The sequence below is a fragment of the Colletotrichum siamense genome (assembly GCF_013390195.1).
Source record: "Colletotrichum siamense strain Cg363 chromosome Unknown KSG_Cg363_contig08, whole genome shotgun sequence".
Lineage (NCBI taxonomy): Eukaryota > Fungi > Ascomycota > Sordariomycetes > Glomerellales > Glomerellaceae > Colletotrichum > Colletotrichum siamense.
In genome coordinates this window covers 3,852,748-4,734,065 of record NW_023501021.1, presented here as the reverse complement: position 1 = coordinate 4,734,065, position 881,318 = coordinate 3,852,748, and the positions used below count along the sequence as shown (strand labels likewise).

Below are 881,318 nucleotides of genomic sequence, written 5' to 3'. Positions count from 1 at the left end.
ACCCTAACCCTAACCCAACCTAACCTAACCCTAACCCTAACCCTAACCTAACCCTAACCCTAACCCTAACCCTAACCCTAACCTAACCCTAACCCTAACCCTAACCCTAACCTCACCTGTCCTAACCCTATTCTACCCTAACCCTTTCCTTTCATCTAACCCTAACCCTTTCCTTTCATCTATCCCAAACCTTGTTCTTTTATTCTATCCCTAACCCTTTCCTTTTATCTATCCCTAACCCTTTCCTTTTATCTATCCCTAACCTTGTTCTTTTATCTATCCCTAACCTTCTTCCTTTCTCTATCCCTAACCTTTTCTAATTCCCCTGTAACCCTTTCCTGTTGCTCTTCTCTATCCTCTCTTACTCCTAACCCTAAACCCTCTTAAAACGCCTTTACTATCTAAATTCCTGTTTTTGTATTTTCCCTTGTCTCTGCTTCGCTCCTGCTTTGTCTCTATCCCTCTAACTCTTGCTTTGTCACTAACCTCTTTGCTATATACTAACCCTACCTTTTTTTTTTCTCTTCCTTCTTCTTTCTCTCTCTTGCTCATCCTTTATTCCTTCCATCTGTATCTTTCTCCTCCTAATTCTTTCCCTTGGACCTCTGCTTTAATTCTCGTTCGTCCTTTATATTGTAAACTACCCCCTTCTAAACCTTACCTCTTCCTTTCTACTATCTCTTCCCTTTTATATCTTCACGCCTTCTCTTATCCTGAACTTATACTTACGGTTTACCTTACTATATTTTTATCTACCTCTTTTAAACTTGAACTTGTTGATTATTTTTACTCCCTTTCTTCCCTAACCCTTCTGTCCTTATGTACTGAAATATTCTCCTTGCGATGAACTCCTTACTTTGATATCTCCTCTATCTACTTATTATCAACCCCTCCCCTATCCTAAACTGATTCCCCTGTACTCCTGCCTACTGGTAAAATGTGTCCTGCTTCCCCTTCTTACCATGCCCCTGACCTTATGATAAAATGGTTGTCTTTGGAACCTTATTCGGCTTGTTCTGTGTTAATTTATCTGGTGCTTACTATTCCTCTATATCTTGGTGTTATATAATCTGTATATATTATGAACTTGGAATTCTCTATAATGCTGCCCATCCACTTGTATCTGAATGGGAACTTTTGACTCTGGCTTTGGACTGGAATCTCTCTCTCTCTCTTATTTATGCCTGCTTATACTAACTACCTTACTTTATTAATATAAACACCCCTCTTGTTTTTCCTTTACTTTATCCTTAACTTTTATCCCTACTCTATTTTGAACTTTTTCTCTACTCTAACTCTTACTTTTATTTCTGCTCTGTTTCTAACTTTCTATTTCTACCCTATCCTTAACCCTTTTCTTTTAACCTATCTCTAACCCTCTTCCTTATTCTAACCTTTACCTTTACTTCTGCTCTAACCCTAACCTTACTCTTTTAACTTATCCCCTACCTTTTTCTCTACCCTATCCTTGACTTTTATTTTTACTCTATTTCTAACTTTCTATTTTCGCCTTGTCCCTTACCTTTTCCTTCATTCTAACCCTCACTTTTATTTCTGCTTTACTTCTAACCCCTTTCCTTTAACCTATCCTTTATCCTTTTCTCTGCTCTAATTCTGCCCTTTATTTCTGCTCTATCCCTAACTCTTATTCCTGCTCTATCCCTCACCCCCTTTTTCTTTTACTCTATCCTAACTTCTAATCCTGCTCTATCTCGAACCCTTTCCTGTTGACATATCCCTAACCTTAACTTTGTACGATCTCTGACTTGCTTATGCTCTCCATCTGTGGGTTGCTATATGAACCTTCCTCCTTCTTTCTTACCTAACTCTGTTTACTTATTATTCCTCCTTGTTATCCTGTCTGTGTATGTTTCCTTTCTCCCTCTAACTCCTTTCTTCCCTTTCCTACTCTATTATATATATTAACTATCTACCTTATGAATCTGCTATCTTTCGTTTGTTACTTATTAACTTCTCCTCTCTTACTTACTCTTCTAACCTTTTGGTTTATAACCTTTCTCGTGGTACATAACCCTTGTTTTGTGAATAACTTATAACTCTTTTTTTACTATCTTACTCCCTTATCTCTCTCTCTCTATTTACTCTCTAATCTTCTTTATAACGACTCCTATACTCTTACGAACTCGCCTCTACGGACGAACACCTTACTACTCGGCCCTTTTGTTATACTATGCTACTATGCTATCTAATCTAAAACTGGTCCTGTTATCTTCAACTCTGTATCTGTCTATATTATGCTTATATTCCTATGTTCCCTTTTCGCTCCTCTCCTTGCCCTCTTTACTTTTGTCTCTTTCTCTGCTCTTTATATTCCTCCCGTCTTCCCTATCCCTTCTCTCCTCTCTATACTTTACCCTTCTTGCCTCTACTTTCCTCTGCTCCTTGGATCCCCCCTTTCTTGTTGCTTGCTAATTGTATGTCCCCTCTATTATCTGTTTCTTAACTCTATCCCTCCTGAACTTTGCTTTATTGCTGACTTCTATTTCTGCCCTATTCTTGACCCTTCTGTTTGCTGTATTCCTGACTTTGATTCCTACTCTGACCTTAATCCTTCTCTTTAACCTATCTCTGACCTTTACTGTGTACTAACCCTGGCTCCCCTATACTCTACCTCTATGGGCTGCTAAATGAATCTCCCTCCCTCTCTTTTACTGAAATCCGTTTTTTTACTTTTCCCCCCTTGGTCTTCTATCTGTTTGTATTTCTATTTCTCTCTGTCTACTTTCTTTCTACCTCCCTTTATCTTTAACTACTGTCTACTGTATAAATCTGCTATCTTTGGTATGTGATTCTTTAATTCCCCCTCTCTTGCTGACCTTGCTACCCCTTTTTGGCTGTAATTTTTCTCGGTGTACTCTGCTCTCTTTCTATAACAAATCTTTTACTCTTTCCTATTATCTTAATACTATTCTCTTTCCCTCTGCTTGCCCCCGAATCTGCTTTATTATAACTCCTATACTCTTACTAATTCGCCTTTGTTAACGAACCTCTTACTGTTCTGCCCTTTTGTTCTGCTATGCTATCTAACCCTAAAACTGGCCCTGAAATCTTTAACACTACATCTGTATTATATTCACGCTCTTACATCCCCTTTTTACTTCTTTTTTTTCCCTTCTCTCCGGCCCCTTTCTCTGCTCTTTCCATCCTTCCACTGTTGCCTATACCTTTTGCTGCTCCTTGTATTCCCCCCTTCTTGCTCCTTGCTCATGATTCATCCCCTCTGTTACTCTTTGTCATCTTCCACCTCCTGCTCTCTTGTGCTATTAAATCTTTCTGTGTGAAAAAACATCTGATGCTCTGTTTTCTATTATCCTTTACTACTATACTTCCCTACTCCCTACCCTAAACTGTCGTACTCCTATGTACGGCCCCTACTCGCCCCGCCTTGCCCTGCCTGATCACCCCTCTGCTACGCCCTCTACTGCCTTCTGCCACAACTGGCTTGTCAACCGGCACAACTTGCTTGACTGCACCCCTCCCCATTGGATCATCTGCCCTAACCACTTATATACCTCCTTCTCGCTCGACGCCCACTCCTCTAACCCGTCCGCTCTGCGCATCGCCCTCACCGTCTCCTCGTACACCCTCGACCCCACACCGATCGTTGCGACGGCGAACATCGTAACCATCAACCCTTGGTACTGGCATGAACCGCCCTCGACCTCCGTGAACCGCCCGCCGTCCTCGCCCAACGGCTCCCATCGCCGACACCAACCCTGCGGCAATCCGCAATGGAAACAACTGCTGAAATTCTCCATCATCCGTCCGTCGAACATGGCCTCTTCCATCTGCCTCCTGTACTGCGCCGTCCACCCCCACGCCTGCTCCCCGCGGCCTGGGCAATCGTCTAACGTGTGCCCGTCGCTCTCTCTCCGGCGTATCCCGCAATACGTGCACCGTCCCGCCCACCGCGCCAACTGCTGCTTGAACGTCTCCCCCTCCTCCCCTAACCCTGAACGCTCTGCCCTGGCCTGCCACTGGCGGAACTGCCTGGCTTGCTGACTGGTCTCGAACGCGGCCCTGATCTCTTCGTCTTCTCTGGCTCCATGTCCCTCTCTATCCCCGTCCTTGTCCCTATCCATATCTCCATCCCCGTCGTCTACCCACATCACCTCCGACGCCCTCTGCCGGCATATGTCGCATGCCTCTTCGCCCTCCTCGCACCCTGGACGGTCCACCCGCCCGTCCATGACCTCGTCTAACACAATCCGCCGGCATACCTCTCCCCTGATGTATGTCCTTGTTGACACCTCCCATCCCCCTCCGGCTGCCCTCCCATCTTTCTCTGCCTCCCCTGCCTCCTTCTCCTTCTGCTTCTCCTTCTCCTTCTCCTCCACGGCTGCCCTACTGCATATAACAACCGACCGGCTTGGCTGGCCGTCTCGCCCGGCACGCCCGCTCTCCTGGACGAAATCCCGCAACCGCCGCGGCATGCCCGCGTGGACCACCAACCGCACGTCCGGCACGTCGATGCCTAACCCCAACGCGTTCGTCGCCACGATGACGCCCCCATCGGCGCCGTCGCCCATCCTCCACGCCTCCAACCTCGACGCCTTGTCCTCCGTGCTGCCGATGCTGCTGTGGAACGCTGCGCACCCCAACGCCTCGGCCATCCGCTCGACGCCCTCGATCGTGCTGCTGTACACCACCGCCTTGCCGCGTGGCTGCTGCCGCAACCAATCCCTGACCTCCTGGCAACCGCGCTCCTCGACGGCGCTCAACTCGCCGTCCTCACCCTCCCGACCTGACCCTAACCCTAACCCTGACTCTGCCCGGCGCCTGTGGCTTGCCGCACCACGACCACGACCACGACCCCCACCCCCTGACCCTAACGCAACGACAACAACCCCATACTCGATATTCCTCCGCGTCGTCGCCTCGCGGAACACCCGCACCCGCTCCTGCCGGATCCCCGTCACGGCGAAAAACTCCCGCTCCTCCGCCGGCGGCAACGTCGCCGTCAAACACACCAACTGCGCCCCGAACTCCTGCACCGTCCGCCCCAACGCCCGCAACGCCGGCCGGAACCCCCTCGACCCATCCAACACGACGTGGCACTCGTCCAACACCACCCGGTCCAACTGCTGCCGCCGCTGCAACCGCCCGACGAAATCCCGGAATCCCTGCGTGACGGCCGACTCGGGCGTCACGAACACCACCGTTGCTGCGGCCGTGTTGGCCCGCCCGCCGCCGCGCCACGTTGTCGACGCCAACCCCGACCTCGAACACCGCGCGTCCATGTCGGTGCGCAACGCCACCAACGGCGTCACGACGATCGTCACCCCGTCCGGTGCGCAATACGCCGGCAACATGAACGACAAACTCTTGCCGCCGCCCGTGCCCGTCACCTGCACGATCGGGTCGTCCCCGCGCATGATCGACCGGATGACCCGCTCCTGCTGGCCGCGGAACGCCGCCCGCGGGTCCCCCATCATCTGCCGCAACTGCCCGCCGGCGTTGGCTAACTGCAACCGCGTGAACCGCCGCCGCCGCTGCCCTTCGAACTCCTCGTCCGCCGCCGTCGTCGCCGTCCGCCGCCGCTTGGTGGGTGCCCCGCCGCCCCGGTCCTCCGCCCCGAACCCCAACAACCGGTGCCACTGCCGGCTGACGGCCCGGAACCTGTCCCGCAACGCCGCCGTGCCGAACGGTGCCTCCTGGTACAACCGCCCGTATATCATCCCCGCCACGTGCGTGCCGTGCCCGGCCTGCAAATCCAATGCGCTGTCCTCGACGCCTATGTCGTCGTCGTTGTCGTCGTTGTCGTTGTTTTTGTCGTCTGCCCGTCCGAACGCCTCGTTCAAATACCGGTTGGCGATGGCGACGGCCATGTGCCGCCACCCGCTGATGTTGATCTTGCTGCCGACCAACCGCTCGCTGTGCTGCTGCATGATCCGCCTTGCCTTGTCTGACGTCCACAACCGTTCGTCCGTCCACGGCGCCCGGCCGGGGGTGGCGTTGGCGCTCTCGTCTGTGATGGTGTTGTCACGGGCGTCGTCGTCCTCGGTGTTGTCACGGGCGTCGTTGTCCTTGGTGTTATTGCGGCGCTCGTCGCCCCTGGTGTTATCACGGCTCGCCTCGCCCGCCGCCCTGCCCCTTACAACCACGTCGTCCGCCCATAAAAATGCGCTCTTCCGGTCCGTCTGATGGATGATGCCTCCTACCTGCTGCCAAAACGGCAACACTAACCATAAATACCACACCAACAACTCGCCGACCTCGCGCGGCAAATACCGGTGTATCACCTTGGCCGTCCCCGTCTGGCGGTAATTCTTGTGGTACGACGTGACGAAACATATCATGCCGTCGTGTGCGAACACGTTCCTGACCCCGCCGTTGGCCGTGTTGCTGTGTCTGATGCCTGCTAACTCGGGCGCCCGCGCCGGCTGCCCTGCCACCATGTGCATCAACATCCACAACCGCTCCCGGAACGATTCCAACGCCTGTCTGTATGCCTGCACCGTCCTCTCGCGGTATGGGTGGTGGCTATCGCTGCGGTTGGACGTGACCTCCTCCGCCTGTCCTGCTGCTGCTGCTGCTGCTGCTGCCACTGCCGCCGCCGCCGCCCCTCGCGTTGGGTCTAACCACGCCCGCCGCCGTGCCTCCGACTCTGCGATGCGCCGTGCGATCCACCCCTTCCCCTTGCCCACCCACGCCTCGTTGCGGTCGTCGTGTAAAAACGAATACCCCGGCCGGTCCTGGCTGTGGTCGTCGTGCATGCTGTCCCACCTGATGGCGGGCAACGCTGCTGCTAACGCTGATCGGCCTCCGTACCCATCGCCGTGCCCGTCCCTGTCGGGATCATTATCCCTATCCCCATCCCCGTCCACCACCGCCAACTGCGCCAACAACGTCCGCGCCTCCTGCGCTACCCCGTGGAACATCTCGGCCAACTCGCACACCCGCACCCGCACCCGCCGGAACGATATCCGGTCGCCGCTCCAATCCACCATCCCCGGCGCCACCGTGTTAAACCGGATATGCATCCCGTACGTGCGCGCGTCGTAAATCCAATTCATCGCCCTGGGCTCGTCGTCCGGCCGCCCGGGCATCCGCGTCATGAACCGCCGCACCTTGTCGCGCACCAAATGGAACACGCTGCTGGCCTCTTCGTACGCCGCCTCGGCCCCTTTGGTCGCCGTCAACGCCACCACCTCGTCCTTCCGCTCCAACCACGCCTGGTACACGACGAACATCTTGGCCACCTTGATCACGGCTGAATAATTCGTCGTGTACTCCGTCGCCTGGTGCCACCCGCCGTCCTCGCGGATGCCCAACACCGCCAACGCGCCGATCATCGCGCTCTCCTTTTGGCTCTGCTTGTACGGGTCCTCGATGATGGCGATGATGGCGTCCAAACACATCCTCTCGACCTCCTCCGCCTGCGCGGCCTGCCTGCTGCCGACATCCGCCTCGACACGGCTGGTGAACGCATCCCACAACGACCCCTGACGCATGGTGAACCGATACGGCGGCCGCTCGCGCTCCGGCCACTCGTCCATGCGGAACCATATGCTCACCATCTTACGCCAAACCTCCTTGTACCGCTGCCACGTGTCGTCCTCCATGCGGTTGTCGAATGGCCGCACCGGCTTCTGGCCGATCTCCTTCCGCTCCGCCTCGAACAACACGTCGTGCCCGACCTTGTGCGGTGCTGCTGTTGCGCATGCCTTGTCGGCGACGCTGTTGAACACGGCCCATATGGCCTCTAACGTCTCCTCGCCATCCTCAATTGGTCGCGTGGCCTCCTGTAACTGCGTCTTGTTCAACCCTTCCAAATCCCTCGTCCACCCGACGCGGTACAACCACCCGTTCGGCTCCAACTTTTCGTCCACTGTACTGACCTCCTCGCGCGCGTCGGCCTCGAACCGCTTCTCTTGGTTCTCGTGCAACGTGACGAACCACGCCGTGTCGTCCGTCCCCGGCCCCGATGGCTCGCTTTGAACGGCCACCCCTAACCCCCGCCCGACCTCGAACCATCCGCTTGCGGCCCGTGTTAAAAAAAAACGCTGGCATGGCACGCCTGTTGTCCACGGCAAATCTCTGACTGCCGTGGCTTTCTTGCGCACATTGCCCCCCTTCTGCCAATCATTCGCCCACCGGTGTTCTGCCCGGCAATGCTCCTGCATGTTTCGCACGCGGCGGCACACATAACGGCATGCGTGGCAACGCAAACCGTCCGCCCGGGGCGGTGCGATATGGGCAACTGGCTCGACCGTGGGGTCTGGGTATTGAAACGACTGCAAATCGGCCTGGCTGCGGATGATGCCGGGAATATCGCCGACTAATCCGGCGACCTTGCTCCTGGCCTCGGTGGGGATTGACCGATGGTTATTCCGCAAATGCGCCGTGGCTTCGTTGGCTAATACGGCGTACTGACATAATGTGCATATCAAAATGGAATACTGCGTGTTGTGGACGAATGGCTCCATCTTTGGCATGTATTGGTTACTTTCTTCTATCTACTGTTTATGACTGGTTCCTCCTGTCCTCTCTTTATAAACTCACCTTCCTGCCCCTTAATTCCATATACTTTCTCCTTGATCTACTTTCCTCCCTGCCTACGTTCCATCGCTCGGTCGGGCTTTCTGGCCTGGCTGATGGTCCTGTTATATAATTGGCTGGTTAATGCGGGGATTCGGACGACATCACAAAAACATCTACTACCCTATTCACCTATTTCTGGACTCATATCACGGAATAAAACACTGAGAACTGGGTTCCTATAATTATACCGATTGTGGCTTTAATTGCATGCTACTTTTACCTATTTTACTACGGAAAATCTCAACGGCTTCCACCTTGCTGTGAACAACGGTTTCCGCCCTTGTCTCAACGGACCCACCTAATTCCATGGTGGGGCGTTCAATGGCTTCCGACGTCAGCCATCGTGGACGTGATGTTAGCCATCGTGGACGTGATGTTAGAGTGCGCTGGCACTGAGCCCTTTTAAGTGCACCGCCCATCCTACACGGGCCAGCCACGGGCTGGGCTCGAGTCTTTCGTTGGCGACGCGGATCAGCTCATCGTGACTCGTCTTCACACGTTCTGCTTGGACTTTCCGGAGATCTCGAACGCGGTCCACCGCCTGTTGAGCCGGGCTTCTACTCGGAGCGCCTTGCAGAGACTCGTCGGCTATCTGTCCCTGGGCCACCTCGAACCATCCGCTCGCGGCCCGTGTTAAGAAAAACCGCTGGCACGGCACCCCTGTCGTCCACGGCAAATCCCTGACTGCGGTGGCTTTCTTGCGAACATCACCCCCCTTGTGCCAATCATTCTCCCATCTGTGTTCTACCCGACAATGCTCCTGCATATTTCGCACGCGGCGGCAAATATAACGGCACGCGTGGCAACGTAAACCGTCCGCCCGGGGTGGTGCAATATCAGCAATTGGCTCAACCGTGGGGTCTGGGTATTGGAACGACTGCAAATCGGCCTGGCTGCGGATGATGCTGGGAATGTTGCTGACCGATTTAGCCACTTTTCCCCTGGCCTTGGCGGTGATTGACCGATGGTGGTTCCGCAGATGTGCTGTGACTTCGTTCGCTACTACTGCATACTGACATGATGTGCATATCAGAATGGAATACTGCGCGTTGTGGACGAATGGCTCCATGTTTACCTATACGGATGGCTTGCTTTGGTCTACTACTATTAAATGATTCCTCCTGTCCTCTCTTTATAACCTTACCTTCCTGCCCCTTAATTCCGTATACTTTCTCCTTGATCTACTTTCCTCCCTGACTGCGTTCCATCAGTCGGTCGGGCTTTCTGGCCTGGCTGATATCCCTGTTATGTGATTGGCTAGTTAATGTGGGGTTTGGGACCGCATCACGAAAACATCAACTACGCTATTCATCGATTTCTAGACTCACCTTGCTGATTATCGAACTGAGAACTAGATGGTTATAATTGCCTTCATTCAAGCTTTCATTGCATCCTACTTTTGTGTATTTTACTGCGGGAAATCTCAACGGCTTCTTCACTACTGGAAAACAACGGCTTCTACCCCCTGTCTGCACGGACCCACTTATTTTTTGGTGAGGATTTCAACGGCTTCTACTTGAAGCCGTCGTTGCCAGTATGTTAGCTCATCGTGACTCGTCTTCACACGTTCTGCTTGGACTTTCCGGAGATCTCGAACGCGGTCCACCGCCTGTTGAGCCGGGCTTCTACTCGGAGCGCCTTGCAGAGACTCGTCGGCTATCTGTCCCTGGGCCACCTCGAACCATCCGCTCGCGGCCCGTGTTAAGAAAAACCGCTGGCACGGCACCCCTGTCGTCCACGGCAAATCCCTGACTGCGGTGGCTTTCTTGCGAACATCACCCCCCTTGTGCCAATCATTCTCCCATCTGTGTTCTACCCGACAATGCTCCTGCATATTTCGCACGCGGCGGCAAATATAACGGCACGCGTGGCAACGTAAACCGTCCGCCCGGGGTGGTGCAATATCAGCAATTGGCTCAACCGTGGGGTCTGGGTATTGGAACGACTGCAAATCGGCCTGGCTGCGGATGATGCTGGGAATGTTGCTGACCGATTTAGCCACTTTTCCCCTGGCCTTGGCGGTGATTGACCGATGGTGGTTCCGCAGATGTGCTGTGACTTCGTTCGCTACTACTGCATACTGACATGATGTGCATATCAGAATGGAATACTGCGCGTTGTGGACGAATGGCTCCATGTTTACCTATACGGATGGCTTGCTTTGGTCTACTACTATTAAATGATTCCTCCTGTCCTCTCTTTATAACCTTACCTTCCTGCCCCTTAATTCCGTATACTTTCTCCTTGATCTACTTTCCTCCCTGACTGCGTTCCATCAGTCGGTCGGGCTTTCTGGCCTGGCTGATATCCCTGTTATGTGATTGGCTAGTTAATGTGGGGTTTGGGACCGCATCACGAAAACATCAACTACGCTATTCATCGATTTCTAGACTCACCTTGCTGATTATCGAACTGAGAACTAGATGGTTATAATTGCCTTCATTCAAGCTTTCATTGCATCCTACTTTTGTGTATTTTACTGCGGGAAATCTCAACGGCTTCTTCACTACTGGAAAACAACGGCTTCTACCCCCTGTCTGCACGGACCCACTTATTTTTTGGTGAGGATTTCAACGGCTTCTACTTGAAGCCGTCGTTGCCAGTATGTTAGCTTAAGCTATATCTACTTTAGAATTATAAAAGGTTTATATAAAGAAAAGCTACTTCTTAAGATAGCTATATATATATATAACTTCTAAATTAAAATAATTAAAAGTAGTTATTACTTTAATTATAATATAGAGAAAGTCCTTTTTAGAAGTATCTTTAGAAGCTCTATTAAATATTGCTATAATAAAGTATATATATTTAGAGTTAAAATACTTATTAAAGTTAAAAGCTTTATTTAATATATTAAGATTATTTAATATAGTAATATCTTTAGCTATCTTTTTAAAGAAAAGTATACTTAATATAAAGTTAATATTCTTATATTCTTTATATAATATAGATATTATAAAGGATTTATTATAGGTTAATAAGAAAGAAAAAGAAGAAAAAGTAAAAAGCTTTATATATAATAATAAAGCTTTTTATACTTCTAGCTATAAAAGTCTCTTATAATAACCTCTTTAGTTAAAAAGTTATCTCTATTTAATAGTATTTATAACACCTTATTAGAAGATTTAATAAAGCTATTATTAAACTATAAAAGCTTTAATAACTTATTTAGCTTTAATATAATTAGCTTTATGCTATATAGCTAGCGCTTTTACTATTTTATTAGTCTATTTAGCTAGAGTAAATATTTAACTTTATATAGTAATAATTAGGGCCTTTAGCTAGCTACTGTGATTTTTATCTGGAACTTATACTATAATAACCTCTAACTTCCCCCTTTAGCTAACAGCTTACTAGTTATATAATCCTTCAGCCTTATTTCCCCTATGTACGCTAAGGTGCGCTATTATAATCTTATCACTTTTAACGTTACTTTGATAATAACTTCATAACTTTAACTGAACTTAATTACTATAGACTTTCTATAACTTTTTAATCTATCTTCTAACTCTTATATATACCTTTTATTACTTAGCTTTCTTCTCTACTGCCTACCTTAGTTCTATATTTATTAGTAATGTCTATAATTTTAGCTAGGTTAGCTTACTAGCTATACTGCTTTATTAAGGATGTTATTAAAGTAGGCGTAATAGTTAGGATTAGCAGCAAATACAGCTATATCCTTTAGCTGAGGTATATAGGTGCTTCCTACAGCTACGCTACTAATATTAGCTTTTAGGACTATTAGGTATAACTTAGCTATAGTTATCTTGTCCTTAGGGCTCTGTAAGTAGAAGGGTGTTAACTTACTGATTATAGCAAGCCTAGCCCTATAGTTAATATTAATTATTATATTTTAGGGTATACCTTAGGCAAAGCCCTGTAGTATGAGGCCCTATAGATTAGGTAGGATAGAATATATTATGAAGGAATCTAGGTGGTTTGTTTGTGGGATGAGGGATAGGCTTAAGGCTTAGCGAGCGGCGTCTTAAGTATATAGCTAAGACAAGCTTTTCTGTAGCTAAAGACCTTATAAAGCTATCACTGCGTAGTATAAGTTATATAGGTGAAGCTGTTAACCTTGCTAGTAATGAAGCCATTATTAATAAGGCTAACAGCTATAATAGTATAGCGAGTTGAGGTTAGCGCAGGCAGTTATTCTGGACCCTTAGGTATATATACTGCGAAGCTACTGAACTGGGCACTAACTGAGGTGCTTTTACTGCTTTTTCCCCTACTATGAAAACCCCTACTAGGTGGGCTTGAAACTTCCTCAACATAGTAATAATTAGAAGTTTACTTATTAATAAAAATATATAAAGTTTCTATATTATTTTCCTTAATTAGTAAAAAATATAAGTTAAAGTCTTTATATAGTGTTTCTAGAATTATACCTATATATAGGGTGAATTTTACTATAATCTTTTTATAAGGAGGCTATATTATAACTATAAGCTTAATAAACTAGAATTTATTTACTTCTTATTTCTTTCTTCTTAATTTAATAATACTAAAGCATACTAAATATAAGCTAGACTTAATAGTCCCTATTATAGTAATTATTATATAAACCTATAAGCTGATATTTTCTCCCTCTCTATTAATCCTACGCTTCTCCTTTACTTCCCCTACCTTCTCACTAAGCAAAGAACTAACTCTAATACTAATTAATCCACATATTACATCAATCAACATGCCGCTTCGCGAGACAGACCTAGATTTCGAGAGCGACATCTCAGAAAAGGTCACAGCAGACGTCGAGGCCGCCCGCAATCTCGAGTTTGCGGTTTCCGAGTATCACCTGCCGCTGCCGCTCCTCCTCGTCGACGAATCTGCGGAGAAGCCATTGCTGTGCCATGAACCTGCTGACGAGACCCTCGCCATCAGCGCCCACGTGTCGGTGCGCATTCGCGCCTTTTACAACCAGATTGCCGCCGCCTACAACCGGGTGGAGGATCCGCCAGCTAGCATCGGCCTCAAGATCGAAATCCAGCCGCAGAATTTTGACCCAGAGGAGCCGGAATGCCACCATCGCAGATACCATTCACGTCGCCTGCAGCTGCACAATCCAGAGACACTGCCCGATCTGCCCTTCGTGAGCCGCCTGATCATCAAGTCAAGGGCGTACGGCTCTGGCGCCGAAGACGCGACAGACATGCGCCCTTTGTCTCCCCTCGTGCCGCTGCAGTGCCTCGTCCACCTACCGGCTGTTAAAGAATGGACTATCCCCTGGTTTTGGGAGCGGCCCATGCCTGCCTGCATGCCCAGTAGGGTGATGCGCGAGCACTACACATGGCCGTGGGAGGGCCCCTTGCGGGACGCCCGCCACGAGTTCGGCGCCGCCATAATGGACCAGGAGAAGCACCTCTGCGGGAGAAGGATCCCGGCCGGTCTGAACAGAGCCGCGCTGCACTTCTGGCCATTCTTCTCTCGCCCCAACAATGACCAGTCCGTGGCCCGGCCGAACCTGGTCCATCCGGTGGACAAAGACCCGGTGTCTGTCGGCCTGTGCAAGCTCGGTGCTCAGCTCAGCCTATTCGATATCCGTGCTATGATCACTTCGGACCTGTTCCCTAGTCCCGAGGCACCAGTCCACCAGCAGTGGTCACAGATACAGCGGTTCCGGCTCGAGTTCCACTCCCTTCGCCCAGACGGGCGGTGGTACTTTGTCGGCCCTGGTGGCGAGGACCCGCACGACTCTGAAGAAGGAGGGTACACGATCTCAGACAAACATTACCCTCGCGAAATAGACACGGACGAGGATGTTGAACTCGGCGACCAGTACGGCGACAACCCGGACGACGAGTATGACTATCGTCTAGACATGTTCCGCACCGAGCCCTGCAGGGAGCGGCTGGAGCCCCTGCTTGCGGCGTTCGCCAAGTCTCTGACTACTCCTAACATGCCGCGGCTCGAGGACGCCGAGATGTTCACGTACCTGTGGTGGGACCCTTCAAACGACAGAGACATTGAGAAATATGGCTTGCCGATGAAAAAGGGTCACAGATGGGGTGTAAAATTCATTGCCGGCCGCCGCGATGATAAGGACCAGAAGGACAGCGATGCCGCTGCAGCAGCCCCAACATTACCGGTGGTGCAGTGGCAGGTTGGCGACTGGAGGCCCAGCGACGAGGTCATGAGTCTATTCGAAAGCCTGGGACGGCAGGAGTGGCTCAATCTCGAATGGGACAAGTATCGATCTACGGCAGGGCGTGATTTGCTGGGAAATAGCACGTCGAACCCAATTTAGTCCGGCGGCGACAACTGGAATCCTTCACTCGGTATTCCAAACAAGAAGTCTGACGTCTTTTCCAAAATTGCAACATTAAGTTCCTGTATGACAGCAGCTGGTGAGTCAGGTCGAGCAGAGTTGGACCCCAAGCTCCTGCGCGACTTCAAGTCGATCGACAAGGGCGACGAGAACTGGACAGGCACCAAAGAAATTTGCTACGTTTCCAGCTGCGGCGTCGAAGACGGCAAGGCGGGCGAAATCAAGATCACCGACCAGAAATGCGGCGATGAACAGAAGAGCACCCCCTGCTGCCCTTTGTCGGGCGTCCCTGACCCCAAGTCGTGCACCTGGCGCGTCGGCGAGACGAGATGGTGCAACAGCTACTGCAAAGACGACGAGGTTATGACGCACATGAGCAATTACGGCGGCGGCCACGACTGCTGGGGCCGCCAGATGGCGCACTGCTGCGAGAGCTCCCTCGGTGAGAAGACCATCAGCAAGTGGCGCGGCGTCGGCGAGCAGTGCCACAGCGGCGAGCTGCCTCTGACCTTCTCCGGGACCGTCCTCGACGTCCTCGACGACGTCGCTAAGATTATCCTGCGGGTGGTCGGCCGCGCGTACCCACTTGAGGTTCTCGACGAGCTGGACCTCGACACGCGGAAGCTGTTGTGCTGCCCTGAGAAGGAGGTTGAGAATTAGAAGAACTGCGCATGGTACGGCAAGCTGGGCAATTGCTTCGACGGTCACTGTCCAGACATGAAGGCGGTGCAGATCACCGACTCGTACTTTGGTGGCAGCGACAGCTGCGGTATCCACGCGACGCGCGTCCGCACGTTATGCTGCGAGTCGGACGGCGAGCCCCTTGTCATGCCCGTGGACCTCAAGAACCTGTTTGAGCACCCGCCCGAGGGCGGTTCCGATACGGATTATACGCTTGAGACGGACAAGACGTCGGCCGACGGCGACGGCGACCCGAACGAGACCGCGTTCCAGTGCGTGGTGCTCGTCTCGCCCGAGGCGCTCCAGATCTCGCTTGGCAAGCGCGACGGATCCCGCTGGGACGTCTTTGACTGCCACGACTCCATCTCCTCGGGCGAGCGCACCGCCCGCATGGTCTGCAACGACCACACCCCGGGCAGCAACTATCACAAGATGGGCCTCGGCCACGGCGTCCCGGGAACCATCCTCCAGATGCGCAGGAGCTGCGGCCCGGGGAAGTATGCCGTCTCCAAGGGCATGGCGCCGGCCCTTGGCAGAGACCACGCCAAGCTGCTGCCCCGTCACTTGTCCCACCTCGCCGGCCTCGAGCCTGTCGTGTACGACTTGACGTTCGAATACGACCTCAGCCGCGTGCCGCGCGACTTCGGCAACACCCAGATGCGCATCGACCACAGCAATTAGGACGACTACTGGGATAACATCGTCGCCGGTTCCGTCAGCCGGAAGCGTGACGTACGAGAAAAAGAAGGTCTTTCTCAACTTGCCATTCCCCGGTGCCTCGTTCAAGATCCCAGACATCGCCACCATCGGCCCCCAGCTCACCGTCGAGGGTAGCATCGACGCCTCCCTCGGAATGGCTGGCTTGATCAAAACCAAGCTCGAGATTGCCAAGTGGGAGGTTCGCCAAGTTCTAGCCAACGCCAGCGCCTACAAGCGCGATCTCATCAACAACAGCAAGCCAAGCCTCAATCAGACAGGCGACTTCTCAGGGATCCAAAAGCCCAAGTTCTACGCAGGTGTTACTCTGTACAGCCTCTAGAGATATCACCTTAGGTAGGATTCTGTCTCTACAAAATGCAGTGGGTCTGAATTAATCGTCCCCCCTGTTAGCTGGATAAGTACAGGGGACACAGTGGCCTATTGCTTTGCATATATGTACACCGACTGTTTCACAACCATTTGACATCTCTCATGACAGTATGCAGCATCGTGATGTCTTCATCGCAAGCACCACCTCCAGCACGACCGTTTAGTGCAGAATCAACGCGGAATTCGCAATGTCAGGCTTATGAGGCGCTTTGCCATCTTGCTTCATCAGTCACTACGAAGAGCAAGTCAATCCAAGTTCTCTGCGAAGTTCCTCAAACGTGGGCTTGGAAGAAACTTGAGGAAATCCGTACGAATGATGTCCACACATCAGAGACTGGTTGCTGGTTCAACCATCAGGCACCATCTCATAAAGAATACAAGAAGATCAACTTGCGCAACACTCGAAATCCAGTTGCTCCAGAAAGATTTCTCGGAATACAGCCTTTCTTGCACCAACTAGCAATTGTAGCCCGCGGTGAGGCCTGCACACTGACCCTCACCACGTGTGGCCAGTATGATGTAAGAAAACTACTATAATGTATATATGCATGTACTGAACACCCTAGTATAGGTTTCTCACCTCTGTCACCACGGAAGCTGTTTCAACCCAAACCATACAATTGTTGAGGAACGAAGATTGAATTCAGCTCGGAATAGTTGCCGCGGAAGACAGATTATAGTAGGGCCAGATGGCACAACTTTTCATCCATGCACTCATTAGGAGGAGGGTAGGAATATGCACTGTGTTCTTCCTACTATTACACTTTCAAAAGATATGTCTGGAAAATAGGTTGATATAAGCTCAGCTGGGCCAGTAATCCGGTTTAAGGGGTAGTAAGCTATAGGTATAAGTTTATATTTAAGTAGATTATATAAATTTAACAATAGTTATATATTAATAATTAATATATAACTATATAAGGATTATAACTATTAACATTAAAATTATTTACTAGTATTTTGAAATACTTTATACTATAGTATAAACTATACCTTTATATAGATAATATAAATTATTTATAATATATTATTAGTTTATTTACACTTTTTCTATTTAATTGTTAAGTATATAATATAACTTATAAATAAAATTATAAAGAGTATTAAGAATAATAATTTAATTACTTAATATACTTAATTATAACATAAAGATATTTAATTTTAAGTAAAATTTAACTTAAAATAAAATTAAATATTAGTTTTAAGAATTAAAACTTTTATTTACTTTATCATTAGTAAATTAGTTCTAGCTTTAGCTTTAAATATTAATAGCTTTTATACCTACTTTAAGTTAAGATTTATAGGCTGCTAGCCTTATATTATGAAATTTAACTAGTATTAACTGCAAAAGCTAGACTGGTCCCCTCACTCTCTGCTAATAACCTTTAGGTTACGTGACTACTTAGATATTATGACTTCAACTATTATAATAAGCCTCAACTATCTTCCTCTAGCCGCCTCTATCTCTATTAGTCTCCTCTATCTCTCAAGGCTCCTCTAAGCCGCACCTACCCTTCACGCTATATTTAATCTGCGCCTATCTTCCAAGTCTCCTCTGCTATTCAGACGTCTGCGCTATGATAGATAACGTCTTCCACCCTACCGCGTAGTCTCAACAGCCCTACTGCTATTAGCTATACTCTTGCTATATTCACTCTTCCTAACTTACTAAGAAGCCCTTAGGCTACCTTAGCTATCTTAAGGAAGTCTATAAGGTAATTATAAGTATTAGAATTATTATTAGTAACCTTAACTATCTCTATATTAACCTTAAAGCTATATAACTTTAATATCTTATACTTATTAGCTATCTTAAGTAAGTACTTCTAAGTAAATTTAAGTAGAGTCTTCTTATTAGTATAGATAAAGTTATTATATTTAGAGCCCTTAATTTTATTAACTTTAGTCTTATAAATTAAATCGTCTAGTATAGCTTTACTTAGCCTACGTGTAGTTATAATAAGGGGGAAAGATATTATAGTTATTATATATATAGGAGGATATAAGGAATAAGCTTAAGGCTTTATTTAAACAGTTAAGTTCTTATACTATAGCTATAAAAACCTTTTTAGCTATAGTAGTAAAGAGTTATACTATTAAGTTTACACCCTTAAGTATAAGTTTAAGCTATCACTAGGCTCTAGCTATATTATAAATAACACGCTCATAAATAATAGTATTGCAAATAACGCTCTCGCTAGTATGTTTTGCTGCTCTGCTGCCTACCTACCTGCGCTCTTCTACTAAGGATATATTATACTAAGCGTTAATAACTAGTTATATTAAGATTTATTTATTTACTTTATTAAGATCAGGCATAAGTTAAAGTGCTGCTATTAGGTTTTAGTACTATAAAAAAAAGTATAGAGTGAACTATAATACCTACTTATATAGGTTAACCAGACTGCTAATAAGTTAAGATTTATTCATAATATTATTATAGTTTTATTTTAATTATTAAAAGTATTAATTAATTATTTATCTTTATTTCTAAAATTAATAATTACTAGCTTCTTTGAAGATTATATTTCACTTAAATAAAAACTTAGATAAAGCGCTAAGTAGAATTATAGTTCTATAAGTGAAACTAAAAACACTATTTATTTTCTTATTTAGCCAGATGAATTGTCCGCACATGAAAATACACCGCCAATAGAACCATTATCATAACCCTCCTTAATCGTTAGAACAGTCGCATACGTGCCGCCCACAGTGATAAAGACACCAATAATAATCATACTCCATGAACCAACAACTAAAATCATGTCCTTCTTGCTGCTCTTGGCCGCATCATTAGCCTCAAGAAGCCAATGCTTCTCCGGGGAAGAGTGGTGCTCATGTGCGTGCGCTCCATCCAAGCCAACCATAGGAGGCTTCTTTGCTACGTAGAACAAGACCATGAAGCCGGGAATGATGTGTGTGAATACGGGGTTGACGAGGGAGCCAACAAGACTGAGGAAGTCGCTGAAGAAGGGAACAACTCCCACGATAATGAAGCCGAAGACGACAGTGACGAACATCGAGCCTCCCCACACAAGCCAGTGCTTGGCGGTACTGGTTTGGAGATGGCGTGTACCGCGGAGGATTCTGACGAACCAGTACTTGCCAGCAGTGTGGCTGTAGAGGATAGCTGTAACAAGGAGACCAGGCAGTCCTATGCCATAGGCAATCTTCTTGATCAATGGACCGGCAGAACCGAGGGCAGGGCTGGCAAGGTACTGGCCGACCTGCGAATAAACGATGGAGGCGATGGCGATGCAAGTCGCAATAACAATTCCCTGGCCCCATAGCAGCGCGCGGCCAAAGTGTTTGGGTTCCTTCATCTCAGCAGCGATAGAGAAGCAGACCCCAGAAGCACCAACGGCGAAAAGCTGGTTTGAGATGGCCGACATTGCATGCGAGAAAGTGGTGTCCGGGAAAATACGGATATCGAGGTCAATAGTGCCCGTCTGGGGGGCTGCGGCGGGCCTGTTCTGCACGAGACAGGCGATAGCCGTCGTCCAGATAGCGACGAAGATACAGCCGAAACCGGCCCAGCTGACCCAGGCGATCTTGTCTAGACTTCTGAAACCGCCGCCGATGAGAAAAGCAACGGCAGCGGCTACGGCCACGAATACCATAGTGCAGGCGCCGTGGCCTGAGAGCGCGTTAAGGGCGACGGAGGAGGCGAGCATGCCAGCGCCGGCTGTCAAGGCGAGATAGAGGTAGAAGAGGAAACCGACAAGTTCCCTTGTTTTCTTGCCGAACAACATCTCAGCCACGTCGGCGACACTATAGATTTGCGGGTAGTAAAGCCTCGCATTGCCGGAGATGTAACCCGAGGCGGTTGTCATAGTCGAGAGAATTATGAAGCAGAGGATTCCAGGGAAAAAGCCCAGAGTGTGGAAGGTCTTGGGAAGACTCAGCACTCCGAGTCCCAGCTGGAACTTCGCAACAAGAACGGCCGCCGCGGGCCATGAGACGCCGCGGAAGTTAACGTCGCCATCTTCATTGGTGAAAACATCGACAGGCTCGGTGGCAATTTTGTGGTGGTCTTCACCATCGGTGTCGTTCGAGTCGACTCGGTGAGTCTTCTTCTTTTCGGTAGTTACTTCGTAGTCGGCCATGGCTGCCCAGGAATCGGGGCGTCTAGTAAGACGAGCGGATGTCTCTTGGCTCAAGGGAGAGAAGGTCTGCAGAAGAAGTAATGACGAGAGTTGTTCGGTGACTTGGTTAGAGGACACATTCTGCCTCTTTACAATTACGTACGACTTTGCCTGACTTAAATGCGCCTGCTCCACGCCGTGCTCCACGGAGTTCGCGGGGTGACACGACTCGATGATTATAACCCTACGGACGTTCCGGATAAGAAGACTCTTGGCGTACGGCTCCCCAATTCTGTCGTCGATCCGTCAAAAGGGTGGTACTTATGAAGTAATAATTTTTGTTTTCTTCGATCAGTTGCTGCACTTAATGTAACGGGATTACCGAAATGACTTTTACCCCAGTTTGTGTTCTGGGGCAACAGGGAAGTTCGAGAAAAAGTCTATTCCAGTGCATTGCGGAGTGATTTTCGGCCAAATTCAACTTCTCCACCACAGGATTTTGCGGAGGAGACTGATAGACAGTCCACAACTTTGCGGAGAGGACATATCTAGCAGACACAGCTGCCCGCCAAACGCGCCGCAGACGAAGTGACTTCTCCTGAGGGGCCTTTCTCGATTGCTCGCAACACGCGCCCTGAGGCTGTTAGATCATCTTCTCTATAATTGGAAGACGTCGGCTGACAAGAGCAGCGAGGTTAAAAGTTGATATCATAACGTTCGCAAGCAGTCATCGTTCAAACCTTGGTGGCGGCAATTACAGGAAATGCCGCAGTCCTCTTTCAACATGTCTATTTCCAGTTCCCAATTTTCCTATGTAAACCGAAACTCTCCCCAATACGCAAGATTGGCTGTTCTTGATCCAGAAGCACCCGCCACCAAGACCGTAAGGCAAGGCTATGCGGGGTGGAGGCGAACAACAAAGCACTTTGCGACGGACCCGTCACAGATCATCATGGCAATGTGAAAGGCCAACCTTTGGGGCTTGATACAAATGTAATGTGAAGTCAGCACTGGGTTCAATTTTGGGAAGAGTGGTGCATGCCCAGATGCAACTCGTCAGACCAGCATGAACAGCGAAGAACCTGTCAAGACGCCCGTCCACATGATGTACAGCAGAGGCTTTCGTATATGCGGCCATAGTCGCAAGTCCCAAAGTACAACGATCTCCCGCCATACCGCTTTCTCATCTGAGCAAACCCTAGAGGAAAATTATGTGGAGTGAAGCGATGAGAATCTGGGGAAACAAAAGGCACCCCGTGGAGATAGATGGCTTCAGTTCAGATGTTGGCCTCAGCGTCTGTACAAGAGCGCTACACACTCATTCGGACTTTTCTTTCTGCAACTACTACATATCCAACTAGTTTGTCCTGCCATAGCTGAGCCGTTCAGGGATGAGAGGATCAACTACACAGCCTCTGTTTTCGTTCACACACTTACTTCCCAGAAGCCTATGCGAGTAGTAGCAGAGTCATAGACTGTGGACTCATCGTGCGTCACGTAGCTGAAAGTTTCCAAAGCCGTTATTGATGGGCAAAGGTATCAAAAAGTCTGCTATCAAGTCTCCTCGTCAAAGTGTACATGTGTCCCTGCATCCTTTGGATTGGGTATCACGAAGCTGTATTGGTCTGATAAGATGGAAATCTATATGCATTGCAACTTCGATGAAAATGAAACTGTGCCGCTTGGATCAATGGGCTTCAAAGCCGTTGATGCAACGGTGAAATGACATCTCATATAATGAATGTATCATGCGAGTAGCGACGGCAACTTTTTCTGCGCCGCCGGAACGTGTCAATCAATGCACGCGGACACGGGTGATCTTGTTGAAGGGAAAGGCAAGGAATGCAATCGCACGGCCAGGCGTCGCTTATCGCCTATCAGCACACCTGCTGGAGAATATTTCTGCCCCGCAGCCATCAATCAATCATTCCATCAATCGTTGCTCTCCGGGACAAACTCTACCAACACAACAAAACGTGTGCCTGCATTCCCCTGCCGATGCTACTCACTTTTCGGCATCTGCGTCATCGGCCAGCTGTGTCGCCATGGTTGTTCATCCACCCAGACCGAACACTTCCTCGACGATCCGCCTCGAGCGCGACCAAGAAGACCAAGAGAGTGACCGCTAAATCGAAATTATCGGCCTCTATTCTCCAAGAAACATCACCTGCGGCTACTCGTCTGGCGGAAACGGGCGTCTGGGAAACACAGGCGACGCGAAAGGGTCGTCGCGGGGCACGGGGACTGGCAGATCAGTTTCCCGATGCTGACAGGGCACGCGTCAACATTGTCGGCGATGAATTATGCGGTATGGAAATTTGCCGTCACTTCTCTTTTACCTCTAACCCGAGCAACCGCAGACGACATCCTAAAGTACATCGGCCCGACCCTCAATCGCCATGAAGGCTGCGATCTCGTCGACATCAACCCTGGCGCAGGCCTCTGGAGCCGCAAACTCCACGACGTCCTCAAGCCTCGCCAACACATCTTAATGGAACCGGATGCGAGCCTTTACAAGTCTTTTCTCGAACCGCTCCTCGCGCGACCGAACACGAAGTTGATACCGAGCTCTGGGCTACTATGGAACGAGCTGGGCTCTGCTCTGGCACACGTTGATAACCAGATACCGCGACCCAAGGGGCCTGGCATAACGCCGGAGCGAAACGACACGCTCCTGGTCACGGCAAATCTGTCGCTCTTCCCGAAGAAGCGATACGGAAACTTCGAGTCGATTGCGGGACTCGTTCTGTTTCAGTTGCTGAACAGCATACATACCGGCCAGTTGTTCCAAAAGTACGGCCTCGTGCGAATGCTTGTCTGGACCGGATCAGACGACTACCAGTCCATCTTGCCGAAGTTTATACAGGCGAGGAAGAAGGTTGCTATGGAAGCTGAAGCTACATGCGAATGGATCGCCCCAGTGGCCGTCCCCGACGTTACTGAGCAGTCGGGATGGTACGCCAGAGACAGATGGATCGATGTGGACAGCACGACGGCCACGCTCGCGCGGATGAAGGAAAATGGAATGGCGATTCCCAAGGGTCGAAAGATGGAGAGCACCAAGCGGGCGGAACCGTACGTTGCCGGTGGCAAGCGGTACGCAGGGACCATGCCGCCAGACATTTACCGACCATACCTCGATGAGCTGGAAGAGTTGGCAGCAGAGGAGAAGAGCGGCAAGATCACCAAGGAGTTAGACCTGAAGAAATTCAAGCGGCTGGTCACCTTGCGCTCTATGGCGAAGAAGCACTCTGCCGAGCCTGAGGTGTACAAGGCCCTCCTGGATGAGCTGTACGACCTTGGGCATCTGCGCCAGCAGGGCGTCCCCGAAAAAGAGATTTCGGAGCGTGAACGCGCGTGGAACGAGAAAGTCATGGCTCTCAACAAGAACGAAAAGATCGACTTTCGACTCGTCAAGGACAATGCGCACATCTTCCTTCAAGACCCCCCGGTGCTGCTCTGGGACAAGCGTCCATATGAGCCCATAGCAGCCAAGCCAAACGAGTTCTACCCGAATGTGGGCTGCACGCTGCTTGACATTCAACCCAAGGCGATGCACCCGCTGCTGAGGGAGATTGGGCCTGAGTCGTCAAGAGCAGGCGATCTTTTCGAACTCATCCAGCGGTCGATGATGGGTGCAAGCCTCGACCCCGTCAGCAAGGCGCTCGAGCGGATCTGGCCCGGCGCGTCGGACGGCATCTTGCCGCACTGCCCGAGCCTGCGGGATCCGGCGCGGGGCGGCCTGCCCGGGTCGGGACAAGCGGAATTGTGCCCGCGGATGATGAATCAGGAGCAGTGGGCAGAGCTGCTGGAGGCCTTCATGTCATGGCCTTTCCGACCGCGGTATGAGGAGCTGATCGGCCGGCTTACGGAGAGCTCGGAGCCGGAGGATGAGGATGACGACGTCGGAGCTGGGAGTAGTTTCTCGGCTGCGGCTGCTCTGAACTGAGGACTTCGGAGATGCGGCAGTAGGCCGTGATACAACGTAGACTACCATAGACACACTTTCCTCGCATGGGGATGTTGACGCGATCGACTGCACATACCAAAATAAGATCGCCAATCAATAAATTATTTCCACATTCTGCAAAATCTGTCGGTGGCAGCCCAATGCGATCAAGTCACAGGATGGATAAGGATTCGAAGGCTATGACGACATAATCTGCAAACGGAACAGGGGTTGTCTGGTCAAAAACGGACAGGCAATGAACGCGTATGTGCGAAGCAGAGGATTCTCGGTTTGATGAGAGTAATGTTCCATGGTTGGGAGGGTTCGACTTCCGGTGGGTGCGGTGAGGCTCATCTGCATGCGAAAAGCGTTGATTAAATTTGAGCAAGAAGCAGATTGACGAGGGCTTGCGCAATAATTGAGGGACGGATCAAGGATTGGACGAGCACAGCCATGATGGGATCCACGGCGAGTTGCGACGGCAGATGGTTCTCAAACTTGAAGGGACGGCTCTGTCAGGTCTGCGGCGGGGGCAATCTGCCGGTGGAAGGGGAAAAGACTGGGGTAGCGGTGCAAAGGCGTCTGAATCTCGGCTCACTGTTGGATCTCAATTGGAGGTCGCGAAGGAGCGTGGGCAGGCCCCACTGCTTCAGCCAAGGTTGATGACTTGGAATGGACAAGAAGCCATGGATGGGGAAATGGGGACGCGACGGGCGATGTGCATGTTCATCTGTATGAGGTGAGGTGATTTGATGTGATGGCGGTGGAGGAGTGGATGGGATAGGTACAAGTGACAGTACACTATGAGACTGAGCGCATTGCGGGAGGGCAGAGGGTCGTCGGGCATCCATCCATCATCCAATGGTAATGGCCACGTTGCGTGTCCAAGTCGGGTGAGCCGGAGACAGAGGGAGGAGAGGAGAGGTGAGGCTGATGATGTAGGGAGGCAGAGTTGAGATTTGTAGTCTCACAAGATTCAAATGTTGGAGTAGAGATGCACACCACCACCACCACGACGGGCGGTAGAAACAGTGGCATAGGCAGGCAGGTAGAGACAATGTTCTGTTTCGCAGGCCCCTTCGTTCGGGAGCCGACAGAGCAGAGAGAGCCCAGACCATCCGAGACCTGCAGAGAGACAGACGCCTGTGCGGGCTGGGACAGCCGCCACGAGAGCTGCAAGGGCCTAGCGTCAATAGTGCAGGTGCCTCAGTGCTGTGTGAGTGCTACGAAGTATCATGGATACCTGTAGTTAGGCAGGTCAGGTAACCCCTGAGCTCTTCATGTCTCTGACAGCATTGGCATGGTTGTCCGCGTTGCCGTCCGTCTCTGTGGCTGAAGCTTGGCTCCTGTAGTTTTTGATTGTCTGACAGTGTCCTATGAACGTAAGGTCCGGTACGTTGAATTGCCCTGCACCAATCACCCCGTCAAGACTTCATCTCAGGCAGGGAGAGGCGGCATCGACCCAGAACAAAGACACAGACGGACGACTAAGGCTAAGGTACCTATACCTAAGGTAGGTAGCGTAATGTAGCCCCTTTCAAGTCCCTCCTGCCGGGCCTGGGGAATCTCAGATGATTAGATAAGCCGCTAAGCAACTCCTGTGGCTCTCAAGTGCGTGTACTATGCAGTAGTTGGTGTGCATCCAAGATGAAACTGGCGTGGGCGTTTGCGGGTTTCCCGCTATGCAGGATCCACTGCGCAGCAACAAGACGTGGAGGCGGTACTCAGTAAAGAGGCCATGTAAGGTAAGGTAAGGTAAGGTAAGGTATCTCAAGATGTGACAGGACAGTGGTGCCAGTGGTGTATCTGTCTAATTGAAGATACGCTCCCGACGCAGCGCCTCCATCATCAATCACCCCAAGTCATCTGCACCGCCCAGACCACACTAGGCTTGCTCGAGAAAGACCGCGTCTTGCATCTGGCGGCCATCTTTCTTCCTGCATCTTGCTCGTCACGTCCTGGCATGGACGGCTCCCCTTCTTTTTGACAACTCCACCTGCCGTCCGCCGATCGTGTTTTCTCATTCTCTCTCTCTCTCTCTCTCGCGCGCTCTCCGCTTCGACCTCCTCGCTCTTTGATCGCTTTTTTCCTCCTTCACATCTCTGGCACGGCCCAGACCTCCGACTGGACCTGACGACCTCCGCGCCCATTCTCCTCGCGCTCGTCATTGCCGCTCCTGCCGTATCTCTCGTCTAGGCCCTCCACTCCCACGAGCCAAGCTTCCTGCTGTCATCCGTTCACCATACCCGAATCGACGCCCGCCTTCCGACGATCCGACCAAGTAAACGATCCTACAATCCCACAACCTTCCGCCGCGCCCCTTCCCAACATCTCGACTCGAATTCAAGGCCTTCACCTACCTCAAGGCCGGTCAAGCCCCTTTGCTGCGAGGTGCATTCAAAGCTGGCCTGGCTGAGCCAGCCGCCAGGGACAACCCCTCGACCGGGCTCACCTCGTACGTCACCAACCTGACGAACGCTGGCGCCAACCAATTTGCGCTCTCGCTTCACCAAGAACATCGTCGACCGCGAAGCAGCCCACCATGGTCAAGCTCCTATCACCCGCGGCCTTCCCGCCGCGACGCCCTTCGAGCCTCTTACGATACGCCATCGCCGCAGTCTTCGTCTTGGCCCTCTTTTACTACTTCGACCCTCGCTCCCGTGGCATCCCCACGACCCAGCTTCAGCCCGAGAGGCCACAGACACCTCCTCAAAAACCAGATTCCATCCCACCGGTTAATACACAACATGACGCCGAGAAGCCTATCCCCGAGCCCGCGCCGAAGCCTGTTCACCCCATCGACGACGAGCCCACCCAAGCTGAGGGCGCCGTTCCCAAGAAGCCCGCCGAGACGCACCCCGCCGCCACAGGGTCGCACCCTATCGATACGCTCATCAAGGAAGCCGACGAGAGGTTCAATGGTCTACTGAAGAAGGAGTCCAAGACTCTCACAGCAGCCGCCAAGGCCTACCGCGACCGCCGTGGTCGCCACCCCCCGCCCGGCTTCGACGCCTGGTTCCAGTTCGCCCAGGAGCGCAAGGCCGTCATCGTTGAGGACTTTTTCGATCAAATCTACCATGACCTGCGCCCCTTCTGGGGCATGGAGCCTTCGCGCATCCGCAAGGAGGCGGCCGAGTACGAGATGACCATCAAGGTACGCAAGGGTCGCGCCACCCGCATCAGCGAGTGGTTTTGGACTGTCCACTGGACGAACATGATCAAGACAATCGAGCACCTGCTTCCCGACATGGACATTGCTCTCAACCCTATGGACGAGCCCCGCATGGTGGTGCCCTACGAGGACATGGCTCAGTACATGCGTGACGCTGCCCTGACGGAGGGGATGCCCGAGCCGAAAAAGGTCATGAACACATTCCAGGCGCTGCCGAACAATAAGAAGGAGCTTGATCGGAATGTAAAGGTCAAGAGCAAGCACTGGGAAGAGACAAGTACGTGCCACCCCTCGGCAATCGAATCGATGATCTGTCTCAGACTAACTCTTTCCAGAACAGTATTGGCTCATTGCCCGTCGCGGATGTCCTCCAGACAGCCCTGCCCGGCTGGCAGCGACTCAAAAATCATTCGACCATACCCCAGGCATCGGCACCAAATACTCCAAAGCCCACATGCGAGATGGCTTCGTCGCGAACTACACCATGTCGACCGAAATTTGCCACCAACCTGACCTCCAAGGCCTCAATGGCATCTTCATCGAGCCCCTCAGCACCTCCGCCACAACCGTCCTTTTCCCCATGTTCGGGGGGTCCAAGCTGGCCATCAACAACGAGATTCTTCTCCCCGCAGCCATGTATTGGACCGAAGAGGAACGCTTCAGTGGCGGCGGGTACCATGGTGGGCCGTGGAGCAGGAAGAAGGACGCCGTCATGTGGCGCGGCGTTGCAACTGGCGGGCGCAACCGTGTCAGTAACTGGAGGGGATTTCAGCGTCACCGCTTTGTCGCCATGAACAACGCGACCAAGGTCGCCGGCGCGGAGGACGGCACCATGGACCCCGTCAACTTTTCGCTCCCGGACAAGATGTACAACCTCGCGGCCCAGGCCATCAACAGTCTCGGCGAATGGATAGGCTCTTGGGCAGACGTGGGCTTTACGGATCTGATGTGCGAGCCGCAGGGCCCCGCCGGCACCTGCAACTACACGAGCCCGCACTTCAACGTCACGGAAGGCGTCATGCTCACCGAGATGTACGACTCAAAGTACCTCCCCGACATTGACGGCAACAGCTTTTCCGGACGGTACCTGGCATTCCTGGGGAGCACGAGTCTGCCCATCAAAGCGACCCTTTGGCGCGAGTGGCACGATAGCCGGTTGGTTGCGTGGAAGCATTTCGTGCCAATGGACAGCCGCTTTAACGATTACTACGGCATCATGGAGTACTTCTTGGGCTACGGAGGCGACAGGCCCGCGCACGATGCCGAGGCGGAGAAGATTGCGATGGACGGCAAGGCATGGGCCGAGAAGGCGCTGCGCAAGGAGGACATGCAGATCTACACGCTGCGGCTGCTTCTCGAGTACGCGCGCGTGACGGACGAGAGAAGAGAGAGGATGGGCTGGGTCCACGACTTGCTGGCGGAGAGCACGGCGACATGATGCAAGATATGGGCGCAGGTACTTTTCATGAGCTGGGACTTGGAAATGGCGTTTGGGAGTTGACGGAATGGGGATTTGTAACTTCACGCGTTCGGGTGCGGTTTTGTTTACGGATACCAGGGCATTACAAAATGGGGAATCAGAAGAGGGCTATGGGCCACATCATCAGGTACAGTGTACAACAGAGACAGTAACAAACCATGTCTGATGTTCTTTCGCGTTTAGTTCACGTACGTGACACCATTTAGATCAAGAGAGGCGACTCGGAGTTTGATCCGCAGATGCCGGCTGAAGCCGCCGACACGGACGAGGGAAGCCGAGCGAAGCCGGTCGTGAGCGATGGGGTCTGCGTAGGATGCTTTGTTCGTCGACAGTCACTTGATGCAACTTCAAACAGCAGTCGCCGGCGGCGAGGCCACGGGGTTAATAATATCGTGGCGCTTGCGAGGCAGTGAGGCAGCAGCACTAGTTTCGAGAATGCGAAGTTTTACGTAAACGCCAGGGATGCTGCCATGTCATTGTCTGGACGTGCAGAGAAGTGATGGCCAGGCCCTATCCGATGAGAAGAGGGGAACAGGATCCGATCCAAGAGAGACGAAAAGGTGATCACAATGTGGAGGGAAGGGGGAAAAGAAGAACAAGAATTGCAATGGCTTCCGGTTTGTGCCGGGAGATGAGGATGGGCGTCATCGTCATGGGACCTTCGAGAGAGTTGGCCGTGGAGCTGATTGATAACGGCATGCAGGCGTGAATGCCGGAACTGAAAGCTGCGGTGTGGCCGCTTGGATGAATACGGCTTAGCCGACGGCCTGGTGAGATTCAATCTGATGTGAGCCTGTCGTCGCTCGGGGCTGGGGGGTAACGTGGAGTTTGTGATGTGTGATGTACATGGCTGGTGGGGCTGGCCTCGCGATGCGGTTTTGGTGTGGTGGAGGGCCTCAATTTGCTGGGCAGCAAAGATTGCTGAGGTAATCCCACATGAGCGAGAGATCCAGGCGCTTGGGGATCGATAAGATAAGGCTGGCGATAACGAATCCCAGAGCGAACCTCGAGAAATCGACACTTTTGGGGGCATGTCGATGAGCAGCGTCGAACAGCAGCCGTTCGCCGACCGCGACGACAGAGCCGACGAGCAGAGAAAATGAAGGACGAGAAGCCGGGAACACGAAGCAGAGGGAGGGAGGGGGCCGGCTGATTCGTGTGCTCCCAACAATTCCTGGCGGACGGTGTGCGCAAAGTTATCGAGTGTAATACTTCGGGTCGCCCTGCCATTAGGGATATCACCAACTCGCGATGGACGTGGGACGGGGGGCGCCGGGCCTATTTAAATAATGCCTCGCACGCACGCTCGGGGCTCACCTGCCGTTAAGTGGCACAGCTCCGGGCGCGCCAGACCCCTAAGTGCAGGTGCCCCAGCGGTCTCCAGCGGCCCCCAGCGGGGTCGTCGCCCGTCGGCGCCGCTAGCCACGGAGGCAGCTCCACTGATGTTCCCCTAAGTGCAGGTCTACCCGCGGTGGGGTTTCGGCGAGGGTCCCACCTGAGGGACTGCTGGAACGCTGGGCTGGTGTCATCCACCACGCACCGCCGTCGCCGCCGCTCCGAATGCGTTGGATTGGAACTGAAGCGTGTAAGAGGCACACACACTTTGTCTCCAGCACAGCTGCTTCTCTGCCACTTGCGTCCGGGATGGATGCATGGCACGCGCCTTCTGAATCTCCGCAACCGCCACGAGCCGAGTCAAGCCCCAAGTCAGGTCTCATGGCCGTCGTGTCGCTGCCGTCGTCGTGCTGCCGCCGGCGCCGAGGGCACGACGGAAAAGGATTTAGATGCCTCGAGTGCCACCTTCTTTTCTCTTGTCCCTCTTCCTTTTTTCCTCCACGCCCAAAACGCATTGCTCCCCTTCACATCCTTTCCCTCCTCCTTCTTCTTTTTGTCCTTTGCAAGACGTCCCTCTTCCATTGATACCCAGTTGTCGTTTCTTCCCCGTCACAATGCACACCTCCATGATCAAGTCCAAGTTCCTCAGCCACCCTGAGGATCTCGGCATCGTCGCTGTAGGCTTTTCGGGTGGCCAGGTAAGCTTGCTTGTTCCCCGTCTCTGCTCCTCGTTTCTCCGGTAGCTGACAACCCCGCCCCCAGCAAAAACTCGGCGTCGACGCCGGTCCCAAGGCCCTGATCGACTCTGGCCTCATCACCCAGCTGCGCGACGAGCTCGGGTACAAGCTCCACGGCGACGACGAGGTACACTCGTACACCGACGTCATCCCCGAGTCGGACCCGCCGTTCCGCAACATGAAGAACCCCAAGGCCGTCTCCTCGGTGACCCAGCGCATCGCCGACCAGGTCTACCAGCAGTCGCGCCTCGGCCGTCTGACGCTGACGCTCGGCGGCGACCACAGCATCGCCATCGGCACCATTGCCGGCTCGGCCAAGGCCACCCGCGAGCGTCTCGGCCGCGAGATCGCCGTCATCTGGGTCGACGCCCACGCCGACATCAACACCCCCGAGACGAGCGACAGCGGCAACATCCACGGCATGCCCGTCGCCTTCGTGACGGGCCTCGCCAAGGAGGAGAAGCCCGAATACTTTGGCTGGCTCGGCGACGAGCACATGCTCAACATCAAGAAGCTCGTCTACATTGGCTTGAGAGACGTCGACGCCGGCGAGAAGAGGATTCTGAGGGAAAACGGCATCAAGGCGTTTAGCATGTTTGACATTGACCGGTAGGTTCTTCCGGCAGGCTGTGACGCCACACTGGGCGATGATTGACTGACTGGTCATGGTACAGCTACGGCATCGGCCGCGTCATGGAGATGGCGCTCGCGCACATTGGCACCGACACGCCCATCCACCTGTCGTTCGACGTGGACGCGCTGGATCCCCAGTGGGCGCCGTCCACGGGCACGCCCGTCCGCGGCGGCCTCACGTTGCGCGAGGGCGACTACATCTGCGAGTGTGTGCATGAGACGGGCAGCCTCGTGGCGGTGGATCTGGTGGAAGTCAACCCGCAGCTGGCGGCCGACAGTGCAAGCGAGACGATTCGGGCAGGATGCTCGCTCGTAAGGTGTGCTTTGGGAGAGTCGTTGCTGTAGGCGTCGGGTTGTTGTTTTGAGAGCGATAGAATAAGATAGAGGAGGACTTGTTGAACAAGAACAGAGGGCAGCCAAAGTCGGCTGCAGACAGGGTCTATGGCAGATAGAAAACACCTGAGATGAACGGAGAGAGATGTGGAAGTACAGAAAAGTATCAATAATACCACGCGACAGGCGAATTGTATGCCAATTCATCCGTCTCTCCATGCGGCACTTGAGTTCCACAGATGTATGGGAGCCCGACAGGCCGTGTGTACCAAGCTTTTTGATTTGACTTGTCCAGCACGCCCAACCCACTCACGAGGCAGCGGTGACAGCGGTGGCAGCGGTGGCAGCGGCTCGGATGCGCCCCGGCTGCGGGGAGCAGTGGGTCTCGGGCCCGGACATGGCATTGGCCCTGATGGTGTGCGCTGTCGGGGGCCGCTTCCAGGCGGCCGACTGGCTCTATCCGTACAGGCGCCCAGCCATCGCCATTTTTGTATGCGGTCCGTCGCCCAGCCACCTCATTTGCAGCATCCGTGCGATAGGGGAGAAAACCTTCTGAGGGCAGAATCATATGATGTTCGAGTGCAGGTAGAGGAACTTTCTGGATCGTTTGTTGCGGTGACCGTTTTGCAGTTATTTGGGGTTGCAACAGCGCTACCGAACAAATTGGTAAATGCCAAGTTACCTACACTTCATCACCTATTTTCCTGAATTCGCCCCGCCGTTCGAAGCTTGAGGAGACGCGACTCGACGCGACGTCACCCGAGACATTCGCCGCAATCCAGCCAAGCCGAGCAAGAGACCATCACCATCGAAGCCTGCCGCATCTCACCTGCGTTGGGCTGCAGCTACGAGTGCCACTCGCCGAGGTGAGGCGAGACGCGAGCGACCCTGATCGAACGAATTGCCGTCGCAGCCCGACACAACGCAACACTACGGCGACCGGGGGGTTCAGCGGTTCAGCGGTGCAGCCCAGACTGGAATAGAGCCTCGCCGTCGCAGCAGCCCGCGCTCCTGTCGGCCGTTTCTTTTTCTCTTTTTGACGTGGCACGTCCAGGAGCACCACGCTGCGACCGCATCGCATCATTCCATACAGCGTCGCTCTGCCTTATTGTGAGGCTCGCCCATCTTGGGTTGCATCCTCCCGATTTTATCTTAACTTGGCCTGCGCGTTTTATCACTGTGCAAATTGCGGCAGGGACGGGACCATCTTCAGAGTCTGCAACGGATTGGCGAACCGGACCCGATTGACGAAGCAACAAAGCCACCAACGACGTCCAAAATCACGATCAACAGAGCGGAGCACGTACGCGATCCCCGAAAACCGATCTACGACCGCACGAAGAAGCGCAACGATTCAATAGACCACCGCGAGGATGGCCGCATCAACACTCACGAGTAGTTCTTACTACGACCGCCGCTTCGTCGGCCGGGTCCACAGCTACCAATGGCCCGGCATCCAGCTGAACCTCTGGATCCTCATCATGCTCGTCGCGTCGTGCCTCATCATCGGCGTCTTTGCGTCCTTTATCGAGATCCAGAACCAGCTGCTCCTGCCGATACCATGGTCCGTGACGGGAACCTCCCCATGCGCTGCTGCGGGCGCAATGCTGACGGTCGCAGGTACTTCCCCTACTACATCACCGTCGCGTCGCTCGTCATCATCTTCATCGGCCTGCTGCTCTATCTCGTCTACCAGCGCCGCCTGCTACCCGCCATCGTCATGATTGGCGCGTTCATCCTGTTCGTGCTGTGGTTTGTCGGCCTCGTGGTCGTGAGCATCCAGCTCTGGGGGCCGGACGGGTCGGTCTCGAGTACGTGCAACCTTGCCGTGTTCAACCGCAACCCGACGGGCCAGAGCCTGGATACCCTTGCGTGGCTGCAGCAGAGGAGTATATGTAGGTTTTCCAGCGTGCGCAAGTCTCGCCTGGGTGGTTGCTGACTGTGAGTGTAGGTCAAGCCTGGCAGGCGGTGTTTTCTTTTGCGCTGGTCGGGGCGTTGTTTTTGGTCTGGATCATGGTGATGGCGTTCCAGGTCTTTGCCGCATCGTGAGGACGCAGTCACCAGCCGGTTTCTGACAGTTTTTGGATGGACTGAGCTTGCTTGACGGCGGAAGCATTTGCAGCGGCTCCATGTGTGACGGCTTAATGGCGGCGGCGTTTCGTTTGGTTTGATTTCGACTGCATATACGGCGGTGTCTACGAGCACCGGACACCTTTTTCTGATTTCGACGAGGCTATGACAAAGATAGACGGACCACCATCTGTATGACAAGGTACTAGATAATGTTGAAGTTGTGTTACGTGATGATATGCGACTGCGTGGCCTGCCGGCGTCTGCCTGGCAAAGGGCAACGACTGACGCAATCCCGTAGCATCAGACGAAAGACCGTCGGTTGACAGTCCGTCAGCGCATGAACCGTTCCCGTCTGGATCAACGACTAACTTCCATCATCGTCACATGTTGGGGCCCTACGCCCGGCCCGACTGACGTAGATAAGTCTCACATCCCGGCGGCGCTCCCCGGCCTGGGGCGTACCTGAGGGATGCCGAACTGCCGGGCCAAGTAGATGCACAAGGGCACACGGCAATGCTCTTATCTGCCTCCATCCATGATTATCGCAGGAAGGGCCGTGGATGGGTGAGGACCCTTGGTCTTGGCATTTCTTTTCATAGTAGCAGTGACAGACATTCTCCAGGGGCGGGCGGCTTGCTGTGAGGAAGGACTGGCATGCATGCATTGTGAGGCTGATCAAGCTTGTTTTCTCCGACCAAGTGCGTTGGTTGGGAGGATCGACGGTCGGACGGTAGTTTGGCGATGACGTAGTGGTCTGCATGGTCTGGCGGCGCTCCGAAACTGGGAATCTGCGTCTGGAGGGGGCCCGGGATTGCGGCGATTAGCGTCATGGTGGGAACACTGCGAAGGTTCGATGGGGAAGGCGGGGGAGGGGCGATGATGAAAGGTCGTTTTGATGCAGGTTTTTGGGTGCAGATTGGAGGTGGTGGAATCGTACATAAGAAGGGGGGTTTCCTGCGTTATCCAATATTGTTACTAGTTACAGTTAAGCAGTCAACCAACATTACACATACCAAACACTTCACAATCTCAACCACCACACGTACCATCAAAATGAACCCATTCAAGAGCAGCAACAACCAGGCCCAGGCTGCTGGTCAGTCAAAGGAGGACCCCGTCGACAAGGGTATGTCACCCAATGCCGTCCATGTTGTCTACAGCACATACTGACGGAGCTTACCTAGCTTTCGACTTCGTTACCAAGAAGGCCGGCCACGACATGCCCCGCAGCACGGATGAGAAGATCACCGATGCTGGCCGCAACATGTACGAGAAGGTGACTGGGTAAGTGACCTACATAGCACTCTGGAAGGATTTTGTTGACAGCTGTTCTTGTGTAGCAAGAAGGGCAACCCTAAGATTTCCAACTAGACGGTTATGATGTATGATGGACACGACCCGTAATATGAATTGAAACATGGATTAATAGACAACCGGAATTGTCAAGATCAATAATACTATTTCACTGAAACTTTTGGAGCTTGAGTCAATTATGTGATGAGGAATTATGTTTACTTTAGCGAACAACCGTTGATGCAAGTATCAGTGGTCAATATGTATCATAAGCCTAGGTGTTATACTACCATCATACTTAAACCTCAAGCGACCATGTGAATGCTGCTTATGTATCGCCAATACAAGGTTTGTTGCGTTTGATGGTCGGTTCGCTCCTTCCCCTATTGCCTGCATCTGCCACCAGGACCGAAGGAGTGACGCTCCACCAATGACACACAGTAGCTGGTTGCGGCAGGATCACGACAAGATGCGCGACGTGGGATAGCACCGGCGGCTGGGGGGGGGGGGGGGGGGGTCTGTGCGCGTGGCTTCGCGCGGGACAGCAAACTGGGTCTGGTGTCGCTCTTCGGTAGCACTCTTTTCCGAACCGATGAGCTGGCTAATCTTTCAATCGACCAATCCGGCGATCTTGGTCAGGGGGATGGGTCCCCCACCTTTCTCATTTCGGGCTAGTGCGGGTGCCCCAGCAACCAGTCGATTCAGCCAAGAGGAAGGCGGGCAGACAGATGGGCGGGCAGCTAGGCACGGCAGGCAGGGACCACGGCCGATGCAATCGCGATTTGGCATTTTGTTTGACTGGTTCGTGACAGGGACCCTTCATTGGTATTGGCCACGGCGTTTACGAACATAGAAACTCAAGCCATCGAGTGAGGTGGATGCAGAAGTGAAGAAAAAAAAAAACACTGAAAGAAAGAGGTACGTGCGCATGCCTCCCGTTCCATGCAGCCAAATGAGCAGCAGGCAGGTGTGAGTGGCCCGGCCCAGCCCAATCCAGTCAATCCAGGCCAGGCCGCGTCGCTGCAGTCAGTGCTACAAGCACCACACCACAGACACTGGACTGGGTCGTCAGGAGAAGAAGGAAGCAAAGAGAGGAAGAAAAAAAAAAAAAAAGAGATCTGGGTTTTGACACATTCTAGCTTGATCACCGTCGTTGCTTCGCCCATTGACCCTGTCAGCGAATCCGCAACATCGCGCCTAGCCCACACTACTCGATAACTCGACAACCTCGACGGCATTGGACAACCGCCCCCAACCGGCCACCTTTTCTCGACCTCGACCGCCAAACGACCTACCATCGACTGCTCAACACCCAAACAAAGAATTCGGTCCCTCGACCAGCCGAATGCATCTCCAGAGTCGCCCAGCCACACTCCACCATGGACGATGAGGCGAGTCGGCCCCGGAGCCGCCTCGACGACTCCTCACGCCCAACAACCGCCCGCCGTGTCAATCACGACAACGACAACGACGACAGTTTGCGCATCGACATCCATGAGCCCGAGCCCGAGCAACACCATTCAGACTACCGGGAGAACAACAGCACCACACCGACCCCGGACGAGTCGCAGCTCACTCCCACAAAGTCCAATTCCCATCATGAGTCTGCCCCCGACCGCCACTCCTCCTCCAACTTCGTAGACAACCGCAAACCCCCAAACGACTCCATGTTGCCTCCCCCTCGGCCACAGACCAACGCCTCCCTCGACAGCAGCTTCGTCGAGGGTCCTGCCTACGACGATTCCCGCCATGGCGACTCTATCGCTGAATCCGCAGTCCGAGCCCACTTGCAGGACGTCGAGTCCAGCTTCGTCTCCCGCCTCTCTCCCATACCCACGATAACCCACGAGGGCGCCGACGACACATATCTGTTTGACGGCGCTGCCTCCACCAAGTCTGCCGCTCGCAACCAGCCCCCCACGAGTCCTAGTCCCAGCCCCAGATCCGGCGCCCAACCCGCCGACAAGTCAGGAATTGGGGACTTCACCGAGCTAAAGCCACAGGATTCTGCCTCCGTCGACATCTCCAACACGACCTCCTCTCTCGAGCAAATGTCGTCATCTCCAGCCGCAGCAGCCGCCGCACGAACCATTTCGCGGGCGCTGTCCAGCGCAAGCAACCGGACAGACAAGCAACCACAGGAGCCATCCGCCACCGAAGACATGGACGAAGACCGCTCGCATACTCACGCGGGATCAGAGGCCGAGTCCACTTCCACGACGTTACGGAGCAAGCGATCTGACGGTAGCCTGCGCGGCGGCTCCGTAGACGCCGGCAGCACGCCAGGACACGCTCTGCGCTACGGCACACGGCCCAAGTACCTTCGAAGCCGCGGCGCCAGCCAGAGATCTTCCGTTTCTTCCTTCGTCACCAACCCCGACTCGCACGACGATCTCGAAAGCGATCCGCCTACGGCCAATCTCGGGGTTGATTTCGCCCTCCAATCCGGCGGCGCTGCCACAACCACGAGCCTGCCCCGCAGCCTTAGCAGCATCCTGTCACGATCAGTCAGCATCGGCAGCATGGTTTCAGGCATGGACGACCCTGAGTCTCTGCCAAGCCAGCTGGAGACACTCGACGAGGTCGAGACCGGATTCACCCCTCGTCGACCGAACAGGAACGAAGATCTCCTCGCCACCCCGAAACCATCCAAGGAAAATTTGACTGCCCCAACCGACACAGTGATCGCCCGCCATGTTAGGAATGTGCAGGTGCCCGAGTCGCTGGCGCAGGAGTACAGATCTAAGAGTGGCTTCGTCACGCCTCGCAAGCCCTCGGAAGCACCGCTCGGCGCCTCCACGCGGTCGGGTAAGAACCTGACGCTGAAGGAGCAGAGCAGCACCATCGAACGGCTGTCCAAGGAGAACTTTGACCTGAAGCTCAAAGTCATGTTCTTGAGTGACCGACTTGACAAGCTCTCCGAAGAGGGTGTTAAGGAGATGATCTCGGAGAATGTGGAGCTCAAGACAAGCCTGGCCGTCATCCAGCGCGACAACAAGGCGCTGCGGAAGAAGGTCAAGGAGCTGGAAAAGCAGCTCAAGGACGACCACGAGCGACCCGGTACGGCGAGGAGTGGCGGATCATCGAACGACTCGTCCGACCAAGACGCCCAAGAGCGTGAAGAGGAGCTTCTGTACCTGAGAGAGCGCATGGAAGCCTACGAGACCGAGTTCGAGAGGCTCAGGAAAGAGAGCATGTCCAAGGAGGCCGAGAAGCGCAAACTCGCCGAGGTGGTCAAGTCATTGGGTGAGAGGTCAGGTGGTAACCTCGGAAGCCAGGAGGAGGCGGATGTGTGGAAGGATCTTCTCGAACAGGAAACCGCACGTCGGGAACAGTCTGACGAGGACAATCGCAAGCTACGCGATGAGATTTTCCGCCTCAAGCAAGAGATGTCCAGCGCCCACGGTGGCCTGCATCATACGACCAACATTTACAACATTACGAAAAAGCAACGGCAGACATCACCAAGCCGGCCTGTCTCGGGACTGTCGGGCGACATCGAAACGAACGGCGGGTTCAGTGCTGCTAGCACGCTGGTGGACGAGCTTCGTAGGGAGAGCGAGCAGTTGCGACATGAAAACGCCGAGCTGCGGCGCGAGGTGGGAGCGCAGACGTCCATGCTTACATCCCGAAACCGCGAGAAGGAGCGTCTATACCAGGAGATCGAGGACCTGAAGATGGCTCAGAGACGCGGCGGTCCAGCGCCGTCGACAATCGACTCGCTCCTGGAGCGGTCTGCATCGCGAGCTGGCGCACACCACAGGTCGATGTCCCGTGTCAGTGCCGGCAGAACTCAAATGACGGAAATCGACGAGCTCGAGCGCGAGGAGCTGGAGAGCAAGCTTGCTGAAACCCGCGACAAAATCAACGAGCTCAAGCTCCAAAACCAGGAGCTCCAGCGTGAACTCGAGGGATGCATGAACGACTTTGAAACCGCAATCGACGCCAAGCGGCAGGCAGAAGACATAGCTGTGGCCCTCCAAGAAGATCTTGACAACGCCATGAACGACTTGGTGGCATTACAGGCAGAGAGGGACGAGGCGCTGAGAGAGCAAGCCGACATGGAGACGGAGTTTGAGTCGCTACGGAAAGAGGCACAGGAGGAGATTGACGCGCTCGAGGGCGAAGCCGATCAGCATTCGAATGAGATCGAGAGGCTCAAGCTGGAGCTGAACGACAGGACAGAGAACTTTGACGCTCTGCAGGAGGAAATGCGGAAGATGAGCGAGGCACTCGTACGGCTCGAGGACGACCAGGCGGCTAAGATCCGCAGGATTCAGCAGCTGGAGCAAGAACTCGCGGACGCTAATAAGGAATCGGAGGAACTGGAGGCCAAGCTGCTCGAGTCGAACGACAAGGCCCAACGGCTGAGTGTGCAACAAGAGTCCAGCCAGGGCGAGATTGCCTTCCTGCGAGAAGAGCAAGAGGGCGACAAGATTCGCATCGGCGACCTCGAGGCAGCACTCGCCAACACCGAGCAGAGTCTGCGTGATGAGCGTGATCGAATCAAGGAGCTGGAGCAGCGCCTTGCGACGGAGCGTCGGCAACGTGAGATTGTGGCCAACAAGGAGAAGGAAGAGGTGCAGCAGTTTGTCAACGATCTCAATCGCGAGATGTCAGCGGCCAAGGACGAAGCGCGTAGGTTGCGTAAGAATCTTACCTCTCGCGAAGTCGAAGCCACCGAGTGGAAGGAGCGGCTCATGGAGCTGGAGAACAATCTCAGGGAGGCACTGGGCGACCTTAACGGGACGCGCTCCAGTCTCCTCAAGGTGAGCAAGGGATCTGGACATACTGATGCGCACGCTAACAGGAGCAGTCGATTGCAAAGCTTCAGCGAGAGCTGGAGAACACCGTCCGCGAACTGGACACGACCAAGGCATCGTTGGTGGAGAAGGATCGCATCATCAAGCAGCGTGACGCTCTGCTGGAGTCGCACGGCTTGGAATCGCGCAAACTCGCGGTCGAGCTCGAGAAGGAGATTCAGGCACACAGCACTACGAAGAACCAATTCGAGACGTTCAGAAAGACACACCAGCACGTCACTAGGACCGTCAGCACGCAGGACCTCCGGATCTCGGAACTCGAATCCACACGCACACAGGACAAGAAGAGGATTGCCCAGCTGGAGTCGACGTTCAAGGATCAGCTGACGGAACGCAACAACTTGCTGTTGGTTTTGTGGACACGCCTCTCCGCGCTTTGCGGCACAGACTGGGCCCACGACAACAGTCTCATCAACGGCCGAGCGCTGCCGTCACTGGAGGCGGTTGCCACGATGCTTCCAGGCTTCAGCAAGAACCTCTTGTTCGCAGTGAAGACGATCGAGGGCATGATTGGCGGGTTCTCCTCCCGCATCAAGGGTGTGGAGAGAGATCTCTGGCGCGAGTACCAGACCCTGGAGACAAACCTCGAGACGAAAAACAAGAAGCTGGAAAGGCTCGAGACGATTGTCCGCAACGGCATGGCGTCCGGGACTCTTGGCGCTTACGAGCAGGCCAGAATGGCGCGGCTTGAAGACGCATACCGTCAGCTCAAGGTGGAAAATGCGACACTTCGAACAGCGCAAGATGTTAGAAGCCGGGCCGCGTATTCAGCCAACAACGACCCCAACGCCGCTGCCGCGGACCCTGTAAGCGGGAGCCCCTCTCCGTCCATTCCCACCGGACCTCGCGACCGAGAACGGAAGCCGCGCAAGGGCGAGCGTACGTCGACAATGACGCGCAGCGCATCCAGCCACACGGTGACAACGCCAGGCTCGACGAACCATAATCCGTTTGAGACAGCGTTGGCGGAGCGGGATGTCACCACCGACAACCGATGGATCTTCAAGCTGCGCGACTTGGAGAACAAGCTCAAGGCGGAACGCGAGGGACGGTCACAAGATCGCAGCGCCGCGAGACAGAGACTCGGCGGGTTAGAGTCGGAGAACCGCGCGCTGCAAAGCGAGGTGGCGCGGATCCGCCGGGCCAACGGGGCCATGGAGTGAGGCGGCGGAGGCGAATCACGAACCAACCAAGTTTCTTTTGTACTATTTCACCCTTTGTATCACTAGAGCCCGGAGAACTGGAGCGGGATAACCTTTCGTTGCGCCCTTGTTTTGTGCATCTGTCAGACCAGCAACGTATGGTGGAAGCTGGGGATCTGGGGGAGTTTGAGGAGAACGGCCGCCTTTTGGGATACTTTAATATGGATCATTACGCCTGCCAGCATTGTCTCCACGGCATTAGATGCTCGCACTGCTCGTGAAACGTGTGTGGATTGTCTGCGAGAATTTGAGTTAGCAAACCTGACTGACCTCTACTTAGTATGGCAATCCGAAGCTTCAGCCGATGGATTCGCCCCCCCGTCGTCGGACTTCCCTAGACAGCCACCAATGACCAAATGCTCCGCAACTATTCGACGACAGCACCTCGGTCAGGATCCGGCAGAAGGGATGTACGCATGGATGCACGCAGGTAAGGTGTCCTGCGTGTCATATGCGGCCCTGCTGTCGGGCGGGGCCCCGCGTTTTCGAGCCCGGGCGGAGTCTGTCGGGCTTCCGCTTTGGGAAAAGCCGACGGTGCGGAGTGTCGCACTGGATCGGGTGCTGGGTCACGTAGGTATAAGAGAAGCTCGACGACTTTGATGTTGATGGCGGAAATTGACAGCATTGGCTTGTTTGAACAGTCATCGACTGTGTCTTGTTTACTTCTTGTCGTATCATTGTGTGGCCTCGAGTATTGGGTATCTCCTGTGCATGGGCGACTTACACAGCAATAGCCATATTCTTTCACCATTAAAAAAGCCAGCGATTTTTGTTGCCACTTTTCCACCATGTCTCGCCTCCTAAGTCTTTCTCGGAACGCGCGGACTAGGCTTCCTTCAACATGCTTACAACGGCGCACCGTCATGATGGGCGCAGCAGCCGCACACGCACCAAAGAAGGAGGGCGATATCTCGTCCGTCTTTGTCTCTCTCTCCGGAGAGACGCGGGAACCGTTACCAGAGCGGTTCCGTACCCTCAAGCAGAACCTGGTGGCCGGACATGAGGACGCCGTGGTCAAGTCGTGGTCCAGATTGTTGAAATCACTGAGGGAAGAAAACGAGACCGTCGCGGCCAAGGGCCCTGCCATCATCCCAAGCATCGAATTTTCAAACCTGGACAGCGACATCGAGCACCTCAAAGACGAGATGAAGAAGCGCGGCGCGGTGGTTGTCCGCGGTGTCGTGGACGAGAAGGAGGCACGGGGATACAAGGAAGAGGTGGAGGCGTACGTCCGCAAAAACCCGTCGACAAAAGGTATGTGTTCTCTCAGCTGTCTCTGATGGAATCTACATGACGACTAACACGAGCGCAGCCTTCCCTGCCGACAACCCGCAAGTCTACGAGCTGTACTGGTCCCTCCCGCAGCTCAAAGCCCGCGGCCACCCGAACCTGCTCAAGGTCCAGACGGCGCTCATGCGCGATCTCTGGAACAAGTCCCCGTCGGCGGCCATCTCGCTCCAGCCGCTGACATACGCGGACCGCCTGCGCATCCGCCAGCCCGGCGACGCGACGTTCGCCCTCGGCCCGCACATCGACGGCGGGTCGCTGGAGCGCTGGGAGCGCGACGGGTACGGCAAGACGGGGACGTACGACGCCATCTTCCGCGGCGACTGGGAGGGGTACGACCCGTGGGAGGTCAGCGCGCGCGTGCACGCCGTGCAGGACCTGTACAACGGCGCCGGGGCGTGCAGCATGTTCCGCATGTTTCAGGGGTGGCTGAGCATGAGCACCGCCGGGCCGCGGGAGGGGACGTTGTTGGTGAACCCGCTGGTGAAGCACACGACGGCGTACCTCCTGCTCCGGCCGTTCTTCCAGCCCCTGCGGGAGGATGTCACCGGGGCGGAGTTCCTGAGGGAGGAGAACTGGGTGTTTACGGCGGGCGAGGGCATGAGTTCGGAGTTGCACGGGGCGACGGCGGGACACTGCCAGGAGTTGAACTGCAAGCTGCACCCGCATCTGGAGCTGGGGCGGACGATGGTGCATATGCCTAAGATCAAGCCGGGCGACTTTGTGGCGTGGCATGCGGATCAGATCCACGCTGTTGACATGGTGCACGAGGGCAAGGGGGATTCCAGTGTGTTGTACATCCCCGTGTGCCCCCTCACGGACCAGAACGTGTGGTATCTGAAGAGGCAGAGGGAGGCGTTCTTGGAGGGGCTGCCTGGGCCAGACTTCCCGGGCGGCAAGGGGGAGAGAGATCATGTGGGCAGACCTGGCGAGGATGCCATCGTCGCACCAGAGGCGCGGAGGGCGATGGGTCTTGAGGCTCTGCAGGTTGCCGGGGAGGGCGAGGGAGAGAGGGCCTTGCTGAAGCGGGCCAACGAGTACATGGACTTCTGAGGATGAAGATGGTGCTTGAAGGGGTATAATAATTGTACATTTGAAGTCTATGGGAATGACATCGTCCTTGTATATCAATTGTTCATAATGACAGTAGCGTCCCCGTCTCGTGATCTTTCAACACGTCTATCTATCTTAAGCAAACCAAACACCGTCCATGCAGTTTTGTCTATCCGTTCTCTCGTTCTCTAAAAGCAACAACCACATCTCATGCCTGAGCCTTCTTCCTCAGAACGAATCCGTAATAATCAAACGCGCTCTCGCCACCCGACAACACATCCATCTCAAGATCCCACAGCCCCTCGGAGTTCAACAGCGGCTTCATGAAATGCGGCTGGCGGTAGGTGATGTAGAGAAACACGCCGTCGTCCTTGAGTGCGCGGTGGACCTCGCGCAGGTAGCGGCCGGTGTTGTCCCTGACGTCGGCGGGCGGCGACCAGGGCGAGCCGTGGATCATGGCGTCCATGGTGCCCTTGTCGAAGGCGACGTCGACGGAGCGGGTGGGCGCGGCGTCGGGCATGTCGCGGACGTCGGCCCAGCGCCACTCGATGCCGCCGAGGGGCTCGTGGCGGGCCTTCATGAGGTCGACGACGACCTGGGAGAAGTCGAGGCAGAGCTGGTTCTTGTAGCCGCGGGACGAGAGGTCGGCGGGGATTGTCTGTGAATGTGAGCGGGATTACGCGCGGGGTGTGGGGGAAGAGACGTACGCTGTCGCCTGAGCCGAGGTGCATGATGCGCGGCGACGTCTCAGGGCTTCGTTGTGTGAAGAGGTGTTTCTGGAAGTACGGCTCCAGGGCGGCGAAGGTGCGGAACCATTCGTGGGTTGGGTTGGAGCCGTCTGACTTTGTGTAGCGCTCGTTCCAGAACTCGGGGGTTGCGAGGGCCTCGGCCTCGCTGAGATCGGCGGACATTGTGAGTGTGGCCTTAGTTCAGGCTGAGGGTGATGAGAGTGAAAGTGAGTGCGATAGTGATGGTGAATGTGAGTGAGTTTGAGTGCCGATATGAGTTGAGGTTCCGGTGTGTGGCTGGTGATGCCGCCGCGGGGCTTGGAAAATTCCGATAAAAAAAAGAGGGAAGGGTCCGATGGTGGAGGCGGGGTGATGCCGCCCCCAATAACGACTCCACAGCGCCTAACACTCCAGACACACATTGAGGATACAGTGATCTTTGGCCTAGAGTTGAAGCTGGGTTTATTTTTTCCTTTTTTCTTTTTACCGCCTTTAAGCAATTTGGCATTCTGTTACCACTTAGATGTGTTTCATACCCTCTTCACATATTAAATCTACGTATGTATTCTGTTTATAATCTGATAGACTAGTTCAGCACAGCTGCGTTATTTACAGTTGCAACAATCTTCACTTTGACATACACAGGCTAGCCAAGATATATGTTTTTCTCTACTCTACTATCCTGACTAAAATACCATACTCCCTTGGTAGTTACCCACTACGACCTAGTACTTCTTCTTGCAATCATCCTTGGCACCCTTCTTCCCCTTTTCACCCTTCTCGCCCTTCTTATCCTCGCCCTTGTTCCAATCGTGATGGTCCTTGACGCAATACGCACTACAGTCCGCCGAAGGTGGAGCAGAGCATTCCTTCAGTCGCTGTTCAACAGCGGAAAAGAGCTTCCTGAACTCCTCAACATCATTTGCATCCCCACCATTGTTGGGAAACTTGCTGAACACGGCCGTCTTCAGATCAAGAACTCCATCTCCTGTATAGTGTTAGCTATCTCCCTCGCGTACAACAGAAGGAGCCCGCCCTAGTCACGTACCAACTTGGGTGACCCAATTGAGAGTCTCGGGGCAGATGCCACTCTGGGCAAACACCGGAATCTGGGCGTTGAGATCGGCAATGAACTTGTAGCCGGCGATGTCAAGCTGCTGGCCCAATCCGGCGAAACCACCAGCCTCAGCCTCAGACACCGGCTGGATGGGGGCGACGGCGTTGGCGGCAGCGCGGACTCCCGCGATCACATTGTTGGCGACACTGAGTAGCTCCTGACCAGGCCCTCCAGTGTAGGCGTTGAGGGTGACGTCGAAGGACTGAAGACCTTGGAGAACCGGGGTGAGGACTTGCGTCAGCGCGCTGAGCTGTCGCTCGGTCAGCGTGACAGAGGAGGGCGCAGCAACAGCACCAGCCGTGAACAGGACGACGGGAATGGAGAACTTCATATTGAATGTGAGACTCGACGAAAACGAATGATTGACAGGATCTGACTTGAAGCGATGGAATTGAAGTTCCGTTGTATGTAAATGAGCACGGCTGAGGAACGAGAATGAGTGGTAATGGTTGTGGATGTTTGTATCAATCGGAGGAGGACGGCAGTATTTATCAATTCTGGTATATGACTTGAAAATCATCTGCCTTGGAGAATTTCGCTATGACTGAGAACAACCTCAAAAGGTGTACGTCGACGCTCTGATGGGTGGTAGGTATATCCGACCACATTTACTGCTTACTAGAGGCAACGAGCAAAAAGATGCAACTATGCCTCTGCGGCTTACAAGGATTGATTCAGGTGATCGTTTGCTCCTTAAGCCATGCCGTGCTTGCAGAGATGACTAGCGGGCTTCGCAAGTTTTGCTGACCAGAACTGACCAAGACGTGGACTGTAGATGTTCATTTTGCTGTTTACATTTAGCAAAGTTGGAAACCGTCATCATTGCCATAATTCACATTGCCCAAAAACAAAATGCCCAACATTCATGAACCTACCAACAGTCGAAGTGAGCATCGACAAATGGGGAGGAGGAAAACGCATCCGGTTAGTCTGGAGAACTAGCTGAGCTTAATTCCCAGAAACGCCATCGCCTCGTGGCTGCCTGACTGCTGATTTGGGAACGAAACTGTTGGGCTCGGGCCTTCAGGGGCTGTTCGTCGTACGCCTTGACTATTCTAGCCAAGAGGGCACTGTTGGTTTAAGCTGGAATATTTCAGCACTATGCAATTGCCGAATCTCAATCCGTTGAAAGGACCCCTACTTTCTGAAGCAGGAACAAAGTCTATCCACTGGAGTAAAGCCGAAACGTAAAAATGAGTTCGGGTGGGCGCTGTTGCTACGCAACCGCCGCTTCTTCCATTCCACATATCTTGCCTGCTGTTACCCATCGGTTAGAAGAGACCGAATATGAATAAATCTATAACACGCTACGTCAAGGGACATCGGCTCCATGTCGGATGTTTTCTGCTTGCACTGAGCGAGTTGACGCCGTGTGTTACAGCAGCCGGACAGGCACGGGATAATTACACTGCTGCCAGGCCTGCTGACTTCATGTCCAATGCTAGAATAAACGCTTTGTCCGCAGAACGGCATTCTACACTAGGAAGAACTCATGCATCCATTGGAAGTCTGCACTTCGCGTTGACATATGTAGAAAAAAGCTCGATATATGTTTGCTTGGTTACGTTAGCGAGGGGAAATCAATCAGTCGTGCAGGGACCTGTCCTCGCAGCTTATCGCCTATCGGTATCGGCGGCGGCCGTTCGGATTGTTCTCCGATGATGGAGATGGCTTCATCCCATTGGTGAGGAGCGGAGCAGAGTGGAGGCTTGCTGTGGTTAGTCAGCGGTCCCTGAGCCCCTCAGTGAGGGAATGAGGGGTCGTGGAGGGGTCATGGAGGGGAAAAGAAGCATCTGGATCTGGCGACATCGTGTTGTTTCTACTGAGAGCCCATGAGATAATCCCTAAATCAAATCAATAGCTGTTTCACGCGTGGCAGTCAATGTGCAAAGCTGCAATGCTCCATCCACTGTCTCACACAAGAAAAAAACATGGCAAAACGCGTAATTATTGACTTTCAATTGACAACTTTTCCTATCCGATCGTGCTCAATCCCGGCCATTGTCATGATGCCGGGCGTCATCCATCTTGTGACGTTTGAATTCCTCCTCACACCATCACCTTCTCTATACTGCTGAAACGTGTTTACTGCTGCGCCTTCTGGTGCTTCTCAACGAGAGGGCCCATGAAGGGCTGGAGGTAGTCGACCTTGCCGAGGGGGACGCCCTCCTTGCGCAGGATGCTGTAGGCGGCCTGGATGTGGAAGAAGAAGTTGGGCATGCCGTAGGCGACGAGGTAGTCGCGGGCGGGGATCTGCATCTCGCCCTTGCCGAAGCCGAGGCCGAGGGGCACGAGGGCGTCGGTGCGGGCCTCGAACGTCTTGGGGTCGGCGGCCTTGACGAGGGCGAGCGTGTGCTCGACGCGGGCGCGCAGGTCGGCGACGCTGTCGAACTTGTTCTCAAAGGCCTCGGGGTCGGTGCCCTGCACGCGGGCGATGATCTTCATCGCGCTGTCGGTGGCGACGTGGTACTGGAAGGTGAAGGGGAACATGTCCTCGGCCAGCTTGGCCTCGAGCAGCGTCTTGACGTCGATGCCCTTCTCGGCGGCGTAGGCCTCGGCCTTGTTGAGGAGGTTGAGCAGGGTGTTGAGGCCCGCGGTGAGGAGGGGAACGGAGGCGTCGTAGAGCGTGTAGGTCATTTTGGCGGTTTAAGTTGGTTGGTGGAGTGTGGAAGAGAGTTGGTATTGTTGTCGTTGATCGAAAGATGAAGAGGTCTATGCTTGGAGGTGGACTTGTCGAGCGGGAAGTAAATGGAGTCACGGGTCACGGCGAAGGATTTATATGTTTGTCACACAGACGCTGGAAGCAGGCTCTGGAAAGCTGGAGCAGATACGGACACAGGATGCAACCTTCCACCTGTCCTCAAACTAGGGGTGGGAACCAGGAGGTGGTGATCGGGCGTTTCTGTCAAGTTCGACGGGCGGGTCTGGTTGACTAATGCGCCACTGCGGGTTGGACAGAGAGCAGAGAAAGCAGGCAGAGAAAGAGACATTGGATGACCGTGGACAGACAAGGGAGGGAAACACTGGTTTCCGTGCTCACTCACTGGGCAGGTTGTGGCCCGTTGTTGTTGGTGGCTGTTTGCTTCCTGCTGCTGTTGTTGTTCAATGGGACTTGCTTGCTTGCCCCCAGCCTGGTCCCTGCCCAATGACTGAGGTACCTGAGGTACAATCAAGCAGCGGCGCGAGGTACACTGCGACTTCCGACCGTGTCGTATCTCTGTCGTCGCTGCTTGCTGTGGTTCGAAGGGCAGCAAGTTGCTGCCGGGGAACACGAGCTCCCGGTGGGCGCTGACAAATGGAAAATACGCTGCTGTGGTGTTTCCTCCGCCGCACGAGGTCCGAGTCGCTGCTGGCGGGGAATTCAGCAATCAGCATTGCAGGCGGCTCGGGCGGATTTGCATCCGAGCCTTTGCGGACCAGGTCAGATCCATGTACATTGTGTTATGTGGTGCGAATGGGGGAAACAGGGGTGTTTAATGGGGCTGCTAATCGATGAAGTCCACGATGTTGCTCTTCACCAAAGGTTAGACATTCGCGACGAGAACTGAGATGAACCGAGATTAATGCACCAACACGCCATCTCAGGGGTAAATCTGGGGTCGACATTTGACGCGAGATTGAGTTCGCGGGCTGGGAGGGATTGATCTCCTGTCAACGTCACCATGGCCAATCGGCCACTGCCGTCGCCGCTGCCCCAGAAGCTTAAACGGACGAACAGAGAGGGCTTTGGGGGCATATTTTGGAGGAATTGCCCATTCGTCATGCTGTAGGGCGATTGCGTGCTATCTTCCTGGCGTCATGCGGTTGATTACTGAGCGCAAAGAGGCATGGTTGTGGGTGTTCCTGACACTACCTTAAGCATAGATAGTGCAGTGCGGGGGAGGAGATAGGTACCTCAGTCTTGGCGGTACCATTCAATCACCTCTCTGTTTTTCTTTTCCTTTTTTTTTTTTTTACACATTCATATCTGCATCATGTCCGAAACAAGAAAACGACAAGGCGTGAGATAATGCTTTGTAATGATCAAATGCTGACCAATACTCCGAATGAACAGCTGCACGGCTCTGCCTGCGTCGTAATGCACCAGCCCCGAATCCACCTAAGGTGCGGCCAGCCCATCCTCCGGCAAGGTCTCCGGCACGGCCCGGTAGCCTCGGGAGACACTCCCGTGTTCTATGGAGCCGTTTGCACTGGCCGATGAGGTTTGCCTGCATTTGTAAGCTTTGCAGTTCCTCCTCCGAAGGGCAGCGCACCGCATCTGTTGTGCCGTCTCACCGACCATGTCAATGATCCGCAGCATGCATCACCGAGACATGCGTTTGCTGACGAGTCTGTTGTTGGTATTGGTAATCAATCAGTGGACAAGACAGCAGTAACCAATCGTTGCCTTGATATTGGGCAAAGGACGTCGGTTCACCTCATCAACAGACATTGGATTGGCCAGACGGTGTGTAAATTAATGTCTCGTGGCTATGTATCTACAGGTGAAGCTAAAGTAGCCATCTAGCACTGGCTCTCAACAGCAACAACCTCGCTGACACCGGTCTCGATGCCTTCGCCCGCGCTCTCGACTCTGACAAACTGCGCAGACCCGGCAAACGTCGCCTTGGTCTCGAAGCCGGTCTTGTCGACGCCAACCTTCTCGACCAACGAGTCCTCGGCGTCGCCCGCAAACACGATCCACTTCTTGTTTTCCGTCGCGCCGTTCCAGCTCATGTACACCTCCGTCTGGTTGCCGGCGCTGCACGCGAACGCCTTGGGCGCGTAGTACGGCTTGCCCACCCAGGGGAATCTGTAGTTGCGGTAGCTCTGCACGACGCGGTCCTCGCCGAACTGCGCCGTGAAGACGCACTCGCCCTCCGCGTTGAACTCCTTGATCTTGGGCACGCTGCCGTAGCCCATCACCACGTGCCCGCTGCCGTCGTTGAGCACCTGCACGTTGCCCTGCGACACGGCGAAGATGGTGTCGTCCTTGTCGATGAACTCCTGCGTCAGAGTCGCCTCCCACGTCGCCGTGTTGACCGTCAGGAGGATGCCCGTTGTCTCGTTGACGCCCGACTCCACCGCGCTGTTGTCGTTGTTGAAGAGCGAGATGAGCGTCGTGCCGTTGCCCTCGGCGTGGATGCGCGCGTCGTGCTGGTAGCAGAAGGACAGGCCGTTCTTCAGAGCAAAGGAGCCACCCGTGCGACCCTGGGCTTTCTGTTAGTATACTATGCTTTTTTCTGAATCATCGAAGGAAGAGACTCACGTTCAGGGTCCACTCGACCGAGCCGTCCTTGGCAATCTTGAAGATGGAGCAGTAGTGGCGAGAGGAGATGAGGAAGCCACCGTCGGCGAACCTCTCGATCGAGTTGATGTGGAAGGGTCCCCAAGGCTCAGACGAGTTGAAGCCCATGTCTCCGAGCGGGTAGACTTCAGCAGAGTCGGCGAGGGGGATCTCGTCCAGGTGGTCGAGGTGGTTCCACTGGAACAGGATGTCGCTGGTCTTGACGTCGACCTCGAAGAAGAAGGAGTCGGCGATCCATCCGTCGACGGGGCCGCCCACGGAGGTCAGGTCGGTCTGCGTGACGTTGATGGCCGGGATGAACATGGTACCCTCGGGCGTGATGAGGTCCTCGTGCATGTCGATCCAGCTTCCGTTGGCCAGGCCGGACGAGTCCCAGCCACCAAACGTCTGCAGGTTCAGGTCGTCCCGGTTCTGGGGCAGCGTGACGTTGATGATGTTCTTGTACGTCTGGTCGAAGATGAAGATGGCGCCGTAGCCCCAGCCAAAGGGCTCCGGGAAGGTGATGCCCGTCATGTACGTGAGCACCGGCTCGCCGTCGAGGTACTGCGCGCGGTAGGCCGAGATGTCGCCGTACGCGCCCTCCCAGATGAGCTCGTTCTCGTTGCTCATGATGAAGACGGAGTAGTTGTGGGCACCGTTGCCCGACTGGTCGAAGAACAGGTGGCCGTCGGCGATCTCTCCGGTCTGCGTGATCTTGAGCGAGGGAGGCTGGAGAGAGGGCTCGGACCGGTAGGTCTGCCAGGGCCAGGCGGTGCTGTTCTGCGCAGCGACCACGCGGCCGAGGCCGAGGAGAGCGGTAGCTCTGGCGAAGGAGGTGAGACGCGCCATGGTTGTCAACAGGCTGGTGAACGATTGTCAGGTGGAGGGAAGCCTGGAGGGGAGGAGAACAAGATCCCACGAGAGAGCGCGACGGCCCAGCATTTTGTATCGTTCATCCCGACGTTGCAGTCATCGTCATGGTTCCCGACATCGGCAAACTAAACACAGGTTTATCCAGAAAATTTCATCGTCGTTGCCATGGGTTTGGGCCTCCCTCGGCATTTGGCCTTCTGTTTCCAACATTTTCCGTGAATGTTTCCACACCACAAACGAATGAGATCAGGCATTCTTCCAAGGAACCCGTGTGCCTCCCTGGACGATCGGTGTGGCGCGTCTCCATATCTTTACATCTGATAAGATGAGATTGATAACTTTTGACCATCAATTGCCGCAAACTGCCGTGATGTGGAGGATCGACCTGCATACGTCGTTACATCGCCCGAGCCAATGTTGATTAGCCTCCACATCGTGCGCTGAAGAAGCTCCGCAATGCCCCGAGCCGTGCTCGTCCGGCAATCGGTCGTTGACGACGGGCTTCCCGGCCGGCCGAGTGCCGCATGCCGCACGGCATACGATGATGAAGATTGGTCGGAGTTTGCCCGACTGCGGGAAGTGGGAGCAGAGTGGTGGTGGATACTTTTACTTCACCAGTCAATAAAAACGGCTCATCTGTGTGCCGATGTGACAAAGTTTCTGTTTGCAGGCCACCTCGAAGGGTCATTAGTCGCCAGCATCTATTGTGGCAATGATGCTGGTGCTTAGTTGCATTGAGCTTCATCTCTCCTGTTGAAGTGTGGTTCATGTGCTCATTAAAGTCGTCTTTCGCTCGCGAGACTGGAACCTTTGCGTCTTCCCAAAACATGCTACTTCACCTCGCTCAAGTCGTTAGTGTTCTTGATGCTCATACAAACATGACGAGCGTCGAGCCAAGTCGCGAAAGCTTCGAATTGTGTCACTCAGATCCCTCGCCATGGAGGCATGCGTCTTCAGCGTGGACAGAGGATGCTGTCGTAGACTTGCACTTGGCTCGGGAGCGGCGCCATTTGATGTTGCTGCCACTGTGCCAAGCGCTCCGGAGCGTCGACGTCAGTGACGGACCGGCTCCGATCCAATTTGGACTGAATGGAGCATCAACACGGGTTTCTCGGAGCGACACGCAAATGGAAGGGGTTCCGGACAATCTGTCCAACCAGCACACTGGCCCCCAAGACGCCTCCACCTGCGAACCGGGGCAAAACCGAGGTCCTCTATGGAGCCTGAGATCCCAGCCAAGGTCTTATTCATGATCCGTCCGATGCTTTGCTTCGAGAGTCACTCTCCCAGGCAGCTGCAGTGGTGTAATGACACTGCTTATCTTCAGATGTAATGGTGATCTCCGTAGTGACGGTAATCGATTCGGTCGAGGACTCGCTGATGGAGATGGATGGCCGATTCGACGAGCCGCCCAGACTACCCATGATGCTGGCCAACACACGGCTTGCCTCGGATGGCATCGGCTTCGCGAGTCTCTCCGAGTCGCGCTGTGCTTTGCTCGCCCGCCGATCTTTCGGCGGTCCACCTCCGATTGTGGGGGGCCGCTCAGAGTCTGCGTGGGTTCGTCGGAGGCGGCGCATGATTCCCTTTGCGCCGATGTGCTCAACGTCCCGACTCTGAGTATTCCTGATCTCGAGATAGTGTTCGCGGTCTTGCTCGACGTGGCCTCCGAAGGCGAAGATGCGGCCAAAGAGCCCGGGGAACAGACGGTGCATCATCAGTCGGATCGATGGCAGGCTCGTCACCGTGATGCTCGTGGCCACCTCCACCCCTGTCCAGATCATGAGGTCGACGTAATCCCATGTAATGTTGACCGAGTCCCCATACAAAATGTTGAACCGGAGACGCAAACAACTTGCGATAACGATGATCACGCCAAGGCTGAACATGGAGATGATGGCGATCTTGCGCCGGGGCGTGGACTTGACTTTGACGACCAGTGGCATGGGCATGACAAGGATGATTGCATCGAGAGCGATGCTGACGGCGCTTGTGGTCCATGACAGGATGTTTAAGTTGAGGCATTTGACCGGTTCCTTGAAGTCGCCTTTCCAACCTTCCCAGTTGTATGATATCGGTCTGCACTGGACGATCGCGAGTATCACCCATAGCGTCGTGCTCGTGATGACAATGGCTAACATGGCGTAGCATAACCGGCAGAAGCGCTCGTAGGGGAAGAGCCTGAGGTAGAAACACAGAATCGAGATCTTGGTCAGTCCAAGGAGCAAGAGGTATATCGGGGCGTCGATGTAGAATATCTCGACGCAGTGTCAGCGCTTTGAACACCTTGTCATGTGCGACTTCGCGTGGTTACCTTCAGCGCCCAGGTGAGCGTATCCGCATCGGCCCACCAGATGTCCGTCCCGAATGCTTTTTGGAACACTTTGCACGCGTCAGCTAGTTCATCTACCGCACGTTGCTTACTGACTATGGTGGCCGGTAGCAAACCAGCCAATGTACAGAATGTAGGTGATGGTAATGACCCAATCGTCCGAGCCGAATCTGCGAATAACCCATGATTTCGAGTACAGTCGCGCCGCAACGCAGAGCATGGTAAAGAGATGGATTGGGAGAAAGGGCCACACGTCTCCCTTCCGATCGCGACGGGGCTTGTCGCACATTGTGTCCCATTCTCGCAATGATTCTACGACATCGTCAGAAACCGGCCACTTTTCAGGATCCGGCAGGACACACCAAACGTGGATAGTCGAGGGCAGGACTTGGCCATGCATTGCGTCACGGCCAGGTCGAAGTTGGCATCTTGACAGATGCATTGTGCATTGTCCCATGAGCCACACACGGATGGAATCGCCCTACTCCAGCAAGCGACCTAGATGCAGTTGCTCCGTTAGCGACGTTTGGCGGTCGATGGTTTACAGTCATACATACCGCGCAGTCGGGCATCCGACTGTCTCGAGCTGACAGGTCCACTTCTCCGCGACATTCAACAAGAAACATTGCAAGAACGAGACATGCTGTCAATGAGGTGACTAGCTCCATCGTGAGCACCAAGCGAAGGGATTGCTTCGACAGCACAGAGCAAGCGGGTCGCGAAATGTTTCTGTCATCAAGACTTCCAAAAGTTCCCTGTGCTAGTTCTCATCGTCGACGACCTACAAGACTAAGCCAATCACCGAAACTGTGCGAGTACGAGGGAGCAAAGGGCAAAGACACAATGACTCGTAAAGCATGCCATCGCGCGGAGAAGCTGGCGAACTCTACCCAAGATAGAGTGTTCGCTACTGAGGTAATTTTGGATCCGTGGTCTTTGGGTAGGCCGTGCCACCCTTCAAGATGTTTCGCCTGTTTGAGGAACATCTGTGCGGACGCGATGCTAGATGCACGGCCTAGAGTCAATTACCAGCCAGGAAAGACTTGACGGCCACTTTTGGCATGCTCAGGGCTTAAATTCTCCGCACGCACCCCGGCTGCCTCAAGTCAACGGCCGGGACCTGCGGACATGGGAGCCTGTCAAAAGCCTCGCTTTCATTTCCAGACGGGGAGCAGAAAATCTCCGGTGCCTTGGGGTCGGAGGATGTCGTTCCTGGAGGCACACGTGCTGGCCTGCCACTGGCACAATGCATGGATCACATGAAGCTTCAACGGGTTTAAGAACTAATACATACAATTCGGACTTGGCCGTTGCTTTTATTTACATACAAAATAAGTCAAAAATGACAAGCTATAGTAACAGGAAGATATTTGTTTGGGCCACTTAGATGTGGTGGGCGCGACGGAAGCGCTGGAGGCGCTGGAGCTGTCTCTCGGCGCGCTTGGCGGAGCGCTTGCAGCCGGCCTTGCCGGTGTTGCCGCTGCTGCCGGAGCCGGAGCTGCCGGAACCAGTGTTGCTGGAGCCGGATCCAGAGCCGGAGCTAGAGCCGGAGCCGGAGCCGGAGCCAGAACCGGTGGTGGCACCGCCCAGAATCTGAGCGGCGGCGTGCTCGGCGGCAACCATGACAATGGCCTGGGTGTTGCCAGTGGGAAGGTCGGGGTGGATGGAAGCGTCGACGACGTACAGGTTGTCGGTGCCCCAGACCTTGGTGTTGGTGTCGACGACGGAGCTGCCGTCGTTCTCGGCACCCATGACGGCGGTACCGACGTAGTGGCTGCCAGTGGTGTGCTCGGAGATCAGGCTCTCAGCGGTGACGTTGCCGGACATGGTCAGAGTGCTGTTGGACTTGGCGGCGTAGTCGATGAGCTGTTGCATGAAGGAGGTGATGGCCTCCTTGTCGCCATCGGTGGTGAGGTAGGGCTCGGTGGTGAACTTGGTGGAGCCATCAGCGGAGATGCCAAGCTCACCGACAGAAGTCAGACCGTGAGTGAGGTAGACCTTGGCCTTGATGGTGTTGTTGCTGGGAGAGTTGACAGTGCCCTGGACGTAGCGCTTCTTGCCGTCAGAACCCTCGACGCTGGTCCAGAAGTTGAGACGCTGGCCGGCCTGGGCGAGAAGGCCGGAGCCCTTGGCGAACAGGTCAACGTCAGTCTCGTCGGGAGCAGTGAAGGCGGTGCTGGCGAGAGAGTTCAGGGTGGACTTGGTCTTAAAGGTGACAGTGAAGATGGGGTGGTCCTTGACGTTCTTGCCGACGGGGAGGTCGATCCAGAGGGCCTCGGCGGGGAGGGTAACCTGGGCAGAGCCGCTCTTGACGGTCTGGATCTGCTCCTTGGGGCCGATACCGCTGTTGAACAGAATGCGAGGGGTGGACAGAGCACCGGCAGAGAGGATGGCGGCACCACCAGCGTTCAGGTTGATGATCTGGCGGGAGTTGGTGCCGGTCTCGATCTCGACACCGGAGATGTGAGTGCCGTTGCGGACAGCGCGGACGACCTTGGCGTTGAGCTGGAGCTTGAAGTTGGGGAGAGCCTGGGCCAGGGGAAGGTAGTCCCTGACAGGGCCGCCACGCAAGCCGTCCTCGATCAACCAGGGAGGGTGGGTGAAGACGGCCTCCTTCTTATCGGGCTCGGCGAGAGCATCAACCTCGGAGAATCCGTTGCCAGCGAGCCACTGGGACATGACGTCGTAGGCGCCCTGGTCGTAGCGCTTGCCGTCCTTGCTGGGGAGGATGGTGCCGGGGGTGCGCTCGTAAAGCTTGTTGGCAGAAGACTCGACATCAGACCACTTCCAGCCGGTAGGCCACTTGTCGTCGAAGTCGTGGGCAGGGGGCTTAACCCACATCATGGCGTTGACCATGGTAGAGCCGCCGAGGATGCAGCCAGCCATGCTGGCGGTGTCGGTGCAGTACTCGCTGGTCTCCTTGGCGGACGAGAGATAGTAGCCCATGGCGGGGACATCGTACTGGGTGACGGTGCTGTTCCAGTCGACAGTGGCCTTGCCTCCGGTGGAAGCAAGAGAGACGCCACCACGCTCAAGGAGGAGGACGCTCTTTCCAGACTCAGCGAGACGCTCGGCAACAATCAGACCAGCAGCACCACCGCCGGCGACGATGTAGTCGTAGGTAGCGTTGGAGATGGTGGTGGTGATGTTGGCCGGGGTGGCAGGGGTGGTTCCGTTGCCGCCGGTGCCGGGGGAGGTGACGGCGTCGGAGGCCTTGGCGGCCCAGGTGGCGTAGTCGGCAGACTTGGCGTCCGCGAGGTTGGCACCGAAGAGACCGAAGCCGGCGCCGTGGTAGTTCAGGGCAACGGAGGAGCTGGTGGTGTCGGTGAGAGCGGTGGTGCTGTAAGCCCAGCCGAAGGTGGTGGTGTCGGCAGTGCCGGTGAAAGAGGTGGTGTCGCCAGTGATGCAGCCCTCGCACAGGAAGGTGTAAGTGAAGGCGGTCTCGTTGACGGAGATACCAGACTCGATGGGCTTCAGGGTGATGCTGGAGTCGGTGACAACCTCGGGGTTGGTGTATCCGGAGGCCTTGCGGAGCGAGGTCTGGACGGACTTTCCGTTGGGCCAGGCGACGACCAGGAGCTTGTTGGTCATGGGACCGCCGAGCGAGACAGCAGCATATCCGGCGGTGATGGGGGCGGTGATCTGACCGATAAAGTCCTTGCCGACGGTTGAGGGAAGGGCGACGCCAAAGGAGAAGCCGGTCGTTTCGGTGTAGCGCTGGAACTTGATCTCGGTGGCAGTGTCAGTGTAGGCAGTGGTCTGCTGGGCCGTGGCGGCAGCAGCCAACAGTCCCGTGGCGAGGAGGGACTTGAACATGGTGAAGGATTGTATTGGTGTCGTTGGTTGAAAGAGAGTGTGAGTGTTGATGTGTAAGTCGTCGTTGAAAGTTGTGATGGAGAAATGAATGGCACACGAGAGTGTCAAAGAGAGAGTACACCCGTCACAGAGGGCAGAAGAAAGACAGCAGCAACCAGCGCAAAAAAGAGAGAGAAACGAAGTTTGTAGCAACGATGAGGAGAGAGAGCAAACTCAGTTGGTGTTGGGGCCGGATTAGGTCGCAGTATTATATCTATCGTGATCCATGGTGCCCCCCTGGCTGCGAAAGACCCAAATTGGGACGCACTGCGACGGCCATGCACCCGCGTCCCTGGTTGGCAGCCCCATCGAGGGGCCAACAATCTGAGATCCATGATGATCCATCCAAGGACGTTGGCACTGTCGGGTTCCGGCAACGTGGATAGTGGCGCATCGTGGGACGATGATGGCGGTTGTAATTCGGGCATTGCACGAATAGGGGAACGCACAATAGTAAGTCGAGTCAGTTAGATGAAAGGTGAGGGTCTGTCGGGTGACGTCCGTTCGGAGGGGACCCCGGGTCAGAGTCCAGAGCCCGGCCGAGCTAGGCAAGCAGTGCCGACATTGGGCCCGGTACTCAGAGGCCAGTCGAGGATGTGAGCGTGGTGATGGCTTGCGAAGGGATGGAATGGCATGCGGCGGCAGGGAAGTTTCCCTCGGAAACGCATGGGTTCATCGGTCAGCCAACAGCATCGTGGGCAGGAAGCGCGCTTCGGTGGATTTTTCACACAATTTTGCGCCCCCGTTCTTGATGATGGTCTAGGCGCTTGACGGCGGATATATTAATGGGACAGGGTTGTGTCGACATGCGAAACGCCAGGAAACGAACGGTCGTCCGAAGTTAATAAACTCAGCCCAACGTCACTGGCTGCCGCAGGGACCAGTGTGGAGAGCTTGTTCATCCGAGGACCAAAAACAGACTGCCTGTCCAATTGGGCTGAGCCTGTTACAAAGATATGGCCGACGAAAGGGGGGGGCATGAGAGCCACGGCTTGGAAGAAGACTTATCCACATAGAACCCACACAGCGTGTCGGACCCGGACATGGGACTCTCTCACTCTCATGGGATGGATCAATAGGAGCTGCTCCGACCCGACAGAACAGCGTGGAAGCCCTCCCGAAGCGCTCGCGTGCGCCGGCCGGTGGCCCAGAACCGGAGGTGAGTGAGTTCCAGAATCTGTATTCTTGGGGCTCTTGACCCATCCGCCGCCAGGCACAACGGGGCTACCGTCATTTATCCTCCTTAATCTCCGTTGTTAAGTCTTCGCCCCCTCATGCCGTCTCCTCTTGGCGGAACCAGAATAGCCCTCTCTGCAACTGGCAATCACATTGAAACAATATCGGCGGCACGCTCAGCCGTCTGCTTTGTATCTGAAAGAATATTCTCAAAATTGTCGCCGGCTGCCTTGCCGCTCTTTTCAATCCAACACCAGCCACATCAGCCACATGCAAGCCACAAACTGTTATCTGCAAATGCCGTATCACGGAATCAACATGATGATGATGATGATGAATAAATGACCGTTCAGACTCACATATACATCATATAAATGCTTTCTATTGATGTCTGTGTGAGAATATGGCCTGGGATGCAGCATGCGAATGGGACATCCCACGCGCACGCGGCTCCGCGTTGCACTCGACAACTCGGCTCGAAGCCGAACAGTGTTGTTGATCGATCACTACCACTGCACATCCTCTGGTGCAGCGAGGGCGGATCCGCGGGGCACAGACTATGCGAATCCAATTCTTCTCTTGTTCTTCTTATCTCTTCTCCTTCAAAGACCCCTCATTCCCGCCATCACCGTCAGCTCTGTCTCGGTCGCAATATCTAGGCCAAGACCTGTCAGAGTCGGTCGAAGCCAATCCCATCCCTTGCAAAGAAATTCATGGGCCACGGTAATCGGCGCACCCCTCCCACTAGCCGGCGCACCCTATCTGTGGCGTATGAGGCGTATACCTCTAATGACTAGTAAAACTAGCGAAACGCTAACTTAAGCGGTTAAAATAGAGGTTTCTAATTAGCTTAAATTAGCTAGAGGATTAGCTAAAGTTTTACTAAGTTATTAAATAGTTTAAAAACTCCTTAGATTTAAATAATTTAAAGCTTTATAATTAGTTTTTTTAATTTTAATTAAAAAGCTATTATATTATATAATTTAATAGCTATAAATAAATATAGTATTTAAATTAATAGTTTAGTTAGCTTTAATATTATTTAATTATTTATAGTTTAGTTTCTTTTTCTTATTTTTAAGCCTAAATAGCTTTTATTTTATTAATAAGTTAATTTAACTTATTTTTAAATTTAAAGTTAATATTAATATTAAACCTAAATAGTAATAAGTTATATATATCTTATTATATATTTAACTATATAAATTTATTTTTAATTTATAAAATAAGCTTAATTAGTATAAATAAACGTTATAATAAGCTTAATAGTATATTAGTAGTTAAATTAATTACTTTAATATTAATAAACTTAATAAAGTTATACTTAAGCGTAATAATAGTATAGCTTAAGTAGTAGTAATACTAAGTATTAGATTTATATATATTATTATATTTAATAGCTTTAAAGCCTTCTTAAGTAGCTATAGCTTTATTAAAAGTAAGTAGTATAGTTAATAGTAGTATAAGTAAAGCTTCTATTATTTTAGTAGTAGTTTTAAATTTAAAATAGCTAGTATTATGCTTAGTAAATATATTAATTAGTATATTAATAACCTTTTTAATAATATAGTGCTAACCTTTAGTTTTAATTTTAAGGGGGTTAAATAAGATAAGCTTATTAGTAGCTTTATAAAGGCTTTATAGCTAGAATTAGTATAAGTAAATCTTCTTAAGTAGGACTTTATAGCTTTCTACTTTATAGAGCTAGAGGATATAATAGTAGGATAATCTAAAGGTCTTATTAATTAAGTAAAGCTTATAGTTACTTTTAAGCTTAAGCTATAAGCTATTTTAGCCTTTAGCTAGTATTTTAGCTAGCTTATTATATAAGTATTAAAATACCTTATAATAGAGATAGTATTAAATCTTATTAAATAAGTTATTATATAAGTTACTAAGTGTTTTACCTTTTTAGGTAAGTATATAGTTACTAATCTCTTAATCTTATACTTACTAGAAAAGTATAAATTTCTAGAATATATTTTTAAAGTTATTAGTATAGTAATAGATATATAGCTTAAAAGTAGTATAAGATAACTTAATAATTAATATAGTGATATAGTTAAAGTAAGTAATCTAATTAGTTTAATATACTATAAGCTTTTTATATTAAGGTATAACCTAAGTAGAGAAGATATAGTTAACTATAGTATTAAGGTAGTTATTATTTTTAAATACTACTTTTTATTAATTATATATATTAATAGTATTAATATATAAAAACTAGTTCTAGTTATTAATAAACTACTAAAATTAAAAATACTAAGTGATATTATTATTATTATTCTTTATAGTAAGAGGGAAGTAATACTTAGTTTTAGTGAGAATATTTATATTAATATATTAGTAATAGAGAAGGTATAATATATTATAGAAAGTAGGGCTAATATTAAGTATTTTAATAAAAATAAATTTATAATTTATATAAATAATATATAAGTATTTAATATTAAACTTATTAAATAGGCTAATAATATGAGGGGCTAGCCTTTAGTTTATTTAACTTAAGGGTGCCTTAATTATAAGAATTTAAGCTAAAGAGGAGAGGGTTCTAAGAAGCCCCTTATATAGAAGAAAAATAGGTATAGGGTAGTAGTTAAGTAAATATAGTTACTAAGAGCAGAATTCTCCTAGGTCTATAGCACTACCTAGATATTAATAATAGGTATAGCTTATAATATATGCTCCCCCCTCTAGCCCTTATATAAGTATAGTTATAATATAAGCTAAAGGTAGTTAATATAGGCTATAAGTAAGGCTAGCGCTATATTAATCTAAGCTACTAACTACTTTACGCTCTATAAGTAAATAATATAATAATAGGATTTTTTTACGCTTAGTTTACTTCTTATTTTTCCTTCTCTTATTAACCTATATAATAGTAAGTTAATTAATTAATTATAATATTATTTTAGCTAACTTTTTGTTATTTTAGTAGTATTTCTAATATATTTTTAGCTTATTATTTATATAAGTTAATTAGCCTCTAATCCTTATTAATTACTAACTTATTTAGATCTAATTAATTTATTCTCTCTACTTCTATAATAATACTACTTATATAAAAATACCTACTTTTTCCCTATTATTTTACTATAATTAACTTAGTATAGCTTATTTTATTAAACTCTAATATAGAGATAAAGTCTCTTTTTACTATTATTAGTAACGCTTTACCCTCTAAGCGTTTTAAATTTACTAACTTTTCTAACTATAAAAAGCTTATTCTTAAGGAGTTTAATTTCCTTAATAACTCCCTCTACGTTCTAAAAAGTTAAGGTCTATATATTTACTTTAACTAATCCTTCTCCCCCTACTTTATTATTAAGATATTTATTTTTATATATTTCTATTTTATTCTTCTATTACTTTTTTAATATTCTACTAAAGCTTTTACTTATATTAGCTTATTTTTAATAATATCCTCTTAAATAATACCTAGAGACCTCTTTATAAAGTCCTTTATTTAAAGTATATATCTATTATAGTTAAAGCTAAGAGACTTAGTAATATTATAGCTTATTATAATATCTTTAAGTAAGGTGTATTATTTTTATACTTTAAGCTTATTTTAGAACTAACTATTTCTTTAAGTAATATTACTTAATATATCTACTATTTTAATAAGTTTATTAAGTTAGCTTATATTAATATAAATACTTATTCTCTATTATTTTAATACTATAAAGCTAATAATTTATTAAAGTAATAAAGGTATAATTTACTACTAAGAGGAGTTTATTTCTCTTAGTTATAACTATTTTACTTATTATAGTATTAATAAAAAAACCTTAATAAATCCTTATTATTTTACTATTCTAATAAGGTTATTAACTTTTTTATTAGCTTTTTATATAAGTTAAAGTTTATATAAAGCTCTTCTATACTACTTTTATTTAAAACTATAAGATTTATACTAAAGCTAAAAAGAAGTATACTACTAAAGTTACTACTAAAGCTATTATTAGTATTAATACTTCCCTTATACTTTCTATTAGTTCCCTAGTTACTCCTATTTTTAGTATTTTTATTACTACCTCTACTTTAATATCTCTTTTAGTTAAGCTTAATAAAGCTTAGCTATATTATTTTACTTAAACTTACCTAGATATAGCTAAGATCCTCTATAAAATTTATTATACCTCTATTCTACTTCTATTTTTAGTATTCTAACTCTTTTTAGTTTATTAATACTACTACTACTACTTATACTAAGTAAGAGGAGTAAAAAGTTTATTTCTAAAGTTTTTATTTTACTTATTTATTTATTTATTTTAAACTTATCTTAGCTTTATTATACCTTTTTATAGCTTTATATTATAATAAAGTCTTTTTACTACTCTTTATCTTTTTATTTATAAACTATTTTATTATTTTTCTTTTTATTCTATTTATACTTACTTATTATTATTTAATTATAATACTATATACTAAAAGTTATTATTATTTTTATTTATAAAGCTATACTTTTCTTTAAATTTATCTATTACTTAGTTATTTTATAGGGATTATAAGAGTTCCTAAGTAAGCTAGCTATATCTTAACTACTTAACTAGTAACTTATAGTATTTACTTCTACTTATATATTTCTATTATACTACTAAAATAAACTTAACCTCTTATTTATTTTTTTTATCTTTAAAGATAAGTAGTAGTTAGGGATTATTAACTTTTTAACTTAAGAGTAAGTTATTTATAATATATTATAATAAACTAATATAAAAATAGTTATAGATTTTACTTAGAATATTTAATTTAACTATAATTAATAAGATTATTTTAGTTATTTTATATTTTAAGTATAATTAATCTAACTTCTTATAAAGTTATTCTATATAGAAGTTTATTAATAATAACTAAACCTTATTACCTATTTTATAGCGCTCTACTAATATCTTTTTAGTATTTACTAATTACTCTATTATCTATTAAGCTACTATAATAGTAGCTTAAGTTAACTCTATAGTTAACTTTAATTTACTAATAAATTTATTAGTAGCTAACTTATATAAGTTTATTAGCTCTAATATAAGCTAAATTATTAATACTAAGTTAATATAATACTTATAAGTAAAAAAGAATAAACTTATTCTTATTATAACTATATTATAACTATTAATTACTAATTAAATAGATAATAAGTAAACTTCTTAGTTATTTTAAGTGAAGTTAACTATTATCTATAAGATTATTTAGATCTTTTAATTAAAATATTTAATTACCTTATCTATTTATAAATAAAAAGTAGTACTTAAACGTTATTTAATCTTAATAAGTATATAAAATTATTACTAGAACTAGCTTATTTAGTTACTACCTCTATTACTAATAATTAACTTTAATATATTATAGAACTAATAATAATAGTTTATAAAGTATTCTATATATACTTCTATATTTATTAATATTATCCTTTTTAGTATTATTATTTTTAAGAGTTTATTAATTATTACTTAGAAATATCTAAATTCTGTTTTTACTATATATAAGAGATCTATTATAAAGTTTATAATAAGGTTATAATATAGCTATTCTATTATTAGTAATAGCTAAAGGAGTCTACGTTTTACTTATTATTATATTATTCCTTAGCTATAGCTATTATAGTTTTTTATAAAATAATAGATAGCTATAGATTACTTTAGCTAGAAGTACTACTAAGCTAAAATAGCTAATATATTATTTTAGCTAAAATAGCTTATTATTATTAAGTTATAATACTTTTAGATTAACTACGTTTAGAGGGTATTTTATAAGTAGTTTTTATCTATTAATCCTAATACTTAAATTTAATCTTTAAATATTAATTAGTTAAAAGTATCTATATTATACTTAGTAATTTATAGTTTTAAGCTTAATTAAGAGGGGAAACTTTAATCCCCCTTTTTTACTATAGAGTAAGCTTCTTAGTATTAATTATTACTTATTTATACTTTATTTTAAGTATACTAAAAAGCTAGATCCTTAAATATTAATATTTTAGGGGCTTTTATAAGTATTAATCTATATACTTTTCTTAAAATAAAGTTAAGGATTATTTATATTACCCTTCCTTTTTCTTATTTATCCTCTTAACCTTTTAAAGTATCTTATTTATAGTATAAAAGTATATTAAGTATAGCTATAAAGTAACTTAGTTAATATTTTAAGAAGAAGTTATATCTTAAAAGCTATTCTACTTAATAACTTTAGTGTTCTATTAAATATTACTTTTATATAAAATATTTAAGGTTTTTATAGTTAGTTAAGACTTTAAATCTAAAATAGCTTCTTAACTTTATATTTTATACGTTTAAGTATATAATTACTACTAATAGCTCTTTATTATAAATTAAGTAGTTATATTAAGCTAGAGTTAGCTTCTATAAGTAGAAAGTAATAAGATGCTATTACTTTTATAAGTTTTCTTAAGTTAATATTCCTCTTAATATAAACTTTAAGTAGTTTATTTTAATAGTTATTAGGGCTTATAGGTTAAAGTAATATAATACTAATATAGTTTAAAAGTAGTATTTAAGTATTTAGAATATATTTTCTTATTCCTTACCCTAGATAAATAGAACTTCTTTCTTTATAAAGAGAATAAGAAGCTTAATAACCCCTAAATACTCTAATATAAAGATTTAGTAATAATTAGTAAACTTAAGGAAATTTTATAGCTTTTTTATAGAAATAAGTACTTCTTATTTAATAATTATTTATATTTTTTCTATATTATAAATAATATTTTCTCTTACTTTAAGGATAAATCTTATATATTTTATTATTTTTATAGAGAACTTATATTTTATTAGGTTAAAGTTAAAGCTAGCTTCTTTAAGCGTTTAAAAAACCTTATAAACCTTTTATTTATAGTTTACTTAAGAGCTACTACTATAGATTAATATATTATTAATATATATTATTATAAAGTTATTAAGGAACTCCTAAAGTATATTATTAATATACTATTAGAATATTACTAAGGCTCTACTTAGCTTAAATAAGTAGACTAGCTACTTAAAAAGCTTATATTATATATAAAAAGTAGTTTTCTCTTAGTACCTTTCTATTATATAAATTTTATAGAAAGCTACTATAATATTTAGTTTAGTATATTACTTTACTATACTAACTTTTTAGAAGGTCTTTTAGATTAAAAGTAGAAAGTAATAGTTTTATTTTATAATTATATTTAATGTTTTATAATTATAATAAAACTATAATCTCTTACTTAGTTTTTAGATAAAGAGGACTAATATATTTATAAGTAACTTATTAGCTTAAATAAACCTCTTATTAAGTAGGTTAGTAAGTATCTTTTTAAGTATTAATAACTCTTCTCTTAATATATTATAGAGGGGGCTTTAAAGTAAGAGCGCTTCTTAACTAGAAGTATTATAATTAAAGTAGATTTTATAATCTATATTAAAGTAACTTAAAAGTAAGAGATATAATTTAGTAGCCTTAAAAAGCTCTATAAATTCTTTATAAATATATTATAGTAATCTCTTAGAATAATCTTCTAGTTTCTTTATTTTAAGCGCTTTCTTAATATCTTTTAGATTTATAGCTTATATCTTTACTACTACTTTAAATAGCTTATTCCTACTAACTTTTTAGTAGATTACTATAAATAAAATAGTATTTAACTAGTAAGTTTCTTAGATTTCCCTTATTTTTTAAAGCTCTTCTTATCCTTATAAAGTAACTATAACCTCTACTTTCTTATAGAATATATACTTCTCTATTATATTATAAATAATATTATTTTATTCTATTTATAATAGCCTCTAGCTGTTCACTATAATTATTACTTACTTAAAGCGACAGACCTCCTAACTCTACACCTCCTAATAATATATATAGCCTTCAGTCACATAATTATAATCTCTAACCACCTCTCCTAACCTTAGCTGCACTTATATATATACGTCAGTTAATAACTTCACTATCTTTAACTTCACTTCAGTAATAATATAGTTTATAATTACTTAATTACTTAATTACTAACTACTAAACTATTAACCTATCCTCTCTTTTGCGCATCACTTATGCTACTAACACTATCCCTATCACTACTTTGCTATCTGCTATTAGTCTTCTTATTCAATTAGGCTGGCTGACGCTTTTATAGTAGCTATGTTATTATTAGTAATATTCTCTCTATTTAGCGTAAGATATACTTACTATCTCTATATAAGCTTTATATCCTCTTTAGTACCCTTAAGTGCTTTAGAGAAGAAGTCTTATTTATTAGGGTAGCTAAGGATATAATTAAACTCTATATTAATATTATCTAAGGCTTTTTTAGTGAGAGGGATAATATTACTACCTATAGGGGCTTCTAAGAAGCTTATTAATAAAGCTATTAGGATAATATACTTTTAGTTTTCTTTAGATTATTCTTTAAATAGGAGCTTCTTATTAAATATACTAAAGTTAAACTTATTCTAGATATATTATATATTATTTATAGAGATAAGCATACTACTTAGCTTATACTTAGCAAACTTAAGTACTTTATGTAGTACAGATATTATAAAGATACTTTAGGATTTATTATAGGTTATAGGGTGAGGAAGAGGAAGAGGGAAGGGTATAAGGCCCTGCGCGCAGTAGCAGAGCTTTTTATACTTCTAGCTGTGAGAACCTCTTATAATAACCTCTTTAGTTAAGGAGTTATCTCCGTTTAGTAGCATTACTATAAGAGCCTTAGTAACCCCTTTAGCCCTAATATAATTAGCCCTGCTACGTGCGGCGCCGCCAGCCCCACGCTGCGCGGCTGGCGCTATTGCTGTTCCGCTGGTCTATTTAGCTAGGGCGCGTATTCGACTTTATGCAAGGGTTTGCCTACTAGCAGGAATATATAGGGTTTCTGTACTGTTTTCCTTAATTAGTAGAGGGTATAGGTTAAAGTGCCTATATAGTGTTTCTAGAATTATGCCTGCATATAGGGTGAATTTTGCTGTAGTCTTTTTGCAGGGGGGCTGCGTCATAACTATAAACTTAATTCTATTTATAATTTCCTTAAAAAGAGGTTAATATCTAACCCTCTTATTATATAAGTAAAAAGTTATTATATATAACTCCTAATTTTAAAGTATAATATAGCTACTCTTTTTATAATAGTTTAAGCTAAATTATTAGTAAAGCTTTATAATTATTATACTTAGTAGTTAATATATAGTAAATAGAGGTAATAAGTATATTAATAGTTTATTATTATATAGATATTATAATTATAGTCTATTAAAGTATTAATAAGAGTGCTTTTATTAACTCTAATTACTAATATTATAGAAAGCCTATTTATATTATATTCTAATTAAAACTATTTCTAATTAGCCTATTTTTCCTCTATTATCCCTAATATTTAATTTTATACTAAAGTTATTTATTTCTTAAATTAGAAGTATCTTCTTTTTTCTTAATCTTTTCTAAATTTAAGTATATTATTTCCTTAATAGCTTTTACTACTTTAAAGCTATCTTTTAACCTCTTAGTTTTTTAATAATCCTTCTATAAGTAGCTAACTTAATTATACTTAAAATAATAATATATTTCTTTATTAGAGTTTTTACTTATTTTTTTACGTAAGGTATATATTAAACCTATTATCCTAATATCCCTATTTATATCTACTTTTAGAGGTGATAACTTTATTCTAAAGGTCTTAGGCTAGCGTGAAATATTATAAATATAGCGTAATCCCTTTAATTTCTATATAATATCCTATATAAAGCTTATATATTTAGTATATTTATAAGAGGTTAAGTAGTTAATTAGATAATTAAGGAGCTTATATAATAATACCTTATATAAGTAATTAATCTAAATACTATTTAGCTAAGTTATACTACTTACCTCTATAATAGTATATTTAAAATAGGGAAGGAATAAAGTAAAAGCTTTATTATATTTTATCTTAAGCTTTAATAGTTTTTTAAAAGCTTTATTTTCTATATTTAGGTTACTATAAATATAATCTAAATATACTAAAAAAGTATCTAGCTTAAATAAATTATTACTACTTCTTAAGCTATAAAAAGCTATAACTACTAGCTATACTCTAAGTTTTAAGTAGAAGTTAATAAGATATTATACCTCTTAGTTACTTAAGTAGAAGGCTTAATTTATCTTAATCTTATTATATATCTATTACGCCTATATAGTATACTTATTATAACTTCTCCTAAACTTAGAGAGGTTAAGAAAAGGCTTTAAGTACTAAATACTACTTATTTCCTAAGTAATATCTAGTTTAAAGAGTAGTAGTAATACTAGTAGTAATACTAATAAAGTTACTATAAAGTTTAATATTACTAATACTAATATATTATTAGCTACTATTATTTATATTAGATCTATAGCTAGCTTATTATTAATCTACTATAGAATTATTAGGTTATTAAGCTAGTTATTAAGCTTATTAATAGCTATATAGATTACTTTAAACACCTCTTTATTTATTAATATTAGTTTTAAGCTAACTACTTTTAGCTTAGTTAGCTTTATTTTCTACTTACTATCTATTACTCTATATAATTAATAAAGTAGGTATTTAAATTAAGTTTAGATATATAAGGAACTAGCCCTTAATTTATTTAACTTAGGGGTATTTTAATTATAGAAATCTAAGCTAAAGAGGGGAGGGTTCTAGGAAGCCCCTTATATAGAGGAAAAATAGGTATAAGGTGGTAGTTAAGCAAACGTAGTTACTGAGGGCAAAATTCTCCTAGGTCTATAGCACCGCTTAGACGTTAATAATAAGCGTAGCCTATAATAAATAAAAGTACTTACTACTTATTTATAGTTATACTCCTTCTTATTAAATAAAAAATAAGAAGTAACTTAGAAGGTTTTATTATTATTAGTAGCGCTATATATATTTAAAAGTAGTATATTAAAATAGTTAGTCTTATAAATTAAATCTATTAATAAAATATCTAAGTAACACTTAAAGTAGCTAACTACTATATAAGGGGCTATAAAGAGGGTAGTAATATAGTCCTCCTTATCTTTCTTAAACTTAAATTAATACTTATTAGTATCTTATAATTAATTAAAAAGCTACTTAATTAATATATATTTAGTAAGCTCTTAGTAGTAATAGTATATAAGTAGGTTAATAAGGTTTTAATAAGTAATAGAAGTAAAATTAAAGCTTTTAAAGTATATAATATTAAGTATTTAGATAGATTAGTTATTATAGTTCTAGAGATTAATAATTTAAGTAGATTTTTTTTAGAAAAGAGGTTAATATATATAAGTATAATATATAGTATTAAAAAACTTATAGTTATAATAGTTATAGCTTTTATATAATATTTTATATATAAAGTAGTTATTAAAGTGTTAATTATATTAAATAATAACTTATTATAGGTAAGTAGTTATATAAGAAGAACTTTTTTATTACTTTAATATATAGATATACTTTTATACTTATTATATTTTAACCTTATTATAGTAAAGTATATAAGTATACTAATAAAAGATCTTAAAACTACTATAATAAGTAATATATATTTAGAAGTTAGTAGTAAAGTAAATAATAAGTAAAGTTTCTTTTATAGTAGCTTTTTAAAAAAATCTTTTATTTAATATAAAGTACTATTAAGAAGTAAAAAAATAGTTATTATAATTAATAGTATAGCTATAAATAAGCTTTAAGTTAATATTAATAAAAATAAGTATATTATTAATATTACTCTTAATAGAAAAGTTATTAAGAATAATAAAGTTAATAATAATACTATTATTACTACTACTACTACTAATAGTTTCTATAGAGCTCTCTTTCTTAAATTTAATCTCTTCTTATAAAAATATTATAATAGTTTTAAAAAGTAGTTAGTAGTAGTAAGATTAATAAGTAATAGATAATAATACTAAAAATTTAGTAGTAAGTAAAGTAGAAAGCTAGTATTAGAGTCTAGGTAAAATTAAGCTATAGATAGGGTGCGCCGGCTAGTGGGAGGGGTGCGCTGATTACTACGCCCTAAATTCATCCCTTTGCAATTAGCCTTGGACGCGTGGCAATCAATGTCTCTGCGACTTGGCACTCAGGGCAAGCCCGCAGCCCCGCCCATGTCTTAGGCGGAGAAATGATCGTCATCACAGGGCATCTCAGCAATTCAGTCGTCCCACATCGGAACCCCTGGTCGGGCCCCTCCGACCAAGGCGGAGAATGACCCATGTTCGGATTCCCTGTGCCGTCGACGGTCATGGTCGGGCCACTTGTAGCGCAAGCGAATGCAACCAACGAGCACCGATTGATTGAATTTTTATCATCGTGCCCCCAATGATTCAAGGTCTGAGGTCCTATTTTTACTGGGTTCAAATCGGGGTGCGTCTCAGGCGACGAAATGAATTCACGACGGTCTAAAAGTGTGGTCATTTCTTCACGCATTGTTCAGTGATCAAGACCGACCAGCCAGTCACTAGCCAGTCTCATCACAATCATCACACTCGGGGGACTGCAAGCTCTTGAGCAACACACTTAAAACCAATTGATTCTACTACGCAATGATACTATCTCATCCGGGGTATTCATCAACCTCAAGCCAACCTCATGTAGGTCTCCATCTGACCTTCATGCTCACAGGGAACGGTCGCAGTGTTCCCCAATCCTCCGTCAGGTATTGCGAGACGCCATCTGTTCTCGTAACACCCTCCCGGCTGCCCGGACGCTGCAACACGTGGGCCGAGGCCACAGATGTCACCTTTTGGATAATTCCCTGAGGCTCCTCGTGGCTGTCCGAACGCTGCAATACGTGACCTGAGGTCACAGATCTTGTCACCTTCTTGATGATTCCCTGGGGCTGCTCAATGTGACGCTCAGGCTCTGTTTTGGTCTGATCACGCAGCCGCTCCAGTCTCTCGCACTGGAATACGGCTCTGAACATGCCAATGAGCGCTGCATGAGTAGTGCTCGTGCCCAGGTATCCATGTGCCGCCAAACTGTAGTGAACGTACGACTCCAACGGTCTCCTCGGGTTGACCCTCTGCGGGTCGGGGAAGTGCGTCGGGTCCAAGCCAGCCATGCCGGTCTGCGCTGCATATTAGTCTTTGGCCATGAGGTCAATTGAAGGGCAACTCACAAAGGTGAGAGAGACTCTGTCGCCTGGCTGAATCCTCACATGTTCCTGCACAACCTTGCCATCGACGATTCTCTCGTCCACAATCGTCTCATTGACGGTTGCCTCACGACAAGAAATGAAGCCGCCTGCTAGGCGGATACCTTCCAATGCGTAGCCTAGCAGCTCCGCGTCGGTTTCCCTACTCTGCTGCTGTACCGCAACATGATGAATCTTCATGACAAGATCCGCATGGTCCAGGTAGTAGTTGACTGCTTGGGCAAACTACGCGGGGTTAGCAATCGAGCGAGTCGTGACGGGAATGTAACTTACCATCTGCGCCTGTGCCGGCACCATTGCCACGGCCGTTGGCAGGATGTAGTTCCAAGTGATGTCGTGGGTGCTTACGCCGTCTTTCGACAAATTCTTGACCAAGTTCGATCCATACGATGCAAGATGCGAGCCGGGAGCTCTGTCAACGGGCAGCTTGGATCGCGTTTTGACGTTCTTCTCCAGCCAGGCTCCGAGCTCCGACAGGCCCCTCTGCGCCTCCTGCTGAAGAGGGAAGGCCTTGACCGGGTCGCTGTTAAGGAAAACGGAATCAAAGACAGCTGACATAACCCGATACATCTCCTGTTCGGTGAATACACCCTTGGGGTTCTCCTTGGTCTTCAGGGGCAAGTTGAGAACGTGAGAAGCGAAGTGCACATGCGCCATATTGCCCACGTCACGAATGATATCAACGTGCGTCTGTAACTCACAGGGGATGTCCGGATTGTGGTAGCCCAAGGTGTACGACTTTTCGTTTATCAACTTCTTGGTGATCTGGAAGTAGAAGTTCTTGATGTTGTCTTGGCCGTTGTCTTTGCGGAGTTCGTGGTCCATCCAAGCCTGTGCTTTGCGGTAGTCGTTGTCGCTCGACGACAAATACTTGTTCCAAGTACCCATGATACGATTGAAGCCGTTGCTCCAGGTAACTTTGTACTTGTTCTCGCTCTTGGAGATGTGCTCGGCTGCCCTATTTGACAGAACGTTGACGTTTCGCCGGAAGGGTTCTCCGTGGTCAACGTAATCCTGCTGAGTGGTGTAATCTTTGGGAGTCTTGTAACGTTGCGGCTTCTGGTAGTCAAATTGGTCATGCCGTCCGAGGTCCGTCAAAATCTTCTTCGTCTCCGCTGAGGTGACCATGGGGTAGTGAGCGTAGACTGAGTTCCCCTTGAAGTGGTTGGGGAAAGCCCTGAGGAAAAGCTTGTAGAATACACAGCCGTGGTTGACGTCGAGATCGTACTCAACCTCCTTGAAGCCCCAGCTCGTGAGGTTGCGCGGGTTGTAATCGATGGTATAGTATCTGTCGCCACGGACAAGACACACTGCATCTGACAAAACCACTCGCGAGATTGTGTAAGTCGGCGCGATTCCAACGCCAGGCGACATTGGCTTCTTTGAGTCTTCCGCAACGAGACCCGGGTAGAGTTCAACGTTGTCTGGATGCTGGTAAAGATGCCTGAGAGCCTCCGCCACGTCCGTGTCGGGGTTGATTTCTTCGAAAGTGTCGTACGGCTTGAGACCAAAGTGCTTGCGGAACTCGTTCAGACCGGCGACATTCCATTCGCGCGCTTGCTTGATGCCTCCAACCTCCACGTTCTTCATTGAGAGAGGAACGTTGCGCGCGCCAAAAGAGCCGGCCACAGAGTCCACGGCGCTGGTAATGATATGAACCAACTCATCGTCGTTGTACTTCCCGGTGTTTTCGTCACGCTTAAGTCCTCCAAAAGTCCGTTCTCTGGTGGAAGTTTTGCCCATTTCCGCGAACTCTTGGAAGGCCATCTTATCTGTTTCCTTTTTCGGGAGGACATGCTGGAGTTGCTTCTTTGTGAAAGCCTTGTCAATCCACTCCGTGTCCTCTTTTGAGATGCAGGAGTGCCAGCGGTAGCAGAGGTTGAATTCGGCCGAGTTGACATTTCCGGTACCGATCTCGGCACCCTTCGGAGTGCCAGCACCCGCGCCGGCCTCTTGGCGTGGATCCAGCGTCCAAGTCGTGTTGGTGCGGTTGAGATTGACAATGTTGCGGACGTAGTCGACAAGAGTGATGTTGATGTACAACCCACAAGTAACCAGTCGTGCGGTCTGAAAGAGGTCTTCATCGTACTTTTTGGCTGCCTCCGTATCGCCATCGGCCGGACGCGGAAAGCGATTGTTCTCGTTGATAGCGGCTAGGTTCTCCGCAACGTGGTTGTGGAAACGATTGAACATGACGAGGAGGACACAGACACCGGGGGGCATGATGTTCAGTCGCGCGTCGGCGAACGCGTCGGGGTGGAGCTTCCCATCCACGTGCGACCTCACCTCGTTTTGCATTATCTGATCACTTCCATACAGCGGGGAAAGATCGAGGTAAGCCGACGTGTTTGATATGTTGGAGTTCTGGCGGTCTGTCCAGAACAAATCTAGGAGTTGTCAGAATAAGCCAGCTAGACGTTTGACAGAGGCGAAATACCGTGAATGATGATCGTGGCCCAGTGCCATAGAACACTTGAGACATTGTTGGGGTGTGGCTTGAATTCGCGCCGGCCCATGACTGAATCGAAGACCAAGCTTGGGTCGGGTAGGGCGCCCAAGGCGACATGACGAGGCTTGACAGACCGAGCATACGGCTGTTTCGCAGCACCGCGTAGAGGAAACAACGGGTTCTTCGAGCTGGTCAGTATGCCCACCCACTTCCGCAATAGACAATACTCACGTTGTAAGATCCATCAGCTGTGCGGTACATGTACTTCACAGGCTTAAGGTTGCCGAGTTTGTCGCGTCTTCCAGCGTCCAACTTGGAATCTTCTGGGGGGCCGTCCAAGTACAACAGTGGCGGGTGCTCAAGAGAGTCCCAAAGCTGCTCGATGAAGACATTGGTAAGGATGTCTCGAAGTCTGGATCTATGCGGCAGCTTCGCGACGATTTGAATGGTGCGTTCCATGATCATGGTCTTGTCATCCTGGATTCCGTGGTCCTTGACTTTTCCTTTAAGAATGTCGTACAGAGTCTTGAAGTCTGGGGTAAACTATCAGCCAATGAACCTCCTTGAGCTGGAAATAGAATTTCATACCTCGAGCCTGCAAAGCCTTGAATTCTTGCCGCTTTCCTGGGCGAGATTGGTCCACGGGGTATGACCCGTCACCAAACATGACTGGCAGCGGTCGCTTCGATTCGGCAACAGCCTTGCGGAGACCACTCAACTTGACATCATGCTTGCCATAAGTTGGATCGCCTTTGCTAGGACTGTCCACGCTTCTCGCGTGAGGGCGAACGTCATGGTCGTGTCTAGCGGAATGCAGCTCGACATGCTCATGCTCTGCCACGCCGCTCGAATGGCTCCCTCGCTTCATGACGGGCAAGTTATTGGTGTATGTGTTGTTGATCCTTTACCTTCGTCCGTTGGAAAGAGTCGCGAGGCGAGCAAGCCCTCACTACGTCTGGGTATTCTCGCACTCTTATCAGGGACACAGCATCTCGGCCGCAAATGAGGTGACTTCCATTGCCATTGGGTTTCAGGCCGTCTCTCTCAGTTGGTACCACTTCATGCTGAGGCACGTGAAAACACTCACGAATACCAACGGGTGAGACCGCGACGATAGCGCTCGACTGTCTTAGATGTTGTCTGGGACTAGACCCCACCGCGGATGGCATGTCGGCCGGATGTGCCCCTGCAACCATCGGTGGTGATCCCTCTCGGGAGCACTAGAGAAAGATCATCGCTCAACCCATCTGCTGATCCATGCTTCCTTTCGAGGTTGCTCAAAATTTGCGGTTTCTGCCCGCGATGCAACCGCCGGGATGCCGTTGACGAATCATTTCTGACCGTTGGATGCGGCCGTACTGCCGAACTTACTTTCACGGCAGAGACACACGCAATGCGAGCTGCCGTCGGCCCTCTTGGGAAAAAATCATCTGCAACACGGCTGAGCGCCGGCATTCCTGATCAACAGCATCGCTCCAAGACATGCATTTCACGGCTCGTGTATGTTGTGCGATGGGAATCAGTCTTGATTGCGCTGCCCAATGGGTTGGATCCGCTTACACGCTTGAGGCCAAGCCCCCCCCCCCCTTCATGTGAAGATGTTTTCGCAATCCCAGAAAGACAGATAAGAATCTGGTGTAACCGTCGAGCCAGCCAACCGGCTTGCAGATCCCCGCGCCCTAGCCTTGATGAGATCGACCCGTTCCGACAGGACTTGGCACATTGCGGGTCATATCTCTCGACGGTGAAAACGCTCCCGAATGGGCATCAAGAGTTGCAAGACAAGCCTCCAGCCATCGATGATGTCACTCCGTGGCAGTTGGTGATTGGTGGCATTGTTAGCTCTGTCGCATGTCTCACAGTGATCTACTATTGTATTACATTCCGAATGCCAGTAGTCTCTCGCACATCTACGATGTATTTCTCGGCTTCTCAGGAGCTAGTGGTCGAGCGGATTTGGGCGACTGCCCAAACGAGCGGTTTGCGCCAAGTCCATTCCTTAATAAGGGGCATCTTTCGAGATTGGGCATGAGACATGTCTCTTTCCCTAGTCTCTAGGCTCAAAGCTGAGGATGCTCTTGTCCGAAAACATTCATACCACAGATGACTTAGTTTGCTAGAAAGAGGGGTTTGCAGTTCCAGTGCTCCTACTAGTGACTGTTAGGTGTAGATCTGTTTCACAAAGATGTTTTACTCATGGACGGTGTGAGTCGCGGTGGCTCCGCCGGTGCAGTGAAGCTCACGGTCTTGACCGAGGCCGACGATCTTGCTGATTCAATTCTGGCATTATTTCACGACATTGGGTTAGAAATGCATTGCAGATGGTGTGAGACACGAGCGGAAAGTCGGCGCCGCTGATGATCAACGACTGGCCCATGCAAAAGACGAGCGTCTATAGGAATGCCGTTTGGTGACGCACATCAGTCCGAATCTGACCGGTTGCATATCACCTGTCACCGACTACCAGGACTTGCCAGACCGCCGTGCCCCCTTGAGAAACATATGGAATGCGACGGGGTGCCGAAAGATCGCGAAACGTAACCACCCGTATAAGGGAAAAGTGCCCACGCCCGCGCACGAAGAAGTAGCTACTTGGCACTCTATGAGTGTTAAGAGCTGAGAAAAGAAGACGACCTTCACGTACGAACATCAGTGTCAACGATGCATCCTCATATTCTCAAGCATCCTCACGCCCAGAACGGCCAGTCGGCTATCAGAGAGTCAAGGGATGTCAGCCCGTTCGACAACGGCGCATTCCGGACCGGGCAGGTGTGCGGTCCCCGACGGAAGCTGATTCTTTGCTTTGACGGAACCGGAAACAAGTTCCGGGGGGACGATAGCGACAGCAATATCCTGAAAATCTTTCGCATGCTAGACAGCAATGCAAACGATCAATGTGAGTCTCCGTCCTCTGCACTTAGCCGGCCTTTCTTTTCTGCTAGCTAGCTAACCCGAGCGATAGTTCACTATTACCAACGTAAGTCGTCCCGAGTAAACGTCGACGTGCGACTGTTGACGTTGTCACAGCTGGCATCGGAACGTATGTTGTCTCCGACAACTTGACGCGCAACGGCCTGCGGGCCAAGTGCAAGTCATACTACCAGATGGCCAAAGATTCCGCGGTGGGATCATCCTTCGACCAGCATGTCGTGGGCGGCTATCGCTTTCTGATGCGATATTACTCACCAGGTGATGATATCTACATGTTCGGCTTCTCACGAGGCGCCTACGTGGCTAGGTTCCTCGCAGAGATGCTGGACTTTGTCGGCCTGCTTGCCCACGGAAATGAGGAGATGGTGTCGTTTGCGTGGAACTCTTTCTCCCAGTGGCAGGCCCGCAGGTCAAACTCCACGCCCCAGGGCAAGGAAGATCGCGAGAAGATGTACCAGTTCCTCAAGGGGTTCCGCGAGACGTTTTCGAGACCAATCCGGAGGATCCGGTTTCTCGGACTCTTCGACACAGTGAACAGCGTGCCCCGATTCGAGACGGCATGGATGCAGCGGAGTAAGTTCCCTTACACCGCTCGTAGCTCGGCAAAGGTCATCAGGCACGCCGTGAGCATCGACGAGCGGCGTGCCAAGTTCCGGCAGGACCTCATCTACCAGGAGCCCAACAGGTGCCGGAAGAAGAGTGCTGCTAAACGGATGATGGAACACCATCCCATGAATGAAAAGATGCAGGAGTTGCAGGAGAAGTACAGGCCTGGCAGAAGATCAACCCTCGCGCCAGACGACATTGTCGCTGCGGAAGACCGAGGTCGACGCCAGTCCCGCGCACAGGGGGAAGACGCAGACCATCCTGCACCTTTCCGTTCCCGTTCCAGGTCCAAGTCGAGGACTACGAACCGGTCATACCCGGGCGGTACAGAACATGATGCTTCATCAATCCACTCCAAACCTCCGATGGAGGATCTGGGTTTCGACTCGGACGACGAAAAGGAGCAGAGCGTCGACGAGGTGTGGTTTGCTGGGGGCCACGGCGACATTGGCGGAGGATGGGATGTAAAGGCCGGCAGCAAGAATGCCAGCCACATCCCGTTGGTCTGGATGGTGCGCGAAGCCATCCGTGCAGGATTGACCTTTGATATCGACCAGCTCGAGAACCTGGGATGTGTTGAATCAGTCGCTGGACCTGGCTTCAATCCCGTCCCCTGGGGAGACGAGACCCCTGAAAGGTCACGTGCTCCGTCAACAGTCCCCGAGATCCATGTGGACGCTCCATCTCCGGTCGGGTCTCCGAGCGCGTCTCCGAGCGGATCAGCCACAGTGCAGGCCGACGAAGAGGCCGACGGGATGACCCATGCCGAGACAACAAGTCTGTTCGGCAAGATGATTAATACGGCTCACGAGGCGGATATCCACGACTCTCTGGACTTCAACTGCGGGATGCACCCTGCGACCGTCTTCATGTGGCGTGTGATGGAACATCTCCCTTTCCGTCGGCTGGACCTGAGACCTGATGGGAGTTGGAAGCCCATCCGCTGGCCTCTACCCAGGGGTGAGGTGCGTGATGTGCCGGATAAGGTGAGGGTCCACGGAAGTGTCATTCGCAGGATGGAGAGGGATCCCAAATACCGTCCCGGAAACCTAATAGTGGGAGGCGGTGGCAGAGGGTGCCGAGTTGCGCCCAAGGAGTACGGCATGGGCAAATGGAAGTGTGTTCGGGGCAGAGGAGACCCCATTGACGAGATTTGGGTTCGTGAGCCCAAGGCCGAATGAGAGAAAAGCTGCGAGAAAGAACAAAGTCAAAGTCCATGCAACTCTGACATTGTGTTTGGTTGATGGCTCGAATAGGTATAGTAAGAAGCATAGTTGAAGTAAGGTACATAAGCATAAATGCCCCAGGCTGTGAGTCCAGTGTAGTGCTCTTCAGGGGCATCTTACATTATTAAGCTCCAGGCCTTCGGCTTTAGCGGCCCCCAAGACCCCGGACGCGGCGATCGACGCCCTGCGAGGAGAAACCGCAACGTGGCCATCGAGCCGTGCATTTTGTACCTTAATTAGTTTGTTTCCATTGCTTCAACTCTGTCCGTAAGAACATGAACCTTGCCTTGCGCGACGGCCCGACTGGAAACTAATTGGCCCGCCCTCACCGTCTCATCTGCTCGCCGTTGCTCTCACTTTCTCTCCCCGTCAAGCCAAACGGCATCCCCTCTCAACGCAAGAACTCCCCAAGCAAGGTAAGGACCCAAGCCGTTATCTCGGCTTCGACGTCCCGCCCCAAAGCATAAAGCGCATGTCAACCTGGTCATGGTTCGCGTCACTGACCTTTGACACGTCTCGGCAGGCGATCCACCCCCTCGGCAACCGCTGTCGCTGCTTGTCGTTCACTGCGTCTTCCCTGTCAACGGCTACTCGTCTTTCAGATCCCCCCTCTAGCCTCATCAGGTAGCCATACGGCGGTCTTCTGCCCTCGTCGATTGGCTTTCGCGCAATTATCACAAGGGAGCCATGACTAGCGTCTCATCAGTCCTAGCCACCCCTTCATCGGGCGCGGCTTCCTATATGCCCAGCGAGTTCCCCCAACAGGTCCAGTATGCGCAGATGGTGGGTTTTCCCCAGCGTCGATTCCTTCATCCAGACACGTCGTGCCCTGTGCTGTTTGTTCAGCGTCCCCGTCGTCGTTCGCGGGCTTTGATGCCGCATGTAATCGCTGCTGTAACATCGTCGCTCACTGATCCAGGACGACCCGCCCAAGATGGCTGTCCAGACGTATACACTGCCTCCCCTCCCCTACGATTACAATGTAAGTCACCCAATGACAACGCAACATTACAGTCTGACATTACACAAAGGCTCTCGAACCGCACATTTCGGCGGAAATCATGACACTGCACCATGATAAGCACCACCAGGCCTACGTCACGAACCTCAATGCTGCCTTGGGCAACTACTCCAAAGCCGTGGCTGAGGCCAACATACCCGATCAAATTGCCCTGCAAAACATGATCAAGTTCAACGGCGGAGGCCACATCAACCACTCGCTCTTCTGGAAGACCCTCGCCCCTGCAGACAGCAAAGACGCCTCGGACCCCAAGGGCTCCGCTCCATCGCTCATGGAACAGATCAAGTCCACGTTTGGCAGCCTGGCTGGCCTGAGAACTGTGTTCTCCTCGACCTTGATGGGTATTCAGGGCTCTGGATGGGGATGGCTGGTTAAGGCTCCTGGAAGGGACGGTGGACTTCGCATCGTCACGACCAAAGACCAAGACCCTGTCGTTGGCGGGGAGGTGCCCATTATTGGTATCGACATGTGGGAACACGCATACTATCTACAAGTACGTCTGGCTACCTTAATATGTTCGACGAGGTTTGGCTGACGATTTCTAAAGTACCAGAACGGCAAAGCATCGTACGTCGATAACGTGTGGAAGATCATCAACTGGACGGCTGCCGAGGAGCGGTTTAGGGGCAATCGCGAGGATGCCTTCGAGATCTTGAAGGCTGGCATGTAGCTGGCCCACGCTTAGGCTTCGCGGTGTAGGCATTCTATTCTCACGACTTCTTATGACGGGGCGCACTTGCTATAACCGTTTGTGAACCGAAACGTTTTCACTATTGATTGGCGCTCATAGCACGCGAGAAACTTTGCTTTAGTTTCATCAGCTCTCGACCAACATGAACCAATTTTCGCAACAGATCCCGGCCTACTTATTGCGTGTTTATACCATGCTGTTGATGAGCAACCCCCCTCACTGAACACACCTTGCCTCGCTACCCACGACCAACGATATTAGCCAAGACATCGCCAACGGGCTCTCCCGCTTCATCCGTGATGGCCGCCTGCTGAGGAAACGCGATGAACAGCGCCTCCCAGTGGTCGTAGTACCTGACTATGACACCGCCGTCTTGGCCTCGTCCATTCTCTTCGGCGAGTGTTCCCGAATGCCCTTGATTCATTTGGACATGATGCATAACAAATCCTTTTCCATTTTCTCCTCGTTGGCCCCAGACCCAAATATCTGCCTGCGCCTCGATAGCCGGGTCAAAAAAGGACTTCATCACGTCTTTAACATCTGTAAAATGTCCTGGAGCGTTGTGTATTCCGAATACGCCCTTTCTCATGTCAATATGCCCATCTGCCACCATGTCAAGTCCTGGGACACTGTGAGGGTCCTCCTCAGTTGATGGAATATTGTGGTATCCGGGCTTCAGATTCGCCAAGAGGAAGCTGTCTGACACGAGAGAAGCCGTGAAGTTGCGATCTATCCAATACACGATACGAGTATCGTAAATCTCTGGTGCTTCCATGCTGAGAGTTGCGAGTATATTGATGTTTGGTGGGGGTGTAGGAACGGGACTAGTGTGGTAGGTCTTGCCATCTCGAATGGTCAAAAGTGCCGTTCGTCCTGAAGGGCTCCGAGGCGCAGAGAAAAACGTCGCTGTCCCTTTCCAAACGCCATAGTTGGGCAGTCTCGCAGCTGATGCAACCAAGATCACGGAGAGACAGATGCAAAATAGCAGGTTGACACGATGACCCATGATTGTTGTGGGCAGGAATCTCGTGTATGTGTCTTAAATGACATTAACAGCTGAGTTGGAGACTTCTACTTGCTATTATTGACAAAAGATCGTGATGATGCACCGACTTTTGACGCGGCCAATCCTCACGTCATGCTCTTTCCAAGCCTGATGTGGGAGGCGATGTTCTTCAACCGGTGTGCGAGCAAGTGGTTAGTTAGGCCTTCTTTTTCTCGCAGAGAACAATACTGCACCGCTTTTCTTCAGGACCAGCGTACACCGAGTGATCTGCCGACGGATGACACGTTGGGCAGCCTCGGTCAAATAGCATGGCGAAGACTCCGGCGGTAACCGGCATCGGATCGGTGATCATGGCCCCGCTTCGGCTCTCCCGCCACTCGGGAGGCGCATCGGCTTGGAGCCAGTGCACGAATGTAAGTCGGCCGAAATTCTACCTCGCATGGATTTAGAGTACAGAATTCGAAATACGACAATCTTCATTACAGAATGTGCAGATATTCGAGGAAATGGATCATATTGATAATTGTTTTACTCTTATCCTCCCCGCCACCATTCTGAATTCGAGCTCATCGAATCTCTTTCTCCTGCAGATGCCGAAGCCACAGAGCTGCCAGCAACATCTTTCTTTCTCTCAATTCGCGCCCCGCCATAGGTCTGATGACGCGGGCTCCTTTACATTGCGCCAAAGTCAATTCATCTCCTCGTTGCCTCTTGCGAACCACGACGCCCAATTCATGTCAGCATCCGGGCCACTCAAGGAGGGCGTCCCGTTCCCCGCACTTCGCTGAAGAGGGTGTCATCCTCCAGCGCTGCCATTGGTACCAAGCGAGCCGAGCCTACTTCGAGGCGCTGCCCGGGACTTATTGACTGGCCGTTTGCTTGTCCAGGTATCAATGCATTGCTGCCGTTGACCATGCCGTGCGACGCGGTCCCGACACCACCGGGGCGGACGGTGTGGCCGTTTGGGCTCCAATGACGAAGCCGTCCGCATCAACCCGCGCTGAAGAATCCAATGGCACCAGGCTCCCAGGCGTTAAGGGGGCATATCACGACGAGGCTGCGTCGCGCGGTCGCATGCTGCCTGCAGAAGTGTGTGCGCCATCTTACTTTCTGAGCGTAAACTAGGTCGTCTGCACACCCTCAATTGGTTCGGGGGAGGTAATCAAACCGCCTCATCGCGGCCCAGGCTTGCCTGAATTTTGATCAAATGCGTGATGGTGGGCAAGATGAGGCATGCGCTGGACACTCTCCGACGAGGACGAAGCTGCGCTGGAGCTGTCATGCCACTGCTGTGTCGTAGAGGGCTGACGAGGCTATGGCTGAAGCACAAATAGCTGCCCTTGTGCCCCGATGTCAAAGTTTGGTTGATCCAGAACCCTCACGGTCTCGTTCTTGAGTTGGAGGATAGCTCTCGACACCTATCATCATGAGCACCGACGCTGTCGAGGAGCTGAGAAGCTCTCTGAAGCAGTAAGTCCATCGGCGAATCGGAAAAGCCGCAAGCGCAATTGACTCACACAAGACAGTCTTTACAACAATCCCGAGTTCTCAGATCTCACTATTGCCAGTCGCGAGAATGAGTATCACGTTCACAAGGCGGTCGTGTGCCCAAGATCCAGCTATTTCGCCGAGAAATGTCGTGAAGCCAAGTCCCAGGTCGGTATCCGTGTCCCGGTACAGAGATTCCATCTCGATGCTAATGTAGCACTGTTTCCGCAGGCGGCCGCTGATGGATGCCTGAATCTTCCCGACGATGATCCTCAGGCGGTCGGGATGGTCATTCGCTACTTCTACCAGCTGGACTATCCCTCGGAGCCCTCAACATACGTGCCTCAGACCAACGGCCATGCCCACGCGAATGGACACACCACTGACGACGACGGTCCCAACGGATCCATCAAGTCAGACGACGTGCCTCTGGACAAGGACATCAAGGCGGAGGACCCAGGAGAAACTCTGGATGATTTCCTGCCACCCCAGCCACAGCGAACCACCAAAAAGCAGAAGAAGCGCGCCAAAGCCCAGGCGAAGGCTGGCTTGGGTTCGCCCGAGCCCCAGGGCGACTCCCTCGCGTCTCCAGTTGCCCTCGAGGCGTCTCTCAGTCATGACAACCACAGCGAGGGAGGTGGCGCGATACTCGAGTCGAAGCCGCCCGCCACTCGCAACGGTAACATCGCCGTCGATGCTAAGCCAGCAGCCGCATCCGTGACGAACACCAAGACCAACGGCATAGAACCGGTCGCATCCAGTGGCACCAAGAGTCTCGTCCTGCACGCCAACGTGTATGCGCTGTCCAGGAAATACGGAATCGCCGGCCTGCGGTCCCTATCATTCGACAAATTCCAGGCAGAGGCCGACAGCCAGTGGCACACGGAGGAATTCTTGCGCGCGGCGGAGAAGGTGTACACCTCGTGCTCCGACGGCGACGACGACCGCAAGATGAAGGACGTGGTCGTCGGCATGATCTGCCGTCATGGCGAGATGATGGATAAGGCCGAGACGCAGAAGGTCATGCGGACCCTGCCCAAGGACCTCATGTACGACATCTTGATGCAGGTGCGACAGCAGGGCGGGTTTGCCATTTGAGAAAACGGGTGGTCGGTCACAGCCGCGAACACAGGTGGGACCATGCCAGCTTGTACTCCTTTCATACGAGAAGTAGCTCTTCGCCTGTATCATACACGTACTCAATCCATGTTTTGGGGTTTGGAAGTTCCGATTGGCGCCATATTCTCTCGAGCATGATTATGGCCTGTTCCACGTTCCGCGTCCTGACTAGTTTGTGCATGTCGAGAAGGATCTGTTTGACCGCCATCCGGTCTGAAGGGTCCCTTGCCTCGGCACCTGCGACAAATGCCGGCCACTGGCATCCTTTGAAGTGGCAATCCCTTGGGCTAATGCATCGCAGAGACTCAACTGCGGCATGGGCAACATGGGAAAGCTCGCTGGAATGTTGCCCGGCTAGAGCCCTGCGGCCGTAGATCTCAATTGCACACTTGTAGGCATGCGCCAAAGATTCTCTCTGAGACACATAATGTGGTTCGGGATAGTCCACTGCCCACTGCCGACAAGAGAACTGTTCGAGCCGCTGGAACAGTTGCGATGCGCGCATGGCAAAGTTTTCTTGGTGATTCTCAGCCCTCGAGGGGCACAGAAGGGAGTTAAAGCCACAGAGAATGTGCGACAGCTCCGCGGGACATCCCGTCCAACCCCGGAATTCCCCACGTCTCAAGATCGTGTAAAGTCCGGGGTCGGTGAAGGTCTCAGACAAGTCTGGCTTATCGCGACACAATGTTGAGCCAAATGTTTGAAGCCTGTCGGGGTTAGTTTGTTGTCTGCGCAATCTGTGCCCTTGACTTACGAGACATAAATTTCCTCAAAATAAGCACCGAAATTCCAAAACGTGGCATCATGAAGCGTGGAACCCGCTCCCCTAGCTTCGACGTCACTTCTTAGGGCAGCGCTTGTTCGTGAAACCAGCAAGGCCCGCATGCCACCAAGATGATACTTCCAGGACCGATACCCAGATTCGAGAAGCTCTACCCAAATCAGGAGCAGTGTGGACACGATAACTGCGTCCGAAGGGGTTGAGCCCGTTAATGCCAATCTCATGTGCGTTATGGCTTGCTGCTTGTGCATGAGAGCGTCTGCAAAGTCCCTGGAGCGGAGTTGCAATGATGTCGCAGTATCACTGGGCTCGACGCTGTCTAGAATTGCCTTGTGAAACAGCAAGCCATGTTTCTCTGGAGATTGCAACGTAATCTCAGAACGTGCTCGATGATGTGCCGCGAGGGATACGATGGTATGATGAACGAGTGGGTTAGACAGTGCCATTGGCATGAACCGTCTGAACGGATTTACAGATTTTTCGTCGTAGATGCTACACTCCATACAACAACGTTGTTCGTCTGAAAATGAATGAGTAATCAGTGTTAAGCCATATCGTAATTTTAGACTCACAATACGATATGTACTCGACGGACTTGATGCCATACTGGTGGAGCATGGGATCAGCTGGGCTTTTGAGAAGCGTGCCAACCTCCAATCTGTCGAGTTGCCGACCATCGTCCTCTGGCGCCCGCTGTACGTCTTCGTGTGTTGAATCTTGCTTTTTTTGGGTCTTTTGATAATGAGAACGTCATATTCATACAATAAAATCTGTAGAAGCGGCTTACCTTGGGCCATTCTTGGTCACTAATTTTGACGGAAGGGGCTGGGGTTGGTGATGCTGGATGTGGCGTCTGTTTGTGAGCCATCTTGCGGCGGCGGCCATGTTCGACCCAGACAAGAGGTTTTTTGGGACCATACCCCAGACACTGCAACCCCGCCCGGGTGCATTTGACGCATGACGGCTTGAGGTTGTCGCATCTCAGGCGCCTACGTCTGCACGTCCAGCAGGGCACATCCGCAATCAGCCCGTTGAGATGAGACCATGTGCCATCCACCACATCCACCGAGCTTTTGTTAGATTCCATGGTTGTGCGACAGTTCGTGCCCAAGAGACGGACTCAGAACGAGGAGTTGTAGGGCTGAAAAGTTTGTTGAAGAGTCGATCAGATGAGTGTCAGGGGCTGGAAAACGAATTGCGGGAGCCGGGAAGGGAGATGTTTCATCAGTAGTCGGCCAATCAAAACAGTCGCATCATCCGCTTTTTCGCACAGACATCTCGGCTTCATCTTGGCCAGCCATGCCAAGGAATCAAGACAATCGAAGTGCCGAATAAGCCACCGAGAAGCTCGTGTAAGATGGACAGCTTGCGATGTCGAAGCCCTCAATAAGATACACTTATAGAAGAATTTTGACATTGTGTGTGATGTCCAGGCCGTTTTTGACGCCTCATCATGAGTTGTTTACCTGAAGAACTCTCAGCTGCTACACAACCTGGCTCTTACACAATCGTCTCTTGATCGCCCTATCATCATGGCGGGAGTGAACGTGGTCCCAGCAAGACCGCCGCCCGTTTTCAACAAGCCTCTGGTGTTTCGAGACCGGAAAATACAGTCGTTCTTCGCAAAAGTCGGCGCTGTTGTTCACAGCGACATTCTCGGTTGCGATCACCCCGAATGGATCCCGTTAATCGGATACAATCACCGATATATCGATTATCTTCAGACTTTTTACAGAGTCACTGGCCTCAGCTGTAGTGGTGCGTATCTCGCTACCCGTTTCACTTACATGGAATCTACTAGAACTTGGCGCAGAAGGACAGTATTGGCTCACCGCACAGGTGGAGCAACGTTTGAAGTCAAAGCCAGACTGCTTACCGCACTTGCTGTGTGCAGACATCTCAAATGCTTTTGTCGCCTTTTCGGTGAGTTGCTCCCCGACAATTCGCAAAGATCTCCAAATATTTCATTTTCGACACTAAATCTTTTAGCATCGTCCCGTGGAGCCAATGCCAGACCAGGATGCCAAACCTGAAGATTCCAAGTACGAAGCATCAAGCCTCAAATCCGAACCTGAACCATTCCAATCTTTCGCAGCGGACTGCACCAAACAATATGATCCCAAGCCAATCAATATCCAGCCCAATGAAATTAGCGGAAATACCGACGCCTTTGAGTTAACACAGGGCGCCAGTCCGGCTCAGCCACGGTCATCGTATGATGAGTCTTCTGACTCGTCAACTGATTCATCTTCTTGCCCATCGACAACTTCGTCATCGTCCTCGATTTCATCTTCTCGAAGCAAGAACAAACCACTAGCATCAGATAAGACAAAGGCTATATTCAATAACGCACACGATCCGTTCCGTCCATCACAGCCCTCGGTACTGCCATTACTGCAAAGTCGTGGTATCAAGAAAGGTCCACGCTCCAACCCTAAATCCGTATCAAAGATTCAAGAGAGTACCGTCAAGTCAGCCTCTAGGAAAAGGACCGCCCCTCAGCGGCCCAGGCCAAGTATTTATGATGATCCCGTGGAACCTCCGGCCAAGAGAACTTCGCGTCCTCTCACCATGAATGGATGCTCCATGGCCTCCCAGGGAGCTTCCATCATACCAGACAGGCCGCTGAAGTGGACCAAGATACACAACACTCGGTCGCATGCTCGCGAGCCTCAGCCATCCGACTCGACTCCGATGTCCACCCAGCCACCAACGCAGTCGGTCGAAGTGGTTTCTCACGATATTTCCTCTGGTAAGGACAGCGAATCCCAGGGCAGTGTACCGAACCTCGTCATACCAGGAGAATCTACACCGGAACCCGTCGTCTCAGAGATGGTCTCTCCCCAGCTCGGGCCGTGCAAAGCATGCGACGAACAGCCCTGTGGGCACCTGCGACACTTTTCAGTCCAGCTGGACGAAGAAGATGTCGAGATGCTCGACGCAACAGATGAAGTCAACATCGCCATGAACAACTGCATTCAGGCCAACAGGCTCTACGACACCATTCTCATGGCCGAGAAACCGGAGCTAGCTAAGAAGATGGCGAAGAAGGCAGTCGATATCGCGCGAGATGGGGCAGCATTCGTATCTGATTTTCGGAACCTTGTCGAACTCAACATGAATTGGATGAAGAATTTCCCGACACTTGAGAACGTAGGAGACTTTGACCCGGTTATTGTCACCATTCCCGCGGAGGACAGAGAGGAGATGGAGATGCGCGCTCTGGTCAAGCCTCTCAGCAGCTACTTTTGGAACATAACGGCGTTGATCGAGTCTTTGAACCTCCAGACCTTACTTGTGGCAGGTGTCACCGAGGAGAAGGCGGCAAAATGGATGGGCGACGCACGGTGTGACGCGCTGAAGAATGCCCAAGATGCAGAGCGGGAGTTCAACACCGTGATCGAGAGGTCCTTCCAGTAAAACGCTTGGCGGCTTAGCTGTCTTGAATTTTAACGTATGAATTTGTCTTCATCGCCACCATTAGGCTTGTGTGGTATTGATTGTTCCATCGTGGTCCCGTATACGAACATTCTATGCCATTTATGCCTGTTCACTTCGAAGACTGTGTCTATCACGGGTGGGTGTCCTGCAAAATATTAAAAAGGAATCTTCCACCAGTCAACTTTGGAATTTGACAAGCCGTTACATTTGCGCTGCTTCCGCGCTGCTTACATCTCGGCAGTTGTTGGCATGCGATCTTGATTGGGCGGTCGATTAGAGCGGCTGTCTGAGCTCATGTTCAACCACGCGGGGTATGTGAGACATGAACTGCGGGGATATCAGGGGAGCAACAACGGTTCCAACAAAATTCATTGACAACCGAAGCCTCAGCAAAGGTGAAGAATCACTCCTGTAGATGACCCAAGGCTCTAACGGCGAGTGTATTTGTGTGCTGGCTTGAAAGTGGTCGGTTGCATCGTTCGAACGAGTAGACTGTTGAGCGCCGGACTGACTACCATAGACTATTATCGGCCCAGACCATGGCAACTTCAAGCCATGTTTCATGGCCGCAAGGTCGTTATACTGCGTGGGGGCCAACAAAGAATTCCCAGGCCGTTCCAAGAAATGTGGCATACATCGACAACCTCAAGTTGGACCCAAAGCTACAACCAAGGGACTATCATATCCAAGGAAGTAACAAAGGCTCGAAGATCCTTTTCACGGAGGTCCAGATATTGGAATCGACTGGTCGTCAACCATACCCAGGCGATGTTCTAATCGAAGGTGAGCAAATTAGCCTGGGAAAGATACATTCTTGCTTGCTAATGGTATTGCAAGACGAGAGAATAACACATGTCGGAACCGTTCCCGGAAAGGAAGAGCTCAAATCAGACCCTTGCGTGACGGTGTTCCACGGGCAAGGAAGGACGCTGATGTCAGGGTTGGGTGACGCTCATGCACATTTGACCTGGAACGGGGGCGACTTGGCCCGCCTAGGAGACTTGCCAGTAGAGGAGCATGTACTTTTGACAATCAAAAGTGCCAAATGCTTTCTTGACTCGGGATACACGATGTACGCATTCCCTTGGTGCTTGATTCAGATGGGTCTCATCCTGAGTTATAGGTGTTTTGGAGCTGCCGCAGCAAAGGACCGACTTGATGTTGTTATCCGAGATGCCATAAACTCTGGAGACATTCCAGGTCCCCGATACCTAGCCAATGCAAGAGAAATCGCGAAACCAGAAGGCGATCTGGTAGCCTCCATTACCAGATTTGCCGAGGGCCCCGAGGGTATGTCGTCGTCAATTTTCACGCCAAAAGAATTAGGCTGATAAAACGCAGAGATGCAACAGGTTGTTCGCTCAAATATCCAGTGCATTGGGGTTGATAACGTCAAAATCAGCATGTCAGGCGAAGAGATAACAGGCAACCGCGCGGCAGAAGATTGCTACTTCACCGCTGCAGAAACGGCTGCGTGCGTCGAGGAAGCTCATCGCCATGGCAAGAGAGTATGCGCACATGCCCAAGCTCGCAACTCAGTAAAGATGTGCGTCAGTCATAGAGTAGACGTCATATTCCATGCATCCTATGTTAACGACAAAAGTAGAACTTCAGAACTTTTGCTTAGCTGTCTGCCACAAGCCTAACAATACTGAATACATATAGGTATAGAAATGCTAGAGGAGAAGAGACATACGAGTATCATTACACCAGCGATCAACTAGCTCGTGGCCACTGCATATAAAGCCGAAGCGTTTAGATATACGCAGGAAGCTTCTGAAAAGGCGGGATATGTGAGAGAGCTTGACACTGCGGTTGCTGGGCTTCGAGAGATGCATCGACGCGGCATCGTCATATTGCCTGGAGGGTAAGTACAGCCTCATTTGTATACCTAACACGATGCCTATGCTCATGCACGTGTAGGGACTATGGCTTTGCGTGGACACCACATAGCACGTATGCTCGAGATCTAGAGCACTTCACGATCGAACTTCTTTAGTAGTTGTTCCATAATATCACAGTCGAACCACATCATAAGCTCAACAGCAAGATCGTAAGTCTCAAATATATAGGTATAGACGTTAGGGCTAAACTTCAACCCAGAGCTAGGAGGAAACGTAACCTTAAGTCGAATAGGAATCTCAAACTAGTAAATCTTAAGTAATAAGATAGGTTCTTTAAAATTAAAGAGTTTATTAGTAGTATTAAAAGTAAGCCTCTCTTAGTATAGTTTAATTTCTTCTTCCTCTATAGATCTAATATCTTTAAAGTTTTCTAAGTTTATTATATTAATTATTTTATACTAAATAAATACTTCTTTTTCTTTAGTTTTATTATTAACCTCTTCTTCTTAATCTATATTATCTTCTATATTAATATTATCTATATTATTTAATATCTTAATTAGGGGGGTATTTAAAGCTTAATTTATAAAAACTATATATAGTCTACCTAAAAATATATAAACTTAAGTTCTAATTAGCTTATAAATACTATTACCTCTTTAAGTATAGCTATATAAGTTTATATTTACTTTTACTAATAATAAGTTTATAGAACTCTTATTATATAAAGATATACTTTTATATCTATTTCTAATAGTTATTAACTTTATAGATAACTTTATAGGTATTAATAACTAAAACTAACCTAATTCCTTAAAAGTAATATATTTTAGGTTTAATTAAATATATTAAAGTATTATAGACTTTAGCTTAATCCCTCTAAGGGCTAATAAAAGAGGGAATAACTTCTTTATAGCTATTATATAGTTAATTATATATTATATTAGTATATATATATATTATACCTTTATACTACATTAGATTTTATAATATATATAATAAATCTTAAGTTTATAAGGACCTATAAACTAACGCTATTATATATAATAAGATCTTACCCCTAAATATATATATTACGCTTTATATAGTTCCTAGAGCTATAAATAACATTAAGATATAAATAAATTAATATGAATAGCATTAATTACTAGTAAACTAATCAAAAACAACAAAAATAACGATATTAATTAACGTTTAGGGTGGTAGTATGGCTGAAACCTAAAAATCCCGCATTTATAGGGGTTTCGGTAAGAGCTAATAAATTGACTTAGATATGTATTAACTATATATCCCTAGGTATAGGCAAAAACTCTGCGCGTGGTTTTCATAAGGCCTATCGCTCTTATTAAGCGGATTATCTATTTATCTAAGCTACTTCCTAGTAACTAAGAAGTACTATTTTAACCTCTATAATTTAACACGCCCTTTTAGGGATAATTAGTATAATTATATAGTTATCCCTATAGCTTAATTAAGCGTTTCTAAATAGCTTTAATTACTTCCTATTATTATAGTTTTAATAGTTTTATAAATTATAAAATAATAGCTTTTCTTACTATAAATAGTTAAAGTAGTAGAATAAAGTATCTTCTACTTTACTTAACTAGCTTAAAGCTTCTAATTAGTTATAGTTTTACTAACTACTTTAGCTCTCTTTAATAGTAAGAAGGTAAGTAAATAATTTTTTACTACTTATACTTCTTATTATTTTTTTTCTCTTTTTTCTTTAGCTTTTAAGATTTTATAAATTATATATTATCTTTATATTACCTTTTTACTACTATACTAATATTTATTTTAAATAGATTAAATACTTTATAATATCTTCTTATAATACTTTTAATATTAAATATAAAACTTATTTTACTACTTCTTATACTAGCTATATATATATACTTAAGACCTCTAAGTATTATTATTTAGCTTACCTCTTTTTTAGCTTTTCTAATAACTCTAAAGAGGATAAGCTAGCTTCTCTTATTAGTTTTAGTTATTAGTTTACACTCTTTTTATAAATATTTTTTATTATTAATCCTCTTTTTATAGCTCCTATTTTTACTTTACTTATTTACCTTTTTAGTTATATTAAGTGCTTTATTACTTAGCTTATTAAAGAAGAGGACTTTAATAATAGCTAGGTTAAGGAGACCTCTATTAAGAAGAAGTATAGCTACCCCTCTAATATTTAGTATTAAGCTAAGAAAGAGGCTAAGGAGAAAAAGGAGATTAAAGAAGCTAAAGTTTTTACTTTTTCTCTTACTAAGTAGAAGAAGAAGGATTATATTACTAAATATCTCACTAAATATATTACTATTAAAAAAAAGAAATAAAAAAAAGAAAAAGCTACTTTTTAAGCTATTTATACTAATATAGAGATTATTACTACTATTATTACTAATAAAGAAGAAGAAAAAGAAGAGAGTGAGGTTATTATAAGTACTAATAACTTCTTTAATTCTATAAACTTCTCCTTTAAGTTAGAGGATAAGCTTTATTTTAACTACTCTTTTTCTTTTAATAGAGGCTATTTATACTTTAGCTACTACTTCTTTAGTAAGAATATTTATTACTATTACTATATAAAGAGTAGTAACTACTTTATAAGTATTAAAGAGATTATTACTTTCTATTATAAGCTTTATAAGATAAAGAAGTATACTAAGAGTAATAAGTTTATCTTAGCTAAAGTATAAATTATCCTTCATTAAGTGTTTCTATATAGTTATTAATTTTTTATAGAGAATTAGTATTACCTAAGAGGACTTTTAGGATACTACTTATAAAGTTATTATAGTTTATAAAACTACTAAGAAGTAAGGTATTACTTCTCTTAAGTATACTTTATATATTTACTACTCTATTCTAGCTTTTATACTTCCTATTATTATACTTCTTTCTAGCTTATTTCCTCTTTATTTAGAGATTTTAGTTTATACTTCTCTTACTTTTTTAAGCGTTTTCTCTAGTTTTTACTTTACTTTAAGTTATACTTAGAGTACTATTATAGCTACTTATTATAACTTTAATTATACTCTCTTTTATACTTCTAAGTCTAGTTATATTAACTTTAAGGAGTTTTATAACTAGCTTAACACTTTTAAGTTAGTTATCTTCTTAGTTATTTCTTATAAAGCTATTTTTTTTATTCCTATTTTTAAAAGTATTTAAATATTTTTATTTTATAGTTTCTTAGTATCTTAGGGGCTTTAGTTTAAAATAGTTCTACTTTTAAGCTATAAATTTATAGATATTTAGTCTCTTTAGTAGTTTTCTACTTTAAATAAAAGTTCTTTTATATTCTCTACTCTTTATCTTTATAACTTTCTATATTTATTATATAAAGTTATCCTAAATATTTTCTTTTTTTATTTTTTTCTTCTAGCTCTTTTTATCTCTTTTAAGCTTAGAAATATAATTTCTTTTAAAGGTTTCTTCTTAATTAGCTATTCCTAGTTATACCTAGAAGTTTTTAAAGGCTTACTATAAGAGGGACTTTATAAGACTATCTACTATTAGTTATATAGAAGGAGTATATACTACTAATATATACTTCTTATAAATCTCTTAATAAAGCTAGTAGTTATAGATATTAATATAGTATAACCTTATTTAAAGATAGATAAGCTCTTTAGTAATTAGCCTAACTATCTATTAGTTATTATATTAGATTTATATTATTATAAGAGTACTTTTTATAAGTTAAAATGATACTTCCTATTTTATCTCTCTAAAGAGTTATACTTAGAGAAATATTATAAAGTAGTTTATAAATATTACTTCTTAAGCTATAAATAAAAGTAAGAGAAGCTTTACTTCTATAGTTAAAGTTATTATAGTTATTTATTTACTTACTTTCTATATAATAATATTTCTAAAGAGCTTTATTATAAATCCCTAAGAGCTTTTTTAATCTAAGGTATTATTACTAAAACTTATATTAGAGGCTACTTTAAGAGTATTATATAAGCTTTTAGCCTTAACTTTATACTTAATATATAAGTAATATATCTTATAGAGATACTATAAAGCTTAATCTATAGCTTACTAATATTTTAGTTTAGGATTCTAATTAAAATAAGCTAAATAACTTATTATAAATATAAGATTTAGTCTTATTATTATTACTATATATAGGATAGTTTCTATTTTTCTCTAATAGAGATTAACTTTACTATTTAAAGCTTTTTCTTTATATAGAAGTAGTTTAATATACTCTATAAGGGTTCTATCTTATATCTTTAGAGAGTATTCTAGTAAAAGGAGTCTTTTTACCTTTTCTATATAAACTAATTATAAAAGCTAAAGTTTCTTTATTTTTTAATTATAGAGAACTTTAATACTAAGAAACTATTATAAGCTTTTACTACTTTTAAAGTAGTATCTCTTCTAAAGTTCTTTAACTACTTTTTTAGCTTCTTTTTAAGAAGCTATTAAGTAAGTAAATATATAGTTATCTATATAGAAAAAAAAGTATATTTAACTTTTTTTTTAGTAGTAATCCTCTCTTATTACTTATAAGAAGTTTAACTCTTTTAATCTTTTTTTAAAATAATACTACTATAAGAGAGGAGATTAATAAAGTCTATATAAAGCTTTTTTAAGCTTAAGTACTTTTTTAAGCTTCTTATAGCTAAGTAGGAACTTTATATATACTATCTTATTAAGCTTAATATATATAAATATATTTATTATATTATACTAAAGAAACTTTAAGTTAAAGTAGTTTATTATAGCTATTAAAGTTTAAAATAATATTCTTATAAAAGTTATAATATAAGTATCTTAAGTATCTTTTATTTATTAATCTCTTTAAATTACTAAATAAGCTTTTAGCTTTATAAGTCTACTATACTTATTAAGCTTATAGGTATATACTTAGTAATATCTAAGGACTTATTAATCTCTTAAAGTATTTCTTATAATTTCTTTTTATAATTTAGACTTCTTATAACTTTATAAGTAAGATTTCTCTATTTATAGGAAACCTTCTACTAAAAAGTAATAGTTAAACTTTAAGAGATTATATTTCTTCTTATAGTTTAGTTATTCTTCTTAACTTAAGAGTTACTAATATAATATTAAGAGGGGAAGTAACTTTTATTAATAAGTACCTATAAAGTATAAGTATATAGACTAAGTTACTCTTAATAAAAGGGAGCTTCTAGAAGGTATTTTATACTTCTTTAAGCTCTTTTTAGAAACTTTTAAGCTTTTAATTTTTACTTTCTTATTTTATAACTTTTTTATTATATCTATAAATTAATCTTCTCTTATAGCTATATAAAGCTAGCTAAGCTATATATATAAACTACTTAAGCTATTTAGTCTTTAGAGAGTATAAGGATTTTTATATAGATTACTTCTTACTAAGAATATAGCTTTAAATAAGGTTCTAAAGGTTATTTTTATTACTAATAAGCTTATTTCTTACCTCTTTATATTAGAAACTTCTTAAAAAGTTTTACTAAGTATTATAAATAGGCTTATTAGTTTTAGAGAGAGAAGTAGTATTAGCTAAAGCTTAAACTATATATTTATATATAGCGCTATTTTCTCTAGCTATTCTTAGTTAATCTCTTCTCTTATAGTAGTTTTAATATAATTAAAGATCTTATCTACTTCTTTATTAGCTTCCTATTTTATAGGAGTACTATAAGATACCTTAATAAGCTAAATAATATATTTTTAGATTACTTTAAGGTTTATATAATAGAACTCTTCTATTATATATATTAGATTTCTATTATAAAACTTTATTTTATTAAATACTATATTTTATATAGTAAATATTTTGCTTTTTAGTAAGTTCTATATATAGAAAGAATTACTTAATATATAGCTTAAAAGAAAACTAATAAATACTTTTAGTATAAGTTTTTAATATTTATTTCTTTTAAGTTAAATATCTTTAGTTATTATATATATATAGTATCTATATACTTAAAGATATAAGAAGTCTAGCTATACTAAGTATAAGTTTTCCTATAACTAGAAGTAGCTATAGAAGAGCTTATATAGAGTTTTCTATTCTTAACTTACTACTAATATATAGTTATATATATATATAGCTACTTTACTAATTTCTAACTAAAGTATATCTAGTAACTTTATATTTATTACTATTACTTTTATATACTACTTAATAGCTATAGCTACTCTTTCTACCTTTCTATTTTATACTTATATATATAGAGAAGATAGCTTAATCTTAATACTTCTTACGTATAGTTCTTCTTTAACCTATTTATACTTTAATATTTTATTATTTATTTTAATTTCCTTAACTTAGATACTAAATATAGTTTAAAGGTAGTTTAAGAACTTATTTAAAGTATTAAGGAGTAAGTTTATTTTTTTACTTTTTAAATAGAAGTCTTAAGCTAAGCTTAAAGCTTTATTAATAATAATTATACTTAAAGTATAACCTTTATATCTTTCTTTATAGTTATAGAAGTTTAAAGTAATTCTCTTACTTAAAAAAGCTTATATAACTACTTCTCTTAGTATATATTATACTTAGTAATATAACTTCTTTTATCTATATATATTATAGTTAGTAGTTAAGATTCTTAAGTATTTATTTAATATTTAAACCTTTTTTATAAGGTTAGATAGATACTAGAGAGCTTTTAGCTTTAGGTATCTAAGCTTCTAGTACTAAAGCTCTACTAATCCTTTAATAAGCTTATAATATATTAAGGTTATATAGTTATATCTTCTTCTTAATTTTAGAGCTTTATTTTATATAAGAGCTAGTAAAGGTATAATTATAGTAAAAGCTACTTTACTAAGTAATTTATAATTAAAAATATATTAGTTATTAATATTCTTAAGTAAGTATAAGAATATATAGTCTAACTTCTATAGATAGTTATTATTAAAACTTATATTTTATTATATCCCTCTCTAGTATAACTTTTATAGAGATATTAAGTTACTAATAAGTTTAGGATATAAAGCTATATTAAATAGTTATAGTTTTATTATACTATTTATACTTCTTATTAAGATTTTAGCTATACTATATACCTTAATAAGGACTTTATACATTTTAGCCTATAAGAAGTTTCCTACTAAAACGCTTTATAAAGTAATAAACTATCTTATATAATTAAATATATATATTATAAAGCTTAAGTCTAATATTATAGATTTTATAAGAGAGTATTCTCCTAATATTATAAATACTACCCTAATATACTTTCTAGCTTTCCTATAGAGTTATACTAACTCTAAGGTATACTTTATTACTTTATAGATATACTTTATAAAAGCTTTATTATTCTCTATTTTTTTATTAAAGATATATTAGATAACTATTTAAAGTACTTATACTTTTAGTTAAATTATAGCGTTAATATAAAAGTACTTAGAGAGAGTATATATATTATAATATAACTTATAGTATAGTTTCTCTATACTTTAAGTATCTAAAAGAGATTCTTCTTACTTTTAGTAAGTTTTTATTACTACTAAGAGTTACTTTAAGTCTTATCCTCTTTAGGGACCTCTTTTATAGTTTATTCTATAGTTAGTTATTTTATTAAGTTATTTAGATTTACTTAGTTAAGGTTTCTTATTTTAAACTATAAAGCTAAATATACCTCTACTTATTTTAAACTTCTATAGAGCAGTTTTAAGGTATATAAGATATATTTAAGTATTAGAGATAACTTTACTAACTATAAAGCTCTATTAAGTTACTAAAGAGAGCTTAGTTATATAGTAAATAGATATCTATATATTAAAGCAGCTCTAAGTAAGTATATTAATATATTTAAGAAACTAAATTAAGAAGTCTAAGTTATTTAGAACTTTATAGCTCTACTCTTTATAGATTATATTTTCCTATTAAGAGATCTATACCTTTATATCCTTTTTTATTAAGAAGAACTTTTAATTAAAAGCTATAATTATTATTATATATTTAGAGATTACCTAAGTTTTTTATTCTCTCTTACTATAATTAATATAGGTTTTTAGCTTATAAAGCTACTTATTAATACTTATATTAATAGTATAATAATACTATAGAAACTTTATAAATACTATCTCTTTTATAAATTACTAAACCTCTTATATACTTTTTATTATACTATCTTACTCCTTTTTAAAGAAGCTATAATTTACTCTAAGCTTATTATAGAAAGTATAATTTACTTAAGAGAGATCTATAAATCTTATTATTTAGGAAATCTTTATATTATTCTTATAGAGAACTATTATAGTTATATTTCTTTATACTAAGTAGTTAGAGATATAGGGGAGTTTTAGAGATACTATAAACCTCTAGAAAGTAAACTTATAAGCTTAAGTAGTACTCTTAGAAAACCTCTTAAAGTTTATAGTATACTATAACTAATAAGAATAATAGAGGGCTTAAACTTAGTTAATCTAAAGGACCTAATCTTTTATACTTTTTAGAGGGATCTTTTTATTATTTAGAAGTATTATTATATATTTATAAACTATTCTTTAGTATTATAAATAGCTTATTAGTATATTAGTTAATATAAATTAGACTATTAATTAATAAATTAACTTAGATATATATTAACTATATATCCCTAGGTATAAATAAAAACTCTGCGCGCGGTTTTTATAAGGCTTATTACTCTCGTTAGGCGGATTATCTATTTATCTAGGCTGCCCCCTAGCGGCTAAGAAGCGCTATTTTAACCCCTGCAATCTAACAAAGGCAAACGCAAATAAGTGTTGCAACGTTAGCTTCAAACGATAGCGTGCTGCAGGATGAACCCCAATGTGTCAGGTGCTTAAATCCTTCTTAAATATCCACTAAGAGGACGGCAGTCAGCGTTTCTGAGGCGTGTCGCATAGTTGCTGATATTCCTTCAATATCTTTATCTTGTGGTGCTTGAGTCGAAGAGAAGTTTGGCCACCTATACAAGCTCTAAGTGGTGATATTTAACTGTTCAATGTCAGTTACAGGCCGATCACATCAAATACGTTGAAGCGTTGCGCCCTGTCATCTATCGTGGTCATCCTAAGGGCGCGCGCTAGCCTGAAATAGGCACTGAGAAGAACAAATGGAACGCCTGATGAGCGTGCGTCTCAACATAGTCAGTTTGGCCTTCTGCAGTGCTCAATGCGCAACTCTTTGCGCCGAAAATCAACTTTCTTAGGCGCAAACTTTTCATATTACTGCCTTGATTGGTTGACGGGAAAGAGTTCGCCGGAAAAGCCGCGTTCCTGTTAAAAGGAGTTGCCGGTGTTTGTTTTGACGTCGCAAGAGCTCTGTCCTCTACGAGATAAAGTAGCAGGTGAGTAATCAAAATACGAGTAATTTTGCTATCCGGACGGTAGTTTCTGGCTAACCGGGCAGTATCCCACTGCTTAACTAGTGATATGGTTAGCTGAAAAGGACTTTGTAAGTCGATTCAGTAGCTGCGCGCGGGTAATCGATAACTTCGCGGTATTGATTGTGTAGAACGTTATGCTGTATGTGATTGGCTATGCGACTGAAGCTGGAAGTCGGATTGGTTGAGATAAGTGGGATTACCGCCTGGTCAGCCAGAAACTACCGCGCGGATAGTAAACTCAATACAAATAAATTACTTCGTCTGAGTCTGTCCAGTGAGCGTGGACGCAGACGTTCTCAGCGGACATTGCTAACTCTGATCCTACTGTTGGCCTATGGTTTGACCGTTAAATAAAGGAAAGAATATAAGAGAGAATCTTTCTTCCCTTCTAACTTTTCTTCTGTAGTTTGCTGCCTAGAGGTGCACTTTATTAACTACTATATAACTCTTATAGGGAAATATTTGAGAGCTAGGATAGCTTATAGAGAAACCTCTATAGTTATTTATAGAAGTATATAAAGAGAGCGTAAATTACTTTAATAATAAGGGGTAAGTATCTCCCTCTTTATATTACTATAACTTATTACTCTTTTAATATTAAAATATTATTATTATACTATATTAATACTATTTATTACTACTTTAAAAGTAGTAATAGCTTCTTTATAATTACTTAAAAGAATTAAAATAAAGTATATAGATTTTTATATATATAACTTAATCCCTTAGTATAAAGCTTAATAGTATATTAAATATACTACTACTTTCTACTAATATACCTTAATAAGATAATATATTATTAAGTTAAAATATAGAGATATTTTAAACGTATTAAAATAAACTTTAAAATAAATAAACTATACGACGTTAATTAAATTAAGCGTCTTATATTATTAAAGTATAGCGCCCTATTAAAGGAACTTAAGGATATATATACGATCGCTATAGCGTAGTAGTAGTTAATAGGGGCGGTTAGATATATAGGGGGTAGTTAGAGTAAGGGGGACCTCTTATATATCCCTAGTTATACAAAAATTCACAAAAGAATTCTTCACAAAATGAACACGAGAGAGAACGTCTACGGATATCATCTATATTTCGTGGGAATAGAAACATGCCTTTGCGGCCTTCGGTGTTCGGACAATAACGCGCGGGCCGTTGTGGTGCTGGGTCTCCCAGTGGAACTATCCCACATCGGGCTCAGCAGATACCCCGCGTCCGACTAGAATCTCAACCGTCCGTTAGACTGACCGCTGTGAAACGCGGGGGAGACAGCGACAAGCCTCAATTCATGGTCGGTAGTCGGTGTCGGTGTGGGCGATCCCCCACCGGTTCCGGGCGGGTTTTCCGGCCCCTCCCTTGGCCGTCAGCGATATTCAAAGGCGAGGCATTGGCCGCTGAACGCCAGGTTTGAAAGTCTGTTCTGACTTCAGTAATTGCCTCTTCAAGCTCATCGACATGCTTCTTTTGAATTTCGCAGCCGTTGGCTACGGCCTGGCGGCCATTTTCGCCGTTTTCGTTGCTCGAGTCAGTAACAAGATTCCCTTTGGACGAACTCACCTCGACGGCCAGTACTAATGATGATTTGACAGATCCTGTTCACCGGCTTGACATGTTCGCTGAGCCATGTTCCTGGCCCATGGTACACGAGGTTCTCACACTATGGTTTGAAGTTCCAAACTCTCACCGGCCGGCGCATGCACTATGTGCATTCTCTCCACCACCGATACGGGCCCATCGTTCGGATTTCGCCCACCGAGGTTGCCGTCGCCGATCCGGAAGGCTTCAACACGATTCACAAGATCGGCTCGGGCTTTTTGAAGGGGCCATGGTATTCGACGGTCACCGCTGGCGTCGAGCCGGGAATCTTCGCTATAGTCGATCCGAAGAAACATGCTGCGCGCCGAAAGCTGTTTGCTCGTGCATTCACCAGTGCCTCGCTGCGCCAAAACTGGGAGCGTATCGTCCGGCAGAAGGTCGAGCGGGCTGTTGAGCGGATCAAAGCCGACGCCCTGAACGGAAAAGCCGACGTTCTGAAATGGTGGACATTGATGACAACCGATGTCATTGCCCATCTTTCCTTTGGAGAGTCGTTTGAGATGCTGGAACTGGGAGAGGTAAGGCTGCTTGTTCATGAGAACTCCTTCGCATCACTTACACCGAGTAGAAAAACAGTTATATCAAAGCCCTGGAATCCGTCTTCATCTTCACCACCCTCCGCAAGGAACTGCCGCTGCTGTATTTCTTGGCACGTCTTCTCCCAATCCAGTCGGTGCAGAACATCGTGCAAGCCCAAAACATTGTGGACGCGCATGCTGTCAGAGCCGCTGCAAACTTGCGCCAGAACGGCCACTCCGCAAACCTGTTTGGCAACATGCTCGCCGAGTGCGAGGCCGGGGAGAAGTCGGACCTGACTCCCGAGAAGGTCCAAGCCGAAGCCGGTAATCTAATTGTCGCTGGATCCGATACGACGTCCGTGACATTGACGTACTTGGTATGGGTTGTACTAAGGAGACCTGATCTACAGGCGAGATTGGAGGAGGAGCTTGCCGGACTGAGTGACGGATTTGACGACGCCGCCTTGGAGAAGTTGCCGCTTCTCAACGCGGTGATTGACGAGACTCTTCGTCTCTATGGTGCTGCTCCAGGCAATCTTCCTCGATCAGTGCCGCCCAGCGGCGCGACGTTTGCAGGCTTCTTCGTTCCTGGGGGCACTGTAGTTGAGACACAAGCATACACACTCCACCGGCACCCAAACGTGTACAACGATCCGTTAAGGTAAGTTGGTTTCGTGTTACGACTTTGAAGCATGCTTTCTGACTTCAACCCAGGTTCGACGAGAGGCGGTTCCTCGATCAGGAGAGGCTTTCGAAGCAGCAGAAGCAGCTGTTCTCGCCCTTTGGAGCCGGCACCCGCGTCTGCATCGGGCTGCACCTGGCTCGCATGGAACTGCGACTTGCCACTGCCGTCTTCTTCCGGAACTGTCGTGGCGTCCGACTTACCCACAACATGACGGACGATATGATGGAGATGCAGAACTTTTTCTTGATTAGCCCGGTCGGACATCACTGCGACGTTACTCTCAGGTGATTTTGAGGGAACATGTTATATGAGAATTAATCAAGAGGGAAGAAGCTGGCAGGTAGTCATCTGCGATCGAAAGAAAACATCTGTCTGAAGTGTGCGCTTCCGTTGGTAGCCTTTTTAGGTTGACTGAGCATCTGATAACCAGACCGAACTTATCTGGCTCTCGAAAGGATTAATATTGCCCCTGAACATGAAAAGTCGATCGCTCGTCTGTGAAGGGACATATGAATCAATTTGGCCGAGGGTCCATCTTGCTACGGGATTCTTGTATGATTGAGCAGTAAAAAAAGACGAGTAGACAACTTCATCTGAACAAATAGGTCCCAGACCAACAAAGGCAGCACAGATTATCATGCTGCAGGCACATGATTTCTCTGTGTCTCCCAATGAGATGGCGCCTGAGCTCGGCCATGACGTATGCAGCTTTTGTGGGCCCATGATGCAAGCAAGACGGAGGCTGGGTATTTCTCCAACTCGTCCGTCTCACATGCAACTCTTCTTGCTTCCTGCCTCTCACTAGTACCAGACTCTCAGAGAAAAATCAAGCAATTTCAACTCAATAACCAAATCGAACTGCGAAACATACCCAAAATGCCCATCTGGAGCTCCTCGTTCGTCTCCTTCTCCTCCTCCATCTCCGTCAACGGCAAGGAGAACAGCCAGCGGTACGCAAAGCAGACACAGCGATCGCCCGACGGCACAACGATCAAGACCGCGTCTCAGAAGGGCGGAGGCCCGATGTACACCGAGACCCTGCAGTACGATTCCCATGGACGCCCGATCGTAGATGGCCGCGCTCTGCGGAGCGGTCCAAGAGAAGCCGGCCGTATCGAAGACGTGTCGGACCAGAAGTCGTAGAGCGGACGCCGCATATATAAGGGAGGAATCTAGCGAGGACTGTACAGGTTGATGAATATTTAGAACGGAGTCATGGCAATGGGAATGATGTATACTACAGCGCGACAATAGCGCAGGTTCAACGAATACAACACGATACGATCACACACACATTTGTCACAGGAAGTGCTTGCAACCTGCACAATTTTGGCAGTGCTCATCGGATGAGCTACATGGTGGTCATAACTGCATTAATTAAGCTGGCATCGCCGTCTGGCTGCCACTCCCAAAGCTACACACGCTGCCTAGATCTTGACAACAACCTTGCCAAAGTGCTTCTGGTCCCACTGGTACTGGTACGCCTCCTTCACCTCTTCGAACCCAAAGATCTTCTGGTCGACGACGGGCTTGATCTTGTTCGCGTCAATCGCCTGGTTCATCTCGTCAAACTGCTGCTTCGAGCCGACAAACAGGCCGCGGATGGTGCAGATGTTGGCCAGCGCGTCGAGCAGCGTCGGCTGGTCCTTGGGGGCGTCGCCGTGCGAGAGGAACCCGATGATGGAGATGACGCCCTCGAGCTTGACGGCCTTGAGCGACTGCGCGACGGTGCCCGGCCCGCCGACCTCGATGATGTGGTCCGCGCCCGCGCCGCCGGGCGTCAGGCCCTTGGCGACCTCGCCCCAGTTCGGCGTCTCCTTGTAGTTGATGACGTGGTGCGCGCCGAGCTTCTTGAGCTGCTCGCCCTTGGCGGCGGACGACGTCGTCGCGATGACGGTCGCGCCCGCGGCGACGGCGAACTGGATCGCGGACAGGCTGACGCCGCCGGTGCCCTGGGTGAGGACGACGTCGCCGGGCTTGAGGGCCTTGGACTGGATGCCGTAGAGGGCGTTCCAGGCGGTCAGCGGCGCGCAGGGAAGGGTGCTGGCCTCGATGGCGTTGAGGGTGGACGGGGCCTTGACGAGGCCGTGTTCCGGGAAGACGGCGTACTGGCGGAGGGTGCCGTCGAGGGCGCCGCCGAGGCCGCTGCGGACGGCGAGCGGGGTGATGGGGTTGGACTGGTGGTGCTGGTTGAAGAGGGTGCAGATGTCGTCGCCCTCAGCGAGCTGGGTGACCTTGGGGCCGACGGCGAGGACGCGGCCGGCGCCGTCGGAGGCGGGGACGCGGGGGAAGCTGACGGGGAAGGGGTAGAGGCCCTGCGTGCGAGGGTGATGTTAGTGTTGGTGTTTTGAAGCAGCGGCTTAAGACGGGACGTGACTGACCTTGGGGATTGCGAGATCGCGGAAGTTGAGCGAGACGGCCTCGATCTGGACGAGGACGTCGTAGTCGCCCAGTTGCGGGAGGGGAACGTCCTTCTTGAACTCGAGGGAGTCCCAGTTCTCCTTGCTGGTGCCCGTGATGGACCAGGAGTTTGTTGTCGTCGGGGCCATGGTGAAAGTGTTGATGATTGTGTTACGCCGCTGGATCTTATTCAGAGACGATGTTTCCGAGGCTCAATCGGCTCACAAACCACTCCATGAATGAGGCGACGCCGACTTTTGAAGGCCATTTTGCGAATCGTGGGGTTCGCAGCTCCGAGCTTCCAGCAGAGTCGACATGACGCAATGTTCAATTCATGCTGTCATAATGGACCCCGCGATGCGACACTGCTCGAACCGTTTCGACTGACTCGACAGCGGTCGCCCCCCTGTCGCGGCCCCGTTCCGCCCATCACTCCCGCCTTTTGCCCGGGCTGTTCGGAATTGAAGCTCGGGGATCGTGGTTGGAGAGGGGCGGCAGTTGGCGATATCGCTTCGTCTGATTAATCCAAACTGACAGCCAGCACAGGCTCGGGGTGGGATGGACCTGTCAGGGCCTGCTTTGTGGCAGGAGGTGCCGTCAGGGCGGTGACGATCGGCTCATTTCTGCGGAGAAGATGGGCTGGTTTTGGGTGGAGGATGTGTAAAAATTCTTCGACGGCCGGCCGATCGTCTCTGGAATGGTCGTGGGGCCGGTGCTGCAGGTCCATGTGTGTGGGTTGGCGAGTTGCCGGATTATCAAGCATTGCCGATCGGTCGAAGGGGGGTTTGGCATGCGGCTGCTGACAAACTGTGAATAGCTTCAGAATATCGGTGGGTTGACTCTTTTGCATGCTTCGAAATCATGTGTGGTGCTGGTTGGGTATAACAATATGGTATTTTCCCACACACCTGCGCGTCTTGGGATGGTTCGCAGCAAGTTCCATTGCATTAACCCGAGGGTGTAATCAGAAGATGAAGAACGATGGTCGAATGTCCACTAAGAGTGTCTATCTACGACGGAATGGACAATTTCAACGGCAGAAGATGACAGCCTTGGGCTTCATCAGTCAATCCGACTATAATCTCAAGGTTTTGTCCAGCAGCAGACGACCGAGAGGCGAGGCTGGATTCATTCTCACGATGTAATCAATTCCAGAGATTGAGATGCAGGGGTTGATACAATAGCCGTCTTTCCTCTCTCTCTCTCTCTATCATGTAGAGTGCTTTTGCACCCCCCACGAAGTCCGTCCACCAGAGTTGGCCACATCACCAGAGTGTGTGCGCTCATTTCCGGGCGCTCTGGAAGATGCTTTCGATCCGTGTGATACGCATACCGAGAGCTGTGCGTTAAGGATGGTTTCCGCGTTGCACCCGAGTTGCTCGGAAAAAGCCACAGCATCACGATCACACTCCTGTGGAGTTGCAAATCAAAACACTTAAGATAGGCGAAAACAAAGGACGACATGACCATGGCACTCCCCCGAAATCGCTTGAATGTTTCCCATGCACATTTATCACCCCCGAGTCTAGACCCCGCTGCCACGCGCTCCACAATCAAAAGTCAATCAAGCTGCCGAGCGCTAGGAACCCGTGGTCCCGGCAGGAGAGATTGCCTTACGGGAGCGGGTGGTCAGATTGCCAGGGTCATTCACTTTCGAGGTGAAAGATGATTGCTCCGGGGGTTTTATTCCCAGCGTTCCAGCGCGCAGCAGCTCTCCCGCTGCCGCTGCCGTCCTCCTGGACTGCGCTGATCAGCGGGCGGGTTTCAGATTGACGAGCAAAGATGGTCCGGTGTTTACGACGACAACATGGTCTGCATATTACTCGCCCCCTACCCGTCTCCACGAGACATGAGAACCGTATCCGAATGGCTCGGATTAGCTGGCGAGGATATGTTTAAAATAAGATGAGCAGCAGGTACTCTTGATGTGAAGGCAGCGTTTGCCCAACACTCCTTCACACCACCCACAGTCTTTACAGCTTACCGACAATGCAAATCACCCGGTATCTTGCCCCCGCCGTACTGGCCACGGCCGCCGCCGCGGAGACGCAGTTCTGCGGCGCGCCGAACGACTACGAGGTGCTCATGGGCACGCCGTGGATCGTGTACTCGATGAACTACAACTACAAGTCCATCAGCGGCTCGTGCTGCACGGGGTACGCGGGCACGTCGGGCTCGGGCGACGCGCAGCGCATCGAGTGGAGCAGCGTGTGGAAGATCGACCCGACGGTGAACAAGGACGTCGTGAAGGGGTACTCGTTCATCGGGCTCACGCAGAACCTGGAGACGCGGCTGAGCGATATCGCGAGCATCCCGAGCACGTACGACTGGACCGTGTCCAACACGTCCGCTTACAAGGGTGGGTGGTGCTACCACCAGCAATGGAAAGACAAACAAGAGGGATGATGACTGACAGATCCACATAGGCAACGTGGTGTACGACTTCATGACTTCCGACACCAAGGGCGACAGCACGTCGTCTGCGGCGCAGGAGCTGATGCTCTGGCTACGGTACGAGGGCGGGCAGGTGCCGATCGGGTGGGCGGAGGGCCCGACGGCGACGATTGACGGGCTGTACGGCAAGGACGGGTGGAAGCTGTACCAGGGCAAGAACACGGACACGGGCATCACGGTGTCGTCGCTGCTGGTGCCGGAGGACAGCCAGTTCGGCGACCTGGAGAGCGGCGCGTTCGAGGGAGACATCAAGGACTGGCTTGTGGCGCTGGCGAAGCAGGGCGTCTTCTCGGAGAGCACGTATGTCAACGTCGGCAACGCGGGCATGGAGCCGTACTGGGGCACTGTCACGTTCAACAACACGCTCGGCTTGAGAATCAACCTCTAGTAGGTTGGAGAGTGTATGAGGACAGGTGGAAGGTGTGAGACGACTCCTGGAGAGTGAGTGTGGTATATATTCTTTCACTTCTTTGTATCCTGTTTCTGTTACATCGCTGTAGATGAAGATAAAGACTCGTCAGCAGTTATTGCCTGAGTGTGATGACGCCGCTCATGACCTTGGTCGCCTTGCCGCCGAGATGCAGAGTCTCCAGTTTGCGGGTGCCGTCGGCGGTGGTGGTGACGGTGGAATCAACATAGATGGTACTCCGGCGACCCATCTCTACGCCCTGGGTGATTTCGAAGTTGAGCGACTCCCCTTTCAAAACATGGATGCTGAGGTAGCTGGACAGGGCGCAGGCGGCGCTGCCCGTGGCGGGGTCCTCGAGGGTAGGCGTGATGAGGCGGGTGCGGATCTTGTGCACCTCGCGACCGTCGACGGTCTCCGTGCCGAGACGCACAAAGTAGTAGGGCGAGATGAAGGTGTCGCGCCAGCCCTCGTCCAGCAGCTCGTTCTGGCGGAAGTCGATGGGGCCGTGCTTGGCAGACCCCAAGGCCTCGAGGGAGGGCAGCTCGGTGAGGGCAAAGGTCATGCCATTCACAATACTGAAGACGGGGGCGTTCTCCTCGGCGGCAGCGATCTCGCCAGTGGCATCGCTGAAGGGGCCCGGGCCTAGGCTCTTCAGGCGGTGCTGGTGCAGGCGGACGTTGTGGGGGATGGCGGCGCGGACGGAGTCGGGGCCGGTGGTCTCGAGGGCGATGGGGCCGGCTTTGGCGCGGAGCTCGGTGACGCCGCGGGGCTGCAGGAAGACGGCGGTGCCAACGGTGGGGTGGCCGGCGAACGGCAGCTCCTCCTCGGGGGTGAAGATGTCGAAGCGACGAGTGGTGGAAGAGGCGTCGTCGGTCTCGTGGACGAAGGTGGTCTCGGAGTAGTTGAACTCGCGGGCGATGGCCTGCTTCTGCGTTTGCGTCAGGGTCACCGCGGCCGGGATCGTGACGATGGCCAGTGGGTTGCCCTCGAAGGGCGTGTCGGTGAAGACGTCGACGGTCGTGTAGGGGAGCTCCATGTTTTAGTGTTTACTTAACGCGTGCGTTAGGTAATTAAGGCTCAGATGACAGATTGTGTATGAGATGATGCTTGAGATGGTGATGGAAGGCCTCCACTGGCTTAAATGCACGTCGGCCACGCCCTTTACGCCTTTGCATGTCATGTCATTTCAACTCGGGCAGACCCCGCTGGAGATTGACTCACAGTGAGTGACTCACTGAGCCGTCTCTCATCGTTCTGAAGATAGCTTCTTAGTGGGGGCCATCGTATAGATTACCTCATTTTACAGCATATGTTTTTACTACTCTTCCTCTGTGTCCCCGGGCTGTGTCTTGTGATAGAGACGCCCTGTAATGCGTCCATTTCATTAGGGACCATAGGGGATAGACATGTCCAGTGGGCAGCCAAGATAGGTACAATGACTGCCAAATGAAGTCAGATGCCTGTCTGTACCTTAAGATAGGTAGGTAGCCTGGCCCATTCCCATTCATGTCCGGGCGCTGTAACGGCGGGCAACGTGTGCGCTATGACTGCCAAATACACAAAAGCCATGACCTGTGTGGTCGCTGAATACGCCTCCTTTGCAACATCTCAGTGAGTGGAGAGTTACAAGCCCTTATTTACTTACTAACCTTCACTAACTTCACTGGAAAGCCCCTATTCACTAGAAACATCTCACTCACTAAAAAAAGATCTCACTCCTTGAAAAAGCTCCCACTACCGGAAAAGATTACTACTTGGGTACTGAAAACATACCTACTCACTGCCTAGGAAGAGACGAAGAGGAAACTATGAAAAGTCCATCCATCCGTAGATTGTAGACATACGACATGGGCTTGGACATGTACTTGGACATGGACTTGTCATGGGTTGGCCCCCGTCTTAAGCACCAAAGACCGGCTCCGGTCTCTGCCCGGTGTCACGAAAGGGCGGAACCGTCTGCCGTCCTCCGCCCCGGGAAACTGTCGAAAACGCCTTTTCGATCGGTGTTGCTTTCTTGCGCTCCTCAAATCCCACGCTGGTCATTTTGACCTTCAACACACAAAATGCACATAAATAACACATGCCACCAGCGTCTTCGCACGCATCGTCAATGAATCACCTTCAGAACCGCAGCTGAGCACCTTCATTATGGCCTCCGGACGAAGAAGTGTCTACATCAACCCCCGCGCCGGGGCCCTCGGCCGCGACATCGACACATCCGCAACCCAGGCCTTCCACCGCCAACTCCCCTCCTTCAACCGCACCCCTCTCGTCTCCCTCGACGCCCTCGCCCGCGACCTTGGCGTCAAAGCCGTCTTCCTCAAAGACGAGAGCAACAGGCTCGGCCTCCCCGCCTTCAAGATCCTCGGCGCATCATGGGGCACTTACCGAGCCATAACAGCCCACCTCGCCCTGCCCGCCGACACGCCCCTCAACGATGTCGCCCAGGCGGCCCAGCAGAACGGCATCTCTCTTTACGCCGCGACCGAGGGCAACCACGGCAGAGCCGTCGCCTTCATGGCCCGCATCCTCGGCATCTCAGCGCACATCTACGTCCCGCGCAGCGTCAACGGCGACGCGGCGACTCTCATCGCCTCCGAGGGCGCCCACGTCATCGTCAGCGACTCCCACTACGACGACGCCGTCCTCGAGGCCTGGCACGCCTCCAAGTCCGTCTCGGGCGGCCTGCTCATCCAGGACAACGCCTTTGAAGGCTACGAGCAGATCCCCGCCTGGATCGTCGAGGGCTACTCCACCCTCGTCGTCGAGGCCGAGCAGCAGGTCTCCGAGCAGGGCCTCGCCCCGACACTGATGGTCTCCCCAGTCGGCGTCGGCTCCCTCGCCCACGCCGTCGTCTCCCACTGCAAATCCGCCGGCCGCGAACACGCTGTGCTGACTGTTGAGCCCGACACCGCGCCGTGCCTGTGGAAGAGCCTGCGCGCCGGCGAGCCCGTCTCGGTGCACACGTCGAGCACCATTATGGACGGCCTTAACTGCGGCACCGTCTCCCTCACAGCGTGGGCGGATTTGCAGGCTGGTGTCGACGCGAGTGCTACAGTTTCGGACTTTGAAGCGCAACGGGGGGTTGAGTATCTCGAGACCGAGGGCGTGCAGAGCGGGCCCTGCGGCGGCGCCACTGTTGCTGCGCTCCGGCGTCTTGCGGAGGTGAGCCCGCGGCCGGCATGTCTATCGGAGGATTCTGTCGTTGTGCTGCTCAACACTGAAGGTCGGAGGAAGTACACAGCGCCTCGGGATGTGTCTGTTGACGACCCTGTCCAGCTGACACAGATCCTGACAGCCATCGACTCATCTAACCCTGACCTTTCTAAGGCGTCTGGCGCAGGCGAGGCGGAGATTGCAAGCTACATCTCGGCCTGGTTGCAGCACCGTGATATCGAGGTACACTGGCTGGAAAGCACAAAGCCCGGCCGCCCGTCTGTCGTCGGCGTCCTGCGCGGCAAGGGCGGGGGCAAGTCAATCATGCTCAACGGGCACATTGACACCGTCAGCCTGGGCAGCTACTCGCCTGACCTCGATCCTCTCAGCGGCGAGTTAAAGGCAGAGGATGGCGGCAGGATCTACGGCCGCGGGTGTCTGGACATGAAGGCTGGCGTTGCCGCCGCCATGTCCGCGATGGCGCAGTTCAACGCAGGGGGAGGCTCGTCTCTCCGCGGAGACGTCATCTTGGCTGCTGTGGCCGACGAAGAGAACTTTTCCTTTGGCACCGAAGAGGTCCTCGCGGCGGCGTGGAGAGCCGATGCGGCCATCATCCCTGAGCCGACGCAGCAGGAGGTCATCTTTGCGCATAAGGGGTTTCTATGGGTTGAGATTGACGTGCTCGGCGTTGCGGCTCACGGGTCCATGCCGGATAAGGGAGTTGATGCCATCTTGCTTGCTGGGGCGGTGCAGACTTCCCTCTTGGGGTATGCAAAGGGGCTGCCGACGGACGACCGTCTTGGCAAGGCGTCATTGCATGGCGGGCTCATCCAAGGCGGCGAGGAGTCCTCGAGTTATCCGGACAAGTGCACACTGACTGTTGAGTTTCGCACCGTTCCGTCGCAGTCGAGCGAGTCCATCCTGCGCGATGTGGAAGGAATTCTCGCGGGGATAGCATCGAGCACGCCAGAGTTCAAGTACGCCCCGCCACGTGTGACATTTGAGCGCCCCTGTTTCGCGCTGGCTGCGGACGATGAATTTCTCACAGACTTTGTCTCCCACGTGTCGAGAGTCACCGGCAGTGTTCCTGAGCCGAATGGCATGCCGTTCTGGTGCGATGCCGCGCTATTGCATCAAGTCGGTATCCCGTCGATTGTGTACGGACCAAAGGGTTTTGGACTTCATGGGAAGGAGGAGTGGGTTAGCGTAGAGAGTCTTCGCGAGGTTACTGCCGTGATGACCAGCGTTGTGGAGGACTTTTGCGCATAGATCACGAAAGACTTGACATCAAAAGAAATAGACTTGCATTAGAGTTCGTCACAAGATAGATTCTGATGGGGAAATTTGCGACTTATACCTTCATTTGAGGTGAAAGCTCCTTGAACTTGAAATTCAAATCTGTTCGTTGCAAGCCTTCACTATGCTCCACGAAGTTACTCTTTCGAGTTGTGGTCAAAGAAACCTAGTTCGTCTTCAAAACATTAGTAGAAGAATGCTTCGTTGTTTTAGTATAAGTAGCTTAAGAAATCTAGAATACACTTGTTGTAATATGTATAAATGAAGATGCCATCACCGTAATCTTACAAAATCTTACACCCCCTATTCAGCAACATCACCCCTCAATCTCATCAACCTGCTCCATCCTCTTGCCGCGCCTCATCTTCACACCACCACGGGCAGCCCAATACTGGTCCAGCCTCTGCAGCACCTCCGCCTCATTATTATACGGCTGCAGTGCCGCCATCGATTGCACCTTCTGCACAACCGCATCCGTCTGGAACGCCGCCGCTGAGACCGGCACCGCCCTCCATCTAGCCTCCATCGGGTCCGCAAAAGACGTCTCGGTATACCCCAAGTCCGCTAGCGCCGTCACATTAAACGCCGCCATCATCTCGTGGTCCTCGTGGATAAGATTATGACAGTGGAACATGTACACCCCATCCCACGGCGCATAGTGCGCCTCCACGCGGACGACCTCCCCGGCATCTAGCCACACCACGTCCTTCAGACCCGCGGCCTCGTACGCGAGCACAGGGCGCTTCGCCTTCGTGCGGCTGAGGATGCGGAAGTCGACGAGGTGCACGTGGACCGGGTGCGTCCAACCGCCGCCGCCGTTCTCGAACTCCCAGATCTCGACGGTGCCGCGCGGGACGCGGGCCAGCACGCGATTCGCCACGTCGCTGAAGCCGACGCCGTTGATCTGCCACTCGCCGTTGGACCTGTGGAACTTGAAGCGCCGGTCGACGCCGTCGCCCTGCCGCGGCGGGAAGGGCACGTCGCGGAGTCTGGCGGGGACGAGGGAGGTGTCTGCGGCGGCGGCGGACTTGCCCACGACGAAGCGCATCACTTGGTCCGTGAAGCCGTACACTCCGTTGCGTTGACAGCGTCCGCCCCCCCTTTTTGCCGAAATTACGCACGCATAATCCCTGTATATACATGAAAATTTGCCCAACGCCACGTAGATATTCGTAGTACGGCAATTGACCTATTCTGATGGCTTCAATTGATCTATTTCTATTGAATCTCATTATCTGAGGGCATCGTGATGCCTCCTAAACGCCGCCGCGCGGCTCGGCAGGCGGATGATGACCCTTCTGGGCATCGTCCGTCACCCATCGCCAACGGTACGCGGAAACAACGACGTATACAACAACTGGCACAGGACGCCGCCAGAGATCCTCCTCAACGCTCTGCCTCGCCGTCGATCAGGATCGTTACGCCCGCCGAGAGGGCTCGCCGGGCTGCCGCCGCCGAAGAGGCCGCCGAGGAGGCCGCCGAGGAGGTTATCGTCGCCGAGGCTGGACCCGAGACTAATGATTTGGTGGCGGCTGAGTCTACATCGCGAAGAAAGCGTGTACTTATAGCCCCTCCGTCATCACGAAGAGCTCCAAAAGCGTCCTCTCGCCAAAAAGCAACGACAACGCAGAGGAAGCGAAAGAAGGATCCGCCGCATACGATCCGGCTCCGAAGTACTCTGCCTTCGTCGATGCCACCGTTTCGACCAGACTCGACCCCAGTTAACCCAACCCCTCGTCAAACCACTCGATTTGCGGACGATACGCCTACGGCCCCTCGCCATAGCGCTGATGATACGTTTATGTCGTTCCACGATGTATTTGAAGAGGAGGACGATATGGGTAACGAGGAACCAACTCTGCTACAAATCCAGGTTACCCGTGGCCCAGCGCTCAAGGGTAACGGTTTACCTGTTCTCGATCTAACCATCGAGAGCATCGCGTATAACAGATTCAGTATTGCTCCTGTATTAGATGCGAATAGTAGAGACTGGGAGGCAGACAGCGGCGCCCAACTTGAGGCAGAAGTGGCTCACTCGTATATTGTGAAGAAGGCCAATATCGCTGTTGTCGTTGCTTGGAGGAAGCCCACCAACGCATCTAAACCAACACCAATCTTCACTCGGGTCTATCCGTCTACTGGAGGGGTCACTTGGCCAAGTATTCCATGGGTTGATATTGTCCCCTCTCTTGAACAAGCTGAAGAGAGGGGTGAAGTCCACCTCACCGTCAAGTGGCAATACAGCGCCGTACCAATCTCTGGTGGTATAGTGACTGGCGTACGAACGCCTCGAAAAGGTGGCCGAGCAGGCGTTTCAGCCGGCATGCAAGAGGCGATCGATCGTGAGGCTAACGATCCTGCAAACGTCGAGCGTCGGAAGGAGGGTATGCACAGACAACTTCTCCGTACGCACATCTGCCCAGAGTACCAGAGATGTAAGAATAGTTCGGGCGACGAGAAGTTCAACTGGTGCTATATACTAGGCCAGAAGCACTACAAGATCAAATCTCACCATATAGAGAAGTGGGCGAAGGCTATTATGACTGGACAGGCTGGCGTTGACAATATGGAACCACCTAAAGAACTGCTTGGTGAGATTCTTCACGACCAGTTTATAGAGGATCAGAAACGCCAGGGCAAGAGAAGTAAGAATATCGTGGAGGTTGATGATAACCAGGAGACGACAGTGATGACGGAAGAGAAGGCTGAAAATGCCGCACTTCCATCATCAGGGTCAAGATCTGGCCTAACCAACGCCAACAGCAACGCCATCGTCAATATATACGGCAACGCGGGGGCGCCAGATCGTCATCTTCAATATCCTAACCCATACGTACAGCTGCCGCCGCCGGCGCCGCCGCCGCCGGCATATTGGCCATATGCGAACATCTCACAGTATTCGTTGCCAACTCTTCCGCCATTGAACCTTCCAAGCACTCGTCAACCAAGTATCGCACTCCCGATTCGTTCGTCCTCGCCAGTGGTACCGGATTCGCCTCGAAAAGCTCTAGATCAAGTGGCCAGCTTCATCAAGTGGTTTATATCCGTCCGCGGCAAGCGATATAACGTCGACGAAGGGTTCAGAAAGAAGCTACAGAAACTGCGATCAGTAGACAGTAGCTTGCGGGCAATTCGCAAGTTACCAGATATTTGGTTTACTGAACAGGGTTTTACTCAAGATCTTACCGAAGATGTCAGGAACTCGATCAAATCCTTCATAGACAACAGCGCCTACTACGGAGGGCAGTCTGACGCCCTCTCCGACGTGGTATCTCACTCTGAACTTCATTCAAACCATCGAGAGTCAGAAGGAGATGTTTATACAAGAATATACGCTGGATTGCCAGGAGGGACGGCGGCGGCGCCAGTTGAAAACTCTGCGGCGCTAGTTTCAGGCGAGTTGGGGTCATCCCGACATATCGACGCCCTAGTGCCACGTCAATCCATCGAGCAAGAGATCCGTGGTACGCCAGTTGAAGTTGGTCGACGTGGTGAGTGTATATAGAGCTGTTTACTGTCGAATATGGCTAACTTTGTAGGCGTTTCGGAACTCTTTGGTTTCGTTTCGTCACCACTGCTGTCAGCGTCGCAGATGCTGCCCACGCAGTTACAGATCGAACAAGACGAAATCGAGCAAGGCGATGAGGACAATCAGATTGAAATCTCGAGTGATACGTCGTCAACAGAGACGTATTACTCGGAGGAGGATAACGAAGAAGAGTGATACAGCAAGAGTGGTGTGAAGTTTGACTGTATGCGCGATTTTTTTGCATGACGTGTTCAACCACGGAAAAGTCTACCCATAGCCGTAGATTCAACACTGCCGCTCTATACGTATAAAAGCAATAGAATTACTGTTATTTTGGATCTGCAAACAATACACTTCGGTCCATCCCGATACTGGTTAGGGGCAGTTGAAGTCTCTGACTATGGTTGAAGTCTCTGATCGTGATGACGTGTCATCATCACAAATCATCGTCACAAGCATCAACAACGCGTTTCAGCCGTTATACAGGCAAAATTGATATGTATACGTAGCTACCGACGAAAACAATGGACGACGGTATATTTTTTGTGTTCTGGTGCGCTTGTGGCTAACCTTTTGGCAATCTTGTTGGCTACAATCATGGATTTGATGATTGACCATCATATGACGACACGATTAAGATCTATTGCGCGCGAACGCACGATGAAAATTTGGATTGCTTGCTGATGTTCAATATTGGCAGCAAATCCTCCCTTTTATAGTTCGATATCGTCAAATATATGCTCTGTCCCATCAAAGTTGACGAACGAATGGCGGAAATGGCCCTCGATCTGGGGTAGACGATACCCAATCTCCATAGCGCAGTCACGTAGATATTCCATGAAATCCCGAGTGTCATTCTCATCGTTGTTCCACTTCGAATACGTCTTCCTGATGTATCGCTTTAGATCGCCGAAGTACTCTTCGATGGGGTTGAAGTCTGGTGAATACGGAGGCAGAAACTCGAGATGGACACCTGATACCCGGCATAAACCCTCGATTTCAGGTATACGATGGCAGGAGAGGTTATCCATAACGATGACAGAGTTTGGCTCTGGAAAACGCCCACATTTCGGGATAAGGCACTCCTGTAGCCAACGAAAGAACCCATCGCCGTCAGTCGTACCATAATACGTAGTCAAGTGTAGGATACCGCTCAACGTGAGGGCTGGCAGGATCTGTACGCGAGAGTTCTGAAACCGATCAATCTCTGCAGTTCGAAACGCAGCAAGCCCTTTCGGCGCCCATCCAGTCCTCCGTATCCCAGTATCCTTATTGACGCCGGATTCGTCGACGAATACCAGCTGGTCGGGGCGATATCGTCGTATACGGTACAAGTACTCGTATCGTAGTTCGTCACTTCGCTGAGCAGCAATAATCTTGGACTTCTTGTTCGTCCAGCCAGCTGAGTTTAACTGTCGACTGATTGCAGAACGACTGATCTGGATCTCGAAGGCTTCAAATAGGAAATCTTGCATCTCTTCAAGAGATAGATCGCTGCGGTACTGCAGTAGTTCAAGAAGCTCTGTACGATGCCATATTTCCATCTTTTGTCGACTCTGGCGGCACCTCTTATATCTCTGCACTTCGCCAGTGATATTACGTCGTGATCTATGTCGTCGAATCGTTCGTTCGGTACAGCCAACGATACTTGCCAGCTCGTGGGTCTTTTGGTCTTCGAATGGCAGTATCATCGCGATCGTCGATAGCTGTAGATTCGATATTCTGGGCGCCATTGTATCGTCGTCGTCGCCCGGCGTCTTTCTCGATGTATCTGATATAATAAACCACGGACATGTACTGACCAGCGGCAAACTGTAAGTAACAGGGCACAATCTATACAGCAGTAGACTCTTGCTCAATATCGTGAACAAGCTGAGCTATCAGGAGAGTCATTAATCCTGTTGACTGCCAAAGCATTTGCTCTGAAGAACCGTATCAAGCCCCTTGGTATGCTTATATATTACTCAGAGCCATACAAACCGTATGCTGAGTAGATATATAAAGTCATACAGCAGGTCTCTTCTTCTGTTCCTCAGCAAATGTCATCTTGATCTCTCATGACGAAAATAGACCTTTTGTTGGTCGAATGGTATGGGGATGAGGTGACTAGCTGGGTTGGCAATGCCTCGATGGGTAGATTGACTGCTACGGAAGCATGAAATACACACCTTATGTCTCTATCGTGTAGTTATACGTTTGAATACTACTGGGACTATAGTGATTGACGGCAATTGAGGTGTTGGTGATGACTTTGACGCGTTTTGCGTGCGATGCAGAGAAATGCGCGTCACAGCGTAAAATTGGCTTTTTTTCATGTTTTTGCATAAGCGGGGAAAAAAAAGGGGGGCGGACGCTGTCAACGCAACGGAGTGTAGTCTGTGTCCTTGCCGACGTCTTTCTGGTTTAGAAGTGAGATGTTCTGCCCCGCGTATCCGGAAAAGTCGACCACGACCTCCCATCGCTCCGCCATAGACATGGTGAGTGTGCTCGTGGTGATCGGGCCAGTGAGCAGTCCGGCGTCAGATGCAATGACTTGAAACGGGATGTTGGCACCGCCGGTCTGGCGCCTGAAGTAGAGGATGAAGGAGCGCGAGACGGCGGCGTTGAGGAAGCGCAGACGGTACTTGCGCGGCTCGACCTTGAAGAAGGGCCACGGCTGGCCGTTGACGTGGATTACGTCGCCCCAGAGACTGTCGGTCTCGCCGGCTGGCGAGAAGAGGGAGCCGTCGGCGTTGTACTGCTTCGAGGACAGGACGAGGGGGATGTCGTTGACGCCGTAGCCTGTCGGAAGGCCGAGCGCATCCTCGGCGGGGTCTTGGACGATGTACGCGCCGGCCTGGCCAAAGTAGGCGTTGACTGCGGTCTGTGGTGATGAGTTAGCTTGGCTCAAAGGTGGTGTGGGGGAGTCTTACAATGTCCATGGCGTGGTCGTGATACCACAGAAAGCGCGCACTCTGGCTGTTGGGGTAATAGTAGTCCTTGTATTGTCCCGGCTGGATCTTGTCCTCAGCCCATCCGTCCCAAGGGGCCCTCTTCAGTAGTGTTAGTCTCAATGTTGGAGCTCAGTTAGGAATTGAGTCTTAGTACTTACCGAAGGGGATCCATGCAAATGGACGGCGCTTGGCAGTGTGGCTTTGTTGGTGAATCTCACGACCGTCTCGCGACCTCTGGGGACAAGGAACGTGGGGCCGGGTGAAAGTCCATCATAGCCAACGAGCGAAGCCGGTCCCTTGTTCGGGTAGACCTGCTGCTTGAAGGGCACGATGTCGACCTCGTAGTAGTCAATCTGCTTGTTGGTGACCGGGTTGGTGATTGACCTATGAGATGTCAGAATTCGTCCACAGCACTAGCCACTTCATCGAGAGACTTACATTTTGGGCTGCTTCACCGGCGGGATGGGCAACGGAAACTGGTAGAAGAACCTGTACTCGGGGCTCAACCAGTCCTTCGCTGACGACCCTTCGAAAAGGGCCATCGCGGCCGCGAGGTGAGAAGCCCGGAAGAGCATTTTGGACGGGGTTGGTAAAGATCGAAGAGACGAGAGAAGCAGGACCTTGTTTGTCACGAAACAAGACTTCACTGGAGAACAACCAGAACATGTAATACGAGAGATGGCAATTGCGGATCTATATACGTCTGACGAGAGCCCCCTTCCCCCGCGCGGAGCCTCATCCAGATCCTCAGCAAGTTCGTATAACACCAATAATCACCCGAGTGGCGCTGCGTGTCTGTCTAGACTATTGCTGTTGTGCTCCCGGCCTTAGCAGTCCGAACGTGCATGCAAACGAAGAACATTCTGCGTGGTGGCTCAGACTGCAGCTTTTCGACAAGATGAGAGAATCTGGGCTTTTGTCGCTGGCTTTCGTTGGCGGTCGTCAGTGATCGGATGATCCCTTGGCAGTCAGCGCATCCTAAACCCAGCCGTTCCTGCAGAAACTGTGCATCCCCGCGAGGTTTAGGGGCAGTCTTGACCTCTCTGCGAGTCAAGCAATTGCCAAGTTTGGCACGCATCGATGCACGGCGAACAAGCAACCCGATGAGTCGGTTCAGCTGGCGTTGCGCAGAAGCCGTGCATGCAGCTTTATGCTGGGCAGTGAATCATGATAATCGGCGCTAGAAGCAGATCACTCGGAAGACTTCTGAGAATGTGAAGCCACTATCACCCTTAGCATTTTGTCAGGCGGCATGGGATGGACAGGAGAATTGTTCAGTGCGCAGTCGCGCAAGGACTCTACGTCGATGCGGAGGAAGAATCTAGGTGCGGCTCGAGGGCTTCTTCGCTGGCCATCTTTTCGAAGCACCATCCAACCGGCTGCTGCCGCGGCAACATTGGCTGCCAAGACACGCCGCCGGGGGCACGTTTATTCCTGCGTGAAGTGGCTTGGTTAATCTAGCTATGAGCGCTGGGCGCGGCTGGCTATAAAGTGGTGTGGCTAATCCCTTACGTAAAGGTGGGATTTAGGCTAGGATTTAGGCCTTAGGCCTAAGCTTAGCTAACTACTATTTTATACCTCCTTTTTAGCTAATACCTCTAGTACTTTAAGTAAAGCTATTTCTATCCTAAAGTAGTAATCTAATTAATTATATAGTAGTTTTATATTATTCCTACTTCTATATATTATTCTTACTTTTCTATATTACTATTATTATTCTATTTTAACTCTAAAATACTTTTTAACCCTTTTTAGTTTTTATATAGCTAATTAATATTATAACTACTATTTAAGTTATCTCTATAAGGATAATTAGATAGCTACTTAGTATAATTAGTATTACTTTCTACTTTTAACTTAAATTAAGTTTCTAAGCTAATAACTTAGAGATTTACTATTTAAAACCCCTTTATAGAGTTAACTTTTAACTTAAATAAGTTTAAAAACTATTCTCTTTAGTTTAATCTTAAATCTTATATTTTAAGTAGTTCTCTCTCTCTAAAAGTAGTAATCCTTAAATTATTAATTAGCTTTATAATACCTCTCCTCTAATCTACTAATTATATTAAGTTAAGTATTAAATATAATAATTCTTAATTAATATTACTTTAAAGATTAATCTTCTTATAATACTTTTAAAGCTTAGTTAATTAATCTTTTGCTTTTTTAAACTTTAAACTTATATTAGTTTTATTTAAGTTTAAAGTTAATTAATTTTTACTAATTAAACTTAATATAGTTATAACTTAGAGAAATATTAACTAAGATATCTAACTTAGTAATAAACTTATAACTTAGTAAAGTTATAATTTTTAATTACCTTCTAAGCCTTTATTATTAAATAACTTCTTATATAAAAGACTTTTATAGTTAGTAATTTAACTATTAAATAAAGCAAATTAAGGCGATTAAAATAATATAAAGTCTAACTATAAAAGTTAATTAGTTAGTAAAATATAAGGGAATAAAGTTATTATATATAAAAGAAATAAATAAATAGAAGGGACTTAATTAAGATTAAGTCTTAAGATATTATCCTTAGATTAAGACTTATTATTAATTATAAGTAGTTTAGATAAACTTAGTATTCTAATAAAATTATAATATTTCTCTACTACTAATAGTTTAATAAAGCTATTAGTAACTATCTTATAAATTAAGATATAATTAATCTTAAAATTCCTATTACTAATATTATTAATAATTTAGTAATACTTAATCTTAATATAGTATAATTTAGATAACTATTTACTTAATAGATAATTATTAAGGGTATTTATAGAATCTATATATACTTAGAGGAGTAATTAAATAGAGATATTTATCTCTTTAAAGAGATCTATAATATATAGTAAAGCTTTCTCTCTAAGTATTAGATTTATTTATTTAGCTTTATAAGTTAATATAGCTATAAATAATTATAGTACTAATTTCTAAATAATTAGTGCTCCTCTATATATAACTATATAACTAGCTATTAATTTACTTATTCTTTTATAATTAGACTAGCTAGTATTATAGAATACTAATAATTTAAGGTTATTAATAAAGTATCTTAGACTACTAAAGTAGAGTACTAATTATTATAAGCTATAGAGATATCTCTATATTAATCTTAGTAGTTTATTATGCTTTTTAGAAGTATATTATTAATCTCTAGTAGCCCTACCTATAAGCGTTATAATATCTAGTTATATATTATTTATAATCTATTATAACTTATTTAGATTACTTTAATATTTATATATCTTTATAGGTATTTTATATTATTCTATAATCTCTAGTAACTAAGTATTACTAAAGTAGTAAAATATTTAGTTATATCTAGTAATACTCTTCTCTATTAATATATTATTAATATATTTAGCTTATAAGATCTAAAGTTATCTTATTTTATAATAGTAAATAATCTTAAACCTAAGGAATTATTATACCTTACCTAAATCCTTAATTTAGAAGAAGTTATATAAATTATCTTTAAAGTTATTAACTTATTTAATATTAAATATTATAATAAATATATTATTAATATAAAGTAATATTATAATATTATCCTTATTAATAAGAATATAAGGTTCTTTTAGTAGTAGATAGAACCTTAATTATTTAAAGATAGTAATAATTTATTTATATTAGAGAAAAAGAGATTCTCTTAATCTATAGAGAGCTTTTTTTAATCTATAGAACTAATTAGATCTATTATTAAACCTATAAAGTTAAGTAATAAAGATATCTTAATCTCCTATAAAGGTATTTAAGAAAGCTATAACTATATTAACTTAATAAAGTTTTAGATCTTTAAGTACTATAATTAGTAAAAAGACTTATAGAGTAATAAGATTAGTAATAATAATATAAACTATCTTATTATCCTTATTTTAAAAGTTATTATAGATAACCTATCTTACTCTAACTTTATTAAGTTTTCTATTTATAATAACCTTCTTATTATATACCTATTTATTTAGGAGATATTTAAAGCTATCTAGGAGCTCTTTAAGCTATTAGTAATTTATCCCCTATAAGCTATTAACTTAAGTCTTTATAATATTAAAAATAGCTAACTTTAGAGGTCTCTCTTTTATTACTTCCTATTTCTTAAAAGTTATAAGTAAGTAAATCTCTAAGCTAAAGGCTTATAATAAGTTAGATACTAAGAAAGTAAAAATAACTAGTTCTTAGTTTATTTTATTATTAATTAGGTTAATCTTTATAACTCCTATTTTACTAAATTCCCTATTAAACTTCTTTATATTATATAGCACTTAGGTTCTAAGTATTTAGGTTATTTAACTAAAAGAAAAAGTAATTATTCTTAGTAATCTTATAAAAGTAGAACCTCTATTACTACTTCTTAGTTTTCTTCTTAGTTTTTTTTATATTAGGAGAGGAGTTTAGAGTGAAATATTAAAAGAGCTTTACTATTATAAAGTATTAGCTAGTAATTATTATCTCTAAGGAGTAGCTAGAGATCTCTACTTTAAAAGAGTAATAAAAGAATATTACTTTAGAGGAGTAATAAGAGAATATTACTATAAAGAAGAAACTTCTTTTAGTATTAATTATACCTATATATTTATAATACTAGTATTTAGTATTAGTAAGTATAGTTTTAAATCTAAAGTTAATAAACTACCCCCCTTATTACTAACTTCTTTTTATTCTTAAGGAGGCTTATCTTCTTATTCTTATTTATTATTACTCTCTAAATCTTAAGCTTCTTTTAGGTATAAATTACTTAGTTCCTCTTATTATTAATCTTATTTAGTAGAATAATAATAATAATAAAACCTAATATTTATAGTATAAAACTGAAATTTAGCTTTATATATTATTATTAGTAATTTATTACTATACTTATAGGTCTTTAGTTTAACCTCTTCTCTTAGCTATAAGTTATTAAATTTAACTAAAAGAAGCTCTCTTTTATCTTTTTTAAATATTATATCTCTTACCTACTAAATACTATTAGTCTTTTTAATAAGAATATAGAAAATATTACTATAAAAGCTATTATATCTTATAAATCTTCTAAGTTTAGCTTTAAACTTTATCTTCTACTTCTTTATATATAAATAGTTATCTAAGTGAATATAGATATAAGTTTAGTAGCTTTAATAATAAAGGTAGTATATATATAGTTTTCTTATAGTAAGAGATATATTAAAGGTATTTATTAATTTCTTATAAGGATTAATATTACTCTTACTATTAAATAATAGATTTCTAACTTCTATAGAAGTCTTTATTAATTAAAACTAAAAAGACTTAAGAAAGCTAGTTTCTATATATATTACTTATACTTTTTACTATAGCTTTATTAAAGCTTTCTACTTCTTTATTTTATTAATAAGAGTAAAAAGCTACTATTTCTAGATAGAAACCTTATTCTTAAATAAAAGGTTCTATTACCTTAAGAAGAACTATATTATTATTTATAATAACTTTAGAAAAATAAATAATATTATTTATTATTATAATCTTCTTTAGGAATTAGCTTTATAGCTAAATAGCTACTTCTTTTTTTAATTTAAATACTTAGAACTATCTATAAGTTAAAAAGGGTTTTATAATATAGAAATTATAAGTAATACCTCTAAAGCTTTATAGTATTAGTTCTAAGAAGTTAATCTAAAACTTTTAAAAAGCTTAAGTTAGTAATTCTTATTATCTATTTCTAGGTTACTATATTAACTTTACTATAAAGTAAATATAATACTTATATTTTATAAGAGATACTCTAAAGAGGTTTATATTAATATCTCTTATAGTAGTAATAATTACTTCTTTAGATAGATACTCTAGATAAGTATAAAAAGTTTAGTAATTTAGCTTAAGAGAGCTAAATTTATTATTTTAGTTAAAGGGATAGATTTAAAGCTAAAGAACTTATATATCCTATTTAAAATTAATAATAGCTTTAGATATATCTTTATAAATTAAAGTATTATCTAAACTATTAAAATAGATACCTATTTTCTAAAGAAGATTAATACTAATAATTTATATTATATTATAAAGTTTATAAAGGGTACTATATAGTTAGAAAGTAGTCTTTTTACTACTTAGTTTAATAGTAATTACTTTAGCTATACTAATAGTTTAGCTAATTTAGTCCTTTCTACTTATATAGTTTATAGTTAATCCTTAAAAGAGATCTTAAAAGTTTTTAAAGATAGAGAGATTATTAAGGATATACCTATTAGCGCTAATATTTAGTATAAAGGAGTTTATCCTCTTAATAGAGGCTATAGATATAATATATTAGCTTAGTTATACTTCTTAGCTATTATTTTCTTCTTTATTAGCTTCTTTAATAATATTATATATAAAGAGACTATTAGTCTTTATTTCTATAGTCTAGCTAGTAGAATTATAGATAGAGTATTTAAATATCTTTATTAGTTACTTTTTAACTTTCTATATATAGTTAACTTTATATAGATCTCTAGTGAGAGATTAAGGGTTAAAGTATAGATTAAATACTCTAAAGTTATTTATTAGGAATAGTAGAAGGGTCTTCTTCTAAGCTTAAGCTAATAAAGTATCTATAAAAGCTTTAGATAGTTAGTTAATATCCTATTTAATATTAGAGTTTTTAAAGATATTATTTTAAGTTTAGCTTTCTAAGGTAAATACTAAAGTAGATACTTATATTATTAATTATTAAGTTATTAGTAGTTTGTTTAAGTATTTAAACTTATTATATACTAAGGTGTAATGTTTAAAATATTTAAGGGAATATTTACTATATTTCTTAAGGTATTAAGTTATTTTTCTATAATAGGAGTTATATATCTTATACTTATAGAAGTTCTTAAGATACTTAATATTATAAGAGGTATAAAGGTCCTATAGTTTACTAAGTTTAGTTACTTAAAGTTACTTCTTAGAGGGAAACCTCTTTTTATTTAAAGGGGTATTAATACCTTAAAAGGCTTATTTATATTATTCCTTTTTATTAAAGCCTCTAAGTTTTTATAAGAGGTTATTATAAGTTTAAAGTTTTATAATAAAGTTATTCTCTATAGTATTTATTTTTACTTAATTAAAACGTTTAAAACTTTAGATAAGTCTATAAATAAGAGCTATAGTTAATAAGCTTATACTAGAGCTATTTAGTTTATTAAAAGTTAAGTAAAGATCTTATATAAAATCCTTAGTATTACTATAGTTAACTTTAGTTATTTTGTTTTAATTATTATAAACTTTATTTATAGCTAGCTTATTAAACTTTTAAGTATATTCTTTAGTTTTAATAAAGATATAGAAAGCTAAAGCTATAATAAAAAGATAATTATTAATTATTTCTTTTAAGAGATTATATTAGATTTTTTCTATAAGTAACTATTTAGTAAGTATAAAACTTATAAGTATTAGATCACCTAAAGAACTTAGATCTTTAATTATTATTACTTTATCTTCTTTAAAAACTATATCTCTATTATATCTATTTAGTATCTTTTTAGTTATTAAGTAAAAAAGTAATTTTATTACTTTAAAGGTATTCTTAAGATTAATCTCTTATAGTTTAAAATTTATAGCTTTAATTAGCTTAAGGATAGTATTATATACTAAACTTCTTAAATCTAATCCTTTATTAGTTATTTTCTATATAACTACTTTAGCTATAAAGTTTATAATAGAAAAAAGGGGAGGGTTAGTTTAAAATAATCCCCTTCTAATAGAGCTAAAAGAAAATAGAGTTAGATTACTAGTTAAAGATATATTATTTTATTTAATTAATTTAGTAGTTTAAAAGAGATTTAAATAGTAATTAAGAGTAATTATTAGATAGTTATTAAGTAGTTATTACTATATAACTATAGTAATTATTAAATAATTATTAACTTTAGTAGCTTAAAAGCTAAAGAGATTTTATAAGTAGGGGATATATATTATAATAGCTATAACCTCTACTTAGAAGTATTACTTTTAATAGCTTAATAATCTATTAATTACTTTATAATAATTACTAAACTATAAAGTTAGAGTCTTAATAGCTATTTAGGAATAACCTTACTATCTAGTAGATAGATTTAGGTATTTAGAAAGCTTATAACCTATATAAAGTAGCTTAGTTAATCTAGCTATAAGCGCTAGGCGCAGCTAGCTATAAAGTGGTGTAGCTAATCCCTTATGTAAAGGTGGGATTTAGGCTGGGATTTAGGCCTCAGGCCTGGGCCCAGCTGACTACTGTCTCGCAGTTCCCCTATGGAGCTGGACTTCGGACTGCAGGTCTGAGCGCAAGGGTCGAGGGGCCCCTATTCCTATTGTGTTCTTATTTCCCCTTCTATTGGTATCTGGAGAAAATGACGCTTGTCTGTGTTGTTTGTTAAATGGGCCGTTCATAACATTACTCGAGAATGGATAATCATGGCCGACCACCGCGACATGAGCAGAGCCGCCTATGTTGCTATATTGTCTCAAGCGCTCTTCTCCTACCGCAAGGATGATGAACTAAGAACATTACAATTAAGTGAGATACGCAAAATCAAAGCTACCGCCTCGATACACTGATAGTTCATGTTTGTTTTAGTAAATTCTAGCAGCCTGGCTCATATGACATCTTTAGTGATAAAACCCTCTTGGCATAGTTACGTGAGTTAGTTAACCGGATAATCTCTCATCTGACAATTCATTTGGTTACTTTAATTGTCCATAAAACTGCACAAAATCATGTTGCTTCTCATCAAGTCGACCTGGAGTAAGTGTAGCGCTACTCAGCTGCGTAACATGATACTGTTGGCATAGGCTGTATTTTACAGCTTTTTGTACCCACCCCTGTTCCTTGTGATGGGGGCAGACGGGAATGCTTGTGGTTTGTTTGCCGTCGAACCAAAATGATACCTTCAGTGTCAGGAATCGTCATTGGCGGGCGCTGGGGAGGGAAGATCCCACCATCTACCTTCGGCAGTACCCGAGGCGTATGATAGTCCGTCAGCTTACTGTCAGTGCCTCGGTGTTCGTTATAGACTCCGAGTGAAATCATCAGACAGAAAGTTTCAAGCCAGGATGCCAGGAAATCCCTGTGTGGAGACTTTTGGGAGTTCTCCTGAAAACCTTCTCTGCGGTCGACGGCGTGGCAGCCAGCGCGTCACGGAGAATGTTCGCCGGATGTCTCGCGAATCACACAGAATCTCCCAATAAAATTGTAACCAGCTTCGGTGGGTCTGTAACATAGTTCCTTTTACCATTCTGGCTGGACTCCCCAGCGCCGGTGCGATTATTGACAGGGCTGGCGACCGTTGAACCTTTGCTGATATTTGGGGTAAAACTTGGGCGTCAGGACATTGTACAAGGTCATGATTGCAGACGCCCAGGTGTGGGCAACCGACTGAAGAATCATTTTCAAATGCTGAGTCATGGTGATTGCGTGCTCAGTTGCTGAAATGTTGTGCTTGTAGATTTGAGGAGTAGAAGCCAATGAGGTGCAACCAAAGGTTTTGTGATATAGTCACATCTCTATGCAACCGGAAGCAAGGGGTAAATCTTAAAGGTAAATTTCATTTCATGAATCATTATAAAACCAACCGCAATACTAGAATAATTACAAACGAGACCTAATTGCTACCTTTGATCCATCATTAACGCCCGCAGCCAGCTGATACAGAGGCTCTGCCGTCACAGTTGCCTTGATCCGGCGGCCAAAGTACTCAATCTCAACTCCGTCTCCTTCCTTAAGCGTACTCGGTAGATAGCTGTAGGCAATCGGCTTGCCGATTGTGTACCCAAATGCTGCGTTGGTCACATAACCGACAGCCTTGCCGTCCAAGAACACCGGTTCCTTTCCAAGCACAACAGACTGACCGTCATCAACTGTGAGACAGCGTAGTCTCCTTGCCGGCGCAGACTGAGATAGCTTCTTGACAGCAGCATGGCCAGCATAGCCCTGCTTGTTCGTGTCGATGGCAAGAGCGAGTCCTGCCTCGAACGGGTTGTTCTCCGTCGTGACATCGGAGCCGTAACTCCGGAACCCTGCCTCAAGCCGCAGGGCATTGAATGCACTGCGACCAGCCGCGATAACACCATGCGGTCGGCCAGCTTGCCAAAGTGCATCCCATAGACGCTGGCCATTCTCAGCGCTCGTGTAAATCTCCCAACCTGACTCTCCAACGAAGGACAATCTAATTGCCAGCACCGGGATGCCGGCAATGATGGCTGCCTTGACGTGGGAATCCGGCAGCGCCTTGTTAGTGAAGTCGTCCGAGCTGATGGCTGCCACAATATCCGCGGAGCGAGGACCCCAAAGTCCGATGCCGCATGTTCCTCCGGTGGCATCTCGCACTTGAGCCCACTTACTCGGGTTCTTCTTGGCCTGGAGACGGGCTTCCCTCGCCAGGTACGCTTGGTCAATGGGCCCGTTTACAGCAAGTTGGAAAACGTCCTCGAGCAGACGTGCTACGAAAATATCGCTCTTGACGCCACCCTGCTCGTCTAGAAGCAGGGTAAAAGTGACGCTGCCCGGCTTTTTAGAGACGTCGCTTGTTGTCACGCGCTGAAGCAGATCGACAGCTCCAGGGCCAGAGACTTCCACCCGACGGATGGGCGTCAAGTCGTACATCGCAGCCGCTGTACGCGTCTTCCACGCTTCAGCAGCTGCGATCGGGGAGTAGTACCGCGCAGACCATGCATCGCGCTGCCTTGGCTTCCACTTGTCCGGCAACTGCTTAACAAGATCGGCGTTTGACTCGAACCACTGCGGTCGCTCCCAGCCGCCGGCTTCGAGGAAATAGGCACCAAGCTCGCGCTGGCGGGCGTGGAAAGGACTGACGCGCAGGTTGCGCGGAGATTCTTTGGGTTGAAGGGGATGCAAGACGTCGTAGACTTCGACAAAGTTTTGTTGGCAAGTCTCGTTGACGTAGGCGGGTGTAAGTTGAACCTGCTCAAAGCGGGAGATGTCGCACTCGGACAGGTCGATTTCTGCCCTGCCCGTGGTGAGAAGCTGGGCGACTGCGCGTGCGACACCGGCCGAATGTGTTACCCAGACTGCCTCTGCTACCCAGAAGCCCTCAAGATTGGGTGCTCTTCCGACGAGAGGTCCGCCGTCGGGAGTGAAGGACATGATGCCGTTGAAACCGTAAGCGATCTCCGTCTCGCCCAGAGCAGGAAGGATCTTCTTAGTCAAGTCCCACGCCGGCTTGAAGTCCTCGGGCGTGAAGTCCATCCGCGAGGGCATGTTGTCCTCGTTGACATGCTCCGGGGTCTCGCCCAGTGAAGCGGCGACCACGGGCAGAGGACGGTGGCCGTAAAAGCCGATGCCGTACGAGTCGCCATGTTCACGATAGTAAAGATCGCGGTCCTGGTGTCGCAAGATTGGTAGTCTGGCTCCGTTGGGCTCTGAGTTCTTCCCCTTCTGCGCGGGGACAGGGGTCGTCTTTGCGTATTGATGACCGACGGGCAGCAGAGGGATGGGAAGGCCAATCATGGCTCCCACTTCGACTCCCCAGAAGCCAGCACACGACAAAACGATATCGGCGGGGATTTTGCCGTTCTTGGTGGTGACACCGGTGACATGGCCGTCCTTCTGCTCAATACCGGTGACTGGGGTCCGGTCGAGGTACCGAACGCCGGCCTTCCGGGTGCGCTCAATCAGCAGCTGGACTGCGCGGGCGGCCAGGGCTAAGCCGTCGGTTGGAATGTGCAGGCCGCCGAGGACGATGTCTTTGTTCAAAAGTGGGTAGATCTGCTGGCACTCATCGGCGCTAAGAAGGTGTGCCTCAATGCCCCATGACGAGGCGTAGCCGTGTTTCCGCTTGAGATCCTCGAGTCTCTCTGGGGTTTCTGCGACCTCCAGGCCGCCCACCTGGTTGAAGCACTCGATTGATAGCAGCTTTTCCACCGTGTACTTGGCGAAATAACTCAAGGTTTTGGAGCCGTTGGTCTGAAATACGAGGCCGGGGGCGTGGGATGTTGAGCCCCCTGGCATGTCCAGCGGCCCCTGCTCGACCACGGTGATATTGCTCCATCCGCGCGAGACCAGCTCGTCGGCGATATTGGTGCCAACGATGCCGGCTCCGATAATAACGACGCGCTGTGATGAAGCCATGGTCGGCACGTATAAGTGAAGTATCACGAGGCCGAAAGAGGATTGTGTGAAGAATGATGGAAGTCTTCCCTTCTTCAATGCACTACATGCTCTACAAGTTGCACGATGACTTATAACAACCAGGTAGAGCTCACCACAGCACTGTCTCCAAACCCCGCATCAGACTAGTTTGCATCATGTTCCGATAAGGTACTAGAAACTAACCCGGCTATTGATAGTAACTTCAAGACGTATCCCGGTCAACTCGACCTGGAGCGGTCACATGATCGGCTTAAGGAAACCGATGCCGACCGGTCTCGACGCGCGTGGCCAAGACTGCGCACCTTCAATACCACCACCTCATCGCCACGTAAACTTCATACACACCCGATTCGGCCGTGATACGGTCATTTTTCGCAAACAAAGATAGCCCGGATAGCCCCGGTACCGCGACATCTGTTTACCATACCCCCGGGTTCGGCGAACGGAGAGCGGGCAGTGGCTGGCGGGACAAGCAGGACGATCCCCTCTCAGATCACCCGGTTCCAAGCATTCGTTGGGCACTTATCAAGCATTCTTCTTCGGGTTGATGCAGTACATACTATGCAGTAGCGGCGCCTCGATGTGGAGTGATGATAACGTGGGGCTCAGCAGCCCCCTCCCAATTCCCGGCTTATGCTTCTTCCACATACCCACACATCGAGATCACATTCTCGTCAACCAACCTCCGTTGTCGGATTTGGGAAACATCATGATGCCGCTGACACGCTGGACGAGTCCGATTGATCCGCGATCCAACCAGACCACCATGATTACTGATGTGATGAACCAGGATGCCGTACCGACCGTCTCACACCCCAGCCAACCACCTCCTTCATGATGTTTATCATACGGTGGGAACGCCATGACACGAGGACACCAAGAAGAGACGATCAGATAAGGGAAAGTGTTGGCGGTGAGCGCAAACAAGTGCGGACCCTGAATTGTCAAGAGGAGGCTAAGGTAGGAGGGAGCGAAGCTAGCCGGCGCAGAAGAGGAACAAGTGGTTAGAGAGGATGGATGGCCGGTCATGGGGGAACGAGATGAACACCCGTTCTCACTAATTCCCAACTGCCGTTAAGCCGCTCGAGCAGCCCAGACGCCTCACTCCTGACCCTATCACTCAGAGTCCATTTCTCAGCCACGTCCGACCCCGGCTTAGCCCCAATGGGCCAAGAGTCCGACAGTGACACCTCAGTTGCAGATACCAGGCTGTGCGGGATGATCCCTGTTCACTCCGCATGATCCACCCTTGAGTCTGGACTCACAAGAGGCGCGCCGTTCCGTAACGGGCATTCTGTGCAGTAGGTGGGTTCCCCTCGGTGAGGGAATCATCATTATATTGCCTAATGGATACTCCGCCCTGACGATCCAATAGCGACATGATGCAACACAGTCTTCAAGACGTTTCGCAGCGGATCCTGATGCCGTCAACCTTTTCCTAAACCATGTCTCTATCACATGCGGAGCAGTCCACCGTCGCCAAGATATGATCGGAAAACTGCAGTGGAACTTGAGCATCTTGTTCGTGTCGGCCGTCACGTAACCCCGAACACCGGCATGCAAAACAGGCAAGCATGTAAGCAATCCCCAATTTACCCTCTTGTCCTCTACCAAGACACCGTTGTGTCCACGAAACGCCCCCCAAGCAGAAAATAAATGCAACGCTAGAACTGATTAAACATGATATTGTTGAAATTGTCACCTTCCCACCACGCATTCCCGGGCTCCGACTGGAGGTCAGGTAGTTCTCCGATATTGATGAGTTGGGAAGAGTCCGCATACAGCCATGGTGTGGTGTTGAAGGTAAGGCTGTCAATTTGCTCGACGGATGGTGTGTCAAAGACATTTTGCCGAGAGGATGAATTGGCCGAAGACACGTTGTGCTTATTGTTATTGAACTTATTGTTGTTATGGCTCGGTTTGTAAGACAAGGTGGGCGCCTCTTGGCCTCCATCTGCAGTGTTGATTGTGATTTCGGGTGATGTTGCCACAATGATCTCGAGCGTCGAGTTCTCACTGGTGTCAACTGGTGGAAGTGCCGGTGTGAGAGAGGCGTCCAGGAGCCCTGCGGTGGGAATTTCTTGCGAGTCTGTTGTCGAGTTGAATTGCAGAATCTCCCACATGAGAGGGACGCTGAGGTAGATCTTGGAGGGCATCCAGTCTTCAACGTCCATGCCCTCTGAGCCGGCGGCAATGCGCGTCATTCTGTCGAGGTTGCGATCCTGCAACATGTTAGTATTTGCATCTGCAGCTTTCATTGAGTGGGGAAACTTACCAAGGCATCGCAAGCAGCGGAACAAGGTATGAAACTCTTCAAAAACCTCCTGCACTTGGCGAAGTCGGTGTTGGACTTATGCTTCAACCTCGCAGCTGCAGCACAACAGTAATACAGATGTACTGTGGCTGCAATCGCCGCAACATGTCCAAAGAACGGATCTACCAGCGGCACCTGCTTGTCCACAACCATGTCTATCATGCGAACGATCCAAGTGGCATGAAGCAGGGCTTGCTCAGATGATCTCCTCCAAAACGTATTAGGGATTCCCAGATTGGGATTGTGCTGTGCTCCGACAATGTAGAGAAACGGATGATTCAAGACGGTAGGGATTGCATGGTATGTAAACTGCTCCTTCAACCAGCAGGCCCAGTAGTCCCGGTTTACCTTCAGCTCATCGATCTTGCGTTCGTAGAACTTGACCGAATCGTAACGGTGGCACATGGGGATGCGGTTCTCTGTCTCCATAAAGTCAGAGAGAACCTTGGCATACATGGAGTCATGACGCCATGGCTCCTTCAGGATGTTATGGGAGCAGTCGGACACGTATTTCCTGACCTGGCTCCAAACCCATCCCAGACGGACACTCGTGTTCCAGATTCCAGGCTCACTTGGTGTTGACGTTCCGAGGTTGTCTCGGGGTAACGGTGGCGCTTTGGTTTCTCCGTCCGTGTGGTTGACGCCTCCCGTAGAGTACGCCGGTCGCCATATGTCCGTTGGCACACTCAGGAGACCGTCTTGCCGGCCGTACGACTGCTCCAGCAACTGAAGACTCCAGAAAAGTCGTTTCTTGCGATCTGTCGTCGGATCATCTAAAAGATACACCGACTCTATGTCAAGCATAGCAGATCGACAAAGCTGAAGAGATAGGCCGAGGTGAAATTGGCCAAGGTGGACGTTTCCGTCTGTACCAGTTAGGAACGAGCACATATCACGTCAGCCAAGCATGAACATACCTATGAATGATGAATAAGAAAGAAGACAAAGGCTCTCGATGGTCGTGAGGTCTACTGTGCCGTTTGCTATCCTCAGCATGATCAAAGTCTTTGCATTATTACTGTACAGTTGCAAATGGTCGCGCTTATCGGAGAATCGTGAGGTCAGGGCGAGGATGCTGCTGGCTAGGTCTTCCGGGAGAGTCCTGTAGTCGCCAACCTCCTCACGCTCAAAGCACCAGATCGGTTGTCTGTGACAATACTTGAAGTACAGGTCAAGACCCGTCTCCATGTCATCGGGGTCGAACACGACCGCCGTTGACGAATTGTCAGACGGATAGCTGACGCTCTGCTTGCGCCCTGGAGGGGTTGCCGAGTAAGACTTCTCTGACGTGTCGGTGACCGCCTCGAGCGATTGCTGTCGTTGTCGCGGGCGCTGGTTCATCCTAGGAACCCGGTCAGATCGTCTGAACGTTTCATTTCGCGTGCGGTGTCGCAATACAAGCCGCCTCCACTGAGAAGGAGATCCAGTTTCTCTTCCAGGTGTTGCAGTCTCTCATCCTAACAACGGTTAAGATGAGCGAACTTAAGCAGTGTGTGAGCGGCATCTCATCGACGTACCGATCGCCCGCTCTGGGACGGCCTCATCGCGGGATAAGAGCATGACTGCTGAAGCCGAACGCAGCTTGAGCACGCCGGCTTCTCCCCGGGACATCGCGTCTTCTTCCGTCTGCATCAGCCGTATCAGCGCCGGTCCGCCCGTGCGATAAGCCCAAAAGGGCACACAATCATGATAACAGACCTGCAAGTGAGGCAAGCATGGTGTGAGCGTCGTCTCCCCCGAGAACTGATGGAACTGGTGCCCTCCTCTGGCGGCGGCATATCGGCACTGGGAGGGTTCTCAGCCGGAAAAGACGACGTGAAGTCACTGAGCAACCCTGGAAGGTATGTGCTTCCAACTAAATAGTTAATCCCTTGCCACAAACCCCGCATGCATGGCGCTCCAATGGGTGGAGGAACCCCCCTCCTCACCCCTCACACCCCTTCCCATACACCTTTCCCTATACATCTGGGTACAAGGCTGGCCATGCGATAAGAAACGGCAAGTGCCACACTAAGCATGACGGAGATAGGACCAATCCGGGTCACGTGTCCGTTACGTAATGGAACACTAGCTGATCCGTGAACATGCGTCTGTGAGTTAGGTTTCTTGTTCTCAATTCATGACTCTATCATCATTCATACCTAGATTAGACTACGGTGGTGCGCATCCTTTCTATATCTTACCAACGCCGCGGCAAAACTCTTTTGTTCGCGATGCTCTACAACTTTGACACTGTGTCCAAGAGGTCGTTCATCTCTGAATTGGGATACTCGCAGTTGTCCGAAGAGTCCGGACGTTCCCTGTCCCACGCCCACCGTCCCTCGAGCTCCGGTTCCAGAGTGCCCTCAAGCATCTGGGTCACATACTTGCCAAGCACAGGGAAGAACTTGTAGCCGTGGAATGAGCCACAAGTTGCCACATACAGACCCTTGGCACCCGAGTGAGGCGAGATGATAAAGTCCGAGCTGGTTGTGAAAGCATCCCTTCTCGTGTGTCAGCCAGTGGCGCGTCAGTCGGAAGTGTCTTACTTACCAGCAGATGCGGTGCTTGGTCATATTCCAGCCCTCGCTCTTCTTGCCATACCACAAGTTCCGTTGGTCAATGATGTCTTGCTTGAGTTGTCGAGAAACCTTCCATTGGGCATAGTCCTTTGCGGGTGGCGGCGCTGAGACCTTGCGCCCAGGCAACACTTCCCGTGTGTTCGAGAAGATCTTAGCTCCCCACCACTTGAGCTCCCTGTCCGCCGTGGGCGGGATGCTGCCAATGAAAGGCTTACCTGTGGCAGCGGTTAAGTGGTCGGTTCAGTCGCAAGGGATTTTGAGAGAGCGGTTAAGCTTACCGTGGACCGCCGTGTACCCCTGGAATCCAACAGGCATGTCTTTGTACTTTTTGTATTCTTCCTCCTCCAGCTGCGCCATACCCGTTGTGATGCCTGCTGCCAGAATCCTGTCTCCTGATGACAAGGCAGCGTTGCCACTTTTGGCTGCGCTCAACTCTAGCAACTTTGCGGTGTACGCTCCAGTGCAGAGAATCACGTGCGAGGCCGACAATGACTGGCCGTCTGCTGTTGTAAGTCCTGTGCAAGTTCCCTTGCTGTCGAAGTTCAGGGATGCAGTTTCAGCAACCACGTATTTGACGCCCAACTCAATGGACTTGCGGGTGACAGCCCTAAGAGCGTCTCCGGCCGCAGCCCAGCCACTTGCGCGATTCACCAGCACCTCTTTGGCACCTGTGTAGTCGGCATCCTCAAAGAGGCCACCATACAGCTTCTTGGCCTCAGCAATGGGAAGCGCAATAATGTCATCTTTGCGACCAAGCTTGTGGTGGTGGCTGATGACATTTTCAGCGTAATCGCTACGGCAGATCCAGTAGACGCCCGTCTGGTGGAAATAGGGCTTCCAGAGGGGGTCATTTTTGAAAATGTCTTGTGCCTCCAAAGCTAGTTTGCAATAAACAAAATCGTCGTAGTCGGCGCGGACCACCTTGTTCCAGTCCCAGGAAGCGGCCACACGCTCATCGGCGTCAAACGCATCCCTGTCGACCAGGGTGACCGATGCATCTGGGTACTTCTGGATAAGGTGATAGGCGGTTGATACGCCAAACACTCCCGCGCCAACAATGAGATATGATGGCTTGTCTGAGGACATGATGTGTGAATGGGGAGGTGATTGGTGGAAGGAGGGAAAGGATTTAGAGGAGGGTTTCTTCGCAACTGAGCAGAGACGGTCTCGGCGGCAGCAAGTCAACGAGACGGTAATGGGAGACGGCAGAAGATAAGTTCAAATGATGCACCGATGATCTCGTATCTTCTCGTGGACGGAACGGACACGATGGCCTGCTCATCGGTGCATCGTGGGTGGTTCCCCGCGTACACGTATGGCCAACGCCCCGGGAAGGGTCCCGATGTCGGCTGCTCTTCCGCACGTTGCCGATCACGTGACGCCCGAAGCCGTCTAGATGGGTGTTCTTCCTCTTTCCAAGGGCACGCGACAGTGAATCGGGCGAGCGAGTTGCTCGGAGACTCTAAAAACAAACTGGCGCTTCGATAACGATATCAGACAAAGGCTGAACTGTTTCGTCCTGAATCTTGGTGCCCAAACATCGGAGCCCTGCACAGGGAACCCCACCCCGAGAGCTGAATCGTGATAAGAATGGACCCATGCCACGTATCAGATAGTCTCTAATTCCTCCCCTGTACCCAATGCCATTAACCTTTTTGCCATGCAGCACAAGACGGGACCACGCCTGGCCGCGTGTTCTAGAACAGATAGGACCCCTAATGTGCCTCGTGTGCCGTGTGCCGGTGTGACAGCTTCTTCCATGGACATGGATGCAACCTCGACGCAAGAGATCGCCGTTATCGTTCAATAGGTTTTGGGTGGTGACTGACGGTTGACGAATGGCGACAACCGTCTAGCCCAGCTAGGTCGATAAGACGCTGGTCAGCAAGTGTGGCGCCAACCAGTGCAACCAATGGGCGGAACATAGTTATCTAGCTATCCAATAATAGCAATCCCTCGCAACATGTTTGGTTCGGTGGCAGTTGATAGGAGAGTTTCCCAACTGCTGCCAAGTGCAAGGGGTCCTTTGGATAAGCGTTGTCGAGTGGGAGCCGTCCAAACACCAAAACCCAGAAAGGTCACCGTCCGTGATGTCGCGAACCAGACCGTGAGCACCGACGGCAATTCTAGTGCTGGCCCGTACAACGGCCAACCCATGGCTCCAGGAACCGACCTTGAGCAGGAGCTTGACTCATCGTCGACGAGCAACCTCCACCCGTGCATGAAGTCCTGGTCCAACGCTGCGCGGTCTGGAGTTTCTTTACCGATAACGCGACAACCTTTCGAAACTTCATCTTGAAATTGAGTGGACAAGATAATGTCACGATGATCTCAAGAAACCATTGGCGTTGTCACACGTCACAGCAAGGTGTATGCGCCGGTGAACGGAAGAGTCGAGAATCATCACCAAATTAGGTAATATTTGACGCTAGTTCAGGCTCAAGGTATGTGCGCCACATGCATTGGACAGCTTCAGACAGTGATGACTAGATCAAGTGATGATCGTGTAGGATTTTCTGGGGTAAACAGAACGCCATCCAAGCGCTCCAGCATCGCCCGGACCGGACTGGTGTCTCCGCACGCTCCGCGCCCAGGGCGTCCGATAAGCAAAAGCGGCCAAGACGAACAGGGTGGCCGGTCATGTGATCGGCTTCAGCACCGCGGAGTCAGCCACTCGATAGCATTCAGCCTCCAAATCGTGATAGCCCCCTTCGGTGTAGCGAAACTGAATACCGCGCCCAAGTGATCGGTGGTGGCCCGGGGGCGGCGGCGACGGTGCGAGAGTCAGAGTTTGGATGGATAAGGGGTGAGACAATGACTCTCGACGGGCGTGCTTATCTTGAGTATATAGGAGGACCGTCGTCTCCGAGATGGATGAGATTGATAACCAGCAATACAATACAAAGCAGAGTTTACAACACTAGCAGCTTCATCATCTGAAGTTCGCAACTCCTAATTCCTTCTATCCTGCTTATCAGAGTCACCTGATTTACTCTTTCACACAAATCGACACTTACAATGTCATTCCTGAAGAACTACATCGGCTTCGGTGGGGCTGCTGCACCTGCCCAGGATGAGAAGAACGCTGTCAGGGCCCTTCCCGCTTCCTGGTACACATCCCAGGAGATGTACGAGCTTGAGCGTCGCGCCATCTTCTCCAGGAAATGGCTCCTCATTACCCACAAGGCCAGAGTCCCTAAGCCGGGAGACTGGATCAAGTACAACGTTGCCGGCTACTCTTTCATCGTTGTTCAGGACCGCAAGGGCAAGATCAATGCGTTCCACAACATTTGCAGGCACCGCGCCTTCCCTGTTGTGACCGAGGATGGCGGCAACAGCTTCATGTTCTCTTGCAAGTACCATGGCTGGTCATACGGCCTCAGCGGCAACCTAGCCAAGGCCCCTGGCTACCAAGACCTTGATGGCTTCGACAAGTCCAAGAACGGTCTCTTCCCTATTCATGTTCACATTGACCGCAATGGCTTCGTCTGGGTGAACCTCGACGCCAACGAGCAGCCCGAGGTTGCTTGGAACGACGACTTCTATGGCATCGACGAGCAGGAGAGATTCCAGCACTACAACTTTGACGACTACGTCTTTGACCACCAATGGGAGATGGAGGGCGACTACAACTGGAAGATCCTTGCCGACAACTACAACGAGTGCTACCACTGCAAGGTGGCCCACCCCGACATTCCTTCTATTGCCGACCTCAACTCTTACTATGTCAACACCAAGGACGCCTACATCCAGCACTTCGGCCAGCCCACACCAGAGCAGATCGAGAAGGGCTTCCGTGTAGCTGCCACCTACTTCTGGCCCAATGCTTCCATGAACGTCTCGTAAGTAGACTCGGGCATTGAGCAGCAGCAGCAGATGCTAACAGACCCACAGCCCTCACTTCTTCTTCATCCAGCGCTTCGTCCCAAGCGGACCTGGCAAGTCAGCCATGAGATACGAAGTCTTCCGCAACAAGAACTCCAGCGATGAAGACTTCACCGTCATCAGTGACATGTACAAGCGCATCATGTCCGAGGACAAGTACCTTTGCGACAATGCCCAGAAGAACATCAACGCTGGCGTGTTTGTCAATGGCGAGATGCACCCGACCATGGAGAAGGGCCCTCTATTCTTCCAGTCAAAGGTCCGCGAGAACCTCACAGCCCACTTCAAGAAGGAGCAGGCACTCGGCGCCCAGATCTGGCCAGCCCAGCAACAAGTTCCCAAGACCGCCACAGCAAGCCAAGAAGACACCAACTTCTGCTCGGCCGTCGACTGCTGCAGGAACAAGAACAAAATGGAGGAGAAGAAACCACTATGCTTGGACGAGGCGATTGCTTTCTAATAGGGGATGAATGGGATGTTTAGAATGACTAGAGATGTGGGCATTTTATGAGGCATAGGATAGCATGGCATGTTATGATTGATTACATAGGCGATATTGTTGTTTTGGAACTTTATGAGGGGACCATCAATTGGTCGAATACAACCGTTTTTGATGAGAACTTGGCTCTAGCAGTTCATGAATATCGATGACCGTTTTATAAATGCTCGTAAATAATGTTGAGAAATTGGAAATTCCACGAACCATGAATAAGAACAGAACGGGTCTTTCCGAGGACGAGCTCGAAGAGCACATGCCGTCCTAGGCCAATGAAAAGTGTATTATGCTCGGCGTTCAGTCATTTCGCCGAAAAATACAACAAACGCTTTCGTCAACTTGTGGCCTGTGACCTCAGAATCTCGGGATATCGCAACCTCACCGAAGTAGATAAATCATCATTCCCAGGGCGACGCTGTCTTTCGTCGCTAAAACTCACATACCGATTCTGAAGAAGGGCCAGCCGAGGTCAAACATCTTCAATCAGCGACAACTCAATCCATGTCGTCGTAAGAGCACACGCCTCCATTTTGTTTATGGTGGCTCGTGCCTTTCAATTGAGTTCGCCAGCTTGAAACATCAAGCTTCTTCACTACCACCACCCCGTGGCCACGAATCACGGACTTTTGCTGGGAGCCGACGACGAAAGTTTTACGCTTCAGCCACCTTAGTTCTAGACCTTTCTCCATACTCGGTGCTGCGATGATGACGACTCAACAACCTACTGCCTTCCGAGGTCCAGCATCTCTCCAGGCTGCAAGCCGAATATTTGCATGGAGCATACGGCGTTATGGCACAGGTGAGCGATTCGCACGACATACAGACTTGTGCGCTGGGACTGAGTGATGATTTTCTGACGCAAAGAACCTCAGAAGCTTCCCGACACGTTCCACGCGAAACCAAATTGCGGCTGATGCCTTTGGGCGGCTCCGTAACCTTCGGCCAAGGATCAACGGACGGAAATGGATACCGGTGCAAACTCCGAGAACTGCTGATGGCTGACGGATTCAAGGTTGACATGGTTGGCTCCCGGAAAGTGGGGGCGCTGGGCAGTGCTCACGAGGGATGGCGTGGGTTCCGCGCCGACCAGATCGGTCAGAAAGCCAGGAAATCCGTGCCGGTGCACATGCCAAATGTCTTCACGGTCAATGCCGGATCAAACGACTGCCTTCAAGACTTTGAGATTGATCGAATCGGAGATCGAATGGGCCGCCTAATGGACTATTTATGGGCGGCAGCTCCGCGAGCAACGATCATCCTGTCAACTCTGCTTGTCAACGCGGATGAAAGAACAGAGAGGCGAATCCTCAAAGCGAACGATCGACTCCAGATTCTAGCCCAGCAGAAAATTTCGGAGCACCGGAGGCTAGTCTTAGCGGATATGCACGGTTCAGACGGACCTAGGCTCGATGAGTTGGTCGATGGAACGCACCCAACCGATGAGGGATACGGGAAGATGGCAACCATTTGGCACAGAGCCATCAGAGAGGCCGTGCAGAGGGGGTTCATCTGAAGACAGCATGAGAATGATTGCGGGAAGAGTCCGACTTTATTTCATTGATCCTCCGCCTTGAATGCCTCTCCCGGTCATTGTCTACATGATCTTGTTCATCACTGGGCAATGTCGACACCGGGCGCCCACAGAAACCCCAGCGCCCCCTTTTTAGCGCTACTGCAACATTGATGAAATGCCGTTGCGGCCGTCAGGGGGGCTTCCAAGGACCAATTGTCGAGTCGTGGGATCCCTGACGTCTCCACGCGGTGTTACGCAACACCAATAGTAGCTTGAAAGCGACATTTCCATATTTCGCTTAGACCAACGGCCTCTTGCCGAGCACTGGCTCAACGGCAAACAAATGTCTCACAAAAAGCAATTTCTTTCGTGTTTTTCTCGAGGTGAAGGAAGCTGAACTCGAAGTTTGACCTTGAAGCAAACGGCCGCGAGTGGCCAGAAGCCTCTATGGCTGTGTGGTGGGCCCATCCCCGCAGCTTTGCATGCAACTGCGGACGGGAATATCACGAATTCCAAGTTCGCGGGTGCATTCCGGCGACAGCAGCGGGCCTCCGGACCACTTATGTGGCGATCTAAATGAAACGGAGTAGTAGCCAAAGCGGGCAGAGAGGCCTGCTGTTTCCAAGCAAGATTTTCGATTATTAAAACTCCTGAGTGTTTACCATGCCATCCATGTCTCCCGTTTCTTGACTCTTTCTTGTCGCCGCCTTGGTCTTTTCTGCGTTTCTGCAAGTCATTCCTTTGATCAACTGCCTTCCACTCTTTTAAGTTTAAACCAGCGACGATCAGCTCGACCATCGATATCATCACTCGACTTCCGCTCGTTTAACCCGCAAAACCTAATAACCTAAAAAACCAAAAACCTCATTCACAATGGAAGCCGCCGTCCTCGCAACCCCGACCGTGCCCGTGTCGCCCATGACGATCACTCCGATCCCGACCGCGGCCGGTCTCGAGCTCCGCGACAAGCAGGTCGCGACGACCGTAGCTCTCACGACGACCTTCACCCCGCCCGCTCACTGCACCGAGAACCACCTGACGATGCTTGTCGGCGCGCTGGAGAAGATCTGGATCAACGAGCCTGTGCCCCTTCCCAACTCGACCATCACGTCATGCTACCCTACCGAATGGGTCAACGGATACTCCTCCGTCATGTCCAAGTCCAGCTCCATGGCACCCGTCATGAGCCCTCTGGTCTGCCCCAGCGGATGGAACACTGTTAGCAGCACCTGGTCAAGCGGCTACATCGCCTGCTGCGCTGAGTACGTCTGATTTCGTTCCTGGGTATCGATTTGAACACGCATGCTAATAATCTGAAATCAGTGGCTTCACCTTTGCTGCTCCCACTAAGACCGCCGACCGCGACCGTCCTGCCTACGGTGGAACCTGCTACAGCAACTTCGACCTCAGCCAGACCGCCACCGTCACCGTCTACAACCCCGTCGAGCTCTCCACCACCATCGCATGGGTCGCGACCACGACCCCAGCCCAGGCCTACAACCATCCCATCGAAGGTTTCGCTATGGACTACACACCGACAACATCGGCTGCCACGGCTCAAGAGTCAAGCGCCGGCACCCAGAACTCCGACGAGAACTCCGCGCCGAGGTCAGGCGGCAACTCCAAGGCGGCCATCGTTATTGGAGTCCTGCTCGCGAGCCTGATGGCGTGGTAATTGCCCGACCTTGATGAGCGGCCAGCCAAGATGTTACGACTTAATCTTTAATCTTCTACCAAGCACATCTTTACACATATACTTTACGACTTCGCTTCAAAACAGCTAGGGCTCATTCATGTTGCGACCGGCAGCCTGCCGCATGACACGAGTATGGATGTTCGTCTGTCGGGACAGGCCTCTTTGGGAATGACGGGTGCCAGGCTGTTACTGCACTGGGGATATTAACAGCGGACCAAGGTTTTAAGTGCTTTGGCAATTGTCATGAAAATTTTCATAAGGGATAGGGCGTCATCGAGCTTTTTGACCACTACGCATCCGACATGCCTTTACGCGTGATTAGCATGAAATTAGTGAAGCCTCATACGTGAACTAGAACGCCAACTTTGACCTAAGGTTGTAGAACCTAGCTAAGAAGCAGGCTCGTATTTGGTAATCACCATCGTTTCGATCGATTCGAGTAGCCAAGATCTGTGGATGGGGTACGTTGTCTTGGCAGGCCGTCACGATAGCTTCATGGACGTCTCGGTTGCCAGTGTCCACCACATACGACCATACCCATTGGAAAACTCGGGATCCCGTCCGCTCTCCCTTAGATAAACCAACGAGGGCTGGAGTAGTAGTCGGGTCGGTGACGACCGGCGAATGCCCGGTGTTGTATGTTTTTTGCTTGTGTTTTGCTTGAAATAACCGGAAGGCTGTCACAAGCCTGGGCTACGCCCATCCATGACGCATTATGAGTGTGCGTAAATGCAACTCACAAACCTAATGGATCCGTTTCTAAGCCTCTGTGTTTTCATACATGTCGGTCTACAAGTGTTGACGGCCAACTATTGTGAGATCACAGTGGTGGCGGACGTGAGATCGTATTCCCAGAATCGCGCTAATACACCGCGGCATCATTAGGTCCCCAAGTCCTTCAGCGATGTTTGGAGTGTGAGAATGCAAGTCTCAGATCAATTGAGATATAACTTCTTTTCAGCTCGTTGATTCAAAAGAGCAAGCGTCCATGCGGCTTATGCATGCCCTTGCCCAGATCAACTAACAGTGCTCTCTTCTTGGTTAGCTCAACGAATCCTACGGGACGGGCCGTGAGAATTGCGAATTTCCCGAGCTGTGGCTTTTATCGCCCCTCGTTCCCACTCACCCAGCGGACTTCCGCTATCAATGGATCTTGATACGAGGTTATCGGCCTATTATGAATACAGGGGCGGATCTGGTGATTGCTGCTATGTAACGAATCATCAGCAATCTTCAGCCCCAGATTTGGCCGCCACACGCGATCCTTTGCGTTGCTACCAGAGTCGGCCCAAGGACTACCAAGTTACCTGCAGCATCATGGAAAGACACCGTTCCAGCCTACCACGTGATTGTCGATGTAACATGCTGAATATGGAACGATGAGCTCCATGTTTTGATCAGCCTTTAGGATGCTGCAAATGCTCCGTCATTCTTCACAGACGCGTGGTGCGTTGAGTCAAAATAAATAGAAATTGGGGTTAACTTTGAATTATTATTGCCTAGGTATACATCGATAGGTCCCAGACCTCTTACGAATTACAAGTTTCCCAGCGCCCATTGAACTACCAAACAGACTGACCCGCCTCCTCGATTTTCAAATCTTGCAGCCTCAGAAATCGAGTCGAATCCGATGGGTACCTCTCACTCAGTGCCCATGGTAGCTGCCGCCATGTGCGATCCTCGACTGTCTTGATCGCTTGGAGTCCGCAGAGGCTACCGAGTGAAAGGAGGCATCGGACTTGTGACAATTAACTCCGCATTGGTGATTGTCTTCCTTTATGTGATTCAATTCGTGGTTGATATAATCTTGCTTCGTGTTGTGCACTCCCCTCTCAGCTCTCGACAGTCCATGGTTGTTACCGCCATTATGACGATCGTAAGTGACGGGACCAGTGTGGTGATCATACGTAGTGGGGTGGTAGCCGTTGCCGACGCTGTGGTGATCATACGTGTTAGGATGGTAGCCGCCATTGTTGTGATGGTCATAGTAGCCATTGCGTTCCCGAGCTTCTCGAGAGAGCCGCGAGTCCTTGGACGCCACCGACTGATATGAGTTGATAGACCTGTGGCAGTTCACACCGCAGTCATGGGTCTGTTGCTTGACGAGGTTGTCGCGATACTTCCAGTCATCGGCGGGTGTATTGTGTTCACCTCTTGAAGCGCGAGAGGACCTCGTGTAGCCGTTGTAGTCGTGGTGGTCATACGTTGTTGGATGGTGGTCGTATGTGTTTGGGCTGTGTCCAGCCACGTTCCTCTGGACGGTTGTGAGGTCATACTTTGGATACTTAGGAACGTCCTTCTTGTTGCGGTAGTCGTATTGGAAGTCATGGCCGTCGTAGATTCCCTTGTTGGCGCGGTTGGCACGCGAGACGCGTGATTGGTATGAGTTGATGGATCGGTGGCAGTCTACCCCACAATCGTTGGCATGAAGCTTTCTGAGGTTGTCTTGGTACTTCCACTCGTCTGCTGGTCCCAGAGGGGGTCGATAATCAGGGTCGACCCAGTCAGCAGAGGTGTCGCCTCTTGCTTGGATGCGGGGTTCTTCGTTTTCCTGTGCCACGGCTTCTGCTGAGTCGACGGCTTCAACCATGGTCTCACTCCTGGCCTTGATCTTGGTCTCTAGCCCGACAGCGTCGAAGACTAACTCAGACCTGGGCTTGATGTTTGTTTCCGGCTCAGCGACATCCATGACTGGTTCAGGGCGGGCCTCAATACTTGGCTCCTGCTCAATCATATCGTACATGGCTTCACTTCGGCGCTGGATGTATGGCTCCGGTGCGGGCTCCACAAAGTCGACAACCTCCTCGCTTCTGGGCTGGACGTATGGCTCTGGGGCCGGGTTCACAAAGTCGACAACCTCCTCGCTCCTGGCTTCAATCTGCGGCTCTGAATTCGTGAGGTCCATGTTGCTTTCGCTCCGGGCTTGGATGCGTGGCTCTGTATCAATGAAGTCATCGACAGACTCCTCATTCCTGGCGTTGATGATTGGCTCTGAGTCCATGAAGTCCATGGCGTCCTCACTTCTGGCATTGAGGGTAGACTCCACGTCGACCTTGTCAACGGTGATGCCGCTCCTGGCTTCGATGGGTTCAGCGTCCATGGATTCGACTGAAGTCTCGTCCTTGAAAGCATGAACAGGGGGGTGAAAGAAGCCCGGAGGCAGCGCGACGGGTATTGCAGAGACGCTGGCTGTGAGGCCAACTAGAATGAAGGTGCTTAAGTAACGCATATTGAGAGTGTGCTTGTGTGTGGTATTCAAGAAGATGTGAGTTGAAGTGAGCTGGGTGAAGTTTGACTGAGGTGGCGATGAGAGAATCAGGCCGTGGTGTGGTGCTAGTCATTGACCAGTCAAATTGGCTCGAGGGATGGGATTATGAGAGACGAATGTGGGCAGAAACACTTCAAGCTTTATACCCGTGCGAAGCGAACAACAACGAACCATTTCCACATGCTTTTCTGATCCATTTGAACGAGAACCTGAGGGGAACGCACGAAATAACTCTGCAGTCGGGAAGAGAATCTCATGATCACTCCCGCTCTCACTCACCGGCCTCCTCGGGATGTGAGACGAGGAATACGCTGCTTGGAAAATCTATCGTAATCGTGAGTCAACCTTTGAGAATCTTAGCAGGAACTTTGAGTTGAGCTAGATGAAGAAAATTCAGGTTTTGACTTCTGGGAACTGTTGAAAATCCTTATGCGAAAAATGCGGCAACTGAGAAGATCGACGATGACTACATGCTGGGTATAGGGACCAAACCGAGTTGACCTCGGTCTGGATGCGGTCTAGGGTAAGGGGCATCCAGGAACCAACTTGGTCATTGTGAGTTGGCAAGCTTCGGGTATACGCAAGCGTCTTTTGTATTTCGACCTGCTGTGCATGCTGCGCATAATACCAACAAGCTTACTTAACATTAAAGCGCAGGGCGAAAATAGTCCGCCCCTCACCGTGGTGGTGAAGCTAAGTAAAGTCAAATAATGCGGTTTGCGAAAAACACGATATAGTCGGCGACCTGGGCTAGGGAGGTCTTGGATAGGAATGCGTGGTGCAAAGCTTAGAACATGTTATCCGGTTCACGCCGTGAAGGAGAACTCATCCTTGCTCACTAGGGCGCAAATCCCATCGACTGATTGCTGCAGAATATCGCATTTTCTAACCTCGGAGAATACTTGAGAACCTTCCCAATGTGCCGAGCAGAATTCAAGGAGATCAACTCTCAGCTTCCCGATTTAGTTCGGGTGTGGAAAGAAGTCGGACATGCAGCAATGAGCTCAAAGACTGGACGACTCTCGACTGATGGGAGCAGCATCGTTTAGCTGCATTCTCTTTGCTCCTCTAAAGGCTCAGCTATCTGATCCGAAGTGCGATGTTTCAGGTCAGATGTCGTTCGTTAATGACATTCCGTCGTTGTTGAGTTGACGTGCTGACGGGGATCCGGGATAATGGAACCTCTGCAGATCATATAGGCGAAGCGAAAGCTTCCTACACGTGGGTTGCATCCTCGTTCAACCGCAGAGCCTCGGTGACCGAGACGGCCTCCATGTTCCATCCCGACCCAAGGGAGGTTTGCCTGCCGGGTGTCATATGTCGTGCAGCCGTTTGAGAAATGTGTTGTTAGGAAGTCTTTCGAGCAGTTGAGTCGATCGATTGTGATGGCTCAGGGTTGGTAAGGTGCCGTGACTCTGGCGAACGATAATATCGAATCAGTAATTTAGGGACAGCTCCCTTGGTAAGTTTCTGAAGCTAGGATATGAACTCTAGAGAGAACATGCAGCATCCCGGACAATAATAGGAATGGTGTCGATCATACTGGACCTTCCCGAGCACACTGACTTCCGAAAGGAGCCTTGGCACATAAGACCAGGCCCGTCGGAAGAGGGGCATTGGGCGGGCTCGACTTGAGAAGCTCGAGAGCACCTGATTCTTCGGACGGTCTCAACAGCGAGGAACCCGGGGAGCCCCTCACCCAGCATAAAATGGGAAAGATTTCACGAAGGAGAGAACCGCTCGGGGGAGATGCCGAAGGCGGAGCTGTTGAGGATGCGCGTTCGACCAGGCTGTTGAGCATGGGGTATGCTTGGGAAGCAGAGCCAGAGCTGGAGCTTAAGAGGATGATAGTCGTCATAGGTTCCTGAAGGAACCCGACGAGTTGGGCAGATTCCCAATCGCGGTCGCTCGGAGATTTAATGGTGCCCAGGTGCTGGGTAGTAGATGGGTAGCAAACTCTAACCTTGTTGTTCCGTGGGATAGAGGAGCTGGAGACGCGTGTACAGCCAAGGATTACTCGCGTTGGGAGAGCGGATATTTACGAACATGACTTGGCTCAAGTCCGCGGATAGACGAGGTGGCGGCAGACCCGGGACGCCTTCCTGCAGACGATACTGCCGAGAACGAGATTGAGCTTGATGCCCCTGACGATCCGCTTGAGTTCACGTAATAGCCAAGACGTTCTTCTTTCCGCGTGGTCAAGCGCGCCGTCAAGCATCATTTCCACGCGGCCAAGCGACGTCTCTAAGCTGCCAAGTTTGCTTGGCTCAATGCTTTCGAGATGATGCAGAATCATTACAAAAGGGACGCCTGACCTCCTGTTACGGAATCGAGGAAACACCATCCTCTACACATCTTCTCGACGGAACGAGACATCGCAAACAAAATACGCTCTCGTTGATGTTACTCAGCGTAGGACAACACTCACTGCTCAACAGAGGCCGCCCTTGCAGGACACGTCGACCATTCGAACTTTGTACGATCCCGATCGAAGCTTCCTCGCCGTCGGTCGAACTCTGCTTGGTTCTGTAGTCAAATCACCCCACGTAGTTACCACAACTTCGTGGCCGCTAAGACCCCACCCCACATAACCGATCACCCCCCGTTCCCGATCAGCCGAATCCGGAAACAAGGACTTAAATAGAAAGTATAGTTTTAATAGTAAATAAATAGAAATAAATATTTTTAAAAATATCTACTATATTATTAGTATATATAATAGAACTTATATTTTTAGCTTATTTTTAATATTTATTTCTAAATAGTTATAGTTAGTTTAAAAAGTACTTTAGATTTAAGTATTTATTTCTTAGTAAATTTTAATACTTAATATTTCTATAAATAATAACTATTTAATTATATTATAAATTATAATAATTCTTAGAAAAATATAATTATTTATAATAAGCTTAAAATATTAATTTCTATAAAATAGTTATATAGATATTAAAAGTACTTAAATATTTATAAAGAAATATTTTAATATATTAATATTAAAATAAAAGATAAATCTAAAAAATAAAATAACTATATAAATACTAACTCTATATTTTAGTTAGAATTATACTAATTTTTATTTAGTTTATTAATATATATATACTAAGTTATTTAAATATTTTAAGTATTAAGGTTTATATATAAATTCTTAGAAAGAACTAACATTTTTACTATAGTTTACTATATACTAAATAAATCTATACTTACTTAATAACGAATTTTAGAAATATTTTATTTAAATTTTCTATATAATAAAATATAAGTATAGAAATTTATATAATTTTATACTTAGTACTTATAAGTGCAGAGAGCTAAGAATAAACTAGGATTTTGGTGTAGTACTACCTAATTCAGCTGATCGGTTATGGGGGCTGATCGGTTATATGGGGTTAGGTCTTAGCAAGCGGGCGCACTACGGAGTGAATTCTTGCTTTCCGGCCGCCGGCAAGACGATGTCCAAACCGAGAGCGGAACAAATTGCGATGTCGACGATTGCGATAGCGAGTAATTTTCCGACTCTATTTCTGCATCATCCTCGTGTTGGTTAGCCATGGCGGAAGAACCGGGAGAATTGTCCCTCTTCGTCCCATGTATTGGAGGCCCAATATGGCCGTGCCAGCTGTCATGGGGTTCAGGAGCTTACGCACTGACTTGAACAACCCCTCAGGATCAATCATGCCTCGGTCAGCCTGGCAAGGATGGAGCTTCTCGTTTTCTCGTCGTCGGAACCCGCTCCGGTGTGCCTTGGTTTGAGCTCCTGCTCAGCGTGCATGATGTGCATTGCTTAGGCCCGGCAATACCTTCCAGTCTCGACCGACCACATTACTTATTTGCTGGGGAGAAGCAGTGACCCTCGTCGAAACCCCTTATTGGGCGGGCTTGAAACTTCTTTAGAATTTGCTAGAGAGAAGAGTTGGCATCTCTATCAGCGTGGCCTGGCTGGATTGCCACGGCCGTATGCCCTGCAACTCAGTTGCATGCGATGCAATACGCCGTATCCATACCACCTGTGATCTAGCGTACGCTGATGGCTAGCGAAATCACTGGAACTTTCCGAAGCTCGTAATTCGCCAGAGGCCGTCTGATTCTTTTCCCTTTCAAACTTTCTGGTAAGAAAGGCACGGATTGCAGCTTTTGCTTTTGTGTTGCTCCCTATTCCCTGTGACCTTCTGTATGGGTAGGAATTTTCCAACCATGTGCCGGATTGTAGCACTTTCCACCTGCAAGAGATCACGGATCGACATCGTGAAGAAAAACTTGTTCCTTCCCTTTTGGGCCATGCTGCCGCTCTTTTGTTTTCTTCCCTATTCCACGTTGCCGCTCCTACTTCATCAGAGTTGATTCTAGGGGCGGTTTAGCTTACATCGAGTCAGTTTTCCGTCGGGAAGTTTTAATATTCTCCTAGAGCATATCTGTACGATAAAATGCAATTTTGACTATCGTTAGCTTCAACTATGGCATTGGGAAGCACATGTGATTTCTCACAAATTGATATATCAGCAGTCGAGAATCTCGATCAGTTTTGCAATGACGGCAAAGATCTACGATCAATTCCACCGAATATGCGAGGCGGAATAAGTCTGTCGAAACTTGATACCCGACGAACTGGAAAACAGTACGTTCTGTCGACAATGGCAGAGTATGTGCCTTTTCCTCGGTCCAGCTTAGACCACACGTTCATGTGTAAGTAGCTGGAGGTGTAGAGGAAGCTGCGGTATCATCCTCGCCAGGTTCCGTGCGCAGTTGAGTCGCCCTGGACCGCCACTTTTGTTTTCACCTCCAGCTTTTGATGAACAGGTACGTGCTAGACGGCGACCGATTTTCTCATTCACTGCTCTTCCATTTACACATTGTCGCGGTCAAAGGGATGAAAATGTAGTCGCTGTCAGTCGCCAGCTGGTCAAGTCTGCCTAATGGGTATTGCTTAGATCTTCTTACTGCCAGTCGCCACTTGCCAATCTCTAGGTGGGTACATTGTGCGTGGCTGGATGTGTCCCTGACGGCGCGCCTTCAGCGACTGGTGTTAGCGGTAAAAGTGACCATTTAGCAATGCCAAGAGGGTAGCAGGTTTTGGTCTATATAGCTAGTACCGTACTGTGTCCGGCCCATCTCAGCTATGTGCTGAATGTGACTTCATACCAAATCATGACTAGAAAAACACCAATTCGAAGGGGTAAAGTGCCTGCCTCTGGCGACTGGCAATTGGTGATGCCAACGAGAAGATCTGGGCAACATTGCATGGAGGTCTCGCTGCTTTTTTCCAGAAGCTTAAATCCCGGGCGAGGATCGGGATTGGGAAGGAGATGGGGGAAACGGAAAAAGAAAAAGAAAAAGCACGAGAACGTCCGGGCGTCATCTCTGTACGATTTCCCTCGCAGTGTACCTGGTTAAACACATGATCTATCACGTTCCTCAACAGAGAAGCTGTTTCGTCTCAATTCTTCCGCTTCCCTCTTTAACATACATACTTACATGAAGTATATCTTGATACCCTATTGATGAATAAGTCTTGTCTGTTGACCGTTGTTTGCGGTAGACCGCAATTCTGCTGATTGCGGCGGCACTTGAGAGGGGAGGGAAACAGGTCACGCGACCAGGCCCTTCTGTGGAAAAGCTTAATTGACTGATTCCAAAGCCGTGGCCGTGTCTGTCCGCTTGCAATGGAACGGGACCCAACGTACGTATGATGTTCTTTCTTGGCGGCGGTCTCCGGCCGCGGAGAACTTGCTCGAGGCAGGCTGCAGGCACAGTGAAAATCCCACTCAACGTCTGCTAGCGTCGTCATCCATGGCTGGCCAAGACGTTATTGGGAATCATTGTGGCACCTCTGGGGAAGAAACCGGGGGTGTTACGGCTAGACTGAGCCAGTCATCATCAGCGGTCGGGGCACATGTTTGGGCGGCCAAGAACTTCTGCAGGGCTGGATGCTTCCCCGGAGTCCACCTCAGCGTCCATCGTCCATCGTCCACCGCTGCAGCAGCACCGCGCGCAGTGGCAGTGCACCCGACGAACCCCCACCGGCGGCGAGGTTCCAGTGTTCCCGCCAAGGCTTCGGCGGGCTCGCCGCCTGCAGTCTGGATGCCGTCGCTGCCAGTCACACCGAAACTACCCGTGAGCCTTGAGGTGCTGTGCTGTGCTATGTATGTATCAGTATCTACCTCAGGTACCTTATGGTATGTTATGGCAAGGTAAGCTAGCTACTGACTGCCCGGGCAGCGTGCGCCCGCTGAACGTCACTCCTCCCACCCCGACGGCACCCTTCCCCCGCCTGTCGGGCTCCTCTCCTCTCCTCTCCTCCCCCGACGACGACGACGGCAACCGGCAGTAAGTACATAGTATCCGTACACCTTCTCAAGCTATTTGCTGTGTCACTCACTCTGGGGCTGTGACATTCCGCCTGCCTCAATTCAAAGACAACCGAGGGTGCTAGCTTCCGCTGCCGTCTCTTCCAAATCCGCGTCTTGGCAATTGACATCATCCGTCTTACCTCTCTCACATTCGCAGTCTCTCACCCATGAACGAATAGCTACGAATAGAACACAAACACCCTAGGGTATCACCGCTCCAACTGCCGTTCTGCGGGCTTCTGCAAAACATGGAGAACTGATAAGCTACACAATACTATTACCACCCAAAGAAACAGCCAAGACGTTCCTCAGCGCGAATCACAATCCGCCCGCCTCCGTCATCGACACTCGGCACCGTCCTCCGTGCCTCCGCCAAGCCGAGCCAAGAGGGCCAAGAGGGCCAAGATGCCTCTAATGCTTGCTCGATGGATCCTCTTTCGTCGCCGCAGCCAGTTAGAACATCACCGCCGTCAGAATTTGCCCCAATGCCTCCAGCTTGCAGCCTGCACTCGACAAGACAAGCAGTCGCAACCATGCTCCCACCGGTTCTTGGGTTGTCGTCGTGGTGGAGGACCATCTTGCCTTGCGTCTCGCATCTGCATCTGCTTCTTCTCTTATCGGCGTCCTGTCGGTGAATTCGTCGGTGGCTTGTTTGTCTTGGCCAGCCGTTGCGGTCCCCACGCACGACAACTCAAAAGCAGCCTTCGTCCTGCTTTCCTTCCAAAGTTCTCTTCCCTACGAACTATCTCCAATTCAATGACCACGAAGCTGGCCACTTGCCTTTGCGTTGCTACACTGACAAGTCCCTGCTGAGTCTCTCCTCTGACGTCTTATCGTCACCGTGTCATACATCGGTCACCCGTTCCCCTCATTGACAACTGACCTGCCACGTCGCAGTTGCCCGTCGTCTTTTTAAAGCCCTTCTTCGTCGTCTTTGCCGTCTTCGAATCCTCTTGCTCAGGTCAAACGACCACATCCATTTTGTCACCGCTTCAAGACCTGCCTTTCGCTCACCATGGGCAACTCAAAGGCAGCCAAGCCCGATGAGAGTCATGTCTCTGGGCAGTCAAACAAACCCCTCTCCCACCCCGCCCACGCCTTGTCCTTCCAACAGGTCGCCGAGGAACTTCGCGCCAACGCTCAGGACGGTCTTTCTGCCGCCGATGCCAAGGCACGCCTCGAGGAATTCGGCGGCAATGATCTCGGTGAAGCCGAGGGCGTCCAGCCAATCAAGATCATCATTGCCCAGATTGCCAATGCCATGACCATGGTAAGTCATCGCAGATACATGACTGCCAGCCCGTCTAACGCTCGCCAAAGGTCCTCATTCTCGCCATGGCCGTCAGTTTCGGCATCAAGTCTTGGATTGAGGGCGGTGTCATCACCTTCGTCATCCTCCTCAACGTCATTGTCGGCTTCTTCCAGGAGTATTCTGCTGAAAAGACCATGGACTCCCTGCGTTCTCTGAGCTCGCCAACTGCCAACATCGTTCGCGATGGCGAGTCCATGGTCGTGCCCTCTGGTGAAATTGTGCCCGGCGATCTCGTCGAGATCAAGACCGGCGACACCATCCCCGCCGATGTCAGGTTAGATGTTCCATCTCCCCTCGTTTTCTGGAAGCGACTAAGTAGGCTGTTAGGCTCATCGAAGCCGTCAACTTTGAGACCGACGAGGCTTTGTTGACTGGCGAATCCCTCCCTGTTCGCAAGAATGAGGATGCCACCTTCCCCGACAATACCGGTCCTGGCGATCGCCTCAACGTCGCGTACAGCTCGTCGAATGTCACCAAGGGCCGCGCCAAGGGAATCGTCTTCGCTACCGGCGTCTACACCGAGATCGGCGCCATCGCGTCTGCGTTGCGCAAGAAGGATTCCAAGGTTCGCGAGGTCAAGCGAAAGCCCGATGGCCGCGCCGGCCCCCACCGATACCTCGAAGCGTATACCCTCACCTTGACTGATGCCATTGGCCGATTCTTGGGCGTCAACGTAGGCACACCTCTCCAGCAGAAGCTGTCCAAGCTGGCCATGCTTCTCTTCGGTATCGCGATCGTCTGTGCCATTATTGTCTTGGGCGCGAACAAGTTCGAGGCCAAGCAGGAGGTCATTATCTACGCCGTCGCTACGGGTCTGTCCATGATTCCTGCCAGTCTGGTGGTCGTGCTCACGATTACAATGGCCGCCGGCACGAAGCGCATGGTTAAGCGCAACGTCATCGTGCGCAATCTCAAGTCTCTCGAAGCCCTCGGCGCCGTGACGGACATTTGCTCTGACAAGACCGGTACCCTTACACAAGGCAAGATGTTGGCTCGTGGTGCATGGCTCCCTGGGATGGGAACATACACCGTCGAGAACTCGTCGACGCCTACAGACCCCACCGTTGGTGACATTCGCTTCGACGAACGTTCCCCCAGACACTTGGACTTCAAGAAGGGAGGCGATGCATGCGGCACCGTTCTTGGAACACAACAGCTGTTGCAGAACAGCAAGTCAGGTCTGGCTGCCTTCCTCCACGTTGCCTCTCTCGCCAACTTGGCCACAATCAGCAAGAAGGATGATCAGTGGCATGCGCGCGGTGATCCTACCGAGATTGCTATCCAGGTGTTTGCCTCCCGTTTCGATTGGAACCGTTTGCGCCTCATGACTGGCGATAGCCCCGAGTGGAGTGAGATTGCGGAGCTGCCCTTCGACTCGGATGTAAAGCGCATGTCCGTCATCATGAAGCACAACACCTCTGGCGAATACTTTGCCTACACCAAGGGCGCTGTCGAGCGAGTTATCCAGGCTTGCACCAAGTATACCCCTCAGGACTCGGGCGAGCTCGTGGACATCAATGCCGAATTCCGTGAGGAGATCCTCCGCAATATGGAAGCCCTCGCTAGTCTCGGTCTTCGTGTGCTCGCCCTTGCCAGTAAGCCTTACGACGGAAAGCCGAACAAGGGAGACGAGGTTGAGCGCTCTTCCGTGGAATGCGATTTGGTCTTCCGTGGGTTAATCGGCCTGTACGACCCTCCCCGTCCCGAGTCCGCCCCGGCCGTTCGCCAGTGTCACGAGGCTGGTATCTCGGTGCATATGCTCACCGGTGACCACCCCGAGACTGCTAAGGCCATTGCCATCGAAGTTGGAATCCTTCCTTCCCGTATGGAGCGTGTAGCAAGGAACGTTGCCGACGCGATGGTCATGACCGCCTCTGAATTCGATGCTCTCAGTGACGACGACGTCGACAAGCTTCCTGTGCTTCCTCTCGTCATCGCACGTTGCGCTCCCAGCACCAAGGTTCGCATGATCGAGGCTCTTCATCGTCGCAAGAAGTTTTGCGCCATGGTAAGTCCCTGCTTCCGTGTGCAGGTATTTTCCAGCTAGCTAACGAACCACAGACCGGTGATGGTGTCAACGACTCCCCTTCCCTGCGTCGCGCCGACGTCGGTATCGCCATGGGACAATCCGGGTCAGACGTAGCCAAGGACGCTTCTGATATCGTCCTCACCGATGACAACTTTGCCTCCATCGTCTCTGCCATCGAAGAGGGTCGCCGCATCTTCGATAACATTCAAAAGTTCGTCCTCCACGTCCTGGCTGAGAACATCGCCCAGGCCGGTACGCTTTTGGTCGGTCTTGCATTCAAGGATGCCCGAGGCCTCTCCGTCTTCCCCCTCGCACCCGTCGAAATTGTCTGGATCATTATGGCTACCTCGGGCATGCCCGACATGGGACTTGGCTTCGAGCGCGCTGTACCCGACATCATGCGCCGCCCCCCTCAGTCACTCAAGACAGGTATTTTCACAATGGAATTCCTTGTCGACATGGTGGTTTATGGCTTGTGGATTGCTGCTCTCTGCCTGTGCAGTTTCGTCTTGGTTGTCCACGGATTTGGTGGGGGCGAGCTGGGTGAAGGGTGCAACGAGACGTACAGCGAGTCTTGTGACGTGGTGTTCCGCGCCAGAGCAACGACCTTTGCTTGCCTGACCTGGTTCGCCCTGTTCCTCGCCTGGGAGATGATTGATATGCGCCGCTCCTTCTTCCGCATGCAGCCCGGGTCGAAGAAGTACTTCACCCAGTGGATGTACGACGTCTGGCGCAACCGCTTCCTCTTCTGGGCAATCATGCTCGGCTTCGTCACCCTCTTCCCCCTGTTGTACATCCCTGTCATCAACACCGTCGTCTTCAAGCACAAGGGGATTTCGTGGGAGTGGGCCATCGTCTTTATTGCGGCAGGACTCTTCTTCGCCGGCGTTGAGGCCTGGAAGTGGGGCAAGAGAGTTTACTTCCGCCAGAAGAACAAGAAGGCTCATGGTACCGCCTGGAAGGACATGGACATTGAGCAGAGAGTGTTTGGGGAGTACCTCGGTAGCTCTTCCGACGACAACAGGACCGAGATTGGTGATGATGACCACTATGCGGAGAAGGAAGGCTTGGAGAAGGTTTAGGGGGCTGAGAGAGCCTTGACGGAGGTTTAGAGTTGGCTCGAGATGTTGATTGGCCAATGGTTGTAGCACGCAATATAATATCAGAGATTATTTCCTCCGCACACTGTTTTCCTAGCGATGGAACCCGCTTCATTGATGCCGAGACAATGTTTAGAGACTCATGCAAGAGGGGGAAGTTGGGTTGTGGGTCATTTAATGTGGCTGATGCTTCGCTGTTGAAACCTTCATTCCGAATTGAGTGTATTAGGCAAGATAAACTTCGCAGCTACTTCAATATATTGGGAGCCATTTATGATAAGCAAAGCGTCATCAACATGAATCCTTTCAGCCTATATTGGTTCTTTTTGGCCGTTGAGAACTCAGACGAGCTCTGATAATTGGAACTTAGAAAGGCGATATGCTTGAAAGATAAACGATGGCGCCACGCCGTTGGTTTTGGTTCGCCGTTAAGATGCCACATTTGCAGCACAAGTATTGCTCGTTCTTCTGTCTCAAGTTGCAATAAAGTCGTGGGGCCTGGATCGTATTCAATATGAAAGAAGATCTACGATCAATCAAGCCTACCTAACCTCCAGATACTGCTTGCATCTCCCTCCTTCCTCGACTTTAAGGCTCTCGAGATCCCATTGAGAAAAATGATGAACCACCGCATGGTTTCGGCCTTCTTGGTCGCTCTAGCCTCTCTCGGTCCCGCTAATGCCATGTTTGGGTTCGACACGGCCGGGGTCGATGAGCCGATCGACGTCAAGGACCGGTATATCGTCACTTTCTCGCCCAACATCTCGGAAGCGGGTATCAAATCCCACTTGGGCTGGGTGGACACGATGCACGCGCGCAGTCTCAATCGTCGGGACACCACCGGCTTCGAGGACAGGCTGGACGCGGGCGACGACTTCCACGCCTACATCGGCCACTACGACGAAGCGACCGTCGAAGAGCTGAGGAACAACCCCGACGTTGGAAACCCTGCATTCCACATAAGCAAAGCTCCATTGAACTAACAAGTCGTGCTAGGTGGCATACGTCGAAGAGGACAGGGTCGTCTCCATTGCGACAGTCAAGACGCAGGCGAGGGCCGGATGGGCTCTGCACAGCATGGCGAACCGCGGACAGAGCAGAAAAACGCAATACTTATACCACGAGTCTGCCGGAGAGGGCACGTACGCGTACGTCATTGACAACGGCATCGACATCAATAACCCCGAGTTCGAAGGCCGGGCGGAGCACGGATATAGCGTGCACGGCAACAAAGTGAGCCACTTCCACGGCACCACAGTAGCCGGCATCATCGGCAGCAAGACGTACGGCGTTGCCAAGAAAGGCAACCTTGTTTCCGTACAGCCTTTCGGCGGTACGGGAGGCAAGATGAGTCAGGTGTTAAAAGCCTTCGAATGGGCGGTCAAGAACGCAACGGAAACTCCAGAGCGAAAGGGGCGCTCGGTGATCAACATGTCTATGTGTAAGACTTTCTCGCCCTGCCACAGCGCGGCTTTTTATGTGCAGATTCAGAATCTAACAGGAGCTCTCAGCGGCTGAGGTGAAAGATAATAATCAGCATGCCATGGCTATGAGCCGCCTCGTGAAGACCGCCGTTGAGCAAGGCGTCCACGTGGTCGTCTGCGCCGGCAACGACAACCAGGACGCCAGAAAGGAAGTGCCCGCCGGCCTCCCTTATGCAATCACCGTCGGCGGCATTACTAAGAACTGGAGTTGGTGGCGTCATTCAAACTATGGCCCGGAAGTCGACGTCAGCGCTCCCGCAGAAAACGTGATGAGCACTGGGCTTAATGGCACAACAGTCCGACAGACCGGAACATCGTTCGCCTCTCCTCATGTCGCCGGCCTCGCCATGTATCTCCTCGGGAAGGAGAGTGCCAACAATATCACATTGAGCTCACCTGAGGATCTGAAACGTCGCATCGTGGCCATGTCTACCAAGAACAAGATCAAGGGCATGGAGCGTACTACACCGAACAGGATTGCATTCAACGGAGCCGGGCAGTGATTGACCAGTGGGCTGTTGGGGTATTGTGCGCTTCACACGCAGCTGGCAAAGACGATGCAACTTAGTGCTTATTAGTTAGAATGCTCTGGACAGTCAATTTGATTCTATTGTTACCGCGAGGTCTACAACCGTCTGCTTCTGGATGTGAGACTCGCCACTATTCGCCCACCTGAACAGCTCATACCTTCACCCATGCAATTGCGCCCACGCCCATCTTCCTCGTCTTGCATACCCTAGCTTCGAGGACGCATGTCATGCCGAGAAGGAGGCATGTTCCCGCAAACCCTTGGGCGCCAGAGTACTTCCCCCCTTGCGCGTCGATGATCGCACCGGCGATTGGGGATCCTGTCAAGCTTGCGAAACTAACGATGGTGAAGACCATGCCCATCCGCGTGCCTTGCTTTTGAGGGTCCGCGGTCAAGCTGCTCAGCACCGCCGGAAACAGCGCCTGCACGCCGCCGACTGCGAAGCCGTAAAACACTGCCCACACGTACAACCCTGTGAGGCTAGCAACGCCCATCCAGCAGTACATGATAGTTCCAGTCATGAAGGCCATCGGGGCGAATATGTTGATTGTGCCAATCATGTCGCCGATCTGGCTCGGTATGATTCTGCCAAAGGCGCCGACGCCGTTGAGGACTAGCAGCAGGTCCAGGGAGTCGGTGAAGGAGAGGCCCATGATGTCGCGGGAAAAGGCGGCGAGGTAGTGGAAGGCGAAGTAGATTCCCCAGAAGCACTGTCGCGTTATCAGCTTTAGTTGATGGGAAGGAAGCCGTACCTCTTACCATGAAAGCCCCAACGGCGTAAAAGCTGTACTCGGACTCCTTGAAGGCTGCCCACTCGACCAGAGGAGCGGCCTGGCGGGGAGGTATCCTGGTCTTGATGAGAAGCCCGGCGATGGCCAGAGTGACCAGCTGGATCAAGGCTATTGTTCGCATTGTCCACCCAAGTCCAATCTGGGGCAAGAGCTGCCTGACCATGCTCGGGAATGCCAGGCCGCCTACCGTTGCCCCTGCGGCGGTGATACCGAATGCAAGTGAGCGGCGCTTGGCGAAATACGTCGACGTGACCGCCATGGTCGGGCAGAAGAGACATCCGTTACCGAGGCCGAGACAGATTCCTTGCGCGAGAAAGAACTGCCAGTATGTGGTACAGAACGAGGCGGCAACCATACCGAGCACAACCAGAAAGAAGCCGACGATGAAGAGGGGCCGGAAGAAACCCATGTCAGTCCAGCGGCCGGTGAAGGTGCCGACAAAGAACAGCAGAAAAACTTCGAAGGAACCAATCCATGATACGTCGGATGGCGAACGATCGAATAGAGTTGTGAAGTATGGTTGGAAGACGCCGAAAGAGTTGGCCACGCCCCTAGTATTATCAGTGAGTCTGAGTTCGTGACAAAATTTCAGATAAATCTTACCATGTGTTCATCACAACAAGATGAGTACTCAATACTGTTACTTTGTTAGCTTGACTGCAGCCGGAAAATAATAGCCGGTGATGGCTGTGACTTACCAACCATCCACGCTCTGAGCCCTCCATCTGGCGGTACATCAACAATAGCACTCGGTCGGGACGCAACCCGGCTGAGAGTTCTATGTGAGGGAGCTATGGTAGCATCTGGCCCGATTTCAACAGGAACTTCATCCGAGACCGCGGACGCGGCACTGGGTGAGCTGTCTGAATGCGACTTTTCCTGCATGATGCGCGAATGGACAGGCCCAGGTGCAGCAGTTGGTGTGCGTGAGGCTCAACTCAAATGGTTTCTCAACACCAAACTTTATTTCCCACGATCACAGTCCGCAGTAACGCTAAAAGTTTGCAACTGCAACCTGACCGGGGTCCAGACTGCGGGCAACCCTCGTTGTTGAAGGGGTTCCCCGCATCAAGGTCTTATATTCATTTTCCGATTTCCCGACTTCGGCCCAATTTGGGGCGGGAAGAAACAGGTTCGCCGGAAGCTGCTGTTTTTGGGTCGGAAAAGGCACAGCGGCCCAATTATTTAAGAGTCATGACTCCTGACCGATTGTTTCAATTATTAATGGGATTCCTTAGAAATGTCATTTACAGTGGCGGTCTAGCTCAGCGTGTTCGTGGAAGCTCTACTGGCACGAATGCAGCGGGCATCGGGAGGTAATCGGCCGACCAGGTCTCACCGGAAGTCGGGCCGGAGCCGGATCCGGGGCAAGTCGATCCACCAATTACAGGGGCATCCGTCTGTCATGCCGTCAAAAGAAGCGGAAATGCAATTTAAGAATATCATTTCTTTGCTATGTTATAATAAACAGGCGGTCTATCGATCAGTAAGGCTTGACACCAGCAAGCTTGAGCAACTTATCCGTGACCTCAGGCTTCTCAAATGGCTCCGATCGGTACTTGGGGCAAACCTCGCCATTCCTCTTTGGCTTGTCCTGTGAAGGGCGGATATTGCTACCGGCGGTCAGCTAATGCACGATCGGGAGCTCAACCGAGAAATGAAGGTGAAAACTCACCAATGAGGCCAATGCGTGGTCCCATACCAATTCTCGAAACAAAACTTCTTCGCCTCAAGAGCCTCGTCCGTCGCGAACTTGCGTGGGGTCATGCAGATGTACTGTACGTGTCTGATCTGGTCGCCCTCCGGGAAGCGGGCGTAGTGCATCGTGCGCGAGTCCCAGAGGACGAAGTCGCCAGGTTCCATGTTGACCTTGAACAGCTCGCAACCCTTGCTCTCGAACCACTTAACGTCCTTCTCGCTAAAAAGGAAGAGGTCCATGAACTTGATCTCAGGGGGCGGGGCGTCTTCGTGGTCGGCGGACTCGCGCTTGTGAGCGAAGAACTCGTCAAAAAGCTTGGCGGAGCCCCTCATGAGCATGAGCCCACCGTCTTTGGGACCGTTAGGGGCGAAGTTGAGGAGACCCTGAACAGCTTGCATTCTGATATGTGTGAGAGACGTCATTAGGATAAACCATTGGCTCAACTCACCCTTTCCTCTCGGGGTTCTGATCGCAATGTGGCCAAGGGCTCCAGGTAATGTCTTTGCGGTTCGGCATGGAGATGTTCATGCCGTCGAATGAAGTGATGAGCTCCTTGGTTTCCCAGAGCTTCTCAAACACCTCGATAATCTTGGGCTCCATTCGGGCTTCCCAGGCCATCTTCTCGTGGGACGCGCCATATGCGGAGTACATACTGTTCATGAGGTCAGCATTGCGAGTTAGACTTTTGTGATGTAAACACTCACCCTCCCTTGAAGCTCACAGGGAGATGATCAGCAGTCCATGTCGAAGGGTCCTTGTCGTCAAAACCAAGATCAAACTTCTTCAACCACTCAATCTGCTTATCGCAATAGTACTGAGCTCGTTCCGGCCTGATGACGTTCTTGATGACCACACAGCCGTTCTTGTGAAACTCGTCGCGCCAGTCTCCATAGTGCTTGTCTGTGTCAAATGTGACAAGATCTTTGGTCTCGAATTGTGTGGCGAATGTCCTCTTGACCTCAGTGTCGGTCACTGTCTGCGTCTCCGTGGCCATGTTTGTGAAGTGAAAGTAATTTGTCCTACGATTGGGCTAAGATGCAGGAACTTGATGATGGGGTTGCGATGACAACGTCGGACAGGTGTGAGGATCAGCAGTTTGAGTCTTTCACTTCGCAGCGAGGAAGGCGTCTGTTATAAGCCACCAGCTTCATTTCATTGTCGCTATGAAGGCCTCATGTCGGCCCTCGTGACCATTCGTAAGCCCCCGAAAGTAAGTGTCCGTGGTGCCGAGCCCCGTTCGGGGAAGGTCTGGGCCGGGCCGGGTAGTCGGTTCGGTTCGGTTCGGGAGTTGTGGGTATGCAAGAAGCGCGTTGTCGATCCCCCATCCGGGCCAAAGAGGCCGGCATGAAGTCTTTGGAGACTGATGTGATCTCACGCGGGGTAAATAACGGGGACTAGCATAGGAGAACAACGTCGTGTGGTAGCGGAGACTGCCTCCATCGTGCATAGATCTTGCCACATTCCCGGGACGGAAGCGCTTGACGCCACAGCTGGAAAGTAGAACCCTGGTAGCCGAATAAATGGAGTCCCGCCCTTGCAAGATGAACCCTATCGTCTGTCAACTAAGCGCATCTGGAAGATGTTCTACGACCACTCAAGCACAGTAGGAAGCGGCTTAAGGTGGCCATCATGTCCAATCATGGCATAAATCATGTTCTATTTAATTCCAGGTGGTCTTGCACCATCTAGAGTCTTCTCCAGGAACAGATCTCCACAAGTCAACAGTCTGGAAACAAAGGAGAATACAATTAGAACAGCCAAGAGCCGTGCAAAGGTTTCACCCGTGATCGTTGACAGAATTTTCCTCAGATGTGGTTTATGTTCGATCTTCCCAAACACGCCCCTCATCTTCTTCTTCCTGGTAATGCAGTCTTGACAACCCGTATGCGTCGTTGGAAGCCAAAGTGTAGAAAAGCATCAGAGCCGCGAACGTAGTCCAGATAGCGAGGATAGTGTCGATGATTCCAACGTAAGCCGAGCCCCACCAAACCATCGCCAACGACATCACGGTGGTGATAAAGCCCCAAATTCTTGCAACGAGCCAAAGGGATACTGCGATGAGCAAAAGGGTGGCAGCCTAATGAAAAATGAACAAGTTAGTAAAGAGAGTTCATCTGCGAACTATCCCGTCGTTCGTTTCAAAAGGAAGTCTCTCACCTTCTGAACAGGGCTACCCCTGGCCTTTCTCTGAGCCTGAAAAGCATAGATCGTCATGCCGACGGCAGAAATCAGAAACATGCAGTTAACGCTAGCTGACATATACTCATAAGCCAATGACAACCTGATCGCGTTGTCCCAATCTCCTCGCACGTAGCGATCCCTCCCTGGTAGAACCTTGAACATGATCTGAGAGGCGATATAGCAGCAGAAGACTGCTACCTCTACGAGAGCAATCAGAGCTGACCCGCCAAATACTACCTTTCTGCGAACGGAAAAGGTCCTGGAGTCATCAGTCGTAGCACTGCCACGGAGCTGATCCAGGGCGTGGGCGAGGAAGAAGAAGGCAAGAAGAAGGGCGAGTTGCCCCAGTGTGCTAAGCAGCGAGCCGACAATATAAATGTAGGGAGTAGTATAATCTGGGCCAAAATAACCCTTGCCGTTTTGCCGCTGGGAGTATTCGACCGCGTAGATAATCCAGCAGACGAGAATAAGAAGTTGGGATCTTTTGAAAATCGACAAAGTCAGCATCTTATCGACCGAGGAGGTTACGCCACGCATGTTCGAGCAGATGCCCTGTGAGCTTGTATGACATGTAGCCCGCAGTGTCGAACACTGCGCACTGAAAAATGAAGAGAAGACACTCACATGCTCCAGAGTCCTAAGGCTGCTTTGGTAAAGTCGACCCATCGGCGCGTGGGGTCATGCTTGGCTCCGAGTTTACGAAGAGCAAGAGCAGAGACCCCCAAGGCCGGGAGGATGACTAGTCCCGACAGGACACTTCGGACTATGTATCCTGTTATGTACGGTTGCCAGTCCATGTTGAATTTTCTCGCTCGATTCGAATTATGTCGTGGTATGTTAAGAATTAAGGGATTATGGTGTTGCTAGTCGAACTTTGGGTTGTTGCCGAGACGATCTTGAATTCATGGAGCAATAAAGTCACAGAGGATCGGGTCGACAACAAGCTTAAGTATTACCCCAAATCAAAACCAGACATGTGAGCCCACGATCTTGGCGATTCACCATCCAGCTATGGACCAATGTGCTGTCGATTCGAGCCGGTCTCTCACCCTGGCCGGGCGACTGCTGTGCCGCATTAGCCCCTGTCCTCGTAGGCTTTAGCCCCGTAGAGATGGGCCAGGCTAGACTGAGTTGGGTAGCATACACGGCTTCAGGGCACACGGCCAAGGAAAATTCGATGACATAGAGCCTGTAATCGCCAACGAAAATGTGCAAAAGAAATGTCATCGCCCTATGCGGTTGGTCACCCGCACACGGCCCGCTTCACTCGTGGGGCGGGCGCAAAGCTGCGCCCCTCAAACGACCAGTTGAATCGGTAGCGACTTAAAAAATGCAGGCAGCAGTCAATTATTACTCGGAAAACATCAGTTGTGAAAGTGACTGCCTGACAGGATCCCGTGATGTTGAAATAACGTTGTGGTTCTAAGGAGTCGGGTCCTGAGCCACGTGCGCATGATTCGCCTTCGATTGTAACTTGGGCTGCCACGCTGCCAGGGTTAGATCGTAAGACATCCTTTGCGTTCGGTGGCCAGCAGGCCCCATATTTCAAGCGTATCAGTCGTATCTGCATCTAGGTGGCTGAGGCTCACTGCATTGCTATCGAGTCCAACTCACCCAACCTTCTCAAAACACTGTCTTCAGGCTTCCTCAACTGGCGGATCGCCCAGAGAAGGCTTCAAACATCTCCAAATAATCGGCTGAAATCTATCTTAGTCTAAATTTGAAACTCAAACGCCCTGTGAACTGGAAAGCCAGGGGCTGTGGGCCGATTCCTCGTTGCAATAGATCCTTCGCCTCGTTGGATAGTCATCTTTGATGCATTTCACACATGTCGTTGACATCAGCGAGGCCCTTTTTCTAGAAGCCACTCGCGTATATTCCAGAACTCATAATGGATAGGCGCGGAACTTCCAAGACACCACAGCGGAACTCTTTCATTCGCAGACACAGAGGCATTTCAGTTCGAGGACACTCCAGGGCTTACCAACGCCACAGGCAAGGTACTGAATCGAATCCAGGACACTCTTAAAAGACATTTGCTCTCCAGTTGAATACTTCTAGCTAACCTAGCAGAGACCTACAGAGTGCCTATATTTAGTCTAATACTCACTCTTTGATTTTCATCAGTTTATATACTTCTTTACTAATTTTTCTACTTTTATTCCACATCATCTGTTATTACTATTGTGGTTATTCCCGTCGTCGTCGTCGTCTTTGCCCACCAACCGCCTAATAGATGCAAGTTTTCGCCCGCATAGCAAAACTCAGGAGCGCTCGCGCTCTAACTCTACAAGTGGACACAGCGTAGAGACCTTGGGTAACAATTAGAATTCAGTCTCTAGCGTACTTGAAAATCGAACATCGTTAAGTATGTGTACTGCGTGCCGGAGTTCGAAAGCAATAATAGCCTGTGGTGGACTTGCCAATGGTGCTTGATACGATCCACGAATGAGAACCTTTGTCAATTTGACCAACATACGCACATTGAGACAAGTTGAGTAAACTCATTTCAAGGTTGTCTAATTGCATTTGGGAGGTCTCGGGACAAAAGGACCGAAAGCTGCAGAAATGACAAACATGTATCGCCATTGATAGCAACTCTCCCAACAGGCTATTCTGATAAATTCTTCCCGTCACGATAACAAGTCGAAGCGTGCGAGTTAGATGTTTACGCTTGCAACTTTGAAGTTGGTGTCCCTGAAGGGCTGCATTGCTTGCTCACTTGGTCTGTGTTAAATCAGCAACACTGTCTAAACACAGCAACCGCCGTGCCGAAAGTGCCGAATGGTAGTCATACATGTAGTTAGTCAAGACGCAGAATACTAATGTTACTTATCGCAACTTAGCGGCGAGATTTGACTGGACATGATTTCTATGCTTTCAGCTCTTGATCTACGCGATGCAACCTTCTCGTCATGTCTTGCAGCTCTCTGCATTCAAGCCCACGATGGAAATAGTACTTCCGCAACCGACCTTCTATCGCTGCAAGTTTCCTTGGCTTAGCGTCAACAGTTACATCCAATGTGACCATCATCGGCACACAATTCCAGGCAGATCCTCAAAAGCGGGCAAAAGCTTGCTGAGTGCCGCGCCAATTGAGTCGTGGCCCGCGTCTACCCCGACATGCGGGGGACACCAGTCAGGGGTTAGCCTGCATAAGCCCTGGATTAACATGCCATCAGTAATTGACTGCAACCTCCCCTCCGCTACCGAGGATGCGCACCAGTAGTGGACGAGTCTGAACGGTGGCAGTGGACCGCTGAGCATCACGAGATCCGCTCTATTGAACCAAGCTAAGTTCGCCTTCGTATTCCCCACGGGGAACGATAAAGACCGCTAAGATTACCCGTCATGCCCATCTAGTATAATAAGCAGGGATGTCCACGTTATTTCGACGGGCTTTCCGTGATGTTATTAGGCTCGACAAATCTTCAAGACAACTCCCTTGGTTTCTGATCATCGTTGGCTTCAGCGTCTACCGCTAGCAAGATGTGGTTAAACGCGCAAACCTGCCAGGGTCTGGCAGCCCTCGCGCTCTCCCTGCTGTCTGCAGGGGCAAATGCTCAGGCAGTGCCTCCTGTGAACCAGGAGAAGGGAGTCTCGGCTTGGGCCTTTGACATGAGCGAAGTCACTCTCAGCAGCGGGCGCCTCTTCGACAACCAAGCCCGTACCCTCACCTACCTGAAATGGGTCGATGTCGAGCGGCTGCTTTACAACTTCCGCAAGAACCACGGTCTGTCTACGAACAACGCGCAGACCAACGGCGGTTGGGATGCCCCCGACTTTCCTTTCCGGACGCACTTCCAGGGCCACTTCCTCAACGCCTGGGCTTTCTGCTATGCTCAGCTGCGCGACACCGAGTGCAAGGACCGGGCGACGTACTTTGCGGCCGAACTCAAGAAGTGCCAGGAAAACAATGCAAACGTCGGCTTCAACACTGGTTACCTCTCCGGATTCCCCGAATCTGAGATTACTGCTGTCGAGGACCGCAGCTTGTCCAACGGCAACGTCCCATACTATGCCATCCACAAGACCATGGCCGGCCTTCTCGATGTCTGGCGCCACATTGGTGACACCAATGCTCGCGACGTGCTTCTGGAAATGGCTGCCTGGGTCGACCTCCGCACGGGGAAGCTCACGTACGCTCAGATGCAGAACATGATGAGCACCGAGTTTGGTGGCATGAACGAAGTTATGGCGGACATCTTCCATCAGACCGGTGATCAACGCTGGCTCACAGTTGCTCAGCGTTTTGATCACGCGGCGATCTTCGACCCTCTTGCGTCCAACCAAGATTCTCTTAACGGATTGCACGCGAACACGCAGGTCCCCAAGTGGATTGGTGCTTCTCGTGAGTACAAGGCCACTGGAACAAGCCGCTACCAAGACATCGCCCGCAACGCATGGAACATCACCGTCAGCGCCCATTCGTACGCCATTGGAGGAAACAGTCAGGCAGAGCACTTCAGACTTCCCAATGCCATTGCTGGATTCCTGAACTCGGATACCTGCGAGGCTTGCAACACTTACAACATGCTCAAACTGACGAGAGAGTTGTGGTTGACCAACCCGAGCGCTACTCACTACTTTGACTTCTACGAGAGAGCTCTCCTGAACCACCTTCTTGGCCAGCAGGACCCCTCAGATAGTCACGGCCACATCACGTACTTCACTCCATTGAATCCTGGCGGCCGTCGTGGTGTCGGCCCTGCTTGGGGCGGCGGTACTTGGAGTACCGACTATGACTCGTTCTGGTGTTGCCAGGGAACCGGTCTTGAGACCAACACGAAGCTGATGGACTCCATCTACTTCTACGACAACTCCGCTCTCTACGTCAACCTGTTCGTCCCGTCGGTGCTTCGCTGGACTCAACGAGGTGTTACCGTCACCCAGACAACTGACTTCCCCCGTGGTGACACCACTACTCTCAAGGTCTCTGGTTCTGGACAGTGGACCCTTAGAGTTCGCATTCCGTCGTGGACTTCAGGCGCCCAGGTCACCGTCAACGGACAAGCTGTCACTGCAACGTCTGGCGCATATGCTGCGATTGATCGCACTTGGGCTGACGGCGACACCGTTGTCGTCACGTTGCCGATGAAGCTGCAGACGATCGCCGCCAATGACAACCCCAGCATTGCGGCACTGGCGTTCGGCCCGGTCATCTTGAGCGGTAACTACGGCAGCGACACGCTTTCTGCTGTGCCGAATTTGAATTTGGCCTCGGTCAAGAGAAGCGATACGACTGGTCTTACTTTCACTGCAACTGCAGATGGAAAGACAGTGGACCTTGGCCCGTTCTACGATGCCCAGGGATTTAACTACAATGTCTACTGGTCTGTCAGTGGCAATCTGCCGGCCTAGAGCAATGTTCAATGCAATCTTAGCGAGGGCACGCATGTAAAAAAGAGCGTTTCGATGGATTTCATGTAAATACTTCTTTGGACAGTGTGCACGTACGTATCGACAGTCAACCGAGACTAAATACATATTAAGTGGTTGATACCAAGCTTGGGCTACCTGCTTCCACCCTCAGATATGCAAATCTTGACCATCCCTAGCGGCCTTAACACGCACACACTGCGCCATAACCCGCAGATAGCGGTCGTACGCGTCGGTCCCGATGACAAAAGGATGCTCGCCTCCTGCAGGTCTGTGATCAAGGAGATCGAAGCTGTACAGAGACCGATCCTGTGTCTGATGATTTGCCACAAGCGTGTCCACGCCCGCCTTCGTAGCCAAGTCTGCGAAGCGATTGAACGAGTTGATCTGATTTTCCTTGTCCGTGGCAGTGCTTGGGATACCGCCTCCACCGTAGAGACCAGCTGTGTGCTCGACGCCATTGTCGTATAGCTTGAAGATGGAGGAAAGGGTGCCAGGGGTATGGCCCGGTGTGACGTAGAATTTGATTGACACGTTGCCGAAGGTGAGCTCGTCTCCTTCAGCAATAATTTTATCCTCGACAGGCCCGTTATCCAGTTTGCTCAAGGTCTCCCAAGCCGGGGCTGACGCATATGTGGACGGACTGTATGTGTCTTGCAGATACCGTGCCCCACCGTAGTGATCGAAATGCTCATGGGTAATGATAAGATGCTTGATGTCGCTGCCAGAGAAGCCGAGCGCCTCCAGGCCAGGGACAAGAATCTTCTCAGCCTCTTCCGCGTTGTCCAAAGCGTCAAAGACCACCAGCCCATCTCCCGTGTCATAAGCCCATGCCGAGACGGCGCTCTGCCCAACGAAGTAGAAACGATCAAAGACCTCGCGAGGTTGGATGAAACCAGGAGTCTGAGCTGCGTTGGAAAGGACGGGGTAGACTTGACCGAGGATACATCGATGGCCGTAGTGAGCAGACAGATCTGGACCGGCAAGAGTACGGGCTTCGGCTAGCCATTTTGTAACGTTCTCCTTCTGTTCGTTGGGGAAAGTCGTGACATTGAATAGATCTGAGAGGTCAGCCTGCACGTGGCTGGCGGAGAGAACCAAGGCGCCAAACTGGAACAGAAAGCTTGACTTCATATTTGCGGTGGACAACGATATTGCGAGCTCACATGCAACGTCTGAATATTCCCAAAAACAAGTCTAGAAACCTGTATTTATACTAAAGTACCTCCTAAGCCATTTTGGTGCGTGATCCTCCGGCAAGATGAGCAAGTCTTGGCTGCGGGGTGACTTGTCGACCCGTCGGAGCCGACATTTCTCTTAATGGATTGTGAGGTTACATGCAATCCGAAATGCCCCAACTTAAGTGGAAGGTCACAACCAAATTGGGATCCTTCACGATGATCCGAGTGACTGTTTGCGGGCAGGATAAAAATCCGGGGAACGGAAAAGTGGATTTTGCGGAGAGAATGAGGGGAAGAAGTGGCCGGCATTACCAAGCGGGAAGGGTTCCAGTCGACCATGTTCAATTGCAAGTTCGGTTGAAGATGCCCGATGATTGTAAGTGATGAATTTGCGGAGTTGAATTTGCCCGCATGCATCGTTGACCGCCGTTCGGTTTATGCATGTCCGTTAGTTTACCGAGGATCTGGATGAAAGGCGCCTCTTTGCGACCTCCTAGCCTTTTTCATCTCCAGCGTACGGATACCTCCCGGTAAGAGGCTAGACAAATCACTGGAACCAGCGAATCAAAGGCTAAAGCATCATGTCAATTCCAGAAACCCACAAAGTCCTGGCATGGTTTATGACTAAGTCGCAAAGAATCTCTCTATCCACGTGGTATCACACTCTACTTCTTCTCTAACTCCAACTCTTGGGTCTATCGCTCGCTCACCCTATCTACAGCTTCAGTCCCATCTTGCGAATCTCACCTCCATACCAAGCCTACAAAGATGTGTTAGCTCGTTGCAACTTTCCAGTCTGATGCGTGACGACATGGAGAACTTACCGACTCAGCGCCAGCGCCGATGGCCTTAATTCCGAGCTTAGTAGCAATCCAAGGTGCCTCAATCTTTCTCGCGTACAGCTTGGCATCTTCATCTTTCACATCAGCAGCCAAGATGGTGTTCTTGGGCAACAGAGGGTTGAGGACTGCCGGTCTTCCAACGCCAATGATGTCACAGGCTTTGCTGGAGAGAGCAGCATCCATACCCTGACGAGTTCGGAAGCCACCAGTGACCATCAGAGGAACATCTGGGAAGTCGTTGCGGATGGCCTTGGCGAACTCGAGGAAGAAGGCCTCGCGAGCCTTCGTGCGCTCGGACTTCTTCTCATCGGCGACACCAGTAGACATCTGATTCCAACGTAAGTGATGATGCCTCTCGGTTCTAGTCAGTGTCAGTAACTTACCAAAGGATCTTCATAGGTGCCACCGCTAATCTCGAGGAAGTCAACGCCAGCGTCCGTGATCAGCTTTAACTGCTCAATGCACCCAGCAAGCTCGGCTTGGGACTGGTGGTCAACCGAGTTGAACTTGATGCCGACACAGAACTCCTTCGGGACTGCGGCGCGAATAGCGCGGATGACCTCCACAACAATCTTGGCGCGTCCAGCGTATGAGCCGCCATACTCATCAGTGCGCTGGTTGATCTTCTCTGACATGAACTGAGCCAGGAGGTAGCCATGGGCGGCGTGAATCTCAACACCCGCGAAACCTGCGTCGGAAGCGAGCTTGGCCGTAAGCGCGAAGCGGCGGACCACGTCCTTGATGTCATCAATGGTCATCTCACGCGGTGTGCCGAAGAGGAGCGAGTTGATCAGACGCGGGATGAAACCATCTCCAAGGTTCAGCGGCACCGGGCTGGGGCACAATGCCTTCTCGCGGAATCCACGCTTGCCAGCACCCAGAGGCGATTGACGGCCAGGGTGGTTGATCTGTACAATGGTCGGGGTACCGTTGCGGTTGCAGGCGGCGGCCCAGGACTTCCAGGCCGAGAGCATGCGCTCATATGGAATCGTTTCGTTGTAAGCGACATCAGAAGGTGAGCCCAGGTACTTGATATCGACCTGCACGTTGCCTGTTGTTGGTGAGCAAGTTAAGAGCTTCATTGATGACTAAAGAATTTACATACCAGTCATCACGAGACCCCATTCACCCTCTGCCCATGTTGAATATGCGGTTTGCATCGCTTCGACTGGCAAACCGTCCTTGTCGGCCCAATTCTCAGCCATGGCGGCCTTCGAGAGGCGGTTCGGCAGAGTGAGGCCGCATTTTAGCGTCAGAGGCTTCGCGATAGCAGTGTTTGACATATTGGTGTCTAAGGTTGTGTTTCTCTGAGATCTTTTGCGTAACGTCGCAATGGAAACTCGTGAAGGAATCTTTGTCCCCTTTATCGAAAGCGAGACGCTGTTATTTGATGCTGAATGAAGTGCTAGCTGTTTTAATCTGCTCAACTGAAAAAATTCTCTTTATCTATCTTCACTTGATTGTCACCATCGCACGGCCTCGGCCCACAAAAGGGGACTCGATCCCAGAAGAAACGGGGTGGAAAGTCGGATTACAAAGACAGAACATTATCGCATCATGGCACGGCGAAACGGGAGGCTCCACAACCCGACGGAGAAGACTGCCCGTGAACTGTGCTTTGTGAAACTTGTGCCGAGGTATCGCTAATCACGAATGACGCCAGCTTCAAGTCAGTTAGACTGAGTGGTGCGGAGGAATAATCCCGCCGATTCAACCCAGCGGAGCAGCAACGCAGCGGACTTGAAAAAGACGGGGGAGCTTGGGGCAAGTAAAAACTCCGCACTGCTCGGACTTACGTTGGATGGACCGACTCATGAAAGTGGACTATGAAATTTCGATGGATTAAATTGAACGAGACTCCCGCGAATTCCAGAATGCACCGTCCGCTCTCTGCCGAAGAAGCGGATCATCGGAGCCAAGTCAACCGGTGGATTACGCCCCGGATGTCTTGCCGCAGGATCCCGTTTCCGTGCCGCTCGAATGCCGGGTGACTGTCAGCACTCTGAAAAGACAACGGCGGGCCGTTTCTCGGAGACAGCCTATTATTCCTGCGTTAGGCTGATTACTTTTCCTGTGACTATTCTACCTTATAGTTGTGCTTCTATCGTCCTCGTCGCTTCTATTGTCGTTATCGCTTCAATTATTGTCTTGCTTCAATTGTGGTCTCGGACAGGAGTCTACACAGGAATAGCCACGTAGACACAGCGAAAACAGGCGGTCTCGTTTCTCGGTGGAGCTTGAAGGGGGTAGTACAGAGTAGTCTGTGGAACTTTCTCCAAGCTTTCTAACTGGATCAATCATTTTATTCTCTATGGACATGTCCAGCGCTCCCATGCATTTCAGAGGCTTCTAGCCCTTTCTTCAACACACGCCACGACGATCGGATCCTCGACACTGTTGCCATTTCAAGCAGCGAGCCACATCCTAATGCACACCATCCACGGAACGACCCGAAGCCATTGCACACATAGCAATAACGTCATTGCCATCTGATTTATTTGTTGACGACCGAATTCGAAACTACTTTTCCAACCAGTCGCTAATACGCACATGCCACAAACATTGCTCCCGTCTTCCGTGCACATAGAAGAAAGAACCCTTTTAAGACGTATTACTTAGGCGACGAGTTGAGGAAGTGGCATACGGCAAATGCCAGTCATCAATCGTAAACCTACCTACGCCGAATGTCGACCCTGAGGTTCAAACCTGCTTTTCCTTCGGCTTCATTACGGACGTGAGCAGAATGGTGATCAGCCGACATCCTGCTGATGCAGAAATCCTGCCAGACTAGATGGACGTTCTCCTTGGCCCTCACGTCTGACCCACGTTGTGTACTACATCGCTTGGCCGTCATAGGAGCGCGTGGAGGATGGAATGCAGCCCCAGTTTCCCCAGATCACCGTTCTTCGGCTCTTACCTCCTGCCCCACGCAGAACTTCGTCAGCTTCCCCGGACTCCGTCCTTGTCCCCAAGCCCGATAATCGGGCCGTTGCGGGGCTCCTTAAGGTCGCCCTCTGTAAGGCCCGGCCATCGCTTCTGCGGGGATGCCGCGCTGGCCCCTGCTCATTTCCCAGTCGTTCACCATCGTGTGCCGCCCGCGTGATTTTGGCAGCGTGAGTCAGGGAAGGTCAGCATCGGTAAAAGTCGCAAGGGTGCCAGACATTACCATGGCCTAAAATCGCTATACATCAAGCCGGCGAAGCACCGAAAAAGAACGGCCAAGACACCTGATCCGGAAGATGAACCGGTTTGCTGTCAACATGAAGCATCGTCCGACACTTGAAAGGAGGGGAATGAGGGGCCGATGATTGACCGATCGTCAGGTACACCAAACAAGCTTAAAATGTGTTCCTCAGTATGGTCCGTTGGCATCCTCCCCGCAAGTTCTGTAGCCATCGCGTGCCTAGCGTCGACCAAGAGGCTGTTGCCGGAAGCATGTGCTAGCATGTCTCCTCCGGTAAAAGCAAACGATTGGAGGTGTTGCTTGACGGCCGAGAGTCCGGCCGCCTCGCTGCCGACTTCCCCGAGAGAAAAGGGGCAGACTCGGCTTGGGGTTACATTTCCAACCCAACCACATGTTACCCTTTTTCTCAGTTAAAAGCCCCCTCACTCTAAATATCAAATCCTTCGCATGCGAACATTTGGTGATGCATTGATTCAATTCGAAAGCTCAAGCGTCATGAGTCTTTTTGGACAGTAAATGATTGAAATATGGTGAAGGGTGTCATCGGCCTCTCCGCTTTTTGACTCGAGGGCCTAGAACAATTCACTGCTCAGCCCTAAAAGGGAGTGGTTTTTTTGAACGCCCCTGTGAGGTCGACAGGGGAATCTTGCCGAAACGCTGTCAAGATTTATCATGGCCGCTCACAGTACCACCACACTACCTGTCAAGATCAGACGAACGCCCGTCTGATGACTAGCGCGTCCATATTTGAGAAATGATATGGTCCATAATCCTCCAATGGCCAAAAGAGAGGCAGTTCTTAATGCCTCTTCTGCTCGATTGGGTGTCGGGTACATCGAGAAGGGCCGGTTCCTGGCCCGTGTCATATGCCATCGTCGGCTTTTGAGTGTGGGGTAGTAGCAAGGAGACAACACCATGACAGGGGTTGCGGCGGGCAGGCTTCTCGGCCGCCCATGATGAAAGGCCGCCCGCGGTGCGCCCAGCGTGGCATCGCGGCGGGAACACCGATGAGTATGGCTAGGTTGTTCAGGGGTTGTTCACCAACTCAGTCCCAAATTGCAAGAGTGAGCTCCAAGACGACAACACGTGCTCACGAACCACCCTGATAGCACCCCATGAGCTCATTTTTTTGAAGTATATAAGACATGAAAGCCTCCAGGTAATGTTCCTGAGAAAGAGCACACCAGCAAGCAATTCCAACTTCATTCACTCTTTACTATTCACTCACTTGACTTCATTCACTCATTCAGTAAGTCTATCAGGTTAAAATACCTCCACGCCCAGACCTTTTCTTACACATCACAGTCATGGTCTCCAACAAGTTTCTCACGGTCCTTGCCGTCGGTCTCCCAGCCATCCAGGCTGCTGTCCCAGAGATTGCCGGCTTCACCCTCACCTGGTCTGACGACTTCGTCGGAACCGCCAACTCCCTGCCGAACACTGCCAACTGGATCATCGACAATGGCACCAGCTACCCCGGTGGCCCCGCCAACTGGGGCACAGGTGAGATCCAGACCTACACCAGCAACGTCAACAACCTCAAGCTTGACGGAAACGGCGCTCTTGCGATCACCGCCATCAAGGATACCGCCGGTGCCTGGACATCGGCTCGTATCGAGACCCAGCGCGCAAACTTCGTTGCCGCTGCAGGCGGCAAGATGAGAATTCAGGCTAGTCTGAACTTGCCCGTTGTCGGCACCAACGGCATTGGATACTGGCCGGCCTTCTGGACCCTGGGCGCCGCTTACCGCGGAAACTACCAGTAAGTACTCGTTCATTCATCGAGTTCAAGACAACGTGATTAACAAAAATTCTAGGAACTGGCCCTCCATCGGCGAGTTTGACATCCTCGAGAACGTCAACGGCATCAACAAAGTCTGGGGTGTCATGCACTGCGGCACCAGCCCCGGCGGCCCCTGCAAGGAGAAGGATGGTCTTGGTGGAAACCGGGAGTGCCCCGGCACCACCTGCCAGGGCAACTTTCACAAGTACACCCTCGAGGTCGACCGCAGTGCTACTCCCGAGGCTGTTAGGTGGTTCGTCGACGACACTTTGTTCTGGCAGGTCACTTCGGATGACCTCCCTGCCGACGTCTGGACCCAAGCTGTTCACGAGCCCCATTTCATTCTTATGAACCTCGCCATCGGCGGCGAGTTCCCCAACAACAACTACGGCAGCACCACTCCCCTGGCTACCACTGTCTCTGGCGCCAGCTTCCAAGCCGAGTACATCGCGGTTTACAATTCCTGAGCTGGGATAGGATGTTCATGGGCGACCACGGCGACATTTCCTTTCTTCATGGGTGATGATTTCTTCTACGTAGAGCTTGCGATTTCCTTACATGTTCTCACTTTTCAACTTGCTTGTACATATGATTTCTTACGATGTGGCACGACGGCCGGGGTCTTGTTTCAAGTTTTACGGCAACGACGGGATCAATAAAAGCGTAGGAATACCACGGATGCTTTCGGCGATCTTCAGTTGAGTGTGATGACAAAGAGGTTGCTGGAATTGCTAAACAGTTTCATCTCAGTGGCCTCTCATTATCTGGAGTTTGCGATCACGAAGCCCATCAGTCCGTTCCTGGCGCCATGCAACCCCGGCTGCATGGTGCTGGCTTGGTGAGTAGCATCAATACCCACAAACCACCCCGAATAGGAAGGTAAATCGACATTTTGCCAATCATCAACGAATCGATCGCAGCAACGGCGCTGGGCATTTCAAGGAAGTCCTCGTCAAGCTGGTCGATACGAGCTTGGCAACATTCCTCGTATCATTCAACATGCATCCTGCTGACCGACAACATGGCCATCTAGTATAGGATTCGCATACCTACCTAGTATTATATAAACCTCCCTGAATATCTCGTTCTTTCAAATGGTTGAACAATTGGAAATTGCTCCAATGGTACTGTCGCCATGAGATTCAAGATCTTTTCGTTGCCGGCCGCGGTTGGTGGTCTCTCGCTCCTGTCGACAATCGCCGCCGCTGACCCCGCTACCACCGTCGCCAATCAACGCTCCAGTTCTTCCGAATCTTCCGAAGACTCCGCGAATGTGATACCGGGAGCTTATGTTGTGGAATGGGAAACTGATGTGGCGGATGCACCCGGCTTCTATCAAAGTCTTGGGTTGGAGATCGAGCATCGACTGGATCTCAAATACCAGCTATTCAAAGGTGCATCATTCCGCATCATTAACGGATCAAATGGTGTATCCAATGGAATCTATGGGATGATAGCAGCACGTCCCGAAGTGAAGTCAATTTGGCCTATCAGAACGATCACAATACCGACAACGAAGCCACTTTATGTTGGGAAAAACAGAACGACTACCTCAGGGCAGTTTGTTGGAGTACACAAGCGGCAAGCCGAGGAGCCCGATACGTACACGCCACACGTCATGACGCAGGTTGACAAGCTGAGAACCGAAGGATATACTGGCAAGGGGATTCGTATCGGAATCGTTGACAGCGGTGTCGATTACACGCATCCAGCTCTTGGGGGCTGCTTCGGAGAAGGATGCATCGTCAGCTACGGTTGGGACCTCACTGGCGACAACTACTTTCCTCCGAATAGCCCTGAACCCGATGCGGATCCTTATGACGGGTGCGTCGGTCACGGAACTCATGTGGCTGGTATCATCGCAGCTCAGGCCAATGAGTTGGGCTTCACTGGAGCAGCTCCCGACGTCACCATTGGAGCTTACCGAGCTTGGGGAGGTAACAGTCTGACAACAAATGATATCCTGCTCGATGCTTTTAATGCTGCTTTCGAGGACGGGAGCGATATCATATCCTGCTCGGCGGGGCAGTATACTGGGTGGGCAAACGATCCTTGGGGCATAGCTGCATCGCGAATTGCAGCACAAGGTGTGTCCGTGATTGTGGCCCCGGGCAACTCTGGCAGATCTGGCATGTTTCTATCGGCGTCACCAGCAACCGGCGTCAATGTAACAGCTGCAGGGTCTGTTGACAATACCATAACGCCTCTCTTGCTCACTGCTGGTTCCTATACGGTGGATAACGCAGCAGGAATCAGAGAGCCGTTTGGTTTCATCAGCGGTGGGCCGGAGTTCGCGGAAAACATCACCTTGCCGCTTTGGTCTGTGAGCAACAGATCTGAATCTGCGAACGATGCTTGCAGTCCTTTGCCGGATAGCACACCTGATCTCGCGTCCAAGATTGTCCTTCTTCGGGTGGCGGACACCTCGGAATGTTAATCATCTACACAAGCCACCAACGTCGCTGCCAAAGGAGGTAGGTATCTATTGTTCTATAGTCAAAGCAACTCGTAAGTCGACCCAACATCCTTTTCTACACATCACTGACTTGAGAAGCTCTATTGCAACAATCTACGCCTATTCAGATGGCATCACCGGCGTTGGGACCGTCACTCCGGCTCAGGGCGCCACTTGGATTAACCTATTGAACCAAGGTTCGAACATCAACATTCACATCGTTGACCCCGCTGCAGCAGACATCCGGTATGAGGCTGTTACCAATGACGTATCTGGTGATCTCACCAGTCTGACCACAGCTTGGGGGCCTACATGGGAGGTGGTATCCAAACCCCAGTTCACTGCTCCAGGTGGAAACATCCTTTCAACTTGGCCCATGGTTATGGGAGAATATTCCGTGCTTTCCGGGACTTCCATGTCAACACCTTTGATTGCTGCAATATTTGCACTTGTCGGTCAAGCGAGAGGAACAACAGATCCTGTCGAATTGCGGAATGTCATCTCATCGACCTCTAGGGCTCGGCCTTGGTTTGATGGAACGAATGTCCACGATATACTAGCGCCTGCACCCCAGCAAGGTTCTGGCGTTGTCCAAGCATACGATGCCGCTCATGCAAAGACGATTCTAAGTGTTAGCGAAATCTCGTTCAACGACACAGAAAACTTCGTCGCGCAGCATACATTCAGCATCCGGAATACAGGCGGGGACGCAGTGATTTACAAACTTGGACACACCAAAGCTGCTACAGCCTACACCTTCGCCTCGGGCTCAAAATCTGCGTCTCAGTTTCCGAATCCGACCGTTGATGACTGGGCCGAACTCTCTTTTTCATCAGAGTAAGTTGAGGTCAGCTGCGAAGAACTATCCCACAAATTTGACATGAGACATAGTGCAATAGGTATATCGGCAGGCTCGTCCGCAGAAGTGACCGTCACAGTGGTTCCGCCACGAAATGTGAATGCGACGCAATTGCCCGTATATAGCGGCCTAGTTACGATCGAAGCCGATAACGGAGAGACGCACAACATCCCATACGTTGGTGTTGCCGGTAGCATGAAAGAAACCCCGGTGTTCCTGGAAGGCCCTGAGTATGGAACCTTTCTCGGCTACTTCAACAATCCCACCGCTCCGAACACCACGTTCACAATACCCCGCCCTGGCACGACGCCGCCGGGAAATGTGGAATATCCGAGCATCCAAGCAAGTTTGCTTTTTGGAACGCAGATGGCTCGAGCCGATGTGGTGGCTCTATCGGAGACGGGGCTTCCCACAACGGCATTTTTCGACATCGAGAGCGTTGGTTTTCTTTCAGGCTTTCCGGAACCTTGGGTTGTGAGGAGAAACTACAGGCTCGGGTTTACGGGAGAGCTCGCGGATGGGACGGTTGTGCCTGAGGGAACCTATAAGATCGTTTTCAGTGGCCTCCGGGTTTTTGGCGACCGCGGAAAGCGTGAAGACTGGGATTTTGCGGAAACATTACCTTTCGTCATCCGATATATCGAATAGAGAAAATTGTCCCACAGTCTGATGGTGCTGCTGGAGAAGTTAAGCAAGATCGGCAGATGTGCAGCAATACAACTATTGATTACACACAAACATCTGGTCTAGGAATTTGGCTCTAGACTGAACGTGTAGAACTTATAATTACATTAGTCCGAGATTAGTATGCTTGGAGTCTGATTACATGCTCTCCGTTGCATACTCGGGTGGGGCATTCGACCGCTGTTTCCCGCAGTCCGACCGACGCCATCTTTCGTCTCATGCATGCCTCATCCACAGGCCCAATCAAATGCTCATGATCGGAGTAGTTTGAACTATGTGATAAACTTTGGAGACGGAATGCCGGGCAAGACCGTGACCGTCTGAACTATTTGAAGCAGATGCCCTGCCTCGGGGGACTCGGTCAAGATGCAGGGACTCAAATGAGAATTTCTCAGATCGGCTTCGCAACCATGGAAGGTATTTCATATCAACTTCTTACCTACAAAACAACCAAAGGCCACAGAGGCGCCGTTCACGTGAATGGCATGGTGTACGATCTCTGCGACGTCGTCTCTGCTACGTGTGTCAGCACCCTTGATGCCCTCCGAAATTGGCATCAGATTAGTTCAAGATTGGAGGCCTTTGCTCTTGATCCAAATAGAGCAAATGTCTCATCTAAAGCCCTCAAAAACGTCAATGTATTGGCACCAATTCCAAATCCGACGACAATTTTCTGTGCGGGAGGCAACTTTACAGATCATCTCGACGAAATGAGCCGCGTTTTGGACGTCAAGCCAGGTCCAAATTTGAAGGAAAGAGGAGAGCCACTTTTTTTCTTTCTCAAGAACACCACAGGAGTTTGCGGGCCAGGATCTGTGACGAAAATAGATTCCCCAGACCTCATGGTAGACTGGGAACTTGAACTGGTCGCGATCATTGGGCGTGTCGCACGCCACGTCTCCCGGGATGAAGCTATGAGATATGTAGCAGGTTTCACCGTCGGAAACGATCTTTCTTTTCGACAAAACATTCAGCGAAAAGAACTTCGATCTGGAGATGCCTTCAAATTTGACTGGTTTCGTCAAAAGTCCTTCGATGGCTCTTGTCCGGTCGGTCCGTGGATGATGCCGACCAACCAGGTCCCGAACATAGAAGACCTGGGGATGAGGCTTTGGGTTGACGATGAACTCATGCAAGACACTAATACCGGGAATATGATTTTCTCTGTCGCCGAGCAAGTTGCAGAGCTCTCTCATCAACTGACCTTGCACCCTGGCGACATGATCATGACTGGAACTGGAGCTGGCGTCGGGCTTGGCCGCGGGAGATTTCTGAAAACTGGAAACACTGTGCGATGCATGATCGAAGACATAGGAGAATTTAGCCACTATATTGGGTAAGACAACCTCGATTGGTTCTCTTCGAGTACGTCGACTTGAACTAGAGCCTTCTTTCTGAGTTGATAAGCTACTACAGATAAGCAAGATCAAATTGAACAAAATCTTGGCTTAACCGCGCGCGAGACCCTCAAAGCACCACGGTTCCAGTTCGAGTCCCCATCTGCTACAACTTCCTGCTCTCCACCTTGCTCGGCACCAACTCCTGAGAACCGTGCAAGTCTTACGCCACAGCCTTGGCTGCTTTTCTGTGGACGCATGCCATAAGTGAGTATTCCATTTTGGGTCACTTACGCTCTCGCCTCTACCCAGGATTTTGTAAGATGCCAGAGAAACTACCCGACCACTGCCATCGGGTAGGTCGTCTAACTGATAGACATAGCTTGTAAAGCAGCGGTGGCATTTCCTAGCCCTGGTGAGAATGCGTATTCTGTCCGGTCCGTCCTTCTCCTCGTTCCAAGGATCGATCCGGTGCGCAGTGGGCTCCAAGTGTTGTGGTTTTTGTTCCGGCCAAATCTGAGGGAATTCTTCGGTCCAGCGAACGTGGCCACAGCAATTATTCATAGACCGCAAAATAGGTTTCAAATTTGGTGCGGCCACACGTTGCTGTTGCTCATCACCGTGACATGGAAGCATGGCAATGACTGTTCGAAGAATGAGCTCGCCGTCCCAGATGAGGCACCTCGTAGTGTACCGGATTTGCGCATGGCCGACTCGGTAATCCTTGCTTGAGGCGAGCATATCCAGCGAATATCTGTATGTCCTCTGACGATACGATCGCATAATCGCATATACCATATTCCAGTGCATGTTTTCTGGGAGATATATCGATTGAAACTTCCCTACACGCTCTGCCATTGTCCAAATGACACAGGGGTTTCCTGAAGGTGGGAGGGAAGCTTGAGGTATATGGTATATGCGGCAAGTATGGCAGGGGACCTTCTTCACTGGAAAGCCATCGCGCTCCAATAGCAGTAGGAGTTCGAACAATGAGCGCTCGTCTGTAATGTCGAGGGATTTTGATCCTAGCTTGTCGTATAACACTGTGCTCGTCAACGCAAGTGATGCTCGTGCAGCTGCGGTGAGATGATTCGTTATGCAGAGGAGAAGCTCCATTGGTAAAATCTCAACAGTACTGTACCCAATGACTAAGTAGCCGTTGAAGGTTCGCGGGCGTTCCTTTTGCTGCCTGGAGCCAAAGAATCGATGAATGGCTTTAGTTATGGGAGCTGTCTTTTGATGCAGTAGTCCAGCTCGATTGAGCAATCTCTGGGCTGCAGCAACTTCATCCAGTTGAATCAACTCCTTTGCATTGCTAAAATCCATCTGCAATAAGGAGACGTCGGCTTAGCTGAATGAATAGTGGAGAGGTAGATAATGAGCTAAGATGTTTTGGCTGTTTTGACAGATTGTTTTCTCGATTTGATGATTGTGTATTACTTTAATATCAGTCGCACTGTGGCAGTGCATGAAGTTGGGGTACCGGAGACACACGTCGAGCGGCAAGTCTAACACTGCACGTCAAGGTAACAAGCCATAGCTAAGGGTGTTCAATAGAGGGCGGTGTGATTGTCCTGCAGAACCTGTCTGGAAACTTAATCACGACTGCCTTTGACGTGCAGAAATTCTTCTTCATTTGAATGATGATCTGGCGAGACATTAGGGGCTTGATTTTGAATTCGCAAAAACGCACTATTCAACGTTCACAGCATCTAAACAGTGATGAAGGTTCTGTCGCGTCTGGCACGGGCAAAGATTCCCAACAAGAGGAAGAGGCAAATTGAAACCATCGTCTAGGCTTGCAAAGAGATTTTCTGGTAATAAAAATTGTCGAGAACTTGTCTATACGCCATTAGGCTAGGTTTCCGAGATAGTACGAGTCGCTCGTACTACTCGGTTGCCGCATAGTCCACCTCATACAGTTGCGCTTTGACGATTTCCACCATCCAAGTGAAAAGTTTAAAGCCTGCTAGTCTCTACATGAAGCCATACTTATGCGCCGAAGCATGTGACTGAGCTAACCTTCCGTCTTCATCAACTACGTCTGACAGCATCATCAGATCCTCATCAACATGGAGAAGTCAAACGTGAATATCTCACGACTGAGGCTTGGCCAAAGTGATTCCGGCCCGGCGTGTAACTCATGTAGAAAGTAAGTATTATTCCTTGGAATATCTCGCTCGCATGTGAATAACTAACCGACGAAGACGGAAATCAAAATGTTGGTTCCTATGTTCCTGATTACTTAGGCCGTTCTAGTAGCTAAAGAATCAAATTTAAGGTGACAAGTTAAGACCATCTTGTACCTTCTGCATAGTACAGGGGCAATCATGCGTCTACTCTCCACTCCGCAGGAAGCCAGGTCCCGCTAAAGGATCAAGACACATTCAAGGCACGAAGGAGTTGGAACAACGCCTAAGTAGTGTATCCTATGGTCACAGCCATTTTACGTCTCGAGGCTGACGCCGATATTCTGTTCCCCAGCTCGAGTAGAAGAATTTCTCAAGCTTCCTCAACCTCCGAGTGCATCTGGCCTACCCACGGATGTCTCGGAACAATCTCAGCCAGTGAGCACGGAGTGTGAGTTGACGGCAAGTCTTGCTCCTTTAACTGATGCGCCATCATGTATCCCACCCGCCATTACGTACTATGAACCGGTGTCTCCCAGCAGTATTCGATCAGTCCTCCGAGCTATCAAGTGGATCAATTGGACAGACGACAGAAAGACTTTGAGTCCGAACAAGAACGGACTTCAATCTACCTGTAGTCGTCATTTCAAATTGCCTTGCTACATTGGTGATGGGACTCTCTGGACGGATAATGAGCACTGTTTGTGAGACGAGACCCTTGGTACTTTCACCACTGCGCCACTGACTACTATTGCCAGGATCTCTGCATATTTCGAACATGTTACTCTGCCTCTCTCTATTTTCTCACCGACCCGATTCTATTCTCAATATGCGGAAGGCCATATTCCGCCCTACTTGTTACACGCCATGTTTTCGCTTTCGAGTCGGTTCACAGAGGCGCCAGGAGTTTTGCGTCTTGCGCAAAATGACCTGCCCGGTCTCGCAGAAAGATTCTACCGAACAGCCTCTGGTGAATTGGATCATTTCGAAGGCAGCTACAGAGGAGTCGGCATGGCCGAGGTTCAGACTGCTTTCCTCTTGGCACATTACCAGTACACTTATCTGCCTGTTGGATCAGCCTCTTATCAGTATTCCAGGGCAGTCAGGTGGGCATACACTTGTAACCTACATCAAGTCGACAATCCTCGCCCAGAGCCTCGAAGAGATGAATCGGATTACACCGTAGACGATGAGGAGAAGAGATGTCTATGGTGGGCTCTGTGGGCCATGGATAGTTTCACCAGTCAGATGTCTTCAGTGCCTCCGAATATTGAAGATGGAAGTTCGAGCACCCTGTTGCCCTCTTGCCGGCTGTCGGAACTCGCTATTGGTAACTTCCCGCCCTCTGCGAGGAGATCGTTAGACGGCGATCGAGAAAAGAACTGGTACAACCCACTACCTGGCGAGACACCAGGAGTTAAGGCGCAATTAGTCAGGCTATCAGCGACTGCACTGGCGCGGGAAATGAGTTCTTTGATAAGACTGGGGCAAGCTAGGCCCACAATCGCCGTCAAAGATCGTCTTGACCGTCTCGAGAGGCAATGGTACTGCATGATATCAGGCCTCTCTCCTGAGTTTCTGTCTCCGGAATATAGCGCAGCTGATCAGAGTGTGGAGGGTCATCGTCTGAGACTTGAAGCTTTACATCTGGTACACGTGTAAGTATGATCATAGGGCCTTTTAGGTTCAACATTAAGATTTTGCGTCATACTAAAAGATGATGCTAGAACAGGCTTACTATCTGGAATACCGCCGCTGCGCCCACTAACGATGGAGCGCGATAGGTGGCTAGATAGAAACGAAGCACCATACAACTATGAAACCCGATGGAGCAATAGCATATCCCACGCTCTTCGCATTGTCGCACTTTACCAACATGGAAATTGGCCTTCTCAAGCATTTCTCGAAGGTGATGCAATCACTCTGTACCCCATCCTGTGGACAGCAGCGTCGTTCTTGTCTCTTGCACTCATGAGATCTGGACCGGTTGATGCCACGGAGAAAATAGCCTTGCTGGATGCATTAGACTCAGTCATGATACAGCTGACCCAGGCATCGCAACATTGGGGCATTGCTAGACTTTTCCTTTGTGAGTGGAGGTTTTCAAGTTCTTCATTTTCCATTGCTGACTAGCCACTTCTTTCAAGCCTCTCTGAAAGAGCTTCGAGGCTTAAGTTATTTCAGACTTGACATGAGTACCATTTTCCAGCTTGTTTTAGGGATCTACAGTCCCCTCAAACAGGATGCCGTGGAGCGCGAGGAACCGAAGGGCTCTTTGGACTCAACTGTCGAAGAGGATGGTGTCTTCAGGGACGACCAGAACTCCGACGGCAATCCAAGTCAGGTGACATCTTCGTGGACCGGAGAAGATATGTCCTCGTTTATCGACTGGTCTGGCGGGAACCCGAGTGATCAAGGCAGTGAATGGTGCGGTCCAGAGACCTCATACGGGCTGTAGTGACTGTGAGCAGAAACTGTCGAGAGTTAGGAAATGCATCCAGGAGAAAGTAGTTCCGATTCGAGTGACTTTCAAACTCAATCTGTGCGACGTTGTCCGTCCAAACCCAACAATTTACGTGAACTTATCTCCGATCACCGCTCTAGACCCCGCGATGGCGTGAGAAATCCTTGAGATGGCGACATTCTACCCCTCAAAACCCCACGATACACCTTTGCCCCAACTGGGGAAGATGGGGCACTCCAAAGAAGACATTTAGAACACGTAACCCACTGTGCTCATCAACCAAGATTGACGAGATACCGTGTTATTTACCTTGTGCTTGGCGGTAACCTGTTCATAATGACGCAAGAACGATAGCGATTGATGTGATGAATGCCAAGAGGACAGGGCCTTGACTTTTCGCAGTCACCAACACCACCCTTTATCATTGTCCAGACCAACCGCCGACATCCGAAGCGATTACTGCCCTATGAACTTTTCTTAGCCAAGAACGAGGTATTTGCCTGAATGGCTGGCTTTACATTGCGTGATCATGCACAGTATTTGTGTCACTGGGAGTCGTGGGGTATGTGGATGATTGCTTATCCAAATGGAAATATGCGATGATTAGTCGATCATTGTTGGATATTTCCTTCTTACCTCAGAGATTTGGAAGCTGATGACAACACGGCCCAAGGTCATGTGTTTCCGTATACCCAAGACTTCAGGAATCACAACCCGTAATAAGCTAATCGAGTTTTAACCTTCCATCTGCTTGACTGCTGTATAACTATAATGGGTAAACATATGAGCCCTGGATGGCCTAGGCTAGAGAAACCTCCATGGCTAATCTATAGAGTATATGAAGGGGGCGCGAGTCCGGGGCAGCTTCTCCTCCACACCACCACAACCAATTGCTCCCTTCAACATCAAGATACCGCCACCATTTCCCGGGCTCTTTCACAGACTTTTGCATCCTCATGCATGCGCATGCAACTTCAGCAAATAAGATCTCACCGATAATGAACAGAGGATCTCCGCATGGTGAAATTGCTGGAAAGCTGCCCGGTAAATGCCAACCTTTAGTATGGTGTTCGGCCTCAGGATTGGGCATCTTAGTCGGACATCAGCCGGTCTGCGTCGGGTCTCGCCCGATCTCTGGGTTTCATCGGGTGCCCATTCCGGCCAGAATATGCTTCCAAGACTTTTGACGACTTACAAACCCTCCATTACGACAGAATCCTGCAGCCTTTTGTTGTAATCTACGTGGAGTACCAACTCTTGGCAAATAGAATGCTTTTGATATAACATCGTGGAGAATATGGTTGCGGCCATGAGAAAACCCGCTAATTGTCCTTGCGAAGACAATCAGAAAGCTGACATCCAATTCAGCTATTCTACGGGGTTTCTTAAGGGCATTAAATACTTCTAGGTATGCCTGGTTCTATCGCAGAAGTCCGGCCAGCCGATGCCGATGCCAAAACTTCAGCTTCTTTTCAAAGCAACGACAAGGGAATCGTCGAGCCGGCTATCACTGAGGTCCTCCAAGAAGCACCGAAACGAACATGGAAATCTTATTTGTGGGACACCTTCGACAAGTCTCCGGAGGAACGTCGATTTCTCTTCAAGCTTGATGCGGTGTTAATGACATTGGCATCACTTGGTTACTTCATTAAGTATTTGGATCAGGTACTTGCTGAAAGCCCGACGAAAATGAGCAGTGACTGAAACATCCAGGTCAACATCAACAATGCATTTGTGTCTGGCATGAAAGAGGATCTCAGCCTGTATGGGAATGAGCTCAACTATATGCAAGTTTGTTGGACGGTTGGATACGTGATTGGAGAGATTCCCAGGTGAGTCTGCCCCTTGTTGTGCCACTCAACATCCGTAATGACAACCTCCCTAGCAACATGCTTCTCACCCGGATTCGCCCTCGAATCTGGATTCCAATTTGCGAGGTAGGAAACTAGGAGCCAATTACACATTCAAACAGCAGCTGATTGGTATATCAGGTTACCTGGTCGGTTCTCACTATCTTACTTGCAAAATGCCAGACTTCAACTCAGATCTACGTCCTTCGCTTCTTCATTGGCCTTGCAGAATCCACCTTCTACCCAGGGATGCAATACATCATTGGCTCCTGGTACCGGAAAGACGAACTGGCCAAGCGTAGTTGCTTGTTCCATGCAATGGGAAACGTTGGGTCAATGGTTTCCGGCTATCTCATGGCTGGTGCCCATAATCTTGACGGCGTGCATGGTTATCACGGCTGGCAGTGGCTGTTCATCACCAACACTATCGTGTCCCTCCCGATTGCCATTTCTGGATTCTTCTTCCTGCCTGACTTACCAGAGATCACAAAAGCCTGGTACTTTACTCCCGATGAAATCGTCCTGGCTCAAAAGCGTATGCAGCTGGAAGGACGCGCCCATAGAGCCCCTTATATAAAGGCAAAGTTCGTCAAGATCTTTTCTAGTTGGCATATCTGGACTCTGGTCATTCTTTACATTGTCTTCAATAACGGCAACGGAGGAAACTCTCAACCCGCGTTTCCCCTTTGGCTGAAGTCTGAGGGCTACAGTCTTCGCGAAGTCAACATCTATCCCACGATTACCGAGGTAGTCAGCATTATCACCACATTGATCTACGCATGGACCTCAGACAGTCTCTTTCGGGGAGCTCGCTGGCCAGCTATCGTCTTTTCAGGGCTAGTCAAAATTATGGCTTACGTTCCCTTAACAATTTGGAACGTGCCTAACAGCCTCAAATGGGCATGCTTCATCTTGTGTGGATTTGGAGGAGGAATCAGCGGCCTCACATTCGCCTGGGCCCACGAAATCTGCAGCGATGATAACGAGGAAAGGGCTTTGGTCACCGGAGCCATGAATCAAATGGCGTACGTCTTTCAGGCATGGCTGCCATTGGTGATTTGGCAACAGGTCGAGGCCCCTGCATACCCCAAAGGCTACCCGAGCATGGTTGCCCTTTCAATCGTTCTGATCGGCATTGCCTTTGTCATTCGTTTCCTACACAAGCGGGAGATACGTCTCAAAGGTGCACTTGGGTCGAATCCTGCCTGAAAACCGGATGCCGGGGGTTAGCTGTCCTGTTCCAGCTGGGGTTCACATGAATAAGGGCAAGTTTCTCCAATGAGTTATGGGTAGCAACCATTCAAGGCGCAGAGAATGTCGGAAATTAGCCTGAATAATATAACATCTACACATGAGTTTGTCAAGCGGCGCAAATTAGGCCTTTCTCTCTTCTTTCTCTAGCCCGCATTTACTTGCGGACGCCCAAGTCAACCCGACTGGACATTGAAAGAAGACTAATGCACCCAGCTGACAGGTCTCCACTAGGCCGTCCGCCGCTTCGGACGAATGCCCCACACAATGCGAACCGCGACGCGAATCGGACGACGAGAAGTTGGATAAGAGTGTTTTTGGAGCTGTAAATTTGCGTGTCAGCGGCTTGCATATTGCGATTTGACTAAAGTTGCACTTATGAGTGTCAAGGATGAGGGAGGTAAACGTCTCGGCCTTTCAATGAGTGTGCCAACTTGATAGAAGATGAGTTCAGTCTCACATCCAGCCGGTGTCCTGATGCCAACAACGGCTAATAAGCGAATAATGTGAAGACTTTCTCGTCTTCGCCTATGTTATTTACCAGCGCTCAGACGTCAATTGATGCGCATGACATCCAAGGCGCCAGTCTCTACGTCGTTTGTAGGGCTAGTGAGACAGAGATCGCTCCATCATTGTCAGAGTTGCGCGAACAGCCAAGACTTGGGGATAATACTGTGTGGCAACTCAAATGCGAAAGCGCGCCCAAACCTCATCTTCTCGGGTTCCGGAGCACAAACGCGAAGAGCGAAAGGATACCGAAGACGCGAACATGATGTCGTCGTAAAGGCGCAACGTATGATAAATACAATAGACTCAACGCGAGTCCTCATCTTAGCTAGATTCTTGTTATCTGCAGTCACAAGACAGATATCACACTCACTACTACTTTTTTCCTTCCCCGGCCACCAGCTTTCAAGCTCAGATCAACATGGTCTCTCCTACACCGACTAACTTTGCCATGAGGCTCACTGCGTTCGGCGCACCTCTGACGAAGGTCGAACTCCCCGTGCCCGAGGCTTCTGCGGGTACCGTCGTCGTGCGAAATCTCGCGACATCCCTCACGTCCTACATGCACCTCATCCTAGATGGCAAGCTGCCACAGCACAACTTGCAGCTCCCAGTCATTCCGAATCCGCCATGCGTGGGACGTATTCACGCCGTGGGCCCGGACGCGGTACGCCTCAAGTCTGGCGATCTTGTGTACATCCAACCAATGGTACAGGCTCGCGACGATCCCTACACCAAGATTGTGCAGGGTCACATCTGCGGCACGAGTGACGGGGCCTATAGGCTCTGGGAAGAGTGGAAGGAAGGTGCATTCCAGCAATACACCAAAGTCCCCCTGGAGAACTGTATTCTGCTCAACGAAGACCGCCTATGTGGAGAGCTTGGCTACAGCCCAGCGGTGCTACAGTCCATCGCAAACTACGCTGTCTCCGCTGGAGCTATCATTGAAGCCGCAAAGCTGAAGCCCGCCGAGACCATCATCATTGGCCCATCGTCTGGTATGTTCAGCGGTCTAGCCGTTGAAATTGCCTTGGCCGTGGGTGGAAACGTCATTGCCCTCGGACGGAGCGAGAGCAAGCTCGCGGCAATGAAGCAGAGAATTGGTGGAGATCCAGGCCGTCTGAAGTACGTTGTGATGACGGGCGACGACGAGACAGACTACGGAGCAATTATGCAAGCAACACCAGGTGCAACCGGAGCTGAGGTCTACAATGACTGGACCCCTGAGGGCAACACCGGGGCGTTCTACCTCTCAGCTGCGTCCCGCACGCTAAAGTTCAATGGTCGCATTGTCCTAAGCGGCGGAACGACAGCAGGGCTTGGAGGTTTGAGCTACATCTCGGCAGTTACCAGAGACCTGCAAATCCTTGGAAAGTGGGTTTGCAACCGTCAAACCGTGGAGCAGTTGCTCGGCATGGTGACTTGTGGATTGCTGAGGATTGGCGTCGAAAGCGGTACTATAGTGAAGGAGTTTACTTTAGATCAGGTGATGGAAGCTATGGAATACGCTCGGGAGAATGTCGCATGGAGACATTACGCTGTTGTTTGCCCATAGTGTCATGAGCTTTACAATGCAGGTGAAGCCCTGTTTGTAAGCTGAGTAGATATGCTATGGCAAGGATTTAACTGCATTTTATATCACATGAAAGTGTGAAACTGTTGCTTCGATTTTGTTAAGAAACAATTGTGTGATGGGCTTTATTCTTACGCATCAGATACAACCTATTTAATCGGCCTGTGACGCAGCCCTCATGTTACCGCTGTCGTTAGATAAATCTATTCCCTTGAAAGACGTTAGTGGAAGTAATAATAACGAAGACGACGACGATGATCACGACGACAATGGCGATGGCAGCGACGACGACAGTGAGTCAGAGTGTGTCACTACAGAAAAGATACTTGCTCTAGAACAGGAAAATTAAGCGGTCTCTTGAATACTTTTAACTATACTAAGAGAGATATGAAACCCCTATGTAGATTTAGGAAGAGAAACATGACATGCTTCGTTTTTTAGCAGTCGTGGATCCCTGTCACTATTGGTATCTGTGATATTCGATCACGCAGGGCCGATACCGTCCAAGAAGACCTCGTCTAACAGCGGAAACAAGGCACTCTGACCGACCCACTGCTCCTCAGCAGCGCCTCTGATACGCTCAGGTGGCAGAATAAAGCCATAGTCCCCCGTATCAGGAAGCTCAATAGTGTACGAGAAGTCAGCACCACCAATAGCGTAGACGTGATCCGGAGCAGCTCCGGTGGTTGTGTACAGTGTAGCACCACTCGGTCCAAAGGTGAACGTCGTGCGCCGCTCGGAGCTGTCCCGGATGACCTCGCTCAGAATTGACGCTGCCTTGGTCCACTTTCCAAGCTCGGGAGCATACCACTCCTCCTTCGATCCGAAGGGTGAAAGGATGTACTGGCCGTAGCTGTGCCAGTCGATAAATAGCTTGATTCCAGCCGCGTCACGGAGCTTGCGGACGTAGGCATCGAGACCTTGATTCTCAATAGTGTCGGAATGTCTCTGACCACGATAGGCCTGGGCGCAGGCGTTTGTCGAAGCACCGAGTGAGTTGACGTCCCATCCGTACTCCCAGTTCCTGTTGATGTCTGTGCCATAGCAGGACTGGTTCTGCGGCGGTGGGGGAGGCGGGGTACGGGTCTTTCGCCAGAGACGGTCAACTTCCTGCGAGTACGCAAAACCGTCGGGGTTGACGATGGGGAAGATGTGAAAGTCGTAAGTGTTCAACCAAGAGCCCGTGGCATTGGTGGCGTTCTTGTGGGTGTTGATGAGTTGGAGAGTTAGGTACTCAACCACCTTGACCACGTTAACTGCATGGTCCGTAACTTCCAATGATTTACTCACCTTGGACGTAATCCATTCTCGGGCATGCACATTGCCGCTGAGATGACATCAGATTATGTTTTATCAAATTCTGATAGCACGCAACTTACTGGTAAAGAACAGCCGGTTTTCCCGGGCCGTCGTCGCCCCAAAGGTGGATCCCCTGGATGGTCCGATTCTCATAAGAGTGACCGGCGGTAATCAATTCCGAGTTGTCGGGAAAAGACTCGTGGAGGTCCTTGATGTACTGGATATGGTCGGCGTACGGATGGTAGGAATCATACCACGACAGGTCGTCGACATCACGCTTGTATGTACTCTTGAGTTGAGATTCCGCCGTGATGGACTCTCCGAGGTCTTTGTGGAGAACGCGGTAATCTAGACCCTGGGCCTCAACGTTGGCGACTTGGTCAGGAGAGACCACAATATCGATGTGAGTGTCGATGTCGTGGTTCCATTGCTCGTGAGGGATTGTCGAGAGCTTTTGTTGGACGGAGGCCAGTCTGCTAAGAGTCTTCACGCGGAGAACTTGGTACCCTTCATACGAGATGGCGCCTCGTTTGTGGACGGAGAGTCCCGCGGCGAGGGAGGCTACGAGTGAGGCGACGAGGATGGGCTTCATCGTCGCAACTGAAGGTCTGTAACGGTCTACAGCGGTGCACGCGAAAAAGGAATCTTAGGGCGAGGGACACTGCGGATGCCTTTAAGTATCTCACCACCAAGCTGGCAAGGATTCGTGAGTTTTCTGCTGATATTGCGCATCTTCTAGGAAGTAAGCGCCAAGCCTGTCCCGCACTGCAGTACGATGGTGTGCTGTTACGAACCTGGATGAAATAGCAGACTTTGCACTCTGAGCTGCACTCTGAGCATGCAAGTTCCAGGTCCCAGTGCAAGCTAGGAAAGACCCCAAGAATCGTTCTTCTGCCATAGATTCGCAATGACGTAAACCATCAGGGTCACCTTCCTTATGGAGCTAGCAAATGCATGGCGTTTCTCATCGTACTGAGACTTTTTAGAATTCGCGATTTTTATTGATCATGGCGTTTTCAATTCTTAACTTCAATTGATCTCCCCCATGGTAAGTCTCACGGGAAAAATCTGTTGGGATGTATGCTTGGATAATCTCGGGAATCATTCGAGGTCGTGTCTGCCTGGTATTGCCAAGACGCTATCTGCAGGGAGCTTTTGATCACGTTCGATCCAACTTCCTCTCATCGTCTGATGTTGCCCGAAGTTTCCGAGAAGTCGGTTGGTGGTGTGGAAAAGTGTGGTCATTATCTCCTACCTTTTGAGCCCCGCCACATCCAATTTGTGGAGGTTTGCGCCACAATATGAAAAAATATGTTTACACTTTGATAGATGCCTACTGAGCATCGTGGTGCTGTTTATGATAACCAGGAAAGCTTCGATCCAGGTTCGCAAGAGTATTGTCAAAGAAAACCGTTATCACATCTTTTCCAAGTTGCAGTGGCTTACTTATTTCGCGAATGACACTCACATTGAGCTGGGCGAGGCGGGCTTTCAGGTCCACGATTGACGCATGGGTGAAGTTCCATGTCCCATAACTTGGAGAAATACGTGGCTCTCCTATCTCTTCAATGGAATGGCAATGTACGCTGTGAGGTATATACAAGACCACCGGCCCAACTGATCAGATCGACTCTGGCAAGGCCACTCTTAGAGTTCATCGTGAGTATCAGTCTTCTCCTTCGCGCCTTCGGCATTGGACTTGGAGGCTCCCTCTTGGTTCTCCTTCTGTTCTTCGGCCTGGATCAGAGCCGCCTCATCGTCTGCGTCAACCTCAACGACTTCGAGGATCGTCTCTCCATCCCATGGTTCGATGTTACCTTCAGAAATATCGGTGATGAATGCTTCCACGGCATCGATTGTGATCTCTCCAGTGAACGGGAACACTTGGCCAGTGGCTGGATTCTGCAAAGCAACAGCGTCTTCGATGTTTGTGGGAAGGCCGAACATTGCAGGCATCTCGGGGTACTCGGTCAGGTCGACAGTGACAAAAGTGATGTACTGGTGATACTTCTTGGCCAAGGGAATGACGGCGGAGCTCCATGCGTCCAGAAACTGATCGATCCTGGCGAAGAAGTAGACCAACGATTTGCCCACCTGCATCTGGGTCAGCAATCACGATACATTTGGAGGGTAGCAGAAGGGAACAGACATTGAGGTACTCCGCCTCGTTGCGTCTTGTCAATCGCGGTACCAATGGTGCCGCGCACTTCTTCACGAGCTTCTCCATGGCATCCACCTCCTCCAGCTCTGACGACATTTGCATCGCGCCAATGGCATTATTCCAGCATGTAATTCGGCCCGGGGATTCGGGAACGTCGGTCAAGCCGAAAGCATAGCGATCGTGGAAGCGCTCGGCAAGATCATTGTACCGGTCGCGTAGGGAGGATTCTTCGGTGGTGAATTGGCCCAGCACGACGACGTCGTCGCTGCTTCGGAAGGAGGACAGAGTCTGCTTCTCGACGGGGGTTATAACGGGTCGGTTCATGCGATTGACGAAGGCGCCGATTCTGCGCAGGCTCATTAGCTGGGAGTGACAAAAGTCAAGCTTAGGATTCGACGTACTCAGACCCCTTCCGGGAGCCACGATAGTGATGTTTCGTACCATCGGGGCGGTAGTAGCGGATCGCGGGGAAGGAAGCAACGTCGAGGTCGGCGCAAAGGTCGGGGGAGGCTTCGCAATCGACGGAGAGGGCAGTCGGGATCGCATCCTCGACGGCAGCCCAGTGCGGCTCAAGAGCTTTAGATGCATCGCTGGTATGGTTAGAGACGGTGACGAAAGGCGAGGCGCACGACGTACGTTGAAGGCTTGTTGGGTCAGTATGTTGCGTGCTAGAGTGACATCGTTGAGCTGCTTGGAGCTGCTGGGACATTTATGGCGAGCTTACCGCGACAACTGTCCAAGAGATCAGCGTAGCTCCAAAGCTCCAAGGAAGTCAACTTACAGGCAATCAGGCTGTATTCATTGGTGGCAATCGCATCACGAACTTGAGCTTCCGCTTTGTGTTGCCAGCCCACGCCGGTACCAGCGAGCGCCAGCAGCGGCAAGACAACCTTCAGAGACATTCTAACGAGTGCGACGGTGACGTATGAACACAGTGGCCGGATGCCGAAGAAAAAGAGAGGAAGAAAAAGGCCACTTCAAAGCTCGAGCTTGGGGAATTGACTCGCTGCGGCGGGGAACCCTAGCTGCCCCTTGCACCCCTGAATTTAGATGAACCGCCGTTTGATCGCCTTCAGGGGGTGGGGAATCAGCGCCGAAGCATGAACGGTGTCCTGAACTCCAGAATCTGGACCACAGGTGTGCAATAAGTTAACCACCACCGGCTTCGAAGTGATGTAAAACGGTGAGAACGAGAGCGGAAGCGTGCTAAGCCGAGCCGAATCTTCAACGGAGGTGTTCAACGCCGCTGTGGGGCTACCCGTCTCGGGGCCGATCGCATGCCCTGGCCGTTCAATCGCTAGCAACTCCGGAGGTTCGGCCGTAGTCTCTGGATCGAGCGTACATGTTCCCCGGTCCTTGCCCGCAGCATTAGTCCAGTCCTTCGAACATTGTCCTTCGACTCATCATTCGCTCCATCTTCCTGCGCATTCAGCTATCAAATGCATGCACGCCTCTCCTTCAGTATAGTGGAAGTTCCTCGACTAGACGCTCACCGGTATGGATCCCACCTCAGCCTATTCCTTAAGAGGAAACCTGTTCGTCGAAGTGTTGTTGCCGTCGAAGGAGAATTGGCTTCGAGAATGACGCGCATCAGTCTACTGCGACGATGCCTTCATCCCCGCACAGCATACCTTCCCTCAATTATGAGGTAAACGCCATTGTACGATAGTATCCTCCTGGCTTTGATTGATGAGTTAAAGATCGGTTAGGATTAAGGTTTTCTAGGAGCCGTTTGCCGGCTGATCTCAACCTTATTCAACCCCATGACCTCGCCCCCACGAACCGGCAAAAACGTGCCGACTTGACAGAGTCTAGACCAACGCGAAGAGAGCCCACTATGGATTGTAACACGAATCGAGCAACTGAGCTTGCAACGGAGATGTCAGCGGAAGCTTGAATCATGTTCAACGTCTACTTCGACTAGCAGACACATACTCAATGCAGGAAGAACTCGGTGTGAGCTGGCCGGCATGTAGCCCCGCTTTCCATCACCGGCAGGCAGCGAGATCGTGTTTGGGTAACACGAGAGGCTGAGCAAACGCTAAGGGTGTGATGACAACCCGGCAGCCGGAAGAGTGATGACATGCAGGCTGCAACACCAGCTCGCCTCGATTGCGCAGTGAATCGACCTGCGAGCTGCATTCTTTGACAAATAGGTATGTCTTAGTTCCCACAGGCTCCTATCTTGCAAAAGTCGGAAATCCAATCGTTCTTCGATGTCGAGACAGCATTACGGTGTCTCCTCCTTGAGGGTCCTGTCTTGGGCCGTGTCAAGAGCAAACGAGCGAACCTCTTCCCCTCATTACGCCCGTATTCGCCCGCACTAACGGACATAACGATGCCTTCGGCACGGGAATGCAGGTCTATCCGTTGGTGCATGCTCGCTCCCGTCAGCCCCTCACCCACGAGGGCCACCCGCTCGACTCCACCCGCAGACGCGATCCGACATGGGCGCTCTCGATGCCATCATCTTGACAACCTCCATTACCAATCGCTGCTTCCCGAGGACCGGGTAGGCCTAACCGGCGCATCTCGTTTGCCCAGCCAAGCAAGCCCATGGGCGTGCAAGCACCGAGTTTTCAGCTGGCATTGATCGGAGCCATCGGGGGAGTAACCGAGTCCGAAAGAAAGTGCAGAAACGCCTCGGTTGCATGCCTGACACGCAGCGAATGACGATGCGTGGAAGCCCGACCCCGACATACGCGTTCAATCGAGAGCCAACGTTGTTTGCTGCCGTTTGACACCTTTTTATTTTCTTTGCTTTTTCCTCCACATTGGCTGAGGGGACGCCCAATGAACCTAATCTCGCTCCAACCGTTGGCAGCGCCTCAACTGTCGGCTGCAGACTGAGACAGAGCGCACGCCGCCCTTTGCGCTCCTCAACGGGGTGCATGGCGGAACGGCGTGTCTCTGTGCCCGCTGCGTCATTGAAAGGCACGTCACTGGCCGGTCGCCTCTAGCCTAAGCGAGAGATGAGAATTCATTTGTGAGGAATCGACCAGCGAAACGGGATGGACCGCGAGGTTTCACCGCATGGCGGTCCTTTTCGTACGATGACACCCCTCCCCTCTTAAAGACCGTTTGTCTTGGTCAGACAGAAACCTGGTGCCTGCTCGTCTGCTTCTCTGAAAATCTCTGTGGCTACCTCTGCGTCCCCACGTTTCGTCCTGCCAACCTTCTTCAGCGTTCATCCGTGCGAGAGCTTGACGGCGATATCTGTGGAACGACATGGCGTCCGCGTTCATCGAGCTGGCCACGGGCCCTGCCAGGACGGACGCATCTGTCCCAAGCCCTCCAACTTCTATCCCAAGCCCTCCCGCTGATCCACAGCTGTCGAGAACGGAGCCGTCTGTCCGGGATCCTGCTGCCGATCCACAGCCTGGAGTGGCTGCAGATGCGCGGATTGAACCGAACCCGGACCTCGATGGTGGAGATGACAACGACGATGCAGACTCTGCGATCGACGCCCAGAGTATCGTGTCGTCTACGGCGTCGCTGTCCGAGAGCATCTTCGACTATCGCAAGCTCCATGGCCGGACGTACCAGAATAGCAAGACGACGGAGTATTGGGCGCCGAACGATGAGCAGCAGAATGACGGGCTGGACATGATCCACAATGCATTGCTCATGCTTCTTGACGACGAGCTCTTTCTAGCGCCAATCGGAGATAATCCACAAAGAGTCCTGGACGTCGGCACGGGGACAGGGATTTGGGCAATCGACTTCGCAGACCAGTACCCCGATGCCGAGGTTCTTGGCACCGATATCAGTCCCATCCAGCCGACGTGGGTGCCCACCAACCTCCGGTTCGTCATGGATGACTGCCTCCTCGACTGGATGTGGCCGGAGAATCACTTTGACTTCGTCCACCTGCGATGTCTTTACGGCAGCATACCCGACTGGGTGAGCTTGTACCGGTCAGCTTTCCGGCACCTCAAGCCTGGTGGTTGGGTTCAGAACCTAGAATTCGACGTCAACATCCAGTCCGACCACGTACAGCTCCCGCCCGATCACATCTTCCACGAATGGAGGCAAATTTTCGACCAAGGTGGAGAGAAGATGGGACGGTCCTTCTCAATCTCCCGGGGGCACACAATGAAGCACAACATGGAGGCAGCTGGGTTCGTCGACGTGGTGGAGAGGAAGATCAAGACGCCCATGCACGGATGGCCGAAGGATGAGAAGCTTCAACACGCGGGGCTTCTCATCAATATGGCCTTTGATCAGAGTCTGGAGGGATTTGCCACGTTCCTGATGACGGAGATTCTGGGATGGGATCCGATACAGGCGACGGTACTTGGGGCGCAGATGAGGAGGGAAATGAAGAAGAAGTCTAACTATGCTTGGTGCGAGACGTACGTGTCCCTCCTGACGTGGTGGATATGATGGATATGGCTGACTGATTTTCCAGGACTATTGTTTATGGGCGCAAGCCAGCGATCTTCTGAAAGGAGCTGGGGAGACGACCAAGAAGAAACCAATGCAGATCAGGGAAACAGACCCTTCCAAGTTTGCCCGGCTTGCATCAGTCCGGTAGCTCTACTGGGGCAAAGACTGGGGTTTTCTTTTCTGGACGAGAATCGTGTCGACAACAGCCATTATCATCAGGAAGAACGCCTAGTTCCATACGCGTCATACCCCAATAATCAACAGCCTTAATTAAGAAAAAGGAAAAAAAGCCAAATCCTGCTCAATTTCTTGATCTTTTCTTCCCTTCTAAGTTTTCTTCTTCGCAGTCTGCCGCCTGGAGGCGCCTTCAGCCGACTACCTAGCCATCTCGCCAACGTCGATAGCGATGTATTGCCACGCGGATCCATCCGCCCGATCAATCACACGAAACTGATCATGTACATGTTGTTTAATTCAGTCGCCATGACCTACTTATTTCAATATGCTATTCAATCGCCGCCGATGCGAACTCTTTGATGTTTTGAGCGCGCCTTCGGTCAACGTCCGGTCATCGGCACGTCGTACCCGGCGGATGTGTCCGAAGTGCAGTGACTTGTTGCCCCTCCCCCGCTCCCCCGCATGAGGGGCGACTCCCCGTTCCCGCGGGAGTGACGACGGACTCACTCCCGTCTCGGGATTATTTCATGTTATTTTTGACGAATTTCCCATTGCTTAAGAATATTCCTCATCGTTGACGGCAAATTAGCGTCATCTAACGATTCGGTTCCAAATCATCGTCTTCGCCCGACTCGTCGATTTCCCACCGCTGTCATGCCTCTGCCCAGCACCGAATGTGACGTTCTCGTCGTCGGCAGCGGCAACGCAGGATTCTCCGCCGCGCTTTCCGCTGCTGAAACGCAGTCGCCATCCGGCCAGAAGCCAACTGTCCTGCTCATCGACAAATGTCCCGAAGAATGGGTGGGAGGAAACTCTTACTTCACCGCCGGCGCCTACCGTACAGTCCACGACGGCCTCGACGATGTCCTCCCGCTCGTCAACAACGTCGACAGCGAAAAGGCGACCAAGATTGACTTGGCGCCTTACACGGTTGAGAACTTTGCAAAGGACATGGAAAACGTCTGCGCTGGGCGTTCGGATAAGGAGCTCTCTCGAGTACTGATCACAGACTCACGGTCTACCGTGAAGTGGTTGGCAGACCATGGCATTCGGTTCCAGCTGTCTTTCAACCGCCAAGCATATGAAGTTGACGGGAGGTTCAAATTTTGGGGCGGGCTGTGTCTCAAGACCGAGGACGGAGGCAAGGGTCTCATCGCGGATCATCTAGCTGCGGCCAAAGCCAGTGGTGTGCTACTCTCTTGGGGTACTGGGCTGAAAGGGGTCAGACGACAGACCGAGTGTGGGAAGCATCGCTATCTGGCTACGGTTCTTCACGAAGGAGTGGAGCAGGTCATTTCAACAAATGCGATTGTATTCGCAGCAGGCGGCTTTGAGTCGAACCCACGGATGCGCAGTCAGTATCTTGGACCTGGGTGGGATATGGCCATGGTCCGAGGAACTCCTTATAACATGGGAGATTGCATCGAGCTGGCTATCCGGGATCTCGATGCTTTGCCCGTAGGCAACTGGTCCGGGTGCCATGCCACATGTTGGGATGCAAATGCGGATCCGTCGGTCGGTGACCGCGAGGCATCCAACGAGTACACCAAGTCCGGATACCCCCTAGGCCTCATGATCAACGTGGAAGGAAATCGGTTCGTCGACGAAGGTGTTGCGATGAGAAACTACACGTACGCCAAGTTCGGCCGCGCCATCCTCCAACAGCCGGACCACGTCGTATTCCAGATTTGGGACGCCCGAACGACACCATGGCTACGATCGGAGGAGTATCGCCCCGAGAGACTCAAAGAGAATCGTTTCGAGGCGGAAACGATTGAGGAACTCGCAGAAGTCTTGTCTTCTAATGGACTCAAGGATCGTGAAAAGTTCCTCGGCACTTGTCACGAGTACAACTCTGCGGTGTATGCGTTTCAGAAAGAAAACCCATCGGCTAAATGGGATCCTTCTGTTCTAGACGGCGTTTCGACACAATCTTCGACGAAACAACTGCCATTGGCCAAGACGAACTGGGCACTTCCTGTTGATAAGGGTCCGTTTCTTGCTGTCAAAGTAACTTGCGGGGTGACGTTCACCTTTGGTGGGCTCAAAGTGGACGCTGAGAATGCGCAGCTAATCAGTGCCACGACAAGGAAACCCATCCCGGGATTATTCTGCGTTGGTGAGATGATGGGAGGCCTGTTCTATCAGAACTATCCAGGAGGTAGTGGGCTGACTTCGGGTGCTGTCTTTGGTCGGAGGGCAGGCAAAGCTGCCGCGGTGAGCGGCGGGGAGGCTTGATCGGCATTCATGAGCTTTGTTTCGTCATTCCATATATTGCCTGGAAAATATATGAATACCTGCCCATGAGAGATAAAGCTTCTAATTTCTAGAAGCTCCCGTTGACATTTGGGTTTTGTCCATGGGAATATGGCATGATGAAGAAGGGTCTTGTTCGTTTACGTGGATGAGTACCTCCTAGTCTGTTCCTGTCTTCGAGGCCTCTGGATTCTTCTTCTTTATGCAAGATTCGACCGGAAAGCTTTCATTAGTTATAATTACGCCGTCTTTTCTCCGGATTGGAGCCAAGGCGACATCATTAAGCCAAATATAGAAGGGGTGTCTGTCGTTACGCCAGTTCTTGCCTTTCGAGTGAGTGGGAGGCAGGCGCCTGACCTGATCCTTCCCCCATCAGATCGCACCTTCCTTCTTTTGCAGTTTTCTTTCCATACTTTGGCAGAAGCACCGCAAAATCTGGAAGGTGGCAGAACTTTCCCGCCTTCCGGTCCAGATCTTGGGCCTCTTCTGTCCAACTTCAACCTCTTCAACCCATCTCCATCATCCCACACATGGCGTACTGATCTTCTTCGACTTCACGTCTCCCAGTGCATCCGATACAAGGCAAAGGCATTTTGAACATGGCCAAAGGAGAGGAGCGCCGTCTCACAGACGTGTCGATCTCGTGGACCGACGCTTCTGGCCAGCGCCTCCGACTTGAGCCGTCCAAGGACGTCAAGACTACACTCCTCCTACGAGAGGACCCCAAGACATGGGGTTGGATCCAGGTTACATTCCCAAGCACCGACAGCGCCCATGCCAGACGGAAATCCAAGGGCATCAAACCCCAACTCCTCCCCACGCCTGGCCGCAATACCTTCATTGACTTGCTTCCTCCGAACATTGAAGGTACTGCCCTGTGTTCCCCTCCTCGAAAAGAGCCATATCTAACGTCGGAAATCCAGTGTTCGCCACCACCTTCAAGCCCCGCGACGAGCCCGATTCTGTTCTCGTAGTTGATGTAACCCTGGAAGACCCAGATGTGGTCTGGATCAGAGCTCGAGATGCCGGCTCGGTTGCCCTCAACGATGCGCAGATGGAAGCTGTTCACCTCTTGAAGTTATTCCCCGAGACTTCCCGATTCAGGATTTCCGTTCCTTCCGACAAGAAGGTCAAAAAGCAAGACTGGGACTGGGACAAATACTTTGCCAATGACACAGCCAGAACGGCGTATAACTACGGCTTCGTTGTCGACAAGCGCCGCCGCGGTGGACTGAGAAAGCCTCGTCGAGAGGCCGATTGGAGAAATTATCACACGAGAGGACAGTCTCCGCGGCAGCCTATTCAATCCAAGCTGCCATTCAACGTCAAGAAAAGTAGCAAAGACGTCGAAATGCCTGGTCTCGCTGCCCCGAAGAAGAATAATCTCGAAGACAAAACTATCCGTCTGAGTGTCCCCGACGTCATGGAGGATGAAGGGGAGAATGAAGTCAACAACGAACATGACGTCTAGATTGAGAGAGAGGAATATGGCCAACGAGTCTATATTTCTATGGTATTTTCATCGCTAGTTGCGTGGCGTTTTGACTGCCGAAGATTGTGGCGGCGAAATGTTTCTCAAGCAAAAGGTCTGGCGAATATTTCACAAGGCGTTGCTGGTAGAAATCGTGTTGCAAATCACGACTTTCGACATTTTCAGTCACTCCCATCTTGATAGTTAGGTAGAACACCACGTACCCAATTCAAGACATTCAAGACTAATCTTAGTCAAAAGGATGCATCTTTTTTTCCTCTCTCTGCCGCATTTTACAATCTTTGACAGCTGTGCAGAAGCACAACTGATATGTGCAGCATTGAACAGAACCTACACTTGCACATTCTTCACCTTGCTTGGACCTTGATAATTTGGCTGGTGGGAACGTATCAACCACCGCTCATGCACGCTGGGATCATTTGCTGTCGGCATCCTCCTTGTCGTGCGTCTTTATCGTCGTACGTCCTCATAGTCTTCGCCCTTGCCCGGGATCCGGCCCTCCATTTTCCGCGAGGGCAAGGAATTACATTACGAGCTAGAGTCGCCCACTGTACAGCGTTGAAAGAAAGCGTTGTGTCTAAAAGATGGACGTCGCTCACCGTAAATGGAAGATCGCATTGATTGAAACCCAAATCCCTGCGAACTTGAGGACAGGGCGGTAAACTGCCCGCGCAGCGACATGGATGAATTGGTGTTATGTCTAAAAAGACAATAGTGCTAGTGGATCGCCCTTTTGGCCTGCCTACCTATGCAAACTTGTTTGACTGAAGAAGCGGGATCGCTCTGGTGCCTAGGATTGGCGGGAGCTAGATTTGTGGCGTTTGAATCGTCTGGGATTCACTTCCAACCGAAGAAGGATGATTGCTTTGTCATCTCCATCAAGCGTCAAGTTTACTTTTTCGAGAAGCAAAAGTCCATGGTCACCAGACAACCCCGTCGGTTGGATCCGAGTTCGGGAGACCCCCTCCATGAGCATGTAGGCATTTGCCTTTTTCATCGGGACTTTTTGCCCGACGCCCATGATCCTGGCAACCTAGACATCCCCTTCCACCCATCTATCATAGCTGTCTTCAGTTGCATCAACGATCGTTCGTCAGACCTGTTCCTTGTACACGACTGCTCAGCTTCATTCATGACTCGCCGTGTCCCGGGAATGGGATCTGTCGATCAGGTACGCCCGCCCGCCACCCGAGGGTCCCGCGGCCAGTTTAAGTGGACTGAGCAAGGAGCAAAGAGCCAGAGATCAACTGAGGGCATGGTTCCTAGCGGGTAACCTGCATGAAACAGTCTAGAACAGATCTGGAAAGAGAAGGAGCAAACAATTGATTCGCAGGCGTTAGTTTGACGGGTCATAATCAATCTAGATGATGAGCTCATGAACTGCTTCACACATCTCGGGACTGCACGGGAACAGCTGGTCACCGGATGATCGACTGGTGTTTTGAGGGGTTTTGTGTAACACTGACAAGCTTGACAGCGGTCCTCTTGACGCGCCTGTTTAGACGACAAACCCGAGGAGAGTACATTCAGACGACACTCAGTCTGCTACGCTCGCGACATCTCGTGTCCACTTACTCAAATCTCGACATTCATCTACTCCTGCTGTTCAACTTACCCCGCCATCAGGATGTTGCAAACGAGAGCTCGGAAACCTTAATCCTTCAACATGCCCAAAGTAGTTTGACTCCAAAGCATGCGTGAACGACAAGCTTCAAAATATCGGCACCATTGATTGGGTTTCGCGCGAATTGGCAAGTAAGCTTAAACTTTCACACTCCGCTCACCGGCCGCTAGCGGCGACACGGACGAAGATGGAGGCCGGCCCCATGCCTGATAGGGTATTCGAAGCCGCGAGTGGTGTGCTTTCGGATTCGTTTGCGTTAAATCTAGATGATCTCAGCCAATCCTAACACCAGGTTTGCTTGTTTTCCCGGCTGGATTTGGTTGGATATCGCCCTGAGAATACCGCGCTGTTCCACTCCCGACTCCTCGAACCCCGCCGATCACGATCTGCTGCACCTCGAAAGAATATGGATTCAGTTACGTCATAACTACCCGGTAGATACTGTCAAATGGTTCTCCTGGAGGTCGAGACTTCAGCTTCTTTTTGGACTTCGGGGATTCTGCTATTCTAATCAGTCGTGTTTACCAAAGTTGTCACTAGTGTTTTACCAAGCCATTTTTGCCTTGCCGCGTTCGAAAAGAATATTTTTGAATCGACGATCGACTAGCCCCTTCCACGGCCACGATATGTTCGAGTTGACTCACGAGAAAACGTGCTATGCAATTGCGGGTGAATCTCAGTGGTTCATCACCATGATAATTAAAACCTGTCTCTGACGCCAGTGCCTGCAGTAATACAGCAATTCATTTCTTGGGCGACTTGGCCTTAAAGTGACCCTAATTCAACGAATCTGTAGTCAATGATGTTACGTACTTCATTTAGTGGGATATGAACGAGACTACCTACTCGCACCTGCGGAGAGACGAGACAGCTGAAAGAGTCCGAGTTTTCACTTCGAGCCTGTGGCCTAGACCAGGAGAACACGCAACGTGATTCGAATACAAGGGATCGCTACCGGGTGCACATGTGGGATCATCTACAATCGAGATTCTTCAACCAGAGTGACTTTCTGATTATGTCGGTTCCGGAGGGAAGGCATCGAGATTTAGCGACACGACATCCTTTTCCGGCCAGTACGGTGCCCAAAGTCGACCGACAACGAGGCGTTGAAGGCAGATTTAACTTAACGAACTGATGCGCCTAGTCCTTCCTCGTCTTGAATTTCTCCGAAAGCTTTCCAAAAGGCTGGGTTGTCGAAAAGCTAGTCAGAAAGCTAGACAGGTCCCGACTTCAGATGAGGTCCGGCATCGTGCGATGGCCTCCATGTGGGAACATGAAAAGCTTCTTCACAAAGGAGCAAGATAACCAACAGAAGCATCGCGGCTTCTCACACCAGGGCATTTTTTCTTCATATGGGGATCATTACGAGCGTCCCTCGGGAAAGGCCCACATGCTGCCCACTAGTATCAAGAATATTAGTGAGCGTCCATCTTGAAGGTCAATCGCAAGATCTATATATTTCAGCTGGGGACGCCAGCTTCTCACACATCTTCAAGCAAGTCGATCTTGACATTGTATCATCAAAGTACACTTACAATACCTACTTGCCTATCTCGCTTCGTATTCAGGCGCAGCACCTTGTCACAAGCCCCTCAATATGCATTACTCTCGGCTCTTTCTCTCTCTCTTCCTCCTCGTCGCCTTGGTTGTTGCTGTGCCTCTACCAATGCCTTTAGATGGCTTGTTTGAGAGGTCCACCAACAGGAAGGGAGACGGTCTAAAGAATTCCAAGACTACGGCCAAGGGAATCCAGAAGAACATCCACATACAAAAGGACGAGCTGCACGAAGTCAAGGATGTCAGGAAGGCTGAAGGGACGAAGAATTTCCGCAAGGAACAGGGTGAGCTCAAAGCCGATATCAGGGCAGGACAGAGACAGCGCGAAAGGAACCAGCATACCGCCGATCCATCCAACAGGAAGCTGGTCAAGGGCCTCAATAAGGTAATGCAACACCAGGAATCTGACGCTAGTGGGCAAATGTCGAGCTTTGAATACTTACTGTGTGCTCACAGGTCGAGAAAGCCCAAGCCTTGGAGTACAAACAAGCCTCGTCTCTAAACGGGGGAAGGAATGACAAGAAAACATTGAACAAGCTCAACCATGAGATTCACGACGGTATCAACGTGAACAAAGAGAACAAAAAGGCCGTAAGTGGTTCAAGCAGGTTTGTCAAGCAAGCAGACACTGACAGGCGCCTACAGGCGCTGAGGGGCAATAATCGTCACGGCCACTAAACGCGCCAGGGGAGGTCGCGAACTGATGCGATGAAGTCTCGCCTGGGATGGCTGAAGCTGGGATGGGTAAGGCGGACACAAAAACGTGTAGTTTAAAATTATCAGTTGAGTTCAGTACAGACGTGGCGTCAATACATCATTAATGAATTTTGGGTTATCAATCTTGAGAAGGTCCGTGATGGGGATTCGGCATGACGAAATATTTCGAGAAAACAATTGCAGCGAGAGAACGGGGTTTCAGAATCTCAATGGTGCCTGTGCATCCGTACCGAAGCATACGCTGTCAAAAGCATCAACAGCTCGTCATTTACCATTCTCCCGAAATATGCTTTGTATTTGGAGAAGGGATCCGTCTTCCAACGCATATCCCCATCGGCAGTGGTATCATGAAGGACTGTGCCCTTCGTCCTGGAGGAGGTTCATGTTCCCGACGAAATCCAAGAAGCTGGGCTCGGGATACCAAGCAGAAAATAGACTCACGCCCAGCTTCATGTCAGTGGGGAGAATCAAGAGAGTTTATTCAAGAGGCAAGATGATAGATAGGCAGCTGAGATTGGCTTTCACGGGAAGCTTTGTGTCTGCAGAGCGCCTCAGGTCACCACTCCTTATCCGGACCTGTTGAGGAGGGAATAACCCACTTCGACAGCATGCCCCTGAGATTCCAGCATATTTGGAACCGCTTGTTAGACAACTCGTCTCCAAACCAACTTCTGCCATCGTGATAGGGATTCGCATGATATTCAGCATCGAGATCTAGACCACATGACTCCACCACTAGCCGACGCAATGCAAGAGTAAACTGCCAGCGTCGTCAGCCACTCGAGCCAATAGAGCAACGGGGAACTGGCTCGGCCAAGGTCACAGCTTCAAGCGTTGTCAACATGGATGCGAAGACAAATTCTAGAACCATGAGCTGGGGCCCAGAGCTGAACCAGTCAGTGCAGAAGTACCTGAGTACGGTTGCCGAGATTGTACTTCAGACGACTGCGCGAGATTTATGTTCCGAACAGCCACGATGTTTGACTGCAACTAGGTACACACCATGAACCTTGTCTTATTAGACTAGGCGGTAGTCACTCTGGGCATCCAGGATGCGAGAATGCATGAAGATGAGGCTCTGAAAACGTACTCAGATATTTTGGATCACGAACCCTCGTTCCACACTGTGTGCGGCTAAATGGCACCATGGAAACCGTAGAACCCAACGCTAACGTACGGCACATTCACATTCTTGGTCAATTGTTGAACCGCAACAATCACCCGTTGCGCGGGAAAGTGACACGACGTATATCATTGAGCCTAAAGTTTCTGCCCTTGCCCTCTCCCCTCCTTCAGCCTCTGTACCCGTTTGAAGGCATTGGACAATGCCTTGTGCGTATTCTCGAAATAAATATGGCTGAACTCGCTGCTGGCCTGGCCTTTCATCGTGCGTGCTTGTATACCGTGACTGATGGTACCAGAGCGAGCATAATGGAAGATTGCTGCGATCTCCCAATCCTTTCCGCCGCCGTCTTTGCGCGGATCGAAGCCAACGATTTCTGCGTAACGATCCAGGAGCTCCGTTGGCTCTGGGATGCCTCTAGACCGTCGATGCTCTGGCCTAAGCGATTCAGGAGGGCCAGTTATCGACCGGCCAGGTGTGATATGGTCATCAAAGAATGGACTCAAGAAGTAGACGAGGTCCATGAGCGGGTGCCCAATCGTCGATAGCTCCCAGTCAAGGATCGCAATTACTTTTGGCTCGGAAGGGTGAAGTATCTACAACAAGTCAGAACCGTAAGCGCTACTTCGTATGCAGAGAGAAATGAGATCTTACTAAGTTGTCAAATTTAAAATCCCCGTGAACGATGGAAAATCGTTCGCCGGGAAGGTTTTCTCTCACGTAGGACATGATATCGTCATAATTCTCGTGAGCCCGCCCAAGAAGCTCACCCGTCTTCTTGTCCCTGACCGCAGCTTGCTGAGACTCTATACGGCTCCAAGTGTTACAATGACGAGCGTAGAATCCAATCTTCTTGCCGTAGCCTTCCAGACCGATCGCATCTGGATCGAGCGAGTGAAGCCAGGCTAGGGTCTCTATTGCGGAAATCCAGCTTTTTCATCTCGTTAACCTGTGATGGCAATCTCCACCTACGAGACACACATGGTTAGTCTCAAATATCTAAACTGATGGGTTTCTGATGTACGTAGAACGAGGTTCCTATAATCGATTCCTCAGTGCACAGAATGAACACCCGCGGCACGGGGAAGTTGGGAACAGAACCAAGAGCTTGAAGAACTCTGAACTCGCGGTCAACTTGATGTGCTACTGGGCTAATTGTCTGGCCCTGAGGTTTCTTTCTCAAGATGAACCTGTCGCCGCTGTTCCGCCGTGAAGGAAATGCGTTCCCTGTTAGCGTGCTATGCCCATGAAAAGTATTTGCAGAAAGCCTTTCAGATCTCATACTAACACTGCATCATCAAGAAAGTAGGTTGGATTGCTCTGGCCATATCCAATCTTGGTTGTGGTGATCGGTAGCTGAAGACCTGGTATCGTTCCTGACTTGCGAAGGTATTCTCCTAGGGCCTCGTTGTCGACATCATGATGTGAACCGGAAGAAGACATGGCGTTGATGAGAGTCAGCTGCTTTAATCAAAGAACAGATGATAGATGCAAGTATATCCTAAGGTTTTGCTCGAATACCTGACCCTCCCGGGTTGTTGAGAAGGCGAAATGCCGGGATACGGAGATGCGGGGATGTGGGGATGCCGTAATGCGGGGTTTTGAACAAGCCGAGGGCCCTCGGGTGCCGACGTCAGCGATCTTCATCTGCTGAGTCGAGAATCACAGACGTCCACGCTCCGAATTCCAAAGGTTTGTAATACTAATCCCCAAAAGAGACCAATCCTCAACACGATCACGGTGTTTCGAAAACGGTTCCAACACAAGTTTTGCAATAATCAACTAGGATCTCGCAGTGCAACCTAGTCAACTACTCGTCATGAACTTCGAACTTCCACAGGATGTGCGAGATTTCCTAAAACGACTTGACGCTTTCATCAACGACGCTATTCTTCCGTTGCAACACGAAAATGACAACAATCGCTTCTTCGACCATCGTCGTGAGGCCTCACGTACTCAATGGAACAACCAAGGCTTGCCGACTGAAGACTGGGAGGCGTTACTTGACAAGGCCAAAAGGATCGCCGACAAGACAGGATTTTATCGCTTTGCATGTCCGAAGGAGTATGGCGGCTCAGGTGTCGAAACGCTGAATTTGTACATGTGCGCCGTGCGATATCATCTCGCATCTCATCCTGTATATGGAGGAGGCGTGAGCCTGGCAAACGATCTTCAAAGCGAGCATAGCATCGTTGGCAACATGCCATTCATTATCATGTTACATCATTATGGTACTGCGCAACAGAAGAAGGAACTGATTCCCGCGAGCATCAGAGGCGAGATGAGGGCGACTTTCGGACTCACCGAGATTCATCACGGCTCTGATGCTACGCATATGGACACGACAGCCCATGCTACCAAACTGCCAAGTGGCGAACCAGGATTCATGATCAATGGCAACAAGAAGTGGCAAACAGGGATGCACACCGCAAACCACTGTCTAGTCTTCGCGCGAACCTCCGGCAAGGCTGGGGATGCGCGGGGCATCACAGCTTTTCTAGTACCTCGCGCAACACCCGGAGTTACCGTCGCCTCCTTCGAGTGGACGTTAAATATGCCCACCGACCATGCCACGGTGATTTTCGAGAACGTTCTAGTACCGGCAACATGCATTCTTGGGCCACTTGACAACGGCCTGGCGATCGCGCAGACCTTCACCCACGAGAACAGGATCCGGCAGGCAGCGTCAAGTTGCGGGGCTGCGCGATACTGCATTGACCGGAGTGTTGAACACGCAAACCGCCGAAAGGTTTTCGGGAAGCCTTTATCGGCAAACCAAGCTATTCAGTGGCCCCTCGTGGAACTCTCGACCCAAGCGGAGATGCTCAGACTTCTCATCCTACGGACGGCAGTGGAGATGGACCAAGTCAGCGCCGGGGCCACGGCGGCAGGGAAGGCGCCTTGGGTTGCCATCGAAACACAGCTCGGTCACAAGATTGCAATGTGCAACTACATTGCGAATCGTTTGGCGTGCGACTCAGCCGATCGAGCCATTCAGATTCACGGCGGGGATGGATACTCGCGACATTTACCCTTCGAACACATCTGGAGGCACTTCAGACGATACAGAATCACCGAAGGAAGCGAAGAAGTTCAAATGCGGAAGGTGGCAGCTTATTTGTTCGGATACAAGACGGCAGGTCCAGATGATGCGAGTAAGGGGGGACCAAAGTTGTGAAATATGGACGAAGATTAGGGCCGCTATTCAGAATACACGCAAAGTTCGTCAAGTATCTGGCTATCTCATGTCAATCTTTGATTTTTTTCTTGCATGTCATGTCTGCCTCAACAATTTCCAGCACAAGAAATAACAATTTTGAAGCAAGCCAGCTGCTCGTTTTATCACCCATCATCCTGAGATTGTCATACTGTCGATGCGAAGACATCGTCAGCGCGCCGGCAGACTCCGTACGTGAAGACCGCATTTTCTCGATATTAAGTCATTCTAGTAATTCCCGCTGGCAATCTCATACTGGGTATTCCAGCTAGAGAGCCAGGTCTGGGCTTGCTCAGGTGTCACCCCTTGCGAGGGCCCAGCCAGCCCCTGTTCGCCGCAGCCATCGCAGTCGCGTTATTCACCATACCTTAAGTACAACGTCGACTTTCTGTTAAGCCCAAAGCTCTACTCTGGCCAAGCCGAACACCGAGAAGCCCTGCATCTTCATCAGGTGTAGCCAACTATGTCTGACCGCTGCTAGGGTCCGCTGGAGATCCTTCGCTACCCTCACTAGTCCGCTTGCCAGTCTATTGCCGACAATCGTGGTACTTGCTGCGGCAAATTGCAGAATGTTCGACTTAACTACCAGGCCGGCGAGTCCACATGCCAGGTCTGCTTGTAGGACTCGATCAGCAGCCGGTGTGTCCTCGTCTGCGGTGAGCCGCGTTGGTTTCCTACCATTTACTGAGGGTTCTCTCGGTCACAGAACGTGTAGAGATTGCTTCGCCAGCATCTCCCACTGCCATATTCGTGAGTTTTTGACGTGGAAAAGCGATCGCATTGTGATACCAAAGCAAATTTGATTTGTTTCATAGACTCTCTGAGCCAAAAGGACATTCAACCCGTGATCAGATGCCAGCGAGACGTAGCTTTCCGGATCATCTTCATTGAGCACATTGGGGGCCGTATGCCAATGCGATGCGGTTGAGACGGTCTCTCTTGCACCAGTTGAGCTTCGCCCCGACAGCAGGTGCCTTTACTATTTGCGAGCCACCTTCCTCCTTTCATCTCCAGCTTGGCCCTTCTTCGCTCGGCTCATCTTACTTGGGAGCTCTTTCTCGGCATCGCCTGTGGCTGGTGCCTATGCCTGCTTTCTAAGTGCGCCTGCCCTCCTACCTCAAGTCTCACTGAGCAAGTGCGATAGATATAGCTACCCTTACTTTATTGAGCACTTTGCTCAAGCTAAAGGTGAAAGTAGCTGTTTGAACGTAGAGGGCAGTTACAACGTAGAGAGCGTAGGAAGGTGACAATTGCGTATGGCAGGCGCCTACCTTGCCGTACGCAAGCCACACGAGGGTGCCGAGGAGGGGGGAGAAACAAGGGGCCCCTCTTCCCTCACCAGCATTTGTCCTTCCTTCATCTCCCGCCAATTCAAAACCAACGACTTCATGATCACAAACATTGCTTCATCCGACCGCGCATTCTATAATTCTTTGACGAGTCGCACAACTGAAAGAAATAAGGTACCAACATCCATCTACCATAGTCCAGCCTCTTCCAAGCGAGACACCATGTGCGGTAGGACCAGGCACATCTGGGTGTGTCCCTGCGCAAACTTCATCACCGCCGCAAATTCTTGCCCTCGCGGAAGAGCGGAAGACATGATCAGCGGCCATCTCGTTTCTATAACAGTCAATGCAGTCTTTCAATACTGCAACGCCTGGTTCACCTTTCAACCCTGGGAAATCGTCTTCTCGTCTCACATCACACCCAACATGGTTTGCCCTTGGTTTTACTGGCAACACGAAACGCATACTCGCAAGATCTGCACCGACTGCTTCCGCGCACAATGCCGGAACTTGGACACTGGGGACATAGCCGATTCGACAGGGGGGAACTAATCAGGCTACGGAAAGACTACACGGTTTGGTATTCATCCCATACCAAGTTCGAAGCAGAGGTTGGAGATACGGATGCAGACAGACGAACACTGCGTGGCCTAGTGTTCGTTCCACATATTTTCCCGGGGCATCGATTGGAGCTTTGAAAGATGCAATGGGATTCACTGTTTTGATAGCGGAGTATTATTGCGGCAAAGAAGCGTATATGGTGTGAATGACCAGCAACGAAATTAGAAGATACATCCACGCGGTGACGGCGTGGCACCAGCATTTCTCTGTCAGATCAAATCGGTGACACCTTCTTCGCCTTGAATTCTTTGCCTCCGTTTTCTCCCCCTTCGTCGACTTTCCTTACTTCAAAGTACCAGCGTGAAATAAAAGCCTGTTCATCTTGTATTGCAATCTCTACAGCAAGTGTTCGACTAGAAAATTATCTTAAGATTCAAAGCACAAAATCTTAGGATTTTATCCCCACAGTTCAGCCTTTGGGCTTCGATAGTCTCTTATCCTTTGAATTCCTTTCGGCAACGCAATTGATCTCTCGCCAGGCCTGCAAGCAACATCGGGTGCCTTCATGTTGACGGGCGCCGCTCAGTTGTTGTCTTAACCAGTTCATATCTTCCGCAAGAAGGTAAGAGCCTTGAAAATCTGATCTGTTGCAGCCTTTGTCTCAAATATCAAATGTGATGGTGTGGGAGTCTGATAGAAACCAAATGGGAATTGATTCGCACATTTCGTTTTGGGATACGCGAGCTTGCAGAACAAAGAGTCGCTACCGTAAACATCTGTAGTCCTCACGCCAAGCCTCGGATACAGGGCACAATGAAGAAATCCCGTAACTTATCGCATATTCACTGATTGTTATGGAAGGTCAGGTGTTGGCATCGCATCTCCGTACCAGGCTGCGTTTTCCAGTCTCAGAGTGAACGGCACTCGCCACGAACAGTCCGTGGAGCTTTCTGACCCTAAAAGTGGGGTCGCGGGGCCCATTGAAGACTCACTGGATGCATCACTGGTCTGTCGATACATGCGGAAGGTGATGCGTTGCGCATCCAGGGGCCTGCAGAATCGCTCGGTGTCCAGCCAGGTTCGACACCCCACTCCAGGCCGCGTTTTCCAGTCCCGGTGTAAAATGTGACCATCAACAAAATGGTTGCTGCCCATATTGGGTGTGATAAACATGCAGGCATTGTAATTGCCCCCGGTTGGCTGTCTTTCTATTCGCGCGCGGAATCTCGCGTGCCCACCGGACAACACAAGAACATGGGTGTTTTATGCACGTTGGTGCACGAAGGCGACGCCGCATCCGCCAAAAAGAGGGACCCCGGAGGCAGAGACCGCCCCCGCAACACCGAAGATATATCAGTCCACCCACGTTGTCTTTCTGTCACTTTTTGGTGTCATTTCTCTTTTTCCCTTTATTCTCGAAGCTTTGTTTCCGCATTGAAACCCCGCCAATAAGATCATCATGGCTAATCCCCCGCAAGATTTCGAGGTTCAGGTCGCTGCTGACGAGGAGGTTTGTTCACACGCTGTGCACTCATGTCATGCTTGTCTAAGTAATTATGTACAGCCGCAAGATGACACCCGTTCTGAGATGGGATCCGTAAGCCCGGCCTTCTCAACAACTGTTCATTGCTATAGAAGCTCACATCTTCCGTGACAGAGCATCGCGTCCTCTAGCACCAGCTTGCGCAGTTCTCTGTTGGACTATCGGCGCGAGAACGGCCGAACTTATCATCGGTACAAAGATGGCAGTAGGTTGATGCGATAGGGGTGAGAAAGATTGACGGCTTAAATCATGCTGCAGAATACAACTTCCCGAACGACGAACGAGAGCTTGATAGACTTGGTACTCTCCGACGCTACTCCCAATTTGCTTTCAAGCTAACCAGCGCCGTAGACTTGGTGCATCACTTGTGCCTGCTCACTCTAGATGACCGTCTCGGTATTGCCCCACCCTGCCGCGAAGATGCCAAGGTTGGTCGGGTCCTCGACGTCGGCACAGGCACGGGCATTTGGGCAATTCATTTCGGAGACGACCATCCGGAGGCTGATATCTTGGGAGTTGACCTTTCTGCAACTCAGCCGGGCCAGTAAGTAGTTAGCGGGCTTGACCTCTGGCGAACGGTTGCTGATGACATTTTCCAAGTGTACCTCCCAACGTCAGGTTTGAGGTTGACGATATCGAGGACGAATGGACATTCTCGCAGCCATTCCAGTATATCCATAGTCGATTTATGACCTCCAGCATCGGCGACTGGAGACTTTTCCTCCAAAGATGCTACGAGTAAGGGCCCTTCAATGCATTGCCAACCAAAAGGGTGAGAAAGCTATAACTGCAGCTAACCCGTCGAAACATTTAGCAACCTTGAGCCTGGTGGCTACGTTGAGCTTCAAGAGACCGCCATCTTCGCTAAGTCTGATGACGACACATTGAAGCCCGAGCATGCCCTGTCCAAGTGGGCGGAGTATCTCATGGAGGCGTCGATCAAGCTCGGCGCCGCGTGGGTCGATACTCCCGAGCTGAGGCAGCTTATGGTTGATATTGGCTTTGAAGACGTGACGCTGAGCACGTATAAGTGGCCGACTAACCCTTGGCCTAAGGACCCGCACTTTAAGGAGCTTGGTATGTGGAACAATGAGAACTTCATGACGGGTATGGAGGCGATCACGATGGCCCCAATGACGCGTGCGTTGGAGTGGCTTCCTGAGGAGGTCAGAGTGTTCCTCATTGATGTCCGTAGGGAAGGAAATGATCGTAATATTCACGCATATTGGCCGCAGTAAGTTCTCTTGAATTTTGAGCCTGCAGATCGTATGTTAACATACCCAGACACATTCTCGTTGGCAAAAAGCCTATGAGGGAAATCCCGGCTCCAGCTCCAGAGGCGTCCCCAGCACCGGCATCACCCCCAGCACCAGCCCCAGCATCAGCTCCTGCGCCGGCTGCGGCTTAAACGATAAGTTGGGTTAATCAACGAGTTGGGTTAATCAAACCTTGGGATCAACTGTCCTAGCAAGGTACATGTTGAGTCACACTATGGGCTAGAAACAAGTTCCGCGTGCAAATTCGACGTCGAAGCGTAACTGATGTGCGCATTGAAAAAGCATTGAGTATATTGACGATGAACCTGTGTTGAAACCTTCCCCTATCTGATCTCCATCGCTGCGACGTCGCTCCTCAGTAGCTTCCCTTCTCAAGCACCGATCGCGTGTCCCGTCCTGTCGTTTCGCTACGCAGCCTTATGTCCTGCGCACCAAATACTTAGCACATTTGTAATCTACTATCTGTGCCTTCTCATGATCCAAGTACCTTGGGCTCAATCTGCGTCGCAGTTGAATGTGGTTCCACCGTTGGCGCAACCCGTGTTGCGCGACTTGCAGTGCATTCCGTCCGGTTTGACATTGGCAGCGCAGCAGAAGTCACATGCCGTGCCTTGAACCAAAGCGCCGCAATTCTTTGGCTGGTCGCAGTGTCGTTTGACAAGCGGAGAGGATTCTAATTGTGATGGCATCGCAACCGCCAGCGGTAGCAGAGCGAGGAGGTATCGGAACGCAACCATTGTGAGTTGTGCAAGTTGATTTGGCTTCCCGTAAATGGTTATGGGCAAAGACTGGTTCAACGAAGGCTGATTTTGAAAGCTACTTGTACCCAGAGGCTATGCCCAAGCCTTTATGTATGCACAGGAACAACCGGGTCACATTTAACATCGTAGGGCGCGATGCTGCTTGTCATCCCCAGAAAACGTTTCACTCAGTGTAGGTTAAGCTTCTGCGCTCAATTGTCACAAGGGTAAATCTTCCGCCTATTTTGTGATCTAGTGGTGAAGGGGGACAAAAGCCGGGAGGATCACTCGCGATCAACGCCAGGGATGCGGGCTCTAGATGAGCAGAAAAGAGATGATTATGCTTTCCATCACCTGCATTCCACGAGACGGTAGCAGAAACGTGCTCGCGGCTAATGTAGGTACGCTGCCTTCTCGCCGTGAGGAGAGGCCGGTAGTCTCCACGATGTGCATAGACAGAGTTTCCGTCCGATGATAGACTGTGGAGGGACTTTGAGAAGGTTCGTGAGGAGTTGCTGTCTTGAGCTGGTTTGGGGTCACCGAGGGCATTTTCGTCCGATAAGATGACGCGGTGGTCGCATCGGCTCTGAGTGCCTTCCGTGAGCTTGGAAAGGTTGATCTTCGCTTGGGGGGGGGTCAGCTAGTGAACTGCGACCTTGGCTGCCGCACGTTGAGATGGCGTCTGGAGTTGGGGGTTCCTTGTCATTGTTTGAAGAGCTAGGTGAGATGAGGATAAGTGCCTGTGTCATGTCCGCGTTCCCCAAGGTGAGAGTGTTTCGGTGGACCAAGCTTCGATCTAGAACGAGACTCCCGTTTTCGCATCGGAGTGGCCCTCAGGTTTGCCTCCGGGAACTTTGATGGGTGGATTGAGTGGGATAGCGGGCGTATCGCGACTGGACGATGCTGCGAGTCGGTTTCGGTTCACGAGTTGGCACCGCTATCCGGCCGATTGGGTACCGGGGCCGAGAGTGGTCGTATGCTAGACGAGGCATTCATGATTACCGGTCGGATGATGCCGTTGTGGGTGTAGTTGCCGACGGTACGATACCATCGGGTGGTCGTACTACTGCATTATGCTGCCCTCGATCACAAGCTGAATAACAGACCTACATACGTCTCATATACCGCAGTATAGCACGGAACTTTCCCCGCGGAGAGTGTTTCCTCAGCAAGTCGCTCTTGCGATGCTGCAGAATGCGAAGTCAGCCCTTTCTTATGGTTGACGTTGACTACCGCGCGTCACCGGACAGGTTCGGATGCCGACTCGGACGGACTTTTCAAGATTCCTTGTGATGCAAATATCTTTTAACATGGGTTGATAAACACTCCGTAGTTAAATTATCAAATGTATTTAACAGTACTAAGGTTTATACCTGCAAAGTAATGCTCTAAAGTCCAGCGCTCCCTGCAAGGTAAGTAAACTTATTAAGTTTAATTAATTAATTAATTAATTATAAAGCTATCGCTAGTTAATTAAGTTAAGTTTAAGCCTTAAACTTAATTAATTACTTTAACTCTTTTAATAGGAATTATAATATAGATTAAATAAATATTCTATTACTAAATATCTTTATTATCCCCTATTTTTCTTTATTTTCCTTCTACTTTTAATAAAACTTTTTTAATAAAGTATAAATTACCCCTTTTTACTTATTTAGTTACCTCTTTTTTTTCTCTAAACTAATATTATAATAAACTTAATATAATTATAATATTCTCTAACTTCTTATTTTAGCTTAAGTATTAAGTAATTTTTTTAAAAAAACTTAAAATCTACTCTTTAAGATCTTTTAGAAATCTATATTAAATCTATTATTTTATTATTATTATTCTCTATCTTTATTATCTATTAATATTCCTTAAATATATTATAAAAATAAGAGTATTATTAGTATTACCCTCTCTTCTACTTTACTTATTTTATATTAAATATTTACTATATTAGTAGTCCTCTATTTAACCTCTATTCTTTCTCTAAATACTTTTAATTAACTTTTAAAATATAAATTTATTATATTATAGCTTAAGTAAGGTTAAAACTACTTCTTATTTAATTACTTTTTATTTAAAAATTTCTTTAAAGTTATAATAAATAATAAAGTATATATATAATAGTTAGATCTTTAGAGAAAAAATATAAAAGAGAGAATAAACTAAATAAAAAGCTATAAATAGTATTTTATTCTCTATTAGCTAGATAGCTAATTAAAAGTAAGTTATTAAGCTTATTATTACTATAATTTTAAAAGTAAATATATTATTCTTAATATTAAAGCTATTTCTTTTATTTCTAAGTATTTTAAGAAGAACTATTTTAAAAAGATATAAATAGAATTTATTAACTTAAAAAGTTTTAAGTAACTTAATAATATTCTATATAAAAGATATTACTTTAACTTTACTAATTTAATTAAGTTTGTAGTTATAACGCAGCCCCCTGCAAAAAGACTATAGCAAAATTCACCTTATATATAGGCATAATTCTAGAAACACTATATAGGCATTTTAACCTATACCCTCTACTAATTAAAGAAAACAGTATAGAAACCCTATATATTCCTACTAGTAGGTAAACCTCATATAAAGTTAAACGCACACTATAGCTAAATAGACTAGTGGAATAGTAATAGCGCTAGCTACATAGTATAGAGCTAGTAGCGCTATATATAGTAGGGCTAATTATATTAAGGCTAAAGGGGTTACTAAGGCTCTTATAGCTTAGTAATAGCTTTATTAAACCTTCTAATAAAGTAAATACTACTAAATAGAGATAACTCCTTAACTAAAGAGGTTATTATAAGAGGTTCTTATAGCTAGAAGTATAAAAAACTTTACTACTATGCGTAAAGCTTTATACTTTTCCCTCTTTTTTTTTTTTACTTTATAACTTATAATAAATCCTTTATAATATTTATATTATATAAAAAATATAAGAATACTAACTTTATATAAAGTATACTCTTCTTTAAGAATATAGCTAAAAATATTACTATATAGAATAATATCTATATACTAAATAAAACCCTTAAATTTAGTATATATTTTATCCCTAATTAGAAGTACTTTATTAAGGTTATATTAAATAAAATTTTTAATAATACTTCTTTAAGGGATTTTATCTACTAAGTAATTATAGTAATAAAAAGACTTAATAGTTTTAGTATAGAAGCTATATATATTTCTAGTTATCCTAAGGAGTAGCCCTTCTTTATATAAACCCTCTATAATATTAAGGTAGATATAGCTTAAGCCCTAGTATAAGCCTAATAAGGATTAATAAGTGCGTTTTACGCTAACTAATAGAGAGAGCATTATTAATAATAGTATAGCTATAAAGGCGTTAGCTAGCCTAATTAAATAAAAAGAATAGTAGATAGCAAAGTAGTAATAGAGATAGTATTAGCAGTATAGGTGATATATAAGAGAGAGAATAGGTTAATAGTTAAGTAGTTAGTAATTAAGTAATTAAGTAATTATAAACTATATTGTTACTAAAGTGAAGTTAAAGATAGTGAAGTTATTTAATATAATGTGTATATATAAGTGTAGCTAAGGTTAGGAGAGTTACGATTATGTGACTAAAAGCTATATATATTATTAGGAGGCGTAGAGTTAGGAGGTCTATTGCTCTAAGCAGGTAAAAATCATAGTGAACAGCTAAAGGCCTTACTAATTTAATAAAGAACTATATAAAAAATATTTAAAAAACTACTATATATTTAATTATAGATACTAATTTTCCCTTTATTATTTATAAAAGTTTTACTTTTTAGTATATAATCTCTAAAGTTAATATTAAGCTATAAATATTATTATAATTTAGTATTTTAATAGTTATTACTTTTAAAAGTATATAAAAATAATAGAAAATAGTTATTTAGTAAAAACTTCTATATACTAATTTTAAGATATATCTTAGCTTTAATCTATAAACCTCTCTAAGTTATTAAGCTATTATAAATATTACTATATATTTTATTATTAAAAAAAAGCTTATAAGTATATCTAATTACTATAAAGAAGTAAATTAGTATTTATAATAATATTAACTTTATAAATACTTTTAAAGAGATTATTAGAAACTAAAATATTATAAATTAAATAAAGATTTTAATCTCTAATAATATAAACTTAAATAATACTTATATAGTAAGTCTAATCTTTTAACTTAACTTCTCTACTAAAAAAAAATAAGATATTTAAACTAAAAAGATTTATTACTTTAGATATATCTTTAACTTTATATTAAAAGTTTTTTTATTTAGTAAGGACTTTAAGAGTTTTAAGAGATAGTTAGATATATATATTCTTTTATAATAAGATAAAGCTAATTTTAAATATTAATATAAAGCTAGCTTTATTAATAAGCTTTATAATATTATAAAATTTATTAAAGCTTTACTATAATATTTATAGAGGTTTAAGATTTTATTTTATAAGATATTAGAAGCTTCTAATTAGTTTAATAGCTTTTTTCTCTCTTAATAAATATCTAAAGAAATTAAATTAATCTAAGATAATACTATAAAGTAAAACTTTATATATTTTATAATTAAATATACTATATAGTTTAAAAATAAAATAAAAAACTTTTATTTTTTTTAAAATACTAAAGATCTTATATTAGTTTAAGATATTTTAACTTCTAATAACTAGCTATAATTAATAGAAATTATAATAATCTTAAAACTTATTTAGAAAATAATATTTTAAATATAAAGTTTTAGAGAAAATAGTTTTTATAGTAAACTTTAAGAAGTAATTATTATAATAAAATATCTTTTAAATTACTTTAAGAAATAGAAACTTTTCTATAATAATATTAGTAATAAGGATATTTAAAATCTTAATTTAGATAAATTTTAAACTTTTTTATAAGAAATATCTTAGAGATTTACTTATTTAGTAAACTAATAAGTCTTATTATATACTTAAGTATTATAAGTATCTTAGAAATAGTTTAATAAGAACTTTTTATTTATTTATACTTATTAAGAATATATTAATAATATTTTAAACTTAAAAGAGATAGATAGTAGTAACTAGTAGTATTTAAGAATTTTAATTAATAATAAATAAAAGAAGCTAGATAAATATTATATATTAATAAAAAAGTTACTTCTATATACTACTATATTACTCCTCTACTTTAGTTTTAACTTAAAGTATTTAAAAAGAAATTAGTAATCTTTTTACTAATAAAAATAAATATTTAGTATTAAATTAGTTCTAAAGAAGTATTTTAATTAATAATATCTTCTTAAAAAAAGAGAAAATATTAAGAATATAAATTATTACTTAGAACTTCTTAATTTAAATAACTTTAAGTAATAAGTTTAAGCTAAAATTATAATATTTAATAAAAAAGAGGATAATAAAGAAATAGATAAATTAGAGAAGTATTTTACTTTTATAAAGTAAACTAACTATAATCTTATTAATTAGTAGTTTACTTATAAAGAGGAATATCTTTAGCTAAATAAGTTAGTATTATTAATCTTAATAATATCTTTATAATTATCTAACTATAAGAGGGTATTTAGTACTATATCTCTTACTTAAACCTTATAGAAACTAATAATAAAAGTAGAAATATTAGAAATACTTTAATATATAAAGTAATAGTATAAAAAGGGTATAATTTTATTACTAGGGGGTTCTAAATAGCTTTACTTAGTAATTACTTATAATTAATTATAAGTAATTAAGTATAGTATTACGATATAGTAATTAAGTTAAGTTTAACCCTTATAATTAACTTGATTGCTTTGCGGGGAGCGCTGCTAAAGTCCTACGACGCTGTCTAGTGTGCTGTAATAGTAAGGAAATAATCTATCTATGGTACAAGTAATAATACAACTGCTTATGCTCTTCCGTTGGGGTGCACAAACTCAAACTCTTTGTATGGAGTCTTGACTAATTCTTTCTCTACCCACGCCGCTATGCTGTTGACAGCATCTTGGGGGCTGTCCAAGTGTGATTGAAAGAAACCCTGCAGCAGCGAGGGCGTAAATGTGTTGTCTGGTATGTGGCTGGCGAACTTTCCGGCCAACCCGCGAATTTCGCCCATGTCCAGGAGCGACGTGCTGCCCAGGTCGGGCGAGAACATGCGCACAAACATCTCTTCGGCAGACTTCTGGCTGATGTTGCCGAGGAGAACTTTCATGTCCACTCGTCCCGGGCGGACTAGCGCGCTGTCAAGTTGTTCGGGTCGATTGGTGGTCATGATGACGATGCGACCTTCCTGTGAACCGACGCCATCTAAGACGTTCAGGAGGCCTGAAAGCGTGCAGTTCTGCGAGTGGTTGCTATCAGGAGAATGAGATCGGCCGCTTCCGCTTGTGCTTTGTTGGTTGGCGCGGTCGACCCAGACGGCGTCAATGTCTTCGAGAAGAACGACGCACCGCGGTGGGATCTCTTGGAACATCTGCTCAAGATCTGCGTCCGTTGCAACGCTGGGTACCTTGACTTCATAGAGATCCAGACCAAACTCGCCAGCGATGGCCACTGATAGTGAAGACTTTCCAGTCCCGGGGGGTCCGTAGAAGAGATATCCTCTGCGGTAAGGCATGCTGCGGCTCTGATATCTCATCTGCGTCTTGGGATCGAGGTAATTCCGTATGTCGGCCAGAAGGTCTTGCTTGACTTCGTTGTCGAAGTGCACGGTATCCAGATGGCGCAAGGGTTTCCGGGCTTTGGGTTTCCACGCCAGACCATAGCGATCCCGGGAGTAGATGATGACGAAGTACTGAGTCTGTCTGTCCGCATACTCCCGGCACGTCTCGATGAAGTTTTGCACCGGTTCCGCAGACCACCCGAAGCAGCTGATGGTCAGTTCCTCCCCGCCAATGCCGTCGTAACTCGGGTCGGATAACGAAGAACTAAAGTCTCCAGCCGCGCGCGTGACAACGAGCAGATTTCTTTCAAACCAGAGCCAGCGCGTGTCCCAATGCGGAGAATACTGCACGGCATGCTTCGTCTTCTTCAGCGCAGCAGCTCGATCAGCGCCTCCACGACCGACCTCGGTACGGCCGGTAAAGGATCGGTAATGTTGAGGCCGGTTCGCAAAGACCCATTTCACGACACTGCGGTTGACGGGATCACCTCCGGGAATTGTAACGGAAGCCAAGAAGAAACGACGGATGCAGCCGTAGACCTCGCGCCAGGCGTGCTGCAGGAACCGCCAGGCCGTCGGGATGGTCCCCGCGATGGCGATGAGGGATCCGATTTGCGTGATGTCGAGCTCGGACCATCGGGAGAAGACATCTCTCATCACGCCGACGCCGTGAACCCATGGATCCAGGAGGGCGTGGCTTGCGCCGCCGACGTGGAACTGATGGGACATGGCGCCGTCTGACTCGGCCTAGGGAGGGTTGGAACGTCCAATGGGCCGGCGAAGGGCCGGCTGCCGCCCCGGGCAGGGGTGCCGAGGTTCGGAGGCTCGGGTGCTAGAGCGCGTTGTTTATGCCTTGATGTGGCGGCCCCGGCGGAGATGAATGCAAGGAAATTGGGTGCAAGAGACGAAACAGGGCGAACATTAATGCATTGTGGATGAAAGGAATGACAGGAAAGGGAAGTAAAGGGGTGTACAGGGCGTCAGGGCGTCAGCAATGAGCTCAACGTGTAAACATTTCTCAGGGAGTCAAAAGGTTTTTCGGTAATCTCTGGGCGAGCCACAAAACATGAGCCACACAATCATCAGCCACATTGGCTCTGAGAATTATGGATACTGTTGATAAGATAAGATGAAGCTCTCAGGGTATGGGCGGCCCGACATAGTCCGAGAAAGACCAGCTCCCAAGGTCCCTTGATCCTTGTGATTTTCTCGGAACTTCGGGGAGTTTGGGGGTGAATTTTCCCCTTCCCGTTCCCACTCGTGGACCAACCCCTTTCTCACCCTCTGCCTTGATATTTGCTGGCGACTGAGTGAGAATCCGGCCAGGTATGAAGACGCCATTTCTTTTTTCGGCAATTGGCAACTACGACGTCTTTCTGCCAGTTGCGCCAACTTTACAAGATATCGCCCTCCCCAAGTTGAATGTTTTCTATCTACATGACTTTAAAAATGATCTATGTGATGGCCTTCTGACGCACGCACTATTTTGAGCCGCCCGCGCCTATCTCTGCTACCCCGGCACCATCCTGGCACATTTCATGTAAGCGTAACCGCAGGCCGTCTCAGCTAAACATTTGCAGATCATAGCTCGGCAAGTCAACTCTAAACTCAATCCACAGTCACGGATCACGCGAATCTTTGAACGTGGAACGAAATGTTTGGTGATGCTGAAAAAGTGCATGTACTATTTTGGTTGCTCGGCCGGCCTCTCAGAGCCGCCTCGCGGCACCCTGGCGCCAAAGGCCAGAGGTGCACAGCTCCGAACTATGATACAAAGAAGTTTATGTTTGACATGGTATATGTACGCTGTTTTTTTTCTGTCTTTCGTGGACGGGTTCCGAAGACTCCAATTTACTGGACGAAGCGGGACTTGGAAGCCCAGCCGAAGGCCTCAACCTCACGCTTGGACATGGCCTTGACGCTCTCGGCGTAGTCGCTGGTGCCGTGGGAGGGGTCGGCGTCGGTGGCCTTGCAGGTGGCACCGGCGTTGTAGTTGCCAAGCTTGCCGTTGACGGCGGAGAACTTCTGCTTCTCGTTGGTGGTGGCGATCATGTTGGTAGCGGCCTCCTCAGTCCAGCCGTTGATGAAGTCACCGTGGGAGCACCAGGCGGGACCGCAGGCAAGCTTGAAGGGAGCAGTACCGGACCAGCCGTCGGGGAGGACCTTGCGGAGATCGTAGCGGATGGAGAAGCGCAGCTGGGGCATGGACTTCATGCCGCTGGGGCAGGAGCCTCCGCGCTTGGTCTTGTAGCCGGTCTCGAGGGTGTCGACGTTGACGCACTGGGGGAAGTAGAGGAGCTGCTGCAGGTGGGTGCCGCAGGTCGAGCTGGGGAAGCCGTTGGCGTCGAGGGAGCCGCCGCCGCCGTTCTCGCAGGCCCATGAGACCTGGGCATCGGCGGGCATGGCAGACTCGGTCATGGCGGTAGCATCGCCGGCGACCATCTGCAGGTTCTGGGGAATGGCGACCTCAGCAGGGGTCTCGCCGAGGTTGTAGTAGGCGCTGAAGCGCGAGACGGGCATGGGCTCGTAGGTCTTGCCGCCGTCGGTGGTGTAGAGCGGCGTGGGGATCCAGTAGACGGAGAGATCGTTGGGGTTCTCGGCGTTGGTGCAGCCCTTCTGAAGCTCGGCGCTGGTCTTGGTGTTGATGGTGACGGCGTCGGAGCCGAAGAAAGAGTGCAAGTGAGACTTGTCGTACTGGCCCGGGAAGACGATGGGATCAATGTTCTTGGTCATGAAAGGAGTGGCGACGTTGACCTGGGTGTAGGCCTGAGCCACACCGGCGAGCAGGCCGGTGGCGAAAAGAATGGAAGAGGACATCCTGTGTCTTGTGAAGTGAATGAACGAACGTTGGATTAGACGAAAACGAGAGAACGGAGGCCGACGGTCAACCTAAATGAATGAAATGGAAGCTGGAGAACAAGAGAACTGGAGTCATGATGAGAGTTGGATGGGATTTCACCTTAAGTACTCAATCAACGATGTTATGCTATTGCCTACCTACAAGCACAGAGGAGAATATGTGATCCAACCCCTTCTCCTCATTAATTTCCGTCCACGTTTCGCGCCTTCGTGGAGAACAGGGATGATTCCGAGTGGGAACGGCGGGAAGCAGCGGAGAATTCGGACAAGGGCAGCACCACAATTGATGCGATGGCAGGTTCACGTTGATTGGACAAACTCAGTAGAGCAGCAGTAAAGACACTAGTGTCCGGGCTACTCCGCCATATCCGCTTTAGGAGTTGCGAAACAAGAAACTGTCGAACGGCCTATGGATCTGGCCCCTTAATCAATCTGACAAGAAGCGTAACTGTGTTTGTCTTTTCGGAACCGCCAAGATCGGTTGACATGCTCTCGGTAGCGGACATTTTGCTTTGTTTGACCTGCCAAGAGTGGGCACACTTCCGTATTCACTCGCCCTGGTTGGAATTGTTTGCAGATGCCCCCTGTTTCCCATATGGCCCCAGTTCCTATTAGAGGGCAGTGATTCAAGGCGGCTGAGACGGATCGAGCAGCGCTTAGATATCCGTCTGGTCCATTTCGCCTTGGTCGGCGCCCTAGTCATGGGGTTCCAATGGCCTGAGAGGTTGCGGTAGGCGCCGGGGTTGCATCTCGTCTGATCCTGATTGCGCCGTTGGCTGCACTCACCACCTGCAGCCCCGTGCACCGCCGTCGAGACGAACATCGGCTCCGAAGGTGCATGACTGCAAATCTCGCCAGGGGTCGTGATAAGCCATGCAAAATGCTGCCCATACGTCATAGACACAATGTTTCGAGTAGATGCAAGCGCAGCCGAGACGGGGAGATTCCGAGCATATGCTTGAATGGGCGGTAAGAATGATCTTCATCTAGGTAGGGAAGGGTAACGGCACAACGACCGGCCTCGGAAGAGCCCTTGACCTTTGATACGGCTACAATTTTTTGAGGCTTAGTCGGCTAAAACATGCGAAAGCGAAATTCCATCTGGTCGGGTCCAAACGATCGGTCCAGCCTGTAGCGTAATGAGAAGGACCAGCGCACTCGTCAAAAAGCGTCTAGCGTGCTAGGAGCGGGATGTGGTGCCGTGCCATCCCGTTGGTCTTCTGCGCGCGTAGTGAACTCAATGGAACACAGAGCGCGCAGAGGGCTTTTCCTTCTAGAACTTTGTTAGTAGCGCATTCAATGCAGTGAGCAACTTCAACACAGGTCCCCCATGCGCAAGAAAAATATCGAAAGCAAAGTGTCCTTCCAAATGATGGTTTTCAAAGCAAGTTCCCAGCGCTTCTGTATGTGGCTTAGGGAGTCTCTCTCCCACCGGCGGCGTGTTCTCAATTTTTGTTGAAGCGAAGCATCAGATAGATTGTTGACAGGGGCCCCTGGTCAATGCGGCTTTGACTTTGACGTTCTGGACTGATAGGGATGAACTCCTCGAACCCATCGAACCTATTCGTGCACGATCGAATTTTCTGTGATCGTACGTGTACAGTCTTGGCTTTTGGCCGATCAACTAGGGTAGGGATGGCTAATGTTCGGCTCTAGTTGACTCTACATGGTGGGCAATCATCTCGTGTAAGCTTATCGGATGTTGTCCGCTTAGGTTTCTATTGTTCAGATCTCGGGAAGAGGCTGCTATGCTTGGAAAACTAACGCCGAGGCAATCTCCTGTAGTGTTTTACAGATACAATATTGTAAAGATGGCGACATCTTGAGATGGAGTCCGTAGTTGACTTGCGGTTCCAGGTGGGCAATGAGGAAAACATAGTCGTCACCCACTTACCGAAAGTCCAAGGCATGCTTTTCAAGGCGGAATGAAGGCCAAAAAGGGAGAATGGCCTTGGTGTTTTGATACTTCAATGGCAGATCGCCTCCCTCTTGCGAAGCCGCATCTAATTGATTCCAATACCTAGCTCATTATTCGAATGACTTAGTGTGTCGTTGGTTATCTACGGAGTGTCAAGTTGGCTTGAGATTTCCGCACCATCGGTCATGCTTAACATCGACTGACGCGTCACCACTTAAGCTTATCCCCGCGTTCGGCCTCAGAGTCCGAAAATTTCTGTTACCAATAGGTGAGAAATACTAAGGTGGTATATTTGTCTGAATGATCCCCAATCAAGCAACATACGTATTCTATGCTCAAATGCCATCAGTCTACAAAACCAAATATGATGCGCCGTTGATGATTGCCCAGCCACATTTGGGTATTGCGCTCCTCTTGTTCTCCAAAAGCAACCCGAACCATTTGGTCGATAGTCTAAATCACTGCCCAAATGTTGCGGTTCAACCTCAACCGAGCGACCACGAGAATTACGGCGCCAAGAACGAGAGTTGCGCCTGTCCACATAGATAATGCCAGATATCCTGAATGACTGAGAATTTGGCCGCTGATTGGTGGTCCAACAAGTGCACTGGTTATCCAAAAGTCAGCATTTACGAGGGATCTGAGGCGTTGGAGAATAACTCACGTCACCGAAATGGATCCCATCATGAACCCGACCGCGAGACCTTGGCTTCGGTGGTCGGCAATCTTGCCGACACACGCTCCTTGCAAACTCATGACAGCCTGGCGAGAAACGAGTCAGTGAACATGCCGCAAACTTCGAATTGGGAATGCCATACGCCGGAGAAAAAGCCATACGCCAAACTCCACACGGCCAGGCCACCGAGAGTCGTGGCGGCTGTCCAGCAAAACCCGACAATTCCGGCAGAAAGAGTAGCGACTGCGCACATATTGAAGTGTCCGTATCGATCTGCAATGAGGCCGGGAATGACTCTGCCAAAGAAAGAGGCGGCATTGAGCCCGGATAGCAGATAAAAGGCAGTGGAGGAAGTCAATCCCTGGGCGATGCCGAAGGCCGATACGTAAAAGAGAGGTGTGAAAAGACCAAAGTACCCAATTGCAAGTCCGCCGCACAAGAGCATGAAAGACCTGTTCTTGAGAACGGAAAAATCCGTTTGCTTTTCAGATTGTGTGTCGTTGGCCATAGCCTGGTCAGCTTTTTCGTTGCTATCCGATGCGGGCTCAGATGGAGAGATCGGGGACCTGATAGCGGGTGCATCGACGACTGTTAGACATGCGATGCCGAGTAATGGAATCATGGTGAACGCGATGGCTCGCATCGTCCAACCGAAGCTAATTTTTCGATAATTGAGAAGTTGTTCGAGCATTATCGGCCAGATGATGCCCCCAATAGAGGAGCCTCCGATGGTGAGGCCGAGAGCTAGACCACGGCGGTGGGGCATGCGGCGAGAGACGACGGCGACTGGCGGGCAGAAGATGAGAGACATGCTCACGCCGAGGAGAACGCCTTGGGCCAGAAAGGCCTGGTAGTATCCCGTGCATAGAGATGTCATGAACAAGGCGAGGAGCTGCCCGATACTACCGATGCACAAGAGGATCTTCGAGGATATCAGTACCCTATTCAGAGGTATTCAATGATGCTAACGAAGTCCGTACCGTGGGGCCGACCTTGTCGCAAAGCATCCCGGACACGGGTGCGCAGAGGTACAGGATGAAAATAGAGACCGAGCCAATCCATGATATGTCGGATTCGGACTTATCAAAGTACGGTTGGTAGTATTCTTGGAAGACGCCGAAGGCATTTAGGAAGCCAACTGTGCAGAAGAGTGAGAGAGCTGCGCCAAAGACAGCGAGCCATGACCGGAAACTGACTCTGTGTTAGTGGGCAAGGATGTCGGGAACGATCCGGGAATAAGGCACACACCTGTCGTAACCTGGCGGAGGCCGAAGTGCGTTCATGATGATTTGGTAACGAATTTGGTAACGAAGGCACTGAATAACTCTTGAGCCGATTGTAAATTTCTAGCGATTAATCCCAAAATCCTCATGATGGTAATATCACTTATATAAATCAAGCATCGCGTGAATGCTCAATGTGCTGGTCCGGCGCAGTAGTGAAGTAGCGTTAGCTCAGCCGCGGATAATCCGCGGAGGGCGCTCCGTGGAGCATCCACGGACGTCCTTGTCTCAACTTCCCATCAGCATTTCCGTCGTCCTTGGCTGACTTCTTTCACTACCCGGCCACAGCCCATTGGAATGATGAAGCGAAGCACAGCGTCACAACAGGAAGAGCCACAGAAACGGCGGCGGCAGCCGCAGGTCTCGTGCGACTCGTGCCGAAAGAAGAAGTTGAAGTGCGACCGTGGGGACCCTTGCTCAAGCTGCCTCATGCGCGGGTTGCCCTGCACCGGACAGCCAAGCCCGCCAAAGACAGCCGCAAATTCAAGGTGAGATCCGCCTTTCCACATAATTGTTCATTATTAACGTATAGAAAGCCTCGCCGTTGGAATGCCAAGCCCGCAGAACGATGACTCCATTCTCGGCCGGCTCCGGAGGCTGGAGCAGGCTGTATTCGGCTCCGGGCCCACTGCGGCCAACGGACCTTCCGCGGAGCAAGCCTTGACAATGTTTGACTCTCACGTTGACGATATGGAAAACCAAAACGTTAGCTCTGTCGTAATGGGCTCTCGGAAGCCTTCGCCGCCCCGTTCATCGACAAGACCGGCGACGATCAATGAGAGGCAGCAGACAGCGAAGTTTCTCGACTCCACGTTCACACGGCAGGGCCTGAACGTGAGCGAAATGACCGAATGATACTCTACGATCCTTGCTAACGAATTCAGATCTCACTACCTCACGATAAGCTGGATTACCGCATCACCAACATCTCACAATTCCCACGAACACCGTCCACGACGACACCAGGCCATACACCGACAGACGATGTAGATGGACGAGCATCGACCTGGCTCATGACCCGTGAAGAAGCGATGTCGCTTCTCGAAGACTTCACTAACAACCCTTTCCACATGCTCCCCATCATTCACGCGCCAACGACTCGGGCCATGATCGATACTTTCTACAACACTTTGTCTGAAGGTCAAGACCCCAGTGCGGCCCAGGCAGCCTTGATCCTCAGCATCGCCGCCACCAGTGCCTTCTTCTTCAACGAGAACTCCAAGGCTTTCAGCACTTTTGCCTCGTCCGAGGATGCGACGCAAACCGCTCTGGCCTGGTTCCGATCTGCGCTCAACATTCTTGATCAGTCACAGCAGATCACGTACGGATGTCTGGCAGAAGTTCAGGCAAGAACGATACTAGCCTATCTGATTTACAACTTTGAGGGGTGTTCGGGGCGGTTCAGATTTCTTCATTCTTGTTCTCTGGCTTCTGCACGGGAAGGGTTGGTCCACCTTGTTGACTCTCCCAATTCGGAGCAACAGGACGATGCTACCACCAGGGAAATCAAAAGGCGCGTGTGGTGGCACATTGCTGCTACAGATTGGTCAGTATTCGCAGCGTAAGATTGGAGGATTTAGCCTCTAATTATTCTCAGGATGCTTGGTCTCATGGGAGGGCCAACGGATGGAACTTACAGCGTTCAGCCGAGACAGATGAACGTCAAGTACCCACGCAACATCAATGACGACGCCAACAGTCTAGCCGACGAAAACATCGACCACCCATCGGATACGGCGACTGGTATCTCGTGCTTTCTTCGACGAATCCAGCTCGCCGAAATCACCCGTTCCATCATCGATGCCAGAACACCCGGCGCTCCTGATGCAGAGATTACAAACTACGATCAAGTCACCCAACTTGATCGCCTGTTCGCAGATGCCCTCGCAGAGCTCCCGGAGTTCCTACGTCCCGACGGTCCGATTTCACCTAGTGCGCCTCCTCATCTCCACCTGCAGAGAGACGTCGTGCTGCTCGGCTTCCACTCCAGACGTGCCAGGTTGCATAGACCTTTCCTGCTTCATGATGCCCAAGATGCAACTTATGAACGCTCCCGCGACATCTGCCTCAAGTCAGCCCGAACAGTCTTGTCAATTGCCATCCGCTTGTTGAAGGGGTCACAGAAGAGAGAGCCCATTCGTGCATACAATGCAAGAGCCATGGGCCGCCGGCTGGGATGTGTCATAGGACACATGTTCATGGCATGCACCATTCTTGCTCTGAACGCAGGCTTCAACACCAGTCGCGATCAGCAGAGAGGAGATGCGCCAAGCGATGGAGCGATCACGGATGCCACAGCAGAGACGCATGCTGAAGTTGCCCAAGCTTGTCGTGCTCTAGCATCAGCAGGAGAAGAGTCTGCTGTTGCGGCGAGGCTAGTTCGCAATCTGGCCTGCGTGCTCCGTCGCTATCGGATCCAAGGTGTTGACGACGTCGAAGGGTCGGATTCGGAGCATGCTCCCGAGCCAGGTCTTCCTGATATTCAGGACGGGCCTGCGGCACCCAGTAAATACTTAAATGTGGGAGACATGGCCTTTGGCGTTGATTACGTAGGTATGTTAAATGACGATCTTGGCTTGGATGGGCTTTGGAATGGGATTACAGGGGACACATCAACACCACATGGTTGGGATCAACTGTTTGCAGGTCTGGACACGTACTGCGGCCAGACATCAGCGTTTTAATACAAGATCACTTGTTTCACTTATGCTAGATCGACTAATTTTCCTGGGGCTTTACTATTATTACTGTAATCATCGTCGCTTCTATCGTCGCCGTCATTATCGTCATTATCGTTGTTATGATTGTCGTGGTGGTCGCCGTTGTCGTCGTTGTTACCATCTTTGTTGTTGTTATTGTAATACTTATTGTTATTCTCGTTTATCGTTGCTATACTTACTTGAATGGTCATCGCTCGCCGTGGTTACGCTATCGCTACCTTCGTCTTCAGTAGGGGTAAGTAAGAACGTAGGAAACATAGCCATGTGGGTAAAGGGAGTTAGGCGGGCTCTTTAACACGGGTTCACCTTTGCAAGAGATTCGACATGTAACAAGTTCTAAAGTCTTTCTCTTGAATCATTCCATGTACTGGTATAATATAATACAAATTCTCTTGCTATCAATTAGACGACGTCTTTCCCATCCCGTCCCATCTCTCAAATGCCCTCGAATCCAAATCGAACAAATCTAGTAGCCTCCCTACCATCTGATTGAGAATATCATCAATCCCCGATGGCTTCGTATAGAACCCCACAACAGGCGGCGCGATAATCGCCCCAGCCCTCGTCACTTCCAACATGTTCCTCAGATGAATCTCACTAAACGGCGTCTCTCGCACCGAAAGCACCAGCCGCTTCCGCTCCTTGAGACACACGTCGGCCGCCCGTGTGATCAGGTCGTCGCAGATGCCTGCATTGATTGCGGCCAGCGTCTTGACGGAGCATGGGGCGACAATCATGCCGTCTACCCGGTAGGACCCGCTTGCTATCGGCGCGGCGAGGTCATGAGCGCTGTAGGCGTGGTCCGCGAGAGCTTTCACCGCGGACGGGTTGTAGTCTGTCTCGTACTTTATTGTCTCGGCGGCCCACTTGCTGATGATGAGATGTGTTTCCACGTTGAGGCGACGGAGGGTCTGAAGGATGTGAATGCCGATCTGAGCGCCAGTTGCGCCGGTGATGGCGACTATGATCTTTTTGCGGGGGTAAGTGTCTCTCATTTTTTTTTGTGTGAAAGTTGTCGAAAGGTTGATAAGAATGCAGGTATAAAATTGTACTTCAAGATTGAGTAATCGCAGCTGATGAGGAGGCTTGTTTTGTCGTTCGAGGGTATCTGTTGACTTCTGCTGGATATGTCCGATGAAGGGATGGGGCCCTGGATATTTATCAGGATTCACCGGCGCTCGTTCGGAGAGCCGGTAGTGACCTCGTCGAACGACGAAATGTCCGAGACCCGCAAGATCGGCATCATCGAACATAATGCGCGAAAGCCAAGGCCAATCAAGCTTTCTGGACTTGCTCGTAATGGGGAATCTCATGATCTCGGGGAAATCGGAGTGGACCTTGCCTCGCACTTCGTCTCTCGGCGAATTCGGCCCCACATCTTCCCTCCTTGCCGGCATCCGCAATCAAGATGGCCACGAGATATAAATGATGGATGCTTGGCTGCGTCAGTGGTATTGTTGCAAGTCAGCATCATCATAAAGTAAACTCACTACATCTTCATCATTTCAAAGAACATTTATAGATCAAAACTTCATACAATCTCAGAACATGTCTTCGACAAACCCGCAAGTCCTCCCACACATGAACTTCCGCTCCTTCGTGGAAGCCCTCAAAGCCGACGGCGACCTTGTCGAGATCAACGAAGAATGCGACCCCAATCTCGAAGTCGGCGCCATCATCCGCAAGGTCGTGGAAAGCGACGAGCGCGCCCCTCTCTTCAATAAGCTCAAGGGCCAGGATGACAACGGCCTCTGGCGCATCCTCGGCGCGCCCAACTCCCTCCGTGCCGACCCCTCGCAGCGATACGGCCGTCTGGCGCGTCACCTCGGTCTTCCACCTACATCGAGCATGAAGGAGATCCTCGACAAGATGGTAGCCGCCAAGACGGCGACGCCCATCCCTCCCGTCGTCGTCGAGTCAGGCTCCTGCAAGGAGTTCCGCCTCACCCCCGATCAATTCGACCTGACGAAGCTTCCTGCCCCGATGCTGCACCAGTCCGATGGTGGAAAGTATATCCAGACGTACGGAATGCACATCGTGCAGTCGCCGGATGGGAAGTGGACGAACTGGTCCATTGCCCGTGCTATGGTGCATGATAAGAACCACCTGGCGGGTTTGATCATCGAGCCGCAGCATATCTGGCAGATCCACCAGATGTGGAAGAAGGAGGGCAAGGATATGCCATGGGCGCTGGTGTTTGGCGTGCCCCCGGCGGCAATCATGGCTGCAAGCATGCCATTGCCTGGAGGTCTGTCAGAAGCGGAGTACATTGGCTCGCTCGGCGGCGCGGCGTTGGAAGTTGTGAAGTGTGATACCAATGACCTGTACGTGCCAGCGAACTCTGAGATTGTGTTTGAGGGTGTCTGCTCTGCAACGGAGACGGCGCCCGAGGGACCATTTGGCGAAATGCACGGGTAAGTGACCGATGGTCAAGGGCTGGCATGTGAACTTCGCTAATGACGACAGATACGTTTTCCCTGGCGAAGCCAGACCCCAGCCAAAGTACAGAGTCGATCGCATCACACACCGAAAGGACGCTATACTGCCCGTTTCCAACTGCGGTAGACTCACCGACGAGACAGTAAGCCTTGCTCCCTCTATGTATCCAATCAGACACTAACACGATAAGCACACAATGATCGGACCCCTCGCCGCCGCCGAGATTGGATTCCTCCTCAAGTCCAAGGGCGTCCCCATCAAGGAAGCCTTCTCACCCTTCGAGTCTCAGGTGACATGGGTCGCTCTCCAGGTCGACACCGAGAAGCTGCGAGCGATGGAGACCAACGCCAAGGACTTTTGCAAGACGATCGGTGATATCGTCTTCAACGACAAGGTCGGCTACACGATCCACCGCCTCGTCATTGTTGGAGAGGACATTGACGTATACAACTTCAAGGACGTCATCTGGGCGTTCTGCACGAGGTGCCGTCCCGGCTTGGATGAGTATCACTTTGAGGAGGTCCGCGGGTTCCCGCTGATTCCGTATATGTCTCACGGAAACGGGGACAAGCACACTGGAGGAAAGGTCGTTTCGGACTGCTTAATGCCTACGGAGTACACCACCGGAAGGGACTGGGAGGCAGCGGACTTCAAGGAATCTTTCCCCACTGAGGTGCAAGAGAAGGTTTTGCAAAAGTGGGGGGCGATGGGTTTCACGGAGAGGAAGTGAAGTGTCAAAGATGGATACATTACATATTTTCTAGAAATTTATAGACACTACTAGAAAATAGAAGATAAACAATAGACCTTTCGCGCGCTAGGCAAGTCAAAGATTACCACAGGGAACGAGCTGGGACCTTAATACTCATGTCATGCTTTGTTGAAGGCCATATCCAGTGTGTTCAGGCATGTGCGCCTTTATCGTGCATGGTACTAGGCCCTTTAACAAAACCGCCAATGACTATAACAACATCTGGCTCATGTTGAGGAGGTTTCGTGGTCCCCCGTATGATGGTGCACAGCAGGCAAATACAGCAAGCACTTGCCTGATGCAAGATAAATACGTTTCTCATTCAGTCTGGAGCCAAAGAGCTTTTGATAGGGATCTTTCAATTATACTTAGATGATTGGCAGAAATGAGTCTCCAGAGAAATTCTGGTCTGACATGATGTAGTCAAAGGCACCAAGAGGTGACATGTCGAAGTTGAAAGGTAAGGACCAGTCGTCCGCACCCATATTCCAGAAGCTACACAGTCAGTTTCTATATTCAACGTCAGCTCAGATGAGAACTCACCTATCTTGATCTCCTTGTTGAGCTGGGTTTTGACCAGAGTTGTTCTCCAGTGGTGCATCGTTTGTGTTAACCGCATCTTCATTGCGACCTCGGGAGGTCAAGTCGCGATCCGCTAAACGCTGAAGAGTCTGAAGAGCTTTAAGTGCCTTTTTCAGAGTGTCGGATAGATGCCCCGAACTATCAGACATCGAATCTGGGTCAGAATCCGAGAGACTTGTGATCATCTCGTCTTGTAGGGTCCGCGTCTCCGGTAGGTACCTCGTTTCACGCATCAGACTGAGCAATAAGACTGAAGTGAGCCCATTATGAATGAAAGCCCAAGAACGTCTCGCGTGGCCCGTAATTGTTCTCAATCGGACGTATGCTCGAACACTGCGCCGGAGTGAGTCTCGAAACTGTTCCAGAATGACAGATCGGTCAGCATCATCGAGCTGCCTAGCGCTAGAGCTAGAAATGAACGGTCGACAAAGAGTAGATACGACGAAGTTCTTGTGCAGTTCGAAAGCGTAAAACTCCTGCAGTTCGCGAATTGATTTCCCTTTTTGTGGATCAGTGAGGTGTGGTGACAGGGATATCTCGACTGAACGCATGTCATCAAGCATGGTCAGCGGTTGGCTTGGAAGGCTCTCTCGTGAAGATACATGACGTAATGTGACGTGACATAGCCAGTTCATTGCTTCCAGATACGATATCCTGCCATTGGTGGGGGGATTTGTGAGAGGTGGTAGGTCTTCTTCGAAATCCATCTCATGAGACGCTGGCGGCCGGCCGAACGCAAGTGCCAGAAGAGCATCTTGCCAGACGATGGCCAATCTGTAGCTGGTGAGGCTGGTTTCGTCAGAGATTCGTGGATAATTGCACCTACCTCAGATACTTGGCTTGTTCTGGGGGGATCAGTGCAGGCATCGAGCGGTCGGGTTTCTTGTGGATGCCGAGGCACTGGGCGAGACGGATTGTGGTTCCTCCTAGAACCCATGCTGCTTGTGGTTTCATGTCGTTTTGCAACACATTTCCAAGAAGAAGCAAGGTTTGAATTGCTTCTTTAGTTGGCTTCGCGAGATAGTCGGTGCATCTGAGAAGATCGAAGGCGTGTTTTGCTGTAGGTTGTCAGGTCGAGAGCGAAGTGGGACGCATTCAGACACCAAAGAAAATGTACGACTCACTGTGCTGCTGCGACAGTGCCAGCCTTTTATGAAATGAGAGTTCCGAAAACTGAGCACCAGTCGCCAGAATCGCATGGAGCAGGCAGAGCCACCGGGGGTCTTCTGGACATTCCGAGGCCGTAACACGCCCAGACGTGACAAGAGCGCAAGCTCTCGCCTCAATATGATCCAGATCGTACGTTATGACGTGAAACGGATGGGCTCTTTGCCGGAATACCTCAAATAGCCGGACAATCTCTTGGTCACTTGGCAAGGAGCTAAATGACATCGCAGACGATGCTGTGTCGTCGCTGATCCCTAGGAGTGGCATAATGCCGGTTTCGAAAGCTGACTGGCGGGCCGGATCATCTCGTGAGCGGGGAGACCGCTGCCGGGCCATGTTCACCACTGAATTATCGGCTAGAAAAGTGGCATCCCTATTGGTTGTCACCGCAGTCCTGTGGCTCGAAGATTCGCCTGTATTTGGAGAAGCAGCGGGATTGAAACCCGGGCTGGCGTTTGTATGGTCTTGATATGTATCTGACGTTGAAAATGATGTTACATCGTGCCGATTGCGGTCAGGTTCCGGACTGCGAGTCGGCGGGTGCGGCGTCCTGGACCTAATGGGGGATCTGGCCCCAAGGGATGTGCGTGGTTCGTAGCTGCACAGATCCGCATGACCCCGTTTTGAACAGGTCAAACAGGGACGTCCCTTATCGCACTTGACCTTGCGTTCACGGCATGGTAGGCATGACTTGGGGTTGCCCCGAACACCGTTTTGCATGCGTTGGCGAGATCGCAGGATATCCTTCAAAGTGGTCTCCGAGGCACTCGGAGTGCTCGGAAACTGTTGGACCGAGTCTGCCATACCACCTTCGTCTCAAAACAACTCAATCAGCTCAACGGTCAGTGAAGCAGATGTCGGCAAAACCATAGAGGGTTGAGTTCGGTGAGTTGAACAGGCCTACAGCGGCGAAACGGGTGGGGAGAGGCTGCAGAACAGGCCTGATGCTGGGGTTGTTGCGTGAGCAGAGGTAATATCGAGGGTTGGAGAATGTAGGTGCGCTTGCCCAGAACAATGTGCCAAGCTTGGTTTGAGGTTGTCGGCATGGTCGCGATATTTGGGATGACGTTGATTGAGGTCAAGCTGGGGGCCCACTTAGCGCCGGTTTCGGATTTCGGCTCGGAGAAACATCGTGATGGAGATCGAATTGAAGGGACTTAGATGATGCTCTCACTTATCAAGCAAGGCAAGGGCACCTAGGTGACCAAGAAAATCGAGTTTCCGATAATTTGGGAAGAACTGGCATGCGGCACGAAGGCCGATATTCCGGTGTCTGATGACGAGTTGCCAGGGGCCCGCTTGCATTAAGACCACATCACTAAACCTACATTAAATGCGTTCGACGACACATATCTGCAATGTCCGCTCGCCTTGCGATATCATGCGATCTAGGTTATAGTTCATCTGATGAGCCTCTATAGATTTAATTTGAGGTCTGATATCGAAGAATTTATCGATACACAAAGAGCGTCCCATCGTCTTGGACTTCAGAAACACAGAGAAGCCCAGGGTTTACTACGCCTGCTGCAAAAAGGAACCAAGGGCAAAAATAGTTTCTCATTTCTCAGACTTAGCGCTTGTTCTTTGTATCTCCTCAAAGCTGTAACGTGGAGCTCCGTTCCATTCTCAGGTGCGCACAGGAACTTGGGAAGGTGCTCTCCTTCCTCGTCAGTTGAGACGCAATACTTGGAATCTCTCCAGGTCACCGTTCGTGAAGACGAGGTTGCCTACCTGAACCCCGACCCGACCCAGATGTTTGCAAAATTTTCTGAGGCAGGAGGTTGTCTTGTCTGAATCCTTCTTCACCTGCACCTCCAGGCTGCCTTCTTTTATTTCATCCCCACCCAACCGCCCTCGCCTCGAATTTCCTGAGACCTGAAAGCTTTTCGCTCCTGACATCGCAACAAATTGTATTGAGAAATACGAGGTCATCGCCGATCATGGGGGACAACATCAAGAAGGAGGCCAGCGATGCCCATCTGCCGACGGACCAGGAATTCATCACCATCTCCCACGGTTCCAGAACCCGCGTGATCCCGAAGCCAGCCAAATACGCCATGCTGGACAGAGCCATTCGCGACCATTTCTACATCCCCGATGACAAGAGAATCAGAATCTATTTCATTCCTAACTGGATGCAGAAGGAAGTCGAGCTTGACTTGAACTGCTTCTGCCTAGTCGCCAGTCATGACTCTCTTCGTGTCGATGTCGCGCAGACCGTTCTAGTCCGGGTTAAGGATGGTATGTCTTCCGAATTCCACCCGCTGTCATTGATCGTATCTAACAGCCAATCGCTCTAGTCGGAATGGAGCACACCTATCTCATCGACAACTGGTGCCCGCTGGGGAAGGTGCTTGAGAAGTTTCGCCCCCGAAACGTTGCGCTCTTGTACAACGGTGTACTAGTTGAGGATTTTGACACTCCTGAGGCCCTGAAGGCAACTGGTGGAAGCATGCTCATGGAGCTCCTCTTTGTCCCTATGTGGCCTACGATCAAGTGTGATTGAGGATTTTTCGAGCAGCCGCAAGAAGCTGCCATCGCAGCTTGTCTCTAGATATTTTCAAGGTTGCCGACAAGGGAGGAAACTTTACTCGACCAGAAGTCTTTTGGGATTGAATTTGTCGTGGATACCGCCGCATGGAAGCATCCAGCAATGGCTCTGGGGAATTGATGAAGGAGACATGCGTCAAGAATCTTGTATTTTACTCATAATCCTGACCAAAGAAAGCTTCACGTCAAGATACCCTCAGTTACCAATTGAAAGCCGGTGTCAGGCAGAACCATTTCTCATTGTCCACTTGGTCACTTTTGAATTCCAACCTGAAAATTCCATATCAGTAGAGCAGCCTAGATAATCAACGGTGGAATCTGGTAAGAAATAACCAGGAACAAGCCGAATCCAATTGTACGTTTTCATGGACGATCGAAGTCGACGATGGCTAATTATTCTCAGCTGCTGAACGACGACAGCTTGTTGCGGCCCGTCAAATCATGCAGACGGCCCGGCAGCCAGCCCGTTTGATGAATCTCCACCTGCCCCTGCACCCAATTCGATCCCTGTCAGCATGGCCCGCTGATTCCTTTCCTTTCACACATTCTATGAATCGACAATAACGTTGAGCGCGAGACTGGGCTGAGCTCTTCAATATGGCATCCGCGGCGCCCCAAGCGGAAATTCCACTACCGACTAAGGACGCCAAGGCCAAGCAAGACCCTGTGGATGAGGATAAATACGAGCGCGAGCCCTGCGAAGCCGTTGACGATCTGCGCACAACGTGCATATTCACCGCGCTTTCTGGGCTCTTTCTATCCGAGAAGTATGCCGACATGACCATCACCTGCAACGGCAGCACTTTCAAGGCTCATCGGGCTATTGTATGCCCCCAGTCGTCCTTCTTCGACAAGGCCTTCTCCGCCTCATTCAAGGTACCCATCCAACTCACTTTTCCAGGAATAGTAGCTGACAAAAACGAATAGGAAGCCGCCTCAGGAACCATCGATCTACCAGACGATGAGCCCTCTATCTTCCGGCGCTTGCTTCAGTTCCTCTACACGGGAAACTACGACGATGGAGTCACGCCGACGCTCGGGAAGCCGGCTGCGATTTCGCTGTTGCAGCCTGACGAGGTTGCCGGTGAACTCAACGCACCGATTGGCGTAGAAGATCCCCGTAGGGGGAGAAAGGTCCCAAGAAGGACATCCACCACCTCCAGACACCATAGCCACTCGGCTGAGAACCTGGATGGCAGCGGGGACGATATGACTAGCGTCACCGACGATGAGAGCTTCTCCGGCTCCTCGGGGTTCGACCCGGGCTACATAAGGAGACAGCCATCGGGCCTCGAGCCGGAAGAGGAATACAATGAATTCTCCGGCGAGAACGTGGCCGATGAGCTCGCGGACGACGCAGACGACACCATCAACAAAAAGCTATCGCAATTCGAAGGAGCGGGCGGCGACGTAGTGACCCTAGTAAAGAAGGAGCTTTATGGCGCTCGAGATGACTTGTTCTTGCACCTGCGTCTATACGTCATGGCCGACAAGTACGACGTGCCAGCCCTCAAGCTCTTGGCTCGAGAACGCTTCTATCGATCGGCGGAACTGAGTTGGGAGGTCGCAGACGAGTTTCCTGCTGTCGTTGATGAGTTGTACAGCGACACCATTGAGACGCATTCTGCGATGCGAGATATTGTATGCCGGTTAGTTGGAAACCAAGTGGGGAACGTGCGAACGAGGGAGAGGATGGAGTGGGTTATGAAGAAGCATGGCGAGTTCGCCGTGGGAGTCATGAATTATTACATCTTGTCAAAGGATGGAGAGTTTGCCTGGTCATGATGGGGCCTTGTCGATGGCACAAAAGAATTGTTCCCCAGGCACCTTTTCAAGGATAATGTCCAAGATTTATTCAGCCAGGAAGAATCCCTTGCGACGTCGATTACTAACCTTTGAAAGCAGAAGTATTAGGATGGATATCTGAAGAAATATAGCTCGCAGAATCATATCAAAGGATCAATGTTGATTGCAAAATGTGACAATATCAGTTACCCTATCCGCATCTATTGATAAACCCTTCCAATTGAAGAGGTTCAAATAAGACAACTAAAGAAGAGAGAAACATCAGAAGATGACGGAGATTATATCCATTCACTTGGAACAAGTTGTGAGATGCTCTCTAACTAAGTTAATGTCGCTGGTGCTGTCTTTATTGGAAACACATTTTCCTTATTTTCCTTTTGAGAGCTACGAAATAATTGTATTAGGACTTCTCATGAAGCAAAGAGTCTCAACATACAGCACTTGAATCGCATGCGAACAGAATATCTTAGTGGCAAGTTTGTGACTGCTGATTGAAGCTATGAGCCCCTTACATTGTGAGGTTGTAATTTATGTCTTTCCTCTTAAGCTCAATCATGCCACAAGGCAACCCCAACGACTCGACCGTATCAGAACTCCGGATTGTTTTGTCGTCATGCGTGAGAATGAACGTACCAGGCTTGCAATTTCGCATATTTCCATACCGATAAAGAAGCTCACCAAATGGTTCCCAACTGTCAATCACAAACTTGTCACCTACAAATCAGAAGTGAGAAATATTGTCATCGGATAGCAGAAGCCACTTACCTCGGGCGTCCAATATGTGAATGAGAACTTTTTCTGGGAATCGAACCCAAATCACATGGCCTTCACTCAACACTTCAAAGGAGTTCTTCACAAGCTCCACCTCCGTATCTTTCCATCTGATGTACAGACGGAATATGTGTGAATCTTCTATGTCAAGCAGTCTGCAAACGGTTTGCTGAAGGTCGTGCCAGGTGTCCGGCCTCTGAATGAGGACCTTTCGCTGACCAAAGCAGATGGCCACGAAGCAGTGAGACACGTTTGTAGACGGAGTGAACGGCTGGACACTGAGCGTCGGTGAGCTGGAACGGGAAGTCGTGGGTGCTCCCATCATGCCAGAATTCTGCCGTTTTATTGTACAAGAGTAACCAATTTCAGCGCAAGTTAGCACTGAGGGAGAGAGTGTTGCTGCCCAGGGGTCGAGGGAGCATTATATAACCATACTCATCTCTTAGAGCTAGGCACTGGAACAAGTCGGCGGAGCAGGAAATGCCGTTCTTTTAGGTTCTCCTCTCGAGTTTGGCTATGAACTTTCACAGGGTGTTACTAAGCGACTAAGTCTCGGGTATGAGGTGAGGGGAATCTTATTACCAACTTCAAATGTAATTGGGTCACATGGTGATAAGGGACCTCAGATGAAGGTCAAGTTCCGCACATGCTCATTTACATACATTGGTACAAAGTCGGCAGTCATGTACCAACCGGGCTTCTTCATGCTATCACTGACTCTCAATCCGTTGATGACAAGGTTCTCGAACCTTACGAACTCAATGCTACGACTCTCATTAAAACCAGTCATTATAGCCGTATTTGCGTTTTCTCCAGTGTACACCAGATCCCTGATAGTCACATTGGAGATGCCGCGGCCAGGTGATGTATTGTACTTCTGGTTGTACATCACCATCATGGTGATGACCTGGCCCATTCTGAAATTCTCAACACGAACATTCTCAATCAGAATGTTTTTAACGAGGTTGCTGTCCCCTGGGTTGATTGCGATGGCGCCCTGGTAACCCATCTGAAATTCGCGGTGGTCCATGATGTCGATGTTACGGATTGTGATGTCTGACATGGTCTCGGGGTTGATAGAGTTACCGTGGGTGCCAATGTTGATAGGATGTGCCACATCTGCCCACAAAGCTGCGTTCTGGATGGTGATATTGGTGCTGTCACCGTACCAGTCATTGCGATGATTGTACAGCGCGATACAGTCGTCCGAATTTCTCATAAAGACTCCGTCGATAAGGACGTTCTTGCTACTGTATAGATCAATGCCATCGCCCCACTGAGTTGCACTGAAGGAGCGAAGTTTGCGAATGGTCACGTCTTCTGCTTCAGCAGCGTTGAAAGTGTAGTGAGTCGGATTGAGGACGGTGATGGACTCGATGGTAATGTTCTTCGACCGCTGTGCCGATATGGCTCCCACGGGTGTGCGGTAGAGGATTCCGTGGCCGCGGATGGATGCTGACGTGGCGTTATCGAGAGAAACAGCGGCATCCAGAACTGCCCCTGCAGCTAGGTAAAGGGTTTGGCCGGAGGTGATATTGAGAGTCGAGTTCAACGTGTGATAGCCAGGGCCGTAGTAGATGATGCTTGGATCATCTTTGGACGGGAGGCCTTTGGGAATGCGGTTGGTGATTATGTGCAGAACATCAAAGACTGAGTTGGTGGTTTGAATTAGGATATCCGTAGGCTTGGTCAGGTTGAAGCTGAGGGAGTTTCCCTGACGGTTCGGAATGATACCATAGGAGTCTGGCCGAATGCGAGGAATCGTGATGTCTCCAGAATTGTAAGTGACTGAGATTTCCACGTCGTTACCAAAATCGAACATGGCCAGAGAGCTGGGGTGGACCATCGCAGATCCGGTCGTGATGTTGATCTCATGGAGGTTCACGAGATATGTAGATACCGGTTGCCACTCTCCATCTGGCTTGCGTACGTTGATTGTGTACGAAGTTGACTGTTTGACCTCATCGGGTATGGGGTAAGTCTGCAAGCTGGGTGCACCACTTATGACACCGGCCAAAGCCAGTATCGCGAGACCAAACCGATGAGGCAGCATCGTGGCTGTGGAGTCTGACTAGCCAAGTTGTCGATTTCAGTCAGGATTGCCAGTTCTTTTGTACTTTGCTTTCAGCCCTACAATAACCGCCCCAGCACAATCGCGTACACGGACTTGAGCAATGCGGCGACCGGTCAACGGTGCCCCAAGATTTACCCCGCATATTTCGGGCGTTACCCGCGACCTGGCCCGGTGTCCTCGGAAACGGCCCGGGACTCTGGCCGCTGGTAAATCACTGCCTCTTTCTGGGATAATATCGCGGAACGTCAAGAATGCGACTGCTTTAAAAACTGATAAGATAGGTCATCACAGATGACTCAAGTCGTAGCTATGCAATGCAATGTAGCTGAGCATCTCAAGCCAGAATACTCTGCCCCTATTAGAGCCTGCCTACAGCGCGTTCCAATATTATGCCTCTATTACTCGCCACATAACAGCATCAGAGGTGGTTGGAGCCATACTCAGTAGACGTAGATGAAGTTGGGGTTCTCCTTGTCCGTCAAATCCGTGAAAGCGGTAGCGTTGAGCTCGTCCGCAACGTAATTGCCGCTGGCGCGTAACTCTTCGCGCTGCTTCTCCTTGCGCTTGTTCTCCCAGATGAAGGCATACCGGAAGACGAAGAAAAGTGCAAGCTCAATGCAGTTGGCTACCAGCAAAGAGCCGATGCCTAGGTGATATGAGGGAGCCTGGTCGGTTTTGTAGAAGAAGGGGCTGGCGATGTTTCCAATGCAAGCGCCGAACCAAATCATACCAGAAACGATCATCTTTTTAGATTGACCACCGGTGTTTGAGGTGATGAGGGAGAGGGAGATGACAAAAGAGGCTTGGTACGAGCCAGTGAGGTAGCTAGAGATAATGTCAGAGAAATGTTGTAACCCCGACCGAAAGCGAGACTCACAAGCAAATCAAGCGTCCGACGTAAGCGTTCGCCGGGGCCAAGAGGAAGCCCAGCGCACCACCAATTGTCGGCAGCATGAACATTGCGCAAACAAGTGTGCGGCTGTTGGCAGGCATATACTTGTTCGCCAAGGCACCAAGCCCGATCCAGATCACCACCAGAGCGCCCTGCGGGATGCCAAGCAGCGCCGTCTCAAGCGTCCCGAAGCCAAGACCCTTGATGACCAGGGTCGAAAAGTTGGAGATGCCACCGTTGGGGACGTTCGAGACGAATCCGAGCAGGGTGAAGAGCCATGTCTTGTAGTCGAGGTATGCCTCCTTAATCTGGCCCCAGTTAATCTTACGCTGCTCGATACCGGTCTGGTTGCGGCGCATGCGGGCGATCATGATCAGCTTCTCTTCATGGGTGAAGCCCCAGATTGTACGAGGCGAGTTCGGAAGGCAGAGGGCAAGGATTATGGCCCAGAAAGCGCAGAAAGCCCCAACGACAAGGAATTCGTAGCGCCACGACTCGAGGGCACCTTTGATGTGACCGATTCCGTAGCCTGTGTTAATAGACATTAGCCAGCGGTCAACACTTGAAGAGGAGAGGCAACAACGCACCAATAAGACCACCTCCAGCGACGCCGATGCCATTCCAGGCATACCAGGCCGAAATACGCGAGGGCTGCTCAGCACGAGTGTAGTACATGCTGGTGATAAGCATGAAAGCGGGGTCGGCGATGGCTTCGAAAGCTATTCTCATAATTAGCATCACACTACAATATCCGAATAATTTGAAGCAGTTGCTATGGACCTACCTCCAGACAGCACTCGAAGAGAGAGAAGACCAGCAAAGTTTTTCGCAGCAGCTTGCGCCATGAGCAGAGCGCCCCACATGAAGATGTTGAAGGACAAGTACCATGCGGGCGGGCTGCGCTGCATGATGAGGTTGGAGGGGATGGCCCAGATGAGCCAGCCGAAGTAGAAGCTGCTCGAGAGCCATGAGTACTCCTCGCCCTTGAGGTTGAGGCCGTCCTTCAGACCAAAAATAGCAGCATATGATCTGAAAGATGACAAGTAAGCAACGATTTTCCAGGAAATTATAGGATATCCATCAGGTCAACAAACAATGTGGTCTTATCGACATAGTAGAAGAAGTAGCAAATGCCGAGCAAGGGAAGAATCCGCATGTCGAGCTTCCGGAGAAGTCTCTTCTCGTCGGCTTGGTCGATCGATTCATCGTTGGGGTACCGTGCAAGAGCTTCGAGGTAGATCTCGGGATGCTGTTGGTGAATATCCTCGCCTTCGATATGAGGCTTGTGAAGGTCCTGCTCGACGTGTTCGACGTCGCTCTGGCGGGACTTGGCGTCGGCCACGGTCGGAATGTTGTCGGCCATGTTGGAATCGACGAGATCGAGAAGTCGCTATGTCGAGACAGGCGGTTGCCGTTTCAACGTGGGATATCCCTCTTCAAATACTTGACATGTCGGCAGTGAGCGCTTGGAATATCCCTAGCAACATTACTGATACCGACAGCTCGGTTTTCGGTCAACTCCCGCCGGCGATCGTTGTGGCGCGCTCAAAGGCCACTAAGCCTGCTAGGCAAGCCTTCGCGCCAACCTCCCTCACTCTCTACATGGGCCAGTCAAAAGCTGGTGTGGGTGACGGTTTCCTGAGTCGTGTGCGGGATGCGGGGTATGTACGGAGTTGGTAGGCTGCAGTTATTGGTGCTATCAGGGGGCATCAACAGCCTAACAGAGCTTTGCAGCGGGTATCATCCGCCGAGACCAAATATCAAGTTTTCGAGGGGTTCCCCAATCAGTGATCACTTCTTGATGCTACTGAAATATTTTACATCGTGTATACTGTTCTTGCATCCAAAGGATATCATCTACATGAACGTAAGTTCATCTCAAAGTTAGCTTTGCTTCTTGTCCCGATAGCCAGAGCTCGGATGACGCCCACTCTAGTATCGCGGGGTTCCGACCGCAAAGTCACTTCTCCGGGTTATTGCCCGTGGGGAACGCTCGTGGAGCGAGCTGGGGATGTGGGCAAGAACCCACACTATTGCGGGGAGGCCACGAGTTGAAGGAGCATAACGATACCAGAACATGAACTCTGACTGGTGGATTTTGATTCTCCGTTGTCCTTCCTTTGACGGGTCCATGAACTGAGGCTCAAGACCGGCGCCGAGCTTGGCATTTGGCGTTTGCGCCCTGCCAGGTTTGTTGAATCCACTGACCCGGGTCCGCGATCGCACGGATGCCAATTGAAGCTATTTTCGCCTAGGGAGCGAAGTGCCGATGCCGCATGCCAGGCCCCGTGAGCATGGTTCGGGCTCAGCTTCGGCTACCGGGCGCTATTGAGTGTGTTCGTCATGCTGTGAACCCATAATCAAGTAGAAAGCCAAGTTGGTGGTAGAGAACAGGAGCTAAACTCCCACACGCTGTGCCATTGCAATGTGTGCGTGCATATTTTGTATCTCATAGCTTCGCCACGTCCTTCCGTAAAGTCTCTCCGATGGGGTCAGATGACGGCAAACAGTCGATTTCGGCCTTCTTCTATGTTCATCCCTCGTGCTGGGGCTCGTACATGACCAGGATGTAGAAAGCTCCCTCATTTTGGACGAGTGTCTGTGCAATGCGCTGGAGCTTCCTCGGCTCCGCAGGCCAAATCCCGTTTTTCAAGTTTTGTACCCGTTGTCGATACTGGCCACCGTCGACTTCAACAGCACAATCACGAAGTTTTCTCGGTCATGTGCACCGCTTCCATCAGCCGGTTCCGGCAGTAGGGTCCTTTGGCATCCACCCTGAATGCCTTGACTCTCTATATTTGTCCTTTGTGTTGAGAATACGTTCCCAGGCACGCGAAAAAGGGGCCCAATTTGTCTAACGACTGTGTCAAATGGTGTAGGAATATGGACGAACGACTGAGAGTTTCCGTTCTAGGAGATCAGGATTGGTGTTGAACAACGAGACTGTCGCAATATGGAGTTTACACAACACAAAACGGTATACAAACTGTGTATTTATTCCCAGAACTCAAAAGTGTCTTATGCGATTTCGAAATCTTTGGCAACCTATATGACCTAAACTCGCTGGCAATTGACGTCCTAAAGTACAAATAGCCATCCCGTACCATACCGTGAGCTCTAGACGATAAGAAGGTAATTAATTGCTATATACCCTGCTCGACCGATTTATGGGCACGTGAACGTCTGAGTACAACTGTCGTTATTCTTCTTTCCCTTGCAAGCCGCTTCGTTCGCAGTGTTTGCTGCCGCATTGAAAGTCGCCGCTTTGGCATCACGGCACCTGGGAGCAGGGCTGCTCGTGCAGAAAGGCTTGTTGCCAATGTTGCAGAACCCAGGTGCTTGTTCGTTAGCAGCCGATGCTGCCGTGATGAAACCGGTAAGGACAGCAAAAGTGAAGAAGCGCATGTTGATTCGGTAGCTGTCGAACCGGGGAGGTCAAGTGTGAAATAAGCGATTGGTTGTTGATATTGCAGTATTCAATTGTTATTGTTGATTGAGAATTTGATGGTAGTTCGTGTCATGACGAAATCAATCGAAGAGACAGCGAGTTCAGGTTGTTTATATACCTTTTGGTATTGTAGTGTCTCTTATGGACCTTTTGTTAAATCTTCCGTCCTGACTCGATTGTTGATCCTGGCGTTCTCGGACACCGGAAGAGGCCGGTGAGGCGAAACTGTAGCCCCAAGGAGAATATACGCGATTCACCTATTGCTTATGCGTACAAGATAAATTACTAGCTTAATTTCCCTATGAAGCTCCATTCAGATCTTTCACCTTGGGTGAAAACGGTTCGTCTATTTTTATTCAAAAGCGCTCCATCATCTGCTGCACTACGCGCGCCGATATCCGCTGGAACTATGGGGACTCTTCGCACCCCGGCAGCTGTCATGCAGTGCAGTTCGCAACTCAGGGGAATCCTAAAGTATGGAGTGATGCTTGTTTTCACCCAATAAGTGGAGGCAACCAGACAGTTGCAGATAAACACTTCTGTAGCCCAGATCATTGTGAATCCAAATGTTCTAGGTTCCACAAGATGTCTACAAGGAGGCAAGACAAATAAAAACAAAGTTGACGACGCTGCGGGTGGACAGAATTATTCTGATGTCTCATCTCTTGAAGCGACAAGCACAGACATCACACAACAAGTTGACACAGCAATGGACAAAAATTGAAAGAACGTATAAAGGCTAAAAAGGGTATGAAGCGACGTAGAGCTTCGATCATATTACGGACCAGACTGACCATGAATCTTTCTTCCCTTCTAACTTTTCTTCTTCGCAGTTTGCCGCCAGCATCTTCGGTTTCCCAGCCTCGCAGGATGATTCTTGCAGCATCACAGCTGCTGCAAGAAGAGTTGTGTCGACATGTACATTACCAGAGTCGTAGAGAGTGTATTATTGGGCCTTCCAAAGATCCTTTCCCGTCTTAATTTTGCACTTGGTATCTCTTCAATTCTGTCACCCAAATCACTTGTCCCATTTAGATCTTGGGGTGTGGCAACTGCAGCCAGTACTGCACCAGATGAAAGATTCAGGTAACGTGTGGATACGAAGCCCTTTGCTTCATGCTCCTTTTCAAGTTCGTTTCAAATTGCAGCGCCATATTGGAGTCCCTGAAGGGTGCGCCGACAACAACTCCTTTTGTGCTGGGTCTTTGAGCTCGTTCTTCGCCTGCTGAACGCGGCCACCAATGTCCAGCCTGCATCCGAATCTCAGGTTCGGATACAGTGGCGCTGTAGCCAAGAAGTAAGGATCTATATTCTCTGGTGGGATACGGCTTCATACTAGCCGGTGGGATGTCAGCAAGTTGCATATCAGCGGGTGGCATTAAGACTAATTCCGGAATACGTCAAGTGCCAAGATTTGACCGTTATCTTGTTGTCCTGTATAGGTGCGAAGCGGAGAAATAATTCCTCTCAATGACTCATTTCCTTGCAGAGGCACCGCTTTCATACTACCAAAATACTATCTGTCTGGACAGCTGTAGCAAATCTGCCGAGGCTCAGCCGCTGCTGAAGTCTTGTCCCGGACGCCATGGGCCGGCGAACTCCCATCTGCGTGTCCCCCGTGGGAAGTTTAGGTGGTAGAACCATTCATCTTATGGGGCAGCCGACGGGATATCAATCTCGTGTAATCCACCGACACAGGTCATCGCCTTCTCCGGGCTGTCACCCGGAACTTGACAATCGCGGAATGTCTTCATCCTATCTTCTATCACTTATCAAGGTCTCCAAGGGTGACAGTCTACAGAGCTATATAAAAGGAAAGAAAGACTCATCTAGGGGCTACTCCCTTCCGTCCTCATCCCATTACGTTCATTCAGCGACGATACACCAGTCTCTCATTTCAACCATTCGTTTACCGAATTCAAAGATGAAGCTTCAATCACAAATTCTACATGCAGCAATGACCTTTTCGGTCGCTCTCTGCCACCCATTCTCAACACCGTCTCCTTCGACTGCGATGTCTACATCCGTCGTCTTCCAACTCAACCAGACTGGCACCTGGTTTGAAAACCTTGCCGTTCGACCCAACGGCCAGATTGTGGCGACTCGAATGGATCTGGGCCAGCTTTGGCTTATCGACCCCTTTGCTAAGACAGGCAAGAAGTTGGTCGACGTTCCCGGAGTCATCAGCACCATCGGAATTGCTGAGTACAAGCCCGATGTCTTCGCTTTTGGCGGTGGGAACTTCAGTCTCAACCCCGTCAGCCTTGCTGCAGGCTCGATGAAGGTGTTCTCTCTCGACCTTACTAAGGAGCTTCCTGTTGTAACCCTCATCACTCCTCTGCCGGATGCAGGTTTTGCTAATGGGCTGACGGCTTGGAGTGAGACGGAGGTTCTGGTTGCCGACACCAACGGAGGAACTGTGTATAAGGTTGACATCACCACTGGGAACGCAGCTATTATTTTCTCTGGTGAGGACTTCGTCGGAGTCAATGGACTTCGCGTCCAGAACGGGTACTTGTACTATTCCAGCATGGACACGCAGCGATTTTTCCGCGTGCCAGTTGGAGCGGACGCAATGGCTGCGGGCCCAGTCGAGGTTTTGACATCTGGCTTCCCACAGGATGATTTCGCGCTTGCTGCGGATGACACCGCGTACATCGCTGGCATGGAGCAGAACCAGGTAATCCGGGTGTTGGCTGACGGGCAGACGACCACCATTGCCGGTGAGCCGGACAGTCTAGAGGTCGCTGCCTCTACGTCTGTCCGGTTTGGTCGGACTCCTGTGGACTCGAACGTTTTGTATGTTACTACCTCTGGTGGTGCCCTTCAGAGAATCTTTGGAAACTACACGGAGCCGGCGAAGATTGTGGCTGTCAAGTTGAACAATGTCTAGAAGGCTGCAGTCTCGCTAGCATAGGCATATCGTGAACAAAGTCTTCAAGCTATCTAGTGCGACTTCCAGTACAATAATTATGCAGACTTTCATTTGTTCACTTCATATTACACACAAAGTCCCGAGAATGAAAGAAATTGTTTCGTTCCGGATCGCACGAAACGATCAACGCGCACAATAAGTTATACAGCATTTGTCTTGCTCTGAAACATATTTTACCTATGCCGTTCGACAGACGACTTTACGAGTATTTCAAGCTGGATGGTCAGCCGTGCATAATTCTGGTCTACTGACCAAATTACCCCGCACAGATACTGACTAACTTAAGACCTCCATTAAGAATCTTGGTGTTTCTCATACTGAGAACGTGTGTCTAGTTCTCGTACAACCTGCCTCACGCGATGCTTATAACAGGGGGTTCAACCTACTTCCATGGAAATCATGGTTGCGTGAGTTTTGGTGTGTCATCGTATAGCATGGGAAGACCGCAAGGGCATTGAACCGCTGTAGTTGAGTGGTTGAAGCTTCTGTCAGCAAGTTGCAAGTGATATGGATGATGGCGAAGCTCGAGTCAAGTGATAGGTCTCCGGGACTAGAGGAGGCGGTGCATGAACATGAGAATTTTACCGCGTCTGAATAGATACATATAAACTCTGGAATCTGCCCAAACAAATGCCGCCGAAATCCAATCAAGATCAATTATCCTCTCCTTCAGAGCTGCCGTCATGGTCCATATCATCATCGCTCCAGTCGAGACTAACTTTGTAGGACCTAAGGATTTCGCGGGTCTTTCTCTGTAAGTCCGACCTTTCCAGCAGCAACTCATCTCTAATGCGTCTAGCTTCCTGTTTTGGAATCGGAAAGTCTGAAACTTTTTCGACCACCATGTCGACTACCTCCTTCGGAAGCCCCTTCAGCTGTCCTTCGCTCGTTGAGAACTCTGCCGCCCACCAATCAGCCTGTTGCGGAGGCACATTGGCTGTTGACAGGATTTGGACTTGTGGGTCGACCAAATACAGAGTCAAAACCTTTCTATGCCCAGGCCGAGTCGAATCCTTCAACTGAAAGGCGGACTCCTTCTGCTGTACAACGTTGGGGTATACCAGCATCAAACCCTCTCGCATGGTCGCGAATCCGACTTTTTGCAGAGACGGAGTCTTGTTCCTGAGGCCGAAGATTTCGTCAAGGGGTCTCAGATCCCCCGTTTCAAAGCTGCAATCTTCCTCGAAGTTCAAACCTTGAAATCGTGTCTGGAAGGATACTCTCGAGTCTGTAACATTTTCATCATCGAAAAAGTAGACTGCAGTGGCCACGATGCGTTCGTTCAGCGCACCATCCAGACAGAACTCATTCCGCAGATCACAGATTGGGCTTTCTGGGGTCAGGTGCATTGCTGCCATCTTGACAATGACCTGAATGCCGTCCGCCTTGCCTAGCATGCTTGTATAGTTCGCTAACGCTTCAGGTGTAACAGAACTATCATGTGTATGGTACGCTCGTTCTTCCTCGGACCGTGGTTCAGGTTTGTCAATAACCCTGAAGTTACGCAGCCATGCGTTGGTCCTTCGTTGCCACTCATCATCATCGATGAGTCCGCTCATTAGGTCATCTTTGATGTTGAGTGGGTCGTAGGGAGGTGTAATAGGATATTTCCAACCTGCCTGATCACAGTCGATGCGCTTCTCGCAATGCATGGCTTCCTTGTAGACAGTAGAGTACACCAGATTCCACATAGGCATTACTTTCGTGATGATGTTTTCCAAGACAGGATAGAAGTTCCGGTGGTCCTTGGGATGCAGGTTGTTGACGTAGCTCGTGATCTTCGCATTGATGCCGTCTGGGAATGCAACGTTGCAGGGAAGCCACTGGGATTTACCGGAGAACAATGTATAATAGGTGCCGTCAACATATTTCTGCCTTTCGTCATTGTCCGGTATTTGAACCGTGATTCCTTGGGTGATGTAGTCAAGGCAGGCTTGAAGATCGATCTCCTTGCCGGGAAGAACTCGAGAGCGACCATAAACGAGCGGGTACATCGCTGGGTCAATTAGGTTGACCACCACATTCTTTTCGCTCGATGTCGACTCCGTGTCCTGGGTGAGCGTGGCTTCCTTGCCTGAGCTCCAATCGATTTTGCGAAGTGAGGTTCGTTCTATGTCGCGAGCAGCCATCTGGAGAGAGCTCCGCATGTCTGACGATATGATTCTGTCTGATCGAGTGAGGCGCACTTCAATGTCAAGAATAGAAACAATTCCCGTCTCTTGATATAGCCTCGCTTTTGCCTGAAGTTCTTCTATGCACTGCGGAAAAAGTTAATTATCATGTCTATCATGACCGTGGCTACTCTTACGCATTCAAACATTGCATCGGTGAAGTCGCCATGTCGAATTCCGCCAGCTCTGCGCCAGTCCTTTTTGACTACATCATGCTTCCAAGTTGCAATGGCCGCCTCTTGGAACACCCTCTGATCCCAATTCTCCTCGAGTGTGACGTCCTGCATGAACGCTACCATGCATCGCTCACGATTTGTGTGCGGCCAGTGTTGTTGCCAATCATTCACAGCATCCGGAAAATGGTCTTCAGGTGTATGATTTAAGGAAAGACCGAAGCCGGGCAGCTACAATTGAGATGGTGAGCTCTGCTCCCGATTTTCCTACATGGTTCACCAAGGGAATTTATGACACTAACCATGATCCGACCCGCTTCGATGACTGCTTCCGGTTCCATGTTGATGTTTCGGCTTCGAGGACGAGACTAAGCTTGGCAGCAATCGAGGCGACTTTTGGGATAATTCTGAGTGACTCGCAACTTACGCGGCTCGGTCAACTTGGAGTGGCTGCCTTGGGAGATGGAGGTGGAAAGAGGGGACATTTGCCCAGGCAACAGATGCAAAGACATGCGACGGGGTGCGGGGGTTGCAGATTTAGCGTGATCCTTCAGCAAGGAGCGAAATCCGTCAACAGCCACATTGTGAAAACCACAGCATGGGAGGAACTTTTCAATGACAGAACCCGGCATTGTATCAAAAACCAGCCATCTACGTCATAGGAATAGTGCTCATCTCTTACGGAGTGTCGGTCACTGGTTCAGCAGTCGAAAGAATAAGCGAAGGCTGAAATTTTATGACAATACTTATATATCTGGACGTTTTCGAGAAAACAAATCTTCAATGTGGGTGGAACATGTGGTATCATAACTACTCCTCTAACGACTATACGATGCTACTCTCCTTCCAAATGAGTTCAATCCCTCTGCCTCCTTAGCATTTCGCAACAACATCCTGGCCAGCCTTGACTGATTTGTCGAGCCCTGCTTGCGCATCAACGACAGCTTGGTCGCTCCTGCATAGAATATCAGCCATCGTCATCTCGAGCTTCGAGGATTCTGACGCTTACTTATCGGCACTGGCGAGGGCGTCGCCTGCTGCAGCGAGTCCAGCTGCTACTTCGTCACGGCTAGCTGCGGGAGGTGCACTACCGCTCAGAAGGGATTGCGCAATTTGCGAAATACCTCCTCGCGCCTGTTGAAGGCCTGTGTTGGCAGCATCCTTGACTGTTGCATCGGTGATTTTAGAAACGGCGTCGTCGGTGTTACCAAGGGCGCCGAGGATCTGGAGTCGTGCCACATTGCATGAGAGACTGCCCAGGTTGCCAAGCAATTGGCGTCTGTCGATGCTTCCTAGAACAGCCAGCCAGTTAGAGAAATGGAATGGGGTCTGGTTGACATTTTGTGAATTACTGACTCGCGGTAGCAAGAGTGGCGCTGGTAGCCATCAAAAAAGTGACGATAAGTTGCTGAGGGTACATCTTGGATTGATTTTAGTGGGTATCGAAAGACAGTGTTAGAATAGAAGAGGACGCCAGGTCGTTATTCAAAATTAAGCTTAAAAAGATATTTGAAGATGACGCCAGGTCAGAAAAGGAAGAGATTGATCAAAAGATGATTGAGAAGACAATCTATCGGATGGCAGTTTCACTGGTGATGAGTTGAAACAATGTTCAAATGTTGACAGCGGCGTGACAGGTGCCATTTTATATATGGGATGGATTGACAGAAGCACTGCGCTAAGATGATGTGAAAATTGGTGCGCGGAGCCCGAAAGAAGGCTCAGCGCCTGGCATGGCGTTTCGAAGATCGAATGGAGTTTCAAAACATGGGAATGGGGTGACGCTGAGGTTCTCGGATGAACCCCCTGTTCCCTATGACCAGCGTCTTTACTGGGGGGCCATGCATGGGTAACGCCAAATCCCACCTTCAGCAACCTCGCTTATTCCAATTCGCTGCGCATCTTTCGAACCTCCTTGAAGATCAAACTGCCCGGCGGGGAACATTTGAATCCGCAGCGAGATTTGTTTTTGCGATTGGCTGCTCATCTTCTTAATCAGGGGTTTTGATCTACGGATCCGACACTTTTCCATGAATGGCGAAACTGAATCGAATATCATAAATACATATGTTAAGGCCTCTGAAGCAGGTTCAATATTTCATGTCCATTAATAGCCTCATCTCCTGGTCACCTTTTGGCCAGATGTGCTGCCACCCGCGTGAGGACTATCGCGTGACAACACCCTTATGCAGAGTGATCCCCTTAGGATCGGCCGAATTATCACCCCAGACGCCTAGGTTGCTGTGCACGAAATATCGCCGCAAGACGAAAAAGAGATCTCACCAGTGAAAACGGAGAACGTAAAGTGCTGCATTATTCCCCATAACCAAAATTTTATCGGCACTCACAAGGCACCATCAAATGCATGAGCTATTGTCGCTGAACATCTGTCTGAAATGGCGTGTCCATAGCCGCAGCCTTTTGGTCTGACGTCTGGCTCCGTCCAACCCAGTAGCCTTCATCAGGCTTCAACCGTGAACTTTTGAACATCTGATGTCCGAGCAGGCTGGACGGTAAGGCTTCGATTCCTCCGAGGAAATGTACCGGATTTTCATCTGGGACTCCATCCTGGACATCGACATGGAGGCAGATTTGCCCACTTTCTCGCCGGCCACATTGCCAATGTTCTTCATTTGCCCATGCGCATAGTACAACTTGCCAGATATCTAGATGGCTACCCGCTACCGTGATCAAAGAAGGGTCTAGAGCATCGGTCAAGTCAAGTCTAAGGCAGCTCTAATGGCGGGAGACCCCATGACAAGCGTGGCTTAGCTGAGGCCATAGCCGAACTCCTGGAAGAAAACGACGTGAAAAAGCAAATCATAAATCCAGATGAAGAAGAAAACACACAATCAAGTCTGCTAAAAGTGCGGTTCTATTCGACTAATTTTCGTGGCATTGATGCAGACTCTTTCTCCTGTCACAGCAGGCTGCACGACGCAGCATAGTCTGTCTAATGAATGATTCTCAGGCCGATGGATCGCGACGGGTCTTTTTGCGGCCGCATAGTTGCAAGGTATGGTTCTGGCTTGTTCGTGTCTCATCGCCTCTTGTTACTCATTCTAGATGCGCAAAACGCGCAGTATTTTGTATTAGAATAACGTTGATTCCGCAATTTCGACCCGAGGTGCCACTCTCGGTGCTCAATTCGGTTTCCGATGCTCGAGATGCATGTTGTGGGTCGCTCTTGAGGGTATTCGAACCGCTTGTCGGATTCTGAGATCATAACATGAAGATTCCATTAGACTAAGACTTCAGAAGATGGACTGGCTCCGTCAGCTCTTTTCTTCTAGTTGAACATAGTTCCAGGTCAAGTAAAATGCTCACGCGCTCGACCTCTCTAAGCTACTCCCCGCAAACCGGGTTTTAATTGGGGGGGGGCACCGTGCTTCTAGATACGGGGCATTGATTGTTAAGGTTTCGGATACGCCGCAAATGTGAAATGGACTAGATGAGCCTGAGGCCGGTTCACGCTAGACTGACTCAGAGATGGAATCTGCAAGTACACTGTAACTCGATGTTAGCAAAGCAACGGAAAAGCGGACTTTGAAAGGATGCATGGGAACGTGGAAAGGAATAGAGAGTCTGCCACTGGATACTAACGAATGTCCGGCCTGAATTGATCTCGCCAAGGGAGCATCAGCAGTTGAATCGTTACAGTTCGTGCCCAAAAGTCTGAGCCCACTAGCCGTTTTACACCAAAACTCACTTACTTTAGTACTTAGTATATAGAAAACTTAGGTAATAAAAATATATAAAATTTTAGTATTATATAGAACTTTATAAGATTTATATAATATATTTTTCCTAGATTTATAGGATTTTTCTATAGAGAGTTATAAATTTTCAAAGAATTATAAAGTAAGAAATTCTAAGATTAGTATGTAAAATTGCTTAATTTTAGTTAAAATTTTACTTCTTTAACTTTAAAAACGTCCTATACTTAATATTTAAATAATACTATAATAAAGTAACTTTTAAAAAATTCTTTAAGTATTAAAGTATTTAAATAGATTTTTTTATATATACTTTTATACCTAATTTATTAATATATTTAAGTATAGAAATATAGTATCTTTTTTACTATATTTTTAATAATTTAATAATATTTTATTATATATTATATATAATAATATAAAAAAAGTTAATATAGCTTTTTTAAGTATTTATCTATATATTAGAGTACTTTTTATATAGTTATATAGTATAATTATAGAGATATACGCGTTTAAAAACAGGGTATTAAGTGCGAAAAATCAGGTGGGCTCAGACTTTTGGGTACACACTGTAGACACAAGGTATTCTGCATGCAATAGAGACTCTCGTGACGAAACAAGCTCAATTTAATTACGGCCGCCTAGACCAGCAGCAAGCGAGTCAAGAATCTCCGTCCGAGCATCTGTGGCTTAGCAGATCGCACCTTTCGATAGCGAAGAAAGGGGGTAGATCATAAAAATAAAAGCATGGTGTCTTCCCCTGCAAGAGTTGTCGGTTCATACTAAATGACTATCCCCGACTTACGTTCTTTACCCTCGAGTTTCAATTCTCCCGGCGTTTTCACGAAGCCCTCCTTTTCAACTTTCTGCAGCTTTCGCTATAGAAAACTCATCCTCAATCACCTAGCGCAGATACCGACTACACAATGAAGTTCACCAGGGCGATCCTTTTCCTCTTCGCTGCGGCGGCGTCTGCCCAGTCTTGTACTGGCAACGAGATTCAAGTCTGCCAGGGCAACAGCATCAAGTTCTGCAACCTTGCCAAGAACAACGTCTTCGATGTAAGCGGCGAACGGTTCTAGCCACGTCACGCGACGATAGCGACGGAATTGCTGACTCGTGCTACAGTTCATAGACTGCGGTCGCCAAAAGTGCGTAAATGTTGCTGGCGGCGCTAACTGTCAGTAAATTCAAGTGGGGGGATTTAGGGTGTGATCTTCTCCCTAGTACTAGCACTAGTACTAGAGATTTAATAGCAAAAGTAACCTCTAACGATACCCTATATCCCTTATATAATTTCAGATTTATAATAGAAGTACTTATTTTATTACTAAGTTAGTATTTTAACTAAATTTAGTAAGGGATATACTTACTACTTTTATAGTTAGGGTTTTTAACTAGCTAGTTAGTATATCTTATTAGTTTATATAAACTTTATTTATATTATAGTTTTTTATATATTATAATAAAAATACTAAATTTATATTTTTTATAATAACTTTAAGTATTTTTATATATAGCTAATAAGCTAATAAAAGCTTAGATATCTAAGAAAGTATTATTATTACTATATTTATTATAGAAGAAAGTTTTAACTCTAATAATAATAAAGTTAAATAGATTAAACTATTACTTATTAAGTTAATAAATCTAAAATTAAAGAAATAAAAGAGAATATTTTAGCTAAATAATAATACTTCTCTATTTATAATTAAAGTTAATAAAGTTAAAAATAAAAGCTTATAGATATATTAGTTAGTTTATTAAATAGTAGTATTTATATAAGATCTTTTATATATTTTTTAAGAAAAGAAGTTAAATATTAATAAACTATAAGTTTTAAAACTAATATAAATAGAGATTATAAAGAGTTTTAATAATATAAAGGTTTTTAACTATATTATAATACTAAATTATATATATAATAAGTTTTATATTAAGAAAAAAAAGTTCTCTCTATAAGTATAAATAGTATTAAAATCTAATAATATTTTTAATAAAATTACTAATATAATATATATTAATAAAAATAAAAAAATAGTATTTTTAGTTAATAACCTAAAAGTATTATAGATTTAAAATAGAAAGTTAGGTTAGCTTTAACTTTATTTAGAGATATAAAATAGAAGCTTAAATATTAGTAATAATATATATATTATAGAAGATTTTATATAAGTGAGGAACTTTAATATAGAAAATAATATTAAGAGTAATAAAAGTAGTTATAAAGAAGAAGTTAATAATTTCACTAAAGAAGAGGATAATATTATTAATAGTATACTTAGTTTATTTATTTTATTAACTTTATAAAGTAACTACTTTATATTAAGTATACTATTATATATATTTTTATTTTAATATTTAATATTATAAATATTACTCCTCTTTTATAATATATTAAGATTATAAAAATATAATAAGATAATTATAAATATTAAGAGCTAAGTATATATAGGCTAAAGTATTTAACTAATATATTTAAAGAAAAAGCTAAAGTTAGAGGAAATAGTAAAAAATAAATTAGTAATTAATATAGCTTTTACTAATTTTAAAGCTAATTTTTAAAATAAGTTAATAATAGTATAATATATTATAATTATAAGAGAGCTATTATTAAAACTTTAAAACTCTATAATATTACTAGTAGTTTTTTAGAATAAAATAGAAAGTAATAATAAGTTTAAGAGATTATATATTAACTAGATATTAGAGAAATAGAAAGAAAGCTTTTTTTTAGTATTTTTTTTATATAGATACTTTATAGTATTAATATTAAAAAAAAAAGTGTTTTTACTATATATAACTATACTTATTTACTTCTATTAATATTAATATTAACTTATTTATTACTTTATTTACTACTTTTATTTAAAACTATTTTAACTATATCTCTATTACTATAATATTATAAATTTTACTTATTAACTTACTTATATAGTAATTATCTGCTTATTACTATAATATATTAATATTAATATTATTTTAACTCTCTCTTTCTATTTATTTTATTTTTATTAGTAAGTAGATTATTAGAAAGTTATAGAGCGCTATTACTATATATATTATAATAATCTATTACTTTAAATTATACTTTAATATTAAACTTTAAATAATATAGAACCTTTTTTTAAAGTAACTAAAAGTTTACTTTATAATAACTTAAAAATAGCTATACTTTAGATTATATAGTTTTTAAGTAGTTACTAATAATAAGTTTATATCTTTTTAATCTTATAAATAATAATAAGTTTTATAATATAGAATATTAAAACTACTTCTACTTCTAAATTTAGTATTAATAAAGAAATATTTACTTTTTAGTATAATAAATCCTTAGTTATATATAAATATTATTAGTTTTAAGTTATAAATTAACTTCTCTATATTAATAAATATATATAAGAAGCTATTATTAAACTTTATTACTATAAAGATATTCTAACTAATAAAACTTTTATAGTATTACTATATCTTCTACTTTTTTTTTAATATAAAAGTATAAATTAAAATATTATTAATAGTACTTATATAACTTAAGAAAACCTCTCTCTTAAAGTTTTCTTTAATTTCTAAAGAGATCTCTCTTTCTATTATAAGTTAAATATATACTTTATATAGTTTAATATAAATAGTAAGTAAGAAGTTAATATATTATAAAACTATATTTTAGTTAATTTTAAAAATATAAATAGTAATATACTAAGAGTAGCTTTAACTTAAGATATATAAAAATATTATTAATTTCTATTTAGTATTTATATATTAAGAATTTATTAAACTAATATATTTATTAAGCTATTTAATAAATATATTAAACTATTTTTTAGTTATTTAGAATATTTTAAAGAAGTAATAAAGTAATTTTATTAGTAGTTCTTTAGTATATATATATACTATTATAAAGCTACTTTTATTAATAATTATATAGTAATTACTTAATAATTACTCTTATTAAATTAAAATAATATAAATACTCTATATTACTAACTTTATAGCTTTATTTATAGCTTTATTATTAGAAGAGTTTATTATAAAAAGGTTAATTCTACTATTTAAGAGGTTTAACTACTCTTAATACTAACTTTAATATATAGAGAAAGTTAAAAACTACTCTCTCTATATATTAAGCTTTTTATATAATAAGAAGGGGTTAAATAGTAGAAAACTCTAGTACTAATACTAAAAAGAGGGGATATATAGTTATTTTTTATATAACTATATTATTAAAATATTATAATAAGGTCCCTTTACTAGTAGTAATTTATTAGTACCTAGAAAAGTTAAGTATATTAAAAAGAGGTTTTTCTAAGCTTCTATTACGTTAGAGAATATGCTAGTACTAGAAATCTCTAGTACTAGTGCTAGTACTAGGGAGAAGATCACACCCTTATTAGGCGGTCTCTTTTAGGCAAGATAGACATGCGGATTAAGGCGAACCCGTATTTTGACAATTGACTGCCTTCGAGGCTTAAAAACTGCGTGCGAGTTCTACAGTGAGCGTTCCACTTTGGTTTTCTTCATCGTGGTCGACTGTCAGATAGATCACCACGCGTGAAGCCCATTTCGATGTGACAGCGTCAGCACGATCTCCCTAGCGCAAAACATGGGAAGCTGAAAACAAGGGTCACTCAATGTTGCAGTGAGACCACCTCTTACCAACTTAATGGGCCAATCAAATGCCATCTTTCGCTAGTACGCCGTCATCTCCCAACCACCTCAGCTTACTTTATGGAGACCTTTGTGGAAGACAACTTCAGCTTCCCATCCAACACTCCCTTGTCAGAATTGCGACCAAGCTTGCAAGATGGAGAACAGCAATAGGAACGGAACTTTTTCTGATATCCTTGAGCCCAAAGAAGCCGTAGATGTGGTCGCGAAGTATGCACCGCCTCAGGACCACAGCAACGGGCGACGTGGCGCACACAACGAGGTAAGAGGGTCTTCGAGCTCAGACTACATGCTTCACCTCTTTTCCGACCGTACCTAACTTGAGCACAGGGTCTTTGCGAAGATTGCGCTGTCTTGGACTTGGGTGTACACTGCTTCAAAGTTCAACCTGGCTCCACAAAGCCTGCAGGCAAGCCGGTACAAGATCAGCCAGCGCCAATTCGCTCATACACAACACCACATCATCTTGGAAGCTTGAGTGATATTCGTAATCGATCATCGGAATGCGAGATGTGCGCTTTGATCATAGACTCGGTGGAGGAAGCTGGGACTCAAAACCCGACCGGTGACGTCTTGGACGCAGCTGCCGAGCATGCGCTTGAGAGCGCCAAATGCTCCATCAGCTGGGAGATCGACGGCCGTGAGGCGTCCAGGTCCAAAACCCGCGGCCATAACCCAGCGAATACAGTCCGGGGGATAACTAGACGCATGCACATTCGATGGGACCACCCTCGGCTTTCAGACGCTTATCTGGTTTACGTTGCACCAGAGAGATTCGCAAGGACGGCGTCCGATGCTGACCGTGTCTGGGCCAAGGACTCGCTCTTCTTGGGGCGCAAGATTACCGAAGACATCGAGAACCAAGCGCTCATCCGATCATGGCTAGATCTTTGTCAAAAGTCTCATCGAGGCCCTTGTCGTCAAAACAAGGAGGAAGGCGTCGGGCGCTTTGTCGAGATGGTGTCTCACTCTTATTTCGGTGTCATCGACGTACAAAACATGCAACTCACCCAGCTGCCTTGCAAGTCTCGAGAGAGATCTCGCGATGGCAGAGAACGAAGGCATGCATGGGGAACAGATATGCATGAGCCGTATGTTGCACTCAGCTACGTGTGGGGAACCGACGAGACGGCATACACAACTTTGACGGACAATGTTATGCTTCACCGTATGCATGGTGGGCTTGAGGATGTTCTTCTTCGACTGCCGAAAGCTATCCAGGACGCAATCGACCTCGTCCGCAGACTTGGCTTCAAATACATGTGGATAGACCGACTTTGCATTGTCCAGAATAGCTCGCGATCCTGGAAGCTCAATGCATTCAACATGGACCTTATTTACGGCAACGCAGCACTTACTATATGTGCAGCGGATGGAGATGCATCGATCGGGTTGAGGGCTATGCGACCAAGTACTCGCAACACCAAACAGTACAAGCGCATGATCAACCCTCATCTTGAATTGATGGTCACACGCCCACCCGAGATCTACATTCGCTCCTCGGAGTGGAACGAGCGGGCCTGGACATTTCAAGAGCGGCTCCTCTCGCGTCGCTGCCTGATCTTCACCAACGGAAGGGTGTACTTCCAATGTCGATCGACTGGCATGTCGGAGGACATCTTTGGAGACCAAAAGGGAGCGGGTTGGTCGTTGGACCTGGTCGATGCGCCTATGCAAATGTTCCGACAACTTGATGACCGTGCATTCTGGGTGTACATGAAGTGCGTCGAGCTCTACACCGAGAGAAAGCTGACTCAAGCCAAAGATATCCAGGCAGCGTTCAGCGGTATGGCTAACATGATGGAGGAACGCATGAATGCGCCTTTCATACATGGGCTCCCAAGCTCCCACTTTGACCTGGCTCTTCTATGGGAACCCGTTAGGTCCGTTAAACGGAGAACGTCTTCGACAAATAAAAACGACCATACAATCCCAGACTTTCCCAGTTGGTCTTGGACGGGATGGATTGGAGAGACCAAGTATCATGATGACTTGATTGGAGGGGCCCTTGACAATGTTTCCCAGTGGCTGAACACGCACACTTGGATTCAGTGGTGGGTGCGGGATGGACACGGCGATCTACGTCCACTGTGGGATTATCATCAGTCACTGGAAGACGCTAGTGAAGATCACAGCTGGAGAGGGTATACGAAAAAGAGAGCAGAGAGAAGTAAATATCGCTCGGGAACCACTAAGTCAATGGCAATAGCTAATCGTAAAATAGGTATCCCATCCGACTTTCCACGCCGCCGGGGATCTCCAAGCCCAGTGCAACGGGACGGTTCACCAGGTGGTTCTTCGTAAGGAAGTTTGCACAACATATTGGATCTTATTGCTAAACTTAACTTTAGGTACAGCGATGATTCAGCGTCTTATTCTGACGTAGATGTGCGACTGCGTGAAAGAGCTGGATCCAGATCCCGGTCTAGACAAGGGGCGCCGAGGTCCAGGAACGCCAAACCACTCTATCAGGAGTACACGGAGGCCACTTCGTACAGGCAGCCTGCCGCTTTTCGGGCGTCTAATCCTGTCGGTCGAACATACAGTGTGGAAGGGTAAGTCTATTGAGCACCACCTTGGCATCTTCAAAGATGTCATCTTTCTGACATAAAAATTGTAGGCGATCCAGAATGCCAGTTGTCGCAGACGACAGAGATAGGGACCGACGGTCTAGGCATGAATATGAAGACCGTTTGAAGTTGCCTCCCCATTCTCCGTCTTCTCCGAAGTAGTGCGTAAAGAGAGCTTCACTTTCTCAGTTGTATGTACAGGCAAGCTGATAGATGAGCTAGTGATCAACGCAGGAAGATCACTCGGGAAGGCGCGCTGTTCGGCGCTGGACCAGTAGCTTCCGGAGGCCTCGTCTCAGCCCCGGCGCCGGTTCACACCGCGGACTTCTTCGACATGTTCTTCGAGGACAACGAAAAAGAATTCAGCATCACGCTGCGAGATTATCCGTATCGCGTCGTGAAGGCTCCCTTCGAACCGAAGCCCGAGACCTCCGAATTCCCTCTGCTTCCGATACTGCAGTTCCGCACATGGCACACATGGCTGTACATCAAACATAACGGCCCATCGGAGCGGCAGTTTCATGACCGCAAGCTTCTTAGCATGGGCACGGAAAGTGGTCTGGCGCGGTATCATATTGCGGATGAGATGGGCGATTGGTGTGGCTCAGTGGTTTTAGAAGCTGAATGGGCAGCCAAAGCGAGCGACAAGCAAGAGTTCATCGCCATCTCTGAAGCGAAGAATTTTACGCGTGACGAGTGTCCAGAGTGGACGTACTATATCCCCAAAGAGAGAGAGCAGAGCGAGTGGGATCTGTTCTATGTCCTACTTATTGAGAGAAAGGATGAGAAATGGGAGAGAGTTGGTGTCGGAAAGGTTTTCAAGGAGGCCTTTCACAATTCGAAGCAAAAGGAGATCATGCTTAGTTGAATTGGTGGTGTACGATATTGCCAAATGTAATCTAAGTAGAAATTCTGCGTATGATCTACGATCTTTGACTGGCTCTTTAGCTAATTCCTGATTTCTGCCCGGTGAAAAGTGATTAACTTCTTTCCCACTGGTCCCTGCAAACTTGCATCACCCTCATTTATGTAGCCGGGAGGAGGTAAAAGCTCCGCAGAAACGCCAGGCGGCAGTGACAGAGTAACACCAATCTTACCAGCTCCCTCGTCAACATTCAGATCAACCTCTACTTTGCCACTTGAAGTCTCCTTCTGATAGTGTGCCGAGCTGATACCGGACAGCACCGGTGCAACCTGGATTTTCGTCCATCCAGGTTCCAGAGGTCTCACACCAGCAACGTATTGAGGCAGCAAGAACACAGGCCACGATGACCAGGCATGCATCAAAGACGTGTCGTGGTAGAAAGGCTTTCCTTCGGCTGTCATTGCTTCCCAGTGACCGCCGGAATAGTTGGGGCTTGAAGTATCAGCCATCGGGCCCCAGACGCTCTCAATCAGCTTGATAGCTTCTTGCCCCTTCTGTTGTGAGAAGAGCGCCTCAACCGCAAAGCCTGTAGCATATGGGCTGACAACTCCCGTCCTGTCCCAGTGGTTCAAGCCCTTGAAGGCTACAGGCTTTGTGCCTGAGGGACACGCCAAGTGACTTGCAGTCTTCTCTGGTTCAGACGTGATTCCAAGCGATAGTGCGTAGCCGTTTGTATCTTGGCAAATGCCGTCACTGGGAAGAGCCATTCCCATGCGGATGCTACAAGTCTCTGGATTCCACAGATGATGAAGTATGTTTCTCTTGAGACTCTCAGCTCGTTCAGCAAGTTGTGACTTGCGACTTGAATCAGATGTCATCGCAATTACAGCATTCAATGCGTCGTAGTATGCAAGGTTCGTCGTTCCTGCTGCGCCAAAGACTGGGCCGCCCAGAGGGTACCAATGCACTTACAGTTGTTAGCAAATATTCAGGAAATGGCATAGAGATTAGAAATATCTTACTTGAAAGTTCAGGGTGTACTTCGATGAGGCCCGACGGATTCAAATGTGATTCTGCGAACTTCAAGAGATTTTCAGCAGCGGGGAGGAACCGCTGAACAACCTTGTCGTCTCCGGAATGCAACCAGTAATCCTTCACAGCAACCACCAGGAGGCATGCGTATGTCATGGAGTAGAACGCATATGTCGGTGGTGGGGCGTCGCCTGTGTGGATGGGTGCTTGGATGGGACACAAGTTACCGAGATACCCATCCTCGGTCTGGTGACTGGAAAGAAGCTCAATGCTGCCGGCAACTGCGGCCATGTCCAGCCCAGCGTAAGCGACTCCACGACCAGAGACAAACAGATCTCCGCCAAACGTGGCTCTGTCTCTCTTTGCTCCATCGATCATGCAAGCCACGGCATTGGTTCCAACCTGGAAATCAGCCAGTGTCCTGTCCTTGTCCTCGAGGCGCAAGCTGTTTTCATACAGGACCTCACCGGCAGCTTTCACGGCAAGGTCTCGATAGATTGCCAGCCATCCATTGGGTCCTCCAAATGCTACAGACCCGGTGTTGATGCCTGATCCTCCAAGAATTGGTCGAAGCTGGACGTCTGCGATTGTCGCAACCTCCCGGTCATTGATTGTGACGGCAATGACATTCCCCTTGGTAATCGTTGAAACACGGATCCAGTCTCCTTTCTTCGCAATGCCGTGAGTCGACCAACTTCCAAAGCTCTTCACGGGGAACACCGCAGATTGGTCAGCCAGGCCTTCGTACGCTCGGAGCTCCTCGGCGTCGATGTCGAGGCAAAAGATAACTCCGTTGGCGACCATATGAACGCCCCAGCTGGCACCAAGATGTTCAATTCGGACTTCAAATGTGACTTCTTTGTCTCCCCACCGAGTACCCTGTCGACAGGGCGCCCAGTGCTGACCAAGAACTCTAGTGCCGTAATTCGTTACTTCCCATGATGGAGCTGTCTCGCCCTTGAGGACGGTGCACATGTCCACAGTGCGTACACCGTCTGTCCAGATTCGGTTGAGAGTTTCGTCGGAGCAGTGAAAAGAAGCCTTTGGCTCAATGAATGGCCTGACAAGCTCAACCCCAACTCGACTGATAACAACGGACGCATCTTCGGAGATAAGCACAAGCTTAAGGTATCTCTGCGATCTTTGCGCAAGGTTTGCCTTGATTGTTTGCTGTGATTCAGATGGATCAATCTTGATGGCAACATTGCGGTAGCAATCCATTGCATTAGAAAAGAAAAAGAATGGTCCATCTCCTAACATTCCGTTTATTAGCTCTGTGTCTCAGGGTAGGTCAATGAAGACACTTACCAGTCTCGCAATCAATTCCCCCGATTGTCTCGCTGTAAACAGCTTGAAGCTGTATCGGCCCATTGCCATGTGCGCGTTCTATGACGATGAATGGAATTCCACCTATGCATATTTCATAGTCGAACACAATGCTAGCTCTTGCGGTGGGCTCTGAAACCTTGCCATTGGACAGCGTATATGTGCCCGAGTCAGCGTCTCGATCAGCGCCCTTAGACGCCGACAGGACCTTCTTGGGCACAATCACTTCGGGAGCGCTGACAGTCATTTTCGGAAAGCAGAACGAAGAAAATGACAATTTGAAGTCACCGTTCTCACTTGCGAGCTCTTGGTGTCGTGGAACTTGTAGGTAAGAGCAAGCGGCTCATCCGGGGTAAATTAACACAGTCCCGGTCTTCATCCGTTTCGGGAAATCCGACTTCGCTGATAACGCTAGTCCCGATGTGGGCGGACGTCCACCCGGCTTTGTGGGGTAAAGGTGGACGTAAAACATAAGAGGACGCCGACGTCCACCCAGATCTACTGCTGGCGTCTCACGTGTGAAAAAGACGTCCACCGTAGACATATCGTGTGCATCTAGACGACCGGCAACTACTCAGATTGGCCCCGCAAGATGGCTCCGAAGCGGAAGACCGGAACATACCCCTGCTCAAAATGTCCTCGAATATTCAACCGACTTGAGAATTTGAAACGACATCAAAAATCACGTAGGTCTCCACCACAGAGGTTGATCCATTACCTTAACCACGAAGAGGAATTGAATCGCTCACAATGTTTTAGATCAAGGCAGCCTTCCACATTGCTGCGACATCTGCCAGAGGGAATTCTCCAGAAGCGACTTGTTAAAGAAACATCAACGCACCCACCAACGCCAAGACGAGCAGCAACCAACAGACGAGCCTCCTCTAGGCAAGAGGAGATACCCTTTTGTGCTCGAAAACAAGTATGGCTCATCAAGTAGTGACACCTCTTTCACGCCAGGCGACAACGAACCTGAGCCACGCCCAGCGGTAGGTTCGAACCTGTTGGGTCAGCCTAGTCAGGCGGACCTCTTCATGAACCAAGCTGTACACGGTGCACCAGTCCTTGTGGATGGGGACGTGGATTTCACAGGCTTCTTCCGTCCCTGGGATACTGGAAAACATCTTGATACAAATGACTGGTTTACCCAAGATTTCTATGACGCTTCCCAAGAAATGGTGACAATTTTTGGTCCCAATGACTTCATCGCGCCCGGGAACCAATCGGCGTATGGAGCCGCTCATGAGCTATGGAGCTGCCTGGAGCCACCTGAGGCCATGCAATTCAATGTTTTCGGAATGCAAAGCATTGATAGCAATGCACAGGTCACTCCAGTAACATCCGGAGACGTCACCGAAAACTCATCGCGGGCAGCCTCACCACCAAACATGCCTTCAAAGGAGGATGCCATCGCATTTGCGTGGGATCCTGCATCCGAGGGTATACGTCAAACAAGACCTATCATAATCAGCGAAACTCATCCATTGCGGCGAAACCACAATCCGCGATTCGATTTCAGCGACGCAACCTGGGCCAATGTCCACAATTTCTTAGAGAATCAGTCGCCAACAGCAGACAGCTTCATCTTACCCCCGCTAGGAATTGCGAATATTTTCTTTGGGCTATTTTTTCAAAGATTCTACGCTCAAAGTCCCGTGCTTCATCTCCCGACTCTCAACAGCAATGAGCTTCATCCTTCTTTGCTTTCCATTATGGTGGCAATAGGCGCGATGTACAGCCACGTACGGCAGACTCGTCGCTTTTCAATTTTGTTGCTCAACCGCTCGCGTCAAAACCTTCAAGCTCTCATCGAAAGAGATAGAAGATTTACCCGAGACCCATACATCATATATGCGTACTCGTTGATGTGCTATACTGGGCTGTGGTGCGGGAACAAAGAAGCTTTCGAAGTCGCCGAAGCCTGTCGAGGTGCCCTAGTCACTTACGTCAGGCGCCTTCCCGAGTTTTTGTACAGTATGACTGATGACAATCTACACGACAGCCTGGACAGAATAAAAGCCTGGGCGCGTTCGGAGTTCGTTCGGCGAGTGAGATGGTTTGTGTTCATGGTGGATTCCCAGTTTCCTGCACTCCTGAATATGAGGAGCATGATGTCCGTATCGGAGGTATATGATTGGCAACTTCCGTGCAACGAGACGTTGTGGCAAGGCATGTTGGGTGCAAGCGATCGAGACCTCGAGCCCATGTTACTGGGGTCAGCTACCGAGAGCCAAAATAGTCTGCGAGGACTTATGCGAAATGGTCCAATGGAACGACCACCACAGAACAAAACATCGGCAACGGGTTTCGTTAAAGGCTTGACAAACAAGACAAATCCATGGGCTACGTTTCTGGTCATCAGCACATTGGCAAGCCAGGCTTTAGACTGTGCCCATGATCATTCAATGAACGCAGGCATCACGTGCTCGGACAACTTTGAACACCACGAGAGAGACATTGACCTCTCTACAATTGGGGGTTTGAAAACCGGACCTGGAGTCTTTAGATATAACGTAAAAGGTATGCGACACCCTTATCAAATCAATCCCGTACTAACTCGCGCCATTAGGCGCCCTTGAGTATTGGGAACAGCTCATTTCCCGTGCGGAAAAGCACGACCCAGATGCGTGGGGGGTCAATGAATACTTTCATGGTGCATCTCGAGTTCTGCTATCGCTGGCAAATCTCAATCTTGCCATCTCTGTATCCAATCTGCAAGACGCCATCGGAAAAAGCGGACCACAGGGGATCGCTCGGGGATTGGACCTTTTCAAGCGTCAATTAGGGAACCTCCCCTATCTATATGGCCATGAAAACTCGAATATTGGCCAGGTGATGTCTAGATGGACGCTTTCGGCTTCAGTGGAGAACAAATACATCGGACTTTTGACGGTTTTCGACCAGGCTATCAGAAGTATTCACGACATCATATCTGTCCCAACGTTGCAACAAGCAGCTCCGTACAGCATCATTAGCACTTTTCTCCACTACGTGCTGCTGTGGATGTTGATTGGGACCAGCACGAAAGAAGAGCTATGTTTTCTCCGCTGCCTTCTCGACAAACAGGATGAACTATTATTCACCACAGCAGTACAGATAAAGCTGCGCAACATCCTTGAAATGGCTTTGGGCGATGGGACTGGTGGTTCGCCTAGAGCTGAAGTAATATTCCGGCACGCTTCTCAGGAGCTTACTCGCCTAGGGACTTGGGGAGCATCACTGAATCTTGCTTTGCTACTACGGCTTAGAGCAAGTCAGTAGTGATTGGAAACGAATAATAATCTTCATCTTCCTTGGTGGTGCAGACAAGTTTCATTTCCGATTTCCTTTCCTTTCAATTGCAGAGTCGGTGCAAAACTGGCCTCAACCCCGTCTAGCGTCTCGCCTCACATCAGACAGCTCGCAACGTTAACCGCGGCTTGATAAAGCCAAAGTCACAGGCGAACGACGGTGCGCGAACCGGGCATTCTTCAGATCCTACCTATCATGTAATGTCAGGAAGACAAGGTGGAGTGACGGCCAATCAAGTTGCAATGAGTCCTTAAAGGATGTCGCAGCCGGTCGGGAACTTTCCTAGTCAAAGATCCAGCTTGAGCTTCGTGAGCGTCTCGTCCTGCTTGTGGATTTGTCAGCTATCGACTTGAACCACTTGCTGGCGCCACAAACCAGCATTTTAGATGCAACATTGACGCAATGATCATAAACAAGTTAGCTTTCCCGGATGTCCATGCAGCGCTCAAATCTCGCATCTGATGTGTGGTCTTGGAGCTTGAACTTTTGCATCATCACAAAGCTCCACAAATCATCCATCAGTCCTTTGGCCTTTTGAATGATAACCAACTACGAAAAAGCCATTATGCAAAGTAGGTCTGCTTCTCGGCCGCTTTGATTGACACGTAGGGTCATATATCAATCGCTGTTGAGTGATCATCCCCCTTTTGGGAAGGTATCCGGCTATCGGCCATGCACTGCTCAAGAAGCACAGTTACAGCGCAGAGTCTCAGTCGGTGCTTCTTCCAGCTGCCGGTCGTAGCCGCACTAATGAACTGGCAATGAAGCTGCACATATCAACAAAGGGTTCAGAAGGAACGTCCTATGATTAAGGTTGTACTTTTCCACCGACCCGCAATCTCCGAACCAGATCTCGCATTCGTAAGTAAAGAAGAGACCTTCATGTGTTTATCCGTGTTGTGGGTTCGCATCAGGCCCATGGCAGTAGCCTCCCGAGTCTTCGCAAGGGACCACGCACACACCCTTGTGTTTTCCTATCGGCTCCATGCGACGCTACGCAGAGCGACTGTTGAGACACGCGCAGAAGTCGCCGCATTTAGGTCCACAATTACACGTGGTAGCTGGACAAGTGCGTCTCCTGGTTGCATTTGTGCACACTGACTGAACCGCATGCAGATGCATTGCTTTTCCTCGGCAAGATCGGCTTTGCGAGAGCCCAGGAAACAGGAATCACAGCGCAATTATAAATCAAACGCGTTGGGAAAAGAATGACTTGTCTGACCCGATCCCCCACCGCCTCTGAAGGAGCGTGTGTGCTTTTCCGTGCGGTGAGCCTCGTCATCGCTCCCGTTCGTGTCGGCCCCCCATGAAACGGAAAAGCAAACCACCTGCCATTCCAGACTCAGGTCGCAAGGCTCCTTGTTGAATGGCTCTTTTCCGATACGACACTTCCCTGTCAACTGCCTGCGAGGGCCTTTACCATGTCCATACTAGCGCAGGGTCTAAATCGGCCAGCTAGCTGCTCTTTCCCCAAACCCCGCACGAGCGGAAAAGCTCGGCGCCCCATCTACCCCATTTCCCCCATGGGGGGCTCCACGCAGATGTGGCTCCTTATCACGACTTCAGCGGAGCTAACGCGGAGCCTACGGAGACGTGGGGAGAGGTGTTCGTATTAAGCTTGCTCCGGTATATATGGCGGTTCTGCACAGACGGAGTGGTCTCCTGGCGACGTTCTGGGCTCTCAGGTTCTCGTTCATCCAGCGCAAGACCTCGACTCGGCCGCTGTTCGACCACGTTAGACGACCACGGACGCCCTGAATCTCGTTTCGGAGACACACAAACACCAAGATGGCTGCGCCAAGGAAATCAGAGGAGGGCAAGGCGGACGTCAGCCAAATGGAGCGCGTTTTGACCGCCGGCTCTCTTGGCGACGTCGACAAGCCCAACCAGGACTCGAAGGTCGACGAGTTTGGAGCACACACCAAGACCGACCCCAAGGAGATCGCCTTGGTCAAAAAGATTGATTGGTACATCTTGGTATGTCTTGGCAGATACTTTGCGCGTGGTTCTGAGACTGACTGAAATCTCCGCGAAGCCCATTCTCTGGGTGATGTACTTGTAAGTTGCAACAGCCTTTCAGAGACGTTACTCGTACTAACAGTAAACTCCCCAGTTTGAACTTCCTCGATCGCAATGCCATGATCAATGGCAAGCTCAACTCCCTTTCGAAAGACCTGAATCTCAAGGGCACCCAGTACAACACCTGCGTTTCCATCCTATTCGTCGGGTAAGTTGGAGATCCTCGGCGTTGCAGACACACTAGACTAAATGTCGGTAGATACCTGTGTGGCCAAGTTCCCTCCAACATGATTCTCAACCGAGTGCGACCATCTTGGTACATGGCTGGTATGTATGCCAAGCTTCTGATGAGATACGCGAGGTCCTAACGGAGGTGTATAGGGTTCATGCTGGCGTGGTCGATCATCTCCCTGCTCACGTACATGGCGCATGACTACTCGACGATGCTTGCCTGCAGGTTCTTGCTTGGAATTACTGAGGCTCCCGTAAGTCCACACATCCCGAGGCTGGCTACATGAGGACAACATTAACTGACAGCATGAAGTTCTACCCTGGCGCGCTGTATATGCTCAGTATGTTCTACACGAGGAAGGAAATTGCCACGCGTATGGCAATTTTCTACACCGGCAACATGTTGGCCAGCGCCTTCTCGGGCTTGATTGCCGCTGGTGTCTTTGCTGGGCTGGATGGAAAGCACAATCTCGCTGGGTGGCAATGGTGAGATTCGCAACCTCCTTTATGTCATCTCCCGTGCTAACATTCGCTAGGCTCTTCATCATCCAAGGTGCCGTCTCTATCGTCGTTGCCATCGCGGCATTCTACCTCCTCCCCGACGCTCCTCTCAAGACCCGATGGCTCACCGAGGAGCAACGTCAAATGGCCCACAAGCGCATCTTTGACGATACGACCGACCGTCGCGAGGGTGGAACCAGTGTCTGGAAGGGACTGCGCGAGGCCTGCTCCGATTGGCGTACCTGGGTGTTCTGTCTCATGGACAATATGCATCTCTCGGCGAACGGCTTCAAGAACTTCCTTCCCAGTGTCGTCAAGACTCTGAACTACAACACTACAATTACGCTGGTGCTGACGTGCCCGCCGTATATTCTTGCCGGTATTCTCAGCATTCTCGTCTCGCACTCTTCCGGGCGCTTCAACGAACGTACGTGGCACACAACCGTGAGCAAGCTAATTGCTTGCGCTGGGTTCGCGATGAGCGTAGCCACCCTTAACACCACTGTCCGCTACGTCGGAATCATGATCTTTGTTGGTGCGACGTACGGCGTGAACAACATTATCTTGGGATGGACGGCGTCAGTATTGGGACAGACCGACGAAAAGAAGGCAGTCGCTATCGCCATGTGCAACACCTTTGGCAACCTTGCCAGTGTTTATACGCCTTACTTGTGGCCCGACTCCGATGAGCCTAGGTACTTGAAGGCTATGCTGGCCAGTATCGGCTTCTCGCTTGGTGTTGTGGTGTGTGCTTGGGTAATGCGCTTCGCACTTCAAAGGCAGAACCGCAAGATGCTCGCTTCTTCCAACGGAGGGGTCACGAACTTGTATGTGTACTAAGTATTGGGAATTACGATCATGATTATGCGAAAGGCTGTGCGAGCATCATTGACCCCGGATTGGGTCAAGCAGATGTGAAGAACTGGTATGATCTAAGATTAGAACTAGACATAAACTCTTATACCAAGTCCAATACGATAAACGTCAGACAATTACTGTTTCTTCTCGTCCAGCACCATCTGGAAGGCTTCTTCGAAAGATTCCTGCCAGTCTTTCTCCGTCTTCTGCGGCTTCCATCCAAGCTCAGTAGCGAGGACTGGCTTGGTCGCCGAACTGCAAGGACAAGTTAGTCATTACCCTCTTCCCACATTTAATGAGATTCATCGTTGACTCACTTGGCTGCATAGTTCATCTCAACAACCTGCGGCGGCGCTGGCAAAACGGTGGTATAGGCCTCCTCCAATGACACAGATTTGGGCTCCGCAGACTTCAGGGCACCAAGCTTGACTCCGGCCTTTCCAACGCCTCTAGCAATATCAAGCCAGTTGTGACTACCGGTATTGGAGAAGTAGATTCCTTTCCGTCCAGAAGGGATGTGGTCTCCAGCCAAAATCTTGCTTAGGACAAGCTCATAGAGCAGAGCAAGGTCGGTGACGTGGACATGTCCGAGACGGCAAGTCCCGTCGCCCACGTGAAGCGGAACGCCAGCTTTGATCGAGCCACGAATGATGCTGGGGATCTGCATAGAACCTTGGTTGAAGTATCCCTTGCCGCGGCCGTAGATGGTTGGAGGCATCATGATGTATGTCGTGACGCCCGTGCGCTCACCTGTTTTGACGACTGCAATGTCGGTGGTTCGCTGACCGTAAGCCTCTTCGGCTTCCTTCTGCTCCTCGAAGGAGAACACGTCTTCTTTGTCCGACCATTCATGTACGTTGGTGGGGGTCTTGGTGATAGTGCGCTGCGCCAAGTTGGAAGTACCCGATGTCTGCGCAATGAGTCTGTTTGTCCGGGCAATCGCGGTCGTTGGCCCAACGGCTTACCTGGATGAAGTAGACTTTCTTGCTTGTTTGTTTCTTTCTATCTCCGAGACCTTCAATCAACGCGACGGCGGAGCCGGTATGAAATCCGCTCGGAGTGTGGATGACATAGTCGTGCTCGCTGGCCGCTTTTCTGAGCTGCTCAGAGTCGTCCAGGCCATTGAAGAGGACTGCGTTGATTCCCTTCTGTTTGAGAAGATCAACCTGTTCCTGTTTCCGAACAAGAACGGTAATTGACAAGCTCTTGATTTCGGGGTAAGTAGAGTTGAGAAGCTGATGTAGCACCGTGCCACCACTGATCTATGCATCAGTCTCCATCTTGCCAGAGAGTGCATCAAAGTCAGAAGCAAATTAACTCACACGAAGCCCGTGGCACCAGTGAAGAGTAGTCGGCCAGTCATGATGGTAGGAAGGGATAATTGTCACAAAAGCTATCTTGAAAAGTGTCGTGTCGTGGCATGAACTGGCGGGGTATCCGGCTGAAAGTTATATCGTGACATCAGTCCGGCGTTGTGGAGACGCGCCATTACCAATGGCGGCCGGGATATGTATTCCGCGGAACGCCGGCCGAGTCCCCGTGGAGTGGCGCCACGGCCGCTTGCACCATTAAGCTTAACTGAACTCTCTCGACGCTGCGCACTAAAACACGACGTCATCACACAGCTGAGGGAGGATCCCGCAGTTGAAACCCATCCACAGCTATCAAAACACACCATTTCAATTGGATCCCGCCCAAAGAGACGGGTACGCATGATGAGAAGCAAGTCTACACCGACGCACGGGCCGTTGCCGGTCGGGGTGGGGCCGAACTTTTTACAACAGCTACTACTGCTACTGATCACCATATTATTTCCGAGGCTTTGAGCGGTTCAACATAGTGTCGTCCGGCAAGAAGACTCCTAACACATTTATTCTTCCAAGCTCTGAAGCCTTCTATCGATAGCCGTACTGCGTCTCATCAACTCACAGGCTCTTCTTGCGGCAATACATTGACATCAACAACGCTGACCCAAATGTTCTCCTTGTTCTCGCTGTATGCAATGATCAGCTTATCCCCGACTTGCACTGCTGTGGGATAGCTGAACCCGAATGCCCGATTCTTAATCCCGTCCCGCGTATCTGGCACAATCTCCCTCGTCGCATTGGTTCGCAGCACTCCGATTGCCTTGTACCTTTGATCGTTTCCTCGAGACACCGCAAGCGTTAGCGGTTGGCGCTGAGGGTCGGCAGCGTTGTACCTTGGGTTCGACAGAAGGAATCTGTCCCCGGTGTCTATCTGCCCGAGAAATTGTTTGGTCTTCGCGTCCGGGATGTTAGTCTGGTAAATCTTGTTTCCCGTCTTGTTCTTCACTTTTGGATACCAGCCGTCGCCTTCGGGGTCGTCGTTGTACTCAACCCAGACGGAGTGGGTATTGTTCGCTTCCGTGGTAATGTCTCGCCAGTGGCGCTGCCAGTAACCTCCTGTTGGCGAGTCTGCATCGTCATGCCACACTGCAAAAGTCTGCTCCTCCATCTGATGAATGCCGTCAGCGGCGAAGAGGCCGTTGTTGTACAACCACGGTGACCACGCAGGAGCCTCATCTGGCCTGCGAAGTATCGAGTTGATCTCACAAGCGCGGGCGCAGTGTTTCATGCCGTATTCCGTGCCGTAAACGGTTTCCGCGTACAGTTCCGAGTCAGTCCACTCGTTCTTCTCAATCCAGCAAGGGTCCTGAAGAGGCTCTCCATCAAGCGAGATCTCAACCGCAATGCGGCCAGCCGACGTCCACCGGCCGGGACACCAGCGACTGCCGGACTGCCCTATCGCGTAAAGCGATCCATCGGAGAGATGCACAAACGTAAGAGCCTGCCACGCTCGCTGCGCAATCCCGCGATCGCACCAGTACTTCCAATTGTACGCTTCTGTCTGGTTAGGAAGCAAGGCGGCCGGCATCAAGCTCTTGCCTGTGCTCCACGAGAGACCGCTGTCGTTGGATGTTGATATCCAGACATCTTGCCCCATGCTATCCTCGTCAACCGGAGCTGAAGAGTAGATGAGAAAAACGCTTGAGCCAACAGAGAAGAGTTCCGGGTGATGAGCGTAGGTTCGGTTTTCGACAACTCCATTGTAAATCTGGATCTCCTTCTGGACGGGTATTTGTTCCCATCCTGCGTAGAGAACGTCGCTGTAGTTCAGAGGCGGGGAGATCTGCCAAAGGCTATCAGGTGGCGGCGGTGCCCCAGCGATTAGGCGGAGCCATGTCGAAACCAGGAAAAGAAGGAGCATTGATAATGAGTTCGCCAAAGGACTTTAACGCATCTCAAATCGAATTCTCTTCAAACACAACAATTGGTGATTAACATAGGCAACTGAAAGAAATAGTCTGATGGGGTTTGCTTAACCGCAGTGAATTTTAGACGGAAACACGCTTCTTCGGGGTCGGGTCAATTGAGAACAACTTGCTGAAGGCCAAGATAGTTGTTGGCATAGGAATGAAGCTAATTGGGGGAATATTTTGGAGAGGGGACTCCGGCACGCGGGGTTCTGCTGATCGGGAATGACTCCGAATGAGGGGTTCGCGGGTTGTGCACATCAATTACACCATGTACTTGTTGTGAAAACATTGATGTCATCCGATCTTTCAAAGAAAGAAACCTCATCTTGAATGGAACTCATTCCAACCCCCCAGAGGCAACATGTGTTCTGTGATTGTCGCAGGTGCATGCAGTACTTTGGCTAATTGGAGCTGCGTCTTGACACGGGCGCGAGTAAATCTGGCAAGACGGCGAATATTTTCTAGAAGTTCTTGAATGCAGTAGGGTCGCATTTGATCGGCAGACGTATCGAGAGAAACCAGATGAGGTATCTTGGTCGAGATACTGTATCTGGCACGAAGACTTGTGAACGCCTGCAATGAAATCTCAGCACCTGTGGATAATACCTCACCATCTTAAGAATAGATTTTGTATCAAGGCGAAGCTGAATTCGGTAGTCTCAATGACATAAGTAGTCTCATATTGTTACACGTCAAAATCGGAGATTGCGACGGGCCGAGCTAATAGATGAAGTTAACACATAGTTGCATTTTGGCACAAGGGAGTTCGACACTTCCGTGTCTGCATGTAACGGAAAAGGCCTTCGATGAATAGAAATATTGCTGAACCTTTGAAAACCCACATATGACTTCGACTTCGTTGATCAGTCTGTCAAAGTCAAGGTTATTGCGAAGCGCTGGTGGAACCATCCCTCTGCTCTCCACCCTGAAAGATCGCAATAGCCCCGGCAACCTCGAGTCAGGCATTTCCAAAAATGTCGGCCCTTCAATTTCCAACTTCAATAGTCTCAGTCTCCCAATCTCCCTGCAATGATTCTGGCCCAGCTCCAATAGACTGCAGCTTTTCAGGCTTCTGCAACAGCTCCTCCGTAGTCAAGCCAGGCCATACCGCCATCCATCTCCCCTTCAAAGACACCTTTGCCTTACCAGCCTTCCACACATCCTCTGGCACCCTGGGCTCGCGCAATTCGACCACGTTCTCGGCGCTTTCGCCCGGCTTCAGGGTCACCAACGACTCAGGCCCGGGTGGCATCTTGCGCCCGACCTTGATCGCAGCGATGTGCATCGGCTCAGAGGCACCAGCCGGAGTGACGGATACCTGGCCCAGGCCGAGGACGATTGGGTCAAGAGGGGAGTTCCATTTTATGATCGTCACGGGAGTGTCAGGATGTGTGTTTTTGACGGATACCTTCACGCTGGGAGGAGACGAGGCAGATTGAGACACACTCAACTCCAGATTGCTGAGGAAGGACGACGAGTCGGCCATTGTCAGAGTCTCAATCGGGGAATGGAAATAGAGCGTGAGAAGAATGACGGCGCCGAGTATCAGGGCGACCGGGAACGTGAGGGGTCTGTGGTTGCGGCGCTGAGGGATCATGTATGATGACTTGAGTCTCGATGAACTGGATTGCTGGACTGATTGCTGAACAAACAAGCAACTAAAGGTTCCTCTTCAGTGATTGAGTTTGCAATAGCGACTGTGTGTGCCTTGGGACTGGTGTTTGCCGGCAGAACAACGGCAGATGGCGATGCTCGTATTGAAGGGGAGTACGAGGCTTTTTCAGGCGCACGTGTGTATGGCTACGGAGTACTGAACAAGCCGCAACTCCTGAATTGATCGACGCCAGCCCTGATGCTGGTTTAGGCAGGTGGCAAGCTTGGTTAGGCACCGGAGGTTTGCTGAATATTAAAGCGGACGGAACATGGTGCGGGGGGCCGGAGGAGGTTACGTATACGGAGTGCGCTGCCGAGATTAGCTAATGCTGGAAATGGGACTGTCCAGAACCCGTCCTTAATCAAAACGTCGCGCTGCCAAGCCTGCCAAGGCTGAAGCGCGGCTTTCTGGTTGGTGGTCAGCGATCGTGAAAATAAACAGCGAACCAGGCGCCGAAACGGCCCACTACTCTATTTATTCTAAACTCCGAGCCTGGCACCTGCGACCCCATATCTCGTGCTGATCACCACACTCAGGGGGCAACTATTCACGACAACCGTTCCATCTTGCAAGCAAGCGAGGGAGGAATAGCCTCAGCTAGAGTGCCGTGGTCTCCGTAACTGGGCCCGCCATGGGGCCAGTCCGGCTTCTGTTTGGCCCACGGCTGCCGGTGTCCTGTCTTCTCTGGAGTTTGAGGCTATCGGAACGTCTTGGCTGCACACCCGCATTCCGACCAACGCGTTAATTCTCCGTGGCGGAAATGGGCTTGGCCTCGATCTGGGTCCTTGATTTTTCTTCTCCGTTACGCAAAATATTGCTCGTATTATAGGCGAAGATTGCCATCGTAACATGAGTCTCCCCGTGCAAGATGCAGCCATAAAGCTGTCCTGTCCCGCTGGTCCGCAAGCATAGCTCGTGTTGTGAACCTATCAACAATTTCCATTCTTTCTCTCCAACTCCGTTCGTTCTTTTTCCTCGTTCCTTATTCACAATGAAGGCCGCCACCGTCATCTCCTGCCTTGCGGCCCTCGCCAACGGCGCCGCCATCAACCTTGGCAAGCGGGCTGGGCCCCTCGACGTCAAGATCGAGCAGGTCGGCAACAGCGAATTGAAGGCCAGCATTACCAACACTGGCACCACGCCCCTGAGGGTGCTCAAGGCTGGTTCGATCCTTGACGGATCTCCCGTTGAGAAGGCCCAGTTCTCCACGGCCTCGGCAGATGGCGGTACGTGAACCCAATACTAGTAGAGAACACTGAACGAACATGATCTAACAACCTCCACAGTCAACAAGGTTGCCTTCACCGGCGTCCGCGTCTACGTCCACGATGCTGACCTCCCCGACACCGCCTTCCGCACCATCGCTGCCGGCGAGGTCGTCCAGGTCCAGTGGGACGCCGCCCAGGTCCACGACCTGAGTAGCGGTGGCGACTACAACATCTCCAGCACCGGCTCCCTTCGCTACGCCGAGGAGGGCAGCAACAAGATCGTCGGCCAGGTCGTTTTCGACTCCGGCGTTCTGCAGGCCAAGGTCGACGGTGTCCAGGCCGCCTCCGTCCACGCCGCCTTCCACCAGAGTCTCGCTGAGAAGCGCGTGACCATTCAGAGCGACTGCACTGGCTCCAAGAAGACCGCCGTCACGGCCGCCCTCTCCAAGGCCAAGAGCTACGCCACCGCGGCCCAGACCGCCGCGACTGCCGGCACCCGCGTCGAGCAGTACTTCGGCTCCTCCTCTTCGAGCACCAAGAGCACCGTCGCCAGCGTCTTCGGCAAAGCCGCCACCCTCCTCGGCAGCACGTCGAGCGGAGCCGGTCTGCACTGCACTGACGTCGGCAACTTCTGCAGCGACGGCGTCGTTGCCTACGCCCAGCCCGGCACCGACGGGTACATCGTCGTCTGCGACTACTGGTTCCAGTTCCCCGCCTCCACCAGCACCTGCCACGGAGCCGACCAGCCCTACGTCCTGGTCCACGAGTCCACCCACTTGTCTGAGGTCGCCGGTACTGACGACGTGTGCTACGGCTATGATGGATGCGTTGACGGCCTCAGCACCTCGCAGGCGCTGAACAACGCTGACTCCTTCGCCATGTACGCCCATGGCATCCAGACCAACTGCTAAGTTGGGCATCGGCCGATGCAACATTGTGTAAACTTCTTTGTATATTATAGGTACATCTGGAAATGTATAAATCCATCTGTGACTTCAAAAAAGGATTCTGTGACGTTGACCCGATAAACCGAGTTGAGGTTGAACTGAAGGAGGACGCGCACAACGTTTTGAATATGTCATGTATTTGAACACGCTATACTGCTGCCACCACCATAGTCAGTCTAAATTTTTGCAACCCTAAGATTCTTGCCTCGAGTACACCAGCATTTGCAGTAAATAGAGCATCATTTTCCCAGAAGGCACGTTGCGCTAGTTATTCCTGTGCTCTCCGAAGCCCGCTGTATTATCAGTCTCATCGCGAGCGGCCCTCCCAGGGACGTTTTGATATGTGCTCGACGAAATTTGTCTATAATCATGTTTACCACCAGTGGTACAGCCGTCATCAACCCAAGATAACAGGATGCGCAGAGATGAGTTCCAAAACATGTCCATGAAGCCTGGACCATGAGAGAAAGTAGTTCTCCGGCTGTGTTTAATTTCATGTGGTATCTTTGTTGCCGTCCACAGGAGATGTTCCCAAACAGCACACCAGGGCTGTTATTCTCTTTGTTTTGGAACCGAAAATTGAAGTTGAGAGTCAATTGTGACTTTCGCTCATAAATTGGCTATCTTATTCTTTTCTGGGAACAATCTGTTCCATGTCGGCTACCTGGTGTCACTCTAGGTAGCTTTCAGGCAATACAGGCGGGCTAGCGAACTTCGACCTGGAGCTTGAATGACTTGGGGGAAAGACTCCAACTAAATAAGACACCTCCAGTAATGTTGATATAGCGAACCAAACGGTTGCAGAAGGACAGTCTGCTATGAGATCTTGGTGTTAAGGAATTCCATAAGAAATCGGCGTTGGGGCAACGAGAATTGGATGGCATTGATAGTTGGACTGCTCTAGGTACATTAAAGCCACTGTAGGAAGTTGTCAATATTCTCAGCAGCCGTCTGACATGATATCGCTCTAGGACATTGCATTCTGGTCTTCCTACTTCTGCAAATCAAACGTCTGGGCCTGGCATTGCAGCAATACAAGCATACAGGTGGTATAACAGTGTTCTCAGAAAGACTATAGTCCGCATCCTTGGGGAAGTACAATTGCATCAAATGCCAATGCTTGCTTTACCACGGTTGAATATTTGAGAGAAGAAGTACAAGTATCCTAAAGCGTTGTTGTATGTAGGAAAAAGGTCTTCCTCAATTGCGCACCAAACATAGAGAGCTGAAATAGACCAGGTTACCCCAATCTTGACGCTGATGCTCCGAACGTAGAAAGCAAACACATCAAAAAGTCAATCACTTCCACATTTACATAACCAGCTGTATTTTCTTCTTGATTTCGTGCTTGCTGTCGACACAGCGTTTACAGCAACAAGGTCCTATCTCTCATTCAGTGCTAGGCAACCCTGTCTCAAACGTGTCATCGCACAGCAGCTGTACCCAGCCAGGAGAGGGCGGATCAGGCTCAAAGTGTCTCGTTGTGAGCTGATCATACCAAGCCGTTTTCCATTGCTGCATGCTCCACTGCTTGTTCTCCTCTGCCAGTCGTTCGACATCCCATACATCACCCACCCAGAAGTTGCACTTGACGATGGACTTCCCAGCTACGATATCGTTTATCGCCTGTGGAAACCCCTCGCGTACGTACCAGGCATTGTCTGATTCTCTAAAAACTTCGGTCCGATCCTCCCGCCTGCCACGTTTCTCATGCCTTGCGTCTCTTCGCCTTACGTCCCAGCGCAGCGGCGGAAGAATGCTTCGGTCCAAGCATATGTCGATTGCTTGCTGCCAGGCCGCGTCTCGCTGAACTATGTCTTTGAAGATCTCCGAACACGACGAGTCACCATCGAAGACAAGAGTAAACGAACCTTGTGGCATTCCAGCATGTTCAAGTTCCAAGGCTTCCTGGACCCAAATCGCTACTTGGGAGGAAACGTACATCGGTTGAAGGAATGTTCTGTCTGTGGGCTTGTACAATAAGCGTCTTTCATGTAGATCCATAAGTGTAGTTGGAAAGACAGCTCTCCACATGTTGACGCGTCGCTCCACACGAAGCTGCGGGTTCTCCAGGCAAAATGGAATGAGTCCAAGACCATGGCATTCAGGAAAAGCGACTGCTAAACGTTCTTCCTTGAGGAGAACATTTCTGATCCCGAGCCGGGTATCCTTTGATACAGACCTGAAGAATCGTATGGCTGTAGCTGCAGCTGAATAGTGATACTTGATCAGGCTCGTATCGAGCATACGCGGACCAAATAGAACTTGATCCAAGTCCCTCAGCCGTTTCCTTTTCAATTCTCGGTCATCATTTTTGATGCGACCTGCCATTTCTTCAACTCTTTTTGAAGTCGGAACTTCCCAGGGATCGGGGTTCACTTCGACAAGAGCTTCAAGATTTACTGGGGGCGGTCCACCATACTTTTTGACATTCTCTCCTACGACGAACATTCCGGTCTGAAAATCCTCGAATTGCTCGCGGCTGAACCGGTCTTTGTGTGCCACAATGGTACACAGTGCGGCACGAGAGAACTGGCGGAAAGTAGACGGTGTTTCTCCACAGGAGCCAGCAGGACTGACATTTCGGTAGGCGTCTCGTAGCCTCAGCTTGCCCTCATCATTTGGGACCCATAAGGTTGTCCTGCCTTTTATCCTTTCGATATATGGTGCAAACTTTGGATGGTCTTGCACCAGCTCCCTCCAAACATCGTCCGGGACGCTGAGATTGTCGGGATAAATACTGAAGAACTTCTCTCCAAGCTGATCATGTAGTTGCGCGACCAGATCATCGAAACGGCCTGCGGTGATGCGGCACTCTTCTGAGCATATCGTGGAGAAGTTGAGAGTATTTGTAGAGAACGGCACGGTTCTCAGTTCATTTGCCACAGCTTTGCAAGTGAGCATGAAGGCAAGGTCGATGTTGTCGCCATTGGCACATTTGAGGGTGTTACTTTCGAAGTCCAATACATAACCGCCGTCGGAAATGACGTATTGGCCGTAGATCAGATCCCGCACCTCGCGGGGCAGGTCGAAGAAATGGGGCATGACGTTGATTCGAAGTGATGGGTAGTCGGGAAGATGTCGCTGCCAGTGCAATTCAGGGCTGCACTAGTGACCTAGGAAAGGTCGAGCGTTGACGAAGGACGAAAAGGAATTGAAGACAGGGGTGGCAGGCCAAGGCCATGTTTTAAATAACCCCGGGGCGGCGCGTCTGACTCATCTCCGGGGCTTGCAAGGTGGATGACGAGACCCCCAGAAGAAGTTTGGCCAGAACCTACACAACGTACATCACCGAGGAGAGACAAACAAAGTTTTGGGGGGCCAAAAACCCCATTTTTATGTTGGCAGTCTGGTCAACCCGTATAAGTAGGTATCGCAGTTCACTCTATACTTTTTTTCACAGTACTGAAACCCAATAGCAGCACTTTGACCTGTGCCCGATCTCGATAAAGCAAACAAACAAATCTCGGTATAACTGGTCGTTGACGCTCGGCTTAACTTATCCCCGGCCTACGACGTTATCGTTAGAATGGTTTAGAGGGGGTTGGAGATAGGCCTACTGTACAGAAGAGGGCAGGCGGGCAGGCGGCGGAGCGGCAAAACGTACTGGCGAGAGCGTCGTTCGCGACGCTGTCGTCTGAATACATTAGTCACGCAAGCACGGTGAAGGCTGATGCGCAGAGGAAAAATCCAGATAAGCAGGGGGAAAATGTACGTACTCGCGAGCGCGTCGTTCGCGACGCTGTGGATGGTGGATCAGCCATGACAACTGTGGAAGAAAAGGAAAGCGAGAGAACCAAAGTACAGAAGAAGGAAGTTAGACAGGCAATTGAAAGGCTAGACATACTCGCGAAGGCGTCGTTCCGCAACGCTGGCCGGTAGGTTAGTCACGAAGACTGGGGAATGAAAAGAAAGGGAAAAGGCAACGGAACGGAGGAAGCAAAGCAGGCAGAGACGTACCGGAACGCTGACAGTACTCGCTTGCCAAGTCAGGACCAGGAAATCAAGTGAAACAAATGGGGCGCAGAGGGATGCGAATGAGATGAGGATTGACATACCGGCTGGAGCCTGGCGATGGCTTGAACCTACACTCGAGGGCGCAAACTCAACGGTGTGACTCTTCGCTAATGTTGCGAGTCAGCCTGATTCTGGAAACTCAAACTCATGGGAGTGAGTAGCGCACCTACCGTGGCCAAAAGGGTTCTCGTGGCCATGGCATAAGAACTCGACCGCTGCAAAACCTGATTAGACAGGAATGAACGGAGTGGGAACCAGAGGGCTACCTGCTTCGAACGAGGCCTCAAGCCTGTTCCTCACATCCTCCCATACGCGCGACGACCCTAGGGACAGACAAGTTAGTAAAATACCAGACAAGTGGGATTGAAAACTTACCTACACGATGTCTTTCCCCCTCATCATGCCTGCGCGCAGGCTGAACAAGGCCGCCCTGGACGACTTAATCCGCAAGACCAAAGCGAACGAAATCAAGGGCTCCGAGTACAGCAACCTTCTGTACACCAATAAGAAGACTAAAGTAAAGCTTCAGTATATAGTATATAAAAGAGTGACTAATATGAATCACCTCTGCTCGAATTCACCCGGAAGTACCTGCTCGAGACGGCCGATAAGTGCGATATGTCGGAGTTACACAGCCTCGAGATCGATATGGACATGGTCGAGGCTACCGATAACAATCCCAACGCCTGTGAATACCTCACAAGCTTCCTCGAGATAGCCAAGGCGGCCTAAGCGCTTCTGAGAGCATTAGTTGAAGTGTCCCAGCTCCAAGGCGACATCAGCTTACGAACGTCGGTAAGTCGGGAAGGGCGAATCTGCTCCAACACCAGTTAGCTGAGCGCAACGGTCTCGTCTTGGGGCGTTGCTCACATACATGGCGAGAGTATGGCTGACGGCGGCAGGGCTCTTCCTGGGTGAGTCAGTCAACATACAAAACCCCATCGACGAGTCGAAGAGGGAGGCTGACCCACGTCGAGACTGCGCGGCAGGGCGGAAGACGTTGTCTGCTTGGATGAGTTAGTCCAAAGCCATCATGCCAACACGAAAAGCATCTTCACTGACAACGGCGCGACGGCACGGAGGCCTCGGGGCCGCCGTGCCTGGCGGAGCCTGTCGGCCAGTCAGAACAGTTGGACGTGTTGAAAAGAGGGGGGTCCTTACTCACGGCGCAGACGTCCGAACGGCGGAGGAGACTTCTGGGCGGAAGCCAGTCAGCCTTGGCAAGAGATGACAAAAGGAAAGACGAAGAACAGAAGCGATGATGCATGGAAGCGATGATGCATGGAAGAGATGATGCATGGAAGCGATGATGCATGGATGAGGTACGACAGGCGGGGAGGATGAGACCGGAGGAAGGACTGACTGACGGAAGACGGGCGCGGATCGAATATGGCGTCTCTTTGAAAACCCAGTCAGCGACTGCAAGAGAGAACAACGGAACATATGAGGTACGAAAAGCACAGATGATGGATCGGGGGAATTCCCGGGCTGGGTTGGGCTGACTGACGAAGGGCGGTTGCGGCTCGGAGGAGCCTTCTGGTGGAAACACCAGTCAGTCCCGAAAGCAGACGGCAACAAAAGGAAATGGAGCCCGCGTTGCGAGGATGACGGGGGAAGATGGTTGTTGATCGACGACAGATGGAGGAGACTGACGAGAGATGGAGGAGACTGACGGAGATGGAGGCGGCTGGAGGAAGACGGTTGACTTCTGCGTTGGTCAGTGGAGATGCAAAGGGACGCAGCCAAAGGGTAGCACTTACGGCTCGTTGTAATGGTCGAAGTCCTGAAGGACATGAACGGAAGTCAGCAGGGCTCGTTGACGAGGGGGCTGGGCAAACGTGCTGACTGACGGAGGAGCGTGGAGGCGAAGCTTCAGGAAGATCTGGTGGTTAGATGCCCGGGCAATCGGACCCTGCGTTCTCCGGAGAATGGGACATGAACTCACAAGATGTCTAAGTCTGAACTACCTTGCCATTCGCATGGCACAGTCAGTAAAGCAATGTGACGAGGGCGAGGTCGAGAAAAAGAACGGGGAAGAGTACCTACAGTCACGTGACCCGAAGGTCGTTAGCAGAGGGCGAGGGGACCAGTCTAGCTTTCGCAGTCAATACCAGTCAAATTTCACAATACAAGGCCAGCGGCCCTACAGGTAAACAGAGTTTGTATTGAAGCTAATCTAGATGTACCCGCGAGGTCCAGTTACGCAGTAGCGCCGGGCGATGGTCTGCGGCCGTCCCTCAAGGCCAGGCGGTTGTCTGCGTGCAGGTCGGGAAATTGTGGGTTGGGCATGTGCTTCGCAGTCCATTTGAATTGTTCCAGACCAAAGTAACGGATGGCAAAGTTGGCAGCGAGTTCCGGGTAACATTCGACCAGCGCTTGAAAGTGCAGACGGCCACCCACGGCCCTGCGAAGATGTTCGCGGGGTCTGTCGAGTAGTTTGCAGTGGATGAACAGGTGCTCTGCGGTGTGGGCATGCTCCCCACAAGGACACATGAAAGTTTCTTTCCGCTAGGTGGTGGCAGCAGTCAGCATCGAAGATGATACCTGGTGACTGAGTGTGTGCAATGGGACAGGTTGGAGGTGAAAAAGAAGACAGGTGGAAAAGGTCCTCTCCCGGGAGGGTTGGGGGTCCGGGTGCGGGGCACAACAGAGAGACTCCCAAGGGAAGGTAGGATTTGGCGAGTGAATATGACCCCTGGAAAGGGCGAGAGGGGATGGGGCAGGTAGAGAGATCATTCGAGCGTCCGATGAAGCCATTGCGTGACAAGGACGGGCAGCTGAGCCAACTTGGACAGCCGAGCCCGTCTCAAGCAAGTGGGCATTGGAGATAATGCTGACCTGCTAGGTGTCTTCACACAACAGGCATGGGATTTCGGGCACCCCAGAGATGGAAAGAAGACAAAAACGACGATGTTTGGATTCCAGAGAGTTGGGTGAAAGAGTGGCAGACAAAGGAACGCAGAAAGACTTACGTGCATGTCGAACAATGGTTTGTTCAGGCCGTTGATGCCGGTTTTGATGCCCAGTAAAATGGTACCCTGTGCCTTGCGAAGAGGTTTGTAGGCCTCGAGGTTGTGTTTCCCATACGTGCCTTTCCAGGTTGGAGCGTCGTAGGCAAGCTTGCCGAGTAAGCAGCGACGTTTGTTGGATTCCTCGATCCACGACTCCTTCATTCTCTGTTCTGCCAGGTCCTTGGCCAAAGACTTGATGATTTGCTTCAACCTCGCGGCCCGCTTGGCCGTGCCTCTGACGGAATCCGGCGGCTCGGTCCAAGTCTGTATCTCGACGGCGAGCTGTATCTGCGCGTTCACCCTGAGAAGCGTGTTGGCTTCGTGGTAGGCGACGCAGTACGGGTGTCTTTGCAGAACCTCGCTGTTGACACAAATGCGCTTGTGATTTCGCTCCCAGAGATTGCAGAGCGCCATGCCTTCCGGAGTGCCCTTGTTCGAGGCCCGGTACGCGCGGGCGCACCTGTGGAGGAACACCGACATCCGCTCAATGTACAATTCCTTGCATAGAGCGTGACCAGAGGCGCGAGGGAAAGCGCCAGAAATCTGTCTCAAGCAATTGTTCTGCTGTGTTTCCAAAAGGTTGACGACAGACTTGGCCAGAGTCCAGTTGCAGGGAGGCCCACCCGGGGTCTTCAACACAAACCAAACGGGACATGCGTAAGCAACGATGGGACGAACAGCGGTGATGTACCTCGTGCGGAGTTCCGAGATCGATGCGCCCCAAGTAGTTGCGCTGATTCGGCGGAGAAGAAACATCTTCCTCCGGACCTTGGACAAAACCTGTGTAAACATCTATCGTCAGCGGCTGAACACAATCGTGTAGTGAAAGAGTGACTTACATTGTTGACATGCTCCACCCAATTGAGACGATAGTCCAGGGTGACCCCAAGAATTTCCATACTTTCTACTGCCTTGGGTGGAAACCCGTCAACCTTGGGCATGTCTGTGATCGCGGGACCCCTCTGCAACATATGCATGACTTTAGTCTTGTGGGGGCCGAACTCGGTGCCATTCAGAGCCGCAAATTCGGTCAGGAGCTCGTACAATATTGCCAGAGCCTCGTTGTTCTGCTTGATCGAGGGAGATGCAACCAACAGAGTGATGTCGTCCACGAATGTTGTAATGAGAAGTTCCTTTAACTGGAGGAGCCTCGCGTTCCTGTTAGTTTCCATGCTGGGTATTGCCTTGAGCTTCTCGAGGAGCGGCAGAGTGAAGAAAATGAACAGGATTGGCGACAGCGGGCTTCCTTGAGGAATCCCAATGTTGATCGAGAATTTCTTGGAATGGCGCCCCTGGACCCTGACCGTGGTGCTGCGACTGGAAAGAAAGGATGCCACAAACTTGACCATCCAGCCGGGAACTCCGTATCTGACCAGGATATTCAGCAAGTGTTGTCGCCGGACGCGGTCATAGGCTCCCGTGATGTCGAGGGCGCAGATGGTGACGAAGATCTTTTCTTTTTTGGCGAACCAGTTCCTATACACGGCTTCGACAAGGAACTCGAGCGCCTGGGTGGCGCTCTTCCCTCGGCCACCAAACTGCTCAAGAAGAAGCCTAGTGGACTCGATCAGAAAGTCGGTCAGTCTGTCAGCAAATAGCCTCTCGAAGATTTTGGCGATAGCAGAAAGTAAAGCTATGGGACGGTATCCTTCGGCAGAAGATGAGAGTTTCGATTTCTTGCGGATCATCACCGTCACCGCCTCCTTGAATGCTTCTGGGTGGTAGGAAAGGTTGAGGCAAGCTTGCATGGGCCGCTGAAGGACGCTAGTGAGGATGTCTTCGGAATCGAGGATGTCTTCGGAATTATTTTCGGCGTCGCCAGCAAACACTCGCTCAGGATTCTTCTCGAGCGGCAAAAGCATCTTGAGAACATCGATGGAAACTCCGTCCTTCCCTTCCGCCTTGTGCGCAGGCATGTTCTGGACAATGCAAGCGATCTCATCAGGCTTGATCTGTCGCCTGGCTCTTTCAGTTTCATCGAGGTTGCCCGGGAGATATAGGATGTCAAACACCCACGGGGGCACTGTGCCGCAAGTACATATTGGGAAAAGCGTCCTAACCATGAACTCGGCCTTGTCATCAAAGTCTATGTATTTGCGGATCGAATTGTCCGGAAGGCGCTCTTCCAAGACCGGAATGTGACCAAACGATCGAGGCATGGACCTTTGGGCACTGACCTTGGACGCCTTGTGAATGTTCTGGCACTGGATGTCCATGTATCGACGGTACGCTTCCTTGTCCTTGTCCTTGAGGTAATTCTCGTAGGTCCGGCCTGCTTTGGGGTCATTATCCGTTGAGCTGCTTGGCTGTGTTTCCTGGGTGTCAGTTGAGCTGCTTGGCTGTGTATCCTGGGTATCTGTTGAGCTGCCTGGCTGTGTTTCCTGGGTATCCGTTGAGCTGCTTGGCTGTGTATCCTGGGTATCTGTTGAGCTGCTTGGCTGTGTTTCCTGGGGTCGGGGTTTGGACTGGGCGGGCTTGCGCTTGGACTTAGTGGTGATCTGGGGCGGTTTCCTCTTGAAAGCCAACTTCTCCCGGGCACAAATAATGATCTCTACCACCCGCTTGATATAGTTGTCGATGTCAAGCCTGGTCTCTAGCGGAAGTGATGCAAGCGCCTTCAAAGCCGGGCCAATTTCTTGGCGCAAGACCTTGCGCGGAACATTGTTCCACTGGTAGCAGACATCTTCCCGTAAGTTGGGGGTTGTGTCGATGGTAGTCTCCAGGATTCGATGGTCCGATTTGAAGCCGGTCACGTCGAGGCACTTGTAATCCTGAACGTGTGGGGAGAAAGCTGGCGATGCAAAACCAACGTCAAGGGTCGAGGCGCATTCGTCTATGACCTGGCCGGGCGTACAGGTGAAGGGGATTCTTGTCGGATCCAGGAGGCATTCCATGTGGGCTGCTTGAAGCTCGTTGACAAATTTCACAGCATCCAATTTGGGTATAACATGAGGTCCTCCATACCATGGATGCGGGAAGTTGAGATCTCCGACGATGAGGCAGAATCCAGTTTGTGTTATGGTGGAAATGAAAGCCTCCACGTTCAGTTTCGTGCGACCCTCATAGTAAGCATTGTAGACGTTGTGGAGGGCCATACGAGTTGGCAATTGCGTTTCAAGATACAACGTTGCTAAAAGACGCTCGTTCTCCTCGCCAGGGTACCAGTCGACAGCCCAATCAGCGAGAGGAATCGACTTGGAAACTAAAAATGCGACCTTGTAGAGAGGCACAAGTTTCAGCTTGTTGGAAATGCCCTTGTCGCGTTTGAGGCGTGCGCTTTTCTCATGAGCCGCAATAGCCCAAGGGTTGTTGAAGGCGTCCAGTTCGCCAGGGGAGGTACCGCGACAACAAATGTGGTGATTCTTGAACAAATTATGGGCAAAGGCCAACTGAGGTGGAGGATCTTGAATAGCGATAATGTCCCATTGCTCGGTCATTGTAAGCATGTGGGTGTCAAGAGCCTTCATACGCACTTCTGCCATCTTCAAATTGGCTTGCGCAATCCTCAAGTTGCATCGAGTTTCCGAACCAGGGTCGAGGGCCGTGGAAGGGCTTTGTTCCACTGCCAAATTGGTTGCAGCGGTTCTCGAGTGCTTGCGCGCGACGAGGCAGGCGCCGTGCAGCCACGCAAACGCCCGCCCACATGCCCTCCTGCCACCGCGCCTTTCCCGTCTGAACATCTTGAGACGCGGATTTAAGATGTAGAATTCTCTTTCTCGGGCATGCTGGGCTTTGGATCATCTGTTGAGGGCTGCCTGGGAATCCTGCCGCCGTCAGAGTGGTTCGCGCGATCCCTGAGCCGCACCTGCCTCCCACCTGCCTCCTACCTGCCTCCTACCTGCCTCCTACCTGCCTCCTACCTGCCTCGTCGAGTTTGGAACAAGGCCTAACAGCTCACCTCAGCGTGTGCAGCACCTGTAAGAGCGCTAGCAAACTTCTGAGGCCACTACGGCGGGACGCTGAAGCCAGTATCTTCAGCAGAACTACGGAAGAAGTGCCCGCCACACCTGCTGCCGCTTGCCTCGCGGTACCTTATGACCCGTAGACCTCGCCGGCACCTCCCTTCGCGTCCCTTTCCCTCCAGCGTTCCCCCGATCCACCGCCAAAGGGACCCCGTCTCACAATCACACACGTCCATGGGCTTAAGCAGAGCATCCCGCAAAGAAACCGAGCTCGCCCCTTTTCGACCCGGGTCAAGGCTCCTGAAAATACATGCCACCAGCGATCACCGGACACCGCGGGACCAGCAGCAAACAAGAACAACCGTCATCGGCTTTGCACCAGTGCCAGCGTATGACTTCCCAGATATTCCTTTTCGATTCTGAACTCTCAAACTCGGAGCATCGGTGGACCACGGAGGACCCTAAGGCATGGGCAAACCCTCTGCTGATTCAACAGGCTCCCTGGCAGGCGATGGAGGTATGCACATAATGTCCTATGCCTTGCCATTCATCTTAGCAATAAACGTCAAGGTCGTCGTTCGGCTCGGATGAATGTCGCTTCAATCTTGGTTCAAAAGGGGCAAATTGATACAACAACGTCCAATGGTAATGCGCAGAAGGTTTTGGCAGACGAGATAAGTATCCTTTGGGGAAAATTGAGACCAAGAGCCCCGCCGGCGGCACGTCATTTGAAATCTGCTTACGAGCCTCACTTCCACAGACTGGTCCCACGGGGATAGCGAGAACAGCCGACGAAATAGCAACGCTGATCACAACGTGGCCTCAAACCAACAGAGCAGGTGCATAACTCAACTGATGCTAGCCGAACTTTCAGTCATTCGCTCATAGTGTATTTGCTTGAGGCACGTATGCAGCCCATCCCTATAGGGTCCATGCGAGAAGGCCTCGTAAAGGTTGCAGTTGTGGCTCCCCAAGGGTTACGAAGAGTCGTTCGTGGAGACTAAGATGCCTCCGCCCCTGACAGTCCCCTGATTCCATCAAGCGGCTATTTTCTTCCACGCTCGTGTACAAGTGCTGGAGGCCGATTTCAAAGTTGAAGGATTCGCTCATTGACGAGAAGGACGGCCAGTTCAGAGCGGGCGCAGAGGTTGTGTTGACATCGCGCACCCTTCGCGGAGAGAGTTGCAACTCGATGTGGTTCTGCTTCAGCTCCGTGTCCAACCTGCTGCAACCAGAGACCATTCCTAGGACTGAAAACTTCCTCTGAGAACCTCGAAGACGTGGATTGCAGGATACCACCTACGAATCAGAGCTCGATGCCAACAGTCTCATCACTCGTCATATCGGCACACACAGCTGGATTAAGTTGAAGGTATTCTCCGCTCAGACAGAGTATCGTAGTAGTGCGTTTAAGTAGTTGGTCAGGTGTGTTTAGCCGGCTTAAAGCGACATCAGTGCCCGCAAATGGAACTCCAACTGCTCGACCAAAATATCCCGATAGATTTCCGGAAGAATCGTCCATCTCCATCTCGAAAAGGCCAATTCCAAGATTCCAAACCTGCCGGAACGAACTTCGAGCATCCCCATCTTCCTCACCAGATCTTTCAGCTCCTTAGGCGCCTCACAGTGCCCGCGGATCACCAGAGCTGTCACCTGCGGTGCAGTTGCATTCAATGGGAAGATTGAGGAGCTGGATTACTGACGCTCTTACAACGTAACCCTCAAGACCTGGCATGGGAGGGGTGCCTACTTTCAAAGCAAGCAAGGGATCTGGTTGTCAGATTTCATAATGCTTCCATGGCGAGAAGCGATGTTTGAGACGTTAACCCCGGATTTGGAATCAAGAATGAAGGCAACAAATATTCAGACATTAGACATGACAGCAGCAGGAGTGATAAGAGGTTGAGGCAACAATGGCAAGGATGAAGGTGGCAGAGTCATGGCTAGCAGAAGCAATAAGCACACTGAGCCCTTGTTTGAGAGGGCTTCATCTCATCAGCTGCATTGGAGGGTCGGAGGATTTACTCACCCTCTTTGTTGGGCAATTGAGAAGGCTCCTCCATTTCAAAGGACAAACAGAAATGCACGTGTGAATATTCACTTCAGGCACAGACTCCACACGAGGCAGCCTCACACTTGCGTAGATGAAATAAAGGAATTCTCTTAAGCACTTTGGACTCAGATGTTTTCTCAGGTCTAGTAATGTGTATTCTGGTATCAATCGCCATTGGTGGCAACCATCTACCCTAGCCGTCATCCTCAATGGCTCGCTCTAATAACTCAAACGTTTTTATGTATTCTATCCATGCACACTGTAGCTCGACGAGAGATCTGGCGGCAAGTGGAACATCTCAGTCCCTCCTGCGCGTAACCCCCGACATCGGCTTAGTTGGTCTGAGCCAAACGACGACGGGTGATCTGGGCATACGACTGCGTCTCCTGTCCGGTACCATCAGTGACGGAGGCCAGGAACTTTCCCATCTGCTGATGAGCCGCCGCTGGGGTCTCAGAGATGGAGTTGTTGCTCAAGTGCGAGCAGCCGTCGAATTGCGAGCCCGAAGAGACTCGGCTGCTTGGGAGAGAATAGATATCACTGGCATCGCTGCGTGACACCACGCTGGAGGCCGTGCTCTTCTAGTCCACGGTGCGCTCTGCGTTGGTGGCACCGCCACGCCAAAGGCCGTAGAAGCCGTCGCAGTTCTTCCACAGCTTGATCGTACCGTCCTCGGAGCTGGTCGCGTACAGCTTGTTGTCAGGGGCAAATGCGATAGACCAGATGGGACCGTGGTGGCCCTTCAGGGTTTCTGCGGCTTGTTAGTGACGAGTTAATGTGCCTTCTCGGCAAGACTCACCAATCTCGGTGCCATCGTCCCAGCGGCAGACACGGGCCCAGGTGCCAGGCTCCTCTCCAACAACAAACTTGCGTCCCTTGATATCCAGGCCAACACTAGCAACACCGTGCTTCAGCTCCATGCGCTTGAGCTCATCCATGGCCTGGATGCCGCCCCAGAAGTAGACGGACTTGCCGGCGGCAACCGCCAGGACTGGAAGACCGCCGCCAATATCGCCAGGGGAGGTGATTTCGGGAGCAAGAGAGACCAGCTCGCAAGACTTGATCTCGCCGTCGAGAACCTCCTGACGAATGACTTGGCGCGTGGGAAGGTCGAACCAGCGGAGGGTGTTATCGGAAGCGGTGACGATCGTGTTAGGGTCCTTAGTCCAGGCGATGAACTTGATTGAGCCGGTGTGGGTGCCCTCGCCAATCTCGAAGCCGGCCGAGGCCTGGACAGTCACAGGACCGGCGGCATCGTTCGGGTTGGGAGCAAAGTCGCTCAGGTCAAAGACGCGCAGCTTCTTCTCCATACCTCCGGTCGCGATCAGATCAGAGTTGTCGGGAGGGTAGGCAACGGCGCGGACGATGTGGTTGTGCTGAAGAGTGTAGAGGACCTCGCCGCTGTGGGTGTCCCAGACCTTGCTACAACTCGTTAGCCACCACTCGCAAGTCGAAAGTCACACAGAGCTTACGCAGTGAAGTCAGCAGAGGCGGTGGCAGCGTTGGAGGCATCAGGACTAAGTCTGGCCTGCCAGACGGCACCCTTGTGACCGATGAAGGTTCCGATCCTATCAGTCAGTTAGCAGTGCCATTGCGCTGTCGATGTGCTTCGTCTTACCAATCGCCAGTGAGGCCATCGCGCAGCATAGGGTTTCCGTCTGCGACAAGGTTAGCATTGCGCCGATCGCAAAGCCGGGTCGCGTGTCGCAAGCTTACCCTTGCAGGCGGAGATCATGTAGTACTGCTCTTCCTTTTCCAGAGAAGAGAAGCAGACGTGGGGAACAGGTCGCGAGTGGCCGTGGCAAGTGAGGGGGACATATTGACGCGAGGTCTCGGCCGCAGCAGAAGGTGTGGTCGCCATGGTGCTGGTGGTTGGTAGTTTGAAGGGATTTCGAAGGTGTTCGCTGTCGCAACGTGTGCGTCGGGGGAGGAGAGGGGGGGTATCAAACGGAAGTCGTTGACGCGGGACAAATGCCGAGGTGTACGATGGGTAGAGAGTCAATGTCCGCGAGGAAAGAAAAAGGAGAGTCAGTCAATACAGCCGTAACGTCGTAAATGTTCGTGGAGGATGCAATGGGGTCGTGAGAGAACGCCTCGGGCAGCGCAGGGGAGGAAGAAGCAGAAGCAAAAAAACGGAAATCGAGAAGACAGCTGCGAAACAAAGTGGATGGAAGCAAATGCTTCAAATGGGAGAGCAGCGCGAAGGAAATAATTGTGGGGTTCTGTCCCGAGTCGGAGCAGAGCCGATGGAGGTTCTGGAAGGAAGGAGGACGCTGATGCACCGAGATTCGATGGACCCCTGAAACTGAAAGCGAGGTGCTGCTGCTGCAAGAGGACAGAGTTGACCCCGCGCTGCTTCCTTCAGCTGCTGTGGCTTGAAAAGAGCGGGGAGCTGCCTCAGGCGGAGCTGATTGGACGCAACGAGATGGCACCACGTGCTTTGATAAGCAGCTCTCCAACTGTGGCTGGTGAGCTGCCGCTTGACCTGTTCTGGCAGGGAAGTCAATGGAAGCAGGAAGGCGGCAGGGATGGAGCTGTTGATTGCCCGGGGGACACCTGCACCGACCCCCAAATGGCCCCTCCCCGCCTGCCCCCCTTGTGGCGCAGTGGAGCTTCGCCGTTCCCGCTTCCATCGTCATCGTCTGGTACCTAGTGTAGCTGCCACCATTACCAAACCACCCACACGTTGCAGCACCACGACAACAGCCACCTCCTCTGGAACATCAACCGAGGTGTGAGCTATCTACACCTGGTCCTCTTCAGCGATTTCTTCGTACCATTCATTCTACCAGGCCTAAGTCGACAGCCATGGCCGATTACAAACTCTCCGCCCAGCTGTCTGGCCACGACTCCGACGTAAGTACCCGCAACGAAGCTTTGCTGTTTGTTTCACGGCTAACGCACTTTGTAATCAACAGGTCAAGGCCGTCAGCTTCCCAGCTTCCCATACGATCCTGTCCGCCTCTCGCGATGGCAGCGTAAGAGTCTGGCGCCTGGTCTCCGACTCTCCCCCCTCCTTCGAACCTTCCGTCTCGAGCCAGACCTCCGAATTCGTCAACTCCGTCACGTACCTCCCACCTTCCGAGCAATACCCTGATGGCCTCATCGCGTCCGGCGGCAAGGACACCATCGTCGAAGTCAGACAACCACAATCCAGCCAAGGTGACAATGCCGAGCGTCTTTTGATCGGCCACTCCCAGAATGTATGCAGTCTAGACGTCTCGCCCAAAGGAACATACATCGTGTCGGGAGGCTGGGATTCTCAGGCCATTGTGTGGAGCACCAGTACGTGGGAGCCCGAGATTCGCCTCAGCGGCCACGAGAAGAGTGTCTGGGCCGTGCTCGCGCTTGACGAGGAGACTGTCGTGACTGGCTGCGCCGACACGAGCATTCGCATATACAACCTCAAGGCTGCCGTCGCCGGCGACGCCGAGCCCCGATCCACCATCTATACCCCCGAAGTCGTGCGCGCCCTTTGCAAAGTTCCGAAGGGCCACCCAAGCGGTGCTGAGATTGCCAGTGCCAGCAATGATGGCATTATTCGTCTGTGGAAACTGAACGGCCAGCAGGTCGGCGAGCTCCATGGCCACGAGAGCTTCATCTATGCCCTGGCAAGCTTGCCTTCAGGCGAGCTAGTCAGCTCCGGCGAGGACCGCACTGTTCGCGTATGGAAAGGCAATGACTGCGTGCAGACCATTACTCACCCTGCAATTTCGGTGTGGGCTGTTGCGGTCAACGCTGAGACCGGCGATATTGTGTCGGGAGCAAGCGATGGTGTTGCGCGAGTCTTCACCCGCAGCAGCGAGCGGGCAGCCGGTGCCCAGGCCATTTCCGACTTTGAGGAGTCTGTCAAGGCTTCATCCATTCCTCAGCAGCAGCTGCCATCTATCAACAAGGAACAGCTTCCTGGTCCAGAGTTCCTCGAGTCGAGGTCCGGTACCAAGGAGGGTCAGGTGCAGATGATCAATCAGGGCAACGGCAACATTACCGCCCACCAGTGGTCAGCCAGTAAGTGATTGCAGTAGACAAGAGGCGAGACTTGACAGTACTGACCTTTTGTAGGCCAACAACAATGGATCAACATCGGAACTGTCGTCGACTCAGCGGGCAGCAGCGGCAAGAAGACCGAGTACAATGGCAAGTCCTACGACTACGTTTTCGATGTCGATATTGAGGATGGTAAGCCGCCGTTGAAGCTGCCTTACAACCTCTCTCAAAACCCCTACGATGCTGCCACGAAGTTCCTGAACGACAACGAACTTCCAATTAGCTATCTCGACAATGTCGCCAACTTCATCACACAAAACACCCAAGGTGCGACTCTCGGCCAGTCGGCGCCAGCCACCTCTGATCCTTATGGCACGGAGTCAAGATATCGGCCCGGCGAGTCTGAGTTGAGGCCCAAGGTTTTGCCGCAAGCCGAATATCTGAATATCACGGCTGGCAAATACGATGCCATGATCAAGAAGATTCTTACCATAAACGCAAACATGATTTCATCTGGTCGGAAGGATGCGGCTTTGAACCCAACCGAGCAGAACACACTTAACGCGGTAAAGGAAGCCATCGAGAACTCTAAGCCTGTTGACCAGGCTGGCATTGACCTTGCTGTCAAGATTGTGACCCTGTGGCCCTACTCGGATCGTCTGGCGGGGCTGGACCTTCTCAGATGCGTTGCGACGTCGCCCCTTGCTGCGGACGCGTCGTCATCTGAAGGTTCATTCCTTCGCATTGCCGTGTCTAGTGCCTTGAACGCGCCCGACGGCGCGGCTCCTAACGAGAACTCGGTGATGATGGCCCTGCGCACGTTTGCCAACATCTTCACCTCACCAAAGGGCGAAGCGCTCGCAGCAAAGGAGGCAGACACTGGAGCGACTCTGCTCGAGAAGGTACTTGGTCTGTCTGGTGGTGCAGCCATCGGCCAGTTCAACCGAAACATCCTCATTGCGGCGACTACCACTTTGATCAACTACGCCGTCTATGCCCACAAGGAAAGGACTTCATTCCAATCCAAGCGTTTCATTACGGCCGTCGGCAAAATTCTGTCCGAGCAGAGCGACTCGGAGGTCGTCTATCGCGCTCTCGTCGCACTAGGCACGTTCGCTTCGACCAGTAAGGCAGAGATCAAGTCTCTCGGAGGCGAAGGTTGGATCAAGTCTGCCGTCGATAAGGTGTCGGAAGTCCGGGTGAAGGAGCTGGGCAGGGAGGCTCTGCAACAATTGTGAAGAGCTAAGGTGTGATGGGGTTCTAGTAATAAGCATCAGCACGGGGGGCCGGAGAGTGACGGCCGCGTGATGTCAGGGTGCCCGCGCTTGCTGAGGCCACGGCGAAACACCGGCGGGGACGCAATAGGGATGCGGTGAACTGCAGCATGAGCAATTGAGAGACAGCTAGCTTAGAGCGCGATTTGGAGCGTAATGAAACCGCTCCCATGATTCATGTTTACAATCCTTGAGATATTCTTTTACACTCGCAGAGGTCTTGGGTGTTGAAGTAGGTCCAGTCCGGGTACGCGGCCGGGACAAGTGCCGGAAGCGCCGTCGCTTTCCACCATCACACGCCGTCTTTTCCGGCCACAAATCATGGACTAGAGGCGATAACCGCACAAGTGTTGGGTTCAATGCCCGTCCATCTCCAAGCACGTAATGAAGAGATTCAGATCCCGCCCATTAGTTAGTCACAGCGCTCAATGTTCAACTGAAGGATTTCATTCATTGAAAAAAATAAGAAACGGTTAGATAATAAGACGAGTGTAGTAGTAAGGCTTTTCTCGCCCAGACTTGATCCCTCCCAACGCCATCTTTGATGCCAATATACAATAATATCCCGAGGTATAATCCCATCCCTACCAAAGTTTCATCATCATCGCACTCCAGCTGCTCCCCATCAAATCACGCACGCGCCTCCTTCCCTTACAGCAACACCCACAGCCCGCCGACGACGATCGGCACCCAGCTGAAGACGGCCCAGGCGCTCTGCGGCCGCTTGCCCATGTACCAGAACGTGACGGAGCTGCCGGGCTCCGCGCCGGAGGTGGCGGCCTCGGCGGCGGCCTGGCCGGATTCCTTGGTGGTGATGGTGTAGACGTCCGCGAAGCCGATGTCCTGCGAGTTGAAGCAGTTTGAGTCGTTGACCTTGCCGATTTTCGGGTCGCCTGGCTCGGCGAATTCGATGTCGACGCACTTTTTGGGCATGGTCAGCAAACGCACTTTGCTGTATGATGGGAGGAGGGCAGGACTTACGGAAAAGAGCGAGGCGCCGTGCACGGCGAGCTCGACGATCTGGATGGTGGCGTGGTCGCCGGCCTTGACGGTCGTGTTGGCGGGCAGAGGCACCTGCGGGAGGCAGACGGTGCCTGGGTAGGGGTTCTTGCTGGGGCCGAGGATCTGGAAGACGGGGATCATGGGGAAGGACATGTTGATGGGACCGCCGTCAGGGCCGTCGGTGCCGAAGCCCATGTTGACGTACATGAAGGCTGTCGCGTGGCCCTGGAACCAGCCCGGTTGCCAGGAGAGGGCGCCGCCTGTTGTCGGCCAGTAGGTTCTGTTCTTGGTCACGTCCATGCCGCCGCCTGTGAGGGTTTGTGTTAGTTATGGCGAAAGAGCTGGGGCGAGGAATGGGTGAGAGACGTACATGGGTAGGTCCATTGCATGCCGTAGGGGAAGCTGTCGTTGGTGATGAGGTTGTTGCCGCGCCATCCTGGGTATGAGATGACGATATGGGCAGAGGCCGTCGCGGCGAGGAGGAGTGCTGAGATTGTTGAGGCGAGCATGTTGGCGGTTGTTTTTGGGTGTGAAGTGTAGGTGTGTTTCGTAGAACAGTCAACGACGAAGCCTCTTCTTCAACGAGAATCTCAACCGTCGGGAGCTGTGTCTTTGTCGCACAGCCGTTCGCTTCGATTCAACCCCGCCTTGGGTTTTGTTCGCCGGGGTGGTTGGTCCGTATGATGTTTGCTTTTGCCCACGCAAGATGCCAAGAGAAAGAACACCGTCTCTTCCCAGTCGCAAATGGTCCTGATCACAGCTTTCGTAGCTTTTTGAAGACTCTTGAGATTTCAACACCGCACTAGCAGAGGAGGAGAGAAGGAAGGACGCTGCGCACACCGAGGGCGGCCCGTCAGGCTATTATCTGGCCCGCAGGCTGCGAGCCGCCGCCGTCGCTGCAGGCCCCATTATCCCATCCCATTTCCCGCAGCGCACCATGCAGTTTGCACATTGCAGGTCCGTCCAATCGAGAAGGCGAGCCTCCTCTCGGGCTCGACGGTCTGGACGGGGGTTTGGTGGCACGCTGGAGTGCACCGGTAAAGATTGGGGCCCGGCGGGAGCCAGTAACGATGTGCGCTGGGCCTGCAGGACGGCCATCCGCCCCCTCCCCTGCTGGCTCGCTCACGGCATCGGGTGGAGGTGGACGGGGGGACCAATGGGCGGCTGGAGACGGGGGAGAGAGGCCGCGGGCGAGGCGCTGGGCATTTGGGGCCACGGAGCGAATGGGAGGGCGCATCACATCTCTCTCGAGGTTGTCGGGGGTCGTGAGTGGTTGGGGGCGACAGGGGTCGAGGGGCGTGTAAGCGCCCGAGGTGCGGGCTGCAGGCGGCGATGTCACCACACTCTTTTCTCTATGGCTTGTCATTTGGCTATTGTGCTTGATCTGACTGCTGACTGCGGGAGCTGTGCTGCAGGTGAAAGCTGCGAGCTGTTGGCTGGAAGAATATTGCAACGCATGGTGGACGGTGAGAGTTGGGAAAATCCAAGGCGATGGGGGCCGCTAGTTTTGGGGGCCGGACAGGCAGGATTTTCGGGGTGGGAGAGCGTTCGATCTCGGGGAGATGCAAGACTGATTTGTGCTCTGGGTCGTGCGATTCGAAAAGGTGATGAGTTGATGGTGTTGGTGACGGGTTTGTCCAACGGCGCTTGGAGATGTCGTTGGGTAGAATGCCGAATGGTGGTAAGCTGACGGCGCAGAGCTCCGGACCTGCGAGTTCCAGCCTGCCGATCGAGGCCCGCCGCGTGGACATTCGGGGTCCTTCGTTGCCACTTGAGAGAACACCGAAAACGAGTCCCAATTGGATGGTTTTCTTTGTCTTGTGAAATTGGCCTGGCGGTCGAGGTGACGGCCGGATGTCGTGCCACGTTTTGTCTCACTTGTGCTGGACGTCGATTGTCAAATGTCTAGAGCCGGAGGAAGGCGGAAAGACGGCATGGAATTGTGAAAAATCAAGGAGGATTTGGTATTTCTAGGAAAGGATGGTGAGAATGATCGTCGCCTGCATTCGATGCTTCTATTCCGGGCTCTCGACCGCGTTGGTGGGAGCCGTGAGATTTTAGGCGTGCGACCTTCTGGAGTGACAGCGACGGTGGCAGGAGCAGCTGCAGCTGGAGCGGGAGCTTGGGCCATCGGCGATAAGCAACCAGGCCGTTGCCATCTTCACCGCCTGCCGATTGAAAGATTCTGGCGAGGAAAGCGGTAACTATTCTGCTGGTCAAAAAGTTCATCCCACCAAAGCGTCTTCCCCCGCCAAACCCCGACAATCCCCAGCATGCACAAAATGACATCAGCAGCAACGACAGAAACCAGGAGCGAGCCAGCGCAGGAGGAATGGACCTTCGTCAAGTCCAAGTCGAGGTTCCGGCGAAAACCGCCCAAGGTCCCTGCGAAAGCCCTGGAGGCAGCCAGGAACAATGAACCCCGCATATTCAAGTCTGTCGACGAGATTACGACCGAATACGAGGGATTCAAGGCCCGCTGGCGAGACACGACATGCCATAAGCGAATCAAGGATCTTGTGCAGAACAACGCAGGCGACGGGAGGAGGGTAAAGAAGGCAGTCTGTCTGGGAGTCGGCACGTTTGACCCCGAGGACGGCGGTTGGGACGCGAAGAGGAGGAGTTACATACAGCTGGATGGGTTTCTGACTGTCGTGGAAGCTCTGTGTATGTATAGTTGCCGTTTCTCAAACGCCAATCAAAACTTACCAAGTAACAGCTGCCATCTACAACGAGACAATTCCATGCTCTTTCCAAGAACCGCGATTCACACCCAATGATACCAAGTTCCTGGAGAAGCTCGGCCACGAAGTAGTCGAGTCCCCCGCTGCCTTCGAGGCTGTCGACGAGGACACCCTCGTGTTTGCCATTCACATGTACCGACCGATATACGAGGCTACGCTGGAAAAGGCGTTGCCAGCCATGTTCGTCGGCACCGGATGGGATGTTTGGGATGGGTACGTTTGTCCACTGGGTGCAAGTGATCTACACTGACACGCACAGAGCTGGAACGTTGAAGGACGGCGAGTTCAAGTGCATGAGCGATATGCATAACTCCCACAAGCAATTCGCCTTTCCTCAGGATGGGACGTACACCTCCTTCTCGAGTACCTGTCTGTACTGGCGGCCGAAGCCCGAGTCATCAGTGGAAGAAGATAGGGCTTCGGAGGCGCCCGAGAAACCCGAAGAGACGAGTGCGGATAAGAAGGACACAGTTATTGGCAGCGAGGAGACGGAGCCATCGAGCTGAGACGTGGGCTGATGTAGTTGACGGAGCGAAATGATACCCGGATGACGGCGGTTTAGGTTCAGGGTGCCGGACAGGCATGTGCGTCAGACAGCAAGGTGTGGAAAGTACAGCACCAGGCAGAACGTAAAGCCATGCTTCTCGAGACCGTATGTGGAGCACATGACTCTTTCTCCGGTTGCTTGCGGCCAGCTTATAATATTCATTGCTACCACAAGTGTCCTCTGCCATTCCCCCAATCTGACATACGTTCGTCCCTACTCACCTATCAAAGGCTCCAAACATCCTTTGCAGGAAGTACAAGTTCCTGCTCAATTTTACACGAAGCATCTTGGGAACAAACCTTGCCTCAATATCTAATTATCAGCATTAATACCGTTGACCCGCACAATGAGAGAGCATGTAGGGTCAGCGGTCCCGCACTTGGCAACCGGCGTCACCTCTTACCAAGATAGGCCTCCCCCGAATCACAACTCATTATCCCATCCGCATCGCGTGCAACTCTACGACTCGCCGCCCTGGAAGAATATCGAACCACAGGCTATCTTCGCGTGGAACTCACCGCACCCCTTAGCGCCCCAAACAGGTACCGAGCCGAGAATGAAAGTTAGGCTCTGCGTCAAAACCACAGACCTCAAAAGACTCATGCGCGAAGGGTTCTTCTGGACCACTGAGAACTTCAACTTCAAAGCCACTTACACCCATACCCTGGATCACCGCAAGGAGCCCAAAGAGTTGGCGCAGGTGGGATGGACATGCGCTCGCAACTTCTTCTTGTCGGACCTGGGAGACGACCCTTTTTGGACGGCAAAGATGTCTGTCTATGCTCGCGACCGTGTTACTTTGGACAGCTTTGCCGTCACTGGCCTTAGCAGGAAGAACATGAGTTGGGCTCGCGCATGGGCAAAGGATGGAACGAGCGGGTATGTAGAGGATCTCTACAAGTGGGTAGGCGACAGTCCCGAGTCTTCCTATAACAAAATATACGGCAACTTGCCGCTGGATGGCTGGTGGCCATGGCCAAAAGCCGATGATGATGAGATGCTGCATCTTGAAGCAATGTCATACGAGTTGGGACCATCGCCATGATTTACGTTCGGTCAATTTTTCATTGGGCACGGATTTCAAAATCAACGGATAAATGAAGGCCTTGACATTAGTTCAGGAATGGTTGAGGACGACGGCAAGGACGACGAGCACAATGAATACTACAACGATGGCGAGAATGGCGAGGAAGATATGATACATAATGATCTAATCTAGACCACTAAGATTGTTGATTTTGAACCTCCATCGCAACATGCCAGTCCAGATGTTCGAGAACATCACATGGTTGCACAGCTTCGCCACAGTTCGGACACAAATAGTGATGTTCCTCTGTTCCATCCGCCGCATTTGGCGACTTGTATGCATCGGATGATGCGGCCTGACGCTTAGTTGGACTCTCAGGAGCGTCGCATACATCCTGTTCTCTTCCCCGTTTCCGAGGACTGCGAGAGTTGTCGGTAACAAAGAAAGAGGTAATGCGTCCGGTTTGAGGCGCAGGCAATCCAGAATCCAGGTTGGACATGCTGACCGATACGCCAAGGCACGGCCAAGACTCCCCATGCTCAGTGAGATCTCTCAGAAGGTCATGCAGCATATTGAAAATGGTTTCCTTGTTGATCTCGATTTGAGGAGGAATGGGTGCCTGTTTTGATCGTGTTGGGCCGAAGCGGCCATTGATGTGATGGTGTACTGCAATTGTTCGTGGTCGTCGGGGCACTTCAGAGTCAAGATCGAGGTCATGCAATCGAGATTCGAGGTCGGCTGCGAATATTCGGAGCCATTTGTCTGCTTGTTGTAGATTTTCCGCTTTTGGCATGAAGGTCTTCGCGGCTAGTAATGATTGGACCTCGCTCCGTGGCCTGACGGGACCCTTCTCGTCGCCCCTGATTGCGTTATACACCCACTGTCCGTCTTCGGCTCCCAGTTGCGATCTCATTTCTGTGAGCGAGACCTGGAGTAGATCACGGATGTTGTCTGACCCAAAGGTCTTGACAACCTTCTGACCTAGTTGCCTTCCCAAGCCCGAGAGTGAAGTGGCTTTGAGGGTTGGCATGATGATGGGAATGGACTTGCGCCTCATTATTGTTTGGCCTGCTGGCTTGTTCATCCTAGACGCCGCCTTGGCGAGCATCTTGTTACAGCTGATGCCAGCAGAGGTGGTGAGCTGCAGCTGCTTTTTGATCTCCTCACGTACGTGTCGAACAATGCTACCCCCAATACTGAGTACTACGTCGTCCCAGTCGAGGACATCGTCAAGATCATGTAAGTCTGCTGGCATCATGACTTTGTCTTTGCCCCATTGTAGTGATGTGTCTGCCGCAGGCAAGGGTAGGTAATTGTCAAGACTCTTATTGGTTGGTGTCAGTGTAGGGAATCGTTCCACCAACGTTCGGTGGACTTGAGCTGATAGATCGAGGTAAAACTCGTCCACGCCAGCCCTCTCAATCGTCGGAGCAGGCTTAGCTGGTAAGAGCTTCCTGACGAGATGCATGGTCTTGCGCGACACACCCCGGTAGGGATCAAGGGAGGCTTTATCCGTCTTCAGATGATCCAGCACATCATCCCTGTACCTCCAGCGATCGTCGCCCTCTCTCCAAGTAGGAACGTGCTGCAGCACTATGTCTGGGCAGATGCGTCGTGCCTCATCGGCAGACATGATCCTCTTGACACCCCGCTCCTTCGCCGCGTAGTTCAGCGCGATGATGGCGTTCCACTGGCGGACTGCGAGGGGCTTGGAGGGGGGCAGACCAAGCCTGAGCGACTCATATTGGGCGTAGAAAGAGTCGTAGTCGACGAGTGCGACTACTCGTAAGGGAGATTCTGGCGAAGATTGTGATAGAAGCTGCAAGTCGCGATAGGTGAACTGTGAAGACGGTGCAGTCGGATGAGCCGGGGATGCGCCGGTATCGTCGGACATGGGCGGACTCGGAAATTGAGAGAAATGTGACCAGTGCTGTCGCAGCGTCTTTTTGGCGTAAAACTGGTTGCTTCAGCCGGAGACATATGCAAGATTAAGGTAATTGCAGGCAGATATCATGTTCGAGGGAAGTACCCGGGGGTCCAAGCGGCGCAGGCTAACGCTAGCCCCCCTACTCACGTAGGGGGCGAAAAAACAGGGTTTCTACGCAAAAAAGGGGGTTTCTACCTAGATCACTAAAAGTAGTATTTTTTAGTATTAACCTACTAAATTAATAACTTTTTATAATATAATTTTTAACCTTAACTATATTATATAGTGATAAAAGTAGTATTATTATATTACTCTTAAGTAGGGCTATCTAGCTATATATATAATATCTATATATCTTATATAAGTGTTAATATACTATAGAAGATAACTATATTATTACTTTCTATATTATTAATAATATATTTCTATTTCTTTACTATTTATATTAATAGAAGTGTTATTAGAGGGTTATTTTTAGTAGTACTATAAGTATAGAAGTATATTAAGCTTTTTTATATAGTAAAGATAGGTGTTTAGTATAGTATTAGTATAGCTAGTAGGGTTAGTGCTAGTAATAGTAGTAACTTAGGCTTATTAGTGTTAACGCTATTATTATTAACGCTTAAGTTGCTAACTAAATTAACGCTTAAAGTAGTATTATTACTATTTTTTTTAATAAAGTTATTAATATTATTAAAGACTTCTAGGTTACTATTATTAATATAGTGCCCTCTTAAGGTTAGTAGATCTTTAATATTAAGGTAGCTAAGAGGTTTTATATAATACTTAATAATATTTTAACTCTCTTTTAGTAGTAGTATAAAGTTAAGATTAATCTATTATTTAGGTTTAAATACTTTATATTATTATAAGTTTTTTAAATTAAATATAATATAGTTATTAAATCTCTTAGTATATTTTAATTATAATATAAAGTTTAACTTCTTTATATACTTATTAATTAGTTAGTATTTATTAGTATTATACTCTATTTATAATACTTTCTCTTATTACTAAGCTTTTTTTTTATAGTAATATATTACTATTTAAGCTCTTTCTTAGAGGCTTTAATTACCTACTTTTTATAATATTTTTTAATCTCTATAAATAATATACTAGTGATAAATAAGTAAGCTAGTTTAATATCTTACTAAGTTTACTACTTATATTATTATATCTCTATATATATATTATAGTTAATAATATACTTTTAACCTCTCTTATAGTATAGATTACTTTTACTAATTATAGCTTTAATTATTTTATATCTTTTTTAAATAGGAGAGCTCTACTTAGTAGTATAATATTACTTAATTATATTTACTTATAATATAGCTCTCTTAAACTTATTATTATTTAGTAAGTAGTAAAGTAAATAGCTAGAAATATTAACTTAAGCTAACTATATATATTTAACTAATTAAGAGAGGATTATATTATTTCTAATTAGCTAGATACTTAACTTTTTAAACCCTATTATAATATTAGCTAGGGTAAATATAGTATTTATTATCTACTAAAGCTTACTAATAAAGTTTCTCTAAGTAAAAATAAGGTTACTACTTTATATAGATTTTTATAGTATTATTTAATGAACCTTTTTAAATAACTAGAAAACCTCTATATTTATAAGTTAAAATAGATATATAGTATAAAAGGGAAAAAAACTAATAATAATATTAAAATTAATATAGTATTCTATAAGATCTAAGCTAATATAACTAGAGAAACTATTAAGAAGGAGTAAATAATATAGCTTTATATTAGATTCTTCTTAGAGAATATCTTTATATAACTTAGCGTAGATATTTAGTATTATACTATATATCTTAAACTAATTAAAGTAGTTTCTATATATATTAACGCTAAACTATAACTTTATTATATACTTAAACTATTAGAACTTTACTAACTACTTAAATAAATATATATTAAAATACTTAATATAATCTATTATAATCTTTTAATTAGAGAAAGTAGTAAGAGATTATATAAAATAAATACCTTTATTAATATTATAATTAGCCTAAGTAGTAATTAGCTATATCTTAAAAATAAAGTAAGCTAAGATAGTATTTCTAATAGTATTATTAATACTAATAAGAGTATATAACTCTCTATTAGCTAAATTAATAACTTTTTATAGTTTACTCTACTTTTATTATCCTTAGAGTAAAATAATATATATATAACTACTAAAGTAGCTAATATAGTAGCTAGACTTATTAATATTCTATATTTTAAAAAGCTTAAGTTTATAGTTTTAAATTATAGTTTTATATTAATTAAAAAAGTTTTAAATTAGTATTAAATTAAACTTAGTACTTTTCTAGTAAACTTTAATAAGTTTAATTTTTAATCCCTTTTAGAACTCTAAGTAATTAAACTTCTAAGATCTTATAAAATACTTTAAAATAAAGCTTTTACTCTAACTAACTTAGAAAGTATTAGCTATCTCTTTAATAATAATTAGAGTTATTAAGAAGCTAATAGTATTAAACTATATTATAAATACTATTAAAGCTAAGTTTTTAATTTTTATTACTACTTTTAGCTAGCTACTTTCTTTAAGTAGTATAGAGAGGTTATAACTAGCTTAGAAAGTTTTTAGATATTTCTTAACTATTATATAAGATACTTTATAGTTTTTAGTAATAGCTTAGATTAATAGTATTATAGATAGAAACTTACTAAAGTAGCTAAAGTAGAAAGCTTAATATTATATAGTATATAACGCTTATATAGCTTATTTAATAAGTATTAAGTTAGTATTACTTTAGTAAAGTATCTTAGTAGCTAAGATTAAACGAAATAATTAAAAAAAATATAGTTTTAGGTTATAGGATAGTCTTAAAAAAGATGTTTTTTAGTAATAAAATGAGAAAAATGCGACTTTTATACGACTAGCTGGAAACCCCCTTTTTTGCGTAGAAACCTTGTTTTTTTGCCTCCTATGTGAGTAGGGGGAGTTTTGCGCTTGATGTGGCTGACTAACGCCCCTGGGTAGTTAAAGTAAGCTACTTTCTGCTGTGAAGCCTGTGGAGTTCCGTTTCAATAGCGTCATAGCTCGCGTGAGATCTTGTTAGGGGGCAAACTTAGATCGCACGGAGCCTCTAATAAAATCGACAATTCACTAACAACAATATCCGAAGCAACTTGTAATGCGGCTGCACTCCAGAGACTTCCTGCCTACATGTTACATATCCGGATTCCGTAGAAAACCCCAATGAGAAAGGCAACGTGAGTTAATAGGTCTTTCCCCCCCATAGAAGCTTTTCATTTCAAACAATCTCACATTGAACTTTTCCACAGGGAAATGCACCATACTCTAAAAGATTGATATCATTTGTAACCAAAACCAGTGCGTGGAAACGTCGCGGGAAGCGTGGCCGTATTCATCGTCGCGCGTGACTTCTACCGCATCTTGCATGTCCCCACTGCTCAGCACTCTCCGGGTCTTTTGCATCTTCATCTTCTCCGCTAAGAGTCATGTGCTGGCCAATTTGTTGCTGCGCCTGATACATGCGCCTTAAGCGAGTTGGGCTTCTTTGCGTCTAACTGGGGCTTTCATCTGTTGGTGGTGGTGCTTGTCTTGGTACGGGAAACTCCTGACTCCTAGGATTCTAACCAAGGTACTCAAAACTCTTTCCGCTGTGAATATTTCTAGTGCCGTGTTTTTTGAGAAGTCGAGTAGAAACTATGCTATGATATCTTTCCATTATGATTGCGGTTGCTTCCTTCGTCGTTGAACTACTCTGATGCTGGGTGACACGTCGGGCTTGGTCGGCACCACGCCAAGCACCGAAAGGCGACCGCCAAGTCGGGCGGTGGCGGTGCACTCTGCATGGCAGTTTTCCATCAGGCAACCTAACACCTTCCATTCTTACACGGGTCGTCGGTTGCAGCTAAAAAGATGGAAGTCAGCCTTAGCAGTACTCTTTCCCAATCGTGCTTAACTGCGTCATCCCCCGTCCTGCGTCATTCTTCATTCCGCACATCATCTCACCACCAACTTCACTCGGGCACATATTACCCCTGTTTCCTGTCCGCAATATTTTCGGAAGCCGACCCGAACCTCACAAACTATTAAGTATCCTACAGCCAAGACAAACGTCAAAAGAATCATGGCAGAAACAAACGAATCCATCAGTATCGACCCTCCAACGTATGAGGTCGCGTCTCAGCCAGGCCAGGAACTATGTCAACCCACCACCCTCATCCTCGCGGCGCAATCTATCCATGTAATGACACCAGACTCACCACCTCTCTACCGCCTCAGCCTTGGAATTGCAGACCTTACGGATATTACCACAGAAGTGGAATTGTCGCGGATCGAGTCCAGGAAAGACGGCACAGAACGCGAACGTCATATTTACGACCTGCTGCACATGCGCTTGGGGCCAGGTGGCTACACAAGGCTGCCGTCTGACTCCCCAAAGTACCACATCAAACGCCAAACCCGATCCATCCCGGGGCTGCAAGACCTCGGCATGAAGAAAAGCCACTCGCTCATCCCAGGAAAGAAGCGCTTCGCCGCGGTGCCAGTCGATGTCTACGGTAAGACCAGCAAAGTCGGCATCACCAATTTTGTCAAAGGCGCAGAAGCCGTCTTCACCACGGACGGGCATGAATGGGCAGACTCTCAGGGGAACTCTGTGGCAATCATGCACGACAATGAAGACAAGCAGCATAGCTTAGTCGTGACTGCAACCCTGACCCGCGCCCAATTCCACATGCTTGTGGCTTTGTGGTGCTGCCATGTCTGGGAGTATGGATTGGCTCATGCTGAGAAGGTGCATGAGGGGATTGACGGAGGTAAGTTCTGGAATTAAGTGCTTATCAATCGCAGACGAATCGAGCCGGGACAAAGAATGTCGCTGACTTGTAATCTAATGTTTAGTAAGACGAAAGATGGCGCTGGCCAAAGACTTTGGCTTCCGCGGAGGTTCATCAAGTAAGTGGCCTTCTCTGTACCCAAATCATTCCCAAGGCATGTAAGCTAATAATTTAAACTTCAGTCCTATCGGCGGGAGCAGGGTCTGTTTGAGTTTGAGTCTCCTTGGAGACTTGGCCTTTTCTGCGGAACGAATCACGGGCATGGCATTCAAGCAGCACTTCAACCTCCTGAGTTTCTACTGCATTAATAATTAGACATACGTTGATACCCTATTTCTTAAGTTGTTCAATTTCAAATCCGCCTTCACGAAGCGTGCATTTCCCTTGTGCTTCCGCCCTACCCTGTCAAGCCAACGACCACTACTGCCATTGAGACACCTCACCAACTATCCCTTCTAATCAAGGCTGATGCGCGATCTGATTTTTTTCAATTGTCCCAGAGCCTTGCGCCACAAGACGGTAATTGGACCCTTGTTCCCATCGATCACTGATTATGTTCAATAGACGACGATCTTGTTCTCCTTAAGCCTTCAATATGTCTTTTCTCTCCATGAAACTGGCACCGAGTAGGATCTCATAGTTATTTAGCTGTGATGTGGTGCTAGATAATGATATTCTTTGGCAGAAACGACTGCCGTGGTCGAAGTTCCACCGTTCATCATATCAATGGTACAGCGCGGCAGGGCTGCAGGGGGGTTGCAGGCTCAGTCAGCACTTCGGAAATATGATAGCTTACAACCTCGGTCTTACATGGTGTGAAAGATGCAGAGTTATTATTAGTGGCGCAGTCAGTAATCTTGTGCATCACATTCGGAAGGATCTTGTGCCAAGGGTGTCAATACCTCAGCCTGCTTGATGGCTCAGCCTGATCTTCATGATAGTCCTAGTGAACAGCAAAATCTCCGACAAGCCATCGTTGGCCTTTGAAGAGGTGTGAAAGCTTCCCACATCCTTCCCTCGAGGTAACAAGTTTGCTTGTCAAAGTTTGAGTTCCGCACAGAGAGCAAGTAACAGAGAATACTGGCGGTGGAGAGTCTTTTTGCATTCATGATTATTGCACAACGGCTCCATCAGCCGCAACGGTGGGCGGCAGTGGTATGCATCAAGTGATACATTTGAGGTAGCACAGAAGTAAGATGGTTACCGGAAAGGGGAGTCCATACCGCCTTATCTTCTGCAAGTTCACTTGCACTGCCGATAGTAAAGCACTATTGGTAGCCTGATTGGAACACCCATGCGCTGCTGCCTTTTTCTGTCAATTCATGCTGAAAGCACATATCACTATTTTCGTCCTGTCTCATTGTTGCCCAGATGCTTTCTTGACTCGACTGACGGCATTCGGGTTCTCGTTTACTTTTACACTCGCTCAAACAGCATCACTCTCATTCAACTGATTGACAATGCCTCCGGATAACTATTTCTCGAACGCGGGCGTGCCTCTTACCCCGTTGTCGCCCGACTGGGATGACGTGCGAAAGACCGAGCAACGCGTCCTGATTGCTTCGCATCCATCCCCGCCCTCGACACCAGCCGCGAAAGATCCCACCGCCGAGGAGCCCAACCCCCGAATTCTTCTTGCTCGAAGACTTTGGGACAAAACATGGCTGATTCACTTTGCTGCGGTTGCCTTCACAGGAGCTGTGGTTCAATTTACTTTCCGGGAGTTCTACTGGTTCGACGAAGACAGTTGGGACAGCGCGTGGCTCTCGCACATCGCTAGGCAGGACGTCACCATCAACGTCCTGCAATTCGTCGCCAAAGTCCACGAGATCCTTATTGTCGCCTCTGTGTCTGCGATGGTGATGCACGCTTGTCGCCGGATGCTAGTGGGAGATGGGATACCGTTCGGCTTCCTCACTGGAGCCTACCAGGTCAGCTCGGCCGAATGGCTCTTTTCTAAGAACTACATATGGGCTGCGAAGAAGCGACACCCGGATACGAGCTCAAGACACTACATCTCGACCCGAAAGCACGTTGCTATGGGCCTTGCTGCGTTATGCATCTGCGTCTACTGCAACACCGTCGGTCCCTCCTCTGCGATTGTTGTTATACCAGAGTTGGGTTGGTGGGAAGTCAAGAGTTCCATCCACGACAGCATCGGGGCTTCATATGTGAGAACTTCGCCTGATGAGTTCTTCCCCGCGGCTCTGTCACATGTGCTCTATCCAACCAGTTGCACCTACGGGGTTTCAGACGTCAAAACCTGGTGTCCTCAATCTGGTTACGACGAGCTACAGATGTGGGCCGAAACCATCGCCGGTGGAGGCCCATCCTCGCCCATGGATATCACCCAGGCAGACAGCGGAGTGCGACGTCAAGTCTCTTCTTCAACCATGGGGCGAGATAAAAAAGACAAGACTGCGAAGGACAATGTTTACCTTCTGGCTGTCGCCGCCACCCCTCACTCTTCATTGACGGAGCTATCCGGTGCCTTCTGGACCTACGTTAACGCACATGAGATCTCTGGCGTTAACAAAATCGGACGCCCACAGCTTTACCCCGAAGAAGACGTCTTTTCGCCGTTATTTCAGGTTCAATGCAAAATCTCTGCATACACGGACATCCAAAAAGCTATTCGTGGCGATGACACCCTCAGGCCTTATTTTGACACCAGCGAGATGCGTAACTTCACAGCTCTGGCTAAACGGGAGTCTGGCTGGTATCAAGACAATACTTGGCCCGTTCCTGAGGAGTTCTGGAACTATGACCGAGACCAGGAGAGCCTAACCAGAACCAACTTCACATGGGTCGATGCGGCAGCCATATTCCCTGATAAGAGCCCTTCTCTCGCTTCAGTACTTGAAGTACCGATGGATATTTGCAGGGATGATAACTGCGCTCAGGACAGTCTTATTATCCCATGCATGATAGACGTCCGCTGGGCCGGGGTAGACGTATCTCTCGATCCCAACAAGGACCGCCTTCTCCAACACAACATATCAGATCTCTCCAAGCATTGCAGGAGAAATGGGACGATCCCGAAGTACACAAATGGAAGGGCTTGCATTCGCTCACACGCAGGAATGTGCCAATCTCAGCGGCCTGGGCTAACCTGTTGAATGAGCCCATGAACGATACGCGTTCTGGAAGCGGAGAAGTGATTGAAGCTACAACAGCCATGGCTTCGCTCTTTGAGAAGTTTGTCTACTCCTCAGGATCTTTCAACAGGAGCTTTAAGGCGCCACTCTTCAAAGAAGACACGCCATTTCCAGAGATGGTCGACTCCGTTGGACGAACGGTAGCCAGAGTCATTTCTCACACTTTGGTGGATGGGATGAGTCGTGTGACGTACTGGAAAGACTTGGGTTTAGTACGAGAGGACTACAATAATGGCACATTCTCGGCGGTTGACCTCACCAATATCGCAGGGGGGTTGATTGCTGAACCCGAAAACACAAACATAACGAAGCTAGCAGATTGGACTACATTCCATTGGAAGCTCAGGAGATATGGCTATGGTTTCGGATTCGCTAGTCGGACTATCCAATTCGGTGTGGTGATTCTTCTTGCCCATGTTGCCATGGTTCTTGTTTACACCCTGTACATCCTCTTATTTCGATTCTCGAAGAGGGGTTGGTCGAGCGGCGCGTGGGGGGGTTTGGACGAAATGTTGTTATTGGCGCTAACGTCTCAGCCAACAGAAACCACACGGTATGCCGGTACCAGAATTTCGAGCAACAGGATGTTCGAAGCACGCGCGAGAGTGAGAGAAAGGGGCGCCGATGAGGTTGAGCTGATTGTAGGTGAAAAGATGGAAGATGAGCATAAACTACAGAGGGGCAAGAAATATCTTTGACCAGTGTGTTATTTTACTAGTCACAACTGTTTCGTATGGTTTAAGTACGTTCATGGCCTGTGATCTGGGCAAGCTCATTTGTTTGTGCTGTACTTGTTTCCCATCGCCAGAGTTCACTATGGTTGATGATACGGGCTTCCGGTAGTTTGAGTCTCGTCTCATCTCTATTAAGGTTAAGGATTTGATAACAGGCAAGGATGAAGTCCCTATCTAAGGGGGCCACAGGATGAGTCTTGGCCGATCTTTCCCTCAACATGTCTAAGGTACAAGGAAATCGTAATCATATCATAAGGCAGTCGTGTTCCAATTGCGGGCAGATTATAGTTTCCATCTCATGTGATGCTATCCCGCAACAGCGATATTCCAATCAGTTTATACCAAGAGAATCTGGTTACAAGGCAACTTCGGGGGATATAGATTGGAGACGCTTCAAAGATTGTTATTTAGGATAGCACAATAGCTTGTCACAGGTTAATGTTATGCTAAATTTCATTCCCTTGATCGTATCATGTTTTGGAATGAGCGGCCATATATGTATATGTCTTCGATTTCGAGGGATATAGATTGAAGCGGATGAGACTGTTACATCTGGTATAACGTTGAAGAAGGTGTTCTGCTTGTCGTCTTTCATCTCCCAATCATCTACATATATTGTATAAGTAGTCATTTGGCCGCGGTTGGTGACCCCTAGCACATTGGCAGGCCAGGTTTCGGCCGATCGCTCCTGCAGCTGCTGGCTGCTATTATTGACTGTCTGAACTTATTCAGTAGTATGATTCTCACTTGTTTGCATTCATTTTAATTCGCTTGGATACGGTATATATGACGTCTCTGTTTCATGGGTGGCGCTGTCTGACTTCTGCATTCGCTGGTGATGCAGTAAGACGAATCCTTCTCCTTATGCATATCGCACTTTCAGCTGACGGTCTTGCTCTCCGCTGATTGGTGATTGGAAGCACCCATTCCCCTACCCTGTTCTTGAGCCACTCCGCTGCAGTGGTACAAAAGCATGGGCAGAGCACTCAATCGTGCCAATGCGACCATAAATATTTGAATCAAAACGGAAGGTGTCTGAAGGCCCGTATATGCAAAATCTCATCAGCAGAGCGTTTCATTATCAGAAATGTCGGAAGGTTCCCGGAAAGCCCACCGCGATGATTCTGATTACGCTTCAGAATCAGAATCCGTTCCCTTGACCCGAATTCCAGAAAGCAGCGGCCAAGCGACTGGGGACTTCGACGAGGACGAGCCCTTACCAAAGGAGAATGTACATGTATTACGGCGTTCATGGATAAATCTAGTGTTTGACATTTTCTTGGCACTTTTGCCTTCACTGTTTCTCGGTAAGGCTTAGCAGCAGATTCGAAAGAGAGTACTTACGATATTGATAACCCAACTTAGTTCTCCTAATTGCTGCAGCTTCGCAGCACAAGAAGCCAGAATCGATCACCGGCGACCGAATACAGGATGCCTTGCTCCTATCACCCACAATATTTCCCATTATATTTGCTGCCATATGTGGCAAAGCTATGAAGTCCTTTGCTTTGTACCAGAGCCAGGGGGGCTCACCTCTACGTGTAAGTCTTTTAGCACATGGTACTCTGGGATCTACAAGAACAGGTTTTGCTCACATAAGAGGGACTAAATAGCTCCTTGAACATCTGACGGGGGCAAGTTCTCTCTTCTCTGCCTTGGAACGCATTGTTCTACTTCGGAATTTCGGCGTCTTTGGAATTGTCACGGCTGTTGTATGGCTTCTCTCACCCTTGGGTGGTCAGGCACTCAGTCCGCGTCTATTACCTAAGCAACACTTCCATGATAGGTTCATGCAAAATGCGACATTTCTGGGCCCGGACTTTCTCAACAACAGTCCCCTGGATTCAACGTCCGGTGCCGCATCATTATATTCGCGTATGACGGCAATGTACCTTTCGTCCCTCTTGTCTTCTGCCGAAGTCCGTGGATCACCCAGAGATGTTTGGGGAAACACCAAGACGTCGGTTTCACTGTCAACAACTGAAGTTTCAAACAATTCCACCTCCGAGTGGAAGACCCTCACAACTCAAAATGGCAGTGTAAACTACACCAACCTGATTGGGCTCCCCGTCGTGGCCTTCGCGGATGGAACCACCTCGGAATTCACTATCCCATCAATCAATCTAGAAGTGAAATGCTCATCCTTAGAGCTAACGGATACCATCACTTTCACGAAAAGTTTGAAGGAGCCACTTGCACAGGACTTCAACCAGGGCGGCACCTATCCAAACGGCACCACATTTATCCCATTCCGCCAGGCCTTTCCCTTGAGTGGTTATGTATCTTCATTTTTATACATGACCAAAGCATCAATGTATCGCTTTGTAGATGATCTCAATCATCCCCTCACGATTTATTACGGATCGAGGACCTTCGAGGACCAGGCCCACTCCATGTCCATATCAGCCCCAAATGGCGGTGCTCGTATCTCGCTGGCCACATGCACCATGGTACCTCGTGCCCTTGAAGCAAAGTTGGAGTGTACTGGAAGGGTCTGTCATGTTTTTGCAGCTCGGAAGGTGCCACTCATGCTTCAACAATTTTACTCTACCTTAGCCATCATCAGGCGAGGCCACTTCTGTGGTATGGGCAGCTCGGACCATGCAAATGAGGCAAGCCAGACTGAAGACTTCCTCACCGATGGCTTCGTGAACGACAAGAGCAACTTCTACCGCAAACTCTATCAAGTTCCGCTTGCGGTCTTTGAGGAGCGATTTCAGCAAGTCATCAACACCTTCTGGTACGCCACGGCAACTCTAATGTTCTCGACGGGTAACTTCTCATCAACCTCCGTCCAGGGCTATGTAATGACAACACCGGCATTCGTAACGAAGGATCTAGGTCCGCATTATGTTTTCCATTGGTTGTGGTTCGGTATCGCTCTATTTGTTGTGGTTCTGCTCCAGAGTCTGGCTATCGCGAGCGCAGTGTTGCGCTTTTTTACACGCACTCCGGATGTGTTTGGCTACGTGAGCTCCTTGACCATAGGCAACAGATACTGTGAGGGGCCAAGCTTACACCAGAGCTCTGCTTTAAGCGGTCTTGGGAGGGCCAAAGCACTGGGCCACGTGAGGTTCCAGCTGGCTGACGTGAATGGTGGCGAAGACATTGGCAGGATTGCGTTTGTACCTTGCGAAGCTCAGGACGAAGTTGACACAACCAGAGTTCGTTTGAATCGCCTTATGTATGACGGCATGGATGAAGCTACAGCTAGCAAAACAAGGAATGATACTACCGTCAAGGATCGGATCGGCCTGGACCCGCCTTATGAGAAACACTACGTATTTTAGCGCAAAATTACCTACTGAAATGGCAGCTGCCTCCTTCCAGTAAATGATTTTTCTCTTAAGGTACCCTCAATTCGTAACTTCTACTTGGTCTCTAATTGCAGTAACTAAGATCTGTGTGAATTGTGTGAATGGGATGAGTCATGGCGGAGTTGAGTTGCTGCGGCTCTCGCACAACGGCCATTTTAGGAAAGTGGGCTTCATCTGCAATAGCGTCAATTTGTGACGGGCTCACGAATCAAGTAGTCAACTACAACGACTTATGAAAAATCGGCTAGACTTAACGTCTGCTCGTGCACAACCCGAACCTTAAGTCCGTACCTCAACACGGGTATTAAATGTTTCCCCTCCAAGCCGCGCATCCCGAAAACGCGAGTTAGTCGGGAGACGCTTACGCCCGGCCCCAACTTAACTTTGAACCCCGGACTTTCGCCAGGGGCACCCCTGGGCCGTCCGTTCAAAGCCCGGCTGGCCCAACTTTCAACTGAGTTGTCACCGAGAATTGCTCTTCGCACTCGAGTATAAAATATTCGGCATTCTTGCCGGCATTTGGAGAAGCCACGCAACGAACCACGTTTTGAACAATATCTCCACCTTGACTTGGCAGTCTCCAGTCGCGGAGCCACAGGGCTGTGTCATTCACCCCACCTCAGTTCCGGAGATAAATGAGTGTCGCGGCTTCGGATGTGAACTGATTCCGCGAGTTTGAGACTGGCTTCAACTACATAAGCAGACTTGCAGTTGAACTTCAAGATCCAACATCAACTCCAAGTTTCGAGAACACAAACAACCTTTGCCAACAATAGTCACCCAATATGAGCATCAAGCTGGACCCCGATGACACATCCAGGTTCGACAACCTGAAGGTCCTCACAACTACATACAAGACCGTCTCAGGCCATGAAATCACAACCAACGTCCTCATCCCCAAGCAGCTCCTCTCAAACCCCTCTACAATTCCAGCTCCGATCATCCTCCGCTACCATGGCGGTGGCTTTATCGCTGCCTCCAGCATGTTTCCAGCCTTTTTCCAACCATGGCACTTCCAACTCGCCGAGCGCCACTCCGCAGTAATCGTCAGTCCGAACTACCGCCTCTGCCCGGAAGCCACCATGGAGGAGCTCATGTCTGATATCGAGGACCACTTCACTTGGGTACAAACCAAGCTCGCATCCTTCGTGCAAGAACAGACCGGAGGCAAGGTGGCCGTCAATACTAGCCGTATCCTCACGGCTGGCGACAGCGCCGGCGGATACATCAGTCTGATGATCGGCCTGCTCCACCCGGACAAGATCCGCGCCTGCACGGCCGCCTACCCCGGCATCGACCTCAAGGACCCGCACTTCTTGGAGGGGTCGAAGGGACCTACCCTCGGCGTTGGGCCGTTGCCGTACAGCATTGTGGAGGATCATATGAAGAAGATTCGCGAGGGCACGATTCCCGCCATCATCTCCGATGACTCGAGATTTGAGAGGGGCGGGTTGATGTTCGGACTGACGCACCACGGTTTGACGAAGCACTTGTTGGACATCGAGAAGAGACAACTCTTTCCGTTTGACAAGATTGATGATGGAGCGAGATTTCCCCGCGGTGGAGTCTTCGTATGGCACGGTCAGGACGATACGGTCGTGCCAGCGACGGGAAGCATTAGGCTGGAAGAGAAGGTTGAGAAGTTGGACCCTGAGTTGGAGTTTCACTTGACTTTGAGGCCTGGTGAACATGGTTTCGATCACGAGTCGAAGATTGAGGAGCCGTGGATGGCAGAAGGCCTGAGCAGAGTTGTCAAGTCCTGGTTGCAGTAAAGATATGATGACAAGGGCTTCAAAGTCCTTTCGCATACATCCTGAATCAATAACTGCACACCTTCGCCAACAAGACAACTGACAAATGATTACAACTCTTCAAGAGTCTATTCGAACTGTATTTTCTTTTTGATATCTTGAGCTTTGACTCCGTTGAACGCTATGAACCACACAAAAACACCCGAATTAAGTATTAATCATCTATCGGCAAAACAACACGAACGCCCTCGGCAATTTGCTCTGCAAGCCAAGTTAGCGAGCGAAATTCAAGTCTGTCTTTCAGGTTCAAACTTACTGTCGAGATACTTCATGACCTGGCTGTAGTCTTTACACACATGCTGTCCGTTCCAGCTGCCATCTTGTGGGCCGTTGTCGTCCGAATCGGTGATCTCATGCGGCTCAAGCGCCACGTCGCCAGAGCACATGACAGCCTGTCTCAGGTAATCGACGCAGTGGAAATAGTGCGAGACATAGTCCGTAGGAACCTTGTCCATGTTGTTTGTCGTCAGGCCCGAGAAGATATTGCCCATCATGAACTACATGTTGTTAGCTGATGCGTGGGTGTAGGAATCATTGGGCAAAACTCACGATGCAGTGCAGCTGATGGGTCATTGATGTGGTGAAGAATGGGTCATTGCCAACCCACTTCCATCCCGAGCCAACTATCATGAAATCAGTATTGAACATCGATGAAGGACAGCGAGCATCTTACCAGGCAACAGCGACCTCCATTGGCTCAATGTAGCATCGCTCATGAATTCCGTCGCGTTAGGCGGGACATACGCGTAGTCTGCTGCGAATGATACAACCTTCGTGGGAACTGTCTGAAATTAGCATTCCTGTCGCCCAGAACTTGCTTCAGATGACCTACACATTGGTCCAGCACCAGTGTAATCTCCGCCAACCTGCCTGACAGTGACAGGGAACTTGGCATCCTCAAATTGATAGTACATCAACAGACTCAGTCCCAAACTCAACCCAATGTTTGTCAGGAGGAGTAGGGTGTCAATGAGCCAGCGATATCGCCTCAAGAGAGCCTTGGTTTGCTTCCACCATGTCTTCTTCGGTGACGGGCCGGCGTCAAGATCGATCGAGTGCCAATGCTTCTCCTCATGCATCAAACCCTCCTCGACTTCCGTGCTGGAGCGGTTGTCGTGGTCGTCAACATCGGGCAGGTTCTCGTAGTGCTTCGTTCTGGGAGCCATCGTGTCGCTGTGTCAGATCCCGAGGATACTTCAAAGTTCAAAAGAAAGATAGATTTTCGCCTGTCCAATCACCAAATCCAAAAATGCAAGTCTTCACCACCACACAGAAGAGAAAGAAATATGACAAGACAAACTAAAACGCGGGGGACAAGACCAGTTTTCTTCTCCCCTCTGAAAGCTTGCCGACCCCCTTCTGGAGTCCACCAACGGCCCCCCTCGGCTGCACCATCCGTTTGAGAAGACCTCCAACACCCCGAGAATCTCGCGATGCAACGCTTGTACCTGGGCGCCTACCCGATGCGGAAGGAATACATCGGCCAATATTGCCCCCTGCCATCTCGTCAGCAGCCAAGCAGAGGTGCTGATACGTCTGTAGTTGTGTCTTGACGTGTTTCATGTTCGAACCGTTTGATCCGTGCAGGGGCAGATGTGAAACGAGGCACGGCACGCAGGGACCTGAAAGACTGAGGCTCTTTTGACTTGCGCTAATCGCTACAGCTGCTTTACTCGTGCTCTACAGCGACGAGAAAACTCAATTGTACTGGCATAAGAAAGTATGTGCATATGCAGGATCAATTAAAATCACAATTCATCTTTACTGGTGTATTCGTAATTCCTCGTGACGAAGTCTCTGGAAACACCAAACGAGTCCCTAATCCCTGAGACCTCTCGTGCGAGTTGCGGAGCCGTTGCGCTCGGAGGCTGGTTTGAGCTAGGGGCCTCTGGAACGCTGGGGGGCGATGGGGGCTTGAATGCTCGCGTCTCAGGGAGCTGCCGCTCAACCGGCCGGCCCACCGTCGTGTTCATCTCCGGTCTTCTTCCGCGGAGGATCGTCCGAATGCATTTGGATCTAGGCTGGAGTTTACGCTTGGGATGATTTTCTGCATGTGTTGCATTGCCGTTGATGACTGGTGCTTGGCATCTTGATTGATGCGTCGAGATCTCCAACGCCGCCGCAACCCCTGTAAGCGAGTCCTGCAAGCAAGTCCTGTCAGATTTAGCACCAACATTGCATCTCGAAAACACACCGTAGTTTGTAGGCAAGGAAACCGACTCGCGATTATCTTGTGACTTTAAATTAGAATGGAAAGTCAATTGCATGCGCGGCCCGTCGTCGGAAGCATTACGTTCCTCCCGTCTGCACGGCCGTGCCCTTTGTAAAGTCGCAGGGCCAACCCCGCGATACAGCATAGCGTCAAGAACTCAGTGGAAACACATCCGTTGCCGACGTCTTCAATCGTGAAAGCCTACGCGACCTGCGCGAGTCAATGAATTCGAGAAGAGGTTATACCAATAGCCTCATATCATTGATGTAAGGATACATGATAAGTAAAGAGTTCTGCGATCCCGTTGATCATCTCCATTAGGCACAGCCAGCCGATGTTCATCGACGATCTTCAACCGAAGCTCGAACACTTGCCCGCGACCGCGGAAGTCATATCGATTATTTATTTGTGTCTGCCCTTAGCAACAAGGACGGCGTCACTTAGGTGCGTGTGTATTTCACTTTGACCTTTGCTTCCATGTCTAGATAAGGGATTTCGAGAGATGGGATTTGGGATCTTTCCAACGAGAAGATGCTTATTCCATTCGAAGACAGATCTTAGAAGTGTGTTACTTCAACACTACAGGTATTAGGAGACATGGGTCTTGAAAGTTAGACTAGAACAATCTGCTGAAGATTATGACGATACCGCTCCGCGATACGACTCAGCTCATTGTCCTTCCAGCCGCATACAATGCAAGCGCCGATGATCTTGTAAGCCGAGTCGCTAACATGGCGGATGACGAAAGGAGAGTAACCTCCAACTAGAATCGCAATCTTGTCCCCGGGTTTGGTCACGTCTGGAACCAAACACTCGAGCCCATCGTTCGTGTGGCACATTAATCTCCGTGACCTGTATCCGAACTTTGACCAGCCGCCCTTTGGTACGATTTTCTGTGCGGTCTCTTGTACCAGGGCGTCCGTCCATTCTCGACGCTGAGTCGTCGTCGCGATAACCACACCATCAACAAGCAGCTCTCGGTGTCCAATCCTCACTGGTTCTGTGTTCTGCAAACTAACCCGGTCTTTCCACTGACTGACCCATGCGCCAATGGGTATGAACCATGGACTTGACTTGTCCCAAAGAGGTACCCAGCTTGGCATGCCAGATGCTAGCGACTCCTCTGTGTGACAGACTGCGCCAAGAGGGCGTAGATCTTTATGTTGCCAGAACAATTTCCGGGCCACTTCCAAGTATACTTCTTCGGTGGTCTTTGAGTAATCTGGGATGATTATGGGGGCATGGGCCGCGTTTCCGCCGCAAGTGACCATGTAGTCTTCGCTCTCGACGTCACTGTACGCATCTGGCTTTCGTGCACTTGGGTGTCCGAGGAAGGCGTAAATACGATCTCTCGGGTCTGTTGCTTCGCAGTAGAATGTTTTCGAAAGCAGGTTGAGAAAATTGGTCGACTTGATAAACTTGTGAAATTCGTCCCCTTTCTTCCATCCTGGTTGTGTTGCCTGCCCGTACTCGAGCCAAATATTTCGCGTACTCTTAACAGCAGTAGCGTCTCTGATGTAGATCTGCTTGGCCTTTTTGCCGCCTTCCTGAGAGTCCGCACAGATGTCAAAGCCAAACAAGTCGTGGATGCCGTATGCTTCAGCTTCACCCCAGTAGAACGCGGCGCTCCGAGAAAGCCCAATCTCTTGTTGAACCCAGGCACGGCGAAACCAAGGGTTATCGTATAATCTTCCCACGCCTGCCCAAACTACGGGGTCGAATTTGTCGACATCCTCATTCGTCAACTTGAGGGTCTTCCCCCACGTGGCTTGTGAAATTGGTTTTAAAGCCTCAAACGCCGCAGTTGCCTGTTTGTCTGGGTCAGGCCCGAGCCAGATGGCCAACTTATGTGAGTTCCAGTATACAAGAGCCATGATAGACACTTGGCTGCTTCGTTCATCCGTATCTTGCTGGTTGATACACAGGGCATCTGCCCAGATGGTGCGTGGTTTCGTATTAATGCGCAGTCTTGCGAGTGCTCCGTGAAGACTCTCTCGAACTTTGATGGATCCGACCTGCTCATCGTTGTCGTTTTCAGAAACTATGTTGACTTCATGGGTCTGAGCCATATCGCCCCAGCAATATGAGAGACATTCATACTGCGGCTTGTCTTCAAGACGCACATGCCGTAAACGAACATTGATGGGTTCATCCTTCGCGGAACATGGGAGGATGTCTAGGAGACGGAACGCGTGGTCTCTGCGCGTCGGCTTGGTAAGCGGTTTGTAAACGTAAGGTGCCATTATTGACGCTATGAAGTCTTGATAAAACCCGGGTTAAGGAAGAGCTTGAAATGTTTCGTTGTGAAGAGAGGAAGCCTTTAAAGATGAATGTGCCTCTGTGCAAGGGTGTGAAGATGCTTAAATCGATTGAAGAGCACTTGTCGCTGCCAGAGCATACACGAAAAATGCTGAACCCCTGCAGGGAGGCAACCAGCATTGCCAACAATGCCCTGTTCAGTGGGTGGGGGCCATGCAGCGGCTGTCAGCTGCCAAGCATGTACCGCGCGATTAAGATGAAATTAGGAAGTACATGTCAGGCAAAGCCACTGAAGATGGCATTTTGTAAAAGCTGAGAAAGATACAACTCACCAACACTGGCTATGGAAGCTATGAAGCAGAATGCTAAGGCCGGGAAGCGATTGGAGCTTTTTTTCATCGGATGGAGGTTTGTACGAAGAAAGAGGATTTCATAGTTACTCGAAAGGGCTTCCTGCACTTATGAAATCAAAAGTAGCAGAACACCATCTCCACCGATAAATAAGAGTAGATATATCCTGGCAATCTCCTACATCGTATCGACGTCGGCTTTCGGCCATGGCCACCAGCCATCCAGTGCCAAGTCGCCATAAATATTGTTCCAAGTGTTTGAAGGGTTGTCATGGACCCATGAATAGACTTGTTGAGTCTCTCCATTGGCCTTAGGCGTCTCCCATGCAGACGTTTGCGTGGCGTCAACAAACGCACACGCCCAACTCATGTTCTCCGGCGTGATATCCGTGACTTCGAAATCTTTCAAGACGCTGATCTCCCGAGCAAAAACAGTCAACTTCGCTGTCCAGTAAGGCTTGTCTCCCAGGTCGGATAAGAAAAAGTTTCGCCTGCATGTCCATCCCCTCTTGAACAGAGACGGCTTCTCGCCACGAAGATGTGTCTGAGTGTATGTGGCCTCGAAATCGAAGTTGCTCATGTCCCAGTGGAAGCCTTCTCGCATGAGCCGCCGCAGATCGCGCGGTTTCACGCGTAACCTGACTTCCCAGTGAGGTTTGCCGGCTACTGCATGGGCTTTGCCGAAGTACGGCGATTCCCATGCGAAAGAAGCGGTCGGCTCAAGACCCTGCCATTGTTCTGAGTCATAATGCTGCACACGGTGTGCATGGGAAATCGACTGATATGGGGGAGGCTCTGCCCGGCAAGGGTTGGTTGTCGGGTTCAATTGTGTAAGGGAGGCTTTGTCCATGTCGGTAGTTTTCTCTCGAATTGTCGAAATTCCGAAACAGAAAATATGAGGGATGTCTTGGATTAATCTTGGAACATGCTCGGGGGATTGTCAATGAGGGCAAAAGATGCGGGATATGCTTGAGAGTGAGGAGCGTCGCGTGCACTTTCATTTAAAGGTGTAGCTTATTCGTCGGAGATAGATAGTAGGCAGGTAGCTTGAGGTATTGTCGTCCATGGTGCAAAAATGTTTGAACTTTGCCGCCACTGGGCATCAGCATGGAAAACCCAAAGAGGTTGGACTCCCATGTGGGAATCGCACGACGCATTGTGTGCGAACCTGTTGGGTAGCGCTCAGCCACGACCATGGTCAATAGCACGTCGCCCATTCCATATAGGTTGAAAAGCGCCCGATATCAGGGAGTTGGCAGGAGTCACGACATTGGAGCAAGCGGCTCCAGCGCTTGCCCGTGGCTGAAGTTGGCCTGGAAAGCACACGTTGGCTTCTTGACGTGATAAAATGCAGGTTTCGCGGTCAAATATTTTGCAGGATATCTTTCAGGGCGAGTAAATCCAATTTCAAAGCTACAGTATTCCAAAAACAAGCTTACTTAGTAACTTGGGCAAGTTGTCAGTCTGGGGGCGAGAGCCACACGAATCTAGATCAGCACGGAATAGTTGGCCACGGACGTATCTTGAGAATGGGGAGAACATGGTTGGATGTGCGTTCCGATGAGCCAAATATGGCATCATAATATCTATCATCATGTCCTCTCTGCTGTGAAGGAGACTCTCCCACGCTCAATTTCCATCTCTATCCCCTTCATAGACGATTCCAAGGACACATTTGCCTGTCCATAGAAGCCCGAAGCCTGTGTTTGTCTTGGAGTAGCAGCCAGAGCACTCCGTTTGCCTGACACCAAGGATGTCCTACCGAATATTACTGCTCCCCCGACCTTGAGGTTTCCAGGTGGAACTATTTTCCCCACCGCTGCACTAGCCGTTATCTCCTGGACTCTGTCACATTGACATTGAAACGTTCCAGGACTTTCACATGGCTCAAAGAGTGTGCTAGCCCCTCGATGCCATTTAAGGTGGCTTGGGGTCAGATACTCCTGGCTTAGCCGACATCCTGCTTTCTTGTAAAGGTCGAGCAAGGTTTCAACCTTTATTCCAAGGTAGTCCTTTTCTTTTGGCATGGTGCGCCATCGGTGACACAATCCTTCAGCTCCCGATGGCGGCTGAATCAAGTCCTCGAACCCGCTGCCGAAAAGCGTCAAGGCATCACTGTCCTGAACCAGCTGGGACCAACCCCCGCTAGTCTTAGCCAGTATTCGTTTCTTGACATGGCTTATTGACATTCTGTCAACAAGTGCCATATATTCATGGCCAACCAGCTGGTTCTGAAACGGAACACCAGCAGCTGTCTCTGGACGTGCCTTTCTCCCCAGGTCTAAGGCCAATAGGTCTTCAAGAACCCCAAAATACCTGATCACCAATGTCTCTAACGTCTCTGGCCGCCGTCTGTCGCTGACAAGCTCCAGATCCTTATGTTGGAGAAGTGTATCAGCGGCAGATTCCTCGCTTGGTATGTCTACTCGTCTGCCTTTGATGATGAAAGGGCGCTGCGTACTGCGTGTCCGGATCATGTGCAAAATGACTTCGGCGCCATTCGCGAACCAAGCTCGAGAATCTGCGGTATCGTAGAGTACAACTCTCATCTGATTGGCGTCAAATATTGTGTCTTCGTACGCACCACTTCCCCACTTCATCTGGTATCCAGAGTCCTTGGGCCCAAGAGTAGCCTCAAACTGGGCTGTGGCAAACTGTTGAACACCAAGAGCCAACTTAGAGAACCGCACAGTGGGCTCATATTCTTCTGCAGTCGAGTAGTCGATATTTTCATAGTTGACATCCGGGTCTCCGAGCCTCGTACGTGCTTCGGACCACCATCCCACTATCGCCCGAGTGTCTTTCAATGCTTCAAGGTCAACCTCGTCGATTAAGGCTCGGTTTTTGCATTGTCTAAGGCCCTCCAAATACGAAAGTCGTCGACGACCATGTTCGGGGACCACAAGATGCCATTGAATAATATCCCCCTGTCTGCTGATGGGCAGAAGCATGGCGGTTGGGCCTTTCATAACGACCCCGCCTTCGAACACGATGGCGTTTTGAATACCACAAATCTTGGTGAGAAGGTCGATACTCATCTCTAAACCTTTTTCCTCGCCTCGAGGCGGTATCGGAAAGTGGCGGGCGAGGACGGCGTCGGAGCTGATGAGATTCGTCCAGCAGCTCTGTTCTTGGAGGGTAATGTCTTCGAATTGACAACTAATTTGGAACTCTGGACCACTACTAGTGTGATTTCCAGGAAGTCCCGTATTTATTGTCTCAATCCCAACATCACAATACTGGTGTGGCAGCTGGTCGCCTCTTTCTCTGCGTCGTGAAGGCAGGCGAAGAGACGACGAAATCCATGCAACTTGTTGGGCGACAGCAACCAGCGTAGGCGGGTTGCCCGTCACTTTGAAAATGGCTTCTCCAGTCTCGGACAAATCAACGCTGATCCTAGTGCCTTCTGTCGTCTCTACATGTATTGATAGACCGTTAGCATGAGCTATTAGTTCAACAAGCCCACAAACTAACCATGAGTTCTGAAATTCAGTCCGGCATCAGCTTGCTTGGAAAGGTTTTGGAGGTAATCTTCAACCGCCTCCAAAACAATTAGACCGCCGATATGCCAGGTAGATGTCAAGTATTCTATACATGGGGCTGCGAATGCTGCGGAAGCGATGCCAGTGTAGGACAGCACCTGTCGTAACTGTGGCAGGTCTTTCCCAAATTGGTCCTCAAGAAACTCAAGTGGTTTCCAGTCTGTTTTCAAAAGAATAGAGGACAGACATTTTGAGTCCCGACAAACCATGTTGCTACAGAAAGGTTTCAGCCGATTTTTTCCCAGGGCTTCCAAAACGATAGCCTCGATGTGGGCAAACATTGGCGACTCTTGGTTCCCACAACCTTGGTGAAGACGCATGAAGGATGACGGTTGCGGAACGGCGAAGCCATCTGATTGCAGTGACGTGCTTCGTACCACCACCTCTAAATCTTGATCTCCTTCAGTTCCGAGTTCCGCTGGCTTCTGGTGATCATGCGCGGCTAGTCTCCATTGCCGACCCCCACGAATGGCAGGCCGCAGCCAGTCCAGTAACGACGCCTGACTCTGTCTGTTTGCCCGCTGCTTCTTTCGGCGTTTAAACACGACGAAGGTCAAGATAGCCACGGCCGAGAGCAAACCAAGAGCAATGAAACCCTTGAAGCCGTCCATCGTATTCATAAGGTGGATTGTGTTTTTATTAACGGAGTAGGCGGGATATCAGCGGTCGGCGCGATGGTTCGTAGAGAAGGCTGGGCAATGAGCTTTTCGCAGTACTTAAGGGGTTGACCGTGTCGGCACTGGTCATATATGCAAACGCAGGGTTGGGAGATGATTAGCTGCCTCGTCAATCGATTTAGAAACTGATCAACAAGCCAAGACCACCAACGGCTTGCTGACGGCCGGCGGAGCACCGCAGTTCTAGGCTGTGCCAGTGGGCTACATGATTGGATGACAAGATATTTCTTTTTCTTTTTTGCTCAGCCAACATTCGCCCAAGAACAAAATTTGATTGGTCTTCTGCATTTACTCTAAGGCTACACGTTGAAATCGAGGACTCCAGGCTTTGCGCAAGGCATAATACTGTTAGAATTTGAAAATCAGTACGACTGTCAGTATCTCTATGTGACACGAACTAAAATCTCCTGTAGACGTTTGGTAGCCTTCTTTCGGACGACTTGTTTACTTATAGAGAAGAATCTAAGTTTGTAATTAGATAGAAATTTGCTCTCCGACTAATACCTCTGGCTATACCTTTTGGTTTTAACAGGTATTTCGCAGTCTGGTAGTTTTCTAATACTGTTAAATCCTTCTCTGATATCCTTTTTCTAGGCTTTTGGCTTATTACTATCCCTATCGTTGTTGTCGTCCCCGTCGTCGTTGTTGTTGCTATCCTTGTCGTCACTGTTATTATGCTAGTTAACCTTAGTATCTGTTATTATCTCCGTCGTCGTCTGTGCTTATTTCTCACCTGTGTAGCAAAACTATTGTATTTCATCGTCCTTGGCCTGATGCTCCATTAGCATCTGCCCTTCAATCTTTTGTTCTCCTGCGGTGGATGAAAATTCAGGCTCAAATCAGATGTTGAAGCACCATCACTCCGAAATTCGATCACACCACTCGAACAAAGCCATGTTTCGGAATCTGCCCGAACGGAGTTGTCAACCTACATCGAGCACTAGACACGCCATCTGAGGCCTGGCGCTGATGACCTGCTTTCTCACTCAACGTTGAACCCCTGCTCGCCGTCACCGACACCACGTCGCAAAGAGAACGCCGAACAAAGACCTACGCAGTCTCTGGGAATCGGGCGATAAGACCACGAGCCTCTATGTGACAAAGTTACTCTACTATAGCCTATATCCGATATCTAAGACGTGAGGTTACCTAGCCCCAGCCTTCCCAGCATCGAGGACAACGAACTGCAAATACTACTACTAGACGGCTGTTGTCCTATAAACGCCACAGGGAGCCCCTAGTATCTCGAGAACGATAGCGATGAAGCCGACCCTGACTTCAGCTTCAGCTTCTCGTCAAGACCTGGGATCCCTCAACCACTTGTTGTAGCCTAGATAAATGACCACCTCGCTCATCGCGTTGCATAAGCTTCATCATTTCTGTGAGAGTCTGAGTTTGTGGTTTGATTCACGAGGGGATTGGACTGGATGGGTCACGAGCTCTGCACCCATCTGATGAAGTTGTAGAGCCAAGCGACAACTTGTCTAGTTGCATACAACGGCGCCACGTAAAGCTTCTGCGACTGTTCATTGCGCCAAATTTGGAGGGAGAGCGTCATGTGCGATGAGAGGTTAGATGTCTTGAGTGACAATTGTCCAGTTTGACTTATCGTTGACGAGGCACGGGTCGGGTCACAACGGTAATTACGCAGAGAAACATGACCCTTCACTCCTTTGCTAAGATAATTGTCGAGGTTGCAAACAAGCCCCAGCGTTGTAGCATTCATGCTGAAAGCAGTTGCGCATCTCTTTGTTGTCACGAAAACAATGTCAATGTAAGCATTTACGGTTATCTTGTGGCCGTTGAGTCCACAAAGATAGTGGCAGAGCCTCTTTTGAAGCTTGTTTGCCTCCCTTGTCTGCCGTACCTTAAAAATGGGTAGCGCATTTTCCGCTTCCGCATTCCCGAGTTGGTGGCCGTGGGGTGGTGGGTGGGCTCGGATCTATTTAGGCTCCCTGTGTTTTTTTTTCCGGAGCCGGTGCCCTGGTGCGCTGAGCTGTGCTGCTATTTCTGGGCGCTGAGCTGGCGTCCTCCGGCAGCCTTCACTGCGATTTTTGGGGACACCGAAGTCTGACTCGCCGATACGAGCTGTGGGAAGACGGCGGCGAATGCCACGGACATACGCGGAGAGGGGATGGAGCGCATGCTTACGCTTGCTGGCAGAACGATGCTGTTGCGTGACTGTCGTGAGTGAGATCAGGCTGGGGTGCATGCGTTCTGAACTTCTGATGGCTGGGCCTGTGATGATGGCAGCAGTTGCCAGCCGGGTAGCCGATGTGTGGCGCCGCAGCTGAGAAATGGTGGCGCTAGATGGGAGATGTGGCTTGTAGCTATTTGTTTTTCGCGCAGGAATTTGGGGGTGCAATTGTCCCAAATTGCTGCGTCGCATTGAAGCCACATCGTCTGAAAAAAAATAAGGCCAATGATTCGTGAAGGTGGTAATCGGACCAAAAGTCGAGACCTCGAGACGGGACGGCGGCCTCGAAGGGGAAGAGGAGAGGGAATATCCTGTTTGGAGCAATTTGGTGATGTCATGCGTCGACATGGATCAGCGTCGCAAATCGCAAGGGGACGGGTTCCTAGCGGAGGAGAGGGTTGCTTCAGTGTGCTTCATGTTTGGTGGTTTTGGTTAGGGGTGTTCGCCAGACGTTGGCGGTTGCAGAGGCCCTGAGGAAGGGGAGATCCCGGGCTTCTGGTTTCTTATTCGCGGGTGCGGTTGCGGAACGGAGTTTGATGTTTATGGGAATTTGATGATGATATGGATTGAGGGATTTCCATTGTGCATGTTGTGTTGGGATGGCGGTTGATCATTGACCGTTGCGGTGCGGATAGGTCGACGGGTGGAATGCCGATGGTGGTGTTTGTTTGTGACGTCCATCGCATTGTTTGGTGCTCCAGTGCTGCGGTGCTGTTCGCACAGGCAGACGTCCCAAGCCCTGCCCGGCCAACGCCAGCACCAACGAGCCGAGCAGCCGGGCCACGATTCCCGTGTCTGTTCGCCATGACTGGGCAGCGACAGCCTGACCGTGACGCTTGGAGGGGCAGATGGGCGGCGCAGAGTCGAGGTCCGCGGGGGGCGAGCGATGGGCGGCGGCGGTGGTGGGATGTGATGGCAGGCGTGGTTGGTGGTGGATTCGATGGTGTTGATCTTCAGGGGATGGGTTGAACGGACCGTTACCAGGTGCCTAGGCTGGTTCCTGGCTGGCTTAGGTAAGACAGCGGCAGCAAATAGAAAGAGGGCATCGTCGACCAGTTTCGAGAGAACTGGGGCGCAGTTACGGGTTAAGGAGCAAGGGAAGCGCCGACGGTCGCTTGGCCAACCACGGGCGCTCCAAACGATCCACATCACCCACAAGGCACAGGGCCTCAACCCACTAAAGAAAGAATCCCGGCTCGCACTCACACTCGTCTGGTGCTCGCCTCCTCCTCAGTGCTGAGACTCGGGGGGCATATTGACCTGGGTGAGGTGCTAATAGGGGAGGGAGCTGCGACATGGCGGCTGCTCTTCGGGGAGTCTGCTTGTGCTGCATTGCTGGAGGGAGGTGGTGGAAACTGGGAACAGGACAGTGGACAGAGAGCTGAATGTCTGCACAGCCGCTGCGCAAAAGGCACATGACGCCAACAAACTCAGCAAGTATTCAGCTCATGGGGGCGCTGAGCCTGAAGTTGGCATCATCGCCTTCGTTATCGCACTTTTTGTCGCTGCTTGGGAACGGGGACCGCAGTGACGTCTTTTGCGATACGATGCCTGCCCTGGCCTGGCCTGCCCTGGCCTGGTCTGCCCGGTCTGGTCTGTCGCTTCTGCTGTTGGTTGTCGCTGCCTTGCTTTTTCTCTCCGGTCCCTTTCTTGCTCTGTGTGTGCTCCGTGCCTCCTCAATCGGACCCATTGCTTTGCCTCTCGTCTACCGGGCGGGGCCCTGCTCTTTTTAAGGTACAGTAACAACCCTAGTAAATGCATGCAATCCGGGCACGCCTCCGATATGCACTTTAGGCAGCATATGCAATATATAGGCCCCGATATGTATTTTTTGCCCTCATAGTAACCACACCAAAAGTATCAATAATAACTAGTTTTAGGCTTCCTCTAAGGCTCTAGTTATATAAAAAACTCTATGATCTCAGCCTACTAACCCTCCTGCTACTTCTGCGTTAACTACTGCTTCAGCACCCACAATGCTGCCATATCAGCTAGCATCACATACTCCTTCTCCTCAGCAAACGTTAAGAGTTATATAACATTAACAACTGCTCCAGATATAGTTATTTTCAATAGAGGATCCTCAATTTCAATATTCTCTCCTTCATCTTCTAAATCTCCAGAACTAACGTTAATTATTAGCAGTAACTTATCATAATTACTTAGCACATAATCCATAATCTCATCAGGCATGTGAGGCTCTCTAAGGGTAAAGTTCTCTTCTACTAGGTTCAGAAACTCTACAAGTAACTCCTCTGACTCTAAGAATGTTACTACACACCAAAAAAGCCCTAATAGATCATCTAGATAATCTAGAGGAGCATAAGATTTATAAGTAACTAGATCACAAAGTGAAGAGTAGTTCTAGCAGTTCTATATAGTGGAGGTCTTAAGGGACCCAAAAAAGGCCTCCACAACCCACCACAATATAAGCTATAAGTTCACAACTTTAAGAGGCTCAGCATTAAGCATCTTATTAAATAGATTAATTAACTAAGAGAGGTAGGTATATCTATAATAGCTCTTAAAAGTGTTAATAATACCCTAGTCCATTAGCTAATACTTCAAAGTAGTGTTTAGCAGCAGAAACTTAATATATATCTCTAGAGGCAGCAGGTTAAGCTCAATAGCAGCCATATAAGCAGAGAAGTTATCCATAAAAAGGAGGACCTTCTAGCCAGGCTTATAGACATAAATATAGTAGTAAAACCCCTCTAGCTAATCTATCATAACAGTCATAATAAACCAAGCAGTCTTATTATGTTTCCAGACGATATTTAACACATTAGTATTAAACCCACAAAAGGCGTGCAAGGTCTTACTTCTACCAACAGCCCATATCTTAAAGTAGTTATCTCCCATTACATTAGTAGTAAAGCCTAATAAGATCCAAAATTTATCCCTCTTAACGCTAAGTTAAGAGGCAGTAGCCTAGCCAGAAGAGGGCAGTTAACACCAGTATAAGCCAGTCTCATCCATATTATACATATTACGTAGGTTATACTTACAGATAACTCTACATATATCTTCAATCCACTAAGTAGAAGTAATCCCAAGATCAGCAGAGCTACCCTCACTATAAAAAGGTTAATATTTAATATAGTAATACTTCTTAAAGAGGGCTACCTAACTACAGCTAAAAGTTAGAGGCTTAAAGAGGTTAGACTTATAGTTCCTCATAGCAGGCACCATCTACCAGAGATATAATGCTTTTTACTAGATAAATTAAACTATAATCCCAATACCCTAAAGTTCAAGCTCAATCTACTACTAATAAAGGAGACTCTTAAGCTCTAGCCACTACGCTATCAACATACGCTATACTTCGCTACCAAATAGCTGATCTAAGCTAGGCTCCTTCCACATCTTTAAGAAGTAACAAGAGATATTCAACTAAAAGAGTTAAATACCATACGCCTTAAGTATATACTTAATTATAGCCTTCTATATAAAGTAGACGCATTAATTAGACGCCCACTTATAGAAGGTAAGCTTCTGCTAAACGCTCAACTTAGCCATACGCATAGCAGCAAAAGAGGTAGTGAGGAGGGTAGGTAGTAGAGTTAACAGTAGTAGCTAGCAGAGGGCAAAAATAGCCACTTTAGCGTAAAAAATCAGGTTAGATTACCCCTACCCACCCCCTGTGAGGGCTCTGATTTTCGACAAAAAACCCCTGCTGTGGCCCCTTATATAGGATAAATCGAGGAGGCGTATACAGTATACAGATATACAAAAAATCGTGTTCAGACCATAGTAAAAAAAGCGGGCGGCTCATCAGTATGCATTTTGACCCGATTATCCAGTTGGAGGGTGATGCATTTGCAGGGGTAATTACTGTAAGCTGCGAGTTTCCGGTCCACAGAGGCGGCGGCACTCGGCAGCCACTTGGACCATCACAGGGCAAAAAGCAGCGGCAGGGCAGGGAAGCACCAGGCAGGGCAGCCGGGGAGGGACGAGGAGACAGGGCCAGGTACCTGCTCCCCCAGATTCTGCAGTGGAGGTACCTGTCGTGGGGATCCAATGGATGTTGTCATCGTTGTCTGGTCGTCACTGCGGTATCCGTTTTGGTGCATTTTCGCAGAGGTTGGAGGGGGAAAGCGAGAAGGTTGGCGGCGTCCTGCCTTCCTACTTTTCTGTGTTTTCTGTGGAAGGAGGCACCTCAGCAGCAAAACCCTCGCTCGTGATTGGCCGTGTTCCCCCAAAATCCGAATGGCAGGAGACTCTGGCGGGAGGCAGGCAGGAGGTCGAACCTAAGTGAGGTAACGTGGGTAGGTACCTACCTTCCTGGTTCCTTGGCCGTCCCTTCCTCCGTCCCTTCTCCTTGCAGAATTTATCTATGCAGCACACCGGGAAGGGATCAGAATAATCAGGAAACAACGGCCTCCCTTCCTGCTTCTGCTCCTTCAATCTGTCACCGTCTCACAGTCACACAGACACGCGGTGTGCGCATTTGGCATCTGCAATCGACAATCCCAATCTGCATCCATCTTTCCCTCCTCTGCCTCTGCCGTCTGCCATCTGCCGCCGCTCGACATCTCCAACACCCGCCTCACACTGCAGCTCCTCCTGTCTCTCCATGCCACTCTGTTAGCCTGCGACCATCCGACGCAGCACAGCAGTAGCAGTAGCAGATCTTTCCCCACGGCCAAGGATCCGTCTGGCAAACCAGGCCCCAAGACTCCAAGACCCAAGCCACTCTCGAACGTGCATCTCGCTGCGACCAAGACCAAGGTACGTCCACCTCACCCATCCCACCACACCACACCAACACACCACCACCATACCCGATACCTCTTCCCAATTTCCCGTACCGATTCCCTCTCGTTCTTCCACCAGAACCGTTTCTGTTTGCAATTTCCCTCTCTTCTTGTTTCCCGTTCTCCATCTGCCTGCTCCAGATCCGCCAGCAACAGGCGGACGGTCCCTCACCAGCCGCGCCCACGTTTCTCCAATCCCGCGCAGCCGAAACTGACCTCGTTGGGGTCTAGACAAGAGCAGGAACAGGAACAGCAACAACCGCAGGAATACGAGCGAGCGCAACGCCAACCAGGGAGCCGCACAGAAGACGCAAAAATACGAACTGCTGACCCGGCGCCGCCTCGGGCGAAACACCGAAATACGTAGTCCGGTCCATTAGTCTCACCCATACCGAGTACCTGCGCCTTAACTCAGTCCGTGGCTGCCATTCGTCTTCCACACCCACAGCGCAGCCCAGCAGCAGCGCAACGCAGCACACTGCACTCGTTCCAACCTCGACAAGCTCCTCTCCCACCTGCGCCTCCTCGAATCGATTGCCATACGTCTGGCTCATCGCAATAGGGGCTCCAAGACAAGACATCACTGCCCCAAATTGTCTCTTCTGGTGTGGCCTGCAAATCCATCTGTCGCCCTTCGTCGACCGCCCGGCTTGCTCGTCGCCTACCCTTACCTACACGACCACGCAAACAACTACTGTCTGGTACGACCGCCCGCTGTCAAGCTCCACGAGCATTGCACTTGGCGGACGCGACTAGCTTGCCTCGTCCGCCTCCCTCTTGCCTCAAGTCACCGGGCGACCTGCGGTGCACGGAGGTTAGTGATCTTGTTTTTGCTCCTGCCGCTTCCTTTCCTCTGGCATCCCTCTCCATCTGGTCTTGTCTCGGTCGCATGCACGGCTGCGTGCACTGGAATGATCAGACGAATTGTCAACATACGCCGCCCGCAGCCAGAACCGCGCTCACAATTAAATCAGTCCTCAATCCAAGACCTCTGAAATTGCATCCGCATTCCGTCTCGTCGCACGCTGCCGTTTTCTCCCCTCCAACCCATCTTTTCAACGTCGAATCCGCTCCGCTTCCGTCCACCAACTCCATCCGGAGACGACGCTTGGCTTCCAACCCACGAGGGTTGCGGGACGTTTGCCATCTTTCCTTTACTCACTGAAACATGCCTCGATACGACTACGACGACGGCAGCGCCGAGCGCGAGCCTCTCGATAATTCCTACCGGCCTCATCCGCGCTCTCCTTACCCCCCGGAACAGTACCACGACCAGCAGCAACACTACTATAACGGCCCGCCCCCGAACTACCAGTCGCAACAGGACCTGAGGGCACAACAGTACCCAGGCGGCCACCCAGACTCCAACTTTGGTCGAATGAGAGAGGGACGTAGGAACGATCGCCAAGGCGTCCCCCAGGCCGCTGTAGGAGCTGTAGGAGGTGCAGCTGCTGGTGCCCACATGGCTTCACCACAGGTTCCAAACCACCGCGACTGGGCACCCGCCCAACAGAGTAATCTTAACCCAAATGTCACTCCTGGCGCCGACAACTTCAGCGAGAACGCGTCAGGGGGTATGTCGGGTATTGCTTACAGCGTCGCCGAGCGTAATGCGAGGGAAAGCGGCGCGGATGCTATACGAAATGTCGGGCAAGCACAGCCTCCACGAGGCCAGTACCCCAACGCTCCTCCGTCAGCTTATAACCAACCACGCGGCGACGCCTATGAAATGAGCAACGCTCCTCGCCCGTACGCCCACAGCGACCGCACATCTCACTCCAGCCTGACTGCCCTTGGCGCTTCCGCAGCATCACCCTCAAGATTATCGCCGTCATCAACACCCTACGGCTACGACTACTACAACGACCATCCTTACTACCAGAGGAACGCAGACCACCTCGGCGTTGTTGACCCCAACTCAATAGCAGACGACGGTGACGACGGCTTGGAATACGGCCGTAGTCGCAGCGGACGCAACTCAATGCTCAGCCTTTCGAACAACAGCGAACGCACAGGCAACAGCCGGGCGGGAGCGGCAGCAGCGGCAGGCGCCGGTGCAGGTGCTGCAACCGCTCTCATGGCTGGTGCCGGCAGGACAGGAAATGCCAACGGGTACTATGACCCCGTCAAGGGCTCTCCGATGGGCAGTAACAATAACCTTGGCGGCGAGAAGTCGCAATCGGAGTGGGTCAAGTCAAACAACAGTCACAGGAAGAGGTGGAAGTGGTGCATCATCATTGTGGTCATTCTTGTCATTGCTGGTGCCATCGCCGGTGGCACGGCTGGTTGGCTACTGTCCAGGAACAATCGGAACAGCGACAGCAGCAGTAACGGACAGTCGGCATCCGACGACACCAACTCCAACGGCGACCTGAGCATCAGCAGCAAAGAGATCCAGGCTCTTATGAACAACAAGAACTTGCACAAGGTCTTCCCCGGCATGGACTACACCCCGATTAACACCCAGTACCCGGATTGCCTCCACAACCCCCCTTCGCAGAACAATGTCACACGCGACGTCGCAGTCCTCAGCCAGTTGACCAACACGATTCGCCTGTACGGAACCGATTGCAACCAGACCCAGATGCTCATCCACTCGATCAAGCAGTTGAAGATGGAGGACACGATCAAGATCTGGATGGGTGTATGGCAGGATGGAAACGACACGACCAACGCCCGCCAACTGTCGCAAATGTGGGACATTCTCGACGAGTATGGCGACAAGCATTTCGAGGGCGTCATTGTCGCCAACGAGATCCTGTTCAGAAAGGAAATGACGGAATCGGCCTTGGGAACTCTGCTTAGCGAAGTGCGGACCAACCTGACCGCCAAGAGCTTGAGCCTGCCGGTTGCCACATCTGACCTGGGTGACGATTGGACATCGTCATTGGCATCCAAGAGCGACTACATTATGGCCAATATTCACCCCTTCTTCGCCGGAGTGAATGCCAAGGACGCCGCCATGTGGACATATGCCTTCTGGGAGAACCAGGCTAGCGGCTTCTTCAAGTCGGACACGAAGAAGAACGTCATCGCCGAGGTAGGCTGGCCTAGCAAGGGCGGCACGAACTGCGGCAATGGCCAAGCTACAGGCTGCCCTGACGCGTCAGTCGCCGGCGTTGATGAGATGAACGAGTTGCTTGACAAGTGGGTGTGCCCTGCCTTGACCAACGGCACCAACTACTTCTGGTTCTCCGCCTTTGACGAGCCATGGAAGATCAAGTTCAACGAGAAGAACAAGGAGTGGGAGGACCAGTGGGGTCTCATGGATGTCGACCGCAACCTCAAGCCGGGTGTCATCATCCCCGACTGCGGCGGCAAGACCGTTTAGACGAAAAGTCAGTCACGAAGTTTTGATTTATGGGTTGGACGAGACAAGCGGGCCTGCCTCTCGTTCGCTGCTTGGCAATACGCAGCGATGTACATGACGGAGTAATCATGGAGTTAGGGTTAAAGCATGCCTGGCTTGAACGCCAGGGCAGCATGTATGATGTGTGATACCGTAAATAGTCACCTTCCGGTAATGGTTCGGATGGCTTCCAGTGTGTCGTTAGTATTTGACCGACCAAATAGATTAGTTTCATCATTAAGATTTTGTCTCATGTCCATTGTACATCCCCACGTGCCGTAATCATCTCACTGCAGCTCATACACGTACAGCACACTCTCTCCCTCCTCCGGCGCAAAGTACAACCTCACCCGCCCGTCGACAAGAGCCACGTCCATCGGGTTCTTGGTCATCAAAACCCCCTGCGCCTCCGTCCTCTCTATGAACGGCACCTCCCACAGAGGCACCATGGTCTCCGTGTCCACGATGGCCAGCCCGCCGACCTCGACGCCGCCCGCCAGCGTCGCAATACCCGAGCAGAGCATCACCTCATGTTTCCCGTCGTCGCCCAGGTACCTGCAGTCCTGGTAATCGATCCAGTGCGACGGGTTGACAATCTCCTTGGAGGGATGGACAGCAGCGGCGGCGGTCGGGGTGACGAGGGGATGTTGCTTGCCCTCCTGCTGCTGGTACACCACGCTCTCCGCGGAGACTGATACGTCCCATGTCGAAGCCTTGCGTCCGCCCCAGTTTAGGGTCGTGAGGGTGCCGATGCCGTTGTGCACGATGCCGCCCTGGTGGTCGCCCACGCCGAACATCCTTTCCAGCTCCAACTTGGCGGGGTCGATGCGGACGACGGTGCCGGTGGAGTTGGGCCGGTACTGCGAGAGGGTTGCCCAGATGTGGGTGCCGTCGTAGTCTATTCCGCCGTTGTGATACTATACGCGTCAGTGCCCCTTCAGCGTGATCTGGCGGGGGAGGGTGTACCTCGATGTCGCCCTCTTTGGTCACGACCCAATCGCCCAGCCTCTTCCCCCGCCCGTCGAAGACCACGAAATGCGCGAAGCCTGCGCCGGGGGTGCGGTCCGTGCCGTCGCGCCACTCGCCGTTGGGGTATTTGGAGGTCGGGGCGGTGTATTTCCCCGCGGAGACCCAGAAGCGCTCTTCGTCGGAGGAGGATGTGGGGGACGCGAGGCGGACGATGCCTTCTGGTTCCCAGAGGGGGCCTTCCAGGGGTATCTTTTTGATGAGCTTGAGGCGGGATAGGTTGGAGCGTGAGAGGGTTTTGAGAGCGGCGATGATGTGGCTGTCGTCTTCGGGGTTGCGGTCGGGGAGCGGGGAGGGGGCGAGGGGGGTGGCTGGAGAGGGACGGGTGATGTTGGGCATGGTGAGGGCGTGGGATGTGGATTGTACGGGGAGGAGGAGGGTGAGGGCTAGGAGGGGGGTGAGGTTCATGACAGATGGGTGAGTTGGTGGGGGCTGACTTCTTTCAGAGTTTTCTGGGTTGTGGGCAGTCTGGCGAAGAGTTCAGATTCGTTGCTGGGATTGGGATGTGAGAAGGGGATATTAGGTGTCGTTGAATGGTCGCGGGCGGTTGAGCGTGAGTGTTCCGGACGGGCCGGGCAGGTGGTGTTCGGACGACGTTTGGGCCGCGTTCCCCGCGCCGTAGCGCGGCCTGGTTCGTCTGTGGACCCCACCAATGACAGATGCCGAGAACCAAGTGCGTCAATCTCATGAATATAGAGCAACGTCTTACTTGCAACGCTGGTGAGATGTCCTTCATATACCACCGACTGCTCTAGACTACAGTACAAAGTATATTCGCTTGAGCTTTGCTGGTGAGTGTCAATGATGTCAAGCAGACGGCTATATATGCTCCAGGCAGCAAGAGAACCAGCTTTGCAGCGCATAACTTGCGATTGGGTCCGTTCTAGATCAGCTGGATACGATCGAAAGCCCCCCCGTCAAGGTTTGTGAGCCCATCTTCACACTTACTCACTGGCCCAATCACTTCAAACTGATCGCTAGCATTTATCCTGCGAATAATGAACGGTTCCCTCACCGACGTGACACATATGACGTCCCCAGATTGGCATGGTACGTCGTTACTACATCTCCCAATATAGCCCTCTTTGGTGGAAATGGAAAGAAATTGTTCGAGCACTGCGTGCAACTTCGTTAGTCGCTCATTGCCTAGCCACTCTGCGCCATCAAACTCAGCCTCGCGGACCTTGACAAGGGTTTTGAAATCGTCAATCGACAACACGGCTGACCAAAGGTATTTAGAATCCACAGATCGACGAGACGACAATGGTCTAATGATCATGTCTTCGATTTCTTTGATGCGTTCGATGACTGCCATTTTCCTGTCCTCAAATGTAGCCATGTGTGTAAATGACTTGTCAGGAGCAACAATCTCACAGGAGTCGATTATATTTGTAGTGACGGTGAGCACCTTACCATCGTCTGAAAGCTCCGGCGGTTGATCCGAGAACTGGCCGAGTCGGGATGAAGATGAGCTCAAATAGAATTTTGACACCCAGGTAGGGGCTTCGGGCACTCGGTGCCCATAGGACGCGCCTCGTATGAACTTATAGTCGCCGGTGTATTGAATAATGAGCTTGGTGATATCGGAGAAAACCTGTCCAGAGGGGCGGCTGTAATCCACAAGAGGGAGCCGCAATTCAGGAAACCGAGTATTCAAAACTTGCAGTAGACCGTAGAGCCCGTAGATACGGTCTTGAAGAATGGAAGACCTTTTCCGGCTGGTAAGGTTCAAAAGTATTATAAGCATTGAACCGGCATTTTCATCCTTCAGATCCCGGGACAAATGCGATTTCTGCGCCCATGATCTCATTTTCACTAAGTTATCCCATGCAAGCCCTGGGCCAAAGTACTTCATTCCTGTCGCGAGTCCATCGATCCAGTCAAGTGTCGCAGTGCAGACGAATCCATCAAAGGCGTGGGCAAAGATGGGGGATCTCTTTGTGAGCACAGCCTCCTGCACAGTCCAGATTCGAGAAAACCAAGGATGCCATTCAAACATTCTGAATAAATAATCGAATTCCGCTTTTGCATCTTCGGCGGTGGTGACTTCACTTTTGCCCAAGTCAGGCCACGATGGCCTTGTGTTTGCTTGATGGTGAAAGAATCCCTTATGTAAATCGGTTTGATTAAACCGCCACATGATGCAGGAAGACAACCAGATAATGACCCGTTCCGCTGCAGCATAGATGTGTCCTATGCGTGGGATCTGTCGGTTCTTCTCCTTCTCGTCGTGCTGATTGATACAAATGGCATCAACCCAGATAAGAAACGGTGGCGAGAGGATATTGTCGGAGGGCATATCTCGGAATGCGATTAATGCGTCATACAGACTGACTGTGACCGGAAATAACGTTCCGTTGACTTTTATCAATCGCATATCTTTTGAGTCACCCCACACGTAGGACAGTGCATGGTATCGTGGGTCTTCGCTGAGGTAGACGGTGCGAAGCTGGCATTTTACCCTGCCCACGCCAGGCGTGATGCGCAAAAGACGGATCTGAGTCCCCCAAAGAGAATTATAAGAAATCTTGGCAACGGGCTTTATAGCACCCTGTCGTGGACTGCGACGTCTGTGCCGATAGGCGATGTTCCGCGCCGCGGCTCCATGCTTCCTGCGCATATTGTCGATGAAAGAGAAATCGTGGAGGCGAAGGAATGAAATGATGACTTGTCAGAACACGCGCAGCGGGGTTGCTCAGAAGGGGGGTTTCCCACTTATATATGTGCGCAGTCAGCCAAGATCAGGCTGCGCTGCACACCAGGGCTGACTTCATTGGCTTGACTGCGCCGTACGAAGCCATGTTTGCATAGCCACATGTGACTCGCTGCGGTCGTAGGCCAGTATGCACACACAATCACGGAACATCTCAACTGATTAGGGTTTAAATAGGATAGAAATCATTAGACCGAAAGGCACATTTTGACCACATCTTCCACTTCGTGAGCAAGCAGCGGCAAATGTGAACGACAACGTTGACAATTATGACGCACCTTTTTTCAAAATCAAAAAAGAAAACAAAAAAGGCAAAAACTTTCCTGAGCCTCGAGGAAAACAGCCTGAAAAGTGAAATTCAACCCAAAACTGAATTTCAAAACATATAAAATAGTGACAAAGAAAGAGCCTACCACGTAAAACCAGGCCAGTTGGTCTTTTGGCGGGAGCTCTTCATTGAACGCCGGCAGCCTTCACACCACCTGTTTTTAGCAGGAAGATATTTCAGTGCATTATGGTTGTGGGTGTAGTCATTGGAAATGTAGCCTGAATTATCTCAGGTTGTAACTGTCGCGGGTTCCGTGGATTCCAGTGTCGCTGAAGCTGCACAACCAGATCTGCTTCAATCAGTATGTCAATCCAAATCCCACCCCTGCATCCAAGACTTCCCGTTCGCGTCGAATCCAACCCTTAGTACGTAGTCTGTGTAATACCTTGGCCAGTGTCCAGCTGATCCACGATGGCTTGAAGCCCTTCGCTGTAACCCTCGGCAGTCTGGGCCAGACCAGTCCCACTGCTAATTTGCTGAACTGGGGCCACTCTCGAGGATCCTTGTCTGCCAGATCGCTTGGCAAAGCTTGATTGCATCTCCTCTCGTTCGTACCCCATCTTGGAGACGTTCCCAGATCCCACTATCTGGCCTTGTCCATTTTCGATCGCGTAGATAGAGCTCCAAACCAGTGGCCCGAGTCAGACCTGACTAGCGGTGGACATTGACCCCAGACGGCACGAGTCTTCAGCGTGGGGAAGATGCCGAATCGAACAATATTGCTCCAAGAGACGTGATAGCCCTGACTCGGAAGCACATCTCGAAAATTCGTTCTTCCTTTTTGAGCATTGGGTCCACGAAAGTCGGTGCAAGGGAGCGCCCTATTGGAGGACTGAGAGGCCGAAACCACGGAGCAATCCGGATGGGACTTTCGCAGAGAGTCATATCTTCTGCCATTAATACAGAGAAGAGTCGTCTAATAGATTGGTCCTGAATTAGGCTTCATTTTTAAGTTTATTGGTACTGCATTCACCCTCGCAACTTGACCTTCTGCCAAGGATCTCATGGCATCGGACTTTGGGAAGACGTCCCTGCCTGGTGACGTTATTAACAACGTTCTCAGCTTTTGCGCCAGGCAAAACGTCAGCGAAGAAACATTCTTCATCGCCGCATGGTCTTACACTATCGCCGTCTACAATGCCTCTTCACTTGCCACAACAAGTGTAATCAGAGGTGGCAAGAAGAACGAGGTTGCAATAGAGTTTGACTCAAGAATGACAATCTTGGAAACGTGCTCAGCTTTGCACTACACAAAGATATGCTCGGGCACAGATTCCGAGCACTCTCCTCGCAGTTCCACGCCAGGAGCCGAACTTCACGACGACCCAACAACGATTCTGTTTGCTCAAAATGGTACTTTCGACCTCGGTTCAGACATTGGCGAACAAGGAATTTTACCCAATATTGTGATTGATGGTCAATACCGCATCGATCTACACTGTATGTCAACCTGCTCGCAGTTCCTTGGCGACGCGCACTCGGGGATGCCCAACCAAATATCAGGTTGAACAGCTATTAACGATCCCAAGGCATCCCTCATTCTGTATCTGCTCTGTCAGCCCATGCGTTCCTGGAAACTTTCACTACCATCATTGGACAGTTCGCAACCCTGCCTCACGACAGATTACTCGGCGAAGTCAACGTACTCGGCCCCTTGAACCGCGAAAGACTTCAAAGCTGGAGCCCTCGCTACATCCCAGCTGTCGAGCGTTGTGTTCATGACTATGTCGACGAGCATGCCAGCGACACTCCTTGGAAGGAGGCTGTGGTTGCTACTGAGGGCCCCAACTTCACATATTCCCAGCTCTCGAGACTCTCCAGCAGGTTGGCGAAAAACCTCATAAACAATGGTATCACGAAAGGGGACATTGTTCCGATTCTGTTCGAGAAGTCTTCCTTTGCAGTTTTGGCCATCGTCGCTATCCTTAAAGCGGGAGGTGCCTATGTTGGGTTCAGCGCCGAGACACCCATCAACTTTCTGCGAGAATGTTCATCCATTGCGAACGCGCCGCTAATTATCACGAGTAATCATCATGAGGACCTCGTTCGGAAGGTCAGCTCCCGGGCGTTAGTACTGGACCAAGCATTCGTTGAGGGCCTGGAGAACTCAGCAGATGAAGAGGGCTTCTCATCTCCCGCTCGTCCCTCAGACCTGGCCTATCTGGTGTTTACATCAGGATCTACCGGTACTCCCAAGGTATGATACATCATCATTCCGTGCGAGAGTTTCTGCTAATGCCTCAGCCAAAAGGCCGTTATGACGGAACACAGAGCCTACGTCACAGACGCCCTCGCACAACAAAAAGCTGCTCTACTCACTCCTTCCTCCCGTGTGCTTCACTTCGCCTCATACAATTTCGACGCCACCAACTTCGATGTGCTCACCACTCTCATTGCTGGCGGCACAATTTGCGTTCCTGCCGAGTTCGATCGCATCAACCGCCTCGCCGGGGCCATCAACGACCTTGGCGCCAACTTTCTCGGCGTCACAGCCACCCTCGCACAGATTCTCGACCCAGAAGATGTGCCCGGGTTGAAAACCGTGATTCTATGCGGCGAAGCCAACAGTCCCGAAATCGTCGACAAGTGGACTCGGTCTGGAGCCGATGTCATCAATGGCTACGGACCTTCAGAGGCGTCATGCGCATTCTCGTACAACATCTATACTCGTCAATCGCCTAGGGCGAACAATATTGGACGGGCACTCGAGGGAGCTTGTTGGGGGTGGGTTGTGAACCCAGAGAACCACAATCAGCTACTGCCTATTGGGGCAAAGGGCGAGCTACTGATTCAAGGACCAACGCTGAGCAGGGGATATCTGAATGAGCCAGAGAAGACCGCAAAGGTGTTCATTGAAAGCCCTGAGTGGCTACCAGGGAAAGTCGCCATCGGCATGCAAAGGATTTACAAGACAGGAGACCTTGTGCGACAACTCCCAGATCAGTCTTTCGAGGTGTATGGGCGTATCGACACGCAAGTCAAGCTAAACGGCCAACGCATTGAGCTTGGCGAGATAGAGCACAAGGTGAGGTGAGTAGTAGGCGTCAGAAATGCTGCTTCCACGTTCTCAACCTTAGGGGGAAAAATGATGTCAAAGGGTTAACCGGCGTCTTAGTCTACTGCTTGGGGGAGAATTTACAGTCGCGGTGGAGGCAGTACATTTGACCCGCGGAGAAGAGCCTGCCTCAAAAGTTCTGATCGCATTCTACGCAACGAACGTAGGAGGTAACGGAAAGGATGCTGCGCCGCTGGACATTGTCAACGATAGTAAGTCTGAGCTCATTGACGTCCAAAGCATCAAGAAGAAGCTTGCAAACGGCCTCAAAGCCATTGCTATTCCCCAAGCTTTCATCCCACTTCTAAGGATGCCGGTCACTAGTCAAGGCAAACTAGACCGACAGCGTCTGCAGAAGATTGGCAGTCAACTCGATAAGCTTAGGTTGGCTGCGTTCTCTGGAGTCACCGTATCTGTCAAGGATGAGCCTGCGATGAACGAGTTTGAGGCAATCGTCTGCGAGCTGTTCGCACGGTCACTCAACTTGAGCAAAGGTGAAATTGGTCGTCAGTCAGATTTCTTTTCCATGGGTGGCGATTCCCTTAAAGCCATAAAATTGGTATCTCTGGCCAGGAAGCTGGGTTTCAGTCTCTCTGTACCGGTCAGTGACAATACTCTTCCGCGCACATTGAAGGCAGGATGGTAACTAATATACCATACCTAACTCACAGGACATCCTTCAAAAATCAAGGCTGTTCCAACTCGCCGAGTTCCTGCGCAAGTCCGCTCAGACTAATGAGTCAAGGAGCTCGTATCAGCCATTCATCAATATTGCAAACCACATCACACTCGACGAAATCCAAGAGAGCGCTAGAAACGCGTCTGCCTCACACGAAATTGAAGACATGGTCCAGGCCACGGATCTTCAAGCGAGCTGCGTCGCGTTCTCTACTTTTAGTGAAGAGCGCCGCGGAATCAACTGGCTCATATGCGACTTTGACGAGCCTCATGACGAGACAGCAGTTCATCGGATGTGTCAAACATTGACAGAAAGACGTGAGTGCATCTGCGAAGAAACCCACCATCTCAACTGTGTGAAAGCGAGCTAATAGAGTCAGACTCCACTCTAAGAACCTTCTTTGTGCCACACAAGCGAGCGCTGTATCAAGCTGTATCGAAGTGTTTTCGTCCTCCAACGAGAACTCATCTGAACCTTGACAGCATTGAGTATGCCACCAATGCACTCATTGAGACCGATTTCAAGGACAGACACGTGGATATGACTTGTCCTCAGACAGCCTTTGAACTACTCTCCAGCCACGACGCCACCAAGATCCAGCGTCTGCTCATCCGCATTTCTGCAGCTCAATACGATGGCCACTCTGTGTCAATCTTGAGTCGCGAAATAAGGGATCTCCTCAACGGATGCCAGCTTCCTGAGCTCAAAGGAAGCTATCAAGCATACCTTCATTATGCTCGGACAAACGAGTTGGACGAAGGCATTGAATACTGGACATCACTTCTTCATGGCGCGAAAATGACCCAACTTGTCAATCAGAAGGGTTCCACTCATGACGTCCCATCAGGTCTGAACTTTGTGGATGGTGTGCTCGTGAGCATGATTGACAGTCAGTTGCTTGAGTCTTGTTGCACTGGCGACAGAAGCAGCAACACCTTCGGCGGCAACACCAAAGGTGCAATTGTCAAAACGGCCTGGGCGCTCACTCTTTCTGAGCTGACTGGTAAAGACGATGTTGTTTTCGGCTCCACAGGCTGGGGCCGCAATCACTCCGTTGAGTTCGCAGAGGATGTGATGGGTTCATGCACTTCGCACATCCCCACACGCCTACGAATCACCACTTCAGCCACTGGCAATAGTCCCAGAGTCACATACGGAGATCTGGTCGAGCAACTACAGACGCAGCACATAGCTTCCATGCGATACGAGAACATCGGGGCGAATACGATAGTTGAGAAGTGCACGGCCTGGAAGCGGTGGACGCGGTTTTCGTCGCTGCTGGTTTTCCAGGGGTTAGACATCGGAACTCCGCAGAATTGCAGTGAAGATGGTGGAGTTGCTCCGACAATGAGGTTCACGGAGATCATGGACCCGGGCGATCGAGCGGACGTGATCGTTCACGTAGAGCCTTTCGGAGACCAGACGCGAGTCATGATGGCTTTTGCAAAGGCGCGTCTGCCCGAAGACATTGCTGGCGTGATGATGCCGACATTCAAACGGTACTTGAAGCTGATTACTCAGTTTCCCGATCAGCCTGTTCCCTTGGGGGAGGGCGACCTATTTCCGTTGTTGCCAGTTGTCTGTGAGAGCGCCACGATCACGCGCATTAAGGATGTTTTAGTCAACTCGCGGGCTGAAAATACTGTCAAACAGGTTTGGATGAAGGTTCTTGATGTGAATGATGGCGAGTTCGGCATGTTGAGGGAGGGTAGCAGGTCGTTCCTTGAGATCTGGGGCAATTCAGTGTCAGCGGCGGCCCTTGCTTATGAGTACAGGTCACGGGGCTTCACAGTTTCCACGGAGGACATGTTGCGGCATCAGATGGCATTTGAGCAAATGCAGATGATTTCAATGATGATTGACGGAAAGCAACAGTAATCAATAAACCGCAGTTTCGCGCGCAAGAGGCTATTCTTAGCACAATAGATATGATTGGCTGCTCTACAGTTCTTGGATTGCGTTTGAAGTTGACCAGTTGCTAATTTTCACCAAAGTCAGTTTGAATGCCCAGGCGAAAAAAGTTCTCAACGCTGAACTTTATTGCGGCCGTGTAAAGGGCTGACTGACGTATCGATCAAGGATCCACCCGGTACGGGTCGCGAACTCCGAAGTGCGGCCCCACTTCAGGCCGTTCGCGGTAATTTGAACAGAGAAAAGAGCGATTCTTGCCTCGCCCCAAAATGCCCCGTCTGAACGGGATGCAGGGTCTTTGCAACTCAGATAAGGTTCTCTTGAGAACGCTCAACTCCGTGCCGGGGTGGACCACTCAAGATGTTGCAAAGTGCCGATTTTATGGTACCGTTCCTTTTTTCAGCTCACAGCAAATGGGCTCGTATTGGACCTCACTAGCCCATGCAGGGACAAGAGCACAAGAAGTTTTTGGCACTAATGCTGGGCGCAGCCGAAAAGAAAAATCGCCAAGCGACTGGTTCAGATGTCAGAGTAAGAAAAGTTACCCCCTTCAACGGATCATCTTCGTCCGGGTGCCAAGCAGTGTTGCGATGTGTGGCGTAGGCACATGGTCTCTGCTTACCCTTTTATTTTCTTTTGATCAACTGCATGAGGGAGGGCAGGCTCAGAAAGAGCAGTTTGATTGGCCTCGAGGTGTATTTAATTGAACAGAAAGAGAAGGACGCGAGGGATGGGATGCCCTGCGGTTGATATTACTGTGGTGTTATCCAGAAACATGCATGTCTCGTTCGGCTGCAGTAGATTGGCTGCCGATCTGGGTGTCGTTGAGACCAGGATGATCAGTGACAAGCATTATTAGAGTAAAACCAAGTTCAAGGATTGTAACGTGCGTACAGGCATAGATGCCGACTGACAGCCTTAGCAGAACCAGGAACACGGTGTCATCCGTCCATCGAATGAACCCATCCGTGCCATCCCCAGCCTAGCGTCCACTCTACCACCAGCCAGTACGAAGGTTCGTCGAATAACCCACGCACATGGGGTGATTGAGACTAGCCTGCCCTATCCGTCATGTCCCAGAATAATGTCTCCGGTGCCCAGGGAGGGAGAACTTCCCGTGCAAGGCAATCCCGCCCTGCCAGCCGCTCCATGTTGTGCCTGATGGGCGTCCGTGTTCTGGCCCCAAATTGGCTTACGGAGCTGACGGATGTCTTAAGTGCCCACACTGATCTTCCAATCGAGGGATGACCCGCCCTGTACGGGCGTGAGAAGCCTCTCATCCCTCCCTTTGCGGCTAGTCTTGCCAATTCGCCGCTTGCGAAATGTTCTCTGCCAGCGCTGTCTCGAGTCGTGTATTGTCTTGCGTGATACAATATGTACTGAGTCTGCCCCTCGGCAGCGCCCCCAAGGCTTCTCTCCTGTCCTGCTCGTCGTCCTGCTTGCTCTTTCTCCCAAGTCAGCCGCCTCGAAGATGACGATGTACATGAGCGAGAAGCCTGAGCTGGCGGTCCGCAGGCCGCTGCGGGAGCGGTTCCTCCACCAGATCTCCCGACTCCGATACCGAACATGCGCACTCACGGGCCTCATCCTCATCCTCATCTCGACGTTTTGGTTGTACGGCAACAGCGGACCGAACGGCCTCAGATTTCCATTCAGCACCGATATGTTCTCCGGGGAGCACACAACATGGATTGACAACTCAACGCGATCTGACTGGGTCAAGCCGCGCCCTGGCCATATCATCCCGCCCAAGATCTGGCAGATTATGCTTCCGAAGAACTGGAAAGACAAATACCCTGTCAACAACCCCGACAAGCTGAAGGAAACAGCGTCATGGTTGGCCATGAACACCGACTACGCCTAGTAAGTAACCTCCAGCCTTTTCTCTCTGCAGCTTTCGGAATGGATTGTTCCTTGCAGACCTTTCCGTGGTCCTTGGTACCTTCCAGGATAGCGGGACGGAATGTCGTTTCTTTGTCCAAACATCACCGACGTCATCAACTCTATTATTAGAGGACAACAAATCTTTTCTATGCCGCAATGAGACATAGAGCTAACCTCGCATTGTGTAGTACCCTAGTTGGCGGAAAGGGCGGCAGAGAATTCGTCGAGCGCCGCTTCGGAAATCACTCGAAGATCCTGCAAACGTACATCAACATGCCTAACGTCGGGATGAAGTCCGATATGCTTCGATACCTGCTCCTCGACGTCGAGGGCGGGGTCTACACCGATACCGATACCCTCGCCCTCAAGCCTGTCGACACATGGGTTCCGCGGAACATGAGAAATGCAACCCGGCTGATTGTCGGTATCGAGTTTGACCAGCGCGATGGCCCTGCCTGGGCTGATATTCCACATGCGCTTCAGTTCTGTCAATGGACGATTGCGGCAGCTCCTGGGCATCCCGTTTTTAAGAAGATGACGAACAGGGTGGTTGCTTCTGTTGAGGATCTGGTTCGGCAGCATGGTGTCAAGGAAAGCCAGCTGAAGCCGACCAGCTTCGAAGTCATGAACTCGACTGGACCTGCGGCTTGGACGGACGTGGTGTTTGAGCACTTGCAGACCATCGAACCTAGCCTGACCGACATTCGAAACCTATCATACATGACAAAGCCGACGTTATACGGCGATGTCTTGGTCCTTCCTATCGACGGATTCGGGATGGGACAACTGCATTCTGACAGTACACACGACGGAACCATTCCTGATGATGCCTTCGTTCAACACTTGTTCGGTGGTTCTTGGAGAGATCAGTGACAACTGATCCGCACGTTAATGGAAAGGCGGCGTTTATTTTGGGAAAGGCGATCGGCGCTGGTTTTCTTCACGAACTTCTCATTGTTAATGGTCTTCTAAGATCGACTTTATGGATACCCACGATGATAGCTATAACATAATTCCTTCACCTGCATACGATTCATGGCTCGAAAGCTTACTTTGGAGCCAAGTGCTCGCCACGCTGTCGGTGGAACATGAAGCAAAGGCCAAGTGCATCAAAACGGTAGCGACACCCTGACTGTACCGGAAGGATTGATTGCCACCTCCACACTATATCAGCATGCTGTAGATCCTGTACGGCCCCTTTGACTCGCAGGTGCTGCCTTGGTAAGGGGTCCTCCGAAAACCTGTGGCACGAGCCGGACACGTACTTGTTGTAGCACGAAATGACACAGCCGAACAGGACTAGAGCGCTGCCATCTTGATCGGGCGAAACAATGCCACTCATCATTTGCCATTGTGTCACGGGTAGATGATACGGCCAATGGTCAACCTCCTCATGTCTTGAAGTTGTTTTCCGAGCCAGATTCAGCTGTCTCCATGCTGGGAAAACATCCACCCTGGCTGGCTGCGGGAAATCCTGCATCAGGAGCTTCGCCGTAGTGCACAGAGGACCGCAATATGTTGAGTATCGGGATTGACTTTTGACTACCAGGCAAGGTCGCTCTCAATTGCAGCTTCGCAGTCGCATTCGCTTCTACAACACGGTTACACTGGAACGTACATTGACTGTAGCAAGTGTATAGTGCTTCTTACATCAGGAGCTAGCGCTCAAGCAGTGTCCGCAGATTGCATCAATCTGATCTAGCATATGTACTGGGCCAACCATGAATATGAGATTATGAACCCGTAGTCTGATAATCTGATAATGAATTCTGTGGAAGTACATTGAGTACCTTGAGAACCTCGAAATTGCTTCCGAACCAGTCAATCATGCACAGAATGACATTCTGCATAGACCTCCAAACCCCTTTCAATTTTGATCTTGGGCCTGCTCGCAAGAAGAACCAGATGCAGAAAAATCTCACACAGGCTCGTGACCCGTCGTTCTCAATCGCTTGTGGTTGTGGTTAGATAGTTGAGTTACAGGTATGCGGGGAAGAAACACCCAAGAAAGTCAACGAGTGCGTATGGGCATTCAGTCTCGCTGACATCCAGGTCAAGCAGGCTCCAACCCCAAGACGCTGTCAACATCCACATTCTGTAACACAAGAGGAATCCTTGCCCAACAATGACGGGAAGATCTTTAGTCGTGGCATCCTGCTTTAGACCGACTGCTCACATCACGATAGTAGATTGAACTCCCGGGCAACTACGGTGCCCGAAAGGATTGAAGGATTTCCACTGTAGCATGACTACTGGTTAGAATAGGGTGGTAATGCATTACAATAGTGACACTACGTTATCTAGACGAGAGCTATCTAAACGGACAGAACATCTTGTAAGTTGGCCTGACAATACAGACTTCAACTTCCACGCGAGAGGTAGTATATATATGTCACTTCAGTCGTCCTTACTGCGCCCTCTCCCTCTAGTCGTCGCCTCAGTAGTCTTGAGCCTTTACCATAATTGAATCCATAAGAGAAAAGACCTAATTAAATCCTTGGACCATCATCTTTCGACCCCTACGGCAACTTTTCATCATGAAGTTCTCCAACACCCTTCAAGCTTTCACCCTTGCCATTGCTGGCCTTGCCCAGGCACTTCCCTATGGCTGGTACGAAGGAACCACGCTTTCGAATGGCACCATGGAAGCCAAGCCTCTCGGTGCCAGCGACACCAAGCTCTTCACCATCGAGCCATCCGCGGACTGGGAGAACTCCGTCAGCGAGCGAAGCGTCGATGGTGGTGAACCTGTCTCTCGTCTTGGTAGACGGTCCACCTCCTGCTGGGGCTCAGCTCTGGACCGAGCCGGCACCGATGCCGCCGTCTCGGCTTGGAAGAACAAGGTCGGACCAACTGGAGCCTTTGCTCTCCGTTCCGGCAGCAATCTAAAGGCTATCTGGTTCATTCGAAGCAGCATCTCTGCAAGTACAATCAGATTAATAAACTATTTAACCTAAGTAGTTAAAGTAAGGCTATCTCTATCCCTTAAGTAGTTAATTTAACCCCCTCTAATTAAATTAACTAACTTAATATCTTATAATCTAGCTAATAAGAGGCTATAGATTAGTTAGAGCTCTATTTATTTAAGTATACTTAGTTATTAAAATATACTATTATTACTAACCCTTTAATTACTATATATTCTAATAAAACTTTTTAGAATACTTTTATAATATTAATTAGTAATTAATTTTTTTTAAAATCTCTAGAGGGATAGAAGTAATTATAGTAAATTAAATAGTATAAGTATTATTAAGATTAAACGCTATTTATAAAAGATATTTAGTATTTTATTTTATTCTTATTATTTATATATATTATTACTTTTATTATCCTTAAACTAAAGATATTTATTACTATTACTATTTTATTATTAACTATTAATATATATATTATTTTAAGTATTTTATATTTCTAAATCTCTATATAGATTATAAACGCTCTTATTATTACTATCCCTCTAAATCTTATAATTAATAACTTTATATAGATTATTATAAGTAATAAGAAGTATATATTTAAAATATAGCTATTATAAAAATAAAAATAAGGTTAATTTAGCTAAATTTAAGATTATAATACCTTTTTTATTAAGGTTATTTAGAACTATACTAAGAAGTCTTTCTAAAGTTATAATTAATATAACTTAAAAAATAGCTTAAAAGTTTTTAATATTACTATTATATTTACTTCTATAGAGTACTTACTTTAATATAATTATTTTAGCTTTTTCTCTATATTAATTATACTTTAATAATATTAAAGTATTTATAATATATATAAAATCTCTCTTTACTTAAATAAAAACTCTAATAATATTACTCTTTTATTATTAATATATATATTAACCCCTCTATTACTAAAAAAGCTTTAGTTTAGTAATTTAAATATCTTAAAAGCTAAAATAATAACTCTATATAATCTCTATATAGCTATTATTATCTCTATTAATCTCTTTTTCTCTTACTTTAAGAATACTTACCTCTAATAAGTATTATAATACTATAGTATAGAGATTACTAATAAAGTATTATAGAAGTATATATTTATTTATAACTATTTAGATAATATCTATTAATATAGAGAAAAGCTATTAATAGTAGAACTTCACTTAGTAACTTTAAAAATCTATTTATTATTTAATTTATAGTTATCTTTAAATATTTATACTTTTATAGCTATTACTTATTATTTTATTAATAAATATAAAGCTTTATAATCTTATTTTCTAGTTTTCTATTAATATTATAGTAATTATAGTAGTATTACTTTCTTAGAGACCCTTATTAACGTTATTAATTAGTATTAGATTTAAGATTAAATTAAAGTAGTAATTTCTAATAATATTATAATTAATAATAGCTATCTCTAAGCTTTCTATTAAAACTTTAACTTAGAGATAATAGAGATAGATATAAAAGCTTAATATATATAATACTATAGCTATATCCTTAATCTTATAGTTTAAGTATTCTTCTTTAGTGCTAATAAGGGGACTTTTAAAGCTAAGTTAGATTACTACTAGTTAATAGACTAATATAAAGAGGATCTTAAGCTTTAATAGAAGATTAGCTTTATTAGTTAGTTTTATAATATTATTAAGTTTATCTAATTATTACTATAATACTATAAATAATACTAAAAAGTTTTAGTAGATATTAATAAAAACTCTAAAAACTTCTAAATTTTCTTAAAATTATACTAAGAAGCTTTTTTTATTTTAAATAATAATACTTAATAAAATAGTATATATCTTATAATTTAGAAAGCTATAGAGAAAAAAATAGAGATCTAAAACTTTATATTATTAAATAATAATAATATAAATATTAAATAATATATTTTAAAAGTAGACCTTCTCTTTTTAGATAACTAAAAAGTACTAACTAAAATAAATATAATTTTAAAGCTTTTCTACTATTAAATAAAGAGATATAAAGGATAAAGTATTAATAATAGTTATAATTAACTTTAAGAAGTTATAATAAGTACTAAATATTTTCTTTTTTATCTACTAAACTAAAAGATATATTATAAAGCTATAATCTCTCTATTTACTAATAATAATCTTAAAAATTATTTATAATAATTATAGTTATATTTAAGCTAAAGTTATTACTACTAATTTTATATATAAACCCTTCCTACCTATATTTATAAAAATTAAGTATTATTAGCCTTATAATTAGCTTTATAATTTAATTTACTTAATAAGAAATAGTAAATTTTCTTTTATAGTAATATTAAATAAACTTAATAGAAGTTATAAGAATATTATAAGTTAATAAGAAACTTACTACTCTTTTTTATAATAATTATTCTATATCTATTATTTAGTATATTATACTTATATAATATTTAGTAAAAAGATTACTAAAAAAAGTAAATTAATAATACTCTAAGTAGTTTTATAAACTACTTTAATAAGTAGTATTATAAAGAATAGCTAAAGGATATATTAGCTAAATTAGAAGTAATACTAATATAATATCTTATTAATCTTAAAGTTTAAAGTAATAATAATATTTACTTCTAATAATAAGTTAATAGCTAATACTACTAAACGCTACTTTAGATTAATAAGTTTAATATCTTCTTTTAAAAGCTTCTAAAAGTTATTAATAACTTTATTATATAATAACTATAGTAGTTAGAGATATTCTTAGTACTTTATTAGCTTATTATTAATATTTTTACTATACTAGTAATATCTACTAACTATAAGAAAGCTTTTAGCTAAGCTAAATTAACCCTCACTTTATAGAAGTTTATAATAAGCCTTAATACTATAAAAAGTCTCTAACTAATAAAAAACTAACTAAAGAGGGGGGTTATACTACTTAGTAATAACTTTAAGTTATTAAGATTATTATGAATTTTTTTATATAGCTATAACGTATTTTTATATAGCAATTAATTTATTTTAATTACAATTAGTCTAATTAATCAAAAATACTAAAAAAAGTAGCTAATTCAGTAAGTCGGGGGGTCAAAATTGACTTAATTGCACTTGCGGAGACGCTGATTCGAAGAGGTGTTAAAGTCTACTACTGCATCAACGCACCCAACAGCAGCGGAAGTCTTGATCTTGTTGACATCAATCACGCCCTCAAGCAGATGGACACTGCGTGCCCTCCGTACACTGCTGGTTACTTCCGGTGGGACGGATCCGTGGAGATCTTTGGCAAGGCAGCAGAGAATGTTCCCATTTGCCGAGGTTAAGACTCAAAAGGCGATTCAGGAGGCTTAGTTTTGTTTGAGTTGTTGAACATTGCGACGAAAATGGCGAAGGGGTTTCAGTTCTTGTCTGTCGCTCCTGATGTTATGAATCTGGTCGGATTGGCCGTGGTTAGAGGAGATTGTTGAAGCAGCTGCTTCTTTACGTAAACGCAGTCGCTACCTACATACATATAAAACTAAGATTTGACGTCAAATCATCTATATCTTCTAATCTTGCGTCTTCCTTATGATCAATACAAAAGCGAGGGAGACAACTTATGCTCGCTTAAGTGGGAGCAATTCACGGGGCGCATTATCTTGGCTGGTCAAGATAACGTTCTGTGCTAAACTCCAACATGCCGGGGACCACGATGGACACCTACTATCTAATAGAACCCCCGTTTAATCTATATCGAGAGAAGCCAAGTTCTAGCCTCAACACTTGGACTTTGGCTTGCATCGTGCATTTACTTTTGCTGTCCGGGCGGAATATCCAGACCTGTCACAACGGGGACTGATCCCGGTCGTATCCATTGTTCTTTTGGTCATGGTGTCCAATAATCCTTCTGAATTGCTGAATTGCTGAGTTTTAGAGGATTCAGGTCCGACTCAACGTCTATAAGTAATACCCAGGAAAGAAACTTGTATCACGCACTATGGGACACAACTAAGGAACAATTGCCATGACACATCGTGAGCTACATCTATCAAGAGTTCGCAGAAAATAGGTTGCAAATTAATCTTAACCCAGAAAACGGTCGCATGCTAGCTTCCAGGCACTGCGTTACAGCATGAACTAGGAGACCGACTCGACTTGCCTTAGAAAGAAAGGTTTGAAGCTAGGTAATTGTCCGCCATTCTGACTCCTCTAAGTCGATTCATGTGTTGCTAGCATCGAAAAACAATCTTTTCAATGATAAAAGTCAGGCCTCTCGGCATGCTGGGCAGAATATTGCGCTTCCTTTTCGGACCGAGGCTCCCATTCTTTGTGACGGGTAAGCATATGCGGCCATATGGCTGACATACAGGCTGTCTCCGGTGTCGTGTTTCAAAGCCAATTAATCTCAGAGCAGCAGTGTCATTGATACGTGTCCACGTCGGATTACATAAGGATTTGAAGGGCAGTGTCGAATTTGAGGTGTCTGATTGTGTGGTGATGATGGACAAGTATTGAGTCTTTCGACATGAGTGGCTCAATTTGTGTACAAAACCAACCGGCCGAGCCAACTGCCGATTGACGTTATGCAGAGGTTGTGCACGGGACAGCTGCTTGCATCGAGTCGTCTAAGCGAACTCGCCAAGGGGCTGACGATGCATCTAAGCAGGATAACAAGCCTCGGGGTCCTGATTCCCGTCCGTTTGCCTGGGATCGCCCCATTTTTGTCGGGTTGTCGGTGGGCGAACTCTCCGTCCCGTCTGGAACTGTTCGCTTCAGTGGCTTCAGTGGGTGACACCGTGGTCGGACCAGGCTGCAGCGCCAAGCATGGCTCACGATGAATCATCCGCGCTAGCAAGGGCTAATGCATGTTTTGGTTGAGAATGACTAGGATCATCCCAGCCATGGCGTTGTGCAAGAGCCTGTCATCCTCCACTCGAAGAAGGGTCCGGAATGGGCTGCCGACTGGGAGAATGAGGGGTGACATGTCGCTGACAGACGCTTCTTTTTGTATGTTGCTGTGATGGAATGACGATGGATGAGCCATTGAGCATCACATTGAGCCATTATGTTGACGTTGGACATCACCACCCAAAAGTGGTGGTTTCGTATATCGTGCCGCATATCGGTGTCCGCGGGAAAGGTTTCGTGAGCGATTGTCGCTTACCGGCGTAATTCAGCATGCTGAATGAGCCATCTTGGGTCATGTTGAACCACCAAGGAAAGAAGATCGCGAAATCATAGAGAGGTAGATTTAAATAGCCTCCATCATCGTAGAGTCTGTTTGCAATGAAGAAATGAGTTCAAGTTAACTCCAGCACTAACGACAAGAAGCCATGAGAAGTGCATGGTACATCACAATGATCAAGAGATAGGCAAGTTGACAATTAACCAAACATTCCATTCATTAGCTGCTACATGATGACAACACCGGAAGATGACTGAACACAAAACTCTCTCGCACCTTGTGGTGCGAGTCCATGGGTCCATTTCCAGCCGACATCGTCTGACAAACACCAGCGCTTCCCTCATATAACTCATTCCCACGGAGGCGAAAAGACAAAAAGGCTGACCATCCAGCTACGGCTTAGTTTCCTTGCGCATGACGCTCCTAAGAGCCTCGGTCTCTGCCTCCTGACGCGCGAGACGAAGACGGAGTTCGTCGCGTTCGCGCGTCATGTCCTCCAACATCTTCTCGAGGTCCGAGATGCGATCAACCTTTTTCTGGCGGTACTTGCGGGCGGCGATGGTGTTTCGCTGCCGACGCAGGATCTTGTCGGTGTGGGGGGTCGATATCTCTTGACCTTGGCCGTCAGAGTTGGGCGAGGAACGGTGAGATGATGGGGCCCCCGGCGCAGCAGTGTATACTGACATGTCCAGGGGTGGAGGCTGATTCGGACTGTTGTTGTTCGAGCTGTCACTGGAGCCGAAGAGAGGATCCAGGTGAGGAGGAAGGAGGCTATCCGGGAAGGTGTCGAAGAGGGTTGGTGGTGTAGTGTCAATGTAGGGGAATGCTACATATATGTTTAGCTTGAGGCCAATCGAAGGAGTCACAGAATGAGTCAACTCACATTGGTCAATTGAGCTGTCGAGGGGACTGGCACTGACGTGAGGCGTCGCAGTAGCGGAAGACGTCCACGGCAGAGTGTCCCAAGGTGTCGGATCAAGAAAACAGGTAAGGCTCGGATCGGTGTGGACGGATTCAGGTCCGAAGAGCCCAAAATCCGCACCCGGGAGACCAGCGGTCGACAACGGTTGTTGTGGTTGATACTGAAGATCGTGAATGAAGCCGGTCTCGCCGGGGAGATTGCAATTATCCGCTGCCCATGGCAGACTGTTGGTGAGGTTGCCACCAGAATCTGGCGATCTGGCGGCAGGCGGCCGATGCTGATGCTGCGGCGGCCGGCATTGTTGCAGAGTGTAGGGGCCCCGTTAACTAGGGGCCAGAAGTTGGCGTTTGAAAAACGGAGGGAGTTGAGGGTCTCGACTTGCGAGATAGGTTGATTGTCCTGAGGAAGGAAGAGGAAATCGAGGAAAGACGAGCGCGGGGATGGGAATTATTAATGGAACTTTGGCTTCAGCGGTAAACCAGTGATCGGCGGGGAACTGTTATCATCCTTGCGGGTTTACGGCGGCCGCATTTCTGCTGACTGCAGCATACAACGCTAAACTCTTGTTGGCTAATGAGAGTACGGAAGTACATGGCGCAGTTTGTCTGACCTGTGGCAGTACTTTGTTAGAGGCGGACGGACTTTTTCGAGTCATGTGGAGTTCATCTTGCAGTTAAGAGAGTTGAATTCTCATTCTAACCCAGTTCAGCCACATCTGGCATAAAGTATGCATCAAGACCCTTTGATCGTTCAAGCCGAGATTGATCCCTGCGCCCAATGATCACTGCTCGAAATACTGCCTACGCGACCTCCAGGTCAGGAAAAAGAGCTGACAGGTTCACTCTTGCCTTGATGACAAACGTGTTTGCTTCATCCATCGACTCTGTGCCTCATTGAGAGCATCCCCTTTTGCCAGAAACAAGCAGCTGAGCATACTACGAATTTGATAGCGCCCTACACATCAACGGCGGATCTCGACCAAATCAGCCCACTTCCAGGAGACGCTGCAGAGCCCGTAAATCTACCTAAACCGGCACGCCCTCTGACGTTGCTCCTTCAGAGACCCCTTGCCAAGTGCTCATCTGCGGCTCACCTTTTGCATGGGTCGGGCCCAACGCGGAGACATAGCGACCGACCGACCGGAAATCTTTCCCATCCCTCTCATTTGAGTTACCCTCGGACAATCCCACCATCAGATGGATCCAGCACATCTTGCAGATACGGCGTCGACATCGCCGAGAAGCGCTGCCAGCCAGGCCGGCTCACTCGAAAGCGATAACAACAGCAACGGTAGACTATCTGTCGCTCACCGCCCCAGACACACCCGCACCAGCACGCCTAAAGTGAGGACAGGCTGTGTGACCTGTGAGTACCAAAAGCCCCGCTCGCGTATGCTGCACTCCGCTCACCCTCAGCAGGCAAGTGAGTTTTACAAGACGCCTAAGTGGCCGATCCTAGGCTGTTATCTAACATTAACCCTTCTAGAAAACGGCACATCAAATGCGATGAGGCAAAGCCACATTGCATGAACTGCCTGAAAACCCGTGGCGTATGCGATGGGTATGTCGTCAAGCCACGGAAGGCGAGGGGCAGGGCCGCCGCTCAACCGCAACGACTCAACCCTCCGTCACCATGTCGCGCCAACCAGCGTGTGCTACCAAGAGAACCGGACATGAACTCTCTGGACTTTGAGAACGACAGAGACAGCGTTTACTTTGAAGACTGGAACGACCTTGTTCAGGTTTCCCTCGGCGGTGCGCCGTTCTCCCGTACCAAGCTCTGGAATGAGATGATGCCGCAACTCAGCAGGCAGAACCCGGCGCTACGACATGCGGCCATCAGTATCGGCGCCATGAGCAGGGCGCTGTCACAGAAAGGGAACTACGTCGTCGCGAGGAACTTCAACAACATCGCCGACCTTCTTCAGAGCCAGCACTACCAGAGCGCCATCGTTCATTACTGCCAAGCTCTTCGACTGCAAGCCCACGCCGACTTTCAGACAGCAAGCATTCAGGAGGCAGTCCTACTATCCATATTGTTCGTTTCGTTCGAGGCCCTCCGCGGAAACCGGCACTCGGCGCTGCAGCACGTGAGATATGGTTTCGTGCTATTACAGGAACTGCTCATGAGCGAGGATGCGGACGCGCGTATCTGGAATCTCGCCCCAGACCCGCGACAACTCATCACTGAGGTCTTGGACCTGTACAACCACCTCGACGTACAGAGTCGCACCGTGCTAGCCGGCAACGTAAAGACCAGTCGCTCACCAGCCTATGAGCTCATTAGAGGCCTCAAGGCCCGCGGTCACACTATTGAGACGTACAACATGCAGATCCAACGCTACACAGACCCAGGGGAAGGCAGGAAAAATATGCCAGAGATCTTCTACGATGCCGAACAGGCGTACACCTGGTGGCAGGTGTGTCAGCGGCGAATCGCGAAACTCGGTCCGTTATTGCTCAGCGTCATCGACGATCTCAAGTTAGATGAGATAACAGACGAGAAGGGAATTGACGAACTCCTTGTGATCATGCAAGACCGCCCGGAGCTGCTTGCATATTGCGAGAAGTCCATGGGGCACTTGCAACAATGGCGAGCATCTTTCGAGCCTCTTTACAACAGGACTCTATCAGACAGTTCCATCAGTCGGAGAGAGTATCTCAAGATCTTGCATCTGCGGATGCACTACTTGATCATGTTTATCTACAGCTTCTTCCCCAAGTATGCAGATGAGGCGACCATCTCCAGCATGACACCGTACTGTCGGGAGATCAACGAAGTTATCGAGATATTGCTGCGCGAACAAGAGAAGGATATCAAGTCGCCGGCGAACCTCTTCTCTATGGAGTTTGGTATCGCATGGCAACTCACCATTGTCGCCATGACCTGCCGCGATCCACTGGTAAGAGAGAGCGCGACACGGATTCTCGAAAAGTACCCCAGGCGGGAAGGATTATGGGATAGCCAAGCTTTCCTTGCCGTTCTTCTCAAGAATCGTGACCTTGAAAGAGACAATGCCAAGGAAGGCACGGCAGCGGAGCAATGGAGACGCCTATGCAGACGCGAGTTCATATTTGAGGATGCAGGGGAAACCATCATTTTCCGTTCGTTGAAGAAGAACCACACCACTGGCGAATGGGACCTGGTGGAAGAGACGGCCGATTTCAGAGGTGAGGTGGAGGGTTTGGTATGGAAAGAGAGGCCTTTAAGCGGGCAGGGTTTTATCATGACCGGTATGAATTGATCGGCGCAGTAGCCATGTTGGGCTTTGGAAGTGAGACATACTAATGTTCTCACAATAGTGGCAGGAGATCCGGTGAAGGAACCAACCTCGCTCTGCCATTTGTAGGCAATGTTCTGTTTTCAATCGATACCCAAATTTCTTTGGTCAACGGGACTGTGGGACTTGGTACAGTTGTGCTGAGCTGTCTTCTAACATGATGCGAGCGATGAGACTGGCTCCGGCCAGAGTCAAGTGCCTTTTAACACATCTCATTCGCGTCTTGGCATCGGGAATATCCACAGTCGACAGAGACTAACGTAACATGGTCTGTGATATGTTCCTTTCCATGCCTTCCTAATCACCTCCTTGAGAACCAAGACGGATTGGTGGGACGGTTGACCTGGAGATGTTCGCCTTCCATCTTCAGTCTTGTAGAGGCAGACATGGTTTGATCTCCATTATCGAAGTTTGCCAACGATCCGGAGGTGACCAGCGGCGCATATCCATCGAATCCATGGCGAAAGCTTCCGTGAGGAACAGCGGCCGCTTTGCTTTCTTGCCTGTCATGCTGCTCGCAGGGCGTGCCTTGATTGACATGAAAGTTGGTATCGTGTTGAAAGTCCTTCTCATTATGGAAGAGGACGGTGATTGCAATAGACATTCCGATGACTTAGCGGGGCTCGTGAACGATACGGCGCGGATTCGTTTGCCTTGAAGTTGCAGAAACTTGGGCAGGATTTAGTATGATGAAGGGGAGTGCCAAGAAAAAGAAGTCGGCAAGGGAGGGGAGCGATACGTGCCCAATATGGATTGCTGTTCAGGAGCAACCATCCCCATCCTCAGACGTAATCACTGAAATATGTACGTTCTGAAAACTATGACGCAGAAGACTGACGAAATCGCATCCCAGGTTCAGCTTCCAAGGTTCTCGGCCTTGATTGCCGTAGTTCTGCATGTCGCGAGTAAGTCTGCTGTCGCGTGTTGGAGCCGACTCCATCGCTCTTTATTTGCGAAAGCGAGCGCTGGTACCAGTTCTCAGTCTAAAACTGCTGGTTCCTGGCCGTGGGATCCCACCGCGCGCTTCTTCACCGACTTACTCAAGACTTAAAATTGAGCAGGACTAAAGACATGGCGATTCTTTCAAGAAGAATCACTCAAGTTGTATTCAGTGAATAAACAGGCGCGGGAGTTGACAAACAGGCAGCGAAGATCCCACGTTCATTTACAACTGCATCTCAAGATTCGTCGCACTGGCCGCTGCTCTCAAATGGAAATCCACATAATAGAGTTTGAACAACGGAACGCTAACCCAATGCGGCAATCTCATGCCCAATGAGGTTGCTTCACACTCGAAGTCAAGTTCGTGTTGGCCTGACTCAAAATGCCTCTGCTTGTTGCGCGGAGTTTTTCCCTTCATTTGGAATTAGGAGACGGAAGTAATCGAAGTTCCGGAGACATCAGAGGAAGACTCATTCCTAATAGTTGTCGAAATTCCCGTGGCTCTTCGGCATTCAGTCTCCTCGAGGAAAATCACGCTTAGCTAGTCGAGATGGTGTTCCACGGTCGACCGTCGCCGGCCTGCTTCCCCTGCAGGTCCAGAAAGCTAAGGGTACGCTCCCCATACCACCGTAAAGAAACATTGAAAAAGATGACAATCAATCTGGAAGTTTGAGCTCATACTGACATTGGCGATTTTTCAGTGCGATCTTCGACTAGAAGCTTGCGGCCAATGCCGTAGAGCTAAGATAACCTGTCACGGCTATCGGGATCCCAACGCTTTGCAGTTTCGGGACGAGTCTCGGTCGGTGGAGCGGAAAGTAGTCACCCAAAGAGACTACGCAGTTATTCCAGGGGTACAAGGCCAGCCGACTGGTCTCGAACTGGGCTGGGACACCCGAGCTCGCTACGCTTTCTTCTCGACCTACATTGGCGGGTTCACGCGCAGCATGGGGGAAGTAACCCACCATTACAGGACGGCCACAGCATGCGATCACCTCTCTGCGAGCGTCGAAGCTGCCAGCTTGGCATATATGGGCACGCAGCTAGGCAGTGCGCATCTGATCGCGCTCGCCAATTCCAGTTACGTCAAAGCAATCCAGAGGCTTAGCCGGTCTTTGAATGATCTTAGCTCCGAAGGAGCTGAGGAAGCTCTTCAATCGGTTCTTCTACTAGACATGTACGAAAAAATGGTCCATCGCGATCCCCAAAACTCCCAGGCCTGGAAGAGTCACTCTCAGGGGGGTCTGACCCTCCTACACTCCCGCGCAACAACCATCCTATCCAGCCCGACTGGACGTCAGGTTGCCGCCCGACTAGTGACTGCTGTCATAGTTACCTGCGCAACAGTCGGTATCAACACGCCTAAAGAGCTGGCTACAGTGCGCCGCAACATTGGCTATCATGTTAACAGTCCCAAGTGGAGCTTTCTAGGCATTCTGAATCGCGTCTCAAACTTACACTTCGATTTCAAAGCGGGAAGAATATCAGAACGCAACTTCGTCATCCGAGCTAAGAGTCTGGACGATCAACTGGCTACATTGGAAGCGACAGTGCCATCGACATGGCGGCCCCTCTTGATACCAGTCACCGGGGGTAATCCTCATGTTCTCGGCACATATTATCATCTCTACCCGGACCACTACACCACGCAAGTCACCAATGCGCTTCGAACAATGAGGCTTATTCTATACATCATAGTAAAGCGTTACACTGCGGATGGCAGCTATACTCAAGACAGTGCCTTCAAGAAGACGATTCGAGACATTGTACATCACATTTGCGCGTCCGTACCACAATTCACGTTGCCAAGGGTGTGCGAGACGAACACCCTTCCCTTCTCGCCCGTGCAACAGCTTCAGTGTCGCACATTCCTCGCCCCGTTATATCTTGTCCACCAAGTGTCGGAAGATGATTCGGTGAAGCAGTGGGTGAAGAACTGCCTCGCAAACATGTGGCAGTCCGGAGGTTTGAAGACGGCGAAAGACATTGCCGAGGTCATGGACACGGAACCAAATTTGGACTATTGGTCAGTCTTTGCAACGACAGGAAGCTACGCATTTGCAGCATAACAAAAGAGACTTGTTCTAATCTAAATGGAGCTCTACATTGAGCTACCGATGTTGCTTCAACCCTCCAAGTCCATCAGAGACTTCACGGAATCCACCACAGTCTTCTCATATACTGTCCACTTCATTCCCAGAATTTCCTCGGCTCTGGAAGTGTTGTAGCCAAACGACTTGAGGTTCGGGTTTGGTGCTCCTCCCATCGCATCCAGCCCAGGCAACTTCTCCCGCAAGTCTGGGAACTTGTCCCACACAATCTTGCCCATTTCAGCGTTACTGTAGAAGCCGCTGGTAACAAAGAAACGCTTTCCAGCTGCTTGGTTGGTCTCCATGGCCTTGACATGAGCCAATGCCACATCGCGAACATCGACCCAGAGAGGCAGTGCCGTAGGCGGGATTCCGCCCTTGTGCTTGCCAGTAATCACCTCTGCCAGGAGCTGGTTTGAAGTGTTGACCTCAGCAAGAGTCGTCGGCGGTAGTCTGACTGGGCCGTAAATCATTGGCGGGTTGATCGTGGAGAGTGTGAAATTGGGTTTCTCGTTGGCGACGAAATCCCAGGCGGCCTTCTCTGCAGACTTTTTGGATACGACGTAGGCACTAACGGGGCTGATGTACGCGTCTTCAATGGTCAAAGGGCTCCAATCCTCTTCTGAGTATGTCTTCTCCGCCCCCGAGGCGGCAAGGCCTGGGTTGAGAATAGCCGCAAAGGAGGACGTAACCACAACGCGCTTCACGTCTGGGCAGGATTCTTTGATCGCATGCAGAACTCCAGTCGTGCCCAATACCGCAGGGTCAATCAGATCCTTCTTCGGGTCGGTGACGTTGTAATGGAACTGAATCTGATGAGCAACGAGGGGAATTGAGGCTGTCTAGGTTTCGTCAAGCTTACCGGACTAGCCACATGAAGCACAGCTTCCAGACTGTGGGTGCTGAGAGCGGAAAAGGCTCCTTTGGCTGCAATGTCGGGGACGACGATGGTTTCGAGCTTGCTTTTGGGGACGTCTTTGAAAGATCCATGAATAGCCATAGCCTTCTCTTGCGATCGAGCTGTCGTCAGGACGGAGTGTCCGCGTTGAAGGAGGACATTGATCACATGGCCGGCGACGAAACCCGTTCCGCCTGATCGGTAGAATCAACCTGTTAGCTTTTTCTCGCTGGAGTGTATCCTGACGTTCACGGTACCTGTAACAAGGACTTTGGTCATCTTTAGATTGACGGAAAGACCGTGCCGACTGGTTAAGAAGTTGGGACGATCTGTAAAAAATAGCGGGCAGATGAGACGATCACAAATAGACAGGATTTTATGTCTGTCTTGCGGGCTTACGGATGATTTACTAATTCTTTTACATCCTTTAAGGTTGGAAGACACCATCAAAGCTGTGACCATCTTGCCGGCTGTTCATGCGGCTGGGGCGGTATCCGCACCCAAGATTGGCAGAAGATTGACCGCTCTGTACGTGTCATGAAATCAGACGATCTGACCCTGAGGAAAGCGTAAATTAACCATACAATGAAGAGAGCCATATACCAAGATCAATTACGTCGATGGGACCCGTGGAGATGGATGTGACCAAAAGGTTGTCGCCCGGCTCCGAACTGAGCAGAAGAAGTATGGAGAACGTAACGCTAGCCATATGGAGTTTGATAACCAAGATAGTCGGATGCGAGGCAAGGATCTGTGTTCCCACAACGCAGATGAGGTGCCCACCGGCGGCTCCGAATCATCGGTGACAGAAAGCTTAACTCCTGTAAGGCCGATCGGAACCTACTGTCAGCCTTACTTCTACAATACAAACGATACCGAGTTTCACTTTCAGGTCCAATAGCTCCAGAGTTTGACCGAGCCTACTGACTAACGGTTGTTGGGCGACGATGGGGGCTGCCTCACATATAAGGGCGCCATCCATTCGACGGAGCTTGCCACAGCGTACAAACTTTCGACAACTCCGATTACACATAATTCGCCGCTTCTGTTGGTTACGCGTTGCATCTGCTCTAATTCATCCTTATCAAAATTGTTTTCGCAATGGCAAAGTACGCGAGAGATGCACCCGAAGGGTTCCGTAATTCGATTGAAAATGTTGCGGTTGTTGGTGTAAGTTCGTGGTTGACTCTAGCGACCATTGGGCTTTGGATACTAACATCTTTCGAGGCAGGGGGGCAAATAGGCAGAGCTATTGCAGTGCAACTTCTGAAAACAGGAAAGCACCGAGTCACAGCTATCACGCGCAGCGGGAGCAGCAACTCGCTGCCCGAAGGTTTAGAGAAGACATTTGTTGACTACAACAACGAGGAATCTCTAATCGGCGCTCTGAAAGGCCAGGATTTCTTGGTCATTACCCTTTCCCTCAGCGCGGCGCCGGGAACCCACAGCGCCTTGGTTAGGGCAGCGGCAAAGGCAGGAGTGAGGTACGTGATGCCGAACGCCTACAGCATCAATTTCGCAACCAGCGAGAATCTCCGACGAGACATCCCTGTTGGGAACACGGTCCTCGCAAACATCGCCGAGATCCACCAGGCCGGCATGACATCGATCACGTTGATGAACGGATTCTGGTACGAGTACAGCCTCATTGCCGGTCCTGCAACCTTTGGATTCGATCTCGACAACCGCATCATCACGTTTTACGACGACGGCAAGAAGGCCATCAATACGTCAACTTGGGTTCAGTGCGGACGCGCAGTTGCTTCACTTCTCAGTTTGAAAGTACTCCCTGAAGACGAAGATGACAAGTCGACGACGATTTCCGAGTTCCACAACAGTACTCTCTTCGTTTCAAGCTTTAAAATCAGCCAGAGAGAGATGTTCGACAGTGTGAAGCGAGTTACGGGCACGGCGGACGACGACTGGAGGATCTACTTCGAACCAACCGAGGCGCGCTACAAGGCTGGCATGGAAGACATGGAGAGGGGGAAGCCGGAGGGCTTCTACAGATCGATGTATGCTCGGGTCTTCTTTCCCAGCGGAGACGCAGACTTCGAGTCTGACGGCGATCGCCTGGGGCTCCCGGCTGAAGACTTGGACGAGAGCACGCGCTACGCCCTGTCGCTGAGAAGTTCGTCTTAGAGCAGCCTACAAACAAACAACAACAGCCAGAAGCACTGATCAAAAGAGGAAAAATGCGTATAGCATCATAAAGCAAGTTTCAGCCTGCCAATTGACAATTCTCGTGCTACTCTATTCCCGCAACATCCTCTGGTGTATGCATCTCCTTCATCTGCTTGACTCCATCCACCGGACGAAGCCAACTCGCCCGAGTGTCAATGAACTGCTCCACCTGCGGCTTCAACTTCTTTTCAACCAAGCTGAAGTCATCGACAGTGCCGAGACGAAGGATACTCATTCCCGGCAAACCCGAAGAGACACGGTACAAGAGGGTTCCACAGTTTCCGCAGAAGTGGTTGGCCATATCGTTACCCGTGGCAATGGTCTTGGACTGGGTAAAAGACTTCAGGGTTTCCTTGCCTCGAAGGTGGCGTAGGTGGGTGTCGGCAACTGTAAAGTTGGAGCAGAACATCGATGAACTTATTTTGCGACAGTCGGCGCAGTGGCAGAGGAATCTACTGATGAGGCCTGGCCCATGTGTTGGCTGTGGCAGTAGGTCAGTCAGGATTTCAAGCTAAATTGCAAGCCGCTGTTAGGACTTACGAAGGCGAGCTGGACGGCACCACAAAGACATGTGGCTGTTGCCTCATCCTCGGTGGACCAACCATCAGTAGCGACACCGGCCAATGGGAAGAAACCTTTGTTGTAATCTTGAGTGGTCGCCATGTCTGGTGATTGTGTTGTAAGTGGGGCGGGGTTTGGATGTTGTGTTGCTGTTGCTAGAGCTGTTGCTGGCTGAGCTTTTCGACAATAGCACGCGAGAAAGGCAGGTTCAAATACTTTTCAAGTCTCTTCATGGGCAAATACGAGCGGCAAGAAGACGATCGCCAAGGCCCGGATACTGGTAATCATGCCATGATATGCCGCTGACATAACCTCTTTTGGTGTTGGCCGACCCGATGTTGCAACATCCAGATTGGGGCTTTATTCCAATTTGGTGGAGATAGCAGCGGTTTGCACATGGCGGATTGAGAGATAGAATCGACCAGCTAAACTTCAGTGCTGATTCGTAAGCTGGCCGATTTGTGATTGGTCAATTATGGGATGCCTCCTCTTGAGACGACCTTAACTTTGAAGCATTGACTGCATCTGCGTCTTAAACCCGACAGAGGTCAAGGGCAGATGCTTGCCAGAAATGCGGATGACGTGAGTGACTCACGGCGAGTCGACTTGCAGTGCTGACAAACAACAGCTGAGACCCCTGGGCGACTGCGGAGAGAAAACCAGCCGACGTGCACAAGCTTAGAAGTACGATGAGATGACAAACACCAGACGGTTAGGAGGCTCTATTCTCTGCAAGCACCTTGCATTACAAGATTATCCAAGCATGTTATTTGCAATCTTCGAATCCACTACACTCGGTTGAGGTGCAGCTCCATTCTGCACCGATGCTTGTTCGCGCTTCTTCGGCAACAAATGCTCAGGACACGGTCGATGACCCTTGGAGGGCATGTTCCCAGGGGGAATGTCGCCAACGACAATTCCCTGGTTCTGCGGGGCGTTTGTAGCTATTTCATCAATCAGAAATTGTCGGGAACAGAAATGAGTTCGACAACACTGCAAGGAGAAGGTGCTACACATACCAACGCTGTTTACTGTATACATCGCGAACTTGTCAAGTCCTCGTCCCACGGAACTGAACTAATGGCCGTCAGCACAACGTTCGCTATGCTGTTTTCAAGGGCATCAAGTCATACAAAACCCATGATGGTCTTCTGTCGATCTTTCCCTTGATTAGAAACTATGGTCTGCTTGGAATTCAGGTGGAAGATCGTTGAAGTGGTTTTAAGCTTAATTCAGCTCTTTTATCCACTGTCGGAACATCGCCTCCAGGGTCCGCCTTGCAAGCAAGAAAGAGGCGTCAGGCATATATGGGCTGTGCTTATGGGCAGGCGCTTCGAAAAGAAGGCCATGTGATGTCATGTACGCCAATGCCTTGCGCCCGGCTTGTGAGAAGTGAGGTTTCCCCACCAATCCGAGCAGGTCTCTTTGGCGGCCATTGTGGGAGTTAGGCGTCTTTGAGACTGCTGCGCCGCTGCGAGGCCTGGTCATCCACCACATTAGGGGTCTAGTCTGTCTTGGCAAGAGGACATAAGGTGTTTATTGATTCAGAGATCCTGAGACGAGTGGAGGGGACACTTTCATCCACGATATGTTGCTCTCTTGGATTGAAGACGAGATCATTCTATTCTTCTTGCCTTGGAGACTTGAGACCAGCACTTCCATTCCAAAGAAGTTCATGGAGATGCGAAAACCTGCACACCAATGGATTGGGGCGTATTGGGTAACCTGAGTACCGCTCTACTTAAGTCGTAAAGCTATTTACATTGCATGCGTCAGTCAACGACTGCGGGTATCTACGTTCCTATCCAACTTGATTTCTCTGGCCATAAGTGGCGCCCAAGCGAGATCATTTTAAACATCCTTGTTCTGGCTTTCTCCGCAGTACCTCGATCACCGCGTGACCCCTTATTTGAAGTCGCCGTCACCATTGCAACGCGACAGAGGAATGGCCTTCTGCTGCTTGGCACAAACGGTGATGGCTCCAGCGACCCACTTCACACCCTCATAGGACCCTTCCTCGTACGAATCAGCGATCCACGTGCCCGTTTGCTTCAGAGAGCCCGGGCATCCCTGAAAGGTACGTCCGGACCGGCGGTTCACCCAGGGACGGGTAATGACAGTACCGGTCCAACCATCCTCAATGGTGCCGCGCACCGTCGTGGTAGCCGTTGTCGTCCACGTGCGGGTGTAGTCAACGCCAAAGCTTGCACCCAGACGGTCCTTGATAGCCTTGATGTCAATACCAGCGCTGCCAGATACACTGTTTGCGACTGAGTACGAAGAGGCGACGGAAACATCAATGCCCTTGCCGAAGCCAATAACGACGGGAGCCATTTGCACATCCCAGTTGACGAAACGCTCCGTCTTGTCGGTTGTGATGGAAAAGGTGTTTGAGCAGTCACGAGTGTGAAGGTTGGAGTCGGAGGTCTCGTTGAATGGAGTCGGTGCAAGATGGTTGGCGCTGTCAAGCCATTCTTGGGGGAACTTGGGGGTCTCCGGGTTGATGCCCTCGCTCTCGAGGAGGGCGAGCCATTGCTTCTCGTTGACGACCTCCACTGCAGGGCATTAGTTTGATAAGCCTTCCATAGAATGCAAAGTGTATGAGAGAAACTAAACAAGAGAATGACATACCATTCCCGTTCTTGTAAACAAGCATTTCATCGCCAGCCAGGTTATGGTCTACAGACCGTCTAGTGCTATTCTCATATTGGCTTCGAAGGGCGAGGTGAGGAGCAGCACTTGCGGCCGTAGCCATGAGAACGGTTATAAGCTTGGCAGAAACCATTTTGCCGACAAAGACAAGTAATCTCCGGGTGCTGAGAAGGGATATCTGAGGGAGAGAAGGAAGGGATACTGAGATCACATCAAGTCGCAAATCGAGTGGCAGCCATCATGGCTTTATAGCTTTTCAGCTCGTGCAGAATGTCGGTAGTATGTCTTCGCCGCCAGTCAATTGTAAATGTCACTTAACACAGACTATCGCATGAGACTCGGAGTCGGCTCAATCATCAAGGGCAGTGGAGTTCATCCGACGATGAAGTCGCTTGCAGCGCCAACCCAGCGAGTCATGGCGCAGGCTCCAGATAATTGGGTTGAGAAGCAGCCAACCACCAACCCAACCATACCATCGGAGGCAGGCCTTCTCCCCAAGCTGACGTCTATAACTGAACGAGTTATGATCACCTTCCGACCCGTCGGCAACACTTCACCGACGTGGTGGACCGACCCAGATATGCTCCATCTTTGGCACAGACGATTACCCGAACAGGCAAGCGATCGTTTGAAGTTCTCCATACCACACGACTCAGAGTGCATCATGAGATGAACTATGGACATCAATCAAGCTGAACTGGTGGGTATCTGCAAGAAAAGCGAGACCTTTTGCGCGAGAACATCGTATTAATGTTGGATGAGTGCTTCACGGTTTGAGTAATGCACTTCGATAGTTGGTTGCAAATAGATTGTTTACACTCAAGAAGGAAAGATGAGCGTCCGCGACCGCAACTTTAAGTCTTCGATGAGAAGGACTCTTGTGGACTTTGTTGGAAGAGTTGGATATCATGTTATTCCAATCCAGCGCGTAGATCATTCTTGTATTTGAGTACCCGTACCAGCCCTCTTCTAGCTACCTCAACCATTGACCAGCCTCTATCGTCAATCTTCCTTTAGTCCCTACTATCGTCTTTCAGCCATCCCCTTACGATCAGTTTCCAAGATGCAGACCTCCCATCTCCTCGCCGTGGTTCTCTTTGCAGCTGGGTTCGTTCCTCAACTTCCTTCGTCGTTGGCCACGTGTATTGACCCCCAATAGCGTCTTTGCCGACCTCCATAAAACTGCCGTGTGCGTCAAGGACAGAACGAACAACCCTATTGGCGGCACTCCGTACAGTCCCAGCTACAATTGGGTCAAGAACTACGAGATCTTGCCCGACGAGACCAAGTGTGCTTGCGACATGTACAAGGCGCGCAATACTGGAAGCAACCAATGGGACACGTGCCCTGATTGCACCTTTGTAAGTCGTCTTCCCGTTCGTCTAGCTTCCCACTCAACTAATATGTTTACCAGGATGGCCTCGGTTGCAATTCTGAGGCTTGGCACATTGGCGGCGACGAGTTCACGTACTATTGCGAAAAGAAGTGCGGTGCGCAAGGCGCTGAGGCTAACTGAAATAATCCCGATATACTCAGGAAAGAGGGAATGGGGCGTCAATAAACGTGTAAATACTATGGTATCACTTATCAGAGCAGGCTTGCACTTTTCTTCAAAGTAGTAATTCAAAAGTTAACGAGCCAACATCAAACGCCGAGCACGTGAGGCCTCCTTATCATCTTCGCCAACGATGTGATAATCGTGAGACCCTCTTTGCTGGCTAATTTACAACCCCTGTGTGAGAGACTTGGAAATGTAGAATGATGAGTCCTCATTTAGGGAACCTAAATTAAACGCAGTGGGCTACCCGTCTCGCAGATGGCGACACACGCTGTTGAACGTCTTCAACATCCACACCCTCATCACTTGTTCCCTCTCATTTTCACAACATGGGCCCTAGGGGGATGATACCTTGAGGTTGAACGCCGAGTCATTGCAACTCCGACCCTCTCCACAGTATCCCAGAAACACGACATTCCGCACGTGGGGTAACAACCGGGGCAAATGGCTTCAGCCCTGAAGACATGAAGCCACTTAATATTGAGGGCTTGGGGCAACTCCTAATCTGATGCCCCCAGAACATTCTCATGACCCATGAGACGCTCAGATCTTCACTCACGTGTTACAGAGATCCCAATTCAAAGAACAGCTTGATATATCTACACGGCGCTTGATTGCCGCGCGTCAGCCTGATGACAAGGATACTGCAGTGAAGTCGATTCTCTACCGCGGGACTTTTCTACCTTTTGGTCCTTAGAACAAGGGGAGGCGGTTTAAGTTTATCTGAAAACGAGATCGTCTTGTCTAACTCGCTGACAAGGTCACAATCATGTTCCTGATCTTCACGTCAACGGAGAAAACTGCAACGTCGGCTGCGGCTATTCAACCACAACCTTCCAACGTGCCACTTATGCCGCCAAGATACGATCGACGACGTACAGTTCGATAGCGTGCGGGTGCTCGCGCCACCGCCCAGCCTCTGGTGAGCATGGCTCTCAACGTCGTTACATGAGTCAGCTATGGCGATGATCTTTGGATGTCTGATTGCGCTCAACGACCGTTTCTGATGAAAACATAGCCAGAGGGTAAGTAATGAGGTAAGCTCAAGGTGTCAAGCTGTTGTTTGTGATCGTACGGTGTGGTTCAGGCAATATGCATGGTATTGAGCTTGAACGGCTCAGTAGCCATAGTACACAATAGGTACCTATGTCGGCAAGACTTTTTGATTGTGAACAATGTGAAGCCATTGAAATCGTGAGCTCCCACAAGCCTCTCGCACTTCCGGCCCTTTGCTGATTTTGTCGACGTCCGGAGGTGGTTGACTTGGCCTGGCAGGTTTTGCCGATCGCAACTTGACAGTTCCCCACCCAGTAACATTTGGCTCACACGACAAGGTGGGTGACGTCAACGCAGCGGCAACGATAATGTTATTTTGGAGCTATTTATGGGTCGAGTATGGAGAAGCTTACTCTCCGAGCTTGCCGTGATCGCCCGGCGCCGTCACCTGCCGTCTTTGGTATGGGAGACAGGGAGGTGGCTGGGGTCGCGTGCAACCTTTGACTGATGAACGTCTTGGGCGGGGATACAACCTCTTGGAAAATCCGAGTAGTGAACGGGGCGGACATTTGTGATAATTGAAGTTGATTTTGTAGTTCGCGACGTGTGCTGATTGGTGTGGACTTATCCGTGTCGGGTGCTTTTGTTTGAAATCATCACATGCTGTGTCGGTGCGAGGCTTTCAGTGTTCGACCAGAACATCCCTAAAAAGTTTGAGATCCCCGGAAACATTCCATTTGATATGTGTCTATGTCGAATCGATTGTGAAGAGGTATTACGGTCCCGGGGGTGCTGCCGAGAAGGCACTGGGCGCTTATTCGGAGTACATCAAGGGCGCTGCAACCACGGAACTGAATGTCTACTTTTGTTCTATTCGATTGGGCGCCTTTGAAAAAGTGGTGTACTTTGAATTTTGTTCGCAGAAGAACAGTCGCGCAGGTACATTTACTGGTGGAGTGAGAGGGTATCCGGGCCGGCGACGGCGCGGGTGCGGATGGGAATTGTGGGTCCACCCCCGTCCGCACCCCGAAATTGGCGCCGACCAGACCGGAACCTAGCACGGCGGGCGAAAACACCGAGACTTACACCAAGGCTTACATCAACACCACCTTCAATGCTTCACTCCTAATATGGACATAAAAATCCCGAAATGGCATCTTCTCATCCGATCCAAGCCGGAGCAAAACCCCCAGACAGTCCCCAAATCCAAGTCATGACGTCACCCACCATCATCACCACGCCTCGCAAGCCAGTGACGCGACCAAGACATGCTCGACACACCTCGATGGTCAAAGTCCTTACCGCAGCAAAACTTGCATAACCCGAGTTACCTTTCGTTCCCTTTGACCGCTTCAATTCTTCTTTCCCCATCACACCGCCGCCTCCATGCCCTCAACAGCCCGCCTCGCGAAACAAATCCTCTCGACCCCTCAAGCCAAATCCCTCGCCAAAAGCGCCCAAGCAAACATGTCCACCGGAACCCCCTCCGACACCGCAAAGGCACAAGCCTCCGCGTCCGCCAACGCGCCCTCCTTCGAGTCGATCGGGATCAAGAACAAAGACATTGTCCAAAAGTCAGGCGTCTCGCTGTCCGAGCAGCAGAAGGTCCTCGTCGGCAGCGTTCTCGATGTAACCCCCTTCCTCCCCAAACCAAATCGCCAAATCACTAACCACCACGGCAGCTCTTTGAGGGAAACCCCACCCTCAAACACCTCTCCCTCTGGTCCAAAACCGCCACCTTCCAGGACAACATTACCATCGCCGAGGGCTACGACAAGTTCGCCGCGCAGTGGTACGGCCTGCCCGCGCTCTTCGACCCGATCCGGATCCAGTCGCACACCGTCACGTCCGCGGGCAACCCCATCGAGTTCAAGCTCAAGAACACGTACACCGTCAAGGGCGTCAAGAGCGAGCAGACGATGGAGAGCACCGTGCAGATCGAGGTCGGCGCCGACGGCAAGATCGCCAAGGTCAGCGACAAGTGGGACAACGAGTTGCCCGAGGGGGCATTTTCGCAGGTACGTGACGCTTTTCGGGAGTCGTATTCAAAGGCGTTGTGGACGGCGTTGTGGTTGTGGAAGGAGGGCGTCGTGGCTTTGTTTTGTCGGGTGATGTTGTTGCCGCCCTTCTGGGTAAGGGGGTTTTTCGATGCCGGGCGTGGATGTGTGCTAACGGGTTCGTAGGCACTGCGGAAGCTGAATGCTGTTACGGTGCCGACGTTGGTCAAGGTTCCCAAGACGGAGGAGGAGGACCAGAAGATGAAGGCCGAGAGGGAGAAGAGGTCCCAGTAAAATGTATGATGTGTCATTGCTAGCCCAGTATTATGATGGCTCGCTATCTCGCATTGTAAAATAGCGTAATTGCAGAAAAACACGCATGTCTAATGATGAAGCTGGTCCTTATCGCGGCACTTGTGACAGGCGACCAGTTATCCGGGAAATTGCCAGTAACGGATCTGCTGATGGCTGGTTCATGTTTCTGAACATTGATGGGTAGAGGCCTCCTCATCAACGCAACGATTGTCATGCGGCTCAGCAAATTGATCCACTATGCATCATCAATTCATTGGCCGAAAGTAGCAGCCTGCTAATGGGTATCTATCGTCGTCACAAATTCGCATTCCTTTCGCCTGGAATCAACGCCAATAAGCCTTCTGCGACCCAAGAGAATCGAAGCTCCTGGGTGAAGGTCCGTAAACAGCCGAACGCAAATAGCAGAGTGAATCGGCTTTAATAATATCTCGAGCCTCTCCACCATCTCGAGTAGGTGCTGTGATCTGAAGTCCGGCATTAGCTTCGGTCTGGATTTGGTATATTCGGGCGATGACAAACCTCTTTGAGTGCTGATGCCCAGTTGATCCGCTACGTTCACATAGCCTTCATACGTCGCCTGGCCTTTCTTCTTGACGGTCTTCACCATGTCGCCAGTGTCGTTCTCCCACACGCTGCGACAGTATGGGCACGTCACGTTCGAACCGCTCCTACGCTTCGTCGCAGCCCAGGTATCAAAGCACTCCTTGTGGATGTTCTGACCGCAAGCAGCGCGGCAATAGACGACTGCCTCGCCACCCTCAGCCTCGAGTTCGCAGAAGCAAATGGGGCAGTCGCCTTCGACGGGCTTGCGGTTCTTATCCTGTGTAGCATCGTAGGGCTTATCGATGGGCGGGGCGTTGGCGAAGATCTCCTCGAGTTCTGTGGTGAGCAGGGCAAGTTGGTAGGTGTGCTCGAATTTCGCGCGGAGGACTCGGGACATGACCTGCAACTGTTAGGGCTGCTTGCGACATAGGGGTGGAGAACTGTGTACATAAAGCCAGTGCTTGCATTGGTTGCCGGCAAGGAAGTGAGGACAGGTGCACGTGGGACGCTGGGCGATCTTGACGGTGTAGATGTTGCCCGTGGACCCCGTCAACTCGACCTCCTCCTCTGGAACTTCATCGGTGCCGCATCTTCGTCGCTCGAGTACATAGAATCTGCGATCACAAGTCAGCAGGATCGTACGGAGTCGTGTCCGACGGAAATCACCTCTGCGTTAGAGCTCTGTTGTAGACGTCGCTGAAGTTTGAGGGCGGCCTGGGGCGGAAGCGGCGCAATCGCTTTTCGGCGTTGGGATCCTTCTTCGGTTTCTTCTTCTCAGGGGACCCATCGTTGGCAGCGGCAGCTTTCCGCTTTCCCAACGGTGAAGGTGTCGGAGTGGACACTGGGAAGGTGTTCCTGGAGGCGCTTTGGGGAGTCCGATAAGGCGGTGTGTATGTCGGCGTGTATCCGTAGCTGTTGCTTGCCGATGGCGGGGTCGCAGTGGGGGCACCCATGGTGACCGATCGCGATGACGATGTCTTCAGTAGGGACGAGAGGAATGTAAGCGAAGAGGAGGAATGTTCTGGGAACGCAGCAGTGAGGCAGATAGCTCGAATTGGAAGTTATTCTGAAGGAGGGGAAGCTGGGAAGTGGCTTTTTGGAAAGATCATTCGCCGCAAGCAGAGAAAGATAAGAACTGCAGGAGCTCCGATTAAACTTTGGATCGCAAGCGGCAGTTGCCCCCCTTTTCCACGCCTTCCGGGTTCTCCACGCCTCCCAAGCTCAATGACGAGCTCCAACGCACGGGCCTTGCTTGTCTCATGCACGGGCCTTCGAATGCGACCTTGACGCGGGATCACGAGCTACTCCACGTGACCCGGATGCTGTTCGCCCGAATCCTAGAGAGAAGTGGGTCGTAGAAGCCGGTGCTGGTCCTCCTGAGGTCGCGACGGAAAACCCGCTCCTTTCCGCTGCACATCCTCCACCTAGGTACAGACGCGAACATTGATGCGCGGGTCGCTGACCGCTCAGACCGCCAACGACAATGGTCACTCATCAACGATAGCCAGGCGGCTTACTTCCGCCTCACATGGCGTCTCTGGGGCATGCTACGGCGGAGTCTGTCCCGTCAAGCTCACCTTGAACCCCAGATGCAGTACCCGTCAACGCGAGAGGAGTCTTTTTCGCTGACCGCAGGAATATCTGTATATAGAACTTGACTGTTCGATCTTGAATTCAAAATGTTATTACACGTCAGAGCCGAGCTGGGTGTCATTGAAGACAACCACTGTCCCTTTTCGTGCGACCCATTCTCCTCAAGGTGGCCAGCGACGCAGCTATGGAGGCACCAAGGCCTAACATGAACGACAGCATCTCCAAGATCCTCCAGTCCCTTACTTTGGACGAGAAATGCACCTTCCTATCCGGCAAGAACATGTGGGAAACCGCAGATATCCCTCGCCTAGGCATCCACAGCCTCAAGACAAGCGACGGTCCGGCTGGCGTCCGCGGCTCACGATGGACTGACGGGACTCACACCACATACATCCCCTGCGGCATCTCTCTTGCAGCCACCTTCGACCCAGATCTCATCCAACGAGTCGGAAAGATCCTCGGTGCCGAGGCCAAGACCAAAGGAGCCCATGTCTTGCTTGCACCGACCATGAACATCAGCCGCTCGCCCTTTGGTGGCCGCAACTTTGAAAACTTTGGCGAAGACCCGTATCTCACAGGCGTCATGGCTAGCAGTTACATCGAGGGGGTGCAGAGTGAGGGCGTGGGAGCTTGTATGAAACACTATGTCGCCAACGACATGGAGACGAGACGCTTCAACATGGACGAGCAGATTGACGAGCGGACGCTGAGAGAGATCTACCTCAAACCGTTCGACATGGCGTTGAAAGCGGATCCCTGGACTGCCATGACAGCATATCCCAAGATCAACGGCGAACATGCTGACACCAGCCGCTTTCTGGTTCATGATATCTTGCGACGGGAGTGGGGATACGATGGGCTGGTGATGAGCGACTGGGGAGGATTGAACTCGACCATCGACAGCATCCGCGCCACCACAGACCTTGAAATGCCAGGGCCTCCGCTTCGTTACGGGAAAGCTTTGCTGAAAGCCGTCGAGTCTGGTGCTGTCTCCGAAGAAGAACACATCAACCCCTCTGTCGAAAGACTCCTTCGTCTCCTCGCACGAGCTCAGCTACTCGACAGCCCACAACATAACGGCACAAACGGCATCCATGCGGGTACAGAAGGCAACGAAGGCGAGTCGGACACTCCCGAATCCCGCCAAACGGCCAGAGAAGCAGCCTCCCAAGGCATAGTCCTCCTCAAGAACATCGGCATCCTCCCTCTCAAGCCCTCTAAGCTCCGCTCCCTTGCCATTATCGGTCCCAACGCCAAAACCCCGACAACAGGCGGCACCGGCAGCGCCATCGTGAACCCTTACTACATCACCACACCCTTTGATTCTATTAGCGACGCCGCCAAGTCTGCCAATCCAGATATCCAAATCACCCACCACCGCGGCGTTTTCACGCACCTCCAACCACCCCTAATCGGTGACTGCCTTACAAACCCAACCACAGGCTCCCCCGGCCTCCGCGTCGACTTCTTCGCAGGCAACACCTTCTCCGGCGACATCATCTCCTCTTCAGACTGGCACAACTCCCTCGTCTACTTCATGTCTGACGGCGACGTGCCCCCCTCCCTGCGCGGAACAACCTACAGCTACAAAGCAACCGGCCTCCTCCGCCCCAGCGTCACAGGGACCTACGACTTCAGCCTCTCCAACACCGGTAAAGCGAAGCTCTTCATCGACGACGAGCTGCTCATCGATAACTCGGACTGGACGCAGATCAGCGGCAACTTCATGAACTGCGGCAGCGTCGAGGTGTTTGCGAGCAGGGAGCTGGAGGCGGGCAAGACGTACCGCCTCCGCGTCGACAATGTCGTCGTGCCGCCACCGACAAGACCCCATGACAACACCCTCTTTCACAAGATCTCGGGCGTTCGCGTGGGAATGCTCTTCCGGCATGACGAGGAGCAGATGTTTCGCGACGCGGTCGCTGCGGCGGAGGGCGCTGATGCGGTTGTGCTTGTTGTGGGGCATAACAACGACACGGAGCGCGAAGGATCGGATCGCACTTCGCTGTCGCTGCCGCGGAGGACGGACGAGCTGGTTGCTGCGGTCGCGGCTGTTAACCCGAACGTGGTCGTGTTGACGCAGTCTGCGTGTGCTGTAGCCATGCCGTGGGTTGATGGACCCGCTGCGATTGTGCATGCGTGGTATCAAGGGCAGGAGTGTGGAAACGCCATTGCGGACGTGATCTTCGGCAAGGTCAATCCTTCCGGGAAGCTGCCGCTGACGTTTCCTAAGAGGATCGAGGACCATGGATCGCACAAGTGGTTTCCTGGTGATGCGGAGAATGATTATGCTGAGTACGGGGAGGGCGTGCTAGTTGGCTACCGCTGGGTCGACGAGCAAGGGACAGAGCCTTTGTGGCCTTTTGGGTATGGATTGTCCTATACCAAGTTCCAAATCATCGATGTTGCGGTCAAGGGCACCATCTCCGCCGACGGTGACCGCTCCGCTACAATCACTGCCACGGTGAAGAACATTGGCGACATCTCGGGCAGCGAGGTTCTACAAGTCTATGTCTCGTCTTCGCCCGCGATCAAAGAGCTAGGCCGTCCTTCTGCCCCGAAATCCCTTGCTGGATTCCAGAAAGTCGCGCTCCGCCCTGGAGAGTCAAAGTCTTTGGCCATACATCTTGACGCGAAGGCGGTTGCTTGGTTCGATGTCGTGGGGAAAGGGGGCCCGGGGTCTGGTGGGAAATGGAGGGTTGACCGCGGCACTTACAAATGCTACGTTGGAGTGAGTTCCCGAGACATCGTTGCTGAGGTCGAAGTCACCGTAGAATAGACAGAACCATGGGTGGCTTCCAGATCATTCTCAATTTCAGTAGAGTATCTGATACTTGGACCTCATCGTTCGCAGAATTGACAACATGCTCTCTATACTCGACCCCGGGAACGCCCACTTCTCAACCAAGGATATCGCCTTGATCTGTAGTTCATCAATATCCGGCACGGTCTCCGCTAAGACCGGCGACAACGAAGCCAACGTTAACAGCAAAATCACCGCGAGCGTCCTGCCCACACCGAATTAGCCAACCTTCAACGGCCAAAACGCAGGAACCTCCAGACTTACGAATGCAACACAATCTCCAACGACCCGCAAGACCCCTTCAACCTATACTCCACCACGTCCAAATACCCCCGACAATGCCCCAAACACCTCTTCGCATTCTCAACAACCACCTCCCCCGCCCCCGCCCCGCCCTCCAACCCACACACCTGGTGCAAAAACGGGCGGAAAATGATATCTCCCGCGGCATGGTACCTCAGCACCATAATCGCCTCGTCAACACTCAGCGTGGTGCCGCTCGCGGTATGCAGGTCGGGCTTGATCGCGGACGGGAGGAGATCGTACCACGCGCCGAGCTGGTGGCTCAGCTCCGCGGAGACGGAGGCGAAAGCGTCCGCGGTGGCGGAGTTTGTGGTTGGGGAGGCGGTGTCGTACATCACGTGGTGGATGCGGTTGAGCAGGCGGCGGGCGGAGAGGTCTGCGAGCCAGGAGAGCATGGCGGGGTCGGGCGGGTTGCCGCAGCGGGGGAAGGGGAGGTTTTCGATGACTTGGTCGATGCCGCTTCGGGGGAGGTGGTGTTCTGCTATGATGTCGCTGAGAATTCAGAGTCAGCATGTATAACTACGATGGGGCGCGGGATTGTTTGGACTTGGGACGTACCATTCGAGGACGAAGATGGCCCAGCATAGACGGGTTACGGGCTGGTGGGTGTGCGTTTCTTCCAAGGGTTGACGCATACTCCTGTGTCTAAGGACCATGTTAATAGCCTTTGATCAGGCGGTGGCAACCAGGACGACGCCTCACCGGATGGGATAGTGCTGGATGCTGGTCGACGCCATGTGAACCAACCTCCATGCCTGAAGCGGTCTCGAGAGGTAGCTGTAGTACAGCGCTGCAAGATACAATCCCTGTGGGAGCAGGATGGTATCCCCAAACGAGTTGAACCACGTCCCTAGAAGCACCTGCAACGCGGGCGTGAACATCTCCACGCCAGGTAGCCAACCATCTCGCGTCAGATCAGGCGTGTCGACAGCCCCCCGCCCCAGAGCCAACACGACCAGGACCAAAGCAGCGCGCAGGTCAGCTTGCAAGGGGTTCCCCACGACATCTCGATAGATGTGCTCAAAGTCGCCCTTGTCGAGGATGGGATGCTGCGGGTTCACGAGGTCGAAGAAGTTATCCACCAGTGACGATGCTTCCTCCGCATCGATCTCGGGGAAGACGATCTGGCTCAGGGGTATCGGGGTCAGGGACAGAGGCTCGGGGAGGGTCCTCTTGCTCTCCACGCGGAAGAACACGTCGGAGGGATACTCGCCGAGCAGAGCCTTGGCGGAACGCGATTGTAGGAGGCTCCCTGTGGTGGTGGAGTGGGACATGGGAATCGCCATGGGCGCGGTGATGCATGATTCCGTGGAGGGCGCCACCGGGGTCGTGGCGGCGGAGGGGATGTGGAGCGATGGGTCAACTGAGAGAGGTCCGTAGCCTGGGGACGGGAAGGCGGATTCTGGGGATGCATTCTGGGATGGCGGTGGGTATGTGTGTGAGGTCGGGGTGTAGTGGTCATCTGGCTGAGGGTGAGATATTGGCGGGAGGGACGCGAAGTGTGTGAAGGACTGTTCGAGGCGTTGCAAGCGGGAGAGGATCTCGGCTGTCTGGTCTACGGAGATTGGTCTTCTGGGCCATGTAGCACGTCAGCCTCACAGCGGGAAAGGTCCCCTTTCTTCCGTGGGTGACTTGCTTGCGTAGGGGTTCTTACTTGTGTTCTTCCGTGGCGGGATACTCGCACTCCGAGTTATTGGCTTCTTCGCAGAGGGTGCAGACGGGTTGCCTGCCGTCGCATTTGCGTTTCCTGAATGCCGCGGATATTAGTTCTCAGTTCCGCCGAATCACCCAAAGAGTTTACTGATTAGCAGCGGAAGGATATGTGTGTATAGGGCGGTATCGAGCATCCGCCCGCGCATGGTGTTGCAGCGGGTGGCAGCGGGATCAGGTTCCGCCAGTGTAAACTCACCTTCGACGGCAGTAGTGGCAGGCAACGGCGGTTCTCTTCCGCTTCTGAGTCTCCATGATAATATTCCTATTCGATATGGGGCACCTGGGAGTGATGTATTGTCTGAGAAGAGATGACTCCCGGGGTTTGATGGGAGGATGGCAGTTCTTGTGCGGCGGAAGGGCGGCGCTTCTCGGGCGGGATCGGCGGGATCACTTCCGCCTTTTTCGCAGCTTAATGTGGAGCATTTCCCGGTCTAGTCCCGGTAAATGGTTGACTTTGTGGCGCCCGGATGATTGCAAAGATCACCTAGTGAACATGACTTGGGACGAAGGCCGTCAGTCAGAAGGGCGTGACTCATTTAGGTAATTGCCTTTTTGGGACGTTTGAAAGACAATATCAAGATCCAAAAAAGGTCTACCTATTCCGTAAACGGGCTCTGAAAGATCTTTCTAACTTGACATAATATTGAGCTAGTGACAAACGCGCCTTGTGTCCAAGTCGGACTGCCAATTGCCCCCGAACGCCGGTATCCACACAGATGAGTCTAAACACGCACCATCGACATCTCGATATGAGATATCAAATTAACAAACCTGAACATTTCGCTCAGGGTGGGAAAAGAATACCGCATTCCCCAACGAGTCAAATTTCACGAGATGGTCCTTGCAGCTGGCTTCATCACACCCTCCTCGATCGTTTGAACAGCCTTCTGCCCATCAAACAAAACGTCAATCTCCTCCAATGTCAGGCCCTTGGTCTCCACCCACTGAAAGTAGATGTACACCCAAATTAAGATGTTCCACGACGCATTGACGATGTAAGTCTTCCACCCAATACTCTCCATCAGATACGGAAACGCCATCGAGACCAAAACACCACACGACTTGATAAGAATTCCCTGCATGGCGATGCCGTTCGCGCGCATGTTATATGAGAGAACTTCGGGTGCGTACATAGCTGTGAGAGGCGTGATACCGAAGGCATATGCACCCAGGAAGAGAAAGATGCATGCGATAGTCCCGTAGGTGCCAGCTTTGTCGCCCGAGGTACCGTACTTGGCTGTGAGACCGGCGAGAAGGTAGAAGAAGATTGAGCAGGTACCCAAACTTCCGAGAGCGAGTACTCTTCGGCCCAATTTCTCCGCTAGTGTTGATCCGGTGATTGCAACAACAAGTTGCCAGGAGGACAGGATGACATTGATCTGGAGTTGCGTGGTTGGATCGGTGACGCCAGCCTGGCTCAGCATTCGGCCAAAGTAGTACCTAAGGTCTCCAGTCAGGTCATATCTCAGGCAATTATTGAATGAATATGGCGAAGTGTAAACTTACGTGATGACATTCGACCCCGTCAACATCGCCAAAGGCGCGACTGATAAGGCCAACAATAACCGCTTACGGTTGGGCTTGCGGACCATTCCACGGATTCCCAAAGCGTTCCCCTCTCGCTTCTCGTATTCCAATGTCTCGATGATTTCTCTGAATTGCATTTGGACGTTTTCGTCGCCGGTTTCGGCCCCGTTGACCTTTGCCAGCACTTGAAGGGCTTCGTCTCTCCGGTCGCGAAAGGCAAGCCAACGGGGAGACTCTGGGGCCAGATAGATAAGAATCATGACGAATAGAGGAGGTGCAGCTTGGAGGATCGAGGGGACTCTCCAAGCCCAATCCGATGGCTCAAGCGCGGAGGACTAGAAGGAAAGTCAGTCAACTCGACAGAGAGATGTGCGACCTGAGTATACTCACACCATAAGAAATCCCGGCTGCAAGCAGGGCTCCAACAGCCCAGCAAGAGAAGTAGAGACCCAATGCCAGAGATCGAATGGACGGCGCAGTCGTTTCCGCCACATACGTTCCTGCGGCAGTCTGGCCCAGACCGACTCCAATGCCAATAATGAGACGTCCAGCAATGAACATGGCGATGTTTACTGCTGCACCTGCGATAATAGCGCCAATAATGTTGACGATACCGGATGCATAGAGGCCCATCTTTCGGCCTTTCCAGTCGATGAGCATCCCGGTGAATGGGCCGATGAGGATTGCCCCTAGGAAGGTGGCGCATGTGTTGACGGCTGTCGTTGCCGTTGTGAGCTCAAAGTACTTTTGGTACGAGGCCATGACGTTGAGGGAACCCATGAGAGAGCCGTCGTAGGCTATGGTGACGGAGTCGACGACGCATACCGACACCACCAGCGCTGTGCTCAGGCTCATGCGGAGGGAGGCTAACTTGGATGGGGACATGGTGAAGGAGAGAGTGAGTCAAGATAAGGAGTATTGAGAATGGACAGGCTTCCGAGGATGCAGAATGCCAGCCTGCCTTATATGGAGTGTTCTTCCGCTGTGAAAACACCCGTTCCTCCGACCTTCAGAGGGTCTGAAGCCAGTACGACGCCTTCTATCGGTCGCCAAGATAAGAGAACTCCCTCAGCGAATGCGTATAAGCTGATTGGCGATGATTCTCCGGGGTATCGGGTGTCCACACGAGGTGATCTGGGGAAGTGTTATCTGTGGGGAGAGTTTTGGGAACGGTGAAAAGTCTGCTGCTACTGGTTGGCTTCGAGGGCGGATATCCCGCCACAAACTCCGCTGTAATTTTGGGCTAGCTCGTAAAGTTACCAAAAGAGATAACTTGAATCGTACTATCACGATCATATCGCTATACTCCTTTACCTCATTCCTTTCTCTGCTCGCGTCGGCTTCCTCCCTTGATCCGGCTGTGCTCTGGCCCTTTCGCCAGTCTTGTCCCTCTCCTTAAATCATCTACCTTATCTCTTGATACTCATGATTCCTTGAAGACAATCTTCAGTATGCATATGATCTTCCAAATACAATGTTGGCTGCCTTTGGAATGTACCTAAACAGTAGCATTAGACATACTGCCTAGTGTTGCGCGGCAGGCACTTCTTGATCTCTACGTACACGTTCTTTCAAATGCTACCATTATCTCACGCTAAATATTCCGATTCTAATCTTGTTCTCGTGTCTCTACACCTCCAGCCCACTGAGTAACCCTTGACCGCGTCTCGCAGTTCGGATGCTGTCGAGGGTTCCGAGACTCAAAGTAAGCCAATATTCAATTAGAAACTTGAGCTATTGAGACACGGGCTTGTCTGTTGGTGCTTCTGCATCAACTGTCAAGACATCACCGACAAAGTTCGCCGGCTCTCTTCGTCTCCGGTCAACCTTCAACTCAAACACGTCGAGGCGTTGATACCCGCCAACCACATCGTGATACTGCTTGCCCTCGATACAATCTTGTACATCCATATCTGCATACAAAATCCCCTCTGTAGCCTGCAGATATTCGGTCGGCTTCTGCTCCTGAGTCTCCGCGTCCACAGTAAACCCCTGCAACAACGACCCTGCAGGATCCAAGAACATCGTCGCACCGCGCTGCGAGTTCTCAAGAGCCGACGTGACAACTTCAGTCTGACTGGCCCCTGATGATATGATCTCGATGGCGTCTTTCCCAAGAACGCCAGAGCACAGAACTCCGAAACACTTGGCTTCAAAGCAGTGCGCCGCCGCTCTCGTTCTGTTGGCGGCGACATTGTCGTAGTTCGCCCCCTTGGCCACGCTCGACCCCCCGTCACTCCCGCCAGCCTCCGGTGTCGGTATCCTCGTAGGCCAGATTGCAGGCCACGTCGAGATGTGAATCTGCTCACCCTGAGACATCAACGCATACCTCGCAAGCGGGTTCGTGTTTTCCCCGCAGATCAGGTTCCCAATCTTTCCGTACTTCGTCTCTGCCAGCCGGAGCCCGTGACCATCTCCGGGCGCCCACGTCAACTTCTCGAAAAAGGTTGGCATCAACTTCCTATGGTGTACCAGAACTTCTCCGTCGGCGTCAATGATGACGTTGGAGTTGTAAAGAGTCGCGCTGCTCGATCGCACCTTCTCTGAAATGCCGACGCTGACCATAATGTCGAGCTTCTTTGCTGCAGACCGGATAGCTGAGACCTCCTCCCCGTCGACGTAGACGGACTCTAGCGCCATGCATTTGAAGAGGTCATGATTCTCGGTTGGCGGCCGCAGAGCTGACCAGATTGGGAATGCTGGGATGTAGGTCTCGGGAAAGACGACGAGGTTGGCCTTGTTCCTGGCAGCTTCATGAATGAGTGAGATGGCCTTATCGGTTGTGCGGCGGGCGGAGAGGAAGATGGGTGATACGTGACATGCTGCGATGCGGATTGGAGTGGCCATTGCGATGCAAAGATGATGTCGAAATCGCTGGCTGCGAAAGATTCTGGGTTCTCTTCCAATCGCGCAAGTGGTTGACAATTGTCTATGATTACATGGAATGAGTTGACTAGATTTTGGGGTTTGATAAGGCGCTGTTGACAGATTCGGAGCTTCTTCTGACTCCGAATTCGGGGCGGCATCTGATCCGCCGCTTCCACTGCCCACGTCATTCGCGTCCCGCCGTTTCAAACACCGAAAACCCCAACGCAAGATAGTCAAGTTCACCAAACCAATTGAGCCGTACAATCTCGTTCATATCTCAAAGACTTTGCCCGATTTGTTTGGTGATTACGACTTCTTCCCACCAACCTCTCCTCTGAAAAGATAAGGAGGCTTAGACCGCAAGCATGCTGCGGGGCCTCGCCAGGCGATGCAAGAGTTGGACCAAAGGCATACGGTTTGGAGAGCAGCTGAACTACCACTTTCAAGATGCTTCTACATGAGCAAGTTGCCAACATGGAACTTTCCATTGCTCCAACGGACGGACGAGAACGCAATGCATGCCGGTCAATCGATCCCGCCGGCTTCTTCATTCGACATCCACCTGTCCCTCATCTCCTCGATAACTTCATCACAGGCGAGGAACATCTCTTCCAAACCATACACATGGGTGCTGCGGTGATCGACAAGGATGAGTGGCTTCTGGTCATAGACGGGCTAGTTGAGCGGCCTTTCGCGTTGACCCTCGACCAACTGCGTCAACTCCCGCGACGTTCCGTGACAGCTTTCCATGAATGCTACGGCAGCCCTCTGAAGCCACCGACAGAAGCCGTTTGGCGCATTGGGAATGTCGTCTGGACCGGGGTTCCGCTGTCATTCCTCTTGGACCTGGCGCGGCCATTACCTGCAGCCACATTCGTCTGGTCTGAAGGACTCGATTACGGCACGTTTCACGGCATCACGGCGGATCGATACCAAAAGGACCTTCCAATGACTAAAGCTCTCAATCACGAAGTTCTTGTGGCATACGAGATGAATGGTGAGCCACTAGGCAAGGAGCGAGGCGGGCCTGTGAGACTTGTGGTTCCCGGCTGGTTCGGGACGAACATGACCAAGTGGCTATGCCGCTTATCTCTTCAGAACAGGCGAGCGGAAGGACCTTATACGACGACGTTCTACAACGAGATTGATCCGACGGACCCAGGAGGCAAGAAGAGAAGACCTGTATGGAAGGTGGAAGTGAACTCAATCATCACGAAACCGGAACCTGGTGCTATCTTCCGGGGACCGGACGTGCAGGTCGAGGGCTGGGCATGGTGTTGTGAAGAAGTAGTGGAAGTTTTGGTCAGCGCAGATGCAGGAAAGTCATGGATCCTGGCTAGCATCACTCCAAGGACGGAATTTGAATGGCAGAGATGGGAAGTGTGCTTGAAGCTCCAGGCCGGGGAACACAAAGTGATGGCAAGAGCGAGGTCTGTATCAGGACATCAGCCTCTGGGCGGACGAAGGAACCATGTCCATACTGTGGCAATGCAAGTCATACCTTCATAACCCACAGCGTGGGCTTCGAGGATGAGGGTTTACAGACCTTTGAGGTTGACACATGGTCAAAGATTCATTCGACGGAGTGATGCACATGACCAGTGAGGGCTCACAAACCTTGCGCTTGATCTGTCTGCAATGATAGACAGGCATATGTCTCCGAAGTCCAAAAATTAAAGGGTTCCGCAAGTGATTCAGTGAGCTCCGAAAATAGTCCCTCTAGCTGAAAACTGAGAGTTGCGATGGATCCAGAGAAATAAAGAGCGGCGCCCCTGAAGCTTTGACCGCAAATGTCGAGAATCTATTGATTTCTCGCCCCTGGTGGTTGACAAAGATCTGATGGCGCAAAGATAGACGGCCGGCCGAACTCGAGGTATGCGAAATAGTCCGACATTGTCGCAAGTACTCCAGCCCTCAAGGCGATGGATAAAGGCGGCAAAATGCGAGTCTGTCGTACTCTCGAGTTTCTGGGGCAGATCGTTATTGTTGAGATTGCAACGTCCGCGAGCAATCTTGGTGTGATTGCTGGACACTGTCAGTCGAGATGATCAATCTGGTTGAGATGAGTGAACACGATCAACCAGAGTTGCCGATCATATACCGATTAAGGAAACTCCGCCAGGGGGTTCGAAAAGAACTTTGGAATAGTTTCCCCATCAGCACGATCCAGCCAGATTCCACTGCAACTCGCATGAGAAGCAACGCTGTCGCCCACCCATCCGAACGATGCAGCTCAGCTTCACGCCAGAGACAGAATGCTTGCGCAAACATCGACTCCAGGAATAGCTTCAATCGTGATCCGCAACGATCAACTGCTGACCGGCAGACAGCACGGCGCTAAGTCAGACAGCGACTATTGAAAAGACGCGTACGCTACGGGTCTAGTCCGGGCCTGGCTCGGTCTCGCTCATCGTGAAGTCGCATTGAAGACTTCGGCACTTCTTGGCGGGTCTTTTCTTCGAGGATCGTCCAAAAAATGGGTAGACTCGCAAAGGAGGGTGGTTGTATCGTGGCAGAGGAATACGAAGAGGAGAACAGGAAAAGATGGTGTTCTGGATTGACAAGAAAATCGCGTCATGACGCTCAGCAGGACGTCGTGCATAGATATTCATCGTCAGCCGCAACGCGCGGCCAGGGCCAAACCGGCCGCACGCAGGAACAGCGACACGCACTCGCTGCGCTCACGCGCACCTAGAGTGATGTGGGCGACCGTCCAGTTTTTACCTTCGGGCGCGGCGCCCACCCGCCCGGGCCGGTACATCGGGATCGGGCCCCCGCCTCCCGCATTGCACCAGACCCCCGGCCTCGGTCCCGCTCCAGGGACTCGTCGTCTATGCCGAACACGCGAAGCCCACACCACCGCTTTCGGCCATGTCCACGTATCCGCACCTGAAGGTCAGTTCAGGGGTAAAATGTGTATCAGTCCAAGCGTCTTAGATGGGTGGTACCCACGCACAGCTGAGCCTGAAGCCGCGTATGTCCGATTGCCCGCAGCCTGCAGGTCCGCCCTGCCTGAAGACGCAGGGGAAACTATTGACTTAGTCAGTTACTCTGGGAATAGCGGGTGATGGATCAGCCGGTGGTTGATGATGTTTCATCGAGACTATCTGGGTCGTTCGGATTCCGCACAACTCGGATTTGGCCGCTGACATGGAGGATGTCGAGCATGAGAGTCAGGTCTGCCGAGCCTGCCGGAATAGTGATGAGTTCAGTGGGCCATGATACCTTCCCGTTGAAGGCATGCAGGGCTCAATGGCAAGGTCATTTTTGTGTGTCCGAAAGGGTATCGCAGGGTGAGGCTTTTCGGGGTCATTGGGTTCCCCCAACTCTGAGCTTCAACTTTTCCTCTCTCTTGATGTCTTGGGTTTTACCAGCGGTTGAGCGACTGTCTACACGTGCAAGTACGTGAGGAATTTGTGGTTTTCCAACTCTCAAAGCATTTGGATCGAAAGACAAGTGCAAAATATGCATGAACTCTACTTTTATTACCTTTCGTTATTGGGTCACCACCAGTCTTCACAGCTGCCTGGCGGACAACGGCGCGAACTTCGGAACAGTCCATTCAAAAGATTTCATTTGAGCACAGTACCTCTGACGGCTATACCTTTCTGTTGGCCTGTAGTCTGAATAAGGTCAAAGCCTATTCGATGGTCTTGACTAAGTGTTGGTGCGGTTTAGAGAAACTTGCTCAGCTAAGTGGAACCATTTTTAGTATTGCAGAGTTTCTCTGGAACACAGCTAACGACTCGCCGTCTAGTGTTAGTAGGACTATCGGAACTTATCATTGTACGATCGTTACCCGATGCGAATTGAACCAAGACGATCCGAGGATAAGAACTAGATACAAGCCCCGTCCCTGTGGCATGATTCGCCTTCGTCCGGATCAAATGCCGATCGCATGCAGGATAGGGAGGCAATGGTAAAAAAGCTCCTTGAGCATTCGTCGGAGAACTTGAGGTTTCTGTGCCACATGGAAAAATGTTTTTTGCGGTCTTGTAACTTCTACTTCGACGGTGACTCTTCTGTTTCGATTGGCACAAAGTGTGGTGGTGATTTGAGTAAGAGTTTACATAAATCACACATAAATCAACCATTACCTGCCGTTGCGTAACTGCACTCTGGCCTAAATGCTTCAGATTGTCAGCGCCAAATGACGCAGAGTTTTTGCATGTTCCGGGACGTCATTCACATTGCCATTTCGAAACGAGGCGCTTTGTGGACGCCACAGGGCCTCATTGGTGTTCGATGGTTTGGGGCGTTGGATGAGGCTTGCGATTGACCACCATTCAGCATAAACGCACTACCGAAAACCCCGTTGAACGCTGGAATCGCAATGGAGAATTGCTTATCGTGGTTATCGGATCGGATACGGAGCGGATTGGCCAAGTGCTGACATCGGCCCCGATTCGCCAGCCAACACACGTGTCAATCGCCGGACGTTCCGCAGAGCCTCTTCTTGTGTTCCGTCAACAGCCCATTAGACTGTATGATATAAAATCCTGTTTTGTCATATGATTCGTTACGCAAACGAGTTTTGCAAAAAATTGAGAGGCCGATCTGCATTTGTTTATAAATCTGTTCATCGTGGAGGGGCACATTGGGTACTGCCTGCGACCAGATGGCCTTAGAGATGCGGGACTAAGCAGTCGCCAGCTCATCGACGCATAAAATTGACGAATTGTAATTGAGAAACTAAACAATGCAACAATCACAATGTGCAAAAATTCGCCCCATTGTCACAGCATAACATGAGCACATCCGCCCCAAGACTTTGCCTTGTCCTAGAGTATGAGGTTGCCTTCACACCAACACGATGGTTCGCCATCACGAGTTTTTTCAACGGGCGAACCCAAAATCACCCTTGTTCCTGCACAGTACTTAATTCTTGAGCCTAATTGGCGAATGTGGGATGGATTTTATGGCTCTCTGGACAAGCGACTTGTCGTGATTGGACCGCTCGCGAATCTGACATGCAGCTAAGTCGTGGCAGCTCCATCCAGACCTTAACCAATCCGGAAATGCACATATTCTGTGCCACAAGCTTCATAAACCCCCCATGTCGACATCCGTAGTTCGCGCGCCGCCGCCGTTGCTTGCCCACATTCACCGCTCCATGTCCCAACGCCTCCCGAGTCTGGACGCACTGTTCGCGTCGTATTGTGTTCCGTCGCCGGTGACCGAGATTGTTTGCTGAACACGGAGCTGCTCGCCCGTCCATCATGGTGACGCCGCCGACTGCCCAGCAATGGGAGCAACACCGCTCCGTCATTGTTGACATGTACTCGCGCCGGCCGTTGAAGGCGGTCCGGGCGCATATGAGGGAGACGTACGGGTTCTTGGCCACGTGAGAGATATTTCTACCACCGGTTCAATGCAAAGTACTTATTAGTTCTTCAGGGATCGTATGTTTAAGGGTCGCTTCAAGACGTGGGGAGTCGAAAAGAACAGACGGCATAGACGAGATGCGGGGGACGGTGGGCCAGACAGCCGAGAACAATCACCCGCAGGACCATCACAACCACCTCCCTTGCCAAACGACCTCGACATCCCTTCTCACGATAGCATCATCCCTCGCCGACTACCACCAGACCCCGCCCGTGCGATAACACCACCGGAAGAGTCCCCAATAACCAACGATGCCGCCTCCGAATACTCGGAAACGCTTTCTCCCCGTCCACAACCTTGGCCATTGACGCCGGCAACTACGGTAGGGGACCTCTCTCCTACCGGCTCTCAAGATGGCGAAAACCTCACAACCCCACAGACATGCCAAGAGATCGTGAGACTAGCTAGCGAAATACTCGCGACACTAGTTGCGGAACGTCGAGACAGGCCAGCGCCCGATGATCACGTCGATATATATCAAAGCCTCCACTCCAAACTTCGATTCGAAAGTCAACTACGCAGCTCTCTGGTAAATCGTCAACTAAAGGTGGGGGAATGCAAAACTGTTGCCGGTAAGACAGTCGAAGAGATGATCACATCATTCCACGCGACGGTACCAATCGGGGTCTTAAGCACGTTGAACCAGATAACGAATTGGACTACGATCCAAGAGCTGGTTACACTTTTATTTGAGACTTCCCAAACAAATCCTGGGACCCACCATGATTTTGCCCAGCTTATACGAAAGCTTCGCCATCTTGTTTTTATCACAAACCACGAAGAATTTCAGTCGTCAATGGAACAGATTTGCTACCGTCTTGAAGATAGAGTAGAAGAGACCCTGGGCTCGATCAGTCTCGTCGGCTTTTATCTCATCCTTCTACTCAACGCAAGAAAGGCTAAATCAATCCACAAGACGGACAATAAAATCCGGAGAAAATCTCTTGAGATCACCCGACACGTTACACTACACCACGAAGACCAACCAAAGGTTGTGCTGGATTTCCACCGATACGTTATTGCGTATCTCTCAATAGTGGCACCTGGGGAGAAGGACGTCTTGGATATGGCGGAGGTGTTCTACAAACGCGCGCAGGAATACTTTGATTTGAACGAGCACGTGGAGGGGTCACACGCGAAGCTCTACTACGGGTCCAGCTGCGCCTACTTGGCGGATTGCCGCTACGTTCGTAATAACACGGAGGACCGCCACCAAGCTCGCAGTCTTCTTTTCCAATCCATATGGTGTTATGCGAACGCTCCGTGGGCCAACAGAGCAAACGCTGAACGTCAAATGAAGAAGTTGAGGGAATGGTGCGAGGAGGCGAACGATACGGAGAGACTGGATATGTTGCGGGGTATTGAAGATATGATGGAAGAGGAGGCTCGCCAGAGAGGTGGTCCTTTGATCCCTAGGGCAGCACCAACTTGAACAGACGCACCGACTTCAAGCCGCATGAGCATGGCCTGAAGATCCAGCAGTGTGATATCGAAAACTTCATGCTAACGCCTCTCAATCGATGTTATCATTGTGGACAACCCACGACATGATGCAGAGCATGCCTTGATGAGGCTGAAGCCAAGGAAGATGCAGATCTGGAAGATTCCCGAACGAGGTTGGTCCCACATCTTGAAACAAGCTGTCAGCCGCAAGAAGTGGGTTGGGACTTGCGTCATGTCGCCTTCGCCCCGCCCCTATCTTCTCCAGTTCGGTGAAGTTGTGGGTCTCGGTCTATTCACCGACACAGACCGACACAGACCGAAACAGATCGAGCCCGACCGGACTAAAACGTCCGCATCAGTAATGGGAAGTGCTTCTGCGCTTATCGGATCTCCCAACCACACACCCACCCAAAAAACATTGGACCCTGCATCAGATTTCGATTTCGATTTGCCATCAGTTGCCTATTCATCTCTTGTCTTTGTCGACAAGCGGCCTTTCTGACATCATGAGGGTCTTTGCCGCGATTTGACTTCATCGCTCCACAGGAAAAGTGGTGCTCTTATCTCATCCTCCGCGACCGTGATGTAATTGTGATGTTGCGTCACGACCGCCCACAAGATATCTCATCGAGGCGATTTTGCGGCTGTCAACAAGCTACTTAAGAGAATGCCTTCAGTTGGACAAGCTAGTCTTCCTCCTATTCTACACAATCAAACCATCCGCGATCACAGAAATATCCAATCCCATCATCAACAAACAACATCTCTCGAATCCATAACGTTACTTTCACATCATAAAAATGTCGGCCACCAGAAACATCGACTCCGTCAACCCTAAGCAGGGCGAATTCCACCCCAGCGTCCCTCGCTCCGAGCCTCTTACCACCAAGGGCGTAAGTTCACAATCAACCACTCTCACCTGAAGCGCACATCATTCTAACCCCAACATAGCATGCCCCCGGCACCAAGGTCGGAAACGACGCATACCCTGAGTTCCACGCCCAGGCCTACCCTGCAGGCACCGCACCCCGGGAAAATACCTTCCAGCCCAACGCAGTTTCCGAGACCCCCGGCCAGGCCCTGAACCCCAACGTGGACCCTTCAGGTCGGACGGCGGCTCACGACTTCCCCGGCGCTACGTCGGCTGACGTACACACTGGTCTGGGCAAGCCTGTCCAGGGCCAGACCAGCAACGAGATGCGCGGCTATAATGTCCGTCACCGCGCCAAGGAGAGCGCTGGTCTTGAGGGCGTCGGGGCCTCTGGCAAGGACAACTTCCGCGACCGTCGCCTCGACGTTGGTGTTGCTCCCGGTGCTCGCGGTGATAGCGGCAACCCCGAGAACATCACGCCTGCGGAGAACCTGCCGCCTGTTTCTGCAGAGGCGATTGCGAGCGAACGTCGCTGAAGGATTTAAATGAGGCAAAAAGGCATACTTTGTACTACTAGTTTATAACGTCACGAGCGATGATGACTCTGTTTGGCACATGAACCGGCAAATGGTTTAGATCAGAAATGAAAAAGAATTTCAAGCCATGTTTTATTTCGCACTCCCAAATTCTATCCCGCTACGTGTTCCCATTGAATGATCCCTAGATTCCGCCACTACACATTACAAAACGCCTGCAACGTTTGGAAATGCGCAAAGGCCCATCTCTTCTCAAAATATTGGATCATTACGGCCGTATCGGCGGAGGATGACATATGCCAGTAGGCGACAGAAGAACAATGCTTCTTCGAATTTGTTGCGGTTCTGAGGGAAAGGGCGTTTGCTTCAAAACTTGCAGACATCATGCTCTTTTTCTCTGATGAGCTGGGTGAGGCTGTCACCGCTCTTGAGGCGGTCACAGAGGTAGTGAATGTAGTATTGCTTCGGCATTTTGGTGTAATGGGTTGTGGCAGCGTGAAGAGGGAGATACCTGCCCCCTGTAATCGAGGCGATTCGCGCTCTCTTCATATACCCCCATAGGTGGCCATAGAGGTTTCTCTAGCCCAGGCCATCCTGGCCCTCGAATATTTCCCCGTGAGAGTCATACGGCAGTCAACAAGGTGCGCCTCCAGGCGGCAAACTGCGAAGAAAAAAGTTAGAAGGGAAGAAAGATGCGCAAAGGCCCAAGAAGCAAGTATACACAGGCCTGAGTCCTCCACCTTGATGGTGAGAGATCTCAAGCGTCCAAGAGAGGGCACTCCGCTTAGGCGGAAGTCTCAGCCTCGGCGGTGGTGATCTGGGCGTTGGAGGGAGGGGTCTTCTTGAGGGTGAGGGTGATCTTGTTGGCGGAGTCGTCGCCGGTCTGGTTCCACTTGAGGTTGTAGATGCCGTCGACGCTGCTGGGCGTAGCATACCACAGGGACTCCATGCCGCCACCGGAGGTGCTGTCGACGAAGATGAAGGAGCCGTAGAAGGTGAAACCGGAGGTCTGGCGGTCAGTGGAGCTGGAGTTGGAGAAACCGACGTCGTGGGAGCCAGAGGTCTCGCTGGGGATGGAGAAGGGCAGGTTGGACCAGGTGGGAGGGGTGGTGCTGTTGCCAATGGCGGTGGTGTTGGGAGCGCCGGTCCAGGTGTTGTTGTCATTGGGGGTGACTTTGCAACGGTCAGTCAGCATGTTCATGCCAGGGTATGGGCGCGGTGACTTACAGATGACAGGGGCGGCCTGGGTGTCGTTCAACTTGGTGTGGTCGCCGAAGTAAGCATCGCCTATTGATTCTCCGTTAATATCAAAGTAGGACAAGGATTTCAAAAGAAGAGCTTCAAAGCCGGACAAACGAGAACAGGGGGGCGTGCACTCTGAGCCTAAAAGCTCCTATTTACATGCGTTGAGGTATTGTAAAACCCTCGAAAAGAAGCTCGAAATGATACAGTACCGGACCCACCTCCAGAGGAGAACATGGCAAGTCCTCCAATTCCGGTGCCATAGGCGTAAACCTGGAAAGGACTGGAGTTGTCAGCCGCGACGGCGCGACGCTCCGAGGAGGGAGCAGCGGCCGCGAGGGCGGCGAGGGACAGAAGAACGGATGCGACGGGCTGCATGGTTGCGATTGTCTTTTTCAAAAAAGTGAAAATGAGAGTGGAAGGTCGGCTAAACGATTGGATGAGGCTGTAAAAGAGACTCGAGGAGAAGAGCGAGAGAAAAGGATGGACTAGGTGAGTGTGGGTGAAGAGGTGGGGTTCCTAAAAGGGAGTTGGCTGAGGGGAGGTCGTGTTGATTAAATAAAAACCGCAGAGCATTGTCGAGTCATCCGTGCAAGCCGCGTCTCCATGCCGGAGTTCCCTATACAAGGTTGCAAATTTTATTCGGGGTTTCTTCCCGGCACGAGCTACCCAGCCAGATGCGACACAACCTTCACAGCTTCTGTTCCTGGCAAAGACGCAACTTGGACTTCGACAAACTTGGGCACGCACATACGCTTTGGTACTGGGCCGATTTCCGCATGTTCAGGGAAGTATGTTGATGAGGCTTAGACTCCACTGTGATATCAGGTGGAGAGGTGATCTAGCATCAATTCTCCTGTATCTCCTGCATGTCCTTGACGCGTCGGTCATTGCCGTGACGGCAACTGGCCAAGCTTTTTCGAAGCTGATGGGACGGAAACGGCCCTGGGCCAACCAGAAAGCGTGGAAGCGCCGTTGTCGTTTATCGGGAGCTAGGCACATCCCGGAAGCGGGGGACATGTCAAGCCGGGAGTGGTGTTTCGGAATGTGGGATGAACGGGGGCCATGCTGGGGTCCAAGATCTATGGGGCTTTTGCGGGTTCTTGATATATAGCAGGGATATTATAGGTCGAGACCATCGCAAAAGGGGGATGGCTTCGAGCGAAACCACGTAAGATCAAGGAGGCTGCGCAACGTGTTCCTGGCGAGGACGAACACCCCCTTCAAGCACAGACAACCTCGCCCGTTCAGCGGAGTCGGAAGTTTCTAAAATCAGCGTCTCGAAGTGGAGACTTCATCGGCCGGGCATGGAGCTCCGATCGCTCCCACACTTCCGGATGGTCGGTCAACCCGGTCATTCACGGCTCAAAGCGTCGACCGAACGGCACAACCGGCCCTTCCTGGATTCCTGGATGTCGGCCCTGTGAGGCTGCAGCGGGTCGAGCCCCAAGCGACTCCTTGACACCCCCCTCTTTGCCCAGCTTCTCCTTGACGCTGGCCCTAGCATTGCGAATTAGTCTATAGCTGCTACGAGTCAGCCCAACTGCGGTTCATTTACACGTCTCCAACACGTACCATCTTACGACCCCGTACAGCCACGCATGGGTCACATAGGGGCATGTCTCAGAAACATCCTTCTTTCGACATGGGAATCATCGTGAGATATTGCCGTGATCCATAGACGCTTTCTCTCGCTGAATCTATGCATGACGATCATAACCTACTGGGGCAAGTCCGAGGAGCTATGGTCCTATGGATACCGGCAAGAGCGGCTCTACGGGAGACTGGAGACGTGAAGCCATTCACTGGGGTAATAGAGTTTTTAGACTCTGTGAACTATCGCTCTTGCCGTGAGCCGGTTGACGTGCGGAATACATAAGCTCTGCGGCCCGTCGGTTGTTTGACTCCATTCCCACTCTCTCACCACCCAGCACAGTTCGCTCTGCGCTTCCATTCGCTCTTTGCTTCCTTCACTCTTTTCCTACTTGTGTCATCCAGTCTTTCTTTTACCTTCTCTTGGCACTTCACACTCCCTCACAATGCTCAAGTCTCTCTTCGTGGCCGGAGCCCTCGCCGGCTTGGCCTCTGCCTTCCCTTCCGCTGTGGACTCTCCCTTCCCGTCCAAGCTCTACCCTCGTGCGGCCTGCAGTGGCAACACTGCCAGCACTCGTTCTGAGTGGTGCGACTACGACACCAGCACCGACTACATGAACACCGTCCCCGACACGGGCGTCACCCGCGAGTACTGGCTCGAGCTCACCGACGTCACCGTCTCTCCCGATGGTGTCTCCCGCTCCGCCATGGCCGTCAACGGCTCTATCCCCGGTCCCACCCTGTTCGCTGACTGGGGTGACACTGTCACCGTTCACGTCACCAACTCCCTGACTACCTCCAACAACGGTACCAGCATTCACTTCCACGGCATTCGCCAGAACTACACCAACGAGGCCGATGGTGTCAGCTCCATCACCCAGTGCCCTCTGGCGCCCAACAACACCATGACCTACACCTGGAGAGCTACCCAGTACGGATCTACCTGGTACCACTCCCACTTCGCCCTCCAGGCCTGGCAGGGTATCTTCGGTGGTATCATCATCAACGGTCCCGCCACTGCCAACTACGATGAGGATCTCGGCATGGTCTTCCTGAACGACTGGGACCACCAGACTGTCGATGAGCTCTACTCTACCGCCGAGACCTCCGGTCCCCCGACTCTGGACAACGGTCTCATCAACGGCACCAACGTCTACGGCGATGACGGCGACTCCACCCAGACCGGTACCCGCTTCAACATGACCTGGACCTCCGGTACCTCCTACCGCATGAGACTCGTCAACGCTGCCGTCGACACCCACTGGAAGTTCATGATTGACAACCACACCATGACCGTCATCGCTGCCGACCTTGTCCCCATCACGCCCTACACCACCACCGTCCTCGACATGGGCATGGGCCAGCGCTACGACATCATCGTCACTGCCGACCAGGCCGACACCGCCGACAACTTCTGGATGCGCGCCATCCCCCAGGCTGCCTGCTCTGACAACGACAGCACCGACAACATCAAGGGTATCATCGCCTACACCAGCACCATCGGCACCCCCACCACCTCTGCCTACGACTACACCGACTCTTGCGACGATGAGACCGACAACCTCGTCCCCTACCTCTCCAAGTCTGTTGATGACGCCAACTGGAACGACCTCGAGTCCGCCACCGTCGGCAAGAACACCGCTGGCCTCTTCAAGTGGTACCTCAACAGCACCTCCATGCTCGTCGACTGGGCCGACCCGACCCTCCTCCAGATCGTCAACGGCACCACCAGCTGGGAGACCGACGACGCCGTCATCGAGCTCTCCGAGGCCAACAAGTGGATCTACTTCGTCATTGAGACCACTCTGGCCGTCCCCCACCCCATCCACCTTCACGGTCACGACTTCTTCATCCTGGCTCAGGGCTCCGGTACCTACTCCAGCTCCGTCTCCCTCAACACCACCAACCCTCCCAGAAGAGATACTGCCATGCTTCCTTCTTCCGGCTACCTCGTCATGGCCTTCGAGACCGACAACCCGGGTGCCTGGCTCATGCACTGCCACATCGGCTGGCACACTTCTGAGGGTTTCTCCATGCAGTTCGTCGAGCGCTACGACGAGATCACCGCCCTCACCGACTCCACCTCTCTCGAGAACGTCTGCACCAACTGGTCCACCTTCCAGGAGGAGTACTCCATCGAGCAGGAGGACTCTGGTGTCTAAATCTCACGTATCTAACATCATCACGAACACATTCATTGGGTTGAGAACGGTTTTCCTTGAGTCTGCATAAAGGGATGGGTTGCGGGCGAACTGGGTGTTTCATTTTGTGCCTTCCACATATAGACCAACTTTTTCCTCACATACACGAAAGGGCTTAATTCTTCAAACTCTTAAGTCTTCAAGCTAGCGGTATGAACTGGTTGCATGGGAAACGCCGCGGGGAGGACGATGAGAGCGAAGCAAATCCATAACTAGACGTGGACAATTCCTGTGTACATAGTTCCGCGCCGGAAACGGCTCGAATCTGCATGTTTGCTGCTAGCACATCTAAATCGAGTTCTTTTGAAAACATTCTGCATATGACGGTGAACATGACTTGCAACTGAAATCGACTTTTACTTCCAACTTGCAGACTTTCAACTTGCGCTAAGCTTTCTGGTTCTGTTTGATTGACATGCATGCCGTTTAACCTTAGAGAAACGTTCAGGTCTTGACACAATGTCTGTGAGAGACAGCAAACTTAAGATGAACCTCTCCAAGTCCAATAGTTCGGACGATTTACAAGCCAACCTCACTGGTCTTACTGGAGATTTATGTTTATTGTTACCAAATTCATACGTTTACTTTGCCTCGTCAAATTTGAATGCTCAAGTGTTTTCACTTAGTAATTAGCATAAATTTTGTATTTTGAGAAATAGCGTAAACATTTTGCACTTGGAAATGTCATTTTGAAGGTTTCCTTCAGTCATATTATTGTTGAACAAAAACATTGAAAATAATTCTTTTTGACACGCAACATGGCATATTCGAGATGAGCAGCGGAAAATTGCAATCAGAAATGTGTAACAAAACTCAGACTACTCTGCAGGCGCATCTGCAGCAGCAAAAATTGTTTACTCGACACTTTTTCACTATCACATACTGATCACTTGAAGCCGGGATGACTCGCTGAGTCTCTCGCCACCTTACCACTTGGTACCTTGGTAGCAAGTGGCGTAAGCCAAACTTTACACAATTCTACATACACGATACGTCCGGTCTCAACACATGAAGACGGCCACATCGCCGACTCTTTGAGAGTTCCGCCTAAAATTGACTGGCGCTACGTTCAGGTGAAGATCGACAATGTCGAGGCACGGCAGACGAAGACCACATATTGCAAGGAAGTTGAGGTGGACGAGATCATTCTTCCCGACGACTCATGACTTCACCGGCGGAGACATCTGAGAACCCACTGATGCAATGGAACAACTGCTGATCACTCCGATTCATTCACCTTGACATGATCACATTACCAAGTACTCAACAACTCGGTCACGGCCCGATTACCCCTCAATGAGGTCAAAGTCAATCTATTGTCACGAGAATTAACAAAGTCTCCAGCTCGGGGACCCAATTCCTCTTCAGGAAGGCAATCTAATCTTCCCGATTACCGATGCCCACATCCCGAAACACTTAAGCTCCCGCGATGAACCTAAAACTACCTTCCAACTCGGTCTTAGCCCCGACCAACGCATCTACGAACCCCAAAAGAGACAGCAATATGGATGCATCCGACCGCAATATACACCTCCGAGAGTCAAAATCATTGTTTTTGGTCGTGAAGACAAGGAAGCGCGTTGTTGTTCATCAATTCTCCAAAGTCAGCAAACAAAAATCGGAAAGGGCAATGTGTTTGAGTCAGTTCCCCTTGAAGCAGTTTAGAAACTCGCTTTGCTTGAAACACAAATTTCCGGGCACTTTGGCAACTCCGAAAGAAGCACCTACGGAACTGGGTCCATCCACGTCCCGGATATGCTTGTTTTTTTCCGAACTTCCGGCCACCACAACAATCAAGAATCAGCCACCGCTCGAACCATCGCCAATGTTGATCACCCACGTGAACCGTCTTGGCAGATTAAAACTTTTGTCGCCACCGGAAAAGTCGATTCAGGAGGGTTTGAGGTTGGTCATGAGCTCTATATCGACGGAAGTTCGGGTTCAATCGTATATTAATTGTACTGACTCTTCTGTTTCCACTGGATGTAACGTAAACAGCCCATATTTGCCTTTCCGCTTTGATACCTCTGGCTGCTTATCAGTTCCCTGATCACTCTTTACCCGCAGAATTAATGGTCAATATGGCAGATTCCGTTTTCGCGGGTGTATCCTACGGTTCGTCTACTGAGTCGTTCCTTGAGTTGTGTCAGTGAATCATTTACAACATGATCAACAATTATGGAAGCCAAGTGGCGAACAATACAACGTAGTAATAAACAAAACATATTATTTCGACAAAGCGTGTTTGGGCAATATCCACAAAGACGACATTCATTCAATATTCACATGTGGTGACATCTTGTCATCATCCCCAGTCAGTGTGCAGAACGGAATGGGCAAATCTAGGCGTTGTGACATATTGATGATCTTGGAAGAATGGGGCATGTGGGAAGTGTGATCGTTGGGGCTGGATGACACCTCCTCCTACTGAGACCTCCACGGGTTGTGGTAGGTAGGCATCCTGGAGGTCCAAGTAGGTGTGTGGCGTCGTTCAGCCCTCTCAATTGAAGTGTACTGTGTGTTTCCTCGTTTCTACGGGAATATCTGTATGCATACGAGGACGACACTGGTAAGATCGCGAGTTCCGTCGTCGTCTGTATCGGATTTGATGAGAAGTTGGCCAGAATGAAAGAAAAAATAATCAAAGAGAGTCACCGTTGAGCTATTTAATGGAACTGAACTGATTTTCTTTTCGCTAGCTTAAGTCTTTACTGAACGGAGGAAAGCCATGTCTTTTTGTCATATCATTTGTTATTGTTTTGCATAGACATTTTCGTTCCGTGACACTGGTTTTGAATTATTTGCCACTTTTCCTAAGCAAGAGGAGCACAGCAGAAGAAATTTAAAACAGGAAATACTCAACAAGTGGCGTCGGCTTGTTGTCATATGGGAAGCAATATATCATTCTCACGCACTTGCTCATTACACTCGCATTGGCCGTTGATCTTGCTGTCCATATAAAACTCCCGTGTCTCGTTCATAAGCTTGATTGAACTACCTTGCTTGAAATACGACACCACGTAGTCAAGATGCAAATCGTGATAATCAGCTGCGTTTCTATTCTTGACTGCGTCTAGTCATAAGAGACGAAGCAAAGAATGGCGGTCATTCGTCACATACTACGGAGATGACTATCGGGTGGTCTGGGAACAGCGACAGCTCTCTGAAGCCAAAATCATCATCAATCGTAGAATCTCCACATTTGACCGCCTTGTTCCATAGGATGTCGAGGAGGCCCGGAACTGACGACTGGCTGCTGGCGAAAAAGACTCATAGTAGTTGTCCAGGTAGTAAGCGATGTTGTCATTCTGACCGCCATTGTTGTCACTAGTTCGCCTATAACATGCTCTTATATGGTCAAAATACGGTATCATTGGTTTAGGTCGACGCGGCTTCCACGTAACTGACGATCTAGCGGTCTGTAGCTCAAACATCCCGTGATATCCGTGGTGCCGGAACAGAACCCGAGGGCTCATCATTGTCAAAATACGCAAACCATTGATCATCAGTCAACAACAAGTCGACAATTGCAAATGCGGTGTTGTTCTCTCCATCGAAGGTTTGTTGTTGCGCGACTCGCATCATCCGAATTCGTAAGCCCCGCGGATCCCAATGTGGAAATCGGCGATGATCCTCATCTGCCTTTACAACCCTTTACAACAATGAACCCTCACGATGAGAGACCACAGTCACCACACGGCCCAACAATTGTGTTTAACCGAGGGCCTATTTTTACTTTGGTGACGACGCACAAAGTCAACCCCTCACGATGCTAATTTCCTAACTTAACTCTACTCACCATTTTCCACGTGTGCGTGCATGCCGCTCACCCGCTCGGCTTGAAGAACAATTCAGCCCCCAATGACCACCCATGGTGGACTCGTCACCTCTGCATTTGCGCCAATGACGTCCGGTCACGAGTCGCCGAAATAGGAGATGGTCAGACTTTGGAAGCTCAGCCTCACGACTGCGGCCCACGTCTTAATAACAGACAGAGTTGTTTCTCCGCTATAGGCAGGGCTGCACTGCTGAAGGTTCCCCGCCTTAATGGCTATGCCCTAACTTCAAAAGAGTTAGGGGAGATTGCAAGCATATTTTCGGAATGTTTGTGCGCTGCTGCGGCTTGCTACTGTTTGGCTCGTTATGGCTTCTCCCCCGCGGCCAACATGTCTCAGCAGGCTCGGTTAGGGCAGAGGTCCGCGAATGGCTGAGAACGTAAGCCCACATCACTTGAAGGATACCCACGTCGCAGAGGCTGTTCAGGGGAAAAGAGATGTCAAGAAAATAAAAAAACGCAACCCCTGACCGTTACCCCTGAACGTTGGGATTGGCTGGGCGATGGAATCGTTCTGGAATGTGGGGGAACAGGCGTCGGGAGCCGCAAAGCTTGGGCGGAAACAGAACAAGGGTATCCCAGTCCATTGCACGTCCCCAGACATGTTTGCCAATGAAAGCCAAGCGGCGCCCCGTAGCCGGCAGCCCGGCAGGGCCAGTTTAGCCGTGAGCCTCATGCTTGGCTTTCTTACTACGCAGTAAGCTTCAAATTCCCCGTGCCACAGAAGCGGGTAACGTAAGATGTCTGACTATCGATTGGAATGTCACTCGCTTGTTACGTACCGAAACCCCCTCACGGAAACTGCGCTGCAAGTCAGTTCATTGGTAGACAACTACCAATAATAGCAGAAAAACGTGGGGAAGCACGAGAGAATATCGGAAAAAACCTGGAAGCATCATGCCAGTGCCGAAGTCGGTCTTGCCCCAGAGTATCAATCTCAGCTTCTCGAATCGAAGCTTGAATGTTACAGATTGATCGGGTGTTTTTCCAGCCACAGACGGAAACGCATAGGAAAATTGTTGCTTCGTCGCATGAATATGCCGGATGAACCCTTGAAACTTTCCAGGACTTTCTCCCACTTCGCGGGAGTATCCCAACTGTCCCGCTGAGGCTGTAGACGTCAAGCGAATGGTGAAAGGTCAAACATCAGATGGAAAGTGCCATCTGAGTGGTTGGGGGCGGCCTCAGCGGCATCGTACGGCGCCCAACTCCCTGCAAACCGTGAGGCCCGTGACGAGGACCTCAACTTCACCGCTTGACATCCGTGATGTCGATCATGTTCTCCGCCCACTTGTGCCGAAGGCTGGCGGTGTTGAGACGCGCGTCGTAAGATTCCATTTCCATCGAAACGTCCATTCTGCGTAGATCGTCAGTCGATAGGCTGCGGAAGTGGTGGGAATAGGAGCCGAAATACTTGCTCACGAAGAATATAAAAGATTGCCTTCGTCGCCCCGAAATCACAACCTTTTCTTTCCTCACCACCAACAACCAATCCAATCAACAGTCTTTCACAAGCATCTTTCCTACTCTCTCTCTTTCTCTCTCTCTTAACTCGCTCTTTCAGCAAGCATCACTCTTTCGCTCATCTTTCAGTCAACTTTCCAGTTTTCTTTAAACACCCACCCAACAGTCAAAATGCAGTTCACCATCGCCACCATTGTTGCCTTCGCCGCCGCTGCCCAGGCCGGCCCCCTCGCCATCCGCGCCAACACCTGCAACAGCGCGCCTGCTGGCCCCGTCAACGCTGACGTCCAGCCTCGCTCCCAGCCTGCCGCGGCCAACGCCGACGCCTGCCAGAAGCTTTGCGAGGCTGACTCCGGCTGCCAGTCTTTCGTCTTCGGCCTTCCCCCTACCGGCACTACTCCCCTCTGCTACCTCTACGCCGTCCCGGCTGCTCAGGTTCCTCCCCAGAGCAACTCTAACCTGATGGTCTTCGACAAGGCTTGCACTGGCGTCCCTACCGCCGCTCCCACCCAGAACAACAACAACGGCGCCGGCAACAACAACAACAACGGCCAGGCCAACAACAACAACGGTCAGGCTGCCAACAACGGCCAGACCGGCAACAACGGCCAGACTGAGCAGCCCAAGAAGCGCAACGTCTGCGGCGCCGCCCCCACCGGCCCTGCTACCAGCGCCCCCAACCCTCTGGTCACCCGCTCCGACATCGCCACCCAGGACGCCTGCCTTGCTCTCTGCAAGCAGACCTCTGGCTGCCAGGCTGTTGAGTTCGGCAAGCCTTCCGCCAACGAGCCCGTCCAGTGCCGCCTCTTCAACGTTCCCGCTGCTCAGCTCCCTGCCCCTACCAACGGCCAGACCTTCGTCGCTTTCGACACCGCCTGCTAAATGCATCGCCAACTCCGAGAGACCACTACTCTCTCCCACAGGTCTCTGATCTGATCGGGGGATACGAAGCGGTTTCCTTGGCCATGGCCTTGCCTACGACTGCTGCTCAACTTTGAGCGAAGCCAAACTCATCGAGGGTGCGAGTTTGAGCTTGGGGGATTGTACACCAGACGCTTGTGATGACTGAATGGTTTCCTTGGTTGGTCTTGGTTCAAACACTCGCTTAGCCTGTTATCTTTCACTATTTGCATAGAAGGTCGTTCATTTGCTTTTATTTCTTAAAGGGTTTCCGAAAAGGACAAAAAAAGGATAGTTAGTGTATAGTAGGAAATATTATAAAATCGTTCGGGGATGGAAAATTTGTTTTCTCTTTTGCCTTTTGCCTTTGTGAATGTTCTTCGCCAATGATTTGCGAGCCTCCCGCTACTTTCGGATTCATTTCACTTGAAATGGGTTTTGGTTATCGGACTTAAACGCTCGTGGGCCTGCAGATGAATCTTTTCCTAATTGAGATGCATCTGGGCGATCCCGATTGCATTAGCAGTTAGTGAACGTGACATACTGATTGAGTTCGATGAAGAACTAAAGACTGAGACTTTTGTGCATTGAGTGTGTCCGTATGAATGACGGTCTTTGGGCCGATCGTCCGTGTTGCTCCGATGCGCAACTGTGGGTATATCGGACATATGTGGAGACAGGTGCGGCATCGAAGTTTCGGAGTGGGGCCGCATCACGGCCGGTCGGCTTTCTTCTCGGTTAGTGTTAAATTGACGGGGTCGTTTTGTTAATTTGCCCGCGCTAAGCCCTTTTTAGAAGGATCTCGCGGAAGAACCCTTCCGCCGCCGCCGGAAAAAAAGCACAAGTACCCAAAGTACCACCTCCGACGCGTGCATCTGTTATAACAACACAAAATCAGGCCTTCTTTTTACCTATCTTTAGCTATTCTAGAAAGCCTCGAAAACGTGCATATAATATCAAAAACGCGTTTTTTCGGGCGCGAGAATAGGTTTTCTAATATTTCTAACATTTAAAGTCTAGTACGCTAAAAAGTTAAGGGCTTTTTAGAAGACTATTTGCTGAAGTGTGATATAAAGGGGAGAAAAAATAATTTGTTAAGTGTAGGATATAGGCGTAGTACTTCTAACGTTAGTAGCGGTACTTCTAACCCAGACCTAGCGATACTTTATTCCGACCGCTAACCTAAAAGTGGTTAGCGCGGGCAAATTAACAAAACGACCCCGTCAATTTAACAGCTACCTTCTTCTCGGCCTCATGTTCGCCCGCACGAACGGTTCGCCGGCACTTGCAGGTGTCAGATCCAGCCGCGCGGAGAAACAAGATTTTGTTAGCTCATTCAACGACACGTGGGGGTTCACCTCGATGTTTGCCAAGCGAACTGTGTTATTTATCACAGAGCGACAATTGGGGGGTTGTTGGAGAAAATTGGGGGAAAAGCCCCAGTTCGACGATGTCGCCATCGGCTTCAACATGTCGTGATCCGACATTGAAGGGCCAACAGCCAATCACAACCAACAGAATTTGTGTTTCATCACCCACTACCGATCGCGCAATCCACTCGACGCTGACAATCTGCAACGGTAGCTAAGATGAAATTGGAATGAGGAGCCGTAAATGTCATCATGGACCGATGATGCCATGCGCACCCAGGAAAACGGCAGTGAGAAACGCTCACAGATACGCGTAGGTTCGACACAATGACACCCACCAAGGAGGGGCGAGGGCCCCCAATTCAAGCTGGTTCTCCCTCGCCAATCTTGTGTCTTAATTGCCTGCAGAGATTTGAACCCGGCCGTCTGGTCTCTTCGCATCCGTCTGGGGCCGCATTGAAAAGCCGTGCGCGTGGCCATAGAGTTTTCACCCAACACACAACCCGCGTCAAAATCGACTTCAGGTGGATGCACGGCTGAGATCGCGACCGAGAGAAGGCTTTTACGTACGGAATTTTCGCAGAAAGCATCACGAAAGATCAATCATCAAATCGAACGAGGCTCTTCCAACATTCAGGATGAGCGCGGTGAAGTCGGACCTCGCGCCCGAGAAGGCGTCGGAGGCGCCGCTGAACGAGTCCAGCGGAGCGGAGAGTCCTTCAGAGATCGAGATTGGAGAGGAGGCTGTGAACGAAAAGGCATTGCTACGGAAGCTTGACGCAAAGCTTCTGCCCGCGGTCGGAATCCTATACCTGCTTTCTTTCCTCGACCGATCCAATGGTGAGCCATGGTGAGAGTAATTCGAGAGACGTAAATGCTGATACAAGAGCAGTTGGCAACGCAAGAATCGAGGGTCTCACCGACGACCTGCACATGAGTGAGTTCGGACCTCGCAAGACATGGTACCTTTTGAAGTGTGATGACCAGCTGACCTTCACCAGCTGGAAATGAGTATCTCACTGGTCTCACCCTGTACTTCATCGGATATGTTCTTTTCGAGGTAGGTCAGCGGTCGTTTTCAAGGCTTGAAAAACTACCGACGCATGTCTCTGACCTCCAATTAGATCCCATGCAACATCATCCTGAAGAGAACGACCCCTCGTTTCTGGCTTCCTACTCTGACCATTGCCTGGGGTGTTGTTGCTACTCTGATGGGTATCTGCACCAACATGGCCGGTTTCTTTGTTGCTAGATTCTTCCTTGGCGTCACGGAAAGTGGTCTTTTCCCTGGAGTTGTCTTCTACTTCTCTATGTGGTATCGGCGTCGAGAGCGGCAATATCGCATTTCCCTCTTCTTCAGTGCTGCTTCTCTTGCAGGTGCTTTCGGTGGTATCCTCGCATGGGTAAGTATTTTGACATCATCACCAATCAATCAGCTTGCTAACAAGAGTCAGGGCATCGGACACATGAAGGGAATCGTGTGGGCCAATGGTTGGCGATGGATTTTCATATTGGTTCGTACTCAACTTCACCTGACACCTCCATGACACTAATCCTGTGACCAGGAGGGCATTGCTACCGTCGTCATTGCCGTCGCCGCGTACTGGTTCATCCAGAACTACCCCGACACTGCTCAATTCGTATCTGACAAGGAGCGTCGTTTCATCCGCGCCCGACTGGCTGCCGACAGCGACGCCACTCACGATGAGCGCTTTACGTGGGCCTACGTGTTGGACGCTCTGAAGGACCCGAAGTGTTGGTTGTACGGTCTGGGCTTTCACACCATGAGCCTGCCCCTCTACACCTTTTCTCTGTTTTTGGTAAGTGCTAAGTGATCAATGTTCCCACAACGAGCAACAAAAGCTGACCTGGCTAGCCTACCATTATCAAGAACCTTGGATACACCGCTGCAAAGGCTCAATTGCTCACGATTCCACCTTACGCTCTTGCCTTTGCCACGACCTTGACCGTCGCAATCTACTCCGAACGAACCGGTCGCAGAGCGTTCTTCATCATGGGATCCTCCGCTTTCGCAGCCATCGGCTACATCATCCTCCTCGCCAACACCGACCCCGCGGGGAAGCCTGGTGTCTCATATCTCGGAACCTTCTTCGCAGCCGGTGGCATTTACCCTGCTACTGCCCTGGTCCTCTCCTGGCCTGCCATCAACGTCTCTGGCCAGACCAAGCGCGCCGTGGGCAATGCCATGCAGATCACCATTGGCAACCTCGGCGCGGTGATGGGCACCCAGCTGTATCGCTCGAATGACGGGCCGCGGTACATTGTCGGTCACTCTCTGGCTTTGGCATACCTGATCGCCAACATTGCGGTCTGTGCTGTCTTGTACTTCGTTCTCAAGGGAGAGAACAAGAGGCGTGAAGCAATTGCCGAGGAAGTCAACGCTATTGGAGACTTGAACGACTGGCCCGGTGACAAAGACCCTAGATGGCGCTTCCAATACTAATAACTCCTGAGAGGGTGGGATGGATGAGAAGATCATTTAACGATCCGAGAGCGCAAGCGGAATTCGGTTGCAAAGGTTGCAGAATACCCTTTCCAGGTCCATACCAGATGATTTCCCCAAAGAATTAATTTCTTACGATGCAAAAGTGGCAGGCATGAGCAGTGTGCGTGACAATTCTCAAGACGAAGAGTGAGCTCGAACTCAAATGCAATGCCTTCCACGAGTGATCGTTACCGAGATCAACTACTCGAGTCCAACTCTCAAGAACGGAATGTAAATCAGGTTGTCAACACCTGACATGGCAAATTTCCCTCTAAATCAGCGCGACAAGCATTAAGAGCACCCTTCCAGGCGACAGGGCTCCGGGTGCTCCATGAGGCCCCACAAGACGTGGCTGACAAGCACTTGCAAGGGACATTTTCCTCTTCCTTAACCTCGATCATTTAGGTGTAGTTTTTCTTGAAATTTACAGACTTAGACCCAAGTTGACCTTCCTCCATGACAGAGTTTGCCCAGCTTTTGTCTGTGTCATGAGTATGCGAAGCAACATGGCTGCGTTTTTCCCCCATTCTCAAGTAGTCAAATTGCGTCGCTGGGCCCGGGCGTCTGGCTAGTTGATGAAGGAGGCTATTTGCATAGCTAGTATGCTGCTCAGAATGATTGACTTCAATGTCGACCGCTGATCGTTTCTTGGGCATCCTGTAATCGAACAAAGGCAATGTCTAGAATTTATTCGTCAGAAGCTTGGGTGCTGGCATGTTATTTCCAGCTTCTTGTTACATGAAGGGGATGAAGAGGTATGAATGTACTGTCATGAAACTCCAGCGAGTAGCTTGTCTTATCGCACATGCAGACGTACACGTCGAACTTGGCATGCTCCTGTAGTGGTCTTACACTGTGTCCGAAGTCGTCATGAACGACATGCATGCCGCAAATTCGTATGCGGACGGCTTGTTGTGCCACGTCCCTATGCTTCTCGGTGTTCTCCAACAGCAGTTGTGATCTCCAAGCGGCTAGACTGGCGGTCTCTTGCATCGTTCATGTCACATCTAGCCGGCTATGTGGAGTTCTTTGGGTTTGTCGAGTGAACCCAGTATTGGTTCATGAGGACGTGCAGCGTTTGAATTGCCGTGGGCAGCTCGGATATAAGCAGTGGAGTTCACTGACGATAATCAAACACCACATGTGTTGCGTGAGGGGTTTCTTCTGATGGCCAAGTCAGAGAATGTTCGCCCTGCTCAAGCAAAGAGTAGAATGTCAACCTATCAACAGTAGACAATCTGTTCATATATCCTGTATCCACAGGCTGACCAGCACTTCCCAGGATCAGAGTCATGGTCCAACCGACGGGAGATGGTTCTAGCCCGCTACTATGACTTCTTAGCCGGCGGGATAACTCTAAAATACGAATTACTCCTGAATTCCGACACAATCATACTATAGAACAATCCACTATCATTTGAGATAGATTGGAAGTTCTACACACAAATTGTTCTCGCCTTGGCCGGCATAACTGACCGAACTATAAAGGGTGCGCCAGAACCTTAAGTCAAATGATCTTCCTACAACCACCATCATCCTTTGCCAAATCAACAAAATTGCGAACCATATTAATAATACATAGTCTATATCGCAATTATCACTGTAGGTGCAATGACAAGTTCTTGTGCAAACAAGCTTTGACTAAGTTGGTGACTAGACCAAAACCTAGCCTACCATGCAGATCACAGGCTTCGCCGCGGCCATCGCTGCTGCCTTCTTCGCCGCTAGCGCTAGTGCCACGTGCACCACCTCCTGGCCGGGCTACACCTGCAATGGAGCGCAGCTGGCATGTTGCATGGATATCAGCTATGGCGTGATGGATCAGAGCAAGAAGGACGAGAACTGGAGATACAATTGGACTCGGGCTAACTGCAACACCTGCAAGGCTTGAATTTAATACTGGGAGAGATCGGAGAGTGCGTCTGGGACGTTGAGTTGGCAACTAGATACTACATCAATACTGCAAACCAAGAATCTAATCATGACCTAATAGAAGTTTCGTCGCAGACCCTCTACTAAAGGATCACGACAAAATTGTGGTGATAGTAACGGCACCTGCGGCAACCAAGACACCTACCAAGGTTGGATCATGACGTCTTATTTGGCTGCCTCATTCTTATTTCCTCCGTGGTTTAGATTAATAGATCATAGGAAACATAACTGTTGATGGATGGGTGGCTAAATGCTGACGGACATGAACAACTATCTATCTCCCGCCACCATAGCCGATTGCTGATTATTGCTCCTGAATCCTTCAAACCTCACACAGCTACTGGCTTCTTTTCTTCCTCGGATCCTGGAACACTTGGAACTTGTTGCAGCGGCCGTCCAACGTGATCGTGCGTGGCATCCCATTCAGCTAAGTCGGCAACCGGGACTTTGACAAGCTTGTGACTCTGAGCGCCGTCGGCCAGCTCCAAGACCTGCTGCCTGATACGGTAGCCCCTCGCTTTCGGGACCACGTAGATCCAAAGCCAGTAGTACACACCACAGCCAAGAAGACTAATAATTGTTGTCAGTTCGAGTTCTTCATCAATGCCGGTTTTCCTGGGGCCAACTCACATGCCGATGCCGGCAACGACGTATGTGGCATACCAGAAGCTCACATCGCCGGCAAACACGCCACCCTCAGGGGGGTACCAAGGCATGATGAGGAGATACAAGTCCTTTGCGATGTTGAAGATGATAATGACCTCCCATGCTTTGAACTCAGGCGGAGGAAGATTGAGGCGACTGCGACGCCAGCGCACGACGTAGAGCCCCACTGACATGACGAAACCGAAGAATGCGGAAGGGTAGACCTGGAGATCGGCGACTTGATTTAAGTTAGTTCTCAAGCTCTCAAAAGAATGAGTAGCGATGGATAAAGCATACTAAAATTGAAAGCGTCGCCGGCGGGAGGAGCGACAATCATGATAATAGTCAAGATGTATTTGACGAGATAAGGACCCAGGGTCGTGCCGAAAGGTCTTGTGGACGCCCAGAACCGAGGATAGGGCAGAACACCCTGTCTGAGAAAGAAGCTCCATTAGTATGATCTTCTATAAGATGATTAGTTTCATCATACCTTCCACATTCTCGTAACATGCGGGAAGATCCAATCAGCACCGTCAAGAGATTGCCGAAGGAGCTCAAGGCAATGAGGAAATTGAGCCCCCTGACCGCACCGCTGGAACCGAAAACGTTGGTGAAGAACAGACTTGCTGCAATCTGTTCGGCTGCTGCCAAGTCCGCTTTCGGTACTGTTCAAAGTGAGTCAATATCGCCTGAAGACGGCACAAGCGTATTGACCAAGACGTACCGGCGGCGAAATAGGCAATGTTGGCTAAGATGTAGAGGATAGTCACAATGCCAAGAGAAATCCACCCGTACTTCCTGATTTGTTTCACTGGGTTCTGAATGTCACCGTGTCAGCGTTCTGAACTGACGTACAGACCATTGTCAAAGAGTCGAACTGTCCAATCATCATTGAACATACCTTAACCTCATTTACGACATTGAAGGCGTTCTCGAAACCGGCATACGAGAAAATGATTCGGTAAAGAGCATTTGTCAAGCCGTAAGCCGTCGCTTGACCATCAAATGAGTTCTCGAAGTTTGCATGCGGCTCAGGGACTTTGGTGTGGCCTCCTAGTACAACCAATCCAGTGATGGCAATGAAGACAAGCGTCAGAAGCTTGACGGCGCCGACTCCGTTGGAGAACTGGTAAGCGAAGTTATTGTGCAAAGCAGCAACTGAGAAGGCCAAAGTCAGTAAGTTGGGACAAATCATGCCTCAAAGTTGCGAGGTCAGCTCACCTAATGTGGCGACAGTGTATCCAGCCACCGCCACACCCTTCAACTGCCAAGGCCCTGGAGTCGACCCAGCTACTTTGAACAAATACTGAGAAAGGACTGAATTTAATTAGCAACGAGATACAAGAGAAAAGGATATGGCTGGCTACCGATAGCATTGCCACTGCTGAAAGACAGTGCCACAGACTGGAAGGCGAATGCCGTGGGAAACAACCACTTCGGTCGCGGATATGCCTGTTCCAGATAGACCACCTCGGAGCCGGACCTGTTTGGAAAGTACGAAGCGAATTCGAGGTATACTGAAAAGGAGGCGATCGAGGTCAGGAATCCCAGGGCCCAGTAGATCATACTCAGCCCTACTGAACCAGTGCCCTTCAGGATGGCGGAAGCTGCGGCCTGTCAGTGTAAATGTCAACACGGGAATAGCTGCGACGTACGAGTGGAGTAGACACCAGTTCCAATCATCTTGCTCACGTTGAGAAAGACGATGGTGACGGGCCCGACAGCATAACCTAACGGCGAACTCGTCTCAACTGGGGCACCCGTTGCCTCCTGGTACGACGGGCCCGAGTCGTTTCCGCCTTTCTCGACCACATAGTGAAGGCTCCCATCGGTAACGTCCGACTCATGGCCCGAATTTGCGTCGACGCTTTCTTCATTCTCGCGACTTTTGAAAGGTCGCCGTGGGAAAGACATCGTGTGAACAGTCTGTAGTCAAAAGCAGAAAGACAGCAGCGATGAAGTAAACTGAGGAGGCGACCTAACTGAACGCACTGAACTCAGGAGTTTCATACATTGGACGATCGGATGGCAGTATATGTATGTAAACACCAACATCATGGTATCCCGCGGGGTACCATCTCGGCCTCGGCCGTTTTCCCAACCCACAGACCCATGCGCCTACGCCAGCTTGCATTATCTCCCGGGGTCGAGGGTGCCTGCATCCCCGTAAAGCCAGAACGAAATCACCAATGCAGCGCCTAGATGCGATGCTGATTGATACCGATACTTGAAGCCGGCACCAGGTCGCTATCTTCGCGTCGGACTGTGGGGGGGTTGCGACGGTGCGTTCCAGGGTCCCGATAACGCAATTGTAGGGTCAGTTGTAGCAATCCAACGACAGGCGGGATGATAAGGTTTGGAGTTGTCTTAGCTCAGGTGTTGATGGTGTGTTGGTTGGCCCGATGTATTCCCAGACGTCTTGCAGATACCCTTAGTCGCAGTCGGCTTAAGTAGACGGAGTTGGTTCAGGCCGCGGAGGCCAAGCCCGATTGGTGCCATGCCGTGACGACGTCATCCGGTCCTGGGAAGATGCGATCGTGCTGCGCAATCTTACAACTCGAAACTGACATTCAATCAGCCATGAATGGGCAATACTGAATGGAGCGAGTCATGAGATAGGAGATTACTTCTTGATTGTCAATTCGATTACATTTGACGTGGGATGATACTTTGTCTCTGAACCTCTTTCATTCATTGGCTCGCTGGAGATGCACCTGGCGCGAAGGCAGCCGAACGAACAAGAGGCAATTGGCCAGGCCTACTATTAGACGTTTCCTTTATCTACGCCTTTGCGTCCTCTTTCTCTGGCTTAAATTCACCTCGACTAGCACTGCGAATCTGCGGCTCCAAAGGGAACACTGATTTCTCCGCAGTTACTCCAGCATACACTCTGTCCCATCTCTCCCTCAGCGCATCCGGCGTCTTCCATGCGTGCTCGGGGTCTCGAAGCCACAGGCGTGTGAGGTGACGCCTGGCCAAAGTGTAAGCATTAATTCAGCTGACGGGTCGTCCAATGGTCTTCGACTTACTGCTTTTCTTCGGAGTCAACGAACCCTCCACGTGCATGGAAGATGCTCAGATTGTTCGCATATTGAATGTCTCCTTGGTGAAAGTCGAGGGATACTCGGTACTTCTCAGCGGTAAAGTGCAAGGCATCGAGGGCTTCAGCCTGAGCTTCCGTGATGGGAGGAATGTCAGACGATCGGGGAAGTCCCCAGTACCCGGTGAAGCTTCTTCGTGCATATTGGATGATCAAGCGCTCTGGCTTGTCGCCTTCTGATGGTTGGAAGTGTAGCAGAGGTCGGGTACTGTACGACCTGCCGTCCTTGCCGAACCTGTATATAATGTGAGTGTTGAGGCTGGTTATGTAACAAAATGATCGCATACTCATCAGCATTCCAAGGCTCCGCCAAAGTACGGATCAGATCAGGCCGCGTTCTAGCGAGCTCGTTGTAGACAAACCAGCTGCTTGAAAGGTAACTCTGGCCGCCCTCAGCAGCCTCGCCAAGGGCGAAAAGTGCAATAACGTCACCTGAGTCGGTGTGGAATACCTGCTTGTCGGTGGTGTATGCGGGTGCCCCGATTCTTTGAGCGTCAACGACCTTGGTGAGATCCTTGATATGAGCGAGGACAACGTCCGCCGGCTCGCCGCTGAATTGAGTGTCTTGTCTCCCGCGGATGGGTGCGACATGAGATGAGATTCCGGCGTAGATGATCACATTCTCTTCGCGGTTGTACTTGGTGACTGGTACTCCGCGCACGACTTTGAAGCCATGGCCGTTGTGAACCTCATCGGAGATGGCGCGAAGAGTGTTGTGCAAATTGGGCAGCGGAAATGTCTCCTGGTTAATCTCACCAAGGGGCTTCTTCAGTGCTGCAAGGAGAGTTACTCAAACGGTCCAGGTTGACGAACATGCGTTATTCACATACACTTGAAGTGCTGGAGAGCTTCGTCGACCTCTTTCTTGTCGGCATCCGTTAACACATAGTTCCAGTCGTATGTCTCAGCCAAAGTGTTGCCATCCCAGACGAGCTTTGACTCCAACTTTTGAGGAAACCCGTCGGGGAGAGAATTGTTCAGCTTTTCTTGCTCGTGACGGCGCTGAATCCTTGCCAGGTAGTTGTCGTGGTTAGGCGCGTAGCCAATGTCAGGTTGACCAGGAGGTCCTGTGAGGAGAGGAGCTTGAACTGCAGCGGCGGCCATTTTGATGATGGTCTGAGAGGTTTGCTTGATGAGATCGTAGTAAAATCGAAGGCCGGCTTTTACACGTTTATATCATCGCCCTCACGAGGTCAAACACGCCCTAATGTTGACTCAAACATCCGTTAGTTAGTGGGGACGATCGAATCATGATTCGAGACGGCATGCGCATCCGAGGTCAAGTGTACATAGAATTCCCCAACAACATCTCCGCGGGCCAATCACCGCGCCATTATTCAATATTGCATTTGTCAGAAAGGATGCTTTCACACATAGTTGACGACCAACACCATGCCTCTCAGTGGTTGTGGTGCGCTTCCAGCTGTTTGCCATCCCGAGCTGGAAAGGCGTCATCTTCGTTGTGTTCCGGCTTTGCGGGGAACCCTGAAACGCGATTCGGCGGCGTCATTCCCCCAGGTATGTCGCAATCACAGGCCAATCTGGTCCCGGATCTCGACAACATTATCGGCAAAAGTGAGGCAGACGCCGAGACCTCCGCACGTAGGACCTTGCGTATGAGTAAGCCTCAAGCTTTGCGTGCCGATCCACCTCCCATGCCGGCCCCCGACCCGAATACCGAGCGGGGGGTTCCCACCTACCGGTCCCGGTCGAAATCCACTCTGGCTCGGGCCGTTCGGAGCTGAGTCCGGATGATAACGGAAACGCAAGGACTCCAACCTCAGTGCCAGCTATTCTTTCAAAGTGATGATCTGGGCTTCATGAGATCTTGGCTTTTCATGCGAATCATCATTGAACGCGAGTGCGGCTGTCTTGTCTGAAGTTAGGAAGTGCTATCCGAACGGATGCTTCCACTTAGCCGGACGGAGTACTCCTTACTCATCTTATCTGTTATTTCAGACTGTTGTTCTTGGTGTCTTGGTCATCGGCCGTCCCATCATCCTGAATATTGTCGTCGCGATGATTGAAGCTTCTGTTTCGTTGTTATCGCTAGGATGATCGTTGTCGCAGCTGCCGTCGTCGTCGTTGTTGTCCTGTATTCAATTTTCGGCTGTACACAACGTTCACCATGATGCACCATGAGGATCACCAGCACCCGGATGAGCAGGATGTTTGATAAGGACTTTTTGTCCCAGCGGTGCATTCAAAGCGGGAATTAAAGCTTCGATCAATCACTCCCATTGGCCAATTCATCCGCCAACTCAACGCATCCCGCAGCCGAGTCTTGGCCTCCTCCGGGTCTCCTAGCGACCCCGCACCCACCCCCTGCCCCTCTCACCAGAGAACCGAATCGGCTTCCGGGCAAGCTTGATACGACCTCCTTGGCGGTGCAACCTCCGTACATAAGCGCACGATGATGGTGAATCATTGAGCACCAAGCGCCGAAGTAGGAAGGTCAGAAATCAACATGAGCGGGGAAAATCAGAGTTAATGACATATAGCGATTGCTCGTCCTCCCCCAGATGCCGCGCCAGAAAGATCTTGCAATCTCTTTTTCTTGGATCTGAAGCCGGCCATAGCTTGAGCATCGTTGACAGGATGCGGAAGTCTTTCTCGGTTGTCGCCGTCGCGACAGCTTTGATCCAGTCTTCGCTGGCCCAATTCCCGCCAACGCCTGAAGGAGTCACAGTCCTCAAGTCCAAGTTTGACGAAAACATCACGATATCCTACAAAGAGGTACTCGCTCTGATCCCGTCTTTACGGACAACACCTAACGGCCGTAGCCCAATCTCTGTGAGGAAACCGAGGGTGTCAAGTCATACGCCGGCTACATCCACCTCCCGCCCGGCACTCTCGAGGGAGTGGGTCAAGAGCAAGACTACGAGATCAACACATTTTTCTGGTTCTTCGAGGCCAAAGAAGATCCTGAAAATGCGCCACTTTCAATCTGGATGAACGGTGGACCGGGCAGCTCGTCAATGCCGGGGCTGTTCAACGAGAACGGGCCGTGCTACATCAACAATGACTCCAACTCCACGCGACCCAGCGAATGGTCATGGAATAACCACGGTATGCGTACTCTGAATATCTTTGATTCGTATGCGTGGCTAATCTGAGAAGTCAACATGCTCTACATCGACCAACCTGTCCAAGTCGGCTTCTCCTACAATACTCTCCGCAACGTGACCCGCAACCTCTTCGGAAGCACTCAAACCCTGAACGCATCTTCCCCGATCCCAGCCCAAAACGTGACATTCCAAACGGGCACTCTCCCAGTAGATAACCGCAACACCACATCCTGGGGCAGCCGCAACGCCGCCATTGCACTTTGGCACTTCTCGCAGGTCTGGTTCCAGGAGTTTCCAGGCTACCACCCGAACAACGACCGCATCAGCATCGCCACCCAATCGTATGGCGGACGCTACGGACCTGCTTTTGCTGCATACTTCCAGGAACAAAATGAGAAGATTCAGAATGGAACATGGGACGGTACCGAAGGGGAACAGTACATCCTCAATCTTGACACCTTGCTCATCGTGAACGGCTGCATCGATCGTCAGGTCCAGTGGCCTTCGTACCCTGAGATGGCCTTCAACAACACCTATGGAATCGAAACAGTCAACGAGACAGTATATGCTGGCATGGTGGACGCATACTACCGTGAAGGCGGCTGCCGCGACCGCATCGACGCCTGTCGTGAAGTCTCTTCCCTTTACGACCCCGAGAATATTGGCACGAATGCCAGCGTAAATGCCATCTGCCAAGACGCAGAAACGTTCTGCACAAACAATGTCCGCGACCCTTACCTCGACGTCTCTGGTCGTGATTACTACGACGTGACCCAGATCGACCCCACACTCTTCCCGGCACCTTTCACCGCCGGATATCTCAACCAGCCGCACATCCAAACCGCTCTCGGTGTGCCTCTGAATTGGACCGGTAGTTCTAGCGCTTCGTCGTCTGCTTTCCGTGGCATCGGAGACTACCCGCGTCCGGGCTGGATTGAAGACATTGCATACTTGCTACACAGCGGCATCAAGGTGTCTTTGATGTTCGGCGATCGCGACTTTGCTTGTAACTGGATCGGTGGAGAGCAAGTGTCTCTCGCCATCCCATGGGCCGACCAGGAGAACTTCGCCAAGGCGGGGTATCAGCCTCTTCTCACAAATGAGATCTACGAAGGCGGGCAAGTCCGTCAGTATGGCAATCTCTCATTCATCAGGGTCTACCAAGCCGGCCACGCGGTACCTGCGTACCAGCCCGAGTCCGCGTATCAAATTTTCAACCGTGCCTTGTTCAACCTTGATATCGCGACTGGCAAGGTCGACACCGCGGCGAACTCGAGCTACAGCACTCAAGGCCCGTCGGACACCTTTGCGATCAGGAATGAGGTCCCGCCGCAGTATGAGGATTTCTGCTACGTGCTGGACCCGAGCACGTGTACCGAGGAGCAAGTGGCTGCTCTACGGAATGGTACGGGTGTCATCAAGGACTACATCATGACTGAGCCGGCGTACGACGCTGCCGCCACTCGTTCCATGAAGCGAGACATGTTAGTCAGTCCCCTTTCCTTATTCCTTGACTGGCATTGCTAACTATGTTTTCTCTAGTCTGGATGACGAGTGACGAGTGATTAGTGGATGATAGGTAATCTACAGGATTGTGACGTACTTCACGCATTTTCTTAATAGATAGCACTGAGAACATTACAGTCAACAATCAAGCATAGCCTCTGATGAACCTTTCTGCAGTGTGATTGCCAAGCTATTTAGAGGATATTTTCTGTCAACCTCGCGGTCCATCAATTTCTGTTTTGAATTATCCATCTCAGACATTTCAGCGTATACGGCGTAAGAATTTGCTTTGGATCACTCAAGCCTGATATCTGAGATCTGGGACCGGAGAGCGTAGGCGGAAGAAATCGGCTCGCGCACGCACTAACTACACTATGAAGCACATTAATTACGAGGGAGGGGCAGAATACGAAGAAGAGGAGCTGTCCAGTGCGAGTAATCACCGGCTCGAACTGTGTAGCTATTGGCTAATTACGCATAAGCTGACAACCCACTCTGAACGAGACCTATCATATTCATGCAAGGTGGCACCCCGCAAGCGAAAGCCCACCCGGTGGGACAAATCAACTTGATCCATCAGATCAGATTAGATTAGATCATACCCAGTAAAAGCCAGAGCCTGCGCTTGCATTGACGCCTTTCCATCCTAAATACTATGTCAATCCGGACTTTTACACTTCTCCGGTTCGGACCGAGCAGCTCACCGTTGTACTACGTACACGGGCGATACCAGATTGGGACAACCGCCCAATCGCAATATACGCTACAGTCCAAAAAGAGGATATGCCCGGCCTCCTGGTTCTTCCAGGCTACAGTATACAAGTCCACTTTTGCCCTTTTCTGGCAAACGCCGGTAGGAGAACACAACATCGACTGATTGCACGTGCTATACATCCACACCTACGTACACACTAGGTATGCTCGGTATGCTTGGTTGTCTTGATATTTAGACGGATTGTCTCTGGCGTAGGGACTGTTGAGATATATTACACTGGATTTTGTAGTTCTACTAGTCTACTAGAGGTTTTGGGCTGTCCGCGGGCAGTCGATGAGCAGAATGCCCTGTCTGCATGGTTCATTCAGTGCCTATGTAAGGTCATCAATGGTAAGAGATTCAACCCCGGCCTCGTCTAAAAAGTCGAAGATGACCGGTGAAGTCCAAGATAACTCTCCAGCGGTCCAGCAGAACGAAGTGGACGCGAGGAACGCTGGAGTTCAAGGAGAAAATGAAAAGAAAGATGATGTATTAGCTGTTCCGGCAGGCTCCAGTAATCCAACCTTCCAACAGCAGCGAGAGAGGGAAATCATGCTGAGCGAGGAGCGCCTTATCGACACCGTTGGTGGGAAGACGTACCTGAGATATGTCCAGTTTGGCAACGCCTGGATGACGGTACCTCTCTTCTTCGCATCCGTGTTTCAGGAACAAGTGTCGTCTTGCCTGGGTGGCTCAGCTGGCGGCAGCAGAACCATTACATAGCGATATAAGAGAGCGGATACATGGGAGATTACGCCGCGTGGGGCCTCGGGCAGTCTCTTAGACTATTCTTGACGAGCACTTTCTTCGCCCTGTTCTGCTTCTGGTGCTCCTACCATCTTCACACTGCAGCGCTCTCAGACGTGCTGATGGCCCCCATCGCATTCTTCGAGAGCAGCATCTTGTCAATCTTTGTAGCCGTTGCTGCTAGTGTGTTGCTCCTCTACGTTTGGACCGGCATGCACCAGCGCCCTTCTGCACGAGAACTGCGCCGTCTCAACAGCCTTCATGGGAGTCGTATCTATGAGCTCTTTGACAAATCGTTGTCAGGACTAACGACCTTGAAAGCGGTCGGTGCAATAGAGCATCGTCATGCATACTTGCTGCCCAATCTGCATTTGGCAACATAATTCGCTTCAGCGCCGGGATTGAGAACAACTTGAACTCGGTGAAGAGGATGCTCTACTACGCGTACAATATCGAACAAGAGCCTGCACACGACGTCAAATGCGTAGACAAGCGTCTCAAAAGCCAAAGATAGCCAAGCAAAGGGCGTATCCTGTTTCAATCGTTTAGGCTCAGCTATCGACCCGGCTTGAGTCCGGCGCTCAAGACATTAAATCTTCGAATCCGTTCTGGTGAGCAAATCGGCATTGTCGGCCGGATTGCCGCGGGCAAGAGTACTTGTAAGTCTTGGGGGAAATTGACCGGAGTCCACCGAGCACAAGCTAACGATCGCCCATGGATATTGCTCTTCTTAGACTCGCGAAGTCCACAGAGGGCCGAATTCTGATCGAGGACGTCTATATTCTCAAAGACACAGGGTAATCCGTAGACATAACAATCATGATCAAGATTACTCCGCTCATCCGTATCCGCCTGAGCCGCTTGGTGGACTAGACACGCAAACCGTCGGCTTGGTACGAGCTACTGGTTTTGGCCACCACGCCCATCCCGTTTTCCGGGCACCAGCCCTTGAGCAACCTTGTCATGCCAAGGCCACCATGGAACTAGGGGGATGAAAACGTGAAGTCAGTACCAAGGTGCTAGCCGCCTGGCCCGCTCCGATTGATGCCCGCCTTAATGTGTCGAAAAACATCTCTCGGAGAAGCGACTGCCTTCAGGGCACTCCGAGAGAATTCTCTTTTCCTAAGATTTCGGCCTAGACTCAGAGACTTCGAGTCGCCCGAATGAAATAGCAATGGTAAATACCAAGATGCACAGTCCCATCACACTGGGTACTTTGCCAAGGAAATGGGTAGTCTCCGCAGTTGCCCATCCGCCAGTGGGATGATCCCCTCACTCTAAAATCTAGCCACCTGATTAGATGGCATGGTGCGTTTTCAGTGGATAATATATGCAAGGATGTTAAAAGAATTCGGAAAAAAGAAAACCGAGCTTGTCTTTCTTCCCATGGGTCTAGGTGTGCTGCTGGTTCTGCCTCAACTGGCGAAGGAGCCTGCCGGGAGAATCTTTCCATTAGGCATGTCGCCCGTGAGATGTACCCACTCAGTCGAGTCGTCAAACGATTACACATTCTTAACCCCGACGACGGACCACTGTTCGCTGTCTAAGGGAATCCTTCGCTTCGGTTCGCAGTGGGGGGCGACTCGATCAGCGGCCTACTGCGCCATTCCAGATTTCACTGCCAAAAAGTCAGGCAAGGCGACACTAGATCAAGTATCGCTGTGGCTGCAGAGTTTTCCGTCTTCTCTGTCTTTGCGTTCCCATCTGTTTCTTCTTTCCACCGTACTCTTGCTGCTCCGGTATTTATCGTCCTTTCTACCTCTGCGTAGTCTCGACCTTATCTCGGAACATCCAGTTGCTCGACACGTTGCCAGACATGTCGACGCCCGCTGTCGACGACAAACGGCCTAAGGGCCCCGAGTCCCAGCACGCTCCCGTGCAAAACGCCGCAACCGACGACATGTTTGAGCCGACTGAGAAGCCCAACTACGTCGCGTCCGACGACGAGAGCCCCAAGGCCATTGGCGTTGGCAGGGTCGAGGCATTCAACAAGGTTCTCTACCATTCCGGCAAAAAGGGCAAAATTTTGCTCTGGCTGCTTGGTGCTTCCGTCGGCCTCACCATGTTCGCCTACGCCCTGGACATGGGCATCACTACCACGATCTTCGGCACGTTAGCCGCGTCAACATTCAAAGTCCACAGCCAACTCGGCACCGTCAACACCGCTAGCCAGATTATTCGTGCCATCAGCAAACCTTTTATCGGAAAGTTAGCAGATATCACGTCGCGACCTACAACGTATGTCGTGATCCTTGCTTTCTACGCCGTGGGTTTTGCTGTTGCGGCAAGCGCTCATACCTTCACATCCTATACTATCGGTATTTGCTTCACATCCGTCGGTAAATCAGGCCTGGATCTTCTTAGTGACATTATTGTCGCCGATTTGACCCCTCTAGAGTGGCGCGGCTTCTTCAGCGCTTGCCTATCTCTACCCTTTATTGTGACGGTTCCCGTTAATGGGTTTATCGCCGAGGGATTTTACGATGACTGGAGATGGGGTCTGGGGATGTTTGCGATTCTCGTACCAGTTCTTCTGGTCCCCGCTATCATGACCCTCTACGCCATGCAACGCCGCGGGGAGAAGGCAGGTATGGTCACTATGGCCGACTCCAAGAATGTTCGCACCGGCGCTTCCGAAGCGACGCCCAAGAACTTGGTGTACTGGGCCAAGCTTGCGTATCGAGGCCTGGTTGATATCGATATCATCGGCCTTATTCTCCTCGGCTTTGCCTTCTCCCTCATTCTCTTGCCTATTACCCTGGCTAAGAGCGCCGATGACGGATGGAAGAACCCTAGTATGATCGCCATGATCGTCATAGGTTTTGTTATCCTCGCCGGATTCGTCTTCTTCGAAGTATTCGTGGCTCCTAAGCCCTTGATGACAAAGCGTATCCTAAAGAATCGCGCCTTTATTGCGGGTGTGATTATTCATACCTTCAACCAGATGGCTTCATCCGTTCGGAACACCTACTTCTCGTCATACATCCTCATTATCAAAGATTGGACTACGTATCAGTGGACTATCTTCCTTGGTATAACTACCATGGGCCTGTGTCTGGTTGGACCTGTCGTCGGTCTGGTCCACCGTATCTCTCATCGCTACAAAAGTCTCATGATTTTCGGAGCTGCTGCCAAAATCCTTGGCTATGGTCTCCTGATCCAACCGAGCGGGAGAATGACTCAAGATACAGCTCGCCTCGTGGCTGCACAACTCATCTTTTGTCTTTCCTCCCTCAATGTGGTCGGTGCCCGCGTCGGTGTCCAGGCCTCCGTCCCCCACGACGATGTGGCCTCACTTATTTCCATCATAACCCTGTGGTCTACCTTGGGATCCAGCATTGGTAGCGCCGTTGCGACGAGCATCTGGACGGAGCAGATGGTTGACCAGATGCACAAGGAGATGCCGGGTGTTTCGAGCAGCGTGATTACCAAGATATACGGCAACATCAAGACGCTCAAAAAATACAGCTTCAGCGACCCCATTCGCCAGGGCGGCGTGCGCGCCTACGCAATTGTGAATGGGCACATCACCATCGCCTCCATCTGCCTGTCTTGTATCCCTCTCATTGCGTCTTTCTTTATGCCCAACTACTATCTCGGCAAGCAGCAGAATGCCGTCAACAATAAGGGCCTCGATGGCGAGGTTGTAGACGTCCCGAACCAGCGCACAGCAAGCGAAACAGTTAGTACTCAGCCAGAGCGCGCAACATTCTGGCAGAAGGTGCTTGCTTTGTATCGTAAGTAATTTGTGCTTGAAAGGGGCTTTTCCACGCATATCAGGATATGGTGGATGATGGGCAAATCGTTCGACGGACAGGAAGGCTGGCGCAATTACACGATCTAGCTTATTGTAGGGGGGGTGGACTTGTTAAGAAGACTGAGATCTATTCGATAATGCCTATCGCCGCCATGCGAATATCCTCACATCAGGCCAGTTCTTCATTCAAACCAGTCAGCAGATGATGTTCTTATGTTGGTGGTTCTTGCGCCGTCTGATGAAACTGCAGTGCTAGGAGCATGATGCATGAGCGTTCCAGTTACGCCAGCTTCAGTGGTCTAGCACTGCTCAGCAGGTTTCTAGCGGCATTCGCCCGGTATTTGCCGCCTGTGGTCACCGAAAGCCTGTTTACAGCGAGTATTTCTTGCCATCGTTTCGTGTTCTAGCATCATACGGGCTATTATAGGGTTTCCAGCCTCACTTGAGATGAAAAGTAACACCGTAAACATGCGCCGCGCCTCAAAGAATGTCAGCAAAATAAATTGCGCGATACTACTTACCCATCGAGTCCTACGAGTAGCTATAAGGGGTGTCGTTAGCTGAGCGATGCACACGTGATGTGTTGGGCCCACAATCCTTCGTTATCTGATCATCTGATAAATACCCGCTCATCCGCCCCGAGTCTAAATACTTCACCCGCCAAATTTCTGGATCCCGACCACTTACACCACGACTTGTAAAGCATTCTGTGTCATTGAGCAAGAAATGCTATACCGGCAGTTGAATAGTGCAGTATGCTACTCCGTCATAATCTTCTTTATCTTTACCCAAGCAGCTGCCTCCGAAGCGTACGGCAGGTTGTGCGGGACAGCCTGTCGAAAGACCTTCCGGACGCTGCGATTTTCAGATGCCCCGACTGGGGCATTTTTTGCCGTGCAGGAGTGCACTAGCCATTTGTACCAGCGATCACTGTATCTATGCTGGGATTTGTATTGTTCGAAAGATGTTTGGCTCGCAGAGTCTAAGAGCCTAAACCGTTCATGTCAAGACATGAACGGTTCACATTTTCCCCCACGCGACATCATCAATGACATTACAGATGAAGACATCGCTGAAATCACGAGGTTCAACGAGACGAGTCCAGACCGTGCCCAACGCGTTGACATGTTAATGCTGCCATCACAATCCTATTACGGACTTTGGGCATGGACGCTGGTTAGTTACTTCCTCACTGCAAACACTCATCCTAGAAATTTAGAAGGTGACAGCTCACTCGCTACAATTCAGGACGCACACGATTACATTTGGGATCAGCATTTCAACTACGGTTGGGCGATGGGAATGTTCTGGGCGGCGGTCATCACGGTGGGCATGGCAAACCGAGCACTCATGCACTGGGGCCCCTCGTTCGCGCAATCGCACGCCCGCCGACATCCCAGCAGCTTATGGCTACAACGCACGGTTTTGACGCCAGCGACGTTTGGCCGGCGCTGTGTGCAGGACTTCGGAGGTTGGGGTACCTTGCCTCCACGTGTGCAGACATTGACACTGATGTTGTTTTTGTTCCTCAACGTAATGTGCACCGTCTATGGGTACAGAATTTTCGAAGGTTACGGCTTGTGAGTTCTCCCGAGCACCGTTATCCTGTCATCTGAGTTGATACTGACGACAAGGACTCGAAGCTATCCTTCCATCACGATGCAAGTCCTCCGTCATGTTTCCGATAGAACTGGTATTTTGTCGTTCGCAAACTTTCCCCTAATTTGGCTGTTCGGGATGAGGAACAATCTCGTCATCTGGCTCACAGGCTGGGACTTCAAAACATACAATAATTTCCATCGCTGGGTAGCCCGGATAGCCACATTGGAAGCCGTAATCCACTCTATCGGCTATACTCTGCTCATTCTCCGCAGTAAGATTATACGTGAAGCCATGGAACGCATCGTTGCTGATCTTTCTCAGGAGGCGGTTGGGATTACTTTTGGCGAATGTGTAACTTGACCTATTGGTGGACTGGTGAATTGGTGAGTTATTTCGCCAAATACTGGTTTCCGCGCAGCTGACTCTCTGATAGGCCACAATACTTATGTGCTTGCTTGTTGGTTCATCCGTCTTCTGGTTTCGGCGTCGACAATACGAGCTCTTTCTTGTACTTCACATTGCCCTGTCAGCCTTGATACTCATGACAATGCTAGGGTGAGTTCGGTGCTGCAATCAGAAGAGAGACGGCAAATTGACGATATTTGAAGGCATGTTTCGATTTTCAAAGGCGATTATGATCCTCTTGTATGGGTCCCGGCCATGATATGGCTGGTAGACCGTGTCATTCGCGGGGCTCGGATCGTGGCCTTCAGCCCATCGTTCTGGAACGCATGTGCTCTGGTCACCTACAACGAGGATGCTCACATGATTCGAGTCGTCGTCCCAATTCCCTCGAGTCTTTATACCATTGAACCCGGCACGTTTTACTATCTCATGGTACTGAATAAGTGGAATTTTTGGGAGAGCCATCCGTTCACCGTGGCGTCAGTATCTGAGTCAGCTCAATGCGGCGAGTCGTTGGGGGAGAGGTCACCTCTTTTAGACCACAGGGCAGATTCTTCCGAGGGCACCAGAACCAGAACAATTAGGTCCGGGCGGGAAATGACTTTTTTGATTCGACCATACGACAGCTTCACCTCGCGGCTTAAGGACTACGCCGAGACCGAGAAATCAAAGTCAGCCACAGTACTTGTGGCGATTGACGGCCCGTACGGAAAGTCCCTCCCTCTGGAGCGGTTCAGCAAGGTGCTGTTTGTGGTTGGAGGCAGTGGGATTGCGGTACCACTCTCATACCTCAAGAAACTCACAACGTCTTGTTCCCGACCAAAGCTGATCGAAATTCACTGGGCAGTTCGCCAGTTGGGATTGGCAGTCGACATACTCACTCACGAGTTGAAGAACGTCTCAGAATATGGGCAGGTGAAGATTCACGTCTATATGACTACCATGGACAGTAGAAGGATCGGGGATCAGGCCACACATCGCCTCGCGGAGTGGAAATTTTACAGGTTAAACGTTGAAAAAGTCATCCACGCCATATTAAATACCGGAGAGAAGGGTAGTTTGGCAGTAGTCGCAAGTGGTCCAGGGAGGATGGCCGATGAAAGTAGACGCGCGGTCGCAGCCAGGATGGTAGCTTCTGAGCCCCGCATAGAATACTTCGAGGAGAGCTTTCAGTGGTGAGCGTAGGTGAAATATCAATACATACAGCGCCGAATTCAAGACCTACCACTCTAATTTCAGGTGTGATGAGGGGGACTGCATCGAAAGTGTGGCGTGTAATTCCAACGCCAGTGCATACAGAATTCAGAGTCAGCTAGAAATTTACCACTACCTGCGAACTCAGAAATAGCATGTTTGGAGTCTTATGGTTTCTCCGTGGATAGGCACACAGGGGAAGCTGCTCCGCGATTGCTGTTCTCATCACTGTTCTCGGCGGTGTGTACAAAGGTGGCTGAGCGACTCCGTCGCGAGGTGCTTTCAGAAGAGAGATCACGAGAGTCTCATGCGTTTCCAAGCGAAGGGACACGCTGCTCAGTAAATGCTGTTCTTCCTCATTATTCCCAGAAGGTGCCGCCGTGACTTGCCAGGAAGGACTGGGCCCAACTTCCTTCAGTGGCAGAGCACGGCTCTTGGCTTCCCGCGGGCAGGATCGATCGCCCGTTCTTCCCTCGACCACAGCCGGCAGCATCACCTGCCTTCCCTGCAGAAGCGAGTATGCCTACATCAATCCAAAATGTGTCGAAAATCATCACCCAATGATGAATATACAAGAGGTTGTGTACAGACCTGAGCAAGCAGCGTAGTTGCTAAGCGCTAAAAACACTTGCAGTATAGAAACTGAGGGCTCTACTCACCCCGAGCAGGGGAGTTGCTTTTTTATGTATTTCCTTTTTGGTAAAGTTTTCCGCCTTTGGGGCTGTCAAGGTGCAACCGGTGCCAAAATATTCGCTGCATTTGCGTCTCCACCCTTATGGACTTTTGAGCGAGACTTACATAGATGTCGGCGGACAGAATGGAGACATCGCCATTCTCCCTGAAAAAATCGAACGAAATCCTTCAAAATAAACGGGTTTAATCTGGGGGAACCACTCGACCATGGGGCCTTGCGCAACGGCAATTGTTGGCCTGCGGTGGCAGGCAGGAAGCGGTGGCCGGGGGAATGAGAGGCAGCTGGTCCTGCTGCTCCTGACATCGTGGCTGCCATGGGCGGTGTTGGTGCAGGAGCAAGGCATGAGCTACAGCAGTCACCTCTCCTGTTCCTACCAACAACGCAAAAAAGTTGGTTGGGCCGGGGCGTAGCCGTGCTTACCGACCATGGCTGGGCAGCATGCTGATTCTTAGACCACGTGCCAACGATCGACCACCGGCAAGGTGTCAAACGGCCGGTAATGGTTTCTCTCCACAAAAGGTGGGAGAATAACAGGCAGCGGGTTTGATAATCTAATCTATTTTCATGCGTAGCGATCGGGTTGAACTGCACGCTTATTATTTCTCGAAAATCAAAGTTGGTTTCTGGATTTGTTGGTTGCTCACGTAGGGTAAGATTCAGGATTGTAAGACCATAAAAAGAGGCAGGGTGGGCATGGAATCGCAGCGTCTCGCTGAAGCACAGCCCAAGACCCTGCCACATTGACATGCATTGTATGATAACGGTTGGTTGAGGTGCGGCACGAAAACACCCTGGGCCGTCATGGAGCCAATCAACCCCCTGAATACTCATGCGGCCCATCAGCAACATAGACAACCCCTATCAGCGCAGCAGACGAATCAATTTGAGGCTTGGCCAAGTCGAAGAGAGGGGGACGGGTAGTGAAAGTAGAAATACTTGAGGGGCGCTGGCCTACAATCGTCCACTCGATCTTCCATTCCTAGACGTCCTAGATCATTTACATCAATTTCTCACCGCTGTCTACACCTGAAGCTGGGCATGTTGCCAAGTGAGTGTAGACATCATGGCGGACTTAAACAGACTTCCCACGTACAAAATGTACACAATCGGCTGGATCGCTGCTCTGAACAAGGAGCTGACAGCCGCGCTCGCCATGCTCGATGAGACACACGGGCAGCCAGATGATTTCGAGCAGAACGACAAAGACAGCAACAACTACTCATGGGGCCGGGTCGGGGACCACAACATCGTCATTGCATCACTCGGTGGGGGAAGTTATGGCCTGGTGTCGGCGGCGACGACTACAACGTGCATGGCCAATTCTCTCCCGCACCTACGATTCGGCCTCTTAGTTGGGATCGGCGCTGGAGTCCCCGACTTGGAGGAAAATGATGTTCGTCTCGGTGACGTGGTCGTGAGCCTTCCAAAAAACGGTCATCCAGGCGTCGTACAATACGGCCTAGGCAAGATAAGAGAGAATGACCAGTTTCAGCGTGTCGGCGCTCTTGCCCCTCCTCCGACTGTTCTTCTCAAAGCTGTGGATAAGCTGAGAGCCGTACAGCGGTTGAAGGGCTCTAAATTGCCGGAGATCCTGTCTCAGGCCGTTCAGAATTATCCGATGTTGGCAAACCCGAAAGGCAGAGACCCTGCATTCATCTACCAAGGAGCAGAAAACGATCGATTATTCGAACCAACGTCGGTCCATGTATCTGGTGGTATCTCTTATCGGAATCTCTCCGGGGGCATAAAACGCCGAAGGATTGACGACACACAATCTTGCGATAGCTGCGACGCGGAGAGGGAGATCAAGAGAGAAGAAAGGCCGACGAGCGATCCCGAAGTACATTATGGGACAATTGCTTCTGGAGATTTAGTCATCCAAGACGGCGGTTTTCGAGAAAAAGTTCTGAAACGAATTGGAACGGATGTTCTCTGCTACGAAATGTGGGCCGCCGGGCTTATCAGCAACTTCCCCTGTCTTGTAGTCAGGGGGATCTGTGACTACGCCGACAGCCACAAAAACGATCGATGGCAGAACTATGCAGCGCTTGCCGCTGCTGCGTACGCAAAAGAGCTCTTAGGCACCATTGACGCTAGGAAGGTGGAGCTAGCTGACAAGATGGAGAAGATCGTGACAGAAGGTTAGTGGCCAAACGCCCCAGAACGTTGATAGGATTCTCATGTATTAGCAGTGTCAGACACGAAGCAATCAGTTCAAGGCTTCATTGATAAACACCTACTAGACAGAAAGTGCGCCTGGCTTTCCGCGGCAGACCCATCAGTCAATGGTCAGACCGCACTGAGTCACCTCCACACTGGCACTTGCGATTGGTTTCTTCGCAGCGAACATTTCGAATGTTGGAAGATGAAATCTGCATAGTCCCTGTGTATAAATGGAAAGTCAGACTGTAGAAAGACCATTATGAGCTCAGTAATTATGAGCAACCTCAAAGCTCTCGAGGATGACACTCAGCACCTACTTTCCCTTCATCTTTACCGATTTCACAAAGCAGTCGTTGGGAAAAGTAGTACGATCCCTCACAGTCTTCTTGACAGCGCTTTGCAACTCGCTATTGTGAGAGTGGACAAAAGCTTACACAACTACTTCTCAGCGCAGAAGCAAATCCTAGCAGTGAAGGGGGCGCTTTTGGTAACCCACCTAAAACAGCTATTGGAATGAACCACCACGAAGCCTTGCGGATGCTTCTAGACGCTGAGACAAACGTCAACGCCGCGGGGGGAGCTTCTTCCGATATTGCTCTGTATGCAGAAGCTGATAGCGGTATTCAAGAGGCTATACAGATGCTACTTGACACTGGGGCAGATATCAACGCCACCTTGGGAGCCTTTTCCTGTAATCCGCTGTACATAGCGGCTGATAGCGGCAATCAAGAGGCTAAGTGATTGCTTCTCGGCGCGGGGGCAGACCCTAACGCAGCAGGTGGTTTTCATGGGAATAGTCGGTGCTACAGTTGTTGCAAGAGCCTTGTGGAAGGCCCTTAAGAGAGGCTTTGATAAAGAGGTCATCGAAAAACTGCTTGAAAACATTACGTTGACTGACGCTATTAGGCGCTGTATTAGTACCGCTATCTCAAGATCATGCATAAATGGTTGTCTTGACCTTGTACAGGTGCTCCTAGATGCCAGCGCAAATATTAACATGTCCATGTACTCCGGTGAAACTGCGCTCTATGTTGCGGCTTCCAGGGGTTTGAATAAAATCTTTGAACTCTTCCTAGAAATTGCTGATCCAGGCAGGGGGATTGCATCCCGGACGCTTTTACTCCCGGCACACCGCTCACTGGGCTCACTGGGCTCACTGGCTGCGAAAATGTCATATATCTGCTGTTGATGAAAGATGCCGACGCCATAAGGCTTCTAAACAAAGGTCTCTCTTTCTCATCGTCGCCAGGTAGTCGCGACCCAGCCAAGCTTCTTTTTGAGACTTGCGAAGCTTATCATAAGGCCTTTCTTATATAGAGGTCTTGATTTAAACAAGGATCTTGAAAAGAAGATATCAGAAGTCAAAAGGGGTTCTGAAGTCGAAGTGGAGTTGGTACTTGATCAAGGCGCAGACGCAAAGATGCTGGTCTAAGGCTACCGTACCCTCTGCTGTCTGATCAATTCAAGGGTATTTCAAGAGCATGAAGTGTATAGAAAGATTATCGAATTACTTCTTGATCATGGTGCTGATGTCACAAGACGTTGTGGCCAGGAGTGCGCTCTTGACGTAGCCCTGCGGGAAAGACGCTGGGATCTTGTTAGCATGTTCCGGGATAGGGATGTAGAAAAGACGCAGATGTACCGTTTCATGGAGGCAAAGCTCGATCGCAAATTGAGTCGGCTCCAGGAAGAACATGTACAAAAATAAGGTTTGATGTACTGGAGGTCTAAAGTTGTAGGCTGGTTGGCCTTGATGTTATTCACCCACTCACGCTCTAATCGTGTTCATAAAAATAGAATTGTCTCTTCCAAAGTTTATTGAGTCAAACGGTGAGTTGTTGGAGTGAGTCAGCGCAGCAGTTGCGTTTGATTTCAATACGACTGGCGTAGGTTCCTGCGGTGACCTAAGATGCACTTCGGTGTCTACAGGCGTAAGTGTGCAAACGCCCTGAATACCAAAAATTGAAAAGCAGCGGGACGTTGTCGCGTTCCGATATTGCACGAGATGATGTCTTGTATCTTGAACATTATTTTGGGTAGCGTCGAGTCTAACTGTTGTCCGAGATCATCCATGTGGACGAGTTCATTAGCGTGTAGGCGTGACTAAGACAACTTTTACAGGATGGGAACATTATCAAGCTGCCCATGGAGTCACTAAGTTGAAGTCTTCTCCCCTGTCTTGTTGGAGTGGACGCTTCAGCGGGTCTGACATCCATATAAGATTATCCAACGATACCGGCTAAGCAAGGTAAACTCGTTTTGGTACTTGAAGCTCGGCAAACTGTCCACAAAGGTGCGCAAGGGCACGGTGATCAGCTTCCTACCCTTGAGCTCTCTCCAAATCATTTTCACAGTTACAGGATCTCTCTAGTAACAGAATCTCTCCAGTATTCATCCTGTTGAAACAATCCCGATCACACGATGTCCTGGCCCTCAGATTCCTTCCTCGATCAGGTCATTACCTACAGCACCTATATCGAACGCACCCCCCACCTCACACCCCAATTCCGCTTTTTCACCAACGACGCACCCCAGTTTCTGCTCCTGGAAGTCATCCATCCCACCTTCAACTGCCTCACCAGCGCGTTCCTGCTGCCGTTGTGGCCATTTTCAGACCCCTGTCCGTGGTCACGACGGAGAGACACATGTTCCAAATTGTTTGTTTGGACGATGTTCGCCTTGGTGAGTTGGCGTCACCAGTTTGTCACAAAACGGTGGAGTACTAACGTTGGTATAGGTTCACCGCTCACTGGCTATACTCCTGCGCGGAATGCAGGACTTAGCGGCCCGATGTTCGGCTCAGTGAAAGAGATCGGCCCCGCTTTCGGTCTCGGAAGACACTGCTTGGGTCCAGAGCCGTCCGTTTCGAAGGATGGGAGACTTACCCGAATGAAGAACTCCCTCTCATACACTAGCTCCTTATTGGCCACCATCTCATACTTCGAAGGACAATCATCATGAACAGTAAAAGTGTCTTCTTCATTATCGCATTGCTGCGCAAAGAAAAGGGGAGAGTTTGGCTGCACTCGTCACAAACCAAAAACCAAAAGCCTATTCCAGCTCATTCCCAAGTTTCCTTCCTCATCATGAAAAACGCCGTGTCAGATGATGACATGCTCATCGTGGTATACAGCCCTTTTGCCCCAAACACAAAGCCTTCCCAATATCAAAGCCGCAAAACGCCCAATCGTCACCTTTCTCCCTTCCGCTCAGCGCCGTTTTCTCTAATCGTAGATACAGCCCGGTATATACACTCCTCAACGTCTTTGTTGCTATGTCGTCTGTTTTGTTTTTGTAATCATCCCAAATAAGGTAGAAAAAACCGAAGAGAAAACAAGGGAACTAGGACCAGTAAGCCCCAGCGGCAGCAGCCTCGCTCTGCCCCCTCCAGCGCTGGCACTCCGCCAGCCTCTTCTCGAGCTCCTGGTTCTCCTTCCAGAGCATGCCGTTCTTCTTCTCGAGGTGCGTGATGTACTCGGTCGCCTTGCTCAGGATCGTGGCCTTGTTGAGCTTGCGCGCGGGCATCAGGCCGCCGAGCTCCTCGACGACGTCGAACGCCTCGTCGGAATCCCCGTGCGCGGCGGCGGCCTGCGGGTTCTCGGTCTGCTGGACGACGCAGCGCAGCGAGGGGACCGCGTCGCGGAGGGCAATGATCTTCTCGTTGATGTTGACGCGGTAGCGCTTCTCGATCATGTTGTGCGGGTTCTTGCTGGGCTCGTGCTTTGTGCGGCGGGCGGGGGGCTCCGGGGAGGCGGAGCGGGAGGAGGAGGCGGTGGAGGCGGAGGATTTGCGCTTGAGGTCGTTGCGGGGGGATGTGCGCTGCTGTTGTTGTTGGGGGGCGGGTTGTCTGGGTGCTTGTTGTTGTTGGGTGGCAGGGCGGGCGGTGATGGTTGACCTCTCGGTCTTGACTTGTGGTTGCGGGCGGGCGGTTTGGGCCGGGGCATCGAGGGACTGGAAGAGGGGTTGTGTGTCGTTGATACCCTCGCGGCCGAAGGCTACCGTGTCGCAGGTCAGGTCTGCGGGGTTGGCGGTGGGGCTGAGGGCGATGTTCTGGGAGGAGAGGAAGGACATCGGGCTGCCGAATTCGCCGTAGAAGACGTCGAGGTCTGGGGAGAGGGTGGGCTTCTCAAAGTAGGCGGGCCAGTCGGTGCCGGAGGGGAGGGTGAAGGAGGAGGCGGGGAAGACGGGAGACACGGGGGAGCCGCGGGATGGTGCGGAGTCGGCGCTGAAGTCGGCTTGGGTGTCGTAGAATGAGAGGGGAGAGAGCTCTGGGGGTGACTGGTGGGAGAGATGTTAGTCTTGGGCTTGTTGGAGCGAAGAGAAGAAAAAGTGAGGTTATTCGGAGATTGGGGCGGTTAAATGGGCTTACCATTGAGACACCCGATTGAGGCATCTGGGGTACTTGATAGTAATCGAAGGACTGTTGTTGGGCCATGGTTCGATTCATGGAGGGGTAGATGTGTCCAGGGGTTGTTGTTGTGGTGAGTTGATTGAAGATGTGTGTGAAGTGGTGGCGTTACTCGGGGGAGTGAAGACCAGATATGTGTGTAGGTGTGTGTGTGCAAGTGCCGGATGGCGAGATGTGTAGTTGTATGATGATGTTACTTTGGCGATTGAGGCTGATGGTTCGAGCATAGGACAGGTGGGGAGACTACTCGACGGAGGGACAAAGCTATATACCTACAACTCGATGAAAATGCAGAAACCAAAAAAAAGAGGTGCGTTTCCCAATTGCTTGGCAGAGGGCGGCCGGGGTAGAGCTCCGCGGCGTAGCATAGGGTGGGCCACCTGGCGAGAATTGGGGGTGATGAGGGCCATGGTAAGGCGGGCGCGGGTTGGAACGGCGAGCAAAACTGGCGATGGACGGGCTCGTCATACGACCGGCCCATGGACAAGGGACAAGTGACAGAAAAAGGTACGACTGCGGGTGTGCGCTACGGCAGCTCGTGTGGCGGGCACACATTGTACACCCCGGGGGAGCAGAGAGGGCCTGGCTGACGGTCACTTGCCCAGCAGCACAGCAGTAAACGACGAGAACGCCGGGGGGTGGATGCTTGGGATGGTGCGGGCGGACGGATCCGACGGTGGAAAGACTGATGATTGACATAAGATGTGCTGTGGAGTTTACTTTGACACATGCACGAGGGAGGATCCCGAGTCGGCAAGCGGTCCATTAGGACGGCGTACCTGGTAGGGATGTTGGGAGAGGCTAGGGGGCCGCCGGAGAGAGGTGACCGCCCGGTGGCCCTATGTCATCCCTGATCCATGGCACCCAACCATGGAAACTGCTGTGCTCTGCGTTTACTTGTGGATTTCTGGTGCTATGGGAAAGCACATCTGGTGCTTGGGAGATGTGATTCCGATACAAGGCGTTTGCGGGCGATCTGGAACGGAGAGAAACGGTGCATGCTGCGCAGTGCAGTTTCCAATGAGATAATGTCTTTGCCCACCGAGCAGACTCGAGTCCCGCGCCCTGACTAAGAACAGAGACATCAGAGGGCGAGCTCGGAACGGTGACAGGGTCCGGGGTGGATGGGCAAATCCCGGACCGGGCCACGACGAGATGGAAAGAGAATAGAACGATAGAGGGGCGGATTGGTAGCTTGGCGGGGAGAGGAAAGCCGTTGCCAACTTCGAGCGTTGGCTAGCTACCGGGCAATAAGCCTCAAGCTAAATTGCGAGTACGGGCACATGAGGCCATGGGGCGTCGGAAGCGAGCGGTTTCTTTGCGATATTCTGCCCCGGCCGTCATCATCTTGCATAAGATCTGACCATCAGCAATTCTGTCGCTAGTCATTCTCTCGATGCCTTCAGATTGCGAGCCGCTTCAGTTGTTGCAAAACCTTGGACACGGCGTCAAGACCTTGGTTCGGATGCTTCAATCTCGTGCGATGCCATGCAATGGGATGAATCTGGATCGCAGGGACCCCGAAAAGGGACCACTCCAGGACGTCAGTTGGCAATGTCCCGAGACCCCTCAGAACCAAGATCCCGTCCTCATCGGCCGAGATGGAGCGCATATAATTCCTGACGGCGTCAAAAAAGTGAGGTGTCAAACATTACATAATTGGCGAACGGGGCCGGTGAAGGGGAAATTGGTGTTGATGGGCGGGCAGTGATGGGAATCCGAGGGCTGGGCATGTTCCTGACGTGCATGCGGTCGCTGTGATGGCGTGGGCTGGCTGTGGGTATCGCGTGCAAGGTGCATGTGTCGATGTCGTCGTGCCTTGCTTGATGAAGATGTTTTGGCGGCAGCGTGTTTCCAGTTGACTGTCGAGAGTCGTTGACATGCGTGCTGGTGCATGTACTTTCGGGAGTGCAAACGGTCCAAAACGGTTTGACAGGTGACCCACGGCAGGCAGCGTGCGCCGCGGGATCGAGATCTCCAGGGTCCCCTCCCTCCCACGCCCGCCCACGTCTCCCACGCACTTCCCACTTGGGATTCCACTTCCCTGGCACGGACGACGAGTGTGCCAGGTCCCAACCAAGTTCTGGAAGACGGGTGCTTCGAGGATGAGAGTCAGGACGTCGGTCTCTGGGGTACGCCATACCAAACACGGCATGAGTGACATGTTCTGGGCGGTGATGTGCGTGGTGATGTGCTGCGCTGGCAGACCCGAGCGGCTGGTTGGTACGGATTGCAGCTCTCAAGCTAAACGTCAAGTTGCCCTGGTGGAGAGGATGGGCTGGAGGATGTGCAAGCTGGCGTCTGGTCGTGGAGACCCGAAGATGCCGGGAGACGGAGCCGAAGGAGCTGGGCTGTGGAAGAGGCCTCGGCCTCGGCGGCGAGGAGCGACGAGCCACAGCTGAGCTGAGGTGCAGTATACGTAACAGCCACAGCAATATCCGTAGTAGTAGCATCAATAGCAGCAGTAGCAATGGTAGCATCCATCGGCGACGTCAGATAGACAAGCGGTATCCGTAACGGAGATGCATCGACGATGCCGGTGACGGATCGTAGTTGCTTTGTGACTCCGTTGTCCGGCCGCGGCAGGGCGTCCGGTGCCTAGCGAGGACATCCATCGGACAATGAAGGGACATGGCCACAGCAGAGTTTTCCAATTCAGCCTCAGAGATTGGACATGCAGGCCGGAGGGCGACTGAATGATGCCGGCGACAATGAGCGAGATGAGGGTCAGGTCGTTGGGGAGCAAGGTTGTGGTTGTGGGAAGGAGGGTTTGGGTCGAGAAGCGGCCAAAGTGGTCTGATTTCGCTGCAGCGTCGAACGTCGCGACCAACAGCCCATTCCTTCCCCCAATCGAACGAGCAGCACGGGCCACCCGGCCCCACCCGTGGCCAATTGGCGGGCAGGACATCATATCAGGTACCTCCCGCCTGTTTTGGGAAGGAAGTGACTTTGCGACTGGTAGCAGCTGCCATCCCCGAGTGTTCCCGTGCGCCCTCACAATTTTCGCAGTGGCCGTGTTCTCGATCCATTTTCGATCCATTTTCCAACATCCCCATTCTTTTTTTCTCTTGGGACTCCCCGTGCTCATTTTCGTTGTCTCTTTTACGTTTTTCCCCGAGCGGAAAGAGATGCTGTTTTTGGCAGCAGGCGTCACATGCATCGTCTGCGAACCCGAGTCGACAACCCGCGCAGTGACATCGCCAGCAGTCCGGCGGCAATCTTTGCTCATACAACAACACCACAGTCATCGCGATTGACCAGACGAACCGCGCTGCGGATTGGCTCTGTTTGACCTCAGACCTGCCGTGCAGAGTGCTGATCGACATGGCGGATTGCTGTGCCCCGTCCCCTGTTCCCTGTCCGAAGACCGCTGCTGCTTCTCCTCATCTTCCTCCAGCCGAGACTCCAACGCGGGCGCCGTCTGCAAATCTGCAAATCCAACTGCAACCCTCTTAACTAACAAGACCCAGCATGGTCTAGGCACTGACGACAAACGACCTCGGGAAATACGGTCAAAAATCACAACTCACCTCAGCGACAACTTTCATCACCGACCATTCAACCTGTCGCAGACTGAGACGCAGTGTCTGGACTGTCGCCTCGAGATTGGACCGGCCCGGTCTGGCTGCCACATATGCCTGCGACTTTCCTGTCGCTTCAAGGAGGAGATTATGTTGATCTGGATACCCTAGATGGCATCAGTTCCGAGGGATTGAGAGGGCAATACAGAGTACACTGGAATTCGCAATGCAGTCGCACTCCCAGACCGCAAATTTTCAAACCCCGACATGCCCCTCCTCGCTGCTCAGCTGCCGAGCTCAGAGGTACTGCGCTGTTTACATCTAAACGGCGAATCCCAAGTCCAGAACCCGGCGCTCCCGGCCCCAGCCTGCCTCAATGATCGCCGACACAGCAGCTGGGCATGAACGCCGCTGCTCGCTGCTGCTCGTGTTCGGAAGAGGAGGGGCAGAATGCGAGCGGATTGCCCAAAATTGCAGCAACCGACTGCACCATGTGTCGCAGACGTACATTCGCAGATGAGCTGTGCAGCCCAGCGCCAACAACCACGGGCGCAAGCCAGCACACCATCAACACGCGGAGGCCCTTCCGCCCGTCTGCCTGCAGGATCTCATCCGCCCGCATCTGTGCACTGACAGGACCCTGCAGCAGTCCGCGCCAGTCTAGCCTATTCCCGCCGTCCGGTCTTTACCTGCCCTACGAACACACACCTGCCAAACGCTGTCGGCCGGTTCAGTTCGGCCGGTCGGGTGGGGGGACAAGTTCATCCCTTTTTTATACCTCGGAAGTCGGCGAGGGGAGTCAGGAGACTCACATAATTTCACGGATATGCGCGTGGCAAACGGCTGTTTGCTTAGCCGAAGCTGTCATCAAATGCAGCTTTTTCTCTTTTGTCCCTCGTCAACCCCTGGGTGGAACTTCTGCGAAGCGAGTGGGGGACTGGAGGTTGGCATTGTGGCACTGTGGTTCCCAGTCAGCCGCTGGCTGGACGCGCCCAAACAACGACGCCGATTTTCTGACGAGTCAGCAATTTGCATGTCACTGATCTACCCTATGGATTGAGAATGACGTGGCCACGCTGCCCAACGGCTGGCCAGGCTTGTTTCTCATAGAACCTCCGGATGAAGTTCGGAAGGATCGAGTGATCCACGCAGGTGCTTGGGTCAAGCCGTCCTGTCTCCGATATGAGATCACCCAATGTATTGCCAAGGTCCTCTGGTTTGCTCTTTGATCTGAGTGACTGACATTTTGAAGTGAATCTCACGATGAGGGTTTCACGATGCGTGACTGTTTTCAACTCAACACCGTAACGTCCAAGGCGTGAAAAAGATCTATATAGCATCCCGAAGATGCCAGACCAAGAACATTGCTATCATAACCATCACGAACTTTACACTGTTCAAATACAGATTCTGCTAATCAGCAAACCAGCACGATGCCTCCCACGAAATCAACCCCCAAACCCACCTCCCGCCTTCTTGAAGACCCCTTCACTAACATCACACAAACCCTCCCTCCTTTCAACTTCCTGAACCTCCCTCTCCTGCCCTGCCGCACCTCCTTCGAAATCATCGCCGAACCTGACTCTCAGCCCTCCCCTCCGAGAACACCACCCTCACAACGAACCTCTCAAACTCCCCCTCGTTCAACTCCAGACTACAAAACCCCAAACCCTTCCTCCCCCAAGACCCCTTCGCCCTCCGCCCGCCGCGACGCCCATTCAAACGCCTCCAGGCGCACCCCCTCCTCAACAGCCTCCAAACGCTCCCTCGACACCGAAGGCGACGTCAAAATGCGAAACGGGGCGTACACCTCCCCAGACCGCCGGTACCTCCAGTCCCTCCAAGCCGCCAACACCCTGCAGTCCCAGATCCAGGCCGCCGTCCACGACAACTTTGACTTCGAGCGCGCGCGCTTCGTCGAGGATGTGCGGGGCGCGGTGCTGGATAGTCTGGCGGACGAGGTCGCGGAGCGGGTTGACGTGGCGATCGTCGCTGCTGCGGGTGAGCCTGAGGGCAGCGAGCTCGATGCAGTGGTCGCAGTGAGGGAGAGGTTGAGGAGGATGAGCGTCGAGGGGCTTGTGCGGGTGTTTTGTACCCAGGAGATGTTGGGTGTTTTGAGGAAGGTGGTGGGGGTTGTGGAGGGGGAGCTGGGGGTGGGTGTTGCGGGGTGGACTTTGGTTGGGAGTGATTCTTCGGAGTGAGGTTGTGGAAAGGAGGCTGAGTTCTATCGATGCGGTCCAGTTTTTGGCCATTCAATGAAGTAGATCTAAGACGTATTCATTTGCGGTGATGTCGTAATTGAAGTAGGCAGTGAGCACTGCAAACAGAGCAAAAGTCATCACAAGAACAAAGACAAAGTCAACTCCACGGTCAATATTGCGGCGCGACGGGCCTTATCCATGAACAACAGTTAATATAAAATAAGCCTGGTAGCCTTCATGTAGACACTGACGTTGACCTAAGCCGAGAGACCATGATGGATACCATTAGATTCGGTGAGACTTTTGACTCTTTACTAATTCTTACCTGGGTGGTTTAGCATGAGAGAGACATGCGATCCGAGCGGAGGGCTAATTACTGAGTTGGTTGTTTGTTCGGTTATAACTCTTGCTCTTCCACTACGCGAATTGCTCTCTTCAATATGATTTCCACTGCAGTTATTGTTACTATTATCATCGTTCCTACTATTAGTACAACTACGGCTCTGCCGCGTCTGCTGTTCTCTGTCAGTACCTTATCCTTTCGAACTGCAAAACTCATATGGAATTCATGTCCCCTTAGTAAGACATATTACTTTGTTTTATCTCATCATTCGGGACCGTTTCGTCGGGAATTACCCCGCGCAGTGTGTTCGAATCCACTGGCAGTGGATGGGGCGATCAGCGACGACAACACCCCGGACTTAGGATGACGTTGAGCGCGACTCAACACAACTTGGTTCGGAATTTACAACGCTTAACTCCAGTTCGGCACTCCGACATGGACTTTACATTTCATAGAAAAGAAATGTTCACAATTGCAATAGATCATATCCGAAAAGGCCCGGCAATTCATCACCAACTCCCATCAAAAAGCACCATGACGGCAGAGCAAGCCCTCCACGAAGTAGGCACCGCCTTCATCCGCGCCTTCGACACCCTCGACGAAACCGCGCACATCTCCCTACGCGCCCCCTCCTGCACGCACACCTTCGCGCCCGCCTCCATGGGCCCGCCGCCGCCGATGACGAACGCGGAGCTGGCGGCGCACCTAGCCAAGCTACGGCTCATCATGACCGGCTTCCCCGTCACGGCCAAAGAGATCCACGTCAACGTTCCCAAACGGCAGGTCCTGATCTGGGCGACTGCCGTGGCGGAGTTTAAGGCCGAGGTGAAGGGGCTGAAGGAGGGTGAGGATGGGACGGAATGGGACTACGTGGGGGAGTACATGTTCTTCTTGACGGTGGACGAGGAGGGGGAGATCAGTCGCGTGGTGGAGTTTGTGGATAGTTTGGGGACGAAGAGGGTTTGGGGGTTGATGAGCAGGGCGTGGGAGAATGCTGGCGTGGTGCAGAAGCTGTTTGAGGGCGGGGAGGCTTGAGAGACATACAGCTTGTTGATATATCCAAACTTGGTTAGCTGAAGTTTTGGTCGCATGTGCGATGGATATGATAACATCACTTTTCTAACAGACTTTCGACGGAGGACCTGCGAGCTCGTCTGGTCTCTTGACCAAGCTAGCCTATGTCACTTGGCTGGCGGCAACATGCATAAACGTGGTTTCAGCCCATTAGTAGCGGAATCTTTGAGCCTCGGCCAACATCATTCCTCCCAGAATATGGGACCTATATCACTGCCCAAAAAGGCGTCATCACAAAATTTCCTACTAACACTCGTTATCTCCACCTCAACAATTCCATTCTCGAAGCAAGCGGGCAGGTGCGCTTCAAGATACCGCATTGCATCGTTTGCGCCCTCTCTTGCCCGTTCTTCGCCATATTCCAATGCGGTGAAGAACATGGACCGTTCTCCATGACGGACGCTGGACCCCAGAGTGACAACGAAGGCGACTCGACTCAGGCGCGGCATCGCCACCATAGCGGTATCCAGCGCTTCCCAATCCGCCGACTCTAATTCCTCTTCTTCTGACTCGAACACGTCCTGGTTGACGTGGAAGAAGATGCGTTTGAGCGTCGTCGGGGCTGAGAAAATTGTGACAAGAGGCAGGACCAGATTGTTTGGGTCGTCCTGGCTCCACTCAAGGCCGAGACTTAGGGTTGTAAGGGATGGCATGTCGGGAAGGATCAATGCGGCTCCTAGGAGATGTCAGCATTCTATTGACTTGAGTGACGAGGAACACTATTTACCACTATGCTGGAATATGACAGCCAGAGAGACCAGCGACGAAGCCGTGCTCTTGATCAACTTCAAAAGGGGCCCCCTGTCTTGATCAACATTATCGGCGACTAGGGTCTCCAGCTTCGGGAGTCGAGCTTGTGCCAGCGCGGAGACAATATCCGACCATACTCCATCACGTCTTGGTGTACAAACAGAAAGACATAGATGCCGAAGGTTTCCCAGTCGCACAACTGGTTCCGGAGAAGCAGGCGAGATCGCGATAGCGACCCTTTTGTGATCGGCCGTGCCGTTTGCATCCTGTCCCATTGTTGTGATACATTCATGACCACGGTATTTGGTCATCAACTCCACGTAGCCGAGCGCCAGAGTACTGATACTGGGCTGGTCTAACATAATGTCCAAAGCGTCGCGAATATGAGCAATCCTGGGTACATGACGCTGAGTGATGTCTGCGGCCGCGCTGCCCTGAGCAACTCCTTCCGAAGGCTCCCGGAATGGCAGCAAAGGTCCAAGTGCTGGATAAACAAGTTAGAGGTTCGCAGAAAGTGACGCATGACCATAACCAGATTGGCGTGCCAGGTTAGTTGTCTCTCGGGGTCTGGATGCTTAGGCTTTGGTTCGTCGTCGACGCAAAGGGTCTTCACTTTACGAGGGATCGCCGTACCGGGATCCAGGACGGAGACTAGCATCTCTGCGAATGGAATACATAAGTAGACTCTTTGGCGTTCCCAATAAAATTCTCGAGACGGAGGGAGCCAGGAGCGGCTGACGAGGCTCGCGGCGGGCAGAGAGGAGGTGGGCAAGTGGGATAAGCATTAGTAGAGCAGCTCTGGGGGAAAGGCTTGAATAAGCATCGTTGAGATTATCGGAAAAGATTCGTTCACCAGTATTGAAAACGAAATGAAGGAAGGGAGAGTTTGTGAAGTGTGGTTGCCCCTGAGGACGAGCTGGACTATTTAAGTTGAACTAGTGAAGCCGGGCTAGGTTGATTTGGGATGGACTATAGCTGGCGTTGGAGAGAGCTAGCTAGCACACTTGCGAGGTGACCATGGCCTTTGTTGTTTTATGCACCTACTAGGAAGCTATCTAAGGCTAAAGTTGTCGTGCTCAATTACATTTTGACATTCTCTCTCTCATGCATGGATGGGTGTACTAGCGAAACAGGATAGTTGTTTAGGGTGCTGAGTAGTGGCGCGTCTTCGAAATAATAAGACAACCTATGATTATGTTCGAGTAGTCTACCCAAAATTGTATTTTAGCAGAACAGTATCATAAATCTTCATGAGTGAGACTCTATGAACCTTTCTTCCGTTCTAACTTTTTTTCCTTCGCAGTTTCCTTAACTAATGTGTCGCGTTATCGCACACATGCACCCAAGATCGAGGAATGGTGAAAGCCACAGTCGATATACATGCTGGGCTATTTCTACGTAGATTTCCAATGGCTAGATATGAGCAACAAGGTTCGGATGTGCATGACAAGCCACTCAATCATACAAGCCACCCACCAACCGCGCTGATTAACACTCGGCACTAGAGCGGTCAGTAGCTCAACCAAAACAAATCAATTCCGACAAAGAAGAATTTGGACGGGAATCCATACAACTCTCCACGGCATTTTTTCCCCGAACAAGTTTTACAATGTCCATCCCAGCCTTCCCTCCAGAGCTTCTCGAGCACTGCTTCTCTTATCTTCCTACCTCCTCCCTCTCTGCCGCCGGCCATGTATGCCGCTCTTGGTGGTCTCCAGTCCGAGAAGTTCAGTGGCGCCGGCGGAGGATCCATTTAACGGCCCAGACTGCCGAGAAGCTCGCCGTCCTTCTAGGCCCCGGCACAACGATCCCGCAAATAGTCGAGGCTATTTGTGTTGATGAACCAATCAACGATGAGGCAATACAAGCCTTCAGAGAGAATGTCATTACCATCATGAACCACTTTCACGCACGTTCTGATTTGGTTCTCGACAATTTTGGCCTCTGTAACCTTTCCGAGGGCCAGCAGCAAGAGTTCCTCAGACAGGCGCGACCCCGTAGATCGCTCATTGTGAAGTGGCTGATGGCAAGTGATTTGAGTCGGGCGATGAGAATTGTTTTAGACCAGCCTGATATCAGTTTTCTGGGGGTCGGTCTGGTATCAGTGGAGGGGCCAGTTATTACCGATGGGGCGGAAATCCTGCGCCGATGGAAGGAGCACAAGGTCGAAAACACTGAGAACGAAATCGCTTCCATTGCTGTACGGCTGGGAAATCTTCGAGCCCTGTGTCTTTACTCGGCCGAGGGGCCGCCCCTCGACGGCACACATTGGGTTGTACGAAAAGTCTGGTCACACATTGTTCCGGCGCTATCGAGAGCCAAACTCCCAATGCTTGAGACTCTCGTTGCCGAATCTCCACAGGAAACAAGAGTAAAGCTGGAGCGATTAATTCGCGCCACGGCTGCCACACTTCAATCTCTGGCTGCATCTTTCGACGATCCTGGTAACAATCCCTCCCACTACACACGTTTCCCAGGACGCTGACATCCATTAGGCAACTTGGTCCTTCCGAAGATGCCCTGTCTTAGAAACCTAAGCATCAACCTCCGCACCCCGGGTCGAGGAAACCTAGGCAAAACAGGCATTGCTTCTGCTCTGGCCACGATCTCTTCAGCCGCGGCTACTCTGGAGCACATCTTCCTACATCTCACGACCAGCCCGCAGTACAGGGATATAGATCAATGGCAGGAACTGGATGCGACCATGGCAGGGATGCCATGTCTGCGTCGGATCACCATCATTGATTACACACCTGGGTTCTTCGGTGACGTGCTGCGAGGTCAATTGGATGTTTGCCGTAGCAAAGGTCTTATTGAGGTGAAGACGGCGGAGGGTCGGTCTTGGAGCAAGAATGCTTTTGCGGATTATGACGTGGGAGAGACGGAAAATAGAAAGCAGATATTCAGGTACAACGGTGAAGTCTGTTGAACCTATTACTGCTGACTAGATAAGTAAAGGTCAACGTCAGCCAATGTAAACGGCGCTGGCTGTCGGAAATTTACCGAGACATGATGTTTTGCATCCGTCACAGAACATCAGAATCCGTGTAGATTGGAATGAAATATGAGCATGGAGATTGTTCTGCGCGGGCTATTGACGCCTCCTGAAATACCGTCGTACTCGAATCATGAGATCCTTTACGACATTGAATGTAACGCTGGAAGCGTCGGTTAAATGAGATTCATGAGCGGAAAAGGTAAGTAGCTAAACCCGTCAAGGGCCACGCCTAGTATAAAAACCAGGCTATCCTACAGCATATAATTCAAGCTACAGGACGTTGTTTCCGCATGGATGAATTTGAGAAACCGACATTGATGTCCAGTACAGAAATATCACAGCCTCAAAACTTTGCGCAATTTGTGTCCTTCAAAAAACGTGCACAAAGGCCATGGCATGGTTTGGTGACTTGACACCCACGACGTCCCCAGCCTCATGGCTTTTTACGGAAATATTTTGCACTCGGTTGAATAAAACTAGGATACTACTCGGTTTAAGTTTTACGTTGGAAGTTGAGCTGTTCCATTCGGAGCAGACCTATCATAGCATCAAGCCGCTCAGCACGTTCATTATTTAATCAACCGGTTGCAATACTTCAATTTGCGATGCTTCAACTGTGACCTTGTCGCAACCCAACGACCACCTGGCTGCGCACCTCTCATCACAGACACAGCGCGCTGGTGACAAGAAGTGCCCACACCGCCATCCCTCCAAGACTGCATGTCTTCAAGCTAGCGGCACCGCTCTCGTGCGTTCCAATGATTCCCCTTTCAATTCCATTGCGATTCAAACACGACCCAAAGCTGTCGAGAGTTTCTGTCGACATCTCGCACCAGTAATAACAGTCGCTTGCTATGCTGACAGTACTAGGTGAACAGCACGCCGACATCGCCTCGTATGACCCATTCCGACCTATAGGTACGAAGCCGGTACTGATGTTGCTTGGAATGCCGTGTATGTTGGCGAAGTCTGGTAGGGTGGAAGCATCTGGGCAATTCGCAGTGGAGTTCATGTTGAGGCTGCTTGTCGGATCTGAACGCGAGAAGACGCAGGTAGCGGTTCTGGAGTAGACTTGAGAACGAGACGTATGCTCTTGCGGAGGAAGAGAGGAAGTGCGAATGATTCCAGGGACAAAATGGTTTAGTGGACAGACGAGTGCTTGGCCATCGGCTTCATATGTTTAGGGCGCAGCTAGCCTTAATGCCTAATGGCGCGTATTCCGCCTCGAAAATCTCCTTGTCGCTGTAGACCGGTTATCGGCTACTCTTTTCAAGGGTCTTCTCTTGGCGTTGGTGTTGGTAGTGAAAATTTACTACGCTTGGCATGTCGTCCAGGGTGTCCGCCTATGGGGCAGGCAGGTGGGCCGCAGGCATCTGGGACGGGGAAGACTCTCCGCCGAGTAGCCGCTTGCCTACTTTGGATAGCATTTTGTCAGGGGCTATGGTACGGGCCGTACGGCTCTAAACCAGGCGTGCTTGCCAAAAGTGACTACGCGATGTTGCTGAAGCTAAGCCGTTGCAGGTTTAATGTTGTATACGATAAAAGGACGATAAAAGGCTAACTTGGAAGGAAACATTCCCAGGAAGCTACCTTGATCCTCCGCGGTGGCTATCTCCCCGAGATACTCGACTTTGGCTGTGTCACATATCAATCAGAGTCGATATAAGTGGTTAAACCTTGTGTTGGTGTTGGTGCTGGTATCAATGTTGGTGTCCGTGTTGGCTTTGGCGTGAGGCCTTGGTATTGGTCTTGGCACTGATTTCGGCATGGTCAGACGAGCGTTTCCTGGCTCTCATGGGGCAATGTGGATCATGGTCTTATGAGGCCGAGAGATGCCCGCAGCCCTCCGCTAAAGACACCGCGACGCTGCCTGATTTGAGGGCCACTTTACCGGGGCTTCGATGCGGCTCGAAGCTTAGTGGGACCTCATCCATAAATGTGCAATGCAGCTAACATGTCCATTTCACATTTCTTTCTTCTGTAGATGTTGAGATGCTGGTACGAACTGGGGAATCTTTCGTTCGAAGTGAGAGATCGAGTCACATATTACTCAGATTTATTATGTCAACCTTAATCATGATTTAAAATGACTTTCCAGTGGCCATCGGCATTGTTATTGCAATGTTCTACAAGTCAATTTAAACACAATTGATACTTCAATTAGATAGCTTGCAACCGCTGATTGTTCGTGTTGTTGTGAACATGGTTAACCTTGCGGGTCCTCTGAGATGCAGAGGACTTCTGCTATACGAGCGTAACAGTACGGCACAGTCCTAGACAGGGGAACTCCATCATGCAGTCGCCAGGCTGTTCAGGTGAGTGTTGCTGTGCCTTGTATCTCCCAGATTCGAAGACAGGCAGAAGATTACTCACATAGCCATTTGAAGAGGGGCCTTTCAACGGGGACATGACTGGGACATACGACACGCTGCTCTCTATAAGTAAGGCAGACGCAACCGGCTTCTTATATCTGAGCTTCAGAGACGAGTACCTCTCAACTTCCGCAGCTTCTACTACACCTCTTTCTTAAACCACCATGAGCTATTACGCTCTTCTAGCCGCCTGGGCATTCGCCGGGGCTTTTTCTGCTCCTCTTGACAGCGGTCTTGCATCACGAGATATACAAGTCACGCTGCACTTTCTCAAGCCCGACCAGACACATCCCTCGATCGTAGCTTACAACAATGATCGTACCGAAGTCATTGGTCACTCCTGCTCGACCAGCCTGACCTTGGGCGCCGCCTCGATCGCATTTGACGTTGACCAGAGAGGATCTGGGAACATCACTGTGAACGAGAGGGAGTTTTTGATCATAGACAATCCTGAACTCTCGGGGGGTGTCGTCTGCGGCCGTATGTACAACGACATAGAGACTGTAGTCAACTGCGAGGTGACTGCTCTGGTTTCCTCCGACTTGCCTGCGATAGATCGGGGCAGCTTCCCAGGGTGCATGTCGAAGAGATCTACAGTCTCTGCCGACGCGCTGGACCTTGAGGCGACCCTTGAGGGATTTTACAGAAGACCAACCTTTCTCCCGCAAGAGCAGCCTCTAGCACCTCCGGACAACTCAACTCTCGCGGAACGCCAAGTTTGCGGCGTTTACAGCAAGACGACCTACCGTATTGGTGACGGTAACCCTCATCAAAACCCTCTGAACATTCAGCTTAGTGTATGGTTCCTTCCCCTTCCGCTTTTCTCCTCGTCCAACTTTCAATCAGTCCCACATCGGAGCTAACACGGCATATCACAGGAGCCGATGCAATGCGGCGCTCAGAATACTTGCTCCACTGCACGATCCGTCACTCGGTCTTTCAGTATTGGTTGGTCTGCCTCGGCGACGGCTTGGTCTTGGCTCAACGCCGGATTTGCGGTCGAGGCATCGATAGACACCGGCAACAATTACCAGTGCGACGGAAACCCGAACGATTACTTCGCGGTGTGGAAGAAACAAGCTCAAACGGCCTACACGGTTCGTAACAGGCAGATCACCTGTGCCGGAGCACAAGACAATGGAGGAAACTACGTCATGTGGTCTCCTAATAGGGATAACCGAGGTGGCTACTACTACTGCGTCTACGGTCGCCAGTACGTTCGCTGGATTGGAGACCGCTGGCTGGACACTACCCCTATCCCTGGTGGCCCCCCTTAGATCGGATAAGGAACCGAGATGCCTGTGAAGTCGTGTCACGCGATTTCCACACTGATCTGGGTTGCCGTGCCTGCTTTTGTTTGCGTACTAAAACCAGCATTTTGGTGAATACTAGCAGGCTTATTTTCAACAGCTATCGTACCATGTTTACAAAAGCTTTCTGTCGTGGGATGACAATGGAAAGATACTTTCAGACTGGCGGGCTTCGAAGCCTGTTCTCGAATTTCTTGCTACGTTATAGTTTTCATACTTTGTATAGAAGGACAATATATAGCAACAGATCCGCTGGGGCGATCATATTGTTGATCCTCGAATGGCATCTTTGTTCTCTCTATGATCTCCGCCCAAATTAACTCAGCATAACTAAGAGTCTTGACGAGTATGGTTGAATGAGTTGTACACAGCTACATATTCAGCCTCATATGTTCCACCTGAAACTGTAGCGTTGGTTGGGGTCTCGGAGCCGTAAACACCGTTGGGAAAGCCTCCACCGATAGCCATGTTCATGAGAATGAAGTGGGGGTTGTGAACGGTCTTTTCCCACACGGCATCCGGGATGGCTGTCTCGTTCACTTGGTGAAACTGAACCCCATCGACAAACCATGTCAGGGTCTCAGGAGTGTTCTGTCTGTCGACCTCAATAGAATACGTATGGAAGTTGCCGGGACAGGCACTGTCCGGACAAGTGCTGCTGTTGCCAATGCCGTTGGACTCATCGCATGGTCCGCCAGGGTTTGTCCCGCAGTGGTAAACACCCCAGTGACGGTCGACGAGATTAACATTCTCCATAATGTCGAATTCTCCAATTGAGGGCCAGTTCCTAGGGATCGAGTGAGTAAAGCTCATTTCCGACACAGAAGAAACGCATACCAGTAGTTGCCACGATATTCAGCGCCCAGAGTCCAGAAAGCCGGCCAGTAACCGACTCCATGGCCGTTGAGGTCTGGGATCTTGAGGCTTCCCTGGATGATCATCTTTCCGCCCGGCTGAGCCATGAAATCGGTACGCTGAGTCTCAATTCGTGAAGACGTCCAGGTTCCAGTGGCATTCCGGATAGCGGTGATTTGGAGGTTGCCTTTGCCATTCATGCGCACGTTCTTGATATCGTTGGTGTACGTCTGAATTTCTCCGGTACCCCACTGAGCAGGCCCTCCGTTGTAAGAAGTTCCGGTGTCGATAATCCAATTGTCCGGGTCTGGCAGGGTGTTGCGCCGACCATTGAAGTCGTCGGCCCAAGTCAAGGCATAGCCCCGAATCTTGGGAACGTGGGCCTGGGCGGCGGGCAAGACATACAGCAAAGCTGCGAGAGCGTTCAAGATGAACATGACTGGTTATATTCTGCGAAAATAAAACAATAAACAAGTGTCTAACGAGTGACTGAACGAGTTTGTCTTCAAATGAATGACTGAATGGCGTTGAGCCAAAGGAGTGTGGAAATCAAGAAACTTGACTGATCGAAAAGTCGGCGACGTTGGACATGGTGATATTCGCTCGCATTTGTAGTGTAGTTCACGGTCTGAAATTAGGGACCAAGGTTAATCGTTTACAGCCACGGCTCTCGGAATTGACCCAGAGGCCGCTGCAATTTCGCGAGTTGCCTATTTTGCAAGGATGTAGTAATTCGTTAGGATCTGAGCAGGCTTACAAAGTTTGTTATGTTACAATGGCCCAGACGACTCATTTCCGGTGTGCCCGCTGTCAGGCCTGATTACTATTCGTAACTGACACTTCTTGCGGCAATAGTTCACTATCCCACCGGCTATAATATGATGCCAGAGCCCCCAAGTGCGAAATAAAGTTACGAGCAATTCCCGCGGCCATGGATCAAGCGATTTTAGATTGATTTTATTCAGGGGAAAAGAGATCTTGTTGCTGATAAGCCTGCAGATTTATCCACCACACACCACCTTCTTATGGTCATGTCGCCAATCGGGTTAACGCCGGTGGTGCACAAATTGACCGCCGTTGCCATCGTCAACTGCATGCACCAAGCCTGGGACGTTACCAAAGGTTCGGTCAGCCCTTGCCAATGCATAGATAGGCCAAACCCATAACACTGGAACGATCTCTTTAAGACTAATTCTACGGATGTTACCGATACCAACGACACAGATCGGCATGCATGGGTTACTCAGCTTAAGAGCTTCACCGTTAGGAGGGATGCGTATAACTAAGCGGGCCGAGACTCGGTATGCTATTGAGTATTTTTTTCTGTTTAGTCATCCGGTTTACTGTTTTCTTCATTTTCGTCTTTTCAATCATCACTGTGGTCGTCCGTATGCTCCTTTCATCTTTTTGGTCCATCCCGCGATCGCAACAAAGATCTACCACACAGCCTGAAATTCTATTCGTAGATGTAACAGTAGGGCCCGTCTAAAGTATCCAACAGACCCCCAAGAGTCGCAGGCTCTACCTCCAGAAAGGGCAGCTCAATAATATCCTCCAGCGTAGCGTTCCGACTGGGCGGGCTGTTCCCGAACGTAATGGTGCCGGAGATTGTCTTGGCCTGAGAGTAGTGCAGCGCTTGCCAGAGCCAGTACATACGGTCAACCATAGTATGATGCAGGTAGAAAGCAGGATCGACAACACCCGAGTAGAGGTCCGAGTTGGAACCGGAGATGGTCTGGTGGCCGCCAGCGTGTATGCCCGGGAGTCCCGCGCTCTGGCTGTCAATCTCGGATTGGAAGCTGGCGATGTTACTTGCCGTGTCGTGGACAGTGGCGTTGAGGAAGGCGTCTTCGGTGTAGATGCGCGTCGCGAGCCAACTGCTGAGGTCTCGTTTCACGCAGTGGGGATTGTAGCGGAGCTTGTCGGCGGTGCCGACGCCGACAATGCCATCTTGTTGAGGCTGGACCGGGGCCAAGGTTGGCAGACAAACTGAGAGGTGTTAATCTTTAACCAAAGATACATGAGGCGTGTTATCAGCAACGTACTTGGCGAAAGGTCCAGTGGCGATGCAGCCGCCTCCCAGACCGGAAGGGATGTGCAGACCGGCGGAACCGATGGACCCGTTATGCGGCACGAAGAGTCCGTCGGAGCCCATGCTGGTCTCTGAACCATCAAACACTGGAGACTTTCTCAAGTCGTCTTGGTGTGAGAACCAGTTCCAATACTGCACGTTGTTAGTCTAGGGTACCTATTACGGGAGATGACTTGCCGGAAGGTAGCCAGAGTAACCGCACTCGTTACGGAGAGCTTGCTCGTAGGACCAGATATAATGTCTATGCCAAGTGAAAAAGTTTCCAGTTACGTGAACGCTCATGGTTTGGTTGATATGCTGCGCAGCGAAGTCATCATAGCGCACACGGGCACCGGTGTTGAGCGCTGGGTCTGTTTAAGACGGCGAAGAGAGCAGACACTTGACGGCACGGATGTACTCTTTCCTTTGGTCTGCATCCAAATCATCCCTGTTATAGAATTTGACGTCAGGAAAGCCGTCACGGTTCAATCTTTCGGGTAGCACGACTTACCAGTTTCTCCGCACTCCTGCGGTCTCCAGTGTACAAGTACTATTCCTATTCAGTACTGCATTAGGTTCTGCTTTTTTAAGGGCACCAAGAGCTTCGCCCTGCATTGGTTGGACGAAGTCTGTCTGGTTGCCTGCAGCCTGTGTCAAAGTCGATGCTCCCAAGAGCACGAAGGCCGCCGCATTGACTTTCGTTACATGCATGTTGATGAAGAGCTTGACGAAGGCCTCAGGAAGCCAGGAGGATTATTCATATACAAACAAAAGACTGCTAACATGGTTCTAAGTAATCGTTACTTCAACTGTCTTTTCTTTTGGTTTTATAGCGCGACTTACAACATCCATCTGGCTGGCACGGAGCAACCCGCTGGACTATTCCGACGTTCGGCGGTCGAAGCTTGCCGTTCCGGGACAAACAACCGATCTTGAGCCCTTCAAGCGGGACCTCTGTCGGGCCAAGACGCAACATCCATCGGCAATGGTTGTAAGCGGAAGCTGAGAAACGGGTTCGGAAGCGATTTGCACCCAGCCGGTATGTTATGGGATGCTGGAGCCAACCGATGACGGCAATGTCGTAGGTACTCATTAGTTCGTATTACACAAGAATTCCTGCTACCACCCTTTTAAATTATTGGAGAGTGTAAGGACACCCATCTGATTTGATTTACGTGGTCTCATATCACTTTGAAGAGGTTACTTTGTTGTAAATCGAGGCGGGAAGAGCATTTTCATCTGCCTTCCATCGAAACCATGACCAGGTTTCTTGGCTGGCGAAATGCGAGACTTGAACGTACATGTACACACCAACGTCTGCAGTATACGTTGTTTATGATCGATTCCTGTTGACCCAATCGATTTATAACGAAGCATGCATTCATATCCTGCTTGTGGCTCCGGCGATGCTTGGCTTTGTGGGCCGTAGGAGTTCCGTCATTCTTGGCATCGGGGACGTTCCGAGCCTGTAAAAGCAACGCGCTGCCGCTGGCTCTATGTTTTGAGAAACAAAAGTATCATTTCTATCACAAACAGGGAAGAAAAACAATAGAGGTTCTCGACCATCATCCCGTTATCGGAGCGCCCTTCGTCTCAATCGGAATCAGTGTACCACTCGTCACTGTCAGAATCAAACTCATCAAACTCATTGTCCAAACCCCCCTCAAACAAATCGTCCGGAATCTTGGCAATCCGTCTTCCGTCTGCCAAAAGGTTATAGACCTTCTCACCCACGCACCGCAATTGCATAGCCAAAGCCATGTCGTCGTAGTGGATGTGAATGTCCCATTTCTTGACCTTCTTCGCCAAACTGGTCCACTGCGTCGTGTCGGCCCCAAGAGCCTCGCACTCTTTGCGCTTCTCCGCGTTCCACCATGTCGGCAACATGGGTTTGCCTTCGTCGGACTTTGTCTTTTCTGCTTTGTCCAGGAAGATGCGGAATCCTTCCTTGCCATCGGTGGCCCCGGGGGCGTAGAGAGAGCCGGGCTCCTTGACCTTGGCGACGTCCCACCTGTCGTCCATCCGAAGCCGGTAAGCGTCGATTAGCAGTTTGTAGACGTCTGTCTCTGGTCGCCCGTGGAACCAGGTTCCTTTCCCCAGACGATTCCATCCTTTTTCAGGGTGAACGGGGCTCTTGAGACCACTCGGTAGCTTGGGGACCTCGTGGGAGGACGGAGCCGTTTCAGCCATGTTTGTGGAGGGTTGTAAGAAGATGGGCAGTGTACCAGCAGAGGGATGAACTGAAGAGAGTGGAAATAACCGTCGAAGCGAAGGGCAAACTTGTCAGTGTATGAGATAGCGAGGAGCTCTCGGTGGCGTCGAGCACTGGAGCGAGACGAAGCAACTCCAGCAATAGGTCAACTTCGAGACTGAGGTGTTTACCTTTCAAGGACTCATTCCCCCGCAGCTGCAATGAACAAATGCGGATGTGATGATGTATGATTGCAACGTCGTGCCATTACCTAAGATGAGCTGGGGTTAGCTACGCCCACTTGCCTGCATGCTGCTTATCTGCCCCCAAACTTATGAGCTCGCCTTTATCGCCATTCACTGATCAAAGATTGTCGCCTCAGTTGAGCATAGCGGGCTTTCCTGTCCCAGGACGATGCCATCCAAACTTATAAGAACAACTAATTGATCACCAGGCCAAATTGAGGCCCGTTGCTGGATTCATTGCTACCGTATCAATATCTAGCTATGGTATTCGTCATCGTATCTGCATTTTTTGATCGAGACCAGCTCAGATCGTTCGGACTCGACGACATGCCAGAACAAGGCCCTTCCAGAACCCTAGTACAAAAAGGAACCGAAAACTCCAAACCAATACCATGCCATGTCATACCAATTCACGCTCCATGCGTCTGATTACCATGCTTTTCTCACCAACGCCTTGCTGTCACGCCGCGCGCTCATTACCATGTCGAAACCAAAAGCACACCCGAATCCTCTCTCGCATCTCAGCTCTTCAGCGGCTGTACTCCCTGCCGTCGCTGTCGTAGCGACCCTCGCCCACGTAGGTGAAGCCGCCGTCAGCGCTGTATTCCCTCTGGGTGGCGTAGATCCAACCACCACCCTGGAACTCGCCACTGCCAGCGTAGATGAACCGGGAGTCGAGGACTTCGATCGAATCGCTGCGTTGACGGCGGCGGGAGTGGAGGCGTTCTTCGCGCTCGTCGCGATCGTTGCGGTTGTCTTCGTAATCGGAGTAAGGGGAAGGAGATCTTGCGCGGCTGTATTCGCGACGACTGCGCTCGCGAAGGCTGGTGCGAGGACGCTCTTGAGGCTCGCCATGGTTGTCATCGTAGTCGTAGTAAGTGGAATGAGTTCTTCCGCAACTGTGCTCGCGACGTCTGGAGCGGGAGCGATCGTCGTGCTCGTCGCGGTCGTCCTCGCAGTCGTGGTACACGGTTGACAATCTTCCGCGGCTGTCCTCGCGACGTCTGGAGCGGGAACGCTCTTGCCGGTTCACACGGTCGTCGCGATTGTCTTCGTAGTCATAGCAAGGCGAAGGCGATCTGTCCCGCCCGTACTCCTCCTCTTGAAGCTTTCGCCACTGGCGTTCCTCCCAGGCAGCTTGCTCGGCGGCGGAGAAATCGGAGCGCTCACGGGGAGGAGAGTAGCCTCTTGTGCGCAGTTCGACGTCTGGGCTGGGACGACGATTCTGGCTCGCGGAGTGGGTGTTGTACCGGCGATTCTCATGGTAAGAGGAAGTGGCATTGCCCGAATAGTTGAGGTGGGTGCGGTTGTTGTGGAAGTTGATTGTGTTACCATTGCCGTTTAGAATGAAGCCATTGTTGGACAAGCGGCTTGAGTGGCGCTCTGTGTGTCGGTTGTTTCCTGCGTTCGAAATGCGCGTCGAGTTATTGGTGACGGGGTTTCCTGGTCGCAAGACGGGTGCTGTGGACCGGGAATGGTGAGATCGTCTCGATTCGTGATTGCGATCCCGAGAACTGCTGGAGCTGTTGGACGACTGCGAGGAACGTGCAGGCTGCTGAGCGGGGCGCGAGTAGAGTTGTCCATCCATGGTGTAGTACTCGCGCTTGGAGGTAGCAAAGACAGGAGTCGGGTCCAGGCCGTAAATCTCTTGGCAGTCCTCAACTGGGAGGCATTCGATGCACTCGTCCCTGATTTGGTCAGTGGTGATGGACAACGAAGCGAGCTTTTGGGTCATGGACATACCGGCTGGCGTTTGCCTTGGTAGGCCGCTCGCAGTACAGCTCGACGCTGCCGTCTGAGCGGACGCGCTTCATCACGCAGACCTTTGTGCTGAACGGGAGGATGTCGCGCAAGGACACCATCGTGACGAATGGAATTGAAGTCAAGCGAAATGGAGACACTGAGAATGAAGTTTGTTTTGGGGATGGTCCCGACGAGAAGAGGAGGGATGCGAATGAGACGGGTCCAGCCCGAAGGAAAGTCGATTGGTGGTGATAGAACAAGACTGAAGACTTGAGTCTGTGAGGTTGTTTTCGTTGTAGAGAGAAAAGGGGAAAGTCTAAGATGGGATCGGGGAGCTGGATTAAATAGGAGGAAAGAGGAAGGAGGGCGGTCTGAAGCCGTTGCGTGGTGAAGTGAAGGTCGTCCAAGGTGAGGTTTGTGCCTGAGATGTCGGGCAGGAGGTGGCTTTGGTGATGGTGAATTTAGTCGTGGGTAGGCACCTGGTGGCTACATTACGCGAACCTGACGCGTCCTGGATCTTGAGGCACCTGAAGTCGACTTTCAATTCACTTGAGACGAGAAGCCCGCCGTTGAAGCCGGGGCCGGGAGCGGTGATACTTGTCTTGAGATGCGGCAGGCACAGTCACACTGAAATCAAAACGCGACTTTAAAGGAAGTTGGCATGCAATTGATCAAATCTATCAAGAAATAATGTCCGTTAATGATTGGAAAATCCATGCCTCAAAAACACGTTATCTTCAGGGAACTCGTCCAAAGCGTAGGGCTCCCTCAGTCTAGTTGTGTTCACATCGTGCCTCCATCCAAACTCGTCAACCTCTGGCGCAGGTTCAGGCCTGAAACATCGGTAAACTGCCCATAAAACGACGAACGGCAACACAAGACCTATGGCAGAAACTAGAGCGACTAAGAGGAATGGGAAAAGAAAGAGGGCCCACATTAGTATCGCGAAGTTGAAGAAGTACGCCCGTGCAAGAATGAGATACTCGGTTGGATCCTCCGGACGAGCGTCCGGGGCGAAGATGTGCCAGAGGAGGTGGCCGATCAGAACCGATAGTGGTGGAAGGATGTAATTTGGGCTTGAGACGCCGAGGAAGGACGTTAAGGGGATGATATTGGTGTAATGTCCGAAAGTGAGGATGGCTGCGGAGATGATGAGTTCTCTGAGGAACTCGAGGTGGGCATTTCTATCCATTGTTGTAGTGCAATTCGTCAGGTTATTTGTCTAATGTCGTGAATGATTTTATGAAGAATTCATATGAGCATTTAGAGAGAGTTTGAGTTGGTATATATCAAGACTTCTTGGAAGCTTGGAGTTGTCTAACTGGGAAACCTCCAAGCTCTTCAATGCCGCTGTACTCGGAGAGCATATTGTCATAGGGAACAAGCCATTATCCAAACAACACGGGTAAAGTTCATCACCACCTGAATAAGATATAGCAAGTTCCATGCATCTAATCTTGGGGCTCTGGAAAGAAATATTGACAATTTAGCAACAAAGACCTGAAATCAAAAAAGATGAGGCTTCAGCGAACAATTCAAAAGTTGACCCAAAGCCTTTGTTGCTGAACAATGTCTTTGACAGCCGCCAAGTAAGCTGATGGATTGCTCCAATGCCATATCATGGAACAGGAAAAACCCAAGTGCGCTGCTCGTTATCGTGTTCCCCCAGCAATTCATAAGTTTCTGCTTTAAAATCACCGGATCCTTTTCAATCAAGCACCAGAACCCACCACTCACAATGACCTCTGAAAACGCCCCAAAGTCCCCCAAACCGCTGGAAGAAATTGACTCCAAACCATTGATTACACAAGATACCCAATGTTCCTCTGCTGAAGCGACTGATCTTCCTGTGGTCACATACTCCGCCTTACTATCGTTGTCACTGCTATTTCTGTTAGTATTACCATTACTTCTATTGCCGTCTTTCTGAATACATAGGAAATACAGCCACGCAGACACAGAAGAGTTGGGCGGTCTTTGAAAAAATCTGGAAAATCCAGGGTGACTACAACAAACCTCGTCCCGGCGTGAAGCAGCTGAAAGAAAAGGCTGACGCGCTCAAGGCTGTCTATGCCAAGATTGAGCTTGAAGATAAGAGGTTTGCTGATAAAATGCGGACTTGGAGCTAAGATGGAGCAGGAATCACCACACATTTTCAAGCCCGTTAAGGAATCTTACGAGGTCCAGCCCCTGGTGGAATCCAATTTAGAGACCAAGGAATGGGTGCTGGATGGGGTGAATAGCCAAGAGGCGTTTAAGATGTCATGTGAGCGTATATTCTAGACAATTGCCATGTTCAGAATGAAACCACCATCTATTGTCGCTGCCCAAGTTGCTCAGTTCATGACATCTGCCTTTTCAATGTCATCTGCTCGGTGAGCTAAGCTCCGTTTTCAAGGTGAAGTCGGTGAGGTCGCCAAAGTGGCACCCCGCAGCTGGCAGATCGAGCCAACAGCTCACCGATGCGCTAACGCAGCTCTTGGTTAGCGCCTTTCAGAAGCTTTGACCCACCTTCTCCCACCGAACAGAGCAGGTTCAGCTGCTGCGCCTAGGTCGGCAGGTGCGTCATAACAGCTGGCAGGTGCGCCTTGTTCGCCAGGCATTTTTCGTTCCAGAACCACAAGCGAAGGCTACGAAGCTCCCTCCACCTGTCCCGTTCAGGCCGTGACCTGCGCCTGCCGTCACCACCACCACCGCCGCCAGCACCACCATCTCTACCAACCCCCGGCTTCCCTTCAGCCTCCCGCTCCTTTTACAACATCGCTGCTGCTGCCACGGGCCTCCTCCCACGGCTCTGCTCGTCTGATCTCTACACCCGCGCATTGCATCGCATCAATCTCCTTGACATTTCCCTCCTTCTTATTTGTTTCTTTTCGTTTCAATTTCTGGTTGTTGCTGGCTTGACAGCTGGGGAAATGCCTCTTTGACATCGGCACGTGGTCGCATCTCTTCTTCTTCACCATGGTGTCCTTTTGGCCTTGGAGGGTACGTCCACGGCTCCCCCAAAGCATACGCTGGCCCGCATCGCGACCAACGGCTTTTGCGACAGACTGACTGACCTCGACTCCAGGGCGAAGACTCCTCCCCCGCCTCCTTCGAAAAGACCCTTTCCGCCCTCTCGGCGAAGATCACCGACACCCAGGGCCGACTTGACGGCGCGCGCAACACCTCTCGCCGCATCAGAGTCCTGTGGTCTCTATACCTCGCCTTCGCATACCTCGTCTACTCGATCGTCATCTTCCTCGTGGTGGGATGGAACGGCATGGGCATGTGGGAGTGGGTTGGCGTTTGTGGAGGTCCGGTCGTGTATGTGCCCCCCCGCGGACTCCGTTTGCGCATCGCGGAAAGCTGACTACGAATGAACAGAATCTACCTCACCCGAACCACCGTCACGGCCTTCTTCAACTACCGAATCGACACCCTGTCCAACCGCCTCAAGGAACAGCAAGCCGATCGAGCCAAGACGATCCAGAAGCTCAAAGACGCCACAAAGTACGACACCACCCTCGAACTCCTCGAGAAATATGGCGGCGGCGAGAACAAGAAGCAAAAGCAGAAGCAGGGCGGAGACGCCGAGGAGAAGAAGCAGCGTCAGCAAGCTCCTAGGCAGCATGAAGGAGGTCGTACCAACATGCCGCCTCCGCCGACTGCCAACATCCAGCGTCCCAGCGCTGGCTCGCCTCCTCCGGGTATGCCTCAGGGTTTCCAGCAGCAACGCCTCTCCCCATCTCCGCAACCCAATGGACTCGAGCCCAGCGAAGAATTCGCCCCCAATGCCTACAGCGGCGGCCACGTTCCGCCCCCGCCGCCTCAGTCGCAACAATTCGTCCAGGTTGATGGCGTCAATTCGTCCCACTGGTACGATCGCATCATGGATCTTCTCCTCGGAGAGGACGAAACGGCGTCCAAGAACAGAATCGTACTCATCTGCGCGCATTGCCGCTTGGTCAACGGCCAGGCGCCTCCCGGCACGAAGTCACTCTCCGAGCTGGGAACCTGGAGATGCATGGGCTGCGGTGCGAAGAACGGCGAGATGGACGAGGGCAAGCGGATTATGAGGGAGGTTCTCGGCTCGCGGGCCCCGGCAAGTGACGTGTCGGTCGGCGAAGAGTTCAAATCATCTGATGACGAAGTGTCGAGCGTGGAGATTAAGGAGGAAGACGCTGATGACGATGTTCATGGAGCTGGCGCAAAGACCACGGGTAGACAGGGAGCATCGGGGTCCAAGAAGCGCAAGGGCAAGGGTGGAAAGTAAGTGGATGCGGGATATTTTATGGCGAATGCGCCGTCAGCTAGCTACAGCAACATTTCATACATAATTGCAGAATCACGAAGACACATACTTCAACAGCCGGTTCGCCAACTGGTCTCCGGGTTGCTGCTGTGGTCGCATCTTGATTTCTATTTTGGTCGCTGTGCAGACGCATCTGCTGGCAGCTGGAGAGTTGCTGCACGAAATGTGGCTAGTGCCGAGGCTGAACGCTAACGCGGCCTCTTGTGAGAGGTCCCCACCGTCCGTGCTGACCCTGCCTCAAACTTTGGGGGAGCACCTGGAACAGCGCAGTTGGCAGAGGACACCTGTGAAATGAAATGTATGTAGGGACCTCTGCTGTCCCTTGAATACCCTTCGCAAGCCACGGCACGCCGACAACTTGGCCCAGAACATTATCACCAAGCTACTCCCTCCTGCTGGCCCTTGGCTATTGCGCTTCGAGATCCCTCTATTTGCCGCCACCACCGATAATGCAGCTCCCTTCCATCGTCGACAGACCATAGCTCTCTTTCGAACGACCCTCCCGTCAGAATAAACGAATCCATGGTCACAGGGTAATCCCATCCATCCCTTTGATCGGCAAACATGTTCCAGGTGCGTCTCCAGCGGAAACTTTTTTTTTGATTTCGATCTACTTGTCCAAATCACGTCCCAGCCGTTGTTCTTTCATTGTGCCCTCGCGACTGCAGGCAGCTAACAGGATGGGACTGCAGAGGATCAAGGGCGCCATCGATCGGACAATCGCGGAGGAACAGGCCCGCCAGGAACAGGCACGCAAGGCACTCGGCCCGGACTCTGGGACGCCGCGCAGGTCGGACTCAACGTCGCGAGGCAACCAGTCTCCCGCGCGACGGCCCCGGCCCAAGAAGAACGTCAGCCAGGACAACACCAAGGACGGCGACAGCCCGTCCAACCCCGACCCGGCCGTCTTCGAGGCGGCATTCGTGCTGGACGACAGCGAAGAGCCCAGCAGGGCAGGAACACCGAAACCTCCGGCAATGGAGGACAAGACCGATGAGAAGAAGGAGAAGGTCGAGGAGGCAGGACAGAATGGAGATGAGAAGAAGGAGGGCGACGCTGGCGCGGCCACTGCGGCGCCCGCTGCTGCGCCGGAGCTGTCTCCCGAGGTGCGGACTAAGCTGCGCAAGCTCGAGAAGCTCGAGAAGACATATCCTGGTGGGTACAATGTTTCATGCTGCAAGGTCAGCGCTGACGCTCCCCAGAACTCCTCCGGTCGTACCGGATTGCCCACGGCCGCGCAACTTCCATCGAACCGTTCGAGCGGGTGCTTAAGGAGCATACCAGTGTCGGCTCGATCAGAGAACCCGATGCGCTCGTCGAGTATCTCGACTCCTTGAAGCAGAAGGAGCAGATGATCATGGACGAGTACAAGCGCGTTTCAGTCGAGAAAGACGAGTTCAAGAAGAAGTTCGAGGCAGCCGAGAAGGAGGTCGAGACGCTGAAGAAGGAGGTCGAGGAGCTCAAGGCTGCTAAGCCTGAGCCCGCGGCGGACAAGGCGGAAACCAAGGAACAGGTCGACGCTGCGACGGACACCAAGGACGATGGCTCTGTGAAATCCCCCGACCCGAACGCCGCCAAGTCGCCCCTGCAGCAGGCGTTGGGCATCTTCTCGCCGAAGCAGAAGCCGCAGGAGCCAGAGGCGGACAAGGACAAGCCCGACGATGCCGGCGACTTCTTCTCATACGACGAGGAAGCTCCCAAGTACGAGGCCGACGTGGCTGCTAAGGAGGAGGAAATTGAGAAGCTCAAGACCGAAGTCACCTCTCTGAAGACTGAGCTCGCGTCTGCCAAGAAGTCCAGCGATGATCTTACCGAGAGCCTCGAGAAGATCACCAAGGAGGCCAGCGAGCTGCGCGATGAGGCTGCTGTCAAGAACTCCCTTCAGACCCAACTCGACGCTCGGAACACTGAGATCAAGACGCTAACCGAACGCCTGGAGACCTCGCAGAAGCAACTTAAGGATGTCGAGAGTAAGCTCAAGGGCGAGCTCGAGACTGCTACCAAGGATGCCAAGGCCGCTCAATCGAAGTTGTCCGAGGCAAACACGCGGGCTGAAAAGGGCGAGGCGCGAGTCAAGGAGGTCCTGGCTTCTAAGGCTGAAGTGGAGAAGAAGATTGCAACTCTGAATACCCAGATTGAAACCGTCAGGAAGGAGAAGGCCGAAAACGAGAAGAAGATCGACGAGCTTACTAAGAAGCTGGAGAAGCAGAGTGAGCCTGTGCCTGCTACACCAACAACCCCTGCGCCAACCGAGACTACTGCCGCTGGCGCGGGTGGTGCTTCGAAGAACAACAAGAAGAACAAAAAGAAGAAGAAGGGCGGCGCTGCCGCTGCTGCAGCACCTGCGGCAGGCACCGCCGAACAGCCTTCGCCTGCGGAGGAGTCAAAGGAGTCTGACACAGAGGCTTTGGAGGCTGAGATTACCCGCTTGAAGGAGGAGGTATCCACAAAGGATTCCCAGATTGAGCGGTTGACGAAGCAGCGCAAGACGGAGGAGGATCTGCGCGAGGAGATTGACACCCTGCGAGACGAGCTGACCGATATTGGCCAGGAACACGTGGTAGCCAAGGAGAAGATCAAGAACCTCGAGATCGAGAAGAAGGAGCTGCAGACCAGGATCGAGGAGCTGGAGAAGGAGCTGGGATCGTCTGCAAACGATGCCAAGGCCACCGAGAAGCTGCAGAGCGAGTTCGACAACCTCCAGCGCGAGTACGACGACCTCAAGACCAAGTCCTCAACTCTGCAATCCGACCTGGGCGCCGCCCAGCAGCTGGCTCAAAGCCGCTTCAAGGACCTCACCGAGCTGCGTGAAGTCCTCCAGAAGGCTCAGCCTGAGATGAAGAGCCTGCGTCAAGACTCTGCGGCTCTCAAGACCGCCAAGGATGAGCTCTCGGCCAAGAACACTGAGCTCCGCAACCTCGAGAAGAAGGAGAAGGACCTCAAGGCCGACGTCGCCCGCACGCAGCGCCTTGCCGCAGACCGCGAGACGGAGATCAAGTCCCTCCGCGAGAAGCTCACCAACGAGACCAACAACCGCCTCCGCCTCGAGGACGCCCAGAGGGTATCGGGCCGCGACCTCCGCCGCTCCGAGGCCGAGAAGGTTGAGCTCAGCGCCAAGCAGGAGAAGGCGGCGCAGGAGCTGCAAAAGGTGCAGGAAGAAGCCAACAAGCTCCGCCCACGGGTCAAGGAGCTCGAAGACGAGGTGGAGAAGTTGCAGAAGGAGAAGAAGAGCCTGCAGGACGAGGCGGACCTCAAGACGCAGCAGTACACCAACGCGCAGGGCCTGCTCGGCAGCATGCGCGACCAGACGGCGGAGCTCACTATCCAGCTCAAGGAGGCCCGATCGCAGTCCGAGTCGCTCGAGGAGGAACTCGCCGAGATCCAGAAGCACCTTACCGAGCGGACCCGCGAGGCGGAGCGCATGCGCGGCTTGCTCGCCGATGTGGACGAGCGCGCCGACAGCAAGGTGCGCGAGATGCGCGCGCGCATGGAGGCTGCGATTGAGGAGCGCGACCGCATCGAGGACGAGTCGAGCACGCTCGCCAGACGGAAAACGCGCGAGACGGAGGAGCTCAAGCAGAAGATCCGCGACCTGGAGCGCGACATCAAGACGCTGTCCGGCGAGAAGGAGGAGCTGGAGCGCAAGGAGCGCGAGTGGCGCAAGCGGCGCGAGGAGCTCGAGGCCGTAGAGGAGAAGGCCGAGGCCGAGGTCAACGAGATGCGCGCGGCGGTGTCGGATATCCAGTCCACGCTCGACGCGTCGGAGCAGCAGGTCCGCGACGCCGAGAAGCAGAAGTCGGATCTCAGGCGGCTGCTGGAGGAGTCGAAGCAGCGGTTCGACAAGGTCAACAAGGAGCTCAAGACGGTGCAGGCGAAGCTGGGCGCGAGCGTCACGTCGGGCCGGAGCTCGGTCGAATCGAGTCGATCTGGAGGCCTCAACGGAACCGGATCGCCTGCGCCTGGGGGTGCGTCGGCGTCGACGGCGGATAGCTTGTATCTGAAGACGATTCTGCTGCAGTTCTTGGAGCAGAAGGATAATAAGCTGAGGGAGCAGTTGGTTCCTGTTCTCGGGCGGATTTTGAAGTTTGACAAGTAAGTTTCATCGCTTTGATCTGAGTCTGCAGATGAGGAGTGCTAACGATGAGTGCAGGACGGACGAGCAGAAGTGGAAGGCTGCGATTCAGCACATCACTGTGAGGTGATGAGTAGTGCGTATGTGATAGTTGTATGAATAAATACCCCCCACGACGAGTTGGGTTTCTCTTGCGCCCTTTTCTGTTGGTTTTTGGTGATGGTTTGGTTCGCATCGGGTCTACAGAATCAAGCGATTTAAGCATGAAGCGAGTGCTAAGGTTAAGGGCGAATGGGCCCATTCGAGGTCATGGGTGTCCATGTCACCACCTTTGAGGCCTAAGGGGGGGGGGGGGGGGGGGGGGGGGCTCTAATTTCACACACCTTCTGGACATCCCTTATGGCTGGTGCCCGCGCCTGCCCTCCAAGTGCGCCTGCCGTCCAAGTGTGCCTGTGGCTTCAGGCATTCAGGGAAACAAAAGGAAACACAGAGCAACTCTCATTGCCCATAGAGGTCACGGTACGAATCTCGCAACTAAATCCAACATTTCTGTCTCTTACTGCTATTCCTATCATTCTTGTCCTCGGTCCTTGTCCTCGGTCCTTGTCCTCGTCGTCCTTGTCCTCGTCGTCCTTGTCCTCATCGTCCTTGTCCTCATCGTCCCTGTTCTTTTCTCGCTCTTTCTCTTAAGCTTCGGAATCAGTGACAGCCACTTTATTGCCATAAAGGTCGTGTACACACCGAGATGGAAGTTGTTGAAAAGATGCTGGATCAGTTACGCCAACTCCCCCCCACCATATCTGTAGCGTGAGACTGCATATGGTTATCCAACGTGGCGGCATCTTGCATTTCGATGTCGCTGTCGTCCTCTTCCTCGCCGTCAACCTCTCCCTCGCTTTCCTCCTTTGTTGAGTCACGCACCATCTCGTCAAAGGCCCTCTTCAACACGCCGCTTGCAGCAGGCACCAAGTCGTCAGTGTCTATGGACAGAGACAGGGTGAAAGAATGCATTGTTTGCCTCCACAAATCGCTCAAGAGCATATCTGGGCGGAGATCCAGCTCATGGAAATCGAAATGGACCATGGATATATAATCGAAAAGAAGTACATGACGTACTCTGAAGGCCATGGCGTAGGTCAACGGCTGTTGGATCAGCGAGCGGCAGTACTTGTCGTAATACTTCTTCTCTGATGTGGAACGTCTGCGTGAGGCTCGTGCTGCACTCCTGAAGTACTCGACGTGGGCGAACAAGACTCCGATCTTCTTCATTTCCACGCCCGCGAAAGCTTGGCTCGGCTTATTTGGTTGAACTTAGGTGCGACAATCATACCGTGACCGCTACCTCTATGGGCATTGAGGTCTTATTTTGCTCTGCCTTTCCTTTTGTTTCCGTGGCTGCCTGGAGCCACCCATACAGGCCCAAACCAGAGGACCGCCCCTCCTTTCGTTCTCACCTTGGGCTTTGTCCGAAGACAGGTGCACTGCTCTTTTCTCGGTCCTCTCTCTCCATCTTTCCTCCACTCGTCATCTCTGGTCAACAAGCACGCACCGAAGAAAAGAAGAGGACTCTCAAGGGCAAGCCCCTGCTTCCTACACCCGCAGCAACTCAATCGTTGTCATTTCTTCCTTCAATACCAGATTTCGCTCCACGCCACGGTTTGCCTTTCTAGGCACAAGCTCGGGTCTCTTCGCAAAGATACTCATCCCATCCTCGCAAAGCTTGGCAATTTTCTTGCGACTATCTTCTCCTACTCTTCGTCTCATCAGCCCCCCGCCTTCCTCTTCGCGACTTGCTACGAACCATCATGTCCTCCCTTCAGGGCATCCAGCTTGGAGTACCGTCTTACGCGGCGGGCAAGGAGTTGACGCTCTCACTCCATATCAAGATCACACCTCAGTATGGACCCAGTCACTTCCCATGGCCCTGGAAAAGTCCATCACGCATCAAAACCCCATTCCCTTATTCGGTTCGGACACATCCTACCGGCTTTGATCCCGAAAGAGCAGTCCCCGCCAGCGAACGGCTGCGTCTTTGCGTCCTCGAGACACTTTCAGGGGGTTATGAGAAAGGTCCTCAAGTTGTTCTGTGCAGGGTCATAGAGGCCCCGTCTGAGATTACGCCACACCATGCTCCTCTCGCCGCAGGAATGAAGATTGTCATCAAGATCTTCGACCACGACTACTACCCACACACAGTCACATTTCCCCGACCCTTCACCCATTACCAGCTAGCCGACCAAGATCTGAGCCGACAGGCGTCTGCTTTGCGCTACATGCACCGAGTTGGGAGGGATGAGAATGGGATTGAGATCCCGGGGAAGCTCCGACTCACTGGCGGGCACAATCTCACACCTGAGTACTACGGTACCTGGGTAATCGACCTGAATCGGATTTCCACGGATGGAAAGCGATACGCCGGTGCTGTGGCTATGGAGTACATCGATGGAGTTTCCATGGAAGACCTCTGTACACGCGAAGACGAGGACTCCATGCGCGTCTACCCTATGGCCGAACCACAGCCCTTGTACGATGCTGATGACGAGAACGATACACATGGCTACCTCGACATGGGTGAGCATACTCGCTTGAAAGTCCTCGCCGACATCATCGGTGGGTTCGTGGAGGGCTACAGCCTCGGGGTCAATCACGGAGAATACGAGCTTGGCGATTTCATGATTACCTATCTATCTCATGGAAAGGAGCTAAAGAAGTTACGATTCCCCAGAGTGGTCAAGCTGAATTACAAGTTCTGCCAAGTGTGGTGTATGACCCGCATGGCAAAAGTTCAGCGCTGGAGCGACAATCAACAGCTTCCATACCCCGTCCATCCAGCCGACCACTTCACTCTTCGCGAACTCATCGACTTTTGTGGCTGGTGGCCGTATCAGTGGTGGCACGATGAGTCACAATTTTACGCGTGGCTTGTGAAGGAATTTGGACCGATGGAAGAAAACGTCGCGCCCTGGCATCTCTCCCTGTACGCCACTTTGGAGACACAGAGAAGAAAGACTGCGGCGGAAGCATTGCCGTTCGCGAATGAAGAGGATCCGTCCTAGCGAGACATCCCAATCACGGACGAGGAGATCGAAATCGTTCTCTCCGATAGCAAAGCCATCTTGCTTCAGAAAGCAGGCGACCACCTCCTCAAAACCAACCCAGTCCAGCTCCCGAGCCATGCAAAAGAGATGCCATACTTGGTCAACGCTAGATATGAAGCCACGATCGCTGCCGAAGATGTCGTGAAGAAGAGACTATCTCCGGAAGAGCGGCCAATCAGTGCGCGGCGCCTTAAGCTGTCGATGACTGCGGCAGAGGAACGCCTCAATAGGCCTGAGTTGGAAGCAGACATCAAGAGCGAGCTCGACGAACTGGTTCGCAAAGCTTACTTCAGGAAGCTCCCGGATCCTAAGGACAAAGTCGTGTCGGGTGCCCTTCGCAAGGCCTTTGAAGACATGCATCTGCAGGAACCAGAGATGCGAGAACGAGAGGAGGATGACGACGATGACGACGACGACAATGATCACGACGACAGTGACCATGAAGATGGTGACCATAACGATGGTAATCACGGCGACGATGACCACGACGACGGTGACCACGGCGACGATGACGATGACCACGGCGACGATGACGATGACCACGGCGACGATGACGATGACCACGGCGACGAGACTAACGACCACGATGCTAATGACGACGAGGTCAAGGACGAAGAGGTCAAGGATGACAAGGCTGAGTATGACGAGGCCAAGGATGACAAGGCCAAGGATGACAAGGCCGGGGACAACGCTGAAGCTAAGGACGACAAGACTAAGGACGATGAGGCTAAGGATGACGAGGCTAAGCCAGCCAGCAAGTCAAAGGCTTCACCCTACGCGCCTAATTACCTCAAGTCTACCACATCATCCAGAGCCAGGTCTAAGTCAGATGTTAAGTGAGAATTGGGGCATGGCTTTTTTGGGCTTTTATAAGTAGCCGCATTGTGCCAAACTCATTCTCTTCTTACATGTATTCAGAAGGAGAATAAGAAAGAGTTGTTCTTGTAGGATATCCACCATACGAATAGTTAGATCAAACCAGAATAACATTGCCTGCGCCAACATCCAAGATTAATTTTAGGCAAGTAATACAGTCAGTCACACAACGACGGGTGGCTTCAAGTTGGACTTGCGCAGCAATATGACCGGACCTGTTGAGCTAGCCAAGAACAAGATATAGGTAATGGTTCTCTTTGAAGTCCGACATGAGATGTGTGCCGTGGAAGACAAGGCGATCTTCGATTCGACCAGAGCTGCTCTGCATCCCTTATCTTCCCTCTGCAACTTCCGTGACAAAGCACCAATCGGACAGATTCGGAATGCAAATTGCAACTTTTTAGTTGATAGAATTCTTCTTTGGTCTATCTAATTTATCACTATTCTTCTTACAAGTAAACAACCGATTAGAAGTTTCTGATTCCGTCACCTCTGTAGATGAAAACGCTCTCAAACAAGGCATGAACCTCGTCGAACTAATTGCCATTTCCTTATTCAGCCCTCTCGCGGACCCAGACCATGCAGTCTCAGTAGTCATTTTTCGTCATTATAGCTCTCATGCGCCGTTTACACCTTCCCTAACTGGCGTCTTAGTTTGAACACACTCTTTTATTAGTACACGATATCTCCTAGTGGTGTCTTCGCTCTACTTGCCCTAAGACCAGATAAGCCAGGACCAAACTCTTCTACATGGATAGTTCGACCGTGGGCTTCTGTCTGGAGGAATTTCGCGGCCTTCTCAAGGCGGCTGTTCAATGTGTTGACAAACGTGATAACGAGGTTCAGCCCTGTCTTTGGATCGTGTTCCGCGAATTTCCACTTCCGTTGCAATTTAGCGTAACCAACACGCCTCTCGGCAGTAAATGGTTTGTCAAGGAGCAGAGCCTCTAGCTACAACAGATGTCGTTGATCACCAAGTTAGCAGGTCAATGCTGTCATTTTCAAGTGCGGGGCCGACTTTCTCCTGCATACCCCTGGAACAGTTTCTATCCCCCGATTTGGAGAGATGCCTTTTCGGTTCCCATCTTTCAATCTGTACTCTCAATACGCTCGGCATCGATTCTGATGTGGAGCTCGGTAGCCGAGGCGGCCATAGTCACCATTTCGTTACGAAGCTTTCAGTCTATGCGGACATGTATGGAATTGTCGAGACTGGACTTCGAATATTGGGAAAGCTAGTTTATGCATCTCAGCTACAGCCAGGGGTACAATTTCGATCATCAAGAGCTGCCATCTGATGGACTTTATTTCGGCGTCGAGGACTGGCCATATATTCTCGTGGCAATCCATGCTAACCATGGATCCTCGAACGAGAAGCAAGCAGTGTTTCAATACCTCCCTCCTGAGGGTTACGTCGACCTGCGAGATCATTCGGAGAAGTCGAAATAGCGTTTCCCGTCTCCTCGAGAAGTCCGTTTTGAATTCCGGGCCGGGGTAGAGGATGTAATCCGACGACGATCTGATCTCCTCCGCCGCAAGGCGAGCGCCATGCCCCGCCATACGGATTTGCTTCCCATTTATGCGAAGTATCTCGCATATTGCAAGTCGAGATGCCTAAACCTCGCGTGCAATTTGGAGAGATGGACTTCTTGGCCCTCTAGAACAAAGTCTTAAGGCCAAAGCGTCGATAGCGTCGTACGCCAGCTCTTCTGCCAGCTCGCCGTCCCAACCTCGAGGTGCGACCTTCTGGATCACCCCCTGGATTGAGTCTTCGTTCGCAAAGGTCGTCAACGACTAAGCCGCATTCATTCTTGTGATCACTTCCAAATCAGCGTACAGGGAGTAGTCCTGACTTTTGCGGCCATCGTACGCAATCTTGGGCCCGAATGCTTCCAGAAGCCACGCCTCAGACTTGGCTTCCTCGCGCCACCATTCGTAAGGAAACCAACCTGCAAAACAAAATTTTCAAACGGGATTCATCACTCATATCGAGGATGCTGTGCTCTAAAGACTCGTCGTCGGTGTCATAAAGAGGCTGCGGGTCGGGATCAGAGTAGAGGCCCTCGCGGTCGCAGAGGTCTTCTATAAACGCCGTCAACAAATTCCATAACAACGGCGCCGACGAATCTGCTTCCGCCACCCAGCTCGATTGCCCAGGCGCCGTGATATTCATGGGCGAGCAGCTTGCCGCCGGTGAGTTGTCGGTATAAGGGCTCTTCCTTGCTCGTCTCGTCTTTTCCGATGCGGTGTATGTATAACAAGACCAATGCCTGACGGCTGAGATCTTGGTCGGCGACGGCTTCCGGCGGATAGGGGGGTTGTATGTTGAGGGTAACATTCGTGATCAAACACCTTGATCACAATTCGATCGCCGAGTTTCAGAGGGATGTAGCGCGACGATTCTACGGAAGGAGCTTCCAGAACCTCGCAAAGAAGAACTTGAGTGTCCTTATCGAAGCCGCCAGAGAGAGTTTTGAGTACCGAATGGCGAAGCTGTTTGTCAGGTTCGGCTTCTGGGTCAAACAATCCGCTAGGACGGGTGTCGAGATTTCGGGGAAGGGGCTTTTTTCGCCGGCCTGATTTAGTAAAGAAAGGCCACGGAAAGTGGTTGATACCGTAGGGACGTGTGATCTGATTCATAGGGAAGAGTGTGAGCTCGGCGCCCGCATCGTATGAGCCGACTCCTCTCTCAACGCCGTGAAGGGGGCTCATGGTGGCTTGGATTCCGACGATCGACAAGTGGGCGTTATGTTGACGCGGTCGTATCGCGGTAGAGAGAAACGGCTTTGCGGTGCTGTTGACTTTTCTGGAGAGCGACGTCTTTGCTAGGGCCCGGGGTTGTTGATCGATCTAAGAACGGTGTGGAGGAATTTGGTGGTGTCTTGAAGGTGCTTGCGTGCGACAAAGTTCGAGCCTGCGTCATGCAATAGAGGGTAGGCGCTTGAATATTAATAAGTAGGTGAAAGAGTCGGAAACGGGAAAAACATACTGCATCCTGATGTTTACGTTCTTCATTCTCCGGAGAAAGAGTGCACCGTGCCGAAGAGGTATGGGCGAAGTCAAGTCCGAAAGGCACTACCTTGGGTAAGGTAGGTAGGTGGGTAAGGTAAACTTCAGTCTGTCATCTAAGTGAGCAGGGCCCAGGGACCATACGGGCTATAGGGATAATGGAGGGCGCACGAATAGGACGATGATATCAAGGTCGATAAGAATAATCCGGCTCAGATAATCAAGACGAGATCCCGTTTGTGTATTTGTGTGTTCAGTGTTAACATCCATCCCTGATTTTCGCTATTCGGGCGGATACTTGCTCAGTCAGAAGTACTCATCGCCACAACAGTACTCAACTTCGATATAAACAACCCAAGTGCAGGTAAAGGCCAAAATTGACCAAAGCAATATGTTTCCATCAAGATCAGAGAAAAAGAAAATGGATTGGTCATAACTCATTCTAAGCTGATTGCTCATGCACATCTAGGTATAGAGAAACCAGAAGCCTTCCCCAAATATCGTACACCTCACACCTCCCGCCGCTCCTCTAAGCAGAGCAAAGCCAGGCCTCGTTGTCAACCAGGTCCACCGACTTGGTCTTCTGCACGGGGCAGATCTTACGGTCCAGACCGCAGTTGGTCGTGCCGCACCAGTCGTTCTCGTTGCAGAGCCAGACCTGGTACTTCCAGACGTGGCGGTCGTAGTCCTTCTTGCAGCGGTTGACCTTGATCTTGTACTTCTGGTCGGGGCCGAACTTGTCCAAGGGCGCGTAGGCCCAGTTCTCCGTGTTCTTCGGTTGGCCTGGTTCGCTGTTAGTTCATGCCGTATCATTGTTTAAAGCTTGGAGCCGAAACTTACTGCCGAAGATGCCGCCGTTGGAGTCGCACTTCTGCAGGACACCGATCTTGGTGAGGCCCGCGGCCTTGGCGCGCTGCTGGACGTTGGCGTCGATGTGGAAGGTGTAGTACGAGAAGTCGTATTCGCCGCTGACCGGGGCGGCGTTGCAGCTATCCTGGCGGGCGACGAGGCCGGAGGCTTCGCCCTCGGCCATGGCGATGGGGCTCGCGCTGCCGAAGGCGGCAAGGGAAGCCAGAGTGATGGCGGAGAACAACTGAGAGGCATGCATCGTTGCGATGTTATTGTTGTTTAAAATCAAAAGAATGTGTGGAGTAGTTGGTTGTAAGGAGTGTAGTTGGTTGTTGAGTAAAGAATGTGTTGGTTTGGAGATGTGAACTGCATGGTATCGATGGCGCGATGGCAAGCAGCCCTTTATACTACAAAATCCCAACCATCACGATGTTCGATATTCTGCACGGGAGCGCCGAGACCACGCATTCGCCGATAGAAGGCGCTGACTTGGCGCCAAGACCGATCAAATCGCGGCGGCATGGACGGCAGCGCTCATATGAAAGCGTCGATCATTAATGTCAAAACTTTTTTTTGTCCGCCCTTTTCCCCCCGGGGAACGCCGTCTGGGCGCGAAAACGAGCACAAGCGTCACGCGTGGGAAGATTAAGGAGGTACGGGACCGTACATTAAACCACCGCATTGAAGATCGACCGCAGGGCTGGGGGGGCGCGCCGGCAATCTATTACACTTTGGCGGTTCATCCCAAACCCAGCAAGGCCTCTCGGGCCGTGCGAAGGGATCTCGACTTGATCGGCCAATGAGGCTCTCGGATCTTGCAAGTTATCCCTGCCAGCGGGGCTGCTTCAGCCACACTTGGAGAGCCACTGTTCTTTTTTTGTTCGCTGTAATTGAGTTGTCATGCCAAGAAACGTGACTCGAGCAAGGAGCTTCATCTGAAGTGGTTTTTTTTTCCTTTTCTCTTAATCGACCCGGCGACTTTTTTAGACTTGAATGATCGGAAACAAGGGCTTTGTTCAGACGGTGCCACGGCTCGACAGGTTGGGGGCCTCTCTTATTGCGGTAGGGCTTGGTTGATCACGATGATTAACTCGCTCAATTTGTGTGAGGCAGATCCGCCTCACTTTCAATGGGAGCGGGTACTGCTTCCTGTCCTGCCTCAACGCAATGGACCGCCCACAAAGGTGCTCACTTTGCTCTTTTCGTTGAATGCGTCTTGACTCTGTTGTTTTCTTGGCCAGCTTGGCAGCTGAACGAGACGGATCAGGCGGTATAGCTCTCCTATGGTTATTCTCAACTGATAAATGCACTGAAGGCTATGTTCAACTAGGTAAAGCTTGTGCGGCATGCGGGATGCCGCCGTTTCTTGGGTACTGCGCTGTTGAATTCAACGGTAACATTGGACTTGGCGTCCTGTCAACCGGCCCGAGTAAAGTTGTTGCCCATGCCCCCAAACGGGGGCGCTGGTATTTGGGAGGGGGACCCTTGTTGAAAAGAAGTCTTATTCGTGGGTGAGTAGATGAAATCCGTCTTAATGTTATTGCTTTTTGGGGGCCTTGGGTATGGATCGGGCTGTTGATGAGACCTACTTCGCTTGTTACACAGCCTTTGGGCGGCGTGCTCACATTTCCTTCGTGGCTCCGAAAAGGGCCGTGAGCTCCTACTGAATCGAAATTAGTCGAGTGGTAGCAGACGATGACCAACAAGGTAAGCTGCTTCGTAATAATCAAGACTGGTTTGTGGCATTTTGCAGTTGAGCGACGTAAAGAAGGAGCGACGATTCGTCCGGTTACTGTCAAATAACAGTCAAAAAGGTATGGCCACAGGCACAGTTAGAAGCAAAGAAGGACAAGTGTGATGAAGCCAAACCACACAACCCTTTCCAAATTAAAATGTCAATGAAAATTGATAATGATTTCGCCCAGCCTTTGCCCATCCTGTGCCGTTCATAACTCAGGGTATTTGGGGGGTTGTTGCATATGCGTTCCTAATCAGAGAGGTGATTTGAAGCCAGAGATGGAGACGGCCTCAGCTGTCAAAATTCAGAATGCTCCAATGAAGAGAAGGAAAGACGCGAAGGGGCCAAGGCTAGATGTCCTCTCTGTAATGTTCAAACCATGTCCAGACCGTCAATAATAGCAATGGATGTTGACCATTCCAACAGCCAGGCTTGCAAGATAACGACCAGCCTATACAAACGGCTTCCACTGCTCCTCACACCAGTCCCAAAACCTCGCAGCATACCCCAACCCGCCCTCAGCCTCAGGCTTCATAGCGTTGAGAAGGTCCTTCCTCGGACAATCCTCATCCGCCCGAATCCGGCCAAAGGGAATGACATAACACCCCGACGTCTCCAACGACACCTCCGGCGACAACCCAGCATACAGCTCCGTGCACCCGCCCAGCTTGGTCTCGTACATCAGCGGCCCGATCAGCATCATGACCCACCCCGGCGTCCCCGCGTACGATCCCGCCCTGATGTTCCCCGGATTCTGCGCCACGCTGACGATGCCGTCAGCCCTGTACCTCACTGCCATCTCGCGCCCGAGCATCCAGTTCCCGAGCTTCGAGACGGCGTAGTTCTGCACGAGGTCCGGGGTGCCTGTTGCCAGGGTGTCGAAGTCGATGCCGTTGGTGGGGGTGCCGCCTTCGCCGAGGAAGCTGGATGTCCAGACTACGCGCACCGAGCCCGTGGGAGCGGCTGTGGCGGCTGCGCGGAGGTGGGGGATGAGGAGGTGCGTGAAGAGCTGTGCGGCGATGCAGTGCATTCCGACCATGGCCTGGAAGCCCTGTACTGTTGTCGCGCCGGGTTTGACGCCGTAGCCGCCGGTGCCGGCGTTGTTCCAGAGGACGTCGAGCTTTGATTCCTGCTGCGCGAAGGATGCAGCGGCTGACTTTACGCTTTCGAGGTCATTGAGGTCGAAGAGGAGTATCTTGATACGCCCCGGGGTTTTGGGGGCTGGGGATGCGGTGGTGATTGTCTCGATGGCCTTCTCGGCTCGTTCCTGTCGTAGGTGGTTAGTGTCAAGAAACAATGGAGCGGGAGTTGATGATGCGACGGGCAGATGCCGACGAGCCCCCTGGTTTGGGTGTCGAAACCAACCTTGGATCTTGACGCCATGTAGATGGTGGCGCCCGTGGTGTAAAGCATCTTCACAAGCTCGAAGCCGACACCCGCGTTGCCCCCGGTGACGATGAAGACGCGGCCATCTTGCGGTGGGATGTTGTCCTCGGTGAACGTGGGCGCTGGCGGAAACCACTGTGATCGCAAGTTGCGCAGAGAAGCGAGCACCATGTTGCTGGGGGCTCGTTTATGTTGACGGTCGCTATGGATTGGAAAGTGTAGACAGTGAGAGACGACTCATTTGTTCAGAAATCTGTGAGAAAGAGGGAGGGGGCGGCGGAAGATAAAGGACCATTTCCGTGTGTGCATCGCGCAGCATTTCCTTTGATGGCAATCTCCACCAGATTGCGGGCAACGTCGATTCCCATCCTTCAGATCAGATTGTTGGTCGAGAGAGGGACGCGCCAGCCAACCCCGCCAATCTAGACAAAAGTGCCAGGTTAGATCCAACAAGCGTGCTTACCTTGCATGACTTCCTGCATCTATCCCCTGTCAGTTTGCTATCTAGCCATCTGCTAGACAACCAAAGTCCCATATATTAGATGACTCAAGTCCGCGCGGAGTTTGGGCGGATTTGTCTGGAAAAACAGATGCAGGTTGTGAGAATCATGTTTCTTTCAATCGTAAAAGCCGCTTTTGATTCCGCCTTCTACATCAATCTCATCAAGCTGAGCCGATTCCAAACCACGCCGCACTCCAAATAAATTGTTCTCATCACAAGCCAGCAGCCAGGGTATATCCTCCATCCACAGCAAGCGTTTGTCCGTTCAGGTACTGATTGCACGCAAAGTACAGCACTGTAGCCGCCATATCCTCATCCTTGCCCGGGCGTTGCGCCGGCACCTTCTCCGCGTACTTCTCCTTGGGGATCTCGCTCTTCTGCTGGTCGTCGGATGGCTTCTTGGTGGTCATCTCCGAGGGAAAGACACCCGGTGCGATGCTGTTGATGCGGATCTTGAGGCCGTTGGAGGCCACCTCCTCGGCGAGCATGCGGTTGACGTGGATGGTGGCGGCCTTGGATGCGTTGTAGGAGAAGTGATGCTGCGACTTCTTAATCATGCCGCTGATGCTGCTGATGTTGATGATGGTGGACGACCAGCCCTGCTGCACCTCGGTGGCCTTCTGCAACAGGGGCAGGAAAGAGGCAGCGACGTAGTAGACCGCGGCGACGTTCGTCTTGTAGACCTCGGTCCAGTCCTCAAAGTCGGCCTTGTCACTCTCGAAGAGGGACTTCTTCATATCGTGAGCATCTTCGCTCTCGACCTCGAAGGGCGCGCTGGAGACGCCGGCGTTGTTGACGAGGATGTCGAGGACCTTTTCGCGGGATGTGATTTCCTGGACGAGCATCTCAATGTCATCCTTCTTGGTGACATCAGCCTGGATGGGGATGATCTGGCCGGCGATGTTCTTGCCGTAGGTCTCGACGGTGTTGGTGAGCTTCTCGCGGTTGCGGGAGGTGATGTAAACTTTTGCGCCGTTGGCGGCGAGGGCCTGCGTTGCCATCAGACCGATGCCGGTGCCACCGCCGGTGACGAGGGCGACTTTGCCGGTGAGGTCGAAGAGGTGGCTGCGGGTGAAAAGGTCGTTACCCTCTGGGCCGGCGGTCTTTTGAGACGACATTCTGGTTTGGTTGTGCTGGAGTGGGTTTGGGCGAAGTGCTGCGTTGCGCGGTGCTTTTCTCGAATATTCCAAGGTAGTACAAGTGGTGATGGATCTGGAAAAGGACAGCGAAGAAGATGGGGTGAGGTTGTTGATGTTGCTGTTATATCTCGCGGCGAGGCGGAGGCGGCACGAAAGAGATGATCTCATCGCTGTCTAAGGGCGCCAATTGAGGCAGGCGAGCGTGCAGCAGGTCGCATGTTGGACGCATTGGCGAAGGCAGGAGCTCATGGCACTTCTTGTAGCTTCCCCCCGCCATCGGCGTTCGCCCTGGGTCATCGAAGGCGTGCGCGGGCTACGTATCCGTGAGGTGAGAGCTGAGGTCGGATGAGGTCAGTCGATGTTCCATGACGACACGGCTTCGCAATGGATCCCTGTGCCATTGGCGTCCCGTCGTTAGTGCCTGTCGCGGAGAGAAACATCCGCTGAACGTTCGGACGCGGGGGCTAGACCAGCGCTGGTGGGGGCGCTGTAGCTTCTTCCATTGGCTGATGGTGAGTAGAGCTGCTGCACGTAACCGCAACGGCGCTATCACTGAGGTACCCCGCGGGTTTGCCCTGGAGCTGTCGCCGGAACTCTAAGTCAGCCGCCAGGTACGTATCTTTGATCACAACACCATTGTGAGCATCACCATTTATTTTATGAAATCGTAAAACTCATTGAATCTCAGTAAGATTGGCTTTCTAGTAGAGATATCGATTGAAAACGACAACGACGAGGGCGATGACATTAGAGAAATGAAAAACACCGCATCAGATGCAGTTGCCATACCGCATTCAAAGCAGGTGGTCACAGAGATTACGCGTATTTGAGCTCCTCAAGGCGTTGATCGCACCACTTCTCTAGCTTCTTCACCTCCTCGTCGTCGCTATCATAGCCGTCCCGTTCTTCCCTCATCATGATATCAACACAAACATTCATAGCGTCCTCGCCACAACAAAGCGGGCAGAGAAAATAGCTTCCACCATTGTCAGGCCAACAAGCCCCGAACCTGTGGCTGTCCTGAATCTTCCAGCCGTATCTGCTTGCTGTGTACATCCAGCGGCAGCCGTTGCAAGTCCAGCAATCCCCCTGTTCCATAAATGCAATAATGTGTCTGACCTCGACGTCGCACCAGATTCCAGAAAGCTGGTCCTCTTCTTCAGGAATAGAGCTAAGTTCGATCAAAATTTCGTTCTCTGGGGTGACTTCAGGTATTCTCCATGGACGGGGCTCTTCCTCGCCTTCCTCCATCTTCTCATAGCCGTCTTTTTGGTAGGGATTGTAAAGATGATGATCGTAGGCCCAGGTGCATTTGAGTTCTCCACATGTATCCCAATCGGTTATCTCGACGCAAACGAGGAGAGATCGGCCGTCGGTCTCGCGAACCGAGACTGGCTGCAGAAGAGCACAGTAGTCATCAGGTGCAAATTCAACAATCTCGATGATTTCGAGCCACAGCTCCAGGGGCAACTGTGTGCCTTTGCAGGATGTGATGCAGGCGGGCGACTTTTTCACGAGCGACCTGACGTAGCTCGCGGACCACTGGTTACGTTCGAGCAGCAAAAGTGGGAGCCGATCCGAGATGTCCGCGACCCTAGATTGGGTGACTGGCTTCAGAGTGACTGGCGGCATCGTTGAAGAGAATGTGTGGTATGGTTCGCGCGCTCTGGTGTGGATGGCGAGCGTTTGTGTCGTGACAAAAGAGTCAAAATTCCATTTTCGAGAGTTTTTAAAATCACCGTAATCAGGACTATCCAGGTTCAAACGACCCTGCCGAAGCGCCTCGCTCGAAAAGTATGGATGCAGTATGCCGGCGTCGAAAACAGCTCCGGTTCATGGAAATTTTATTTCGCTGAAGATCCGGCTACAATGTCAGGCGCGGCTGTAAGTCATACTGTGCTTGTTCCCGATGCCAATCCTATTGAGACCGCCTAATTCTCCTGTGTTTAGACGACTAAAGTTCCCTGTGTGCCGGGTCACTCTGACAGGGACGACGATAACAGACAACGACAGCAGACGACGACGACAATAGAAATAATAGCAGTAACGACAGCAGTAACGATAATGGCGACTTTACCACAAACGACGGTAGCAAGGACAGGAAACGTAGTCGCTGTAGCACAGGAAACATAGGGAACTAAACTTCCTATCTTTCATTGCTTCTGAAATCCTGCCTGAAGACTTTCTCTTAGTGTACAATCTGTTGTTGTGGCATGATCACCCATTGCCACCCTTATAGCGCGCCTTGCGGCACCAGAATCCGATGCTAATACACTGGGCGCTTCTTGCCGCGGATTGATAGGAGCAGCAGAACAACTCAAATTTGTCAGGTCCTTCCCTGGGTTTTCTCCGACACCAAAAGCGCTACCCAACCCTTTCGGCGTTAGATACGAACGTCTGTCGACTATTTAACACCATACTTCATCATTTCGACCGACCTCGATTCTTGCTCCATCATAGGTGCTGTCCCAACTTTCAGACTGTCAATTCTGTTCCATCAGCTCTTTAGCTTTGCAGGCACCCATCAGCGAATCACGAGATTTTCATGTCCACGACTAGGCCCCTCGCCTGTGTGTTTCGGTGCTATTTCGTACGTTTCTGACGTCGCAACTGTTCCAGACGACTTTTTCCTTTTTGCTCCTTTGTTGACCGTATATTTCAGCCACGAACCCTCTAGCCAGTGGCAAGCATGGCTTCCACCGAAGATGAATACATTCCTGGCGATCGCGACGCACTCTACTCCCCGGGCCGTTCTTTGGTCCTTACTCCCCATCAGGCGCCCCCGCCGTACGGCCATATGTACCCAAAGCCACACGATCTACGACCTGCTGACATCAGCGCTCCCCGCAAGGTAAGTAAACTTATTAAGTTTAATTAATTAATTAATTAAGTATAAAGTTATTACTAGTTAATTAAGTTAAGTTTAAGCTTTAAACTTAATTAATTACTTTAACTCTTTTAATAAAGATTATAATATAAATTAAATGAATATTCTACTACTAAATATCTTTATTTTTTTTTATTTTTTTTTATTTACTTTCTATTTCTAATAGAACTCTTCTTAATAAAAAATAAATTACTCCTTTTTACTTATTTAGTTTTTTTTTTTTTTTTTAAATTAATATTATTATAATAAACTTAGTATAATATTCTCTAATTTCTTATTTTAGTTTAAATATTAAGTAATCCCCTTAGAAAGTTTAAAATCTACTTTTTAAGATCTTTTAGAGATCTATATTAAATTTATTATTTTATTACTATTATCCTCTATTTTTATTATTTATTAATATCTTTTAAATATATTATAAAAATAAAAATATTATTAATATTACTCTTTTTTCTATTTTATTTATCTTATACTAAATATTTATTATATTAGTAGTTCTCTATTTAATTTTTATATCTCTTTTAAATATTTTTAATTAACTTTTAAAATTTAGATTTATTATATTATAGTTTAAATAAAATAAAAACTATTTCTTATTTAATTATTTTTTATTTAAAAACCTTTTTAAAATTATAATAAATAATAAAATATATATATAAAAGTTAAAACTTTAGAGAAAAAGTATAAAAAAGAAAATAAGTTAGATAGAAAGCTATAGTTAGTATTTTATTCTCTATTAACTAAATAGTTAACTAAAAACTAATTATTAAACTTATTATTATTATAATTTTAAAAATAAATAGATTATTTTTAATATTAAAATAATTTTATTTATTTTAAAATATTTTAAAAAGAATTATATTAAAAAGATTAAAATATTATTTATTAGTTTAAAAAGCTTTAAAAAACTTAATAATATTTTATATAAGAGATAGTATTTAAATTTTATTAGTTTAATAAAGAATTATATAAAAAATATCTAAAAAGCTACTATTTACTTTATTATAGATATTAACTTTTTTTTTTTTTATAAAAACTTTATTTTTTAAAATATAATCTTTAGTATTAATATAAAGCTAGAAATATTATTATAATCTATTATATTAATAGTTTTTAAACTTAATAATATTTAGAAGTATTAAAAAGAAGTTATATAATAAGAACTTCTATATATTAGTTTTAAAATCTATTTAGCTTTTAATTTATAAATTTCTCTAAACTAATAAACTATTATAAATATTACTATATATTTTATTACTAAAAAGAAAAATCTCTAAATATATTTAATTACTATAAAAAAGTAATTTAAAATTTATAATAATATTAACTTTATAAATATTTTTAAAAAGGTTATTTAAAATTAAAATATTATAAACTAAATAAAAACTTTAATCTCTAATAATATAAACTTAAATAATATTTATATAATAAGTTTAATTCTTTAATTTAATTTCTCTATAAAAAAGAAGTAAAATACTTAAATTAAAAAGATTTATTATTTTAAATATATTTTTAACTTTATATTAAAAGCTTTTTTATTTAGTAAAAACTTTAAAAACTTTAAAAGATAGTTAGATATATATATTCTTTTATAATAAAATAAAGCTAATCTTAAATATTAAAAAAAAACTAACTTTATTAATAAATTTTATAATATTATAAAGTTTATAAAAACTTTACTATAATATATATAAAAGTTTAAAAATCTATTTTATAAAATATTAGAAAAATTTAAGTAATCTAATAATATTTTTCTCTTTTAATAGATATTTAGAGAAATTAAACTAATCTAAAATAATATTATAAAATAAAACTTTATATACTTTATAATTAAATATATAATTTACTTTAAAAATAAAATAAATAGCTTCTATTTTTTTTTAAAATATTAAAGATTTTATATTAGTTTAAAATATCTTAACTTCTAATAACTAATTATAATTAATAGAGATTATAATAGTTTTAAAACTTATTTAGAAAATTATATTTTAAATATAAAGGTTTAAATAAAATAGCTTATATAATAGATTTTAAAAAGTAATTACTATTATAGAGTATTTTTTAAGTTATTTTAAAAAGTAGAAAACTTTCTATAATAATATTAATAATAAGAATTCTTAAGATTTTAAATTAAAAAAATTATAAATTTTTTTACAAAAAATATTTTAAAAATTTATTTAATTAGTATATTAGTAAATTTTATTATATATTTAAATATTATAACTATCTTAAAAATAGTTTAATAAGAGCTTTTTATTTATTTATATTTATTAAAAGTATATTAATAATATCTCTAACTTAGAAAAAATAAATAGTAGTAATTAGTAATATTTAAAAATTTCTATTAATAATAAATAGAAAAAGCTAAATAAATATTATACTTTAATAGAAGAATTACTTCTATATACTATTATTTTATTTTTCTATTTTAGTTTTAATATAAAATATATAAAAAAAACTAATAATTTTCTTATTAATAGGAATAAATATTTAATATTAAGTTAGCTTTAAAGAGATATTTTAATTAATAATATCCTTCTAAAGAAAAGAAAAATATAAGAAATATAAGTTAATATTTAAAACTTTATAATCTAAATAACTTTAAATAATAAGTTTAAATAAAAACTATTATATTTAAAGAAAATAAGAATAATAAAGAGCTAAATAAGTTAGAGAAGTATTTAGGTTTATAGAAATAAACTAACTATAATTTTATTAATTAGTAATTTATTTATAAAGAAGAATATCTTTATTTAAATAAGTTAGTATTAAGTATATTAGTAATACTTTTATAGTTATTTAATTATAAAAAAGTATTTAGTATTATATTTCTTATTTAGATTTTATAGAAGTTAGTAATAAAAATAGAAAAGCTAGAAATATTATAATATATAAAATAATAATATAAGAGGAGTATAATCTTATTATTTAGTAAATCTAAATAGCTTTACTTAGTAATTACTTATAATTAATTAGTAATTAATTAAGTATAGTATTACGATATAGTAATTAAGTTAAGTTTAAGCCTTAAACTTAATTAATTGCCTTAGGGTGGGTGCTGGCTGATATGGCGCTGAGCGACGACGAGAGCGTCCTCTCGAGAATCCGCCAGGTGTTCAAAGAAACCAATCGACCACACGGCTTCCGAGAGACAGCTCAGCTCGATCAATTCGCCCAGCTTCATGTCATCATCCTCAAGGCCATTCCAGGCAACCGCGGCCAAGGCGACTTTTCGGGCCCGGTGAATCTCTTGTGCAGGGTCACCAAAGCTTCTTCGGGACAAAGCTTGAGTGTTGGCGATTTGGCCTTCATCAAGGTCTTTGACCCTTTATTGTGGTGGAAGGATGTGAAGCTTCTGGACCGGTGTCTCAAGGTCACAACTCGGGCGGACATGGCCTTCTGCGACGAAGTCGGCGCATATTCCTTCTTGCAACAAAAGGGTCTTGCCGGGTTTCCGCATCTAGCTCCAGAGTTCTTCGGAAGCTGGACAGCAGCGGTGACGAGTATCAATCCCAAGTACGAAGGGCAAACTCGGCATGTGGGAGTACTTACTTTGGAGTACATTGATGGCATCCAACTAGACAAGCTTTTTACCCCCATGGAGAGACCTCGCGCATCTTCTGTCCAGCTTTACGAGGATACCGATACCCCTGCGTCCTTCAGGACCGATGAGGCAACCCGAATGGATGTGATGGCAAAGCTCCTTGGGGGAAACATGCAACAAGAGTTCGCGGGCATCACCCATGGGGACATTCACCCGAGGAGTGTCATAGTCTCCATGCGCAACGGCAACACCATTCTCGACTCGCCGCGGGTTGCCCTTGTCGGATGGCGGACATCAGTCGTCGACTCTATCGCCAGAGAACCGCAGGCAGCCTTTGCTTACTACTCCAAGCCGCCGCATCCTTGGAGAAGATACAATATCGTCAGACTTCGCCCCTTTCTTGGTTGGATTTCTCGGGACTGGCAAGCTTCCGCGCAGTACCCACGCCACTCCCCAAAGCTGAACAGATGGATGTTCGATGCCTTTGGCTCCTTGCACAACCCAGACAACCCGGACTTCCAGACTTGGGCAGAACAATGCATATTGGACAAAGCTTTCGGGGGCCTGATTGTCACCACCGACGCTGCCACTCCGTCGATCTAGCAGTTCGACAGAATCGACAAGACGTCGCGTGAGATATTACCCCGTCTCGTTAAAGACTATGGCCTGGAACGCACCTTGCGTGTCATGATGCGTGTCACGATTGCCGACTTCGAGAAAATAGCCATTCCCCCACTCACAGACAAACTCGAGAAGTCTTTGTCCCGTTTCGAACTCGTGGACAGCAAAGCCCTTCGCAAGCGAGCCATCACCCGCGGTCGAATTGATCATCCGCAAGCATGTGGAGAGAGGAGCACACCGTCTTTTAGACAATGCACCACGGACGGGTTTACCCTCGCCTGAACAGGTCCGTTTCAGCCTTGACGACGAGATCCTCCGAAGTGAAGTCAGGGACCAACTGGAAGCTCTCGTGTTGGTGTTCCGTGAGGACCCGAGAGCGGCCTTCCCGCCTGTCTTCGCCGACGAGGCAGCCCCAAAGCCTCCTTGCAAGAAGGAAATGGAAGAAGCTGCAGTCAGCCAGGCACCGGTTCAACGACATGGTCGTGGGACATATGCACAAGACGCTAGCCAAGGCCAAGAGATTCTCGGATCCCGGAGCGATCGTGGATGCTTCAAAGCTCGAAGAAGCCAGACTGAATGGCACATCTGTCATCGAGGGTGCCGTTGAGGACGTCGTCAAGAACCGCTCGGAACAAGTCTTGCAATCAGGAGACCCATCTTTGGAGCATTTTCAGAAGAGACTCTCGGCAAGGTCCACGAAAATGCGGATACTTCGTCCCATTGAGATGGCCGTCCGCAGCACATTTCAAGCTGACACTTCTGAGAAGGAGCGCCATCAAACTTCGGTGGGATCTGCATCAGAGTCGCACACTCTGTCCAGGGCCTTCGAGATCCTGGCCATCTAACCCGCTCAGGAGACTTCAGTGGCTTCAGAGAACATTGATTAAGGTGTTTCTCGTCGGTAAGTTACTCGCCTTCGCATGAAGCTTATGTTGTGCAACAAGCTGACATCTAAACTAGGTCCACTCAGGGATGAACCAATGCGGAATCGGTTGATCCACACAAGGCATCAGCAAGCAGCCGGGAATTCTTTGCTGCAACATGCGTGAAGAGATACGCGACCATGTCCTGCATCGGATGGATTTCAGTTGTTGTGAAGGTTTTGGTGGTTGGGTAAGGGGGCGGAGAGATTTCACGAGGGCTGCATCATGTCAGAATAGTTGTTTCGTAGATTGGGTCTGTATGCTTGCCAATTGGAATTCCTTGGTATTTCCTCAAGGCCTCTACTGTTTCTAAGCTGTAAGTGACTACAATTTCTGACAATTCGTTTACCTACCATACCTCCGTTGACGAGGTCAGTCTCTCCACAAGCCAAGTTGGCCTTTCTGACATAGCGCTGCGTAGGTTTCGAAGGGTTTTACTTCCAAATCTCACGCGTTGCGCAAGGCCTTCGAGACTCTGGCCATCGGTCCTGCTGTTTTGCACACTGGCAGCACTTTGCAGAGTCAACCAAAGACCTTGCCCCATAAGTTGATTGTCCCAGAAATTCGAGCTCATAAGTAAAGTAAGATCCGTTTCTACGACATGATCGTTGTGCGCTCGATTCTTCGAGACTATGTTGCGAGTAGTTTAAATGCTCAGGAAGCCCGAAGTATTCTCGACGAGACTGGGAAATCGCAAGGCCCTTTCCGCCATTTCCACGCCCAGGTTGTCAATGGTGCCATAGAGTACCGAGATCTCAACGGAAAAAGCCACGGAGACTTCGGAGTTGAAGGTTACGCAGAGATCGGATGCAATTGAGATGGAGACTTCGGAGGCTAAGGTGACAGAGGCTTCGAAGCAAAAGCGATTTTCCTTGCAGCTCAAAATCCCAAGACTCCGCATTCACTTAAACCCCAGTGGTGACCTTGGGTCCTCGGAACAGACATTTCCCCAAGGGCGAGTGACTCGTCTTCGTGTGAAGGTCATGGGGTACAATAAGGCTACGTTCACATCAGGGCCCGACCCCCGTCTCAGAAACATAAAATAACGCGGAGTCCGTTGGTTCACACAAGACCTTGGCGAGCAGACGAGAAGGAATTGCTGCAACATCCGCAGAGAAATCCGCAGACCATGTCTTGCATCGCACCAATCTCGGATGTTATGCAGTTTGAGAAGCTTTTAATGCTGGTTGGATCATGCCACAACATCGATCTTGTAGTTTGGATCTGTGTACCCCTGCTACGCTTGGCAGTCGGATTTATTTCAGACTTTGGAACTGTGAGATGGCTTCACATTTAAATGTGCCTTCGAATAGGTGTAACGATCATTGGGTTGTATCTATGACCTCCTCCTGCCCAACTACGCCGTATGTTATCCACCGTGTAAATCATCCAAGAAATATGCACGCAACTACGGATGGATTCGTTTTGACATATTGATAAATCCCGTATCGGGGTTTGGATAGTACTTCTCCACCATCTCAAACCCAAGAGATTGATACAGCGCAATAGCTGCCGTCATCGAATCCAACGTATCCAAGAGTGCCTCATTGTAGCCCTGGCAGTGGGCGATTCGAAGGGCTTCAGTGACCAGTGCCCTTGCAACATTTCGCCCTCTGGCCGCAGGGTACACGTACAGCCTCTTTAACTCGCAATATCGCGTATCAGCCCGTCGGTTGACTCTGAATTCGGGCTGTAGTTCGATTGGTCGCATGGCAATGCAACCAAGAACTTGTCCCGTGCATAAGTCATGGGCTAGCAATAAGGCACCCTTTGGCGAGGCATATTTTCCGGGTAGGGTGCTGAGTTCGGTTGAGAAATCCTGAAAAGTCAGGTCCATGTTCAGCCACTCTGTATAAGCGCAGAAACACCGGGCTACCAATTCCATGTCCGCCGGAGAAGTAGCATGTCGAATTGAGAAATTGGGTGTTGAAGAAGACGCCATTCTGGTCGTCAAAAAGTGATTTGGCTTTGAAACGAATGATAATTCAAGGAGAGTGCTCGGCTTCAGGGCTTGGGCCGGCATCAAACTCGATGGTACGTCCAAGAGATTTAAAATGTTACTTCCCACTGGCTACTGACGAGCACCTTCGGCGATAGGTCCTAGTCGCCGAGAATGACTCAGGGTTGGCCACACGAGAATTGTCACCGGTGTAGGCGGTCAGTCGGGGCAGAACTGGGTTGCCGGGCGGCGTTTACAATCGTCCCGGCACACCATTGATGCCTCTTTCTACGTGCAGATAGAGCACAATCCGAGCATCAAGGGGTAAATCAAGGGATTTCAACGCCCTGAAAGTCCCGGGTTTAGTTGCCACCATTGACATCTCGGCGAGCCCCTGACTGGCTTGGTAAGATGTCGACCAAAAGGGACCTCACGTCAAACATCGGGCTTGCGCATTTCCAGGGAAAGCTGAAACCCATAGCGTATGTCCTGTTCAACTTTTTATTTTCTTATGGGTAACGAGTAACATGTAATAAAGCTGCCGTAAATGTCATTCCCGGAAGGTCAAATGTCCAGGCGGCCAGCCATGCAAGGCCTGTGTACAACTAAACTGCGAAGACGAATGCACCTATCCCAAGCGTGATAGACAGATCAGGGTGAGTGAAAGGTACGACTTTCTTCCTGGCTCACTTTAAATTGCCATTTTGACGGCTATCAGCTATTTGAACTCGATATTGCACCAGAATTACACATTGCGAGCGCAAATCCAACCAGCCCAGCTTGAGGAAGGTGTCGCGCAGACGCCCTTGGCACCAGGCAATGATGATCATACATCTACGCCGCAAAGCGAGCCTAGCCAAAACCCAGTTCTTGATGATTTCCCGTGGTTCCAACACCAAAGTTCGTTCAATGTTCCTCTTCGTGTTGGAGAGGGTGCCGACACCGCATTCGCGACGAGGTTCCGCCAGTCCATCTCGCGAGTCTCTGTCAAACACCCACCTCGTTTCCAATACCCAAGCGAGACACAAATTGCCAGCTTATCTGCATCAGAAGTTTCGACCCCGACACCTACCAGAGCACGTTTCCTGGTTCAAGCAGCATTGGCCAATATCGACAAAATCTACCACATTGTGCAAAGAAGCTCGGTCTCGACACTCTTGGGTCGACTTTTCGACGCAAAAACACCGCTAGACATCCTGGGTCGATGCAAAGTCTTTGCTCTGCTCGCTTTAGGCGAACTATATACCAGCCACTGCAGGGCTTCTGATGGCGACTTTCCTGGCCTTCAACACTTCAGTCTTGCCTCCAAAGCCTATGGATGTCTCCTCGAACGTCCCTCAGTGGACAGCATTGAGACTGCTTTGCTTCTGGTCAGCAAGAATCCATCGACATTCTACGTTGCTGCTGACCGAAGTGTTTAGTGCTTGTACTCTTTATGCGTCAACAGGTGGCACTCGGCGTACTTTCTGGCCAGCTCCGCAATTCGCCATTGTGCGGTGATGGGCTTGCAGTTCAACCTTCCGGAGGCGCATGTCACGGACAGGACAACAAGAGAGCATCTGCGCAGACTATGGTGGACATCATACACTCTCGAACACATTTGCGCAGTCAACTGCGGCCAAATGATCTTGATTGAGGACGCTGAAATCGCAGTAGATTTCCCATCGAGCGAGGGCCTTTCAAAGGCAGACCACGAAGACTTCGAAGACCCGAGCTGTATGTGTGCCACAATTGAGCTTGTCAGATTGATGCGCAAGATAACCAGTTCGCTCTATGGCCGGAGAAACCATAGCGAACCTTTTTTGCAACGTGTTCAGGCCGGGTTGAGGGGCCTGAAGCACTGGTTTCAGAGCTTGCCTGGCCAATTACACATGCAACCAGAACCAAACAAGTCCGCCGAGCACGTCAAATCTTTACACTTGCTCTTTAACCAGGTACAGCTCCTATGAATGTAGCATGATCAGAGGTTCTGATAGTATTAGTGCGTGATCCTTGCCACCCGACCACTTCTACTCTACATGGCCCGACTACAACAACTGGTAGATCAGGTCGGCGTGGCGAGTGCGCCCCCAGATTCACCTGACATCGCTATTGCCCTAGTACAGGTATGTGTCAATTCGGCAAGACACTCCCACTCCATCCTAACCCAATCGTGGATCGATGGATCGTTCAAAACCTTCGACTATACTCGGACCTCGTGCCTGTTTTCCGTGGCCACCATTCATGCCGTTTCTAGCTTTTTGAAGGGTCCAGAAACCTCGAAAGCCCTAGATGACTTCGAATTAGCTCGCGAGTTGATGCGGGAGCTGGTCAAGTCTGGGAGTGTGGTTGCTGCGGAATTCTCCCAACACATTGAGGCAATTAAGGCAGACATTTACCATTTCTCATCAAAATACATGAGCACGGGCGGGACAGTGGTCGGACAAGCCAGCGGTAGCGATAGCTCTGCAGTCCAACCAGACACTCCACATGCTGGATTTGTCCCTCCCCCCAGCACGTTGGCAACACAACTGGTTTTGGTTGATCCCTCTCTGGAGGCATTCCTTTTGCAGAACGAGCCCGGCTTAGAGGGAGAGAGTTGCTTGCATCCGTCGTTCCTGGAGGATCTTTATTGGCCTGTCATGGATGTTGAATGATGCCAGATTCAGACACATTCCTCAGGTCATGCTATGTGCATCGCTACCATGTGATGTTGCGATCGTTGAGGGACGGCGGCTCCTGAATGAGTTTTAGCATCTGGGCGGATACCCCCATATTAACGGGAAGACCACGATGCATGAGATGAATTAAAGCCATCCCCTTTATAACTGCCCCTATTGTTTGTCGTCGTCTTTGTCGCCATCGTTGTCGTCGTCGTCACCGTTGGTATTACTACAACACTCAGTACTCCTATTATCGTATGATAACTATCCGTCCGAATAGCAAAGGCTTTCTGGATGAGTGAAGTGGTAAATGTCTAGTGCGATCTCTGGTAGTGAAATCTGTTCGTCATAATATTGCACATGCGTATCGGAATATTAAAGTCCACGCATAATTCTTTGGAAATGAAATGATACGAGATGAAAGACTGATAGCATCCCCTGTTTTTTGTTCCCCTCGGCCGATCGATCTGCGTATAACCAGGGTAGACTTTGTACTTCTACCACCCTGTCGGAAGTGCTATTTCAGTCGTTGTTTTCCGGCTTTCTTGGCGTACTCCGCCACCATGGAATATATTGGTCCGGCGCCATCTGATGGTAGCCGAGCCACGAACAGCAGATTTCGGCAATGTTCTAAATGTCCGAAACTGACCACCTAGGCCTTTTGGCTTTACAAATCTTGATGACGAACAATTTGGGCCACCAAGTCCAAGGCAATGGCGTTGCCTACTTGATACAGTAATATCCCGGAAGGCAGGATTAGACAAGCAGATCGTTCCCTGTTTCCTTGTTGTTGTCGCCTCAAAGCCATCCACTGTTCTTATCGCCTTGATGGCCGCCGGCGGCCTGCCTGTGAGAGGCCCTCTGCTCCAAACTAGTTCTCCGAGGAACCGTAATAATCCGCGGAAAGTTCCCGGCTCGATTTTATCACGCCGAAGGCCCTAATGTATCGGGTATGGTCGAACACAGGGACAGGACCATAACAGACTGTTCATCACACTGCGGCCCATAGATCTGAGCTCCGTTATCTAACTCACTACTTGAAGTCTCATTAGCAATCTCCAATTCACATCATCTCGAAGTACAAAACGCTCCGCTATGGCGTTACAGGTATTGGGGGGATGACACAATGCAAACACGCCCCTTCTGAGACTTCGGCCTGCTATACAAGGTAGTCTCACTCCAAACAGCACAATGCATACAGGACGGGTTGAAGAACAGGAAATCGGTGCCTCGCCACCACACACCGATCCTACACACTTTCCACCTGTTCGTTTTGTCTCGCCGGGAACTTTGCTAGGCTCGTTCCATTCCTGATATTTCCTTGATAGTTGAAGAAAGCTTTCATCGTCATTGTTGGACTTGTCTCCATCTTCAACAGCAACCTGGGGTCTTCCCTTCCCTCCAATGCAGCTGCCGAGATCGAGTCATACTTTGCCATCACCCAACATCAACACATGGTCTTGCTTAACTCTTTGTATCTTGTCGGCTACACACTCGGTCCGCTCGTCTTTGGCCCGTTGAGCGAGCACATTGGACGGCGACCAGTCCTCTCGGCGACGTACACCCTCTATCTGCTTTTCACAGTAGGCTGCGCTCTGTCTCCCACGTATGGTGTTCTCCTGCTGTTTCGTACCTTGAGCGGCATTGTTGCAGCGGCACCAAATGCCGTGTAGGGGCCCTCTTCGCCGACATATTCGACGATCCTACTCATCGAGGAAGGGCTATAGCGACTTTCATCGTCATCGCGACCATGGGACCAGCCATGGGCCCGGTAGTTTCCGGATGCACAGCTGACATCTCGTGGAGATTGTGCTTCTGGGTCGGCCTAGCCTTGGCGGGCATAACATGGCCGCTCGTGTTGTTCCTTCCGAAGACGTGCCAAAAAGTGCTGCAAAAGCGCCATCGAGACCACCGAAGAGAGTCAGGCCCAGTTCTTTCTCATATTTCTTTGACGAAGGAACTTTCTATGGTTTTTTCGAGACCTTTCTCTATGATGTTCAAGGAGCCAATTGTTCTGTTCACGTCTGTTTACCTTGGACTGGTCTACTCAATTCTGTATCTCTTTTTCCAAGCGTACCCGATCATCTTCGGAGGTAGGTTGAATGGCGAAAATCCACCGAACAGCTTGGTAACATTACCTGAAGACACATACAATCTCCCTCCCCGAGATGTCGGCTTGGCCTTCCTCCCAGGTAAGCAAACTTACCACCCAGTCAGCTCCTTGTCTCTCAAATCTTCAGTCTCATTAGGCGCAGTCGTGGCCTTCGTCATCTTCCTCCTTTTCGATGCGATCTTACTCCGGCAGAGAAAGAGGAAAACTGCATGGTCCCTGCAGGAACGATATGCCCGACTCCCTCTCGCTTGTGTGGGCGGCCCCTGGTATTTTCGCGTCTTGATTTCGTTCGCTGCGTTGAATTTGTACTGACACATGTATTCAGTGTCGTCGTTGCGCTATTCCGGCTCGGTTCTACCTCATCTCCCCCAACAAATCCCATCTTTTCTTCAATGGCAGACATTTTCTTCGGGGCGGGATACTTCTTCACCTTTTTCGCAATGCTTGGATACCTCACGGACGCATACAAACAGTTCTCTGCCTTAGCGCACGCAGCAGCGAGTACGACTCGCTCAATGGCTGGTGTCTGCCTACCATTCGCCGCAGTCTCAATGTACACGAACCTTGGAACGCGATGGGCCTGCTTCGTGCTGGGATTCGCTGCCCTTGCTGTATCTGTGATACCATTCCTTTTCATTTCTTACGACAAGGAGATCCGAAAGCGAAGCCCTTACTGTCAGAAAATCAGGAACGAGTCGGATGCTATGTGAATGATGGCTGCAAAGCTTTCTGTCTGACATCCTGATATCCGAAAGTTGGTTGACAGAGATAAATACTTCGGCGAACGGAGAAATGAACTAGAGAAGATGCAAATCGTCAAAGAGGGTAATGGTGAAGTAAGGTTTTGCAGGCGTTATCCTCTAGACGAGCTGAGAATTTTGCACGTGGTCAGCCGCCAGGACACTTTTCCTAAGGGCTCGTCTATAGTCTATATTGTTCGTCTTCTTGTTCATCGTCGTAGTCTTGATTTTCGTCTTCGTCGTCCCAAAAGTGGAAGTAGAGACAATAACAGGGAAAGAGGTAGAGATTGTGAGAGGAGGCCTCGTCATCAGGGTTCACACTTCGAAACTTGATTAAAACTACAACCTCGACTTGAAAGATCCAACCTTGAGTGTCTCTCCACCCCTTCACAACCGAAATAAAACTTTGTGTTCCAGATATTTCCCCTCCGCCTGTCCTGCATCTACGATTGCAACCCATCTGCTGTTCTAGCCTTCCGATTCTCATCCTAACATCTCGTCTGTAATCAACGACTCTCGTTCTTTTCAAACCCATGTTGCAATTGCACCTCACGCCTTGATCTCATCTCATTAACGCACTTTTCGGAACTTGCTATTACGACGTAATTCTGGGAGGGTGCGCCCTGCTACTTATCGGCTGTATCACGTTCATTCTTCCCATAAAACAGTCATCAAGAACCCCGACAGCTATCATCATCTTTCAAGCGGCTCTTTCAACCGAACAAAATATCGAGGAATAGCGACTTCAGAGCACCCTAAACGATGGCTTTCGACAATGATTCGGATGTCTACGAGGATCATGCAGACCTGTATCACTCTGGGAAGCGCCTCATTCTTACGCCGCATAAGTCACCTGCACCCTTCGGCTCGTCTTTTTACCCGGATCCGCCAAATTTGACGTCGAAACAAATGACTCCTACTGATGAGGAGAAAAGCTTTTCACGTACGCAACTAGTCTTCTCTGAGTCCAACGGTCCCCTCGACTTCGACGAGACAAAGCAAAATGACAAAAGCAGCCAGGTGCATTTGGAGATCCTCGACATGGTTGATGGTGGATATGGTGCTCAATACACCCCCGGGCCCCAGAAAGTCGTGTGCAAGGTGGTCAAGACGGCCTCAGCCTCTTCTGACGACAACGAGAACAAAGCCCTGGTGCTTGGACAGCTTGTCTTCTTGAAGGTTTACGATCCTTTGTTCTGGCCCCTGAAGGTTGATCTTTCCGAGTTCTGCTTCAAGGTCACCGTCCGAGCGGGTTTTGCTCAGAGCAACGAAGTCGGTGCCTACTCTCATCTCTTCAAAGCAGGTTTGACAGGCTTCCCACACCTGGCTCCTCAATACCACGGATGCTGGACCGTTTCTGCCACCAGCGCCGATCCTAAGCACGCGGGAAAAGTTCGGCATGTGGTTGCGCTGGCCTTATAGTATGTTGAGGGACGGTGTCTGAGTGATCTTTTCCAGCCAAGCGGGCCCTTTCGGGATCGCTTCCGATCCAGTTGGTCCAACCCACAGGAGCCGCCGACCTACATCTCAGCTGACGAAGGCACTCGTCTCAGCGTCATGGAAAAGCTCATGGATGGACTCATGTCGGAGGAATTCGCCGACGTGAACCACGGCAATTTTCACCCATCAAACATGATTATTTCATTGAAAAACGGCCTGACCACACTTGAACAGCCACGGATCGTCCAAGTCTCATACCGAAGATCCAAGGTGACAACTTTAGGACGGAATCCCTACAAGGCCTATCTCTACTTCGCGAAGAAGCCTCATCCGTTCATACGATTCAGCATGGACAGGCTTGCGCCTTTCTTTGGATGGATTCCCCCGTCATGGGAAGGCCAAAACCTCGGCCATGACACGCCTCTTTTCCTGTATCGGTGGTTGGCTGTCACGTTCGGCCCATTCGTCGATAATCCCACGTACACGTATCGTGGAAGTCCACCTGCTGATATGATAGTGGATGCCAAGGGTACTGTCAGTCAATACTCCATGTACTTGGAGAACAAGCGCCTTGAGGAGAAGAGGCACCTTGAGGAGAGCAAGCCCGGCGAATCGAACAAGCCTGACGAGAATTCGGAGGAGAAGAAGCCTCGAGAGGAGACCGGCTTGGCTGAGGAAGTGCTCTAGGCCGACTACGCACGTCAGATAAATTCAACTCTCCGCTCATCAGACTGTTAATCCGAGTTTGGTTCTTTGTCGCGATCTTTCACTGTGTCATCAAATTTCCCGTATTGTACCGATTTCTACACAATCTTGATTAATCACAATAAAAGTCCCCGGAAAATATTCGTCCAAAGTCCAGGTGATGTCTGTTGTCTTGCACACAAAACATGGGATACGTCGGAGGTCGGTATTCTTTAGCGCCGACCCCCGATCTTCCACGTGCCATGCGCCACACCAGCCACCGACGCCGACCACCGCGCCTCCGTCTCCAAATCCCCCAACCCAGCCCCAATCTTCAGCAACCAACATGCATTAACTTGCCAACGAACAAGGCCCGGAACGCTTCTTCATCCCCAAAAGTAACATTTCTGCCGCCGGAACCATGCAGAGCTCTTCAGCCGCACCTTCGCTCACGCCCAAGTTGGCCCCGGCGCCCTTCCTTCAGCGCTCGCTGGCAGCCCGACAACTCACTGAGGCGTTCCTCGCGTGAGCGTGGCAGCCCTACCATGCTCTGGTCGTCGGCCCATCCCTGTCCGCGCCGTCTTACACTCCCGCCCGCTGAAAGCTACTCCGACCGCCGGGAGCAGCGTGGCAGCCCAGCGCTACCCGTCCATCTTCGTCAATCCCTGCCCGCCCGCGAAGTAAGCACGGAGCTTGTGATGGCGAGGCCCCGATGGGCTTGTTCAGCTGATGTCGGGCATGGAAACTCTGAAGCGTATCGAGTCTCTTCGTTACGACAGCATGGAGCGCTGGTCCGAGGAGACTGGATTTAAAGTCCAGCGCTGCCTCTCGTTCCCCAACGTTTTTGGGAGAATGGCCCATCACCAATTCACTAGCACAGTGACAAGGCAAAACACCAATCAACAGAATCAGCCATCACGATAGACATGTCGACAACAGACGTACTCATCGTCGGCGCAGGTCCAACGGGCCTGACCCTCGCCCTCGAGCTCTCCGTCCAAAAAATCCCCTTCCGCATCATCGACAAACTCGAAGCTCCCTCGGACAAATCCCGTGCCCTGGCCGTGCAATGCCGCACGCAAGAGCTCCTCAACCGCCATCCCACCGTCGCCAAGGAAATGCTGGCAAACGGCGTCCAGGGCCCCGGCGTCAACATTCACTGCAACCAGAAGCACCTCATCACCGGCACGTTTGACGACCTCGGCTTCGACGACACTCAGTTCCCGCTGCCGATATGGATCCCGCAAGGCGACACCGAGGCGGCGCTGACGCGGCAGCTCGAAGATTACGGCGGCAAGGTTGAGCGGGGCATCACGGCGGAAGACATCGAGCAGGACGCCGACTCCACCACGGTCACGCTCGTCAAGGGCAGCGAGAAGGAGGTCCTCAAGGCCAAGTACATCGTCGGCTGCGACGGCGCGCACAGCGCCGTACGCAAGAGCACCGACCTTACATTTGAGGGTGCCCAGTACCCGCAGACGTTCATCCTCGCCGACATCAAGCTTGGAGGCCCGTATGACACCGAGAGAGTGTCGATGTACCTCGGCGGACGCATCATGGTCATCTTCCCTCTGAAGGACGGCGTCGTCCGCATTGTCGGCGAGCGGTCTACGTACAGCAAATACACTGGCGACCCGACTGTGCAGGAGATCAAGGAGTTCATTGAGGAGCTGGCCGGGGGCACGTGGGAGGTCACCGATCCGATCTGGCTGACGCATTTCCGCTGGAACTGCCGAGGCGTCAACAACTACCGCGACGGACGCATCTTCGTGGCCGGGGACGCAGCGCATATTCACTCTCCTGCCGGAGGGCAGGGTATGAACACCGGTATTCAAGACGCCATCAACCTTGGCTGGAAGATGAGCGCCGTCCTGCGCGGAGAGAAGGACGACTCGTTCCTGGACACGTACCAGGAGGAGAGACACCCGATCGGCAGCCGCCTGTTGCATAGCACCGACCGGATGTTCAACGCTGTCGCATCGCAGAACTTCATCTACACATACATCCGCAACAAGCTGATGCCCTGGATCGTGCCGTACATCTGGGGCGACAAGGCGCGCCGTCTCCGTGCGTTCACCTTCATCTCCCAGATGGGCATCAAGTACCGCAATAGCTCCATCGTCCACACCGCGACCGGTTTCGAGGGCCCAGTCAAGGGCGGCTGGAGAGCCCCGGATGGCGAGCTCCTAGATGAGAGGGGCGAGAAGGGCAAGTGGCTGCTCGAGTTGACCAGCAACAAGGAGCACACCATCATGCTCTTCTCTGGCATGCTTGGGGACGAGGAGGAGGTGAAGCAGGCGGAGGAGAAGATCCTCGCCGATAAGCGATACAAGGAGCGCGGGGTTGTCAAGGTGTTTGGCGGCCAGACGATCGGCACGGGAGTATTTAGAGACAGGGACGGCGTGCTTCACGGGCGCTACGGCTTCGAAAAGGGGGCGGGCCTGGTGGTCGTCAGACCGGACGGGTACGTGAGCTTCGCCGGACCTGCGGAGTCGGTGGAGGAGTTTCTGTCAATCTGAGAGGCGCCGGTTACGGCCCATTTGAAGACTTTGTTTCGGGGACAAGGAGTTCGGCGCGGGCTGCGGGTTCGGATAATTGCTCTCCTCTGCTCACAATCTTAGACGCTTTCCCTTTTGAATGAAACATGTCCATGTTCACAGTCAGCCGCCGGACTCCTCGACGTCCATCGTGTTGTTGTTGAATCCCTCATCCGAATCAAAGTGACGAGCTGCGGGCTGACGAGCTCAACAAAGGTCCGAGGCCCCGGGGACTCTCCGAGCCAACGACCGAGGCAGCAGCCATGTCCCCTACACGACAGAGCCGCACTGCAGCAAACCAATGACAACATCTGTGGTCCTCCTCCCTTTTCCAAAACGTCGTCCAAAACCGAACGACATCAGACTGACAGCAGCGTGGAGTCCCCGCATCAACTTCGAGATGCCCATTCGGACCGACCTGGTGGTTTTTCTGTCCCTTCCCCGTTTACCCACCGACAGACGCAGTTGTCTCCCCCCACGGGAACAATGCAAAGATGTGGGCGACCTACGTATCTGACAGCCTGACTAAGTGCTCCCCAACGCCACGCCAGAATGTGACAAAGGACAAAGAGCCAGTCGCCATCGCGGGGATTAAGCTTCGACGACAACGATGGCCCCGGCACCCGTTTCAGAGCCGCGGCGGGGCCAGCACGACGTCATCGCGCGCTAGTTCCGCCATTCACGACCAAGGAAGCCGGCACCAGAGTGGATTCCCACGACGGAATTGACGACGTTTGTCGCTGTGTTTTCTCGTCGCTGCTGACTCTTTTCCTTGTCGCCTTGCCTTGGTTTCCCGCTCGGGTCGCGGCGATCATCTCTGCGGGGAGCAGACCGAACACCACAACGCTCCAAGTGACAGCAACACCTCCATCCCCCCTGGCTCTCGACTGCCCCCTTCGGCCTCCCACCCCTGGACCCATCCAATCGCTGCCATCATCGCCCTCCACCCCCCCCTGAACCTGGCAACCTGCACCCCAGATCCAGCATGGCCAACACCATTCGGCCCGTCCTAATGAGCGCCAAAACCAGCGGGCAGGCCTGGAGCGAGGTAAGGTACCAGGCGCACGTACGCCGGCTACGTACCCCCATCACCGCCGCCGCACCATGACGATGACATCGTCTGTTATCCACACTTGTACCCCCATCATGGGCGAGAATGTGCGACAGATTGAGCGGCGTGTCCGGGGCTGACGCCGGCCGGTGCAAGTGCGGCTGCGGATACGGAATGGCTCCGAGCGGGTAGATAGATTGATGCGCGAAGATCTCTTGGCTATATAGATCTGTGTAACGCCGCCCTCCCTTCTCGTAATGGAGGCATCGGTCTGTTCAGGGCCTGCGATACTCGGCACCTTGCGATCACCATCGACTCACATCCCCGTTCCGAAAATCGTGTCGACTTACATCCTCTCCATCATACTTCTCGACACTCATACTCACCACCGAACCCATCAACCACCATGGGTTACTTCGGCCTCAAGGGCGGCTGGCTCACCTTCTGGGTGACGGTCGCCTGCGCAACAGACATGACACTCTTCGGGTACGCATTGAAACCCCCATCCCTCCTCCTCCTCCTCCCCGCCACTCACCCCCCAAACACCGTCCAATCACACCCAAGAATAAAGGCTAACATCCCACCCCCTCAAAAGCTACGACCAAGGCGTCTTCGGCGGCGTGATCGTGACCGATGACTTCCTGCAGACGATGGGCATTGTCGGCAACGACAAGCTCCAGAGCACGGTGACGGCCATCTACGACATTGGCTGCTTCCTCGGCGCCATCTCCACCATCTGGATCGGCGAGCGGCTCGGGCGCAAGAACACCGTGCTCGTCGGCACCACCATCATGTCCATCGGCGCCATCCTCCAGATCGCGGCCTTCAACTACGCCACCATGATGACTGGCCGCGTGATCGCGGGCATCGGAAACGGTATCAACACCTCGACGGCGCCCGTGTGGCAGGGCGAGACGAGTAAGGCCAGCTGGCGCGGGAAGTTGATTGTCATTGAGATGATTATGAACATCTTCGGTTTCTCTTTGAGTAAGTTGATGTGTGTTTGGTTTAGGTGTGATTGATACTGACAGAACAGGCAACTGGGTCACCTTTGGCTTCTCGTACCTCACCGGCTCTGTGACATGGAGGTTCCCCCTGGCCTTCCAATTCATCTTCATCTTCATCCTCTTCGGCACCGTCCCATGGCTTCCTGAATCTCCTCGGTAAGTTCACACTGACACATTAAGAATGACTTCAGACTGACAATCCCCAGCTGGCTGCTCGCAAAGGGTCGCGTTGCTGAGGCAGAGCAAATCCTTGCAGACCTGGAAGACCGCCCTGTCGACGACGCCTACATCCAGACACAGTCCAAGGACATCCAGTGGGCTGTCGAGTACGAGCGCGAGAACACCGTCCCCTGGTCCGATCTCCTCCGCGGTAAGACTGGCGAGACTGCCGGCACCGGAACGCTCCGTCGCATCATCCTTGGCATGGGCACGCAAGCCATGCAACAGGTAAGATCAACTCTTCACAATGCGAGTATCAAGACTGACCGTCTCCAAGCTCGGCGGCATCAACGTCACGAGCTACTACCTCCCGACCGTCCTCATCCAGTCCGTCGGTCTCGACAACAAGACTGCCCGACTTCTCGCTGCATGCAACTCCGTCAGCTACTTCCTCTTCAGCTTGATCGGCATCCCGAACGTCGAGAGATGGGGTCGTAGGAAGATGATGATGTGTACGTCCCTCCTCCTGCTGCAACAAGACAACCGCTGACCAAAACAGACGCCGCTGCCGGCCAATTCGTCTGCTACCTCGTCATCACAATCTGCATCCGCCACACCGAACTCGGAAGCCTCTCGGCCGAGACGCAAGGCCAATGGGCCAAGGCCTCCATCGCCTTCTTCTTCCTCTACTACGTCTTCTTCGGCATCGGCTGGCAAGGTCCGTCCTCTCCCCCACCCCCCATCCCCCGTCACCATACTAACTCCGTCCCAAGGTGTCCCCTGGCTCTACCCCACCGAGATCAACTCCCTCTCGATGCGCACAAAGGGCGCCGCCCTCGGCACCGCGACCAACTGGATCGTCAACTTCATGGTCGTCGAGATCACGCCCCCGGGCATCTCCACCCTCGGCTGGAAGTTCTACATCATCTGGACCGTCTTCAACTTCTCCTTCGTCCCCATCGTCTACCTCTTCTACCCGGAGACCGCCGACCGCACCCTCGAGGACGTCGACCGCTTCTTCGCCGAGAACCACGAGGTCCTCGTCTTCCGCAACCCGGACGCCACCTCGTCGAAGCGCCCGCTCAAGTACGTCGCGCAGGAGGAGGACCAGATCGCCAAGAGGAACAGCGGCGTCGTCCCCGGCGAGGTGGAGGACATGTTGCGCCGGCGGGGCGCCGCGGGCGTGGAGAAGAAGGGCGAGGCGGACGAGGAGATGGCGTTTGGGGAGCACCAGGAGAGAAGGTGAGATGGGAGAGTGGATGGGTTGATGATTATGAGCCATGTTTTAGCATTATGATACCTCAAGAATCTGCATTTGATCGCTTACTTCATGTTTGGTCTTTGGTATGAGTGATCCATAGTTTGAAGCTGTGAGGGAGAACCAAGCCAAGCCACCGATTCCCACATGGCTGGAACGCTTTCGCAGGCATGGTTTTCTTCCTGGCGTCAGGTTTACTTCGCAAGAAGACCCACCCACCATGCCAAATGAATGAAAGTCTCCAGTTTCGACAACACACTCCGCGAAGGCGCGAAGGCTCCCAGGTAAGACATGACAGACAGAGCAATCAAACTCTCACTTGAACATGTATCCAATCAGTCAACACGCTCGCGAAAACCCTGCCTCCATCTTCGCCCTCCCTCACCCCAAAAAGCAAACATCCGGCCATCCCACACGGAAAACCCAAAAAGTTGCGCCGAGGGGGAATCGAACCCCCGGCTCCCCGACGCTGCTTGATGGCAACGGAGAATTTTACCACTAAACCATCGGCGCTGATGGAACATCCAATGAGATGCTTGCTACTCTTCGTCGGTAGGCGGTATGTGTCCGGTGGGAATGAGGGAATTTTCGTCTTGTCATTTTGGTGTGTTGCGGAAATTTAGTGGGTGGGAAACGGTTGCGTGAGAAAAAAAACCCAGCAGCTGTGGGCGCATGTGGCTGGCTGGCTGGTGGTGGTGCTGAGGAATGTGGGGGAGCGTTGCAACGACCCCTGCGCCATGGACTTGGCGGGCTGGCTTTATTCTGACATCCTTCATTGTTTTGCTGGGGATTGACTTTTCGTTGTGTTGATTGTGTAAGGTAGGGCAATGGCCTGTCTACTCATTTTTTGATATGAGGACGGGCTCTAACAAAGACACACTGACTTCACACTCAAAGGTGACAGGCACAAGGGCCTCAATGGGTGAGAGAACCTTAGCATTCGTAGCAATCCGAGCCCAAAGTCTACGATAGAAGCGTCCAACCATCTCAAACGTATCGTTGCCAGATACCAAAAACACCTCGTTCCGTTCCCTTCCAGATCCAATCTAGACCCAAGCCAAATCCCATCTACCAAGATAAGAAAACCTGAACCCAAGTCGCATGTTCAAAAGCATCCATCACCATCATGCCCCTCAACCAACCGTGTCAGCAAGCACCTGCAGGACGGCGCGCAGAGCATCGCGGTCACGCTGGGACTGGCCCTCCATGTCATTCATCCGGGCCTGCTGCTGGACGGCCACCTCGGTGAGGTGCATCACCTGGCCGCTGATGGTGTTGAGCTGCGTCGTCATGGCGGCCTGGCTGCGGACGAGCTGCGCGACGGTCTGCTGCTGCTCGGCGAGGTCGCGCTGGAGCTGCGCGGTGGGGGCGGGGAAGCCGTTGGCGGAGGCGGAGGAGCCGTCGTCGTCGCTGTCCGAGTCGGCGGTGCCGGCGGCCTTGGCCTTCTGGCGCTTGAGCCAGCGGGAGTCGTGGAACCGCTTGACGTACTCGTCGACGTCGGTGCCGCACATGACCTTGTTGGCCGCGGCGCTGTTCCAGGTCAGTGACTTTTTCTCGTGAAAATTAAAAGGAGGGAAGGAGGCGGGGGAGGACGAACCGGTTGGCCATGAGCTGCTCGCACGACTTGCGGAGGATGTCGACGCGGGCGTCGCGGGTGACGGCAGCCTTGAAGTCGTCGGACTTGTAGACGCGCAGGCAGTTGTCGCGGAGGGAGCGGTATTCGGCGAACTTCTCTCTACGGGCGGCGGCCTGCTCCGGGGTCTGCGAGGCCTGGTAGGCCCGGGTGCGGACGGTGTTGGGGTTGGTGGAGTAGGAGCCTCCCTTCTTGCGGGCGTCGCCGGGCATCGTGGTGGTTTTAGGGTGGATGCGCTTTGGATTATTCGTGTAGTTCTTGGTTGCTTTGTTTGTGAAGGGTTCGTGGGTGTTTGTGAGGAATACCCAGTGGTGATTGTTGTGCTGGAGGGAAGGTGGGTGGGGTGTGAGGGTGGTTGTTTACTTTTTTGAATACTGCGGTTGAGGTCTGTAGAGCTGGAGGGCAGGCGCACTTGATCACTCAGTTGAGGAAGGAGCAGCTGTGATTCAGCACTTGCCGGTTGTGCCTGCTGTGAGGTGAGGTGAAGCACAGCAGCCGCATGCCCCCCTTTGTGATCGCACCATATGGGACCTAACTAGAGCTGCTTTGAAGATGACTACTAGCAAAGAACGGAAGTTCTCTGATCCTTATGGCTACGATTGTCAATTCATGAGTGCTATCTTCCTCGTCTCATAGCACAAGGTTGGTCCCGCTTAGAAGGACATATGGGAACTGATCCCACTGCAGGCGAAATGGGATGCCATGAAATCATGAGCAATTCGAATGGTATATAGCTGAATATCACCTATTTCTATTCGCTTGAATCCTCGCTTCTGTCAAGTTATGCTTTCTCGCCGATGCTGTTCACCTTGTGGAAAATCGAGACGGCTAGACTTGCTTCACTGCACTCGATTCCTGGTCCATCTTAGCCCCCTCGCCAATTTTGGCAATGAGGCACGACTCAAGAGAAGTGATCGGAATGCCGTGAGCCATCTCCAAAGAAGTCGAGCCTTCGCAGGAGCCACTCGTCGACCTTGGGCTCCCCCCTTTTCATGGCCGTTCCCGTTGACCCACGCTGAAGAATACCTGTGGGCAAAGTCCGTCAGTTATCAGGTCGCGAACTCTACAAGCAATGGAAATGAAGCTCGTAGCACTATTCCTGACGTCTTTGTAGCCCGGCAGGCTTCATGACTTTGAGTATCAGTATACCACCCACAATGAGCTTACAGCTGATCATCACGATCTGAGACTGGCTCACCCAAGACAGGCTCCATCGCAGAACCTATCACTAAATCCGAGGTACAGTCTCTGGCTACAGAGCAGTATAATCTTTGCGGGAAATGGGATCATGAAAGATCTGGCGCAACAGCAGAGGTGTGCGTTCACGCCGAGTCTCAAAGACGACTTGGTTTCGACCGCCCTGCGGCTTTTGGCAGAGGTGGCGTATCGCGCCACCTCGTACTTGACGGGTATCACAATGTCGCAGCGCCTTGGTAGGGTTTCGTGCGCGATTCCCGCGAGCTCTCAATGCTGTTCTTCTCAGCGAAGCGATTCGTACGCATGGCCTTGCAGCCTTCGGTCTCGAACCGATTTGCAGGCAACAATTGGACGAAGCAGATGTTTCAATGGTAGCTTCATCTACGTCGACCGCAGGCATCATTGGCAAGTTGCACGGATCTTTCAAAGCACTTGCCATGGGATCGCACTGACCTAGGCCTGGAGAGTACCTGCAAGGGGGACACTCTTGGCAGCAATCACTTCTGCCATGAAACAACTATCAGGGTCTCTTTTGCGTTATATAATAAAGGGCCATCGGGAAAAGCCAGGGTGGGCGGCTTGCTCGGCATGAGTTCGACGCCAGCATCTACGTAAGGCGGGGTTCGTCGTTCCCTCCCTCATTTCCATCAACTAGAAACTAGAGACATTTAAATTTCAACGAAATCGATGAAAAAGAAGCTTAGTGGCGAGAGCGGTGCGGCGTGGAGCCAGTCTGCTATCTAGCTGGCTAACATCTGTATTGCTTGTCCGTCTGGTGGCGTTAACAACGCTGCGACAACAACATAAATCTAGATGACTCTGTACTCAGGGTCAAGGAGAGAAGCATGTGATAAAAGACACTTCTGTAAATGTTTAGAAGTGTTGCGGCGTTGAACATGGAATGGAGTGCTGTTGCATTTCCATAATATTCTGAATTGAACAACATTAAAAAGGCACTTGAAAAATCACCCACCACCGCACAGTCACTTAATTACTCTGAAAACTCCCAAATTGTATTCCAAAGCAGTCAGAACTGTAACCTTCTAATTATTTATGGCATATCTACAGGTTATGGTCGTCGATTCACGTTGACGATCCCGGGCGACATCGATCTGAGTGGCTCCACACCGCGTTCAGAGTCAACAACCACGACTCAGACACATACCGCACATCACACATGAGCGATTACAACAACACGGAAGAAACTTTTCAACGAACCATCAATTGATATGTTCAAGATACCATAAACTTCTCATCACCCCCCCAGAACCCACTTCAATCCCTCCACCATCCCCTCCTCCGCCCTCCTCGCCCCCTCCAGCCCAGGCGCCTTCACCCAAAACGTATGCGGCCACCCCTCCACCACCTCAACCTCAACCTCGACCCCCGCCTCCCTCATCAACATCGCATAGCAAACCCCATCCCCATACAGCGTATCATTACTACAAACCTGCACCCAAACCCTTGGCATTCCCATCCCGCGCACCTCCTCCACCCCAACCTCCAACGGCAACCTCTCCAGCCCGTCCCGCGGCACAGCCCTCTTAAACACCGGCAACGACGTCGTCTCGAACGCGGGCGTGGCCGTGGTATACGCTCCCCTCAACCCCTCCGGCACAAACTCAACCGACGTGCCCCCGTCCGAGGTGACAGGGCACCGCAGCACCACGCCTTGCAGACTCCCCCGCGGCACAATCTGCGAGACCGCGGCGGCAAGCTGTCCGCCGCTACTGCTCCCGACCACAATAACCGTCGCCTCGGGGACTAGGCCCCTGACGTACGTGAACGCATCCACCGCGTCGCGGACGCAGGTCGCGGCAGGGACGCCGGGCATGAGGCGGTACCCGACGGAATACACCGTGGCGGGCACGCCGTCAACGATCCAGCGGCACGAGAGCTCCTCGCTGTCCGCCTCGCCGACGCAGAGCCCGCCGCCGTGGAAGTAGACCACCGCCACGTCCGAGGTCTCATTCTGCGGGTCCGAGAAGCGGAGGATGGGAATCGGGAAGGCATCTAGCGTGGATGGGGCGGTGAGGTGGGCTTTGGAGATGCGGGCGAGGTGGTGAAGCGGTCCCGAGGGCGCGAGCATGTCTCCGGTGGTGCGGCGGCGTTCTTCTGCGTAGATGGGCTGGCGGTCGAGAGGAGAGGCGTAGGTCTGCTTGGGCGCTCTGAGGTTGGCTGCCTCTTCGTGCTGGAGCCATTCCGGGTCGAAGGGAGGCGGCTGTTTGAGGATCAGATAAGAGAGGGAGTCCATGCTGGAGATGAGGTAGCAATTAGTTTCAATAATGCTGGATAAGGTCAATCACAGAGGAAGGTTGAGCAGGGACACGATGAGGGACCATGCACTTTATGAGCTGGATGAGGCCGGCGGAGTGGGGTCGGTGTCCGGGTTGTTGATGGCGCGGTGTCCCGCTTAGCCGGGAGTAGTGCCGGAAGGGGACGGGACGTCCAGCCTTGTCCGGTGCATTGTGGCGAGGTTTTGCACCTCATGAAAAGGACCTGGCCATCTCCGGAGCCGTTTCCGAGATTGCCGCCGTGATCTGAGATCGAATAATCTAACCCGACGCGGCAGCGAAGCTCAACGTCAGTTACCGCCGAGCAAGCTTGAAAACTCCGAAGGCAAAAATCAACCGTGTCAACCGAGCCGTTTGCTGGAAAAATATGCACTGCATGGCAAAAAAGACATCAGGCAGCGTGGAGTACAACATGGTACACAAGGTCGATATTAGTGTCCTCTGGGTTGATTCCGTCCCCTTGGACCGATCGCCTATCTACAATGCTAGAGTACACAAAGGGAATCGGTGGGCGAATGCGTCTATAGCACAGAGAGATCGCCGAACTTCTCCTGCAGAGGGTGTTAGCTCCGTCACTCGCGACAACACGGATTGACCGTACCTTGTATCCCGGCACGGACCAGCGGCCCTTGGAAACGAGCTGGGAGGTCTTCTCGTCGATCGAGGGCTCGGCGGCGGAGACTTCGTCCTGTAATCCTCATCAGCATCCCTCTCTCGTCCCGCATCTCCCGCGGGTGCACATACGACAGTGAGGTCCTCGAAGGGACGGGCGGTCTCGATGTTGGCGAGGGTCTTCTCGAGGTCCTTGAGCTCGAGGTCGACCTTGTCCTTGGTGGCCTCGGCGTTCTTCACGGCCTCAACCTCGAAGGCCTCGATGGCCTTGACCTGGCGGGCGACGTCGTAGCTGGCGGGCTTGAAGGCGGTGAAGCGCTTCTCGATCTCGTCGATGACGGCCTGGTTCTTGAGGACGGAGCGGTAGTGGGCGAAGTCGACGGTCGTGGGGAGCTCGGAGAGGGTCTGGACCTTGCGGCGGGCGTCCTCGTTGCGCTTCTTGAAGGCCTGGAGGGAGGCGACGGTCTGGCCGCGGAGGCCGAGGGAGGTCGTGACCTTGGCCCAGTCGAGCTTCAGAGCTGCGCTTCGCTGGAGGGAGAAATTAGCTCAGGGTTTCCCTTGGGCGGCTCGGAGATGCGGGTGCGGTGCGCGGGGTTTCAATTGGAGGGCGAGGGCAGGAATTGCATCAATCGGCGACTTGAGATCGGTCGGGTTCGATGGGGGATACGTACTGCGGCCATTTTGGAGGATGTGTTGAGGGTTCGGGGGAGTGGAGAGGGAGTTGCGTCGTCGTGAGAATGCTTGATTGACTTTGCCGAACGGAGAGGCAGAGAAAGAGCCGGGATGAACTGGGTCACACTTTAGATCACGTGATCCGCGCACGGCTGCGAAAGCTGGTTGGGCGGGAGCGAACCGGTCGTGGTGGGGCAAAGCTTCCGCTGCGAATTCGGTTTGCAGGATGCGATCGAGGGGTAAGGCAAGGAAGGCAGAGCTGGAGGTCGCAGTGATAAAATTCTCCATTATTCGCAACGACCTCAATTGAGCAAGGATATGCAGCACAGACAGCTTCACGCATCACGTCACAAGGATTGACATTATTTAGGCAACGGACAGTTCGTCAATTATCATGACCTCTCATTGCGCACGAGACTTTTCGGAGTCAACTCCCTGGGAATTGTACATGCCAACCCATATCCGTCCTTTTTGTGTGTTTGTCGCGTCGAGAATTCGAGAAAGAGATGTTGTTTTCACCCGCAGTGGATGTCGCTAGATGCTCAATGCCATAATCGAGTTGACAATGTCGTTGTCGTTCTCCTTCAGGGCCTTGATTGCCTTCTTCCGGCTGACGTTGGCCTGGGTCATGACGAGCTCGATGTCCTTGTCCTCAATGCCCTCAGCATCAACCTCCTCGCCGTCATCCTCCTCCTCCTCCTCCTTCTTGGCATCAGCCTCGGCGGCCTTGCTGGGCTCAGCGTGGCTGTGGCCGGCGTGGTCGTGCTCACCACCGGCAGCGGCGAGCTGCTGGGCGGCAGCCTGCTGGGCGGTGGCGTTGAGGTCCTCGATCTTGGCCTCACCGAAGACGATGTAGGTGTTGCTGTTGGGGGACTTGTAGACCTCGGGGTTGTTGATGACGAAGAGGATCTGTGTCGGACGTGGGTCAGCCTTGTCTACCCCTCCAACGATCGCACCACCCCTCATTCCCTCTCTGGACAAGGTCTCAACTCACGTTCTTCGGGCGGCGCAGGGTGACGCGGGTGATGCCCTGCACTCTCGTCAGGTGCAGCTTCTCGAGGGCCTTGCGGGCCTTCTTCTCGTTGCGGGAGTGGATGACGGCGGTGGAGCCGGAGGGAAGGCCCTCAGCATCCTCGCCCTCAACCTCGGAGTCGGAGCTCTCGTCCTCGTGCTCCTCGACGGAGACCTTCTTGGTCTCGTCATCGGGAAGCTCTTCAACGCGGGGGTTGGCCATTTTGTCGACTGCAAACGATGGTGTTCTGGTCAGCTGCGGGGAGTTCTTGCAATTTTTCTGAGTTGGGTAGCGTGGGTGGTGGTGGTGGTGGGAGCTAGGATCGCGCAAACGGGGAAGCTTGATTTGGCGAGCGAGCTGCTACGTTGTGTGGGAAAAAGGGAAATTGGGCCGTTTCTCTTCGCACAAAATTGTGCGCAACGTTCGCGGGTCGCTCCAACATGATTTTGACGCAAAATTCGAGACGCAGACGGGCAGCACTCACCAAAGTTTAGAACGAGGGATCCTCAACTCGACGTGGGGTGAATTGTTCGGTGGCTTTGTGGTTTGCAGGAAAGATCGTAGAGAAATTCTAGGGTTAGCCGAACACCCTCTGGATCGCAGTGACTAAAGTGGGGTTACGTAAGCAGACCACTCCCCTTATGGCGTCCAGATTCCCCAGATGCAGATGCGTGGAACTACGATGCAAGGCCGCAGCACATGAATGACATTCTGGTACTTCCGGGCATTCATTTTCACAAGGCTGAAAGTCGCAAGAAATGCAGACAAATGAATCTGGACGTGTGCACGCGTGTCTGGGGGTTGATGTCTTGGCCGCGGAAGAGGGACGTCAAAATAGTGTCAAGATGATGATTTACAGTCGTCTCCGAACGAATAAAACAACTTTTTACTCCGTGTCCCCGTCACATGCCAACCAGTCTATTTGTATGATCTTGATTGTGCCATGAATTCATTTTTGTGTCTCTGAATTTCCGTATTTGACGCCGGTCATCACGATTGATGATGATGAATGTGACATACAGCCCTTCCAGTTACGGAGCAAAAGAGAAGTGCAGCAACCCAATGCTGCAATGGAGATGCAGACCAAACCGGATTTCCCATGCTGTCACGCTCTAAACCAGCCCCGTAATCTTCAAAGTCAACCCTCCCTTTTCGACAGAATTCCCCAATCGCAAGGTGTGTGTCGTGTGTGAATTATCCATCTTACGCGGCGGCCTTGACCTTGACGAGCTCCTTGCGCTGCTCGAAGCGGCGCTGCTTCTTGAGGCGCAGGACCTTGAAGCGGTCGAAGTCGGACAGGTTCTTTCTTCGCTCAATCTGGGTGCTGCGCTTGAACCAGTTGGTCTCCTTCCACTTCTGGTCGATCTCGGACTTCTCCCAGAACTTCTTGACGGTGCCGGTGCGGGCGCCGCGGGGCAGGTTCTCAACCTTGAGGGAAGACAGGAGGGCGTTGGAGAGGGAGATGGGTTGGCGGGGGACGGCGAGCTTGGCGTCTGAGGAGGGACCGTCGACCAGAGCCTGTATGCACACAGAGTCAATTTCCATTTCATTCCTGGTTCCCGGCGTCTTCCACCACCAAATCCCAAGACTGCTAACTCGAGGCCTGATCGATCGTCGCCGAGGGGGAAGGGATTCAACGTACGCGCTTGTGGTCGATGATCTCGACGATGGTCGCGAGGCGGCCGGCGTAGGGGCCGTTGCCCTGGAGAAGGACGACGCGGCCGACCTCGACCAGTCGCCACTTGGAACCCTCGATGGTAGCGTCACCCATTTTGCTGGTCGGTCTAGATGTCGGGAAGATGCGGTGTCAGAAGAGGTTTCCTTTTCCTTTCGGGGAGTGCGATCGAGAAATTGGGATGTTGTTGGAGGTTGTCTTTTGTCTGGGGGGAAAAGGAGGGGCGCGCGTCGACTTACCAGACGTCAAAGATGTGCTGCTATGGTTAGTGGTGTAGTCCTGATGAGGTTCCGCTCGCGGTCGCAATTTTTCTGTTTTGGCGTGTGCGAAGCAAATTTGAGCCCTAACCTATCTATGGTGGTTTTTTGCCGGGTGGCCCGAGCTCGGCGGTGGCTTGGTTTTGCCGAGCCGACAATCAGCCGGCCCAATATGGTCTAGGCGGGCGGTCAGCAAGGTCGGTGATTTCCTGCCGTGCCCCACCGACGACAGTGATTTTTATTGCTTCGACGCGCGCGCGCAGCAGCCTTTTTCCTCTCTCCCATCCATCACTGCAACAGCTTCGAGCTGGGAAAGAGCACAGTTCGGAGAGTTTGCAAGACAGAAGCAACGTAGCAAGCGTGTCATCAAAGGTATGTTTATATTTCTCCCCTTGCAAAACCGCACTTCCCTGGAATGATGAGAAAAATTTGCGATTGATTTCTCTCGGTGGCCCTCTTTCGCCGGAGCGGCTATACCGTTTGAATACATGATATTCAATTCTTACATATTCTGACCTCCTACCCATTGCTCACTCTTGATTATCTGGCTTTCTTGAGAAGCAAGTTGCTAATTCAGCATCAGGTACCAGTAGTGTATCTCAATGCAAGCAAAATACATCACATTTTTGAACAATACTCATCGCGCCTCACTCCTGCGCAGTGTGTGTCACATGTATCTCCAGTGAAAGTTGTGTTTATGTTTCGCTCAATACAGCTATCAAGTCGTAATGCTCATGTTCCTAATGCCCTGCCAACGCCTTGAGAATTCGGTTCTGATCTATGCCTTGCCCTTGCGCCTCAGCTCCTCTTCCTCCTCGGCCTGGATCTGAGCGTCGATCTTGGCACCTCGGGATGGCTCGTTGCCATGGTCCTTGGCCTGGTTGCGGTCAGTGGTGATCGGCGACGTTAGGGGCCAATAAACATACGGGAAGCGTGGGGTCGATCTTGCCCAAACGAACCTCCCGGGTATCATCGTTGTCATCCTCCTTATCCTTCTTCTAAAACATTGTTAGTGGCCGCCGGGTAATATGCATGCACTCCACGTACCTCCTCTGCCGCAAGTCTGTTGGCAATGGATCTCTCATCCTCTGCGATGGTGTTAGAAGTGTCAGAAATTTTGACCGGAGTAAGAACATACTGGAGTCGGTAGCCTGGTGAGAGTTCTCCTTGCCCTCCTCGAAGCGCTCAGCGGTGTCAAGCTCCTCGTTCTTGTGGTTTCTCTGGTCACCAGCCTCGTAGACGCCACTGGTGCCAACCTTGGAGTCGCCGGCCATTTTGATGGTTTGGTAAGGTGTGCGGTGGAGGTGCGGGTGTTTTTTCTTGATGGATAGTCTGCGAGTAACAGAGTGCGGATGATGTACAGAATGCAGATTGGAGTTGTGCGAAATAAATCTTTGGTTGTTGCAGGCTTGCTCTTTCTATATACGGACACTTTGGTGAGGCGTTCTGGCCTGACTAGACACCCCACCAGTTACTTCATCTGCATCTACGTCATGACGTCTTCAGCGCCGATTCTCAGCTCAGACAGGCGCAAAGCTCCCTCCTACGTCATGCAGCAGTCATTTGCTCCGCTGAACGCCTTGACAAAATCCGTTCCTGCCCAAACCACATGGGAAAATCGGCGATGCAACCGGAAGGGACGAAAGAGTTGGGATTGTGGTCGCGGCCCAGGACTTTAGCGCTACCGTTGCTTTGTTGAGCGTACCTGGGCGGTCTCTATCAGATTTGCCTGGTTCGTCGCGTGCCTCAAATGACTACCCCTGCAAATAAAATCTTCAGATCTTAGATACGAAAGCTTGTGAAGGGGCGGTTCCTCCCGATTACTTACATCTGATCCCAACCTCGAGGTTGCGATTTGAGATGCTCTTTGCTGCCCCTAAATCATCCTGCACAAGATCGTAATGGTCACATACTGCTTTAGTGAAAAATGTGCGTGAGATAGGCAAGTACTCCGTGCACCTGACAAGCCTGCCGTCGCAATTCCAGCATTGATGACGAGATCCAGCATGAGGGGAATTTGAGGCTCTGATTTTGACATCGTCCCCCGCCAGGCCCTGGACCCCGATGCATGAGCCACCAGCGGGTGCAGCTCCCAGCGCCGTCGCCAGGGGTAAGCGCGACAGAAACCCCGCCGTGCGTCAATTCGGCGTTGGCGTCCAGACCTGAGCGGGCGACCGGGATGACGTAACTTCGTGGGAGCTCTGGGAGCTCCACTGCCGACTTCATCGCATCGAGCTGCACGCTGCACCGCGCAAACAGCAACAGCTGATTCCGAAAAAAACATCATCACCCCCAAACTCTCCATCAGCCCCGCCAAAATGTTCCGCTTCGTGAGTAGAAACCACCCCCGATTGATTGGCTCCGTGGCAAGCAGCTAATACCCCGCGCAGCACAAGACCCTCGACATCGTCACCCTCTTCCACAAGGCGAGCTCCCCCGCCTCCGTGAGGGCCGCCAACATCCTCAAGCAGGTCTCCGCCAACGCCGCCGCTGGCGCGACCGAGGACCAGGCCAGCGACCACAGCGTCCAGACGAACCCCAAGAAGTCCCGCGCCGAGTTCGAGCTCAACATCACCGAGGAGAACCCCACCGCCGACCAGGTCAAGACCATCCTGGAGTACGTCGGAAAGAGCAAGCTGTCGTCCATCATCCAGGGCGCCTCGACCGAACAAGAGGCCCTGAAGAAATTCCAACAAAATGCCGAGACCTTCCAGAGACCTGTGGTATGCGCTTCCCTTTGACCTGAGTGCCTGTCGTGGATCTCCGAAAGGGCGCCTTGCCTGCTATTGAACATACGTAGCTGATTGAGACATGCAGATTGTGGACTGGAACAACGGCAAGGCCGTCGCTGGCGACAATGAATCTGAGATTCTCAAGATGCTCAATGCCTTGAACAGCAGCAAGAGCTGAGAGACAAGTGCTCTTTAGAAGCTAGGCAGCGCCTTTGTCACCCCTGTATAATGAAATACCACAACCCAATGCAACTCTAGTAGTAGTTGAATGATGAACACAGCTCTTCGGCAAGAAATCTATCTAGGTTTACCTGTCTCAATTTCTTTTCCAGTTGCAACGTCGATCTCCATGTCCGAATGCCTTCATCCCAGTGTAGTTGAGATGGAGGGTGGGCGCTTGGGATTGGATCTGATCTGCCACTCTTGATGTTGAACCTGTTGTATCGAAATTGCTGGCTTGGAAATGGGATGGACAGAATCAAGTCCAAATGAGTTGGTACACTTCAGCAAAGGCGTCAGCGAGAAGGGATGCTGACCTACATGCTGTCTTTGACTTGCTGCAGCTTCCTTGCCAATTCGCAAGCATTGGTTGGTTCACTTGTGAGGCAGGTGGTGAGGAAGGAGAGTCGCATCATCACCACCTGCTTGATGCTGTCCTTGCCGTTGTTGCTGTTGTCCCTGTTGTTGCCACTGTTGCCCCTATCGCCCTTGTCGCCCTCGCTGCCCTTCATGTTGTCCTGCGTCTCCTCGATGATCCGAATCTTTAGGCAGAAATTTATTCACGCTCGCTTGTATTGCAACTCCAGACTGGAAGGCTCTTTCCACCAGCTCCTTCCTGTACTTGCTCCTGCCGCCTTCCCACCACCCTGCCTCCTACCTCCTACCTCCTACCTGGTGCCTCCTGCTGCTCACCTCCTGCCTCGCGACGCGCTCGCTAGCTCCCACAGTACCACAATACCAGGCAATTTCTTCCTCCTCGTCATAACAACCCTCTCTCCATCCCATCCACACACTCCTCTTCCCCCCTCCTCCATCTCACGACTTTGGCGCCATCGCAACCTTCCCTCGCGATCGCCATCATCCCATCTGCCCCCATTGATATCGTCTCTTCTTTCCATTCCATCCGCAAATCCACCTCCTTTGCAGGGTTCACCTTGAATAGGTCTCTGCCAACCGCACCTTCACTTTGAGGCTGCGTCTCTGCATCATGGCTCATCCGCCTTTCCACAGAAACGGTGGCCATCACCCGAACCGACGATACCAGTCGGCGGGCGGCTACGATCGCTATGGGCGTGGTTCACTCAATCGTCAACGCGACCTCCAAAACCCTGTCGGCGGAAGTCAGATCACTTTACCCTATCACCCTGGTCCCCCGCCCCAGCCCCAGGGGCGACTCTTTTACCCGGTTGGCGACTTTTGGGGCTTCGAGTATCCTTATGGCGTCCGATCCTCTTATTCCATGGTCACTAGCCACGATGGCTTGCCTCCGAAGCTGTACACGGAGAATCACCTTCCCGAGTCTTTCTACACTGCCAACAAGCCCGGCAGGGCGATCTTCAGCACCAACGATGGCAATATCCAACCTCGCTACATAGCACCTTCCGACTTCTACTCCGATCGCAAACTACCACTGTGGAGTGCTGAGGAGATTCAGAAGAATGCCAATTCAATTCGCAAGAAGTTCTGGGAGCACATGAAGAACATGGCTGAGCCAGTATACTGGGAAGACATGTGCGACTACTTTGATTGCTTCGACATTTACCATCATGGCGCTCTCAACATCTTCAATCTCCTTTATCATCTGTGGCATGAGAATCAAGACTTGAAGAAGGAGGCTTACCGCGTGATCGCCCTGGAAATCGGTATTTGGTGCGATCGCTGGCTCGACAGAGGTAACAACAAGCAGAGGCTCCTGGACTTCCAAAACTGGGGCAACATCAACATCCTCTTCAGTGCAGACGACCAAGTCGGAAATCTGGACGCCTCACAGACCGAGATCATGAAGAACGCCTTGCACCATCGACATGATCAGCTTCGCCACAACTTTGTACCCTCTCCCACAAATTACCCTTGCAATCAGTTGGGTGTCCATGGAGCCAGGATTCAAGACTGGTTATGTAAGTATTTCAACTCATTTCTCTCCCTATTCTTTTCATCAGAACCCCCCCGCCCAATTCCACCTTGTTTGTTGTTTTACGATGAACTAACATGATTGTAGACGACCAGCCCATCGCCGACAGCCACAACGGCCTTCACACCCCTTTGACTAGGTCATACCCTACACCCATCGGCCAGAGCAGCCTCGACAGTATCCCAGAGCACTCGCAACCTCCCCGAGGATACCAAACGCCCGTGGTCGCCATCGGAACAAGCTCGAACCATGGGGTCTCTCAGCCCCCCTCTCAGCCCCAATCTCGGCTCCAACCTACTCCGGCATCTACGCAGGAGGAAGCGCCCACGGGCTGGGAAAGAGTTCCAGGTAGGGATGAGAAAATTCATGGTCCAGTCCACCGTCGATCTCCCACCAGACGGGACTCTCGCAAGGACAGCACTAGGATTGCGTCTCCTGACCAACTCTCCGAAAGCAAGTCGATGGAGCCTTCACCGGAAGCAGAGACACAGTCCAAGCCGCCATCTGAGGAAGTGCTTCCGGACGAAGCTTCGGGCGACGTTGAGACTACTCAGAGCACGAGGTCGCGTGGCAAAACCATCACGGTCAACCTGCCGACCACGCCGAAGAAAAAGGACCCTCAGGGTTCTGAACCATCCACTCCCCAGGCAAAGGCTACGTCTTCCTCTGCGGTGCAGTCAGCGAAGAAAACTTCTTCTCCCGCAAGCAACTCTTCCGAAGCCAAGACAGCACCGCCTTCAAGCACGCCGAAGCAACTTGAGAAAATATCTCCCTCCCCAACCACAACGAAGAGCTCCTCGAAAACTTCTACTCCGTACAGTCAAGTTTACAACGACGACAACGCCAACAACGTCGAGTTAGTTGAGTACCCCGAGCGCTCTCACCCTACTGCGATGAAGACGCAGGAGGACATGCAGAAGGAGATCGCTGGTCGTAAGTTGGATTCCATCTTCGACACAATGGCTTCAAGTAACCAGAAAGCCTCCTCAACAGCTGAGCAGCCTCTGACTGCTGTCGAGGACACTGACCCAAAGCCCAAGCCTAAGAGCAAGAGCAAGAAGAAGAAGAACAAGAAGAAGAAAGCTGCTGTTGTGCCTACTACGCCGCCTCCCACCACCTTCACGATCAATGAGGATGAGGATGTCATCACTCTTACGCAGAACTACAGAAAGGAGGACACACCTAGTACTCTAACAGAGTACCTTGCCCGGGGCCTGCGATCTATCGAAAACTACCATCCTTCTCAGGTCACCCCCGTTCCTACTGTCGAAGATCATCATCCGAAGCTAGATGCTCCGCCTACTGACCCGCCTGCCACCACCTCGCCTCCCACCACCTTCACGATCGATGAAGATGAGGATGTCATCACTCTCACGCAGAACTACAAAAAAGAGGATGCACCTAAGACTCTGACGGAGTACCTTGGTCGGGGCCTGCGATCTATCGACGACTGCGAGCCTGCCGTGCAAGCTGGACACGTCCCCACTGTCGAAGATCATCATCCGAAGCAAGATACTCCGCCTACTGACCGGCCTGCTACCCCGCCTGCCACCACCCTCATGATTAATGAAGACGAGGATATCATCACGCTCACGCAGAACTACAAGAAGGAGGACGCCCCTAAGACTCTGACGGAGTACCTTGCCCGGGGCCTGCGATCTATTGAAAACTATGAGCCTGCTGAGGTCAAACGCGTTTCCACTATCGACCACCATCCGAAGCAAGATACAACCCAGACCTCGATGGAAAACCTTGCGGAGGATTTGGCTTCGATCAAAATCACGCAGCCTGCTCAAAATGACGAGCCAGATGCTTCAGACACACAGACAGAGCCAACCGGGGACTCTGCCAAGCCCGTCCGCAAAGGCTTCCGCGCTGGCGCTGGCGGCTCCCTTCGCTTGTCGAAGACTCGGAGCAAAAACGTCAAGAACTTGAGCTTTGTTGGCCAGATGGAAGCCGCCCATGGCTCGAACCAGCCTCTCGACCCGGCGCCACTGACTAACGCAAGCTGTAGCACCGCCAATGATGGCAACTCGAGCAATGCGTCTCAAGGCAATGTCTTGACACCTGCGACGCCTCTATCCGCAAGGGAGACCATGCTCAAAGAAAAGACTGCCATGGGGACATCGCTCAAGGAATCCCCATCCAAGGAGACTCTGTCCAAGGAGAACTCGTCCAAGGGGACTTCGCCCAAGGAGACTTCGGCTTAGGAGGCCGCGTCCGAGGAGCGCACAACCAAGGAACATGGAGCACGCGTCGATTCTACCCCGAAATCTGGTCTCAATCCTCGTGCCAATGAGTTTGTGTCTCCTCGTGGCACTGCGGTGCGCAATCCGTCAGCAGCCCCGCTTAAGAAAGCACCGATCCCTCTGGTCCCTCCTTTCAAGGTGTCTGGTCGGCATAAGCGCAGCCCGAACCCCTCGTCAGGTGCCACATCACGCACGGTTACACCTGGTGGCACACCCCCAAAGGCCTCAGGGAACGCTACCGAGGCTCTCAAGGACGTTTCAAAACATGGTGGGGATGTTGCTAAGAGCAGCGCGGACGAGCCGAAGAATGATATCGCTCCCGTCACCAGCAGTTCAATTGCTAATAAGAACAGCGAAGACCATGGTGGTGAGCAGAAGAAGCGGACCTTCGGTAATAAGGTGACCCGGGCTAAAAGCCATCCGCAGCAGACTGACAACAAGCCAGGGCCCGGCAAGAACTTCTCCTCGTCTAAAAAGCCAAAGGTTCAAGGCGAGAACTCTTCTCAAGCCCCATCTGGGCCTACCTCCGCGCTGCCCCCCACCGCGACCTGGGCCAGTAAGCATCGGTCTGGAATCTCGGGCTCTAAGGAGAATGGCGAACAGAAGTGAAGGAACAGAATGCTTTGGAGGAAAATATGCAACGTTGTCGCCTTCATTTGCCGAAAAGATTCGGTGTATGTCTAGAGTAGCACGGTAGATTTGCTGTCATTTGGACGGGCAATCAAGATTGATGTCATGAAATGCAGTGGTAGTGCTATGCCTGTTTCGGTGACTAGTCTTCCAAGTAATGAGCAGTGCGCCAAGAGTGATGAAGCGTACCGGATCTCTCTTCTGCAACTTAAAAGCTGCAGAGGGAAGTGCTTGCCCTGCGGTTAAATTCCCCATCAATCACCTTATGACTAGCCAAACAACCATCCATCTCAAATTGCCAGAAGCTGAGAGTCTCGGCGGAGTTGTGAATGGGTTCGGAGCGCTGAGGCAGCATAGCTGCATGAAGAGATGGTCTTGTACCAAAGCCCGCGGAACACTTCCCGCCGCGTTTGTTAATGACCCTCTGCAAGGTACTCACAACCACAGCGAAGTGTTCCCGGATTGTCCGCCGCGGGGAAGACATGCGACGAAGGACGTTGCGACCTCATGAGTCTGAGGAACACCCGCCAACGAATCCGCCGAAGTTGCCGGCACATTCAAAGTGCAGTCTGGATCTGGGCAGCACACCAATCGCTTCGTAAAAGGTCCCTTTCGACGTCGAGATAGATCGTATTCTCTCAACACGGTGATGGTACATAAACTTCTTTTTTTCCTCATTGACCGTCTTTCCCCTTACCAGGCGAGTCCCCCCGTCTGGGTTCCCTTATGCGCTGCCCTTGACTAGGCCGGAAACCGTCTCCTCGATCTGCTTGTCCGACAAACCTGCGCCCTGTTAGCTCCCGGCTCTCTAGATTGGACATCCAGAGACTCGTTACTCACCCTCCAAGGATTGGCTCTTCTCAACACCAAACTCTGTATCGCGCAGCAATATTTCGTCAGCAATTCCGTCTTCCTTCGGCGATCTGGGGGAAAGGGCAGTCCTAACCGTATCTCGCGTAGATCTTGGGTAGCGTTCCGGCGGCCTCGCGGATGAGGATCGGGGTCTGGGGGTTGTGCTTCTTCATCGTGGGGTACGTCCTCGTCAGGAAGGAGCTGTCGCGCGGTGCCTCGTTAGCAATTGATGCCGCAATGGCCGGCCAGGCCAGGCCGGGCGTGCCCGCCTCGACGGGCGACGGGGAGGAGGAAAACTTACCGGGTCGCGGCGCTGTGCTCGCCGGTCTGGCAGAAGAGGAAGCGCACCTCCTTGAGGGCCTTGCCGAAGGCGTACTTGGTCGACATCGTGGTAGGCGTTTGGCGCTGACGGTGGTGAGGTTCGTCGGTGGAGGGTGCGGCCGTCGGGTGGTAAGGACAATTGGGGTCGATTTGATTGGGGAGCTCGAGGATTGAAGTTGACGAGATGCCGCCGTTAAAGTGGATACCATGCACAACTATTCCGGGTCCCGACTTTGTGCTGATAGCTGTCTTATGCAGATGCACAAGTCAGCCCCCGCCGATGTAGGCGCCCCCCACCAAATGAGCGCTCGCCAATTTGCTCGTCGCACTCGAAGCCTGGGTGGTCAGTGCTCCCCTTCCCCAATGTCAACTTTTTTTTCTGGACGTTGTCCCCGCTTAAGTCCGGTTGACGGGCTTCCCTTTGCGCCCGGGCGCGCGTGGGCTCTAGGTGTGCCACAGGTACGGATACCGTCCCCTAACAGCTGGCCCTGCGCGAACGCACCGCTATTAGCTGCCAAAAAAAGCTGCAGTGTCTGTCTGTCCCGCTCTGCGCCTTGGCCGGACCTCCTCCCAATCAATCGCCATCCCTCAACGAACTTTCCGGGTTTATCTCAACCTTGACTCAACCTCGCATCCCAATTCCCTCCGCCGCCGAGCCCGAAATCTCCCCTCCCTTCCGAACGAACCCAGCTCCCGTCCTCGACAGGGAACGCAAAGAACCGCCGGCAGCTAGCTTCGTCTCGATCGAATTTCACCCGCAATCAAGATGGCCCCGGCAAACAACTTCTTCAAGGCGGCGCGCCCCGTCCTCCGCCAGCAGCCCTTCGCCGGCGCCCCGATCCGCAACGCCTTCCGCACCTCCCAGTTCCGCGCCCAGTTCCGCGAGAGCTCCAAGAGGTGGCAGAGCTCGACCGCCTCCGCCGAGGGCGCCCAGCAGAGCTGGGTCAAGCGCATGTGGGACAGCCCCGTCGGCCTCAAGACGGTGCACTTCTGGTGAGTTTCCCCGCCGCCGCTGGAGAGAGCAGCACGTCGTGGCCGGACAGAGATGCTGATATGAGATGCTGCAGGGCTCCTGTTATGAAGGTACGATATTCCCCCACCGCGCTGCGTCGAGGACCCCGCGAATGCCGTGTTACATCCCTTGCGATGCCTCCCGCGCGCGATGTCGGAGCTTGAGCCTGCGCGCATGATGGACGGATGCTACGGACACATGATGATGGTGCTGGATGCTGACTGCGATTGGTACAGTGGGCTCTCGTCCTCGCCGGTATCGCCGACCTTGCCCGTCCCGCTGAGAAGCTCTCCCTCACCCAGAACGCCGCCCTGACGGCCACCGGTATCATCTGGACCCGCTGGTGCTTGATCATCAAGCCCAAGAACTACCTGTACGTGCCCAATTCTGTCTCGAGCTCGTCCGGAGCTGGTACTAACTGTTTTGTGTAGCCTCGCCGCTGTCAACTTCTTCCTCGGTGTCGTCGGTGTCGTGCAGGTCTCCCGCATCCTGCTCTGGCAATCTTCCCAGAAGAGCGTCGGCGACGTCGCTCAGGAGGTCAAGGAGGAGGCCAAGGAGGCTGTCAAGGCATAGATGGGCTACATGGCAAGGTGAAGTGGGGTTGGAGGGGAAGTAGGAGGAGGGATACGGCGACCTGTGCAGCTTGGCTTGGCTGAGGTCTGGCTAGCTTCTGTAGAGTTCCGGTAATACCACAATGAGCGTGGGGGCGAAGCATTAGGGGCTCATCTGCTGCGGCAGCTGCCCCTGTGTGTTTTGAGTACATCGACAAGGTCTTCGGGCTTGGGTTGTAAACTAAACCTTTCTTCTATTCATTCATCGGGATCTTACACGGCCCAGGATTTGCATCATCGTAGCCCGACGGAAAGATATGACTGTCTCGCAAATGAGAGAATTCCTGCGGTACGTTGATCCATGACAGACCATTGCGGAGGATGATGGGCGGCGACTCGATCCCATCTGTGTTCGCTGCGAGCAAGTCATGAAGCCGGAATGTCAACCATCGCAGCACCTGGCCACTACCATCCGTCTAGCAAAAGGAAAGTTTGGTCACAGAAGGCATTGTCGTCACGGCGCCAAACTTGTTCACGCTGATCGAGGTGATTTGTAAGAGAGCATGCCATGCACGAATTGTGGCAGGTTGTTCATCTGAGGCAGTGGGGGGGAGCACAATTGAAATCAATTCCAAGAAACTAAAGGAGTGTTCCCACAAAGTCCGAACTGCGTTGCAGGTCAGATTATCTTCATCGTTCTTCCGAGGCCCTACGCAAATGCATGCGTGTTGACATCTCCGAATACCACTCTGGCGTGTCGCCTCACTGCCCACCATCCTCGCACGCATTGCCCGAGTCTTCAGTCCCAAGGTCCTGAGTGTTGCTGAGAGTGGCAGGTTGCTCGTCTTGAAGCCCCTCCTCCTGTTGTAGAGTGGCGAAGAGTGAGTAGTTGGGCCCTTCCTGCTTCGGTCCGAACACGTCAGGCCGCAGAAACCACTTGTGCATCAAGCTCGTCCCTTTTCGGAACCATTGACCAGATGTCCAGTGCCAAGGTGTCCAGCCTGCGAAGTCGGTCAGGTAATCGAAGTCGTATAACTCGATGGGATGAATGGGATGAGGCAGTTTCGGGATGTTGAGATGGGTCTGGTGATGTTGGTGCTTGGACTTTGCCCATATGGTCAGGTCCCACAGGTAGGTGTACCCGAAGTTGACTTGAACGGCTTGCGGCTTCTCGAGGATCTCGCCGTTGCGGCGGAGGGTGATGACATAGTTCTTTGCCTCGGGGCCCTCGTGCTCGATGTGGTATTTCTTGTGAACGACGAGGCCGTGGATGATCTGTTTCATGATGTCGAGACGGACATCCCTGTCTTCAAGTGATATCTCCCTGTCCAGGTCTTTATGAGGGCGTATCTTGCGCAGCGGAAAGAGGCCATCGCGCTCATGGCGATAGCAGACGGACTCGATGGAAGGTCCCTCTACATGCTCCCTGAGGACGGCGCCGACATACCTCGTAGTGATGCTACCGTCATTTTTCTCTGGTAAGTGCTGGATAACCCAGGATCCGTGGTATTCCGGGGCCATTTGAGACGGTCCGGTGAGCTTGACATTTTCTTCGCCTGCCGAGTGGAGGCGCTTGTAGACTCCAGCAGTCTGATAGAACTCAGAATTGGCCAGATAGGTCGACCTCAAGACCGGAGCAAACGGAAGCACGAGAGTGGCGTAAAGCATATGGTCGAAGACTTCGGCGACAACGATATTCTCCTCGCGAAGGCGTTCGCCGTTGTCGAGTTCTGTGCTGGGGGCCTTCAAAACTTTGCAAACCAGGCGCAGAGATTCATGGGAAAATTCACCGCCAATGACGTGTATGACCTTCAAGACTTGAACACTGAGCTGCTCTGACTTGTTCTCTGCGGCGGGAGGCGTGTAGTTGCTTGGATGGTATTCCACGTTTTTGGCACTTTCGGGCTTTTCCTTGTCTTCCCGCCATCCGTACCATCTAGCATAAGGCGTGGCTAGATTCATGTGGGGGAGCAGCGTCAGCGTCGTTCCGACGGCGTACGCTGTGATGGGATCGCTGGAAGCCGAGTCTTCAAGAGACATGGTGATTGAGGGGTTGCTAGTAGTCGGAGTGTGAGTTTCGTGTTGACAAGATTGCGGATGGGATGCGCGTGAGAAACAGGAATGGCAATGATTGAGACTGAAGTAGAGGATTAGTGGAACATTGTGGGAGTTGAAAGATTCTTTTATGTTCTGGGTTCTTAACATCCCCGAAGGGTCCGTCAAGGTAGGTTGCGCCTTGTGAGCACTCACCAAGAGTCTAAGAAAGCGATTAATTCTCGGAAAAAGAACAACGGAACATCAAGGTGAAACGCCTCCAATGTGATCAAATTCTGGCTAGCAAAAACTTCGTAGAATCATATGACGGCGCATCCACATCTGCTTTTATTGTTTTGCGATGTCTACGTCTGATCCTCCACCCTGGCCACTATCCCCACGTCTTGATGATTCAGCGACTCTGACTTCCTGGCCGTGAGGAGTGCGATCCAAAATCCATCGTCATCTTCCCTAGTTTACTTCGTTCCCTTCCTCAAGTACCGGAGGTAGAGCGCAACTAACGGGCTCGTCTATCATGGTCTTTCTGTTGTGAGTATACCGACAAGGTCTTCGGACTTTTGTACTGAACCTTTCTTTCCACTTCATCTCTGGAACTCTAACAGTTAATCATTTAATATTGCACGGCCAGGTTGGTTTTCGTATCGTAGTAGAGTCTATGATTGAAGGCCTCAGCCATGATTTCGAGACCCTTTTGCAGGCGTACGGCGTCCTGGGTAACATTGCCAAGAGGCTGCGAAACCTTGCAAACTACCTTAAACGGAGATGCCACTGACGGGCATGTGCCTCGACCATGGATCTGGTCTGGCAGAACCTCGACCTACGATGCCTCATCGATGTTCGCATTGGTCTCGAGCAGGTAGCTGCCCGAAGTGTCACGACAAGATTACTGCTAAGGCCTCCGCCGCATCAAGAGGAAGCCCAAGATAAATAAGGAAACCAAAATTGATGTACAACGGGCATTCTTCCACGATAATTGCGAAGCAATAAAACCACATACACTCAACCTAGGTGTTGCTTCTCAGTCCTGGTCGAGGTATGCAATATTTATGGCGGCTGGTTTGCTCTATTACTTAGACCAGCTCATTCGGAAGGGAGACCTTGCATGATTTGTCTACGATCATTCCAAGAGACGTCCGACGTAGTCAATAACGTTTAGAGTATCAGAAGAAAGAACTTCAACCGACTCCAGAGCTCTCCTAGCTCTGAAAACGAGCGTCCACTTTCACCACTATGGAGCAATATCAACAGAGCCAGGCGACGTACAGGTCAGAACGATTGACTTGCTGGGCGATGCCAGACTTGACCTGAGCCTGGCTTGCGGCCTCCACTCAGGAGTTGCCTGATCCGCCAATGTGATAAGCGGCAGGACACATGTTATGAAGAGGGGAGGTACATGTTGCGCGGGACCTCTTGGCTACGCCCAACAGGCCTATGAGGCAGTGAGGTAAGTCTAGTGACGGAAGTGGCAGATAAAAACCAGCTTCTTCCACGATTCAAACATTTGGGAAACCTTCAGACAAAGCTGAGGAAAGCATGTTTCATCAAGAACTAGATAGAATCATGCGCCGAGGGTTGGAAGACGGAACAGGCTGCGTACCGCATGCTACTATCTGACTCTGTATGCACCACAATCCAACACAATCGTGCGGAATGCGTGAATGATCACGAAAATCACAGCATCGAAAAGGGTTAACCGGCCGCTGCGGAAAATGAATGCCAAAATGATTGCCCTTCTCCGTGATACCGCGTCCCAATTCACCTTGTTTTACACGTTGTGTCAGAGTGCGTCTTTCCTCATCACTAGATTCGGCCTTCGGCCTCCTCAATTTGCTTCCTTGCCTGCAGATGCGACGTGATAAACGGTACGCTGCTTGCGCCCGACAGTCAATACGAGGTCAGCCAAGGTGGCAAGCCGGGACGAGTCCACCACGGCGACTAAGCCCTTCGCCACGTACTGTTGGAGCCCCTGAGATTGACCCAAGCCGGGGCCATTTTCATCTCAAGCGTGCTATTTCTAGTGAGTTTGACCAAAACGAAAGCATTTGCATGATTGGGGTTACGGATACATGTCGGTGCTGCTGCTGGCGCTGCTGCCGACGGGGCCGGGTCCAAAATGCGACGTTGGGGAGCCCCGGTCCCCCAGGCATTGGTAGGAAGGAGGACCGGGGCAAACATACCCCGTTTGTATGAAAATCTGATGAGATATCGCATTTTTCTGATTATTCATGCAGTTTCCATGGTGGACAAGTCACCTCTTACCGCCTGTTTGCGCTGTTCCTTGCCATGTTGCGCCCCGGCTGCATGATGCAGGCGTTGATATGCAGGTAGCCATCGCGGCGTGACAGAATCGGACGCCAGATGAGGTGACACGATACATTGTTTTCATGCCTGACATGTTGTACATCGCCAAGTACGTATCCTGCAGCTTGCCTCGATGCGATTTATCCGAGTCCTCGATGCGATGTATCCGAGTCCTCATACACACTTCCTCATACACACTATGTGTAGCCACAAACGAATTTGCCGCCATTTATCTCATTAGGGCAAGTCCGTGAAGATCAGAAACGAATTCTGTGCTTAAGAATTGTCATCTTTTGTCGTAATACACTTGGATGACCCCCATCTCGACATCATCTGTCGCACCACCATCAGGCTTTCCTCTTGTCTTCACCATATCCCCTCTTTCTCCATTCCAACTTGACTGATCAACCATTCGTACCACCCTGTTCACCAGAATTCATCTCAACATGTCTGCCTCTGCTTCTCAATCCCACGTTGTCTCGAAGGAAGCTAGCAGCGTTGTTGAAAGTTTCGAGAAGGCCGCACAGTTCGACATGTCCTCCATCACCACCGAAGCCCAGGTCGACAAGAGCTCGCCATCTTTGCTGCAACAGGTACTTGCGTACAGTCTCAGGACTGGAAACCAGTATGTCTGCGTGGGAAATCAGTCCGAATGGCAACTCATATCCTTTGACCGACCCGAGGTTCCAGCTGAGGCCTCTCACCACAACACTTCCGATCATATGCAGATAAGCCTCATCAAGAACATGGAGAATCTGCTTCCTGCCCTTATCGGATTCCTTGGAGATGCTCAGCAGATGGAGGCAACTCAGGTCACTCCTGCCTCTTCGAAGCTCTGAGAACCCCTACATACCGGCTTGAATGTGCCTGTCATTCTTTCTCTTCGTGAGTTGCTTGTTCTCATTCTCCGGTGACTTGGTTCTGAGGTTGACGGTTTCTTCTGAAGGGCTCATGAGCCACAGCACTGGGTCTAATCTGTCTCATAACATGTGGTTGCGTTATGAATGGCATGTGGATTATGTTAGATGAAACACAAGAGTTCATTCTAATCGCTCGCATGATAGACTTCTTCATCGCGCGCGCGTGCGTGTGTGTGTTTCGTGACATGTTCTGAGGCCATTGTGGCAATTCCAAGCGATAGAACATGGCTCTTTGTTTGTGATTCCCATGTTTGACGTTTGGTTAGATTGACTCATGATGTCGTATGGAACTGAAAGACTTGAACATCACGAAGGCTTTCTTTTGACCCATCATCCTCCACCTTGACCCATTCGCCAGCAACCCGGCCCAAGACATTGCTATCATGAATTCGTGTTTCCAAACATATGAAAAAGACTGCCTGTCAATTTGGAAAAGCCATCAAGCGACGAGTTCTCTTGGTGTCACGAAACCCTACTCTAGTCCTTTTTGAACATGTCCGGAACATGCACGTCCTCCAGTGCCCAACCATTAAACCCCTCGCGCTTTAACTTGGCTAAAGCCTCCTTGTCCTTCCACGACGGGCTCAACCAAGCGTATGACATTTGTCATAGACAGCCGAAGAGACGTTCTAATAGATCTCCTCAATGTAAACCCGAATCAAAGAGGCCTTGGGAACATGTCTGCCCGGGCTGACCTGATGAGAAGGAATCAGATGCTGGAGTTAGGGGCTTAGAGACAAGATTTGTGCGGTCCTTCGACCTGTTCCCCTTGGCACTGGGCTATATAAACACTGCAGGCAATGACCTTCTTTTCTTCCAGCATTGCTTACCTTAAAGAAAGTGAAAATATTAGTGAAGATCCGGACCCGTCTAGGTTGCGGGACCTCCACGCGTTGTATTGAGTGGTGCCCGGTTCGATGTCGTTGCAGCGATTGTGCCTGAACCGGGCAAGGTCAGGGTAGGTAACGAGGGCGGTGTTGCTGCAGCCGACGGTGGTGTTACCATCGATGGTTTCACCGAACATGGCATTTGAATGTAATGACGCTGAAACGATGTTCGGCATGTTTTGTGGCTGACGTTGTGCATGAAGGGTCTCACAATATCCGTAAGGTTGCGCAAGTGGTTGTAGTCTATGCAGGTGCGGGTTGTAGCACAGATGACGAATGATTGTCTACTTGAGTGCCTATGACACTGAAAGATGCGCTGGTCTGCAAGATTTCTTTGGAGCTGACGGGGAAGGCCGGCTGCCAATGCCTTCCTGAGAAGAAGGAAGACTGAGGCGTGATGGGTGAGACTTGGCAAATAGACAAACACATGTACATATGACGGATGAATCAACTAGGAAGTCAGGGGAAGAAAGTGTGGTGGTAGGGGAGACGACCATGTATTGGCTACACAGAAAGTCGACTTGGGTCCCAGGAACTTACACAGACACTGGCGTGTTGAAAACCCATCGTCTTCAAATCGTCTTCGCTCGCCAAAATTCCAGCTGAGCCGATTCATGGTCCTGGCACTGTTCGAAAGGTATGCGTTGGTGACCACTAAGGAGAACCGCAGGGTGCATTCTTGGCGCGGTGTGAACGTCGAGCATACGAACAAGTCATCGGACGTTTTTTCTTCTTACAGCAACTCAACATCAGGTGGTGACGGCTACTTGCATGTAGATGACTGCAGCCGGTCAAAGATTTGCTGTTGCTAAGAAAAGCGTAATCAAGGGGCCGAGGACTCATTGATCCACCACTGAGATTTCTTGGAAACATTGAGTCTTGATATTTTATTGCACCCGAGCCAAGCAGCTCATGGCCTCCTGCGACGTAGGTACGTCTTGAGAGAGTATTAGGACTTGCCAATGTCGCGTTCCGGATAACAGACCCACCGGCGGCAGCACCGACATGCGTCCGCAATTCCAACCATGCAATGCAATAAGTCCGAATTAGGAAAATGCGCAAGGTAGTATCCCCCCTCCCAAATCGTTTCAATTGAGGGGCCTCAACTCAATGGCAGGGATAGATGCTTTCATGCTAGCTCTCCTCTTGGCACGACTTGTATCAAGACCGCGCGCACAAGCTGCATTATGGAAAGTGAAATCTACGCAATCCCGACCTCCTGAGTCCGAGAATGAGCTCGAAAACGGGGTCTGTAACCTGCTTCGAGATGAAAATTGATGTGGGAAAGACTACCATCCCGGAAGCGCTTTTTCTTGTCATTCCGAGAGTAATGCAGCCCTGAAAACCTAGCCTGATGAGTGAACCATGGCGGAGATGCTGCACGTGACACCTGGATCTGAGAGATATTGCTTCTGGAACTTGTGCTTGCGTGAAAAACGTAGTCAATAGTTGGATTCTGATAAATGTTCAGGTGACTGTTGCTTCCCTGCCTTAGCCCCAGGAAGTTGAGGCGTTGGTGATGCAGCGTCCGAAATGTCATGCGTCAAGGACAGCGGGGAAGGTCGAGTGATTTGATTGAGGAGGCTATACGAAGTTTGGACCCAAATCATTTCCGGTCAAAATTTCCATTGATTTAATTGCAGAAATCAGGCCGCCATTTCTGCAATCCCGTTGTGTTACGGCCGGGTTAATCCCCGGGTACAACCACATGCAAGCAAATGTAGGCGCTTCTCTTTGAGGTGTCATGTGTTATCGAGAGCCCTGAACACGTTGCACTCAAACATGAATGCATTACAGCGCCTCAGAGCCCCTTGTATCACATTGAGAAGCTTTCACATCTACTTTAGTACCAAGCGGAAAACGAGAAGTCGAGGTATTCGGTTTCAAGCCAGACGCTGACGCCAGCCCCCAGGCCCAGCCGCTTCCCTTATCGTGCCCGAATAGCTACTACCGGATCGCCGCTCTCCTCCAACCACCTGCCTGAGTCTTCGTACCTGCCTTGGCCAAGCAAGGAAGTTGAAACGCTCGGAGGCGCCTAGGTTACTTAACCTGATACCTAAATTGAACTGCGGGATTTTCATCGCTCCTCAGTGTCTCCATATCACGACTTCACTTTTTCACAACCGCACACCCGGTCAACAGCCCAGGAGATTATTTTCGCATCAACAACCATGTCCGCTTCTGAGTCTTCGCCAAATGCCGGGCCTAATCCCCCACCGGCGCGGGGCGGCGCACTCTCCGACCAGCATTTGGACATGCCCCAGGGAGGAGAAGTACCTCTTCCTAAGTCATTGTATGACCCATCTATGGAGGCGCCGAAGTCGCTGTCTGTGATTTCCGAATACATTGCTGAGCTCAGCCTGCCGTGTAAGGCCGTGTAAGGCCACGCATGTGCTCATCGCCCAATGCCTCAACGTTGCTGGTCAGGAAGCTCGAATCGTCTCCCCTGAGATCTTGAGCCGTCCCAACGAAGTGCGTTACATCAGAAACAAAAGTCGTGCAGTTGGATACGGCGATCAATACGTCTGGTCAGTGTGTGAGTACTGTATCCAGATGTATTGGACCATCAACCAAGATAATACCAAGACGAAGCTAGTAAAGGAACAAATCATGTAGGCTGGGACCCAGCATAAGTTTGATATCAAGCCAGACGGGGGAGGGTTCCATCGAGAGGAGGGATAGGTACAAGCTGGACTTCATCAGTGACCATCGCCAATACACAATTAAGAGTATTATCATCACCCTCGTTGCATACAAAGACCTCGAGAAGGAATTGCTCGTAAAACGTCCACCTTTGCAATGATTCTCCTACACTCCAAAATTGATGAACAGCGCAGCGGAATGGAATTGGTGATACTTAAATATCATTGTAGAAAATCATCCGAGGCTGGTCCTTTTCGCATACAGCCCATAGCCAGGCAGCTCCAGGATCGTATGAAGATCCCACGGAACCGTAAGAAGTTGGATCACATTCCGGGTCGTTTGGGTGAATAGACCCGTTGGCTGCTCTAGAAAAGCCAAGGTAGGCCGTTCTTTCAGCCCCTTTAGGCAAAACTCTGGGAAGAATTAGCTGGTATGGACTCAGCTTTTGGTTGACGACGGCTGCGGAAATGGCAATGCTGGTCGTATGTCTTTTCTTTTGACCACAGGATAGTGCAATGACGAATGTCGAATGACTCACAATGATGTGGCAAGGTTGCCATACCAAAGCCCCCCTTGATGCGACATCTCCTTCTTCTGATCCCACAGCGCGAATTGCCTGCCTTTCGCTAAGGCTTCGTCGATTCGCTCATGAAGATCAGGGAAGAAGGGACGGATTGAGTGAAGAGAAAGAATGAATCCAATGGTTCCATGAGCGAATGATGCCTCTCTAGTTTTCTTTGATTCTGATCTTGTATTGAGCTGTCCTTTGTCATGATCCCCAGCAATTTCTTCTGCCGAAGGCCAACTCCCATCCTGATCCTGCATCCTCAGCAACTGTGCAAGTTTTTCAACTAATCGGGGCGCTAGTGGGGGAGTCGTCAGAACGAGCTGAGTAAGAATGCCCAACTCCCCGTCCAACACACCACCTCCGGACTTCGGACAAGACCATGGGCTAGTGAGAAGGCATTCGGATATCAAGACTATCGGGGGAGAAACCAGCGGCGCGGACGAGGGAACCCAGTGACGAATAAGACGGAGGAGGTAGAGTGTTCCAGACAGTCCATGAAGCAGGCAAGCCGGAGAAAGATTTGAACGTTGAATCGGGGGGAGGACTGAGAGGAACCTATGAACTTGGTCTAAGTCTTGGAACACGCAAGCGCGAACAGCCATGCTTGCGAGCGTGTCTGAAAGACCTAGATAGTCTGTTGAAGATGCATTTGGGTGGCGGGTGATGGGTATATTTGAGATGTAGGCTCGTGCCCAATGAATGGCGGGATACGAGTGAACCGTAAGCCGTGGAAAGGATGATGATATCGAGAGAAAAAGGTAGGCCGTCCCAGTATGTGACGTCAGAGGGCCGGCAAGACTCGAGTCCGCATAGGTTGATTGTGGAGGAGAAAGCGTGAGTATCTTTGACAGGTGGCTAAGTAAGGGAGATTCCATTTCCAACAGCAGGATGTTGTGACCAGTTTCCATGAAAAGAGCGATTTTTTTCTCAGGCCTGGGGCGGTGTCGTGGTAAGATCCAAGTTACATTAGCACGGGTCAACACCCGCTGAAATCGCGGTCCTCTATCTGTACTACCTTAGTCAGCAATCAGCTAGCAAGCCAAGTTTTGATAAGCTGATTGGTCAAATTCACGCCTGATTCAAAGACAGGAGACTGGTTTGGAGACTTTGGCCGATGGATCAAAGCGATAGACAATGAATTTTGCCTCTAAGACATTGGATTCCAAGCTTCTTGACAAGTTAGTCATTACACTTCAGCTAGAAGTCACCACACAAAAAACAGTGTCGAGCGCGCCATCCAGGAAGCAATGGACAACCCTTGTCACACAGCTTCCATGGTGCATGCCTCGGAGTGGTCTGAGCGTCTTTCACCCCGCATCTACGATGAAAGAGCAGGAACACTAGCAGATGATATTTTCTTCGCAAACTCTAACGACAGTGCGGCTGAATCTTCTTCTTTCCTACCTACAAAGAAGTCAAGTTGCGCAAGCAATGTATCAAGACAGCATCAATGGTAGCTACTACATAGAAAGTTCTCGCAATTCTATGCGCATGTGTTTTGGCTGCCAGTTCAAGCCACAAGAGGGGCTTACCTGCCTGATGGCAAGCGTCACACAAACCTTGCTTATCCAATGAAAGAGAATATTCTGTGCATTTGCTTGAACTTTCTGGCTGATTTTTAAGGCTGCAATCTCCGTTTCTTTGCTTGAAAACCATAAGTATCGAACTCCCCTCAACCTGTCGCTACTCTGGTCCTTCGCTTGTTCATTCTTTAGTTCCTCGCTCTTAGCCAGCGGCCTTCCCCCAGCGAACGTCCTTCATCTCATCTTCACCCTACATTCTTTTAACCAAAAATGAGCGGAACTTCAGCACGCATACTTGACTCTACGGCTCTGGAAAGGTTCGATCCGGGTGAGGAGCTGGTGTTGACGCCATATCCACTGTCCGACCCCTGCGGCATCGGATTTGAAGATTGTGGCAGGGTGCCTTCCGACTTCGAACCCTCTCAAGCCGACGGCAAACTCATCGAGACAGCCAACCCCGCCACGAGAGCTCGCCTCGTGATCAAGAAGCGCCTTAGCGGCAAGTCGGCGAACGGCCAGAAGGTCCTCCTGTGCCGCGTGGAGCAGGCGCCGACGGCCTTCGAGATTGATAACGGACACGCGCAACACCTGTCGGAGGTCAATCTCGTCATAGTCAGGACTTTCACTCCGAAACCGCTCTATCGATGGGTGCGCGATGGATACCGATCTCACGACAATGCATTTGGCGAGCTGCATTCAGAGGCCGCAGTGTACCAGCATCTGTACGATAACAATCTGACCGGCTATCCTCACTTGGCGCCGCAGTACTATGGCACCTGGGTGTTTGAGAAGGAACAAAAGGGCCAGAATGCTTGCGCACGCGACAGGTATACTGGTCTCATCCTTATGGAATACATTGACGGAGTGTCCATCGAGCAACTTGGCACCCGGGACTGGGACCGTGATAACTATGGCCCCCTTCAACTCAGCACATCCCCCATCGCACTGCACAGAAACTCCGACAAGACACTCTTAATGGACACCGAAAGCCGACTCCGCATATTCAAGACCTTGCTCGACGGCGTAGTCCGAAAATTGCACGTTGGTATCTATGTCAATAGGTTGAACCTCACCCCTAGCCACGTTTTACTTTCTTTCCGCAACAATGGAAAAGATCTTGAAGAACCGAGGGTAGTCTCCATCGATTACCACATGGATACGGTATGGTCTCGGACCAAGGAAGGACGTGATTCGGGCAAACCCATGATCGCGCAACAGCTCGACAGGCCACCTCATCCTGCTCTGTACTTTCCACGTCGGAGCTGCATTGACGACTTTGATGGTTGGCTTCCTCGTGAATGGGGCCATAGCGACTCCGATCAGCTCTGGGAATGGCTTTTGAGTGAAAGCGGATTCGGGCCCTTGGATGGTAACGAGAAATACAGCAATCTTCCTTCTGAGAATGCTGAACATTTGGGTCTCTCTATGTTTCCAGTCTTTTGATCTACAGACTAAGAAACAAGATACATCACATTTGTCAGCATAGTTCGTCGAATGAAAATTTAAATCCATTCTTGATGTCTTGTTAATTTCCGTCACTCTTGATCGTGTTTGCTGGGTTCTCTAGACTTGGAACAGTGAGACTCTGATTGAAAGGCCTCAAACTGCTCACAATGAAAAGCACTCCAGCCGTGAGGAGCTGGTTTCCTTGTGAATGATAGAAAGACGACTGGACCGAGTTCTTCAACTGGTTTGTGAGTAAAAGCGGAAATCGGCCCTAAGACAAGAATGAGGAGTGTAGCAAGCTGGGCGCTCCTGAATGATACATCTGGTCCTGCAACGTTCTTTCTAATCCCAACTCAATCCAATGATAGGTTGTCGTCATTGAGCCGGTGGCTCCACAGTCGATACGGGCGAATGTCATCTACCCAGTCAGCTAGGGTGAAGAAATTTGCTAGCCGGACAATGTCTTTCCCCCCCATAGCTTTGACTAAAACATGGCGAATCCTTTAGTAAGGATAATTGTGGTGCTTGGGCTGATTCTACGAAATTGTTGAGCAGTCAAACAAGAACAATTGACAAGGAAAACTCTGGAGTTTCTTGTATAAGTCTAAGAGAAGCAGACTTTACGTGTTGCCTCTGTTTAGTGGTAGTGATCTTAAGCTAGCCAGAAGTACTGTTGGTGAGATTTCCGCTGAGGGCGGTCACGGCTGATCTATTGAAGCAGATCAATCTTGAGGATAAATTCGGCCTGGCGATACATGTGGACAGGTATCGTCTAGAAAATAGACTGTATTCAGTTGTCTGTTTCTGCACAGATGGTGAATTGTGGTCAGCTTGAGAGGGTGTGGCACTAGAATATGCGCCGTTCTGAAACTGGCGCTGATGGGCATTGGAGTGTCAGACGAGAATCAAGTTCCTGGCGTTTTAGATGAGTCTTTGAGATATCGCTAAGTATGTACATGTGCGTAAATTGAGAGGACGATTTGATTGCACGGATAGTCAGTCTTCAAGGCTTGCGTCCCATAGGCTAAACCCAGCAGCGGTGATTGCCTGTCTTTCTGTCACAATACACTGAGCTTGGAGGCCTTAGGCATCGACGGATATGCAGGAGAAGTCATGATGGACAGCCACAGGATGTGTGTTTGGCGCCGTGTGATGTGTTGGACATGGATATAAGTCATCGGGCCATTGTCTTATTCAAGTATCCATATCGCCGCGCCTGCAACTTGCATGGAAACTCCTCTAACTCGCAGAAAGTGCCATCGCTGACAACGCAGAACTCATATGGTGAGGCCTAGTTGATCCGCCGTTTGAAGGCATTGAAATTTCGTCTCGAAATGACTACATGCAGCCAAGCCGAGGGGGTCGCAGCCTGCTTCTCACGTATGTCTTCGAGGGTGGACTCGTACGTTGCATTTCGGCCCCACCGGCAGCAGCAGCACCGGCATGCATCCGCAAGTCTCCAATCATGCAAGGGAATCCATATTAGGAAAACGCTTTTCCATTCAGCTTGTTGGGGCAGGTTTGGAAACCCAAGGCCGAGATCCGCTCGGGGGCTCCAGCTCAAACTTAGCGATGTATTGTCACGTCCGCTCGCCATCTCGGGTCGTACTGTGACTGGGTGCATAATCATGCAGAAGTCAGGACAGCATGCGGGGGGCAAGAGGGGGTAAAGAGGAGAGAGGCAAGGACGTAGGCCTCCAAGGAATGATTGTCATTGATAGTGTAACCAAGAATGGCATTGATGTCGATCGCAGCCGAAATGAGGCTTTGTATTGTGTGTGGATGAGATTGATGGCCGGGTGCATTGGAGGTAAGGCGGTGTGGCCTGAGCCGAGCGGTTAGTCTTGGCAGTTAAGTATGGTTTGACCCAGACACAACTTCATTCACCCATCCCCGAACTTCGCACGGCTGCAAGATCTATGACACTTCTGGGGCGTTCTAATGAAACTGTTGTGACCTGGGTTCATGAATGAACTTGTTATATGGCTCTTGAATGGCGACAGTAGCCCGCCGATCAGCGTCTTGTCCAACATTCATTGTGTTCGCACTGACAAACTTGATACGATCCATATTCCGACCCATTTCTGGAGCCGGTTCGGAGCGTGGCTCCCAGGTTTAAGCCAATAAGGCGTCCGCTATTAACACCCTCAATTCTTCCGCTTACAGTAGTTGGTGTGCACTGTGTCCCTCTACTATGAGGTGGTAATTGTTTGCGAGTACCAAGTTTGACTAAGAAACATTGCTGTTTCTAACGTGAGACTTGGTAAGATGCCCCGGCAAAAGCAGACAAACGAGCGCAAGGGAAAACGGAAACACATTCAACTTTGTGCACGTTCGATACACCGTCACACCAACCACAAGAGCCAGTGCATGGACCCGGGGACAGCGAGTTACGGAAAGGGCGAGAACATGTGACTTTCCAAGCCATTGATATTGGCTGTTGGTGATACGCCATACGCAAGTCCATGCATGAATGGATGGGTGGGGACCTGGTTTGGGACTGGTTGAGGTAACAACGACCCAAATCATTTCCGGCCAAAACTTCAACCAATCTAACAGAAAGGCAGGTTCTCTTATTTCACGGTTGGGCTCAACTTCAGGTTGCATAAACGACTATGCAGATAGCCGTCGGCGCTTACATGCAGCGAGTTTGTGCATGTCACACAGCTTGAAGATGGGCATGACGCAGCACTCCAACCCTCCAAACATCGCAAGGAAGCTTGTCAAATGTTTTACTTGCCCACAAGGAATAATGGTGGGTGATCCTAAGGCACAGCAAGGGAGTTGCCAGAGGGCGTTCACCCCTCAGCGCATCCACCGGAGGGTGGCTCTAGTAAGTCCTCCTCCTGCCTTCCTGCCCCTCTGTCGTCCTGCTCCTCTGTCGTCCTTCCCTCTGTCGTCCTGCCCCTCTGTCGTCCTTCCCCTCTGTCCTCCCACACCTCTACCCTCCTGGTCTTAGGCGGCAAGGTCTGGCAACCCTCATACTAGACAGCATTAGTACTTAAGCCTGGAGGTCCCAAGCAATCCGTCGACTTTTTTCTATTGTCAATCAGCCTTCTTGACCATCATTGCCTCAGTTCAAAGAACCAACATGTCCGGCACTGGCTCGCCTCAAGCGGAGTTGCAGGTCGCTGCCTCCTTCCGAGAAATCAGACAGTCAAACGCCCAGGTGAAAGGCAGGCACCACTCGGGTTCCTTTCGCCTCGTATGGAGAAGGAGAGAAAGACGGGCAGGCGCCAATGAGAACTGATGCCCAATCCCCTTACCAAATAATGCAAGCGGCCTTGATGGTCTCGGTTGCCTTGATAATGATGGTTTCCCGCAGAAAGAGACTTCTCAAACGACGCCAGCACCGAAGCCAAAATAAGAAGTTGCTCGAATCGACCCGTTTGCCTTTTACGCCACCCAGACACCACCACCGGCTCGTACCAGAAACCTCTCCATACTACCTACCCGTTTCTTCCTTCGCAGGCGTGGTTTTCCAACCCCAATACACGACGACCCAACCCGTCGGAGGGTCTGATATCGAGTATCCTTCGTGCGTCTACCAGATAGCTGGTATCACCTTCCGTCGCGGCAGGCAATCAGTCCCCTTCTCTCCCGTTCGCGAGTCGGCCACGGCTCAGAGGCTCACCGACGCCCGCCTACATGACTACCGGCCGATTGAACGAAATCCCCATCTCCCACCAACCTGCGCCTGTTCATGCGCTCCTGAGGCCATCAACTTGCGTGAAAGAGGAGGGAAAACGGGGGTTGTTGGCGGCTGTTACCCGTCAAACGTCAAAATCCGCACACTTGATTGGTGGGACGGAGTTCTCCGGGGCGTGGTCAAGAGGAAACAAAAAAAGGTGACTGGCGCGTCTGCGAACGAAGGCTCCAATCTCCTCCCGTTCCCTAGATGCGCTTTTCTTGGAACCGCGGGAACTTCCCGTTGCTGGTGCTGGCCGTTCGCACCCCAAGGTCGTTGCGCCAAGCAAACGAGACTGTGAGCCCTTCACGATAGGCTTCCCATCCCCTCCCCTCACGGAGATGGACTGCTCCCGCGAAGCAAACCAACCATCCAGGCCGTGCTTCAACCTCGCGGAATCCAGATCATGTCTTCGCCATCCCGCAGCGGGACCAAAGCTTTGACCGCAGAAGTACCAAGGACTGAGGGCGCCGATGGACCTCGAGTCCTCCAAACCCCCACATGACTGAACACCACCCGGAGAAGAACCCTTCACGCGTCCCATTCAAGACATATTGCGTGATGTCAACCCCTCCGGCGCCCAAGTTCTTCACCCAGATCACGCCGCCATCCGACCAACTCCATCCATCTCCATCGTCAAGCCTCCCATCCCCCAAAGCCCGTCTCCCGAGTCCCAGCCCACCACGCAGCCGCGCCCACCCCCACCCGCGCCAACTTCCCCAGAACCCAGCCAACGAAATGATTTGTATCGTGCCGTGTAACACTAGAATGGGGACCTAGCAGCATGTTGATGGACCTTGGTGCCAATTCCAATCCCTAACTCTCTCGAATGTGGGCGAACAGCCTTAGCCGTGGAACCTTTGTCGTACTCGACATAGACATCGTCGGACAAGGACAAGCAGGTCCTCACCTGACACCGCACAAAGGCCTCACGCCACACATCACCGAGGATTACCCGTGTGTCAATGAATAATTATATATGCTAAACGCCGCATAACACATCTGTATAGAATACGCCATGCCGTGGCCCGGCACAATGCAAAATCGGGTACAAATCCCATCAACATCAACATCCACATACACGCAACTGCCTACCCATCCTTTCATCCAACTTGATCCAAACATGAAAAACAGGCATACCCAAAAATAGAGGAACGCCAGGTGTCAACCACCGCCAGACGAAAAAGAAGTTCAAACTTTTTGTATCTTTTATTCCCTAGCGGAGCATCTGATTTCTCTCCAAAGGTAGCATCGTACATCTGGTCGTTGGTGTGGGTTGCCGTACAAGTACACGGTTTACATCGTGCCCTTTCCTTTTTCTTTTCGTGGTCGTCATCGCGGTTTTTCGTTTTCAACACAGGGAAGTCCAGCCCGGCGACCGCTCGTATTACGTGTTTGGTCGTAAGTCCATTTGCCGTCAGCTCTACATGACGACACACTCGCCTTCCTGTTGCTTGCCGATCTTGCTACGGGAGATGCGCTCGCGCTGCCGGGGTCCGTTCTTGCCGGCGCGCTTGAGGTCCTCGAGGCGCTCGCGGGCCTTGGGGAAGTCTTGGGCTGTTGATACAATTAGCATGCGCTTGTAGCGAGAAGTCAAAAGGAAACTTACCAGCCGCTCTCCAGTACCACCGCTTCGCATCCTCCATGTTGGCCGGCACACCAATGCCTACTTCCGTAAAGTATCCCATCGCGTACTCAGCCTTTGCCAAACCAGCCATCGCCGCCTTACGGGCCCACAAGTAGGCCTCCGTGTCGCTTTGCTGCAGGACATTATCACTGCCAGTAAGGTACCATCCACTCAGCGACAGCTCGGACTGGTGCTCGCCCTGCTGAGCGGCGCGAGAGTACCACATGATTGACTGTCGAGGATCGATAGGACAGCCCATGAGACCATATTCAAAGGCGCATCCGAGTCGATACTGCGAGAATTTGTATCCAAGATCCGCCGCCTGTCTGAAGAGGGTAAAGGCGTAGGCCTCATCCTTAATGATGGCGTCGTTGGGAGCTGCGGACTCGTACAGCAGGCCGAGCTCGTGAAGGGCGTGGGGGTTCTCGGCGTCGGCGCGTTCGGCAGCCCGCTTCAACCAACCCACAGCTTCACGAGGATTCTTGGGCTGGCCAAGAAGTCCCTTCAGCAGGATCATGCCCACCTTGTACATGGCTGGCGTGTCCCCAAGCGTTGCAGCTCTCTTATACCACTGAATCGCCTTTAAGGGATCTTTCCTCGTGCCGCCGCCCTCTTCGTGACCAATTTCGCAGCACACCGCCGTCCTGTACGCGGCCGCCGCGTGTCCTAGCTTGGCAGACGACTGGTATAGCGTGAAGGCTTCCTTATTGTCGGGCTCCTGTCCAAACAGTCCGCGCCCAAGACAATCTGCGTAGAAAAACATGGATTCTGGGTTTTGGGCATTCGATAGCTTCTTGAGAATCTTGTTCGCATCCATGAGGTACTTCTCACGAGCGCGAACCTTCATCTTCGGGTCAGCCAAGTTAGGCGCGAGTACGTCGACCGCTTCCACGAGTCTCTTTGCCAGCCTCAGGGCAGACTCTTGGTCATTAGGATTCGTCTTGATGATCTGGCGCAGGCGCTCGAGCTCCTCCTGTGTGACTGGCGTCGAAGCTTCCGTGAAAGACGGCGTGCTGGCTTGCTGGGGAGCCATCTGCTGCGGGGGCATCGCACCAGGACCGGCGGGAGGCATTGGTCCGCCCATTCCGCCGTTGTAGTTGCGGACAGGTGCAGGCTTGTCGCTCATGCTGACCATCGAATTGGGCATATGACCAGGGCGAACTGGAGTGGGGTGAGATGGCAGGGAATCACCGCTGCGACTTGGAGACGGTCCATGAGGGAGACCTGGACGTCCCATTTGCGGCGGGTTAGGTTGTTGTGGTTGATCCCAGCCGTTTGGACCGTTGTAAGCGTCTTGTTGGTAGCCGCCATTCATGGGTGGCATTGGCGGCGCGTCACCGGCCATCTCGAAAACGGCTTGCTGCGATTGTCTCAAATCAGGTTGCGACTTTGTGCGGCTCATTTCCGGCATGCGCTTAGCACCCGGCTGAGTATGTTCCGCAATGCCGGGTCTCATGTGCTGATCGAATGAGCCGCGCGGGCGGTGTGAAGGCTGCGCATCGAAGTCGGGAGCACCACCTGGGCCCCCTGGGCCTCCTGGGCCTCGGTAATCGTTACTCGTGCGCGGAGGCTGATAGTATGCATCGTAGACATCGCCAAAGGATGCTCTGGTGTCCCTATAACCATCCTGGCCTCCATCATATCCGTCATACCCGTTCTGAGGGGGCAGCGGGGGGTTCGGAGGGTGCATGCGCTGCGGCGGCGGTCTGTTGCCCTGGGCTGTAGATGGCCGGGGAGGAACACCGTTACGAGGTCCTCCTTGGCTGCCCGGCCCTGCGTACGTGTCTTGCCGATGCGGCGGCGCACGTCTTTGCATGGGGTCATTGACCGGCATCGTCATGCTCCGAGGCGGGGGGCCGAAGTTGTCCTGCGGGCCATAACCATCGTCTCTGAAGTCAGGCCCTCCGTAGCCGGGGTCGGGGCCACGTCGCGGCTCCGGATATCCTCGCGGCGGGGGCGGCCCTCTGCCATTCGGCTGTCTAGGAGGTGGTCCCTGGGATGCGATTTCCATGCCGGCCATCTTGTTCAGTATCGCCTGCTCTTCGTCGAGGTCTGTCTTGCGACCCTGTCCAGGGAACGCGGGGAAGGCGCCGCCAAAGCCCTGGGGGCCAGGTGGGCTTATTGGGCCGCCATCTTGCGGTCGGGGGCGGTTCGCTAGCGATTGATCAGCATACGAGAGCAGTGACTCCATTGCGCAACTTACCCGCAGGGTCTGAGTTCGCCGATCGCTCGTACGGAGCAGGTCGTCCTCCGCGTCCCATGGGGAATCCTCCGCGGCCACCAGGGCCACCACGACCCGGGGGACCGGGGGGATAGCCGCCGCGAACACCGTCGGCTGTTGGGGGACGTGCTATCGGGCCTCCTCTTCCCATCTGTGGCGGCGGACGTCCTCCTCTTCCTGGGCCATTGGGTCCTGGGCCGCCGCCGTAGTAGTCCTGTTGCGGGTAGCCCTGATTCGGCGGTGGCGGGCCTCTTCCGTAGTTCTGGTCCTGGTACCCTCCGCCGTAGTCCTGGCCGTAGCCGCCGTCGTCGTAGTAGTCATAGCCGTAGCCGTCTTGCTGGTAGTTGTCGTACTGCTGGGGAGGAGGAGGGCCCCGTTGCGCAGGGCCGGGTCCAGGACCAGGACGAGGCGCGGGCGGGCCACCGCCGTATGGGCGCTGTCCCGGGTATCCTGCCATCGTCTGATCTGTTTTCCCGCCGCTAGTCTGGTCGAAACCGTGCCGTCGTCGACTGGGTGGTTTCGCAGGCGCAAATTGAAGCGATCGGGAGTCGTCTCGTGTGGTTTTGGGCCAATTGGTGTGTAGGTTTTGAGTGTGTGTTGTTGGTGTGGTCAACGAGGTCGGGAAAGTGCCGGGTTCAGGACAGCTCCTGCGCGGCTCGGGGTCGCATAAAGGTTGCTCTGGGAAAGGAGAGAAATTAGGTAGGTGTAGCTCCACAGCTTTCCGGAATTGGATCGGGCTGCTACAACAACAAGCGCATCGCTGAGCGGTTCGAGAAAAGAAGAAGAATCAGAATCGCAACACCAAGTAGCGGCGGCGGCGGGGGTTTCTCGTCCTTCTCTGCTGTAGGTGCTGGGATTCAGCGCGTTTCGGCTCAATGTTGATCGACAGTTTCGGCGGGCCAGGCAATGCGGGAAAGCGCGGGCTCTCAGTCGACCTGACGTTGTTTTTTTCCTGAAGCTGTCCACAGCAATTTGGGGAACTGTATTCGGGGCGCACAACAACGGTCGAGCAAAAGGAGGGACGGATACAAAAAAAAAAAGGAGAAAAGAAGAAAGAATGATTTGAGCCGCGCGTTGGCAGTGCCGGGAAGCAAGGTCAGGTCGGGTTGCTTCAGTTCAATAGAGTCGGCCGTTAAGGGGAGATCGCAGGTGTTTCCAGAACACGGCGTCGATTGGTGGCAGAGACGGTGGAGATGGACCGAGTTAATGTTCAAGGACCAAGACCAAGACCAAGCAAGCACAGGCAGGCAGGCAGGCAGACTGGGCAGCAGTCGAATGAGGTGCGTGGTACTCTGCGAAAAGGCGGACACTGGAGGGGCTGGCTGGGCCGGTGCAGCGCGAGTCTTGGGTTGTCGAGTAAGGTCGTTGGATCCTCAGTCGTCTGGATCCCTGAGTGTCGTTCCAGTGTTTCCCGTAAGCAGCCCTATTAAGGTGAGGTGAGGCAAGGTAGGGAATGGTGTGGTGCCGGGCTTGAAGGAGAGTAAAAGGAGAGGTAAGAGATAGAGGGCGAGGAAGAGGTCGGCCTCATGCACGCGTCGATGGAGAGCGACAGAGAGACACACACCAAGCAAATAAGCAGCAGTAGCAGTGTGTGGTGTATGGTGTGCGTGTTGTCGGGTCTGTTGCCGGTCTCCCCTCTCTGTATGCGCGTGTCTCTCCGGCCTGTCTGCAAACTGCAGGTGAATAAAGACAGACTGGGGTGGTGGTGGAGGAGGAGAAGGAGGACAGACTCAGAGTGGGCGGTGGACTGTGGACTGCGGACAGTCGACTGGGTTGGGCGGATATCGATGGATGGATAATGGACGAGGGGTTGTCTTGTGTCTCGTCTCCCAGGGCCCCCGGGCGGTCGCTGATGCTGCGGCGGGTTCGTTGGTTGGCTGGCTGCCAGCGGTACGTACCCCGGGAGTTGTCTTGGTAAAGTGGTTATTGTCTAGGTACTGCGTAGGTGCAAGGCCCCCAGATGACGAGAGCACCACGGGATGCACGCAAGTACCTCACTAAAGCAAGGCACGCGATGCAGCGCTCGCACTGCCGCAGTTAGCTCAGCCCATGAGCGTGGAGGAACACTGCTGAGGTCTGCTATTCGCAGGAAGAGAGGCCTGGCAGTCGACTCCCATGAACAGCAATAAAGCCAATGGGGGCCGTTGAGGCGCATTAAACAGATCCAACAGGCGACAGCCCCAGATCCCAGCAGGCCAGCCCGCGTTACAGTTAAACCTTTCGACAACAGCAGACGTCGTCCCTGTGTTGCCTCTGGGGCCTCCCGCCCTCCCGCCCCTCCGCGTCGACGCAGATGGGATACTCTGTTATGCTAAAATTACGTCTCGCAAATGCTGGACGAATATGTGCGTTGATGTGATGGAGTCCTTCCTTCGTCCATCCCGGCTCTCTCGCGGGCGGTGCTCTCATTCTCGCAAACTGACAATGGAAGTACCAGGTCGACCTTGGGTACTTTGCCCTTCCGCTGGCCCCCCTAAGAATGTTTCCCTCAGGGACACTGAAAAAGTTCATCCGAGCGCTGTAACGAGGGTCTTCCCGGCGTCTTGACTTGGAACTGAGGTCATGGCTCATGGCCGGCCGATACATTGACTCCACGCATTCCACAGGCGCTTGTCTCTGTCTCCGCCCGAAGAGTCAGTCAGTCACTCGAACAACCTGAATTTGCTGCTCTGGCATGGAGCACTTGTCTACGGATACCGTTTGGGCAGTGTCATTGCTACGTCCGGCTATTGTCTTCAGCATGTAGCGCCAGCTATGCCCCTTCCGGCCGCCCGTCTCTGCTGCTCACGAGGCAAGATCAAAGACATATCTCTGTTCTCGACCTCCACACGCTGCAAAGCTTCATCCGACAACGTGTCATGAAAGTGCACTCCAGCCTCCGTGAGCGATGCAAACCTCAGAGGATGGGCAAAAAAACGACCAGGCATCCCGCCTGCTGCCAGGCCGTGGTACCTGGCCTCAAGTCGCACAATGTGCCCTATTAAGGCGCAAGGATCAGTCCCTAATGGAACGGAAGCAATGCGCGCTCTGGGTTCCCTTAAACCTCCCGTCAGGCACCGTCATACCTCACCACACAAGAGAGCCCAGCGCTGCTGTATCAGAAACCCCCGAGTGGCGAACCTGATTGGGGCCCTTCCCTTCAGCCCCCTCAATCCCTTTCCGCTCCCTCGTCGACCTTGCCGGGCTTTCTTGCCCTTGGCTTCTCCAGTATTATCACACAGTAAGCAGCAAATCAGGGGGTCCGGCTTCACCTCAGCTCTCCAGCCGCAGGTCTGAAGTCAAGCCCGTCGAGGCAGGCAGGCGAGGAAGCGAAGGCGAGGAAACACTTCTTCGAGTTCGAGAGCGAACCCTACCCTCCCCTTCGCCTTCGGACCCTCAGCCAATGCTTCATCAGTGCCGATACCAGGGGCAATTAAGTTTCCAGATAGCCTCTGTGCGCCGAACGGAGCCTTGCCCTGTCCGCGACATTTCGTCTCATGTCGTTGCCTGCCCATCCATCCATCCCCTTCCGTCATTCCACTTCCCGTCCTGCTCCCGTCCTGTTGCTCGGTGCTCTCGCAGTGCGAGCGTCCAAGTTCGAAGCAGGTCGTCGACGGGTTTGCGGGATTCCTTACATTTGACAGCCGGTTCATGCAGTCAGCCCGAGGCAGCGCCGCTAGCCTCCTTCTGATCGCGGAGGGCGAACCCTTGTGATTTTGGCATGTTGCCTCTCATCGGTGTGGATGGGGGGGAAGTATAACTAACTAGCAAGGGCACATGTCCTCGCGGCAGCGGCCACGAAGCTCTGCCATTCGTCGACTGCTCCGGTCATGCTGAGGAGGCCTCTGTCCTATCGTATCCGTTACGGAGTTTCCGCATTCCTGTCTGTCGCCGCCGGCCGTCTCCGGTGTGGGAACTCTCCAAGCAAAGAGGCGAAGCCGTTCGGCCCGGCCAACGTACGGCCAAGGAAGTGGGTGTGGATTCATGTCCGCCGCCCCTCATCCAGCCAGTTGCCTCTTCATGCCGTTCTCACTCAAGCAGTCAGGTCGTCTTCAGGCCGACCGTTTTGCATTCGCGATGCACTAATAGACTAAATGACCTTGGAGGGCTGAGCGGTCACAAGCCGGCGTTTCCTTGTGGGGGCCCAAGACGTCCTTCAACGGCCGCCCGTCGAATGAGCGCGCGACTGAACGACCATCCACATGGGAGATGCAACAACAACCACGCCGCCCAAGACGGGAATGACGGCAGGTTCAACAACACATGAGCAACCTTTCTTTTCCCTTTTCCCTTTTTCGCCACGACGGCATCGACATCTGCCTCGAAAGGCTAAGCCGAACTCTTTGCATCTTCAGAAGGGTGTCTTGCGGGCAGGCAAGTTCCCGCGCAGATTGTGTTTCCGGGGAACTCTTGCCGCGCCATCACGGAGGGGTCGGTGCTCGCTCTCCCTCCTTTCATCCCATCATCAAGCCAGACAATATTGTTCCGTCAGAGCACGACGGCGGGAGAACGGAGGAAAGATGCGATGCGTTGAAATGTGGCTGCTAGCAGTGCGCGTCGGTTCATTTCCAGCTCGCTGCTCTGCCTCTTTCCGCAGCAGCAACAACATGCCGCATCCAAACCAACATCCCCATTGTGCTGCTTGTGTCGTTTTATGTCTACTCTGCCGCGCATTGTTTTGGACCAAGGACGAACACATACACAGCCCCGCCTCATCCCACGGCGTTGCGCCTTTCCGCCCGCCCGCGCCACGAACCTGCAGTCTGCATCAACACCCGACCATCGATGATCCCGCCTGGGCATGAGGTCGAATCGCGGAGAGGATGTGCTGCGAACTGATCTGTGGGTGCGAATGGTTCAACGGAACAGTGTACCACACCAGCCGAACGGACAACGATTCAGTCCTCGTGGCCGTGTTCAATCAATTTCGAACGGACCCTACCACTTCATGATTGGAGGCCGTGGAGGAGCTGCGGCGTGCTCTAATTCCTCGGAGGAACGAATGGGGTGTACACCTCGCAGGGGGGTGTAAAAAGCAGGCAGGGGGCTGTGGCAGTGCTGGAAGAATAGATCTTCTGGGCTATGTAAGCATAACTTTCCCCTTATAGTCTACTCTACTATATCTAAACTATTCCTAAGCTATACCTATATCTAAATAAAATAAAAGCTATATTATAGTGGAATATAATTATAATAGATATTAATAATAAAGTTATATTATCCTTAGTATATATTATATATATATTATAACTAATAGTTTATAAAAAAATACTTATTACCCCTTCTCTTTTATATAATAGAGATATACTATATATATATAGAACTTATTCTTAAAGTATATTATTCTTAAGCTAAATATTACTAATATCTTAATTTTATTCTTTTAAAGAATCTATATATAATAGACTCTCCCTTAACTTTAATTAACTTTATTAGCTTTTTAGCTATATTTATAGATAATAATCTATTTTTTAACCTTAATATTTTTTCTACTTTAGATAATGCTAAGTAATAAGAAGAAAAATAGAGATAACTTAAGGAGAATAATCTTATTATAAGCTTAACTTATTATATTACTTACTAGCTTAATACTTAAACTTATTAGTATAACGATTTATCTAAAAATAATATATAGGATAAAGGGGGTATACTCTATAAAATAGGCTTAACTAAGGTAAGCTTTTTTTTAATCTATACTACTTATATACTCTATATATATTAAGTATATATATAGAATATAGTTAGGGCTTAAAGTATTCTTATTACTTAAGGTAAAGGCTACTAAGTTACTATATATACTATATATAACTATTTTATTACTTTAATATATCCTAAGATTTATCTTAATAAAGTTTTTTACTATATTTCTTATAAGGTTTAAGATAGAAACTTTTTATATTCTTATATATAGAAGTTTATTCTAGATATTACTTAAACTATTTAGTATTTAAACTATAGGAACTTTAAGATTATAAAGAGTTTATACTTAATTTTAAGGTAAGTTTAGCCTCTATATATATTAGGTATATATTAATATTATTTTAGACCTAAGAAAGATATAAATTAAGTTTAATATTAGTCTTACTAGTATAGTAGTATTAAGTATTATAAGTTTATATACTTTTTAGTTATAACTTTAAGTATAGTATAAAATAAAAGGGACTTTATTAAAGTGTTATAAGAACTATATACTATAAAAGATATTTATAAGGCTTCTAAATTAATTATAAATAAGTTAATTAAATATATATAAGAGTTAATATTTAGCTTCTATATATACTATATATACTTATAATATAGCTAGCTTCTATGTAGCTTTTTAGTATAAATAGTAGAAGTATCTTAATAGCTTTTATATTTAGAAGCTATAGTTTTTATTTTAGAAACCTAAAAGGATTTATTAATACTAAATATTTTAGATATTTAAATAATATAGTATAAGTATTATCTTTATACTTTTCTAGTATAAGCTAAGTATATATATATTATAGGTCTTTTATATTAGTTACTTAAAGCTAAGCTTTTTAAAGCTATAATATTTTACTTATAGTATACTTATTAAGTAAAGTAGAGTTAATATTAAGTACTTTTATAGTATAATTAAAATAAGTAGCTAGTATAAGGTTAAAATAGATTATATATATATTAGAAATATAGAAGTAAGCTATTAAAGCTATAGTAAGTAATAGATATAAGGTATTATTTATATATACTCACTATATATTAAGCTTCTCTTACTCTTAAAGTAATAATAAAATAAATATATTACTATATAGAGTTAAGCTTAACTTCTATATACTTCTTAACTTTATTAAGTTTCTATTTATCTTTCTCTTTATATATAGCTTATATATATATATTCTACCTCCTCCTTTATAGCTACTTTTATACTTTATAAATAAAGTAGTTCTTAGTTTCTTAAATAAGCTTAATATTACTATTCTTTCTATATATATACCTCCTATATCTTTAGTATATATTTAGTATAAGCTAACTTTATTTATAAGTAGGCTCTTTCTCTATTTAAGTATATATTAGATCTATAATTAATTTAAAGTTAACTTATTTTAAGTAATAAGTATAGTATTTAATAATAAGGATAAAGTAACTATCCTCTTATAGAAAGCTTATTTTCTATAGTTTCTAGCTAGAAACTTATATATAGGTTAGTTTATCCTTTATATATATTATATATAAGCTAACTATATATAGGGGTTCTATATAAGTTTGCTTTTAATAAAGTGAAGCCTATATAAGAGTAATAGATTTGCGAAGTTTAATAGCTTCTAAGTAGGGATTTCTATATTATCTATATAGTATAAGTATATATATATATATTTTAGAAAGTATAATATTTTAAGGTTAATATATTATTTAAGATAGTATGAGGAGATATAAACCTATTTAAAGTTTATAAGTAGTAAGAAGGGTTATAGCATATATACTATATATATACTATATATATAATATACTTACTAACTTTATGCTCTATAGAACTTAAGTTATATACTTATATCTAGATAAATATAGACTTATAAGAAGGCTATGCTATTCTCTTTAAGTATATCTTTACTTAAATTAAGGTAGTTTCTAGCTTTTTAGTTTAATAAGCGTATATATATTTTATAACTTATAATATAATATATATTATTATAACTAATATAGATATAAAGCAGGCTTATAGTAGGTATATACTTTATAGATATACTATATATATTAATATTATACTAGTATTAAGCTTTAGTGATTACTTATATAAATAAGACTTATTATAAACTGCTAAAGAGTATTTATAGTATTTACTTATATTTTATAAAGTATATATTCTTTAAAACTAATAAAAGAGGTATTTAGACTATTTTACTATTTTAAAGCTCTCTAAGTTTTAGGAAATAAAGGATAAATAAGAATATCTTTAGTATATATAGAGTATATATAAAACTTAGCTTAATATTAAGTCTTAGTTTACTAAGAAGAAGAAGAGATAGATTATAGCTACTCTTATTTAATCCTTTAGTAAAATACTAGCTTAATAGTAAACCTTTATATAGAAGTATACTAACTTTATAGAGTTAAGCTATACTTAAGATAACTTTACTATTAGTTAAAGTTAGTTTCTATTTTAAGCTATATTAGAGTAAGTATATTTTTTACTAATATACTATATATACTAAGGTAAGCTTAAAACTAAATATGCTATATTCTAAGCTATCTCTTAATAGTAGCTATACTTAGGTTAAAGTCTATATATATAGAGGGATAACTTAAAGTTAGTATATATTATAAAGAGCTTTTAGTAAATATATTAATATTAGTAATAATATATATAGCGCTGCAAAAAACACCTATATATCCTTTATAACCTATTTAACCTTCTAGACTTATTAACGCTAAGTTTAGTACCTAAGTTAAGTATATAGAATATAATCTTAGTTTAAGAATTACTTAAGTAGAATATATAGTTAGTATATACTCTACTTAGGTATAATATACCTTTTTTATTATTACTACTTACTCTCTACTTATATTAATATTAAGTTAGAGATATATAAGATTTAAATATAGAATAAGTAGACTAGAAGCTTCTTTAACTTAAGTAAAAAGCTTATAAACTTTAAGCTTAGAAGTATAAATAGGAACTTTAAAAAGAGATTACTTAACTTAAGTAAGAACTAAGTAATAGAGAGGATAAGCTAACTATAAATATAGCTTAATATAAGTATATATACTACTTATATAAGCCTTTAGCTAGAAATTAATATTTATACTATTTATATCTTTATCTATATATATAGTATATATATTATATTCTATTTATTATATAAGAAAACCTTCTAATTAGGTGTTATTATATATATACTATATATATAATACTTACTATTAATACTATCTAAGAGTACTATATTAATTTAGCACCTTTATAGCTATATATACTGTATATATACTGAGGTAGAGGTCTATTTATAGCTATAAGATCTATTTATAGATAATATATATAAGAGATATATACTATATATACTTAGTCCTAAAGCTTATCCTCTTAAAGCTCTTCTTTAAGCTCCTCTTCTTTAAGCTCCTCTTACTACTACTACTACTAAGTAGTAATAGCACTTAGTATATTATTAGTATATATATAATATAGATATAAACCTTATAAAATATATATTATAATAAGAGTGAGAAGTAGTAGTAGTCTATAAGATAGCTAAGATATAGTTAGTATATATTAAGTATTAATAATATAAGAAATATATTAGTTAAAGACTTCTTAGTAGGAGTAATATATAGTTTTAAAATTAAGTTAGTATATAATAAATATAGCCTAAGTATATATAGAGTATACTCTTTAAAAGAGCTTACTTAGAAGGTAAAAAAGGTATAATAGCTTAAGCAAAAAGCATATTACGCTATATATATTATTAGTATATATAGGGTTACTACTTAATTTAGATTAAGTATATACCTTCTGCTTACTACTAGAGGGGGTGCTAATAGTAGTATCCTCTTATTTAATAGATTATAAAATTATTAGTATATCCTCTATATATATTAGCCTTAATCCTATTCTAATTAGAGTTATATTATAATTATAGTTTATATTACGTATTAAATTAGGTGAAGGTAAGTATAATCTATACTAAATATATACCCCCTCTATGCTCTAAACTACCTTAAAACCTATAGAGTTAGTATATAAGTTAGCGCGTAAGTTTAAGGATACTTTTAATAAGATAAAGAGTAATATACTAACTTAAATAGTTCTCCCCTTTAGCTTATAAGATAGATTAATTACTATAAGCTGAGAAATAGTAGTTAGTTTATATAATATATATAGTAAATAAATAGTAAGTATATAGTATCTTCTAGCTATATATATATATAACTTATATAGTAGAAAATTAAGCTGAACTACTAGTAGAAGATAGGATTAATTAGTCTATATTTAATATCAGCTATATATATATAGAAGGTATATAAGAATAAACTTATATTAAGGCTTCTATCTTTAAGGCGATCTTATTAATAAGGCTATTATAAAGGCTAATATTAAAATAGGTATTAGCAGAGTATATACTAAAGCTATATAAACTATATACTTAAGCTTAAAGGCAAAATATATATTCTTCTAGTTATTACTATAGACTTAGGTATAGAGAGTATTATATATAGTTAGTATATATACTAAGTATATACTAAAGATATAATATATACTTATAGCTAATAATACTCTTAATAAGATTTAGGTTCTACTTATTAAGGTTATAAACTACATACTATTAGTATATATATAGTAGGTATAAAAGATAGGTAAATAAAATATATAAGTATTAAGGTGCTATTAGTAATTATAGTAATAAAGCTATATAATTTATATTAATATTGCTTAGGTATATATAAGGAATATATAAGTTATATTATAAGCTAGAACTTATAGATAACCTTATATATAACGCTAAAGCTAACTTTAACTATATAGTTAGTATACTATTAGTATATACTTAATCTAAATAGAAGATAGATTAAACTTATATTAAAGAGTTAACTTTAGATATTTTCTTAGCTATATTAGGAGCTTCTATTAACTATAATAAGTATATACTTAGCTTATATAAAGTAACTTAAATATATTAGCGTTAATCTTAAGGTTAATATTCTTAGGATTAACTAAAAATATATTAGTAACTATCTATATATATACTTAAGGTATATTAGAACTTATTACTAAGTTTATAGTTTAAGTTATAATTTAAGATAAGACTTAGAATATATTAGTTTTATAATAGTTTTAATATATACTATATATATATTAGGTATACTATAAAAATATCCTAAAGTAAAGTGAGGGTTAACTATATTATTAACCTCTTTATTAATAAACTTCTAGAAAGATATAGTCTATATATAGTTAGTATATACTAAATTACTACTTAATTAATACTAGAATAAGTAGTTATATATATATTATGTAATCATTAAATTATATAGGTAAGGAAAAAAGAAGAAAAGTTTTCAACTAGGCTAGAGTAAAAAGATATAAGGTATATACTAAGTATAGCTTATACGTTAGAAAGGTAGGGATTAAAGCTATATATCCCTAGGGTAACCTATTAGCTAGGTAGGTGCTTCACTTAAGCGCACGTATAAGCATTAAAAAAATTTTACTATATAGGTAAGCATAAAAGGTATATAACGCGGAGAATCTATTAATCTAGCACTGCCACACCCCCTTAGGTGGATTTTAGACCCCCTAGCGAGCAGCACTCTGGAACGAATGAACGGCCTTTGGGTGACCTTCTTGGGGAAGCACAAGCTACACACAGCTTCTACTGGGATAGAATCACCTGCATGGACCTCCGCCGGATCCGTGAGCCAACCAGCTTCTGCTGACATAACTTTGCAGCGAAAGCTTCCCACCGCCTTCCCTTTTGAGCGGCAAAGGCAAATCTCCAATCAAGCGCGTCAGGTTCGTCATCGATTGGGCGGTAGTCGCTTTCCCGCAGCAGAAGTCTAGTCCGAGGACCTCCGCGCCGGCCTTTTGTGCTTTTGTGCATCTTCTAGCCAGATATCAAGAGAAACGGTCAAAATGTCGAAGAAGGCTACCAATTGGAAGTTGTGGGGAAAGATGATGCTGGGGTACGTGCAGCGCTCGAATGGGAAGAATGCTGAAGAAACGAATGACTGACAATGTGTTTGCAGAGGAGCGGCCATCTGCGTCGGCGGACCGGCCTTCACCATCTGGGTGACCCCGACCGAGGAGGAGCTCTTCAAGCGATACAACCCCGAGCTGCAGAAGAGGAGTCTGGAGAACCGCGAGAAGACGCAGGCCGAGTTTGACCATTTCGTCAACAAGTTGAAGGAGTACTCCAAGTCGGACAAGCCGAGTACGTTTACGGATGTTCCATGTGTCAAGGGTGGTTTTGCTAACATGTGCGCAGTCTGGACGGTGCGAGACGAGGACATCGAGAGGCAACGGATAGCGCAGCTTGCGGCGAAGAAGCAAAGGGACAACGACATTAAGGCGCAGCAGGAGGCCATGAGGAAAGAGTCGGGGCTGTAGAGTGGTGAAGCTTCCCATCACTGTTCAATGTCCATCGCGAGCGAGGACTGTATTATACATGACGGGCCAGACACCAGGGAGGTGCATATCATAATGGCTGTAAAACAACAGAAGATACCACGAAACCTATGAGGGCTGGTCAATGGCGTTCACGGAGAGAGCTTTGTAATTGGTTAGTCAGAGAAAACAGCGAAGCTACGAATCAAATGGAAACGACATCTTGGCTGTTCCAATTGTTGCATCGAAATAGCGATGTTGACGCTGCAAAATTTCGCGGACATGACCCCTCCACCGCCCCTCACCTCTCCGGGTGTGCTTCGGTCAGTCTCGGTGAGATCACACCACGCAAGCCTCGGCACATACTATTTCCGCAAGCGAAGAATCTTGGCACGCACAAAACATCCATCTTGACATTGACCATCACCACAGCTCAAGCGGCTCAGCCTTACGACATAAGACGGGACATACGAACGAGTTACGGGTAAGTGAAAAATTCCCCGGCATCGCCAGTGCACCTGTGCAGCTTTTCCCCCCGGCCGCGAAAAAAATTTCTTGGTTGGGCGGCTGGTTCTGCCCGCCGTCGCCTGCGAAAACGAGAGACCATTTTGCTAATTGCCCTGAGGTACCCGCGCACAGCTTCCCTAAACCCGCCCGATTTCCTTCCACCTTACCACCCCCCACTCCCGCCTCAAACCACCACCACCTCCCCCCTCCGCCAAAAACACCACCGTCGATATCGCAACCATGTCGGACGTCCAGGAACGCCTCAAGAAGCTCGGTGCCTCCGCGCGTATCGGTATGTTTACTCTTTGAGCTCTGGAATTGATTCCCCCCGAGCAGGAATCGCTGTTTGACTCGCAGAGCAAGGCTGACAAGGTTGTGTGCGCAGGGTATGTTGTGACCAATCCGCGAAAATGACCCCTCACCACACCTGCCCCCAGCTCTACCTCCGAACCACGAGAGAAAATTGTCACCACCAGACAGAGCACGATTCACCGAAATGCGGTTTTGCTTTTGATATGGGAACATCAGATGGCTAACGTACCGATCCCGACAACAGCGGCAAGGGCACCCCCCGCAGAAAGGTCAAGCGCGCGCCTGCCCGCTCCGCCGCTGACGACAAGAAGCTCCAGGCCGCCCTCAAGAAGCTCAACGTCCAGCCCATCCAGGCCATTGAGGAGGTCAACATGTTCAAGTCCGACGGCAACGTCATCCACTTCGCTGCCCCCAAGGGTATGTCACCATCCCGTCCCCGTGCATGAAGCTGTCGCTGCTGCGGTGCTGTGCTGCTGCCGCACGCGCTGTTTGTCACTTGAGAGAAACATCCCGCTGAGACCTGAACCAACAGTCCACGCCGCCGTCCCCGCCAACACCTTCGCCATCTACGGCCACGGCGAGGACAAGGAGCTCACCGAGCTCGTCCCCGGCATCCTCAACCAGCTCGGCCCCGACTCCCTCGCCTCCCTCCGCAAGCTCGCCGAGAGCTACCAGAACATGCAGAAGGAGGGCAAGGACGGTGAGGAGGACGACATCCCCGACCTGGTCGAGGGTGAGAACTTCGAGAGCAAGGTCGAGTAAACAGTTCCCGGGCCGAATTGAGGAGAAACATTTCTGGACCTGATGACACCAACGACAAAAAAAAAAACGTAAAACATTTTCAAAATACAAAGCGTTTTTGTTGATGATCATCCCGTCTGTCCCTCTCTCTTTCTTTTGCCCCTAGGGGAGTTGTCGTCGAGATACCGGGTCCCCGTGGAAAGAAAAAATGTTTTCAGCGTGTGGATTTTTTTACAAAGGAATTTAAAAAAGGGCAAAATTTCCGCGCAACATACTCAAGGAGCGACTGACACGACTGTGCCCACCGTCTTTTTTGCTCTGGGCGAAGCTGGAGGATCTCATGAGGGATTGGTTCAAAGACGAAGGTCTAGGGAAGAAGCGTGATGCCCTTCCGCATGCGATACCGAGTCTCTGCATAATGAAACATTGCAAAGCCTGGACATATGGCATGTTGTCTAACGTGATTGTGTATTCATGCGTATTTCTCCCCTGTCATTGGTATCATAAGCCCACCACTTCGAGGTCACCTCTTGGGCAGCTCAAACTTGTCATCCCCGACATTGGCAACCCAGCCAGCCAGAGCCTCCCTCCTCGCCTCCATCTTGACTTCCCGTCTCGCCGCAAGCATCTCGCTTCCTTTGACATCCGCATACGTCACCCCAGCCAGCGCCCTCCTCAACCCGTCCCCATCATCTCCAAGTTCTTCCGCAACAGCAGCAACCTCCTCCCACATCCTCCGCCTAGACATCGCGCTCGCGCCCCTGGCATCAAACGCCTTGCGGCCCTGCAACACGCCCCCCATCGTGCCCTCGTCAAGCCCGCCGGCAGTCCACGCCGCGGCCAGATTACTCGCCGCGATCTTCTCCGCGCGTGCCTTCACCTCCCTCTTCGAGAACGCAAACTCCCTCTGCGTGGTGCGCACCTCGAACGGCGCGAATCTGTACCCGCCCCGCCACGCCCGGCCGTTGAGGCTTGCCATGCGACCACGCGCGGAGAAGGCCCTCTCGCACCCGGCGGCGGAGTACTGCGTCTCTGGCAGGATCAGAGATGAAAGGTAGGCGTTGCCCGGGTAAATGAGCAGCGAGGTTAGAGAAGAGAGGAGGGAGGTGCACTGCTTCAGGGCGATTTTGTCCGAGCAGGATTTGGACATTGTGGGCGGGGCGTCACCGCGCGCGGGCTTGCGGCGGACGACGCCGAGGCGGGAGAAGTACGCGCGCCCGGGGAGTGTCGTCGTCTCTGCGCCGGGTGCTTCTTGTTCAGGGGCAGTGGCAGAGGAAGGTGAAGGTTCATCCCACGGCGAAGCGTCCTCCTGCGCGGCCATGGTGAGTTCCATGCTTGCGTCGCCGCAGGGCGCTTCGGAGCAGTACATATGCAGCGCGACTCCGTCCTGTATCGCGAACGGCTGGGGCGCGTCTGGGGATATCTCGTGATGTTCACGGCGTCTGACGAGGGATGGCTCCCCTGACAGGAGTTGGCGGCATTCATCCAGCAGGTGCCGGTTGAAGGCGCGGATGGCGAGAACCTCGGCATGCCAGTCGTGGAGTGCGTTCCCCTTTGCCTGGGGGAGTTTGGCGGCCGGGAGACACTTCATGCCTGTCCTGCTGGGTGTTAGTCCGGCTCACTCAAGATTGGAGGCGAGTGAGGGATGATTTGAGTATTGCCATTTCATGCTAGATACATCGTACGCCTTGTGAATCTCGCCAAATTTCATCAAAGAAGTCCCAATGCAAAACACCATGCAACGCCCAACTTACGCAAGAGACAGACACGTCAGGACACCATCCCGCTCAGCAACGATGCCGCTCAGGGGAACCCACTCGTGCAAGCCATTGTCTCTGACCGCAGGCTTCCTCTTGGCCGGCAGCTCACCGAACCGGCGCAGGACCAAGTCAGCAACGGCATCCGGGTCCGCGGCAGCCATGCGTTGCAAAAGCGGTCGTGAGACTCTCACCCAGCAACTCATCCCGTTCGATGTAAGTGACCAGCAACCTCACAGAACCACTGAGCGGGCGCGGGCGGAACTCGTGCACCGCCACAGGGCATCAGGGCAAGCACCAGCGCGCCACACGGCAGGCACACAAGTCGGAGCGCACCTTCCTTCCTTCCTTCCCAGTCCGCGCACGTGATTGGCGCTCTTAAGCGAACGACGGCCGTCGCAGAGTGGGGCACCCAGGGCTTTACAACCACCGCACTGAGGGAAGGAGCGAATTCCCCACAACACCGGCCCAAACCGCACCGCCCGCGCGACGTTGCGAAAATTGAATCTCAGCAAAAGAGCGTGACGCCTTGGACTTCCTCCTTCGACCTCCCCCCCATCACCGACAAGTCAGCCAACGTTCGCATTCAATACCGCCAATGTATGTTCTTTGAATCCTTGCTGCGGTTCCCTACGTCCGTCCCCTTTTTCGAAGACACTTTTCGCTGTTTTTCCCACGATCGCCGCGCCGCACCGCGCCCTTGCCACCGAGCCATGAGTCGACGTCACTTTGGTGTATCGTGAAGGATTTTTGCGACTGGACGACGGCTCTTGGGCACTGGGTTACGGTCGGCATCGTGGGAAGGAAAGAAGTGTTTGCGAAGGGACCTGGACGGATGGGAAAGATGGTTTCAATGTGAGGAGGCTAGCTGACAATCGAGAAGATGCGCACGTACGACGATTCGTTCTCGGGCCAGAGAATCTACCCTGGAAAGGTACGATAGAACCACCATCAGCCAGCTCAGTGCAATCCCCCGTCTCCGCCCACGCCAAACCCAACGTCTTCCCGTCGATCAGTTGTGCAGGATTTGGAGGGGCAACGCAGAAGGAAATCAAATGGGACACGAATGGACGAGAGCAAGGACAACGACGACGATCGACGGGACCGATGTTGGGATAGCAGAGGCAGACTGGGACCACTGGGCAGGCATATCACGCATGGTTGAACAAGGCGCTGACGAGAACTCTGAATACAGGGTAAGCTCTACGTCCGTGGTGACAGCAAGATCTTCCGTTTCCAGAACGGCAAGTCCGAGTCCCTCTTCCTCCAGCGCAAGAACCCCCGCCGCATCTCGTGGACCGTTCTGTACCGCCGCCAACACCGCAAGGGTATCTCTGAGGTATGTCACCCTTCGTCCTTCACCCCGAGGCAGATTGCTGATTCCCCCCGCAGGAGGTCGCCAAGAAGCGCACCCGCCGCACCGTCAAGGCCCAGCGTGCCATCGTTGGTGCCTCCCTCGATGTGATCAAGGAGAAGCGCTCCATGCGCCCCGAGGCCCGCTCCGCCGCCCGCGCCGCCGCCATCAAGGAGTCCAAGGACAAGAAGGCCGAGGCCAACGCCGCCAAGAAGGCCGAGAAGGCCAAGAACGCCGCCGCCGGCAAGGGCCAGACCGGCCGCATCGTCGGCAAGCAGGGCGCCAAGGGCTCCGCCCCCAAGGTCAAGGCCACCACCCGCTAAGATGTCAATCTCTCTGTCTTGATGGAGTAACTCAGTGAGGGGGTTTATGGTCTTTTTTTGGCAAGGGAAGCGTGTGGGCACACCAAAAAGCGAAGGGGAAATGCATTGCGGTTTCCACCGCCGCCGTAGCCCGGCGGCGCGGCCTCGAGACGGGGTTTGGCGAGGAATGTAAATGGATCAAAATACGAAACGCGTTAAAGCCAGGTCCAACCACCACACACACAATCTGGAGTCGAGGGTTCTTTGTGCTTTTGACGGCTGGTTCTATAACTACACAAATCACGGTAGCACGGAATGCATGGATTGTCCCACGGGATTACCAAGTTAAGACTTGTCGTCATGGAGCGGTGGGGTGATGTTCGTGATGCTGCCCTTGGTGGGATGCTGTATCTGTGAGATGATGAACGTGATGCCTTCGTGCCTCCAAGCATCGATGACCTCGTCCCACGATGGGCTTACATGTAATCTCGCCCAAAATGTTGCTGCCGTCCGAACAGCGCCGCCTCAGCCGGACTGTCCTACCGCCAGACGATGGATGGCCCGACTAGATGGGAGCCATAAAATGCTTTCCCAAGGGAGGCCAGACAGTGCCATCCTCATCCAGCGCGAGTCCTCCGTCAAATAACCCGTGATTATCCATACATCGTCAACGTGACCGAGACGCTTCACCACGCGACGCAAGCAGAGACAAACTGCGAGATCAAAATCGAAGAGGCGAATGAGGACTGATACCGCGATCAACCAACCATCCATCCATCCCACCTGTGCCGCGAAATCAGCATGGTACAAAGTCCGTCGAGTTGCCCGTCATACTAGGTACGCTTCGTCCCTCTGTGCTGTTGGACACTGCATCTTCCGTCCCAGTCAGACATCATCGCCCCTCACGTTGCAAATCAAGACATGCACATATCAATCGGACGAGAACCAGATTCCCGCTGCGAGCAATCTCTCACACATACCCCACAAGCTGGAAATAAAATGAACCCCTTCCGCCGTTCGTAGCATCTACCCATTTCCTACCTACCCGCAACAATTGATGCAACATCCGTCCAGCTAAACATGCAGAAAGCCAGTGGCATTGCAGCGCTCATACAACGACACAATATGACTCGGCATGAGATGAACCACACCACGCCCAAGCAATCGGATCACCCAACCTTGATGTCCCCCGCGCACGAATCGGAGGACCAACCCCGGCCCCGCGTCGGATTTCCGAGCTCCCATCCCCCGCCGGAGCACTTGGACAACTCAACGCACATCGACCCCTCACCTCACCTAGCTCTTATTCCTTCAGCAAAGGCGGCATCTCACACCAACGAGGGAAAAGATGATGATTTTACTCAAATTTCATTGCTCTAAATTCTAAAGAACGAAAGAGGGGGAATGTCTAAAGAACTTTTTGTCTCCTTTCGTCTAGGCGTCTTTGTCTAATTTCCTCCCTTTTCTCTCTAATTGGGGGTTGTGTGTCATCTCGTCATAAGCATTTTATCAAGACCTGCGGCAGGACCTTAGATGGCCTTGAGGACGGGCTCGACGGCAGAGACCTCCTGGCCCTGCAGATCGGGCTCCTTCTCGGCGTAGATGATCTTGCCGTGGTCGACGACGATGGCGTAGCGGGCGGTGCGCTCGCCGTGGTTCCAGCCGATGGAGGTGGAGAACTCGGCGTTGTTGTCGGTGCAGAAGATCTGTGGGAGGCCGTCATGTTAGTCTCTACTGTCCTGAAAGTGTGTATTGTGAAAGCTAAAAGAGGACACAGTTGCCCGATGATGTGATTTTTCTGCAACGATCAAGCTTCCTCCTTCTCCTGTGGTATCATAATCGATCACTGGCGGAGGGGCTGACGAAAGTGGGCTGGCGGGGTGGGGGCAATCATTTTTATCGGAGTCGGTGAGGGCCCCACGGAAGGAGGGGGAGGGGTAGACAACAGCAACAACCATGGAAGTGTTTGATGATGTGGCAGGAAAGAACAGCAACCGAGAAAAGAACTCACGATGAAGTCGTCGGTGACGTTGTTGGCCTTGCCCCAGCCGGACATGACGTAGGGGTCGTTGTAGGCGAGGAAGATGACCTGGTCAACGCCCTTGGCCTTGAGCTCGTCCTTCTTCGCGATGTAGCCGGGAAGGTGGGCGGCGGAGCAGGTGGGAGTGAAGGCGCCGGGGAGGGCGACGATGATGACCTTCTTGTCCTTGAACTCTGCACGGGGAGGCAATCAGCATCGTGGCCCAAAGGACGGCAGAAGCAGAGGAGAGGAGGCGCGGCGTGACTTACCCTTGGCGGTGTCGTACTTGATGGGGATACCGCAGACCTTGAAGTCAGAGGTCTCGGCCTGGTAGGGGATGTACTGGAAGTTGACACCCTCGGGGAACTGCTCGCCAGCCTTGATAGGAGCCATTGTGAATGTGGTTGGGTTGGTGGTGATGGGGAAAAGGTTGAGTGTGTGTGGTTGTGAGTGAGTTGGTTGAAGGAGAGAGGGAGCAAGTCCGGGGGAGGAAGAGAGAAAGGAGCTTCAATTAGTAGTCTGAGGCTGGCACCAGGTTTCGTAGCAACGGCGGCAAAGAAGATCGTCGAGTCAGGGTCCCGCGCTGAATTCTGCGAGATTCCACGTCGAGGGAAGTGGAGCTGCGCCGATGATTTGTATTTCTGTAGATAGGCGCGGGGCGGCCACTCTTTCCTGGGACGGTAGGCCCGGTTATGTTCGACGTGGAAGTGGCCTCCCCTCCAGTTGCCCCTCCACTCCCCCCGAAGACCCCCCGCGGCAGCTTCCCTCGGGTCGCCGCTCCTCTCCTGCCTGCTTCTGCAGTTTCTGTGACAAAAAGAAGTGGGCGCAGCTGCTGTGTGAGGTGCTGCTTTCCGCGCCTTTACAAGTAGGCTGGTCAGGTACCTTGCATTCGACGCGGCGGAATACGACGGGGATCCAACCTGGCCCGGCCCCAGCCATCACGATGAGATATTTCCAGTAAAAACTTCCGGCGCCGATAAGACGGCGACGGGTACCTCAACTAGGGTGGGATACACCAAAAAAACCTAATTAAACATTTGCTATCTTCCTGCACGTTAGACACACCAAGGACCAGTTTGCGCACCTCTTTGGTCCACAGGCCTAGACATGACGCAAGACCGGCCGTTTATGCCGCGTCCGTTTGGATGTGGCACGTCGCCCAAACCTCCGATCCCCGGCGCGCCCCTCGTGGTCGACCTCCCCGGTGGGGGCCGCGCGAAGGCCTCTGAGGTCTCGGCCGTCCGAGCTCACACTGCCTGTCTTTCGGCCCATCCCTGGGGGCCCTCTTCGGAGTTAATTCGCCAAGCCCTGGCAAACCACAAATTGATTTGAGTTAGGGAGAAGTTTGGTTTGTCATCACGGGCAAGGATCGGGACGGGTCGTCGAGATCCGGCGCGCCTGATTTAAACATGTGTTGATGATGTGCAGAAGCTACAGAAGCGTTCGTTGCGCAGTCGTCCAAAATCGCCGGGCGAGGTACCGAAATGCAGCGTTCCTGGCTGGTACCTGATTCACGGTGATGCGCCGTGCGCCTGATGTCGCCTCTGTCTGGGCGCGGCCGGCGTCGGACCCTGACTAACGCCTGGCTGCCACGATGTCAGATGATGCAAAAGAAATGAGAAAAGTTTTGAATGCCTTCAGCCTTATGACTCTGCAGCTGCAATTTTTAGAACTCGCCGCCGTCCTTCGTTCACCGAGACCAGACCCCGCGGCATCTGCCCAAATCCCCCAAGGGCGTCGGTGACAGCTGACAGACACCGATATCCCTGTCGGATCGTGCCGTGATTGGTCGCTTCGTCCGTTTGTTGCGTGCATCTCCCGAACTCACTTTTGCGTCATATTCGTATATCACTTGCGTTCGACGCAGTCCAGCCCGCCAAAGCATCGTGCAAAAAGACGTTGTTAATAAGGAATCAAAACAAAAAGCTGTGATTATGGCCACGCAAGACGAATCACGACCTCCCTTCCCGCCCTTCACTGAGGAAACGGCGAGGATCAAGGTCAAGGCGGCCCAGGATGGTTGGAATACCAAGTCCGTGCTCTTCATCTCGGTGAACGCAGAAGTCTGACAAGCGCAGAAACCCGTCCAAAGTCAAGATGGCGTACACGCCAGACACCATCTGGAGGAATAGGGACACCTTCCTGCAGGGCCGAGACGAGGTCGAGCAGTGGCTGACCAAGAAGTGGGAAAAGGAAAATGGCTACCGCCTCCGAAAAGAGTTATTTGCCTTCACCGACAATAAAGTGAGTGACGTGCCGAAAGATTCCGATTTCCAATTTTTAAAAAGGCATGGCTGACGACGTCCAGATTGCTGTTCAGTTCTGGTATGAGTGGCATGACGAATCGGGCCAGTGGTGGCGGACCTACGGCCTGGAGGATTGGACCTTTGCAGAAAACGGCCTCATGCGCAAAAGGCAAATGAGCGGGAACGACGTGAAGATTGAAGATGCGCAGAGGTGGTTCAAGGACGACGTGGATGTGAATAGCGTTGACATCTCCGAAAAGCACTGGTGATGCCCGAAGATGTCTACTGATGGGCGCCCCTGAGCTAAGGTGCTGTATTGAACAATGTCTCATCTTTCCCGTCGACTAAGGTGTTACGGCGGCGGATGAAAGGTATCAGAGACTTGTCGTCCCGAAACTATCGAATCGGGAGAGCATTTTCGTACCACAAACTTCATTAGGAGTAATCCATGAGCGCCCATGAAAATTTATGTTGTTGTTTAAACATGTTTCGTTTGCTGCAAAACATGCCTGCCGCTTTGACGATCCAAAGCCACCCACGTTCAATGTCCAGATGCGAGACACATCTTTAAGTCTTCAGAGACATTCGCATTCTTTCCGGGCTTCCATTGTAAACCGCTCACAAGTGATTCACGAGGAGGAAACGTGCTTGCCTGGACAGCCACAGGCTGCAGACGTAACCCAGGCCGTCGGCGAGAACCTGTGTCCATACAGATGGAGAGGACGGCGCCAGCTATGGTGGACGTTAGCGCAGGAACATGCCGGATATGAACCCTGCTGATGTGAGGAGTTGAGATCGTGACAGAAGCTTGGCGCCACGACCCAAAGACACGGACTGGGGCAGAGGCGCGAGCTCAGCAAGAAGAGCGGCCCCTGCGGGAGAGCAGAGCCAACGGTCCAGACTGTGGAATGAACCAAGCCCAATGCTAGCTCCAGATACTGCTTATTCGTCGCCGCACCAACCGAAACGTTCGTCTAACTCGACTCTTTTTGGCTCGAGGATGGCCGCAAGCTGGCTTGGCAGTGAAAACGGTGAGGTCAAAGGCTCACTCACCGAGAAGACGCGGTCGGCGCAATGCGGACAATATGGACACCCAGCTGCCCCGATAGGCGAGCCAATGCCAGTCGTAGCTGGCATCTGTCCGGGAGATCCCCCTCCTCGGACCGGGAACAGCGTCGCAATCGGGAAAGTGACGTGTAGCCCGGCACAGGGATACTGTGCAAGCTGTCGCCGCCTGCCCCGATGTAGAGGGTCGCTTCGGCGCAGAAGCAATGATTTGCACCGGGATGCCATCAGCTCTCCGAGCAGCATATCGGTACCAAACTTGATCATTGACTGGAAGAATGTGAACGACACCATTGTCTCTTGAACCGTCCAGGCCGGTGACTACAGCACCTTCTGTACTGCGTATCCTTGCGTCTTTTGTCGCCTCTGTAGTCCACCCTCCCATCCCGTAACTTTGAGGGCCAACTGCATACTCAGAATGTGGGTGTCGTTGGATACGCTCCATTGGGTCTCCTGGCGCGACGTTGAAGCACGACTGGGTCATCGTTTCTCCCCAAAAATACTGGTCAATAAGGAAGAACCATTGAAGTCCGGTCCATTCGGATGACTAGTCAATCGAGTTGCACGGACAGGGCGTGATCGGGAGCGCAATCGAATCGGTTGTCGCACCGCAAGACAAAGGCGGAGGTCGGCGAAGGTAGTCGGCGAGGCTAGCAAGATAGCCAGGGTCGAGGCGCTGGTGCCAGTTTTCTTTGACGATGGAGTCTCCCGGCCTAGACCGCATTTAGTTGGTGTTTGGACGCAACGAGCTGGAGATTTTGCCGGTCAGGGTCTTGATTGGCTGTTTCCTTCCAGCAGGGGGTTGATGGAGCGATTCGCGAGAAGACATGATCGAGGTGCCCTTGGTCAGGGAGCAGGAGACAGCGGTTGGTGCAGACGTTGCCATTTTTCTCGTATCAAGACCGACAACCAACAAGGTTGCATTCGGACATGTATGGGCATCAAAGGGCCGCCATACACGGCGACGAGAAACGACTTCGACGGACATGAGCAATGCCAAGCGTCGATTATCCCCCTGAGAGGCAGCTGGTGAATCAGGTGCGTCGATCTGGCCCTGGAGTTCGGCTCGTTGCGATCAAGGACCATTGTTTCTGTTAAACCTCATGATAGAAACGTGGGTGCGGGCACGCGATCTGCAGGTCGTTTGTTCTCGGGGACAATTGTATGACAGGGCTGAGCAGGACAAAGTCAAGGACTGGCGCAGAGCAACGGCGAAGGTTTGGGGTCGATATCGACACTAGAGAATGCGACACGATCGATGGTCGGAGAGTCCTTGTCGGGCTGACAGGCGCTCCCACGACGATGATGAATGGTTGGGTGTTGATGCCACTGGTGTTGCAGTTGGAAGACGGCTTCACACTTGGACGGGAGCTTTCCTCGGTCGTGCCTGGTTTGACGACGGACTGGCAGGCACAGATCGAGGCTGGATCCAGCAGGGGCAAGGACAGGGGCAGGGGCAGCTCTTGGCCCCAGCTCTGCACCTTCTGCGGGAAGCAGATGTCTGGATCTTGATGCAGAGCAGCTGAGGGAAGGTTCTCACCGGACAAGCGCCCACCCCTGTTTCCTGTTTGGATGGGTGGCAGGAGGCAGTCACTGGTCCGTGCACCTGCCTCGGTCAGCAGAAGCAGCACAGACCATGTCAGCCCGAACTTCTTGCCCCTTGCTCCTGCTGCTTGCTTTTTGGCGGCTGGCTTCCTCTTGCCCCTCTGAGGTGACTGACTGACTTGCTGAATGAAGCCTGAGTGAGTGAGGTAACTGCTTGTGTTTCTCCCTTTACGCAAAGTGAAAACAAGCAAGCCTCCAAACGCCTCACTCGACACCACAACCACACAGTCCCAACTTGACCAGTTGTCTCCTCCCTCTCCACTGCCTGTTCCCAGCTTGTCCTGCCCGCCTCGCCTGGGACTAGTGGTGGACGAGGCGGTTGTGCTCGTTGAGCGACCCTCTCCAGTGGCTCTCCCTGGTCCAAAGTTAGATTGGACGAAATGCGGACTGCCAAATGCATGACCTTCACCTTTCTTTTGTCGCGAGATATCGATTTCGGTTGGTTACCAGCGCGCCGTCTTTCTTTTCTTTTCCAGAAGATTTTCGTAATGGATGATCTGACCGACCCGCTGAGACTGATGAATTCAGCATCATGCCTTGCTACCTGACCTCGGCAACAAAGACGCGCCTGTACCGTACCTGATGATACGTCTCAGACCCTGACTCTCTGGGTGGCGCTCTTTCGCCCGCAACAGACGACGCCTTTGGTGATGCAGCCTTGGGATGGGAGGCGGCGCCCAGCTCGTCATAGTGCTGAGAGCTACCGGTAGCTCCCTCCCGTTCGGGTCCAGCCCGCTGGAGTCATGAGGAAAACGGACGGCCCAGCTTCCGGACATGGCCTCGATTGCCTTGGGGTCCCTCAGCTCGTTGAACATGAAGATATTCGTGTCAACCACGGCCTTTGCCGAGTCGACATCCACCAAGCAAACAAAAACCACCAAAAAAACATCAGGCTGTGGGTTTCTCCAGCCCGAAGCCGATCTTCTGCAGTGCCATGGAGACTGCCGGGATTGACTGCATGTTTCTCATTTCCATCCATCTATCCCAAGCATGGCAGCCAGATTCGAGGGTACGGAGTGGTCACCAAGAAAAGCAAGCCCAGCTCGACTGTCTCAGCTGTCGAAGCCCTCCTAACTCGTTCGGGGAAGCCCGCGATGCTAGTGCCAGTCCGGCTCTACCAATCACCAACTGCTGCGGATGATCAGCTGGGATTCTGCCGCATTGGGTCTTTCGTCACTTCTTCGTTGGAGATGCGCCTGAACAGGACGCAGCGGCGTTGACGAGGCGTCGCTCGTTGCGCGCACTTGCTTTTCATCGATCGCACTTGCGGATGGCTGCGTCTCCCGAGTCGTCAACGACCGTCGCTCCCTAACGTAGCACCTTCACCTTCGACTTCAACCTCACAGACGCTTGCCTTTGCAAGACGAGAAAGATGCAACGGCCACCGTGTCGGCCATGAACCTTGAATTCTCTGCTTCAACAAACACTCGATGCAAGCGGCTAGCGCTATTCTTCCTTCTCTCCTCGGCCGACGGTCAACACACCCACTCGCAGCCATGTCTCTCACTCTAATACATTGCGTCCACTCCAGTCCGTCCACGCTAGTACATCTGCGTCCATCTCCATGCCTGCCAAGTTCCTCTTGATATCAGCATCACTCTTTCTCAAGGCCGAGAAGAAACCACGCCCCACCTCCCATGTTGTCCTCGCCCACTCTCGTCCGCCAAAGACACCAAACGTGTGGCCGCCTCCTCCATCCGGTTCCACCGCGACCCCGGCGCAGGCCAAACTTCACTTTGTGGATTGGTCCAGCTTCAGCCCTCTCCGTCAACGGAAGCCGGCCAAAGCTTGACAACCTGGTCTAGCCGTGATGGCTGTATGGGGTCTGGCCGTCTCGCCCGTCACATCAGCTCCGGCCCAATATCTGGGGATACGCGGAATGCAGGCTCAGGGCTGCGCATATATCACACCTGCCCTCCCGCCGTTCATTCCTTCCCAGACACCCGGTTATTCCATCGCTACTCCAGTCTCACCAACCACGAGGCGAACACCAGTTCTGATCTTGCAGTAGCTTACAGTTCGCTTCATCAACAACTACCTAACATAGCTCTCTCGTTCCAGTGCGGTCCTGCTAAACGTCACCGTCAACACTCACTCAATCTTGCTTTCACCTTATACCGATACTCACAACCATCCATCTTCCCTCAACCAACTCTCGTCGCGACACCTAGACCCTACGATACTCTCGCCAACGCGAATCATCTACCTCAACGCCATCCCCGACGAATCCCTAGTTCATCATGGGCCTTCTTCCCCTCAGCTACCGCCGCCCTGTCTACGTCACGGGCACTTCCGTCCATGGAAGCTCCTCTGACGTGTCTGACAGTGGCGACGAGAAGGGCAGCAGCACCACCTCCTCTTTGAAGTCTGGCAAGTCTAGTACTCCTGCCGGAATCCCCGAATCTTTGGCCTTTGACAAGATCATCAACGGCGGCACATGCCCTGTAGGTACCATCTTCAGCATCCCAGTGATCGTAACTGACTCGTCAGCCCTGCACTGTTCGCGACTTTATGAATTATCTCGTCTACATTGAGCTCGCCGCCGAAAACCTCCAATTCTTCCTCTGGCACAGAGATTACACAAAGCGTTTCCAGGAGGCAAAGACTTCGGATCTCGCCCTCGCACCCGAATGGACCACAGCTCAGGAGAACGAGGTCCTCCAGCGCCTGTTCAAGGACAAGTCATCGCGTATGCGCAAGAGGCCCGGTCAGGAGATCTTCAAAGGTACCGACTTTGAGAAGACCGGTGTTGCTGCCGCGGTCGTCGAGGACCCCAACCCGTTTGGCACCCCGCCGCACACCCCCCCTCAAGATCAAGAGTCGGTTTATACGGGCTCCAACGGTGTTTCAAACGCCGACTCCTACCGCTCGCAGGCAAGCGAGGCTTTCGCCGCCATTGGCGCCAAGCAGCCATGTAAGTGACCACACCTCGCCATCATATCATCTGCTAACCGCCCCAGTCACGATTCAGCCTTTCCGCGAGGAGATTGACCGCGTTATTGCCACTTACATTATGGATGGTGCTCCGCGACAGTTGAACCTTTCAGCCAAGGACCGTGATGCCACCCTTCACGCCCTCGCCACGACTACCCATCCCTCGGCTTGCCGCATCGCGCTCAAGGTCGTCGAGGACTCGCTCCGCAAGCAGAACCACCCCAACTTCATCCGCTGGTCGATTTGCAACGGCAACCCCGCCCGCGTCACCTTTGCTCGGGCCCTTGGTGTCGGTCTGATTGCCGTTGCCTTTGTCGTCGCCATCTTGATCACTCTCAGCCGCGCTCGCCGAGGCTGGCGCGCTCTGGCTGCTATAGGCTGGGTCCTGGGCATTTCCACCCTCGTGGCTGCATACAAGGGTATGTGTGTCGTCTTGCACGGCATGCACCACCGCCACGTCCGGCCTTGGGAGCTCTTCGTGGACGAGGAGACCGATGATGAGAAGCGTAGAGCCTCTCTTGACTCATTCGGATCCTCCAATAGTTTCGAGTCGGAACCGTGGATCGTCAAGTACGAGAAGCGCAACATCATCCGCAAGATCTTCGATCGCGAGGTCTGGATCGAGGAACCTGCTCTCCGTACCATTCAGGACACCATCTTCATCCAGGCCATGCTCTGCGCCCTGTTGCTCGCTGGTGTCCTCACCGGCATCTTTGTCGCCATCCCCCACCACGGCTACTTCTAAGCGAGATCGATCTCAATGGATGGCTGGGACCCTCCATCTAGCGAGTGTTGTTTACGCTTTTACAGAGAAGACTGCGTGGAATGGAAGTTTGAATTAGAATACCAATTTGCTTGCACGGCGTCTATGGATGGGGAATATGGCTAGTAGGGTGTTTTATTTGTAACATTTAGTTCAACATGATGAGTAATCATCAAGTCACTCATTACAAACATAATCTTGCGCATTCCCATGGTGATTTTTGTTTCCCTCTGAATGAACATTCCTTTCTGCTGAAACAACGCCCCAAGCCCAGGATCTCACCCACGCCTGTGTCTCACAGGTCCCTGAGTACACCACGAGCCAAATGACGATGGTCTAGACTGAAGTTAACAGAAAAACAAGACATGACGGACAGAAGGAATGCATGTGCCAAAGAAGGTGGGGAAAGGAGGGTGACAGTCAATGTCTGAGTTGGGGAATGTTGGCTTCACTTGGCCATGAGCAGGCCACGTTTTCCGGAATCGGAAGGCCGGATCGGCGGTGATGTGGGGCTGTTATCTCTTTCCCGGACGGACTTAGTTGGTGCGTGGCGGGAGGGAAAGTGGGGACTGCTGCCCGGGCCGCGTGCGCGGGATGCGCGGCGGCGGATCTGTGATTGCTCGCCTGGATTTACTCCCATGCACGACTACATTTTTCTATTCTTGACCTTTTGTACCGGTATTTCATTTGGATCTTCAATCTTTGAACACAGCCCGCCTCTTGGCCGGTGCCGTTTGCCGTTTGCCGTGGCTGTGGTTGAAGAGATGGGAAGTTGCGGGTCTTGGCGTTCATTAAACCTTGGCGTCACGGGGTTTCGTTGATGTGGGGGGGTTGATTTTCAGCCTGCCTGCCGGGCCGCCGGTGAGTTTTTTTTTTAGTGTGAAGATTCGTAGTGTTTGGTCGGGGCGGGACCGGAGGGTGGGTCCACCTTCTTGGGGCCGGATGTGCCGAGGGATGGTATTTAAAGGGGGCTTTTCGCCATTTCTTGGCTTTGAGATTGGAGTATGCGTCCCGGGAACGAACGCTGCACACCACACGGAAACAGAAGGACAGAAGACGTCTGAGGTTGAACGACGACGCGACTGCACGCTTTTGGATCCGGGGAGTTCGAGATGGAGGGATGAAGGGGGGATATTTATCGTGTTGTCGATCCGATCGGAAAGAGACCATCCCTTTTTGAGAATCGGAAGCTTTGGGCGAGGAAGATTAGGAAAGGAGACGGGATTGAAGCGTACGGGACGACACGGCGACTGTCGGCCATGACGGAGGCTTGTGGGGGCTGGTTTGCCGGCGGGACGGGGGGGATTGACTCGATTGGGCAGGGGACGTCGGGGTCCGTTCCGAGGAGTGGGCCGAGGCCTGTGAGAGTCTTCGGGGTTGGGCTGTGAGCCCTTCGTTTGGTTGGGTGAAGCCAGAGGAGAGATGGGCATGGTGATGGTGACGGTGACCTCGGGGAAGAGATTGGGGCTGCGGGATGTGGGTTGACGGGATTTTGTAGGATTGGGCTTTTGGGTGTTTTTGGTGCGTGTTGATGGATTGGACTTTGATGCTACAGGGAATGTTTGGTTGTGTTTCCTGGGGTTTCGAGCTGTGCTTTTCTTTTTTTGCTTGATGCGATGATACCTTGGCGACGGGGATGATTTGGCTCTGCGGAAGGGCATATGATGGCTGATGGCGTCCGTTTTTGTTTGAGGGCATATGTTGTTACCTATTTGTCAATATCACCTGGTTTCTCATTCATGCTCGCGAAGCAGCCTTCCGGATGGCAAGGTTGATGAGAGCTCACTAGATTCCGGTTCAGTGGGCGAGGGCGTCGCCCGATTCCGGTGTTTGTGGTTCGGCATGTGCTGCACAAGATGCGTTCGAGCTATGCGCTTGCAGAAACTGTCTGTCTTGTGATCGAGTTGGAATTTGATGATGGATAGGTTTTGGAGATGCATGGCCCTAGGTACCTTGGATATTTCTTCGGCTGGCGGTTCCGCGAACATGCGGCGACGACCTGTGCGAATAGCATTAGATCCGACTGTTCTGACTTATGATCCCTTACCGACCTCCTCGCATCCGGGTTCCGTAGTAGCTGAAGACGATGAGCTTCGGAGCTGCGAAGCGATGAGAACTTTCAGAATTTCTGCCAACCGGATCGTTTCCGATCGGACGAGATAGACTAGAAAAACTCTCCCCCAACGTGTACCGAAACTTACTTGCACCACCACCATCAGCAGGCGCACATCGGGAGTTTAGCGGGAGGTTTAACGTTGCTCAAAACTGGGACGAGTCCCGACAAAACTCTATTCTTTGTCTAATTTGAGCATCTATCGAACTTCACAAAACCCGTTCTATCGCCTCCAAAAATGAAAAGAAATGTTGTTGAGATTCGTCCGCGAGGCCCTGGGAGTTTCATCCATACAGGGGCGTCATCGTGCGCTCGCCAAGCTGGCTCAAACCGCCGTAGACGGGGAACCATCCCATATCCCATGTGGTAAGACTAAGCTTAGTTGCAGCAGCAGACCTGCGGAACAACACGTTAGTAACCATATTCAAGGCCGAGCAGGCGCTGCGAGAACGTACCTTGTTACCGCGGCCAGACTTGGAGTTGCTCTGGCACTTGAGCGCAGCGCAGGCGGAACCATCCTTGTCAGGCTTGTTGCAGGTTCCGGCGGGCGCGCCCTGGCGCGCGACGAGAAGAGAGGCCTCGTCGACGGCGGAGAGCTCGTTCTTGGGGCCCGGGGCGGGGATGGCGACGGCCAGGGTGGCGAAGAGGGCGGCGAAGACGGTTGCGGCGCGCATTTTGATTATTGAGGGAGTGCTTGGGTTTTTTTTTTCTACCAGAGAAAAATAAAGAGAGTGGTATTATTTGTGATTGTTGAGTGAGTGAAGACTGTCTGTTGCTGCTGCTGATGTGGAAACGAGAGGTAGACGGAGAGGAGGCATCGCCGTGGTTTATATACAGCAAATTGATCGACTCGTGTCGTTTGATCTCATGAGACGGATCATGGGGCTTCAGACGGGGTGGAACTCCCTCGCAGCGACGGAGAGGACCGATCCAAACTGCTGGGTAGCCTTCCCATCCTTTCGTCTCGCCTTGCCCCCCGTGAGCGGTAGGTGCCCATGTCGCAGCATGATGCGAGGCCTGCCGAGTTACGCGAGTCGCGAACTTTAGTTGCGTATTATGTGGGCTCCCTTCTCTTCTCTACGTCTTTACAGAAAAGTGTCCGGCTGAGGTGGTAAGAGCGGCCCAATCAGGTAACACGTCGCCTGTCTTTGGTATGTTCTGGACGGCGGCGCTCGAACCAAGCATGAAGACGCCGTACCAAGTTTCAAAAGATGGGTGGGTGAGGGTTGGGATTGGGCAACCCCACGAGTCAAGACTTGGCGCTGCGGGCCTGGGGGCGACCCTGATGTTTATTTTTGGGGGCTGAGTTGAGTTGATCGCCGCCTGCCTATGTTACACGATCTAGAGCAACTTCGTCCGATGATGGGATACACACTGCACACGTTGTCTGAACCAGCGCGCAGGTGCCTCTCATTCTTTGAATTTTAGAGTTTTCTCACAGCGATTGGATCGTGCGCGCTGCGGTGCCAGTTTGCGTCAGCTTGTTCCAGACGTTTTCCTCTTTTCTCTTCTGGAAAAGATGAAACTACACGCGACAAGCGCACATTCCACGTTTTGTCGGAGGATTTCTCTCTTGGTGAGGGCGCACTGGGTGGCGCACGCGCGCGTTTCGCAGTACATCCCAAGACCACGTTTGCTCCCACGTAACAGTAGAGGAATTTTACATTTAGAGTTTAGGGCGTTGTTTGCCGCCTAACCGACTGGTGAATGCTACGACCGCGGAATCTTCGTTAAAGTCGGCTTAGAACACATACACGCAGCTGTGTTCTCGTAGTCTTGCCGAGTTCCCGTCGGCGGTATTGAACTGGCCGGTTGGGTGATGGAGACGGATGGACCAGTTAGATGTGCTGCTGCAGCTAAGCGACTGCCTGATGCGGAAGGAGTTGAACAGGGGCTGACTGCATGGCTGCGAACTCTCTTTGAGTATGGCGAGATGCGATGCATGCGAATGGCTCGTTGAAGAATATTTTGATGGCTGTAATGGCGATGTTTACTGATCGTGATAGTTGTTGCATTCTCATAGCTGTGATACAGACTTCCCCCTATCAGCACGTCACAGACCAAGTCGTATCGTACGGCGCGCATATTAGTGGGTCGAAGGGGACCCAAACTCTATTCGAGGATTCGCAGCAATGATACCCATTCTGACAGGCGCAGAAGAGAAATGTCTCGTAGGATATTTCCGTACGGGGGACGGTCCATTCCGTGCGCTGGGCCCCTGAACGCGGAAAAGGGGGTCCCACGCGTCGCTCTTCTCCGGGTCCGCGCGGGAATACTCGAAGGCGGGCTGCGGATATGATGATGTGGACAGCAGTATCTCAACGACAGCCAGGGGCTTGGCGATTTGGCTGAAGGTGTGATGAGGTTCACTCTCGCTGTTTTGAGTTCTGAGAATGATTCCGCTTGTTGATCTGGAGGGTGTAGTTTGGGGTTGTTTGTCTGGACGAATAATCAAAGACCATCAATCTGCATCTGGCTGATTCGCAACGTCACGTTATTGCAGTTGACTCTTGGGATCGACAGGAGTCTCTGCTCAAGTTGATCTGTGCCCTGTTGTCAGCAACTCGGATTTAATCCGGTGGCAAGCAAAGAGCTGATGCCTGCAAGACTGGGGCTTTGCAACACACCCTTACTCAAGTTCAAGTGTGTTCATCCCTGTCAATGGTCAGTAACCCAAACACGTTGAAAAGTTAGAAGATTGTGCCTCTCCTTAAACAAGTTTAACGGAATACCAGCAATTAAGAACTCCCAGGTAATCTCTTTAATACATCTAGACTGCGTTTCACTCAGAACTTGCTCTTTCTTGTAGGGCCCTATTCAGCGGCGCACCCCTCTAGTTAGCCGGCGTACCCCCTCTATAGCTGATTTTACCTAGACTCTAATACTAGCCCTCTACCCTACTTATTACTAAATTTTTAGTATTTTCGTCTATACTTTATTAGTACTACTATTACTAACTATTTTTTAAGGCTATTATAATATTATTATAAAAAGAGATTAAATTTAAAAAAGAGGAAGCTATTACTATATTTAGTACTATATTAGTAGCTTCTACTAATTTTACTACTACTAACTTTATCTTTTTTAATAACTCCTCTATTATTAGTAAGGGTAATAATATTACTACTATTAACTTTAGTTTTACTTATATTTATATTATTAAATATAATAACTATAGCTTTATTAAGTATACTTATCTTATTTTAAATAAGAGATTTCTCTCTAAAAAAGCTACTTATAAAACCCTACTTACTACTTACTTTACTAATAGCTTCTAAGTGTATATTATATAAGTTATATATAGCTTTTAAAAGAAGACTTTTTATTAGTATACCTATTTATTATACTATAATAATACCTAAATAAGGTAATATAAAACTTAAGTTTATACTTTAAAGTATTATAAAAGTTTCTTTTATATAACTTCTTACTTATAGTAAGTTATTATTTAACTTAACCTTATTTATAGTAATTACTTTATTTATAGTATATTTAATATACTAAAGTAGCCTAAATATTATAACTATTATAACTATAAATTTTTTAATATTAACTCTTATTATAAGATATATTAACCTCTCTTTATTAAAATAGTGCTAAAAATTATATGCTTCTAAAACTATAGTATTTAACTTATCTACCTCTTTATAGCTTTATATATAGAAAGTACTTAATATAATATTATTAGCTACTATAATATTATTAATATCTTTATTTACTACTATTATAAAAAGCTTATTAACTATATACTAATTAAGTAGCTATTTAACTAATTAGATAACTTAGAGAAATATTAATATTACTTTAAGTAGGATTCTAAGAGCTATATTATAGCTTTTTTTATAGTACTATAAATAGTAGTTATTTACTTTAAAAGCTACTTTAATATCCTACTAATAGATTTAATATATAAGACTAATTGCTTTAATATACTACTTTTTAATATATATAGTGCTATTAGTAATAAATAAGCTTTCTAAGTTACTTCTTACTTCTTATTTAGTAAGAAAGAATATAATTATAAATAAGTAGTTAATACTTTTATTAAACTACTTAAAGACTATAATATTAATTACCTATAAATTATTTATACTAATTAAGAACTTACTTTTATTAAAGTTTTTAATACTAGCTTTACTTTCTATAATATACCTTATTTTCTTTACTACTAATATATTAATATAAATATTCTTATTAAAACTAAATATTACTTCTTTTATATTATAAAAAACGTTAATAGTAGTATTACTTACTACTTATAGTTTATTTAGTTTTTTAAAGATTAAAATAATTTCTTCTATATTAATATGTAAAATATATATAACTAATAAAAAGCTATTTTTAAGAGTACTAACTATTTTAACTTTATAGTTAACTATACCCTCTTTATATAGATTATATTTTAATATAAGAAGCTAATAGCTTTTTAAACTAATTAGATTACTTATTTTAGCTATATTATAATGTTAATTATTAAGTCTTTTTATACCTCTATTAAGTACTAAGTTTATTACTATATTAGTAATTTTAAGAGTATTTTTTAGAAATTAGTAGTTTTTTAAGATTAATAGAATAATAACTTAATATAGTATATTAAAATATATAAAAGTAAAGCGCTAAATTAGCTTAATAAAATCTTTAGTAAAATTAAACGCTATATCTATAATAAAATACTTAATAACTTCACTAATAAGCTAGCTAAACTAATAAAACTAAGTAAGAGTAGCTTAATATAAACGTTAAAGTATACTTATAAACCTTACTTAGTTAATAAGATATATAGCTTACTTTATTACTATATTTTCTAGCTTTATAAGTAGTAAAGTTAGCTACTACTACTTAAAAAGATTTACTTTTATTAATTTTAGATTTAAAAGCTATTTTAATTTATAATTAGTACTACTAGCTTACTTCTCTTTAATCCTCTATAAGTTAAGGCTAAAAGCTACCTTTATATTATTAAAAAAGCTAGTAATATAACTTCTAAATATAATACTTCTTACTTTAAGTTTAAGATTACTAATAAAACTATTAAGGTATTATTAATACTACTATTAATTATACTACTTATTTTTAGTAAAGCTATAACTACTTAAAAAAGCTTTAAAGTTATTAAACGTAATAATATATATAAAGCTAATATTAAATATTATTACTAATTTTATAGAGCTATTATTACCTTTAAGTATATTAATAATATTAAAATAATTAATTTAACTATTAATATACTACTAAGCTTATTTTAATACTTATTTATACTAACTAAGCTTATTTTATAAGTTAAAAGTAAATCTATATAATTATATACTATATAGGATATATATAATTTATTACTATTTAAGTATAATATTAATATTAACTTTAAATTTAAAAATATATTAGATTATTTTATTAATAAAGTAGAGACTAATTAAATATAAAAAGTAGAAGAAGTAGCTAAATTATAGGAAATTAAATATTAAAACTAGCTAAGCTATTAATTTAAATATTATACTTATTTATAGTTACTAGAGATTATATAATATAATAACTTTTTAATTAAAATTTAAAAAACTAACTACTAAGCTTTAAATTATTTAAATCTAAGGAGTTTTTAAACTATTTAATAACTTAGTAAAACTTTAGCTAATCTTCTAGCTAATCTAAGCTAATTAGAGGCCTCTATTTTAACCGCTTAAGTTAGCGTTTTGTTAGTTTTGCTAGTTATTAGAGGTATACGCCTTATACGCTACAGAGGGGGTGCGCCGGCTAACCAGAGGGGTGCGCCGCCGAACGGGGCCCTTCTTGTATCCGGACTTCATCTCGGTATACCACGCTGCAAGCCGCCCTCAATCTCGAGAAACTCCAGACACCCAATATCATCCCACTGCAACAGTCGTTACAATGGGTCTAGAAGTTCCAAAAAGTGGCCGCGGTATTTCGTAAAGTCGGACATAGAGTTTGAGCCCCCCTTGGCCAGGGATCTACCCTTTGAAGAGCGGTTGCGACCTACCCGCTCGACAGGCCCTGGAGAAGTCCGTAATGAGACATGACTAGAACTCAAAGACGATCAAATCCAGACCGACGGAGAACGCATGACCCACCCCGTTCGTCATGGAGTTGGGAATAGAGGCAGTGATTATGCTATCTTGTCCGGTTCGGCGTGAATGCAAATCCGAGATGAGCGGGCTACGGGGCAAATTCGACACAAATTTTGTTTTTCTCTGCAGATGATGAGAAATCACAATGAACTTTGATAATCTGAGTTGAAATTTTGAACGAAAATGACATTTTAGTACGAAAATACACGACGTAATCTAAGGATACAGCACAGCCGAAGAGGCAAAGTTTGAGACAAATTAAAAAAGCAATTCCACCAATGAGGCCAAGTCAGCAGCCCGGATCGATGACTCGTGAGCGGTTTTACTCCTCATCGTCAAAGTCAACATCCTCCTCAAAGTCGACATCAAAGTCCTCCTCGTCCCCATCCTCCTGGCGACGGGCGTGACCCTTCTTGTTGTTCGTGGCATCATCCGCAGCGGCGTCGCCACCCTTAGGGCTGCGCTTGTTGCCAGACTTGTTCTTGTCGTTGTCGTCGACCTTAGTGCTGCTCTTGTCGTCCACGATGACGGTGGTCTTGCTGCTGTCGTCGGAGCCGCTGGTAGAGGAGGAGGAGGAGCTGTTGTCCTTGCCGTTGTTCTTGTTGTTGTCGTCGACCTTGGTGGTGCTCTTGTCGTCGGAGCCAGAAGTGGAGGTGGTGGTCTTGCCGTTGGTCTTGGTGCCAGACTTACCGCCCTTGCGGCCCGAGGCGCCCTTGTTGTTGTTCTTGTCGTCCTGGGTGGTTGACTTGGAAGCGCTGTTGTCGTCGGCTCCTACGGTCCTGGGAGCCTTGCCGTTTGCCTTGTTGTTGCCGGCATCGTCCACAGCAGCATTGCCGCCCTTCGGGGTTCTCTTGGGAGTCTTTCCATTGGCTTTGTTATTGCCGGCATCGTCCACTGCAGCATCGCCGCCCTTAGGGCTCCTCTTCGGGTTCTTGCCATTGGCCTTGTTGTTGCCGGCGTCATCAGCTGCGGCATCACCGCCTTTCGGGCTTCTCTTGGGGTTCTTTCCGTTGGCCTTGTTGTTGTTGGCATCGTCCACCGCCGCGTCGCCTCCCTTCGGGCTTCTCGCTACAACGGGAATAACGTCGGGGTTGGTGCCGGTGGTGGTTCCGGGGGTGGGCTCCACGCAGACGCCGTTCTTGCGCTTGCACGTCTTGGGGGCACGTTGCTCCAGAGCCATACCGGTGCCGGAGATGTCGGTGGATCGCTGCAGACAGAGTGTTAGATTGTGAAGTGTGAAGAGACGCATCATGGACTTGCCTCGATGAGACCAGCATCGGAAGATCCAGCGATTGGCATGGCCACGGAAGTTGCGGCGAAGAAAGCCATGCCAAGAGTGGCGACCTGGGCGATAGTAGGAGCGTGCATCTTGGCGAGTTGGTGGTGGTGGATATGAAATGAAAGTTGAATGAATGGGATGATATCGAAGTGAAGGAAAGTGGTATTAGATTGTGATCTGATGAGTGAGTGTGATGATGAGAGAGAAGACACTGAGGAGACCGGGAGATTCTTGGCACTTATATACAGAGTCGATCTTGAGTTGCGTTCTTCAGGGAACCTTGATTCCCATTGCCGAAACTATTTTCAATCAGATCTAGACTCTCTCTTCAGCCATAGCAAGCGAATGTGGGAATTGGAGACCCTGGTCTAGGCATCGTGAGGCCAAGCTTATGGCGCTTGTCTAGAATAAGCTGGAAGCTAAGTGAGGAGTTCGCGCGCGGTCCAGAACCCCTGCCTGCATAGCCCTCAGCTGTCCAGACCCCACACTCTGGCACAGACAGATGTTGCCAAGTCTAAACATTCACGGTATGAGGCGTGCCCTTCCGGTGGGATCTAGCGTGCTCGTCGCTACGCTATTCACAGCCCACGTGCGAAAGGGTGTCAACAACAGACGAGCGAAGACATGGACGGGCAGAACGCTTCTCTTTTGGGGTTTTGACTCGCGTCTCTCTTCCGTTTATTCTTTCCTGGGGTCGCACTTCGAGTAGTATATCTTTTGCTCTTTGGTCTTCCGGAGGCCGTAATCTCCCTCTCTTTGGCCCTGTCCTTTTCCTTTTGTGTCGGTATAACCTATCTCCAACAATTTCGACATACTTAGAGGGACTCGAGGAAGGCACCTGGCTGGCGAGACACCTGCCACTCATGATGGGTCCATTCAGCCGGCTGCCTCACCGTCCAAGCACCGTGAGGATCATTAAACGACCACTTACACCGGAGGCGCCTCGCGAAACTGTAGGCTAAACCTGCTGTTCCAGACCCCCTCGGCTACAGAGGCCTCAGACGACGCTGAGCCTCAGCTGAAAGCCACTCGAGCCGAGGGGAAATGGGAGAAAACAACCGATTGGGAAGTTTAGCTCAGGGGAGCCCGGAGTGTGGCGCGCGGGGGCGGCAAATTTTAGGTGTTAGCTCCCGTTAAGCGGCTCGCGGGGTGGCTAGTGCCAAGACGGCGCGGCACCGTTGCCAAGTTTGTTCTCACGCTGTTTCACTACTGACAATCGACTGCACGCTGTGCTTTGGTCGTGTCCAAGTTGAGGCGAAAACCGAATGCCAAGAGTTATAGGCAGTTTACTGTAACGACCGGGTGAATTCTTCAGCTTCTTCGGGCCTCGTTGTTCATGATGCATGACACCTACGGGGCAGTCGGCTTAATGTGGGCTATGATAGAAAATGTGAAGGGAGTCAAGATACTTTGGGTCGCTGTCTTGGAGACTGCATTCTGAATTACAGAATAAGCATTTCCGTCCTCGCAGTACCTTCGCTGTTGAGGGCCATAAGGTGACCTCCAGATGGCGTTTACTTTAATAGGTTATCCCAAGTAAGGTTGCGCCACGAAGAGCTATTTTGGTGGCTGAGTTCTGGACCACAGCATCAGAGGGCTTGCTCAGCAAGCCACACGAACGCCATGCCGGCAAATCATCTGAGGTTCCAACTATACCTTCGGCTGGACTTGCTGAGAGCTCGGCAACTTGGTGTCATATTCAGACGTGGTCATAATTAGTAACGGATTATTCAGAAGTGACTGCTGAGGAGGTAGCATCACTAGCAGCGACATATGGCGTTTCTGAGGGAACAGAGCGCACGCGAGCTGAGGCTGAATTGTGTCTCCTGTGGCGTCTGAAATGCCAGACGCCTGAAATATAGCATGACAGGAAAGTGTAAACGATTGAGGAAAGGGATGGCGGGAGCGTCGCAGGTTGATGATCGAGAAACACTTTGGTCGAACCATGAGAGCCACGTGCAAGCTTTGAGTGCCCTGCCGCCCCATCAAGGACAACTGATTTTCTGAATATGGAAAGTGGCATGAGCTTTCTCTGACTCTCGCAACGGCTTCACGCCACGAGTGAGCCGCAGATGCTCTATCCTCAACACGAGAGCTTCAAAGCAAGGCTACTCATTCCAAATGATGCCAAATGCTTCATGGAACCTTCGACATGAATGCATATACGAAAATGTCGGATACCCGGGTCAAATGGTTGCTTTCTCAGTTATTTTTGGACACCTTGGAAGTGAAGAGTGCTTTGACAACGCTTCAAATGCCCCAATTTGCCTCTGAGCCTTACCGTGGCAATCACGTCGTGGCGCTGGCAAATGGAAACCAGACGCCGCCAATAATTGCGCCCTCAACGCTCGGTGCAGCATTTAGGAGAGGTTTCTGACGCCTGACAATAGTAGGGTGATGAGGGCTTTTGAAATGTATGCCTCCTGTGTGGCAAGTTTACCCGAAGTATGTCTCTCGAGAAGACATCTTAGGAAGGGTCTTGCTATCCGGGCGCTTGGTAGGCATAAACAATGATAGGGGCAATAAAGACGACGATGGCGATAATAATAGGGAAAGGGACCACAGGGATGACACTGAGAATAGACATAAAAGGTTATTAATATTAAACAAAATATTGGACCTAAGATAGCAGTTTTCCGCCCAGATAGCTAGAAATGCCTGCCTGGATATGAAGACTTCTTGGGAATAATTATGTCATTGTCTCTCAGGACCGAGGCTTTGCTATTATCCAAGTAATCAAAGACAGAAAGGGCGATAGCAGGCAGTTAGAGAATAGCGACGATGAGAATGAAAACACAGACAGACATACATCTGCTTCAATAGAAACAAGTGCGTGAGCCAAGAGATATTCGCGAGGAACGAAGAAAAGAGAGGTAGAGTAGGGAATCAACTACGGGTAGGTATGTGTTCTAATATACCTAGCATACGGCGCAAAGAATGCCGTCGCCTCCACTACCCTCTTGCCCTTTTCGGAATCATAGTAGCCTTATGTGATAGAGGATTGCAGGGAGATTTCTCGCTCATTTGATGCGCCTCTGAGATCATCAACTCACAGCTGCCGCTGGGCTGTCTGTAAATAGACCCATCCTCGCTTGGGCTTTTCTGCCCAAGCATGATCAAAACATACTTTGAACTTTGAGATACCTAAACTTGTCATCAGACTAGAGGGGGAAAGTTTGAAGCGATTTATAAAAACAGCTGGTCAAGACATGAATGCTGAGTCAATGCAAGCTTGCTCACGTCCGAAGCTGCCGAAGAAGTAAGGTGACACCAATTAGTTCGAATTTCTTAAGGCTGGTGAAAGAACTTGTTAGTGCAATCGTACCGGACTCTTTGGAACTTCAGGATGATCTTAGGACTACTGTTGCTCTCAGCATTCACAATGGCAGCTAGCAGGTACATATTATTTTGGCAGATAGGAGAATAACCAACACGGGTGATGTACATGAGTCGAATGAGTTTGCACATCACTCCCCGTTGGAACAGGGATCACAGAGGCCAGAACTCAGGCCAGAGAGGTCTGGACCCTGGAAGCTTGGCTCAAAGCTTGGTTAAAGCTTGAACAAAACGTTGCAAGGTAGCTGATTCCTGGCAGATGAGCGAATGACAACAGCCGAACATTTTCCCGTCCCGAGCCAGCCAGCATTGATTGAGACAACTACTCGATGAAATTTACTGATGCTGCTCTCATTAAGATTTCGATAGCCTCACTTTTCGTTTTGGCTTCTCATATCTTCGGCGAGGATTTCAGTTTTTCTGTTGGCAATATCGTACTATACGAGTCAAGCTGTCACCCTAGGTTGAAAAAGGGCTCGCATATGACATTTACTCAATCAAGGTTCACATGTGAGGGATAAATTCTGCTCGCAGTATGATGAGGGCTCCGCAATCTTCTAGCTTGCTCGATTGACCTTGAGACCTCATAAATGTCACAAAGCAAGTTACCATCACGGCGTAAAACGACCCAAACGACTAGACAACAATCAGCCATACATGACGTAGAGAAAGGATTGAATAAGTGTCCGAAAAATGACAGGAGTCGTGATACTCCAAAAAAACAGTTATCACTATTTTGAACACAGCATTTGGACTGCGCTTGTTGTGTTCGCCTCACTAGAGTGGACGGGCCACCAATGGGAGGACGCTCGTCAAAGGTCCCATTAGCTTCAAAGGTGGACACATGGGCGAAGAGCCATGGAAACTCTCTTAAAGTCACAAAATGACACTATTCTCAACTCCGGATCCTCGGCAGCAGGTCGGAAGTCTCGGTCTGCTTCTGAGTCCATGTCCTGAGCTAGGCGAAATACGCCTTCTGGAAGCTTTGCATCATGGGGAATGAAGTCGCTTTCGGGTTGGATCATGCACGCAGTGGCTATCTCTAAGTTGGCGGCTTTTGTATAAAGAGTCGCTAACTTCGTCTTCAGATCTCATACTTATCATTCAGAACACACCGGTCTTCAGTCTAGTCATTCGTTCATCATACACAGGCTCACAACTGCCTCTTATTCGTTCCATTGACAACCTGTCTATCCTTCATTCCACAATGTACAACCAAATCATCCACTCTGCGGCTCTCGTCGCTGCTGTTCTGCCCGCAGTTCTCGGAGCCGTCGCCGCTCCTCTTGAGCGCAAGGCCGTCGAATGGGTTACCACCACTGAGGCCATTGACCTCTCTCAGCTGGGCACTATCTCGCTCGACTCCCAAAACCCGAACCCTGCCGATGTCGTGGTGAGAGACCTCGAAAAGCGCAGCTCTTACTCTGCTCTCGTCTGCAGAAGCCGCCGACCCCTTCCCCGCAGCGGCGCAAAGTGGCTGTACGAAGAGGCCACCTGCGACCGCACCGGAACGGACGTCAACACCTTCAAGGTCACTTGCATTGCCGAGAACTCGCACGCTGACGCCATTTACCGCCAACCAGGAGCCTGCGGCAGGAACCAGTGGTGTGTCGAGTTCCACGGCTACAACGAGCGCGGTGCAGGTGCTTGGGACGTCACCTGCGTCGACAAGTCGCAAATCCACACCTGGGTCGCCAACACCAACTCCAACCCTGGCAAGCTCACCACCTGCAGTGCTGGATGGAACAACAACGGCAACCGCAACCTCAAGGGAACTTTCGAGGTCGACGTCATGGACGCCGGTGGCATCAACCGCATCGCTCCTTCGAACATCTTCTACCAGCTTAATGGCAAGCGCATCGGCGTTTCTCGTTCAGGCGACTCCGAGGTTGGATCCGGCAGCGTCATCATCCCTCCTGGTGGTTCCATCCAGGCTTGCGTCACCGCTTTCCAAGGACAGATTATCAACATGCTGGGAGCTGTTACTTCTCTCGTTTCGATCTAAATGGCTTGAAAAGGTGTTTGCGAAAGTCTTGTACTGGCCTGGTAGGAGACACTTGGGCTACTCGATTCATTCAGAAGATGATGGCAGTCTATGTAGAGCGAAAGTAAGGTGCAGAAGTTGCAGGTGGGGTTAAGGGGTTCTCGTTCAAGTCTTAGCAATAATTAGTCGCGCAGTTCATGTTCCTTTATCCGTGTTGCTCGCATCGGTGATCTCAAATTCCATGTTCTTCCTTGCAGAAATCTCCCAGACAGTCTAACTGCCCTTATCATGTCTATGCGCAAAACGACTAGTATACATTAGACTAAACATGAATCTCGGGGCATTGATGATTAATCTTAGACCGGAAAAGCAGCCAACTCTGCGCGATCTTGTACTTCAAAAGCAAAAGGGGATGTGGTGGTTTTGCTAGCTTTCGTAAATTGGAAACGATTTACGGTGGTGATTCTATGCGGGCTCGAGGGGCATCAAGGAGACCACATGACCCTAACAGGTGGTGCACGCTAACAAAAAAGTCCGTTTCCGAGGGCAACTCATATGAATGCCTCTACTGACGCTTGGTGACCTTTTCAGACGTCCTAATGCGGAGCTTCTTCCCAAAGAAGAAGAGCAACGGGATACCGGTGGACACGGCAAGGAGCACAATGGACAAGTAGACCGTGAACATCATGGGCCCTGTTCAGCAGAAGACATGATTAGCTGACACGCGTTTGATGAAAGTGGGAATGGGAAGACCTACCGAGCTGTTGAAGCCAAGTCGTGACTTGGGTATTGAGAGGGAAAGAAATGAAGACACGCAGCGTCGAGACGTTGACAAGAACTGGACCGGCCCACTGAGGATAACTCTCGATGACGTAGTTCTGCACAATAGGAGCAGAGATCAAGGTCGAGGTCATGAGCAGGAAGGTACCAAGCAGCAAAACGGCATAGTGGAGGTGGTTCTGGTCGGCATAACCGAAGACAAGGGCCCCAGTAATGGCCATGACGATGGGAAGGATGAGGTTGGGAAGTTGATGCTCAGCCTCACGGCCACCCTTTTTCTTCGAGATCCAGAGTGAGACGGCGTCCGCGACAGGACCACCGACGATAAAGACGACCACGGTTGAAAGGATCTGAGGAATTTGGGAGAGACCGGTAAGTTCGAAAGGGATGCTTGAGAACAACTTGGTAAGCATTTCGACATTCGAGAAAGAATAGGTTGTCACTCACCCAGCAGCGAGAAGGGCAAAAGACGTTGCCTGCCCAGTCGCACCCATTACCATTCCAAAAGCAACCTGCAGCAGGGTGCACCACATGACAGCAGGGAACATCGTGGTCTTGATGGTGTCAACGATTTGCTTTCCGGCATCCTTCCAGTGCGTCCCAGTTTGGAAAAAACCGATATCATCCCATCTGGTGCGTTCGCCGTAGGTAGCATAGTCCAACTGAGTGCGGCTTTCTCCGGGCGCCACGGGCCAGAGCTGATGTCCGGCCAGTTCCGCCTTGGATCTCTGCCTGAGTGTCTCGGGAACAAAAAGAATGAGCATAATCCAGGTGAGTACACCGACAGCGGAAGTGATCCAGTAGATCCAGCGCCAGTCCCAGTTGACAGCAATGTAGGGGCCGAGGATACCGAAGAGGACGATCATGGGTCCCTGGATGAGAAACACGTTAGTACTGCATCACATAACGACACCATCATGTCTACAGAGGCATAGCGTTCCGTTGACGTACCTGACTGGCAATGATCGACGCAACAGCCTTGTTTCTCTTATGCAAGAACATCATGTCCTGGACAATGAGCGGAAGCAAGGCTTCAACGGCACCAGAGCCGAGACCATGGAAGACTCTTGCGGCAATATGACTGGTGAGAGACTTGCTGTATCCAGCCCAGAAGCCTCCAGCCCATGAGAAAACTGAGGTCAGAACGAGAACCGGACGTCTTCCGATGGCCGCAGTGAGAGGAACCAACAGGTACGTGGCGATGCCGTTGCTCAGCATGGGAATGGTGGCCAGAAGCGATACCGAAGCTAGAGATACGGGAGTCACACCTGGTGGCACAACGCCAAGAGGGTCCGGGTTGCCTTTGAGGTCGGCGTGCTTGAGCGTCGAAGCAGGGTCCACGCCAGAGTATTCCAGGATGAAGACGGGCAGCAGTCCAGCAACGGCGATTTCAGCGGCGAGCGAGACGGAGCCGACTTTGTATTGTTAGGCAACGGAAGCTCGGTATTTTCTTTTTGAGAGGCTTACAGAAGCAGAGTGAAGCAACAGCAAGCCACTTGCGCCATTCGGGGAGATTGAGGGGATCCTTGGGGTCAGGAGTTGGAGTCTGCCACTGAAGTAAGTCTCCGTTGTTCAAGTCGCTGAACTTTTTCCTTGTTACTCACGGGGACAAATCGAATATTGCCGTCTTTATCGTAGATCTCGGTACTTCCCAGCACCTCTTCCTCATGGACGGCAGCAGCAGCCTCCTGCTTCTCGGCGGTAATTGTATCGATGGAGTCGATCCTCGTCAGCCCCCGCTCGTCGTCTTGCAAAGTTCGCGATGGGTACGCAGGAGACCTCGGGGCCGGCGCCTGTGAATGGCGGAAGTCGACAACACTGTACGGGATGAACATCTGCGAGCTTCGCTTGGCGTACTTGTCGATTCTTGATTCGCGCTTGCCGGCATTGGCGTTGTTGAAGTTGGCCGGGCCAAGACGCCCATCATCGCCGTCGCCCTCCATAATCGATAAAGATTAAGAGAAAGGTGAAAGTAATAGAGACTGAAGGAAAGCACCGCAAAACTGTCGTCGTAAAGATCGGAGGGAGAGCGGATCGAGCAAACGGCTCCCTGGTTCTTGGGGTTCTCCCAAGCGTCTAAAATGGCAAAGAAACAAAGAAATTGAAAGAAACAACAACAGAAGAATGCTCAAAAATGTCCGGACCGGCCGGGATGGAACTAGATTACTTTGCGGTCAGTCTGCAGTCTTGAAAAGCGTGATATTGGACAATCTCTCATGTCTATATAGACACGAATGAATGGGAATGCGTCAAGCTGGAAAGGGGGAATCAGATGATCTGGACATGGACATCGAGACCCAGGGCGGATCATCATGCAAGTTGAAATACATACTTTTTTTGTTATTTTATTTTTGATCTCGTAGTTTGCTCTCCCATGTTCATCTAGGCCGAGAGAATAGGATGCCTCATTATAATCTAGCAGATCAACAACAGACATGCAATTACTAATGATCTGAAGATCGCCAAGACATGAAATTTACCCTAGCAAAACATCAGTCTCACCAGGATACGCTGTATCATGTGAGATGGGATGACAGCAAAGGCTGCCAACAGGTCAAAAAATACACACGCATCCGGGGAGCTTCATTGCACAGGAATTATGCCCAAGAAACCCACACATCAGAAGCATCCGGCAAATGGGCGCTGGATTGTTTGCACTTGCGGAATTTCCAGCGACATCGAACGTCATGAGGAGGCTCCAAGAGGGGCCGGATGAGCTTCCCCATGCTTCAAGGATGATGGACCACAAGCTATCCTGTTCGAGTACTTGCGTGGCCAGTGGGCAGGTGGGATGCGCGGTGAAACAGCAGACTTCAGCGCGATCCGTCCCGTATTCCTAAAAATTGTATGTGCCGTGCAATGGCATAAGGGGGATGGCAGCAGTTGCGGGCTCGATGCTTGCTTTGACAGGCCCAGTTGAGGCTGAACAGTGTGTTGGGCGAGGGACCACATTTATGCATCACGACGTGCAACAGACGTGGGTTGGTGAACCTGCCACCTCGACCGTAGGATCTTCGGCTCGATCAATCGACGAACACGCAAGCAGCTCCCACCGGGATGAGAAGGGACGAAAGTGCGCAAGCGTATCAAAAATCGTCGTCTTGCTCGTCATGCAAGGCGAGAAATCGTCGATACCCGGGGCCATGGGCCGAGAATATTTCTAGAACAGATTCAGAGTAGTACAGGACGCATGTAGATCTCTTGAAATGGTTAGAAGAGCATGGTCAACAACAGAAATCGTCCGATTGGCCGCCCCCGCAAAGTTGCACCGGAATTCCCGGAAACCACTCGAGTCTTAAGAGTATGAGAGACTGGGACAGGGCCGCCTGACAAACGCAAGGGCCTACGGGAGCCAGGGATTTAGAGATTGATGTCTGGTACCCACGAAACTGAGAGTCGCCCATGTAACGATGTTTTTGTTTCTGCGGCGGACGCTGACCCCACTTCCCGTCTCAGAGACGACGATGTTTCACTGTTCTGCTTCAGACGACCCCCCACTTCCCGTTCAACAACCAAAAACGACTGCCACGGTGGACAACGCTGGTGGACAACATTGGTTGGCTGGACGAGAGGAATCGTGATTTCTGCCTTTGGGTATAACATTGATGTTTCTGGTGTTCGTGGAAACGATTGTAGCTTGCGTAACGGTTCCTGGTCTAGACCAAATGAACTTGACGGAGGTTGATGTAAAAAGAGTGGCACTGACGACTGCCGACGGTCAATTTGATACCACGGCCGAATGATGCAGATTCAGATCTCAACTCAATACATTTCAGTCGTCAGTAGCGCAACAAAATGGGGGGCCTTTATAAATAGTAAGCTTTCAGAACATGGTTTTGTTGCTGTATGGACTTCCATAGAGCCACATATTCCGCCACAGTAGACTCAGGGGTCACTCTGCGTTCACCCAGCCTAGTCGCTTAAGGCAGGTATTTACACAAACACCGCCACGTCATTCATCAATCCTCATCATGCTTTTGAGTACTCCCAGCTGTGTCTTTTCTCGCAAACACCACGTGCAGTCTCATTTCTCGACCTGGCTTCGTTGTTCCAAGACCTGGTCCATCATCTGATGGCTCTAACAATATGGAGGGGCTTATGGTATGGGAGCTGGAGTTACAGTTGCAGTCGATGTGACCTTGCAGACCCCGCTTACTAACTGGAAAAATCGCCGTAAGTTCACGGTCATACCGTACGACGCGTGTCATTTTCCAGGCCACCTTCCGTTTGAAGCTATCAATAGCTACGATACACAGAGCGCCCAAGCTCTTGTGGTCGCCGATGAAAGCTGGATTGCTGACGAACCCACCGGAGCCTTGACCTCAGATCACGACCAGACGATGATTCAGATTCTTCCAGTGATGATGAATCGGGCAGTGTTCGTTGGCTATCCGGGCAGCGTCCCCTATGATACGTGATTATAGAGAGAACGATAGAAGTAGTAATAAGGATAACGGCGACGACGACGACGACGACAACGACGACGAAGGCGATAATTGATAACAACGACGACGAAAGCGAGAATAGGAAATGTAATATTTGCTTTGAGAACAGGCTACGAATTACATACGTGTGTATAGACACTGCCCGACCAGCAAATCTCCTAGAAGTCCGACTCGCCCTGGTTGTTCACAAAGTGAGAAGTGGAGAAACGACTCCCCAAGTTGGGAGTGGAAGTGTTTAACAAAAAACCATGAAATTTATTCCATCATTAGCAAACGCTACCTAGGTAGTCTATCTACTTGGATGTCATCTTCTCCAAGATATCCTCTCTCTTGATGCTTCCTTTCTCACACATGCTCGTGAACATGCCTCCCTTGTCGAACAATTCCAATGGTGTTCCAAGCTCCGCGACTTCACCCTTATCTAGTACACAAATGCGGTCATAGCCAATGATAGTCTCCAGTCTATGAGCAATGCACAGGAGTGTCTTGCCTCTGAAACTCTCCATGGTCTGCTGGACCTTTTGATCTGTAGCCAGATCCACCGAACTCGTGGCTTCGTCACAGACAATGATCTTGGCATCCCGAACCAAGGCGCGGGCCAGGGCCATCAGCTGTCGCTGACCTAGCGAGAAATTAAGACCCTCTTCCTCAACCACGCTCTGCAAGCCCAGAGCTCCCGGTGAGGACGTGTCAGTGACAAGATTTGCCTGTCGAAGTGCCGCCCACAACTCAATGTCAGAGTGCTCGTCAAAAGGATCCAGGTTTGACCGGATGGTGCCCTTAAACAACGTTGGATCTTGTGGGATAATAGCCAGACGAGACCGCAAATCCTGCAGTCCAATGGTGCTGATGTTGACTCCGTCAATGGTAATAGAACCACTGCTGATTTCCACAAGGCGAAATAGCATACTCATGATGCTGGACTTGCCGGCACCTGTGCGGCCGACAACCCCCAAACGCTCGCCTCCCTTGATGTGCATGTGGATGTCTTTCAGCACGAGCGGCAATCCCGCCCGGTATCGCATCTGCACATGGTCAAACACGATCTCGCCTTGGCTGGGCCAGCTCTTCGGCATACCCTCTCCAATGTGCAGCGGTGCTTCCTCCTCCAAGCCCGTGCCATAGTAGTGGATGCGCTCGGTGTTGTTCATGTCATTCTCAACTTCAGCCATTTGGCGTACTGCAAACTGGAACTGACCCATGATGCCTAGCATATATGACAAGACTAGACCTCCGATGCTGGGGTTGACGGTGAACCGTGACGTGACCACCAGCATACCGAGAACGAAAATAGTGACCAGGCCAATGGCGTCGAGACGCAGAGACAACCACCGCTGATTTCCGAACGTCAAGAAATACGCTCCGTCAAAGTCATCAATCTGCTTCCTCAAGACTGCCGTGAACTGGTCACGAAGTCCATAAGCGCGGATCGTCGAGGTGCCATACACTGCCTCACTGAACTTTGCAAAGACGTGCGAACGCAAGATGGCTTCATGGCGCTTGATCTCACGCGCCGAGCTGCGGTAGTAGTTGGCGGAAAAGAGAAAGATGATCAAAAGCGGCACCAAGGCCGCAACGAAGTAGTAGTAATACGCGAGAATCAGGGCCATAGTTGAGAGCAGCATGCTGATGGTCAGCAAGTACATGCGCAGGGAATCAGTGAGGGTGTTGTCCATGACATCGATGTCCTTGCTGAAGCGATTCGTAATGCGGCCCAGCGGTGTTGTGTCGAAGAAGGACATGGGGGCGCGAAGGACTTTGGTCATGGCACGATTGAGCATGACCTTTGAAGCGCGTGTTCCAAAGATCGAGATGGACACAGCAAAGCAAAACATCAATATCGCTTGCGCTGCGCCCAGTCCTGCATAGACGGCGATGTAGGTGTCCTCGTCAACGTTGGAGAACTGATCTGCCGTCCACCATGATAGCCATAAACTTGTCATGATGTTGCATCCCTGAGCGAGAACAAGAAAACCGATGACCAAGGGCGCGACAAGGATGGAGCCGCTGGCCCGGATGTAGGCGCCGTAGACGCTCCAGCTGACGGCGTCCAACGCGCGTTCTTCGGCTTGCATCAACGCTGCTGTACTCTTGTGCGTTTCGATCTTGACCAGCTTTTCCTCCTCGTTGATCGGTTCCTCGGTGGTAGAGGTGACAGGCTTGTTGGGGTTTTGTTGTGAGCCCTCTTGCTCATCGACATGGGTGAGTGCCATAAGCTTCTCGAATTCCTCGTTTTCGGACATGAGCTCTTCGTAGCTACCCTCAGCCTTGATATGACCCTCGTCCAACCAGATGATCCTGTCGGCACGGTTGAGGACATGAAGCTGATGTGTAGCCAGGATGCGACACTTGTTTGACAGCAAGCCACAGATGGCCTTGTCCATGATCTGTTTTCCCACGTGGATATCCACCGCAGAGAGGGGGTCATCCATCAACACAATATCGGCATTGAAGTAGATGGCACGGGCAATGTTGATGCGTTGTTTTTGCCCACCGGAGACAGTGATGCCGCGCTCGCCAATTTCAGTGCGATCGCCGTCGGGAAGCATCTCGAAGTCGGGACGAAGAGCACACGCCTCCGTTACCTTGTCGTACCATTCGCGGTCGAAGTCGCGTCCGAAGATGATGTTATCCCGAACACTGGCATTCTGAATCCAGGCGTACTGCGGGCAGAAAGCCCGCGTGGCACCTAGTGTCAAGCAACCGCCCGTTTGGCGCATCTCACCAGCCAGAGCGGCCAATAGCGACGTCTTCCCTGATCCAACACTTCCAATCACAGCCACCAGCTCTGATCTGCCGATAGCCAGGTTAAGGTTGGGAATGTGGAATGGCTCCAACATGGTGATTGTGCTGGGGGTTCTGGCACCGGGACCGTTCTCCCTATCGCTGAGACCTTCGCGTGCTTGGGCCAATGTCTGCTCCCAAGTGAATGTCGCGTCTTCAACCGTGATGGCGTTCTGACCGTTGTAATCGTATTGGACGTCGTCCGTCGACTCCTCGGCAAGTAGGAATTCCTCGATGCGCTTGACAGACGCTAGAGCATCGACCGCTTGCCCAATGACCATAGGGAGCATGTTCAAAGGCATCCGCAGATTGTTGAACAAAGCCAGTGAACTGAAGATAGGGGCAGGGTTCAAGGAATGGCTCGTAAGCGAGTAAGTGATGAAAGAAAGCATTGAGGCAAAGACGGGCATGCTCATGGAAACAGCCTGAATACCGTCGCGGATGGACATCAGAATCTGGATTGACCTGATCTCCTTCTTGCGAATCTCGTCGATGCGACCCAAGAAACTCGTTTCCCAGCCGAAAAGCTTGACGAAGCGCATGGCTTGCATGACCTCCTGCGTGAGACTAACTCGAGCGTCCGTGATCTGGTTGATGGCGAAGCGACGCTTGAAAAGAGCCTTGAAGGCCAGTCCCAGAGCGGGAGAACAGATGAACAATAGACCGAGACCCGGCAAGGCGCTGTAGGTCAAGTTGATGAGAAGCAGGACCATTGTAATGACAATGTTAAGTGGTGAGCCCCAGAGAAGGTGGAAGAAGCCGCTAGCCGTATCGATGCGGTAGGTGTCTGTTGACATGAGGTTGACAATGCGACCATTACTCCATCCGCTCTCTCCTTCGGACTTGGTCTCAGGTTGTTTCGGCTTGTCTTGCTTCTTCTTAGTTCCCAGTAGCTTCTTGTACCACTTCTTCTCCTCGTCGCTGCCAGGAGCTACATCGCTAGGTGGGAGTGCGACATCGGATGAACCCCCGGCCTTGGCGCGTCCCGAGATCTTCATGGCCTTGTCGAAGATGACAGACATCAAGACGGCTCTTGCCTCGCCGCCTACCGTCATGCCAAAGTACAGGAAATGGTTGATGCTGAGCGTCATGACGATCTGCAAGAACGTGATGATGATGACGAGGCCGACACCGTATCCGATGTTCGGTGCTGCCGAGCCGTTCTTGGCTGCATTGTAGGCCTCAGTCGCGAACGCAATCAGATACTTCAGTAGGAAGGGCGAGATGGTCGATGCCACGGTGCTGCCAAGCTGGCATAGCGCGCCGACGACAAACTCCTTCTTGAAGGTGCTAAGAAGGGCGCGCAAGAGAGGGCGAGAGCTGCCACTCGCCGTGTGCCTCTGAAATGCGGCGCGGAACTTGACTTCGAGAACCTCGGCGCTTCGCTCGGGGTTAACCTCCCAGATGTCGTTTTGTTCCAACGGCCGCTGATAGCCAACCTGCAACTTTTTGTCAGAATGATTGCAAGTGTTACTTCAAACCATCTCAACCTACATGCATGAGAGGAGTAACCCAAGTGAACAACAGTCTGCTGAAGAATCCAGCTCCTGCCTCCAACGATGGCTGACGCCTGTCAGGAACTAGGGGCACATATTTCGTCTTGAGTGGGTTGAGACGCTGTGACCAGTTGCGTTGCTTTCTTCCCGATGTCGAAGCAGACTCCGAGGATGGTTCTGTTGACGATGCGTCGATGGGTTGCGCTTCGACCTGGCCGGCAGGTTGCTGCTCGGAGCTGTAGATAACGCCGGCGCTCTTCTCGCCTTTGGTGGGCTTGCCGAACACCATGGTGAGGTTGGTCCACCGATCGGTGTGTGTGCCAAGAAATGGTATTAGGTATTATTGATGGACCAGCCTATTCTTCGCCCGATCAACAGCAACAACCTCGAGCAACAGAATCAGAGGAATAACAAGCAACATGGAGCGAGACGACTTGGCGAAATGAACCCAGAGATAAACCGACTGTTTCTCGGCGCCCCAGCCTGTCAAGGCGATCGCAACTGCTCCACACTTGGCGCCGGCCATTGCGACAGGGTTACATGACGATCATTCGATGCGAAGCACTAACCCTTGCAAAGTTGCATTCCGGCGGTCGCGCTTACGCGTTGAGACCCGTCCATTTGGAGCCGGGATGACGCCGTGGGGCCGATCGATAGCGGCATCAGACCCTGGTCGGCTTCGCCGTTTCAATACGGTTTGGCAGTCTTTCACCACTGTCAGTACCACTGCTTTGGAATCGATGGAACACCCCTTGATGCGTCGTTGCGTAAATGTTGTCAGTGATGGCTCATCAAAATGAACTTGAGGCAAGGCAATTCAACTTTCTCAGTCTTATGGCTACGCGGGACTTACGCGGATGACAGACTGGATACATTTTGTCGCAAGACGGTGTTCCTCGAGCTCCATGTTGTTTCAAAGCGCTAATGTTACGCTGCGATGGCGATGGACTAGAATCTCAGATAAGGCTTTCTAATCAAAGAAAGCCGCTTAGTAAAGACAATGGCGATTGTCAAGTTGTCAATAAGCACTATTCAGGAAAAAAAATCTCGGAGGGCCAACCAGTCGCGTTTGCGGACCCATGTAGCGAGCTCATCGTAACCCCACTCTACAAATCATCCGAACCACGAAATCGATACCATCACAGACCTCCAACCCAGGCTGAAAGTTGATCCTGTGGTAGATGAGTGTCCGGGGATGCTGTCTTCGAAAGCGATGCAGGCTCAATATGGAGAAAGATGAAAGGTTCACATCTATTGGAGTCACCTGAGTTGTCAGAGGTGCCAAGGTCCGCTTGGGCTGCAAAAAATCTACTTTCATTATTATCCCCATTGCTATTATTACTATCGTCGTCTTCGTCGTCACCATTTATGGTATCTCCGTCATTATTCCTGCTACTGGCTCCCCATAACTATTCGCTTAGATACCAGTGGTATTGACCAAAGTCTTTTTAATCTTTATTGATAATCCGAACTTTAGTGCGAATTTCTTGGTTCAAGTGATGTGTAGGTATGTATGTAGCGGTATATTTATTCTACTGTACATCATGTGTGACTGGCCTCTGGTCGATGTGGCCATTGAATGATTGGGATAAGTGAGTTTCTACCCGAAGACTGAGGACAGGCTCCACAGATGCCAGTAAATCTTTGTATTCTTCCGAGACAAGAAGGGACTTCAGGTCCTTTTGGGTCCTGGTGCTGATATATCGCACTCCATTCAGTCATGTTTCTTGTGAGGCAAACGATAATAAGGAGAGAAGGCAAAGAACGAATGAGCTCTTGGAATTGACATACCGAAGCCACAAGGTGGTGAGGTTTGGTTGCATGACCTCTTTCAGAACGCCGCAGCTCTGTAGCGAACCTTGATTGAACTTGATCGCCCTTCGCGATGCGGCAAAATCAGTCAAACGATCGATCACCAAAGACCTCTCTCTCTCCGATGTCCAGAAGTGGACGACGGCAACAGCGCTGTCTTTCGAATCTTTATAGTCGTCGTCTTCGCGCTTCAGCCAACCCCCGGCAAAGTCATAATGATGCAAATCGTAGTCCGGACTACCAATACCCTGCACTGTTTTCAAGAGCTTATCTTCATCTGCGAGACGCATCTCGTGCTTGAAAGTGTCCGTTGACGTATGTCCAAGGAAGAAACCGGCGGGATGCGTGTAGCCTTCAAGGCCCCACAAGGTATCCGGCTCGCCATCCAAGTCATGCCCCCAGTAGTAACTATTGCCCAGTGGCTCGGTGGCTGATACACCGCAAAGACCAACTAGTCGCTCTTTCCACCACGGATGGTCACCGAATCCGTCAGCAACATACGGAGGGAAATAGGTTTGTCTTAAAAGGGAGGGCTGCAGGCTGACACTTTACCTTCTCAAGCGATCCATCTGAACCAACCACACGAGCAACAACGAAGAACAAAGGGCAGCTCATGATCGTAAAATCGTTCGAAGACAGAGTGCCGATGAAGCTCGGGCTGAGTGACGACTGTACAGGAGTGTAGGGCTTGATAAACTTGACGTTTTTGACATGCCCAGTGCTCACAGCGGCATAGCGTATTACAATGAAAGTCCAACAAGTGTCCGCTGATAGGGCAGGTGGTCTCTGGTCAAAAGTTACTGCTGAAACTGCCGAAGTAGTTGCCGTACTTTCGGCGTAATTTTGTCGGAGCGATTTGGAGTAGCACTAGACATGATCTGTCCGACCGGCGGGCATGATCAAATTGGTGCCGCATTATGTGGTTGCGGTGCGGGGAAGCCCGATGGAATATCTTCAATTAGTCAGGGTTTGGAAATGTGAGAGAAAGTCGAAATACTCCATCTGCAGCCGCCGCCACATACCACCCTACAAGACGGATGTGATAGATACTGGGAGGTGTTTGAGGCTTGTTAGCGGAAGGCTTACGGGGAAACATTGAGATGACAGCGGAACAATCAAGCATGTGTATACCGGTTTTTTTTTTTCTTTTCTTCTTTTTTGCATGTTCACTGATATTTTAGGGAATGATTTGCAGCTCATGCTCTCTGGCCTTCCAGTCGGATTGTACTACGAGATTGCTAGTCCAAATTCGTGAACATCACATAAGCCAATTGAGAAGACGTGGTGGTGCTAATTCCATAATCTTTCTTCGTCCAATTAATTCGTCAGCAAGCTGAGTCAATTGAGGCACGGAAGTGCTAAGACGTTCAATTGCTGCGTTTTGCTGCACGAGGATGGGGGTGACTTGTCTCAATGCCATGCATAAATAAAATATATCTTTCATTGAGGGCACAAGAGTCTACTTGAACGGCAGGTATGCCAAGGAACAACGCAGCGTACTGTGCTTTCTGAAGGTTATCAAGCCAATCACCATAGCCTTCCTCATAGGCTTAACTCATACCAGAAAGTCGGGCGGGAGATCAGGGCCTAGAATTAATACAATTAGACAAAGATATCATCGGTCTATCGGTCTATTGTTTCAAGAAAGATCGCACATACCCCAAATGTGAAGACCGTTGGGAGAGGCTTCTGAAACACTTGTAGGATGAGAGCTGTTCATCTGGTCGCCGTCGACGTAGTGTTCGAAGATGAATTTGCTGGGATCGTACCTAGCAGGGAACAGCATGAGCAGGTTACGATAACATTTTCGTTTCAACTCCATCAGTACTGACCAGTAGTCAAATATCTGACTGCCCATGATATGGCGTCCGACTCCCCAGCAATTCTCGTATCCTCGGTGACGTAGCCAGTCGTGGCCGAGAAACTGCATATCAGAATCGTGAGTTTCGTAGGATGAATGGTGTACGTGGAATCTTGGGCCCTCGAAGAAGAAGAAGGAATGATGATCCACGAGTTTCTCTCCACGGTCCAAGCGAAGGAACGCTGTCACATCGCGTCCTGTGTGATCGTGTACAAGCTATAGTGTTATGATGCCCTCAAGCATCTAAGGCAGCCTTACGCCTAGAGGAAAGTATAAGGTAACCTACTTCTAACTTACTTATTTAGACTAATAATATTCTAGTGTATTAAGATCTATTCTTTAAAAAACCTTTTATATTAAACTCTAATTTAAAAAGAATTAAGTTATTTTATTTATATAGATATTATATATATATTATAATTAGTTTATAATAGTTATAAACTTAATTTATATTATACTTTTAAACTATTATTTATAAAGTAAATTATAACTTTATTTAATTTATTTTATATCTATTATATTCTATTTTAATTTTAAAACTTTATTTTTATAATTATTTTTAATTTATAATATACTTTTAATATAATAATAATTATTAATTTAAGTATTTTTTATAAACTTATTTATTATTATAACTTTTTAGTTTAATATATTACTTTTTAAGTAGAAGTAAAAATTAAAAATATTTAGAAATATATTAATTTAGATAATATCTCTAATATTTCTTCTAATTTAAATAAAGTTAAAAGTATATTTTTACTTAATAATTAGATTTAAAAAGAAAATAAGAAGTAATATAAATATTATAAAATAAAATAAGAAATTTATAATAAGATTATTACTTTATATACTTTTATTACTTTAAATATTTAAAAAGTTATTATAAAAAGTAATATTATTAAAAATAAAAACTTTAGAGAAAAAGAGTTTAAAGAAATTATTAATAACTTATTACTATTAGTATTAATTATACTTACTCTTTTTATTAAGAGATTTATAGAAGTTTTTAAATTTTATACTTTATACTTCACTATATATATAGCTTATAAAGTAAAATATATATAGAAAGAGTAAATATATAAAGCTTTAAATAAATAGATTAAAGATACTATTTTAGAAGAGATCTTTATATTTACTTAAATAAAGCTTTTTAAAAAAAGAGATTATATTTTTTATATTTTAATATATATTCTAAAGTAATATTATACTCTAAGTAATTTAAATAATTTTATTATAATCTATAAAGAATATACTATAGTTTTAAATTAAATAGCTTCTACTATTAATTTTAATATTTAGATTAAAAACTTCTAAAATATATTTTTTAAAGTTTCTTAATATAAACTACTAAAAATATAAAGAACTCTTATATTAAAAACCTTTTTTTAAGTAATTTAATATTATTTTACTCTATTTTAAGCTAATTTAAAGTTTATTAATATTATTAAGTAAGAGTACTTTAATATTAAGATCTAAAGTATAAGTTAGTATATTAATATATTTAAAAACCTTCTCTATAAAAATATAATAAATATCTATTTAAAAAGTTATACTAATAGAGTTTTTATAATATTAGCTAAATAATCTAATAATATAATTTTTAGTAACTTTATTTTAGAAAAGCTTTTATAAAATAAGTTAGCTTTATACTATATATATAAAAGAGACTATAAGTAAACCCTATCTATTTATAATTACTTTAAGTTTATTTTTATAAATAAAGAAGTTTATATAAGCTCTAAAAAAATAACTTAAATTTACTTTAGAATTAATAAGCTAAAATATTTTAAACTTTATACTAAAATAACTTATAAGAGGTAATTTACTATAAAAAACCTTAATACTCTTAAGCTTAAGAATAATAAGAATTAAAATAAAAAAAAGTTACTTAAGAATAATTTTAGTAAATTAAAAGGGTTAACTACTATTTTTACTTTTAAAATAAACCTTTTATTTTATATAGTAGTTTATATTATTACTAAGGATATTATTATAAAGATTATAGTAGAAGAAGTAGAAGTTTTTATATTAGAACCTAAACTTAATAAGATCTATATAATTTATATTTAAAACTTAAGAGTCCTCTCTAATAGTATAATATTAGATAATTATAATACTTTCTACTTAGTTAATAATATCTCTCTTTTTAAAAAAAGCTTTATTATCTATAAAGTAAAGAGGTAAATTAAAATAAATATAATTTTATACTTTATTATAATAAGAAGTATAAAGGTTTTTTATAATATTCTAAATAGAGTAAATAGACTTTAAAACTTAATATTTTAGAATATTATTCTTATAAATAACTTCTATATTAATATTATCTTAGAATACTTATTATAAAAAATAAATATTTAATATTTAGGATTTAATAATATTTTTTATATTAAAAACTATAAAAATAATATAAAAATAAAGAAGTTTTTAAAAAAGAGTAATATTACTTTTATAAATTACTAACTTTATTTCTTATACTTTAGTTTTAAATATATCTTTTCTAGTAATACTTTAATTATAAGTTTATTAGCTTTTATAATAACTTATATAAAGTAATATTCTTAAGAACTTATTTAAATTTATACTAATATTATAGAAATATAATACTTTTACTTTAGTTATCTTAGTTAAAAAGTACTTAAGAAACTTATTCTTAATACTTAGAAAGTAAAGATCTAAGGTATATTATACTTTAAATATTAATATTATATAATAATATATATAAAGTAAGTTATATTATAATATACTTTAAAATAAAAAGTAATATAACTTTTCTATAAAGTATTATAAAACTTATTTAACTACTTAATAAGCTTTAATATAAATAAATAGCTTTTAGTTATTAAAAATAAATATATAGGTTAACTCTTTATATTCTTATATATAAATAAAACTTAATACTTAATTTTTATTATTATTTAAACTTTTAAGTACTAAGTATAGAGATAATATAGCTTTACGTTATATAAGATTAAATAAGATAATAAGTATACTATAATTATAATTAATAAACTATTAGAATTTTAAATCTAAGTATTAGAAATAAGGATTAAAGTTAAATAAGCTCCTTTATATATTAAAGAACTAAATAGAAGTATAAAATAAATAAGTTAAAAATTAGTTATAAAAGCTATTATAATACTTTAAGTAATAAACCTTCTATCTAATTTATAAATTAAAGTAGTATAAACTATAGTATTTCTTTATAATATAAACTTTTACTAATATTATAGCTAGCTCTTATTAATTTAAGTTAAAGAAGATTAATTAAGAGATTATATTAAATACTATAAACTTACTTATAAAGTAAACCTCTTAGTTAATTCTTATTTTTAATAAAGAGGGGTTTATATATATAACTATAAAATATACCCCTTTAAAAAAAATATAAAATAAATAAAAATAAATATAACTTTAAAGTTATAATATAAAAATATATTAAATACTTAATAAGTTATATAGTAAATTTATATAACTTCTATAAAGTCTAAATATTTTTACTTTAAGAAGTTATTATTATATAAAATATAACCTTTAATAAGAGGATATTCTACTTAAAAAATAATATAAAAATAGTAATCTAAAATAAAGAAACTTACTTAGTTACTAATAAAATATAAAAATTAATATCCCTTATACTTTTAAAACTCTAAATTCTAAAAGTATAAAGTAAAGCTAATCTTATATTAATAATAAATAATAAAACGTTATTATTATACCTTTCTTTATTAAGAGAACTTAAAATAGTTAATAATAAGTAAAAGAGATAAATACTAACTTCTAAATTAAACTTAGACTTTACTAAAATATATAAAGTATTAAATCTAATATTATTATTAAACTTTATTTAAGATAGTAATATAGTAGAAAAGACTTAAAATATTAATAAGAATATAACTTTTATTAAAAATATAATCCTAAATAAGATATATATTTAGATAGATATACTTCTTCTATAAAATCTAAATATAGAAGATATTAATATATAACTATTTTTATAAAGTAACTTTTTTATTTAATTAATATAGCTATACTTAAGAACTAAAAAAGAGAGTACTACTAAAAAAGAATTAAAGTAAATATATAACTATATTAACTTAAGCTAACTTAAAATTATAAAACTAAAGTGATCTCTTTACTTTAGAATATATTTTATATTCCTCTAAATAAAATAAAACTAAGATATTTTCTTTAAAATATATATATTAAAGTAATAAAAAGTATTTAAAGAAGTAAACTAAAGATACTACTTATTTTATTATTTTATTTTTATTTTAGTTTACTAAATAAAACTAAAGTATATATCTATAATATTAAATAGAAAAATCTATATTAACTAACTTATAAAGCTACTTAAGACTTAAAAAGATATCTAATATATATTAAAGCTACTCTACTTCTACTTTATTAAAATATATAATATTAAAATTAATAAACTTAAGGAAATAAGTATTTAAGATATTATAGATAAATTAAAAATAAAGAATAAACTAATACCTTTTAAGTAAGTATTTATATATAAGTTAGATTAATATAGATATTTTAATTACTATAAAGCTAGAATTTATATTTAAAATAACCTCTAAAAAAGCACTTTTTAGAATAAACTTATATTATAACTCTTATTATAAAAATATTTAAAATTATAATAGCTTTTATAGTATAATTTAATTTTAAAATTTATTAGTTTAATATTATTAATATATTTCTAAATACTATATATAAGCTAAATAACCTCTTTATTACTTATTACTTATTAGATAGCTTTAAGAAAGATAGAAAAGTTATTAAACTTTAATATACTTTATATAACTTTTATAATACTTTTTTACTTTAATATAAAGAGTTCTTAAATATCTTTCTTTATTTTAAATTATATTTAATAAGTAAAAACTTATATCTTTTTTAGTTTTATAATAATAAAGTTTTTATATTTTTTTATATTAATAATATTTTTATTTTATATTATAAGAACTATATAAAAGAAGTAAAAAAAGTTATAAAAGAGATTAAAGAGAAATATAAACTAAAAAACTAAAAGCTAGCTAAATAATACCTAGGAATTAGGATTACTTATAATTAAATAATATAAAAAATCTATTTTTTATATAATTAATATATTAAGTAAATTATAAAAAAGTTTAACTTTATTAATTTTAGAGTACTAATTATATTTCTTCTCTTTATTTTACTTAAGAAGTTTAATAGAGAAGTAAACCTATAATAAGTCCTCTTATATTAAGAGAAGATTAAGTTAATCCTCTATACTTTAATTATAATATAGCTAAATATTATATTTACTTATATTTTATTATTATAATTCTTAATAAACCTATCTTTAAAATATTATTAAGTTATAAACTAAGTAATTTAATATTTATATTATACTTAATATTTTATAATTCACTTTAATATCTTAAAGAGTAAAGTAGTTTAAATATTATTAATTATAAGTAATATATTATTTACTAATAATAAAGAGATATAAAAGTTATTTTAAAGTTTTATAATATCTCTTTTTAAAAGCTTAATCTAATAAAAAGCTATATATTAAAGTATAGTAACTATATTAATAATAGAGGTAAAGTTTTTAAACTTAAAGTATATTATAAAAGAAACTATAGCTTTTAAATAACTTTTTAGAGATCTTAAACTTAGTTTTAGAGATATATAGAAGATCTATTATAATAATTAGTAAATAATATAATTTATAGTAAGTAAAAAGGAATATATCTTAACTTATTTCTACTATATAGATATCTAAAATATATAGCTCTATTAAGAATATACTAAATAATTATTCTAAGTTATATATCTTTTTATTAATAAGATACTAGCTAATAGCTTTATAAAAATACTTTCTTATATAAAGTTTAAATAGTTTAAAGTATTTCTAAACCTTTAAGATATATTATAAATAATAAAGTAAAATAAAAAAGAAAAAATAAATAGGAAGTAAAGCTTATAAGCTAAGTATTTAATTAAAAATAGCTTAATAACTAAGAAGTATATAGCTTTTTTAAAAGCTTAAAATATTTATACTTTATAGAATACTTAATAATATAACTACTATACTTTATTTATATCCCTAAAGAGTAAATATATAGTTATTTATAAGGATATTATATATAAGCTTTATCTTCTTAAGAAGATATCTACTAATAAAGCTATTAATAGTATTATAAATATTAACTACTTTAAAGATAGAGGGGATTACTTTAAAAAATAGACTAATATATAAAATATTAAAGATTAATATATCCTTTATAATAAGCTTAATTAATAAAGTAATAGCTAGTATTAAAAAAGAAGCTATAGTTTTAATAGCTACTTTATTATTATTTCTACTTTCTATTTTAGCTTTAGCTTTTATTTTAATTTTTACTTTAACTTTATTATAAACTTTAAAAGCTTCTTAGAGTATAATTCTCTTAAGAATAAAGATAGTTTAATAAATAGTTAGCTAAATAATTAATAATATAAACGTTATAATATAGAATATATAATCTTATTTATATCTTTATATATAGCTTTAAGGAATTAAAACTTTAGTATAAAAATAAGTAGTAATATAAAGATATATAGCTTCTTTTTTTCTTTATAAAGAGTATATTTACTCCTTTATTCTATACTAAATATATATATACTAAATAATATACTTTATTAAGTGTTTTATAAATAAAATAAGTAAATCTTATTATTTAGTAGTAATAGCTACTCTTTTTCTTAACTTTTAGCTTTTAAAACTTCTATTTCTATTTAGAAGTTAGTAAATAATATAATAACTTAATTAAAACTATAGATTAAAGATATACTCTATTTATACTTTTAGTATAATTTATAAATAAATAAAAGAATAAAAGTTATAAATTATAAATTATATACTTTTTTAGTTTTTTTACTCTTTATAAACTTTTTACTTTTTTTAAATTTATTAGTTTTAGTTTCTATAAAGTAACCTAAATTAGTAATTAATTTATAAAAATAATAAAATAAAGTAAAAAGTTTATAATAATAAGAGAACTTTAAGATAATAGAATAGAGATAAAGTAACTTACTTTTAAGTATAAAGCTTTTAAGTTCTAAAAAAACTAAAAAAGTATTATTACTCTCTTCTTTTTCTCTCTTTCTCTCTTTTTACTTCTTATTAATAAAAGTAGTTTTTATTTTAGCTATTATAGCTATATATTTAGCTTTAGTCTTTTTAAGAAATATCTAAATAATATAATTAATATTAAAAATAAAATTATAATTAAATAATAAATATTATAATTACTATATAACTATATATTTATATATAAATATAAAGTAAGTAATATATATATTAGTTATAATATAGATAAAAAAAGAAAATTAAAAAGTAAAAGTAATATAAAAGATATTATTATTATTACTACTTTACTACTTTAATAATTATTTTAATTTTCTTATTTAAGTTAATAAAAAACCTCTATCTCTATATAATAAAGTAGTAATATTAATTATTACTTTAATATTTATAATTTTAATTATAATAAAAAGTATATAAAGAGAAAGATTTTTTTCTTTTTTATAATTTAATAATAAAGCTATAAAGTTATTTTTTTTATTAGTTTTTTTTATTAATTACTTCTTTTTATATCTACTTATAATATTTTATATATATATTTAGATTTTATAATATTAATTATATAAAATTAAGATTTTTAAGCTTTTTTAAACTTAAAAAAATATATTATAATACTTTTAAGTATTTAAAGTAGCTTTATACTTAAAAGAAAGTATAAAGTAATCTATTTCTAACTTACTTATTTAGATTAATAATATTCTAGCGTATTAGGATCTACTCCTTAAAAGACCCTTTATATTAGACTCTAATTTAGAAGGAATTAAGCTATTTTATTTACATAGATACTATACGTACGTTATAGTTAGTTTATAATATATAGGAGCTAACTAAAGCTAGTGTTAGTGCTGCTCTCCTCGCGGAGTTTCTGGTAAACTCACGTCGCTAGGGATGAAATTAAAACGACTTATGAAAAAGTCGTATGTTTTCTGGAAATCAGTTACGCAAACGCCGAAGTGCCTAAGCTTGTGGACTAGTGCAGGCCCTAGAAGGAAGTGAGCCTTCTGCAGTCACTCTCGCCATAGAGATTGATCTTTCTGATTGGAGTTACCTTTCTCAAAACGCTGGAAAGTGCCTGCATTCCTGTGTTTCTTGGTTGGCTGGGCGAATATTAGGCCTCTGTTAAGTTATCGAAACTTTTTGAGCACCGAGAACGTACAAAGTTGAAGTCCAGTTCAGGAAATGAAGCATTCGTGCTCAACATCTTCTGTCCAAACACAAGATGAAAGGAAAAGCCATCAACCGAACTTCGAAAGGAAACGCAACTTCCTCCCCCGGGAGCATCGGTCAAGTCGTAAGGCTTCGTAGCGCTAGGAAGTGTTTCGGACGCGTAAATCAGATCACCTTCGGACTCAACAGCAAAGGCTGCCCCACCGAATCCATCCTCGGAGCCCACTGAAACACAGGCGATGAAAGGTTCTGCCCCGTAGCCGCGATAATAGACGCGGCCATTACTTCTTTGAGCCTCGACAAATCCGAAATCCTCGAAGAAAGCCTTCGCCCTCTGTAAGTCTTTGTATGTGTAATAGATATGCGATATGCGGACGAGGTTGATTTTGCGTACAGAAGCGGAAGTCGCCTCTGTAGAGCCGCTGGCGATGGTTCCAGACATCTTCGTACCGAGAATTCGAGTCAAATTGAGGCTCAAGCAATGAATATGGAACCGTCGGAGATGTGAGATTGTGCGGGATAGGTTGGAGGCTGGCTCTGGATTTCAATGCAGCATGTCAAAGTCTACTACTCTCATCCCCATTCCGGTCTTGCGCATTTATCCAGATCAACATCGTCATATTAGTTAGATTGATAAGCTATGCTATTGAGTGCTGACGAAAGATTTCAAGCAGTGTTGCAACTACACAGGCGTGAATGTGCCGGCGGAAAATTGAACCGATTGAGAAGAAATCACTCCGATGCAGCGACCCCAAGTTGGACTGTTACCACCAGGATGTGGCCTGTGGCCCCGATCATCTCATCGACATGCACAAAGCCAGTGTTTCGAATCCAGGACCAATACTAGAACTTCATTGATTTGGCCTTTTTTTTCTGATCGCGTTGTCAGCCGACGTGTAGCTTTGCCGGTGCGCTGTTCATTTCGCTTCTTTCGATTGGTCCAACCATCTCATTCCGCCCAAAACCGAGTCCATCCGTTGCAGCAGCATCCCCTCTTCCTCATTCGACGCATCACGTCTCCCCTCACATGGACATCAACGGCGACTTCAACATGCTCGAAAATTCATGCGAAACGGATATCCTCGTGGTCGGAGCAGGCCCAGCAGGCGCGTCGCTGGCCTGCTTCCTGGCGTCGCATGGCTTGAGAGGTATCATGATAAGCGCAAGTCATGGGACAGCAGACACACCGCGCGCCCATATCACTAATATGGCCGCACTAGGTACGTTACTTGGGGGTGTTCTCGCTTCGATGTGATGGAATATTTGGCTCATATCTCAGAGTGTCTGCGTGACATTGGACTGGATCAGGAAATACGCTCCATGGCAACGAAAGGCCACTGCATGCAGCACACGCGCTGGTGTTATAGCATGGCGGGGGAAGAGCTGGCGCGCATCCCATCTTGGGGAAACGATCCCCGAAGAAAGGTACAGTCCCCGCTCTTCTCGTCACATTATGTGCACGCTATTGCCGAGACATGAACTGGCATTAACTCGGATCAAAGGGCGACTATGAACTTGCAAGTCCTTGCGATCCTGTGGACATCCCGCAAACTCTGCTCGAGCCGGTGCTGACTCGGTTTGCGTCGCATCATGGCTTCGTCGTCAGGTTCAACACCAAACTTGTGTCCTGGAAACATGACCCCTCGGACGGAAAGTATTTGGTCAACGTCTGGGATGACCTTTCCAAGATCCACTTCTCGATACGAACGAAGTATATCTTCGGGGCTGACGGCGCCCGCAGCCTCACAATCAAGACGCTTCAGATTCCACTCATTGCCAAGTCCGGGGGCGGTCTCGCAATCAACGTACTGGTCAAAGCCGACCTTTCCCATTTGATGGAACACCGGAGCGGGAATCTGCACTGGTTGATGCAGCCTGACGTTGATCATCCGGAGTTTGGCTGGATGGGCATTGCACGAATGGTGAAGCCATGGTTCGAATGGATCTTCATCCTCTTTCCCAGTCCCGGCTTCGATGCATCCGTCCCAATTTCAAACGAGGCATACAAAGGCCGCATTCAAACGTTGATCGGAGACGACACCAATGTCGACATCCTCTCGGTTTCTAGATGGTATGTTAATGATATCGTCGCTGAGAGATACTCAGAGGGTAATATGTAAGTGAAAGAACATCGCATTTGTCATATTGAAGTCACTATATGCTGACCACACGGGATCCAGATTCTGCCTAGGTGACGCAGTTCACCGCCACCCTCCAATGAATGGACTTGGTTCCAACACCTGCATTCAGGACGCTTTCAACCTGGCATGGAAAGTTGCATATGTGGAAAAGGGCTTAGCGGGCCGCTCGCTTCTCGATACCTACAACACCGAGAGACAACCAGTAGGAGTCAGCATTGTGTCTCAAGCCAACGACTCCTTTCGAAAGCACTCCGCAGTTTGGAAGTCCTTCGGAATGATGGAACAAACAGTCGAAGAGCGCAGTGACGTCTTCAAGCTACTTTTGAGCCCTACAGGGGAGGGTCGAAAGGCACGCGAGAGCTTCCGTCAAGCCATCACCGCTACGGCGCATGAGTTTCACGGCCTCGGTATCGAAATGAACCAGCTCTACTCCAGCTCATGTATCTATGTCAAGGATGAGCCTCTTCCTTACTGCCCTTCCGAAAGAGCAGCCGAGGACGATGTCGCGTACTACGACCCAAGCACGTATCCGGGCCGCCGCTTGCCGCACGCCTGGCTCAACAGAGCGATCCCAAGCAAAATGGTGTCGACGATTGACCTTGCCGGTCACGGAGCCTTCACTATACTTACTGGGCCAGGAGGTATGCTATGGAAGGAGGCGGCAAAGGCTGTGGCCGCGGCAAGGGGCTGTGAGATCAAGGTTTGGTCGGTAGGTTTTCGACAGGACTGGGAAGATGTGTATTTCGATTGGGATCGACTGAGGGGTGTTGAGGAGTCCGGTGCGGTGTTGGTCCGTCCTGACCGCTTTGTAGCCTGGAGAGCGCGCAAGGTATCGAATGACTTGGACAGCTGTGTTGAGAAGTTGTCGGAGGTAATGAGGGTCATTCTGGATCCCGGCGACACATAACAGTAGTATCAGTTCCCTTTGTGAGGAAACATGGGAATTTCGTTCCGCCGAAGTAGTTCTTCAATGCTCAGCCAAACGATCTTGTTGTTAAATCATGCCCGAATCTACAGAATGGTAGTCGCATCTGGAAAGCTGCGATAGAACGCCGTCTGTAGTTATTGGTATCATTTGATCGTTCGAAAAATGTAAGTATCACGCGTAACAGACCCAGATAATGCAAAAGAAACCGTCTTAACTGCGCACCGCGTCAATAAGTATCTTTTGCTCATTTGCATACCATCTAGCTCTCATAATACTATTAGAACTATTCATATTTAACAACGTTGACGAGAGTCCCTATCTCCGAAATTTCAATTCTCATATCGTCTCCGTCCTTTAGAAATATCGGAGGATCCCTAGCAATGCCAATGCCGGGCCCGGTGCCGGTCATGATTATCGTGCTCTTCTCTAGCGTCGTGCCTTGCGAAAGAAATGCAATGATCTTGGGGATGTCGAAAATCATCTCTCTTTGCGGAATGATGCGGTGATTAGTTGCAGTTGCATACTGGAAACTTTACAAAGGAGAAGTACATACCTCGTGTTTGAGTCTTGAACAGTTTGGCCATTGTGAATAGCTCTTATTCTCAGAGAATGTGGGTTTTTCAGAGCTGACTTTGCGACGAGAATTGGTCCTATCGGACAGGATCCGTCAAGCCCTACGAAACAAGTATCAGCCAACTGATTGTATGGCTATCTTCGCTGACTGGTCTCTATGTTGACCTGCCGAGGAATCTGTATACCTTTCGAAAAGCACCACTGGCTGTTCATAAATTGTTGCTTCCTTGCGCTCACGTCATTACTACATGTATACCCAAGGACGTAGTCCATGGCGTCGCTCTCCGGTATGTCTCGGCCAGACTTGGAAAGCACTACGGAGAGCTCTGCTTCGTAGTCACTCGTAGAGTCCTGGGAAAACCGGGGAACGTTGATAGGTGCAGGATATGGTCCCGCTAGGGCTGTCCTCGGCTTGACGAAGAGGACTGGAACCTCGGGGATCTCCATGTTGGCCTCGAGGGCATGATCGCGATAGTTCAGCCCCATGCACCTGATTATGGGGACTTCTTCCATTGTAAGAGGCGAAAGAAGCTGGAGATCCGATACTGAAAGTCAGCCATTCGCAAGGGTAATGGTATTTCACGGCGCGCTGGCGTTGATTTACCTCTTTCACATGCATTACCTCCTCAGTCACGCATCCATCAAACACATTCCCTTTCACTAGCTTGACGGGAATACGCTGGCTTTTCAGAGTGGCGAGACCGACATCTTGCCATTCGCCGGCGTCGACCTGGCCGAGGTGTACTTGGCCATCTTCCTGAGCGACGAAGCGTACTAGGTACGACCAGGATGACTTCATCATGGTACCAGGGCCAAAGCTTGGGAGAGAACACAGCTAAACCGACGAGTATCTAGAGGCTGAAAAGTATTGAAGGAGAGTGAAAAAGTTTCGCGAACGTCGTCGGGAGATCCGAGATGCCCAGATTTCAATTGTACAGACCTCATTGGAATGACTGCGAACCTTCAATTTTAACTTATCCTTTGTATCCATCTTCTACGTGATCAACTATAGCGGATCCAACAGAAACAGCCAAATTCTGCTTATCGTATGGAATAGTCCGATTGTTGAGCCGAAAGCGGGCGCAAAAGAAACAAGAGGCAGAGAAATCAGTCCGCCCGAAGCCTGACTGAGAACTCAGAGCGGGAACCCGCTACCCTAAGTCTTAAAGTCCTACGTACATATTCCTTCCATTTTATCGCCTGAAATTTTGCTTGGTTTTTGTCATCCGGGAGAAGGCTTTGAGTGACGCGAGCCGAGTACGATCTGGAATGATAAACACTGCAGTACGTCATCCCCATTTCCAGTGAGGTCTTTACTGCCGTTACTTATTTTAAGTCCATCCTCGTAGTTATCGCCGCCATCGTCGTCGTCGTCCATGCCGTCCTGTTCTACCCGGGTCGTCAGGAGTATTCCATTGAAACGTCCAATCCTGAGACCAAAGCTCGAGCTCTAGGGTAGAACATGACATTAATCCGGGGTATAACAAATCGGTTTCAAACGCAACACCACGTTATGAGCTTCTATATCAACGTGAAACGGTGTGCACTAGCCTACCAACGTAGATATGAACAGACTTAGCTCCTGATCAGACTCGGGAAACCCAGCGAATCCCTCCGAAGGACTAAAGTATGGCATCTCCAAGTTTCCAGTGGGGTAGTTTGCTGCTTCCATATTATCCAAGATATCCCTCCGGCTATCGATCCAATCTTCGCGGCTCATCGAGGTATACGGTGAAAGTGACAGGCCTCCGCCGTGACCCCGGTCCACGGGCTGCGGCTCCACCGGACTCTGGGCAAGCGGGTTGTTGCTTTCAGGCCCCGTTCCTCTTGCAAATTGGAAGTTTTCCACATGATTTCGTCCGCTGACATCCGCCGCTGCAGGAAAGCTCCGTTGTCCCGTGTTTCGCGATTCAAAGCACGATACACTTTGTGCTTCCATGGCAGCCATTTCCGTCTTTTTCTTTAAAAGTCGGTCCTCTAACGTATCCAGGTTCTGCAGGAGGCTACGCGGCGTGTCCCAAAAGTCCGTGTATCTTTGGCACACACCACGGAGTACGTCAATCTTAGACTCCTGTTCAGAGAGGTCACCGCACGTCGCCGGGGCGAAGACCTTGCGGAGTATCTGCAGAGATGCCGCGAGCCACACCGTACTAGCGAGGAATGGGTTGGTCCACTCTACATGCGTTTCTGAAGATCTGCTGATGACCGCGTATATGTTGTCGGAGGCTTCGAGGCAGTTTCTGAGCCCCTCGGAGTTCGATAGCCTCTCCCGCTCGCTCCTTGGTGTAGCAGACCATCCAAAAGACGGGGAGCCGCCGGATTCGGAGAAAATAGTACCCAAAAGTATCTCAACAAAAGCAAGATGGTGATATATCATGAATCTTGCTAACTGCGACATTAGGAAGACAGCGTGCTGCGCTGAATCCTCCCGCGGTTCGGATCTGGGCTGCGCGGGGTTGTCTGCGTACGGCACATCTCCGAAGGTAAGGTAGCCTCCCTGATAGCTCAGTCGTCCTGGCAGCGCCGCAACTGTCTGTTGGAGAGCTCTTATCAGTACAGAGAGTTGCCGACCATCTTCAGAGGACTGAGCCTTTCTGAAGTGGCCATGAAAGTAGTATTTGAGGGAATGAAAGCCCGCATCATCCCCGGGCATCAAATCTGAGAGGGCGCCATTTATGTTTCCTCGAGCCAGCACCTGAGCATCTCGCATAATGGAGTTAACGACAACGAACCAAGCCATATCGCTGTTGTTACCAGACTTCAACAACTTTTTCGATCGTTCAGTTGGTATAGGATCGAGAAAGCAGCTTGATTGGTATTTGATTTGGAACCAAGCGTCGTCGGACACCGGGAGGTAAGTCTCGTTGATTGCCTGATCGATGGCGGCAGGCGACTTGCGCACTGTTGAGGCGAAGGCATCCATTTGCCAAATGACCCACCAAACGCGTCGTCTCTCCTCCATTTCAGACCAACTGAGTAGCTCTGACAGCGTTGATGGCGGCTTTGTAGGACCAGGTGCCATGCTGTCAATCAGATGAAGCCGCTGCTCATAAGCCACCCTTACACAGGTGCCGAGCAGCCGCCACGCATGGCCCCTGACGCCCCTTGCCAGCTCATAGAAAGTGCACAGCACCAAGGCCTGCGTGACACATATTGGAGGAGGCTCATCATCATATTCATCGAGGGCCTGATCTACAAAGCCCTTTGCTAGGTGATGAAAATGAGCAGGCGATGGCCAATTTGACATCGCCGAGGTCAGCGAAGACTCGCCATCGGGGCCGATATTGAAGCGTGCTGAGATGGAAAACATCGATGCCATCAATGCCTTGAGATGAAGACTATTCTTTATAGTCTGAATCTTGTCGCCAAAGGAAGGCTCATGAAACAGAGAGAAGGCCACCATCCTGTTGAAATAGGCATCGGTACTGAAATACACGTCAGTCATGGGGATGCCCACCCATGGAAGAGCAGAGGGTTGAGACTAGTTAACGCACAGCTTTTGTAGCGAGTCTATTGTTAGATCTAATGACTCGCATACCTGCATAAGGGTGTTCTGCGATCCAACTAATTTGACAAAGAAACCGTGGTCGGTAGAAGAGGGGGTCCGCGACGGAGAAGTCACGTTAGGTTGATGGAAGGATGGACCATTGAAGATAAGCTGATGGCTCGCACGAATCTGGTGCCAGATATGTGTGAGGACTCGGAGACATCGGTCTCCTCATCGTTATCCACAAGTTCCGGAATAGTGATATCACTGTGGTGTTCCCACAAACTTCTCGCATCTTTCTGCGACTGCAGGACGCTGGTGGGTGACTCTGTTGTGTTGATCCCAGATTCGACTGCAAGACCATCGGTTCCGGTCTTGGCATGACTGTCAGGAGAGGCATTATCGGGAGGAATATTGCTTGTGCGTCGCCGCTTTTTATTACGGGATCCTTCATTTCATCAGCTTGAATGGACACCGGCCACAGCGGCCGCCTAGATTCACCAACTTACCCGTCTTAGGCCCCGGCTTCAGTCGCGTTGAAGGATAGACGCATGTTTGCGAGTTCCTATCGCAAAGTGTGCAGTGCGGCAGGAGGCGGTCGCTGGCGAGCGTCAGATAGTCGAGTCAACTGCAACGACTCTCATGAAGGAGTGGCTCACCATTTCGCCTTTCTCCTAGAAGCAGACGCAACAAAGGTTAGCAAATGACGTCCATCTTGTAGGTTTCACCCAGTGGTTTTGGGGGGACGCAACCTCTTGCAAGATTTACAGCTCAGCTCCGATATCTCGCCCTCGTACGGGTTGCAAGACGGGGTCCTGAGATTTCTTGAGCTGCTTATATCAGATGCCATGATGGATTCGTGCGATGCCAGATATAACGATACGAGAATCTGACAAGGTCGACATTCAGCAGTCCAAGTTGAATGCAGAAAAGTGAGAAGTAACAGCTAGACTTCACCAGTGAGTTTCCCTCGCGCATTTCTCGGAAGCATGGGCTGCTACTCCCGTCCCCGCAGTACCATATGAGCAGGGATGTTCAAGGGGTGCGGCTTGGCTGCGTCCTCAATGGCAGATGCAAGACCGACGTAATTCTGTCCGGGGTAGCCGCTAGCTAGTGACCTATTCCTGCGGAAGTCACCAGATGACTGTTTCAATTCGATGGGATTCTGGATCTTCGCATCGACTGGAACATTGTCCTAAATCCGGGCACGATGCCGGTGCCACACTCAGCTGCAGTCATAATTGGTTCAACAACGCGGGGCATCTGGCACCCCGCCTTACCCCAGTTTCGGACTGATTTCTCTCAATGATCCATGCCCCTGTCCGGACGAATTCTGCTTCATGCACCATGCCTGATAGAGACATCAAGCCAGCTGCTGGGCTCGAGTTGAAAGGCATCGTTGCGGCGTAGACCTAGCCCATCGCCGCAAAGAGGCTTGACCACATGTTGGAACGGATCGAATTGAAGTGACGCGCGAGCAGGTGAAAGATGAATCCAGATACACATAACATGGGAAAAGACCAGTCCGCCATCGCTAGTAAATAGTATACTTAAATGCACACGTCACTGTGGCTGTCTATTTCCATTAACTCAAACACCAAGATTGATATCAATCATTTCTCAAAGGAAAAGTTTCGCAATATGTTGGCTCTTGCACTTTTCACATTGTTGCTAGGCTTAGCGATTCAGAAGATATTGCAGATAGGGAAGCGGAATCCACGCATGCCACCTGGCCCTCCGACCATGCCGATCCTCGGAAATGCTCATCAAATACCAGTTACTGGGTTCTTTAAGCAGTCAGCATATGTCCATCTTCCTACGTCTATCTCGTGATTTGGCGGATATTCGGAGAACTCTGGCTAATGACGTCTAAGCAGAATGCGTGAGTGGGCTGATCGATATGGATCCGTTTTCTCCTTGAAAGTCGGTACATCGTCCATCATCGTGCTTTGCGACCGCGAGGCTATTCACAAGCTTTTAGTTGAGAAGGGCAGCGTCTACTCCGACAGACCTCCTAGCTATGTCGGCCGATTGCTGACGAGGGGCGACCATCTCGCCCTCGAGCAAATGGATAGCACATGGCGGGACAAGCGCAAGGTCATCTCCCACAATTTCTCTCCTAAGAGACTTGACGAGCAGCACTTTAGAGTTCAGGAGGCAGAGTAAGCTGAAGCCCCTGCTCTGGATTGTATGGCTAGCATCAGCTGACAATTGAGTCTTGAAGAGCTACCGTCTTAATGACAAATCTCCTGGATAGTCCAGATGGTTTCTACAACCATATTCGCAGGTACACGGCGTCCGTAGTTACGTCCATCACCTACGGCTTCAGGGCGGCCAGCTTCGAGTCATTCTGGGGACATGTAAGCACATTTAACACGATCCTAACAGCTTTCGTGATTTGTTGGAGGCACTTTGGGTTGACACACTTCACAGGGGGTTTACGATGTCATGACCAAGGTATGGCGCTCTTCTTTGTACACGGTGATAGTTCGGCCTAATGAGGAGATAATATGCTAAGAAGCCGGTTGGCAATGCAGTGGACAGCTTCCATGGAGCCGGGAGCTAATCCCCCAGTGGACGTCTTCACCTTCCTTCGACACGTTCCCGCATCGTTCGCGTACTGGAAGCGCCGCGCGATTGACGCTGGAAAAACAATGGACGAAACTTGGTCAACGGCACGCCGGCTGGTCGAAGAGCGGCGAGCTCATGGAGAAAAACGTAACTGCATTATCGACGGCCTGCTCGACGAGTACGAGCAGAAGGGTTGGCCAGCCTCTATAAGCCAGCATGCTTTTACCAATCTCATGGGTGAGATCATCGAGGGCGGTGCTGACACCACTGCGGCGCAGCTCCTCACGCTGATTCTCGCCTTTGCCCTCCATCCCGAGATTCAGCGGAAGGCACAAGCCGAGATCGATGAGGTTTGCGGAAGTGAGCGATCCCCACGATGGGACGACTTTGAGAAGATGCCCTATATCAATTGCATTGTCAAAGAAGGGATGCGATGGCGCCCAGTGTAGGTCCTTCTTGTCAGCAGCGATCCCTGGCAAGGAAGCTTACTCGCAGCCAACAGTGCCGTGACGGCTTTGCCGCACAAAACTCGCCAGAGTAAGTAGATTTCCACCATTATGAGCATTTTCGTTCCCTATGGTAGTCCCTGTGTTGATGACAAATCCATCACAGATGACGAGTACAACGGCATGTTCATACCGAAAGACTCTACAGTCTTCATCGCAACGTGGGCTCTACACCATACCGACGCAAATTACCCCAGTCATGATACGTTCAACTCAGATCGCTACTTGAAGCACCCCAAGCTGGCCAACGACTATGCCGGTAGCCCTGAGTGGAGCAACCGAGACCATTACAACTACGGCGCCGGTCGTCGGATTTGTCCCGGCATTCATCTTGCTGAGCGCAACATGTGGCGCATCGCGGCTAAATTACTGTGGGCATTCGACTTCGCGGAACCCCTTGATCCAGAGACGGGTAAAGTTACGCCCTTGGACGCAAATGCGTATAACCCTGGGATTCTACAAGCGCCTTTGGAGTTTAAGGCCCGTATTACGCCGAGGAGTGAAGCACACGTCGCTACAATTAGGAGAGAGTACACAGACGCCGAAGGGTTCTTGGCTCAGTACGCTTGAGGCTTTTGATCAGATCAGATCAATTATTTGTGAAGAAATGGATGGCCCAATCAAAATTCCCTATCGATTGCCCCATTGATGTATTGGTATTTGAGATGACGTGTCTTATGGAACCAGGCTTTCCCTTAAGACGGTATCCCTCTATGTGTCCTTTCCGTTTCAGCCAAAGAGGGTTTTCCGAAAGAAGGCTATGAGATTCAGAAACATTCAGCCACCGGACGGACCTTTTATTCCAAATAGCTTGAATGTCATGTAGTTTAAACTGCAATCATCCCTCCTCTATGCCTTCACCCGGACTAATTCCATGTACCTAGCCGAGCTATTATCGCTTATTCTCCGAGTAGGACACATATTTGAAGTCCATACCCAACCGACAGTTGTTGTGGACAGGCTTTGTTGAGTCTCCTCATCAATCACATTCCTCACACAATGCTTGCAGCTCCAATTGACAAGCGCGTCTCGGCCCCAATGCAGGTGATTGTCGTTGTCACCAGCTACACCATCTGGGTCTCCTTACTCCTTCACGGGCTATATCTACGAAAGAAGGAGAAGACGTGGTTTTATGTGATCATTGCTTTTGCTGCGGGGTTTGGTGGGATATTTGGGCCGATTTACGACAATGCGCTGATGCTCTACTTCTACGGCCCCGGCCAGTGGACAGCCTTCACCTCGATGGGCGTGCCGCAACCCGTGTGGGTGTACAGTGGCTACGCCACTCTATACGGCACCGTCTCCGTCTTTTTAAACCGACAAATTGCCAGCGGCATCAAACGTCGGCTCTTCTTCCGATACGCCATCATAGAGCTCGCTAGCTCGTGTCTCTTCGAGATTGTCGTCATCAACGGCGGCGTATACGAGTACTGGGGACCCCACGTGCTCCGGATCTTCAAGTACCCTATTGTCATTGGCATCCTGGAAACAGTCCAAGTCATGTTCTATAGCGTTGCTGTCGCCAACTTGCGCGCCAGAACCGATCGTGCGGTTTACCACTTCTTTGGAGCGTTGCTCATATTTCCCATCACCTTCATGGCTGCGAACATCGGGGTCGGAGCGCCACTGATCATCAGCCTTCATTCATCTATCCAAACTGAGGCTTTAATCACATTGGGCACAATGGCATCCATCTTGGGCTCTATTATCGCTATCCTGGCTCTCCCAGCTATGCTCTCTGGAATTGAGGAGGGAGTAAAACTACCAACACACCTGTCGGTATCCAATACCCATATCGAGGCTTAGGCAATGACAGGAAAGGATGCGATGTGAACATTCGGATGACAGGGATGGCTGAATGAAGACAAACTTTGGTTCATGGAAGTGGATTGCGGGAAGCGGAGAGTGAAGGCAAAAGAGGGAATTCATAAGAGTGGTATTGGAAGAATATGGCGTGAGAAGAGATCAAAAGTTCAACGGCGGACGGTGTCCAGCATTCTATGATATTTATGCGTTGAGCATTGCCGCTTTTAAGTTAGTATATACACGAGCTACCAACTATCGCCACACAAACCCCTCTCCTGGCCTCAAAATTTCAGTCACAAGTTACGTCATATACTCCCACATGCTTGTCATACACTCATGTCTCTTGAACGTTGAGAGGACTTTTCGTTTGCTTCAGGAAAATTTCAGCCTATTTGGGAATCTGTGCATGTATGGACGACCTATCTGGCTGGCACCCTTGATAAGTATTGTATGATCAATTTGTTCAGTCAAGTAATAGCACTCAGCCCGTGCCTTTTACACCTTTGTTCATTGAATGGTCCACGGAAAGATAGTTGCATCTTGCTAGACTGTGTCCTACCTTTTGATGTCCTATGGTCTATTACGTAGCCGGAGCCACTCCAATGGTCAGGCCTCCATCAACGGCGAGCACTTGTCCTGTCATCCACTGAGACTCAGGCTTACACAAGAACACCACGACTTCGGCGATGTCCTCGGCTGTCCCCAGCCTCGGCCACGGTGTAGCCTTGCGCATCAATTCGTGTATCTCAGTGTCTTCTAGATTTCCCCTCGCCAAACCTGTAGCAACGACTCCGGGGGCCACGCAGTTAACATTGATGAAGTCTCTAGCGTGGTCCAGCGCCGCTGCTCGTGTCATGTGGTTGACAGACGCCTTGGTCGCCGAGTAGGCGACTTCCCCTGGGAAGCCTACCACACCGGCACACGACGAGATGTTGACGATGCGCCCTCGGCTCCCCCATTTCGAGTCGTAGTTCTGTTGGAGAAACTCGCGAATGGCGTGCCGGCTCATCTTGGCCGTGCCGAGGGTATTGACAGCCGTCATCCTGGCCCAGAGCTCGTCGGTTTCCTCCATGAATAGATGGAATGGAGCCCAGTACCCCGCACAGTTGACCAGAATGTCAAGATGGCCGTATTCCTAAGAATTCTATTAGCCAATTTCTCTCATGGAGGGTTTACTCCCCCTTTTGGTGGTTCCTGGGACAAGAACGTTCACTAACCTGTCGTATTCTCTTAAACAACGCTTCAATGGCTTCGCCGTCGGTGATATCAGCCTTGAAGAAGAAGGCTTTGCCGCCTGACTCCGATATGACCTGTGTCGTTGTTTTCTCCAAGTCTGTCTCGTAGCCCTTTGCGTTAGGTTGCTCCTGGAGGTCGACGGAGACTATTTTGACGCCCAAGCAAGCCAGCTTAATGGCAATGGCTCGCCCGACTTTGTGCGGGGTGTGGTTAGCTCGCCTCACCATTACTTGCACGGAATACTATTTGATAGCTTACTGCCTGATGAAGACCCAGTCACTAGAGCTACTTTAGCCGCTAGTGGTCCTGACATGGTTGTATTTTAAATTGTAGATGATTTGAATATAATAAATTCGAGTTTATTTTGCAGACATGCAAAGTGCAAGGCTGTGGTGAGGGAACGGGTGTGAATTGATACAGCGGTCAGCTCGTCATTCGTTCTCGCCTCTTTTGCTCTGTCTGGTAAACCGGCAGGCAAATGCCCTCGCAGTTCGTAGGATCTGATCAAACCGTGAAGAGGCACGTCATTTTCAGTATTCCCGATTTTATTCCACCTAGCGACGCACCTTCGGACTCATTTCTCCCACTGTTCATGCCAAGTTTGGGATAGATAGCCCGGTAATTCGCCCGGGGTGGTCACGGCACAATTAAGCGACCTCGGGACTTGTACGCCACTCCCACCTAGGTGCCAACCTGACGATCACCGAGTTCGCCTTATAGGTTTGATGCGCGGTTCAATTGTCGCGGGTGCAGTGCAACAGACGCTGCTTCACTTATCAAATCGGTGTACAAGCATTACGTGCGTTGGATATCATGTTTGCCAGAAGGGCTTATTGTGTTACGGGGGCTGCATCAGTAAGTTCTGTTTGGCCGTTGGTGTTCCGCCGTCTGCGTTTCGGCTGCAGATGCCGTCGTCAAGAGTGAGTGTTGACTTGGATGAGCCATTAGGGCATTGGTAGAGCAACCGCGATGCTTCTCGCCGAAAGAGGCGCTGCCGCTCTAGCAATCAGTGATATGGATGAGACAGGGTTGGCTAGGACAGCCGCGGAATGTTAGTTGCGGGCCAGCTCCGACGCGCTGCTTCCGCATTCGTACATGTCTGCAGTGGCTAACTAAGACGACGGGTGGCACAGGCGAGAAGCTCGGCACGAAAACCATGGCCGCGAGGGTCAATGTACGGAACGACGATGAGGTCAGGTCCTCTATAAAGAAAGCCTACAACATGTTTGGCAGGCTCGATGGAGCAGCAAACGTTGCCGGCGTGGCTGGCGGAACCGGTGATACCGTCATTGAGACAATTGTATGAATTCTCTGATTCCATGTATCTCTTTGATCAACTTGTAGTCTGAGGACTTTGGCAATATGTATTGACGATAGAGCGGTATTCATAGTCACAAGAGGACTGGGACCACACCATCGGAGTCAATCTCAACGGGGTCCTCAATTTTATGCGGGCTCAGTTACCGGTCTTGTCCAAACCTGGCGGGTCCATAGTCAACGTTTCGAGCACGTCGGGACGCCGAGGTCTACCACATAGCGCGGCATACGCCAGCAGCAAATTCGGAGTCATCGGATTGACGGAGTCGGCCGCCGGAGAGTACGCCAAGGCCGGCATCCGAATCAACAGCATACTGCCGTAAGTACGGCACACCTGTGCCCAGGTTCCTCACAGCTGTGAAAGGACTTGACTAAGCTTTGAGAACTTCAGAGGGCCGATCGACACCAAGATCTTTCGCGACGGCGAAGCCAAGGGACTTTTCGACGCGGATGCTCTCTCTAAGGACACGCTGATGCGCCGCATGGGTCGCGCTGACGAGGTGGCAAAGGTCATTTGCTTTCTTCTCAGTGATGAGGCTTCCTTTGTGACTGGAGGTGAGCCTGATGCCAAAGTTTCGTAAGATGCCAATTGCTGACATGCTTCAACCTTGTTCGCAGCACACTGGAATGTTGATGGAGGTTACCTTGCCTGTTGAAAATGAAAAGTGGTTGCATACGTCACCTTAAGACGCGATGTGCTGCTTAAGAGTTGATATTTCGTCTCCACTTGAACTAGCAATTTTGCCTCAACTCACCGTACGTTTGCTGTTGAACATACATGATGCTACTTGCTTTAGTCTCTATCGCAGCCTCGTGCTACAATCTAAGTAATTGCATTGTCTCAGGAGACTATATAACTATCAACATATGTAGTGATAACCATCCTCGCTCTGCAAATTTCGGATCCTCTAATTCAACTTGGTTGCCTTCAAGGGATCCAGTGAGCTGGTAAAGTCAGCCTGTTTGGTGGCCATGTCTGTCGGGAAGCTGAGATGCTCGTGAATCCACTTCCATTGCCCTTCGCTGTTCTTCCTCGCGATGCCCGTCCGCCTGAAGGCTGTGTCGAATGGGACGCCGCCGGCAGTGCCCCAGGTGTGCTGAATCATCGTAGAATACGCGTATTCTTCAGACAGAGCCGTGATTTCGATGTCCTTGTATTCCATCTGACCATCGTTCCAGTAGGGGAAGACGGAGTCGTAGTGCTCCTTGAAGCTCCCGCGAACCGTGTTCCCAAACATGTCGTAGCTCACCATGTCGTCAAAGTCGTAGAAGCGCCGGGCGCCGGGCATGCCGCGATGGTAGTCCTCCCGGGATTCATGATTCCAGTAGTGCAGCCAGCCTCGGTATAGCTGGTCCATGACCTCTTGCTCCTCCTTCGCCAGGTGTGGTTTATGGTACTATGTAGTGATCTTGAGTCAAGACTACAAGGTTATTATGCCAAAAGGGGGATTTACCTTGCTGGCAGGCATGTGGAGAAAGGTAAACTGCTGTTTAGCGTCGGAGTATTCGCCCTGTGATATATGGATATTTTAGGCTCTGTTGTCCCGAGGCTGGCATTGGATGGGGTGTTTCAGCTCACATCATCCTTCACGAAGCCGTTGCTGTTCATGATCAATGCTATTATGCTGTTGAGTATAGGGACGGATAGAAGTTGAAGGTCTGAAGTGGCCCGTACTCTCAAAGCCATGAATATTATATAGTTGCTTGGCAGCAAACCGCGGCGGATAGTTCATCTTGTTTCGCGTGTGAAAGATGCTGAATTAGTCCGTCCGCGCGGGCTTAGTACTGCCACCACATGTGGAGCCATGCGCAATACAGGCGCGTTTCTGACAGCAAATTTTCAATAAATTTTGCCTTACAAGCGTTGTTTAAAGCAGAATGTTGATTTGTGTTTTCTTTTCTATGAGCCTTCAGTTTGACGCGTTGCTTCCAAGGCTTCCTAATATCCGGGTGAATAAGGTCAAGGGATAACACTAGCAACTACAAGAATAGTCACGACGCCTACAGGGACGACGACGACGACGACGACAAGAAGAACGACGGCGATAGGAGAGACTCCGATAATCAATTAAAGTAAATTAAAACAGAATGCAGTATGATGGCGGCTTCGTAGGCCCAGGTGCCATGCTGCTAGGTGCCAATAATGAAGCCGCTGCACATAAGCCACCCTCACACAAATACTACTGTACTGGCACTGCATGCAACCTGGTGTTTCTTTATGAATATTTGTTGTTCGGGCTTGCTCTCAAGTCTTACTATCTGAGTGGTAAAGGACGACAGGGACAACCGACAACAGGGACAACCGACGACATATTCCTCAAACAATTGCCTTGTCCTTGACAGCCTCAACCAAAAACCGAGCAATGAACCGAATCCAAAGGTTTCGGTCTTCGACCACTTGCATCCTCATGACGTTGCCGAGACCAAATATTAAGTCGGGCCTGCCGGTCCACTTCTTCAGGTTATCGAACCGTATCAAGACCACCACGTCATCGTCGTACAGAACAACGTATCGAAGTCGATAGACTATGGCATAAGCCGAGACTTGTTGCAGTAGACGTCGCGTCCGCTTAGACCATGTCTGGCCTTTGGCACCAGTCTTCAACTTGTAGTTGATCTCCTCCGTGCATCGAGCAACTATTTTCGGTCCCTTTGCCTCCAGAATGGCAACGCCGTTCGTAGTGGCGCGAACGGTGAAGGGCTCATCCTTGGTACAGTTGAGAGTGTGGTCGGGGATAAAAGTTTCGATACCTTTGCCCTTTGGGCGAGTTGCAACCTTCATCTGAGACTGCTCGTCCCAGGAGAGGTAGCCGGCCTCTCCCCAAATCGCTTCAAAGTCCATGCCGTTCTCTTCCAGAACATGAAGGAGTGCGGGAAGATAATGAGCTTTGAAGGTTGTGTCGGAGGAAGCCTCACCGCGGTGGCCTCTGATCCGTGAACTTGCAACTAGATAGTCCATGGCCGACTGGGAGAGCTGTTCGGCCTCTAAAAGAGTCTTAAAATTGCCGAAGAACCCCCTGGGAAACTGCGTGGGTGTTTCCACTATTTTGACCTCGGTCTTAACGAATTCTGATGTTGATGAGACCGGTGCGTTGCTTAGCTTGACGTGTGTTTTCAGCGCAGGGAGGTAGCGGCTCAGTTTCGTCTTCTTAGGCTTTCCGTCCAGGAGATCGCTCCAAGTCACCCCTTCCATTGTAGTTGTCTGTCAGGGCGTTAGCAATATTTCTGGACTCAACGGATGATAGTCGCATACTTAGGGGCTGGTTGCTCTACTGCGGTATTGCTTGCCTGTCGGCGTGGATGGAAGTAAATGGGGAAGTTTGAAGGCAAGTTCACCTATGTCAAGTGGTGAGTGAGAGAGGAATTTGTGGGTCCTGTTGTGTTGAAAGAGGAAGGAAAGGGAAGGGGGGGACGGGAAGGAAAGAACCAGAAGGAACGAACGGGGGAAATGGTGGCATGGGCATTGAGGCTTCCACGTCATGGAAGACATTTCTTAGGCACTTGAATCCCGTTTGTTCCTAATTCTTCTCCAGACCGTCAACTTCGGTGAGTGGTGAATGAAAAGTGTGCCGTCTTTTCTGGGACTAAGGTAGTCTACCCGGCTTGTCTCATCACCCTGCTTCCCTGCATCAAAGTGCATCAAACCTCACTAACCGCAGGATCCAAGGGTCCATGGAAACAACTAGAGAAGATAGATTTCTGCCGAGTGTGTGCTGAGATGAAGCCTCCCTAGGATGGCAGGATCTATCTTAAGCTGCTTAATCTGAGTATGATTTGGAGATTTTCTGGAAATACGTACCAATGGTGCTGAGCCTTTCATTCTTGCAAACAAACCTCATTTGTTTGTGACCGTTTTGGCAGAGCGAACCTTGAAAGCACACTTGCACCACGCCCCGCTTCAGCCTGGCACACGTTTCTCGCCTGTTCTTTTTTTCCATGTCTCCTTGTCCTCTTTTTTCGCCAACTTTCCCGCCAACCTTTCACTCGCTTCCTTTTCCTCCTGCGTCCATCAGGTTCCGGTATCAACTTTTTCCTTCGAACCCATCATCTCAACAGAAAAGGATCCGATTGTTACCTGCAATATTTAATTCTCTGCCATCGATCATCATCACGAGACTGCCCCTCTCTTGAACCACCCATTAAGCAACTCACTACCTTACAGCCATATTCTGGCATCAGCATCTCATGGACGCGGAAGAGCAAAAGGCGCTCGCAGCGCTCGCAAAGTATGCCAAGGGTCAGCAGATGATCCTTCGACCGTTCCTGAATCCAGGCGCACCCCATACTACCGGCCAGTTCCCCGACCCGCCAGGAACCGATTCACGAGGCCATACCTTTGAGGAGTTCGTTCCTGAGCCCCCCACGAATTTCGATGCGAGCACGTTCAAGGATTTCGGTGATAGCGAACTTGCTGTCATTGAAGTTGTCGACACCATTTCTGGCGGATTAGCCCATGGTCGACAAATGCTCCTTTGCAAAGCCATCACGACGCCGGTTTCCAATGAGGGTCGTTCGCCCATGCCGACCTTCGATGATAAGCACCAGCACATCGTGGCTGTGGCTGAAGACGCAGCCTTGTACGATGAACCAATCTGGGCTGACAACCATCTGTGCCGCAAGGTCGCCGTGCTCCAAGAACTTCACAAGCGCACCAAAACCGGTCTTGGAACCGTGAACCCGGACTACTACGGTACTTGGATTTTGGAGACTGATGACAACGCGCAACAATACCAGGGAGGCAAGAGATACATAGGCATCATCCTTATGGAACATCTTGAGGGCCGCACCATCGAGGAGCTTTGCACCCGCGAACCAGCACCTGCTGAAGAACTCGGCAATCTGATCGTTCCTCTCAACCCGATCACCATCCCAATCCCTGGAGCTGACGGCGCGGAGCTCATACTCGACGTCACCAGCACCGAAGTCCGCCATCATATCGTAAAGCAAATCATGCACGGTGTTGTCGACAGTCAACATGTTGGTATACGACGTCATGCTCTGGATGCTTGTGACGTTATGATTGTTGTCCGACGCGGAGGAGAGATCTTGAATAAGCCTCAAGCTGTGCTGCTTGAGTCTTTGGTCTGCGAGGTCTGGTCCACGCTTTGGGATGGCGAAAAGTACTTCAACGATTCGGATGACCCTTACCAAAAGCTCCCTCGGCCCCTTCATCCCTTTGACGAGTTCACCCACAATGACTTCGAGGACCTGGACGGCTGGTACGATACGAATTGGCGAGCCGAGAACAGAGTCAGACTTGATGCATGGATGTTGAAACAGTTTGGACTTCTGAACGAGTCTCGCCGCTATTCTCCTTGGAACGAAATCGAAGCCCGGTCGAAGTACGAGCAATGGCGTTTGTATAGAGCTTTGGACCTCATCGAGAATCAACAAACCCGAGACTTTCCTATGCATTCTCTCCCTCCTATTCCTCAACCAGACAACCGTGGTTCTTTGTCCTTGAGACAGCAACCTAGAGTCAACTACGCCATGAATCAGAGACAACCTGGCATCGACAATTCACCCGCCATGGAACCTACGCGGTCAGCCAGAATCGAGGCTGAAGATGAGGACACGAGATATTTGAGATCTTTTGACCAGAAGGAGTTCGAAGACAACGCCAAAACGACTATTCGTGACATGCTTCAAGACCACCCGCAACTGGCCGATGCAACCTCGGAGTATGCCAGCTCCGCCCATGGATCCGTACCGGATGATGAATAGCATTCTGAACCGAGCGAGATTTGTGAGACGGAAGGAGATGGTGAGAAGGTCAATGAAGACGAGGAAAAGAAAGAGAGTGAAGATGAGGAGGAGAGTGAAGATGAGGGGGCCCATGAGAGTGGAGGTCAGAGGAGGCTGGTGGCGAGAACGTTGGATCCGATTGTGGACGGTATACGGGCACAGATTGATTCGATGCGGGCACGTGCAAGAGATTTGCAAGCATCTATAGCTACACAGCGACAGGAAGGTCGATGGGTAGATGTGCGAAGCGAACGGCGACTACAGGACCTATTACAGGCAGTGGACCGGGAAGAACGGGGTTTACGGGCACTGTCACGGGCACGACGGAGAGAAGACGCAGAAGCAGAGGCGAGGCAAACTTGATCGTGTGACGACATCTCGTTTTGGCTTATGAGAAGACCATAAGTGGACAATTCGCACAACGGAAATGTCGAGGATGCAGGCGAGAGGCTATTGCGATGATTCGCAGGAGCAGAGCCAGTGTATGTGGGCGGATCTTCGGACCATGCCAGGGTTTTGAAACGGGAGTTGGTTTGTCTCACGTCTTGTTAGTTTACTCAGATTGCATTCAATATTGCCGTTGCATTTTCACGCAGTTTCTCTCATTCTTTGAATAATGCACATAGAAGTTGAAAGTATGCACTCCTGACTAACTGGGGGCCCAACACACTCATGCACACTGTTGTTTGACATCATGCCCCCCAACCCCCGAACCGCAGCTTTTTCGTTCAGACGTTTGCGCCAGATGTTTGATGTTGTACACTTTACAAGGCTATGAGAAGGCTTGAGCTGAAATTCAGCTGAAATTGCGCTTCATGCAGCGTACCTTTCAGCGCCTAGAAATCGTGTAGGGCCACACTAGTACCCGAAGCAAACGTTATTGTCGAAGAGCAGCCAATATCGGCGTGATACCGGAGATGTTATGCTTCATAGAGCAAGAAATGAGTGGTGGGTATGAGCTAGCTTGACGCATTTCGTGGATCATATATCGTAGCATGTGGTATTTGCCAATCAACTCTGAGCCATGTGCCCGTTGATGGTTCTCAATCACAGACATCCGCCTGAACCTTTGAACACAAATTCGTGAGAGGGCCCATCGGTCGGTCTGCGATTGGTCGCTTCACCATGGCTGCGCGGCTCATTGGGCCCGTCCCGATGCGCGCAAAGTCCTCGCAGTACTTGATCTCCGTCTACCTCGGGGGATGCAACACCAACAGCGTGACGGCTTTCTAGGTTGTATAAATGGGTCGCAGAGACTCTGGTATGAAAGGTAGAATATTATAAATGGTTGCAAGCTTCATTGCTGTGAGCCCAGGGTCACATCTGATGGAACACATTATCCAACGCAGTCTTTTTTTCATGCTGACACCTTGCTCAAACTCCTTTGACCAGCCTTGAACTCGTCTTTCGCTATATTAGCCAGCATGTCTATTGCAAAGGAAGGCACCTATGTCGAACACGACGATCACCATATTGTCGTCAAACGCAAAAATTATGAGGCAGAGGCGGAATCTCTGCAACATAGTAACCGGCTCCGCATGTCCACGAGTCTTGTTCGGAAGCTAGACGTCTGTGCCTCTGGTGCCCATCATATGGGTGATGGATCTCTTCAATTACCTGGACCGCACGGCAATTGCGTAAGAAAAGAACCCAATTTTTCAAGAGTTAGCTCAATAACTAGGTCGAAATTCGTAGACAGGCTAGACTCAATACGATCATGGAAGATCTGGATCTGACCGGGGGAGAGTCAGCTCGTGCCCAGGTATATGATCATGCAAATCTCGAGTAACAGGCTTCTCACAAGTGCCCAACCGTCTCTCTACGTTCCATTTCGGGGCCTGCTGCTTCTGCTGTAACAGCAGGGGTGCAGAACTTTCGCCAACCCTTACCTGTGCGATGCGTCTTCTCGGAGGCCCCCTTCTTCTCTGGCGTTTACTAATGGCCTGCTATCTTAATAGTACACCAAGTGGGAGCTGGGCCTACAAATGGCCATCCTGTACTCTGGCCTCGTCATTGTTATTGCGTTCTCTGGGCTGATTGCGGCGTATTTTCTGGACGTGGCCAAGTCCGAGGTCGTGCTGGATGCAGGGTGAGAGATGCCATGTAGAGCTACTCGTTGTTCCTGTTCTTACTAGCATCAAAATATTCAAATGGCTATATATCCTGTGGGTCGTCTTGCTGATATCCTTTGTTGGAGTCGGAACAAGGAGATGCTGGGCATTCCTAGATCTTTTGCGGGGTCGGCTTTCCACGACAGTTTATCCAAATTGGTCGCGCTGATCCGACGCGCGATCTCAACTAAATGAACTCGTTTGACCCGCCGCCCAGTGAGCTGAAAACTGAAGGGCATCGCACCGCGCCATACCACATATCAAGACCGCTCGCTTGACCTCCTTTCCTTGCACTCTCTAGCAGATAGCAATTTTTATTTTTCGACGAAATTCCGACATAAAGCTATTGACCGAAATCACATTATCATGACTCAATACACATTGCATACCTCGTCTTTGTTTGACCCTCTAGTCAAGCGAGTTCGCAAAAATGTTTCCATTACCATTGATTCGTCAACTGGCCTCATTGTCCGCGTATTTGTGCGAAACGACGAGGAGCGGCCATTCACACACATTCTGCAAGAGCAAGACATCGATCTACGAGGGAAGTATGTGATGCCAGGCCTCGTGGATGCACACACACACGTGTTTTTGCATTCGTACGAGTGAGTCGACCATCTGTATTCGGACTATTCTTGAGTGTACTGATATCTGTTAGTGAAGCGGGTGCTCTTCAACAAAAGAGAGACGAGAGCATGACAGAAAGAGTTGTCCGCGGAGTCAACCACTGTCGAGCGGCTTTGCTTGCAGGATATAACCTACAGGTACGCAACTTCTTCCAACCGGTTGCCGCCAATAATGCCCGGGTATACTTATTGACTTCTTCCTTTCCTACAACAGGGACCTTGGATCGGAGGGAATGCAAGAATGCGATGCAAACCTCCGAGACGCCATCGCTCGCGGACTTGCCCCGGGGCCGCGCTTGTTCGTGGCAACCAAGGTGATTGCCAGCACCGGGTCTTTCGAGCCACGTACTGAGAATAGCGCCGGCGGCCACTGCCTACCAGCCGGAGCGGATGCCGTTGATGGGGTCGATCAATGCCGGCAGGCAGTGCGGCGACGAATTGCAGCAGGAGCAGATGTTATTAAATTCTTTGCTGATTACCGTCGGAGAATCATGAGATCGCCCCCTGCCCAGCAACATCCCTACATTCCAAGTGTTTTGCATCCCCCCAAAGAACCTAACCCTGATTACTTAGTGTTCTCTCATGAAGAGATGAACATGATCGTCAAGGAAGCTGAACTAGCGGGCGCCCCAGTGTCAGCGCACTGCTGCACGTTGAAGGGCGCATTGGCAGCCATCGAGGCCGGGGTCAACACCATTGAGCATGTTTACTTTGGCACCGATGACATGTTTATGCGAATGATTGAGAAAGGAGTCATAATGGTACCTACTCTTGCGATTGCAGAAAAGCTGCATGCCCACCGGTTTGACCAGATACTAAAGCAAGTCAAACGGGCGCACGACCTTAGAGTTCGCCTACATTTTGTGAAGAATTCTTTTGTGAATTTTTATATGACTAAGGATATATAAGAGGTCCCCCTTACTCTAACTACCCCCTATATATTTAACTACTTTTATTAACTACTACTACGCTATAGTGATCGTATATATATCCTTAAGTTCTTTTAATAAAGTACTATACTTTAATAATATAAAATACTTAATTTAATTAACGTTATATAGTTTATTCGTTTTAAAATTTATTTTAATATATTTAAAATATCTCTATACTTTAGTTTAATAATATATTATTTTATTAAAGTATATTAATAAAAAGTAATAATATATTTAATATACTATTAAGTTTTATACTAAAGGATTAAGTTATATATATAAAAATCTATATACTTTATTTTAGTTTTTTTAAATAATTATAAAGAAATTATTACTACTTTTAAAGTAGTAATAAATAGTATTAATATAGTATAATAATAATATCTTAATATTAAAGGAGTAATAGGTTATAATAGTATAAAAAGGGAGATACTTACTTCTTAGTAATTTACGCTCTCTTTATATACCTCTATAAGTAGCTATAAAGGTTTCTCTATAACTTAAGCTATCCTAGCCCTTAATTATTTCCCTATAAGAGTTATATAGCAGTTAATAAAGTATGCCTCTAGGCGGCAAACTGTAAAGAAGAAAACTTAGAAGGGAAGAAAGATTCGCCTAGCTTGTGGTGGTGACACGGGAACCTATCCGCACGGCGACAACGTTCGGGAGCTGGAGTTGATGATTGAGGCTGGTATACTATTAGTTGATGTGTTGGAGTCCTGTACTGTTGGGGGCTGGGAGGCATGTGGAGGAGACTTATGCGGGCGGCGATTTGGATGGTTCGCAGAGGGCCTGCAAGCTGACATTGTGGCATTTGATGAGGATCCTGAGAAGAACACAAAGGCTCTCAGATCTGTCAGCTTTGTCATGAAGGATGCAAAAGTGTGGAAGGAAGGGGGGATAGCACGAGACATGCACTAGGGGAAATGAACTTCAATCTGAATCTTGATATTATGCTCTCAGATACATTCGACCTACCCTACTCTAACTCTATCTTTACACTTACCTATTTCGAAGTCATATTGGAATTTTCATAACGGGCTCCCAAAGGGTCCTAAACGACGATGATGATAAGGACGATGATGGCAATGATGACGAGAAATAGAACTGGGCGATGCTTTGTTATTGGATTGTTCTATCAAGTTTTGCATCCCGCGACTACGTGGTTTTGCTTGCTTTGCTACTTTTCCCTCGACAGCGGACATCCCCGAGACCAACATTCCTAGATGTAACTTTCTCATAAGAAGAGGGGTTCTGCGTTGTCTCCGGTAACAAAATCTGTTAGGTTCTCGTGCGCATTCTTGAGGCACTCCTCGAGCATCCCCGGGTCTCTGGGGGTGAATCTAAGTTTGAATAATGAGGAGATGGCATTGGATGCCGTTGAGTCCTCCTTGTAGTCGATATAATGGACGTTCGGGGGCATTTCCTTACTCTCTGTGATCTTGAAGGAGAGAATCAAGCGAACTAATACTCCGTACAGCATCCGGTTCGCCAAGTTGACGGCCGTACACATTCGGGCTCCAGCACCATAGGCAAAATGATATGGGGGAGGTATATCGCATCCTGTTTCTATCCATCGCTCCGGGCGGAACTCGTAAGCGTCAGGACCATACGTCTCTTTGTCTACGTCACTAGTCAGCTGGAGACAACCCATCGCATTTTCAAGCAGAAATCGTACCAAAATTGACAGCCTGGTTATTGATGTAGATAAGCATCCCTTGAGGAATGGTGGCTCCCGCATAAGTGAAGTCTTTATAGACCTGTCGTGCTGGAAGAATCTTATGGGGCGGGTAAAACCGCAAGGCTTCCCTCACCAAACCGGAGACGTAGTGGCTCTTCTCTCCGAGAAGGCATTGCTCAAATGCATTCTCATATGAGCCGTAGGCACCAATCATGTCTGCGTATGCCTTATTCTGTATCTCCTGTCCCCGGGGCGTTGATAGAGCCCCAAGGGTGACGATGACGGTCGAGTAGATTGTTTCGAAACCGCCAGACATCAGACCGCCGAGGATTGTTTTGATATCAACTATTGACGTTAGCGTGAGTCGTTCGCCAGAACCTTACTCGTTGAATAGTACATACGCTTTGTAAGGCCCTCAAGGTTGTCTTCAAGAAGCATTTCAGCCACGCATTTCTTATCACCAGGTCGTAGTCTGTTGGGGCTTTTCTGAACATTACTGAACATAGTGCCAAGCCAATTGTCTCGTCTGTTTCGAACTTCCGTCGCAATGACCGTGCGCCGGTTGGTGCCCAGGTACCTCAAGTGAGGAATAAAGTCCTGAGGGTTGGAGTTTGTGGATCGGAAGCTGTACTGGATTAACTCTCATGTTCTTCCGGAGCTCTATTTCAACCGAGGTCTTACCTTGCAATCGTTTTAGCGTCTTCGAGAATCTGGAGGAGCATTGGATCTTGAACCGAATTGAATCGAGTACCGTAGCAAAGCATCATCATAAGGTTGAGAGAGAGACGCTTCTGATACACATGAGGCATGATATCAACTGCCCCCTTCAGGCTGTCATAGTAGATCCTGGAGATTACGGCGCAGGTCTCCATATGTAGCATCCCGTGCATCTTCTTCATTGCTGGCCCAGTCGTGAACGAGCCAACAACCCGCCTCTGCTTCTTGGTCCTCTCATTCCACGGAGATGTGCCAATGGTTGCCGCTTTGACGACCGAAAGTCAGCATCTTTTCTGAGCGTGCTGCGCTCATACGTTCAAGATCTTTACTAACCGGATGTTTTTGAAATAACTCCGTGAAATGTGTAGAACCATGGCCGGTCGATGGTGGCTGACTGATTCTTAACTAGCCATTCTCGGGCTGACTCAAATGAATTGATCATAATAGCCCGTCGACGTCCCATTCTAAACTGGAAAACAGGCCATCCATACTTGGCAGACCATGATGCTGCCGTGGTAGCATGGTCGTTGCCCAGCTGAGGTAGGTGGCCAGCCAGTAAACTCCCGCCAGGGATCTCAGGAATGCCCTTGACTTCGGGGAAGTCCACATAAAAGAACTTGAGACACAACAACACAACTGCCGACAAGGTAACGATTAATAGGCCGCAGAAGGCCACGGTCGTGTGCATGCCAGTCGTAAAAGGAAGATACATTGCACAAGCGTATCATTCAGGCCTCATGGTGTCCGAATCCCAGTGAAGAAAGATGACGATGAGTGTTATATGCGTCCAGTTACGTCAAGTCCCAGCGATCAAACCTAAGATCATCTGTGGAACAGCCTGTCAACTGCGCGCACGTATCGACAAGGGTGGGTGATTCGGGTCTTGGGCAAGACCTTCTGGATCGGCGGATCGCGTCGCTTATCCCAGCTTTGTCGGCTATCTCCGAGTCACATTGTCGCACTCGTCCGCCACGAATCACGCAGACGCCTCGTGATCCTAGAAGGTGACATCTGCTTTTACTTTGGGAAAATTAAGCGGCGAGCCGTTATAAAGAGGAGAAATCGTGGATTGATAGACGCATTCAAATTCTCTTCGGCCGGGCTGAACGGCATTGCACGGCGTCCGCACTCCATTTCTCCAACATGGCGAATCTACGCATTAGTGAATTATTTGACGTCGCCGGCCGATGGGTTGCAATCACTGGTGGAGGTGAGAACCCTCTTATGCTTTTCTCACCTGTAGACAGAGTCGTAACTCAGACTGACATCGTCAGCCTCTGGCATTGGACATATGCTGGCGCGAGGATGCGTTGTGAATGGGGCCAACGTCATTCTCATAGACATAAATGAGAAGGCGCTCGCGGATACCAAAACTGAAGTTGAGAATTTAGCGACGTCTTCAAACTCAGGTGCTGAAGTGGTGATGTTCGTCTCGCTCCCTAGTGCCCCAACATAAGCACTCGTTGACCCTCCTGGCAGAATCTGTGGTGATCTTTCCAGCGAAAACATGGTCAAAGATGTGGTTGAGAGGATCAGATCTAATCGAACATCGTTAGATGCATTGATTCACTGCGCCGCTGTTCGATACATGAACGACATTACGTACACTCCAGGCGACAGTCTGGGCCAACTCGAAGCCGCGACATTATCAGCGCCGTACAAAGGCTGGGAACATACCTTTCGCTTGAATGTCCTTGCACCATATTATTTAACGGCCGGATTAATCAGTCTCTTGGGCTCGGCAGCCACACAAGGAGACGGACGGGGCTGCGTCATCTTGTTCAGCAGTCCGGCCAGCGTGCATAACCACCAGTTTGTTCCCTGCTATCAAACCTCCAAGGCCGCAGTGGACCATCTTGTCAGAATCATGGCGGCCGAGTTCGCAAACTTCTATAGTAAGACATTGAGCACCGCTGCCTGACCATGCATCAAAGGCCTCGCTGACTCTGTAGTTCGCATCAACGCCATATCTCCTGGGATTGTTCCCTCAGGAATGACTCCCGACGACGGCACTTCCAATCTGCGCTTGGCAGGCGAGACTCCGGCCAAGCGGGCAGGAAACGAAGAGGACATGGTCGGGTGCGCGCTTTGGATAATGAGCAAGGCAGGTGCTTTCATGGATGGAAAGGTGGTTCGAGTTGAAGGTGGAAGGTTGCTTATCCTAAAAGGCGTCACTTCCAACTCGGATTAAACATTCAATTGATAACTGAGCATCAGGTAGCACGTTATCAAGTGGCAGCCTTCAACCAGGTCATCTTCGTGCGCGAATAGGTGGTTTAAGATTTGAGCATGAATACAATAAAGCAGGCGATTTGCTGCTTGCCCCGTAAGGATGAAAAAAGAAAAGGAAAAAGAACAACAGCATTGTCCTGAACTAGATTTCGCATTGTACTGGAACGACAACTCCTTCTTTTCTTCCCATCACATGGCGTACCTGAAGTAAGGATTCTTCAAATCTGTCGTATCCCGCTTTCCCAACTCACTGCCGAGCCGCTTTTGTTCTTCCTCAGAGATGTCACTCTCAGCCAGAGCCCGGTCTCGGCGCCTATTTTCTCTCATGTACCAAAGCCTCCAGCAGATGATGACCAAGATTTGAAGACCGAAGCAGGCAGAGCACGCGATTGTGCCACCGACATAGCGAGGGGCATCTTTGGTTTGGAAAACCTGAGCACCGACCATATTCCCACCACAGTATGCAATCAGTGTCATGGACGAAACTACTGTTCTTTTCGTCGTCCCTGCAATGTTGGAGGTAACTAAATAGAACTGACGTCAGATAAGTCGACCATTTAGGAGACGAGACCTACTTAAACTCCATCCGAGGAACAGCGATAGAGAGAAGACCACAGTAACGTCGAACATGCCCCATTTGAGCCATTTGTGCTCCGGTGTGTTTGGCATCAGAGACATCACTAGCATACCAACAAAAGGTAAGATGCATGAGATGATCATGATGAACATGCGCTGATTCTGGAATTTCCGAAGGTACCAGGCGACAAGGATGAAGACAATAACGTAAATAGCTGGTTTCGAGTCAACTTCGTGTTTTTCTCCTACCCAAGTAACCAAGCCTCGGAACAAGAGCGGGGCGAACAGGAATAGGGAGGACGATACCATTACGGGGTAAACCCCAAAGCATAGATTGCCATGTGTCGAAACCGAAGGTGACGTAGAGTAGAGAGCTGAAGGTGGTAATGCCCCTACGACACTCACTTGTTAGCTTCATCAAATGCAGCTAAGCTTTTCAACTTACCCATTAGGGATGCATGCTAGAAACGTATTGAAAAAGCCAAAATACACCTGCGGGTCCTTGAAGCATTCCCAGACGTGATCCCAATTCCATGCCTTGTTGGCGGTCTCCTCTCCAATTTGATTCTGGCTGACTCGCGCGATTCTGCCGCTCATTAGTGTTGCACAAGGCATCATGATACCAAAGGCACCTACGCCATTCTTTTCTCCGCTTCGGTCAACCACGGGACATTTTGGGGCATCCCAAGGACAAAATAGCAAAAGATGGAACCGATGAGTGTGAGCCCGCCGAGGAAGAGAGAAATCGTGCGCCAGGCTGCAATGTCGCCCTTTGCCACAGCGTGTCGGGCGATTCCGTACAAGATCAGGTTACAAGTTATTGTGAAGAAGCCTTGCGAAGATTGCCAGAACAGGGAGCGCTGGGCGTGTTCAGACGTGCGATACCATGCGCCAGTAATTAGGAGAAAGCCAGGAGAGATGTTGCATTCGAAGAAGCCCTGAAGGGCGCGGAGCGCCATCAACTGGGCCCAATTGTTGCATGCGCTGATGCAGAGGAGACAAATGGCTTGCAGCTTGTCAGCAACTTTCTCTTCGGAGGCATGAATCTTTCTTACACCAACCAGCCATGTACGCGGTCAGAACACGGCCGAGGTTGTACCGCTGCAGCAACCAGGTGGACGGAAACTCGCCGACGAGGTACGTGATGTAAAAGCTAATGACTTGTGTGAGAAGCCAGCTCGGATGCAGAGGTGGTGTTCTTACATGGTTGTCAACCACTGGTACTGCTGTCCATGCAGTCCCAGCTCGGTGTTCATGCCAAAAAGCTTCCTTGCGTTAGTAAGGCCGAGATGATTAAGCCATTGGAGTCAAGAGTTGAAGACATACCGCCTGAATACTGATGGACGTCTTGTCGGTTTGTTGGATGCCATACATGAAGAACCTGGTGTTGGCGTTAGCATGAATACGGGTGATACATCAAGCAGAACAAACTTACATGGTTGGAATGAGATATCGGTCAATCTTCCGCGTCAACTTCTTGTAATCCTCCTCCGTATACTCTTGAGTTCAAGTTAGCGTCGATCTACACTTCCAAACGATGTCAAAACGTCTTACCTTCCGAATTGCCCATTTCAGTGGTGGTCACTGGCTCGATTCCGAGGTCCTTCTCGTCATCTTTGGAGCCATCCTTCGATTCAGGTCGAGTCATCGACGGCGGGCCAGCACCTGGAGAAGCCATTGGGGTCCACTTGTATAAGAACAACGGCGATGGATTGCTGACTGTTGTGGTGGTTTGGAACCGAGCTGGTAGTTCTGCAGTTGTCATTCCACAGAGCATGCACGGATGAAGTGTTAAATGCGGAGAGGCCTTGGGTCAAAGCATGTCGGGATGTTGGCTCCCACCGGTGACCCGTTATCTCGGGAATATTGGCACTGGCCAAGCGCTAGAGATAAAGATGAGGCCGCGTTGCCAGGATTCTTGTCAAGCCAGAAATCAGTGTATCTTACTCAATGAACCGAAGGCCTGAGCCGGGAGCCAGACCGCGCCCAATGGACTGATGCATACGTCCCCTTCCTGAGAGACTATCCGTATCGCCCAGTCAATCGAGCACTTCGGTGTTTCCCGTGGATAACTTCAAAAGTTGCGGGTATCACCGAGGGCCCCGGCCCCCAAGGCGGGGGTGGAGCAGTTGTGGGTATTTATTCTGCGGAGATGTGCTTGGGTGATATTTCCATGCAGTATTGACGATAACGGAGCATGCGTTTCCTGGCTATCGAGATAACGCGAATATGCTTTCGGCGGAAGTATTCTGATCATAAGTAGTAGAGTATAATAAAGGGGTTTGTTGCTCTATCATCGCTGCCCTCTTATCGCCCATTTGATACAAGGATGCACAGTGTCAGAGCCGATATGGAGGACCAAAGCCCTATTCCCGTCGGTAACTCGACCGAGCCTTTCTGGAGAACAGAGCTCCGCGAGTTGGACAGTCATCGCAGCACCGAGCATCTTCCTGCCGAGTGCGATGTTTTGATCATCGGCGCTGGGTTTGCTGGCACTGCTCTTGCCCACTACATTCACGAAGACAACCCTTCCCCTCCATCTGTAGTGATTCTGGAAGCTCGAGAGGCGTGCTCAGGTGCCACAGGGCGTAACGGCAAGTTTATCCCCACTTCCTTTGCTCCCTGAAATTCACTCAGGAAACCATTTCAACAGCCGATAACAAGAGATCTAACACCACTGCTTAGGCGGTCAACTGAAGCCTGATGTTTACTTCAACATACCCAAGTACATCGAGAAATATGGCGTGGACGCCGCGGTTGAGGTCGCCAACTTCGAGTCTTCACAGGTCTTTGCAGTGAAAGAACTCGTAGAGAAGGAGAAGATAGACTGTGACTTCACTCTGACCAGGACCTGCGACGCCACTTTGGATGAGGGTCTCGCTGCCGCAACTGAGGAGGCGTTCGCGAAGCTGGTCGAGTCCGGAGTGGCTAATCTCAAGGATGTGCATTACACACCTCGGGCACAGGCTGAAATGGTAAACAATCCCTACCCGCACATTATTGAGCTTGGCACATGGAGAATTGCTGATCAGAAGTCTCAGGTTTCAGGCGTAAAAGGTGCCCTATCGTGTTTCACGTTCACAGCGGGCCATCTTTGGCCGTATAAGATGGTAATGCACTTGCTGAAAGGCGTTGTGCAGAAAGGAGCAAACCTCCAGACTCATACCCCTGTCACTCATATCTCAGAAAATCCCCTCCCTGACGGCCGCTGGGAGGTTTCCACGGCGCGAGGAAGTATCAAGGCTAAGAAGGTTTTACTGGCTACTAACGGATACACTTCACACTTGGCCCCAGAGTTCAAGAACCATATTGTGCCCGTACGAGGCATCTGCAGTCGCATTGTGGTGCCTCAAGGGGAAACAGCACCGTACATGTCGCAGACCTACAGCATCCGACACGGACCGTCAATGTACGACTACCTTATACCCAGGAACGATGGTAGTATTGTTGTCGGCGGCGCGAAGCCGACCTTCTGGGCCGACCGGTCTCAGTGGTACAATGTGTTCGACGACAGCAAGCTCATTGAGCCAGCAAGGACTTATTTTGACGGGTTGATGCAGAGGACATTTCGTGGGTGGGAGAACAGCGGTGCTTATACTGACAAAGTCTGGGCTGGTAGTAAGTCAAACTTCAGGGACGATGAACACTACCGATTTGCACAGTCAAGCTAATACGAGTCGCTCCAGTCATGGGTTTCAGCTCTGATTTCATGCCGTATGTGGGTGAGGTACCTGCAAAACCGGGCCAATTCATCCTTGGGGGGTTTTCAGGCCACGGCATGCCACTGATTTTGCTGTCAGCCAAGGGAGTGGTGCAGATGTTGCGCCACGGAAAGTCCTTTGCAGAGACAGGTATACCCTCCTTATTCCAGGCCACTAAGGAGCGTCTGGAAAACACGAAGAACTCTATCATAGACGAACACGGTGTCCAGCATGTGAGGGGCAAGTTGTAGTCGAAACTAAACCTCGCTTTCTTAATGTGCATAAATTACGTAGTCCATCATATTGAAATCATTAATCTTCTCTGAAACGCTTGAACGCTTCCACCCGATCTATTGGGGACATCTCCACCATGGCAGCTAGGTAGTTAACATCTGTGGCAAAGTCGATACCAAACTAAATCGAGCGCTTGTCACTCAGCTGGGAGTTGATAACGAGAATCTTGCATCTTCAATTTTTAAACAGTCTCTCTTTCTACGTCAAAACATACACCAACGCAGGTTTTAACAGGGCGGCTGTTTGACGTACTTGCGTTTTCTAGCTAGAAAATGAGCTCAATAGATCGATATTCTTTAACAGAACCACTATTTCTCTTGTGCTAGAGCGGCTATCTTTCCTGTGTACTCTCTATTTTTGTTAGCGTTGTAGTCGCTGTTTTCGTTGCTGTTGTCGTCGTCGTCCCTCATTAAAGTCAACGAGTACACATAAAATGTAGCCGCCCATGTACAGGAGTTTTAGGCTGTCTCTTCTTTAATCCTACTTGGAATAATAATCAATGATGCCCTCTGCTAACCCAGGGAGGTCATCTGCGACTACCTCCATTTCTCCATATAAATCGGAGCAAGACTCCTTCTCCCACACAGATACCCACGCACCCTTGAAACTAGTAGTGAATGGGGCGTTAGCCTGTTACGTTCTACCAAGTGCTGGAAGTGATCGTGAGCTTACCCACATTGCCGCGCACCGGCTGTATCCCAGATATGTGCGGCGCCGAACCAGACCTCACGTTCTTCCTTGGGTAACTTGTCGAGAATGTACTCGTAGGTCTCCGGCACTGGCTTGCCCACGCCAATGGTATCGCAAGAGACGAAGTTTTCGGAGGGGAAATCCTCTCCGCCCTTGGCAAGATATCCGCCCACGCGCTCGGTGTCACCGGCTGTTAGACACCAGACGGTAAATCCTGCCTTTCGGAGCTTTGAGAAGCATTCACTTAAGCCTTCTCGGGTCCTGAGTGCTCGGTACGAAGCCAGCAAGAACTCGCGGTCCTCGTCCGTCGCGAATTTACGCGGCTCCTGTATACCCGCCTGCCAAAGGGTTCTGTAGAAGATGGACCGGAAGATGTCAAAGAACTTCGCGTACTTTGCTCCGGAGATCGTCATGTAAGTGTACTCCTTCTCGCCCGCCTCCATCCATGCGTATCCAAAGAGGCGGGGTCCCACATGTTTGGCTCTCAGACCATCACCAAGCCGAGCCTCGATAGCTTCGAAAAATGCCTCGTAGGAGATCAGTGTTCCTACAGAACATTAGTAATAGCAGCCATTTATATCGATGTAGTAGTCATCGTGACCAGGTATGTCACGTACCAACAACATCGAACACGACGTGCTTGTTTGCTGGTGCCATTATAAACAGTGGAAGGCGAGGACTCTGGACAATTTTCCGGCGGTGGTATAAACGACAAGAGGACCAGCCCTTTGCACCTGGTGGTTAAGACGACGTGCCTTTCTGGGGCCGTGTTAGTGAGAAACTGGGACAGCGGCAGGGATTTGATTTAGGGACCGCGGCAAGCTTACAGAGCATAAGATGATACGAATCAAAGTCAGATGTAGCGGCAAATCACTCTGATTTACTTAATTTAAATGATGTGACGTACTTAGAACATCAACTCAGTTAATCACAGGCGTTGGCCCCGGCCAGTTACCGCAGCCACAGATCGGATAGGTGGCTTATCGCGTCGCATCAGACTTTCCGGCCGCCGACCGCCGAGGTCTGCCCCGCAACTGCCCCCCTGAGGATTCGGCATCCAGGGGTAACCGGAGAATAACGAGGAAAGCGACAAGACACACGGGGAACACCGAGGAGATCTCGGCTATGGGGAAGATGCCAACTGGGGAAAGGGAAACGGCTTCATGCATTCTCCGCGAGTTCATTACGTTTGCAAATGGGATCGCAGTGCGACAATTCATGACTGGGCCGATTATTTCCCAGGCAAATCGTTATTTAACGGCAAATTACTACTAGATTGTTACACCATCAATCAGCAAGATAGGTGCGTAATTGCATTGCCTGCCTTCCGTTGAGCACAAGACGGAAAATCGCGAATCCCCAGAATGAGTAGAGTTCTTTTGACAGGTGAGTTTTCAAACAAGATACCACCAAACTACTCATTCTGACCCTTTGACTATTTAAAGGAGGGAGTGGCTTCATTGCTGCACATGTTCTAAAAACACTGCTGGATCGCGGGTATTTCGTGACTACCAGATACGGAGTGAAATAGAGGCTGATCTCTGTGTTCATGGTAGACACACGGTTACCACCACCGTCAGATCTACGAAAAAGGGAGAGCAAATTCTTGCAGCGTACAAGAACATCCCGAAAGAGAAACTGTCATATGTTATTGTCAGCAACATCGCCCGCGAAGGCGCCTTTGACCATGTGAGGCCTGTGATGAACAGATGTGTAACGGAACGGATCAGAACAGAAAGCTAACTATCGCCTGAACCGGTGCAGGCTGTTCAATCCGATCCCCAATTCGACTGTGTCATCCACACTGCGTCGCCGTTCCATGAGAACTTTGACGATCCCGTGACAGACCTCCTCGATCCTGCTATCAAGGGGACCATCGGGCTGCTTCGGGCAGTCAAGAATCACGCACTCCAGGTAAAGCGCGTCATAATAACCTCGTCGTTTGCAGCCATCGTCAACAGTGCGTCACCACCTTCAGTATACGACGAAAATTCATGGAATCCGATAACTTGGGATGAGGCCGTGGCTGAACGCTCCCTGGCGTATCGAGGCAGCAAGGTGCGGACAGAAACTACCGTAAACATATGATGGTGGTAGTTGACAGATTGTAACCACAGAAACTCGCAGAAGAAGCGGCATGGAAGTTTGTCGAAGAAGAGAATCCCAACTTTGACTTGGTGACAATGAACCCGCCAATGGTGTATGGCCCAGTCATTCATCATCTTGAGAACTCCGATAGCCTCAATACGTCTAACCAAAGGATTCGCGATTTCATCCAAGGAAAGATCGAAAACGACAAGCTGCCCCCAACCGGCACGTTCTTATTTACTGACGTCCGAGATCTTGGGCTGGCACATGTGAGGGCCATGGAGGTTCCGGAGGCGGCAGGCAAACGCTTTTTTATCACCGCAGGGCATTATTCAAACAAACGAATTGTCGACGCTATCCTGGACACGCATCCGGGACTTGCACCCAAGTTACCTAAGAATCCGATTGATGACTTCCCCGAAGATGTATACGGCTATGATAACTCAAGGGCCCGCCAACTGCTGGGAATCGAGTTTCGGTCACTCCGGGAATGCATTGGCGATACAACCGATTCTTTTCTCAAGTTAGGGATTGCGTAATTGCGGATAAGGAAAGAAATCAGGGCATTAACTCTTTGACTTCCTCCACCAAGCTGCAAAAGTGACTTGACGAGTCTTAGGCGTGGGGCTAAAGGGTTCACGTTTCGAATAGTTGTGTTTGCCTTACTTGTCTCATTGTAATTGCTACTCCAATTCAAGCACGTTGATAATAGTTCTCCAAACGCTTAGATAGTCATCGCCACCTTTCCAGTGTGGCGCAAAGAGAGCAAGAATCTCGGTGCATTTTATCAAATCTTTTGCGTGCGACTGTGCGGGCGTCCACTTCTTCGAGATGCCCGTCGCAATAGAGCATCCTGCGATGAAGGCTCTAGAGCTAGCTATGATTGGCGGGATGAAATCATGCGGCGACGAAGCACAGGCGTGAACGGTGGAAATTAGTTCGGATGATTGGGTCACAACTTTGCGCCTCAGAGTCTTCATGCCTTTGGCGTTGTCCTCATCAGCTTCTTGAAAACAGAACAGGCACTGCTTATGAGCAAAGCAGATCGGGAGGAAAGAAATCCAGGTCTCTTTGGCGGCTGGGTGTTGTGTATGAAAGGCGTCGAGAAGATGCATCAGTGTTTCCACCTCGCCAACGAATGGACATCCTTGCGCTTCGTACACACCACCTCGGCCGTAAAGCTGGTCAGAGATTCGGGCATACAGATTGTACAGAGTCTCGCTCTCGGACGTGGTAGGTAACTTGGAACCACTCAGCATACTGGGTCTCTGAAAATGGTCTGTAATGCCCTGAGACTATTAGCCAGCAGCACAACCACTTGCGGAACACCTCATTCTTCTCACCCTTCGATCTTCCGTAGAACTGACATTAGACGGATCTCATCGGGGCCGCAATTGTGGGCTCTGCTCATGTTGTCTTGGCCACCATCCTGTCCAGCTCGCCCCGCAATTGGAGCTAGAGGAGCTTGGTGCCAGCCGAGCTGCAGGCATGTGCGCGCAGCGAGGTCGAGTAGTTCCCAGGTGACGCCCCTGCTCGGCTCGGCCAACTCATAGATGAGAAGAAGTAGAACAGCTGTCAGAGTATCACTATCTCCGGCTGAGATTATTGGCGTGACCAACTCATTTGCCCAACCACGACAGATTTGCGCGAGAGGCTTCCAGCTGGGATTTCGATGAGATTCTCGAGCAGCAGCGATGCCACATGCCATGAGGGCTTTGAACTTCAAAGACTCAGGCAGCTTCTTGAAACTTGCTCCATCGTGAGTCAGAAGCTGAGGCACGAATACAGCATATTGAGGCGTGATGCAGCGTTCGTAGCGTCCAAGAAGGTACCTCAATATGCTGGGTGTGATCTGAGATCTGTCATTGTAGTAAATATTTGGCGACAAGGAGCTATCGCTCTCAGTAAAGATATCATCGATGTTAGGCGAGGCCTCGGCCAGTGGCAACGCTTCGAAGACGACGCGGGCGAAGCGAGAAGGAACTGAGTTGTCAAGGTGAATGTCGGACCCTGGCCTTGCGGGTATCAAAATGTGAAATGATTGTGAGCCATTATTTGATGAGTTCCTAGTGCAGAACTCGTTACTGGCTATTCGAAGCACTGAGGAGTTGATTCTCTCCAAATTGAAGGATATAGGTTTTGGAGAGGCAACCTACTGAGGTAAGCTTTCAGGCCGGTTCAAAGCCAGTTGGGATTGCAAATTCTCGATCTTCTCATTCAAACTTTGGATATAACTACGAGATCAATCAGCCCTCAGCGTAGCTCGTCTGCTGAGGCAGATGGATCTGCAGACCTTCTGGGGACATCTTGCTGAAGAGCATCATCTCGAAACGTGCAATCCAGGTCGCTTCTTGAGCAATTAGCACATGCTGGTAGGCGAGAGTCACACTAAACTGACAGTTATTAACCACCCTGGACCGTTTGTGTTCACGAGGCTTAGCGACGCGCTGTGGGGTGAGAGGACAGACCTTGATTCTTCGATTTCGACACCGATTGCACGTCTGGAGCATGGTGGCAATCGCTGTCAATTATTACGACATGAACTAATGTCAGAGAAAACTATGTGTCCAGTGAATAGCCTGACTATGGTCACTGATGGGATTCATGGGCACTGTGTCGAATGTAGGCGATATCGAGGGCCTACTCCGCATCGCTATAACCGAAGCCTTTATCTAACAGCCGGTCATCCTTGCTATCTTTATGGAGTCAGTCCCTTATCTGTCCTTGCTTCGGACAGCACAGCCCCAACCAGCAAACTCTCGATAACTCAATTTCTCTGCCTCGATTGCTGCCAGTTGCTGGTTTGCTATATAGCTTGCCACCTGCAACAAGAGGTCGACTCGGATTTTGGTACCTTGATCTTGCTCCCACTTGTGACCCGTATTGCTCCGCATATCTATGAGCAAGGGCCTAGATTATCTACATAATTGCGCCCCCAAATCCCAAAAGAACTTTGCCTATATCCAGCTGAATTTGCATCCTCTAAAGATGCAGAAGTCGCACCGTCGTTCCACAAAGGTTTGCACTCGGTGCAGGCAACGCAAGACCAAGGTCAGCGTTCACAACAACTATGCTCTACAAGCAGCAAGAATGATGGGTTTTGGATAGCACTTCTGACTTTGTTCTTGCATTTAGTGTGATTTCAAGTTTCCAGAATGCACCTCGTGCAAGTTAGCAGGCGCACCATGTCTGGGCTTCGATCCCGCAACACGGAAACCTGTCCCGAGAAGGTAAATAGCAGCTCGCGGCTTTGAACAACAGTACTTCTCGACAATCAATTGGCGCTTGTTGACCTCTGCTGTAGCCTAGTCAAGTCCCTTGAGGCTCGTGTGGCCGAGCTCGAGGCACAAGTGCTTGCTTCTCGCGCAGGGCATCAACAATACCCCTCATTGATGGCTTCGAAAATCGCTCAAGCAACCATATCCTTCGGCACACCCATCACTGGCTCATATCCTCTGTCCAAGATTTCGCCAAATTTATTTATGCGCCCCTCATGCCCTCCGTTAGCCATCTCGGCCAACGCCCGTGGCCCCGATCCAGAGCTAGGATCAGATCAAAGGACCGAGACCCATGAGTCTTCGGCCAGCAGGGAGGGTACAATCCATCCCGCAAACCCTCACACGAGCAATTTGATCAACCTCAAAAACATTCCGAACTGGGCCCTCGACCGTATGGTGCGTAACTATGCCGACACTCACCTTCCACAATACCCTTGTATTCCGGAGGCACTGCTAGAAAACATTGTCGAGCGCGCAAAAGATGAAGCAGGCCAGGCCACAGGCTCTCCCTTGACTCATGAAACCCCTAGTCTCTCCGAGACCTTGGATGCCTTTGAGAGTTTCGTCCTGTCCATTGTTCTGGCAATCTCGGCACTCACCATGACCTCAAAGGACGAGCAACAAGCTCGCTCCGCCTGAGTCTTTCTATAAATCGGCCTTGAAACATCTGCAAGCTATTGGAGAATGCCGCCAAATCCAAGCTCTTCAGATCTCACTACTCTTGTCTCACTATTCTAGTATGTGTCCCGAGAGACTTGACAATTGGACATGCATCGCAAATGCAGTCAGGATCGTCTTGGGTTTAGGTCTTCATCGGGAGTTTTCTGAAGAAATCGACGCTGGGCAAGCGCGTTTACGATCCGAACTGTTCTGGGTCACTTATGGAATGGAAAGATCTCTGTGCACTAATCTCAGGCTTCCACCGTCCTTCCCTGAAGAAATCATTACCACCAAAGTAGGCCTCCCTATTCAGAGACTCTTATCCGTGCAATGCCATGAGCCTAACCGATTATAGTTAAGAGCGCCATCATCTGATGAAGCGAGTGCTTATTTCAAAGTGGACGACATGATTAAGAAGTCCTCTGCGAACCATTTATACCGGTACCGTGCATTGGAAACCGAGGTGCATCGAGTCCTCTATCTTCAAGAAGACATCCCCGCGCTTAACGGAACGACCATAGGGGACTGGATGTTGGATATTAGCAGCCGGCTAGAGACCTGGTATGCCAACGCCCAAACATACACGCAGTACAATATGCTTGAATTCAAGCATGTGCAGTTCAACCATCTGAGGGCCCGAATTCACCGGCCGACACCTAGGCTAAGAACGAGACTCCCTGAAGATTGGGGGATAGTACTAGAGTCCTGTGAGGTAAGATCTCTCTTCATCGCAATTTATACCACTGCTGATTATATGACTACAATATGCAGAGACTCATCGAGGACTATGTGGGTCAAGAGCGCCGCGGGCGGCTGTTCTACCCCTGGCACGGCGTACACATATTGTTTGAAACCGCCATGATAGCGCTGCACGCATCATGGTCTTCGCGAGAGTACCAACCGTTCAGAAATCAGGCAGAACACATGGTGCAAACGCTGCTTCCTCAGTGTCTGCAAGTCCTATCCAACATCGGGCAACGGTGGGGCGAAGCGACGAGATGTGCTGACAAGCTGAGACCACTTGTACAAAAGGTTTCATCTGCCTTCACGTGGGCAAATCAACTGTCTGTTCATGAAGCTGCGTTGATAGAGGACGAGATTGAGGGTTTGATCTTTTCGGACAAGAATCTGTCATGGAACGCCGTTACACTAGAGAACAGCGGCCTTGGTGTTGAAGATGGCGCATTGCTTATTGACAACATGCTTGTCGACGACCTCAACGCTCTCCAATGGGCTCCAGACTGGGATCTTGTTTTTGGTGAAATCTCCTAGGTAGAGGTCTCGCAGGTCAGAAAAGGAACTGGATATGAAAGCTGCTCTTGGCCGAAAATATCGTATGTACTTGGCCAAACTTGGTCTTTGAACAAGTGTTATGTGTATTCTCATCCGTGTCGTCGTCGTCCCTGTCGTCGTCGTCCCCGTCGTCCCCGTCGTCCCCGTCGTCCCCGTCGTCCCCGTCGTCCCCGTCGTCCCCGTCGTCCCTTCGTCTTATATTGATACTACTCAATTGAATAGTTAAAGACATCCGCCGGACCATCAGAATCCATTATCATTCATTTTCGAACCATCTAAGGGGTCAAATTACTTTGCGCTGTCGAGTACTAAAAACACGCAACGCCTCTTTGATCGCTTTCAGACTTCAAAATCAACTGTACACGACTCTACTTCTCGTTGCACTGCACTCTTCCGTCACTATTTACCTGAAGATCCGAGCAGCCAAAACATGTGCTGTCTCCCGCTCCCGCCTCGCGACAGCGGTTGTAGAAGTCGTCTCCATCAATCCTCCACCTCTTGATCATATTTTGTAGCTAATGATGCTGTTAGACCGGCTGAAATCAGGTGTTCAAGAGCTGAGCTTACATATCGGCCCTCAAATCGAGGTCCTGGGCTGTTGGCGTTCCAGGTTGTCTGCGAATCGGCCAGGTGCTCATATGGAGCTTATCATGTTGTCAGTTATCAAGTTGCAACGAAAGGCTCGCGAAACGGCTCACCCCAAACGTAGCCAAAGCAGGCTCTCGCGGCGACCTTGGCTGTTGCTACATGGTCAACTGGACCATTGGACCACTGCTGGCAGGCACAGTAGTCATGTGAGTCTGCCAGAACGCCAGAACTGTTTGTTGTCAGCAAAGTTACTGAATCGCAATGCGGAGAGCTTACAGTAGCGTTATTAACGCGGCAAAAAATTGTAAACGCATGTTGAAACGAACGTGGGCAGTTGTTGTAGCTTGAAGCGAAAGTGAATAGTCGAACAAAATCCGGAGCAAGTTGGATTCGTCAAGCATGGCCTTATGATATGAATGCGGTTATCTTTGACTTATATCTTCGGTCCATGCGAACTGCACGATTGCAGATGCAGCGGTGATCCCGGCAACGCCGATAGGTCAAGTCCGAGTGCATGAACGATTAACATTTGACTGTACCCAGAATAGCAAACCTTATTAAATACCTCCACGAGAGCAATGCCCCCCTTTTCTTGTCATCATTTATCTTTAATGTTGTTTCTCTATCACGTTACACTTCTCATTCTCATTGAATAAACTATTAATTTGTCTAGTCATAAGGCTGTCCGGATTCCGCGGGGTATCAGGGCGACGATCAGCGGGCAAATAAAGTTTTTCGCGTTCGTTCCCGTTAAGAAAAAGAAATCTCCTGAATTCATTAATCGTGCGCACGTGCGTAATTTCCCGTCTTTACGACAACAGTCTTCTTGCTCGTTGATACATGTACATATAGCGCGGGAGGTTCGCCTCTGGTCATTCACTAAGAGGGTTGTCGGTTGATGCTTCTCCCCACGGTCTTTTCTGTTTCAGCTGTGTAGTTGACTTCACCAATATGAAAGTCTTCAACTTCTTCCTCATCCCGATCTTCTGCGTTGCGCTTGCTGCGCCCGCACCTTCGCAGAACCAGTGCATCGCAAATACGCCAAACGTGCTACAGTACTCTGCGCCCGATGGATCGTATGTAGTATCCTCCAAACCATTGGCCCAGGTCCATCGCCTTGCTAACGAAACTCTCGACAGGATTGTCCAAGAAAAGGGCTGCGGCCTCGCTATCCCACGAGACACCCCCGAGGCTACTGCAGCGATCGCGAAGCGCGGCTGGTTCGACACACTCCAGGTGGTGTGGATTATCACGCTTTCGGATTCGAGGGACCTCATCATCCGAACACTTCTCAGCATGTTTAACACCGACATCAAACTGTTCACGGAAGTGGAGGGCATGGGCGTTACCATCGACGACGTCACTCAGCAAGCCAGCCAAGTCTCGTTCAAGTTGAATGCGAGAGGAACATGGGGCAACGCGTCTGCAAGCTTCGTCTACAATTATGTCAACGGAGGCATTACCACTTTCGTGCCTGGGGGTGCCCAGGATGCCAATGGGAATAATTTGACGGTCAACACTAATTACTGTCACGCGAGACAGTAGGTTCTGCAACCTGACTTTCTAGCGTGGCATGGGTGCATGTATGCAGCCCTTTGGAGTTTTAGACGGCCTTATCTCAATTTAATTCAAGTCAGATCTCTTCAGGCTCAGTTGTGACTGTGGTTGAATTGTTTCTCAAATATGAAGGCAAAGAGACGAGCTTTCCCATTGTTGACATGGCATGAGTCAAGTAGTCTCACCGGAGCATTGTCTTGTCAAAACTTTCAGATACTGGACTGCAAGCTCCAGCAACTGTAGGAACTACTGCGATACGATTCTGTAATGCGCGATTGATCACGCACGAGAATGTGTGGTGTGAGCACCAAGTCCACAGGAAGTGCCTAACATGACTGCCAGCGTCAAGCCCCAGCCTGCACCTGACTTGTGTCTTAGCACCAGGCGCACTGACTTGGGTTAATTGAAGTCGGCAGCACTATATCAACAGATGCCTCTAGACCCTCTCCATTGTCTGGACAAACAATGCCGAGAAACTCAAGCGTGATAAGCCCACCTTCGTGCCGCACGCCGAGCTCACGAGTCACGCCACGACTCAGTCAATGCAACCTCGGCTACGCGCGAGATAAGAGTACGGCCTACAGCACATATTGACGTACGAGCCAAGATGATCCCACCGGTCTACTCGTCACTCATGTAACTTCCTCGGCTAAAGGTTCCTGTAGCTCGTCTTCGTCTAAGGTGTGAGTCTCCGATCTGGAGACAGAGCACACACGACTTGTTAGCTCCCAAGCAGGATATAGGACGGTTTTCATGATTGTATGTGTATTTCCACGTTCGTCTTATTACGTGATAGAGTGATAGAGCTGCCGGTTGAAAACATCATTATTAAATCGCGAAAGAGGTGGCCGTCACAAGATCCAGTTCGTCTTGCCGCTTTGTATCTGAGGCTGACAGCTTTCTTTTAGAGATCGCCTAATTTTCCTATGTCTTAGTGGCTACATTTCCGGTGTACTTAGTAACTTTGATAAGGATAATTTGGACGATGAAGTTAGACGACAACAACAGACGATGATAACAGTAACAATAGAAACAAAAATAGTCACGATAGTAGCGACGATAGCAGTAACGGCGACGACAGTAAGATGAGGTAGCCACAGGAAAGGTAGTCACTCTAGCACAGGAAAATCAGGCCGTCCCTTCTTTTACTGTCACTTGCTCAAATATACTCAAACGCCAACCACTCATACCAGGCTCGCCACTTCTAAGAAGACGCCGGCTGATTCTCCAACACCCACTTCACCCCATCAACAACAACATCCGGCTGCGTCATCTGCACAAAATGCCCACTCTCCCTCGCAAACACAATCTCGCTCCTCCGCGAAACCTTCAGAAACTCCCTCATCAGCCCCTCGCACTTCTCATCCACCGTCTCAATCAACCCCCTCACATAACCCCTCTCCTCCTCCGTCCCGTTCCCCCTCGCCACCCCCGCCGCATACAACCCGCGCCAGTCCCGGCTCCGCGTCCCCACAACCACATACACCGGCCGGTCCCCAAGAATCGGCTGCCTGCCCGCCAGCCCCTTCTTCCGCAGCGCCTCAAAGCTCGCCGCGTACTCCGACTCCTCCCGCTGCGCAATCAGCTTATGCTTCTCCGTCGCCCCCGCCGCGCGGAACGCGTCCCACTCCTGCGGCGTCAACTTATGCGTCGCCTCTAACCCCCAGGCGGCGTACACATCCACCTCGGCAGCGACCTTCCACAGCACAGGGTCGTTGACGTCCAGCACCAGCGGCGCCGTTTCGTGGTTCGCGTCCACGAGGACCAGCCCCGCGACCTGGCTCACGCCCTTGAGGGCGAAGTACTCGTGCGTGAGCACGCCCGCCCAGGAGTGTCCCACGAGGATGAGCGGGTTGGTTATGGGTGCGCGCTCGATTAGCAGGGCGAGCTCGAGCGCGATGTTCTCGGCGGTGGGGGGGAGCGGGGAGGGGTCTGAGTTGCGGTGGCCGGAGCGGTCGTATGTGTAGCTCCGCAGCGAGGCGGGGAGGAGGCGGACGACGGCTTGCCAGTTGAGGGCGTCGCTGGCTACGCCGGAGACGAAGAGCACGACAGGGGAGGTGGGGCTGCTGGGTTCGGGGCCGTGGGTGTAGAGGGCTAGGGAGTGGGTGCCGATGTTGACGAGGCGGGCGTTTGGAGGGAGGGGGGAGATCATTGTTGTTGATGTTTTGTGTTCTGCGAGGGGCTTGGGATGTTCAACAGGGTCGGCCGGTCAAGTCACCTGGCTTTGGAATTGGCAAGCTGATGAAGTTCCAAAGTATAGAGATTCCGATATGGTGGCTTATAAACCACCGCTTGGCGCCCTTCTGAAGACATCTTTAGCGGTGCTGTGCCGCATGCATGGTCCACAACCCCTGTCCCGGCTTACATTCGTGATTTCGTGCTTACTTGACGTCGTCTTGCCGACCTTCAACATTACGTCAGCGAATATACTGCGTCTTGATCAAGATATCTCCGAATACAACGGAGATTCCGGTTTGTCATTGTCGGTCTTGTGGTTTGGGGCTTCTCAGATTTTATGAGTTTCCCTTAAGAGGTGAAACAATGTATTGTCGCGACAGGATCGTTCGATGTTTCCTTCTTCGTGTTCCTCGCGCATAGAAGTTGTCATGTCATTCTGCGACTACCATAGCTCTTTTAGAATGACCTTTCATTTGCTCTGCACTACACCTACTTAATTAAATCATATCTCGAGGAATGAGTTGTTCTCCAAGGCATACAATGTTAAAGAAAAGGGTCTGATGGTATCTACCTTCTAGATAACAAAGTCGAAATCATAGCCATTTGGGAAAGTAACATGGATGTCGTTGTGTATCTTGTCATCGCTAAGAAGTTTACGGGTTGCCGCTTAGGTGGCGGGTAACGAGAGTTGCTTTCTGGGGCCGTTGTCAACGTTGTACGGATTAGATCAAACTGTTTCCCTCCTCTAAGGTTCTCCTTCCTGTGGAAAACTGATATAAGTCTATAAACCGTTCTTTGTTGTGTGCCAGCACCTCCTGTGAAAGCCTCTCTAAGCTTGCACAGCCCCATCCCAACCCGCCGCCAACTTCACCTCATCTCACCTGCGTATTCACCCCTCAACTCTCAACCTCCTTAGCCCCCATTCCTGCCCTCAGTCCTCAACAGCGGATGGAGGATTTGGTGGCTCAGTTGGTCAGGTCTGGTCAATGTGCTTGCGCCCTGAAGTCCTTGGCACTTCCGTCCGCTGGGGTTATAATACGGTTATGGGTTCAACCCTGCCTTTTGTCATTTAGCAGAACTTTTCTTTTTCTACTTTTTTCTCCTTCTTTCATCTGTCTCCGTTCAGCTTTTCTCTTCCCTCGCACACTTCCTTTATTTTTACTGACTGACGCCTTTGTCAGCAAAAGCCTCGGAACCTAACCTTCCACGAAGTCGTACGTAGGACTTGCCCATTACCCCTCTCGGCGCACCTCGCCCTTCGCAACAACCATCACTGCACGTCTGACATAGAGCAGAGTCGGCGACGGGAAAAGTGATCGGCATATCCAGCCTGTCTTTTATATTCCTCGCGACATACTACGCTCGAGACTACTGCATGACATTCAAAGGCTCGCATGGTTTGGGCGACGCCTCCCGAGACTGGCGCTAGCTACCTTCGACGCCTCGCCTATGAAGGTGCGATAGAGGCAGAGGCGAGATACAAGTGGCTTGAGACTTCTGTAGTGGGCAAGCTGAGGCCGCGTGCTTGCATCATTAAGTTGCTGGCCGGTGACGGGGGTAGTAGGAGGGCGGATGGGACCGCCATTGCAGCACTCAGATAAATACTCAGAGGTCGACAAGGACGAGAACCGGCAGAGCAGACAGGCATCCGCCTGCGTGGCAACTCACTTAAAGGCAATCTCTAGAATGATCATGGAAAAGATCGTAAATGTCATGTTTGCAATATGCCTGTCCTGTAGTCTACATGATCTACCGATATGCAAACGAAATACTCCAAAAAGAAAAGAGGTATCATGACGACATAACCGGAAGTGCCCAGGCGACAGCCGGCTCCGAACCCATTTGACTCCTTAAATGACGGACGAGAAAATATGTACCCAGTGACGTGGATCCTCCAAATGTAAACGCTCCAAATGCCCAGATAAATGTAAATCCCTAGATGATGGAACCAAATATGCTAATGTGTATCATGCAAAGTATCTCTAAAACTTCTCCATGAAGTTCTTGCGCACGGTCCACATGCGCGCGCGTTTGCCGTACAAGAACATGGGAATCGTAGCCAGCAAGAAGATAAGCTGGATGACGCCGAGCCAGATGAAGACGCTCTTGGTGCCTTCGGCGGTGATCCAGTGCGTGACAAACAGGCTGAAGACCAGCCCGTGGAAGATGTTCTTACTAAAGTTGAGCGTGACGAGGGCTTCGCCGGCGTACTGGCGGTAGCTGTCGACGCAAAAGGTGATGCTAGTCGTCGAGCCGAGGGTGCACCCAAAGGAAATGAGGCCGAAGAAGACAGTGGGTACGATCCAGTGGTCGCGCTCCTCCGCAGACCAGCCGAAGCCCATCAGACCGATGACGGTGGTGAAGAGGACGGGGATGGCCATGACGAGACGGAACTCGGGCTCGTAGAGGCCACCGTTGCGGCGGGCCATCGTCTTGACGATAATGTCGGAAACTTTGCCCGCGACGGCGGTGCCGAGGACGCCGCCGACGAAGGGGGAGAGGTAGACCAGACCAGTTTGCAGGGCGTCGAAGTTGTAGGAGGCGCGGTTACGATAGATGAGAGCGACCGACTCGGAGACGACAATGAGCCAGCCGACAGAGAGGGAGTAGACGGCAGCCGACCAGAGGACAGCGGGGTAGGCAAAGAGGACGAAGGGGCGGAGCATAACCTTGAACCACTTGTCGTGGTTGAGCCGGCCGTTCCAGGGTTTGAGCTGCTCGCCGAAGGAGCGGGCGGGTTGGTGGCGGAGGGTGTGAGTGTAGGCAAGAGCTTTCGGGGGCGAATTGAGGTTTGAGGAGGGAAGTTTCTCGGCTTCCAGGGCTGGAGCTTTGGCAAAGAAATCGGAGTTTGCGGGGGAGGTTGAGGTGCCGGAAGTGCGTGGCTCGGGGGCCGGAGAGTTGGTGGACTCAGGCTGCTTTTCGGGGTCGGCCTTGCGCTCCGCGTTCGGGTCGGGGGCGAAGCCGACGTGGAGGTCCTTGTGGGGGTGGGACGGAGATAGAGGCGCGGGGCTGGTCGGTCCTGCGGCGGTCGGCGTCTTGGCAACTTGAGGAACATCGTTGCGGGAGGAGAGACGGTGTCGGAAGCTTGGTCTCCTCGACGGCTTCCTCGACTTGGGAATAGGAGTTCTGTCCCAGAAGGTCTCAGGGACGAACAGGAAGAGGAGGACACCGCAAAGGGCGACGACCATGGCGACGATCCTGGGTTTGGTGAGCGAATGGTACGGGAAGTGGGAGCTTGAAACTTACCAGAATACCCATCGCCAGCTCAGGCCCTGGATAATGACGGCACTGACGAGAGGAATCAAGTTCTTGCCACCCAGTAGCAGCAGGGTGTAGATGCCGATGCGGAAGGCACGCTCATGTAGAAAGAAGATCTCGGCGATTGTCGCCGAGGGAAGACACTCGACGGGGCTGACTGCGACTCCTTGGAAGATTCTTGCAAGGATGAGAGAGGCGAAGTTGGGAGACAAAGCAGCCCATACGGAGCTAGCGATGAAGATGATGGAGCTGAAGAGGTAGACAGGCCTCTTTCCATAAAGGATGGCTGTCGGCGAGAAGATGACCGAGCCGAGGCCCATGCCCATCATGTACAGACCTGTGGTCAAAGACACCGTTTCGGTCTCGATGTGGTAGTCTTCAGCAACGTTGGTGAAGCCAGCAGCAAGAATGGGCGTCATGCCTCCGCCGACCATGCAGTAGAAGCCGAGGGACAGCAAGGCACAGTCACGTCGCCACGCGGGCCAGTTCAGAGGGTCGTTGGCTGATTCCTCGGGCTGGGGGTTGAGGATGATGCCGTCCTTGGTCGTCTTTTCCGGTGCTGGTGCAGGTGGGGCCGAGTACGCGGATGATCGACGCCCGGTGGGCGTCTCGGGCGGCTCCGGAAATCCCGTGGGAATGGACGAGTGAGATGTCCTTGCGGGGGCGTTGCGCAAGCCCAAGGGCTCATTTCGGTGAGCAGCCAGTAGAAGTACCGAGCCTGGGAAGGTCAGCCGCAGTCCATGCCAAGGAAGAAGTTGACTCACCAGGAACTTCAATGGTTTTGGGGTCATTGAGAACTCCCATGCTCCATTTGGGGATGTTGGCCTGCTGCTCGTCATCAGAGCCCTCAGAGCCCTCTGTTTGGCCAGGCTTGTTTCCGAAGACCCCGCCGAAGCGGCTCTTCCATGTGAGAATGCCGGCCATGTTGGCGCGGTGTAAAGGGATTGCGACTGGATGTGTAAGGTTGCCAAGGCGCGATGAATGTCAGGTCTGCAGGTGCCAAGCTAGTGTGAGTCTGTGGTGGCAGAGATGTGTTTGAGAAGAGGATGGAAGGCTGCAGGACAGGAAGATGGCGAGCTGGATATACGGGAAGTAATAGGGCTGTGATCTCAAGTTCGGTCGAGCATGGCTTCCGGCCCAGACGTGCACGGGAAGATGAGATAAGGTTGCAGGAACACACGGACGCGGAAGATGGCGATTTTCAAAGCCGCACCAAACAGGAGATGGGATTCTGGATGCCTCCGCGGAGATGACAGGAGGCTGAACGGTCGGACTCGAGAAGTGTTGAGGTTTGCGAAAAGAGCAGACGCACAAGCGCGGCGAGGTGAAGATAAATTGGTGTTGAGGTAAGGTTGCAGCGAGGCAGGCCGTGGATGAAAATAGCGGTGGACGCCGACAAGGTGAAGGAATATCGACCAGGGCCTGGAGTAGAAGAACCGCAAGCAATGGGACCTGGATGGCGGGGGTAACAGATTGCAGCAACACCCGACTGAACGAGGGTGTTGTTCTTGGGCCGTGCAGAGCGATGGCGTCAGATGGCCAGCGCGCCGTTTGATTGTGATTAAGTGATGGCTGGAATTAGCGTCTCAAGTAGGAGCAGGCGACCATCAGATCAAGGATGGACCTTTGGCTTTATGGCAAAACCAAGCGGGTGCGGCGAGCTGAGTGTTATGCCTGGCTCGGGGCTGGGAGATGGGGGAACGACGGCGGAAACAACATGGGACGAAATGAAGAAAGGAGGCCGATACAGCCAGGATTGGCCGGCCAGCGAGTCAAGCGCGAGTCCCGTCTGTCGAAGACAAGGCAAGGGCTCTTCAATCTGACCAGGCTCGAGATGGCAGATGCTGGGCAAGAGAGCGAGCGATACGGGATTGATGCCCAGAGTGGCAGCACAAGCAGTAGAGACTGTCGGCTGGTGGGGATTTCTGCCGTGTTCTGTGCTTGTGTCTGTGCTCGCAGCGTTGGATGCGTCGTTGGCGCTGCGCCTCGGGCGGGTTCCGTGGGGTATTATGACCAGGTTTGGGAGGGAATATCGCAAAGACGCTTGTCCAGTGGATAGATGCGACTGACTGGCAGACGGGCAGGTGACTCGATGGCGGCTCCGAAATGGATGTCCAAGACTCCAAGAGGGAGTGCAGTCTGGGGTGGTGCAGTCTAGCTGCGGTAGCGTAGCGTATTCCAAGGTACAGATACTGCAGTCGTAAAGGCGTGGGATGATGGTTGGGCACATGCCAGCGAAAGAAGAGGTTGACTGGCAGCAGTTGATGTTGCATTTGTGATGCCGGCGCCAGATCCAGGAAGGACCCCTAAAAGCGAGGCTAAACCCCGTGGCCCACCGTCCAGTCCAGAGTGCAGGTGCAGGCAGGGCAGGTGCACCGCGCACTCGCTCCTTCTCCACGTTTCTCTTCCTGGACCTTGCCTCCCATGTCTGCGGTGCATCGATTGTTCTGCACTGCAGGCTGCCCTCATTTCCCCACCTGTTTGGCGAGTCTTCTTCACATTGTGGACTGGAATGCAGAAAACAGCATGTGGCGAGGCGAGGCGGTGACCGGCGACACCACGGTCTATTCGTGCCCGGGCTGGCCATCACCGGGCTGCTCTGTCGCTGGCCTCGACTCACCTCCCTGCTTTGAATAATCCCAAGTCAACCACAATCAGAGCACAAAAGAAAGCGCCGACGTCGCCGCAACGAGGTGGTGTGATGGCCATTTCACGGCGACACCGCGTCTCTCAACGCGATGCGGCGCATGTCGCTGGGAATAAGACAAAGCAATCTACCTCACGTAGCTGGAGGCAGATAGAGTGAAGATGAAGCTGAAGCGCCGCAAAGCGACCCCAAGCAGCCTCCAAGCAGCCCCCCGGCTGGGCGCCAAGGATTGCGAGGCCTCGAGACAGCTCTGACCGCCCGCTTGCCGCAGTTGCCGTCGCTCGAAAAGAGGCAGCATCCCTGCACGATGTGCTTATGTCATACAGCAGCGCAACACCACAACGTCATCGTGCACGAAAGGGGTTCACTCCCCACATTTCAACCACGCCTTCCCCAATGGGGACTGCCGGGATTTAAGCGTGACCGCATCGAAGGAATGCGAAGCAAATACTGGTGCTGCTACCTGGAGTTGTAGGAGAACTGACTGGGCAAGTGGACGAGGACCAAAAAGCAAGACGACGTACTCCGGCTCCAGTAATAGCTGAACCACTGCTCTGGAATCCTCCACACGCTAGTGTACAGACATCTCAGAGCTCCGTTGTCACTGGAACATCTGCCTTGTTTTTCCCCTCCAAAATCACACCAACACACCCGCACACCACGACTCGTATCCCGCTTCCTCTTCCCGAGAAACCTGTCGCATATCACCACCATTTTCCTGCTTGCACCGCATCACGAGACACCACAACACCGTCTTCGACGACGTCAGTCAGCAGCAGACTGCATGCATTGGAGCAGACCAGGCACCCTCGCCCACGATACGCGATGCAACTCTTGAGACACCCAGCCCGCTCCGCCCTCCGGGGCTGCCACCGCCCTCTCACCAATGGCGTCCGCTTCCCGCCCCCCAAACACTCCGTCGCCGCTGCCGCCGCCGCCGCCGCTCCTTTTTCAACGACGTCCATCAAGCCGGCCAAGAACCAGATCTACGCCTCGTAAGTGGGCCCCTTGCATGCTGCCTCTCATGCTGCCTCCCTCACCGCGGATTTGTCAAAATGCTAACGGCCGCCCTTAGCGTCCGCCGACCTGACGACTTCCACACCTACCAGCTTCTTTCCTCGTCCGCACGGACACCGCTGATAACCTTGTGGACCACGTCGTGGTGCGGGACATGTCGAGTCGTCGCACCGTTGATCCGATCCATTGTCGAATCGGGCGTCGGCGAGGCGGAGGGCGGCGTCGCATACTGCACCGTTGAGTTCGACGCGCCCGACGTCATGAGCGGCGGCCTCGGCATGACCTACATGATCTCCTCCATCCCCACGCTCCTCAGCTTCGACAACCAGGAGGCACAGATCCAGACCAAGGTCCACGACGCGAAGAAGCTCGCAGACCGCGCTTTCCTCGAGGAGTGGATCAGGACAGAGGCACGGCGGCACGGCCAGCGCGGTGGCGGAGGGTCCGGCGGCGTCTTCGGAGGGCTGTTCGGAGGTTTCAAGTGATCCGAGCCGGCATCATCACGCACATCAACCCGAATGATTGTCACAATACCGCAAACAGAGCAGACCAGGAGTCATCGAAGCGGAAACGCTATTAATTCGTCGCTGACTAAAAATGCAATACAACTCGATACACAATCCAATCTCAAGGCGTGTAGAACACCTCCTCAACAGGCTTCCACCATGAAGGCGCGTCGACATCCTCGCTGCTCACGGCACCGGGGACAACCGACTCCTGCCAGCCGTCGGTCATGGCCCACCACTCGCGGACCTTGGGGTTCTCGCGCATCTTCTCCATGTCTCCGGCGTAGTCGTAGCCGACGTACTTGAACGACGCGAACAGGATGCGGGACTCGGGGTCGTGGAAGATGCTGTCTGTGGGATGTGTCAGTCTGGGCTTGCTTGCCGCCGACAGCGGGGACATCAGAGAAACGGCCAAACGTACAGTCGACAATGTTGCACTCCTTGATCTGCTTGAGCACCTCGGGCCAGACGGCGGCGTGGACCTCCTTGTACTTGTCAATGAACTCGGGCTTGAGCTTCACGATCTGGGCGAAGCGGCGGCCGGGGTTCTTCTGCCTCGTAGAGACCGGCGACGGTGTAGCCTCCGCCTCGGAAGAGCTGCCGCCCGCGGAGGGAGAGGCGCGCTTGTGGGACCACATCTTGCAGGTAATCGAGAGGGTGAAGTTTTTCGAGATACTGGTGAAATGCGTTCGTCAATGGGAGAAGGCACACACACTTTTTTGTCAGGATCGTGAGAAAATGTGCTCGGCGGAGGGCTGGCTGGTGTCTCGTGGACTTCGGCGTTCGGGCCTGTCGAATCTGGGAGCGGGCGTGTCCTGCTTAGAGCCGATCAGCGGGGTGTGTTCGTGGCCGCGCCCAGGCCAGCGCAGCAAAAAGCTCCAGCTGCTGCGTGACAGGTGGGGGAGGCGGAAGCAGGCAGGCAGAGAGACGGACGTAAAGCGCACTCGGGGGAAGAATGTCGCGAGGCGGGGACGGCGAGGGGTAAACGGTGCGGGCTGCGGGGATCGGATTGGGGGGATTTGTTTCGTCCAGCGAGGGCAGGTCTACACGATTGTGATCCCCGATGGGATTCTTGCAAGTCGAATCCAAACACACAATGCAAAAACAATTATTCGTCTCTCTTCACACTGGATTTCTAGTAGCCCACCTTTTTTCGTTGTGGATGAGCCCGTCAAGGCAAGTGAAAGTGGATGACGATGAATATGGCAGGGCACGCGCGGCGCAGAAAGCTGCTCTTAAATGCACGTCGGGAATATGCTCTCTTTTCCCCACGCGGTACCGCCGAGCTCTCTGATCCTCGCCAATGGCAGGCGCGCGATGTGATGCGGTCGTACGGTCGGTCTGCTGCAGAATTTGGAGCTGCAGAGGGGGAAGTATGCTGGCTGGTTCGTGGGCACACGAGAAGCTCGGGATGATGATCGGGAGTAGATTTGCCAGCGACCGGTGACGGCCTTCTTATACCTCAACCGCGCGGCCAATTCATCCTTTCCTCGAATCCCGTTCATGTAGGGTTTCCTGCGAGAGCAAAGCTCCGGTGGCCGGTGGTCCGCGGAGTCTGTTTGCTGAGGTGACGCCGCACCGTCTGAACTTGGGGTCACTGCGCTGCGACTGCCGCTGACCGACCGAGGTATCTCAGGTAGGACATTTCATTTCACGGCGGCCTCGCGATAAGGCCATGCCTGGATTAGGTCATGCTTGCACGCCGGGAAGCGTGGGATTTAAAACCTCTGCGATGCGTGGGTGAGCTTCTGCGTGGAAGGCGGCCGTCGGTGTGTACCTGTCTGTTCCTCTCTCTCTCGCTTGTTGTTGCGCAGCTAGGTAAGGTAGGTAAGGTACCCAGTCCGATCGGTGTTCCGGCGGTCGGGTTGCGAGCGAGGACACTGGACGCTGGAAAAGGTCGAGACCCCCGCGACCCCTGGCGAACACCCCCACCCCTCCGCCCGAAATTCCCGCTTTTAGCCTGATGGGTGGCTTGCTTTTTTTTTTTTTCCCCTTTCCTTCAGCGATTGTGGCGGTTTACGAGAGTTTGCAAAGATGGGATTGGGTAATTGGGGAAGTTGCCGAGTATGATGTGATTGATTCACTTGTTGGGCGGGAAGGCGTTTTTTTGGGGGGGAGGGGTTCTGGTTTGGGATCCCTGGATGCCGGTGTGGTTGTTCGTACCGAATGACTGGGCCGCGGCGGCGGGGAGAGAGTGGAGGGTGGGGGTTTGATGGTCGGTGTGTGGCGAATCGGGAGGGGTGCCGGTCGGTGAGGGATCGTGGGTGGTAGACGAGGTGAGTTGAGGAGGTAATAGGCAGAGCGATTCCGACTGATGATTCGAGGAGATGAGTTGCGTTTCCCTCATGAAGCCCTCTGGCTCAGGGAGTCGTATCGGTTGTTGAGTCTTTCGTTGCGCCTGCTAGCGCTATATTGTGATGTGTTTTGTGGTGAACAAGTCCTTGTCCTCTTATGTCTGTGACCGGCTGAAGGAGTCTAGACCGTGAGATGAGTTACGTCGCCAACCGTAAGCTCTGAAGCCTCATTGATAGGAGTTCGGTGATCTAGGCGTATTGGTCCTCACGATCTCCGTCGTCCTTGTCGGCCGGCCTTCGCTAACCCTCATCATCACGTATCTTCCTTCATCCGTGAACCCAGTTTGATGAACATTGACGGTAATGAGCCGACTTACTGATATGATGAAGCTCAAGCCTTTTTACATGTCCTCTCATGTAATCTGTCTTATTGTCTCTGGAAGATGGTATCGGGTGGATGGCGGGGCCAAAGGTGTCTTGGTCAGCCCATCAGGTTGACGCTGCCTTACCAGGTTATAGGCTATCTGTGATGCCATCCAGCAGCGCACTCAAGATATATTGAGACGAACGTTGGAAAGAAATCTCGGTTGCGGTGCAAAGGCTGTGGTATAACTGGGGCGTGTTGAGGGTATTGGCGTGAAGGGTGTCTCCTGAAGATGAAGACGTGAGCTTTGTGGGCAGAAGAAGGGAGGAAAATAAAGCCTGAATCATTGGCTATCCAATGTGGCACGAATCCTACTTTTACTTCTAGTCGCGAACTGTGTCGAGAATGGACTTGCCGTCCTGCTCTGATGTGGGATGCTGCACAAGTGTGTGTTGTATGGCCCAGGCAGATCGATGCGAGACACCCTTGTATTGAGCCAGAGGGTAGGAAAGGATATAATTCAAGTTGTGGCATTGGGATAAGATTTCATAAAGCATAGTTTTGAAAGGGTTTAATATAAAACTGATTGTAGTGAGTGACATTGTGGTTGAAAGTCCGACATTTCATGCGTTCCTTGACCGAATTACAACAAAACAAAAAATGAAAGAAAAAAATCACAAACATACACCAAGACCTCGAACGTTAATTAATTTCGTCCAAAACTCATACTTAGACAGTAAAATTTCATATCCACCGCGGTTTCACCAACAAACTGCTTCATGTCGCTGGCTTTTCCAGGCCAACCGTCAGGTCTCATCCCTTCAACACCCCTCATCCACGCCATCCACACCATACCGCGACCATCTAACTTCCCACCACAGCACATCCCTTCAAGAGAAACACACGTAAAGACAACTTCAATGAAAATTCAAACAATCCATTCAGTCCAGCTCCTAGTCATTCCCCCTTCTGCAGCCTCACCTATCCGCCGCGCAGACGTCGGGCATCGGACTGACTAGCCCCACACCGGCCCCGTCCCCCCGCAGCTCCAGCATCTCGCCTCCATAATCGCCTCCCCGGCCAAAGCATCCATCGCTCATCACGAGTCATCGCGCCGATGGTTTAGTGGTAAAATTCTCCGTTGCCATCCAGCAGCGTCGGGGAGCCGGGGGTTCGATTCCCCCTCGGCGCATCTTTTTGCATTGTGCGGCTGTGGGTGGTTGTGGTTTGATTCGGGAGCTGGATTTTTGCTGTTTTCTGTGTGTGGAGAGACCCTCTGCCTCCGCATATCTTCAGGTGAGTGAAGTGGGTGTGAATAAATGAGAGCCTTTTTGTACATAGGAGTGAAGATGCAAGCTGCGGCCCTAGGTAGGAGTGATATTTTTGCATCGAATGATGACCAATATCGTCACAGGATGACATTTACTGCTTAGTTGTCTGACAGCGTGGATGGAGATGGGCTGAAGAGCAGCTCACCTCTTGACATTATGCTGGTCCCTCATTGTAGTTCCGACCTGTTCTAAAACGCAATAAGCACCCACGCACCTCAGTCAGTGTCTTTCCAGCTCCGTGGGACTTTCACAGGATGTAAACAGCCCCGAACCCCCGATTACTTCCTAGACTTCGTGGATAACAAAGCTTTCGTCAGACCTCATCTCTTGGGAAATCAAATGACGGGAGACAACCATACACGCATCACTGACCCTCCCTTCTCATTAGTATCCTCACACTTTCACTCTAGCAATGCCGAACTCATCCAGCATCACCCATCGAATGAGAGCAAACGCAGACGTCTCACATACCAACCAGACGACTCCCGCTATTCAAAGTGCAAACCTATCCAAGCTGGAAGATACCCCACAGCCCCGTTGTTCATCGGCCCCGTCGTCCGCACGATGTGCCCTCGCTTCTTGACCTCATCCACCGCCTCGCCGATCACAACAAGCCGTCTTCGTGGCTCAGTCGGTAGAGCGTTGGTCTCATATTATTCAATATGACTCTGTGATCAGACAGAGATATCCAAAGGTCGAGAGTTCGAGCCTCTCCGAGGACAATCTTTTGCCGGTGGCGGCGAACCGTCAAATTCTTTTTTTCTGAGTGGTGCGTGGGCTTGGAGGGGCCCTGTCATGGCGGGGTACGTTGCGGACGGCGCGGTCAGATTGGCACCGGGACATGCAGAAACTGCGTAGCAAAGATGTGTCTGTCTGGATGCTGTCTTGATTTTTGAATGTCTTCATATAATACCTAAAAGCTCTCACCTTATTTTACCTACACCAACAAGTCCAGTCCGAGTTTTCAACCTCTTTGACAGTGCCCCGCACCCCGCGCACTGAGTGCAGCGTGCTTTCCAGCGACCCCACCATCAACCACAGCAGCGCAAAACACCACCACTCACTCATCACTCACTTACAGCCTGGTATTCACATCTCAAATCTTAGACGAACACCCCTTCATCCATTCTCGTAACTCACCTCACACACACTCCCTCACAATGGCAACGAGGATACCGCACCTCCTGGAGCCCTACCTCGCCCTCCCGCCGGAGTGCGCGCAGATCCTGCTCACCAGCGTCCTCGGCGCCAGCACAAATTGGCTCGTCCTGCGGTACCTCTACTCCTACCTCCGCCGCCCGACAGAGGAAGCGCCCGCGGACGACACGCGCGTGGTCCTGGTGAGCTTCATGCGGGACTTTGTCTTTTGGAAAGAGGGCGCGGGCAGATTGGTGCGTCTCCTATCCTCTGAGATTCTCCAGGGTTCTTGACATGTCACCGCGAAAGGACAGGGAACAAGTCTAACTGTACAAAACCACAACAGGGCCTCGACCTCGAAACTCTCGGACGCAGCGGGAAGTTCGTCTTCGTCGACGGGCTGAGCGGGCTCTTCTCCAACGCCGCGCCGCCTCCGACCAAGGGCCGGAGGACGCTCCGCGGCGCGAAGATACCTGACGTCCAGCGCGAGCTCGAGGCGGCGGTCGCGGACGTGAGTGGCGGCGGCGGCAAGGTGGTTTTGGTGGTTGACCAGCCTGATTTCCTCCTCGCCGCGACCGGGGAGGAGGTCGGCGGGCTGGTGGTGAAGAACATGCTGCTCGATTTACAAGAGGTAAGGGCGCAACCACTGTCTTCTGGATGAGTCACGCTGACGCGGCGAGCAGAAGGTGCACGCCTCGATTGTGACCGTTGCAGCGGACGAGCCGCTCATCGGCGCGCAGGCGACGACGTTGGAGAAGGAGCATGCGAGTTTTGTGCTGGGGCTGGCGCACGCTGCGGAGATGGTGGTTGGGCTGAGGCTGTTGGACACCGGGACGGCGAGGGATGTGAGTGGTGTTTTGAGGGTCACAGCGGGAGGCGATGGGGAGAGGACGGTTGAGGAGGCGGAGCTGTTGTACTTTGTGGGTGGCGACGGCAGCGTCAAGGTGTTTGGACGGGGGCAGTAAGGTTGGGTGGCTGGGTTTGAACGATGGTATCCAACGATCTTACGAGATTCAGACATACGCGAAGGGAACACAAATAGATGGTGGGAAGAGCATAAGCGACAATGGTTCAGCATCACATTTAAGGCAACCTGGAGCATGCACATGAGAATGCCATTGGGATTAGCATCACGCAAGACCGTAGTCGCGTGGGATCACGCCAACAAGCAGCCAGAGGCTGACTCTTCATGATCCATATTCCATGCAAGACCTGTTTCCCCATGCTCCCACACGAGAGGTATCAAACGCATCAAACACCCGTTGCCAAAATTGCTCGTTTGGTTCATGATTTGTCTTTTTTGTCTTGAACTTGTCTGGCCTTCGCTTGGGCAACCAAGCAGCGGAGCGCGAGGGGGAGAACGCATGAGGGTGAAAAAAGACAAAAATATTGTTGATGCTTTCTCTTCTCGTTGGTAAAAGAATTCGTTTCCCAGAAGCCCATATCCCGTTGCGAACTGTGCCGTGCGTGGGAATTGATCCGTTTTTATCAGCTCACGCCTTTTTGCTCCCCCCCTTGATTGCCCGAATGCACAGATACCCCCATGTCGACACCCTTTACATTCCCATCGTCGAAGAAGTTAACGCATCGAATAAACCGCTCGGAGGAAAAAAGGTTTTTGGTTCTTCGTTTAAGCCGAGGCGGGGACGGTAGAGCCCTTGGGGACGCCGGACTGGAAGCCGTTCTTGAAGCGGCGGGAGACGTCCTTCATGTAGCGCATGCGGCCGGTACCGTTGGTCTTTCTGCGCTTGGCCTTCTCGGACCAGTTGTCTGCATTGGTTCCTACGTCAGCATATCCGTCCTCGGTAGTTGAGAGTTCTTTGTTGATGATTGAATGAGGGAATCTCGAATGTTGGTGTTTCGGAGAGGCGTCGTCGGGAATTGTGTGGGAAAAAAACGTACACTTGCGGGTCTTGGCCGAGGGGTAACCGCAGGAAGCGCAGGTGTGCTTCTGGACGTGGAGAGAGCGGCGACCTAATCATCTCGTCAGCTTGGACGTCGCCAGAATTTCATGGGAGGATTCGCGCTCCTCCCCCAATCCGTTGGTTTCGACTTACCGCAGCGACGGCACAGAACGTGCGTCTTGTTGTGTCTCTTACCAAACGAGGAGGTACCCTTCGCTGCAGGCGACTGTTAGCATTTCCGTCCCATCGCGAAATAAACACGAAAAGTCGTCTGGCTCGTTCGATGCCGATTGCAACGACGACGACGGCAATCGCAGGGCGTCACGTACTCATCTTGGCGGTATTCGGTGGTCGACGATGGTGGTGCTGTGGTTGCTGGTGCGGTTAGTTGGTTTGCAGAGGAATCTTGAGAAGCGTCTCGCGGTGTCAAAATTTCGAGACCCTAGCCGAGCGCACACAATTTGGTCGACTGGGGCTTTTTTGCGGTCCTCGGGCGGCAGAACCTCGGGTGGACACCAGAGTCACATGACCCGGGCTTCGCGATAGGTGCTGAAGGTTGTGGCCAATCAGCAAGGTTTTGGGCGGCGCATGGGCCACTGCATGATTTTGAGGGGGCCTGGCTCGCCTGGACGGGCCGCAATGCAGGTGCAAGCAACGCGCATTGTGTTGTCACTGTGAAATTGATGGAAGCCATAAACATTGTGAGCCTTGAATCAATTCAATTGTCTTTCATCCAGCCAACGCCGTCCATTCCGAGCATTCCAGGTTGCCTCGCGGGTATACGAAAAATCATGACATCGTCCACCAATTAACCAAACATGCATAACACTGCTCCTCACCCCTGAATATCCAGCATCTGCTTGAGTGCTGCTTCGCTGGCTCTCAACCACCGACCCCGCTCCTCGAGGTCATCTTCATCACCGCCCGCGCCCTCTTTTCTCCTCCGCGCCTCTTTCGCCGCGGCCTTGCTATTCTGCCTCTTGACCTCTAGTGGTTGCAACTCCGCCTGCAATCTCTCCATCTCCTTTCTCTTTCTCGGCACCCTGGCCTGCAACTGTTCCAGCTCGCGGTCCAGCTGCTGCTGCTGCCTCTTCTTCTCGTCCACCAGCTCGAGCGTCTTGGCCAATGGCAGGTTCATCTGCGGACTCTGCCCCGGCGCCTGTGACTCCTTCAACTCCGCGACCTTTTCCTCCAAGTCGAGAATCTTGTCTGGTAGCTCCTTGAGCTTCGCCGTGTCCAGTTGCACGCTCTCGTATCGCTTCGCGAGCTCCTTGCCCTTCTTCTCCAGCTCCGTCACCATGTCCGCCACCTCCACTTTGAGTGTCTTGAGCTGCGCCTTGGCCTCGAGGTTCGCCTTCTCCAGCTCGAGGTTCTCCTGCGGCGTGACAATCACAGGTGGGTCGCCCACGATGGCGCGGATGAACTTTTCTTTGGTCACCTGCTCGACGTAGGAGAAACGCAGCTTGGCGAAGAGCTCCTTGTAGTGCGCCAGGTCGGCGTCGAGGCTGTCTGGCGTCGTCGCATCCTGCGAGGCGTTGGATGCGTCCGAGGTTCGTTGTCGTGATTCTTGTGTGCCCGCGCTGGATATGGGTTCGCTGAGCTTGATGATTGAGATTTCGTGGTTTTCGTTGAGGTCTTCGATCTTGCGCAGGACCTGCGCCGCTTTTGTCGCGTCCATTGTGAAAGTTCTCAGATTGATTGCGATTCTTTTGCAATTCGTATGTCGCGTATGAAGGGACGAACTCCTAAGGTTGCTGGCGCTGTCCGACAAGATGCAGGGTCCAGTGTGTGGTGACGTTTGTTTACTTGCGTCCGAAATGGGATACGCACAGGCCAGGTCTCTTATCGTTATCGCTATCGGATAAGGCACTTGTCCTGCACGGCCACCCCCATCGGAAACTCATCCCACTGGTCTTTCTCCATTGACTCTTGCTCTGTCGATCAATCTCCGGTCCGCCACAGTTTGCGACAACGTCTTGCTCCATCTCAACGCAACCCCGCAGCCATTCCGAATCACTTCAAGCAGTTGCCTCATTGAACACACCGTTTGCCCATACACCTTGCCGACTTCGGAAGCACGCAGCTGGTGGCTCAAGCTCACGTCATCCGTCTACTTAAACGCTTGCAACCTCACCATACGCTCGATGCTACCACCACCTTCCTGAATCGCGCCATAGTCGGAAGGGTCGCGATAAGACCACGCTCTCTGGACTGGCTTTGGATAGGACGTCCGACACGATGACGAACGATACCGTACTCACCGACGACTACGTCGCCGAGCTCCTCGCAAAGGAAGCAAACGACTGCTCGCTGAAATACTCGAGCATGGGCATGGAGGCGTTCCGCTCCGACAAGAAGTACGTCCAACCAGCCCTCGACTGAACATACGCATGGTCCTAACCCCCGACAGACCGGCAAACATGCCCAAGCCAAACACCCGCTTCCTGCGGCACATCATCAAGGACACCAACACGCACAACAAGAACCTCCTCGCCAAAGAGGCCGCCGAGTCGCAAGCGCGGCTGAAGAACCTCGAGCACGCCGAGGAGAAGGAGCGACGGAAGCGCGCCGGCCCACAGGACATCCGCAAGCGACAGATGGGCGACATCAAGGCGATTCTCGGCGGACACAAGGAGAAACCTGCACGGGCGGACGAGCGGTCGCATAAGAAGGACGGCTCGCCGCCGCGTAGACGGCACAGGGACAGGAGGAGCGAGTCGCCCGAGCGTGGGGGCAGGAGACATTACCGCAGCAGGGATGAGTCGGACTCCGAACGCGAGGAACGCCGGAGGCATAAGAGCAGCCGGCGGAGGTCGCGCTCGCCTGACGACAAGTCTAGGAGACATCGTCACAGGTCGCCTCTCGGCAGCGGCAAGGGCAAAGACGGAGACGGCCAGGATCTGATGTCGGCGAACCATAGGACGAGGAGAGAACGAAGCAAGGAGCGGACGGGGTTCTCGATCAAAGGCAGCAGCCGGCGCGCGGCGCAGAGGCAGGATTCCGCCGCTGCGTCGGACTCGGATCCGCTCGACGAGTTCATCGGTCCCGCACCGCCGGAGCCTGTACGATCACGCGGCCGCGGCGCAGCGTCAGCGTTGTCCGGCATCGACAAGCGCTTCGAAGCAGACTACGACCCGAAGATGGACGTGGAGATGGAGGATACAGCCGGCGCCGGCGCGGAGAACTGGGACGACGCCGTGGAGGCCTTTAGGGATAGGCAGAAGTGGCGGCAGAACCAGGAGCAGCGGATGCGGGCGGCCGGGTACGGCGAGGACATGATCAAGAAGTGGCGGACGGGCGAGCAGAAGGACGAAAGGGACGTGCGATGGGCCAAGGCCGGGGAGAAGAGGGAGTGGGATCGTGGCAAGGAGGGTGGGATGAGCGGGCTGTTTTCCGAGTTTAACTGACGGGAGCACCGTTTGGTTGGCCGCCTTGCGACGTGGGATAGGATTGTACTTCTGCTATGGCATGGTGTTGGCGGGGCGCATGTTTGGTTACATCATGACAGGACGGCATTTCTTGCATATCGGATCGGCCTCATGTTGCAATGATCTTTTTGTTTGTGATTAATGATTTTTTGTAGTCGAAAAAGGCATCTAGCGACGATATGGGAGTTTTGGGTGGTGTTCTCACTGCGGGCGAAGGTGTGCCTGAGATAGACTTGGTTCGAGGACTAATTGAACCTGTGAGACGAGGGCATTTCTCACGATATCAAAGAATTGCTGGAGTTTATGTAGTTTTGGTGTTGTGTATGAGCAGCCGTGGGCAACATCATTGAAAATACCACATTTCCACGAAGATAATCTTCCTTCCGGGTCTTTCAAGATTATTGCAGCCCAATTTCAACTCGAATCATAGTGCCATAACGAACAGTAACAACCACTCAACGCGATCCCGCTCGAGCGCGTGAAAACATCAGAATACTCCCATCTTTGGCGCCGACCCAATCTGAAAAGTCAGTCACACTTCGGACCCCTGAAAGACGGAAAGCCGAGTCCAATTATGGCGAGACTGGCGTATTCCTGGATTAAGGAGATACGCAAGACTGAGCAGCACCAGTTCTCATGGCTTTGATGAACTTTGTTGCGGGACAAGATCCAGCCTGCATTGGACGTGAGGAGGCCAGCCGCGTTGGAGACAGTGAGTGAGTAGCCAAGGCCTGACTGTGACCATATACGATGAGGACATATGCGACGGAAGAAGACGACGGGGGTTGACAGACATCAACAGCAGAGATACACCACTTGCACGATCGTCCAATGAGAAGGCCTGAAACCAGATAGATGCTCTCCACAAGTGTATCGCGCAACTTCAACGAGGCTTCGTCCGAAGATGCGGTAGATCGACGGATGCTTGAAAGAAAGACTTGAGATGAGGCTGAAGGTCAGAGTCTACCTGCGTCGTCCGCGGCTGCTTGAAGTTTGGCACGTGTAGTCGCGAGAGCCGCCTCTCCAGGCCAATTGAATTGAAATGGATGATACGTCCAGAGGAGATGTCACTGGTCACAAGCCGCAGACGGCAGGCTGGGAGGGTAAATGAATGCCTGCAAACGGGCAGCATGCTTGTCTCTTGTTTCATGAACAAACGCCAAAGGAGGGGGTGGTCGCAGATCATACGCGCTTTCTTCGCTCCTTGGGACTGGGAGGGGGTTTGATGTGAAACAAAAGAGGGTAGCTCTCTTGAGGTGCGGGCAGGGGTTCTTGGGACCCGCTAGGCTGGTGTTGGATGCGACGATGACGGGGGTGGCTGCTTTATGGGCTGTTCAGGTACGGAGGCTGGTTGCGGACTTCAGGAATGCTTGTAGGTTAGATGTTGGGCAAGCCACAGGTTGTAGACGGGCTTGGGAATGGGAGGCTCTTCTTGATTTTTCTATTCTTTGAGAGATCGGATTGGAGCAGGGCGGAGGGGGTCGTGATCGTCGGCGTCGATGGGTTCTGAGTGGTTCCTTGTTTCATGACTTGCAGAGAGAACGTCGTCGAGAGGAGGCTGAGCGTGCGAGGCTTTGTGTGGCTCGCGATCGTTCATGCCAAATCTGTTGTGGAGCTAATAGAATGGCACGGAATTGACGAGGCTGTAGATGTGAGGTGGAAGGGGACTGCGCCGGGGGTGAATTGAGTTTTCGGTGGTGTCGGAGCGCGAGTAGTGAGGGGGACCATCACAACGTTGGGGTATTGGTGGTGAGACGCTATGATAGTCGACGTGTCGCGTGCGGTGGGATTGTTGGAGGGTTTTGGGGATCTAGTGGACACGTGAGACGGGGGAACGATTGTTGTCGTTGAAGCTTATCCTCGGAGTAGCATTGCGACTCATGCATGCACTTTACACACGGCTGTTGCGGGCGGGAGGTTGCAGATGTGCATCTAGTAGATGGCTTCAATGTTGGTTGTTTGGGGATGCAAGTGATGGCGGTTGAGTTGGGTATTCAGCCAGAGGAAGATGTTTCTTTGCATGGATCTAGACCATGTCAAGCCATCAGCAGAGGCGAGGTGACTGACTGACTGACTGACTGACTGACTGACTGGGTAGCACACACACACAGTGGCCGAGTGAAACTTTTTGGTCACGAGGGGTTGTCCATGCGCCGGCGTCGTTGTGAGGTCATTGATAGCGCGGTTGGTGTTTTTCCCCCCTGGAGGCAGAGAAGGAAAGGTTGGAGAAGGGTCGCTCAGCCTCAACGTACTGTACTGCCTTGGGATGGAGTATGGGGACACAGATTCGTCACCTTCATTTCCCGTCTGTTCGACAGTGAGATGCATGTATTCGTACAAACTGTATTTAATACACGCAAAGGCTGGAGAATGTCATGAATGGATACGAGTACAAGATGGACATCAAATATGGTGAAACAAAGAGCAGAAGCCGTCGGCACTGGCGCTTGTAAACAGCCCTCTCGTCCAGTCACCCGCCCGGTTCATTTCGATTGTGGCGGCCGGCGTCAAGTCTGACAGGACCGGCACCCACACACCTCCGGCCGCGACTGAATCTCTCACCGCGCCCTGAATGGTGAAGCATTCGAGGTGGGGAATCGGGGGGGTTGTTTGGCGGAAGCGTGGGCATCGCATCTCATCCCGCGGAGACCTCTTGCCAACTACTCACTCCTGGACAGTGGACTCGACCTTTTTATACACGCGCCGGCCCACCAAAGACCAGAAAGCAAGACCTCCCAAGACTTGGATACAATCTGAACAATACCAAGACGGCACTGGCACCGGTGGCCCAGCCGAGCCAACATTGGGGGCGACGGTGCTGTTGCCTTACGGCCAAGTGCGACTTGAGCGTGCCGCCAAAGCCGGCCGAGGGACGGCGTGCCCCTGCTATCCTGACACTGGCCATTGGGTGCGTCTGTTGGCCGGTGCTTGCTCCCATTGAATCTGTGTCTGCCGTACCTTGCCTGCATTCGTCGGTAGGGACATCTTTTTCGGGGTTGCGACCAGGATGGCAGGAAACGAGAAAAGTCAAAAAGTGCCCCTGTGTCGGGAGAGAAAAATCTGTCAGTCAGTGACGGTGACGGTTGCGGGCCCTTATTCATGGCCTCTGTTCATGAGTCCTGCTTGGGTTGATGCATGGTGAGCTGGTGAGCTCATTGCCCACCCGCCGAGCAAGTCAGAATGCCGGTCGAAACCGAGAATGGCTTTATTGCTTTGGACTGGAATGCTGGATCGAATTGGATGGTGCCATCCGCAGACGGAGAGGAGGAAACAGCGCACGAGGGACGGGCCAGTGACAGCCAGAAGAACAATGGAGGGCCCGCGTCCTCCAGCCACAGTCTACCTTATCCCTTTGACCCCAAGAAGCCACTTTTAGCGTGCTTTTACCGGCGAGTGGAGCAGGCTTCCTCGTTAAGTAAGCAGATCAGCTTGATAGAAGAGCTGTTTGGCTGATGTGCCAGCTGCCAATTCAACCTCATAGGCCGTTGCCGGCTGCAGCCAAGTCGCGCTAAAAGTGGCTTCTCGGGGTCAAAGGGATGTACCATCACCCCCGAGACCTCACCTCTCCCGATGCGCCCACCGACGCCGACCTCAGCCAGACAGGGCCCCTAAACCCCCGAGGCGACTCCACCCATGCCTAAAGCACAGCGTGAGGTACCTGACCTGCCGTGAGGTACCTGACCTGCCGTGAGGTGCCCCCCCGCCCGGCCGTCATTGTGTGGTCCAGGTGGTGTGTGTGTGTGTCACTGTGCTGGGCCAACTGTAGGAAAAGTGACTTCCTTGACCTCCACCACGTCCTCCACGGCTGCCCTCGGGCAGTCACAGCACCAAAAAGACAGAAGGCCCCGGCACCTAAACAACAACACTGCCCCGCCACCCGCTGCTGCTGCAACCTCACACTCGCCCTCCCGTCTCCACTCGTCACCCGAGTTCTTGTCCCTGCTTCCTTCACCTTGCTGCGAGCCGTCCATCTGCTGCTGCTGCGTCTGCCTCCGGTTCCTGTCTCTGCATGGCGCCGCTGCACCGCTCCGCGCTGCGTGCATCTTGCGAACACACCTTCTGACTTCTTTCTGCCTTTGCAAAATATCCTGATCGACATCTCCGTCATCACCATTTTTTCCCGCCCCCAACTTCTACGCCCAGTCTCCTTTTCGTCTCCTTTACCCTCTCTCCTTCCTTGACCCGACCCTTCCCGGCGACCACAGAGGGCCGCATCCGCCTTTGTCATCCAACCTCGAGCGAGACACTCTCTCCCCTCCTTCCATCGCCTTCAGCCTCGTCATCGTCACCACAACCTGCGGCTTCCCATCGCACATGATTCCGCGCATGATCGGCACCTGTGCAGTCCGCCGCTGAGCCACTGCCAGCAGCTGCTCGACCGTCGACAACTTCAACCATCGTTCCTGCCTACAGTCACCACATTCGACTGCACGATTTACCGGACGGCCCTCGCGCCGTGCTCCGAACTCTCCGTTGCCTCATCTCCTCGACACACGATCAGGAGCTTCGACCTCTCCTTTCCTTATTTTACACACTATAACGACCCGTTACGATACCAATCATGCGTACTCCGAGAATCGCCATCCTCGTCCTTTTCTTCGCCGCCTCCCTCTTCCTCTTCTGCCGCTCCGTCACATCGCTGGCGCGATCCAACACCGTAATCGCCCCGGCCGCTGTCCCGCAATCACGATTTACGACATTCTTCTCCTTCACAGCGCCCTTCTCAATCTTTACACCGAATGCTGCCATCAGCCTGACCGATGACAACAGCACCTCCTTTGTCGCCCGCCCTGCCGCCTTCGGTCCGAACCTTCCCTCCAAGGGCCTGAGTGGCCAGCTATGGATTGGCAGCGGCTTCGCCGACGATAACCTCCAGGAAGGCGAGGGCGAAGGCGAGCTCGGCTGTAGCGATATCCCCGGCTGGGAGGACGGCAAGTCCAATGCTATCCTCAAGTCTGCCGCCAAGGGCATCTCGAAGGCCGACGCGAAGGCTGCCACTGCTGCTGGCAAGCCGAGCCACCACAAGCGGGATACAGCCGCCAAGGATGTCGTCCCTGATGATACCGTGCCCCCACCCGGAGCGCGGTTGAAGTCCAAGATCCGCCCCCTCGACGACGGCACCGATGACTACCTCCACCAGGGCCTCGCCAGAAAGCCTCCGCCGAACCACGATAGCGCTCTGTCCACCGAGTCGACCCACGCCGATATCCAGTCGATACAAGAGGCGGCGGAGATCGCCGGGAAGATTGTGCTGCTCAGCCGTGGCGGCTGCGGCTTCCTGGAGAAGGTCAAGTGGGCGCAGCGCCGCGGCGCTATCGCGCTCATCGTCGGCGACAACCAAAAAGGTGGTCCGCTGATCCAGATGTTCGCCAGAGGCGACACCTCCAACGTCTCCATTCCCTCCGTTTTCACTGCACGGACTACAGCCCACCTGTTGTCCTCTCTCACCCAGCCGGGCAGCTTCATCGAGGACACCATCGACGAGCACGGCCGCCCTGCCTTGAAGGTCCTCAAATCCGATGGCACGAACCGGAAGAACAGGAAGACCAAGCAAAAGGCCGCTGCAGCGACCCCCACGCCCACACCCAAGTCGACAGCCCCTCCCAAGGTCAAGGCTCCGAAGAAGCAGGCCTCCACCAAAGCCGAGGAAGCCAAGCCCCGCGTTGGATGGTTTAGGTGGTTCTTCAGCTGGGGCCGCAGCTCTGCAACCGGGGACGGCAGCATTCAACCTCCGAGCAGCGGCCGCCACAACTGGGTTCTCGTTGACGACTGGAACGAGGAGAAGGATAGAGCCATTCGTGATGGTCTTGGAAAGGCTGCCAAGCGAGGCAAGGGCAAGGTCGCTGAGTCCCGTAAGAACGAAGACAGCTTCCAGATCGGCGTTCAAGACTGGCGCGACCCGGATTTGGTGGACGTTCCAGCGACCAAGGACAAGGAGGACGCTTCCAAGGAGCAGGCCGGCAAGAAGCCAAACGCGAAGAATGGAAAGGATGTCAGCGGTCCCAAGGGTGGAAGCATCACACCAGGCAGCGGCGAGTACAACCCTGACATGCCCCCTGTTGAAGCCAAGGGCTCTTCATCCAGCAAGGACTCTTCCTCCCACGGAGGCCTGATGTCCAAGATCTTCGGAGACGACGATGGCGCCGATTTCTCCAAGGAGGAGAAGGCCAAGGATCCTCCCAAGGTCGAGGACCCCATCCCCGATGACGACGAACCAGTTGGTCATGATGGCCTCTGGGTCACGATTACTCCGTCAAGCAGCTCAAGCCCCTTCTTCGATACCCTGCTGGTGCTTGTCATCAGCCCTCTGATTACTCTCAGCGTCGTCTATGCACTTCTTATCCTTCGCGCTCGTATCCGTAGAAGACGCTGGAGGGCACCCAAGTCTGTCGTCGAGCGTCTGCCCGTGCGAACCTACCACACTGTCGCTGCGTCGCCGGTCCCCTCGCCTAGGATGCCTTCGCCCACCAGCGCCACACCCACCACGCCTCTGCTTCAGCAGACTCCGACCAGGCCCCGGCCCCGTTCTAGAACGACGACAGGCATTCCTGAGTCGGAGAGTCTGCTATCTGTCAACTCAGCCCTGCAAATGCCTAGATCTCCCGCGAGGCCAGAGCATGAAAAGGCCAACGGCAGCTACTCGAGCGAATGGAAGAAGTACATGGGTCGCCAGGTCGAGTGTGTGGTCTGCTTGGAGGAGTACGTTGATGGTGTCAGCCGCGTGATGAGCCTCCCCTGTGGCCACGAGTTCCACGCGGAGTGCATGTGAGTATTTCTCATCTCCTGTATTTGATCCATACTAACATCTGCCAGTACACCTTGGTTGACGACACGCCGCCGCACATGTCCGATCTGCAAGGGCGACGTCGTCCGCTCGCTTGCCCGCGGCTCCCCCTCGAGTCCCCGTTACGAAGCCTACCATGACGACTCCGATGACGAAGTAGAAGCCGAAGGCTCCGGCTCGCGGGACAGAGACGAGGATGTCGAGCAGGGAATCCTTTCACCCGCACCCAGAGGACGCCAGAATAGACCGGAGGGGTGGCTAAACATGCTCTCGAACTCGTTCGGCTCGTCATCTCGCTCCAGCCAACCACCCCAAGAGGACCGCAACAGGTAGCCCTCTCACCACAAACTCTACTCATGAACATTTGCGATTTGGTATTTGACTCTTTTGCTGCACACGTTGCGGGTCTCGAAAGCATGGCCGCGACTCATGGAGAAATGGGGGTACACGGCGTAATCAGGGTTGACGGCATTTCTGGGACACAGGTGTCACGTTTGGGCTGGGTTGCATTTGAAGAAGGAGCCGGGCGAAGCGGCCCTCCCCTCTGGCTCTGTGTTTCTCGTTTGGGTGTTCTGGGATGGGGGAAAACACACTACACTCGCTTGAATGCGCTGTTTTCTGTTCTTTTGGTTTTTGATTCACCTTGGTGTGTTGCTGCTGGCATGGGCAGAAGTGCCGGGAGGTAGTGTCTTATTATACCCGTTGTCTGTAGGAGAAGACGCACACATTTGTTGGAAACCGAAGTTGACCCGTCCGTGACTATGTTCTTGCAATGTTGTATTGGGCCTAGCTGCCTTGCCCAGCACGCCATGAGGCGTTCTTTATTAACCCTATTTGAAAGGCAAGAATTTGACCATCATCCAACAGGAAATCTGAAGAGTTGATTTCGAGAATAAGCTGACATGCGACTCTAGCCTCTCAACAGTCTTGAGCCGCGACGTCCGTCGACAGAATCCAGAATCACCCCCGGCCTGCATCATCTTTGCCCGCGCCCTCCTCTCCCGTTCTTCGCTTCTTCCCCCCGTTCAAAGACTCCTTCTCCGGTTCTTCGTCATCGCTGTCCAGGGCCGCGTAAGAGCCCAGCCATTTCCGAAGGATGCAGAACCCGAGGATCCCAGTGCTGCTTTTCTTCCGCTTCTTCGTCGGCAGCGCCGCGTTGGCGGGGGGATGAAGCGGTTCTGGTGCTGCGTCTGCCGCCGGATTAGTAGTTGAAACGACTCGACCAGGCGTGCTCGGTCTGATTTTCCGCGGGTGGTACGGTCCGCACGAGTCGTCGTCAAAGGTCTCGATCAGCCAGTCTTCGTACTCGGTGTTGTCCTCGTCCATCCACTGCGGCGGGAACCATCCCGCGAGACGACGCAGGTAGTGCCTGTTCTTGAAGACGTCGTACGGATGCGGCGGGTGGTCGGGGCTTCCCCAGGTTCTCAGCGGCTCCTTCCGCTTCGAGTTGACGATCGAGTCGCGGTAGTGCAGCAGCGCGACGCGTGGCGAGGGACCCCTTGACGGGGCGACGATGATGTTCTCCGGGGCGATGGAGTCGTGCGTGACGCCCGCGTGCAGCTGGTGGACGTAGCCGTCGATGAAGATCTTGAGGATGTCCAGGCGGGCCTGCTTGCTTGTGTCGAGCGTCCCGTGGGCGTTGCGGAACGGCTGGAGGGGGGTCTGCGGCAGGAGGGTGGCGCCGGGGTGGGTGGTGCACAGGTCGAGGACGGAGCGGCCGTCGATGTGCTCCAGGAGGATGACGCCGACGCTGCGGGTGAGGAAGGCGGCTTCGCCCCGCAGGGCCGGGTTGTAGCATTTGATCTCGGCGATGAAGGCGCCGTAGTACTCGGGGGCGATGTGGGCGCGGACGCGGCCGTCCTTCGGGGGCTTGGCGGTGACGCCGTGGTAGCCTCTTTCTCGCAGATGCTCGTACGCTGCGGTCTCGCGGCTGAAGTTGATGTTGGCGCGGCCGAACTCGTTGAAGGGGCCTTGTTCCTCCGGGTGCTCGACCTCGAAGAGGAGCGGGTCCTGGAACTTTGCGACGACGTGTTTGGGGAGGTTGCAGGGACGCGAGAACGGGAGGTAGAAAGGTTCGCTGCGGACTTCGCAGAGGAATGTGGCTGGGCCCAACCAGGGCCCGCCTTTGAGGAGTTTCATGAGGTTGAGGGTGACGGGCTTTCCGTTTTCCGGAGAGGCTAGTTCGGCCTTTGTCGGCCAGCAAGGCGGCAGGTCGGCTGCGATCCTCTGTTCCCTGGTCATGGGCGTGTACGGCGGCGGCAGGTGATGGAGGGCGTGTTCGGACCGCGACATTTCGTAGAGGCGATCGTTGAATTCCATGTCGGCGATGTTGACGTTGGCGGGGATCGGGAACGCGGGGGCTCCGAACGGGTTGCTCGGCTTGTGAGGGGTGAGCGTGATGGAGGTTCCGAGCTTGTACGCCTGCTCCCAGTCCTCTTCGATGTAGTCGTCAATGAACTCCACGTTGGTCTCGATCTTGGGCGGCAGCGGGGTCGGCTGGTCGACGTCTTCGGGGCGTGCTACGTTTACGCTGATGTCGGTTTCGGGGTCCCAGGGCGCTTGAAGCTTGCGCAGCGTGGCGTCTGCAGAGCCCTCTGTCATCTCCTCGTTGCCATCAAGGGGGTGGATTTTCGGGTCGATGATGTCTGTTTCGGGGTCCCATGGCGAGATAAGCTTTTTGGTGAAAGAGTCGATCGAGTATACAGAATCATCATCATCCGCATCATCGTCAGACGGCGGACCGAAGTACTTGTCCATACGTTCTTGATGGCGTCGATCATACTCTTCCATGCGCTTCTGATAGTCTGCGTCTTCATCCGACTGTTTGGAGGGTCGGTTTTCGCGACTTGATTCAGCTGGGTTCTCGGGCATCTCTTCTAGGGTCGTGGGCGGCAGGGGCGGCTCAGCTTCATCGCCGCCAGACGCAGATGCGGCGCGCATGATGGTCTCGCTGCTCACGCTGCCCACGTCAGCACTCGTCTCGGTCTCACCGCTCATCACGGCTCCGACGCTCATCATGTTGTCGCCGCACTGGGCATGACCGGACGTGGGTCCGGGCGGCGGGTTGTGACGAGGATCCATGCTCGAAAAGTACAGTGGTGGTTGGGAGAATGTAGAAGTGTCGGTGATGTGTAGTGTGTTAGGTGGTTGGAGAGAAAGTGCGATGCCGTCCAGGAGGGAAGAACGGGAAGAAATGGAGTTTGTAGGTGGCGAGGTGGATGAAGGAGAAAAGTCTTGGGCTCCCAAGGTGGTTCGTAAAGGTTTACTCGTGAGCTGGAAACCTAATCTGCGCGTTTGGTTATGAAAGAACGGGACGGCAAGAAAGAAGAGACCCTGGTGGTGAAAGCGGAAGCGGCTTGATTTGTGTTAGAATTGAAATCTAGTCCAGTTGCTGCAGACGTACTGTTCTTTCCGGGTTATGCTGCTAGCTTGAACCAACGCCCACAACATTTCCAATACAATGTGAGGCATTGAGGAAAGTAAAGAAGAATGATAGAACGGCATCCAGATACGAAAAAGCGATGGCCTCCGTTTCGCAAACCCCTGCCTCCTGACATCAAGATGTCAACCATTAGCTCCAAGCGAAGGCCCTGCGAGCGCCATTCTCTCGTACGGCATTTCCCTTAGCCGAGCATGCCACGCCATCATTTCCGCTCCTTATCAAGGGAAAGAGACCGCCTGTTTTGACTATGTTACTGTACATTAATTTCTCGCAGACTGTGTGCCCATGCCCACTGCCGTCTTCCTCTGTCATCGTCTGTCATCGCCTCTGTCGTCTCCGTTTTCGCCGTCGTTCCTCTGTTATTCGTCTGGACCAGGGGCTATGCTTGTGGCTAGATTAGGTACCTATGCAAAAATCCTTGAACCACGTGAAATTGGGGGATGCAGGCCACTACTCATTAGCCCGTCGAACGTCGAGGTATGCGTCATGCTGAGCAACGACTATCTTGATCATGCCGGTGTCAAAGAACCCATCACACAGTCACACTCGTTACAATAATATCAAGTCGACGACCTTTGCGGGTAAGGTGGCTGGCTCCGAGTAGGCTCTGAAAATACCTGGGCCCCTGCGTGTCGTTGATTACTGTAAAACCTACAAAAAGGTTGGATAGATGTGAAGATTCCTCAGTAAGAGGTCCTCACTTAGATGAACGGCCGCAGCATGGGTATTGGGGAAGAAAACGGAGGCAAACGAGAGCGACACCCCTCAGGCGGGCTAACCCTACAAGTTGGCAATACCTGTTCATCACTTTGACTCTTCTTCACCCGGCCTTTCTGACTTCACCTTCACGATCTTCCCCCTCTTCTCCATCTCCTCGAGAATGGCACCATCAGGTATGATCTTGCTAGGCTGATACGGGCCCCATTTGTCATCATTGAAGGATTCGATGAGCCATATGTCCATATAAATTTCCTTCCATTTCATGGGGAACCAGCCTGCCAAAGCGCGCAGCTTCTGACAGCTGAACTTGGTGAAAGGATGGGGCGGGTGTTCATAGTCTTCGTACATCTTGAGCGGCTTCTTGTGCTTCGAGTCGATCAGAGAGTCCCGGTAATGGATGAGTGCGACTCGAGGCTCTGTCTTCTTCTTGGTTGGCGCAATGAGAATGTGTTCAGGTTCAATGCGGCGTTGCTCAACGCCTGCAAACAGCTGGCGGACATATCCATCAAGAAAGATCTTAAGAACCTCCAAACGCGACTCTTCATCCATGTGCAGCGTGTGCGTGCCATTGCTGTACCATCTGGCTGGGGATGTGGGCGGCCGTAAGACCCCGGCATCATCGACGGCACACATTGCTGACATACTTATGCCCTGGATGTGTTCCATGACGAGAGCGGGAACCCCACGCGTACCGCTCTCGCCGACAGTCGGGTTGATCTTGGGCACCTTCAGGATGTAGGCACCGTAGAACTTTGGGGCGAGGCGCCTGTCGCCAAGCAGAGGGCTTTTCTCGAGAAATTCAAGTGTGGCGGCTTCGCAACAGACATGTATGTCGGCCCTTGAAGTCTCTCTCCATGGTGTTCCGTCATTGTTGGTGTCGACGTTGTAGCCCAGGGGATCGCAGATCTTCACAACAACGCACTCTGGAAAGCCATCTGAGGGTTCCTCTACCTTGCAAACGAGCACCTGGGGACCGGGTGTCTCACCACCCGCGAGCATATCTTGGATTTTGACAACGAGCTTCGGGAGCTCGATGCGTGGGGTCGTTGCGATCTTCCTGGTCGGTTTCCAATCGTAGACCTCTCGAGTCAATGAGCCTTCTTCCTGGGCGTAACACATGTTTTTGGTAACGATGGCGGGCTCAATGTCGTTGTTGTTAGGCCACGGATAGGCCTCGACACCATAGGGTTCGCATGGATCATAGGGTTCCAGATGGAGAGTGTTTCCCGGGTCGTAATACTCGAACTCAGCGTCAATGTCGTCGTCAGTGCCAGAACCCAAGTCGTCGTCGTCGTCGTCCGGATTTGGCTCCATGATTTCGAGCGCTGCTGGAAGACGTCCCGCCTTCCTGAGGAAATCGCGTGCCTCCATGAGTCCTCCTCCTCCTCTTCTTCCGCCCCACGCGAGCTCTGGGTAGTAGTCGTGGTCCATGGGGAGGCCCGTCACAGGGCGTGATGTGTCGTGGGGTTCGGGTTCGAGTACGTTTGCTAATAGGCGTGACTTGATGAAATCTTTCGACTCGTCTGTTTTCAATTGATTGTCTCGTGGAGGTGACTGTGGGCTTCGGCCCTGCGACGAGTTGCCCAGGTTCATTTGGGCGCAGTTCTTGGGACCTATTGACGTGGAAAGATATGAGGATGTAATTGGGACTTGGGGCCCAGGCCAGTGAGGGATGAAACAAAGTACTATCAACGAGAATTGACGATGCGAATTTGTTCAGGATCGCTCGAAGTGTGTGGCTGCAATCCCAGAATCAAACATGTCACTAGTACTCGAGGTCCAAGAGGTGTCGTTGGCGAGGTGTCGTGTCACTGGTCAGGTTGGGCACTGTGGGGACGACTTTGCGAGCAGAGATTTCCCAGCATTGGCTAGTAGCAGCTCAGCTGACAGCGCAATCCTTCTGCGAGAAGCTACGAAGATTTGTCCAAATATTGTTGCCCACGACCTGGTCTAATCTCAAACTTTACTACCGAAAACATGAAGGTTCTAAGAGAAACGATTGAATCAACAGTAGCCCCACTTTGGGCCTTCTACGAGGCATCTTCCGTAGCTCGCCTACACGAAGCTTACCCGACGTTCATCTGCAATCTACTGCGTTGGTTTATCGCTGGGAGGATTCCTCTCGTACAAAACACGTTGTCGTAGGACTCTCCAACCTTAAGGTATTCGAAAGCTTGCGCAACGTCCTCGTAAAAGCCCTCTCTGACAAGCCGGTATCAGCCGGGCTTGGTCTGATCATAAGCTGCAGTCCGACAAATATGATAATGTTGATGCCTCCAAATATGAAAACTACCTTACAGAGAGTGCAAAGACAAAGGACATTGCGGCGAGCAGTACAACGCCTCGAGCACCGCATCATCTCTGCGAACTACCGGCCGCGACCTCTCCCTGCGGCTGCAAGAGGTCTCAGGCCCTACTTGTCCTATGTTTATTAGGAAGAGGAGACGATAAGAGCCTGCAGAAGAGAGTTTACGGTAGTGTAGTCTCAGGACTTTGAAGATTCCAATTCTGAAAGATTGCGCATTATGTGTCAGCCATCCTGTGTGCTCACGTTTGAGCGCTGCACTGTTGTGAAATGCTTGGCTAGATGCAATACATGCATAAAAAGGCACCGATTTTGTGAAAACGCAAGGTACCACTCTGGATAGGCACCTACCACAGCAGACAAACATACTTTGTAGAGCTTCGGGGGTCAAACCTCATTCAGCGAAATCAAACACCCGACAGAAGCTGGTGCAAAAACGCTCCGAAAAGCTCCAGAATCTTCTCATCAAATGTGATTCTCATGTGCGAGGCAAAATCTGGTCGCTTTAGCGCAGAAACCCCAACGGAACGTCGGTTCTGCTGGCGCTCAGCTCCAACCTGATGCGAATGACTGTTTTGTGTGTGTGTGTGTGTATGTGTGTGTTGGGGGGGGGGGGGGGGGGGGGGGGTGCCTGGTCTGGAGCCAAATCAACGCGGCCAGCGCAGCCTGCCTGCCTACACAATTTTCAAGGCGCAGCAACAGGGCTTGCTGCATCTGCTGCGCCTGGCTTGCTTGACCCTATCACAGTGGTGGGCATGCGGCTCCTAACATCAGCAGCCGGTGCATACGCGTTCAGGTACCTGAATTGCACACCGCAGGCAAATCGACCATGTCCACTTCGAGCGGTACACTCTGTTATTTCCTGCCACCCTACCTAGATTGATGAGACGGCTGGCGCAGCTTCCCTTCCGATACGAGCTGATATGAGCCGATACAAAACATGGAATCCGGTGCCAAATCATCCCAAGGCAGCATTCCGTGACAAGCTGCAAGTGTCCGCCAGATAGATTTGCGGTGTTGCGGTGAGGTATGGGTAGGGTCTTATTCAGCAGCAATGACGAGCAGTAGTGCAAGTTGAGTCCGTAATCGCGCAGTTGCAGTTGCAAAAAGTGGAAGTGACCCCTCGTCAATGTGGACGCCCGATGGGCACTTGAGTTAAACCTGATCCCAAATAGCTGCTTCTGGATAGCCGCTGCGTAGAAGAGGAGTTGTATCGGTGGGAGTTGTGACACTCCGGGCGGTGATGTAAGGGCCTGGACTTCACTCTGCTCAATCGCAATACAATAAAGCAGTCATGAGATTGGGTCGTCTTAACAAAGAAACATACAGCAAGAGCCTGATTCTATCAGTGATTGTGGTTTCCCGAAGAACAAAGGGGTGGCTGCGTGAAAACTTTTAACTGTTAAACCTTGAGGAGTCTTCGGTTGCCTACATAAGATCGCGCGTATGTCCCTGTTGTGGAACTTGCTGACTACACATGTCAAAGCTGCTATTCATCCGACATCCTACGTAGCCAGTACTGAAAGACCACATTCTTCCGTTCTGCTCCACCATATTCCATCTCATAAGAGCTTTGTTCTGCCGCCAGCCCAAACAAAGCTTTGTATCGCTCTGTATCTGCGATTGAGCAGCGCAAGTAATCGTTAAATACTTGGCTCTCCTTCCCTGTCGACACTGAACTCGCCAACCGCGTTGCATGCGAACTCTGGCCGCTCGGACTCTGCGCGCCTTTATTTTGCGAGCCTGACTCTCGACCACACCACAAGTAATCCAATCCTTCTTACTACTCTGTCGTGCAAGCTATTCTAATCTCGAGCACAGGTTTCCATACATACCTGGCAGCTTCAATCGACAAGATGTCAGACAACCCCGAAGCTCGCAAGGCGGCTCTTCTGCGACGCCGCCGTTCGGACCTCACAGCGCAAGAGATAGAAGAACTCTACGACTTGAAGCACCCCCGAAAGCCTCGTGTTGGGCGCGATGCCGACCCAGCGGTGTGGTACTGGGGCGAAATGTCACCCGAGCGTTTGGAAGAAGCATTGGAGTCCCGCAGAAGAGCAATGGAGGCAAGTGAGAGGACTCTTGAAAGAGATAAGGAGAATGAAGCAGCCGGGAGGAAGAGAGAACAAGAGAAAAGGGCTGCCAACGCTGGCAAGGACAGCAACCGGGAATCTTCCGAGCCGCTCCCCACCACCGACGACAGCATCGAGGCCGACTTCTTCGACCTTTTCGAGCCGGGAAATTCTCTCACAATCTCCACGCACTACCCCGGCAATCCTTACGGAACATCCTTCTATGAGTACCCTTCGGACAAGGAAGATGAAGATCTTTTCTGGGACGAGAGTGATACCCGTTCTCGAACCGAAGCCGTCTTCGACCGCAAGTCCCAGCCTTCCAAGGGTATCCCAGGCAACATCCATGAGAAGGCGGTTCTTTTGATTGAGGAAATTCTGTCAGGCTCGCCTGTTGATGGCCCCGTCGTACTTCTCTGCAAAGTAAAGTCCGGCAAAGATCTGCCGAACCTCGTTGTCGCCAAGATATTCGATCCCTTGTTCTATCCTTGGGACTACCCCGCTGGAGCCGGCCCCTGGAAGGAGACTGCGAGAGCCGACATGGAACTCTGCCGAGAAGCTGGGGCGTACGACATGCTCAGATCCAAAGGGTGCCATGGGGATGCGCACCTTGCTCCCAAATACTACGGCGCTTACACCACTAAAGTATCTTCGACACAACCAGCATTGAGACATCGCACCCGACGCATTGGACTGATCCTCATGGAAGCTATCGACCACGCCAAGACCTTGGAAGAGCTATGCGATGAGAACGAAGACGGGTCTCTGGTTCCAATTACTTGGAAGACGATCAAGTTCGGCAAGCGCAGCGTAAGGCTTAACGAAACCTTGCGTCTATCGGTTCTTGAGAAGCTTCTAGGAGGTGTGGCCACCCAGATGAAAGCTGGAGTCGAGGTGCAAGCCATCCGGCCCGAACATATCCTCATCTCTTTTTCGGAAAGCACGTCCAGGAGCCAGCCGGTTCTCCGAGTCAACCTTATCGACTATCGCGACTCTGTTGTCGACGCGAAGCGCGAGTACCCTTTGAACCATTACCGACGCTTTACACTGCCGCCTCACCCAAAGACTCGATTCAGCCCTGACAAGCTGTTCCGCCTGGCTGGCTGGTTCCCTTTCGAGTGGATGGAAGAGAAAAGTGGCTGGCTTGACTGGGTCACGAGAGCCTTCAACGATAAGGAATTTCTTGAGGAGCCTGACCTTACTGAAATGGGAGCGCTGCATTTCGAGAATTTGGAAGACACGGAACTGAGATCTGACGGTAAAAGCATGATGAGCGGACGTCTTAAGGGCATGCAAAACACACTCAGGAGTACCGTGTCTGTTCTCATGCGTAAGGATCGCAATGAGGGGTCTTCTTCCTCTTCTGCTTCCTAGTTGCACTTCAAATTGGAACTCCACTTGAGTCTGACTCTGCTTGGGACTCTGAACATCATTTGTGGAGGTTCGTTTTTGTATGTATGAATTGATCACTGTTTCTTCGCTTTGTCTGGGAGAATCTGCTGTCGCGCTCCAGTTGGCTGCAAACCTACCTGTGCTGTACGTGGTAACTTTGCCATTTCTTTTATTCCGAATTGTTGAACTTGTCAGTAGCTCCCACTGTCGACCTAGTGAGCATAGATGACCAGAAGACAACTGGGCACAAAATGAATGATGAGAGACATTGTAATGTGAAGAACAAGCTAAATTGAAGTTTCTGTAATATTCAATGTTGTATTTGGTACTGTTGTTGTGAGGAACCACCACTTGCTAGAGAACTTTGCAAAAGTATGTCATGATCCAAGAATGATACATCAACAACAAGATCCATGGATGTGGTTAACCTTTGAGTAAAGACTTAATGCACGAGCAATGTCAATCTCCGATCTGAAGCCCACAAGCCGCCCTTGTGTGGCAGTACTCCGATGGCCAAGAAACTACATCTGGCGCTGATGAGGAAATTGATGCTACCTCAAGTTTCTTATAGGTAACTGACGGAGGTTTGGGATGCGGTGTTCTATGCTCACACGAAGACCTATGCTGCTCTCATGATCTACCTGAGAAGAATACCCTATTGAGTGCAGACGCGCACAAAAAGGTTCTAAGTTACCATCAATCTAGGTGGAAAGCTTATGTTTTCACCTCTTAAAGATAAATTTGAGCTTTTCCACTAATTTCCACGAATCGAATGTCTACGGCTGCCTTGATGGCTGCTGTCTGGATGGCTGCTGTCTCTTCCCCTGAAGAGCCACCATAAATCTCGCAAACCTACACAAACAGTTTCGAACTATTTTTTACCAATGCCCAAGACTGGGCAATAACCCTCACGTCCGTCTTTCGAAATTGTGTCAGCTGTTGCTTCCCGTATTTGTTACCCCTTCCGCGCACTCGGCTCAACCGTAGTACCTGAAACGGCCCTGACTTCCCCCCTCCTGTCTCTCCAGTTCTTTCAGAAATTCTCCTTGACCTTTGGAACCGGCCCCGAATCTCCGATATTTATATCTATCAATGAAGCAGTGCCCTTTTCCCCTGTGGCTTTTCTTGTCGCGTTCACATCGGTCGCCAGGGAAAATCTGAATTTTGCAGGCCCAGGCCCCCAAGGTTGAGCAAGCGATCGTACAGGTACTCTATTCCACGTCGTTATAATTAGCGCAGCTTTTACTTCCATCTCATACTGACTATCAGCGAATTCCACCTCGTTGACGACACCATACGCCGCCGTTGCCCAATATGAGTGACAGCATCTCAAACAGCGAAAGAGGATATACGGAGAAGATGAACTCACAACAGCCTGGTGACGTTATGTCTATCCCAACCGAGGAGCCTTCACTGGTCACTCAGAATATGACAGGTCCAGTGCGAGACAAAACACCACTAGCCCTCCACATCTCAGAGAAAGAGATAGTCGCACATGAGGCCCAAGACACCAAGCTTGCGGATGAAGCTGCAAATGAGAAATCGGAAGCCGTCACGGAGGGACGTGGACAAAGAGAAGATCAAACCTCAGCCAAAGTCGCGCCGGATGTCATCATTCCGACCGGCATGGCTATCCCGCCCGATGTCATCATCGGAGCTGGCGTCAACATTGAAACTGGAGTCACCATCGGGACTGGCGTCAGCATCGGGACTGGAGTCACCATCGGGACTGGCGTCAGCATCGGGACTGGCGTCAGCATCGGGACTGGCGTCAGCATTGGGACTGGCGTAAGCATGGGATCTAACGTCAATATTCTGGATCATGCAACTATCGGGAAAGACGCCATCATCGAAGCCGGAGTCACCGTCGGGGCCGCAACCAGCATTCCGCCCCACAGCAAACTCGTTTCTGGTCTGAATATCCCGGCTGGCATCAACTTCCCTTCCGACATACCCATTGGAAGATCCGATGAGTTACTCAATAATTGGTGTCGTCTTTACAGGCCGGAATTGGAAAACAAAGTCTCCTTCAACTGCCCTGTGAAGGAGCTCACCCACCCACGTGACAGTAATATCGAACAGCCTTCTCATACGTCTGCTCGGCTACTCTTTGAGAGTGTCTTTGAGGGCCAGAGAGAGACTGTTCACGATCTCAATGAAGACGCGGCCACCATCAAGCAGGATTTCTCACAATACGATCCCGGCGAGATGTTGTACCTCAGCCCACATTGGCCACCCGAGCCCTACGGAATCTCTCATTACCCGAATCCTGATAACATGTCTAGCAATGACAAGATGCTATCGGAAGAAGAGGAGTGCATGAGTCGGACAGAACTGGCATTTCGCTACACTCCCTACGTACCCTTGGCGAAAAGGAATAACGACGATAGCGTCCTCTTGCCGACTGATTCAGCCTACAGCGACAGCAAGAAGGGCAAGAAGAAGAGCACCTCGAAGTCCGAAAAGAAAGCAGAAGATTTCCAAGTAATGGTGGAAGTTATCAGACTCATTTGCGGCGGTTCGGAAGGGGGTTGTCAGGTTCTTCTTTGCAAGGTGAAGAAGGTTCCCCAGCGGGAAATATGGACAATGAGACCCGAAAACATTGACGAATCATCGTTGTACGGAGAGCCCTTGATTGTTGAAGACCTAGTCGTCGTCAAGGTCTTCGACCCATTGTTCTACGGCGACATTTCGGGCACAGACAAGGGACCATGGAAAGTCACAATCATTGCAGATGGCGATCTCAGTCGCGAGAATGCCTCGTATCAACACCTCTGGAAAGCAGGAAGAACTGGGTCTCCGCACCTCGCACCGCAGTATCATGGCTCTTGGACTTTTCCACTCACAACCGCTTATCCAAAGTTCAAGGGTCAGACTCGCCGAGTTGGAGCAATCATGATCGAGTACATTCACGGCAAAAGCATTGAAGACTTGTGTTATCGCAACAAGCACTATCACTTGGTGCCACCAACTGGTCCCACATATCTTGACTTCGAGAAGACCAAACAGCTTGACCTGACCCGGGAGGTTCGCCTTAAAATCCTAAAAAGTTTCATGAAGCACACTGTTCATCAACTTCACGCAGGGGTCGAGCACTGGTGGCCGGAGCCGGAGAACATCCTCATCTCGACAGATGAACAAGGCAAACCGCGAGTCGTCTTGGTTGATTATGTCAGTTCAATGATCGATACAAAGCGGAAGGAGCCTTATGAACTGTTCAAGGATTACACCAGGCCTCCTCATCCGTATGGGCAGTTCTCCATTGAGAAACTCGCTGACTTTGCCGGCTGGTTTCCTCCCGGCTGGCGGAGTGAGCATCTCGACACCTGGGTTCTCCGAAGGTTTCATTCGCTAGAGAACCGCGATTACACAAACCCGTGGACCCACGAGAGAGGAACTATGCACGAGCCGGATTCAGACAGTGAAACAGATTCTGCTGGAATGTCAAAGCAGAGGTCGGATACTCTGCTCGATGTTCCCTTTGGAAAAGCGAAGAAGTAGATGGGTAGCGTCCGCAGAGTGTCAAGTTCGTTCAAGCTTGATCAGGACAAAGACACTGATGGTGGTTCTGGGGTTACTGGCGGGGCAATAGACTGAGGCATAGTCATGACGATTGGTGTATCATAGAGACTATGTATCCGTAGATTACCTCATGAATTGCTCCTTTTCGGACTGATTTCAGACTGTTCTCAAATTGAAATTCATCTCCACTCATGCTACGAGTACAAATGAACTGCTGAGACTTTGAAATCTAAATAGGCAGGATGCCATCGGAGTGATCCGCTCGAACCAGAGAACCTTCTTTCCCGCTTCCACTATTCTACCAGAAAGATGGTAGAAAGCCCGATGACCACAAGAGCATTGGAAACGGCAAACGACAGCGCGGTCACCAGCGGAAGTACATCAATGCCGTCGGCGCATGTTTGGGAGCAGACTAAGGAAACTCACTGGGTACTTAGGCGAGCAGCGAGATATTGGTTGGCGTTCTTTCCGAATCTGGTAGCACCGATCATGGGATAATGGACCGCGCGAAGAATGGATGATCTAACGGAAAGCAAAGAAAGGAGCAGAACTGCGACGTGACAAGACAAAAGGAAGGCAGCAATGACAATAGGAGTCTTGAGGAAGGTGCCAGGCAGGCCGTATCGAATCAGGACGGCTCTTGCTAATAGTCAAACTCCGGTGGCTTGCCGTTGTAAACAATGGGATCTGAAAGCCTTTGGTGGGCTAGAGGTGAAATATACAAGCCTAGGAATCATCGGTCTCATCTAGACTTACAACTTCTTTCACTACCGAAATATCCTAAGCCGAATTAAGCTTTGAGGTAGTATGTTACATTGAAAGGAAGATTTCATAATACATCACGGGCAAAATTGCTGTCATTGTTGAGGACGGCTCAACGTTCAGCATCCTCAGTGGAGCATTGGACAACGAGACCGAGGATATCCAAAGGTAGCTAACCTTACGTAACATTGAAGTGGCATATGCAAGGTGTCTTTCGAATAGGAGGGACTCAGCTAATTTGGAATGGGAAGCGGCAGCAGTCCGGCATGCATCATCTGAAAGGGTCTTCCTAGCTTCACAACCTCAAAGTGCCGCTGGGGCGAAAGGCGTCCACACAAGAGAAGGTGCCTAAAGAAGATACCCACAAGACAAGGAGTAATAACGGGTGCATCACGTTGTCAGGCATTAGCTCCCGGTGGGCCCAGTAATCGCTGCCATCTTCGTTTGTTGCGGCTAAAGCGTTTGCAAGTGGGCTTTCATGATGACAGGGGAACGAGCTTTCTCGTAGTTGCGCCGAGAAAAGATCAGTGTCGAAGATCTGATCTGGGATTGCCTATATTAGCGGCAGCTTGCCCGTCTTTCCAAACTTTACTGGTAGCCATACAGAACTCTTAGCTTTTAGTTCCGTCCACATCACACATTGTCGCTTCGACTTCGTACCTCGCAGTCTGCTTCAGCCTTAGTCCCAACGCCCGACTTTTTGACCGTAGAAACAACCCGCAACCTCGGAGAATTCCTCAACATGATCATTCTTCTCATTCTTGTCATGGCGGGGTTGGCCATCGCTCTTTGCAACCCTCGTCGCCGTCGTTTTCGGCGCTACTTCACTGTTGGTTGAATGTACCCGACTCATCAATGTCATATACTAATATCGTGAATTAGGCTACGGCGGAACTTCCAAGAAGACGGTTGGCCGATGCCATTCTCGCCCGCGAAAGACCTAATTTGTACAACACACAACCGCGATACGGGTCCGGAAAGCTCAAGGTCTTACACGCTTGCAGCGAATCGGCCGGAGACGCTCCGCTCCCCCCCTACTTTGTAATCAGGCCACTAGAGGATTGGGTGAACAATGTGGACCAGTTCATCCATCGAAACCGAGCGCATACCCAAGACGTGTTCGACGATGTTCTTATACCCCGCGCGGAACCTACCGTTCTGCTCGAGAATGAGAGTGCTGCAGCGTACACAGCTCGAAGGGACGTCATCTAACCTATCTTGCGACTTCTCAGCAAAGCTCTGTTCTTCAACAATGACGAAGATGACGATGGCATCGATACCACGCCCATGCTGCTGAGGTCATCGTCCGAAAGGACGTATAGATTTAAATACCGGAGACTGAAGGCTGTGATCCTGTCCCTTGTGGAGAAAAGGTGGGCTCTGCGCATCATAGACAAGCGCAAAGAGCTTCGACCCGACATGACATTCCATCGATGTCTGAACTCTTCACTCTCTGCATACAACGAGATTACCACAGATGACCCCATCTACAAGGAGTTCTTCCGCCTTTTTGCCTTTCTCGAGTTTAAAGATCCGCACGCCTTTAAATCAGAGTATTTCGTTCAGCTCATGGATCGACAACCCCCGACGGCGCAGCATGCGACTGTTGGCCTCACCGATGCCAATCGCTCACGTTTGCACCTTCTCTTGCCAGTTGGAGCTCGGGAATTTCCGGATGACGCCCTTTTCAAAGCCATCAACCTCCAGCTGGTGGCCTATGCGCTGCTGAGTAGGATTCCCTTCGCAGCAATGTGGAACCAGAATGTCTTGTATTTAGCCTTTTTCCCCATGATGAAGATCAAGAAAAACGAGAGTGCCCAGTGGAAAGAGGGCCCTGGACCAATCATGTACGTCACCATGATCGTGGACCCCTCGGACTTGATCGTCGGGTTGGTGGGTTACATGCTCCGGCTTTTCAAAAGCTCGATTGAGAGATACGACATGTGAGGTGTCGGGTACTTGCGTGATGAGTGATCGGGAAACTGGAGATGCGGGTTCTGGAAGGGTTACTGCCGTTATTTTTGCTGTTCTCGTTGGTCTTGTTGTTGTTGTTGCTCTCATGGATACTACTGTTTTGTAACTGTTGCCATTGGCCCTTCTTTTTTCTTTGACGCCAGAGCTCGGCGCAGAGAGTTGTCATGGCCATAAGCCGTGTAGAGAGTGTGTTAAATTGTACTTTCAATATTCATGAATTTTGCCGGAGCCCTAAAGAAGATAATAGTTTGCTCGGCTCGAAGTGTTTGTGGCTTGACTCCAGCCTTCATCTGAACCACGCCTCCTAGAAATTTATCAATAATTTGATAGACGCACATTTTCGACAAGCCCTACGCTTGGGTCTTTGAGATTTTTGACCGTTCGCAATACAGCAGAGATCCGCCAGTGGCAGTAGCGCGATATGAAAAGTTTTATGAGAGAAACGTAAAATTTCACACGACGTTGAACAGATCGAAGATGACCTTATACCTCATACCTCAATATCGCGTGGATGGAATAGCTCTGTATACCTCCTGCCATTAAGCCCATACTTATAAGTAGACGCGGACTCATCAGGGTGGATGAGATACGTTTCGTTCGTCATTTATGCTTGCCTTGCTGTCATCTGTTATTCCTCTTTCCGAACATAATTCTCAACGGGATTGCCTCGTTTCAATAGTCGCACCAACACATCGGGCCAGCCGTTAGCCGTTTCAACGGCGCTATCCTTTTGAACGTTGAAAGTGGCTCAGAAGTATGTTTTGGGGGTAGGTGATTTTCCCCTGGAATTGAGCCTCGCTCTCCTTTGTCTTGGCTAGGTAGCTACTGCATTCATTGGCAGGCCGCCCAGGACAATAGACAATGCTCTCCTGAACCTGCTGTGTCACGTCTAGATGGAGCCCACACAGCTGGCCCTGCCGCAGTCCGCGGCCAAGAAGACCCGGAGGAGCTGCGGACAGTGGGAGGGAACAATGATCCCAATGCCCCACCGAAAACTTTGAGTCTACCTCCAGGGGATTCCCTTCGGCATCCATTCATCTAGATTAACTGCCAGCTGATAAGCTTAATGGTGGCCCAGATTTTGGGGTGGTTGAATACCAATGCTGCGCCTCCACCGTCTGTTGCATGACGAGGCAGCCAGAGCACAGCGGTAAAATGTTCTGTGAGCCCCGGGAGTATGAGGCCAGGCCGTACAGTCCCAATGACCACCGCTCCTCAAGCCAAGTTCATTGATAGCATCGGTAGATCCGCGTGAATCGGGATGTTCGGGTTCCAGTTTGGTCTTGACGACTTCCATGCCATCAAACTCCGGGTTTTGGGACTCCCCACAGACGCCACGCCCCGAATGTCCGTTTCCCCGATCGCCCATATGACTCGGATTATAAACCAACATCAGGACCTTGCTGTTGACTCTGGTGCATTTCGGCGTATGAAGAAGCGCCTCGTCCACTCATGATGCTGTCTCCAAATCGTCGATCTCTCCGTACATTTGAGCGAGGAGGGTGCCACTGGGCTGCACCGTCCCAACGAACCGTTTATGGCTCATTGGCCAAGTCCAGCATGAATGGTACATCCGGATGGCCGTCATCGAGCATGGCCTGTAGCAATTTGTCCACCACAGGATAGCTGAACCGGTAATGATGGAATACAAGTCCATGAATTCTGCGGAGACGAAGGTTTAGTCGACTGAAAGGTAGAAACATCAGAGGGCATTTGATTCGCGCTGGCTCTTGATGGCATCTGTCCATCCTTTCCGAGTGTCCGAATCTGGGAGGTTATAAACCCCGATTCCCTCCACTGGGCGAATTACATCAACGCCGTAATAATTCGCGGTGAGTTTCTTGACATTGACCCACTAGTTGAAGCTTTTACTCCAGAACTTTTCGTTTTCTGGAATCTCATGAAATTGATGGAAAACGTAGTCAATGTTTTTGATAGAACATTTAGGAGGAGGTTCGGAAACGGCGGCGTGGTGGTGGTTCTGTTTACCAGGCATGTTGGTTGACAATCTATTCTTAAAGACTACCAATGGAATCGAGAATCTCTATCCTCGTCATTCTTTCCAAAAGGGGTTGATCCATAGGTTTGGGAGTCGGGTCGGATATTCTGTCTGTTGCTAGGGGCAGAACTGTGGGAAAGGACCTTGGCCCACCGTAAAAGTAGCAGGACGGAGAGAAATGCGACCCATTGACGACGCAGACTAGTATTGCTTTGGAGGATTGCAGTGGCTATCGCTTGCTTCGTGTCGGCGACCACCTTGGATGAGTTCAATTCGTCAGGATAATGTGGGGGAGAACGGGAGTAGTGCGACTGCAAGAGCGGGCCACGTAACCTCCTAACTACATATGATCAGTCGCGTCAAAAAGGGAGGGATGTCGATGAAAGCTCAGGGTCGCAAAAAGGGGAGCAAAGGGCAACAGAGAGAGAAGAACGGGGAAAAAAAAGGCTGACGCAGGATCGAAAGGATATCCTCAAGCATTACTCTGATTCCGGCGTTGTCTTGCGGCTGAGAGACGAGGTTCCAGTCTACATGCCATCCCGATAACCCCGAGAAAGCCGCTTTGAGCGCCTATTGCTCGCTTACTTCCTGAGGAAGTAAGTGTGTATCTTTAAAATCAGTGTCTGAATGATTGAAGACTCTGGTTTCCTATGACATGAAGAGACAGTAATTGCACGCGAAAAGTGGCTCTCTCGAGGTCAAAGGGATGGATACCACAAGAGCGCTTCACAGCAGCATCCGGTCGCTTTGGGGCGTCAGACATGGGCTAGCCCTGTACCGCCATGTGATATTCCTTCACGCCACCAGCAAAGTCTGGAAGTTTACTATCCTTCAGAGTATCTGAAGCTCCTTGACTCCTGAACTTTTCTCTCGTTCTCCGCGTTCTCGCATGTTGAATGCTTCAAGATCTCTTGCAAGCTAGGCCACTTGTAACTTGCGTCAGACTTCACGTGACGGAGAAAGGGCGTCTGTAACACTTTTGTGTATTCCCTTAGTACTCCATCCAGAAGAAGATATGAATGAGGAAGTAGAAAGACCCAGATTTTCGTGTGTTGTCTGATGAATTGAGGGTATTGACTAGGAACTTCAATGCTGCTCTCCATATATGGGATAAGATTCTCAAACTACCTTAAGGGGGCAATGAACACATGCTTCTCCGTCTTGGGACATAGTACGCACATCGGAGAAGAGGTGCGGCTAATCAGAAGTCCAGACCCTCCGAAGGGCTGTACATCACAACTGCCACCAATGCTACTATGACTAACACCACAGAACAGCCTAGGCTCCAAACGAATGTAACATTTAAGCTGCCGCAACCTTGAAGCCACCAGACATGAGGTCAGTGAAGACCCTACCAGGGTCGTACTTGGCCCTGATCTCCTTCAGACGATCAAGGTTGCCATCTGGGTAGCTTTCAAACACGGGCTGGCCGATGTCTGCTTCGTTCAAGTAGTAAAACGGATACAACACACCCATTGGCTCCAAGCGCTCCCTGACCTTGGTGTTGAACTCGCTGATGAAGTTGTCGACTACTTTGTCATCAGCTTCGTTTGTCCAGCTATAGGTTTGCTCGATCCAGAATGAAGGCGACTCATCAATTCCTTGGATTGCACCTGGCTGGGCATTGGTCGCCGCGAGAAGTGCCGAAGTGATGGGGTTGAAAGCAAAGCCGATGATTCCTCCTTCGGTGTTGCTGAACGTCGACTTTGCAAGCTCAAAATACATGTCTTGGGCAATCAGCATGGCTTCTTTGTTGGCGTAGATTGGGAGCAAGTGGAATCGTTGTCTCGACCCGTAGGAGCGACCGCCTTTCTGAAAGGCTGGCAACACTGCCTGGTTATACTTCCCAATAGGAAATGATGAGAGCGACTTCGAGCTATTGTACGGAGTCAGGATATCACCGAGAAAGTCTCCCAGAATCGTCGGTGAGGTGGAGTTTCCGTTGTAGAACAATGTTGCCGAATACGTTGGCCCATCAGTGCCGCTGACATAAGTGATGACAGGCAGGACGGCAGCCTTGGGATCCTCGTGCCCATTGGCAGTAAAGTTGTAAACACCCTCGATAAACTGCTGCTTAACTTCCTCTCCACCATAAGATGGGGAAGCGAGCATGACGGATGGAGAATGATGGGTTTGGAGATCGAAGCGAGTGACGAGACAAAATGAGTTACCGCCACCTTGAAGCGCCCAGAACAGATCGGCATATTCATTCGTGGGAGTGGCTTCCACGACGGCTCCATCAGCCAAGACGCACTGTTCTCATGTTAGTCACTTGGCTAATATGCGTCTTTCAAGAGAGTGACATCGCGTTTGACGTACCTCATACGCCTTGACGTTGCCATTTGTCGATGCGAGACCGTATTCGTAGCTGAAGAAAGAAACACCTCCACCCAGCAAAAGACCAGAGACACCAATGGGGCTGCCACGCCCACCGAGAACAGTGACTCCAGTCCCGTCAAGTGCGGTGTAGACATCAGTCCACCGCAGGCCTGGGCCGACGGACACCGTATTCTTGTCCTCTGAAATGGCGAGGGTTTTCATGTTCACGCTCGATATCAGAATACCGTTGGTGTCAATGCTGCTAACATTCGAAATGGGCATGTGGCCACCTCCGCGCATGGCGAACTGCACTTCCTGTTCAACAATGCATCTCAGGCCAGAAGACAGTTGATTTGCGTCCGTGGGAGCAAAGATACACGCTGGACCGAGCCAAGACCTCGCGGACCATGGCACTACGAGCGACAGCCGTAAGCAGGATGAAGAGATGGTATCTGAGTAGAGCGACTAACCTTGGGTTTCCTCCATATAACCTTCATCATCCGCGAGAATAGTTGAGTTGGCAAAGGCGCTCTTCAGGTTTTGGCACGCCCTGCCCGCCTTGTCGGTTTGCGGACCTTCTGAGACGGCAGCCGCCATCGCGGCGCTGGCCACCAAGAAGCAAAGAAGCTGCATCGCGTGAGAAATATGATCAATTATGATGTTTCAGACAGACTTTTGAAATGTGAGATCTGGAAAGGAAGATTGACAGTCCAAGCAAAGAGGTCTTCAGTTTAATTAATAGTTCAATAGTTTTGTCGGGAGCCCGATTGTCCCGCCGGGACACCATTAGTCCGCCCAGGTAGGATCTTTGCCACCCCAGAATTCGAAATTTCAAGTAGCTTGCAATACCAAGAAATTCAATTTACTGGACCTCGATCTTTGTGGATCATCTGATGCGGTCAACAGGCGGCGATATCAACCGTCGAGGGTTGTGTCAGTCCACCAAGAGATACCCGCAGGCGTCAATGACCGCTTATGCAAGAGTCTTACTATCCGGGCAGATACTTCAAACTAACCAGGCGGACAACTGTCATATTAGGTCTAAAAGTTCATTTCATAACAGTAATTTTGTTATTCGTATTATTCCTATCGTCCCTTTTGTTCCTGTCTATGCCTAATACCCAACCGGACAGCAAAATGTTCTGAAGACCATTCTCTGATTGCCTTGTAATTGCGCCTGAATTATCCACTGCGCCCTATTGATGCGGGCGTTGTTGGATGTGAAGTGAATGACGAAAGCGAATACGATGGGATGGATCCAATGGATCAATGCCGAAAAAGCGCTAGTGTACGAGGAACGACAGAACAGTAGCACCCGTGAGAACCCACCGCACATCACGGTGGCATGGATCAGCCTTGGCACGGGGCCGCGCTGTCGTAAACGACAACACGCGCTTTCAGTTGGGGGTTGAAAGTTCATCACCGGAACTCCAAATGTACCGAGCCCGACTAGGCATTTTTAATTGCCCTTGTTAATGATGACTCTGAAATCTTGTGCTGCGATTTGTTCTTGTGTCTATTGGCGTGTGATTTAAACTTGAAGTTTTACAAGCTGTCATGAAAAACAGACAGTCTTGCTCTCGTTTCTCAGGTACTTAGGGAATTTCAAAACCGCCCTTTCCGTTCTTCTACGATGAAAGAAGCACAATTAACAGCCGACATACCGAACTGGCCAGTCACGAGACTTGTACTGAAAGGTTTCGTCCTCGTCGTCCTCGTCGTTCTCACCATGACTGTCTCTACTAATTAATTGTGGCATTTTGAGGACATAAATGAGCTGTGTGGACAAATCATATTTAGATGGACTTCTCAATGGATTCTAGTGTCGGGCGCGTGCTCCTTTTGGTGAGTGACTTTGATCGTCTTGCACTCCCGCGATGGGCTGCAATACGCTTCTCGGTCCCGAATAACTTCGTTCAACCCGAGACAGAGTGTCACTGACAACTTTGATCCTTCGCATGGGCATTCTGGGGCAGATATGTGGTCACCATCTGAATCCTTTGATCTGGCGACCCCTGTAAGTGATGTCGCCGTGACGCTGTGCCACAGTGGCAAGGCACATTTGCAAGGAAGGACTACCGGCCCCCCTAAGGCAGTATTGGCGGGGTAGATGATGGTGATCCATACATGTAAACGAGGTGGGGGCCGTGAAACCAGTGCAGTACGCTTGTCAAGTTTGGTGCAGCCAGTCTCTCCCGTGTTCCTGTTGAGAGCAGGTCTTAGAATAGGTTACATTGCACGCAAATGCCCTAGCGCTAGTCGTCCATACCATGCCACCATGATCGGGACCGAAAATGTAGGATTGATCCATGAGAAGGAATGTTCCATTTGACACCAGCTGTGATGTTGATCGCCAGTAAAAAGTAAGTGCTCGAGAGGGATGCAGAGACTAGCTAATTGCCCCAGCCACTGTGGATGAGACTGTGCCACTAAGCAGCAGGAGATTGTTACTTGCTCCCACAAATCAGGTCTCAAGCTACCGCAACTACCAGTTGTTGATTCTATCTCAAGTTTGATCGTTCCTAGTGAGTTACTGGATGTTGGTAGGCATGAGATTCGGGCGATCAAGGGAAGCAAGCAGCTGAAATGTCCACGAAGAAAACTATATAAAGGCCTCCATTCGCACGTCTTCAAAACATTTACCTACACTTCGATCATCAAGTCACAGTCTCATACTATTCACATAAAGAGCCAACATCTTCTCCATACCTTCACGTTCAACCCATTCAACCCAAAATGCAGTTCAACTCCATCATCACTACTGTCGCCACTGCCGCAGCCTTTTGGGCTTCCATGGCCGAGACCAAATGCATCCAGGGACCCAAGCGTGCCGGAAATTCCTGCATCCCTGACAACAAAGGCTTGCTTACTTGCGGCCCAGGAAATGATGGCAACGTCGTAAGTCATGCCTTTAACCCGCCCATCAATAATATCTCACAGAATTGTTTCCCGGTGAAACGAAGGATTGGCTAATTATGAACTGTGCTAGCTTATTTGCAACGACCAGCTGAAGTGGAAGGTCCACAAGAACTGCCCCTCTGGAGGTTGCTTTGGCTGCGAATGCAGGAACTAAAGATGATGAGTAGAGATGACTACTCGTCCTGATCATAGCTATAACAGGAAACAAGACTGAGAAATATACATTCGTTCCCAACTTTCTCCTAATTGAGCCTGTCATGGCCCTTCTCTGTCGGTAACATACTACTAGTGCAGGTGATAGCCGGCAATGCAATGACTGCACGTCAAGTTGACTGAGACGCGCGAAGACTGAACGGCCACGACAAGGATAGCATGAACATGGACTGTAAAATGCATGGCCTCTTATTACAGGCTATCATGTTTCGTACAGCTTGGGCACCGTTGATCGGCGCAGCTAATATTGGATGCTGATGATGTTTTCGCCTCAGCAGTGAAACAGCAACGTCACTTATTACAAAAGTCGCGTCATGCCCCACTGGCTCCGAGCTTTGTACTCAGACGATCGAAGCCGACTACCAGTATGCAGTAGCGAAGATCGTCTTCTATGGATTCGACAAGAGTTTTATTAGCCGAGCAGTGTCTACATATACGCGTGTAATCCGTATCCCGTGCTAAAGCGGCCATGTTTCCCATGTGCTCGCTTTTGTCGTCGTTTTTGTCGTCGTTCTTATCATCGACATTGCCATTTACTATCGTATTCTATAATCGTAATATATTCTTGTCCTTATTGTCCTTAAAGAAATACTAGGTACCTATACTTGGACGGAAGTATGAAGTGTACCGCGATTAAAGTAAAAGCATGTTCTGCCTGGATAGCTAACTACACTACCCGGCTAGCAAAAGCCTTCTACAAATCTAACCAAATGAAATTTCATGATCCTGTTGATTGGTGACTCAGCCGTTGAGGAAGCAGCAGGTCGGAATTTTCACAGATGGAGGAGTACCATGTCCTATTCTCCATGATGAAAACTTTGGGATGCAGAATCAGCTAAGTGAAGCATGGTAGTATGATTCAACCTCTGATCAGTTTTTCATGTATATTGAGCCGGTCTTCGCTCTACCGCCCTCCTCATTTCTGATACATGAGTGCATCTCTGTGAGCTTGGCCAAACCACATTGAATCCCACTGAGTGCGGCTCTCATGCTCCTCTACCACCTTGCCACTCTCATACTTTTTGAACCTCAGAGTGCCAGCAAAGCGCAAATACCACCCATCACCCATCTTCTGCCGCGACGTAAATTTGTCCTTGACATATTCAAGCGTGTAGACCAGTTCGTTATCGTGGTACTCGAAATGAAGCCTATCAGCAACGGAGCGGCCCGTTTGCTCGTCAACCCCGACGTCTGTCGCTGTGAACACCACTTTTCCCGCGTCTTCGGCCACGATAGTATCGTTCTTTTGGATCATGAAGGAAATCCCCATCGCATACGCAAGTTTGTCGGAACTGATCGTCGCGGAAGAGATGACGGTATACGGTCCCACAGTGCCCCGTCCCCAGTACCAATGGTTAATGACCTTTGCCAGCGACACATTACCCCAGTTCCTGTCATGGTACCCGTCGCCCTCCGCAGTCACCGGCTCTTCGCCGCCGATTCGGTATGTTGCAGTGACCTTGCCTTGGGGCACCGCGACTAGCCAGGCAAAGTACTCGTCTTCGTCGTAATACACGTGCCCGGTCCCGGGCCGCCAGGGTGATGTCGTGCTGATCAGCTGTACGTCAATGGTCAAGTCATCGACGACGACGTGAATTTGAAATGCGTTCAAATCGTTGCCGCGAAAGAAGTTAATCTGACCGTCTTCCTCCCCGTTTACTGTGACGTTACATTCTTCCATGCTCGCGTTGAAACTGCTCGCGGGGTAGGTCTTGGTGATGGCCCACGAGCGTCCGTCGGGTGTGTCGAGCTGCACTTGGATCTTGGGTTCCAAGCCGGTGTTGGGGCTCGCAAAGAGTTTGGTGTGGAAGACGACCATCAGCTTTGCGCCGTTGGCCAAGTGGGAGTCAAAATACCACCATTCGAACACGCCTGACTTTGACGGGTCAGTTCGAAGACCATCTTCCCACTTTTCTATTTTTGTCGGCGAAAGACGCAGCTTTTGGTACTGCTCTTGGAGGTTCTTCGGGATTTGGGTCATTCTTTTGATGTTTGCGTGTTCAAAGAACAGCTATGATGACTCGGTAATTGACGTCTTGAAGTGAATGGCCATCATCGTTCTGTTCCCAATCAGCATGGGCAACAATTTTATAAACAAAGTCAAGAAAACGCAGTGCGGGCTTTCGGGAGACAAAGTGTCCGTTTAATCCTGGCTTGTAGCCAAGGAGTTAGGAACGAGTTGAACCTTAATACCGTCGATTGTGCTGTTCAGTCTGCTGGGATGTGGACTGGCTACTGCGGGCTGAATAATAATCACAATATTTTCACGGAGTCGGCACGCTGCCGAAACATACGCACCATTGACATCAACACCATCAATTTATATCGTTGGGAACAGTTCTTCGCGAGTATCTTTGGTCAAGCAGTCGCATACGGTGAGCGCGGGAGCCCACCGAACCCATCGGAACCCACCGGAACCCACCCGGACCTCCTCTGTCGGAGTTCGTCCGATCTCCCTTCCACTCCCGCCCCGTCCCAATCAAGGCACAACCAGATCGTACGCCAGAGTTTCCGTGCAAACGGCTTCCCGAATCTTATGGAGCCTAAACCGTCCCATCAGACCATGCACATCATCGATCTCGTCGGGGGTATTCCTTACTTGAGGTGCGCGGGATGGCCCGCGTATGCCAGTACCTGTTCCTCGGTGTCCATCACCGTCATCAGCGCCATATCGAAGCCCTGCGCACGGTGCGCCGTGCTTGCAAGCGGCGGGCCCAGGGTGAAGGACCTGAGGCCCGGGACGACACCGACCATTGCGTCGCCCGCGGCGCGCATCTCCGAGATTTGGGATGAGTCGGTGTTGGGGTTGAGCTTGAACAGGACTGTGACAGGGTAAGTCAGCAGTATTCAGGGACAAGTGGCGTGCGGTAGATACCAATGTGATAGATTGGCATTTTGGCGATTTCTGAATTGTTTTGGCTCGCGCTGCAATGTTGGAAGAGTCCTGAAAAGGGTCTAAATAGCGGCGCACCGGGTGGTGCATTACCGGTCTAAGTAAGGCCGGGGCCGGCCCCGCCCCGAGGCGTCGGACATTTCTTTGCCCGCCGGCACTTCACTGGCAGCCAAGCTCAACTCAATTTTGATGCTTTTGTTGATGGATATTAGTCAAATGGCTATTTTGGTTACAAGTCCCATCAAAGGGCTTGCATACGTAAACATGTTCGTGGATAGTCTCCAACTTTTAGAAATGTCCAAGTGACTGACGCAACCACGCCACCCGATCTCCCGTTCCATCCGATGACGTGAGTGAGTTGAACTTCGGCCGAAGGATCTTTATAGAAAAGACACCAACAAACACCTCAGGTACTTGCTTGTTTTCAAAGCCGTCCAGACGCCCAAATACCAAACTGAATCCCGCGGTCGTTTTTCTGCGCGTAGAAATGCTCTCATACCATCCATCGTCGAAACAGCATGGGCCAAGAGGAGATATACTGTGATGTAATGTTAGCCCCCCACAATCAGAATAAAGAACTGTGAACTACACACGATGCATTGTTTCCGATCTTGGTAAGAAGACCATGAGATGCAGTTCGAAGCGCCCGCAGCATTGCAGTACAACTTTTCTCTGCCGAGGGTGACGCCGTAGGCGGCACCGTTGCAGACCTCGTCACAAGTCTTGCCATTGCTGTGCGCTACGCAGCAGTGGCTGCCATCAGAGTACTGGCACTGGCAGTAGCCGCATGCATGCGCCGTGGCGACAGCGACGGCGAGGAAAGAAACGACGGAAGTGATCTTCATCTTCGTATGAACTAAAAGGGTTGAGATTGAGTTGCGCAGTTGTAAAAGTGTGTTCTATTATTCGAGCTCAACTTCTGAAAGGTGATACGATCGTTTATAATAACCAGCGTGATGCGTAGCGTGAAGGCATTTGCTTATGGGAACGAGCTGCTCGGGTTGGCCATGAGTGACTGACTCAGCGCAACACGAGAACATAACAGGATCCCTCCCCATTCTTCTTCCTCGAACTGCGAAGATTTGAAATGCTGTCGATTAGGGATAAGCTCCAGCGTGCAGCGACAAGCCTCGCCGCCTAAGTCAACGACTGTGGTCTAAGAGAGTTCAGCTAATCCAGTGAAGACTTCTTTCCTCATTCGCCATCTATTCCATCAAATGGCTACCAGTGGCATAACCCGACGCCCTCGTATGTTCTTTTTGCCAGACCAATTGAGCAACTTGTTCAGTATGGGTCGATCTTCATTGGTCAGGCAGTTCCTTTTTGGCGACAAAGGGAGCTGACGGGATAATTAGCACTGCAGGGCCCAAAGCTGCCAACGAGTCAATCAATGTCGTCTCCCCTGCGACAGCATCGCATTCGGGTCGATGCGCACGATAGCCAGGCGATGCCGTCAGTGACAGGTACCCCGTGGCCCACAGGTTCAGCAACTGTCAATTGAAATCCTGGGGGTTCCATACACTCCGTTACGTTAACAGCGTCCGCCCCCCCTTTTTGCCGAAATTACATACATATAATCCCTATATATATATAAAAATTTACCCAACGCTATATAGATATTTATAGTATAGTAATTAACCTATTCTAATAGCTTTAATTAATCTATTTCTATTAAATCTTATTATTTAAAAGTATTATAATACCTCTTAAATGCTACTATATAGCTTAATAAGTAAATAATAACCTTTTTAGGTATTATCTATTACTTATTACTAATAGTATATAGAAATAATAATATATATAATAACTAATATAGGATACTATTAGAAATCCTTTTTAATACTTTACTTTATTATTAATTAGGATTATTATATTTACTAAGAAAACTTATTAAGTTATTACTATTAAAGAGGTTATTAAAAAAGTTATTATTACTAAAGCTAAACTTAAAACTAATAATTTAGTAATAGCTAAGTTTATATTATAAAGAAAATATATATTTATAGTTTCTCTATTATTATAAAGAGCTCTAAAAGTATCTTCTTACTAAAAAGTAATAATAATATAGAGGAAGTAAAAAAAAGATCTACTATATATAATTTAGCTTTAAAATACTTTACTTTTATTAATACTATTATTTTAACTAAACTTAACTTTAGTTAACCTAACTTCTTATTAAACTACTTAATTTATAGATAATATATTTATAGCTTCTTATTATAGTACTAATAATATATTTATATTATTCTATAATATATTTAAAGAAGAGGATAATATAAATAATAAAGAACTAACTCTATTATAAATCTAAGTTATTTATAGCTTAATACTTAAAAGTAATAGTTTATTTATTTTTAATCTAACTATTAAGAGTATTATATATAATAGATTTAGTATTACTTTTATATTAAATATAAATAGTAGAGACTAAGAAGTAAATAGTAATACTTAATTTAAAGTAGAAGTAGTTTATTTATATATTATAAAAAAAGCTAATATTATTATTATTATTATTTAGAAGAAACTTATTAATATATCTAAACTAATATTAATTTTTACTTAGGTTTATCTATTTACTAGAGGGGTTATTTAGCTAAGTATTCTATAAGTTAATATTATCCCCTCTTTTAAATAAGCTAAAAAGAGAAGTAAAGTTTATTTTACTATTAAGTAGTAATATAGTATTATATTAATCTCTAGTAATATAGTAATTAATATATAAATACTTTAAAAATGTAGCTAAATAGGTATTTTAGCTAATATATAAGAAGTAATTAATTATAAAGCTAATAATCTTATAAATATTAAGCGTTAGAAAGAGGGAATATATAGATAACTTCTCTATATATATATCTACTTAAAGTACTAAAAATATAAGAATAGTTTAAGTAATAAGAAGTTTAATTAATATTATATATTAAACTAAAAGTACTATAAAATTAAATCTTATTATATAGAGAAATAAGTAAAGGTTATTATAACTAAATAAGCTAACGTTAATAATATAAAACTACTTAAAGAACTACTTAGTAAGATTCTTTATAATTAGTTTATAGAGGATTAGAAATATTAGAATAAGAGAAGTAAGAATATTATTAAGGTTAATAATAATTAATAGATAATAATAATAATAGAAGAGAAAACTAAAAATGCTATACTTCTATTATTAAAGTTAAGATCTAGCTTAACTAATACTAATAGTAATATTATTATTAATATATATAGTAATATAAGGGCACTAAATTATTATCTTTAATATTCTAACCTATATATATAGCTACTACTACTAATAGCATTACTACTACTATATTAGCTATATATAAATATTTCATAATATTTATTACTAACTCTTCTACTATTAAATATTTTAAGTACTTATTAACTAAGTATTATACTTTTAATTTATTTATCCTTATTAGTAATACTAAATTTACCTTAAAAAGCTTTAGATTAAGTAATTAACTTTATTAAGTAGTTTATATCTATTTATAATAAGTAATATAATATTAATAAAGAGTTTAAAAAGAAGTTATAAAAACTATAATTAGTAAATAGTAGCTTATAAGTAATTTATAAGTTATTAGATATTTAGTTTACTAAATAAGGTTTTATTTAATATCTTATTAAAGATATTAGGAACTTAATTAAATCTTTTATAGATAATAGTACTTATTATAAAAAGTAATCTAATACCTTCTCTAATATAATATCTCACTCTAAACTTTATTTAAACTATTAAAAGTTAGAAGGAGATATTTATATAAAAAAATATATTAAATTACTAAGAGGGATAATAATAGTACTAATTAAAAACTCTATAGTATTAGTTTTAAATAAGTTAGAGTTATCTTAATATATTAATACCTTAATATTATATTAATTTATTAAGTAAGAGATTTATAGTATATTAGTTAAAATTAATTAATATAGTAAGTATATATAAAGCTATTTATTATTAAATATAGCTAACTTTATAAGTATTTTAAAACTCTTTAGTTTTATTTTATTATTATTATTATTAGTATTATAAATATTACTTATATAGTTATAAATTAAATAAAATAAAGTTAAGTAAAGCGATAAGAATAATTAGATTAAAATCTTAAGTAATATATTATTAATAGAGATATATTACTTAGAGGAGGATAATAAAGAAAAGTAATATAATAAGAGTAGTATAAAGTTTAACTATATATATAATTTTTTATATAATATATTTAACTATAGAAAAGTCTACTTATAGCTATAGATTTAATACTATTACTCTATATATATAAAAGTAATAGAATTACTATTATTTTAGATCTATAAATAATATACTTTAGTCTATCTTAATACTAATTAGAGGTAATTAAAATCTCTAACTATAGTTAAAATCTCTAATTATAATAATATATTATTATTATAAATTATTATTATAAGTATTAATAATATATTTTAGCTATTATATAGGTAAAATTAATATATATATATAGCTATTAATAAAAATAATAGATAATAATATATTTTTTATATTTTAATATACTTATAGCTAACTTTTTAGTAATCTTATTAGCTATAATTATAAATTTAATAATTAACTATTATATAATAATATAATTAAGATTTATTATATATAAATATATAATAAAAATTTAGATTACTTATTAATATTTAATACCTATAGCTTATTCTCCTTTTTATAGTTTAATATTATAATATATATTCTATCTTATTAAAGTTAATAAATAAATAGTAGAAATAGCTTTTAATCTAAAGTAAATAATACTTAATCTCTATAGTATAATTATATAGATATTTTATAAAATCCTAAATATTATTCTTATTATTATTCTATTTTAAATATATCTTCTTAATATATTACTTTAAATTACTAAAATACTCTTTAATAAGGTTAAAATTTAATAAATATAGAAGTAGAAACTTAAAATAGATACTTAATACTTAGTATAATATCTTAATTTAAGGTATATAATAGTAAAAGAGGTTATTTATAATAATAATAAAGTTTAGCTTTAGAAAACACTTATACTTTAAGATAAAATACTTTTATAGCTAATAAAAGAACTTATTACTATTAGTTATATTATAATATATAATTAAATATAAGATATTACTTAATATAAAAGCTAATAGGATTTATATATAAGAGTTTTAAAACTAATTAATCTCTATAGTTTGAAATATAATAAGCTTTTTTAGTACCTATTTAATCCTCTATATCTTAATATCTTTATTAACGCTAAATTTATTAATAAATACTAGCTAATTAAAGTAATATTATTATATATAGTATAAGTACTTATATTATAAGTTATTACTTTATTAAGTAGTAATAATCTTAAACTTCTTATTTATCTAGCTAGCTAAGTTTAATTATTAACTAATTATAGAATAATTAATTTAAATCTTAAAAGTTTTATATAGAAAATCTTATATCTCTTTAAAAGATAGATTACTATAATACTATAGTAGTTTAAGAAGCTCTATATAATATTATATTTCTATTTTTTATTAACTTTAGTAGTATTTCTTATATCTTTATATTTTACTAATAATATTATATTATAATCTATATTATTAAATTATTTATTTAGTATAGCTAATAATACTTATTAGTTTATAAGTCTTTTAGTTTTTAAATAGTAGTATTATTATAATTATTAATAGCTATAAATTTAATATTTTAGGTGCTATTATATTATTATTATTACTTAATATCTTTCTTAATATATTTAATATAATAAATTATAGATATATATTAACTAGTAGTAAACTATAAATAATAAAGTATAATCTATATAATAGTAAACTTTTACTTAATATTATAAATAAGCTAAGCTATTAAGAGATTTATTAATCTTATTAATTACTAAAGTATTTACTTTAAAAAACTATATTAAGCTTTTTAATATATTTATATATTATTTAAAGCTATATAAACTATATATTAAGTAGATATATAAAGTTATATAATAAGTCTTTTCTTTTATTCCTTAGTAAATATTATTTTAATCTCTTATAATAAAAATAGACTTTTTATTAGTTAAATAGTATAAAAATAAAGTAACTAGTTAAATTAGTAATACTTTAATAAGTAAATTAACTACTATAAAAGTATAAAATATATACCTTATATCTCTATTATATAGTTATACGTTTAAATACTATTAAGATTATAGTAATTAATAGTAATTAAGGTGTTAGTAATAACTTTAATACGTTTTATATGTAATATAGAGAAATACGCGTTATAGCGTAAAATTAGCTTTTTTTCATGTTTTTATATAAGCGGGGAAAAAAAAGGGGGGCGGACGCTGTCAACGCAACGGAGTGTAAGACAAGCTTTTCGCTTATGGTGGCTGCGATGAACTTGCGGGGTTTGGCCTGGATGCTTCATCAAACTAGAACCGAACCCTTGGTGCTTGCTGTTCCTCACAAGGCTTGCCGCTTGCGCGAGCTCAAATGTCTTGAAAGTCCGAGCACACACCGTATGTTGAAAATTCTGCAAGATGCTCTATGGCCTTCTTGCTGCGGTTGTCGGCAATATAACCGTTCAATTGCCCGCGCATAGAACACGTCCATCACCATCTCATCATGGAGGCAATTGACGCACAACGACTCGGGCGTACCACCAGGCAACGCGAGGGGTTCGGGAGCACGGGCTTGCCGATAGAAAGGAGACATGGGGACTTGAATATCCCACCGGGACTTAATATACTGGTCGTGGTCAAACGACCAGTGACTGAATCAGTCTTTGTCCATGGTTCATAATGCTCCAATGAGCACCCACTGGACGATCTAGAAGGTAAAGTGTCATTGACATTAGCAAGTTAGACTAGATTCTAGATCCACGCAATATATCATATATGAAGCTCTGCAAATTGCGATCAGAGCGAACTGCAGGAACACCCGCGTGCTCAACGTTGTATATATACTTGGACCAGCGGTCTTGCCTGACCATCGTCCCATCTTTAATCTGCATCTTCAACCCCAGATCCCCTCTCCCGCCCGACACAAGCCACAAAATCACACCTTCAATAACCCACCACACCCAGCCACAATGAAGCTCCAGTCCCTCCTCTTCCTCGCCCTTGGCGCAACCGCCGCCCCAGCCCCAGCCGACGCCGGCCCCACAGTCCCGGCCCGACGCCTCCTCTGCTCCGGCCTCTGGACCGGCAACGACCTCGGCTGGGGCGACATCAAGTGGGCGATGCAGAACCGCCACGACGAGCTGCAGCTCAAGGCGGGCTGGTGGAACGAGGCGAACGCCGACTGCCGCAGCACCGACGGCAGGGACATTGCGCAGAAGGGCATCTGGATCACGTACAACCACCAGCGCGACGACAAGGCCGAGACGGCGCTCAAGTACAACGAGAAGATTGTCTGCACGCCGCAAAGCTCGTGGCACCTTAAGTGCAACCCTTCCGGTTGAGACTGAGAGTCTCGGTGGGCGGGCTGGAAGCAGTCAAGATGGAGGCCGGAAGTTTTGCCGGAACTTTGAGAAGCGGTGTCTGGTGTCAGTGGAGGCGAGATGTTGGAGGAACGGATCGGTTGGCAGGATTGTTTTCTTTGTTAGAACACTTCCGTTCTAAAACCTCTTTATACCCAGAAATTCTTCAAACATGTTCTCGTTATACGAATTGCCATTGCCCTAGTAAAGAGACCATCACAAATTTTAAAACAGCCACGCCCATCATAGCCCCTCCCCAGTCGGCGCACCACCCTTCCCCCACCCAAACCTGAACTCGCCTTTCACCGAACAGCCGCATGGTGAACCAATACCGTAAGACACAAAGATCCCCCTCGGCTCCGCGCGTTCCTCCGGCTCGTCTTCCGGGTTCCTAGGAACGATCACCCAGTCCCGCTCGTCATCTTCCACCTTCTCAGCACCCTTTTCCGTTGTCATAGCAGCGGCATTCTTCTCGTCAGCGGCGTCGGTCTCTGCTGACTTCTCGTCGATAGAGCCATTATCTTCGGTCAAGGGCTCGGTAAAAGACTGGGTCCGGCCGAAGGAGAAGGTAAACCCTGTTGACGACCGTCAGCAATCCCGTTACAATAACTTCAAGGTGATAGTTTGGACTTACTCGGCGGGGCTTTATACGTGCCGCCCTGCTGCGCCATCTCCGTTCGGCAAAGGCAATTCGATGCAAGATTGTTGCGTGGGATGAAAAATCTCCGAGCTATCGGGCGGATGCTCGGGGGGCCTGACACTTCTTCAATACTCTGGATGCAGCGGGCGTCGGAGGCAGGCGTGCGGCACGGAGTGGCGAATGCTGGTTGGCAAGCAGTGGCAGCCAATCACGGAGATAAACATGTCAACAGCTTGCGTACCAAGCCCGTCAGATCATCTGCGGGTTTGGATCTTTTATCCGCGTTCACATGACCAGAGTGTGACGCAGGCTTTGCAATTAAGCACTGCGTCTGAGGTAATCAGTGCCATGCCTGAATGCCTTTTGAAGTCATACCGAATGGGGCAACCTGCTGCATTTCCTCAATGGAAATGACACTGTTTGAAGATTTGGTGGTTAAGGATGTTTGGAATTGATATGGTCGTCGACTTTCATTCCATTACTCTAGCAAAAGATAAACTCCAACACGCCCTTTGACTATTACAGAGAAGATCATGGTGTAGGTATATGTCCTATCCGTCCATTGAGAAAAGAAAGACGAAAAGCGGTTCTCCCATGTCCAAAGCTAATCGTTCCTCAAGCAAAATAAGAAGACGTTGAAAGGAGAATCAGTGTTTCAGTACTTCTCAGGTCTCCTGAGTCACGTCTGCCCCCCTGTCCTTCGCGCTCGATCGCGATCGGTCAAAATGCCGCTTCCACCGCAACCACCACCCACCAGGCAGGCGGACTGACACCTCCTCACTGTCGATGGCGGTTGTGTTGGGACGCCGGAAGAGGGGCCCGTTGCCACCCCAAGGGTAGGCCTTGTTAGATGGCAGAGTGAAGTCGCTGACTGTGGTAGTCGGCACCACCGGGCCATCGGGCTCGAACATGGAGGTACTGTCTCCCTCGGCTGAGACCGAAGCCTTGGTTGTTGATGTGATGAAAGTCGTGGCGGTGTTGCTGGAAGTTCCTGGAACATATGTTAGTTTACTGGCCTTTGTGGAGAAACAGGCTGATACTTACTGTTTGTGACTCCGGTTGAGGGCTTTGTAGAGGTTGTGTTCTGCCACCTGGACGTGCAGGTTGGCATGGATGAGACCAGAACACTTCTGGTAATTACTTGAGTCACTGTCCCACTGGTTACGGTGACCGTATGGCATGGTGTGGAAGATCCCGCCGGGCCCGTTGCGTTGGTTACGGTGGCAGGAGTAGTCGAAGACACGGTAGGAGGGTACACTGACGAAGACGACGACGACGAAGATGGCAGCGACGAGAATGTTGAGTTCGGCAACTGGCTAAAGGGCACGCTTGGTATCACAGTGCCGGGAGGAGGACCAGTCCCTGTGGCAGTAGGCACAACGGTTCCGTTTGAAGTTGGGAACGGCGGCGTCAATATTGCAGACCACAGCACTGTAAGAGTTTGCGTGGTGCGGCGGTCGGCTCTTGTGATTGTCAATGTCGAAGCGACCACGCCTGACGGTGCACTGGAGATCAACGTGACAGTGACGTTGCCAGTCGATACTGGGATTACGGTGACATTGCCAGCAGGGAATGGCGGCGTCGTTGCCGTGGCGTTGAGACCGCTCGATGTCTCTGGGGGCTCAGTTGTGAGGAAGACAGTTCCAGATCCTTCTGGAGGTGCGGTTCCTGTAGGTCCTACCGTCGACGTTCCATTCCGAGTTGGGAACGGTGGCTCTGTGGTCGGAGTTGGTAGACCTGTGATGGTACCACTACCAACCGAAGTCCCTCCAGTCAACGTGGGTATCGGTGTGCCGCCTGTGCCTGCGATCGTACTCGTTATGCTGCCCAAGGTAGACGGAGATAAAGTAGAGTTCGTGACCGGGAATGGAGGCAGCGACGAGGAGATGGTAGAGTTGGTACTGGAAGTACCTGCCGTCAATGTCGATATTACCGTGGTGCCTGTTCCAGAGATAGTAATGATTGTGTTCGCTGGACGAGAGGAGTTCACCGACGGGAAGGGTGGTAAGGAAGGCGATGGTCTCGTAGAACTGGCAGTAGAAGAGATTCCGGTCAGAGTGGGATCGGCGGTGACCCCGGTTACTGAAATTGTTGAAGTTGCATTGCCCGTGGTAACAGCAGATGTTGCGTTCACACTTGGGAATGGTGGCCTAGGCACCGTTGAAACTGCGATCGTAGCGATAGGTGAAGAACCTGTTCCTACGGGTATAACAAGGGTCGACATGACTGTGGAAAGCCAGATGCTCGATGTATTGAACCCAGTCGGGAAGGGAACGACAGAAGAGTTGCCGGTTGGAAACGGAGGAGCGTCGGTTGTAGAAAACCCTCCCGATGTGGTGCTGAGAGTCGCATTCGACGTTGAGGTATTCAAAACTGTCCCGTTGCCCTGAGAGGCAGTCGCGCTCTGTTGAGAGCTCAGGGTAGTGTTCGCACTTGGCCAAAGAGTGGTGGCGGTTACTGACCCCGTCGCCGTGATTGCACCAGTACCCGTAATGTTGCCAGTTGGAACACCCGAGGTGTGATTTGTCCAAGTGAATACCCTGGAGGGACTTGAGAACCCCGTGCCGACGATTATCGACGATGTAATCACCGGGATGGAAACTGTTCCTGTGAGGGATACTGTGGTTGAGTTGAACGCAGGCCATGGTGCTGTGGGAGTTGGGCGTGAAGACGCCGCAGTCCCAGTTGTCGTGAGAATCGTTCCCATTCCCGTTCCTGTTCCTCTAGGTATGGTTGTAGAATTGGAAACAGGCCAAGGGGGCACGAAAACCCCAGATGTAGACGTCGCTGGATCCGCAGATCGACTCGTCCCCGTCCAAGTAGCATTAGTGCTGGCCGAGAGCGTTGAGTTGGGGGACAGCGAAAGATTTGGGTCGGTTCCTGATCTGACTGGCGAGGAGGTCAAAGTACTGTTCCAAGGTGAAGTTGACGAGGGCTCAGGCTCTTCAGTGATGGAGGCAATGGTGCCACTCGGCCAGATTATGGAGCTGGAGTTGGCGGGGAAAGGAGGCACGGCTGTAAGGCTTGTTGGAAAGACGGATGCCGTGTTCGGCACTGTGGAGATGAGGATTGTGCCTTCAGTAGAGATAGTGATCGTCGAATTGGGAAACGGGAAGGGAACGTTCGTTTCTGTGGGATATGCAGAACCTGACGGTAAACCGGAGACACCAGACGGCACTACCGTGACTGGTCCCGTGGTTGAGCCCTGGATGGTTGATGTTGCAGATAAGCTCGTCGAGTTTGAAGCCCGGGTTGTAGTACCAGACGTCCATGCTGGAGGAATCGGGATGTCAGATATGGACGTGAAGTTCCCTGAGGTGGTAGATTGGGACACTCCGGAAGACGTTGGCGAGGCAATGGCAGACGAGTTCCAAGTCGACCATGGGGACTCAACAGGCTGCGTCAAGGTCGGGCCAGCTGGGAACGATGTGTTGAAAAGCGAACTTGGCAAGATTGATGTCCCAGGCGCGGTACCAGTTGCAGTCACTGACGAGTTGGACGCAGTGAACGGCGGTACCAGAGTGGCAGATTTTGAACCAGATAGTGTCGAGGAAGTAGTTGCTGTGCTATTACTATTGGCAAAGGAACCCACTGATGTTGCAGACGAGATTGAAGAGCTCACGGCCGGAGACGGCGCAAGAGTCGTGGTGTTCCACGTCCCCCTTGAGCCTGAGCTTGAGCTCGTGGATGTCTCTGAGACTGTTACGAGGGTACCCGACTCAGTGTCTGTTGTGGTTGGTGATAAGATAGCGCCGGATGACCTAGTTGACGATGCAGAATCGCCTGAGGAGGCAGTCGTAGGTGGGTAGGTAGTGGCGGTATCCGAAGAGGCGGAAGATGATCCAGAGGTAGCAGTGGCACTGGCAGAAGCAGGGTAAGAGTCACTAGATGTCCCGCTCGCGCTTGTCGCCATGCTGGCTTCTGTTGAGTATTCTTCTAGTTGAGAGTTAGTCAACCGCGCACATATTCTGAATGGAGGAACGAACCATCGGTGGTAGCGGCATCATACTGTTCTGTCGACGACTCCTCGCCATAGGTGGTCGGAGGAGGCGGAGGAGGGCCCGAGTATCCATAGTCGTAGCTGAGAAAATCATCAGAGTCCTGAGGGTCTCGAGCATGGTGTTCCAGGTTGTGGAGGACTGCGGACTGGACCTCGTCCTGTTGGCGATAGACCTCAAGAGGGGACGCCGCGGTGCCGCCCACCAAAGACGGAAGCAGCGCAGCAACCGACGCGATGCCGGCGATGAGATTCGAGATTCTCATATCGATGAGCTGAAGGAAGGTCGGATCCTTGCGCTGTTGGCCGGATGGGGAGGAGGGCTAACCTGGCAGTCGGGTTCAAGGGCTTGCCGCCTGCTCTTGCTTGTAGATGCGGATAGAGTGAGTGAAAGCCTCCGGTAATAGAAACGAACGTTGACAACCTTGGCACTCGGGTTCGAGTGGAAAGAAAGAGGTTGTTAAGGGGGAGAAGGAAAGAGAGGCGAGGTCGAGGGGGAGTAGGAAGTAAGGCCTATGGGTACGAACCGCGGGGGTAGAGCACATATAGGCAGAGGTCGTGACATCTTCGATGGAGAGACGCCCTCGTGCGAAGGATACACTGCTTCTTCTGCACATTCTCTAACGAAAGTCACTCTTTTCTCTTCTCAAGAGAGTCATCGGTCACACATTGCGTCCCAGGAGGGCACGTCTTCCGCACTTGATCGTGCCTGCCCCGACCTTACATCATGCTCCTGCTTCCGACTCATCCCAGAAACAGTTAAGTCGGTTTAAACAAGTCCCACTCTGAGATGGAAGATACACTGTGGTCGTATACTAGCGATCCAGGGAAGCTATACATGGTTGGATCGGATGGATCAGGGTGGATTCCGGCTTGCTCGGTCACGATAGCACAGCGTTCCTTTCAACTGAGCTGCTGGCATCGGTGAGCTTGCCGGTAGCAGCACTAGCCATAGCGGGCAACGGCCTCGGTCGATCCCCATCGCCACCCGTCCCAGCAAGCAAAGATCCGATGATGAAGCTAGAGGTGCTTCGCGATGAGGGCTCACTTGCGATCCTCCACCACTATCGATACATCAACTGATTGTCTTCGCCAGAGCGCACAATCGAATCTCCGACGTGAGACACTCTGCTCCGAGAAGCCCATCTGGTCGCCGTCTGTTGCGCTGACCGTGATGAAAGAAGCGACCATGATCCGAGTCTCGTTTTCTTCTCATGTTCAACGCATCGTCACATCCACTATCAGTCACCACGCACAGCGTGACATGACGCTCAACACCAAAGAGTGTCGTATCTCCCACAGTCGCACTTGCGGTAGCATGTTGATAACGGATGCCCGCCCAACGGAGTTGAGGCATGGCCCCAACGGGCTCTCCGGACCTGAATTCAGGGGCCTTCCTCATCCTGTCTTCTTGGGGGATAGACGGGAAGGTATGTGGACGGTGTTCAGTTCAAGATCGCGCAGCCTGTGGGTAGCCGTGTACTGCCAAACGAGATTGCTTGTGCCTGAACAGTGTGTGACAAGACCGATGTCCTCAGTGCGGGGGCTCGCGGTGTCTCGTCTCAGAGCGATTAGTGTCCGTGCCAGCAACTAGAGTCATTTCTCTTTTGGTGTCGCTCCGTCTTGCTTCTGCTCAAGACAGCTGCTTGTGTAAGAATCGTTATTGAGTGGCAGCCGCGCAGGTGAAGCCTTTGGGACACGTGAAGGGACCATCTAAGACTGCGAGACAAGACGCGGCAGCCCAGATTGGTGCGCGGGAGTCATCTGTCAATCTTTGCTGTCATTCGTAAAGTTCCAAATCGTCATTAACAATTATTTCATGCGCTGCTCTCAAAATTTCCATGTACTTTCCCAAAGACCTACCTTAGGACTCCAAACCGAATTCCATCATGATAATGCACGCAAAGGACGTCTCTCTCATTGCCCCCCACCTGTCCGTGAGATCTCGCCGCGAAAGACCCGCGAGCCGAGTTCGATAAAGGAACACAAGATTCAAGACTGCTGTCAAGATGCCGTGGTACCATTACCCGAAGAAACGAGGGGGTTCCGCATCGTTTGGGTGCCAAGTTGAAGCACGTCCTCGACCGGTGCAGTTGAGATCGACTCCACAATGCTGTGCGTCGTCGCCTACTCGGCATTCTTGGCCGTCTCGCGAAGAGTGGGAGCCGTGCCATCGGTCATGGACGTGTTCTTGGCCTCGATATCGGCAGCCCACAGAGCAGCACCAACTAGCGACAGTTGTCAGTGACATTCGGCAGGAGCTTCGAGCACACCTACCCGTGTTTGTGAATGTGAAGAAGATGCTGACGAAGGGGATCATCTCAAGCGCAGTTGCCATGAGGCCGAAACTGCACCATGCTAGTCAGTACGCAGTATAGAGGACGCTCATATACACCAAACTCACGCCGTGTAAGGCCCAGTGTGTCTCTTGAGCCAGTCGGCCCTCCTGGAAGCGGACCAGTTCTTCAGTTGGAAGTACTAGACAAGGGAAGTCAGACAGGGGTGTGTGGATGAAGTCGGCCAGAAGATACGTACGCGTCCATGGACACTGTGGCCCCGGCTGCGGGCTGTGATGTGTTAGCTTGGCTATGCCACGAGTGGTTCCGTCGACATACCCTGGAGGAGAATAAAGATTCCCGTTCCCACGATGGGGATGAAGTTTAGGGGCAGGTAGACCAGGTAGCGGATGAGAGCCTTCGGGCTGAACCTGTCGAACGGGCTCTTGAGAATCTTTCCCAGCTTCTGCATCGGGTCAGAGCCCGGGCGGACCTGTCTTCCCTCCTTCACAATGCCATCCTCGTCCCTCGAAAGCAAGGTGCCGTCAAAGGTATCCAAAAGCGCCTCTTGCAAAAGGTACGATCGTGAGACGAAGTTGATGATTGTCGAGCTCTCGTTCAGGATCAACAGCACGGTGGTGAAGACCGCCAGAGGACCGTTGACGAAGACGAGGATAGCAAGCTGGGGCACGTAGGTGAAGACGAACATGCCGGTCACAACACCAGCGGACAGGAGGATGTAGGCCCCGATGCGCGACATCAGAGGCTTCCATAGCGCTCGGTGCGTGGCGAAGTAGATGATGCCTTTGATGGGATACAGGTACGACTTGCTCTTGGCAGCGTCGGCGACAAGACCTCTCGCCTTGTCGTAGTCCTCCTGCCTGTTAAACGTTGGTCAGCGTTCGTCGGACGTTCATGGAAGTTCAGGGGTGGTACATACAGGACCTCCTGGGCCTTGGCTTGCACCGAGTTGGCCACTCGTCGGTTACGGCTGTTGGAACCGGAAGCTTGCCCTTCGGCGACAGTCTGTTGGTCGGCCATGGTGATGAGCGATGTGCGGGGTCGATGTCGGGTTGCGGTTCTCGGGATGGCGTTGATGTCGTAAACAAAAGATCGCGAGAGCAGCTGGGGAAAGTGACTGCTAGGTAAAAGTGACATAGGCCGGCGGCCAGCTTTTATTTGGTCGTGGCAATCGCGATCTGGCTGTCGCGCAGCTACCTCAGCTGAGCTACCGGAGCTAGAGCTCCCTGGCGTGCCAGCCAGTGATGGCTCTATGACGTCGTAGTGTGGCTCAAGCTAGGCCTAGAACCTGCTACGTGCGAAGTGTGGCGTTCAAGGCTTGGCGTGCGCCAGACCAGAATATGCAGCTTCCAGGCGTGAAGGAGGAGTCAATTGCAGTAAACTCTTCATGCATCCAAAGACGAAGGAAATCATTTCCCCCCCAATTCTGTTCCTATTTGAAGATTTCGGCAGCGAATTCGCACCCAGCATTGCCGGCTTGCTGTGCTGCTGCGCCACCACAGCCACATATTACGCCACATGGGGTGGTGACACGGTGATGGCATAGGGGTTTAAGGGATTTAGTCAAAGCCATCGTGAGTTTGTGACACGCCACCAAACATGCCCACGATCCAACTCCCTTGCGCTCCATCACGACCATTACTCTTGACCACTGTCCGTGGTCTCTGCTGTCGTCGCCGTCGTCGTCCACCCCTGCCATTGTCATCCTTCTGCTTCTGTTCTCCGTGAGAGGGGTCTTGCCTCCTCTACGAAGTCCATTCGTGGAGCTCACTCATTCCCAACGTTCCCACCGGCGTGGCCCAGCATTCTCAGGACATCTTGCACCTGATCGTCCAATAGACGTGCGACAGGTGCGGGCTCTCCTGGCACAACCGCGTCGAAGAATGCCTCTCCCAAGCGGTTGATGGCCTCATTCCGAGCGGCCGTCAGACGGGACACCTCGCCGATGGCCTCTATGACTCGCGCGAATCGGTCTGGGGAAACCATGGCAGCAGCGGGTGCCGGTGTTGCATGCCGAGAGACGGCGAGGGCGCCGGCAATACTGCCGGGGTCCAGGACTGCTGAGCCAGCCGGGACGGGCTCAGCCGGACCTGCGCTAGGTAGAATGGGAGTCTGGCGACTGACGGGGCGAGAGATGGGGGCGGCTGCGGGGTTCGATGCGGAGGTTTTCGAAGAGACCCTGTCTTTGCCTGCCGAGCGAAAGGCCTTGAGTGTCTCGGCGGGGTACAAGGCGGACCGAGAGTAGTTCACGGTAGGCACGGAGCGTCGAGGGCGAGTATCAGCATCGGTGGGTAAGGAGCCGGCGCGGACGTCTTGTTCGTGGGTATCATCGCTGTCGCTATCATCGTCCTTATCATCGTTCTTCTCGAGACGGCTGTAGTAATTCTCGGTGCCAGACTGGACAGCTGCAAGGGCGCGCACTACAGCGCTAGTATCCTTCTCGAGAGTCAGCAAACGCGTTCACTTGGGTTGAGAAGAGACTTACGTCGGGGCTAATCTCCGCGTCGGGATGAAGCTGGCGCAACTCCAAGATTGCGCGACGACGAGCGATGACATTTTGGGCGCGAAGCCACTGCGACGGAGGGATCTAGCACTTGGTCAGTACGTGTGCTGTATGGCAATGTTGCAGGTGCTACTGACGATAAGGCACTTTCCCAACTTCGCGCACCGCTCACATCTGTCTGAGCAGGGAGTCAGCAACAAGTGGCAAGAGCGGAAAGAGGTACCTACCTTCCCCCGAAGCTCCGCTGCACGTGAAATCAAGCTCCTGGCACTCTTGCCCGCGTTTGTTCTTGGACTTGCCGGCGTACCACTTCAAGCACCGGAGACACCAGCGAGTCTCCTTGTCGGTGGCAAATTCAGACTCAAAGTGGGATGAGACCATCACGGCGGGAGGCACAGGCTGTCTGGAAAGATGCTGCTATGTGGTGAACAGAAGCGGAGCGGCAAAAGAGGAGGGCAAGGAGGGAGAAGGGGATGGACGAAGCAGAAGAGGAGGGCAAGGAAGGTGAATAGGATGGATGAAGGAGAAGAAGATAGACGAGGGCACTGGAGAGACCAAGCGAGGGTGGCTGCCTCGAGGCCGCAGGGTCGAATTGTTTTTGTTTTTTCGATATGATGCCTTGGAGGTGGGTCAAAGGAGGAAAACACACGCTCGGAACAAGCTGAGACCGGCAGCGTCGAAAGACTCCTGAGAATACATACACTCTGTTCGCGATTTGGTTCTCGGCGAGTACATCCAATTCATATAGCGCATATGCCTAGCTAGGTACCGATCCTGACATTGGCGACAGGGAGCCAACGACGAAGCTGTTTCTCTGCTAGTTCCACGGCTCAATACCATGCTGCTTGGTTCACCCTTAGGTTCTCTCCGACAGTTCCGCTCCACTACCAGATCCGCAAGCCAGCGATTATTGACCACCTCTCTGTCCCAGCATCCGAAGCACCCCCAAAATCTGTTCGTCCCCTGATCTCTCAGGCGGGACACCTCCAGATGCCACGATAGCGAACACGGCCTCGCCCAGGCGAGTGTGCGCATCCTTCAGCTCCCCCGAAATCCTCGAAACCTCCCCGGCAGCCTCGCGAGCGGCGCCATCTGCGTGATGACCAGTCTGTCTCAGCAGTTGGGAGACGCCCGGCGCCTGGTTGTTCGGCACGTTGGGGCCTAGTCCGAAGTACTGCAGAGCCGCGGTTGCAAAGCGCTTGTCGGCTTCGGGCTTGAGGGCAGTGAGCCTGGCCACTTTCTTGACAGCATTGCTAGCAGCCTGGAGAAGTTGCTCGGTACCGTCAGGTACCGCAGGCGACCTCCCTTGAACTCGAGGGCCGATGCTGGCTCGGGGACGATTCTGCAGGTCATCGTCAGCGTGCGTGTTCGCGCTGGCTCGCTCTTGCTGGCCGTGTTGGTTGCGTACCGTCTCAGGCTCAGAAGCGTGGAAGTCGTCGTACAGAATGCTGGAGGCGTAACGGCGAGGGCGCTTTCGGCGTGGGGGCGCATCGTCTTCGTCTTCAGAGTCTTCAACGTGCTCCGAATCGCGCCTCTCGCTGTCTTTATAGTATTCTCGGGTACGGTCTCTGACGATCTTGAAATCGGCCTTCAGAGCCCGACGGTCCTGCGAGGCAATCGTTAGTTTTGGCGACGTGCTAAACAGCTCATAATAAGGGTACGTACTGCAGCACTAACGTCTCTCATCGGGTTCTTCTTTTCAAAATCGACCATGGCTCGACGGCGAGCAATGATTTCTCGGGCGAGCTTCCACACAGAATCCGGAATCTGGGAATGTTATCAGGAGTTGTACCAGTAGGAGCCGAAGGTTCCTCACTGTCAGACACGTGTGCGTTGCTGTTGGGGGACATCGCGCACACTTTTCGTCGGGGCCTGCGAGGATGTGAGCTTGTGGCTGCTTCACGGAAACCCAGCGAGACCAGCGGCGCGCCTACCTCCGACAGCTCCTGAGCATGCGAAGTCGACGTCCTGACAAAACTGCCCACGGTTGCCCTTGAACTCGCCTGCATACCATCCCAAGCACCGGAGACACCAGCGAACTTCATCAGGCACGGCGGCAAGCGCCGCTTCGGAGACGGAAGTTTCGGGCATCGTGGACGTTGTGTGGTTGTCGGGGGAAATGGGTTTGCGAGACCCTCGGTGGCAGCCCAAGGAGTATGGGATCGCGGGTAGGTAGCCGGCAAGCACTCGTTATGTGGGGCTCTCTGTGAAGTCTCAATGAGAAAGAACCGAAAAGAACGAACTCCCAATTGGAAGGAGCGATTGTTGACGGCAGCCTCCAGTCGACGAAGCTTCGAGAAGTCGGGTGCAGCGAAAGACTGGTAGCATCTCTCGTGCCAGCGACCAGACATTTTAGATAGAAAGCAAGAGATAAGCGTCAACGCGTTTTCTGGACCTTGGACATGCCTTTTTTGTTTGCCCATTCAGCACAGGCCAAACATGCTTGTGCAGCAGCTACCCGACCAACAAACAAACCCTGCACAAGGCGGTTGTCTTGCCGCTCTTCCTCAGACCTCTGGCCTGCATTTGGGCAGAGAAAGAGATTCAGAATGCAAAGATATCGAGAAATTTGCCTTGGTCTGTGGAACCTCTTCATTGAAATGATAAGGTATTCGCATCCAACTAGGCCCTGTCAAGTCTACAGCAAACAACATCTGCCTGCTTCGACACCATCATGCGCACTCCCATCGACAGTTGGGCTCGTCCGGTCTCGTACATAGCATCATAATATATTCATAGCCAACCAGATTAACTCCAAAAGATCGCCGTAGCTGCTCGACAGAGGCAGCCCGGTGATGCCCCGGCGATAAGTGGGCCCATCGGATCGGAGCCGGCGCCGACACGGAGATTTTGCCGGAAGGGACTCAAATGCACACGGTATGTGCTACGGTCTTTCAAGACCATATCGTGCCCTATAACTCGATGACTCTGGTTTTGACAGAGGTTCAGCAGGCTGAAGACATCACAGGAGCACTGAATTGTGCGGATGGTCAGCTTAAAAGGGGACAACAGAGATGACAGCCATGCTAGTTATATTGTATTTCTCTCGTCAGCCAGAGTTGTTCGCCTGCACGGTATGAACCTTTCTACCACTTTTTACCCAGTCTCCTAACCTACCCAGCCCGTTGTCTTGAAGAGTCCGTCTACTGCGACATACGAGTATCAACGCGAACCGCCCCGTAATGCTTCAAGAACCGGCCCCACATCGGCGCATAGCCCTTTCTCACATGCATCGTCTCCGGGTCCTTCTGCTCTCTGACGCTCCTCGCAATGGGCCACAGTACTCGACTCGCGCCGTCCTCCCATCCAATGGGTCTCTCGCCACCTCGCGCGTCCTCGTACTCGGGCGCAGCGCTCATGTATCCGGGGTCCACGGTGTTCATAGCCACCTTGTGCTTCTTCCAGGCCGTGGCCGCCTCGGTCTCGGTGATCATGTTGAGCCCGGCTTTGGACATGTTGGTGTGCACGTGGTGGCCCCTCTTGGCTGAACTGTTGCGGTCCGCCTCGAAGATGCCCTCTCTCGACGACACGTTGACGATGTGCCCGTCTTGCATGCCGGGCAGCAGCTCGCGGATCAGGATGAGGGGCACGAAGGTGTTGACGCTGTGCGCTGTGATGACGTCCTCGTATGGGATGTCGGAGAGAGACTGGACCCACGAAGACGGCCCTGGAGGCGAGGAGATTTGCATGTTCGACATTGGCGTCTCTATGACAGCGGAGTCCGTTTGCGACGCTGCCTCAAGAAGGTTCATATCTTGGCCAGAAATCCCCGGGAGAGTAGCGCCGCCACGAACCCGCGCGGTATATCCGCTGCGCACAACAACCTGGTTGACAGCATCTGACGCCCCCGATTGCTCGAGTAGCTCCTGCTCACAGGTAGTAGCGATCTGCTCCTTTTTGATAGGATCAGTAAGAGTCTGCGCGGCGTTGTTGATCAAGATGTCGAGCCTCCGGTCTTCCTTGCGCAGTATCACCTTCGTCGCCTCGACCAGTGCGAAGGCGTCTTTTGCCGCTCTGAAGTCTGCCCCGACGATCCTTAGCCGGTCTTTCCAGTCCTCAAAGTCGAGCTCCTTCTGGTAGCGCGAGAAGGCGTCTTCCGGGTACCGCGACGAGGCGATGACGAATGCGCCGCAGCGGAGCAGGCGAAGAGCTGTATGGAAGCCCAAGTTGATGCGCGCGCCGGTCACGAGCGCCGTCTTTTGCAACAGCCAAAGATGTCCCGGCATCGAATATGCTCTCTCGACTAGATTGAAATCGCCGCATGCAACGCACATCGATCCCAGTGTCTTGTGCCGCTGCTCCTGGCTTAGAGACCTGCTGCAGACATAACACAGTTGCCGCTGGGTAATCTGATTTCGGTATCCCTGAACGTCTTCGCTTTTCAGCCCATCTGCGGCCTCCTTCTGCTGAGGCTTCTTGAGGCGATCCTTGATGGACTTGTTCATGTTATTGTATCGCCACCCAGCCATTTGGCGGTCCCATGTTTGACTCCATCCCTCAGGCCAGATGCATCTGGCCACCTCTACAGCCCTCGCCGAGGGCCACTTGGGCATATAAAGGGCGGTGAGACTCGGGAGCCCCGCCGTCTCTGTTCCCTTTGACAGGTCGTGGTCGGCTTGCAGTTGTCTAGCCACCTCCTCCACAGGCGCGTTGTCGATGAAATCTCGAAAGTCGGACAGCTCAAGTAACATCTCTGTTTTCGGTGGTGTCGTCTTCCCGTAGGTATTCATATCAATACCCCTCCGGGAACGGTTGTAGTATCTCGAAGGATACTTTTGAAAGTCTTCTGCCCAGGCGATGTTGTGGGATTCGATCCATTTGACGCAGCGCAGGAAAGAATCCAGCCATGCCATCTCCTTTGGGGTTGCGGGGAAGAAGTTCCCGTACTTCCTGGAGTCCACGCTGACCGTCCACCGATCACTCATAACTTCCCTCCGGAAGTCAATGTAGTCCTGTTCGAATACCACAGACCTTATTCGAGGGAAGGTGCCCTCGTAGGTGTGTATGGAGTCGATGCCCTCCGCGGCTGTCTGAAAATCCTTTCGAAGATCCGCATTAATCCCGGTTATGTTGGCTATCTTCCTTTCTACTCTTTGGTCCTCGGACTCGTTGTCGTCCTCGTCCTCTCCCCTCGAGGGCAAACGTATATTCTCTAAGAATACGGAGAATATCCGAAAGCAGATGTCTTGAGGCACCAATACCGGATGACGATACATCATGTATGACTTGGACTTCCTCCACGTCCGAGCCCGGCCGCGGAGCTCTCTCGTGATATGTCGCGGGTTCTTTACGCCGTAGTATCCAGACTTCGAAGACATCAGATAACCTGGATACATCTCGAATAAGTCGGCAAGACGCCGAAGCTCAGATGACCTGGCTTCTTTCAATCGCCGATGCCCGCTGAGAAGATGTGGCAGCAGCTCGATACACTCCGCCACGGTCTTCATACGTGACCCTTCAGGTCGCTCCATGGGGACGCCATCCGAGGGATAGTAGTCCGACAGGTCTACATGGTCGGGAGCGAACTGGCACACGGCCTTGAGGCTGACGTTCCTTGAGTTGCGCTGATTCCCGAAGAAGTTCTCGTCCCAGAGGATTTCGTCATTGAAAATGGTCCCGAGATCCTTCTCGAGCTTCTCCATGAACTCCAACCCTGTAGTTTTTCTCTTCTTGAAGTCGTAGCACATATAGTCCATCTCTGGTAACCGAAAGCGGCTGCTCACGACCCTTCGATCAGTGATCAGTAACGATAGCTGGTTGAAGGCCTCCCAAAGCTTGGACAAGCGGCCGAGGTCCACATCTCGCAGGCTCGACCAAGCGGCGCTTGTACTGATCGCGGCCTTCAAAGCCGAGCCACCATCGTCAATACTGTTCTCGGCGGCAAGGAGATCAAGGACTCTGTCAAGAGGTAGGACGTCGATGATTTCCAGGACGACCTCAACGGCAGTCACCGAGAGGCGGCGGGCAGTGCGCGTTAAGCTGGGTGGGATGGGTTGGTTCATGTGGGACTGCATTTTGGACTGACTGTATCGTGAGCGAATCTGCATGTGCACTGATGTTCTAGTAGAGTGATAACTTGAATAAAATGGATTGAGCGCTGGTATTATAGACCATAGCCAGGCTTCGGAGATCCGCCTGTGACTCAGCGGCCGGGCGTAAGGGTCGTCACCTGGTACATGGCCGTAAGGGTATGTTCAGAGACAGACCATAGAGGTAACGACGACGACAACAACGATAACAACGGACGACGACAGTGGCAGCAACGGACGACGACGACGACGATAATAATACCGAAAGTAAGTACATGGCATCCCCTAAAATGAATCGCTCTAGTCCAGAAAACCAAGGCGGTCCCTTTCCTTCGGCGTGATCAAAGATGCAAAGTTGCGCCAGCAAGACATGCAGACAATCAGAAGGATAACTCTAAACAATTCCTCCCCTTCTTTGCTTCTGCCTTTAGTCGCATCCATGCTTCATCGATCTCAGCTGCATCCATAACCTTCGTGGCGACTTGTCTAATACTGTCCTCCTTAGCCTTTGAGGTACATAACATCCAGTTCACTTGTTGGATAGATGGTGCACCTTTAATGGCCTACGCTCATGCCATTCCTACTGTCAAACTCTAGTCTGCGACTACCTTGCTGTCCGTCTTGACACAACTTAGCACAGCGAAACCTCATGCCAAGGTCAATAGAGGCCAGCCTGAGAATGGAGCCTCGCCGACGCCTTGCCCTTCCATCAACCCATGCACGATGCTGTCGCCGATCAGTTGGTACAGCCCTTCCCCCGCTCCCTTCCTCAATACCACTGGCATACTGCAACCCTGTATCAAAAAGAGCTCATCGCCGGGCTTGCAGGAGCTGGTCGCCCAACCCAGATTGTTTTGGTCAGTAGTGAAGAGCCGCATTCCCATGTTGACTGAGGTATAGCATCGCATTGCCTTTTTCTCCGTATCCTCGCGCATCTTTTTCGAGGAAGCGCATAACCAGTTTGCCAGGGGAACGCCGTCAATCTTGAACTCCAAATTCTGCCGACAAAAGAGCCAGTGGTAAAACCGTGGAATAGACTCTCGAACAGATTCCCGCACAGAACGAGTTAGCAGATAGTGGACGTCTCCGATCTTGATCTTCGCCGCTTTCTTGTACTTGTTGTTCGGAAGCAGGTCGTACAACAGCCAGCAAAGCGAGATGAGGCGTTCAACTTTGCGAGCACCGTATTTGCGCACTCGGACCAACTTTCCCAGCGCGCCGCCGTCATTGGCCTCTGACTCCGTAGCTGAGCACTGTGTGATGCGGCCGATTCTCTTCGATCGCACCTGCAACCGGGCGTTACTAAGAAGGGTCCAATATGTTCGAGAATCCTTCGTGGCCGTCCACTTCTTGATTATCGTGCGCGATCCGAATCTGCGGTCGGATCTCTCTGCCACGAAGCGACTTTCTCCAGTTAAATAGTCGTTGATTCTCTTGTCACCCCAGGTTGCGGGATCGTGCCATTGAGGCCACCAAGTATTCTTGAAGTGCCGTGGAAGGACGATCATGTCGCCGTCGGCGTAGTGCCTGACGAGCCGCCAAGCGGTTTTTCGATTCACGATATCGATGTCCTCCCCGTAGTTGGGGAAAGGAACAATGTCCCTGCCATCAACTGCTAAGTGCTTTAAAGCATAAAGGCGATCTCTGGGGTTGGTGCACTGTGCGTCTTGGGACAGGATGAGGGCGTTGATGAGACGGATGGGCGTTTCCCGAAACTGGCGGAACCTCAAGAGACGGTCGACGTGCTGGAACTGTGTAGAAATTGTCAAGGACTCCGCCTCTTTTGCTGTGGATGCCAAGACTTTGCACGTGGAGATGGCCTTTTGCAGCTCCCACATAGGGAAGAATTGGCCGTTCCAAAAGAACTGAACGCTGTGTGACACAGCAACTTCTTGTATTATCCACGCACGACTCCAATAATCTCGCTCCAGAACGCTCGATAGCGCTATCCGGTCTGATTTGGATGCCAGTGGAGGCGGAGGGGCCGCCTTCTGTTTCTTATTGGATTTCTTGCTTTTGGGTTACGGTGTGTCGCGTTTCCCCTCTCGCCAACTATGCAACGACCGGACAAGCGATCTTGCCCTTTCAAACACCGCGCGCTCTTCTGGCAGGCAATACCCCAGCCATGCCATAGTGTGATATGCATATCTGTAAATGTCGCCCATGCGGTCCACTTGATAAGCCACCTCTTCAAGATTGTCTTGGTTGATACAGAGTTGGTCAGCCCACACAGTGTGGTGCTCCCGATGGCGCAACTCTTGAAGGGCATGAGCAAGAGCGATTGGAACCTTATTATGCTTCCCTGATATAGTCATGGCAACCTTGGCACTATCGGAACCCCCCCAAAAGTATGAGAGTGCCACGTATTTATATCTTTCGGCCTCTTCTAGTGGAAGCTGCTTCAAGCGGCACTCTATCGGACTTCTTGGATTTTTGTCAGGCGTGATGATGATGAGTCGAATTTCTCCATCCTTAAAACTGAGGGGGTCGTATGCAATGTTCCGGGCGTAAGTTGTTGCTGGGCGATACGAATCTGCTGCGAGATCATGATGAGACCAGGCAGGATAAGATGGGCGATAGTTGTTTGCCATGCTGCATCAGACTGCTGCTGGGCTTGTCGATTTGTTTGAGGATGCCTGGACTTGAGAAGCTACGGTGCCAACCAGTCAGCGTCGAAACAAAATGTATTATGGATGATAGACATTAAAGTGGCCAGATGCGTTATTAAACAAAACAACCAGTACCCATGCATATTAACCAAGTCTGCCTTCGAATCCACATTGATCCAAAAGCATTGGTGATTGATGCATAGAAAAGACATTAGAACCAGGGTCAGCTGCAGAGTGTAAGCAGGCTGGCTAAGTGGATCGCAGACGCTTAGCCTAGCCCCAATGACCTGTTTCCCTGTAGGCCCAAAACGGACAAACGTCCTGTTGCTGCATGCATTGAGGAGTTCTTTTCTGCACTGGTTTTGCGCTAACTACAGTCCAAGTGGGAGCATTTCCAAACAAAATGATGAGACCTCATGCCAAATGGACGCCTTACGACGCCTTCCCGTTTGGGACGCGAACCACCTTCTCCGGAAGCTAGCCTCGGACGGGAACTAGCTTCGGAGATGGATACCCCACTTTCCCGGCCATCCTCCCGAATCAACAGTGGATCCTCGGGAACGTGGTCCGGCAAGCACGGAGTCCTCTGCAAACGCAGCGCCCAAAAATAACCCGGTCCCTCAAATGACCTCATTTCGGAGGCGAGACATCTCCCACGAAGGTTCATATTCCCGTGGAAATTTCACAAAACCATTCAGCACCACGCATGCCTCCCAAAATAACCTCGAGTCATGCCGTCGTAGCCAGACCGCGGATCGGACATTGACCCTCAAACCCCGACGCCCTTCCCTCCCCTACATTTCGTACCTACACGGTCAATCAAACGCCTCCCATCCAAATACTCACGAAAGTCCTGCCCAAATCTCCCCGGAACCAAACAAACCCATTCTCGCGGGAGGACCCTGCACACACCCATAACGTCGAAGAGAAAAGGCCCAAGCTCCTTATGCCTGTATCCTACTAGACTTTCAACGCCGGCAGTCGGCGGTCTCGCCGCTCGGTGGATCTACGACGTCCCATGCCAGGGGTATCCCCGGCTCCGCGGCCATCGCGGGAGACAGGTCGATCTGATGTTTGCTTCCCCCAAGGGGAAAATGCGAAAGCGGGTGCTTCCCTAAGTTTAAGCTCCGCTTCCGCTCCCACACCTCTGCTTCTCCAAACGTTGTCCTTATCCACTTTAAGCTACCTTGCCTTTCTTCAAGCTGGCCGCACGTCGCCACACTTGCAACCTCATCCTACGACGACATATCTACGATGGCGTCGCCGGAGCCGGGACAGCAGCCTCTGGTGAGCTCCATTCGCTTCTGCAAGACGCTTTTGGGTTGATGCTGATGAGCGTCGGTGAACAGGCTCCTGATGACTTTGATTCCGACTCTGTCATTTCCCAGGTGAGTTGCGCGATCCCCACATTTCTGTCTTTCCTTCCCCCCTTTTGATAGACCACGCGTCTGGGTTTCATGTCGGAAGTTGGTAATGTTGTTAACTGACTGCGAATGCGAATCAAGCCGCCAGAGAGCTTAGAGTCGATCCGGAGCAGCGTGTTGAGATTCCATGTCGAGAATGGGCGGACGTACCATGCGATGAGCTCGGGGAGTAAGTTGCGGTGAAGCTATCGAGGGGATGTGACAGAGCGACTGATGCGGTTGGGCTGGCAGAGTACTCGTTTCCCAACGACGAGAGGGAAGCCGAGCGGTTGGGTATGAGAACCCGCTGAGAGTGAGGCGTTAGTTCGTCGGCTGATGAGAGACAGATTTGCAACATCATATGTGGATATTGACACTCCGCGGAAAGCTGTGTCTGTGTCCCAAGGGCGAGGAAGAGAACAAGCGCGTCCTGGACTGCGGCACCGGCACGGGAATCTGGGCGATGGAATACGGTACATCTCCTTCCCTCGCCAGCATGGAATGACACTGACGTTCTTTTAGCCGACGCACACCCCGAAGCTCAAGTCAAACACTCACCTTCCCGTCTTCACTCTCACTAACACCCACCAAGGTCATCGGCGTCGACCTCAGTCCCATGCAACCATCATGGGTCCCCCCAAACCTCTCCTTCGAGCTCGACGACCTCGAAAAGGACTGGACCTGGTCCAAGCCCTTCGACTTCATCTTCGGCCGCGTCCTCGCGGGCTCCATCTCCTCGTACCCAGACTTCTTCGCCAAAGCCTACGCGCACCTCGAGCCCGGCGGCTACCTCGAGATGCAGGACTTCGCCCTCCCCTACCGCTGCGACGACGGCACGCTCCCGCCGTCCTCCCCGCTGCACCGGCTGTCGACGCTCTTCCGCGAGGGCACCGCCAAGGCCGGGCGGCGGATGGACCTCGCGCCGGCGTACGCGCGCATGATGGAGGCGGCGGGGTTTGAATGCGTGACGGAGTGGACGAGCAAGTGGCCGATGAACAGGTGGCCGCGGGACCCGCATTACAAGGAGATCGGGATGTGGACGCACGCGAATCTGGATACCGGGCTGGAGGGGCTGACGCTGGCGCTGTTTACGCGGTTTCTGGGCTGGAGTCGGGACGAGACGTTGGCGTTCTGCGCGGAGGTGAGGATGGCGTTGCGGGATTGTCGGACGCATGCGTATTTGCCGATGTGAGTTTTCCCCGTGTGAGGTTGGGGTAGGTTGCTGATTGTGGGCAGATATGTTGTGTATGGACGGAAGCCGGTGGGGAAGACGGCGGCGAGGGCGGGGGAGGGGACCGGGACGGAGGGTGAAGGGTCGGTGCCGGCGGGGATCCAGTAGGCTTGGGGGTTCTGTGTTGGATAAGGATGGTTTGTGAGGACGGCGTGGTGCTGTCGGAGTTGGCGGGTGGATCATTGTGGTTTTTGCAAGTGCTGGGTCGGTTGCATGTGTGGTTTCGGGAAGAGAGGTCGTTGCATACCCGTTGATCAGAAGAAAACACGGAAGCATTTCATTTTGAATTACTCCGTAATCCCGGATGATGGTGCAAGTGCTGTGCTGGTATATGCCGTTGCAAAAGCCGTTTCCCATTCCTGTGTGGTGGCAGCAGATGAAAACAGGAAGAAGTTACATGAAGGCAAACCACAAACGGGAAATCACGGCGAAGTAAACACCCGGAGATACACCCCCGGCCCCGTTAATCCGTAAATCCACCCGCCGCGGCGCCGGAATGCTCTTCCAGCTTCGCCGCTTACACATCCCCCCTTCCCTTTCCTTCCCCGAGCCCTCCGACTCTCAAGTCCCGAATCAAGACCCGGGGGGAGTCGGGAATTCCCCAGGGCCCGTGCTCGCCTCCACCTTTCCGCGACTGACGTGGGGGCGGGGCAAGAGCGACGCTAAAACCCCGCAGAGCATTCCACTGTTTCCCCCCTCCCAGTGCTCTGCTGTGCTGTAGAAGGAGGGGTAAGGGAACTGCCGCCAGCGACGGGACGGCGTTGACTTTTCGCATTCTTGGGGGTATTTTGAAACGTACCTGACGTAGGGCTCTTTTGTATTCAGCCGCTTTGAAGTAATTATTAAATATCGACTGATGGCCCGCGCAAAGTGGTTCGAAAGAGAGGCCACAAACATCGGCTAAGAAATCACCCGCGATCTCAACGACTCGGTAAAGTATCATTGTTAGAGGATCACCGAGCACCCAAAGTAAGGTGACGCGGGGCACATCAGGTACGGGACACGCTGCCGGGAAGTGAAAAAGTCCACTCGGAGCTTGGTGATTACCGAGCATTACATAAAGAGGGTCCCCCTAGCATTGGAGCTTCGACGACGCAATTTACACAGACGGGCGGGAGACATACTTAACCGTTCAATTCCGGACGACCTTTAAGGATTCGGATTGCAGTCGCGGGAACTTTGCAATTGAGCCAGAAAAGAAACAGCAAACATGGCGGACAAGACACCGGAGCTGCTGGATCTGACGATCGACAACATCACGCCCAACACGATCCGCATCAACTCGCAGAGCCAGAATGCGCGCCTCAAGTACCTCATGGAGCGGCTCGTCACGCACCTGCACGACTTTGCGCGCGAGACGAGGCTGAGCACCGACGAGTGGATGGCGGCGCTCAACTTCCTCGTCGGGTGCGGGCAGATTAGCAGCGACGTGCGGCATGTAAGTCATCCCCTCATGGCACTCTTACAAAAGAGACAGACGGGCTGACTAGGCTAGGAATTCATTCTCCTCTCCGACATTCTCGGCCTCTCCCTGCTCGTCGACAGCATCAACCACCCCAAGCCGTCCGACTCGACCGAGGGCTCCGTCCTGGGCCCGTTCCACACGCACGATGCGCCGACGCTGGAGAACGGGGCGAACATGTCGGGAGACCCCGAGGGCGAGCCGTTGCTGGTGGTTTGCACAGTCAAGGACCGCCAGGGAAACCCGGTGTCTGGGGTCAAGATCGACATCTGGGAGACGGACAGCAGCGGGCACTATGACGTGCAGCACGAGGGACGGACGGAGGCGAGCGAGCGGTGCGTCATGGTGTCTGACGACAATGGGCGATTCTGGTTCCAGGGAATCAAGCCCGTCAGCTATCCCATTCCGCACGACGGACCTGTGGGAAAGCTGCTGGACCATTTGGGCCGACACTGCTGGCGTCCTGCGCATTTGCATTTCATGTTTGAGAAGAAGGGCTGGGATCACCTGATCACGTAAGTTCTCCCGGTGGCCTACGGAGAGAGAGATAAGCTGACGACAAGCAAGTGCGCTGTACATCCGGGGAGACCCATACGAGAAGTCGGATGCGGTGTTTGGTGTCAAGAAGAGCCTCGTGGTGGACCTCGACAAGGTTGACAAGGCAACGGCGGAGAAGTACGGGGTCAAGGAGGGAAGCTGGCTGTTGGAGCAGGACTTTGTGCTGGTGACGCAGAAGGAGACGGAGGAGCTGAGGGATCGCAACGCGGTTGAGGCTCTGAAGAAGCTTGGGCTGACGCATCTGAAGCTCGTGGACCATCTCCCCGTGCCGGAGCTGGACTGAGGGCGCCCGCCTGTATGGAATTTGCCGTATATTATGTCATAATTGGAAGGCCGGTTTGACCACCAAATTGCTGCACGGCCCAGATCGAGGCTTTATCGGCGCAAAGCCCGGATGCGGATGATCCGTAGGGCTGGGCGCAGCGCTGGATGCGGCAGGACGGAAACGCCGGGCTGGCCACTTTATTGTCTGAACCGGCTGGCGGCAGGTGGGGACGGGACGGTGGGATGGGTCACTCGTCCGGCGGGATGGATGCAAGGGGGATCCGGACTCTTCTTTGGTGCGACTGCAACGCAGTAAAGAAGTCGAGTTGAGTCGCATGGCATCGCCGACCGCGCGCCTTCCCTGCTAGATCAAGGTACAATGCGAGGTTTGGTTGAAGGTCGTGTTTGTTTTCCCGTCAGATGATGGCCATTGTCTCAGCCCGAGCTGGGCGGGAGGTAGCGGGATGTGATGGGATACCTGGGAGGAGGGTACGTAAGGGCCGCGGTTGCGCAAGGGCCCGGCCGGTGGTCGCGGGTGGCTGTACGTGGGCGATGGGTATCTCTAGTTGCCGAGATACGAAGTACGCAGCAGGAACAGTTCGTGCTACTGCGTACGGCCCACGGTGCATGTATTGCTGCTTTCCCCAGCACTAGGCCGCAACTAGCCATGGTTTGCAGACGACCTCGAGAAGGGCCGGCCTTAGCTGGGTGCTGGGTGCTGGGTGGGGGCCGTGCTGGCGTGACTGCACCGACTGTGACTCTAGCTATCTTATCTGGTCCTGCTTGACTGGGTGAGCTCGTCCAGAGGATGTATTGTGAGTTGTGAGCGAGAGTCACTGCGAAAAGCAACCTTGAGATGATGGCTGCTGTCTGTGACTGATGTCGGTGATGAAGCGAGTGTGTGTGTGTGTTCAGCTTGCAGTGCAGCGAGGTGCGGTGAGTGGTGGTGGGCTTGGTGGATCCTCCGTGGGCTGCCTCAGGGCGGTGCTCATTGGCCAGAACCATCGGAGCCTGCCTTATCTGCCAATCACCACCAGGCACAGGGTGAGCGCTCTCGCAGGCGGTGGTTCTGGGCAGGCATCGGCCACGGCGGTCAGCACTCAGTCCAGTGCCTTCCCACACCTCTCAGGCGCTGAGGAGGTGCTGGATGGGCGACGGGGGCCCGTGCACCTTGCCCCTCGTCACCCGTGCCTCCCACCTGCGCCCCTCTCTGGCCTTTCCGAAGCCCACACTGGTGCAGCTGGCAGTGAGCCACCCCCCCTTTCATTGAGCAAGCCCCCCCGTACCCGACCGAGTCCGTCATTTCTCCCAACTTCCACAAACATCAGTCATCGATCTGCAGACCACCCACCCCCCATAAATCTTCCGACGTACAAAACCCAACAGGCCTCGCCAACTCTCGACTCCGACTGACTTCGCCACCTTCTCGTCACGTATATCACCGCCAGCCTTCCCGCCAGCTTTAGCCACCAGACATCCATCCGCGCTACTCAGCTACAAACCAACTACCACTCATCTAAACGCCCGCTGCAGCGAGACCGCTTACCGCAAGCCGTCTGTCGCTGACCTTTCATCCCTTCAACCAAACCCATTTCCCACAGTCACCCCCGAACAGACGAGTTTATGTCAATTGAAAATCTCAAGACCTACGGTACGTCTGCCTCTCCGACGTCTGCTCCACGTGCTACCCTATCGTCGTCGCGTCTCCGCGATGTCGTCGGCCACGTCACGCCCGGACACGTCGCCTCTCCTTGACCGCCATGTTCAAAGACAGATCCGCTGACATCCACCTCCGTAGACCCCTTCGCCGAAGCCGACGAAGACACCGGAGAGACCAAACAGGCTCAAAATTATATTCATATACGAATCCAACGTACGTCTTGTCCCCGACACCCCCGACCGTCGCTGCCGACGACAAATCCCGCACGTGCCACGTTCAGCCGTGCGCAAACTCGGATGAGGACAACCGCTGACATTTCGACGCAGAACGCAATGGACGAAAGACTCTGACCACTGTTCAGGGTCTTCCAAAGAAATTCGACCAGAAGAAGATTCTGAAGGTCATCAAGAAGCAATTCGGTAGGCTAGCTACCCCGCCCTGTCACTCCAACCCAAACTAACCCAATTCAGCTTGCAATGGCACCATCGTAGCGGACAGCGAGATGGGCGAGGTCATCCAGCTCCAGGGTGACCAGCGCAAGGTCGTCCAGGAATTCCTCATCAACAAGAAGGAGGGTCTCGGACTTGATGCCAAGACCATTAAGGTCCACGGCTTCTAAGCCCGCCGCAGGTCGCCGCCGCTCCTGCACAGCACCACAGCATGTGTCTGCGGAGCTGACGTCCGGGTTCGAGGAGTGTCAGGCATGAATAACCTGGCAGTCTCCCGCCGCGCAGTGTGGCGCCCGATATCGACGTAGTAGGACGGTATACCATCCCTCCGACGGAAGAGGTTATCGGCGTGATGGTTTAGGGCGACTTGCGTCTTCTCCGACGCGATGATGATAAGTCAGATATCGAGATATCTTTTGGTGCTTGCTGTACTTTCATTGATAGTCGGGCAGCCCAGAGATTACAGTCTTAGAAATTGACACATTCGTCACACATTCTGCTGATTTTGCATTTTCGTGACCTACGGCTAACCCGGATGACCCAACGCGCTGCATCGTTCCAGAAGCCTGCAAGGTTTAGATAACGTTGCGTATGACTGCACCCAACGCAAACTCAATTTGCCCAACCGTGACTCGCGCATACTTTTTTGAGATCATCAGAAAAGACGTCAGTCACCACCGGAATCGCGCTAAACGCTCACACACGAGAACGTAGATACTGCCAAGCTCATGCGCCCACCACACTTTTAACATTTCCCATCATTAACCAGCGCAATTATTCCTTGATCGTGGGTATCTATGTTTCTCAAACCAAAAAGGGCATCCCTTACATCCATACAAAAAGACGAAAACATTCAAAAACATCGCTGTTCCCATGCCCCCGTATCTTTGACCATTGCCCAGCATCCGAATGTGATGATTGTATGATTCTGTATTCTTATGTGCCTTCACCTCGTGCCTTTTTCGCCAGTATGTCCTTTGCGTCACAGCTCCGTCCGCGCGGTGGTGAAGGATGAGTCAAAGGACGCGGGTATGATGCCGTCGCCCACGACGTTCCGCGCGAGCTCGAGCAGCAGGCGAGCGAGCGACTCGAAGGGCTTCTCGGGGTAGTCTGAGCCGTTGTAGTGGAGGTGCGCGAGCAGGGAGACCATGCTGATGAAGCTTGCGATGGAGAAGATGTTTATCGAGGTGGAGGTTTCCTTTTTGATGTTTATGCTGCGCTGGGTGATGTGGTAGGCTATCGTGAGGGTCTGGTCGTGGGGATACGTGTGTTAGTGAGTGATGGGTAGACAGAAGGAGGGGAGGGTGGTACTGACTGTTGCGATTGTGACCCATCCCGGGAGTAAGAGCCTCGGGTCCTCGAAGCCGCCTGAGAAGGTGAGGATTCGCTCCGTGAGGAAGGCGTTTGTGGCGTTCATTGTGAGGATGCGGATTATGGTCGCGGAGGGGGTATAGTTGATCAACCTGTTGAGCGCGCGTTTAGCTACTATAGCTTCCGCAAGCTGGGAGAGTGTACGAACCAGCGGGACATGAGGCAATCGATGAAGAAGAAGGAGAGATAGGCCGATGCGCCGCACTACCAAGCTGTCAGCTAGCTTTTCCCAAACTGCATGTTTGATCTGGTGTACTACGCACCCACATCAGACCCAGGGACATCTCCGTCCAGGGGAATGGTATCGCGGGGTGCGCCGGGGGCCAATTGCTCGGCGGACAAGCTCCCGCCACCCCACCCACTCCTCCTCCGGCATAGCTCAGCCCTCCCGTGGCCGCGGCCCCGGCGGCAGCAGCAGCTGCGGCGGCATTCCCGAGTCCCGCGGCGGCAAGGTTCGCAGCGGCCTTCTTCCCGCCGGGGACGGCGACGGGGATGATCTGGACGAGGAGTGTGACGGCGGGGGAGAGGGCCCAGAAGATGTGCGGGCCGATGGAGAGTAGGCGGCAGGCGAAGAGCCAGGGGCGCCAGGCCTTGGGGACGTTGAGGACGACGGCGATGCGGGGCTCGAGGAGGGAGGAGGAGATGTGGTCTGCGTTGTGGGTGTTCGCGTAGGGCGGCGGGAGGTCGATGTCGTCGGTGCCGCTGGGGTAGGAGGGGGCGTCGCGGTGGTGGTGAGGAGGATGGCCGTTTTGGGAGGAGGTCGTGGAGGGGCGTCGGGGGCCGGGAGGGGCCATTTAGGTTTGTCGTCGGGGGCTGGTGGCCATATGGGAGGAAGTTTCTCAGGAGTGTGGCATGTGGCGATTTTGGGGGATTGGTGGTTTGTTTTGTATGGATAAGGATACAGATGGAGGTGAGGAGAGGAGGAGGAAGAAAGAGGTTATCGTGGCTGGGGGGCTTGAGCTTGGAAGAAGGAAGGAGGGGACGGCGGACTTGGCCGCGGTGCGTTTGTCTGACGGATGGTTGTTCGGGTGCCGGCTTGGCGGTGGTGGTGGTGGTGGTACCGTTAGGGTAGGTGATAGAGCTCCCGGGAGCTTTGACTTTCTTCGAAATTGGGTAGCTGTCCTTTTCTTTTTTCTCGGACCTGACGACGACGGCGCCCGGGGGGTTTTTGGGCAGCGGACGGATTGACGTTTTGGAGATTTGGGGCAGCGAGCGGGCGGGCACTTTTTTTCCTGCGGGAAAGCGAAGTGATGACAGGAACCCTGGATGGGGATGGGGGTCGCGTGCCCGCAATTGCGTCTGTGGTTTCAGTTGCGGAAATACCCAGGCACCGTCGACACGATACGGCGGGATACTGCTGCAGAACCTTGAAAGATTATTTGTGTGTGCGTATGGGATTATTGCTATTTTGCCAGCGGGCGTTCTTTGCAAATTGTGTCATTGGCTGCGGATGGAACCTTGGGATGCCTGCACCACCTTCTGCATTGGGCCCGTCGTTTGTTATCAATTGACTGGATACGGTGTGTCTGGATAGTCTTTTGGGGATGGTGTCAGAGGAGAGAGAGTAAGGGTACGGTGGTTGATGGCAATTGGATGGTTTAAGCTGTGGACGGACAGGTTCGTGGAGTTCTGGAAGCGCCGCATCCGCATGAGTGCCCAATCTCTCAAACACGTAAACGGTCAGCCCAAACGCAGCTTCACTGGCAGTGCGAGGGGGCAGATAGTTCCCGTGATGCAAGCGAGAATGTCGGTTGCCGTCTTGCGAGTAACACGAGCTTGGCCGAGCTATCCGCAGAACTGTAGCTTTCGTGTATGGAAGCAACGAAGCTTCTTATCAATGTCTCACGAGATTGCGGATATGTCAATATAGCAGCCTTCCTGAAGGCTTTCACCAGTCAGTCAATGTTTACATTCGGGCCTCGTGTAGGTAGTCAAGATACCCCAGCTGTCGCGTATCACACCTGAAGGCGCAAAGCACGAAAAGCATCAACTTGACACAGCATCCCAATCAACCCCAAGTCCCTGAGCTGAAGCAATTAATGTCGACCACAGCCCAGCAGGGTCCCCTACAGCCGGTCCCGCCTTGGATGCCCCGTCCCTTACGTTGGCGGCGGATCCCCTAACCCACCGTCCACGTCTTCCGTCGTCATTTCCAAGTCAATCCCTCCATGAGAAACAGAAATAACGATAAAACGGCCCACCCACGCGAGCACGTCCATTGAAGCTGTGCTCATTGGCCGGCATACGCCACACCTGTGGCGTTCATTCACGCCGCAAGCTGCCTGCGCCACACCGATAGGCCGTCCGAGAAAAAACGACGTCCCGAAAGCTTGGACCAATCTTTTTTTCGTCAATTGGAGATTTTTGGTGATCGCCAGCCGCAGTGTTCTGCCCCGGGAACGTCAGGCCATCGCTTTCGCCCGCACGACAACGATGAGCAGCAGCACAGTTTACCGCGCCGCGAGGCCATTACTCGGCCTGGGTCGACCAGCTGCCATGCGTCCCCAGACCTTGTTCCGCGCTTCGTTCCCGACCACAGCGAGGAGGATACCTGCGACGACGAGGGGCTACGCCGGCGCCAAACCCCCCTCCGCCGACATGCGAATGATGAGCAAGGCCATGTCCGCCCAGGACAAAAAGGCCTCTGCTCAGTTCTCCGCCAGGAACATGGAGAAGCAGCAGCAACAGCAGAACATGGCGAACATGCTGCTCCCTGGTATGTCACCGTACGCTCCGGTATAACACTACATTCCCCAGCTAACCACCACGGGTCGACAGGCACCTTCGTCCCCCTCCCCCTCGCCAGCACCCCGAAGCCCTACTACCCATACCTCGTCGCCCGCTTCAAGCAACAAGCCAAGGACCTCATGGTCTTCGCCGGCCTCAAGCTCCAATCGATGCCCAAGTTCTGGAAACGGCCCCGCGCGCAGTTCCAGGCCTCCTCCATCGTGCCGACCGCCAAGGCCCTGCACCAGCAGCTCGCTGAGGCCATCGCCGCCGGCGACAAGAACACCCTCCGCCAGATCTGCGTGCCGCACCTCTACGAGACGCTCTCGGCCACCATCTCGCGCCGCAAGACCACGCACAAGCTCACCTGGGAGCTGCTCGCCTACGACGGCCGCCCGAAGCTGCTCAGCCACCGCCTCGCGATGCTGCCGCCCGTGGGCAAATCGCCGCTGCTGCAGCAGGCCGTCGTCGGCATCGTCAGCAGCCAGAGGCTCGGCCGCGTCGACAAGCAGACGGGCGAGCCCGTGCCGAGCAGCACGCGCGTGGAGAAGCTGAACGAGTACCTCGTGCTGTCGCGCAACCTGGACCCCCAGACGTACAAGCCCGGCAAGTGGATTGTGTGGGGCAACACGAAGGTCACGACGATGGAGCGCTGGAAGGCTGAGGAGACGCAGGTCGCGGCGATGGAGGCGGCGGAGTTTGAGAGGAGGCGCGGCTTCAAGGCGTAAGATGGGTGTCACGGCGGGAGGGAATGTGTGGATGAGGAGCAAAAAACATGTAATGAGTGTATTATATGTGTCTGATTATCTTGGCTGGAAAATGGCCGCGGTTGCATTGGAGCGGAATGAACTCCTCCAACCACGAAATACAGAATCAAAATCTCCCCCTACTTCGTCCCCCTATGTATGTTTGTGTCTTGTGAGGACATGTTTGGCGACTTTGGTCACACGTTTAGAAGAACTTGCCGGCGGGCTTGACAATCTCAACATCGGACGTGACGTCGGTGTACTCCTCACGCGAGACGGTATGCGGCACGCCATCCGCGTCAGGGGTGAAGCCAGGACCGACAGGACGATCAAGCGCGTCGAAGCGGCGGCCGCTCTTCTTGGCCATCACGTACTGGAACCCAAGCCGGACGCCAAGCGCGCCGAAGCCCCAGAGGAAACTGCCCACGGGGGCGGCGACGAAGGCGCCAAACACGCTCCAGTCGTCAGCATACAAACCCTCTGAAATAATCAGCAAATTCGCCGCCCTCTGCGCGTCGCCCTCGTAAAAGACCAAACCGAACAGGAAGACGGTGAGAATGCCGCCCAGCCCGCCGACGACAACCTCGAAGCCGCGCCACCAGTAGAAGCGGTCGACGAGCCCGAAGACGAGGACGGGGATGACGGAGGCGGAGACGAGGTCGGAGATGAGGTAGATCTGCAGCACCGAGGGCGCCTTGAGGGCGATGACGACGGTGGGCACGATGATGAGAACGACGCCGGCGCGGATCCACCAGATGTTGAGGCGGTTGCGGAAGAGGTCGTTGGAGGCGGAGGAGACCATGGCGGACTGCAGCGAGTCGAAGGCCGCGGTGGAGAGGGTGCAGACCATAACAAGAACAATGCCCACGACCCAGGCGGGGAGCTGCTGGAGCAGCAAAAAGAAGGCGACGGAGCCCGAGTCGGCGATCTGGTCGAGGGGCAGGGCGCCGGACCAGGCGGCGACGAGGCCGGTGACGCCGACCATTGTGAGGACGCAGAGGATGACGGCGACGGCAATGGAGACGCCGATGCGCAGGTCGCGGTCGGTCTTGGAGGCGAAGGTGCGCAGCCAGAAGCCGGAGAGGAAGAAGTCGTTTGTGAGGATGCAGATGGGGAGGATGTAGAGGAGCTGCCAGCCGAGGAGGGTGGGCTTGAGCAGGCCGGAGGTGTCGATGAGGGAGGTGTCGATCTCGGTCTTGACGCCCATTGTGATTGCGACGATGATGATGAGGCAGACGACCATGGCGCCCTGGAGGTTGTCTGTGATGAAGGAGATTTTGAAGCCGCCGAGTGCTGAGGGATGTTAGTGAAAGGATAGGAGATTGAGAGGATAGGGGGTAAGTACAGGTGTAGATGGTGGTGATGACGCATTGGACAATCATGACGGGGAGGCCGTCGAGGCTCGTGAGGGCGTTGACGACCTGGCCGATGGCGGAGAGCTCAGCGACCATGTAGAGGAACAACGTGACGAGGGTCATGAAGCTGAGGTACAGCATGGCAATGGTGCCGTAGCGCTGGCGGGTCCAGGCGGTCAGGACGAAGCCCTCGGGCGTCTTGCGGCGGATGATGGGGCCGAGGACGGCGAAGATGAGCAGCGGGAGGGAGGAGGAGAGGGCGTAGACAACGACGCCCTGGACGCCGGTGATGGTGGCGAGCTCCGGGTAGGAGAAGAGGATGCCGGAACCGAGGGCTAGGGTGGTTAGTTTACCAACACACACAAGAAGGGGGGGAGAGGGGGGAGAGATATTGGAGCGGCAGCACGTTTCCCACGCAAGCATTAACTTGATCGAGTAATTACGGTACAATCTCAGCTTCATTTCCCCGGGGGCGGGCATCTCCTCTCGGGGGGTGAAAGGGTGGATGCCGGCGCCGCCTGGTTCAAATCCGCGCCCGTAGTGAGCCGCATCCTCGGGGTACCGCCCGCTTTTCGGCCGGTCTGTGAACTTGGTTCCTCGACTGCGGTGTTCCAGGCCAAGGTGGATGGTGGACGGAGTAGAGGGGGACAAGTCCGCCAGGCCAAACCGAAGAGAGGGAAGTGCCCGCGAGGACTGTTGTTGATCTTTGGGTTACGAACCTGCCTGTCAGTTTCGTCGGATGTGGCACCCTGGATCTTGCTCGTCTCATTTATACTCTGGGGGCATGAGGAGCGATGTCGCGCCCTCTCATGTCAAGTCTGTCGTTTCCGTGCGCATGGCTTCCGCAGGTTTGGATCCGTGGTTCTTGCTGCTGCTGCTGCTGCCGTTCTGCCGCTCTCTTGTTCTCAAGAGAATGATTCGGGCCGGAGAAGCGCTCTCGCGTCTTCCTCACTCACCAGAGGCGATGAAGTTGAGGGCCAGGGGGAAGGCTGTGGGGAGGAAGAGGTTAGTCGGGTGGTGTCCAGTGAGGCGAGACATGCTAGGAAGGTGAAGAAATGGCGGCGCAAATGAAGCTTCGTGAATGCCGTCGCGAGAACATGAGGGGATTTCTGACCCGTCTGAGTCCTGTTACCAGAGAGGAACTCTCCCTTGGACTGGTTGCGGAACTTCCACGCAATGGCAGTTCCCGTGATCCTGCGCGCATGGTCAGCGAACGGTTCTTTTCCCGATGACAGCGTTGGCAAGGGGTCATGAAAGGTTGCCCAATGTGTGGGACTTTGATTCGTACAGGAAGAGTCCATAAGTGACGTAGATGATGGCATTCGATGCCGCGAAGGATGGCTGTCCCATGATTGCTGTCTGTCGCAAAGAACGCTCGTCGTTGTCTGTTTTGCTAAACTAGGTGCAGGTTGCAGAAATGACGCAAATGATGCGATTCGTCCGTGACGGAGAGTAAGAAAAAGCAATGCGACGAGAGCGAAATTTTAAAGACGGCTCGGTTCGTGGCGTGAGCGAGGACAGAGGCGAGATTTGCGCGCGAAAAAAAAATCCTTGCGCCGGGCGACTTTCAACCGCGACGGCGACAGCAAAATGAACCTGGGAACCTTGGCCTCGGCCCTCAGCTAATCAGATTCGGGCAGCGTGATTTGACAGGACAAGAGCATGCTCATCCTTGATTAGTTAATGGTCTGCTAAAAGAGTGGATACGGCTAGGTAACTTTTCCGCGTGGGGGAGAAAGAGGTTTGGTCACTTTGGTGGTGTCGCGATTGAGTGGCCGAGTGCGGCGATGGGCCATTCAGAAGGGCAGGTGGTGCCGTCGAAGTGGAGGACTCAGCGGGTGGTGGGGAGTTGCGCCGTTTTTGGGCCGCCGGTGTCACTCCGGAGCCTTGGTCTGGTTTTGCCAAACTGATTGATGAAAGAAGGTCTGCTCGAGACGTCAGTTTCGTCTTTGGAAATCTGGTTCTGCGACTAATGAACGACATTAATACCATAGAGCACTGGCGACTGTTTGACGGCAGTTGTAGCATGTGCCTGTCGCTGTTCATATGCGGATTTATGTATGCATGTGGTCGATATTAGCTCCAACTCAAATCATCCTTCAGAAAACATGCCAAGGTCTATCCTCGCATTCTGATCGCACTTGAGAGCGGTAACCTTCGATGTATTTGGACGGTGCTGTCCGTCTTTCGACCTGAGTTCAAGTAGACGTCGAACAAGATTGACCTCGAGGGAGCCGAGTATTGCCAAGAAACGGCTTCTTTATAGCGAAAAGTCTTCCATTCGACAAGTCAACCATGTGGACTTGAGACCAACAGACTCGTCCCTCGAATGCCGTTGTAATCTGCGGAGGCCACGTAGGGCACCCGAAACCTTCTCCCTTCCGGAAGAGGGCCCGGGGGCTGCCGCCATGTGTCCGGAGTCCGGAGCTTACCTCCGGCATCGTCCGTGCACCCCCGACGTCAAGCCAACATCCCGTCCCGCCTCGACCAGACGTCAACATCTCTGGAGCGGCCAGTCCAGCCGCAGCTACCTCAACTCCAACGCACCCTAACGTAACCTGAGATTCTATTCCAGCCCGCGGCCCCGCCAGGAACCAAACGGGTCCCTCGACGGCCCAGCAACGCCAGCCACTGATACTCCCATCCCGAAGAACGTGAAGCCCGATCACAACAAACGCCCCTCGCCTTCAGCTATCAAGCCTTCCGCCATGCGTGTCTCAGCTAGACTTGTCTCTGCTCGCGCGGGCACCATCGTGCATCGCGGCTCACGTCAATCTTGTCTCACCTCCTAGCCGCTCCCACAAACGGCCTAGCATCGTGCCTGTGCCGTGTCCTTCCCGCCCACGCACATGCACATGATGCAGCTGGACCGTCGCGCGTGAGATCCACGCATCTCGACCCCGCCCCAGGTGGAACGGAAAGCTCGTCATGGGATGTCATCTGACCTTCCCCGGCTCGGTATGGGATGCGAGTGGCTGAGTGTCGAGCTCCGGCAGGCTCGTGTCTGAGATCCCACACCGGCGCATTCCTCGCTGGCTCACGGCGTTGATCGACCCTAGAAACGCGAGGGGGCAGGCACAACACACCACCGACGTCGGAAACACACACACGAGAGCCTCGGCGAGACCACCAAAGGTTCAAGACAGCATGTTGACAAGGCAGTAGAACACTGGCTTCCATTGAGGGTGTGGTCGGTTCAACCGGTCCGAGTGGCAATCATCAACAGACTGGTAAAGTACACTTTTTTTTGGTGCGAAGACCCCGCTTCCTAGACTCCAAAATCCCCAACGGGAAAGAAACCGAAAGAAAAACAAGAAATAACAGACCGTTGTGAAAATTGAAAGCAAAAAAAACCAGAAACGCAGACTGACTCCTCAACAGAAACCGAAAAATCAAATGGGTATAAGGTGCGCCGAACCCTGATGCTCTAGTAAGCCATGTCCGCGGCTACCTACACGATACCGATGCGTTTTGCCCAACGCCGCTGCGGGGAGAAGATCCGTCTCGCCCATGATGAGAAAAAAAGAGAACCCACGCCGTTTGGAGGCGATTCATTAAGGAGGGGGTATTGTTTTGCCATGCCTGATTCCTGTCCGTGTCAGAGCTTTCTTGCCGCTTGGTACCGTCATTACGGCGGTTGCTGGGTATTCCGTCGTCGTTCAAAATGTTGTCGTTGTTGCGTATACCACCTATCCCCAAGAGGTCGTCAATGAAGAGAAAGCTGAGGGGCCTTCATCTTCACTCGTCCCGGCTGGGATCGTACTTGGTCCGGTCAATCATGTGCTCCCAGGGCACCTCCGTCTTGTGGCCCTTCTTCATGCAGCTCTTGCAGACCGAAGCGTCGTAGTCGACCTGCGTCACGACGACCTTGCAACGCTTCTGCGTCTGGCTGTACCGGTAGCACCACTCGGAGGCGCCGGTGAAGTGGTGCCCGCAGGCGTAGTTGCGGCGGTACCACTCGCACATATTGGGTTGGAGCTGGTTTGGAGGGCGGGTTGGCGCGGGCTTGCAAGAAGACCTGGGTATCCGTTCTGTTTGGATACCGCACGAGGGAGGGGCCGCTAGACGAAATAATGGAGACGGCGGATGGCGGGATAAACGAGTTTGTTTGCTATGGGGTTTCCTGTCAGCAACAGACTCCCAACTCAACGTCGGGCTTGTCAGACGTACAGCAACAGGTGTGTCGTTGTGTGTGATTTTGTGTGTGAAGTCGATTTAGACTGGGAAAAGATGGGGACTTGGCATGACAACTCGGTCAAGGCAAGTGCAAGGGGGGACAGATACCGGTGAGAGGAGTAGCCTGTCAGAAGACGTCCGACGTCCCGAGGTGCTGGTTCGACGAGCGGGTATATGTAAGATCTTAAGCCCAAGTGGCTGCAGCACCGACCTTCTTTTTACAATGGGGACACTTGCGAGCGAGGGCCGACGACATGGGGGGTTGATGGGGATGGGTAGTGTAGTGCCGTGTGAGAGATGATCCCCACGCACGTTTCTATCCCTTCCCTCTCTCATCCCACCCCCGACTGAGTCTCGATGCGCCCGCCAAGGTGTTACCCAGATAGAAAGACTGGGGTGGGTGTAGGGGAAGGGGGGGTTGGAGGGTAGGATGTGGACTTTGGGCATATCCGGAATGGTTTCTTTTGGAAAAGGTAAGATGTTGTGTTGTTTTTCCTTGTAATTGAGTGTATGAATAACCGAACGGAACAGATTATCAAGGGAACAGAGGGTGGGCTCTTCGTGTGGAAGCCAGCCCTGTTTCAAGCCAAAAGAAAATGGGAATAATATTACCTATGTCATTTGGCGGTGGGCGGGAGAGAAAAGACGAAGAAAAAACGAAGGTCTGCCAAAAGAAATCAGCGTTGCCCTGGCCCAGGCACACCAGGCTCGTCTTCGAGCGCGGTCTCGCTCATTCGTGGCCGCCGTCTATCGTTTGGTCACCGAGAGACGACGGGGGCTGGAATGGAGAATGGAACAGCAGAAAGCAGAGGCCGAGTCAGAAGTACCCTCTTCTTTCTCGACACCCCCGACTCTAGGCGGCCCCTTTGCTAAGTGGCTTTCGGGAAAAAAAGAAAGAATTTTTGCTGCTCACGAGTGACGCTTGGAGGGGAGGGGGATACGATGAGCATTTTGAACCCCAAGCCGGGACCAGCCTTGTTGGCCGAGGCCGTCATCCACCCCTGCACGCAACTCGGCGCTATGCTTCCTCGGAAGACGGACATCCCAGCGAATATCAGACCAGCGATGACAGTGCGGTGCGGTGTCTGGTCGCGCGACGGGTTACCAATCAATCATTCAGTCCAGTCTGAGGAAATCAGCCGGTTGTTGTTCTGCCTGCATGGTAATATTCCCGAAAATAGGATGCTGCTCCTCGAAGGTCTAGACAGATCGGACTGCGAGATGAAGGGATGAGGGGCAGTTTCGCTTCGACTAGCCAGACGGAGGTTGCCATTTGATGGCCCTCCATCTCACTGAGTCGAGACACACACACAGTGAGAGAGACAGAGAAAGAGGTGCAGCAAGAGACTGGCGAGCAGCAGCAGCAGAACGCGCTGCGGGAAATCCTGGCGTGGCGCTGTCATGCGTCGTGCGTTCTGAGATGTGATAGCGCCATTGCGTCCGCAGATGGGGTTCCGCGCGATTGGGGCGGGCGATCGCCCGGGTATGCCACCCCGGTCTCTTCTCTGACTTCGAACCCGGGATGGCAGCTCGAGCAGAGTGACTAAGAAGAGGCCTGGGAGAGTGACATTGGCACACATTGTCGCTTTCTCTCTACTTTTTTTTTATTCTCGCAAATGGGTGTCCACAGAGACGGGGCGGAAAAAGAAAGCATTCCGTGGCAACGATAGCATGAAGCGAGGGGACGACACCACCACCACCACCACCACCCGGCCTCCTTGCTCTCTCCGATTTTTCTTTTTTTCTGGCTCTGTCTCTCTCTGTCTGGTTCCTCGGCTCTTGCTACAAAGTCTTCAAGACACGCATGCCACCCTCCTTCATCACTATGACGGCTCAGAAAAATAAAGAATAAAGCCACCCAGATGAGGGACTGCATCATTGCGGGCCCCGCCAGAGGAACCAGGGCCTCGCTGCCAAGGCGAGTGAGACATCATGGGGAAGCAAGGCATGCAGAGCCAGAGCTGGGGTAACGAGAATAGCCATAGGGAGAAGCAAAAAGAGGCCCCTATAAATGAACAATTGACTTGGGCTTCCCGATCCTTGCATGGGAAAGCATGGGTCCCGTCCCTCCGACCTTAGCCTCGCCCATCCGCCGCCGTCCGTCCTCTCCCTTTGGATCAAAGACAACAAACCACATCCAGCTTCTCCCCTCGTGTCAAGGATTCGCTCCTCCCGTCGCGGTTCCGCTGCAAGGCCAGCCCTAGCACCGCAGCCCAGCCCAGAGCGAAACAGCAATCAGGATCCTCGCGTGGTCGAGATTTGGGATTGGGATCGGAGCCCGTCAGGCCTGAAGGGGGAAAGGGAAAGCAAAGAGAGGGACGGGAGAAAGGAAAAAGAACAAACCGGTCTTGGACACTTTGAGATACATTCGCTCGCTCGCGTGTTCTGTACCGCAGTGCACAGTATCCGTACCCCTTTGCCAAGTTCACGGACGAATCTGGATACGGTCGTGTTGATGACGCCAGACCATCGACAACACCCTCGTGAGCCTTGCCTTTTCCTACACCGCATACTCTGATACCCCACAATCATCCCACTGTCGTCGACGCAGGCAGCCGGCCAGACTAACGATGCCGCCTCCCGCAGCTCCTCCAAGCCATCGTCCACGGCGGCAACGCCAACAGTAGCATCGCATCGCATCGTATCGCATCACCAACAGCACCGCCAACGGCGCAGCAAGCACCATGCAGCTCCACCCTCGGACCAGCACCCCTAAAGCCTCGACCGTGCTCCGCGACTTCCTCGCGCAGGCCAAGTGCATCTGCTGCACGGTACGCGTGGTCTCGCTGACGGGCTCCCGCGCCGTGGTGGAGTGGGGCTCGGTGCCCTACTTCACCGCGCGCGGGCGCCGGGCCGAGTTCGTCTACCACACAGCCGAGCGCGCCGCCGACCTCCGCCCGGAGGTGCTCCGCACGTACGCCGGCCGCGAGGAGAAGTCGGCCGAGTGGGTCCGCGACCGCCTGCGCGACAGCTGGCTGGTTGAGCGGCTCGTCTACTGGGCCGAGTTCCTCGAGGAGTGGAAGTTTTATCGCGAGTGGTACGTCTACCGCGCCGACCTGTTCGAGAGGCTGCCCGACGTGTTCAGTCCTGGGTGCGAGGGGTGCGTCAAGACGCATCGGCCTGACGGCATGCGGCGACGGGCTTCGTCTGTGTCTTGAGGGGAGGCAATCGGGACTGTGTGGGGAAAGGGGGGAGACAACCGGGAATGGTGCACGGGATCGGAGAACATCTGGTTTAGGAAAATGCATCAAGAGGAGGATGTAATGTTTTGGGCTGGGACCAGCGCGGGTACCCGTTGCGGTATCTTGGGAGGATCTGGCTTGCTTTCTCTTCTTTACCCGGTGGAAAGGTTTTAATCGCTCGGCTAGTGCGCGAGGCTCTCACTTACAAGGTTTAATCATCGTATCTGATATCGTTTTTTCGGCAAAGGGGTTGGTTTGGGGAAGGTGGTGTTGTGGAGGAGGGGCTGGTTGGTTGGAGTCTGCGGGTGGTTGCATAGGAGATGTCCCGGTTAACAGGTCTTGGTGTAAGCCGTCCGTAGGTAGCCCATAGCCATAGCTTAGGTAGGTAGTTAGATAGAATAATCAGAAAACGGTGGCGGCCTCTTGGCCGCATGGATGTGAGGTGCTCACCGGTTTCCTCTTGACCTCATGGTGGGTGTCACCGACCGAAGCCGGGCATGAAGCATCACCACCTCTCAATCTACACGTTCTCCGGCTCATCCCACACTCCGTCACCATCAAGCGATGATTCCTCCCAGGCTCCCTCATCTCTCGATATCTCTCATCCTTCGTCTCAAACAGGCAAGCGATTCGGCAATGGGAAACGCGATGGCGAACACCGCCAAGAGCAGCAAGGGTCCTCGGGAGCAAGGATTGCCATTCCGCGGGCATCCCATGATCCCTCCCCCGGCGATAAGTCAAAGATTCGTCTCTGCCAAAACGACTTCCAAGACGCAAGGAAGGCCGTCAATAGCGGCCCATTGCGACATAGTGCTGGATTCCTCGTCAGAAAACGAAGCCTGCGCTGCCCTACCGCCAAACACGTGTACCACTGCCGACCACGACCCCATGCTCCGCGGCCTTCCCCGTGAACCCCGGCCCCTGAGCAGAGAGCAAGCGAACCCTTCAACACTTCCAAACACAGCAAATCTCGATTCCTCTCGTTCTTCCACAGAAAGAAACTCTGGAAGCGGTACTCTATTCATCCTTCGCACCCTCGCCTCGGTTTCACCGCTTCTCGATTCGCCCTTCCGTGTCATCCCGTGTGGTCCATGTGGATCGTTCCCGGGACAGGTGGGCGTGCCGTTGCGTTACGTACGACTCGAACATGTCAGTCAAGAAATGCCACGCCTTCAACGTCTTTTGAGTTCCTGCCATCAGTCAAAGTCTTTGTTTCTTTCTCCCCCTTCCCCTTCCCTCACTTCAACCCCCCGGCCGTTTGCTTATTCCACCTCTCGTAAGCCGGACGGGATCAACCGCATGCAACCTCGAACCCGCGGGTTTCGCCCACAGACATCAAGTCCTCGTCATAGATGATCCCGTCGACAAAAAAACACGCAATAAACACGCGCCATCTACGGACGTACCCGCTCCCGGAATACCCGGTTTTCCTATCCATGACTCCTGGCTGCTGTCACCGCCAGATGTCATCTCAACCATCGAACGGGCGGGCGGCGCGGCCCCTAACGCAATCTACCCGGCTGCAACTACCCGTCCACGGGCTGCGATCCCAAACTTCGATCTGCCTCTCTCCATCGTTTCTTATCACAAACTCTAACCACCTCGCCTGGCCTCCCCGATCCTTGTGGTATATCCCCCCGTCTATCCCTACATGCCTCTAGCAGTGACGCCGTCGACGGGAGTCGCCGGCCGCGAGAAAGGGCCCGCAGCGGCTTCTCAGCCCTCTTTGCCCTGAGTCCTGCTCGAGTCGTGATCTCCGCGTGGCTGGGACACTTTCGGGCACCATCAAACGCCCCGCCCCTCGACGCCATTCTCATAGAGCCTCATCATCCCTTGCCTGCCTCAAGCCCAGACATGGCGCCTACGAACGCGCTCGAGAAGCGAAATTTCTCAAAGGTTAAAAGTCTCGGATGGCGCTATTTGCCGCCCCCCTTCTCTACGATGGAGCAGGATGATCGTCCCGGGCTCAGGTCACGGGATAGCAGACATGTGTGAGCCCAGACATCTCGTTCAGCCCCAGGCCCTCCAAGATCCGAGACGGGGACCCTCTTTGGGCAGGAGAGAAACCCCTTCCTCTGAAGGAGTCTGTGAGTTGCCCATGCGGTGCCAAAAGGGAAAATCCTCCAAGCCAAAGAAAAGAAGAGAAGATTTGTGTTCGCAAAAGCGAAGTAAAAGCGAAAGGAAAAAGCAATGTATGCGTGCTGCGGTTGGGTACATTCAAGGATCGGAGTCCACCTCTCGATCTGCTCCCCTCCCTTTCGCCGGGATACCATCCCTGTCGTTTGACAAGGGTCTGCCGATTACTTTCCCGCCCAAAGAACAGGAACCCCATCCCCGAGGGAGAGACAGATCACTTTTCCTGCATCTGTGCGTTCGTGTGTGTGGCTCTCTCGTCTCGCTGACGCACTGGGTGCTGGGTGGGCGTCCCACCACCAAACTCCTCCTCTTCGCATCTTGCGATCTCGCGATCTTCACGCGGCCGGCAAAACCCACCGCGGGCACGATGCTCCGTCCATCCATCACATCCATCCCAACCGTGTGCCGGGGGGTGGTCCTCGACCTCGTCACTTCTCACGGAGGAATTCGCTACCGCCGATGGGAAAACTTCTTCCCACGTCGGAGGTTTTTCTCGATCGGAAACCCCGGGCGCGTGCCGCATTGTTTGTCGACGATGAGCCGGGAATATGACTAGATGAGAGGCGATGTGAGATTTCATCACTCCCAACCCAGCAAATCTACAACCGGAGATTTACAGCACGCGTGGTAGCCTGCCCGCAAACGTGGGTTTCGGCGGCTTGCATTGGGCGACTGCACTGTGTAAGATCGTGTGGTTGGTTGGAAGCCTCGTCCCTCTGCAGCCCGTCAGCAAGCCGCATGAAAGTCCGCGCGGCGCCCACATAGAGAGAAAGACCCCCATGTCGATCTGGACCAGGAGATCAACCACACCAGCTGCGCATGAAATACCGCCGGTTACCTGCATTCGCAATATTTCAGAAGACTCAGCTAGCAAAACGACACCCAAGACGAAAGGATGAGAATGCTGCTTGGGGTAGAATGCTACCGTAGCCGCGTAAGTAGACGAAGAGAGGAAAAGACGAGACCGGGCAGCGCGTATTCTTCGGAACGGCGCTCCCAACCAACATCGGATGAACTGAAGATCAAACCAAGACAGCCATCCAGGCCCGCTGTAACATCAGACGGCGCGCCGAGAAAACGTATGTGTGCCCTGGCCGTAAGTAGGTATTGCTCGTTCGCCTCCAGACGCCCAGTCTGTATCGATCCTCCGCTGCATCTACCCGTCTGACGACATCGCATGCGTCAGAAACCTGTCTGCATTCAATTCCATCGGCCGTTGTCCCCTTCTCACAGTGCTTCGGTCCTCAAGCCATGACGGAATCTACAGCATCCAGTCCTGACTCTCTCTTTCTCTCTGGTTCCCTCTTCAGAAGAGGAACGGGAAAAAGCAATGGTTAAGGCAGACATCAATTCAGGCCCCAATCCCGATGTAACCCCGTCCCATCGAGAAGGTTTCCAGAAAAGCAACGAGCACGTGGTCCCCTCTCCGTTGGGGGGCGTGTCATCTGCGCTGCCAGCTCATACCTGTATCTGTCCCTCAATCTCTCGTCTGCCTTGGCCCGCTTGCCGCGCGCGCGCAAGGCCGAAGTCCGTAATCTTCACGGCGACAACGGCTGCTGGCGGCACTACCGGGCGGCAAGTCGCAACAAACGACGACACCCTTCACCCCCCTTTTCAATGAGGAAAACACACATAAAGTCAAAATGGGAAAGAAAAGATTAGATTTGATGGGCTCGTTCTCGCAGGGCCGAGACTGACTTGACGGGTTGATGGTCTAGGGTGTGTTCCGCATGCTCAAAGATTCCACCGAAGAAGAGACCGACGTGAGCATGAACGAAGACGAAAATATCCCTTTTTTTTTTTTTTTTTTTTTCTGTCCTTGTCGGCTGTGCCTGAATTGTATGACCACACACATCACAATCGGCTCACCTTCACAGAGGTAATAGTCCAGCCTCGTCAATAGTTTCCTTTTCGCCACTGTCTTTCGGCCGTCGAATCTCTCGCTGTTGAAACTTTCCGGCCGAAGCCGCCCCGGCGGCGTTTGGCCAGGCGAGGCGAGCGAGAGACGATTGCACCTGTTCCCAGCCTGCTCGAAAAGAAACGATAGCCCCTGGACGTTACACAGAAGCATTCCTCCCCTTTGGTTCGTCCAACACGGATTAGTCTTATCCATTTCAGCCTGATTCTGCCCAAAGACACCCCACAGCCTTGTTCCAGACCCAAACGAAAGCCGTCATGAACCCCTAGAGAACTTCTGTCGTTAAAGCCGTTGGCTCCTTGCTTCTTGATGGCTGCCCTGTCTCGGTGGATGTGTCTTGCGGAAACATCAGATGACATTGCCGGCCGTACCGGAAGGTAAGGAAGGTCGCAATGGCGCTTAGACTTCTTCGGAGGGCGAAAGGCGCGCATGCATTGCGACGCACCCGAAACGCGATCGGCGGGCTTGAAGATATTGCTTGTGGTTGTCGTAGACATCATGACACGACGATTATGTGTCATGTCTTGGCATTTCTGCTGTGGATTCTGCGGATGAGGCTTTCCGTCAGCGGCGGATGTCGGGTCTAGTATTGAACGTGCAATCGGTCAGGTGATGGTTGAATTCTTACGACGCGGCCGCTGCTATACTCTCAGCAGGCACCTAGGGAGATGGCAACTCTGATGAGCTTGAAATGTTGCCTAAGGATTTAACTATTGCGCGAGGGAAGTCAAGTCTGATTCAACCAAGGTCATGGAGTCAGCAATTCGGCATCGTTTTAGTCCCGCAAATTTGTGCTGTAGACTGCCATAGTGTGTCCAAACATGGCCTTCATTTGGAGTACTCGGGCCGTAGCAGCGTCGCTCGGGCGGCATCCTAAGAAATTGACGAAACCGCAAGTGAGTAAAGCTTGTTTGGGAGACGAGTAATGTTGTTGAATCGTGCGTATTGCCCCAAGGAGCCCAACGATAATACAAATATCAAGTACAATACAAGGCACAAACTGAGGTAAGGTTGTACAATGCGGATGACAGAGACAAGCAGTCCTCCTCACGAGTCTCACGTCCGCCCATAGAGCACAAGCAAGCAAGAATGGCAAGACAATTCTTAGTTCATAGAAACATAGTTTGAGAAAGAACTCAATGGAAGAGGCTTTGAAACAGTGCAGTAGAGAAGATAGACTTCAGAACTGCAGTGGTTCACAGCCACTCCGGGTGACACGATCGGCCTTGATGGCCGCCAGCTTGCCTCTATTGATGAAAAGTACCTCTGAAGACAACGTTGCAAAAAATTCTCACAGAATCAAATATTGAATCTCATCAGTCTGTCGTTCAGTCTAATCCTGACTCACGACACGCAACTACATCAAGGCATCAGTACATCATGGATGCGCAAGACGACTCCAGCCCGGAGGTCTTCTCAGAAGCGGAGACGATGAATGACCTCGTTAAGATAAGATGCGACCACCCACGGCTCAGCAAAGACTTCTTCGACCACGAAGATTCCAGAATGGTCCCGGCTTCTTGCCCCAAGTGCCACGACCGAATGGTGACGATGGCAACACTTTTTCTGCAAACCTGCCCCGGCAGCTGGGACAGAGGATTCGGACCGCTTATGCGCGGAATGCTACGGCGTGCGATACAGACGAATGAATCCTTAGACACAATGGATATCGCAGACGCAATCACGTTCCGGTGGAAGGCCGCTCAGCTGGTTGATCACATCGTCAGGGAACTTAACTTGCCTGCACCAAGCAACAAAACCTGCATCATTTGGAGCAAGTATGATTGGACACTCTCGGACCGTGAAGAAGACCAGCGGCCATGTTTTGGACGTCAATACGGACGAATCTGGGCTGCATTTCGGGATAGAGATCTGCCGGAGCCATCGCCTCAGCAGGGCCCGCCGTTCGTCCTTCTTCAGGAGTACCTGGCGGCTGCTATCACTGAGGCGCGTCTTTCAGAGCAGAAGTCTTTGGCGCTCGTCAAGTTAGTTTCTGAGCATGTTCATCATGCGCGGCAGTGTGACCCAGACTTGAATTATCAATACGAATCAGACGAAGCTTAAGCAGAGAGACGCAAGGATATGCTCTCTGTACGGAGGCTGAAGCCATGCATCATCTCACTTCTGCCACTATCACTAAACCTACCGTTAATACCGTATCGCCTAGTTCAAAACATTGGAAGCACTCTATTTATGTGATAAACGACATACTTACGGATACTATAGACTCGAAAATTATGTTGTGATTGCAGGAACTGGCACGCTCAATTCACTCAAGCAGCTCAGATTTAAGATGAACAAGGAGTCGACCGTCCACAGTGATGCACGTTCATCCATGAAATGAACAGGTTGGATACTTAAAGGGAGTTGCTGAAGCTGCAGAGCTTAAGCTCAACTTGTTTTCGGGCTTACAGCCAGGCCCCCCCACTCAAAGGGACATTGACTATTATACGGATACTTTACTACATACCACCCTCTCTAGATGGAAAGAAGTATGAATCCAACTCTATTCGTTCGTGTCTAACAGAGCTTTTCTAGTTGTCATCGTAGCCGCATATATCTCTCCACGAGTCCACGTGAGTCGCGCCATAAGTAAACAAGGCGTACCTCACAGGTGCCTTGATTGTTACGATGCCTGATCACAAGAAAACAGCCTGGCTTGGTGAAGTTTCGTTTCCAGAGAACCCAGGTCCTCGTTATATTACATTGCAGAGACTTGCCAAGGATCTTCCCCAAGGAGATAAACAAAGAAAGAACATTGAGTGGTTGACCGAGTATGGTTGCATTTTGGAACGCCGAGTTCGTCAACAGTCTCTCTCAACATCACAGATGGTTCAGATTAAGATTACCATGATGAAACGCAATTGAATGCTTCAATCAAAGAAGCCTTTGGGTCGAATGAGCGGTAGGTACAGGCTTGAGTCAGTCGCAACTACAGAGACTGCGGTGAACTTCCTCTTCTACCCCGTAACTGTCGCGTTGCAAGTCTCTGGAACCCGCGCTAATCTCTCTGAGGACACTAAAACCAACTTCCCCAGAGAATAAAGTTGTCTTTTATGAGACCTGCGCCACTTGTAATAAGGGAATATTCCGGCCGCCCGCTCGTTTCGAGGCCGGGTGGCGCGTGACCCCACACGGACTTCTCACCATTTTCCGCTGCCGGTTGACCGCAAGGCAGGAACGGCGGTAGGCCTACCAGCGATGTGAGCAGGTTCGGACAATTATCAGATCTCACCTCTCTACTTGAAACTAGGGTAGTCAGTGTTGGTGATGGATCATGGGGTAGGATGTCGGAGTTCAGCCTTGGTGTTACGCGTTCTAGAATGCTTTAAACTCTATTTCCGCTGAAACCGCCAGTACGGCGGTAGGTACGCACCTTTTTAAAGAGTTGCAGGAGCCCTACCGGACACGCCGGACGCAGATATTTCAGATGGCGAGTAATGAATGTATCGGATGAGTTCCACTTCGGCATGGTGCTCCCACGTTCGGTCACTTATGCCGAGCCAAAATAGGTTGCATCAGATGAACCGGCGCCCGTCCACAGCCCCTGGTCCCTGAATCCGATACCGAGTGTGTGGAATGCTGGTACGAAGAGCAAATTTACGTGGAACAGACAATCGTAGAATACAAACGAAAGCAAATAATATATAAAGCGCAGACAGTTCAGTAATCCGAAATGTGTTGCTGCCCATCTTCATTACCTTCCTATAGCTTAACTCACTACAAGCACCTGACCCAATTCCTTCATTTTAATTCTCCGAAGAAACAACTCACGACTGAGATACCCCCACTTCAGAAATCAAAATGTTGTTCAAGTCCGCAATCGCCGTCGCCACTCTCTTGCAATTCGCTCTCCCCGCATCAGCAGCATTCATTTTCTGCGCGGGAGCTCCCGCCGACGGTAGCTGCCCAGCTGATAAGGGAACTAAGTCTAAGGTTGGTTAATCGATAGATCTCTCCATACGAAACACATCAGGCCTGTGCTAACTCGTATATTCACAGTGCCAGGATGTCTGCGGCAACTGCCAGCCCAGGTGCTTCGGGGGCGGTGTGAAAGATCTGGGCGCAACATGCTGCACACAGGCTGACGGAACTATCAACATTTTCTGCTTCAGGACAGGAAAGAACAACTGCTAGGTGAAAATACGATTAGAGACGGTAGATGGAGGATACGAGTTAAAGCATAAATCAATGACGCCGTAAGCAGCGCTTGCGGCTTTTCTTCAGCGCATTATCGACAAGTCTCACTTGCATCTGAAGCCTGCTGCCCACCATGCGAAAGACCCTGATCAGCCAGACGATTTGGGATCATATCTCATGGGATGCAAATAGTCTTGCAATTCTGTATGTCATTGTTTGTGACAAGCGACTTTACACAGATGTTGAGAAACGTTGGTGTTCCAGCCCTCAGTTGGGGAAAGCGGGGTGCAGGAGCAAAGACGGGAAAATCGGCACGATCCAGAGGGCCACTACCCCAAGTCAGTTAAATCCATTGCCAGGGTTTGGTTGAGCATTTCCTTTTCTGGCCTGAACTGAGGCCTTTCGGTTGCTTCCCCGCGATTTACTCCACCGAAGCCATGATCACCGCGGGCTGCTGCTCGCTTGCAAATAGCACGACAACCGAAATCTCACGGACAAATCACTCGCGATGTTGCATCAACAAACCAGCAGTGCTTCTATGTAGTCATAGTATATGAGTCCACCCTTACTATGCAGTTTACCCGTGGTCGCATCTAGATCACCAAAAGACGGGGGGATCTCAACCGCCCCAGGCTCCTCTCAATTCTTATACCAGGATGCTGTTGTCTCATAGGACATGGCAATTCTTTGCCACCATTGCCTTCTTTGCATCTAGCTCATCAGCAAAATGCTGGAGGACGACTACCTGCGATGGACCAGAATCGGCAGCATTCCCGGGAGATTGGGACGAGTACAACTATGCCCCCAGCTCTCGCAATGTAACGCCCATGTTCATTCTTTCCCTTCCCTCCGGCGAAAAGATATCGAATTTCAACTCCTCAGTTGTGCTTTCACCGGACAGTGAAGCATTGGTGTTCGACTTTGGCATTGAAGTCGGCGGCATAGTCACTGTCGACTACGAGCTCTCTGGTTATAGCAACGCTACTCTTGGACTCGCCTTCACAGAGGCCAAGGACTATATCGGTCAAAAATCAGACAACTCTAACGGCGGAACTGGCCAGGACGGTGCCCTCACTTACAACATCACATCCGAAGGTCCTGGGACCTACCTCATGCCCGACGCCAAACTACGCGGCGGCTTTCGCTATCTCACGTTATTCCTCACAAATATTCGGTCGAACGCAACGTTGGAGATCCGTAACATAAGTCTTGAGATCAGCTTTCAGCCAACCTGGTCGGATCTTCGGGCATACCAGGGGTATTTTCACTCCAGTGAGGAGCTTCTGAACAAAATTTGGTACAGCGGCGCGTACACACTGCAGACAAATTCTGTCCCCGGTAAGACTGGACGTGTCGGCACAAGTACCTTGAAGTCCGGGTGGCAGAATGACGCATATATCGGCCCAGGAAACACCGTTCTTCTCGATGGAGCAAAGAGGGATCGCTGGGTTTGGATTGGAGACATGGGTACAGCAGTGCCGAGTGCGTTTGTGAGCACTGGCGACATGGAGAGTACCAAGAACGCATTGCAGGCAATCTACGACAATCAAGTCAGTACTTTGCGTCTCGTTCAAAGCCATTATCTGACTTTCGACAGGGATCAGATGGTACATTACCAAAAGCCGGACCTCCTTATCCCTCAAAAGACAGCGATAGTAAGTCAGCCGTATCTGAATGCAAGCATTAAGAGCGGAGAGTTAAGGAAACATTGCCAGCTTATCATCTGTGGGCGCTCGTTGGCACGTACAACTACTTTTTGTATACCGGAGACGAAGAGTACATGACGTCCATTTGGGCCAAGTATTTGAAAGCTATTGCCAACAGCAGGGCAAAAATCAACTCCAAAGGTATCATGGCTGTTACCGGAGAGAAGGACTGGGGACGCTGGACATATTCGAACGAGCGAAGCTCAGCAAGCATGCTGTGAGTGAACCTCTCATTCGAAAAGTGTTGGCTCTGCTAATCGACTTAGCCTGTACCGTGCACTAAAGGCCGGAGCTGATATCGCGTCATGGGCACCCGAGCTCACCAATGCGTCCACTTACAAACAAGAATGGCTGAATGCTGCAGCTACGCTCCAGGGTGCCATCATGGCAAATCTTTGGGATAGTGGCAAAGGTGCTTTCAAGGAAAGCCCCAACGACACATCTCTATACCCTCAAGATGCTAACAGCATGGCTGTTGCCTTCGGCGTTGTGTCAGCTAACAGCGCTGAGGCACAACAAATATCGGACTATCTCGAGTCGAATTGGGCGCCTATTGGGCCTCGCTGCCCTGAACTCACAAACAACATTTCTCCATTTATCTCCAGCATTGAGCTTTCAACTCATTTCCGCGCTGGACGAGCTGATCGGGCTCTGAGTCTGATCAGGGATGCATGGGGTTGGTACTTGAACCATCCCAACGGCACTCAATCTACCGTCCCAGAGGGCTATCTGGTGAACGGTACATGGGGCTACCGAGGAGACCGAGGCTATAGGAATGATCCTACATACATGTCTCACGCCCATGGATGGAGCAGCGGGCCGACCTCGACCATGACTGAGTACCTTGTTGGCTTGAGAGTTATCAAGCCAGGGGGCAGCGAATGGCAACTGAAGCCCGTGCTGAGTGAGATTTCCGAGGCAGAGGCTGGATTCACTACTAGTTTGGGGAAGTTTTCTGCAAAATTCACGGTGGGCGACAATAATACAGCAGTCGTAGAATGGAGCACGCCGGCGAACACGAAGGGCAATTTGGTGTTACCAGGGAAAGAGTTACTTAGGGTCAAAGGTGGAACGGGTTCCACTACCATCAGTATTTGAGGTAGAATACTTTTCGACGCATAGTATGCCGCTCGTGAGTTCATAGCCAAGAAGCTGATGGCGCTGAGTGGGCGTCGTTGACTGCCTATCTGAACAAGAGTATCTGCCCTGTTCATACATGACCATACCTCTGCCATCATTAAAACATTCTTGACTAAAGATCAAATCCGAACCGATCAGGCCTCCTTATTTCGTACTAACACACTCCTCCACCAGGTTTTCATGGCTTCCGTGCACTCCCCGCCGTCTTTGAAATTCCCTTCCATGACGAGGAAGTCGTGAGCATACTTCGGCTGTAGGTCCAACTGCACAGGCAGCCCAGGATTACCACGGCGCACCTTGTCCACGAACTCAACGTCCTGGTCTAGGAAGACTTCTTGCTCGCCGGCGGTGATATACAAACCTTTGACAACCTTGCTGAGCCCACCATCCCAGATGTCATGCTTGTGCAGTGAAAAGACGCGGCTTCTGGGGTTCGTAGGATTTTCTGACGGCCCAGTCTCTTCCAGGATATCTCCCGCAGCTTTTTGAATAGGCCACGACGATAGCAAGTCGACATTGGAGTTTTTAGCGAATGAATTATCGCTTGTGCGATCGCTTAGCCATGGAGACACAAGGCATGCGCCACCTAAAGGCTCGGCGAGCTGAACCTGCGCAACCATAGGGTGAGGATGAACCAGATGCCCTAAGACCTGTGCCACCAGATTCCCACCCGCCGAGTCCCCAGCGAGAGCAATATCGCCGGGCTGGAAGCCGGCCTTGATGAGATGGGACAGGGCGCTCGCAGCTTGGGTGAGCTGACTGGGATACTTCACTTCAGGGCAAAGTGTGTACTCGAGCACGGCTACGGCAGTTTCGACGTCTTCTTCAATGCCGGCGGTAACGTAGGCTCGCCAGCTCCAATCCAGATGCCCATCTAGCAAAGGGATGACGTACCCGCCGCCATGGAGGAAAAGCACAACCTTTTTAGCCTTGCGTTTGTCTCCCACCCAAAGCAGAAAAGACTTGCCGTCTTCGAGGGTGTCAACATCGTGGCTCAGTCTGTCGAGGACGACACGGTCGTTGACATTGTTGGCATTTTGTGTCTTGCGGCGCACCCAGCCGTCGTACGTCTTTCTCGTCGCAGGCGTGACGAACTGGATTTGACGGGCGCGGAGACTGTAGAGATAGGTTTTCGCAAAAGCGGCAAGAACATAGAACCGCAGGGGTAGCCCTCTGAACCAAGCGACGGAGACAACAGTCACTAGGTTCACAAGCAGCTGCAGGGGAACTAACGAGCACGGTTAGTGATATCTCACATTAGAGCCGCTGAACCTACAGATGAAGATCAGGCGCAAGGCCAGGCGCAGCTTTTCCTGCAGAGAAAATTCTGGATTCATGATTGCAATGGCCGAACTTCTCTTGAATGACAAAAGAGAAACTTTCGAGCAAAATTTAAGAAGACGCGTCGTGAGGGGGGCTGGGTGGATTGATTTATCAGCCACCAATGAAATATGCAGCTATTTCCAGCCGAGGCTCCCCACTTCAGCTGTTCAGATGAACCGCCGACATGTCACAGCTTGGCATATGTACCTAGCCGTAGACTCAAAATAGTCGAGCAGAAGATGATTGCTCAAAAGACTGCGCTAAGCTCCTTACGTAAATCGAGAAGAAATCACGAAAAAGCAAATTTGGCGCCTTCACACAGCTTCCGAGGCATAAATGTTCAACCGGTAGTAGTGTTGGGTGTGGTTTCATTTACGACGGACGAAGTAAGTAGACTGAAGCGGCTGGCATAACTGATGGAGTATAATTGTATAACACTAGCCTGGTTACTCGTTATCGATCATGGCACTTTGTGCACCTCTCATTGAGTCATGCGTAACATTTCCAATTCATCAATGACTTTAGTCCTCTAAGCTGAGAGCCGACCAAGTCCTCTGACAGCTCTGCTCCAGGAGGAAGCGGTTCCACCTCTGAGGGTAGCGACGAATCATGGCCTCCTCAAGCTTCTCAGAATTTTCAGCCTTCTCCAGCTCTTCTTCGAATGCCAGTATATAAGCCCTTGTGGCCTCAATCAGATATGATCCATCGATCTGGGAGGCTCGTTTGTGGCCAGGCACGACAACATGAGGATCCAAGGCTGCAATCTGGTCCAAAGACTGAAGCCACATCTGTCTCTTCTCGGGAGTATTGGCTTCGCCAAGGAATTGATAACAATCCCCGTACACTATGTCTCCGCACACGACGAGTTTGAGGTCGGGAACGTGAAGAAATGACGAAGCATCTGTGTCCGAGTGCGATACATCGATGCCTTGGAGCAGGTGGCCGTCGATATGAAACTTTCCATCCGCAGGCAAAGCGTTGGGGATATGCTGGTCGCCAGCGATCTGCCCCTCGGGAAAGAGCTTGTCCCAGAACGCCAGACTGCCAGGCCATTGCTTCCGGATGCCATCAACAACGGAGGCAGTGGCAACGCATTTTGCCTCTGGGAAATGACGGAGAATAACGGGGTTCCCGAGGAAGTGGTCTCCGTGTAGATGTGTGGTGTAGATGTACAGCAGCTTCTTTTCAGGGGCTGTCTTCTTGATCCAGGTAGCGAGGCCTTCGGAAAGCTCAATGGTGGCCGGCGTATCTACCAAAACAGCTGAAGTTGGCCCGTGGATGAGGGTACAAGATATGGGCGAGAACCATCTTTTAGACGGATCGGGGTGGCCGGTGGCTATGGGCGCAGCCGGTGCAACATACACGTCGACCTGAAGATTGCTGACCATGATTGAGTATGTGAGGAATTAAGAGGAAGTTGCTCAAGACTTGAAAGGCGATACTGCGACCACCTCAATGTTCCTCAGCAGCTTCTTATATATAGTTATGTAGATTTCTCGTTGATTACTACCAATAATGGCAAGGATATCTCGGTAATCATCAAGCCCAGCAAGAACAACTCGCCAGCAGTTATCTCCAGCTACGGAATACGAGTACGAGACGACGGACATGCATCCCGTCTTGGGTCCGAGAGAGTATTGCTAATCAGAACCGGATCAGGACGAAAAATCGTGCCATAGATCAATACACTTTGCCAAGCCGTTCTCTATCCCATCGGCAGCAACTAATTTGACAAGATCAAGATCACATATTGGCCAGTGGCCCGGTTTGCAGTATCGTAGTTATCGCCGATGTGGGGTTGATGCGAATAATTGGTCCACTAAGAGCAAGCCAAATTGATTACTGAACAGAACCGCGGTCGTCAACTCCCGGTGCGCGGTTAGTCTGACAGGGATTAGTAAGGTGTTGCAGGTCAGGAATGTTGTAGATGGTCAAAACTTGCTTGAAAAAGCCTACTGAGGCTTTTACAAGTTGGTATCATCACTATCTAAAGCATGGTATTTGTAAGCCGTTGGACAAGTTGAGTACGAGAACTCTGCCTATGGCGCCATCACCGCCATCAGCTTCAATCATTCTGACTCGTGGTGACTTGTTGACGTGCAAAGTAAAATTCATGTGGATCAGTCGAGCTGGAAAGTCTCGAGGCCGAGTTCAGAGATATAAATTGGGCCAGAAAGGTCGTGTTTAGATCAATCTTCAAACCGAGAGCATCATCATCCTATTCCCAAAATCTTTGACTGTGTACCTTTGCTTCAACTTACGTCAACATGAACTCAACTTCTATCCGAAAAGTGCTCGTCATTGGCGCAAGTGGCAATGTTGGAACTTCCGCCATCAAGGCACTCTTGGAGGACGGGTTCCAGGTCACTGGACTTACTCGAGAAACTTCGGTAGCATCGCTGCCGGAGGGCGTCACACATGTGAAGAGCGACTTTTCTGAGGCCTCGCTGTCGAATTTTTTCAAGGGCCAAGACGCAGTTGTCAGCACCCTGTCAAGCATCTCCCCAGCCGGTGCTCTGGCCTCTCAGAACTCCCTCATAGATGCGGCCATAGTTGCAGGAGTCAAGGTCTTCATCCCCTCGGAGTATGGGGTCGACACATCTGATCCATCGGCCCCGGAGATCATTCCTTTTCTTACCGACAAGATTGCCACTCTTGACTATCTCAAAAAGAACCAGGACAAGATCTCATGGACTGCCATCGTCTCCGGGGCCATGTTCGATTGGGGCCTTGCGATCCCTGGTTTCGGGGGCTGGAACGTGGCAGCCCGAACTGTCACAATTTACGACGGCGGAGACATTCCCTTCGACGCCACCAACCTCAACCAAGTTGGCAGAGCCATCTCTAAATCCCTGAAGAACCCGGAGCTCACGAGAGAAGTTTGATATTTCTCATGGCTCTGTCGAAGAACTTTGGCAAAATGGTGCTGCTCAAGTTCAAGAGGGGCAGCCGCTGGGTGCTCTGGGCCTGATTGCAGGTGCTGTGTATGGGAAAGGGGGGCTGGCGCAATACTCCGCCAAAAGGGGCCTTTGGAATGAGAAGCTGGGATTACCAGAGGAGAATCTTGAAGAGTTCTTGAAGCGCTATGTTACAGGAAAATAGTGACACTGAGTTAGTGCCATCGCCAAGGATGGCATACAGGACCTCATAGTCAAGATAGCACTGGATGCACATTCACAGGTCCAGATTCAAGCAAGCAAGCCATATCAATCTAATAGATGGACTCGAAGTGGCAAGTGATAATACCGCAGCCAGAATTCCAATGTCGTTCAGTGGCAATGCCCGTCGAAGCCGTTGTCGCAATGACGATTAGGTGCCCAGCTCCAGAGCCGAGTCAAAGATTGGCCTCCTGAAGTGCGGGGGTTCCCCACCGACAATCAGCGGAAATAGAAGGGGACTGTGAGCCACGGCACGGGACGTCCGTCAGTGGAGAGAGTACTAAGTAACTAACTGGAAGTCACTGGGACTCTAGGTAGTGCTGGCGTATCAAGGCAAAATGGTGCAAGGGCCGAGTCAACTGTGCCTTCAACCCGTGTAAGCCAAGCCAGTGTCAGAACGAACTCTGTTGACAAGTCGCATAAATAAGCCTCAATTCCAGACGAAAATGAACATAGCCGTCGTTTCTTGCTGCATTTTCTTGTCTATCTCCGGAAGAATTAAAGCATTCAAAATGAGCTCCAAAGACTTCCTCCTTATCCTGATGCCATGGACACCGGACCCGGCCTGGGTTGCCAGTCTCGGAATGCCGGTTGAGTCCCGCAAGATCGGTATGTACCAAACAGAACTACCGAGCGACATCAGCCCGGAGACATGGGCCAAGGTGACCATCCTTTTCACGTGGAAGTCATTCCCAACCAAAGAGATGGTGCCGAATTTGAAGTACTGCCAGCTTCTCAGCGCTGGGTGCAACCAGATCCTGGGACTGCCGCTCTTTGAAGAGACAGCCATCGACTTTTGCACGTCCAATGGAACGCACCCGTAAGCAACCAACGCACAGCCACGACGCTGTTACTACTTGCACCGTGACTTACATGAAACAGACCTCAGATTGCGGAATGGGTCTTCTCGACTTTCCTGGCTTTCCAACATCACAGTAGGCCTACTAAGAAGCTATTCATGCCGACAGCTGCTAATTCATTCAAAGTTCCGGAATACCTTGACAACCAAAAAGAGTCTAAATGGATCGACCCTCCGTCAGATGAAGACACCGAGGATTCGGTGGGTCTGCGAGTGTATGCCAAACCCCGATACCACCACCCAGAGTTTCAACTAACAGGACCTAGGGGAATCCTCGGCTACGGCTGCGTCGGTCGCCAAGTCGCCCATGTAGCCAAAGCTTTCGGGATGAGCGTCCACGCGTACACCCTGCACCCACGCCTCACACCCGAGTCCCGCAAAGACGACTCTTTCACGGAGCCGGGTCTAGGAGACCCCAACGGCGAGTATCCATCAAAGTGGTTCTACGGCAAAGATCAGCTAGACGATTTTCTCGCCTCGGATCTTGATCTGCTGGTCATCACGCTGCCCTTGACGGACCAGACCAAGGGGATGATCTCCCGCGAGCAGTTCCAACTGCTGAGCAAGAAGAAGACTTACGTTTCTAATGCCGGAAGAGGTGCCGTGATCAACACCGAAGATCTTGTCGATGCGCTTGATGGGGGCCTCATCAGAGGTGCAGCGCTGGACGTCACAGATCCGGAGCCGCTTCCTGCTGAGCATAAGTTGTGGAAGTACAAGAATGTCATCATCGCTCCCCACTGTGCTGGAAACTCGAATCATTACTATGAGAGAGTGCGTAAGATACTTGTTTACAACCTGGAGAGATGCGCCAAGGGCCAGAAGCTTGTCAACATTGTGCGCCGGTCAGAGAGATACTAGACTAGAAGATTTTGGCGTCGGTAGTGAATACATGGCGTCTGTCTACCAAACTTTGAGAGTGATATCAACGAGGTAATATTTGGCGGTTACGTGGTATTCTATTCTTCATAGGAAGCTTTTTATTATTTGAGAGGTCGCAACGGAGAGCTTTCTGGTAGGGTTGGGGTTATATATGACGGGGTGGCAAACTTTAGTGAGTTCACGAAAGCTCAGGTGTGAAACTGATTGCTTCGACCTTGTTCCTACACTCACATCACGATGCTGTCATAGGTTAAGGTGTCATCCCAGCCAGCTTTCCTTCTTGGCCATCAGGGACAACTCTGAGTACTTTGTGAACTCTTCAGCCAACATGTTTCTTGAACTAATGAGTACCGTCCCTGTTGTAGCACTTCTACTATCGCCGCCTCTCCTATCGCCGTGTCTAGCTTCGCCTACACTATTCCTAAGTGCTCAGACAACACGACTTTCTGCGTTTCTTGTGAGCACTCAACGACCACATAAAGGGAATTGAATCATCGAGAGTGGAAGATTCTATTTGTTTACTACATATAAACCGTTCAAGTGAATGCAGCTCTATGATTAGCATACATGTTATTCGAGGTTTCAGCGAAACGCTGCCGCGCGAAATGCTCGACTAGCAGCCTCGCTGTGAGTCAATTACTCCAGGTCACAACTTTGCTAAGACTCCATTGGCTTGAAGGAGTGATAGATGTCCCTTGTTGATGTCTTTGACAGTCTTGCATCTGAAAATGGTCAGTGTTGCTTCTCATCAACTTCGTCTGGGACACCTACCCAGCAAGACACATAGCTAGTTTCAACTCATCATGAAGCAGATTGACTGCCAACTGCACACCTTCAGATCCGTTGTACTAATCCCGGATGCATCAGCTTTTTTGAGAACAGTCACCGTGACATTTTCTTTTTGCACTTACTGCCAATCCCCAGATGGGAACTCGTCCTGCGAAGCAGAAGTCCGCACCGAGGGCAAGAGCTTTGAAGATGTCAGTGCCTCGTCGGATACCACCGTCAACTGCAATTTTGATCTTCCCCTTTGCGATAGGGGCACATTCTCTCAGGGCATCGAGAGTAGCTGGAACGCCATCAAGTTGCCGGCCGCCATGGTTCGAGATGAGCACACCGTCCACGCCGTGCTTGATGGCCAGTGCAACGTCGTCGGCGGTGTATACTAAGAAACTAGGTCAGACGGTGTCTTTGTAGTCTTTACAAACGGCCTTGTTACCTCCTTTGAGCCATACATCCAGCTTGGTGTTCTCCCTTATCCAGCTGAGGGCCTGCTCCCAATTCATACCGTCCTCTGACGATAGTAAGCATCTCCATAGAATTGGGGTACTGAATGTTCTATTACCATATGTCAAGTCAAGACCTTGATCGACGAGATTTCTCATGTCCATTCCTGGGGCAATATTGGGATACCCCATTCCTTCTGGCAGGCCAAAGGCGTTCCTGTACTCATTCAAGCGACGTCCAAGCATCGGCGCGTCCACCGTCATCATGACGGCCTTGTATCCTGCCTCTGTTCACGGTCCGAGTCAGTAAGCACCATCGCAGCAATTTCATCCGTAGGACTTACGCTTCGCCCGCTGGAGGATCTGTCTAGTGATTTCTCGATTCTTCAGGATACTAAACTGCATGATATATGGGTTCCCCTGGCCTTGCGCGATGACATCTTCAAGAGAAGTGGCGTACGCAGAGAGTGCCATGGGAATGCCAGCCGCCGCAGCAGCTCGGGATGTGGCTACCTCGCCCTCCGGATGCGCCAACTTGTGAGTTGCTGCAGGCGAGAATCCGAAAGGCAGCGCCACCTTCACGCCAAAGATGGTGGTGGATGTGTCAATGTTGGACACATCTCTGAGGACCCGAGGTCTGATTTTGTAGCGATTGTAGGCCTCCTCATTGTCCCGCACTCTACAACTTCGTGTTAGACATTTGTAAAACAGCTAAGCGATAGCAAAACTTACGTTATCATGTCCATAGCTCCTTCATTAAAGAATTCTGTTTCACGAATGAGCCTAGATATCCACGGCTTAACGAAAGATTTTCACCTTTGTACGCCCGAGGAAGCTTCTTGGAAGCTTCCTCCTTCAGGTCTTTAATACTAAAGACCTTCTCATCAAGAGTCTTTCCGCGATTGGCCATGTTGAAGACCGTGTTCAAAGTCAACCCAGGAGTAGTGAAATGAGGCAATGTGCGTATACAAGACTTGGGACCTTGACGAGCGTAAACAGGTCATCGCGATTGATGATACAACAGTGCTGCGCATATGAAAGCCATTGCGAACGCGGAAGCGGACTGGCTTGACCTGTTCCGCATCCCCGGCCGAGTTGGTTCCTCGGGCGGTGCGGGGGCGGAGCGGCGGTTGAGCCGAGTCATATCTGACTCGGCCCGCAGCTCAACCCCGCGTTCCTCCCCCGTTCACTGCAATCGCAACCAACTTCGTTCCGTGTGATGAATTTCCCTATTGAGCTTTTCTAGGCAGTAAAGGTACAATACATGGTATGGCGGGGCAACGATGCCGTTGACTTCATCCTCGGACTGCTACAGCTGCGTGGGGTTGCACGCGCACTATGTACATTCAATGCTGACGGAAGAGGAGCTCCAACGTATTGCCTATCTCTAACTATTCTCATCACTCTCCTTACTTCATTATATCGATCGTCGGCGCATCCCTTATCTGATTTCCGTTGACAAGGGGGGTGACAATCACGCACACGATGCACTCTCTTCTTGCATTCCAAGCCAGGAAGCCTGCTAGTTGGTTGGGACATGAACCCCTTTGGGCATTAGAACGCGCAGCTTTTAATCATTTTACTCGTTGTATCCTAAATCTTGTATCTGATAAGCAATGGTTGCAGTTGACTTGACTCGGCTCAACATTGACTTCATATGCGTATCGGAACGTCGAGTATCGCAGGAGTCGCGATGTCACCCGTCCGAGAACGTATGGTGTTGACATGTATCACGAAAAGATAGGAGGCAGAGAAAATGTACATTTCACGAAATATTTAAGTTAGATACAGATCCAATAGATGCAAAGAGTCCGACTCCTGACTTCATAGGTGAAACTTCCCCCGTCGCACCTCTTAGCTGCTGTGTATGTTCATCAACAATTAACCATTGTTCGTCATGGCGCTCGCTATAACGTTGCAAGGCCCTACAAAGAGCTTTTTCCACAACTATCGAGTCTACCTGCTAGCAACCGTGTCTTACATGGGCTCCCTCCTCTTCGGTTCGATCCCATCACCCGCAAGCATCCCAAACACCCCATCCTAACTCTACCAGGCTACGACGTCGGCGTCATGGGCGGCCTCCTCCCCTGCGAAAGCTTCAAACGCGACTTCGGCCTCCCATACGGTTCGTCAGGTTTCGCCGACGAAAAAGTCGCCGAAGTCTCCTCCAACGTCGTCTCGCTCCTGACAGCCGGCTGCTTCTTCGGCGCCCTCTCCGCAGCCCTCGCCAACGAACGGTACGGACGGCGCTACTCCCTTATGGCATACTCTGTCGTCTTTCTCCTGGGTGCCTCGCTCCAGGTGGGCTCGCCGAAGAGTCTGCAGTACGTCTACGCGGGCAGGGTCATCGCCGGCCTGGGCGTTGGAGGCATGAGCTCCATCACGCCCGTGTTCGTCGCTGAGACGGCGCCGCCTGAGGTCCGCGGCCGTATCACCGGTCTGTTCCAGGAGTTTTTGGTGCTGGGGAGCAGTATTGCGTACTGGCTTAATTACGGCGTGGAGAGGAACATGCCATCTACAACAAAACAGTGGAGGATCCCCTTGGGCGTCCAGCTGATTCCCGCAGGCCTGCTACTGATCGGGTTGATTCCCCTGAAAGAGTCTCCGCGTTGGCTGGCGAAGCACGGCCGGAACGAGGAGGCGTTGGCTTCTCTGGCTTACATGCGCAACCAGCCGATCGATGACCCCGGTGTTGTAAGTGAATTCAACGAGATCACCGTGTCGTGTGGCGTCGACGCTGAGGCAGCGCGCCAGTCGACTTGGAAAGAGTGCCTCAAGCCGGGCGTGCGGAACAGGTTTCTGCTCATCTTCGCACTCATGGTGTGGCAGCAACTCACCGGCACGAACTCCATCGGCTACTACGCCCCTCAGATCTTCCAGACGGTTGGTGTCTCGAGCGCCGATGCGTCGTTGTTCGCGACGGGTATATACGGCATCGTGAAGTTGATCTTCACTGCAGTCTCTCTCCTCTTCGTCATTGACAAGATTGGCAGGCGTTGGGCCCATACACTTGGTGGGTTGTGGATGTGAGTTGCGTATTCAAGAATGGCTGGGTAATCGTGATGACGTGCTCCAGGTCCGCCATGATGTTCATCCTCGCTGCCGTCCTAGCCACTCATCCCCCTGAAGATAGCAAGGTGGTGTCCTCGGCATCGATCGCCATGTGCGTCTTGATCTATCTCTACGTGATCGCCTACACGGGTTCCTGGGGTCCAGGATGAGTTGCCTCAATGAGTTAAGAGTTGCGAGTTGCGGCGACTGACAATCGCAGACCATGGATCTACGCAGGAGAGATCTTCCCGACGCATCTGAGGTCATACGGAGTTGCATTCGCCGGTAAGCCTCTCGGGAAGACACAATTATAAACCGCAGCCAAGCTAACAGATAGTCAGCCGCCACTCAGTGGCTGTTCAACTTCATAGTCACCCGCGTCACGCCGCAGATCATCTACGGAATCGGCTGGAAGACGTTCATCATCTTCGCCGTCTTCTGTCTTGTCATGAGTATCTTCACATTCTTCTTCATGAAGGAGACCAAGGGGATGAGTCTTGAACAAGTCGATGTCCTGTTTGGGGTTGCGGGGCAGCGCGGCGGTCATCTCGAAGCTGGAGAGACCGAGGTAGTGCACGGCGTGGAGATAGAAGATCAAGTGAAAGGTAAATCGCACCCGAAGGGCGAAGATGATTGAGAGGGTGACTTGGCTGTCTTGGATAGAAAGCACGCCACTGTGGAATTTGGGGGTTCCTAACGTTGGCAAATATGTGAAGATGGAGGGGGTTCGGGGCCGTGAGGGAATGAATGGCTGCCCGAGTGAATGCAAGTGTAGTTCACTGAGATCTATTTCGTTTCCGCGGGTAGTAATTATCTCGAGATTGAAAATAGAGATCTTTCACAAAGGTTTTAAGGACCATCAGGAGAGTCGTCTTTTGCCCCTTCCCAGCTTCGGAAGCGCAACTTGCATTTTCGACCCCGAACTCTCGGGTTTTGAACAATAGTATAACAAAAAGGCGCGTCCCGAGCCATTGTCAGAGGCCTAAATGAGGGATAATTCTGCCAGACTCGACAAGATCTAGGGAGCCGGGTTTCCAGAGAACTGGTACCAGCGCCATAAGTCACTGAATGATAACGTGCCAACGACATATGGCGATCATGTCGAGACCTTGGAAAAGAGGCCGGTCTTCGTGTTGATAGAAGATACTCAGAATGATATGGAAGCTTTAGCTGCAAAGTGCTCGGTCGCCCACAATAGCAAGGCCATTCAGCAATCTCGCCAGCCGATCTCCATCAACGCCAAGAACCGCCGGAGCTCCAACAACGGTGTGCCGCTGACAACCAAACTTCCAGATCGAACCGGCGAGAAACCTCAAGCATTCAAACAAGCCCGACACGGTCCATCAAGCGACATGTCCACCGCCGCAGGATCAAACAACTCGGCACAGCGCCATCGCAGCATCCAAGCATCGCCATCAGACAAGCCTTCCAACATGCCACATCACAGGCGCAGTCGCATTTGCAACGAACGCGTCAGACCCGTCGACGCAGACTCGCTTCGTCATCTTCAACACCGTCGCCAGCTTCAACCCTCCAGTCCTCATCTTGGCAAACCCGCCAAGACCGCTCTCGAGAATGCAGCCCCAAACCATCGCCGACCGAACACCCATCTCAGCCCTCCAAGACTCCCGTTCATCGCCAAGACGACCGGAGACTTTTCCCATCGACGCAACTCAAAACACACGCCGCCGAAAAGGAAAACGCTGGTTTTCCCGCCTCTGGAGCGCGCGCTTCGGCGAGCGGCGAAGCAGCGGCCGAGAAAGGAAGAAGAACGGATGAAAAACGCGGAAATGCGACCCGGAGAAGAGTCCCTAAACTCAAAATTCGTTTGCGCGTCGGGGTCCCGCGATAACGGCCGGAAATGCCCTCACTCGAAGGTTTTTTCCACCATGGAACTTGAGGGGGGAAAAGCCCACTCACACCATCGCGACACAGCCCAAAATAAAACTCTGAGAGAAAAGACGGAGAAGAGGCCGAGTAGCGAGGGTTCTCTTATCGTGCACTTACCACATACTCGAAGCATAGCATAACAATCGTTGCATGGCAAGCGAAGCAAGAAGAGACAGACGCAGAAAGAGAGAGTCATGAAAATAAACCTTTCCCACGCCTCAAAACAACCTCCCACTTTCCACCCATCCAGCGACGCGACCCAAGAAAGATGAGATAAGGCCATATTTAAACATCAATCAATCTGAAGAAAAAGGGGAATGGGGACCCGAGAACGCTAAGCATGCCCTCTAAAGAAAATTCTCCTAATTAAATCTAGACCCCCGGCCCAGCGTGACATCACACCCAAACGGCAAACCACCTAAACCCCCTGTCAACAGCTGCCCCCTAAGCCCCAACGTCACAGACCACCGCTTCTCCGTCCCAACTCCGGACCACAGCAAAATCACATGAAACGCCGTCTCGACAACGCACAAACCACCTCGTGTTTCGGACCAAGGTCCGCGACCTGCACCCCCTCGTCCCCCGACACCTGCCAAGATCTCAGATTGCTGGCACGGATTCTTCAATTGCGCGGGATGGCAAGCTGACATAATCGGATTGCGTGAAAGTGCCAGCCAGAAAAGAGAGGGAGACGAGACGAGAGGGCGATGATCAGACGCCGCAGCTTGGACTGGGGCATCCCACACCACCACCACACTTTCTGTCGTTGCTTTCGGTATACCTCCTGCCACCCCAAGATTCGCTGGCCTGAAGGTGAGTGTTCAACCCAAGTGGGATTAAGGTTGTCAGGCTGTTGGCGGAAGTTAGCCCACCACCCATTCGGAGTTGTCACGTCAAAGTTAGTAGACATCACCAAGTGCGCATCTGAAGAAAACATGACCGAAGAAAAAAGTGAACAAAAAATTATGTGCACTCTACTGGAATTGTGTCTTCCATTTCTTTCCAAGCCATGCTGCGTATCCTGTCAACGGAAAAGAAAACAACTCCCTCTAAATGTACAGAAAGGTTTCGATCATGAAAACGGTTTGGGTGGTCGTCGAGGAGGTAGGAGGGGGGACATTAGAACAATAATACGGGGAGGTGTTGAGGGTTGCTCTGCCAATGTTGTGTGGTATCGGGGGGTAAACGGTTTTTCATGATCCAGGAGTAAACAACAAAAATAAAGAAAAACCACCAACACGGTGCCCACGACCCATTGGCAACCAAGATTCGTCTAGTAATAAAACCATCATTGTGTGTAGACCCATTCGTCGTCGAAAAAGGTTGGACGACTCTCACAAAGAGAAAAAACAAAAGAACACCAGAACATTTTTGTCGTAAACCCATCATCGGGGGGTAAAAGTAATTGTCGGTAGGGTAGCCCCGTTGGGTGAGCGGTGCCGTCAAATATTCCAATCCTCGGGGTCATCGTCGTCGTCGTTCGTCGCAGAAGAAATGGGGGGAAACACTCAAGAGGGGATTCGATTACGAGAGCTCCTGGATGCAGGCCTGGACCTGGGCATCGCATTCGGATGTGGAAGCCCCGTTACCCTGTCCACCGTTGATAGCATTGAAGCAGGAATTCCGTTGAATGTCGCAGGCACGCTGCACGGCGTTGGCCTTGGAGATGAAAGAGTTGCCGTTGACGGAGAAGGGTCGGCTGCTATCGCCCGAGTCCGTGACCGCCGGGGCCGCGAGCCCGAGGATTGCGTTCGACGTTGCGCCTCCCTTGCCACCAGCGGATCCGGAAGAGTTACCGTTGGCGTTGTTGTTGGAGTTGCCGGAGGCGCCTCCGGTCTGGGTCGGCACCGCTGCCGACGAGGCTACCGAGGAAGTTGCCGACGAGGCGGGTTTACTGGCGGCGTCCCCGTCCTGAGCGGACGTGTTAGCATCTGCGGAACCTTGTGCATTCTGTCCGGACTGGGTTTGTGAAGTGGCCGCACCAGGGTTACCGAATCCAGGGAATTGGCCTTGCCCGAACGGGTTTCCACCGTTCTGGCCGCCAGGGAAGCCTCCTCCATTCTGAGCACCAGGGAATCCTCCAGGAAAGGCTTGGGTATGGGTATTAGCGCGAGGGCGAGGGAGAGAGGGGGGAGAGAGAGGGGGAAAAGAAAATGAAAATGCCTTGGGTTCAGTGTGCGAAATGCAAAGGGGGGTTCTAAGGTGTTATGCGTTGTTGGCATTACCTCCTTGACCGGCGCCTCGTTGTCCCGCACCAGCAGCGCGGTTGCCGCCTTGAGCCCTCTTTCCGGCGTTCTGCTTACCTCCGCGGTTGCCGCCGTCTGTCACAGTGGTTAGCTTCAGAATCATGAAGTCTGAGGGGTTACTCACTCTGGCCGTTGTTGGCGTTCTGGCCGTTGTTGCCTCCAGCGTTGGCGTTGTTGTTGCCACCGTTGTTGCCGCCGTTTCCTCCGTTGTTTCCGCCATTGTTGCCGCCGTTTCCGCCAACGGTGAACTTGTTGCAGTCGTCCTGGGCACCACGCTGAGCGACGGGCATCAGAACAGGCTGGTGGTTGGAAGCGGAAGACATAGTGCAGACGCGGTAGTTTCCGGCGGGGAGACCACCAGTGACGGTGGCCTTCAGGTTGCCGTTGCCGTCACCGGCATCGTTGATACCCTTGAAGAACACGAACTTGGACGCATCCAGAGGCTGGTTGGGAGTGAGGGAGTTGCCCATGTCCTGGATGGTGACGTGAACGTGACCTACAACCTGGCCCTGGCCGTTGACGTTCTGAGGAGCGGAGTAGTAGGTGGCCTGGGCATCAGTGAAGGAACCGGCAGCCAGGTTGTTGACCTTGAGTTGAACGTCAAAGTCCTGGTTGGCCGCAATGTTGCCGTTGTGAGGGGGGTTCTGCAGGACGGTGGAAACCATCTTGGTGTTGGAGGGAATCTTGCCCATGACGATACCGTTGCAAGATCCAGCGGTGATCTGCTTGCCGTCGGTGAGAGTGGAGCCGGAGCAGAAGTTGATGAAGTTGGCGTTGTCACTGGCCAGAGTGGTTAGTACTTTCCCGGGCTTTGATGGGCTCGGTATACTCACGTAGCGGACTGGGCCTGCTGGGCAGCGGGCGTTCCGGCAGACTGAGAACCCTTCTGGACGGCGTTCTGCTGCAAGCAGAGCTGGCCGTTGTTGGCGTTGTTGTTGCCTCCGTTGTTGTTGTTCTGGCCGTTGTTGCCCTGGTTTCCACCACGGTTTCCACCACGCTGCTGACGCTTAGCCAAGGCGGCGCTCAGAGGAGAGTCGATGTCCATGAAGGTGACGCCGGCTTCGGCGACGACGGCCATGCCCGCGAGGGCTGCGACGAGGTTCTTGATCTGCATCTTGATCTCGGATACAAAAGTTGTCGAATCGAGGGAGTTCGAAGGGTGCTGTCGACCGAGTCGCTCTCAATAAAATACTATAGTTGTCGTTCGAAGGGGTGGTTCCAGACCGAGGAGCGAACAGAGTAGAGTACGAAAGGAACGGTCACAGACACCGGATACGCAGCTGAAATTGAAATGAATGAATGAATGTGAAGACACACTCCCAGCGTGAGGCAACAGGAAGAATGAAAAATAAAGGTTGGAGGGTCGAAAGGAATGATCGAAGCTGAGTGACTGCGGATTAAGAAGGGGAGGGCGGGAACAAAATAGTCTGAAATGCCAAGATATGGAGTCTTATATGCGCAGGGCTGTGGTTGCAGGCTGCTGCCGGTATGAGCAGGGGACCGGGGGGTCGTGGGGACGGAGACAGGCACCCATGGCTTGCTTGGGAGGAGGAATCGTCTCCACGAGTCCAAAACGCGGCGCAGGGGAGGTTTGGGAGGAGAGGGCAGCGGGCGAGGAGAGGAGACTAGGGCTCGCTGACAGGAGGAGGAGCGGTAGCAGCAGCAGCAGCAGGAGTAGGAGGCAGAGGGAGCAACAGAGTGTGCGCCTCAAACGAAGGACTGGGGGGTGAACACATGAATGCTGCTTAGCATCCGATCCCCGTGCAGACCCATGGGCTGCGGTATGCGAACCCGCAGCGGATGACGAGCAAGGGGCGTGGGAGACGGATTGGGGGGCTTTGGATAGCAGACTGCTGTACCCAGCAAGACGAGAACGAGGGCGGCAGAGTGGAAGAACGGCAGCGGGATGGAGTCGAAAGCGAGGCAGAGACGGAGAGGCAGAGACTAGCACGGGGGTGGCATCTGTCTGATGAGATGCGATGCGACAGCTAGCTGACAGGGGAGGACGCCTCCGGGGAGAACTAAGAACTAGAGGATTCGGGATCGAGGCGACGAGGGAAGAGAGAGATCTGAGCTTCGCCTGTGGCAGGGGTTGATGGGAGTGGCATGGGATGGGAACGGCGACAAAGTTGTTAGTAAGACAGCGGTTGTGTGTAGAAAGTGTGTAGAAAGTAGGCCCGTTGGTAGGACAAGCTACGTCGGAGCAGGGGTGACCGCTGCCAATGACGGTGGCCGTCCAGGACGGACAGTTCCCGACTCAACAGGATGGCAGGTAGCAGGTAACGGGACAGGAACTTGAGTCGAACCTGGCGGGCAGGGCAAGTTCAGGCCGTTCCGTATAGTTTGGGGGAGAAGATGGGTTGGCAGCAGCCTGGCGGCCTGGTGAGTAGCAGCGAAGTGGGAATTGGTGTTGGAGAGAGACGGCACAGAGGTGGAAATGGAAAAGTCGTCATGTCTGATGCGGCTCCTTTCGTCGCAGAATGGGGTCATGGAGGCTCCACATGGCCCCGGCGCGGCTTAGCGAGCCAATAAGGAGGTGGGGCGGCCAGGACATCAGGCAAATGGCGTTTCGCCCGAGGCGTCGATGAAGCGAAACGAGACACTGGACGACATTTTCGACCTCCTTAAGCGCGGTTGACAAGACCTTGGATAGGTCTCTACAGTAGATGCCTTACCTTAGTAAAGAGTAAGGTAAGGTTTGAGCGTCTGAGCGGCGCCTCCTCCGTTGCAATCTCCCTCCTTCACAGCATTAGGAATAGCAATAGCAGCAGCCAACGAGACACCCTTCAGCGCTCATGACAGCCTGTCAGCCCCCCCTGCTTAGGGCGTTGAGACGGATGGCACGCTGTAGTTTTTGGCTCCGTCGACAGCTAACCTTAACCTCAGTGCCCACCCCAACGGTGCGGATGACCTTAATTCCTGAGTCGCGAATTATGGTTAGCACCTCATGCTAAGCCTTGAGGGATCGCCCATGATTTGCTTCCGGACACCGGCTGCCCTTCAGTCTGGATTGACGCCCAGACGAGTGACGCGCACGCTACAAACGTTGGCTGCCGTACGTCCAGCGCCTGCACGGTACCACGGCATCACGGCGCCAGTAATCCGTTCTGAGGAACACGCACGCACACCAGGCATCGTGATGAACGCGATGGGTTTTTCTGATTGCTGTCGCCAGTTCGGCGATCTTCCATCCAGCCGCGCTGTTTCTCGTTTTCGAGTTCGTCCGACTCCCCCTTTCTTTTCCGTGGCTCGGTTTTCTGTGGTGCTTTGCGGGCACCCGCGACACGCAGCGGTCTCAGTCTTGGCCGGAGAGGAGCGGCAAATGGATGATTGGCAGCGGAACGGTCTGAACGGTTCGGGGGTCCTCGACGGGGCGAGACACACATAATGTGGTACAATGTTAGTGCGACGGCCCGTCAGTCGCACCAAGACGATAACAGCCGCTGTCTGTCCTGCCCTGCCCTGCCCAATTGCATTACCATCGAAGCGCCGGCCTAAATCCGGGACGGCGGCTTCAGCAAGCTGGACTGGACGGGATCGCTGTAACCAGGCGCATCGCATCGCATCGTACCGCATATCAGCATGGCATCATAGGTGCCTGCCAAATCCATTTCAAATCTCCACCGCATTTTGTTCCACCCAAAAGCTTGCTCCTAAGGGCTCCTCCGCACCGTGGCACTCGAGGTATCGTGTGCCTCGCTTGCATCGTGAGCAAGTGCCTCGTATTGCTTGGCGAGGAGGGCACGGGTGGGCGGCTCCTCGGCGCCGGTCGTGGGGGGCCGCGGAGTTGACTCGCCGGTTGACGGCAGCAGCAACGACGCCGCGGTGTTCTTCTTGCTGTGTTAGGTCGGAATGTGGAGTTTCGAGGAGGAGGCGGCACAGAAGCAAACAGCAAAAGTGCCCGCAAGGAGGCCAGTATGGGGACGCGAGAGAAGCGAGGACGAGGGCTGCGATGCGATGCCCTGCGCGCGCAACGGTGATGGCATCAAACATCCAATAAACCTAATCTTCCACTCGGCAACTTCGGATGACGGCCAGGCCCCTGGGACGAGTGGCTGCGGCGCCCCTCTGTCTGACGGTTAGAGAAAAGAGGGCGAGCCACACTCACCAGAAGACGAGGCACGCAAATGCAGGGAATGCGCTTTTGGTGTGGTTGGTGTTGGTGTCAGGAAGGAGACGTGCCTCCTCCTGCTTCTCTGGGCTTCTCCTCTGCCCAAACGGTGAGAAGGAGCTGTGCACAGTGAGTTGCGTCGAGAAGATGGGAAGGAGGCCGGTACGTACCGCTGTGCCTTATCTCCCATCTCGCTCAGTCCCTACCACCAGCACTCGGTACCTGCAGCGGCCCCGTCGCGGAGATCCCAAGAACCCACAACGGCCGTCCAAATGAGGAATGGTCAGGTTCACCCCTTCCCTTAACACACTTTTAAGGTTGCCTCTAGCATCCCGTCCGCTAAGACCCGCCCCGCCTTTTCAACCCTGGGAAGCTCACACTCGACGTGGGACCGGCAGGGGCAAGACGTGGAGTCCCTGGCCATCGGCGCTGCTTCACCCCGTGTCTCCCATCTCCCCTCCCGCCGCTCTTCCATGGCTGCCCATGCCGCCTTTGCCATTCTTCCTCTGTTCGTCTCTCTCAACCGGCCTGCCTGTCAATCCGTCGCTGACTGGACGACGCCTCCTCAGTCGGGCTGCGATTGGACCGTCGGCGTCGCCCTGCATGAGCCATCCGAGAAAAGTCAATCTGATCTTCCTCATGGCCAACCCCTGGACGACAAGATGCTTATCCATGGGATGACGGTTTCGATTTGCATTTCGTCTGTTATTTTGCAGTGTCAACACGTCGTATACGACTCGACAAGTTGCCCATTTTGGCTCACAAGAGGTCTATTCTGGATTCTGGGCTGTCGGGCAATTTTTAAACGTTCCTGAGTTTAATGCTATTGATCGCCCACACCCAATTTACGAGCAATCTAAACTGACAGATAGCCTTGCCACAGCGCCAACGCTTTTTTTCCGTTTCGGCGGATGACATGGAAGTCCGCCAACACCCATACTAGCACGTTTGGCTCGCCTGCCGTCGTCGGCGTGGGCTGCTGGAGAACCGACATGGGGGACGGGCAGTCTTTCTGACCGATGGCAATTCTGTGCCGCTCACGATATCAATACGAGCCGTGTTTTCCTCTTCCTTCCCAAACAAACGGGTCATCGGCTCGCTTGAGGTCATTCGTCCCCAAAAGATCTCCTCGCGAAACCATAAAATTTGCACCAACACGTCCAGTACACCAAGCCCTCGGCACACGGCAAGCTGGTGCCCCCCATCTTGGTCTCATCATCAGCCCCTCGAGATGCAGGAACAATCAATTAAAGGGCTGGTCTATCAAGTGAATCCTTCCTTCGCCAGTGGCCCACAGATCCGGTTTGCCTGCTCGATGCGACTCCGGACGGCAACCCCTGCACAGACAAGCGAGAAAAAGTCGAGAGAGAGAGGCCCACCGCACCTCCGCCAAGGGGGCGCACCATTCTGCGACACGAGGCTGAGTTTGAAGCCTGTGCCAAAAAACCAATGGTGAAACAGGTTCACCTCAACTTTCTTGCCCGTCTTGTCAATCGTGTCAACCGGCCCAACCTCGCTTCCGCCACACTTCCCGTCGAACCTCGCTGCAGGCATTCTCCTCGAACCCGGGCCGCATGCCTGCCTTTCATCCCAGCTCGGGACGACCATGTTGAAACTCGACGACCGTCGGAAGAGGCAAACACCACCCTCGCCAAAGGAAGGAACAAAGCATGGACCGCCCGTCGTCGCAATATTGCGCTGAGAGATGCGCAGAAGCCGTGCCAATCCCGTCCAGCAATCCTGCCATGCGCCTCCAACGGCATCCAATCCCCTTTGCGCCTCTTGCTGGGACTCGGACCCTCGGCAAGGGCATCGAGAACGATGGCAGCCCTCCACCTTGCCAGACGTCACCTATCATCCCAAATGCCACGCCCCGCCGCTGTCACGGCTGGACTTGAAAGGTGACGCTCCAAGGACAGATGGCCGATTCCAAATCCCCCCACCCAGGACGTTGACATCACGCCACTTTCCCTGAGCCAGGAAACGTTTGCCGAGTGTCGCTCTGGGAAACATTCTTCCCATGCTAATCAAACCTGCGCCGTCATCAGAGAGACATTCTGCCGCTGTTGGGCCGTTGAACGCCCGGCCAAGACTACAACGTCCCCGGCGTGATCACCTGCTTCCGCAACGCCGGTCCGTCAAGCACTCTCCGGGTCCGTGAGCTGCCGATCCAGAGGCTTCGGTACCGATCAGACTTGTCAAAGGTCACGTTGGGAAAGCTGTCAAAAGTCCTTGGCAAGCCACCCATCGGGCATTGTTAGATGGCCCGCATTGTGGTCGGCCTCAGCCCGATGCTGCACCTGAGCGGAAATACCATCGCGCGGAGATAAGCAGAATTCAAATTACGCAGTATGAGCCCCCAATCACAGTCGGCGAGGCAAGCCAAGCTTTCGCTGCCTCAAAACACGTTTTGCCCTGCGGGAGAAACGAGGGGATCTACTTGTAAGGAAACTGGAACGGGGGTCATAATCGACGGAACATGCTTGGCGTCTCATCTCCATCACAATTCCTCCGAGCCCATGTCGGCGCCGCCCACATCGGTGTTGCCGTCCTTGTTACCCTCGGCGCTGTCCATCTTCGTCGTCCCCGTCGTCGCCTGCGTATACGCTGCTGCAATAAGGTCGAGCCAAGCCGCCATTCGCACGCCTGCCTTGGCAACCTGGAGCTCGATGACTGGCGCCGCCTTCTGGAAGTATTCACCGCCGAGCTCCTGTCCGGCGATCGCACGCGGGCCTTCGGGGAACACTTTTCAAGCTTAAGTCAGTTTAAACGTCACCACGCGGGTTGTGGGGAGCCGTCCTCGGGGGATCGACATACCGTGGGTGCAGACGAATGCGTTTCCCTCTCCTGCCCACGCGAGGGCAGTCGCCTTGACATCGTTGAAGTCGAGCGTCTTCAGCCAATCCGCCTTTTGCGCGGCGAACTTGCCCGTCTTGATCTCATCCGCGAGCTCGTCCGCCCAGCGCTTCGCGTTGTCGTACGGACGACGACGAGCACCACCGATCAGTTTCTCGGCGATGGAGCTGTCCCATACGTGGTGCAGGTTGAAATCGGTGCCGTACCACTTCACGTGGATTCCGTTGCCCCCTCGAGCAACGTCCTCGTTGTGAAGTGGCTGGTGGATATCGCCGATGAAGTGGACGACGAATCGAGCCGCTTGGTTGCGCTCCCAACCGCTGAGCTTCGTATCTAGCGACCTGGTGGTGTAGTTTGCTAACGCAGTGACAACGCAGCCCTCCGCCTTGCAGTCCCTTTCAAAGTCGATGCCGCAGTAGTCAGGCGGGCTGTCGTGGGCATCGATGAAGTGGAAGGGACCCGTGAAATGACCCCATCTCGTGTAGCGAATGGTATCGGCCCACGTTGCGACGCCTGCCAGGTAATGCTCGGTGTCGTTCCGCAAAAGGTCCTGGAAGAAGGCCTCTGTGGTGTTGGCAACGAAGTGGCTCGCGATGTATGCGGTTGTGATGTGGCCCAAGCCTGCAGCGGTGAGGGTCAGCGGCAGCGACAACACTGGCGATACCGGAGACCAGCGCCTCCACCGGAGACGACTCCGGGAATGGCAGACGGGGCTCGGCGAAAGAGACACTTACTTCCCCACGCCACAGCACCGGGCAAGGACGCGCCAAGCAGCGCGACGGTGCTAGACAGCTTCATGGCTGCGTACAACGAGATCACGGGTGGTATCGAGGCTGGATTTGGTGGCACAATGCAAGCGACGAGTCCAAACTATCGCGAAATTGAGTACGCGAGATACGCTAGAAAACAAGACAGCAAGCGACGGAGACCTTTCAACCAAATACACCGTCCAAAGACAAGGCCGGACGACGCGAGCTTAAATGGCGACGCGTGGTCGGGTCACCAGCGCATCTGCATCCCCCACGTCAACAGGCCGCAGTGCAGGCCGGCAAGTTGGCCGAGGAACGGACCTCATCCAAGCATCTGCAGCACGCCCACCCACCATCAAGACTGCATCAGCCACAGCGAATCATGGCGGTGCAGGTGAGGGGCAGCCACGTGCCCCAGATCCGTCATCGGAAAAAGATGACGCCCGACGGATGTCCGGTGACCAACGAGTGGTGCCATTGAATGCAAGATTCCTCTGACAGTCTTCGATTGGTCACCGCCATCAGCAGGATCAACGGGCTTTTAGACTTCGGATGATGGGCGCCCATCGCATATGCATCAAGACAGCCAATCTGTGCAAATCTGGGCTGAGCTAGCCGGTTCATCTCGATGCTGATGCAAGGCAACAAGTAAGCTTGCCTACGCAGTAATGCTCTTTTCAGTGAGGCTTCTTCATCTCAGCTCTGGCTTGCAGCTCTCAGCTGCGATGACCAAATAACCTCGTCTCATTGGCGTGCTGAGCTCAGCTTCTTCCCACAGCACCCACATCAGAGAAAAAGTGGCGGTAAGCCCGCCTTTCCATCAGGTTTTGCGGGAGACTGGAGTCATGCCACACCGCCGTGACCCCCACTAATTTCCCTCTTGAGCGTGTCGCCAAGGTTTTTTCAACCCATTGGCTATGTCATGCAGGGTCCCGTCTCTTATCGCCGCGCTTGACCGCAACCGATAGCAAGATAACGGCGAGCAAGGTGGATGGTTGGACGACGGGTGGCTATCCGTAGCCGGCCTATCAATTCCTGCTGCGTGACTCTGCTTCCAGCCATCCCACTTGATCTTCCCCCAACCCACCTGACCACGGCCAGACACACGACAAAAGGCGGCTCTGCTCTTCCTCTCCCCTTGCTTCAGCAGACGTTACGCCAGTCCTGCACTGTTCAATCGCGTCTTCGGAGGAAATCAGACACCATGGCTTCATTCGCCGTTACGGCCTACGCCGCCTTATCGCAGACACCCAAAGTTGAAGATGCGTTATCCGGCATCTTTGGCAGCATCAGCTTGACCGCCTGGATCTGCCTTCTCGTGCGTCTTCCTAGAGAGTCTGCGAAGCACGTGAGCTTCCTTTTCGAGCTCTCAGATTGCTAACATTTGAACAGCTTCCCCAGCTTATCGCCAACTACAAGGCGCAAAGCGCAGATGGCCTCTCCATGGCCTTCCTCATTGTCTGGCTCCTCGGTGACGTGACGAACCTGCTAGGTAAGAAGAACACGACCCCGCGATACGTTTGACGCCTTCGAAACACCACGCGCCCCAATTCTCTGTCTGCCAAACTTGTCGTTACGACCCCCAACAACACCGAAAATTTCTCCCACTAAGAGAAGCACGCACTGACTCGAAAAACCTCCGAACAGGCGCCCTCTTCACCCACCTCGCGCCCACAGCAGTCGCCCTCGCCTCCTACTTCTGCGTCGCCGACCTCGTCCTTATCTCGCAATGCGTCTACTACAACACCAAGAACGCCCGCCGCGCCTCCCGCCGCCGCTCCTCCGCCCACGTCACCGCGACCGGCGCGGAGCCCACCGAAGACGAGCCCCTCCTCGCGCGCCGACGCTCCTCCTCTGCGGGCCTGCCCGGCTCCCACCGCCGCCACGCCGTGCACAACGAGAGCTCCCTCGACCCCCTCCGTAAGATGGTCACCGGCGAGGACGAGACCCCCGACAGCAACCCGTGGCTGCACAACACGCTGAGCATCTTCGCCGTGTACCTCGTCGGCGCGTTGGGCTGGTTCGTCAGCTACAAGGCCGGCGCGTGGAACTCGCCCGACATTGACGTCGGCGCGCCCGAGGAGGTCAAGGGCACCATGGAGAAGGTCGGCTTGTTTCTGGGATACGTCTCCGCCGTGTGCTACCTCTGCGCGCGCATCCCGCAGATCATCAAGAACTGGCAGGAGAAGTCTTGCGAAGGTACGTCTCTTTGGATATCTGCTATTTGAGGCTGTGCAACGCGTGCTAACGCAGTATTGAACAGGTCTCGCGCTGCTCTTCTTCCTCCTCTCCCTCACCGGAAACTTCACCTACGGCGCCAGCCTGCTCGCCTTCAAGCAGGACAAGGACTACCTCCTCAACGCGCTCCCCTGGCTCCTGGGGTCCTTCGGCACCATCGCCGAGGACTGCATCATCTTTGTGCAGTTCCACCTCTACTCTGGGCGCCGCGAGGCCAAGGACGGTGATCAGGCGTGATTGTGGAATGCATACGCACGTTGTCACGGAAACCTGCATGTGCGCGCTTGCGAGGCCACGCAAATATGCATCGTGTCTCGGTCGGATCTAGAGACATGATTCATCTTGCATCGGCCGGCACCAGCTGAAGAATATCGTGGATTTTTAATTTTTGCATGTTTGGACGGGCTTGGGGTGGGGGTGCTTGTACCAATTACGACTTTGCTGCATTTACGGCGTTATGGGTTTGATAGGTCACCACAGGTGCCTGCATATTCGGTCACGATGTTTTCTGTCTGACCATGAAGCATAGCTGCATATATAATGAATGCCGAATTTACGCTCTGATTTTTCTCAAAATCCAAAATTAGTGCACTAGGTATCGAGTGAGAACTTATTGCGATTATTACCGACTTTTGGACAGAATCTGATTTACTCAATCCGATGACCTACCATCTGAGTTGTGCTGGCTGAGAGACTTTGGGAGGAAGGTGGGGCGTGTCGCGTGCCGCGCATCATGGGTCACGTGAGCATGTTGAAGCAACAAGACCAACCTTTGGACATCGTTAGGCGAGTAAGAATGTGAATTTGAGTCTTCAGCTGCTAAATTACGCTTCATGTAACTATTACAAGTGGTTTTGAGACGATTTGAGGTCGTTGGGGGGGGGTTCTAGGCAAATTGTCACAAGAGTCATCTTTGTGAGCCTTTCTTGTCTATTACATGTATGTAAAATTGCACTTGAAAAATCACACATGCCACCACAACTGACAATTTGTCTCTAAAAGTCTATGAAATGGTAACTGAATGACACGTGATTCGTCACATAACTTTATTTTGTCACAAAGAGTTGGTTATGCAGCTGGAACCGAGTCATCTATCGCGTCGTCGCGGATGACGAACACCTTCGTCTCCTCGCAGCGAGCCATGCGTTGTGCCGCGCTCCCGACGGGCCTTTAGAACAGATAGAATGACATATGTAGATGCATGATGGAGGGAAATTAAGCTTGTGAGCACGTTTTCGTTTCTCCGTAGATGCTCTCGTCGCGAGCTGCGAGCTGCGCCCCCAAGGTCTATGGCCGGAGACGCGATGAGATGGAGATAGAGAGTCAGGCGCGGAAAGTTAAGCGGGATCTTATCTCTGGACATGAATCGGTTGGATCTTTGCGTGGATGATGCTGGGGAGGAGAAGAAGGCGCCGGTGAAGTTTACCTCGTGCTCGGGTCCCGAGGGAGGGTGGTGACGGCGGTTATCCCTGTTGCGGGGGGAGAGGGGTATGGGAGGGAAGGATGTGGTTTGGTAAGTGCATTGAGAATGCCATGTCGCGTGAGGTTCGAAATACCCAAAGAGGGAGATTCTGATGTAATAGTATTGGATGCGACAAGTGCCATCACGCGTGAAAGGGTACAAGGTCGAGATTATCTGCGTGGATGCTCCCGGGCTGCTTCGTTCGGAAAGCGATACTGACAAAGAAGAAAAAGTAAAACGCCAGTTCCGGTAAACTGAGAACTAATTCGAGAGGATTCTGGTCGGACTGGAAGAGAACTTGGTAGAAGAGGTGGTGGTGAGTCGTGACGGTGGTGTTCTATTCTATCAGGTGCAAGTGGACTGCACATCATACCCCTAGTTTTAAATCAGCTTCTCTGAATTCAATTGAATATTACACTCGCTATTAGTTGGAAAGAAAATGTTGATATTTACCAATTAACTCTTTCTACACACGCCTCATACTGTAATCCACTCGCACCTGACGGGATATCATTTTTTCCAATGAAGCGCGATATTGGAATAGATCTTGTTGTAGAACAAATGATGGAACACATTTTCATGAGTTTACCCAAAATATCAATAGTAAAGGGCGCGCAGGATGAGTTCGTGATTGGTCGCTGATGAATAGCCAGCCAGCATCCAAGGTCACTACAGCCCGATCAGGCTGCAAGATACACGTGAGCTGTACCCCTCGCAGCGACATTTTGCAATCTTACATCTGTCATCTTTCTTCAACCTCCATGACACGTTCATCTCAAGTCCATGGTGCATTGTCGCGGTGACGCTGTGTAACGATGAGTGGACTTTTCGACCGGTTTCGACGCCGTCGCTCGGGCCGAGAATCTCCACAACCGGAGGTACCCGCAACGGACCCGGCCCCACATCCGGAAATATTTCCATCGGGTATCAAGCTGCTCCACACCCCGGATGGAAGTGCCGCGGTCGAGTAAGTGTCATGCACTTGGCCGTCTATGCGAACAGTATCTGACGCCCTTTAACCTTAGCATCGTCTTTGTACATGGTCTGAAAGGCCATCGTGAAAGGACCTGGACTGCTCGCGACGCGTCGGAATCTTGGCCGAAGGCCCTTCTCCCCACTAAGATCCCCTACGCCCGCGTTCTCACGTTTGGATACGATGCGTCTGTCGTGGAATGGAAAAGAGCGGTATCAGAAGGTCGCATAGGGAACCATTCGTTCAATCTGTTGACTTCTTTGGCGAACTTTCGCGATAATGACGAGACTGTAAGCGACGGTCGCCGGGGTGATGTATGCGAGTACTGACTGCAAAAGAACAAACGACCAGTAATATTCGTTTGCCATAGTATGGGAGGCCTCGTTTGCGAAGACGTAAGTTGTCACTTGTCTACCCCAACCAGCCCCAGCTAACAACATCGTGGCAGGCACTTGTATCCTCCCGGCACCATTCAGAAGCACACCTTCGAGCCATCCTCGAGTCAACGAAAGGAATAGTTTTCCTTGGTACCCCGCACCATGGCTCAGAACTAGCGAATTGGGCCGAGAAGCTATCCTTATCAATCGGGTTAGTCAAGCAGACGAACACGAACCTAATCCGAGTCCTTCGAAGAAACTCGGAAGTTCTTGCTCGGATCCAAGACAGCTTCCACAACATGATAAAGGCAATGAGTAAGGAGGGTAAAGAAGCTATTGAAATCACCTGCTTCTATGAAGAGCTTCCTCTACCATCCGTAGGACTGGTAGGTACTAAGACACGCTTTCTGACCTACGTGACAGGTCGCTAACGCCAGTGTCAAATAGGTTGTCCCTCAGGATTCGGCAATACTCCCCGGATACATAGCAATCGGAATTCGAAATGACCATCATGGAATGACCAAGTTTGTCAGCGCAGAGGACCCTGGATTTATCGCTGTCTGCGCCGAACTTCGTCGTTGGACAAAGGGAATCACGACTCCTCAGTCTACTTTGAGCGGGGTTCCGAGGACCAAAAACCACGAAGTGGAAGCTGCTGTGGTGCCGAAAGAAATACTCGGAGACGTTAAAGGGCATTGTTAGTAGCTTCTTCAAGATTGATGAATGCTTTGGTCATTTCCGCTAAACAAGAGGATCAGTCGTAGTCCCTTTCACCCAAAACCTTGACTTCATTGGTCGTTCTGAAATATTGAAGAGAATGAAACGTGATTTTGCACACGACGAGAAAAATCAAAAAGGAAAGGGGAGATCGCGTGTCTCTCTTCATGGACTGGGAGGCGTTGGGTATGTCGTGACCTCTGATACGGTTGCTTGAAGAGTTCGTTTGTTAATGAAACCTCAGAAAGACACAAGTTGCACTAGCATATGCCTACTGGCTTCGGGAAATTCGCCCAGACATCTCCATATTCTGGGTATACGCTAGTAGTAGGGAACGCTTCCAACAAGCCTTCGCTGGCATCGCGGAAGAATGCGATATTCCTGGACACAAAAACCCCTCGGTCGACATTCTGTCCCTTGTCAAGACCTGGCTCCAGAAAGAAAAAAACGGTTTGTGGTTTCTGGTGATTGATAACGCCGACGATCCATACCTCTTCTTTCCTCAAGATCGAGCCGTACCAGCAACAGATTTCGGCTCCACACAATATGAAGCCGACATAGGTCTAGCGCATTTCATCCCGGAATGCAGCCATGGCTCAATCTTGATTACCACCAGGAACAAACAAGCAGGCATGAAGCTGTCTCCGGGGCGACCTCCGATCGAAGTGGGCAGAATGACCAATACCGAATCCGCACAGATGATCCGAAAGATGACAGGACATGAAGACCTGTCCCTCGAAACGGCTTCGACCTTGTCAAATCGTCTCGAAAGTCTGCCGTTGGCTCTAGCACAGGCATCGGCGTTCATATCGGAGAACAGTATTACAGTCGATCAGTATCTTCTTCATTTACACAGAGGAGATGAATCCATTGTTCCCCTGTTGAGTGAAACATTTCAGACAACAGGTCAAGATGCGATGGTTCCTCAAGCTGTGATGTTGACTTGGATGCCTTCTTTTGAACAAATCCGAAAACAAAACCAACTTGCAGGTGACTTGCTCTCTACCATTGCATTTTTTGACAATCAGGGAATCACCAGGAGAATGCTGGATATACCATTCCCGGACCCGTTCTGGAGCACCTTTGCACCAATTGCTCAAAGCCCAATTGATGAGAACAGCTGTTCGGATAATGAACTAGCCACGAGCAAAGGAGAGACGAACTGGGACGAAGGAGACCATAAAGGAGATGAGTCTGAGGGGGACGCAAGCGGAACATGGGACGAGTCTGACTCAGACGAAAGTGGCCCAGGCGGAGAAGAATCGAAAGAAAAGCAGCTGGAAGAGGAAGATCCATTTCAGCCGTGGAAACCAACACTTCCCCGTCGTTACAGCATTCCTTATTACCAATCACCCCCGCTTTACGACGTACCTCTTGAAGCCGATTTATCCATTCGAGGCTTCGATTTGCCTCGTGACACATCTCCGACGCTGGACAATGCCAATGGTGACCCTCCTCATTTGATTGAGTTTGAGAAGGCTCTTGGTATGCTGAAGGCCTTCTCCTTTATAACCGAGGGAAATGATAGAACCATCTCTGTACACCGACTCGTGCAGTTGGCGACCAAAGAATGGCTTAAGAGGGACGGCTCAGTCGAGAGGTTTGCAGCCCAGGCGTTATGCACATTTGTTAAAACGTTTCCGATTGCCGTATATGAACAGATGGGGACGTGCAAACGATTGCTCCCACACGCGCACACTGTCTTGAAGAACCGCAACATCAAAACACGACAAAACATGCGAGAAGAGGCTATCCTGTACGAGAATCTGGCTCGCTTCTACTTCAACACCGGCCAATCGAGTATTGTGATGCCTCTTTTACAGCACGCCCTAAAAAGAGTTACCAAGACTTTGACTGATTACGATGAGCGTCAGCTTATTTCGCAGATGATGCGCATGTTGGCAATTTCATACAGCGATTTGGGACATTCGACAAAAGCGAAGAAGCTGCTGTCAAAGCTGATGCCCCCCAACCACAGAAAGCATCTGAGCAAGACAAGATTTCCTCAAACGCTGCGTCTCGCAAGCGCATTGGCTGGGCAGTTTTACATCGACAAGGAATACAATAAAGCGAAGAAATTATTAAGAAAAGCAATTGAGGCTTGCAATGAAGACATTCGAGGACTGCTCTGTATAAAGGTAGAGCTTATGGTGCAATTGGCTGGTGTTCTGGTTTCTTCCGGCGAGTTGGAAGAAGCAGAAACCAAAGCTAATGAGGTGTTTGTTATCCTTCAGAAGACGTCATGTTACGGACTCGATCATCCGGTGTGTCTGAAAATCTTTAGGACTCAAGCGATTCTGTTCAGAAAACAAGGCAGGTGGAAGGATGCAGAAGCAAAGTGTCGTGCCGTTCTCAAGGGGCGGGACATTTTCTCAGATCATGCTCAGCCTTATTTGTTGCCAATCATGAATGAGCTGCAACTTGCTTTGCATCAGCGAAGTCGATTTCCTGAAGCCGAGGAGATGAGAGCTCAAATTGTGGAAATCAGAAACCAGATTGGGGGTCATACATACGAGAAGGAAGTAACTTACGTGATGCACACATCTTATCCTCAGGGAGGGGACCGCAAAGAAGCAGTTGAAGTCCCCACAGCGCAAGTATTCGACACAGCTGCAAGATATTTTGATTCTAGCCAACAGGAAGCGATCTTGGAGTTTATGAGGGATGAAGACTTTGGCTTATTCTACGGTTAAATCCCTATCGTGATGTGGAATTATTGTAAAGTGTTCACAGCAGTGAATCATGTGCCGTGCTTTTGCCTTTTGAACAATTTTAACTAGCTTCTGAGCTTCAATTGCACGACCTGGAATTAAACCTTTTGAAATCATGCACCTCTAATGCTTCTTATTCGTGTCCTCCGGAGAAGGCACCGCCGATGCTGTTGAGCTTTTGATCAACAAAGGCGCAGACGTGAATGTTGCAGACCAATGGGGGCAGACTGCACTCACGATGGCTCGTAGATACGGGCATGAGAAGGCTGCACGAATGTTAGTTAAAATGAGAGCTGTGAATAATTATGTTCAAACAGATGAAAGTATCGGGCCGAAGGCGAGGGAGCCTTTCGCAGATACCAGGCGCAGATACCAGTCGTAAGATCAATGAGCCGTCTAATGCAAAAGGAGTGACATTCCAAATTGCCTCGTCATTTCACTGCTGAGAATAGCATTGCAGACTCGGACGCTGCTCAAGGGCGGAAAGTCTTTTACCGCTTCTGATATCTCGATTATTTTGGCATCAATTTTACAGCTTACACACATATGATCATCGTTCGCGGGGACTCGTCTACTTGCAACGAGATCATTTGGATCATGCTGAGCCTCTTTACTTCTGACTTAGTGTCATTTTGTTTTGGAGTCCGACTCAACCCATAGAAAATGACAACATTGCCTGGCAGTGCTATCTGACTCCAGTAACTCGTTCACAGCCCGCGCACGATGCATTCTAGGGCAAAGTCTGCAGACCAAAATTTGTACTGCTTCCAGAGATCGCTGTCAACTAATGGCTCCTCAGGACAATTCTCCAGGGATGGAAGAGGCTGAACACGGCGGTCACCAGAAACATAAGTGCGGCATCGAAAATATAGATGTAGACTTTGCTAGCCATCAGCGATCGGTTGCTGCTTGTGACATACTCGGCAACTCTGCAGACTGATCGGACCACAATCAACATGCTTGCTTCATACAAAATCCAGCTAAAGGGTCTCCATCGCAGTGTAACCGAGCCGCAGGGGCCAATTGGCGATGTATTGATTCGGTGATGGATAAGGCAGATGAAGATAATGAAGGCACCGAAAATGGCAGTCTGTACGGCAAGGCCGGCGATAATGATGCTCTCTACGAGATCAACATCACTCAGCACCTTGGCGCGAGAAAGTATTGCGCCACTTGTAGAAGTCAGCCGAGATCATGCGTGGTTTCAAAGTACCAGGCCCGGAACTTGATCATCTGATGGACATGTAGGGTAAACGAGATGCCGATTGAATAGAGCGATGAAAATGCGTGCTGCTGGAAGAGACGGATCGTAGTGGTAGAAAAAGAATCCTCCAGGATCCTGCGTAGACAAAGCCATGGTTCGAAGTTGTTACGAGAAATAGATTTACAAATGTAACGAATAGAGTAGGTATGATTAATTCCTGTTGACGAGTTGAAGTTGCGATAAACAAGTTCACGAAGAAGAATAAGTGATGTGTCAGAATTCTTATTCCTTTTGACGTTGCTCAAAGTCTCTCCATAACTCATTCAGCAATTTCACCCCGCATAAAAGGTCTGTGAACAATTTTCATCCGCGGATGCTTTGTATCTAGAATTGCGGCTATGGTCGTGCCTTTGGTGATATTGATTGATGTCTTGGTGTTTGCATCCCGCCCAAAATATGGTTGAATTCTTATGCGGGCGTCTTTCTGGGGTACCCCTGTTCCTCCCGGCAGCGCCAGACTACCTATGCGTTTATCTAGGCGGGTCGACTTGCGAGTGGCTGGCAAAGTCCGCTCATCTCAACTAATCTCCGCAACTCTATCTGATATAAGAACGACCGGTCGGATTCGGATTCACAAGCCTACTTTTTGCGGACCTCTTTCAAAATTGAACCTCAATCATCTTCTTTGGATCTGCATTCTCGCTCACCTTGCTCGGCTAAGTTTCTCAATATGGTAAGACTTGGACACAAGAAGTCGCGAAACGGTTGCTCTACCTGCAAGCAGAGGAAAGTCAAGGTACGTCAAACGAACTTTGAACCACTCAAACTCGAGGCTTCGGGAGCTAATGCTGCTCCAGTGCGATGAGAGGAAACCATGTGGCGCCTGCGTTAGACAGCAAATCACCTGCAGCCTGGCCCCATCTCCCTTCGATGGGGCCTTGCCGACGACACAAGGCCATTCGGGTTCGGACCTGGAAAGTCGGGGATTCTCGCCAACCCTGGTGTCCAGCGGCGCATTCGGAGCCTCTTTGACAACGCCGTGCTCCTTGGCGGCCGAGTCCGCCGCCGAAGCCGCATCCGAGCGGTGGTCTAGCTGGACAGCGGACCTCAGACTGATGAATCATTTTACGTCTGTGACCTCCACTACCTTGCCCGGCGCCAATCTACATACATGGAGAGATAAGGTGACAGAGGTGGCAGTGGACTATCCGTTTCTCATGCATCAGATCCTCGCAGTCTCCGCATTCCATCTTGCAACCCTCGAGCCACAGAAGCGACAGGAAAATCTTTCCCTGGGTTTACAACACCAACAACACGCGATTCGCGGAGTTTACGCCGAGATTTCCAATGTCACTCCGCAAAATTGTCACGCACTATTTGCCGCATCATCAATGTTATTCATCGGTTCATTCGCCGCGTCCAGCCCAGCATTACACAGCCCTGTCCAGTTGGAGATGGGCCACATCCTGGAGATTTTCACCCTTATCCGAGGAGTCAGCGGTGTCCTGACTTCAGCCAAGGAAAACGTGCGGTATGGCATATTAAGGGACTTCATGCAATGCGACCGGTATTCTGGAGATAGTAAGCTATTGGAATCTTTACTGCTGAGCGTTACGGGTGCTGTTGATAAAATGGATCCAGACGATGTGAGTCCCGAGGTCAAAAGTCTTGTTGAGGGCGCAGTTTCTGGATTCCGAGATAGCGTCGGAATAGCATCAGCGACAACTCCGGCGTTGAACGTTGCTGTGTCTTGGCCAATGGTCCTCAGCAGTGGATTCATGGCCCTTTTGGAAGCCCAGCACCCAGCAGCATTGGTTGTGCTCGCACACTACTGCACTATTCTTCACGAGGGGGGCCTTCATTTCTGGTTCATGAAAGACTGGGGAGGTCATCTCATGAACACCATCTTGAGACCGCTTACTTCGAAGTGGCAAGAGTTGGTTGATTGGCCTATGAACTACATCAGTCAAGGCGCTCCTGGCTCTAACAAGAAAGTTACACAGGATGATTTCGGGTGGGTAAAGCCGTGCTAGAGAGTATGATGGTCAGAATCTAGTCTTTCATGCTAACGCCTTGGATGTCACTGGTGTGCTGAACGTCACCAGAGAAACCTAGCTCCACTGGCAATTGCAATACATGCCTGACTTGCTTCCAAATGTTATACTAGGTTGTATGTACATACCTGTCTGCCAAGAAACAACCAAATTACGATTGACTGACTGAAGCGGACCATCAAGCACCTACGAATGGGTGCGCCACCATGAGTAGAGGCGGACCGAACCCGAAATGCTACGTAATCCATACTCGCCGCAGGAGGCAGTGCTTCATTACTTTTGGTCTCTCTTTCATTGACTTGGCGATATGGAGCATCCCGAAGTTGAGAAGTTGTCGTCGAGGGGCTGTCACATTCGCACTGCAAGCGTAAGCCCGGGTAATTAACTAACACGGTTTACAGATCATGCAATTCCTTGGCGTTCGTATTGACAATGTCGACATCCGGAGAAGCTGTACTTTCGAACAACTTGTGATTTATATTTAAGAGGCAAAGTGTCACCGTCAAATGCGGTTTGTTCACGTGCACACAACACTGAAACAAGTATTTCAATAACCTTCAACGACACCACACCCCCTCTTCTTACATCAATATGCTCAGATTACTTGCGCTTTCTCTCACATTGCTGCCGCTGTTCGGCGGACACGCAGCAGCTGCCCCATCGCCTTCACGTTGCACCCCAACCGCCAGCGAAACCTGGGAAGTCCTCAGTCCTCTGGCCGGGGGCCTTCGTCAAGAGCACGCCGCCGTGGCTCTCGGTGAAGACATCTACGTCATCGCGGGAATCGAGCCTGACGCAAGTCAGCCTACCGGGGTCTCAACCATTGACTCAGTGGAGAGATACAACGTCCCGAAAGACGAGTGGTCCTTCGTTGCTCCCCTGCCCATTCCCATGAACCACGCCAACGCCATCTCTACCAACGGAAAGATCTACGTTCTCGGCGGGCTCTCCGGCGGCGCCGCCTTCCGGGCGCTTCCGAACTGCTACGAGTACGATCCTATGGCCAACCAATGGACTGAGCTCCCGTCCATGCCTCAGGGCACAGAGAGAGGCAGCTCTATCCTTGGCGTGTATGGTGACAAGATCATCGTCGCCGGCGGCATCAGTTTGCTCGAGCTGGGAGCCGACGGGCTCCAGGAGACCGTCGACATCGTATCATCCTACAACATCAAGACGCAGGCATGGGAAACTCTGCCCAATCTCCCCGAAGGCCGCGAGCATGCCGGTGGCGGCGTCGTCGGCAACAGCTTCTACGTAGTCGGAGGCCGCTTCCGAAGCCAAACCGCAGTCCGCGATACAGTCTACGTCCTCGACCTCAAGACGCTGCAGTGGAACGAGCGCGCGCGCATGCCCACGCCCAGGGGAGGAGTTTCCGTGGCTATTCTCGGGCAGCGCATCTACACCTTTGGAGGCGAAGGAAATCTGGATCCGGAGGCTGGCTTTGTGTTCAATGAGACGGAGGTGTACGACACCCGCGGCGACTGCTGGGAGAAGCTCCGGCCGATGAACACGCCCCGCCACGGCATGGCGGCGGTTGCGTTCAACGGGAGCATTTACACGCCTGGCGGTGGCATTCGCGACTTTGGAATCGTTGATAACATGGAGGTCTTGCATCCTGGCTCGTTCAAGTGGTAATCGGATCAAACGCCGCCGCCCCTTTTCGCTCGTTGGGATCAGCGGGCGTGCATGAGCTACGGAGGAAACTAGCCGCACACCATCCAATCCAGCTAGCCATCAATTTATTTGTTCCCCAAATTTGACTGTCCTTAGACGAAGAAAATTCAACATTCGCTATCTCCAAAGATTTGAAGCAAGTTGAGGGTGCAAACTCCGCAACATGGACCAGGATCAATCCGAACCCGAGATAACCTTAAGCTACCCCTGCAACTCGACAACTAGGATGCGGACTTTGACTTGAGAGTAATTATAGATGAATTGAAGCGATGTTGTTGAGCGTATGCTGCGAGCCTCGTTTGCCTTATATTTGTAGCTTATCCGCCCGCTTCCATCGTAGTCCTTCTCGCTGAAAGGGTTCAAACCACCGCCAGAACCCTGACGCGACTAATCGCGTCTCAGCCAGCAAAATGCAAGCCTGGCAATACACCAACATCACCAAAACCCTCGAGAACTCCCTATCACTCAACAAAATCGCCACTCCACCAGACGCATCCTCTCTCCCCAAGGACCATGTCCTCATCGAAGTCATCACAGCGGGCATCAACCCCGTCGAGTACAAGCTCCCAGAGATCCCCGTATTCGGAAAGCTCATGATACAGCCCCGATCAAGTCCAGGCCTGGACTTCTGCGGCCGTATCAAGGCCAAAAATGGCGCCGACGACTTGTCCGAGGGCCAGCTTGTCTTTGGGGCCCTGAGCATCGGAACCAAGCTGCCCAGGTTTGGCAGCCTGGGCCAGCTGATGATCGCTCCGTGCTCCCACATCGCGCCTCTTCCAACTGATGTCGACCCCGATGATGCGGCTGCTTTGGGCACGGCTGGGTTGACGGCGTTTCAGTCACTTCCCAAAGAGAATTTGGAGCCTGGCTCGAAGGTATTCATCAACGGCGGGAGCGGCGGCGTTGGCTCCTTCACGATCCAGTTCGCCAAAGCCGTTGGTGCATACGTCGTTGCGACCTGTTCCACGGCAAATGTCGACCTCTGCAAGAGTCTCGGAGCAGACGAGGTGATCGACTACCGAACATCTGATGTCCTGGCCGAACTGAAGGCAAAAGGGCCCATCTTCGACGTAGCAATCGACAATGTCGGCAGCCCGGAGTGTCTGTATGAGAGGAGTCCGCATTTCCTCAAGGCCGACGGCGTTTTTGTCCAAGTTGCCATGCAGAACTCCGTGATCAGCATGCTGCGCAGGAGCATGCTACCAGGTTTCCTGGGCGGTGGAAAGAGACGGTTCCAGACGGTGAGGGTCAGCCCCAGTCGAGAGGACTTGGAACAGATCGGTCGCTGGGTAGTCGAGGGGAAGGTGAAGGTGTTGATTGATGAGAAGTTTGAGTGGATCAACGCGCCGAAAGCCTACGCGAAGCTAAGGCTGGGAAGAACGACGGGGAAGATAATCGTCCGTGTTGGCTCAGCATGAGATAAAAGGCCTGTAATGATTTTGATTTGAATAATGGTTGTTTGTTGCCTAAGCCATGCTTTTTCAAATCAGGGTGGCTAAGATGATTGAAAAGAAAAAATACTTCACTTGACGTCTCACGTCTGAATAGTCGATGATTGGGCAAAATGCTAAGCATTTCCAATTTTGTTACATTGTCTTAAACTGAATGTATTGTTATTACTAGCGTCCTCTCTCGTTGTCTGCCTATTGTTATTTGAGATATAACCGCCATCCCCTGAATAGTAAAACTTTCCACTCTAGCATCTTTAACAGCATGTTAGCTAACTTTAACCCTCGCCATGCTGGTTTCCGCTTTCTATGGCGCTCTATCTTCCGTATATAGAATCATTTGATGATCTTGAAATAAGGCGAACTTTCACACCGGGCTCCAGCAAGGTATTACTCAGATCTCGCGTAGAATTTTCTAGATGTCTATCACCGATCGATGAGGTACGATTTGACGTAGTGACAACTCGAAGCCTCTGTAAACACGGCTACTGGGACCTCGAATGGGAGCAACGAACTTCATTACAAGACATCCAATCGCCTGGAAAAGAATCGCTTGGCAGCCTGTATCAGAGGCTTTCCAATAACCTTCTCGATACCTGAATAAGCTATGCCATTCCGTATGAAACATGAGGAGGAAATAGCATGACGGGAACGTGGTGACGGGGACATGATTCTAGGTTCACGTTACACAACGAGCACACCTCGCCTTTGAGTTCAGGAGCTTCTTTCGACGTAACTAAAGTGACAGAATGTTCCTCTAATGGCTGCGAAATTCGACTGCAGCCTTAAGCGTCATGGCTGACAGCCTCATCCAGCAGCCACGATCAGTGGGCCAATGACGCGAGAGTGATCGCGGGTGCTCGTCGCATGCAACGTGCTCCCAAACTCTCGTACCCAGATCGAAGGTGGCGAAAGCGGTTCGTCTGGTCCATCCTAGCGAGATCTGCATCTAACACCGACGAGATCTCATGAATCGCCGATAACTTAGTCAATAACCTACTTAGTCATTCACAGACAAAACATGCGCCTTCCACGGACGGAGAGACGGCTTCTGGAAGCTTACGAAAATGCAGGTGGGTCCCCCTCATCAGCGAGTATCACATTGCCAGTCTGAAATCGGGGGCACGGGCGATGACGTCGACGCGGATTTGATGTCTGAGAGAGACTTGAAGCACGGCCCAGGAATGACGAATGACGAATGACGAAGACTTTTCAACGGTCCTCGTGCCGCTTGCCCGTTGGGCGCGTGAGCGTCCAATGACTCGGACGCATTCCTCCGATGCCAACGGCCCGTTTTGCATGTTCAACATTTTTTGGTGGTCGTGAGACCCTCCTGTGTCACTCCGGGCCAACAACAGTCGAGTAGCACCGAGACAGTGTCTCGATCGAGCCCGGTAGCACCAGGCAGGACAGACGTGCCTCACAGATGGAATCGTTCAATGTTTTGCAAAACCGGAAGATGGCAAACACGCTGTTTCCACAACCCACGGACGCGATCCAGAACATCGCTTGGTGAGTGCAGCATGAAAATCCGGGCGGGAAGGGTAGCATCACGTTTCTCCCGAGGCGTATCAAAAGATCAGCGAACACCCGCGGGATGTGCGTCAGCGCATCCCGAGTGCCCCCGGGAACGGAACGGCAGAGCCGCAAGAACGAATAACTCAGCGGAGAACGCGCCGTGCCTGGCTCGTGCTCCCTTCTGCATCGCGGCCCCCCCCTCCCACTGCTACATGGCTGTTTCTGACCCCCTTTCATGGGCGGCCTTCGTCCCTACGGGCTCGACGGCATTGCAGAGGTTGGCACCCGCGGAGGAGGCTCAGGGTGGGACCCGGCAAAGTTTCTGCCGGTGATTGAGGGAGAGTTGGGCTCGTCAGCGATACCGATTGGGACATGGAAGCGACAGCCTCTGCGCGTGCAGGTTTCCGACCACACGTCGCTGGAGTACTGTAGCAGGTTCTAGCTGTGTGGGTTGTTGGTGATTTGTGGAGGGAGGGACGGGAGGGAGGAAAAAGTAGAGACGTGCCATCCCACGAGTGTGCGCGTGTGGGCGAGAAACGAGGTTTCGATAGCCGTGGTGATGTGTCGCGAGAGCATGATCGCGAACGACACATTACCCCCTTGGATCACGAAGATCCTCCTCGTCGAGACAAGCCACAGCCCACGCCCACGCGTCCATCATCCTCCTAAGCCCGCCGAGCCCCCCGTCAAGTTTTGGAAGATCATATGCCCAGCCGTCACGCCCGCGGCCTCCCTCAGTGAAGGTGTCGCCCAAAGATCCACGAACGACAGCATTGGCCCCGAAAAGGAAGACAGGAGGGAAATCTCCCAGATCAGCGCCAGGGATCCCGCCGATTAAACACTGACGGGGTGTGATTGTGGACTGATGACTGTCAATGCAGTGGATATCGAACACAAGCCACCAATGACAAAGGGGGAAAGGGAGGGATTTAGGATTTTGGGTCGTCGTCGAGGTTGTTCTGAATCCGAAATCTGTCAACCCAGGATGTGGCCCGCATTCCTCACAGTCCTGCGTATCCGCAGAGGCACCAAGGTTTTGTCGAGTGACAGGCTGACAGCGGAGCCCCTGTCTCAGCCAGGCACGCCTTTGCTGCGCCATGTGCGTGAGAGACTCGCCAGCCAGGTTTCGCCCTGTCGTGAGCCCTTCCCCCAGGCCACGGTAATCAGCGCACCCCTCCCACTAGCCGGCGCACCCCATCTGTGGCGTATGAGGCGTGTGCCTCTGATAACCAGCAAAACCAGCGAAATACTAACTTAAGCGGTTAAAATAGAGGCCTCTAATTAACCTAGATTAGCTAGAGGATTAGCTAAGGTTTCACTAAGTTATTAAATAGTTTAAAAACTCCTTAGATTTAAATAATTTAAAACTTTATAGCTAGTTTTTTTAATTTTAATTAAAAAGCTATTATATTATATAATTTAATAGCTATAAATAAGTATAGTATTTAAATTAATAGCTTAGCTAGTTTTAATACTACTTAATTATTTATAGTTTAACTTCTTCTTTTTACTCTTAAGTTTAAATAGCTTCTACTTTATTAATAAGTTAATCTAACTTACTTTTAAATTTAAGGTTAATATTAATATTAAACCTAAATAGTAATAAGTTATATATATCTTACTATATATCTAACTATATAAATTCACCTTTAACCTATAAAATAGACTTAGTTAGTATAAATAAGCATTATAATAAGCTTAGTAGTATATTAGTAATTAGATTAATTACTTTAATATTAGTAAGCTTAATAAAGTTATACTTAAATATAGTAATAATATAACCTAAATAATAGTAATACTAAGTATTAAATTTATATATATTATTACGTTTAATAACTTTAAGGCCTTCTTAAGTAGCTATAACTTTACTAAGAGTAAGTAGTATAATTAATAGTAGTATAAATAAGGTTTCTACTATCTTAGTAGTAGCCTTAAATTTAAAGTAGCTAATATTACGCTTAGTAGATATATTAATTAGTATATTAATAACCTTTTTAATAATATAGTGTTAACCTTTAGCTTTAACTTTAAGAGGGTTAAATAGGATAAGCTTATTAGTAGCCTTATAAAGGCTTTATAGTTAGAATTAATATAAGTAAATCTTCTTAGGTAGGACTTTATAGCTTTCTACTTTATAAAGCTAGAGGATATAGTAGTAAAGTAGTCTAAAAGTCTTATTAATTAGGTAAAGCTTATAGTTACTTTTAGGCTTAAACTATAAGCTATTTTAGCTTTTAGCTAGTACTTTAGCTAGCTTATTATATAAGTATTAAAATACCTTATAATAGAGATAGCGCTAAATCTTATTAAATAAGTTATTATATAAGTTATTAAGTATTTTACTTTTTTAGGTAAGTATATAGTTATTAATCTCTTAATCTTATACTTACTAGAAAAGCATAAGTTTCTAGAATATATTCTTAAGGTTGAGTTTATAGTTATGACGCAGCCCCCCCACAAAAAGACTACGGCAAAATTCACCTTATATGCGGGCATAATTCTGGAAACACTATATGGGCACCTTGACTTATGCCCTCTACTAATTAAGGAAAACAGTATAATATTCTTAAGGTTATTAGTATAATAATAGATATATAGCTTAAGGGTAGTATAAAATAACTTAATAATTAATATAGTAATATAGCTAAAATAAGTAATCTAATTAGTTTAATATACTATAAGCTTTTTATACTAAAATATAACCTAAGTAGAGAGGATATAATTAACTATAGCGTTAAGGTAGTTACTATTCTTAAATACTACTTTTTATTAGTTATATATATTAATAGTATTAATATATAAAAGCTAATTCTAATTATTAATAAACTACTAAAATTAAAAGTACTAAGTAATATTACTATTATTATTCTTTATAATAAGAGGGAAGTAATACTTAGTTTTAGTAAGAATATTTATATTAATATACTAGTAGTAGAGAAGGTGTAGTATATTATAGAAAGTAAAGCTAGCGTTAAGTGCTTTAATAAAGGTAAGTTTATAATCTATATAAGTAATATATAGGTATTTAATATTAAACTTATTAAATAAGCTAATAAAAGTATTTACTACCTATTTATAGTTATGCTCCTTCTTACTAAATAAAAAATAAGAAGTAACTTAGAAAGCCTTACTATTATTAGTAGCACTATATATATTAAAAAGTAGTATATTAAAGTAGTTAGTTTTATAAGTTAAATCTATTAATAGAACGTCTAAATAGCGCTTAAGGTAGCTAACTACTATATAAGGGGCTATAAAGAGGGTAGTAATATAGCCTTCTTTATCCTTTTTAAACTTAAATTAATACTTATTAATATTTTATAGTTAATTAAAAAGCTACTTAATTAGTATATGCTTAGTAAGTTTTTAATAGTAGTAATATATAAATAGGTTAATAAGGTCTTAATAAGTAATAGAGATAAAATTAGGGCTTTTAGAGTGTATAGTATTAAGTATTTAGATAGGTTAATTACTATAGTTCTAGAGATTAATAATTTAGGTAGATTTTTCTTAGAAGAGGGATTAGCACGTATAAGCATAATACGTAGCACTAAAAAACTTATAGTTATAATAGTTATAGCCCTTATATAGTATTTTATATATAAAGTAGTTATTAAAATGTTAATTATATTAAATAATAACCTACTATAAGTAGGTAGTTATATAAGAGGAACCCTTTTACTATTTTAATATATAGATATACTCTTATACTTATTATACTTTAACCTTATTATAATAAAATATATAAATATACTAATAGAAGATCTTAAAGCTACTATAATAAGTAATATATACTTAGAAGTTAGTAGTAAAGTAAGTAGTAAGTAAAGCTTTTTCTATAATAGCTTTTTAAGAGAATCTTTTATTTAGTATAAAATACTACTAAGGGGTAAGAAAGTAGTTATTATAGTTAATAGTATAGCTATAAATAAGCTTTAAGTTAATATTAATAGAAGTAAGTATATTATTAATATCACTCTTAGTAAAAAAGTTATTAAAAATAATAAAGTTAATAGTAGTATTACTACTACTACTACTACTACTAATAGTCTCTATAGAACCCTCTTTCTTAAACTTAATCTTTTCTTATAAAAATATTATAATAGCTTTAAAAAGTAGTTAGTAGTAGTAGGATTAATAAGTAATAAATAATAATACTAAAAATTTAGTAGTAGGTAAGGTAGAGGGCTAGTGTTAGAGTCTAGGCAAAATCAAGCCACAGATAGGGTGCGCTGGCTAGTGGGAGGGGTGCGCTGATTACTACGCCCCCTTCCCCCTCACCCCCCTTGGAGTCGTAGAGTTTGCGCCGTAGTCTCTGTCCATGCTATAAGCATCAACTAACAAAACTTCGTTCTGGCACTCTTCTGCAGAGTGCAGCCTTTTTTGTATGGTCTATTTGGCTTTTGCCCCTTGAATTCCCGCCCTCCCGCAGTCCCTGCGTCCGCGCCCTCCTGCGCGTGTTCTCTCAGCTTCTCCAGCTTCTGGCCCTCGTTGGAGTAAGAAAGGGCTTCCATCCCTGTCCCGATTAACGCAGACGACCAACCACAATCCCAAATCTGCCCGCGTACCTGAACCGTCAAAAAAGGCAAAAGACTCTTGCAGTCTAGTGTGACTACTTACTAGAGGCAGTAGTAGTGTAAAAGCACCACCATCGACCCACCAGCCCGGGAAATCCGCAGGTTGTGGCGCGGGCTTGAAATCGCTGGAATCCCAGGCGTGTCGCATGTCCCGTGGTGTCCCTGGCGCATCCAACCAGGCGCCCCACCCGTCGTCCCAGGGGTTCAGGCACCGAATTGCCGCCCATCCAACCGTCTGCTGGCTGCCGTTCCAGAACATCTGGAGCCCCCTGGCCAGCACGGTGCTCATTGGCCACCGCCAATCTGCCATAAACCGTCCTTTGCCCAATCGCTGCAAGATACGTACCGTCCGTACAACCTTAATCCCTTGAGGCGCTGGAAGAAGAGGAGAGGAGCCTCCAACGATCGTCGCGGGAGTCCTCTTGACGCCCTCTTTTTCTCCGAGGACGCTGCACCCGCCGTCGCCACAAGCGCCTCGCTCTCGATCTTGGAGTCAACCAGCTTCTGCGTCTGGTGATGGCCTCTCGTGATCCATCGTACGGGCCAAGATTCGGCTTCATTTTCCAACCTGCACTTGCAATAATGGTAAATGATCCCAAGACTCCCACCAACTCTCACCGTAATCGCGCACCGCGCAGCGCTGGGTTTCAACCCTGAAACTCCACCCGCTCATCTCGGTCCTCCTCCCCTTCAGGAAACCCATGCCCTGCTGCCCACGATGGCCTCCCCCTGGTCGCCAAATGCTTAGCATCGATAGCGGCATAGTCAAAATTTCTTAACCCGCAGGGCAGGGCACTGGACTCGTACCTGAACGAGTCCGCTCACCGCTGACGAGCGACCAGTGACCACTCACGTCCGCCCCTCTCCTCGCTTCGTCCCTCCGAGGTCCAGTCCAACAGTCGTACCTACCTTGTTACCGTGTTGTGTGCCCCCTCTACCCCTGTCGAGACGAGTTTCGTCACAGCCCATCATCGTCCCATTCCCTCTTCCCACTTCCCTTCTCTCTTCTTCCTTATGTGCTCTGCTAAACCACCACGCAAAACCATCCCATCATCCATCCCTCCACTCGCTTTGCCTCACCTCGTCTCACCACACTACCACCACCAACCCCCAAACCACCAAAACGCCTCTCGACGCAACGCACGGCACCGCACGCACGCCAAGAGATCTGCACGCTGCACACCACCTTCCGCCGCCTCTTAACCACACCCACCACCCCGTCCTCTCGTCCATTTTGCCTTCCTCCCTCAAAAGTCTAATACTTCCACCTTCGTATCTCAGACCCGCGAAGGAAGCGAAAGTCACCTGCATCACGCAACGCAGTCTCTACCCAAACACACTCTCTTTCAATACCCGTGCATACCAGCTGGTCTGAACAAATCTTATTCTGCATACATATTCCCAAATTACCCAGCTCCCACGCCCGCCGCTGCCATTTTCCTTACGCTCCACGCTCCCTCACCCACACCTCCAACCAACCCGACCCGTTCGACTCGTCGCTAGTCCGACGACGACAACTCCACGATCACTCTTTGAAGGAAAACCCAGGGAAAAGGACATCTCGACCAGAAAGAGAGAGGAATCAGAAGGGGACAAATATTGAGAGCAGCGCTCCAGTCCGACCCGCAACGCCAAGGCAGCTATCCTGAGCAGCCTATTCTTTCCCACGACCTGCACCACAAAAAACCAGCAAAGATGAAGGTCTCACTCGCTCTCCTGACGACGCTGTGCGCGTCCATGGTCTCCGCTGGCGTCGTCATCACGCCCGTCAAGCAGAACCAGGTGGTACCAGCCAATTCTGGCGACTGCTTCTTCGGCGTCACGACACCGCAGGGTTGCGCGTAAGTCTGCATCCCACACATCAGAAACTGTTCAATTCACTAACACATCCGCAGTCCTCTGAGAAGATCATGAAATTCACTCTCAACACCGTAATCGCATCGCGATTGGGAAAAGCGTGACAGGCCGGCACGTCAGCCCCCAGAAGCCATTCTCACAGGAGACACCTTCTGCAGCCAAGCACCACGGGGCAATGACAAACACCACCGATGATCCGTCCACCTTTCCCAGCATCGCCACCCAATATCAAGCAAGCGATCCACGACCAAATGTTTCCCAACATTCCATCCCGTGACGGGCTCACGACACACAACCAAGCATCAGCATCAGCGGCTCCTTTCAAACGGCATTTTCATCCAGTCCACGGGGGGAGGACTACTTTTTTTTCAAGCGGTTTACGGCGACCATTTGGGTATGGTCTGCTTTGAGAATCTAATGAGCATCCGAGGCTTTCTTCCCTCTGCCTTCCCTCACCTCGCTGTAGTGATGGTCACTTTGCCGGACGTCCGACCCGGACCTCCCGCAAATGACCATATTACCCAGCGCCACTGAGCGGATAGACGGGAACGAAGAAAACCTCGGCACTTCCATTTCTCTTCTCCACCCCCCAATTTTTACCATATACTAGACATATCACCCCAAAAACCACAAATATCAATAGGTACAAAAATTGAAAATATTGAACAAGCCCCCCCCGCTCGCTAAGGACGGTGACACTCACATCCGACTGCAAATCATACACAGCAAAAACACCACACCCGGAAAAAGAGCAGGGTTAGGTCCCATGTCTGCGCCGTGGCGGTGGTCGCGCCCCGTCAGGAACGTGTTTTGAATGTGATGCCCGACGTGCCTCAGATTCTCAGCCTGCATCCGCGCGGCGCGGGGTTAGGGGTCCGTGAGTTTGTGTGCTGCAGCAGCGCAGGCAAGGCGCTCCCTCCCGCATTCCCAGTCTTCCCACCACTCAGCGCAGCGTGCCTGGCCAAGTGACTTCCAGCCCAGCCGTGAAAGGGGGGGCGGGATTTCCCCACCTCGCGGCTACGGGACTTTTATCCTCTGTAAACTGTAACACCGCGAGCCGCACGAAACTCTAATCCCATAACCTTAACACTGACCCTAGGTGCAGACTGGAGTGCGAAAGGCGAAGGCCCAGCCAGTAAGGTAGTGAGCCACCGCGCCCACCTCGCACGCTCGCGCTCACTGACGGACACGGAGAATGGGCCACTGAGGACGTCCCGGCGCACACACACTCTTCGCTGCAGCAAGCTTGGCAGACGCGTCAGATGCTCAGAAAATAGAACATGTCGGCTGGATCGTGGGTCTTTTGGGCCGCCAGTCTTCACGCCTCTTCATCGATTTCCCAAAAAGGCATCAGAGTGTAAAAGACTAATCTCTTCTGTCTAGCTTCTCATAGGGTATCTACCATCTCGACGTCATAACTCGTAGCAACGGCCAAAACACCGCCCATGCCATCTGATTGCCGCCCCAAAACACGAGGTGCTCACGCGAGCTTCCTCACATCAGGCTGCGATGTCAGCATCGGAGGGAATACTTGGGAGTGCGGTCGGCCTTCATTCCGCCCCAGTGCACTTCGGGGGCTGCGTTGCCGTCCTCGCCAATGGCATGTGGCTTCCAGGGCTCGTCAAAGGCCTCGAAGAAGAACACGTTGAAGCCCCAGTAGACCATCCCGCAGACGCCCTCTCTGTAGAAGGCTGCGGCATTGTCGTTGCCAGGCTCGGCCTTCTGGTACTTCGCACCCTCGCTGGGCCAGCCTAAGCTCGGACGGATTGGTTAGCCACCGTTGACCGAAGATCAGATCAAGGCGCAGATCACGAGAAGTGAATAGGGGAACGGAACAGTCAGCGTACCTGTCTCGCCAACCTATAGCTCAGGCTTGTTGAGTGACCCACTGACGTGCTGGATATGACCAAACGCCTGCATGATGGAGTCGAAGAACGACGCGGTGGCGTTGTCGCGAGTCTGGCCCTGCCAATACGAGAAGGCATTGGTGAGTAGGATGTCGGCTGTCTTGATGACAGCATCGGCGGTACCGTCTTGGAACTTGTTCCAGCTGTCCGCAGTGCCGATACGGACAGTGGGAAGCGACTTTTGCATGTCCTTGATCTTGTCGGCCAGCTCGGGGCCGGTGAAGTTGCCGCGATAGAGGGACTCGGAGCCGACCGTCACGGCGTACACTTGGTCCTCAAAGCCGGAGATGTGCTCCAGAATTGCGGCCTTGTCGGCGGCGTAGGACTCCTCCGTGTCGGGCCTACATCCGAGTCAGTCGGCATCTGAGTTTACAGTTTGCGGCAAAGTTTGGCTGACAGGGTGGCCGTGATTGGTGCACTGGGAAACTCGGGAAACTTACCAAACGCCTAAAATGACTTGGAAATCTTCCTTCTTCGCAGCGGGAAGGATCTCCTTGGCAGTGTTGCACTGGTCAGCGGCGTAGATTCTTACGATAGTACTTCCGGAGGCGTCTCGAATCGCTCTGAAGTCTGCTTCGTAGTCGGCTTGGTACTTGCATTGCCCGTTCGGCTGCTTCGCTCCCAGAGCGAAGCCCAGGGCTCCGGTGGCTGCGGCGAGACCGGGTGCCATGACCAATACGGCTGGAAAGGCTGCCGCGAGACGCATGGCGGTGGCCGGTTTTCTTTTTAAAGTCCTTTGTGAGCAACAGTTTGATAGGTTCTAGGGTTTGAGCAAAAGGAAAGATTATCAAATGATCTATCGTAGATGATGCGGTCTTAGGGATCGAGGTTGAGATGAGGTGGATGTGGTGGAGATGCAAAGGGACGACGTTGAGAAGTCGAGCAACATCAGAAACAAAGGTAGGGAAAAGGTTCTCTCCATACCTAGGTAGGTGCGTCGGCAACTTCAAGAAGCAAGAGCAAAGCTGGGGAAAGAGGCTTTCTGCCATGTCCCAATATGGAAGGTGTAGATGCAGCAGGGATCCATGCTGCACTTCCCGCACCTCCCTCACAACTCTGGATGAACCAGTGGGAAGGCGCGATTGACTACCTTGTTTAATCACAATGTAAGTGCCGACAGCTTGACATCCACAAAGCCAACCTTTTACCAAAGACCCATCAGCTGGAGTGTCAATCACAGAGCAGCTCAAATTCACACATGTGACGTCATGAGCAGAAAATGCAAGATAACCATCTTGTGTGTTCACTAAGCAAATACTATGTAGCCCCAGGCCAGGGGAGTAGGGTATAAGCAATCCGCCATGTACAGGAGGCCCAAATCGTCGTCTCTATTCCTGATGCAAACCCTGTTTGTTTGTCCAACCCCAACTCCAAACTCATGCATGAAAAGCCAGCCGTTGAATTACATTATGCTTAAAGGAAAGACATGAAGACCTGCACAGCCATCAGCGCGCCAGCCACAGGCCAGAGACTGCTGACCGAGGCACGGCCGGCTGCGTTCTTGCTGTTGCCGCTGCCACTGCTGCTGTTGCTAGCCGAGCACTCTCCACTGAACTTGGCCGCGGCGTTGGCGCCAAGGGGAATCTTCTGCAGGTTGGTGCCGCAGTTGACGTAGGGAGCAAAGTGCAGGGCAGGCGTCTCCTGGTCGAAGACGACGTATGCTGAGCGCAGGAATGAGTCACCCAGGAGGTAAGAGCCATCGCTGGCCTTGTCGGCTCCGAGGACACAGGCGTTGTCAGAAACCTCCCAGATGAACTCGGAAATAGGCACCTGGAGGGTGAAGCCGCCGAAGGTGAAGTCGATCGTACCCGAGGTGCTACACGGAACGACATACATATTGACAGAGGAGTCGAGGCGACCACCGAGATCCGAACCAAGGGAGTCGACGACAGCTGAGGGGAAGTAGCTGAGCGTAGCACCGGTGTCGAAGAAGACGGGGAACTGCGAGTTGGAGTAGGTCGTCTTGCTGCTGCCAGACTTGCTCAGCGCAATACTGTCGAGCTGGACCCAGTATCTCCACAAGCTCTCGCCGTTCTGGGGGCCCAGGATGGGGGCGGAGTGCAAGTTGCCGCTGAACTTCTTGGTGTCGACACCGCCGAAGGAGATGAGACCGCTGCCGGTGGGCTCATCCTTGGTTCCGAGCGCAATACCCATAGTCAAAGACTCGATAACGTTCTGAGCCTTCATCTCCTCCACAACGGTAGGGTAGCCGGTGTTGTTCTTGTTCTCTCCGAAGCTGAGACCGAGAATACCCCTGTTAAGGTCGACACTGTCGGTAGCATAGCCGAAGATGACCTGAGAGAGGTCGATGTCTACGATTTGTTAGTCATTGGTAAGGCCCATGAGTATTTTGAGACATACCACTGCCAGGCAGAGTGATGTTGTCGGCGACATATTGCAGCGCGACTTCTCCCTTGCCGTACTTGATGCGGCCGGTGTTCTGATAGACAACCGAGGTTCTGGAGTTGTCGGGGTCGTATTGACCGTTGGCGCGGCACGACTGAGCCTGCTGGGTGCTGCCGGCCTTCTGGCAGTTGGGGTTCACCCACAGCTCCGAGGAGCCAGTGTCGAGGGCGACCTTGGTATCCTGTCCGGGAGTTCCAATGTCCACTGTTGCGCATGTTAGTTGGATGCGACAATTCGGACGATGGTCCGGTTCCACCTACGCTCAATCAAGTACGTCGTCGAGGTAACGTTAATAACTGGAACATCCGTGTCCGAAACGGCTCTCCTCCGAAGCTTCTCGAGCGGGTGCAGTCTGATATCCTGGTACACGGGCAACGAGAGGACGCCGGGAGTCGAACCGGAGCTGGACTCGTCGCGGGGAACCGAGAGGGCGGTTGCGCCTGCCGCGAGGGCAGCGGCGATCGAGGCGTAACGGGCAACCATAGTGATGCGGGTGTGGGAGGTTCTCGAGATCGGGCCGGTTCGAAGATGCGCGCTGGAGATGTGTAACCACAGAGATCAGGGACGCGATGCTATACTGCTCTTGAGAAATAGATGCAAAATCTAGAAATCAAAAGCGAAGCTCGATAGGGGATCCCAAAATTGAGATCGGGGGACGGAGGAGGCAAGCGACTGGGGGTGTCCAAGGAAAAAGAGTGGGATAGTAATGCTTTTAAGCAGCCGGCCTGAGTGTTGCCTTGGCGAAGTGGACGCCCAGGCTCGTAGCGTCAATCCGAAGCGAACGGCGAGGTGGATTTGGTGGTCGAGAGTGACCAGGCCAAGAAAAATGCGTGGAGCAAATGTCTAGGCGCCCTGCAGCTCCAAATGCTCACCTGCAGCACCAAAGGGGAAAAGACGAGTGACCTCACTCGCTGATTTAGCATATGGGGAATCCATGGAAATCTGGGTATCCGTAGTGTAATGGCACCTCAGGAAGGCAGCCCGCAGGCAGGTACCTTCCTTCCCTCCTCCTTCCTTCGCTAACGTACCGGGGCAGGGTGGGCAGAGCAAGCAGGCAGGCAGTGGGGAGGCGGGCATTCACCGAATCACTTCAGCATCAGCATCAGTATCAGCATCTCTAGCGTGGCTGCGCTCGCTGTGCATGCTGTGCTCAGCAGGCAAGCAGGAGAAGGAAGGCACGAAGGTCCCGCGCATTGGAGGGAAGGAACCTCCCTGAGGCTGAGCTCATCGAACTTTCCCTCTGTCTCAGCAAGCATGGACCATGCAAACACAGCAGCCACCTGGCGCGGGTGCAATTCGATTGGCCCGTCCCTGGGAACTGCGGGGACCTGCTTCTCCTGCCAGCAACGCGGTGCGTGGCCTGCAGCCACTCCCGGGCCTTTTCTCTGCCTCTGGGCCCTCAGCTCCAGTCGATCAACATCACCAAGCCCAATGCTGACACTCGTTTGTGTCGTCGCAGCGCAGCAGACGGGAGCTGACGGCCTTGGTTGAGCAGCCAGCCCGTGATTGGAGGCTGGGGAATTGCGCCTCCCGACTGAGACACACGCAAGCTATTTTCCGCTCTGCCCAAAGGAATGTCTTTTGTCAGCATCTTCTTCCCGTCAAGCTTTCCGCGAAGCTACCCGTTTCTTTGACTCGAATTCCTCCATCAACCAACGCCGAGTCTACCCTTCGCGCCACTGCCGCTTTTCTTTCATAGCACAGTACAGGCTATTTCACAAATGGAATCCTTCAATCAACCAGCGGCCAAAACGACCGACGGACGAGAAGGATCGAAGCGGCGCCCGAGATGAGGAACTACCATCGCCAACACAGAGGCCAAACGTGGCGTCGGAAGCGACGGCCGTGCACAGCCTCCCAAGTCATAGGCAGCGGCCATTCGGCACAGTTGGTGCTGGCACCCGGGGCCCCCTCTCAGCCTGGGGTGATGCACTGCACAACCTTGAATCGCTGAGCTGTTGTCACTCCCGTTCTCATCAGACGGTCGAGTCGGTCAGAGCCAGAGTCACCAAACACCATTGGCTGTCGGCGGGATTGAATGCACCTGTGGTCGCCAAACAGTCCACCTCCTCTCGCCCAGCCGCATCCTGACTGGACCACACGGCAAGTGCATTACGACGACTATCGCCCTCCATCTCAGACCTGACCAGACGTGGTGGCCTTTCGCAACGGCCAAGAGGCTTCGCTGTCTCGCTGCCCTTTTGTGGCGACCATGTTTGCTGCCCGTTCTAACGAGGGCCAGGAAGGAGCCCGTTCGCGCCCATCAACTCATCTCTCGCCGCTGGGCCCATGCTGGTGAGAATTTGGAGGGGTCTTGGCATCCTGTCTCGAACGGGACGCAACGGCAGCCATGGCAACTGGGCACTTGGCCTTAGTCTCCGACTTTCCGCCTCGGCCGGTTGGAAGTCTTGACGTATGAATCTGTCGACCGCTCTGCTCTAGCTGCCATGGCGAACCATCGTCCGACGGCATTCCCGGATTGTGTGCGGCTAGAAAGCAACCATTCTGTCATTGTCAGACCGGATTCCATTGGAGTTGCCGCCGCGAGTCGGGGAGGCTTCGTTCGTCCCAAGACCAGGCATGTCTCTGACTAGCGCTGCCGCCCAGCCCCCAACGACCAAAAGAATCGATGACGCTGAAAAAGAAGGAAAATCTCTCCGGGTCTGCCTACGCTATTGATCTTTGCCATCCCCGACAACGTCCCGGACCCTTGGCATCGGCTCGCGGATTGGAACTTTCGCAGGCTCCCATTCCACTTGATTTCGGCCGTCGAGCGTGTTCACTACCACGAACCGCGTGATAACCGGCTCCCAGTGACAAACAGCAGCCATTGGAATCCCCTGTGGATGCGCAAGATTGCAGATCTGGGTCCAGCAGTGGGGACATAGTTGCCGAATTTCCCAGCTCGAGCCACCGTTACCGCCCCGTCTCGCTGATCTGGCACCGTGACGTCCAAACAGGGAATCTTTCCAGCCTTCTGGAGTTTTCGGGGTCCGCAGCTGACGAAATTATGCATCTTTTCCCGTGTGGATACCTGCTGAGTGGATTAATGACTGAGCCGTCAGCCTGCTGCCTGCCATTTAACCCAAAATCCGCCCTGTTCCAACGCTTAGCTTCCGCGCTCACCTGCTTCGGGCGCAATCTGCGAGACTTCTGTTCTCAGCCCTGAACTACACATGTGCCCGGATGGATACCTGCAAGCTCAGCTCCGACGCAAATGTTAACGGAGCCGCATTGTTGCAGCCAGCTGAGATTTTAGTCAGTCAAGGAGGCGGTTTTCGAATCATGGCCACGCTGCTCCTCATGCAAGGTTTGAGTCGCGTCGCGGGGACGAGCTACGAGGTTGTCACCTCTCAGCATTGGGCTCACCGCTGTCCTTGCCTTGACTTTGCTCTCGCATCCTGACATAATCGCGGTCAATGGAACACCACTCGACTCCAGTATCTGTTCCAATGGTTGGCTGCTTGCCGCTCAGTAACGCTGCCACATGCTTCACGTCATCGGAAAACAAGTCATGGAATCCTGTTCCTGCGGATAGCAGGCAACTCTATCTGAGGAAACGCAGTTGCCGACGCAGAGTTCAAGATCTGCCTTGATATCCCTGCCAACCTGCCAGAGATAGATTTGGCCATCCCCAACTGCCCGCTGCGTCTATTCGTGCCAAAGCGTCTTCAATCTCTCTGCAATTGATTGGTCATGCTACCGCATCCTTCCCGCCAACCCGCCTCGGCTGCCTGGGCCAAAAGGAATGCCATGCGCCCAAGCAGTAAGCGCCAAGGTAATCCATAGGCCAAGTCGGATGATTCCTTTCAGGCTTTGTATCCGTTGCAGCATTCTTCCTAGAATCCATCGGTGTCCAGCCCTACGGAGCTGTCATATCTGTCGATACTCGTGTGCGAAAGCGAAAAGTCCGCAATAAAGCGTACCCCGCCACTGAAGACACGGTTGAATCAGCCACCAGCCATCGGCTGGTGTAGCGTAACGGTCGAATTGTATCATGATACAAATCAGGCTCCAGACTAACTAGATCAAATACTTCTGAGCCCTGAACAAGCCTCATTGACGGCATTATTCCAGCTGGTTTGGCAATGCCTCAATGTCAATTTCTAAGACTGCCTCATTCGTCACCAAACGACGGGACGCCAACAGTAGAGGCATCCAAAACAACTCCCTGCTTCAATAACCTCTCTCTCAGGGGCCCATACGGCACATCCTGCACCGAGGCGTCCTGCTCCAAAGCGATGTCACACGCGTTGGCACAAGCCTGGCCAAGCGCGTAAAACTGATGTTCCAGCCTCACAGCCCCTAACCACCCGTCAGCCAAGTTTCACCACGAATTCACAAATCACCAAGGATGCAACACTCACCATATCCGACGTGCGACGAGCTGGGACAAGTAACACTGACGAAATTGCCCGCCTCCTCCCTCCGCGGCACCATCGCACGGTAAGCGATACCGAAGGGCCGCCAACGGTGTCCGTCCTTGAAGATGAAGCCTTCGTTGTGGACCCGCCCGTCCCGGAGTATGCGCCGCACGCTATGCGTATCTGTCGGCCAGTACGCTACGGCGACCGGGTCTGGAACCTCCGGCGCGCCGTTCTGAGAAGCCGTCGCTTCCGTGACGATGTAGTCTGATATCATTCGCCTGGCGTCTCGCACATAGAGCTCGTGTGGGAAGTGCCCATTGTCATGGAACTCATCGCGGCAGTATCCAAAGCGCGACCACTCTTTGCGAATCGGTTCCTGCTGCCGTTAGCACCGTTACTTCAGGAGGACAGCCAAACCTACCGGGACTGACTCGTCCGTCGCCAAGAACCAAAAGAATCCCTTCGTGAAGTCCGCTGTGTCCTTCAGTATCCTCTTTCGCCCTTCATACCCTGCCACAGGCCACTCGTCGTTCATACCAAGCAAGTCCGTCGATAATGCCCCCTCGCTTCCGATCAAGTCCGTCTTTTCTCCTGGCAACCTCTTCTTTGGCACATACATCTCCCCTCCAGCCTTCAGGAACCGTCTGTGCAATTCATACCATGCAGGATCATACCCCTCCGGCTCGGTGAAGGGCACGCGGTTTTCTGGGTCGTCGGTCAGCGGCATGCGGTACGAGTACGATTGAAGATGCAAGTCTCCGTCGCCGGGGTTGCCAAAGGCTTCCGGGGAGATGCCAAAGAGCAGGCCGCTGGAGGGGTCACCGGGTGCGATGTACGGGTCGATGTCGACGTCGATTTGGCGGTAGAGCGTCTCCGCGCGGACGCCGGCCAGGGATTCTTCGTACGTCGCCGAGGACTCGCGGCCGTGGGTCCAGGATATCGAGGCGGCGGCGAGAAGGTCGCCCTCATAGCTTGCCTCGACGAAGATCTGCGTCTGTGAGAAGGGCGACATTCAGCATCTGAGGGTGACCCTACCTTTCCAGTTATCGTCTGGCCATTCTCGAGACGGATCGCCCGAATGGTCGTTCCATCCTTCTCAACCGCATCTTTCTCGACGAGCCTCGCCTGGTGCCTATCAGCAAGCACTCTTGACGGAAGCGCTTCGCCAACAGCTCACCTTGACTATGGTAATCGACGGGTTCTCAGCCAGCCAGTCCTTGATCACCCGCTCCGCAACCCTGGCCTCGAACCTCCAGACATCAGGGTCCTTGAGCTTCTTCTCGACGACCTCGTTCAGCCTGTCCAGGCGGCCATAGTGACGACTGATCCTCTGGTGAAGCTCGAGATTCAGCCCGCCCAGCGTAGTGCTATTCTGGAACTCGGCCTGGTTGTCGATGTCTGTGGCTCCGAGGCCGTTGACCTGGATGCCGCCTGGCGACGTCGTCAGTACAATGCGTGAAGTCTCGTGTGAAGAAGGTTGTCGGTACCGATGTGTTCCTGCGGTGAGACCAACGCGACTGACCTCCCGAGCCGTGAGGCTTGGATAGCCGTCGCGACGGCACCGGACGTCGAGCCGTAGACAACAGTGTCGTATGTCTCAGGCTGCGACATGGTTGGGCGTGGCGCACGAAAGAGGTTCAGAAATGAGGCAATCATCGAGTGATGAGAGCAACGAGGACGCTCGACAGCAATTGCACTGTCGGCTTTTGCTGGCACTTAATTCGTCGCAAATTGCGTATATAATCTACTGGTAAAAATGTACCTCAAGGTTGACTCAGAAGCGATGGCATCGCCGCGGAGAGGTGGCCGAGGTCGGGCGCGTGCGATTCCCTATTAGAGTTCCCTGTTCCCCTCGCATCTGACGCAGCGGGAGGACTGGCGTCATACGCTGCGATGATGAATGTTTATCCACCAACGTTTGACTCACATCAACAATGCAGCCAATCCTATAACAACATGCCGGCCATGATTTCTACGAATCCTGCCTCTTGCCTGCTTCCAATTACCATTTCCACAAAACCCCGATCCCTCGCTTGGCCCACGAGTGTTCTTGAGCATCCGCCGGAGGAGGGGCACAAGCGGGCCCGACCCCGCATCCCGGATTTTGAACACGGAGAACCGGGACAGCACCGGATTTTGAGGTTACGCTTGAGGTTCACCATAAGTGACAGGCTTCACAAGTAATTAGGATGTGAGGCTAGGTAACCAAATACCTGGGTTGATAAAATATCAATCAAATAGGGAAGCGCCTATTAAGGCAAACAGAAGCGCCGTCAAGCGACACGTTCAACGGCTGCTGGGTGAAACAGCGGAAGCGGGGAGACTCCGACGAAGGATTTCATTATGGGTCTTGACTAACTCGCGCTCCACCGTAGACAGTGTTGCGATCCATGATGTTGCCGTTCTTGAATGAATATGGCAATTCAGATTCTGCTGCGTAGTGGGATTTACACTTTCTATCGGTCTTTCGGGGGATTGAGATGCGAAACCTCTAATGTACATGAAGCCATAGCCGCGTGCTGATCAAAAGCAAAGCTGATGATACACGGCGGCTCTGGATGATGATTTTGGCTGAACAGAGCCGAGGTCGATCCCCCACAAGCTACCGGCCCCTTACCTGGCTCCGGAGGCATGTCATACACAGAAGTTGACCGCGCAAATGTCCAGGTCCGCGGTAGTATTCCTGGAGTCGGACAACCCCCGACATGCCATTACCCCCGTCTAAAACCCCCGGGTTTGGGAAGTGGGCAGGAATGTCGGTCAGATAATCCTCGCTTCCATGCTCTCGCTCCCCCACAGAACCCACCCCCAAACCCCAAGTTCTCTACTGCGGGGGTAGATGAAGGGCGGAAAAAGGGCTGTTGTTGGGGTTCCGGTCATCGGCCCGTTCTTGAGAGCTCGGCTGCGTGGGTTGGTAGCCGGTTGTTTTGATGGCTCAAAAGACGTTGCCTCCCAAAAATCACAGTGAAATTTGAAAAAGTTTCAATCTCCAATCCTGGGCCCTAAGAATCGTCCAACCCGCGTTGACTCGATCGCCAAAGATGGGTCGCGGCATCTTCGCAGGCAAGGCGGCCTTCGCCAACGCCACGCCACGGCTGATGCTCTACTGCCTCATCTACGCCATGGGAAGCGTCTTCTTCGGCTAGTGAGTCTCTCTCGATGCTCGTGTTCCTCAGATATCAATGTCTGATGCGTGTCACACAACCAGCGACGGTGCCTCCTTCGGCGGTGTTCAGGCCATGACGCCCTTCATGAATAAGTTCGGCTCTTACAGCGCGACCAAGAAGGCGTACTATCTCCCCAGCCGGACCGCGAGCTTGATGAATAGTCTGCCGCTGCTAGGGAAGTTCACGGGGACGGTGGTCGTGGGGCCTATTATTGAGAGGATCGGACACCGGAGAGCGATGGGAGTGACATGTTTGGTGCAGATTGTGGGAGCCATCAGTGAGTACATACGCTTGAGAGTAGTGAGAGAGAGACGCTGAAGAGGGGGTGAAGTCCAGGTTACGAGTAACCACGCCGCGCAGTTCGTCACGGGCCGGTTTCTGGTGTACACAGCCGTTGGCCTGGTCGAGAATGTGAGCTGAACCTCACGGAATGCCTTGGTGTATTCTCGATACTAACGAACATTGATGTCAGGTCGTTCCAACATACCAATCTGAAATCGCCCCCGCCCCTCTGCGCGGCTTCTTCGTCGGCTCAATCCAGCTCTGCCTCACCTTCGGCTCTCTCATCGCCGGCATCGTCAACGAGTCCATGTCCCGCCGGACAGACAGCTCAGGCTGGCAGATCGCGACGGCGATCCAGGCTCTTCCTGCCGTGCTCATCATGTGCGGGCTCTGGTTCACGCCCAACTCGCCCCGTTGGCTCGTCTTCAACGATCGATCGGACGAGGCCATCGCCGTTCTGAGGAAGGTCAGGAGGCAGGAGGATGTGGATAACGGCAGGCCTGAGATGGAGATTGCGGCCATGCGGGACGAGGGCCGGATCGGCAAGCGGGAGAAGGGGCCTTGGAGGGATCTGTTTAGTGAGAAGAACAGGAGGAGGACTGGGTGAGTTGCATGATCCGTGTCCTCTACTCTGGAAGATCCGGCCTAATCGCTGAGGGAAACAGGATCGCGTGCTCCATCATGGCTCTTCAGCAGCTAACTGGAGTGACGTTCTCGAGCTCCTACGGCCCGACGTTTTACAGATCTGTTGGCTTAGCAGACAAGGCCTTCGTCTATGCCGTAAGCCCTCCTCACCCACGTCAAGTCCGTCTTATCACTAATCTTCAATCATAGGTCGTCAACAACGCAACCTCCGTAGTCACAGCCATGATGGCCATGGTCTTCCTCGACATGTTCGGCCGCCGCACCCTCGTCTTCCACGGCGGCTGGTCCCAGGGCGCGTTCCTGATCGCCATCGGCGCGCTCGGTCGCAAGGCCAGCCCCAATGTCCACGAGAGCAACGGCATCGTCGCGGGCATGCAGCTGTATACGTGTATCCTCCACATGACACTGGGTCCGGGTGCGTACATCACCGCCGCGGAGGTGGGGACGCAAACTCTGCGAGAGAAGACGATGGCTTTGTCGGTAAGTTCTCCATTTTAATTGACTACTCGTGACTTCTAGGGAGATGGAAATTGACTTGATCCTTAGACAGCGCTCAATGTTGTCGTCGGGTTCATCGTGGTCTTCGTGACTCCGTACCTGCTCGCCGAGATTGGTGCCGGGTTAGGCTACATCTGGGGTGGCTTCGCCTTCTTGACGTCGATTTGGGCATGGTTCTGTATGCCTGAGCTTAAGGTTAGTTCAGTGTCCGGGCAGACTTGGATCTCATGAGGTTAACAGCTGACCATGTAACAGGGCCGGAATCTGGAAGAAATTGACCAGCTTTTCGAAGCCAATATCCCTGCTTGGCAGTTCCACAAGTTCCAGACGGACGGTCTCAGCCATGATCTTGCTGTGCTGGAGGGAGGAAAAGCTGACGCCAAGGTTGTTGAGCAATTGGAGGATACTGAGCGAGGAGACGCCGTCAATCGGTAAGGAATATGGCTCAAATGGACCATGCATTGGAGAACAGCGAATACCTTTCACCAGCGCTACTCGAAACCAGCACGGAAGAGATAATGGTCAATCAACATGATATGAGGAGATTTCTCTTGGAGATCCCAAGACTAAAAGATAGCTAGCGGCTTCCACCCTACTCGCATAATCTTCACCGCTGCAAAGGCCACAACTGAAGCGGCATACATGACGCCAGTGAATACGATCAAGGCCTGGTAGCTTCCTCCCTGCGCCGCAATAATCTCTCCTGCTATGGGCACCCCGAACAAACAAGAGAAAGAGGCGGCCGTGTACGACGTCGCGTAGTAGCGGCCATAGTTCTCCGTCTTACACAGCCGTCCGATGCAGACGGGGCTGATGCTGATGTTGTTACCGCTAGCAAACCCAAATAGAATCACGAAGACCAGGATGCCCGCCATGGAAGAGCCAGCAGGTAGCCAGATTGCCAGGCATGCAACGCAGCTCAGAAACAGCGCTGCAATATGCGAGTTGAAGGGCCCGGCGTAATCTCCCCACCAGCCGGCTAGGACGCGACCTACCACACTGCCTGCGTTGAGGATCGTCGGGATCTGGTATGCGAAGTCGGTGTCGAAGCCTTTGCTGATTGCATAGCTTGAGATGTAGGTGAGGGGGATAAAGAGGGACCACTCGAAGAGGAAGAGACCGATGGTCGTCACCGCGACGGCAGGCTCGCGCAAGATGCGCAGGTCTGGATGGGGCGAAGCATTAGGGGCGGGAGGCAGACGGGTGTCGATGAGGAGGGTCGCCGTGCCGCAACAAACGAGCACGATGAACCCGATGGTCCGAATAGCCCAGCCCCATCCTCCACGTTCAAAGAGATAACGCAGGATGATGGGATAAACGATCCCGCCGAAGCAACCGCCTGTCGACGCGATACCCGTTGCCAGTCCCCTGCGGTGGTAGAACCAGTGGCCGATGGCAGCGAACGAAGGCGTGAAGAGGAGAGACGCGCTGCAGCCGTTGAGAACGCCGAAGACGAGCATGAATTGCCAGTATTCTAGTATCCAAGGTTAGCGGATGCGTTGAATACATGGACTTAGGGGCCAAAAACGGACTTGTCGAGAAACTCAACAGCATCTGCGCCGTTACCACGCCGATGGTGCCAGCCAGGATGAGCCACTTGGGTCCGTACTTGTCGAAGAGGGGCCCGACGTAGATGCCGCAGAAAAAGACGAGAAACATGTACGTCGAGAAGATCCATCCGATGGTGCCCTCGCTGTAGCCGGCGAGTTGATGCGTGCCGACGTACGCGTGGAGCGTTGCGATGGTGTTGGATATGCCGAGGGCTGAGAAGGAGGCAAACCAGGAACCTAGGACGACAGACCAAGCTCGAAGTCCTCCTTCTGGATAGTCATGCTCTGAAGGTGCCAGTACCGCGTCGGTTGTCACACTAGGTGGTTGTTCAGACTTCTCGTGCTGTTCTCGTTCTTGGGTAACATGGCCATTTTGAGTTGCAAGCTCTGGGTCAGGCGTGGGCCTTGAAGTTGAAGATCGCGATGCCATAGCTGGAAGTGGGATGTAGTCAAGATACAAAACATCACACAGCACAATGCTGAGCAGCCAAGAACCCAAGGGTCATTATATCAAACCCGAAAGTCAATCGCTTTTATTTCAATCAAAGGGTCATCAAATAATTCACCACCTCTCCAATTAATGTCTCTCAGTCAGCCCCCAACCTGTCGGCTCAAACTCTTCGCTCGCTCATGTTTTTATTTGGTAACACGCCCTACAATGACATGTCCCGCTGAAGTTGGAAATGAACTAGAGTGGGACAATTGGCCAGACCCGCTAATGGCCCAAAACTACAACAAAGAGATCCATCCTACCTACCAATCGTTGAGTGTGTCCTTCCTTTGACCAACATCTTCGAGTCGGATTGGGAAAGTTTCGCCTTAAAATTGGCCCCCGGCCTCGGCTTCGGCTCAACGCGCATCGGCAACGTCAATCGCGCCTTGAATTGACCTTTGGTGGGGACGTGTGCTGCGGGATGCCGAATGATTGGCGGGAGTCTTTCCGCGATATGACGACATCCGAGAATCGGCAACTCTATCAACTTCCGACCGGATGCGAATCACAGAGGCGGTCTCTTGCAGAGTAGCATCTCTCATTGGGTCTTTATCAACATTCGAGTTGAAGACCGACCAAAAGATGCTTGCCAGTCTGCTCAGTGGCCTAGTTGGCCAATTGGGAGCTTTGCCGATTCTGAAGCTGGTTCTTGGTCTCGTCTTCCTATTGGCCTCAACAGCAACTGTTGTTCTTCAAAATGGCAACATCAACAGGGTACGGAGAGAGCTCCGCCATCTCCGGAAACTCGGCGTATCAACAAGCAACATGACGGATCAGTTCGACGCCAAATACGCCGCTCCGGAGGACACCGAAACCAACGGGCCGATCCGCATCAAGTCTCTCTACATCCACCCTGTGAAGTCATGCGGCTTCATCGAGGTCAACCGCGCATTGCTCACCAAGACCGGCTTTCTGTACGACAGATGCTTCGCCATTTCCACCGAAGTCGTCGACCCAGACAATGGCTCGATAACATGGAAGTTCATCAGCCAACGTACCAAACCCAGCATGTGCCACATTAACACGGAGATATGGCTTCCTCACAAGGATAGTGATCCCAGCGACCCTCTCGTGCAGGCCGGCGGCTGCGTTGTGCTGTCATTTAGAGACCCAGATTCTCCATCTTGGACTCAAAAATTGGAGACACTTCTTCATACCTGGGATCCTTCCGCCGTGCCGGAGGTCTTCTTGGTTGCACCTCTTCAACCTACATCGACAGAAGTGGAAAAGCTGAATATCAGGATTAAAAAGTTCGGCATCCACGCTCGTGAGGCTAGCGGACTGGATCTGGGCGACATCCCATCCGTCGCAGCCGCGCTACCCAAGCTCAAGAAATACCTCCAGATCCCGGAGAAGCGCGGCTTGACACTGATGCGATGCACTCCGGATACCTTGACCCGTTGCGACAGAAACCTCGCACCGCTAAAGTCCATCGGAACACCTTCAATTCACGGCTACACGGACCAACAACCCGTCAACCTCAACTCCCTCTCCTCAGTACACGCCGTCTCTGCGCTGTTACCACCAGAAAATCAGCCCCTGGATGCACTACGCTTCCGCGCAAACATCTGGATCACGGGTGCCCCAGCCTTTGCCGAAGAGTCCTGGAAACGCTATCGAATCTTACCAAAGGCTGTTTCGGAGGAGAAAAGGGCAGAGGTTGCGCCAAAGTTATCGGTTGTTTGCCGTACATCACGGTGTACGATGCCGAATGTTAATCTTGAGACGGGGACCTTTGAAGCAGATAAACCAGTTGAGGGGAAGAAGAAGGGCAAGCCACAGCCGAGCGCGACTTTGATAGAATACCGGACGGTAGAGACAGGGAACCCATCCGCGCTGGGATACATCGGTATGCATTGCGTACCGGAGGATCAGGATCTGGAGGAAGCCAAGGAGCAGAGGGCGGGGCTGTATGTTGAAGTCGGCGATGAGATTGAGGTGCTAGAAACTGGGATGCATCTTTTTGGTTCAACGGCAAAAGACTATTAGAACCACATTGATAACGGAACACCTTATCAGAAGCGATGCCTGTCTTCTCCAAGAAGTTAAACCTTTTTACGGTACCAGAAGCTCGGCAAACATAAAATCTACCTATCTTGTGCTTCGACTTGTTTACATCTATCAAATGCCAGTGATAACAGCCCTTCCATACATCTCCTGATTCATCAACTGCCCTACAATTTCCTCCGTGTCATTAATATGGAAGTATTCGACAGATGCTCGAATGCGACCTTTGGCAGCCTCCCGTAACAGCTCAGCCATTTCCTTCTCCGTGCCAACCATGGCGCCTTTGACATTGAGAGCTATGTAAGAGCAGCCATGTCAGTCTGAGTGCGAGTAAGAATGTGATGGAGATTTACCCTTGAGAGCACACAAGGTGACCGGTATGGGAATATCGAAATCGTTACGAGGCAACCCGACACACACAATTGTTCCCATGGACCTGACCAATTTGGGTGCCGTGATGTAAGCGTCTTCCGACTCAGGCACCACGAGAACGGCGTGAGCTCCCTCCCCTGTCAACTCCATGACCTTTTTGTCGACCTCCTCTCTCGTGTAGTCGATGAACACTTCGGCTCCGTTGTCTCGGCAAAACTGATCGTGACCACTTGAGTCAACTGCAATGACCCGGTAACCTCTCATTCGCGAGGCAATTTGCACACCCAGATGCCCCAGACCGCCCGCTGCCCCTTGGATAACGACCCAATCGCCAGGAGAAAGTTCGCCTTCCAATTTCGAAACGGCGCCCATCATGGTCAAACCGGCACACAGCAGAGGCGCAACTTCAGCATCGGGCAGCCCGTCGGGGATTTTCGTGACATATCTTGAATCAGCCACGACATATTGCTGGAGCGTTCCCGGGCGATGTTTGCCGGTGTTGAGCTGCTTCGGGCAGTTGTTCTGGTGTCCGCGAACGCAGACCGAGCAGGTCCCACAGGCACTGTAAAGCCATTTTACCCCGACTTTCTGGCCAAGAAGCTCTTCGGAAACACCGGGGCCCAGTTTGACGATTCTCCCAACGCCCTCATGGCCTACGATGGGGTCGTAAACACCCCAACCCCGGAAAGCTCGAGTCTCCGATCCGCTATGCAGGGTTTCAGTCAGTCGTGGACAATCACACATGATGATCATGAGAAGATATACCAAACACCAGTGGCGCTGATGCGCACAAGAACCTCATGAGGTCCAGGAGTCCCGACGGGCACGTTGTGCTGCACCACGATACTGGCGTTCGGCCCTGGGTGTCGAATGACAGCGGCCTTCTGCACCGTAGGCAGCTCGTCGTCCTCGTCCATGTTGAGAAATTGCGATGAAGATAAAGTGAAAGATCAAACAAAAAGATCTGAGGCTGAAAAAGACAACAAAATTGGGACATGGTGGTCGCTGACGGAGTAGTCTAGCACGGTGGAGCATACCCCGTGCGAGACGGTAGTCGGCCGGGCCCAGGCCTGAGGCCCAAAACCCAGCCCAAATCCCACCTTTACGTAAGGGATCAGCTACACTACTTTATAGCTAGTCGCGCCTAGCACTCATAACTAGATTAATTAAGCTACTTCATATAAGTTATAAGCCCTCTAAATACCTAAATCTATCTATTAAATAGTAAGGTTATTCCTAAGTAGCTATTAGGACTTTAACTTTATAGTTTAGTAATTACTAAAAAGTAATTAATAGATTACTAAGCTATTAGAAGTAATACTTCTAAGTAGAGATTATAGCTATTATAATATATATCTCCTATTTATAAAATCTCCTTAGCTTTTAAATTACTAAAATTAATAATTATTTAATAATTACTATAGTTATATAGTAATAACTATTTAATAACTATCTAATAATTATATATAACTACTACTTAAACCCCTCTTAAACTACTAAATTAATTAAATAAATTAATATATTTTTAATTAGTAATTTAATTTTATCTTCTTCTAGCTCTACTAGAAAGAGATTATCCTAAACTAGCTCTCCTCCTTCTTCTACTATAGACTTTATAGCTAAAGTAGCTATATAAAAAGTAGCTAATAAAAGATTAGATCTAAGAAGTCTAATATATAATACTATCCTTAAGCTAACTAAAGCTATAAGCTTTAAACTATAAGAGATTAATCTTAAGAACGCCTTTAAAGTAATAAGATTACTTTTTTATTTAATAGCTAAAAGGATATTAAATAAATATAATAGAGATATAGTTTTTAAAGAAAATAAGGTAGTAATAGTTAAAGATTTAAGTTCTTTAAGTAATCTAATACTTATAGGTTTTATACTTATTAGATAGTTATTTATAGAAAAGATCTAATATAATCTCTTAGAAGAAATAATTAATAATAATCTTTCTATTATAGCTTTAGCTTTTTATACTTTTATTAAAACTAAAAAATATACTTAGAAGTTTAATAAGCTAGCTATAAGTAAAGTCTATAATAACTAAAACAAAATAACTAAAGTTAACTATAGTAATACTAAAGATTTTATATAAGATTTTTACTTAACTTTTAATAAACTAAATGGTTTTAATATAGGCTTATTAATTATAGTTTTTACTTATAGACTTATTTAAGGTTTTAGATATTTTAATTAAGTAAAGGTAGATATTATAGAGAATAATTTTATTATAGAACTTTAAACTTATAATAACTTCTTATAAGAATTTAGAGGTTTTAGTGAAAAGGAATAATATAAGTAAGCTTCTTAGAGTATTAATACTTTTTTAAATAAAAAGAGGTTTCTTTCTAAGAAATAACCTTAAGTAATTAAACCTAATAAACTATAGGACCTTTATACTTCTTATAATACTAAGTATCCTAAGAACCTCTATAAGTATAAGATATATAACTTCTATTATAGAAAGATAACTTAATACTTTAAGAAGTATAATAAGTATTTCCTTAAATACTTTAGATATTATATCTTAATATATAATAAGTTTAAATATTTAAATAAACTACTAATAACTTAATAATTAATAATATAGGTATCTATTTTAGTATTTACCTTAAAAGGCTAAACTTAAGATAGTATTTTTAGAAACTTTAGTATTAAATAAGATATTAACTAACTATTTAAGGCTTTTATAGATATTTTATTAGCTTAAGCTTAAAAGAGGATTTTTTTATTATTCTTAGTAGATAACTTTAGAGTATTTAGTTTATATTTTAACCTTTAATCTCTTACTAGAGATTTATATAAAGTTAACTATATATAGAAAGTTAAGAAGTAACTAATAAAGATACCTAAATACTCTATCTATAGTTCTACTAGCTAGATTATAGAAATAGAGATTACTAATCTCTTTATATATAGTGTTATTAAGGAAGCTAATAAAGAAGAAAATAATAGCTAGGAAGTATAACTATACTAATATATTATATCTATAGCCTCTATTAGGAAAATAGACTCCTTTATACTAAATATTAGTGCTAATAGGTATATCCTTAATAATCTCTTTATTTTTAAGGATTTTTAAGATCTCCCTTAAGGATTAACTATAAATTATATAAATAGAAAGGACTAAATTAGCTAAGCTATTAGTATAGCTAAAGTGATTACTATTAAGCTAAGTAGTAAAAAAACTACTTTTTAACTATATAATACTTTTTATAAATCTTATAATATAGTATAAATTATTAGTATTAGTCTTTTTTAGAAGATAGGTATCTATTTTAATAGTTTAAATAATATTTTAGTTTATAAAAATATATCTAAAGCTATTACTAACTTTAAATAAGATATATAAGTCCTTTAGTTTTAGATTTATTCCTTTAACTAGAGTAATAAATTTAGCTCTCTTAAGCTAGATTATTAAACTTTTTATATTTATCTAAGGTATCTATTTAGAGAAGTAATTATTATTATTATAAAAGATATTAATATAAACCTCTTTAGAGTACTTCTTATAGGATATAAGTATTATATCTGCTTTATAGTAAAGTTAATATAGTAACTTAGTAATAAATAATAAGAACTACTAACTTAAGCTTTCTAAAAGCTTTAGATTAACTTTTTAGAATTAATACTATAAGGCTTTAGAGGTATTACTTATAGCCTTTATATTATAGAAGCTTTTTTAACTTATAAATAGTTTTAGGTATTTAAATTAAAGAAAGAAGTAGCTATTTAGCTATAAAGTTAGTTCTTAAAAAAGATTATAGTAATAAATAATATTATTTACTTCTCTAAGGTTATTATAGATAATAATATAGCTTTTCTTAAAATAATAAAACTTTTTACTTAAGAATAGGGTTTCTATCTAGAAATAATAATACTTTACTTTTATTAGTAAAATAAAGGGGTAGAAAGTTCTAAAAAAGCTATATAGTAAAAAGTATAAGTAATATATATAGAAACTAGCTTTCTTAAGTCTTTTTAGCTTTAATTAATAAAGACTTCTATAGAAGTTAGAAATCTACTATCTAATAATAAGAGTAATATTAATCTTTATAAGAAACTAATAAATACTTTTAATATATCTCTTACTATAAGAAAACTATATATATACTACTTCTACTACTAGGACTACTAAGCTTATATCTATATTTATTTAGATAGCTATCTATATATAAAAGGGTAGAAGATAAAGCTTAAAGCTAAATTTAGAAGATTTATAGGATATAATAACCTCTATAGTAATATCTTTTATATTCTTATTAAAAAAACTAATAGTATTTAGTAAGTAAGAGATATAGTATTTAAGGAAGATAAGAGAGAGCTCCCCTTAGTTAAATTTAATAACTTATAGCTAAGAGAAGAGGTTAAGCTAAAATCTTATAAATATAGTAATAAATTATTAATAGTAATATATAAAGCTAAGTTTTAGCCTTATACTATAGATATTAAGTCTTATTATTATTATTATTCTGCTAAATAAGATTAATAATAAGAGGAACTAAGTAATTTATATTTAGAAGAAGCTTAGGAGCTAGAAAGTAATAATAAATAAGAATAAGAAAATAAGCTTCTTTAAAAATAAGAAGAAGTTAATAGAAAGAGGAGTAGTTTATTAATATTAGAACTAAAACTATACTTATTAATATTAGATATTAATATTATAAATATATAGGTATAATTAATACTAAAAGAAGTTTCTTCTTTATAGTAATATTTTCTTATTACTCTTTTAAGGTAATATTCTTTTACTATTCCTTTAAGGTAGAGATCTCTAGCTACTCCTTAGAGATAATAATTACTAGCTAATATTTTATAATAGTAAAGCTCTCTTAATATTTTACTTTAAACTTCTCTCTTAATATAAGGAAAACTAAGGAGAAAACTAAGAGGTAGTAATAGAGGTTCTGCTTTTATAAGATCACTAAGAGTAACTACTTCTTCTTTTAGTTAAATAACTTAGATATTTAGAACTTAAGTACTATATAATATAAAGAAGTTTAATAGGGAATTTAGTAAAATAGAGGCTATAGAGATTAACCTAATTAATAATAAAATAGACTAAGAACTAGTTATTTTTACTTTCTTAGCGTCTAACTTATTATAAGCCCTTAGCTTAAAGATTTATTTACTTATAACTTTTAGAAAATAAGAGGTAATAGAAGAGGGACTTTTAAAGTTAGCTATCTTTAATACTATAAAGACTTAAGTTAATAGTTTATAGGGGATAGATTACTAATAGCTTAAAAAGTTTTTAGATAGCTTTAAATATCTTTTAAGTAAATAGGTATATAATAAGAAAGTTATTATAGATAAAAGACTTAATAGAGTTAAAATAAGATAGGTTATTTATAATAACTTTTAAGATAAGGATAATAAAATAGTTTATACTATTATTACTAATTTTATTACTCTATAAGTCTTTTTACTAATTATAGTATTTAAAGATTTAGAACTTCACTAAGTTAATATAGTTATAGCTTTCCTAAATACTTTTATAGGAGATTAAGATATCTTTATTACTTAACTTTATAGGTTTAATAATAGATCTAGCTAGTTCTATAAATTAAAAAGAGCTCTCTATAGACTAAGAGAATCTCCTCTTCTCTAGTATAAATAAATTATTACTATCCTTAAATAATTAAAGTTCTATTTACTACTAAAAAAACCCTATATTCTTATTAATAAGGATAGTATTATAATATTACTTTATATTAATAATATATTTATTATAATATTTAATATTAAGTAAGTTAATAATTTTAAAGATAATTTATATAACTTCTTTTAGATTAAGGATTTAGGTGAGGTATAATAATTCTTTAGGTTTAAGATTATTTACTACTATAAGATAAAATAACTTTAGATCTTATAGGCTAAATATATTAATAATATACTAATAGAGAAAGGTATTATTAGATATAACTAAGTACCTTACTACTTTAGTAATATTTAGCTACTAAAGATTATAGAATAATATAAAACGCTTATTAAGATATATAAATATTAAAGCGATTTAGGTAAGTTATAGTAGATTATAAATAGTATATAACTAGATATTATAACGCTTATAAATAGGGCTACTAGAGATTAATAATATACCTCTAAAAAGTATAATAAACTACTAAGATTAATATAGAGATATCTCTATAGCTTATAATAATTAGTACTTTATTTTAGTAGTCTAAAATACTCTATTAATAACCTTAAATTATTAATATTCTATAATACTAGTTAATCTAATTATAAAAGAATAAGTAAGTTAATAGCTAGTTATATAGTTATATATAGAGGAGCACTAATTACTTAGAAATTAGTATTATAATTATTTATAGCTATATTAACCTATAAAGCTAAGTAGATAAATCTAATACTTAGAGGGAAAGCTCTACTATATATTATAGATCTCTTTAAAAGGATAAATATCTCTATTTAATTACCCCTCTAGGTATATATAGATTTTATAAATACCTTTAATAATTATCTATTAAGAAAATAGTTACTTAAACTATACTATATTAAGATTAAGTATTACTAGATTATTAATAATATTAGTAATAGGGATTTTAAGATTAAATATATCTTAATTTATAAAATAGTTACTAATAGTTTTACTAAACTACTAATAATAGAAAAGTATTATAACTTTATTAGAATACTAGGTTTATTTAAACTACTTATAACTAATAATAAGTCCTAATCTAAGGATAATATCTTAAAACTTAATCTTAATTAAGTTCCTTTTATTTATTTATTTTTTTTATATATAATAACTTTATTCTTTTATATCTTACTAACTAATTAACTTTTATAGTTAGACTTTATATTATTTTAATTACTTTAATTTGCTCTATTTAATAATTAAATTACTAACTATAAAAGTCTTTTATATAAGAAGTTATTTAATAATAAAAGCTTAAAAAGTAATTAAAGATTTTAACTTTATTAAGTTATAAGTTTATTACTAAATTAGATATTTTAATTAGTATTTCTTTAAGTTATAATTATACTAAGTTTAACTAATAAAAGTTAATTAACTTTAGATTTAGATAAAATTAATATAAGTTTAAAGTTTAAAAAAGTAAAAGATTAATTAATTAAGCTTTAAAAATATTATAAAAAGATTAATCTTTAAAGTAATATTAATTAAGAACTATTATATTTAATATTTAACTTAATATAATTAGTAAATTAGAGGAGAAGTATTATAAAGTTAATTAATAACTTAAGAATTATTACTTTTAGAGAGAGAGAACTACTTAGAATATAAGATCTAAGATTAAATTAGAGAGGATAGTTTTTAGATTTATTTAAGTTAAAAGCTAACTCTATAAGGGGGAATTAAATAGTAAACCTCTAAGTTATTAATTTAGAAGTCTAACTAAGTATTAAAAATAGAAAATAATACTAATTATATTAAGTAACTATTTAATTATTTTTATAGAGATAACTTAAGTAGTAATACTAATATTAATTAGCTATATAAAAGCTAAAAAGAGTTAAGAAGTATTTTAAAGTTAAGATAAGATAATAATAGTAATATAGAAAAATAGGAATAATATATAGAAGTAAGAATAATATAAAACTAATATATAATTAATTAGATTATTACTTTAGGATAAGAATAGCTTTAATTATAGCGCTAGAGGTATTAGTTAAAAGGGGGGTATAAGATAGTAGTCGGCTAGGCCTAGGCCTAAGGCCCGAAACCTAGCCTGAATCCCGCCTTTATATAAGGGATCGGCCACACTACTTTATAGCCAGTCGCGCCCGGCGCTTGTAGCTAGATTAATCAAGCCACTTCACGCACCCCGCGCCGGGTCCTGCGGCCGGCATTGTCGCAGCCGTCGATGTGGGGAACTTTCGGAGTAGAGCCGATGGGCTGCAAGATCCGATGTTTTTTCCTTTTTCTTTTTTTAGTGAGTTGAAGTCCGTGATAAGGTTTTAGGAGTTACACGTGATGCAGATCTGTCTTGTTGGGCCTCGTCTTGAACGAGGCGTCTTCATAGTTGATGCTCAGGCTTGTCAGGATTAGCACGAGTTGGAGGCACAGCATATCTCACTTGGGTCAACGTCATAAAATCGGGAATGTGGATGAGTTTGGATGATAGAATCGACCATATGTCTCCGTGTGCATCGTCATGAGATTTGAATCAAAGTTAGGCACATTGCTGATTCGGGCGGTCAGCATGGAATCACTATGTTATGATGCGGTTCCATTTTCCTCTTTCTTTGGACGAACACGTTAGCCTGCGGTCGTTCGCAAACCATCACGTCAATAACTGGTGGGCGTACGTAACTTCATACTATGCATACTATCGAATCAACAAGTTGGTGCTAACTGATTATTTTGTGTCTGCGCGACTACGTTTCCTGAGTACCGAAGTTACTCCCATCGAGGACAACAGTAGTAACAGCAATAGCAAAGGTAGAGGCGACGAAGACCATCGTCACAGTAATACAGAGTGTATGTCAATTCGCAAGAACACAATCTCTGTACCCGGCACGGAAGAAGTAAGGGATCCATTCTCTTAGCAATTCAAATCATAATCAACTCGGCCGGATGCAAGAGTTGAAAAGAATCATGACAGCACCAACGCGGACGGCATGTCGACGCGTTTATAAATTTGAGCATCAAGCTTTCTTGGAATATGGAAATCCACAGACCATATCGTGTTATCGACCCGACTGTTCCGACTTCCTCGGGTTTGGCGAAGGCGGTAAACGTTGAATGCCTCAATTAGTCCAAACCTTTTTCTGATACGGGTAGGGTTTAAATTGCACATTGAGTCAGTATCTCGCTCTTCTCGCATTCTCTGCGAGGTAAGATAGGTGAAGAAGAAATATAAAAGAGTCGTAATGTCGCAGCTCCAACTGGTGTCACATCCTCATACATATCCGCAACCTGAACCATTCAAACCTTATCTCAATCCGCCAGGAGTTCATCCGATCAACCGTCGTTATTGGCACGTCTTAAAAATGCTTTCCCAACACATCTTTGTCATTATCGCGTAAGTATTCAGACACCATTCGTCTGCCTCCTTGGGCCGCGCTTACCTCTCGATCACAGCGCATTCGCAGCCGGCTCGCTTGCGTCTATTGCCGACTGCAAGGGAAGCTTCTACGCTGGCGTTTGCCAGGACGTCCACGCCCCGGGAGCTCGTCATGATGCACTCACCCAGAGCTGCTGTCGGTCTCCCCATGGAACGACCTATCACGATGGCCCTGGAACATTTGTTCGTTCTCCGCTGGTTTCATTATCTGAACAGGAACATAGCTAACTAGAAGTTTAGTGCTGCACCACTTCTGACTCTGCGGCTATTTCCTACATGTCTTCATGCTGTTCCAACAGCGGCAAGAACGCCATCAACTTCAACCCCGCTTAGATTTGATGTCCTGAGTGCTTCTTAGCGAGATCATTGGCAAGACGTCGGAATACAGGGAAACAGACCCGGGATCATGCACATAACCTGTCAAGATGAACTTTTCCATGGTTAGACTACATGCGTCAGCTACATTGTAACTTCATCTTAGACGAATGATTGAAAGGCTTAGAGCAATACTTAACGTGCATCGGGACACGGCAGACTGGATGCTCTGTGCGCGTGCTCGCTTGATCTTCTTACCAGGTCCAGTAGTTCCATTTTCTTCTTTGCTCTCCGTCCAACATCAGCCGAATGTGGGAGGAACCTAAAAGTCGGCTCAAAGCTTATTGCGTACCTAGTCTCAAAACTTCAATAACTACAAGTGCATTCCTACATTTGGGTATTGTGTTATTGCTTGGGTAACAAGCCATCCTTGTGTGTCCCTGATGGCTCGTCTCAGATCCTTCCCCAATCGGGGTGATATTCCCGCCTGGGGCCCCATCGCTTGTATGGCTGGTCCTTGGCCCCCCGCGAATTCTGTCACACGGCGCCGTGGGACGTTCCGCCTTCTAAATCAGGCACTGGAGTCCTCCGTGCAGATGTGAACACGGTTGAATTGTTGCCCCGACTGTCACAAGTAATGGGCATTCATTTTCAGATATTCAAGATATGAAGTTGCAATCGAGTTTAGCTATGATGCAATCAGACTGGGCATCTCACAAAGCCGCCTTGGCGGCCTTCACTGTTTCTCTTTCAAGCAATCGCAGAGTTACAGCGTTCCGTCGCATTCTTCGACCCCAATCGGAGGCTCTGTATCTTGCTGTGAGTTGCAATTGCACGAAAATGTCAGGCTTGAATGGACAGAGTAAAATCTTGGAACTCATATTACTCTACGTGCGGATTGGAACTCTGGCCAAGAGTGTCACCTAGACGCTGATCGTTAGTTGTCCTGTCAGGCTGTGCAAGGATCAACACTTCGCTTAGCCACATTGATAACATCTTGGCTAATTTCCAGGCAATTAAAGTGAAAAGCAAACCGGAAAGTTGGTCAACTTAAAAAGTAACAACCGAGCCGACCGAGGTGATCGCGTCAAATCATTCGACACAGCGCGCGGGCGAGTGGGCTATCCCCCGCCTTTACCGCCTTACAGTGTTCATCCGTAATGATGACAACCCCTGAGCCAAGACAACTCAGGCCATGTGCTAATGCTTTTATAAGACGAACATGCGTCCAGTCTTTGAAGCAGCTTTCGTCACCTCCAAATCATTCGTCTCAAACTCCTTCATTCTGCTCAGTCATCTCAAATTTACAGGAACCAAAATGAAGTTCTCCATCATCGCCGTTGCTCTTCCCCTCATTGCGGGCACGAGCGCTGCCGCGGTCGTTGAGCGCCAATCCCCCAATTGCGAACCTTACAACAACGGCACTTCTGCCCCCTTCCCCCACGAACTTGTCTGGGGAGAATGGTTCCTTTGCTGCAGCTACAATGGTCCTGACCCTGGTGTACGTCAAAACTGAAACGCAAACCCTGGTGGAGACCTTTCAAGGCCCCTTGCGCCAGAAAATGAAACCACATTTACTAACGAGGCAATAGACCTACCAGAACTGCTGCGACAGACAGGGTGCGGGAACTGGAAGTGGTTTCCCTGGATGCGTGGAGATTTAAAGCTTCAAAGGTTGCGACTTCAATTCATGTTAATAAGATGCTCGCAATGTCTGCGGGCTTTGACAACAGTCAAGTTCAAATTTTCGAATTTTTCATCGAGTATGCCTTGAAACTCCCTGCATATATCATTGCGGTGCCATCCTTCTCATCAAGTCCTTAGAAGGTCAGCTAGGAGGGCTGCTCCACCCCAAACATCGGAAAACTACCAGACAGGACGATATTCCTGTAAGGCTAGTCGCATGATATGGTTCCTACAATACTCCCAAGAGGTCTTGTGAAGAGTAGGAAGCAACCCGGACAAGCTTGCTTCAATTACAATAACTAGAGCGGTTAGGGAAAACCCATTACCAAACGAGTCGTAGGTTTCACAACACCTCTGTTTGGAATTTACATATTTAGTATCTCGCAGATATGTTACTGATGTGCCCAATTCACTATCTCATTACCATAACTTCAATATATACAATTACTATATACAAAACTCCATAATTCATGCGCACCAGCACTTGCGAATCGTAGTATTAAAGGCTGGGCCTCATGTGCGTTCTCATTTGCTGTCTCCAGCTTACTCGCGGCTAGCGAAGCGCATCATACCGGCTCCGACGTCAAATACGGTCACCAAGCTGTTCATCATGGTGTCACCCAAGATGTAAGGTCCCTCGCCGCCGTCACTGACACCAAGCAGACAGACAAAAGTGCCATCGCCATTGTCGACGGGGTCGCTGGTCTGGATAAGATCGGCACTGTTGGCGTAGAAGGTGTGCCCGTTGATCACAACACCGAAGTCCGGCACCGTAGCGTTGCAAGGAGCGTAATACGCGCCCGAGAAGAAGTTGTACAAAGAACCAGGGATCGCAGCTGCGAAGGCATCGGAGATGTCTGGACATATGGGTAAGCCAGCCGTCGTTTACTAGTGCTAGGACATGAAAAGTTGCTCGATTACTTACCAGAAGGCACGTACATCAGAGTAGTGCCACTGTCAACGATGGTAGGAGTAGTGCTGTTGTGGAAACCAGCAGGCTTGGAGACCGCGGTGTTCCACTTGCTTGAAGCCAGGGTCTCGTTGATAGAAGGGGCCATAGTCACGTTCTTGATGACATAGCCGTCCGGAAGAATGGTGTAGAAAGAGTACTCCGTCTTCGCCTTGGGCATGCGGGAGGAGAGGGCGATCTGGTTTCAATTTAGCTTCACCTTTCAGCTCGTCAACTACTAGGATTACTCACCATTCGGATGGGCGTGCTAATGAACTCGCCCTTGGTCTTGACAGGAGGCAAACCACCGAAAGCCAATTGACCAGTCTGAGACTTGCTGTCCATGGCCATGCTGAAGAGGTCGGGCTTGACGATGCCCTTCTTGGACATGGTGGTGAAGATAGAGTCGTAAGGCTTAGACGCACCAGTGGCGTCGTCATATTCGCTGGTGAGCAGATCATAGGCGAGGCCTAGTAAACCGCTGGCGACGTTGTCGCCGTTCCAGTAAGACTTGTTCACCAAGGTGACCTCTTGATGTGGCACCTCGAGACCAGCCAGGGTGATGTCCTGGTAGCCCATCAGCCCTGTGGCGAATTCGCCGTCACCGTAGGTGATGTTGAAGTGCACGCCGGGAATGGAGCCATGCTGGAAGGTACCGTTGTACGTGGGCCCGAAGTCGCACAATGATGTCTGCTCACCACGGTTCCAAGTCAGATCGTCTCAATGCAAATTCGCCCCTGCGTCGGGTGCTCTACCAAAATGCATTACTCACATCGTTCAATCTCGTGCCGTCGGAGTCTTGGCAAATAAAGTCCTTCTGCACAGCCCACGTATCGCTGGATCCAGAGTCAACGATTACTTGCAGCGTCTCATCGCCAAAGCCAATGCTGGCGATGTACTCGAAGCCGTTCAAGTCGGTCATGTTGGTGACATGACCTGTCTTGTACAGACCGTTCGCACTAGGTCCGTTTCGAATGGACTGAATCCATGTCTGAGCAGGGGAGGTACCAGCAACTCTGTTCAGCTGGAGGACGTGAGGAGACACTTCCAACGGCTCGCTGTTGATGCTGCGCTTCTGCAGAGACGACAAGTCGACCTCGGCGATGTCGAACTGGAGAGGCACGCGGGATGCGGCCGCAGCGGAGCCAATTAGGCTTGCCGCCGATGCGATAGCGGCAACGGACTTCATAATGAGCGTAATAGGCCGGTGATGATGAAAAAGTCTTGAGTCTTTACACCTTGCACAGTCATCTACAAGAGATAGTCTACGATTTGGCGACCGGTCGCCATGATTTTATACCCGTTCCTTCCACGCGCATTCAGCTACAGAAATTCGCGATCACAGTTCGACTACATGGACCCATTTGATGTTGGCCGAATAGCCGAATTCTCAATTTCTCCGTTGCTCGTGTTATTGATAAGAGCTGGGGTTAAAGAATAGTCTCCTGCCCGAAAAGGAAGGAGAGGTCTCTGGAGCATGGACAGTGCCTGGGATACGATTCAAGCTTTGGCTAAGCTTTTGTTGCCGATCTACCGAGTCAGTCAGCTAGTCTGAACGGCCCGCAGAGACGACGATAAACATCTGCGGCAGTTCAATATCGACGATAAGATCTCATGACCCTTTGTTAAACTTAAGTCGGACCAACAGCTATTTATCGTCTGACGACAAGTCTCCCAGATGTGCTTTCTCGCTGGTAGTCTGTGGAGTCGCCTGATCACGGCAGTCGGTCCAAGTATACCGAGCTATGCCGACTTTGTGTTCTCCTTGTCTTCCAGGTGGTCCTCACAGAGGCGAAAGTTTCCTTTCCCAGATGTTTAGTAATGAAGTCTTTAGAGATTAGGTTGCACGTTGACACCAGTGCAAAGCGTCGACTCCGAGTTGCGTCTGCAGTCGTCTCAGAGCTAAATGATAGGCCGTCAACACCTTTCTTGAACTTTGACGTGCCAGGCTTCGCTGAGTCGCTGACCCGCATTGCCTGTAATAATTACGCCCAGCCTTGTGAGCAATCAGACCTGCGCCATATCTTGTCGACATTCCTTTCGAACGACATTTGGTATTTGATTAGCAAGTCTAATGTTTCCTCACTAGTCAGTCCATGATCCCATTTGGGAGGCCTCTCCTTTTCTCCCTTTTGATGTGTTCACGACTGACCATGTACTTCTTCATAAGAATGTGCGACAGATAGTCAGCTTCTATTCGCCCGGAATCTGGCAGCCCCGTCTTTCGCTGCTGCACGTCGATCTGTACCGTGTTACATAAGACGTCACGCTGCTGCCTGATCAATATGCTCACGTTCGAGAAGGGCTTCACGAAAGCACTCTGCTGTTTGAAATGCCAATCAGTTTTGGGGCCAAACTGACTTGTCTCGACATATTTTCAGTTACAGTAATTCACGAAGATGGACCTACCGGCGTTAGATATTCCACCGGCTGAACCCACGCAAGAAGACGCCCTGCGGATCAGAAAGTGCCGTTGGTGCCTAGATCATTGGAAGCATGATTGGACATGTTCTTTCTGCGAGGCCACACCTTTCGAGCGACCCGATAACCCACTTCTCTGCGAAGTTTGTCAGCCATGGGATGATTTCATACACGTGGTATTCTGTCAAGATGACGTGTACGCGCGGGTTAACCCGCAATCTTTCGATGTTGGGGCCGATGTTTCGCAGGACCACCCGCAGACAGATGATCATTTTGACCAGGGCATTTCGGACCTCAAATTCTATCCATTCCAGTTCTATTCCCAACAGAAAAGATGTGTTCTCTGCTCTCACGTAGGCAAGGAACTCGCCCACCTGGATGTCTTCGGCGAGGGGAATGCTGAACTTGCTATTTGGAGACCTTTCCCGGTGCACCACCGTCAACCCACTGAAGGGATTTCTGCCGACGAACAAGCTCGAGCTATGGTTGAGCAGTGCATTCTTCCCATATGCTTGCGAATAGAGTCCAATGGCATAGTTCAATTTGAGCCTCTAGTATTGGAGCTCGAACTTCAATATGAGTTATGGGGCCAAAGATTACAGGCTATTAATCGCTGGGATCGATCATACAGCAACATAGCAAAGCTCAAGCAGTACCTCGAAAACTGCGCCAACTATCATGGCCACAAATGCAATGTTCCGATATCTCAAACGCCGGTCCCGGCTGGCTTCCGACTCATCGATGCCGCTCTTCGATGTATCATCCGGGCTCAGCAGGGGATGGATTACATGGCTCTGAGTTATCAATGGCGAACCGCGACGGCCTTCCCAGAGGCAGATCTTCAATTGACAAAGAACAACATGGATGAGCTTGAAATACCTCATTCTTTGAAGGAGTCACTGATACCCGAGGTGATCAGTGACGCGATGCTGCTGTGTAGGAACATGGGTCGCCGGTACCTGTGGGTAGATCGACTGTGCATTGTTCAAGATGATGACCATCTCAAACTCTCACAAATACAGGCCATGGACACGATATATCAGCAGGCTTTTGCTACCATCGTAGCCTGCGCTGATGGTGTTGGCACTGGGTTGCCTGGTCTTGTTGACAGACCACGACAACGAAACCTTGACAATCGATGCTGGCATTTAAGTATTGACGGACACTGCGTTGGAGCCAGCATGATCATCACATCTGAGGCTGTTGAGAAGTCTGAGTGGGATACAAGGGCGTGGACTTACCAAGAAAGGTTGCTTAGCCGTCGGCATATCTTTTTTGGTGCTTCGGACGTTTTCTTCAGTTGCTTCCACGACAACTTAAGACTCGGCGAGAAAGAGGCCACCCCAAGCGACCTCCAGCAGATAGGTCGCCAGTCGCATGGCCAAGGATTCGAGACCGGTCTTCGCCGGAGCGTATCGCACCATGGAGGTTTTGCCGAAATGTATGGGCGGCTGACTGAAAGCTATACTCGCCGAACAATGACTTACAGGAGCGATATCCTGAACGCTTTTGAAGGAGTGCTGAAGGTTTTCGGTTTCTTGAGCAACACTCCCATTCTCTTCGGGATCCCTGAATGTTTCATGTTGCAGGCCATTCTCTGGGGCTACGAAGGCACGCAAGGCTTAGCGGCCGAGCCCCCCGGATTGCCCACCTGGACATGGGCGGCGTGGGCAGGCCAAGTCCTATTCAATGATCACCCATTGAGGTTTTTGCGTCCCCTCAGTCGGTTCCATTTCGGCAGTCTGGTTTCGCTGTTCTATTGCGACCAAGTCAACGGGGTTGCGCGCTTGCGGCCGCTGGAAGAAGACCGAATCTGGTTCAACTCAAAGCCACTTGAGATGGGGAAGCAGGCCAATGTCTCACGGCAAATACTTGGCAACACCATCAGCAAAAGCAGACCTGGAAAGGATCCGATCGGTGTCTGGAACAATTGCGTACATGGCCCTTTGAATGCTCTCGAACACATTGATATTGATGACAACACCCGGAGAATGGCTGAAGAGCATCCTCATTGTCTGGTCTTCAACACTACTGTGGCTCTACTGAGACTCAGGGTCCTGCCCGAGGACGATGTAGAGAGTCAAGAGACTTCAGCCATTCGAATGGGTCTATACACCGAAGAGGGCTTACTCGTCGGAGAAACTGCATTGATGGACAGAGAATTGGCTCAGAGGCAGTTCGTTGAGGAAACATACCCTGTTTTCGCTCTTGCTGCTGGCCACATGTTCAAAAGTGCTGACAGAGAAAATGTATTTTTCTTAGGGAAGTATCCATACTTTCAACCTTTCGAGCCCTGGGCGATCATTGTCATGGTGGGATCCCGACAGGGTCCATTGTACTCAAGGCTGGCTCTTGGGAGAGTTAGCCCCGAGACTTGGACGAGTGCGAATCCACAATGGAGCCCGGTCATCTTGGTTTGACGACTGATCGATGGCACAAGATGGCTTTTGATGGTAATTTGGGATGGCGGAAACTTCTAACGGTAGATACTCTTGATTTATATATAAAATGGCTGCGCTTGAAAAGTTCTCTCGGCCGATGTAGTACGCGGTTAGGGGTTCGGGTACTCGGCCCCTCAAACCTCTCAACGAATTGCCGACTTACTGCCATCTGAAATGACGTTCGGTGTTCCGCGGCGAGGTAGTACAATCCTCCCACAGTCCTCGAGAAAGCAGATGTGTGTCTCAATGCTGGAGACAACCGCATCATTCAGTGAGACGCGACGACTGATGCGATGACACGCACAAGTAAAAACGCAACGTGACAATGTCAGTTCTATTTGTAATCGCGGCGTCAACCCGCGGATCTTACAGAGCAACCCGAGCATATCGTATTATGCGAAAGAGGCGATCAGTTCCACCAAAGAATGCCTCCCTGTGATGGCAACGCCCTGGGATCCGCTATCCGCGGGCGCCGAGGAATTAGTGGTTCTCAACCAGAACAAAGACACTTCGCTCGTCCGACAAACAAAAGACAAGGCTATTCTGTGCAAAAAGGGATGATGTGAGAATTCATCCAAAGTTTACCATTACGCAAAGGCCAGCCACCAAGAAATAAAGTGCTATTTTGTTGTTTTCTTTGATACAGCATGGAAGTTGCCGAAACGCACCTTGTCACCGGCGGCAGCGGCTTCATCGCACAACATCTCGTCAACGAACTTTTATCGCAGGGTATCCGCGTAAATGCGACAGTACGAAGCCTCCGAAATGCCAAAAAGGTAGCCTCTCTCAAGGGTCTTCAAGAAAAGCATGCAGGGCGATTGCAGCTTTTCGAGGCCGACCTCCTCAGGCCTGGATCTTTCAAGGAGGCGATGCAGGGGTGCTCGGTGGTTCATCATGTTGCATCACCATTTATGATGGCGGAGATGATCAAGGACGGGCAGAAGGAATGTGTCGAACCGGCGTTGGAAGGTACCCGAAATGTACTCGCAAGCGTCAAAGAGACAACGTCAGTAAAACGTGTTGTTCTAACATCTACAAGTATGTCCGCGCATTCCACTTTTTTACGACGAAAGCAACGTCGTTTCGGTAAGAACAGGCTGCTGACTTCGAAATTGTGCTTGCAGTCGGGGCCATATTTGGGGACTACGAGGACGTCAACGACAAGATGGGAGGCACGTTATCCGAAAAGTACTTCAACGAGACCAGCACCGTAACGCACAACCCATACCACTACTCTAAAGTACTCGCAGAAAAGGAAGCCTGGGAAATTGCCAAAGAAGAAAGCCGATGGGATCTTGTCGTGGTTTGCCCAGGACTAGTCCTTGGGCCACCATTGTCTGCCGGATCGGACTCAGGCAGCTTGTTTCTGATCGACGAGCTTCTCAGTGGTAAGCTGTTCTTCGGCGTACCTAACCTCAATTTTGCGACAGTGGACGTGCGTGAGGTTGTCACGGCACATATCAAGGTTGCCTCAATACCCACAGCAAGTGGTCGATACATCGTGGCGTCGCGAGACATGGTCAATTTCTTGGAGATGTCAAAGCTGTTCCGGAGGCTGAGTGGATCAATGCTCATTCCAGACCACCTTCTGCCTGACTTTCTAGTCCGGGTCATAGGACCTTTGTTTGGGTTAACGAGGAAGTGGATATCAAGAAACCTGGGTACCAAGTTCGCCGTGGATAACAGCCGGAGTAACAAGGAACTCGGAATTGAGTATCGACCTCTGGAGACTACTCTCAGGGAGCATTATCAAGCATGGAAAGGGTGACAAGTGATTGGAGTATTGAGTCAAGCGTTCATGAATAGCGGTTCTACCATCGACTACACGACGATTCGTTGCATACACATACCTTACATAGCATGCTTTCCTAAATACCAACATGAATGAAAGGACCCCACTTAAGCACGCAGTTCTGCCCCGGAGATGCCAATCTATACTCCTTAACAGCTTCGTGCAGCGCAGTCGCAGCATTTAGCTGTCCATCGCCCATGCTATTTTCAGTGGGGGACATGAGTTTCTTGTAGAACCTCCTCGCTACCTCCCCGGCTGCAGCGTCGTCTGCTCCCCACATGGTGCCTGTGACGTGCTGGAAGCCCAACACCTGGAAAGAGTAAGCCAGAAGTATGGCTTCACCGGCAAGCTTGCTGTCTGTCTGCTGGGCTGTCGAGCATGTTGAAAGATAAGCTACGGAGCCCTCTTTATGCTCAATCTCCTCAAGATTGTCAATCGTCAGATCTGCAGGCTTTCCGTCCTTAACGAGGGAAAGCCCGCTCCTGTTCGGGTCGTTGTTGATCGAGGCGCCATGACAGGCGAAGTGCACAAACGAGAACTCCGGTATATTGTTGAGAACACTTTACGGGTCAGGTTCGGCTAGATGAAGCAACTTGTCTGCTCCAAAGACTGCTCCAATAGCCTCTTCCTCGTAGGCGGTGTTCAGATGGCGGTGCGGCGGCACATTGGTGGATATCGTGACCTGGAACATGTTCTGACCAGGAACGGCTGCGGCACCCTTATCTCGGCCATATTTGAGTGCCTTAAACGATGCAATATAGGACGAAGTTATTCGGCTGGGCGCACTTTCTTCGGGGCGGCCGGCATGATTGCCTGCCGCACGGAACGGCATCCTTCCCGCCAAACCACTAGTGATCCACCACAAACGACCCGACGATGTGAGCTTAGTGACATCCATAATTGGACGCACCGCCACTTCCCATAGCCAACGGATGCCGGTCTCTGTGAAAACATTTGGAGAGGCCCGAGGTTTTCGTATATCCCTCCTATCTGGGTTCCCACGGCTGTTAAAAACAGAGGCATGGCTCTGAAGAGCGGCAAGTGTCAAGCCTGGCAGGTGCAGAGATTTAATGCCTTCTTTTGTAGCAATTATATCGTCGCTGCGGAGTTCAGACACGTTGATCGTTTCAACGGGACCATCTGTTGCAAGTTGCGTCATCTGAATAGCGCCGAGGGGCAACTGGAACTGCTCAAACCCTTCCAAATGTCTGATATCCTCTTCCATGGAGGCCATTTCGCGAATCAGAGATTGCTGAGGAGCCGTGTCTTTCTGATAGTTGGCAGCGCTTTGGGACTGCCTACTTGCATGTGCAACTCGGGTCCTGAGGCCAATGTAGCCATTGGCGTACTCGGGGTATCTTCGCTCGAGTTCTTAAACATCGCCCCTTGAATCCATCGCAAGCCCCGCCAGAATGCAGTTCGCAGCTTCTAAAGACTTGATTGCTTCAACGGGAGGGCGTCCCACGGCCAATGAAGCAGATACTGCAAGGCTACCGAGGTTCGGTATCTCACGTAGCGTCTGCTGTAAGTCTTCTGCAGATGCCGCTTGGATGTTGCTTTCAGTCAACAGCCCAATAGCAGTTTGGAAGATAGCGTTCGCCTGTGTCAGCTCTCCATATTCCCAGTGAATGCGACCGGCCTGGTGTTCGATGCCCTCTTCTGTCCATTTGATATATTGTACCCATTTGGCCATGGTTCCTATCCACGAAGAAACGGTGCTAAGCAGCATCGGTCCGTTTTCTGCGTGAGGAGGCATGATTGACAGGGCTTTCCGACCAAACTCCAAAGCCTCTTCTAGAGCTTCCATCGACAGTTACGGATTCGGGTCTCGCTATCTCCTGCGGTTCAGTTCTAGAATTGAGCCATGAGAACAAAGACAAAAAGCACGCATCGCGTCGGTGTATCGCCCATCATCCATCTCAACCAAAAGTAGCCTCGAAAGTTGGCATGGCTCTGTCCCCGAGGTTTTGAATCGATTTGCAGCCTACTTCTATACCTCGCTCAAGGTCTTTGACAGATCCTGTTGTTTCGAATCGGTATACCAAGACGGCCGATAGGAATGCAAGCCGTGACGATTCACAGGATTTCTTAGCCAACCGGGTGTACCTGCTTGTTCCAGAAACTCGCATGCTTCGTCAAGGGCCTCTTTCGTACGATAGAAGCAGCCCTTCTCGCAAATCATATCGCAAAGATTTGCGTTTGCTGTCTTCCATTGGTGGCTACCTTGAGCGAAGCAAGTCAATACAAGTCTGCCGTACTTGATCGCATCATCGAGGTCCTCAACATGGTATGTGTATCGAAAATGGCCCTTGAGTGAGACGGCCAGGTTTCTGAAGACCGATATTTTGCTGGCATCGTTCGGCAAGAGAGCTGCGGCAGTTGCGCGACCTGCTTGCACGGCCTTATCCACGTCTTGCGGTTCTCTGGACTTCTTCCACTTTACATAGTAAACCATGCACTTTCCATATAATATGGCTGCACGATCTGGATAGCCAGGTTCTATGGTAGCCAGGTAGTTGTCTATGCGGTCGGCGCCATCTTGCAGTTCTTCGATGAAAGCATTGCGGATATCAACAGGCATGAGATGATGTTGAGGCGAGCTGGAGATGTCGGGCAGACATAATCCGTCACCGGAATGGAATTCATCACACGAGACTCGGGAAGCAAGATGATTCTGGGCTTTTAGTACTGTTGTGGCAGCCGCCTCGTGCTCTGGCGACCCATCCCGCCATTGGATCGCCCACCTCTGGCTGCATCTGCCAGTTGCCAGCCTACCCACAGGGATCAGCAGTTGCCTGAGCTGGTGGATGTCCTCCCCATTCTGAGACCGAGCGTATTTTGTCTGCTTTTACAGACGATATGCTTTCTTTGTACTCACATGCCCCAAAAGCTCATGCCCACTCGCGCTTGACGGCAATTGTATCACTGTGCCAAACACCTTAACTTCGATTCTTATCACGATTGGGCCTCATCGAACTGTGACAAGGATGCCGATTGTCAGGCTCCAGGTAGTGATGCATGCGCTTGGCGACGAAAACTATTGGCCGTCAGTAAATCGCCAGCGAGCAAGGGAGTGCTGCGCCGCAGGGGATTATCGCGGTCTAGCAGTGGATCTCGGAATACGAGTACAGCTCTGTGTAACATACACACGTGATATGCGGGGTTTACTGCGTGTCCATCGACGTGTTTTGCCAGCCTGATCTCGATCTCACGTTTCTCACATCAGTTCTGCAGAAGAGCGTTCCCCAAGACAATACGACACTCTCAAAGGAAGACCTGCGTTGTAAAAGGATGTCAATACCGTTATGGCGCGAGAGCGCAAAAGAGACGTCTGGCGCCGACGCCTTCTCGGGTCCAAAGACAGTGACACGGCAGTCTCCTCGCAAGCAGACGATAGCAAGTCGGTCTCCTCTACCTCTGAGCTCGCACCCACAGTGCTTTCGCCACCTCGAGCGAACACACCCGACCCAACACCAACGAAGCAGCTTGAGGCACTGGAAATACAGAACAAAGAGCCTGAAACGCCTGAAGATGTGTGGGCTGCAGCTTTTCGGAAGTTCCAGGAGAGCGATGGTGATTTAGCCAAAGCTTACGCCAAGGTTATCAACCCTGCACATGAGGAGGATACTGCTGAATTCGATGTTAACTTTGTCGAGTCGACCGTTAAGAATCTCGAAAGAAAGCGAGACGAGAAGCAGTGGAAAGTTGCGTTTGCCGGGAAGAGTTTTCACGTCCGCTCGCAAGTCGAAAAAATGGTGAAATTCCTGCTCTGGACAGACACCGTGGTGAGGCCTGCACTCAGCGCCCAGCCGTACGCCGCGTTAGCTTGGTCAGCAGTTTCCATCCTTCTACCTGTAAGATATACACTGCCTGAGTCTGCTATCCAAGTACACATGCTAATATGGTCAGCTTGTGAATGCGGGAACCGAGCTGCACGAGGTAATGATAACTGGCCTCGAAGAGATCAACCGCATGTTGGTGTTCTGGAAAATTCCAGAGAGCTCTGTCTATCCATTTAGGAGCCACAAAAGAAGAAGCTTTTACGACGTCTTCATCGACTTGCACCGTCATATTGTCAGATACTACGCTCATGCAGTTTGCCATTTGTCATCCACCCAGACTTCCCGAGCGCGGGAAAATCTTTTTGGGTGGAACGGTTGGAAGGCCGAGACCAAAAGCATTAACGAGTTAAACCAGAATTGTCAGACCTATCTCGAAGCCGCTCAGCGTAAAGTATCCCAAGACGGTATGGAGATGCAGCTTGTCGAAATTCACAACTCTCGGCTAGCTCTCAAAGACATCTCCAAGAGCTTGGAGGAAATCCAATTCCAGTATGAAGATCAGCTTGAGGGAAGGCTGTTAGCAAGTCTTCATGCGAATTTCAAAGGTCACAAGAACGCCAATCCTGAGCGAGTACAAGGAACTTGCGAGTGGGTCTTACAAGGCCCGAAATTCCGTCGATGGCGAGACAGCAGATCCTCGAGTCTCCTTTGGATATCGGCCGGGCCAGGTTACGGAAAGTCAGTCTTATCGAGGGCTCTTATCGATGAAAGACTTCTCCAGTCTCCAGAGAGGGCTGCAACTTCGTCTGTTTGCTATTTCTTCTTCAAAAGTGGCGATGATAAGCGAGAGAGGGCATGTGATGCTGTTGCTGCCATTCTGCATCAGCTATTCGCCCAAGATTTGACCGGTAATCTCATCAAAAAGGCAAAGACTCCCTACCACCGTGCAGGTGCTGGTCTGAGAGACTCTTTTGACGAGCTCTGCGACATCCTCACAAGCTGCATTCATGCGCCGGACGTGGGTGAGATAATCTGTGTTCTGGACGCCCTTGACGAATGTGAAACGAAGGAAAGAAAGCGACTCGTGGACTATCTGAAGAACTTTTACGACACATATGAACAAGAATCGTCAACAAACTCTAGCCTGAAGGTTATCATCACAAGTCGTTCTTGGAAAGCCATACAGCTTTCTCTACAGGGTCTTTTCAAACCTGAACACCCCTCGCAGAGCTCACATATCAACGGAGATGAAAACTTGCTTGAAATTAGTGAGGAAATCGAACTGGTTATCAAGGAGAATCTTCCAACTATCACAGGACATCTCTCCAAGAGCGACCAGGAAGACATCGGGCAACATTTGAAAGCCATGAAAAACCGCACCTATCTCTGGCTTCGCCTCGTCTTTCAGATGATCAAAGAAGAGCCCACAGAATACATGAGGAAATCAGACATTCTTCACCTTTTTGAAAGTCTACCTGCCGAAGTTTCAGAGGTCTATGAACAAGTTCTTCGACGCTTGAATAATGACACGGGGTTTAAGACGGAATATCTCTTCCAACTTATGCTGGCCGCTCCTCGGCCACTCGAAGTGAGAGTGGCAGACCCAGCGCTGACTATTCTCTGCTCGAGGACAAATCAATGGAAGTCATTACGAGATCTTGATGACGAATGTTGGGGCATAGGCTTTCCAAGTGTCGCGCAGAACTGGACGGGGTTTCTGGTGACTGTGACAACAAATTGGCGTGGCCAAGACGAACTATCGTTCTTACACCAAACGGTCAGGGAGTTTTTACTCAGCCCGAACCATACCCCTGGCTCTTGGAAAGGGAGATTCAGCTACCCTGAGACGCAGACCGCAATGCTCTCTACTTGCCTTAAGTTACTACAGATGTCGCTTCTTTCACTTGAGCAGGGTGATGAAGGCGATGCAGAATATGTTGGCCTTCATTTTGGACGCTTCTCTCATTCTTGGCATTTAGGAAAATACGCTGCCAAATACTGGCCTGATTATTATGCAAGGCTAGATCCCGGTCAACGAGAGGAGTATGATGACCAAGTCCGGTCACTCTGCGATATCGCACAACCCGGCACTGCCAGGTGGCTAAATCACAACAAATCTTTAAACAAATTTAGGCGCCGTTACGAATTGAAACTAGAGAGCTTTGACCAGCTGGGCCTCGCCGCATTCTTTGGAATTACGCACGTATTTGAGAAGATCGCATCGACAAACCTGTTTGATTCACGCCAAGCAATGAGCAACAAGGTCAGCCCTCTCCAAGCTGCATCATGGAACGGACAATTGGAATTGGTCAAAATCCTTGTCCAGAAAAATGCTGACGTCAATTACAATCCCTTGAACATCGGTTCACCGATCGAGTGTGCGATTGATAATGGAAAAATGAAGACCATTGAATTTCTCCTCACACGTCCGCCCACGCCAATTATCACAGAAAGGGCTTTGGAACCTGCCGCACGGAATTACAAGGGTAGCCGCATAATGAACCTGATTTTCCAGACGCTTCCAGATACGCAAATTCCACCAACGCTGCTTGAGTCCGCAGCCCAAAACGTATCCTGTGGTGGTCACATGCTCAAGCTACTGTTGGACAAGCGGCCTGCTCTGATACCATCGGAACAAACAATCTATTCAGCTATCAGAAACGAAGATTGCGGTCCAGATGTTTTGGATGCTCTTCTCTCCAGACGTTCTGATCGTCATGTAACAGAAAAAATGGTGGAAGAAGCGTGTACCAGGCCGGATGGTGCCCTGGAAATTCTGACATTCCTCTATGAGCGGAGCCCAGACGCCAAAGCGAGTGACCTTGCGTTGGCTACGGCGGCTGAAAACGAAAAACTTGGGGTGAATATCGTGAAGTTCCTCTCCGAGAAGCATCCTGACCTCAAGATCCGTGCAGAGGCTTTTTGCGCGGCTGCTAGTAACCGCGAAATCAGCGTAGAGATGCTCCGTCTGCTTTTCGGAATGGAGGACGGGAAACAAGTCACAACTGACTTGATTTTGAGTGCTATGAACAACCCTATGAGGGGGTCGGCCGCCTTGGATTTCTTGGCATGCCAGGATGGATTTGGCTTCACACAAGGCTACTTGGAGACTTGGTTTCAAAACTACAAGGACCTGGGCTTGGACTTCTTCCCCTTCAATGCAGGCCATCTCATGAGGATGGGCGGAGATGACATCACGATCACGGAGACCATGATGAAAGGAGTGGCTTCTTGGAGTTCACCCCAAGTCGAATCATTTCTGTTAGATATTGGGTCTGACTTTTCTATTTTTATCACCGACGATATTTACAACGGGTCACACCAGGCTTGTCAAGCATCAAGAGGTACTGGTATGGAAGAATATCTTAAGTACGGCCGATTTGAGACCATGGAATTCCTTATGGGAGCTCATGGAGTCGACATGCAGATGAAAGGAAAAGATGGTCATCGACTTAGTAAGGATGAGGCGATGGACAAACTGAAGTCATGGAAAAAGGAACTCGACGATTTCTACGCAACTAAGTAATGACAGCGTTGATGAAAAGGTCGGCTGAAGTTCTCTCGCATTTCACAGCATGCAGTAGAATGCGGTCTCGTGGAAAAGAGAACGAATGAAGTTGTATTGTGGGTCGAGGCAGAAACCCTTGCGCAGACGTCTGAGATTAAATCGTGTAGTAATTATGCAGCTCTAATCTCAATCTTATCTGGACTCATCTCCCAGGAAGTGGATGTCAGATTTTAGTGTGTTTTGATGTGTCTTGCTTACAGATACGCCCTTTCATCCCCTTGCATCCCGGAGGAGCAACCACGAAGCAGATGCAATCAAGCACGCGGTGTCTACTACTTTGCCCGGCAAAATCTTGCAATCCATATCAAGTACCTTACCACAATATCACTGCCACTCTCACTTGGCCAGCACTTCTTCCAAACCTCCGGCATCCGCCTCAGCTACCTCATCCGCGGCGCCGGCCCCCTAGCAGTCATCCAATCCGTCGGCTGGGGTCTCTCCGCATCCTACCTCTGGAACGGCCTCGGCCCGCGCCTCGAAGCCAACCGCACAGTGTTGTACTTCGAACCCCGCGGCAATGGCGACTCAAGCAAAGCAGGCCCATCCACCATGAACGCGAGGACCATGGTCGAGGACCTGGAACACCTCCGCTCTCACCTCGGTCTCAAAACGTTCCCGCTTCTCATCGGCCACTCGCACGGCGGCGCCATCGCCTTGCGCTACGCCCAGCGGTACCCGGACAACGTCTCCAAACTACTTCTCATCGCGCCGCAGGTCATGGACTGCGCTCCGGGACATGTGAGGGCGTGGATGGAGAAGCGCAAGGATGATGAGGCGTATGCTCCTTCCGTGAAGAAGCTGATTGAAATCGCCAAGGCCGGCGGGCCGAAGGATGATGAGTACTTTAGGGAGTCTCTGGCCACGATGCTAGTCTGGTGGTTCGCCGATGTGAAGAACGCTGACATCCTGAGACGGGACATGGCTGGGCCTGTGGCGAGCAAGAACACCGCGACTGCGTCAGCGTGGCAGACGAACCGGAATGATATGTCTGAGGAGAATACGCTGTCTCATATCAAGGATGCTGGGTTGGTCAAGGCAAAGACGCTGATTCTTCAAGGGGAGGAGGATTCGGTTTGTAGCGGAGAGGGAGCACAGGCTGTTGCTGATGGTATCAAAGACTCTGAGATCAAGGTTCTTGCGGGAGCTGGGCATTTTCCTTGGATCGAGACGCCAGAGGAGTTTTGGAAAGAGGCAGATGCTTTCTTGAAGCTTTGAAGCTTATGATCTGTCCACGGGTAACATTCGAGTTATAGTTACGGAAGTATTGAGAGCGGTGGCGGCATATGATGCCTGCTGTTGAAGATAGCCTCGTTCAGTTCCCATATACATGTGTGTACTTCTGGCTATTCGTTTCGATAGGGAAAATGACAACAAGAGCCGTAGCTACTGCCGGGATAGTAACGAAAGGGGTGGCAGAGAAAGATAGGACAGGGACTTCTAGGACGATAAAGACGACAACATAGGATAAAGGAGACAACGAGGAGAACAAAGACGACGAGGACCAAGAACAAAAATCATCCCTAAGGCCATAATCACAGAAATAATCTGCATACTCGTAGTACACTATTCTGCCACATGGACTGGAAAGCTCGGCATAGGTAGCAAATGCCATTTCGTGGAGCAAAACCTGTTCATGTCGGTAGTTATTGATATTGGTATTGGCGCCAAGATGTTTTTCCAGGTCTTTCATCATCCTTGAGTTGTCGAATTCGCATCTCAAGACATGCCATCCTAACTTCTACAACCCAAAGCACAAGAAGATTACTGAACACCCCCGAACATGATATATCAAAGTTCTCGCCAAGAATAAACTCTGATATCGCGATACTCCACGTCATGCAATTCTTCAATTGCCGTGGTCCACCGATAGGGCTTTTGCCGTACTCCGGAAACCCGACGGCCAACTGCCGGGTCGCCGGGCTACCTCCGCCGTGGATACTTGAGCACGGCAGACCCGGAAGGATGTCTCTCGCCAAGTCGACCGTTTCTTTACTAGATAACTCATCTCTAATTCCACACAAAACATAAGACGAACTCAGTCTCCCCTCTCCAGAACCACCCACAGCATCACCCACAAACCCCCAAACACCAACATGTCCGACCCAGCCTACGCCGACCAAATCGCCTACTTCACCACCATCCCCTGGGTCTCCGCCACCCTCCGCGAGCCAGGCCTGATCTCCATGCCGCCCATCACCCGGCACTTCGACCCCTCCCTCCGCGCCTCCGAGTTCTGGGGCGTCACCCTGCACAGCAAAGCCACCATCCCCTACTTCATCGGCTGCTTCCACCCCCCTCCCTCTTCCACGCCCTCCGATTCCGCGCCCCTTGAGGAGCGGTACATCGCCCACGTCCGCTTCTTCCTCAAGCTCTCCCACGGGCTGAGCACCCTCGAGCGCGAGCGCGTGCACGGCGGCGTTGTGGCCTCCATCTTCGACGAGTGCGCTGGCGCGGTGGGGTTCGTGAATAAGATGTATGGGAGGACGGAGATGCTGCCCCATGTGACGAGGACGTTGGAGCTGGAGTATCGGAGGGCGGTGCCGGTTGGGGCCGTGGTTGGTGTTGTTGCTAGGCTGGTGAAGGTTGAGGGGAGGACGTTTGTGGTTGAGATGGAGATGGTGGATGAGGAGGGGGCGGTGCTTGCGAGGGCGGAGGCGGGGTATGTTGTGCTGGAGAAGAAGAGGAAGGGGAAGTTGTAGAGGGTGAGGGTTGGGGTTTTGTCTTTGAGAGGTGAGAGTGGCATCTTGCTGTCGATGAGGGCGGCAGTTTGTAAAGCTGGGTTTTGAGATACACCGAGAAGTATGAGAGCTGATAGAAGCAATTCTATATAACACACGTATCGTTAATGCTAAGAAACTAATCTAAACCGTTCTATCGTCTACTTGCTCTGATCGCTTACATCCTGTACATCATCCCTTCTCGTACGAGTTCTACCCTCTATCATCATTCCACACTCTACCTCTTCCTCACACCAACCTCCGCCAACACCTCACGCGGCCCCATCCCCATCCACCGCTCATACGTCTCCTCCCCCGAAGCCCACACCATCCCCAACATCCCCGCCGCATTCACCCCGCCCCCGTCCACATCCATCTTCGTCCGCGGCACAACCACCATCCACCGCTCGCTCAGGACCACATTATGCGGCACCGCAACCCCGTCCTCCTCCACAACCTCCTCCCGCCCGGGCACAAGCGCCGTCGCCGCGCGGAGCATCTCGCCATACATCCCAGCTACCTCCTCCCCCCCGGGAAACCCGTTCTCGAACCTCTTGAGGAGGTACTCATACGGCACCGCGGCCTCTAACGCCTCCTCATCAGGCCACAGCCGGAAATCCGACGGGGTGGGTATGACCTGCATATGCTTATGCAGCCTTGAACACCCGCCGTCCCTCCCGCAATTGAAAATCACAAGATACTCACTTCCCCCCTTCGAATTCAGCCCGCGGAGCACATCCCTCGCGGCCTCTAAATCCTCCCTCCCCAACGGCTCGAACTGTCGCCGGTAGCCGTTTGCCGTGAGGAGGATCAGGTGCGGCCTGTAGGCGCAGAATTTGTTGAACATGAGCACGTGCGTGTTGTTGACGGGGGAGATGACGAAGCCCGCGACGGAGATGTCGCCGCCGGGGATCTGCCCCTCTGCGTCGAGCTCCATGGCGTTGGCGGGTGAGGGCGAGGGTGACTTTGGCGGTGTGGTAGCGGTGTCGAGCTCCGAGTTGTCGAAGACGGCGGCGGGTTTGGTTTTCAAGGCTGATGTGAGGCGGAATTCGAACTGTGTTGATTAGTTGGGTGTGCGGGAGATGTGATGAGATGGGTGGTTTACCTCGAAGCCGCCATCTTGGTGGTGAATCTTTTTCAGGTCGTCGCTGTAGAGGACCGTCCCCTTACGCACGAGGGCGTCGAACTGCGCGAGGACGGAGGCCTCGTCGATGAGCTGGGATCCCATCCTTCCCAGATCTGTTTCGCAAAATTTGAAGTTTTGTTGTTGTGCTGGGCAGATCTGGTGGTTGAACCTGTAACGTCGCAGCTGAGGCAAGGCTGCGTGCGACTCCCGGGTTGTTATCTGACGGCGAAGGGTATGACGACATACGACACATCCTCCCTTCAAACCACCCAAAAATGTACCAAAGCAGGCGCCTCCACATGCACAATCGGGAAAGTCAATCAACAGAAATGTATGGCTTGAATGCTTGCTTGCTGCTATTAAGATATTCTGTACCAAAAGAACGGCGCCACGCGGTGCGCGGGCCCGGTGAGGTATTATGCTACAAATCGTCCGCCGGACTCCCTCCCTCTCGCGTGACGGCATCTCGTCACCCGCGCTTGCTATATGCTTTTTTCGTGACAAAAAGCCCTCCCATGATATCGTACCGCCGTATCACCGTATAAAGCCTCATCCGTCTGCATCTCGTACTACCCGTCCGGAGTGATAATCATACACAACCCGTCGTCTACGCGGGGGGCACGGGGGCAGCGGGCCCAGTACCGGTGGCGGCGCCGCGCTGGACGGGCGGAGGGAGGAACATGGGGAGGTATGTGACGGCCAGGGCCATGACTGTCGCGCGCCGTTAGCTATCTGCCATCCGGAGGCCTCAGCTTCAGGAGGGGAACGTACCTGACATGCCGACGGAGAAGTACCCCGGCGTCGCGGAGCTCTTCTTCGTCTCCTCGCTCTCGCCGAGCCAGGTCTGCACGGAAAAGACGACGGAGGCCCTGCATTTTGTATCGTGTCAGCTACTTTTCTTGACATCCCAACGTGCCACGTATCGAATAGGGGCCGGCGAGGGAATCAAAGGTGTCGCGTACCATCCGATGAACTTGTTGCGCGTGAGCATCGCGGCCATGGGCAGCGTGGACGACAGCGTCGAGGAGAACTCGGCGTTCTCGCCCTTGGCTCGCGGCTCCTGGTAGGGGACGACTGTTGCACGCATCATGGTCAGCCATGGCGACATCTCCCAATTGAGGCGTGCGGAAAGTGCTTACTCAGGTCCGGCCGGCGCATATCCCTCTTGCTCGCCATTGTTGCGAATTCGGTGCGGAAAGTTGGCGTTACGAGACGAGCAAATTGGCTGAGAAAGATTGCTGCACGTCGTCGCGATGTTCACGTGCTGCTACCTTGCGAGGTGAAGCTTTCCCCAGCTCCCCAGGCGCAATCACACAAACCTCGCGCCTGGAAAGTTAGGCATCCATCCTCCCAAGCTGGGGAAGCAAATCCGGCGGCCGGCTGGCACCCCCGCTCAGCCGACCACGTTCTCAGATACAGCCACACCCCCGGCGTGGTCGCCGCAGCTGCAATTGGCCGCGCGAGCCGTCGGGCGGGGCCTCCGAACGCAACCCGATCTTGACAAGTTTACGCATACTTCACGGCCATGATTACGATACTTTGCGCGGGTGAGGTTCCGATAACGAAGGGACACACTCTGAGATTCTGGCGTCGTCGTGGCCTGAGACCGGACGGGGAGCACCGTCTGAGCTGTGCTACGGGCCGGGCTTATCCCGGTTGGCTTTGCGAGGGGGTTTTTCACGAGGATGCGGTTGTTCTCGTTCGTTGCTTTTTGCCGCGGTGCGAGAGTTGGATAAATTGCGGCTGTGAAGATGGAGCGGTGCGAGATACGACGAGGTGCGAGTCCGGCTTCGCGAACTCCAACAGCGCCAGGAATCTTGGGGGCCGGTTTTGCGGGGCCTTTTGCTTCGGGAGATGCGGCCTGCGGAGGGGCGCGGACTATGGACATTACGGAACTTGCATTTTCGGAAACCTGGGTTTCGAGAGCGTTGATTACATATCGCAGGCCAAAAAAACACAAAATCAGCAAAAACATGTACTTGTTGGTCAGCGGCCACTCCTCCGCATTCTCCGAGATTGCCCACCGGGGGTTTTCTCTCGGGGGGTTGGTGTCGTTTGAGCGGCCTGCATGCCCAGCTCTTACGATGGTCTTGTTATCTTGGGCGGAAAGTCTCGTCATCTGCGGGCCACTCTTCTGCAGGCTGGCGAAGGCAGGCAGGCAGACTTGCATGCCCAGGGAAAGATAGGTACGTAGGCCGCCTTGCTGCTGCTGCTGCTGCTGCTGCAGGCACGCCGCGGCCGACCTACAGGAGCATTTGCTTTGCTTGAGGTGCTTGCTTCCAGTCCGCCCCCACACGGGCCCTGCAGGTCCCTTCAGCCGGATGGAAGGTGTTCCCGTCGAGGTGCGTCGGCCAGAGATGCGGTGTGTTTGCGTTGTATGGTGCGCGTACCGGGACAAGTCCTGGTTGCAGCGACACGACGAGTGGGCCAGCTGGACTGCCGAGCTGTCTGTCACTGTCTTGGGCATCATCATCGTCAACGTCGACCACTTGTTGTGGTTTTGGACGGGTATGCCGCCACTTCACTCATGTGTTTTTGGGCCAAATACCCGCTGGCTAAATCAGGTAGCGAGCGAGACATTGTCCCAGTCGGGCAGCGCGGCATGCCACATGGACATGGCCGTGGTGGGACGAAGAGCATCCAGCTGGCACCGTCTCGCCTTTAGTGAACCTTACACCGGCTTCCACGATGTTGGACAGTGAGTCCAGGCACGCTGCCAAGTGCGATGTGGTGATGGGGTCACACGGCGGGTGTCAGCTGAAGGGATGCCCGATGCGCAATCGTTGTGTGAATCAGTGGTTTGTTTGGCACTGGACCGGCTCGGCAGGCGTCGTGGGATAGACACTTCATTAGCGGCGGATCGCATGCAGTACGATAGCAGATTGCGTGACACCTGGCGACGATTCGGCTATATCGAGACAGGGCCCCAAGCACCAACTTAGCACGATACACGCAGAGACAGACGGCGGCGCACCACCCCATCCCATGGCGGCCCGGTGCCTGGTCTGGTCTGGTCTTGTCCGATTTTGCGTTTACAGGCCCCCCCGACGGGCGGGCTGTCAATGGCTGGTTCGTTCGCGCCAGCAGTTTAGAGGATTCCGTACGTACCTGGGGAAAAGAAACCGAACTTGCTATTCGTGGTAGGCACTCGTAGAGGGGGGCAAGCAGACTTGGGACAACAACTAGGATAGGGATCGTATAAGCCGAGGGTAATATAGCGACGTCCGCATTGGCTGAGGACCGGTGGGATTTTGGATTCTCTGGACGAAACGCGGGAAAAGGAAGGCCGGGTGTTTGTGTGTGGTTGTTGGCTGTGCCGTTAACGTTTCCCTGACGGCGGTGCGCCGCTCAGATGTTTTCGTCTTTGGGGGGGCCTTGCTATGTTAGGTGCTGCTCGTCGTATGTTGCCCACCCAGGAGGAGGCAAAGACAAAACGACAGCGGAGGTTTGCAGGGCAAATCGGAAGCAGATGAACAGAGACAGCCAGCGATGGGTGGTGACTGGTGACTGGTGATCGATGCGGTGTTGGGAGCGAGTGGTTGGTTGGCTGTGGGCTTTGGTGGCGTCTGCTGGGGACAAAAAGGCGAGGGATGGCGTCCCGAAAGGGGAAGCTTGAAGTCATGGGCGCGGGCCAGGCCTTGAGGCGTTTTGGTAGGTGCAGTGTTTACAGAGTACCTAGGTAAGGTAGGTAGGTAGGTTTTCTCTCGTTGGCGGCTTTCCCTCTCCGGGTTCCGTGAGCGTGCTCTCTGTGGTTTCTGGTTTCCCAGTCCCATTCCAGCGGTACGGTTTGCCGAGAGAGAAGGTTTGAAGGGGGGCCCGGGGGCTTGGGGGGTGTTCCTGGGTTCCCGGCCGGCGGCAGCAGCAGTTGACCTGGATAGGTAGGTAGGTACCTATGGTTTGACTAAGGCTGGGGTCCGCTCTGTCAGCTTCCAATTTTAACGTTGGGAAGAGTTTGGATCTAAGCAGGAACTAAGGTTGGTTGTGTCTGGTGAGGATGACAGATTGCTTGGAGAACAATGAGGATGACGATGAAGATGTGTTTGATTCTCGATTCGACTGTGACTTGCATGCTCCGAGACCTGGTGTCTTGGTCCGGGCAATGTTCGGAGCAGCGAGACTTGGTAAGTTGGCCGGCGTGGAGAGACAGTGGATTCGCGACAGCCAGCCAGGGCCCGGCAAAAGTCAGGGACTGGCAGACTGCGGTGCGGCGGGCGAATCAGCTGTACGACATTGGGCGGAGGAGCCAATGGGATCTGTGGTAAAGGCATGGCGGCCCAGGAGGAGGAACCCTGCCCACACGGGCTTGGCGCGACCACGGCCTGCTAGCGGATGCTGAGTCTGAGGTGACTGAGGCGTGGAGTTCGTTCCTGCCACCGAGTTGTTTTTTGCAGGTAGGTTGCGTGTCGGTATTCGGTAATACACTCTGCGGTATCAGTAGCCGAACGACAGAGAGACCATTATGCAGTAAACACGAGTTGCTGACTGAAGGTGATGAGGTGGAGGGAGGTACATGATGCAAAGAATGCCCAGGAGACTAAGTAACGCCTCGCAACTCAACCCCGTCAACCAAAGACTCAAAGCTACGGATGCTCCGTAATGTGAGGAATCGTCCGTGAGCTCGGAATCTTTTCCCCCCAGGCCATGTCCCAAACAGCGACGTCGTCCCGCTGGAACTGCAGATCGCACCGGTGGCGCCCCACGGCTAGCGATTTTTACTTTGGTACCCCGACACACCACCAACACGGGTTAACGCCGATGGAGACTGCTGCCGCTGTCTGCTGCTGCTGCTGCTGCTGCCACTGTGCCCCCTTTGCCATACATTTTCCAACCCCAATCACAATCCCAATCGCATTCCCATCCACCACCCAAACCCTGGGTTCGGACTTTATTGCGCTGGGCTGACTGAAGGCTGAAGCTACCTTCCCTCACGGTTGATGATTCAACTTGTCTCTTTCTGTTAGTTGCCCAACTTGGTATTCAGCCGGCCGCCATCATCACTCGGCAACTTGCCCGTAACATTCACACACCCTCGCCCATGATATCCTCTCCCTCTCTCTTGCATCAAGACATCTCCTCTTCCCCTCACATCACCACCTCCGCCATCGCCACGCGACGCTGAGCGCAACAAGATTTCGAGCGGGCCGTCGCGAGTCATCTGACAAGCCGAACCTGGCACGCGCGGGAACCTTCGGAGATACTGCGCCTGAACTTCCCTCGCCCACTGAGCTGGGGCATTTACCAAGTTAAGGTACCTCCTACCTAGGTTAACACCAGAGGCCCACTGTAACGCCGCACTGCTCCCCGAACCGAACCCCCGTATCCGTACCGTACTCAACTCACAGCGTGCCAGGCGTGGAATATCCGCGCGCACCTCGGGCTCTGGCCGCACCGCACGCACGCACCTACCTGCTTACCACTGGACGGTACGGTACCTGTGCCTTCCCTACCAGACCCAAGGCCCTGCACAGATAGCGCGGCTGACGCCGTCAGATCCCCGACATCACCCAAACCCATCGACCGATATCCCCCCTTCCCTTTTCCTATCACGACGACTACCCTTCATCGCCGCACACAATCCCATCCCAGCCCGCCGCCCATCCATCCCGCCTTGAGCCCCCCCAAATCCACCAAAAGAATTCTTCCGAATCATCAGCAATGTCGCTCAAGTCCATCCGCCTGCGATGACCTCCCGGACCCCAATGGGCGTCCAGCCGCGACCGCCCCAGCAGCGAACCCTCAGCAGCTCCGGCCTGTCGGTCCAACGGCCAACCCACCAGCGCACCCTATCCCAACAGTATCTGCCTCAGTCGCCCGTTCGTAAGGAGAACCTGATCGACCTGACCGGCGCCGACAACGATGCCGCCGTCGCCCAGAACAGATATGGCACCCTGCCGCGGAGGGGAGGCTCCCGCCTCAAGCTCGAGTTGTCCAACGACGCCATGCTCCCTCAGCACCACCCCAGCGACTCGCCAAACATCCTCACCCCCAACCGCCTCATGCCCAAGAACGAGCCCTCAAACCTCACCGACATGAGCTCGCCGGCCTCCGCAAAAGGCCAACCCATCGACGTCGATAACCCGCCGATGCCCATGCCGAAACGCCGACCGCGATTCGTCGTCCCCACACCCATCAAAGACTCCCCTGCGCCCGTCGTCGCAGTCAAGAAAGACGGCCGCCCGAAGCCCTACCACCTCGAGACTCCCGCCGCCGCCCCCCGATACGCGCCCTTTGGCAAGCCTCGATCCGACGCGACGGCGAAACAAGGTTTTGGCGGCAGCGGCGGTGCGCGCGACTCCCAAGACCTGGGCCATGCCGACTTCTTCCCGTGGACCGGCAACCATCCGGAGGACCAGTGGTCCGAGACCATCATCAAGAACGGCTACTTCGATAAGCCTCCCGCGACCACGGCCGAGACCACTTCCGCCAAGGCCGCCCTGTTCCCTGCCCTGAAGCACAAGACGGGGCTCAACTTGCTCTCCAACATCTTCACCGGCATTTTGAACCAGCGGAAACTGAATGGCCAGATTTCGTCGCCCTCGACCTTCAAGCCGCCACCGCGTGTCACCCTTACCGATACGAAGCGAGAAATGTGGCTGAGAGACTTGGCGAACCCCTCCATATCGTTGCGCCGCCTCAGCCGAACCATCCCCCACGGCATCAGGGGCAAGGTCCTGCTGGACCACTGTCTCAACAAGAATGTGCCGACGGAGAGGGCTGTGTGGCTGGTCAAGTGCGTTGGCGCGAACGAGATTCGATCAGTCAAGAGGAAAGGAACCGGCCCCAACGGCCCTTTCGTCGTTACTGGCGAGGCAAAGTGGCTGAGAGATTGGACGGTTTTTGTCGAGCAGTTTGTCGAGGGGGTATCTACAGCCTTTGGCGATAACGACTGGAAGGCCAAGGTTCAATATGCGTAAGTTTATTCTCAGTGGCCCGGGTTGGCGAAGCTAACGAAGCTGCAGCATTCGACTCGCGACACATTTATATGCCGAGCAATTACTCGAGCGCGACCACTACATGGACTGGCTCGTGTCTGGTTTGGAAAACTCTACGCAGGCGAAGCTGCCGATGTGGATTTTGATCACACAGATTTACTGGAAAGATTTGCTTCGTTTGAGAAGATACGGCCGGAGACTAGTCAATGCGCTCCTCGGCCATCTCAACACGGTAAGTTGCTCGTTCATGGACCCGCGCGCATATCTAACGGACACAGATTCATAACGACCCTGACCGAGACATTCTTATCCAATTGTCCATGAGGTTAACATCATTACTTATCCCCCTTGTATCATCTCATCCAGACAACTTTGTTGCGCCTGCGACTTGGTTCAAGTACAGGGACGCACTCCTCGCCTCTATCCCGATAGAAAACGACTTTGCGCAGACCGCATTCAAATCGATCAACTCGAGAAACGAACAGCTGGTTGCGTCGGCGAACAACTCCCAGCCGGCAAACCGCCAAATACTTGTCAAACAACTTGACACAACTTTTCAAACGATATACACACCCGACTTGGCTACGCAGTGCTGGATAGTCAGTGAGGATAAGAGCATGATTGTGCGCACGCTTTTGGAATGGTGCACCTCGCCTCACCGACCCGGCGCTGCCAAGGTTTACATAACTGCCAGCCTCTTGCGAGCCTGGATCCCGACCGGACTAGACGTGACGACGGCAATCCTAGAATTTCTGAGCAAATGCCCGCCAAACGAGCCGAACGCGAAGAAGACGTTCCACATGTTGGTATCAGAAATCGCGCGCAGCGGGGACTTTCAGTTTCAAGGTTATGTCTTCTGGCTGATTGCGCGAGGTGGTCTTCGGGAACCTTCCGACACGGAACGAGAGGGCTCATGCGCAACGAGGCTGCTGGTGGACCTGCCGCTTCACGCCTTGGACCCAGCGTCTCTGGCAACGCGAGCAAGCTTACTCCGACGAGCGACGTACGATGTCAACGACGAAGCAGAAGATATTAACACGGCCCTGAAATGCATTCAACATGCCATGGGCCTTCCCCTTCCGCCTGGGGACCCGATCCTCCAGCGAAAGCCCGTCTCTCTGGGCAAGCTTTGCCGTCTAATTTCTAACAGTAACCGTGCCCTTCAAACCGAGGTTGGAGCTCGACTTTTGCAGATCTTCACGACCGAGACGGTCATGACCAAGAACGGCCCCCAGGTTTCTGTGCCCATGTTTAACTTTGCCCGCGCGATCCTGGAGGCTGCTTCGGACTTTTCCGTGCTGGCTGAAATTGTCAAGGTTGTTATCCGTGTGTCAAACCCCGAGATTCTCGCTTCCTGCGCCGATACTGTCAACGTACACCTGCCGATCTTCGCTGCTTTGGGCGTGGGCAAGGAGCTTTTTGATGTGTTGTTGGAAAGACTCAAGGTGGTTGGAGAAGAGCAGGGTGTCGCCGCTCGGCCTCTCTTGGCGTCTTTGGCGAACCTCGCGGCTCGTCTGCCAGGCCTGACGAACACGGCTACGCATCTGCGCAAGGAACTCCACCAGTGTGACCGCAACACTGCTATCGACGCTTGTTCGCCCGTGTCCGATAATATGGCTGGCAGGCTTCAGGACGCCGAAGGGGAACTGCACGAGGAAATCGAGAAGTTGTTGACCAGCGGGACGAGCGTGGACCGACCGACTATGGACCGTCTTTTCCAGACTGTTGTCAGCCGACTGGAATCTTCATGGTCTAACTCGCCAGAACGGCAGCGTGCGTACAGCGCGCTACTCGGCCGATTGCGCATCTTCGACACCCAGCACTTCGACTTGCGAATGACCGACTGGGTCCATCACGTCAGCGCGCTCAAGAGCCGGCCTGGCCTTGCGGACATCTACCCGCTGCTTATCAGCATAGGTTGCTTGACGCTGCCGATCCTCCTCACCACGACGACCGTCGATTCGAGCAGCGTCGCCCGCAACCCTGCAGCGCCCGTCAACAGCACGACGACGTACATGCAGGAGGTACTCAGCCTGTGCGTCATGCCGCTTACACTCAAGACGGCCTTGACGCCGGAAGAGACGTATCGGTTTTATATTCAACAGAAGGTCGCGCCTCGTCAGAACCACAAGGACATGGTGATCCTCGTTCGAAACGCCCTTGTCGAATACGCACGCCTGCAAAGTCAACCCGGGATCTCGTTGCCCTTGTCGAACTCGGCGTGTGGAGACAACATGCTAGAGCTTCTGAAGCTCCTAGTCTTGCTGGATGCGCCGTCCGTGGTTCAATCTCTGGGAACGAAGACAACCGACCCTGCCTTGAGCGGTTTGTTCGCGCAGATCACAACCAAGCTGCTGATGCCGGGAGCTCAAGACGGAACGCCACTCAGTTTCGAGACTGTGCTTGAACTCGCCAATGAATTCACTCTCCCGTTCTGCCAGCTGAAGTTGTCCATCGGTCTGCCCGCAGACACCACTACAAGCCCGGGAGGTGGAGAGCAGGCCATGTCGCAGTTCGACATGTTTTCCCGCGCTATGGACCGGGCTGTGTCTGCGAACAACGTCATGTGGACGAGCATGTTGCCTTATCTCAACGAGGAGGTTACGGAGCACCTCAAGAGGCAGGCTCATCTGCGGTTCCTAGGTCTCTTCCCGTCTCAGAAGAACCCTTCGGCTTCCGACCCTCTCTCGCAGGACAGCATCCAGCTTGCTGGCAGTCTGTTGTCTGTGGTCGAGGCGATTGTCCGCGGCCGCCCGGCACCGAGGACTTCTCAACTTACCTCCGGCATGGTCGAGAAGCTATCGGAACTTTGGGAGATCCTGGCAGCTGGCGGTGACGACAAGCGGGAGCTACGCGCTTCCATCCTGAGGCATTGGCTTCCGGCGCTGCTCAAGTTCATCACTCTTCACACAAACGCCAACGAAGCAGCACCTGTCCCGGCCCAGGGGGCGAACATGAAGCCTCCAACCAGCACCACAGCCTTTGAAATTCGCGGACGAATTCTGATCGTCCTGGCTGGCCTTACTCTCGAGCTGGACGGACTTGCCCTCGAAGAGCCCCAAACCGGCCGGCCCCTGAGCCAGCAAGTCTTCGACCTGGCCCTGCTGCTTGTCGATTGCCTGCCCGATGACACACGCCTGCAGTGCGTACGTGTCCTGCTGACGAACGGCACGCCACAAAACCCAGCGTCCTCCGACGCCCGCCTGCGATACCTCTTCAGCCAGATGGCTCCGCCGACGGACCAGTTTGTGCTCGCCCATCGTCAGCAACCCACCACACAGCAAGCCGGTCCACCGCGACTCAAGGTTCCCATCTCCATGCAGGGAACCGACAAGCTCACGCCGTTCACCTACCGCAGATGGGAGATGCTTAGCGAGCCGACCCCCAACATTGGAGAAAACGACACGGCATTGAGCCTCACCTTATTCGAGGCCATCAAGATTCAGTAAACGAGAATGGAGGAAGAAACACACGCATACAACATTACATTATCATTGCATCATCATCTTTTATGTTATTAGGAAGGACGAGGAGGAAATTTCATTCATCATAGATACCATCCATTACCGGGGTTCCGCTGTTTCGCGGTTTTAGAAACCCATACCACGACTAGGGTGGTTGCGAAACATTGACGAGAGAAAGGCTGCTTTTGATACCAGGATGGGCAAAATGGCCGGCGTCGACTGGGGCTGGCTTGAGATGCGTGGTCGAGCGAGCAAGGGGTGGTTGGGAATTCATTTGTATCAGTGACGCACAGGCGGGCGAGCATGAGTTGGTTCCTTTGTTTTTTCCCTCATTTTTAACGACTCAATTCCAGCAAATTTCATGACTACATGCTTTCGTCTTCCGTGTGCCATCTTTCGTATGTTTGTGTTTGTGAATGTTCAGACGGATGTGGCAATGGAAGGTCAGGTCGGCATATAAAAGCCCTCGAGTCTGGATACAGCAATGTGCAAATCAGAGACATATTGATTGTCTGATGTTCACGTACTGCACATTGCAGGTTGGTGGCCGGGAGCGGTTCGCCAGACGTCATCCTGCCTACAGGTACGGTCCTTTGGGAGGTGGATGATGAGATGGGTTCCTGTGGACTCTGCTTCGCTGTTCAAGTATTCATCGCCAGATACGAGGGCATGGATGATGGAAGGTGAAGATGTGATTTCATATTGTGTTATGATGCTCTTGCGGAGGCGGGCGAGCATAAGTTGGTCCCTCTGTTTTTTTGTTCCTCTTTTTAGAATAAAAACTCAATTCTAGCATGTTTTATGATCGTAATAATAAATTATTTGATCATGACTGTGAATGTTTCCTAGAGGTCATTGATCGAGAGAGATAAGTCAGTGGCGGGGACGAGGCGGTTGTTATAAGAGCCCTCAGGTCTTTGTGAAGCAGTGGGCATGACGATTAGTCGGTTCTACTGTCTCCTTTGGAAGATGCTGGTCGAAAGTGTCGTGGACCAGACATCATCATCCGGGATACGGTCACTTGGATAGGAGGCGATAGTTGGTGTTTCTTGTGGACGTTGCTTCGATCTCTTGGGCGTATTCTTTGCCGGATACGAGGGTGTGGATGGATGATGGATGGGGAAAGAGAACTGTAGATTTGGGAAGGGAAAATTGGTTTTTGGTGTGGTCTGCGTGTTTGAGGTCTGTGGTCTTTGGCGAAACACGAGGGATTGCGGTGTCCAAACGAGAGCACAATCTGATCTGCCTGGGACTGTCGCGAGCTCATTGTTTGGCTGCCTGGATATGAAGAGCGGGCTTCAAGTCCTTTTATACGCGGTGGGTTGGGCTGATGGTTCTGGTGGGCTGCGTTTCGGGGTGAGGTGCTTCTTCTCTGGTTTATTTGACGATTCGATTTGAGCATTTTGGCCATGATCCTGGGTAGAAGTAGCGCTTTGAGACTTGATTGGGATGTGGTGTATGTGAAGAAGTTAAGAGTTATATAAAAGCCCTCGAGTTTACGCACAGTCATGGGGAAGACAGCCAAAATGAGTTTTGTCAATCCACCCTAGCTCGGGTTCCAGGTGTCGTATTAGAAGACATGCAGACATTATCCAACGTACGGCTACGGTCCTCGAGGAGGGTCGGTGGATAGTGTCTTTTGGATAGCCCTGATGCTGGGTTTGGGGTATTCGTTGGGGAATAAGAGGATATGGATGACGAATAGCGGACGGGGAAGTAGATGGTAATTCTGCGGGAGTGAGGGATGCGTGATCCTTTTTACGTGTAGAAAGGTTCGTGAGAGCCCGTTGGAACCGGGCAAGTTCTTGCGCTACAAAGGCTACGATTTCGGCTCGTTGCTTGTTGTTGGGAGACAAAGATGGACGTTGATTGGTCTTTTATACTTGGCGAGTCAGTCTGTCCCGTAATTGCGTTGCGGAATAGTTGAGCTTTGTGAGGCGTTGCGTTCGTATAAATGAGGAAGTGTTGTATGTTTCTTTTGGGGACTGACGCAATCATGGGTCTCCTGTACCATATCGTGATCTCAGAGAGCGGGAAAGTTCCTTGAGCACAATAGTATGTGGCGGCTAAGAACTGGCATGAGGGCCTCACGGTTATCTTCGCGAGTGGACGGGTGTCAGCGTCGTAGCAGGTTACGGATGGAATACGTGACCGAGAACGGGGATGGCTACGGGTTAGAAGGCGCGATTCAAGGAGGACTGTCAGCCCTCTGCGCCCTGAATCAGATACCAAGGGGCTTGGAGAGCTTATGTACTTTGTTAGGTTCCAATGGAGCTCGGTTCCCAAGAATCCCTCCGAACACCAAGGAATGATTCCTGGCTAGCTCAAATCAAGCATGGGGTCTAGCTGGTATTAATACTCGGCGGGAGAATCTGATGCTCCCTGTGGTTGTGTTAAGAGAAAGCTGAGCTTGGGGGCGTGGTTTTGTATAAATTGGGAGGTGTTTGACTTGTGGCGTTGAGGGTCAATTTGCCTTGAGTCTTGCTCGGGTGGTAATTGAGGACTTACGCGTTGAGCTCGACAAGCTGTCGCCTGGCAAATGAGGCTGCGTGGGATGTTGTGGCTTGGATGTATGGATTTGAAGAGCAAGCAATAGCTGGCGTGGTTTCTCTTGGGGCTACGAGTGGAATACACAGCCGAGGACGGCGATGAGTGGCAGAAGCAGGACAACATGTGGTTGTAGGGAGCGTTGGTTCATTTGGATTGGGGTTCGTTGCTTCGAAAGAGGAGCCTGGCACCATTGAGCGCAAGGTTTTGTTTTCTGCAATTGAAAAGCACGTCAAGAAGGCACATTTTCGTAAAAGGAAGCCACAACGTCGCAACAGAAGTCGCGTTACATACCTGCAGTTTGCTGGTGTTGATGCTTTGGAATTTGAGGTTGTGAAGGGGAGCGTGTTGCGAGAAGACAGCCAGAGGTCAGTAGGCCTGACGCCGTGAGACATAAAATAAGTTTGCTCTTATGAATTCTCTTCTCTTCTCCCATGATTATAAAGCGTCGCGAAGTCTGCTCAAGAATTCACCATAGCCTCGTGGGTACAGCGAGGATCTCCTCATGAAAGGACTCAAGCTCAAGCAACAGGCGGTGGGATATCGTGGATGTCCGGTTGCTAGCTGGCGTCGTCAACTTTGTCGTATTATGGATGGGATACGCACCGGAGGATGGGCATGACCATGGAACAGAGAGGGGTGTGGTTGTTTGGCGTTCTGCCTATTTAAACTTATGTGATCGTCTCTAAGGTTCAACCAGCTGATACCTGTGTTCCTGGCCACCAGCTTCCCATTGTAGAACAAGAGCGAATTAGGTTATCTGGGAGCATGGAAGATAAGAGTGTGGTGGGCTTATAAAGCCACAGGAGGTGAATGGATGAGACCCGGGCTCTGCGCTGGAGAGCACTTGGTTTTGATAATCTTGGGTATAAATCACGGTGTCATCGTCTCGGTCTGGCCTTTTTCCCATCCCAATCGTTCTGCCGCTGGCGGCTGCTCAAGAATTATACACAGCCCATTGCTTTCAGTGAATTCTCCAGAGTACGCAGATCAAGGCTCAATTAAATAGGCGATACTGGCAGTGTGGAATTATTCCTCAGGTGGATATGCAAGAGAACATGAAGGATGGAGATGTGTCTCTGCTGTGATTGAGGGCGTCGTGATCCCTCCAACTCATCTCATTTCTGGAGTGGATTGGTATGGCTGACTCTTTAAATACCGCTATTGAGGACGCTATCAGAAAACGAGGTCAATCTCCATTGTTTTTGCTGTAAAAGTATTTTTAGGAATATAGATGTGGACATTTATAGATGCCCTTGAAGATACCAGGGGTTGAACGCTAATTGTCCGGTGACACGCATGTTGAAAACAGAACATGCGTTACGCTGTCCAATATAAACCATGAGTTGCTCGTCTGTATTTGTTCCTCTTCTCATCCCCAATCAACTGTGATAAAGAAATCTGTGATTGGTGATTGGTACACTAGGGGCTGCTAGTGAAATTTCAGCAGCCCGTGGTATACAGCAAGGGTTTCCCGAGGTCGTGAAGCTAGAGTGGAATATATGACAGGATTCTGTGGTAGTGTGACGTTATTCCAGAGGTGAATGCATAAGGAGAAACGACAGAGAACGGCGATGTGTCCTTGTCCCATGGGATCAGTAGTGGGAGCTGCTCTTTCGCTAAGGGGTGGCATTTGGCGATTGCAGCCGCTGCAAACATCCCCGTTACCATGGTGAAGAAATGCGATCCACGACTTTGAACGAGCTCATCTTGTTCGTAAACCGTCTCCGAAGGGAGATGGGTACCTGGATATATACTGCGCGGGACGAAAAGCAGCCAGGTGCCAGTCTTGCTAGCCGTGCTGCCGTGCAGTAAGTGGTTATAAGGTCCACTTGTGGGTGCTAATCAGAGGACATCGAATTGGGCCTTGGGATTGTCGGACCTTCTCTTGTGGAAGGATAGTCTTTCTGAGAATGGTGAAAGCGTGGGGTCTGTCCGGTTGATTTGATAGATGCAACGATACTGTCTTCCTATATTGGTTCTTCTGGCTTATTCACCTTGAAGTCCAGATGAACGGCGCTCTGGAAGCCCCGTAGTATAGAGCAAGCCTTTCCCTTCCTCACCTACCCTCGCTGACTTTTGGCTCTAATTCGACTTCAATTGAGAAAGCTAAACAGCGATCTTCCTAGCACACCGCGGCCAGAGCATTGTGCATTTCAGTGAGATTTAACGTTGACGTGTCCTGTCTTATATTTTCTCAGATGAGCTTGGCTTGTTCGTGGGTGCCAATTACGTTAAGACAGCTTGGCTGGAATATAAAACCAGGCGTCGCCTTCTGCTATCGAGTTGGTAACAGCAATCATATCTCTGGGGAACGCTTGTTAATCGCGATCTTCTCGGTACTTATTCAGTGAGCAGTGGCTACTAGCTGGCGAGTCTCTCCCCTGGGTACATGATACTTTGCTCTGAGGGTGCCGTTCGGACTCGCCGGTTGATATCCGTATTTTCTACGATGTGTTCACTCAAGTATAACCCAGTGACTCTTGTGACAGATTCTCGTATGTGATGGGACATGATTTAATTTACATTCGTCTCAAATCAGCCCTAGAAATATTGTTTTGCTAAACAGAAGAGCCCTATGCAACGCCTGAGAAATCTGTTTCCTTCGTTCTTAGAGATAAAACCTCAGCATGGATCGCAGCTCTTTTATGCATTGAAAACATTATGGGACCACGCTAAAGTGGTGGTAGTATATCTTGTAGATCTCCCTTTTTCCATTTGACTTCGACAAAGACTAAATATGAGTCGTTTCAGACACGGTCTCTCAACTTTGCTTCGGCAGTACAACCTTTCTCAGCCTCCCACACAGACCCTTCTCATGAACAATCTGCCGCACACCGCTTCATCAGCATCCTTGTGCTTCTGTTGTAGATCATTGCCATCGTCTGGAGCGTATTCTTTCCCAAACCTTAGAAGGCGTGGTAGTCGAATCTGATGGATGAGATCGGATCTTGATCTCGACTGGCACGTTGCGTACACGTAATTTATATACGGCTCCCTTGTCGAATGCAGCGAATGCAGAGAGAAAAACGACAACAATCACAACAATTTTGGTTTGCTTTCAGATCTGATGCAGCTCATATGCGCTTTAATGGCTGAAACTGCATTCCCAACTCTCCACAGTGGTGAGGTTCAGTCACTGATTCAACAACGCAACCTGGGCATCTATACGATCTCTTCTAGGAGACTTATATATTGGCTAGCTATTTGCGAGGGTTTTAACACAGCCAATTGGTTGTTCTCTTCAGCTGTTTACGGCATTTGTAGCCTGCTACACGACTGTCATTGTTGCTGGTGAAGTACGTGTCTTCAGGAGGCCGGTCACCACCATTGTCTCAGACCTGAAGTGTGCTGTTCGTTTATCCTAATGAATGCTTTGAGAAAAAGAATGATGGTTTGGGAACTATATAGTAAAGGTTGTGTTATAAACTAACTATAACATATATATAGTATCTATATGAATAAAACAGCTTAATTCCTTCTAAATCAGAGTCTAACGTAAAAGGTCTTTTAAAGAACAGATCCTAATATACTAGAATATTATTAATCTAAATAAATAAGTTAGAAGTAAGTTACCTCATACTTTCTTCTAAGTATAAAGCTATTTTAGATACTTAAGAGTATTATAATATACCTCTTTAAGCTTAAAAAAGCCTAAAAACTTTAATCTTATATAACTAACGTTATAAAATCTAAATATATATATAAAACGCTATAAATAAATATAAAAAGAAGTAATTAATAAAAAAAACTAATAAAAGAGATAACTTTATAGCTTTATTATTAAATTATAAAAAAGAGGAAGGTTTTTTCTCTTATATACTTTTTATTATAGTTAAGATTATAAGTATTAAAGTAGTAATTAATATTACTACTTTACTTAGTAAAAATAGAAGTTTTTTATTAGTTTAAATAAAAAAGTTAAAGTAGTTATTAAAGTAGTAAAATAGTAGTAATAATAATATCTCTTATATTACCTCTATTTCTTAATTTTCCTTCCCTATTTATATTATAATTAATATATATATTACCTATCTTATATTTATATATAAATATATAATTATATAATAATTATAATACTTATTATTTAATTATAATCTTATTTTTAATACTAATTATATTATTTAGATACTTCCTAAGAAGACTAAAGCTAAGTATATAGCTATAATAGCTAAAGTAAAAGCTACCTTTATTAATAAGAAGTAGAAAGAGAGAGAGGGGAAAGAAGAGGAGAGTAATAATACTCCTCTAGCTCCCCTAAAGTTTAAAAGCTTTAAATTTAAAAGTAAATTATTTTATTCTCTATTTCTAGTTCCTTAAAGTTTTTTTTTATTATAATATTTTTACTTTACTTTACTATTACTATAAATTAGTTACTAATTTAAGTTACTTTATAAAAGCTAAAATTAATAAGCTTAAGAAGAGTAAAAAGCTTATAAGAAGTAGAAGAACTAAAGAGATATATAATTTATAATCTATAACTTCTACTCCTCTATCTACCTATAAACTATACTAAAAGTATAAATAAAATATATCTCTAATTTATAGTTCTAATTAAATTATTATATTATTTACTAATTTTTAAGTAGAAATAAAAGTTTTAAAAGCTAAAAGTTAAAAAAAAGAGTAGCTATTACTACTAAGTAATATAATTTACTTACTTTATTTATAAAACACTTAAATAGGTATATTATCTAATATATATATATTTAGTATAGAATAAAGAAGTAAATATACTCCTTATAAAGAGAAGAGAAAGGTATATAAACCTATATTACTACTTATTTCTATACTAAAGCTTTAATTCCTTTAAGCTTTATATAATAGTATAGATAAGTCTATATACACTATTTTATAGTCTTTATATTACTATTTACTTAGCTAACTATTTATTAAATCTTTACTCTTAAGAGAACTATACTCTAAGAGGCTTTTAAAGCTTATAATAAGGCTAAGGTAAAAGCTAAAGCTAAAGCTAAAGCTAAAGCTAAAGCTAAAGAGGAGGCTAAAGCTATAAAAGCTATAGCTAAAGCTAAAGCTAAAACTAAAAGTAAAAGTAATAGCAAAATAATAGCTAAAACTATAGCTCTTCTTTTAATATTAGCTATTACCCTATTAGTTAAGATTATTATAGAGGATATATTAGTCTCTAGTAGTTTATATATTAACTTATCCTCTAAAGTAACTCTCTTTATCTCTAAAGTAGCTAGTATTTATATTACTATTAATAGTTTTATTAGTAGATATCTCTCTAAAGAGATAAAGCTTATATATAATATCTTTATAGATAACTATATATCTACTCTTTAAGGATATAAATAAAATATAGTATTTATATTACTTAGTACTCTATAAAATATAAGTATTTTAAGCTCTTAAGAGGGCTATATATTTCTTAGCTATTAAGCTATTTTAATTAAAATACTTAGTTTATAAGCTTTACTTACTACTTATTTTTTTCTTTTTATTTTATTCTACTATTTATAATATATCTTAAAAGTTTAGAAGTACTCTAAACTATTTAAACTTTATATAAGAAAGTATTTTTATAAAGCTATTAGCTAGTATCTTATTAATAAGAAGATATATAACTTAGAATAATTACTTAGTATATTCCTAGTAAAGCTATATATTTTAGATATCTATATATTAGAAGTAAGTTAAGATATATTTTTTTTTACTTACTATAAGTTATATTATTTATTAATTATTATAATAGATCTTCTATATATCTCTAAAATTAAGTTTAAGATCTCTAAAAAGCTATTTAAGAGCTATAGTTTTTTTTATAATATATTTTAAGCTTAATAGCTTTATTTCTATTATTAATATAGTTATTATACTTTAATATATAGCTTTTTATTAAATTAAGTTTCTAAAGAGAGATATTATAAAACCTTAAGATAACCTTTATATCTCTTTATTATTAATAAATAATATATTACTTATAATTAATAATATTTAAGCTACTTTACCTCTTAAGATATTAAAGTAAATTATAAGATATTAAGTATAGTATAAATATTAAATTACTTAGTTTATAGTTTAATAGTATCTTAGAAATAAGTTTATTAAGAATTATAATAGTAAGGTATAAGTAAATATAACGTTTAGCTATATTATAATTAAAATATAGAAGATTAACTTAATTTTCTCTTAATATAAGAGGACTTATTATAGGTTTACTTCTCTATTAAACTTCTTAAGTAAAATAAGGAGAAGAGATATAATTAATACTCTAGAGTTAATAAGGTTAAACTTCTTTATAATTTATTTAATATACTAATTATATAAAAAATAGATTTTTTATATTATTTAATTATAAGTAATCCTAATTTTTAAATACTATTTAGTTAGTCTTTAGTTTTTTAGCTTATACTTCTCTTTAATCCTTTTTATAACTTTTTCTACTTCTTTTATATAATCCTTATAATATAAGATAAAGATATTATTAATATAAAAAAGTATAAAGACTTTTTTATTATAAAACTAAAAGAGATATAGGTCTTTATTTATTAAGTATAATCTGAGGTAAAAAAAAGTACTTAAGAACTCTTTATACTAAAGTAAAAAAGCGTTATAAAAGCTATATAAAGTATATTAAAGTTTAATAACCTTCCTATCTTTCTTAAAGCTATCTAGTAAGTAATAAGTAATAAGGAGGTTATTTAGCTTATATATAGCATTTAGAAATGTATTAATAATATTAAATTAGTGAATTTTAAGGTTAAATTATGCTATAAAAGTTATTATAACCTTAAATATTTTTATAATAAGGGTTATAATATAAGTTTATTCTAAAAGGTATTTTTTTTAGAGGTTACTTTAAATATAAATTTTAGCTTTATAGTAGTTAAGATATCTATATTAATCTAGCTTATATATAAATACTTACTTAAGGAGTATTAGCTTATTTTTTACTTTTAACTTATTTATAATATCTTAAATACCTATTTCTTTAAGTTTATTAATCTTAATATTATATATTTTAATAAAATAAAAGTAAAGTAGCTTTAGTATATATTAAATATCCTTTTAGGTTTTTAGTAGCTTTATAAGCTAGTTAATATAGATTTTTCTACTTAATATTATAGATATATATTTTAGTTTTACTTAGTAAACTAAAGTAAAAATAAAATAATAGAATAAGTAGTATCTTTAGTTTACTTCTTTAAATATTTTCTACTACTCTAATATATATATTTTAAAGAAGGTATCTTAGTTTTATTCTATTTAGAGGAATATAAAATATATTCTAAAGTAAAGAGATTACCTTAGTTTTATAATTTTAGGTTAGCTTAAATTAGTATAGTTATATACTTACTCTAACTCCTCTTTAGTAATACTTTTTTCTTTAGTTCTTAAGTATAGCTATACTAACTAAATAGGAAAGTTACTTTATAAAAGTAGTTATATATTAATATCCTCTACGTTTAGATTTTATAGAAGAGGGGTATCTATCTAAATATATATCTTATCTAAAATTATATCTTTAGTAAGAGTTATATCTTTATTAGTATTTTAAATTTCTTTTACTATATTACTATCTTAGATAAAGTTTAATAATAGTATTAGATTTAGTACTTTATATATCTTAATAAAGTTTAAGTTTAACTTAGAGGTTAATATCTATCTCTTTTATTTATTATTAACTATTTAAAGTTCTTTTAGTAAAGAAAAATATAATAATAATATTTTATTATTTATTATTAATATAAGATTAGCTTTATTTTATACTCTTAGAATCTAAAGTTCTAAAAATATAAGGGATATTAGTTCTTATATCTTATTAATAACTAAGTAAACTTCTTTATTTTAGATTACTATTTTTATATTATCTTTTAAGTAGAATATCTTTTTATTAAAAATTATATTTTATATAATAATAACTTCTTAAAATAAAAGTATTTAGACTTTATAGAGGTTATATAAGTTTATTATATAGCTTACTAAATATCTAATATACCTTTATATTATAACTTTAAAGTTATATCTATTTTTATTTATTTTATATTCTTTCTTAAGAGGATATACTTTATAGCTATATATATAGACCTCTCTTTATTAAGAATAAGAATTAATTAAAAGGTTTACTTTATAAATAAGTTTATAATACTTAATATAATCTCTTAATTAGTTTTCTTTAACTTAGATTAATAAGAGCTAACTATAATATTAATAAAAGCTTATATTATAAAGGAATACTATAGCTTATATTACTTTAACTTATAAGTTAGATAGAAAACTTACTACTTAAAGTATTATAATAGCTTTTATAATTAATTTTTAACTTATTTATTTTATATTTTTATTTAGTTTTTTAATATATAAAAAAGCTTATTTAACTTTAATCCTTATTTCTAACGTTTAGATCTAAAATTCTAATAGTTTATTAATTATAATTATAGTATATTTATTATTTTATTTAATCTTATATAATATAAAGCTATATTATCTCTATATCTAACGTTTAAAAGTTTAAATAATAATAAAAACTAAGTATTAAGTCTTATCTATATATAAGAATATAAAAAGTTAACCTATATATTTATTTTTAATAACTAAAAGCTATTTATTTATATTAAAGCTTATTAAGTAATTAAATAGGTCTTATAATATCTTATAGAAAGGTTATATTACTTTTTATTCTAAGGTATATTATAATATAACTTACTTTATATATATTATTATATAGTATTAGTATTTAAGGTGTAATATACTTTAAATTTTTACTTTTTAAGTATTAAAAATAAGTTTCTTAAATACTCTTTAGCTAAGATATTTAGAGTAAAGGTACTATATTTCTATAATATTAGCGTAAGTTTAAATAAGTTCCTAAGAATATTACTTTATATAGGTTATTATAAAAGCTAATAAACTTATAATTAAAGTATTACTAAAATAGATATATTTAGAACTAAAGTATAAGAAATAAGGTTAATAATCTATAAAAATAATATTACTTTTTTTTAAGAACTTCTTTACTTTTATATTATTCTTATAGTTTCTAATATAAAAAATATTATTAAATCTTAAGTACTAAATATCTATTTTTTATAATAAGTATTCTAAGATAATATTAATATAGAAGTTATTTATAAGAGTAATATTCTAAAATATTAAGTTTTAAAGTCTATTTACTCTATTTAAAATATTATAAAGAACTTTTATACTTCTTACTATAATAAAGTATAAAGTTATATTTATTTTAACTTACTTTTTTATTTTATAAATAATAAAGCTTTTTTTAAAGAGAGAGATATTATTAATTAAGTAGAAAATACTATAGTTATTTAATATTATATTACTAAAGAGGACTTTTAAGCTTTAAGTATAAATTATATAGATCTTATTAAATTTAAGTTCTAATATAAAAGCTCTTACTTCCTCTATTATAATCTCTATAATAATATCTTTAATAATAGTATAAGCTACTATATAAGATAAGAAGTTCACTTTAAAGGTAGAAGTAATAATTAACTTTTTTAATCTACTAAAGTTATTCTTAAGTAGCTTTTTCTTATTCTAATTCTTATTATTCTTAGGTCTAAGAGTATTAAAGTTCTTTATAGTAAGCTACCCCTTATAAGCTATTTTAGTATAAAACTTAGAGTACTTTAGCTTATTAATTCTAAAGTAAACTTAAATTACTTCTTTAGAGCTTATATAAGCTTCTTTATTTATAAAAGTAAATTTAAAGTAATTATAAGTAAATAAGGTTTATTTATAGTCTTTTCTATATATATAATATAAAGCTAACTTACTTTATAAGAGCTTTTCTAAAGTAAAGTTATTAGAAATTATATTATTAGATTATCTAACTAGTATTATAAAGACTTTATTAGTATAACCTTTTAAATAAGTATTTATTATATCTTTATAGAGAAGGTCTTTAAATATATTAATATACTAACTTATACTTTAGATCTTAGTACTAAAGCGCTCTTACTTAATAATATTAATAAGCTCTAAATTAGCTTAAGATAGAGTAAAGTAGTATTAAATTGCTTAGAAGAAAGTTTTTAATATAAAAGTTCTTTATATTTTAGGTAGTTTATACTAAAAAGCTTTAAGAAATATATTTTAGAAATCCTTAATCTAAATATTAAGGTTAATAATAGAGGCTATTTAATCTAAAACTATAATATATTCTTTATAGATTATAATAAAATTACTTAAGTTACTTAAAATATAGTATTACTTTAGAATATATATTAAAGCGTAAAAAATATAGTTTCTTTTCTTAAAGAGCTTTATTTAAATAAGTATAAAGATCTTTTCTAAAATAATATCTTTAACTTATTTATCTAAAGCTTTATATATTTATTCCTTCTATATATATTTTATTTTATAAGCTATATATATAGTGAAGTGTAAAGTATAAAGTTTAAGGACTTCTATAGATCTCTTAGTAAGAAAAGTAAATATAATTAGTATAAATAATAATAAGTTATTAGTAGTTTTAGTAATATTACTTTTTATAGTAACTTTTTATATATTTAAAGTAATAAAAGTATATAAAGTAACTATCTTATTATAAACTTCTTATTCTACTTTATAATATTTATATTATTTCTTATTTTCTTTTTAAATCTAATTATTAAGTAAAAGTATATTTTTAACTTTACTTAAGTTAGAAGAAGTACTAGAAATATTATTTAGGTTAATATATTTCTAAATATCCTTAGCTTTTATTTCTACTTAAAAAGTAATATATTAGACTAAGAAGTTATAATAAGAGGTAAGCTTATAAAAAGTATTAAGGTTAATAGTTACTATTATATTAAAAGTATACTATAAGTTAAAAGTAATTATAAGAATAAGGTTTAAAAGTTAAAATAGAATATAATAAATATAAAATTAAATTAAATAAAGTTATAATTTATTTTATAAATAGTAGTTTAGAGATATAATATAAGCTAAGTTTATAACTATTATAAACTAACTATAATATATATATAATATCTATATAAATAAAATAGCTTAATTCCTTCTAAATTAGAATCTAATATA

General features: G+C 49.7%; 258 protein-coding genes across 258 annotated transcripts; 129 read left to right on the top strand and 129 right to left on the bottom strand.

Moving 5' to 3' along the window:
* Positions 1 to 3,419: 3,419 nt before the first annotated feature.
* Positions 3,420 to 8,450, bottom strand: CGCS363_v012785 (Bloom syndrome protein-like protein; the record flags this gene model as incomplete). Its single annotated transcript, XM_036644634.1, has 2 exons — positions 3,420 to 8,001; positions 8,053 to 8,450. The coding sequence occupies 2 exons, from the start codon at positions 8,448 to 8,450 to the stop codon at positions 3,420 to 3,422; spliced, it is 4,980 nt and encodes a 1,659-aa protein (XP_036490947.1).
* A 4,808-nt stretch (positions 8,451 to 13,258) lies between these two features.
* CGCS363_v012784 (uncharacterized protein) lies at positions 13,259 to 14,815 on the top strand (the record flags this gene model as incomplete). The annotated part of the gene is made up of 1 exon (XM_036644633.1): positions 13,259 to 14,815. One exon carries the CDS (start codon positions 13,259 to 13,261, stop codon positions 14,813 to 14,815), a length of 1,557 nt encoding a protein of 518 aa, XP_036491244.1.
* A 4,403-nt stretch (positions 14,816 to 19,218) lies between these two features.
* On the bottom strand, positions 19,219 to 20,712 carry mtr-1 (N amino acid transport system protein; the record flags this gene model as incomplete). Its single annotated transcript, XM_036644632.1, has 1 exon — positions 19,219 to 20,712. One exon carries the CDS (start codon positions 20,710 to 20,712, stop codon positions 19,219 to 19,221), a length of 1,494 nt encoding a protein of 497 aa, XP_036490548.1.
* A 2,275-nt stretch (positions 20,713 to 22,987) lies between these two features.
* On the top strand, positions 22,988 to 24,640 carry CGCS363_v012782 (uncharacterized protein; the record flags this gene model as incomplete). Its single annotated transcript, XM_036644631.1, has 1 exon — positions 22,988 to 24,640. The coding sequence occupies one exon, from the start codon at positions 22,988 to 22,990 to the stop codon at positions 24,638 to 24,640; it is 1,653 nt and encodes a 550-aa protein (XP_036491245.1).
* Positions 24,641 to 27,182: 2,542 nt separating this feature from the next.
* CXT1-1 (Beta-1,2-xylosyltransferase 1) lies at positions 27,183 to 29,250 on the top strand (the record flags this gene model as incomplete). The annotated part of the gene is made up of 2 exons (XM_036644630.1): positions 27,183 to 28,089; positions 28,148 to 29,250. The coding sequence occupies 2 exons, from the start codon at positions 27,183 to 27,185 to the stop codon at positions 29,248 to 29,250; spliced, it is 2,010 nt and encodes a 669-aa protein (XP_036490266.1).
* Positions 29,251 to 31,241: 1,991 nt separating this feature from the next.
* On the top strand, positions 31,242 to 32,371 carry aga-1 (Arginase; the record flags this gene model as incomplete). Its single annotated transcript, XM_036644629.1, has 4 exons — positions 31,242 to 31,325; positions 31,390 to 31,973; positions 32,039 to 32,309; positions 32,366 to 32,371. The coding sequence occupies 4 exons, from the start codon at positions 31,242 to 31,244 to the stop codon at positions 32,369 to 32,371; spliced, it is 945 nt and encodes a 314-aa protein (XP_036490559.1).
* Positions 32,372 to 33,703: 1,332 nt separating this feature from the next.
* On the top strand, positions 33,704 to 34,281 carry CGCS363_v012779 (uncharacterized protein; the record flags this gene model as incomplete). The annotated part of the gene is made up of 3 exons (XM_036644628.1): positions 33,704 to 33,894; positions 33,951 to 34,225; positions 34,277 to 34,281. The coding sequence occupies 3 exons, from the start codon at positions 33,704 to 33,706 to the stop codon at positions 34,279 to 34,281; spliced, it is 471 nt and encodes a 156-aa protein (XP_036490624.1).
* Positions 34,282 to 35,456: 1,175 nt separating this feature from the next.
* On the top strand, positions 35,457 to 35,774 carry CGCS363_v012778 (uncharacterized protein; the record flags this gene model as incomplete). The annotated part of the gene is made up of 3 exons (XM_036644627.1): positions 35,457 to 35,529; positions 35,588 to 35,687; positions 35,744 to 35,774. 3 exons carry the CDS (start codon positions 35,457 to 35,459, stop codon positions 35,772 to 35,774), a joined length of 204 nt encoding a protein of 67 aa, XP_036490625.1.
* Positions 35,775 to 37,075: 1,301 nt separating this feature from the next.
* Positions 37,076 to 41,682, top strand: apsB (Anucleate primary sterigmata protein B; the record flags this gene model as incomplete). The annotated part of the gene is made up of 2 exons (XM_036644626.1): positions 37,076 to 40,465; positions 40,513 to 41,682. The coding sequence occupies 2 exons, from the start codon at positions 37,076 to 37,078 to the stop codon at positions 41,680 to 41,682; spliced, it is 4,560 nt and encodes a 1,519-aa protein (XP_036490841.1).
* A 905-nt stretch (positions 41,683 to 42,587) lies between these two features.
* On the top strand, positions 42,588 to 44,061 carry ybiU-1 (Uncharacterized protein; the record flags this gene model as incomplete). Its single annotated transcript, XM_036644625.1, has 2 exons — positions 42,588 to 42,975; positions 43,034 to 44,061. The coding sequence occupies 2 exons, from the start codon at positions 42,588 to 42,590 to the stop codon at positions 44,059 to 44,061; spliced, it is 1,416 nt and encodes a 471-aa protein (XP_036490822.1).
* Positions 44,062 to 44,269: 208 nt separating this feature from the next.
* Eef1akmt4 (EEF1A lysine methyltransferase 4) lies at positions 44,270 to 44,972 on the bottom strand (the record flags this gene model as incomplete). Its single annotated transcript, XM_036644624.1, has 2 exons — positions 44,270 to 44,719; positions 44,769 to 44,972. The coding sequence occupies 2 exons, from the start codon at positions 44,970 to 44,972 to the stop codon at positions 44,270 to 44,272; spliced, it is 654 nt and encodes a 217-aa protein (XP_036490842.1).
* A 542-nt stretch (positions 44,973 to 45,514) lies between these two features.
* Positions 45,515 to 46,237, bottom strand: CGCS363_v012774 (uncharacterized protein; the record flags this gene model as incomplete). The annotated part of the gene is made up of 2 exons (XM_036644623.1): positions 45,515 to 45,777; positions 45,838 to 46,237. The coding sequence occupies 2 exons, from the start codon at positions 46,235 to 46,237 to the stop codon at positions 45,515 to 45,517; spliced, it is 663 nt and encodes a 220-aa protein (XP_036490843.1).
* A 1,754-nt stretch (positions 46,238 to 47,991) lies between these two features.
* On the bottom strand, positions 47,992 to 48,543 carry CGCS363_v012773 (uncharacterized protein; the record flags this gene model as incomplete). Its single annotated transcript, XM_036644622.1, has 1 exon — positions 47,992 to 48,543. The coding sequence occupies one exon, from the start codon at positions 48,541 to 48,543 to the stop codon at positions 47,992 to 47,994; it is 552 nt and encodes a 183-aa protein (XP_036490839.1).
* A 1,866-nt stretch (positions 48,544 to 50,409) lies between these two features.
* Positions 50,410 to 52,021, bottom strand: CGCS363_v012772 (uncharacterized protein; the record flags this gene model as incomplete). Its single annotated transcript, XM_036644621.1, has 2 exons — positions 50,410 to 51,096; positions 51,155 to 52,021. 2 exons carry the CDS (start codon positions 52,019 to 52,021, stop codon positions 50,410 to 50,412), a joined length of 1,554 nt encoding a protein of 517 aa, XP_036490840.1.
* Positions 52,022 to 53,292: 1,271 nt separating this feature from the next.
* Positions 53,293 to 54,597, bottom strand: CGCS363_v012771 (uncharacterized protein; the record flags this gene model as incomplete). The annotated part of the gene is made up of 3 exons (XM_036644620.1): positions 53,293 to 54,303; positions 54,360 to 54,427; positions 54,474 to 54,597. 3 exons carry the CDS (start codon positions 54,595 to 54,597, stop codon positions 53,293 to 53,295), a joined length of 1,203 nt encoding a protein of 400 aa, XP_036490637.1.
* Positions 54,598 to 55,760: 1,163 nt separating this feature from the next.
* On the bottom strand, positions 55,761 to 58,193 carry CDH-1-1 (Cellobiose dehydrogenase; the record flags this gene model as incomplete). Its single annotated transcript, XM_036644619.1, has 1 exon — positions 55,761 to 58,193. The coding sequence occupies one exon, from the start codon at positions 58,191 to 58,193 to the stop codon at positions 55,761 to 55,763; it is 2,433 nt and encodes an 810-aa protein (XP_036490209.1).
* A 13,769-nt stretch (positions 58,194 to 71,962) lies between these two features.
* Positions 71,963 to 75,846, bottom strand: ppoC (Linoleate 10R-lipoxygenase; the record flags this gene model as incomplete). The annotated part of the gene is made up of 6 exons (XM_036644618.1): positions 71,963 to 72,442; positions 72,494 to 72,754; positions 72,803 to 74,916; positions 74,967 to 75,159; positions 75,210 to 75,511; positions 75,567 to 75,846. 6 exons carry the CDS (start codon positions 75,844 to 75,846, stop codon positions 71,963 to 71,965), a joined length of 3,630 nt encoding a protein of 1,209 aa, XP_036490934.1.
* A 1,793-nt stretch (positions 75,847 to 77,639) lies between these two features.
* CGCS363_v012768 (Uncharacterized protein) lies at positions 77,640 to 79,696 on the top strand (the record flags this gene model as incomplete). The annotated part of the gene is made up of 3 exons (XM_036644617.1): positions 77,640 to 77,874; positions 77,941 to 77,955; positions 78,006 to 79,696. The coding sequence occupies 3 exons, from the start codon at positions 77,640 to 77,642 to the stop codon at positions 79,694 to 79,696; spliced, it is 1,941 nt and encodes a 646-aa protein (XP_036490267.1).
* A 979-nt stretch (positions 79,697 to 80,675) lies between these two features.
* On the top strand, positions 80,676 to 81,432 carry CGCS363_v012767 (Superoxide dismutase; the record flags this gene model as incomplete). The annotated part of the gene is made up of 3 exons (XM_036644616.1): positions 80,676 to 80,723; positions 80,773 to 81,255; positions 81,310 to 81,432. The coding sequence occupies 3 exons, from the start codon at positions 80,676 to 80,678 to the stop codon at positions 81,430 to 81,432; spliced, it is 654 nt and encodes a 217-aa protein (XP_036490274.1).
* Positions 81,433 to 81,691: 259 nt separating this feature from the next.
* yukJ (Uncharacterized protein) lies at positions 81,692 to 82,459 on the bottom strand (the record flags this gene model as incomplete). Its single annotated transcript, XM_036644615.1, has 1 exon — positions 81,692 to 82,459. The coding sequence occupies one exon, from the start codon at positions 82,457 to 82,459 to the stop codon at positions 81,692 to 81,694; it is 768 nt and encodes a 255-aa protein (XP_036490273.1).
* A 1,426-nt stretch (positions 82,460 to 83,885) lies between these two features.
* CGCS363_v012765 (uncharacterized protein) lies at positions 83,886 to 85,045 on the top strand (the record flags this gene model as incomplete). The annotated part of the gene is made up of 3 exons (XM_036644614.1): positions 83,886 to 83,929; positions 83,986 to 84,115; positions 84,179 to 85,045. The coding sequence occupies 3 exons, from the start codon at positions 83,886 to 83,888 to the stop codon at positions 85,043 to 85,045; spliced, it is 1,041 nt and encodes a 346-aa protein (XP_036490935.1).
* Positions 85,046 to 85,106: 61 nt separating this feature from the next.
* Positions 85,107 to 86,934, bottom strand: acr-2-0 (Acriflavine sensitivity control protein acr-2; the record flags this gene model as incomplete). The annotated part of the gene is made up of 4 exons (XM_036644613.1): positions 85,107 to 85,773; positions 85,821 to 86,367; positions 86,420 to 86,579; positions 86,635 to 86,934. 4 exons carry the CDS (start codon positions 86,932 to 86,934, stop codon positions 85,107 to 85,109), a joined length of 1,674 nt encoding a protein of 557 aa, XP_036490272.1.
* Positions 86,935 to 88,418: 1,484 nt separating this feature from the next.
* Positions 88,419 to 89,267, top strand: CGCS363_v012763 (uncharacterized protein; the record flags this gene model as incomplete). The annotated part of the gene is made up of 1 exon (XM_036644612.1): positions 88,419 to 89,267. The coding sequence occupies one exon, from the start codon at positions 88,419 to 88,421 to the stop codon at positions 89,265 to 89,267; it is 849 nt and encodes a 282-aa protein (XP_036490271.1).
* Positions 89,268 to 90,358: 1,091 nt separating this feature from the next.
* CGCS363_v012762 (uncharacterized protein) lies at positions 90,359 to 91,955 on the top strand (the record flags this gene model as incomplete). Its single annotated transcript, XM_036644611.1, has 3 exons — positions 90,359 to 90,578; positions 90,630 to 90,796; positions 91,953 to 91,955. The coding sequence occupies 3 exons, from the start codon at positions 90,359 to 90,361 to the stop codon at positions 91,953 to 91,955; spliced, it is 390 nt and encodes a 129-aa protein (XP_036490270.1).
* Positions 91,956 to 101,910: 9,955 nt separating this feature from the next.
* stcB-0 (putative sterigmatocystin biosynthesis P450 monooxygenase STCB) lies at positions 101,911 to 103,542 on the top strand (the record flags this gene model as incomplete). The annotated part of the gene is made up of 4 exons (XM_036644610.1): positions 101,911 to 101,979; positions 102,045 to 102,569; positions 102,620 to 103,230; positions 103,284 to 103,542. The coding sequence occupies 4 exons, from the start codon at positions 101,911 to 101,913 to the stop codon at positions 103,540 to 103,542; spliced, it is 1,464 nt and encodes a 487-aa protein (XP_036490269.1).
* Positions 103,543 to 104,130: 588 nt separating this feature from the next.
* Positions 104,131 to 104,397, top strand: CGCS363_v012760 (uncharacterized protein; the record flags this gene model as incomplete). Its single annotated transcript, XM_036644609.1, has 1 exon — positions 104,131 to 104,397. The coding sequence occupies one exon, from the start codon at positions 104,131 to 104,133 to the stop codon at positions 104,395 to 104,397; it is 267 nt and encodes an 88-aa protein (XP_036490268.1).
* A 284-nt stretch (positions 104,398 to 104,681) lies between these two features.
* Positions 104,682 to 105,803, bottom strand: CGCS363_v012759 (Zinc-type alcohol dehydrogenase-like protein; the record flags this gene model as incomplete). Its single annotated transcript, XM_036644608.1, has 2 exons — positions 104,682 to 105,569; positions 105,636 to 105,803. 2 exons carry the CDS (start codon positions 105,801 to 105,803, stop codon positions 104,682 to 104,684), a joined length of 1,056 nt encoding a protein of 351 aa, XP_036490883.1.
* A 1,840-nt stretch (positions 105,804 to 107,643) lies between these two features.
* Positions 107,644 to 108,496, top strand: xgeA-1 (Xyloglucan-specific endo-beta-1,4-glucanase A; the record flags this gene model as incomplete). The annotated part of the gene is made up of 2 exons (XM_036644607.1): positions 107,644 to 108,013; positions 108,081 to 108,496. The coding sequence occupies 2 exons, from the start codon at positions 107,644 to 107,646 to the stop codon at positions 108,494 to 108,496; spliced, it is 786 nt and encodes a 261-aa protein (XP_036490884.1).
* Positions 108,497 to 108,632: 136 nt separating this feature from the next.
* Positions 108,633 to 109,553, bottom strand: CGCS363_v012757 (putative isomerase; the record flags this gene model as incomplete). Its single annotated transcript, XM_036644606.1, has 1 exon — positions 108,633 to 109,553. One exon carries the CDS (start codon positions 109,551 to 109,553, stop codon positions 108,633 to 108,635), a length of 921 nt encoding a protein of 306 aa, XP_036490879.1.
* Positions 109,554 to 110,665: 1,112 nt separating this feature from the next.
* On the top strand, positions 110,666 to 112,942 carry ygeX (Diaminopropionate ammonia-lyase; the record flags this gene model as incomplete). The annotated part of the gene is made up of 1 exon (XM_036644605.1): positions 110,666 to 112,942. The coding sequence occupies one exon, from the start codon at positions 110,666 to 110,668 to the stop codon at positions 112,940 to 112,942; it is 2,277 nt and encodes a 758-aa protein (XP_036491069.1).
* A 4,269-nt stretch (positions 112,943 to 117,211) lies between these two features.
* On the bottom strand, positions 117,212 to 118,042 carry CGCS363_v012755 (uncharacterized protein; the record flags this gene model as incomplete). Its single annotated transcript, XM_036644604.1, has 1 exon — positions 117,212 to 118,042. One exon carries the CDS (start codon positions 118,040 to 118,042, stop codon positions 117,212 to 117,214), a length of 831 nt encoding a protein of 276 aa, XP_036490877.1.
* An 812-nt stretch (positions 118,043 to 118,854) lies between these two features.
* Positions 118,855 to 120,006, bottom strand: BLRO-0 (Bilirubin oxidase; the record flags this gene model as incomplete). The annotated part of the gene is made up of 4 exons (XM_036644603.1): positions 118,855 to 119,361; positions 119,411 to 119,530; positions 119,590 to 119,815; positions 119,870 to 120,006. The coding sequence occupies 4 exons, from the start codon at positions 120,004 to 120,006 to the stop codon at positions 118,855 to 118,857; spliced, it is 990 nt and encodes a 329-aa protein (XP_036490878.1).
* An 8,975-nt stretch (positions 120,007 to 128,981) lies between these two features.
* Positions 128,982 to 131,480, bottom strand: dmg (Dimethylglycine oxidase; the record flags this gene model as incomplete). Its single annotated transcript, XM_036644602.1, has 1 exon — positions 128,982 to 131,480. One exon carries the CDS (start codon positions 131,478 to 131,480, stop codon positions 128,982 to 128,984), a length of 2,499 nt encoding a protein of 832 aa, XP_036490882.1.
* A 1,685-nt stretch (positions 131,481 to 133,165) lies between these two features.
* CGCS363_v012752 (uncharacterized protein) lies at positions 133,166 to 135,359 on the bottom strand (the record flags this gene model as incomplete). Its single annotated transcript, XM_036644601.1, has 5 exons — positions 133,166 to 133,723; positions 133,777 to 134,681; positions 134,733 to 135,157; positions 135,214 to 135,272; positions 135,333 to 135,359. The coding sequence occupies 5 exons, from the start codon at positions 135,357 to 135,359 to the stop codon at positions 133,166 to 133,168; spliced, it is 1,974 nt and encodes a 657-aa protein (XP_036491070.1).
* A 674-nt stretch (positions 135,360 to 136,033) lies between these two features.
* fap1-0 (L-pipecolate oxidase) lies at positions 136,034 to 137,462 on the bottom strand (the record flags this gene model as incomplete). Its single annotated transcript, XM_036644600.1, has 3 exons — positions 136,034 to 136,298; positions 136,348 to 136,591; positions 136,655 to 137,462. The coding sequence occupies 3 exons, from the start codon at positions 137,460 to 137,462 to the stop codon at positions 136,034 to 136,036; spliced, it is 1,317 nt and encodes a 438-aa protein (XP_036490880.1).
* Positions 137,463 to 139,394: 1,932 nt separating this feature from the next.
* On the top strand, positions 139,395 to 140,721 carry cntA-0 (Carnitine monooxygenase oxygenase subunit; the record flags this gene model as incomplete). Its single annotated transcript, XM_036644599.1, has 2 exons — positions 139,395 to 140,218; positions 140,271 to 140,721. The coding sequence occupies 2 exons, from the start codon at positions 139,395 to 139,397 to the stop codon at positions 140,719 to 140,721; spliced, it is 1,275 nt and encodes a 424-aa protein (XP_036490881.1).
* Positions 140,722 to 141,670: 949 nt separating this feature from the next.
* On the top strand, positions 141,671 to 142,270 carry cesA-1 (Multidomain esterase; the record flags this gene model as incomplete). Its single annotated transcript, XM_036644598.1, has 1 exon — positions 141,671 to 142,270. One exon carries the CDS (start codon positions 141,671 to 141,673, stop codon positions 142,268 to 142,270), a length of 600 nt encoding a protein of 199 aa, XP_036491194.1.
* Positions 142,271 to 143,143: 873 nt separating this feature from the next.
* CGCS363_v012748 (uncharacterized protein) lies at positions 143,144 to 143,945 on the top strand (the record flags this gene model as incomplete). Its single annotated transcript, XM_036644597.1, has 2 exons — positions 143,144 to 143,532; positions 143,594 to 143,945. The coding sequence occupies 2 exons, from the start codon at positions 143,144 to 143,146 to the stop codon at positions 143,943 to 143,945; spliced, it is 741 nt and encodes a 246-aa protein (XP_036490321.1).
* A 1,666-nt stretch (positions 143,946 to 145,611) lies between these two features.
* CGCS363_v012747 (uncharacterized protein) lies at positions 145,612 to 147,195 on the bottom strand (the record flags this gene model as incomplete). Its single annotated transcript, XM_036644596.1, has 1 exon — positions 145,612 to 147,195. The coding sequence occupies one exon, from the start codon at positions 147,193 to 147,195 to the stop codon at positions 145,612 to 145,614; it is 1,584 nt and encodes a 527-aa protein (XP_036490653.1).
* A 7,398-nt stretch (positions 147,196 to 154,593) lies between these two features.
* Positions 154,594 to 158,001, top strand: ENA5 (Sodium transport ATPase 5; the record flags this gene model as incomplete). Its single annotated transcript, XM_036644595.1, has 4 exons — positions 154,594 to 154,848; positions 154,899 to 155,164; positions 155,218 to 156,898; positions 156,952 to 158,001. 4 exons carry the CDS (start codon positions 154,594 to 154,596, stop codon positions 157,999 to 158,001), a joined length of 3,252 nt encoding a protein of 1,083 aa, XP_036490318.1.
* A 635-nt stretch (positions 158,002 to 158,636) lies between these two features.
* alp1-1 (Alkaline protease 1) lies at positions 158,637 to 160,006 on the top strand (the record flags this gene model as incomplete). The annotated part of the gene is made up of 3 exons (XM_036644594.1): positions 158,637 to 158,957; positions 159,016 to 159,460; positions 159,531 to 160,006. The coding sequence occupies 3 exons, from the start codon at positions 158,637 to 158,639 to the stop codon at positions 160,004 to 160,006; spliced, it is 1,242 nt and encodes a 413-aa protein (XP_036491193.1).
* Positions 160,007 to 160,184: 178 nt separating this feature from the next.
* apdF-3 (Aspyridones efflux protein apdF) lies at positions 160,185 to 161,708 on the bottom strand (the record flags this gene model as incomplete). Its single annotated transcript, XM_036644593.1, has 4 exons — positions 160,185 to 160,742; positions 160,792 to 161,374; positions 161,427 to 161,460; positions 161,522 to 161,708. 4 exons carry the CDS (start codon positions 161,706 to 161,708, stop codon positions 160,185 to 160,187), a joined length of 1,362 nt encoding a protein of 453 aa, XP_036490320.1.
* Positions 161,709 to 162,306: 598 nt separating this feature from the next.
* Positions 162,307 to 163,516, bottom strand: CGCS363_v012743 (uncharacterized protein; the record flags this gene model as incomplete). Its single annotated transcript, XM_036644592.1, has 4 exons — positions 162,307 to 162,436; positions 162,499 to 162,921; positions 162,971 to 163,174; positions 163,227 to 163,516. 4 exons carry the CDS (start codon positions 163,514 to 163,516, stop codon positions 162,307 to 162,309), a joined length of 1,047 nt encoding a protein of 348 aa, XP_036490315.1.
* An 822-nt stretch (positions 163,517 to 164,338) lies between these two features.
* On the bottom strand, positions 164,339 to 165,500 carry CGCS363_v012742 (uncharacterized protein; the record flags this gene model as incomplete). The annotated part of the gene is made up of 3 exons (XM_036644591.1): positions 164,339 to 164,599; positions 164,680 to 165,184; positions 165,328 to 165,500. The coding sequence occupies 3 exons, from the start codon at positions 165,498 to 165,500 to the stop codon at positions 164,339 to 164,341; spliced, it is 939 nt and encodes a 312-aa protein (XP_036490314.1).
* A 2,692-nt stretch (positions 165,501 to 168,192) lies between these two features.
* Positions 168,193 to 170,064, top strand: CGCS363_v012741 (uncharacterized protein; the record flags this gene model as incomplete). Its single annotated transcript, XM_036644590.1, has 1 exon — positions 168,193 to 170,064. One exon carries the CDS (start codon positions 168,193 to 168,195, stop codon positions 170,062 to 170,064), a length of 1,872 nt encoding a protein of 623 aa, XP_036490317.1.
* Positions 170,065 to 170,232: 168 nt separating this feature from the next.
* gloB (Hydroxyacylglutathione hydrolase) lies at positions 170,233 to 171,216 on the bottom strand (the record flags this gene model as incomplete). Its single annotated transcript, XM_036644589.1, has 1 exon — positions 170,233 to 171,216. One exon carries the CDS (start codon positions 171,214 to 171,216, stop codon positions 170,233 to 170,235), a length of 984 nt encoding a protein of 327 aa, XP_036490316.1.
* A 762-nt stretch (positions 171,217 to 171,978) lies between these two features.
* On the bottom strand, positions 171,979 to 173,388 carry nadA-1 (NADH-dependent flavin oxidoreductase nadA; the record flags this gene model as incomplete). The annotated part of the gene is made up of 4 exons (XM_036644588.1): positions 171,979 to 172,023; positions 172,088 to 172,432; positions 172,489 to 173,156; positions 173,211 to 173,388. 4 exons carry the CDS (start codon positions 173,386 to 173,388, stop codon positions 171,979 to 171,981), a joined length of 1,236 nt encoding a protein of 411 aa, XP_036490784.1.
* Positions 173,389 to 176,596: 3,208 nt separating this feature from the next.
* Positions 176,597 to 177,539, top strand: glcA-1 (Glucan endo-1,3-beta-glucosidase A1; the record flags this gene model as incomplete). Its single annotated transcript, XM_036644587.1, has 2 exons — positions 176,597 to 177,051; positions 177,107 to 177,539. The coding sequence occupies 2 exons, from the start codon at positions 176,597 to 176,599 to the stop codon at positions 177,537 to 177,539; spliced, it is 888 nt and encodes a 295-aa protein (XP_036490785.1).
* A 668-nt stretch (positions 177,540 to 178,207) lies between these two features.
* vpr-3 (Minor extracellular protease vpr) lies at positions 178,208 to 181,034 on the top strand (the record flags this gene model as incomplete). The annotated part of the gene is made up of 4 exons (XM_036644586.1): positions 178,208 to 179,504; positions 179,569 to 179,580; positions 179,656 to 180,364; positions 180,419 to 181,034. 4 exons carry the CDS (start codon positions 178,208 to 178,210, stop codon positions 181,032 to 181,034), a joined length of 2,634 nt encoding a protein of 877 aa, XP_036490776.1.
* Positions 181,035 to 188,410: 7,376 nt separating this feature from the next.
* Positions 188,411 to 190,059, top strand: liz1-3 (Pantothenate transporter liz1; the record flags this gene model as incomplete). Its single annotated transcript, XM_036644585.1, has 4 exons — positions 188,411 to 188,665; positions 188,714 to 188,832; positions 188,886 to 188,937; positions 188,992 to 190,059. 4 exons carry the CDS (start codon positions 188,411 to 188,413, stop codon positions 190,057 to 190,059), a joined length of 1,494 nt encoding a protein of 497 aa, XP_036490777.1.
* A 970-nt stretch (positions 190,060 to 191,029) lies between these two features.
* On the top strand, positions 191,030 to 192,074 carry adh-11 (Alcohol dehydrogenase 1; the record flags this gene model as incomplete). Its single annotated transcript, XM_036644584.1, has 2 exons — positions 191,030 to 192,025; positions 192,072 to 192,074. The coding sequence occupies 2 exons, from the start codon at positions 191,030 to 191,032 to the stop codon at positions 192,072 to 192,074; spliced, it is 999 nt and encodes a 332-aa protein (XP_036490778.1).
* A 590-nt stretch (positions 192,075 to 192,664) lies between these two features.
* On the bottom strand, positions 192,665 to 194,072 carry CGCS363_v012734 (Metallocarboxypeptidase A-like protein; the record flags this gene model as incomplete). Its single annotated transcript, XM_036644583.1, has 3 exons — positions 192,665 to 193,423; positions 193,472 to 193,508; positions 193,561 to 194,072. The coding sequence occupies 3 exons, from the start codon at positions 194,070 to 194,072 to the stop codon at positions 192,665 to 192,667; spliced, it is 1,308 nt and encodes a 435-aa protein (XP_036490779.1).
* A 1,055-nt stretch (positions 194,073 to 195,127) lies between these two features.
* Positions 195,128 to 196,543, bottom strand: PDI-0 (Protein disulfide-isomerase; the record flags this gene model as incomplete). The annotated part of the gene is made up of 6 exons (XM_036644582.1): positions 195,128 to 195,574; positions 195,630 to 195,987; positions 196,043 to 196,231; positions 196,278 to 196,285; positions 196,366 to 196,373; positions 196,423 to 196,543. The coding sequence occupies 6 exons, from the start codon at positions 196,541 to 196,543 to the stop codon at positions 195,128 to 195,130; spliced, it is 1,131 nt and encodes a 376-aa protein (XP_036490780.1).
* A 2,326-nt stretch (positions 196,544 to 198,869) lies between these two features.
* On the top strand, positions 198,870 to 200,089 carry CGCS363_v012732 (Secondary metabolism regulator LAE1; the record flags this gene model as incomplete). Its single annotated transcript, XM_036644581.1, has 2 exons — positions 198,870 to 199,996; positions 200,053 to 200,089. 2 exons carry the CDS (start codon positions 198,870 to 198,872, stop codon positions 200,087 to 200,089), a joined length of 1,164 nt encoding a protein of 387 aa, XP_036490781.1.
* Positions 200,090 to 200,861: 772 nt separating this feature from the next.
* On the top strand, positions 200,862 to 202,445 carry ifcA (Fumarate reductase flavoprotein subunit; the record flags this gene model as incomplete). The annotated part of the gene is made up of 1 exon (XM_036644580.1): positions 200,862 to 202,445. The coding sequence occupies one exon, from the start codon at positions 200,862 to 200,864 to the stop codon at positions 202,443 to 202,445; it is 1,584 nt and encodes a 527-aa protein (XP_036490782.1).
* Positions 202,446 to 203,062: 617 nt separating this feature from the next.
* Positions 203,063 to 203,934, top strand: CGCS363_v012730 (uncharacterized protein; the record flags this gene model as incomplete). The annotated part of the gene is made up of 2 exons (XM_036644579.1): positions 203,063 to 203,330; positions 203,387 to 203,934. 2 exons carry the CDS (start codon positions 203,063 to 203,065, stop codon positions 203,932 to 203,934), a joined length of 816 nt encoding a protein of 271 aa, XP_036490783.1.
* Positions 203,935 to 207,176: 3,242 nt separating this feature from the next.
* CGCS363_v012729 (uncharacterized protein) lies at positions 207,177 to 207,814 on the top strand (the record flags this gene model as incomplete). Its single annotated transcript, XM_036644578.1, has 3 exons — positions 207,177 to 207,521; positions 207,593 to 207,727; positions 207,782 to 207,814. 3 exons carry the CDS (start codon positions 207,177 to 207,179, stop codon positions 207,812 to 207,814), a joined length of 513 nt encoding a protein of 170 aa, XP_036490203.1.
* A 1,299-nt stretch (positions 207,815 to 209,113) lies between these two features.
* Positions 209,114 to 210,419, bottom strand: IBR3 (putative acyl-CoA dehydrogenase IBR3; the record flags this gene model as incomplete). The annotated part of the gene is made up of 5 exons (XM_036644577.1): positions 209,114 to 209,572; positions 209,631 to 209,857; positions 209,926 to 209,944; positions 210,001 to 210,175; positions 210,265 to 210,419. 5 exons carry the CDS (start codon positions 210,417 to 210,419, stop codon positions 209,114 to 209,116), a joined length of 1,035 nt encoding a protein of 344 aa, XP_036490202.1.
* A 376-nt stretch (positions 210,420 to 210,795) lies between these two features.
* mmgC (Acyl-CoA dehydrogenase) lies at positions 210,796 to 212,154 on the top strand (the record flags this gene model as incomplete). Its single annotated transcript, XM_036644576.1, has 1 exon — positions 210,796 to 212,154. One exon carries the CDS (start codon positions 210,796 to 210,798, stop codon positions 212,152 to 212,154), a length of 1,359 nt encoding a protein of 452 aa, XP_036490197.1.
* A 3,348-nt stretch (positions 212,155 to 215,502) lies between these two features.
* LAE1-7 (Secondary metabolism regulator LAE1) lies at positions 215,503 to 216,994 on the top strand (the record flags this gene model as incomplete). Its single annotated transcript, XM_036644575.1, has 8 exons — positions 215,503 to 215,553; positions 215,608 to 215,640; positions 215,701 to 215,791; positions 215,845 to 215,886; positions 215,938 to 216,130; positions 216,187 to 216,324; positions 216,401 to 216,820; positions 216,871 to 216,994. 8 exons carry the CDS (start codon positions 215,503 to 215,505, stop codon positions 216,992 to 216,994), a joined length of 1,092 nt encoding a protein of 363 aa, XP_036490196.1.
* A 6,472-nt stretch (positions 216,995 to 223,466) lies between these two features.
* On the bottom strand, positions 223,467 to 224,948 carry bcsl1b-0 (putative mitochondrial chaperone BCS1-B; the record flags this gene model as incomplete). The annotated part of the gene is made up of 1 exon (XM_036644574.1): positions 223,467 to 224,948. The coding sequence occupies one exon, from the start codon at positions 224,946 to 224,948 to the stop codon at positions 223,467 to 223,469; it is 1,482 nt and encodes a 493-aa protein (XP_036490195.1).
* Positions 224,949 to 226,070: 1,122 nt separating this feature from the next.
* On the bottom strand, positions 226,071 to 227,036 carry CGCS363_v012724 (uncharacterized protein; the record flags this gene model as incomplete). Its single annotated transcript, XM_036644573.1, has 1 exon — positions 226,071 to 227,036. One exon carries the CDS (start codon positions 227,034 to 227,036, stop codon positions 226,071 to 226,073), a length of 966 nt encoding a protein of 321 aa, XP_036490194.1.
* A 2,413-nt stretch (positions 227,037 to 229,449) lies between these two features.
* Positions 229,450 to 230,955, bottom strand: lepC (Leporins efflux protein lepC; the record flags this gene model as incomplete). Its single annotated transcript, XM_036644572.1, has 5 exons — positions 229,450 to 229,603; positions 229,661 to 229,758; positions 229,815 to 230,594; positions 230,653 to 230,863; positions 230,921 to 230,955. 5 exons carry the CDS (start codon positions 230,953 to 230,955, stop codon positions 229,450 to 229,452), a joined length of 1,278 nt encoding a protein of 425 aa, XP_036490201.1.
* Positions 230,956 to 231,504: 549 nt separating this feature from the next.
* lepB-0 (putative transcription factor lepB) lies at positions 231,505 to 233,639 on the top strand (the record flags this gene model as incomplete). Its single annotated transcript, XM_036644571.1, has 4 exons — positions 231,505 to 231,789; positions 231,840 to 232,501; positions 232,553 to 233,508; positions 233,560 to 233,639. 4 exons carry the CDS (start codon positions 231,505 to 231,507, stop codon positions 233,637 to 233,639), a joined length of 1,983 nt encoding a protein of 660 aa, XP_036490200.1.
* A 20-nt stretch (positions 233,640 to 233,659) lies between these two features.
* On the bottom strand, positions 233,660 to 234,670 carry CGCS363_v012721 (Flavin prenyltransferase PAD1; the record flags this gene model as incomplete). Its single annotated transcript, XM_036644570.1, has 3 exons — positions 233,660 to 233,796; positions 233,855 to 233,899; positions 234,274 to 234,670. 3 exons carry the CDS (start codon positions 234,668 to 234,670, stop codon positions 233,660 to 233,662), a joined length of 579 nt encoding a protein of 192 aa, XP_036490199.1.
* Positions 234,671 to 235,223: 553 nt separating this feature from the next.
* CGCS363_v012720 (Ferulic acid decarboxylase 1) lies at positions 235,224 to 236,844 on the top strand (the record flags this gene model as incomplete). Its single annotated transcript, XM_036644569.1, has 3 exons — positions 235,224 to 236,089; positions 236,142 to 236,256; positions 236,305 to 236,844. 3 exons carry the CDS (start codon positions 235,224 to 235,226, stop codon positions 236,842 to 236,844), a joined length of 1,521 nt encoding a protein of 506 aa, XP_036490198.1.
* A 389-nt stretch (positions 236,845 to 237,233) lies between these two features.
* On the bottom strand, positions 237,234 to 237,596 carry CGCS363_v012719 (uncharacterized protein; the record flags this gene model as incomplete). The annotated part of the gene is made up of 2 exons (XM_036644568.1): positions 237,234 to 237,360; positions 237,409 to 237,596. 2 exons carry the CDS (start codon positions 237,594 to 237,596, stop codon positions 237,234 to 237,236), a joined length of 315 nt encoding a protein of 104 aa, XP_036490813.1.
* Positions 237,597 to 240,554: 2,958 nt separating this feature from the next.
* CGCS363_v012718 (uncharacterized protein) lies at positions 240,555 to 241,120 on the top strand (the record flags this gene model as incomplete). The annotated part of the gene is made up of 2 exons (XM_036644567.1): positions 240,555 to 240,855; positions 240,915 to 241,120. 2 exons carry the CDS (start codon positions 240,555 to 240,557, stop codon positions 241,118 to 241,120), a joined length of 507 nt encoding a protein of 168 aa, XP_036490814.1.
* A 641-nt stretch (positions 241,121 to 241,761) lies between these two features.
* On the top strand, positions 241,762 to 242,949 carry spopla (Speckle-type POZ protein-like A; the record flags this gene model as incomplete). Its single annotated transcript, XM_036644566.1, has 2 exons — positions 241,762 to 242,040; positions 242,092 to 242,949. The coding sequence occupies 2 exons, from the start codon at positions 241,762 to 241,764 to the stop codon at positions 242,947 to 242,949; spliced, it is 1,137 nt and encodes a 378-aa protein (XP_036490812.1).
* A 1,414-nt stretch (positions 242,950 to 244,363) lies between these two features.
* On the bottom strand, positions 244,364 to 245,794 carry PGLR2-0 (Polygalacturonase; the record flags this gene model as incomplete). Its single annotated transcript, XM_036644565.1, has 1 exon — positions 244,364 to 245,794. The coding sequence occupies one exon, from the start codon at positions 245,792 to 245,794 to the stop codon at positions 244,364 to 244,366; it is 1,431 nt and encodes a 476-aa protein (XP_036490545.1).
* Positions 245,795 to 246,255: 461 nt separating this feature from the next.
* On the bottom strand, positions 246,256 to 248,070 carry CGCS363_v012715 (putative transporter; the record flags this gene model as incomplete). Its single annotated transcript, XM_036644564.1, has 5 exons — positions 246,256 to 246,640; positions 246,693 to 247,236; positions 247,295 to 247,426; positions 247,492 to 247,736; positions 247,802 to 248,070. The coding sequence occupies 5 exons, from the start codon at positions 248,068 to 248,070 to the stop codon at positions 246,256 to 246,258; spliced, it is 1,575 nt and encodes a 524-aa protein (XP_036490810.1).
* Positions 248,071 to 252,169: 4,099 nt separating this feature from the next.
* On the top strand, positions 252,170 to 253,048 carry CGCS363_v012714 (uncharacterized protein; the record flags this gene model as incomplete). Its single annotated transcript, XM_036644563.1, has 1 exon — positions 252,170 to 253,048. One exon carries the CDS (start codon positions 252,170 to 252,172, stop codon positions 253,046 to 253,048), a length of 879 nt encoding a protein of 292 aa, XP_036490811.1.
* Positions 253,049 to 253,743: 695 nt separating this feature from the next.
* On the bottom strand, positions 253,744 to 255,548 carry CGCS363_v012713 (uncharacterized protein; the record flags this gene model as incomplete). Its single annotated transcript, XM_036644562.1, has 2 exons — positions 253,744 to 255,348; positions 255,399 to 255,548. 2 exons carry the CDS (start codon positions 255,546 to 255,548, stop codon positions 253,744 to 253,746), a joined length of 1,755 nt encoding a protein of 584 aa, XP_036490808.1.
* Positions 255,549 to 256,307: 759 nt separating this feature from the next.
* On the bottom strand, positions 256,308 to 256,854 carry CGCS363_v012712 (uncharacterized protein; the record flags this gene model as incomplete). The annotated part of the gene is made up of 3 exons (XM_036644561.1): positions 256,308 to 256,389; positions 256,444 to 256,726; positions 256,791 to 256,854. The coding sequence occupies 3 exons, from the start codon at positions 256,852 to 256,854 to the stop codon at positions 256,308 to 256,310; spliced, it is 429 nt and encodes a 142-aa protein (XP_036490809.1).
* Positions 256,855 to 263,954: 7,100 nt separating this feature from the next.
* CGCS363_v012711 (uncharacterized protein) lies at positions 263,955 to 267,256 on the top strand (the record flags this gene model as incomplete). Its single annotated transcript, XM_036644560.1, has 3 exons — positions 263,955 to 264,080; positions 264,149 to 265,701; positions 266,611 to 267,256. 3 exons carry the CDS (start codon positions 263,955 to 263,957, stop codon positions 267,254 to 267,256), a joined length of 2,325 nt encoding a protein of 774 aa, XP_036490807.1.
* An 80-nt stretch (positions 267,257 to 267,336) lies between these two features.
* CGCS363_v012710 (uncharacterized protein) lies at positions 267,337 to 269,858 on the bottom strand (the record flags this gene model as incomplete). The annotated part of the gene is made up of 3 exons (XM_036644559.1): positions 267,337 to 268,220; positions 268,276 to 269,538; positions 269,594 to 269,858. The coding sequence occupies 3 exons, from the start codon at positions 269,856 to 269,858 to the stop codon at positions 267,337 to 267,339; spliced, it is 2,412 nt and encodes an 803-aa protein (XP_036490700.1).
* A 345-nt stretch (positions 269,859 to 270,203) lies between these two features.
* steA-0 (Transcription factor steA) lies at positions 270,204 to 272,872 on the top strand (the record flags this gene model as incomplete). The annotated part of the gene is made up of 4 exons (XM_036644558.1): positions 270,204 to 270,297; positions 270,371 to 271,051; positions 272,027 to 272,131; positions 272,181 to 272,872. The coding sequence occupies 4 exons, from the start codon at positions 270,204 to 270,206 to the stop codon at positions 272,870 to 272,872; spliced, it is 1,572 nt and encodes a 523-aa protein (XP_036491240.1).
* A 1,818-nt stretch (positions 272,873 to 274,690) lies between these two features.
* Positions 274,691 to 276,493, top strand: CGCS363_v012708 (putative transporter; the record flags this gene model as incomplete). Its single annotated transcript, XM_036644557.1, has 7 exons — positions 274,691 to 274,879; positions 274,938 to 274,960; positions 275,016 to 275,129; positions 275,181 to 275,248; positions 275,303 to 275,406; positions 275,466 to 275,638; positions 275,689 to 276,493. The coding sequence occupies 7 exons, from the start codon at positions 274,691 to 274,693 to the stop codon at positions 276,491 to 276,493; spliced, it is 1,476 nt and encodes a 491-aa protein (XP_036491239.1).
* Positions 276,494 to 276,645: 152 nt separating this feature from the next.
* On the bottom strand, positions 276,646 to 277,874 carry CGCS363_v012707 (Uncharacterized protein; the record flags this gene model as incomplete). The annotated part of the gene is made up of 4 exons (XM_036644556.1): positions 276,646 to 276,766; positions 276,829 to 277,421; positions 277,477 to 277,768; positions 277,834 to 277,874. The coding sequence occupies 4 exons, from the start codon at positions 277,872 to 277,874 to the stop codon at positions 276,646 to 276,648; spliced, it is 1,047 nt and encodes a 348-aa protein (XP_036490229.1).
* Positions 277,875 to 278,431: 557 nt separating this feature from the next.
* CGCS363_v012706 (uncharacterized protein) lies at positions 278,432 to 279,739 on the bottom strand (the record flags this gene model as incomplete). Its single annotated transcript, XM_036644555.1, has 1 exon — positions 278,432 to 279,739. The coding sequence occupies one exon, from the start codon at positions 279,737 to 279,739 to the stop codon at positions 278,432 to 278,434; it is 1,308 nt and encodes a 435-aa protein (XP_036490228.1).
* Positions 279,740 to 280,773: 1,034 nt separating this feature from the next.
* Positions 280,774 to 281,274, bottom strand: CGCS363_v012705 (uncharacterized protein; the record flags this gene model as incomplete). The annotated part of the gene is made up of 1 exon (XM_036644554.1): positions 280,774 to 281,274. One exon carries the CDS (start codon positions 281,272 to 281,274, stop codon positions 280,774 to 280,776), a length of 501 nt encoding a protein of 166 aa, XP_036490231.1.
* Positions 281,275 to 282,433: 1,159 nt separating this feature from the next.
* On the top strand, positions 282,434 to 283,561 carry CGCS363_v012704 (Neutral protease 2-like protein; the record flags this gene model as incomplete). Its single annotated transcript, XM_036644553.1, has 2 exons — positions 282,434 to 282,668; positions 282,729 to 283,561. 2 exons carry the CDS (start codon positions 282,434 to 282,436, stop codon positions 283,559 to 283,561), a joined length of 1,068 nt encoding a protein of 355 aa, XP_036490230.1.
* A 1,425-nt stretch (positions 283,562 to 284,986) lies between these two features.
* CGCS363_v012703 (uncharacterized protein) lies at positions 284,987 to 286,642 on the bottom strand (the record flags this gene model as incomplete). Its single annotated transcript, XM_036644552.1, has 1 exon — positions 284,987 to 286,642. The coding sequence occupies one exon, from the start codon at positions 286,640 to 286,642 to the stop codon at positions 284,987 to 284,989; it is 1,656 nt and encodes a 551-aa protein (XP_036491241.1).
* A 1,750-nt stretch (positions 286,643 to 288,392) lies between these two features.
* RTase-0 (putative RNA-directed DNA polymerase from transposon BS) lies at positions 288,393 to 294,107 on the bottom strand (the record flags this gene model as incomplete). Its single annotated transcript, XM_036644551.1, has 8 exons — positions 288,393 to 288,429; positions 288,489 to 288,524; positions 288,582 to 288,618; positions 288,677 to 288,724; positions 288,776 to 288,810; positions 289,375 to 289,496; positions 290,587 to 291,405; positions 291,465 to 294,107. 8 exons carry the CDS (start codon positions 294,105 to 294,107, stop codon positions 288,393 to 288,395), a joined length of 3,777 nt encoding a protein of 1,258 aa, XP_036490819.1.
* A 3,054-nt stretch (positions 294,108 to 297,161) lies between these two features.
* Positions 297,162 to 298,441, bottom strand: STRAP (Serine-threonine kinase receptor-associated protein; the record flags this gene model as incomplete). Its single annotated transcript, XM_036644550.1, has 5 exons — positions 297,162 to 297,331; positions 297,380 to 298,002; positions 298,053 to 298,148; positions 298,199 to 298,238; positions 298,297 to 298,441. 5 exons carry the CDS (start codon positions 298,439 to 298,441, stop codon positions 297,162 to 297,164), a joined length of 1,074 nt encoding a protein of 357 aa, XP_036490233.1.
* Positions 298,442 to 299,388: 947 nt separating this feature from the next.
* On the top strand, positions 299,389 to 301,805 carry lub1-0 (Ubiquitin homeostasis protein lub1; the record flags this gene model as incomplete). Its single annotated transcript, XM_036644549.1, has 3 exons — positions 299,389 to 299,436; positions 299,499 to 300,588; positions 300,643 to 301,805. 3 exons carry the CDS (start codon positions 299,389 to 299,391, stop codon positions 301,803 to 301,805), a joined length of 2,301 nt encoding a protein of 766 aa, XP_036490232.1.
* Positions 301,806 to 302,492: 687 nt separating this feature from the next.
* Positions 302,493 to 303,352, bottom strand: CGCS363_v012699 (uncharacterized protein; the record flags this gene model as incomplete). The annotated part of the gene is made up of 3 exons (XM_036644548.1): positions 302,493 to 302,762; positions 302,823 to 303,151; positions 303,214 to 303,352. The coding sequence occupies 3 exons, from the start codon at positions 303,350 to 303,352 to the stop codon at positions 302,493 to 302,495; spliced, it is 738 nt and encodes a 245-aa protein (XP_036490786.1).
* Positions 303,353 to 305,125: 1,773 nt separating this feature from the next.
* Positions 305,126 to 306,093, top strand: CGCS363_v012698 (uncharacterized protein; the record flags this gene model as incomplete). Its single annotated transcript, XM_036644547.1, has 3 exons — positions 305,126 to 305,510; positions 305,563 to 305,800; positions 305,847 to 306,093. 3 exons carry the CDS (start codon positions 305,126 to 305,128, stop codon positions 306,091 to 306,093), a joined length of 870 nt encoding a protein of 289 aa, XP_036490773.1.
* A 387-nt stretch (positions 306,094 to 306,480) lies between these two features.
* Positions 306,481 to 307,179, top strand: CGCS363_v012697 (uncharacterized protein; the record flags this gene model as incomplete). Its single annotated transcript, XM_036644546.1, has 1 exon — positions 306,481 to 307,179. The coding sequence occupies one exon, from the start codon at positions 306,481 to 306,483 to the stop codon at positions 307,177 to 307,179; it is 699 nt and encodes a 232-aa protein (XP_036490902.1).
* Positions 307,180 to 307,357: 178 nt separating this feature from the next.
* eso1-1 (N-acetyltransferase eso1) lies at positions 307,358 to 309,055 on the bottom strand (the record flags this gene model as incomplete). Its single annotated transcript, XM_036644545.1, has 1 exon — positions 307,358 to 309,055. The coding sequence occupies one exon, from the start codon at positions 309,053 to 309,055 to the stop codon at positions 307,358 to 307,360; it is 1,698 nt and encodes a 565-aa protein (XP_036490899.1).
* A 4,157-nt stretch (positions 309,056 to 313,212) lies between these two features.
* On the top strand, positions 313,213 to 314,135 carry CGCS363_v012695 (uncharacterized protein; the record flags this gene model as incomplete). The annotated part of the gene is made up of 3 exons (XM_036644544.1): positions 313,213 to 313,903; positions 313,989 to 314,042; positions 314,107 to 314,135. The coding sequence occupies 3 exons, from the start codon at positions 313,213 to 313,215 to the stop codon at positions 314,133 to 314,135; spliced, it is 774 nt and encodes a 257-aa protein (XP_036490431.1).
* A 7,783-nt stretch (positions 314,136 to 321,918) lies between these two features.
* CXE20 (putative carboxylesterase 120) lies at positions 321,919 to 322,905 on the top strand (the record flags this gene model as incomplete). Its single annotated transcript, XM_036644543.1, has 1 exon — positions 321,919 to 322,905. The coding sequence occupies one exon, from the start codon at positions 321,919 to 321,921 to the stop codon at positions 322,903 to 322,905; it is 987 nt and encodes a 328-aa protein (XP_036490430.1).
* A 193-nt stretch (positions 322,906 to 323,098) lies between these two features.
* ustYa-2 (Oxidase ustYa) lies at positions 323,099 to 324,110 on the bottom strand (the record flags this gene model as incomplete). Its single annotated transcript, XM_036644542.1, has 5 exons — positions 323,099 to 323,145; positions 323,201 to 323,441; positions 323,494 to 323,567; positions 323,618 to 323,725; positions 323,777 to 324,110. 5 exons carry the CDS (start codon positions 324,108 to 324,110, stop codon positions 323,099 to 323,101), a joined length of 804 nt encoding a protein of 267 aa, XP_036490433.1.
* Positions 324,111 to 325,767: 1,657 nt separating this feature from the next.
* het-6-7 (Heterokaryon incompatibility protein 6, OR allele) lies at positions 325,768 to 327,225 on the bottom strand (the record flags this gene model as incomplete). The annotated part of the gene is made up of 1 exon (XM_036644541.1): positions 325,768 to 327,225. One exon carries the CDS (start codon positions 327,223 to 327,225, stop codon positions 325,768 to 325,770), a length of 1,458 nt encoding a protein of 485 aa, XP_036490907.1.
* Positions 327,226 to 327,943: 718 nt separating this feature from the next.
* Positions 327,944 to 330,803, bottom strand: CGCS363_v012691 (uncharacterized protein; the record flags this gene model as incomplete). The annotated part of the gene is made up of 2 exons (XM_036644540.1): positions 327,944 to 328,492; positions 330,129 to 330,803. The coding sequence occupies 2 exons, from the start codon at positions 330,801 to 330,803 to the stop codon at positions 327,944 to 327,946; spliced, it is 1,224 nt and encodes a 407-aa protein (XP_036490432.1).
* Positions 330,804 to 340,106: 9,303 nt separating this feature from the next.
* btgC (putative glucan endo-1,3-beta-glucosidase btgC) lies at positions 340,107 to 342,269 on the top strand (the record flags this gene model as incomplete). Its single annotated transcript, XM_036644539.1, has 1 exon — positions 340,107 to 342,269. The coding sequence occupies one exon, from the start codon at positions 340,107 to 340,109 to the stop codon at positions 342,267 to 342,269; it is 2,163 nt and encodes a 720-aa protein (XP_036490906.1).
* Positions 342,270 to 344,196: 1,927 nt separating this feature from the next.
* Positions 344,197 to 345,933, bottom strand: het-6-5 (Heterokaryon incompatibility protein 6, OR allele; the record flags this gene model as incomplete). The annotated part of the gene is made up of 2 exons (XM_036644538.1): positions 344,197 to 345,311; positions 345,366 to 345,933. The coding sequence occupies 2 exons, from the start codon at positions 345,931 to 345,933 to the stop codon at positions 344,197 to 344,199; spliced, it is 1,683 nt and encodes a 560-aa protein (XP_036490258.1).
* A 1,425-nt stretch (positions 345,934 to 347,358) lies between these two features.
* Positions 347,359 to 351,966, top strand: chyA-0 (Nonribosomal peptide synthase chyA; the record flags this gene model as incomplete). Its single annotated transcript, XM_036644537.1, has 6 exons — positions 347,359 to 347,794; positions 347,884 to 348,551; positions 348,606 to 349,384; positions 349,470 to 350,010; positions 350,081 to 350,405; positions 350,468 to 351,966. The coding sequence occupies 6 exons, from the start codon at positions 347,359 to 347,361 to the stop codon at positions 351,964 to 351,966; spliced, it is 4,248 nt and encodes a 1,415-aa protein (XP_036490331.1).
* A 1,504-nt stretch (positions 351,967 to 353,470) lies between these two features.
* och1-0-1 (Initiation-specific alpha-1,6-mannosyltransferase) lies at positions 353,471 to 354,756 on the top strand (the record flags this gene model as incomplete). The annotated part of the gene is made up of 2 exons (XM_036644536.1): positions 353,471 to 353,862; positions 354,072 to 354,756. 2 exons carry the CDS (start codon positions 353,471 to 353,473, stop codon positions 354,754 to 354,756), a joined length of 1,077 nt encoding a protein of 358 aa, XP_036490956.1.
* Positions 354,757 to 356,420: 1,664 nt separating this feature from the next.
* CGCS363_v012686 (uncharacterized protein) lies at positions 356,421 to 356,840 on the top strand (the record flags this gene model as incomplete). The annotated part of the gene is made up of 1 exon (XM_036644535.1): positions 356,421 to 356,840. The coding sequence occupies one exon, from the start codon at positions 356,421 to 356,423 to the stop codon at positions 356,838 to 356,840; it is 420 nt and encodes a 139-aa protein (XP_036490957.1).
* A 5,498-nt stretch (positions 356,841 to 362,338) lies between these two features.
* Positions 362,339 to 363,167, bottom strand: CGCS363_v012685 (uncharacterized protein; the record flags this gene model as incomplete). The annotated part of the gene is given in 3 exon segments (XM_036644534.1): positions 362,339 to 362,772; positions 362,830 to 363,092; positions 363,112 to 363,167. 3 exon segments carry the CDS (start codon positions 363,165 to 363,167, stop codon positions 362,339 to 362,341), a joined length of 753 nt encoding a protein of 250 aa, XP_036490275.1.
* Positions 363,168 to 364,540: 1,373 nt separating this feature from the next.
* CGCS363_v012684 (uncharacterized protein) lies at positions 364,541 to 369,159 on the top strand (the record flags this gene model as incomplete). The annotated part of the gene is made up of 2 exons (XM_036644533.1): positions 364,541 to 366,055; positions 367,792 to 369,159. The coding sequence occupies 2 exons, from the start codon at positions 364,541 to 364,543 to the stop codon at positions 369,157 to 369,159; spliced, it is 2,883 nt and encodes a 960-aa protein (XP_036490338.1).
* Positions 369,160 to 369,215: 56 nt separating this feature from the next.
* Positions 369,216 to 370,357, bottom strand: azaE-1 (Ketoreductase azaE; the record flags this gene model as incomplete). The annotated part of the gene is made up of 3 exons (XM_036644532.1): positions 369,216 to 369,986; positions 370,043 to 370,272; positions 370,336 to 370,357. The coding sequence occupies 3 exons, from the start codon at positions 370,355 to 370,357 to the stop codon at positions 369,216 to 369,218; spliced, it is 1,023 nt and encodes a 340-aa protein (XP_036490339.1).
* Positions 370,358 to 371,179: 822 nt separating this feature from the next.
* CGCS363_v012682 (uncharacterized protein) lies at positions 371,180 to 372,220 on the top strand (the record flags this gene model as incomplete). Its single annotated transcript, XM_036644531.1, has 2 exons — positions 371,180 to 371,248; positions 371,306 to 372,220. The coding sequence occupies 2 exons, from the start codon at positions 371,180 to 371,182 to the stop codon at positions 372,218 to 372,220; spliced, it is 984 nt and encodes a 327-aa protein (XP_036490959.1).
* Positions 372,221 to 372,326: 106 nt separating this feature from the next.
* CGCS363_v012681 (uncharacterized protein) lies at positions 372,327 to 372,925 on the bottom strand (the record flags this gene model as incomplete). The annotated part of the gene is made up of 2 exons (XM_036644530.1): positions 372,327 to 372,743; positions 372,803 to 372,925. The coding sequence occupies 2 exons, from the start codon at positions 372,923 to 372,925 to the stop codon at positions 372,327 to 372,329; spliced, it is 540 nt and encodes a 179-aa protein (XP_036490340.1).
* Positions 372,926 to 374,728: 1,803 nt separating this feature from the next.
* CGCS363_v012680 (uncharacterized protein) lies at positions 374,729 to 375,608 on the bottom strand (the record flags this gene model as incomplete). The annotated part of the gene is made up of 2 exons (XM_036644529.1): positions 374,729 to 375,378; positions 375,455 to 375,608. The coding sequence occupies 2 exons, from the start codon at positions 375,606 to 375,608 to the stop codon at positions 374,729 to 374,731; spliced, it is 804 nt and encodes a 267-aa protein (XP_036490342.1).
* Positions 375,609 to 376,538: 930 nt separating this feature from the next.
* On the top strand, positions 376,539 to 376,991 carry CGCS363_v012679 (uncharacterized protein; the record flags this gene model as incomplete). Its single annotated transcript, XM_036644528.1, has 3 exons — positions 376,539 to 376,582; positions 376,635 to 376,836; positions 376,890 to 376,991. The coding sequence occupies 3 exons, from the start codon at positions 376,539 to 376,541 to the stop codon at positions 376,989 to 376,991; spliced, it is 348 nt and encodes a 115-aa protein (XP_036490717.1).
* A 2,505-nt stretch (positions 376,992 to 379,496) lies between these two features.
* Positions 379,497 to 380,320, top strand: CGCS363_v012678 (uncharacterized protein; the record flags this gene model as incomplete). Its single annotated transcript, XM_036644527.1, has 3 exons — positions 379,497 to 379,658; positions 379,712 to 380,047; positions 380,213 to 380,320. The coding sequence occupies 3 exons, from the start codon at positions 379,497 to 379,499 to the stop codon at positions 380,318 to 380,320; spliced, it is 606 nt and encodes a 201-aa protein (XP_036490716.1).
* A 438-nt stretch (positions 380,321 to 380,758) lies between these two features.
* On the bottom strand, positions 380,759 to 381,837 carry CGCS363_v012677 (uncharacterized protein; the record flags this gene model as incomplete). Its single annotated transcript, XM_036644526.1, has 4 exons — positions 380,759 to 380,805; positions 380,861 to 381,284; positions 381,333 to 381,498; positions 381,551 to 381,837. 4 exons carry the CDS (start codon positions 381,835 to 381,837, stop codon positions 380,759 to 380,761), a joined length of 924 nt encoding a protein of 307 aa, XP_036490713.1.
* Positions 381,838 to 382,661: 824 nt separating this feature from the next.
* bglB-1 (Beta-glucosidase B) lies at positions 382,662 to 385,256 on the top strand (the record flags this gene model as incomplete). The annotated part of the gene is made up of 1 exon (XM_036644525.1): positions 382,662 to 385,256. One exon carries the CDS (start codon positions 382,662 to 382,664, stop codon positions 385,254 to 385,256), a length of 2,595 nt encoding a protein of 864 aa, XP_036490712.1.
* Positions 385,257 to 385,410: 154 nt separating this feature from the next.
* CGCS363_v012675 (putative transcriptional regulatory protein) lies at positions 385,411 to 387,548 on the bottom strand (the record flags this gene model as incomplete). The annotated part of the gene is made up of 6 exons (XM_036644524.1): positions 385,411 to 385,485; positions 385,691 to 386,075; positions 386,142 to 386,228; positions 386,286 to 387,155; positions 387,238 to 387,330; positions 387,493 to 387,548. 6 exons carry the CDS (start codon positions 387,546 to 387,548, stop codon positions 385,411 to 385,413), a joined length of 1,566 nt encoding a protein of 521 aa, XP_036490715.1.
* A 575-nt stretch (positions 387,549 to 388,123) lies between these two features.
* Positions 388,124 to 389,708, bottom strand: CGCS363_v012674 (Lactose permease; the record flags this gene model as incomplete). The annotated part of the gene is made up of 3 exons (XM_036644523.1): positions 388,124 to 388,736; positions 388,803 to 389,158; positions 389,214 to 389,708. 3 exons carry the CDS (start codon positions 389,706 to 389,708, stop codon positions 388,124 to 388,126), a joined length of 1,464 nt encoding a protein of 487 aa, XP_036490714.1.
* Positions 389,709 to 390,557: 849 nt separating this feature from the next.
* On the bottom strand, positions 390,558 to 391,670 carry CGCS363_v012673 (Nitrilase; the record flags this gene model as incomplete). Its single annotated transcript, XM_036644522.1, has 1 exon — positions 390,558 to 391,670. The coding sequence occupies one exon, from the start codon at positions 391,668 to 391,670 to the stop codon at positions 390,558 to 390,560; it is 1,113 nt and encodes a 370-aa protein (XP_036490709.1).
* A 468-nt stretch (positions 391,671 to 392,138) lies between these two features.
* CGCS363_v012672 (putative sulfite oxidase) lies at positions 392,139 to 393,200 on the top strand (the record flags this gene model as incomplete). The annotated part of the gene is made up of 1 exon (XM_036644521.1): positions 392,139 to 393,200. One exon carries the CDS (start codon positions 392,139 to 392,141, stop codon positions 393,198 to 393,200), a length of 1,062 nt encoding a protein of 353 aa, XP_036490708.1.
* A 3,710-nt stretch (positions 393,201 to 396,910) lies between these two features.
* On the top strand, positions 396,911 to 398,508 carry CGCS363_v012671 (uncharacterized protein; the record flags this gene model as incomplete). The annotated part of the gene is made up of 2 exons (XM_036644520.1): positions 396,911 to 397,035; positions 397,089 to 398,508. 2 exons carry the CDS (start codon positions 396,911 to 396,913, stop codon positions 398,506 to 398,508), a joined length of 1,545 nt encoding a protein of 514 aa, XP_036490711.1.
* An 811-nt stretch (positions 398,509 to 399,319) lies between these two features.
* On the top strand, positions 399,320 to 399,926 carry CGCS363_v012670 (uncharacterized protein; the record flags this gene model as incomplete). Its single annotated transcript, XM_036644519.1, has 2 exons — positions 399,320 to 399,412; positions 399,471 to 399,926. 2 exons carry the CDS (start codon positions 399,320 to 399,322, stop codon positions 399,924 to 399,926), a joined length of 549 nt encoding a protein of 182 aa, XP_036490710.1.
* Positions 399,927 to 400,123: 197 nt separating this feature from the next.
* Positions 400,124 to 400,312, bottom strand: CGCS363_v012669 (uncharacterized protein; the record flags this gene model as incomplete). Its single annotated transcript, XM_036644518.1, has 1 exon — positions 400,124 to 400,312. One exon carries the CDS (start codon positions 400,310 to 400,312, stop codon positions 400,124 to 400,126), a length of 189 nt encoding a protein of 62 aa, XP_036491263.1.
* Positions 400,313 to 400,710: 398 nt separating this feature from the next.
* CGCS363_v012668 (uncharacterized protein) lies at positions 400,711 to 401,546 on the bottom strand (the record flags this gene model as incomplete). The annotated part of the gene is made up of 3 exons (XM_036644517.1): positions 400,711 to 401,099; positions 401,154 to 401,213; positions 401,390 to 401,546. 3 exons carry the CDS (start codon positions 401,544 to 401,546, stop codon positions 400,711 to 400,713), a joined length of 606 nt encoding a protein of 201 aa, XP_036491264.1.
* Positions 401,547 to 403,207: 1,661 nt separating this feature from the next.
* Positions 403,208 to 404,923, top strand: Laccase-5 (Laccase; the record flags this gene model as incomplete). Its single annotated transcript, XM_036644516.1, has 1 exon — positions 403,208 to 404,923. The coding sequence occupies one exon, from the start codon at positions 403,208 to 403,210 to the stop codon at positions 404,921 to 404,923; it is 1,716 nt and encodes a 571-aa protein (XP_036491257.1).
* A 5,509-nt stretch (positions 404,924 to 410,432) lies between these two features.
* CGCS363_v012666 (uncharacterized protein) lies at positions 410,433 to 411,143 on the top strand (the record flags this gene model as incomplete). The annotated part of the gene is made up of 1 exon (XM_036644515.1): positions 410,433 to 411,143. One exon carries the CDS (start codon positions 410,433 to 410,435, stop codon positions 411,141 to 411,143), a length of 711 nt encoding a protein of 236 aa, XP_036491258.1.
* A 2,026-nt stretch (positions 411,144 to 413,169) lies between these two features.
* Positions 413,170 to 414,995, top strand: CGCS363_v012665 (putative transporter; the record flags this gene model as incomplete). The annotated part of the gene is made up of 7 exons (XM_036644514.1): positions 413,170 to 413,371; positions 413,424 to 413,468; positions 413,533 to 413,591; positions 413,656 to 413,934; positions 413,986 to 414,045; positions 414,097 to 414,351; positions 414,408 to 414,995. 7 exons carry the CDS (start codon positions 413,170 to 413,172, stop codon positions 414,993 to 414,995), a joined length of 1,488 nt encoding a protein of 495 aa, XP_036491255.1.
* Positions 414,996 to 417,298: 2,303 nt separating this feature from the next.
* Positions 417,299 to 419,528, bottom strand: MUP1-3 (High-affinity methionine permease; the record flags this gene model as incomplete). The annotated part of the gene is made up of 9 exons (XM_036644513.1): positions 417,299 to 417,539; positions 417,600 to 417,852; positions 417,912 to 418,048; positions 418,105 to 418,279; positions 418,339 to 418,432; positions 418,516 to 418,772; positions 418,836 to 418,931; positions 418,982 to 419,221; positions 419,270 to 419,528. 9 exons carry the CDS (start codon positions 419,526 to 419,528, stop codon positions 417,299 to 417,301), a joined length of 1,752 nt encoding a protein of 583 aa, XP_036491256.1.
* An 867-nt stretch (positions 419,529 to 420,395) lies between these two features.
* Positions 420,396 to 421,818, bottom strand: CGCS363_v012663 (Taurine hydroxylase-like protein SAT17; the record flags this gene model as incomplete). The annotated part of the gene is made up of 4 exons (XM_036644512.1): positions 420,396 to 420,585; positions 420,644 to 420,949; positions 421,002 to 421,488; positions 421,545 to 421,818. 4 exons carry the CDS (start codon positions 421,816 to 421,818, stop codon positions 420,396 to 420,398), a joined length of 1,257 nt encoding a protein of 418 aa, XP_036491261.1.
* Positions 421,819 to 423,312: 1,494 nt separating this feature from the next.
* CGCS363_v012662 (Carboxypeptidase S1-like protein B) lies at positions 423,313 to 425,340 on the top strand (the record flags this gene model as incomplete). Its single annotated transcript, XM_036644511.1, has 4 exons — positions 423,313 to 423,450; positions 423,498 to 423,783; positions 423,835 to 425,266; positions 425,325 to 425,340. The coding sequence occupies 4 exons, from the start codon at positions 423,313 to 423,315 to the stop codon at positions 425,338 to 425,340; spliced, it is 1,872 nt and encodes a 623-aa protein (XP_036491262.1).
* Positions 425,341 to 428,605: 3,265 nt separating this feature from the next.
* str3-0 (Siderophore iron transporter 3) lies at positions 428,606 to 430,534 on the top strand (the record flags this gene model as incomplete). Its single annotated transcript, XM_036644510.1, has 1 exon — positions 428,606 to 430,534. One exon carries the CDS (start codon positions 428,606 to 428,608, stop codon positions 430,532 to 430,534), a length of 1,929 nt encoding a protein of 642 aa, XP_036491259.1.
* A 1,749-nt stretch (positions 430,535 to 432,283) lies between these two features.
* On the top strand, positions 432,284 to 433,732 carry freB-1 (Ferric/cupric reductase transmembrane component B; the record flags this gene model as incomplete). The annotated part of the gene is made up of 4 exons (XM_036644509.1): positions 432,284 to 432,419; positions 432,470 to 432,531; positions 432,582 to 432,703; positions 432,757 to 433,732. 4 exons carry the CDS (start codon positions 432,284 to 432,286, stop codon positions 433,730 to 433,732), a joined length of 1,296 nt encoding a protein of 431 aa, XP_036491260.1.
* Positions 433,733 to 439,946: 6,214 nt separating this feature from the next.
* On the bottom strand, positions 439,947 to 441,039 carry sre1-0 (Sterol regulatory element-binding protein 1; the record flags this gene model as incomplete). Its single annotated transcript, XM_036644508.1, has 2 exons — positions 439,947 to 440,882; positions 440,974 to 441,039. The coding sequence occupies 2 exons, from the start codon at positions 441,037 to 441,039 to the stop codon at positions 439,947 to 439,949; spliced, it is 1,002 nt and encodes a 333-aa protein (XP_036490674.1).
* A 4,927-nt stretch (positions 441,040 to 445,966) lies between these two features.
* CGCS363_v012658 (uncharacterized protein) lies at positions 445,967 to 446,734 on the top strand (the record flags this gene model as incomplete). Its single annotated transcript, XM_036644507.1, has 1 exon — positions 445,967 to 446,734. One exon carries the CDS (start codon positions 445,967 to 445,969, stop codon positions 446,732 to 446,734), a length of 768 nt encoding a protein of 255 aa, XP_036490673.1.
* Positions 446,735 to 447,611: 877 nt separating this feature from the next.
* Positions 447,612 to 448,112, top strand: CGCS363_v012657 (uncharacterized protein; the record flags this gene model as incomplete). Its single annotated transcript, XM_036644506.1, has 1 exon — positions 447,612 to 448,112. The coding sequence occupies one exon, from the start codon at positions 447,612 to 447,614 to the stop codon at positions 448,110 to 448,112; it is 501 nt and encodes a 166-aa protein (XP_036490866.1).
* A 221-nt stretch (positions 448,113 to 448,333) lies between these two features.
* CGCS363_v012656 (uncharacterized protein) lies at positions 448,334 to 449,263 on the bottom strand (the record flags this gene model as incomplete). Its single annotated transcript, XM_036644505.1, has 2 exons — positions 448,334 to 448,827; positions 448,879 to 449,263. The coding sequence occupies 2 exons, from the start codon at positions 449,261 to 449,263 to the stop codon at positions 448,334 to 448,336; spliced, it is 879 nt and encodes a 292-aa protein (XP_036490680.1).
* A 1,247-nt stretch (positions 449,264 to 450,510) lies between these two features.
* CGCS363_v012655 (uncharacterized protein) lies at positions 450,511 to 451,830 on the top strand (the record flags this gene model as incomplete). Its single annotated transcript, XM_036644504.1, has 2 exons — positions 450,511 to 451,345; positions 451,397 to 451,830. 2 exons carry the CDS (start codon positions 450,511 to 450,513, stop codon positions 451,828 to 451,830), a joined length of 1,269 nt encoding a protein of 422 aa, XP_036490679.1.
* Positions 451,831 to 455,911: 4,081 nt separating this feature from the next.
* glcA-0 (Glucan endo-1,3-beta-glucosidase A1) lies at positions 455,912 to 456,873 on the bottom strand (the record flags this gene model as incomplete). The annotated part of the gene is made up of 2 exons (XM_036644503.1): positions 455,912 to 456,368; positions 456,419 to 456,873. The coding sequence occupies 2 exons, from the start codon at positions 456,871 to 456,873 to the stop codon at positions 455,912 to 455,914; spliced, it is 912 nt and encodes a 303-aa protein (XP_036490678.1).
* Positions 456,874 to 457,892: 1,019 nt separating this feature from the next.
* ivoB-2 (N-acetyl-6-hydroxytryptophan oxidase ivoB) lies at positions 457,893 to 459,218 on the bottom strand (the record flags this gene model as incomplete). The annotated part of the gene is made up of 5 exons (XM_036644502.1): positions 457,893 to 458,396; positions 458,457 to 458,660; positions 458,799 to 458,872; positions 458,906 to 458,955; positions 459,019 to 459,218. 5 exons carry the CDS (start codon positions 459,216 to 459,218, stop codon positions 457,893 to 457,895), a joined length of 1,032 nt encoding a protein of 343 aa, XP_036490677.1.
* An 882-nt stretch (positions 459,219 to 460,100) lies between these two features.
* CGCS363_v012652 (uncharacterized protein) lies at positions 460,101 to 460,697 on the bottom strand (the record flags this gene model as incomplete). Its single annotated transcript, XM_036644501.1, has 1 exon — positions 460,101 to 460,697. The coding sequence occupies one exon, from the start codon at positions 460,695 to 460,697 to the stop codon at positions 460,101 to 460,103; it is 597 nt and encodes a 198-aa protein (XP_036490676.1).
* Positions 460,698 to 461,472: 775 nt separating this feature from the next.
* Positions 461,473 to 462,805, bottom strand: CGCS363_v012651 (uncharacterized protein; the record flags this gene model as incomplete). Its single annotated transcript, XM_036644500.1, has 2 exons — positions 461,473 to 462,631; positions 462,687 to 462,805. 2 exons carry the CDS (start codon positions 462,803 to 462,805, stop codon positions 461,473 to 461,475), a joined length of 1,278 nt encoding a protein of 425 aa, XP_036490675.1.
* A 578-nt stretch (positions 462,806 to 463,383) lies between these two features.
* CGCS363_v012650 (uncharacterized protein) lies at positions 463,384 to 463,878 on the bottom strand (the record flags this gene model as incomplete). Its single annotated transcript, XM_036644499.1, has 1 exon — positions 463,384 to 463,878. The coding sequence occupies one exon, from the start codon at positions 463,876 to 463,878 to the stop codon at positions 463,384 to 463,386; it is 495 nt and encodes a 164-aa protein (XP_036490865.1).
* A 1,769-nt stretch (positions 463,879 to 465,647) lies between these two features.
* On the top strand, positions 465,648 to 466,941 carry LNPK (Endoplasmic reticulum junction formation protein lunapark; the record flags this gene model as incomplete). Its single annotated transcript, XM_036644498.1, has 3 exons — positions 465,648 to 465,671; positions 465,757 to 465,992; positions 466,053 to 466,941. 3 exons carry the CDS (start codon positions 465,648 to 465,650, stop codon positions 466,939 to 466,941), a joined length of 1,149 nt encoding a protein of 382 aa, XP_036491212.1.
* A 603-nt stretch (positions 466,942 to 467,544) lies between these two features.
* Positions 467,545 to 471,182, top strand: ATG23 (Autophagy-related protein 23; the record flags this gene model as incomplete). Its single annotated transcript, XM_036644497.1, has 4 exons — positions 467,545 to 467,553; positions 467,673 to 468,135; positions 468,183 to 471,072; positions 471,131 to 471,182. 4 exons carry the CDS (start codon positions 467,545 to 467,547, stop codon positions 471,180 to 471,182), a joined length of 3,414 nt encoding a protein of 1,137 aa, XP_036491213.1.
* Positions 471,183 to 473,199: 2,017 nt separating this feature from the next.
* On the top strand, positions 473,200 to 474,108 carry CGCS363_v012647 (uncharacterized protein; the record flags this gene model as incomplete). The annotated part of the gene is made up of 1 exon (XM_036644496.1): positions 473,200 to 474,108. One exon carries the CDS (start codon positions 473,200 to 473,202, stop codon positions 474,106 to 474,108), a length of 909 nt encoding a protein of 302 aa, XP_036491217.1.
* A 4,456-nt stretch (positions 474,109 to 478,564) lies between these two features.
* CGCS363_v012646 (uncharacterized protein) lies at positions 478,565 to 479,143 on the bottom strand (the record flags this gene model as incomplete). The annotated part of the gene is made up of 2 exons (XM_036644495.1): positions 478,565 to 478,818; positions 478,876 to 479,143. 2 exons carry the CDS (start codon positions 479,141 to 479,143, stop codon positions 478,565 to 478,567), a joined length of 522 nt encoding a protein of 173 aa, XP_036491218.1.
* A 1,930-nt stretch (positions 479,144 to 481,073) lies between these two features.
* On the bottom strand, positions 481,074 to 482,179 carry CGCS363_v012645 (putative oxidoreductase; the record flags this gene model as incomplete). The annotated part of the gene is made up of 2 exons (XM_036644494.1): positions 481,074 to 481,889; positions 481,988 to 482,179. The coding sequence occupies 2 exons, from the start codon at positions 482,177 to 482,179 to the stop codon at positions 481,074 to 481,076; spliced, it is 1,008 nt and encodes a 335-aa protein (XP_036491219.1).
* A 543-nt stretch (positions 482,180 to 482,722) lies between these two features.
* rhlG-2 (Rhamnolipids biosynthesis 3-oxoacyl-[acyl-carrier-protein] reductase) lies at positions 482,723 to 483,628 on the bottom strand (the record flags this gene model as incomplete). Its single annotated transcript, XM_036644493.1, has 1 exon — positions 482,723 to 483,628. The coding sequence occupies one exon, from the start codon at positions 483,626 to 483,628 to the stop codon at positions 482,723 to 482,725; it is 906 nt and encodes a 301-aa protein (XP_036491220.1).
* An 837-nt stretch (positions 483,629 to 484,465) lies between these two features.
* CGCS363_v012643 (uncharacterized protein) lies at positions 484,466 to 485,281 on the bottom strand (the record flags this gene model as incomplete). Its single annotated transcript, XM_036644492.1, has 1 exon — positions 484,466 to 485,281. One exon carries the CDS (start codon positions 485,279 to 485,281, stop codon positions 484,466 to 484,468), a length of 816 nt encoding a protein of 271 aa, XP_036491214.1.
* A 4,322-nt stretch (positions 485,282 to 489,603) lies between these two features.
* Positions 489,604 to 490,683, top strand: CGCS363_v012642 (uncharacterized protein; the record flags this gene model as incomplete). Its single annotated transcript, XM_036644491.1, has 1 exon — positions 489,604 to 490,683. One exon carries the CDS (start codon positions 489,604 to 489,606, stop codon positions 490,681 to 490,683), a length of 1,080 nt encoding a protein of 359 aa, XP_036491215.1.
* A 9,137-nt stretch (positions 490,684 to 499,820) lies between these two features.
* Positions 499,821 to 501,185, top strand: CGCS363_v012641 (uncharacterized protein; the record flags this gene model as incomplete). The annotated part of the gene is made up of 2 exons (XM_036644490.1): positions 499,821 to 500,479; positions 500,552 to 501,185. The coding sequence occupies 2 exons, from the start codon at positions 499,821 to 499,823 to the stop codon at positions 501,183 to 501,185; spliced, it is 1,293 nt and encodes a 430-aa protein (XP_036491216.1).
* Positions 501,186 to 502,108: 923 nt separating this feature from the next.
* oxyS (12-dehydrotetracycline 5-monooxygenase/anhydrotetracycline 6-monooxygenase) lies at positions 502,109 to 503,701 on the top strand (the record flags this gene model as incomplete). The annotated part of the gene is made up of 1 exon (XM_036644489.1): positions 502,109 to 503,701. The coding sequence occupies one exon, from the start codon at positions 502,109 to 502,111 to the stop codon at positions 503,699 to 503,701; it is 1,593 nt and encodes a 530-aa protein (XP_036490752.1).
* Positions 503,702 to 505,176: 1,475 nt separating this feature from the next.
* On the top strand, positions 505,177 to 507,182 carry STL1-2 (Sugar transporter STL1; the record flags this gene model as incomplete). Its single annotated transcript, XM_036644488.1, has 7 exons — positions 505,177 to 505,256; positions 505,366 to 505,757; positions 505,807 to 505,933; positions 505,984 to 506,224; positions 506,274 to 506,448; positions 506,496 to 506,654; positions 506,710 to 507,182. 7 exons carry the CDS (start codon positions 505,177 to 505,179, stop codon positions 507,180 to 507,182), a joined length of 1,647 nt encoding a protein of 548 aa, XP_036490606.1.
* Positions 507,183 to 508,327: 1,145 nt separating this feature from the next.
* On the bottom strand, positions 508,328 to 509,039 carry CGCS363_v012638 (uncharacterized protein; the record flags this gene model as incomplete). Its single annotated transcript, XM_036644487.1, has 2 exons — positions 508,328 to 508,724; positions 508,792 to 509,039. The coding sequence occupies 2 exons, from the start codon at positions 509,037 to 509,039 to the stop codon at positions 508,328 to 508,330; spliced, it is 645 nt and encodes a 214-aa protein (XP_036490605.1).
* A 2,240-nt stretch (positions 509,040 to 511,279) lies between these two features.
* On the bottom strand, positions 511,280 to 512,278 carry Est1-0 (Versiconal hemiacetal acetate esterase; the record flags this gene model as incomplete). Its single annotated transcript, XM_036644486.1, has 1 exon — positions 511,280 to 512,278. The coding sequence occupies one exon, from the start codon at positions 512,276 to 512,278 to the stop codon at positions 511,280 to 511,282; it is 999 nt and encodes a 332-aa protein (XP_036490608.1).
* A 561-nt stretch (positions 512,279 to 512,839) lies between these two features.
* On the bottom strand, positions 512,840 to 513,610 carry CGCS363_v012636 (ATP synthase subunit d; the record flags this gene model as incomplete). The annotated part of the gene is made up of 4 exons (XM_036644485.1): positions 512,840 to 512,869; positions 512,920 to 513,006; positions 513,063 to 513,458; positions 513,602 to 513,610. 4 exons carry the CDS (start codon positions 513,608 to 513,610, stop codon positions 512,840 to 512,842), a joined length of 522 nt encoding a protein of 173 aa, XP_036490607.1.
* A 526-nt stretch (positions 513,611 to 514,136) lies between these two features.
* On the bottom strand, positions 514,137 to 514,836 carry EGD2 (Nascent polypeptide-associated complex subunit alpha; the record flags this gene model as incomplete). Its single annotated transcript, XM_036644484.1, has 2 exons — positions 514,137 to 514,511; positions 514,597 to 514,836. 2 exons carry the CDS (start codon positions 514,834 to 514,836, stop codon positions 514,137 to 514,139), a joined length of 615 nt encoding a protein of 204 aa, XP_036490626.1.
* Positions 514,837 to 515,817: 981 nt separating this feature from the next.
* On the bottom strand, positions 515,818 to 516,385 carry RPL14A (60S ribosomal protein L14-A; the record flags this gene model as incomplete). Its single annotated transcript, XM_036644483.1, has 2 exons — positions 515,818 to 516,132; positions 516,257 to 516,385. The coding sequence occupies 2 exons, from the start codon at positions 516,383 to 516,385 to the stop codon at positions 515,818 to 515,820; spliced, it is 444 nt and encodes a 147-aa protein (XP_036490609.1).
* Positions 516,386 to 517,324: 939 nt separating this feature from the next.
* CGCS363_v012633 (uncharacterized protein) lies at positions 517,325 to 517,820 on the bottom strand (the record flags this gene model as incomplete). The annotated part of the gene is made up of 4 exons (XM_036644482.1): positions 517,325 to 517,423; positions 517,473 to 517,544; positions 517,594 to 517,634; positions 517,685 to 517,820. The coding sequence occupies 4 exons, from the start codon at positions 517,818 to 517,820 to the stop codon at positions 517,325 to 517,327; spliced, it is 348 nt and encodes a 115-aa protein (XP_036490611.1).
* A 1,044-nt stretch (positions 517,821 to 518,864) lies between these two features.
* Positions 518,865 to 519,456, top strand: CGCS363_v012632 (putative redox protein fmp46; the record flags this gene model as incomplete). The annotated part of the gene is made up of 3 exons (XM_036644481.1): positions 518,865 to 518,876; positions 518,937 to 519,269; positions 519,364 to 519,456. The coding sequence occupies 3 exons, from the start codon at positions 518,865 to 518,867 to the stop codon at positions 519,454 to 519,456; spliced, it is 438 nt and encodes a 145-aa protein (XP_036490610.1).
* A 1,029-nt stretch (positions 519,457 to 520,485) lies between these two features.
* On the top strand, positions 520,486 to 523,619 carry CGCS363_v012631 (uncharacterized protein; the record flags this gene model as incomplete). The annotated part of the gene is made up of 2 exons (XM_036644480.1): positions 520,486 to 521,395; positions 521,497 to 523,619. 2 exons carry the CDS (start codon positions 520,486 to 520,488, stop codon positions 523,617 to 523,619), a joined length of 3,033 nt encoding a protein of 1,010 aa, XP_036490613.1.
* A 34-nt stretch (positions 523,620 to 523,653) lies between these two features.
* On the top strand, positions 523,654 to 524,267 carry CGCS363_v012630 (uncharacterized protein; the record flags this gene model as incomplete). The annotated part of the gene is made up of 3 exons (XM_036644479.1): positions 523,654 to 523,708; positions 523,753 to 524,049; positions 524,104 to 524,267. 3 exons carry the CDS (start codon positions 523,654 to 523,656, stop codon positions 524,265 to 524,267), a joined length of 516 nt encoding a protein of 171 aa, XP_036490612.1.
* A 745-nt stretch (positions 524,268 to 525,012) lies between these two features.
* Positions 525,013 to 525,527, bottom strand: CGCS363_v012629 (NADH-ubiquinone oxidoreductase 10.5 kDa subunit; the record flags this gene model as incomplete). The annotated part of the gene is made up of 4 exons (XM_036644478.1): positions 525,013 to 525,071; positions 525,129 to 525,161; positions 525,235 to 525,341; positions 525,442 to 525,527. 4 exons carry the CDS (start codon positions 525,525 to 525,527, stop codon positions 525,013 to 525,015), a joined length of 285 nt encoding a protein of 94 aa, XP_036491177.1.
* A 700-nt stretch (positions 525,528 to 526,227) lies between these two features.
* mpc2 (putative mitochondrial pyruvate carrier 2) lies at positions 526,228 to 527,046 on the top strand (the record flags this gene model as incomplete). Its single annotated transcript, XM_036644477.1, has 4 exons — positions 526,228 to 526,454; positions 526,529 to 526,544; positions 526,710 to 526,846; positions 526,905 to 527,046. The coding sequence occupies 4 exons, from the start codon at positions 526,228 to 526,230 to the stop codon at positions 527,044 to 527,046; spliced, it is 522 nt and encodes a 173-aa protein (XP_036490510.1).
* Positions 527,047 to 527,786: 740 nt separating this feature from the next.
* CGCS363_v012627 (uncharacterized protein) lies at positions 527,787 to 529,064 on the bottom strand (the record flags this gene model as incomplete). The annotated part of the gene is made up of 1 exon (XM_036644476.1): positions 527,787 to 529,064. The coding sequence occupies one exon, from the start codon at positions 529,062 to 529,064 to the stop codon at positions 527,787 to 527,789; it is 1,278 nt and encodes a 425-aa protein (XP_036491175.1).
* A 2,762-nt stretch (positions 529,065 to 531,826) lies between these two features.
* CGCS363_v012626 (uncharacterized protein) lies at positions 531,827 to 532,219 on the top strand (the record flags this gene model as incomplete). Its single annotated transcript, XM_036644475.1, has 1 exon — positions 531,827 to 532,219. One exon carries the CDS (start codon positions 531,827 to 531,829, stop codon positions 532,217 to 532,219), a length of 393 nt encoding a protein of 130 aa, XP_036491176.1.
* A 5,972-nt stretch (positions 532,220 to 538,191) lies between these two features.
* Positions 538,192 to 539,364, top strand: CGCS363_v012625 (uncharacterized protein; the record flags this gene model as incomplete). The annotated part of the gene is made up of 1 exon (XM_036644474.1): positions 538,192 to 539,364. One exon carries the CDS (start codon positions 538,192 to 538,194, stop codon positions 539,362 to 539,364), a length of 1,173 nt encoding a protein of 390 aa, XP_036491173.1.
* A 5,114-nt stretch (positions 539,365 to 544,478) lies between these two features.
* On the bottom strand, positions 544,479 to 547,360 carry chr3 (Chitin synthase regulatory factor 3; the record flags this gene model as incomplete). Its single annotated transcript, XM_036644473.1, has 3 exons — positions 544,479 to 544,612; positions 544,665 to 546,836; positions 546,886 to 547,360. 3 exons carry the CDS (start codon positions 547,358 to 547,360, stop codon positions 544,479 to 544,481), a joined length of 2,781 nt encoding a protein of 926 aa, XP_036491174.1.
* Positions 547,361 to 558,466: 11,106 nt separating this feature from the next.
* On the top strand, positions 558,467 to 558,940 carry cbp-4 (Assembly factor cbp-4; the record flags this gene model as incomplete). Its single annotated transcript, XM_036644472.1, has 3 exons — positions 558,467 to 558,516; positions 558,580 to 558,764; positions 558,819 to 558,940. 3 exons carry the CDS (start codon positions 558,467 to 558,469, stop codon positions 558,938 to 558,940), a joined length of 357 nt encoding a protein of 118 aa, XP_036491172.1.
* A 744-nt stretch (positions 558,941 to 559,684) lies between these two features.
* Positions 559,685 to 560,518, top strand: npc-2 (Nascent polypeptide-associated complex subunit beta; the record flags this gene model as incomplete). Its single annotated transcript, XM_036644471.1, has 3 exons — positions 559,685 to 559,740; positions 560,001 to 560,173; positions 560,289 to 560,518. The coding sequence occupies 3 exons, from the start codon at positions 559,685 to 559,687 to the stop codon at positions 560,516 to 560,518; spliced, it is 459 nt and encodes a 152-aa protein (XP_036490557.1).
* A 502-nt stretch (positions 560,519 to 561,020) lies between these two features.
* Positions 561,021 to 562,418, bottom strand: CGCS363_v012621 (tRNA-specific adenosine deaminase 1; the record flags this gene model as incomplete). Its single annotated transcript, XM_036644470.1, has 2 exons — positions 561,021 to 562,095; positions 562,252 to 562,418. The coding sequence occupies 2 exons, from the start codon at positions 562,416 to 562,418 to the stop codon at positions 561,021 to 561,023; spliced, it is 1,242 nt and encodes a 413-aa protein (XP_036491170.1).
* Positions 562,419 to 563,137: 719 nt separating this feature from the next.
* rpl-24 (60S ribosomal protein L24) lies at positions 563,138 to 563,931 on the top strand (the record flags this gene model as incomplete). Its single annotated transcript, XM_036644469.1, has 3 exons — positions 563,138 to 563,188; positions 563,450 to 563,593; positions 563,647 to 563,931. 3 exons carry the CDS (start codon positions 563,138 to 563,140, stop codon positions 563,929 to 563,931), a joined length of 480 nt encoding a protein of 159 aa, XP_036491171.1.
* A 1,508-nt stretch (positions 563,932 to 565,439) lies between these two features.
* On the bottom strand, positions 565,440 to 566,323 carry aspf3-0 (Peroxiredoxin Asp f3; the record flags this gene model as incomplete). Its single annotated transcript, XM_036644468.1, has 3 exons — positions 565,440 to 565,616; positions 565,922 to 566,124; positions 566,200 to 566,323. The coding sequence occupies 3 exons, from the start codon at positions 566,321 to 566,323 to the stop codon at positions 565,440 to 565,442; spliced, it is 504 nt and encodes a 167-aa protein (XP_036490570.1).
* A 1,541-nt stretch (positions 566,324 to 567,864) lies between these two features.
* On the top strand, positions 567,865 to 568,445 carry CGCS363_v012618 (uncharacterized protein; the record flags this gene model as incomplete). Its single annotated transcript, XM_036644467.1, has 3 exons — positions 567,865 to 567,962; positions 568,009 to 568,174; positions 568,239 to 568,445. The coding sequence occupies 3 exons, from the start codon at positions 567,865 to 567,867 to the stop codon at positions 568,443 to 568,445; spliced, it is 471 nt and encodes a 156-aa protein (XP_036490569.1).
* Positions 568,446 to 573,086: 4,641 nt separating this feature from the next.
* Positions 573,087 to 574,525, top strand: CGCS363_v012617 (uncharacterized protein; the record flags this gene model as incomplete). The annotated part of the gene is made up of 3 exons (XM_036644466.1): positions 573,087 to 573,290; positions 573,337 to 573,760; positions 573,807 to 574,525. 3 exons carry the CDS (start codon positions 573,087 to 573,089, stop codon positions 574,523 to 574,525), a joined length of 1,347 nt encoding a protein of 448 aa, XP_036490565.1.
* Positions 574,526 to 577,034: 2,509 nt separating this feature from the next.
* Positions 577,035 to 577,330, bottom strand: CGCS363_v012616 (uncharacterized protein; the record flags this gene model as incomplete). The annotated part of the gene is made up of 2 exons (XM_036644465.1): positions 577,035 to 577,052; positions 577,112 to 577,330. 2 exons carry the CDS (start codon positions 577,328 to 577,330, stop codon positions 577,035 to 577,037), a joined length of 237 nt encoding a protein of 78 aa, XP_036490707.1.
* Positions 577,331 to 583,058: 5,728 nt separating this feature from the next.
* On the bottom strand, positions 583,059 to 584,104 carry CGCS363_v012615 (uncharacterized protein; the record flags this gene model as incomplete). Its single annotated transcript, XM_036644464.1, has 2 exons — positions 583,059 to 583,943; positions 584,042 to 584,104. 2 exons carry the CDS (start codon positions 584,102 to 584,104, stop codon positions 583,059 to 583,061), a joined length of 948 nt encoding a protein of 315 aa, XP_036490390.1.
* A 4,454-nt stretch (positions 584,105 to 588,558) lies between these two features.
* Positions 588,559 to 589,356, top strand: CGCS363_v012614 (uncharacterized protein; the record flags this gene model as incomplete). Its single annotated transcript, XM_036644463.1, has 1 exon — positions 588,559 to 589,356. One exon carries the CDS (start codon positions 588,559 to 588,561, stop codon positions 589,354 to 589,356), a length of 798 nt encoding a protein of 265 aa, XP_036490564.1.
* A 544-nt stretch (positions 589,357 to 589,900) lies between these two features.
* Positions 589,901 to 592,058, bottom strand: CGCS363_v012613 (putative MFS-type transporter; the record flags this gene model as incomplete). Its single annotated transcript, XM_036644462.1, has 6 exons — positions 589,901 to 590,028; positions 590,093 to 590,505; positions 590,563 to 590,987; positions 591,067 to 591,530; positions 591,583 to 591,661; positions 591,720 to 592,058. 6 exons carry the CDS (start codon positions 592,056 to 592,058, stop codon positions 589,901 to 589,903), a joined length of 1,848 nt encoding a protein of 615 aa, XP_036490638.1.
* A 2,795-nt stretch (positions 592,059 to 594,853) lies between these two features.
* Positions 594,854 to 599,129, bottom strand: fer6-1 (Multidrug resistance protein fer6; the record flags this gene model as incomplete). The annotated part of the gene is made up of 2 exons (XM_036644461.1): positions 594,854 to 598,783; positions 598,839 to 599,129. 2 exons carry the CDS (start codon positions 599,127 to 599,129, stop codon positions 594,854 to 594,856), a joined length of 4,221 nt encoding a protein of 1,406 aa, XP_036490568.1.
* An 11,328-nt stretch (positions 599,130 to 610,457) lies between these two features.
* CGCS363_v012611 (uncharacterized protein) lies at positions 610,458 to 611,227 on the bottom strand (the record flags this gene model as incomplete). Its single annotated transcript, XM_036644460.1, has 3 exons — positions 610,458 to 610,600; positions 610,667 to 610,715; positions 610,775 to 611,227. The coding sequence occupies 3 exons, from the start codon at positions 611,225 to 611,227 to the stop codon at positions 610,458 to 610,460; spliced, it is 645 nt and encodes a 214-aa protein (XP_036490567.1).
* A 926-nt stretch (positions 611,228 to 612,153) lies between these two features.
* On the top strand, positions 612,154 to 613,833 carry tfdB-0 (2,4-dichlorophenol 6-monooxygenase; the record flags this gene model as incomplete). The annotated part of the gene is made up of 3 exons (XM_036644459.1): positions 612,154 to 612,210; positions 612,288 to 612,901; positions 612,966 to 613,833. The coding sequence occupies 3 exons, from the start codon at positions 612,154 to 612,156 to the stop codon at positions 613,831 to 613,833; spliced, it is 1,539 nt and encodes a 512-aa protein (XP_036490566.1).
* A 304-nt stretch (positions 613,834 to 614,137) lies between these two features.
* fahd2-1 (Fumarylacetoacetate hydrolase domain-containing protein 2) lies at positions 614,138 to 615,226 on the bottom strand (the record flags this gene model as incomplete). The annotated part of the gene is made up of 4 exons (XM_036644458.1): positions 614,138 to 614,339; positions 614,408 to 614,528; positions 614,613 to 614,958; positions 615,032 to 615,226. 4 exons carry the CDS (start codon positions 615,224 to 615,226, stop codon positions 614,138 to 614,140), a joined length of 864 nt encoding a protein of 287 aa, XP_036491143.1.
* Positions 615,227 to 615,973: 747 nt separating this feature from the next.
* On the bottom strand, positions 615,974 to 617,872 carry CGCS363_v012608 (uncharacterized protein; the record flags this gene model as incomplete). Its single annotated transcript, XM_036644457.1, has 1 exon — positions 615,974 to 617,872. One exon carries the CDS (start codon positions 617,870 to 617,872, stop codon positions 615,974 to 615,976), a length of 1,899 nt encoding a protein of 632 aa, XP_036491314.1.
* A 1,920-nt stretch (positions 617,873 to 619,792) lies between these two features.
* On the top strand, positions 619,793 to 621,561 carry yanC-0 (Cytochrome P450 monooxygenase yanC; the record flags this gene model as incomplete). Its single annotated transcript, XM_036644456.1, has 6 exons — positions 619,793 to 620,076; positions 620,139 to 620,274; positions 620,348 to 620,371; positions 620,452 to 620,930; positions 620,988 to 621,022; positions 621,098 to 621,561. The coding sequence occupies 6 exons, from the start codon at positions 619,793 to 619,795 to the stop codon at positions 621,559 to 621,561; spliced, it is 1,422 nt and encodes a 473-aa protein (XP_036491136.1).
* A 429-nt stretch (positions 621,562 to 621,990) lies between these two features.
* Positions 621,991 to 622,797, top strand: CGCS363_v012606 (uncharacterized protein; the record flags this gene model as incomplete). The annotated part of the gene is made up of 1 exon (XM_036644455.1): positions 621,991 to 622,797. One exon carries the CDS (start codon positions 621,991 to 621,993, stop codon positions 622,795 to 622,797), a length of 807 nt encoding a protein of 268 aa, XP_036491137.1.
* A 580-nt stretch (positions 622,798 to 623,377) lies between these two features.
* fabG-4 (3-oxoacyl-[acyl-carrier-protein] reductase FabG) lies at positions 623,378 to 624,346 on the bottom strand (the record flags this gene model as incomplete). Its single annotated transcript, XM_036644454.1, has 3 exons — positions 623,378 to 623,932; positions 624,015 to 624,226; positions 624,292 to 624,346. The coding sequence occupies 3 exons, from the start codon at positions 624,344 to 624,346 to the stop codon at positions 623,378 to 623,380; spliced, it is 822 nt and encodes a 273-aa protein (XP_036491138.1).
* An 843-nt stretch (positions 624,347 to 625,189) lies between these two features.
* fabG-3 (3-oxoacyl-[acyl-carrier-protein] reductase FabG) lies at positions 625,190 to 625,931 on the top strand (the record flags this gene model as incomplete). Its single annotated transcript, XM_036644453.1, has 3 exons — positions 625,190 to 625,333; positions 625,425 to 625,669; positions 625,742 to 625,931. 3 exons carry the CDS (start codon positions 625,190 to 625,192, stop codon positions 625,929 to 625,931), a joined length of 579 nt encoding a protein of 192 aa, XP_036490247.1.
* A 327-nt stretch (positions 625,932 to 626,258) lies between these two features.
* On the bottom strand, positions 626,259 to 627,037 carry CGCS363_v012603 (uncharacterized protein; the record flags this gene model as incomplete). The annotated part of the gene is made up of 3 exons (XM_036644452.1): positions 626,259 to 626,747; positions 626,805 to 626,861; positions 626,930 to 627,037. The coding sequence occupies 3 exons, from the start codon at positions 627,035 to 627,037 to the stop codon at positions 626,259 to 626,261; spliced, it is 654 nt and encodes a 217-aa protein (XP_036491139.1).
* Positions 627,038 to 629,535: 2,498 nt separating this feature from the next.
* Positions 629,536 to 631,074, top strand: CGCS363_v012602 (uncharacterized protein; the record flags this gene model as incomplete). The annotated part of the gene is made up of 1 exon (XM_036644451.1): positions 629,536 to 631,074. One exon carries the CDS (start codon positions 629,536 to 629,538, stop codon positions 631,072 to 631,074), a length of 1,539 nt encoding a protein of 512 aa, XP_036491140.1.
* A 2,498-nt stretch (positions 631,075 to 633,572) lies between these two features.
* CGCS363_v012601 (uncharacterized protein) lies at positions 633,573 to 635,685 on the top strand (the record flags this gene model as incomplete). The annotated part of the gene is made up of 4 exons (XM_036644450.1): positions 633,573 to 633,811; positions 633,865 to 633,970; positions 634,045 to 634,695; positions 635,389 to 635,685. 4 exons carry the CDS (start codon positions 633,573 to 633,575, stop codon positions 635,683 to 635,685), a joined length of 1,293 nt encoding a protein of 430 aa, XP_036491141.1.
* Positions 635,686 to 636,001: 316 nt separating this feature from the next.
* Positions 636,002 to 637,874, bottom strand: phacA-1 (Phenylacetate 2-hydroxylase; the record flags this gene model as incomplete). Its single annotated transcript, XM_036644449.1, has 5 exons — positions 636,002 to 636,387; positions 636,443 to 636,790; positions 636,847 to 637,070; positions 637,127 to 637,427; positions 637,496 to 637,874. The coding sequence occupies 5 exons, from the start codon at positions 637,872 to 637,874 to the stop codon at positions 636,002 to 636,004; spliced, it is 1,638 nt and encodes a 545-aa protein (XP_036491142.1).
* Positions 637,875 to 638,305: 431 nt separating this feature from the next.
* rhlG-1 (Rhamnolipids biosynthesis 3-oxoacyl-[acyl-carrier-protein] reductase) lies at positions 638,306 to 639,353 on the top strand (the record flags this gene model as incomplete). The annotated part of the gene is made up of 4 exons (XM_036644448.1): positions 638,306 to 638,372; positions 638,437 to 638,587; positions 638,642 to 639,057; positions 639,115 to 639,353. The coding sequence occupies 4 exons, from the start codon at positions 638,306 to 638,308 to the stop codon at positions 639,351 to 639,353; spliced, it is 873 nt and encodes a 290-aa protein (XP_036490336.1).
* Positions 639,354 to 639,583: 230 nt separating this feature from the next.
* CGCS363_v012598 (putative transporter) lies at positions 639,584 to 641,648 on the bottom strand (the record flags this gene model as incomplete). Its single annotated transcript, XM_036644447.1, has 10 exons — positions 639,584 to 639,918; positions 639,970 to 640,185; positions 640,220 to 640,362; positions 640,416 to 640,556; positions 640,607 to 640,976; positions 641,032 to 641,123; positions 641,174 to 641,235; positions 641,297 to 641,351; positions 641,406 to 641,469; positions 641,525 to 641,648. 10 exons carry the CDS (start codon positions 641,646 to 641,648, stop codon positions 639,584 to 639,586), a joined length of 1,602 nt encoding a protein of 533 aa, XP_036490337.1.
* Positions 641,649 to 642,320: 672 nt separating this feature from the next.
* Positions 642,321 to 643,922, top strand: ordL-0 (putative oxidoreductase OrdL; the record flags this gene model as incomplete). The annotated part of the gene is made up of 4 exons (XM_036644446.1): positions 642,321 to 642,558; positions 642,656 to 643,588; positions 643,657 to 643,692; positions 643,771 to 643,922. 4 exons carry the CDS (start codon positions 642,321 to 642,323, stop codon positions 643,920 to 643,922), a joined length of 1,359 nt encoding a protein of 452 aa, XP_036491155.1.
* A 523-nt stretch (positions 643,923 to 644,445) lies between these two features.
* On the bottom strand, positions 644,446 to 645,312 carry hdl-0 ((S)-2-haloacid dehalogenase 4A; the record flags this gene model as incomplete). Its single annotated transcript, XM_036644445.1, has 3 exons — positions 644,446 to 644,572; positions 644,638 to 645,202; positions 645,273 to 645,312. The coding sequence occupies 3 exons, from the start codon at positions 645,310 to 645,312 to the stop codon at positions 644,446 to 644,448; spliced, it is 732 nt and encodes a 243-aa protein (XP_036491156.1).
* A 707-nt stretch (positions 645,313 to 646,019) lies between these two features.
* On the top strand, positions 646,020 to 647,282 carry azaE-2 (Ketoreductase azaE; the record flags this gene model as incomplete). Its single annotated transcript, XM_036644444.1, has 5 exons — positions 646,020 to 646,041; positions 646,101 to 646,152; positions 646,212 to 646,344; positions 646,420 to 646,713; positions 646,773 to 647,282. 5 exons carry the CDS (start codon positions 646,020 to 646,022, stop codon positions 647,280 to 647,282), a joined length of 1,011 nt encoding a protein of 336 aa, XP_036490702.1.
* Positions 647,283 to 647,426: 144 nt separating this feature from the next.
* On the bottom strand, positions 647,427 to 649,049 carry CGCS363_v012594 (uncharacterized protein; the record flags this gene model as incomplete). Its single annotated transcript, XM_036644443.1, has 3 exons — positions 647,427 to 648,003; positions 648,087 to 648,753; positions 649,037 to 649,049. 3 exons carry the CDS (start codon positions 649,047 to 649,049, stop codon positions 647,427 to 647,429), a joined length of 1,257 nt encoding a protein of 418 aa, XP_036490920.1.
* An 879-nt stretch (positions 649,050 to 649,928) lies between these two features.
* CGCS363_v012593 (uncharacterized protein) lies at positions 649,929 to 650,660 on the top strand (the record flags this gene model as incomplete). The annotated part of the gene is made up of 2 exons (XM_036644442.1): positions 649,929 to 649,973; positions 650,058 to 650,660. 2 exons carry the CDS (start codon positions 649,929 to 649,931, stop codon positions 650,658 to 650,660), a joined length of 648 nt encoding a protein of 215 aa, XP_036491157.1.
* Positions 650,661 to 651,087: 427 nt separating this feature from the next.
* On the top strand, positions 651,088 to 651,953 carry CGCS363_v012592 (uncharacterized protein; the record flags this gene model as incomplete). The annotated part of the gene is made up of 2 exons (XM_036644441.1): positions 651,088 to 651,393; positions 651,453 to 651,953. 2 exons carry the CDS (start codon positions 651,088 to 651,090, stop codon positions 651,951 to 651,953), a joined length of 807 nt encoding a protein of 268 aa, XP_036491158.1.
* A 389-nt stretch (positions 651,954 to 652,342) lies between these two features.
* Positions 652,343 to 652,876, bottom strand: CGCS363_v012591 (uncharacterized protein; the record flags this gene model as incomplete). Its single annotated transcript, XM_036644440.1, has 4 exons — positions 652,343 to 652,489; positions 652,542 to 652,618; positions 652,673 to 652,791; positions 652,839 to 652,876. 4 exons carry the CDS (start codon positions 652,874 to 652,876, stop codon positions 652,343 to 652,345), a joined length of 381 nt encoding a protein of 126 aa, XP_036491159.1.
* A 637-nt stretch (positions 652,877 to 653,513) lies between these two features.
* On the top strand, positions 653,514 to 654,107 carry CGCS363_v012590 (uncharacterized protein; the record flags this gene model as incomplete). The annotated part of the gene is made up of 2 exons (XM_036644439.1): positions 653,514 to 653,638; positions 653,702 to 654,107. The coding sequence occupies 2 exons, from the start codon at positions 653,514 to 653,516 to the stop codon at positions 654,105 to 654,107; spliced, it is 531 nt and encodes a 176-aa protein (XP_036491160.1).
* A 1,216-nt stretch (positions 654,108 to 655,323) lies between these two features.
* yqjL (Uncharacterized protein) lies at positions 655,324 to 656,271 on the bottom strand (the record flags this gene model as incomplete). The annotated part of the gene is made up of 1 exon (XM_036644438.1): positions 655,324 to 656,271. The coding sequence occupies one exon, from the start codon at positions 656,269 to 656,271 to the stop codon at positions 655,324 to 655,326; it is 948 nt and encodes a 315-aa protein (XP_036490473.1).
* A 2,008-nt stretch (positions 656,272 to 658,279) lies between these two features.
* CGCS363_v012588 (putative MFS-type transporter) lies at positions 658,280 to 660,479 on the bottom strand (the record flags this gene model as incomplete). The annotated part of the gene is made up of 3 exons (XM_036644437.1): positions 658,280 to 659,495; positions 659,544 to 660,273; positions 660,320 to 660,479. 3 exons carry the CDS (start codon positions 660,477 to 660,479, stop codon positions 658,280 to 658,282), a joined length of 2,106 nt encoding a protein of 701 aa, XP_036490334.1.
* A 2,548-nt stretch (positions 660,480 to 663,027) lies between these two features.
* Positions 663,028 to 663,704, top strand: CGCS363_v012587 (Thioredoxin M-type; the record flags this gene model as incomplete). Its single annotated transcript, XM_036644436.1, has 2 exons — positions 663,028 to 663,197; positions 663,278 to 663,704. 2 exons carry the CDS (start codon positions 663,028 to 663,030, stop codon positions 663,702 to 663,704), a joined length of 597 nt encoding a protein of 198 aa, XP_036490582.1.
* Positions 663,705 to 663,846: 142 nt separating this feature from the next.
* rhaM (L-rhamnose mutarotase) lies at positions 663,847 to 664,363 on the bottom strand (the record flags this gene model as incomplete). Its single annotated transcript, XM_036644435.1, has 2 exons — positions 663,847 to 664,076; positions 664,147 to 664,363. 2 exons carry the CDS (start codon positions 664,361 to 664,363, stop codon positions 663,847 to 663,849), a joined length of 447 nt encoding a protein of 148 aa, XP_036490581.1.
* Positions 664,364 to 668,874: 4,511 nt separating this feature from the next.
* On the top strand, positions 668,875 to 669,816 carry elp6 (Elongator complex protein 6; the record flags this gene model as incomplete). The annotated part of the gene is made up of 3 exons (XM_036644434.1): positions 668,875 to 669,105; positions 669,198 to 669,482; positions 669,535 to 669,816. The coding sequence occupies 3 exons, from the start codon at positions 668,875 to 668,877 to the stop codon at positions 669,814 to 669,816; spliced, it is 798 nt and encodes a 265-aa protein (XP_036490472.1).
* Positions 669,817 to 670,481: 665 nt separating this feature from the next.
* On the bottom strand, positions 670,482 to 671,088 carry rpl37 (60S ribosomal protein L37; the record flags this gene model as incomplete). Its single annotated transcript, XM_036644433.1, has 4 exons — positions 670,482 to 670,621; positions 670,754 to 670,825; positions 670,909 to 670,971; positions 671,085 to 671,088. 4 exons carry the CDS (start codon positions 671,086 to 671,088, stop codon positions 670,482 to 670,484), a joined length of 279 nt encoding a protein of 92 aa, XP_036490471.1.
* A 502-nt stretch (positions 671,089 to 671,590) lies between these two features.
* On the bottom strand, positions 671,591 to 672,433 carry sos7 (Kinetochore protein Sos7; the record flags this gene model as incomplete). The annotated part of the gene is made up of 1 exon (XM_036644432.1): positions 671,591 to 672,433. The coding sequence occupies one exon, from the start codon at positions 672,431 to 672,433 to the stop codon at positions 671,591 to 671,593; it is 843 nt and encodes a 280-aa protein (XP_036490586.1).
* A 560-nt stretch (positions 672,434 to 672,993) lies between these two features.
* Positions 672,994 to 674,162, top strand: CGCS363_v012582 (uncharacterized protein; the record flags this gene model as incomplete). The annotated part of the gene is made up of 2 exons (XM_036644431.1): positions 672,994 to 673,112; positions 673,166 to 674,162. The coding sequence occupies 2 exons, from the start codon at positions 672,994 to 672,996 to the stop codon at positions 674,160 to 674,162; spliced, it is 1,116 nt and encodes a 371-aa protein (XP_036490585.1).
* Positions 674,163 to 678,744: 4,582 nt separating this feature from the next.
* On the top strand, positions 678,745 to 681,300 carry Rnf13 (E3 ubiquitin-protein ligase RNF13; the record flags this gene model as incomplete). Its single annotated transcript, XM_036644430.1, has 2 exons — positions 678,745 to 680,948; positions 680,997 to 681,300. 2 exons carry the CDS (start codon positions 678,745 to 678,747, stop codon positions 681,298 to 681,300), a joined length of 2,508 nt encoding a protein of 835 aa, XP_036490584.1.
* Positions 681,301 to 689,290: 7,990 nt separating this feature from the next.
* On the top strand, positions 689,291 to 690,880 carry CGCS363_v012580 (uncharacterized protein; the record flags this gene model as incomplete). The annotated part of the gene is made up of 1 exon (XM_036644429.1): positions 689,291 to 690,880. The coding sequence occupies one exon, from the start codon at positions 689,291 to 689,293 to the stop codon at positions 690,878 to 690,880; it is 1,590 nt and encodes a 529-aa protein (XP_036490583.1).
* Positions 690,881 to 692,692: 1,812 nt separating this feature from the next.
* CGCS363_v012579 (uncharacterized protein) lies at positions 692,693 to 694,399 on the top strand (the record flags this gene model as incomplete). Its single annotated transcript, XM_036644428.1, has 1 exon — positions 692,693 to 694,399. One exon carries the CDS (start codon positions 692,693 to 692,695, stop codon positions 694,397 to 694,399), a length of 1,707 nt encoding a protein of 568 aa, XP_036491099.1.
* Positions 694,400 to 700,457: 6,058 nt separating this feature from the next.
* On the bottom strand, positions 700,458 to 702,071 carry sol5-3 (Bifunctional solanapyrone synthase; the record flags this gene model as incomplete). The annotated part of the gene is made up of 3 exons (XM_036644427.1): positions 700,458 to 701,408; positions 701,475 to 701,887; positions 701,945 to 702,071. The coding sequence occupies 3 exons, from the start codon at positions 702,069 to 702,071 to the stop codon at positions 700,458 to 700,460; spliced, it is 1,491 nt and encodes a 496-aa protein (XP_036491100.1).
* Positions 702,072 to 704,210: 2,139 nt separating this feature from the next.
* On the top strand, positions 704,211 to 704,547 carry CGCS363_v012577 (uncharacterized protein; the record flags this gene model as incomplete). Its single annotated transcript, XM_036644426.1, has 2 exons — positions 704,211 to 704,372; positions 704,464 to 704,547. The coding sequence occupies 2 exons, from the start codon at positions 704,211 to 704,213 to the stop codon at positions 704,545 to 704,547; spliced, it is 246 nt and encodes an 81-aa protein (XP_036490876.1).
* Positions 704,548 to 705,522: 975 nt separating this feature from the next.
* CGCS363_v012576 (uncharacterized protein) lies at positions 705,523 to 706,587 on the bottom strand (the record flags this gene model as incomplete). The annotated part of the gene is made up of 1 exon (XM_036644425.1): positions 705,523 to 706,587. The coding sequence occupies one exon, from the start codon at positions 706,585 to 706,587 to the stop codon at positions 705,523 to 705,525; it is 1,065 nt and encodes a 354-aa protein (XP_036490973.1).
* A 614-nt stretch (positions 706,588 to 707,201) lies between these two features.
* CGCS363_v012575 (uncharacterized protein) lies at positions 707,202 to 708,344 on the bottom strand (the record flags this gene model as incomplete). The annotated part of the gene is made up of 3 exons (XM_036644424.1): positions 707,202 to 707,428; positions 707,999 to 708,037; positions 708,089 to 708,344. 3 exons carry the CDS (start codon positions 708,342 to 708,344, stop codon positions 707,202 to 707,204), a joined length of 522 nt encoding a protein of 173 aa, XP_036491101.1.
* Positions 708,345 to 714,562: 6,218 nt separating this feature from the next.
* On the top strand, positions 714,563 to 714,934 carry CGCS363_v012574 (uncharacterized protein; the record flags this gene model as incomplete). Its single annotated transcript, XM_036644423.1, has 1 exon — positions 714,563 to 714,934. The coding sequence occupies one exon, from the start codon at positions 714,563 to 714,565 to the stop codon at positions 714,932 to 714,934; it is 372 nt and encodes a 123-aa protein (XP_036490972.1).
* Positions 714,935 to 715,195: 261 nt separating this feature from the next.
* Positions 715,196 to 715,623, bottom strand: CGCS363_v012573 (uncharacterized protein; the record flags this gene model as incomplete). Its single annotated transcript, XM_036644422.1, has 2 exons — positions 715,196 to 715,527; positions 715,587 to 715,623. 2 exons carry the CDS (start codon positions 715,621 to 715,623, stop codon positions 715,196 to 715,198), a joined length of 369 nt encoding a protein of 122 aa, XP_036491104.1.
* A 634-nt stretch (positions 715,624 to 716,257) lies between these two features.
* CGCS363_v012572 (uncharacterized protein) lies at positions 716,258 to 717,816 on the bottom strand (the record flags this gene model as incomplete). The annotated part of the gene is made up of 5 exons (XM_036644421.1): positions 716,258 to 716,573; positions 716,637 to 716,908; positions 716,971 to 717,308; positions 717,352 to 717,742; positions 717,796 to 717,816. The coding sequence occupies 5 exons, from the start codon at positions 717,814 to 717,816 to the stop codon at positions 716,258 to 716,260; spliced, it is 1,338 nt and encodes a 445-aa protein (XP_036491105.1).
* Positions 717,817 to 719,476: 1,660 nt separating this feature from the next.
* On the bottom strand, positions 719,477 to 719,855 carry CGCS363_v012571 (uncharacterized protein; the record flags this gene model as incomplete). The annotated part of the gene is made up of 2 exons (XM_036644420.1): positions 719,477 to 719,528; positions 719,602 to 719,855. 2 exons carry the CDS (start codon positions 719,853 to 719,855, stop codon positions 719,477 to 719,479), a joined length of 306 nt encoding a protein of 101 aa, XP_036491102.1.
* Positions 719,856 to 721,716: 1,861 nt separating this feature from the next.
* On the bottom strand, positions 721,717 to 722,906 carry RRT8 (Outer spore wall protein RRT8; the record flags this gene model as incomplete). The annotated part of the gene is made up of 6 exons (XM_036644419.1): positions 721,717 to 721,817; positions 721,867 to 721,937; positions 721,994 to 722,067; positions 722,125 to 722,156; positions 722,205 to 722,746; positions 722,806 to 722,906. The coding sequence occupies 6 exons, from the start codon at positions 722,904 to 722,906 to the stop codon at positions 721,717 to 721,719; spliced, it is 921 nt and encodes a 306-aa protein (XP_036491103.1).
* Positions 722,907 to 723,653: 747 nt separating this feature from the next.
* Positions 723,654 to 724,770, bottom strand: CGCS363_v012569 (uncharacterized protein; the record flags this gene model as incomplete). The annotated part of the gene is made up of 4 exons (XM_036644418.1): positions 723,654 to 724,322; positions 724,372 to 724,473; positions 724,527 to 724,567; positions 724,617 to 724,770. The coding sequence occupies 4 exons, from the start codon at positions 724,768 to 724,770 to the stop codon at positions 723,654 to 723,656; spliced, it is 966 nt and encodes a 321-aa protein (XP_036490547.1).
* A 526-nt stretch (positions 724,771 to 725,296) lies between these two features.
* CGCS363_v012568 (uncharacterized protein) lies at positions 725,297 to 726,480 on the bottom strand (the record flags this gene model as incomplete). The annotated part of the gene is made up of 4 exons (XM_036644417.1): positions 725,297 to 725,995; positions 726,055 to 726,156; positions 726,206 to 726,261; positions 726,324 to 726,480. The coding sequence occupies 4 exons, from the start codon at positions 726,478 to 726,480 to the stop codon at positions 725,297 to 725,299; spliced, it is 1,014 nt and encodes a 337-aa protein (XP_036490546.1).
* A 1,052-nt stretch (positions 726,481 to 727,532) lies between these two features.
* Positions 727,533 to 730,403, bottom strand: MIMI_R665 (Uncharacterized protein; the record flags this gene model as incomplete). The annotated part of the gene is made up of 1 exon (XM_036644416.1): positions 727,533 to 730,403. The coding sequence occupies one exon, from the start codon at positions 730,401 to 730,403 to the stop codon at positions 727,533 to 727,535; it is 2,871 nt and encodes a 956-aa protein (XP_036490276.1).
* Positions 730,404 to 734,281: 3,878 nt separating this feature from the next.
* LAE1-8 (Secondary metabolism regulator LAE1) lies at positions 734,282 to 735,769 on the top strand (the record flags this gene model as incomplete). Its single annotated transcript, XM_036644415.1, has 8 exons — positions 734,282 to 734,314; positions 734,377 to 734,415; positions 734,533 to 734,620; positions 734,683 to 734,724; positions 734,778 to 734,903; positions 734,953 to 734,975; positions 735,023 to 735,618; positions 735,667 to 735,769. The coding sequence occupies 8 exons, from the start codon at positions 734,282 to 734,284 to the stop codon at positions 735,767 to 735,769; spliced, it is 1,050 nt and encodes a 349-aa protein (XP_036490222.1).
* A 1,102-nt stretch (positions 735,770 to 736,871) lies between these two features.
* npcC (Hydroxyquinol 1,2-dioxygenase) lies at positions 736,872 to 737,964 on the top strand (the record flags this gene model as incomplete). Its single annotated transcript, XM_036644414.1, has 3 exons — positions 736,872 to 737,099; positions 737,157 to 737,638; positions 737,691 to 737,964. 3 exons carry the CDS (start codon positions 736,872 to 736,874, stop codon positions 737,962 to 737,964), a joined length of 984 nt encoding a protein of 327 aa, XP_036490213.1.
* Positions 737,965 to 739,568: 1,604 nt separating this feature from the next.
* SUI1 (Eukaryotic translation initiation factor eIF-1) lies at positions 739,569 to 740,224 on the top strand (the record flags this gene model as incomplete). The annotated part of the gene is made up of 4 exons (XM_036644413.1): positions 739,569 to 739,596; positions 739,744 to 739,818; positions 739,932 to 740,024; positions 740,076 to 740,224. The coding sequence occupies 4 exons, from the start codon at positions 739,569 to 739,571 to the stop codon at positions 740,222 to 740,224; spliced, it is 345 nt and encodes a 114-aa protein (XP_036490235.1).
* An 812-nt stretch (positions 740,225 to 741,036) lies between these two features.
* eos1 (N-glycosylation protein eos1) lies at positions 741,037 to 742,219 on the bottom strand (the record flags this gene model as incomplete). The annotated part of the gene is made up of 4 exons (XM_036644412.1): positions 741,037 to 741,303; positions 741,370 to 741,517; positions 741,574 to 741,629; positions 741,689 to 742,219. 4 exons carry the CDS (start codon positions 742,217 to 742,219, stop codon positions 741,037 to 741,039), a joined length of 1,002 nt encoding a protein of 333 aa, XP_036490210.1.
* A 1,639-nt stretch (positions 742,220 to 743,858) lies between these two features.
* On the top strand, positions 743,859 to 744,880 carry CGCS363_v012562 (uncharacterized protein; the record flags this gene model as incomplete). Its single annotated transcript, XM_036644411.1, has 2 exons — positions 743,859 to 744,141; positions 744,204 to 744,880. The coding sequence occupies 2 exons, from the start codon at positions 743,859 to 743,861 to the stop codon at positions 744,878 to 744,880; spliced, it is 960 nt and encodes a 319-aa protein (XP_036490378.1).
* A 223-nt stretch (positions 744,881 to 745,103) lies between these two features.
* On the bottom strand, positions 745,104 to 747,603 carry dur3-1-0 (putative urea active transporter 1; the record flags this gene model as incomplete). Its single annotated transcript, XM_036644410.1, has 5 exons — positions 745,104 to 746,191; positions 746,244 to 746,588; positions 747,210 to 747,242; positions 747,368 to 747,447; positions 747,542 to 747,603. The coding sequence occupies 5 exons, from the start codon at positions 747,601 to 747,603 to the stop codon at positions 745,104 to 745,106; spliced, it is 1,608 nt and encodes a 535-aa protein (XP_036490211.1).
* Positions 747,604 to 749,881: 2,278 nt separating this feature from the next.
* CGCS363_v012560 (uncharacterized protein) lies at positions 749,882 to 750,219 on the bottom strand (the record flags this gene model as incomplete). Its single annotated transcript, XM_036644409.1, has 2 exons — positions 749,882 to 749,942; positions 750,017 to 750,219. The coding sequence occupies 2 exons, from the start codon at positions 750,217 to 750,219 to the stop codon at positions 749,882 to 749,884; spliced, it is 264 nt and encodes an 87-aa protein (XP_036490388.1).
* A 2,894-nt stretch (positions 750,220 to 753,113) lies between these two features.
* On the top strand, positions 753,114 to 753,587 carry CGCS363_v012559 (uncharacterized protein; the record flags this gene model as incomplete). The annotated part of the gene is made up of 1 exon (XM_036644408.1): positions 753,114 to 753,587. One exon carries the CDS (start codon positions 753,114 to 753,116, stop codon positions 753,585 to 753,587), a length of 474 nt encoding a protein of 157 aa, XP_036491071.1.
* A 7,882-nt stretch (positions 753,588 to 761,469) lies between these two features.
* CGCS363_v012558 (uncharacterized protein) lies at positions 761,470 to 761,802 on the top strand (the record flags this gene model as incomplete). The annotated part of the gene is made up of 2 exons (XM_036644407.1): positions 761,470 to 761,601; positions 761,668 to 761,802. The coding sequence occupies 2 exons, from the start codon at positions 761,470 to 761,472 to the stop codon at positions 761,800 to 761,802; spliced, it is 267 nt and encodes an 88-aa protein (XP_036491072.1).
* Positions 761,803 to 762,461: 659 nt separating this feature from the next.
* CGCS363_v012557 (uncharacterized protein) lies at positions 762,462 to 764,609 on the top strand (the record flags this gene model as incomplete). Its single annotated transcript, XM_036644406.1, has 4 exons — positions 762,462 to 763,355; positions 763,403 to 763,460; positions 763,521 to 763,728; positions 763,778 to 764,609. 4 exons carry the CDS (start codon positions 762,462 to 762,464, stop codon positions 764,607 to 764,609), a joined length of 1,992 nt encoding a protein of 663 aa, XP_036491089.1.
* Positions 764,610 to 764,785: 176 nt separating this feature from the next.
* On the bottom strand, positions 764,786 to 765,988 carry est-0 (Esterase; the record flags this gene model as incomplete). The annotated part of the gene is made up of 2 exons (XM_036644405.1): positions 764,786 to 765,879; positions 765,928 to 765,988. 2 exons carry the CDS (start codon positions 765,986 to 765,988, stop codon positions 764,786 to 764,788), a joined length of 1,155 nt encoding a protein of 384 aa, XP_036491094.1.
* A 507-nt stretch (positions 765,989 to 766,495) lies between these two features.
* Positions 766,496 to 767,362, bottom strand: CGCS363_v012555 (uncharacterized protein; the record flags this gene model as incomplete). The annotated part of the gene is made up of 1 exon (XM_036644404.1): positions 766,496 to 767,362. The coding sequence occupies one exon, from the start codon at positions 767,360 to 767,362 to the stop codon at positions 766,496 to 766,498; it is 867 nt and encodes a 288-aa protein (XP_036490651.1).
* Positions 767,363 to 768,241: 879 nt separating this feature from the next.
* On the top strand, positions 768,242 to 768,859 carry CGCS363_v012554 (Isoflavone reductase-like protein IRL; the record flags this gene model as incomplete). The annotated part of the gene is made up of 1 exon (XM_036644403.1): positions 768,242 to 768,859. The coding sequence occupies one exon, from the start codon at positions 768,242 to 768,244 to the stop codon at positions 768,857 to 768,859; it is 618 nt and encodes a 205-aa protein (XP_036491051.1).
* Positions 768,860 to 769,644: 785 nt separating this feature from the next.
* On the top strand, positions 769,645 to 770,852 carry ddh-2 (D-2-hydroxyacid dehydrogenase; the record flags this gene model as incomplete). Its single annotated transcript, XM_036644402.1, has 4 exons — positions 769,645 to 769,952; positions 770,015 to 770,067; positions 770,119 to 770,206; positions 770,258 to 770,852. 4 exons carry the CDS (start codon positions 769,645 to 769,647, stop codon positions 770,850 to 770,852), a joined length of 1,044 nt encoding a protein of 347 aa, XP_036491037.1.
* Positions 770,853 to 771,519: 667 nt separating this feature from the next.
* FUB8-1 (Oxidase FUB9) lies at positions 771,520 to 773,009 on the bottom strand (the record flags this gene model as incomplete). Its single annotated transcript, XM_036644401.1, has 8 exons — positions 771,520 to 771,595; positions 771,645 to 771,721; positions 771,785 to 772,038; positions 772,093 to 772,167; positions 772,219 to 772,386; positions 772,444 to 772,778; positions 772,832 to 772,865; positions 772,916 to 773,009. 8 exons carry the CDS (start codon positions 773,007 to 773,009, stop codon positions 771,520 to 771,522), a joined length of 1,113 nt encoding a protein of 370 aa, XP_036491038.1.
* A 987-nt stretch (positions 773,010 to 773,996) lies between these two features.
* Positions 773,997 to 775,787, top strand: qa-y-3 (Quinate permease; the record flags this gene model as incomplete). Its single annotated transcript, XM_036644400.1, has 5 exons — positions 773,997 to 774,099; positions 774,153 to 775,125; positions 775,176 to 775,262; positions 775,371 to 775,435; positions 775,492 to 775,787. The coding sequence occupies 5 exons, from the start codon at positions 773,997 to 773,999 to the stop codon at positions 775,785 to 775,787; spliced, it is 1,524 nt and encodes a 507-aa protein (XP_036491039.1).
* A 2,777-nt stretch (positions 775,788 to 778,564) lies between these two features.
* Positions 778,565 to 780,400, bottom strand: CGCS363_v012550 (uncharacterized protein; the record flags this gene model as incomplete). Its single annotated transcript, XM_036644399.1, has 4 exons — positions 778,565 to 779,130; positions 779,266 to 779,361; positions 779,411 to 780,066; positions 780,120 to 780,400. 4 exons carry the CDS (start codon positions 780,398 to 780,400, stop codon positions 778,565 to 778,567), a joined length of 1,599 nt encoding a protein of 532 aa, XP_036491040.1.
* A 5,497-nt stretch (positions 780,401 to 785,897) lies between these two features.
* Positions 785,898 to 787,051, bottom strand: nucS-1 (Nuclease S1; the record flags this gene model as incomplete). The annotated part of the gene is made up of 3 exons (XM_036644398.1): positions 785,898 to 786,142; positions 786,215 to 786,874; positions 786,988 to 787,051. The coding sequence occupies 3 exons, from the start codon at positions 787,049 to 787,051 to the stop codon at positions 785,898 to 785,900; spliced, it is 969 nt and encodes a 322-aa protein (XP_036490519.1).
* Positions 787,052 to 788,206: 1,155 nt separating this feature from the next.
* CGCS363_v012548 (putative vacuolar amino acid transporter YPQ3) lies at positions 788,207 to 789,477 on the top strand (the record flags this gene model as incomplete). Its single annotated transcript, XM_036644397.1, has 4 exons — positions 788,207 to 788,350; positions 788,395 to 788,494; positions 788,650 to 789,201; positions 789,266 to 789,477. The coding sequence occupies 4 exons, from the start codon at positions 788,207 to 788,209 to the stop codon at positions 789,475 to 789,477; spliced, it is 1,008 nt and encodes a 335-aa protein (XP_036490518.1).
* Positions 789,478 to 791,517: 2,040 nt separating this feature from the next.
* SERAC1 lies at positions 791,518 to 794,758 on the top strand (the record flags this gene model as incomplete). The annotated part of the gene is made up of 7 exons (XM_036644396.1): positions 791,518 to 791,669; positions 791,728 to 791,965; positions 792,014 to 792,070; positions 792,124 to 792,438; positions 792,500 to 792,576; positions 793,014 to 794,666; positions 794,752 to 794,758. 7 exons carry the CDS (start codon positions 791,518 to 791,520, stop codon positions 794,756 to 794,758), a joined length of 2,499 nt encoding a protein of 832 aa, XP_036490457.1.
* Positions 794,759 to 799,329: 4,571 nt separating this feature from the next.
* terF-0 (Kelch-like protein terF) lies at positions 799,330 to 800,373 on the top strand (the record flags this gene model as incomplete). The annotated part of the gene is made up of 1 exon (XM_036644395.1): positions 799,330 to 800,373. The coding sequence occupies one exon, from the start codon at positions 799,330 to 799,332 to the stop codon at positions 800,371 to 800,373; it is 1,044 nt and encodes a 347-aa protein (XP_036491281.1).
* Positions 800,374 to 800,822: 449 nt separating this feature from the next.
* CGCS363_v012545 (Zinc-type alcohol dehydrogenase-like protein) lies at positions 800,823 to 801,830 on the top strand (the record flags this gene model as incomplete). The annotated part of the gene is made up of 1 exon (XM_036644394.1): positions 800,823 to 801,830. The coding sequence occupies one exon, from the start codon at positions 800,823 to 800,825 to the stop codon at positions 801,828 to 801,830; it is 1,008 nt and encodes a 335-aa protein (XP_036490458.1).
* Positions 801,831 to 811,324: 9,494 nt separating this feature from the next.
* Positions 811,325 to 812,425, bottom strand: CGCS363_v012544 (Glucan 1,3-beta-glucosidase; the record flags this gene model as incomplete). Its single annotated transcript, XM_036644393.1, has 3 exons — positions 811,325 to 811,563; positions 811,702 to 812,060; positions 812,160 to 812,425. 3 exons carry the CDS (start codon positions 812,423 to 812,425, stop codon positions 811,325 to 811,327), a joined length of 864 nt encoding a protein of 287 aa, XP_036490456.1.
* Positions 812,426 to 813,132: 707 nt separating this feature from the next.
* SAP8 (Candidapepsin-8) lies at positions 813,133 to 814,608 on the bottom strand (the record flags this gene model as incomplete). The annotated part of the gene is made up of 3 exons (XM_036644392.1): positions 813,133 to 814,031; positions 814,081 to 814,329; positions 814,386 to 814,608. The coding sequence occupies 3 exons, from the start codon at positions 814,606 to 814,608 to the stop codon at positions 813,133 to 813,135; spliced, it is 1,371 nt and encodes a 456-aa protein (XP_036490455.1).
* Positions 814,609 to 818,242: 3,634 nt separating this feature from the next.
* Positions 818,243 to 820,103, bottom strand: CGCS363_v012542 (uncharacterized protein; the record flags this gene model as incomplete). Its single annotated transcript, XM_036644391.1, has 6 exons — positions 818,243 to 818,430; positions 818,493 to 818,868; positions 818,914 to 819,480; positions 819,528 to 819,617; positions 819,670 to 819,923; positions 819,980 to 820,103. The coding sequence occupies 6 exons, from the start codon at positions 820,101 to 820,103 to the stop codon at positions 818,243 to 818,245; spliced, it is 1,599 nt and encodes a 532-aa protein (XP_036490454.1).
* Positions 820,104 to 821,533: 1,430 nt separating this feature from the next.
* On the top strand, positions 821,534 to 823,519 carry STP9 (Sugar transport protein 9; the record flags this gene model as incomplete). Its single annotated transcript, XM_036644390.1, has 8 exons — positions 821,534 to 821,637; positions 821,701 to 821,936; positions 821,991 to 822,070; positions 822,132 to 822,544; positions 822,607 to 822,721; positions 822,776 to 823,066; positions 823,133 to 823,279; positions 823,340 to 823,519. The coding sequence occupies 8 exons, from the start codon at positions 821,534 to 821,536 to the stop codon at positions 823,517 to 823,519; spliced, it is 1,566 nt and encodes a 521-aa protein (XP_036491152.1).
* A 131-nt stretch (positions 823,520 to 823,650) lies between these two features.
* On the bottom strand, positions 823,651 to 825,064 carry asaE-0 (MFS transporter asaE; the record flags this gene model as incomplete). Its single annotated transcript, XM_036644389.1, has 2 exons — positions 823,651 to 824,558; positions 824,617 to 825,064. 2 exons carry the CDS (start codon positions 825,062 to 825,064, stop codon positions 823,651 to 823,653), a joined length of 1,356 nt encoding a protein of 451 aa, XP_036490443.1.
* An 828-nt stretch (positions 825,065 to 825,892) lies between these two features.
* CGCS363_v012539 (uncharacterized protein) lies at positions 825,893 to 827,116 on the top strand (the record flags this gene model as incomplete). Its single annotated transcript, XM_036644388.1, has 1 exon — positions 825,893 to 827,116. The coding sequence occupies one exon, from the start codon at positions 825,893 to 825,895 to the stop codon at positions 827,114 to 827,116; it is 1,224 nt and encodes a 407-aa protein (XP_036491031.1).
* Positions 827,117 to 827,248: 132 nt separating this feature from the next.
* On the bottom strand, positions 827,249 to 828,423 carry alcB-1 (Alcohol dehydrogenase 2; the record flags this gene model as incomplete). The annotated part of the gene is made up of 3 exons (XM_036644387.1): positions 827,249 to 827,430; positions 827,488 to 828,212; positions 828,272 to 828,423. 3 exons carry the CDS (start codon positions 828,421 to 828,423, stop codon positions 827,249 to 827,251), a joined length of 1,059 nt encoding a protein of 352 aa, XP_036491032.1.
* An 8,068-nt stretch (positions 828,424 to 836,491) lies between these two features.
* Positions 836,492 to 836,898, top strand: CGCS363_v012537 (uncharacterized protein; the record flags this gene model as incomplete). Its single annotated transcript, XM_036644386.1, has 3 exons — positions 836,492 to 836,523; positions 836,583 to 836,748; positions 836,806 to 836,898. The coding sequence occupies 3 exons, from the start codon at positions 836,492 to 836,494 to the stop codon at positions 836,896 to 836,898; spliced, it is 291 nt and encodes a 96-aa protein (XP_036491290.1).
* Positions 836,899 to 838,198: 1,300 nt separating this feature from the next.
* On the top strand, positions 838,199 to 838,544 carry CGCS363_v012536 (uncharacterized protein; the record flags this gene model as incomplete). The annotated part of the gene is made up of 2 exons (XM_036644385.1): positions 838,199 to 838,381; positions 838,473 to 838,544. 2 exons carry the CDS (start codon positions 838,199 to 838,201, stop codon positions 838,542 to 838,544), a joined length of 255 nt encoding a protein of 84 aa, XP_036491294.1.
* A 565-nt stretch (positions 838,545 to 839,109) lies between these two features.
* Positions 839,110 to 840,704, bottom strand: CGCS363_v012535 (putative aspartic-type endopeptidase; the record flags this gene model as incomplete). Its single annotated transcript, XM_036644384.1, has 4 exons — positions 839,110 to 839,423; positions 839,492 to 839,714; positions 839,768 to 840,205; positions 840,288 to 840,704. The coding sequence occupies 4 exons, from the start codon at positions 840,702 to 840,704 to the stop codon at positions 839,110 to 839,112; spliced, it is 1,392 nt and encodes a 463-aa protein (XP_036491282.1).
* A 4,320-nt stretch (positions 840,705 to 845,024) lies between these two features.
* Positions 845,025 to 846,145, top strand: CGCS363_v012534 (Anthocyanidin reductase; the record flags this gene model as incomplete). The annotated part of the gene is made up of 2 exons (XM_036644383.1): positions 845,025 to 845,415; positions 845,502 to 846,145. The coding sequence occupies 2 exons, from the start codon at positions 845,025 to 845,027 to the stop codon at positions 846,143 to 846,145; spliced, it is 1,035 nt and encodes a 344-aa protein (XP_036491090.1).
* Positions 846,146 to 846,245: 100 nt separating this feature from the next.
* On the bottom strand, positions 846,246 to 846,449 carry CGCS363_v012533 (uncharacterized protein; the record flags this gene model as incomplete). The annotated part of the gene is made up of 1 exon (XM_036644382.1): positions 846,246 to 846,449. The coding sequence occupies one exon, from the start codon at positions 846,447 to 846,449 to the stop codon at positions 846,246 to 846,248; it is 204 nt and encodes a 67-aa protein (XP_036491088.1).
* Positions 846,450 to 853,702: 7,253 nt separating this feature from the next.
* On the top strand, positions 853,703 to 854,734 carry pip-0 (Proline iminopeptidase; the record flags this gene model as incomplete). Its single annotated transcript, XM_036644381.1, has 1 exon — positions 853,703 to 854,734. The coding sequence occupies one exon, from the start codon at positions 853,703 to 853,705 to the stop codon at positions 854,732 to 854,734; it is 1,032 nt and encodes a 343-aa protein (XP_036491279.1).
* Positions 854,735 to 855,612: 878 nt separating this feature from the next.
* Positions 855,613 to 856,218, top strand: CGCS363_v012531 (uncharacterized protein; the record flags this gene model as incomplete). The annotated part of the gene is made up of 1 exon (XM_036644380.1): positions 855,613 to 856,218. One exon carries the CDS (start codon positions 855,613 to 855,615, stop codon positions 856,216 to 856,218), a length of 606 nt encoding a protein of 201 aa, XP_036491083.1.
* A 256-nt stretch (positions 856,219 to 856,474) lies between these two features.
* On the bottom strand, positions 856,475 to 857,464 carry APA2-0 (Diadenosine 5',5'''-P1,P4-tetraphosphate phosphorylase 2; the record flags this gene model as incomplete). The annotated part of the gene is made up of 2 exons (XM_036644379.1): positions 856,475 to 857,290; positions 857,342 to 857,464. 2 exons carry the CDS (start codon positions 857,462 to 857,464, stop codon positions 856,475 to 856,477), a joined length of 939 nt encoding a protein of 312 aa, XP_036491085.1.
* A 505-nt stretch (positions 857,465 to 857,969) lies between these two features.
* CGCS363_v012529 (Uncharacterized protein) lies at positions 857,970 to 858,538 on the bottom strand (the record flags this gene model as incomplete). The annotated part of the gene is made up of 4 exons (XM_036644378.1): positions 857,970 to 858,073; positions 858,134 to 858,231; positions 858,325 to 858,436; positions 858,502 to 858,538. The coding sequence occupies 4 exons, from the start codon at positions 858,536 to 858,538 to the stop codon at positions 857,970 to 857,972; spliced, it is 351 nt and encodes a 116-aa protein (XP_036491117.1).
* A 4,523-nt stretch (positions 858,539 to 863,061) lies between these two features.
* Positions 863,062 to 867,743, top strand: srb8 (Mediator of RNA polymerase II transcription subunit 12; the record flags this gene model as incomplete). The annotated part of the gene is made up of 3 exons (XM_036644377.1): positions 863,062 to 864,272; positions 864,322 to 864,526; positions 864,573 to 867,743. The coding sequence occupies 3 exons, from the start codon at positions 863,062 to 863,064 to the stop codon at positions 867,741 to 867,743; spliced, it is 4,587 nt and encodes a 1,528-aa protein (XP_036490502.1).
* Between the last annotated feature and the right edge of the window lie 13,575 nt (positions 867,744 to 881,318).